Genomic DNA, 1,087,060 nt, shown 5'->3' on the forward strand with positions numbered 1-1,087,060 from the left:
GCAATAGTCCCTGCAAATTAATAATTTTTAATAAAGTAAAACTTTTATAATGAATAAATAGGTGTAAATTACAAAAACCCCTAACACACCAGGAAGAGTTATGAAGTCAGCATCAGTAACATCAAAACCAAACACAAAATCTTCCCTTACACATTTGCACTGCCTCAAAGGAAGATAACAGATCACTCAAAGTGCACTGTACTTTAAAGACACTGAACAGGTATGAATATGCTGTTTATTACAGAGGTGATGGGAAATGAAGACTCACTGACTTTTTTGTACAGAACTAAACCTGATGGGTCAGCTCAGCACAAGGCTACTAGGAGAATTGCTTTTCTGCCTCTTGCTTGTACTTCCACTCAGCTTATTACTCTCACTAGCTAATAGACTGACACAAGGAAAAGCACAATTATTTTCCAGTCACAAGCTCCTAAATATATTCTGCACATATACCTAACTGTGCTCTGAGATCCCACAGGACTCAGAATGATCCTGCTGCTGACATGGCTGAGTAGCCCTGGAACTCAACCCCATTAATGAAACACAACTAAATAGTGGAGAAAGGGAGTGGCCCCTGCGGGGTGGCGTGTCCATGTCCAGCCAGCCCTCTCAGCAGGAGCAGGATGGGTGCACAAAGCCATGGTACCACAGGCAGGGCCCCAGCTCTGACTGCACACCTGCAAGCAGGGCTGAGCTTGGGCAAATCCACCCCAGGCAAGCTTGAAAAAGAAGGCTAGTGTAGAATAGACTCAAAAAATTCCTAGTCTGAACACAGGTACTGATAAGCAACAACTTTGCAGAAGGATAAATAATTTTAAATATTAACTGTGGTGAAAGCAAACACAATGACCAGTGATGACCAGCATACAGTAGTGTGAAATCTGCCTCAGCAGGTTAATCTAGCTGCCTGATGAAGTTTTCTGCTAATAAAGATGGAGTAGAACAGCCTGATGGTTTCTTTAGAGTAGTTACAAAAAACAACGCACGTAATAAAAACATCCTTGAATTTCCTTATAAAGCTCATTCCATTTCTTTCAAATGAATAAATTAAATGACATGCTTTTAAAACAAATTACATTGCTTTGATATCTATAAGATTTGCTGTGATGAGTTGTTTAAAAGCTAATGTTTAACCAAACAAAGCTTTGTACTGAGCTACTTTTCATGGTTTAGTAGGTTATGTTATATAATATTGATAAAAAAATGTATTTATGTACTTTTCAAGTGGGAATATTTTTATACTGATGGAAAAAGACTTCCATATCCCTATTCTGCCTGGCTCTTGAAGGTTTATCCTGTTCTGTAGAAAAGCAAAAATTATTGTAATTCCTTTTTTTTTTTGCCTACAGAAAAAGCACAATCAGACTCACTCATCTTTACAAGGTCAAAGATGTCTCTTTTTGCTCTGTATAGAAAATGAAAAACCATTTCCCTTTGATTTCATCTGTTCCGATAAAATCAAAATGGCCTAGATTAAATGATAACGTATGAGCTGAGCTGTATTTTCCTTTTCTCCATCCACAAGGACATGCTTTCTGAATATTAAGTAAGTGCAGATCTATTATCTTCCCTTTTATGCTCTTTATTTTAGTATCTTAGTTTCAGATCTTATTGAACTCTAGTTAAAAACTGAAAACAGCAAACATGGCAGAGTGAAAACAGCTACAAAGACTGTAAGAATATCTCACACATTTATACAGAACCAGGAAAAGAAAGGAAATTAATCTACTGTGTAGTTAATTACAAATAATCTCAAGTACTAAAATATTCTCAAGTGGAATAGTTTGACACCATGTTATAGACTGCATTGCAAACCCAAATCTATCTATATATATATATATATATCTTGCTCTCTGAGGTCTGAAGGTTTTTCTAAATAATACAAAAATATCTTCATTATTTGACATTTAAAGAGAGGAATAAAAATCCCTGAGTAAGCCAAAGACAACTGATATGTATAGCCTCAGAAAACACACTCAAAACCAAGACCAATTTTAAGGCAGCTTCCAACTTCAGACAGAACACAAATAGAAAACTGGTGTCTCAGAAGAAAGTAAGTCTAATTAACAGGCAGATTTGCATTGACAATAGGCTTTGAATTTTATTTCTAAATGTCATTGCTTCCCTTCTTAATCTGCAAATCTTTGAAAAGTACTATTTCTACTGTTAGGATAACAGGGTCAACATGCCCTTAAATTCAAATGGAAATTATTAAATAGTTATTGACTACTATGGTGTGCTTGTACACACTTTCAAAAAGAAAAATGCAAGAAAACAAAACCAGAAGCTGACAGAAAACAAGCATACTAGCCAGCTATGGTAAGCTGATATTTGTGTTTCCAGGTAAATAGAAGTCATCAGCTTCTTCCACTGAGGCTTCGAAGTCAAAGTGAGTATCTTATAACAGTATTATGTTGGTGGGACAGAATACTATTTGCTTAAAAATTACAACTAGATTCAGATTTAACAACAATTTTCAAAGAAAGTGGTACAAAGTACATCCTCTGAAATGATACATTATTTGCAAGCCTAAATTTTGAAGTCTGTAGACTTTAAGGACGTTTCCCATCATCCTGCTTCCCCCTTTCCCCATACATACACAAACATATATATAAATATGTGTCTTCAAACATACACACACTGAAAAAGAGTACCTTCACAGTACAAATCCAATCTTTTTTAAGATTAGCTTGTATTTTTACAGTATGAAGTAGATATTTTTCTTATTCAGTTCCTTTCTTTATTGTTTCAGTGTTCTGCCTAAACAAATTTATTCTAGTTTTTAGAGTTATATTTGTATGATAAATTTGGATTAAAATTAAAGGTGTAAAAATTCTCAGTAGCTGAATTCCTTTTGCTGAATTACATTGCTGTTGTGGTGATGCACTGAGAAAGAGGTTTGGTAGCAAACAGTGGAACTTAAGAAAAAAAGAGCAAAGATAGCTATTCTCTTCAGAACTGTCATGCGCCAGGAAGAGCAACACTGGAAGCAGAAAGTAAGAATGAAGTGGTCTCCTAAGAATTTATGATTACTCCCCTTACCCTGGATTCACAGATTTTCCTCATGAGACATCAGTGGCTACTCCAAGACTTACATACTAGTAGCCTACTCAAAGGAACAAACAAACAAAATGTGCTATTTAGGTTATAAAATTTCATCAAGTCAATCTTCACACAGGTAGTGTGTAGCATGTGTATCATATTCCAAGTCAGAATAAAAGAGCAGGCTTCCAGCTTCCCTGCAAACACACTTCAGGGATACCTTGGGACAGATTAGGCCACTGACACATCTTATTATCTAAACCCCTCAAATTTTTTCTGTACTGCGAGAATTTAAAAATGAAGTCCTGTTGTAACAAATCTTGTCACACCCCCTGCCATTAATATTAATAGACTGCCATAAATAATTTACTGAAGTGAAACCAATCACCACATTCTTAAATATCACGGCACTTCAGTACTAAGGGTATTTCCCTCTGAGGCACTGCAGTTTGGCGGTGGCAATGTGCACTCCAGTAGCAGGAGGACTCAGAAGATAACCAGCTGTCGTGCTCTGGCATGTGATGGGGTTTTGGTATGCTGAACAGAATGCTGTGTGATGGAAGTTATTTACAGAAGTAGTTTTTAATACCAAAAGTAGTATGCTCAGTATACAGTAAGAGTCCAAACACTTCTAAGCATTTCCCCCTTAAAGGCTGACACTGAAGTTAAACGAGCACATGTTAGCAGTTAAATTCTTTCTTCACAGGCCAAATCAGTAGTAGAGTTGTGGCTACAACACAGACTTGGATTGTCTGGTTCAGAAACTTAGACTCAAAAAAACCCCTCCAAAGTAATAACTAAAAAAACATAACCAAAAACATTTAAAAAGCAGCAGTCAGGGGGCCCATCTTGTTGAGAGTGCACCAGAGCAAAGAGGCTTTCTGGTCTGCAGTAGTGTTTTCAGCTGAGGGAAGATGGCAGGAGAGCCCCCATTCTTCTTCCAGGGCGGTGGCTTTGATGCTGTAACCAGCAAGGTATTGCTCTGTTGCACAAAACACGGATAGCCCTTGCAGGACCAGCTCAGTTCAGGCGAGTAATGTCCATCCTCACCAGGGCATACCTGTCCGTGACCTTTTCCTCTGCTTTTTACAAAGGCAATAGATAGGAAACACAAATAAACCTGCCAAAAGAAGGAAACATGAAAAGAAACATAATTAAATGCAATCCTTTGTGCATCTGTTGTGTTCTTTCCATATACCTATTCAGATGGAGCTTTTCACATCTCAGGAGACTTTAGACCAGGCATTTGGACAAGCAGAAAAAAATACTAGCCTGCAACAAACAGTGTCTTTGATAATGAGTTAAGCTACACTTATTCTTCCCTTTACAACAAATTCCTGCTAACCCTACATTCATCTCTGACAAATTAATTTCTGAACCATGCTGTTTGGTGTAAGGTATAAATATAAAACTTTTAAAAGCACTCTGGAAATTCTTAGATCTAAATTCAAAGCTGATGTAACTAAACTAGTTTTCAATTAGGTTCACATGCAATAGAGACAGCACATTATAATTTTAGGTTTTATTTATTTTTACAAACGCCTTCATCTACTGTGAAGTAATACCAAACGTTTATACTTGAATAATACCAAGTGTTTATCCTTGCCTGGACAGGGAACTATTTATTCTTACAAGTCTTGAGAGAAAGAAAGCTGTAAAAACAACAATAAATAAATAGATCACGTTTATTCAGGTGAAAAATAGTTTGTCAAATAGTTTGTACTCTCTCAAACCCAAATGAGAAGCATCTTCCCCTTTCTCTTGCCACCAGCTGACTGAAATGGCCAAAGATTTTCTTTTCAGACACCACTACAATAACAACATAGAACAAAAGACTACTACAATCACAGGGCTCTTGCTTTGCTCAATAGCCTTGTAAATGGTGCAGTATAGTTTTCAGCTATGTAACTGAAATTACTTTAATAGTGGTTGGCAGCAAATATTCCTGTAATTACCTCAAAACCAAAACTTTTCTATAAATAATCAATGTTTTTGGAACTACTCATACTGCTGCCATTGATTGTATCCTATCCAGCCAAGCCTAGGATGGGACTTCAATGGCATTCTGATTATTATTGTAAATATTGTTACTATATTACTGCAAAACCCTCTTAATATTTTAGCATACAAAAAAAAAGTGTTTTTTCCCCCACCATAGATTATACCAGACTGCAGACCAACATAAGCTTTACTGGCATTAAGAAGTCTTTATTGTTTATAATTTTGGCATAAAAATGCTATTGAATAAATATTTAAGATAGACATCACTCACTCTCTTCAGTGAAGATAGTTGGTCTAAATACAGAAATTAACAGCAATATTCCTTATTTGGCCAGATGTAGTCTAGAAAAGCTGTAACAGTATTTTAGGTATAGGTTGATTGGTTATTTGCAACCTTATTAACATAACTATCCTAGTGTATTTTGGCATTATTATATCAAAATAAAGGAGCCACATCCCAATATACCTCAGGGCTGGGCACACATTGCAAATTTTCAGTGGAGTGAGCAGTTTGATGAAGAGCTGTGAAGCAGCATGATCCCTGAATGACATATTGCTGCCAACATGAAGAGTGGATATGCACTCACATGAGCAAAATTATACCTTATTGTCACAGCTAATCTCCTTTCTGCAGGGAAAACTCAACTAAGCCAGGCAAAGAGCAGCTTTGCTAAAATATCTGTCCCCACGTTAATACAACCACATTAACAGAGCTTTGATACTGTAATCAAATGAGTTCACAGTACCAGTTTTTGGGATGGAATACCATTTGGCAGCCTTTGCACTGGATCATATTTTGAGACTGACTCATCTCAATTTGCTGCTTTGTTGATGTTGCATCTTCAAGCTGGTGAGCTCTTGGGACTAGGCCTTAGTTCCCCAAAAATCTTGTCATACACATGGCCAAGACCTTAAAATTGTGATTCAATGGGGTGATTAAAGGCTGGGTCCAAGTTAGTCAGCCCTCAGGATTACATTTAAGTTACTCTGGAGGTTTTACTAGTTTATTATTACAGTTAAAGATGCTGATTTGGAAAAAAAAAAACCAAACATGGAAACAAAAATAAAGCTAATAAGCATAAAAAGAAAAAAAAAAGATCTCAGAGAATTTTTTTAGAAAAAAAGTCATGTATTAAATACTAAAAATGTATCTGTGAAATCTCTGGCTCTATGTCTATGAAATGAAAATATTGAGATGTCATACAGAGAAAGTCACTGCATAATCAGGATTAGATTCATTCACATATGTAACTCTTACCTATTACAACAGCTACGGCTCCCAGTGCCAGTCCCAGAACCAATATTAGGGGTGTAATGAGTAGTTTTCCAGCTGAAATTCAAAATCCATGAAACAGTTCAAAGAAGGAATTTTTATTTTTTCCTTTCCAACCATAACAGAAAAATATTTTTATCTATTATTTTTAAAATAATTTACCTCTACAAATAGGATTCCTATTTGTAATTTCATCCTACATATTCAGCCAGGAGCTATCACCAGTCAGCTCCCTGCACGCAGTTCTCTCTGCCCTCTTCACCCACCACAACTCTCTGAGCACAGCTTATTTCATACATTAACAGCTTGCATTTATTTCTGTTTCCATTCTGAAATCTCTCAAGCATCAACAGGAATGTGAGAGCTATAAAGCTACTGTAATTTGGCTTCTCTGGAATCCTACTGCACAGCAACCAGCCTGGAAAAATGCCAGCAAACTAGCATCTTAGAAAGTTTAGGTTAGCTCAAGGTAATGAGACCATCACCTCTAAATACGCTTCTGCTTGCTTTAAAAGGCTGCAATGAAGTGCTCATGTATAGCTGTGATTAAGGTCTAAGTCAAACCACAGCCAAGTCTATTTTGGATCTACGTTTATAAGGATATGTTGTGGCTCTTACATGAGTAGGACAGCGATGTTGAGCAGCATACTGGCTAGAGCATAAGACCAAGAACAAATAAAGCATGCTCATATTCTTTATTTCTGATGAGTTCAACTGTAAAAATTTGCAGAGTGAAGGCAGGGGTCTTGCTGAAACAGTGAATTTGAAACTGAACCAGAACCCAACTTATCTTCCTTGCATTGCGCACTTTCAATGGAAGAATCTCCCTGGCTCTGCAGGCTGAGCATTTGGGTCAAAGACATCACTTATCTGAGCTGTTCGAAAAATGCAGGAGGGCAAGCATTTTTACAGATATACCAGCAGTCTTATCAGGGACTTGAAATTTTGCAATTCTGTAAGTTGAAAGTTCTCTATGTGTTTGAAAGATCACCTGAAGAATGGGAGAAAAACTGAGTTTGTTACCTCTCTCTGCCCTGCCCTTCCCTCTCTCAAGTCACTCATACCAGATTGCAGTAAGTGGATTACTTCATTCAATAATGATGTAAACTTTTCCATAACCTGAAACACTAGTTTGAGCACTCTGAAGGAAAAATGAGATATTTTGGAAATATTTACAGCAGTTAAATGAACTGGCCCTTTTCTTGCTCTGTTTTGATAGCTTTTAAATTTCATAGGAGTGTTGTGGGTGGGAAATACTAATTCCTAGAAGAAAAAAACCTGTCTAATATTTGTATTACTCTAGTTGCTAGGCATCCTAATGGCATACCTTCTTGGGACTCCACTGCGCTGTATCTACACACACAGAACTTGTCAAATACATTATTCAAGTGTAGACAGAAGAATGAATGTAAAGTGATGGAAAACCTCAAGAAAGGTCCAAAAATAAGAAATTAAAAACTTTTTAAAACATTACCAGAGCCTTCAACAATTTCAAATAAAGCTTATAAAAGATTTAAGGTTTAAGGTATGAACTCCTTACTTCATTAATAGCCATGTAATTAGAATGCTAGAAAATTATGACGTTTGGTACCAAAATTATTAAAAACTTGAATCACTGAGCTAGTGACTGAATATGCAGAAACAGAGTCAATGGAAAGGGCTAAGCTAGCCTTTGATTGGAATAACTTCTTTTGAGACACAAAGAACAGTCCCTAACCTAATTCGAAAACTCGTTCACTTACATTTGACAAACTCAGAGCTGAAATAAAGCATGAGTAGTGTCTTTCCTTCTGCCTGTGAATATGAGTTGTGAGTATTGTGTAGTTTCAAGATGTTATAGAATAAAATGACTTTTCATCACCATAAGACCATATCTTCTTTTGGTTATCGATGCATTATTTCTAAAGACTAAATTTCAAAACAAAATACTTTTTCTCCTTACATATCTATTACATTTAAATCCTTAATATTTCTTTACCTTTGTAAACTACAATTAACAAACAGCACAAGGTGAACAAGGCTTGCAGATGTTGCCATCAGGAAGAGTACAAACAGCAGCAATCACTAGCAAAGCAGCAGGTATGCTGCTATTTGCTCCAATAATTTTTATCAGCATTGTATGAAACAATTACAAAATGCTCAATTTTACATCTCAGAATTACAAACTACTTTATATCCAATTCCAGTTTGACAAACATCGTTTGTCATAGTGCGAAGGATCATGAGGCTCTTAATCATAGAGGGAATCATGACACACCAAGAAATGTCACTGAGACTACGGATGTTTGCTGCAGGCACTAGCTCTGAGACTGATAGCACAGAGAACAAATGTAACACCTGCCTCAGAGCTGAATAAAATTTTGGGTCATTAGCCCATGTGGTGATCTCAGCAGTAGGTTATGATAGCCAGGTTGCTGTTGTCCAAAGCTAGTTTTTAAGGGTAACTTAACAAGAAGGGATTGAAACGCAACCTTTTTACAATTGCACTCAAATGAATGGTAAACAGTTTCTCTACTGGGTGGCACAGCATGAAGATGTAGACATTTGTGGTAGTATAATAACTCTATTTGCAGGTGTCTCTGAGGGGTTGCCTTATTTGTGATACAGAGAATCACGTTTTTCTGCAAAATAACGAAGTATTTCAGGAAACATGAAGGAGTACTTTTCCCTTGCATAACTTTGGGCTTAGTTACAGGTTTTAGGGTAATATATACAAACCCCGATATACCCTTAGAGAATTCTTTGCCACATAAAAAATTAATAAACTAGTTTTAGAAAACAAATTTAATCACTAGCATATGGGAAATATTAAATTTTGTCTTTTAAGTCTAAATATCATTATTGTTTAAGCAGAGACAATAAAAGCGTCTACTTACAAATCAAACCAGCAGTATCTATGTAGACATTAAGTTCTAATAAAAGTCTGCATTTGTTTTTAAAGAGTCTTATCAAGTGTATAGAGACAACTTCTTACAAGTCAGACCAACTAAAATATAAAGTTGCTAATGAAGGTTGGATCACAAAATTGCATGCTGCCTTCTGCGAGGCTCAAAGCCATGCTTATATGAAGTGAACCTTGTGCTCTGCTTGGGACAGGAGTACATGTCAGTCAGATCTGACAACATCCTGCTTTCAGAATCTTATCTGAAATGGTGGTTACCATGCAAAAAACATTCATTTGCTTTAATAGTTTCATTACATGTAGTGTCTTGTTACAGATCTATGAAATACCTAGCAACTGATTTTGAATACAATTCATCAACTGAATCCAGGTGGTATTCCAGTGGCATCTTAAGTACACTTCAGACAGCTGAACGCCCTTTGCCTTCCTGTATAATTCATCACTGACTCCAGTTATAACGAAACATTCTGCCTTCAACAATTTAGCCCAACGATTATAATGAGAATGAAATCTCTGAAGTCTGCTGGGATGGAAGAATAAAAACAATTTCACTTGACTGTACTGGTCCCAGGACAATTTCTCTAAAAACCATGCTGGCTAAAGAAGGGAGAGAAATGTCAGAGATCTGCTCTCAGATTTTCTTCTTCCCATGATTACTATCACCTTTACATAACAGTTGGTTTACGAAGAAAAGTACATTTAAATTTATGCTGCCATAAATACTTTTCCCTTTTTTTTACTGCAGAGCAGTTTATGACTGTATGCACTTGCTTCTCAACAGAAACCATGCCAACATGCCAGCCTGCCACGTGGTGTTCTTTCTACACACTCCACCTAGCCAGATTTTAGAAACAACCCAAAAAACCCTCAACTGCACATGGTTACAGAATCACATTTACTTAAGTATTCCTTCTCCATAGCAATAAAGTAGAAGAAGTCATACAAAACCCGCACATATCTAGCAACACCTCACCAGTCTCCCAGAGATAGCCAAGATAACATTTCTTTAATTTCCACTACTTAGCTAACTAGCAGAGGCACTTTTCTACAGGAAATCCAACCTTTGCTTCTTACTACATGTTACCAAAATGCAGAGGCTATGCTTTTAATGGCCTCTCTGCTACCACCTCTTCTTCTGCTGACTTTGAGAACAGAATCAAAACCCAGGCTTGTACAGTAACACCTACTGATGATAGCACTCCTCTCTTGCCTGATGAAGTATTTGTATATTTACATTTACAGTTCTAGCTACTGGGACCTCCCTGAGCCTGGCTGTAATCCCTAACTGGAATTCAACATTTCTGGGTTTTAAATTTGATCTTAAATGATTAAGACTAGTAAGCTTTGGCTTAACACATAAAACACAAACAAAACACAAAATAATATCAAATATGACAAAGTAGAATCTGATGGAGGGTCCATAAAAGAAAGATATGAAAAGGTCAGCAAGCTATTATTATTTACTCAATTTCATGATAACAGAAGTAGCCAATGAAATTATCAGGAATCAATAAAAAACCACCAGGATTTTCTCCACATGACATACAGTGAAATCCTAGAGCCTCAACCAGAAATGTTGTGCCAGCCGAAATTTAAAAACTGTTAAAACTAGTGAAGGGTCCATCCACTGATAGTTACAAAGCAAAGGTTCAGATCCAAACCTTAACTAAGGAAGTGTCTAAAGCAATGATTACTGGAAACAAACAGGGAGTCAATTATTTCTAATTGACCATTGCTGGGGACAGACTCTCTAGGCAGATCTTTATACAATCCCAATTAACAGCCACAGATCAATTCTGTTGCATTCTGTTTTACAAAGACAGATGATCCTAGCAAATTTCCAGCACTGAAAATGGCAAAAACCACAAACTCAAACTGTATCAGTTTAGGATTATATCATCTTCAAAAGGTCAGGAAAAAAGTCAAGAGGTACAATCTTACAGCGGTATGATGCCTTTTTAAAAACAGATGTGAAAACCCACAGGTATACTTGTGTGGAAAAAAGTACAAAAACCTAGACTGGCTCACACATGCAAGTCATAGCCAAAATCTACTGTAATGGAAGAAGAGCTGTGAGCTTGATTCCCAAATTCAAATCTGATGCAAATTTTTGAAGATTTTAATTTTTTATTTTCACCCATGAGTGCTGTTAGGTCTCTGGAGTATTTTGGTAGTTATTCATAAAGTGTATTGGGATCAATAACAGAAAACCCTATGAGAACTGCAATCTGAGGCTTTGAGCTTTGCTAATCCTTCTTGGTTTATTAATCAATGCAAACCACAAGTACACTTGCAAATAGGAGATGAAAATAAAAATATCTTATACCTTCTCCATGTGTGATCTTGTAAATATGAGCATAAACATATTTACCATGAAGCTTTAATATCCAAGGCCAGGCTGAACAGAGCTCTGAGCAACCTGATTTAGTTGAAGATGTCCCTGCTCATTGCAGGTGGCTTTTAAAGGTCCCTATTCTATGATTCTAATAAGGTTACCCATGATTCTGCATCTGAGCAGCATTGACTTGGTAATGTCTCAGAGTACAATCTGGTGCTACAGCAGAGACTAATTACACCAAATATAACAAGATCTATTTAAACACAGCTTACATTGTTTGCCATTGTGGCTATTACTTAAAACTCTTCTGAAATCTTACTTAGTGCTTTGAAACAGTTCTTGAAGTTTAAGCCTAAATTTATTAATGAACGCTTATATTCATGTGCCCTAATGCCATCATTGTCTTTAATCTAGACTAGATCTTCTCATGTGTTGGAATTTATCTCTGCAAAATGTATCAGAGTATGTATCATTTTCAATTTTCATCCCCTTTCTAGTTATTTCTGTATCTTTAAATCACCCCTCTCAAAGTTTGTTAACAAAGCCTTGCAAACTCCTGAGGTCAAACTAATGGGTTTGGATGACACATTGTCACTTGCTGAACAAGCAGTCCAGGTTTGCCAATCTCCCACATCTTTGCAGCGCAGCAAGGTTGGTATTTTTATTACCAAGTTTTGAGTTTGTGTGTCAATTCTTATGTTACTCTGGAAACCACCTAGTTTCCTTACTGGAACGTGTCTGGCTCAGGAGTAATGTTTTCACCTCAGGTCTGCTTTTTCCCCACATGTTCCATCTCTTGCCCTTACCTTTATGATCAAGCTCAGAGCATTTCCTCATCCTAGGTGAGCTACAAGTAATTTCCAATTTTTATGCCTGAATTAAAAGTACAAAAAGTTCTGTTTTCCTCATTAGGTTCCCAGTTTTTGGCAGTTAATACATCCATTTCCTGTAACATTATAGGTCACCTTACATGCTGTAAACTCGCTACAATGACTGAGCTTGATATATATGTAAGACACCACACAATGTAATAGTCTACTTTAATTTCTTGTGCTTCTATAGGTTGAGACATCTATGTATCTGGCTCAAAAGCAAATTATGAGTGCCTTTTTGTTTAATAAAAAGACATTTTTGGCATCATACTTTTGTGAGCAAAAGTAATGTATATAAGTTGTATTTTGTTTCAAGCTGGATTTTATCTGAACTAAAGCTAGCAGTTACAACAGTGTCCTCCTATTTATATGGGAAAACCTGAGTTTTTCCACTCAGATCAGGTTCAAATCCAAAGAGCACTTTATTAAGACAGTCTTACACCGAGATTAATTTAAATAAGGTTCCTCCTCTGATCCATTTCTCCAATATACCTTCAGAATAATGAACACAGCCAGCAACATGCATATTGACAGCACTTTTCCACTAAAAAAATTAAGAAACAAGCTATCTGCAGAGGACATAATACTTAGTTGTACACAGTCCATCTAAAAAGGGAGGGCAAATGCCATATATTTAAATACACTTAATAAGCCACCTTTTGAATAACTGAAAAACAAGGTGCCCATCCAATATTTTAAACCACTAGTTTTAACTCTAATTGCCCTATCCCCCTAATCACTTCATTATGCAGCTCTCCACAAGGTACATTAATCCACTCACCACAGACAGAGCCTCGCACTAATCTCCTTAGATGTGGTCTCTCGGGGAGGTAGCGGTATTTGCATCCAAAGATACTGAGGTTTGACGTGTGATCTCCAAAGAAGCGGAGCTGGCGGTATCTCTCCCCACAACGGTAACAGAAATTAGTGTTACACTGTGAACAGGTCATGTGGTCACACCCTTCAGTTCTCTGGATGTGGATCTGTGTGAGCAGAAGAAAAAAATATTATTTTCCCCCCCTTCCTAAGCACAAGAAAAGTGGGCACCACCTGGGGCAGTTCATGTGCCAGCTGAAAAGAAGCTGCAAGCAACCCCCTGCTAAGTCAGTATTTGAATTAATTAATACTGCAGCTGGCTTAAGACAATAATGTTTTTCTGAGGCATGTTTCAGAGCATTAAATGTGAGTTCTATTGCTTCCAGATTCCCATTTCCTACATAATCCTACTTTTTGTTTAAACATTCTTCATATCAGATGAGAATTCTTGCCCTTACTGAAATTTTGTTTTTATTACTGAAGTAGATATATTAGCACCAAACTTTATTAAAAATAAAAGCAACACAGTTATGATATATAATAAATATAGTTATGAACTCTGACCCCTCCACACATGGGTTTCCTTCTTAGGCCACCTGTGGCTCCACTCCCTTTTCCATCACAAATTGATTTGGCATTTTGTAATAAACACCAGAAAGACACTGCTGTCACAGTGCATAATTTGAGAAATATAGATTTTTTTTTCTTATTTAAAAAAAAAGATCCCACAAACTATACGTAGAATAAAAAATTACAAAAAATTACAGTTTCCTGATACCCACACCACAGCATGAAGCAGGGCTGCCCCGGTTCTACAGCCATCTTTCTACTGATTGCCTGCATAAATAGTTCCCCATCCTGCATTCCTAGACTACCCTCTTCAGTGGAATGGTAGATAGCCTAATAACTGAGGTTGAAAGTGATCCTCGGGGGTCATCTATTTTAACCCCTAACTCCAAGCTGAGCTAACTGCAGCCAGATCAAATTGCTCCAGGTCTCATCCCACTTGATTTAAAAAATTTCCAAGCATGGGTATGTCACAGCCTCTTCAAGCAATCTGTACCATGCTTTCCCAGGAATACTTTTTTCCATTTTCCATCCAATTTGCATTTCCTCTGTTGAAACCTGCAACAGATAAATTGATGCCTCCTGAAACGCCTATACTTACCTACATATATTTATTTTGCAGGAAGGCAAAGACATGGCATAACCACTCAGTGGCCCTGCAAGCACCAGAGACACTGAAAGCTCAGTGAGCTCAAGAGAACCCCGTGACTCCTGGGTTATCTGACATTCTTGAGAGGGTCAAATGCATTTGTTCTTTGGTGCTGATCAGGGGTGATCTGGGATCTTACCTTGCTCGCCCAAACATCTACTGAAACTGGCACTTTATACATGTAACAAAGAGACGCCTTCCACCAGCAACACTGGTGGCAAAAGAGTTACAAAGGTAACAGTAGTTCCAGCTACACCTGCCAGCATCCTTGTGCCACAGTAATGATGTCAGAATTTGCAATTTTCAAATGTTGCTTTTATACAAAAGAGGGGAAAAACATTCACAAAAGAGAGAACTGGGCTATTAAAAAAAAAAGCTTTCTAGTAAGTATTCTAGTAGACTTAGAATTTGTCTGACCAAGCAAACATCCCCCTCTACCCCAAGGAATTCTGCTGTATCACAGGTGTCCTGTTTTCCAGAAGCACCTGAAAAAACACCATTGCTGATGAGCTTTGTAAGCCACTTGACCTCAAAACTTTCACAGTTAAGCACTGATAGCAGGCAAAGTGGAAAGAGAGGTCTACCCAATATTATACCAACTTAAGCATAACTTAAGATACGGGTTTTTTTCTAAAAGGGATATTACATTGTCAATTCGACTTCTCATGTCTCGGGTTACATGTGAAAAAAACTGTTGACCCCACTTATGGAGCCATAGTTTATTTAGTGTAATTCCTCAGGTTAACTTGAACTGAAATAAAGGAATTTCAATAGTGACTTAATGTATTTTGACAAACTAACTTTAAAATTTAATTCAAATTAATTTTTCAGGTGAAAAACTCAGCAACTAAACAGACTTTTGTAATTTAAAAGGTAACTTTCCTTATCTGCTGATTCGATCTTAAAAATGTAAATGAGGGAACTAGATCTTGTGACACTAATGAGAATTAACTGGTTGCTTTGTTTTTTTTTTGAATCAAGGCTGTTGAATTCTCGTCTCACTTCTCTAATTTGCCAACCCAATTAAGTTACCATCCATCCCCACTGGAATTCTGTAGAATCCTGGAACCTATAAAAATCCTAGATGCAAACCAAAACTACTTCACATTTCAAAAATAAATGAATTTTTATTGGTAGTAAGAACTTCAAGGAGATGCTACCAATAGCATTTTATGTTCTACCATTCATACGTTTCAGAAATATGCACCTCTTAGAAACTGCCTGCCATCCTTCTACCATGCTTCCCTAGAAGCCTCCCAGCTCCAGTTAGTCATGCACTACTCCTGAACCATTTGTCAATCTACTTCTTTCTGCTCTAGTTCTCCAGACATACTGTCCTCTTGAAATATGAAAGAAGCTGATAAGGATTTATTTTCTTACAGACAAATACTGCAACTACATGCACTTCATGTCTGCTTCTTCAAAAAGCAAACCATAAAAATATTTCAGTCAATACTCATCTGCACATATAACTATCTTCAAATGCCGCGACTCTGGAACAACCGGTTGTACTTGCCTATACCTTTTGATTGCAAAAACTTTCCTTTATTCCAGTGAGGAAACAATTGATTAAAAAAATGAAGTAAAAAAACCCACAAACCTTAGATGCAGAGCTTGGACTCCCTGTCACATGCTTTGCAGACTGACAATGCCAGGTGAACTTTGTATCATTTGGTCAGGCTGCTTTCAAGCCTAAGACATGACATGTCACCAGATCAACTTCAGCTCCAGTTCCCATGGACATGACTCCCTGCCCTCCAGATAATCCACTGACAGAGATGGATTACAAATCTATAGGTTGAGAAGGCAATTGCTGATGGCTCAGATACCATGAGTGTTCCTGCTCCACTGACAGCACCACAGTGCACAAGAAGCAGCTGGGGGAACGTGCAGGACCAGGAATGCCGCTGGCTGTGGGAAGCCGTGGCTGTGTAGGGCCCAGTGCCCTGTGTGACTGCAGGCTCTCCTGCAGCACAGCCAGGGTAGAGGGGCCACTGTGACAGCACGGCAACTGCAAGCCCAGTTTCTGCCTCCATGCATTCAGCCAAAGCTACAGACTTCATCCTGCACCTAGGGCCTGTTCAAAACCAAAGATGTATGCTCACCTTACAGGGGAAGGTTTAGCCATTCAGAAACCCAAGCATGGCTCCCAGAACAACAGGGGTGAAAACTACACACCAAGGGCAAACACCCAGTTCAGAGTCTTAAGTAACAACTGAAGTAGCACAGTGGCTGTTTCAGACCCTCACTCTGCCCCCTCTGCATGTTACATGTGCTCTCATAGAAATCTTCTACAGGAATCATTGCCAAGAGCTCTGAGGATGAGTGGCCATGTCTCCTCCACCACTGAAGAAAATCTGCGCACCTTTATCCCTTTGTATATAAATAAGGACTCTCCTCCCTCCAGAAGATGAGAATTAATTTGCAGACCACCTCCAAAAACTATGTCCTGAGTTATTTGGTAACACTTCTATGAATCCGATAAGTGCACACTCCTTTATTTGCATTGACATGCTTGTTTACTTAAATTTCTGTTGCTGTTCAAAGCTTTCTAAGATAGAGCTGCTATGTGGTGTTTCTTCAGATAGTGTTGCTCTTGAAATCTGTGGTAAGATAACACCAACATGGAGTTATTTCCTTGGTTTGCTGTACTGTAAAAACACTTGTGGAAACAAAAGCATTTTGTTGCAAAAATACCAAGAAATTGTAAAAAATAACCCCCTAAAACAGTAGTGGGGAAAGACAAATAACATTACAGATTTTGGGAAATAACATCCAGTAACAGGTAGCAAATTTGCACTTATTAGCCAGCTTACTCTAGAACAAGACCAGCACTTCTTGGACGCCTTTTTTTTTTTCTTGTTGAGAAAAATGGTCTATACTGACTCTCAAAATAGTGTATAGTAAATTTGGAAAAGGTCTATTAAAAAAAAAAAAGTTGAAATTAATTTAAGATACAGTTTAAAAAAGTAGCATTTTTCCATATTTCCATACTGACACACAGTCACATGAATCTACAATTAAGTATTTGGACAGTGTGTAACATTTTTATTATCTTCTGTAAACACATCTTAGGGAGGCCAGGTAAATATAAGCTATTCCTATTAGATGTGCTAAAGCTGTATCCGACTACATGAAAAAGTAATCAAGTTTAAGCTTATTGAACAGTCCCTGCTATATTCATATTACAAAGGATTATGTTCTTTCAAATCACTTACCCAAACCACTGAAATACTCATGAATATTTACCTGAGGATCTGCCTCTGTATACACATACCCCGTAAGTGTGGTCTGATTTTCTCACCTGCATGCCCAGACAAGATAATGTATTCGACTTCTCCGTGGTACAGCTAAAAAGAGTCTGTGTGTGTATGTATCTGTGTGTATAAATAATTATCTCCAGAAGGTATCTGTAAAATATGGTCACAGTTTATGCTGTAATCAGTATCACACTTTGGAAGTTAACAGTAATTTTACAAATTACTTCAGTAAAGAAATTGTACCTCTACTTAAGTTTCTACCTTTAATTTCCATTCATTTCAATTTTAGTGTAAAGATTAAACCTTTAGACACAATTTAGTCTTGACTTTCCCTCAATCTGTTTGTAAATTTTGGCTGCTGCAAATCTTCAACCAAAATATGAAAGAGGTTAAAAATAAAGTATGTTTTCACCTGAAACATTGCTTCTGTGGACATAGAACATGGATAAATCAAGTAGTACGTTACAAATTATTTTCTCTGTCACACTTTATTTTATTTGGAATATGATTATCATCTGATTCAATGTTATTTTATATACAGGTTTGGAGGGAGGGATGGATGGGAGAGAGAGGCAGAGAACTATTAGATCTAATCCTCCTGACTTCAAATTTTTAAATGTCAGAATGCATATCCCCACATGCCCAAACACCTATTTGATGAAGAATACTGCTTAAGATGTATTTTTTGAACTACTCAAAGATGTATTTTTTAAACTAACTGCTGGCTAAGTGGTCTTTTGATTACCTGCAGGTGATAGATCTGATCTAAAAATAAACAGTGTGTTGAGAGGAACATTTTGGAGATTGTAGGCAGGAAGAACTTTTTTCATCTCTGAAGAAAAAAGTATCAAGAGTTGGGACAGCAACAGTTTATAAAAAGGTAGAATCCCCTCTTCAATATTGACTTACAATGCCGCATTACCAGGAAGGACTTAACAGAGGTTCTTTTTCTGTTCTAGTTTCATAAGTTTCCATACTGCCTTCCACCAAGTAGGAGGTTTTATTTTCCTTTGATTAAGAAAAGAAACCTAAAGTATTTTTTAAATTAGCAGCTGAATTCATGCAACTTCATGCTTCAGAATTAGTAACAAGCTATGTAAGTTTCAAGCATCCAGCCTTTTCTTTTGAAGATGGTGAAAAGAGTTGAATATTTAAATGTGGCATTTTAAATTTTAACTTATTCAGGCTAAATGTTACACTAAGCAGTTTTTGTTCCTTTCTTTTTCCAGCTACCAGCCTTCTTAGCACCCCTGTTTTTCCACATTCATATTTTTTTGCTTGGTCCACTTTCTTAATTTTTTTGAAATTTATTTCAAGTAATATCATTCACATTGTCATAAAATCTGAATCTGGACACAAGTCAAACAATTAAAATCAAAACACATACTTCTTCCCACTCTAGAAGGAACAAAGTATTTTACTTTAAGACTTCCCAGAAAGTGAACATTTTTAGAACTGGCTCAAACCTATCAACTTTTACCAAAAAACAAGCTGTAAAAAACTCTGTTATAAAAGGTCACATGTGTTCAGGAGGATGGGTAAACAACCAGCTGCTGATTTCAGAGCTTTCCAGTTTTGCTCAGTGTTCTGAAATCTTTCAATTTCAAGCTATGGCATCACAGGCATTTCTTTCTCAAAGACCAAAATACGATACTTAGTAAACTGAACATTTTCTTATTTGCTCAAAGTGTAACATACACTTTCTATGTTTATAAGTAAATCTTCCCATTCAATATTCATTTTCTACAAAACATTCCAGCTTTGACTTACTACTCTGTTGGTAGCTGTGAAAAAAACAGTGAACAAATTTAACAGCAGCCTTCATTAAGGACAACCGGGGCAGGTGTGCAGGGCTGTTGCATCTCATTTGAATAGCACGAAATACTTCTCATCTTGGAAGGATCTGATGACATTTTTAGGGTGTGGAACTGCATTTCAGCGTTGAAAATGAATAATGAGAAAGACTTCAGAGAATCATCTAGGCTGGAAAAGACCTCTGAGATCATCAACTCCAACCTTTGATCACCACCTTGTCACCTGACCATGGCACTGTCACATCCACGAATTTCTTTAACACCTCTAGGGCTGGTGACTCCACCACCTCCCTGGCAGTCCATTTCAATGTTTAATAACCCTTTATGCAAGGAAATTCCTCCTGATGTCTAGCCTGAACCTCCTCTGGTGCAGCTTGAGGCTATGCCCTCTTGTCCTGTCACTGGCTTCCTGGGAGAAGAGGCCAACCCCCACCTGGCTACACCCTTTCAGGCAGTTGTAAAGAATGAAAAGGTTCCCCCTGAAGCCTCCTTTTCTCCAGGCTAAAAAGGAGGCTCAAGGGGGACCTCAGCCCCGCCCCCTCAGCCACTCCTCATAGGATTTGTGCTCCAGACCTTCCAGCAGCTCTGTTGCTCTTCTCTGGACTCGCTCCAACACCTCAATGTCATCCTTGAAGTGAAGGGCCCAGAACTGGACACAGCACTCGAGGTGTGGCCTGTGAAGTGCCACCTTGAGGCACAACTTGTGAAGAACTAACATTCAATCCTACAAAATTTACAGTTTTGCCAAGTCTTAATTTCCCTTAGTTAACTTGTTGACAGAGTATTTCCAGCCTTACTCAGACACTGAATACACTCAAACTCTCTGGAAAACCTGACAAAGGGCACTGTATTTCCCTAAAGCTTTCCATTTCTTTAAAGCTTTATTTTAGGATTAATTTATTCTGCAATTAATTAACCCAAATATTTCTATTATTCTATGATTCTAAGCATACATCAAAGCCCCCTCTTATGATTTCCACAATGTTTCTTTTACATGCAGACATTCTGCAGAATCAGTGAAGGAACCAGCAAGAAAAGCATCTGACCTGTTTTTCTCAATGGGTCATTGACAAGAAACTGCACAGCAAGTGTGAATTTCATTTCCAATGCTGAGCAGAAGCTACAAATATTTATTTTAAATGTGTATTTGAATAGTTTGAAGCCACTACCTGCAAGCCAAGGGAGAGCAGCTCACCTTGCATTTTGGACACTTCTGGGCATTCCTCTGCCCGTGTTCGATTTCGTTGGCCCAGTGACGTAACAGCTTGTCTCCCTTCTTGTATTCTTTGCAGTTAACGCCTTCATGCCAGGGAGAGTGGCACTTGAAACACCAGACAAATTGGCAAGATGGACACTGGATCTGTACAAATGAGAAAACACCACACATTTGCAAGCTGGGTGCTGATACAACTAGAAAGCCTGCTTTAAAACCACTGCTCTTCAATTAAGGGGCAGCTGCCCAGCAAAGATCTAACATCTTCTGAAGGATCTGTTTTAAAAACACAAGAAGTTGTGGGAGCTAGTAGCTTGTTCTTTTCCTTTTTAAATGAGAGAAAATACAGAAGTAATTGCTAAAGCCGGGAAAGGCCTCAATCAAATGAAGCACAAGTAGCTTGGTTTAATCACAGGTACTACTTCAAAATTGATTGTGTGGCTCAGCTGACAAAAGGCAGAATCCAGAAAGCTTATTCAGTTGCCTCCAATACATTTGTGAGAACACCTAAAAATTAGCTGACAGTTTTCAATACAGTGGATCTATCTTTTTCTAGGAATAATAACCTTCACTGCCAAAGCTATTACAAAAAGTCCTTGGTTTTCTGAAGGAGCTCTACAGAACTCAGCATGGTTATGAAGCTTATATTAGAAATGGTCCTGGGAAAAAGGGCCATGAGCAAGGCTCTCATCCAAGAGCCACAAGTACCATCAGGAAGTCAGGCACCTCCTTTTGCTCTTGATTGCGTCAAGGCAAGCTGAGGTTGTGCCAAACAGCCCACTTGCTACGGACCACACCTAATGGCAAAACCCACAAGCCATATTCAAATTGAGAAAGGATCTATTCTTTCCACTCCCTAGGTTTTAAATCATTGTGTCAAACAGGTACCATCGTCATCACATCTTCCACAGCCTGCTTATTTTTTTAATGAAAAGCTAAGGCAGCTGCCGTGTTTGTAGGAGTAATAAATAGAAGCACATTGCAGCTGCTTATCTGACGAAAGACAGGCCTCCAACCTGGATCTTGACTAAGGAAAGCAAGAACTAGAAGCCACATTAGACTCAGGCACATCCAGGCTCCTGCAGAATGTTCACTTCTGCTGTGTTTGGCCGCAAAACATCTCAGCCTGAAAGATGACAACATCTCAGCCTCTCAAGTGACTGCTGAGCACTGTTCACCATCTCCAGGTACAGTCCACATCTGGCACTGCCCTGGCTTTGGACCCAGCTGATGGATGGGACTGAGGAATTCAACCAGCCAAACCATGGGTTTTTGGTTATATCTCTGTCCAGACGTGGCTCACCATCAAACCATGGACACATCTGTGCTGACCATGCATGGTGTGGGGGTGCTTCTCAGGAAACTAAATCTAGAGAGCAGTCATGTGTGAAGTCCCCAAAACATATTTCTCAAGTTCTCACTCCCACAAGCTGCTGTACCCTCCTGCTGAGTCATGACAACAGGTGTTATGCTTCCTTGACTACAATTAAGAGTCCAAAGTAGGTGCTCTGATCTCTCTTATATTTTGCTAGGGGTAGCCAAAATTATTTATATATGCAATCACTACATCTTGTTTAAAGGGAAACAACACATTAGGACTGAAACATGTGGATTACAAACTTATTATTTTTTACCTGAAAACTTTTCCAAGGCCATGATAAAGTACAAAACAAAAGTAATACAAACTATAACTGGTACCCTTTCTCAAATTTAATGAGCCAGTGGCCAAGAAGCTGAAACAATGGAAACATACTACCTTGCATCACTGCTTCACAGATGAATTCTCCTAATAAAGCCAGTATAACAGAAAGGAAATTTCCTGCTCTGAGGAACCTAAAGAATGATATATATATATATTGCTACTAACCAAATTAACACAGAGCACTGATCAATGTTTCCACAACACTTTAAAAACCAATATGCACAAGAGTCTACTAACCTAGCCAACCCTGTATCTCCATACCTTTCTTTTTTCCTTTTTCTACCACCCTCTCTCCCAGCATTGAATTTGTCTTTCAACAACATGTCACTGTGTCCTATTGCTGGGATGACAGATTATAGCAAGCATCATATTGTAGTGCTCAGTACTTGTTATGCCTCAGCCAAATATGGAGCTTGTAGCCACAAGTAAGCATTCTACAACCTGAAAACTTTTATTTGTTGCAGTATTCAGGCATTTGAGATAGAAGATGGATGTTAAAAAATACAAACCCAAATCAATAGGTCAGGAAGCTGCAAATTAAAGCTTCTTCTTTTAAAAAAAGGGCAACCTAATTTAAAACACAGTTCTGTGGGTTTGTTTTTTGTTGGGTTTGTCTTTTGGTGAATATCTGAAATTAATTGCAGACTCTATATTTCTATTATAGCATGTACACAAATGAAAGCAATGCAGCAGCTGCCAGGATATATATTTAAACTTAGTGTGTAAGTTTAAGTCTCAAACCAAGACACACACACAAACATCAGAGGTTTCCAAACATTAATCAGAAAGTACTGAAATACAGGATGAGGCTATAACCACAGGAACTCAAAATAACATTTCCTACCACAAATGGCCCTAACTGAACTAGTGAGAACTCTATGTTTCATTACCAGTTTCCTTTTCCACCTGTCACCCTGACAGCACCTTCCACAAAACTGAACTAGTAAATAGTTTTTATATTTTGAATGGGCCACTTCACTTCTCTGTGGTTCAATGCTGCCTGAGCATAACTTACAGAAGCAAAGAAAACTATGTCCTTTAAGTAGTTATTTTTCTTGGAACTAGTGGCTGCAAAACAAACTCCTAAAACCATTCAAACTTGGATGCGGTGTGATGCCTCTGTGCTTAAGAAACAGAAGCAGAACACGGCAATTCTGTTCTTTCACATTCTTATTCCACTTTTTCTCTGCTTTTCTGAAAGAAAAGTCAAATACTATTTGATTCATGGTTCAGTAGTTGTGCATGAAACCACCACAGCAAGGACACAAATGCGATCCACATACAATTTAAACCGGTAAAATATATTATAGTCCAGCAAAGCAGACAAACTATATCTGCAAAACCCCAAAACATTAACCTTGTGTTTTGTCAAATACGTTATTCCTCACACAAACATTTTCCCACTTATTTTATGATTTCTATTTCTGTTGATTGGAATTGAAAGGATGGATATATACACAAACTTCTATGCCATCTGGACATCAGCCTCCCTTGAAATAGAAAAGATTACACAACTTTGTGTTCTAACTCTCTTGCTCTCTTGGTTCTCAGCTTTCTGAAACACTGACCTTTGAGGCTAGTATTTTCCATTTTCTTAGCAAGCCTCTTTACTGCAAGCTACTTTATCTATCAGTTTCCTCACCTCACAGGAAAAGACTTTTCAAAACTGATAGATAATTTCAACACAAAACACCACTCAGTGTGACCTGATGATAGCAAAACTGACTGCACATGAAAAATATTCCTAGAACCTGAAGGTACAAAAAGCTTAGTGGAATTTTCTGCAGCTTGGTGGAACAGTAGCTATATAACAGGATGGCCAAATTAATTATGCAATTAACTGATTACATGAATTACAGGCTCTAGCTGCAGATACTGTCACTTTATTTGAAAATAAATATGGGCTGCAGCCAAAACAGCTTCCTTCTCCTCATCATCAACCCATCCCCTCTCTTGAAACAGCTGAAAATAAGCAACAACAAAACAAACAAATTTTGTATCCCATTAGGGCTGATCTTTGATCCAGCTCCCAGTGTGACACCAAAACATCAACATAAGCAAAAGCAGGCTGGCAGGAATGAATAGCTGAGAGCAAGGAGGGAGAGCATGGTAAAATCACCACATCCGCAGCAGCTGAAGCTCAAGGTAGATTGAAGCGATGTAGAGCCATGAAGATATCTGCCACTAAAGGTTAAAATCTGATCCAAAAGTGGGGAGCTAATTGATATAGTTGAACTACACAGATCAACTCTATCAAGCATCTCTGCTGGTACAAATTCCTGCTAGTTCCAGAACAACAACTTCCAGAAACTCTTTAGTAGTTCAAACGAAAGATAGTTTGTATAACAACTGCATTGAAAAAACACATTTGCAAAGCCAAGCACTCAAGTCCTCCTTTTATGTGACATGCATCTCTTGATAGAATTGAACAAGAAAACTTCATTATCAATCTCACAGAGCAGAGTATTGCTTCTCCATGGCAAGTGGCAGTTCAAAAACTAACAGGCAAAGTCCAGAGCTTCCTCACAGAACAAGTCTTCTTACTTACTCTTGTCGAACCTTCACCTGTTCCATGCACAGGAACTCAACCAGCAATTTTTCAATTTTTGCCTATTTCCACTGCACTTTTGCATAACAGCTCTGACCAAAGGTTTGTTAGGGTCTTGTCTGCAACCACATTACACTCTCAATTCAGGACATACGAGAGGGGGCAAGGAAATTTTCTTAGTTAATGCTGGATCCATTTGTGATAAAAACATTTTATATAGAAAATTAAATAGTTCTCTTGCTGCTCTGTGTGGCCCTAAGTGGCACTAATGGTAGAAGAAAGGTTTGGATAGCAAGTTCTCCTTTTCTTCCCCTCCTTCTTCCTCAACATACATGTTAACTTTCTAGGCTTACTACACCAGGACTTGAATCTCAGCCAATTGAACTGCTGGACCTAGACCAGCTTAGCTGACACAATCCAGCTATAATAAGAAAAATTAATTTATACCTTTGCTGCCTCTTTAAATTTCCATGTTATTTGTAATTTTAAATACTGTACCAAATTTCAGAAATGACATTAACATTTTTAAAGTATCTGTTCAAATGAAGTCTTGGATTTTAGAGTGCTTTCCTGTTGCAGTGTATAAAAGTGTACTGGCTGTGCAGGCTTGTGCATACATTTTCCCACACATGACTCAATTCTCTTGAAGGCAATACTTGCAATTGCTGGTGCACAATTTATGTGCTGCAACTGCTGTTTATATTGCTTGCATGTGAATAGGGCAGCCTCAAAAGCCTCTGACCGGTCAGGTGTCTCCTATGCTATACACAAAAGAAAAAGAGTCTTCACTTCCAAAGAGCCTGCAATTCAAAACACAATCCCTACAAACCTAAGAAAACAGATAATACTGGTCCACAGATGTATGTAAATTACTCACATATACTCTATGTCATATTAGTCGTCTTTTTAAACCTTCTCCCTGCAACAGAACTTCTCCTTGTGCTAAGCTTAAAATAAATCACTAAAACTGTACCTACACCAGAAAACAGTTGAGGTTCAGGGAGTATGCTGAAGCCCTGTGGACCATGATCATCCATACTGCTTGCTAGCAACTTCCCAATTATATTTCTGACTAGCATCAAGTAGATATTCTTGCACACAACACCCGGGCTCAGCTCAAAGGATTCATTTTGCCAGTCTGTTCCCCCGAGATTTAAGCTCTGCAGATCACAGCTACACACACTGAATCACCACATGACCAGTGAACTGCTTCTGGCTTGCACTATGCATCACAGTCTCCCATTCCTTCTGATTTTGGTTTGTAAGGAAGTTGTTGGGAACATTTTAACTGTAGCATTTTAACTCATAAAAGAGCACTGGTTATGCCCTGAGGAATGTTCTCAGATCTGGCAGGCCCATGATACAACAGCTGAACCACCTATGACCCACACTTGTGGCACACTAACAGCCTCTGACACCTTAAGAGAGGTGGCTGCCAAAGCATTACAAGATCTGATCTACTCCGGATTACAACTGATGAGCGGTGATGATGAAGCAGATGCATGAAGGAGAATAGCTGTGGGCAGAAGGAATTTTACTTGCAGTTTCAAATTTTTTCCACCTCAATGTAAAATGACAAAAATCTGAAAACACTGAGACAGTGTAGCATGTAATTCATGCCCTACATAAATATGCACAAATAGCTCATAACTCAGAATTAGCTTTACCAACTTTTCAACTCCAATGAATACACAACCTTCCACCTTTTAATCTTCATACTGGGATGAATCTTATGCTGTGCAATTAGGGCTATCTAAACAGTCATCTAAACTCCTACTGAGGAGAACTGGTTTGTCCAGGAAAGGCCAGCTCGATCATGAAATTAACCACAACAAATCTAATAACTGGATGGAAAACTAACACAAAACATGGTGCTGCAGACAACTGTTGTCTTCTGGAACTTAGATGGACTTTTAGCAGCTCAAAGCTTCTTCTACATTCTTTCTTTTTATCTTTGATTACAATCACAGTATAAGCAACTCTTCTATGAAAAGAAATACTGTAGAAGTGGTTTTTTTCCCTCTATTTCTCCAAGTTTTGCATTGTGAATGATGAGACTACAGTAATGCATAACCTCTGGTAAGGGAGTGAAGAAATAAAAGTCAACAAGCAGGACAGACAGCAGCTCTATCACTAAGGAAGAAGCAAAGACAACAGCCTAACATCATAAAAGCCAAGAACTCACTTACCCAGAGTTTCAGGGGAAACTTAAAAAGTTGTAAGTCTAAAATTACCAGTTATAGTGGTAACTCCCCTTTCCCAGTCTCCTCTGACTGTGACCATATTGTTTGCATGTCGGAAAGAAAACACTGTTTAAATTAAAATGTGTCAGGACAAAATTATGCCACCTATTGAAAAAAATACAGACTGAAGAGTTCAACTGCTTGAACTCTTAGAAGTCAACTAAGTACTTAATCAATGATGTACTACAGGTTCATATTCCTAATCATAGCTTGCATACAGCTCCAGTGAAACAAGAAAGTTCATTTAATGCTCACCAAATGCTGTCCTACTTTTGCAGTGCCATCTAACCCACAGCCCCGGCAAGCATGCTCACTTTGTATTTGTTCTCCAATTTGGCAGGGGTAGGGATGTGGCCTCTCCTCCGGAAGGTTGTAAAGTGCTTGCACTGAGGGCATGGCTTGGTGCTGGAGTCAATGCGGCTGAGTTCCAGGAAGTATTTATACTTGATGATGTCGTCATGGGGCAGGTTATAGAGGACAGTTGTTTCATCCAGGTGTTCGCTGCACTCTGTGATGGGGCATTTTATATCCACTTGTCCCAGCTGCACCTGCATATGAATGAAAAAAGAGCTGTATGACCTTTTGCTTGGAAAATTTAAGCAAGCATTGGTAAATTTTATGAGGAAAATTAATTTCAAATACTCTAACAATCCAGAGACTATCTAGTATACCATCTTTAAATTATTTGAGTTACACCAAGCTCACTGTAATTTTTCCAGAGAGCATTTTCAAATCCAAACAGAAAAGCTAATTACCCTGACAAGTGAAGTTACTAAACATATTCTCTCAGTGTATGTACGATGGCTACATACGCCACAAAACCAAATACAAGCCCTAACTAACAATGTCCACCCAGTACCCCATACTTCAGGTGTAATGGCCAATGCACCACTACCATGGCTCATAAAGGCTGTGAGAATGCAGACAATGGAAACATTTACATACTGTTTCACTGCAAAACGACCTGGGAATAAGAGCACAGAGAAATTAAAAGTCAGTTTAGGATCAGCAGCTCTGACTCAGGAACCCTGAGCTGGTTCCTGCTCAGTACACTCAGTGCCTCTGCAGCCTGCTTCCAAGCAGCTCCTTACATGCCATACTGCACATGCAGAGTTTTAGCTGAGCTTGGGGCTGATCAAGCTAATGAATTTCCCCAGAACTCAAGAGTTAAAAGTTTTAAAAAACCACACATCCCAACAACAACAACAACATTAAAAAACCTTAATAAAAACCAAACTAAAACCAGACAAACAAACAAGCTTGAGGTTAACAGGGCAGAAACTGTTGCTGATCTAATGAGTCCTGGTGGTCCCAAGCTAATCCATATGTTCAGGTATCGGCAGCGTGTTTCCAGAGCTCCTGGATCCAAGAACTGTGCTGGACCCAGATCTGCAACCTTCACACTTGGCAGGCTTTAACTGCTCGGACTCCACGCCAAAACAGCAGATCTTACTTGGTCTGGGAGCACCAGAGTTGCATTTGCTTGGCAGTGAGCCCAAGTTAATAAAACCCTGCTGATCTTCAGAGTTTGCAAGGACCCAGCTAGAGTATGCTTGTATCTGCCCCACATAATCTTGAATGAGTGAGTTTTGACTGCACAAGTGCAGCTGACCACCAGTTCAACTCCTTCCTTATTGAGTATCACCATGAAGAGAGAAAGAGTGCAACCAGCATCTCTTTCCAGGAATTACTGGTTTAAGGTTGGCAAGTTTGATTTCCCTAGACTGCTTATTCTTTAACATGCTCAATTAGAGAAACCTGCCAAACAATACACTAAATAAGAAACACCTTGGATTGGAATGCAGATCTCATTGCTGCATAGTGGTACCAGAAGACAGACTCCACTGATGCAGTATTTAAGCTAAAAAACAGAGGGCAAAACCCTAAAAAGCAACACAACACAACCCTGTCATTGTTGCTTCAGCAAGTGAGCTACATGGACTCTAACTGAATGATAATTCAGTCAGGAGCCAGAGGATTAGAAGAGTTATAACAACATGGTATCAAACCCAAAGTTTATACTGATTTCAAAAAAGCCCTACTGCAGTACCTCTGTTTCCTCAGCCATGTAGCTAAAACTCAGGAGAGTAAAGAGATTAGGTATATGTTAGAGACTGAAATGCAGGGTATGGATGGTGGCAGAGAGTCTCAGACCAGAGCATGGTGAAGAACACCGCAGCAAGCCATCACTGCTGTAGTGCCCTGATGAGCCTTGGCTGAAGGCACAGGTGGGTCAGGATGGAAGCAAATCTGCAGTATGGAGGAGAGGCAGCTCCCCAGCAATACACCCTTTCTGAGGAGGGAAATTCCCCACATTTCATTTCCAGATCTAAAAGGTGGGCAGAGCTCTGCCACATGCAAACAATGCCAGGTTCAGTTTGGCTTTTACATGGACGAGTGTAAGTACAGGAGGAATATGTACTCAAAGGCATTAATAGAAACAACAAAAAAATCCCCCAAACCCCACATACTACATGCTGGGGAATGCCAACATTTTATACCTGTAGGACACTGATTCACGTGTAGCAGCATGTAAAATTGAAACCAAGCATGTGGACCACTGGACTGTTCTCAGAAGAATCACCCAGTGCATCAAGGAGCTGTACTTAAAAAGCAGATGACAATCAGTACAGCACTACAGAACACGAGCACAATGAACTAGAGAACAATTTGCTACAGAAACACAAAATGCTATTGCACTAGGATTAGCATCAGCTTTTGTTTAGAGAAGTATAGGTATACTTTAAAACCAAATACTCAAATCAATCCCACCTATGACTACTTCATTTTTAAAAATTCTTTTTAAGCATTAGGGAGGTATTAAAGAGCCATATCTTTTTGCTAGGAGTAAACTAAGTTACAATGGAGTAGCATTACATAATGAGAAGGTGCATTGTATCTGACAGTACTTAAGCATTGCTTATATTAAATGCTAGTTAGAACAGACCTGCATTTATAAAACCGAGGAATACAAAGCTCAACATTTTCTGTACTTCATGCCCACGTAGAATATGATTAATATATGTGGTAAGAGTCAGGTGTGGTTTCAGTGTTTATTTTGAAAATATGTTTTACACCCACTTGAAATAAATAATTTTTAACCTCTGTAATAGTTTCAGCTTTTCAAGTTTGGCAAAGACTGAGCCTTTTCCTGTGTTTTGAATGGGACTGAAGTGAACAGAGCTGGCTTGCTTATTAGCAGTAACTTCAATGGAGCCTTGTCCTACCAAAACAGTCCATCTTTGTGCACTAGCACCAGCAATTGATGGAAGTATAGCTTTAGAGGTAGCCTGTCAGGCTACCTGCTGCCACAGACCCAGGACATGCTACAGAATGAGAGAGGAAAAACAAAATAAAACAATCTATTATGACATTGGTACAAATAACTAGTTTTATTATCTTCCTTCATTTTCTTTTTGTTTTGAAGAGCCTTATCCCTTCAATATCAGCTTCTCACAATGTCAACCCCCCAGGTTTTAAGAACATCACTGTGTATTAAGAACTTCAGAATCCTCAGTATACAGAACAGCATGGTGTATTTTCACAGCATGAGGAAAGACTAATATGTCTAAGAGCAGCTGAGCACAGTAGTGTTACATGTCAGGCAGCATCCAGCTCTTAACACTCAGTTGTGCTTCACTTCTGTAAAGCATCTCAGGAGGGGCTACTCTGCTTACAATTTGGAAGGAGAAAGCAGGCTCTAGCTCCTTTCATACTACAGAAAGGTAACATTTAAATTACCAGGAGAGCAGTATGTACCTCCCCCTGACATTTTATTTTAAAAGTGCTTTTTTTTTGGTGGAGGGTAGGGAAGAGAAAGGGCAGGGGTGAACAGAGACAGAACACACACACAGACTCTACACTGATTTACTTACTGCCCAAGAAAGCAATGATACCACCAACAGAAAACATAAACAGATGGCATGATACTTTAAATCAGAAAATCATTTCCACACTCTAAGCCTTCTTTTAAAGGAAATCATTGTTAACTACACAGAAAGCAAAGTTCAAACTAGACCAGAAAAGCACTGATTTATACCTGTCATTTGGCCTGCCCCAGGCTGGATGTAATGTAACGTTTGCAGGCTGTACGTGAATTGCTGTATTGCTCCTTACCAAAGGGGCCATTCCACTTTATAACATATATCTACAAACAAGCATTTTCTAACTGAAACTTTACTCTTAGTTCAGAGATGCACATGCTTAATTGCTCTTACTTCTTAATGCTGAAAGTGAAAATGGCCAAGCCAAAATATATACTTCTGTAGAGAAATTTAATTTCTACCAGTGAACCGCATTATCCCCTGTAAATTACCAAGGAAGGTATGTATTAAAAAAAAAAAATATTCTGGAAATGCACAGATGCAAGTGAAGGGACAGTCTAGTGTAGAGGACTTTCACATTCTACAGGTAAAGAAACAGTTGGATTAAAATTCCATTTATAAGTAAAATCATATTCCTTCCTAGTTCACTGGAAACAGTTCTTTCATTTTCATTGGTAAGTTACAAAGCAGTGACAAATTACTTTTCTTGTTCATTTGGAAAGTGTGTCATTTTGAACTTATTTTCTTTGAAAAACCAGTAATAATTTGTGGAAAATACTTGAAGGACTCACCATGGCTCAGAACTCCACAGCGGTAGGTGCTAACCAAATGAAATCCAACTAGACATGATTCAAGAAGTGCCAACCAAAGACAGTTCAAACTTTTACTAAGCATTCTGCACCTGTCTTTAAGGCATTTCTGAGTCAGTCTGGATTCCTGATTTGTGCCAGTGATATCCTGGCATTCACCACCAAAATTCTTTTAAAAAAACCCCAAAAACCTGTGAAATACATTCTCTTTTTCAGTTCATTCATCCTCCCTCCTTGCTGTCAAATGGTACAAATCCCCAGTGCTGCTGCAAGACAAGCAAGAATCAACAGCTAGAACTTAAGAGTAATTAGGAGTTACTTAAGTTGTATCACTACCAAACAGTGAAAACATCCTCTGTTTTGTGTGTGCCATCTCCTCCACAGACCATTTTCATACAACTTCTTGCCTGCTCTTCATTATTTCACAAACCATACTGCATGGGGTGTTTCACTTCTACTCCCTCTTTAATTCATTTCTCAAAAGACTTGCAATAAATTACTTCCTGAATGCCTGTCTCATTCAGTTGCTCCACCATCTTTCTCTGACAACCATCTGTAACATCACTCAAGAGTCATCACTCCTCTCCTCAGGAGGGAAAGGCTTCACTAGTCTTTATCAGGGCACATATCATTGTCTTCAAAAGGATCCAGAAGGTGTTCAAAACAGTCAATTTGAGCTGTCATTAAGATCATCTAAAGGCCATTTATTAATAATAAAAGTTGAACCAGAGTCTCTTCTATTGTGTCACCAGCTCACAGAGACCAGCCCTGAAAGGGCTCATGAGGAGGTTCCCCTTCACATGTCCTCTAAGTAGAGTCTTCGTTCTCCTTTCACAAGTACCACACTTGTGGATGAAGCCATGACAACAACACAGTGGTTCCTGCTCCACATGACATTCAGAGAGAGTCACTAAGGCACGAACACTGAAGGCTTGAGCAGACACCATCTCTTCTAGTTTTGACAACAATTTCTTGTCAATTACTTTTGCATTAATTAGCACACTGTCAACACTAAAAAAGACACAAAAGGAAGCAAAGGAAAAAAGCCTTTGAAGTACTTGCTAGTCCCTCATCCTTCAGGTGAAAGGCACTCAAAAGCAAGAAGCTGGGAGGGAATCTAAGCGTACATAACTGCAATCCAACCACCACCAGCACATCAAAGGTTTGACCTTTCTGCTCCAGAAGCAAGTCTTCTGAATGCTTTACAAAGCATATTTAAACACAGCATCAACTTAAATTCTCAAAGATCATCTCATTTTTACAACTTCAGCCAGAGGCTGAGACTCCAGCTTCATTCATAACTCTGAGGACCACTGTCAGGAGCACACTTACACACATCCATGTCCCCAGGAGCACTGTGGAATGGTGCAGCTACACACCAGAGAGGGTCACAGCCAGCACCACCTGTGTAGGAAGAGCCCAGAGTGGCTTTAGCCCCAGAAACAACCCAAAACCTTAACTGGCAAAAATGGCCTTGGCTGCCTGGAGCAAAACCTCACACCATTTTGTTTGTTTCCCAGACAAACTTTTCACTCCACAGTCACATCTAAGACTCTCCTAAAAAAACTATGAGGATAAACTAGAAAGATCTTCTTCAGAATGCACCTCATGTCAACCAAACCTTTTTCTTAAAGGCCTCTTAACTTGCTTTCTCATTTGATGACATGGTGACATGAAGTTCTACTCCTTTTCTTTTTTCTTCCACAGAACTGCTCACATGGATCTGATATCAATAGAAACATTCAGATGTTACTTGTCCTGACCACATAGGGAGAGGATTTATAGAAAACTTGTAGAAAAAAAAAAAAGAATATTGAAATTCTCCTTTGCAAGAGAACAATTATCAACATGGAGAGCTCTCCCTTTTTGCCTTTTCATCTCCTGTTACTTCAGTGAGTGAATTAAAAAAGGAAACAATTTTATCTCAGTAATGCATTTAGAAAAACTGCACTGCATTAATCATGCCTCTGCCTGCTACTACTCATCAAACCTAGTGCACATCACCAGCAAGCATGGAGGTTATGTGCTTTATGTTCTGGTGTTCTGGAATCCACAGTGAGTTGAAACCCACAGCAGAGGTAAAGCTTAGACCCATGCATGGACAAAACCAGGGCTGGGATACCTGGACAGCTGCCCATTGAGCTGGGTCACTCTCTGGCAAAGAGGCATGCCAGAGTTAGACCACAAGACTGACCAGCAGAATGCTTTATCTTGCACTCTCCAGGGCTCCCAGAGGTTGTGAAAGCTATCTTTCATCTCTCCTCCCCATATGTGTGTGGGGGCAGAGGGAGGGGGAAATTCCAGTGGAGGAAGTTAACCTGGGAAGAACAATGGCAGAAACTGCAAACCTTGGAGGAATCTGACCCAAACCCACAGCCCTCTAAGCATTCATTAAGGGGAAGAAGGAAAAGTACAAAAGGTTTCTGATTTTGTCCAGGTGTGCATATTAACAATGTTTATGCTGATTTTTCTATTCCTTAGAAGACACATTCACTTTTACTAAAAGATCCAAAGATGCTCATGAAAGAAGAGCTTTGAGGACAGCAGAACAAGCCAGATACCTGCCCTTTCTCAGCTGGAAAATAGAGGCAGTTGCTCCTGCCTAGGAGTGAGACCAAAAGACCCCATATCAAAACTGAGCAGGTGCAGGAAGGGATTTCAGAAAAGAAGCAAAGGCCAGGAGACCATCCACATCCCATGATTCATTTAAATAACCTGGGAATCTCAGGAGCGAACCCTGCTTGAAGGGTTTCAGTAGCATTAGGACATACAATTAGCAAAGAAGGAACACCTTCTTTGTAATGGTAATGGTTTGTTAGGCTTTCAGCATGGGTAAAAAACATCACAGCCAAGTAACAGAACCAGAACAAGCCAACTCTCACAGCTGATTCTTGTAAAGTAAGATAAAAAGCTATCAGTTACCTCTTTAATTAACAGTCTTAAATTCAGAGGGGGACAGCCTGTTCTCCTACAGCCAGTGTAAGACTTATAGAAACTGTCATTTGTGTTTGAATTTGCTACCAGCCAAACCTAAGCCAGGTATATCCTGCTCATCTGACTTCTGTGTTAAGGCACAAACTGCAAGAGCCCATGCTTATACAATGGGAAGGTGAGGAGGGAACAGGTTGAACACGATGGGATACAGACACAGCAGCAGCCACTGACCACTGCCTTCCCCCTGCCACTGGGCAGCAACCCTCACTTTCAGCATGCCTGACCTCCCAAAAGCATAGAAGTCATGATGTGTTCACTGTAATTCATTTAAATACTTACCTCAGAAGACAACTAAGAAAGAAAACAAAAAACCCTAACTCCCCAAAAATCAAAATCTAATTCTACCAGTTAAGGAGTTTAAACCAAAGTGTGCTCAGTTACTTCAGCAGGTAATTTTTATGTATATGACGCTCTCCCACAGGAACAATGCTTAAAAAGCTGTTTCCTTGTCTTGCTTACAACAGGAAATCATCTACAGTCAAACTCCAACCTCCACTAGGTTCAGGCTGGATTAACCCAGGTTCAAATCTATTCCAATGGAATAATACTGTTAACTATTAACAATAATTAGTATCACAATCAAAACCTTTCCCATGCCTTTCTTAAAGATGGACAGAAAGTTAACATCCGTATGATGATCAGAAGGCTGGAGCACCTCTCTGATAAAGACAGGCTGAGGAAGTTGGAGCTGTTCAGCCTGGAGAAAAGAAGGCTCCAGGGAGACCTTAGGGCAGCCTTCTGATGCCTAAAAAGGGCCGATGAGAGAGCTGGAGATTACTTACAACTGCATGGGGTTACAGGACAAGAGGTAATGGCCTTAAAATAGAAAGAAGGTAGGTTTAGAATAGATGTTAGGAGGAAATTCTAGAGGATAGGGAAACACTGGCACAGGTTGCCCAGAGAAGTTGTTGATGCTCCATCCCAGGAAGTGTTCAAGGCCAAGTTGGATCAGGTCCTGGGCCAACTGGTCTCGTGGGTGGCATCCCTGCTCACAGCAAGGGGGTTGGAACTGGATGATCTTTAATGTCCCTTTCAATCCAAACCATTCCATGATAAACTGTTATAGAACTGTGAAAAAACATGGTCCCAATCTTCACTTGGAATCACCACTTTGGTCTTCAGGTGGAGCCAAGAAAAATCCATAAACAGTGAAAATTTATCCTACAATTATTTATGCGGAAAAAGACAAGATCAAGAGTTCATTCTTCTACTATTCTACTATGTAGTAGTCAGGTTCCCCACCAGACATGAAACCTGGAATAGGCTCCTGAGCTCCCATTAGCCAAGCAGCATTTTATTTATTTCAAATAAAATAAGGCAAATCACTGTATATTTGCACAACCTATTCACTAATCTGTATTACTGAACCTCTAATACAGATAAGCCCAACTGATACCATCAGCAATAGTTAATCAACCCTTGGTTTCTCCAGCAACAGCTGCTATGTTTTACTGCTGTACCTACAGAAATACTTCATGATGCTTCATATTCTTCCAGCAGAAAGTGGTACTTAGCATAAAATAAAGCTCTCATAATCAAGCAAAGGAGGTAGGAGAAGAGAAGTACACTCTTCCTTATCTCACTATTCGATCCCAGAAGATGGCTACAAAACCTAACAGAGTTGGCATGGATGTGGGTGAATACTTAAAAATAGCGAGAACTTTTAACATGTCTAACTATTCTCTTCACCAACCTGATCATCTACATTCCCCAGCCCACAGAAAAAAGGACAGGCATTTTGTAGCTGTTCCAAAATTGTCCTGTTTTACTTCAGAAGGATACCTACAACTATTTTCCATGCCTTTGCTAGTTTTGAGGTTGTGAGTTCTCATGCATGTATTAATAATCAGTATTTTCATGCTTAACTATCAGACATGAAACCAAATTGTGTCCTCTCTACTTGATGAATTTAATAAAGAAAGAGCAGAGTTGCATAGGTACAAGCAAAACCAGAAGAAAGCCTGAAGAGTATTTTCTAACAGGCAGGTCATTGTCAGGAGAAACAGTAGACATTTCTTAGATTCAAGGTATAATGTATGAGGTTAAAATACTATCACTTGTCTTCCCCTACAAACAAAGTCACTTGAAGAAACTTCTTTATGTGATCAAGTTGTTACAAAATAGCTGTGATTTATAAATGATTATTTTGCTCTGCCTTTTTTCAAAGAAACACATCTCAATGGACCAGTACCAACCCACAACACAGCTTGTTTTGGTGAAAAGATATGCTAATAAAAAATACCATGAAGTGACAGAAATTGGTAACTTTTACACGGCTTCAGTGATGGATGTGCATGCTGACCTGTATTCAGGAATAAACCTTGGAAAGGCTAATGCAGAACAAACTTTCAAGCTTCTCCCCACATGCCATCACTTGGACAAACCCTAGATGCTGTGTTATAGCTCCAATTTCACATTACTTCATCAAGTTATCTCTCACAGTGCATTGAAAGTTGAAACCACATTTCGATTCACATTTAATGCAATGACGGATACAGCCACAACAGGGAGCAAACACACAAGATAAACAAGTGTAAACAGCACAGCATTCTCCAGGGAGCTAAGGCAAAAGCTTAAACAGTGATTCCGATTCATACTTGGAGAAGCAGAACTTAAGTGTCACCCCAGATGGGACCAAATAACCCACCACCAAAGAGTTAAACTGTTATCTAAGATACCTCAGTAGAAACCCACAGCACAGAAGAAAAAAAATCATCTCATGAAAGTTGAAAGTACAATTCTGTCCCATAATTGATCTAATCCTGTAGAGTGCTGCACTCATCTAGTGCACAGTCATTTCTAAAGGGCTTATTAAACAGCCAAGCTATCAGAGTTAATTGTCCTGATGATCAAACTTTGCCTGTAATTCTGGGGTTGTTACTGTGTCAGGTCAGTCTACCCAAGAATCTGCCAAATAGGGTTCCCACTGAAGCTTGACTGTTCCCTTGATTAAGGGACAGTTTGTGTATTGATTGTTGCAGACCTTGTTTGTCAAAAGCAGCTAGAATCTTTATATCATGAAACCATTAGAAACGGCAAAACAACGGGGGAAGCAGACAACACAGGTGGTGTATACCAGGACAATCAAACTGTAACTGTTTAGAACAATATATTCCACTTTCCCCTAAAGCAGAGAAAACGTGAAACAAGTTCATTTAAATTCCTAGAGGCAGTTCTATTAGCTGACTAGGCTATTAATATACTCATTTTCACATCAGGTTTACAACAGGAGAAGAAATTACAACTTCCCATTTTTTACAAATTCTCTTTATAAAAATGAAACAAAGCAAACCCACTACTAGTTATCTCATTTGCTGTTTATATATCTATGTCTATCAGAAAAGTATAACATAACAAGACCTTTACGACGAACCTTTTATTACTTCAAAACATTGATATGGATATGACAAAGCTGTTGCAAGGTAGCATTGTGCTCCAACAGCCTGCTTTTGTGATAAGGCAAAAATGAACAACAAAGGTAGAATAAGTCAAGTGCCCCAGGTTAGACTCCTGGCTAAAATCTCAGTGTTAACACTGAGGAAGAGATCTGATTTGTGCAAAAGTACCGTTGTGATCAGATAAGGCTGTGGAAATACTTGCGTGTAGGAGAAAAAAACCCAACAAAAACAAAACAACTAAAACACCACAAGATAAAATAAGGTTTCCTTTCCCTGCCTTAGGGGTCTTTAATCACTTTGAAAATAACAGCAGTCCCAGACAGTGTATGAATATGGAAAGATGGGAATAACTGTTCATCACTGAATTCAGATCCCTGCCATCATCCTTTTTGGCTGGTTAGAGAGACTGGCCTGGAATAGAAAGGAAAAAGATGACTCCTACCTACACAGACTTCTCTTTCTGGACGGTATGCCAGGCTTACCCTGTATCACCAGTTTAACCCAGTGTCTCCAGTTAAGTGATCAAACATCTACATGGACCTGAAAGGTTTGGGGTGCAGGTCCAGCCAGACCGCTCACATACCAGCTGTTTCCAGTATCCCTCCCCTGGTCTCAGACCCCTTCAGCCACTCCATCAGGTCAGCCAAGACTGACATTATCTCAGACTGCACCCTGACTAATGGCTAAAAATTTATGGAAGTCAATGCAGCTCTCTCTTCTTCCTTTCTCCTTTAGAGAGTAACTGCAAGGCTGCAAGGAGAGAAGTTTCAGTTAGCAAACACAGGAGACTGAAGTGTTTTTAAATTAGTTTTCCAATTGATGAAGCAGCTGAATTAATTCCCCCTGTGACACATGATCACTAGTTCACAACCCAAGAGATAACTGGGAAGTGCACAGACACAGAGAGACTCTTGCAGAGGTAGCAGGCCGCCAATTGTCTTACTTGTCATGTCAATCTACACCTTCAGATCAAGTACCAAGCACACCTCATGTTAACTGTGTTTACTTTTAGGAAGCTACAAGCCCAAAATATGCTCAGCAGCTCCTCTCAGTAAAAAAAAAAACAAAAAAACAAAACCCAAAAACTTAATGGCAACTACAGCACCAGGGTTGGAGGGGTGCACTTGATCACTGCCTCCATGCGAGAGTCTAAGCAGCAGTGTTTTCTGCACAGGTGCTAGAATTTCTGTTCTTCAGAAAGCAGCCTGTATTTTAGCATAGCTGCGTGATTATTAGGTTTATGAGTACTAATGTATATTTCCTCATTTTGCACAAGTACTTAAAATGCTCAGTAACATGCACAAAAATCCCTCACTGAGCTTCGGGTCTCAGCCCAGCATTTGCCCTAACAACCACCCCACAGCCCTTCAGATGGTCTTCACGCTTTCCACTTCTGTTGGCACAATTCCTGCCCTCCTCTCAGCTGTCTCCCTGAAGGATACAAGAGTCTTATCTGTAAAGCTAGAGCAAGAGGAATAGTTATGAAGTAAGTTTTTAAGATGAAGAAATAAATTACTTGTAATGAAACAACTAAGCTAATATGTAACTTTGGACCAAGAAGCACGGAGGAACTCTACCAACAACTGTCACATATGCTACAAAACATTCAGAAGCAGCTGACCAAAAGAATAAAAAAATGATTATTAAAATATATACTGTGAACAGGACACCTCATTAACTTGACATACACTGCAAGAAGTTTTTACTAAGTATGCTTCATGTTTCTATTCTAAGAGTAAAGATATTACCTCTGGAGACACCAAGTTAAAAATGGTTGTAGTAGGAAAAGCTGCTTACAAATCAGAAGAAAAACACTGCTTTTTCATTTCTGTAGGCACTGCCTACCTCTTTACAAAAAATAACTCAAACTTGTCTCAACATCATCCCCTGCAATACACAAAAAAACCCAGAAACAGAAAAATCAAGGATTATTGACAACAAGGATTTGAAAAATGATGGACAGGTTGTTAGATACCTAGATAGTTCACTTCTGCCAGTATTTAACTTTTGTAGGGCTCCAGAAACTGGTTTGTCACACTGAATTTTTATAGAAGCGTTTTTGCAGTACCAGTAGGTATCAGAGTTTTCAAACCACCACCAGAAAGGACTGCAGCCTGGGGACCAGGAGGTGGGCAGGTGAAGTGAGGCAAAGGAGGTATCAAGTCAGCTATATCCATCTCCACTTCTGAAGCCATGGACTCTAGTAGTAATTGAATTCAATACCAGCTGGGGAAATCCTAGTTTCATTAATTATTTCCAAAGAATGTATAAAGTCCTCAGTGGGAGAGATGCTATCAAGTAGGAACTGAAGCAGCACAGGAGTAGAAAGGAATTGTTACAAAGCATGGTAACAGAGAACACAAGAGGGTTTGTACACAAGGACATATGTCTCTTCAACTCCAGATTCTGACAGACCAAAAACCAAACAGATTTTGTGACAAAGAGACAAACAGATAAACAGAATGATTGTTAGCAAGGAGAAGAAAACTTTTCGAAATTATTTCATTTAGCATTTTGTTAATATTTTCATTGAAATGAAAACACCCCACATGATATCAAACACTGACCTGTCTAGTCAAATATGGCCCCTCTTGAAATACTAGTTTTGTTTCAGATTTTTAATGGTATAAGAACTATTGTTCTTCAGAAAAATAACCCAACAGTTCTTTCAGATCTGCACACTGCGATTATTCCCTATGGTTAAGTAATCATTGACCACCATCTTCCACCAAAACAAGCCATAGCTGCAGTCATTCATCTCACAAAGGGGAAAGAAGTCACAGCTGTGTTAGCTTGTTTGGGGAGAGGAAGAAGACAAGAACAGAAAATTCAGGAAAAAGAAAGAAGAGGCACCCATATCAGCCTTTCCTAGGAAGTCCTGCCTTTCCCATAATTTGCATCTTTTCTCTCCTGCAGTTTTGCCCCAGAAAATAACATCCTCTTGCCTGACATATACACGGAAAAAAGTCTAGTCTTCAAGATTTTCTGAATCCACCTAATTTTCCTGACTTACTTGTAAAGCCTTTTTTTAACCTGAACAAGTAGCAGGAGCTGCCACTAAAAGCTGCTGTTGTTGCTATGCAGGAAACTGCTGCCCCAAAGCACACAGACCTTCTGTGCAAAAGAAAGCCAGGAATATTTGTATTTGTGACTTTTGTGGTTTTGAGAGAATGCTCAAAAACCAAGATAAGTTTTATATACTTTTCACAATGCTCCCTGCAACAAGGAAAATGGGTGGCATCCTGCTGCAGAACTAAGTTCTGAGTTGTATTCACATTTCTAAGAATCAAAACATCGCTGCCTGAGAACAAACATGGCTGCGTTCATTTCCTAATAAACTCATGTTAGCTTCCTAATAAACTCGGCAATTTTAGATTTCTGCTCACGTGTGTCTACTTCTGACTCTTCTCCCCCACCCCAATACACTATAGGTTTTTGAACCTATAGAAGAAGAATCATAAAAACTGAGAACTTCTGGCAACACAGTAGGACAGAAAACCAGCTTGATGGTTCCCAAAAATGGACTTTCCTCAACCACTAGGATTTCTAGTACTTGTTAAAACATGTCTCAGAACTTCCCTTCGTGGCAAGAGACTGGGTTCAGTGACCTCCTCACCCCCATATTCACAACTGGATAGGGAGGGATGGCAGAAGCATCCCTCCAGAGCTAGTCCTTGGCACTCCCCCATGCCCTTTATGTTCACACCTGCTGTCCCACTGTGTGCCTGTGCAGCTCCATAACTTCCTACAAATACAGAGGCTTACTACCAAGTAAGTACCAAGTAAGTATATTTTAGTACCGAGTAACTTACAATATTAACATTAGGATGGCACATCTGAAATTCAGTGGGTTAACTGAATGAAAGCCACTCTGACTTTCTTTCCTCACACACTCCATGTATTCCCTACATAAACTGAAGGTGACCTAGTTGAAACAGCTTAAAGAGCATATAAAAGACTAATTTTTTTTTGGTCAAACTTCATTTGAGAACAGGCTAATTCACTTAAACAGCAAGAAAAAAAAAGTAACTAAATAAATCTGTTAGAATTTATATTAAAATATCAATGGTGTGGTGAGGCACTGCAACAAGTTGCTAGAGAAGCTGTGGATGCCCCATCCCTATAAGTGTTCAAGGTCAGACTAGATGGGGCCCTAGGCAACCTGATCCAGAGGGTGGCATCCCTGCCTATGGCAGGAAGGCTGGAACTAGATTATCTTTAATGTCTTTTCCAACCCAAACCATTCTAAGAGTCTGTAAAAATATAACCTTTCAAAACTGCATCACTCAGGTAAAAATGACAAATACGAAAAAGCTAAAGGATGTTTATACTTAAATCCACAAGTAGTTTGCTGTTAAGCAATGGTAAGGCATTATCAAGAGAAAGTTTAAGAATATTTTATTAAATAATTTATATTTAATGAAATATTTTTTTATTAAAGGTGAAAGTAATAATTAGCTGTATTCCTACGCATAGGGTAACCTAATTATAAAGCCATTTTTAACACTGAGGTCTTTGGAGTCTACTTTCAACCTCTACTGAGGTACCTGTCTAGTAAAATGATTTAATGTAATTATGGAAAGAATTATAGAAGACTGAAGAAAAGACTCACATATAGTTCAAGTGGAATAGAAGTGCCTGAGTCTCTCAACTGACCAATGATTCCCCCAAATGATCACTTACATCTCATATTTTCATATGCAGAATAATTATGCACAATGAACAACTTAATATATAAGAGAAAGTCTGACAAACTATATAAATCAAGAAAGCAATAAACATTATTAAAATTAGGAAAAAAATACAAACCCCCATACTAGTGCTAATGTTCATATGCTCGCACATTTTGTGTCTCTGAAGTACAAATGGTTATGCTTAAAGTGAAAATTACAGTTCAATTTCTCATTTGCAAAACTGTATCAGTAAGAAAGAACAGACTAGCAGACTACAGACTACACAGAAAGAATGATAAAACAGATCATGAAAGCATTTTTTAATGTGCCCCTTCAGCCATTTCTGCACACCAAACCTCTAAAGAAAATTATTAATTTCTCATTATAGAATATAAATGTCTTGCAAGTAAGAATGTCTTTTTCCTAATACCAGCTTAATTTACCTCAAAGCACAGCTCTTAGTGATTTTGAGTACCAAAGGTGAGTTAACAAACTGAGTCCGAGTTGCTGCAGTAAGTGGTCATCTGTGAGAAGTCCCCAAGGACTTGGCTGGGATCACCCTGGAGGGGGCCCTAATAGTACCAGGAAGGGGAAAAACTGACAACACAGTCTTCTACTTTCACTATTACATTATTCTCTCTCATCTCATGGCTCCTGGACTCATGAAAGTTGTAATAATCCTCTACTCCTCAAAAACATTTCTGTGGGAGAGTATCAGCTTCTACACACTTTTGTCAGCAAGGTGGAAATCGATCCATCACACAGAGGGGAAAAAAGGTAACTCTAGATCAAAGGGAATAACTACTAGCAGTAGCAGACAGTTACCTTATGCTGATCAGCTGCTAGGGAGATATGTGCCAGGAGAAATCACAGCCCAGGCAGAGCACATGAAGGGAGCAAGCAGAGCCCTGCAGCCTCAGCTGCAGCCTGCAAGCACCCAGCCTCTCCTCTGCCCTGCTGCCTCTGCTGCCTGCAACTCTTCTGGTCTCTCTGCACCAGGATTTCCCACACACCACTCTGGCCTTATTCCTCACCAAGCAGGACAGTCAGCCTTCCATCTCTGCATCAGAAGCCTTACTGGATGTCCCCTGGAAAGCAGGCTGCCTTCAGAGACCATGCTGCAGCACAGCATCCAGAAACAAGGTGCCCTGTCCCACGCAATTTAATCCACCACAGCATATTACAGGGGTCTAAAATTGCCAACATGGACAAAATGTGCACCTAGTTTAAGTCCCACAGGACTGGAACACCTCAATGTTGTAAGAATTAGTGAGTTAAGCCACTTAATGAAAAAATCTGCAGATAATATATGATGAAAAACTGCAGTTAAATACTTCATTTCCTGTGTACAGCATTTGTAAACATGAAGACAGAAATCCTGAATTACTGAGTTCCTCACTGAAACACTAAATATTTTTAGTGAAATAATCTAAATGTGATTTGTTGGGGTGGGGTTTTCTTTTGTTTTTTAAACTGCAGGAACAACCAAGTAAGTGGGTTTCTCCAAAGTTTACTCTCGGAGTTCTTCAAATTAACCATACACTGGAATTTCCCCCATAGATTCAAGGAAGATGGAACACTTGCGTTTGGAAGAAACCAAGAAAATCTAGAAGTCTGGGTTAGGATTCTTCAATCCTAACAGCAGACAATAATTTGCACCTGTGATGCAAAAAAAAATAAAAATTTTAGTATATTAAAAATACACTTGCTGAACTCACAAGGGACTTCACATGATTTTCCTCCTTAGCTATGACAGCAGACAAATATCTTAGGATGGAAGATGTTAGATTCACATCCTTCATGAGACTAGACAAACTGCATACATGCAGTACTGACTACCCCACAACAGAAGTACTTTTAAGAGATTAGAAAGCAAGACCCATTAAACTGTAAATTCGAGTACAATACAGCAAAGAAAACCAGGCCAACCTGCAGAAACTGCTCAAGATCTAAGCAGAAAAATGGAACAAAAAGCAACAAAAAAAAGTCCACGAGTAGACTAGGACTTTTACTTAGTCCCCACTAAAGATGGTAGCATCACAATTCTGCCTGTATTCCAGAAACTTTATTATTACTGAGGTGTGCAAATGAAGAGAGCAGAGAGGACCTAATAGCAGGAGTCCAATCAAATCCAAAAGGGAACATGAAAGGAGAAAGGAAGCTATGCAAAATGTATATTTTTCCACTTTAATTATATGATCTGTAATTTGACTTCAGTATGAGAGCTTAATTATCATCACATTCATATTGTTACCATAATCAGTGCGGTTCAAGGAAATTTTAACAATCAGGTACCAGTTCCCCAAATTTACAGTTTTTGTGAAAAAAAAAAGAAGTTTAGAATTTTACAAGTTTGCAACTAGTTTCACATGAAACAATACCAAAAAGCATCATGTTTTTTCCAAAGAGTTGGGACAAAACTGATTTTTAAAGTAGTGTGACCTGGAGCTACAAGTAGGCATGATTCCAAGGATTTTTCACTGTGGTCACCATAGGACAAGTATGACTGATCAGCTCTCCTAATTCTGTATTTTTCCAGTTTAAAAAAAACCCCAAAAATCTATGAACTATTCTTGTTTGCTTGGGTTTGCATCATGTAGCATCACCACAACTAATTTATCTGTTGAACAACCCAAGACATGATATATCCAGAAAATTCCTCTAAAGCCTAAACCCCCACAAACCAATTTCTAAAATGTGAATAAGTGGTGAAAGCAACAGTATGCTAAAGCAACACTAAATTTCTTAATGCCATGTGATGTGTTCTGTAAGTTGGGTAGTGAGAGCTTCTCTGTTATTAAAAAAAGCCTTTTTTTTTCTGGTCTCATTAGCGCAGCCCTACCTGCCTAGCTGTATCAGTCACTTCCTGCACAAGCATTTGAACACCTACATGGCATAAAAACACCTCTTAATCCATCCAACACAGTACACAGGTTTAACTGAAACATTAAAGCTGCAGTTGGAGTAAACCTGTCCCCTGTGCCATCACACACAGGAACTCTACTGCTTCAGAAAGATTAGATCTTTTTCCCAATGCCCTCCCACTGCAAACCAAATTCTGCTCAAAGAGAAAGAGAGGAGGAGGAAAAAAAGAAAGGAAAAGCAGATAAATTAAGTCTTAATCTCATGGTTATTCCATTTTCTTCTTATAGAGCTTGACAGGTAAGAAAAGGGAGAATAAAATCTATCTCTTCTGCTACTTCAAGGAGATGGGAGGGTGTCTTCCAAAATCTTTTGTAAAAACCAGTGCAACAGTAAGATAACTACTACATGCTTTTGTACTTCCAATTTTCACAACCATTCTACTTTGCAACCAAAACTATCCATATAATAGAAGAACACGACTATCGAGCTCGATCTTCAAAACCAGTGTGCTGGAATCACAGTTGAGTACCAGAGTAACATAGGCTAGCCCAGAACTTCCGCCAGCCACAAGTAACAACGCTTCCCAAGACCATTCACTGCTTTGAACATAGGTCAGTCCCCTCTCTAGCAGTGTACAGATTAGCAAGGAGCAGAGAAACCAGCTGTAAATGATGTGCCATGGAAGTTCGGCCTTGGCTTAAGTGCCTTGGCTGAACAACCAGAGTGACACCAGCAGTGCAAAGCATGGACAGCTCTCAGGGAAATCTACTACTTGCTCTAAAGCACTTCATCAAACAAAAGGAGGTGACATCTAATTACAAAGATCCTCCTGCAAGGAAGTCTCTCTCCTGGCCAATTAAACACTGCCAGGAAGAAAAACAAGACAAACACTTCAAGACAACAGAAATAAGCACGAAGTCCACAACTGAATAATTTTCACTTGAATTCCACTGATGAATAATCTACAATGTGACCAAGTTTGCCTCAATTCTATAAACCTTTTCTGAGTGGCACTACAAACACCATACGCAATAGGATCACCGTGAAAAGGAAACTGCATTTTAAAAAGCTCCTGACAGCAGAAAGGAAACTTAGCCAGGAAAGGGAAGAAGAAAGAGAGCACAGTTTGGAAGCTGGTGAGAACAGAGGTCACTCTCCAGGATCTTTACAGCACTCACTAGATAAGCAATATACCTTCTGAAGAAGCTCAACTTCCTGCCATAAATAAAGGTTTTATAACCCACTCAAAATATGTATCAGCCAGCCATTTACTTCATTTAATCCATCTTATTACTTGGACAGTAGCATTGCATTTTTCAGGTGTTTCAATAGACCATGACACAAGACATACTATTATCTGATATATTCCAGATACAGTTCTCATCAGTTTTTCCACCATGGCTTATATATGAAGAAATCCATTAAAACCATACAACTTTTAGAAATATTTTCAATATTTCAATGACTATTGGTGTCAGCATATATCAGTTCTCATGTTTGTGCAAGGTTTGTTTAAACCCAGAAGTAGGCTTGTTGTGATTCAACTTGTGCCTCATATTGATTTCAGAACCAAAATTTGCATCTATCAGTGCTTCCATTAAATTTGTCTTTCCAGACAGACTTCACTAGTGAACTCAGAGACACAAAGTGATATAACCTTACAGGAGACCACTTTAATCTGGTATAAATCTAATTTAACAAGAACTGAATTAAAAAAAATTCTTTCATGCTGCAGTTTTCAAAGGCGCAAACATATACAGAACATTGAAAACATACAGCATGTGTGCATGGCTACCGAGCCTCTGCCTCTATGCAAGATTTATTGATTTTCCCTGTTGATCTAGCTTCTACAAAAAGCAGCTATGAAGAGCACAACAGCTTCAACAGGTTCATCTAGACAGTTTGCAGATTTGTATTTCGTACAGAAATTGAGTACAGAAAGTCAACGTTTATTGCATCTCATCAGCAAAGCCCTCCCTATGTACACCAAGCCAGGCACAGCGCCAGGATGGATTTCACCATAATCCCCAATAAACCACCTTGCAACCACCCTGAGCTTCCAAAGCACTATCTGGCAGCCAACGTTAAGTACTCTTAAGAATGCTAAAATCCTTCTACAAAACTTGTCAGATATTGCTATTAAAAACTGGAAGGAAACAAAAAACTTAGAATGAGATATCAGGAGATAAATCCAAAATGACAATGCTGCAGCCTGTCAACTGAGACACACAACTAAACTACAGACTAACAGAAAGACAAGGACATACAACAACCAGCTACTTCCTTCCAGAAATTTACAGCCAATTTGCCCAGGTGGTAACAGTTAGTTTCACAAAAAAAAAAAATCTTTTTCAAAACAGACCCCACACCCAAACCACATGATTTCAGAGATTGTTTTTCAATGTTACATAGTTCTTCCACCTTAACCATCTGTTCTGTTCATTGTTTTAACGTAAAAGCAATCAGTGGAAACGAAAACAATCACTGGTCTTCGCTAAATGTTCTCTCTCCTAAGTTTCTTTATACAACAGCCTGCATGAATTCCCTTGGAGAGTTTTTTCACAAAGGCATCCTCTATAGCCTAGGTCAACTCAGGTAACAGCAATGCAGTCTCTCCTCTGCTAGCAGAGGGAAGGAATCGCTTGGAAATTGCTCTGATCCAGCCAGATCAGTCTAACCAGAAACTGTCTCAAAAATTCAGTTTCAAAATTTATTTGAGAGCTATGTCTCCTAAAACCAGAGTGAGACGCCTGACTTTACCTCCCATACGGTCAAAACAATGCCAGCTACAGAGCACTGCTTGAAGTGTGCTGCTTGCAGGTACACATTGGGCATTAAAAAGTATTTTACAGTTTTCAGTGGTCAAGAAAAAAGTAATGCCAGACAATAAAACTCTTCTACCGTTTCCTCATTGAACTGCAGCTTGTCAACAGAGTGCACTGAGACACACAGGCAGCCTTACCATCCAGATGGGCCAAATTCAGCACACACTGGTGCCACATGGAAAGCCTTCTTTTGAGAGTACTGAAGGTGCTGGCTTTGAGAACTGCTCTCATACTGCACTTTTGTTCCCAATTTCAGATACTGGAAAGAATCTCCCAAATCCCTCCCTATGACAGAAGCTCATACTGGTTTCTAGCCTAACTTAATTCCTTTCAATTTTTAGAGTCTGTGTTGTGCCAAAAATTCTTTACAAGTGCCTACCCAAATTACCCCCTCCTGCATTTAGACAGAATAGTCACTTCTTCTTCCAGTTCTCCTTGCGCTCAAGTAAGCAGTTCTGCATCTGCGCTACAGCTCTTTTCTCCTTGCAGTCCTTCTGGTTCATGCCATTTTTCTTAAACCTGATTTAATGGGTTTGCATGGCCTGGTTTTGGGGGACTAGTGGGGGGAGAGGGATTACAGGGGTGGCCTCTCTGAGAAGCTGCCAGAAGCTTCCTCCAAGTCTGGCAGAGCCAATCCCTGGTGGCTTCAAAGACGGATGTGCCAATGGCCAAGGCTGGGCCAATTAGAAATGATGGTAACACTTCTGGGATAACAGATTTAACAAGAGAAAAAAAAGTTACTGCACAGTGGTAGTTGCGGCCAGAGAAGAGCAGGGTGAGGATATGTGAGAGGAACAGCCCTGCAAACCAAGGTCAGTGCAGAAGGAGTGGCAGGAGGTGCTCCAGGCACCAGAGCTGGGATTTCTCTGCAGCCTGTGCTGCTCATGCCCCTGCAGCCCATGGAGTTCCACAGGGATGCAGAGATCCACCTGCAGCCCCTGGAGGAGACCCATGCTGAAGCAGGTGGATCCCTGAGAGCCTCCTAAGAGGCTGTGACCCGGTGGGAGACTTGTGGAGAGAGGGGCCCATGCTGCAGCAGCCTGTCCTTGAGGGACTGCACCCTGGGGAAGTGTGACCCATGCTGCAGCAGTTTGGGGAGGACTGTTGACCGTGAGATGGACTCACATGAGAGATGTTCCTGGAGAACTGTCTCCTGTGGGACGGACCCCACTGTGCAGCAGGGGAAGGACTCTTCTCCCTGAGCAGTGGGAGAAACTCCTGATGTGATGAACTGACCATAACCCCTTCCCTGTCTCCTAGTGCCTTCCCCTGTCTCCATGCCCTGGGGTAGGACGTGGAGCTGGGAAGGAGGGGGAGGGCTGGGGAGATGTGTTTTTAAGGGTTTATTTTACTTCTCATTATCCTGCTCTGATTTTGTTAGCAATAAATTCAATTAGTATCTCTAATCTGATTCTGTTTTGCCCACGATGGTATTTAGTGAGTGATCTCTCTCTGTCCTTATCTCAACCCATAAACCCCTTGTTCTATCTTCTCTCTCCTGTTCAGCTGCAGAGGGGAGTGAGAGAGAGGCTTTGGTGGGTGTCTGGCATCTGGCCAGTATCAGCCAACTACACCCGAGATTCCAAACAAAGCCTCACCAGATGCAAGTGTCTCATTCCTCTCTGTACTAGAGCCTCAAATTGCATTCAGGTTTTTGAGTGGTTTCATCATTATCAGCTGCTTGCATCATCTGCTATCATTCACCCAGATCTGCTGTCTCCTACTAACATTCCAACAGTTGGACGAGTTCATACTTGAAAAATAATCAAAAACCTCTTCCTTGCTCCTTCTTTTCACCCTAAGGATAGATAAAATTCTCCTACATGGAAACTTGATAGAGAAGCAAAATGATAAGCTAGTATCAGAAAACTTATCATCTGGTGACAGTTTATTACTGAGGCAATGAAACGGGACCTTTCTCCTGCTCTCTTCTCCTTTCCCCAAACATCTCACAGCTTCTCACTAGAAAACATGCTTCTAGCCTGTGAAAGCTGTAGTTACAGCCCAATGCACATGCTAGAACTTTTCTTAAAATCTAGGTTAATTTACAAAACAGGCTTAAAATTCTTATGGGTCAAAAGCAGTACACCCATGGAAACATAAAAAAATCAATTAGAGTGGCAAAGAATATGCTGGAATAGTCATTATTTTGGTTGTCTTCTTCAATAAAAATTTTTCGGTTTTTACTTATACCAAGAGAATGTATGACCAAGGTCAAAAGAACCTTCACTATCAAAATCTAATTATGCATACCAGCTCTTCCATGACAGTACTGTACCTTGCTCTGTTGTACGTTTTTGAATGTCATATTCAATACCGATGTGCATTTTGTGTCTTTGCAGAAGAAAAAATCCAAACAAAACACCAAAAATCCTAACATGCCTATCACCCACCCACCAAAAAAAACCCCTAACAAAACACAGCATAACCCACACAATAAAACCCCAAAACTCTTCTATAATTTTAAGTTCTGCACCTTTTCACTTGTTATTCAAACAGATTAGGAACAACAAGAAACTTCCTTTGGGAGCTCTGTGGTGCAGAAAAAAATTTCTCCCAAGAAAATAATGATCATACTTGGCATTGCCTGGCTGCAGCAAACTAAATCTGTTGAAACAAGCAAGATCAAAAGAGAGGTTCCTCACCTGCAACAATACTCACATGAAAAACTTCATTTGTAAGACTATCTTAGGAGTAATCTATGTTACAAAACACATGAGGATGCTTTAGAATTCAGCTAGTTGAAAGCTCCTATTTAATGATGCCACATGCGGCAGAGACAGGACCAGTGGGTACCAGCCTGGGCTTGACAGGGCACCTCAGCGCTGTGAGCAGCTCGGAGTAACTCCCAGGACCCTGCCTGTCCAAGAGCTGTGGGTGCAGATGCACCTTCAGGCGCTGGATAAACTGTGACTTCCATCTGGATTGTGAAAGAGGAAATGATGCAGCAACAGGACCTAATTACAGTTCTGATTTCATCAAGCTCCAATGAAAACCCCCACCTGTCACCTTCATGAATATGCCATTTTCAAACGTTTTGGTCTGATAGGCTGCCACAGCTGCCAAAATAAATGGCTTGGCTTAGCACTTTATCCAGTACCACCTTGTGGTGAAATAAACATTTGCATATTGTGCATAACAATTAGAAACTGGATAAGAATAAAAGAAGTAAAAAATGACTGTGAGAGGTTAGTTTTTAAACCAGATCTTTTTTTCTGATGATGGATCAAATGATGCACAAATAGTAGGGAACAAGTAGCAGACTGGGGTGAGCAGCACTGCTAGCTAAAATCACTGTATACTATCAGCTTTAGACAAGTCACCTTTTCTTGACATGGATAAAAAAATAGAAGGAGATCCAGAACTCATTTTAGAGCCTTAATTTACCAGAAGTGATAGCCTGGCCTTGTCTGACTACCTGTCATGGCCTGGGTGAGGTTCTCATGAAGCATTACACTCTGCGATAATTCAGGTAGGATTTCACGAGTTACTTTCACTGAAAGAACAACAAATCAAGCCTTGACATGAAATACCTACTTTGCTGTGACAAAAGCACTCAGCGATGTCCATCAGTAACAGCTGCAACTCACTGCAAGGAAGATTTGTATCTTACTGCCTGGGAAGATGCTAGTAATTTAAAATCAAGTTAGAACTCCAAATAATGTCTTGAAAGAATGGACATCTTCAGAAGTTTGAAAATTACTCTTTAAGTGTTACTGAGAAATACAACACAAATAAGGCTGTATTTACTTTCCATTACACAAATGAGTGAAAATTTCTGAGTCTGCTTGATTTCCACTGCCCTTAGGTGGGGCAAATGGGCACTACTAAATACATGCATACTTTGAAATATCCAGATTTTAATACTGTATTTCACTTTGGCCACTTTGAGGTCTAGGTGGACCTGTATATGCCAATATGCGTAAGTGTCTAACAGCAACAACACTTAGACTGAACTCCAATGTTTCACAACTCATTTTCTGCCCTAACCTCCATATGAATTCGTTCATGACAATAAAACATCACCATAATTCTGTCTGGAGCCCTAACATGTACGTTTTGCAGTTGGTATGTAACACTAGGCATCTAAATACTATGGGCCATGTTTGTTCTTTTGCAGATCCATCCATTCTGAAAAACTCTGAAGTTGCACATTCTTTCTGACTTTTAAGCTGCATGCTAATGCCACAAAGTTAACTAAACAGAGTTTCCAAGCTATTGCACAACTGAACTGCACATGCATGTGAAAAAGCACTGAGCAATTTCTATGCTTCCTCCTGTGAGGCTTCTAAGCAGACAAATTTTACCTGACACTGCACAGGTGCACTGGAATGGAAAGGCATAAGGTGTCCTCTCCCCAGTTAACACTCTCATAGCGAGCAACATTAAAATAGTTGAAAGGTTAAGAAGCCCTTCCCCATCATTTCTTTGCCCCCATACAGCAGCAATAGTACTGACTATAATGAAGGACTTCCTTTTGCTTCTGCAGGTAATTGGCACCTCTCACAGGCACTCTGTAATCGTGTCACAGATGGGATGCTTCACCTACCTACTCCACCCACCCTGATGCCAGTGGGATATAAAAGTCTTCCAGCAGCTCAGTAAAGCACTAACCCATTATTTTCCTGGAAGTTCTGTACTTTAAAGTGTGTTTAGAATCCTTACTATTTTTTTTCTTTTTAAGGCTAGATTTATTTCCTGTCTGCCTCTATCCAATAGGAAACCAGAAAAAGAGCTAGTCCCATCTCGCTTTCTGGCCACAATTTACAAGAATAACTGGCCAGTAATCAGCTGCAGCTTTAAATAGAGGCCAAAGATCCAGCCTACATGGAGGCCACCAGTCTTCACAATTCCCTTTTGTTTTACAAACGCTTACCCTCAGCAAGTCCAACTTCTGGAGCAAACCAATTCCTACACGACCATTGTGCCCTTCCCATCCCAGCAATCTTCTTCTCCCTTTTCTTCCTTCCTTGTATTGTGTGAGCAACCCCCACAGAGCCACGTCACAGCTGAAACAGTTTGGATAGGACTTCCCTTTCCTACAAGCTAAAGGGACAGAGTCGTTCAGATCCCCGTCCTACACCGCCCAAGCTGATACACAACCATTCCTACGGGATCAGGATGCCAAACAAAGTAAACTAGAAAGGTACTTGCCCTTGCTGCCATTCGTATCATATTAGTGATAGAAAACAATACACAGTGGCATCAGGATGACTAAGCCTGAAAAAATGAAACTTTGCCCCTTCTGTTTTCCAGTACAAAATCTTTATATAGTTTCTGCTGTACTTAATAAAAACATCATTGGGGAAAATGAGTGCTCTACAGTCTACTAGGAAGCTCGTAAGGAAATGGAAATGTGATAGACTCAGAAATTTCTTTACCTTTTCATGGAATTCTAATCCAGAAAGTGCACAGCCTTTCTCACAAGAAAGTAAACGAGAGCAACAGCGCATCCCAATAAGGCTGTCAATGAAAATATACATAAATCTCAAACTGAAGCAGCGAGGTAGCATCTAAGGTAAATGTGGACTTAAATGTAGAATCTAAGCCATTTCAAATTTAATTCCAAATCTGGCCTAAACTACTGTTAAACTTCTGACCTTCAGCACTGAAATCCACACATTTTTTTCTCTCTTAGTAAAGTCTTGATGTTTTTCATCCTAATTTTTAACTTCCAAGTAAAATTCATTTCTTTGCCTTACAAAAAAATTTTCCAGTACTTAAAAATTGACTTAAAAATTAAATAGGCTCTTCACCACTAGGCAGATCTGTCACTTTTTCTAGTATAGAAAAAGTAGTAAGTATTTGGCTAATAATATCCTGTAGACAATGACTTTTTTATTTTTAAAATACAATTCACCAAGAAAGTACTTAAAAAAAAAAAAAGAGCAAGAGAAACATAAGCACAAGCAGATAAAGCATACAGAAAGATAGATAAATCTGGGTGGGTAAGTAATGCCCTTCTTCAGGGGGAAGCCTCCAGTTAGAATTCTTTTAAAGAAATTACATCCCTTACAACCCTTAATCATTTTGACAACGTACTGACATCCTGGCCATTTAAAATACATACTTTCCTCGAGCCTGGCTGGTTTAGACAGCAGGAAGCAAGATATTTGTACAAGAAGAAAAGAGGAATGAAGGGCCAAGAGGCCCCAGAGCAGTTGGAAGAACAGTTGTTCTGGGTGGAGAAGCAGGAATGGGGCAGAGGTGAGCTGAAGTTCTTCCCAACCCTCATTTAACTCCTTCATTTCTTTTGTTTGGGCAATTAAACACCAACAACTCAGTTTTCAACTCATTTAATTTTACATTCCCTGGACTGATTCCATACCTGTGCCTGGTAGCTCCTGTGAACAGCTGGTGGGAGCAGTGGGAGGGAAGGCATGCAGCAGATGATCTCCTGATGGCTCAGCTTGTCTGTGGTCCCCAATGCCAACACCACCCACAGACCAGCGAGGTGCAACACACTGGCTGTGAGAGACAGCTGACAAGGAGGGCTTCTGCTTCACAGAAATTACACACTTTCAAATTAGGTTTCAACCCCAGCTAAAACAAAACCGGTTCTCTATCTCCCACTGCAATTTGCCATTCATAGGAAGACTTTACACTTCAAAATCAACTTTACTATAAACACCAGTGAACTCATGGTATTGCTGTAGCACCCACCATTTACCCCCACCCCTCACTATCAACATCAACAATTTCATAATCTCCTCCCCTCAGGAACTTGGGCCTTTCTCCATTAGCAAAGCCCTTCCTTCAACTGTTCAAAGGTGACACCATCTTTTCTACTCTCAGTATACCGGATTCCCAGAGTTTTACTGAAAGTGTTCTTAGCTGTAAGAACAGCCACCCTCTTACCCTTCACTTCATAACAGCATGGCTAAGAAAGGACAGCCACAATTCCAACTCTACATCTGGCAAAGACTTATCCAAACAAGAGGAAGTCATAGCTAGCCATGCAGAATAAGCTCAAAGCTAGTTCTGCACAGGGAACAAACATACCACATGCAGTGCTCACATGCTGACAGAGCACCTAGGCCTACACACACTAGGATAACTAGGCAGTATTATCATTCAAGAACATTGCTCAAAACTAGTTTTCTTTAAAATTGATTTCAAAGCATTTTCATCAATGCTGGATTTTGTAAACTGTTCCAAACTTAAGTTTTGGCACACACTGGATTCACCAAGAAGCATTCAAGATGGACTAAAAGTCTGCCATGTATCTTGTCAACTTGAAAGACTATTACAATCTTAGAGGTACTTGGGTATCATCCTGAACTGTGACATCTGGCTATGCAACAGCATTTTGGCACTGGCACTGCATACAACACATCAGGAGAACACAACAGACTTTCAGAAGCTGTTTATTGAATATGACAGAGAAGTTTAGGTGCTCCTGCAGCTTACAGGCTGCTCATATCCGACGGACCAAGTCTGTCTGCCATCTCCTCCTCCTCAAGGAACACAGCCAGCTTACAGTGACTGAGGCTGCTGATTTGGTTTAGAAAGCCTGTAAACCAGCAGGTTCTTTTCTCCTCCTGCACCTCTCTTCCTCCTTTGGAAACTTCTGTGTTCTTGCAATGTCAGCTGGAGGGGTGGTTGCTCACCCTGCCATCACCTCCCGGTAGGCAGTTTGCAGCCATCCCAGCAACTCGGTAGCTGGTGTTAGAGCATGGTTTTAGATTAATTGCCCTTGCAAACACAGAGCTGCTTCTGCACTGAATGACAGTGGCCCTTCTGAGCTCTGGTTTGACTCAGGGCAAAAGCAGCTCATTAACCATCAGATGATTCAGCACTTGGTGCCTACATTTCTGCTGGCTGGTTTTCATCAGCAGACTACAGCTTTGAAGATGTATCATTTATATGATACCATCAGGCACCTGACAAGACACAGGTGTCAAGACCCTCCAGCTCTAAGCCAGTACTAGCTTTATGTGATACAGATTGCTCCTAAATTTTCCTCTTTGCTATGCAGCTTTATAATCACATTCCCCACAAAAATCCTGACTGTAACAGTCAACAGCTTTTTTTCTCCAGCTCTTTCAGAAAGAAATCATGCACAGAAAAGAAAGGGGTCAAAAACAAGATCTCTGGTCACAGACAGAGAAAGACTGGTAAGAGGTCCTGAGCAGAGGGAGGATGAACTCCACATTTCATGCCCAGAAGAGAGCAGGATTCTTGTCCCACCAAAGCTAACCATGCAAAAAACGTCAGATGCAGTCCCTCCCCACCCCCAACAATCCTTTCTGATTTACTCATGGCTACTAATCTCATTACAGTTCCTATAATTAAAGTACCATAAAATCTGATGAAGAATACAGTATCCTGTTTAAATTAACTCACCCGAAGTCTTTTAATATAAAAATGACTTCTTCAACAGAGTTACAAGATTTACAAAATAAAGCATCACTAATGAGCACAGGATCAAAACTGGATTATCAAGTTTCCCGATTTGCATGTAGAAAAAGCAAGCACCGAGGTTTCTATAAAACTTTTGCAGCCGTTTTATAGGAAAAGTGAAATGCTCCCTGTGACTTAAATATACAAGCAGCTCAGAGAGGTTAGGAAGTGAATCACTCTTTTAGCAAACCTCTGTATGCACAGTTTCTGAAATAACCTAAGTTTGGTGCCATGTTTAATGGAGAGAAAGATGGGAAAGGAAGGAGGTGAAGGAGATACGGATGTAATATTATACCTGTGAGATTAAGTGTCCTGGCTGTTCCTTCCTTGTCCCAAGTTTGTATGCTGGATGAAAGAGCGCAGAAACCCACAGCTCCCAGCTGAATGGGAAATGGCTCTTCCACACTTTTGACCCCAACCTCACTCCACACATACCTGAGAGTCCATGGAGGGAGAACACTGGCCTTTCAGAAAATTACACTCTTCAACCTCATCCATTAAGCATAACAAACAACAGCTCTGGGCTGCCTCGTCTCCTGGAGGCAGTTTGCTAGGACCTGACTCAGGCTCTGCGGGATCCACACCAGATCCTGAGCTGTGAAAACCACCACACCACATCCTGAGGGGCAAAAGCCACAACCTCTTCCATGATAACCCATCACCCATACCTATCAATTACCACATCATCAATCAATTTCTTTGAGTCCAAACAAATAGCCACAAAATTTTTTTGTGAATGGTAGATCAACTGGTCATAGACCCTGAAGAGCCCCGAGGGCTCTGTGACTATCAGGATGTGAGACAGAACAGCTAAACTGAGGCAGAGGTAAAGTTACGAAATTTTCCAAAGTCAGGCTCCAGATCAGCCTGGGCATTCCAGGCTCGCCTGCTAAGCTTCTGCTCCAGCCACTAAATCTTTGAAGGGGATTATGCAGCAAGGTGCCAGTGACAAGAAAGACTGGACTTGACCTCTAAGGACCTTCAGATGTTACCCTCATTTTCCAGCATGCTGGTAACATGATGAGCAACCTCTGCAGTTGGAGTATTTTCATCTGGCATTCCTTTTAAGAATGCCTAAAACTTCAGTTGATTTTCTGATCTATAAAGGGCTCCAAGGCAGTTGTTCTGATGCTCTTATATATTTGCATAGAAGAAAGCAGAGTGCATTAACAGAGTTTTTCCTTTGCTACTTCATTAAACATCATTTCAGGAATCACAATGAAGCCATCATGAAGAATACAGCTTTCTTCAGTGAGAGAACACACACAGACATCAAAGGCAACACGTATTATTTTAAGTGCTATACTTCTGCCAACATATTCCACATTTTCAGCGTGAAGAGACCACTCCTCCGGAGATACAGAGTCAGCCAGTGCACAGATTACTATTTCTCTGACAAGGAAACCAAATCTAAACTATGCACAATGCTGCTTGGGGTTTTGTTTTTCAGTTGTTTTTTGTTTGTTTTCAATTTCAGGTACATTCTTAAATCAGGCTGATCATATCCAAAAGTACAATCTTTTAAAATTTTCAAACAAAACAGCTTTTCAGCATTTATTTCTTTTGATTTTCTAATAAATTTTCTTTTTAATTTGCTACAAAAAGTGCAAAGTCTCGAAAGGTAACGATTTCTAACCTATACTGGCTTTTCATTCATCCTTCCCAGAAACTCTTCTAATATAACTGACATGGAGAAGCCTTTCTCTCTCCCCAGGATGACTCACAGGGTCCTTTCACAGCACAAAGGAAAAACAGATCACTTCTTGTTCTTCCTGAAGAAATATCACTTTCTCGTCCTTTTCAAAAAGGAAGATAAGGGAAGAACACATTGGACTGTTACTTGTAATATTTTGTTTCATTTTTCCCTAACAAATTTATCAAGCAACTAAAATTCTGCCTGGTCATAAAAGCATCTGTAACAACATGTCCACAGAAGTGCTCTGTGAATCTCAATCCTCAAGATCAGCATCCCTTGCCCCACCTTTAATGCACAGGAGTAAGCACCCATATGGCGATGTGCCATACGGGTACCTTCCAACAGCTCCTGGGATCAGCTTTGCGGGTGCTTAGCAATAGTAGTGGCTTCCCTGAAGGGAGCATCCCTGCATACACATCCAACACCTGGACAATGCTAAACCCACTTCATAGCACATATACCTGGCTCCTAGGCCAGTCAGCTATTCCAGCCACCAAGCTACTGCTTCATTCTCTAAGAGTCCAGCCTAAACCAGGCAGAAGAGTTCTTCAGCATGGCTTTAAATACCAGATCATGTAACTTCCATTACATCACTGTAAACTACAGGCACCTGCAGAAGATAGGGAAGACCATCCTGACATCACAACACTTGGCAATTTCCAGCTTCAATGAAAGTCAATATTCTGACATGTGACCTCAGTGGCAGATATCAAAGTGGCACAAATATGCACTGACAATATAATCGAAAAACTTAATGAGAATTTCCAGTCTACCACTTATCTACAAATCAAATCATTCTGGTCTCTGTGCACAAAGACTCAAAAAGGCTTATTAAGTGTTCCCGAGTTTCAGTGTTAAAGGAAACACACAAAACATAACTCTGACCAGCCAACCCATCAGTTCCCAAGTTAAGCTCTTCACTGTTACCTAAACATATCCAAACTGAATCATAAAAATCCTAGTGAGTTTACTGTTAGCCAGAACAAATGCTACCAGCACCAGCAAATGCTACACAGACTACCAGGGCCCAGAGAGGAGCAAGTACATGACTTCTGCCAGCATGTGCAATTTCCAAGCAGTGAAATGTACTCTGGCCAGAAGAGGCCTGTCAACTACTTATACAGTGCAGGGGTAGGTGTAACCAACCATCCATTCCTTCCCTACATGCACAGCCCAGCAGGAGCACAAACTGCCCCAGCACAGCACCAAGCCCCAACAGGTGTAAAATTCATTCCACCACCAAACTAGAACATCTCCACCAAGCACGGCCTAAAAACTTTCGCTAAATAAAAGCATAAAGGTGGTAAGCAAAGGGTTTAGTTGGTTTTGGTTTTCCCCCCACACACCATACTTCTCCCATTGTTCTTCGTGTCTAGGGTATAACTACATCAACAGCAGAAACACACATGTATTCTGTGGTGCTAAACTAGCTACTGAAAACATTAGTGAAGATACAGCTTAGTTATGAAGCTGCTGATTTTGGTTTAAAACCGCAGTTCTGACTGACAAAACAGTGATGAACATGTAAGCACCCTATCTGCCAGCTACCTGCCCAGGATGAAAAAGTCGTGTTTTCAAATTTTTTCCCCCAAATAAGTTATTGTTCACTGTTGTTAACGCAATTGTTCACCAGCAGTCACACACACACTATTTGAACCTCGCACAATTGGCATAACACCAAACGCGATGTGTCCTGCGAGGACCAGGCCGAGCGGCTGCGCCAAGAGCCCGAACATCAGCAAAGCCCGAGCGGCGGCGAGCAAAACCCCCGGCTCCAGGAGCCGCTTCGGAGGAGGCGGCTGCCAACGCTACTCCACTCCTTATCACTCCTTAGCCTCCTCTTAGAAGAAAGCTGGTGCTTCCAGCCAGGTAACAGCAAGACTTTCAGATTTCAAAGCGAAAATCCTTGTAAGGATGGGAAGAGCCTGAAAACACAGAAGTGACCAGCCCGACCAGCTGGGTACGAACGCGCAGACCAGCACTTCAAGAACGGGAAGTCGCTGAATCCGCAGGTCGCACGCAGGTGGCGGCCGACCGCGTTCAACACGGGACGGGAAAGGCTCCCTCCCGCTCCGCACCCCACGGCCCAGGCCGGCTCGCCGGGCCCGGCGCAGCGCTCAGCCCCGCCGGGCTGCCCGAGCACGCAGCCACAGCCCCCCCAGCACACCCCGGCAGCGACCGCTGGGAAGTACCTGGGAGCTGAGGTACCGCCGGAGGCACTCCTCGCACACCGCCTTCTTGCAGCAGGACAGGGGCTTGATGGGCTTCTCCTCCAGGCACACGCGGCAGCTCAGCACCAGCAGCGGCCCGAACTCGCCCGCGATCAGCCCGGAGAAGGGCTCGGGCAGCAGGTACAAGTCCACCACCTCGATGCTGCCGCCCGACGACAGCGGGTCGTCGCCCGACACCACCTCGCGCCGCGCCGGGGGCTGCCCCACGCCCGGGCCGCCGCGGGGGGAGCCGGCGGCCGCCGGCGGCCGGTCATTCTCCACGCAGTAGACGGTGCAGTACACGTGCCGCCGGGGGGGGCGGCGGCGGCCGCTGCCTCCCTCCAGCCCCTCCTCCGCCGGGGCCGCCGGCTCCCCCGAGCCCGGCGGCTGTTCCGGCCCGGCCGCCGCCTCCGCCTCCTCTTCGGCCCCTCGCCGCTCGGGGCCGGCGGCGGCCGGCAGCAGCTGCTCCCCGCCTCGCCCCGGCCCAGCCGCCCCGCCGCCCGGGACCGCCTCTCGCGGCGAAGGCGTCTCGTCCGGGCCGGGCTCCCGCGGGCCCCCGGCCGGGCTCGGTGGAGCGGCGGCCGCCCGCGGGGCGCTCAGCGAGCTCTGCTGCTCCCCCATCGCCACTCGCCGCCGCTCCTTCCCATCCAGCCGCCTCCCGGCCCCGCTTCTGCTTCCGGGTCCCGAGCCCCGCTGCGCCGAAACCCGCGCCGCCTGCCCGCCCGCCCGCGGGCGCCGGCCGCCGCCGCCCGGCCTCCCCGCCGAGGGGTTGCGGGCGCGGGGGAGGGAGCGGCGGCAGCGGCGGGTGCCGTCCCGGTCAGCGCCGCCCGCGGGGTACCGGCCCGAGCCCGACCCCCATGTCGGGGAGGACGCGGGCAGCCTCCCCTGGTGCCGCGGGGCAGCGCGCCCGGCCGCGCCCCGCAGCCGCCCCGGCCCGCCCCGCGCGTCACCGCCCCCCGCCCGCGGCGGCCGCCCCGCCGGGCGCACCCGCCTTCCCCGCCCCGTCCCGCCCCCGTCCTCACTGACGCAGCTCCTCCGCTGCGCCCCTCATTCAGCCGTAAACACAGCGTGGCTGCCCGCGCCCTAGCACCCGGCACCGGGACCTCGAGGCGTTGTCCCGGGACCCAGGTTTCCTCCGCCGTGTGCCTGTACCTGCGGCCCGGCCGCAGAGTAATGTCCTCTGAGCAAATTGTGAGCGTCCGATTAAAAATCATCCCCGAAGAAAAAATAATTGTAGTGAGCATCATCAGTGCCACTGTGAGAGCCGCACACTAACATCGAGGCAATAGAGTGACATTCACAATAATAATTGAAACTATTAACAGCAGGAGTATCCATATAGGTCCTAAACAGTATTTGCTTGTTCAAGTACTCAAAATTAAGGGGATTCGGGGGATATGTGCACATTCTGCTCCAAGAGTTGGCCACTATGCCAATGCCTCTGCTTGAAGATGGTACCTCCAGGCCTTGACATCATCATTTACATCATTACATAGGGTAGATGTCATGGAACTGATGCTGCAGCAACTGAGAACCTTTACATGGACTTTGCAGTTTCCATCCTGAACTTTGTGTTACTCGGAAGTTAATTAGTTGCTCTGCTTGAGAGGCCATGGTGTTGGGCTTAAATAGAGTGAGGAGGTTTGCAAGTGGGGAGATGACAGTCAGGGACATCATGGCTGTCTGTATGTTGTACCCTCAACCCCAGTGAGCTCATGATCTCAGGATCATGCAGGGAGCAGCTCTATGCGTTTGCCTGGCTCCATGTTTGAGCTCAGCAGCCCGGCTGCTCAGCTGCAGTATCCCAGAGTACAGGGCATTGAGGACACTGTATGCTACCTGTCCAGCTTTGGAGGTTCCTGTGTGGCATTGAAATATATGTGCACTCTGGGAAGGAGCTGCACTTCCCAGAAAGCCGCACGGGGAGCCTGCCCTGTCCTGCTGAAGGCTGGCAGTGGAGGCACCACAGGCTCTGTGTAGCAGCAGGCAGCATCTGCTGGCCTGGGGGGCTCTTTGCCTTGAAAATGCAGTATTTCTTCCAGACCCAATTAGATGTGAAAGTCAGTGTGTATGAATTTGTGCAATGTCAGATTCTAGTTACCCCTCCAGGAAAACAATGTAGGGGAATTATTTCTTTTAAACAATATGTTTTACCTTTTCTTATTTGAGCCTTTAGGGATTATGATCCCGAAGCTTGCTTTGAAAATATGAAGTGTAAAACTTCTAATGATTGAATAAACATCAGAATTTCCTACAGCCCTACCACTTAAGAGCTTGGAGCTTAAAGAAAAAACTAGAAAGATAGCATCATTGCAAGAATAAGAATGTTGCTCCACTGTTAATTCAGAAATTTGTGTGCTAAAGCACAGCAGGGGAATATGGTCCTTCAGGAATTCAGGATGGCGATGATAATCATACTTAGCTGACAGGAAGCATGAAACAAATAGGAACTACAGAACTGCCTGTGCCCCACCAGCCTATGGACTAAGGACAGGTACTTCAGTGGCCTGTGCCCAGCCATGGGCCCTGCTGGTCCTGGATGTGAAGAGTGAGCAGATGTGCCAGCCCAGCTGCCCCCAGTGCCCCTCATTCTCTCTGGGATGGTGGGATTGGCCCTGGCTGGTGAGGTCTTGCCTAGCAGCCCCCAAGGGGACTCTTTCACTCTTTTGACAAACATATCAGCCAAGTCTTTGCAACAAGTCTTTGCCTTATTCTGTATATATTGTCTTAGGCATATTGAAAAAGTATGAAATGGTATAGTAGTAGACAGAAAGGCTTGAGGTAAACATAACATGACCTACTAATAGGTACTGATGGTCTTTCCCACTCTGCCTTTACCCAGACCCATATCTGAATGACCTTAAGGGAGGATTTTCACAAAAAAACCACCCTAGCCCCCCACCAGCCCCCAACAATCTGACAAAATAAGATTCTGTTGCATGGCCCTTGCTTATTCTGCAAGAGAGCTGGTGAGAGAAGGAGCGGTCAGTGAGGGATGCTGGTTCAGTTGTTCCATGCACTGCTTATGAGTGCCTGGGTGCACGAAGCAGGAGTCCATACAGGGATGAACACATGGATCCCAGAGGCTGCACTGCTGCTGACTGACAGGCTGCATGATGTGTCTTAGGCTGGCTGTTGCCTCAGGTTTTAAGAAACCATGAGTCAGCTTTTCATCCAGAATGTGTCTGTTGCTAAAACCTTCTTGGTTTAAAATGTGATTTTAGATCCACACATTTTACACTCTCTCTAGAGCATGTCTAGCCTTATGGAAGATATTAAAAAGATAGCAGCACTGCTGGATTTGCATAAGATAACAGATTAAAATAAATTATCCTACAGAGATAAACCTTTTTATCACCAAACTGTTTGGTTTACAAGAACTTCATTGTGTTTGAGCACAATTGTGTAGAATGGAGCCTAGTTGCTTGAAAAATCGCTTTTCTCCCTGTGATGTACTGCCAAGTCAAACTCCACAGAGATTCACACATTTGAACTCTGCAAATGAAGTATGAAGAAGCAGCTGCCAGGGCATTAATTATCTGTGAGAGATCTCCAGTTTTGGAAAGCTCTATCCAATGTTGTCCACCAGGACCTGGATTTGCTTATCTTTGGGAATGCAGCAAATTCAAGAATTCATTTCTTCTCTGTTAAAATTATTGCAGGGTTTGGTTTGAATAGGTACGTTTATGGCTGGTCCTTTTACTCATGACTGATTTTAAAGTTCCACAGGTTAGAACCAGGGTAGACACTTGTATTTTCAAACAATGGGTGTAATTGACTGTCACAGTTCTGGTAATGCCCAAATTTGGGATTTTTTTTTTTTTAATTGTTGTTATTAATTATTCACACTGAACAAAGAAGTTGTGATGGCTATTGCGTCAATTAAGTACATTTGTCCAAATCTGTAAAATTTTCCAAAGTATTGCCTGAGAACTTCCATCCTTGTTTCCTCTCAGATCCTTCTTTCCTACCTTCCTTTCTTTCCTTTAATCAAAGAGTACTAGCTTACATAAAACTTCAGCAATAGAAAGTACTGGGCTATGCAGCATTTAGGCAAACTGCAGAACTCATTGCTACACACAGTCACTGAAGCAGTTCTATAATGAATTACAAAACTGATTAGATGCTCTCAGAAATTCAGCAGAGCTAAAGCAGTCTGTGCTGTTTGTGTCATATATCTATCTGTGTGTATACTTACATATGAAAGGAGGACTTAATTTCCCAAGGCTGTAATTCCTGAGACTTCTTGAAAATTACTTCTACTAAAAATAATTAATATTTTTAGGATAATTAATTAACATTCATTCTTCTGGGTTTATGCTGATAACCTCTGAGGAAATTTGAAGACTTCTTTTTCTATCTACTAAGTAAGTAACTGGCAGCATGGTACTGGGTGATTGGGTGCAGAACTTACTTTTTGAGGGGGATTCTTGGGCTTCTGTTTATCTTGTGAGGTGAAAGATTCATGTATGTTTTGCAGAAAGTGTAGGTTAGAAAAAGGCATGGACTAGAATAATTTCATATGAACATCCTAATTAGATCAGGAAGAATTACTGTGTGCCTAGTTTAATTGTTACTGTATTTATTTTGAAAACAGTCTATGCCATTATTTTTATCTAGCACTATGGAAACAACCTTCAAAACATAACTGTGTATCTTACACGTTGCCTAAACAGATCAAACCCTTTCTACTACCTATGTGCTTACTGTCCGTGTCTGGGCTAAGGAGAGAAAATGCTTTTCTAGGATTTATGGATCTTTCCAAACAGATCTTATCAATGTCTCAAGTCATATTTTAAAGGGCATTTAGAACCTTGATGCATCCTCCTTAATTGCTTCTCTTGTTTTTGCAATTATTTATTCTACACACTTCTTCAAAGTCCTTCTTTACACCTGCAGCACTGTTTTTATTTTCTTGTTTTTCTGCCTGCATCACTAATTTTTTAGTAAGTTTATCTTTTTTCCTATCACATCTTCTCTTCCTAAAATTGTCACAAAAATCTGTACTTGCCTACAGCTTTGTAGAGAGACTCATGCCTGTCTTTGTGTTCTGGATATTGCTGAATCCAGTTTCCCACTGAGAGATAAACCAACCAGCAGCTTAAGCTGGTGGAAATTGCTTCCTCTCCTCATCACTGAAATCTTTTATTCTTCCTAGACTTTCTTACCACATTATTGTCCCTTATGTCACCTGGATTCATAAATCAGGGATCGCTTTCATCTTCAGCAAATGCAAAGAACCACTTGAGTGAAGGAGGAAACTTACTTTTCGTAGAACACGAGTATATGTTTTTAAGTTCTTGAGGTTAAAACTGAGAAACTGAACTGGGAATCTCATGACCATGGCTTGCTTCCCAGGTGAATTTATTCACTGCTAGTCCCAGAACCACACCTGACACAAGCTACACTCCATGTATCCCACAATCACCGTTTTTCTCCTTAGCAACAGGCAACACCCAAATCATTTATCAGTGTTAATCTGGATGAAATGCCTCGATGCACAGCCTGGGTGCAATGCAGTCATTGTGGGGAAGCTGGAGTTATTTACCACCATCAGCAGCAGTACAGCCATGAGAGCATTCCAAATTACATCAGCATTTTTAGACTCTCCCAAAGAAAGAATCCTTCCTTTTACTCCATTATTTTTATTAATATTTCTTTGAATTTAATTTTGTAGTAATAGTTGGCCACAGGATTACCTGACAACACCACAGGGAGAATAAATTCTGCTGAAGGGCAAGTATGTTTTATAGCTATTGTTGCTTTAATTAACTATGCAGAATGACACACAAATAGACTGTTTTGTAAAATAAAGACTTAGCAGCTACGTTTTTGAAAATATTGTGAGTCATTCTCTGATGTGCAAATTGCTATCTTTTCCTTCTTAGCTTCAGGCCTGAAAAGCAGTTGAACATTTGTTAAAACAATTGTCTACCCTTATTACTGGATTATCAAATTGTGCTTTTCTCATTTTGTACTAGAGGGGTTTTTTGCAATGCTTATATTTTAAAAGGATTTCAGAAAAAAATGAAATTAAGTAATTAACCTGATCCAACATTGGGGATACATAGAACTATTCAAATTAGCTATTTTTTAATTATGCTGCTTTGCTTCTTAAAGCCAAATTTCAGAATGCTTTTGAAGACTTCCTTAAGTTCATCTCTGTAGTTCAACAACCCCCGCTGTTATCAGCAGAGACACCCATTGCACGCTTTGTGACTCCATAGAGACTTGCCACATCTGCACAGGAAGCTGCTGTAACAAGCGGAGCTGCTTTCACCAGCCAAGCAGGGATGGACAGTGTGGTCTTGTGGTGAGGGCACTGGAGTGGGGATCTGGGGGGCCCTTTTTCTAATCTCAGCTCTCTTACTGACCAGTGGTGTGACTTTGGATAGATACTCCTGTATCTCTGTTTCCCCTTTTACCCTTTGCCTGTCTCCATTGTTTAGACTGTAAGCCTTATGTGACAAGGAGTGTTGGCAGCTGCAGCACTGTGACCCAGTGAATCCCCTGGTCTTGGCTGATGCTCGAGGTACTACCATATCACAGACAAAACACAGTCATTTCCTCAACCAGAGTGCCACGTGAAATTAGCTCAGTAATAGCACATTTTATAGTTAAAAGTAAAATGACATATGTTCAGATACTTCTCCCTGTTTTAATTCGTTTGACTGGGGAACACCACATTCACAAGAATTTTTCTGCTGGGCTGTAGTCCTTACTGAATAGCACTGTGTGCTGTGAGGGTTTTACTTGCATAAGCTAACACCAGGAACTTAACCCACCTTCAAACTCATGCTCTCTTTGTGTAAGAACACAAGGATCTAAGCATTTTCCCTTGCTCATATCATGCGTCCAGGTTCCCAGTGGGATTTTACCTAGTATACCAAAGCAAGTATTTAGTAGGGCATGCATGACAATTACACCAAGGAAAGAAATGCCAGAATAAAATATAATTCACTGGCAGGATCAAATACTGTAATTTCTCTCCACAGTTTTATTTTTATTACTGCCTCAAGAAGTAATGCCTGACTACAGTCAGTAAGTCATTCTGCAGAGTGATGATGATGGTTCCATATCATCAGAGGTCAAAATACAAGTTCATTTTATGGCTTTGTCCCTAATTTGCAAGCCCCTGTGCTTTCCAGCTTGTGAAGCTGGCTTTACTGTGGAGGTGCCATGATAAAATCTTCTCAGCTGGATGGAAAAAAGAAGTCTGAATTATGACTCTGCAAAATTAAAGTGGTGATATATTGATTATACACTGAATTGATTATTCTATAGATAGCTTGACTGCAGTGGGGATTGAGAAGCATCAAAAATGGAAACAGGCAAGACAGCAAGTTGCCTTAACCAAACTTAATAGTGAACTTGCTGCTACACAGATCAAGTATATGACACAACACAGTGTCAGGAGCCCCATCTTTTCTGAAGGGCTGCTAAAACACAGAAATTAACAGGGAGTCAGTTAAATTATTTCCTTGAAAGGTAATTTCAATATTTTTGCTGTGGACTGTTTGTTTTCATGGAGCATTCTTTGCTTCTCCATACTTAATCTAAAGGTTGATTCTTAAAGACTTCATTGCATACATTGAAAACGAAGTTGTTGGTAAATGGCATGTATTTTACCTTAGGAATTGCTGTGTACAGCTGAAAACTACATTCTTGTACATACACAAGTAATCAGTCTACATACAACATCACGAGTCTTTTTGCACGTAGTACTCAGCAACCTTGAAAAAACTGTTCTTAAAAGTATTTTCCTATCTTCTCTTATCTTGTTTTATGTCTTGTTTTAAAACAGGCCCAAATGATACTATTAGAAAGTGCAGGCCAGCTAGGACAGTCCACAGACTGCAATGGAAAGCTGTTTTGAAAGAGAAGTTCAGCTAGAACCTGATAAATATAGCTGAAAAGTTATTTGCACTCTCTCTTAGTAGCCATTTTAGACACAACGTTAGTACATCGTGCCCTAACAACAAGGTTGGCTGCATGGTTTGCAGATTAAGTCCTGGATGGAAAAGTCAGAACAATTCCTGGTGTAATAAAAGGGCATCAGTAAACTTCTTATCCTAGAAAAGCATGACTTGGGGGAAAAATTTAACATTTGAAGATACTGTCTGGGCAGAAAAAAAAAAATCTTTAGGCTGTCAGAGTGGAATCTGAGACTGCCAGCAAGCCAAAGCTGCGGCGAGAGCCCTGCACTTTGTTTTGTGATTCTGGTATGCTTATCAGCAACATTAAAAAAAAAAAAAAAAAAAAAAAGCCAGAAATGCCAAGCTATCACAGGAGCTTTCCCAAGGAGCCACTCACGTGGCTTTCTGGTGGGAAATCAGCTGTTGTGATGGGTTCTTGTTACATGAATCTCTGTTCACGAGGGCAAGAACCAAGCCTAACTCATTTGATGCAGCAGCGGAGCACCAAGATAAAAAGCACTGGTTTCACTTTAAATCTCAGACAAACTTGAAATAAATTAGTGGAGGAAATTCTCACCATCATGTTCTTCAGTACCAGTCATAAGTTTCACTTTTACATGAACAGTGGCAGATTTTAGAAAGAAATAGTAAATATAAGTGCAACAGTGTTCTTTCTATTAATTAGATCAGGAGATATCTGGCTACTTATGATTGCTTGACTTAGGGTGATCTCACCTGCTACTTGGAGCGATTTGATCTGCTTATAAGAGAGAGTATAAAAATAAAGAGGAAGGCAACGGTGTAGTGTCTTTTAAGTTTTTGTTGCCTATAAACATTTTGGCATGTGAGGAAGTCTAATGCTAGAAGACTACTGGTTAAGCAATTAATATGGGAAACAGCTGTAGGCTTGCTTTATTCTGAGGATACTGATGAAGTGCATTTATTGAGTACTTCTTATTTTCCAGTGAAATAATTTATCTGTGGTTCCTTCGGGACACAACTATAAAGTAAATGGAATATTTTTTTCAACTAAGAATTGATCTGAACACGGCATTAACAGCATGATTTTGGATCAGTGAAATTAAATTAATGCAATTCAGAGCTAGCGAGGGTAAAGTGGTATAGCTTGCACAAATGCCAATGAAAAAATATCCAAAACAAGATTTTGTTTATTTAAATAAATCAGTTAACATAATGTACTTCTAGATAGCACTTTCTCAGCTTCTTTAGTCACATCAACAGTACAAGAAATTGGTCTAAAATGTCTAAAATTGACTAACTATGCACATATTGAAAAAATGGGTAAAGCATTTATCTTAATGTTGCACGACATTATTGTTTAAAACACATTACATTGCAACAGAAATAGTATACATATAAAATAGACTAAAACCTGGTAAATGAATTCAAGAGGTAACTATCAGTAGGGACGGATCATCAGGTGGGGCTGTTTCCAGTAGAGTTCGATGGCGATTCATGCGAGTCCTGGCATTGCTTAATAATTTCATGGGCAGGGTGAAAATATACACAGTGACTAAAAGCTAGTGAGTAACAGTAAATAAAGAACCAGCAGAGTTTTACAAAGGAGTTTAACTTGACTGTGTTAGTCTTGTTTCAATAGACTATCTCAATATATTGAAAAATAAATTAGTATGTTTCAACATACGAATCTAGTTTGTAACAGATTTTGTAGTGCCTAAAGTCTTCAAAAATAGATGCTTTTCTAGAAATTATCTTTCCATCAAAGATATAGTAAGTGTACTTTGTATATATTGAATAAATAGAAAATGAGACTAAAATCTACTAGAAAAGTCCTTTTTGCTTGGTTTTTGAGTCTGTTTGTTAACAGCAAAACTCCAGCACATTGATCAGAGCTGATAAAAGCAGTTGTTCATTGTCACCTGAGTGTTTAGGCATAGTGCTGCTGCAGGAGTCTGGGCTTTTTCTGTGCGAAGCATGAGTTCGGGTCCCAGCTCTGCTGGAGCACTGGAACACACAGAAGTCTTATTAAGAAGAATCACAGCAATTCCTGCAAACAGACCATTAAGGAAGCTTTTTCCTGGTTAATAACTTTGCTTGCAGTGCAATTTTTTCCCTGGGAGTTGTACTGAAAAATGTTTACTTTCACATTTGTGGATGCTTGCAAAATTTCAGCTTGTGAGTTTCTTCTAGGACATTTTGAAATCTTTATACCTTCATTAAGTACCAGTGAGAAACTGAAAGTGAAGAATAGTAAAGCTTAATTTTTTCCACATATTTTTTATTATTAACATATAAAGTATGTGTGACAGAAAAGGATTACAGATGAATAGCACCACTTCCCCTGTAATCTTTATCCTTTTCCTGACTAAGTGCTATCTGCTAATACAAATTCCCAAGATCCTGACCTTTCTTTTTTGCTTTCCTTCCCTGCAAGCAGGGTAGAGGAAATGATTCCTGTCACGTAGCCAAAGGGGGCATATTTACATGGCTCCGCATGATGTGATGAGGAAATCCTGTTGCAGAGAATTCAGGAGGGGAAACAAGAAGGTTGCCTGAAAAGCCACTTCTGGGACTTTATCAGTACAAATCTCTTTGTTTCTTAGTTTGCTTTCTCCAATTTTGTACATGGAAGTTTCCAGGACATTTTTCTCCTGCCTGATATCTTGCCATATATTAAGGGATTGTGGTGTTATCTGCTATGGATTTTTGCTTTGCAGATTTTGCTTTTAGTACTTGTATTTTTATTGTTCCTCCACTGATTATCTCTTAAACTCTGCACAAAGTAAGGAACCACTGTAAATGCTTTAATTCTGGTCTCTTCTGGTCTACAGGGGAAAAGCCTTCACTACACACAGGAGAGTATTGTAATTTCAAATCCTAAAGCATTCAAATAGCTTTGGCTGTATCCTAGAGGAAACCAAACATTAAGGGTTTTTGTTTTAAAATGCACTTAGTACAAATGGAGTTCTATAGTTAATATTTTCTAGATTGTATTATAAATAGTATATGAAAACTCGGTGTGAGAGCTTTCCTTTACCTAGGCTTAATTCACCAAGGCTAAATTCCCTTTCCTACTGACACTGAGATCCGTAATCAAAATAACCAGTGAAATGCATCAGTTGACTGGAAAAGAAACCTTTCATGAATGTAGAACCTGGTGTAAAATCAACATGGAGCTTATGCAAAAAAGCAATTTTATTAAATGCATGAGTCACTAAAAGCTAAAGAGTGATTGTTAAGAGAGCACCATGGATGTGAATGTCATTCTGCCATTTCAGCCCAGGAACATGCTCCTTCAAGGGCTAACTGTGCCTTCAGCTGGCAGCCAGGTCATATGTGTGTGCTGGATCTGATCAGAGATTAAGAACAAAAACACTTTCTCATGGAAGCATTACTTTTGATCCACAATGCTGTCCATTAAAAGCTTTAAGCTTTGGGAACATTTGGGTCCAGATCCTGCTTCATGCGTCAGAACCACTGCTACTTTTGTACAACAGACCACAGACTATTTAAAAAAATATCTGATTTCAGAGGGGATTTTTTCTGAACAGAAAGATTTTTATGTTTTAGTCCAACCCCATAATTCTGCATACATATTTTGGTCTGTCTCCCATCTGTCAGAAGGACATAGAAGAGATACAGTAGGCCTTCAGTGATCAAATAAAATTTAGAGATCGATGATCAATCAAGATCAAATTATGGTGCTATGTTTTGCCTTTTGCCAGTCTGAGGATATGGAGTATGAGATCCAATTTCCTAGTCTGGCATCTCCAGCATGGCAGTAATTTAGAAACACAAAGAATTAATGGTCAAAGTCTTGTCATACCAGTCAAAGAGACTGTGCAACCATTGCTTATTTTTTTAGTGATTTTCTCTTTCCAGAAATACTGGAATTTATCCAATGCCAAGAACATTTTTTACTTGCTTAGAGATGTTTGGGCTGAAAACCTGACATCTTGTGTTTAAGGGAAGAACTACTAGAACAATACTGTTGGGCAACAACCAAGTCAGACTTCCACAGTATAGAAGTGTACAACTCTTGGAATAAAAAGCTGTAGAATATAATAAATATTTTAGGAAAAAAAAGCAATATTTTCCATAAAAATAATAAAACCAATGACTTTTCAGATTAGGAAGAGCAAAAATATAAAGACCTCTCATTCTGAAGTCCAGCTCTTTCCCCTCTCTTCTTCAGAGTGCAATGTAAAAACAATGTAGAAGTGGAGTACAAGGAAAAAGACAAGAAATAATAAATGTATAAATATTCTTTAGGCATTCCCTACTTTATTGGAAAAAACCCTAACAAAACACTCAATAAATTGAAATTCCTTTTGCAATTTCTTATTAACAGATCTCTATAGCTCAGAAGGTGGAGGTCTCTGGGAGATGAGGAGATAATTTAAAAAGACAAGAGATACAGTTCTAGTGCATAAATTCTTAGAATTTTTAAGGGGGGAAAAATCCTGTATAATTATGGAATATCAAGTTCCGATGTTTATAGGACCAGGTTTTTCCCCCTTGCAATTTATTTTCAAGAAGTGTGTAGGGAATGGTGACCACCCATAAAAGGCCTGAGTTGAATGAGAAGGTGATACTATGGAAAAGTTTACCACTCTCATAAAGACAGGACCTTGGCTATTGGGTCTGTGATTTGGGAAGGTTTTCCACATGCCTCTGGGACATGGGACCAGGGCTCTTCACTGCATTACCTGTGTGGCACCTGCCCCACGTGTGGCCCTCAGCTTGCTCAGCAATGCTGTGGGACAGTAGTGTCTGCACTGGCCCTGCTCTGGGGACAGGACACTGCAGGATACAACACCTACATGTAGTGGGATGAAAGCTGGCAGCGTGTGCTGCTGATGTTTTGAAGTGACATAGGTTTTCTTATACAGATTTGCTCAGTTAAGCTATGAAAAATGCAACTTCAGCATGTTTGACTGCCACTTTATGAGGCCATCAATTTTTAAGAGGGTTTTATGAAGTCTTGATCTGGGCAAACATAGTTTTTAGGTAGCTTCTGTCTAGTTTTAAGAAGAAAATAAAAATGACAAATAAAACAATAAAGATGGGCAATAATAAAAACCCGTAAGGATTTAGTATATGCAAGGTGAAGATTTAGGTTTGAATTTAACTGACAGGAAGAAAGGGAACTGGAGATTTCTAAGATTAATCATTGTCCTTTGTTCACCATAAAGTTCAATTTTCAAGTGGTTTAGCAGTAATAAAAACCCTTAAGGATTTTTTGGGTGTGAGGTGAAGATTTAAGCTTAGTTTTGACTGACAGAAAGAGAGGGAACTTAGGTTTCTAACAGAATCGTTGTTCCTTGCTCATCATAAAATTTAATTTTCAAGTAGTTTAGCCTCAGATTACCAGAAGCAATTTCTGGTTCCACTCTAGATAATGTTGATGAGACAGCTGTAGATTTAAGGGTCGTTAAAGAATTCTTATTCATAAAAGTATGCACTTACCTTTAATCACATATTTAACTCTTATTGAAGCTAATGGGGTTTAAAAATGTTCTTCATTCCTTTCCTTTTGCTTTCGATGGAACTTCAACATTTTCTTAAACTCTAAATTCCCTTTAATATTTTTCTTAATTGGGGACTTTCCCATCTTCCTACTTTGCAGAGTCAGCTTCCAGGTCCTTCCTCTGTGGCAGGCACCAGCCTCCCAGGTACAGGGAGGGGCAGAGAGAGACAGGACACAAATGAGAAGCAGGGTAAGGCTCTCCCAGCTCCCTTTATTCTGTAGTGGGAGATACACTATGGGCACCACAGGCTCTCCTGTGTGCCTGTATAGTGGATAGTCTGAAGCCTCCCTGGTAAATTCACTTCTGAATTCCTGCTCATGTGACACAGGCAACAAGTACTGCACCTTGTTTTTCCTGCTGCAGATACAATTAAAGAGGGTTTTCCCTGAGTTTCTACAGATTTGGAAAGAGGGGTTTCCATTTTTATTTTTCTGGTATAAGTGCATTTATGATGAAGTATCAGTTAGGATAGATGATTTTCAGTCATTTGTCCTCAGGAACCCTTTAGCCCTGATGTATTTTCTGCTCTGTAGGGGATTTTCCACTTCATACATCAAGCAAAACATTCCCAAAAGTACACAAGGGAGTAAAATCTTAATATTTCATTTTAGAAGATTTTATAAAGAGCCATAATGACGATTATCATTTACTATTTTATTCAAAAGAGAAACTCCATTCAGGGACAAAGAAAACAACCAATTTAACAGAGCTAGTCAAATGACTTTCCAGGAACATTAACATCACTGGAGGCCCCTAGTGACTGAAACTTCAAAACGTTTGGCTTCTGTACATTTGTTTGGTGACAATTTGGAAGAGACTTAGCAGTGAATAATCTGAGTTTTCTGTCAGTTTTTCCATTCCCTATGAAATTCAGTAGAGCCTTTAAACTCAAGCATGGTGTATGTCTACCCACAGAATAAGAAAAATAAGTAGGTTAATAGTAAATATGCCTGACTATATTTCAAATGTAAGGCCAAGATGGAGACCCATGGGGTAGTCAAGGAGAAACATGGGTAAATGGATTTTTTCTGCTTCTCTGTAGAACAATGAAGAAATGATTTCTTTCTTGAGACCCATCAAACAGGCATGTTTGCCTAAGTTTTATTTACCAAATAACTGGTGTACCTTTTAAATTAAAAATTAATTTATCACTACATCACTGGAAGGAAAGAACATAGTTTAATTTCATTTTTCCTTTGCTAGACAGTAGATATGTCCGGATTTGTTATCTTAGAACCTGGAAAGGAAGAGATAGAATAGTACAGCTCTCAATTGTTATATTACTTAAGCATTTGAAAGAGCTTAACTTACTAACTGAGTCCAAGAATCAGGTATGCCATACTTCAGTTTGTACCAGCAGTACAGATATCTGAAGGACACTAGTTCCAATGCCCCAAGTAATTTTGCTAAGATGTGCTGTTATTTTGTTTAGAAATTAGTAGCAAATGGCTTTGTAATTTAAAGTTTTGGTAAGACTTTGAATGTAATAGCTCTCAATAAATCCCAAATTGTTTTATGAACTGAGGTAAATGTAGTCATCCATGTCCCGTGTCTACCTGGGCACAAGCATCCATGTCTGTCCTACAATCTTTATGCTGCATTAAAATGTCCGGTTGGTATCACAGGGCTGGCGTGGCTACCAGATGTTCCTCTCAACCTGGTTCAAAGTATTCCTGTTGGCACAGAGAGACACTTGTCTGCACTGTCAACAGCACATACTTGAATGTGCCACTTACAGAACTGGCTCTGCTTGTCGTCTGTCGGTACCAGCCTTTCTTGGCACTGGTAGTGGAAACCTGGGGTCTCAGGAGTTTTTTCAGGACTTATTTGTGCTCCCACATGGTGAGTGCTTGCTTTGCACAGCTAGCTGTCCCCATCAAAGTCCAGGGACCAGAGAACTGTGGTGTCCCTCTCTTGTTTCCCAGGGACCCCACCTTGTACCACACTTAAAAGTATACCCAATCTTGGACCAGCAGAGCTGACCAGAGCCAGGAACATGGCTGTGAACACCTCCCTTGGGTTTATGGGCAGGGTAAGCGTAGGATGGCTGTGACTCTGAGCACGAGTCCTCTCCTCAAGAAGCCAGGGGAAAAATGCTGCGCACTATTTCTGGCAGGAGACTGTCGCGGTTTAACTCCAGCCAGCAACTAAGCACTACACAGCCGCTCACTAGCTCCCTGTTGTTGTTATTCAGTTCCCAAAATAAATTTGTTCTTTTCTCCCACAGAGGCTGAGGTGAAGAAGATGTCCCCGATGCAGCAGAGAGGAGCCTCCCTGCAGGCTCTGTGCCCCAAGGCAGTGCAGAAGTCACAGCACCTGCTTTTGACAAAAGAGTTCCTGAGTAACTAGAATAGCCTGTAGCAGGTCATTTCACAAGAAAATAGAGCAGGCCATAGGCTTAGCACTGCTTCCAGGTTTAGGCCCCCGAAGAAGCCTCATTCAGCTGCAGGGACAGTGTGATCCTCTGCTCCAACTCACCCAGCCAGATCCCAGGAGCTGTTGGTGAGCTCTGCCCTGGCATCCACCCCCCTCAGCTGCCTCCAACAGCACCACAGGGTCTCCTAAGAAAACCAGCACCTGTTACCCCTCCTTAAAGACCTCCTCAACCCACTGTGTCTTTTATTCTGGTGCAGTAGTTTTAAACCTTCAGTTGCACAAAATGTTTAGAGGGATACCAAGGCAAGGGTTCTGCTCTCTGTTTCAGCAGTGTTCATGGAAGCAAAAAAAAGAATTCTAAGTAAGTTTGCTGATGACACAGTTTGAAATTGGAACTGTTGACCCTCTCAAGGGCAGAGAGGCCCTGCAGAGAGATCTCAACATATAAGAGAGACAGACGGTCACCAACCATACGAAGTTTAACAAGGGCGAGTGCTGGATTCTGCACTTGGGATGGGGCAACTCTGGTTGTGTGTACAGACTGTGGAATGAGAAGCTGGAGAACAGCCCCATGGAAAGCAACCTGGGGGTCCTGGTCAATAGAAAGTTGAACATGACTCAGCAGTGCCCTGGCAGCCAGGAGGGCCAAGCGTGTCCCAGGGGGCATCAGGCACAGCATCGCCAGCTGGGCAAGGGAGGGGATTGTCCCGCTCTGCTCTGCACTAGAGTGACCTCACCTCAAATGCTGGGGGCAGGTTTGGGTGCCACAATATAAAAAAGAGATTAAATTATTAGAGAGTGTTCAAAGGAGGGCAACAAAGACGGTGAACAGCCTTGAGGGGAAGCCATATGAGGAGCAGCTGAGGATACTTGGTCTGTTCAGCCTGAAGAAGAGGAGACTGAGGGGAGACCTCATTGCAGTTACAACTTCCTCGTGAGGGGAAGAGGAGGGGTAGGTGCCAATCTCCTCACTCTTGTGACCAGTGACAGGACTTGAGGTAACGGCATGAAGCTGAGTTAGGGAAGGATTAGGCTGGCTATCAGGAAAACATTCTTCACCCTGGGGGTGGTTGGGCACTGGAACAGACTCCCCAGGGAAGTGGTGATATCATCAAGCCTGGCAGAGTTCAAGCAGCATTTGGACAATGCTCTCAGGCACATGGTGTGGTTCTTGGGGCTGTCCTGTGTACGGCCAGGAGTTGGACTTGGTGATCCTGATAGGCCCCCTCCAACTGAGCATATTCCAAATGCTCCCCTGCAGCCCCTGTATTCTCTACATATCTTCTTTATGTCCTTGCACTCCAGAAGATTTCCTGAGAGCACTCCCTTCTCCATTCTAATGGTTGGTCCAGAAGAAGAGGACTTTACCATGACTAGGATCCATGCCAAAGGCCGGTGGAGGAAGAGGAAGGTGGTGAGGATGAGGAGAGAGCATTTGATAGTAGGTGGCACTTACCCCTGGTTGCAGTAGAGTGGGGCAGTGGGGCAGATACAACAGCATTTTCTATCCAGATGAAATACAAGGATGTTAGGCTTGTCCCTGTGTAAGTATTCGTGCATCTGGGCTATAAGCAGAGCTGGTGTCTGTTTACAGTGACCAGCTGGACTAGCATAAGCTTCAATGACTTTTGTTTTCTTTCAGACTGGGGGTGGGAAGGAAAGGAAAACAAGGAGCTGCCTGGGAACAAAATTAGAGTCAGTCACACACTTGTGGGATGCCAGCCAGTGAGGCACAATGTTATTATCTAGAGCTTTTCCAGTTCTGCTGAAACTGGCTGCGTGAGGGATTTTGTCAGCTGATAATCACCAGTAACAGAGAAGAGCTCTGGATGGAGAATGGAGGGGAGATGCTGTACATATGATGCAAGAAACCGTGGGAGAGTCCAGCCATTGCAACTACACTACCCAGGAAGGTCTCTGCCAGGGTGGTGTGGGAGAGGCACCTTTTGATTCTGGCCATTGCCCATCCCTGGTGAGAAGAGCATGTTGGCTCAGCAGGACATCTCTGCACAGCTGTTCTCTTGCAGCTGCCTGTGGCAGGGAACTGGGACTCTGCTGGGTGCACCAAGAGTGTCAGCAGCTCAGCACACGTGTGAACAGTGTGAGTGCTGGCCAGGCTGTGCTGCTTTGTGGATCCTGCAACAGACCTGGGCTTCTATGTCTCCTTAAGCCTAGAAAGTGTGCAGACCACCTCAGTAGGTGGAGATCTAGGTGCCCCATGGGTTTTTTCCCCCCAATAATTAAGGTAGAATGTTCTTTCTCTGACTCTGGTTAGAAGTTGCAGAAGTTACTCTTGAAAGCAGTGGGAGAGACAGCCTAGGAAATCATATTAACCTTGTCATCTCACCTTGCTCCCATGCTTCCAAACCTGGTTGTATACTATTTGCTTTTACTTTGACAACCATATATATTCTGGTTTAGCAGCAGACCAAACATCTAAAGTGCAGTAGTTAGGAAGCTACCATAGAAGTGAAAATGTAAAAACCTTGTTTAGGAATAGGAAACATAATTTGAAGAAACAGTCAGTCTTTGAAGGCAAGAAGATTTTACCAATGTAATTCAGATCCATCCAGATATCTGTTCTGTTTAACATATTCATAAACAACCATAATTAAGACAATGTCAAAGATTGAAGATGACCTTAATTTGTTTAAGGAAGTAAGGCTAATTGTGGGTTGCAGGAAGAAGTCATAAGACTGACTGAGCAGGCAGCAAAAAGGCAGATGAAATTCAATGTATGTATGCCTACATGGCCCCCAGTAAGAAGGTGATTCTTTCCACTGTGAGACATGAATCAAACTTTTCAACCAAAGGCAGTAAATGTTAAAAGAGGAACTGCAACAAGTTGATAGAAGATGTACTACTTGCAAAGAAGCTATATCTATCCCTGAAAGTCCCCAAGGTGGAAATAATTGATGTCTGGAAGAGCTTAAAATGTATGCATTGCATATACTTGTCCTGCTCTTACTCTTCCCTGAGCAATTTTTTATGGCTACTTTTGGCAAGAGCACAATGGGCTAGATGGACTCTTACATGCATTATACAAAATAAACCATGAGCATGTGTAGCATAGTGCTTACTGTTCCTTCCTGTCTTCCTACCTCCCTACTATCCTCCTCTCCCTAATGCAAGAATTATGTAAAAATGCTGATGGTTGAACAGACCTCTAAAATTTTCAGCAGCTGCTGTTGGCAGGAGGGAGGGAAACAAACCCAGGTGTTTCCAAAAGGAACCTTTCTAATTTCTCATGATGGTCCCTTAGCATCCACTGGATGCAGACACAGGCAAGGGACAGAGTTACCTTCACTGAAAGACAAAAGATTACCAAGAGAGAGAACAAATTGCTCCCTGTTAGTGGAATGATTTAAGGTTTTATTGTATACAAATGGAAACACTGATGTAATTGTGAAAGTCTAAGGACGTAGATGCAGCAATATTTGAAGAAGAAATAATAGCTTTTGTTAGGCTGGCTGACACATCAGCAAAAGCCATCAGGCAGTGCTGCTGCACAGGCACTGTGGCCTTGGGCACAGCACCCTTCCCCCGGGCTCGGACGGATGCCTCTGCCTGGGACACACAGGCCTTTCTTTACGCTGAATCAGGAGCTTTCCTCTGAGACGGGAAGAAAGGCTTCTGTGCTGGCTTGTTTTCTGTAACACTACCAGCTGGCCAAATACAGGAGCTCATGCCTCACTTAACTTGCTGGTATCTGTTAGGCATCTCACAAATAAGGTGCCAGAGATTTCTGCACCATTTTTGGATACTGCAAGGCGATTTAGGTTTTTTTGCAAACATCTTCTGTACACAGTTTACATATGGACTTTATGATAGAGACTTCATTAAAATAAAGAGTAGGGAACCCAAGATGAGTAATTGGCAACAATAATACCAACATTTGTATACAGTAGCCAGTCATAGATTATGAAGGCTTCCCTTCAGACAGAGACCTGTCCAGCTCAGGTTCAGGACAGCTAGCACATGCCTTTAGGAGCCCCCTGGGATGAGTAGTATTGCTGGATGTCTTGGGAAGTGGGGACATGGTATGAGACGTGGGCAAGAGCCACAGCTTGTCATGTCTTCAGTTGTCTGAAGTTTGCTCTTTCAAGTGGTGTATATGTATATGTAACCAGGATGGTGCCGTATTTGCAAAACCACTTTGCCCACTGAAGAATGCAGGCAGGGAAGAATTAAGGGATTTACTTACCCTGATGTAGAAAGGCAAGTCACGGCTCACAATGGCACCAAGGTCCTCAGTTATGTCCAAGACCAAATAATTATAAAAGATCTGTATCTTTGTGTGTGTATCCTGTTGTTGTGGTGTGGTCAATTGTCTCAACCATATTCTGTGATCACTGGGCCCCATTCAAACTGCAGCATAAGAGAGCTGTACTCATAGTCATCACGCTGTCAGGGGTAGTGGCTTCAGCTGCCTGCTTTTCTACTGAATTGCTTTGATGTGGATCTCCCACATCTTGAGTGAGCTATCTAATAAGTCACCTGCTGTGTAAAACCTGGATATAGTTCCTCCTCCTACTGTATTTTTTAATGAAATAACCATGGCATCTGCTTTAGTCAAGCTTTCAGGGACATAGCTTGTCTCATCTCATAATAGGGCCTGGGAAGAAAATAAGAGCCAAAATGTACCTAGGTTACTGAAACAATATGTACAGAATTTTTCAATCCAAACAAGGATTGATTTAGCCTTAACCAGGAGTTTAATTTCATCTGGCATTGGTCAGCTAAAAGGGAGGCATCTGCTCTGGTTCTGACCTTCTTTCAAGCAATGGAGAAAGTACCTTACAATAGGAAGGCAAGTCATTCCCTCTCATCTCAGTCCATTTTTAGGGATGGAGTAGGAGGCGGCCACTTTTCTTCACTTCTGTGGGTCTCTACAGTAAGTTCAGGTTTACCTTGCTATGCACAGAATTTCACTGGTGCTAAATATCCATTATTCACATAGTCTCACAATTAAGCATTGTGTGATATAAGTATGCACAGGCTGAAAAATGGAATGATCCTCTAAAAAGCAACCATAAGTCATTACTGTTCTCTAAGAAAAAAGGTAACAGCCATCAAGAATTCCCTCTGAGGCAGAACAAAAATCTAATACACTTCCATGGATTAGTTGTTGGCCAGCTGCTTCAATCTAAAGCACCAGTTTCTCATTACCATATAAGATAAAGGGATAAAACCTGCAAAAAAAAAATTACAATTCTGTGGGATTGGTTTTCTGCAGAAAGAGACATATATGATTCTGTCTTCGAATTCAAAAGACAGAGTGTCTTTGCTTGGAGTGTGCTGGTCCAACTGCATCATAAATATTGACAAAAGAGATCTGTAGTATGTGTTTTAACTCTGATAATGGCATCAGAGACATCTGAAATGCTCTGCCATAGCTGCATTAGTCTCTAAGTTGTGCACTGCAGAAGACATAGGCTCCCAAAGTTTAGTTTAAGAAAACAAACTGTCTGAGCTAGATAAAGTACCCAGCATGTGGGAAACAAAACATCAGCACTTATGTTACAGTTTTGGACAACAGCTCAGATGATTTGTAAAGACATGGTAAGTATTCCTGGTAAATGTTGTTGGGAGCTTTTTTTATACTTGAAGAAGCCTTTATAGTGGATTCCTGTGTTTAAATCTACTGAATTAATATTTGTGGTTTAGTTTTTAGAATACCTTTCAGAAAGTTATCTCATGGTGCAGTGCTTGAGTCACTGTAATCAGACAGGGGATAATATTAAAAAAGTGATAACTTCTAGGGGATGCAACCATTACTGCTACACCATTTGCAAATAAAGTTGTAAAAAGTCTAAGGAGAAGCAACCTGGAACAGACCTTGTGCACACAATAAAGGGACAAGGACGTATTAAGGCAGGAAATTTACTTTTCTTTTCTATCTCTAAACTTCATGCCTCTACTGAACAAATGTAGAATTACCCTGATTGCTCTCCAATTCCCATTTTTCAAGCTGACCTATCTCAGCAGTTCCAGGAGCCTGTTTTCCACCTGGCTTCCTCTTCTGCATGAACTAACACTTATGCCACACTGATCTCATAATCCTAGAAGGTGTTTATGTCACACAAAGGAGTCAAGAATCTTTGTAAGACATATTTCTGCAGTTGGAATATACAGGTAAGATTAAGAGCCTCCATTAATGTTAGAGGTCTGTAGGGCTAGCTATAACACAAAACTATCTAAAAAATTAAAAAAAAATAGCTGACAATAAAGTTCAAGCAATTTTCTCATTATTCCTATAATCCTTTAACCATCATTCTGTGTTCAGCTTTGCAAGGCTCCTTTAGTGAAAATCAGTCTAGTCCTACAGCCCCCTCTCCTGTGCATTTATCATCAGTGCAAGAAATTCAGCAATTTGGTCAGCTCTATAACATTTGTTTCTTGCCTGCTTGTGCAGGGACTTAAAAGTTTCCTCAGTATTTCAGGTTTGAACAGTTCATAGCTAGGAGTGAATTTATAGTCATCCCACTTCAGTGTGTTTGGGAAGTACTTTTAAGAAGAGCATCTAAAATGGAGACAGAAGGGGCTATATTTATTAAAATACTTATGAACATATAGATAATCACCTGCTGGGTTATTCAGAAATGCCTGAGCAAGCTAAATATTTAATCTTCAAAGGGAGTTTATTAGAACCTGTTTATGCTTATTTGTCTGTCTACCAAATGCCAGCCTTCACCCTGGGGCTTCTAAACACCTTTGAAAGTCTGCTGGAGAAGAGCTGAATGTCTAGGCTGTGGTGGCAATATTAAAATAGTTGAGATCAGGATTTAATTTCTCAGGGTCACTCCAAGGTCAATCAGAACTTTCCTAGTAGAACTAGAGATTAGACCAGGGATTTAATCATAAAGCTATATGTAAAAACTAAAGCTAATTTTATGGTTGCATTTACTTTTCTGATGACTCTTCCTCAAAAGCCACCTCTTCCAGGAACTCTGCCCTCTCTGTCACATATGGTCACTGTGGCTTCCTTCAGCCAGGAAGTGCAACAGGCAGCACAACTGTGGCAAACTCCTGTCCAGCCAATAACCAGTGGAGCCTTCTGTTCCCTGGATGAAGCTTTTCTTATGTGCACATTTCATCCCAAAGTACTACATTACTGATTCTCCCATTGTTTTTATGAGATATTTGTGTGACATACAGATACATGCAACAGAGCTGGTGCCATGTGCCTTCTCAGGTCTGGAGCTGTCTCAGCTTGCAGACAACTATTAGAACTAACAATATATGCTACTACTACAACACTACCTTTGGCTTGGTAGCACCAGCATTGCTTAGCACTGTTCAGTACTACTCAGCCCAAAACAAACTGATAGACTTCTAACCTATTGTTACATATGCTCCTTATAGTAAGGATGACACTACCCTTCACAGCACTGTCCCTTACACTGAACTCCGAGGAAACCAAAGATTGGAAGAAGAACAAATGTAGAAGAAAATATATGGAAAACAGAGGTGAAATAACATCTTTTATCTTTTCTTACACATCACAAAATCTTTGCAGAGGGACTGCAAAGAAACTGCAGAGAAAATATAATTCAGTTGACATAGCCCAAAATGAAAAAAAAGGTTTTCCGTTCTGAGGACATGGCATATCAAGTCTGGTAAGTAGGGAAAAGCCACAAGAAGATGTGACATAACTGCTGCAGGTAGAATATCCAAATTATTTGGCTGAAGACAGTCTTTGCTGTGCTTGTGGGTTTGTGATGGTCTTATAGTTTGACCAAGTTTGAAGGAATTTTTCACACAAATTATTAAAGATACTGTGTTAGGACCTGTCTTCACCTGAGCTGTAAGCATCATTATACTGTCTCAATAATTATAAAGACATTTTTAATACCCATAAACAAATTTTCACTACCAACTGCTTGTCTAGCTTAACAAACCAACAAACTATATCAACAGAGCTTCACCCATGTACTCCCCTACTGGTAAGGAGGATGCATTTTGTACCTATTGATCAAGCAGAGTGGAGTGTCTTACTGCTCATTTTCTGCAGAATAACATACTTTATTAGGTTATCTATTCTAGTCTAAAACAAGATTATATCTAAGAAATGTTATACATTTTGCAATTCAAATAATCTTGCCTTTCTAAATTATTCTTGTGTGAAACACTGTCTGTGGGACACAGTTATTGAAAAAGAAGTCACCTTTGAAGAATAGTCACCCTGATGGGAACAAAAGGAAACACAGCATTTATCTGCACCATTAGTGGTAGAAGCACTGTTGAAGATTAGAGTTTCAGCACTTGCCCATAAGGAATTTGGATTCTGACTGTACCACAGATTAAAATAGAAGGGAACATCTGCACTCCTAAATATGGCTTTTCCTTGTAATATACCATTTAAACTGTCATGGCTTAACACCAGCTGGCACCTAAGCACCACACTGACTCTTAGCAACTGAGGCTTTGGTTGGAGTGTGTGAGGAAGACCTACCTTTCTTGACTTGGTCAGACATTTATTGTGTCAGTCTGTCCACAGCTGAGACAGAGGCCCACTTGGAGGAAGCCAGGTTATCTTTGTATTCTTGGAGTTGCCTGGCCTGTTGATCTTTAGTTGGTGCCTCTGTGTCTGCCCAGCTCATGGTCTCCAGGGTGTGAATGTATGACATCAGTGCCTTTAGTACAAGCTTTTGCCACATGGACTGCGTGTGGATTCCATCTGTGTCTTTCAATGTCTGGATGTTATCCAGTTTGCTATAGATCACCTCCAACATAACTAATTCCCTCAGATAGTGGATACCTCCCTCAATGTTGGTCCATTTCCTTTGAGAATCTGCAAGATCTTCCTTGAAGAGATACCTGTCCTTCACAGATTACAAGAGCTGCCACCAAAGACTCTTGCCTTTTTTTAATCCCTTTGTCAATGGCCTTATCCTTAGCAAAGGATCCCAGCTGCTGGGCTCTCTTACCCTCAAATTACTGACTACTGGCTCCAGTATACCAGCATTAGAGTAACCAGATGAGAATTAACTCACCTGGTTGATGGATAAAATTTTCTGTATATCTTGCAGCTCATTTAGGGTAGGGACCAGGTGGCTTTTGTCTCATTTATTATTTCAATCTCTTCCTCCTCCTGTTCTTTTGTCTGCCTTGCTGCAGAATAGGCTGCCTCTTCTGATTCTTTCTCCTGTTCCCTCTTAGAAGAAGTTTCATCATCCCTTAATAAATGAGATTACTTGTTTTCATTGTTCCTTTTTAGTTATAGGAGGGACTTATATAGTGTCTGGTTTAGCTATAGTGTTTGTTTGTTTGTTTGTTTGTTTGTTTTCCCTTTCTTCTTCCTGAGAATGCTGCATAATATCAAGCAGAGTTTGGCAGATCCTGGCCAGGGCCCAGCACAGTGTGGTCAATTGTGCCACTATGGAATAGCTGCAACATTTGTTTTTCAAAATTCTATCACTTCATCATCATCCTGTAGTTGTCTAGGGGTGAAGTTCCAGACCATTGGATGTGAGAAGTTCTCTAGATACCTGCCCATATTCTTCCACATGCTATGCACCCCGTGACCATACTCACATGGAGACTGAGTCATACTCCTAAACTGCCCATTAATCTTGGGCAAAACCAAAGCAATATTTCCAAGAAATACCAATAAAACTATTTTAACTACCCAGTGATGTTCAAGACATTGGCCATTTGTTGTAATGAAGGAGAAAACTTCACAGAAGAAAGTAGGGAAAGTGCCACTCTGTATTTCCTTCACAAAAGCCTCTCAGAGGAGAAATACAGTTGTTAATTGTCTCCAGGAGATGGTACCCAAAGTGTAGTAATGACTTCAGTACAGGGCCCAAATACCAGATTAAGTTCAAGGTCAGTATTTTAATAAAAAAATCTCCCAGTCAAAACATCACTACTCACTACAGAGCACAGCAAACTGAAAAAGCCAACACCAAGCTTTAATATCTGCAGAAAAAGATTGCATGGCACAGATCTGATAAACTAATACTGAAAGCATATGAATCAGTGTTGTGACCTGCAATTGTTAATAGATAAAAATCCTTTCTAATACACTCTGGTAATCTGCTATTATCTCAAACTCTTTGAGCCTCACATTGGGCACCAAAAGAACTGTCATGGTTTAATCTCAGCCACCAACTAAACACCACACAGCTGCTCATTCACTCCCCTGCCCCAGCCTGCAGCAAGATGCAAGATGGGGGGGGAAAGAAAAAGGTGAAAGGGAGAAAATCCATAAATTGAGATAAAAGAACTATAATAATGGCAAAATAATAATAATAATAATAATAATAATAATAATAATAATAATAATAATAATAATAATAATAATAATAATGAAAAGGAAAGTAAAATAAAACCCAAGAAAGTCAAGTGGTGCAAACAGAATTTCTCGCCACCAACCAACCAATGCCCAGCAAGTCCCCAGGGAGAGACCCCCTACCCAACCTTCCCAATAGCTTTTTGCTGAGCAAGATTCCAGATGGTCTGGAATATCCCTTTGGTCATCTGGAGTCAGCTGTCCTGGCTGTGTCTCTTCCCAGCTTGTTCACCTCCTTCTTGCTGGTGGGGTGGGGTGAGAAGCAGAAAAGGCCTTGACTCTGTGAAAGCGCTGCTCAGCAGTAGCTAGAACATCACGTGTTATTAAAACTGCTTCCAGCACAAGTCCAAATCATAGCCCCATAGTAGCTACTATGAAGAAAATTAACTCCAGCCAGAACCAGAAGAAACCCCCTTGTCTGCCCCTGCTGTCATGGTTTCCCTTCTTGTTTTCTGTTGCTGGAGTAGAGCAGTGCCATTCTGCTGAGGCTGCAGCATCACATGCAACTGCAAAGAAGAAAATGTCATGCTTTGAATGAGGGAAGTCTTGACCTACGTCAAGCCTGAGTGTAGGACACCCCAGCAGTGACTCCACCATTAGTACATGTGGATCTATATGAAAAGCTGCAAAAGGACATTTCAGGAAGCACCAATGTAGAGGTCATGAAAAAGCTGTGATTTACTGGCTTTTGTTGTTGGTAAGTGGCTTATCACTGCTGCTGACCCACACACTGTCCCAAACGCCAATGGGGACACTCAAATCACGTGGTTGATTTGACATGAAAGATGATTTGATCCAAACAGCCTGTGCTGGCAGCCAGGAGCAAGCTGCTGTGACTGGAAGCTGTTATTGTGATAGGTGACCTGATATTTCTGCTGCCCACTTGCCACAGTGGAAGGGTCCACGAACAAACTTTTGCTTAATAACTGGCCAGACTGCCAACCTCAAGGCTCCCAGACAGGGGATCCTCCTGCTGCCCCCCCCCCCAGGACCCAGTCCTCTTCTGTACCATGCAACCTGAGAATCCTGTCTGGAGCTCAGACATGTTCTGGTTAGTATTGGAGAAAAAACTGTTTTGGAGAATGTGATCTAAATCAATAGTTTTTAAGCAAAAATTTGGCACGAACTCTTGAGTTTCCTGGAAGGGAGTTTTTAATTTCCCATCTCATCTATCAACATCTGGCCCAGGTTGTGGAGTGGCAGTGTACCAGTGATAACAATCTAAATACCTCCTGCTGAAGTTACTCTGTTTCCCATGAAATAAAAAGTGCTTCACAAGAATCAGAAGACAAAGAAAGCACTGTTGTAGCTGAATAGCTGGGATAACCCTATGTTTTCCCTTCTTGGCTCCAAGGGCTGCTCACTGACTTCATACTCTGTAACATACAGGCATGAATGACATGAATAGAGATGGCTCAGAGGAAGGATAGGAAGTCAGGGATTTCTCTGTCAATATCAATCCCTATCATATTTCTTCTGGTTTTCCTTCCCCTCTCTCCCCAGTGTTTTCTTCTTGTTTTCTATGCTGTAACTGAAGAAAAAGTAGATAGGAGACAAATTTCAGTTTTAGCAAAGGCACAGAATTTTCGGAGGCTGGAATTGTTCAAATACTGCTTTTAAAAATCACTGGTTGGGAGAAAAAACATTGTAAACTCAAAAACTGCGGTATCATTTAAATGTTTCTAACCAGTTTAACTAGTAATTCAGGTATATAAAGAAACCGATATTTCTATACATTACACATTATGTATTTAAAGGAATTCATTAAAAATCATCATATTCAAAAAGTGTATGGCAATGAAATGTAGCATTAGGAACATCTTAAAGACTATTTCATTTGCCAAATAAGTACTGCAGGGTTTTTGTGGAGGGCAAAAATTTTAGTACCTCCTCCTGATATTTATGAGATTGGGGATGGGGGGGGCAGGGTAGAGCAAATATGTATTTTTATCCTTCTTGTTTTTTATTTTCTTATGAGTCATTACTCTCTTTTTCTTAGTGCTCCTTATGAGACTCTACATGACTCTACATATTCTTTTAGCTTATTTATGGATGCATTAAGTATTTTTCAAAGTTCAATGCATTCTCTTCCCTCCAAGCTACTCAAGCCCTTTGTTCTTCTGAATCACTAACAATATTTTACCCTACTCTGATCATTACATGAAAGTAGCTATTATATGGAAAGACGGATACGAGGAATCATTTTCACTTATTTTCCTGGAATGAAAGCCTCATTAACAAGAATAATTCTGCTTTGGTAACTGCTCATTTTGACCCTGGTCTGAAAATATATAATGTTGTGTGCAGCACATCACTATACCTTGGAGACAGGATTTTGTTATGTATGGTCCCAGTGGGGTGTCTAGCTCAACGGGACTCTCATACCTGCTGAGAGTCTCTAATGTGATTCAAAGACAGAAGCAGGGTTAAAAGCTCAGAATAGAAGTATCAGTTGTATTTTATCACTGCACACAATCAGATTGTGTGGGAAGAATAGCCATGAATAGATTACGGTTTTCAATTAGCAGAAAGGGTCTAACTCTGTGAGAGAAAAGGTTCAGAGACAGCATGTTTTGGCAGCAACACAATCTGACTTTTTTTTTTTATCGCTTGGGTTACTGAAGGATGAGGAGAGCTCATCTGCTACACTCTTCCTGCTCTGACGATGCTTGGTGTAGCTATTGCAGAGTTCTAGCTGACTGTGCCCTTGACTTGTTTCCCCTGCCTCCATGCTGATTTTCTACATGGATTTAGATACTGCAGTGGGAAGGTTAAGCTGTTCTTCTGATCTTTCTTGGTCTCTCAGACTGCATTCCCAGTTCAATGTCTGTCACTATCCTTCTCTCACAGGAGACTTGCACTGCTCTCTCAGATCCTGCCCCGGGCTGCTGCCTCCTGTGCCTCTGTGGTTACCTGAGAGGTCTAACTTATTTGACATGCCTCCAACACTCTGGGAGCAGTAGCTTTGCTTCAGAAAGAAAAGTTACTGCACAAAAGCACAGACCTTAAAGCAACAGAATCATGCATATTCACTCCTAGTTTACAACTTCCACTTCCCAAAGCCTTGAGTTCCTGAGTGCTGCCTTCTGTCATGGTAATAATGACTCTTTGCTCTGGAATTTATAATTTAAAATCCAGATCAGTTCCTTGATCTCTTCACTTAGATAAAAGCATGACTGCTTACCTGTCTATAGCCTTCTGATGCCAATGACTACCTCCAGCAACAGTAAACTGGTCCTGGAATGTGATGGAGACAGAATGTAAGAGCTGTGAATTGAATAGCTCCTGACACTGTTTTACAAATGTAAACCAGAAATCCCACATCCTTTATTTTTATTTTTCCAACCTTTTTATTTTCCCTCTTGTTAGTAGGTAAATAAAACATTTCAGATGGGAAGCTTTAACAATTTCATGAAGGTATTCATTGTTTCTGATCAGAGACAGGGCAGCAATCACATCGAGGTGTCAAGGAAAGAATTAAATGGAGGTGTTGAACAAGTGGCATTGCATTGAGTAGCTGGATGGTATTCAGACACAAGCTCAGGCTCAGCTCCCAACAGAGACATCTAAATTCAGTGTCACATAGCTTGGTGACAAGACTTTCACTGCTATCAGAATTATTTTGGATGTCATTGAACAGAACAAACACAGGTGTCTTGTTTGGGGAAAAACGTCAGCCAAAAACTCCATGCATTATATTGTCTAGTGCCTTGATTAAGCTGTTCTGGAAGAACAACTGGAGGCCAGTGGGACATTTCTGGGTGTATTCCTTGACTCTCGTGCATACATTGTTTCAGCAAAAGTACTGAACCCTTAAATTCCACGGAAAGCCAGCTCACATGCCAAGGTTTAAATAGGCTTCCTGTTTTCAGGAACTGATTCATATCTGTAAGTGGCTTTCCTGGCTATGAGAATACTTGGTGAGAAATTAGGCACAGCTAGATGGCTACAGGTCTATCCAGGGTGTGGTGGGAAAAGGCTCCTGCCATCTGACATGGATCCTGGGGCAGTACTGTCCCCTTCATTCCCTATGGGCACTGAGTATAAGAGAGAACTGCTACCCAGAATCGAGTGGATAATGAGCCTAAACAAAGGCATACGGTGAGCACAAGGACAGCTCCTGCCTCTTGCAGCTCCTGAGAAATCTTCAGAGTCTGGGAAGAGGAACAGGCATAAAGCCCAGGCTCAGCAAAAGTACCACAGAAGCTCTGCAGTGGTTCCCCTCTCCTGTGCTGGCTAGCTGAAGGTCGTTGCAAGTGTACATTTTGCAAGAAATGCCTTCAGCTTCTACTCTCTCAGCAGTAGATGGCACTCAGCAGTTAGCAAGAACCACGGCTATTTGTGGCATTTTTGCTCAGTAAGTAGACTGTTTCTGTACTCAGTGCTATGCACTTTTCATGTCTTAAGATCACATTTTCACAGATTCTACCACTCTTTCAAAATTTTCTTAGTTATAAAGAATGAATGATATAACAAGAAGCTGGCAGATCTGACAAAAAGCCTCAGTAATAGCAGGCATTAAGATTCTTTAATTAAACTCATAAGTATGGCCTGCAATGTCAGTTTTCTCTGTGAAAACTCTGATCCAATCTTGATTTACCTTAGTTTTGTTTATAGCCATAGTTTCAGATCAAGCTCTTTAGCACTATTCTGAGCTGAAAAGGACATCTTGACACTATTGACAGGATAAATTTTCTAGTTTAATAGCGTATGTGGGAAAATACCTCATGAAGAATGAGATGGGGAAAGGAAAAGGTAGCAGTGGGAGAATCCCAGGATTTACTGATCCCATGAATAATGTGAATCTATCACATGCAATCAGGAGGGTGAGCAGACATGATATCTCTTTTGAGAAGAGACAGGTATTACAATCTCACTTGTAATGCTACAGCTTTTCCCTCAGGTCAAAGCAGCTAATCCCTCTGCTGCATGTCTCATTCCCTTTGTAACTGTGTGATTGTTAGAGAAAAGCAAGGGGAGAGCTGATAAGGTACTTTTAGCTCTTGCAAAAAAAAAAAAAAGAAATTCATGGACCAGGATTAAGATTTTTTGATGGAATCAAGATAAAGTATATCAAACCCCCAAAAGAAGGTACAAGAAGACCAAAGGGAGCAGATCCTTCTATTTGTGTCCAATACACAGGGTACAAAGGGCTGATTAGACTGTTTTGCAGGGCACTCTTAATGTCTTCTTTTGCTTATACTTCCTGGGTCTGGCTCCTCCCTTCTTCTTGTATAAAAAAGAGAGGAGCAACAAGCAACCTTAGCTTGGAAGGAATACACTCTGTGACAATCATTAACTGCTTTTAAAAATAGAATTGCAACATTCATGAGAGAAGGAAAATCTGTAGATGTCTGTGTTTGGATTGCACTCATATCTTTAATTACGGCGTCGCACAAAATTGTAATCTCAAAATTAATTCAAATTGAGTCGGAAAGGGAAACTTTTCATGCAGATTGAAAGCTGACTGCAATGCCATAATCAAAGGGTGATAGTAAATATGGATGTATCTCATTCAGACCCAAAGGCTCATGGTGATTCTGCGGACTGATACAGTTTAACAACTTAGTAAATAATCTACAGTGAGAAGCAAGGGTTGTCATTGTCTCTTGGCTGAAACTCAGGACTGGAACAGAGTCTCTAAAACATGAGGTTGATACAAGCCTGAAATGTTGATTTGGGCTGGAAAACAACTTATGTGCTCTGCAAATTGAAGTACCAGGGGAGTTTTTTATTTTCCATGCAGCAACAGGTAACATCGATAGCATAAATACTATTGAGAAATGTAGGTACCGGGAATAAATGGAAACACCCAGGAAGATAAAGGGAAAAAGGCAAACATTAGTAACAACCTGACCTCAAATGTCAGAAAAATAAAGGAGATACTCATGGGGAGTGTGTGCATTTGTTTAGGTTTTTTTCTTTTTCTTTTTTTTTTCTTTTTTTTTTTTTTTTTGTTATATCATTTGATTGGATCAGGTTAGGAAAACCACAAAATACAGTTCAGAGTAGGACAAGTGGGTGGGTGCAATTTAAAAAGAACATTCAGTGGAACAATGAAATGTAGAAGCACTACAGCTGAAAGGGAGCAATGGATGATGGCAAACAGCAAACCTGTGTTTATCTGAGGGCTTCTATAAGCATCTTGTCATGCTACTGCTGTAAAGAATCAAATCATCACTGGGAAACGATGTCCTCAATTATATTTTATTGAAATAAATATGCAAACTAGAACTTTGGAAGTAGAAAAGAACTTACATAATGTGTTTTGCAACATATGCTTACCACTCTTATGCTTACCACAATACAGTCTCCAGATACAGAGGTCTGCCACAGATACAGTCTCCAGCTGTATCTTTCAGGCACCACATAATGTCTTGTGTCTCAGAGTCCCAAGGAGTTGCTCTCTGAGCAATGATGAAACCTGGTTTTAGTGTCTGTGTTCACTGCACATGCCACACTGAAGGGTGATATTAGCCACTCCCTCAATTTCTTTTCAAGCCTACTCATCTATCTAGAAATGCCTCCCACCCAAACCTCACCCTTATAGGAATTGAGAAGAACTGTGATCTCTTCCCCTCTGGCCAGTTTATTTCAAACAAATTCAGAAGTTTTAACTTAAACGTAGAACTGTGTAAACCCTTTTTTTCTGAGGTGAGAAGGCAGAACTACAAGTAGATCGCATCTATGTGACTTTGTTCAGTTTGCAGCATGGACAGAGTTTGTTTACAAATGCCTTCAAAATGCACTGAAAATTCAGAACTCATGCAGAGCCAAGCAGTATGACAGAGATCTGTTTGGTCAGAGACATGACTGGTGTTACTTAACCTGAGCTGCAACAAAACATGGCAGCTCTTTCCTACTGATGTATGCCTAAGCCCTTTAAAAATTGAGTTCTCCAAAGGCTCTATAAACTGTAGAATAATCTTGTATAAAATAGTGGAGGAGCCATTGCTTGAAAACGTATTAAAGGGCAGAATATTAGGAGATACTAATTTCAGAATGTCTGAACATGATGCATTTGTAAGCAGGCTCTTAGATTACTCCTAAAAGAACAATTATTTTCGAATAATTATTTTGCAACTTGCAGATACACAGGCCAAAGCAAATGTAGCATTGCATTGTAAACCCAGCAGACTAAGTCTGAACTTGCCTCTAGTCTTGCCCAAAGTATATTCCCTTTAGCCAAGAGCAGAGGGGAGACTGGTGATTAAGGATGGTTGTGAGGTGACACTGGGCACAATGGAGGCTGTAACTGTTCCTCACCGGAGCTGAGCTCCAGGCCATGGGCTGTTGCCATCAGTGCAGAGATTATGGGAGCTGCTCCTCAGAGGCTGGTGGCGTGGTGGCACTGAGCCAGCATGGCCCGCATTCACCTGTGTTTGCTGTATAGATGGATGATTAAGAAAAGCCCAAGAAAGCCCTCTTCTCCCTGCCACAATATCCCAAGTGGTTAAATAAATCTGATATCAAACTGTTGAACAAGTCTTGAAATGGTGGCCTGCCTTCTCCCGCTAAATAGATTTACAGATAAGTACCAACTGTTTCCTTTGCAAATCAAACTCCTTGACACTAAGCAAAGTAATTGTAGTAGGTCTTCTGGGCATTAAATGTATTTACTGCTGATGTTGTTTCTAGAATAGTTGTTTACTGGGCGTCAGATAGTAAGGCTGTGTATGATTCATAGGAAATGGCAGCATGCCAGAATTTTAAACTCTCCTTGCATGGTGACTTGCCTACTAGCTTGGTTGGATGGAAGGAGAATATTTAGCTTTCCGTTGTACGTGTATTTTACGATTAGCACTCCTAAAACAGAAAATGGGAAATGCAGCATAGCAAGCTCTGTTAACATTTATATAAACACCATTAATCAAGAGCCTTCTGTATTGTATTCTCCTTGCACTTATGTTCCAAACTGATCATTCTTTTCATCTTAGAAAACATTTTCTGTTACAACATCTTCCTTTTTTTTTTTTTAAATGGCTATGGTTTGAATTCCATTTTGATGACGTTGATAGGCATCTGGGACATTTTGAAATCTATACAACCATTATTCACAGCACTGTAACTGCCTAGAAATGAACAGAGGATTCTGCTCTACTTTTCCATTATACAGTTGATGTAGAACCTGATTAAACCTGCTAATGTGATGCATATGTGGCTAGACAGCTGCTCTTAGTTTTTTTGTGTCCTTATAGAAACTGCTTATGCACAGGGTGGCAGCTCTTTTGAGTAGTTTAGACAAGAAAGGCAAAAGTAATTTTTCGTTGGCCATTTATTTCACCTATTGGAATAAAAGACATCTTCTGCACATGGAAAATAATGCCACATATTCTTTGTAGAACTACTTAGCTATTTCCAAGAACGCTTTCTATCCTCAAATGAGGTCAGAAATGGTAGAAGTGGTCTAAGAAGGTCCGAGAGAAGGTATCTGTCCCTGCTTCCTGGTCAGTGGCATCATCAAGGGACCAGGAAAGCAGGGGTGGAGAAACTGGGGGAGGTATCCTAAGCTTTCCTATAGACAAAATCTACTTTACTTAGTAACCCCGGAGCTAGAAGAGAGACACTGGATCTATGTCCTGTTCCATGCTCAGGATAAGTTTTTTCATTTTGCCAACCTTTCAAAATATGTGTACACTTGAGTGGCTATTGGACAGCACTGGGATGAGAGATGAATTGTACTCTTGATAGATGGGTCATCTACAATACTTTTATGAATTACCTCTCTTTCTCCTACAACATGCATACACATGCACAAACAGACAAACACATATTCACTCAATTTCTGCTGCTATTTCCAAAATCTTTTTGTCTAGATGCTGTTCTTTGTATCCTGCACAGAACTTCCTTATTCAGCCTTCTGAGATGAAAATACCTCCATGAAACCAGAAATAGATTTAACTAAATTTTGCTTTAAAATTTCTACTGCAAATCAGAGCTGTGGTTTGTGCTTGGATGATGATAATTTCTGACCTCAAGACTGACTTGTACATCTCCAAAGCATACATCTCTCTGACAAAATTAGCCTACTATGGGCTACGGTGGAACTCAGAATAATGACAACCCTTAACCAAAAAGCATTCAGTGAAATGTTTGGTATGTCATTCTGTTCAACAGTTACAATTAGCAGAACTTCATTTGTTTGCTTCTTTTTTTTTTCTAATGAAAAAAATGCAGAAAGACAGCTTTAAAGCTGGTACATAAAACACTAAGGGGAATACTTCATGGGCTAGTTTTTCTGCTATTGTACTTATAAATCTCAGAGTAATGAAAATTACTTTTTCATTAAATTAATTTATTTCCATGTTTTTTTCTCTTTTCATCTCTCATCCCAATTATTATTTTCTTTTTGTAATGCTCTCATTAAGTACTTACAATCCTGCTGTAATCTGTTGCTACAGCATTTGCACAGCTGAAAAGAAAACATTACTGAATTGTCAGCATGTTTTCAACTTCATTAAAGTTGACAACCTGGAAATCATCTGTACAGACTGTATGGCTACAGCTACGGGAAATCTGAGCTGTTTTCCTGCCATTAAATCATCTTAACAGCAAGCAGCATACTCCAGAGTCAAGTTGCTCAGCTCACACTTTCATGTTTCCTAAATAAGTTGCTTTGAGAGAATTTGGAATTTGTCTCATCCATCTCTCTGGAAAAAAAGCTGCTCCTTAATCACTGTTTGAACTAGTGACAGATTGTCAGTGTAGCTGTGATAAGTTTACTGAGGACAACTGGTTCTGAGATTAAGTTTGAGCTGCTCTTACACTGATTTTAAGAACTGAAATTTTTAAGGAAGCAAGAGTCCTGTTCAAAGACAACTGACTTTGCCTAATGCTGCTTAAACTATATCTTCATTTCACTAAATTGTGTTCTTTTGTAAATGTCATGGGCACACAAGCAGGTTGTTCTGATTTTTTCATAATTCGCCAATTCAAACCATACTGCTTCCTTATAGGAATGTTTTGAAAGAGCGCAGACGCTAAATTTGGCACAAATGATAGGCAGTACAGTCAAGGAGAATTCTTTTCCTTAAAAAAGGAAGAAGAAACTAATTAGTAATGCATGACTAGACCTTCAGGATTAGGACAAAAGTATTTCAGGATTTGGTAGAAGAAAATAAATTACTTGATGCTAAGTTTGCAGCTGTCCATGCAAAGCTTGGAGGTTAGTATGGAAGAAAGTAGAAAGGTGCTACTGGGAGAAAAGTCTAATTAGAGTTCATCAAGACGAGCGGAATTGAACCATGGGAAAAGAGACAAATTTTTTCTCAGGCACAGGCAAGGTGATATTTTCTATAGGAAATAGGAAACAATCTGAAAGTGATTCAAAGGGACTTCATGGAACAATTTTAGAGACAGAGACAAAGAGATATTCAAAATTAATGGTTCTTGGGCATCAGATGAAATTAAATCGAGAAATATGTATAGAAGGAACAAAATGACAGCAGCAGCAGTAGTCAGATGAAACCTCTCTAAGAGAAAAATGAGCAATTTCAGACAGGGGAGGACACAATAAGGGTGAACAAAGACAGGAAAGGAGCCAAAAATTGCTTCCTGGGTCAGAAGAATCATTTATGATATATATGTGATGGAAACCATAGAGCCAGAAATAAATGAAAAAAAAAAAAAAAGAAAAAAAAAAAGGAAAGTATGGAGGCAACACCAAGGTACAAAAAGCAGTTGAAGGAAAGCATGTGACAGAGCACAATCACAGGAAGTATGCAGTGTCTGCTAGACCACATTATTCAAAGGAAAATGCCCCAAGCTAATGCCTTCTTGCTAAACAGTTGATGTTCTAAGACCAGATAAATTTGCTCTTGGCTAGAAGCCTCACATTTTTTTCATGCCCAGGTAAAAGGCATGTAAATGCATAGATCAACAGCAAGCATCTGACACATTGTGTACGTGTTGTGCCGTGGCTGTGCCTGCACTGGTTGCCCAGATTCGCAGTGCACGTGCAGGTTGGTCAGACAGCACGTGCCCAGTGGGTTTAATGCACTTCTGTTATGTTGGACTTGCTTGAAGGGAGAGACAGCTACTCAGTGGATGTTGTGGAGGCTGAGCGGTGGTGGAGGCTGAGGGGCCAAAGAGCTCTGGTGCAGGAGAGGCCTGTTGGTGGGCCAGCTCCAAAGTTTAAGATCACCCCCTGACTCAGGGTGAGAAAGAAAGCCTCTTTCAAGCCATCAGGCTTTGGTGGTTCTGTGCAGATTTGGTCTGTCTGGTCGGCCTGTTGGCCATACGCCCCTTTTATCCCTTAAGAGGTTGTAATCCAGTAAATTCTCCCTTCCCCTTTGCCTCATTGGTTCCTTGTCCCCCACTCTGCCCCTGCCTCCTCCCCACTGGTTGTTGTTATATTATCCTGCCTTCTCTCCGCCCTTGTACCCTCAGATCATTGGTCTCTGATGTGCTCTCGCTGCTCCTCTATATAACCCTGGACCCTACATTGTTCTCTGTTCTTTGTCCATGGACCCCTTCATCTGGGATTTACAATAAAGCCTCTGGAAGTCTATATGAAGAACCCCTCCTGACTCTTTGCCTCTGGTAACGCATGATCTATCCATCTTGAGTGTGAGTGTGTGCCTTCGTGCCTCCATCAGCATGGGTGTGAAAGTCAGCCTGCTAGTGTGGTAGGTGGCACTGCTGGAGCGATCCCTTGCCAGGGATGCTTTTAGGAAGAAGCAGCAACCTCTCCACTGACCACTGCACCGCGTTAAGTGGGAGGGCAGTGACCATTCTTCTATGATTTCAAGATATCTGCTAGCCTGAACTCATCTTTTTCTGGAAGGTGGAAAAGTCAATAGAGGAGGAAACCTGTGCCAGTGTTGTTGGATAAGGATATTAATGAAATGTGTAAGAGCAAAGGCTTCTGCACAGAATAGGCAGAGAGAAAAATACGGTTCACGTCCTTGCGGGAAGGATGGAAGATTTAGCAACAGTGCAGCCACTTTCATTTTTGCTGCAATGCAGTATGAGAAAATGTACATAGGCCTCATGATTATGTTACCTGAACTGCCCTGCCAGAACAGGCAGAATGTTGAATTTAAGCCCCAACATCCGTATAGTTTTTGTCAGCGAGGCTGATAATGTCATGAAGGCCTAGTGGGGAAATGCAGGCTTAGATGTAAGCATTTGGACAACTCTTGATGCCTGTGTGACAACAGAGCCATTTCTAAGAGTATTTGTCTTCGCTTCAGGAAGGATGATTAGTGCCTTAGAACTTGCCTTCCAGCAGAAAAGATTGACAAAGCTTTTCTTAATGTGTTTAAGGGCCTGATGTCTCCCAGACTCCAAGGATACAGATTCATCTAAATGCAGTGTGACAGGGGACAGCAGTGGCACATCACTAAGCATAAGTGAAAAAAGGGAAGCCTCAGCAGCTGGGATTACCAACACCAGTGTGAGATAGGTGAGTATGGGCCTTCTGTAGCTACCAAAATCAAGTGTCAGAACTAAGGGTCTCTGCTGAGCCTGAGCTACTGTGCAGCACCCAGTCTTCCTGTTTCTGCTAGATTATGTGATCACACAGGACCTCATCCTTGGGGCAAATGTCTCTCTTCTCTTTTGTTCCTCCCTACAGCCCAGCTACAGTCTAACCAGCCTAAAGGGCATCACTTACAGGCATGCTTCAGCAATTAAAGTCTGCTTTGGGACACCATGTCAGATTGGACAATCTGAAGAGGAAGGAATTGAAGTATGCTTTTTTGTCTGTCTAGAAGACAACTCTCCCAGAATATACCTTCTCTTATATAGCACGAGTCCAGAAAAGGTACAGTGATGTATTAGGTGGAATAGAAGTCCTTGCTGTTGACAATCTAGTGTATAGAGACACTCAACAAAAACCTGATGGCACAACTCATAAGATGGAGTGCCATCTAAAACTGAATCACAGCAAAACAAAAGTAGGTGTTGTGTGAGTTACTTTGGCCAGATCTTAGAAAGAAATACCTCTGAACATGTTCAAACAAAGTGAAGACAATAAAGCATTCTCAAATCTCTGACTTCTTTGTGGAAAAATCAGAATCCATAATAAACATGATGGTTTACCTATTAATAGATTTATACAGATCCTTATTAGGAAGCCCAAAATAAAAAGCACATCTTATTAGGAAAATTTGGTGAGAACTTTGAGAGTACAAGGGCTGTATCATTTTTAAACCATAATAAATGGCAACAACAAGCTCACTAGATGTGTTCCAGGGTATATTCCTAGAAATTCAGGTCACAACACTGAAAAGGTAGATAAGCCGTAAATAGTGGACGAAGCAGTATTTTACAGGAGACACTTTGGGGGCATAAGGATTGAGTGTGTAGAACTATCACAGGAAAATTATACTCAAATAGAGAAGAATTTACCACTGTCACTGGATGTCAGTACATACTGTGCAGTATAGCTGAAATAGATTACAAACCTTAGGGGATATTTTTTGACAAATCTTAAGCTTCTGCACCATCTAGACTTTGCACATGATCATAAACCTACAAAGGCATGACTTTAAAGTGAAATACAAGCCCAGAAGAGAAATTCCTGTAGCAACATGAACTGGTGCCTGCAAAAAAAAGCTGCAGAAATTCTAAAGAAAAATAGAGAGCATTAATATGATGAATCTGTTAAAGGAAAAGGTCAGGATGGCTTGTCCAAAACCAAGTTCTTCTGTCCTATCAGGATCTCAGGAGTGTGAAAAAACAAAGTTAATCATGAAAATGAATGTAAAGAAAGCAGTGACACTGAAGAAAAGTCCTTCCAGGCATCTGCCAAGATTTATGGATCTGACAATGATGTTATGGGAAGTCTGAGGATCAAACATACTTCACCAGTTTCAAATGTGCATGAAAGACAAGACATGGTTAGGATATGCTGATGATTTGTATCTTTTAATTTTTTTTTTCATATAGCAATAATATGTGTATAACAGCATCTGAAGCATTTGAATAAGTTGATCTGCATTAGTGAATTAATGGATACTTCCATTATGAACACTGCTAGAGGCAGAAGCAGAGGCCCTTATCCTAACAGATGATGTACTTTAGAGAGCCCAGGAGCAATGGATAACTGATCTAGAGGATATCCTTAGCCTGATTATTATTACAAAAATATGTTTGAGGCAGCTCCAATAGACAATGCACTGATGATCTCTGGACTGGGTGACACAAAGGCAATGTTAATGAGCTAAAGCAGCAATAAAGACCTCACTTCACACAATAAACCACATATTTGAAAAATTTCCAAGAATTAGTGTTTGGTTTATGTGCAGGCACACACAGACCAACAGGGGTAGAGCCACTGGCTCTGCTCACTGTCCCTGGGGCTGGGTGAAGGGCACACAACTCCACCAGCAGATTCCTATACGGCTCAAGGTGGTCAAGAGTGCTACCTCTTTGTTTTATTAAGCTGCTAAAACACACTTCTGGAGTCAAACATTTCATCTTCACAGGCAAGCAGAAAGTGCAAAGCTGTAACCCCTGTGAAAAGACTGTGTTTTCCTTCCCAAAATCTCAACCAGGGTGAAATAAAACATCTGAGTGAACAGAGGGGAAAAAAAGTAGAAATACTACTTGTGATAAAAGTGCCAGTATACAAAATTCCTTCCAAAAGAGGATTACAAAAAACAGTGCCACTCCAGTGAGATAACTGAACACCCTGGGCTGGGTGTTTCTGAGCCAAAGGAGGGGCTCCTCTCTGTGTGAAATTACAGATGCTCGAGACCCATGTGTATCTGTATGAGTACGGGAGCTGTTGACCACACAGGCTCTGTTATGTGTGGAAAGTGATTCCCATCAAGCCATCTACCTCTGGGAGAAAACAAGCAACACAGCTCACAGCCTTGTTTAACCTAGGACAGTACATAAGAATGTGCAGAGCACACCATGATACAGGTGTGGGAGAAAATCCAAACTTAAAAATTACGGGACTTTTACAGTATCTGCTGAGGTGTCTCCCCTCTGGCTTAACTATATTAATTCCTAGCATGCTTATCCTGATTCAGATCCTGTGGTTTCCTTGAGCTTCATCTTCCCTATGAAAACATGTATACAGAGCTTCTGGTCAGAGACCCCAGAGATGGATTCACTCACAACATAGGACATTTACACAGCAAGCTTCCTAAATGCAATGTCCTGTGCCTGGGCTTGTATTTCCCATGGAAAGAGTGAACTTCATTGTCACACAGACTCAAATGGAAGCTGTGTCCACCTGCATCTGGGTAAGAAGTTGGGGAGCTAACTCGTGGTTTGATCTTGTAAAAACTGACCAGGATCTCTCTCAGTATGAAATATTCTTGCCTGTGTCTCCACCTGATCTAAAACTCCTTCACTCTCTAGGGCTCTTCCTCCACCATGCACACGTCTCCTTTCTAGTACTTGCCTTTCTTTTTTTAGCTGTTGACGAACTTGTGATATCCTTCATAAGAAAGAAGTAGAACAGCGCCAGTCACCTCCTCAGGATGTCTAGGAGAATTCATCCTACACAGGAGCTCAAGATCTAGCAATTCACTGTGATAATGTCTGCCAAATCTCACAGGCAGCATTTGAGGTACTCTCTATTCCAGACACCTTACTGTCTTACATCTTGAATTGTTTCCCATTGCCATTTATGCATTCAAGACAGGTACTGAGCTGCATGTTGATTTAAGTATTCTACAAGCTGTGATTCTGCAACAGTATGTTTTTCAATTTTGAATGCTTAATCTTATGTAACAGAGAAGTATATAGGCACTGAGTTTGTAAGAAGGGCCATGCTTACCTTGTGTGAAAAGTTCTGTTTACTGGCTGACAAGGATGGCTGCTGCAGCTCAGCAAGAAGCCACATTTGCCTGAGTCACAGAATGGCTGAGGTAGGAAGGCACCTCTGGAGATGGGCTACTCCAGCTTGTGGCTGAGAAGGGACACTGAGCAGGTTGCCCAGGGCTGTTTCTCATTTGGTTTCTGAAATCCCTTTACATATCAGAAGTTGACATTGAGACAGCCTCTCATTGACAAGAAACTTCAGGGCTGGCATCACTGTTTTCAATTAAGTACCAAAATTGCAAATGATGGAATGAAAGAACGATGCACTTCCAGTCCAAGGGATTCTTAGCAAATAAAAAGGCATGGTAGCAGATTTTTTTACACCAGCTTACAGTCTTCTTTGGAAAGACAACACCCAAGAGATGTGATCTGCCTTAAGAATTAGGCCCTAATTCTGATGAATGTGAAACTGTCATGTCAGCTTTGCCAGCTGAGCAAATCCAACAACAGAGCCCAGACTGAGCCAGCACATGAAGCAGTTTTAAGCTATGCTGCCATTTCATTTCTTTGTACTGAGTCCCAAAGCCAGTAAATAGTTCCCTGATTTTTTCTATCTTTTTTAGAGAAAATGTCTCCTCTTTAAATTTTATTCCATTTCAGAAGCTATTTCAGGCTGGCCTCATAAATATTAAACATCTTCCTCTTCAGGTTTTCAAAGGTCCCTGTAAGATGCTGGTTCTATCCAGGACACTTCTCTACTGACCAAAAAGAACAGGTAACAGGGGCTACCAAGCTGGTGGCTAGAAATATCCCCTGCTCTCAGCCAAACACAGGGATCAAGCAGTGGGGACAGGCATAGATGGCCTGGAAGCTGAGTGCTGTACTGACTCTGATACTTCACTGCTAGCTGGCAGCATGACTCACTGGTGTGACTCAGACCTGCAAACCCATCACAGATGTGCAAAGACTGCAAAATCCTCAGGGAGAGAATGCCCCACACTCCCAGGTGCTGCATTATGACTCTCTAACTCCCCATCTAGTATGTGGCACTGGGGTTCATCTACAGCAATGTGAGGGCTGGAATCTGCAGATCTCATGTGACAGAATGCAGTTGTATTGCAGCAATGCCAGACATTACATATCTTTGACACCACTTTTTCATGAGAATTGTAAGCAGCCCTTAAGTAATGCTTCTTGGTCGCTATCAGCATGTGCCAAGCCTGAGTTCCTAGCAAAAGAAGGTTTTTAAAGTTTTCACTAATTGGAAATCCTGTTGCACTTCTTTCAAGCTAATCTGATCCTAGATCAGTCACTCCAGAAGCCAGTGCAGTAGGACAGCATTGTCAGCTGTCACAGCCAAGGGAAATTGGAAGAAGACCTTTGTTCTGAGCCTGTCATTGCATGGGTTAGTAATTTGTTCCTATGCAACACTGTTGATTTCCATTCTATTCAGAGCAGTTAAGACCAAAGCCTGACACTAATCTGGATGGAAGTTAAGGTGAAGTTAGGCTGTTCAAGATGAAAAAAAAAGAGAGAAAAGACTCTGGACTTTTCACTCAGACAGCTATTAAATTACTTGGTACCTGATATTTAATGGTACCTGCTACTTGGGAAAAAAAATACTGTATATGCAGTAAAAAAATGTTGAAGGATTCTGAAGTTGCTTATTTAAATTTTGACTCTGCAAAAGCTGTCAGGTTTTCTTTGAGAAAGAAAAAAAATCCTATTGTAGTAAATCAGTTTAGGCTCCCTATCTTCCATTTTACCTCCCTGTACCACACTACAGCTGCTGTCCATACTACCAGATACCTTGCAACCATCTTCTCCAGGCCACCAGAGTACATGTACTATGCACACCCCATGTCCATAGATTTAGGTCCCGTTGCCAAGCCTGTGGGTGATCCAGACCTCCTCACAGATTTTCCCCTCTCTAACAGAAAGTGTCAGCAGCAAACCAACCTTGTGCTGGTAGCATTTCTGCAGATAGCTGTGCACAAAAGCCAAAGCCTGATGGTTACCATGGGATTATGTCATTAAGGTTTTACTGAATATACTGCATTCTTCAATGTCTGTTAATCTCTGCTACTCTTCTCCCTCTCCTCCTCTTCTCTTGCTCTCTGTGAGAGGAATGTGAATTGTATCAAACCCCGGCAACGGTAAGGGAGCTGCTGTGCTCTGTCACCCAGCAGTGTGGTCACACGGTTGCATTTGGCTTGAAAAACCCCATCTTTCAAACCCTCTCCAAAAAGGCATTGCTATGTATTTTGGAAAAAAATAAATCAGCTACTGCACCTGTTGTTATTTATGAATAATAATGAAAAGCTCTGAAGAAGGAAGGTACTTAACGTGCTCTCCTGCTGAGAATTGGATCAGGTTCTTGTTTTTCCTAAGCCGCCTTTGTGTTCTTTAGCAAGTGCAGGAGTCTTCAGACGGGTGTGTTTTACACTGTTGCTCCCATGAAGGCCTATTTATACTTCCAGAGAGGTACAAGCGGGTCCCAGTAGCAAAGATGGTTATTATTTCATGAGAAGCAGTCTTTTCTGGTTTGCACACATGTCCTGTGTGCCCAGGCTTGCAGGAATGGTCCCTAGGGAAGGCTTAGCTCTATGGAAATATTAACTGTGTCTTGTGTCTCAGCAGAAAGATTTCTGTCCTTTTGGATTCAACAAAGAACATGGCATAACCCAGTATACATAAACCTCCAGGGAGGCTGGTGCCATATTTTAATGCACACCCTTTTTTACTTAAGGGGTTTTCTTCCCCCTTATCTCCTCACCTAAAGGAGCCTGAGTGACAGATTTTCCTCACTGTTGTCCAAATCTCCAGTATCCTCCAGATCTGTCAAGAAGATTGCCAGCTATTGCACTGCTCGCCTTCTATGGATGTGGCTGTTTGGAGACAGCTGCTAGCCTGGGTCAGGCTGCCTGCACTGGCCCCAGGTGTTCTGTGGGCTGCAGCACAAAGCTGCTGCTGCTGCTGTAAGCCCGCAGTAGGTTTTAGAGAGCTGGGAAGGGAATTGTGGTGACTTGCTGCTGGCACATTCCTGTTAATGTGTTTACTCACTTTCTTCAGGATCTTATGAGAATTGCCAGTGAATTCACATAACTGACAGGATCTTAGTTATAATTAGTAGCAGCTTCCATTCTGACACATGGGAAGGGCTAACAGCATTTTTCTTAAGGCAGAGTTGTTATGCTCTCCTCCAGAGAGGTACTTAAAAAAGTACATTTTCTAGCAGAAAGCCTCTCCCACTTGTTTAGGACAGATGGGAGAGGAAGGGATTCTGAAGTGATGGAGTTTGAGGGTAAAAAATTATTGTACAAACTGTCACTGAGCGTGGGCTGTCACAAGTCAGCTATTTTTGTTATCACTGACATGCATCTGTTATATCAGGAACTCAAACAGTATCAGGGCAGATGTGGACGAAGTTTCTATTTCTCTGTTCATAAAAGCTGTGCAAAAACACAGGGAAATTGGCAGAGTGCAAAACATGTGGAGACCTGAGACTCAAGGGCTGAATCAAATGACTGAATTAACCTAGCCTGACGAGCAAAGTCCACCTGTCCACAGGGTCTAATCACAAGACACTGATTTTCAAAGGTCCTTTTGTTCGACTTCAGAGGAATTTGAAAAAAAACCCCCAAAACATTAGTGGAACATTCAAAAGTGCCCAAGAAGCTAAATACCCAAGAAGAGTTTTAGATCTGCTGACTTTCAGTGAAACCGGTCTGATTTGAGGGTAACTCTCCTCACAGACACCATTAAATTAAGTGGCTGAAGTGAATGGCTTGGGCTGCTGAGTCCAGTTCTTTGCAACTGCTAGCAGCTCCATAATGTTTGAGAAGGCCCAGCCTGAGGGGCCCTTCACCATCAGTATTTCCTTGGAAAGTCCCTTTGTTATACATGCCTGCAGGTCCTTCTAGGAATCTGCCTGGTCTCTTTCTCTAGGTTCTGTTATGGACTATACAGATGAAAAGCAGATAATTCAGGGACAAAAACTGAATGATGAACTTCCTTTTCACAAACCTGGGGCCCTTAGGAGTGCAAATGACAGCAAAGGGAGATGATCTCAGACAGGGACCATTCAGCCATTTAAGCAGAATTTAACAACCTGAGATCAACAGAGATTCTGGTCATAGCTATATGACTTGCAGGACTGAGGAGCTTTTTTTGTAGTGTAAGTGGTTTATAGGCCTGAGCTTGAGGACAGTTTTTGAGATTGATCCTGATGGTTAACTAAACAGTACATGGGTGTTGTAGAATACTTTCATGACAATTTTTCCTGCTATTTCCTTTGATTTTTCTAAATGTAATATGTACTTTTAGATGTAAAAGGTTCCCCACTGATACAAGGAATTTTAAAATTATAAGTAAAGCAAGTATTTACATCAATAAACATTAATAAAAGTAATGACACTAAATAAGGATACGTGTGACTCAGGATATCTTTACATCCATAAAGGAGGCTTGAATATGTTCAAGTTCAAACAGTGGATTATCTTTTTCACATATAGTTTATTTTTCAGAAGTACACCTGAAACAACAATTTTCCTAACGCAAAAAAATTGGAGTGTTGTCCCTGCTTGCCAAAACTACCTCCTTTAATTGAACTTGCTCTTTAGTAAGTGCAAAGCGAAGCGAGGCGAGGCTTTGCCACCTCAAATGTAAAAAGCTGTAGCCAGTCAAAAGTCTGACTTCTCTTACAAGAAAGACATGATCTGAGTTAAAACAGAGACTCTGGAAGTGGTTCCTTCAGATGCAGACTTGTTTTACTTGCTGGTGCCAGGAGGATGTGACCTCTTGGATGATACCATTGGTCAGCTCTGGGTGCTACTGGTGATGGAGCCAACACGGGGAGTGGGAGTGTTTGGGGCTCTGGCAGAAGCTGGGAGCAGGAACGTAGATGTTGCTGCCCTTCCTGGTTTCCCCTGATTGGAGGATTCTCTACTCCATTTGTGCCTAGATCTGTCCCTGCTTAGGTGACACAGCACCACTGGCACACTGGATGCTTTTCCACTAAGGATGTAGAGACCCTACTTTATTTTAATTGGTGCTCACCAGTGATTCAGTTCAATAAATCAATGTGCCCATGAGAACTGAGACTGTCAGGGGGCAACAGTGTTAAGTGTTCAGGTGTGAGAAGGACAAGCTGAAAGGAACAGGCAGTGCTAGTTTCTCATCTACATCATTTCACAGAGCAGAATATGGGTTGTACCCATCAGTGACTGTCAGGGTCGGAGTCTCACCCAGACAGAGTTTTGTCAGGAACTACATTTCAGGCTGTAAATTAATGAACAAGAAGCATTGTTGCACAGAAGAAACTCCAGATTGAGAAATGCCTTTGGCAAAAGTATTGGAGTTCCAGAAGTACTGGATATTATTAGCCTGTCTTTTGAGGTGGTTCTTTATCTTTCTGTTTATGTGCAAAAATTTCCCTGCTGCTGAATTAGTTTGTTCAGTGGAAATCTTATCAAGTCGGAGGAGCTCTGTGCAATTGAGCGAGAAGCTAGAAGGATGTGAAATGCTTACACCGAGAATTCTGGGTTACAACTAATATTTAGCATGTATTTATAAAGGCAAAAGAGGTTATGTAGCAGACTCCTACTATCACATTGGCCAAATAGCTATGCAAATGTCTTTTGATTTCTCCTTAATACTCATGTTTTGCAGAAAGTCTTCCAGGGTGTTAATCCCCTGGGTGGTATTCATTCACATGAAATGAAATACACAGAGGAGTGGGAATGATAGAAAGATTTTACTGGCACAAATGTGGCAATGAGCAAGTTATATGGGTCAGCACAAAGGAGTACAGATAAAATTTTTATATCACCAAACCATGTATTTCACAAATGCTGAGAATGAAAAAGGAAAAAAATCTCAATTTTTGTAGAGCATTTAAAAATTATTGAGGATAATGGCTGTGGGTTTTTTTTTTTTTTTCAAGCAAAGCAAATATTCAGGCATCTTAATTGCAAAGTATGAGATCTTGAAATCTCCTTGAAACAAACAGCAAGATTCCCACTGACCTTAATGGAGCTGGGATTTCATCCAGGCAGCCAACTATAGGAGATTCAAATAAGGGAAAAATAATAACCAATACATTTTAGAAACTGATGGGCCTTTTTTCTCTCTCATTACGCAGACCTCTTATTTTCACTCCAGAGGTTAGCTCTGAGACTCCTTTGGACCAACAAGAAAGATTTCTGCATCCTCTTGAGATAGGAGTATTCCCAGTAGGGAAAAGAAATGTAGCTTGAATGAGAGGTGAAATCACAGAATCAGAGAATGGTTGGGGCTGGAAGGTGCATCTGGTAATTGAGTCCAGCAACCCTACTCATGCAGGGCCACCTACAGAACGCTGCCCAGGACCATGTCCAGTCAAGGTTTGACTGTCTCCAAGGATGTAGACCTCACAACCTCCCTGGGCAATCTGTGCCAGTGCTCGGTGACTCTGACAGTACAAAAGTGTTTCCGGATATTCAGAGGGAGCCTCCTGTGTTTCAGTGTGTGTCACTGGGTATCACTGAGAGCTGTCTGTCTCCATCTGTCTGTTATAATAGGTTTAAGAGGTAGGGTGGAGTTTTCTAAATCCACTAGGGAAGGCTGTCACATGATGCAGGCTGCCAGAGCTCTTGTCACTGGGTCTGTGATCTTTCACTTTTCCTGAGAAGTCGCTACTAACCACCTAAAAGTGAAGTAAGAATTTGACCACTGCTGAAGATGCCTGAAAATCACACCCATGCTGCATGTATGTATGCAATGAATCTGTTTATTTTAAAAAAAGTTATTTAGAGGTTCAGTGTTCCTGATAGTTTAAAATAAAAATATTTGCCCAAATGAGACCCAGCACTTTCAAAGAATGGTTTCCTTTTGGTTTCAGTACTTCATCTTTCACAGACCTCTGTTGTGCCCAGTATTTGCCATTTTGTAATCTGTGACTTGACCTAATTTGGCCATTTCTATGTATTGACTTTGAAGAACACACTGTGACAGTATTAAAATAGAAAGTCATAGACTCATGGAATGGTTTGAGTTGCAAGAGACCTTAAAGATTATCTAGTTCCAAAACCCCTGTCATGGACAGGGAGACCTTCCACCAGACCAGATTGCTGCTACCTGCTGGGATGAACTAAGCAGGATGGAGCCTGTGTCCCTGTGTGTCTCTGCTGCCCAGTGTTGTTAGCAAGGTAATGAAATAAATGCACTCTTTGCATTTTGGCTGTGGTTTGATGGTTGCCTTTGGTTACCTGTATGTGTCAATTCACTCAACATCCAACCTGGTCTTGAACACTTCCAGGAAAGGGGAATCCATCACTTCTCCAGACAACCTGTTCCAGTGCCTCACCACCCTCAAAGGAAAGCATTTCTTCCTAATATCTTATCTAAACTGCCCTCTTTGAGTTTTAAAGCCATTCTCCCTTGTCCTATCACTACTTGCCCTTGTAAAAACTTGTCTAAACCTACAGAAAACATGATGAAACTGCTGACCTTCTTAAAATATTCTTGCGTTATTTTCTTGGATTTTAACTACAAAATATAAGGAAAAACCAAAGAAGGAAGAACAGTTAATCTATTTAGCATCAACAGTGTTCAAAATGTTTTTCATAGTAAGTTTCTGTCCAAAGTTTAAGCAGGTTATGCTAGACAAGAACTTACATCTTTGTCATGTTGAGCAGACACTAAAAGCGAAGATTAAATGGAAAACACATCTTTGTATTAATTATAGATGGCTAGTGTTTCTCAGGACCTGAGGGAAATAAACAAAAGTTCTCAGCTACTGAAAGTTTGGAGTGTACTGCTTTAAATCAGTAAATGTGGACAATTTACATGCCTAACATGCCATGTATCAGCATGAAAACATTTGTCAGAAATTGAGGAGTGGAACAAGAAGAATGATGAAGAAAAATGACAATATACAAACCCTCCAGAGAGCAAAATAAGCAATGAAAGTATTTGGTAAATAAATCCCTGCAGAACTCTTAGAAATGAGTCACTGATTAATTGAATCAATCCATCAACCTTTTGTGATTACATCAATATGCAGTCCCTTTGATGTTGTTCTTCTTCCATAGCCACTGCTTTAAATGCCTTTAAAATATAAGATAGGATATAATACATCTATATGGAGCTATTGCAAATTAATTTGATACCCTAATAAGATATAATTGGCTGATGCTTTTACTTAATTCTTATATATAATGCTGTAAATAACCATATCACCTTTTAACTGTACTCCAAGTTCTTGTTTCCCTGCTCCTTTCCTTCTTCTGAATTTTTTTTGTCCTCCACTTCTTTGATTAACTAAAATTTAACAGCAGTGTGAGACTGTGAGACCATATTTTTCTTTTTTTTTTCTTTAATTGAAATATTCTCATTAACTTACTTTATTTATCACATAAACTCTTTGCAGAAAGGACTGTCTTACTCTGTTCATAGATTGCACAGTGCTTGTACATCCAGTAATTATCAGAAATAATAATTTTTGTGTATCAAATGCCTTTCTAGAAAATAGGCACTTGGGACTTTGAATGTCTTGAGAGGAGGGATAGGAAAAAGCAGAAAAGGAGAGAGACTGTGTGTGGTTATGTATCTCCACCATAAATATAGTCACATAACAGGTGTGTGTATGTGTGACTGAGTGAACTGAGCCAACATTTAGCACAAATGCACACAGATGCATCAATACTGAGAACCCCATGTAAATTAAAGCAATTGCACATACTTACATGCTCTCCTAGGAACAAAATATTCACCTGTGTGCATAGAAACCAACTATCTGAATGTTTGCAAGGGGAAAAAACATACTCCTGAGACAATTTTGAAGAAAATGAAATGTGAATATGATCCAGTAAATGTGTTCACAAATTTTTTTTATGAATTTTCTTCTAATTCACCTGTGCCTTTTGTAGCTCTGGATATTTATGAATTTCTGTGTACTCAGTGAACTATAGCTTTAGCAAATGTAACTGCACACGTGAAAATGATTCCTACCAGGCCTTGCTATGTCTCATGGCTTCTGTAATGCTGCCAACCTTTACCTTTCTCTTAAATGTCTCCCTGTCTGGGATGCTTAGAGGATGTACGTAACCCTTGTGCTTCCTCTTCTTGTTGTTTTGCACGCATCCTCAGTGACACTGTCCTCCATGACAGCCATCACCACCTTTATGTGAGTTGGAAACAATGGATGTGACAAAGTATGTAATTTTGGGAGGGTATTTGGGGTTGTGTTCAGGAAGAGAGACAGTGACAATGGGACAAGAAGGTGGTGAAAGAGAGAGAAATAAATTAACTAGGTACAAAACACCATTCTGTGTGGCAGAACTGGAGACTGTTGGAGAGCACATGCTGAATATGAAGATGCTTCTTCGCCTTAAGCTCCCCATAACCTATTTCCCAGAAGGACAAAGGCAAAGCTGGGAAAGTGATACTGCCAGATGGCAGTAAAGACCCTTTTCCACTGGTGGATGCAGAAATATAGCTTTTGTACAGATTTAATTTTGAATCAGACATGACCACAAACATTATTTATTTTTTAATTCTCAGGTTTCACAGTGCACCTATCTATCCAAAATAATAATCTCAAGGCATTTGGAAGTCCCAAGAGCTAAGCTGTCTACTCGACAGAGAGCAGAAAAGGTGGTGTTTTTATTGGATTTTTTATTTAAAAATCTCTTTTGTAATCTTGGCAGGATTTGGAAGACACTTGTAAAAGACATAATCTGTCTCAATTGGTTTTTGAGAGATAAAGGAAAAGTGCATTTTAAAAGACCCTTCTTTTGTACAGGTGGAGAGAGATGTGCAACAAATGTATGTATGATGCTTCTTAGAATTTCACATTTGGTGCAATATCTTCCTTAACCACTCACCTATGCCAAGGTCTCAAATCTAACTTGCTGCAATTGCTTCTCTTGGTGAAGGTCTGAACAGAGGGATTTGTCAGGACATGAGATCAAACAGAGTTGATTTCTCCACGCCATGTCAGGAAATGAAGCATATTGGTGACAACAGGAAGAAAATCTCTTTTACTGAATGATTCTGTGCTGTGCCACTTCTGTGTGTGAAATTGCAGGCTAAAGGGCAGTTTCTTTTATGCATGGTAATTGCATTTAATATTGCACATAGCTTGAAGAAGACCAATTAGCATAACAACTATCTTCATCTTTCTCCAAGGAGCAGTGGACACGGTGTTGTCTGCAGTATTGCTGTGCATTGGTTCTTCAATAAAACCTGGCTTACCTTTAGTGTTTGCTGTTAAGCCACATGTACTGGGAAGAAGCCAGATTCAGAAAAGCTAGAAAACAAACTCAAGAAGTTCATCAATTTCATCTCAGCTACCCATTAGTAGACAGTCAGCAAGCAATACATACACATAGACTATTCATGGGGCTTTCCATCTATGTGAGAAAAGTCCTCCTCCTCTTAGTGTTTGCATTTAAAGATAAAACCAAGGACAGGAAATGAAAATATTACAAGCTGGAGTGATTCATGGTGTATGGAGTTTTGCTTTGGCTACTATCAATGTGCTCAAATGGAAGGTAATCATGCAAGTGACCAAAGCCTTCAGACACTGAGTTAATAGCCATTCCTATCCGGAGACATCCAGGGATCAATACATAGCTGTGCCAGACTTTGTCAAAATGCTGTGCAGCAGCGGAGTATTGTAAACAGGACTTAAATTAAGCAAGTGGAGCACAAACCATTTCTCCTACCTGACTGAAAAGTATCACTTGCATGATTATGAAGACCTAAAAAATCCTAATGAAAGAACTCTCTTCCTAAGGAATCATCCTAAGAGAGCATGACCGAGTATCTCAAAATGTGTATCGTTCTGCTCCACCTTTATTTAATGACCTCAGGCAAGCTGTCAATATATGTGATCTCTATAAACATTTTGCCTAGGACAGGATTTCATCATTTCAGTGTAGGGACAATAAACAGCATATAAAAGAATATGAATGCAGAGCAAATATCCATGTTACATAGCTCCTTCTTAACAAGGATTACTTTTGCAATACTTAACACTGTTGGCAACTCTATACTTATCACAGGCTTAAAATTCCTGATGAGTGGGCAAAACCAGCCCTGTTTTCTAAGTAAAGAGTCTGTTGCAGTCATTCTTGTAAAAGAAACCTTTTAGTGTCAGTGATAATGAAAATACCTGGTACATATGACAGCGTTAAAATGGTGTCATGACCCAGCAATTTCTATTCAGTGCTGTCACATCCATGCACTGCACAGATCGGGACTGTCATCATGTAAAGGTAATAGGATTATTTATCCTGCATTGTTGCTCAGCTGGGAATAGTAATTCTGAGTTTCCTGTAAATTCTGAATAGCAGCAGGGGGCCATGAATAGCTTGGAAACCTATATTTTTTCCATTTATTTTTTTAAAATGCAAATTACACTAGTAAGTCAAAAAAATCACTTCAGTTAAAAATACATTCAGAATTAACAAATGTCAAAAAGAAAAGAAAAAAAAAAGACACATTTGGATTGTATCTCTTGCCTTCTGAATATTTTAGTTTATAACAAAAGCCCAGCCTAGAAAAATAACATTCTTTACTGGATTTTGAGGAGGATACAGCTGTACAAATCAAAAATGCCATCCAGATAGTCTCACATTACTGTGCTCTAAACTGCTTCCAGAAGAGATCTGTCTACTAATCATTTAGTTGAGTAGTCAACAGTCCTAATTTTTTAAATGGTGGTTCTCTAACTGCAACTTAAGCAGGGTTATGAAAACCAACTTCATATAGGTATGTATGTGTATATATATATGTATACTGTGTGTATGTGAGTGTGTGTATCTACTCTATATGTAATATATGAATACACATTTATATTGCAATCTGTAGTAGTTAGATGTGCTTCCTATTTCCTAAGCATTTTACAAACATTAACAATTCAGACCTCACAAAAAGCCTGTGAGGCACATATTATTCCCGTATTATAGATGGGAAGACTAAGACACAGAGAAATTAAGGCCAAAATTTTCTAAATTAAAATCAGGCCTATAAACTACTTGTAGACACTTCATTAAATTGTCTGACTTCTAAAATTGCTAACTACCAGTAGCCGCTGTTCCATGGGAAATCACTGAAAGGTATGAAAAATTATCTTCTGAAAATTGGATTGCTGCTTAGGTGCCTAAACTGGTTTCTTTTCATGTTAAAAAATGATTTTTATAGAAATATCATTTCGATTAACTGGTATAGAGGGAAAGATAAAATAACCTGTGATGACATTTTCATCCCATTTAAACGTCTTCATTGTGTTTAATACTATACATCTGCTATATTTAATACTACATAAAAGTAGAAACTTTTAAAATTTTTCCAGTTATGGGAAATTTCAGCCTGGCACTTGGAAGTTGCATGGGGTTTTCAGGGGGGTGAAAAGCAGCTCTACCCAGTAGGAACTCAGATTTTCAGGTACCCAAGTATGAAAATTTAAATTTGAGATCCAAATCAGCAATGAATGCTTTACAGGATCAGGCCTAGAGGATGTGCCTGTTTCATGCCTGAAATTCCCAGCAGTATCTGAGACGGGAGCCCTTGGTCCACTGCATCAGAATCTTCCTGGGTGATGCAGCCCCCAACAATAGTTAGTCCTGTGTATTTTATATATATAGACATACACACACATTCACACACTTACATATATATATCTATCTATATCTATTTAAATCTCACTGAATCGATGTAAGTATAGCTCCTGAACATGTCCTGGATCTTGTTTTCACTGGTGAATGCCTGTTCCTCTGTCATTGTCCAGAGTTACTGCTTGTGACACTGTACATCCATGCAGACACAGCAAAGGGCACTGGCTTGTACAGGGATGGGTGTGTGGTGTGAGTGCACAGGCCTTTGGAACAAGGGCTTGGCCAGCAGGGAAAAGGGAGTTTCTCAGGGGTACCTTGAGCCTTTCCAAGTGCTGACCTTCCCTCTTGCCCTCAAAAGCTACGTGGTCACCTCAGGTGTGGTAGGTGCGTGCGTTTGTCTGTGCAAGGTCTGAGCAAAGAAACAATGACAATCCAAGTTTCTGAAAAACCTGAGCAAAATATTGGGTTTTCCTAGTGAAAGCCATCTACATTCTTGAAAATACAGATCAGATGTAGAATAAAACATACGTTCCTAGGAGTTCAGAGTATTTCATATACACATTGACCTACTAGCAAAATTTCCAAAGGCATCTTGTTGCCAACTACGTAACAGCACAGGGGTTTTTTCAGCCACAATAATACAGGAAGATAAAATACACGTTCTAACACACAACAGATCCCTCAAATATACCACAAAAAGGTCTTCAGTATGTCTTCAACTCAACTAGTCCCTCCCCGCCCTCTCCAACCGAAATCGAAAAATAAAATATGTGGATCCCTTATGGTGCAATTAGAAAAAAAAGCTTACTTACAGAGAATTTTTAGTTGAAATCAGATATAAAAGAGTAAACGTAGCTAGTACATATTCAGTTGGCATTTGTTGATAGAAATCTGCAGATGTCTCTGTAGTTAGTAAAAGATGTTTAGAGATAGCTATAAAAGCACCTACAGTGCGATAAATAAAACCAGCGGGATTAAGAAGCACTGATTCTGCTGCTTATTTCCAGTAGGTTCAATTATTAGTTCCTGTTACCCCTTTCCCCACCCTGACCCCCAAAAGGTCTCATTTATTTATTTATTTATTTTTCTTTCTAATCATTATAAACTGTTTCTTGACCACTGTGGAGCCCCAAAAGTAAAGCACTTATCAGACAGCTGGCAGTTTTCTACTTGGTTGCTCTGGAGCCACGGAGCAACAGAGCCTTATTCCCTGACATGAAAACAAAGCAAAACCAAACAGAAGAAAACCACTGACTTAGAAATTGTTCAGAATTAACAGCAGCATGTTAACTTCAGAAAGCTTGCACGTAGTTTCTCTAATGTGCAACGCAGTTGGGTTAAGGCAAGTATGAACTGTACAGCCTTCAGGGCAAACAATGCGCTGTCTATTGACTTCTGCTGCAAGGTCATCCTGGTATTTCAGTGTTGTGTTGACTAAGGAGACTCAGTGTGGCCCGGAGTGTGGAGGAGGCTCCCAAAGTACTGAGTGGGCTGGGTTCATGTGTTAATCCAGATGAACCATGCTGGCGGTGGCCAGAGAAAGAAAGGGACAAAAGGTGGCACCAATGCCTCTGCTCTGTCCCTCTGGTGCTGGGAAGCAGGAGGTCCAAGAAGGGGGTCTGGGACATCTCCTTTAGTACCTGTTAGAAAGAGAGGCTGAAGGTCTCTGTTGTTTTCTGTCTCACTGTTCAATCAGCTTTTATGTATTATTTTAGCACAAAAATTTGATTTCTTTTCTCTTTGAAGAGCCAGGAGGCCATCCTGAAACAGAATTTTTGACAGGTCTTCCAGCCCACCTTGAGTAGTCCCCATGTTTACTTTGACCTAGAAGAAAGACAGAGAAAGACAATGCTTATAATCCACAATATAATTATATGATCCCTGCCCTGCTGCTCTGGTGCCCTTTTGCAAGCAAGTGTCATCCACAAGCCAGTAACAGTTCAGATGCACACGGGATGAAGAGGACAGAAAGACAAAGTGTTTGCTCAAGTAACTGCTTGGGTCTCTCTGGAACATTTTCAGAGAAGTCAGCACAGGTTTTCTAAACAATCCTAGGCAGGAGTTATATTTAATTATAATCTTAACTGTATATCCAAGGGTCAACTGGAGTATGATCTGTCTTATATAATCCATCAGATATGTAGCTGTCTCTGTAAAACCAAGTAGTGTCCCTGTATGAGGACAGAAGGGCTGAATTACAGGTGCAAGGAAAAGCTGCCCATGGCTCACTCAAAGCAGAGAGCCTGTGCAAGTGCCACAGCCTGGACACCTTAGCAGTGTTGTCCCAAACCCATGTTTTGTAACTAAAGCTTTCAGTCTAAAATGGACAAGATGTTGTTTGTTGATGGTGAGAGCTTAGGTGGTAGTTTATTTAAATGTGTCTGAATCCCAAAACATGAGGAGATAATTAGACAGAAGATTTGTACTGCATGAACTTGCTGAGTGTTGTGGCGGTTATACTCAAGTTGCTGGTTTTACTGTCTTTTTTTGTGTTTCATTTATATTTTAAGTGAATGGTAAAGTAGGTGGCACCTTCAGTAAGTGCAATTATCTAGACAAATGCCTATATGTGCGTGTGAGCACACAGGAGTATAGATACTGCAAATATTCTTGGGCTTCACAATAGGAGGAAAACATGCTTCACTTCAGGGTTGCACTGCTTTTGAGCAATTTCTCCAGTGCATTAGGCATCAGCATCAGACATGCATGCTTTTTTTTTTTTTTGCTTCACTTCTTCTTTTCTCGAGCAAACAAGTTTACTGTGAAGAACATAAAGAAAGATCTCTCTCCCCTCCCTCCTTCCTACTGTTTTTAGAACAGTGATCATGCAGTGCAGTCTCGTTCCACAACTACGACTGTGTTTTTTCATGTGCAGCAGAATCAGTGTCAGGGAGTGTTTAGTCACCTTCCTTGGTCACCTCCCAAGAGGAGAATTTTGTCTTGACAATTGATTTCCGCCATCTTATTGTGTCCTTCTCCCATGGTCTGGAAATGAGCACTGGCATCTCCGGCACAGAATGCCAGGAAGCTGCTTTTGAGTACATCAGCTGTGGCCACACTGCAAGGAGGTACATGAGCATCGGTTCTGTCCCGTTCTGTTCAAAAAGCGTATTCGTTTTGAAGGGATTGTCTAGGCTTCTTGGCTTGTACAGCATAGAGCACACTGTTGGCACTTAAATAATAAAAAAATCCCATTTATAACAGGTAGATAAATGTCACCATAAGAATTCTTCCCCAAAACACCAGTGTTTTATCTAAAACATATTTTTAAATTGAGTATAATTTTCACTTTAAAAAGTAAACTGACTTAAATGAAATATGAAATTGGAAAAGGTGATAAGAAAACTGTGACTGGAATTCAAAGCCTAAAGCATAGAGAAAAAATGCCAAAGTGAGCCTGAATCTAATAATTCTACAGTATTAAAGGTAACAACAACCAGAGATAGTAACTTCAATTAACTACCTGGAGACAATATTTCTTTTTCAGAAACCAAGATTTTTCTTTTCCTTAGGTATCTTTTTCATTTAGAGTACTTTTGCATAACTGATGAAATACCACACAAAGCAACTATGTGTGTTTAAACTGAATTAGAATGTTCTTAAAAGCAGAGCTTGATTGATATCACAAATAAAAAGTAATAAATCTTCAGATAAAATAGTCCTGACACAATAGAAATGTAAATACGAGAAGCCTGAATAAATCAGTATAATTATTTGCACGTGTAAATCAGTGTCGGTTCAATATAACCTCCACTTTAACAAAATGAAGTCCTAACTTTAGCACACAGGAGGAAACTGGTTACAAAACAGTATGTCTTAACAGTTAGCAATTACTAAACCCAGTATTTCTTCAGGATAATAGTTAAATAGTGCATGTATAAAGGAGTTAAAATTGATTTAAATCACTTGGATGCAAAACTGTCTGACCTCCAAAGAAATAAAAGTTTCTGTTGATGAACTTCTGTCATTGCAATCCACTAAATCAACTCACATCAGCAAGTAGTACGTGCATAATGACTGAGGCCTAACACAAAATTCTGTGTGTCTTTAAGATTTGTATATGAATTCTGTATATGAATCGATCTGGTAAATATATAGGGGCTTTTGTGTTCTCTATTACTAAACTACATGTTGGAATTTGTATTTTGAAAGAATCTGAACAACTATTAGAAGCTGATATTGTTTTGGTGAGCTCTTCAAAGAGGAGGCCATATGTTCTCCTTCCCTTTTGCAGCATGCCCAGCACACCACAGCATGGAGAAAGAACTGCTGTTGTGCCTCTGCATACAGTTAGCAATCAAATGATTTAAAGGCAACTGTCTCCAATTTCTCTCATAAGTCCAGAGCTCCATATGAGATGTGCCCAGAGTGAGTCTGAATAGGAGAGGACGCAGTGGCGGCGACAAGTGATCTCTGTATTTTCTTGATCTTTTGCAGGAATTGATGCTTAATATATGGAATGCTTATATATTCATGCTTAATAGATGGAATGATGCTTAATGTATCTTCTGCTGCCTATGGATTCAAAGACATTTTGTAGCAATTTATAAAGTTGTGGAAATAGTTATTTCAATACAGATATATGGACATAAATGGGTATAGTTGTATCCTGGAGGGACATGATTATAGCTTGGAAAGTGGTAAGAGCATGGCAATGGACTCTGTAAAGCAGAAGGTCTCTCCTCTCCTCTCCTCTCCTCTCCTCTCCTCTCCTCTCCTCTCCTCTCCTCTCCTCTCCTCTCCTCTCCTCTCCTCTCCTCTCCTCTCCTCTCCTCTCCTCTCCTCTCCTCTCCTCTCCTCTCCTCTCCTCTCCTCTCCTCTCCTCTCCTCTCCTCTCCTCTCCTCTCCTCTCCTCTCCTCTCCTCTCCTCTCCTCTCCTCTCCTCTCCTCTCCTCTCCTCTCCTCTCCTCTCCTCTCCTCTCCTCTCCTCTCCTCTCCTCTCCTCTCCTCTCCTCTCCTCTCCTCTCCTCTCCTCTCCTCTCCTCTCCTCTCCTCTCCTCTCCTCTCCTCTCCTCTCCTCTCCTCTCCTCTCCTCTCCTCTCCTCTCCTCTCCTCTCCTCTCCTCTCCTCTCCTCTCCTCTCCTCTCCTCTCCTCTCCTCTCCTCTCCTCTCCTCTCCCCTCCCCTCCCCTCCCCTCCCCTCCCCTCCCCTCCCCTCCCCTCCCCTCCCCTCCCCTCCCCTCCCCTCCCCTCCCCTCCCCTCCCCTCCCCTCCCCTCCCCTCCCCTCCCCTCCCCTCCCCTCCCCTCCCCTCCCCTCCCCTCCCCTCCCCTCCCCTCCCCTCCCCTCCCCTCCCCTCCCCTCTCCTCTCCTCTCCTCTCCTCTCCTCTCCTCTCCTCTCCTCTCCTCTCCTCTCCTCTCCTCTCCTCTCCTCTCCTCTCCTCTCCTCTCCTCTCCTCTCCTCTCCTCTCCTCTCCTCTCCTCTCCTCTCCTCTCCTCTCCTCTCCTCTCCTCTCCTCTCCTCTCCTCTCCTCTCCTCTCCTCTCCTCTCCTCTCCTCTCCTCTCCTCTCCTCTCCTCTCCTCTCCTCTCCTCTCCTCTCCTCTCCTCTCCTCTCCTCTCCTCTCCTCTCCTCTCCTCTCCTCTCCTCTCCTCTCCTCTCCTCTCCTCTCCTCTCCTCTCCTCTCCTCTCCTCTCCTCTCCTCTCCTCTCCTCTCCTCTCCTCTCCTCTCCTCTCCTCTCCTCTCCTCTCCTCTCCTCTCCTCTCCTCTCCTCTCCTCTCCTCTCCTCTCCTCTCCTCTCCTCTCCTCTCCTCTCCTCTCTTGAATAATTCTTGTCTATTACACATACTCTGGAGGTGTTGAGCATTGTAAACTGGAGGTGATACTAGCCAGAGAATAACATAAAGCCCTGTTTGTTCTGTTTTTTTCTTTTCTTGAATACTTTGAAGGCTTGCATTGATGATCTTTGGCGAGCAAACTCTGTAGGGAACCAAACCTTTCCTCCCAACCAATAAAGCTTTAAAATATCAAGTATGGCCTGCTGTTACCATATCAGCATGTTTTGATTTCTAATACATAATATTGCTGTAAATAGTGCTACAAGCAGATCAAACCTTGACTTGATTAACTTGACATTCGAATTTGTCACTCCACTACCTAATGGACTGCCTACATTTACAGAGCAACTGCAGTGTGAATACATATGCATGTGTTCCTGGTATGCCACAGCTGTAAATAAAGAAAGGTATTACTAAATGCTGTAAAAGCTTCTTAAGGACAGATTGTAGCAACCCTAGAGAAATCTGTCAAATACTATACAGTCAGAGGGAAACATGAAGTGTCTTTGTTTGACTGTGGCTGGGACATAGCTGGGACATAGCAATACCTTTGTGGGTTGATTGGACAAAATGTCAACTCACATTCTGATTTCTGTCTCTCAGTTAAGACAACAAAATCACCTCTACTCCAGTGAGAATGCAGCATTGAAATAAGACAGAACACTGTTTACATGGATTAATCATCTATCTCTTCATCTCAGCTACAAGCTTAAAAATATTGCCTTCTTTTTTTTTTCCCCACAGGTCTAGCTTTCTTTCCAGTCAGTATGATGATGCACAGTAAATGCAATCTGCTGTTCTAGAGGAAACACCAAGAGCATAAAGAGAATGGGATAATAGCTAGAGGGCTCCATATGTTGATGACAAGGTATACTGAGAAAGAGATAGGATTAGCATTGTTCTAAGTACCTATGTACCTCATATAATACTATGAAGGAAATAACGTTTTCTAAATGCATAGTACTGTGCCAAAAGTGCAGGTGAAAAACCTGTACTTGAGCACAGACAGATGGGAAGCTGAAGTTAAGACGACATTGGAGATATGCACTATTGTAATTTGAGATTATTAAAAAGCTCCTAGCAAAACTCCTGAAGGGCCCAATTCTAAACACTACCACAGAACAGATTTTACCACTGATAAAGGAGTAAGTGTGAGCTCTGTGCAAAAATACACTAATCTATTAGCAGACTTGCTTCCACTAATCAGAAGAAATGAAATTGCATTTGAAGGTGAATGGAATTGTGTGTTGGGATGGCTACTGTGTGCTTGAATTTAGTTCTTCTCCTCAAAAACGATGTTCAGAAGAGAAACAAAGGAAAAAAAGTAAATGTTGCTTCTTTATGAGCTGTTTGGTGCTGTGCTTTTAGCGTGCAGGCCATTGATGGCAAATGAAAAATATTCCAAAATCCTGCAGCAGTGAGGTAAGATTTATCTGGGCAGTCAGGACTGTTCTGAATTTCAGTTGGCATCAGTACAAGAAATATTTGGAGAACGATTATTCCTGGACTGGTCTATGGTTGTGTGTCAGCTCTAGTGTGAATATACTCCAGTTGTGTGTATGAGCTGAGATTTGATTCCCCATTTAATTCCCAAATATATCAGACTGCACTCTAAGATGGAGTTGTCACTCACTGGTTAGGTAAAATACTGTCTTCTATTCAAACTAATTTTAAAAGCCATATGTTGTTTGTTTTGGCTTTTTTAAACGTGGAAACTGGAAATGAGGTACAGAGGTGCCTTGGTGAACAGATGCTCTGGTAAGACAAATGCTAAATGCATCCACTAAATTAGCAAGTTGATGAACTTTTGATGAAAGTTAACAAAAATCCACTTTTTTCGCAACCAAGACTTGTCATATCTGGACAGTGTTTTTTCTGCACTGAATTGTCACTGTCTCTGAGTGAAACCTGCTTGAATGAAAATAGGGAAAAATCAGGTGAGAGCTGGATGCTGTTTGAACAACTGTGACACATGATATCTTGCCCTATGAAATCATTATAATTCAACACACTTAAGTGTAGCTTGAATTCAGTCCATCAAAAAAGGCTTCCGCCTGTTCTGAATTTTTAAGTCATGCCATCTTTCAGCTTAATGATCCTTTAATATCAGGCTGCCACTCTGCCAAATATCCTAGAAGTTAAGTACTTACATATACATGGGCTGTAGCTGTAAATGAGATGTCTTCTGTGGACCTTGATAGCCGTAAGAGTCAAATCCACCTATGAAATCAACTGAAAGCGGACAAATTGCTCACATTAGCAACATCCTTTTAGAACTGATAGGCACTGTCATTAAGAACCACCCAGCACACAGATTATTTTTGACAGGTCCCCTAATAATCTGTTAAAATTAGACCAGCTAATTGGGAAGATACAGAAAAACAGTTAAAAAGTAAGGAAAAGCAAAGTCCCCTCCTTTTTTTTTCTTTACTTTTAAAATCAATTCAATTTTAAAACCACATAAAAACAGTAAAGGATTTATAACAGCCATCTGTCCACCAGGAATAAGCACACATCCCTCTTTTTCAAGTAGACCACCTCACTGATACAAAACAACATGCTACTCAGGCATTACAAATGCTGAAAACCATTTATTTATTGGCATGAATGCATTGCTTCTGACCGCGATTACTGTGTCTGGCTTGCTGTCATGGCTCAGTAGAGGATGTATAGGAGGGAGTACATTGATCCAACTCTGTCTGAGAGGCAGAAGTTTCTCTGATTCCCTGCTTTGACATTTGGGTTGAAATGCATGAACAGAGAGTTGGAACAATTTATCTGAGCTTCAGAGATGAAACTTCACAGATGTAAGGAAACCTGCATTTCTCTCAAGATGCTGAAGGTCTGCAGGAAGGTTGTAGGGTGTTCCTGATGGCCTTCTCATGTTTGTTTTAAACAATTTCCAGGAAAATTCAATCTCATCTGAGACCAAAACCCTATTTCTCTGCTATAACACTATCTTTGCACAGGTAAAAGGGTACCCTTTGCTGCCTTTGTCCCAGGAGACTTAACTATTGGCTTATAGGGGTTATTTGAGGGCAGTTCTTGTCCCTGAAATGTGTCTTACATCACAGAAGTGAACTTGACTTTACTTTGATAGAAAAGGGCCAAAGAGTTCAGGTATAGAAGTGCATTTTTCACACATCTGGGCACTGCTACTGACAGACTGGCTCTGTGTTCATTAAAAGCAAAAAAAAAAAAAAAAAAAAAAAAAAAGTTATAGTCAACAATTTTTTGTGGATCCAAAAGGCAATAACAGTCACAAACAAACAAACAAAAAAAGTAAGTTTACATGGTTTGAGAACTTCCACAGTGGTTGGACTCCTTAACACTTGTATTTATAAGGTTGTTTTAGTACTAAGGTACCCCTCAATATGTGCCACACTTAGTCACACTTATCAATGCAGTTTCACCCATTCCAGACATGTTACAAAAAATAAAATTCTTGTACCCCTCTATCCACCATTTATTCTGCAAGCAAAGAGCCACCAAAACACTAAACTGGCTGGGTACAGTATGTCTCCATTACAACTGCACACATGCTGAATCTGTCATCAAGTCATTCTTTGCTGGCAAGAATGGCCCCTGCAGAAATAATTTAGTCAACTCTGTGCACTGTGGCAGCATTATGTATACTCCTATCCCAGAAAGATGTGTTACTAAATTAATCCCTGACATCTCTAATGAAGGAGGTTCTATAGCCTCTCTGTGTTGCTTTTCCCTGTGCCTAATTTCCCAATGTCTAATTTAAATGTAATTTCCTGCAAATTAACTACTTATCTACATTTTGGCCTTTTCTCTCTATGGATATGAAGAAAAATGAGCCTTTTTTTTCTCTTATAGCTGCTTTTAAGCCTTTTAAAAAATTATTTCATGCTATCCATTGTTTTCAGGTTTAAGCAAACCTAGTTATTTCAAATTTTTCTCACAGCTCATGTTTTCCAAGCCTCTACATTTCAAAGCCTGAAGATCCTTCCTCAGTTTACTTATGCTTTTCTTACAGTGGAGTGCACAAATCAGGACTAACTGGGACAACTGCCATATAGTCTTCTGTTACTTACCTGAAATAACTCAGTAGGATTTGGGGTTTTGTATGTTTGGTTTGTTTTTTCACCTTGTTTTTGTTGTTCTTGTTTTGTGTCATTTGGGTTTGGTTTTCAATTTCTTTTTTCAACAGCATCATAAAAATGCTAATAATCAGATCTTTATTTTTGTGTTTTGACACTAAGTGTAGCCTAGCCAAGTAGTCCATATTTTATTTGAAGATGATTGATTCTTTCCCACAGGAGCTCTTTTGCACTTGCCTGTACTGAATTTCACCTTCTTGATTTCAAGCCACTTCTCAAGATTATTTTGACTTCTAATCGTATCTTCACAAGTGCTTGTACCCTTCCCAGTCTGGTTTAATCTTAGATTTTTACAAACATTCTCTCTTCTACCCTCATTTTGTTTAACCAAAATAATGAAGAGAACTATTTCCCTAGCTGAGGTACCAGTGGGATCTCATCTGAAATGTCCCATCTGCTTTATAACTACATTTCAAATGGAGATTGAAACAATTCTGCACTCAACCTATGCATCTGGACAGTACTTCCCTGCCCTTCTTACAAACCTTTTATAGTGTCAAAATCTTGCTAAAATCAAGATAAATATACTGTGTGTTGCTTTCTACTTAATCACTGTCTGTAAGCATCAGAATACCTTTATCAAAATGGGATCATGTCTTTGGGAGCATACTAAATTTACAGGCACAGAATGAAGGATATTGTTTATTGAAGAGCTAGGCTGGGAGGAAACCTCCCCCTCTATTCAAATACAAAGATTGCAGAAAAAAGAACAGACATATGCTTGCTGTGGGTATGGCTTGTTTGCTTGCCCAGTTTTCTTTTCCTTTTGTTACTCTTGATCCCTGACAACACAAGTCAGAAAATACCTGTGTTGGATTGAGTGTCTCACTGTTGTCAACCCATGTTGCTTTAGGGGTATTGCCTATACTCATTTGTCCAGCTTAGCATTTCTTCTGTACTTTCCTAGAGCCTTCAAGCAATCTTTAAATCATTATTAGTAGGCTGTAGGCATAGACACTCTACTTTGCAGATGTGGGGCAAAAGGTCTTCAGGGTTGTTTTCAGAAAGCTAAACCAATGTGTTAAGAAAAAGATTTCTTTGAGCAAAATGATTTTGTGTGGGCATGAGGGAAAGATGTGTGCTGAATGTCTCTTCGTGCATTGTGGCTTTGCCCTGTTGCACAGAGCAAGGACAGAGTGTTAACAAGCCAGATTGTCAAGTGACAAACAAAGCAAGGTCGTAGAGACATTTCTGTGTTCAGCTCACTGTAGAAGTTCCCATGTGTGTAACCAAATGATGGCTGGGCAGAGATTACTACCATGGCCTCACTATAGACCAACAGTGGCTTCTTACAGGCAACAACAAGCTTTGTAAGGGAGGTGAAGGGAGGTAATAGAAAGTGAACTCCAGTACAAAAGGATTTCATCAATTTCTTTGTAGCAAGGTTTCTTCATGGTGGCTGCTTCTCAGCACTGCAAGCCCTGTGGTGTTTGGACTATACTAAAATCTCCCTGTGGACTCTGAACCAGTTTCTTAAAGCATGCACCAGGCTGCCCTTTCTGCAGGCATTTTGTCCTGGCTGTGCCTTAAAGGTCACTAAAAGTGATACATTCCTGGCAGCCATATCATCAGATGAATAAAACAAGGCTCATTAGCTGAATCAGTACAGAGGCTTCCATCCTTAGCCTCACACATCAAACACTTTTCTGACCATTCTGTTTTACATTCATCTTACATGTCACTGTTATCACAAGTGGCTCATATCATGTTTCACTTTAGTAAACATACATGTGAACATACAAACAAACAGAATCCCATTCCTTTTGTGGTGAGTTGACCCTGGATGAACATCTGTTGCCCACCAAAGCCACTCTGTTGCTCCCCTCCTCAGCTGAACAGGAGAGAGAAAATATAACAAAAGGTTCATAGGTCCAGATAGACACAGGGAGAGATCACTCAGCAATTACCATCACAGGAAAAATAGCTTTGAATTATTACCAAAGAAGAACAGTATAATGAGAAATAGAACCAAATATTAAACCTTCATCCCAGGCTTAACTTAACTCCTGATTCTCTGCTTCCTCCACACCAGTGACATAAGGGAATGAGGAATGGGTGTTGTGGTCAGTTCATCACACCTCTCTGCTGCTCCTTCCTCCTCAGGGGGAGGACTCCTCACACGTTTCCTCTGCTCCAATTTGGGGTCCCTCTTATGGGAGACAGTCCTCTATAAACTTCTCCAATGTGAATCCTTCCCACGGGCTACAATTCTTCATGAGCTGCTCCAGTGGGTCCCTTCTTTGGGGCGCAGTCTTTCAGGAACAGCCTGCTCCAGCGGGTGTCCCCCACAGGGTCACAAGTCCTGCCAGCAAACCTGCTCTGGTGTGGGATCCTCTCTCCATGGGTCCACAGATCCTGCCAGGAGCCTGTTCCAGCACAGGCTGCCAGAGGGGCACAGCCTCCTTTGGGCACCCACCTGCTCTGCCGTGGGCTCCTCCAGGGGCTGCTGGTGGATCTCTGCTCCCCCATGGACCTCTGCTCCTCCATGGGCTGCAGGGGCGCAGCTGCTTCGCCAGGAGCGGCACCAGGGGCTGCAGGGGAATCTCTGCTCTGGTGCATGGAACACCTCCTCCTCCTTCTTTGCTGACCTTGGTGTCTGCAGAGTTGCTCTCAGTCATTCCTCTCTCACAGTTGCAGTTGCACAGTAACCTTTTCCCCTTCTTAAATCTGTTATCCCAGAGGCACTACCATCATAGCTGATGGGCTCAGCCTTTGAGAGCAGTGGGTCCATCTTGGAGCTGTCTGGCATTGGCTTTATCAGATACAGGAGAATCTTCTAGCAGCTCCTCACAGAAGCCACCCCTGTAGCCCCCTCAAAACCTGGCCATGCAAATGCACCTTTGAAATATTTTATCCTGAAATTTTTATTTTCCTAGCTGAACTTGAATAGGATAATAGCAGTACTACTTATCTGTAAAATGTGTTATAAAAAAATCATATTATTTTCTTCTTTTGCCTGGGCTAAGGGTCTTGTCAGACATATGACTGTTGTTACAAGTGTAACACAGACAGGACATATGGCTCAAAATAGGGACATATTTTTTATCAATCAGCACCCACAGGGATGCAAAATTTCAGCCTCTGCTCATGGTCAGAGTACCCACTGTTTCTGGTGTACATCAGGACAGGATAAGAGACATAAATGGATTTCTCATTTTTCATTTCTGGAAGTCTGAGGTACATAGAAGAACCATTAAAACATGATGCACAAAAAAGGACCCCATTATCATGGATTTGATATGGAAGAAATTTCTTTTTAGAAAGTTCACAGTGAGAAAAATTAAAGCTGTTGAAATCAACAGATGGACAAAGAGAAAGGATTGAGTATGGAAAAAAGCAACATCTTCCTGTAGAAAGCAAAAAGAAAGATTCTTAAAAGAAACCAGAAAACTAGACACTATTCTACTTATAGAAATTTTTCTCTGTAAGATATAAATACAGAAGCACAAAGATTCAGGTCCTCTAATAAATATGTTGATAACTCCAGTGACTTCTATGAAGGAATGGTAGTTTACATTAGCTTAGGATCCAACCCAAAGAATTGCTTAGGGCATATGTTTATAGAAATGTGACTGACACTATGAATTTCCTTGCATTTTAGTAGGCATGGAAAAATCAATGCAGACTAGATATGAAAAGATGCAGAGTTTAGGAATGGGGAAGGGGATGAATTGCTTTATCTGCAAACAAAATGAAAGGGAAAGATTGGAAAATACCCAACTTGGCCAACCTGGAACTTGCAGTATGGATGACAACCTGGCTGGTTTCAAACCCTCTTCTTTGTTAATTTGCTACTACTGTTTGTTTTGCTGATTATCTCATCCCCAACCTTGGTGCACGAGGATCTGCCTCTCACTGTGGTGAATCTACTGCCAGCACTCAACCCTGTCTTCATCATCACATCCATTTCCTGCCCGTGGCTCCTTCTTTAAAAGTGAAAATGCCTTTGGTAGTAATTCTGTATTAAGGGTGACTTCTCTACTGATTCCCCTCTTTTCTTTCACTTCATCTCCCATATGAAGTAGTTTGTCTCCTCCAGTTCTATTAGTTCTATCCCAGAGACACCCAACCATCTCCTCATTTGCTTCACTGCCCCCATCTTCAGTCACTGCTCTGCACATAACTGTTCCATTTTTTGTGCAAACAAAATGATAAAGTAGCACTCCTTTCTTCAGCTTGACAGCCTTTTCCACTCCTTTTACTATTTGTTTCCCCTTCTCTTACTACAGTCACAAGAATTTTGTTCCGTAAAACTTCTGCTTGTCCCACACACTCTTGATCTCTCTCTTTTTTTTTTTTTGCATTTCCTTCCCAATAAAAATATATGTAAATTCTTTTTATAAAAATAATTTAAAAATTGACTCCATCCTTATCCCTGCTTGTCCCAGCCTTCCCCCTCCAACCCCTCTTGATGATTTCAGGCAGTTTCTGGAGCTACTTTTCTCCTCCTCTTTAGGAATTTTTCTTCCATCTTGTATTCTGTCCTTTGCATGCAGCTGGAACTGCAGTCCGATCACCTCCTCCCATTCAAATTTAGGCCCATAGAGTCCTCTCTGTGGCCATCCAGCCACCTTTCATGCATTTGCTGCTCTCTTTTTCCTGAAACTTGCCTTGCTGGGCTCCTTTGTCTCTTCTTCTTGTGCTCACGTTCCTCCTGTCATCATTCATCTCCTTTCTTTGGGGTTCTCTCTCCATCATGCTCCTGGAGTCCAGTGAGCAGTAACCTCTGCCTTTTACTTTTCTCCCACTCCTGGTTTGGGTAATTGCACTCACAAACACAAATTCTGCTGTCATCGGCTCTCTGAGGTGTCACAGATTACCTGGCTCAGGCTCACTCTGCTCCTCCTATACAAATTTAAATCCGAGCTTCTCTCTGTGATATTTACTCATGGATAATTAAACATCAGTTCCAGTTCTGCCTGGCTAAAACCAGAACTCTCAGCTGCTCCTCCCTAACCTTCTCTGGTGTCTCTCAGAATGAACTTGTGTCCTCAAGTCTGTCTTATACTTGAGGATATAAGTTTGATGTCAACTTTGGTGTGGGCTGTGCAGGATTTAATTTCTGAAGATTATTTTTGCATAGTGAAGAAGAAGACTCTTCTACCTGTTGACACAGCTGTAACATTTACTCAGGGCTCCCAGCGTTAAACATGACAATTGTTCCTTTTTTATTCTTGAACTCAGCAAATGTGGAGTTAAGCTGCAGGACTCACCTTTTTGTTTAGGTTACTCTTCTCTGCATCCTTCTACTGATTTAACCTTCTATATTACATCTAGTATGAAATAAATTTTCTTACATTTAAAGCCTTTTGTAGAGACTTGACATCAATCTCTCCTTCTTTCAGGGCTAAAAGCTAAATTCTGCCCTCATGCCACCAGCTTGACCTCCATACGTGTCAAATTTCCAAACTCTTGTCTCTCCTTGTGAGAATGTCTTTACAAACAGTTCTCTCGTTCTTTTCCCTAAAATTCTTCTTTGCTCTGTTGACAATAATTAGGTTTCCTGTGCCCTTACACTCCTGTCTACTTCAATGAATAATATTTGCTCATAGTTTTTTTGTGCTCATTTTCTGCCTGTATCCATCAGTTGCTGTTGTCTAACATGCAAATTGCTAGCTCCAAGAAATTGGGCTGGTGTTCACATTTGTACAGTGCTTGGCATTATGGTAGTCCTTAAATATAGTCATGAACCTAAGGCACTAAAATAATATAAAAAAATTAGAATTACCCATGACAAAGATGATACCTTTTAAAAAAAAGAGCTAATGACCAGGGAAGTGTATGTGCATGTGCTCATGGATGCTCCTTGCATGTACATGCCATGACTGGACATATTTCCTGTGTGGTATAGCAGAGAGACAACACATGGTGTTTTTATGCTACACCAGACCTGTGAGGTCTTAAATTTATATGTGCTCTCTCCAGAGGCCAAAGACTTGGTTCCCTGTAGTCAGGCTTTTGAAGTGCTGGAATTAAGCTTCACCGCCACAGCAAGGCACTTCACTGCAGGTGTAGCTGGAAGGAAGGAGAAATGGCAAACAAACTACAGCTAATAGCATCACTGAAAGCACTGCTGGTGCAGAAGTGAGTCTGTGAGGCAAGAGAGAGCTGTGCACAAATAGTGGTAACTAAAAACGGGCCAGATTGAGAAAAAACAAATAAATGGAAGGCAGTAAAATTAAGTTTGGTTTTAAGGATTTTGGAAATGACATACGGGGCAAAAAGATAAAAGAACATATGGGGACACCTTTGCTCTTGCAGCTTTGCCAGTATCCTGCTACCCAGCTCTCTGTTTGGTGAAGACACTTCCAAATAATTCAGTTCCGCTGCCTTTTTATGCTGTGAGCATGGCCTGGTGGCTGTTCCACAATATAGCACACAGGAGGAGGTTTGCTTGAATATGATCTCCATAAAGTTTGTTTACAATGGTAATCAAACATTATTGGTCTTTGTGCTGAGTACACAGTGATTTAGGCTCTCAAACCACAACAGAGCCAAACACCAGGGAAGCATGGGGAAGGAGACATCTGCCAGCACACGAGGCTGTGCCCTTTGTGCTGTCACAGGAGGATGCAGAAATGGCATAAGGACTTGGACATAAGGTCCAGTTCTTGCAGTGCAATGAGCAGCATTTCTGCCAAACAGCCAGTAATGAAGGACCTGTGAGTGCTCTCAGCTCAGCCATTTGCAAGGTGAATATAAAATTTCAGATTTTAAGCTGTAACCTCATGGCATTTCTGAGCTCTACAATGGCCACTGGAGCTGCAAAGGGAAATCCTTACACAAATTTTGATGGAGTTTCTCAGCTCAGATTATGCCCCACTGCCACTATTTTCATGCTGTTTACTTGTATAATAATCAAAATTACTCAGTAATTTTTTGCTTCACAGGGTCTTGTCCTCCACTTTCTTCTTTTATTGTGTTTCTTACTGGTATAAGGCAGCATCTTCTGTCTCTGTTTCTGCTGATCTCCTGGCTGAGTCTTTGATCAGCCCTTCTGAGACAAGAAATAGGACTGGGGAGGTACTCAGGTTTGTGAAGTCTAATAAACATGACCTGGTGTTTCTGCCCTCACAGAAATATGGGCAAGGATTTCTGCCTGTTGCTCTCTATAATTAGGACCAAGCAGGTATGCAGATACTGCATTCCAGGTGAATCCAGCTCATGGTTGTACCCAGCAGAAAATACCAAGGTGAATGGTGCTGTGGGTCCAGAAATTAGACAAGTCACAATTTGTCTCAGATTCTGAGGTGGGGAAGGTATCTGGTCAGTAGTGGACCCTTGGAGCATGACATAAGGAATACCATGCTCTGGAGCAAGGCCTCTGCAAGGCAGGGCTAGCCAACAGTGGGAACCACGTTGAGAGGATGGGAATCAAGGTCCTTGCTGAGCAGAAAGGAGCCAGGATGAAAGCAGCCAGGAATAACCAAGCAAGGGCTGGGAGGCATGAGCAAGTCTTCAGTAGTTGAAGGCAGGAACTGGGACCAGGGATAAAGCAGGCAGGAACAAGGACCAGAGGCCAGGAGGAAACAGCTGGAGCGTAGCTGCAGTGATGAGAAATACTGGACTGAAATGGCCAGCACTCCTTTTTATACCTGATAAATATACAGCAAGCCACCTGTCAGCCTGTGCACCTGGAAACAGGGCTGCTGCCTGACCCCTGCAAGGCTTTGCAAGGTTTGTCTCCACACTTGCAAAGAGGCTTGTCTGATGCTCAGTAATGAAAAGCCTGTAAAAGACCTTCACTCAGCTAAGAGAACAAGAGAACAATAACAAGGTAAGAGAACAATAGTAGTCTGAACAATATACAATTTTTCTAAACTGGACAGACCTGAGCATTGCTGGATAATAGCCATTTGCTTTCAAATTTTCATCCCAAGTGCTGAGCAAAAAAATACAGCCCTGCAATATAGTTTTTGACTGACAAATCATTCTAAGAATTAAATGTGTGGTAGACTGAATTATTGTAGAAGTTATCAAATGAGTCATTAGTAAAAATTGTTCTTAGCCAGAACACTTCTAGGGGCAAGCAATAAAGAGAAGAAAAAGAAAAAAAAAGAGGAAAAAGAAAATGCCTGGGGCAGTGGCCTCCAAGTGTGACTGCCACACTAATAAATTAGAAAAAGAGTCATTAGTAGGTGCAACAAAGTGGAGAATTAAGGCCCAAATCTATGAAAGTTAACAATCCAAAGCTAATGAAGATCTATCTAGATATTTGAAAGGAAAAGTAATAAGGAAAACTTTAACAGGAGTCATGCTGATAAAAATAATTTAGTACAAAGCTATGTTTATGGCATGGAGGAAACTGCAAGGAGCTCACAGTATCTCAGCAGGAAGGACACTAAGGCTGTGGGCAGGTGTCTTTCTCAGGGCCACTGGAAATAATTAGTCTGGTCCACCTGCAGCAGCTCATCACCATTCCTCTCAAAGACTCTGCTATCTGTCAGCCTGGAGTGAGCTTGGATGTCCAGAACCTGCCATGCTCCACCAACCCATTTTGGCTGAAACCCTAAGGAGCAGCTAGCTGCCCTTGAAGGCTGGAACACCAGGGTGGGGAAGGGGGCCGGCAGCCCCATCTGGCCACCTGCAGGCTGTTCCTCTGTGGGATCCAAGCTGCCTCTCCCTTGGGGGATGAAGGAGGAGATGCTCCCCATTGGAGGACCTCCTTTCAAAGCCATCCCTCCATGTTCAGTGCAAAGTAGCAGGAAAGGACTGATGTTGAAATGGAATCTTTCACCAGCACCAGAACAAAACATTCCTGAAAGTATTTTCATGCAATTTTCAGCTTGTGGAGAGTTTCAGATTTTGCTATTTTTTTTCTGATTTTGAATATGAGCTTTGTCTATATTTCAATGTCAAAACATTTCCATGTCCAGGAAGACCACGCCCTATTCAGCTACATCGACAACCTGAGCATCTCTTCAAATGATCTGTAGCTTTTCTTTGTCAGAACCATGACTAGTTACTACCTCATGTCTGCTACTGGCTCGACACAACTGCATGGGACATTGTTTCATGGTCTGAATGCCTTTGTGTTCCTCTCCTGAAACAAATAATTCGTGACGAGTAATATTTTCACGATGGTTCGGTATGAAACGTATCTTTCTTCAAAAAACCAGATGTTAGTGGTTCATTCCTTCTTGACATGTGCAGATCTTTTCCAACACTTATGCAATGTCATTCTTGAAGAGATACAAATTGTGTGGTCTATAGTTAAAAAAAAATTATTTAAGGTAAGTATATTTCCCTGGCTGTTACAATGCATTGATTTTATGAAGCAGTATTGATTTGGGATGAGCTGCTGGAAAGGAAATGTTACTTCCTTCAAGCTTTACATTATGTTATTTAGACATTTTTAAACTTGGGCCTGACAATCCCCACTGGAGGCCGTGATGGATGCCAGGGGAGTGGCAGGGAAGACAAGTGAGGGAGAAAAGAAATTAGCATAGATGAAGCCAGCATTGCCACCATTTTCCCTTGTGTGATTTTATTTATATATTTGTCTCACACCACAACCCTGTCTCCTAGGGATTCCTTGAACATCAGCTTCATTAGTTACGAAGGCAGCAATCCATAACCAATTTTCTTTTCATGTCAAGCTTGTTCATGTATAAACCCAGCCTTTTTGTTGGAAACATTTGCAATTAATCCCACAAACAAAGAAAATGCAAATCATACAGTCTACCCTAAGCAACCCTTCTGACTCAAGGCCCTGACCACCATCTATTATACACTAAAATGAATTGAAATTCCCACTTTGAGTCTAACCTAATTTTCTAGTGATAATAGGCATGGATTCCCAGAAGCATTCTATGCACCTAGATAGTAACATCCTAATTTCCCTTCCTGGTAAATGTTTTAAATAAGATTTTAGCACCAAAGGAAATTAACCTTTAAATTAATTGTAATTATAAAATGCCATCACTGATTTTGTCTTCAGACTAATTACTTGCTATTATTTAAACAAACTGCACCTCCTCAGAGCTTTTAAGTTTGTTTCTCTTTGCAGTGCTGTGCCAAATGATCACAGAGCAGGCTGTGTAATATCTGCCAAGCCTTCTGACACCTTGGACTGCTTAGGTCCATTTGCATCTCAAATGCAGCCAGTTTCACTTGTCATATCTTCCTGCCATAAACTTGTTCCCCTGTGCTTCAGCCTCGCACTCTGCTGCTGAGACGTTTTCAGCCTGTGCCTTGGAGGCAGCGAGCACACCTTAGGGGATGAAGATTGCCTGTGCTCTGTGCCGAGGAGAATAAGATGCTCAACACCAGCCTTCTGCTCTGTGAGGGGCCCCCTCCAGGACAGGACATGACTGGAAATAATAACACAGGAACCAGCTATTGATTTGTGTGAAAGATTGATGCTGTACAGGCATCTCAGGGAATTTCCTAAATGTTCCTGGTGGCACAGTGGCTCTCCAAGGCAGCTCTCCTTAGGATGACAAACATGAAGTAGAACCATGGGATTTCAAAGGCTTCTCTTCCTCCACACTTCTATCAGCATCCTGACAGTCAAAAGCATACCATTTTCCTCCCCCTGGTTTACTTCATGTAGCAGTCAGCACGTTAAATGAAACAAGTAAGTGGAAACAGCTTCTAATTGAGCTGCAGGCTGTAAATTGAAGAGCGCAGCTGAGCAAAAACAAGCTGAAGCTTCAAATCTGTAGCATGTTCATTGCATTCCCATTCACAATGACCTGTTCAACAGTTTGGAGAACAACTGTGTTTTGAATATTGGCTTTTATTTGTTCCTATTATAATTTGTTGCTGTGCTGCCACTGCAGACAGCCTAGGCTGTCCCTAGCCCTAACCAAACAACTTAGACCAGTGATTCACTCTGTTGTGAGAGAGGTGTTTGCCACAGGGCAGATTGCTCTTTGGAGTTACATCCCTGCCTCCACTAACTGTGGTGGAAATCTTGATTGTTAGTTTAAGCTACAGGCCTACTTACATGTGGCTGTAGGAGTGTGAGATGGATGCCTCCTGTGACAGCATGGAAAAGGTGAAGATGGAATCACTGGTGTTTTCCAGAGAAAGACTCAGGACACACTACACAAATGGTAGGTGCAAAGCTAACAAAGTATATAGCTGAGGTATTGATCTCCTTTTCTCAGGAGGCTGTTTTATAAAACCTTTCTTGGTTCACACATAGCTGGACACTTTCAGGAAGAAAAGACCACTGTGGGAAACTAAATACAGCAAGACCTCTTGTGGTTAAGGAAGTCCATGAACAGCAAATTACTGTCAAGAATTTCTGGGAACCACAAACTTGGGATGGGAAACAAAGAAGCAGAATTAATACTCGAATGTTTGCTACCAGTTTCTCTTTCTCTTTGTTTTAGAGATGTTTTAAGCAGCAATGGAAGCTGAGGTATTATTTCTCTGTAATGTCTTGCTAAGCAGATTGTGAAAAGCATTTGGCACAGAAATAAAGCGATACCTGAGCACATTCTGCACTTCAATAGTGCCTTTCATCCCAGAAGCTCAGAGTTATGAAGCAACATGCCTGTGAGTTTGTCCCCTGTCATTATTTCTCATTTTAAATATGGGAAACAGAAGTATGGGGAGGTTAAATAACCTGCCCAAAGGTGAAAGGCTGCCTGTGACAGAGATAAAACAATTTTTTTTTTCTATCTATTCCATATGCATGTCAAAATTTCACATCTCTCACATAAAATGAATTTAATATTGTCTTTTAAAAGAAAATCTTTGTCATCACATTTGTACTTCCCAGCTCAGGCCTAGGATCCCAGAAAAGATTATTGTTTGGCACCAAGTTTATTGGCACATTACTGCACATAATACTGTATTACTCACGAGAAGATATTTCCTGTCTAGGGTATTACTGTCTTCCTGAACCTTTACAGTAATTCAAATGGGATCTTGAATTCAAATTTTTATTGGAGGGGGAGGAGCAAAATAATTTTAAAGGGTTATATAGAGCTTTACTTCTGTGCCAGACATCCCCAATAGCAAGGTTCCAGGGAATATGCAGCAAAAATCTTCTTGATACAATTGCAATTTCTTTTGTTTTGCAGTTTAACTGGAAACAATGCCAGAAGAAAAGAAGACAGCGTATGTGCAAGTCATATCCCTGCTAGCATTAGATGGTGCAAAGGTTGTACCTCACAGTACACAAGGGAACAGTCAGAGAGGCCGTATTTGTTCTCTGATTGCCTTGCCATTGTGTAATAGTAGGTAAAGCTATTTCTGCTCCCTCTCTGGATCAGCAAGAGAGGGTTCTAAGTTAGGATTTTACTGTGGGACACAGACTAGAGATTTTCTCTTAGCTGGACTTCATTCCCAGTCAAAACTGTCTCGCTAATAACAAACCAGTCTCCTTACCCTCAACAGAACCTACAAGGTGAGTGCAGAATTCCTGTTTCAGTAACCCAGGTTTCTTTCTTAATTGCTTAGCGACAAAAAGCCCTGGGAGGATGCTGTTTGACTGCTTACATTCCAGTGTTTTCCACAAAATGTCTATATAGTTAATAAAGTTTTCAAAAATACACTGAATTTTCTTTAAGGCAGTAGCAGCTTATAGCAGGGAGCCAAATTGCTAGTGAGCAAATGCACATTAAATGAACATTTTGATGTTATTAAAAATAATGTGCAGCCTTTGAAAAATGCAGGCCTAATATGATTTTGGAAGACAAATGAGGAGCTCCAATAAGTTCACAGCCATTGAATGCCTCCAAGTAATGGCTGTTGCTGACATTTTCATGTTTTATTTTTAATTGTTGCAGCTAATAATGCTAATGAGGTAAGAATGGCAATGGCTTAGGCATTCCAATGGCAGTGGTGAAGAGGAGGGCGTGGAATTGGCAACAGTGCTGCTGGCCACCCATCCTCCCTCATTTTCCCAGAAAAAGACCTGAGGCACTCCGACCCTCAGAGTTCCTCCTTCCCTTTTCGTAGGGAAAATGATGCAGAATGAGCATTTGGGAGTGGGAAACCTCCACTGAGAGAAGCAGCCATGGAAAAGCCACTCTTGTCTGCCCCTTGGACATGGGTGCTGCAGTTTGACTCTGGTGCACCCAGTGTTAGAGCACTTCTGGGACTGTAGCAGGAGGGAAAGCAACTTCCTCTTTAATCCTCGGTGCAGAATTAACCCAAAGCAGATTGTTCTCATGAAAGGTACCACAGACTTGCACTTTGATTTAGGGGGCCTGCAGCTGGATTTATTTGGTGTGTGAGTAATTAAAACCTCTAGACTTGCTGATTCAGTCCTAGTTATGACCATGATTTGATCACTGTATTGTTCCATTCCTAATCCTTTAGTGAGGTTAGAGCAGGTTAATCTTAGTGAAATGTTTGCTTAATTCTACCCTAGCTCATTTGTTCTCTTAATAAAATCTGCATAAAGAATGGAGAAATAGTAATTCTTTCAGCTTGTTCCAATTACTCTGAGAGCAAAGCTAATTCAGCTGAAGCAGCTTAAGAGCAACTTGACTGTGTTTCTACTGCTGAGGCTCTGTGCCAGCAGAAGATGAGACACCTTCTATACTCCAGAGCAGTGTCAATATCTTCCTCTGTTTAAAATCTGGAACATGCCCATGTTTGGCTCTTGGACATTGCACGGCTTTTTCTCCAGTCTTGCTGCTCAGTACTGCCAGGTTCAGTGTTTCTGCCTCTTTTGCTCCTCTTTTGGACTGCTGTTGTTCCCATGGCCCATTAGCACAGCAGAAGAAATTGAATTGAGTTTATGGGTGTTCATTGTGTCCATCGTGAGAAACAAAAGAGTGTTTCTGTTGGTTCTGTCTCATCGGAAAGGACTTGTGGCTAAATGACACTTTGGTATGATCCAATGTGTTTATCCTTATGGCTCTATTTGTCTGTTAGGCATCCCATTTCTTTATAGGCAAGAGTGGTCCTGAAAGCCAGAGATCGAGATTTCTCCTGTGATGTCTGTGAATATGGATGTGGGTAAGAAGATGACAATGTCCTTCTGTTGTTCTTCATAGACCAATTTGGTGCTGGGAAAGCAGGGCAGTGTGGTTGTTGCTTTCTGGTGACTGTTTTTACCAGAGGATCTTTCACAGCTGACACATTGCTAGCGCACAGAGCGAACACCAGCTGCCAAATTTTATGGAAACACAAGACTGGCCTCACTCCTTATCAGGTGTGGATGCTAAATAGGGGTTGGGGGTAGCACAGTAAAACTTTTTCTCCTATGCTAGATGCCCAGCCACTTTGGAGGAGGGAATACACTGTGAATAGGAGAGGGACCTTCATCCCTGTGTCACAGAGTTTTCTCCATAGCAACAGGCAGGAGCAAGGATCTGGAAAAGTGGAAGAAGAGCCTATGGAAAGAGAAGAGCCTATGGAAAGAGAAGAGCCTATGGAAAGAGAAACACATCTAGGGGATCTGGAGCTATCTCAGATCAAAGACTCTATGCAAGAAGCTCTAGCAATGAATCTGGGACATATTCCACTTTTCCTGAAAGCCTTTCTCCTTAGCATTCACTTGGTCTGCATGAGATGACCCCACCAGTGAATATATGGAGAAAGTCAGGCTTAGGCATCTTCCTCTGGAGTACAAATACTAAATAATGTGACAGCCATAAGCCATACACTTCTCAGAAGAACACAATAGATGGATGAGTTGCCAGAAGGGATGGAAAAGGTGAGAAAATGTATCTAAGAAAATGAAATAATTTTAAATTAAACCTGAGCAGGGAGTATTTGTACAGACTGCAGGCCCTGGCTGTCACAATGAACAGTTGGTACCTGGCAGAGTGGATGTCTGAGCAGAGAGAGAACTAGAATCATTCTTACTTGCTGCTTCATGAGGCCTCTCAGTAGAAACTAAAGCTGTTTTAATTTTATGATACCTTGAGGGGCCAAATCCAATCGGAGCATTGTTACATTGTTGGCACAACTCAGACACAGAATTTCCCTTTTCCTTTTTTGCCAGTCAAGCTTCCAAGCCTCACCAGAGGGGAAGCTGCAGCACCTGAGCTTGTGCTGGCTGTATTGCACTGGGAGGGGATTCACCCTGGTACCTCAGAGAGGTGCTTGCAGATGGGTGAGATGCTCTTTGGATTAGGAGACCTGGCTGGGCTGTATGAACAAAGTAATAACAAAATCTAAATGACAAAAGTAATGACAAAATAGTCAAGGTGATGGCAAGAAAATGTTCAAAGAAACATGACAATCTGTGGCTTCTGAACAACAGGGAGCTCCTGCTGCAGTGAGAGGAAAACAATACCATATTGGCCATGGCACTTTGCTGCCAGGAATGCCATGTTATGGACCATGAAAGAAATCTCTCAAACGTGCTCTGACTTCTGCACTTGATTGGTCAGCCAAGTCTCAAATCCTTCCTCGCTTTTTACTTTTATCATGCTCTAAAGCATTACAGAATAGTGAAAAAAATATTTAAGCCCTTAGAAGAGAGGGCAGAACAGTAGTAAATGGGATTTCATTTTGGGGGACAAAGAATAGCTCTCCTCCAGCCTTGTGGATTGTGAATGCACTGAATGGCAAAGCAGGAGAAAGTACATATGACTGGGTACGTCCCTAAACAGATGGGTCTATTTGTGACACATCCCTGCTCCACACAGCTGTCCCAAACCCTTTGTACTCTATATACCTTCCTCACCTCCACAGAAACACAAAGACAACTGAAATAAGCATAGTTAAAACGACCTCCAAAGTGTGGTGGTTTGATTTCAGCATTAAATCTCCCCTTGATGTTTCACAGTGACACTGTATTGCCAATAGATTATAGGGTTGTAGCTATTTTCCACACAGGAGAACACACAAAGGAACCCCCGCCAGCCCTAGCAGTGCTCTCAATCAAATAAAAACCCTTTAGCTTCCTGTTGCAGAGCTCTCTCTAGGATTCATGTATATTTTATCAAAGTTACATGCAGTTCTGATACTTGTTTCTAAAGTGCTTTAGTATAAATCCCAAGATGTACTGAAATGCTGCAGTGGCCCTTTTTAAAAAAAATCAAGGTTAGAGGAGAGAAAAAAGTGAAATGGCTTGACTCTACAGCATGCAATAAGAGAAAATTCTGCTCAACAGGCTTCTATTAATATAAATAAGCAGAAGAAACACAAACATACATCTATATGAAATCATTTCACTCCATGTAATTCTACCCTGGGATCAGCAGGAACAGAGAGGAGCTCCACTGTTTCACCTCTCGTAAAGGAAGGTCCTGCGATGATCTAAAGCTATTTTTTGCCAGAAGTGCTTTTAGAAGCCAACATACATGCCAACACAAAAGAGCTATAACCTCAGTGGTAACCAATTACTCTGAAGATAGTTAATAACAGTCTGGAGTAAGGAAAAAAAAGCTTGTATTTACTAATTGGGATTTTTTTTTTTTTTTTTTTTAAAGCTAAGCCATGAGATAAAGACTTGCAATGATCTTTCCAGAAGAAAGGCGTATGTAATTTTTAACCAGAATTTCATTACTCCTTTGTCTCTCAGATATTTCCAAATTTTAGACCAAGAAGGATGCATGGAAAACATGATCTATTTATGGTATAATAAGGCATTTAGGTTGAAGTCAGCAAGAACCAGCATAGTGGAGAGGTGGTTTAAAAAAAACAAAGAATTAATTTTGTATGAAATAAAGCTTTAGTACTTACAGCTGTCCTCTTCTTCGGTAATACACTTCACAACATAACAGGCATAGATGAAGCCTGCCAGCTGAAACAAAATATAATAGTGTTAGCTGTAAGATGGATACCATAGAGAAACAAGAGATGGCTTTAGAAGAGCACAACAGAAACAGAAATAACAAAATTCAGCAGACTTTATTCGATAAGGTAAAGATAATTCTCCACAATAGTTTAATAATTTTAATTAGAAATAGTCAGGGCAATTCTGCATCTTTCTTGAAAAACACATCCTTCAATAAAACATCCAAAAAATGATCAAAATCTTTCCAATACCTATTTGACTTATTTTTGATTATTGAAAAAATAGAAAAGTGAATGGGTGTTTGGATGGATGAGATTTTAGCCACTGAAAATGTAAATATTTCTGTCAAAATCAGATTTGCTATCCAACAGAACCTGGCCCTCTAGCAGAACTTTTTTAAAAATCAGAATAGTGACAACTAAACCAAGGACAAATTCAGTGCACTTGTAAACCAGCTTTATAATGATATTTTATCAGTTGAAATTAGGGCTATGAATTAATGGAACTTGTTCCCATATCTGCAATAGTCCCCAAGCCTCATGACATATCAGTTTGGATCGTCCTGGATGTGTTTACATCAGCATCACACACAGCAGCTGGCAAATTTGTATCTTGCTCCCTTCAATCCTCTCTGCAGAGCATGCCGAGAATTGAATTGTAAACAGAAGCAATGGGATGTAAAGAAAATGAAAATCTGGAGTGGTTATTGAAGTACCTCCTGAAAAAAATGATAATAAAAAAAGGAATAAATGGCCAATATCACACATGAAACAGGCCAAGTATCACATCAGTCAGCTGCTGGTCCCTCCAACAAGATCTGTTGTTGCTAAGAAGTTACACCAGAAGTAACAGAACAAATACCAGAGCAGCAACATGTGTCACATGCTGCGTGCTTTACACAACTTCCCTTACATGTAGGTCTGGAGAGTTTTTTCTACTAAAGCACAATAAACCATTTTTCTTCTTTTAGCTCATCACTGAAATTTGCATGGTAGGATGTCAAAAGAATTCCATTTGTTTGATCTCTGTGTAGTGAAAGTGAGCCGTGTTGCTGAAATGTGTTACTCTGCACAGTTCACCTCACAGAGATATTTTCATGAGCTGCGAACCCATCTGCACACTTTGAGAATTTGTTCTTTATACAGTTAGTAAAAATGCCTAGAGGCTTCAGCCAGGACTGAGCTCTTTGTGAATGGTGCAAAACCCACAATCTCCGGCTGAGGGAGATGATGATCTTAACTTCTGTTTGAGTAATCAGTGGGTTGGACAGTAGAAAAAGTGAAACTTGAGAGACCATGTATTATGAATGCTGGTAAGTGAAAATGGATTTTTTTTTCATTAATCCAAGGCACATGTACAATCACTTCAATACTGTGGGTTCTTAGAGCCCTTAATATTACCCATATATAAATTAAATGCAAAAAAATCCATTCTATTTCTTAGCACCTTCATACCTGAGGCAGTGACTATGCCTAGTTTATTCCAGCTCTTACACTAATATTCCTGGAATTTCTTTCAGTTTCCTATGTAGAAATCTACCCAGACCCACAAATGCTATCTTCTAACATCTGTACGGGTAAGAGACGGCAAAAGGGGAAAAAAAAGGTCAGACTCAAGGCTTTCGTGAAGAGAACAAGACCTGATTTGGAGATCACACTGAAGCCAGCATAAGTGTTGCCTGCTATCTGCTGAAATTCCTGTTGGGAGCCCAGAAGCTGCATTACAACGGAACTAAACCATTATTTTGTCATTTATTATAAATCTGCCTTATAGTGCTGCTGGGAAGATTTTACACCTGGGAAGGATGAAATATTCACTGCTGGACACAAAGAACGCACTGTACCAAGAAGTGGCATCAGCTAATATCAGCATTTCATCTCTCCTTTATTGGACCACTCTTCCCTTTCGTTTCTTGGCTTCAAGACAGAGGGCTAATTTGCTCCACTGACTTATGCCCTGCATAACCCCATTGAATTCAATGACATTACTTGAGGTTTAATTCAGCAACAAATTAGGCCCAGAAAGGTTGCTCATAAATGATTCCATTCTTGGATGTGAACCTTGGCTTAATAGTTTCTCTGTTCTCTTTTTACAGACCATCAGATCCAAGATAGCTGAATGGTTACATCTCTAGCAGGCTTCTATGGTAATCCTTTTCTTGCACTACTGTTCAATACTTTACTATCTTCCAGACCACCACAAGTTCATTTGTATTAACTGAACTTATCTTACAAAGCAGAGCAAACAAACTGTATCACAAATGGTGTTTATAACTGATCTTTTAATTGTATTCAGTTACATCGCTGAAATCTCCAGGGAACTCCTTTGATATATAAGCAAATCCTACAGCATTTCATCAGATGAGCTTGTTGATTAAAAGAATGCCTTAAAACTCAAATTGTTCTGATCTAAGTACGAATGTCAGGTTTTTTTCCCATGAGATAATCAGAGTTCATAAAAGAAGCCTCCCCTTCTCCCACATTTATCCAACCCTTTGCTTGGTAAACAAAATTATTTTGTTTTTATTTGAATCTCACATTAGTGTTTTCTTCTTTTTCTTTTTTTTTAGCCAAGCAATTTATCAGTTCTGATACAGTGGCAGCCATTTATCTTCTAATTGCATCAGCAGCAGTGGGCACATGCTGCGAGCTGAGGCTCAGAACTAAAAAGTGCCAGTTTTCACTTTGATGATGCTCAAGGACCTGAGCCCATGGTGGCTACAGAGATCTCTGGGATAGAGATAAGGAAAATGTTTCCTCCCCTGTGGACTAGGACTTCCAAAAGAAGGGTACAGCTTGTCTACGCACATAGCAGAGACTTCTTGGGCACTTAAGACAACTAAAATTGTTAATGAATTCCCACATGGATGGAGGGGTCTCCCAAAATTTGCCACCTTTGTTATAGTGCAAGATGCACTTCTTTGACCTTTCCTCTCTAAGAAAAACACACCACAGTATACCTTTGTATCACAAAAGGTATCCAAAAAACCCCAACAAATCCAAACAAAACATTGAATACACTCCTCACCCTGGAGAAGAATATGAGAGAAGAAACCAAACCAAAGCAAATGATAGGAGTTAGTCACATCGTTTAATAAATTCATGAGAAATCCTCAAACACAGCAGTGTTTGAGTGCTCAGTGCAGTATGAGAATTACACAGAGCAGAGTCTTTCTGATTCAGTATCTCTAAAAGATTTTTGTCTTATATGAGAAGGAAGGAAATGAGTCCTCACGGATAAAGAAGAGAAGGGACCTGACTGTCTCAGAAAATCAGTTTAAAACTAGGAAAGTTAGCTTGAAAAATCTTGTTGCTTTGCATCCCTACCTATTTTTTTTTCTTAATTAACTGAACTATGTTTTTTATAAAGTGATAAAAAGAAATAGGTGCAATAAGCAGAAGATCATATCTGGATCCCAGACCCATGAAGATTAGGTGTCTACATCTGTCCCATTCACATTTTAATGCTGTAGTATGGGCCTCTAGAGGAGAAGGAACCATTAACAACATCCCTGCTCATTTATACATATAGTGATTAGCGAATGCACGTTTTTATGAACCTCATTTTCTGCAGCTTGAAAAAATCTGCTCTTTATATCTTTCCCTGATATGTCCATATGAGAGTGTAAATGAATACTGCTCTTTCTAAAAGTGACACATTATCCATGCCTGCACCAGCTCCCTGGGTGTACTTTGATGGCATCTGATGACCTTAATTTTATAAACAATGATCTCAAGCATTTAATAATTTTATTTGGTTTTGGGTTTTTTTAATCTATAAGCATGTTGATAAAGCCATCTTTCCTTCTGTCAAGAAGAAAAAAAAGACAGGCAAAGCCTAAAATAAATCACCAATAAAACAGCACTATTGAAGCTTTGGTAATAAGATAATTACAAAATGAAGTTAATGTATTTTATTGCCTTATTCTGGACATATAAGGCAAACAAAAAAGTAGATAGACTATTCCCCACCTAAGTCAACAATGTCCTGTTACACTGCTAAAGACTCTTAGCAGATCCTGAGTTTCTGTGAGTGTACTTCCAGACTTGCTCAAAATGTCAAGTGCTGTGATCAAACTTAATCAGAATCAGTATTGATCAAAATCCTGTCTTGCTATTTTTTCTCATTTCTTTTATGGAGATGAATGTTTTTATCACTGCAAATAGCACCAGATTTGGGAAAAAAGCTATCATATAAAAAACCATAAATGCTGTCAAGGCCCCCACACTGCCCTCTTCTAAAGCAATATATATGTAGGTAATTACTACAAGCTAAGTTCATTAAGCTGGGAACTTGAAACAAAAGAGTAACAGCAAGGAGGAAACAAAAACTAAAAGTGGGTAAGATCTAATTGGGATAAGGTGGTGAGGAGAAGGCTTGAGATGAGGATCAATGAGTTAAGGGTTGTGGAAATAATACATAGTCTTGGTTTCATTGAATGAATATATTTTATTCTATAACTGTACTTGGTCTAGAGGAATGAACCTTAAGACTTAAAAACCACAAACCTATTGGGTTTTTCTATGGACAAATGTTTCAGTATCTTCTGAAACAGCTGAGGCTTATGCATTTACTTTTCATTATTAAGTTTTCACAGGTTTCTATAAACACTCTGCTTTTAAGAACTAACCAAAATATGGGCTAGTTCAAGCAATAATGTGGCAGAAATGCATGGGTATAATTCTGGCTCTGGGAATGCTGTATTGCAAAGCTGCGATGTTACATGTCCAGCCATGTGCAAATTAATTGTATTTCTTAAGCTTACAGTGGTCTGCACACAACAAACCTTTGTAATGGTGTGCGTTTAAGGGACAATGTTTCTTTAAAATGGATTTTTGGAGTCTGGAGATATATTGCTACATATATATATATACATACACACATTATGAGCAACTGAAGAACTGGAGAATTACTGTCTAGAAAGCTTCCAGTGTATTGATTCTCCGAAGAATCATACTCATTATTTAGCAGGAAAGGTGAGGCAGAGACCTTTCTCTCGATATCTATAGATTTAATTCAGTGTCATGGGGGTTCTAAAGCTGCCCCCTGCAAAAACCCTTTCAAGAATGATTTCACTGCCTTTAGCAGTGCTGCATCAGTGAGTGAACATCATTGCTGGAGTTTAATATAAAACTCAAGCTACGTTCCATGGAAACTACTCTGTTGAGGCATGCTTTTATTTGTGCTTACATTTAACATTATGAGAACCCTGTCATTCCTCCAAGTTTAACTATTTTTCATCATAAAAGGAGCAAATAGGAAAATGATTGGTGTAAGGACAGATTCCTGATAGGGAAGGTAGACTGTGTGGCCTTGCTGTCATTCTTTTACAGAATTAACTATCTATGTGTTGTCTGGAAAGAATATTTCATTATTATGGTCAAGTAGCTTTATTTTGTGCAATCAAATAATTACTTAAAAGAGTCAATATCAAGTTGACATGTCCATAATAATATCTAGTGGACAATTATGAAATTTAAAAGCGAGCAAAAATGATAATTTCTTAGCCTATATAGTCATCAAGTTATTTTTCTTTCCTTTCTTGAGCTGAAAACTTCCCCAAAGGTTTTGTGTTTTTTTTTTTGGCAGACACAGTAAAACCATGAATCACAAACACAGATAAGTCTAGGCACGTTGGAAAAGAGAAGTGTGATAAAAATTGCATTTATTTCAACTAGTGCATCATAATCTTTTTTATATCAGCTGTCTAGAAGGTGTTTAGCATAAAATCTTTCCTTATTTCTCAGTGGACTCTTCAATTTTCTGGAGATTTCCTTTTTGTATAAGCATTTGAAGATCCCCTTGAAGACCTGCTAGAAAGCTTGTTTGAAATTCTGTCTTGTTCAGGGTTCCCTGAGCATCTTCCCTGGCAAGTATCTGCACCTGAGGAATTGAAGAGACTACAGGGGCATGGAAAATCACAGCACTGTGGCTTGTCAGAAAAGAGCAGTGCAAACCTTTGACAACAGGAGAAAGCAAGAGATACTTACCTGTTTTGTAGTTGTATTACAGACAGTTGGCTCGACCCAAATTTCCAGAAAGTTTAAACTTAAGTGAGAGTTTTCTGCAATTTTGACCTAAAACTTTCTACAAATCTTCACTCTTCCTAGGTATTTCAGAGTGATTTATGCTTTTGATAACCACATGATATTTGGCACTTTTCCATGATTTCATCTCACAGCTAAAGAGTAGCATGTCCTTTTTTCCTGACTCAGACTTGAAAGGCAACCTAAAATACAGTGGCTACCAGCCTCCATGAGGTAGAACTGGGGATCACTTACTGCTGACCTCTGTGTTAACTGAACTGGGGAGCATCTTGTAGATTCAGGCTTGGCACTGAACTTCACATTCCTGTTCCCACAGGTGAAATGCTCCAGCCAGGGCTCTGCTGGATTCGCTCAGGAAGCTGAGGCAGGCATGTCTCACTGGGCAGAGGGGAGGTGACAGTAGGCTGACCTGTGCACATCCCCAGATGACAGCTTAGAGCAAGGATAGGGCTGAGACACCAGGAACAAATTCTCCACCAGCTGTATTCAGCAGGTACTGGATGCAGCTCTAGTGTGCATTGCTCAGTGGAGGCTAAAGGCATTAGCGATGCCAAAAAAATGTTAAACCTGGAGTAATTTTAATTTTCTCTTTTCCGCTTTTGTGGAATTGTCTCCACTTTACATTTTCTGACTTCATTAGGGTCAGAGGAGATATTTGGTTACATAATTTTGTTAATTCCATCCAATCCAAGTGTGTGGAAAGTCCTGAAGATGGAAAAGTCTATTGCTCTGTTTCCTCTCATGGTGTAGCTCTGTAGCCCAACTTGTCATTGTTAGAACAGAGTTTTGACTGTACAGGGGTCAACAGTGTGTGGTGCCTGCTATTCTCAAAAATTATTTAGCCATTAGAGCTGTGTAGATTGTGAAGAACAATCCCATTTATTTTTTAACAAGGTAAACTGCCTCTGTCCACTTGGCAACAGAAAACAACAACAAAGAATGAAGCTTAAACAAACAAAAAACTAAAGTGAAAGGCTTTAAAATACATATCACCCCATTTTTTCTGTAAATACTAGGAATGGGTTATTAAAGCGAAAGTGTATGACATGTCTGTATGTGGGCTTTGCTCTGAAGGCTTTATAGCATGATAACTTCCATGAAAAAAACTTTGGACCTTTGCCTCCTCTTGTCTTCTGGGAAAGCTTTGGAATGGTTTAATCATCTGGCTTTGGTATCTTACTGCCTTTGGCAGCAGTAGCTTTTCTTATCATTATGTGTAACTGTGTGTCACCTTTTCCAGACAGCCATAGGATTAGGATAAGAAAAATTGGTTCTTTATACTGCAGATCTAACAAAGCCACAGACTTCTCACAGCCTACCAAATGAATGCCTAGCATTTTAAATTGAACTCTGTTAGAAGAAACAGTTGATTATCAATGCTACTCACTCTTTTGAGGAGCAGTAGGAAAAAAAAAATATTTGAAATTTGTGCAGATTGTATAGAGGAAAATATTTTGATGGTACAAGAGAGCTCTGAATTTCTGATAAACAAACACATATGAGTGTTTCTGTTCAATGCAAATTCACCCCTCCCTGTTGGGGTATCCATATGGCAAATAAAGCTCAATGCTTTGAATATGAACACTGGGCCCTTGGATCTGGGAAATGGAAATATTCAGGAGAGAGTGAGTAGAACATGAGAAAGAGAATAATGTGTTGTGTCTGCCAGTTTCTCGGGACTGTGGCCAACTACAAACACCGTATGAAAAAAGAGTTCAGAAAGAAAGCATAGGTAATTTGCTCTTCTCATCATCACATTAGATTAAATTAGATCATTGCTGTCACATAAATGACAAAAGCCAGAACGTTTCATCAGAGGTAAGTTACTTTTCAGTAGCAGCTGACTCTTTCTCTGTGACAATATTTATTTTCCCTGTGATGAATTGCTCTTTATTTGAAGGCTCTGATGACCACCACAGGGTCAGAAAACTTCATGGAACGTGACAGCTTTTGCATTGTACTGACTTCCTGGTGGTGGTCATGTTGTAACAGCCTAATAACACTCTGATCAAAGTGTTCCTACACCAGCTGGTGATGGTGGTGCTGACAAGGCAGATGGATGCACAGGATGCAAAGTGCCCAGCCCAGCTGAAGCAGCCCTTCACCAGCCTGAATACTCAAGCTCATTACTTTAACAAACAGAAAGAAAAACAAATAAGGCATTCACAAGAACAGCTCTAGAGAGTGTGATCAAGATGAATAGGGCTTGAACTTATGAAACCTGAATGCTGATGGATTATCAAAATAAAATAATAGTTATTCAGAAGCTCAGTGGGAATTGTGGAGTAACAGCAGAGGAATTGACAGATTTCTTTGACAGTGCCATCAGCAGCAGAGCTGCCAGGAAGGTGACTGTCAGGTGGAGGCTCTGCCTGAGCCCTCTGGCTGCACATGCCTGTGCACAATATGGAAAGGTGAGATACTTGACAGGACAGCCTCTGTCTCTGGCAATGCATGTAAGAAAGACGAGGAAGAATGAACTTATCTTAACCAAATGACTCCCTTAAACCTCATGCTCTGGAGTAAAGAAAGAGAGGTATCTCAGTGAAAGTACAAAGCAGCGTGCATAGGGTGCTCCACATCATTCCATCTCCTTAGGATCCATACACCTAGCAAATGCATTGCTTAGAACAAACATTTTGCTCCAGGAGTACAATGTAACAGCATCAAGTGTCAGGGGGGTTTCAAGGTCAATAAAACCTCTTCCTGTGGTGTCTAATGTTTAAAGTAACTGAACTCAGCTAATGTTTCAATGCTATTTTTCCTCTCAGCATTAGGCTACCGCAGGCTTTTTCCACCTTTTTAAACTGTAATAAAAGATATGTTTCAGGGCTACCTTTTCCATTCAGCAAAATCAGCTAAGCAGGGTTCAAAAAGCAAATGCCAAAGTGCTTTGTGAAAACCTTTCCTGCAAAAGGAAAACCACTGGAGAGTTTAGATGAATATCGCACCACGCAGGCTAGGCTGGTATAAAGAGAGAGTACGCTCTAGAGGCTCCAAGCAGAACGACAGCTTGAATTCCATGGTCAAAGGCACCTTTCCCCTTACAGACCTTCTGCTGAAGGGCAGGGGATTACTCTCTTGTTCATTCAGCATGAAAAATAGTGATCGCCTTGTGCCGAATGGAAATAGTTTGAAGGCAGAGATCCCAGTCACCGCCTGGGGTGGCAGAATACATATGAATGAATTCTGCAATATGTGTGACCAAAAGAAAAATCAGAACTTTTAGCCAGAGATTCCAGTAACATCATATCACATGAGGCATTTCAGGGGAATGACAAATTACAAAGAGAGAACATTCTCGGAAAGGCCATGTCCTCAGAGTCTGTGCCTCATTGCAGAGAGTTAAGTGGATGAGTTATATCTCTGACAGTTTATGAACCTTGTTAATATAATGCAGTACCTGGGAGTGTGCCAGCCATGGTGATCAAGGAAGTCTGAATTAGACCTCTGCCATTGACAGGCATCAGATGCCCATTTAAAAATAAATGTTTCATCTGAACTGGGCACATTTCTCTCTAAAGCAGTGATCACCAGCATGAAGCTCTGAAGCGCTGTGTGGCTCTCAGTAACAGAGCACACATCTCTTCCCTAGGTCTCAGTAACAGGCTATTTAACATGCTGATGCAGAAGCTGCTCTGGTAGGAAGAACACAAGTGACAGCAGTACTTTGACATGTTAGCCTTTATGAAAAATGTGAGGTTTGTGTTTTCTTTAACCCACCTGTGGTGAAGGCTGCAGCTCTGTCACCTGTTCCAGGCACATGTCACTCAGGGCAACCTCTCTAGTGGCAGATTAGGCTGCCTTTGCCCCAGAAGGAAAGGTGAGGGAAAGCTTCTGCACTAGCAGAGAAGGCCAGCCTCCATTCAGCCTGTACACTGGCAATGGACTGCATGAAGTGAGAGCAAAAGCCATAGACCTTTTCCTTCTGCTCTGACAACTGCACACGAGTAGCCACCATGCTGGTATAGCAGCTGTGTTCCTTATTTGTCCCTGAAAATACTCTGCTTTTCTTGCCTCCAGAAAGTCCCAATTCTGTGATGCAGATCCCTAACATGAATATCAAAACAATGCAATCCAGTCACGTTTTATTCTTCTTTTTTTCTCACAAAGTCTGTAATAGTGACATAAAGGTGCCTGTTTTGCCAGGGCACTGCAAAGTTTCAGTAAACATTATGACTTTTGGCTTCAGTTTTTGCATGGAAGGCATGAAAAGTGCTACAGCTACATATACTATTCTACATTGTTATTAATCCATTATAATATTCTGTAAAGAATATCAGCAAAGTGTTAATGCTTTATTTTTAATATTTTTTGTATTTAACTTGTGTATTCCAACTCTTTATAGTGTCACTTGTGCAATTCTCTGTCAAAAATATATATTTAGTAGATAGAAATTTGATGTTGACTTGAACAGATTCACCAAGTCTTTGAAAAATGAAAGACAATATTATTTCCTACTGAGGGTTAGAGAAGAGATTATTTTTATATGTTTGGTTCCTCTACATCACCAGTCCATTGACAGAATTGAGAAATATTTCATCTTGTATTGTTGTATTGACTTGTTAGAATAAAGAGTAGAAGGATAATATAATTGAAGAGACATGAGAGAACACAGCACTGTGCAATGAGATCCAACTTGCACAGCCATCTTTGAAGACTGCTGAGATGCGTAGCTGCATAGCAGCAATAGACATAGGGTAAAGACAAAATGTCATTTTTAGTGACAGCTTTTTTTCCCCCTGGTTTCTTATATGTCCAAAATAAGTGGCAAAAGTTCTATTGAAATCTTTAGAAGTTAATGAAAGAATTTTAGGGAAAGCGTGCATAGAGTTGAGTTAGACTTCTTAAAAGAAGGAAAAAATTCTGTTGTCACAGGTCAGTTCTAGTCACGTTTCCAATTCAAGAGCTTTAATCTCAAATGTTTTCTATGATCTAGCCTATTTTCAAATATCAAGATACACGATGCTAGTCAGCAGCAAAGTTGTATCTACTAGGAAACATCAGGAGAATGTTCCAAAGGAAGAAGAAAAACATTATTTGCAGTACAATGCACTGGAGAACGGCTTGGAGTGTGCTGTCAGAGGGGAAAGAAGAGTGCCAGCACACTCTGGAAAAAGGGACCAGGTACTCAAATGCACACAGGCATGCTGTGCCCTTCATTTTTCACTGGTGCCCTAATGATAGAGTATATTGGCCAACGTGAGCAAGAGAATATTGGGAATTAGGAGATATGTCCACACTGTCTAGTGGCTCGCGGCTTCATCTCATGGAATCATGGACGCCTTAAACCATCTACTGACACGCAAGAGACACTCAGTCTGCCCCTATCTTTAGCTATGTAGTTTGGTAGTGCATGAAAACATCCTACTTCATCAAAACTCGTGGGTTAGGAAGTTACTTGTTTAGAGAGATTATGTGATTATCAGGTCAACAGCTAGGGAATTACAACATTATTTAGCTAGGATATTAATTTGTGAAACCATCCTGCTTTATAGAATAGACAAAACTAAGTGTCTTCCCTGACTATTTACTCTCGGCATTCTTTTGGGCAAAGTGGAGAAATAATTTACATAAAGTAAATCTGATCTAGAAACCTCATATTTCAATTGACCAAGGGACCTAGGAGCTCAGTAATGACCTTTAGGAGAAGTACGTGAATGATTTTTGAAAGTGAATTTGAGAGCTTTTGATAAAATTTTTATAAGCATCATATTAGGCAAGTTTTTTATCCTACTTGGTAGCAGTAAATGAAAAGTGAGAGTTGTATTTTGTCCGCACAAAAATACTTAAGAATATTTCAATTAACAATAACAGTTATCAATAACATTTATTGATAAACCTATCTAATAGGTAAATAAATCCTGGCACATTTCACTGTGGAGGCAAAAAACTGTTTTTCACTAGATCCATTCCCATATTATGCTTTATTAATTTGTTAAATGCTATGCGCATCACTAAGATGAAATTTTATTGAAATTCTGAAGATGTACATTAATATATTGTTTGATTTAAGATTTAAAACCACCATACCTTTTTCAAGCTTCTTATTACAGATGACCTATATTTCATAAACTCAGATTTATTTGGTTTTTCACATTTAGGGCAATAAAACACTAATACTATCTTTTGAATACTCAAGAAGATACTTGAAAATTCTTGGAAAATGAATAACAGCATTAGTGGGCAAGAAATCATGAATCTGTAGGAACATAAGATTGCAGCATGAGTACAGAAATGTACATGTATAACACATCAGGTGTGCAAGCCCAGTGGAAGGCCAGAGACATTGCAGAACAAATTCAGAGTTACTGAAAATGGAGGAAAAAGAGACTCTGAAAAAACTCCAAATATTTTATGCCAAGACTAAAGAGAAAGCAGTCAAAAATTCATTGAACAGGAATTGGAAGGGAAGGAGGCATTATTAAAGATAAAAGATTTGAAGGGTTTGACATATGAATGTGCTACCCAAATAAAACAGATCCTTTGCTTGGTTGTCTATGAACCAGAGCAGATACAGGTCCAATAAGCAGGTCTCTGTTTCCCAAAAAACTGAAGGGTATCAAATACATTAATAACACTAAACAAATAGGTTATAATTAAATTGAAAATGCCAGCAGACTTCACATACAAAATTCATTAGGGCAGAAGCATTCAATTTCCAAAAGTGTTGCAAGTAGTGTCTAAATGACCAGTTTAACTAAAGAGTTCTAATCTAATGGTCTCTCTTGAATTACTGGGGGCCTGGTTGGAACAAGCACAGCTCCTGCTTAGCACTTGTATCCAGATTATTTTTTAATGTGGAAACTTAGGTATCAGGAAGGAGGAGATAAGTGTGTGCTGAGGTCTGAGCTCAGTTTTGGCTAGTGAGAGTGGAGATCTTTCTTTTACAACCTTCACGGTCTTTTGTTCAGATTTTCAGAGGCCTGCTGTTCCTCTGCAATGGAAATGAGATTTGCAGAGGCAGGTGGCTGCTTATGTGCCCAGAAAGTCTGTGTGCTCACAAGTTTCTCATGAAAACTCTGCAAAATTGTCAGCGAAGAAACAATTCCACAACAAGGTGTTAAACTTCAAGCTTAATATGTGCCTAATTAGTAGGTGCTTGCCTCTGAATTTCATGGTGATCTTCAGCATGCAGCAACATAGAGACGAAGGAAGACTTTATAGAACTGGGCAGCAAACAGATGTGCAGCCCTACTGGTATTCAGAGACATGTTAGTTGCATAATTCATGAAGATATCTATTTTATCTGGAGGATGGCATGTAGCACAAAAGCCTGCCTTGGGATCCTTTTACGTCTCACGCTGATCATTCGGCCAAGCCATTTGATTCAACTTCAACACAAAATCTAGATAATGATTCCTCATCCACCTGACTTGAATTTGACAGAGTCATCCTAAAACTCTCTGTGTTCTTTTGGAGAGATCCTTCCAAATTCTTTTTAGGTCATTACATTTCTGTACCAAATATAAAGGTCCTGATGATGGCATATTTTTTTTCATCATTCTTATATCGATTTACTTGATCTTGAGCTCTTACTGAGCCCACTAAGTACTGCAGTTGTCTTCATTGTCCTTGCTGCTGCCTCAGTCAGGCAGACTTTCATTACTGATAACAATATTTTTTCAATCAATTTAGAGTCATCTTTTGCATCTTTCACATGCACCCTTTTGCATGCTTTCATTATTTATGGCTTCTTCACACTGATACTGTGCGTATCGTGGGGAGATCCTATATTCTAATAAAATGTCTTTTGTCTTCCATCTGTCAACTAGTCTGTTTCCTGCTGTCAAGAAACAAAAATTGTGGCCATATAGTTTCTATTAACCATCTACTGACTTCTTGTGCTATTTCCATCAGCTCTGTTTTCCCCCTAGTCAGCCACTCTATCATGAAAAGACGCAAACAAGTATACTTGTATGTGGGTATAGAAATGAGGATGGAAAGGTGTCACAAGTACACTGTAATGTTGAATTAGCAGCAGCATTTACATCTAACCTTAGAGTAACATCGCTTGAATGTAATGACTGTGGTATGCATATCACCTCTGAAATACTTTCCACTCAGTCCATATTATGAATTATTCACTTTTCCAAAATGAACAAGGTAATATCAAGGCAATCCCTGCGCTTAGTGAGAGATTAGTGGAATACCAATATTTCTTCTAAGAGCCACATATTCTTGCTTGGGGCTTCACTCTTTGTGACATAGGGTAGTGGCCATGATAAAAATGTCAGGCCTAGTGTTTTACCTTCATGTTTTACTTGCCCAGAAGCTTCTGAAGTTTTCACCGCAAGAGTCACAGACATACTTGGTGACAATTTAAATTATCTTCCTTTTCCCCCGTAAATGAGAAAACAAATGCTAACTAGCTTTCCTTTGTAGTCACTGGAGAGAGTCAGCTATAGAATGAACAAAACTTCCCACCTATTTCAGGCACCTAAATTATCCAAAGTAGGTTTGGATGAATCTCTCCAGGGGTGCCTGTTTTGTTTCATGTCTGGGAAAGAAACCTCACTGCTGTCTAGCTTCAGCTAGATACCAGCTTTTTGAAGACTGAAGCCTGATGATTTGACTTAAGCCTATTTTAGCAGAACAAAGTAAGAGGTTCAGTTTCCATATGCCTACAACAATCTTAAAAATCGACTGAATTTAGTATATGTAGACTGGAGGACTGACACTCCTTCAGAGCAATCTGGACATCTTGATACTGCAAGTACAAGCAAATAAAGTGTTTGAACGCATAGAGGCAGGAAAGCCTGTCTCACAGATGGGTTGTCTGTGGAGTAGTGACTCCAGACCTGTGGTTCATAGTGTATAATTAGCACTAGAAATAGAATGTGGATTCCCAGTTTAACACAGCTGTTAAGGAATACATTTAGTGCTTTTATCTTGGTGTGGAGCTGCAGTGTAAGCTGCATGTTGAGCTCTGCGGGGCCAGAGTCTGAGACCACAGAGTGGCTCCTGGATAGACAGGGATGTTTCCTTAACAAAGTGGCTAAACAGATTGTGTGCTCTGTGTTTATTTAAAAGGGAACTCTGAGTCTAAACAAGGATGCTATATTTTTTCTGTACTTAACAGTGGTACCATTGATGCTAGTTTTCAAATTATTCTTCTATGCTCACACTCCAGGAAAGATCTGGAAACAATGGAGAAGGTTCAGCAAAAAGCTGTGAGAGTGATTAGAGGGCTAGGGGGAGGAGATAAAGCAGTTTGGCTTAGCAAAGCAAATGAACTGTCGTCATAAAAAAACAGCTAGTGAAATATTGCTGATGACAGGATGATGTACTTTTTCAGATGACTGCATTGTAAGCATCTGGACTAAAAGCTAGATATTTAGACAAGTTAAAGGTAAATTTCGACAAGAATTATGGTGAGCTTTCTATTGTGGGACACTTTAACATCAACATAAAATGTTTTTTAACTAAAGACAGGAATTAATTCGGGAATCTCTATGCCCCATGTTACATAGGCAGTAAAACTAGATAATTGCAGCATTTTCCTCTGTCTTCATGGTTTTCTACTATACTGTGGTATATGCAATATTGGTATGTAAGGATTTTAGTGTATAGGAGTATTTTTAAAAGAAATTAATTCTGAAAATTGGTAAAAATTAGCACTGCTTTAGTGGAAGAATAACAGAGAAACTTGTAGTGATAGTAAAATATTTGTAATTAGTATCTGGTTTGCTATGGTACAGTGGAGTACAATTACCCTCAACTGTATTATGATTTCTTTTACTTTTTTCTTCTTGAGTAAATTAACTTCAATTTGCAGATGCAGTAATATGTAGCACAGTCCATATTACACCATTATTACAACATCTAATTCATTAGATTTACATTGCTATTTATATAAGTGCTGAATTAAATCCACAGAATCTCAGGAGAGGGGTAACCAGCTTGTTCCAGATCTCAGCTTAATATTCAATATGGAAATATGGGGAAAGAAGGCATACCTCAAAAGCTTCAACCCTCATGTCTGGAACTGCATGTGAGTTTTCAGAAAGGAAGAAAGTAGTACATTAAAATATCCATCCAAAACAAAATACAGAGAATTTAAAGAAGGTAAGGAGCACTTGGGAATATGGCAAAGAGAAAACTGAGGAAACATGTCACCTTGACTCACTCTTTCACTTCCCTTTTTTTAATTTTTCATTTTTTATGGAGCACATTATTTCTGACTTGTCTATTCTACAGAGGGCTGTGGATTAATATGAAATGTGCAGAGGGACAAAATTTCAAAATAGACATTGTACTGCTGGCAGGAGGTTGCCTGAGGCAAACAGAGCTCCTCTCTGCTGATCACCACATAACCACAGTGCCAGACATTTCCTCTTATGAAATAATCAGGTGCAGAAACTTCAAGGCTATGAGAACACTGGGGCAGCACATGGCTGGTGGAGCCCGCCCTCGTCAGCAAGTAGCCTTCATGAAACATATTAAAAGAAGTGAACGTAGAGCCAGCAATGACAGGAAGCAGTACAGTTGCATAAATCAAGTGTCTCATGGAATAGGGACACACTCAAGGTGCAGAGACACTGCAGAACTGGAAATATTTTATCTTAATAAAGCAGAGTACATTCCTGGGATCTGGGCAGTTAATGATGCAGGGAAAGATACTCTGGATATGGCTATGCTGCTAAATAGGAAAGGGCCAAGGGCCAATCTCTGGCTTCAAGGTCAAATTTTGTAGACTGGCTTTTGACAACACTGCTTTGGTGCAGCTCCAGCTAAAGAACAGGGGGTACGCACAAACTGCACAGCACTTAACTGAGATTCCTCTGAGTCCAGTGGGGTAGTGACTTACAGATCTGAGGCAATGCCATCTTCTCTGAGGTGGTTTTTTTCCATTCAATATGTCTGAAACAATGAGGACAGTGTCACAGCCCAACAGAGCAAGGTTTTGCACTTAGTTTACTGTTGCTCTACCGTAAAATGGCTATGTCATATCAGTCCATCCAAATTTTTCTCATAGTGAAAGCGGCAATGCAGAGGAGAAAGAGCAGAAAATATTCTTGTTTGATATTGATGTCTGCATTGAGATGGTTCCTCGATTTTGTCTTGTCTTTAACTCTGTAAACTACTCCTGGCTGCAAAACTGAGGATTGTGCCATGCCTCTTGGATGTGACAGGAGGGTATGTGGGGATGCTTGGGATTTCAAAGGACATCTGGGATAACACCAGGAAACTGTGTAAGCTTGACGGAACAAAGGATGGTCCTGTCTTATCCATCCTGCCTTCTGGGAGAATTCTCTGAAAGGAGCAATCGCATGTATTCATGTAGTGTCATAGAAAATGTTCATGGGAGTTCTCGAAACAGAGGCAGGGTGTAAGCTGAAAAATAAGTAATGTCATTTATCACGAGTCCAGTGCTTGAGTTGTCTCTCTCTGGCCCTCTGTCATTACCAACACAGATGTTCCCTTTGAGGACGCTCACGTTTTATGCATTTCAACATCTACGATCCAAAGGATTGCCAAAATACTTGAAACACATATTATTAGTGTGATTACTATTATTCTGTAAATCTCCACAGTTACAGTAGTATTTAGGTCCCTCAGACAGCCTTGCTGAGATTAATGGTCTCCTGAATATTAATGCAAACTAGTGCAAGTAATAGCTTCACAACTGGAACCAGTCAGACTGAATAAGAATCGAGTTTCCCTTCACATTTTTCCATAGACCACATTTAGGATCTTCCTTGTATCTGTGTGATGTACCACCTCTCTCAGGTGGAAGTTAGGTCTCCAGCATTTGCATTCACCTTACTCTGTGAGCAGTCTGCTTATCTGTACAGTGCATAAAATGGTGCATCTTATTAATTGTAATGTTTTCCCTGTTTTTTTTTCCCCGAGATGCTTAGATTTGCTTTGAGACATGACTTCCTCCCCTCTACCATCTTTTAATAAAAGATGTAAAAATGATGAAAGTACTTGCTAGACACTAGCTGGTTTAAAATACTTTTCTGCAATGGGTATGTGCATGTTCCTGTGTGAGCACATGCATATGAGGACATGCACGACAGAGAGGGAGGAGAGATTTTGGTGCAAAGGGACAGGCTGTACTTGTTGCTCTATTCTAGCTACTTACAGTTTATGAGTTTCTACATGCAGGGAATGTATTTTACTCCTCAGACTAACCAAAGTGAAAAAGATGTTATGTGAAACACAGTCTGGCAGCCTCTCAAAATCACTCTTCAAAGGCTTTGATATCATGGCACACCAACACTGAGCATTAATGTCATCTAGGCTTTGAGTCCAGCTTTAGTTTAGTAACTGCTTAAGTAAATATTAAGGCACAGAGTCAAGGAAAGCTCAGAGTTGACACTAACATAAAAAATAATGTTTTCTTCCATGTCTGCTTAACCTTTCTGTCCTTACTATGAGAAAAATGGATGAGACATAGTATTTTATGGCAGCAAAAGAGTGCACTAGCAGAAATCAGAACACTCAAAATAATACTGCAGCTTCTTGTGCCATTTTTGAGATTTAGATTAAATACTGTAAAACCTGCCCAGCACAAGCTTTCTGCATGTAGCACCACTTGTCCATCTTGTCACCAGAATTGATGAATCTGAACAGTCTTTTCCACATACACCTTAAAGCCAACAAAAATAAGTAATTCCAATGAAGTTCTCTTTTCCCTCTTCAGATAAGCCAAGGAATTTACAAGGTTATAGCAAAATAGCAGGCAACTTAATACCTCTGTTTTCAAGTGCAGAATGGGAGATAACAATGAAATGGTTTACCAGGCGGTCACTGTATATTTATACTCTGAGCAGAATTTAAGAACACAGGCTCCAATCCTGACTCAGAGGCTGAATTTCTGTGCAAATTCAGGTGCAGATAAAGCTTCTCTACAAGCAGAATTTGAACTCCTTAGTACTTGGCTCCAGGCCAATATTTAATTCATCACATCTGAAGGAAAAGAATGTTTTCTTAGGGAAAACTTGGAATATTTTAGAAATAATTTGGCAGTTGATCCCACTGGTGGGCCAAGTTTTCCACTGCACATGTGCACATAGAGTTTTTCTCATTCAGGTTTGAGCTTCGTGTGCTCACCCCCACCTGTGATTTTACCCTCTAACACCCAGTTCTGCTGATAGCATCATATGGCAGAGCCCTCTGCCATCACACCTCCTGTGCCTCTGTGCTCACTGTGTTCTGTTAACCACTGCATTTTACACTCCATACCGTTTCCACATTCTGATGTCATTTCCTGATAAATCTTTTATCTCACAGGCATCTCTTCCTCATTTCTACTCTTACTTTTAAAGGTTCTACATTAGATCTATGCACTAAAAGGAAAGCATTTTGAAAACACTTGGCCTATTTTCATAACACCTACACAGCAGCCTGCTGTAACACCTAAATTTTTCTTTCACCTTTTCTCAAAGCGTCACAAGTTTTTTCTTGGCAGTCTTTCATGTTTTGGTTTCTTCCTTATTTTGTGCTAAGCTCTTTTTTGATAAGGTTCAGCTGGAAAAATTCATCTCTCAGGACCCAATCAGGGTTTTACATCAATTAGGCTAATTGACAGAAGGTTTAACATATTTCTTAATTATGACAGCAAATACTTTCTTGGAAAAAACCCCAAAGCACAGGAGTTAAAATAAAAAAATAATAATGAAAAAGACACTAACTTCTTTACCAGTAAAATAATTTTGGAAATATTTTAGTGGTAGAACACTGGGAAGGAAGTTTCCTAAGGGATGGCTGTTTCACCACGGCTAAAACTGCTTTCAGCCAGAAAGTTTATGCCACTCCAAAACAATCACCCTATGTCTGACTGTGAAATGTAAATAATCATGTAAATAATAACAGAGAAAGAGACAGTAAAAATTTACATAAGGGACACATATGAAGACAGAAAATGTATAACTAGCCACCAAACTACCAAAAAGCCTCCAAAACTAAAACAACCCCTTCTAATTCTTCAAAAATCTACTGGATTTTTTTTTCTGAATATGTAACAGGACATCTGAAATAATTTGTGTTTATTCACATTAGCTGTCTTGTTTTTTTTTTTAATGTAGGCTAAACCTCATTAAGCTGAACCTCATAACTGAGGCATCGAGCTTAAGAGACAGTTTACATTATAATTCAATAGTGTATGTTAAACAAATCTTTATCTTCTGTTTCAGATTCTAGTCTTTTATATTAATAGAAATGATATGGTGTTTCTGAAATGTAAAGAACTTCACTTTCTTGATATTTCAGTTTCTGTGTTTGTCATGCTGCCTGTTTCCTCTGTGCTCTATGTGATGCTGTGGGAAGGCAACAGAAAAAGGCAATTCAATACTTTTCAGAATAACTTACAGTCATAAAATATTGTCAGAAGAGCAACCCCTGAGGGAGATATTTAACCTTAGTCTTTGATGGTGTTTTTGAACATCTGGCCACCCTACTTGATAAACATGTTAGCAGTGTTGGGGTTTTTTGAATGTTTGTGTTGCACAACCCCCAAACAAACAGTTTAGTGAATAAGAGCCTTTAGAGAAGAGTATTTAAAGGAGTACAGAGGAGTTATATACATAAATCCCATGGACATATTTTCTGTGTAATACATTACAACCAAATCTGTATTACTTAACATTGCTTCACTGCAGTTGGAATCAGTGTCAACTGCAGCAGTGTTTTAAAATAAATGGGCCATGTTTCAGTTCTTGCATGTATGTGTGAACACGGAGGAAGGAGGTCATGACGTCTTCAAGTGGATATGCTACACACTGAAACCAATTGCCAAAATGCCATTTCCTTTTCTAGCTACACTGCAGCACCATCATATCTTCTCTTCAGCATGGGACGTGTCCCACATCCATACTCTTGAAAGCTTTTTTCTAGAACCTCTTTCAAAGGCATCCCAGCAAGCACATCTTTCCTTTCAAGCCCCTAATTTTGAATAACAGGAAAGATGAAATTTTTCCCTTCAGAAAGTACCCCTAACACAGTAATAACTAACTTATGCCAAAATATAACCATACAATTATTCCCATATGTTTTCTAGCTCTTAGGTAAGGGCTCACTAGCCATGAAGACAGAAAGGACAGAAAGATGTCATGGTGCCTTATTTCCTTTTAGCTGTTTTGGGGCTTGTCAGGACTGGAGTTGGTGGTTGGGGCATGCAGCAAGAGTCTAGGATCCTAGGCTTTTCACCACAGGCACTACTTCATGTAGGATTTGCTCTAGATTACTTCAGTGCAATTTAAATTTTAGGGAGCTTCAGCCCCCCTTTTAATATATGCAAGGACTACTCCCTCCCCGTGGTAATAGGCAGGCTGCTCTGTGAAGATCCTGGTGAATGACAACATATTCCATTGAAAGGTGAGAACTGCCCTTCCCTTCTTTAGTTCCAGCCTAGATACTTGTCTCATTTTCCCTTAACAGCTCTAAACATTTCTTCTCCTTGCTCTACATTGTCCTCAGCAGAAAGGCAGTATTTTTTTTTCTAGAACAGGTTTGTCAACTTGTGAGGTTTGGCAACATGGAAGTATGAAGAAGTGTTAGTAGAAAATCTGTCTCTTTTATGACAGTCAATGATTTTCTTTATGCTTTCTTTAATGCAAGTCAACACTGCAGGTCAAAGGGGAATGCTGCAAAGCGGATTTTGCTCCATTCAGTAGCCCTTCAATTCCACTTCCGTCTCTCCAACTCAAGTAAGATTCTCTTTATAAAATGAGTACAGTCATGGTGCACAATCTGTCTTCAGGCAGCCTCTCTCCAAACCCACCCAGTGAATCCCCTCTGTTGTTTTGGTCTCCCTTGGTCTACTATCCCACACCTCAGCTCCTGATCAATAGTGAATTAATGGGAGAGAGAAACCAGGCAAAAAAAGACTCAGAATGGTTATGCTCCATTGTGTGTCTTCACCTATTCACTGCCCAGATCCCAGTGCTGGCTGTCCTGAAGGTAACATGCTGTGTCCAAAGATGCTGTGGAAGGGAAACCCAACATCATAAGCTTGGGGAAAGTGTCCAGTGAAGCAATAATAGCTCAGGACCAGTCTTAGAAAAAGGAGGGAAACCACTGTATTAAACCCTTCTCTGTCCCCTCTGATGGGGTGTTATAAGATTTTTCCTTGTCTAATCACATAAATTTCCTTCTCTTTCACGTGGGGGTGTGTGTGCGCAGAATTACTTCCTGGATCACACCTCTCAGGTTTATAATCCATTTTTAAAGAACACTTGGGACCATATAAAAGGAAGGAGGAAAGCACATCTACTGACTTTTCCAACTTCAAGGCAGAGTTAGCTCTACCTATACTGTTCCTGACAGATGTTTTGCTGGATGAGTGAAAAATGCCTTAGAAACCCCTTCTGGGAAAAAATCTTTGATTAGCCCAGTTGATTGATGTCAGTAACTCCCTACTTCTATGCTCAGCACAGAACTATGCTGCTTCTGTATTTTCCTCATTGCAATTTAAACCCAAGGTTTGCTGCCCTAGTAAAACTAGACAATGAGATGTTTATTCCCATTTTCCTTCCTAGAGTTCATTTCTGAAACAAGAATTTTCTAAGCAGGTGGGAGAGGGAATAGTCCTGGCTTCTGGTCCTTGATCTGAAAGCAGCTGCTTTCAAGGGCCCTAAAGCAGGGTCTGGTCCTGGGCTCTCATTGGATCTGGGTTCACACCCTCAGGCTCTAGCATGACTGCTGTCAAGCTTGTTGCAGCCTTCTTGCCTCCAGCTTTAGCAAGCACTAAAATTGTGAAGTCAGAAACAAACACATCACCATTTTCTCTTTGCAGGATAAGTCTTCAGCCCTTATATTTGTTTCTCAGCTGTGTGGCTCTTAGGTACCCAGGATGGGCACTGTGGGGTCAGTAGATCATCAGAGCCATGTTTCACATCCAGGCATCACCTGCAGTTAACTGTAAAATCAGAGCAACTGCAAAATCAGAGACCAGGGGCACAGACTAAATACAATTACCTAATGCTCAGTGACAAGGAAGACTGATACTTCTCAGCCAACCCAAAACATTAGATGTTAAAGGAAGTGTACTGGTGAAAGCTCAATCAAATGTAGGCTTCAGGCACTCACAGGGTGAAATGTCTTTGCACCTCAGCTGAACAAAGGCAGCAAATAGTTAATCGTGCTGTCTAGCAATGGACATCTGACTGATGCTCTGAATCACCTCTGAGCCTTCTTTACACTGTAAAAAGGATTTTACATTTCATTTGACATAGTCTGAATCTCACTAATCAAACATGAATAGCCCTACTCTGCCAGAGCCCTCTTTTAGATGATTAGGCTCTTTGTAGATCTAACTGCCAGAGCTGGTCCTATGAAAACAGCAGTAATAGCGAAAGCAGCAATAACAGAAATTCATGTTTCTTTTTGTTGTTCTTTGCTTCTTGTTGACTGCAGAATTCATATTTGTACTTCAAAATGGTTTAGTGGAATAAATTGTGTAATAATTCATTGAGTAGCTGATTGTTGTAATTTATCAGACTTGCTGATGGCAACTACAAATCTACTCTGTTAGGCAAAAATAAAACTGATTGGTTTAGAGGTTTTTATAGACTTATTGAAAAGCTTCATTTCTAATGCATACTGTTCCCCAGCACAGCAAAATAAGTACAACATTACATCAGGATTTGAGCCTGGCACAGACAGAATATCAGCATTTGAATCTGTTTACTGATAAATAGTATTCTCTAATATGTGGCTTGAGAATATGCAATTCTTCCTTTCTTTTTTTTTGGCTTTTTTGTTTCTTGCCACTGGTGCCCATGAACTGGTGTGAATTAAATTGTCGATGAGTGAGCCTGCAATCATCCTGATATGCTTCAGCAGTTGTAATTTGGTTAAGGCTCAAATCAATGTTCTGGTCCTTAACATTTCTTGAATGTGTTGAAAATTTAAATTAATTGAGAGAGGCAGTTGTCCTGTCTCTGGGAAGTAAACAAAAGACTTCATTTAGCCTTGAATGGCACTGAACTCAACTGAAATTTACTGTCTTTGATTTCAACTTTTTAATTTTTTCTTATATACATTTTGCAAATAATAATCTAATTTTTTCATTATATCTGCAGTTAGATTGTGGCTATGCCTTTTTTCTGTTTTCAGCTATACCTGACAAACAGATGAAAATGAAATTGTTAAACAATTGAGGATGAAGATACAAAGTTAAGTTCAGAGGGAAGAAACTGAATGTGAATAGAAAAATGTAGCAGATATTGATATCATCCTACAGTATTGTCTAAGATGCTGGACTACATTTAAAGAGTACTTAAGTACCCTTGTGAACACAAGATTTTACAAAGGCAACATATGTCTTTCTGTCCCTGATATTTGGTACGTCTTCCCTTGTTTTCTGCCACTATAAACCAGCTATCACTGATTTAAGTGCTGATATGATGACTTGTTTCCTTGATCAACAGCTGTTCACAATTTTTTATTGCAGATTATTTCCTCTCTGAATTTCTGTTGAGAGAGGGTCTAGAGTGCCTTAGACCTTTTTGCTTGTAATGACAAAAATAATAATTTATCAACATAATCCATATTCATTTATCTCTAAGACTGTGCCATTCTAAGACACTGAAGAAAGAGGAGTGAAGTCTGACAGTGATTTTTCTGAGTGTTATATTTGCAAGCTGTAAATGGAAAATTGTGGTAGGCGCCACTACTGCAAGCCTATAAGAAAAAGTGACAGAAGGAATATTTTTAGCCATGGTAATCATACTATATTTAAAAACACAAGAACTAGAACAAAATCAGGGATAGCACTCAAACTTTCCTGCAATTATTTTTCAATTTGCAGATAAATTTCCTTATGGGTTAATGAAAATCAAAGAAAAGTGCAAATGACAGAGAAACAATAAAGAGAATCTCACAAAGCTGTTGGATTTCTAAGCTGTTGAATGCTAAGAAATTTATTCATGTCAGAAAAGCCTTTCTTAGAGGAAAACAAATGAAAAATACAAACGACGCTGTCATGAGGCCAGATGATGGACCAGACAAATATTCTTTGTTTTTTCCACTCATCACAGAAAGTGACTATATGCACACTCAAGATAAAACACAAGCAGAAAAATCCTCTTACCTTTAAGCTACTTACTTGGATTCCTTTTTTTTTTTTTTGACTTATGCTAGAGGACAGCTAACCTGGGAATAAGTGCAATTGATGTACACCCTGATTCTACTTTATAGTCTAGAAACAGAAAAATGCAGCTGTTCCAGGAGGATAGCTTGTTCAAAGATCAAAAGAACTACTACTTTAAACTGAGCCCAGCTACAGAAGTAGAGAGAATCACAACCTATGGTGTGTGTGCTATTAAAAATCTCTTCTTACACCAGAAAATAAGATTTCAGTTTTGTACTTCGTAAACTAAGAGTAAATGAAAGGAAAAAAACCTTTTTTTGAAGATGATGAGGAATTACAAGGCCTCCAACAGAAGGCTCTTATAGAGTGCCCAGATGATTTATCAGCTCTTTGAGAAACTCTTTGATATAACACAGAAACTTCAGGTTTGGTTTTTTTTTTACATTGTGGGTGAAATGGGAGCAACTAATAGTGCTTTACTGGCAACTGGAAAAGCAGATGTAACTTTGTTTGTCCTTAATATCACTGAAAGGTAGCATATTTACATAGACATAAGCTGAGAACTCATTAGCCACAATTTGTTTTCTTGAAATAAGAGCAGGCATTTGGGATAGGAAAATTTCCTATATTATTTATCTGTGTTCCAAAAGACAGTCCTCCTAAAAGAGCATAATTTTTCAAGACTCACTTTCCCATGATTAGAAAAGCATTTTAAATCTAGGGAGGCAAAACCCCCAACTTTCAGTTTCTTGAGGCTGCTTTGCCAAGGGCCTTGGTTTATCAGCACATTAGGAAGAGTCTCTAGCTTCCTTGAGGATTTAAATACCCAGACCATATGACTGGGTATGCAGATACTAATGACATTTGCCAGACACCAGGTAATGTGTCTCCATGCATGGGCTGGACTAAATTGTCAAAAAATGAATGACTTTGACTTGAAATAAATGAATAGTAGCTTACCACAAATTGCATAAGCCAATAATAAAATTAGTTTAGGAAATGTTTGCTCCAACCAGATGTGTGCCTTGCATCCTTTGTACCCATATGGATTTCAGTACAATTTTTCAGACTCCTTGTCTTTTCCTTCCTAATTTACAGAAAAGAATCAACTCACATGCATGGCACCGATTTTCTGGTCTTGTCTTGCAAGTGCCTTTCAGAGTAGATGCAACCCAGGAAGAACCTCCTGGATTGCAGGATGTGACAAGTCATAATATTCCAGTCAGCCCTATGGAGAATGAGTGAACAGAGGCAATACAAAAGCAAGTCATGGCAAATCAGACCAGAATTTTTTTCAAAAGCTGAATGAAACATGGAAAAAAATGCCAATACACAGTTTACCACTGTGTGGTATATGTCTCGTTAAAAAGAAAATACAGAAATAAGACACATTAAATTACCTATGGTAAAGTGAAAATTGGCATCAGAGAGAAATCACACCAGTGTGAATTCAGATTTTCAAACAACAAAGCAAATTGGCTCATTTGGAACTATATTTCTATGTATACCTCATCAGTGCATAAAAGAACTGTGAACATCAAGAATGGAAGTAGATGTGATCCTATCAGAGCACTGCATGTAGGGCTGATTGCAGCACTCCCAGCATCCCCTGATGCACTTCCATTCTTGTAATTCCAATTATTTACCTGTCATTTAGGACTCTCCATAATTCATACTGTCATGTGTTGTAGCCTATTATGTCACTGTGATACCATAAGGATTTGATCAGTGGCTGAGCTGCTTTAGCTCAATTAAGTATACTTCACAAACTGTGTGATACTCTAAGTTTCACAGAATTGTTTTTAACCATGACAAGATGACACATCACTGTGTCTTGACTGCTAACCTAGATTGGATGATGCCAGCTGATAGTGGAGGCTAGCTTGGATGACATGTGTACACAGGAGTAATCAAGAATGCATCATGCTATTAAGCTCCAACAATTGCTTTACTTGTGTTATAAATGTCAGTTCCAACCTACAATAACAAAATTTTCACACCAGGGCTCCTACTCCCACTTCCTTGGACATTAAGACTCATTTTTCTAGCAGCCTGAGTATTCTAAAAGATGTACAGAGATGAGAGAATCTAAGTGTCTTCTCAGTAGGTCTTACTCATCCAGGTTTAGACATGGGCAGATCTATTTTGCAGTCCTGAAAAGTGCATATTTACATTGCTTCTATAGAAATTTCATTTTGATGCTGCCTGTACAGCTCAATGAACATAAATACCAGGTTGTTGTGGTTTGGTTTTTTTTTTTTTTTTTTTTTTTTTTTTTTTTTTTTTTTTTTTTTGTGGAGATTAGTATGTAAGGATCTTGTAGCTCAAGTTTCAGTGCTGGCTCTTCCATGGACAAGACCTGTTTTCTGGCTCTACACCTCACACCCACACTTGCAGTGATGCTTACAGCCTTTGAGTCCGCAGGTGTTTACTTATTCAACAAGCAAACCACGTGGCATATTTTCTGACTAGAAGGTGTGTGATGGTTTGAAAATGGTATGTTCAAAGGAGCTCCCAGACCTGCAGTGTGGGGGCAAGACTTGTAAGCAGCAACACTCACTGAGGTGAGTGCAAAAAAGTTTTCCATGATGTGAAGATGTGCACTCATTAGCTCTCAGGTGGTGTCAGTGAGGACAGCCAGAGTAGAGCACTGAGAAGAAGCTTGTAATGCAGAGGTTTTAGTGCAAGCAATCTAAGGGGAGATTAGATATGTGAACAACCTACATCTTTGATAACTCTCTCTGATATTTGAGTTACCGAGTTCTGATACAGTTTACATTTTCAGATGTCTTTCCCAGTACCAGATCTGTATTTGTTGATGGTAGAGATGAATAGGAGAGCAAACATCTTTGTTTAATTTTAAAGAATGTCTAATTTTCTTCATATCTATTATCAAACAAATAACATATTTTAGTCTTGAGCTTTTTTCCTCAGCTTTCTTCATTCTTGCCTTTTCTATCTTTTCATTCTTCAGAGGAAAATAGGGTAAGAGGAAATATTTTTCCCTCTAGTAGGCTGTGAAAAAGACTGTGAGAAATGGGTATCTCTGAAAAAAACCCCAGTATATTGGGAATAAGCATAACTCTTTCTATCATCTTTCAGTATTTCCAAGGTATTTAATTATAAAGCCTGTCTCTTCAACAGCAGGATAGCCTAGGAGAAGGCATGCTGAATTTCATTTACCTGTCTTTCAGACTGTGATACCACACAAGTAAAACTGACATCACAGCCTTAAGCCCAGAAGAAGACTGAAAGGATGAATGTAACACCAGAGAAAGAGGCACATACTGGAAAGTTTTTGCATAGAAATTTTAACTGCATGGTTATTCAGACCTTCCTCTAATAATTGGATAAACTAGACTATTAGTATCACTGTAATTTGACTAATAATAATTGTTGTGTTTTGATAGGATTGTTAAATCTTTAATTGGTCTCAGTAAATTCATAGCTGCACATATCAAGCACGTAACACTTTGAGTTTGACAACTGTGCAATTTAAAGTGCACCGTAACTGGGCTAAAAAAAATGATTGTCTCACAGGCAGATAAATTCAGACAGAGCACAGTGTTTCTAGCCTATAAATTAGGCTGCTTAGGGTATTTTCTGGGTATTTGTGGGTGGGTTCTGTTGTGTGAGGTAGATGTACTTTTTCTCTAAATTTCCTCATTTCCTTCTTGCAGAAAGCTCCCTTAACACTGGACTGATGACCACTGTATTACTATAAGGGAGAATAAAAATAGATGCCGGTACATTAATCTAACTTAAGCATCATTAGTTTTTTTTTTGTTCACCCTGTTAAAAAGTCTTGTGAGGTTCACTAAAAATAAGAAACACTCTGATGATGAAGGAAGAATCATTATCATCTTCCAAATTCTCAGTGGAGGCTGCGATACAACAGGAGTCAGAAACACAGAATAAGCTGAGTTAGAAGGGATCCTCAAGGATCATTGAGTCCAGCTCCTGGCCTTGTGCAGGACCAACCCCAAGAGATACACCATGTGCCTGAGACCATTGTCCAGACACTTTTTCAACTCTGTCAGGCTGATGCTGTGACCACTTCCCTGTGGAGCCTGTTCCAGTGCCCAGCCACCCTCTGGGTAAAGAATGTCTTCCTGATATCCAGCCTAAACCTCCTCTGATACAACTGCAGGCCATTCCCTTGGGTCCTGTCACTGGTTACCCCAGAGCAGAGATCAGTGCCTGCCCCGTCCTTCCCCCCCCAAAGTGTCACGGAGAGGAATGAAAGAATGATTTTAAGGACAATGGGTGCACTATTAATTTTTTCATATCTGGTGCATGTATTCAGACTGCTGGAGCAGGGTAGAATGGCTGTCAAGCCCTATAAGCCCATCCAGGAGGATTCATCCTTCGGTTGTGGGATGGCCAGCTGACGCTGTGCTCAGTTGTTGCTGCAGCTACATTGGTGGCCAGGCTCTCCAGTCTGCTCTTAGTTACAGCTGGGAATAGTCTGGTTCTGGACCACATAAGAGTTACACTGACACTTGTGTACATGGGATAACTTTAATCTCAAATGCATTTGCTCAGTTATTTTTCTTATCTGTGCCCAATGAATGCTTTTCCTCCCTAGCAGAAATTCTGACACTGGAACAAGTTTAAAATGTATCTCTACAAGGTTTACTGATACCAGCTCAAATTTGATGCTGGTATCTGCTCCAGCCACAGTTAAAGATACCAGCTGTTTCCCAGAGGATTTGCAGTGGCAGTGGACACCGGTGGAAGTTTGGTTGGAGATGTTCATTATAAAGTTTGGATTGTTTGGACACGTTAGTCAGTACTAATACTCTACTCTTTTAGTGAGGGTGTGTGGGCAAATGAATGTGGGAGCAACCTGAGATATGAGATGTCATTCTGCATAATAAAAATAAGTGAAGCTCTAACCTCTGGTGTGGTTGTGTGATCTTATCTGTGGGGCTCCCTCCACTTCCCTTATAGCCCATGTAAAGCTACGTGTGTCATTAATCAGATGGCTGATAAACCCATTTCCAACCCAGCTGTAACACTTGTCTGTCTAAATTCCTGCCTTGGCATGGCACGAAGTGAGTGTATCCTCACGAAAACAAAAGGGATGCATTCTGTACAGCTGACTGTGATGGTGTACGCCCACAGCTCAGTAAGCAGCACCAGTGCAATGTGAAAGACTGTCACAAAGAGGCTCATGCTATTTCAAAGCTACAAATGAAGAGAAATTGAGTTCACTGCTGCAGTGAAGCAAATCAAACCCCGTAACATTTGTATTAATTGCCAAAAGCAGATAGTGGCTGGGAAGCAGAATAGAGGGTGGAAATGCAGTAAATCTTCAAGCTTAAATTTGGAAATGAGCCCAGGTTTTGGGGGCTTAGAATCTAGTAGAATTTCCTTTTAAAAGTATAAATCTATCAGAAAAAAAAAAAAATCAATCTGAGAAATATATTTTAGATCTTTGTTATTTTTTTTTTGGCTTTTAGCCAAATAATTGAAACTCTAAGAAAGAAATAGTCTTTTTTAGAACAACCAAATTCTCTCAGACCCTTCATTATATCTAATATACTCATTGTATATTCTATTTCGGATAAAAATATACATAAACAGTTAAATTAACAGTACAATGATTTGGAACTATTCTAGGCTTTTACCAATGGAAAGAAGGGTTGAAATGGGATGTATAGCATCACTGCAATGATGCTGTAATATTGTAATGAAATTATTTCTTTTCTGCAGCAGAAGCAGCATCAGAATTCCTGAGTTCATGACAATGCCGAGTCAGGTGAGGTAGCCCACAAACACAACCACAAGCCCAGAGAAGAGAGCCTTGGCCAGCAATTGTTTATCGATACAATACAGGTGGATGCACTACAGAATCAAATGTATATTGGAGACCTGAGAGAAGCTCATGATCTGGGATGTAATCTTACAGCTCTGAAGCTGATGAAAGGTTGAACATTTTCTCACATAAATGGGGTGAATATTTGACTGCACATGTGTTAGGCAGCTGTTGTTTTCTTTTGTTAAATTGGCAATAGGAGGAAAGTGAAGAGGAAGTGACAGGATTTGGGTGATGCTAACAGCAATGGAATAAAACAAAGAAAGAAAACTAAGAGCAGTGGAAAGAAATCTTGCTCATTTCACTGCCAGCACCTAACCTTTCCTTTTCCAGTTCTTTTTTTCCTTACATCTAGGGCTCACTGCCTATTGTCTCAAGTAACACCCTGCTGTCTACAGGTCATTAGCTGGATGGCTTTATTGGCTGTCCAGAAGAGCTGCTAAGAAAGGACTTCAGAGAGTCAATAGTAATTATATCAATGAAGCCACAACATGTAATTTGGAAGACATTCTATTGCTGCAAAAATTTATTTATTTTATGCTCTAAAAATAATGTTTCTTTTTTTCAGTGGAAAGGCAAAGGATTATGTTGCTTGCACTGAAGCATTTACTCAACATTTTTGCCCACAAGCCAACAAAGTAAGGAAAAAGCAGAGGTATAATATTAAAATGGAAGCATATATCTGCACTGAGAATCAATACAGCCGCACAAGCAAAGGTTTCTAAAAGAGATGTAGAATATATTGACAAAACTAGTTTTCTGCTGCTACAGTTTAAGTCATTTTCACTACTCTATTATTTTAATATAATAACATAAACATCTACATTTTTTGCTGGTAAAGTTATACAGCTGGAGGCAGGAAAATAAAGTAATACTATGGACATTCATGATGATATTCCATGAATTTTCAAATCCTTATTTTCCAAGAAAATCCACATATTCTTTTCTCCTATTTCACATACCCCCTATCCTTGGAAATGTTTCATCTATATAGATGAAAAATTATTTGCTTGTCATATTTTTCGAATAATTTCTAACACAAATCCATGAAAATCTGATGGAAGGTACAATTCAAACATATCAGGGCTTAAAACAAAGCAACTTTCTGATATAGTCACTAGTTCTGATAGCTGTCAGTCCCGTCTAATTTACTTGGGTTCCCTCTGGTAGTTTATGCATAGCTTTTTTAGCCCAAGAGAGAGAGAGAGAGAGAATGAGGGAAAAATATTTTCTGGGTGACAGCACACACATAAACAGGGACTTGTCAAATGCTAGACCAGGTAAGATATCCCTGGTGAATCCACAGCACTCTAGTAAGGAGAAAGAGTTGTGCTGCTCTTTTCACTGAGATACTGTTGGGATTTTCCTTTCCTGCCTCTTTCTGTGAAGGCATTTGACATATGGTTCTAGTGCTGTTCAATTTCACATCTCTTTTCCACCTCAGATAGTATTTTTCATTTGTCATTTCCCATTCTTAACTAGAATTACACTAGATTCATCCTTCCACAGAGTCTTATGTTATTAATTTTTATCAGGGATTGGAAAAATTTAGTCTGGAGATGAAGTTTAATCAGCACAGAGCCTGGCTTAGAAGAAGAGTTTCCCATTTTAAATGGGCTGGTTGGTCACTGACATAGTTCTTCCCATGCACTGAAAATGTGTTTAAAACCATGCCATTTGATTAACTTGTAAAGTCTGAGAGTAGCTAGCAGATTCAATTATGGATTCAAATTATGCAACTAAATTGGTCTAATTTTTAAAAGTGATGAATGAAGTGCATTAAAAGAAAGGGATAATAAAGGTCTAAAGAGGAATTGGCACAGATTCTATTAATTAAAACTCAATGAACAAATGCATACCCTCATGTGAATGGGTACACAGCTATAAATACATTGATTTGCATCAAAAATTCAACTTGACATAATGTTTACATTACACTGGGTTTAATTTCATACATATTTGAAATCCACTTAAATACATGTTAATGATGACAGGAGATATTAGAAATCTGCTCCTAATATTGCAACAAGCAATAACTCTATTAACTATATTAGGGAGAAGTGCCTTTCCTGGAAGACAGAAAGCTGCTAAAAAACATATTGAAATTCTGTACAAGATATAATATAGTCTGACAAGATATAAAGCTGTCTGACCCTACCTATGACTTTTGGTTGTATCAGGAATAGCTTTGAAAGGCACAATGATTAAGTTGCTTTCTAAGAATCCTCAAGAGAGGGTGTGGCACAGGGTTGCAAGTGCTGCGCCCATAGACCAGCTCTCAGAGGCATCCATGGCATCAGCTGTGATTCCATGGGGGTCACATCTGACCCTGTCACAGCCCAGGAGCAGGAAGACAGGAGGACACTTTAAGCTGCAGGATCACTTCATGGGCTCCACTATAACTTTCACCTCTTGGGATCAAGCCATATTTAGATCCACCTGTGTTGGTGAGGTTTTAATCCCATCTCCTTTTTTCAAGGATGGAAAGCACCTGCTCCAAGACAATTGCTTGAAATGACCACCAGTTCCAATGCGGACTTTCACACCCACCTTGTAAACAAGACCTCAAGTTCTGCAGGTCCTGTCCTGCACTGAGAAAGAGCCCAAACACACTGTCTTGCACACAAGCCATGGCCCAAACCTATATCTGCATGTTCAGTACATTTCTGTTTTAAGTAGGAGTATCTAAGAGCTGAGCGGCCGTCTGGAGTATCCATCTTTCCACCTTTCTCCAATAACTACAAGCTTAATGGCATTGCTCAGCAAACTTGATCAGGACCTGCATATCGGCCCTTTTCATCCAGCTTTCTTGTTTTTTATTTTTATCTGATGAGCTTATTCTCATCAGTTGCTAAAAAGCTGGCACACTTTCCTGCAGCTGGTGAAGAGAAGTACCTGCTTGCATGCCTGCAAAGCAGAGAGCTAGCTCCTCAGGGACAGCGTTTTTCTGACAGATGTAATGTGCATCTTCTGCAAACACTCAATTACATTTTCAAGATGAGAGATTTGAATTTCAAAGGTTCTCACAACTAAACCTCCAACTGTTTAAATTTAAAGTATTTTCAGAAAATGATTTCTTTTTAGTTTAAAGGATTTGTAGGAAATAAGAAAAAAGTGGGATGCTTCAAGTCCCTTGTGGGTGAAACTTAAATGTCAGCGCAGGATGAGGAGGTTATGATGTGATTGGTGAGGTGGGGCTGGAGACTGAGGGAGGGACACCCACTGACAAGGCAAAACAAATGGTTCTTGTCAAAATCAAGTAGAGACAGCTTGTGTTGCACAGGCCAAACATTACCCTAACCAAATAATTCTCAATTCATAGCACAACCTTTGACTGGTAAGACTGTCACATAACAAAGGGGACAGTTGGTAGCCTGTGAAAGGATGCTGCCTCCTGTCAAAAGAGTCCTTGATTCACCCAGTTTAAAAGCAGAAGCTTTCCCCACAGTGGTTCAGGCATCCCTGCTTCCTGCTTCAGAGACTCCATCTCTTGGAAATAGCCTGTCAGGTCCCATCTGGGTTTCTTTGTGAAGCTGCCAGCCCCCTGAGAGAGGGTCCACCATTCCCATCTCCTGTCTGATGCTGGAAAACCAAAGGGGAATAACCTCTGCAATCTGCCAGAAATTGGTTTTTTGAAAGCAAAGACTCTGCTTCAGAGAGCTGCAATCTACCATACTTAGAGGAAAATTAGTTTTCTAAGTACAGTGCTTTCTTCTGTTGACTGCTTCAGCCTGTGCTCCTTCTCCTCACAGTGCAACTTGTGGGAGCTTAAACCTAAATAACTCATTAACAAGCAAAATACACTATATTTCTTATTCCAGCAGGTATTGCGAAGGAAGGAAACAATGACAAAGTAACTTTCAGAAAATTCTTGCTATTTTAATGATAATAAAACTGCCTGAGCACTAAGCAGGCTACAGCTGGTATAATTAACAGCTGTTACATTTGTCAGTACCTCAAAAATGATTAGCAGGTGTCCTGGTTGATATGACAAGTTCATTAATCATTGGAGGTTTTCCTTGAAATTGACTTATCAGTCTTAATGTGCCTTCACTATTGCTTTACAGAGGGCAATAATATTACACTGAGTATCATAAACATAAATAAACTGACATCATGTACCCCAATGGACTCAGCATCTAAATAACAAGACAAATATGCACAGTAAAGACAGCATGGAGCAAAAGCTGAGAAGAAATATTTGCCAGAAGAATGAGACAACAGAGAGTTCCAAAGAGGATTTAGGAACAGAGAGTAGTTTCTAAATGGAGTGGAACAGTTAGAAAACAAATGGAAGTTGTATGACAAGGAAAAAGATTAAGGTGGTTGTAGTCAGAATCCTTTATATAAATTTGAATTTTTCAAAAGCTTTAAGACAAAACATAAGGTTTTAGGGTGATTCGGCAAAGATGGTGAAAGGTGAAAGAGAAACAGCACCATTTTGCATAAAGAACAAAGAAGACAAGAGAAAGGCGAAAAAAATAAAGTTTTGGAATTGCAAAACTGAACTCCTGGGAAATGATAGAAAGAGGAAATACAGTTTAATGAGCTAGAGCATCCCCAGTGAGCAAAGGGAAAAGGAGAAGTAGCATAGTGTGCATGGAAAAGTTTCAGAGGTGAGAAGAGGACTTTCAAGTGATTAAAGGGCACAGGATGGGTGGATTTTCTTGTGGCTTTTAATTGTTTTGCTTAGTTTTGTTTTGTTTTCTTTCTCCTGGAAAATTAATCAATTTGATACTTTTTAAAAGGATGGCCCATCCTCTAGCAAAAATTATTTCTCATGTGTCTTCATTCAAACCAGAGTTCAGACTTGACCCAATAAATTCATTAGGGAACTGAGTTAACTTCCAGCTTATTCTGACACATTGTTCATTGGCAGTGTCAGAGATTGGGTTTTGATGCTGCTGGACCCCTGAGTTATTCTGATGTCTATATCATGTCTATACAACAATGTCTTTGCTGATTTTGTACAACTTATTATCCAGACAGCAGAGACCAGATTTTCAAAGAGGACCTGGTCGGAAGCTGAATGCAGACAAACGAGTGACGCAAGGCATAAATCTTGACAATTTCTTTACACATTATATTAATGTTCTACAGCACATTGGCTAAAGATCTCCTCTATACAGACGGCAGTGAGTTCTGCTTCATTCATTTCATACACACACAGATGTGTATGTATGTTGTATAGATGCATATTCTTACTTCCTATATTTGCTCTTCTCTGCACTGTCTCTATGTTGCTACAAGAGAGGATCATTCTTGTAGGGATAGTGCGTACTAGGTTATAGGTAGGAATAGATGTCAGCTTCAAGGATCTCAGCTGACCTCATGCCACTTCCAAGCAGGGCTAAAGGTGCTGTCATGTCCTTTTACTGTCTGAACAGTAGAGATGTGAGTGAAACTTGCTACTAAATTTGAGAGCAAAATACTGCAGTACTGCTCTAAAACTATGCCAGCTTCTGCAAGATATTCCTAAAGCTTAACACCTATTTGTATTTTAAATCTTGAGTACTCTTGAGTACTTTAAATCTTCAGTACTACTGAAACTCTCCTACTTGATAGATCCCAGAGTTGGAGGGAAGATGTTACTGTTGCTGGCAATAGTTTTAGTCAAGTTGCCTGGGCAAAAGAGTATTTCTTTGCCTATCCTGAATGTCAATGCCAAATGAAAGTCTCTGTTACATGAAAATGGCACAAAATTTTGTCAAAAAGTGTATTACCAAGACAGGCACTGGTACTGAAAAAGCAGAACAAACTCTAAAACAGCAGGATAATTTGTGCACAGTAATTCAAAGGTATCAGCAATCAGACACTACTTGTATGGAAAAGCAATTATTAAAAATGTGAGTCTGTAAATGTAGCACATATTGCTTTCCTATGCTTTTTATGTAATTGGTATAATTATGCTACATAATGACACCAATTATTTAAAAATTAAACACACAATAATGCATACTTCATATTTATTATATTCAGATAGAGTTCCTATCTGTAGCACTTCTGGGCCAGACATCCTTTAATAAATTCTACATGTGCCTTCAGTATTTTCTCTGGGGTTGTATTTTTTAATGCTTACTCTTTTAGTGGGGAATCTCATGCATAAAAAATTAAAAAGGTCAATTTTATGATGAAACACATGAGCCTGGATATTCTAAGTGGCACCCTAGACTGCAGAAGCTAATTGCTTTTTGACAGAAGAACTCTCTTAAGTGCTCATGCTGGAAACAGGTTCGTGTGAAAAGCAGGATGTGTCTCTACCCTGCTTCCAAGCCTGCTGGGATTTGTTGAGATGAGTGACGCTATGAAAAATAGAAATCACCTGGAGCCTGTTAATATTATAATCAAGTGAAAGCACAATTACTGCTGTCTTAATCCATCTGTCTGTATGCATCCGCTCCACTTCCAATCACCTGCTTTAGTCACTGGTGTATTATTATTGAAATGGCAATGAAAAAATCCAAGCCATGCATGTTCCAAATTTCTGTATGCTCTTCCATGTCAGTCTGTCTGTCTCTGTAGCTTTAGTGTGGCCATTTGTCAAGAAGAAGAGCAAACAAAGGTCCCAGATTGCATGAAATAAAGCCAAAGTACCTTTGTGTGTGGAGGCTGGCTGAATGATGCCCAAATTTAAGTTAGCAGGTTGCAATCTTGACAAGTGCCATTTATGTTAAATGAAAGGAAAAAAAAAAAAAACCCAAACAAATGTGCTGTATTCTAACAACTCATGTAAAGCTCCGTAATGCTCAATAGATGCCATGTCACGTATCTGGAACTCTAAGGTAGCTTTGGTAAACAAACATCAATTTATAGAATACTATGGCAATTCTGCAAAAACAGTCTGACATGACAATATACTTAGTTTTTGAGTTCACCCTGAATGATGTTTGGTAGCCTAAATGATCAAACTGAGTGACAAGAATTCTACATGATAAAATCAAATTACAACAACAGCATCAACAATGAAGCAATAACAACTGCAACAAACAACACAAGTAGTAACTTTTAATTTAGAATAAGAAAATGCTACCTGAAATAAGGGCATATTTTCAAATTTCAGTAGGCAATCTATAGGGAGGAATGTTGAATAGTTAAACAATTCACACATTCACCATTTCCAGCTACCAGTCCTTTTTCATGTAAAACTTCAGTCTCTGAAACATTATTTCGAAAAAATTTGAATATGACTCACCATGTGAGTCTATGATTTGTTAACTGTTTTCTATAGAAAAATATTAGATTCTAGGATTCATATAAAAAAATTTCTTCATATATAATCAAAGAGACTCTTAGAAGCTGTTCTGAAGATCATCAGAAGAATGGTTTTTGAAGGTAATTGTAGATATCGGAAAAGAATGGCAGGTTCTTCTACACCTCCTTAAGATACTAAAAATAAAATTTAAAAAAGAGCTAGCTTTCCAGAAGTGATGATAAATTCACTTCTGTTTTTATGTGCACATACCAGGAGTTAATCTGTAATCTCTCAGCAGTTTAAAATTGCTTGTACTTTTCCAGACGGCAGTCTGTTTGAGAGAGAAAAAACCTTTTAACAGTCTTTCAGAAGAATGTTACTTTTTAATTTCAGTGTTGTTTAAACACCTGAAATTAGAGGAAGAACTATAAACCTCCCGAATGATGTATACAGCTGCATATGCTGACTCCAAAATGCCACCAAACCCCTCTATGAGGCAGCTAATGGCCTAAATGATTTTCACATTGCCTTCAAAATTCCCCCTTAGACTTGTTCAAAGTTTCATGCACTGAGTTGGGCTCTCTAAGGAGCTGTGGATCAAATGGAATCTATTACTCCTAAGTGTGTTAGAGCTGAGGAAGACAACTTTGCAAAGTTCAGCTGCAAGCTGAGACCTGTTCTGAGATCGAACTCCCCAGATCAAACCTTGCCCAAGTACATGGTGCTTGTTCAGTCCACTGAAGTCAGCTGTCATCTGTAGCTGCCCTTGTCTAGAAGTCCCTTGTCTGGAAATAGGTGGGATTAATTTTGTTTACATGGAAGTTCATGAATTCCTGTTAGTATCTGAGTTGATATGGATCTCATCATCCAAGGAAATTCCGAGTAAGTGCACAAAAGTATAATACCTTCATATGACTTTGGAAACAAACCTGTTGGATTTTTTTTGTTTGTGTTTTGGGTTTGTTTGTTTGTTGCTTATTTGTTTATTAGTTTTGCTGTTGTTGTTTGTTTTCTGTTGTTTTTTTTTGCTTATGTAAAATTAAATGACCAAGGAACAACAAAAAAACCCTCATTCCTTTTTCTTCCTCGTGTTCTTTTTGACTGTTTTAATTAAAATAAATCAGAAAGTTTAAGGAAGCTAAACAGCTACACAAAAAGAGTATTTCAGGATAGAGAATACAATGTACTGTGATGGGATTTGGTTCATCCCCATATTTAAAAATCATAGGATTAAATGACTACTACTTCCGGTAATTTTTAGGATCTTCATCATGAACTTCTCATAGCAGTATTATTTCCAGGATCAAAAGGAGACTGGAAATGCAGCATGTATTGCTAATATATGTAAAACACAGGTTTTATGTATAATCAGTATAATAATTTTTAATGTGACTAACCTCTTCCACTCAGTCAGAGCTTCATAACGCATGAAGGTGTAAATACTCATAAGACATTTGGAAAGATCTGATACTTTAAAAATGACAATTGGTTTAGTCCATGTAATTCACCTTTCTGTAAAATTTGCTGCACCATTATATTATGATGGTTGCAGCAGGAAGCAATAATCATGGCAAAAAAGAGCTAAAAGCCTGGGGAAAAATCCTTTTTTTATGATACACAGTGATTTCAGAATGATCTTTACAAAACACAAAGCCACTGAAACCTAGAATGTAGGTTCAGAGTACAGAACGATCTGGCAGATTAACGCTTTTGAAGATGAGATCAGTTCATGCAGTTTGTAACAGAAAATGTTTGCAAAAGTCCACTGCAATCTTTGAAATGTATCTGGGTTATGTATTTTGTACCACTGCTACCTAGCCACAGCAAATTTTCAGCAGACACCTCTAATGGAGAATCAGGAGGCTGCCATCTGAAAAGGAGGCAAGCACCACCAGCTGATACAGCAAATGACAAGTGGCTATTTAGCAGTGCCAGTTCATGATAGACTCACACAGAAAAACTACCTGCCCCCCCTTCTCCCTTTTGTACCTAAATCTTCAGGAAACTAAATCACTTCCTAAAAGCAGGGATGGCGAAAGCAGTCTATTATTCCCGGGCAGACCACAAAGTATTGCCCATATTGACAATCTGTTTTGTGTAGGCAGGCTGCAGAAGCAATAAATCCTATTAACCTGTTCAAAGTCAAATGAAGATATTTAGAAAACAGAACTGCTGTTACATGCAGTGGTGAAAGAGGAGCATATCAAAGAAAGGTTAAGTGGATGCACCAGTATTGGATTATGCACAGTTACAACTGTAAAATCCCCTCAAACCTTTGTACCACCTGCTCTTGCCCTTCAGGTTATTAATTATATCCCCTTCAGGCTAACTAACTGACCATTCAAATACTATCTTCTGCTCTGTCAATGATAATTTTCAAGATTAAAAAACCCATTGCAAGCTAACAGGACTTCTGTTGCAAAATGCTTTTGTTATACTATGGTTTTGCTAATGCACACTTCCTCTGTCCAAAACATAAGGCATTTTGTGTGTACAGACCATTCTGGAGATTTACTGTAATTATGTCATGATGTGCTTATTGTTATGGATTCAGCAGCTTTTCTGCCTCTCTACCTTTTTTGTTCGAGAGCAGCTGCTAGCTTCAAGCTGTTGCCTGCTTCCAGCGGCAGAAGCTAAATGAAGGAGTGCTTTCCAGGGAAGACATGTTTTGAAACAGACATACTGAAATAAACCAGTTCACTAGGGAGGCATAACATTGACTGGATAAAAGTTGAGTAATCAATTCTATGATAATTTACTGAAACTGGGTGCAATTTGCTTTAAAATAGAAATTCCCTCTGCTGCTGATGTTGGACTTGGAGGACTTTTACTGATAAAAGCATGGCATTTGCTTTTATGAAGTAGCTGATCTTTGGAGATTCATTAAACCTCATTATTTTTTTCTTATGCATAAGTGACTGTTAATACTTATTCACTGAATGGGAGGAATGGGAAGAATGGAGTTGTCTAAAGCAAGGTTTGACAGTGCTTCTCTTCCTCCAGCTCTCTCTGCTTGCCGTGACTGAATACACTGAATTGAATTACTAAGGAAAGCCTTGATAATCTCTTGGCAAAATGGTGAGTGCTTCAGATGAGGCTGCCCAGCATTGCTTTGATTTCTGTGTCTGGTTTTAATTGTGAATCAGATGTGCAGTCAGTCCGCCCGGAGCTGCTCTTCAGTGGGAGTGAGGAGGAGAAGCTGAGGATCCAGCCCCTGGTCAGTAGCCACTTCGCAAGAGAGCACTCACAAAACACAGGGCTATCTGAACACCAGTTTACCTAAATGGAAGGTAGGAAATCGCATCCTAGTCCCAGATTTATTGTTCCTAATCTTTAAGAGTACATGGAAGAGGAAACAGTTAACTAATTAAGTGCAAAACAATAGTGCAAAAATGCCAGAGATTCCTCTGTCGTGTTCTTGTTACAACCTCCTTGCTGGAAACGGCAGCTATTAATATTTTATTGATTTGAACCTCTGGGGTAGATTCCAGATGTCACTATTTGATTGTTGTGAACATATAAGGAAAAATAAATTCTGTCATGGCAATGTTGAATTCCCATCTATGGCAACAACTGTTACCAGAAGAAAAATGCTCCTGTGGCTTTGTAGATGCTTTTTTACCTCCAGTTGTGATTAGGCACGATCTGTTTGCAGAAAACATGGACATACAGACGTAAAATAAAGCAGAGGAAAAGTCACAACATTTAGTTATTAAATTTTATACATTAAGAAATAGCTATTTCCTTTACTGCGCTCAGACCAGAATGGAGGTTGACAGAGCTTAAAGGTAGAGTTAAAAGCATGCTGCCTGTTGGGAAAAAAACCTGCTCTAATGGTTTTGAAAACATGAATCGCTTTATGCCAGTCAGTTTCAAGCAGTTGGGTACTGCAAAACTGATGTCTCAATAGTGATGCAGATTAGGTGAATGGTGCTTCTCAGGGGCACGCCCTGAAAGCCCCCCAAACACATCAGAGGTACATGTATGTGCTCTTTACCTGCCCAACCAGTGCTGAAGATAACATTTATTAAAGATGTGGTGAGAATTGGCTGATGTCTACTGAGAATACAAGCAAAGAACAGATAACCTCTGATTTCAAAGGAAAGCAATTTTCTTCAGTTGGATGGAACAATGACTTTTTCACTAATGAATATTACCTGTCACTTAAAATCTAGGCTTCAGGTGGAAATTTCAGAAAATTTACAACAAAAAGTTTTCTCTGACTCCATTCTCCTTAGAATTGCAGCACTGCAGAAGTCAGAGAGCCAAGAATCCTTAGGGCATGTCTACAGAGGATCTTTATTGCATGCATTGTTTTGCATGCTACATAAGCACTAAAAATTAATATTTTTCCTACATATGATAAACTTTCCTCTCCCAGTACTAGGTTACAATTCTTGCTTCCTACCTGAACTCCCAGCTGAGAGCCCAAACACTAACTGGAGATCCAGCTGTCATTGGTATTCTTAATTGTCCAGGGGACATGGACTCTAAATGTTCATGACACTGGGAATGCACAAAAGTGTATATAGACATAGTATCAACTGAAATAACCTACAGGCTGTCTTCTGACCTAGAGGCCAAATGGAATAGCACAGCTTATGTTCACACAAATAAGATCTTTTTCTGCCTCAGAAGAAGAGTAGATCCAAACTGGCTGTCAAAGATGCTGCCTGGTTTGTGCTACCTCTGTACCCATGACCCAACGGTGTCTGGGACAGTGATACTAGTCTGGGCTGAATGTGTGACAGAGACTGTAGCAAAAGTCAAACATTATGAATGATCATGCTGCAGCTTTTAGGATGAGCCCTGTCCAAGTATAAATGTACTACAAAAGTCCAGAGCCCAAGCAACCAGCCAAAAAATCTACTAGAAAACCAGGTACTACGTTAAAGACAACTTGCCTATGCTTTAAATGAAGTTCATGACACTGTTAAGACAAAACATTTCAGGGCTGATGCATTTTTCAAAAGAATCATGTTCCTTCAGAAAATTCCTGATCAGCTTTGATTCTGAGATTGCAAGAGAAACTTATCAAAAATACTGGGATCAGTTTTCTGACCCCATTACCTTGGCCTGGATCAGACACTTATTCCAAAGCTTCTAGAGTACACAATTGCATGAAAACAAGTTGTTTTTTTTTTTTTTTTTCTGGAAGGCAAAAGCCTTGTTATGCTGTCTCTGCTAGAAAATGGGGAAAAAAAATTGCAGAATTCATAATGTCATATAGTTATTTTTATTGTACATACTCTAAAGATCAGGGACATCTAAATACTTCCTAGATTTTTATTTTCCTTAGACATGGTTATTATTTTTAGTGGGGTAGTTAGCTCTACCAGAAGCACTCAAGTTGTTTTATAGAATTTCAGGAATCTATCATTGATCAGTGTCTTCACTGGTCAACACTTCATACGGGTTCAGTTACAGTTGCTGACATTGTCTATCTTTGGTGAATTTTACAGACCAGAATTTCAGAACCATGGTATTGTGACCAGAATAGTCATGACTAAAGCTGCAAAACAGTGCATTCTATCTTTTCATAACACTATACTTTTATGTGCTCAGTTTGTCTTTTGCTCAGGAAGCTGTGCTAAAAGCACACAAAAATGAAACATGAAGCACTTATTATATTCAGGAAAAAAATTACCTTTGCTCATGAACTGAGTCCTTGTACTTCCAGAACAAGTGGTTTTTTTCTGGGATATGTGGCAAAATGGCAAAATGGCAAATGTCACTTTTGTATAGGGCAGAACAAGGCAGCACTGTAATATCAACAAGAATACTGAATATGGTGACAAAAGCTTATCAACATCCACACAAGTGGATGGGGTTTTTAATATTTCCAAGGACCAGCCCTCATTTTTATTGTACTTTCAGAGTCAGCTCAGGAATGGGGTTGGTGAACCTGGCACTTGACTATGAGTTTTCAGTGTGAAGAGGTATTGCTTTTTGTTTAACTACATGTTGTAAAGGAATACTTATGATTACAGAAGCTTGTGCTACTTACTGTTATTGCTGTTCTTAGTACTATTCTTACATCTAAAACAAATGTAATAAGCTTTCTCCACTTTTTATAAATTCTTTTGTATAGACAGAAAAAGATTTGTATAGACAGAATATCAAATCTGGCTTTTTATCCAGAATCTCTTCAAAGAGAGAGGCTCACCAAGACTGGGTAAATAGGCCCCAGTCCAAGTAATCTGACTTGCATATAGATAGAACATGTTCATATGAAGCTCTCATGCTATGAGTGTCATAAAAACAGGACTATGCCAATACCAGAACTGAGGAATAATTTAAGGAGGAAGCAAGTCAGCAAGCAAGCATCACCAGTCAGCACAGCACCACCAGCATCACATAGCCCCAGGACAGCCATGAGGCACTGAACCGGGGGATCCAAAACCTCATTGCTGTGTCATATCACTGCAGGGTCAGCCAGAATCAGAGTCCCCTGTGTGGAGGGATACATATGAGATGGTCAAAACAAATTCTCAGGAAACTTCCCTCGGGCCTCAAAGTAATGAGTACAATGTTCAGCTCTTTGTTTTCATAATTCCAACTTTGCTCAAGAAAATCACTATTTGCCTTTGCTAGTGCAAGAACATCTGTGAGAAGCAGAACTGCTTCTTCTAGTCTCAGCTCATGCTGGTGCTATTGTCTTTCTCTCCATCAGGGAAATAAACCTTCCAGAGACAATCTTGTGTGCCTTGGTCAGGTAAGACTGTTTAAAGCTGACTTCTCTTTTCGGAGTTGGAGAAAATTTGTTTTCAGACAATTACATAGCTTAGCTTTGTACCAACACAGCTCATTAAGAAGGGAAGTTTTTAGGGAAATGAATGAGTACAATTCTATTGACAAAGCTCCCTACTCATTATGAAAAACGTTTATGCTTTGATGTGTACAATTCAGTTTTCTGCAAGAAGTAGTGAAGAAATGCAGGTAAAATTTGATAGAAGCAATAACAGATAGTACGTATAGACATAAAAAAATCTCTTATGGAAATCCTTCAAAATACTAATGACATATGCTTTAGCATTACTGTCAAACAGAGAAACAGCAATATACTGTGCTCTGAGCCAATGTCAAAGATGCCTGAACCTGATGCCTCTCTGCTAACATGGCAAGAGAGTGCTATTAAATTAACACTTTGCAATGATTCATACCGTCTTCAAATTGTGCTAATTTTCCCCCGTCCCACTGATGCCTTTTCTCGGTCTTAAAATCAAGAGTCAGACACGGTTAGAAGGGGAAAATACCTTGGTATTTATTTTAAGGATCCTTAGGTGCACACGTCCAGGTCATATATATTGAAATGCACCCCACCAAATATATATCCCAAAAGATCAGGTATAACATTATAGGTTTTACTAATTAGCATATCTATCAAAGATTCCCCAATGAGAGGCTCGAGTGAGCCCCCCTCCCCAAAGAACCTTCCCCTGGATGGTTCTATCTTGGTTTACAGAATGTGTTCTGGAGAGGACCTTGGGGTCTGGGGCACACTGATCCCTAGCTACGAAGCTTCTAAAATGTTTAATCTCTTAGCTTGACAAACAAGTCCAAGAATGTAGGGAAAAAGCACTAAGAATACAGAAGTTGCAAAAAAGGTATAACAGGGGTATAAAGGAAAAGGCAAAAAATCTTCATGGCATCACCATAGTGAAAAAACAGTTTTTCTAAAGTACCAATCTGTATCATTAAGAATCAATTTTCTTTCAATCATTGTATTGCCCTAGAAAAGAACTTTGCCTTAATGAAATAATGTTATTTTTCTCCATTAGGTTCAAAGAGTCAAAACTTAATTACATGAGCTCTCGTCTCATTTCTCACATATAATTATTCTCACCACTCTACAAGCACAGGAAGAGAGAGCTGATGTGCAAGGTATATGTATGAGTGTAAGCGAGTATAAGGCGTAGAGGCTGCTGTCAGAAGGGAGGTGTGGGAACAAAATTAGCAAGGAAAAATCTGAGAAAGGGCTTTCATGTGTAAGATGTGCTTCCTGCACAAGTGAAGACCTTTATGTTGGGTAAAAAGGACTGGAAAATGAAGAACACAGCATTAGGCTTACTGCTGAATTTGATGTTTTGCAAGAGCTTTGCTGCATTTTGTTTTTTTCCCAGCACATCCCATTGTACGTATTTTCAGCACAGGAATGGAATGTGCTGGTTTATTAGCAGAACCCAAGGGCTACATCAATAGGTGACTCTTCCTAAAAGATGAGTATTATCCATCTGAGCACAGTGAAGACCTTCACTACAGTACAAGCTCTCAGATTGTACCTTTGCAGCTCTGTCAAAAGGACTTGCCCGTTTAATTTTAGCATTTTAATGTGGATTAGCCAGGGCCAACCTATGTTTTGTTTGATTCCACTAATGAATATTTTGGGACCCACAGAAACACTCTTGCTGTTTGCCTCATCCTAATGACATTATTAGTTAGGCAGTCTTTGTTTTCCATGCCTTCCTGTGACTCTGTCCCTCATCTCCCCTGCCTTTGCTGTTTTGCCTCTTCTCCTATCATGCAGTCCATCCTAGTGATGTACCCACTGTCCAATTCTTTCAGTCTTGCTCTATGATTTACTGGTGTATCTGGAGGAACTTCTGGCCTTTTCCTCTGCTCAGGTCTTATCCATATCTTCCCAAATAAAAATAAAATTAAAACCACAAGGGAAAAAAAAAAGAGATCAAATATACTTCCCTTGCAGAAGACTTGTTTCCCTTTCCTGCTCTAAATGCAGGAGCTTTACAAGCTCTCTGTTTCTTTACCCTTTGCTGTCCTGCTTATACCCTCCTGGTCTCTCACTCCGTGAGTCTCAGCTTCTGAGGAGCATCCTGCCTCTCCTTCTGTGCCATGCCTTCTCCTTGTTCCTGACAAAGCCTACTGCTGAGATGATTTTCCACATCTTGCTTTAAACCCTCCATTTCTTCTCCTTAGTTTCTTCCAGTGAAATTCAACTACTTCTTTCTCTTGCAAAACTCTCTGTGGCCTGTCCCACCTGGCTTGTCCCCTCCTGTCAGCGCGAGAGTGCACTGCTGATGAGACACCAGCTTCTCCTCAGTTACTTCCTAAATTTCAAACTTTCACACACTTCTGTCTTTTGATGCCTTTTAGGACAATTTTCCAGCAGATAAAGTTTATTAGAAGTTTACTCATTCTGAATCATAGGACTTTTTTATCATGCCTACAAGAAAGCTGACAATGGTCAAGGAGGAGATGCAATGGAACTTCAAACTAGTATTCCCTCTCTGTTTTCCTGTCTTTTCCTCCTTTCCTTTCCATATGGACTGGCTGGCTTGTTTTATACTTTGAAGGTTAGTTCTTTTGAATGGGAACCACTGCTTTTCTTCCCAATCATATTTCCTCAGCAATGTTGAGGGCCTTTAAGTGGTAGACTGTGAGTAACATATTTGAGCATGGAGGTCTAAAACACAGGTAGACAGTTCAGTAAATATATTCTTGTAAAAGTAGACTTTTACTGAGTACTCCTATCTCTCCACCAGGGCATGTGAGTATTTAATGCCACCTGTGTTATGCTAACATTAAGGATTTTAAGACCATCCTATTCTAATTATTAATCCTTAAGAGAAGAAAGGAACATTAATGCTATTCTACTGTTTTAAGTTCTTAAATGCATACACAGACCATCTTTCCATAATACTGGATTACCTGCAATGTTTAATGGAATTATCCTGGCAGCATCTTTCTGAAATATTTAAGAACCACTGCTTGTATAGTACAGACAATAATTGGCATGAATTAAGCACCCTGCCAAAGGCCTTATGGTAAGTCTGCAACAGAGCAGAGATTTTGATGCTGGCGCCCTAACTTCATAGCTGTATTATTGCTTCTTAGTAGCACAGTTATGCTTCACGATGTTTTAAATCAATCTGACAGCATCAGGGCTTGAAAGGTATTGTGCATGATGCAGACTTTGCAGAAATCCAAACGGTATACATTTACTGTAAATACTATGGATGGGTAATTACATATTGCAAATTTTAAAGCATGAAATAATAAATTTAATGATTGCATGAAGCATATACTCAAGTACAAATACAGGAAGGAACAAAAAGAAATTAAGACTAATATACAGCACATAAAAGTCAGTGGACAGGATCACTTTGAAAATGGTCAATACTTTTATGCAACTGTTTACTTATGGTTTTATTTATCTGGTATGTAAATTACCATCAATAATGCAGATACAGTACACAAGAAATGCTTTTTCTCCACTTGTTTTACTGGAATAATATTACACAGCTCATCTTTTCGAGGGCTATATAACTAAAACCCAAACTGGCTAAGGTGATGCCTTCCCATTAGTCTTATTCCCATAACTCGGGCACTTATCTCCACTAAAATCAATAGATTTTTGAGTGTGAGAAGTAAAAGACAAGCATACTAAATACTTTTAATCCTGTGTTGGCAAATAGATATGTAATTCTGTTACACTTATCTTCAAGGCTGATCTTTAATTTGCATATTTTCAGAGTTTTGATCTACAAATGGGTTTTAATTTGTTGACTTTTGCAAGAACAGACTTGTGGGAATGAGGGCAGGTCATGCATAATCAAAGACTAAAACAAAGACAGAAGGACGATGCAGAGAATCTGAGCTCCATTTCTGTATGAAATGCAATTACCATTATAATTTCCTTGTACCACACAAAGGCCTTACTGTACTGGGTGTCCTCCACATTTAGGGGCTTTTTGAAACATTCAAGAGATCTCTATCTATGCAAATGGTACAGTCTTATGAACGGAACATGCAAAATTTAGGCATGCTTTTCTCTCTCTTCAGCACTTGGGAAGAGGAACAGAGAGATTAAATGTCTTTCAAAAGAACATTGTGATAGACTTGGAAGCAGCACCTTCTGACCTGAACCACAGCTCAGGGCCTGAACTGAAAAGATTTTCACCTTCTCTTATAAGACAAGAGTTCAATAAAAAGTGGAAATGAAGAAAATTGTATGTAGGCTCTGTAGGTAGAATTAGACATTGATGTGTGTGGGTGCTTGAGAAACTGCCAGCTTATAACCCTTTCAGCTGTATGACCAAAAGGCTGGGATGCACGTGCTATTTATGCACAGAGCCAATGACTACCTTAAGCCCTGACAGGACATGCCAAGATTAGCAGTGGTGTATAAATGCACCTCCCAAGCACTGCCCTCCCCACTGTCAAGTGGCAGCTATACCTCCTATTTTTTAGAGGTGGCAACTTTCATTCAGCCTCCACTCTGTAAATCCTATACAGAATGCAGCTCAAATTTTGATTTGCAACTGCAAATCAAAGCCCCATTAGTACCACTGACCTCATTCTTTACCTGGAACAATTCTCTCCAGAGACCAGTCATTTAAGTATATCTATCCTTGATAACCCAGTAGGCCTGAAAATGAAATAGCTTCTCTAATGCAAGCAACAAGAATCAATAACCTTTAAACACGTAAGGACACTTTATTGTCTGAAGTGTATGGGTATATGAGTCATGCCATCACTAGACCAGTTCATTTTGATAATTTGTAGACACAAGGACAGGCAGAATTGTGGTCCTTGCAGAGCATGTTGGATGGGCCAGATGCTCAAGACATTGGAGTTCTGTAAATGAGACTTCCCTGGGAGAGGAGCATTGAGTGGAGAGTAGCACAGGCTACGTTAAGGGTTATTTTTGTCCAACAAAAATATTCAATTAGCTATGGCCAAAATGATGCATTTTTTCTGCATGTATCAGCAAACCCTTAAATAGCTGTTGCTGTCAAAAGGTGATGAAGCTAAGATCTCACTTTTGCAGATTCAGCTATGATATTGATCAAGAACTGGGGAGGGCAGGAAATGAAGGAGCTGTTCTGTGGATATACAGAAACACAGATTCACAGAATTTTTAGAGTAGAAAGGGACCTCTGAAGATTACCTAGTCCAACTCCACTGCCAGTGCAAGGTCACCTAGAGCAGGCTACACAGGAACACATCCAGGTAGGCTTTTCATGTCCCCAGAGAGGGAGAATCCATGACCTCCCTTGGGCAGCCAGTTCCAATGCTCTGCCACCCTCAATATGAAGAAGTTCTTCCTCAATGTTGAGATGGAATTTCTTGTGTTTTAGTTTATGGCTATTGGTCCTTGTCCTGTCGCTGGGCACCACTGAGAAGAGTCTAGCACCATCCTCTTGGCACACCCCTCTGAGATACTTATATGTATTCCAGACCCCAGATTTCACAGAAAGCAGAGCAAATGCCACCCTTAGGAGTTCTGTTCAACTTCATACAGCTGCATACTGCAGGGCATGTCCACAAAATATGTTTTATTTTGTAGCACTGCAAGCCTGCAAAGCTGAACTTATGAATGAAATTCCCCTCCCTTGAGTTTTCTGTTTTTCACTCTGAACTCCTCTCTCTTTTTAACTTGTAATATGTAGAGATAAATTGCTAGCAATGAGGCACAGTCTCAAAAGAGACAAGTGGGAGGTACAGATATGGAGAATAGAGTAAAAACTGACTTAACATGGTGTGTGGCACTGAGATTTTGGTGGTGTACCACTTCAGAGAGGCAACTACCACAATAAATGAGTAAAAAATCAGTGTAAGATTTTCAAAATAAATTTCCATAAGCATGAAAAAACATCAGACAGCAACTTAGCAAGATGTAATGTGCTGACATGGGAATGGCTAGAGGACAGACATAAATATGCATTATGTGGTCTTTTTTTTACATCTGTGATACAAGGATTGATTTACTGATAGGCTCTACAGAGGCTTTAGTCTTCTACCACCATCACCCAATGCAGTGAGTGCTCTGTGACATGGGACCAAGGAATGGTTGTGGCAGCTATGTGCTCTTTATTATCACTGTTTATTCCAGCTGTGTTTTGCATACAAACAAGCTAAATACACAAACTGGGACAATCCTTTATTTATCAAAGCATTTTCTTCTACACATTTGTTCTCAAATAATTTTTGCCTGTTTTGAAGTTTTTCTAAACTGTGAGCATTTTGCTGGTTGAAGTATAGAGACTACCAAACTGAATTTTATGTTACTTCAGTGTGAGCTAAACTAGAAATTTTGTCCAATTATTAATCCTGAGCAAAATATATGCCTCAGCAGAAAGTGGCAAAATATCTGTGCATCATCACATCTATCTCTCTTTTCTATTCTAAGGCTGGTATTACACAATGAACACCACCACTATGCACATCAGGAACTCCCCTGACTTTCAGGATTATGTAACCTTCTGGTTGTTTTAATTGCTATTTTGTTTAAGCAGTAGGAGAAATTAAAATTGTCCAAAATTTTTCACTCTTAAAAATCTAAAATCTGTATTGACTTACACAAAATTAGCAGCAGTATTTGTATGGTGGACGATCTGGTGCTGTTTGCTTCTAGGACACATTCCTCCATGGAGAAAAGTTCTCTTGGAGATGTAAATATTCTGCACTTCATCAGCAGAACATCTGCCTCCCATCCTTGAAATATTTTACAGCCTACCATAAGACTTGTTTTTAGAAAGTACAAACCGAGGGGGGGAGGGAGGGGTGTGTAGTTTTATCTTAGTTTTATAGTTTTTATCTTGGCTATCATGCTCTTTCCACTTTCCAAGCAAATATCACATCTATGTGAGCCTAACCTTGGGTAGTTCCATTCCTTGTGAGCTTACTGGCAAGCTGTACAAAATACACTCAGTATAATATTTCCAAAGGCTGACAAAAGTGGTCCTCAATGAAGCTGGATGTCTACTACCTTTTATCTGTAGGCAGTAGAAAGCATCCTTAAAAATGTGCTACAGTGCCACCAGTCCGTGAAAAAGCCAAGAAAAGCATTAGCATGATCACTGTCATGAACATACAGAAATACAAAAAGAAAACAAGTAACCAATTTGTAGGTTGCTATTTACAGTTTTGCAGATAAAGTACAAGATCTGTTTAAGTGCCCATAGAGGAAAATTGAAGGGAAAGATTAATTTCTTTCTAATAACTGGAGATAAATCTGATCTAACGCTTGGTTTTGTTAAAGCTAGTTTGCTGAAAACCAAGCACTATCTGCTCTTCTTACTTTGTGTTATATGTCACTGAGCTGTACCAGTTAATTCCTGTTTTCCATTTAATCCTTTTAATATGGGAGTGAATTTACACTAGCATTTCTATTAGAAAAAATGGCCTCAGTGGGAAATGTGAAAGTGATGTAAACAGTAGTCAAGCACTAGGTTTGGAAAACTGACCCATACTTACGCTGTGCAGCTCTTTACCTGTGATAATCACATTTAGAGTAATGTGAAGGGAAATATAACACAGATGTAGTTAGTTACAGCTAGCAGATTACTAATGGTTTGTTATTTTGAACCATTACTCTGACTTGAAAAGAATGAGCTTATCTGAAAACGCAGCTCTATTTCAACACACAGAAAAAACCTTGTTGCATCAGGAACAGAACTGAGCTTGAACTACATATACCTTGTGTTCCTTGTTCATCATTCATTAAAATAAAATTAAAAAAAAAGGCAGAAAAATATCCTGGTTATCTGTTTCTGAAGGCTTGAAGGTATGACAGCTCTGCAGAGGGATCTGAGCAGGCTGGATCGATGGGCCAAGGCCAGTTGTATGAGGTTCCAAAAGGCCAAGTGCCAGGTCCTGCACTTGGGTCACAACAACCCCAGGCAGTGCCACATGCTGGGGGAAGAGGGGCTGGAAAGCTGCCTGTTGGAAAAGAACCTGAGGGTGCTGGTCAACAGTAGCTGAATGCAAGCCAACATGCCCATGTGGCCAAGAAGACCAATGGTATCCTGGCCTGTATGAAGGGAAATCAAGCTTGCACCAGGGAAACTTTATGTTGGATATCAGGAAAAGTTTCTTCACCAAAAGGTTTGTCAAGCACTTGAACAGGCTGCCCAGGGCAACAGTGGAGTCGCCTTCCCTGGAGGTATTTAAAAGATGTGTAGATGTGGCACTTAGGTACAGGCTTTAGTGTTGGACTTGGCAGTGCTGGGTTAAGGGTTGGGCTTGATGATCTTAGAGATCTTTTCCAACCAAAATGATTCTATGAAGCTGTAATTCCGTGAGTCAAGCTTGAATAATAAAAAGCGATGGGGAATAGACAGATGGAAAGCTGACCACTATTTGGATAGTTGTGAGCTCCATTATACATTTTTTTCCCCCAAGCAAACAGTTTTCATTTCTTATAAATTTTCTGCAGTACAACAGTGGATTCTTTTACTCCTAAAAAAGATTTAAGATCTCTGGTTTTGATTTTCATAGAAGTGTAACTTTTTCGGGGGGGGGGGGGGGGAGGGGAGGAGGGAAAACCTCTCCCATTGTAGTCTAGTGTCTATTAATTAATATGGTTGAAGACAAATTGATGACATTTGAGTCCTGTCAACTGATCACTGAATCTATTTTCACTGTTGGTTTGTCTTTTGTGTTCAATTTCATATTTAATTTGCCTTTCACAACAATAGGTGTAACTTGCTGTTATGTCACAGCTTATATATTATAGTATCAGGAAAACAGAGTGTGTCATGTCAGTAGTTCTTAGCACAATAATAAATGTGTATGTTGAAACTTTTTGCATGCAGGTATCTTGAACTGGCTGAATGACGACTGAGTTTCACAGCTAAACTAAGACATAAAGCCAGGGTTTGTGAATGAATGCCACAATCATCCACTATTCCAGTAATGAAAAGAAGAAATCCAGAAAAGGTGGTAGAATTAAGTTATTTGTAAACACTTACTGCAAGGAAGATCTGAAGAGAACTGTGAGCCACTTCTATGTACTGATATTCAAGCAAACACCCCGAGACAGTGATATAACGATGATCCTCTGGTGCCCAGTCTGGTGCTGGGGTTACTGAGGTCACGGTGCAGCCCGGCCCATTCTCCATCCACCAAGAACGGTGCATTGAGATGTTAAAGGTCAGAATGAGATCTGTTTCCTGCAGAAAAACATGAGAAGAATTAATGTGTGGGGATGGTACTCTGGTATCCAGTGCCTCAGCAAGAGATTTCACAGCACGCACAAAGAAGCAAAGAGCTGCAATAAAACTGCACTGTCACATGAAAGTTAGCGGAGCTTGCCCGCTGCAAGGAGAAGTAGCTGTACCTTGTCAGGTGGAAATGTTTTGGAGCAGAAAAATAATCCTGCAAGCCAGGATCTGTTCCTAGACATCATGGCAGCCTAGACTATAACACTCATTTCTGTTGATGGCCCATTTTCAAGTGGACACCATAAGGATTGATGGCCCATGTTTTGTTGGTCTGATGTACCAAACTAGACAAGAATCCCCTGGAATCAAGACTTCATAGACTTTAATACACACACAACTGTATATCTGCAAGTTTTCTCTCATGGACCCAGTGAAGGAGACCTATGGTAGCTCTACTGAAATATTGGAAAAGATTGAAGAAAAAGATCCTGTGCATTTACTTGCAGGCAAATCTCTTTACAACGTCTCTCTCTGATTTCTAATTTCCTAGGAGCCTGTAAGGAAATAGTAAGGGTTGCCTTGTCTAAAGACTGTTTGGCTAGTTAAAAAGGTGGGGCAGAGGCGTGCAACCTTTAACTCCCATACACCTAGTGTGATGGAGTAACAAGTCAGCCATGCTTTCCATTAGGATTGCATTTATAAATAGTTCATAAAGGATTAATAAATTATTAATATACATCATAAACAATACTACGGATATTGCTTTCATAAATTATATGTGATTGCATATTACTTGAGGGTGTTACACATAGCTATAACAAAACTATGGACTCTATGGATTCTGTAATAGCCTACAGTGTTTACCCAACACATTATAAATAATTTATAACTGTAACCTCATTGTAAAATGTAACTATCTAGTCTGTGTGCACATGTGCTCAGTCATGCAAAAAAAATTGCCTTTAAGTAATGTCTTTGCAGAACCAAACTCTCCCCACACCTAACCTACATTTTTTTTCAGCCTGTTGATGTCATTAATAATTAAGATTCTCATAAAGATTTTAAAATGTAACTATTTAATTAGGCTTACTGCGCCAAAAAGAATAGAATGCTATTCTGTAGAAGATAAGTTGTAGCCACATTTTCCTCCCTTCAAAACAGGCGTTTTTTCAGTCCCACTTATTTCCCCTTTTTTCACTAACTCATGAAAAGGTAACTCCATCTGGACAGGTTTTGGATAATATCACATGTCAATCCATCTGTGACTGCACTTGACACTGCAGTGTAGCTTAATGTTTTTTCTCTAAGTTGCAGTTCTTTACCAAAAGCATGGAAATTTGGTACATTAAAAAAAAAAAAAAAAATCAATTGCTACCCTGCATAAGCACACACAGCTATCAGATGGAAGGAAGGACCTTAAATATGCTTGCAATGAAAAATTACCCTTCATTCTCACAACAGTCAAATCCAGCAAATAATGAGCTGTATGAGGAAATTTAAAATGCTTCATATGAATTTAATCATGCAAATAACTTCAAGCATTTGAAGGTGATCAAAGCAACAGCAACTATTTCTATAAACAATATGAATTTTGCCCACATATATATGTTGATGTATGGTTACAAGTCTTCATCCTTAACAAACCTCTCCTTTCATTTCCCTCAATGTGGATCCTTCCCTACTAAAGCCACTCTGGAAAATGTCGGCCATGTGTTTCTTGGAAATGGGAATTTTTACCTTTCACCCAAGCCAGAAGCTTATTTTTCTTTCTGAAGGCAGGGCTGTTACAACCCCTCGAGTAGAACACTGGTCTTCTCACTTGGTGTAAGAAGTTGAAAAATTGACATCTTTGGAGTAACTTTGCTTAAAGTAATAGATTTATTCCTCAATGAATAAAACTGGAATCCATCATGCTATTGTCAAAAGAACTTTCAGCCATTTTAGTTACCACAGAAAATTCTAAACCTCTAATTTCTTATCAGAGATGCAGCACAAATGAATAGGACTCATCATCTATCTCTATTTTAGAATTTGTAATACCTTGAGAAGAATCATGATGGACTAAATATATTTTACAAAGTGCAGACTAGAGATGAAAAAATGTATTCCTTGAAAAAAAAAAGGGATAAACTGGCTTGCAGGAAGTGAATATTTGTTATGCATCTGCTAGACGAAGTGATAATAGATCAGGAGGAGCTAAACATAAAAATCAAAACTGGGCTCCGTGGGTAGAATATAATTTCTCTAAAGGCAGCTATTTTTGCTTACAAAGGGTGCAATAATTAAAAACTTTACTAGTTAAAAACACAAGTAAATTTCCAAGTTACATGGGAAATATAATTACACACAAAAATATTTGTAATTACATATGTAAATAAAACTTTTCAAAATCTAGCTTTCTTCCATGCCTGAATTTATCCCCAGATGATTTTTTGAAATATTTTCAAAATTCCCTTGCCTTCAAATCATCTTTTGCAGTTAAGTTAAATGCTGTGATTAGGTCTTGTTTTGTTCAGGAATAGTCTTTGAGTGCTTACCAGTAAAAAAAATAATAGAGATCTTTATCAGATCTATATTCTATTTCTTTCTCTGAATAATCAGTAAAACGCTATTCTGTTTCCTTTGGTCATAAAATATACCCAATACCTGGCATAGAAATGTTGTATTCCTTAAGTCTTTGTAATTAAAAAAAAAAAAAAAAAGTCCTACTGAAAGCTCAGCTTCAAATCTTACAGAACTTTGAATCATGTGGTTGAGAAGGCTTTCAAGAAGCAGCTGTTATATACTGAGCCAGTTAAGGAAAGAAGGTCAGCTTCAGAAAGCAAAACAATAAGATATGAAATCTGGTTCTGGTGAGGTTTGACACCACTCACGGCTCAGGTCCAACTTGGATGGATTGAGAATGACGATGAAATAAAATCTTGAGAAGTCAACATGTAAGTCACACCTTGTAAATTTCTATCCCCGAAATATGTGGGATCAGAATAAACATAGAAGGGGCCTATTAACTACAAAGCTGCTGCAGAGTTAAATCTCAGGTATAAATTGCCATGCGCTTTGAACTTGCCTATAACCTTCAAGCCATGTCCCCTTACACACAACCATATCAGCAGAGCAGTTCCTGTTGCTCATTAGTGAAGGTCACCCAGCTTATGAAAAAGCTTCCCTTAGTGAGAAAACACTTAAGGACTTGAGTCTCCTTGTAGGACTGTGGAAGCCAAGAAGGGGATGATGTATCTATCATTAACAACTCTTCTACTGACAGCATTTAGAGCTATTTTTGGACAAACTCTGCTTGCTATTTATTTTGTTCACTGTTTGAATACAGTTCTAGTGGACACAGACAAAGTCTACACTGGAAGCTGGGGATTTATTATACTCTCTAGTGTATTTGCCGTCTGTTTTCTTTTCAACATCTGTGGCTCAAACTTTGTTCAGGCAAATGCAGAGAAATGGTCTGATAAGCCTTGAAGCTATGAAAACTAACAAGAATTGTTGATACACATTGGGCAAGCCAATATGTTGTTGTTCAAAGTCTGTATGTCAAGGAAGATTTCATTATCCTAAATTCAACAAACAGCTGCTTCCTTCGTGGACATAGAAATTCATCTGTAAGGGTTTTACTGCTGATCACTGTGCAGCTTTTGTAAATTCTGCTGGTATTTGTAAAGCTTGTTAGGAAAACCGGTGCATTAAAGTAGATTTTCATACTCATAAAGGAGAAAAAAACCAAAGGAAAATACTTTGTAGGATGTCTTTGCTGACATTCTGAAAATGTGCTGGTATTTGTAGTGGTCAGGAAAAGTACTATGAGATTAGACAGAGTTTGGAAGTCTCAGTGGCTCAGATTTCTGAGGTTAGTGTATGAGACATCTTCAAATTATGTCTGTAATTTTATTTCAGCTTAGTTGGTAAAGAATTTTGAGCTCTGATGGTCTTGTGCCTATGTTTAATACCTTAGCAACATTTTCTGGGGTCAGCTGCCCCGTACATAGTATTTTTTGGTGGAGGACAGCTAATGACAGCATATGGCAACAGAAAGCTTTGTAAAAGCTGCCAGAAAAAGAATACAAGCTTTTTTGTAATCAGACACAGCAGGAGGACAGCAGTGCTTAAAAGGAAGGCAGCTCTTTGTGTGTTGTATTAGTACTAGTACATATTAGTAAGTGCACTATCTCTTAGCAGAAATCACAATATATTAGTGTTTGAATGATTTTTGTTGGTTTCACCTTAGAGAAGCTGACTCCAAAGAGTGCCATGAGAAAAAAAGAGACAAGAGTGGTTCAGGGTGATTCTCTTTGAATGTCCAGGAGATCTTGCAGACTCAGGGAAGGTGAATTGTACTGACTTCAATGGTTGTGGCTTGCTGTGTCTCAGGAAATAAGTTTCTTCTATTTCTCTAATTAGGAATTGCTGAAATATGTGCAAACCTGCCAAGCTTCTGTACAACTTTTGTTGAATACAACCATGTAACCACTTGTTTCATTTATCAAACTCCAACTAGCAAGAATAGGCTGCTTGGAGAGTGAATGATCACGCAAGGTTTCAGTGATAAAAGATTGTGGTCTGAAAGCATTTGTAGTACTGGATGCCTAGGTCGCACAGAGGCCTCTACAGGCATTTTTTTTCTTCTGTTATCTCACTTTTCCACTAAAACTAACTCCCACCAGGCAGTACCATTTTCTCATGCAAGCAGACTTTTTCCTGTCTAAAGAAAAAATCTCTCCTCACTGAAGAACCGAAATAGAGCCTACCAGCTATGTTTTTTTTTTTTTTTTTGTTTGGGGTTTTTTCTGTTTGTTTGTTTTTGGTTTTTATTAGCTCAAAGTTGACATGCAGAAAATAATTATTGTACAGTTACGCAGGGAAAATGGATATTTAAAGATTTTTTTTTCTATTTTGTTGCATCTGAATTGTGTTTTTTGCCTCCCCAATTTTTGTATGTGTGTGATGCTTTCTCTTTCATTTGAATTTTTTTCAGTAATCTGGAATTCTCTTCAATTTCCCCTTCTAAAATAATTTTGTACCAGAATAATTTAAAATTGGTTAGAGAATCTGATATGTGTCATTAATCAGATAAGGTTTAACCAGTTTGAATCTACACAACTGATATACTTCTGAAGTTCATCAATGAAAACTGGCAAAAATTGTCCCACTGATAGCTTTTCTCAGTTAGTATTCTGTTAAAATACAGAATATAGAATTATGTTAAAATACACGTGATAGTATTCTGTTAAAAATGCTACTAACATATTTTAAGCTATTTCCAGTGTGCCAGTGTATTTCTGAAGGATTCAATGAATTAGTTATAAAGTTACCAGCATGATAGAGATAACTCAGATGTCCTGATTTTCTTCTCTAAAATGAAACTAGGATGCTATATTAATAAAATACTATCAACAATCCTCAAAAAGCATAGGCCCTGCTATACAAAGACTGACATTGTCAATTAATATTCTACGACACCTGTCAATTATCTTCTGAAGTTATTAAAGCTACAATTAATGTTACATTAATTTATATCTTCATATTTTTCTAGTAATTAAATATGTACATTGACAAACCTAAAAATTTTAATCTGCTCTGTTTCTACTCATTAAAAAAAAAGATACCTGCTAAGCTCCAGCATATTAATTAGTTCAGTGGCATCAACATATTTTATTAACATCTTTCTTCAAAAAGTTTCTATCTATTTAGTCCTTCAATTAAAATATCATAAAAGGGGAGTAGAAACTTTCAGTTTATATTGCAAGGTTACCATAATTATTACTACTGCATGAATATTACTCTTCTGTGAATATTTTTTCGTATTTAAACAGAATATTTTTAGAGTGTTCTGGACTAAGATCCATTGAAATTTCTCTTGTGCAGAACATGAGAATTTAGCCCATCGCAGTAGCCCAATGTCATTTATCACAAGGACTGAGAATTGCAGTCAAATAGAAATTTTAATTTAGCTATTGCACATATTTAGTGAAGACCCTGAGAACTATAATTTTTGTAATTCTTGGAAAATGACTTTCTGGAGGATGTAAGCTTCTGATAAAATATACTGAAATGGAAAGCTGACTAGAGGCACTCACATCCCACAGTAGTAGCTAATTCTGTGGAATCTTATTTATTTCTCACTGTGCAGTAACCAAGGATATCATTCTGCAATTGAGAAAATTTGTTTAAGGAAATTGAGTTAAATATAATACCTTGTTTTGACAAATTGCCATTTTCTGACAAAGACATCTTATCTCCAAGCTCTGATAATGTGAGTGTGCAGTGGACAGTTTTCCAGGTGATCTAGATTGTTCTGTCCCTGGGATTACGAAATCTCCAAATCTCATTAAAACTTATGAAAACTAGCTTTTTTTTTTTTTTTTTCTCCAGCAAAAGACAAGTCTATTTTAATTGTTGGATTAAACCTGAAGGTACAAAACCTTATTTACTTGTGTAACTAGAAAATTATGATCTCCCAGCTACCTTAAAGTTTCTGCTGTGAGGTGGAACTGAATTGCCTGATTTAGGGCATTGATCCAGTATTTTAGGTGATTTCCACAGGGTTGTGGCACATGGTGTCTACTCCCACACCAAATCTGTGTCCCATGAAACAAAACTAGCAAAGAATTTTATGATTGAGCTAAACTCAGTGTGGTTCTGGATCTCTTTCTGAAGTGAAGTGAATGTTCTGATTGCTTTCCAAACCCTGGTTAGTGGTACTGAGCAGAAAATGCATGATTATACTGCTTTCCCAATATATTACTACCAGTTTTTTATGGGTAAGACATCACGCTTTTAAAGATGTTTAGTTCATTATTCTCTTGAGACTGTTTATTTCCCCTTATTTTTAAATCAGTAAAGGAAGTATGTCTCCTGTCTTGGTTTACCCAGGCTAATACACAGATCAATAGTGCTTAGAATTTTCAGACACAAATATACATAACCTCTTAATTCTGAATAAAATCCCTCTAAGCACAAGTTTTGCCCAGAATGAAAGACAAAAACTTTCATAACAATATTAAGAGTGATAGTATAAAAACCAGATCTTTAATGAAAGCTTTCAGGTGCACAAGTATGGCTCTGCGCACGCGTACGATTGATTTACTACAAATTTTAAAAGGTTAATAATTAGTATATCGAGCAGGTACATCCAAAAAGATACCACTTGCCCCAGCAACCCACCCTTGGGTCTGCCCCTTGGAGTTGCTCCTGGGGCTTCTTTGCCCTATTTCTTATTATGTCTTCTAGTGCAAAACAGAGTGTCCTTGTTAGAATTCCTCTTCTTGAGAATAAGACTAAACAGAATTTCAGGAATGTGTTAGAAAGGGTTAGTTTATTGTTCTAAAATGTGAGAGAAAGGGCAGGAAAAGTACTAGAAGCTATATAACTATGTATAAACAGTCTACAAATCTTTGAGTATATGAAAAATATACAAAAAGCAAAAATCTTTAGGCATCACAAGGACATCTTATACTTGGATTATATCCAAAAGACAATGGAGAGCTTCCAGTTAGTTGGCATCACCATTCTGAAGGCTGCAAACAGAAAGGTCTAGGCCTTGATTAAAATTGCAGCATGAAATTAATATACTTAAAATTCATTCCTTTTCTAGAACAAATGGCGTACCAAGTTACCAAACCATCTCAAAAATACTTTGCTTGATCATCTCTGTCCAAGGATAAATTTTAGTATGGTCCAACATTTAGTAAGGAAGGATGCAGAAGTGTTATGACGTAGAACTTAAACGTCAGAAAGTTTACAGAATGTAGGCAGAAGGACATTCCAGCTGATGCAGTTTGTTCAGTGTCCCCTGCTGTTGGTTGCTACTTAGTGTTAGGTACTGTAAAACAAAAAAAGCACGTGTACAGTGATACATTTATGTTTTCTGTTTCTTATCTTTTAGAATCTAAATAATGATCTACTGCCTATAGGGTGTGCAGGAAACAGTCAGAAGACTTTAATGGAGTTCTAAGATCACAAAAATGGCATTGCTGTCCCCAACGCAGTCTTAGGAAAAGTGAGAACATTGTAAAACAAGAGGGCTTCCTAAAATACCAGGCTGAGGAGAAATACGTTTGTGTACATTGTGCTCTATAGACTAAGCATTTCTAGTCAGTGGTGATTTTATAAGCATTAAGATCTCATAATAATTAAAATGAAGCCTAGATAAGTGAGAAAATTACTAAAAAAGAATGTGGAGTCATCTTTCTCAGTTTAATTCATATCTATTCCAAAGTGAATATTTTCAAAAGGATTTACTTCTGTGGGGAGGTTGCAATGAGCTAAAGCATCAATTTAAAAAGCATAGCTAGTTCACACAACCCACTTGCACTCCCAGTGCAAAATAAAATATCCAGATTTAAATGGTTTGAATTCCTCTGAAGTCAGTAGAAAGGACCCAGTTGAAACAGTGATAAATATTCCTGAAGGATTCTGAAAAGCTTGTTTTGAAACCTAGATAAGATGTTAAGCAGCACACCAGCCACAGACTGATTATCAGGAAGCACAGAAGGGGAAGTGTGGGCTCTCTCCACGTAGCCCTTGAGCCCTGTTCAAGAAATGGTATGGAATAACTGTACTGCATCATCTACTTCAGGGTCTTTCCCTGTAACTTACTCCACTACTGACCAGGCTGATAGCTGTCATTATCCACAGTATTAGATTCATATCTGAAGCTGTACAACATTCGTGTACCTTGCAAATTTGGGCCAGTAAAAGAAAAGTCAGATCTCTGAAGAAACATTGATACATGCCCAGCACGATGTGCACAAAGCCTGCATGTAGCAGACTTTATTGCAACCCTGCTGAATATCTAAGGTTTCTGACCATTAGTTTAACACATTTTACTCCTCAATATGACTTTTACCAATTTTATGGGATTGTACAGCTGTAATCCATCAGGTGACGTAGTAAAACCTGTGTCACGGTTCTCAATGCTAATGTGTGATAAGAGCTACTTTTGCTTGAGCTTTACTTACCCTACAGATTTAAAAAAAACACCTTCAGTTCCTGTCTTAAAGATCTTATTCAATTTTTTAAACAAAAAGACAGCTGTCACAAGAACACGTTACATTGAACATGACTCTGATAAACTTTAGTTCATAAAGTGTTTATTCATGTCCTTGAAGGTGATGATGGCTATTATCAGAATACCTAAGGCTATAACAGATTTGATAAATCAAACTCTTTTCAGTTTACATGAACTAATTAATTTAGCAGTAGGTGAAACTGCTCTCTTTGTGGTGTGATATCACGTCACTCAACATGGACCACAGATTAGTTTTATTAAAACTAATATGATTATCCAATACTGTCATCTAAGCCCAGAAATAATAAGGTCTAACTGATCTTGAACAGAGTGAATTATGGATGTGTTGTGCATTGGCTGTTTCCTGTGTTTGAAATTTTAACTGTTTTTAAGAAAAAAGGTATACAGTTTCTCCTGTTCTAGAACTGACAATTTTCTTCCTCCTTGCCTTGCCTTGCCTTGCCTTGCCTTGCCTTGCCTTGCCTTGCCTTGCCTTGCCTTTTTTCTTTTTCTTTTTTCTTTTTTCTTTTTTTCTTTTTTTCTTTTTTTCTTTTTTTCTCTTTTTTCTTTTTCACTTTTTCTTCTTTTTCTTTTTCTTTTTCTTTTTCTTTTTCTTTTTCTTTTTCTTTTTTTTTCTTTTTCTTTTTCTTTTTCTTTTTTTCTTTTTCTTTTTCTTTCTTTTTTTCTCTTTTTTCTTTTTCTTTTTCTTTTTTTCTCTTTTTTCTTTTTCTTTTTCTTTTTCTTTTTTTCTTTTTTCTTTTTTTCCTTTTCTTTTTCCTTTTCCTTTTCCTTTTTCTCTCTTTTCCTTTTTTTTATCTGTACCTCAGAAAAAATTTTGAATATTGAGACTACTATGGAGGAAATAAATTTTTAACCTAGTTTTTGCTTTCAAAATGAAAAGAACAAAAAAATGAGCTACACTCTGGAACATGTGTTTCAACATTTTCCTAGGAAAGTGTTAAAGTTTTCCAGACTTGAGGTGCCTAGGCTGCATTTGCAAACTGAAAAATGTTAGCAGTCCCTCATATTCAGTGGCAGGAATATGGGTTCAAATCCTTGAATCAGAGATGAAAAATAAGCAATTCATAAACTTCTATTCTGACATTTCAAGTCTCATGGAAACAGATAAAAAGAAACTTCATCACCTACATTAATAAACAAACTATAATGTTCAACAAGCTGACATTAGTAAACTTTCCAAGTGGGTGTCCTTTCCTCTTGTAAGGTACTGCTATGACCTGAAAATTCCACCACTGTAGTAAACCACAGCCTCCTAAGGACAATTCAAAGCTATTTAAAAAAACTCAGTGCATAACTTTGGATAAATGAATGGGTTCTATTACATTTTCAAAAGCACCCCCTGAGGAATAATCTTATGATATCATGCTAGGGTTTTTTTTAGCTAGCATGAAGGAAAGCATCTCATGTACTGCAAAAGAAACTGCAGCAATTTAAATCAGTTAAGTCTAATCCACAGGTGAATAGCCTGTCCCTCTTTTGCATGTTGTCTGTGTGGCATATAAAGCTGTAAAGCATAATGGATTTATAAGAATATATGTGCTCTTACATATAATGCAAGAACACCTACATTAAGATGGCAAAATCACCTCAACAAAAAGATCCATTATTTTGCTAATCTTATACTTAGCACCAGTTTGTACAACATACATACCAGCCTGTATGATATACATAAGATGCAGAAAAAATATGCAGATTCAGTGTGTGGCATTATGGTTTTGAACTGAGGGTGCTATTAGGTGGTAAAAAAAGTAATTTACCAGATATCACACTCTTTCTTTCTGAAACTTTTTACAACAGCTTTTTTTCCCCATGATTACTCTTTTCTCTTACACTTGAATATTTTCATCTGGTGTTTTGTAGAAGATAGAGTGATTAACAAATAACTATGTTATTTAATGATGAAACAAATGCTATTTGTCTTGTATTTTCCAAGGATAGTCTTTGCAGAAACTTTATTCTGTTTTTAAGAGATTAATTAAAATTTATTTAAAGAGAAATAATACAGACTGATTAAAATCTAATCAAACTGCTTTACTTCATGTGTTAAATGTGTAAGAGATATTTTATAAAAGACAGCACAGCAAGCCCTGCTAATTGAAGAGTAGGATGTAGTACCTGGCAGGCATCCTTAAAAATTAATTCCTAGATCACCTATGTTTTAATGCCAGTTCACTGACAGTTCACGTCATCTGTCAACTTCACTGTTGCTGAAGTTATGTTTGGATGCTTTGCTTCTGTTTGGATGCTTTGCTCCGTCTCTCAGGGCTGTGGAAAAGGGAAGATTGTCTTTCAGTTAAAATTTACATTGAGTGTTCCCATGAGTGTTTGAATGAATGTGAGGGGTCTCTGGCTCTGCTTTCAGACAGGACCATCAGTAGTTTGCTCCCTTTCCAATGAGAATGGAGCTCTCGCTGTGGCTGAACACTGACTGGCAGGGGAGCAGCTCTGCAGAAATGAACCTGGGAATGCTGGTGGGTAAAAACTGGGCTGTGTTAGGTGGAATGTCACCAGCAGGTTGAGGAACGTGATTCTTTGTCTCTGCTCAGGGTTGGTGAGAAAACACCTGGAGGGCCGGTCCAGTTCTGGGCTTCCCAGTATTAGAGACACACACAGAGTGGAGCCAATCCAGTAAAGGCTTCTAAGGTGGTTATGGACTAGAGCACAGGACATTCGAGGAGAGGTGGAGGGAGTGGGGCTAGTGCAGCGTTAATAGCAGAAGGGTTGTGAGGATGCTACGATGTCCTGGGTTGCAGTGTATTCTATTACCATCCTCATGAGCAGTGGAAATCAGGTGGGGCAGTGTTTCCTTGCCTCCTTCCCCCAGACTATCTTGCTGTTAATGGCCCATCATTGTCCTGCTGCATGACTCAGAGATAACTCCCTCCGGACCATCTTCTGTTAACGAGCCTAATCAACACTTGGCCTCATGACTCATTACCCCATTGTGAGATGCTCCACCCAGAGGGAGGAACCAAGCATCCCATCGTGGATATCATCTGGGACTCTGAACACCAGAGACTGGCTTTCCACTGGATTTCCAGAGGACAGGAGCTACACAGCCACCACTGGACTTTCTGAGGAAGAGCAGACCCCTTCTACTACAGGATCACCACTTCAGAGGATTGCAGCCACCATTCCACCAGACTGCTACCATCACCCTGCCTAACAGGGACTCAGGTTGTATCTTGACTCTGTCAGCGTTTTCTTTTACTTTCTTTTCCTTTTCTTTAATTTCCATTAAATTGTTATTCTGACTTGGTGCCTCCCACTGGCTTGTTTTCAAACTAGCACATACTACTACTGCCCATACCAGTAACCATAACCACTGAAAGTGAGAGTTTAGGGAATGCAGAGGCAGCCTCCTCTCACAGGTCCACAGCAGAATGACAGGAGACAACATGAGTTGGAACACAGAAAATTCCACTTATTTTTTAATATCTTTTTAAACCATGAGAATTTCTAAATACTAGAATGGGTGCCCAGAAATGAGGTAAAAACTCCATACTTGGTAATATCCAAAATTTGACCAAAAAAGGCACCCGAACAATGCTATTTAATTGGCCCTCCTTTGAGAAGAGAGTTACACAAGGTGACCTTCCAACCTAAATAATTTTGTGATTTAATGTGTCTTTCCTTGAAGACTTAGAAGGTTGTTGCAGTCCTTCAAAAAACAAAATCCCAGCCAATCAACGTACCAACCAACCATGCAAATCAACAAAAAATCCCCAACCCCCCCAATTACAGAAGGGATTGTCTTCCTGAGGCAGGAATATCTATGAGCTATCCCTCAAAATCCTACTGTAACATACTGGGGGCCATGGTAGTAGTGAAAGCACCTTACTTGGGAAGAAAAAAATGAAAATGTGCAAAAATTCAGGAAGTTTATTTCAAGATATTTTCTGTCTCTTGCCTTCATTCCTTTTGAATCATATCACAGTATTTCAGTGTTCATATTTTACTTGCAAGAATTTCCTACTGGCTAGCTAAAATTTACTTAAGAAAATCTCTTCAGTATCCAGCTCTGTACTCAAAGACCCTCCAATCTCCAGCCAGGATTAAGATGAAACACTAGGAGCAATGATCTTTAATGAGCATAGCTTGAGAGGAGTACCTAGAACAGAGCTCTGTCTCTGTAGACCAAATCAGTGATTGAAAACTTTATTTAAGAAACTGATGGGGAGTAGATTTACCATTCTAACTGTAGTGTCTGTGTCAGTTCCTTAAACTGAGTTTTGAGGAGCTGATTTAGCCCAGGGAAATGGAGCTATCTGGTTGAAGTGTCTCTTGGGGCTGCTTATACTAAATTTTTTGTTTGTGTTTAGTGGTAATGCAGAATTATACGAACTCCACTGTCAAGATGTTAGAAGATTGATGCTTTTATTACTTGGACTTGGAAAGCTGGTACACACAACAGAACAGTTGCAGGGAGAAGAATGATACAAAGAGCTCTTTGATTTCCTGGTGCTTAGGAATATTGCAAAATGCTGTGAATTCAAAGAAGCAGAGTTCATGTTTTTTTTCTCAAAGAATAAACATAGCATATCTAATTTAATAAATTTAGACTGTATATCTGCCCAATGGAAGAACATATAAATTTCAATAAATAATTTATTTTTTCAGAATCTATAGAATCACTTCACTCTGAAATGCCAGCAATACACCACATGTGCTTTGTCTTTTTCTTTGGAGTAAAACTCTTATAAAATACTTATGAGAGGGATCTTTTGTTTACATAAAGACACATAACTTTTATATGAGTATCGTTGATTTTTTTCTTTCCTGAAGAAAGAATTCTTTCCTGAATTCCCAGGACCAAAGCAGTTTTCTACAATGTGCATTAGTGCAATTCTGACTTCACTGATTCACTGAGAGTTGAATTTGCCCAGAGAAGGCAGCATTAAAGCCTTATATGCTTCCAATCTAAAATAAATGCTTTAGTTTAACGTGAAAGATGAATCTATAAAGTATTATAACGTTAAAGGCATACATCTCTTAAATAAATAAAAGGATCTAATCTCAAAAATGAATGGCAGAGTTAAGACTGAAAATAAAGATTACATGGTTAAGTCCTCAAAGGCTAGGAAATGACAAACTGCTTGGTTCTGCCTTAGTGTACCTCAGCACTACAATAGAGTATTAATTACACACAATTTTTTATTGCCTGGGCTGAGCGCACAGCATCCTGTACAACTTCATCATTAAGCTGCCATGTAATTTTCAGTCTTTTAACCTGTAGAGACTTACAGCTTAATCCAAGATAACTTCAGAATTTCTTTCTTCTTTTTTTTTTTTTTTTTTTTTTTTTTTTTGGTACTGGAAATAATTCCATTAAATTAATGGACCTTTCACAGCATTTGTGAGATTAAATTTATTACATTGAGACCACATATTCAGATAAACATATTCCAAGTCATTACTATATCTTACATATATCTGGACCCATTAATATATCTTTCCTTATTGATGGTAATATGGGTATTTTTATATTCTGGGTATGGTTTTCCTGCTGAGTTTGATAAATATACTGTGATTCCTTACCACACTAAAGTGAATGTCATATGAGACTAAGTTTAAAGTTGTCAAAACAATTTTTGTTCTGACCTATCCATTAAACATTCTGCGAAAAAAGGAAACTGTATCCAGAGGGAAATTTCACTAGTTAACATCCATATTGGAAAGAAATATGAAATGATGCTATGCTGTGATCTGTTCTGGGTCCAATACTGATATATTTTAATTAATTATGTGAATGACTGAAAAGAGGAAAGGCTTGTTAATATATGATACTGGGAGATTGCAAGAACATTTTAGGAAAGGACTGGCATTTAAAATCATCTTGAGAAACCTTAGATTTGTCCTGCAAAGTGCTATTCAGCAAGGATAAGTTGGAAAGTACATTTGTGTTGAAATATACAAACACAATATGGGTAACAAACTCCTGGACGTTGCTCTTTCACAAGGAAAGGGAAAGTTATCACAGTTCACAAACTCTCTCTAATATTGGCAGGGTTTCAACTCAAAAATCTTCAAGAAAAACTGTGGACTAGAATGAGCAGATGTCTGAAAACAACATATGAAGAACGATAGAAGAAATTGGGGTTTCCTGGCTCAGAAGCCTGGGAGCATGACTGGGTGTTTTGAAGTGAACTGAGTAACTTCTTTCCCTGGCTGTAATGGAGGTACACCATCACTGGCCCCGGAATTCGACTGCATTGCAAAGAAATTGCAAAGAAGATAGAAATTAGATCTTGTGGGAAAAAGTTTCTGAAGCCAAAGGAGAGGAAAACACTGGAGAGACCTGACTGGGGAGTCTGCTTGATCTACTGTTACTGGCATTTAAGAACAAAATAGAGTACGTTCTGTCACATTTTCATACATATTTAGGCTGCTGACATGGACTAATTGACCTACTGAGCCATTCATCAATGTGTATCTATGATTCTAATAACCCAAAGCACAATCTGGGAATACATAATATTTATAAATATGTAACACTTATCACCAGTCATCCCACTGAGATTTGATATATTTAATATAATAATTGGAAGTACCCAACATGTAAAGCATAAACACAACTGAATTTAAATATAAGACCTTTCCCTGGAGCTTTCTAAGGGATATGAGCAGTTTTAATGCAAGAAAAAGGAACCTTGTTTATAGAAGTAATTTTAAGGGAATGACTCTCTATAAAAATTTTCTCCTTTCTTATGTTCCCAGCTTCTGCTAGGATAATCCCTATAATATTGCACAGTCCATGCAGTGAACTCTTGAAATAGAGTATGACCTGTAAAAGCTGGAATGCATTTCCCTAGCTTTGGCTGTCTACTTCTGAGCTAGTTGCCTATGGACCAATGGAGCTGAAAAGGTACTTTTCAGGTATGAATGATCTCAAAAGGTGTGGAAATTTTCTTCAGTATGAGGTGAACAATGCCTTGCAGTCCTTTGGCTTTAGAGCAGCTTGAGATACTAATCCAAATGTACATATCTTCAACTCCATATGCTTAACAAATAAACCCAGAAATATAGATGAATAAATAGAAATCAGATTAAAAATAAATAATTATAAGTCTATCTATCTATCTATCTATCTATCTCTATATATAACCTGTGAGCAAACTGCATGTTTTCTGCAGATAGATGTGATAGGAAGGTACTTCAACTAGAAATAGTATTAATATGTGGTATTGGAGCAAATATTTGATAAGCTGGAAATTCCCTCATGAATTTAAAAAAAAATTTTTTTTAGTTAAATATATAATGTGGCATTTCCTTTGGGAGAATACTGAAGTCCTACTTGAAAATTAAGAAGATTATTCACTTTGACACATACATATGATTCCAAAACTTCTGAAGCTTTTTGGAAACTTGGCCTTAACCAGCTATGAACTCATGCAGCATGAAAAATTTGAGGACTCTGATACAAGGTTCCTGGGTGTCTGCAATACTGGAAAACTGATTTCCAAATTAATCAATTAAATAGTTGATTTATGGGTGTCTGTGACCTCCAGGAACTGTGACAGTGCTGTAGGAAGTTCCCACCATACTGCCAGCATTTTGCCATGAATGTACCGCTCTGGATTAAAATTCCAAACTTCAAAACTTCCCCATTGGAACACCATGTTATCTGATAGGTACCTTATATCCCACCCCAAGGCTGGAAAGAAGACAAGAGATACTGTGAGCATAATAATATCAAAAACTTCCACAGAGTTATTTTTTGGCACCACTGAGTTGATAAAGTAACCAAAAAAAAAAAAAAATTACAGGCAGCTAACTTTTACCTAATTCTGTAGAGAGGAATTGATTTGCAACTGAAACTACAGATGCAATAAAAGGAAACAACAATGACATTTAATACACCTAATTTCTGTTGGGTTTTCTTTTTTGACAGCATTATCTTGAACACAAATGTTAAATTGCCACAAAGAAAGTGAGGTCATGAATTATCAGTTATTAAAAAATCTCAGATACAGAAAAAAAGCAACACAAATGAAATGTGCTGAAGTCAGAAATAGCTTGTAGTATCATGGAGGATATTTGTTTCACGTATTATTCAGAATATTAAAATATGATCTCACTTGATTTAGGGTCTTTAAATTTACATCTGCTTACAAATGAAGTGGTCCTTGATACAGGCTAGATTTCGCAAAGGTGAGCTAACCTGTAGTTAATTTAGTCTGTGCTAAGTGAGACAGCTAACCATGTGTGGAAGTTCAGCTTTCTTTGTACAAATCTGAAAGTTATTTTTCTATTTTCAAATTTCAGATGACAATTTCCATAACTGTTAAGTCCTGATTTCCTACTCAGTATTATTCAACTTCTTATCTGCCATCATACCAGTTGTCACCTTTATTCTGAATAATTCCAGTGTCAACTTCCTTTGCTACCAGCTGTAACTACCAGCCTGTTTTCATGTAACATACCTGTGATTGGTTTAGATCCAGTGGTTCTTGATCCCTGCACAGAGTTCATATACTTTTGAAATATCAGCTATTTCTCACTTCAAATTAGACATTAATCATTAGATGAACATACAATACAAGCTGATTAAAGTTTATGATTACTGTTCTGTGTGCAAGGGTCATGTTCTGCAACTCTAAATCAGTCATTAGTGGCAGTATTTGCTCAATAGTCATGAACATTTTCACTGGATCTCTGGATGTAATTCTGTGTAATGGAGTTTCTGATATTACCACTGAATGATGAATTGAACAATCATACTTTGTATTTTCTAGTGAAATTCAGCTATTGCTTTCTTAGAGGTGTATTATTCCTCTGATTAATTGTCTTGGGGTGACTTGACGTTGTACTCCTTATCGCTGCACTATGCCCAGAAATTAGTATATATGCCTTTCTATGCCTTTAAACTGAGCCTGAGAGGGGGGAGAGACACTGAGGGAACTTTCTAAGCAGTTTGTTTTCATGTTTTCAAGGACACAGAGATAGAGATGGCTCTGTGTTCAGCTGCAGCAGCAGAGAGAGAGTGGGGAAAGCACCCTGCTTGCTTTCGGCCAGTTTTTCAGCTCCTTTTTCTTTCTCTGGAAAAAGATGGAGAGTCGAACTTTTGTTTTCCTGAGACTTTGTTTTTTCTCTTTTTTCTCTTCTGGACAGTTTCAACATCACAACCCATCGGGAGGAATTTCCACCGAGGCCTTGGCTCTGGAGGTGGGCCCACCACCCCGTCCCAGCTCCAAGGAGGGGGAGAGAGAGATCTACGGAAGGACTCTGAAATTTTCCCAGGTTTTTCTCTCCACAGCGAGAGGTTCTATTATTTAGCATCATTATCCTTTTCCTGTGTGTTTGTTAAATAAATAGTTTTTATCTCTTTCACTTCCCTTCGAGGAAAATTCATTTTTTCCTGAACCTGGTGGGGGGATGGTTGTGACCTGCCTTCTCTCAGAGGATGTATTTCCAAATCTGCCCAAACCAGCACATTATTACAGAGCAATGTATATTCATTTGCCTTAAATAAAAACTTAATCATATTTTCTTTCATCAAGAGCATATCTAAAACATTTTCATTCATTGTATCAAGGTTTTTTAAAAAATGGATAGAAAAATAAGAACAGTATGGAATCTGTGAAAAGTGTTTCTTACTGTGTTATTGTTGGCAAACCATAGTTAAAGCTATCTTTATTTATCTGATCTCAGATTTAGAAATCTATTTTTAATTAATCTATCAAGATAATGAACCTGTTTCCTTAGTTTAGTATGCAGAAAGAGTATAAAACTTATTGAAAATACTTATTAGCAAACTTCCTGATTGTTAATGTGTTCAAATCATCACAATTGGATCACTAAACAGAAAACTATAATTTAATGGGAAATCTATTTAAAATGGGATTTGTCATTTTGCTCCATTTACTTTAGTAACATTTGAGTATAGGAGTATATGCTGGCCTGTAAACTAAAGGTCTGGTAAAATAACTCTGCAATCTGACACTTGGCAAACCTCGCAATCACAGAGTATTCTGAGGTGGAAGGGATCCACAAGGATCATTGAGCCCAGCTCTTAAAGGAATGGGCCCAAGGATTGAATCCTTGACCTTGACATTATTAGCACCGTGTTTTAAACAACTGAGCTGTCACAACTCAAAGAAGAGGAAGATTACAGGTCATATGGATATGTATGATGCACATGCAATATGTACGCTGAAAACAGAGTAGAAGGACCACTCACCTCTATATAAAAAACCAAACCAACACTGGTATATAAAGTCTCCTGTAGCACATCTAAATTTAGAGCAGAATCTTTACCATTCAACCCTCATTTCAACACGGTTAGCACCATACTGTGTATGCAATATTTCTTCAGAAATCTAGAGCATAGCTTACAGATTCCTCTGTAATCAGGAAATTGTATATTAAAAAAATAAGTAAATTCTAATTCTGCTTTAACTGATCCAGACCCTGAACTTTCCTAGATAACCATACTGAAATTGCTCTAATGAATATTTAGTTTTATAATCTCTACTGAAATTCCATCTATCTTCTATCCATTATGATAATTATGTTACAAACTGACATGTGAGTTATTCCAGCATGTTGGCTCATATTAACTGAACTACCCAAAGAAGAAAAATTGGTCTTGTGACATTGAAATTCAGTGTGAGTTTGCAGCTTAGATGTGTATGTCTTGGTTAGCTTTAATTTAACTAATTTTACTTAGCAATATTAATTAAGAGGATCCACAAAACAATTCAGCCACTTGCTTGGAGACCCTGGCTGGGCTTTGGGCAATAAGATCCACATTGCTGTGACTATATGGCTATCTAGATTGAACCTAAAAAAAATAAATAAAGCTGTCATGGTTCTGACTACATAAAATTACATAAAATGCCATCTCACATGTTACTGCAATTAAAATGATATTTTAAGGTCATATTTCATTTTCTACTTCCTTTGCTCTGGTGTGTAGTATAATACTACCCTTTTCCTGGTAGAAAGAGCATCTGAAACAATTTTATATATTTGATCCAGTGTGCTTGGCAAAGAGGAAACAAAAGGCCTCATGTTTTGTCATTTCTCTTTCATTGTCCTTCTTTTTGATAGCCATCCACTGAGGCAGAAGTAGCAGATTTTGAACAGCATAAAGTAGCCTCATTACCCAGTGAACAAAGAGGGAAGAGAAGAAAGAAAGAAAGAGGTGAACGCTGAGTTAACACGTTGTACTATGTATGCACATAGATGCAAGAAATATCTTTGCAGAAAACAGTAGGATGTGAAGATTACATGAGAACTGTGTCATGACAATGCTGACGTACAAGGTATGAATTGCGGTTGTGTAAGAACTCTGATTTTAGGGTTTTCAAGGATGCGACACTACTTCCCAAGTATTTTTGCAATGGATATAGGTTGTGAATAGCCTTATGTGTTTATCATAGAAACTTCTGCAAACATTTCCTAGACTTTCTTGGTTGTTTGTCAACTATAGTTATAAAAGGGATGCTGAAGATAATGTTGCAGAAAAGTCTTTGCACAGTTTCACACAGGCCAACATTTTTTTTTCCCCATTTCTTTACGGGTACGGATTCAAAAATTGCCTCCTCTGGTATATAAAGATCTTAAAATGCATTGCTATTGTCATTGTTATTTTTAAACATTTTTTGATCCCTCTGGAAGATTGTTTCTAGTGTTCTTTTATGGGATCTAAACTAGATCTTTCTGGCTTTAGATGCTATGTTAATTTAGTTTTACTCACTAGAAAACCCTCCAAGCTCTTGAGCCATATTTTTCATTAGATAATAATAAATTTGACTTGAACATACACATGCTAAAAGGCTTAGTTTGCAGAGTTTTGACCTTGCTTACTTTATCATTTAAACCCCTAAGCTTTATTGGTAAAGGCTGTTAATGCCATATCAATATTCAGTTCAGAATTTCATTTAATAGTTCTTTCCTCGGGCATAATTCTATGAAACATGTGAAATTAATCTGAGATTGTGTAACAGATGAGCAGGTGAGAATATTCCCTTATTATTTAACAGTATCCAGAAAACCAGGAGGTGACTAATAAATGGGACAAAATGAATTCTTTTCTTTCTGCCCATCCTTTTGTATTTCACAGAGTGTGCACATTCCAGACAAAATGATGCAGTGTGAGAGGACTGAGCAGGCATGGGTTACTGTGACTTTATGCTTTCAGCCAGTATGTTTGATCATTCATTTGTGTAGCATTGGTTTTCTTGATGTCATTTGGCTTCTTGAAGCTGTACTGTACTTTGTCCTAATGTTTTTCAGGATTTGCCTTTCAAGAGGGAAGCTTAATAAAGAATTTTAATTCTACTTGCATTAAGACCTTTTCTTTTGAGGTGGGGTTGTTTTTGGGTTTTGGTTTGTTCTTTTTTGTTTTTGTTTTTTACAGATGAAAATTGAAAATGCTTATCTTCATGTATCTAAAATCCTTAAAAAATATCATAGAATTCAATCAATTGAATTCAGTTATATCAAATCTAATAATGAAATAAATAAGAAGAAAGGTAGGCTTCAGAAACACCTTTTCTCCACTGTATTTATGCTAGATGAAGACCTGATTACTTCCACAGTGTATTAGACTGACTGATAGTGGTAGCATTGGTTTTGATTAAATGACACATCCAAGAAATTGGTAACTTCAAACAAAGAACAACTAGTTACATTATTTAAACTTATCTGCCTCTCTTAAACAACAAAGAGATGAAGTGCTTCATGAAGATATAATAAATATTGACAGATGTTTGGATGATGGAACATATTTGGGCAGCTGAGATCCATGTGGTATAATCATGTCTGAAAAGTATGGTTAAGCAAAGCCGGTCAACATCATTAAGCCTGGCAGTCAAATAAAAAAAGGATGCAGTCTTGACCAGTGTCTGTCTTTTGATTTGTACAGGAAATAAGCATGTCTAGAGTGCTGTGACCAGTTACCAGCTTCTATCAACTAGCAGTGTCAGTCACTTTCCTAGAGGCCTGGCTTCACCACTGAGTTTATTCAGCATGTTCATTTGTTGCCTCTTACTGATCATTGAAAGGTTTTTATGGTGGCTGCCAACAGTCTATTCCTACTCCCAGTTCTTGCTTTTGCCCCGTGCTACCCTCTCAGGACTGCATGCCTTCCCCCTAGATATATCTCAAATCCCAGCTCTTCACAGGTCTGCTGTCCTACCCTGTAACCCAGATGCCAGCCTAGCATTCACAGTTTTAGGCCTGCCCTGCACCTATATTTGATGATCTCCCTTGGGCAGTGTGTTGAGATTTGCTCCGTTGTCTGGAGATCTCTGCCTCATCACTTCACTGCTGTGCTCACTGGTCCTCTCTACCCAAGCTGGTACCATCTGATGTCTGCACAGTGTGATTATACACTCTAAAAGAGTGAGGGAACTCACCTGTATGTGTTTTCCCCAGTCTCTAGAGTAACTAGTGAATTGCTCAAAATTGACACTTCATATGACAGTTATTCAGCTTAGATTTCTTATTAAATCAGGTGCTTTTCTGATTAAAAACCACTAACATTCCTTGTTTGTTTTCTGGGATTTATGGGTAATTAGCACATTTGTGCTGACATCTAAATATTCTTTCAATCTTCTCTTAGATTCTGTGGGATGTTTAATTAAATGATCAAGAATACTTTTATTAGAGCATCTCAGAGAAAGTCTTTAGAGTATTTACATAACTTGTGAAAATGAGACTCTTGTCAGCAGATCACACAAGTGTTTTTGTGAAATTACCCCATTTTTCTACAGGCCTTCACCTGGTTATTACTATGATGGCAACTAAAATAAATCAAAATGCTGTGCTTTAAAAATGACATCAAAATTTTTTTTGTACAATATTATAATCTCATGTTGATTATCAATCACATTTGGTGATTATTTACCAAGTATTTTTCTTTTCAATATTTTTAAAGCTGCCCTATATGAAAATATGGCCTGTAGAGTTCCTGGTTTATTGCCTCTATTCTCCACTGTACTCATAGGAAGAAATATTTTTTCTGTTGATTGTTTTCACATGTTTAATGATGACAAAATAATCTGGAAAACCTTCTAAGAAAGAAAACGCATTGAGAATTGAATGCCTCCTCCACTTTCCTAATTTTTCGTGAGAAGGCAGCAGATTGGTGCCTGTATAAAGTGGCTAATTTGAATTTCCTGTGGCCAGATTCTATATGCAAATGGTGTAGTATTTGCATTCTTTATTGGCACTGTAGCTCTGTGATATGTCTATTGTTTGGGGCAGCACAAGAAATAGTGGTGTTTACACATTTACTGCAGAGAAGAGCATGTGTTTCTGCCACTTAACCTACATTAGATAGTGCTGTTTTGTCTGAATAAATCAAGATATTGTACTTATATTCATGGTCTCCTGTTTCAGTAGAATAATATTATTTTCACATTTTTTCTTTGTGGGGAAGTGAGAATTGTGCAGGATTTCCATGGCATATAAAAGCCTATGTCCATTTTGATGGGTATTTAAATCCTTTGAAAAATCTGTATCTAAGAGACTTTGAATGATTAAGTTTGTGACAAAGAATGGATCTGAATCTCCCAGAATCCAGGTTGCTGATTGAAACATTTGATGGGTTTCACTCTCAAACAGGACTTCCTAATAACCTCAGTGTCATAGGTTAGCAAGCATAGTCCCGGAAGGGATATCCTTGCTAAGGGGTGCTTACAGCTTCCTCTGGGACCTGGTAGAACCTATCAGTGGCCAGTTTGAATATGGACAATTCTTTAAGCCACTTAAAGTGGTGACCGCCTCTGTGATACACACTTAAGAACAGACAAACTCCCCCCCAAGCTCTCTCTCGTTTCCGGCGCTGGCACAGGTGGCTGCAGGCCCCGTGCAGGGGCCAGTGGGCCCAGCCCAGGCCCTGCTTGGGCCAGGCCGGGCCGGGCCACGGCCAGCCTGGAGCCATGGGCCTGTTCCAGCCATGGAACCCCCCCCACTGCCTTGCCGTGGGCAGCCGGAGCGGCTCGGAACCCCCCCCTCCACTGCGGCCGAGATTCAGCAAAGCGGCACCTCTGTCCGGCAGAGGTCAGGTGACCAACTGCGATAAGCCACATTCCAGCTGCAAGGCCGAGGTGAGATTAACCCTTTTATTGCTGTGAAGAGCTGAAAACCTGAGGGAAGAGAGAGAGGAGATGCTTAAAGCTGAAAGTCTGTTGTGAAGTTACGATATATCAGAGTATCCCGTTGTAATTTCATGAAGATATGGGGGGTGGAGTGTTCAACTCGTAAGCAATAGGCAGATGCTGCCGCAGCTGTAATTTCATGAGAAGTTTGGACAGAGAGAGATGAACCAGATGAACCAGATGAGGACTTTTGCTCCAAAGAGGAAAGGAGAAAAACCTCAATTCCTAGAGATGCTTCCAGAGATAGTCTTAAAGATGAAGATGACCCTTTGCTCCCAGGGAAGGAGGAGGGCCTCTGTTTTTTTTGTTTCTGAACAGCTCAACCTTAAAATTGTACCCCAGAAAATTTTCAAGAGTGGACCCTCGAAAGCAGTTGCGGGAAAAGCTGCAAGTCGGGGGGAAGGGACTCACATCGCAAGCAGAGAGACTCCTCTTCCTGAATGGACTGAACAATATTTGGAAGTGGGTGGCTGTCTCGGTGTGATACTGTTTTCATAGCATGAGCAAAAAGAGACTTCTCTTTCTAAATGGACTGAACCAGGTTATTATGGAAGTGGTAAACAGACTGAACATCTTAAGGGTTGTCTTTACATTGTCAGTGGGAGAAGGGAGGAAGGTGGGGGGAGGAGGAGAGTTCTAAAGGTGGTATAATTTTTTTTCTTTTCTTCTTTTAGGTCTGTTAATAAACTTCTTTATATTCATTCAAGTTGGTGCCTGCTTTGCATTTCTCCTAACTTTTATCTCACAGAAGATAAACAGTAATGAGTATTTTAGACCAAACCACTACACTCAGATTCTACAAATTTATATGTTATGCTTAACTTCTACCTTTAGATTTAGGTCACCACACCTGTGCAGAAAATCACATTGTTTATTGAGAATTAGTTTTTTCTTTTTAATGGATAATAACCAAGGAAGTTGCTGGGTTTTCTTTCAGAGTGCAGGTCATATAGTTGTTTTTTTTTTTCCTTCTGCCAACATAACCATAGCAATGACATGGTCTTTGACAATCTACCTGCCACTTATAGAGTTTCAAAGCACATATTTCTAAAATAAAATCATGTTATGCCCAGAGATGCCAGATACAATTACCAGTGACTTCCACTGAGATCTGAACACATGTAGCTAAAGGGAATACTTGGGTTTAAGAACAAACAGAATAAGAATATGTTGTGAATTTGGTACTACCTATATTTTTGATACTAGCTATAGTTGACACTGATGAAATTGCTGGAGGCTTGCATTTCACTGATACTTTCAGAAAGGAGTTTCTGCTAGGTTGTGTAGAGCTGAAGTTAAGTAACAAAATTAATTTGTAAATAGAAGGGAAAATTATTTTCAAAGTCTTAGATCTGATCGTTTAATAGACTAAAATATTTGGGAGTCATTTAGGTGCATTTTAATGAATTGAAACTTAAATTTTCACTGTTGCTTATTTCTTCTATATTCAGATAGGTTCTGATTGTCTTAGCTTTGCTCTCATCATCACACTGCACAGATAATAGCATCCTGTTTAATTGCTAATTATTCTTTGCAATGCTGTTTAGACAGTTTAATTATTTTGTTCATTGATTTAATAACAACATTTGACTCCTTATGTTTTAAAGGAACTTAGAATTAATGAATAGCATGGTGTATATAGTGGGAGTAATAAAATCATGACAGGTGGAGAAAACCAGACAGGAAAGTGACTTGATTTTGACAAACTGGGACCGGAGAATTATTCTTTTCCAACTTTGTTTTTGGGCCATTAGACCAAATCCTATCTTCCTTATTTTGCTTAATGAGGATTCAAGATTAGAATTTGCTTTAGTTAACAGTAGTCTAGAAGTTCCTTTCAGAAGATAAAGATGAGAATAACTTATCCATTTCATATATTAACAATCTAAAAAGGAACAGATCCAAAATGTATTTTAGGCAATTAGAAACCTTTTTTTTTGCATGTCTGATTGAGTTGGGAATTAAAGTCTTAATGCAATTTCGATCACTTTTTATGGTGCTGTTAAATGCAATACTTTTAGAAAAGTACATTTTGTACAGGATGTTTTGACCTATTTTTAAATTCTCACCTCTGAGGATTTCAGTGAATGCATAACTATTTAATATTGAACATTTCTAGGTAATTTTCACTAATGAGGAGATAGGCATAAAAGTAAATAAATTGTTGTCTCTGCTAATCATAGAGGAATTAGCTTTGTTGCAAAAGGGAAAATGTAGTTTGAATTTATTACAATATTTTTGGACAAAATATTTTCTAAAGAAAACTCCTTCTTAAGAAAATCCCACAAAACCTCAAAGCCCAGCCTAATGTACTATCTTTTATAGTGAGTTACCCCATTTAGATCCATGTCTGACAACCACATTGCATTTTAAGCAGTCAAATGACTTGAAAAACATATCATTGCAAGTTACATAGCTTTTGTAAACTCTTCTGTACAATATGCAGAAGGATGTTCCTTCAAGAGAACTCAGCTCAGAAGAAGAAAAGTTTGCTAGATCAAGACTATTTTATACTCCATGTTGTTATAATCAATTTAATGTATCATCAATCTGTGGCTATGAATGCCAATTGTCAACCCACAGGCTTCTAGACCCCAAATTCATCTTCCTCCAAGTAAACCACAACATTGAATACTGCAAAGAGATAGATACTCAGAGCTTATAAAAACTTCCTCCTCTGGTGGTAGCACATCACCACCAGAAGCAATTTCCACCCCTCCTTCCTGGTGGGCAGTTCAGCTCCATCTATAGCACTGAATACCAAATGAATTGTGCTTGTTCCTGGTTCTAACTGGATGTATGAAAACTCTTGCTATGGAAGAAATGAGAATAAACAATGTTTTCCCACTCTGGATCAATTACTAGCTATATTTACAAGGCAAATTTAACAACCCACTCAAGATGTAAACTACTACAGTAACCTCCATGTGGCACATAGTTTTCTCAATTGCACACCACCACAGCAACCTAAAAACTATTTAATACCACCAGAGCAAACTTCACACGAAGGGTTCAAAAGGAATTCCAATTGTAATTTCATCTTTTTTTTTTTTTTTTTACTCTCTTCTAATATTAGATAATTCCCTACATAGACATGGAATTTTTCTTTTTTTTTTTGATGGAAACACACCTCACAGTTCTTTTTTGGTATGCATATATATTGCCAGACATCTGCTGCTGAATTTTCATCTGCTAAAAACTCTTCTTCATTTTTCAGAATTATAAGAATTTTAGCGACAAATATAAAGAGATAAAAAATTAGATGAAATGCAGCTTCTGAAAACTTTCATAGTCTTTCCAAGTTACAGAGGTATATTCAGGAAATCTAAGAGAAAAGGTCTAAATTCATAAAGCTGGATGTTTTTGTCTTGATATTTACAGGATGTGTTCTGCGATATGCCAGAAATCTGGTTTTGTTTATCTGTTCTGTAGATTTTTTTGGTTTGCTATAAAATCCCAGATTTAGGAAGGGATTCATGGAATCATGGTTAGATGTTATCTTTTCTAGAATTTACAGAAAGTGAGGAGCACTTGTGTTGCCTGATCCAGGAAGTTCTTTCCCACCCAGGCACAGTTTGCTTCCTTCCATGGTACTATGAGGTGTGCTGACCCCCTTGCCAGTCTCATCGCTCTCCTTGCAGAGTCCAGACTTTTGCTGTATGGCAGTGAGGCACATCATCATTTGTATAACACAAGCAAAATATATGAACTCACTGTTGCAAAATTTAGAAAAATTTAGCTTTTTTTGAATGTTTCTTTCCATTCTAATTGACCTTCTACCTACCAAAGAAGAACATCTGGCAACCCTGCCTAAAGAATAAAAATATGTTTAGATATAGAGTTTTGCACCTCTATATGAAAGGGACTATAAAAAATTTTCTATAGGTCTTAGATTCTCTTGAGGATTGATTAGTGATCTTTAAGAACCAGATTTTAAATAAATGTTTACCAGAGTTGTATGTAGCCCAGGATGTGGATGGGAACAAAGACTTTGCAGCTGATGGGTATATTCACGAAATCTGCTGGAGCTAATGACATTCCCTCCTGTTAAGTAAAAGTACAGCTCTTTAGGCTTCCACAACTGTCAATATATATTACAAAACACAGGGCATAAGTGCATTTGTAAGGACACAGTAAGTCTGACATTTTAAGGATTTATAATTGTGTCTTGTTCAGTTAGGAGGTTTTGGTCTGTCGCAGCCACAACCCTTGTGCAGGAGTCACCCTGCAACTAAGAAATTCTCTCTTTCTCAGACCAAACCTAAGATAATAAAAAGGCAGATCATCTTTGTGAGACAAGGGTTTAGCACTAGCAGCAGGCAGAGGCCAGATGCAGGTGCTCCAACTTCTGTGATCATTGGGAGAATGTTACAGTGCTACTCCTAAGATTAATGCTGCTTCACTCTGCAAGGTGACAGCATTAGCAAATTACTGACACAAAAGCACACTTGCGTGACAAAGCCTGCTGGAATGGTGCTTTCTGCACAAACCTCACAGGCAGAACTAGGATGTGAGGTGCAATAAAATGCTTCATGGCACCTTGGTAGCTGGTCTGATGTAACAATTATGTTTAAGTGACCCAGCGGTCCCTTAGTTCTAATTTTGTAAGTTTTGCTTTTCTCATACTTTTTTTTTTTGTCAACACAGTTGCATGCATTCAGATAATAGAGTCAGCCATCACAGTCTATTTTGCAAGGGGTTCAAGATTCCAAACATTCTGAACTGAGGGTCGTCTGTACCCTTACTATGAGGATGAACAGCATGTTGGCATAAGCACACTAAATACAGACAAAAATTATTATGCTCATTAACATACTTTCTGCATTATTCTTTAGAGAGCTGAAATTAATTGCTCTTCTGTCATACCACTCCTTGAAAAAACCCACAACAATTACAGGGTTATATTATTAAATTTTTAAACTGATTATGTCTCTGCAATTTTTTCCATTGCGTAACTCATTCGATGCCAATACTTTAATAAGGAGCAAAACTCTGCCATTATATCAAGCTTAATTATATGCCTTCTATGGGGATAAAAGCAAAAAAGACTGTAGTAATGAAATAATAAAAACCCCACATATCATCCTTCTGTGAAAAAGGAAGTAGCACTACTATATAGTTTAAGAAGCCTCTCTCCTTACTTAGGAGAGATTTGCAGAGATTTAATAGCAGTGGGGAAATAAGGATGAAGTTAAGACTGTGAGTACTACTGAAAAATTTTAAAAGCCATGAATTGTCACTTAAAGCTAGGGAAAATGCATGCACAAGTGAGTTGAGGGGAAAAAAATGCTCCCTAGGATTTGTAACTTGAAAATTTGTCACACAGTATTGATTACTTCCAAGAAAATGCCTAGAATGTAACCTTATTTTACTCTTTAGTCACTGCATTTGAAAAATGACTTTTTTTCAAATCTACCTCTTAATTTTTTTGAGTTTACAAAAACCTAAAAAGAATCCAAAAGTTCTTTGATTTTTTTAATATATCAAAAATGAATAATATTTTTTCAGATCCCAGAAATCTGGTATCTGCATGAAGTACATCAATGTATTGATAAGATACAATAATACAGAACCTTCACCAAAATGTGTGGCAGTTATGCAGAGAACTGCCTAAAGACACGTTGTACTGCAAGATTATAAACCACTTTTTACAGCTTCAGCTTGTGAGAGTAAATTCAAAATTAATTAGGTCAATCCTTTGGTATACAATCTGCCTCTAAATTAACCTGAATGCAATGTTAACTTTTTCTATTCCAGGATAAAGCATCCTGAAATAATTATTATGTTAAAATTTTCAGCATTAAAATTTTTTTCATATTAGTACAAGATCTTGCATAGTGAGGTGTTTTTCCGTTCACAGGGCTCCTTTTCTCTACCCAAGAACAAATATAAAGTGTACCATTTTATCATTTGATATCAGAGTACTTCATAAGTGATGCTATCAGAATGTCTTTAAAAGTAATGAACTGGACCTTGTCTTCTCGGCAGTTAATTATAACATTTGCTACATATTTCATATGTATCTGTTCTCTGAGTATAATTCTGTGATATTCTTTACTCTAGTTGACTTTGCCCTACACAGAAACGAAAAGAATGAACCACATAAATTTCAATGGCACTGTGTGCTTAGCTTAGTGAATAATATGAATTTTTCAGAAAGGTCTTAATACTATCCTACACAGAAGTGGTCTGAAACCCAGTAGGAATATATTCTAGGCACATGGTTTACTATTGTCTTTTTATCACTTTGGAGATGCTCAGTTCTGTATGAGTCTAGTAATATGCACCAATCTGCAAAGTCTAGATATCTGCAAAGGCAACTGTCTCATGGAAATGGTTTACCAAAGGCCACTGTAATTTCTTAGGAAACTAGAGGATTAGAGAATAATATTAAGCAGCAAAGGGAATTCAAAGAATTAACCATTATATGCAAATTCAGACATTCACTGTGAATGAAAATCTATGAAGCATTGTAAAGCCAGTAAATAATTTCATACTAGCCCAGGAGACTTGGTGAGACTGTCTTGGTGCTTTGACAGCTTCTTTTTTCTCTCCGTAACACTTTCTATAACATTAGGAAATCTGTGTCTTGCATTTCAGTACAGAGTAAAAAGATGTTTTCATTTTCTAAAATCAGGAGCTTTGCTTTTATGTTTGTGTTTCTGCTAAGTCCTCCATTTATAGATTGATGCTTTCATCCAGCTTCATGAAGTTTTTAAGAATCATGATGTGTTTAACTCAAAACAAAGCAAAGCCATTTGCCACTGATATCAGCTATGGAGCTAAAACACGACTGTGGGTGTTTTTATGACCATTTTGTTCTACCTTGCTCTGTGGTCCAGAACTGCTGTCACAAAATCAGCCTCTCTGCTGTCACTAAGCAATTCCATTTCATTCAATATAGCAGCCTTATACTGATCTCATCATTATAATCTCTGGCTGTTTTCCAATACTGACTAAAACAAAATGACGCATGTCTGTGATGTGTTGTTTGTTTCCTTTCCTATTGTTTGGAGGGGGAAAGGGTGGGTGCAAAGTAAGTTTTTGATCTCTATTTGTGTATATAAATCACTTTAATTGCATATTGTATGACATGCTGTGTGTTTACTGGTTTTAGGATGCCTGACTGAAGCTGTAAAACTGCTTTGACCTTGGGTTTTACAACTTGCTATATTGCTTTTTCCAAGAGAAAACAGTCCTGCTTTGACACATTTTGAAATGACCTGCCATTTTTTCCTAGGTTCTGTTCTGTGCAATGGTGACAATCCTGCTCCATTAATTACTCAGAGTAACTCTGCTAAAAAAAGCCCTCAAAAAATCTTATGGACAAACAGGACAAAGCAGAAGGCTTTGCCCAGTTTTATAGTGGATGCAGAAAACTCTCACTGTCAGCAGTTCTGAAATTACAGGCATATACTTTTTAAAGCACACTTGAATTTATACATGTTATTGCTGATATTCTGCTTGTTTCCCTGAGAATGGTGTTTTTACTAAAACGTGGGGAGTTTCTCAATAATTTAGGCTAGTACAGAACACATTCAAAATGCAGTATGCTACTGAGTTCCTAAGAAGAGTTTATTATACTTTAGAAAAATGTTGTTAATATTGCCTCTGCCCCCGCACAGTGCACTCTTCAAAAAGGACAAGAAACATTGTGGAAAATTACAAGGAGATGGTGTGAACTTGTTTCACTAAGCCAGTTCAAGTCTTTACTTTGAGGACTAAAGTCTCCAGGGGCCTTTTGCCTGTTAAAATATGTTTATTGCAATTAAATAGAAAGAGAAACTTCAGACATGGAGGTGTCAATCTGATTTCAAGTATCGGTCACAAGTCACTACCTGTCCTCTTCAATTACTGGTGCAAAGGTGGCCACAAACTCAGTTGAGGTCTCACCACGCTGCCTAGAAAACACAGTGTAGGTTGATTTCACGACTCATTTTTGTAAGATAATGGGAATAGTTAACTTGCCATTATGGTAATGTAGAAAAACTCTGTATAGTGAGAAACTTTTTTTGAGTGTTTGGTTGATATGAGGAATAGAGTGCCTCATTCCATCTTGGATGTGAAGTTGTCCACAAATCAGAAATCACTAAAACCAGGTATGACATTCCATATACTGCTGTGCTTTGTCAAGTCCCCAAAAGCAAGATCTTGGATGTAAAGTGTGAAGGTGAACACAATTTTCAAGAGAGCTCTTTGCCCTTCTTTTCCAGTATCATAAGTCAAGTTGTGAAAAAAATGGTTGCATAATTTTATCTCAGTTTGCACATTCCATGTGATTTCTCATTTTAGTTGTCATGGTGCCCTGAAACAAAGTGTATAACAATGTAGTTTTAGGCTAGAGGGTTTGGGTCTTTTGAAGGTGATTCAGGGGTCAGAAACATTGTTCAGAGAGGCTGAGTCAGGAGGAAAATGATCTTTGGCTTGGGCTTTTTCTTTATGCCTTGGATTTCCTAGAACCTTCTCAGAGGGAACTATAACAAAGCACAGGATTCAGCCATGAAGAAAATTTTGGTCTCTGTTGTCCTAAGACTTTTTAAGTAGTAAAAACATTATACCAATTTCTTTATGTTGCTAAGCTTGTTAGTACAACTGCAAAGTCGGGGGAGGGGGAAGCTCTATACCTACTTTTTGGTGGTGGTTTTTTGTCAGAGGAGAGAAAAAATTGGGTCAGGGGCACTGGAAACGACTGCTGGGCAACAAAGAACCTCCAGAAGTGAATAACTCCCATTATCTATATGTGAAAAGAAGTTTCAACAGTTTAGTACTCTCTACTCCTGAAAGAGAACAGCAGGCAATCCCTCCAACACCCCAGCCTGGAACCAGCCCCAGCTGTGATCACATCTGGATGATACCAACTTCTTGTGACACTCGAATGTATATAAAGACTCTTGGCTAATATTTACTTAGCCCTTTGATCTTCAAAAAGCAGAGTATTCCCAGTTAAGATTTAGCAGCTTTTTTCTTGAAAGGATCTTAAAAGGGTTCCCTTTTTCTTACACTTCACTGGCTAAGCAGAGAGAAAATTTGCCATGGGATGCTGCAGTCACAGCTTCAGATCACTCAGAAGAGAGTTTGTGAAATTTTTTAGGGGTTTTTGGTGAGATATAGAAGCAATGTTTGCTGCCCACCTACAATGTACTAGTTGACAGAAGCTCCTATAAAATTGTGAAGAGTGTTGAAGCTATTGATCTATATTCAATTCCTGGAAAAACTACATTATCATTCAAATGTGTATTCTGTCTCACAACTCTTTCTTTCCCCAGGCCACATGGGAAGGATTTGCTGATCCTAAGCCTCTATGCTTCTGGCATGTGTGCTCTGTTCCTGGGGGAGCTCTAGTGGGCTCAGTGCAGCTGGCACACTGTGAGACCAGAGCAGGAGTAAGGTGCCTGGCTTAAGCACAGGGCATCTGTGGCAAATCCTGGCAGCACTGACTGAACAGGTGTACCAGGAAATTTTAAGACTCTGCTAATTTGGCCAAATCTGACTTTCATATGGGGAAGAGATGTGTATCTCCGACAGTAGTCTTTACTACTATTGCCAAAATGCTGTTCTAAAGTATAAATGGTCTAGAATGCATCAAATACCTGAGAATTCATTTTGATAAAACTACTATCTACTCTCATTCTTTGAAGTACTTGAACCTGTGCTGAAATTTAACACCCATCTCCCTAAAAGAAAAAGAAAAATCTGAAGTATGGAGCAAGTATGGACAATTTCAGCATGAAAAGTTGACCTAAGGCAAAGGCATAAGCTACTGAAAACTGGGATTTCTTAGTGGAATGTATTATTAGGCAGTCTCAAATACAGATTTCTAAGACTATCCAGTGCCAGAGAAAGACACTTTCATTTACTTTCAGTAGCTTATTAATGATACAGATTTTTTTATTAGAATTTCCTGCTGAGGTAGAAGAATGTAAAGACACCACTTTAATTACACAGCCTGTGCTACAACTGAAAAATACAACTTTTAATCTAATGTTGACAGTTTGATAACAAAATACCATAGCACTATTATTCAGGTGGCAACCAATGGGCAAAAATATTAGCTGCTTCACGACATTCCTGACTTAACTATTCTTTATAGAAGTTGCTCTGACCTCAGTGCAGAAACATCAGTTAACTTAGCTTCTGATCAGAAGTGGACATTGGAGCATCTTTCAGAATTTGTCTGTAAGTAAGGTTATAAAAAGGCTTTTATAAAGTAGAGGTTTAGTCTGAAACTTTTGTTTAGGAGGAAGACTAGGAAGCTTGCAGTTAGATGTTTTGCAGCAGAAAAGGAATGACTGCTTGACAGGTTTAAAAAGTCACGCTTGACAGAATAGTTAAAGCTGCTTGATAGTAAGACTTAAATGTTCAGCTTTATTGGATGACAGGCTGAAGAACAGAAAGACTATCAAAATAAACCTTTTTTAATATATACTCTTTTTTTTTTTTTTCCTACTTAATAATCCAAGGTCAGACATGCATTTTAATCACAAACCCTCTGAACTTTTCTGCTTGGTCAGAGAAAATAGAACAAATGTAATGTTTGTTTCTGAATGCATTTTTCAGTCTATGTACTGAAAGTGCATTCCATAGCTGTGCGAGCAAAGGCAAAGCTTTTTCTTGATTATCTAGGGAAATTGCCTTTGGAAAAAAGCTCTTGAATGGGAATTTTAGACTTTGTAAAATAATCAGAGTTGAGAATTTCAATACTATCTCAAAGCTTTCTCTCACATTTACATTTATTACAACATTTGGGGACAATTAAAAATGATATCAAATTCTGTTTTTTTGTTTGATATTTCTACATATTCAGTTAACATAATAAAGCACATTTTCACCCACTTTTGTCAACACGTCTGATTCTTTATGAGTTCTTTTTTTATCATATGTTAATGGAGACCTCCGTTTTGATCAGCTTGACAAATGGATCATGTTGCACAAATTTCTTTCAAAAGGTAGCATTGTTCAGGATGAAGTAATAACATTAAACTCTTTACTGGCAATGACATAATATTGCTCAGGAAGTTTTCATTCTTTAAAGCTTTTGCTGTAGTACTCCCATACCAATCAATAAATATGGCAGGTTTCTTGAACTTCAGCTGAGAGATTCAAAAGAAGTGGTTTTTTTCAGTTTATTTTAGTACCTTTCATGTTGATATTGATATTAATTTTAGTATGAGTATTATAACTATATATCTCAAATCTATTTTTTTGTTTGTCCTTCAGTACCAACCACTAATTCACACTGAGGGGAAAAAAATTGCTATGAGGTTATATTTAGAAGAATAAATTTTCATCTCCTCTTTTTCTCAGCTATATGAGGATGTTTTTGTCAGTGATAATATTTCTGCCTTAGTGTTTATTCCTATATATTGATTACAATGTATAATTTACATATTCAGGACTATTGATTGTACATAAAAAGGTCATTCATCGGATGTTAAAATTTTCTTTAAAATGAAGAGAGAAAAGCGAATATTTTTTGAACTTGTAAAACAATTTAAAAAATACAGTCTTTCACATCCATCTCCCATGTTGCTCCTAAGGTTTGTTATAAAAACCTCTGAGATTTCATTTTTTTTTTCTCCTTTAATTTTCCTAGTCACTTGGCAGTAGGGGAGAAATATTCCCCTTTGCAACTCCCATTATTCTTCATTTATGCTGCAACTAGGGCCTTAGTCCAGGAAATAGCTGAACACATCCTTTTTTCCTATTGGGCTCAAAATAGCCTCACGTCCTCTCTTAAATGTAGGTCAAATTTTTGTATACATTTATATATTGAAATATATACAGCCCTTAGAATACATTGTATTACAAAACTGTATGATTGTTTGATACAACGAAAAAATTAAAACAAAATCTCTACATGAAGAATAACTTGGTCTATATAGAAAAAAATAAATTAGAACAGTGTTAAGGATTTATTTCTATGGTCTATGCACAGTGCCTGAAATCCCAGCAGATTCCACTGAGTTCACCATACTTTCAGAATAAACCAATTCCAGACATAATTATGGATGGAGTCCATAAGTCTTCCCTTCAGCTGGATTTATAATTAGCTTGTTAGTCCTCCTACAGCTTAAGAGAAATGACCTTTCTAGAGTCAAGATATCCTTTCTCATGATAGCATCAGAGTTATGACAGGAAAAAATGACATTACTTTGTTTATTGGACTTGCAGTCAACTACAACTTCGCCTTGTAATATGATAAGATTATTTTTTAAATTCAAATTATTAAAGAGTTAGAGAGTGTTTTTGTGAGAATATTATCACCCATGAGAGAAAGTATAGTGCATATCACATCTGCTATCTGCAGAAATTCACTCTGCTATGTTTTTGTTTGTGACTGTGCAAAAGTTTCACCTAAAGATCAAAAGGAACTGTATCACTGGAGAAAACAGGATTAGCTGCATCAGAAAAACAGTAATAATTTGTTAGCAATTTTGCTGACATATCAAATGTTTTAAGGAAATCCCTAGCAACTTTCTCCAGCATCTTTGCAGATTCTGTGGTGATTCCACAACAATGAAGAAGAGCAGAACCATAAATGAGGACCTGGCTTACCTTAAGCTTGAACTCCATTATAAAAACTATTATGTTACAAAAACATCTTCTGTTCAGAGGCTCAGATAAGCAAGGTATTCAGGACTCCAACCTCCACCTGGCCTGTAGCCTAACGCTTTTACATGGCAAAAGCTAGGCACAAGCCTAAACATCCCACTGAATAAGTCTCAGAAGAATGATATTCTACACTTTTTTTTTTTTTTTTTGAAACACATTGATCTTTTTTTTCCCAGTGTGATATTTTTGTTTCTGAAATTGCAGACAAAAGCAAAAGCAACAGCTAGGAGGATGAGGTGATACAGGATGCAATTTTCCTTGTACTTTGATGTTGTTGAGGTTTTCTCAAAGGTCTTACATATTTCAGAAGTCAATCCATCTGAAATTCTGTCTTTTTTCACTTTTTTTTTCTTTTTTTTTTGGTAAACTTAAGTGGTCAAACCCTGTTCAATAGAATTAAAAAGAATCAGTTTTTATAAATCCTCCTATCAAGTTGTATCCAAAATACAGAATAGAAAGGTACAATTACTATACTTTTGTAAGAAAAAAACCAAAAAGAAGTCAAAAGGCATGCAGAACATTGCTCAACACAATGGCAAAGTAGTTAATAAGAATTCTATGTACTGGTGCGAAATAAATTATTTCTTTTAGCTTCATAAGTGTGGTTGGATGGTGAACAATACTTTTGTCAAGAAACGAAATGCTTTTCCAGTGGTTGCACAAACAGAATAAACCAGAAAAAGAACATTATTTGATATAAATGATCAATCTCTTCGTGGTCCTTGAGGCTCATTTCATAACAGATTTCTGCAAGGCTACACCACTGAGTCTGTGATGCATGTAATAGAATCAGAGAGCTCAAACACAATTCCAGACTGGGAGGATCCCTGTTTATCTCCAAGTTCACATTTCTAACATCAGGTCTAGATTTAATGGCCTTGGTAACTTTCAAAAGACCAATAAGCTGATCTTTGAAAATAGGTTTTACCTGTAGCTCTATCTGGTAGCTAATATAGGTGGCAAATTCCTTAGGAAACTGAGGTAAATGACAAAGCTCTATTACATATATAGCTTCTTCACATATAAGCAGTTTTGACTATTCCTGCTGCAATATTTTCTCACAACTTCAAGTGCAGAAGAGTTCACGCTCCAAAAGAAAACAGGCTGAATTGCATTCAATTGCCTTGAGGTGTAATAAAGAAGCTCTTTCTGGATACCTCAGTGGAAGCTGCAGCTCTACAAATCAAGGTAGAAAGACATAAAAGGTTTCTTTAAGCTGAGAGTTCAGCTCCACTCCACTGCTTCTTCTTACCCTTTCCCACACAGACATCTTCAGCATTCACAGAAATTTCACAGTACATGTAGATACTCACAACCATAAAAGAAAAAAATCCTCTATAAAGGGAAAACTTATTTTCTTCTAGATGCTGCCCAATATACCAAGAGAAATTAATACTTTCTGGAAATTAATAATGCTTCTCTTTGTTCTGAAAATCAAACGTTTTTAACCTTAACCTTGGAGTGGCAGTATTGCAAATACAGAAACATAGTTGAATTGTGCAACCTATATAATCCCATAAAAAATAAAAGAGACTGTTGTTCTGACCTGCCTGCATTCACAGCAGACTTCCAAGTTTGTGGAAAAGAAATCACATGAACAGATTCTTGGTTAAGAACAGACAGAAAAATTTATCAACTACCAATAGCAAGAACATCAACTTGTTTTGCTAATAGAATATGTACTCCTTCATCTGCAATTTTCACCATTGACAATTCTTACCATTTGACTGATACAGAAAAGCTGCAAAACATCAGCATTAATTAAAAACAATCCAAGATAATTTCAAAATTTAAAATATCCATTTTTTTACTAGATACTTAATTAAAAAATGTAATCTTTCTATACCTGCTTGAAAACAAACTTGAGTTTAATAGAAGGAATTACAGAATTGATTTTACAATTTGCTTCATGGTCTCACACCCTTTTTGCCTCTGGACAGCAAGTGAGGAAAAGGAGTGCAATGAAAATAGATTGAAAATCTTAGGGGATTCTATTTCAGATCTGTGTCCAAGGCCAATATTTTTCCTAGGAATCATTTAAGAAAAGTCTATTTGAAATGTAAAACTACCCACGAACCCTGGACATTTACACCAGTTAATTTATTCACCTGCACTTCCAAGGCAAATGATACAAATGGAATTTACTCTTATCAACACACTGTAATTAATGGCAGAGCTCAACTTTTGCTACAAATGCCAGGCAATGTAGTCCATACAGCAGGACAGAGAAGGATAAAAGCTCAACTTAATTTTGCTGATAATTGTTCAACAGGGTGTGTGACACATCTGAGGCAAAATTCCAGAGCAATGAAGTAAGGCAGAACTGGTGTCAAGGGCTGATGATAGATTAAAAAAAACCTATCTGGCATGCATACATTTATTTTTTCATTGCTGGAGGGATATTATGTACAAAATCGAGCAGAGAAATCACTACTATATATATCTCTATTTTAAGATCAATGTTCAAAGGACAAAAATTTATGGATTTAAAAACTTTGTCTGGGTTCTCTAGAACAATCTGCAATCTGCGCAAGGACTTTCCCCCAAACCAGAAGAAGAGGAGCAACTTGTGGGAAAAATTTGACTGTTAAGAGCGTAATTTATAACTCTTTTAAGGATAATCCAATTTAAAGACTGCAAAAATGCTCATCTAACAAGACCCTGAACTTGCTGATCTTCAGCAGTAAAATACCAAAATACCCCACAGAAAGATAATGAAAATAGAATAGAATAGAATAGAATAGAATAGAATAGAATAGAATAGAATAGAATAGAATAGAATAGAATAGGAGTACTTTGGATGGAAGGGACATATTTGAAGGAACATACTATTCCTGCTGCCTGACCAGTTCAGGGCTGAGCAAAAGTTAAAGCATAATGTTAAAGGCATTGTCCAAATGTCTTAAACACCAACAGGCTCGGCGCATCAACTACCTCTCTAGGAAGACTATTCCAGCAGTCAACCACACTCTTAGTAAATAAATGCTTCCTTAATGTCCAAGTCCAACTGTCCCCTGGCACCAATTTGAACCACTCTTGCTTTGAAATACTCTTGCACCTACTTCAGTAAAAGGTACTTGCTGGCATCTGTCATCTTAAGGCACTCTGTGACTAAGGACAACTTCGTAATAGATAGGAAGAATTTTATGTGCAGAGGTTAAGATTCATCTTACCTATCTTTGGCTGACTAATCAAACTTAGTCAAGTTTCTAGACCAAGTTAGCTGTTTGGCCTCCTTTGTCAGGATTAAGGAGTGACTGCCACCTCCAGTGGATGAATCATCCCACCTACCCAGATGAACACCTCAAGGTGATTATCTTCGCTTTAGACAACTCACTGTCAGACAGTTTCAGCTGGCCACTCCAACTCAAAGTAATGCCAGGAATTCATACCTTTAGACTGCAATAGAAGATGAGATTATATGGATTTTAGGCAATAATTACACATTTGGGAAAGCCCAAAGACAGATGTTACAAGGAAACAGGAGATTTCCATCTTTGCCACCTGTAGAAGCAGGCACATTTTGATGTGCCACAAGTGATCTGACTCAGTTTGGGGATCCTACTGCCAATATTGTGGCCAGCTCCCCTGTCCCTGCTGCCTCACCCTCGTCCTTCCAGAATGATCAGAAACCTCAAACAGGGAAAAATTTTAGGAGCCCTCTTTCCAGACTGTGAACAAAAGAAAAAGTTGGTAAATGTTACAATACCAGCCATCAAATGATAGCAAGTTTCCTCAGTAGTCCGCTGCTGCTTCCTCACCAATTTCAGTATCTACGTGCCTTGCCTTACTTTCCAGGCTTCTAATGCCTTATTGTGTTATTTAAACACAATCCAAACATATTAAATTATTAGACCGTACTTGTCCTCAATAAACTTTCATTTTATTGGTAGGAAATTGTTGTTTTCACTTCATAGTTTTAAATATAATTAATTCACTATGGTATAGAGGTCTAGAACTCAAACAGTATTTAGTACTCTTACACATTGCACTGTTACATTAAAATATATGTTTTTCCTATTAAGTATCTGAGTCTGCCCTGCAAATTCAGTCAAAAAGAAAAGTTTTTTCCTTAAATCTGTACAGAACCTGGAATAAAGGGACATACTGGCTTACTTAACTATAGGCACACCAGATAATCAACAGCAACTCGGAAACTTTTTCAGACATTTTCTGAAAGCAGATCTTTTGATTCCTAAAATTTGAAGCTTCCTTCAGACATTTCCTTCCTTCCCACAGCTTTCAGGCTTTTCATTCTCTGAAGGGGAGTGCTGTACAGGTTATTCTCTGTGAACATGTGCTTTGTATGCTCTGGGTCATAGCTTCTGCAGTCAGCAGCTTTGCCCAGAAGCTTTTACTAAAAGAGCGAAAGATAAAATGGAAAAGAAGGCATTATACCAAATGAAAAAGTTGTATCGACTTTTTCCCTTCTTTTTTTACCGTTGCATTCTCTGGATGTTTATTATCTTTCAGATTATAGACTGTGTTGGTGAGGGGTTGTGTACTCCTCCCTGATTTTATTGTATACAGCACTGTCTCTGAGCAAGACTATACTTATAAAATGCACAATGCTTTTGCATTCAGTAAGACCCAAATAAACAACACTTGCTTTGTGGCCAGACAGGTATACAGATGCCTGATGATAAAGAAATCAGGTTTTTTTCCTAAGTTGAGAGCTAAACAAGTCTTTATTTTCCTTTCTTCGCCAACAGCAGACCTTGATGACTAAATACATTTTTCTATAATAACCAAGAAATGAACCATGCTGCAGGTTTCTTCAAGGAGATGAGCCATCATATCTTACAGGAGGATCTGTCTTGGAGGTTGGCATGACCTCAGTTGAAGTTGAATTAATGGTATTGACCTTTCCTTCATTTTCTGAATACTACAGATATCAACACTAATTAACTAATGATAAGATTCAGTGAGGTGTGAGAGATTTACATCCCAAAATGTCTGAAATAAAACCCAGGTTACACAGATTCAGAAGCTGTCATAAGATGAAATTGTGCTCTGGATGAACAATCTTAGACAAGGTTTAGGCTACAGTAAAATCTGAATTGGTAGCAGTGTCTATAATTTGCTTTGTAACTTTGTAACTTTAAGTTAAGCCTGTTCTGCCCTTGAAGTGTTTCCTCCCGGCCCTATCTCAAGTCATGAAGCCTTTGTTAACTTTTTTCTTTCTCTGCCCAGCTCTGGCAGGGGAGGGTGAGTCAGTGACTCTCGTGGGTGCCTGACGCTGGGCCAGTGTCAAACCACGACAGTCATTTAAGTGGAATATCCATTCATCCTCTCACACTGCTAACGTAGTCATTCATTGGCAGCATCATGACTTGCTGTATTAGCACAATAAATCCAGTTCAGTGGGTCATTTCTGGATTTGGGAATCTGAGTCTGAATAGATCTGCCTTGGTATTAGTCAGTGTAATGATTCATCTCCACTGAGATAATAAGAACAGGCTAGTGCCTTTCAAATTGAGCATTTACATTCTGTTCCCAGTTAATTTTCTTCTTCTTCAGGAATGAGTCATTGCAGAGTATCTCTTTAGTGTGGTTTACCTTGCTTTCTATTGATATCTGCCCTAAATGACACAAACCCATGGTCAAGATTAAAAAAAAACCATAAAAATGCCTCTTTATTTCTACCACACTTAGAAACAATTCATAAGCTATTAGTACCATAATACCAGCATACCTGACACTATTCATTTTGGCAGATGAACCTGTGCTTACAGGGATGTATCTGAATTTGAAACACACAAACAAGCAAAATATACAGAGTGGTATAAAAGCACTCTGGAGCAGGCTTTGGGCATGTTAAAATGCATTAGGAGGGATTCTAGTGACAGGTGCACCAAAGCCAGTGAGAATTGCTAATTAGAACTTTTCAGGAGAGATATAAGAATAGGCAAGATACTACATGAAAATCATAAACCAAATGTAAATTTAGAAATAAAATATGTGAAAAAAAAAGACCAAAAGAGTCAAGCTTTTCTTATGCTACATTATGTTAACTACCACTTGCAATTGTTATAAATGTCACTTGCAGGCTTCCAGCTGTTCTGGAATGGGTTTGTTTTTAAAGCACTGACTGAAGAGAATAATTATTTTGTAATGTTGAATTGTATGGTGTGTTGGTTTTGCTTCTGCTTTTTAATGTATTTAACTGAATAATCAAATAAACTTCATGCCTCAGATACCTGCAATATGACAGGAAATACTCACCCTGAGTATCTAAAAATTCATATTCACTTCAATGGTTTGTCTAAGCTGTAAATTTCCATTGTGCAGTAGATAACTCCTCTGCCTCTGATCAAGTTAAAGCACTCATGATTCAAGACTTGTGTAGGTTTTAGCTATTGTTCAGCAGTTATTTTTCTATTAAAAAAAAATCTTTACGTTTTTGTACAATTTTATTATCTACATTAGTGTCGAACTTTGGCAATACACTTTCTTAATTAGTATAGCACTTTCGAGCCGTAAATTTGATTTTATGACCCACTTTGATGATGTCATCCATAAATTCCCCTTCTCCCTTTTATTGTTGTATAAGCTGGGTGGCCTAAGGCCCTGATTCTTTTCTCATGTTGGTTTTATTCTGTGAAATAAATCTAATGTCTTCAGGCAAGTTACTTGTGATTTAAACCCACAGAAGAGGAAAGCCAAAGCTTCAGGTTACAGCAGTACAATCAAACACAATTGAATTGCAGTGACTTAACAAGCTGCCTCCTGTCAGCTGAGCAGCTACAAGTATCCAGGAGCATGTTTTTAGTCCAATTAATTATGAGAGAGTATAACTTAGCTTAAATGAATGAATGAGGGTGAAGACAACAGAAGGCATCAGGAAAAATAACTTTTCTAGGCTATTTAGTGCTTGACCTTAAGGTGTAGCTTTGGTCTGTAAGCAAAAGCTGTGAACTGCCCTCTGGGAGCCAGGCTTTTACAAGCCTGTTGCTCTCATCCTGGCGCCAGGCTTCTCCATCACCACGTTATAGGCTTCCATTTTACAGCCAGGGAAGGCAAGCATCCACTTTAAAACTGTGATTTGTACATCCTGTATTATTAGATGATTATTTTTTTATGAGATGAATTGCATCCTAGAGCATATTAACTCTGTTAAATATAACTCTGGTAACTGTCAAAGGAGAGAAAGCTGACTGATTTAAACACAGAGTTATGCATTGCCACCTGTTGAATCCCACCTGAGTCTCGTACAAGCAGGCTTTATTTACTCAGTGTAGTAACTGGGACTGAAGTAAGGGGCAGGTTTGCTTTGATCTCTTTTCTGGGTATGCAGGGAGGTATTTGTAGTACCTAGTTTTAAACATCTAAAATGTAATAATGGACTAGCAAAGACAAGCTAAGCAAGGTGTGTAGAATCCCTTTACAATCAAAGGGAAGCAGTCTCTTGTAGAAGTAAAAAAATGTTGTTCCTTTATACATGCATACATATATATATATATATATATGTCTCTTTCCTGTATAATATAGGGTATCATACTCCAGTGGTACCTTTTTCTACATTTACTTAAAATCGTAGTCTGGATAATTGGGTCAGAGGGAAGATGAATGTTTCAGCATGTGGTAACTGAGAAGCAACACACTTCACTTTTGCTTTATTTGTCCTGTCTTTGCCTCTTCTCCTCTCATGCAGATTTTTCTGTCTCCACAGGTTGAGTGGAGGACCATAACATTTTCTCATTCCATGTAAAAATGAGAAAGTACGTGCAGTTAGCAAAGTTTTTTCAGGTCAGGAAAATTCTAATTGTAGTGCTCAAACATAGCACTGTGTTGGTGACCAAAGGGTGTCCTCCCCCCACAACCTCTTTCCTTTTCCAGTTTTCTGATGGGTTTGTCCTAAGATAAGAATACCAGGCTGGTATTTCTGAAAGAACTGTCTGGATGTTCATATAAGCAATGCATTCCAGAAATGGGGGAGCTGAGATGTTTGTGATTGACTTTGATGCACATCAACCTGCAAAAGGGTGCAAAACGCTGCTGGAGACTGGGGATCTGGTCTACCAAGGTTTCAGGCAGCTTCCATGCAGATCCCCTCCCTATGTCCAGCTTGAAGATGGGAAACACTTTTGGATGGTGAGTATAAAGCACTAAGGTCCAGTCAAATACAGACATAAAATCAGGTGGCTACCTAGGTGCTTTGTTGCTGTGTAATTGTGAATTCTGCAAAGCCAAAGACTGTAAACCTTCTGCTTTGCAGAATTTGTAGCTGAACTGGCCTATATTATAACCCTTTAGACATAGACTGTTGGCTAAATCTGAAAGTCAGTGGACTGAGCCACACCTAGACTTCTCTGAGAAGTTTAGGAAGCAAGCAAGTCTCATTAAACTCATGACTCAATAGGAGGGACCATGACTGGATTATACTGAGATCCATTGTAGCAGATGATGAATTGTATAGGTACTGCACTGGCAATATTTAGATACTGTATTCGGAATAAAGCTAATCATAATCCTCCACACAATCACTGAGACCTTCTTCTTGTGCCTGGCCAGGAACCTTCTCTTGACTCCTCTGCTACAGGCATACAACTCGACCTGGCACGCCCTGCTAAATCTGGTGAGCTTCTTGCATTGGTCAACAACTCTTTCTCCTACATCCAGCTAGAACTTGCAGGAAAAGTAACAGCAAACTGGTAACAGATAAAGTCAAATGAATAATGATTGTGCAGAGAAAAAAAGACATTGCAGGCAGCAAAAGTCCAAAATCAGTAGAAAAAAATAGTGCACAATCCTTCATCCCTTACACAAGTAGTTTGCAAAGAATTACAAGACCAGGACTTTTAAAATTAATGGCAGCTCTTTAAATTTAAGCTCTATAGACTCATTAAATCAGTAAACAGGAACTGCATGTTGTGAAAAGGGAATTTGAATTGTAACTTCACTTTTTAATTTGCTCCATCACAAATAGCTTTAGGCACAGCAGTAAAAAATCATAATGTCATCTTATCTCCATTTCAGTTGTCTTCATTCAGTAATCCAGAAAACTGCTTTTCTAGAGTATGTAGTATGGCATAAAAACATGAATTTCCATTCCCTGGTTTTACTGTGTCCTCACCTTCAGAAGGAAAAAGACTAGAGAAAAAAACTTAGCTAAGATATACTGTGCAGTTTTGTTTATCTACCAGAGCATAAGCATTATATTCTAGGGTTTTGTCCTTTCTAATTTATTACTTGAAAATATTTGAATAGACTCTAAGGAAAAATGAGGGAAGATCACAGTGACAAAAACTATAATTAAAAATAAAACATTTTTTAAGTGTTTGTTTTATTTTAAGCAGAGAGATAAAGTCATATTTATTTGTGTGTATTTGCATTTTATGTGTGTTTGTAAAGCACATAAGAAAAATGCAGCCTTCATGTTGATAGAGATTGATAGGATATTACTACAACACTTGGGACATGAATAGCAGTAAAGGATTATCACCAAACAGTCTAGCAGAAGTAGTCTTGAATTAAATGACATGCAAATCTCTGAAGTAGACTATGAGTATAGAAGACAATCACTAAAGATGAGAAACTCTTTAATGGAGAGGCTCATAGGAGAAGTTTCTTCATATATCTTCTAACTTTCTGGTTTTAAATGTTCATCTGGGGTAAATAAAGCTTTCTTCTTCATAAAATTTCAGTGTTGTATTGTTCTCTTATCAGTAAGTCTTAAGTATAAAAACACAGTGAAAGATACCATAAACACTTGTGAAGAGCTATGGTTCCCACAGCGTACCTGTGTGTGCATGATTCCTCTTAGAAACATCATTCAGAGGTTTACACTTCTTAAGAAATTATAATTTCATTTGAATTTTATATTTTCAATGACTGTTACATTTCAGGATGCTTCTTTCAGGTAACAGGCACTCTGTGCCTTGACTCAGGGACTTCACAGTTGCAGATATCAACCTGTTGCACCTTGAGGTAGTTCAGCTCAGAGAAGCCTTTCTTTCTGCCTTGCTGCACATCACACTGGGTTCTAGGCTCACTTGCCTAGGGTTAGATTAAGTCCAGGAGGTTTTTTGGTACTGCTATAATTGAATGTGTTTCTTAAACAACTCTTTAGAGATGTGGGAATGCCTATTCCAGTAGATATTATGGTGATCTTTTTCTCCAGGAAAATCCCACAGAAGAGATTATACTAATACTCTCATTTTTTTCTGCAGAACCTGGCAGCTTACTACTGGCCTACATTTGCAGAAGTTTACTGTTTCCACTGTTCCTGTCACCAAGTTAACAGGTGTAGGCAAAGCTCCCAAAATAGGTATTCCTGTTTTCTTTCTTTGTAGTGGCTAGACAGAGAGAAAATTCTTCATAGGAAAGACATAAGAAATTAAAAACCTCAATAAAATATCTTAATTGATAGTCAGTCTACCTTTGCATTTTACTTACTAGACTTATTTAAAAGTAGTAAAGGAGAATCTTGTGAGATTTGACTAATTACTGTTGTTTGGGTTCATTATTACTATTGTTTGGGTTCATTTCTTGTAGGTACAAGTTTTAAAAGTACTTGTTGCCATGATCACTTTCCAGTTCTATTGGCAGAGGTATATCTTGCCCAATAGGTATAATGTTTCAAAGTGTTCAGTGAAATCTGGAAAATTATGGCACATTTTTTGTTGTGCTGTGCTCCCTAACCTTTCTACTGAGTGGTGTGCAATGGTGGATCTACCAATTTATTCTTTTCAGCTCTTCTGCCTACTCACATAAATAATACATGTGAGGAGAGGAAAAAGGCTTAACTCTCAAGAACTACAGAGAAGAAGGTGTGCCAGAAAGGGATTTGGGAGTGCAATATTTTAAAAGTGATTACAGACTCCTCAAAAGAAAAAAATGAATAATAAAAAGGACACTGATATTCCTTTTGAAAAAGGGCTCTGATGCTTAGAAAAACACCTAAACTGATACAGGTAGAGAAAAGAGAAGCTAGCAGTTCTGATTATTTTGCTGCTTTAATCCTGACAGCATCTTTTCCATTTCATCTAATAAATTCCTGGATTTTCTGTAAACTTTGCTACTCTATCCTCAGTAAAATTACAGAAGTAGAATATTCTAACACATTTCTCTTAGGTTAAGCTTTTCTCACAAAGAAGGGAACATCATGGTGAACAGAAACAAATACACTTGAGAAAAAATGAAATTTCAACTCCAATTTAAATTTTCACAAAAATAAATATTAAAAATTTAAGCAGATAGTAACAGCAGTAAATAGAGGCAATCATTACAGGTTGAGATACCTTACTGTAAGATGCACTCCCTTCCTTGTGGGTTTCAGTTACTTATTTTAAACATACATACCCAACCACACAGATACAGTGCTCATACATGAAGCTGCAGTAGGCTGACCCTAAAAACTTCAAGGAACGTATAAGTCACGCCCATGAATCCAATTCATATTTGGAAAATAGGTGACAGTGTTTAGAACTGAAATCACAATTTAAAATCTCCCAGATACAATGGAGGTTCAAAATTCAGATTTTTTCCCCTAGTCATAGAAGGTGTTTGAAAGACTTGAACAGAGATTTAATATTTTACTGAGAAAAACCAATCTGACTTGCAAAGGTCAGAATTATATAAAGTTTATGATTTCATGTATGCTAATTTCTAATTGTAGCTAATCCCAGGTCTTTAATTTTTTTTTTAACTGAGAATTTTCCTTCATTTTTCTTCAGGGTTCCAGAATACTACTACTTTTCTCACTTTCAGATCTCACATGCTTTTTATTTTCTATATTAGAAAAAGACACTCTGCTGGTGAATCTAACTGCTCATCAACTCTATTTTGTGTTTCTTCTCTTAGTTTAAGTTGAAACCTTTCCTCACAAATTTTCCAAAAGGTAGTTTTGATTTTCTTCTTGCCTACATTTATTGACAGGGAACAGTAAGTCACATTATCCTTGACATTCAAAACAATATTACAAAGGCTTTGAACTATAACAATTTGTCTAGTCAGAGCTATGTCAAAGTATGTCTGCCACAGATGAAATGTTTCATTTTTACCAGAATCTAAACCACAACTTCCTCAAAATTTCTATTAGGGAGTGTAATTGCATTGCATAAGGCACTACTCAAAATGGTTTGTCTGTCCCATCAAGACCTTCACATTCAACCAATACCTTCCAGCAACTGCATACTAAATATGCTCAATATTTTTTCATGATGTGAAGGTTTCAAAATTTTGCCTCTTTGCACATGTATAATTTAGACTGTTTAGGTTGGATATTAAAGCCTAGATTTGTTTTCATGGGCATGTGTTGCATAAGTGGGTCAGTGGGAGTTTATGAATTTACTTAATTTGACTATGTACCCAATGAGTTTAGGTGTACTTCATTGGACTATTCTCACTTTAAACTATTCAACTTAAAGAATGGCTGACAAATCCCTCAGATCCCAGGATGTCAAACTGCACATATGAAAATTCTGTTACACGAAAAGTAAACCAGAGTTCAAAACCAAATAGGATGTTATTCCACAAATATTATTTAAACAGGTAAACAATAGCAAGACTGTATTAAGACCACAGTGAAGTAAAACTTTAGCCTACTACCATTAAGTGATAGGAATAGTGAATACAATCAGTAATGTTGATCCTCCCCCAAAGTTCACATCTGACCAAGCAGCACCAGTTGCAAGGTAAACAACTGAGCCTTCACCTTGAACTCCTCTTTTTGTTTTGAAAAACAAGCTTCCTTTTCACAACAAGCATGCTTGCACTCTGCAAAATCCCATAACAGCAACAAGTTGTTGAGTGGAATTGGCCCTAAATTGTGCTGCTTGAATGGCAAGACCAAGCTGGGAACAAAACTATGGACATGAATTGACCATGACAGCTGACTTGGCAGGTGAGAGCCTAGAGTTCTGACCCTGGGTCACCTATGCAGTGTTCTCACAGCTTTAGTAATCTTGAGCAGAGAAAGGTAAGGTTTTTATATTTTGCAATGGGTTTTTATTATTAGATGCTTCAAATCTACATATAACAGAGTTTCTCATTGTTTTCAGAAGCACAGATTTTAGCTGACATACATCTAATAGTCTGAAGAAGTTACCTAAATGCCCCTTGTGAGACTTTTATTTTGTAAAGACATATTTCTCCCAGAGTTTTAGGTACCCATACTTCAGCCTAAAATCCAGCAAAAGGAAGTAAAGAATTTCCAATTCTTTCAAAACTTGATCTCTGTAATGTACTGAATTATTGAGAACAACCCAAGAAATGCTTTGTTTTATCTATGGTCTGATATGCAGTTCTTACAGACAGGCTCAAAAGAGCAAAATAATACAGAAGAAGAAAGGAGAGATAACAAAGGTTACTATGTCAACAGATGTATTTTAATACTATTCTATGTAGGTCTTAATAAGATCAATCATTTTTTGTTAAAGAACAGGATTCAATTTTAGTGTACCGAGAAACATATTTTTCTTTAAGGTGTGGTAGTGCTGAATATCATTACTGAAGAACAAAAATGTAATTTCAGTCCTGACTTTATACAGCTTTATTGACATTGGTTTCCTCTATTGCTTTGGCAGTATCCCTTCATATACTGCTGTCATTTTGAGGTTCTCCCATAAGCAGTAGCATTACTGTCATCTAGCTGAATTCTTTAGCAGGTGTCCAAGTGCATGAGAAAACCCCAAACATACCTTAGATGGAGATGCCATGTGGTGATGACTGTGTAGTTATGTTTTGATGAAATTAATCAAAAGAGAGAATTTATTTTTTATTTAAATACTGAAGACAGTGGGAAAACTATGAAGTCTTTTGAATCAGAGATAAATGTCATGTTAAGATGGAACATTAGCAACATCAAAATGTTTTGACACAAGGTTTTATAGGCAGTCCTGGGCTCGATCTCAGCCCAAATGTGATACAAGCCAGATGCTGATGAAGTACACCACAGACATACACCTTGTTTTATGAGGGATTTATGAGCCATGTCCCTAGGTCCAGATCTGCAGGTGGTCTGGCCCATGGGCCATCTTGGTTTCCAATGATGGGCAAGAGGTGTCCTTGTGCAAGAAGACACATCCTGTCAAGGGACCTCTGGATGTCATCTGCTGCAAAAGCAGACAGCAGGGAACCTGATATAGCATGATCTTCTTTCACTGAAGTGGACACACTCTGTCACCTTTCTTCCTTTCAAATTTGAGTGTTTTCTGGATGAAAGATTTCAATTTTCTAAAAGCTAGGGCAGGTTTTGCTCCACTTCTCTTCTTGCATGATTCCGAGGGAAATTTTTGTATGTTTTTCCTTTTAATTGGAATGAAACCATTTTTTAAACTTATAAATATTTTGTGAAATAAAATCACTAAACTTTGCTCCTAAATGTTTTACCTCAGCTGTAGTGGTTTATTTTATTCTAATGCATGACTAAATAATTTCTTTGAATATTTACATGAGAGGGTAGTTTATAGATATCTATGAAGCTGTTATTCTCTAGGCAACTGAATGGTGGTTTGGGCTTTTTTTTTTCTCTTTCATTTTTTTAGGACTTGTAATATTATTGGACAGTGAGGCATTTTCCTTCTCTATCATCTTTGTGACCCATTCAATTACCCTTAGCTTTAAGTAGACTGAGAGGAAAAAAAAAATCTTGATTTTTCTCTGCTATGGAGGCCATGGAGGTGGTGTGTCCCTGGGTGTAAGAAGTGCACCAGTCACACTCTATCTCTGGAAAGCAGGTGATTTGCTCAGCTGTTGCAAAGATGCAATTTGGCTCCTACCAAAAATTCCTGTTAGCATCCACTGTTTGGACAGGACAGATAATTTTTTTATTTTTATTTTTTAAATATAAAATGCAGATAATTCCACAAAATATTACACAATTTATAAATATTTCAGAAGTTAACTATGTGGAGGTTGTGATAAACATGCAGAGATTTTAATGCTTTATTAATATAGATGTTGGCTTGCTTATTGGCATAGTGTTGAGGTTTAAGTATTTCTCTGTAGGGATCTTTTAAACAAGAGGATGGAGATAGAACAATAAAGTCACCTGACAGTGAACACTTGCAACTTGTTTGTGCACAGGATACACAGGACAGTACACAACTAGTAACTCTGGGTCTTTGGACTTATCCCTGTTAAGACCAGAAATATAATTTGAAGAGAAGGACTAAAGGTCTCTAGAGCTGTTAAGAAACAGCCCTGACAGATTTTCATGGAACTTTTCAGGTGGGGAAGGCAGAAATCAGACACACTTGAGTTTCAGGCAAAATTCTTTTGGACCTCTGGGGGCACCTGTCCTCAGGTGAGAGCACTGCAAGTAATACGTCTTACTAAAAAAATAAAATATATATTTCCTGGTATAAATTTTCTGCCCTGGCTGATTCAGGTGGCTGTGATAACTGTTTCCCTGTCTCTCAGTGCCAGGAGGGGAGAAACTTAGGTAGATGGTAAGACCAAACCAGTTACTACAGCAAGTTTTACAGGTTATATAGCCAAATTGTGGGACAAGAGGCTGGAGAGAGGCCCTGTGGAAAGAGATCTGGGTGCTTGGGTGGATGGCAAGTTGAATGGTGGGCCTTGTAGTATGTCCAGTGTGTCTTCCCAGTGTGGAATCCAGGAGGGCCAACCAAATCCTGGTGTGCATCAGGCACAGCATTGCCAGCCTGGCAAGGGAGGGAACTGTCCTGCTCTCTCTGCACTGGGACGGCCTCACCTCAAGTGCTGGGGGCAGTTTTGGGGGCCAAAATGCAAGGAGGCTATAAAGTTATTACAGTGTATGCAGGGGAGAATGAGAAGATGGTGAAAGGACTCAAGGACAAGATTTACAAGGAAAGGCTGAAGTAATTTGGTTTGCTGAGCTTGGAGAAGGCTGAGGGTTTGTCTTCCTTGCTTTCCCAAGGGATACAGAGGAGGGGGAGGTGCTGGTCTCTCTCAGTGAGCAGTGATAGGACATGAGGAAATGAATGGAATTAAGCTGTGTTTGGGTAAGTTCTGATTGGACATTAGGAAAAAGCTTCTTCACTGAGAGGGTAGCTGGTCACTGGAACAGGCTCTGTAAGGAAGTGGTCATGGCATCAAACCTGACTGAGTTCAAGGAATGTCTGGGCAATATTTGTAGTCATATGGTTTAGTTTTAGGTAGTCCTGTGGGAAGAAGGGAGTTGGACTCAGTGATTCTTATGGATCCCCTAGAATTTAAGATATTCTATAATTCTATGATTCTAGGTAAGTGTCATCAGGCTGCAGCCAGGGAACACAGACAGAGATGAAGAAAGAGAGAAAGGGAGGTACACTGGTACACTCCCCTGTGAAAATGCAGGAAAGGTGAAAAAGACAAATTTCAATCTGGGCACATGGATCTTGCTAAAAGTGTGTCAACCTTGAATTACTAAGTAGTTAAAGCTCAGATGCAATATTAGCTTACTTTGTTGAGAAAATAAAGTTACAATATTTCACTGAGGTAAAGCTAGGGACTTAGTCTTGAACTTTGGTTTAAGCCCCTGGTTTAAAATGAAATACCAACATTTCTTTTAACTTAGCTATACCTGAGCTGACTGAAAACGAAATGTGCCCCCTGCAAAGCCAGCAACATAACTCCTTTGTATGATAATGTGTACAGAAATGGATTTGCCTTAAGAGGGCAGACCAGTTAGACATCTAACCTCAGGACAGACCTTTGAGTGTTTTTTACTGTTATTTAATAATTATCTAAACTTTGGATTTAAAAGGATATTTTAAAAGATACAGCATTTTGGCTGGAATGTTCTAAGAATGTTTTAAATGGCCATATTTACTCAGATCATCAATACAACAACTTTTACTTCCCCTCGTAGAGTGGCTGGCAGTATAATGCCATGCATATAATTCCTCTAAGAATACCACATAAAATTATTTCAAATAAAAATAAAACATAGTTTAAAAAGTAATTTAAATTATTTATTAATATAATTAAGCTGTATTAATGTCCTTTATTATCCATATTAAAAATTCACAAGGATTTTCATCCCTTTCATCTTTATTAGATGTGTCATAACTTGTTACGTATTTTCATGAACTATTGATGAATGTGAAATGCTCAAAAGCAATTTTTCCCTTTTAGTTATAATGACTATGGGGAGTATATTAATATTTGAAGAAGTAGTTATATTTCTAGTTAGTATAATTTCTACTACTTTTCCTTTGCATGCAGTACAAAGGTAACATTCTTAATGCACAAAGCCTGCAACTACTTTTAGCTGAAGAAAAAATTTACGTAGTATATAGCATAATTACCTATGCCTCCTTATCTCATAAAAGTAATACTATTATGACAATATAAACTGAGCAGAAGACATTGTAACTTTATAATGAAATAGGCAGCAGTTTCAGTGTTAGAGGCAAGTTCATGGGGAAGTTGATTTTTTGTATGAAGAATTTAGGGGTCTTCTCCCCTAAATTAAAGTATTTCCTATTCTAAGTTAAACTCATCTTTTGGAGAGTTAATTCCTTACCTGCAATAGAAGGATGGCAGCATAAAAATGAAGTAGATACTTGAGAAAGACTTGTAGTAGGAATTTGGAATATAGGCTGACCTGGATAAAGTTTTCAATTTTAATTTTATTTTATGGGGCTTATTTTGTTTGCTTGTTTTTTTTACTTCCAGTCCTTTATCTCTTCTTATTTTATAACCTGGATATTGAGAAAGTGTTTTTAGACCATAGAAATCTTCTGATACACTTGACAGCTAGTGTATCAAGAGCTCTAAATCATTTATTCTACCTTATGCTGACCAGTGCATAAAAGTAGTACCACATACCTTCCTAAATTGCTTAATTGCTTTGAGAAAACCCATCCTTTAACAGCCCAAATGAAGAGTATGAATGCAGACTGTTCCTAAGTGCTAGTGTTTTGACCTAGAAACTTCGAAAAAAGAAAGAGAATATTTAGTGTTTAGAAAGTGAAAGTAATTATGCTTCATTAACACCAAGGCAATTTGATTTTTTAAGCTACAAGGACATTAGACAACTAAAAGAAAAAAATACAATAAAATTGGAGTTGGAGCCCTCAGACAACAATATTCTTCATGACCTAACTCAAATTTATTTGCAGATCAGTTGCCTGGTTTAGGGGCAGATTCTGAATTGTGTGATTCATTTTCAGAAATGAAACATAGGACTAGTCACTGCTCATGTGCAGAGGAACTAAGGAGTTGCCTAACTACCTGCAGTACAAAACATTGCTTTCAAAGGGACATTTTATTTTTTTGCCCCTAGATGTGCTGCAAAATTCAAAAGCAATATCCTCACATTGATGACATTAAAATCTGCCTTCATAATTTCTTCATTAAACATAGTAATGAAAAGCAGGAATGCACAAAGTTTTGAAGCTATTTTTAAAAAAGTTCATGCTGATTGGAATTTAAATAAATAATTTTAACAATGAATTAAGTCTCTTTGACCTGAAATAGTCCATATTGGTGTAGGGAAAGCCAGGCAAAAATAAGACATGAATAAATTGGAAAATTGTATCAGTGAGAAATTGGGAACAAAGCCATATGAACTAGCTGCTGGATTTAACTATAGAATTACTCAAATAATAAAAAGATAAATTTGATCTCCCACCTTTTAAATTTTTACAATAGTATTCAATTTGTTTTTTTCTTAGAAAGATATCTCAGTGCAAACTTAATTAATGCAAAAAAGAGAACAAGAAAAAACCAATTAGACAAAAGTTATTCTAGAAGTGGACAGTAACGCCAGTCAGAAACTCAGGCAGTAAAGAGAGGAGTAGAACCTATTCCTCCAGAGCAGCAATAGCTGTCTTAGCTTTTCTCTCTCTTCCAGATTCCTGCTTCACAATTCCAACCTCAGCAAAGGAATTCCCTCAGACAGCAGTCTCTTTCATTCCTTAGATGTGATTTATCTACAGATCCAGTCCACTGTGCAATGAACAAAGGCAGAGATCTTGAGGAAAAATACTAAATCATAATATAATTAAAGATGGTATCATAAGCCACAGGCAAGAGAGCCAAATGAAGGCTTCACAGAAAACATTAAGACTTAAATATTTTGGAAGAATGAAGAAATTCTTTTCTATGAGGGTGGTGAGGCACTGGCATAGATTGCCCACAGAAGCTGTGGATGCCCCATCCCTGGAAGTGTTCAAAGCCAGGTTGGATGGGGCTCTGAGCAACCTGGTGTAGTAGGAGGTGTCCCTGCCCATGACAGAGGACCTGGAACTAGATGACCTTTAAGGTAACTTCTAAACCAAGCCATTTTATGATTATGATTTATTTTACCAACTGAAAGGTTTCTCAGGCCACGAAAACCAGTAACTAAATGCACTCTTTAGTCTGCACGCTATTCCACAATACAGTAAGTATTCAAAATAATATTCACTCCTGGGAAAAAATATGACACATTATAATGTGCTCTTTGGATTCACAAAGAAAAGATGCTGCTGCAAGTATTGTATCCAAAACAAAAAATAGAGTGGGTACAGCTCCCAGAAGACAGCATTTAAAAGAAGGAAATACTGAAAACATCAAAATCAAAAGTACATCAAAAGGCAAGCGGCAACCTATTTGTCAGGGCAGCCCATCCATAACCTAATTGCATGACAGATTCATCCAGAGGAAACTTGAAAGATGCTCACAGAAGTGTCTGATGGAAATCTTTTGGGAGATGGATGCCACTTTTGGAAAAACAGACTTTATGGCTGGAAATTGACTTGCTGTGATCATTGTCCAGACATAAGATGGCTGAAAATATGGTTGGGTGTTGTACAAATAGAAACCAATTTCTTCAGGAGTCACAGCAATTTAACAATATTTTGACTGGGAGGATATAATGACAATATAAAGCCTCACAGAGTCTCTTTGAGAAAGAATCATTTGCTGAATCATTTAATTTTGAAGAGTACCACCTATAAATTTTTGTCTATCTTTATGAATACACTGAAAACAGTGCATGCAGTCTGTAAAGGGCTTTAGAACCCTCTAGCCTAAAGATATGAATGCATTATTACTAAGAAATTGCACGTGTTCAATAAAATTATCTTGCCTTAGACATTTGGTTATCTTCAAATTTGTTTTGGTTTTGTTTATGTTGCACATACAGTTATTTGAAATACTTTTTAATTAAATGCAGGCAGTTACTTCATGGTCTCATCTTTATCATAAACATTTTTCTCAACAGATGAATTCTCAGAATTCTCAGCTGGATGATGAATCAATGTTTGGAAAGTTCTTAGAATATCTTTTTTAAGCACAGTGAATACCATAAGAAGTTATGCATGATGATGTCTCCCTGGCTGTTCATTAGAGCACTTTGAAGGAGTGGAAAGGTGGTGTTTGAAAACTTGATTTCAAGTGTAGTTTACTAATTACATCTTATGCAAAAAACCCCGTAAACCGTGAGGTACTGGATAGGCAGGATTTGCCCACCTCTTTTTTATAACACAGTGATTAAGGAAAACCATATGATGGGGTAGATTGACTGGAATGAATTAACGCACAATCTGGCTCCTTATGCAGACTTCAAAGGGCTGAAAAAAAGCATCTTTGAGTGAAATGAGAAAGGAGGATACCCTGGGGTCACTGACTACATTCACATGGAAGAGGGCTAGGGATGGGTGGGCTGGTCTCCAGCTACACACATGTTCCCGGATCAATCCCTAATGTGTACGTGGCAAGACATAGGCAGCTACTGCTAAGTCATAGAGACTGTCTCTCACTGCATAATAATTTTTTTTGTGCCTTCTGTGCAGGATCTCCCACCACAACTCTTTTAACTCCTTTGCATAGAGTGTAAAAGGATTGTCCTAAAGATGTGATCAGAAAAAGAGATGCGGATTCTTCCTAGTCTTGCAAGAAGAACCTAAGCTTGTCACTGAGGATTTATCTGAAATCCAATTCACCCAACTGATACCCAGTAGAATAAATTGTTTAAGTTAGTTTCCACAGAGCCCACTGTATCCTGCTACAGTGTACTTACTGACAGCAGGTTTAATTTGCTTGGAAACCGAAAGTACAATCCATATCCTTCATGCAATGCAAAACATTGTGCATACTTAATGAGCTAACATTTTATACCCTCACTGTGTAAACTGAACCTTTAAGGTTGATTGAAATATGATTTAAATGTAAATCTGTCTGCCTACATTTTTATCTTTTAAAATAGCATTAAATACTCCTTACAACTATTCGGCCTAGTACATTCCCTTGTAGAGGGGAGATAATTATATATAATTTTTGTGTGAAATTTCATACTAACTACCTCATTTTCTGAGCAGGTACAGCAGCATATATTAAAGCACCTCAGAAATTATTCCCTTTGTTGCAACACAAGATAAAACCCTGATGTGAAATTTGATACAAAGACTTCGATGGGGTTGGTTTTCATGTATCCTACCGTAATTTTGGAGTGCAAAACAATTGAAAAACAAACAAACAATCCCAAAGTAATTCTGAGTGCAGAAAGTGAGGCTTTGAAATGTGTTTGCTCAGCAGTGGGTGCAGTTCAGCACAGCTGTTATTCTGCTAGTGCTCCGCATGGGAGGTAGGGTACCATGTTTGTTTTCATCCTCTGAAGGGTATGTCTGATAGTTCACCTTACCAAAAGTCCTCCTCAGAGAATTGTGAAGGCAACCAATTGCATGTAAATGAAACAAAATTTCTCCCTGCATGTTACTTTGAATATCAGTAACAGCCTATATTCAGGAGCTTAAAGTAGATTGGAATAGACTGGAGAGTGACTTTTGTATACAGGCTGCCTGAAGGAGTGAATTCCATCCATTGTGAAAACAACAAATCAGACCTGTCATGATTGAATCCCTGGAAATCCAGCATCTGGACTTCAGAATCCTTTTTTCCTGCTATGTCTCTACAGATTGGTCTTACTGATGAAGGTGCACAATTTCTTCAGAAGAAGTGAACAATGTCCTCAGTGGGAAATAAGACAGATGTCTGATAGGTAGTCTTGAAAATCCTTTACTACTTCACATAAGCATGTTTTTTCTTTCAGCATTTCTATTCTGTTTAGATTCTTCATATTACTTAAAAATTTTCTTAGAAATAAATGACCACTGAAAAATAATCCTAGGGGAAAAAATATGAATCTTAACAGTAGTTTCAGTACTTTTTCTGATTTTGTCATCTCTGAAAATTTTCTTTTTGTAAAGTAAGCAGTCAGAAGATATGTCTGGCTATAAAATAGTTTCTCATTACTTTTGGGTGTGGAGAAGCATAAAATATCAGCCACAGACTTCACTAATGATTGCACAGTGTATGTAAGCCTGAGGAATACAGAAACAGATGCATTGATTACTATGGAACAGGTTGAACTATTTAAGAGAAGGAACATATATCAAAACACACAGCAGTGGCATGGACTTGCAATAAAATAATCAGAACTAGACAACCCTCTTCAAAGAGTACTTTTTAAACATCTTTCCTGTCAGTTGTAAGAGGTAAACAATAAAAGCATCCTCTTTCTTTCCCTTCTGCTTGTTCTCTTTCAGCTCAATCCTTTCAGTCTTTCCAGAAGATGCTCAGTGTGCCTATAGGCCTTTCCAGAATGCTTTGTCCTGAATATTGTACCTATAGACTTCTTTGTCCTACCTCTACCAGCAGACAGCCAGAGTTTCTGGGTGTTAGCATGTTTCCATTCCCTCAAAAAAGAATAATTTGCAGCACTGTTGGATTACTTTCTCCAAGTTAACATACAACAGAGGGCAATAAAATTGTTCTGGTCACACTGAACATAATAAATATTACTTGAAGACATAACACAAGATATTCAATTAATAAATGCAGCAGAAATAAGATTCAAATGTCCCTTGAAATGATGCTGTAAATCTCTGGCTAAATACATGTAGGAGTATTGAAGAGACCTTATCTAGGTGATTGGAAGTTAAAAGGCAGTTTTTCTCTAGTCAAAAAACCCCTGCACAGCAACATATGGGCAAAAGCCCACCCAAGCAGGTACATCCAGGCAGGGAGGAGCTCTGTGGCCTATTGCATTACCTGGGACACTGGGTTCCATGTCACACCAAGAGTGTTAGCCAGTGCTTGGCTCCTCAGTGGATGGACTTGCTGCTCCTGCTTCCTGCTCTGCTGCCCAGCATACACCTGACATTCACCCCCAAGAAATACATCATGCTGAGGAGTGCATCTCTAGACTTCCTGACAGCAGCTGATCATCAAACATAAGCATTTTACTGTTTCAGTGTAAAAGGCAAAATGCCATCCATGCAGGAAACAAGCATGGGACACCAAGACAAAAGTAGTCTGGGTGGGCATGAGTGTCTCTGCAAGGAAATCACCTGAAGATTTGCCATGGGATGCAGTGCTATTGGATGGACTGCTAGGCCCTCCGAGGCTGCATCAGAGAGGCAACTGCAGTGCCTGCAAATATTTAAGCAGGTCTCAGCTAGCTTGGTTAACCACTGAGCTGCAGCATCATAACACTGAGAGGGGGTAATTTAGCCAAATGAGGCTGTGGGAGAGGCGTACAGCATCCCAGTACAGCTGTGCTGCTATGGATACATTCATCCTTTTTTTCTGGAATTAAAAATATTGTTTAAATTACAAGAGTCAGAATAAGGTTGATGAAGACCCACACACTCCTTCTAAATTTGAGTTCAGATCCACAGCTTGCAAATCACAAACCATTTTTTTTTGGTAGGATATTTGGTCAAAATAATGAATATTCCTTCCCCTGCCACCTCCCACCCACCCCACAAATTTTCTGAAAACATGTTCCTTATCCAGGTCTAACTGGGTAGGATTCTGACCTAATCTAAAGGAAAACTTCTAGAGGAACTTAATCAAATATTAGCATTTGATCCTATTCTCTACTGACTATTTGGCCAGAGCTCTAGTACACTCATCAGGAATTATCAAAGTCCACACACTAATTTCAGCTGTTGGGTGCTTTAAGAAATGTATCTGGAAATTTTTTAATACCTCTTCCACACAAATTTGTTCCTGTTTGATAAAAATAAATTAACTCATTGCAAAAAGATTTTTAAATTTCCAAGTGTTACAGATGATTTGAACAGAAAATAAATGAGACCTCATAGGCCATATTTGCTCTGTCTTTCTGAAGGATAACCAAACATCTTATTTTTCACTCTATTAAAAAGTCCCTTGAAAATATCTTGTTGCATTATTCCTTAATGTATATGATAATTACATACAGAACACCATCCTTGTCTTCCTAACTGAGAGCAAGGATTACAGTGCTACATTATTTGATGTCCAGATGCATTTTGAATGTAAAAACATTTTTCTGTTAGAAAGGCTGGGATTTATGCAGATAGCTATCAATACCATTAATAGAATTACCTGCATAAATTATTTTATTTAAACAGGACTCCACAATTTATAAAGATTTAATGTAATTTTTGGCTCCGTATCTTATTTACCATATAAAGAACTTTTTTTAAAAAGTCTTTATGCAGCTAAGAGAATTTAGTACATCTTGTTTGCTATATAAATCTGATATATCTATTTAAATAACTTTTTTGGTCTCCTCTCCTATTAATACCATACCACAGCATGTTCAGAAACCATGTTTGAGTAAAAAGTGGTATTTAAAGAGCTTGCTGTTGAGTGACTGGTGACACAGTAAATCCCACCCCAGTGAGAAAGCTTGTGCTTCATCTTGGGTGCTACTCAGCTCCCCACTGCAGGACCAAAATTCTTGGATTTTTTATTAAAGTTGGAAACCCTAAATAGGATTTTACCACAGCAGTTTAAAAAGCTGCCATATAGATCAGGTCTTTTAGATATAGTGAGAAAGATGCAATGGTGTCTTCTGCCGGAGGCCACTGATTCATGTGCTGGGGAAGCAAAAGGCAGGCAGGTAGGAGGCAGGCAGAGAGGAAGAGGGCATCCTGAATCCTGGGATCTGTTTTTTTTACACCTGCTCCTGCTCCATCTTTTAATCCAAGCAACAACAACAAAATTTATGGCTGCTGTCAATGCAACAGTAAGACACTAGACGCCCATAATCAAAAAAATGGATTTTCATCTCAGAATCATAGAATACCAGGTTGGAAGGGAACCTTAAGGATCATCTTGTCCAACATTTCTTGGTGAAAGCACAGTCTAGTCAAAATGGCTCAGCATCCTATACAGCTGAATTTCAAAATTGCTCAGTGTTTGGGAATCCATCACTTCCCTGGGGTGATGATTCCAATTCCTGCAGTTCCCTTTCCACAGAGAAAAGGTAGATGGATCCATCTGGGTAGATACATCCCAGCCTGTGCTACACTCCTGGACTACATTTTCCCTAGTGCAAGATCTTGTTGAACTTGATAAGGTTCTTCTTATCCCACTCTTTCAGCCTGTCCAGGTTTTCCTGCAGGGTGACTCTCCCTTCAAAAGTCTTCATTTTCCCACTCAGTTTGGTCTCACTGGCAAATGTTGTGAGAGTACACTTGATCCTACCTCCCACTTCATTAATGAATGCAGGAAGCAGTGTTGAGCCCAACAGTGATCCCTGGGGATCCCCACTTGTGACAGTTGCCAGTTTGGAATGGAGTAATTTGCCAGCATGTCTGGTGTTCTGGGTGAGCTGGTCAGCTGCTTCCCCAGGCACTGCACAGATCTCTTGCCTAGACCATAACACAGCAGTTTCTCCAGGAGGAGGCTGTGTCAAAAGTTTTGGAGAAATCCAGGCAGACAATGACCACCACTCACCCTACATGATCCGAGCACGTTACTTTGTCATAGAGGGCGATCAGGTTTGTCAAGCCTGGTTTGCCCTTGGTGAATCATACTCATACTTCAATGACAGCTATTTCAAATTGCTGATGGTATCACTGTGTTTTTCCCTGTAGATAGACAAATACATGTGACAGGGGGATTGATTAAATTACCTGTCCTGTGTGCAGTAAGTGCCAAAACCATACACTTTTTTTTTTCCCCCCCCCGGGAAATATAGAAATACCAAAAATACTACACAGTTTTTAATTAATTCAAAAAATTAAGCCACAAAAATCTAGTAAGTGCCAATATTGGCCACAAATGAAACATTTTTGCCTTTTCATATGAAATGCAGACTTGGTCTAAAAGCAGTGAGTAAATTTCTTTTTTTAGTTTTTAATTTTATCTATTCCTCCTGCTTTGCTCCTCCCTATAGTCATTTCTCTTCACACAAGGCCTGAACAATATAACAGGTTTTTCATGGATCTCTAATCAAGCCCAAAGACGTGTGTGTAGGAGTTTTCATGTGGGCAGTCTGCAAATGCTGTTTTACCTTTACTGTTTTCCCAAGTAAATAATTTTATGATAGTACCTAAAGCCTAGGCTTTGAAGTATATCATGCAATACCATGTTCATTGGACAGGGTTTTAATAGTTGGACAGTACATGACTGAATAAAATTTCAGGGAAATCTACTGAGTTTCCGGAGGGTTCTAATGTAATTGTGCTTCTTGCTTTGGAAGATTTGGGGAGATACAATTTAATAAGGTCATCTATTTCTCTGCACTATTATCAAAATGCAGCTGTTCTCATATCTCATGTGCCAAACATATTTGATCTTTTTTTTGGCACCCCCCAAAAAAAGTATAAAATTAACTCAAGATACCTCTTTCATCATTCAATATTCAACTTTACAGAAAATGGCTTCTTAGCCTCAGTGAATAAAACATATGCCTGATAAGCTCAAATCCTGTCACTAGCATAGGTGCTCACAAAAGAAGCATAGCATCTGCTCCCACTCTGTTGCACAACACTCAACCCTATAAGGAGTTGCAAAATGCAGAACAGGGAGCAAACAGCCTCAGAAAGCAAGGAACACGTAACTAATTAACATCTCTTTTATGTCTCTGACTGTATCTGGCACAACAATGACACGATTTTTATTTGGTTTTAGTACTGTGGTTTGTTTCCATTTTGTATTTTCTTTTACTGTGGCCATGGCTCTGCTGGTTTTAAATTGCACACACCTGCAGAAAGCAAAGAAAAATATATTCCTATACCATCTAATCCAGTTCAGACTCTGGTCCTACTAGAAAGGCAAAAAATTGCTTCCTCATTACTGCTTTTCCCCAGAGAGCAGGGAAAACCTCTCCACATAGCTGCTATTTTGCATTTTTCTGTATACTGTGAACAGAAGGGACATGAAGAGGCTGGGATGAGAAAGACGTTTATTTTTGCCTGATCTTCCTCATGTGTCTTTGCACCATGCTGCTCTGTAGGAGCAGTCATGCTACTTTGAGGAGGGCCAAAACTCAGCTCTTTTTTCTCAGAGACTGTGGCAGTACAGGAAGAGCATCCAGACTGACAGGGCAAGACTACAGGCTGCAATAAGACACTCTGCAGGGCTCCCAGGGTGAAGGCAAGAGAGGGGCAGCTGGGTGAAGGACCTGGATGTCAGCAGAGGACGGGCCCAGGACTTGCCCTGACCAGTGGAGAAGAGAGGGAGCTTTGTCCATCATGACTTCAGGACTGGCACCAACGTGGGTCTTCATCGACCCAAGCCCAGTGTGATTTTGCATAAATACAACATAGAACCAACACAGGTGTTGCTGACAGTAAACAAGGAAACTGTGTAGGAGAGGCAGGAGTTTCAAACAAGACTGCCTTAATCCAGGTCTGAAGATTTGCTGTAGACACAAAGGTTGTGTCTTATATCAGCCAATCCAGTCTGAGTGTGTGATCACATTGCCTCCAGGCTCCTCGACCAGGAGTGCAGCAACACTCTGCTGTCCATCAGAAAGGACAGGATACTCAGCCCAGTCCTCTGCTAGACTTCTTCCCTTTGAAAGAGATGCAAAAGAAGCATTTTCCTTCACTTGCCCAAAGACCAACTAAAATAGTATCAGAATGACAATATCTTATTTAGTGTACATAAAGCCTGAGTACACTAGTCTACATATCATAGTAAAGCATTATCTGTCCTTCTATCATACAGTGTAAAATCTATATTACACAGTTGTGTAAAAAAAAAAAAGGTAATGGAAACTATACAGAAAAGAAAGAAGAGGGAATTTGTCCCAAGGATGTTAAAAGGAGGGAAGTGCAATTTAAATAAAGGACTATATCTCCTTTATTTTTTTTTCATTGAATGAGTGCAATGTAAAAGCCCTGACACAAAATTTATGTCCATGATTTTTTTTTTTTTTAGATTCAGCTGTCAAAACTTGTGGGATCATAAAAACCCAAAACACAAAACATGTACTTCTGTAACTATTCACATATAACTTTTTATCCAGTTTGAAATTTATATTCTTATGTCAAAGACACCTGTACACACAGTCATGCACGCAGAACAGATACAATTTTTACCTGTTTGAATTTTCCTTTGTTTATTTCTATCACAGATACTGTGATGAATTTATTTCTATTCTACGCATTTAAGTTTTCTACACTTTTGAATTATTTCTGAAAAATAATGTGTCTGAGTCATTCTGGAAAGGAATAAAAAAGAGCAGAAAGCACAGAAGCAGCAGCTGTATTGCTTTGTGAGTCAGACGGAGGCATTGGACTGGCATTTGCTTGCTGCTCCTCCCTCACCCTAAGGAGGTCCAGCAGTGGGAGCCAAACAGATGGTGCAGTGCTGTTCATTAGCGAGACTCCCACAGCCACATTTAGCAGTCGGAGAAGGTCAGGAGGGGTGCGTGGCATCCCCAAGAGTGCAGTGAGAGGCATTTTAGCCCAACTTGTCTCAGAGACACTACTCTGAGCTGGGCTTGGAGTAAGGATGTACCCGGTGTCGGCAAACTGGAGTGGCACAGAGAAAATAATGCTTTCCTGACATTTCTCAAAGGTCATATGGTGCTTTTTTGGGCAGAAAACAACATTAAAGAAGGGAGTAATGATCAAAAAGAGAAAAGGGGCTGGGAGAAGCCTGCTTTGCACAGTTTGTTCTCATCCCTCACAGAAAAGTGCCGTATTGACTGTCTATCAGGCTACTTTGTAAATACAAGATGTAGGACTGATCTGGCTGTTTGTTCTAATCACAGTAAAATACAGATAACATAACAAATGACATGGGGTGTAGTGCTTGTTTATAGACTGAGTTCTGCTGCTATAAATAAATATTGCAGAACTGTAGTCCATGTGTTCAGTTGGCAAGATCTGCTTTTTGGGGAAATTTAAAGAAATTTTCACGGGATTCTTGAGGGCAGCCATCTCAACAGACAAAAGGTGACTTGGCTTAAACCTTCTGGCAGGGTATTTCATTTATAAAACCAGCTTTATCCAATACACTTTTGGATGTGTCTTTATTTAGTGTTTTGTACAACACCTGACATGTTTCCTCTTGGCATACTCTCACTGTTGATGGTGTCTGTAATACTCAGTCATTAGGCAAGGGTATTCACATTGTTTTAAATTTTCTCAAGAGTATATTCTCCTTTACTGGACTGTGAGGAAGAAAGAAGAATTAAGCAAGAAAACATGATATTACTTGGATTTTAGTACATGGTTAACAGGAGCACTGGCACCAAGATCCAAAAGATCTGCGCAGATTTCCAAGATTTGGAAAAAGTATATTAATAATTGGGGAAAAAAACCACCAAACCAGTTCTCTTTCTTGCACTTCATAAACAGGAGATATTTCATATATTCATCTATTTCACAGCAACGTAGGAAAGATAAAGTTTGTTTTTAAGGATGCAGTGTTCCAGAGAGAAGGCTGCAGGTAGGTAGGAGGAACAACTTCCTGAACTCTCCTCCTTCAGGGAGTAGTGGGAAATGTATAAATAAGCACAGGAACAGAAGATAAATTAATTTTGTGCTGATGTAAAGTACCTGCAAATCTTATTTCTAAAAGAAGGAAAATTTTCTAGAAGGCAGATACTATCTTCTGGAAGGTCTGGTTGTTGGGATTTTGTTGGGTTTTTTTTAAGATAAGACTATTAGAGTGAGATGGGAAGGTGGTAATTTGAACATCTAGTCATTGGCATGTGCCATTTCTATTGCTACACCCTAAAATTCAGATTTCCAGGAAAACACATTTGCTTGTTTCTCACTTCTTGATCTGTGCACATTTTTTAGACACAGACATTGAGAATCTCAAAGTAGTATTTAAGTACAGGACATCATATACATTTCTGCAGTAGAGAACAGCATTTCTCAAAAATCCTTATGTTTTCCTATTATGGTGCTTCATTCTTTGCTTACATTTGTTACAGAAAGGAAGATGATTTCTTTCTTTAGTCCCTTATGAATGTTTTTTACCACTACCCACAGACTTGTTTTATGGAATCTATCAGAGATAAGAGGAAGGAAGAAATATTTTGTTGCTTTAAACATCTGATGCAAGGTCAGAGACTGGATCAGTACAAGGAATGAATTACTTCCCTGGTCTCCACAATCTGTACCTTCATAAAACACAGAGGATGAAATTTTTAGACTGGAGATACTACCTGCAATATTCTGTACATTAGAAACATGGAACATTTTCTGAGTGCTGCACTCACTTTAATTCAAAAAGAATGATAGACAAACCTAAAAAAAAATTACAATGTGGCATTGATTCCACTGCAAGAGCCAAACATTCAATTATTTTCAAGTAAAATACTGTGCAACAAGGTCTTATCTTTTACATGCAAAAACAAGACCTAATGTAGCATTAAATTTCTGGAGCTAAGGATTCAAAAATCATCAATCAATTGCTAATGTGATTATTACATCAGCCATACTGCATATTTTGCAACATACATTAGTGCCACAGACTAATACATTCGGATTTAAGGTAATAAAGAGAGAAAAATAGCAAATCCATAGCATTTATGCAATGAAAACCATCCAAAGAAAGAGCAAAGCTTTTGTGGTGTTTTGAACATGGTGTCATGAGCACACTGCTGTCAACCACTGCAGCACGCTTGCTCTTGTTCTGTGTGAATGCTGTCCTCAGGCCCCCTGATAATACAGCTCCCCTGGCTCACCCTAGGATGGATCACTGGGACCATGCAACAGTGTGGTTTTCTCAGCGCTTCAAGGCCATCTCTGTTACCTCAAAGCATATCTGCAAATGTCTATGGAAGGCAATAATGAACTTAGTGCTTCACAAACTTTCTCCAGGCACTGGTACGTGACAATTCTCCAAATGGAGGAAAAACAAAAAAGAGTGTGTAAGGTAACTGAACCTTCCTATCAGGGCACTGGGTTCTCAGAAAAAATAAATGCATACTTAGAAAGTGGAAGAAAATTTCTCCTGTGTTACCAAAAAGTAATTAACATAGCAGAAGCAACAACCCATAAAGTGTGAGAGCATATATTAAAGTTGTAATGAGGACCATTTGTTCCTGGATGCAGAATAATTTCTCATTTCTCCACAGTTTTCCTACTAGAGGTGCAGGAACTGGTGGTTTGCAAAAATCTGGCTAGACAGGAGCAAGCTGAAAAGCAGAACTAAAAGCCTAGGGCGCCTCTCAAAGCAAAAAGTTTGTCTTATTCACTTAAGAAGACCAAGAGCAACCTGGCTCATATAAAGCACTTCTCCCAGATGTGGAAGGGGTTGGAGAAGAGGAGGAAGGCAATGTATACAGATGATATAGATAACTATAAGATTTTTGAGATATCACGCTTTTTAGTTGGTGGGACATGTAATATCAAGGGTCAGCTGCACCCACTGTGAGGGAAAGGAAATGAAAGGGTCAACACATTGCAGCACTTGTGCTCCATCTGTTCCACTTACAGGCAGGACTGGTCAATGCTGTACATGCTGCCAGCACTGCACTCCTGTGCTTAACACAGGATGAAGGGCTTGAGCTATGCAGGCTGACAACAGGACAGGCCCCGTGCTTCCCCATACCCCTGTTTTGTCCTCAACCCCTTTCTGTACCACACATGTACCATTTGACTTTTAAGGCTGCACTATTTTAAGTTTTGGGATTGATTAGCCCAATATTTTTAACCCTTTTCCTCTTAAGTTTTATGGTCATTTATCAATTAATTCTCTGCCCTGGCATTTCCCTGTAAATATGTTTAGGCAGCTGATATTTTTCAACTCATCATACAGTGAAAATATGAGACAGACCTGAGCAGCAATAATTTGTATTGATTTGGCATCCACAATTCACCTTATAGAAATTGAATTTTTTAGACAGTTTTGCATTAAAAATGGCCTCACGAAAATATCAGCATAAGGATTATTTTGTCTTTAAAGTCTTTTTCCTATCATCTGTCTCCTTTGTACCACAGTGGCAGCCTCTGTGCTTTCTCCACTTTCCACAAACTCATCCTTTTTTTCTGCCTCTATCCTCTTTCTTTCAATTCTCCCAGCTGTTTTCATGTGATTATCTGTGAGTTGGCATTTACCAAACAAGGCAAAGGCATATACATAGGCAGCCAGATGCTTTTGATTATTGCTATTTACAAAGGAGACCAGAGCTGTGCATATCACAGTTTGGAAACCTCTTTCTGTATAGTGAATTCTGTGTATTTTTCCACCACAGTCCCTTTCTACTTTGCTTAAGGACAAGCAGTTGTATTTGCAGACCTTGTCATTCCTCAGTCAACCCTAAGTGCAAGGTGTGCTTGGGAGGAGAAAATTCCCACACAGGGAATCTATGGCTACCTCGGTGTATTTTTATTGTTGAGGACACAAAGGCTTGAATCTCTGTGGTCTGGTGCTTTGTGACAATTTTGCTCTGCACCAACCTCTGTGAGATGTATACTTCTTTTTTCCTTCTTAACACAAAACTTTTTCACAGCAGATTGTGAGGCCTTCCAGAGGAAAAAAAGCAAAGCAAAACAAAGCAAACCAGCAAACTACAGAGCAATAGCAACATAATGCTTTCAACATGGAGATCAGCCATCACTTCTTTATTAAAAATGGTCATGATGTACAAATGAAAATGTTAGATTCACCTGTAGCATAAGCTGCAATAGGAAGCAGCATGTTTGCTACACCTGAACACAAAGATCAGCTGGAGAAAGATGAAAAATGATTTTTTTTTCTTAATAAGTTTATAACAGTTTTGTTGAAACAGAAGAGAAAGAAGTTACTTGTTTTTACACACACAGGTACATAGCTTTTATGCTGGGTTGTGGTAATGTAAAATAGATTCCTAATTTAAAAGAGAGGACTTAGACAAAGAGCACTCCAAAAGAAACCACTTTATCATGATCTCTGATCAATAAATGAAATTTATAGGATTAAAAAAGGTCTCTCTGTGTTTGCAAATGAACAATATGCCATGACATGTGTACAATTTTTTTCTACCCATCATGTGAAATAATGGTTATTTGCAAGCAGGATGGTTCCTAATTTATTTTTCTAATAATCTAGTCACTGAGTAGCTATAATACTTATTGATTGTGATTCTTCCAGATCAATAACATATTGTTAAAACAACCCTTTAGTTGTTCCATAAAACAAAAGAAAAAATGATAAAGCAGTATTTGCTGTACAGAAATAGCACCAAATGCTTCTTAATTATGCAATCATTATGTAATGTTACCAACAAAGACTGGAGTGTAATCCACCTAATTTTAGTCATCCAAAGGACAGATTTCAGTCTATCATCTAAACCCCCTTCTTATCCAGATGGCAAGATGAAATGAATAACCTTCTGCAGACCACAAAGTCATAGAATCATCAAGGTTGGAAGAGACCTTCAAGGCCATCTAGTCCAAACATCAACCAGCACCACTGCAATCACCCTGAGCCATATCCCCAAGTGCCAGATCCAGGAGCCTCTCGAGCATTTTCAGACAAGTGACTCCATCCCCTCCCTGGGGAACTCATTCCAATGCCTAACCAGTCTTTCAGTGAAAAATTTGTTTTCTAATATCTAATCTAAACCTCCTCTGGTGCAACTTAAGGCCATTTCCTCCCATCCTTTCACTTGAGACGTGGCAGAAAAGACTGACCCCACCTCACTACAACCTCCTTTCAGGTTGGTGATAGATGCCAATATCTCTTCAATAACTATAGAAGTCAGTGTTTTGATGGTTGTCACCAGCTCATAGTACACCAGATAGCTCAAAAGGACCCTGACAGCTATTAAACTGTGTATGAGTAGGTATTTTGTGGAGATAGATGGAAAGACTTGTTAGGGACACCTTCCACTGATGCATTCTAATACAGAATAATTACAAGAGAAGGAGTTCAATCCAAATTTCTCCCCATATATCTGGGTTGGTTTACAACCTCAAACATATAAAAATCTTAAACCTGTCTCTCGGAATCCTGAGATTAAGTTTAAAAATGTGAGCATTTAAAAAATATTGTTTCCCTTTGTTGGTTTTTGAACTTTTCGGGTACTGTTGTGCCAAGACTTCAAATGTTTTTTAATGAATGTGAGGGTTGTAACTAAAACATTTTTACTTAATATTTTTTAGATCCTTCATTAGGATTTTCCTATGATAGAAGGATATTTGCATGATAAATCTTGTCTACAGGAACAGGAATTCAAACAAAACATAAAATATTACAGAGATAACTGCTAAAACAAAGATCTTGCAGTTTTTAGGCATTTGAGCAACTGTACACCAATATTTGAAAGAGGCTGAAGCTATTGCTATGAAGCAGCACAGTTTACTTCTTTCAGTGGGTTCTGGGTGCTGAACTCCCTTACCCTATCTCAGTCAATCTTTCCAGTCACTGCCCTTTGTTTTTGGCCAGGACTGTGACAGAAAAACAGTGAACTCAGGTTAATGTCTTGAATTTCTCCCACCTTCTTATGCACACTACATAGAAAACAAAAGGAATATATCTTCCTCAACAAGGAATTAACAACAGAAACATATTTTGACCAAAACTAATTAGTGTTTAATTCTGAGACAGAAAAGAGTGCCTGTTTGTAATTCAAGAAATTCTTGCGTGCTGTCACAAAAATATTTCAGGTAAGCAGGTTAGCAATGGGGTGTCTTGCAATATCTATAATTTTCAATTTCTTGAGACTCAGGGTAATTGCACACTTCTGTTCCCTGAGGTTTTGTGAGCAATAGTGAACAAAGAAAACTCAAATGTTTTCTATCACCTAGACAGGTGTTACTGTAAGCTAACAAAAGAAATACCAAAAAAACCATCCAGAGAATAAACACAAGCCTTGCTCACTAAATAGTCATTTGACATCCCTTTTCGCAGTTTGCCCCTTGAGCAAAGATCTCTGTGATAAGAATAAGCTCACATTGTAAATGCTACTTTATAGCCAGCTATATTGAACTGTGCTAAAGGCAATATTTGTAGTTAACATTACTGTGCAAATTTCTTGCTGTTTTTGAGCTCACTAGAAAGACAATGCTGCTGATGTTTCTATCAGAATAAGACTTGTGTCCACACTTCTGCCTATATCTTTCAAAGCTACTAGAACTGGAAATTTTTAAATTATTTTTCTTCATTTTTTGCTGATTTTGCTTTTCTTGAAGACAAAGCTTTTGCTTTATCTATTAAATTGTCCTTATCCCAGGACTTTTCTCACTTTTAATCTCAATCATCTTCTCCATGACCCTGGGAAGAGGAGGTGAGCAAGTGTCTGTGTGGACCTGAGCTGCCCACTGTGGTTAATCCACAACATAATTGTTTTATGGTCAGCCAAAGTGAGGTATAATGCCTTAAATTCATTCCAGCTTTGGCTATCACTTAAAATATAAAGTTCATGTGATGTGAAGATCAACACCAGATCCAGCTTGTTCTCTACTTTCTGGTTTTAGAACACAAGAATGTGCATGAAGATAGAATGACATTAATTTCCATTCTGATTTACACAAACCAAGGGTATTCTTACAATTGGTCTCACTGAAATTGCCCAATAAAAAAGTGTAAGTCATATGCATATTCAATATTTATGATAACTGCAGATAGGCAAAAATGAAGTAACCCTCACTTTTGTGGCTGGGATAGTCCAACTTGGAAAGACATACATTTTCTTTTTGCAGAGTACTGATGGCTTTTCTGTGGCACGTTACAATAACTGACCTGTAGAGGATCCTGTTTAAGTGATAGTATGTCAAGATTCAATAAAATACTTAATCACTACCCTCCTTCTGTCTTTTAAGATTTTAAAGTTTCTGTGTAGCTGTTCTTGACACATTCTTCTTCTAGAAATGCTATGGCCAAAATTTCAAAGGGGAAATCTAAAGCCTACTACCAGATCTGTGCAGTCCACATTTTCAGAGATGATCACATATTTTTACTCACTTGTGGGCACAAACAGTTTAGGCATCTCATAATCCAATTTTGACTTATGAATGCACAGCATGCTTTCAGAAATGTGCTTGCATGTGTAATTAATAGATATGGGGTAATGCTTACAGCTCCTGCCAAAGCATTCAGCAGAGAGCACCCTGGAGAATGAGATGAAAGCCACCAGAGCAGGAGCCAGACAAATTGGAATATGGGGCAGCAACAGAAGGAGCCCAGAGCAGATGAAAGGTTAATGCAACATTCCTGGGAACAAGATGGGGACTGTATCCCTGGCAGGGCTTAGAACAGGTCCTGAGATTGGCATGAAACAAACTGGTAAGTGTGAATCACCAAGATACATCTATTTTGGGATTTGTGGCAACTCTGTAAACCATGTTTGCTTTTCTATTATGGTTTATGATGTCATTGAAAACCCTCGATGGAAACCTCATAAGCAACATACCCTCTATTTAATCTCTATCTTGTATATATAATCAACAAATATTTTTTTACAGCAAGCCTGACTTACATCTAGTCACATTTGAACTCAAGGACCTCCAGAGTGGAAAGACAAAGCAATAATCTACAGCTTTCCAAGCCCACCAGAATACCCTGTCACAGTGATGGAGGGTGGGAGGGAGTACATTTCTGCTTGTGTGTCAGTGAAAGAAAAGGAAGGTGGACAAGTGCAGGGTTAGGTTAAGCATATGGGAAGAATGAAAATACATTTTGAAAGACTTGAAGTCACACAACTAAAAGTCTGTGTGAGATATTTGGCTAAATTCCATGCAACACTAAAATTTGAGGGGAAAGTCTTTAGCCATTAGCCGTGATATAATTTCGTTTGAAAGCTTAATGAGAGAGGGAAAATAGCATTTGGGGGGCAAGGCATTTGCATAGCCCACTTCTTCTGCAGGTGTCTAATTGGTAGTGATACAGGTTTCATTAGAATACGCAGCAGGTTGTGGAGCTATCTAAAATGTCACTGAAGATAAATGCATTTTGTTATCAGCAAATGTAACTGCTTGCACTGGGAACCAAATGCAGAATATACAGTATGACAATTAAACTGCATCCACCCTTTCATCTACCTCTGTAGAAAAACTGGAACATACAAAGAGTTATTAACACTTTGTATGTTGCAGAGAAACTAGCTGATAAGACACAAGTATGGAAATCTAAAGTTGGGGTGAGTAAAATCAATCTACAAGCTTTAGTAGTGCTGTGATTGCTGTAGTCCTTGCTGGGGCAAAAAAGGCAACAAAATCACAATCTGAAGTTAATGGGCTTCTGTACTTTCAAGGCACAATGTAAGAAGGTAAAGGGGGTTTATACTAAATCCCGTGTGCAGGAAATTAATTCTTAGATATGTTGTTCTCTTGCAGGTGTGCAGTATTTTTGCCTGGGAGATATTAAGGATTATTGCCTAAGAAGAAAATGGCCTTGGGCTGGGAGTGGGTAAAAAATATAAGTCAGAAACCAGAAGAAAATATTATTTCTGGGCCACTTCTGTCTCTCTACTTGTCTTTAAAATTGAGCATGATAGCAAATACATATCTATAAAGCAAGTGGAATCAAATGCAGTACGGGTCTTAAACCCACAAACATTAGTGAAATAGACAAAAGCAGCCAGCCAAAGTGAAATATGCAATAAACAGCACAGAATTGTAAACTATCCTAAATAAAGTTAATACTACATAACTGTAACATTTATGTTATGTTCCATAGCCTTTGGGGTGTTTTTGTCTTATACTTGAAATTGTGAACACTTTTGCTTGGGACTCTCTTTTTGTCATAAGTTTGTAGAGCACTTGGCAGAGAAAGACTTGGCCAATGGCTGATACTCCTAGGCAATCTGCTTCCCCAAGGAAGAGGTGTCATTAATAAGAAAGCATCTGGCTACCTTATTATTCATAAGAGCTGGAATTCTTGGGTATTTTGGAGGGAACCAAAGAGGAACTTGTTTTGTATTTTTGTTCTTCTAATAGTAGGAAACTTGAAAAGTGTTATCACAGGTGGAAAAAAAATCTCTGAGTTCTCAGCATGCTAAGTGTGAACACTGAGAGGCATTTCCATCAGTCAGAAGGTGATTTCTTTTAAGAATCATAACAGTTTACTTGCAATTCCAGTAATAGAATATAGTGAGGTGGTTTTTTTTGTTTTTTTTTGGCACTGGCATTTTATTTTAACTTCAGGAAATGCACAGAAATTTATAATGGAGAGACAGGCAGGCACCTCACTGACTGGTACAAAGGATGCCTTAGCACAGAGGTGGAGAACCTGATAGATTTATTGTGTCCACATTTGCTTTCAGTAGCGAGGGCTGCTCATGTCTCTCCTGGGCTTCTTGGCTGCCAAGCAATGAAAAACCACCAGAGCTAAATGTGCCATCCCCTTTGAGTTCCCACCAGTCTGAAGATTACATGAGTTTCTTAGGCCACTACTACTAACTTTTCTGCAGGCTTTTCATGCTTTATACTAACCACCTGCCTGCTGTGACCTGCCACAATCCTACACTGCATTATCCGTCTTTGAAAAACTGCTGTTTTAAATTACAGCTAGTGTTTCACAGAAACTGTGAGGGTGTTCTCAACCCTGTATTTTGTGTATTAATTAGAGTAAATAAATATTTAATGCTTTGTACTTAACTATGTATTACAGGAACTTTAGATGAGTTTTATAAGGAAAAAAAAAAGGCTTGCAGCATTCTACTGCCTGACTTGATATATTCTCTTTCTGTATAACTCTTTCTTTCCTTCTCCTATGTAATTTTTGAGCCCACTGGCAGATTTTAATCAAATTTAACAGAGACATCTAGATATTAAAATCATACAAATTTCATGAAGAGAGAAAACAGGGAGGAGGAGAAAACAACCTATTACTACATCCACAGAGGGAAGGTTAAAATGTGTCTAAAGCTTTTTCGGTGGTCTGGCTTGGTGGTCCACCAGGCAGCACATGTACCTGGACCAGACAAGCAGCATAAACGGAGCTTGCAACTCAGCACAACCAGCTTTCCTTGCATAGCCAGGTAGGTAACAAACGTGACAAGGTGCTAAGCATTGTGTAAGTGCTTTTCTTTTGGGGTTTCGTTGTTGTTTTATTAGTTTGGTTGGTTTTTGTGGGCAAATGAGGTATTATTGCCATTGAGAAGTGAGGGTAGGGATGATTTCGGGAAGACACGAGAGTTATTCCTGGAGGCCACTGAAGGAAAAACTGAGAGTATTGTGGAAAAGTAAGTCCTTTGGGCAGAGAGCAGGCACAACAACAACTGTAAAGGAACCAAAATCACAGGAAGCCAAATCTTATTAATACTCTGCCTATGCAATAACTTCTTTTGCATTATATATAATATATATAATATATAATATATCATGTATCATATGATATATGATATGTTATATCTGCATTACATAATGCATATATATAACTCATTTATATTCCATCCTTTTTGGATTCTGCATTTGCACATTGTTTTTCTACATCTAAGATTATATTCTAAACAGTCAAACTAACCTATTTCCCTTTTTAGTATAAAACAAAGCTTTCCCAGCTTCATGGAGGACTGAGTGTATGAACATATTTTGCTTGTCCAAGAAATGCAATAAAATATGAATATTTATTGTGTTTACAAGCTATGGAGAACAACTTTTCTCAGTGAATACAGTCATTCTGAAAACCATCCCTGAGCAGGCTGTTAATTAAATCTCTGTATTTTTAGTAGTTTATATGCACAATTTTTAACCTCCTGTAGAATTTTTTTATAACTGGTCAGTATGATTATTTTCCATTTACACTGTGCACTTTGATTAATCACCAAAATCAGATGGTATTATTTCTGCTCCAAGAATGATTGACCTATGCATTATAAACAGGAAAATTGCCTTGTTTGTTAATGAATTATACATGAATATCCACTGTTTTTGATGGCTCTTGCGATAAAGGCAAGAAAGAGGTTTTAATAAAGGGCTATGATGCTTTTCACTAACAGTGAATACTTTATAAATCTATTCTTTCTAGTAGTCACGATTCATTCCCTTTCTTGGATTATTCACATGAATAAGGTCTTGTACAAATGTTTGTGAATAAAAACCCCGTGAGTGTGATTAAAATAAATCAGCAGATATAGTCACAGAACACAGGCAAATATCTTGTTACTTGGTGCACCTCCAATTCAAATACAGTGGGAGCTTAATCCTGCTGGCTATTTTAGACAAACTCAAGTTCCTAAAATTAGAGAAGCAGAACCATGGCATAGTCCTTGAACACAGACAGAATCTGAATTTTTCAGAGCTGAAGTTACACAGAAAGCCCAGCCCTGCACTGTTCATAAGCACACAGTGTGAATATCTTACAGTACACATTGCATTTGAAAAATATATGGCATGTATGATACTAATTGTTACAGTAGAACAGATTTCTGTTCCTATTGTCTGCATAAAGCAAGAGATAAACAAGAATCTGAGGGGTATTTTTAAAAAAAAATAATTACCTGTATTAAATTCTGAGAAATACCAGTGGGGGCAGCAGAATGCACACAAAGAATCAGTTTGAAAAAATATACTTGTCATGAAATATATGCTCTGTGAGACTCAAGAGGAATACTGCTTGGAAATAGAGCAATAAAATAGAAAAAAAAATGCTTTAAGATGCATAATTATCATGCATTAAGCTGAAAAAAACAGGGCATAGAAATATCCATGCTCTTCAAAATGTCAAGTTGAACACCTTGCTGTGAGCCAGACTGCTTAATGTATGTGTGGCTTTCAGTTCTGAACTTCTTATGCACAGAAGACAGCACGACAGGATGTTATAACTTTATAAAGAGGACATGAAAACTGTAACATTTCATTAACATTAAATCAATTATTAACATGTCTGAAGAGTTACATTTTTGAAGTCTGATACTTTGTTCAAATGAACACAAGTTAAAATGTCACATGTCTGAGACCACTGCTGCGCTCAATGTCTTAGTTAAGGATGTGAAGTCAAGGGCCTCTGTGTTCAAGAATATCAAAGAAAGCCTGTTAAATTTTTTTCATATTCAAATAAATAAACAAATCTTGCTAATCTGTCAAGTTTTTTAAAATTGAGTAAATTTTGTTCTTTTTGCTCCTGAATCATAGTAAAATCTGGCAAAAAACCCTTTTACGATCAAAATTTTTGCCTGAAATTCAGGATTTTTTTGGGTCAATATAGTTGTTTAAAAAGGCAGTTTTATTCACTGTGGGCTATAGGTAATTCTCCTTGCTGACTCTGATGTTGAAAGGCTTAATTGTGACACTATTATTTGTGATGAGTGATGCCTCACTTCATGAAAATAACCCCCAAAGATAGTAAAAGCAATTAGAATCAGACACCACAAGCAAGCATGTAAAACACACTCAAACTTTTTGATCCCTGCTTCTAAATATAGCACTTATTGAAGGGATGTGGAAGCCCAGATAAGTCTGTATATGTCTCCTCTCTCTCTCTCTCTCTCTCTCTTTTCTTTTCCTAAGGATAGTTTGATAAAAGTAATCAGTTTAATACAATGACCTTGCTTCCAAGAAGTAGGTTACTGAAGATGATTTTGTTTGCATATGTAAATGTAATTATTTCCTGTCTGAATGCAGAAAGCTGCAGACCAAACCTCAATATGCAGAATGAACAATGATTCAGGGGTTTAGGTAAGATATCAAAACAGCTGCACATCCTAATTTGTCATACATGTCCATAGAAAAGTCCCCCTATGAATGTACATACAATCAACGTTTCTCCTTTGGAACTTGGTTACTGTTCTATTCACTAGGCACCAGAATATAAGGGAAATAGGAGATGCTAAATGCCACCAGGATTTCAGGAAGTTGCAGAGTGTTTTGCTCCTTGAAGAAAAACCTTAATGTACCAGAAACACCAGAAATGTAGTTTTTAAAGTCAGAGGGGAGTGTTAATGGGATTTTCTGCATAACAGGACAGAGAACTTCAGAACCAAGTTCAAAGATACTGCCCAGTGACATTCTGTACAGAATTCAAGATAGCATACAACCTTGGTTTAAGCACTTCAAGTGACTGCAACTTTAGTTTCTCCTAAATTAAAAAAATTATCTGCTAGGATTTTTCTGTTCATTATACTGGAGTGAACATACTGAATAAATGGAGTTTCCTATACTTGCTGTGTTTTATTAATCCTCTTTTCCCACTGCTCTCTTGTTGTTTCCTACCCTTCTAAAAATGTCAACAGCAAAACTGCATCCAAGAGACCAACAGCCATGTACAGCTGTAGTGTTCTATACCCATAGTTTATCCTCAGAGCTATAGTATCTAACTGAGACTTTCCTTAATCTCTTGTGCCTCCAAATTTTGTCTAACATTAATGTAATCCAAAATATTCTCTCATCTCACAGGAACAACTTATATCTTTTTTTCTTGGATGCATGACCTTGGATTTTGTGTTGTTTGCATTTTTCAGATGAGTCTACTTCACCAAGCAATCCAGATTAATCCATAAAGCTGACTTGACTCTGGGAATTTTATTTGTTTGCTTATAATTTGGTTTCAGTCCTGATCAGATCCCAACTTGTGCCCAAATTATACAAGGAACTGGAAGGTCTTCTCTAGGGCATTGATCCCACAAGTGACCCCTCATGGCTTTTAAATAAAACAGTCATTTTTTCATACCTTTGTTTGAAGGAAAACTGTCAGGACTGTCATTTTCTTGAATGTACACCTATTTGTTATGGTTAAAATTTTAAAATATTGAAATAGTTGCTTTATTAACTTCAGGGACAGTTTAACAAAATTACATTTTTGTGAAATTGTATCTAAATCCCTAAGTCAAAATTTATACAGCCTTTCAGCATCTAAAATAGGAAGCAATGTCCAAAACCACAGAGAAGAAAGCTTGCATAAGTACTTGCCCTTGGCTGTCTGTGGAATAGGTAAACTTCCCTGCAAACAAATTCATGGGCACTAAACACCCCATTGCCAGAACCACACAGTAGAGTTAAAAATTAAAAGCTAATCTTGAGAATCTTGTGCTAATTCTTTTTAGGAAACTAACTTGGGGTATGAGGTATTTCCGGGTGCTTGCAGCAAGGATCAGGCAGAGACTATGATGTTTAGACTCTGCCTTACAGAGAGCAGAGATGGAAGGGGACACGAACACTGGCTACTGCAAAACCAGAGTAGGACAGTGGCTTGCCTGGGGTCTGTCCAGAAAGGCTGTCTCCTCTCAGCTGCTCAAATAGAAAATTAAGTTCCCCAAACCATGAGATTTATGTATATGCACCTGTCTGACAGACAGGCACACATCATGAGGGGGTTTGCTGGCTTCCAGTGATCATGTTTTCCAGTTTCTCTATGTGAGCTGCCACTCTGTGTGTGCTGAAATGTGGCAGCAATATTATGCAGCAACACGGTCACACATAGAGATTTCTTTTCTGTGTTCTAACTTAGTGATTTGAAATCAGTAATTTCAGATGTTATTGTCAGTTCAAAAATAATGATATGACTGACTGGAATAAATACTGTATATTAACCTTTAATTTACTCCTGTGATAACAGCTTTATCTGAGACATATCAAAGCAATCCAGCTCTGACTGCTACTATGAGGAAAATGCTTTCTCCAATCTTACCAGATAGAATATAAAGAGAAACAAATGGGTGATTTTGGTTTCACCCTGACAAGGACCCAATTTTCCTGTTCTCTTGGAAATGTTTTTTCTTCTCAGAGTTAGAATTAAAGTAAAATCTTTCCAAGCACAGAGACTTAAGAATATTATATGTGTATTCTACATGCATTTGTGTGCATATCCTGGTCTGTATTTGGGATGTGGCACTGCACAGTGTTTTAAATGATGTTGTGAATTACATGGTCCCTAAGATTGTGACAAAAATTGTCTGAGGGGGTTTTGTCTCTAAACTTATATTTTATATTTTTTTCTAACTAGCAGCTGACAAGCTTGTTAACTTAAAAGGAGTTGCTGCACCTCACTGAATCCAGCTTTATAAATATTTTAACATCATAAATGTGTTCCCTAGTGCTGCAGCACATGGTGGTTTCAACTTCTAAGCACATAAGTATAATTCTTCTTTCAGCTGGGAGGGGAGGTAAGAGAAAGAGAAAAAACCATTTCTAGTGGTGAAGAGAAGGCAGGTGAGGCTCAGTCAAGTAAGAAATCAAATTATTCTTTAACAAGTGACCAGCTTGGTGCTTCAGCTAATTTTGTATTCCATTTTTAAGTCCCACTGGGATGCTAAGGTGCATTAATGGAACCTATTCTTATTTTTAGTGACTGCAAGTATGCTTCATGTAGAGTAATTTATACAATCGGTGTTAATTCCTGTTGAAAAGAGTTTAATCCAGATAGAGAATCTTCCTTTCAAAGTCAGAAATTGTTGCTAGGTGTTCTTAATTTTCAATGAGATGTTAAATACAGCCTTCATGCACAATTCAGAATGTGAAGAAATAAAAATCTTAAGAAGATGTTACAGGTTCTGTGTAAACCGTGATAAGGAAGTATGCTGCTCCAGTTTGCATCAGAAAAATGGTTATTTTAATACAATATTTTTGTAGCCAAATGTAAAGGGTTTGCTATATAGCTTACAGGGCTGCTATAAAACAAGATAGAAATAAGGTTTTGTGTGATAAATGTGAAGCTGTACAGAGGCAAATCCTTGCATCCATTTTTGCATAACATTCAGTTTCCTATTCTCTTGTTCCAGGAATGACAATTGTACCACTCAATGCCACAATCCTTCCCTCTTCTTGGAATGTCTGAGGTTTCCACTCAACAGAAGCTCCACACACCCCCAGGAGGCCTCTTAGGCTGTATTTTCTGCCTACACAAACGAATGAGTTTATGAAGTGGAAACCTCTCTGATTTTCACTTTCCTAATCTGTACCAACCATACAAAAACTAAAAATCTGTGCTTTCATACAGTTTTCAAATTATTTAGGTTCATATTTTGTATTGAAGTCTCACAGAATTGAAAAGCTATTGTTTTAACATTACAAACTCCAGAATACATTGAGGACCCTTACCCCATATGTCTGATGTTGTTACACTTTATGAATAACAACTCAGTCTAGCCAGTTCCAAAACAGTCCTTAAATATTGATAAAACAACTTTTCGTGTACTTTAACCCAGGGAAAGCAAAGCTTTCTGGTGCACTATTGAAACACTGGCCTTTTAATACCATATGACTTGTGATAAATTATTGACTACATTTTTCTAAATAATGTATCTTCATCAGTTCAAGAAATTCAGTAAAGCATGGTAGAACCATATGCCACTATCTTGAATCTGAAATGTGTGGTCCTGTACATTTAGAAAACTGAGCACTGCTAGTATTTAACTACACATTTCTAGAGTAATGAATACAGTCCTACTGCAAAACACCTTAAGGTGCAAGAAACTGGATCCACACATGGGAGCGGGGCAGACCACATCTAAACCTTTGGCTTGCAGGATTATGAACTGGATATCCTTGCCCTCAACCCTGACTCTGGCCATGTTCTGCTGTTCACCTCGAGGGACCTTGGACATGACCCATTACCTCTTGTCTGCCAACAAGACTTCTCACTGGTGCCATGTGGATCTTTCTTGGAGCTGTGCCCAGATCCTTGAGGGCACTGCTTGTATTGTGGTCAGCCAGATCCCCTCAGCTCATCCTCCCATGCCAGGGCAGCCCTGCTTTTGCTACTCTCTTTTCCAGCCTGTACCAGATGACAGTTTGGACAGCACAGCCTGCCTAAGGGAAAGGCATGGATTGACAGAAGTTCTGAATGTTTTCTATTTTCATGTTTTGAAAGCTTTCAGCTTCATCTTTATGATTCTTGCTTGCATTGTACAAGAATATACAAGACTAAATAACAAGTTTCATAAAATAAAACCTGTCTACAAGGATACTGCAGTTGCCTACCATTACAGCTGTTTACACACGTAGTCTGTTTTCAGTCCTTTTCCCTACCTTCTGCTTCTCTTCCCTCCTGAAATTGAGTTCTGCTCTGAAACTTCTGAACTAACTTGCTGGTACTAGATATACAACTAAAGAAGAAAGTTAGCAAAATGATTTTCATTCTCAACCTTTTTTCCTTTAATAACCAAGACCATTCTTCAGCTCTGATGACCAAAATAATATTCTTTTTCTTATGTTATTGCTACTAAGGAGAGACTGCTCCCAATCTAGGACAGTTTTCCCTATTTTAATGCTTTAATATGTGGTGGTATAACATAATCAGAAGCCTTTGAGGCTCAGCCTGTTGTCTTTCACTCGTTTTAGCTCAAGTGTGACTGAACCAATCAGGATTCTTAAGTCTCAAAACCTCAGCTCCTTTGTTATTAAAAGGTGCCTACTTAGCCTGACATTATCTCAACAGCTTCTTTGCAGTGTTTGTGATTCCTCTAATGGAAATTGCATAATACTCTTTGCCAAGAGAAAATGTTTTGCCCTTTTGGTCATTCCTGACAGCCATTGTCGAACTTTTCCCATATTCCTCTTTATGTGTTTATGGGGCACTCTCCTCCTTCTTGGAGCACTCTACCTACCCAGCTGTTTGTTCACATACAGAAACCACTTTCTCCTGAATGGGCTGACAGGTGTGAACAGGATCACTGGACTCACACTGATATCTTCTGCACATTTTGAGAAACTGTTTATGTGCAGTGCAGAACCTCACTTTATGTGAGTCCTTTACTGTTTCCTAGAAGGTTGTAGAAGTTCCAGCATGGCCAGCATTGCCTTTTCTTCACTGATTTGCCATTTTCTTCCCTCTGAGGTGCATTAAAATCAATAAAGCACTGCATATTGTAGTCTCTTGTGCTGCACTGTGGGATCTATTTCATATTTTTCTTAGTGTCTCAGTGGTTATTTCCTAGCACTATGCTTTTCTATTTGCAAGCTGTACAAGCCCCATATAACTGTCTCAGTTTGACAATATTTTGGTGCTGCATTGAAATTAAATAAATGGATTTCTCTATCCAGCTCCCCAGCACTTGGTGCCACTGATGTTTGCAAACATCTATAAACCTTGACTTTCTCAGGAATTTCTTATCAAATTACTGCATATTGCCACTGGCTTCATATTATTTTTTTATTCCAATGCACTATGACTTGGTCATGCTCCTTCTGCACGATATTCTGCTTTTCAGTGTGGCAGGGGCTACAATGCATCTGCCTCCACAAATCAGCTGGAATGCAATTTTTCACTGATCTAGTAGCATAGGTGCAAAACGCAGCAGTTGAAAGGATGTCATCCTTTGTAACAGATGAGATGTTTTGGAAGAATGCAATAATAAAATGCTAGGGCACATGATGAAATATTCAAAAACTATTGCATCAGTGTACTACAAGAGTTATATGTATTTCTGTGCAGGTATGTGTATTACAGCACATGGGTGTTACCTGTTCCTATAGCCATAACTTCCATAGAGATTAGGATAATACATATTGCTTTGGTAGGATAGGGGACATTAAATCAGAACAAAAAAAAATTGCAGACTAAATAAAATAGGCAGTGCAATAGGCAGTGTTAGGAAAGCAATGTGTGACTGTAAGCTGCTTATTGCTCTGTGATCTATTTCTTCTCTTCTTTCATTCTGAAAGAAAATACACTGTGCTCTAAAAGCCTGGCCATCCCCGGCCGACTTTGACACTGCCTGAGAAGGAGGACTGCTGTGGTACTGGTCTCACACAGGCCTGCTGGGATAATCAGAATACAAGAAGCCTTGAAGGGATGTCTAGGATTAATTCTCACTCTTTTCTCACCACTGGATAGCAAGTGAATGTTTTCCTTCCAGTCACACTGATCTTAATGACATCTGTAGTGGACATTGTAGGACTAAACACTCAGAGTTTCTGTCCTGCTGCTAGAGCTCTTGAAGCTTAGCCAGAAGCTCTTGTTCTCCAACAGGGATCTTCACCTTTTAACTTTCACCCTTGGTAGCATGGTCACTCTTGTTGGGGAGTCACTTTAGTATAGCTAACTGGTTTCTCTGAAATAACGCCTCCTCGAAATTTGTGTTACAAATCTTACATCTGATTTTGACTTTTTGAAATCTTTGTATTCTTCTGAAGTGATTGGTGCAGTGCATCCTCACTAAGAAAATAATATTAAGCAGCAACATTAGAAAGATAGAATGGCTATAATGAGTCAGACAAAAAATGCATCTGGATTTGGGTCCTGTCTCTGTCAATGGCCAGAATCAGGTGCCTTGGGAGGCAGATAAGAAGGGGCAAACATATTGTCTTTAATTCCTAAAATACTCTTACAGCACAGTAGATTATATGTGTTCAATAATCTTTACAGAATTTATTCCTCATCATAACAATTTCTTTGCATTTAAGGTAATGAATATTAGGATAAAATATCTAGAGCTATTCAGGTACTTGAAAAACTAAGAAACAGCTTTGACGAATATGTTAGAAATTTCATAGGTACAGTCTTGTGGCAGCTGTAGGGAAAAACAACTTACTGAGACCCATTTCTGGTTCAAAAGTAAGATTTTTTTTTTTTTTAAATGTTATCACTTCAGCTGATATTGATGAAATCTCTTCCACTCCACCTTTTAGTTTCACTAACATTGAACTAACTGAAGATTTCTATAAGAGATAAATAATCTTTGATTTTTTTTTTTATTATGGGATGAATTTCTTCTGGAAAGAAGTTTTGTTTCTCTCTAGTCACTGCAGAGGGAGTCTGCAGGGGTTTACCTTTAGACTGGGCACCCAATATCAACAGTAGATCAATTTTCCCTAAAAGACAGCTCATATCCAATTTATTCTCTCCTGTGTGGCAACACTCCCGTTTTTGCCAGCAATTTGATAGTTAGAAAGTTATCTCTAGCCACACTGTCTCACTGACTTCCTAATCTGTCCTTTAAAAGGGGTAGTAATGAACTTCATCTTCATATTCTCATTTTTTATCCTCATCCCCCATAATCACTACAAACACAGATTTAATTCTTGCTACCACCACTTTCCTGTTTATGCAAGATGGCTTTATTTTCCTGGAAATAAGGATTACAGGTAGTCGGAGTCTTTCCTGGATGCCTCCTGCTCTGTTCCAATATGTTGCTTTCTTTTCCCATTAATCACCCTCTCTTCCTTGCTGTGAGAGCTTTTACTTTTCTTCATGCATTGTGCACTATGTAATTACATTAGAGGACCTGTTCTTTTTAAGTCTGAATTGTTTCTTTATTTATAAGAGCTATTTACAAAAGTGGTAGAATTAGATAAGAATTCCAGCCCGCTGCACACAGACTGGTGTCCTGCCTCTTTTTCCAAACCTCTTTCTTTTTTGCAGTTAGTGTTTCTCCACACAAATTTCAAGCATACTGCTCATGTACACTTCTGACACTGGCCTAGATGTTGGGAATAACAAGCCGAGGAATCTTACAGCTGAGGAATCCATTTTTGAAATACATTTATTGGAGCTCATAAAACTAGACTGATGTCAAAATGGGATTGATTAAGCCACCATAGCTGGATCACTACTTGCACTAGGATATGAAACCCCGAGGAGGGTGACAGTGCTATTTAGGTACAAACAATTCCATAGGGGCACAGGAACATTTCTGCTTCAATGACTACCTTGTTCGTCATCATTACAAGAACTCCAGTCTGATCCTTGATTTTCAGTGGTACAGACAAGTCAATTTATTATTGCATTTGATAAAACAGAGAGTTAATAATAAAAAAAGCAGCAGCAGATATTCCTTGTTTATATGAATTCTAAATCAGCCAACAGGAGACATTCATAACACTATACTGTACTTGAAAAGCTCAAAACAGTTCAGTGGTTCTATTTTCTCTATTTTGAGACATTTGAGATCAGAATAAGAAAAATAAACACTAGTTTTTACTTGGCAGTAAGTGTTCACTGGTATTCACCACAGAACTTGTTATTTCAAACACTTGGAAAGTTGCAATCACATCAGATTGAGAGCTGTAACTTGAGAATAATTATATTTTGTATATATGGTTAAGAAAAGGGATGACCAGAAACCTGATGAAGTTCAACTAGGTGAAAGGCAAAGTCTGGAAGAACAAACCAAAGCACCACTGCAAGCTGGACAATGACCACGGGGAAGGAATCTTTGCAGAAGAGGATCTGAGGCCCTGCCATGAAAACACTTTCATAGCAAAGAAGGCCAATGGAATCCTGGGCTGCATTAGGCAGGGCACTGCCAGCCATTCAAGGAAGGTGATCCTTTCCCATCTACTCAGCAATGGTGGAGCCACACCTGGAGTTCTGGGCCCAGTTGGGCTCCCTTATACAAGAGAGGCATGGACATACAGTCACTATGATGACGAAGGGATTGGAGCATCTGTCATATAAGCAGAGATTGAGAGAGCTGGGATTGGTCAGGCTGGATAAGAACAGACTTGGGGGAAAAGGGTGCACAAATATCTGCAGGGAATGTGCAATAGGACTGAGACAGGCTTTATTCAGTGGTGCTTAGTTACAAGAGCAGAGGCAATGAGTACAAGCCGAAACGTTGAGGTTCCCTCTGGACATCAAGAAACACTTTTTACTGTGTTGGTTACTAAGTACTGGCACTGACCATCCAGACAGCTTGTAGAACCTCCATCCTTGGAGATATTTAAAACCCATTAGGCATGATTCTGGGAAATGTGCTATAGCTGATTCTACTTTAAGCCAGGGGAATGAACTAGATGACTTCCAAAAGGTCACTTTCAGACAAAGTTATTCTGTGCTTAGGCCATTGAAACCTTCTGTTTATGTAACTTTTGATAAAGCCTAAACAATGCCTATCCAAAAGATAGCTGTCTTTGAAATACAGTATGAGTGGAGATCAAGTGCATTGTCAACATTGACGTCATGCCATCCTGCAAGGCCAATCTAATGAACAATCACATATTCTCCCTTCCTTAAAAAAAACCAAAAAACCCAAAGTAAAACAAAACTGAATATAGCAGGGTTTTTTTTTCAAAGTACCTTATATTTCTTGCAGTGATTTATGCACCATATTTTTTTCTCCATGTGATAATTCTCTAGCAAATAATACATAAAAGAGCCGGGGGACAGGGACTTGAATTGGGTCTTTCCCTCTCAAGGGGAGTAAGCTAACCTTTTGACTAAGGAGTCTGATGCTTTTGTGTTCCTTTTTTGACTCATAAATCTTGTATACTTTGCTGCTCTGTATCCCAGCCTTGGTTTATCCATTTATTTCCCAGCTGTTCAGTACCCAATCTACTAGATAAATTTTCCATTAAAGCAGCAGATGAGGATTTTAAACCCTGAAATCTGATTAGAGACCTTTTACTCAGATTCAACTAGGAAAATATTTTCATTATTACACTATTTGTGAAAGATAAGGACTATCATCATTACCCAAATATCCTTTTCCAGCAGCTGACTTTTTAAAATGAATGAAGGTCTGTTGGGCATTTACCTAAATTTCTGTACACTTTAGCTTGAATAAATTTTTTGGGCCTGAATTAGAAACTTACATTCCAACAGACTTCTTTTTTTACTTCCTACCATGATTTTTGGTATAAGTTGGCCTTAGGAAAAAAACACATTACTTTGCATTAAAAAATTACTTGAAACATTCAGGCTTCCTTGTATTGTTTGTTTAATTTTTCTTTTAGAATTGAAGGGTATAATTTAAAAAAAAATTCAAAAGAAAAAACTTGAGGTTTTCATTTTCAAAACATAAAACATACGCTTTAAAATTTAAGACTTGTTTTTAAACTGATACATTTCTGTAAACAAAGTGATATATGAGAAATAGCAGTGCTGTAATTTTGTCTTCTGCTGAAAAAGAAAATGTCTTGGGATCAAATGTTTCTTCAACATTTCTTTTCCTTTATTCTTTTTTTTTCTTTTTTCTTTATTTAAGTATTAAAATGCATGCCACAATAAGAGTTAAAGAGGAAAAAATGAAATAAACAAAACATTGGTCTTCCCAAGTAGTCTGAAACTGTCATGAAAAGCCAAAAAAACAAAAGAAACCAAAAATACCATGACTTCAGTGGAAAAATAAAGAAATTTAGCAAGGCTACATATTACAATTTTTATCAAAAAACCTGTCAGCTGCTCCCCATAGTTTCTTTCTGACAGGTGAGGATTTGCTACTTATGCAGCAATCTTACTTCAGCAATTTTAGACTGAGGAGAAAGTAGTGAAAAGGAGTCAGTTCCTTTCATCTGAAGCATCATCCTCACCTGAGGCTCTCCTAATTCCTGCCCAAATCTCTAACTGAAATATCTCTATTGATCACACATATATGACAATAATGGATTTCATCTCCTGGAGTATCAAAGCACTCAATTTTATGCACAGGACAGTCTCATGAAAGTGAATGTTTCTGCTTGTGTTTTCTACGTTAGGCACATAACTCCACAGAACAGGTCTGAAGACAGCAGTTCTCTCTCTCCAGTGTTTTTTAGGCCAAATAGAGCATCTTAAAGCAGAAAACAGCTGTTGAATGCAAAACCTGCTTTTTTTCAATATCCAACCCCCCAGTTCTAGTCCATGACTTTGAGGTGCAGTTGCATTCAGTCACTGGGCCTGTGTAGAGGTAATGGTCGTACAAAGGTATTTCACTCCAAATATTTCAGAGTGCTTTTGGTCTCCATGTGATACAGCTTCTATCTTGCAGAAAAACTGAGTTATCATTTTTTTGCTTTAGGCAGGTAAGTAGTTCCCTTCCAGTTGACTTGAAAAATCATACAAAAAATGTTTAAAGAGCAACTGCTATTAGATCAGTTCAACCAATAATTCCAGTGACCTTATATGCTTAGCACAGCCAAGTATTTTTTAAACCCCCCAATCTCTACCTTTTTTGCTCAGTTATTGAATTCCAGAAAGAAGTGCAAGACATTAATATATCAGCTGGAACAACCAAGACTGAATATTATTGAGCTTTCTTATTAAAAGTGGCATTTTCATTACAATTCCTTTCTTCTTCCTGAAAAATCATGATGTTGTATTGTCTGCTCTGATATGAGAGTGTAGCAGCAAGTGCCTAGGAGGTAATACAGTTTAGGAAAAAATTACATATGATGGCTGGCCCAAAGGTAATTTATACATTTGTTTCCTTGTTGGCAGGCTGCATTTATAACAAGAAGTTATGCACCTGAAGCATCAGTGCATTGATTTCTTAGTGACATAATAGACAGAAAGGTTGTTTTGCATAATCTGATCTACAAGGACATGTAAGTCTGTCAAGAATGAAAGGAGTTGGATGTTTCTGTTAAATTCAACGGACTGTCATGTGAGAGTAAAAACCACTTCAGCAAAAAAAAACATAGAATAATCAAAGTGAAGTGAGTGACATACTGTAAATTTGGCTTCTGGTTTGATCTAGAATTACAGATACTATCTCCCTATAAATCCCTTGTCCATCTGAAAATTATGTGCTCTGTGCAGACACAAGCTGGTTTTCTTTTACTATAGATGCTCACTCTTAGCTTTCCTTCTCTGGAAGAAAAAAAAGTCAATAAAATTTTTTAATTTCCCGAATCACCCCTGAACACAGTTTCTCTGTTTCATAAGAAAGCACCTTGCTGTCCCTGGCCCCTCCTGTCAGTGAGTGTTCCGTGAGGGAAACTGGGGAAAGGCTGCCCACTGTGCGAGCTGGGGAGGTGTTTCCAATGTCTTAGCTCCGACAGCTCTATGTGAACTATGCAGTTGTGAACGACATTTTTAACTGCTTTGTTTTCTGCATAGACTGTGACTGAGATACAGCTGCTTAATGCAGAGGCTTGGACACCTCTGTTGCCAGGGCTTCTCTCCATCCTGCATCCCAACCCCGAATCTGTGATGACCATCACAGTTGTGCAATGGTGTACGACGGCCCACAGTAGCAGACACAGTGGCTGCTCAAGGAATAGTCTAACAGTATCCTTCCAGGTTTGACACGACACTGAGGATTTGAGACAGTGTGTATGAGGCCAGTTCACATTGTGGACAAGGCTTGCTTGCAGTTATCTGTGGTTAACTATAAAGACATCCAGCTTCTGGCTCTTCCAATATTCAGACGCGTACTTAAGTTTGAGCTTTTATTTGTACGAGCTGCCCTGCTGGAATCAATGGGATTACTGATGTCCTGTGAGACATCGATGCTGGCAGGGCCACTGCGTAAGATGGGCCCTGTTCAACCAGGCACTCAAGCCTGTGTCTGCCTTTTCTCATTCAACAAGTCCCCTTAATGGAACTCAAGTGTGTGCCTAAGTGCTTTCTTAAGCCTGAGAAGTGATAGCTCATATAATTGGGGTCGATGAACAGCAACTGTGTTAGCAACCACGTAATGAATGACATTTTCTCCAAGTCAAGCACAGATGAAGTGTTTGAAAGCAAGAATGGTATTAGCCATTCCTATTATATATGCAAAGTGCAACAATGATACCTTGAAGTAATTGCACTCTGGAAAAGAAACTTTTATTCTTTTCCAATGAAACTACTCTATTATATTTTATCTATATTTATTCATAAAAATAGAGATGCAGATTTTCTACATGGATACTAGTTTGAAAAATAAATTGAAAAGCACTTCTCAAATCAGTGGCAAAACATTAACATCCAGGAAGTATGTAAAAATAGTTGAAATTGTACAAAAGTAATTTATCTGATTTTCATCTACAAAGATTGACTTAACAATCAACCTTAGTTATTATTATACTTACTAATGTGATTCAAATCAAAAACATTTGTTTCATATTGAAAGGTTGATTAAAACTTCTAAAAAGATACTTCGGAATCTTTTTTTCAAATCAAAAAGTAAAAAAATTACCTAAAAATATTACTTCAAAAATGATGATTTGATGAAAATTGTTTATTTTGATCTAGCTTTTAATATGTTTGGACCATGGAATGCAGTTTTTCACAAATTTATATGAATTAATGAAAAGACACCAAATTAGTCAGCTACAATCTCAGTACTAAATTTAGTTCAGTTATCAAAACAATTTGAACATAAAGTTATCTCAGATGTTTCTAGGTTTAAATTTGCTAGAAATCAAAGTCTAGATCATGAGGAATGGAAAACAGAGAAGGCCCTTTCTCTCTGACTCCTGTGCAGTGACCTGCCATGGGTTATGGTTTGCATAATTCATAAAAACAGCAGAGGAAAAAAAAAGTCCACTTTTCAATTGCAAAGTTACTCTTTGTGTTAAAAATGCAAAGACTCCAATGGCACTGCAATGAATTCTCCTCATTCCAGCAATACAGATTTTCCATACAAATTAGAAATGATTTCTGAGTATCAGATCATAGAATTATATCAGGGCTTGAGGGCAACCAAAACTTTTGAAAGTCATTCAAACTTTCTTCAAGTGTTAAGGTAGTAATTCAAGTAAAATTTATGCTTCAAAATTTGTTCTGTCCTGGTCTGAAAGTGGTTCAGTGAGCACTTCTTCTAGATCCCTCTGTACCCTTGGATGAATCCCATCCAGCCCCATAGACTTGTGTGTGTGTCTACGTGGTGTAGTAGGTCACTGACCATTTTCCCTTGGATTATGGGATTATTCATTCTTCCCCCCATCCCTGCCTTCTGGCTCAGAGGGCTGGGTTCATTCATGTTGACCTTCAATTCTCCTACATTTCACTTCTCTCTTAAAACACAGATGTGCCTGCTTATGATCTTCCAGCCTTCCTGCCTTTTTCCATCTGTAGCTTTATATTTTTTCTTTGCCTCTTACAGAGGGACTCTTGTCTCTGTAAAGCAGGTAGATCTTGTCCTTCAGTTTCCATGATAAGTGATGCAGAAGGAGGAAAAAGGAAGTGGATGAAGTAAAATGAGAACTGTAAAGCTAACAGAAGTGATTTAAGTATAGCAAGATGACCCCAGCCCCTCAGCTGTGAGGCACTGTCTGTGTCTGTGCATGAGAAGAGGAAAAATCTATCCCTCAAGCACAGGGAGAAATGAGTTACTGCTCTTCTCCAAGAGAGGAATTAATAACAACAGCCAAAGAGAGGAAGAATTATTCATTGCCTGCAAGATTTCCCTGAAAATTGATAATTTCTAAAATTTACTATCTTACTGAGATCCTGTAGAACTCAAAATCCTAAATTTACTCCATAAGCATATTTATTCCAAAACCAAAAATAAATTCATGTTGTAAATGGAAAACTTGCCATTCTGCAAGTAACATACAGCATGAGGTAATCTGTTTCCCTGCAAAGGGAAGCCAGCTTTTTGAGTGTATTCTGAGACACGGACATCCACTTGCTGAAGTTACTTGCCCTTTCAAAATATACTCCCTCTTAAAAGATCAGTTTATGAAGGTTTACCTTGATCTGAATAATCCTGATATGAATGATTTGAACAAGAATACTCTTCTGATACTTATAAAGCCCTTTGGGAGATTCATCATGGCCAGGTTCTGATTTCAAGAAACAAATCCAGTGCAATATTAAGACACCTAATTTTGTGTCTCATGTAGGTGTCTGCTTGTGTGATAACTATCTACCTTCCCACTATATGGGCCTATAAGGCTCTGCTAGAGTCAATGGACACACAGTCAATGGAGCCTAAGGAGTGATTTAGATGACCAGATGATAGATAACTGCTTCTGGAGGAAAAGCCTTGCTCTGATCCCCCGGTGGGCTCCACACTGTTAACAATAACAACATAGTTGCATAACATGGCACACAAGACACCTCCCTATAGAAGGTGCCTAAATTCTGGTGCCATAATATTGAATTAAAGGCCTTGTCCAGAGGATAGTAGGGTTTCCATGACCCAGCTGGGGCGGTGCTGCCTGTGTGCAGCTGCTCCTGCAGAGGTGGGTGCTCCTCTCACAGCCGGTGTCAGAGATGCCCGGCCAGCATGGGGTAACCAGATACCACAGGGCATTTCTAAGGCCACATGATTTCATGTAGCTTGCTCAAGATCCAAGAATCCTTTTGGATTTCAGCTTGAAATCCTTCAATTTTCCATGTTTTTCACATCACAAGGGTGAGACTAATTTAGTGATTTGTTTTGGAACAGGACTGTAGGTCACCTCACTTTTGGCCTCTGTTCATACTGCAGAGCAGCCTCAGAAATATTGCAAGGAAGCCCTCTTGGGCAAAAAACCCTAGATGTACTCCAGAAGCATTCCAATGACATCTCACTGCTGCAGGCATTAAAACCACGGGGTCTGACCCTGAACCTTCCATACTGTGTGAGTCAGGTCCTCAGCACCAAAAGCTTCACTCTGAAAATCTCCTACTGGGCTGCACTTGTGGCTAATGGAGTTGTAGTGCCAAATTAGCACTGAGCTCATTTTGCTGCCCCTGTGTTTACAAAATATGTCCTAGGAAACCTGAATACAGAGCTCTGCATGGGGTATTTCAGGAGTGAGAACAACTAACTCTATGGATCATAGTATGGATTTTTAGATCAGATGTCATGCCTGATTAACCATCTGGGTTAACTTTAGTTGTTGAGTTATGTAGTTATAACTCTAATGAACAACCTGGCTGACTACAAGCTGGGTATTGGAAAGTTTCAATTTTAAACATGTTGATCACAAATGAAAGTCGGACTTACCGGGTTAAGTAGTAGAACTGTAACCTAAAAATCTCACACAATGAACAAACACAGTTAGGTCATATGTAGGAAAAAAAAGGCAGTATATGAAAACCACCTTATGTTAATCTTATATTCACTCCTATGTTAAGCACTTCTTTCTCTTTGATATCCACCTCTTTCTGTCAGGTCTTGAATGTAAAAGTGAGAGGGAGTCCAACCTAAAATTTGCATTTCCATAAAAAGCACCAGGTGTTATGCTGTTTGCTATTCATGCTAGAGACAAGTTCCTTCTATCTTTCTGAAGTTGTGTCTCTGCAGGAAAGAGTATGAATCCATAGGGCTTTGGGACATTCAGTAATAAGACAATCATCAGGAGACAAGAGATCAGGGTTTGGATATGTTTTCTACAGGATGTTATTTAATATTTTAGTGAGTGGCTTTGAAACACAAAATGCACAGACAGAACAGAATTAGTATATTTTTCTTATAAAAGGAATGCATCATTTGCAAAGCTGTAGCTCGTGCTCCCTCCTCTACATATTCCCTCTCTTGAGTTCTTCACTGCAGAATCACTCCTTTAAAATGGTGGAGATTTTTTAGCCTGTTGACTAAGGTACCCTCTAGAGACTTTGGTTTTGAATGCTATTACAGGAAGAAAAGAACTGAATCCAGATGACCTACTTTCTATACAAGTAATCTAGACACCAGGCTGCCACCAGTAAAGTATTCAGTTTATATTAAGTTAGAGATTAGGCTCTTTGGAGAATACAGAATAAATCATAGAGCTTAGGTGGGAAGCAGGATCCTCAAATAACAGCAGTTCTGGACATGTGCAGGGTCACTGGGTACTAAAGAGTTTTAAGTCAGTGATGTGTCTGATGATACCTTCGTGCTCAGATGAACATGAAAAATAATTATTTTGTTTAAAGCCATAATTTTTACTTTTGTTGCTCAATACATGTTGTAGATAATCACAACCTCCACAAGACCTAAGCTTCAGTTCTTCCTTTATTGCTGCCTATGTTTTTTCTGTTTGCCAAATCTGTTAGCTAATGTGAAAATGCAAGCCTTCCAGTCACTATTTTTAATGTTGATTTTGTTCAGTTGAAGGCAATTTCATTAATATAAAAGGAAGTTTTAACTTTTTGATCAAGTTGAAGCTTTTGCCTTCTAGTCGTTTTTATGTCATACAGCACAGATTGATCTCTGCAGTGTTTTGGATGCAGGAAATGAATAAAAGCTACTACTGAACACAGCAGATGTTAAAATGTTGCTGAAAGCTCTGAGAAGAAACATTAATTAACATGTGACTATGTTTCAACAGAGACAATGAAATAAAAGTGTCTTGCAGGATCATCAGACTCATCAATTTTCTGCTCATCACTGGACAAAATTTCAGTAAGTGGAACATTAGATCTTGCAGAATTTGAAGAAATCTATTTTCTGGGCTTTTTGAGTTCAACACAAATTCAGTCAGTCTCAAGAGGATCAGTGTTTCTTAGTTCAATTCTCTTTCAAAACAATCCCTTGATTCTTTTTCCTTCTTTCAAACGCAGTAATGCAGAATTGAATAAATTCACAAATTAATTTTTATGATAATCACATTTACAATATTGATTATTGCTTTTACAGTTAGAACTGTTACATACTTAGATATAAAATCTGAATAATAGCATAGCATACATTGTATGCAGACAGGTGGTGTGATATAAACTGCTTATTTTTCAGATGGCCTTTCTGAGTTCACCAGATTTATTTCCCCAAAATTTCACAAGTCACCCCTCTCTCACCTTTTCATTTTCTTCTCTTATAGTCAGGACAGTTACATTCATTTTCTTAATCAAATCCGAGTTCTGCAATTGCTTTCATAACAATAAAAATGCTGTGCTTATTACTTTCATAGTTTTAACTGGTGAATTTTTTTTATATAGATTAAAAACTGATTAAATCTTATATTTACCTTTTCTGGGATGCCCAAGGACTGGAATACTTCTTTCCTACAAGTGTTTTAGATTAATCTTGCTCACAATATAAATATTCTTTTCTAAAAGAAGCTATTCCTGACTCAAACATAGGTTGAATGCCAGCAATTACACACATACACACACAAAACAAACCAGAAACAAGCACGTGATTTGTGTTCTACAGAGGAATTTCTGGAGTCTTTAGGATAATCTTTTTGATAGGTAAAGTGAGACATTTTGACTGACATTTAAAGCAATAATTTTGCCGCTGAGATGATACTTAAAACTAAAAAATTATATTCACCAGTAAACTTGGAACCCATGCTCAGTATTCTGAATATCTATGATTTCAGATATTGACTGTAATCAGGAATCCTGATTAGAGGTTGAAGTCTGTAAGATCTTTTTTCATTTTCTCTTTGACTTATTTTAAATTTATATCATTATTCTTTTGACAGAAAGAAATAGATACAAATTGTTCTGCTGAAGAGCATCAGGCATCAGTTTTGATGCTATTTCTATGATCTCAACAATGTTAAAGTGGCCTGGCTACCATACTCCCAATGACAAAAGCAATTCCACTCTTAGTGGTCATAAAACTGTCAGGGTAAAAATGTCAGCAAAGCCTCCTAATATTATTGCAATGTGGGGGGTTATTTTTATATCTACTTATGATCCGCTAAAAAAATATTGATAATGGGGGAAGAAGGAAATAGCAGGTAAGGTAATTATGCTGCCATGGTTACTCCGAGAAGAGAAAGCTCACAGCAAATTTTAATACAATTAAAAAATGATAAAACCAATAGCATTCAACCAAGACACAGAATGTCTATTTAGAATACTTTTACAAAAATGTTGCAAAGTCAGATTATAACCTTGACTCTGTCTGCCTAAATTTGTGGGCAATAGATATGAATCGGAGTAAAGTTGTGGCCTGGTGGGAAATGTCCCTAAAATAAGCAAAAAAAGCATATCAGTGTCTTCACTGCCTTTGTATAGGTTAATCCCTGCACAGAAACTCTTTCTAAACCCTGTGTAAGGCTGGTGCTGAAATTGGGGCAGCATCTAAGAGAACCCATCATCGAGGTGAGCCACCTACCCCTGGAGCTGTCTGAATGATCCTGGGCATTGCAGTGGTTCAGAGACGAAAGGCATGAGGACATTTTTGAAGCTGCCTATTCTATTTTGAACCTGTAGAGGTGAAGGGACAGCACCAAAAAACTCAAAAAAGCAGTCTAGTCTTCAGGAAAAGGGGTTCAGAACTAAGACTCTTCTTCTTAAAGACAAAACCAAAGAATAACTCTCCTCCTCTAACTTCCTGCTTACATGATGTTAGATTTGCAGAATTACTTTGTTAGACTCAGGCAAGACAGGTAAAGTCCCTTGGCTCTTCCACTGATACTTACAGTTTGAACACTTGTGTGTTTCTGATAATAGACTGATCCCATCAAGTCTTAGGGAAATATCCTCTTTGGAGTTTGATTAAAATACATTTATATACTCTAACAACAGTAAAATACATTAAAATGTTTTCGTGAAGAGACAAGTGCACCTGTCCACTCATTGTAAAACAAAATAAAAGCATTTTATGGAAAGTAGCTCCTTAAGCAACACAGCTTTTGGCTCATGCATCATTTCCACAGAAGAGATGCCTACATTACCCTTTGTTAAACTCAAGTAAGTTTCCTAGCAACCCAGTCATTATCTCTGTGGGGTATAAAAAGACACCAGCATTATAAAGAAGCTGAGTCTTTGACAGCATTGTGGTTTTTGACCACAGTTAATTACCAAACCTGCTGGCATCAGTCTCAAGTCCTCTTCTTCAATAAGTATCAACAAAGTACTTTGTTAATGTTAATGCATTTTATTTTCTGCTACAGAATAAAATCAGATTCTGTGTTTCTAGTATACTGTGCAAAGTACAGAGCATCCCATACAAAATGTCTTCAAATTAACCTCCTGTTTTGCATCTCCAGTGTCAAGGATGGCCAAACACCACATCACAAAGGTGACTTCTTAAGATTTATTTTATGAGCTAATTAATGGCCTAAATATAAAACCTTTCTAGAAAAAGATTCTTCCTCTTTTTTAATTCTTTTTTTTTTTTTTTTTTTTTTTTTAAACTTACTGGTTGTTTGTTTTGCTTAACTTGCTGGTTTGTTTTTAAAGCAATTTGTCCATCTCTGTAGTGTCAATAATAGCCAACAATGTCAACCAACTCAGGACTGGCTGCTGGCTCTGGGACTGGGTCAGTGAAGAATATAGTTTGCAACTGAAATATTAGGATCACTAATTTATGTTGCCCTGTGTGTATGGTTATGGTATTAATAGATGAAAGAGATCTCAGAAAAACAAAAAGCAAGACACAAATGGACAAGTGGAAAAAAGATTCCCCGTTATTACTTCAAAACCTATGTCGAAATATCTTTATTTTTGGGTAGGAGAGACTCTTGCCTGACAGTTCTCAAGTGTATGGGATATATAAAGGAATAATGGCATTAACTTTTAGAGATCCTTAAATTTTATAGTGGATTATTTTTGTTTGAGCAAGTGTGTTCTTGAATAAACCTAGACTTCCTCCCCGTATAAAATTTCACTAGTAGTTCAAAATATCAGGATTTTGCAGTAGTTGCTTTTCCTGCACATTAGAGGTAGGTACAAACCAAACTGAAAGAACATGTCACTGCAGTTTATGGTAAAAAATTGTATTCATTTATTGGCAGTCTACCACTTTAGGAAAAAAGAAAAAGAGCAAAAAAAAAAAGAAGGAAAAATAGGTATTTTTTTCAGATATATATAAGGAACAGCATGAAAAAGAAGCAGCTAATTCAAAACACCCTTTCTTCAGAAGCTATGCCACTCCAGAAAGAAAAGGAAAAAGAAACCCCTGTGATTTGTGAGGAACCTATGACAGCAGTTTCTGTATTATCCCTTCCTTAACAAGCAGAAGAAAGAAGTGATGCAGGTTTGCTGACTCCTGACCTTTCTTAAAATCTCCTACCTGTTTGTATTTGAGTATCTGGACTCGGCCATCTTTGAAGCAGTGTTTTTTTTTTTTTTTTTGTTTTCCAGATTGTCTCTATCACCTACAGTGAGACAATAAGGATTATTCACCTATAAGGCAGGCAGTCTGTTACAGAGATGTTTATTTTCACCACAATGATATTATGCAGGCAACATGACTACAAAACAAAAATTGCAGACACCTCCTATTACCTCACTGAGGTTATGGCCTAATGTTATGGTAATCTATAGCTCCATTGCATGTAGTGGTTTAATAGAACTTAAAAGAAATAAAAAGAACCAAGGACATATAGCACCTGTCTGTAGCTTAACACAAACTAAGAATACACTTTTTAACTAAATGATCTTATTAAATTTTAGGAGTCTGTTATTTCTTGTGTGGTTATTACTCTGAATATAATACTATGGTTTCTGTGACTCATGCATAGTGCCTTAGGACAGATTTCTTTTTGATGTACACTGCATTAGTCACATTTATCTATGAACACAGATTATATATGGTGCAACTTCTACACCTACTGCTGTATTCTAGAAAGAAAATATTAATATATTACTTGGTGCTGTAATTAACACTAGTACATAAACCCATATAAGTCCAAAATAGCTTTCAGGATTCAGGATTGGATGATAAAAAAAAAATAAAAATCTTCTCAAAGTTGTTTCATGGATACTGATAGACATAATTTATTATGGTAATAACAATTCCTCTAGTTCTTGTAATAAGTATAATGTAAAAGAAGAAAAATATGACAGCTAATGGAGTCTTTTCTGCAAGACAAAAAATTAGCAGTCATAAAGAAAGTTAACAGTCTTTGCAGGCTAAGAATTCAAACACCTTTAGTTATCAGCTTTCTCTGAAGAAATTAAAAATCAAATCAAATGAAGTGATTCCTGATTGGCTCACAGATCTTGACTGGGTCTTTTCTAGTCCAAACTGGCAGGATCCATTTGAATTTGATTTGAATGGGTGCATGTTAGGAGGCCAATTGCAAAAAGATAAATTCCTTGTTAAGAGTGCAGGACCTAACTTAAAGTGCAAACTGAAGAGAGGATGTCTGTAAAAAGAAATTATGGGGAAGAAAAAGTATCTGTCCTTTAAAAATTGAGCATAGTTACTCTGACCTCTTCACAGTTAAACAAGGTTTAAGCTCCTGAACCTGGGGAAGAATAACTCTAGGCACCAGTGCATATGCAGGAGGATGACTATCTGGAAGGCTTCTTTCAAGAAAAGAGGGACCATGGTGGACATCAAGCTGAATATGAACCAGCACTACACCCTCATGGCAAAGATGGCAGACAGTATTGGGTAACAGCATTAGGCTACATTAGGAAGAGCACTGTCAGCAGGTGAAGTGAGATGATCCTTCCCCTTTGCTCAGCACTGGTGAGGTCACTCCTGGGGTGTGGAGTCCAGTTTTCAGTTTCCCTGAACAAGGCAAAAGTGGACATACTGGAGAGATTCCAGAGAAGGGCCACAAGTGTGATCAGGAGTGAGCTATCAAATTAGGAGAGGCTGAGAAACTGTGACTCTTCAGCCTAGGGAAGAGAAGGCTCTGGAGGATCTTATCAATGTATATAAATACTTGAAGGGAGGGTGCAAAAAGTCAGGGTCTTTTCAGTGGTGCTCAGTGACAGGACCAGAGGCAATGGGCCCACGCCAAAACACAAGAGGTTCCTTCTGAGCATCAGGAAACACTTTTTCACTAAGAGGGTGACCAAGCACTGGTACAGGTTGTGCAGGGATGTTGTGGAGTCTCCATCCCTGGAGATATACTTAAGCTGGGCAATTGGCTGTGGGTGAACCTGCTTGAGCAGGGTGGGTAGACCAGATGACCTTTAGAGTCCTCTTTCAACCTTAGCTCCTCTGTGTTTCTGCAATTCTGTTTCATATCCTTTTACAGAGGCCCCATCCTGTACCATTCCCTCACCTCCTAAAGAATGCATCTTACGAAGGAGCTGAAACAGAACTACATTGTTTGATCATTACAAATCCAGCACGAAGTTCTAATAGAGAAATAAGGTTTTAAAATGTCAGAGTAGAGAAAATACAGTCACTAATCCTTGTCTTTCTAACTCTACACAGTAATAACAAGAGAATGCTGGATCTTCTAAAAAGAGGAGAGCAACTTCCCTAGAATTCAAAGTCCCCCTCTCCCGCTTGTGTCACAATTATTCTTGTGAGATATCTGGTGATTGGCTTTCTCTCCCTAATCTTGGTGCTGTGAATGTTTCTAAGGCATCCAGCTTTGCAGGTAGGTGGATATTTGGGACTTAAAATTAATGGAAACAGTTTTTCACATGATTGGCAGCTGTCAGTCAGATCTTTCTTTGGGAGATGAACTGACAAAAAATGAAATTGAAAATGAAAGTGAATAAAATTTTATGTGCAAAACAGAAATTAAAATGTCTTTGGGAAGGAATTAAACTTTTTATTTCTCTTGGCTCCTTTTACACAACTTGAGAATATCCATGTAATATGACAAGAATGGCCAGTACCAGATGACTTACCAGGTTTTGGAAGTTTCCCTTCCTGCTCTGCTCAGGAGAACTTGACACAAGTTCAACTATAAGTCCACACATAAGCCAACTTCCAAAGGACTGCCAGGGCTGTCATGCTACAGAATCCTTCTCAGTGCTTTTCTGCAGTTCATGCAGAAGAATTTTCTAAGCATGATAGCTTAATTAGCTGAAAATGAAATCATGCACCTCAAAAACTTCATAGTCATTACCTCTAAATGTGGGTGACAAGGTCTTTCTTCAGGAGATAATGGACATAGTATCAAATATCCCTAAATAAAGGAGAGAAAGGAACCAGGGACTGAGATTTCCTGATCCCTGTAATTAGACTGCGAGGCAAAGCATTTCTTTCTTCTCAATTTTGTGATTCAAACTAAAGCATTTAAGATTAAAGGTGTGATTTATGTCATAATTTGTAAACATCTGTGTCTACATTGATTTTGCTCCTTAACCCTCATCACCTGACCCAAAAGGTGTCCCAAGGTATTAAGTACTAGCTGCAGAACACCTTGAAATACATATAAATAAGCAACTCTTATAACTATGACTGATTCAAAGACTGTTTTTCTAAAGCATCCTGATGGTGCACTTGATCCAGTCAAGTGGCAGTGCTGCTTTAAGAACCCCTGGGAGATTTTTTCTTGTTGCATGCAGTTTTACTGGTAGAAAAATATGGCTATAAAAGAAAATGTGCCTAAATCCTTCCTTTACTTCCATTCACTCACTCCTGGTAACTTCTCTTTGAGTCACCCTACCTGATTCCTCTCTCATTTACCCTCTTAAAACACTTACAGATATTTAGCATTCCATTCATGAATCATTATTTAGACAGGCACTCCATATTTAGCTCTTCTCCTTTCCTCATAAATCAGTCCCTTCCCAACCCTCAATCATTTTTATTGCTCTTTCATAACTGCTGATAGTACTCATAAATGACATGTCTGTAATGGCACTAAGCAAGAAAAAGGGAATAAGAGACCAAGGCTGGAGTTAATAAAATAAAAATAAAGCATAGCCTAACTTGGGCATCCTCTTTATTTTGGCAATCAAATAGACATAAATAATAGCACAACATGACGAATTACCAGAGGCCCAGGCATACCTGCTGACATTTCTATTTTCCTTTGTATTTTTTCCCTTGTAGAGAGAGAAGTAAAAAAATAGATAATGTGAACATCTATTTCTGTTTCTTCAAATCAATATTCTAACAGTCTGTGGACATGAGGGGTTGCTGGACATCAAACTTCAAATATATCAAAGCAGGACTCGTGTTAAATCCAACATGTAAGAGCAGTATCTGTTGCCACAGGAAAACTTTCTGAGCACTTTCATCAAACTCTGCTGGAAGATGGGATACTATACAGTAGTTTAGATACAATAACAGGATGTACAGAAATTATAATTTTAAAGATTACAGTAGTTTAGATACAATAACAGAATATACTGAAATTATAATTTTATAGAAGTTATAATTTTAATCAAGACCAGTTAAAGGCTTAGCATGGACATAATCATGCTTTTGACAGTCTGATATTTACAACACTGCATCCTAATAGTTTTAGTTTAAAAGGGAACCTCAATTTTGCCTGTGAGGCCAAAGAATGCTGGGATCCTGGAATTTTAAATTTAAAAGGTAAGAAGAAAGCTTTAGGCAGTGTTTTAATTTGAATTTCTGAACGATTTGTTATAGAAGAGGCAAAACCTTTTTGGAAGTTCAAATAAACTGCCTTTGGCCAGTGAGCTGCTCTCTCTGTGCTGTGTGTAACAGTATACACATGACAAGTTTCTAAATGCATGGAAAACAGGACGTGTGAGGATGAATCCAGTCCCATCCATTTTTAGAATATTTTACTGTGCATTTGAAAAATAAAGAAAATTAGACAAGCAAAATTCAGAAAAGCAATTACTTTCTACAGGAAACTCAGGAAAAATGTTGAAAATAGTAATTCTCAGTATGTGTTTAGTTATAGCACCTTAGTGCTCAAATAGCTTTACAGCCTTTCTTATGGATCCTTTATCAAGCTTATCTTAAAATCTAATTTTAATTGCCTGTAGCTGGACTGTTTTAGGTTTGTTTTGCTCTTAAACAAAGATCAAGATGTTAGCCCTTAAGATTAATTCTAAATTAAAAAAAAAAAAATTAAAAGTGTTAAAATGTTTTGACACTGCAGGTATGAGAAAGCACAGAACACTTAGAGTTCTAAATATGATAGTGATAATAAAAAAACCAAACAGATATAAATAAACCAACAAGAAACAACTGATAATCCTCTCTATACAGGCTAGAGCCTATATATCAAACCAGATCTTGGCTTGTCAGCAGATGAAGATTTAAACATATATACTTTTTCAAGCAGGAGAACACCAAATGCAGAAAAGACAGATTAAAACACTGTAGAAAAGTTATTTTAATAATAACAAAATATCTACTCACCTATTTTTGAAAGATTTAGGAGAACATTAGGGGTCATTTTTATTAGACTGTGAATTCGTAGAGGGGTTGATTTTTTTACAGAGAACTCAGTTCCTCCTTTATGGACACACTCTCCTCTCTATTTTCCTCAATGATTTAGAGAAAAGGAAAGAAAATGTGTAGAAGTCTCTCAGACTAAAATCCTCTTTTTTTAATTTAGCTGAAAAATGGGCCCAAAATAAGGTATCATGATGCAAAAGGATCATAAACCTGCCCTCAGCACTTCCACCAGAAATTTTTCAAACTTTTATCTGTCATCTGACCTAACAGAATACTTTCCTAATTTGAAGACTCCAAACTTGTGTAATGAAACATTTATGAATTCAGTGCTTTAACTTAAAATAGTAAAAGAAATAATCTAGAGTAAGTATTAAAAGCTGAAGCTTTAATCATTACCTCTGATGGAGTAACTCCATTCATCAATCATTCTCTTTCAAAGTCCATGAATAAAGAAGGAGTATCTATACACTGCAATGAAACATTGGCATCTGATAAGATATTTAAAATAAATTCTAGTCTTGGCACCCAGAAAATATCTTTTAAATGGTTGGGATATTTAAAGGAAGCAAACAAAACACGTTACTTTTGCTGGAGGTCTCAGAACCATGAGACCAATAGAAAAGATTTTCCTTACACAGTTGTAGAAGTAGCAAATACCATATAAAGAAACAAAAAGAGTTTCTGTAGGACATGCAAGGCAATCCTTTTCTCATCCCAGAACTGGGAATGACACAATTGGTGCATTGTAAGCAGTTGTTCTAAGCAACAGTTCCCCAAAAAATCGTGGGCTGGAAGAGATGCCCATGACAGAGCAGAGAGGAAGAGCTGCAATCATGAAAATTTGAGGAGAAAGTTCAAGACTTTCAGCAACATAAAGGCAAACATGAGCGGGGGCATAGCAAAAATTGCTGCTAAGCAATTGGTCTATTGCCTCTATGTAAAAATAGGACAAACCCAGCAAATTAAAGTAGAAGATTTTCCTTTAATATAATAAATACCTTTTAACTGTAAAACTAACCTCTGCAGTCATGAATTGGAAAATAAACTTGCTTACATTATTTCCTACGGTATAGTTGCATTTGAAAAGCCCTGTTTTGGGGGCCAAAATGGTGCTTGTCAATTGTCTAGGCAATGATTTGATGGCACAGGACAAAAATATGTCAGGGACCTGGCTAAACAATGACAGGATATGGACTTGAGCCAGTGATTCAGTCCCTGTCTGAGTTCTTTTAGGTCTAGTAATATAGACATGGGCTGCATACCAGGACCAGAACTAGTTACATCTTTGAATAAGTAATATGTGAAAGAAATTCAGTACTCACTGCTGCAAAGTAAAGCATATAAAGAAAAGAATAAATCTTGACTTATATAAACTCATTGATGACTGAATTAGATGTTACTAGTCAGAAAAGAGACTTTGGAATGATTGCAGACCTAAAAAAGTCAATAACAATGGAAAGACAGACAGCAAATTTGAATTATTTTCTATTATACAAAGTAGGAAACCAAACAAAAGAGGACAAATTAGAAAAGATAATGATGCCACTGTACAAATACATAATGCATGCAGATCTCAATTACTGTGTGCACTCGTCAGGCCACTTATCTCAGACATGAGGTTATGACACTATTCACAGTACACATAAAGTGACAAGGATGGCTGGTAGTATGGAATAGCTTTCTATAGCTCAGGAAGTTTCTAATACCATAAGTCACAGAGGCATGAAGAGATATCAGGAAAATACCACCCTCCTCTCACCCTCTTTCTTACATTTTTTCTGTATTCAACTGAATAATTTGAATTCTTACAGTCATTTCTTGCAAGCTCTCCAAACCTCTGATCATCCCAGAAGAGTCTGTTTACATCTTTTATTTCTGAATATTTAGTCCTTGGATGCAAACACTGGGACTATATCCAGTATTTTGTATGAAAATTCAGGCATGCCTTATAAAACAGCTTCAATACCTCCCTACTTCTTGTCGAAAAACCTTACCTGACATAACCCAGTGCAACGTCTGTCTTTTTTATGATCCCATTACATTCTTCTTAATAGTCATTCCATGGTCAAATAATGAAAGCTACTGAATCAAGGAGTGCAGAAGATGCTTTATGACTTTGAAAATCAATCTATTTTCATTTAGGTACATGTTAAAGAGTCTAACAGTCAGCCATCAGTTAAAAACAAACAAACAAACAAACAAAACCCACTGAAAACAATGCAGAAAAAAATATGAAATCTGAATAATTGGAAAAAGATTAAAAATGGAGAAGAAGCTTTAAGTATGTTTTCTCTTCTGTTTTCTTTATTCTTTGCATGACGAGTGATTTCATCCATTGTATTTGTGTTTTAACATAAAATATCACTAACATACTGATTGCTAGAGTCCACATTCTAATCGTAATTAAAATCCAATATATCTGGTCGTGTACATTTTCCTTCAGAGGAATAATTGCACATTTATGCTGTTTTAAATGAGAAAAGAATTTAGCTCACTACATTTTTACACACTTCACTGGCTTGGTACTGAGAATATCTCACCGGATTGGTTGGACTTTTTCCTCATAAGAAGCAGACATGATTATTTTTATTTTGCAGTTAAACACCTGGTCACTAAATATTTAAAAATGCTGAAATGAAATGCCTCTCGATAAGCTGTGGAGCAATAATATGCAAATACTTACTTATACTCAATTGGCATATAACAAGGTATGAACAATGTGTGTGGATTGTAATGAAGTGATGCAAATGACCTCAGAAGCTGGAAGACACTGCAAAAAGTTTGAATTGTATCCAAAATAAGAATGTCTGTTTTCCCTACAATCTGCTGAATGCAGAACGCATTAGTATCTCAGCATTGCACAGCTGTGTTTTTCTATCAAAGAAGGATAATTCCTGCTTTCAGACTTGGAGGAAAAAAATCCTTACTAATTGAGTTGGGTACCTTTATCTGCATTCAAGCTGCTGCTTATTTATTTTTAAATAACTGAATTCTGGCAACATTTTATCCTGAATAAAACACAGTTAAAAAAGAGTTAGACATCCCATGTCAGCCCTCTGCAATAAAAACACAGTAAATACTTAAGATGGATCTTGACTTTTTTTTTTATGTTTTCTCATCACTAATCAACCAAAATTTCTTGGTGATCTGACTTACGACCTCAGGCCCTTTCATCCCTAATGTCTGATATAGTCTTATAGGGCAGTCACAACATACAGCTACAGTCCTGCCTTTACCTGCCTTGGTATAATCTCCAGATCCATGCTTCTTCAAGGGCAGGCTCCTCTTTTAGGAGGGGAGACTCTTGTCTTGCTGAGAAGCTGTCCATCACTTTCTTCAGACTTTTCGCATGTAAACAACTCCAGAAGATCTGGATTGCTTGGCAAGACAATATCAAGGACCGTGCTTCTCTAGTGAAGGCTTCAAGATAAATCTAAGTCATGAATTGTGCCTGAACGACTCCATGGCCCTAGACACGAAGTGTTTGTGATTATTTGTGAAGCATCTCTTTATTCTTTCCTCACAATGAGGATATCCACTTTGCTGCATTTGGCACATGTGAGAGTGCTGTTGAGCTGCCTAGAATAAATGTGTTTGATGTTTGCTGGGCAAGAGTACAGTGAAGTAAAATATAAAAAATATATATATATAAGAGCCTGATGAAAGTCATCTTCAATGCAATTTCCCTGTAAGTATGATCCATGAATGGTATCTATACCAGTGGAAAACGTTCTTCTTTTGCAGTAGAGCTATACTACTCCAAATGCCTCTTGTCCACAAAGAGGCCTCAGGTTGCTGTAGTAAAAATATTTCCAGGTACTCTGTTATTCTGAAGTCAAAAGCAATTTCATTTTTCAGTCATACTGCATTACAACACAGGAGAACCTGCAGTTACATAGTTAAAGATAGTAGTGGTGCAGACTCCTAGTTGGAAGAAGTCCATAAGTATGTGCTTAAGTCTCTCTTTACTCAGGAGTTTGATAGAAGCGAGGCACATGCTTGAAGAATATTAACAGTTTATTTTTAATGTTTGTCTTAAAAACTTTGTTAGTCTGTATTCAGGTTTGTGTTTGAAAGAAATCACACTTAACTAGGATGTTAGAAGAAGGTAGATCATTAGATAATACAAATAAGTCATTGCAGTTCCACCATCTTCATTATAGTGAAGAATCTATCACCTGAACCAAGATATTTTGTACATTTTATTCTTACCTCTCCCTGATGATAGAATCACTTGCTTTTCAGAGAGCTGATTAGTTTATTTATGTTTTCTCACAAAATATTTTTCTAGTGTTTACACTTACTATTTTATTCTAACAAAACCAAATGTTTATCCCTTTACTTTCTATCTGATATATTTCAGTGAAGTACATATGTGCTCGGATTACCATGTGTCAAATGTTACTTCTTTTGCATTTTTCTATTAAGCTGTGTAAACCATATTTAATAATCTTTTATCAGTCTTCTATAGGAAGAATAAAGTTTTGTTCACACAAGATATTTGTGGGTTATTAAGCTTTTTTATAAAGTGAATTAAAGTCCATCGTGTACGCATAACTCAGTTTAAAAGCAGTTTGTTTCAGTTTAGCTTAAACAGATGTCAATTTATGCTACATTGAAAAATGCCTCATTTAAACTGCAATAAAATTAGCTGCACAACTTCAGTCATTGGTTTAGTTAAATTAGTTGGACTTATCGCATTTGATTGAACCAAGATAACAGTGTCATAGAATCAAGAATGAAATTTTAAGCTAACATGCAGCATGTCATCTGACAAACATTTCAGTTTCAGCAGCAGATATCTACCAGTATTGCTAATTATCTTGCTACCTTGGGCAGTAACTAATAAAGCCCAAGTCTGAAAATGGTTACTGCGCAAAGCAATTGCACTGTGCACATGAGACCTCACAGCATGTTACAAAGATCTACCAAATTCTTCATACCAAGTTGAAATACTGGATTTGAGCAGTCCTCAAATGCTAAGAGGTGTTTTAAATAAAGAACTGAGTCCTATGCAGATCCTTTTTATGACAAGGAATTGATTTGGGAGAAACATCTTTGTTTTCGGAATCATTTTTCATTGGTCTCAGTGAGCTTCCATTGAAAAGGGAGAGCATTACTATGAGTCTTCTAAGGATTTTCTAAAGTCATGGGTATGTATAACCCTAGCCCAGGTGATAAAAACTCACTACTGATGTGACTCATTGTTGCTTAAACTGCATTTTTAACCAGACTGAAAGCTTGCTGAAAGGATGGGTGAGAATTCGGCTGAGCAAAACAGTTAGCAAAGAGAGTCGCTGATTACAAACAGGAGAAATGAGGAGCCCTTGACCTTATCTTCAGCTTTGGGCTCCCTGGAATCTGGGCTCCAGTGGAATCTGCCACCAGCTTTCCCTCAGGTTCTTGATGACGAAAATGAATTCAAGTACATGCTGAGGCAGCACTTTGTTATTACTCTAATGTATTTGCAAAGATACAAACTTTTGCAGAGGTACATCAGATGCTAGAATCAAACTGCATCAAATTTTAGTTTAAACAGGCAGAATAAATAAACATTCACAGAAGTTATAATTATTCAGACTCTATGAGTGGATACATGGTCTATTACCACAGTTCTTTGTACTGTTTTTCCCAAGCAATCTTTTGAAATGATCAAATAAATACCTATCATTAGTAGTTACCATTTTTTCAACTACTGAAGCCTGGTAATTCAGATGTCATTCAAAAAAAAAAAAATTGTGACTGGACTCAATGCATTTTTGTTTTATTTATGTCTGCAGTTTGAAAACACACTGCTTTTCATAAAATGAAACTTTTCATCACAAAGAAATGACAGAAAGCACAAATTCTCTAATATTTCACTAATATATATTTTCATTCAGCTGAATAGGGCTGCTATGAGTATTAAGCCTTTCACAAAGCATTTCTTTGCCTACTTAAGTTATAAACTAAGCACCATAGTACTTTTTTTCCCACTACATACAGTTAAACAACTACAGAAAGTTTGAACATATGCACTCATTTGCATATATCTGCATACATTCATATGCATAAATACACATAACGCAGAAGGTGAAACTCAAAGCATGTAAGAAACTGAAATTCTCTTCAAGGGCTGTGGTAGCTTTGAAGGTAACTCACCGAGCTGTGAGGTAAACCAAGTACCACATAAATGTATATACTTTTTTTCTTAAAAAGAAGAAACACTGCCTTGTAAGCAGATTGCAATTAATACACTACCTTGTGAGCTTGCAAGGTCTAAACTAAGCACAGGGTTCTTTTTTGTTCTCCACCTAGTTTGTGATCCTTTTTTCAGAAGGAGGAACTCTGCTATTTGGAAATTCCATTTACAAGCATTTTCATATCAAAATAGATATCTTCACATGAAAGTCAGAAGAACCTTTTTTTGAAATATGTCCTTTTTAAGTTTTTCAAAGAATTCTTTTCTGAAAAAGTAAGCACCTCATCAGCTCCCACAGACACAAATCTTCAAATGCTGTTTTTGAAGAATTGCATTTAAAAGTAATGTTCAGTCGTATACCAAGTATGAGAAGCTGGGAAAAAGTCTTTGAATTTGAACTACAGCTCATCCTAATCTGGTTAAAATTATCTTCAACACCACCTGTCATTATTAATGCAGGAAGAGAGGAAGAAAAATAACTTCAGCCCAGCTATATTATTGCAAATAAGGTCCATCTGCTTTTCACTGTTCCATCATATAATAATAGCAGTTATATTTATGATGGATTTAGGATTTTTCCTGTAGTAGATGAATGTGTAACTGCTTTTATTAACATTTTTTTTCCTTTGAAGACGTTCCACTATTTTAGCAGACTTTTTACCTAATTTTTAATGTGGAATCCTCAGTCTTTGATCTATTCCATTGCTAGGTAAATTATGTTTTTCAACTAATTAAATTTTTATTTTATATCTATACATCTATACCTATATAGATAGATAGATATACATGCATAGATACACTCTATTTAGCTTTATGTGGTAAATGGTACAGCTGTGAAGAATCTGATTTAAGGCATAATGGCTAGAAGAGCCATCTTATAATAGTCATGGTAAAATATTCATTATCGGCTTCCTTGAAGAAACACATTAAAAACATAAAACCTACAGGGTAAAAATTTCTAAAAGAGAAAGTAAGGATGTTTTATAAAAGCAAATGAAAAGGTAAAACTTAAGACACAAAATGCTTGCTGTTTTCATGGGAAGTGTTCAAATCACAGGAAGGAGATTCAAAGTAAACAATGAGTATGTCTACATTAGCCATTAGGTAGCGGTGTGGTGCATCAATCCAGGGCCTGTGGTGTGATTTATTCTTGGCTTGCTCTCTGCTGTGCATGAATTTGAGTGACTTTGTATGGCCCCCTAAGAGTATTATTGCAAGAACACTCATCATTAAGATTTTAAACAGAACCAAAAAAAAAAAAAGTAGAAGTTGTTATCTGCAGCAAAAGATATCATTAAGAAATTGTAATTCATGTCCAGACTAGAAGAACAGAAAGAATATAATAACTGGTATAATAACTGGGAATTTAAATGCAAAAGGATGACAACACAGGCCAAAGAGAGAGTGTACTTTGTAAATGCATTAAACTCTGAAAAAAAACCCTTTTTTTCAGATTCATTAGAAGAGCTGAAACAGACAAATACCTTCAGTGCCTATAGATGTCAGTGTGTTGTATGAGCACTCAGAGAAGACAAGATCACAGCAGAAAAACAAGACTAATCTTTTCTTTCTAATGATGATTACTACAAGGATTTTTTTTCTTTCATTTTTTTCCTTTTTTTTTTTCTTTTGGGTATGACTATAAAATGTCAGACTGGAAAGCCAATAGAATAGATTTTAGAATAAAGTGATAAAGTAAATCCATACATGATAAACTAGAAACAACTCACCTGAACTTTATTACATTCGCTGAAGAATGAGCACAAATAGTATATGTGAATATTTGACACTTCTAAACTTTTCCTAATTTCTACACTAGAAAAAAAAATCAGGACAGTCAGAACTGGAACAGAGACAGGCGACAGAGTTGCAAGACACTGCAATGCTGAATAACTGAGCAATGAAATGACAGATTAAATTCAGTGTTGATAAAACCTGACAGTAGCTTTTAATCTGTGTATTTCTAGTTCTTCTGGTCAAGAAAGAGGACTTGGGGGATAGTTTTTCAAATCTCAGCACTCAGAGGTGCTTAAAAGACAAAATGAAGTGCTAGAATGTATTAGAATAGAGAACAACCCAAAATGTCACGATTTCACTTTAAAGCCATAGCCTTAAATATGCACAGCTCTACTTAGCTGATCTTCAAGTATATGAAGCTGAAAAAAGACCTTGAAAAAATGCAGAAAATGGGATAAGGCTGATCAAACAAGTGGAATGGCTTCCATAAGAGAAGACCTATAACTGTGGCAGGAAAAGTTGATAGGCTGTGACTCTACAGCCTGGAGAAAATGGGGCTAGAAAGTTGTACACAGTGAGAAATAGGATGAAGAAGGGAATAGCAAATTATTTTTTTCCTTATATCTTCTACTAGGATTCCTAAATAAATTTGAAACAAAAAAAAACAAACAACCAAACCAAAACAAACAAAAAAATTAAGTACTTTCTTTTTACTCCATGCATTTAATCTGTGGAATTCACTGCTACCAGGTTCTTTGAATGCCAGAATTTTCAGTGGACTAGAAAAGCCACCACAGAAACTTACAGAAGAAATGTTTGTTACAGGCTACCAAACAAAATAGAATGGAAGCAAATCCTTGTTCAGACTGTTCTTAAAAGAGCGATTAGCTGAATCCATGAGGATACACAGGGAGAAATGTCTGCTTGTTCTGCTGTAACAGGCACTGCCTAACCACAGACACAGACAAAATGTGCATTTGCAGAGATTTTTTACATTCTTATATCTTACATGAGGTAGATAAAAATAAAGAAGATGAATACCATCTCCAAATATAGGTGATAAGAAACCCAGATTTGGAAGATTTGCTCTCACCACTCAACTCTAATCCACTTGATCTATTGGAAGGTATCACATGCACTGGTAGAAGTGGTTGGGGCAGGCTTAATAATAAGAAGCATTTCTCTCAAAGGTCATTAGCAACTGCTTCAGATCAAATCAAATATTGACGTTTCTTTGAATGAAACTTCCATTTTTCCCATGATCTCTGTTGTGACTGACTCATTGTTCTTTCTTCTTGCTTCGCATGCACTAAGAATTTTCATGCTAAACTTATGCAGCAGCACAGATTCTAAATAATTTTAATTTTAATTATTAAAATCCATATTTATAAAACTCCCATTCCATGATCTGGGATCTTTAAAGGATTTAACCATCAAGAAAATTACAACAGGCTTTTTTTTTCTATGATAGGGAATACTTTATTGTGAGATTCCTTGCAGCAAGCCCTACCTCCTGAAAGGATCAAAGTATTGGAAAAAAAAAAAATAAATCAGGAATCTAAATGCAAGGGATATAAAGTAAATAACTTGACATGGCTCACATCTTATGTCAGGTTCTAAAAGTAGTCACACTTATCCATGGAGGATCAATTCCAGAAACACAAGGTGAGCAGTATGAATAGCACGTGACTTCAACCTCACGAGCCATGGGACAGGTAACTAACCACAGGAAACATGGCAATGCAGAGACTGAAAAGCTGTCTTGCAGGAAATGAGATGATGAACAGTTAGGGCTATGTACAAACATCTTGAACTTCCCCTAAGGGTAACCAGTATTTGTTGGAAAAGAAGCAGCACCACTGAAGTATACGACTAACATTCCAGAGTCTGTGAAGGAGAGCAATACAGTTTTTGTTACCTGTTGCTAACATGGGAATAACTCATTGTGGTAATGAGTTTCTTAAATTACTGAAGCAAGGTCAGTTCATAAGAAAAGAATCAACAGGATTCAAGTTCCTGATCAGGCTTTCTTTTTGGCTATTTCTTATCTTTAAGGTCTTGCAAAAACCTGCTAAATTTTGTGACTAAGGAAACTACTTTGACGGGGTATTCTTTTATCAGTACTTTGGTTTTAACTAACAATTTGCATTTAATTACATTCAGGTGAAGCAGATATAAACTACAAACGTGCAACAGCCAGTTTGTTTTGGCTTTAGGTCTGATATATGAATTTTCATTAGTAGGATTGACATTTCTCTGCTATTCTTGAAAAGCTTTTCATAAGGATGGATAGAGTTAACTGCAATGACGCAAACAATTTTAAGCAGTAAAAGAAACTATGAACAACCTAAAAAATGCTAGAGAGACCTTTCTTAATCATGTTAAGAAATTCTAAATAATCATATTTAATGAAATAAATGTATATCAGAGAATGCTGAGTTACTCACAATCTTATTCCATAAAGATTACGTACTGAAATCACATGGTACTGTTAATTGATGCCATTTGAAATAAAATCTCCTTCCATCCAAAGCCCTGAACAGTTACTGAATTTTTAACTTCATATTGCAAACTCAAAACACAGTTAGTATTCTAATAATTTAATACATATCTCCTGAAATTTTCATGTCTCCTCTGCAGTGATGTCAGAGAGGCTAAAACATATAGAAAAAGCTGAGTTCTCTACTGCTAAAGGGATGTTATCTTGAAAAATCACCGGTGATTTCTCCCCCAGTTTTTGAAAGCTTTTCAGTAGAAACAAGACAGTAACATACCAGAATATAGTGGTTTTGTTGATTTTCTCAGGCTAAGGATACTTTGTCAAATGCTACTACTACAAGTCACATTTCAAATCAGTTTCATATAAATTAGAAGGCGGGTTTTGTTCACTTTCATATTTTTTGAGGAATAAAATTTATATTTTTTTTTATAACTGACTGAGAGACAGAAAGGATTCTGAATTAATTTAACTTCATGAATTTGAAATAGTGTCAACTCAATTTAAGAACTGTTGGAAGAAATCATTATTTTACACTTAAGCTTCAGTGAATCTGCTACTATGCATACATGAGTGGCAGAGCAGGGGTTTTCTCTGTTCCTGAGAGTATATCCAAATAATTCTTTGTGGAATGTTGTAAACTACAGGCCTTATTTCATATTAAGGGAGTAGAAAGATTTATTATAGCCTTTTGTTGAATCTCACTCAAATGTGTGTCAGATTCCTGACAAGCCTCCAATTTTGGATAATTCTTTTAGTCTGTTTGAGCATTTTCCACATGCCTGATATTTACAGGTCCTGGCCTGCCATAAATAATACATTTAATAATGTTATTACAACAAGATTTTTATGGCAATACTATCTTCATTGTAATGAAGGCAGACCAGGAAAAATCTAACTTTTGAAATAACTTCCCTGAATTATCTATTTGAAATGGAGAAGTTCCTACTCAAGTTGCTGGGAAGACCTACTCACAAGCACCAAGTGACTGTGTCTGTAGGAGGTGTGACTGAAATGTGGGAGACTCAGATTAAGTACTCAGCTCTGAGTCAGGAAAAAAGCTCCATGTAAATGACTCCCCCCAGCAGTCATCTGCACCTCAGGAGTATCCCAGGGGTGATGTTTCTGGATTTGATCAGTTAATCTGTCCAAAAGCTGTGAAATGCTATAAAAATGAAGGTTTATTAAAAATTGCTGTCTTCTCACCAAAGAAAAAAAAGCAAAACCAAAAAACAAACCCCAAAGAACTGTAAAAAAACAAATCAAAAAGCCTGAACACCAACAAAAACAAAGAGTTTAAAATCCTGAAAAAAATTTTATTTTATTTTTTTTTTTAACATGAAAAAGAACTGTTTTCTGTCACAATCGGGATGAAATATCAGTATCAATTTGGACCAGGAGAGACCAGAGTGTGTTGAAACCTGTGGTATTTTCGAGGTTCAGCTTCATCTTCAAACGAGGCTAAATGTGATGCACTCTTTTACTCAAACTGGATGAACTCAAGATATATGATATACCAATAAGGCAGAGTTGTATTTGGAAAGTTTAGCCTTGTTGTAGATTTTGCCTAATCTGATTGCTAATGTGTTCTATAAACCAAGGCACTTATTGGCAGAAATGTACATGATATATATTTCTTCCCATAAGCCATCTAATATAAACCAGTTGAAGCAAAAAAAAAAAAAAAGGGATCAGTTCCTTACTTTAGAGTCTTACTGAATTACAAATGACAAACAACTTTTTATTGTGCTCCTCTCCACCATGGCTTCTGTGAAGGTTTCAATTCACCTGAATAGTAACAGTTTTAACCAATACAGTGAAGATAGTGGATTCATATCATCACTCCACTAGCTGTTTTTCCTTTCTGACAGGCTTCAGTCACTTCATTTTCTCACATTTCTGGCTCAACAGCTCAGAATGAAACTGGGCTGATGTTGCAGCAGGAATTGTTCAAGGTTTTCTTTATAAATTTATTTTACTTTGCAGGCTTCATATTTATAAGCATCAATGGTTATTTTTCTCCCTGCTTTTCTGAAGCCATAGGATTAATACACAGGATTTTGCTTTGGAGGCTTCAAGGCAAGCATATTAAAGTGACTGCTACACAGTAAATATAACATCAATTTCCACTGGATTTTCAGATGTTTACAATTTAAACTAGCAGGAAGGTGCCTCTCAGAAAACTGAAAATTTTATAGTGCAATTCAAATTCCTACTGTTACCCTTTAATAGGTCATTTTTCAATATCATATCAAAGGCCTGAAGGCCACTTTTTATTTACCATAGCAAGAACATACATAGATACCTTAATCATTCCTCATCCTTTTAGGACTCCACTGCAGATGTCAATTAAATTGCAAAACCAGAATATTTACTTGTCAGAAATCAGCATTTGGCCTGGCTATGGAAAGAAAGCATAATATATTTAACAAGGACGTGGTGATGATTGCTACTATTAATTGTTTTGTTGTCTTGTAATTTTTTTATTACAGGTTAGGTCATTATTGTACATTTCAACAGAATGAGCTACCCAAAATGAAGCACTGATGTGACAGATCTCTCGATGAGGAGTCAACGTGATCCTGGAAAAGATGCATTTTGTTCTGGCACTGTGCATGTTATCTCCAGTTAAAACTTCCCAGCATATTTTACACAAAACACTTCTAGTTCTGTGTATAGAAATTAATATGCATTTAGCATGTGTGTTTTTAGAAGGAAAATAAGATTAAGTTATACAGATGCATTCTATACATCCTGGTGATATTCAGGTGACAAATGGCAGAGATATGTGATGAATTCCATCTGCCTTCCAGTTTATGTGTTGATCTTTTTTTATAGCACCCACCACACTAAGTGTGAATTACACATACAGCTCTGAACACTCCACCTGCACTCTGCCCACTACTGCATTTCTTCCAAGATTACTTGTAGCATATCACACCTCTACACAGTGTGAAATGTTTGCCATTTTTATTTCTAAAACTCTTCTTCTAAGGAGTTGTTTCTCTCTTCACTGAAAAGTTACAGTTGTTTAAGAGGCAACACAGGCTACACAGAAAGTGAGATCAGGGAGGAGCTTTAGCTTTTACACTTTGCAATGCTGTACACCAAAACAGAAGCTACATAAATTCCTGTAAGGAGCGTGACTTTGCTTCCAGTGGCAACCACCATTTCACTTTGTGCAGCCTAAGGATACTGCCATTTTTTCTCTCCAATAGCTGTCTCTGCAGTGTCATTTGAAGTGCCTAATGGCTACATGGCACTGTCTGGCACATGCTATGTAATAACTCCTAGTAACTAGCATGCTAGCATCAAGGACTTCCATGGAAACTGTACCTACCTTGCAATATAGCTTTTCACCTATTATCATCCACATTACTCTCATTCATGCAAAACCATTTATTATTAATCTGAAAACATACTACAGCATTTAAAGTACAATGGCCTGAAGAACTCAGGTGCTGCTTCACCACCTGTGTGTTGCAGGAGTTCTCAGCTATTTAGATTGACCACCATTGTATATTTCATATACTGACACCTGCAGAGCTTTGTTTGGCCACCTGCTTGGTGTGCCAAGCATTACAGCTACATACACATCTCACACCCAAATTTGGCACTGAGAAAACACAGCTTTCACTTGGTAGATGGTATTTATCAGGTCTACATATCTGTTTTACTTAGGGACAGGAAGACCTATGATAGAAGTTCACCTGTAAAGTGTAAACATTAATTTTAACACCTTATTTAAGCCCATTTACTTTGTTCAGTAATAAACTTGTGTTTAATACTATTTAAGCTCATTCTTATGCAGAGATGACACACTGCGTTTTGCTGTTTTAGGGATCCAGACTAGACTCCCCAGCACTGTCTAAATATCTCCATTCTGGAGAATGGCATTTGGCAGTTAGTCACTTATTCATGTGTGATCTGATGGGAAAGAATTGATGCCATAAGTATGCAGGGGATCGCTGCATCTACCTCCTGTCAACATCTTCCCCAAAAGGCAAGGACAGTTTGCTTTTATAGCTCCTCACTGGAAAGAAGAGGCAGTTGGCAGAAATGCAGCTGTTATAAAAGAGAAGTAGTTCACAGGGTCCATCTTTTACTGGTATAGAGATTTAATTCCCCGTTAATACTCTAGATATTTGCAATGGCAATTTGGGATCTCACAGTGGCACCTGTGGCCAAATGTCAGTACTTAAACCATGTGTACTCTGAAGTTCTTCTAACAGTCTGTCATTAAGTATAACCTGACACAATTTAAGTCACGCCAATATGAGATGAAGACTGTGCTACTGCAAAAGCATTTTACCTTGAAAAAGCCTTAAATAGCATTTGGGCAACTAAATATACATTATGGCTCTGAGGTCTCAGTTTCCAGAGAGTGCAAACAAATTCTTTCCATCCATACCACACTCAACAGTAAGAGCATCCGGTGTCTCTTTTTATGACATAGAGCAGCTTCAGAAGCTTCAGAGGAGAACATGTGCACACAGGTATCCAGTCATTCTCTGGTGCATTCTTCCAGCTTTCAACACTTCGTAGGTTACAGAATGATCTGCTCTTGTGCATCAAGAGCCTCTGACACAGCTGTGAAACATGGAAACTGCATAAGAATGCAGAGCATTTTTACAGTCCAGGTCAAGCAACAGCTCTCCCATGGGATGGTGTAAGGATTTAAAGCATGCAGTTGCCTGTCTCAAAGCACTGTCAAGGTCACAGAAGGAGCTATAAGATAAGCCACCACAGCAGAAACTTGAGATAAGCACAGATGGCAACATCAGGAAGGTTCTAATTCCTGCCCTAATAGAGGTGAAGATTTGGTTAGCACACCGGACAAAAATAACCAGTGTGCAGACTCTGAGAGAGGAAACAAGTGCTTATGCCCATGTGAGCCCATGTTGTAGGAACATCTGCAAGCACCCCGTGGATACCCAGAACTTGAACTGTATAAAGATAGTACCACTAGAAGAACAACTCTGGGACCCCCACCACTGAGAAGACTAGGGTGAAAGAGGACCAGCAGCATGCCACAGGATCCATGGGAGGTAACTATCTTCTGCCTGATCTCTCCATCTCTCTCTCTCTCTCCCTCCCCCACCCCTCTGGCCCCCATTTTTTTTCCTATTTCTTTCTATCTCTCTACCTCCCAATCCATAATATTGACTTCAGCATATGATCTTGCCTGCACCTTAATTCGGGTAGAGGCGTCTTTTAATAATCGGATCATAACAGGTGGGGGCAACTGTCAGTGACTTGACAGTCTGTCATCCTTTGCAATCCTTAACTCACTGGGGTCTCCTTACTTAGACACTGATCCCACATCCTATCCTTCCCCACCCCTTCCCACACAAATGCAGTCCCATATCAAAATACCACGAGAGAGTCCCACTGAAGCTATATGCGTTTACTTTTCATCTTGTCAGGGGTTTATGGCACAGAAGGTTGAGATATGCTTTTATAAAAAATCCGTCAAATACCACAGAATTACACTACTATGGAAATCAGTATGAGGGAAGAAAAAATGTCCATTTTTATATGTATATCTCAAAGCAATCTCCTCTAAAAAGTTACTAACAATTTATAGTTGCAAGATTACTTGGCTTAAATTTTATCTCTTATTCCAACTTTATCTTCCATTTCTCATCTTAAAGTGCACATACTTTTCAATTAAAATGATATATACCAAATAATTTACATTTAATTCCTATGGCTAACTGCAGTGCAGTTAACATTGAGATGAAACAGCTGAAAAAATTTCAAACTAATTTCAGCAGTAAAAAGATTCTTGCAAACACTTCTTAACAGGAAAAAGCTACATGGCCAATTTTGACAGCCAAACAGCTGCTCTAGAAAGATATGTCAAGGTTTTTAATGAGAGAAAAAAGATACCTTTTAATTACAATTATCTAATTATTTTGTATCAGTATTGTCTCAGATGTGTAAATATAGCAACTATTTGCTTCTGAAAATAAGAACTGGCAGTAAAAAGAGGTCTGTTTTCTATTCAGATTACTTGCTAAAATGCCCATCTGTGTTACATTTTAATTCACAAAACAGCATATCTACTTATATATTCACATATAGTGTTTTAAATTAAAGATTACTTGTCAAGTCCATCTAATTTTATAAAGGTATAATTTAAATTTTATGGATTCTTGAATGAATATTTTTAAACTTTAGAGGTTGTGGCTATGACAAATTTTAAAAGCAATTAATGAATTAAGAAGCAAACTCATTATTTTTCCTGATAGACAAGAAGCAATATTACTTGGGAGGCAAATTATAAAATGTTTCCCTTAATCTGGGGGACCTCAATTACTAATTTTCAGAGAAACCAATTTTTTTAATGTTACTTTAGCATTATGTAATAGTCAGAATGGAGCCTCTGAATGAGTTTCCAATGCCAAAATTCAACAACTCACATAGAAAATTAATTTCTTTAGGATAAAATACTATTACAGAATTGTCCACATTGTTTATAATTCGGAGCATTTTCATTCTTTTTTTCCCCCCTCTTTCCTCAAGAAGTAATCCTGGAAAAAGTTAAGCTAAATTTGTCTCCGCTAATTGGATTTTCACCTGATAACTGATGTGGCTGAAAATCGGTTCATTCAGTCATTTAATCCTTGTGGTTTTACTCAAATCAACACCGCAAAACAATATTTACATATGATAACATATATGCTAGAAATCACACGGAGGGTTTTGCATAATTGTGATTTTAAAGATGTCATCAGCAGCATACGGGAAAGCACTGATGATTTAATTACTTATTTTTTAATTTCTGTAAATAATATTTCCCTTTCTGTAGCCAGTTACAAAAGTTTCAGTCTAATCCATTTTACTCTGCTACCTGAGTTGGAAATTGAGGATAGCAGATATTTATTGGCAAAGTAAAACTATTCGTAAGGGTCTAAAAGCGGAATAATATATTTTTTTAGAAAATAATATTTAAAGAGCCACAGATGAATACATTACTAGTTGTTGGTTTATGGTAAGCTTTTGCCCATTTGGAGAATATAATTTACACAAAGCAAAATCACTGTTATAAGAACGACCAATACACTAAAATTAATGGAATTATTTTTTCTATAAGGAAAATGGAGGAGAGATATTTCTGTCGAGATATCTCTTAAAAAAATACTATTTGAACTGAATAGTACTGAAGCCTGGCTGAGTTTTATTTGTCCATCTGAAGCAGCCCAGTAAAGCAATGCCAGATGCTCATGTTATTTCACTCCTAAATTGAATTTTAGATTTGAATCAGCTAAATACCTATTGCACAGTTTGTTTTTGAAGCATAGTCTGTTGTCTAGGAGACCTAAACAACATTCATTTTTCCTTTCAGCACATAAGAAATTAGTCAGATCCAGTATGCTTGACATGTTGAAAGATCACAGATAGGCCCCTTGCGACTCTTTCAGGGAAGATGCTGTATAAATGCATTGCATTGTTACTGCACTGAAGAGACTGTTTAAATTCTCCATTGCTCATAGGTCAAAACCAGCACATTTTGAGACACAGATCTTATGTCACTAGTGAAAGAGTAAAATATTGATTCTTCATTATATAACTTTCTTCAGCTACTGCACTATGTTGCATTCATGTGCTTTGAGGGAGATTATTCCTTTCTCATTCCATAAATTTATAAAACAGTACAATCTGGCATAAACAATGCTTATCAAAATATGTGGCTACATTCAGCACATCTGTGTCTATTTTTACTTTTCTTATGGATTGAATATAAGCTTCTGATGTTTAACAAGTGTTTTTACAGAGGCTGAAAGGGGTGATGCTGCTGTAATGGAAATGGATTGTTGGTGAGAACAGCACCTGCAAGTGAATACTGTGTTTAACCCCAAGAAGAAATTATAACTTCTCAACATATCTAATGTAATACACTTTGAGATATCTTCAAAGTGTCATGTCTCCTAACTGAACTGCATAGAATCCCTGACTTGAAGAATGAAATATGTGACAGATACTGATTCCGAATTTATAATTTTTATTTTTTAACATGAGATCCTCATGCTGTTTATCACTGAGCTGAGGCACATCACCTTTGAGGATGAAGAGAATAAAGTGATTGTCCATCCTGTCTTAGTCCTGATACTCTGCTGAACACAGACTGAGAATTGCCAATTAAGCCTAATTGTGATAAATTATGTTCTCTTTATTAAAGATAATGGGGGACTACTGCCTAACAGGTAATAACCCTAAACCACTCTTCTAATTGTGGTTAAAACCTCAGGTTAGATTTAAATGACCATAGATGTGACATGCCAGTGCTCCATCATCTAGACCCTTATTGCAGTATTCTCATTACATACACAATTAATTTTGGCACAGTGTTAGACATTATTTGCCATAAGTATGGCTGACTAGACTTTCTACTGCATTGTGAGTTCTCATTTGAGTTTTCATTTGAACTCTATTTACATTTGAACTCTATCTGAATCTATGCTAAGAAAGACGGAGAGGTAGGAAATGCTTTTTCGAAATGCATTACGTCCTCCTTTTCTTGCCTTAAGACAGACCCTGTAGCAAACAGCATTCTGAAATATGGAAGAATTTTGAAAACATCCAAGTATAAACTTTCCTCCATATGAGAGAAAAACCTAGCCGAGAAAGACCAATCATTCCTGGACTGATCAAAACACAGACAATGGCAAAAAAAGCCCCAAACACTTTTCTAATTGGAAAAAATAATTCCCTTTAGGCAAACATATACATTAAATGTACCCATAAAATTATTCTTTGGAAATATTTCCCAATTTTCAACAAAACCCAGTGTTTCTAAGAGCCATATTTCCAGTCTTTCACTGTGAAGATGAACATACCTCTGTGAATTTTAGAAAATAGATTGCCTATGTCAAAATTATCCATTGAGATAAAAATGATACTACAATAACCAGGTATTCAGTAGCTCCAAAAACATGTCACCAGCACTCTAATATGTAGGAATGAAACTTCAGAGACCTTTTTTTCAAAATTTTCATCCAAAGTGTTAATTGGTTTTCCCAAAGTCAAGCAGCAGCAAAAGGGTAAAAAGAATAGAGAGCTTTGTTCCCTTAGATTGCATATGTGTTATTGAAAATAATTTGTCTACATAAAGGAAGATACATTATTGTATTGATAATCTGAGGAAAACTCTAAATGAAAGTGTTCTAATTTTGAACATAACTGGATCATATTTCACTGACTATGCATATGTAGAGGGAACTTGAAAAATCCCAATAAAACTACTACACCTACTCCACAGAACAATTCAGGTTGCATTGAGGTTATGATTTTAACTGGCTTTTTCACTGATGGTTTTGCTGACATATTTTAAAGGCCTTCTCTATTGCTTCACAGCTGGGCTACATCTATTTTTCATGCATCACTACAAACTCCTACACTGTGCTCCTAAATGGCAGATTTCCAACCCTTAAGCAATTTGAAACATATACACCTGAAGTTCTCAAACACCATAAGGCCATTTAAGAAGTACAGTGATCTTGCTAAAAATTGCAATAATAAATTTAAAAAAAACCCCCTTTGCTATAAATACCTTTACATTATGCAAAAGGATGGATGCAATTCTGGAAATTAGCAAATCACCAAATAAATAGCATAAATAAATAAAATTTCTCTAACAATCTGTTCTATAAAAACACCTTTTAATGTCTCTGAACAATTATTTCTTCATTCTGCTATGCATTCCCCATTCCCTTCTTATTTGTTAACAAACCTCCAATGTTTCCTCCAAAGCATTTTGCATCACAAAACCCATGTTCTGTCTCTACTAATATATCTCTCATCTTATTTTACCACCCAGATGAATATTTTCTGATAAAATGCTTTACCCTAAATATGCATCAGAATATTCAGCATTTGCAGTATTAGACTCAGTGACATAAAATAAATTTATATTTCTATATTCCCTTAATATTTGTGTGAAAGATTATGTATACATTGAGTGTGGAACATGATTGGGATTGAGAGATGAGTTTATCAAAGATTCATATTTTTGCTGTCAGATTTTTCCTTTTTGTTTACTCCAAATTTAAAAGGTATTTTCAGTTAACTAAAATTCAGCTTCAGGTTTCAGCACTTAAAAGTCTGAAACAGTATATAATAACATTCTGATTTTCCTCTTCTGATATGGATAGCATAATTTAATGATTCAGATCCTTTTTTCTCTGACCTACTTTTAAGAGAAGTTCCAGTCTCTTAAGCTCAGGGCATGTTTTTGAGTTTGTGATTTGAAACTAATTTTAAAGAACAGGAACATAATACTAGTGGTTTAGAATGAGTCAAGTACAAGCACATGCTATCACAGTTTCTTTAAATCTACTTTCTACTAATGTTTATAATTTCTGAGTTACAGAGCAATGGCACAGTAAGAATATTTATAACTGGCTTATATTTCAGATAAAAGGATCCATGTGTTACCTTTTTCTTTCCAGTTTCTTTCCAAAAGGCACTGTCTTTGTTATGAGACTGGTGCTTCTTAATTACCCACAATGTGTTAACCATTGTCTAAAATCTGATTCATGGTACCAGATGAGCTTAGGCGCTTGTGGAGACCCATCCTCTCCACAGCAGTCCTAAGAAATGAGGGAGGAAAAGGCTTCTCATCAACCAAGCAAGGAAAGGAAATTACCTACGGAAAGGAATGAAGATGAGAGAGCCAGAGTCTTCTGTAGGCTCAAGTGAAAGATGAAGAAGCAATGGACCTGAATTATAACGTTCAACAATGGGAAGTCAGAGTTTCTGTACCTGAGATGGGGCAACCCAGGATGTATGGACAGAAAGGGGGGTGAGATGCTGGAAAGCAGTGCCACACAAAGGGACTTGGGGGTCCTGGTTGATGTAAAGTTAAATATGAGTCAGCAGTGTCCTGGCAGCCAGGAGGGCCAACTGTGTCCTGGGGTGCCTCGGGAACACCATCATCCTGGACATCCTGCTACAGCTAACCCTGCCTGAATGGGGGGGGTGAGTGTGGAGTGTGGGATGTGTGGACTAGATGACTTCCAGAGTTCCCTCCCAATTTCACGTCTTCCGAGATACTGTGGTTCTATGAGTTGAAGTCACCCAGTTCTAAAAAACAGGATGATCCAGATTCTGATTTCAAGGGCACTGAAGAAAATCTTGGAATTCTGATGCCTTTCCCTGAAGTCAAATCAAAACAGGGAAATAGGTTTCTCAGAACGAGATTCACAGCCCCACACAAGCTTGGGCATTCATGGAGGTCTTAATTTCCAATTGGGAAATCAAAACAATTTTCTCCCTTAAAGAAAAGAACAAAATTAATTATTCCAGCCCATTGGGAAGAAAGTAACATGAATCAAGAAAATAAAAATGGATGAGCTTTATTTGAGCTTCTTGTGTGGGAAAAAATAACTCTTGGGTCTCCTCTGAGCAGACAAGCCTTTTTATACCACTGTTGAAATAGTCTATAAGTACTGGGATGAAAATTCATAACATTTCAGTCAATCACCTGCTATGTGAGTCAGAGAATAGTAAGCTGAGCAAATAGACCACCTACGCTGAGAGCTTAAATCACTCTAAAAGGAAAAAGCCTAAACGCTCAAAATTTAACACAGTCCAATAACATGCACTTCACTGAGGTTTGTTTTTTTCTTATATAAGGGACAGAGCAAGATACAGATCATAAAAAGATAAGTAAAATCCAACATTTCACTGAAGATTTAATACTCAGTTTTTTCCATTGCCAATGTAATCAGAGAAATAAAATTCCAACTACTACAAGCCAAGCATATTAAACAAGCAGAGTTTATCTTCCCAAAAAGCACTGAATTAATTGTCTTGTCAATATTAGTAGTCAAGTTTTATCCTTTAATGAGGAAAGTGTCATGAATTAGGAAAAGTGAAACATCTAGAATAATAATAATAAAGAAAATGAATGAATGACTAACCATAAAAGATATGTACAATTCTTTCTAAAAGTATGATGATTCAAGATAGAAAAGCAAAGCTAGAGAAACTAGTAAAGGTAGTAAAGCATAGTAAAGCCACTATGAAAATAAAAATACAAAAGCAAAAGACATCTCACAAAGAAACTACGTAAGTTTAGTATAATGACACAAATTATCTGCTGCAAAGTCAGCAAATAAATATCAGTAGAAAGTGCACAGAATTAACTCAGTGTAAGAGTGTAATTCTACCTTACTCATTTCTTCACAGTGTAGCATAATAAAGTCTAAACAGAATAAAAAGAGATCATCAAAAGCTCAGAGAAAGGCGGAGGAACAAAATGCCATAACACAGCCAGAAATAAACAAAGGCAATTAAAAATATACCATGATTTTGGAAACATTTTATGTTACAAATATACTCACTTGCTATGATAAAAATGCTCCATGAGAAGCACTGGCAGACTTAGGCAAGCTTGCTTTAGACAGAAATAAAAATATCTTTACTTTTAGTTGATTTGAAATGCAGCTGATGTTTTCTAGTGTAAATCATGAACACGAAAGGTAAAAGCTGAAGTAGGAAACAAAATTTTCAACTGAAAAAAAAGATTCTTAGTGCTCTTATTTTATTTCCAGACAAACAAACTATTAATAATGTAGCATTTATGAAAGAAGTGAAAATCTGTATCCTTCACAGCTCTGGTAATATACACTATGCACAGCAAGATTTCTAAGAAAGAATAGACATACCTACTAAAGAACACATTACCCCATTGACAAAGACCAAAAGGGTTTTTTTTAAATAGTTAAAAGCTACAAACAAGAGTCTTTCAGGTAAGACCTTCAATAGACTTGATAGTTTATATTAGGATGGCCAAGCATGTGCAGAAGCACTATGGTACTGTTGAAATCAAAGTGATTAAGACAGCCTAAAAATGATTCTCAAAAGAGTAGTTTGGTTAGGGTTAAAGACATTTCTAGATACAAGTGGGAAGGAAATCAGTCATGCTAAGTACCAACCAGTCAGTGAAGAATTAAAAGATGTGGCCAGCACCTGTCATTTTGAGGAACAAGGGGGACCCTCAATCCCTCTTTATTTTTAAATGCCTATTTTGGCCAAACCAAAATAATGGTATATAATGTGCATCAGTGATTTCTGGATATATCTGTATGTTTAGGCAGACAAAGAATTCTTGCATGTCATTGAATTTTCCAGCTTGTTGGAACTGGATTGTTACAAATTCTATGTGACAATCAAACCATTAGTTCTTGTTGCCAACAGAAGTGACAAATTTCCATTTACAAAAGAAGTTTGACATGAATTTGGTCTCTTGTCAGATTTTTCTCAACATCTTGCAAAAGGGAGCTGGACGCAAATTCACCAAATGAAATGTTTGCCATTGGCAAACATCAAATTGAAGAAATTAAGATATTTCATACAAAACTGCCAATTTCTACTAGGACTTTTGAAGATAGGGAAGGAGACAGTGCTCCTCAGATCCCTGTGGGCATCCACTCTTGGTTCCCACACTCTGAATTATAGGGCCATACCTTCAATCTCCTAAGTCTAAATGATCAAGAATTCTATGGCTTATAACAGGTTATGCTGAAGGATAGAGTATTACTATTTCAAAAGAGAATATTGCTGCCAAATCACTTTTTAGTAGGGCTGGAGGTTTAGGGTTGACTTTCCCAAGACAGAAGGAAAACCTGACATATCCCCCATGGCAGATGACTGCCATATCACCCTGTAACCCCAGTGCTACTGTGCTGAATGAAGAGCCAATGTTCCCGTGGACTGGCTCTCTGCCTGAACTGGTGAGAACTGCCCAGGGTGGCACATGCTTCATATCAGCAGATGACATCAAGGCTGTAGTGACATGTTGCCTTCCCTACTGTACATCATCAATATTACAGCAGTTATCCTCTTTGCTTCTCCCCTTGGTGGTGTCTGGATCATGCTCTGAGAAGCCTACTGCCAGGAATTGCGTTGGACTGCCAGGCATTTCAAATCTTTACCCCAAGCAGACTATTGATGTACATTGAGTCAACCTGAATGCTTGAATGAGCAGAAGTTCTTGTGGACAAGAAAGAAGACATGGGGAAGCCATGCAATGGGGACAGTGGGGATAAAGCCCACAGGGTACTGTGGGCTATGGATTTGGAGACAGGAGGGGATGGAGGCAATGCTGTTACATCTGCACCTATTATACCTGCATCTCTGAAACTAGCTAAAACAAACTGGAATAGCCAGAATTGTCCCTTGCCTCCTGCTGATGATCAGCATCCTTTATTTTATCTCCAGAAATATGTTAACCTAAGCAGCAAGTGTAGCTGAGAGATATGGACTCCACTTTGGGCCCTGACTCTTATTTATTAGGCTTTGTAGTGTGTATGGCATTGCAATATTCAAGTGAATTACACCTCACAGATAGGTATTTCATAGCGGTTTGCACCATCCAGTTATTGCCAGAACTGTGTCAGAGGAGTGGTGTATATGTATAACTAGATCTCGTATAATATAAATTCAATAAATCTAGCTCTGTGTAATTTCCTTACTGTTTGTTTATCAGGTGATATGGAAAAGACAGGACAAAAGTTATCCTTTCTCCAGAATTTTCTCTGCCATAAGCATGATGGCACCCTTACAGAAATCAACCATGTCAAGACATGCCTTTGCATTAAATGTTTACCTGTTGTTGTGGCCTCAGTTTTTTAATTTATTTTCTTATGTATTAAAAGAAAGTAACTTTCATAGGCTTCTTTTAATTTAAGAGAATAAACACAGTATCATTAGATAGTTAACATTCAAGGCTTCTGCTGGAACCAGGATGGTACTCTCTAAGGACTTCCCCAACTTTATTATAAACACTTCAGTCTTTCCTCACTGTTGATTCTGTTCTAATTCTTGAACACTATTGAAAAATCTAGACTATTAAGGCTCAAATAAATAAAGCATCAGCATACCTACTGTGGTTCTTTATCTAGCTGGACCATGTATTGGGTCCAATTTTCTTCTTTATGTATTATCCATTATGATTTTACTTCAAGAAATGGAGAAGTTGACATGTTACACCTTGAATTGCTGTAGAGAAAGAACACTCTATCACTAGAAAACAGAGAATACAATAAAGAAATCTGAGCTGTGATTCAACTACTAGAAAGTAAATTATTTGATCCCTGAGCCAGACACTTGTTCTTTCTCACCCTGTAAAGGACTTTCATGTTAGTCTATGTGAGAAAAGTGGAGTGATGCAATCTGATGACAGATTCACCTATCACTAGCTGTACAACTGCATAGAGATTGAAAATGGCTCAGCAGCTGCATTCTTACAAGCCAAGTTTTACAGCAGAACTTATATAATTAATCCATGAATAACTGTGACAGCAATTAATACCTTCTAGTAAGTTCTTTTTTTTCACAGGCTCTCTACCTGTAACAGCTCTTAAAGTTTTACTAGAAAATAAAATGGAGATAATGCCATGTAATCATGCACATATTCACCTGAAATACTGTAACTGAGCAAATCACAAGATATTTTATTCTTCCTGATGATAACTTTAATATGTAATATTTGTACAGGAGGAATGATTCAAGTACAGAAGGAAGGGTATTGCACTGCCTTCAAATCCTTTGGTTCTCCACAGACTTTGGTTAAAACCCCACATATTTGGGTTTTTTTGTCCTTGAGAGTACGAAATCAGAGGCAAAGAATAAGACTCTCATACAACAGGATGTTAAAAAAAAATACTGGAACCAGTGCCAGAAATCGTGGGCAGGCACTCAGGCAGGCAATTTGGAAATGCCCATGTGATACTCTTCAGCTATACATTCATCCTGCCGGATTATTTCAGTTCTGGTTTTCTTCTGCTGTTAGTCTTGGCAGCTTTCATAGCGGTTCTGTGACACAAATATCTTTCAAATGTGAACTGTGGTCTAAAACTGAAAATTCATTTCATCTTGCACTGCAGATCCCAAATCTCATTTAAGATCCAGAGTCTCAAAAAGGATACAGTTTATTTGAGAAATATGACAAAAATTAAAAGTGTGCCAGCTACCATCAGAGCTTTTTAAAGAATATTTCAGAACATTCTTCAAATTCAAATGCTGATTCAGAACATTTTAGAATAATGTATCAGATTTGTCTGATAGTTATAGTTAGGCAAGATGGGAAAATACTTCACTAGCACTCTCAGTGAAGATGGACACTTCTTCACGGAAGTGGAGAACAGGATAAATTTAGACAAAATCTTGGCTCAAATGAGAAATTTATGCCACCTCAAATTTTGGAAATCTTCATAAATCTACGATTTGTAGTTCATGCTTCATAGCTGAGGCTATGAGAAACACAAATCAATTTGAAATTTGAATGAAATTCAAAGGGAAATCACTCCTGAACAATAACCTCAACTCAAGTTATAATTAAAGATTCTTCCTGGACTGTCTGCTAGCTGAGAAACCTGACATGTATGGTTTTCTCTTTCCATCTCCTCTTCTCTTTCCACCTTTCCCCTTCCTGTTCTTTCCTCCTGCTTTTTCCATTTTTGCCTTCTTTCCTTATGCCCTTCTCCATTTCCTTGCCTTGCCTTTCAGTCATAATATTTACACACAGAGAAACAGGATGCTCCAGAATGTGGAAAATTATCTGATATTCTGAAAAAATGCAGTTCTTCCAGTTCATGCTCTCTGCTTCAGTCGCTGAAGAGAGCAGGGAACAGTTGCAGTGAGATAATACTCACGAAGCCTTGGTATCCTAGTTTGCTATCCCTTTTTATGGTCAGTTATGTGAACATGAAGAAGACAAAACCTGAAGTGATGCAGGGATCTCTATGAGTTCCTGCTCCTTGCACAGAGCGTTTTAAGGCTCTGCCATAGGATCACTATCTCCTGCATTCAGCTAAATGAAGAAACAAAAGGAGTGGAAAAACATGTGGCAATATGTTTGTTAGGATTCCTCAAGACTAGATTAATGTGTATTTCGCTATATTCTCTAGAGTTTGAGGACAGATTACTGATATGAAACATGAGGACCCTATCACTGTAATCGTCCTGTACTTTCCTTACTCTGTCTACAGAGAGTTTGATCTGTTTATGACACACTTTGCCTTTCAGCCCTCTCCAGCTCCAGGAGAGAGGAATACAAATCAGAAAATGTCTCTTTGTATTTATTATTCCTAGATGAAAAATGGTCTATGAAATGACAAACCAGTTAATCTGATCTGACTTTGAATTTTTTTTCTATTTTCAAAAGTGTATTTACTGAGATTCTCAAAGCTTAAGAGAAAAAGATTAAAGATAGAACTGGTACACAGCTTTCAGTCATTTAAGCAAATGAAAGCCTAGCAGTATTTGAAAAAAGAAATGGTACCTATTAGTAATGACAGGAATGACTCAAGCACATGGGAAAATAACCTAGGCAAAACAAAACAGCTAGCAGTGGTTGAAAAATTCAGGTAAGAAACCATGATTTTAATATTAGCAATATTTGTCTTAGCTGTACTTTTCCATGAATGTAGAAAGGTTTAGTGCTATTCTAGATCTTCATAGCAAGATAAAAAGAAATCAAATATAGTCTGCCATCATTAACTCTTTTGGCACTAGGTTAGTCATACCTGCAATGCCTGGATAGCCTTGGCCTTCTTAGATTGTAAAATGAAACACCATCTCAGCTAGACCCAATACATAATGAAAGATGTATTTGATAATAATTTGAATTGGTCTTTTGTGTGTCTGTGAACTCTTCAACTTTTATTTTCAGTGGGCATATTATGGAAGGAGTTTCTTTAACTGAACAGATATTTAAACAATATTTTGTCTAAACTATGGACATAAACAAAGACTTGGAGTCTCTCTCATTTCTGTAGATAACTAAAGCATAGAGATATAGTTCTGTTGACTGATACAGGTGTAGTAGTGATTGATTCAAAACATAGACTTGCACATAGCATCAGATAAACAAGACATCAGTGGGAGAGAGAACATAACAACCTTGTTTCTAACTATCATATTAAATTCTCCTTTGGGAGTATATCTCTATCTTAAAAAGCAGCCTGGCAATAACATCTGCAAGTTTTGGGCACCACAATACAAGAGAAGAAATTAGAGAGCATCCAAAAGAGGGCCACTAGGATGGGTAAGGGTCTGGAGTGGAAGCTGAATGAGGAGTGGCTGAGGTCACTTGGTCTCTTCAGCCTGCAGAAGAGGAGACTGAGGGGAGACCTCATTGCAGTTACAACTTCCTTGTGAGGGGAAGAGGAGGGGCAGGCACTGATCTCTTCTGTCTGGTGTCCAGTGACAGGACCTGAGGGAATGGCCTGAAGTTGTGTCAGAGAAGGTTTAGATTGGATATCAGGAAAAGCTTCTTCATTCTGGGGGTGGTTGGGCACTGGAACAGGCTCCCCAGGGGAATTGCCACAGCACCAAACCTGACAGAGTTCAAGAAACATTTGGACAATGCTCTCAAGCAGATGGTGTGACTCTTGGGGATGGTGGTGTGCAGAGCTAAGACTTGGATTCAATGATCCTGACTGGTCCCTTCCAACTCAGGCTATTCTATGATTCTGTAATTCTATTATCTCACCCTCGTAGCACAACAGTCCAGCATAAGAGAATGTTTAATGCTGACATCTAGGGACCAAATCCATTACTGATAATAATGATTAAAGAAAATCTAATATTCTAGCTTGTATCAGTAAAGCAAATCTGGATTTCTGTTAAGAAATCTGGCTGTGCAAACATCCTCATAAAAAATGCAGGTAGCATCTATAGTAGCTTTTTGTACAAACACCCAACAATTGCCAGGAAATTTCAGTGCAAGAGATACCCAGGATAATACAGAAGTCATTTATGCTGTTCTATTTTAACATGAGCACATACAGAGCAAGTACTTTAGCTCTGACCTGAATCTTTTTCTGCCTGGAACTGGAACATAGATATTTCTAACAATTTGTAATTGTGGCAGATGAAAGTCCTCTTTCCTCTGGGCATGCACAGGTGGCTCTGAGGCTGTGTTTATATTGCAGTCTTGTGAGATGGATAGTGACAAATGCATTGTATACGAAATCCCAGAAGACTGAGGATTTTTTTGTTTTATTAGGCAAGGGCTATAAATAAGGCATGTAGCACAAAACAGACTGCTGAATGAAACAAATGCACACTCACAAAATAAATCACAAAAACCTTAGCGGCTTACAAATGGACATTTTCAACTGGATCCAAACAGAGAGATGGAGAGCTTTTTTTATACAAATGAAAGAACAGCTTTACTACTTTCTACAGGCACTTATGGGAAGAAGCTACTATCAAATATTCATGGTAGCCTCTTGTCTACACAAGTCTGGTTGATGGAGTAATAGCGTCGACTAGCCTGGCACAAAAACTCAGCCATTTTCTCTTTCCCCATCCAGTAAATCTGTGGCTGTCAGTGATAGGAGTTGATGGGAAATGATAGCCTTATTGAGCTGCCTCATGAACTGTAACTCATTTGTTCTGAAGACCCAGACTGACAGCCTCTGAATTTCTCCCTTCCAGCAAAATTAAGTATAAATCACTTTATCATTTTTCCCCATGACAGTTTATCAGAATTCTGGAGCTTTATATGAAGTCATAGAGGCTGGTGGTAGAAATAAGACTTACAATCGATCTTGTTGTTGGAGGGCACTGCATCTTGCAAGGTTTAACATTCCCATGAAAAATTGCAATTTGACTTCCACTAACCAGACTCATGCGTACACGTGACATGTGACAGAGAAGGAAAGCTAATCAGGCTCACTTCTGCTGGGCAAATAATCTAAGCTTATGACTGATGTGAACTTACAATTTACAATCACTTTCAGTTCTTGGTAAGTTAATTCCTCATTTTGACTTCTAAGTCTTCTAATATATTCCCTAACCAACAAAATAATAAAATCCTTCTCTACACAATACTACTTCACTGGAAAAGAAACCTTCTCTTCTTGTTTGCTTTCATTCTTAGTAAGGTACAGAATAGAATAGGATGGGTATACTAAAGGTAAATGTAGATTGCTGCTCTAATCTGGAAACTTTTTTTAGGAATTTGCAATTTAGAAAAAATGAAAGACAATCACCATGGATAAGAATTACATAAAGTCAAAGATATTAGCACAATAAAATCATTTAAGTTAATTTCTCTTCTTTCAAAAATCCTCTGTGAGTTTATATTATGAATAAAAATATTATTCATTAATTCTAGCACTAAAGAACTTGCTGTATTTAAGCAAATAGCCATCTCTCTTGAAAAGGTAACAGACACCAAGCTAGGCCCGCAGACCCTCTAAATGAAGCAACAAAGGACAAAGACACTTAGAAACAAATATAAGCATATAAAATACAATAACTTATGACTTTGGTCATTGTAACTTCAAGGAGACTTGGGGATTTGATGACCAAAGGAACACAAATCATAATCATAAATCATCTCTAGGAACAAGAGTTATTATTTGGAGTCAGATTTTTTTGTTTGATTACATTAAACTAAAACTTGTTTCCTTGCAACCCTGGAAGTAGAGCAGATGATGACCCAAGCTGAAATAGCTGAATTTTGGTTTCTTTTGGGCTCTAGGAAGAATTAATTCCTCCAACTGATTATCTTTAGCTTTGGAAGTAATAAATAAAATTTATTTTCTTGATCCCTGTGGGTAGGTAGTCAAGAAAGTAAGCTGTTCTATGTAAGTGACAGGACAGAAGGTAATAATTTCTACAAGTGGGTGATATAATGAAAATGTGTGATCTAACATGTTCCCTGTTCACTGTATTTTTTTTGTCAAAATACAGCTCTTCCTGCTTGCCAGCTACACTTACTGTGGAAAAATTCACAGTAGAATGCATGTTAAATAACAAACTGAAGTCACCACAGTAAAGGACACAGCTCAAAACTGATAATTTAGTTGTTAATGTTTAGGCCACAGTGTAATGCATTCCTAAAATGAGGTTAAAATTGGTTCAACAAGAGAAAAAACTTTATGCAACACCAATCCACTCCCCTTGGAAGGCATGTTAATATCAGTAAGTTGCAAGGGAAAAGGTACTTGAATTTGATGGACTTGTCAGTGTCAGGTTAATGGTTGGACTCAATGATTTTACGGGTCTTTTCTGACCTAAATGATTCTATGGTTCTATGAAAATTGTAACACAGCAAGTAATGAGCATGTGTCTTAATTATTATAAATGGTTAAATATTGACATCAGCTGCCTGTTTTCTACTCCCTTAGCACTGACTACTGTCATTCTTAACACGCATTTGTGCAGCAGAAGCCTCCCCCACCTTTCGTTACTAAACTCTATTAAATGTTATTTCATATGCTTTTGTATCAGCTTGCATCTATCATTAGACAATGGACACTTGCTTGCCCCATTAACTCTACTAATGACATGGAATTTTGCACAGCTGATGGATCAGTAAGGTAGAAAAAATGTGCACACAGTATTCAGCAAAACATCTGAGATTAATCTGAATTAAATGTAAACTGAAAAAAAAAATGGAGATCCCTGGGAGATCAAAATTAGGGCCATAAATAGAACATCATGATACGTTTCAAAAGTTTCTTATTTAATCCAATGCCAAAGGCATTGAGAAGGCAATTTATATCCATGACATGAATCTAAACCAAGAGTGGGTGACATTTGAATAGAACTGGATCCTCAATGGTTGTATTTGTAGGAGAAGAAGAAGAGCATCTATAAAAGTGTTGAGTGTTTGGGGAGGAGGGGTTGGCGGGGGGAGTTTTGTTTGCTTGTTTTACATTGAGAAAATTAAAACACAGGGAAGCCTACTGGTCAAATGCTTTAATTTTCTGATTTTATTATTGAAGTGCAAATTGTCAAAATAATCCTGATAGAATTAATAATAATCCTTCTTCTCTTAGATAAATTAATCTATAAAGTTCACAGCCTCATGCAGACTTCACAGAAACAATTTCAGAAAGCCAACAGAACAAATATTTATAAGAAACAAAATTGTGGGTCATAAAAAAGGACTTACAAACTGAAATGGATTTTCTTCTCTGGTCATAAAAATCCAGGCTATCCACAGAAATTTAGTGCATTTACGCAGGTGTACCTTTTTAAAAAATATTGTAAGGCTCTTATTAAAAGTTACTACAGTTTTGAATTTTGTTTCTTCCTTTAACTTCTGCAAATATGCTGACATCGTACATTACCCTTAGGTTAAAAAACGTCAAGTAACTGAATGTTCAGAAAACACACTGCCCTGCAAATGTCATAAGGCTATTGCTGTTTTCATGTGGAGAGTTTTAAAGGCTGTTGAGATGAAAAGGAATTATAGCCAAGTCACTTAAGTGTCATGAATTTTCCACTGTGCTTCAGGCATGCTTTTGGGAGCTTGTGTGTGCCTTGCTAATAGCTTGACCTTCATGGATTATTAAGACAAAATTTTATGCAATGAAAATTCTGATAAATTTGAACTAAACAGCACACTTTGAAATTACTATGTTTAAATATGCTAATTGGAGCAGTTTTGTAAAGCAAAATGTTATCATAATTGCAGAGAGGATTGAGATGCTGGCTATCACACAATGGTATACAAGCAAGTATGTCTTAGCATTTTATGGGAGTGTTTTCTTCCTTTGGGTAGCTTATACTCCTTTCTGTATTTATTTATGGATTGGTGAATACACAAGAGAAACAAAAAGCATCTTTCTTCAGACACTTGTCTGCTCCCACCCTAAAGTGAGTCACAAAGATAACATTTCTTAGCATGTTAATCAGACTGATTTTCCTTTCATCTACATTCCAGATAGAAATATGTCTATTCTAAGCAAAGCTTCACTACTGCTGAAATGATAGCCCTGAAACACAACAAAGCTACTGAAAAAAGGAGGCAGGTAAATGGTATTAAGGCAGACTCATTTTTGTTGCTGTAGATGAATTGCAGGTGTTCCATGAGGGCTGTGGGTTGTGATCAATGAAAATGATTGTAACATTTCTGAGCCAAAGCACTGCAATTCAACTATATGAGAAAGGCATTCTGATACGGAGGGAGAAAAGAATCACAAAATGACTTCTGTGAAAGAAAAAATACATCTTTCAAAAAAAAAGAAAAAAATCAAGAGAGATTTTGGATAGATTAAAAGACTGCAAAGCAACAACTGTCAGAAAAGATGGGAATTTCTGGAGCTCAAAAAACCAGAGGAGGCAGATGGTACAAATCCTTGTCTTTATGTATATGCAGTTTGGACAGTAACATTTCACGTGTAGCATATCTTATTTCTTCAGTTTTGTTAATTCTTTTTTTTTGGTTGTATTTTATCTTTGCTGCAGAATCCAAGAATCCATATTCGTAGGACACCAAATGAGAAGCATGTTTAAACAACTGACTCCAGCATTGCCTAACAAAGTGCTCTCTTATATCACATGCAAAATTGAAAAGCTTTTTTTGCCTCTTTTTCTGTATTTGACAGTATAATGATTAGAAGATTTAAAATTAATGTGAAATCCCCTTGACCTGTTTTAGACTGTCCCATCACTCAGATAAATAGAATCTCTCATCAGCTATAATGTGTGTTGAAACACAAGTGTCTCAGCCTTGATGGCTGAAATTTCAGGTCGATCTAATAGCAATACCTCCTTGTAAGTTCATAGTTGGAAACTTTTCCTTTTGGGAGCTATCTGAGTTTGTAAAATGATAAGGTATTCACAGAGTCACAAAGTGGGAATAACTGCTATGACCCTGCTATTAGGCTTCCCATGTTACTCTAAGGTGTATCTATTCTTATCTCTCTGCCTTCTGAGTAGAATCACTCCTATGGGGTTCACTGTTCAGTTGTTTCAGAGGGGAGACTTAAGGGGTTTTTTTCTGATATTGAGACCTGTATCTCTCCCATGACTCTTTCAGGTCTTCAGCCTTTGATTTAATATATTTAACATGCAGACATTTGCATATATATATATGTGCTCTTCTTTCCATATTCTCCGAAAGGTATGGAAATTCTTCCACAAACAACATTGTTTTGGTTTTTTATTTTCATTTGATAGGACTGTGGGGTTTTTTTTTCCTTTAGCTGGCTTGATCTTTTTTTTCCCTATAATCAATGGCCAACCAAATAATGAGTTACAGTGTTCTTATACATCCCTCTGCCGTGTACACAAATTTTACATAGTAGAACTGTCATGTGTCCATAACTGAGATATATTGTCTATGCACTGCAAATATAGCTCCATATCTAGTCCTGGATTTGGGCTCACTTAACCTAATTATATACATCAAATATTAAGTTTTCTTGGAAACAGATCTAAACAAAAATGTAGTTTATTTGCTTGTGGGTGCTGGTAATGATGGGAATGCCTCACCATCTGTGTCTCTTCAGGTTGTGATCTCATCAGATCTCATAAGGTAAGCAGATTTTGGCCTGCATAATAATTGGTTGGAAACCAACCAAAGAAAATCCCAGGTGCCAAGGAAAGTAGCACTGATGATTCAACATTTGGCACACCTTCCTCTGTTCAGTAGCAGACCACTGTCTCAGCATAATATTGAGAAGACATTTGGTAACTCAGTGTGCCAGCTTCCAGGGGAGACACAATCAGTGCAGACAAGACTTGCAATTAGAAAATATCTAGGGTATTTCTTGCAATATGAGCAGAAAAAATAGCATTTTTGGATATAAACCAAAGATTTGCTTGTGCAGTAAACCACTAAACTGGCTAGGAGGATTTGGTACGTGTCATCGCAAAGTCTGTTTTAGAGCACTGAATGAACATTAACACATAAACTTCCATGAAATATCTGGGGAGAGTTAATGAAAACTACTCTGGACTATTGTTGGCATTAGTTCCTAGTTACTACTGTTGGCATTCTTCCTAGAAAGATAGGCCAGAGTTTTTAGATGTAGTGTAATTGGATTATTAGGCACCCTTAAAATAAGTAATTTAGATAAAAGGAACAGCTCCCATCAGATCAAGGAGTAGCCAGGGAGCTGAAATGCCTGATTTGTCTTCCTGTTCTGTTAATACTGTGCCTGTGGCAAACCATTTGCAAAGAAAACTGGACTGCCTTATCAGGATGCAATTTGCATAACTATTTTTAATCTACGCATGTGATGTTTCAGCGGGTACCTTTGCATACATTAGTTTCTGAGATGTAATGAGCTTTAATTAATAGTTACTATATTGCTTGCAAATAAAAGTTTATCAGGGAAAAAAAAGGTGTCCTTATTATGTCTAAGCACTATACATACTCTTCTTTTCTTATCAAACGGCTGACTATTCTGCCCTTTGATAAGAAAAGAAATATTCATATTTCTATATGACAAAAAAATTTTGTGTTTATAAATGCAGCCTTCAAGAGGACATTGTTATGACTTTATGCATAGACTGGAAAACCACAGAATCAGTTAGGTTGGAAAAATCTCCAAGATCATTGAGTCTAACGTTTGACTGGCAGCACCCCCATGCCAACCAAGCCACAATACCATGCCCAGTCATTTCTTGGGAAACTTCTGGGAATGGTGACTCCAGCACCTCCCTTGGTCAGCCCATTCCAATGTCCTGTGTGTAATATGCAAATGCATATCAAATGCATATCCAGTGCAAAATGTGTAACAAATAAGTTATGTCACAAACAGAAATAACATGGTTCTGTTTTAGAACGCAAACTGCACTTAATGTAACAATGGTCCTGATGTAAAAGTCGTGTATAACCATTTAATCATATTCTGTGTAGCACTACCTTCACAAAAGGACAATAAATAATGGCTGCCCTTTCCAAATGCCTGAATAGTAGTCTTCATAATTCAATAACATGAATTGTAATACCGTAGGGTTGGCCATCTTTTTTTTTTTTTTTTTTTCTGGAGATCTACACAAACCTATGTGGAATTGAAAATTTTGAATGCAATTGTGGATTATAATTTATCCTGGATTTGACATTTAGTAGACTATTTACTTGATAGCAGCACAGTGAGCACAACTCTTAAGGACAAACTGAAAATGAAGAGTACATGTTTTCTGTATGAAAAGGCGACCCATAGAAAAGACAGGTATTTAAGATATGAATTATCATTAGCCTCATAAGTCCACCACTTCTCTGGATTTCATTTTCTTGAGAGAAAATCACATGCATGTATTATAGAAGTATTTATTCAGGGGGAAGCAAATTAAACATAATTTTAGCCTTTTCATACTTTTTGATTCTTATGTTGAGTATACTCTAAGCTAAACTAACAGCTACCCCATGTGTTTCTTTAATCACTTTGACCTAAGGCAGAGAAAAATGAGAGATAAATTTGCAGCGGTGTATCATTTTTTGGCAGTATTATTGCTGTTACACTTGAAAATTATTGTTAAATGTGCATTTCCTCAAAATAGGTGTTGCTCTGTATTTATATTAAGAAAGAACAAAGTGAGAAATATCATTGTAGAAAGAGTTGCTGGGGTTTGTGACTGTTTCTCAAGAAGCTCATTCTAATCCTTCCATTTTTTCTTGTTTGTTAAAAATAGCAGTATTCTTGTTGCTCAGAAAAAGAAATAAAAATTGATGTTTGTCATCTTATTAAAATCAAAGAAAAAAAGGCAGAGAAAAAAATTACACTTTCATCAGTACCACAGCTATTTGGAACGATAACATTTTCAAGTCATTAAGTTGCATATGCATCATGTAATTTCATATTTAAGCAATTATATCTCAAAAGCTGAAAAATGGGAAGACACCCTGTAAAAGAGGAGTCCTGCCCTGACATGACTGTCCTTTCTCCTTGCCCCTGCTTTCCAGTGAACATAAAAAACTAAAGGCAGCTGAAGTCCTCTCAATTCTACACAAGACTGAGTAAAAGTAACAAGTCTCCATCCATCCCTGTAAATTTTCTTCAGAAACTGAATCCCAGATGGGCTCAGGAAGAAGGACCTCTCACTGAAAATGAACACTGAGGGGTGTTTCTCCTGCTTTCCCTGCACATCCCCTTTTTACCTCCCAAAAGTGAAAATAATTGAATCTATGACAAAAAATGTAAGGAAATATGATAAACCACATTCCAACAGTTAGAAACTGATCCCAAATAATAAAACGTGGGAAGGAATAAAAGGAAAAAATTCCTTAAATTTGTATCAGTGAAAAAACTGCCTGTTCATCTACCATTTTCCTCAACAATTTGCAATCTGCCCTTTTTTTATTTCATAATGTTTTTACTCTCCTCTTCCCTCAAAATTGTCTAATATATTTTCCTATCCTTAGATATGAAGCCAAGGGGCATGATTAGTCTTCGCCTTTCCTCTGAAATTGTTAAGCAGATATTACTGAAATCTGAATAAGGAAAAAAACATGTTATATTAACTAATTAGGTTTCAATTCCTCCACACCTATTATGTCATTGTGCTGTCAAATCTCTAAAATACCTTCTAAACATTGGACTTCTACAGAAAGGAAATTAGGGAGGAAAAGCACTCCTAATTTTTATCAATAAAAAAGCAAACATACAAATCTTTTTGCTCTTCAAAAACTATAACTATAAAAACTGGACTAATTATTTTAAAATATATTAGCATGGTAGTTTATGGAAATTAGTCCACTTATAGGCCTTCTTTTTAATCTTTTGTGGGCAATTTTTATACCATTAGTTTTGTTAATGAAGCTTTTTATCAGTTTTTCCAACTACCACTAATGAAAATAAATGAGACTTAAGAAAAACTAGTCTACTTAAGAGAAACTAGTCTTACAGAAAAGAATGGAAAATATACAAGAGCCTTCTGTCTCTTCTCTGCATTGACATACAGTACTTAACCCATGTTGAATTTTCTGTTGCGCTGGGGGAAGTTGGTTGGGAGGGACTGATTGCTTGGGGCTGGGCTGGGCATCGGTCAGTGGGTGGTGAGAAATTGCTTTGTGCATCACTTGTGTTTTGGGGGGTTTATTGTTCTCTCCCTCTCTCATTTTCATCATCATCATCATTATTATTATCATTATCATTAGTAGTAGTAGTAATGGTAGTAGCACAGCTTTGTTTCAATTATTAAACTGTCTTTACCTCAACCAATTAATTTTTACCTTTTTTCTGATTCTCCTCCTCATTCTGCTGGGGAGAGTAAGTGCCTGCATGGTACTTAGCTGCCTGCTGGGGTTAAGCCATGACAGTCCTACCTGCCCTACCCTCATTTTATATCCTGGAAATGACATTCCATGATGTAGAATAACTCTTTGGACAGTCTGGGTCAGCTGCCCTGGTTATTCACTAGGAAACTGAAAAGTCCTCAATTTAGAGTAAGGGCTACACAGCAACAACCACAACACCAGTGTGTTATTAACATTATTCTCATGTTAAATCCAAACTACAGACTGTGCCAGCTGTTAAGAAGAAGATTAGCTCTATCCTAGCCAACATGAGGAAAATAACCCCCAAAGCTTGCAGCACAATCATATGAAAAAATAGAAAAAGAAAGCTGAGTAAAACTAAGGTTAAAAAAAAAAAAAAGCCTCCCAAAATTCATAGATCACCTCATCACCATATGAACACATAGTTCTTTGATGCTATTTGCAGACAAATCTCTATCATCTTCATAATATTATAATTAAAATATAATATGTTAATAGTACTGATATAAAAGCAGATTTTTATGGCATGCGGTTTCCATGGAGAAAGGAGAGGTACAGTTTCAGGTGATGAATCCAGGATGAGACTGTGTTTGCCTTTCCAGGTTAAATAGTTGTCTTCAAAACATGAAACTGTCCATTGAAATGCAAAGCACACTTACAGGAAGTCAGACACCACATTGAGGTCTACTACTAAGGATTCACAACAGCCTCTGGCCACAAATAAGCACTACTAAGTACAGACTAATTCTAGGTGGAAGTAGGAAAACATAACCTATAAACAGAGTAACTGCAAGTTGGTCTCAGCTAAAGGTGGGAGTTAATTAGAACTTCTCTAAAGACTGACCAGTATAATACACTTACTTTTAAAAAACATTGAAATTCAAGGACTTTTAGGCATTTTGTAATTTAGAAACTGAATTTCTCCACCACGTGTGTTATGATGTTTTATAATGAATAGGCTAAAGAAAATTTGTGTCTCAGATTCAGGAAACTGAGCAGGATACTTTAATCACAAATTTTAATACCTTGGAAAGAGAGTCATTGCAGTCTTAATTAATCTTCAAGTTACTTTGGCTCAGATCATAGATAACAGATATGCTTTTCACAGATACTAATATAATACACAGATAATACCCATGTTCTTTACAGATCACAGATAATCACACATGAATCAATGCTGTTCAACACCAGACAAATATATTCATATAAAAAAATATGACTGGTAAGTAGAAAAAATACTAAATTAATATTTAGTCAAATCACTTAAAAAAAAAGACCTCAACCCTATTTTGAGGAATTTGCAAACCAATTGCAGTACCATTTTTGAAAGCACAATATCTGAGCCTTTCCCAGGTCATGGAATCAAACCCAGATATATTGCCTCCAGAAAAAATGGGAGGTTTTTTAATTTCTTTTTTTTTTTTTTTGCTTCTTGGAAGCAATCCTACATAAACATCAAAAGAAAGTAATCAGCTCGATTCCTAATAGCAATAGGCATTAGAAATTTCCTAAGATAAAACCTCCTTCAGAGAATTCTGGATCAGAAATGTTTCATAGACTCCTTGCAGTGCAATGGAACTACACAAGAAAATACAAGCTATTCCATGTTATTTCATATAACTGCAAAGAAAAGTTTTAATTGGCAGTGGTTTTGTCTGCAAAAATATCTTGATTAGGCTTTGTACGTGTACATGTGCATGAACATTTGTTAGCAGCTGCTCAAGGTGACATCTGCTATGAATCCTCAACTGTGGCACAGTATGCAGATCATATTTTACTTTCTCCAAAATTTATTTATGCTTCTTATACATTTTAATACACTTTTTATAAATACGTATAATCAAATAGATTTTGTTTACATTTTTTTTCTTCCACACAGCAACCAGGGTTATTGTACTATATTTTCAATCCCTCTAGAATTTTGCTGATGCTTGATGGATTGCAGTGCCACCTCAAAATAAAAGGACTTCCAACATACTAGTTTTTGCTGGCACATTTCAAAAACACGCAGTCCTCCAATTATTTTCCAAGATCGAAATGGCAACAAAATGTGTGTCTGATTAGCTAGTAAAATAACACTACAAATCATAGCTACTTCCTTTGTATATGCCAACCTCATTTATTGCACAAGAGAAGACTGGGTTTTTAAAGTGGAAAATTAAGCTTTTTTTCCTAAAAGTGCACCTCTGAAAGGGCAAGAGCAGGCTTGAAAATATTAGATTTTTTTTTTTTTTCCAAAGTGTTCTTTTTCTGATTGTGCTACTTTTCTGGGTTTTATTCTTTAGTATGACTTCAGACACTTTTGATGTATTAATCTGAAAAAAACTGGAAACAGTCCAAATTCATACTAAATACTTAAAGACATCAGAAAGGTTTTTGGTAATGCCATGCCACTCTTGTAACTATTCTACAGAAGTAAAAGCAACATACTGTGTTAATGCCATTGCAGAATAAAGATGTCTACAGCTCAGCTGCTGTAGAAATCACAGTGACATCACAGCATTTAAAAGAGCATTGCCTCTTGACACTGCTTTAGCCTGGTTGAGCATCTGGCCCTGAGATTATAACTACATAAAGATCATGAAATTGAGAACTATAGATCCATAATTGATAAATATGCTATTTTCTAAATACAAATAAATCTGTCTGAACCATCATCACTGAAAGCAACACATGCTGTGTAGTCATTTTGATCCATCTTCATGGTGTCTCTGGGACATGCATTCTGTGATACCCTGGCATAGCAGACAAGGCAGTGATACTGAACTATGACAAAGGCTTTGCAAACATACCACTGAAAGAGACTATCTGAGATATGGAACAACTTAATGGAGCAGAGAAGAGTTTAAGGGGTCTATAACCTTTCCAGTGGCATCATCAGTATGCACTCTGCCATGAGGAAAGTAAGTGACATTCAGCCTTTGCATATATATTGCAGGTGTTCTGCCCTGTGTTGGACAGGCTGTTCCATGGCCTGCAATCCCAGTCCTTTTTAAGGACATACTACACAAAACTGTATTTTCCATTCTGTATGGAGATCTTAGGCTATATTTGTAAAACATAATGGAAAGGAAAAAGAGCTATAATTGTCTATTGTAGTATATTTTGTAAAGGGTAGAAGAGATGACCCAAATAATTACAGTCTGCTTAGATGAACTTCTGTTCTCAAGAAAAGCTGATGCAACATAAAAGTACTAAAGAAATAAAGGATGGGGGAATAATTAGTGCCAATCAGCACAGCTTTATGGAAAACAGATCTCATCAGAACTTTTGATGAGGCGACAAGTTCAGTTCATAGAGGAAAGTGTGTTGACATAATATGACTTCTATAAGGGCAGTTGTCTACACAACACTCAGATTAAAAATTAGCACTACACAAAATTCCCTGTAGCACATAATAAAAAATGTGAAAAACTTGTTCCCTGGCTAACCTCAGAAAACAGCTGTTAATTGGGAACCATGATGCAAAAAGAAATTTTTAGTGGGGCTTGCACAAAGATCTTGATCTATATAATAATGTTCATTATTCCAGAATTTGCACATTCATGTTAGCAAAAATTTGCAGTGATAAAAAAACCGGTGGAATGATGAATACTCATAAGGAGTAGACATTGTTACACATATACCTGCATTACAGAGTAAAGCTGATTTTCAAAATAATACATTTTAATATCTTAGAATGAGGAAGAAGGAACACACATCACAGATTTTCTGATGGATGCCTGAATTTTGGAATCATAGACTTATAAGTCATTGAATGGTTGGAGTTGGAAGGGACCTTAAAGATCACCCAGTTCCAGTAACTCTCCCATGGGCAGTGACACCTTCTAGACTGCTTCCACAGATTGCTCAGATCTCCATCCACCCTGACCTTGAACACTTCCAGGGACGAGGCATCCACAACGTCTCTACGCAACATGTTTCAGTGTCTCATCACCCTCACAGAAAAGAATTTCTTCCTCAAACTGAATTTAACCTGTGCTCTTTCAATTTGAAACCATTCCCTGTTTTCCTGTCACTACATGCTCTTGGAAATAGTCTATCCCATCTTTCTTGTAGGCTCCCCTCAGGAACTGGATGGCTGCTATATAGCCATACCAAAGCCATCTCTTTTCCAGGCTGAACAAACACAATTCACTCAGCTTTTCCTCGTAGGAGAGGTGCTCCATCCCTCTAATCAACCTGGTGTCCCTACTGTGAACTCCCTCCAACAGGTCCATGTTCTTCCTGTGCCAGGGTCCCCAGAGCTGGATGCAGATCTCCAGGTGGGGTCTCACCAGAGCAGAAGGGCAGAAACCCCTCCCTCATCCTGCTGGCCATGCTGCTTTGGATGCAGCCCAGGACAGCACTGGTTTTCTGGGCCGAGAGTGCACATTGCTGGGTCATGTCTAGCTTCTCATCCATCAGTATCCCCAAGTACTTCTCAGCAGGGCTGCTCTCCATCTGTTCATCCCCCAGCCTGTGTTGATACCCAGGGTTGCCTCAACCCAGGTGCAGCACCTTGCACTTGGTCTTGTTAGACAATGAGATTCCCATGGACCCACTTCTTGAGAGTGTCCAGGTCCCTCTGGATGGCATCCTGTCCTTGAGATGTGTCAACAACACTGCTCTGCTGGTGTCATCTGGAAATTTGTTGAGGTTGCAGTCAATCCCTTCTTCTATGTCCTTGATAAAGATATTAATTAGCACTGGTCTCAATATAGGGCCCTGAGGAACACCACTTGTCAGTGGTGTCCATTTGGAATCTGAGTCATTGGTCATCCCTCCAGATGCAACATCCAACCATTTTCTTATCCGTCTAACAGTCCATCCATGGAATCCATTTTTCTCCAATACCGAGAGAAGGAAAATCATTCTCAGGAAAGACCTTGAGGTCAATGAACTAGAATTCCCAGAATCAGATAATGAAGAAGAAAATAGAAATCCCTGAGCATATATGTAGCATGTGTATGTTTGAACTGGAATTTTTATTTACCCTGTTCTTTACATTGCTGAGACCATTATGGGGAAACAGCTCTCAAGTCTCACTTTCAAATGGAAATGGAAAAAACCAAAAAGAGTTCTGTGAAGAGCTTAAAAAGTTATTTTGGATCGGGAAAGTCTTAATTACCATGAGAAATTTAAATATTTTTATCTATATAACTTAGCTTGGTGGTTTAATAGCAGTAATTTTATAGCTGAAACTTGGTAAAGATGATACAAGACAAGTGGTACAAGGAGGAAGACAATATTAATATGAACAGAAAATTTCTGACAAGACACTGAGTTTAGCAGACAAAGGTATAACAAGATGCACAGGATGAAAGCAGAAGCTAAATAAATTCAGATGAGATAGGAGCACTGTTTTAACCCCAGAGATACCTACTCAGTAAAACAGAGAACAATGGATTTTCCATCACTTTAAATCTTTTTAGACTACAATGAGTTTCGTTCTATAAGATAAGGGAAGCTCCACCAGAATGTGAAAAATTACTCAGTGAAATTCAAAGCACTGTGTTATTCAAAAGATCAAACTAGAGGATCATAACAGGCTCTCACAGTCTTAAAATGGATTACTTACATCTCTGCTTACAAGTATGTAATTTTAAACAGAAGAGTACATAGCAAGTGTAAAAGCAAAATTTCCCCAACATTTCAAGAAATACGTTTGACCCTTTTACTATTTCTCCACAAAATATAGGTCTATTTTCTTCCTCAGTAGGAGTTACCATTCCAATGACTTTTTCTGACAGACAATATATCTGATGATGCAAAGCAGGGACAAATGAAAAGATTTTCCCATTAAAAAAGCACCACAAATCCATAAATATAATATTTTTGCTAAGACAAGTCACATTATTTTTAAACTGGGTTACTTAAATATATTATATTCACAGCAACAATAAAAATCTATTTCCCTCCCATTTAAAATAATTTTATAGCTCTTATTGTGCAGCATCCAAGATATCTTGTAATACTTTTCAACTCTCCTTTTTCCTTAACTTCCTTTCTTTTCACATATTAAAATTTTCAAAAGCAGGTGACTGCTTGCAGTATTGTTACACTTATTACATTATAATTACTGAGAATATTCTCAATTCAAATTTAAGCCTGCAACCTTTGAAAATTATAAGAAAAAAAGAGTGGTTTTTAATGAACTTTCTTAATAATCAAAATTTTTTCCTCATCAGTAAAACCTTTACCTCATATTCTTACACAAACTTCACTGTTTTCTATGGTCCTCAAGGTAAAAAGAGAACACTAAAGTATTTCAGCAAAAAGATGTGCTACAACAGATCTGTACGTATCTATGACAACTCTCAAGATGCAATCCTAGAACTACAAAAGACTAAATACATGGCTCCAATTTTAATTTTTCTAATTTTTTTTTATATAAAAGAATAAAGGAGCACAAAATTCACTACAGAATCTGAAGAGAAACAGTGCTTTCTTTTATCATGCCACTACCCAGGCAAAGATTTGTTGAGGTAATTTATGTTCTTTACATGTCCCAATTTTCAGTAGATGTTTCTCCAGACTGGTGTCTAATAATGTTCCCAGAATTTTAAAGGATAATTCACTAAATAATGCCAATGATTAGACAAGGAAAATACTTAAACCCCCCTCTACCTGTTCCTCTATTTGTACCAACAGTGTAATGAGGCAACAACAAAAGAACATACCCCAGTTTTGTCAATAAAACAGGAATACCCCAAAGTATCAGACCTGTTAAAGAAAAATATTATTTTTATTTTTGTTTTTCTGCATAGAATATTTTATACACCAGTTTTTATTATCTTGAGCCTGCCCCCTACATTCTTCTTGTGCTAGTATGTGAACTGCACAAGTCACCCCAAGCACAACCCTCATCATTCTCACACAAACAACCCATATCCAGAATCCTATATCCATGATTTGAACTACTTAGAAATGTGTCTTAAGCAAAGACATAAAGTGTGTAAACTTCTTTATTAAATGACTTGTTTAAGAAGACTTTGACTAATTCCACCAGACATTTCCCCCACTCTTGAGGCTGATGATTAAGTTCTACTTTTGGCTGTGAGATATCATCCTACATTTAAAAAATTTATTGCAATTTTAGAAGCAGAAATCTGAAAGTAAAAATTCACATAATATTTCATCTACATGAAAATATATTCAATGGACTTTCCAATACTGAGCATTTTTATTGCCACAAGTGTTATTTATGTCTAAAGTGCTAAAAACTTACATTCCATGAAAAAGAAAAATTTTGGTGTTAACCACCAAATCAGTTCTCTGACAATATTTAGATATTTTTAGTGTTGCACCATTAGTGTACAAAAATTTTATTCTTCTATTTTGCATATGTCAAAAAGATTTTTAGCAGTCCAACAAATTACTAACAATTACCACTAAGAAGCAGACAGTTTTTGCAGTTACTGCAGCATTTAAATGTTATAGCCTAAATCAACAGAGGAGGCATGGTTTTATCTTCTGCCATCATAAATGCATTGCATATTGGAAAGTCTAAACAAAGCCATGAAATGACCTATTATAAACCAAGCACTGTAAATGCAGTTTTCGACGGCTTTTTGTACATGATGGCTTAAAAAAAATTACAATATTTTACCATAAAATTCAAGAACTAATTAGTCAACACTGGTATTTTTTTTCAAATAGTAAAAATGACATGTTCTTCAAAAAATACAGTACTGTGACTTATTAATATTTTCTACTCTTAGTACTTATTTTTAAACACATTGCCTATCATTTAACCTGTGCAATTAATGTCAAGGTACTGAAGACAGAAAAGACTCAAGTAAATGTTTTCAGAATTCTACCTTCACTAGTTTTGGGGTTTTTTTTTAACATTTCCATGAAATCATAAAAATAAATTGAGATTCCTCCTAAACCAGCCTACAGTGTATATATAGTCTCAGTGCTTTGTACACTGTAAGTCATTAGAGACAAAACCTGCAAAAGGAACTGGTGAAGGGAAGGCATCTCAATATTGAAGGAAAAATATATCAAGACTCCCAGCAATCATTTCACATCCAAACTGATGTTCTCTATCACTCTGGCCTATCATTCCTTCATCTTCTCTCCTGCATCACATATCAGCAAGGTGGCTCCATTTTCTTAGCCTGCAATCCTATGTCATTGAAGGCAGAGCTGCATAAACCACATTTTAAAAGGAAGGGAAATAAAATACAATTGTGCAAATCCCCCCTCCCCCCAACACTTGCAATACTGAGATCGTGAATGGCAATAACCTTTATAACGACTACCAAGACAAACAATCTTCAAGTGAGACAAGCATGGCTCAATCTGTTGACATCAACTCACTGGACACTATCTTACAATGGTTCTCTAAAGTAAACATAATTGTGCTCAAAGCACAAAGCTCTTTTAAAAGTAATGCATTCAGTCTCTAGTAGGGAAATGAACTGAAAGCAGTATTTCCAGCTTGGGGAGCTAATCTGTCACAGATGGAGCACTCAGCTCTAGCATAAAGCTCACAATTTAAAATTGTCCACGTGGTGTACCACTACCATCTGGTAGTAGAAATATCTAGCATTAGATGGGTTAATGTGTTCTTTTTTTTCCCAGGTGTCCCTCTGCAGCCCTCTGATTGTGCATTGGGACATAACTACGGATAGTACATGACAGAACAGGAAAAACAAAGTAAAATATAGAAGTCCATAAATTAACATTGTTCATAAGAATTTTGATTACATTCTGTGCTTAAAAATCAAGAAATCAGAAAACAATTTCACTTTACTCTTTTAATGCCATACTTTAAATCTCATATTGTTTGGATTCAATGTTAGGATAGGTTATTTGCCTTTTTATTCTATGTAGACTGAAGAAATTCCAAGCAACAGAATTTTTTAAGCATGAATTTGACATATCTGGAAGAAGGGAGTTTAAACACCTTATAATCATCAAATCAGTTTCTCATTTTATGCATGCAGTACTTATTACGTTATTTTAATTAAGGTAAGAAAAAACCTGAATGCTCTCAACAGTATTTTTGAATGTGCATAGATTTGAGTAAAAAATGCAGAATGCTTTTATAGTTGCCTTTCTTGAAAATAAAGGATGTTCTTTCAATGACAGGGTTTAATGAAACTGTAATGTTTAAAGAAATGATAGGAATGCACAAAAAATAGGTATGTTTCACTTGGAATATTATACCCTTTGCATGTATTAGGATATGCATTTATTAACATTTTAAGGTGGCTGTAATGCTGATCATTACAAATGCTTCATCTGCCTTAAAAAATTAAGTTCCCTAAAATTGCCTTCCTTTCCTGAGAAAATGCAATGCTTGTTACTAAATCTGCTAAGATTTAACTGAAAAGATTAGTGTGAACTAGTGAAAGAAAAATCCTCACAACAATTAAACAAGTTCACAACAGAGTAGCTGCACCATAATAATAAAATTTTAAAAAAAGAAAAAAATAACTTCATGTGGTTGTTGCTCCTGTATTAGCTGTTCCTACAGAAAAGTATTATTACTGTTCATTCAACAATAGTTTAGTGTGCATGCTAACTCCTTTAGTGAAATGCTCATTCCTTTAGTGAAGCTCCACTGTGCTAATCCCCTTGGAATGAAGCATTTATCACCTACCGAACAAGTGTAAAATATTTCAGTCCAGAAGAATTATCACCACTGTCTTTCTCTCTGCTTTACTGGAGCAGAAGAGGAAAAGGAGGGTAGGCAGTCAGGGTGATTCATCAGCTACAAACAAAAATCCAATTACTAGAAAATTCCTAAATAATTTGGTCCAGTTGTCTTTATCCCTCAATTTTTTTATGATGGATTTTTTTATTGCTATTTTAAGAGGACAATATTTACAAGCAACAAATCAAAACACATCCTATTTCCTGAAAATCGAAACAAATGGGAACCATAGCCAAAGCTGAAACTATAGCCCTGACATTGTAAGTGTAAAAAAAGATACTCCAGGAAAATATTCCTTAGTCCAAGAAGTTGTGACGGTTATTCATCCATCATGAAACCAATCTAGCATCCCCATTCCTTCTTAATTTCATACATTATTTCTGTTACAAATGAACAGAACTCACAGCATTAGGTAATACTGCAGTTTGCTGTGGTTTAAGTCAGCAGTACGACATTACTTGCCTGGTGGTCTGTTCCTTTCCTAGCAAGTTTTAACATTGTTTTTTCAGTGTTGAATTGATGATTTCAAAGAACTAGTCACACGATAGATCTACTTTGTAAGTGGTAACAGGTAATTTAGAGGTATTTATCATCAGGGCCAACTTGTCCTATCAGCAACTTTGCAAAATACAAGGACTGTGAGATTGTTCTGCAATTCTACCTAGACTCTTAACTTTGGCAGGCCTGAAGTTCTTTATATACTCAAGTATTTCTGTCACCTTATTTTAGTCATCACTTTGCTTAACCAGTGCTGAATATTCTGCTGGAGAAAAGGTTAGCACAAATCTTGCTAAGATACATTGGCCAGTTCTTCCCTTGTGGAAATTCTCTCTGTTTCCTATTTTTTGTATCCTATCTGCTTATTGATTATCAAATAACACTTTAATTTAAGAAATAAGTAAAAAAGGAAATAAGCAGAATTTTCCTTGGAGAACATTACAGCAAAATCTCTGGCTTTCTGTCTATATCACTTGCACCACTGAAATGACATTACTCTCTCTGTGTTTTTTCCCATGAAAAACCCTCAAGTCTCCTGGAGGAGTAGCTGTGGGTGGAGGCCCCCACACTGGGCTGAAAAATAATCAATTTTTGGATAGATTTCCCTCTACTGATCGTTCTGATGAATTGTCTAACGCTTAAGTGTTTGTGATTGCTAAAGGTCCCATCATATTTTTGTAGAGAGGCATTGGCCTCTGTATTAAGGTAGATGCCCAGAAGGATTTAAACATTTCTGCATATCTAAATTCTTTTTCTGATGATACTTCACTTCTTTAATCTAATAATGATTGTTCATACCTCTGCCTTCAGTTACTACTATGGTTCAGCTACAGATGATGTGATTTCTATATCGGTTTTTTACAAATTAATTTCCAATACTTCAAAATACAAAGATATGCCTAAATATAATTCAGAATTTTTTCCCCCTGAGATTCTTATAAAAAAAAATCAGCTGTACTTCACTTCACGCCATAGAAATGACTGCTAAACTTTCTTTACTCGAAATGATTTTCCATTGTATTTATCAGGGAAAATCACCTCTTCCATAGGAAAATATGACACCTTAAAAAAATAACAAACAGAAACTTTCAGTGAATCAGTATTAATTTAAATTGATTGCTGTTGATCTTCATGACTTAAGACAAAATATTTGTTTTAGAATATTGTAAAAATGTTTAGCTTACATAATCCCTAAAGTAAATATAATTTAATACCTTTATGCAATTGTCACTGAAATTCTAAAAGAATCTTGTTCAGTTTATCATCCTCTTTTTTTCCCATTTCCTCTGTGCCACAGAAAAATAAATGAAACATAGATATAAAGATTCATTTAACACAGCAGACTGCATTGTGAACCAGTTTTTATCTTTACTTAAGTGGATAAGCATACTGTTTCCAGAAAAATATTGTTCATATCACTTTTATAACATCAAACACAAGCGTAACAAGAAAAATAGTGCTGTTACACCTGCATGTACTTAATATAGAACACACCAAAATGTTGGTCTGTTCTCTGAGTCTGTTTTCCAGATCTGATCACCCAAAACTTTTGCCCAGGCAAAAGTTTCCCAGGCAAAAGATTAAAAACCATTACAAGGACCCTGCCACACATTTACTGCCAATATTGTTTTGTGACTGTCATGCTCGTAAACCCAATATGCCAAATAGACTCACCTAATCCAGTTCTAATAATCAAATCAGTAAAAAAAAAAAAAAAAAAAGGGACCATACTGTCACTTGGTGAACAGTTTCTAAAAAAAGGATTTTTTCCCATAAAGTTCAATAAATAATTTCAATAAACAAGTATGATAATCAAAGGCATCTTTTAATTAGGACAAGAAATACTGACTATATTGTTGGTTAGTTGTTTCATGAGCAGTAGGCTGAAGAGGTACTGAGGAAGGGAAAAATTCATACATGAGAAAACTTAATGGGACATGTTGTTTCTATGATCCAGGCTTCAAGTAATTCCACAATGCGAACAGGAGTAGACATGGTGAACCAGCAGAGTGGGATGTCTCCACTAATACTGTGAGGTGCTTGAGGAATACTAATTTAACCTCTCTGTGGTGATGTCCTTCTCATGCAGGTAGCTGTAAGCATCTTTGTTTTACAGTAGCAAGAACTGACAGCAAAAGCTGAGGTAAAAGCTGTGATTTGCAAGAAATCTGAGTCAGAGCTGAAAAGTGGACTTAAATCTCCCAAGGTTCAGTAAAGTGATTTGAACTACAAGTCATGTTCCTGTTCCACAGTTAAATAACTGGCTTATTTGGTGAGCAGATGATATTTAATAGATTAATAAATGTTTACTTCTTCATGTACATATTCAGATCCCCTAAGATTTGCACATCTTTTATATTCCAATTGCATTGAAATATGAAAGCAAAAAACCAAAACAGAACTCACACTATTACTCGTATGTCTATCTGTGTTTTGTGATGATAAGTACATCTTCTTCACTAAATCTAAATTAACAACATTTTGGTGAGGATGGAAATTATCTGTGCATGCCTTACATGGTGTCAGTTTAGACACTGAATGCTTTCACGATGCATGCTCCATAACATGATTTCCATATCAATGAAAATAAACTCTTCTATTATGAAATTGTTTTTGATGTGCAGAATTCTCAAGACATCTGCATGCTTTTTAGGGATGAAACTGGACACTTTGAGAAGCCCTTGAAGAGTCTATGTCAGTTCCTGGCCTCATTGTAGTACATAGAATAAAAAAAATCCCCATGTATTGACTTCAATAGGGACATGATCTCACCTGAAGTTTCTGACTAAATAAAAAAATAAAAAAAAAAAAAAAAAGGAAAAAAAGCAGAACTAATTAAAAAAAAGAAAAAGCTGATTGAGCAACTGCAGAGTATCAGAAAGACAGCCATTGTTTTTAACGTTTTAGAATAGTGAATTGGTAATTGATCCTGAGGTTCTGTAACAAAATTGTTAATCCATCAATCCCTGAGCACCTAAATATTTTCATATTTATTTTACTATTAAAAAAATAAAAATAAATATGCGTTTTGAGCGCCATTCATACTAAAATCATGTCCTTCTGTGACGAGTTGGCTGTGGTGGCTTTGGATAGGCAGAACAGTAGACAGGACATAATTTATTCCAGTTTATGACATTGATGTGTGATGTCCCTTATATACCAAGAAAGTGCATAGTGCATGTAAATCACCAGAACAACTTCCACAGCTGGTTTAAAAACTGTTCACAAAAAAGTATTCACCGGTGTTTGGGTGTCAAACTGAGAAAAGGTTTGGAGGGGAAGGTGGGTGTCTACTCCATATTCAACTCAATTACTATTTTCATTAATGATTTGGGTGATAGAATTTAACACTATATTGTGCAGAAAAAGGATAGCAAGTGCTACAGAGGGCAGATTTGCAATCCAAATAATCTCGGCAAACTGAAGAACAACAAGGTGAATTAAATAAAGGAAAGAGCAAAGTGCTTCCTGAAGGCAGGAGGAATCAGACAGAATGAGAGTAAGTAACATTTCGAAAGGTAGTAAAATATGGCAAAGAGAACTGCAGGAGATTGTAATAGTGACTCAGAAATGAAAACCAGCACTGTAGCATTGGGCAAAACCCAGGAAAATCTCATTCAGTAACACTTAATGGCAGTTTTATAATAAAATACTAAAGGTCCTATAGGTCAGCTTTACTTGGTGCTGGTGAAGTAGTAACTGAAATAGTCTTTTTTTTTTTTTTTTTTTTTAATACTTCATACTAAGAAGAATGCAGAGTATATGGGAAGAATCCAGAGGACTACAGTAAGAATAAAAGACGTAGAAAATATGAGCAATAAGAAAATGTGAAAGAAAAATATCGACCTTGTCAACAGAAGAGAAGAAAAATGAAGAATCAGCATGATAAATATCTTTTAACATATAGATGGTGCAATAAAGGGAATGTTTGTCCTGTTTATTCCGGAAAAGTTCAAGATAGTCAGTAAAATAATTTTGGTTGGATACTAGGAAGGACTACATGCATGCAAAACCAGGTTACTTAGTAATGATGCACAGTTAATTTTATTAGTTTGTAAGAAAACAGTTAACAAAGTGTTATAGAAAGGTTAAATATCATTATACATTTCCACATCCAAGAAAAATTACAGGTATTATAAGCAGATGTCTTCCATCTTCAAGTTTCTATAATTCTATTTTGGGCAATTTAATAACACCTTAATGGAGGAGAAAAAGAGACAGGACACTCTGGGCTCATAGGTGTTTTTTCTAAACATATCAACAACACATGAGTATGCCATTTGGTCATCTGTTTGTTGGTTTTTGGTTTTTTTTTTTTCATTCTAATTATAAAGTAAATAATCCCAAAGGAGTTTATACGTAACATAGTTCCATGTGCCTTTCCCTGTATAAAAATACAGGAGTTCCACATTCCTGCAGTTTGATATTTAATTCTAAAAAAGTAAAATATTTATCTGCTCAAGGACTTACATATTCAGAAGTTTGCCTCTTTCTCCATGTTACCTGATGTAACATGTACCATGTAGCCCACTACAAAGGAAATACTATAGAAAAGAAATAGCCATTAATAAAAATTTAGCCTTAAATTTTTCAGTAGGCTGAATATATATCCCTTCCTCAGTATTGGAAATCTTCATATCAGATCTTTTCCTTTGAATTTTTCATGCAGTCTTTCCATTTTTCTTGTTATAAGTGTCTTCTATAGTACCAATCAATACAGAGCTGCAAATTCTTGACATTGCTCTTTGCTTTGAAGCATGCAGTTTGCTTCATTTGCCTTTTTAAGGATTTCAGTTTTTGAAATTCAACTATTCCATGTTCTGAACTGAAAGCTTATTATTCATTTGCATGTCAGTATGATGTTTTCTATTAGGTTTTCAAAACCGATTCCCATTGTTTCATAGAAAGGGTAGGCAGGTTTTTAATTTATTTCACGTGCAGCATCACTGCCTTACTCCGAAACAAAATTATAATCAATGAAGGAGGAGAATAAAATAAACTATGTAACTTAAATTGAAAACAAGAAGCAGTTTTTCAGTAGATCTATAAATGAAAACTCACCGTTGCCATTCTTTCTCCTTTTCTTGAAGACAAATCAATTAATGCAGGATTTTCAAGAAAGGATGAGGATGTTTTGTTAGAACTCAAACCTCATTTTCAGAAATTACTTACAGACTAAACACTCAAATTCCTATTTAAATGCAATTTAGGCTCCATGCCACAAGATTTTTAAATATATTAAGAGCTCAAAGAGAAACGAAGGTGTCCCGTTAGTGCCTAAGTACCATGAATTCAGTGGGTGATAAGCACTTAGGGTTGGATTCAGCTCATTTAACTTCAGATGACTGGAAGACAGGTATCTCCTCTGAGCTATGCTGGCAGTCTAGGCAGGGATCTCCAAAGAATGTTTCAGCCCAGCACCACCTGCATCAGGCAGGTGTCCAGGAAAACAGGGGAAGTGCATAAACGAGTAAGAGAGATTGAAGAATTACACATGGGAAAGCGGCATGTCATATGGGCATGGGAGGATAGCAGCATACCAAGACATGTCCTGTTGAGAAGGAAGATTATTTGACTATTTGAAAATAATTCTTAGTCTTAGGATTACCAAAGACCTAAGTTATATGTGACAAAACACTCTACTTATTACCAGTTTGCCACCTACTCTTCTAGTATTTTGCACTGCCTCTATGAGATGTGACTTGACACTTACCAACTTTGAAACTGTGATTCTTTATGAAAGGAAACAAAGGACAAGTGTCTTATGCAGCACACAGTGATATCAGTGTAAAAAAAAGATATTATTTTTTATAAATTCTTTTTAACAAAGACATTACTGTGCTTGTGAAAAAATGAAAATATTGCCTAAAGCTAAACAGAATGTGTACAGGAATCAAAGAAATTTTCCATGTAAGCTATTTCAATAAACTTTAGTCTTCAGTGACTTTTCATATAGCAGCAACTCTTCTCTGCAGAATCTATCATTAATGCTACATGCTGTGACACAGACAAACATCCTTTAATGGCAAGTTACAGAATGAGTGCTACATTCATCTTTAATTTGAGACCAGAATGAGAATAAATGCTATTGTCTACTAGAGAAGTTTTGCCAGAAATTTAACATCAAAATTAAATCTCCACAGTCTGCTAAAATCTCCTGCTTTCACTATGCAGACAGAGACATTTCTTGAAGGAATCCCTATTACCTTAGATTTGTACTTTACACTATTTCCAAGTGTGAAAACCCAAGAGTCTGGCAATTATCATTATATTCTCATTCCTGTAGCAGGTTGTATATGCTAATGAAGAGAAAAAACCATAATTATATAGTATCATAGTCTGTTGTTACTGAGCTCTCCTGTAGCCTCTTCTTCCAAACAGCTGCCTGAGCTTCTGACTTTTTCTTTTATTAAAAATTAAAACCACAGAATTCAGGAAGGCAAACAAAACAGCCAGCAGTTGTAGTTTTAGGATACATCTCATGCTTTTTACCCCATCATTGTTTGTCAACCATGAGAAATGCACAATTAGAAGCGCCAAAGATTTCTGATTCTATGCCCATTACGCTATGTTGTATATCCTTGTGCTGAGTTGGAACTAGTTTTGTGATTGAAACACTTTAAAGGCAGTGGAAATATGTATGTATGTATGTATGTATACATGCACAAGTCTGTTTTTCAATAAAGAGAGTGGTTAGTTCCCTAGGCTTAAGGAGAAGCTTTTCCAGTGGAGGAATCTCTTTCAGTATTGCCCTTGGTAGTGCTTCTTACATGGCCCTTTGAACACCTAGGATTAAGTGCAACGGGGTAGATGATGATACTCACAGATAATATTTACACAACCCTCAGTATCAATTTTTACATAATTCTTTTGTGAATACTTGTACAAGTAGTTTTTATGCTGTATTTTACTTATCTCATACAGCAATATATTTAACAATGTTTTGCTACAATTTATACTATGATATCATACACAGTGTATGAAAGAACAAATATGCCTATATAAACTTCATATTGGCATTCCAATGAGGAAAAAAGATGTCTTTAAGTCAAACTTTAAGATAAGTATGTTCCAACTGCTTAACTTCTCCACCTAATGCAAATCAATCTCCATCATTGCAGCTGCAAGACAAATGTCTTGTACTTGTGATTTAAGAGCATTAGTGGGACACAGTGAATCAAGTGCATTTGGTTACAATGGGCAGTCAAGAACAACAAGAATTAGTGTATTTTGTAAATGACGATTAAAGAGAAATACCTAAAGGAACATGCATGCAAGCACAGTGTTTCCCTGTGCTCCCAAATAAAAACACCCCTGGCCAGTTTAGCCAAATCAAGCTAGAATACCTTTGGATGTGCTAAGCACCAAAGCAATGTGCCAGAGGTGTGCAAAGCCAAGATTAAAAAAAGTGTTCAGCTTTAATAAGCTGAGGGAGGAAAAGAGAGGAGTGACAAGTATAAAATTGCCAAGAAAAGAGAGAAAGAGAGGAATAGCTTTGTGCATCTGATTGGAAGTCACAGAAGGGCCCCTTCTATGAGGCTCCCCTATGAAAGGAGAGCCCTTCACTTTTAAGATATGGTCAAAAGGTTGACAAATCTAACCCCTTTTATTTTCCCATTTGAGTAGCAAGGTATATCTCAAATTATCCGTAGAGGAGATTCGAGCACTCTGATCTTATTCTCCCTCTGCATTGCAAACAACAGTTTTTCTATAAAAGGATTCATTGGCAGTTTAAAGATACCAGTGAGATACTTAGACACAGCACATTACTGATCACCTCATTATTGCTGAATTACCCAACTGTTGTAGGGTGGAAGAAAAATAGCCTGAGTTACACTGTGGCCTGCTGAAGAACAGGCTTTTAGCGTGAAACCCACAATAAAACACACTTTAGTTCAATTCATAAGGTTACTCAATCAATCAAATCCTACCCCCAAAGCACGGAATCCAATTTCTAACAAACAGGTATTTGTGGTAGTCTGGTAAGTGGGATGTGGAACCATACTACATACTGAATAGATAGGGTGCCCTTTAAAATTACTATCATTGAAGTAGCAGCAGCAAGTTTTGAAAACAACACTAGAGTAAACTTATCCTCTGGGGATAAATTCACTGAGGTAATCATTGAGTTTAATGGGTTATTAGAAAAGGACATCAAGTATTTTTCATAGCTAGTGCTTCATTCTGAGCATACAGAATCAACAAAATAAAACCAGCTGTGAGTGTGCTGTCAAATGCAATGTGACAACACTGAAGTCAATGAGAAAGAACATTTTTTTCTGTTTATTATGCACAATTAATGAAAAATCATCATCTAGTCCTACACTGTTATTGAAGCTGACATTAGTTAATTCGTTTATCCATATACCACAGATCCTGCCTTTCAGTACCAGTTTTGGAAACATTCTTTCCATTGGAATGACAAAGGAAGAAAATTACATGAAAAAAATTACTAATAGTTAAAATAATTATACAGTTTTGAGTTAGCAGTTTTACAGGAGGAAAAATTAATTTCTGTTTTGTCTTGAGTAGTTACATTGCAACATGCTTCTTGAAATACCTGTTTAAATGTTTAAGGAAATTTATCTAGTGAGTGCAAATTCTCCTGCAGTGCAGAAAGTATAGCATGACTCTCTGACTAGGGCAGACATTCACTTTGAAATATTTGTGACAGTTTAAACACATTACTGTCTCCTTAGCTTTCTATTAGTGCCTTTTGTAGGAGCTACTCACCTGCTTCACTGCAAAGTTGTGTCTAAGAACATATTTTATGTGGCTGCCTTAAGACACACCTGTGTATTTTTAGCCCAGAGACAGATCATGAGTGTTCATGTGGCAGACCATGGGAGTGGGAGCTTCCAGCAGAAGGGCAACTGCAAATATGGAGTGCTATAAGATGATGAACCACTGTAAGAGGTGATCAGTCATCACAGCCATTTTCAGTGCACGACCTGTGAGCCCATTGCTACCATTGCAGTGGTGAGACAGGCGTATGGGGTTTCAATATTAAACAGGATCAAAAAAGGAGAGTATTTCACAGCTCACATTGCTTTCCCAGGTTCAATAAATGCTTATTCATACATAAAAAGATGCTGAAGGCAATATAGAATTTCTATTACCTACTGGATTACCACTGGCATAATTTTAAGTGACATAAGGATCAGAATGGTTTCCTTCAGAAATTCCAAGTAATACAAAGCTCCTCAGAAAATGTACGAGTTTAGTGCTGCCTTGACATTTCTCTTAGACCCCTGTTTCACAAGATGGAGTTTATTTGATAGATTCTAATTAGAAGATCAATTATATGCTTATATTTAGAGGAAAAGTAGACATGGGGAAAGTATATTCTAGCCACTGCATCCATATTTAGAACAAAAAATTTCTAGGGACTATGTTAAAGTATTGCATCTGTACCCTAAAAGAATAAATAGTAAAACACAAGGCTGACACCACGAAACAGTGCAAATTAAAAAGCAGAGCATATTTTTGTATGCTTTTATACTTCCACAAAAGACAGGTGGTTGCTCTGGCAGACTACCCTACTTTCAACTATGGTAAATCCCCTTTAGCCCTTGTCCATAGCTGTTTCATACAGCCATAGCAAAGGTACTGTAAATGAGAGGCATAGACAACCCCCAGATGAGCTGTTATAGCAAATGTGCATTCTGTAGCTCTGATCTTCTGAGCATCTGCCTGACTAGAAATAAATTTAGCTTCTGATCTTTCATCTTAAGCAAAATCTACAGTTTTTCCCCCAGTGCCTTAAACAACTGGTGAAATGCTATCAATGGTGAACTACAGCATACAGAAGTGTTCTCCTTACCAAAATGGACCATGAAATGCTGCAAAAGTAGGGCTTTGTGTCACTCGACTATCAATCCTCACAGAAATGAGAAACATGGGAAAAAAAGGACAAGAAAGTTGTGAGAATCCAGACTTCATGAAGAATTCCAAAGACATAACGCTGTTTTGGATTCTCACAGCAGTTTACTATTTTTTGGTTTCCACCTCTCATTCTCACAGAATCACATGCTGAGCACCATTTAGGTGCTATGCTATGCACCATTTAGGATAAGGTTTATTTACATTATGTGTGTGTCTAGGGCTCATAGTGTAATGGCACCCTGATATCAAAATGGGGCCACTAGATGGTACTGCAATATAATTAATAAATTTTAAAGAGTAATCTCATAAATATATATTTGGATATTTTTCTGCAATGTCTTGGCTGTAACTTTTGAAACACTTGCAGAAATATCCATGACACTGACTCTAGATATACAGAAAAGCCTCCATGAAACTATAATAAAAGCAGCTTTAAGGTACATGCTAAAATGTGTACTTACCAATCTTAACAGTATAATTGAGGTACTCAATATATATGTAAAAACATATATGATATTTATACAATACACACACACATATGTGAATCGTCATATGGAATTTTCATCTAAACTGTCACTACACATTTATTTTCATGTGTTCCTGTATTCTGTGCAAAGCTATTAAATTATGGGAAAAGTGAGCATATATAAATCAACATGAAAATGTATGTTTATTCATAAACTCAACATAAAATATGTCCCAGGATTTAAAAAGATAAAATTGTTACAATTGGCAAAATATATACAGTCATATTTCATATTTTTCTATACTTTGAATGATTTCCTATCACAATTTATTTCACCATTAAAAAGATGAAAAATTCCACTTTTATCTAAATGTATTCCACCATATGCTATGTCTACAGTATTAAACAGATTAAATTTTATAATCAGTTATCTTCCAGCTGGTAAAGATCTTGAGGTTTAAAAATTGCTGCAGAACTAAATTTTCTAAAACCATAAGCATGCTTAATAGTATCTACCCATGAAACTACCCCCTGAATAACCTAACACTGCTGGTTGCCAGCACTATTTTCAATTTTCATCTGTTAGATATATGATCAAGCATGTCAAATGTGCCCTAAGTAATAGAAGTGAAAAAATAAAGTCATTTACTTAAAATATTCTGATAGCTATTTATCTGAAAACCCTGGTCAGATTTACTGCTCAAAGGCATTTACCTACAAAGTTAACCAGACGCTTTGAGTTGAAAACTAATTTAATTTCTCTGTTATCTTAACAGGACATCTGTTAAAACAACATCCAAGGAAGGTAATATGTTCAAAATTAACCATCCTACAGGTTGTTTTATTAGAGTATGTATGACATTGACATTTAACTGCTAATGACCATTGCCTTACAAAAATAATTAGTAAGTGTGGAATCAAAGCAGTATAACAATTATACTAATGGACAAAAAGTAATGTAGAATGAATACATAACTGGTGTAAGTTCAATCTTGTGGCCAAGTTCATTGCTTTGTTACAACTGAGTTATGCTGAAGATGAATTACTCATTTCTTTTGTTTCCTTCTTTCCTCAGCTTCACCTATGTATCAAGCCCTCCCTTTAAAATCAGAACATGTTAGCTGCATAAAGTGTTCAGCACCCAGAGCCATCATGTTTTTTAAGCAGCATGAGTGACAAGCTATGCAAATCATATCCTGAAGTAATTTGCATTATTGCAGTTAAACTGCATACAGATATAAACTGGATTTCGGAACAACTAGATATCAATCCAAGCGGTGGTATATGAAAGTCAGACACATAGGTGGATGTGTGCTTGCCAAGGTTGGGATCTTCAAGTGGAAAAATACTGCTTATGACAACGTGCCTGTTTCTGGTTGGTCCTTATAATTTTGTGGAATAAAATAGTAGGGACAAGTGGGAACAGTAGGAGGAAAAATAGGCTCTGCATTTCCTCCCACCCCTTCCATTTTCTTCCACCAGCAATGCAGGACTGGTGCTAATTTGTTGCCAGGAGGTGCTATGACCATTGCTGCCTCTTCCTCTTCTCATTAGAGTCACCCAATGAAAAAGGAAAAGAGAAAGAGAGGGCTGCCCTACAGCCAACAAATGTCAGCCATATCTGGCTAATCCTGGACTAACATCTCGGATCAACAAGGGAAAGGAGAATTTCTCAGTGATGAAAAGTTGCTAATACATGAGCATCATTTGTAGGTGGATTTCTAAACTGCTCATTTCCTCCTTGAGATCATTTGCATGAGATGCTCTCCCATAGTACAGGTTGGTGGCTGGGCCTGGCTGGAGGCAGGAGAATTGAAGGCTGTATCCTGAAGTCCCTTCTGGCTTTACTTTACTATGAACCATGACCATGAGTATGTAAACACTGACTTTAAACAGAATGCACATTAGCAGTTGGAAATGATTTCTTACATTTGTATTTATTCCTCTGATTTAATGATGTGGAAAACAGACTAACTTGCAGCTCATCTACAGAGTGGGCAATACTTGCAGATAACAAAACAGCAGCAAACTCTCTCCTGAAATCTTCATTTTTTCAGCTTTGCAGAGCTGACTCTCTCCCCAGGGGTATTCCCCAACAATGTCATTATATTGTCTTCCTACTGCTCCCTAGCAGTTACTTGGGAGCCTTCACCAAGCTTTGATTAACCGTCCTGATTCACTTACCTCATCAGGAAGAGGGAAGAGTTACACATTTGCAGCATTTGACTGGACTGCAAGGTTTATATGCAAGATTTTCAGTAGTTGGTTAAATACAATATCAGGAAACTTAATATTAGCATAAATAGAATTGTCTTTGAACCAAAGGATTCTAATTCTTTCTGAATGTGTTACTACTTCCAAACATGGACAGCTGATAGCTTTCCACATTTTACATAAGATACTATATAGCTTTACATATATGTGAAGACCCTTCATTTTTCTCCCATAGCAAAGAAAAGGTCTGAAAAGTGAACTAATTATTTATTACAAGATATTTAGCTTTATTCTTGTGAGGTGCAACAAACTATCTGTGATTGGAAATAGGAATTCAACTACCGAAAAAACAAATAGAAACCTGAAGAACTCAATTTCACTTAAATGTCTAAAGAGAATGTTAGAAAAGCTGGAGCATGACTTCTCAGAGGCACGCAGTGAAAGAACAAGAGGCAATGTCACAGGTTGTAGCACAGGAAATTTCAGCAGCATATCAGGAGAAAATTTTTCACTATGAGAATGGTTAAGAAATAGAGAAGTTGTGAAACTTCCATCCTTGAATACTTCTAAAACTTGACTGGCTAAAACTCTGGGCAACATGATAGAACTTCTAAGTTGGCGCTGCTCTGAGAAGGAGACTGGATTAAGTGACCTTGAGAGGGCTCTTCCAGCATGAATAAGTCTGTGATTTTGTAAGTCTAAGTTATCTTCCATTTCCAGTTATTTGCAGTGGGTAGGAAAGAAAGTGTTCAGAAACATTTGATTTCCCTTAAAACTTCTGGCAGAAAACAACCTGATGACATATTTTCCTTTAGTTGACATTTTAATAACTACAGCACATTCAGTTTTTTGTATCATATTTAACAATTTCAATTTCAAATAGGTGCATTTTTAAATTTTTCTTATTCTTTCATGTTCCCCCTGTTGCAGTACAGGGCAATATAGGAAAGGAAGGAACATGATTTGAATGCAAATAGAAACTCCTTTTTATTTTTATTAAGAACAGTTGCTCAGACCTGTAGAATGAATAATGAGGAACCACAGTTTGACTACACCTAGTAATCTATTTACACAATATCACCTCTGTGCTTAGACATCTTAGGTGCCAGAGTTCTGTACCTTACCTTTCATATTCTTATTCTATACATTTTCAGATCAGAACTGAAGTACAGGATTTACATTTATATTTGTTATTAAGCTTTTTCTGACTCCTGAAGTATATGGAGTAAGATCCAGTATGGCATCCTCACTCAACTACCAAAACTTCATCTATGAAGTAGCCTATGTGGTATTAGCCTACGGTACAGAGCTTAAAGAAAAATATACAGTTGTGATTTCATAATTAAAAGCTAGGTTAAAATGAATGTCCAAGAGAGCTAAATAATGCTTAGTCAAGCAATTTTAATTCTGGCATTTCTTGACACTGGAGTGTTCCACACAAATTAGATGTCTGAAAGTAAAAAAAAAAAACAAAACAAAAAACAAACAAAAAAAACAAATAACCCCATGATTTAAATTAAAAGTTTAATGTAACTTTTGCATCTTATTAGGTTTAAATAAGGAAGATGTCAAGAACGTCACACAAATAGAAACTAAATAAATTTTGACAGTTAAAATGAGCTTTTCAGAAGTGTACTCTTGGTCATATTCACATAGTACTCTGGGGACTACAGTGAAGCGATTATCGAGCTCAGCCAGGTGACAGCAAGAGGAGAGCTCTAGGATCTGGTCACACAAATAGGATTGCACACAAAGAGAACCAGAAGGACTGACTAAAGGATGGGACCCTGTGCAGCAAGGGCCTCTTTGGACCCTGAGCCCAGCTGGTCTCCCTTGTTCAGCACCCCAAACCCAGCCTCTGCCTTGAGTTCCAGTAACTGACAGCAACAGCGTCTCCACTCCCATGCTTGTGATAGGACCAGTGCAACCTCAGGAAAGGGTTTCTTACAGTGAAAAAATATTTACTCATTTCAAAACTAAAAATGGGAGTATGATAGTTCTTATTCTGCTTATTTTCTGCTTGTGGAATCATTAGACATCATTAGGGGAAGCTCTCACATGCCTTGAATCAAGAGTGCTGTTCTTAATCACATGAATATTTTTTGCTCTTCTAAGATAGCTGAATCTATCTCCTTGTGTCCTTTCCTGGGTTTAAAAAATCACAGAAATATTACACTTTCTCAGAAATGCTTTCTATTATGTTTTCTTTTTTTTTGTTTCATTAGTGTACTTCAGATGTGCCTCATTCAAGATCAGAGGTTATGCTTTTCATATGCTACATTTGCTTAGCCACAGGCCAAAACAAATATTACCAGTCCTGAAACCTTGAAGTCCTACTTATAGTGAGTATGGCACCCACTAGCAAGCAAAACAACACCCAGACTAAGGAAATATTTTTGAAGAATAGTACTGAAAAGTAAGCCTGAGAAGTGGATTTTCTAGGCATTCATTCAGGGATCCACATAAAAATCAAGGTTAAGAACAAGTGATTGTACATCCTCTTTGTTACAAACCTTCTGTACAAAGCCATAAATATTCCAGGTTTCTGTGAAAGAGCTTCAGCAAAGATAACTGTGCCTCAAGGACAGAAAATACTTAGTGTGATGACATTTTCCACAAGATAGCTATGATTGTAAAGGTGTATAATGCAAACAGATTTCCATGGATGTTCACCAATAGTCCTTAAATCTCTCCATTCTCTTTAGAGATGATTATCTCATTTTTCTAAAAATTTTTGAGTCTTTACAGGCCTATTTCAGTATAATAAGGAGAAGCTGTAAAAATGTCATGACCTCCACCCCCACAACTAAAATAAGTATATTAACAATTGAAATATGTTCTCTCCATTGTCTCAGCAGATGTTGACGAAAAAATTGTACGTACACATAGAATAAAAGCTTTCTCAAAACTTTGAAAAAAAAGTGCTTATTTTAATTTTATTTGATAGCAAGCTATAAATGATAAATATAAAAATAAACTATATCCATCTGAACTATTATTAGGCTGTAATTTTAACCTATCAATTCTTAAAGCCATGCTGCACAGAATCCTCTCTTCATGGTTTATAACCTCAGAGGCATCCCTCTGGTACTTGCCTAAAGGTTGTTTTTTATCCTTTATTTAGAACCATTTCAGACCCAGAGCTTTTCTCAAGGTTCTACATGCCATTCCAAACAAAGAAAATACCCAGGTTTATCACCACAGATTTAAAACTTAAGTTATTCCCAGATGTAAATATAAATAATAAAGAAGATTCAGGGCAAGATTTATGAATATGCCTGAGAAACACAACACTTAAAATGCTCTGTTTTGTAAGATACCTACATCTGCAAAACACCCAGAGCCTCTGAAGGATCTAGAACAGGAGGATAAGTTATATTCACCCAAACAGTTCCATTAGATCTAAAGCCCTAGATCTTGCAGAATATTTCCCATGTTGGGAAGTTTTGACGCACTATTTGAATGGAAAAGGAGAGGAGAGCAATGCCCCTCACGTGAAGTAGATCTTTTGTAGATAATGAGTTGCTCACCACCAGTTTTTTAAATCCATTTTCTGGGATCTTTTCCTTTTCTCCTTGTCTTTGCCAATTCTGGTGCTCTGAAAGCCAATTGAAGTGGAAGGAATATACTCTACTGGGTATTTCAAGGCAGATCATATCATTGGAACAAATAATACCTCTAAAGACCAAATAAAAAGTTAAACTGTTCTCAAATATAGACTTAAACCCTACGGTTGATTGGGAAACACTCTAGATGATGATTTCTGGACTTCAGAAAAAAATAATTTCAAGGTTTATATAGTGTTTGTGGCCCATTTTTATTCCAACTAGCACTTACTGGCATTCTTACGCTGCTTTTATATCCAGTGCTCAAACAGCTACTTCTCCTTTGTCCATTTTTTCCCACCTCCATTCGCTTCCCCAGGCACGATAAGCATCCCAACATTTACAAGTTTAGGAATGCAGGTGGCTGAAACAAGTAGGTGGAAAGAGGGTGGATTGGGTTGAGTATAATTGTACAACAGGTGTTTGGTTTGTTATATATACTAGTTCTCCTGGCAACAAAGAAAGGCTTTTGACCAAATAAAAGATAACATATGCAATTCTTTTATTTGCTATGTTTTCGCCAAGCTTTTAATGAGATTGGGCCTGTCTGAAAGTATAAAACTAAGAAAGTGTAATGTTTTACCTGCAGAAAATTAGTTTACACCCTCAGGAAATGAAATACTGATCTTTTTGAAGTCAGCATCTTTTGAAGAAACAGAATACATGGGGATGATATACCTTGTCTCTAGTAGATTTTGTACTTTGGGAGTGATTTGAAAAAAACAACAGGTAAGGAAGTATCTCTGCCTCATTTATTCTTCCTGTAGTTGTGTTTAACTTTCTGCATAATAAGATATCAGTAACTCACAAAGGATCAGAGGATTATATCTGTAATTTACAGTTGGGCTAAACTCCTGATAATCAAGAACAAAAATTAAAATCTGAGTCAAAAAGAGAATGTGATGTGTTTGACACGAGGGATTCTCCTTGATGTTCAGTTCACAGCACTGTGAGCATAATTCAGCAATATCTAGACTTAATTGAAGCATATTACCCTAACAAAAAAATTTTGGCCACTGCTAATCTTTTATCCCACAAACTGCCACCTTTCTGGGAGCACCTTAGAAAGTAGTTTTGGTTTGAAATGTTGGTTTGAGGCCATTACCAACTGCCACTTTATGCGTTGTCACACTGTCAATAAAACTCTATAAATATGTCATTTTTAGGAAAATATATTTTTCCTATGGATTTTTACTGTGTCTAAGTGTTCAAGCATAACAATCCTACCAGAAGCACAAACTTAAGAAACGCTGATGAAGCCAAATGGCAATCTCTTCTGACACCTCAGTTTACATCCTAATTTACTGAAAGACCCATTCTTTTACAATTATCATACTATATATAAGACCCCTGAAAGGAATCCAGCTAAGTAACACCAAGCTAAATGGTACAAAAAATATCTGTTTGCCCCTGAGATGGCAATGTTTTTATTCATTAAATCATTAATTAATGCCTCTCACACTGGTGAAATTTGCATTGCAGGACTACTGAGGGGGAAAAAAAGAGGTAGTTTTCTTTTAAAGCATATATACAATTATTGTTGTGGGCATCAGAATGTATATGCTCATTACTGTCTGGTTTAAAAGTTTCTAACATACCCAGAATACTCCAAATTTCCATCATACTTCAATGTTCATTCTGGTAACACTAAAAGAATGAGCAAAACAGAGCACAGCCTGTGGCATGTTAACAAAGAGTTGATGGCTTAAATCTATCCAGTGGCAAATTACCTTTGAAAGGTCTCCAGCCTCCAAATAGAAGCAGATAACAAATACATTCCATGTAACCCAAAGGACCAGCCAGACAGCATACTGTAGGGATGAAGAGAGAAACACAGAATTAACAATTCCACTCTCAACTGAGTTAAACTTAGTTCATTAGTTCAATCCAAGACAAAAGCAGATTACAACTATGGTGCCTATGAATAAAAACGTTACACACAAGAGACGATCACAAATAAAATCCTTCCTTTCCCTGACACAGTGTCGAGTGACCTAGTGAGTACTCAGTCACACCAGAATATCTGCATTTCAGGAAACAGTTGATAAATCTGACATTTAAATTTGAGACTAATCTGTATCTCTCTCTTTTTGTTCAAATGGGTAATACTACAATAGAGAGGCATGTAATATCAATTATATATTAGAAGTGCAGAGCTGATAATTCAAATATAACTTAGTAAATGACAGCCTAATTGAACTAGCACAAGATTTTTTAATACTTGTCTCAAGAAACCAAACAAATATATAACCTGAAGAAAATTTGTCTATCTATCTATCTGTCTATCTATCTATCTATCTATCTATCTATCTATCTATCTATCATTTTGCAGTATTTCTACAAAATATGGGGGGATTTGTTCATGACAGCTGCCTCTATCAATTTATTTTGTGACCTTCCAAGGTACAGCACAATTATTCAACACCTTCAAGAGGCAGACTTCATTTTAAACTGCCAGTTTCTTTGGGGTTTTTAAATTTTATTTTCCTTTTTTTTTGTTTTGTCTTAGAGTGTACAGGAGAAGCATTAATGTTTAAGCAATATTACTTCATTGGTAGTTGCCAAACGTCTTATTCACGTATTTGATGTGAGTAATGGAATACAAGTTTTCTCTCCTTCTGTCCACTATTCTGCTTTTGTTTTGTATTCATAAGACTTCATGTGCTAGGACTAGAAACTATATTCCCCTGCTCTAAAGCTGGAGGATCTTGTATAATAAAGTTTGACCTGCTGTTGCTACTCTTATCTAATGTTTTTATTTAAGAACTTCCCTTGACAAATTATTCCATCATCTAATAAACTTCAGGATCTTCAAATGCTTTTCTAACGGCTGTTGTAGCCATCCTCTAGACAATTCAATTCTGCATGTTTGCTAATTTCATTCCACAAGGCCTTGCATACATGTGAAATATGACAGCAGTAGGACACCATTCCCTACCTATTATAGCTGAGAGCTGCTTTCTCCTTTTATACCCACTTCTCACAAGTATTTACAGACTTACTCTTCATGTTGTGTAGCCTTTTCTCCAAACCATACTGATTACATTTTGATAGCTCGTTTTCCAAATCAGGAACCACTATTTTCTGCACACCTCCACGTGTTTGCATTCTGAATAAGCAGACAATATTTTTGACTGTATACTATCCATTCCATACAAAAGACATATGACAAACTATTATTCACCATGAGTGACAATCTCTTTCTCTTCATTCAGTAACAACCTGTGCAGGATTCTTCTTGCATTTCTCTTGCAAGTGCTGTTCTGCATCATATTGTCCATTATTCAACATGCCATTTTCCACCTAACCTTCTAGATACTGTGAAAATAAAACAATTATGCCATTTCCCAAGATCTAAAGTGAGACTATATCTAATATGACCAAAATTTATACTTGTTCTAATTTTTTATTTTTATAGATAACAAAATAATTTCCAGCCAGCCTAGCTATTAATTGGACCTCGTTCAGATTTTAAAAAGTTAAGATGAAAATAGTTTTGATTTAATGGAAGCTAACACAGCTATAAATGCTTGAATTGCTTTACACAGAAGTAATTTCAGGTAATTTAAAGCATACAGATTACATACACTTTATAGGTCAGCTCTTTCTGGTCACAGATGACAGATTTATTTCGGTCAAGAGAACTCTCTGGAGGTCACCTGGTCCAATCTCTGCTCAAAGCACAAACAGCATGGACCAAGTTTTGCAGGGATTTATCCTGTTGAGGTCAAAATATCTCCAGAGATGGCCCAGCTAATCCACATGTACACTTTGAATGCAGGCTACTAATAAAACCTTGGAACATAGGAACATAGTTCAGCTGGATAGTCTTAACAAACTCAATTTTTTTTAAACAAAAGTTTGAGGCATTAAACACATTGAGCATTTCATTTTCCTGTAGCTTTCTCACAGTACACCCCTCTTCACATGTAGCATGGAGCTTTATAACTACAAATCAAGAGAAGGAAACATTGACTTAGATTCAATAACCTTAATTTGGCTTTGTCAACCAACTTTGCAGCAATTTAATTTGTTGGGTTTTGCCAACTATTGTAATACTATTATGTTATATATTCTGATGTATTTAATAAAAGCATTCCTTCTGATACATGAAGATAACTGGGTTTCCTATAGTGAAAATTCTCAATACTGCATTTAGACTCGTTTCTCAAAGAAAAAATACCAAAGCAGTAATATCCATGTGCAATGTCTGTTCCCTTGAAGGATCTTTTGTGTTCCAGAACAATTTAAGCAAACTGGAAAAAAGAATACAAGAAGATCTGAAGATATTTTATGTACAAAGGTCTCAGGAAAATAGGCCTACAAATGGGAATAGACACTATTAAATCCTTACACAGAGAAAGACTTACAAGATCATCATTTATCAGTCAACATGAAGGCAAAAAAATGTGGGAGAGAGACACTGGAAACTAGGTTTCATTAGGTTGGCCGTTCATAGCACAGCTTGTCCCATTGCATGTAAGCAACAGCTGATTAAAAAGCTCAACATGCACAGCACATTCAACAGAACATTCCAAGGAACCTTGGATCTGCTTGTGCCAGCAGAGAGCCTTGTTACATGAAGAAGCAAAACTTTTCTTTTTCACTGTCAAGTTTATCACCAAAAAACTGACAAATCTATCTGCCATTTAGATACACTCTTTTAACAAGCATCTCTTGTTATTGGATTACAGATAAGACTAAAAATTTCTTTTAAAAGTATGTTTTAAACTTCTTCCTTTTGAAATGTTATTTTAAGTGCTGGTTGCCTGAATTCTGTAGATAAACACTGAGTTTAGTTGTCTTGAAATACAAGGATGTTTCTGCTTCCCACTGCTTCTTATTTCAGATGCTTCAGATGTAGCACATCTCTCATCTCTGCATCATGTGCAGTCATAAATGCCTCTTGTTTTCTATGTGCTTCAGCAAATTGTTGAAGAAATTCAGCACTGAAGGTCTGTGACAGTGAACAAATCCCTCTGACACTCTCTACTATATGTATCTAATTTGAAGCACATTTTATAAGAGTTCTTCAAAGGGCTATAGCTGTATTTTTTTGTCATATGTGGGAGTTCAAGACAGCTGCATTATCTGACAGAAGCCACCACAATGTTACAGAGTCACATAATAGCAAGACAAGAACTTTGATGAATACACACTTGACCAAGCAGGAGATACTGACAAGGGGCACAGCAATGACAATGCAGCTTATTACTTTTATGGAGATCCACACTGGAAAGATGTATAAGTAGAAGGTTAAGACTAAAGACTTGAATACTTATTATATGAAAACTTTTTAGCCAATCAATAAAAGTTAATTTTATTTTAAAAATAAATTCTATAAATGCAGCTCTCACATGCTTACCATTCTTGAAGTAAACATGAATTTATAACCCTCTGCAAAGAATTTTGAGAAGAATTAGGTATTTTATGATTAATTGATACTGTGTAGTTACATTCACTATGAATCACCACTAATGAATATAGGATGTCTTTTTTCTTGGGGAATGGAAAACTGAGATATTAAAATACTTGTACCAGTACTGAGAACTTATACATTTCTCTTCACACTTCTGTCAAATTTGGCTGAGTCACATTATCTCCAATTTACTAACAGGGAAACTGGAGGTCAAAGAAATTAAATCATTTCACTTAATTCCTAAGCCAAATGGAAATATGATCACAAGGGCACAAGAACCAAAGGTTCAGATAGGCCACTACTGCCTTTGATACAAATATGGTCACCAGAGCTCACATCTAATACTCTTGTCATGCTTTGCCTGAAGGAGAAATATGTCACTTACCTTTCAAGCATAAATAGTGAGGAACTCTGATAGCTATGAGTGTTTTAAAATAAAGCATTATTTTTTTTCCCACAGAACTGTACATGGCATTTCTCTTGCTCCCAAATTCTTTTCTGATATATGAGTCAGTTACAAACACATTTGTCTGAGGGATACAAGGCCCCAGACCTGCATTGTGCAATTCAAAGCAATTGAATTGTTCTTGTGATGAATGATTTGTTATTTCTTATTTTAGAAATGAACACTATTTTAGTTTCAGATTCTTCCAAATCTGAAAATATTATTCCCCAAGACCCTTCTGGGCTACATTCAGGACAAAGTAACTAAAGGAATTTCTAAAACTATAGTTACTATATTTACCATAGTAATTAAATATGTGATTAATTATGCTATCTGGGCAACAGTACTTGTTCAAAGATTACCTTCAGTCCAGCATGTCTGGGAAGAGCATCTCTTTCCAGTAATGCAGTAAGAACTGTCCACAACATAATTTTTATATTATTATAACAAAATAATAATCTTTGTTTCTAAAGTTATTTTCTCCTGATTTCCTCAGCCTATGAAGATATATCACTCAGAAATACAATTTTCAAACCTATCTTTTCCCCATCAAATAGAATAAAAGTGAAATTCTGAATACTTGGCATCAATATACTGTCTCTGCCTCTTGTTTCCATCTTCCTGGAACTGGTAGAATCACCTGGATTCCCCTGTGAGAAGCTCATCGGAAGCAGAAAGGACATCAGTCCACAGTGTGACTTCATGTGGCTGCTTAGTAGGCACCATCTCTAATTACCTCTCCTCTGCACATTTTGCTGTTTTCTTCCTACTCCCATTGCCTGAGGCTTTTCCTGGAGAGCTGATGAGGATGAGGGCAGCACAGCATGGTGGAGAGTCCAGTTCTAGAATCCAGCAGGAGCCACACACCAGTGGGAAGCTTCCAGTGCAGGGCAGGATCAGAAAACACAGCCTCACTCCGAAGAGGAATCTGAAGTCAAATTCTCACCCAGCAGAGACTCAGTGATTGAATGCATGAGGACCAGATGTTTTAAGCAGAACTGCTGCCCTCAGCAACCTAACACAAAGAGCAACTGTGTTCTGCTTTTAATAATTCAGATGAAAGTCTTCCCTGCCCATCAGTTATCTACAGGCCTCATTGGAAGAGAGCTCAGGGCCAAAACCAGTAGTCTTGACAGCAAATAATATTCCTGGCAGCGGAGGACTTTGTGCAACCAGTTCAACTTCAATAAATGCTCATTGAGTTTCCTGAATGTACTGGGAAGCTCTTGCAGAATGACATAATCCTCTAGACTTTTTTCATTGCTCGTTGATTGTCACAGCATGCAGCTTGCACTAGTTTTCTTGGCTGAATTCTTCCTATCATTAAGACTTAGATATTTCTTGCTAGGTTTTATCTTTTTCATTTATTTTTAATCATGGCTATAGCATCAGAGCACTGTCCATCTTCGTGAGCATCTGTTTCTAAGCAGATCTTAATCAATTTTGTAGCATCCATTTTGAGTTGCTGTGGTTTTACGTCTCAAATTGCAATGACAGTCTGGTTTACTGCTTTTGTTTATCAGGGAATTTTTTTAACACATTGGCATTGTGGTTCCTTGACTCTTCAGTCTTTCATCAGTCACATATTTATGTATTTTTTTTCTCCTTCCCTTTTTTGCCTCAGTTAATAAAATCTGTCTGATATTTTATTTCCTTGTAATTACACTTTAATAATTAGTGTCATCTGCCAAGACTGACTGAAAGATGCTGAACTGTCATGTGCATCAGAACTGGTCACTACCAAACAGAAAATTGTTTTGGAGCGGTTTTTTTTGTCTTGAGCAACAGTGCTTGCAGATATAGAGCAAATGCTGCTTAAAATTTCTTTCCAGAGGCTTCCATGCATCCCATGGCTATGTATAAACTTTCAAGCTCCTTGAACTCAGTTATAAGCCCTGATTTTATATAGGAGTTTATTAACTGTATTTTCCCCTTGATTTGTGTGAGAAGGATTCATAAGAATAAAAAGCAGGAGAAAAGTTGAGGCACGTCTGGTCACGTCATAAATGGATAAAAGCACAGCCCAGAGCCCAGTACATTGAGAAGATGTGCAGTCAGCCCTCAATCTACTCACAGCCAGGGAGTTCTAGCTTGAGTGGGGCTCACTGGGCTTCTTCTTTCTTTTGGCTGCTCCTGTTTTATTCCCTCTTCTTTGTGCCAGAATTATGATGGGAGCAGAAAGCACAGCAGAGATTTGCTTTTTCTTCTGAAGACATGGCTCCAACTCCTTTTCCACAAAATAAGTTGAATTTCTACAGAGCACATTACTGTCGGAGTAGTATCCATCTGCCCACATTTAGATGTCTGCAATGCAGATGTCCTGCTCTGAGCAGCATCTAGACTCCCACTACACTCAATTCAGAGGAAAGGCACTTTCAGGGATCGGTACATTTCCTAGTGTCTGACACAGATCACTCTACCCTTGCTGTTTGGAACGCTAAACTTCTCAAAGGCAAAATTCCCAGTGTCACAGAGCCCATTAAAAATCTTGTACTGGTGACATAAAAAATAAGATAATAATGCTTCACTGTGCAGATATACACTCCTTTTTTTTCCCCACATAAACAAAAAATAACAAACTAATTTAAACATCACCAGGGTAAAATATCAGTGATGTACTGCTGAAGAGACATGTTCTAAGAACTACTGTCTCTTATATCCTACACTTACTGATGGTCCATTAATGCTTAAGCTTAAATCTTTCATTTGTTCATTTCCTGTTTCTTGGATTTGCAGCTCTTTATATTTCAGTGTAAAAGACTAAGAAAAGTGTTTTTGGTACTGCATCAATTTCATTTGTTCTTCAGCTTCTAAATTGGTGTCCAACTATACCACTGAAGATATTACCCACAACACTAAATGACAAAATTTCATTCCAAGAAACCATAAACAACTCTGGAGATATATCAGCCCATTCATACAGCTTCCCTAAGGAAGATACATAACATTTTCTCAGTGTTCTTACTCTATTCTTACTACAACTACTACTAATTTCTTTCTGTATGATGCTAAAAGGGTGAATGGTCAAAAGGTAGAAGTAAGAACACACAAATACTTAATTTACATTGTAGCACTGTAGCACAGTTCAGTCAACCTACTATGTTACAATAGGGAGCTGCAAATAGTCTAGATCCTCAAATGAAAGTATTCTGGAACTGAGGAGTTACTTTTTAAAAGAGTTTTCTTTAAAAACTCAGTATTTCTGCCATTCTTCTTCCAAATGGGGAGCAAACAAATTTCCTTCCTTTCATCTCAATTTTTTTCTTCTTGTCTTGTTTTGGTAAGGGCTCTTTTTGTTTGTTTTGGTTTTTTGTGTTTGTTTCTTTCTTTGTGTGGTTATGTTTGTTTGTTTATTTGTTTGGTTTTGGTTTTGTCTTTTTTGGCATCAATATGTTATGGTTTTTAACCTTTTTAACAAAAGTGTACTTTATGTACTAAAGAAAGTAAGGTAAGGTAGAAATTTTAACAGGACATATTTATTTTAACTTTTGACATGGCAGTAGAAATTTAATTGGTTTGGCTTCACTCGTCATTCAATTCCTGTGTATCTTTTGATCATATCTTTGCTGTGAAACATTCATCAGCAGGAAGTAACTTCAAATATCTGAATACTCAGTATACTGCAACACAGTACATACCCAACCAGCAGCAGACACGTGAATATACACGCATACATTCACAGATGGACTGATATTTTTCCTCTTATGTTACTTCCATACTTTTTCATCCTTTCTTTTGTTTGTAGAACAGATTATAAAGTCTCTCAAAATAGAAATTACTAATTAAATGTAAGTAACAGGAAAATGATAGTTCTCATTTAAATAGAACTCAAAAGGCTTTCTTTAGAACAGAATCCTTGTTATATCTCTATATTTCATGACATAAGTTGAGCTTAGCTACACAATAGTCAACCTTAAAATAGTGTTGTTTTGAACCTTTTTTAACCTTTCTGCTTCAATTCCAACATTAATCTACCAGGATCTACCTCAAGAGCTACTAGAAGTAGAAATCTATGCTGTTCAAGATATAAAAACTTGAAATAATGGCTTTGAAATGACAGCTTTGAAATGACATTTTTTTTAGACCACTTCTAATCAGCTGTTTAATTCATATTAAAGTTGGCATAGTAAAAAAAATTATAGAAATCAAAATTATGTGATTTTAGGGGTCATTTGGTCCTTCAGTTACAGGGCTAGAAATAGCCTGAAACAATTTTTTCAAACCCTGCCTTCTAGAACACTCCAAAAATACTAAGTATTTCAAGCCCTGGATTTCCTCAGAGTTAATACTTAGTTATCAGTGCAGAAATTGCATTCACAGGAATCCAAACTGCTTCCTATGAATATTTTTTTTAATAACAAATCTTAGGGGAAAATTGCAGAATTGTTGTGGTAAAATTCCACCGTAACTTGTGGCTCCCCAGAACATTTCATCAATTAATTACCAATGAAAAAGAAACACGAACAAGATCATTGGATACTATAAACTGCTTTCTCCAAGGCTTCCCCTAAGCGTGAATATCATGTGGAATTTTGACATTGCAAAAAAAAAAAAAAATTCCACAACTTTAGCATGAAAGTGATAGGTGGCAGTCCTAGGCAGAATCTGACTATTCCACTGAGTGGCCAGCCCTCGGTAGGAATACTTTCACTTCCTCCAGATTGAACTGGACAATGTGCAGTGAGGAAGGAACGGTGCTCTTTTCAGCTAAAATAAACATAAGGCACATATCCTCACTGTAATGTAATGAGAAGGGCTTCTCACTGGAAAAGTGGAAAGCTGTAATTTGCTTCAGACATTAGGAATTGATGGAGCTAGACATGTATTGACTGTTTCCTTGGTGTCTCTGGGTTTTTCAGAAACATCCAAAAAGAAAAATCTTGATTATAATTCAGTCATTGAACAGCTTATTTTAATGGAATGTTTAGCAGCTGTTCCATTTGAATTCTCTATTAAAAATACAAATCAGGACAATCAGAATTCTTTCAATGTTCATTTTTTACAGAGTGCAAAAATTAAAATCAATAGCTAGGAACAGAAGTCTACTGACATTTATTTAGATTTTTTTATTGATGTCTCAGTATCTGAGTGCCAACTAAAACTATTTATAAAGGGAATCCATCTCCCTCAGAGAATATACCAAAATTCCTACTAAAACTAAGCCATTTATAATAAGACCTTTTTGATAAATTGAGATGTTTGTATTCAGCTTCTCAGGTACCGTTTTCTTCCTTCAGTTTTCCTTGGCTTAATGTCTTATCAGCCAAAGTCATGAGGAGCCTAGTGGTTGAGTTCACAGACTCGACTTGAGTCCTTAATGACTGTGGTCTTTAATGTTCATATTCCAAAGGAGATATACTTTTAACTAAAGATGTATTTGCCATAGGAAGAAATAAATGAGGACCATAAAATTCTTTCTTGCCTCTCTCCAAGCTTTTTTTTGTAGCACAATTTCTAAAAAATTCCTAAGACCACTCCAAAATTTTGGAAAATAAATAGGGATGTGACTAAGATACTAGCAGAGTTTGTGTTTCAGAGTTGCAGAATGGAGCACACAGACCTTCAGAGTCACTGGCTGGCAGTTCTGTTTCAGGAGGTTAGTAGCTGCTTTGAAAATATCAGTCAATGGCAAAAGTCATTTCCCATTCTTTGGAGATAACACACAGAAATCGGACATAAACACATGCAGAGTTTTTAGAGCCAGCCATACTATGGAGCCAGACTGAATTTTGTTCAGGAGGCTAAGGTAGCTGGAGGGGATGGAGCCAAATTCTAGAGGCACAAAACCAAGTGTGTTTTGTGCACACACCAAAGGAAGCGTGTGGGGAGTACAGGGTTAGATGCATTTTCCTTGTGTAGGGGGTGCATACCTGCGAGAGTGTCACTGCGCCCACTTCTGTGGGACTGACCCTGAGTGAGTCTAATGAGCCACAGCAAAGGGAGAGAAGAAGACAAAGAACACCCTTCCAATTCCCTTATTCCCTTCTAGTAAATCCGATGGGCAAGACTGCCTGATTTGGCAAGATCAGTATGTTTTAATACAACATGGGTTTTTTTCAGTCTTTTTCAATACTGAAAGTATTGAATTAAAAAAAAAAAAGAGAAACCTGAAACTGTAACAATAAATGTAGAAACACAAACAACACTTTCAGAAAGAGGATAAAATGCAAAATGGACTTAATTTTCTAATTTCTTCAGGAGATTAAGATTTAAGCCTTGTTTACCTAAAAAAAAATTCATTTTGTGCTGAAACCAGACTGCATATACTCAAAGGAAATACTGTTTTAAAAGTGTTTTCTTTATCAATCAATCAATTAATTAATCTCTGATTTTTCTCAAATCACCAAAACATATTACACTTTCTTTGGCCATTGGATGAATTAGGGCCTTCCCCAAGGAGGTTTATTCCTGACTCTGTGTGCAAGTTTGCTCTGTATTACCCAGGAAACAAAGAAAGTCATTCTCTTAGACAATATTAGGGAAAGTGCCTTTCCCTTCTCTTTCAACTTGCATCAAGAAACATTAGCTAAAAATATTCCATCCCCTAGGTTTTTGCAGTTCTGAGAAGAAACTAGAGATTAAATCAGATAATGTTGTGGTCCAGCCTTCTTAATATACATAGAGTGGTCAAATTCTATTTCCCTAAATGTGATATGATCAAAGAATAGCATAATGTTCTTTATTCATTCCTTTGAGGGTCTTTCTTTCACGGCGTCACCTCGAAATCCTTCTTTTTTTGGTAATATTATGGTAAATGTATATTTCTGATTGTATTTGATTTTCTTTCTCTTTAAGTACCTGTTGCTTCTCTCTTCTGCATGTCTGAAATACCCTAAAAAATGCTTTTACTCTCTGGAACTTTTGTTTGCTTAGTTTTGGGTGAGAACATGTACCTCTTTAGGACTGGGAAAAGTTATTGCTACTATTACCTTTACTGCCAACCTTCTTGTTCCAAGTCTCTTCTAGGTCAAGCATTCACTGAAAATTCCCTGTAATTTATAAACAAACCCGGAGAAAATTTCAAACACCATTCAGCAGTAAGGCTGGCACCTCTGTAACTACAGGTGCAAAAAACTCAAGACATTTAATCGTTAAGACATCACTGACTGGGAAGCCTGCCACCAACATCCACACTTGATGCACATACATTGTCTTTTGGCTCTCTACAGCTATGCCCATCTGCTTCGGTGGCATGGTGCCTGCTTATCAGCTAGTTGGATGGTTTCAGTACACAGAGGTGCCAAAAAAAGGTTTTACATGGGTAGCCTGTATAGCCACAAAAGTGCCATTTCTTTTGTAGGAAGAAATGCTACAGCTGAGACACTAATAGACTCTGTCTTTGTGCCTTTTCTTTTTTTTTCACTAGCTGAAGATGGGTCTTGCCATCACCATTTTTGCATCTCTTTTACAAAGAAAAATATGGTACTGGGAGTGAAACAGAAAGAACACAGATAAAACACTGATGAACAAAGCCTCTGTGAGATAAAATGAGAGTAGGGCAGGTTAGGAGTATAGCTTAAGTATCGTGCACCATATGCCACTAATTCAAAGGAAAAAAAAAGGCAAAAATTCATACTCAACTCCTTTTACAAAATTTGAAACTAGGAAAGCTTTGCAAATGAAGGAATTGGATTATATTGAGAGGAAAGTAAACAAACTATTATATGAAAACAGAGCTGAGATAGTCTAAATAACTCTAGTTTGTCCTAAAGAGATGGCACACAATTCTGACAGAAATTTAAATATCATTTGTTGGTTTTGTTTTCAGGACCATTGTTCAGAGTAGGTATTATTTCAAGCTAAGGCTAGATCTAATATTCTTTTTATAACAATCCTAACTCAGCAAACTGGAATCTAAGGAGATTATTTAAGCTTTAAATTAAATGAATCTTTAAAAAAAATTATTGAGAAATACACAATGAGGGAATTAAACTGACTTTCAGTATACAAGATGCATATGAACTTGTCATGTATCATAAACAGAATCAATTGGAGCATAATTTCCGATGTAAGAACATTAGGAGATACAGCAAATATAGTCAAGAAAACCAACAATGTGACTATGGGTCCAAAAGCTGCCTTGAAACATCAGATTACAAAACTTTGCTTCACTTTTAGAGGCATGTTTGGTAAAATGATTTTCAGAGTTTTTCCCAACCCAGCTTTTCTTCCAATTCTTTGATGCTTACGGATCTTTCTTGGCATTATGACCTATGCACAACTCAGATGGAAAAGCATACACATTATTTTGATAATGCCTCAGTGCTACACAGATCCTTTCCCAGCACTTTTCAGAAAAAATAAAAATAGCAGGTCATTGAAAGGATGAGAGCTCGACAAACCATAAGAAGGTAAGAAAGGTCAACAGTGAGGGAATAAACAGCTGAAACTTCAAATGGGGTGGGAATATATCCAGATGTCAAGATGGCATTCGATGACATTAGCAATGAAAGGCACGGTAGCTTCCACATTGTGGCAGAAGAGCCATGTGATTTTCACTGGAGCAGCCCAACTTGCCATGCAAAATCTGAGCACGGCTGAGCCAAGAAGCTTCGCCAGTGCCCCCAGCACTGCCATATCAGAGAGACTGTGATGACAGTTTTATGACAGGAGACAACAGAATGACAAACTGATAAATGTGCTTGGAAAAGCATTGGGTTTTTTAAGAGACCAGACTGAATTATTCCAAATTCTGGAAGGTAAAATGAAAATTGAACGGGTTTCTCCTGCTCTCCAATTTCATTTCAAAGTGCCAGAAAGAGTGCACATTCCTCTGGGTACGTGGAAATAAGTACTGGAACACCCAGTAGGAAAATAATGTAATTTTTAAATAGCTGCTGCCTCAAAATCAACAAGATAATTTTGTGACCATTGAAAAATCTTGTATCTATGCAAGCTAAAGTTCAGGCTTATATTTCATGCTTGAATTAAATTAGAATATGCTGCTGGCCTGATTGCTTGAATATTTAACGATGCATTTCTATCCAAGCACAAAAATATATTCCATGCAAAGATAAAAAAAGGAAAAGGAAAAAAAAATACAAAAAATCCAGAAAAAATAAAAAGAAAGATGTTTCCAGATGTTTCCAAGCATCCAAAGGCAAGTTTAAGTAAAGTACTGGAAAACTTATAAAAAAATGAAAAGTTACCCATGATAATCCATATCAACATCCAATTTTTTTCATGTATCACAGCAGAAGTTCACTGGATGTTGCTGTTCAACATTTCTTTTTACCTTCATAACCCAGTCCACATGGGCTTTATTTACTGAATATCACACAAATTCACCTGTTTGTTGGATTTTCTTAGGGTAGCTACTTATTGTAGCTCCTGAGTGCATCTTAAGCATGGATTACCTTCCTAAAGCACTGTTTGGGCAGGATAATAGTTACTAGTCCCATGCCAGAGACGAGAAATTTCTGCCACAAATGAGTCTGGGGTGCTGAAGGCAACCACATTATTCATTGCCAGTGCCAGAAAACCATGTTGTGCACTAACAAGGAGATGCTCACTTTGATCACACAATTAAAGACTGTAGCATAATTCAAAAACACAGGTGGCTAAATAAAGGTCAGAGAGGCAGCCTCAATTCTGGAAGTTTCTTGCTCTCGGATGGCCCATTTTCAGCTTTGATAGACTCTTGTTCCAGTGCATGTAAAAGCGTGTGTGCAAGCATTTTCACAACTGCACTTGTACTGTGGATAGTGGGTGTTATGCAGTCAAATAGCCACAGTTAATAATGTGTGATGAGCAGTGTCTTCCACGTGAGCTGATAACAGCTCCCAGATGAGTCTTCTGTTAACACATAGGTATAAATACTTCTATATTGTTTAAGGGACACATTGAAAACAAAAAGAAAGCCAAAATTGCTATTTATTACACAGAGATGTTGATCAACATGTGAGCCATTAGAGACTCTCAGCCTCTCAAAACAAAACTGTGCCAATCAAGGCAATGAAAGAAAAGGCAACACCCCACCACCCACAATTATATGGACTAGAGGCTTCTGTGCTCTGCCTTCCCCTCTTTCCCCACACTGAATGATGGCTTCCTTCCTCTCCCCTTCTCTACTGGTGTGGAGGAAAATGGTCTTTGTTCTCCTCTCCACAAAGGTGTCAGTTGCCAGAGACAGGAGAGACATGGGCTAAGTAAGGGCCTGAGCAGCCCCCAGGGTTCATCCCTTTGTTCAGCAGGAGCAGAGCCTGCTCCCTCAGCACTGTGGCTCAGTTGCAGGGTGGCTGGCTGCGTTCTGGCTCTCTTGCCTATACTTTGTTGCCATGCCCTGATTTGAAATCACTGCCCCTTCTAACAAAGCTGGATGATTTTGCAATGGGAACAAATGACAGCCTGAAATGATGTCCTGTGGCATCTCTTCCCTCTTTCTTTCTTTGTCAAACGTCACATTTACTTTGCAAAAAAGAATTATTAGAACATATTTGTGTAATGGCTGTCAAAACTCAAAAAACCCTTGGTTTTTTTTGCTTGTTTTTAGTTCCATTGGTCTAGATGACCAGAAAGGCTGAGTCCCTTTAACTGTAAAATAATAAATAGATTTGGGCAAAATTTTAATTTGAAGGGTTTAAATGTAGCCTTTTCATAAAAGTTGTTAAATATCAAGGTTCTGTAATGGAAAATGCTGCACAACTTTATGTATAAACACTTATTGACAAACCTGACTATCACTCTGGAAATCATTAAATAGATCCAGTAATTTCTTTTTCACCATCCTGGTTTAGAACTTCACATGTTGAGCAAATGCACTGTTGGGAATTCAATAATTTTCAGCACATATGTCCCCATTCTTTGATAACACTTAAAGAGAAACAGTCCTACAGAAAAGATTGGCTGTCCTTTTTCTACAAGAAATTTCAATAAGTTGCCCAAATCTTGCTGCCCTTTTCTGTTCACCTCTCCTCATTGTTAAATATTCCTTTGCCCTCATTTCGACTTTAAATATATCTCACAGTATTAGTAATACAGAGAACAAACAGGAGAATTTTCAAAGCAAAGAGGGTAAGGAAGATAGAAGTATTAATACCAAGAGATATAAAGTTTCAAAACAGAAAGAAGCAAGTGAAAGGTTAAGTAAATAAGATAATGTTCGAATATATAAGCCACAAGAGGTTATTGGAGAGCATGGTCACGTCTTTAAAAAACAAAAGCATAGAAAGTGTAATTTTATTGTCAGAAGAAAGAGATAATTCTAAAATGTAGAAAGGATCTGTGTCTCACATAAGCACATGGGAACAAAAGCCAAAAAGGTAAGTATAAAACTCCAAAACTCCAAGGGGTAAAAAGCAAGGGGAAAAAAAAAAGTCAGAGTACCATTATCAGTTCAGTAGTGATCAGCAAGAAATCAGACCTGAAGGATTAAGAAAACTTCCATGGCAGTTTGATTCTGTCTCAGAACACTAATGAAATGGCAAGAAAGATAAAAGAACAATTAGCTTATGTTTGCAATCACAGCTGCAGGACCACAACTCCGATAGAAAAGCAGTGGAATCAACTGCAAAGCAGTTTGGCATTAAAATGAAAAGATGGAAATCTAGAACACCCATAGACTTGTCACATACATCTAGTTAAAAAAAATAGAAAACTCTCCCCTACCAGACAAAATTGGTCCAAAGGAATCAGAAAATCTTGGCTGAGCAGTATAAATATGAATTCATCTGGGGACTTCTGTAAATGCTCATTGTGTTAACTGGGTTTTTAGCAGATGCAGACATAGAAAGAGGAAAATACTTAGAAATCTCTCTTTCCCATTAGTCAACACTTTCTTGTCTCAGCCTCAGACCGCATTTGCCTGGAGGTGCATGAATGGGGAGAAAAGGATAGTTAGTGCACCCTGGTACTCTGCCCAGCCCTCACACTTGCAGTGTCTTTGGCTGAATTGGCTGAATTGATTTTGTGGCCACCTTGTCTGCTCCAGTTTAAGCAAGAACCTACTGCCGTGGGGACATTCCCATGGCCCTCATTTTTTAACAAAATGCTGCAGAAAGCAGATGAAGCAGCATAAGAGGCTGCTGTGCAGCCTCAAATTCTAGCTCACATTCCCCATTTTCCTCAGCACTGCCCTAAGTGTGTTGAAGCTTTTGCCTGCTGAACATGTATTAGGAAGCAATGAAGTGGATCTTTTTCTAGTTATCCCATGGGATATACTTGCAGAACATTCAAACTAATAGAAGGCAAGTCTAAGAAAAGGTGTCAAGTGCAGATTGCAGATGTGATCCCCTAACTTTCAGTGAAGAGAGGTCTGGTCTGTACAATTGTTTTGATTCAGCAAGGATTTCTGTCTTAATACCTAATCCTGCTGTGGAAAATAAAAGACTGCTGTATATATAAACCTGCAGAAATTAGGCCTTAAAAAGCCTCCAGTGCAACATTTTTATTGATGAAAGAAAGATATGGGAACATCTGCCTGAATAGAGGAAAGCTCTGAATCTTTGTCTTAAAGAAACTTGTTAGTCCCCTAAATTCTTGGTTCTGGCATGCATTTCAGTGTTAAGAATTCTTCCTCAAAGTGATATGTAGCCAGCATGTATAAATCACTGATACGACAGATCAAGTGAGAATATCTTGCTTGGTGTGGCAAACTCTTTTCCATATGTTTTTGACACCCAGCCTTGTGGATTAAATGTAGCAATAAAGAAATTGCAGGAATTCCATGGAAAGAGACAATCCAGCTAATTTAAAAATTTTTATATGATTAGTTTGCTACCTTTGTTTTCTACATGTTAGAGATCAATTAAGAAATGGTTGCTAAACTGGGTAGGTAAAGTATACAATTATGGCTAACTTTCTCATTTTATATTAATTCTAAGCAGAAGACAAGGCTTGGGTTCATTCAATTTAACAACTGGAAGGCATCAAGGCTATTAGTCACATAGCTATAGTTTGAACCATTTAACACAAGTGTTGTGACATTTCCATAGACAAACATTTATCAAAGAACAGTTTTAAGAAAACCAGTCTTGATTTGGAAATAGCGATGATATCCATTCCATATATTTCAGAAAATATCTCTAACTACATTTGGATACTGATGTTAAAGCCTAAATATAAATACTGCTTCATTATGATGCTATCCTCCTTTCCAGTTAATGTGATTTAAAAAAAAGAAAAAAGATTATTAAAAAGATTATACATACATATACATATATATCCTAGTCCATTGCTATTTATAAGGATATTTTTGGCTTAGTTTGGCTTAGTTCAGTTTCATTTTGAATAATATGATGAAAACTGTGCAAATATAAACAGCAAGTACTCCAAACATCACCTGTGTAGACAGTAAAATTCAACTATCAGCCTAACACCATTTTTTTTCCAACACTAACTTTACAACTGGTCTTTAATTTTTTTATTTTGTTGTCAGGAATTCTGTTGAGATATTTTTTAGCCTGTTTGTAGCTTTGCTGTATTCCAAGAATAGTTTTACACTTGTCAGTTGCTTCTGGCATATTTAGAGATTTCCCAGCAGTGTGAGATTTCCTGCTTTGTGTTGCTATCCTAAGAAAGATCAGGTAAGTAGTCTTCATTGTTTTCCCTGGCTTAGTTACTACTTATTTTCCTTTTTAATTTTTTTTTTTTATTCCCATAATGATGTCTTCTTATTTTCTTCTTGTAATTTCCTTACCAAAAAAACCCAACAACTGCCTCCCCCAAAAGCCTCCAGTTTTATCTTTAGACTTCTGTTTCTTTGTGAGAAAGTATGAGAGAAGCTTTGATGGCTTTATTGACTCATTTTCAAGCACGAGAATCAGAAAAAAATATTACAGTATTTTCGAAGAAACTCCATAAATTAAAAAAGAAAAGAAGCAAGCAACCAAACAACAACCTCAGCATCATCTTATCATGATTCCTGGCAGAAATTTTTCAAGCCTTTTCTAAAGACAGCAATGGTTATTGATCTGAAAGAATTTTTGAACAGCAGTGAAATGTTTGCAGTTATTTCAACTGCAACACTTGTTCAGGTCCTGAGCCATATGTTCTGTTCCTAGAGTATACAGCTGTAAGCAAAATCATGACTTCACAAATCCATGGAAATCAGACGATGAAATAACTCTTATATTTACCCTTGAAAGCAAAACTGGATAGCTGTAGCCTGTGAAGTCCGCCATGTTGGGGATTTTTTCCCAGGACTTTTATCTGTTTTCCTTTCAATTTAAGCAATATTGTCACATATTAGCTAACTTTCCATGGACATTGTAACTAGCTCCACAACCTGCTCTCTCTGTATCTATGACGACGGTTTCTACCTTCATACCAGAACCCTCGCTGTTTCTCACCACCCACACAAGCATTCACTTGTTTTGTTTAATTTCTTGTCGCCCAGTATTTTCCGTTTTGCCACCCAAATGTGTTAATGATTAAACCTGACTCCCAGTTCACTGGTTTCAAGAGCCAAAAATCAGAGACACAATGCGGCAATTTATCATGACTTCTCTGCAAAGGTCTCATTTCTTAATGACCCATGCTGGAGTTGCTGTGGAACCTGTTTACTAATGTTTACACTCTCAATGTGTGCATGCCATACGTCACTCCTGCATGTCCATTTGTGTCTCCCCTCTAGCAAGCTCCACACAGTGCAAAATTTAAGAATGCATTTTTCTATCTGATAAGTAATGTGGAAAAGTATTAAGCTGGCACTGAAACCATTTACTCAGCACACTCAGGAATTTCACTCTGGATCCTAAATGTAGGTCCAAACCTATGAAGATTTCAAGTGGACAAATCAAAGATTTCTTAACCATTTCTCTTCTGTGACAGGATCAATCAGCTTCAGTTAACAGCAATACATGAAGGAATTCTGGGGTCATCATCAGGTAACATTTGCATGAGCAAATCTTTGCATGAGCAAAGATCTTCTACACTTGTTATCTAATGCTTTAAACTAGCATGATTAATCCTCATTTGAAAGAACGTGTAAACAAAAATTATTAACTTCAAGCAAAGTCCATGGGAACCATTGCAACTTAAGTACTTGCTAAGCATGAGACAGCTGGCTGAACAAAATGCAATGTTAAATGTTATACTATCAAAGAATGAACTTTGGGTTTTGGTTTTATTAAATTCAGTGTCTGTCTAACAGACAGTACATATCAAAACTTAATTCCCTTACCAGTGTTTGCAATGATGTTATGAAACCTCCACTATAAAAGCAATAGAGTAAGAAGAAGCAAACAGAAAAGAAAAAAAAACAAAGAAAAAATATAAAAAATATATATTAAAAACCTTCCTAAAGCAGCAGATTATGCTGCAAGAAAGATGTTATGCTTATATCAATATATTTCTTTTTTAGAAATATGACCTAATTTTCTCAGTTTTAAAATGCTGATAATGTCAAATATTTGTGAAGTACTTTGAAACTACAGTACTGAGTGCTATAAAAATACTTATTTTGATTAGATTATATGTGGCAGACAGGCCAGAGTTTGAAATATTCTGCCACGGAAAATTTACATACATTACTATCAGAACTAATCCACTCCCTCACCTATTGGCCTAGGATGAGCTACCTGTCAGGTTATAATGCAGATGCTAACACAGATGTCAATTACAGTATGCTCATGGCTGTTCAGAGGATAAAAAAAACATGACTTAATTCTTAATGCTATCAAGTTGCCTCTTTCAGTGATAATTAAATTCATGTGAGGAAAATAAAAAGCAAGCCCTGAACCTAATTCTGCACCTGCAATATATTTTTTGAAAGGGAGGAAGGTGTAGACAAAATAGATACTGGTTATTTTCAGGCTCTAATACAAGTACTCCCACAGTTATGCTGCTAATTTGGTGGTGTTGCTGTTATTTCTTTACATTTACCATGGGGAAAGAAAAACATTTATTGGTGCTACTTTTAGCCCTTAAAAAATTCTTAGCTAGTACATTCAGTTAAGTTCCACTAAAAGCAATAGCTTCACTTCCCATGCATTTACACCAGGGCTATAATCCAGACAAGGATTTTAAATCCTTATGTCTGCTGGCATGTGATAACTGTGTCATCTCTTTGTGACATCCTGTATCTGATACAGGCTAGACATTTAATAACGTGTATGGCATCTAATGTGTCATCTTGTTAGAAAAGGAGACAAAGCTGTAAAGACGCTTATCTGCAAGCTCTTATTTTTAAGATAATCAATAAACTCTTCCATAATAATTGTACCCCAGCAGGCTTCAAACAGCAGACACCGGACAGAGTCACAGTGATCGCTCTCTGTTCCCCAGGCAAATGAGGTAAAACTTCAGAGGGACTCTCCTGCCTTTACAATCACAGACAGAAGCCAGACAGTGAACATCTGACTCTGAGACCTTTCTGCAGTTATGACTAGAATCCCCTGTGCTGAGCCTCTGCATGTCAATGCTTTTCCATTCCGGCAGTGTCTTTCAGCATGCTGAGAGTGTGCACAGGGGGATGCTCCCCTTTCCAGAGTCTTTAGGGAGTTTAACAGTCACAGGAAACCACAACAAAAGTCCACTCTCACCTAGTGCATGGTCATTAGGTGTTTGACCTAAATGGGGGATCCCTTGCAAAATGGCAGCCTGGTATATGCCTTCCATAAAACACAAGTCTCTCCTCATTCAGGTTTGCTCCGGCCTTTGTGATTGCTATGTTCTCTCACTTTTAATTTCTCTCTCCAAGTTACTATCTTATCCCACCATTGCTGTATTTGTACACTGTTTAGAAATCACAGAGCACCTTCTTGGTTAGCTCTTAAAATTTACTGCGACAAAAGTGATTAATAATGACATTAACAGGAGCAACTTTACAGACCATGCATTTTACTGTGTGATAATTCAAATCCCAGCATTCTGACAAGAAAGCTTAGTTAAACTAAAAGGTGTGAAATTAGTCTGCAATTTTCCATAGAACATATAATTTATTACTTGCATAACTAGGTGATAATGCTCAGAAGTGCCTTTTCAAAAATGCAAATGCATAGAAACAAAATTTTGTAAACTGGACCTTTTTACTTCACAATTAATCAAAAGGTATTTTTGTCAATTTATTGTACATACTCAAAGTTTGACTCCAACATCATACAAGACAATTTCTTGATGTGTTGCCTACTTGATACCAAACTTAACAGTAACACTTTGATCCTCTAGTTTTGGTGAAGATAGTACCTATTTCTGTTATTCAGGCTGTTTCAGAACTCACATGAAAGCACAACTGCTTTACTTATGTGAACAATCAATACAGCCAAGTAAGAATACTCCACATGAATGAAGGATTTGCTTTCAACTTCAACTAATATTCAAATGTACAGGATTATAATAATGGGATTGTTTTGTCTCTCAGCCTTGAAGTTTCATGCTTCTGAAGGCCATTTATGAGAATACTCCCAGGAATGGAAGACATAGAGCAATGCAAATTCTTTGATGTGTTGCATAAATATTATCAAAAGTGTTTTTGAAAGGTTGACCAGGTATATTGGTTTGGTAATATATCTTCAAAATTCTTTCTGCATGTGCACATCCTCCATAGATCTGAAATGCAAAGTCATCATTCTTTTTATGAGGGTTAGAAAGCTCAGTAGGCAAAAAATCCTTTCACATTGTAGATTTTCATTTAAATTTGATTTAATTTTAAAAGAGAAGTTGTTTTATCTATTCTGTGTTAGTTCTATATTAAATTCCAGCAGAAATTCTCTTTTCAGTCAATCATATTGTGGATCAGAATTTATAACCACAATTCCCCAAATGTGGTCATGCTTACCTTTATACCTAAGTAGTCCTGCTAAATTCAGTGTTTTGCTGATAAATAAAAAGTTAAAATGTAAAATTGATTACTTAGTTGTCTGAATATCTTTGTTCACTTCAGCAAGCATCTCATGACTCCACAGAGCTCTCTATTCATAGAAAATCAAAGAACAGGTGGTTCAACTACATTAATAAATAAGTGAAATGAAAAACTTCTAATCAGATCTTGTGTTAGCATCAACATTAACCTTTTTTTACCTTTAACATTCTTAGAAGCTTGTCACAATACTTGTGATACTTGCTAAAGACTGTGGAAACCAGTAAAATAGTGATATTCTGTACCCATTTTATTCTTCCAAAAGGGCCCTTAAACTTTTGAAGAAAAAGGTAGAAATTAATATTTGAGTTATGCCTGGCATTTTGTGGGCTGCAATGTTTACTAGAATCAAATTGAAGTCACATATTATTTAGTTACAGCAAAACTCTCCTCATTTGGCAAAAGCAGAGGCAAATTTTTTGGGTATGTATTTATTCTGGAAGGACATATAGAATTATATAGCGAGAAAATTTACAATTGGAGGAGCATTTTAAAATAAGTAGCTAGCCAAACTGCAGCTATTTATTGTTTAAGATGCTGTTTACTCCCTGGATTAGTGAAAGGAAAGAAATAGAATTTCAATTACAACTGTTATCTGCTATGTATATTAAAAGCTTTCCATTTTCACACACAGAACTATTGACTAAAAGCCTTTCATGAGGAATGGATTAATAGCATTTTTCCTTCTGGTAGATATAAATATTTTATCTATAGCTCAGGAAGACTTCAAATAGTTAAACTGTAATGATGTCATTCTCCATTCTCTTACCATGCTTCTTCTCACAGAAGCTTTAGAGAAGGTAAGCCTTAGACGGTGAGAATCAGTTTTCACTGCAGCACAGCACCCTCATTATATGCCTTGGTTTTCTAAATGTGGTTTTCTTGGTTTTGGTAATTAGAAGTTTAACTGAAAACAGGGCAGTCTAGCTTCAAAGGGAGACATCTTAAGACAGAACTCAGCATGGCTCTCTTACCACAGACATACAGAATCATTTAGGTTGGAAAAATCTCCGAGATCATTGAGTACAACCTTTGACTGATCACCATCTTGTCAACTAGACCATGGTACTAAGTACCACTTCCAGTTGTTTCTTGAATGCCTCCAGGGATAGTGACTCCACGACCTCCCTGGGCAGTCTATTCCAATGTTTAACAACCCTTTCAGTGAAGAAATTCCTCCTGACATCCATCCAACCTGAACCTCCCCTGGCACAGCTTGAGGCCATGTCCTCTTGTCCTGTCACTAATTGCCTGGAAGAAAAGATTGACCCCCCCCCTGTTGCTACAACCTCCTTTCAATGAGCTATAGGGAGCAATAAGGTCACCTCTGAGCTTCCTCTTCTCCAGGCTGAACAATCTCAGCTCCCCCAGCTACTCCTCATAAGACTTGTGTTCCAGACCTTTCACCAGCTTCACTGCCCTTTTCTGGACATGCTCCAGCACCTCAATGTCCTTCCTGTAGGGAGGAGCCCAGAATGGACACAGAACTTGAAGTGTGGCCTCACCAGTACTGAGTACAGAGAATCAATCACTTCCCTGGTCCTGCTGGCCATGCTGTTCTTGATACAAGCCAGGATGTCATTGGCCTTCTTTGCAAATCTCTTTTCCAGATGTCATCAAGATCTTTACCCATCCTGCCATAATCCTGTCCTTAAAGCTATGGGAGTAACCTTCTTTTCACATGAACTACTTTGAATAATTTGAAAAGGGTTTTTACTTTTGGTATCAAAGATCAAAAACAAGTAACATGATTCCCTGTCTATGTTACACTGATCAGCTAACTAGTCCTAATGGACAGCAGATCTTTGAAGAATATAAAAAAATATAGTCTACTAAGTGGTTAATTTCCATACATAAGTTCTCAAAAAAAAAATTGGTAAGTGTAAATGTTTCCTAATAAGTGAGTAGAAATAGTTACAAGTATCAGTGAAATGAAATCGCAAACTATGCACAAGCATATTAATGAATATTCCTGGCTGTCTTAACACAGTTGCATTGACATTCAGCACTCAGCACTCACCATGGAGCTTCAAATAGATCACATGAAAACGATGGAGAGACAGATGATAGATTATTCATTGAGAGTCAAGCGCTACCAGGGAGAGGGCTAACATTTCTCTGATTTCTGTACTCCCTCAGGATAAAGGTTACACTGTAAAGAAATGGAAACTGTCCTCCCATTCAACTAATGGCAGAATCTGACTGTGACCACTTTGAGAGATTTATATGAATTAGGAAGCAACAAATGTTACAGTTACCTAGGCTAAAACCTCACTCAAAAATCCAAACTCAAACCAGAAAACAATCCCCCACAGGATACTTAACAACAAAGCTGCCCCCCAAAAAAACCCTTTCCTACTAGGCAAAATGAGATTTCACACTTGAGGTTTATTTTCAAGGTGTATTGAAGAAAAAACCCCACCCAACAAACTAAACCCAAAGCATGTAAAAAGATAACTAAACAGAAGTTGTCAGGAAACTGGCCTTATAATACAGCACCAGCCCAGGATATGTAGGAGCAATTCAGAGCCTATAGAGCCTTAGATCTTTTTCCTTCATATCTCAGCTGAAGAGTCATTATTGTACTGAGTAATTCTCCTTTCACCTACTAGCCTCCCCACATATCTAGATTTGAATTATCTTGGTAGAAAGTAATTCACTGTCAAAACAAATATGTTACCATGTTGAATTTAAATTGTAACAAAATTAGGCTTCTAGCAATAACAAAACCAAATGAAAAATACTAGTGAATGTGATCTACTTTGCTTCTGTCATGAGGTAAACTCATGGTTCAATTAGCAAACAAATACAGCTTGAAGCATTCCTATTGCCACTCAGATTTCATAGAGAGACTGATGAAAGCAAATCCTAATCATTAACATCAATAAATGACAGTTTCTTTGAAAATGTACACTACTGGTAGTAAAAGCAAATTGCAAAATTTGTCAGGCTAAATCTGTATAGTTTCTAGATGTCAAAGCTGATATGGGAGATCTGAGTTGGTGTTTTGAAAGCACATAAACATACTGAAATATTTTGCCATCCAAATAATGGCAAAATACTTATGTCCAATTAGGCAATTAATTAAAAATACTGTCTGTCCAACATACTGCTCTCTAATGGATCCCAACTCCCTGGAAGTATGTGACTGGAGCACTCCAGATTTCTGATCATAAGACAGTATTTTGCAGCTCATCTCATCAGCATAGTTTTAATGACCTGAGGAATAAAGAAATGTGAAACTTAAGCAGTCTTAAGTTTGTCTGGAATATAAATGTATAAGTCAAAATTCAGATGTGGAACTGAAGTCAGTTAAGTTCAACATGTACACCACCCTATTTTAACAGGACTTGGAGGAAATTAGCAGGGAATAACCCAGCCCTAGGAAGCAGTAATTATGCCAAGGAGGCAGTCAAACAAACAAACAAATTTGCTATCCCATTTTGTTTGTAGAGATAGGAATGAAAACTTCAATTACCAAAATACAACAGATGCTGAAAGATGATGAAAAACTAATGTACTTTATCACAGAAACTTGTTTTGTTTGATATATCCAGTAGGAAAGTCCAACAGAGACATGAAGACTGATAAGAGGATTAAAAAAAAGCGGAAAAACTGAAGACAAAAATACTTCACAGAACTGAACCTTGAAGGGATAATTTTTATGGATAGGTTAACTACAGCATGGGTCCATAGGTAGCACAACTGTGTAGACTCCATTTTGAGAATGGGAACTGAGCGGAGAATTTGCACCACAGCAAAGTCCAGGAGACCAGAGATGGCAGAGTATCTCACTATTACCTAAGTTAAGGAGCACAAGAACAGGGACTTAAGTTATTAAAATGTGAGGAGAGAACATTCATCAAGTTTTGTAACTACTAAATGATGGTTTTCTATAGAGAAACAAGGCCAAGAGTAATACAGTGTGATTAAGTCCATATTCTATTTGTTTGATTTCAAGACAAGAAAATTTTACTCTCAGGATCACTCTGGTGACACATTCTTCTTTAAGGCTATAAAAAATAAAAAAAAATCCTCACGTATTTCAATGTGTTTCAGCCCTCATGATTTTCAATGCTAGCACTTACTTGGAAGTTCTGTTTCCCAGATGACAGAAAGGGATAAATCTGAGAGTCGCATCATCTCTCCTACCAGTGGAATGAAGTCTTATGAGAAAGGCATGATTGTATTTAAAATTTCTAGTCATTGTCATGCATGAACATACACAACACTTCCCTGACTTAACCAGACATTTTTAGTTTCTACAGACTCTTGGTGACGTGGTTTGTGCAGGAATCCTCTTACTATGCACATCTTTTAAAGTGCAATTGGCTGCAAAGCACAGCACATAAGGATCAAGACTTTTTTACCTCATTTCATGGTCAGTGCCCGTTTTCAGACCTTTTGTGACCATAAATAAAACTGGCCATTTTTAGAATCTGTTATCCTAGAATTCAAATATCAAATGGTAAAAAGTCTGTATCAATAAAGTATTCAAAGACACTTCTCACACAGAAACAGCAACCTATTTTAGAAACAGACACAATCACAAAAGGCTGCTTATTCACACCGTGTCTATACCTGTGTGAATTTAACAATGACATCTTTATGAGGGAAAAGCACTGTCAATCACCCTAAGACATGCAGACAAACCCATTGATACTGGTAGTAATTAAATTTATTACAAGGGTAAGTCTCTCCAGACAGAAATAGGATCTAATTTTGTTACAGAATTCAGACCATCAATATAAAATAAAAATTTTGCTTAACTAGCCAGCTAAGAGGTGTAGGACCCAAAACCTTTGTACCATCTATGTCACTAAAAACATTTCAAATCTATGAATAGATATTTCAACAAGACTAAAGACAGGAGAGTGTTTTTTGTTTCACAGAAAGTAGTAAGTAGGTAAAACAAAACTCATAAACAAAATCAGTGACAGGCTTGTTTCAATACTGAATTTCAAACAGGAATTTGCTCTTCAGGCAAATGCAAAATTAAATATGTAGAGTGCTCAGTGCCATAGGTTATGAATAACGTTTTGGTTTTTACTCACAACAGAAATGTTTTGAAGATTACTTTAGACCTAGACTAGAAAAGCCAAACTGATTAACAGTGAGCTGATAAAATAAATTATGCCAATTTAAAATTCATTATTTTATTTTCAAATTATCACCTATTCAAACTATTTAACAAATGACACATGGATACAATGATTTTGCTTGTTTATGCATTACTTACATAATGCTATCCTTTAACAAAATTTTTATCCAAGGAACAACATATATGCTCTTCCAAAAAATGGTGATTTAATAAACTTGAAAACGTCTGTAGATATTTCTTATGAGTTCTGCATTTTTCCAGTTGGACAGTGAACCCACCAGCTAAACGTTAAATTTTTCTGTGAGTCATAAATGAAAGCAAAAACACTCATTGGTTTCAGAGCACAATCAGCACACAATCTTTAAGTGGCCTACTAGCTGATAAAAACAGCATGAAACCCAAAATTATTTATGTCTCATTCACCCAAAATTAATACTGGAATCAATGAAAACAGCTGCAGAGCTTAATATAATAAATAAATAAATAGAAATCTAACAACAGGACGATATGAAATAGTTAAGAAATTACAGCTGGGAACCAAATTGAGCAGCATCACTACTGGTGGCTCAAACTGGTATAGGGAGAATCATACCATTTAATTGTAGAACTAAAATGTTACTTTACTAGACTTGTTTAGAAGTAAAATTTATATTGATATGCAAAATTCTGTCCTAAGAGGCATTTATAATTCAAATCTTACCTGCTGAGTTCATAGCACATAAAATGCTGCTTCACTATGATCTAACCAACATGAATGTATTAACATGAACATTAACATCTATGCCTAATATACATAATAACCCTTAAAACAAACTGCAAATAAATAGTGCCCTTGACAGCTAAATTATAGAAGCAGGGAGCATTAGAAATTTTGGAACATGTTTAACAGTGCATTTTACAACACTACTCATTGTTTATCTTGCCTTTCAGTGTCATTCAGAAAATGTATCCCTATTGGTAATGCTCTCACAACAACAGGCAAAGCTTGAAAGAAGTACCATGCCCTGTTTCTTGTGGAGCTTTGGGGGTTGAAAACCATAATGAAAACATTCAAATTTTTAAAAGGTAAGTACAGGTGGGAAGAGAAAAACATCTCTCCAAAGTTCTGAAATGGAGATTTGTGACAAGATTTACAAATGATTTTTATGTAGGTTCTTGTTCAGGTTGGAAAAAAAAAGAAGGCCACATTTGGAATATAACTGAAGAAAAGCATCTCCATCATCTCTCAGAATTGGAAACGAGGATTTGTAAATGAATAGGGTAGTATAGCTTTGTGTGATTCTCAATGCACTTTTCTTGTAGCATAACCTCAGGGTGACAATGAAGCTCACAAAAAAGAATCAGCCACATTTCCTAGAAAAAGACCTCTTGAAAAAAATATGAGGATGGACTCCAGGTACTGTCAGGTCATCCTGTGCAGAGATGTAAGACAACTATGACTAAAGTCAGCTTCCCTCAAATTACTAAGATTACATAAATCTTAATCAGTTAGCAAGAAGAAGAATTTGGTTTCAGTACAGTACTGGTAAGTATTGCTGCTCAGACTTCATTTAATTTAAAGCTACAACTTCATTTTAGTTACACGCAGTACAACGCCATTTCAAACATACATGCAGAGATTAGCAACTGAATCAAGGTGAAGAGAATAGAGGGAGACATAGACAGAAGTACAAAAGGAACAGGAATAGAAAGAGGAGCAGCAGCAGAGCTGTTGTTCTGTGATGGTACTCCACAACAAGCCCTGAACCAGTAGACATTTGCAAAGGAGAGGCAGCACAACAGAGGAGTGTGAGATTTGAACAGGTAGTTTGGACTCAAGTCAATGTTTTCTGCTCTTTTCTAATGTAGATTTCATTGTGCTATAAGCTGTTAATTAAAATACATTAATCTCTTCTTGGAAGGAGCGCAACAATGGATGCCATTGCAACAGTCTGACAAAAGAGTTATCACAAAGCCACATTCAGGCATCAGCAAATTTTTCCCTTATTGAAAGAATGCACCAACCTTGTCAGGGATAGAATTTTCTTCAGAGCAGCTGTTATGGAGTTATGTTTTGGGTTGGTGCTGAAAACAGTGTTCATAATATAAAGATGTTTTTGGTGTCGCTGAGCAGTGTTTGCAGCCCGTCAAGGCCTTTTCTGCTTCTGACCCCATCCCACCAGCAGGAAGTCTGGGGCTGCACAAGAAGTTGGGAGGGGACACAGTCAGGACACCTGATCCCAACTGACCTCTGGAATATTCCATACCATCTGACATCATGCTCACTATATAAAGTGGGGGAAGAGAGAGGAAGAGGGGGATGTTTGGAGTGATGGCATTTGTCTTCCCAAATAATTGTTAAACACGATGGAGCCTTGCTTTCCTGGGAATGGCTGAGCTCCTGCCTGTCCATGGGAAGCAGCAAATGAATTCATTGCTTTACTTTGCTTGCATGTGCAGATTTTGTTTTATCTATTAAACTGTCTTTATTGCAACCTGTGAGTTTTCTCACTTCTACCCCTTCAATTCTCTGCCCCATCCCAGCAGAGGGGAGTGAGTGAGTGACTGTGTGGGGCACAGCTGACAGCTGAGACAGAGAGATACTGTCCGAAGACTGTTTCATTATTTTTTTTCTTACAGAAGTATTCCACACTGTTAGGCAGCTGTGATTCCAGTCTTTATTCCTAGGCTTTATAGACAGTTTGCAGCATCCCTATGTTTGCTGGATGCATTGGATAAAACAATGCCTTGTAACTTGAGAAAAAAGGATTCACATGATGATCTGTCACAGCCTTTCCTCTGATAATGAGAACATGTCCCAGACTTTCAGTGTTTCAGTTCCCACATTTTAAAGCAGTGTGGAGGAATACTTCCCTACTCCAGTAGCACGACACAAGGACAGAAACATTAAAAGCTCTGAGGTGGACAGAGAACTCCATAAATGCATGCTATAAACACATACAAGATAAAAAGATAGAACTATAACCTCTTAGACAAGCAAATGTCAACACAATTAATATACACCTGCTAGAAAAAAATACTAAATAAACAATGTGAAAACCCACAGCAACAAGTATAGGAGTAATTCTGGGAAATACAAAGAAACCTGATTATGCTAGATAAAGAGAAATACTTAGCACTGAACTACAGATGTCATCCCAGAGCAGTGGAAACTTTACCTTATCCTTGCTTGATTTTTAATTATCTTTAGCTGGCCAGGGCTATTGGGTGCTTAAAAGAATTTTAATGCTTTCCACTGCAGTTTAGGTAGCGGTAGAAAACCCCACAGATTTTATCTCTAATCTCTTCCTCTATATATCTGTTTAAAGACTTCATCAGCTAAGTCATTCATTCTCCATGCTCTTTATAGTGTTTCAACTACAAAGTGCCAATTAGACATTATTTAAACAGAAAGGGTTGCTAGATCCTATAAAGAGGAAAAAAAAAACAAACAAAAAACCAAAGCACAAACCTCACTGTAGAATAAAACCCACTCATTATTATAGTGACAAAACAGAGGATCTATTCTAAATAAACAAATGAAATGTAGAGGAATTTCATGTTTTCAACTTTCCAGGGTGAGCTCTCTGGTTCGAATACAAATAAAATACAATATTCATTATATGTTATTTTCAGTTCTACATGGAACTGTAATCCTCAGTGGTGACTCCCTGAAAGACCATGTATGTTCCTTTTCTGTGGAATGGGAGAAGGAGAGCCATTTTGAATGGCTACTTTTAAAATGTGAATACAATTCATTGAAAGTGTATAAAAGCACCAGCAAAGGATGAATGTAGCTGAATTCTACACCAGTCAAACCTGTCATGAGACTAATAAGTGTGGCTTTAAATTGAAAGTATCAGTCATTTTCCTGCACTGAACAGGTTCTGCATAAAATTTCCTGGGAACCAAAGCTGCACTTAATTATAGGATGCAAATTATAACCTTTCATCTTCTAATAATCAACATTTTAATCACTTTAAAAAACAGTATTAGCTAAGTGTTTTTAAAAGGACTTTTTTTTTATAATGGAAACCTTAAAAAACACTCTGAAACTTAATAAAAATCCACCTCAGTCTGAAAGAAAACAGAACTCCATGCAGAACTGTTGAAGTAAATCCTGTCCTGCAGTCTTTTCCAGAGCGTCTTTTACCATATTTTCTGAAAACATATCAAATTAATTTTCAGAAATCAGTGGCTCTACAAACCTAATAGATTTCATGCTCAAATAAGTGAGAAGAGTCTATTGTGTTTTTAAAATATCTGCTTTTTAAAAAGCCTCTTGGAGTCTGGCAGTTTCTGTTTTGCTCTTTAGAACTGACAGCAGGGAACTTTTGAGAAAGTAATGTCCTACACAAAACTTAGAGGAATCAGAGAATAAGGATCTCTTATCTGGGATCACTTTCTTTTTATGTCTTGATAGTTCTCTGGTCAGCAAGGGGTTTGTGGGGTTTTTTCCATTGTTCATTCCTAGGGCTGGCAAGTTAACTGTCTGGGTACTCTTTAATCTTGAAAGAATATTTTGCACATTTTAAAGAACCATCCTTTTCATAGTTTCCTTTAGATTAACTATTTGTATCTCAATGCCTCACACTTAAATAAGTCCCAGTGAAGAGAGCAGACAAAAGTAGCCAAATTTCAATCAGGCAATTTATAGGAAAAAAAAAATACTCTATCCTAAATAATTTGAAAATTTTAAAATCAAGAGCCAAAAAAGAGCAGAAAATGCAGAGAAATTTAGTGTAGACTATATTCTTTCATCTATTTCCATACAGGCAAGACAGATGCACTCTGTATAACATTATGCTGGAAGTGATTCTTGAACATATTTACATAAGGCTTAGCTGAATACCCAGGGCTTAAGAATTTGAAATCCATTGCGATCTCTTGCAAGTTATGAAAATATATCTAAAAGGAGAGGTCAAAAGCCCAGGGTCATCATATCCTAGACTAACATTCTGGATCGATTATCAGGTAAAAAACAAGACCATTTGTTTTAATGTTGTATTTAATACTCCACCAAAAAAACTAATGGATAAGCATAAAGAAAGAATTACTTTTTGAACACTGGAATACTTAAGCTTTTGTTTGATCAAGTTCTGTACGTATGTTAGGCATCAGACTCAAAATGTGGATTAGTGCTATGACACTGACCAGCTGTCTGTTCACAAACTTTCCCATCCCTGCCCTAAAGCAGGCTAGATTCACTTACAAAAGTAAACTGCTGAGCCTGTCCTTTTAAATATAAATTAAAGTACATTCGAATCCACAACACACTAAAATCTAATCTTTTAACACAACAGCAGCAAATGCACTCTATTAAACAGCATACCTCCCTGTGAATCAAAATCCCTTTCAGCACATGTTGTTCAAAGTCCAAAGGGCAATCTTCTACTTATATCCCTACTGATTTTTCACAGCATCTCCCAGAAGTGAGCAAAATCCTCCAATAAAATAGCAGTTAGCCAAGTTTACAAAGGTCATTCGTAAGAGGTAGCATCAGTAGCAAAAGGACAGACTATAAAAAGAATCCCAAACTCTACTCTTCCTTGGCATCCAAATTGTGTCAGTAATCTTTTACGAGAATTTTTAAGGGAAAAAGTTGCAATAGCATCCTCTTGTTCCAGGTATTTCTGAATAGGGAAATGTTTCAGAAAACACTGACAAGATCTGAGAAAGGACTACTGAAACGGTGGCCAGAATAAAGAATATTTTTTAAGAAGATGAGCTTTGACAAACAGCAAGCATTCCTCAACCAAAATATTAAGTATAGATTCTGTAATGAAAAGAATTTCAACAATATTGAATACTTATCATGGAAAATGCTAAGGAGAACTCATGTTGCTATTGATGGCATGGAAAACATTTCAAGAAAATGCCCCTATGCACTAACTAGTACACCATAAAATATCAGCACTTTGTTAGCATCAGTTTATCTGGCATGACAAAAATTAAACCATGAACAAAACTTGAAGTTAATTCAGAGCTGAGGTGGGTTGTCCAGCACTGTAAGAGTCTTAATTCATGTTATAGAGTTTTACCAGTGTCCCAAACGTTTCTGCAAGGTTTACTAGAGGTCTTTTAAGTTTTCTATTTTTAGTCTGTATTTTTTGTTTGTCCTCATCCCCTTGGTCACAGATTTTGCACTTCAAATCTTTTTCTTACTTCTATACAATTCTATGCTGCATTATAGTTTCAGCAATTTTATTTCTTAGTTTACTTCATCAGACACAACCTCTCAGAGAGATGTTTATTATAGTTAACTATCTCTACTAACTAGATATACGAGTGTGCTGCTTCTCTCTTGCTTTGTCTCCTTTCTAATTTGGGAGATTATAGGGATCCTAAAGTATGAGCAATTCTCTATTCTCTCATCCCTTAAAGTGCTCAAATAAAACATGTAAATATGGTGGTTAGGGAGATGGTCCAGTGGTGGGTCTGGCTGTGTTAGATTAATGGTTGGATTCAATGATAACAGAGGTCTTTTCCAATCTTAATGATTTTATTATTCTATGGCTTTTCATCAAGATGAGGATTAGCAAAAAATGTTTGTTTCTTGATATTTCCTGAGACACAGTGACCACTAATACTGTAGTCACTGTTAGTTGGTGACTAGATATAATTCTGTTTTAAAGAAAATCATCTGATTTTCTTTCAGCTGAAGGCATACTTTCTACAAGAGTAATTTTTTATCCACAGCCCCAAGAGTAAAATGAGTAAGCATTGAGGAACTATTTTTTTAAAGTTTCACCTGAGCATTTGTTCTTTTTAGATGTAGGCAGAGATTTCCATAATGGACACTTTGGGGCTTGCTATCACCTCCTTGATCTTGTATTGTTTGTATTTTCTGAATCTTTTTTATTTTTCTGCTTGAAAAGGTAATGGTAGTGTGATTACGATAAGGTAACTAGTGGATGACGACCTCCACTTTTCCTTCCCAAGTGTAAGTACATCTTAAAATACATGCAATTTTCAAATAAAATAGCTGTTCTCTCCTCCCTGTTCAAGGCACACATGGAGTTAATTCCTGCAATTCCAGTAAATCTGGGGAAATTACTATTCTGTCAACAATATCTTTCATTGCTTGTCATTGAGATACCTCTCTTGTTTTAACTTTTCCAGTGGGTAGGTGTGTATTTGGATTACTTCTGACATTTTAGTAGTTACTTAAGTTTTCACTGACACAGATTTTCCTACTAACATGGAAATATAACTGTGGTCACACACTTCCTGGTTGATCTGGCTTGTAAATACTAAAATAGAAATAAAAATAGAATATTTTCAACCAGAGTGAAATAAATAAATCCTGCAAATTTTTACACTGAGAAAGCATAGATAACACAAAATGTTTTATACATGTACCCTTTCCAGTTTTAAGTGGATTTACTTCAGTCTTGTTCATCTTGCTTTCTAGTTCATATTCAGCAAAGATTTTAGTAAATAGAGTGACAGAATATCCTAAAACTTAATCATTCTGTCGCTGGTTTTAGTGATATTTGCAGAAAATAAATGCTGGTTTTTTCAAGCCCATTTGTGCCAGAAATACAAGTCTAAGGGGCTGGTTTTCTCTGAAATATAGTGGATATAATAGCCATATTTTTAAAAAGCTAATTGTTTTCTAGCTCAAATTACAAAGAAAATTACCAGAAATCTATGTAAGTATTAGAAAGAATCCATTCATTAGCTAAATATATTGAAATACAGAAATGAATATCTAGATATGAACCCATAAACGAGGGACAAAGCAGGTGTGTTTAATGCATTCATTGCCTCTGTCTTCAACATGGAGGATGGACCAAGAGGGTCTCAGTGCCCTGATCTGGAGGACCATGACTGTGAGAATGATCAACTCCCAGTGGATCCTGAACTTGTGTGAGGTCTGTTGCTTCGGCTGGATCCCTACAATCTATGGGCCTGATGGGATTCATCCAGAATCCTCAAAGAGCTAGCTGATGACACTGCAAAGCCTCTCTGGATCATTTTTGACTGGTCTTGGGAATCTGGAGAGGTTGACTTTCAGTTGATTGGAAGCTGGCTAACTTTGTCCCAGTTTTCAAAAGGGTAAGAAGGAGGACCCTGGAAACTACAGGTCTGTCAATCTCACTTCAGTGTCTGGTAAAATCATGGAAAATATTATTCTGAAAGATATTGAAAAATGCCTGGAGGACAACACAGACATCAGTCACAGCCAGCATGGCTTCATGAGGGAAAAATCCTGCTTGTTGAACCTGATTTCCTTCTACAACAGGGTAACCCACCCAGTTGATGTAGTAAAGCAAGGAAATATAACCCTTTTGGACTTCAGCAAAGCTTTTGATACTGTCTCCCGTGGTATCCTTCTGGACAAAATGTCCAGCTCACAGATGGATAACTGTGTTATGTGATGGGTGAGCAGCTCCTTAATGGGTTGGGCATAAAGGGTTATAGTGAATGGGATGACATCAGACTGGTGTCCTGTCACTAGTGGGGTTCCACAGGGCTCCATCCTTATCCTTGTGCTCTTCAACGTCTTCATAAATGACTCGGATGCAGGACTCAAAGGAATACTAAGTAAGTTTGCCAAGGACACCAAATTGGGAGGGGCTGTTGACTCCCTCAAGGGCAGAGAGGCCCTGCAGAGAGACCTCGACAAATAAGAGAGATGGGCAACCACCAACCAAATGAAGTTTAACAAGGGCAAGTGCCAGATTCTGCACCTATGATGGCACAGCCCTGGATATGTGTATAGACTGGGAAATGAGATGCTGGAGACCAGCACTGTAGAAAGTGACCTGGGGGTCCGGGTTGTTGGCAAGATGATCCTGAGTCAGCAGTGCCCTGGCAGCCAGGAGGGCCACCTCTGTCCTGGGGTGCATCAGGCACAGCATGGCCAGCCGGGCAAGGGAGGGGACTGTCCCACTCTGCTCTGCACTGGGGCGGGCCTCACTCAGGTGCTGGGGACAGTTTTGGGCACCACAGTATAAAAGAGACATTGAGCTATTAAGAACATCCAAATGAATGACATGGGGATGGGAAAGGGTCTGGAAGTTTAGGCTGGATATCAGGAAAAGGTTTTTCACCCACAGGTTGGTTGGGCATTGGAACAGAGTCCCCAGTGAATTGGTCACAGCACCAAGCCTCTCTCTGAGTTCAGGAAGTGTTTGTACAATGCTCTCAGCCACAGAATATGACTTTTGGGGTGTCTTGTGCAGGGCCAGGAGTTGAACTCAATGAGCTGCTGATGAGTTCCTTCCAACTCAGCACATTCTCTGATTCTATGATTCTATGAACTACAGAAAAAACATTCTCATTCATTATTATCAGTGACAAACTACTGAATCAAGGAAGAAACTGAAGAATATTAAGTGTTCTTGAACAAACTTGAACCAACAAAACATCTTTCCAATGGCACAGTTTGAAACAGAACCAGTATCTTGATTCACAGCCTGCTGTGACAGCCACCAGACAGAGCCACTACTAAAATGTTCAAGGTCATTTACTTAATTGTAAGTATTATTGGGCATTAGCTCAAAATTATTATGCAGAAAAATATTGCTTATGTTCCCAAATTATCATTTTCTCTGGAAAGTTTTGCAGAGCAGAGAAGTAATTTGTGTGACTGTGTGCCTCTGTCTATAAGTAAATGTCTACATCAGTTACAACACAGTAAATCATCACACAAGTACAATTAAGCTGAAGCACTGAATGGTTTGTCTCAGAATGGAAAAGTACTTCCTAAGAAAACCTTTTACAGAGAGCAGATTTAGGTAGGATTATTACTTCACAGAGTTCAAAAATTTGTATCCTGCAGGCTGACAAGACTGCACAATGACCATTCTATTTAATTTCATCATCCTTTTTATTAAATGGATTTACATAAATATATTTTTATTTCCCAACAGATATAAAGAAAGCAGAAGTAAAATATGAGAAAGAACTTCTTTATTGGTCAGGTGAATGAGCACTTGTTCAAGTTGCCCAGAGAGGTTGCAGAGTCTCCACCACTGGAGATATTCAAGAACCATCTGGATGCAATCCTGTGCCATGTGCTCTAGGATGACCCTGCTTGAGCAAGGAGGTTGGACAAGATGGTCCAATGTGGTCCCTTCTAACCTGCCCCATTCTGTGATTCTGTGAAAATTTATTTTTTTAAAAATTTCTGTACTGAGCTTGAGTACACACACTTTCTTATTTTAAATAAAATCATTATCTGGAAGATAAACTGAATTATGTCAATAAGGTGAATTAATGCCAGAACTCACTTATTAAAACATAATAAGCATAAGAATCCTTTTATTATAAATAACTGTTTTATCTGAAAATTGGTTCTCTTAACAAGATTTAGCAAAACAGTCTTCTGAAATGTTTTCTCACCAAAAATTCTGGCCAAATCATTCACTATACGGAGACTGTCTTACTGTCTTTAAAATTCAGAAAGGTAGCTCAGAGGCTTTACAATTTCCCATGGCACGATTCCATGTTTGATAGTAGCCTGGTATGTACATATGACAGATGAACTGCTGCATATTTTCATACACTACTTTAAACATTTGGAAAAAAAAAAAAGGAAGATAATAAATTTCAGTTTACAATAGAAATACTCTAAACCCAAATTGGTAGAGTCAGGGCTACTTGTCATATAAGGCATTAAGTAGATTCCATTAGGTGTGTTGAGCGATTGACCATGTCTAGTCTTTAAAAAGACAGATTAACTCAGCTGTACTCTCTGGGGCCTAATGGTTTGGCAGACTGATGATGCTGCAAGAAGCTCAGACATAAGGTAATTGCTTTTTTCTCTTTGTTTTTCTTACATGCATATCAGCAATTACATGTTAAGTAATGTACTAGTAATAATCTATCTTTTTCTCCCAGATTTATTGTGACCAGGTATAAGGTTGGAAGGGACCTTTAAACATCATTTAGTCCCCTGCCATGGGCAGGGATATTTTTCTCTAGATTAGGTTTCTCAAAGTCTTATCCAGCATGGCCTTGAACACTTCCAAGAATGGGGCATACACAAATTCTCTGGCTGATCTGTTTCAGTGTCATGCTAATGCCATTGTAAATATTTTCTTCCTTAAGTTCAATCTAACCCTACCTTCTTTCAGTTTAAACCTATTGTTCCTTTTTCTGTCACTACAGGCCCTGGTAAAAAGACCTTCTCTATCTTTCTTAGGAGTCCCCTTTATAAATTGAAAGGCTACAATAAGGTTTGCCCAGAGCTTTCTCTTCTCCAGGCTAAAAATTCCAGCTCTCTCAGCCTGTCTCCAGACAGATGTTCCCCACTGACTGTTTTCAAGGTCCTCCTCTGGACCTGCTCTAACAGGTCCATGTCTTTCTTGTACTTTGGGCCACAGAGCTCCTCTGTTGAGCCAACTAAATAAAGGATGACATTTTTATCACTGTTTTCTTATTCAAGTAGTCTGTGATAACTGGCACATCCAGGTGTCTTTTATAAACTCTGAGCAAGACAGTTGGATCGTAGATTGGCTCTATTCAAATCAATGAGAGGATGCAGAGAGGCAAACTCGCAAAGCCAGATGGACTACACAGTTGGGGTGAGCTTTAAGAAAGATGTGTGTGAAAATTAGTTAGAATTAGTTAGAACAGCGTTGCACAAACCATATAATTCAGAAACTGATCTGAGTGGTCTCAATTTATACGGCCGGTGTTCCTTCCCATTCACAATGCACTTATCATTTAAATCTAACTTTTTGTTTAGTTTAGCTATGCATTTTATGCTCATGCTTGGTTTATGCCACAGAATAGTCTTGGGATGGAACATTTAACCCTTTTTCTTTAACTGATGTTTGAATTTTGAGGTTTTATTTTCAAGTCTTTTGTACTGGTCAAAGTACCAGAAATGGAAGGAAACTCCATTCACATGACTCCCAGTGTTGTAACTTGAAGGAAAACGAAATATTTAAGGCTTGCAACATATTTTTCAATGTTCATAGTAAATGGTTTGGAATATATTAAATTGTGTGCATGCATAAAGGCATTGCGCATGTGGATACAAATTTTCTGCGTTTAGGAGATCACAGATATGGAAACACAGACAGAAATGTTAATGTATTTCTCCTGGCATTACAGTAATGCAATATGGATGGTAGCATGGGGGTAAAAGCAAAATCTGTCTGTATTCTGAATGAGTGCTGGCATATGAAGGAACAGTTAAGAGAGAGACTATGCAGAAGAGGGCACAGATTCAGTGGGGTTATGGGAGACAAGGGGTAATGGCTTTAAACTGAAAGAGTAAACTGAGGGTAGGTTTAGATTAGATATTAGGAAAACTTCTTCACTGTGAGGCTCATGAGACACTAGGACATATAGTCCAAAGAAGCTGTGGATATCCTGTCTCTGGAAGGGTTCAAGACCAGTTTGGGATGGGGCTTAAAGCAATCTGGTCTACTGGAAGGTGCCCCTACCAGGCTGAAATCAGGTGATCTTTAAGCTTACTTCCAGTGCAAACCATCCTATCATTTTAAGATTCCCTTGTTTTCATCTTACATAAATAGGGCAAATTTTTCAATTTCTGTCTCTGAATGTATACAAGCTTTAAGTGAGTTAATAGCCAATTTTGATAGTAATATTGTTATGAAAATCCAAAAAGAGGTGTTCTGAATGATGGCTGTCAGAGTTGCTGTTATTCTTTCTTTGTAGAAGTACAAATGGCAAAAAATTCCACAAACCCAGAGTATGAAATGAGGATTTAATTAATACTGCATTGTGCCAGAGAGCACAGACACTAATTCTGTAAATGAGGGGTAGATGAGTAAGAGAAGAAATGGGTTAAAAATATTAATTAAGGTCCAAATACTTATTTTCATATTGGAGCCCTCAGTCCATTATTTCTTACCATATCATCATACCTCACTTTCAGGTTGGACTATAACTTCTAGGAGGCATATACATAACAGATAGGCACTCTATGTACTAACAGTAGTTAATATCAATAATGAGTAACTATAATGAATCATACCTCTGTTGGGGAGGTCCAATTTATCTAGGAAAGTTATGGGTAACATTTAGTCTAGCTCTAAATTCCCCATATACCGAGGACGTTGTAATTCCTTAAACTGACTCCACTTGAAAGTTCATATTGTCATGCAGTTAATGATCATATTGACTTAACTTTTGTAGACTGTTACCAGTTGATTATTGCAGGTGTCCCAAAAGCACAGTAAGTAAATGTAAAATGTTACAGAAGAAAATTAAACCAAGATAAGATTACTATTGGCTTTATAAGCAATGCAGTTTGGAGCTCTTTTCAGTTTGTTTATTTCTTACATGCACATTAAAATAAGCAAAAAATTAAATACTCACTCCTGTTATGTAACGAGGTCTATACTGGATGGTTCCAAATAAGCCAAGTATGACTATAATAATGTGTATAAAATTTGCGAGGATGGGTGCCCACTGATAACCAAGGAAGTCAAATATCTGCCTCTCGAGCACAGAAACCTATGATTAAAAAGCAAAAGCATAAATAGATTAGAACAAAACAAAAAATATATATGAGGGTATTTCCCCTTCCCATACTCAAGGCAATTGCTCTGAGTTAAAAACACACTTGTCAGCAGTAAAATGAGATGAGTTTGAAATGTTTCACCTTCTTGTTTTAATGAAAGCTGCACTTCTCATTGGTTACTGAGTTATATTCTACCAAGATACAAAACTGTTCACTAGAATGGTATGTTTGCAGGAGAAGAAACACAAATCACTTTGTTATATACAGCAGCAAATGCTATAATGTCTTAGGGCATCAGTGCTGAAAATATGTGATAGGCTTATGACATTTTCTCAGCTACATTGTTTCCATTCACAATACCATCCTTTAGCCTAGTCCTGTCTCTTTACTTCCACTATTTCCCTGCATTTTGATTTTTATCTCTTATCTCTATCCCAGCTATTCTGTCAGTGGGCATTTACCTGTAACCAAATGCAGGCAACTCTTTGACTTGGTTCTACTGATAATGACTATAGTTTACCTTCTTTCATTGTCACAAACATCAGCTGAAATATAAGCTCCCCCAAGACTCTAGATAAATAATTTTAAAAATCAGTTGAGGAACAATCCCAGGCTGATTATTACTGTTTATAAGCAATACCATTCCAAACAGATAAATCAGATATTAGAAAAACCACCTTTCTAACAGTATCAGGAGAAATAATTTCATAACTCCAGTAGCAGGTGTCCCTTAACTGGTGTTTGGAGATTATATAAAAGTACAGTACTGTAGCCTGACCCATAGGTATAATGGCATGTTTTGACAAAAAGAATATTTACGTTAATATTAGAAGGCAACATCATGGTGAAGTGAATTTACTCAGATCAAGGAGCTTCTCTGAAAGTATTTCAACAATTTCACTAACCGGAATGGTGAATTGATGAACTTCATGAAAATGTGAATAATAAAAATAAAATAATAATAAAAAAAATATAATTGTTATTAATAATACTTAAAATAACAGCAACATGAACATCGGACACAGAAAGAAAAGAAAAGAAAAGAAAAGAAAAGAAAAGAAAAGAAAAGAAAAGAAAAGAAAAGAAAAGAAAAGAAAAGAAAAGAAAAGAAAAGAAAAGAAAAAAGAAAAGAAAAGAAAAGAAAAGAAAAGAAAAGAAAAGAAAAGAAAAGAAAAGAAAAGAAAAGAAAAGAAAAGAAAAGAAAAGAAAAGAAAAGAAAAGAAAAGAATGAGAAAGAAAGAAAAAGAAAGAAAAGAAAGAGAAAGAAAGAGAAAGAAAGAAAGAAAGAAAGAAAGAAAGAAAGAAAGAAAGAAAGAAAGAAAGAAAGAAAGAGAGAGAAAGAGAGAAAGAGAGAAAGAGAGAAAGAGAGAAAGAGAGAAAGAAAGAAAAAGAAAGAAAGAAAGAAAGAGAAAAAGAGCAGGTTGTTTCTTGATTAATTAAATAACAGGTGATTATTTATTGAGTTTATGTTATGCTGTGGATGAACTAAATTAGGTTTGTGTGCCACCACTCTGTTCATTTAAAAAAGAACACTTTTTGAGATCAAGTACTAAATGAGTAATTAACTACTTGCATGATATAGCTATGGGAGAATTTTTCAATTTTCCTGCCACAGTCCACTATCACACCAAAACTTTCTTTTTGAAATTAAGTAAGAAAACTTTTCATTAAAAGACAGCCTACATTTACATCAGCATTGCAAATGTAAAAAGGCTGTTAATTATATGCTACGTACTGATACTTGTTGGACTGTGAGATGGAGACTGTCAAAATAATCCTGGGAAATTTTGTCAGCCATGTAATTTCAAATTTGAGTGTTCAGGTTTCATGTCAAACATTGAATTTCTCTCTTCAACAAAGACCTCTTTCACACAATGCATCCCGCTTATAACCGGCATTAGTATTTTGACTACCATTTTATTTTACATATTTATTGAAAGAGATTCTGTTCCTACATTATCCAAAATCTTTCTGAACTGATCTGTGCTATCCTGCAACTCTCCCTAGCATAGGAACACCACAGAAGAGTTCCCAGAATCCCAAGACATGCCTAATGGTGACAGTGGGATGAAGAAATAAAAGGAAGCTGTATTAGGAACTTCATGAAAATTCAGATTGCCTGTGCTTCTAAGTTTAGCATTAAGAAATATTTCCTTGACCACAGACACAGTCATCTATATTAAAAAAAAAGGCCAACATGTGGCATGAAGCAGTATTATGTAGGTCAGTGTGAAGTCTATTAGGTGTATCAGCAAAAAAACCTGTTACACTTTAAATGCTGTTAAATAGGTAACAAATGGAAAATGCTCACTCTGAGCACAGAGCTCTTATTTTCATCAGATAAACAAAGAGTAAATGAGGATAGCAAAGCAGTTGCAAAAAGAGTCTAGACTGTACATGCTTCTAGTTTAGTAACAGCAGAGATTCAGCAAGCAAAAAACAATACTCGGGAAGATGCAAATCATTCAAACAGCAGGAGGTCATCCAGTTAAGTATGCCAATTACAGAGGAAAATTGCAGCATGCTAGTCAATTGTATAAAAAGTAGAAAACCCCATATCCCTGCCACAACTTTAGTCTAAAAGGAAACTGTCAGGCATCAACATGTTTTGTTTTGCTTGTCTTGGTGAAAGATACAGTTCCACCAAAACTTGTTTATAGTGCATTGGATAAATGGTTATTCTGTGAGAACCTTTCCTTTTCACATACCAATGTACTTTTTTGTTTTTTCCCATTACTAGAAATTTCTCCAGTACCAAGCAACCCCTCCCTCAGATTTTGTGGTCACGTTGAACTTCTGGTGAGTAAATCTACCAGAAAGCAGGGAACGTAAGGCAGTGGGTAAACACTGACAAGGGTGCACCACTTCTGTCCCTGTATATCTGTCTCTCATTTGCCACAGAAGACTTGCTATTAGATTTTCTCACATCACTTCAAGGAGTCAGCTGCGTGTGGGGACTGCTGGATATGTGAAATGGCAGCATTCTGGTAGGGTATGCACAGATGAAATGCTGTGGAAATGTAGCTCTTCCTTAGAAGATCAGAGTAACATGGCAAGGTGCATGGTGGATTTATCAAATGGAAATTACAGGACAGAACTAGATCTTTATTACCACTTCCCAAAGAGATGAAGGTGGAGAGAAAATAAAACTAATCCACAAACATAAATATAATATAGACTTCCTACGTGAGTTACTTTAAAAAAAAATCATTTAGTCTGTGTTTCTAAAAGGAGAAAAGTGGAAAGTAGGACAAAGTAGTGACAAAGACTATTAAAAATAGTATTATGTAGCTTCCTCCTCTGCCACAGATGTCAGAATCATAAGGAATTTTCTTACATAGGAAGAGAAAATATAGATCTGATTTTAAAAGCATTTTATTCCTTTACTTCAAAATTTTTTGTTAAACAACTGCACTTCTTCAAATCATACCTACTACCTTCAAATGTTTAATGATGTTGCAAGGACATTACACAAAGAAAGGCAAGAACTAACAAAGAATTATTAAACTTTAAATTCAAGGAATTCTCTTTTTTCTCTGTCAGGAGTCGGTATTGGTATTGGCACTTTTTAACATCTTTGTTATTGACACGGACAGTGGGATTTCGTGCACCTTCAGCAAGTTTGCTGACAACACCAAACTGTGTGGTGCAGTTGACATGCTGGAGGGAAGGAACATCATCCTGATGGACCTTGACAGGCTTGAGAGGTCCATTTGTGTGAACCTCATAAAGTTCAACAAGGCCAAGTGCAAGGTCCTCCACCTGGATTCAGGCAATCCCAAACCCAAACACAGGCTGAGCAGAGAACAAATTGAGAGCAGCCCAGGGTAGACATACTTGGAGTTGTTTGTGGACAAGAAGCAAAACATGAGCTGGCAGTGTGCACTTGCAGCCCAGAAAGCCAACCACATCCTGGGCTGCATCAAAAACAGCATGGCCTATGGGGTGAGGGGGGGATTCTGTCCTTCTATTCTGCTTTGCTGAGACCCCACCTGGAGTGCTGCATCCAGCTCTGGGGTCCTCTGTACAAGAAGGACATCAACTGGCTGGAACAAGTTTGCTAAGGCCACTAAGGTGGTCACAAGGCTGGAACATCTCTCCTATGAAGACAGGCTGAGAGATCTGGGACTCTTCAGCCTGGAGAAGAGAAGGCTTCAGGGAGGCCTTATAGCAGCCTCCCAGTACCAAGGGGGGCTTACAAGAAGCCTGGAGAGGGATTTTTTAACAAGGGCATGTAATGACATGACAAGGAGGAAAGGCTTTAAGATGAAAGACAGTAGGTTTAGATTAGATAGTAGGAAGAAATTCTTTCTTGTGAGGGTGGTGAGGTACCAGAATAGGTTGCCCAGAGCAGCTGTAGACTACTCATCCCTGGAGGTGTTCAAGGCCAGGCTGGATGGGGCTTTGAGAAACATGGTATAGTGCAAAGTGTCCCTGCCCATGATAGGGGTGTTGGAACTAGATAACTTAAAAGTCCCTTCCAACCTAAACCCTTCTATGATTCTGGAAAAGAGTTTAAAATGAGAAAAGCAAAACGGAAGAATTGATGCTTTGGATGAAAAAGTATAGTATGGTTAGAAAAGTATGTTTTAATTCAACTCCACTCTAATAATGCAGCAAACTCAGAATGTAGAACTATGGACAGTCAGGTCCTAATGTTAGAAAATAAACACCCACCACATTGTCTTCTTAGGCAGATTATTTGATGTATTCACTGATAAAATTACAGAAGACTTTATTTGAAGGGAACCATTTTACTAAGGCTTTTTTTTTTTTTTCAGACTTCTTTTAAATGCTGTAAAAATAAATACAAAATAAAATGAACCCATATACTGTCAAATTGGCATAGCTCAAAAACTATTTTCAGATTCTTGTCAGAGGCTTGTTAATAGATTAACAGTGTTACTGACCTTGAGGGATCTAAGAATTGAATTTCCAGAGGAAAATGAAAAACATTTGGAGATGATTCTTAAAGTATATGATTGGAGTAGAATTTCAGACAGGAGTCACAAAGGAGAAACCAGTCAAAAGATGATTTATAACATAAACTCCAAAATGGAAAATGACTAAGTGCCTTTGCTCAGAAAGCTCCTTGAGAAAAAACTCAACCACGACTACTTTACAATGATACAGAATCTAAACCTTGCACTGATATAAATTAAGGGCACACAGGCACACACACAGAAGAGGATGTGTACAGCCCCTGCCAGCCAAGGTCCTTGGACAGCAAACACAGCACACAGGCACTCAGCACACCAGGGATGGGGCAGGGTCACACAAGCAGCTGAGTGGTGGTAACAGGCTCTCAGTTAACTCCAAAGGAAGAAGAGTGTTAGCTTAAATTACAGTATAGAAGAATTAAGAGAGCATGGTTTATATCACTGACTGGTGCAAGCTAAGAATGCACTAAAGAAATTAAGCTCTAATCACTAACTCATTAAGTCCTCCCAGAAAAACTGTGTTTATCAGATGCCCACAGCATCTAATGATTCACTCCTGCTTTTAAGTTAGCTTTTAAGTTTTTAAATGACCTTCAGTTCTTGGTCTATGGCATAGAAAATTAAAAAGAGCCAAATAAATACAAGTGGGTTTGGGCCTTTGGCTTATGAATGTTTTCTAATGCTAAAGCCTGCCTGCATGACTACAATATCCCCAGCCAACACTCCTCCAGCACTTCCATCATTTTGAGGCAGAATGCATTTATTTGTGCCATTCCTTAGAGAGGTTCATTTAATTTTTCATCAAAATTTTAGATTGTATCCTGAGATAGAGGGCCCAGTTACTCAAAAAATTCTCCACAGTCACCCAGCAGAGAAACAGATTAATATTTTGAAAGTCAAATCTATACAAAATACACATACACATCTGAAAGCGTGCATGCGCATGTGAGTCAAGTCCTTTACTGCAAGACAGCAGGGCAAATAAAAACAAATTGATTTTTTTTCGTAAGAAGAAAGGTAACACTAAAATGAAGTTCTGTGAAGAGCTGTGGACACAATGGTGCTCTTGGCATATCTAATAAAAACCATCAAAACCATAGCAAGCACAGGTAATTCAAGTTAAAATCAGAAAGGAATTTGTTTTCACTTGTCCGTTTGTTCCTCAAAGGAATCACATATATAATACTAAGCCCCCATCCTTAATCTGTTTGATGCTGCTGAGAGAAGGAATAGGCCTTCACCACACTTGATAAGAAGGTAATCATAGTTTTTAAAAATCCTGTGTAGGACCACATTCCTGCATCATATTGTGTGTAAGTGGATTTCTGCTGTGACCTACAAAGGACAACAAGGCTCTCCACAGGTACAGAGTGCATTCTTATTCTCAGCTGCTGCCTTCCCTAACTGAACATGGCAATAATAAAAAAATGGCAAATACAAGTTTTCTACAGCAGATTTTCTGTTATTTAGTAGTGAGAAGCATATCTACACAGCATTGTTGAGATAACTATGCCTCAGATGGCTATAGTATTTACTGTACAAGACCAAATTCACTTTTGCTAATATTTAAAACAACAACAAAAATCCAGAATTTGTGAAGGTATATTAGATTTCAACACTCTTGAAACCAGCAGAGCATTTCAGCTCATTTATTTGTTTTCAGAGTAAAGTCTTATATACAATTGCACACTCCATCCCAATGACTTGCTTAGATGGGTTAGAGCCTTAAATTCATGCCACAATTTAGATTACAAATCTTATCATCAGGGTACAGCAAATTTTGTGTGTGTGTGCATATGTGTACACTTTAAGACAACAGAGTTTCTTGTTTCTAGCTGGCCACCAGTAGCAAGACTTAGAGATGTGTCAGAACACATCCTTTTGTGTGTCCGAAAGAAAACGTAAAAAATCAATCTCATGTAAACTGTTCTACCCATGAGACTATCAAGAAGTTAGTAATTCAGCTACAGGATGAACTTTAGCAATAGGTGCTAAAAGTTTTAATCCCTGTATTTTATTTCCTGTTCAAGAACACTTGTAATAACAATTTGTGCATTATTTTAATAAGACATATTTGCACTCCACCAAATCCAGGGAGAGGTGCATAAAAGAGGTTTTTCTCTCAAACTGATAAACTGGGTCAAGTTATGAGGTTCCTTTTTACCTTAAAAGCAAATGTTATAGCACAAAATATTCAGCTGCCAGGTGCCAGCAAGGGAGTGCAACAAGACTAGCTGTGACTGTGGCCAAAGGAGGGATCATGACAGATGGGTTAGTGACCACCAGTGGGAATCAGTTTAAACACTGATTGCCAACATAGGAGTTCCCTTCCATCTCTTTGGCTGACCCTTATTTCTCCCTTCATCTCTCTCTCTTAATCTCTCTCTCTTCCCCATTCACATCCTTCTTGCAAGAACATCGAAGCACTGGCACCCACACCTTGTTTTAAGGTGGCAAAGTTCAATTTTACTGACACTGCTGAGAGAGCTTGAACCAATTCTAAATGTAAAAATGTTTTTCAATTACGATTTAATAATTTATAATTGAATAATCTGAATTTGCCTGCAGTAAAGCCAGAAAGCAAAACCAAGCATTCTGAGATCATTCAGAAAGATTAGCCTTATCAAATAGTTTCAAATTGTTTCTGTCTTTATGGAGATATTTAACAATAAAACAGGTCTTGGTTTCATTCGAAAAGATACAACTAGTTTCTATGCTCTGGTTCAAACTATACTATATTACATTTGTAAACTCAAGAAAGATGTGATAATGTATCTCAGGTATCTTCAGGTAGTGAAACTATCTTCTGTGTATCATTCTCAGTCCAGAACAAACTCTGGCTTAATACCTGAAAGAAAAATTACCACATAACAACAGCAAAAAATTAGTCTCTAGTTCTCAGCATGAAAGGCACACCTGTAAGAAACCTCATTAGCCAAATTATTTTGAGTGGAATTGGCAGGGATCACACATTATCTCATCAGGACTGAGTCTCATAATAATAAGAACCAGGCCTTTAGTATCAGAGGCCTTTAGTATCAGAGGACTACATCAAGTGAAAATAGCCAATCTAGAGTCACTAGTTGTTGTGTCCTGGTGGTTTTAATTGTACTCAGGCATACAAGAGTGTCCACAAAGCAAGAGAGAGAATGACATGGAGAGAGAATGACAAGTAGTCCATGTCAGAACTGTAAGGCACAGAGGGCTCCTCTGCAGTCTCTCATTCCACAACTAAACCTGGATAAACAGAAAGCTGACTTTGTATGACCTTAATCTCCCTCTTAAGATGCTTCTGCCAAAATAATCATTATTACTACACAGAGTATTTGAAGCACCTGCTACATTTTCATGCCTTGGCATAACCTGAAAACTGATATTCAAACTATTGCAGATCACTTTATGGGAGAAAGATAATTGTCATCAGTTACAGACAGAAAAGTTTCTACCTGCTGAACTTTGCCTATTACCTGTGTATAAAGCCACCCATCCTTAGGAAAATCCAAGTACTGTGGAAGGAATCAATGCATCTTCTCTGCAACATGGCTACCTTAGAGTCAGACTTGTCATCTGGTCTCTACACCAGAGCCCAAGAGACAAGCACAAGGTCTCAGATCTCATCTTCCTGACGTCCAGTGCTCCCAGTTCTCAGGTCCAGCGTCTTTAAATGCAATGGCAGCTGGGGAACACTGATTGTTGTCTACAACACAGCTCTACAGACATACATTTCTATCCAAAGTGACAAGCCTTTTTTTTTTTTTTTTTTTTTTTTTTTTTTTTTTTTTTTTTTTTTTTTTTTTTTTTTTTTAAGAAAATGTGGTATTCTTATAGGCTAGTTCAAGACTTGGTTCAACTCAAGAATTGCTGATTAGAACCAGTTAATTTGCATTGATGTTCAGTATTTCACCATTCAATCTGCTTTGGAACGTGATTATAAGGAAAAAAAAAAAAAAAGGCAGAATATGAAGCACTCTGAGCTGTCATAGTCATTACAGGAAAACTCTAGGTCATTCCAATCCCCAGGGATGGCTAGAGTGAGTAAGCCAGATACTTCCCCCATTAAACATCCAAAGAAAACACAAAGAGTTTTTGGTTTTTTTTTTTCCTTGATTTTATGAAACAACATGTTTAAATGAGTGGGAGCCTAATCCTTCTGTTTTGAAAAAATACAAAACCTATCACCTGCCCTTGAAAAGCACAGCCTCTGTAAATAAGTAAGCAGCACATATTACAGTCTAATTCTTGAGCCTTTTCCAACATTAAAACTTCAATAAAATTAAGAAGCAGTCTGATAATTCCTTTTCCCCTAGCCTATGAAAAATGTAATGAATATAAAGCTACTCTGTAATGAGTAATGTACTAATAAGGAGTGCTAAACTCTTTATAGTAGCCAATTCATGCATGGATACAAATAGCTCCTTCTCTTAATACATTTTTTCTGAAATATTATCTATTTGTATCCAAGCATATCAACTTACAAACTAACAAATACAGAAAAATGGACAACTATAATAAAGTTCCAAGTTGGTGGATCACGAAGCTCTCCTCCCAGTCTGTTATACTGAAAAGTTAAAATGTGAAGGAAAAGAAAAAGAATAGATGCAGGGCTCTGACAAAAGACTAAACACATGAGATGAATGCTTGCTATATTTTATAAAGCTAATAGGTGCTAGCAGTGATGAGAATGGTGTAAAAATGTACACTTCCATGCAAGTACATTGTCCAGAAAAAAATATAGATTAAAATTAAAGGAAAGGGAGGTACTGGAAAAGAAGCAGAGATACTGAAAATGGATATACTTGGCCTGCTTATTTGCATAAATTTTTATTGCAGTCAAAAATATTTATCTGAGAATAATTTACATCAACTAATTTGAGACTTAAGTCAGATTTTTATTGGGTGATTATTTGGTGTATTCAAGGCTAGTGTTGTGTCCTGGATTAAACCCATTTGTTTATCCAAACTGTGTACTCAAGCACAGCAGCACATTCTTAGAAGGTATTTTCATTTATTGTTAAATACCTAAAATAAAACTTTTTAAACTTTCCTTCTTCATATGGTAAAACACTGATAAAAAGTGTTATACCTCTCTGTATTGGAATAAGAATAACATCCATTAGCTGGCACCAGTTGGTACATTAACTTTGTAAGGAAGGCTGGAGAGGGCTGCATGGGTGACATGATGGTGTTTGCAGAAGGTTTTTTCTTTATAAGGAGAGCCAATCACATACAGTAAACCAAAAATTCCTTCCTTGTCAGAATTTATCCTCCACCCTTCCACATTTGCCTTTGAATCTTTCTTTTCCCCACCTTCCAATTTGCTTTCTTTAATTCAGTGCCCACAGCAAGTCCTCTTGGAAGCAGCAAAAGCTATAATCTAGGACTGCTGCAAGCTCTCCTCCAGCAGAGGCCTATCCCTGCCAATAGCTGTCATCATTCAAGTGGCACTTGCTGGCAAGATAGCACAGAGTTGCAGCAATTTCTTTCCACTTTTTCATACCTCATATCCCCAGCTGTTCCAAGGGGGTGATCACCTTGCTGGTTTCATGAGGTCTAGAAAACGCAGCAATAATTATTGTGCTGGCAGTGCTGAAGGCAGCCAGCATCACTAAGGCAGGAACTGGAATGCAGCCCAACCAACAGAGCAGAATCTACTAATTTGTTGCGCTGAATATTTTGTTGTAAGAAATAATCATGAGCCTTGTGATAGACTATGAAAGGCAAATTACATTGCTGGAGCCAGAGCCTTCTACAGTGCCTAGCAAAAAAAAAAAAAAAAAAAAAAAAAAAAAAAAAAAAAAAAAAAAAAAAAAAAAAAAGGCAAAATCAAAACTACAAAAACAAATCCCAGAACCAAAACTGAACAAAAAAACCACCTGACAATGTTAATTTAGCTGGTTAAATCTAGCATTTTAAATGCTTTGTCTTGTCAGTAAATTGCCTCCTTGAATTTACAAAAAACTAATCTTCTATACAATCACGACCTGTCAAAAAAAGAGATGTTTATAATTGGTTTTGACCAATTCTGTGTATTACACAAAGAGGGGAAGGCTAACAGTGTTCACTTTAATTTCATATTGCATGATCCCTTACACAGAATTGTAAAAAATCTAAGTTAGCCTTTCTTCCCATAAACGTATCAGTTAATGTTTTAAATGATGCATGTCTATGACTTTCTAATCCTTGCTAGACAGCAGCTTTCAATACAATTGTTTGAGGATAATGACAACATCTTTTCTAAAGCAAACTCCTATTATTAATGAAAAAATAGGAAAAAATAACATTTACATAACACCAAATTCCTGAGCGTTTCTTAGTGGTATAGGTGACCTCTCTAGAGGGAGTATTTTTAACTCAAGCAAAAGATAATCTGATAATATTGTGCTTGCTGCTTCTCTGCTAAGGCAACAGCCTCCTTTATGCAATGAATGCAGCACCTGCTGGTTCCTGCTTTGTGCTGCAAGGCACTGCTTTGACTGAGGTAATGGTTTACCCTGTGGTTTGCTTCTATCCTGATGACATACTGATAGGGACTCCTTTTACAATGGAGATATGGGAAACTGCTGTTCCTGGCAAACAATGCAGTTAGGTGAAAAAGGAATTTAGGTTACTGGGAACTGCCCTCTTTCTAAGTAGGGAAAAGTAAACAAAGCAGAGTCAATCTCTTTCACCCCTGTGGCTCTGTTACCTCAGCCAAGGAAAGAAATGACCAATGCCCATTCAAGATGCCCTGCTATTGACAGGTAATTCTACACTGGAGAGAAGAAGGAATAAAGCTTGTTCACATCTGAGAATATAGGAGGAAAAAACAGGAGTCATCAAACTTTCCTGTAATGTATATCACTACACAAAGTAAATCATGGCAAAAAAATAAAACTTTATCCTAAAGACAGCTTTATACTCTGAAACTAATCAAAGCGCCCCCAGATTTCTTAGATTTCTGCTGAGACCTGACAATGGTTGTCAGCATTATTAATATTTTTAAAGGGATGCTCATGTCCACGCTTTGTGAGAAGCTCAGGTAGGAACCATTCCTTCTGCCTAGCTGCCCTCCTCTAGATGGAACTGTCTTCTCTGCTGTGGCAAATGTAGCTAAACTGCCAGTCTCTTCCTTCATCCTCTGCCTAGCAGGTTTCACCCCCACACATGGCTGTAAAACCCTTTGAACTAAGCAAATGCACCTTCTACTTGTAAGCATAGTATACTAGAAAAGAAGACACTGGCCCATCCCAGTCATAACTTCTATTTAGAATGCAGAGGTGAGGTCCAATCTACCTAATGTAGGACTCTAACTTCTATCTATGTTTTAGACATTGAACCTCCACCAAGTTTCTGGTATACTGAATCAAAGTGTGTGTCACTGTAGGCCACCAGAGGCAGATCCATTCTGACTAAGTGTAGGTACCTAAGTGAGACAAACTGAATCTGATCCATCCATTTAATCTAAAAGAGCCACAATTATTGCTAAATGAATCGATACATGTGATAGTCCAGAAAGGGACTACTGGGCTCTATGCTGTTCCAGGGACTGCCACAGATTCCCTATGGGATTCAGACAAAACCTTTTAGTTTCAAGGTAACTCAGCTAGGCAGTATTTAAATCCTGATCTCAAAACGAAGTCATGTGGAACTGTAGATTTCATTGACTTTCTCTAATTATTAAGTTCCTAGCTTAGTTAAGTAATTGTGACTATTTTATTTTGTTTAATCTGTAAGGTGAAAACTATTTAAAGGCAAGCAATAACTTTCAGCATTATATACACTGGACTTTCTCTTCCACTCTTGTAAAAGTATATCAGTAGACAGAGGTGTCTTGACAACAGTCAGTGTGATGGAGTATAAATTTGCTCAAATGCTATTCAATCAGTTTCTTCTCTTCCTGTAGGGAAGATTACAATGAGGTTAGATTGGGAAAAAAAAAAAAGATGAATGCAATTTGTTATGGGAGAATTAACACTATTTTTGCTAAAAGATGTTACAAATCAGTGACTGAACCTTCCCAGTATAACTTCTTTCATAAAGCTTCAGCAATACTGAACACTTGAAGGATGCATGTTATAAGAGGAAGTTATGTGGGAAAGTGCTGAAATTTTATGTCTATCCAAATTTGCAAGGTAGACAATATTAAAATTGCCAGAATATTGTTGCAAAGGATATTACAACAGTGAATGATTAGGCATCAAAACGACAGATGAAATAAAATCCTGATAAATGCAAAAATATGTACCTCCATGGGAAAGAATATTTACCATACATAGTGGATGATTCTAAATTAACAATCACTACTCAGGAAATTATAAAATGATTCAAGAAAATTAGCATAAAATGTCAGCTTGATGATAAACCAACCCCAAATTTTAGAAATCATTAGGAAAGAGTGGGCAATGAAACAGAAAACTGCACTATCAAAGAGAGCACCACACTTGAAACAGTAGACACAGTAAAGCTGGAAAATGACAAAGAAATGTTACAGGGATTATCCAAACAGTGGAAGATTTCTACTGAAGACAGACTAAACCAATTAGAACTCTCAAAGTCACTAAAGAGAGAGCTGTAGGGGAATATGAAAAACTCTTTATAATCAAGGATTACATAAAGTAAATAGGTAAGGAACAAGTTTTATTACTTTTTCTAGCCATAGAACTAGCCATGGAGGCAGTTGGCTGCAATGAAATGAGAAAAATTGAAAAGAAGAAAATGAAATACATTTTCACAGGATTAATAATGAAACTGGGAAATATATTTCCACAGGCTTTTGTGTTTTAGACAGAAAAAATTCAGATAATTTCATGGAAAATTAGTCCATTGATAGCAGATAAAAATGATGGTCTTGCCACAGCCTTGGTTTAAGAAGTCTCATAATTACCAATTGCTGAAATCTGAGAGGGTAAATTGAAGGAATGACCACGGTCTACAGGGTCCTGCACTGTTCACTAGGCAACTGCAACTGGCTGCTGCTTGAGGCAAATTTCTATGCTTAGGTGAGCTTTTGTTCTCATCTAAAATGGCTTTTTTTATCTTCCATTTGAAACAGCTTACAGGTTCGGGTTTGGTTGGATTTTTTGTGTTTGGTTTTTTGTTTGTTTTTTTTTTTTTTCAGTTTGAATTGCAATGATATGACTGCAAAATCACAAACCTTATTAAAAATATGCCCATTGATGGCACATGAGAATATGTGTCCTTACACTTAAGTCACAGAACATTATGCCTTCAGACACATGAAATCTGAAGTGTTAAGATTTAAATTGGGTCAGGAACAAAACCAATATGATCTAAAATCATATTGCCTGAACTTATTAATAAAATGACTTTTAAACATGATCATTTAGGAGACATCCCCTGTTTACATTTCAGGAACTCTGCAGGACAGTAATCTCTCTCAGGTCCTGTAGAAAGCTGCTCTCTAGTGGCTAATGGGAAAGACCAAGAATGAGGAGAGTATAAAATGAATTCACTTCCTTTATTTAGAAGTCCTTATCCATTTGTTTTCATTTTCAGCTTATTGCACATACATAACCATGACGTTCAACAGCACTAATTCAAAACTTTTGAATAATACTGTAAAAGGTTCCATTTACTTACACGTCAATATACAGGGGGCAAAGAGGGAGGGCAAAGCTGAGGCACAACTCATTTTATTTGTAGATAAAATGAGACTACAAGAAATCTACCTCAAGTTTGGATTTATTAATCCAAATGGGTAAATTTTGTCTATCCTGGGATAGGTATTGCAATGCAGATCCTACTCAGCTATTCCTCTTCAATTGTTCAGATCCTCTGTGGTCATTAGCAAGCCTACATAAATAACCAAATAAATTTGGAATTCTGTTATTTTGCCTTCTATGCAAAGACTCTTGTGAAAGGATATGAAACACCACTATCTTAATTTTAAAAGTAAGGGCTTGAAGAACAAGTAGGATAAGAGATCTACCAAAATTCACCCAGCTGAATACACGAGCATGGAGCTGACAGTGAAGTACACAGCTTCTGCTTGCACTGAAGACAACTGTTAGGTGGCACTTTCCTTTTGTGATCAAGAACCTGAAGAGAGCCATCTATCCATTTCTTATATTATTAACTGGTTCTAACAATGTATGCCATGAAAAAATATGACTGTCAGGTACATTGACAATAAATTGATGGTGTTCCTGAAGCTTTTAAAAGCATGCAAAATATGAACAATCCCTTATTTTACTTAGCCCCTTCATATGAGCATAGCTAATATGCACCAAGAGATGACACATCTGGTAGCTGCTACAGGATACACCCCCACTCAATACTGTCACTGTAATAAGAACAAACCAATAAGTGTATTTTCAAATGAAAAAATATCACTCAGATATGACAGATTAGTGCCACATCATGCAAGCTGGAGCACAAGAAAGAAAAAGTATTTTCCAAGCTTAAAGTGTCATGTTTGAAGAGAAAATATATACTCTATGAAATCTGGATAGGAAGAAAAGAACAGCAGATGGAAGACTCCACTGCATGCTTCATGAGCCCCCCGCCAACCACTGAATGTTGGACAGTAAAAAAGCTACACCTTATGAAGTTATAAAAGGCAAGGTGAATTTATCACTAGTGGAAAAGTGCAGCAATTTTGGTTACTGATGAATAGTTGTCTCTAAACACAAGAAATTCAAGTTCTGCTTTGAAAAGGGCAGACAACTGAAATAACGAGTGGGTGGCAAGGCACACAAGAGTTGCAGATAACCATCCTTTTAAGTCATTCTATATAACTAATCTTGAACTTGAAGCTTTTCATACCTAAACTAGCAATCCATTTGCTGTGGGCCAGAGAACATGAATGAACATGAACTTAGGTTGAATAAGGGAGTTTCCTAGGACTTTGCACAGTTTCCTTGAGATGCAGGTACCTGTGAGTTCTAATCTCCTTGACCTTGTAAAATTACATTATGCTACACAATACATATCTTCTTAGAAGAACAAAAACATTAAAATAAAAAAGGTTCTTTTTAAGAGACCACCAAATCACAGTTACAGCACTTTCTTCCTGTTGTGAACCCACAAAGGAAAGTGACTAGAGATAACAGAAGACACAGCTGGTATCAGAAGTCTATAGGAAAACTGCATTATTGTAGCCATGATACGACAATTTAATTGCCTTGGAAAGCAGCAGTGATATCAATGGCAAACAGGTAATGATTAAAAACAACACAGATCTCGACACAGAAAGTACTAAGGTAGGGAATCAACCTTCTCTTCCTGCTATTTAAAGGCAGCAAACATGGATTTAGGCTGAACCAGGATGACACTCAGCATTTGCAAAAAAGGTTACTTATGTACACATGTAACACGGGCTTACAAATCCATGCTTATCACTGTGTTTTTTTTACCCATTTGTTTCATTAATCTAGGCAATGTGAAATATAATTCTACTTGTATCTAGATATTATGAATACCATAACAGGCAAGTTATTAATATTGTCTGAGGGATAACATCATCGGACATCTCAACATAATCAAAATAATATGAAACAACACACTACACCCTGGAAAAAAAATTAATACTTTTTTTTTACACGAATACTTGAGATAGTGTTAAGTCATAGAGAGATTTATGATCTTATGGTATATGTTAATGTGATATTTTTCATTTTCTGAAACTGTTGTGCAGTTCCTTCACATCACTGTGCTCCTTGTTCTGTCTTTCACTGGTAGAACTATGTAGAGTTGAGGAACCCCATGCTGTCTGTCCTTCTAGAATGTGCTTTATGGGATATTGCCTGACACAAATTTGTGTGACTCTGCAATACTGCTAGGGCAGCATTTCATCACTAAATCTGATTAAACTATTGTAATCCCATTCATGTGTATAGCAGATATTGCTGCATAAAGTAGAAATCATATTAAACTGGTACTATTCACTTTCTATATACTTTCTGCAGGAGAATTTTTATGAGAAATCCCCTCAGATTTTGGTGATTACCTTTTTATTTATTTACCTTAACACTATAAATTAAGACATATCATTTGCGAACAAAATTAAAAGCCTCGTAGTTATGAGAAGTATGAAGCCCAGCCATGAAAAAAGCTCAGATGAACAAAATTGTCTATCAATCATACTGTTTTCATTCTAGTACATTTAATTAACTCACATTTTACTTGTAAACCTGTGCTAGGTGCTCAGGTAGTGGGGGACCTGCCCTCTGTCAGACATGGCCGGTTCTGGTGAGCTCCAACTCACCCATTGCAGGGTATGGCTGAGCCCCCCGACACGATGGCAGTGCCTCGGGGAAAGCGTGTGCAAGGATGGGCAGGACAGTGCCCATGAGAAACGAGTGACGGGAAAAAAGTGTGAGAAACAGCCCTGCAAGCCCCAGGATGGAGGTGGGGAGGAGAAGGTATTCCATGTGCCTGGACAGAGTTCCCTGCAGTCCCTGGAGAGGACAGGCTGGAGCAGGGAAACAGCATGAGTTGGGAGATGATCTGTCATGGGCTGACCCTAACGCCCCTATTTCCCCATCCTCTTACACCAGTCAGGGCAGGGAGATAGAGAAGCTGGGAATGAAAGAGTGAAGTTGAGGCTGGGAATAAAACCCAGGGGGAGGGTAACGTGTTTCGTTTTTGTTTTCCACCATCCAAATACACTTTAATTGGAAATAAATTTAGGTAATTTTTTTTCCCAAATTGCATCTGTTTTCTCTTTGACAATAACTGGTGAGTGATCTCCCTGTCTTTATCTTGGCCCACGAGCTTTTTTTGTCTATTTTTTTGCCCGTTCTGTTGAGAAAAGGTAGTGGGAAGAACAGGGTGAGTGTATGGCAGCTGGCCAAGGTCAGCCCACCACATGGCTATGAAAAACTCAAAAGTAGGACAAAAAATATGGCTCTTAATGATTATGATTCTGATTAAAGATAACTTTCTTAGGATTTTTATAATGATTGACCATTTCTGCAGAAGTCCATAAAACCTGCAGCTGGTGGTTCAGCACCTCTGGGGCTGTCAATTTTTAAAAAAAATCTTAGTTCAGGAATGGTTTATACCAGTTACATGTATACAAAGCACAACAGCTTGTATTAGTAAAAATAATTTAATTGATCAAAATTTCTTTGAATGATAAGTTCTGTGGCTTTTCAAAATTTGAGCTGTTTTACTAACCTACATGAAAAACACTTTTGTTTAATCAGACACTATAGTGCTACTGGAGCTGTAGTGAATCTATTCTACCCTGACTTACCTGACTTATTCTGTGAAGCCTTCAATTATTTTGGTTGAGCTTGCCCTCTCTTGCTGGCATTTATAGAAAACAGAAGGCACAAAAGATAACTGATGTTTCCCCATCTGTTTCTTTAATAAATGCCCTTTGCTGCAAAGGACTGGTGTGCAGGCAAGAAAGTAGGAGTCACTTATCAAACGATACACTCAGTGCCGCCAAAGATCCAAGCTGTGTTTTGATAAGGATTTCCTGGTTGAGGCGACAAATTTCTGCCTGAATCTCAGAGGTATCTTAGGCATCTGGCAAAAACACTTCATCCAGATCATGAAAACAAATCACTTTTAATTAGTTAAGTCCTAAGCCCATCTCTCCCCAGCCCCAGAAAAAACAAAACAAAACAAAAATCTCCAACTAAAATAAAGTACCTCTGGCTTTGACATTTGGGAACATGATGCCATGTTATTTCCTAAATGTCCCAAACGACAAGACTAAATTATGAAAAAAAAGCCCAAATCAAAACCTGATATGTATGTAAACATAAAACCTTCAATTTGCAATCAGAAAAATCCGTAAGTGATTACTCTTTTTGATGCTCACAAATAATTAGCCTGGTTCTGGATATATTTTTAAATGCAGCTGTATGAAATCATGAAATGTTTTCAAATACAGATAGCTAATAGCATTTTTGTTCTGGTCAGATATTTTATTATAGATAAAGCTCTGTATCTTTAAACATAAAGAAAGAAGAATCTGGATGCACCCTTTAAACTTCCCTACTGTTACTAATGTCAACATACTAGATCTTTCCAATATAATTGGCCAAAAGTGCTTTTCATGCCAATGCTGTGTTTGCAAAGTGCTCTATCGAGGATGCTGCACTCCCTGCACCTTGCATGGAGGACTGGTTCTGTTTGAATCTATCCCTTATCTGGTATCTGGCATTCTCCCCTATACCCTATGTTACCACGTAACACCAGCTCCTTATCTTTTTTACCTCAGACAAAGGAAATCCAGACAACAGGCTCTCAGACACATTGCAGTCACAGGTGCAGCAGTTACAAAATAATTTTAAAAAATATTCACAATCAAGATGAAAGAATCAGTTTATCCTACCTCGCTCAGAATAACCCAATTGTTCAGGTGCCATATGTATGATGTCTTTCTTGGCACTGTGTGTTATAAGCCACTGCCAGAGGCAGAACTTTGAGATAAATCAATGATCATTCCCACATGTCGAACCAAGAAACTGTCAATAGGGTGAATCACGTTCCCATTTAAATGCCTGCAGCACCTTCCCTATGTCCTAGTAAGGAGTAGGGGTCCCTGACTGGATTAGTCCTGATAGCCTGGAAAGGAAGCAATACATTTCCCAGAGAGCTATGTCTCTGGAGAAAGTAGCAAGGACAGAAAAGGGTTTATGGACTACAAAGCTCTTTGGCAAAAGGTCAAACTGTAGATGAGTATAATTCTTCAAGGAGAAAAGACAAGAAGAGATTGAAAATGTTACTTTACAAAACAAAAAAAAGCAAACTCACAAACTGATGAAAGAACTTAGATAAAAAGGAATCTGTGGCGTAACAACTAGAAAATTTTGCGGTGCTTTTCTTGACAGACTAAAGTTTCTGGGTTTGAAGTAGTTCTTTTAGAAAAAGATTTTCTGAATGGGTTTTATAGATTACTTCTCTGGATACAGATCACTCTAACAACTTACAGAACCGTGAGACTGAGGATAATTGTAATTCTCATACAGTGGATATTATTGTCTCTTCCTGAAAATGGATCAAAAAAATTGACCTAACATCTGAAACAGGAACAAAAAAAACCCTGTTGTCTTGCTTTTCTGTGAAGACATGAGCTTTTGTAACTTTTTTTCCCTTCACTGCAGAAGAAAACACCTCACAGTGAAAAAAGTATTAATAGCTTGCAGTGACACATCATGAAAACAGTCTTCAATTCTGAATTCTTCCTAAGATCAGCATATACAGGATTGTGTTTTTCTCTTATATACACTTTGTATTATGTAAAAATGACAACTTTTAAACAATCTTTGTCGAAATAAGTTCATTGTGTAATTGTACTTTGCTGTGAATGAACCTTTGGTAAGCCCTCAGCCAAGCGTATCAGAAATTGTCTCTCAATACATAAAATATCTCTCTCTCCTTTTTTTTTTTTTTTTACTTCATAGGGTTGAAAAAGGGCAACTAAAACATGCCTGTCTCAGAGTTTTCTATAGCAGGCCTAACCCACTTCTTTAGCAAGCACAGAAGATGAATTGAAACATCCTTGAAACCATTGCTGCATTGACATTTACAGCACGGATCTCTTTGTGACACATTACTATCTCGGTTTCAATATGACTTCTCTGACCTGAAGCAAAAAGATTGATATGTAGACATTAAATCTGATCAACTGGAGTGATGGGCAGGCCATTTAAATCATTGTTCTTAAACCACCACTGTCACAATAGCCTTGATCCTCGTTCTGTCCTTTATGACCTTCTGACTGTCCAGCAATAAGTCCAGGTACAAATGTCAACCCACAGTCTTCAAAAACACTGTGCATCTCCCTTCCCAGGGCTCCCAGCAACGACCTGAGGAAAAGACAAGGTTACACTGTGGTGGTTCTGAGTTATATCTGCCCTGAAAGGTGCATAGGAAGGTACACTGTGACCACCAAGCAGGTCAGAGAATAATCGAGAGCTATTAAATTCCCTTGCAGTCTTGCAGACTTGCCTTCAATGATGCCACTAATTCAGTGTCTTTCCTCTTTACCTAGCCATCACTTACTTTGCATGCTTAGAGTATTATTTTAGGGAAAATAACGTAATAGGGAAAATAATGTAATAGGAAAAATAATGTAATCAATTAAGAAATATGGGAAATGCATATATGAAGTAAATGTTAGTTTTAGGAAGCATTGACCAAATCTGATACATTGCACTTTATTTTATACGTGTAATCTACTTACAGAAATCCCATTAGAAAACTGAAATTGCCATATGCACAAGTTTTCTTCTCTTTTTGAGTCGGTAATTTCAGTCTCTTTGAGAATGTAACTGTTGTGCAAGGAAGGATGATAACGTTTTAAAAAAATATTAAAGTATGTCCAGCAGGCTTTTTAAACCTCTCTTCTAGGGGCAAATACCTCTTGTTCAGAGTCCAGGAGGGACAAGCATTTGCAAAGCTATATCGCTCCAATTTCATTCCTCCTCATGTTCCCATTCTATATTAACTATCCCTGTGCCCATCTCTTTTCCTTCCATCAGCCTTAGTTTCCATTGTGAAGTTGTCTTCTTCTTTTTTTAATTTTCTTTCTCCCGTATGTTTTCTTGTTAAGATGGTAAATTTCTCTACGTGACTTTTCAAGAACACTTTATGTAGACAGCAGTGTTTTTGAAGACTGTGGGTTGACATTTGTACCTGATACTTAGCAGATCAAGACAAAATATGCACCTCAAACAGAATTCAAAATTTCATGTACAGTGTAAATTTATATCCTTGAAAAGATGCTCTGTCATTTGAATGAGCTTGTCCTAAACCATTGGGATTATTAAATTGCTTTTGGATTTCTTGTTTTGCACTTTCCCTCCTCTTACCTCCTCGGTAACAAATTCAGAACACATTCCTGATTCTGTAAAAGTTCAATCTTAAACTTCATTTTACACCTACTCCAACATGAAACCTGAATCAAGCCAAGCTTTCCTAAGAAGAATGGCATCTTGTGTTGTTTGACCAATACTTGGTGATGTACACTTTTCAATAAAATATTCATTCGAACATAGCCAAAACAGCAAAAAGCATACTGATTTTAAAAACTCATACTGGATGGAATTTATTCTAGAACAGATGGCTGGAATAATGCCAGTGCCTTTAGTGAAGAGCACTTATGCTTATAGACCATTCTGACATCCAGAGATCCCTGCTGCTCAAAAAACTGTACAAGAATGCAACACATAAAACAATATCTCCATTTGCCAAACAACATGTGATGCAAATGATTTTCTGAAAGAAAATAGAGCAGAGCACCCTTAACATCAGGCTGAGAATATTGACCAAAGTTTCTAGATTTTTGAAACATTTGTCGCAGTACACTTTCACACAATTATAGTTTTTTTCTAAATTAAGAAGACTTTGCTTAATATTCCAAGGATTTCAGAACAATAAAATTGATATTTTTTTACTGTGTTTACGCAGTTGTTTGAAGACTGCAGGAACCAATGCAGGTTTCTCAAAACTGTGGGGTGATCCTCGCATTGCTCTTTTACTTTCTCAGTGTGTAGTAGGAGAAAGCAAAACCTGTGCATTCAGAGATGTTAGAGGAGTTTTCAGGAAAAATGTTTAGGATGACACTTTGCTGTCTTAGCAGCAAAGGCTAGATTATTTTGCCTAAACCCAAATGTGGTCCCCAAACCAAATTCCAGCAACTCCTTTTTCCAGCAGACTAATTCTGAAGGTGGTTAAAGTAACCAGGTTGGCTTACCAGGTTGGCTTACCCTGTTTATTCATCTGTGCATGCTCAAAATTGCCTCCAAAGGCATGGAAGATGACATTTCATACCAAAGGCTCCATTACAGTCTAGAATCAAGCCACCAGACAGTATTTAAATTCCATTAAAATGGAGCTTATCGCCTGTTTAACAGCCTAGGGGTTAAGCACTGATCCAGGAAGCAGCCAGCATTCATTCTAAGCTGCCCACAACCTCTGGTGTTCCCCAAAAGTGAGTTACGTGGAGCAGGGCCATGTACGAATTCCTTGTCAGGTGCATAACCAAAACACTCACATGCGGCTAGCTAAAGCATCCATATCAACACTGAAGGTCTTCAGAGGCCTGTTGCCATCTGCTTTTTAAGGAATTTAGGTAGTCAGTCTGGCAGCTAGAGATGCTAGTCAGCTTTAGACTCTACTGACACTCGAGACAGAAAAAATTTTGATGTATGATGGAAGTTAATGTTGGGCTTCTAAAAGACTAGATTAGGTTTTGCTCCAAGTCAAAATACAGAAGAGAAGAGAAGAGAAGAGAAGAGAAGAGAAGAGAAGAGAAGAGAAGAGAAGAGAAGAGAAGAGAAGAGAAGAGAAGAGAAGAGAAGAGAAGAGAAGAGAAGAGAAGAGGAGAAAAAAGAAAAGAAAAAAAGGAAAAGGAAAAGGAAAAGGAAAAGGAAAAGGAAAAGGAAAAGGAAAAGGAAAAGGAAAAGGAAAAGGAAAAGGAAAAGGAAAAGGAAAAGGAAAAGGAAAAGGAAAAGGAAAAGGAAAAGGAAAAGGAAAAGGAAAAGGAAAAGGAAAGGAAAGGAAAAGAAAGGAAAGGGAAAGGGAAAGGGAAAGGGAAAGGGAAAGGGAAAGGAAAGGAAAGGAAAGGGAAAGGAAAGGAAAGGAAAGGAAAGGAAAGGAAAGGAAAGGAAAGGAAAGGAAAGGAAAGGAAAGGAAAGGAAAGGAAAGGAAAGGAAAGGAAAGGAAAGGAAAGGAAAGGAAAGGAAAGGAAAGGAAAGGAAAGGAAAGGAAAGGAAAGGAAAGGAAAGGAAAGGAAAGGAAAGGAAAGGAAAGGAAAGGAAAGGAAAGGAAAGGAAAGGAAAGGAAAGGAAAGGAAAGGAAAGGAAAGGAAAGGAAAGGAAAGGAAAGGAAAGGAAAGGAAAGGAAAGGAAAGGAAAGGAGAAAAGATTAAAAAAAAAAAAAAAAACCAAACAAGGCTTAAAGTGTCTTTCTTGAATAAAATTGCCCAGACAGCTGAATTTCCACTGTGATGTATAATGAGTCCCATAATAACCTTTACAGAGGTGAGCAATTCCATGTGTCTCCCTTTACCTAGTCCTTTTCAGACTTACAAGCCAGGTGCCCAAATTCCACGAGGTGTGTGTGTTCTGTGTGAGAGTTCAGGGTGTACAAACTACAGCATTTCAGCCACTTACAGTAAAAAAAAATGGCAGGAATGATAAAATAACTGAATTTGGAGGCAGACTTCACCTCAAGATATAACAGCCCAATGACTGTTAATCACGAATCCAGGAGATGGGACAGCCAGTGATGAGATGGAAAAGGTGGAGAGAACATGCCTCTATCCCATCCATGCAGAGGATTTGATTTCTAATACAGAGCAGGTAGATAATCACATGGCTTCCATAAAAAGATTAAAGTTTTAGGTCCTCACTGACAGAGGGTGTGTCTTCATAACTATAATTTTGTGTGTATTTTTCCTTTTCACTCTCCCTTCATTAATCTTATATTCTTGGCTCTTTGGTGTAAAGAAGGCATAGAAAAACATGAGAAAATATGAAGAGAATCAGGAAAAAAAAATATGGAGTGAAGAGAACAAGAAAAATTAGCTAAGGGTGAAAAGCTTAAATTTGCAATCCACAAAAAGAAAAATCATGATTGCAGTCTATAAATACATTCAAGCTAACAATACAAGAATACAGGTATGTGAACACAGGAAGGAGGAGTAATAGCCCACTGTTATGAAAGAAAAATTTAAGCAGAACATAAAATAATGTCTTCCCAATAAGAAGAATACTGTGGAAAACAAATGGGTTCCTCAAGGAAAACAGGCATGACAAAAAAATTTGTAAATGTTCAACAACTATTCAAACCCTTCCCCAGTGAATTACTAGCATTGTTACCAAATGGAATACAAATGGCTTTTGAAGAATGGCCATAATTAACTAACTATTTCTGTGATAAAATAACTAAGACTCATATGGTGCTAGAGTTGAGAATTTATGCAGTTATCTTTGTAAAAAAATAAAAAAAATTAAGACTTACAGCACCTTAAGCTTAGCAACACTGTATCTGATAAAAATGCATATGGAAAAATAGAAAGGATTATTAGGATATTTTAATAGGGAACAGAGGAATTTTAAATATAAACCAAGACATGAAATATAAAAAATAAAAATGTATCTCATAATAATTAAATCCATTAAAAAATTCTAAATACTAACATTGAAAAATAAGGATCTACTGAAATCAGTAAGTTAACACACAATTATTATTTTTTATTTTTTCCTAAAATGATGCCATCACATATTGATGGCAGAAAATGAATCTTAGGTTATTTCTAAAATAGGACATTTATGCATACATAGACAGACAGATAGTTAAATATAGAAAAAAGCTTATTGTAGTGTTACAAATGCACATAAATTATTTTTAATTTATCATTAGACTATACATTAATAAAACAGAAAAACGGAAGCCATGATAACATATATGATTATCCTGAACCTCAGTTAAGGATATGTTTTCTGATTGTCTTAATTGTGCAAGTCTAAACTTGGAACCAAACCACTGAGCAGCACAATTGTATTTTGATTTACAAATTGCTCTTATTCTATTCCATTTGAGACAAATGAATTTCAAAGGTACAACAGTGAGACGGTATTTCAGACGTACTCTATGAGAACAAGTTCCATGTTCTGTACGATTTATCTTTTAAGCCCTAAAATGATAATTACATTTAAATTACTCTCCAATTCCATTGCATTAACATAATTGTGTGTCAACTAACAAGATGTACTTATTAAATGGAGAATTTCTGGCCAATTTACACATGTAATAACACGTTATTGTTAAATTTATAGTACACCTAACAATACTTTGCCTAGCAACTCGGTGTTAACTGAAAATGGTGCTACTAAATAACAGCAGCTCTATTTCCTGTTGACCTCAATGAACCCCTCAGTGCTCGGTAAAGAACATAAAACTTAGCATTGTGCTACTGCACTTCTCTAAAGAAAAGCATAGACTTTAAACACAAGGCTAGAGTAGGCATTGTCTTAAAACTGCAACACTCTTCTCAAGCTAGGAAGGAATATTGCCTTTGCAACAGGTGCAGTAAGAGCAAGAGTTAGTTTTTGCTTTAATTTTGTGCCAGATTAATAATTCACAAAGGCATCTGGAGAATTAAACTAGGCAATTTCAGTGGTTTGGTGCTGAACCCAGGAAGCAAAATTTTCTTCTTCCCCCTACTAGTTTAGCAAAAGTTCACAATTAATTTATTTCTTCTTTCAAAATTGGGCCTTCAAAGTGAGAATTTAATCATCCAAGCGCAAACTGTTAACTTGGTTCATCTATACAAATACATTTATATATAAATAGCAATTGAAAAACCTTGAGCCAAAGGTTTTGTGCGAATGCAGAAAAAGTGTCTGCTGATAAGAAATAATATTAGGTTACCATTTACTTGCTTTTCCATCCCAATGCAGAATTTCTCCCAACAGTATAAATGTTTCTGAAAGCTAACATATACATATGGAGTGCTTTGCTCCTGTGAAACACTGTTAAGTCTAAAAGGTTCTGTGAATGTTGAATGGTCTGCTTGTAAGTTGTCTCTTGCAAAAATCTACCTAAAAGACAATAAATCCAAAAGTCTACAGTCCTGGTATATTTTATTGTTTAAATACTGATTTCTCTGTGAGAGCAAAAACACATATTTCTGATGTGACAGTTAGGAGATCTTTCTGCTCTACTCCCAAAGCAACGCTGACTCTGTACATTCAGAGAAGTCTTAGAAGATGCTTTGCTTTTATTTGCATGTAAAGTTTCTCACAGAAAATTGACTATACTTATTTTTCACAGACAAGTTTGTTTCTACTTCTTTTTTAAAAGAAAGAAAATACTTCTCTAGTTCTATATTTTTCTCAATAGTTCTTGGATATATGCTACTAGTTTCCAGAAACTGCTAGTTTCTTTGAGTCAAATATTCAATCAGAATGAATATTCAACAGAATATTCAACCAGAAAATTAAATCTCCCATTAACAATCAAAGGGTATGCACAATTTACGGGTGAACAGTTGCTGTAATTAAAAGAAAAAAAGGAAAATAGAAAGTTACTTAAATCTGAAAATAGCTACTGAACATTTGCACTAGCTACTTTACTAATCTATGCATTCAGAAGGGCAGCCACACTGTGTGCAGACCTAGAGATGGTATACCAGAGTGAAGAACAGCAGAAGGGCTGGCACTCCAGGAAGCAGGGAGGGGAAAAACTGCTTATTAAGTCTCATCCTTTCACTGTCAGTTTGTTCCCTAGAGTATTTTTATTCATGTTGAATCTGGTTTTAAAGGTCCCAGGAGATGAGGCTACCACCTTTTTTCTAAAGAGCTATCTCTAAGTCAAAAGGAAGTGATAAATTTTATCCTTTTTGATATTGTATACCAGTGCTCTTACAGTAATGTTATCACTATGCACCACATTAAAAACAATAATGGAAAAGAAAAATGAAATCTTTCAGATACTTATACCACGTTTCCCTTTGGTTATGAAAGGAAAATTGGAAGAATTTATGGCTCACTGAGTTCAATATAGTGCTAGTTCAGGTAATTTATTTTGTGAAGTAAATATATAATATCTTCAAAGTGATTAGTTTCTTACTTTTCTATTTCTGATAGGAAGCTTTAAAAACAAACCTGTCACAGTTAGAAATCTATTAATTTCCAGGTTGAAATAATTAACTGACAGTTTGTATTCAACTAATTCTCTTGGCAAAACTAATTTCTAACTTCATAATTTTCTCATTTCCTGTATTTATCTTTTTTGTGGATTTATAGGAAACAATCATGTTTGCTTTGATCTTTAGGTTTTTATCAGCGTCTTAGTATCTTTTACTTTGGTACTTTTTTCCCCTGATGGATTCTTTCAGGATTCTTTCATTCATCTTTCATTCTTTCATTCCACTGTGAATTCATTTTTTCTTAGATTTAGTAACCTCAGTTTTACAAAGCTTTTCAGAAGAGGCCTTAATACTTCCTTATACAATGACATTAGCATTTTTTCATTTTCAGAACCAACCCCTCAACTGAATTGGCTTTGTCCTCATCTGAATGATTTTGATTATTCAGTCATCGAACACACCCAATTGTTTTCCCCCTTCACCTACTGAGTATCTCCTAGTTTACTGTAAAAATTTATAACAGTCTCTAAATATATTACTATTCATTGCACTAATGAATTTAATTCCATGTTCCCATTTTTATTATTTAAGTCTTCAATTTTTAAAAATTATTTCTTTTTCCTATGGCAGGTTTGTTTTTTTTTAAGTTTACCATATGTACCATAGACAAAACCAGTGACATACTTCTACCTTTTAGACCAAGGTCATTAAGGAAAATATTAAATGAGACCATAACAAAAATGCTAAAAATCACCCACAATAAGCCCCTGCCCCTTCCGTGTATCTTATCTGTTTTAATATCACACATGATTTTCTCCCCTTTAGTCATTTCCTTGCAAGGCATTAAAATTCTTGTAACAATCCTATTTTTAATTTACTCTTTGGCACTGAATCAAATATTTAACTGAAGTCCAAATAGATGAGTTTTATTGCATGTCATTTGCCTAGAAAATTATTTATCAAAGAGAAATTGCAGTTAAAAACATGTCGTGTTTTGTCCTATTTCTAATTGCCTTCATACATTTCGTTATAATTACCATTGAAATTAGTTCTAAAACTTTGTATGTTATAAGGGCCAGATGAATCCTCTATCCCAAATCCCTCAATTCAGTGTAAAACTCCCGCTAAATTTAAAGTGTAGGCTTTAGCATTGTTCTCTGAGTATATGGTATCTGCTGGGAAAGGTTGACTAAGGATAGGTTAATTGCATATATCGTTTATTTCAAACATTTTTTTCAAAATTCTGGAATGAAGACTTTCTAATCTCCCCCATCTGGATCACATGGAATTTTTTAAGCTTTTTTTCCTATGTGAAACAGTAACTCACATTTCCATGTCCTCATTTTCATAATTTTCTCCATATTAAACACCTTTGCCTTTATGGAAAGCTTTGACAAGATTTTAATTCAGAAATTGGGGCAAAAAGAGCCATCTTAAACATCTGTATAATCCCAGAATAAAAACCCTTTTTCTTCCTTTCTTATTCTTAATTTTGCAGGGCTAAAGATCTTTTGTTTTTATTATTTTCTGTATGCTGTAGCTTGGCTTGATATTTGGCAATTATCACACTCCTAGTATGTGCCAAGTTCTAATATGTAGCTTTCATATTGCAAAGTTAAAAAAACCAAAAAAACCTGTCTGCTTACGATCATTTAAAAAAAAAAGGAAGAGCTCTTTATTTATGTGTTGTGAACTTAAACTATTCCTAATGAAATATTTTCTCTTAAGTATCTTTTGCATTCATGCTTAAGGAAATTCTAACTCTTTTTAATTTTTAAATTCTGGAACTGTTTAGTCCACTTAATTTTACTAGACAGTCTACATAATTATTTACATTTCCTCTTCTAAAATTAAATACACTGCATATATTCTTAACGTAATCCAGCAAATTGATCCATTTTAGGAACACTCACATGCAGGGCTGATGTTGTTTTAAAGCAATAGATTTTATACAATGATTGGTCAATGTGAGATATAAAATACTCTTTTGTTGGTAAATTGATTATGTGGTGTAAAAATAAATAAAACCTACTATAATTTACAGCAGCTGTTCTTTAATCAGGCAACTTTAAATATCCCAAAGGAAATTTATTCCTGTAATACTAACAATATTGCACCAAACCCTTCACAATCTAACACTGGCAAAATCTGTAACAACTCTCAAATTAGACCTCTGAGTCTTTTCTACACTTCTGTCACATATCTTGACCTACAGATACTCAAGTTTTAATGATCACCGGCCTTTTTTCTATTACCCCAGCACTCTGTAAACAGTCCTGCTACAGTACATTTGCATTTATATATTTTCTCACTGACCAGTTCTTCCAGTTTTTGGATGCCTTCTCTCTGCTAAATATGTTTTCATTTCCTGTCAATTCCAGTTATCTATGAATTCTATTTACATGTCATTTAGTTCTTTGAAATCATTAAGATGTTAAAGCAGAGAGCACCCTGCAAAAACCTAAGCACTTATTTAGCTTTAGCCTTGCAGATTCTCACTGCATAATATCTTACATATTTTGTGCCTTTTCCCCTGCACATTCATATATAAAAATTAAAAGTCTCTGTCATCTGAAGTTTCAATTACAGTATCCAGTGAGAAGATGAGTGGCATCCATTTTACTTCATCCTACTTTTTTCCTTCACTGTTGACTCAAGTACCAGTCTCAATTATCAAGACCATTTCTCTCTGATCAGCCACAAAGACTGAATTCTGACACTGACTAGCTCATGATCCAAGCCTTCATCCAGTTACTATGTTTAAAGAAATCTGTTTCTCTTCTCCCTGTTTTGCTTTTCAGGTTTTGGAAGTTTTCCTTGCAAACACAAGCAGAACTACCTCATTATTCTACTTCATGCCCTTTTATAATTTTTTTTCTTTGTCTTGAAGCCATCACAAAGTTAGATTGTTAACACGCTACCTATCATACTCATCATCTTTGCCTCCACTTTCATCTCTGATGGGGCAGTTTCCTGACATATAGAGACCTAAGACATGACTGAGTTTTCTACAAAATACTGAAAACAATAAACAAATAAACCCATCAAAATAGACACACACAAACATACAAAAGAAACCCTAAGAGTTTCTTCCATCCTGATTTTTATTGCCATTATATTTTTAAGTGTTATAGCTAGTTGTTAACCAGCCTAAGTGTATCCCTATTCCAGCCAATAAGAATCATTGCTATATTTTTTTTTTCCAGTGAATAGATACTGTGTACAATCCTTTGCTTTCATAAAAATCCAAATTACAGAAAATTTTTGTATGACTTAGCATGGTAATCATGGACTGCAAATAGCAAATACTAGAGGTACTGTGAACAGGAGAAGATCTTGTAAGTGATGTGAAGGATGATATTCTGCAGCATATAATGAGTGTCAGAATGCCTGGAAGCCAAATAAAACTATAGAACAGATGAGTTGAGTTTGGAGTTCCTCACAAACTGATAAATAGCAATGCTTCTGTAGATAATTTGCCAGAAATTTTGCCCTCACCGTGTGAACCTTCTCATTGCGAATATTTTTCATGGCATTTCTGTGAGTAGCCCTTTTTACCTTTAGGGAGTGCAAGTGAAACAACAGGAAAACCCTGTAGCCTATTGCAACCTGAAAAATTTTAAGTTTCATGGCATTGACTGCTATGATGCAAAATCTACAGTCCAACTTTCACTAGGAAATTGTTGAAGGAACTGATTATACAGCTATCACAATAAACACATGGTACTTAAAACACTAAGTTTTGCATGGTGCATTTAACTAAGCCAGTGATAGATAAGCAAGATAAATTCCAATGCAGACAGTAATTCATATCTGGGCATCTTGAAAAGATATATACCTGTGCAACTCCTGGATGAATAACTGGCAACACTGGGTCCAAGAGATCGCTATTTACCCCCAAATAACCCATTCAAATTACATTTGGTTCAAATTCATACAAAATGATGGTCTCAAACTAACACCGACCTTTTTCAGCTACAGAGACATGTTCTAGGACTAATGAAGCCAACAGAAGATTTTCTGAGTCCTTCTGTCAGCTTTTCTGCCTTTGGGTCTTTTCTGCCCCCTTCCATTATGGGCGCACTGAAGCTTAGTCAATAAGCCATGATAAGAAGACCAACTCCTTACTGGTTATTCGGTGCAGTGGTCTGAAGAGCATAATGCAAACATCCCTATCCACGGGGTGTACAAGGGAATCTAGCAATCCAACAATCACCATTGTTGACATTTCTTAGTCTCTTGTTATCTTTATCTCCCTATTTGACCACTACTGAGTTTCAATGTAAAGTCAATTGCAGTTTCTGGGAAAGAGGGCCCCTAGGTTTTTTAACCTGTCAAAAAGAAGGACCTAAGAACCTCCTCTGATGAACAGTCTTCTAACAATTTCTAATCTTTTTCATAGCTAATATAAGTAGACGCATTTCATCCAATTTCTTATCATTTTAAATTTAGACGAAATACAGAACTAAATTCATCATGAGAGAGCAAAAAATAATCTAACAATAATATGTGCAGCCTTCTTGATTTGAAAACTTTTTTCTTCATGTGTCCTCATTTCTTTATTTTTCTTTGGAGCATAAAAAGAAGAAATTGAAATAATTGAAAGATCAGTTACTACATTTCTGACTAAATCACCTGGTTCTTGAATTACAGAACTACAGCCATACTGTCATCTAAAATACAGAAAATTTTCTGCTTTATATTATTTAACCTTTCTTTTTTCTCATTCAAACTGCCTCTTCACATCATTTTAGCAAAGATTTTGATATTTAAACAGGCCTATTTTTTCTTTCTCTGGACACACAGGGATTCTCACTGATTCGTGTCAGATTGTATTTTGTATTCTTGCAGTCAATAGAATTTTACAGATGTCAAAATTGTTCTAGAAAGGTAGAAAAGTTGGTACTCCTGCTTCAAACATGAAAAGGCCTTGTAAGCCAAGAAAACTCCATAATTCACAGAAGGACATATGCTGCAGAGGCCGAGTGATGGGTGAGTATATGGTAGAGAGTTCTGGTGTAAACATCAGGATGTAGGAGGATTTTGACAGTTGGGAGAAAGGGAGAGGATGCCAGGTCCTCTCTCCACTGCTGCTGGAGCCACACACAGTGAGGAGCACCCAAGAAGCTGCTTTACAATAAATGCTGTTTCTCTCAACTACACAGTATTCAGGGAGCTTTTCTGAAAAACCCAAAGGCTTTTCCCTCTGTGTGTCCTTCCACTCCCTGGAAGTGAGGACACCAGACTGCACAACTCTAGGTGTTAAATATAAGCAAAATTATTACCTTCTTTGAAATCAAGAGACACACTTGCAAGTCTCAGCCTCGTAAATTCCCACACCCCACAGAAGCAGAATACCTGATGGTAATCAAGGATGTAAGCTTTTAGCTCATAGCTTGGACATTCTGAATCTTCAAAAAAAAGCATATAAAAATAATGGTGAATCTTCCACAACATTAGAATAAAGGCGCCTGTAAGTGTATTTCTGTTAAAACTGAATAAACAAAGAGTATCCTTTTAGTCTGAAGAAATGTATTTAAAATTACTCCCTCTCAGTCCCCAGACAACTGATGCTGCCAATTATAGGACTACTTTTTTAACATCAAGTGATGAAAGTACATCCCTACTAGCAAAGTAGAATGAATCAGAGCTTACAGTAGCTACTAGAGAGCTGTCAGAAGTACTAGGCTCCCAAACCTTTATCCTGGCCAGCAGCCCCACTATCATAAAAGCCAGAATCAAAACATAATTTCACCCAAAGTTTTCTTTAATTAAGAGATGCCTAATCTTTTTTTTTGCCGAGTTCTCAAAGATATTATTTCAAACAATAGGCTTTGGATTGTTCAGGAACTTATTCACATTGGGTTTCTTCTGTTTTCAAACAGGGGAAGATTGCTTTAAATACTTCAAAATATTCTGAGTGACAGAGAGACATGCAAAGTTGAATAATCTTGCTTGCTTGACATATCTGAGGCAAGATTCTCTAAAGCTCATTCCTGCATGCTTTTCTCTTATATTCCTGTTCTATTCTTTGTTAGCTACTACTATCTTCCAAATATTTTTGGTTTAGATCTACTGTACATATTTCCCTAGCATTGTCATCCTTTCCTTGCAAAGTGCACTTATGTTTGACCACAGAAGCAAGCATGCCAAATACAGTTTAAATCCCATCCTGACTAAATCTTATACATAGTGTTTTTTAAGTAACACTTGCTTGCTTTTATTAATTACTAAGATCTTTGTGTCAGAGTGAGCTTAATCCCCATCTCAGAGGCTCCTCAGAAAAGGATTGTCAAAATGGAATTCAGTATATTCAAGACAGAGATTTGACTACAGCTTAGGACTGTAAGTCATACCAAGAAAACATATTTGAATAGAATATAAAACAAACAGTGTTCTTTATTTTTAAAAGAATATATACCATTCTTGATTTGGGGTTACTATAGACAAAGGGTATACATCAGCAGGCAAAAATGCCTCATGGTCTCACTGAAATCAAGGCATTTGTCCTCATCTTCTTTTTAGTTATTTATTTTTCATGATACCTTTCATCTTTTTGAAGTGAAGAGCTGAACTGCATGGATAATCTCTTTATTAGTGTATCTATTAAAGTACAAACTGAACAAGCACAAGCAATAAAATGGTCCGTAAGAGAACATGTGTCGTCAGAAGATAATAGGTCCATCTGCTGGAGTTCTCCACAGAGCATTTGCTGAGTTCAGCAGAGGCAAAGGAGCACATGAGTTGATCAGTTCCTGCCACATGAGGAACTCTTAACATCAAAGCATGGGAAACATGCTGGATGAATGCAAGGTGCTAATTCTGCTGGGTGGCATGCAAAAGAACAGTTTAAAACAAAGCAACCATGTTCAAGGCAATACATTTCAAGGAATTACTTTATCATCTGGGAAGTCTTTTCTACCAAATAATTTAAATAAAATGTCCATTTAGCTATAAGCAATATGGAAAGGTCCCAAGTCAGGAAGAAAGTATTGCCACTTTCTGACTAATAAGGATGCGGTTTAAATGGTATCTGCTTGAGGTTATTTGTGCTGCTATTCGTCCGATGTTTATTAGAGTAAGCAGTCACTCACTCAGGTACTTAGCACTAAAAAGGAAAGATTTATTGCAAAGACTAACCAAGTGTTTGTTTTTTTGATATTACATATCAGAAAATCGTTCTTTTATGAATATTTTTTTTTCTTTTAAAGATGGATATTAGATCATTCCTCAAAGTATTTGTGGTAACTACTTTCTCATTCTCAACTTACATCACTATTTGTTTCTGGCAGCTTGGCCATTAGCAAAAAAAACCCCAAAAAATGAGAGTTGTCCTGTTGACTTGGCAACTGCACACATGCTTTGAAGCATAAAGGGCCATAAGCTGCCCTGACTAATCTGCAACAGCTCAGCTTCTTTCCCTGCTTCATCAATACCATGGCACTAAAATGACATGTCCTATTAGAGACCTATTCAAGCTTGAATTAAACAGGATCTTCCATTACTTAATGTCTTTTAGATGATGTCCTAGAGCTCCTGTTCTCAAATACAGAGAAGTTTGGGTATTTTGGTAAAGAACCATCAGATCTATCAAGTGACTGAAGAACTGATGCCAAAGCAATACAATTAAGAATTGCTTGACCTGCTGTAATACATACCATAAGTACAAGGTCACCTTTTAAGCACACACAGTTTAACTCCAGCCAGGAACCAAAATCCACACAGTCACTCACTCACTCCCCCACCAGTGGAATTGGGAATAGAATCAGAAGGGTAAAAGAAAAAAAAAAGTGCACTGAGGTAAAGGTAGTTTAATAGGGAAAACAAAAGCTGCACACACAACTGAAGCAAAACAAGGATTTAATTCTCTGCTTCCCATGGGTAGGTAGTGCTTCATCCCTCTCCAGGAGAACAGGGCCCCATCAGGGCCCCATCACCTGTAATGGTTACATGGAAGACAAATGCCATCACTACAAATGCGCCCCCCCACACCCCCCCTTTCTCCTTTTCCCCCCACTTTATATACTGAGCATGATGCCATATGGTCTGGAATATCCCTTTGGTCAGTTGGGGTCACCTGTCCTGGCTGTGTCTCCTCCCAGCCTCCAGTGCACCTCCAACTTCCCTTGCCAGTCATGGCAGTATGAAAAGCAGAAAAGGCCTTGGCTCTGTGCAAGCCCTGCTCAGCAACAACAAAAACATCTCTACATTATCAACTCTGTGTTCAGCACAAAGCCAAACACAGCCCCATACCAGCCACTGTGAAGGAAATCAATTCTACCCCAGCCAAAACCAGCACACATGCAAAGAAACGCTATGATCATCAAGCTGTGCGAGGATGTTACATGCTGCCTAGAGCTGAACTGGGTTAAAGGGACACAAGACCAAATGCCCCTTGTCACAAACACAGCACAGCATGGATTTGTGGATCTAAGTTTGTAAGTCATTGTTCTTAAATTGGCCAGAATGGCCCAGTTCAGTGTGGCCTTGGTGTTAATGCTGTCTCTTCTTGATAGAAATGGGTTAGAGAGCAACAACCTATGTTGTTATGCTGTCAGATATAAAAGCATGCAAGCTGCTGGAAAGCAGAGAGATGCAGGGTCAAGAATTATCCCGCATCCAGATACAGCTGCTAAAATCAGGACAGACTTTGACTTAACACTTTTCAGTGAGGTTGATGCTATCACTTGTGATAGGGTGATAAAGAATTCCAGGGCACTTTTGACCTTCCACAGATTTAGTAATATAATGTATCCTTTCTGTTGTGACTTTAATAACAGTTGTACTGATATATCTCAAACTCAAAAAGACAAGTTAAAATCAAATAGACAAAAAATTCACCCTGTAAAATCGGCTATACTTGTATCCTTTGAGATGTTTTAGGGAAAGAACAATAGAGGAACAATACTTTGAATAAAATAAAATAAAAGTAAAAAAATTGACCCTTATTTTCTATCCAAAATGGAAATGTTTAACAGAATGCTACCTCAAACACAGATGAAGACAAAAATCTTGAGAACTTAATTATGGACCTGTATATAGTTTTCTTTGGATTATACACAAAGTATTTCATATTCATAGAGCTTTTAAAAATTAATTTTTGCAGCCTAGGTTATTTTTCAAGCTAAGGAAATATTCTAAATAAAATATAGTATGTTAGAAACTGTAAAAAAAAAGTTAGTTTAGCTCTACACAAGCAATGATGGTAACTGGTCATTTTAATAAGCAATATTTCACTTTAGGGAGCAAACAGGAAAGACTCACCTGGGAAAAACAGCTAGTAATAGCTGAATGAGAGTTTTGGGATTGTTGAATTTCCTCAAAACTTTGCTCGAGGTAATTTGAAATAACTACTTATGCATGATGAGGAGAAAAGCTGTAGAATTTCCTGCTCTCTTTCATGTTGTGGCTTAAGGTACAGACTGACAGCAGAAACATGACCTGTTTGAGTGCCCAAACAGGGATTTAGCCTCAAGATGTTTGACAAGGGAAACTACTTCTAGAAGAACGAGGTGAGAAGGGGAATATGGCACATTGGTGAGGCAGAAATGATGCCAACTCCCACAGCAATTCCATAATGCGTTAGCTGCCATAAAAATATGTGGCTTAAAACTCATAAAAGACCCATCCCTTTTTTTAAAATTAGTCTCACAAAATAAGCAATACCCAGAAGAGTTCTGCAAACTTTATTACCACTGGTATTACACACATGATATTTGCTTAGAATCATCTATTCATCACCTATTTATAATTCTTACATTTTGATATTGATGTGGCACATCTGTGAGCCTTTATTAGAGAAAATTATTGACATTTATTATGCTTTCTTAAAAAGGGCACCATCAATGTTATATTTCCTTCTGCAAGGAAGAACTAGCAGGTATCTATTTTTTTCAAAAAACTGCCTACACTTCATCAATACAGATTACAATTGAAAATTTATAATTGTATAAGATATAAGAGTCATGAGAGGCACTTCATATAGAAGGTCCAAATTCATGTCACACAAGGGTTCTATTATGGGTTCACATTTGTGTGTGTTTTGTCTTTATGAAAACTATGTCTTGCTTAACCGGTCTGGGGTAAATCACAAACTAGTATGGGATTTTTGTGCATTCAATAAGTCAATGGCAAAATCTCTTTATTAAGACATGCAATATGAAAAGGATACACATTATGTCATCCAGTTACCTTCAGCAAAAATTAGTATAATGTGGGAGTATTTTAAGGTGTATTATACAGAGCGCATGCTACAATTTAGACAGAATGAATAACATGGCTTGCAATATTTGTGAAAGTTTTTCAACTCTAAACTTTTTGAATACATCCTTTAATAAACCTCTATGTTCAGTTTAAAAAGAACTGGCACAGTACATACTTAGGAAGTGCAATTTGGGATCTCTAAAAGTTCAGCAGTTCCTTCATGGCAATGAAGGTTTTTATAATGATTCTTGCTGCTGAGGCTTACTGGACAGGGTTGGGCTTTCGGGTTTTTTTCTGTCCTGCAGTACAAAGGACTGATTAACTTGAAATAAAAAGCATGGATATTTAATCCACTGAAAGTAACAGCATGAATGTTCTTAATCCATTCATTTTATCTGGTAATTTTATGAGTAGTTGTACAGCAGTGCATCTTGCAGGAGCTGTAAGCCATTTTTACACTTCATTTATGTAACACAGGAGATGTGATATGAGGATATAACAATTCAGAGAATCTCTCTATATTCAAGAAGAATTCTAATTGATGGTATGAAGTTGCTGCATCATTAAATGGCTTAGAGTAGATGATATCAAGGCAATGGCATGGGTCTCCTAGACCAGAAAAAATAAAACCTTAATAGCTCCTATTTGAATGGCATCATTGTAGGACAACAGACTACCAAAGACTAGGGAATATCTTAGATATTAGGAAGAAATTTTTTACTGTCAGGGTGGTGAGACACTGGAATAGGTTGCCTGGAGAAATTGTGGATGTCCCATCCCTGCAGACGTTCAAGGTCAGGCTGGATGGAGCTATAAGCAAACCTGGCCTAGTGTCCTTGCACATGCAGGGTTGAAACTAGATGATCTTTCAGGCCCCTTCTAACCACAAAAATTCCATGATTCTAGGATTCTATGCATGACCTCCTGCTCCAATGAGGTAATGGCATGGTTCAGTAAAGAGAACAAATACGGTACATACTGCGAATGTGAGTAAATCAGAAGTACTTGCACAGTACCAAATGAGCAGCAATTTAGCATGTATTAAAAAAATTAATCAAAATTCTGAAACAGTTTGCTTTAATTAAAGTCATAATTGTACTGTAGATAGTCCACAATATGAACAAACTCACTGATATCAGCTTGCCTGGCTGTCAGAGTGAGCGATATGTGTATCTTACTGCAACCTGAGAATCAGATGCACATTCATTATTTACTTGGTGAAAGTTCATTTCTATAAATATTTTTGTGTGGTATGTTATAAAGTAGAGCCACAAGTTAATACTTTTTAAAGAAAATTTCTTGTAGGTCAAAAGATTGAGATGTCCATGATATAACTCTCTGAAACACAGTGCCACCTGGGCAGTGTTGGAATACCTGATCGCCAATTGCAGCCAAGTAGCAGGACAGTAAAACATTTATTATGCATAGCCATTGTGTGCTTGGTAAACTATAATTTCAATAGTTAAATACTTCAAGCAAGTACTAAAACACACTATCACAGAAACATAGAGTAGTTTCAGCTTTTCTAAAGCAGCTTTCTAAAATAAAGCAGGTTTTCCAATTACTGCTTTTTAGAGTGTGCAAAGGCACACAGACTAAAGTCTTAACACCTGACTTGACAGCTATGGAATTCTTATAAGTATGGAGTTACAGCTTGGAATCATGATTGATAAAACGAACTTTCTCTCTCTTTTTTTTTTTTTTTAGACAGAAAGGCAGAAACATAGGAATTTGCAATCACTGAATGTCCTCTAGTCTAAATTCCTACTCATGACTGGGTAACTTCAAAGTTACATGAGTTGCACAGAGTAGGCTCTTCGGATGAATTTTGGAAATCTCTAATGGTGAAGATTCTGCAGCTTCTCTGAACATTTTCTCCACTGTCAAACCACTCTCAGTAAGACCATTTTTCTCATAACTCAGCATAGTTTCCATTAATGCAACCTGCAACTGTTCTTTTTCTGCAGTGATTAAGAGCCTGTTTCTGTCTGCAGTCTGCATTGGGGAATAAAGAGTGGAGTTATATTCCCCATCCCCATCTCTTCTCCTCTTCAGGCTAAACTGAACTGCCACAGCTCCTTCAGCTCTTTCTGTGTGTCCTGTGCTGCACTTACCTGACAGCCTTAGTGATCCTCCTTCAGACTCTCTCAACTTTATCAATGTTTCTACTGTACTGAGAGTCCCAAAACATGAACCAGTACTCAAGATGTAATTCTATCATCTATCTGTTATTCTTTGTTGAAAGAACAATCACATTCCTTAACCAGCATGCTCCACTCTTGCTAATATAGACTGTTACTGGATGGGACTACTAACATGGTGTTAGTTTTCATTACCACAAAGTCACACTGCTAAACCATGCTCACTTTGGTTCACCAGAACCCCCAGCTCCTTTTCTTCAGAGCTGCTCCTATCCAATCAGTCCCCAGACAATGCTGTTTCATGGGTTATTCTATCTCAGAAGCAAGTATTTACATTTATTTTTGTTGAGCTTCAGTGAGATTCAGAGAAGAATCCATGCCTCAAATTTGTTGAGGTTCTCCTGTACGGCAGACCTTTCCTCCATCATTTCAACTATTCTTCCCAAGGTAGAGGCATCTGTAGATTTGGTGAACATCCAATCACGCCTGCTGTTGCTGATTGTTTTTTGGGTTTTGTTTGTTTGTTTGTTTTACCTTTGGCTTCATGCCTTCTTCCTGTGTCCTCTGGAATCTACATTTCTCCTGACACCACTCTTCTTGTCAAATTCACATGCTCCATGCTATCTGGCCTCTCTTTTCCCATATACCTTGTCCACAACTACAAAAAACAGCATTGCCATAAAACCTTCCTTTCATACTATCCATATTTATTTCACCTGAATTATTTCTGATATTTACCCTACGATAACATATCTTAGATTTTTGTGTGGGTATTGGCACCTGAAAACTGGGAGGAAGGGAGGGATGAAGAGAGGAAAAAAAGATGGGAGGGAATTGGGAAGGGAGAGAGTATGGTGGTTTCGTTCAAATACACAAGAGCAAAGACAGCACCCTGTGGAGACACAATTAGCTTTTCAAACTGAATATACTTGTGCAGACTTTGAGAAAAAGTGGTAATTGGTTGACAGAACATTAAATTGATAATCATTCATGAAACTAATTATGGTAAAAACTCTTATTCTTCAATTGTATTTTGTTTTAGATGCAATACTGTCAGGACCAAGTCATGTTCTAGGTAAGACCAGCAGACAAAATAAATACTTTGAGCACTATTTACAGAAAAGATGTTTCCCCTCTTTAGCAGTAGAAAAATCACTACTTTCAGCAGTGTATGAAGCTTCTGGTTGTTGCTGTTTCAAATTATGTATTTGTATGAAGCCAGACCCACCATTCACACTCAGTAATGTAAGAGCTTTCTTCCAGGGAAAGCCTATATGAGACAAAGAGACTGTATCATAATAGAGAAAAACAGGGTGATTTGACTTTAAATTTAGCAATTTAACTATGCAGTCAGAGAGGAAATAAGAATAGCATAAAAGTAGAATAAGTTGGTTAAAATAAACAAACAAACAAATAACAAAAAAAAAACCACAAAACCACCCAAAAAGCCCCCAAAACACCCCAAACCTGGAACTTCAGCTATTTTTGTAAGAAAGACAATGGAGATTATTTTCCTTCCTTTTTAAAGTTTAAGTAAGAGACTACACTCATGCAAAATTAATTTTCCTTCATCAAAAATCAGAGATTCAAAAGTTAAATTTGAACTTCTGAAGTCTTATCTCTTGAGTGTATGAATATTTTATGTACCTTTTAATTACATAATGATATACTACCCTTTGACTCAGGTCTCTCTTTATTAAGGGATTGTTATTTTTAAACCAATTCAATATTTTGAGCTGTCTCAATATTATAATTCCCACAGAAGAAAGCCGTTTCCCTAGAAAAAATTAAACAGATACTCCAAGTGGAACTCCAAGAAGACCTAATACTTAGTAGAATGGTAGATATACACCTACAGGAGAAAGCCTGCTGGCATTTTCTCTCACAAACATACTGATTTTCAAAGATACTTATTGACAAAATGTCATATATGAGATTGAGCTACACTTCAAAGATCATTTGTAAGGAGATCCCAAATGAAACTGTGTTGGAGAAAGTGCTAAATTTTGAAGAGTAGAAATATGGGTAGAAGATATTCTTAGCTCTTCTTGCTTCAGGCTGATTGATTTGCACTAATTGCATCACTTTGTTTTCTTCCATTATGACTCTTCCATAAAATCTAGATGAATTTTATAGAAACTGATCTTCATGAGTTTATATCATATATTCACTCTTGATAGAAAGAAAGATGCTTCAAAGCACATAAATTCTATAAAAAGACAGCTTGCCTTTTGGGTGATTCTTCAAATGGATAGGCTTCAACATAGAAAATATTTAATCTATTTCTATATTCAAATTTTGATTGATATTGCAAACTCCATTTCATTTGTGATATTCTAAGTTAATGGTGGCTTCTGAAGCTGCCATCAATTACTGGTGCAGACATGATAAATAGTGATATGAAGTTCACCCTTTTTTTAACTCAGCATATTTAAAAGCTTTTTCTGCTAAATTTCAAAATATTCAGATTTCGGGATGTGTACATGCTGTCTAAACCCACCTGAACTTTAGATACCAAAACAGGCTATTGTTTCACAACTGTAGTAGATGAGAGATCTTACAAAGAATGTCAAAGAAATGGATAGTATAAGAAGAGACTGTAATTCGTTTTTCCCTCGAATTAACAGTAAATGTCATCCTTGCCTTGGAATTATAAGCAAAATATAAAAATATCTCTACTTAAGCAACACAATTATTGTAACTGAAAGGTATATGGAAAATATATGTTTTGTTCAGAAAGCACTGAGAGCCAAAGCATTTGACAGAAGTAATTTTCTTTTGGTATCTGGACCTTAATTCTTAGAAATATGCACTTGGACAATCTCTTTACAAAGACGCCACAGGTCCTAATCAGCTCATGCAGGAATCCCCTTGAGTTACAGTTTCCCACAAAACAGTCCTTTGCTTCCAAAACAAAACCTTGATAATCCTCAGAGGTCACAGAAACATAAAACAAAGCCAAAAGCTCAACTTTGTGGGACTTCTTTTCTCTCTTAGGGGGTAATTAGCTATTTTATTTTAATCTCAAAGCAGGAAGGTTGCTAATCCTTGACTTCAAAGACTCCCAAATCTAAAATGTAATTATATGGAGCAACTAATTCTTCCAGCCTGGGAAGAGTTGACTTAACATTTCTGTTTCCTTTCTTTCCTTGCTTCCTAAAGAGACTTGATTTGCAGGGATCCCTCCCTCCCATTTAGCTCCTCGAACAGTGCTTAGGGAGGAAGGGCTACATGAGTGTTAGATTTAGTTTTTACCCTTTCTAGCTGTCTTGGATGGAGGTTTCATGTACTGGTGCAAAACAACTACCCAAAGTGGAAATACACCGACAACATGGAACTGACAATGGTGGAAGGAGAACATACAAGCCCATACACCCAGAACTGTCATTAGAGCGTTATTAAAAGTGCCCTACACAAATATTTCATAGGTACTCATATGGAAGGACAAATATCTATATACTGTAACTTAACTTCGTAGGTACTATCAACACGATACAATCTTTTGACTTGCAAATGAAAACAAAAACTTATGTAAATTGAAGATTATTTTCCCAAAATAGGTTTTAGTGAATTTCAACAGTACATAGAAGCAGAACACATTTTTTATATGGAGTCTTTATTGGAGATTCCATTATGTTTTGTGAAGTAAAAAGTAAATCAGTGTTAGATCTTTTAAATTACAACAAATTATAGCAAGTCGGCTTTCTAGTTACCATGGTTACAGGTCCCTACAGACTATTCCTTAAGAATTTTTTCCTCCACCCAAGATAGCAACAGTCTTAAAAATGTTATCTAGACTACAGCAAGATGATTTATAGTATATTTATGCTGATATGCAAATTAACAGAGCATTTGTTAATGAGACTGCCACTTGGGCAAAAGCATGGGCATCCTTATACTAAGAAAGACAGCTGCTGGAAATTATGGGTCTTAATTCTAAATAAACCATGAACACTCTAAAAATAAACTTCACATAATTTTAGCTTGAAAAATATGAAAAATATTTGCTGCAACTATCAGGCTAACCTATGAAAAAGAATCCAATACAATGACTTTTCTCAGTCAGTAGTGTTCATTTCTGTCAGGTGTCTCTGTTCTATTTTGCACCAATCTGTAATTCTTCTAGGATAACTTTCACCATAATTAGTAAGCACCTTTACTCACAGCTTTGTACTAAGCAATTTAACCTGTGTGTTACAAGGGATTTTGCTGTATATTTTTCTTATCTTCCGGAGCTCTCATACAGGCTCAAAGGAAAGGAATTTAGTATAATTTTCAAACAAAAAATCCCAATTAATTTAAAGAGAAGGTTGTTCATGTGTTTATCTTTTCAAGATAATCACAGGGAATAGTATAACAAATGGATTTGTAAACAATCTCTTTCAATAGGTGTGATGCTTCACTACAGTACCCAAGCACACTCACTGAGTTGTCAGTTCATCCAGATTTTCCTTTCAGTTGTAACCATCAGACACACACTGAGGAGACACAATTTTCAGATTTCTAGAAACAATGATGAAAGTCTAATGCTAATATTATTTGCTGCAAATTTAAGAATGTCAAAGAAACTGGACAGGTTTTAGCTACCAATAGCTTTGTCTGGCACACATGAAGCCACATGTTTGATTCCCTATTCTGTTATGCTGGGAACTGTTTAAGGAAATAAAAACAAAAAACTTGTGCAATATTTATCTAGAATGCATTAAATTGGAGGAACATACATAAAAGTATATTTGAAATTTACACGCTTTACTATGTGTCTTCCATGACACAAACATTGTTTCATATATATAAATAATTTAAAAAAAATGAGATGCAAAATCTATCCATGCATTAAATTTCCCCTAACTATTGTTTTCTGGTTTCCTTCATATAAATATTTTTTTCAGAGTCCTATCACTAGAAGTGTTCATTGTATCTTACAGCTACTATAAATTCCTGATAAATTTCTATAAACAATCCTTTTTTAACTAATCTAATATTAAAGTGCCAATATGTTTATTTTGTTTTTCTAATATAGGACATAATATAAAACATTGGTGAAGTTTAAAAAGCAGGTAAATATTCAGGTAAAAATAATTCAGCAATTCATCGAAGTATTAGACCATCCGCTCAGGACTAAAGAATTCCTTATCACTGACAACGATGGGAGAGAGTGTGGGCAGCACCTACTTGCTGTAATCCCATTCAGGGAGATGCTTTTCCAGGTGTAGGAGTGAAGTCATCATCACATGCTCATTTAACAAACCTGATCTGCCTATCTAAATTGCTGTTTAAGTACCTCAGATTCATCTAGGTCAACACCAATATACTCCACTTTCTAACTCAGGGTGAATGTGTTTTCCACTTCCTCTCTGAGCCAGACTGTGGGTAGGCAGAAGTCAAGAGCCAGAAGATCAGAAGTATCAAGAAAAAACAATTCTAGCAAAGTGTTTGGCACTGAACTGGCTCCTGGATGCTGCTGCAGTACTATTTCTTTGTCTAAAGCATTCCTAAGTGGAGAATGTTCCTGCTCATGGGACTGACCTGGAACCCAGTAGTGTCTGTGGTTATAAGGAGAGACTCTCCCCTCTCCAGTGAGCTATCAGTCATGGCTTCTGCACTTCTAACTCCCTGTGGCATAATGTGGAGACAGAAGCAAATCTTCATTAAGAATAGGGATTAGGACATAAGATCATGAGTTCAATCTTTCTTGAAACGAATAGTGCCAAGAGCCCAGGTTGCTATTCCAGACATGTGGGGCTTCTCTTGCCAGACAGTGAAGGAGGTCAGAAGTAGCACCAGTAAGGTAGTACCACACCCCACTGGGTGCACATTCACAGTAGAAGGTTCTGAAAAACAAAGCTAAAGGAGACATGAACCAAACACTGAATACTGTCTCTCTATACCTGAGATAAGCATCTGACTTAAAAAAGATTGGACTGCCTCTTCTTGTTGCCTGAACTGTATGGACTACATGTCTTCAGAAGTAGAAATATTTTTACCATTCAACTCATAGGGTTCTTATGTGGGTAATTTTCTCCCTTCTTCTCTTGGCTGTTTCTCAGGAGTTAAACTATTTATATGACACATAACCTGCACCTGCAACACTTCTGTGCTTACCATTTCATAGCTTAGCTAGCTAGAAATCCCATAACAATTATAAACTTTACTGAAAGATAATAATGGAGTCATCGAGCTTCCACTGTTAATTGCTGGAGAATTTTAATCACTGATTAACGTTAGTGTCTATGGCCATTCAATCATGTTTGTTTTGAGCAGAGAAGTATTTTAAAAGGTAATGAATATAACAACAGCAACAGGCCAAAATTCTTCAAGGCTCTATCTAAAGATTCAGATGTATGCTGCGAAACTCATTCCCTCTTCCGGTCCCTTAATTGTTGGAGCTGTAAACTACATCATGGCTCCTCTGTGGCTGATGAACCCAAATTTTCTGTCTTTGAAATCTGTGGCTGATACTCATGTTGATCCCACCTTGCTGGAAGTCAAGTTACAGGAAGGACACCTTACACAGACCTTTTGGCTGTGGACAAACAGCTTTACTAAGTCTTATACCAGCTGTACAAACCCACAGCATGGTAAAACAGGAATAACTCAGGAGTTAATACTAACACACCAAGCACTGAAACCCATTGTAAAGGATAAAAGATTGTGATATTTAATTGTGACAGCAAAGAGAGAGCTCATAGGAAGAGCATATGCTACTTTACACTGTAGGCAAAGTTACTAAGTAATTTTCCTACTGCCAAAAATTTTCCCCATACTGCTACACAAATAAAAATAACTATCATCCTAGACCTGAGCACATTTATCCTTTCTCTATTAAGATCAAAATATTACACGTTTATCAAAGACTCTTTTTAAGTGTCCATTGAAAACTGTGCACAAATTCACCTGAATCAAACCCACTAAGGAGCTGCCTGACTGTACATCCCAGTGTTAGTTAAGATCGCCCTAACACGAGCAGAGCTTCATGTGGTATATTCATTCTGTAAGGAACTATGAGTTTCTGACTGGGTGGCCCAGGCATTACACTGTCAATAGCTGAATTATAATTCTGGTCTAAAAAGACTTGTTTTTTCTGTCATGAAAAAACTCAGAAACAATAAATATTATTTATTTTATTGCTTGAGGCATCCATATCTTTACAAGAAGAACAACAGTTATTCTAGAAATTATCATTACAATCTGCATCCTCATGAGGTTAAATTATTTTAATTTCTAATACCTTGTAATGTTCAAAACAGAATAATTATTTATATCTTCTGCAAGTAGAAATGTATTGTATTATTTCATTTTCAATTATTAAGCCTTATCAGCTGGTTGAGATAGAAACAGTGAGAAATAGAGTTGTATGTACTGAGACTCCTAATAGAGAGAATGGCAGCACTCCCAAATTAATGCCACCAACAATAGATAGCTAATTTCCTTTAACTTCTATGATTCTTATTAAGTTATTATAATAGCTGGCTTTTTAAAACCTAAGGGTTGCTTTGCAGTACACTTCCAATATCAATTACCTTAGTGTGACACTTCTGAAAAGCGTAAGTTCAGCAGCTTCAATTATTTATTAAAAACAGGTGTTCACACACAAATGTGTTGTTAGTGCCAGAAAAGAAAATGAGACTGTCTGAGAGAATTGTATTAAATTTGTCTGATTTTCAGCTAAGGATGTTCTCATAAAATAAAACAAGAGAGAACTATCACAACCAATCACAAACCCCCAATTTTCTAGCAATTCCCTAACTTATTTTCACTGTTGCATATAAATACATGCCTTTTAAGAGAAAGCAGAAACAAAAGTTATTGCAAGTGTTGGAAGCATTAAATAAGGTGCTGGAAGAACAGCAGAAAATTGATTATACAGAATAAAGCTAATGAACCTTGGCAGCACTGTCTGGGTAATCTTTTTTTTCCTGTTTCACTTTTTCATTGTCCATTCAGTTTAGGGCTACTAGTAAAAAACTGTAAGTCTAGTGATTTTACAGTGCCCAAGTTCTCAGTATGGAATGAAAAAGCATCTTCAGTACCTAACAGTCTTCTGTGAATTGCTTTCCTTTTGTTCTAGTGGCATCTAGTCTGCTTCCGTATTCATCTTCTGGTCTAAGCAGCAAAATCATTCGCTTCCTAGTTGTACAGGAGATGACTGCTCTCTCATGACAAGGCTATTTTCAGTGGTAGTTAATTAGCAAGCACATGGTCACAGAGCTGTCCATCTTGCCCTTTACCACATAAACCCGGCATTTGTGTGCAGCACATGCAGCAGACTTAATATTAGGACAAGTCTTGCAGTGGTAATCAAGTTCGTATACTTGATTTTTTTTAAATGGTAATAGTTCATTTCTGAAGTTCCACCTATCTATCCATTAAGTGATGAAGTATCAGGGCACAGAGGGGAATAATCTTTAATGTTGTCTATGCATAATTTAACTCAATTCGGAAGGGAGAAAAGTGTAAATACAGCCAATTTTTCTCATGTGCATTAGTGTTTTTACCCCCTCTATTTTCTGTGCTGTTAGGTATGTGTAATAGAAACCTAGCAGCTTTTCAATTTATACTCTAGACAGCAAAATCAGTGACTGAGAAGTCTACAACACCAGCCTTTGCACAGAGGTGTCCTAGAGTATGCAAACTGTGAAAACATTGCAAGAAGCTATAAAAAATGCAGAGGTCTGAGTGTCTATTCTAAAACTATTCTAGGACACTATTCATAACACTTGCTCTCACTTTTATATAATATCTGTGCAAATCCTGTCATAGTGTATATTAATCAAAATCCTGGGTTTTGGTCAATAAATGGTAGTAAAAATATCCAAAACACTGCTTAAGAAAAAATTCAAATATTGTGCTACTTCTTTTGAGACAGTGAGCTTCATAAATTTACTTATGTGACTAATATGATGAAGATTGCAGACTAAATAATATACAACGAATTCTATATATATTTGTGAATGTACTGAATACCAATAAGTTTCCTTTTATCCTTTAGAGAAATATTACCACATTTTATCAAATAAGTTTAAGATATTTCAGTTATGTATGTGAAGTTAGACTTTTAAGAAATAGTTTTCATTTTAAAATGTCTCAAGACAGAAGGTTTATGCTTACTACTTTTCCTTCTCAGTCATCCCTCAAATAAATCTTGAGTGGGCCAGTTGTAGGTAGATTTAGCAAATGGGTAAAGGCTCAAAGAGAATTTGACTTTCTAAAAGATGTTATAAATTTGGAAACTATAAAACGGGGAGGTAGACAGATAACTGTGGACACAGATACCTCCTGAGATACAATTTCCTGAGAGGAAGGTAGGCGGAATGTAACAGCTACACACCCCATTTGAAGGCAGCTGGGCCAGGCAATCTGGACATATCTGGTTGCAGACTAATGACAAACTGCTTTATCTGCAGGGGTGTCACAGACAGATTCAGGAAGGAACAGATGTTATTTCCATGGAAGACAGATCTGAGAGATTAAAGGACAAAAGCCAGTAGGAAACCAGGCACTCTCATTAGCTCTACAGATGATAGAACAACTAGTAAGAACACTCACACATATTCAGTAGCATGCTTAAGTTGTGCCACCTTCCTAGGTGTCTGAGTAGAAACCTTTTAATGGCCTGTCATAAGTGATGTGTGTACACTGACAGATAATCCTCATCAAGAAGACAGCATTTTTTGTTGTGTGGCTGCCGTAGAAGAAGGATGCATGGGCTTCCCCCAAACTGAGGGGTATTCCTACAGTTCTCATCTGAAGACCACATCAGGCAACAGAAAAGACTCAAAGAAGCACAAGGGGGCTTTGTTGTCCCTTGCAAGATTTACTAAACAACAATACCCACACTCCTGTTACCTCCAACTCTACTGACCCCATGGTGCAGATCTTACTAAAAGAATGATGTCTGGTCACTAAATTTAATTTCTCTTCAAGGCACAAACATGAACATCTGCAGCTCTTAAAATCACACAACATACTGAAACCTAGACTGGAGACTGTCTGCCATGGATAACTCCTGCTTCACATTTAGATACACTGAGAGTCACAACACAGAGTACTGCTGTGCTCCCAAATCACTGCGACAAACAATAAACAGTAATTTCCTTCAGGCATGTCATAAGGACATGCTTGCCATGAGATAGGTGGGCAACCCTTTTCAATAAATTCTCCTTGTTCCTAAAAGAGACAGAATACTTGCATAATGATAGATAAATTCAACATTTTATCTTGGAATATTTAGAATTGGTTTCTTGGTGACTGCAAGACTAATTATGTTCACTTATTTTTATATTTGCAAGGCTTTCGTGGGCACTAAGGTTTCCTTTTACAAAGGACAGCAAAGTCAATAGCATTAGTAGGTAGACAGCAATAGAACCAGTAAAACTATAAGTACTATGGACATGCTATCCCTTTCCAGTATAAATTTGATACAAACTGTTGAAAAATACTAGCCTCTGTGTGTGTGTATATATATATAAATATAATTTCTTTCCAATGGAACTGCTTTAGCAACACTGAAATGATTGGTATACCATATTATTGTATTTAACAATGCCCCGACTTCCTAACAGCTGGTGTACTTTCCTGTTCTTGGTGGGGACTTTCAATTACTCAGAGAGTAACCGTACTACATTAATATCATGAAGGATGATTTTCAGCTTGTTGAAGAAGTTCTAGATCTTCTGACCAATATTCTGAACAAGAACAAAAATGTTTTTCTCTCAAACCTTTCCCTGACACTTCTTTAGTCTCCTACAGACTCTGAACTGAATTTACCGCTGGTCTTCAAGAATAGGTTTTATTGTGTGTGTTGAGAAAAGTGACTGATTTTACATGAGGCCATAACTTGCATTTTCATCATTTGCTAAAAGTTTCCAAAAGGTTTTCTGGCTCTGGGGAAGATCGGCCAGCTTTTGTAATTAGAATTGTATGAAAAAAAGACTGAAGCAAGGGTTGGTTGGAATTTCTCAATCTTACATCACTTATTGTCCACTTAAGAGACAAGCAGCAGTTGCCAGTTTAATCGTTTTACGAGACTCCATTTACCATTCATGTTAAAATGGCCCTGGATAGGTTCTTTTTATCCATTATAAATCAAAATAAATAATGAATAATGATAAGTAATTGCAACTAATGAATCAGACATGGCATTCCTTATTCCCACTACATCAACTCTACACATGTGCACTGCCTAGAAGAAGCAGAACTATCTTCACAGACAGCAAAAAATAGCAAAGATGGCAATGCTGCTACTTCAAAGAGCTTTTGCAGCAATACAGTATTTGGCACAAGAGAACAACTTGGAATTAATGCGGATGCTTTAAAAACAAAGAAAGAGAAGAGTTCTTATTTTCTTGTTGCAGAGCTCTGAGGTGGACTTTTATCATGAGTGAATAAATTTTTACATAGTTATTAGTAGTGTGTGGGCTACAACATGAGAAATAGTACTCAGGTCTACACTGCTTAAAATTTTTCATAGCATTTATAAAATCCCTTAGTTCTATAAAAATAGATTTGTGGATCCTTGCCAGATATTCTTAAATACATTTAATGCTTACAAAAGCAGTCCTGTAATAAATTAACACTTTTTCCATGGACAGTTTCAGCTAATATATATCCCCTATGGTGGTGAATGAAGTTTAAAAATTATGAAGCACTCTCACTGTTGGGAGTAGCAAAAGAATTCTCATGAGAGAAAGACAAGAAGATAAAAATAAGTAGCTGACATAAAAGTGTTTTTCATTGCTTTATACAACTTCTAGGTCACCCAAAATACAGTACATACATAAAACTTAAATTAAAAGAGCATATGAACATTAGAGAAGCATTATACTCATCTTGCTTAATCTGTAGTATCCAAAGTTATTTGATACAGTGGGAATCTAGACAATGGACATAGCAATTCTGCATGCAATGTAAATATAGAATTAAAAGAAAAGGTCAAGAAAACATTTCGATTTAATCTGAAACTCACTTCTTGTTGTCAAAAACTTGAGAAATAATGACTTACTTAAAAAAAATGTATTTTGAGATGAAAAATGGGAATAGCTTGTTCAAGAGATTTAGAGCAGCTTTTATGTTTTCATTTTTTCAAATCCTGTTAAACCGATTTGCTAAATTAAATACAAATTGTTTACCTCAATGAAAGAGAGCACCATGCCTCAACTGAAAGTGGTATGCCAGAAATGTACTTCTCCTATAAAGTATGTCAAAAGGAGCTTTATGAAGGTATTCATGCTGATCTTGGAGGAACAGCTGAATGACAAGAATGTCTCTGTTATAGCCTTAGTCATAATGGAGTACTATTGTGAGAAGAAAATATAAATACATTTATTTGATGTTTTTAAGTAACACAGGAAAATAACTCATGTTTGATTTGAAAGAAAACAGAAGTAAGAACAATTATTTGAATGGTACTTTTAATAAAAAATGGTGGGCAGATTTTTTCCTACATTACACACATGATTTATCAGAGATCCTTTTCACAACAATGAAGAGCTATCCAGCAAGGAACTAAAGGCTTGCTTGAACAAAGCGAATTGCATCCTTCAAGTATCTACTGGTTTTGCAATGATCATTTTCCCAGGGCACTGCATTGATCATTGCTGGGTTGATCACTACACAGCCCATTCAAGCAAAAACTCTATTTGACTTGTCTTCATTCAATTTTCAAAGCACTATATATACAATTCCTTTCCTATATATTGTTTTCATTTGTCACACTTTCCACCCCTGACCAAATTACAGCACTGGTATTGCTACTAGCTGTATTTTCAAACATACAAAGTCTTCAAAATTGTCTCTAATGTCTAATAGGAGTTCACTGTAAGCATCCACAAAGACTCCTCTTTAACCTTATTTAAGCTTCTCCTTGAAACTTGCTGGGGCCAGACAGTGATTAAGTTGCTGGCGGGCTGGTAATGCCACCCTCCATCTAAGCAGGTCCACCTCGTTGTTTCAGCACCCTTGCCCACTGTCTGCACCAACCTGCCATCTCTTGTCTTATAAACCTATCTGAGCAAGAACAACATTTCCATGCCATGTTTATATACTACCTGCTGCAATGGGATTCTGATGCATGAGTGAGAATGCAAGTTTGATAAAATACAGAACATTTATTAAAAATATGCATAAATAAAAAGTGATGTTGTTTTGAGTTAAGCTCCTGTTTTCTAATTAAAGCAAAATGTTCAGCACCGCAGAGGGAATGAAAGCAAGTCTGGCTGTAAAATGTCGCTGTTCTCTGGGGGCTGTGGGCTTTGCATTAAGCTGTGGTTATATTCTGTATAAAATTGGGAAGAAGAGAGGAATTTTTCTCAGGTAGGACTTACAGAACTCACTATGAGCAGGCCCACAGAAAATGCAGAGGACTTAACCACTGGTGCATTAATACCCTTTCCTTGCCTCAAGAGTTGCTAACCAGGACCCACAGCCCTCTGGCACCAAACTGAATGTGTTCACCCCACTGCCACTGTGGCAAGGAATTTCCTTAGTACGGGAGGGAAAAACTACCATGGTCATTCTGACATAGAGTAATGCTAAGTTTGCATGAGGATCTGTCCTTCAAAATCGAAAGAGAAACAAAATATTTGTCTGTCCTGCTTTATCAAAAGAAGTGACTTGGAAGGCAATGTGCAAAAATCCCTTTGTAACAGGTGGTATCCCTGAAAGACAGGGATGTTGCAAATACCTTATTTGCAGGCTCTGCTCTCATAAGTCAGTATTAATAAGCACAAGTGATAGAATTGAAAGAATATGCCCAAAATAATTGATTTATACTGGCTAGAAAATTAGACAGGAGCACTGAGTCTTTCATTGTCCCAGGATAAAGAAATATTTTGCAACAGGAATGCAACCATTGAAGCATAACAAACAAAAGGCATGCATCTGAAATGACATCTGTATTTATAGGACAGAAGCCAGAGTTTCCAACTCATAGATTATATATATGAATTACTTAATTATTAAATTTACAAAAAATTATCTGAATACATTTTCTTTTTTGGTCTGTAATAGGAAACACCAGAGGTGCCTTTGTAAATGAGACCTGAACTATTAAACCAGGGAACTTGACACGCAATGCAAGACACAGGAGCTGTGATTATAATTCTTCTTCACCATGATAACTTGAAAGTGCTTTTTGAAACCAAGAAAAGTCTGCTAGCAAAAAAAAATTTTTTAAAAAAAGGAGAAAAAAAAAAAGAAAAAACCAAGCCATGTTATCGTCTTCTCTCGACTATTATGCACCCAAAATACATGATTCAAACAATTTTTTGGTCAGCTATAAAAAGATTTTAAAAGCAGCAATTTTACATACTCACCAGATAAGACCAGTTATTTATCACAATCTAATGAATGCCTTAAATGACAGTGGCTTGTTATATGGAAGTACTTAAAGAGGCACATTCACTGTTTCGGCTGGCAAAAGTTCACGATAAATACCTCAGGTCAGTTTTGCATTTACTCTCCACTTATCAATTCAAAAGAAGAAAATATCATTAATTACTAACATTTATTTTTCCTTTTTAGTACATGTGTCCATCAAGAAAATACTTGTGACTACTGACCATGCAAGTATTGGCATTGCTTTAGAGAAACTATTTAAGTAAAAATCAAAGTTTTGAGCAGTTATTGATTGTTCATGAGTCTACATCATTACTGGTGCTGAAAATTAGATACATTTCTTAGGTATTCTTACTTAATTTACAAAGCTATTCAATAATCCTGCACTAAACTACCAAAATATATGCACATACAAAAAAATATAACTTCTTTGCCCTCTTTTTTTTAATGATAGTTCTGGAAAGAAGAACCCAACAATGCAATAGTGTTAAATTATTTAAAATAATAATAATTCTTTAGGAGGTCATTATCAATCTTAATAAAACCCTTACTACACAGATGAATCTTTTTTATGAAGTATCTATGTACATAACTGTCAATGCTTAATGATAAAGCCTCACCTAGGAAAAAAAAAAAAACAAAACAACTATGCAAGATAGAACAGATCAGTCCTTCTTCTGTTTAAATACTTGAATTGTCCCTTGCAGCAAAATTGCTGAAGAGGAAACAACATATTAAATGTCAAATTGACCTGGGACAGATAATATTACTGGATTTTAGCCATCAAATATTTCCTTTTATCTTAATTGGCTATTAGTCTCTATGAACACAAAATACTCAGGAGAAAATAAAGCTTTTATCTTTGTTTTCCTCTTGCATATTTGTCCATAAAGAGTGCACAAAGCCCAGCAAACCTTCACAAAACGCACACCAAGTTCTTTGTGGGGTATGAGACTTTGAGGATTTATTCCTCTCCTGAACATAAAGGACCAGAATAAAAAGAACAGCAAGCCTAGCTGAAACAATTGCTTGTGCTACCCATGTGAGCTGCATATTTTCACTTCCAAGTCATTATCTTTTATAACTAGCAGTTAGTGCAAGTAAAGAAGCTCAAACCAAATGATGGTTATAGCATCTAATCAGATGCCCAGATGGTTAGTAAACAATATAAAACTGTAATTAAACAGGACCTAGCAATGAATGTGTCCATTTCAGGCTTTTTGTAAAATCACTCTAGAAACTGATACCAGCAGCAGTTAATAACTACCTATGGAAAGTTAAAGTCAATGGAAATTTTTACTTTAAACTGAATAAACAATGTCTGAACTCCTGTTTACTCAGCATCTATATCTTGCAAATTTAATAATGAGGAGGGCTTGAACCACTGCTGTGTTCTTCAAGTTTTACATATCTGTCACTGCATAAAATTATACCCTTGTAAAACTAGAAACTATTAAGCTTCTAGCATTTGAATTTCTCTAACAGTTTGAGGTTATGCATTTTAGAGGAGCTTTGGAGCTTCTCTAATACAGAATCAAGTAAAAGCTCAACCAGAACATTTTAACTAGTACACTGGCATGCCCTGACAGACAGAAAAAAAAAGATGGAATAGAAATTGTACAATTCTGTTAGCTGAAGGCTTCATAGATATGGCAAAATGTCTAAAAGCACTGACCAGTAAGAGTTGAACACAGTAAGAGATAGACATCTTGTCCCAACATTTTAAATCAACTAGCAGAAGTAATTTCAATTTAAAAAACTTATTAAAAAAAAAAAAAAAGACAGAATAACAGAATCACCATAACTGTCTTGAATTAAGCTGCTGCTAGTTGGTTGATACTTTTGGATCAACTTATGACAAGCAAAATCAAAGAAAAACCTTTAATTTTCTGACAATTATAAATTGCTCTATCATATTATCTGGTATCTTTAATTTAAAGCCATAAAGAGCTCATTTCTTCCCTTTAATTTTTAAATAATAGTTTTGCTTGTGAAAGAATACATTATAACTGCAAATGTGCCTATTTGAATAATTACAGACACTGTATTCCATTGTTTAGTCACAACAGAGATGAATGCAGGCAGCACAAAAACAGGCACTGAACAACACCCAACACCTCCCCCCACTTAGTTTTTACAAAGCTTATCTCCTCTTACATTTCTTACCAGGTCAAAATCAACCTGACATAAAATCCAGCATATACATTTTTGGGGAAGTAAAGACTGGGTTCTATATCATTTGTATTTTGGTTTTGAAACATGCTTCATCTTGAACTTCTTAGAAAATATTTAATTCTGTCAAAATAATATTAACTTTTTCATGATACATTTGAATACTAGAAAACAGTTCTAAGGAAGATTGGCTGAATGGAAATGGTGATATTAAATGCAGCATGTTAGTAAAAAATGTAATGAAACTAATGTCTCCTACTTTCATATTGCTGTTTTGATTAGATTTTATGGTCTTTGCATGCTAGTTAGTTCTGACAGTGCATCTTTCAATATATTCTCAATTCTCTAAGGTACTTACACGTGTACAAGGTCCCTCTGAAATCAACTACTCGTGCCTGTAAACTAGGCTTGTTCTTAACTACTTGCTGAGGAGCAGTCTCATTTACTTCTCATTAGAGTTGATGGTAGGACTCCCACTCAATTTTGACAGACAACATCAAAGTCCTAAACCCTACATCATATTGTGAATTATGCATGGCTATCCCATTCTTACCGGTCAGCCATAATATTATGGCATTGCACCTTTAGCTATTTCTCACACACTGAAGAGCTTGCAGGGCAGTTTCATTTTGTCCCTGACCTGTCCCTCCTCCACTGTCCCACCACCCTCTGCCATGATTCCACAGCTGGTGATCTGATTACACCAGTGGAAGGTATCAACTGACTACAATCACCTTGACATTAAAGGTGCTGATCTAAAGCGCTTCAATACTTAAATTTATTCCCTTGCCCACCCAAATGAAATGTTAAAGACAGCATTAGCTGCCTCTTTGGCATTTGTGAAACTTAAGGAAAACTGGAGGCTTCCAGGTAAGTAATCAGGAAGAACCAGTAGGACAGAGGAGCTACCCACAGTAAACCAGTAACAAGTGCTAAGGGTGCAGCAGAACTCCTTCTCAGGCTCAATGCAATTCAATAAATGTACTTTCCATTTTATCAGTCCTCCCTAAAGAAAAGCTCTGCATTATAATTTTGAATTCTTTGGAGACTTTAAGAGCTATTATTTTAAATAAAAGGATGTTACAAGGTCCTATCCCATCACCAATACTATGACAAAATTCTCTGTTGCAGTGATAATTTCAGATTAAAATTAGTGAAATAACTTGCATCTTTCCTTTGAGAACTACCCCTTCTGTCAGAAAAAAGTAAGAATGAGGTGTTTAATTCGCTTTATGTCTCACCATCGCAGGAAGCATTATGTCATTCACTCCCTTTTCAAATGCAGGAACTAGGGTGTATCAAATGAAACCTAGGAGGTAGCAAGCCAAGGGAAATTCTGATGAAATGTGTCATTAGGCCATGGAAATACTTCTTCAGAAGTATATAGATGATAAATAGATGAATATAAAGGGAGACTGCACAAGTTAAGGGAGAAAGAACTTTCAGATCTAATGAATAGAAAGGTAGCCCCTTAAACATAATGGCTGATATTATTCTGAAGAACTGTTTTGACCAGCGTATTCTGACTCTATATCCATTTACATTTCATAACCACTAAAGGCTAGAGTCTAATAAATTAAAGTACCTCTTTTTTGATCTTGATTCCACAAGTGATCAAAAAAACTGACACTCAACTGAAATCAGGAAAGCAGAATAACCCTCCAAATTTTATATGTTATATCTAGTATTGGAGCATGAACAAAGTTGAGACCTTATTTTCCTGAGTACAGAAGTAACACGAAAAATTATTGCTATAAGGGGCCACAGACCACCACAGTTTCTGCTCTCGTGTAGCAGCCCACATGAACAGTGGCAGAATTCAATGAGTGAAATGCAACAAGTTTGTAAATTTTTGATTTCAAATTCTGAAATGGTGAACAACACTGAAGAAACTAGGGATCATAAAAAACTACTTAATTAAGCACACTTCAAATATTTCTGACTGCGCTTCAGTCTCTCATCAATAGATTGGCTAATTAATCATAAGTATCTTAAATGCTGCACTATGTTTTTGGATGTTTTTGTTGTCTTGATGTTTCAGGTGAATAATATTTTTATTTTCCCAGCTGAATTTTAAAGAAAAAAAAGTGCTTAAACAACCACATTTTAAAAATGACCTTTCATTTATGAAACATTGAGAGCCTCTTTTTGAATTCAAAATTAATTACAATCGAAGAAGATTCAAAAATGAGAAGGACTATATAGTCAAGCCAGTAATTTTACTGTATATTGAGTTGTATTTCCTTTAGGTGTTAAATGTTCTTGCTTTCTGTATTGCTTCTTGTCTCTATTCTCAGTTATCTGTATCACTGATATAGAGCAAGTGAACTAGAGCAGAACTCCATCTTTGATAGGAGGCATGGCAAGAATTTACAGGCATGCCTGTATGTGTCTCAAAGCTTAAGTTACAGTGTCTGAAAAAAAGTGCTTTAACACAGGCCTAATATCATTAAAAAATGCTTCATTCAAAATACTGCACAGTGTACTTTTATTAAAAATTGTAACGCTGGTTAATTCCAGTAGCCTGTCTCAAATAGAGAGCATAACAATATGCCTTAGGGAAAGTAATGAACAGCTATAGAATAATCTGCCTATTGGGAATGCTTCTTCTTAACTCTTAAGCCTGAAAATCATATTGCTTGCAAAATCTTCATTTGATATAATATAAAGTCAAAAAAAGCATGCAAATGTCTAATTCATTTAAAAAATGTATTAAGATCTTGGCCTCAATTCTACTCTGCCTGTGAAAATGAGATTTACACATAGTTTGTGCTTACAAAATTTGTATTTTAGAAAAGTACATTTTTATTCTTTATTTTCTTTTACTTATCCATTCTTTTCATATCATAACAAATTTAGTACTTTATCTTCCCTGCATGTATCTACATTATATCATTTCTTCTTTTTAATCCTTTCTAAATTAAAATAATATGTCGAGTCTTTGTATGGAGGTCTTTATACTCAGCCTCCATCCAAAAACCAACCTAGTGGCCTTTCTCATATAAACCAGTTACTTCTATAATGAAGTAACTACACCAGCAGACAAGGGAAGGGCAACAACATCTTTCTCTCTAAATTGGAGAGAAATGGGCTCAACTGATGGACTGGATAAGAAAGCAGTTGGATGGTTGCATCCAGAGTAGTGGTCAATGGCTCAGAGTCACCATGGACATCAGTGACAAGTGATTCCCTCAGGGGTCTGTATTGGGACCAGTGTTATTTACTATCTTCATCAATAACATCAGTGAAGGGATCAAGTGCACTCAGCAAATCTGCAGATGACAACATGTGGAGTAGTGCTTTTGACACACCTGAAGGTCAGAATGCCATCCAGAGGGACCTGGGCAAGCTCAAGAAGTGGGCCCATGGGAATCTTATGTGGTTTCACAAGACCAGGGGCAAAGTGCTGCACCTGGGTCAGGGCAACCCTGGTATCAACACAGGCTAGGGTTTAAACACATGGAGAACAGCCCTGCTGAGAAGAACTTGGGGGTGCTGGTGGAGGAGATGCTAAGCATGAGCTGGCAATGTGTGTTTGCAGCTCAGAAAACCAACAGTATCCCAGAATGCATCAAAAGAATGGACAGCAGGTTGAAGGAGGTGATTCTTCCCCTTTACTCTGCTCTGGTGACATCCCATCTAGAGTACTGCATTCAGTTTTGGGGTCACCAGCACAGGAAGGACGTTGATTGGTTGAAGGGAGTCCAGAGGACGGACACCAAGATGATTAAAAGGATGGAGCAACTCCGCTATGAGGAAAGGCTGAGAGAACTGAAAATGTTCAACCTGGAAAAGAGAACACTTCAGTACGACCTCATTGTGGCCGTACCGTACCTGAAGGGAGCCTACAAGAAAGATGGAGATAAGTTATTTACAAGAGCATGTGACAGATACGAGGGAATGGATTCAAACTGAGAGTAGGTTTAGACTAGGTATTTAGAAAAAAAGTCTTTACTGTGAGGATGGTAAGACACCGAAACAGGTTGCCTAGAGGAGTGTGGATGCCCCATTCCTGGAAGTGTTCAAGGCCAGGTTGGATGGGGTTCTGAGCAAGATGATCTAGTGGAAGGCGTCCATGCCCACGGCAGAGGGGTTGGAACTAGATGGTCTTTAATGTCCCTTCCAACCCAAGCCATTCTATGATTCTATTATATACCTACTCTCTTTTCTGAATCTTTTTTGACCAGAACTGTCTTATTCCGGCTGAGTGGTTAGAATTGATTTATGTGTAACATAGCACTATTTTCCATCTCACTGTTTAAACATTCCAATGCTCTGTTTGCTTTTCCACTTCTTCCTGCAGTCATTGAACAATCTTTGACAACATCAAGTCTTCACTGCTCAGTTAGAACCCAGCAATGTGTATGGTTAGCTCAAATTATGCCTCTGAATGAGCCGTAGCTTTCACTTGTCAACTATGAGGATGTCACTGAGCTAATCACTCAACTGGCACTGACGTGCCTCTCCGTAGTCTTTTACAGCCACCACTGGTTTGCAATCTTACAAGTTATAAAATTGGTTCTATTTTTCCTTAGTCAGCCACATCTGAGAGAGCCAAGGAGATACAGCTAGAGCACTGAGACATTTGGCTATTCATAGCTCACCTGCTGTAAAAGGGCTTCAGGAGACAGCTTTGTCAAAATATCTGTGCCATAGAAGAGGTTCTACGGTTTGTGTTCTCCTGTAGAAGAATACTGGTTCACTGAAATAGTTTCATGGAGATTATTCAGTTTCTGCCCATTTACAGGAACACCCATGTTTTCCAAGTCCACTTGCCAGCTTCTGATATTCATCTGAATATCTTGAGCTTCCAGGCCTTACACTGTACTAGGCAGAAATGAAGACAAGAGCTGAGATACTAACAGCTGTCTCAAAAGCTCTAACTTATCCTATAGTCTAGGTAAAATTCAAGGATGAGTTTTGGTGAATGCAGAAGCTCTTGGGTACATGCTTTCAAACAAGCTCAAGACTTCAAGCCTGTGTGGAAGTCACCACTTCTGCATTCTCCCGGTCTCCCAGTCTCCCTGTGAATCTGAAATACATAATCTTGCTCTTAGGCATCCAGATTTTTTTTTTTTAAATACTTCACTCCATGTCAGAATGAACTCTATCTTTTAAACCCAAAATCTTTACTGTACATTTCTACTTCATTTCAGTCCATTCATTTTACAAGAAAATTGAATGTTTTTTTATGAAAACAGGACTTCCTATATATTTTTATCTTATAATCTTGTCATACAATTTGACAGGACTTAGAAAACTGTGCCCAAATACATCACCATGCACAACTGCTAAACCTGCATAACTTTTGATGAAAGCTTATACGCTCAGAAAGAGACTTCCTATTCCTTGTTAGAAATTAACTTCTATATCAAAGAAATACTTTTATTCTATGACCTTGATAAAAGGCTGGTACAACTTGAACAGATTAGAAAAAATTTGACAGAAAAATTTCCCACCGGAAAATAAATTGGACTGTGAAAAAGCTACACAGAAAGGCAAAGTATCAATAATGAAACTTATTACACCATTGTACACTTTCATATCAAATTTCATTTTGGGAATGGAACACCTATTTTTAAGTTCACTGTAAGCTTCCTGTTTCAGAAGCATATTCCCATGTTACAGCAAAGTGTCTTTTTTGAGGTTAATTATGTTTTGAATTTTTTATCGCAATTTTAATTTCAATTTTCTGCCTTTGAAGCTTGCCAATTTGAACTTTGCAGAATACTGTGCAAAACAGAAATTTTAGTTTGTTACAATTCTAGTGAGAGTAGATTTTCAGGTTCTTCAGTATCTGTTTCAAGAGGAGATTGCAGTCACTGCAAGCAATCTTGACAGTTTCTAAACATCAAGACATTGTACTGCTATTATGCATTTTTTACAAGATGTACGGGTTGGGAGTCCTCTTACACTGGGAATAAAAATGGATGGAAATACCGATTGCTAACCTTTCTCTGACTTAGATGAAGAGCCTTCATACATTTCTGGCAGGCTCTGCAATAACTGGCAGTTATGACTACTTGGCAAGAGACGGGATTGCAATGTTTTCAAAGGAAGGGCAGGATGTGCCCTTCCCTTGGCGAAGCCCTCCTCCAGTAGCAGCCATTTAAAAATTTCTTTTTTTCCAGCTCTGAATTACTTTTTCTAACAGTGGTGCCCAAACCTTCTTCTGCATCACCTGCACAAATTATGCTCTACTGCAGTTAGAAAAGACAAACGCCCCAGAGAATTTCAGTTTCCTTTGTTTGACACTATTTCAAACCACAGAGAGCTGCAAGACAATCTATATTCAAATCCTGTGTGAGCTTTTAGTGTGGCTTTTAAAATCATTCAGCACTTCATGTGAATTGCTTTTTTTGGCAGAATCCACAGATAAACATGGCAATAGTATTGAATCTACATCTACCTTGACAATTCACAGCTCATTTTTTTAACTTGTATATGTTGAAGGGGGGAATAATAATAGTAACCTGAAAACTAGAGACTTCAGAACGTCCAGAAAAGGTCATCTGGCATACATGATGTTATCTCCAGCTGCAGGACAAAACTTTAACAGTCAAAACACTAAAAGAAAGACAACTTAGTTCATTAAGAAACTTAGTACAAAATATATTGAAAGTTAGTCCCAAATAATTCATAACAGTATTAACACTTGTGGTGAAAAGACTGTCATAATCATGCTTGACTAGTAAAATTCAAGCCTGGATTAAGCCCCAAGGGTCTACTAAAACTAAAGCTTGAATAGGAAAAAATCGAGTTTTCTACTGAAACAGAATGTAATCACCCAATTAGAATCTGTGTAATAAACATTTGTGCAGAAATAAACACAGATTTATGTGCACATGAGTTTTTACGAAACAAAATTCTAATCAAAGGACATTAAAATAGTTGCAAGGTTGAGTACTCAAATGCAAGGCAATTCCAGAGGCTGAATTTTCCATAGATCCTTCTGCATATACAATATGATTATGTCTTTGACTCCATGCTGTTTTTCTGCATAATCTCCACTTTATTTGGGACTCCTGATGGACAGTACACACCTGAATAAGTAATAATTCAATGTTTTGTGTTCTTTTTGGTGTTCAACGTGTTCTCCATTCATTACCTACAACATACTATTCACATCCTGCTCTAAAGACATAGCTATTAATTTCTCTAAGAGTTATTAATTTTCTCATAGCTATTTTTTCTGGTGCTTTGTTCCACATATGATTTTTCTAAAAGTGCACTAATTTATTTTCACAATAGCCTTTACTCTACTGGCTACTGCAATTGTAGCACAGAGAGATCAATGTCAAGGCTTCAATTATTTTCTGAGGGTCAGGATGAGATACTTAAGACTTGATTTCCAAGGTCTCAGGACACACAGCATTTCATACACTGAAGTCCATTTTCCACATCTGTAAATCTGTATCTTAGGTTAGGAATCTTAAAATGAGGAACATACAATCACATCCAAGAACAGTCTGATTTAATCTCTTGTCAGGCTTAAGATAGGAACTTGGTGTTAGTGGCATGCTTAGAATACAATTTCTCAGAGTGAATGCCCTCTCCTTCTATCCTGAAATGAACCCCATTCTCCAGCATTCCTCTGTCCACTTAGCATATGCTTTCCAACTTTTGCAACAAGTGATGCAGAAGTCAGTTTAAAAAAATACACTTTGGTTTCATTACTCAGTATTAACGAATTCCCAGATTAGGCCCATCCTTCTCTTTGCCTGAAGTGTGAACAAGCAAAAACCCTGCAAGTGTGTTAGAAGGGGAGGGCACTGAAGTTGCAGAAGCATGCAGAGCATTGTAATTTCTAAATGTTAAGCTCTGCTTTCATCATGTCATTGCTGCAACTGATTTCTCAGTTGTCTAGTTTGATCTTAAAAGCAGCGTGCAAACCAAAACCCCACTTCCTGATGTTTTATTCAAATTTGTGTTTCAGTATCAGCTATTTGGGGAACTTTTAGATCTCCCACATACTTTTTCTACTTAAGGTAGCAGAGCAAGTGGGAACAGTAGTGGACAGGTGACTGTTGGTCACCACCACTGAAACATCAGTCCAGAATCTGCTGCAGATTTTTAGAAACATTTACAGCTACCAGTATGACTGTGTTCAGTAACTCTGTAGGCCATCCCACGGCACTGACCATCGGGGGAACAGACTCTTTTGCCTGATCTTCACAGACCTGATCTTTCCTCCCTTCTTTTTACACTCAGTTCTTCTCCAGCTCCTGAAAAAGTCAGCCCACGGCTTGGACAGGTGCACTGTTCACAGGGTTAAGGCTAGACAGCTGGGCCCAGACAAAGGTGGTGAATGGTGCTGCATCCACTTGGTGTCTGTCAGTAGTGGTGTCCCTCAGGCATCAGTGTTGGGCCAGTGCTGTTCAATACCTTTACTGATAATCTGGATGAGGGGATTGAGTGTAGTCTTGAAGACTCTCACCAAGCTGGGTGAGAGTGTTGGTCTGCTGGAGGGTAGGAGACCTCTGCAGAGTCATCTGGACAGGCTGGATCGATGGGCTGAGACCAACGACATGAGGTTCAACAAGAACAAGTGATGGGTTCTGCACTTTGGCCACAATAACCCCCTTCAGTGCTACAGCCTGGGTCCAGAGTGGTTGGAAAGCAGCCCAGAGGAAAAAGACCTGGGGATGTTGGTTGACAGCAGCTGAATTCTCTACAACTACCTGAAAGGAGACTGTAGAAAGGTAGGGGTCAAATTCAATTAATTTCTAATGAACTTTTCTTTGAGGCAAAGTCTAATATGTAAAATTTAAACCTGAATAGGACATGTATGCAGAATAACTAGTCATCAGATCTTCTAAGGCAAAGTGCCAGGCATCTAATGGTAAATACTTTCTGGTCATGGTACAGTAAGAACTGATTGTGTTAAGACAATTCAGAGATGTACGTTTGGATTTGGGCACACCTGGCAAGTGTTACAATCTGGAAGTTCAAGCTAAATTTTGCAACTACATTTAAAATTCAGTGATATCATGTATCACATTGGCTTTGTGCTGTTCAAGAACTTGTTACAATATTAAGGATTTTCTAGGGTGAGCTGAATATTTCTTATCAATAACAAAGATGCACAGGTAACCCTGCTGTTAAAAGATTCCATGAGTGGAGAGAAGCCATACAAATATTTAGGGAATAAAGCACATTACAGTAAATAACTTTCTACAGTACATTTATTAATTTATACTGCTGAGATCAAAATCCTATGCTTCAGTGCCATTGTATCACACCTTACATTAAAAAAATAATAAATCTCTACTTGAGCCACAAGACACTATACTGAAAATATATTTCTACTGCTTGCAAGGAACATATCCCTTAGCCATTAGAAAAGAAATAAGACATGAATTTCTCATGACCTCTAACACAACATGCCAATAATTGCCATTCCTCTAAAAAAAGTTACAACTGAGTTTATTGTAAGTCTAACATAATCCTTCCTAAAAGGACATTATTCTTTCAGTGGTAAATTATATTTAGGAGCTAAGTAAATTTTTGTACAAAATTTGAAGGGACTTGAAGAGGTTTCTGAAACATTATTTTACTTTACTGCAAAGTAGGTAGAGAATAAGAGTAAATAGAATAAATTTAAAAGGCAGGTTAACTGCATTTGTCTGTACAAAATTTAATTCAGAAACAAAATGATGTTAAAATGCATTTATTATTGAATTAAGTATATTAAATAGGGTTACCACTTCTAGAATGTATTAAACACTAGAGATCTGAACTTGTATTTGGCAATAATTAAAATCATGTCTTCCTTTCATCTGCTCAGGGAATTGGTTGTGTCACCATCCCTGCAGGTATTTAAGATGTTTAGATGTGGCACTTGGGGACATGGTTTAGTGGTAGAGTTGTCAGAGATGGGTTACCAGTTTGACTTGATGATCTTCCAGGTCTTTTCTAACCTAAATGATGCTATGATCTCCAAAGATGAAATATTAAGTTCACAAACTCAAATAATCCATATAAGGTCATCAAAGTGGTTAGCTAGTACACATCCAAAAGAAAATGCTCTGCTGGAACAAAGTAAACCAAGAGGCTGCCATCTTCTTCCCTTTTCTCTGAGAAATGTGCACACTGTCAATATTTCACGGTTATTTGCAAACATAAAGCGTTTGAGATAGCATGTGCTTAACTCTTCCTGATCTCTTTCTCACTTTTTATTCCAGCACCCTTCTCTGGGACCCTAACTTTGAAGTCTCAGTCAGACTCCCACTGCCATTCCTGGTGTCACAGGCTCAGATGTAAACTTAGTCTCCCTAATCTGAATTCATTACTTCAAAACAAGTTTATAGCCACAATTTGGTATATCCTGCAATATTCCGCTAAAGTTGTTTCCTGATGTATGCATTCTGAAAGCTTGAAGAGAACACTAAGGGATGTGAATCCCAGTGTTTCAGTTCCTGAGTCCCTTGCACTCCTGCACGTGGAGAGAGCTGCAGTTGTAGGGAGTGCACAGCTGTTGCAGATTTTGTGAAGGTGCTCTCAACACCTATCAAATGCCAAGAATATGACATTGCAAATCCACGTTTCTGAAGACTTCAATGCCTGTTCCTCTAGTCTTGCTTCCTCTAGTTTCTTTCCATAAACTGAATACCTGCTTCTCAATCTTCCTTCCTCCTCTCACAGCCTATATCTTCACACAGACAGTGGGCATCAATCTCTTTCTCCCTACCCCTTTTTCTCCCTTGTCTTCAAGTCTGCTCCATTGGAGGATCGAGGAGCTAGCCAGAGTAGATCATGGTATGGGAAGTAATAAAAACATAAAGGAGACAGGGTTCCCGATCTTTCCATTCAAGTCAGGCCAGCTTTTTCCGTTCAGGTTGTCCAGCTTTGCATAGTAATAAAATTAATTATGTAGAAGTCTTAACAGTTCTTAAGTACTAACTTTCTAAATCTTTCTTTGAAGTTTGTGTCTGCAGTGTTAGGGCGCTATGACAAAGGTAGTTTGGGAAGAAATACATTTAAAATCTGTTTCTGAAGATACATTACATATACAAGGGTAGATATGCTTTATACTCCTACCCATACATTCAGATGTGCAGAATTTTCCCTTCTTTTACTCAGGCTTTGAACTCAGCTGTTCTTTTGTACTAACTCACCTTTTAGGGGGAGGGAATCAGAATCACAAGGCTAAAAATTAATCCTAAACAAACCAGATTATTCATCATAAATTGCATACCTTTATGTGGTCTGATCACTTGTTTATCTTAGATCAAAAGTCTCCAAGAGACTTTAAACACTGATCCTCCACATAACACCAAGATGAGCAAACCCAGAAGCTTCAGATGTTTTATTATAATGTGAGATGTGTATCTCATTAATAAAATCTGGTGAAGCTTCTCAAGGCATTTCTGCCTTGGCACTTCCAATGGCAAGGAAAGCAATAATTCCCAATCTATGCTTCTTAAAAGCAGTTAAAGGTCATGAATAAATTACTGAGAAGTTCAGCATGGAAAGAAAATGGACCAGTGTTAGAATGAAAACATAAAGATTTATTATAATTAACATCCTCCTCACACATAAACATTTCTTTACAATATTTAACATTTTGATACCAAGGAGTCAAGGTTATAAAGCCGTAGCAAAAGACGACCTTTACTTGTCTCTGTAAACAATAAATAAGCAGGCAAAATGCAAAACACTGCTTTTTATATTTATCTGTATTAGGCATTTCATTAGTGTAGCTTTCTCTTATGCCTTCAAATTCTTTGTATCCCCATACATCTGCATAGAAAGCACTTACTAAAATGTCTAAAGTCAAGTTATCTTCATTAGGTGGGAAGTAAAAAGGCAAAATGATAATGCTAAGTAAATTTAAAAAAAATCTCCCAAATGACTTCACACTCATTATGAAAGATATTTAAAAGATGACTTCAGGTAGCCATTTTTACTACATTTTTACATTTTTACAGGTAGCCATTGAATTACTGTCATATATTTCGTTCCAGAAAGAGAGTGTAGCTTTCATCATGGAACCTCCCTGAAACCCCCCAGTTACCATTCAGCTTCTTCAGTTCTACTGTTTGCTTCTGCAGACATCAATCCTAGGGAACTTCAGCAATTAAAAAGATTGAACATGAAGGCTCTAGAATTTGTGAGGCTTTTTCTCACAGCTTTGTGACAAGCTTCATCTTCCTTACAAAGCAAAAATTCTATCTGGTGTAGTAGCACTACACTCTGTTTTGTGTTTCTACAACAATATTTTTACAATTTCTTTCTCTTACAACTTAACGTAGGCCTACAAAAATCTCAAACCATCTGGAGACTGACATCTCCTAATTTCAGTCAGACATTATAATTCTAAAGGAAGACAAAAGATATTTTGCTGCTATAATTATACAGAAGGAAGAAAATAAAAAGGTGTAATAGTAGAGAATGAAGTGAGTAGAGAAAAGATGAGATTCTCACTACAACAGGAAAACGCAGCCTGGCTCTTTGCGTTTCAATGCTGAACAGGCTGCCCTTACCTTCCATCTGCTGTCCACATTCCTAAATGTTTCTCAAGGCAGGTAATGAAAGCCATGATTAGATTAAACAAACCAACCAGATTAAAATCAGATATTAAGTATCACATTAGTTCAGACTTTTTCCTCTCTCTGAAGTCCTCTTGGGTGTCTCTAAGGAAGCCAAGAATCTGTCTAATTGTGCTGTGGAGAAGCAACTAATATGATGCAAAGAGACAGTATTTTGTTCATTGTATCATTCACAGTGAGTGCTATGCAAAGTATACAGCTGTGGTCAGAAACTGGCCTAGGATCCCACTCATGCCAGATTCTTTGCAGACTGCTGAAGCCAGGCTCCCCAGCACTCCTCCCTTTCTTGCCCTTTGCCCCTTACAGTCCCAGCTGCATGGTTACCAATTCCAGAGAGGGGTGGACCCCATTCCTGTCCTGCCTACAGCTTCATGGCTACCTTGAGAGCTGGGGCAAGAATTCAAGCCCATGAGGGCTAAAGAAAGCTGAGGTCTTCCAACTGAGACAGAAACTTCCCTTATCTCACCCAATGTGACTGTGGCTCTCAATCTTTTCTGCCAAACTGCACTTAATCTGGGGTAGAAATATTAGGGCTATAGACAAGCAAGGATGCATTTTTGACTATGACTTGGGGCAGTTCTGAATTCATACTAAGTTCTTTCTGGAACTTCCACCTCACAATTTTAAGTCTCATGCATATTGGCTTGAATGGGAAATGGACCCTGTCCTAAAATATGAAGTATTATTTACAGGTCTAAAATGAGGAACATGCAGTAATACCCTACCTCACTGTCAATAAAAGTAAAAATCCATTAAAGAAAGAATGTATTTTTATACTTGATATTTCTCTGTTCCCTTTTTTTCAGCATTATATTGTTAATAGAAATTTATATATGAAAAAAACAGTCTTTGAGAAGCATTTGAAAAATGCTTAACACAATTCTGTCTTAGGTCTTCTTTCAGAACCCGAAGCAAACATTAACAAAGCCAAGCTCCAAACATGTCCAGGTAACATACAGACACGAATTAAAGGAACACCACATGATATCTTCTGCTTAACCAAAATCCGAATATATAGGTCAGCAGTGTTGGCACTGCCAGCACCTACGCGGCAGTAAACCAGTGTGTTGTGCCAGTGCTAAAAGCACTTCTTATCGATTGTTTCTTCTAAGAAAAGGATGTGAAACTAGTAAGACAAATTTAGGCAACAGAAAGCTGAAGGAGATAGTCTGACCCAAAAGAAAAAAGTAATTCACAGTGGAACACCAACAAAGTGAAAACACAAAGTGCGTAATACATCACCAGTCTGGAAATAAACAAGGAGGCTTTCCACTATTTTTTCAAGTTTTCAGGTGACCACAACTAATTGCCAAAAAAAGAAGTTATAAATCTTTTATGAAGCAAATATAGTAATACACACAAACAATGTGTGCCCCATTCTTCCCTTGCTTGCATGCTTACTGCTCCTGCTGATTTCTGTGAGTGGTGAGTATATGCATGTGAGAATATTTTGTCCGTGCTGCTCATAAGAGAAGACAGGATGACAGAATTGCTGAACTGAGACCTAGTATGGCCTGTTAATCTGATTCTAAATCCAGTGTGAATAAAGCACTTGAATTGCTGAAGCTTCACCTATACACATCAACCTTCGCTTTTCCCTCCTCCCCCCTAGCAAGAATGTGGATGTTGTTATATGTGTTAGTGTTAGAGGGTCCTACAGCATTAAAAAGCTAATTTTGTGTTAGCAAATGGTGCTGGATTTACAGCTCTGGAGGATAAAATGCTTTAAAATGGGTAAATAATTTGACGTTTATACAGTGACTTTCATCCTGAAGATTTGCTTCAACGTGCTTATCAAGCTGTACACATTTGGTGGCACTGAAATAGAGCCAATTTGGTGTGCAGCCCAGAGCACAACAAAGCAAGACGAGAAGGAAGGTATTTAACTAGGTGCACCAGGGAAAACCTACTCCTGAAACCTTTTTTTTTTGGAAATGTAGTGTCCATATTGACCAAAGGGAACTGTGGATTTCAATTTCAAAATTTCAACCCCAAGGCTGTCACAAAGACAACTACAAAACAGGTTTGCATTTTCCCTCTCTCATTCAGACAGATACAACCAGCTAAATACGACACTGTTTCCTAACTTCAGGTGTGGACCATTAAGACCTCAATTTATGCTAAGATGGTGTGCAAACTGCACAACAGCCTTTACATGCCTTGTTGCTACCAATCAGCTCACATTTGTTCACCAGTATAAAATATCTTGAATTTTAAATTGATATTTCTAGTAGGCACAGGTCATTTCTGTTCTGTATCCCACTTGATACGTAATTTCTCAGCCAAGACTACAAGCAATAAAAGGTGCAAAATGAGAGTGAGTTTTGTGACTCTGGACCTGAACTAGCAAAATTCGAAAGATCAAATACCCTAATGTCATACTAATCAGCTTAATTTGACCTACTCTGAACCTGCCGAGATCCCTCCAAAGTTCCCAGTAGTCCATACTTGCACAGAAATGTGAATGTACACACATGCACATATAAATACACACACATATTTAACATGCTTATTTAGACTTTCAAGAAAGCATGAACATATAGATAACACAAAGTAGGAGTAAGTCATGGACTGCCACAAATGTGATAAGAACAATGCATAATCTAACAGGACCAGGCTGCAGTCTGTCAGAATGATCCAAGATAAAAAAATATAGAAACTAGGAGTGAAATTATTTAGATGGTTGTTTAGAATCTGTAGGACCTAGGATTGAATGATTCCTGCTCCTAGACAGCTTTCATGCTGGTTTTTTTTGGTTTGGTTTTTTTTTTTCATTATTTTGGACAACTGAAGTAACTTCTTGGTATTAAACTCATGCTTTCAAAATGGAAACTATAACTGCAGTGGTTTGCATTAGCATTTATCTAGGTTTTTTTTCTGAAAAACTGAACTATAGTACTGATAAATTTTAAAGAAGAAGAAAAGAGTTTGGGGTTGAAGTAGAGGGGCTTATAATCATTACTGGCAACATTCACGTGAAAGTCTCCTAGTCCACATACCTCTGATTTGCTTTTGAAATATCACACCTTTTGTTTCACTCCATTTGAATCTCTGTGATAATTGTATTAAAATTTCTCTATTTTTGCTCATGGAGAAATCACAAAGCAGGCCTCTGAGTAAGGTCACACACTTTTTTCCCTCAGTCTTCCTTCCATGACCAATAGATACTTAAGTGGGACCATGAATGCCAATCTAAATAAGGTGACTTGTCACTGCCAAATGCACACAGAGCAAAGATTTGACATACTACACACTAGTTACAACCTCTACTGAGAGGAATTTGTTGGGGGCTAAGGGGGAGGATTTACATTCATGACCTTTCCCAGCATCTGAAAGCAAACCTATGCAGGTGTCAGTTCTTTAACATCTTGGATAATGATGAGAGAAATCATCTAGGAATAGAGCCTTAGACTATCAAAGGTTATTTATAGCAATTTGATTAACCAGTGAGACTTCAGAGACACTACTTTACCTCCCTCCAATAAACCTCCCAGTCATTCATTAAAATTAATACACATTAAAAAATCCATTTAAATTACAAGGTTGTATTTGAGATATTAATAATGAATCCAATCACATTTTTTACAAGTAAAATATATTAATGTGACTTTCAGGAGCTCAAGCAAGATAGTAGCTATCTAATATTACCAAGAATATTCTGTTTTTATTTGCAAACTTATTTATGTTTTACAAGCTAACGTGTCATTACTTGGCAGCTGACTATTTGACGTTCACGCAAAACATGATCGGCTTGAAAATTTTCTTAGCTCCTTGAAAACACTGAGATCCAGCCATACTCATCTCCAGAAACATGTTGTCCTAAAGCTAAAGCACACACAAACAGGTTATCAAGTCTACTCATCACTAATGTAGCTGTTGATGAAACCATCTGTGATCACAACACACTCTAGAAATCTTCTGACAGAGCCTAGTTATAAGTAAAAAACATTCAAACAGAATTCTGCTTGGAAGCTTCAGCACATACATCCTGTGGAATGCACCATCACCAGCATTTTCAGACTGCCACAGTCAAGAGAGGATTTTCAAGGGAAAATCAGCATGTCAGCTGCTGACCCCTGAAAAAAACTTGGTCATCAGTTTCGCCATGGACCATACTTTTGATAAATTGAAAACATGAATTTAATTTTTTCAGTCTCTGTGGCCCACAAATGGGCATTGAGAACCTATAAATGTGGTGCTGAACTCTTTTGAATGCATCATTTCAAATGTCAATGAAAAGAATATTCTTTCGGCCAGAGCAGAGTCAAGAACAGAAAGTATTTTCACAAATACCTGTTTGAATCTTGAAGTACACTAAACTCCACTGTATCCTTTTGCTTCTCCCAAATATTTAAGACTACCAGCATGACCAGGAAGGATCCTCATAATCTGGGATTTTTTTGTTTCAATCACACACTGTGTGATTGGAGATTGCACCAAGCACTCCAGAAATTGTCAGTCAACCAGATATATAAAAAAGAGAGCACATTATTTCAGCTCTTAGAGATATCTGGTCAATGTATAGATCACTTGATTAGAGCCTTTGATCTCCAGATTTGAGGATTGGATGGAATTGGTCATGTGAGAGGCTGTCTCCAAAGTCCAGCTTTCAATAGCATGATGAGGACAGCACAACTGCAGGCACACATGGAGGCAATTACGGCACTGGCAGTGCCTTTGTTCTCTTTACCTCTGTGGCACACTAGTTGGGGTTTTTTGTTTGTTTGTTTGGGTAGGGTTTTTTGTTTGATTTGGTTTTGGTTTTGGTTTATTTAGATCTTCAATCCCTTAAGTGTTGAAATTGATGTAAGATGCTGGAAAATGCTTTGTGACCAGTTTTGTACAGGGCAGATGTTTTGTAGGCCACCATGATCCCTGTAGCTGCTTGATGCTTGTCTGCTTTTCTACAGTACTGAACGTAAAGACCTACTTAGCGATCACCTATGGCCTTCTGTTCCTACCAATTTTCATATTAATTTTATAACTATTGCTCAAATGCATTCTTAAATGTTAACCTTTCCTCCATGAACACCATAGCCTATGAAATATAATTCTATTCTATTGATATTTTTTTGATTAGTAGGTTTAAAGGGAGGAGGAAATTTTTTACATCAATTTGAAATAATTTTGCTTGTTCAAGAAACCAGTTTGTATCAAACAAAACTTGCCTACTTGGGAATTGAACATTGTATTCAGTTTAGAAATAGATTTTTGAGAATTATGTTGATCATTTTAAAAGTGCATTGTGAAAATGTTTCCTTTATTACATGTAAGCTATCCACTATCTCAATGAATTCATTTGGATTAAAAATTTGTAAATAGTTTCAGTCAGGTTGTGTTTATTCTTCAAAAGAAACGAAATTTTCAGTAGAAACAAAGTGCTCCAATAGAGCATTCTCTTCATGTTTTCATATATGGTAACGACAACACCACTGAATAAGTTTCATGAAACCTATTTCATGCAATTAGCTCTCTAGCTATTCTTTCCATCAGTCTGTCAGTGCCAGAGTTTACAACACCAGCATAGATGGCAATACAAAGCAAAATTAACAAAGATGTACTTTGATCTTCTTCATTTTTATTCAAAAATGTAAATGTCCAATTTGCACAAATAATATAAGCAGCAATAGATTATAATTAGTTTTGCCTCAAACTGTTCACCTTTTATTCAAATGTAATGACAACTAATTTGACATTAATGCAACATAAACACTTTTCTTTTTGGACGGCACCATATGGATTTTGTATTCTCAGAAGACAGGGCAATGGCTAGAAGTGTATCTCCAAGGTCACATGTAGTTCCATAAACATTACATTGTACTGTTTCAGGGGAATGAATACAAGAGCCCAGCTAATTAAATAAAACAAATTAATCCATAAATGAAACATTAGGTGCATACAAGTGGATCGACTTTGCCAGATGCTGAGTAATTTTCATTATCAACAACATGATCGGTTTCAAAAATCATATCAATTTGCAACTAGAATTTTAAAATTAGAATTCAGAAGACTACAGTAAGAATTTTCTCTTCACTCTTGATTTGCTTTTGCCTTATAGCAAGAAAACTATTTAGCACTTTAAGAAACTACCATATATTAGATTGTGCACCATCAAAAGAGCTCTCTAGATGGCAGAGACCATCTCTCAAACCCTTTTCACCAAAATATAGATACCAACTTGGAGAAGAAAGGACAGAGAATATCTGGAGTCACTTAGTCACTTGTTTTCTTTTTTTGTGTTCCTCCACCCAGAACTCCAATTTTGGTAAAAATTACAACAGGAACAACATTCAGAGGAGAATTTGAGTATCATAAGAGACAAATTATTTGAACCAAAAAGCAGAAGTAATAGAAACGACAATGAACATAAGATCAACTAATGACTAATACAATTTCTACAACAAATCCAAAATCTAAAATAGAAGATGAAAAAATTAGGTGGATTAGTGAATTATAAGTGATCAATGTTATGTGGGCACAAAGACTGGAAATTTAGCTCTGGTAAAGGAAATATTAAAGGCAGTCTACAAGGCACTGGCTGGACTAAACTATGAATATTGCATTCAGTCCTGATCAATCATTCTCACAAAAGCCAAACTGAAAGTTACTCCGACTTTTGGTATATATAATAAATTGAGAGAGAGAGAGAGAGAGAGAAAGAATGATACAGTCAAGTACTATGTTTACAGGTAACTGTCAAATGTTTGTACAGAATTGTGCATAGCTAACACTTTTTTTTTAATTATACTGATTTTTTTTTCTCCCTGGTCTACTTCCTGCTGTGAATTACCTCAACTCATTGTGGTTCTGTAATTTTTCGGAGATATATGAACCTCTGTCTACCAGGACAAAACAGAATGCCCTATTAAAGAAAACCTCTTCTAAAGGAAATTTGTGGACAGAATCTGATACCAGACAAATTAGTTACATCTGAATTACAGGTGTGGAGCAGAGTAAAAAAAGCTTCCTGTATTAGAACACCACTCAGCATTGACATACAGTTCAAGTACTTTGTCACAAGTAGAATCAGACAGACAATGAAGCAATGAAGCATCTACTTGCACATCTATTTATGAATCCTTTCCAATGCTGGCTCAGAAAATATACCTCCCACAACTTAAACATTTAAGTTAGAAGAGGGATTTCTAGTCTTTACAGCTCAGAAGAACTTACACCATGATACAGAAAAGAACATCACGAGTACTTCCACCAAGATATCCAGTCTCTTAAGTCAAAGGAGCACAACTTGCCATGTAAACTTATCTGGTATTTAAAGGTCAAGAAAAGCAAACTCTGTTTCTCCACAAATCCTTTCTGAATCAATTAAGAAAAAAAAAGGACCAAAAACCCAAGGTTTCCCACCAGGGCAGATGTGAAGCTCAAAAAATCATCCCCTGGACAGGTTCAGCCCCTCAAATAAAAATAAATATTATCCCCATGGTTATAGATTTATTAATAGAGACATTATTCCTGCTTCTTGCAACTACAGCTGTTTTCAACCTCTTATTCTACTTATTTGAAGAAAGACCACTATTTTGAACCTAGTAGAATTGGAAAATAAAGGCTCTGGAAAGATGATCAACTATATCAACTGGCACAGACATCAGTACAAGTATCTCTTCCTGTCAGAGACATCTCCTTGGTGTGGATACTCTTAAATGTCCTCAAAGACATTGACTGGAATCCTTCAATGAAACAAATCATCTCATGATGCTATGTGCTGCCAAACACAGGAATATCATGGGCAGTGTTATGTTGTACTGTTGAAGAAAAATGTTGCAAAGGCCAATGTATAAAAAAAAAAAAATAAAAATCTTTACATTAAAAACCATAAAATATCAGATCAAGAATAAATTCTAAAAAACCCACAGAGCAAAAAAACCCAAAAACTCTGACAGATAGGACACATGAATAAAGCATAATCCATCGAGGGGCAATTGCAACCAGCATTTACTATCTTTTGTCTTAAGGATGGTTACTCAGTTGAGGAGAAAGCCATTAACTTCTAATGTGTACATAGGACAAGTAGAACTCCCTTTAAAATTAATATTCAGGAAAAATATACATGACTGAAAAGAACACTTGGTACAACTATCTTACTCAGAATTACACTGAGATTTCCAGTGGTAGCTAATGACATTAAAATATTTAAGAACTCTAATCCTGTGAGATTTGAAAGAACAGCTAAAATGCATTCATTAAACAACTCACTGATGGTGGATAGACACCGTGGGGAAAAAATAAACCTGATACAAATGAACTTGCTCCCCAGGTTAAATATGTATATGCCTACAAGATTTTGCCTCTGCCCAATGCTACTTTCAAAATGTGAATTATGCCCTGGAAAAGGTGGAACAGTCACCATAAATACACATACTTTAAAAGATTTCATCCAAGAAATGAATGAGGATAGTTACATACTTAGATCTTTGGTAATACGTACTGCTTTTTTTGAAAACTGTGTCATGCCATAGATGGAAATGGTCATAGATAAGATGTTTATATGCTCAAGTTGCCATTCTTAGCTATCCTGCTCTAAATATTGTATGTGCCAAAGAGAATCCACTCCTTATCCACATATCTCTGTAGATACAATCTGGTTTAGTGTACCAAGAATAAATCTGTCCTTCATCTTGTGTTGACTGGATGGACTTTTAGGTAAAATGTAGAAAAAGTAGAATATAGCATATTACAGATAAACTATGCAAAACTGGGAATTGGCCTATCAGAAAAATAAGAAAACTTGCATTCTGTGAGCAATCATATTATTTTCTAAACCAAAATTTAAGCAGAGCTTAATCCGTCTGGCAGGACTGGCAAAAAGACAAAGTGGCGGTGCAGGAGGGATGCACAGGGTGCATCTACATATCCCACTTAATGCAATGGAACCATCCTGTTCACTTGCTCAGTGACAGAAATGCATTGCATTATATCTGGATTTCAGTCCTGTGCTATGGACTTAACTGCATCTTGAAATGCACGCAAAATGTTTTTTCCTGAGGTGGAACCTAGGCTGAGGTAATATGCCAGGGCAGAGAGCCTCCCACATGCTAGGACACAAGATGATGCCTTCCTCAGGAGAAAAACAAATCCTCTCAGAGCTTTTCCAGCAGTGTACTCAATCCATATGCATGAATTTCATTTAATAACAGTAAGTGCAATGGGGACAATCTGGAGGGCTGTATAAAATCTACTTTGTGTCATCTGCTGGATACAGATTCATCTTCTGTGTCTAAGACTAGCAACTAGCATCACGTTCATTGCCAGCAAACAGAAAATACATATATATGCTTCTAGAACAGCATCAGAACATGATAAATCAACACTTTCCTTTTTGCTTCAAGCTTCAGGCTGTGCCAGCCACTATTAGAGACACAACGTAAAGACGCTGGCATGCAGGGCTGCATCAAGCAGCAAGAGGAACATTACATAATTTATGGCAATAATTTCCTAAAGGTAAACATTACTTTTGTTAACTATTATTTTGATCACTAAACCTAACTGCTCTGAGATTTGGTGCTGTGATAAATCAGATCTCATGAAAATGGTTTAATTATCACTACTCTTTCCAAGTGACAGGTGATCGATTTCATTAACTTCTCTTCATTTGCACTTGTACTCTTCTTCATCCAGGTATCCTTGACTGATTGTCTTTCTCATCTCATCACAAATCCCAGTTTACTGACTTGATTTCTAGTTGATACAATTTTCTGTCACACAATTACTTTATGAAACTGACCCAGCCAGTAGACTTTCTCAGAGGCCATACAACTCTAAACAATTCTCTGTAAGACCTAGTTTCAAGTGCCTATTAAAAAAATAAATTGAAATTTTTAAAAATCTGGTGGTGCTGCACTGTGCCTCCAAAAGGTAGATTTTACTTTAAAGTTGAACACTCCTTGATAAACCTGCCAGGGCTTTCTTTACTCTCTTGGATAATAACCTAGCCTATATGCCAAACTTTCAACCTAAATAGAACACTCTCCCTCTCCATCAGATTCCTGCCCCTTTTTTATCCACCTGCTTTGTTTTGACGATTAAGTACAAATCTATACTATTTTCCTATGATATGCAACCTTTTCTTCAACTACAGTCTTTCATTCATAATCTTATGAAGAATATGAATTTTTTATAATTCATGTAGCTCAAACTACTGGAAAATCTACTGTTCATCTTGAAAGATCTCTAAATCTTTCCAGCACCTTTTTCATTTCTCTCTCTGTGTTGAATAAATTAAGTAGTATTGTGCATCCTCACTTTACCTTTTAACTGACAGCAACCCCTTTATTAATATTGCTTCCGCTTCTTAGATAACGTAAACTAAGTTTCTCTGGTTCTTGAAGGACTCATTTTAAGCCCTAAGTACTTTTATTAATCTGTATATAAAGAAATCTTCTGGATAAAACATGGTATTTTTTAATTTATTTTTTTAAATGCTGTTTTCTTCCTCATAACTATGCATCTCTTTTAAAATTTTAAACACATTCTTATTTTGTTGTAAAAAAATCATGCAGTCAAAGAAGGTCTGAGTGGAAGGAGAACGAGTATTTAGATTAGCAGCAAGAAAAGGATTTAATTATTATGGATGAAGGACTCCATGACACAAGGACATACAGGTGATGTAGCAAAAAATGTTGACTGTGCAACTGGTTTTAACTCTAAAGGATGCTGAGAGTTACAAACAATCAGAAAACCTTGTACAGGCACTTTGAAGGCCTTAATCATACAGTCATATATATGGGTGACCATCACTGAATTTATAAAATCAGCTAAAGATGCATTTCAAATGCAATCTTTATTCAGAGCAGGTGGAACTATCAATATCAGAAAAGGTTTTAGAACATATTTAGAACTTGTCACCACAGGTAGATTCAGGTACCTTACAGTTTGAACTTTCAGTGATGTAGGAAAAAACCCAACCTGTTTAGTTAAGTACATGGACAAGATGAGATTTTTTTTGAAGTCACTAAAGATGTTAATGAAAACAGACAGAAACAGCAATTCACATGAATAAACCAATACTGAACCCTGAGACAGAGGTTTTTCTCTACTCTGGAACCTTTGGTATCTGATTACATTTGCTTTTCATTTCCTATTCAGCTGTAAACTTTGGAACTTCCTGTGCTAATTCATCCAACTCTGGACACTACCACACCTCTGAAAAAAAAGCCTTTCAAAACAGAACCAACATCAGGATCAGCATAAACTGAGTTTTAAATAACTCTTCGGCTTCTGTGCTTGAGAAGCATATTTCTCTAAGGAGATTTTTCTTTACTAAGTGTTAAAGGTAGAAAATCCATCAGGGACTGAATATACCAGCCATCCCAATGAGAAACACAACCGGTAGACACTGGACTGTAACATTTGATCCAGGATGTGACACCACATGAAGATAATTAGTTTGATTTGCTTGATAGGTTAGTGGTTTCCTCCTTGAAGTGAAAGCATGTGCTGGTTTTTAGCTGGGTTATAGGTTGTCCTTCATGGAAGAGATATACCAGAATTTATTATTAGCTTTAGTGTCCATGACTATTTAACATAATGTGGGTATATTAGATGACACTATTGCCTTGCATCCTAATGGGCTAGCTCTGGTCAAACACTGATGTTTTTGTGTAAATAAAATATTAAAGTTTTATAACATTAAAGAAAAGGATCATGTGAAGCTAATGTTATCACTTATCTACCAGAAAGCTGACCTGAAAGATCACACACTTCAGCATCCTTCTGACAGTTACACTGACATAACCAGACAGCTAGTGTTAGAAAAGGGAAAAGATCACCATCAACACATTAAATTTTTCATAACTTTGCTTAAATCTCCCACAGGAATCAATAAGTTGAGGAGGGTGGAGAAGGAGGCTTGTTTGTTTGGTTTTTTTTTTTAATTGCTTTGTTCAGTATTTTTCCCACTGTTTTTAATTTAGGCAGTTTTTGAATAGAATGAAAATAAAGCAACATTCAAGTTTAAACCATAGTAGTGCTTTTCAATACAGAGTAGATGAGATGGTTTTAGACAAAAATCAGCAAGAATAGAAAGTGCTAAATGTGTTTCTGCCAAGTGACTTTCCATGGCACAATTATTTTGGTCTTTTTTTAAAAATCTGAAATATGGGGTTTTTTTTCTAGTTGCCTAATGTGCTATACATCTTTAGAAAGTTTAATTCCTTCCAAAATACATATACCATTTCCCAGCTTCAAGTGTCTCTGAATTGCTACAGGAAGACATAGTTTCAAAAGGTGACAGAAAGTCTTTGCTAACAGAACTATAGCTCTCTTTCCTTTGTGGTATTATTCAGCTCTCTCAATGGCTTGCAGTTGGAGAGAGCTAAAGAGAACCTATGACCCCGTGTATGTCTGTAGGTTTGGACCAGGACATGCTGCTGCTATTAGAGCTCATTGTGTGGGAGGCGAAATTTTCCGTATGCAAGTAAAATGTACAGTTCTTTCCAGCTTTCCTTTCTGAAGCTTGCATTGAAGCTACATTTTCCCAGTTTTAACCCAATTGCCATTCAGCAAGTGCAACCTTACTAGTTTTGCAGCATGTGGGAGTCAGCATGTGTATCTTATCTTGTCTTTCCATCGCATACAAGGAGAATATTTTTAGCCTTCAGCACCTAATTAAAAAAGGTGAAGCTGACATCTTCTTCCACGCCTGTGCTAGTTGACACAGAGCATTGCAAATGACTCTCTGCTGGGCAGAGGGAAGGTGAGCTTTGTCTAGCTTTGTGCTTCAATTACAGTCCCATGCTGGCAGGCAATTTATTCCCGTTGCCAAAGCCCTTGTTTTTCCTGTATCCAGTCCCTGGTTACAGAGACCATAAGCTCTGCTGATCTTTGGCTATGAGCAACATGAAGGAGAATCTTGCCTTTGCTAGAATGAAAGAGGAATTAATGGTTAGACCTCGGAGGGATGGAAGGGGGCTTTAATTACTACCCTGATCCCCACAGAATTTAAGAAAGGGTTTGAACTCTCACACTGCTGAAAAGCCACCTCAAAATTTTAGGATTAACCAACATTGTTTTTGTTCCATAAATAAGAAGAATAGGTTTACATTAATTTCCACTCCCAATTGCACGTTCAGAGCTTTTGCTTGATAATTTCTATAAACTGTACTATGCAGCTCTCTTTGTCCCTATACTTAATTGTCTTTTTTAATTATTATTATTACTTTATCTCACACTTTCTTAATATACCCAAAGATTTTAAATAATGGAAACAATAGATTAATAATAATTAATTTTATTACAGTGTTTTGGAAATTATTTGAAATGTTTTAGATCTAACTTTAAGAATAGAAAATTGTACTACATTGACTTTAAGAATGGGACTAGATTTGCTTTGTTAACAGCAACGTAAGAATAACATGCTAAAAAAATGTAGATTTTATTAGTCCAGTATATTTTAATTTCAGAATGCTTTCCGCAGAACTGCTTTAAAGGAGCTGCTCATCAGCACCATGTTGCTACACAACCTGAAGTATATAATTTGCTTGCTTTAGAAAAAGTGCCCTTGTTCTTCTGGGTCAAGGAGGTATAATACCAATTAAAGTACTAAGAGAAGCCAACATAGTCTATTAGACAGCTGCATTTATCTTTAAAAAGCAAGAAGAAAATAATACATTAAAAGAACCACAGAATCAAGTGGTAAAAAAGAAAAAAAAATACTAAGAAAAAGAAGAAAGATATTCTAACTGGTTTCTTTTCTTTTTTTTTTTTTTTTTTTTTTTAACATTGATGTTTAAGACCCTTTAAGACTACTGGGAATTATATGCAAGTGCATTAAAAAAGAAAAAAAAAAAAAGACAAAATACTGTGGCTATGTTTTGAAACAGATGGAAGCAAACAGGGAACAGAAAAGGCAAGTTGTGGTGAGAAAAGAGAGCCACGCAATAAGAGAGGTAAGTAACCAACAACTAAATGTTAAAAAGTAACTGGAGTGATATTACAGCAGTAGTGGCACTTGGGGACCATAGCTAAAAGAACAATTAGATTTCTGCTGTTAACAATAAAAATACAGGTAAGTGTGAAAGACACAGTCTCCAGGTAAGGATGGGGCTCTTCAAACAGTTGCCTTACTGAGAGCTGAAATATAGAATAGAAGCCTGATTCCTAAGAGCACCTCCATTATTAAAATAAACTGCCCTTAACCCTACATGTCAGTATTTTACACTACAAGTGAGATTCATCAGGAAAGAGAGAATACTGAATAAAAATAAGAGATTGATCTTAAATTCAGCTCTCCTAGAGAGGCATCTCTTCAAATCCTGACCTCTGTACTCCCTCTGTAGCCAAACGGGAGAAACAGGAATCCCTATGGGGAAATCAATTCAATCCAAATAACTGATGTCTGAAACATGAAGTTGAATTGCCCTGTGTAAGCTCTGGTTTTCTTGACTATAAGTTGCTGCCTAGAGGACTAGGTTGGGGTTCTTTTTAAAGGTCAGATAAGTGAATCCTATCTGGAACATTTTCAGAGAAGACACAAGGCAGTGTGTTGTTTCATATGATTCTGAAATATATTTGCTGAATTTCCTTGAAGAAATCAAGGACCTAGACTTGAACATTAACAAAAAAAGTCAGAGAGCAGCAATAGAGCAGGAGAGATGAATAAAGAAACTAATCCTTTTATTGCCATCACAAGTTCAGTGATGACTTCTTCCATTGCAGAATACTTTTCTCATAAAACCTGCCTGAAACTTGTATTGAAAATTATTGCCTCTCAAATTAACAAACAAGTCCTTTAGCTACTCTGAATATATAAAAAAATATTATTTTCCTGAAATAGGATCCCACTGTACAGTTTTTTGATTATTTTATTTTTTTATTATACTTGGCAGAAGTATCTAAGTTGATGCTAGGTAAGTTGTGTCAAGCTAACAGGAAAAGAAGATTCAAGTAGATGTCACATCAGCCAATAGCCCAATCTGGCCAGCAGTAGCAAGGATTTTTCCAAAAACTAACTCGTTCAATTTATTTTTGTACATATCCACGGCTTTTGCTCAGGATGTGCACTAAGCACTCTGAACTGGTAGTTGCAGAGATGGTGTCTGCTTGAGGCTCACAAAGTGCTGGGTCAAATAAGACAGAGACAGGAGGACTCTTAGCAATTGTCCTACAAGTACCCTAACTCCCCAAGTCGAGAAAGGAGCACTTTGCTTCCCAGAGGGAAAGGGATATTGGAAGAGTGCAGTGACCACAGGAGCTGTCAAGGCAGAGGTTGGGTGGGTATCTATCCCCAGACTGTCTAGTTTCCTCTTATCACCTTCAGCAGAAATGTGAAACAGATTGTTATTTCAGGAGTATTACAGCACAAACTCAATACAGATAACTATAAAATTGCTCCTCCTCAGTAAACTATTTGTGAGAATTCAGACATGGGCATCTCTGGTGCTAATCTCATTCACCAGATGTAATGGGTAAGAAACATAGCTAAAAAAATGGTCTCCTTCCCTAAAAGAAACCAAAACCAAACCAAACAAAAAAACCCACAACCTAAACACTTAGAGTTGCTGTAGCTGCTTCATTCTGCAGTCATTGCAGTTATTAGAGCAAAAAGGAATGTAACTCTGCTTAGTTAACTGGAAGAAAAAAATCAAACCATGACTTTTTCCAAACACTCCTTTCGTAAGTACCGAGAAGGAGGAAAATTTTTGTATTTTAAGTGTGGTGTGCACAGTTATTACCGAAAGGATTTTGAAAATAACTTGCAGTTTCCATTAGTTCAGGTTTGTATGATCTGAAAGAATTTATAGGAACTATATTTAAGCTGAATTTGCAGTGCACTACTAGAACCCTAAGAAGTCAGAACACCCACCAGAACGTAATTGCTTTATTCAGCTTTTCGAGATCCATTTTTCTTTTCAATTTCTAATTTTTTTTTTTTTTTTTTTTTTTTTTACATATTGACAGCTTTAATTGTTCCTAAATGGCTTTTTATACTACTTTGGAATGGGAGAACCATATACGTAGTTCCTTTTATTTTTATTTGTGACTTCGAAACATTCATCTACTTTCAATTTATGGTCCCAGAGATCATCTCTCACTCAGTCTTTAATATTTGCATTTAGGGCCTATTAAGGTACACAAAATTTATGTAACTCCTCTTTATGATATAAACTATAACACAGCTTGAAGCAGAATAGAGATTATGATTTTTAAAAAAACAAGTTTAGGGCTTTTCAGGAAATACCTGTGTTCTTTCTATTTATGTGATTCTAGACTACTTTTCTATGTTCATCTTTCAATTAGACAGGTCACAGTCATCTCTATATGATGTATTCCTTTCTTTTTCAGAAAATAAAAGATGTGTAAAAACAAAAGTTGTTTTGTTCAGAGGTTTATACTTCACTAGAAGTGCCTGCTTCACTGCTATTTAGAGAAGACTGATATGCATTTTATTTCTATTGCTGTTCATCTGCTTATTTAAATATTTATTTATGGGAACTTTACTTCTTTCACAATAATCAGATATAAGACATATTAAATGTTATGAATATTCATAGATTTTCAACCCCACTATAAATAGCAATACAGCAACCTGCCTTCATGAAGGAGACCTTAAATATAGATTATAAATCAGAATATATGCATGCCTCATTAGTTATTTGGATTTGCATTTACACCCATTTAGCACAACCCATATAAATACTAACTTAAAAACCTGGTATCATCAAAAAAAAAAAAAAAAAAGAACCTGTCAACCTGAGTTCTTAACCAGTGGGACAGGCCACATTTTAAAAGGAAAAATATCTGCAGAACTGGGATCTTGTATAACATCCTAATCAAGGCCTAGTACAACACATTCAGCATAAAAATTATTTTATATATCCTTGTTAAATACAGTACTATGATCACTAATGGGAAAAATTTCTTGCACTGTTGAAAACTTTAATCCTTTACTTAAATGAGTTAATTATTTTTAAGATTTCATCACTCCTACTACTAAAACTACAAAACAGTATTAAAAATTCTTCTCAGAGACTACTGCAAATAAAACACAGTGAGATTGAGGAGGTGCAGGTTTCATTCCAATGACTTTCACCCTTAGCATCCATGTGGAGTCTTGCCACTATGGCTGCCCTAAGACTGATTTCTCTCCTAGTTCGACTGTGACTTCTTTGTCCTCAGACTGTCATAAACAGGCAAAAAAAATTAGGCATTACCAGTTCTCTGAAATATTCCAGTTATGAGAAAATTATTGCCTATTTCCCCACTGTATTTGTTTTCATGAAACAATGGCCTAGAAGTTGAAACAGCTTTGCTACTGAGATACCATAAATTTGGTGATTTTTCCTTCATTCTATTTATTATGTATTTGAGCAGCATATGAGGCTAGGGTCAGGGGAAAATTCAAATCTCATATAGGAGAGTTATCTCAAATAATAGCAGTCCTGGCAACACATTTTTCATTCTTTTCTGTAATAAGCAACCATGCTCTGCAAAATATCTGTTTTGCTTGTCATCTGCTAAAACACAACATCAGTCTTAAAAATCAGGCTGAAAACATACTGGAAGTTATTAAAACCAGAAATACCTTTGGTTTATTATACCTCAGAAACATTTTCTTTTCATGTTCTTTTTAACCATCTTTAGTAAAGCAAGCAGAACACACTCTGATATTAGTTCAAAGCTTCATCTCCTTCCAAAACTACTTCTGTTGATTAGATAAAACCTCAGAAAGTTCTTTATCACATTCAGTTTATGTAGTGCACCATACAGATGTACATACTTCATTAACTCTAAGCCTGCAGGTCGTGCATTATGTTTAGAGGCTTATCTCCAAGTAATGTAGGTGTTTGCTCTTTATAATGGCCATTAATATTGGTGAAAATAATCACATCTTTTATGCAAATCTTAAAGCAACAGGTACATGACTTCTGTGTTTCTATGAAAATGGTGATAGGAATTTTCTAGAACAGTATCTGTGAATTCAGTGATTTTCCTAAGAGTATGCTGCAAATAACTAATATTACCTTTTATTTCTAGAAAACAGGAACAATGTTTTTGAAAATGTGTACCCAATTCAACACTATACACTGTTCTTAACTGTATAAAGTGCCTTTTATAAATGTGCTCTAGTAACTTCTGCAAAATGAATTAATGTCAGCCCCTGAAATGCCATAGTAACAATGGTGTAGAGACCATTTTAGGACATGGCAGTCTTGAGAAGCGTGCTTCAGAACTTATTCAAAATTTCAGTTAGTTGAAGGATAAATTCAGGATTCCACCAGAAGAAAAACTGAGAACGTGAAATTTAATTGTTTGATGATGTCTTTTAAAAGATGCAAATTGTAGGAAAATTGATGCTACATGTCTTTTTAATTGATTTGTTGTGGTAGATTCAGCTAAAGTATTTCAGATTTTTCCCTCCCACAATCTACAGTGAATTTGTTTTGAGGTTGTTACTAAACTGAATTCCAAAAGTGTAACTACAACAAAACACTACAAAGTCAGTTTCAATGAAAAGTGAATCTGGAACAGGTTTTTTGTAGGTAGCATGCTTACTGTAGAATGCCATAATAATCTTCAGCTCAACTAAAGAAAACCAGCTTTTTGATTATGACAGGAAGCAAAAAGAGATGCCTTATTTTAATTTCATTTTCTTGTTAGTGTCTTTCTTTAATACATAGTAATTATATGGCAAATCTTAACCAACTTTTAAGTAAAATGTCTGTTACTGAACAGGGAGAAAAACTTCACAACCGATAATTTCAGCAGGTATATCTAATTCAGCTATTTCAGATAGGGCCAAACCTCAAATGCTCTTCCATGCAAGTGACCATAAGCAATGGGCAGAGCTGCAAGGCTGCAAGGAGATTTGTCCCCACTTTACTCACACTGTCACTAATGAGACTGTGGAAGGTGATAATTAAATGGGACTAACATTTCAGTGACCATACACAGTCTTGAATGGGATTAGGGCACTAGACGCAGATGGAGGGAAAAGATAAAATTTGGAAGAATTGAGGGCAGCCAGAACAACTTGTGGAAAAAAACCCTACCCTTGTTGCTTTGGTTTGGGCATCTGTACATGCCCCTTAATTATCAGAGGATCTGTATTGATGGAAGGAGTCTTATTCAAGGAAGGAAAGGATTTGAGGGAGGTAGAATAAAAGAAAATGTTCTTTCTAATAAGCTATGAAAATGTAGTGGAGAACAGGAAAATAAAAAGAGAAAAAAGCAAGGAGGGAAGATGGTGGCACAAAGGTCTACACTCAGCGACGTTACAATTTAGTGTTTGGTCAGTGGTTGATATAAATCTGTATAAAGTAAACAGAGATGGCCCAATCAGTGATAAAATAATGCAGACTATCTTCAAGATATCATATTTATTTTGAGGTCAGATTGGCATTTATAATAAAAAAGAAGTAAAGTTTAGGTATCAAGAAGGATATGCAAAAAGACAAGAGCAAGTGAGGCCTCACATGAATTTAAAACCATGGTGTAAGCATTTCCTAAACAGCAAAAATGCCTTCTCTACTACAAGAATCCCAGTAATATACTGAGATGCCAAATGTCCACCAGAACAGGTGGACATCAAAATCCAGCCTGTGATTTAGATTCAACTTTCCTGTGTGAAAGCATCAACAAAATTTCTGACATGTCAAATGCCTAAATCTTCCATTCATTGATTGGTTTGTCCAGAATGAATGAGAACTAACCCAAAGTGAACATATGTGTGCACAATAAATTCTCTCTGTAAATGTTCTAGTGAAGAGAAACGATAAAAAACTTCAATCCCACGCTTGATTACTATCAATAATACTCTTTATAGCACTGAATAATCACTAACTAATTAATCCAGACAATACCTTTGATGCAGCAGTTTAGCATTTCCCCACCGCAAGGGAAAAAAAGAGAAAAAATATAGAGGTCTAATTGTCCAGTGCCTTTGTTTATTTGTAATAAAGAAAGTGTGGACAACTAGGTACACTTAACATCACCTGTAAGTTAGTGGTTCACATTCTTTCATTATTTATTCTGATTTTGTACCTATCAAACCAGGTCTTGAGTCTCTTGGGTAATGATTTCATTGGTCCTAATATGCCATCCAGGGACATCAGAATTGTATCTGAGTTAGGCAAAAAAGATGAGCTCTTTCTCTTAGTCCTGTTCCAGTGCAGTATCAGCAAGAGTATCTGGAGAAACATATTCAAGAAATACTACTACATGAACAGGAGCTTCAAAATAATTGCACAAGTGCAGTACTTTTTTTTCTAATAGTGACTGGTCATTTTGATAAGTCAAAATATGAAATAAAGTCTTTTAAGACTGAAAAGGTCTTTCATACTTTGAATGTCTTCAGAAGTTGAAATATTTTTAAAATCTAGAAAAATAAAATTTAAAGAAAAACTATAGACACTTTGGCAAAGATGTGTGGCATATTTTTTAGTCTCGGAATCACTCTTCTGAATGACAAAATAAACATATGCAGGAAAAAGGGTTTGTATGCCAGGAATCTTGTCTGATTCCCTCCTCCAGCTATATCAGCTGCTCTAATAAAATACAGATTCCATACAGGCATTTCCCTACTTACATCATTAAAGAATCACAGCTATACAGTCATTACTCACTCCATAAAAAACATTAATGCATCCACAATCCACGTTTCCTTAAAATGTTAGTCAGATGTTTAATTATAGCTTTCATGATGAACAATAACATTTCTTAGAAAGAAAATACTTTCTTTTGGACTTCTTAAGATATAATATAAAAATAAAATATCCCCCAAACACAATTTTTTTATGAAGTATAATAGCTTGGTGTGAATTCTCTCATTTTAACCAGCTTCCTCCATTTGAATACTGTTTCTTCATTCCTTTTTGAGTTTGGCTTTGACAAAATGACTGCTTTATATTTGTTAGAAGTTTCAGTATTTATGACTTATCATACTGGTAGATGCACATCCATAATTTACTAATAGTGCAACTTAAGGATTATGAAACTTCAGGAAGCATCTAGGTTGGCCACAAAAATATGCAATAAAAACACAGCACACAGTTACACATGGTTGCCTCAAAGCAAAATACAGATGAATTCTTTCATCAGGCCATGTCCTGCTGTGTTATCCTTGGTACAGAGATAGGAGTGGGAGCTTTGACTGTGCAAGGAAAGGGGTACTGTGCACACAATAAGGAAATACCCTTCTGTTGCACCAGCAAATGGGAAATTAAATGATTGCATCTGTATCAATCAAGCAGTGTCATAGAAATGAAATCATGGTAATGGGACTGTTATCACAGGATCAATGCTGCCTGTTTTGAAATTTCTTCTGATTCACCTCATGTCCTCAGCATTTATGTGGCAGCAAAAAGCCATTATCTGTTCTATTTCAGTGACATTTACTCTTTCTCCTCATGTTCAGATGTCCATTCTTTGATGGCTCTAGTCTATCATGCTTTTCATACTCTAGCAGTTATTTACGCCAACATTTTCAACCACTTGAATGCTTAGGGTGAAAGAGGCTTTTTTTCCCTTTTCTCAAAACTTCATCACAGCTGAAATTCTGTTGGTGTAATTACATGATTGCATTTTCTTTATCCAATTGGAGGCTCCATGAAATCATATTAGTGCAGTACCATCTCCGGAGCAGGTAGAAAAGCTTTCTCGTCACTAAAACATTCCCCAAATAAACTATGGACCATAATTTAAATAAGTGACAAAAGCACTAGTCTAGTGGTAAAAGTAGTTTCTGAAAAGTACAAATGAACTCACTCAGAATTTCCAGTTGCTCACAGATTTCACTACATCTCTGTTACTTTGCTAGGATCACAGGTTTGTGTTATCAAAAAAACAAAACCAAGGTACAACTGTCACAGGCAGGGAGCAACTCTACACAGAAATCAGGGAGTGTTTTTGTATTACTTATGAAGGATGTAGGATATCTGAGAAAAATTGTATAGGCCAGATGAAAAATAGCCTTTTACTGTAATCTTCAAGGACAATGTAAAGATTAAGTATAGGATTGGAAGCCCTTAGATTATTTTTGTTCCTTGTTGAAACAGGAGGAGCATGGGTTTTTCACTGAAACTTACAATGTCAATTGTCAAAGTACAATGATGCCTTCTTCTAAACTCTGAAACTGCAGAGAATCTGGCTATGAATCTATAGTAATTATTATAGGTACTACTCTTTAAATATAGATCAATATTAAAGCATTAATATCCTCCAGAGTTAACTTGAAAGACAACACAACTCTCAAATATTCAAAATAGTGATTTAACGATAGCAAAATGACTGTTTTACTAGTATAACTACCAGTAGTAATGCTCATTTTAATTTATACAATTACAGGTGACTTATAGGGAATACAGATATTCTGTAGAGTGTACAATTTCTTTCTGACACTGACAAATTGGTTCTATGATTTTAATTATTCAAATTCAAAAGGCTAAGCCTTTGGAGGAAAAAAAAAATGACATAGCAAAAAAAGGTTGCAATTTACTCAGTGGAAGTCTGAAACACCAGGTGCAGAAGACAGACAAACAGCTTTCAGATTTTTAGTGCATTTTCTTTGCAAAAACAGGTCTTCAATCAGCACAAAAAACCTGCCCCCTCATTGAGAATGACAGCAGCAGCACAGCTGTTGCTCCAGGGAAAGAACTGAGCAAGGCAAGCTGTCAGGGGTTGTTACAGCCACTTCAGCCACCAGAGACACCTCAAAGGTAACCCCGTTACCTGAAAATGAAAACTCCCTTCAATGATACAGTGTTTATAATTTCAAATTCAACTCACTAATTATACTAATCAGACAGTTGCCATACCAAGAAAACATGAGCGAGACTAAGATGTGCAGCACAGAATATATATATGCTGGAACTGGAGTTATCAGCACAGAGACTTGGTTTGCCTGCTGCTTGCAGACTCTACAGCCACTGCTGGTGCAATCCCAATATGGTGTGAGAGAATGACAAATCAGCACAATTGAGAGGATGGATTATGGAGTGATACCATATCTCATCTGCATCTTGTGCAGATTAAGAGAAGAAGCACCACGTTCATCTCCTTTTTTAAGAAATACATAAACTTTCTTTTCCAGTTGTGGATGTCCCATCCCTGGAAATATTCAAGGCCGATGGGCTTGGAGCAAATTGGTCTAGTGGAAGGTTGGAATTAGATGATCTTTAAGGTCTCTTTCAACCCAAACCATTCTGTGATTCTCTGATTATATCTAGAAGAAACTAGCATGAAAACCTCAGATACTTTGAAGAACAGATCAGTTACAGGTTAACTATTCAAACAATTATTACAATAAGATAATGACATGTTTGCAAAGTGTATGAAGGTAAAAAAATTCAACTGCAGATGGGAAAACAAAAATGACAAATTAGGCGGCATATAAAATGGGCATGAAATAGGAAGTAAGGCTAAAACCACTGACTCTTTCCAGAAACCCTGCATGACATAGTACACTGTAAGGATTGTGATGGCCTCTATTTGATGTAGAGATGCATGACATAGAAAAAGGAACAAGATCATGCTACCACTGTAAGACATGCTATTCTCAGAACACAGTAGGCCAAAGGAGGTGTCAATGGATTTTGAACAGCACCACCAAGAACAGCAGACGTGTGATAAAGATGGCCACGTAAGAAACAATAACATGTTTACTGCACCTAGCTCAAATTTGGTACAAGATAAATTTGTTTCATTTCCAGTTCAAAATTTACAAGTGCTTGATTAGCTATATATTGTTTAAAACAATGCAACAAGGCAGTGCAGCCATCTTTTTACCTTGTTCCCATCTCTCCTTGCTAGACCAACATTCCCAGTGGGAGAGAGAAAACACCTCTTTTCTGAAGGAAACTGAGCATGTCTGACTGGGAGAAACTTCTGGACAGATGATGGGGCTGTTGATAAGAAGGGAAAAGGAGGCAGGCAACCTGTTGTGTTGTCACAGCTGGAACACTGCTCTGAGGAGTAAAAGGTTTCCTGCAGCAGTGAGCTGGCGCTGAGAATGGACAGAAAGCAAGGGAGCCTGGATCAACTGGAAAAGGAGCTGGAAGCAGAAAGGATGGGCAAGGCTTTGTTTTCAATAGGTCTCAATTAGCACACAGCAAGCCAGTACATTGAATGACTTATGATCTAGCTACAAGTTTATTTCTCTTTTACAGAACAATTTTGAAGACTTGGGAGTGTTTTGGTGTCTTTCAGCTTGCTCTCCGTGAAACCAATCCAGGTGCTTCCATTCCCAGCCTGTAGCCAACTCAAGAATATTTTGCAAAATCCAAAAGAATTCTTTATACCAAGGCAAAGTTGTCTTGAAATAAGACATGATAAAGTTGTCTAGAAACACCTTTGTCTTTCTGAAAACTCAGAATACTTAGACAATCATCTGTCAGATTTAAATGGATTGATGCCCTTTCATTTTATACTTAACAAGAATGAAAGTTTATGTTTGATTGTCATAAAAGCCTTTGATAAACATCATACACTGCTGGTCAGTATCCACTTATTAAAAGCTCACGTTTTTCTTTCACTGAAAGGATTTACAGAACCGCAAAAAATATACATGCAGTAGAAATTGGGTAGGAAAACTGTCCTTTGTCTAGGCCAAGGGAACTGTGCTTTGCACCTATACTTTCTTCTCGATTTTCTCCCATCTTCAAGGATGCATCTGAAGATGAACATTTAAACTCTGTCCATGTCAGAAAGTATCCCCATGATGCTTAGGAAAAGTGTTCTTATGGATCTTAAGTACCTGTTAATTTTGCTACAGTCTAGAAACTAAAAAAAAAATAATAAAAAAGCTGAGCAAATGTATCACTGGTGGGACATTCTTCGTGATTCAATGGTGCAATCATGAATGACAAAGATAACATACACATAAGCTCATAGAAAAAGGAACAACAGTATGTTCTACAGTAAAACAAACAACTGGCTTGGCCTCTCTTATACCAGGACAATTAGCATAAAAAAATAGCTGTGAATGTAGGCTAGCATGAGCTGTTTGCCGAGCCATCAGGATTTTTTTTTTTTAATTGAATAAACAGGAAGGTGTGGCTACAAAGTTGCTTATCACTTTCTGTATCCTAATTTGTTTAAGTCCAGCCTGGGAAACTTTGCAAAGAGCTACAGAGTTTGCAAAGACAATATTACAAGCCATCATGATCTAATGCAAGGCTGTAAGACACCAGAGTACTGCAAGACACCAGAGGTAAGAGGAATACTGCAACTCTAGTGCATCACTTTAATTTCCTCTGTCAATCAGTTTAACAAATAGACAGAGCAATGACTTATTCATGCAAACATCTTTGTTTACTTCATTAGCTAAACGTTTACCTGCTTCATGATGTTTTTGTTTTGGTTTGTGGTTGGTTTTGATTTTTTTTGGGTGGGACCCCAACAGGGCAGGTCAGAGTGGCACAGGTGATGGTGTTCCTCTTTCTTTTGTGTTTTCTAAACTAAGCCTTTCCAGCTCCTACAAATGATCTTGCGTGGTTCACAAACGACCCGTGAAAGTGATCTGATCAAAGGACGATCAGAGATTTGACAAATGCTCATACATGGGTATGAATGTGCAGCAGCTCACACAAACAGGAACATTCACACTGCGGCGTACACACTGCAGCTTCACCAACTGCTATTTCTAATAGTACAGCAGCCATTATCATAGCACATCTAACAGCACCCCTGGGAACTCCTGAATTTGATGTTTAATGCAAAGCAGCTTGCTGAAAAATCTGATCACTTCCTACTCTTTTTCCAAAAGGAAGAGAATAAAATTTAAGTTCTTAACAGCTGTTTCCCGTATACTGACAGACTGAATGCTTCTCAAACTGCTCTTACCGAAGAAGGGATGTTCAGTAAAATATGTAGATGTTCTTACACAATAGAGTGCAAATTCACAAGAAGAGGCAATAATAAGATAGTAGATGCTTGAGAATATGGGTGCATTTAGAATAATTAACCACATCTGTACAATTTTTGTCTCCAACCTGCCTGATAAAATCAACTCCTCATTCATTCACTCATTCCCACGAGAGAGATTTTAACATTCCAAATCACTAAATAGATAGCTTTATAACACCTTTTGCATGCAGAAAAGTTTCCACATGTTAAACATTTTCTTTAAAAGCCCATGTATTTTTCTCCTGGGAACAAAGATTTTTTTTTTAATATAACCAACAACAAAAAAAACCCCAAAACAACAACAACAATCAGGAAACAAAATTTAAAAAAATTTAAAAACCCTCAAAACAACCCCAAAACACTGAAACACAATTTTAATACTACAGAAAAGAAACCCAAACAAAACCAAGACCCAAACGCAATTCAAGTGGTGTGCCCTTATACTCTTGTAGCAGTATATTACATTTAATGAAGTATAAAACCCCAAAGGAACCAGAATTTTCTAGTATGTAATCAAGGCAGAAATTATTTTTTAAGCTATACAGAAGCTCAAGAACCTGGACACTAAAGCATGTTTTGCATTTCTTTGCTACACAGTGATCAATCTTATTACATATTGGATAATGATATGTATATTTTCTTATTACTGAAATTCTTATGATATTCATATTACATATTCATATGATTCATATTACTCAGACCAAGGACAACTAAGGCACGTGTCTTTTCAGGCATTAAGATGTGAAATACAGCTCAAACTGGAATTAAAGCAGTAACCCTTACAATAAACAAAATTAAATCCTAAAACCTTTGAAGCTGTGAAAAGCTTTTGATATATTAAAAAAAACCCCAGCAAAGACAAACAAGAAACCAAACTCAACACAAGCTGAGAATTAAGCATATTTTCAAGTTCAACTACGACCAACTGATTATATTGGTCTTTTCACTACTTTATTTTTATTGGGACCTTTTACCCTGGAAACCATAAGAAAACCAGTACTACATCAAATATGATCTCAGTCATCCTTTAGTATTGCTGATCTTCAATCTTAAAACCTCTGAAGCTATAACCCTTTCAAGAGCCTTTACTTATGTTCGTACTAGTGCATCTTTCCATGCTTACAGATAGTTCATTAGAAATATCTAGCAAACATGCAGCTTTTTTCAGAGAAGGAGGGGCTACTACTGATTTCATTGGTTTTATAACCAAATAAAAGAATTCAAGGAAGTCTTAGTGATGCAACTCATTTCCTAAAAAAATACCTTGATTTCTTGGAGCACATCTCAAGTCTCCTTCCATGTCCCTCTGCAGACACCTACTGTGTAAAGACTAAATACAGTTGCAGCATTCTGCTATGCCCCTGCCTCCCCTTCGTGTCTGTGCAATATTGTTCTAGCATTTCTGCTTACTTTAACATTCATTGACAGATTTCCACCTGTTCCACGATCCTTTAGGAGATGACAATTCAGGCGTGTATCCTTCTCTTTTGGGTAATGAGGGTTGTGGCCAGTTCATCATGCATTATCTTTGCTGCTCCTTCCTCCACAGAGGGAGGACACTCCACATGCTTTCCCTCCTGCATGGGTTCCCTCCCACAGAAGACAATCCCCCACCAACTTCTTCAGTGTGAGTCCTTCCCACGGGCTGCAGCCATTCACAAACTGCTCCAGATTGGGTCCTTTCCATGGGCCGCAGTCTTTCAGGAACAGCCTGCTCCAGCGGGTGTCCCCCACAGGGTCACAGTTCCTGCCACCAAACCTGCTCGGGTGTGGGCTCCTCTCTCCATGGGTCCACAGATCCTGCCAGGAGCCTGTTCCAGCACAGGCTGCCAGAGGGGCACAGCCTCCTTTGGGCACCCACCTGCTCTGCCGTGGGCTCCTCCAGGGGCTGCTGGTGGATCTCTGCTCCCCCATGGACCTCCATGGGCTGCAGGGGCGCAGCTGCTTCACCAGGAGCGGCACCAGGGGCTGCAGGGGAATCTCAGCTCCTGCACCCGGTGCGCTTACTTCTCGTCCTTTTTCACTGACCGAAGGATCTGAGGGGTTGTTCCCCTCACGTATTGTCAATCCTCTCTCCAACTGCCCATGCTGCCATACAGTAACTCTTCCCCCCTCTGTAATGGTTTTCCCCGAGGCACAACCTCCTCAGATGGATGTTGAGGTTGGCATTGGCAGGTGCACCTTGAAGCCAGCTGGCATTGGCTGTGTCAGACAGAGAAGCTTCGAGGAGATTCTAACAGAAGCCACCCTTGTAGCCCCCTGGCTACCAAAGCCTGGCTATGCAAACCAAATATACTGTCAAAGTTGCAGATAAAGTAACTCTTCTACCCACTAGGATGCTATAACATTCAACCTTGCATAAGTGAAAACATAGGTTAGCAGGTTATTGTGGCCGTAAATGGTGAAGAACTGTGGAGTTAGGAGTGACAGTTAGGTGCAGAAATTCAGCCTTCCTAAATCAAACTGTTAGTACTTTTTAGCTGCAGTTCATTCTCTGACAAATAGTCAGATATTCTTTGTGTATTTTTCCAAAATGCAGCAAAAAGGAAGCACAGAAGAAAAACCACAGCTGGGAAACACTGTAAAAATTACTAGTATTACCAGTACCAAGTAAGCAGCTGTTTTTCACCTTGTTCACACTGCAGCAGGCTCTTAAGATGGAATATAAAACGATGCAATGGAGATGTGAATTTGGGGAACATAAAGCAGATTAGGAAGACCAGTCTTCCCAGAGGGCCACTCCTAACTTCCGTGTCCTTAAGGCAGCTTTGGATACCTAACCATCTAACCTCCTTTAATGTGTACCACAGAAATGGTCACACTGTCATTGTTTATAAACGAAAGATGACTTCAGTCCATCCTTTATGAAGAATATGTGTTCTAATAAGAATTCTCAAAAAATCAACAGGAAACTACCATTTTATCAATCATTTGAGATCTTGCCTATCTATAATTTACTTCTTATTCAACAGCTAAGTACATACTATTCCTTATAACTTAAATGTCAGATATGTCCCTCTACCTAGCAATTCTCTTTGCAAGGCACTCAGCATGACTCAGATTCTGAGGGATTGGCATTCCCCTTCAGAACAGTTCTTTCAAGGTCCTCTTTCCACAGTAACAGCAGGCCTGGTCTTTTTTTCTCCAACTCCGAATGTGTTTCATCAGCATCGCCTTAAAAAGTCCAGTTTCTTGTTTCCAGATTTCTCCTCACATGTTTGGATAACTAACTTGAATATGTTTATTTCTGCATTCATGGTCTAATTTCTTCAACTGTGGCCATTATTTCATTCACCTCATTCATAAAAGACACTTTGAGACACTTCTCCCCTTGAGAAAAACTCCTGCTGCTTCAGTTTCTGATGTGACTTTAGCACACACTGATTTTAAAGGACACCACTTTCCTGCCTCCACTTTGTTCTCCATCTTATGTTATTATTCTGCTTTGTATCTTTCAAATGTGTTAACACCAAGTTTCTAAAATCATGTTTCATCTGTGAATTAACACTATATTTTTGTAATTCCAATAGCACTAAAGAAAACAGTTGACAGAAAAAGAGGAAGCACACACAAGGTGTGAATGTACTTCTGAAACAAACTGCACTTACTGCTCCCATTCAGGACTTTTAATTAATAAATCCCGAGGTGGTTCTTTGGCCTCGTGTTCTTGATAGCTGTATATTTCATTATCAGGAAAAAAGACAAATAAGACCTCAAGTTATGCATGACTTTCCACAGATGGAGCTCAGATTTCCCTTCCAAGTTACTCCCAAGACTCAATTATGGACAAAATGCTGTGACTGAAGTTTCCATGATCTTTTTCTCAGTGTCCCTTTTTCAAATTGCACATTTGATTTAACGAGTTGAACTGCTAATGTTTGCTCTGTCCTCCTGATGGGTAATGGCAATCTGTGCAGCAGTTTGGTTATTTATTTTTATAAATAAATCCCAGTTTCCACAGAGATAATAAAATGCTTTTAGAGGGGCTGGGCTACCTCCTTTTTTTTCAGAATCTGCTTTAAAAGCAAGTTTAAATGTTTTTAGTTTACAATTTCTAAGGAGCTGCAACCTATTATGATTATTCCTCCTGTCTACTACTATTTGCACTGGTGAAAACATAAAACTTGGTCTTTTAACCCCAGAAAGGAAAACAATTCATAATTTTCCAACTGTATTTTAAATGTCTTGCTTGCATATTTTATCAAATCCAACGTCGCTAGCTGCAATCTTTTCTTAAAACACCCAAACTCACTGACCTGTTTTGAGCACTTATCACTTAGCCTGAATGAAAGTCCTCCAGCTTACACATGAAATACCTCTGGTGTGGTAACTGCTTGTGTAATAGTCTTCCCTGGCTTGAACAGGATACTGTAATTGGTAGAGAGGGGTCAGATCTCCAAAATCCATTCTTTCCTCTGAGTAATTTCCAACGATTTTAAAACCAGAGTCAAAATTAAATCAAAACACTGCACAGAGCTTGCCTTGTCTCAGCCCACTTTCTTTCTTACAAAGGCACTGCAAGCTGTCATGCTTTAACCTCTAGCAAAGGTCCTTAAAAAGATTTAAAACCAAAAAAGTCAAAAGGACCCTTGTACACAATGAATCAAGAGCATGGGATGGGTGGAAGGAAAGTGGCACTAAACCTCATAAGTTAGGATGCCTGCCTCACATGGAAGTGGGAAGACATTTTATGAGCTCCTGGAGTCACCTAAATTCTACCATGAAGGATCTCCTTCCTCCTGCATGCATAGGAGCAATTGCCTGTCATATTCCCTCCCATACTCTTGCCTCCATGTGAAACAATGGCTCTGGGCTTCCACTGATAAATGACTTCCTTCAAGACAGCCAGAGGTTCCCAAAATGCCAGTGAACTTGCATACAGTGCGAGAGACCAGCCACAGTGAGAAGGCTCTGTGTGAAGCCACAAGTCCCATCCTTTCATGGAACAGGAATTGCTGCCGTTACAGAGACAAGACAACAGTTATCAAATAATGTCACAACAAACAGTGGCTCCTATCTCCTGTGGTGCACTGGTTCCTTTTAAGTCAAAGTTATTAGGAGACAGGAGGCATTGATCCCACAGGAGCTTCAACTTCAAGAGCTGCCTGGAACACTCTTGTCATAATGTGTCACCGCTTATAGAATAGCAAAAACAGTGGCATAGCATCTTCCCCAGTCTGGAAACTGGGTAGATACCACCCAGCACTAAACTACCAGTATTACACACAGTGCACTCTCAGCAGTTTCTTGATCGAACACTGAACTCTGCTAAAGCCCAGGAAATATTTGTGTTCCAGAAGAATGGCAGAATTTAGATGAATACATTTGAAGGTGCCAGACCAGCCTTACAAACGCAAAACAACACTTAAGAACAACATTTTGCCCCATATTAGACAAAGCCACTATCTGCTTTTAGCCTTCACACCCTTTGGATAGCCAATCAAGGGTACAGCAATGCAATCTGAAGAAGGCCGCAATACGGAAGAGGAGAAGCATAAAGAGGTTAACTTCAGAAGTTAATATATAAAGAATACAAATCTCCCTCCTTGGGAAAACTAATAATTATCTTAAGAACATATCCAGCCTTGAAATTCAGCAACACAAAGTCTCTGGTATTTCAGCCAGAGAAACAGAAAATATATTTTAAAATTATTTTTAGAAAATGATTAAGACTTCTGTTTATACAGTCAAAATTTTATCTCGTTCCTTGCATCTTGTACTTCATACTGGTTGATTTAAGTCTTCATAAAAATAACAGAAAACTTGAGGTAGTGTCAACATGGCAAAAGTATCTAGTCTTTTTCCTCAAGGACAAAATGTGAAAATATGAAGTAATTAACTGATTACTGATGCTAAATGAAAGTGCAGCAGAGTTAAATCTGAAGGAAGTGGGCACTGCATTGCCACCCCAGTGAAGCATGGAAATGCAGTGCTTTGCTTATTACAAGCACAAGATGTGTCCCAAAACCTCCAGCCTCTCCTTAAGATGGCAGACATGCCAGTGTACAGACTGATCACAGCAGTGAATGTGGATAAATGGGGATAACAGCTCTTTTTTCCTAAACCAAGTAGCGACAGGGCACACAAACAATTCCAACTCCACTAAAATATTAATGCCAACCTCATTTAAAAACACCATTGTACCCATTAAAATTGAAGGAAGTTTTCAGCAGAAAAAAGAACTGACAGGATCTAGCATTTTATTATAGGTATAAAGACATAACAGGAATAGGAACAAAGAAGTTTCTGCTTTATTTCAAGGTTTTCATTTAAAAATAAATAAAAATTCTTAGAAAGCCCATAAGATAATGTCCCACTGGTAAAGCTAATATAGTCTCGAGGAATTCAGGGGCAATTCCTTCTAGGCCTCACAGAGATTAAGGTATACAAGATGCAATAGACAATGGAACCTTGTAAGACCTCTAAGGTCAAACACATAAGAGAGAAGCTTCTCCTGAAGTGCTTAAGGTACACTCTATACCATTATAGGAAGATGACTTTAGCTGATAGCGTTAAAAATTGCGTTTTTAAAGCAACAGACATTCCCAGCTAGATCTCTATCGAAATAATTCCCTATGGCTGTCTTTAAGTTAGGATAGCAGCACTTGGTCCATAACACACAGAAATCATTAAAAAGCACCGTACAGACCATATTTGCTATTGTATGCATGTGTCAACATCAGCAGGATGTTGACTACCCCTTTCAGCACATACATTTTTCATTGATACCCTCTCCATATCAGCTGGGATTGATTTCTCCCACAGCACTGACAACCATTCACTTACATGTCCACAGAAAATCCTAACTGCAAACCAACACATTTGTGTGGGTTTTTTTCTAAATCTCTATATGCTTTGTGTGATGTAAAAATAATTACATTTATACCCATTTAAAGTGCAGACAGAACACTGTGTCTAATTGAGCACCTGCATGCACACACATTTCTTGTTGGCAATCTGAATGTTTGTTAAAAGGTAGCATCGTTACTTTTAGCACTATTGTTACTCTATCATCATACACAGGTCTTACTGATTCAGCACACCGCTTTGCTTATTTAATCTTTGTACTTCAAGCTTCTTAATTCATACGTTTATAAAATTACTACAAGGTTGCTGAGATATTCCTATTCAGAAGCCATTTGTTTTCCAAGAGATGCATTTCTTCCTATAAGACCCCTGAAAAACTAATTCCACAGCAATGCACAGTCTTACAAATTTTAATCCAAGTCATCTACTGCAGTAGATATACTGTACAATTTGTCTTTTGACATATTTTAAACATAACAATTCTAGGTTTACTTCCTTTTGGCATTTCACAAATTATAACTCTGAAACATGGGGGGAAAAAAAATGAAAAATCCAAAGAAAAAAAAAGAAACAAGAAAGCAAGCTTCCTAAAAAGTGACTCATGGACAGAAAATGTATAGATTTTTCAATTCAGAGCCAGCATAAAAAAAAATTCCCCACGGTAATGCGATTGCAAATGCTAATTGCATTCCAGTAAATTGCTTTACATTCATCAAACAACAATCAATGGGAGACATTGCTATCTTCTTTTATTGTAGTGATGCTGTTCTCAGCTATACAGATAAGGTATTGTCAGATAGTTATAATCTTTCCCCTTGCTATTTTTGGGGGCTTAAAATTTCAGAATAAAAATTTACACTGAAATTTAGCAATTCAGCCCAAGAGTCTTTAATTGAAAAATGTGCTAGCATATATCTTGAAGAGATAAAGGAACACTAAGACAAATATTCAAATTCAAATACATAAACTAATTCAAATCTATAATTAGAAAAGCATAAGTTATTCCAGTCTCTAAATTGCAGAGGTACTGCTCATCCAAAGCTCCTTTGAAAATAGTAGCCTTCTATTCTAAACATGCTTTTCTTTGTTTTACTTGAAGAGCAAGGTCAGAAAGTAAGCACATGTGATTTGGAGGTTACATTTGGAGCTACTGACCATGTCAGGTCATTAAGGTTTGTCCCAAATTAGCAGTCCTGTGTCTACATGTATGGTGCTCGTGTCTATAACTTTTAAAAATTTGTGTATACATTTAAACACACATGTACATGCACACAGAAATGTATGTATATGCATATAAAATAGAATTGCCAACTCTGTTTTTATTTCTGAATTTTGCCTCGATTTCAAGGGTCTCTGTTGCCATTATTTCATTCCCCAAATATCAAAATATCTTGTGCTCCATTGTCTCCCAAGACAGAAAAGTGGACATGATTCACCAGAATCATCATTCTTACATTTTCAAGTAAGAAAAATATTAACAGTGGGACAGCACAATCCATATAAATCTTGGCTATGTGAATGAGCTTAAAGCAGTAGATGATCATCATATTTTTTTTTTTAAAGAGGAAATAGAGAGAGTTAAGAGGAATATAAAATGAGCGCACAAATACTCCCAGCTATTTCTTCATACTTTTACTAAAATAAGTCCCCATAGCTAGTGAGATATTCAGAAAAGATAATAACCAAAAGGAATATCTTTTTAGTACTTGAAGTACAAGTTCTACACAGAGAGCATTGTACAGACAGGGCACATGATGCATGAATAGGAAGACTGGAGAGTGAGTATCTGCAAACACTGAAAAAAATATTACTATGAATGCGTCAGAGTGGTGAACATAGAGGAAAGATTTAATTTGCAGGATTTTCTTTTTTTGCTGTTTCTTGGATCTCTTTGCCTCCTGCTATAGAGAGCACTCTACCTTGCAAAATGCTGCTTTGGAGATGCAAGAGCACAGAGATTCTCTTCAGCTGTAGTGTCTTCTGAAGTTGAGCTAATGGCTCTACATCATGGAAACCTTCCGTGACTGGTTTTCACCTGCCTTTTTGTCCCCACTCTACTCCTTATACCCTTATACCTCAACAGATTTTGTTGTTTACTGAGACTTGCTTTGATCTATTATTTTTTAATAAAGTGCTTGAATTCTATGTATCCATCTACCCTCAAAATTTGCCACATTTCCTCGGGCGAATTTCTGCTGCTTTTCCTTTGGGAACTGCGCAGCCCGCTGGGTAGGACAGCTCAGACAAGACTGGGAAGAGAAATTTCTTTCCTATGTTGGCAGCCAGTCATTCAATCAGCTGAGCAATGTGTGAACTAGTGTCAGATCAGTGTCTCAGAAACCCTTCAATGAAAAGGGGTATTACACGAAGCTTATGTTCCTCAGGAATGAGTCTCAAAACTCAGAGACGCTCTTCCAAATGCTATTTATGCTCATCAGATTAAAACACAGCAGCTCAAGGGACACAACAGCAACAGTAGGTCAAGGAAGCCTACAGAAGGAATATAGGCTGGTGCCTCAAATTCCGAGATGCTTCAGAAGACCAAGGAGTTGTACTGAAGACAGCAGCACTTACAGTTAGGGACATGTACAGTAGTAGCAAAGAAAGGGTAAAAGAATAAAGAAAGGTAGAGGGAACAAGTAAAGGCAAGCCCCCAAAACACAGCTTCTTAAAATTCAGAATTTCGTAGGATCACAGAATGGTTTGCATTGAAACAAAACTTTAAAGATCATCTAGTAATTATATAGAACAGAAAAACTGAAAAAAGTTAGTGAGCTGAATTGCACTCAGTATAGCCAAAGATAAGTTCCAGAGCAAACAAGGGGAAGTCCACAAGGTGTAAGACTGAGGCAGTGGGAGACAGAAGCTTCACCTGCCCCTTAAGTAGTTTTGAATTGTTATATTGAATCAGTTTTAGTGGCTAACATCCACTCTGGGAGAGATTTGTTGGTTTTGCCTGCATAAGCAAAATGGTAAGTTAAAAGTCCTGATTTAACAAAACCTTTAGAGAACATCATTAAAATACCACCTTTAAAAACGTAGCTTCTTTCTAATGATTTCTTTTAAAACTTGGGTAGTTTTGGATGGTGAAAATTTACTATTTGCACTTATCTATAGTCAGTTTGTGGAAATTGAATGTAGAACTGATAAAAAACTCGCAGTAATGGGCAAATCTTGTAAGACACACTGTCTGTATTAGTTCCTGCAGTAAACAATTTTGTTTCCATAAAAATTAATTTTCTTCAGAGTTTATAGTTCAATGTTTTAAAACGGAAGTTTCTGCTGTTGGCTGTCAATTAGATTTCTGCTTTGAATTTCATGACATTTAAAACATTTATAATTTGGTTTCTATCAGCACAGACAGTGATTTTTGTCAGTATGCTTCCATACAACTGGTGTTTCCAGTAAAATTAGTTATAAAATACAATATATTCACATTTTTCATCTTACCAGATTTTCAAATTTTATATAAAACCATAGGAAGTCCTTTCCTCACAATGGAAAAGAACATTCCAGCTTTTGGTCCTGAGGCACTACATACTTATAAGATCAATTATGTGTGTTGGCATAAATAAGTTCCAGGTCTAAATGAACGAGCTAAAATGAGAACTAATATAGTAACTTTTAAAGCCCATTCAGTACATGAAATTAGTTAGCTCCCCCACTTTTACTGCCTCTAATGGGGACTATGGCTGATAATTTGTTGTATTTAGATTACCTAACATCTAAAAGAAAGAAAATAGTAATAACAATACTTCGACACCAATTCTCCAACACCATTTATAAGATGACCAGCATTAAAAATTTAGTTTTAAAATAAGGTGCTGCAAAGCTACAGTCTAATATACCCTCTAATGCACATTTTTCTATAGAAATTTTCATCTTATCAGCTGAGAATTAGCTGTTTATTAACTACATGTTTGCACCATAAAACTTCACTTTAATTAAGAAAATACCCTGACTTCCCCCAAAAGTTTACTCACTTATTTCTAAACGAGTGCTTTTGCACCTCAGCATTCATGTTATTAAAACAAATGCACAATTCCCAAAATACAGGCTGAAAACTACTTTCTCTTCATAACCTCAAAGAAATAGTCTGGAACTCAAAATACTCAAAACAAACAAAAGGATTTGTGTAATATTAGTACTGATCCAAGATTTGAAATTACTGCATGCGGAGCATACTACCCTTTTTCTCTTGCAAAATATTTAAGAGTATTCTGTACTTCAAGCGTACAAATGTTCTCACCAAGGTCAACAGCATTCTAAAAATACCAATAGTTACAGGTTGCAGTACTTAAACCTCATGGAAAACCCCTGCTGTCCACTGCAGGTCATTCTTTTCCTATTATGACACCACAGGGACCCATCTAGAAAAGCGTGGTGCACTGTTTGAGTTGCAAAGCTCTCTTCCTGCACTAGATATCTAGGCTTAAAACTCCCACAGAATCCACTACTGCATTTTCCAGATCATTATTTACATATTTTGTTCTTGTTGATGGGGAGAGAGCAGAACAGTTATTAAAGTATAGATGCAAAGTAGGCTCTTGTAATGAATATACCACAGAAATTCATTTTCATAGAACTGATTCAGTATGTCTCAGCATTGAGATGATCTCCATTTTACACTGCTTTTCCCAAAGGCTTCTACACACCTTCTAGGCAGTACAAAAAGGACCAGTTTCAGAACCACATGGCACAAATGTGTAGCATCCCTCTGTTATTCAACAAGAACTCCCTGCTTACCAAGAGCCATGTCTGAGTGGGAGACCATAAGTGCATGTGGACTTAAGAGGGAGAAGGTGTTCTTTCATGTTTATCTTCTCTCTAGAGGTCCTTTATGCAGCTTGCAACTCTGCAGGGAGAAATCTCATGAGCACTCCTCATTTACTTTATCAGCAGACACAAATGAACCAGCACAACTATTTTAAACTGAAGAGCTCCAAGGGTGGTAAAAGTTAGGCACTCAGCATCAACCAGCAGTTCAGGGGTATTGTCTCCAGTGAACACAGCTGAATTTGGAAGACTGCACCTGTCCCTGTATTAATTTCTAAGCTTCTTTAGAGATGAAATGTTGCAAATCCAAGTAATTTAAAAATTAGCTTTAACTGCTACAGAGCGTGGCCCTGGCCATCCCTCACCATCACCCACATGAAAGGCTGGGACAGAGAAGAATCATTTAAGAAAAGGCCTGGAAAACTGGATAGGCATTGGTAGCCTAGGTTCTGGCATATTGCCATTGAAGAGACTACCCCAAAGCAAATACAATAATTAAAAATCCTTGTAGCATAGACCTAAAGGTGGGAAGAAGGAACCAGAGTGTCACAGTGATCACCAGCATGAGCAATACCAGAGCTGTTGTCATACATTTTCATGTTTCAAGGTTGCAATTTGACTACACAGCATGTGCTCACACAGGGGTGCGGGGCTGGCAGACATCTCCCTGCCACTGCCACCAGCTGCTGCCAGAACAAGGACCCATTCTAAGAAAGCTGCCAAAAGGGCACAGGTTCCTGGAATTTTCTCTCAAAGTGGCATGCACGTCTTCAATCTTTTGCACAAGCCCACAAAACTATCTAGATATAAACATACTGCATATGCCAAGGCTGATTATTACTTCTGCTATGTCTTTCTTAATGTTTTCTGGGATTTATGCGAAATCCAGGTGGAAAATAGCTGTTCACTTAATCCACCTATGCTCCTTACACATGCAAACTATATACTCCTAATTTTATTCCATATGTTACAGGACTGTGGTAGGTTTACCCCAGCTGGATGCCAGGTGAACACCAAAGCTGCTTATCACTGCCCTCCTCAGCTGGACAAGGGAGAGGAAAGTAAAAAGAAAGGTTCATGGGGCAAGATAAGAACAGGGAAAGATCACTCAGCAGTTACCATCATGGGCAAAACAGACTCAGCTAGGGGAAATTAATTTATTACCAAGCAAACCTGAGCAGGAAAATGAAAAATAAAAACGAAATCATAAAACACCTTGCCTCCACCCCTTCTTTCTTCCTAGGCTCAACCTCACTGCTGATTCAATACCTCCTCCCCACCAGCCAAGCAGGGGGATGGGAATGGGGGCTGCAGTCAGTTTATCACGTGTTGTCTCTGCTGCTCCTTCCTCCTCAGTGGGAGGACTCCTCACATGCTTCTCTCACTCCAGCACGGGGTCCCTAATAGATGAGCTAGTCCTCCACCAGCTTTCTTCAGTGTGAGTCATTTCCACAGGCTGCAGTTTGTCACAAACTGCTCCAGTGTAGGTTCTTCTTGGGGTCACAAGTCCTGCCAGCAAACCTGCTCCAGTGTGGAGTCCTCTCTCCATGGGCCCACAGATCCTGGCCCGTGGACTTCTACTGGGTCACAGCCTTCTTTGAGCATCCACTTGATCTGGGGTGGGGTCCTCCATGGGCTGCAGGTGGATCTCTACTCCCCCATGGACCTCCATGGGCTGCAGGGGAACAGGTGACTCACCATGGTCTGCACCACAGGCAGCAGGGCAATCCCTGCTCTGGTGTCTGGAGCACCTCCTCTCCCTCCTTCTTCCCTGACCCTGAAGAACTCTAGCTGTTGCTGAGTCTTGACCAGCAGTGGGTCCACCTTGGAGCTTGGTATTGTCTCTGTCAATCACAGGAGAAGCTTCTGGCAGCTTCTCACAGAATCCAACCCTGTAGCCCTCCCACTACTAAAACCTTGCCACACAAACCCAACACAAGGAAATTTGCTGGCTTTTAATTTTGAAGTAATTCTTCCATCTGCTATTAACAAATATTTTCAGTAACCAGTACTACCACTGTGCTCCTTGGTTCATATCTTAACCAGAGCCTTGGTAGTACTCACATGTTCTCCCTTCAACACATGTTCATTACACATTGCTTATCTCAGGAAATTGCTCATCTGGTCTTCTATAATTTGATGGCAAATAGTTTAAGAACATGTGCTAATTTCTTCCCCCCACCTCCCAGTTCCACTGAACAACTGCACTGGCTGTCTCAATACCCGATAAAAAAATATTCCAAAATCTGCCTCCTGGCCACCACTCCCCAGACTATCATTCCCAAAAGCAACACTGAGAGGATTCTCCGATCTAGGCAAAACACACTGACAGTCACAACCCAGTCCCCTAGATAGAAAAAAGCCTCAGCGTAAGAACTAGAAGGGATATTGACTTTTCCAGCAGCAAAGCCACAAACTGTGCAGGGTCAGGGAAAGGCAGACTTCATCTTTCAGGTGGTCCCTGCAGAACAAGGCTGATGTAAGAGATTGGAATAGTTGGCACTGCTGACTAAACAGGTCTGTTGTTTTCTGGCCATGCTGAGTGGATGGAGGCCAGAGCTCTTCATACTCCACTTTTAATGAATAGTAAATTTAAAATGATTTATAAATTAATGTGCTTCCTCCCTCCTCCTCTCACACCGTAAATAATTGCAGCTTTCGATTTATCTGTGTGAGAGAAGAATTAAAGCTGGAGAGAATTGATGCTAGAGGAAAATAAGCTAAGTGGATGATGATAAAAGCAAAAAGGGGAGAATATAACATCAGCTCTGTTGATTAGCATAAGAAAGGCAAGCCTCTAAAGAATAATTCTTCATACAGTGAGAGGATGTCACCTGGGGGAAGGTGGGTGCTGAGGTGTACAAACACAGCAGTGATGTGCCTGTGCTATGTTCCTCCATCTCCCAGACGTGGTTCCCCAGCACCACTGACAGCCCCTCACTTTGACTGGTGCTGTTGGCTTTCAGACACAGGGCAGCCGGGAAGTTCAGTAGAAGCAGGGGCCTGATAAGGAAATCAGGTGCTGTAAATGAGCTCAGAAACCCCATGCCCATAAAGTGCCTGGTGCCTCATCTGCTGCACTTGCTCAAGACACCCCTGGAACAAGGAGCCAGCATTTAATAATATAATCTACTTTTGGAGAAAGGAGAGCATATAGATTATACTTCTCTTCAGACTCACTAATTGTCTAACTCAATATGAAAATGAAGCAATATACACCATATTGTATGTATGTGTGCATGCATAAATAAATGCCAAGAAACACATCATTATTCTCTGTGCTAAAATTCTAAGTTTTGCAATTATAATTACAATAACCAAGTCAAGCAGAATCTCTTAAAGAAACCCCAAGATTGTTGGTCAATGAGATTAACCTGTATACTGTTACTTCTGAAGTCAAATTTTACAAATAGCTTGTCAATACTTTAATAATAACCAAATTATTATAACATTACACTGCTTTTAGAGAATGAATACTAAAATAGTCACAGAATGGGTCATGTTGGAAGGAACCACAGTGGGTCATTTGGCCCAATCTCCCTGCCCAGGCAGGGTCATTCTAGAGCTCATTGAACAGGATTGTGTTCAGGCAGTTCCTGAATATCTCCAGTTGTGGAGACAGAGACTCCACAACCTCTTAGGGCAAGCTCTTCCAGGGCTGAGTAGGGGGGCAGGATCACTTCCCTCAACCTGCTGGGAATGCTCTTCCAGTGCACCTCAGGATACCGTTGACCTTCTTGGCCACAAGGGCACACTGCTGGCTCATGGACAGCTTGTTGTCACAGGACCCCCAAGTCCTTCTCTCCAGAGTTGCTTTCCAGGAGGTCAGCTCCAGCCTGTACTGGTGCCTGGGATTATTCATCCTAAGGTGTAGGACCCCACATTTGCCTTTACTGAACTTCAAACAGTTCCTCTCTGCTCATCTGTCCAACCTGTCAAGATCCTTCTGAAGGCCTGCACAGCCCTCTGGGGGATTGGTGACTCCTCCCAGCTTTGTGACAATAGTAATTAAAACAAAAACAAACCTCACAGTTTGAAACCTAATATGCCCTGGTGTTTCCATCTTTGTGATAAAATTATATGAAGGAGAGGGGCTGGCCGGTACATAAGATGTCAATTGAAGGTATAACAGATTTAAATATGTAAAAAGGCTGCATCAATCAGGAGAATTAACTGCTCTCTCAATCCACTGCAGACAAGTAGCAAGGAGGCCTTCAAATGCTGTGAAGAAGTTTTAAGTTGCCTGGATGTATGGTCATACTCATATGTGTATAGATATATGTGTGTATGTCCTACTGACAAACACACAGAAGTACCATAACAGATTGCCTGGAAATGTTATATGGGCTCTGACATCAGAGGCTTTCAAGATCCTACAAGTGAGACGGATGAAGATATGATGATTTCCAGGGACAGAATGATTGACTAGATGAGCATCAATCACCCTTTTTCTATGATTTACACATCTAAAGAAGATTTTTTCCATTTGTATGCTACATCTTTTCTATTTGCAGTGATGCAACAGATGACAAAGGAAACAACAAAGAATAAAGACCTAGTACAAAGCACAAAGGGATCACACAAAGGGGAACATTTGCAACTCTCTACTCATTGCATCTATCAATGAGCAGAAACAGTTAATGGCATAAAACTTTCGCTTCCATGACAAGGGAAGCCCTAGCTTTCTAGAAGGAGCACAAGTGTGTTAGGAGGCAGGCTCTCAGCTAACCTCTGTGCATAAAGAAAAGAAGGGTTGGGAGAAGGGAAAGAAGGAGTAGGGAAGAATCAACACAACAGTAATTCATAATATTATCGTAAGCAAATGGGAAACTTAATATGGAAATTACTTAATGTCACTTGGATAATACATGATCAAGTGAGAGGCTGCTGCTTCCAAGCAAGCACATGAATGATTAAAGCCCTAGAAGCACATTCACACAAAAACTCTTTTATACAGTTAACATGAAGAAAAAGTACATGGAGAAAAATTCTGTGTAAAACCTTTAATTCCCATCTCCAAACTGACAGCATTACTTTAAATGGGAATATAGTTTTTGGTAGTTTAAGGATCACATAATCAACAGGAAGGAAAACAGCACAAAAAACTACCATGACTTTATCACTTGGCTATGACTAGTGATTAATTGAAAAGGGTTCCCAGTAGATTAGCACTAAAACCTGAAATATCTCAGGCAATGCCAAGACCTTGTCCACGATTCTCCTTTTTTTTTTTTTTTTGTAAGACTGCTACATTCCTCACTTTCCTAATAAAAAGAGTTTCTTCAGTGTACTGTCAGCAGAGACTCTCCACCATGAAAAAAAACATGCCAGAAGATTTTCTTTTTTCTTTTAGTGGGGTTTGAAACTGATATAAAAGAAAACAAAACAAAAAACCCCAAACAATAAACAAACCACTTTTAAATGAGTGAAAACACACTACGCTAGAGAATCGGAAGGCAATAAACTTTAGCTCCTGTTGCAATTACCACTGCAAACAATACACATAAAACCTGTCTATTCCATGAAACAAAGTACCAAAATGCACCTTGAAACATTATTGCTAAATAGAGCCTTAATAAGAATTTTGTCCAAAGAATTTTTTTTGGTTCAAACAGAATCACTAGAGCTGTTACCATACATTACAGATTTAGACTTCTCTGTTTTAATAAAGAGACCCATGGTTATAACTGTGTGATTCTCTAGCAGAGAAAAGCCTATTAATCAAAATGCTGTTTTGATGGGCTGTGCAAACAAATAGCAGTGAAGTTATGCTTAGTATGGCTATGGTGCATGAAAACCTGCTCCCAGAACAGCTGGAATAAAGAATTATTCATTTACCGTTTCTAATCACATTCAGCATCTAGAATGAAAATCTGATGTTTGTTAATTGCTTTGAGTATGTTATTTCATTTTTCAAAACCCTATAACACCACATTGACATTATTGGCACCGTTTCACATCTATAGCATTCATTCTTTCAAAATAAAATTTTTATTACCCCTTGCTTTGTACAGGAAAAACCTACCTTAGAAAAAGGATACAAGAATGACTTCAAAATATGCTCAGTAACAAGTTTTCATCTTTTCTGAAATGTAAAAAGGCAAACCCTATGGGTAAAAATCACCCTATTTCTCATGCATAAAACCTAACAGGCAAGAAAAGCAGTGTGAGTCCGCTATGCAGGAAGAGAGGATTAGTCTCTCAGGGCTCCTGCAGATCAACAACATTTAAAATGATTTGGGTGTAAACTCAGGTCTGGATCACCAGATCTCAACAGGGATGTTGCAAGGAGAAATTCATCTCAGATGAGGTCTCAGTTGAAAATGTGAGAAATTACTCTAATTACTTTAAGAGGCGACTAGCAGGAGCCCGAGCCCAGGTGGAAATAGCAGGGGAATTCACTTTTGTTAACCAAGCAGCCAAGTTCAACACCTCCAAAGGAAAAAATTGATTTATATATTCTTTCAAGAATACAAATATTATGCATGTACACCAAGCTCTGTTTATTTTAACATCTATGGACAACAGCTGCAGAAACGAGACCTGATCTCCCTCACAGGAAGTTATGCACTTGTGTTTTCAACTTTAAGTACAGAATTGTTTTGGTTCTGCTCTCCTTGACAGAAATTATTGCAGCAACTATTGGTCATACGCACATCATGATTTCTTCTTAAGTGTACTTTGGATAAATACTCTTGCCTTAAATTAATCTGAACAGGGTAATTTTTATACATTGTAGTTCCATTACTCAAGAACTAAGCTCTCCTCTTATTAAAATCATGTTTTGGCCTTATTTTTCCCTAACACTTTCAGAAATGCAGAAGTAAACTTCATAACAACCTAATTCCTAGGTAACTGTTAAGGTCTAAGAAAAATTTTAAAGGATGTACAACATGTAGCACCTTCTGACCATTTAAGTAAGGCAGGAAACTGTCATTAGGGACTGATTTTTACAGCACTTTACTTTCTTAATTCCTTGTGACCAACTTCTTTAGACATACTGGTGAATGATCACCAGTAACGTGCAGACTTGGCTACTCCAAAATGTAACAATGAAGTACAAAAAGTAAGGACACTGCAGAGCTTTTAACCAGCACTCCTCCTTGCCCTCCTGCTTCTAAAGTCCTTAACAAAATACATGTTCCTTTGTCTGTGCATTTATGACCTCTTACTTCCCACTTGTCCGCTAAGCATCGTCATTTCTCCTGTGACTTTTTCTTAGAATGAGCTAACCATTCTGTATCAGCTTGGACTGATTTGGAAATAATCACTATTGCTTAAATCATGATGAAATTACAGCTACAAATCTTGTCCCACCATGTCATTTTAACATCTACTACAAAGTTAGCCAGGGCTTGTCTACCTGACAAAATGTTGTATCAGCAAAGTGTGAATTTCAGGTTCTATACTTACATATGTTCACATATCCTTTTGTGGGCACTTGCACTTTATGATTTTTTATGTGGTTTGAAAAGAGATTTAGTATGTAAACCCGGAAGTAGAGGTATGTAGGTGTGTAATAATGCTTAATTCCATTACTGAGCTGGTTTCTTAAGTCATATACATAGTACCAGGGTTAGTAAAAGGTTTAAAGTTTTTTTTTTTTTCTTTACAAGTACTCTCTACTTTGGATTTTGTTTCCCAGACATATCAACCTACACGGAAACACAAAGCACTACAAAACACTACAAAAACATGGCACATTTTCTTCCATCATGCAATGCCTATCTTGTTACTATCTTATCTGATGCCTGAACTTTTTCCCATCTCCTAAAACTCGTACTTTCTACATACCTACATGTTTTTTACAAAATGTTAAAAGCTTTTCTTCACTAAGCAAAATGTTTTATCTAATTATTGTGTTTTTCACTAGATTTCCTCAGTTTCCTGCCAATATGCTGTGGACCATGGCTCTCCAGTGTCTCTTCACAGTCCACACTTGGGTAAAGCATTTTACAATTACCATCACTAAAAGGGAGATAAGAATCAGATTCTGTGTTCATAGAAGAATCTGTTTTGTCAATGAAAGCATTTCTCCAATAGATTACTATCTTCCATTTCTAAGAAACAAACTTGAAAAGAAAGAAAGCCACTGAAGATGGTTGTACTTCCATTTTTTTCTTAATATACCATGTGTTGTGGGGTATGATATTATCTGAAACAGATCTGAATATTATTCATATCAAAATTATGCTCTTTTTTGCATTTTTAATATTAAAAGGCTCTCTCGACAATTCACAGTTCATCACACATTGAATACCACATCTAATCTTCTGGCTTAGAAATGTATTCATCATGCAACAGTGGACAGATATTGCTTAAGGATTGTTCATAACACATTTTTAAGGTATCCTTTGGAGCAACTAATTAAAAATATAAAAGGACCAAACTAAAATAAAAACAGCAGGCACATCCATATATCCGGTTTTTAACATTTGATCTGTTTTTCCTACAGAAATTCTTGCTGTAGCATCTACAGAAAAATTCTACTTCATTTTAAAGACAAATGATCAATATGTGGTCACAACCCCCTCTGGAAGTGGAGAACACTCTCCCTAAACAAAGCACTTTTTTGGGCTTGGTTCCTTAAACTTATCCCAATCTAGCAAACAACCTAAGCTTGTTAATAAAGTTAAGTACCCAAGTAGTCCTGATGCAAGTGATTTCGTACCTAAAACACGAGGTGAGGGAACTGCTAGGTGTATAAAGCAGCATCCGTAAGTGCCTTAGTGGACTGTGTCCAGGCAGCTTATCTCCTGCACAGCTTGAAGAGTCTGCATCCTGTTTGAAAACCTTCCTTTTACACATTTACTTGCTGAAGATTATCAGCTGTATTATTCAATTATGAAATATTTGAAACACTTGGGGGGGAAAAAAGCAAACAAAAAACCATAGCATAATATTACCCGGAGACACCAAGCTATTCCTGTTTATCAGAGCTTGCCTCCTTTTGGAAAGCATGTGACACATATTAAAATTCTCTGCAAAGCCTTTGCCATAATAATCTTGCAGAAACAACCATCAATTCCTCAAACTAATGCATTTCTCCCCTCAGAGATCCCTTACACAAATACTGTGCTTTTACATATCGTCTCTAGGCAGCAGTGAAGCACTTCTGCCCTATTAATCACTATTTGTTTAAATTATTTTGAATTAAAAAAAAACAAACAAACAACCAAATCATGCTAAATATTCTTTTCTTTGTGGCAGCGTATATCTAGTACTCACAATTTTACATCTCAACAGTAGATGCACGCAAGTTTAGTCAGACTCTGGAGCAGTGGATATAAAACACCATTTTAAAATCATGAGTAAAATCATGTCACCAAGTCCCATAAACCCTTTAATACCTTGGCAACCATAGTCAGTTCAGAGTAACTCAAGAAAAAATTCCTGTCCTGGTGGCCCATGGTCTGAAGGGAACTATAAATACTAAGATAATCAAATTGTTAAACAATTGAATTTGTCTTTAAAGAGGCTGACCATATGAAACATATTGATCTTCTAGAAATATATTTTAGCCAAATTCTTATTTCACCAGGTTATATTCTGAGCCTTTATAAAAGGTACTCCAGGAAAGTATAAATTAATGTATCTTCTGCAGCCTTCAGTAAAGCTCTTCAGAGTTATTCCAGATAACAACTGGGTCTTAAAATCCTTTTCCTTTGAACAAGATTTTTAACAAGATTTATCTAATTCAGCTGTAGTCTTTTATATGAGCAAAAGAGTCCCATCAACATTTACTTTCTAGGTTTCATTTTATGAGAAACTCACACGTTATATAAAATTTATACAAGCAAGTTCAGTAAATTACATCCCCGCATTTGACACTGAAACGCTCGGACTCGAGTACTTGAAACCTCCAAATCTATTCCTTGAAAATACATCTTTCCACAGCAGTCTTAGTGAGCTTAATAGCCTTTTGTCAGTCTAGAGTATTCATATACTTTGTGTTACTAGCAACCTTTACCCAGGCAGATATTACAAAAACAACAGCAATAGTTAAAATCCTCTGTGGTACATTACCTCCATTGCAATGTATGGGAGACAGCACAGTGAAGTGGTACGTACACATCAACATCATCAAACAATTCCAGCCCTACTGAAGTAAGTGTGATCCTAATGGAAAGGATTTTATATGGATTTTTCCTTTTAAAGGAACTGTGCTGAAATTCAGACTGAATGAACTACACTGGGGTCCAGGACTGTTGTAGCAGCTTTATGTTGCTCAGAGAAAAAGGCATAGTGACAGTAGTTACAAATCCATTAGTAAATTATAGAAGTTAAAACCACAGCCATACAACCAGACAAGAGGAAAAAAAGCCAAAAATGCAAGGAAGTGCAGGAGAACTTTTCATAAATCAGATGTTCAATAACATATTCATGACTAATACATGTTCTGTGCTGTAGAGTGTTGGTTTTTTTCATTTGGTTGGTTTCTTTTATTTTCTTTTTTTTGGTTGTGGTTTTTTTTTTTTTTTTTTTTAATGTATATCATTAAAAAAGCATTAAATTGAATGGAGCTGTGCCAGTTTATACTAGCTGCATATATTTGGCTGCCGAATATCAAGACAGAAATAACAGAAGAGCACCAGATCAGACATTCCTTCCTCCAAGATGCACCAATTCCAACACGTGAGGCCACGACCAGTTAGACACATGATCTCTGAACCTGAGCTCATTTCTGAATTATTATCAGGCTGATGATGGCTTGTGGTGCAAAGAACAATCCTGATCAGCATAGCCAATGCTGAATGCATCCATTTTTAAGAAAGATGAATCTACATGTTTTTCCAGGTTATACATCTGCCTCTCTACTTTCTATCTTCCCATTTACCCAGAAAATACAAACTTCTCTCTATGACATATTTGTGGGTGAGCTCAGAGCAGCTCAACAAAAAGTACTAGTTAAGATGCTGACTGCGTGTTAGATATTGTATATACAACTATAATTGGGAACACATTGATTCATCTGCATAAAATGTCATCTACCAATTATTTAACTTAGGGCAGCTAGAAATTGATTTGATTATAGAGAAATACGTAGAAAGACATTTTCTTCTTGGCTTTATTTCTTTCTCATCTTGTTTTCCTCTTGCCACAAAAAAATTTGAAGCCTGTTAACCCTTTCCTTCACAACAGATTCCTCTCCCTTTTAAAAAGCAAGCAGGTTCTTCCCCAGTGGAATTTTACTGTATTTCAGAATGGGTAATGGCAATAATACAGTGCTTAAGCCATTCACAGAACATTATTTGTAGTCAGCCAGCCAGGTTCCCAAGATCTAAAGATGACTCCTTTTCTAGCTTTTCTAGCACTAAGAATTTCCTCAGACACAGTCTCAGAAGGATGACTGTTGTGTTCTGAGTAACCTTCATTGTTCGAGGCTTTTAGGCGCGAACAAATTGGCACCTTGGAGCTGATTTCCTCAGTTGTTTTGTGTGTGTGTGCGTACGCTTGTGTGGTGGTAGACAAACCAGTGTTTCTGTCTGGTTGGCTTCTTAGGTCTTTTTGATGTGCCATCTGTGTCCTGATAAACTGAACTCACATGTTTTAGACACAGAAACAGCACACAAACCTGTTCAAGGAGATGAATAACACCCAGATTCAAGTGCTTCTTAATGATACAAATGGAAACGCTGTAGACAAGAGCAAAGCCTCATAACAGAGCAATGTTCTGAAACCAAGCTCAAAACCAAACAACACACCAACAAAAACAACACAATTACCACATCAGTGGCCAAAAGGAGTATACAGCTTGGTCATCATGTGGTACAGCCAATCCCACAGTCTTTGAAAATCCCTGTGCAAAAACAGTGGAAAACCATCTAAGAGAAGGAAATATAGCTAGGACAAAATAAAGTACTATAATGTCATGAGAAGCCACTCCAGCTTCAAGTACCAGTTCCATGCATTTTTGAGGAAGCTCTACATTTAACGTAAACATACTATATCCTGAAATGACTCACTACTGCATATTTTGACTGAAATACACTGTTTTTTTGCCAAGAAAAGGTTTTTTTATAGACTATAGGTTATGAACATAACAGATGATACAGACTTTAGATTGGATGGTATGATTTTATAGCACACTATGTTGTTATGTTCTGGCACTTCAAAAGGATTGATTTTTTTTTTCCCAAGTCTCCTGTTTAGCTGGAGGGCACGCAGATATATTTTGCAAGCAAAAGGGTTAATAGATTCAACCTTTTGAGAAATGTACTCTTCACATGCATATAATACGATGGATAGTTAACTGCATGCACATTGGTAAACAGAGGTGAAAAACAAATTAATTGGAAGGTATAGAGTTTATTGTTTGTTCTCTGTTTGATAGATGGATCTCATTATTTTCATTGGACAGAAAAAGCTGTAACAGTTTCTAGAGAAAAGAGAAGTGGCAGCTCCAGGAAACTGCTTACAGATGGACACCCAGCAGGCTAAAAATATTACTTCTGTCCACCTCATCAATAAACTGCCTCCATGCAGAATGGCAATTATTCTTTTCCTGCTCATGTTGCCCTTTGTGAAGCGTGAGGACTATTATTGATAGCAGGGTATGGAGTACAAAATATATACAGTAACTCAAACTCATTTACTATGGTAAATCCATACTGGGTAGCAATGATGCCTTTTATGCCATTATTTAAAGTGGCAGTGTGCACTTATCAATGTCCAAAAGGATTAAGTTGATTCTGTATTTTGCTACTGGCCTATTAATGATTAATGATACACAGTTATTATTTGCCTGTGTTAGACATAGCGCATTCTGAGCTGAAAGAAAAAGAGAACTCTGTATTATGTCTTTAATGGATTAAAATTTTGCAAGCAGCAGGATTTTCTGATCTTTCTTTCACCCCAACACACACAGAGGGACAGATCCTAACTCTACATAACCTGGAGAAGACAGGTACCCTCAGATAAAGGCAACAGGACTAAAGTGTGCTTTTCTGGGGTGTCGGCAGTGCTGTCACCCAGCCCTGACTGTGGGGTGGAACAAGTCTCATGCAATGCGAAAAGCGACAAGATCCTGGGAGCAAAAGCTGTTTGAGAGAGTGACCACATATATTTTCTGTATGGATTGCTGACATGCACAAATGGCTTATTATACATTTACAGTCTACCTTTTCACCCAAATACATTTTCTGAATGAACAACAAATTGAGCTTATTCTATATGAAGTGTGATCAGTGTTCCTTATAGGAATCCATATGGATCTGCTGACTACCCAGATGAACTTCATGTGAGAGAGGCTAGCAAAGTTTTCAATATTTAAATGTCAATTTCTATCTAGCACATGAACTGTAAACTGAGAAATACTAAAGGCATGTTGCTTAAATATACCATACCCATGCAAAGGAGAATAATTAAGGTCCAGAAATACTGTAAGAGCTTCAGTGTGCCTGAGGATAGGACATTTCTGACCATAAATTTGGTTAGATGGACACTTGATCTTATTCATCCTAGAAGATCTTTTCCTTTTTCAGCAAGTGAGCTATGTGACAGGAAATGTTAATTTGATCCATAACAAAACCATTGCTTCATGAAGTCCAAGGTGAACTGCCCTTCAGAAATGAAGAAAGTTAAGATAATTAGAAAAATTGGAAATTAATTCAATGCAGAGCTTAAAGCAGATATAGAGGGCTGCATCCAGAAACCACTAAAGTCTGTGGAAATACTGAATGAAGTACAGTCATGCATCAGCTTGCTGTTTCAGAGAGAATTTCCCTACAGACACAGAGTTACACCTATGTTGCTGGTGTTGCTATTACTATTGACATCTATCCCTTACAAAGATTCTTTCACCTGTGGCGTTTATAGAAATTTGTAAGTGGAATGAAATATTCTGTATTTCAGGTTATTAAAAAATGCATGAAATTACCTCTTTCTATTTCTGATCTCAGCAGCCCTGTTGCTTTGTCAGGGGTCACACTCAGTCAGGGGACCTACACCTCCACTAGATGAGTCATATTTAACTTTGTTTATCTGTGTTAGTACCTAAGAAGCCCACCTCAGCAGCTGTTTTGTATATGCACACAAACCTCCTTTACCACACTCATTGTGTAGAATAAAAAAATCTTTGGTTGTTCATTGTCACCTGACTACCACAAATGTACAGAGCCCAAAGACTGATGGCAGCTATGCTTGTGGAACAGTCAAGGTGATACCACTAAAGAGTGATCTGCTTGGAAAATAAGGACACAATAGCATACACTTGTTAATACATTCAATGTTGTCTACTTAATGACCTGGAAGTCACTGCTGTATTTCCATTTCATCCAGTAGTTTCAATGTATTAGTAGAAAGTAAAACATGAAGTTTCACTACATATATGTGCCAAAATAAAGTCTCTATGCTTTAGAACTTTCATAAAACTAACCAGCATCATGTCTTCTGAACACAATTCAAATATGACTAAAAAAAAACAAAACCTTTTAACACCTTTGACAGAAAACACTTCTGTGTTGTCCTCTTGATGACTAACATTTAAGATTCCTTCTTAAAAATAATCTCACATACTCAGAAGAGGTATGTCTCAAAAAGAGACACTGTATGCTCTCTTTTCCTAGACCCAAACAGAAATTACAATTGCACAAACATATTAATCGCTGCCATTTCCCAAATTTCTAAGAACTGGTAAATTCACAAATGCATGGCCAGTACTACAGAATTAAAAATATATTTAAAAGCTCAAAAACCAAAACCACCAAAAACCACCAAAACCCTACCAAAACCATTAAAGTGTGCACATTTCCCAGCTATTTTCCAGAACCTGTTTTGGACTCAGAGCTCTGCAGGATCTGGAAAGTAAGGCTACTGGTTTACTTATTAAAATTTTACAGTAGGTCTTCATTCAAAAGTATTTTTACTGCCCAGAATGACATTCAGTCTACAGTGAAGTGATATGTCTAATTTGTATTGAAGATACTAATTTCTAGTAAAAAACCCCTCAAAACTATAATTTTAGAGGGTTTTGTTTGTTTGTGGTTTTGGTGTGGTGTTTTTTGTTTGTCTTTGTTTCATTTTTAAGGACACAAATGCTGCCTAATAGGCATCATCTATTTTCCTTTACTGTCGTCTGGGCTATCATCAAACCAATAAGCAAAATGTGGATAATATCAGTAAAATCTACAGTTACTGGAAAATTCACTAGCTTTGTGTATTATCTAGAAGAAAAAAATTTAAGTCTCTCTCTTTTAGAGCTACTGTTACATCACTACGTCAGTCTTGTAGTAATGCACATTACCATGGTTCAGTGTTGGATTATTTTACCAAAGTACTTTTTCATCAAGATTTCACAGTCTTGCTCTAGTAGGAGAAAAACGTGAGTAGATTTTTAAGGGTTTGTTCCCTCCTTAAATGAAGCACCTCACACTGCTTTAAACTGAATATTTCTCGTGTCCATGCACTAAATGCTCTGCTAGTTTTTATGACACTACTTGTCTCACAAGTAAAATCAGGCTACTGGTCTTAGCATTCTTACTGTTCTCCACATATGGTTATCTCCTTTATGACCTAGATGAATTATTTTTGCTCCCTATCTTCCATGTGTTAATGAACATCTTTGTTTAATTTTATTCACAGTCACGGCAGCTTCTATTATTCATCCAAGCCTAGAAAGGCAAGTTATTTACCTATAAGCAGAGACTTTTCCCAGCAAGTTTACAAGCACACATATAAATTAGAGTTATTATTTTGACCATGCAATAAAGTTTCCTTAGACTTCTCTAATCACTTTTAGAATTATACTGTAATGAAAATCTATTAATCTTAGGATGCTTTACACACTACAAAAGTAGAATTTCTAAAGTAACTAACAGATCAGGGCAGGAAGGTGTGGAGAATTAGCCTTTCACTATATCTAAATAAGATAGATAATGAATGAGCAGCCAAAATATGCTTTAAAAAAAGTTATTTCCTTGTATTTATGTGATGATTCTTTGGTTTATCTGTGTCCTGGTTCTGGCCAGGACAGGGTTCATTTCTGCAGCAGCCAGGAGGGTGCATGGCTTGGACATTATTCTATCCCACCTCACATCATTGTCAGGTGCGGAGAGAAGCGGTTCCCTCTGGCTGAGTGGGCCTGGCAGAGGGAGCCATCGGGTACTGCCAGTTGTTGGAGGAATTAGCAATAATATTATTCCATATTCCTTGTGTGTATCTAGATATCTATAGAAAGGAGAGCCCTCGCTGGCTAAATGTTGCCTTCTGTTGCATTTGCAATGAGATAAACGGAACATAGGCACACACTGGATTCTCATGACAATGCCAACATGTTTTACATACTATTTACATATTGGGTGGGGAGAAACAGACAAAAAAGGAAAGTAATTTGTGTAGCAACCCTGATCTCTGTTTAGTTATTTTGAAAGTTATATTGTATCAATTCTGAGTTCTTAAAAGTGAGTTAAATGCAATATAAGAAGAGTAAGCTGAAACACTATAATCACTACCACCATAAAAGAACCACTTAGCCTCATTTTTAAGCCTCTGAATGAGACAAAAGTTACTAGATTACCATGCCTATTTTCTGTCAGTAAAGAATTACACTCTTGTGCTTGAGGTTTGCAGTAGTTATTCAGACAAGAACAAACATGTATGATAACAAAAAGTAGAAACTGATTCATTTCATCCAAACAGACACAACCCAAAGTATGAATGTCACTGCCAGTATTATTTAATCTTTCTGAAAGATTGCAATAAGCCATTAGCACTGTAGTATATTTCCATGAGCCCATATCTCTCTGCTACCAACCACCACCACGAACCAGGCCTGGCTTTCTGTTGAACAGAGAAAGCCCATGGGCCAGTGCCTTGCCATTTCATGTGTGTCCATGGAATATAGCCCTAGGCCCTAAAAGAGTATTTTCATTTTGTATGGCATGGCAAATCAAGTATGCTAATTTTTTACTCCCCTTTGTCATTTTTTAGTTAATTACAGATATAAGAAGCTTCCTGAAAGGGCATCTATAGAGAAAAAGGGAGATTAGGAGGAAAACTATATCCTACAGAGGTATTCTCAGATATCCTGAGACTGTCCATCTCAGATGCTAAAGAGCTTGGCTGTATGCACTAGAGCCATATTGAAGGCCAACTGAAGCTTTTCTAAAGACAGCAGAATGTAACTATGAGTGTTACCCCCTAGGGGAAAAAGCAAACAAATAAACAAACTAAAACCCCTTCAGCTATGTGAATTCAAAAGCAAGTACAATTGCCCAGTAGGATACATCCTCAGTTTATCGTAGTTGCTGAGCTCTCTCAGAACTTCAAAGAGAAAACTAAAAAAAAAAAAAAAATATTCACACAGCACCAGGAAATGCCACTTTAGTCAAATGTTAAAATCCTTATTCTCACTGGAAGTCAAAAATTTTTCACAAAGTCTTTAACAAATACACAATAGTATTTTCTATATAAGAAAGTGAGAAAAAACTCAAAGTGGAAAAGAATCAGCAGATTTTGTTACAGGCCACAGTCCAAAAACTTCCTACTATTGGCCAAGATGTATATTGCAGCTAAGGAACTCTAAAAGTTTGACAGGAGCAAGGAACATGTCACATTCATAGGTGTCTGAATTGAAAACTACCAGAACACAATTTTATTCACTTATGTATCCCTTAACATAGTGAAACAAATGATGGAAAAGATCCTGATCCCTTTAACCCTCCAAATTAGTCCCAGGAAGAGAAGCAGTCATTCAGTGGGTGCCAAGGATCAAACAGTATATGGCCTGCAAACTGGGATGTCTTCTGACTGCCCAAAAGTAGCTGTAAGAATAGCAGTGTCACATGTTATTAATATGATGCAATATGTAATTTGAAAGGATTATAAAATGAAGAAACAGCTTCCTCAACTACCCATATTAATGATAAATGACCATTTTGCCATAATGCCACTTCCCTGCATAAAACTGAAATAAGTGAACACTGTCACTTTGATAATTAGTCATAAGTAAAAGATATTAAACATGCCAAGCTTGAATATTTTACTATGCTAGGCAGACAAAAATTAATTACTGATGATGATATCAATACATAATTATTGAATTTAATTTATAAATATGGAAATTATAACTCATAAAACTGGTAAAACTCCTATATCTCTGTTTTGCCTAAGTAGTAGGAAACAGAAATAAAAGTACTTTCAGCAGTTTTATAAGTACAAAAAAAGCTCTTGGGAGCCTTTTTTGAAGTAAGCACACATGGATCAAGGCACCAATGGTCCCTCTAATCCAAATATTTGCCAGATACCACTGCTTTCCCTTGAAATCTTCCAGCTGCTGATGAGTCAGCTTTTGAGCTATGAACTAATAGCACCATTCCCTTTTTCAGTATTAGAAAAGCGATACTGCCTGTTCTTAAAATGTTTGTTGGATTGTAAGCACTAGTAACTATTAAATGCTTGTACAGAAAACATTCCTTTCTCATGTTATCCCTCTTCATCTGTGAAACTTCTTGGTCTTTGCCACACAAAATTCAGACATAGCATTTGATCTTTGTGCTTTATGAAGAGCATTCTTGTGCTAATTACATGTCATGCTTTTCATGCAGACCTTGCAAGACCTACAATCATCAATTTGTACTTCACAGTATTTTCTTTCTTTTGCAGCAAATGTCTAAACAGAAACAAATGTGAAAATTCTTCCCTAAGCTTCATCCATGAAGGTCTAATAATGCATATAAAATGACTTTTTAATTTACTATTTGAAGATTTCTTTTATTTAATGATTCTTTTCTATTGGCAAGTTTTTCTATCACTCAAGTTACTCTTGAGTAGTTGTTATCAGTTGACACCACAAAAAATACTTTGCAAAGGGATATAAACCACCACTGATGGACAATAAGCCACTTTAACCGTTTTTGACAGAAAATACCATTCATTTTGGGCACACATCCCAACCAACCAAAACCACCAAGAGGTTCAGAGACACGCGCTCAGAGACATTAGCAATTGACACAAGAGCAGTTATACTTGACTGAGTATATGTGGGTATATTAATGGTATTAAGTTACCTGAAGACCTCTGTAGTTCCTGTGTTTTTCTGCTTTGAAAATCACTAATCCTAATTAGTTACTGAGTTCTGCTCTTTCCAACGAGGTGCTGTTCCTCAGCAACAGAAACTGAGTACTAGAAACAAAATATGAAGGGCACTGAAGTCATGCAAGTCATTATTTTACATAGAGCAAAAGCATTTCCCCATGTAGACACTACTGGAGGCAAGCTGAAGTTTCAAATGATGCTGTGTGTGTATTAAAATAACTCATTGTTATTGTTACTCAGTTACACTAGGTTACCCCCTGAGTCACACTAGGTGCTGAGGAATACCTCTGCAGAGTGTGGAAAATTTGAGGGAGTAGACAATCACAAAGATTTCAGAAAAACATCAGAAGTTGATGACCCCATTGTTCTCACACACAAATATAGTCTAGCTCCACTTTAATCCACAATTTTATTGTGAAGGTTATCAGAGTTATGGGGTGGTATGAATGGCATGTGTTATATTTCAGTGATAGTAACTTTGAAAAAAGAAAAAAAAAATCAAAGTTCATTTGATAATCTGATCTTCATTTACCAAATGAGGTCCCACTTATATTCACTAATAAACATATTTGCATTCTTCTTTGAGACCCCATTGTAGGCAAGGCTTTTGTAGCTTCCTCTAACTGTTTATGATATTAAAGCAGTTCTTCAGTTGTGAAAGCTCCAGTGCCCTCAGTTTAAGTGATCACTATAGAGAGTAACAAATTGAAGCTTTTGACTAGATAGCAAGAGGGAAAACAATCAACCTACAGGGAAATAATGCTTTAATACATGGTAGGAAGGGAAAAAAAGATAATCACCTACAAGAAGAAATGGAGTAATTTCATCTGCAGTTTTGTAGCTCAGTATTTTCAAGCTATCCATGAAAGGCAAGCAGATCAGTATTCTCACTTCAATACCATATTTTAGGGCAAGAATGAAACTTTGATAATTTGAATACACTGTGATAGTGCATCAAATTAATTTAGTCCTGAAGAGCAAAATGGTTGTGTTTCTGAACCATAAACTGATGGCAGAGAGAATATGAGAGCAAAAAAATGAAAGCTTTATTCCCCCCTTCAGAAGCCAATCTTTATAATGCTTTCATTAGCAGTTAAAAACCACTACTTTGAAATAGAGAAAAAAATGGATTTGATGATCCTGAATACTATGGGGTATAGTTTTGCTTCCCCATTTTACTACCAGGCAATGTAGAGAGTTTATTTTATTTGCATTACATTTGAAAAAGATTTGCTTGTAAAAGAAGCAAACAAAAATAAAAGCAAAAAGAGCTGTAGATTTTTTTTTAATCTTCTAATAAATATAAGAGGGAAGTTGTTCCTACATTTAAGAAAGAAAAGTGAGGAAGTACACTTTTTTCTAGAAAAAGACAATTCTAGAAGTCTAGGCAAGAAAGTGAAATTTTCTCTAGTGACTGTGGGCAGAGTAAGTTTGTTTAGAATTGTTTAGAACATAAACCAGCAAACGAATAAAACCCCAAAAACTAAACAAAAAAGAAGTCCAGCTGAAGGTGGATCCAGTAATGTACATATCACAATACATACCGAAGGAAATTTCTGTTACACAAAAGAGTAGATTGCTACCTGGAATATTAATTTTATTCAAGCTTTCTAACCCACAAGAAAATCCTTTAGGATCTGAGAGAGTCTGATTGAGAAATGTTTTATTTTCCTATCCAAAGAAAAGTCTTAATTTTACCTATACTTTGTCATTTTGGTGCATTTAATCTGCCCAGACATAGACTTAAACACTTCAGTTATCTGAGCTGATAGAAAGAAATGTGCATTTCCATGAAGTCTGCAGACTTGCACCAAAAGCAAGTATTTACATTGTGGGATGGAACAAACTGCTTCCTTGTGCTTGTTTCCCTCCAGTAAATATAAAGTGGCTCTAGACAACCAGGTGAGTGAAACAAGTCAAGTTGTTCTCCAATGTTGGGGCAACGCTAAGACCTAGGAATACAGCAGAATTATGCTGATGGTAAGCTCAACCATTCAAGCACTGTAAAGGAAGTATGTAAAGGGGTGAGAAAAGAGAAGCAGTGACTTGGAATAGTCACAACAGAAATGTACTCTTTTCTCTATTGTACATTTGAATGGTAAAGATCAGCACTAAGGACACGCTTTTGCCTTGTATTTTAATCTATTCGCTCTGAAATATCAGACTGGTACAAAGTTTTGTAATAGAATAAGGAAGAGAAAAACTACTTTGATAATTATTCTATCTACAGTGATGGCAATTCACAAAAACCTGGCTTCAGATGCCGTAAGGACCTACTGTGTAAATGTAACATGGTTAAATCTGAAATTCTGAAGGCAGCTAAAACTCTACAGCCTCATCTTTGATATTTCTCTGGTCAAAGGTTATTGCATACCCTTTGATTCCAGGCTTCCCATCAGTTGTCTTTCTTGCAAACTGTCCCAGAAAATCTAGATTACTCTGGGATTTGAGAACTATACCTGTATCAATAAATGTTCAATGGCATGACTGCTCTTATTTAGTACAAAAGCTTCAGTTGATTGGTTGCTAAATATTAGATCCTTTAATATTTGATGAATACTGATTTATAGTCACTGATAGTCATATAGTCTTACTCTCTACATGTCCAGTCATAGTCACTACAGTAAACCAGGCATCCTTACTATGATCCAGTGAGTGAAAAACCTTTCCCTACTTTTGCTGACCAGTGCTAGCATACACACTAAGAAGGAGGAAACAAACAGATAAAGAGTGACCAGTTATTCTAGCAGATAAAATTCTGAAATACAAATATTCTTATGTAACAATTGTTTAATCCCTCTTCCAGCAGGATGGTTTCCAGATAAGCAAATACTCAGGAGAACAGGAAAGCCTTAGGGACCAGCAATCATTCTAATGAACATGTCACTGAGAGTTTTAAGAGTTTGAGAGCCACAGAATCCATTTCACAACTTTCTACAGCCTAAGTGCTAATGCAGGCAGGAAAGTCCTCCTGCCAACCACAACCCCATCTCTCCAAATCATAGACTGAATCTTACTTTAACTCCCAGTCAAACACAGCTTTTTCTTCCTGCCTATGATTCTCCACTTGCCTTTCCAGGTGGTTGTTTTATGATCCAGAACAAAAGGAAACTGCCTCAGCCATTGGAAGTACCTATTACTGATCCTGAAAGGCATATGGCTAGCACAGGAGGCAGACTAAATAAAAGTCTAAGCAGAAATTGTGACACCTGAACCACTTTGAATTTTGGTTCACCTTACTTGGGAAGTAAAATTGCCAAGATATCAAAGGAATATTTATATATGGCTTTAATAAATGGTTAGAACAGGAAAAAAGATGATGGAGGGGGAGAATTATGAAAATCCAAGGATTTCTCATGAATCACACCAGAAACCCACAGATCAAGATTCTACATTAAAACCTAAATTGTCTAAGGCTGCAAAGGGTGGTTGGGGAATCTCTTTCTCAGGAGCTATTCAAAACTCGCCTGGATGTGATCCTGTGCAACCTGCTCTAGGTGAACCTGCTTGAGCAGGGGTTTGGACTAGGTGATCTCCAGAGGTTACTTCCAGCCTCAATTATTCTGTGATTCTTCAAGTTGCTTGTATTGAATGAAAATCATGACTATGTTTTCTATGTGCAAATGCAGCTCAGCTATTAGATGCCAAAACTATGTAAAAAGATTTCATCTTTCAACCTAGGCAGCTGGTTAAGTTATTCCCGTTTCCCTAACAACCTGTCAGCATTCATGACCAAGTGAAATTCCCAACTGAGTTGCTGATCAGGCAGTTAATAATTTAGAAGTTTCTTCCTTCTGTGGGCTTGTGTTTGTCATTACTGATAGAGCCACTAGCAAACAGCTCTTCATCCAGTCCATAAATGGAACAAGTGTGAGGTAACACCGGCCGCTAAATTAGCCAAATCTCTTCAGATGTCTTTGGAACTGTCTAGCAATACAAAGAACAAGAGCCCTGCTCTCATCAAGAATATGCAATGAACATACCTTGAGTTATCATTAGTAGTTTCATCCTTTTTAAATACTGTTTTCATTCAAACTAGGATGTGAAAATACTCAGAATAGAGGTATCAGTTAGTTGCCATTGTTACTGGGCTATTTCCAACACAGAAATGTCACTTCACTGACAAAAACCTTATTCCAGGGAGCATAAGGCTTCACCTTTTTTTGTGTAATCTCTCAATTGAGAAGAGCAGATGAAACAACATATAAGGGCAGACAGCACTCTTAAGCAAAACCTTGAGCACAGAAGGCACTGTGCATCCAACTTTTCCAACTTATTTTCCTTGTACTCCTGAGATACACCAGGTTCTTCTCCTTTTTTTAACCATGCCTGGCAAAGATGAGATATTTGCCGCAGTGATGCTTATTCCTGCACATCCAACCCCAAATACCAGTGCAGCTGTGTGTGGGAGTCAAGGCTATGAAATAGTTGAAATAATGATGTCTTTGGCTCATGAAAAAAAAAAAAAAAAAAATTACCCAATAGGACCAAATGTGTTTCACTGCAATATGAATAAGTGGCAATTTCCTGGGTGCTTTGAGTTCTGCAGTTTCTTCATAATTGAGTCCTTCATTAACATTTTTTAAGCATCTCTTCTCGTTTTCATTGCTTTCACTGAAAGAAAATTATGCTTCAGCCTTACTTTGTTTCCAACATTAATACAAGTCAATATTCATTCCCCCAGCCCTCTCCCTTCAAGATTAGGATCTTCTTTTATGAAAAAAAAGGACATCCTCTGAAAGCCTAGATCTACAAAAAATACTTTCACAATTTCAAGAAAATGAAACTTGAAATTTCAAAGTGTCTATATTTTGGTACTATCAGGAAATTAAAATAGTCTAGCAATACAAAGCCCTGAAAATTAAATTCTCTAAGAATGGTACAGTGCTATTTAATTCCTCAGACTGAACGGAGTTTAAAGAGAAGTAAGGCTGAAGTGTATGAGCGTGTATATTTAAATAATAATACTTTACCTTCCTCCAGTGCAGGGCCACAGCATATAGAAAGAATGACTGGGTTAAAAGTTTTTCTTCCATGTTAACTAGAACCAGTGGGCTCTTTTCTGGCATTCTGTGCCTTAAATTCTTTTACCCTATCTCAAATATTTCTTGTGATTTTTCAGAAGACCTAACCGCACACAGAAACATTTTGTCAATTGCAATTAGAAAAGGCATTGCAACTATGACCAACAAAAATGACTGAATTTCAAAAAAAATAATCAAATGTGTATTTTGAACTGAGTGGTTTTGGTTTTGTTTAACTGCAATAACACTTTCTTTCAGAGCAGGAATTCTGGGAAGTGATTTGAGAGCCTAAAAACATGTATCTAGTGCTTTAAAGTATCCTGAGTGTTCTCCAACTGCTAATCCTGAAAAGTCTCCCATTAATCACACAGCCTATCTGCCCAGATGTTTTAGATTATATGCTGTGTATTCCTCTGATACCCCTGCTTAGGCACCTGGGTTGCTCCTTTGCAGTTCAGTTTGCCTGTATAAAATCAGACAGGCAGGAAGGTCTGCTGCTCCATAAAGCCAAAACGAGGTTTCAAGAGTCAGTAATCAGCCTAAGAAATGTGAAGAGGCGGCCAAAATTGGTTTCAGTAATTTGGTACATTAGGAAAGTAGGGGATTTGTTCAGGAAGGCATTATACCGTGCTAGTGATGAATGGGAATCAACCTGCATCACTGAACCAGAATACACAGCCCAAGTAGAAATGAAGTGTTGAAGCACCTCAGGTGGTGTGGTACCATTAGGAGAGGAGTTAATGAGAAAAATCATGATATGGAGAAACATCAGGAAAAATTAAGTTGAAAAAATTCTAAGAAATGAGGTCTGGCTGCAGTTTATCAGAGGCTGACTTTGAGCCTAAGGAAATGCACTTTATCTCCTAGGCAGGTGGCTCCAGCTGAGCTCTAGAAGAAAAACTCTTAAGTGCAGAGAAACTATTCTAAGAGCATATGAAAAGACAGAATAACCCCAGGAACAGCTTTAAGTTTTATATATTGACAGTGAACTATGAAATGCAGTTTAATGAATCAGGATGGTACCATAAAAACCCACTTTTCTTTTACCATTCAATGTAGTAATAAAATTAGATGAATTAAAGTGGAAGTAGAAAACTATAGAATAAAAATAGGACAGGGCAGCAATTTGTGGAGGGATTATTTTTTAAGTTCTTTATTCAAAGGAATATATGCTAATGCCTGTTTAATACTGAAGTTAAAAAACAAAAACAAAAACAACCAAAGCTTAAACAAAAAAAATCTGACTTTTTAAAAGTGTTTTTTTTTTTTAATTAAAAATAAAAAGTATGCATTTGCTTGCTTTTATAGGTCTTTTTCCAAGTTTAATTACTGTGAGCCTGATCGAGCATACGCTGAAGCTAAAAGTAATTTCATAAGACAACTGCAGTCTATGAAAAGGTACTATGACAAGATGTTTCATCCTCTATCACAAAATCCACATATCTCAATACAGCATTTTAAAGATGAACACGAACACAAAATCTCTAATTCTACCTAGACTTTTGAATCAGTGGCAGTGCTATTTCTGGATATTTAAAAAATGTATTTTCATATCTAATATGAAAAAATCAAGTTCATTATAAGAAACAGTAGGAAGAAACAAAAAGCAGTCCAAGAATGTCTAAGAACAGTGCACTGCCCATTTTTTTTAACTATTTAACCATTGTAACCATGCATGTCTGCCAATTACTTACAGAATTGCTATGCTATCTTTTCTAAGCAATAAAAGTTATGGCAGTTCGCAGTTTTATTTTTCTGCTGTGATGTTCTGGTTGGATGCTGGCTTCCTTCTGGCTTACCTTTCAGATCTCACAAGAGCACCATGATCTTGCCACTACCCCAAGCACCCAGCTGCAATCCCTGCCAGGTTGGGTCTCATACATTTTAAAGAGTTGTTTAATCTTAAAAACATTACAGGATCTAAATGGAACTTCTGTATCCAGCCTCAACACACTCAGTAAAGCTTTGCTTCACAGAATCTGTCCATAACACTGTAAACATTGGGAAAAAAAATAGCTTCAAGTTACACTGCTGCTAATACAACTCATTCTCTTATAGAACTATACATGTTTCAGTCTCACACCTGCTTTTACATTAATTTAGGAAATGTGCTTCAACTCCTACCTTAAGTCAATTCTTAATTCCTGCAGAAATTGTTTCATTGGTTGCCACTGTGTTTTTCCCAGAAAAATCTGATACACAACTCAGAGATTAACCTGTTGTAAAGCATATTGCCCAATATTCCCCTAATCTTTCTAATGGGCTGGATTTCAAAATCTACTATCCATAGATAGCAGGGTGGTTGTATTAATCTCACATGAAAGTTTGGGGAGTATAAATTATTAAGCAAACCAATGCTAAGGAAGCAAAAGGAAAGAAATCAAGTGGGGTTTTTTGGCTCCTAAGTATTATTGCTGTCCATGCATGTACAGATATGACTCAAAGACAAATGAAGCACTACTGTACTTGGTCCTAAAACTCACCCAGCCCCTACTGCATCAAATTTCCCCGGCACCTGGCAGCTTAGCAGGCTACCTTATTTCTATGGTAGCCACATACACAGTGGAAGGGCTGGTGCCTCTGACAATGAACGACCCACTAAAATGTACCTAGTGTCATGATAGCTTGTGTTTCTAGTCAAGATGTTTCTATACTCTCTCAAAAACAAAACTACAGCCAAAATAAAATTTAAAAAAGAAAAAAGGGAAAATATTGGGAAACAAGACTTCAGGGGTCTCCGCTTCTGTCTTCTGTTCCTTTTAAACCTCAAAATGAATATCCTAATTTTTATCTGTTAAGTGGATTTTTGTTTGATTAGCAGGTTGGAGGTTTTTTGGTGTGGGGTTTTTTTTTTTTCTGTTATTTTTTTACTTTTGTTTTGTTTTGTATTTAGGTTGTTGTTTTTTCTTTTTGGGGTTGATGGGAGGGTAAGTGTGGGGGTAGGAAGGCAGAGGAATTACCACTGCATCTTCTGCCATTATGTCCTTACCTGCCAGCAATGTTTTACTCAGTTCACATATACCTGCTTCCACCAAACTTTGTTTAGTGTAAAAGGAAGAAATTCAGAAAGGAGAGTAGCCCTAGGATATAACAAACTATTTTCGTAGTAGTTTGTGTAAAAAACCCAAACCTTGCTGGACTCAGAGTCACACTATAGCTTGCATGCCTTGCACAACCTCCAGGGATGGTCAATGGCTTGCTCTTGAAAACAGGCACATAGATACTTCATATTTGCACAAGAAATTTTCAAAGCCTTGAAGTGAAAGAGCATTTACTACAGGCATGGTCCCTGGCAAACACTGTAACCACAGGCCTGGTTAATCTTTCATAAGTGCTAGATGGAAAAGTAGAATTGTTACAAACAAGAAAAAAATATCGCTGCTATTTAATTCTATAATTTTACACCAGCCACACTTGTTTTTATGATCTCTGGAAGCAATTTTAGGTTTTTCCCCAAGGAAGATAACAAAAAATAAAACCAAATCCCCCTTATTCTTAGGGTAAAACAAAGCTAAAAGGCCTGCTTTAGACTCTTACTTGTGCTTTCAGGTTTTTGAAAAAGCATTGACTGCTTTTATTTAACATCATGAAGCCAACATTTTGCCTATACCATTTAACCCTAAACATTTCCAGGAAAAAGGAGGAAATTATATTTACCTCATAAGCCTTGGATAAAAATTCATTTTGAAGGGGTTAGCCAAGGAAGTGATGGTAAAAAAGGGAATGATTAAACATAGCTTTAACACTAAATCACTTCACTGGTTATTTATTATCAAAACCTGTATGAAATGACATCTTATTGCATCTCCAAAACTTTAACAGCATTTGCAGCCTGAACGGTGTTGAATACAGTTGGGAATTACAAGGTATCTCTATTTTGAGCTGCAAATACTAGCATCACTTTTTGAAATGTGTGGTAAATTGCTATGTTAATCAAGGTAAATCAAGCCTTGCATAAGAATCCCTTTTGGAAATAAGTAAACAATTCGGTTTTATCTTCCATCCAGATTTTGAGGACATAATTGTTTGAAGACAGAGCATCAGAACTTTTCACAAGGAGATGAATTAAATCCATTCCTTTTTCTTTTTTAGGGAATAATTTAAAATAGTGTTCAATAATAGGCATAAGAAAAAGCAGCTCAATTCAAGGCACGTGGATACAAGATGAATGAGATGTTACTAATGATGGTGCTGTCACAGGTAACAATTTTACTGCTTACTAGAGGCATGGCCAGTTAGGCTAGAATTACTTAGCAGCACAGTCTCTGCAACCCAGTGGTATTTTTATTTGCCACTCAGCTGTTGCAGGAAAATGCAAGTCTTTTAATGAACTATGAAATCAACCAGGAAAACGCTTCAGCTTATGAGACAGGCTGACTAGCATCAAGCTGATATATCATACATGCAGGGTGCTGTTCAGTCTACTATGGTACAGTGAACTCAGCCTGCAAAACTACAGTATCCGCCAGCAGGCACTTCCAATAAAAGCTTTCCAAGGCAAATGAGGGTGTCTGAGGACACCTTTAAAATATCTTATTGCTCTTAACCTCGCAGTAAGCACAGCAGGGGTTGGAGACAGGGAAGGAGTTTTCATTACTCTTCTTTAGTGACTCCACACAAAATATGGTTCCCAACATAAATCAAATCTTCCTTCTAACTACCAGCCACTTCTGTGTAAGGAAGTTCTGGCTGGGCTCTTTCTAGCAGGAGCATCCATATTACTTAAAAATACAAAGAATGTTCCTATTACTTGAAAATACAAAGAGCATTCCTGAACACGTCCTTAATGCTTTGATCAGGCATTTCTGTCATAGTCTCAGGTAACTCAATGATTACAATACATAAGCATTATAGGTTAAAAATAGCACAATTGTTTTTTGAATAAGTACAGTCAGGTTAATTGTACATTAATACAGCCAGCATAAAACTATCCTCTGATACCAGAGCACAAGGAGGAGCCAGTGAACAGATTGGATCACCTAGCTTTTTCCTCATACATGAATTCTATCAGATAAAATACAAAGCAAGCAAAGGAAGTTAAAACTCTCAATCTCTACAAACTCATATACCATGTAAAAATATTCAGGGAAGACATACCTTCCCAGGCTAGTCATAGCAATGATAGGAATCACAACAGGTTATGAGGCAAAGGCAGAGAACAGATGATACAATAAACAGTATAAAATTGACAAATTACAGAAATAGCCTTCTTGAAAGGAAACATCACTTTAAGCAACTTACACGTTTTAAGATAAGCATGCTCAGGAGTAGATAAGCATATGAAAACTTAAAAGTTGCTATCAACAGGTACTTCAAGAGGGCTTCAGCTTCCTGCTGAAGCTGTTATACTTTTCCTAAGCCAAAGAAACATTCAGGAGGGCATGTTTGGGTCAATGTACGGAGAGAATGGAAAAAAACCCAACAGATTTAAACCTTTTTATCAAATGCTGTTGATGATGCCTTGACTACCCAAGAGGTAACAACACTGTCAAATCATGCAACATTACCATGCAAAATGCAGTGAAGCATTGCTCTGTATTTTTCCCTGCTGACCAGCTTAACCTTTCTCCATATCTCAGTTTTCCATCTTTAAAAAACGGGAAACAGGACACAAAAGAATCCATGATCTAAGAGAAAGTTTCACGAGCCTTGTGCATGTTAGATTTGCTTGGTTGGGGGCTGGACTGGGTGGAAAAGTGTGAGCAGAGGTGTAAAACAAAGAACAGAAACTTCTTCAAAGAGATGTCTTTCAGTTTTAAATAGAGGTATTTTGAGAATTAACACCACTAAAATAAAACTAAGTATAGGAGCTACCTAAGAAATATGCATCTATACACACATAATAAACAAATAGCACATGTCAGAGGCTAAGTAGAGCCAATGCATCTGTAAGCCAGCTTTTAATTTAAATTCTATTTATGATGCAGCATATTAAAACAAGCTGCTCCACACTTAAGTTTTGGTTTGCCTTTTCTCTGTTTTACAGACTCCTTCCCAAAGTTTCTCTACAGATGTGATGAGAGATTGTTTACTTGAAAAGGCCAAAAAAAGTGCTTGAGTGGAGTCAAGTTAACTGTTGCTTCACTTGTACAAGTAAAAAGGAAATGCATGCAGGGAAGAGAAATTACAGGAAATACAAAATATTCTTCAAAAGTCACACATTGAGAAGAGAAATACTCCAAGTAGTCACAGCAGTTGGATTTTGCACCATGCGGTGTTTGGATAACACAGAAAGTGTCTAAGGTTCATTAGTATGAGCCCCACGATCCCAAGTAAAATATCCCACTACTAGAATTGTTAACTCTCAATCCCACCCTGGACATCCACTTCCTTTCAAATATCTTGCTGTGCATGCTATCAAAGAAAGACCACCAAAATAGAGGATTTTTTCCTAGAAGGAGAGAAGGTTTTCTAAAGCTAAGCAAACATTTTTACAGAGAAAATATGTATCATCATGACATGTTAGCTATTGCAATGTAAATACATGGATTCAGTACTTGTTTTGAGTGACAACTGAGTTCTTTGCAAACTCCACAATATAAATTCTTTGATGCCCCACTGCAATTAATTATTGCAACAGTGGGAAAAAAAATCTTAAAGCTCCAGTCCTCCTTGTCAAATTGTTACTGGTTTTGTTCAATGGAACAAGATTCTTAGGTCCTTGATTAAAAAAACCAAAAAACTTTATATGTGTCATTACAGAATGTTATTCAGAGGCTAACACTTATTTTGAGCATTAGAACAAAGGGATCAAAGAGATGAAGTGTATTTGTGCTTTGAAATGTGGCCATAAGAGTGGCATCATTGTGGTCTATGCTTATTGTATCTCAATGACCAAATGTGCTTAATTTACATGTAATTTTTTTTGTTTTGTCTAACTTCCAAAGTAAACTCAGCAAGGGAGGCTGCTGTGTAAATGTTCACTACACTCAGCAGTGGCACAATGGGATTAGAACAGTCACACTGGAAGATGGGTATGTAAAAGAAAAGGTTAATTTGGGGAAATAATCACAAGAAACATGCTCTCAAGCTAATATGACCTTTTGCACAGACTAGTAGAATATTTTGCAATAACAGTATGTTTTTGTTTTCAGTGTTGTAAGATAAGAAAACTGAAGAGCATATTCTTGCTTTAGTATGGGAGAGCTGATATTGCCCCAAAATATTTCATCAATTACAATGGCTGCAGTTGCCTTGAAAAATTCACAGCACTGACATCTGTTATGAACAAGACAGGCAGAGAGACAGGCACCAGAACAGAGTGATAAACACCCAGAAAGAATGCAGATCTCATTTCTTGGAAAAAAACAGTACCTAGTAGCTTGATGAAGAGTAAGAGAATTGCTCAGAATGCAGTGTGAGGTAAAAGAACACAGATGATTATTGCTAGGTTTTGTTTGGTATTAGTTTTGTAATGTTTCATGTTAGTTTGTTTCTAACAATGCTAATAATCGGATTCATATACTGATGTGAGGTTTTATGACCCAGAGAACTGCAAATTTTGCAGTTTGCTTTGGACAAAAATAAAGGAACATATGAACGCAAAAGAATGTACAGCAAATTAAATAGCTTATTTAGCTACTTTATGATGTAAGCCCATAGCAGCATAGAAGCTATAAAAAGGATCATGTCAAGGGGTGAATAGCCCTCATGGCATCAGTTAAACAGTGTGTACATTCTTGGAAGGAACAGCACTAGTCTCTCCCTTTTACAGATTAAACACATGCCTGTTTTTACTTTATGCCTAAGGGATTATATCAGCACTGCAGAAGGCCCACAAGATTCAGGGTATATCAGGCATACCTACTTGGAATACACCAGCTCACCTGCTACCTGAAAGTCCTCCACATCAGCTGGAGGACCTTGGCTGGCCACCAGATTTGTGCAAGCTGATCTTTTCTCTGTTCCATTGCAAACTATCTGCAATACCAAACTGTATATTGTGTTCATTTTCTCTCTTAACTGTGCAAAGATAAATTCCAGAGTGTGCAAGCACTCACGTACAGATGTTGAGGAAACCCATCATACTGTGTAGAAAATAAATTGTGCAAGTGCTGAAGACCTCTGCAGTCCATGCAAAGGCAATAATTGCATTGCCTTTCATCCTTATGCTCCCTCTAAAAATATTTAGAGTCCAAAACTGGAGACCATCATGCTGCTGACACAAGCTGAAGACTCTCAGCTCTCCACTGCCACATTGCCATCTCTCTCCTGATGCATCAAATTACTTGGGGAATCAAGAGGGCTGTGCTGATTTTGTTTAGCAGCAAAACACACACAATACCATTTCTCGTGTTTGGTGATGACTGTTTCAGCCATGTTGTAAAAAGCTAAAAAAAGACCATCTGAACTCAAAACTTCCCACATTTGAGATATGTATTAGAAGAAAAGATTCTTTATCCAGTCACTAAAACATGTATTTGAAAGGAGGCTGAAGAAATGTTCTTCTGCCTCAGGTGGTAGTCAAGGGAGATTACACAGAATTATTATTTAATACACAAAGAGCAGCATGCCTTAATTTGATACACTTCTGCTCCACCTAGGACAGGGCTGTTCAATAGTCTTTTGATATCAATTCCACACACACTCTAGAGACTCGGCTAACCCTCGGATCCGAGTCATCCCCTACAAGACAGAGATCACTAATTCGGGCTGGGCAGCACATAGCGCTGACTTTACTGCTGGCATCACAAAAATGCTGCATCGACCAGTGTGTTCAGGTGAGTACCACCTTGAGGTACTTGAGTGCTCTGCTGACAAAAGGAAAAGTGTAGGTCTTGCCATCCCACCTCCCTCATACCTCAAAAAAGAACAGCACCTGGCTTCTTCTGGATTACACTGGGATTGCTGCATCTGAGCACAAGAAAGGAAGAGTGAAGAAAAGGGCTCAAGAACTACACACATTTCCAGTCACACCGAGTGCATTTCTCTGGGAACAAGGATCTGTTTCCTGAGAATGGAAAGTTTTTTAATCTACTCCTTCACTGTTTGTAGGGGAAAAAAAAAGGCACCACAACAACATTTGGATTTCTTTTTCTTCTACAGCTGTCAGAAGACTCCAAATAAAACTCCTGTCATTTTCTCTTTATTACCAACATTAGAGCTCTCACTGTAGCTGCATATCTGTAGGACTTTTCTGGAAGCTCAGAATAAAATGGATGCATTTCAAAGCTAACTACAGTCTATTTATAAACCAACTGAATGCACCTTCTCATCTGCAGTGGGTTTGTGAATTCATATTCAGTATAAAACTGCAGGGGCTGTCAACCCTTTCCAACAGATATCCTTAGTGTTATTCCTCTGTTCTCTCACAACAATCGTGCTTCTTGCAAAAACAAAATCCTAAGTAATAACAAAACTTTCAACACTACATGTCCAACTCATCACACCCATGTGCCTTTTATACTGTAGAAGTTTCCACAGTTACTCACATATTTGGAACAGGAACTTAAAGCAAAGATTCTTTATTGGTTTAAGTATGATGCTGCTTTGTGATGACGGTATATAATTTCATGTATGTTCATAGTTACTTTGACAGCACCAAAGGCTAGAGAGAAATTGACTTTCTACCAAAAATCCTGCTAGCAGAACCTGAATAAAATATATATAAAAGATATTTTTAGACCTCTCATGATGTTGAAACTCATGACTCATTAATATTTTAACCTTCCAGCCTGGAATATTTTATGTTCCCCTTTTCATTTAGTACCTGAGTAACCACTCGAGTCATTTGAGTGAATATACAGGTATCCATACATGTTTAGGTTTCATTAATTCAACATTCAAGAGCATGCAATTTCCTGGAAAAGAAAAAGAAAGCTGTTATTGGAATAGATCAAAAGCAATTTTATATTTTGTCTTTCAGACAAGTTTGATTTCTCCTTATCTTACATGTTCCAGGAAATAAATACTTTAAAAAAAACCAAAACAAAATAAAAAAAAACAAAAGCAAGCACTCTCCTCTCTCTGTTTTTGAACAAAGCCCAAGCTGAAGACAGAAAGCAGAACTTCCCAGTAGCCTACAACACCTTAAAGAGATTCCCTTTCACTTTATCAGGATGGGATTTCATGTCTCTTGCCTGTATGAAAATAAGAATACTATTAAACTAAATGCTAGATATAGAAAATACTTTCATTTGTGAAGAATTTTTCTATGTTCTTAAGATTAACTTCAGTTGGAAAAAGATTACTTTTAAGTAAAACCTTTTAATTGGGCAGTAGAGATATTTTTGCTTCTTTCTGAATATTTCATTTCATTAGTTTCCAAAGATCATTCCTCTCACTTGGTAGTTTTCTCACCTGTACAACTCACAAGATAGTTTACAACTCAAACCTGGGCCAAGATTCTCAGATACGTTCAGCTCCATTTCAACACCAAATATTAACATGATTATCACACTGGGTTTTGATCCCTTTTAAAAATCAGACCTGGCAGCATAAGTGAAATCCTTGGCAACACTGGTCAGCTTCTATAAAAGAGCTCATCACATATCAGCTGCTCTAGGGAACTCCTCTCTCCTAGATATAATTGAACAAAGACTTTTGAGGCAGCAAGCAATTACTAATCTATACAGGGAAAGTATTGTGTGAACAAACTGTAAGTACTGATAATTAAAAGTCAAATCTTGATACTACTGTAATCTTTATAAATTTCTATTTACTTCATCAGGACTGAGATTCTGTCATACTACTATAAATATATTCGGCCACTGCTGTTATCTCATTTCTAAAGACGTACAGAGATGGTAAAAAATGGGTTGCACTTATGTCCCCACCCCCACCCCACTGCAAAGTCTTCCAAACACATTATGTCAATGACAAAGGCATTCAGCAAAAAAAGCCAGAATGTTTGTATCTGCATACACATACACATCTGCAAACTGCATCGTGAAAGACATTATTATCAAGGTAAGGTTCATGCAGAGGTATCTGCATACTTTTTGAAGACGCCAGTTTGGACCCCTTCCATTATCTGCAACATGTTAAAAAGGTCTGAACAACATTCTCATTCTATACAGTGGCTTCTCTCCAAACAGAAATAATGCTCTTAAACAAAATACCATAATAGCTTTACAAAGTATTTTCAAGGAGTCACAAACACTGGTCAGGATGTGAAGGATCCAAATGAGGCACATTAAAAATGCATGCAGTTGTCCTTTCAGCTAATGGCTTGCTAGAGCTCAGACATACTAGCTGGCTCTCTAAAGTCATTGCAGATACTGTGTTCAGAGGACGTTTATGTTCCCACCTCAGTTAGGCCTTTTTTGTGGGTCTGTCCTTAATGCCTTGTAGAAACTGTCTGTTCTGCTATTTCTCTTCAGTTTATACTTCTTGATTTCTCAGGGTGTGTGTTATTGAATATCTTGACATTTGGGGAGGACAACAAATGCCAGCATCAATTCTATTGTTATTTTCCAGGAAGCATTTGTTGTTGATTTTTTTTTTTAAGCACACTGAATTACACTTCAAATCTTACCCAAACATGGATAAAAGGACAAAAACAAAACTAGCAAGCTGCTACCTTCTAAATAAGTGTGAAGGAAATGTAGATGTATTTCCCTCATGAATTCCGCTGCCATCAGGAAGAGGTTGTTGTTATGGTTTGCAGCCTTTCAAATTTTGTGCCTACCAGCTTTTTCATGCACTTCTAATGGGATTTCTACATGATGCAGATTTTCAATCTGGTTAACTGCTAGTGGCTCAGACTACCAGCTAGCAGTTTCTGTGAACAGCCCAGCCTCAAGTTACTTCAGCATTGGTTTTCCACTTTGAAGCCTTGCTTCATTTGTTATTTTAAAAAGAAAGATCAAAATAAGACCACTCATATTCACCTCTCTCCTTCTGTTTATGTTAATAACTCCTGTGAGTTCCCAAGTCCTGCACTAACTCTGATGACTGGAGCATTTAGCTTAACACATCAAAATAAATGCTCAAACCCCACATCTTCTTTCTTCAGGGAACAAAACAAGACTTCCCTGGTACTACAGAATCAGATGATAGACAAAAAAAAATTTTTATCGGAGAATTGAAAAGAACTCGTCTTATGTGAAGCCTCATTATTACGTATCTAGAGTTTGAATGGTGTGGCTGTTAAACCTATTTAAATGTAGCCGGTGTGAAAACACTAACATTATTTACATCTCACAAACTGAAATGCTTTCAAGTCTTAAAAGTAAATAAACTCTCAATCCTAGCAGTAAAACAAAACCAAGAAACCTGTCTCACTATGCAGATTTTAAGATGTGATGTAAATATATAACCATAAATTAAATCTATTTTTCCTGTAAAGAAAAAAATATTAAAAGCCATTCTGTTAAGCTTTTTTTCAATAACAGTTTGTGGAGACCACTTACGAAAACAGAATTCTCTCTACTTCTCTATTTCATTGTGCTCAGAACACACACTGTGACCAAAGCTATAAAAATCAAAAGAAACCTGTTCAGAGAAATAGTTAAAATTATTTCAAACTTGTAAAGCAGTCAGGTGCCATGCCATATAAATTGACACAGAAATAACAGACACTTTAGGTTTTACCTAAAGGGTCAAGAGAATTTCCCACAGGGCTGACAATATGCTGTACTTAATTTCATGGTCCACTTGAAATATTTTAAATAAGTAGTTTACTTCTCAGAAAATTCTCCATCTATCAATATATCTGTACACTGAGTACTGGAAAAAACACAAGTAGGAGCTTCCTCCCACCAAATCACATTACTCAGTAGGTATTACAGTGACAGTCCTCCTTGGGGTTTTTTTGTTTGTTTGTTTGTTTGTTTTTTTTTGGGGGGGGGGTTGGTTTTTGTTGGTTTTTTTGTTGGTAACTTAACTAGGCTTCTTGCCCATTTACCTTCAAAGCCGCTGCTTTGCAGTGGCAAGGTATGATGGCAATGCCAGCAAGGTACAAAAGGAAGCTCCAGGACATAATGAAGAAATAACTTGTTTCTAGAGAAAAGGTGTTTGTTACCCATTGTCTGTCAGAAGCCCTGGCTGAAAATCCTCTAAGAGTTTTGATGCCCAAGCAGCAGCACTGGAAGCTGTCCATGTTAATGCAGTTTACCAGTCATCTCCTCTCTTGGTTTCTGTGTGTTATCTGTTAAAGACTTCCCAGACAAGACAGAAGATAATCACAGAAGGCTGCCTTTTGCCTACTAATATAAATTGCAACAAATGGGCAATGTAGAGAGATTCAGCTCAGTAGGCTGAACTTACTCCTTCTGACCATCCCCCTGAGCATCTCCAGCACAACTTTTCCTGGTATTTGAGTAATAACAGGTTACCATCCTCTAGGTCGTATTTTATTTATAACCAGGATGACAGTCATATGCATCCCGTAAGGCTTACTTTCACTGGATGTGAGGCTTTCCTATGTTTCTTCAAAGGAAAGAGCAGAATTGCTATCCCCCCACACATGCAAACTCTAGTAGCCCTTCCACTGCCGGATAAAATTATGAGCTTTGACAGCTAAGTGCAGTTTGACATTCTCCATAAACCATTACTTGATTCCAAGCAGTCTCTCCATAAACCATTACTTGGTTCTAAGCAGTCTCTCCACACTCATCCATGCCCTCCTTCCAAGGCACTCCTTTAACAGAGCACTATTAGTTTCCAGAATCGTGTGCATATTTGTATGGCTGAGGTATCTCTTCTAAGCAGACTGTCTATCTCCACCTTTCTCTTGTCATTGTGATTGGAGGTTCTGTAGCCAGTTGGAATTGATTTGCTATGAAAAGATGTACATACCCTAGGATCACCATGATTCTATTCAGATGTCTACTACTGACATTAAAGAGGTCAACTCCTAAGCAGAAGAATAAATCTAAGAGAATGATATTTGTACCATGTAAAAAACCACGTAAATTATACATGCATACCAGAGAATCACATGCCAACTTCAAAGTTTCCAGTAAAGTGAATTTATATAGAATCATTAAGGCTGGAAAAGAACTCCAAGACCATTGAGTCCAAACTTTGACTGAACACCACCACATCAAAAAAGTGCTAAGTGCCACATCCAGTTGTTTCTTGAACACGTTCAGGGATTGTAACTTCACCACTTCCCATTCCAATGCCTGACAACCCTTTCAGTGAAGAAATTCTTCACAGCATTGAACCTGAACCTTGCCTGGCACACCTTGAGAACATTTCTTGTTTTTCTGTCAAGTTGTCTAGTTGTCTGGGAGAAGAGACTGGTCCCCACCTGGTTACAACCTCCTTATAGGCAGCTGTAGAGAGCAGTAAGGTCACCCCTGAGCCTCCTTTTCTCCAGGCTAAACAACTCCAGTTCCCTCAGCCGCTACTCATAAAACTTACTCTCTAGACTCTTCAGAACCAGCTCTGTTGTCCTTCTCTGGACTCACTCCAGCACCTCAAAATCTTTCTTATAGTGAGAGGCCCAGAACGGGGCACAATACTCAAGATCCAGCCTCACCAGTGCCAAGTCCTGGAGGACAATCACTCCTCTAGTCCTGATGGCTACACAATTTTTGATACAGGCCAGGATGCCATATGCAACATTTTATGAAAACTACTTGCTTGAAGGTAGTAAACTGGGTTAGGACTCTGCTATAAGTTTTTTACTATTAGGAAATGCATGCTTTTCCATACACTTGCCTAGTACAGAGAAGTCCTGTACCAGGAGTTTCAAAAACAAGAAATAATTTTCCAATGATCTGACTGTTTGAGAATACTTCAACACAGTCATGAATATGCAGTTACAGCTCATGCAGAAATGCCAGCTCTATGCAGCCACGCAGATGCTGGCAATGGTGCAAATACAGCAATGAAAAGGACGGCTTGGGCTGGCAATAAAACTTTCCAAGAGGCATCTCCCTTTAATTAAGCTGAAAAAAAGACACTTTTTTTCTGAGGAAAAATATTCCTCAGATGATGATAGGAGTGGTAAAAAAGCCATTATAAAGAATTCTACTTGGCTTTTCAGTTTCTACATACCAATCTCTTCACTCTTCTCAGTATTGTCTTACTCAGCATTATGTCTTATGCAACAAAAGGCAAACTAGATGAAAATCAGGGACAAAAGGGAGTACTATACTGCTGAAACAAAACAGCTTCAAGATATGCAATACCATAAAGCATTTTTCCACACTTTTATTTGTAAATTAATTTTTATTCATGAATCAAGCATACAACAGCCTTGGAAAACAAAACAAAACATACAAATCCATTGAACTTCCATATTAATTCCCCAGATTACAGGAGAAGCTGGGTTTGTGGTAACACTTGATTTCACAGGTAAACATCACCTCCTACTCAGAAAGAGAGGTGATCTGATGAAAACAACTAAAGTGTTAAGTACTGCTTTTATCTGTATTCACTAGCAACAATCCAGCCTTTACTAAGGATAAAAATTAATTCCCCTTGATAAAACAAGTTATCCAAAGGAGCTACTCCTGTACAGCCTCATGGTAACACAGAAGCTGACAAGTGACTGAAGATTTCAAGCTTCAGGTGAACCACGTGAGCTGTTGCTGGTGACTAAAAAAGGTGCAACAATTCTTTGCTAGATAAATGTAGACAGTCCGCTGTCACTTCCTACTCTGGGTACAAATATTCAAGGAATTATTGGCACAGAGGAACCTACCCAGAAAACTCCTGGCTTACTTGAACAGGTGACTGTATGCAAACTGCTCATTGGGAATGTTAATCCAAGCCACTCATCTCATGATCTCTGCATACACATAAAAACAAATATTTGAGAATGCTAGCTGTTACAGGCAAAAGCAGCACCTGAAAATGTGTAAGCATTTTAATGAAATACATGTTCTCATTCCAAAGACCGAGAAATTATTTTGAATATAGACACAATCATAGCACCCATCCGAAAAGAAACAACCTGAGTGGCTACAAGAGTAACAGCTTAGAGCTTTTGTACTTGCAGAGAGAGAATGGGCTGAAAATATCTTTAAATTGAGACATACTTGTTTGAAAAAAGGTCCTTAAGAGTATGTCTTACACATGCACAGACCAGAATCTGTGCTGGTCTAAGGAAGGACAATCTCCACATAGTTAATTTTCTAAGGACTGAACTTAAAAAAAAAAAAAAAGTAAAGTATAACAATAGTTAGCAGTATATGTTAGCAGTGTATGTAACAGTGATAAATTGCATCTAGTGCCAAAGAGCAATGAATGGAAGGCATTATTCTGCAGATGACTCTCCTGTATAATCACAATCTGAATTGGCATTTTGATCATTTTTCTAGAAATTGGAGTGTAACCATTCCACTGCAGACAGAAAGTTTTAATTGTGTGTGGCAGAAGATACTTATAGCTATCAAATGTATCAAAAATACGATTTAGAGAAAAAGGATACTATGTCAAGGCAAATCAACAAATTTTTATTTCTTCTGTGGCTCAGCTAAGGAAATTTGCTGAGATGAAACTGCAATTTCATCATATCTTTAAATTAAAAGACAGCTGATGAATTGTAATTTACATTATTCTACAGAAATCACAGAAGTAAAAATGTCAAAAAAATTTTGTCAGTTATAAAATTAAAGAAGTCTTCTAGCAACACAAGAATGAGACAATGCTCATATCTCTTCCAATTGCAATTTTCTGTCTCTAATGTGTTGAGCATCCCTGTAAACAGTAACTTCATTTGAAAGAACAGCTTTCCCCCTTGAAGCCAAAGAATTTTCTTGGATGCATGCAAGAGAAGAAAGCTTTTTACATTCAAACTATATCCTGTACCTGACAGATTAAAATTTCAAACCAAGGCAGAAAGAAGATGCTGTGCTAACAAAACCTCTTGGGTTTGCCTCTTCATTGGTTGAACAACGCCAGGATTAGGGATGCCAGCAGTGTAACCCCCAGCCCTTCCAATGCCACTAGAGGGCAAGCAAAACACCAAGAGCTCCCAATGCTCAGGTCTCCAGCAACAACGTTGGTTACACGTCTGCACTAAGGCTGCTCTGGACACGTCAGAGGGATAAGAGCAACAAGATGGATGCAAATGTAGCTTAAGGCTGACTGGGTATGAAATATTATTAAAGATTTTGTTTACAGAATTATTATTGTTATTATTATTATTGTCACTTTTTTACTGTAATAAAATACAACTTGCACAATACAGACAATTACAGACATCAGAGGAAATCTAAAAAGGTAACTATTTAAGCTTTGAATCTAGCAGATCACAGCTGAATAGAATAAGCACCTATGTATTATTAATAATAGCTGCACTGAAGACAGAGGACATGAGAGCACAATTATATTTTAAATTATCACATTCCTTCTTCAGTTCTACAGGTACAAGATTGATACTTGTGCTAACACCCATTCAAGTTCAGAGTTTTGATTTCTGGGACAAGTCTAATTTGACTTGTAGCACCTCAGGTCCCCTGAGGGATGTTCTTAGGCAACTTGTAAAATGCTACTTTTGCTCCTATCTGTCTTGCCACAATAGAAGGCTACAGAAATTTAACAGTGACATTTTGGCACCTCTCTTGCAACGGTTTGAAATACTACTGGATAGTATGCCCTCATTTAATCACCATACCTCTATAAAAAACAGTGTGAGTAAAGGAAAAAAGAAACGTTTCACTATTTTTTATCTTCAGTCTTCTCCTTCATTAAGCATTTAAACTAGGCCACTCTTGCATAAGGTATCACGAGGAAGAGGCTTATGATTAATTCTTTTCTCTTCATGAAATAAAAGAAGAAAAGTTGTACTATTTCTAAGCTTCAGTCTTCTCCTTCATTAAGCATTTAAGCCAGGCCACTCTTGCATAAGATATAATGAGGAAGAAGTTTATGATTATTTCTTTTTCCTTCATGATCTAAAGCATTTATGCTGGCAAACTTCAAGTTTTCACTCTGCCACTATAATATAAAGCTTCACCTTCCAAAAGTTAACCTATAGGCATCCTTGCTGGTATGGTTCCTTTTCTTCAGCATCAAAAATCAATTAGGGAGAGAAACTTGGGTACTGTTAATGTAGGTATTTCTAGCTTTCTTTTGGTGAAGATATATGTCACGTCACAAACATGAGCTGGCAGATACTAAAACCCTGTTGGCTTTTCAACATAATCAGAGTTGTCACATCCTATATCTGCCCTTGTGTTGAGACAGTGGCACATTCAATTTTGGTGTTACCTCTTGGCCATCCAGAAAGGAGTATTTGTTGCTAGCTTCTTTAACAGTTTTGTCTTGAAAAAGTAGGAACTGAGGTTCCTTCCTTATCATGAAGTCTATTTTAATTTCTCAGTAATTAGTGGCTGCACAGATACTTCCCCATCCTTCTTGGGGAAGATGAAAAGAGATGAAAATTTGTATAGAGAATATAGACCTTCATTAGAGCTTCAAACTGCTCAGGTAAGAAGAGAATTTTAAAAGGAGGAGAATCATCTTCACTGTGTGTCCAAATGTATTTGAGAATACCTTAAAATGGATGTGGATGAGAGTTCACACAAGGAAAAAGCTACAGTAAAAAAAGAGCCAATTGAAGTGGGTTTTTTATTTTAAAAGGGATGTTGAATGGAAGTTCAGTGACTTCTAGATGCTCACTTTGGCACAATAGTTCCCACAGGTAAAGACTATATAATTTTTATGTATCCTAATAAGCTCTCAGTGTGCATCCATACACTCTTCCTATGCAGCTGCACTGACCCCGATCTAAACTTGGGTATCTGGACATTCATCTCACTTTCTAAACCACCAAACTGGATTCTATAACCTCAGTTTCAAGAGTTGAGTTAAAAATAACCAACTTTCACTGGACTTAAAGAAAGGGCTTAGGTGGGGGAGGAGACTAAACCTTAGGATTAAAAAAATATATAAGAAAGCAAAGAAACCTCCAGTTTTCACTGAAATGAACCAAAGTGTACAAAACATTGCCAATGTAAATATTAAGGGAAAAAAAACCAAAAAAAAACCCACAAAGTGCAGCCTTTCCCAGACAATGAAAAGAAACAATAGGGCAAGATTGAAATGTAATTTCTGAAAGCAATCATTTCCCATGTTAGCCTTTATCGACCTTTCTTGTAGCAGAATCCTGACCTCAGTCCAATAAAAAGGCTTATAGTAGTAACCATGAGCTAAATATATTTCCACTTCATTTTTCTGTTCCTTTTCCTTCCCAGTACCTATATAGAAATAGCAGACACAAGATGACTATCCTTCCTTTCCACTCAAGCTGTGATAAAGGACTTTTTACACAGTCTAGACTCACTGCACATCAAGAGAACTCAGACAGCAACACTACAGTTTCTGCAAGGACAGGGATTCCTGTGGAACCTGATAGATGTCTTCCTGCTCTGCTTAGAGGAGTTTGCAAGAAGATAGTCGGCCTGTACTGGTGAAATGCTCATCAGGATACAATTCACCAAACACTTTCAGGATCAATGAACAGTGGTGGGGTTTTTTCCCCTCACTTCACAGTTTTTTTTCCATTTTGGGGGAAAGAGCAGTTTTGTGAGCTCCTAATGGATGAACATATCCTTTTTCTCTGCATGCACATATATAATAAAATTATAGTCATAAAAAAGCCTCCCAAATATGACAAAAAATAAATATAAGATCCTGAATTACTGCACATGCAGCTTTCTGTTATTTGGGAGATCCTGTTATGAATTACCATTCAAAACATTTTTTTCTTTTTTTTTTAATTTTCATAATTTCCCTAATATTTCCAATAACTTTTTTATGCAGTGACTAATACTGGCTAGCCCTAACAGAGCGTATAGATCTGCAAAAATGATGAATGTAACAGGGGGGAAAAAAAAGGAGCAAAGTCTGTATTTACAGAGTCTTTGGAGCACCCCCTCCAAACAAGTGCCTATCTAACCCCCTGGATCACCAAACAAGTACACACTCTAGGAGAGCCTGACCACCTGCAGGGAATCGCTATCTACAGATAATTCCCAAATTAATTGAGTCTCAACCTAATTGAATCACAACTCTTCCATTCTCTTTCCAATATATCTAAGAAATATGACTATATCACTTAAACCTTGGGGATGATGCAAGTGCTCCTAGTGTTCAACTCCAAGGTGGAACTAGATGTGCTTCAACAATCCCTAAGGTATTTTCTGTGCTATAAATTTAACACTTGCATTACTCTAGGGGCTTCAGTGACACATGTAAGCTGGCTGTATTTAAGCAGAACTTAACAGCAATGCCAATAAATCAAAAGTGAAATTTTGGCAGAGCTGAATGCAGAAGCATCCACATCTCCAGACGTGTCTTAACTATTAATAATGTTCATTGAAATCTTAATTCTCCCAGACCGAAGTAGAGTCAAGTGAACACAGGAAACAATAATGCTATCTGACATGCATGACCTTTCTGATTAAAGCAACTTGTCTTTCTTAGAGAAGGCAGCCAGTACAGCTCATTAACAGCTTTGCACTCTATTCTTCAAAATACTACATCAACCAATTCATATTCTTTATTTCTGGTGGCATTTGGAAATATTTCAATTTCCCCTTGAAGCTAATGAGAGACAAGAGGTATTCAGTTCTAGGTCAATAAAGATGGATGCTGCTGCATGACACACCCATCTCTTTCTACAGAACATTTTTGGGCCTTTTCCACTTCCACTGCCCTGCCTCCTCCCATTCTTGAAAAACAAACAAACTTATTATTAAAAGATCTAAGTAATAGATAAAAAGGTATTTCACCACTTCATTAGTTGTTCTTTTTGTTTGTTTTTTTTAATTGAACTGAACACAATTATCAATGTGATTTATAGAAATTTATTGCATTTTAAAAAGAACCAATCATGTTACTATCATAGGTGTTATCATAAACTCCAGGACAGAATCAGAAGCCCAGGAGAGAGATGATAAGCAATGCTTCTTTCACTAATTCAGATTTCATATCTAAGTTTCAAAAACACACCATTGATCACAGACCAGGAATCTTAAACACAGAATATTAACCATTAACCATGGTTACACAGGACTCATTTTGAAATTCTAACTTTTCATAACATAGATTTTTAAGTATATAACTAATAAATCTTTTATCACTGTACTGCAGGAAAGAAAACACACCAGCTCCCAAAACATCAGTGTGTATCTTCTAATGTCACTATATTTGTTTCCACAACTGACTAACCTTTCCATTACAATTCCTGAGACACCAAAGAGCTAAAATTTTAAGAACACTGGTACAGGGATTGAATTCACATCAATCACATTAATTTCTACAACCTTGCTGCCATCATCATCCTGGGCTGCATCAAAAGCAGCATGACCAGCAGGTCGAGGGAGTGATTCTGCCCCTCCACTCTGCTCTCATGAGATTCAACCCAGAGTGCTATGTCCAGCTCTGGGATCTTCAGCACAGGAAGGACATGGACCTGTTGGAGAGTCCAGAAGAGGGCCACCAAGTCAATCAGAGGGATGGAGCACCTCTCCCCTGAGGAAAGAGTTGGGGCTCTTCGGTCTGGAAAAGAAAAGGCTATGGGGTGACCTAACTCCTTCCAGTACCTGAAGGGAGGCTACAATAAAGATAGAGTATTTACAAGAGCATTTAGTGACAGGACAAGGGTGAATGGGTTCAAACTGAGTGTAGGTTTAGATCAGGTATTAAGAAGAAATTCTTTACTGTGAGGGTAGAGATTCCTCATCCCTGAAATTGTTTAAGGCCAGGTTGGATGGGGCTCCAAGCAACCTGATCTAGTGAAATGTGTTCCTGTGATGGCAGGGGGATGGAACTGGATGATCTCCAAGGCCCCTTCCAACCCAAGCCACTCTATGACTTAGAGATGCTGTGAAACCTGCAATATTTTTCTGGGGGAAAATCTAACAAAAAAGCTGCATTTGAAGCCTACAAAAATTAAATAAAGTTTGTTTTCTAGTACAAAAAGAACTACGTACGTGTAAACTCATAAAAATTAGATATGTTGTCATGGATATTAGCTTTCCCTCTATTGTACAAAGTTTAGTTGCCTGATTACATTCAGGGTTAATGTGGAACAGCTACATATTGAAAATGTAGTGATCTATTTGACACTGATAAAATAAGAGCTATGGAAATGCTGTAAGCAAAAAGCTATTGCTCAGTATTTGTGTGTGCTATTTGGGATATAAAACTGACAGCTTTTCCATTGCAAAGTCCTTGGTTAATATCCACAGTTATATGAGCATATTCTGCGATAAAAATCACATTAGAATGGTTATTTAAAATACATAAAAACTGCATGTATGTATTTTTGCAGTTTCCTCCTCATTTGCTCAAACTAAATCCAGTTTTCACCAGAAGAAAAAAAATCCACTTTTCCACAGTAGGGGCTATTTCCGCTATCTCCCACCTCACTGACTAGAGGAACATTTAAGCACAAATCCAGAGTCACTGAAGAGGAAAGGCTTTTTCCCTTACCTTTCATACACTAAAAAATGGTAGAACTGTTATTGTTGCTAAGAGCCCACAATAAAACGCCACCAGAACCCCATTTAGGCAAGAAAGATGACTGGGAAAGTCAGAACAAGGAGGAAAATATTGCAGAAGTTTATGAGCAACAAACCAGAAGTTTGGAATGGAGCCCTAGTTCATACAAATTTAATTTCAACTAGTAAACCTACAGGCTATTTTAATTGTTGTAGCACTTTACTAACCTTTCACAAATACTTTTAGGAAGAATTATAAATCATGCAGTCGCTTTTTTTCCTATAACTTCTAGGATGTAGAATGTATTGTACAGATCATAATCAGGCATTGGCCCTGACCCAAAGGTTGCAAGCGCCAAGTAATGCAGTATTACTGCTGCTGAGGATTTAACACTACATGTTGAAACAGTACTTCAGGTTCTTCAACCCAAATGTTGACTAATTTCCTGCTACAGTAACACACTTGTACCCAATATTCTGTGAAGGAGAAGTGATTTGATAATCAATTTAAATTAGTATTTCCAGCATACAAACACCTGCTTGAGAAACATGTGGCCATGATATCAAGAGGCCAGCAAAAGCATTACTGAATATTTCTCAGAATGAAACAGGCTCAGAAAATGTAACAGTACATTTATGGAGATTCTGCTCAAGCAACTTGGGAAGTAAGCTCTTAAAAGTTTTGCTGACCAAGGAAGTAAAACATCCATTAAATCCCAACAACACAAAACACCAAGCTGGGTGTGCATTGGTAGGACAGCTGTCTAACACTGCAAGTACTTCAGGGCACATATTTTGAATTCCACCCATGCTGAACCTTGAATGCCTGTCCTTGTGATGCCCAAAATGAAAGTTTATGTTCCTCAAAACAAACTTGGGAGCAGCTATCTTTTACTCTGCATCAGTAAGGAACATAACTGACTTCAATCTCAGAAACACATCAATTTAGCAAGCCTGTTTTGTAGGTTATTGTAGTTGACTACAATTAAGACGCTCACCCTCGGTTTTGGGTTGGTTCGCTGTTTTGGGGTTTCGGTTCTTTTTGAGATCAGGGAGAGAAACAGGTACTATCTGGCAAGAATTCATTTAATCAAATTACAATCAATTACAATTAAAAGTAAAATACAGATATAAAATACAAATTAAAAAATACAATAATCAATTACATCAGATTGCATTCCAATTAATTATTTTTATTGTCTAAAGTTTTAATAATAAGCTGTTGCATTAAAATCTCCACACTGTAGATATCTAGAATTAGTTGATATTAATCCCATTTTGAGTCCTCTGGGCAGAGACTTAGGTACCCTCTATATGTGATCTAGAAATTTTACTGGCAGATCTAAATCAATTGATGATGCAGTAACGGTAAGTCATTTCACTGTTAAAGTCTCCTTTGCATACCATGTTAAAACAAAGCTCATTAATTTCTACATAGGCAATTTCATTTTAGTTTTGGTCATGCTTTCCTTTTGCTAAGTAAAAATGACATTTCATGTTGACTTAAAGCAGGACAATTTCTCCTCCTGGGGAGCCTCTCCATAAAACAGAAAGGGGGAAAAAAGATGACTGAATTTCCCAGTCTCTGTCCCCTTGGGGCTAATATCTGCCTGGTGTTTCAGTAATTATGCATTACATGATAGGGCTGAAAGAAAGAAAATATCATGTTTTAGATATCTTTTATTGTTACATGAAGCTTTTTGTTTTCCTTTTGACATATATATTTCCCCACGGACCTTGACTTTCTAGAGCTACAGAAACCAGATCACTGAGGGTCAGGGTTAATACTTCACTGCCAAGGCCACTGCTAATGTCTTATCTCCAGAAGAATATCAAGTGGGGAGTTACTGCTAGGGAGAGACAGAATATACTGTCAATTGAATCCTTACTTTTAAAATTTATTTTTAATATTTTACACCAGAAGAGCAATGCTTTAGTAAAATCATTGGATTTGGTTGGGTGGGGTTTTTTTCATTGCCACATCATTGACATTTCAGAGTTTTCCTTCAAGGACCTCTGAATTTATCTACATGTCATGTCCTAAGGTGAAAGAATCAGACTCTTTTTTACTATTAGCTTTTCTCCTTTTTCAGCTTATTTCCTACCCTGCCCCCCACTTTTCCAGCAGCAGCTCTGGAATTTTTATGACTATTTGACTACAGTATCAAAGAAATCCTTTGGGAACAATCTGTCATGAGTTCCTCCTTTAAAGTCCTGTGGGTCAAGTGCCAATAGCTGAGCCTCCAACAAAGGAAGAAGGCTTTGAGGAGGGAGATGACCAAATGAGTCCTTAAGCCTCAGTGTGCTTCTTAATTTTTTTCTTTTCTTTTCCTTCCCTTTTCCATGAATTAACTTCTTTTCTATTCCTAATTCTGAAGAGGAAAGGCTACCCTCTTGCATTAATAATATTTTCAGGGTCATCATGTGAAGTCTGAGCCAGATTCCACATGCTAGTGCTTTCTGCTCTAAAATTCTTAAGTGAAGCTGTACTAGAAAGGAACTCTATGTCTTGCAAAGTCACAGTGACGTGCCTCGACATTTTTTGGGGGAAACAATTCAAAAGCTATCTGTGTGTTTACTAACTGCAAGGCATGTACTGAGTAAGAAAGCACAGCAAAGCTTCTTGTGTACAAGTCTTCCCATTCTCACATTCCCTATCCAGCTTGAAGAACTAGGGAGCATGTTTAAAAGTCTTGACCCACATTTTATGCTCTTATACATCACAGCACTTTCAGTTTCAGTCCTGTACTCTTTTTTTTGTATCAGCCTTGTTTGCAGAGGGCACAAAGCTGATAATATAGAGACAGATACAGACTGTGCTCTACAGACCAAGGGCTCCCTTTGTGCCATTTTGGCCTCCTGTGTGCTGTCCATCTGCTCAACTGCAAATTTTGCAAAAGCTCAAAATTCTCCTGTAGAGTCAAAGGGCTGGCAAACAGTCTTGCTGTTGATGAGAGACAATACCCTCTTTTTCTCAGCCAGCAAGAGGCTTACAGGCAACAAACAAGAGAAATTAAAATTGATGTCCGGGTTTTTGAGGAAACTTCAAAGTTTTTTTCCACAGTTCTTTCAAATGGTTTTATCTGATGTTGTTGGTACCCACGATGGGCCATAAATTCCTCCAAACTGCAACTGAAAATTCCCATATAGCCAGGCAACAGACTGAGTATAGTGCGATAGCAGCAAAAGACAAAGGGATATTTGTGTTTTTAACTACCAAGTAGGAAACAGGGCAAAAATTTATGAGGGATCTCATTCAGGCATTCTTTTGCAAGCATCCCTCCAAGCAGAAACAGCAAGAGAATCACAGATTTAATTGTTTGGTAAATAGAAACAGTCCAAGCAAACACAAACACTATGGCTGAAGTTCCCCAAAACCTTAATCACACAAACACTGATGTTCCCATTTTTCATCTTGACTGCCTGTTCTTCTCACAACTGTCTCTGAAAAGGCAGCTAAAGTAGGAACTCTAGAAACAGTATGAAGATTTAGATAGTATGGGAAATACAGCAGCACTAAAACAGTCAGAATTTTCTGGTTTGTTTCACATTTGCAATTATTTGAATGAAACAATCTACACTGTTTAAATTTTTTGTCCTGAGAGCTAATTTGCTTTTGGGTGTCTCTTGCCCTCAAGCAATTAACTAGAGGAGGGAATTGGAACAAGACAATGCATAGAATTCCAGCTGATGCTGGAATTCAAGCGTCAAGCATCAAGTATCAGAGCCTGCAGTTTTGCTTTCTTGCCCTCTCTCCTGCTGGCTTTAACCTCTCTAATTCTACCTCCATCTGTTGAAGGATGGCCTCTTCAATTCACCGTGTTGTTACCAGAGAGGCTCCCATTCTGCCAATTTCCCCATTCATATCAAGGAGGATGCTTCCTCCTTCCATCGCACATACATAGGTATTTGGGAGAGAAGAACATGTCTCAAATCACAATGCTGAGATTTTTAAAAAAGGGCTTAATTATATTTACTAATTATGGTTTTATATTTATTATTAATTTATATATTTACTAGGATTTAGCTTCCTAAATACATTTGAGTATCAGTTCTCTGGTATTTCTGGCACTTCCAATCAGCCTTAAAAAGCACAAGGGTTTTCTCTTTTCAGACATCAGAAAGCACATCTGCCCAGCCTGCACCAAAGTGATGACAAGTTATTCAACAGGCCCTACACAGGAAGCAAAAAATATAAAAAAATCTCATAGTAATATGTTACCTGTTTTCCTCTTTATGTGTGCAATCACTTTATGACTACAGTAAAGTACAAAAATTGGAGCAAAGAGCAGTATGCAGCAATCGGATGGAAAACAGTACCCACAGTGTTAGGGAAACTGCCCACACTGCTACCTAGCACGGACCTAGTAGAGAAAGGTAGATGCTTTTCCCTCCATTTGAATGGAGTCACAACTAAAATGAATGGTTCTCAGTTACAGCTAATTTTCCATTATTGTCAGATTATAAATACTAAAGTATATGATTATGGGCTGAATAACACTGTAAAGTGCATGTATCCTAAGGCCGATTAAAGACTATGCACACTCAAAGAAGGGTAGCTCTGTTAATCATCCTCATTTTCCAAGAACTTTTTCTTCCTGTCTCTTATAGTTCTTTAGCTACAGTATTAATTCGGAGAGTTAGGCAGCTCCCACTCTGAGGATTTAGCTATAAAAATACCGTTTTATCTTGGAACGTGTATTGCTATAAAGCCTCCTGAAGCTTTGGTCTCCAGAAGCACAAAAAACTCCAAAGATTTTTCTTTTCTATTGTAAACACTGATACAGATTGAAATGGCACTATAGTAATTTACTTGGCCAAAATAAAACTCTTTAATCTTAAATGTTTCTTGTGCGTAATACATCTTTTAAATTGAACACTGACTCCAGAGTCCTGCAAAATGTTCTCCAGCTGTAACCAGTACATTCTCAAAAGTCGTGCAATATACATAAAACAGATCCAAAAAACCAGTCATCTCCCAATCTGAAAAATTAACAGGAGACTGATTTTCACTAGTTGATTTCAGCGGATCTACATCAGAATGACTGATCAGCAGATGAGCCACCTTATACTGAAGGCTTTTAGCATTTTAATTTTGTGCTCCAGCATACAAAAATAAGTTCTCAAACGGCAGTACTCTACATTTTACCATAGATCATGCTGTAAATTTCAAATTTTTAGACCTGCTTCTATTTCACAAATCTAATCAAGATACAAAGAATAAAGTTCTTAACCAAGACCATCTTTCCAATCACACTTGATCTCATTTTCTTTGTTTCACAGCTATTCTTCAGTGGCTGACTGTTATTTTTTTCTAACATTACCTTGCACTTTAGAGAGATCATCATGTTCCCTTCATCAATGAGCTAATTTAGGAGAAAAGAAAAATATCCACTTTTCTTGATTGAGAGCGTTAAGTCAGGGACTAAGCGTACAGGATGAAAATTTTCAACTGACCTCTTCTGCTGTCAAAGAAAGAAATTCCATTGTTTCTAAAACTCTGATCAGAAGCATTTTTTTAACCTCCTGAACATGTAGAGATTTGTCATAAAGCTGGAAATTTTTATTTTATTTAGCTTTCTATATGAATATTTCTTTAGATCACCTTCTAGATCACCAGCAACAAAGGTATTAGGTCAATAGAATTCAGTAATGCAAAGTCCAGTGCTTCTATTTCTCTGCTTTATGCAAAAACTAACATAGCTTCAATAAATCTGTACGCAACTGTTCCTTGCTAAATCCTCAGCAAGGATATTTTTACTAGTTTGGACCCAAGGAAGAAAGATAGTCTTTGGTTCTGTGGGCCCTAAATGTGATTGAGTTACCTGCTCCAGAACACTGGCCATGGAATTTTACCCAGTGATTGCTTACTAAAAGAAGAGCTTTTATTACACTAGCCTTTGAGCAATTTCTTAAGAACGAAGAATCTTACCATCTTACATCAAATAACTAACATCATGGTCACATCCTCACAGATTAGAATTCCCTAGCTGGAATTCTATATTGATCTCTTCTTGCTCCCACTGTGAAATCTTAGTTCCAACTAACATGTTTCCCCTCTTCCCTGCCACTTAAACCTAGCCTGTGGTTCACTTAGATTGAAGATATAACCAACCAGTAACAGAGAACAAGATTTCTTCTGATTCAACTAAGATCCTGTGCCCTTCTTCAGTTCATTTGCAGAAAACAAAGATCATGTAAAGCATATTCACAAATTCACACTGAAAGCAAGAAATTTTTTTACAGCAGAATCATCAACAAAACATACCTTATTGTTAAAGTGCACTCAAATTAGCAGATGTTAAAACAAGTGTCAGATTTGGCACCTGGGACAGGGCAATCCTGGATGTAGGTACAGACTGGGGAACGAAAGACCAAAGAGCAGCCCCATGGGAAGGGATCTGGGCTCCTGGTCCATGGCAAGTTGAACATAAGTCAGCAGTGCCTTGGCAGCCAGGAGGGCCAAGTGTGTCCTGGGGGCATCAGGCACAGCCAGGCAAGGGAGGGGATTGTCCCGCTCTGCTCTGCACTGGGGTGGCCTCACCTCAAAGTCCTGTGGGCAGTTTTGGGTGCCACAGTATAAAAAAAATATGTAAAGCTATTAGAGATCATCCAGAGGAGGGCTACAAAAATTAAGAGTGTAGAAGGGAAACCATACAAGGAGCAGCTGAGGTCACTTGGTTTGCTCAAGTGGAGAAGAGGAGACTGAGGGGAGATCTCACAGTTGTCCACAATTTTCTTGTGAGGGGAAGCGTAGGGACAGAAACTGATCTCTTCTCTGTGGTGGAATGAGGGAATGGCCTGAAGTCGTGTCACGGAATGTTTAGGTTGGATATTAAAAGAAAGTTCTTCACCCAGAGGATGGTTGACCACTGGGACAGGCTCCCCAGGGAAGTGGTCACAACACCAGCCTGACAGAGTTCAAGAAGCATTTGGACACTACTCTCAGGCACCTCCTGTGACTCTTGGGGTTGTCTTTGAAGAGTCAGGAGTTGGACTATGATGATCCTAGTTGGTCCCTTCCAACTCAGGGTATTCTATAATTTCTTACGTATTTTTCTATATGCAGAAATTGTTTGGGTTGCCAAAAAAATCTGGTCTACAGTTATCCAAAGCCTTGTCTGGCTTCTCACAAGGTAAACTCTAACCATAAATAGTCAAGCTGCTTGCAAAAACAAGTTGACAACTTAATTCATTGATGTAGTATAATTTTAAATATGCAACAGACTATTTGAAAGCAAACCTCAAAATATGTCACTTCTATACTAAAAATTACACAGAAATCTTCATGCAAAAGTGCTTAAATATTTGAGTGTGCACAGACCATGCAATATGACAAAAGGTTTAATTCTATTACTCAGAGAAACTTCTTCCCTTGGCTTCAGGGGGGACAGCCCCATATAAGCAAACAAGTCACCCTTATGATATGTATACATACACAGAAAGAGACATGAAAAGACTGTTTCAAGAGGAAAAGATCACTAATCTTGCACATTTTTATAGATTTATAGTTTTCTTTAGGGCATAATACTTCTTGCCCTATATTCATCTGTTTCCTACCACTCAACTGAGAATCAAAGTTCTTGCAGTTGAGACTCTGAGAACCATTATTTGGGATTTCCCACTATAGTGTGGGCTATGAGCTGCTATATCTCCATGCCTCAAGAGATCAGAGTACTAGTCCAACTCAGGGAATCAGAGCACTAGTCCAGTCTTTATCACTAAGGGGTAATACAAACAAAACAACTTCCATAGCAATATAAACTCTCAGTAACCATTACTATTCAGGATTTTCTCTCACATCCTGGTTTTGTCACCCCAAGTTATTTAACACACTCTCCCTGTGGCAAATCAGCCCTACAAGACTGTAGGGGAGAAGGCACTGAACAATAACACCTACTGAAGTCCTTAAACCTCTAATTACCTTAAGATTCAACAGGCTTCTCTTTGTTCTCATGCATCAACTTTCGACCACAAAAAAAAGTCACATAAAATAACCACATCCAGTGGTAAACCTCCTACATCCAGATAAAAAAAAAGCTATTTTACTCCAGCCATCATCCCACACACTCTGAGTAACAGACCTGAGATGATAAGAGAGATCTTCAGAAGAGGGATAAAAGAATAACTCACAATGGAATTTAATTTAATCCAGCCACCCACACAAACCACTCACCCTTACCAGAGGTGAATAACTACCTGCACTTTTTTAGACCTTTGGCCACTGAGACATCTTTATAAAGTCATAAAATTATAACCATTGCAGTGTTAGCCTTCCATACATGCTGAATCTCACCCTTCTCATTCTCCCATTGAAATTCACTAACCTGAGTGTGCTGAAGCTTTTAGTCATGTCCATCTGGAAGCACCACGCAGCCTTTCGATTCTGTTTTCACTGAGATTGGTAACCAGTCTAGTTTCTGTGATGATGATGAAGCTAAATCACTGAAGGATTGAAACTGTTTGAATACCTCTCCACAACACTTTTTTTCCCCCTCCAGATTCAGAAGAATGAACTAGCTCTTCTTTAAGCCGTCAAGTGATTTTCCTCAAAACACTGGAGCTAACAGCTGTACAAAATAACAAGCAACAACTCTCCACACAAGGAGTGCACCTACCTACAATAACTCCCTTATAACCTCTGCTGGCACTGAACAAAGGTCAGTTAAAGCCTTCACATTTGGCTACAAAGTACTTAGGCTAGAATGGAGTGAAGAAACACCAAAACTAACCCAGGAAAATTAATCCTAAATCAAAGTAGGAGAAAAGCTCCTAATCACTTACTTACTTTATCTATTGTAATCAGATGTTCTTCTCGCTGAAGAGCTACAAGGTTGCAGTTTATATTTATGGGCTTACTGACTCAAAGAATAATGTATCTCTCCAGATACTACAGCACCATTGCACAAATCCACAAGTTTGATTTTAGCAAGAAAGTGCTTAATGAATCAGGAACTATAGCAATATACAGCAGGAGAGCTTTACATAAAGTTTTGATACTTATTTCCTTTTGTTGCTGAAAATAAGACTGAAGGCAAGTCAGTGGTTTTATGGCACTAAGTTTTTCCAGCTTTGTCTTTCTTCACTAGAATATCACATATGGATTTACAATTACCAACAGGCATTTTCAGTTGAGGAAAGTGATATCTGAAATCGAAGACAACAGAACTGTGAAAGTGGAGATGTGCATACATCTGGCTCTACATTTCTTAAGAGATCAGATGCATGCTTTTAACACAACTTCATTGCTCCAAATATTTTCAACAAGGTTACCTCAACACACCCTTTTTTCCCCCCCTTGTTTTTGAAATATTTACCTCTCTTGAAAGTTAATACATCCTTGTTTCAAATGATCGCGTCTTCACATCCCTGTGGAAGTAGGTATTTTATCCCACTTGTCTTGGACAGTCAGTTCCAAAATAGCAGCTGTTGAATGTGATACAGAGCTGCACCATCCTTAACTCCTAAGGAAAATCCTGGAATGAGCCAGAGTTCCTGATTAGCTATGTCCACACTTAGAAGAGTTTCTGTCTCCAGTTACCTCTCTGGCTTACCTTACCTGGTATGACTGTAAGTTCTGAAATGGATCAGAATAAGATAGGAAAATGATGAAATTAAACAGGAACATGACGATTTAGGGAGGCATAATTTCTCATTAATTTTTTTTTACGTGTCTGAATGTTTTTCCAGTGTGGTACTTAATCTGGATAAAGCAAATCACCTTATAGGTGAAAATGAGTAATAGGTTTTACTTTATTACATGATATTTTATGCTAAAATTCAATACAACAGTTGAATTTCTTAAAAATTCCAGCTAGTGTACTGCCATGTTAGAGTTCCTTATACCTTGACAGTGGCTGTTATAATCACCAGGCTCATCTTCTAAAATATTCTGTGTTAAAGAACACTCACACATTGACCATGTCTTTAGAAAAATGTTTTATTAAATGTTTTTTAAGAAGTTCAGATATTGGATGTATTGGATTTGATCAATGGGATCAAATACTCTCTTGCAACCTTACTTTTTATCATTTTGGTGGGGTGAAGATAGTGCAGATTATCTAAATCTGACCAGTTGATTATCTCTCTCATATAAATGAACTGCCAGCAGAAAGCTATCTTGTAGCTTTTGCCTTGCCCATCATTGTCTATTATTGGTTTTTTTTCCCCCATGCAAATCATTTCTTTTCTTGTACCCCCTGTCATGAGTATTCCTGCTGTTACTGTTTGTTTTCCTATCTCATTGCTATTTCCAGTAAATTATGTGAGGGCACTGAATTGGGGAGTAGCATTCCTAAACCAGGACACTCCTCCTAGTGAAGGGACAACACCCTCAGTTGTAGACACAATTCACTTGACTGCCCTAACTTCAGCTGATGCTGATGCTTGTAAGGACAAGCACCGTGACCTTCTCTGCCACACTGTGCAGACACTTGGTGCAGCTGGTCCACACATTGTCAGTTTGGTAGTTCCACTCTTATAAATGATAGTGACAAAGCTGTTAAGACAGACCTGTTTGGGTCCAGAGAAACCAAATCTTGCTTTGCTCGGAGACTGAAGGCAGCACCAGTGAACCCAACCCCAAAGCACCAATGTCTTGACATGAATGGCACTGGCTGCAGAAGCTAGTTTGGAAAGTTACCTCCCCAAATCCATAGGCTTTAAGGAGATATTTAAATTTCGCTATTAATAATGGGAAAGCTAGTCCTACATACCTACAGGACCTAGCTAGATACAGCCACATATTTGCACAAGAGTACTTTAGAGCCATTCTTCATACAGATGTTCTATATAGCCTATTTAGAAAGAAAAGCTGCAAATGCTTTCTACAAAAAATGTAGATGGTGCAGTGTCAGATTTGTCTTAATGTGTTAGCTGGTATTTTTCTCACCTGTTCAGTACAATATATTATGTTCAGAGGGTTACAATTCTCGAGAAATACAGACATTAACCAATGAAAATTCATTTTTCTTTGCAAGGTCTTTGGCAGCCACTGATTGATAAGCCATAAAATGTTCATTCCTTGCCCAGAGGTTCTGATGAGTACTGAAGATTATACCATTTAATTCTCCCAACCACTGCCACAGAGCATTAAGCAAAATTAGAATATTTGGAATTATATTTCATCCAAATATGGTTTCTTTGGGGTAAAACAAGCAGTTAATTTACATATTGTTGGTTTTGCTTACTCCTCTGTATGTGAAGCTATAAATGATTCCCGGGGCTGAGGAAACAATTACACTTTTCTCAAAGTCAAGCGAAGTGTAAACACATTCAAAAGAATCACAAAAGTAGCTGAGCTGGTAAGCACTACAGAAATGCCCAGAACTAAAAGCAAAATAGACTTTAGTGATTAATAGAAAAGCTGAATACAGCTTCCTGACATGTCTGCTCTTCATCCCAAGGATGTTGTGCCTCCATGAAGTACTCCCAGGTTTCCAAGTGTCAGTAAGGGAATATGCTGCAATACCTGGCAAATGTTGCACCGTGATTTCTGTGCCTGGAAGAGGAAAGGTAAAGCTACATTCAGGTCTTTCTCCATTGCAGAACACAATCTTCATCATGGTTTGTAATACAGGGAAAGAAAAGCTAGCCACAATATGGTATGCATTATTATAAAGTCAGAGGCAGCAAATGCACAAGAACTTCTGGTGCTGTTTAAGCAAGTAGATTCTCTTTCTCATTCAGAGTTTTAAATTTTTGCTTAATGACTTAAATGCAGAGACTTGAGCTAAACACTGTGGGGATTTGGAGCTACCCTAAAAATAGACTGCAAAATACTACTCTTACAGAATGAGTACGTATCGTGGAAGACTCCTCTAATTAATAGTCCATACAACTTTAATTAAATCTGCCAGTGAGTGAGATGTCTCTCAAAGAGGTAGGGAAAAGCTCTTGTTCCAACTTGACGGAACTGTATCACCCTGAGGCTCTGGCCCAGTTACCTTAACACACAGCTTTATAATCTCTGAAAACGTTTTAGGTGATCTTTAGATAAACTTCATAACAAACAAATTAGGAGTCTGACAGAAAATTTAGAAGGTTTTATTTTTTTTATTTTTACATATAAAGACTGAAACATCTGAACACTGAGATTAGGGTCTCCCTAATCACATGATTAGTGAAATTATGCTAACAAATGAGATCTACAGAGATGCATTTCTTAGCAAGAACTCAAGGCCTGGATAAGAAAACAGGATGAATGACAAAAGTTCCAGGAATTTCAGGAAAGCCTTCACCAGTTCAAGAAATCCCTGTAGACATATTAACTATAAAGAAGCTGTCTCTGACTTATAACTAAGATCCCAGAATATTCTCAGCTGGAAAAGACTCACAAGGATCATCAAGTCCAACTCTTAAGTGAATGGTCCATACAGGGATCGAGCCCATAACCTTGGCGTTATCACCACCATGCTCTAAAGCACTGAAGTAGTCTCAGGGATAGCTCCTTGAGGCTGAGAATATTCTGGGGAAGTATCACTACATGGCTGGTCTTTAACTGCTGTTAAGGTGTTGGAAAGAGCATTACAGGCTACTTAAGAGTTTAGGTCTGTCCTTCTATTGACATTATATTTTTATATCAATTATATAAAGAGACAATATAATGAAGGTTACATCTCCTAAACCACACAGGTCATCATGGTCTTTTTAAAAATAGTATCTTCTTTGTCTTTGTCAGGACCTTTGTATTGGAAGTAAATAAGAAGAGAACTGCCAACTCTTTGTCTAAATTGTCTCTGTAAGATGTTTTCAGGTAATGTTCCTTATCTAGCATAGACACAGCTAGGAGAACTGCCATACAAAAAAATGCAAATTGATCTCTAGGTGTTGTCAAGTGTTTACTATCATCTGAGAATATAACAAAGTGTTGGAGGTCTTTCTGAATTAGAACAGGGTAATGAAGGTAGAGAGGGCTCTCAAGCCCTCCTTTGTGTGGGAAAATCATGAAACAGTGTGAACAGAAACTCTTCCTTATTCATGAGTAACTTCCTCCCCTCTTGCAGATCACAGAGAAGAATCACATCCTCTAGAAACAGATTCTGGAAAAGTGGAGTCTCAGGGGATGATAAAACAGCTGGGGACAGGTATGAGGCAGCCTACAATGTTCTCTGACCTTGAAGTCTATGTTGTTGAGTACCTCGATACCAAGAATGAGAAAAGGTATCTCGAAATGCAAGGAAAAGTGACTCAAATCTATAAAAATGGCAAAATGGTAACTCAAAACAGACTTGTCAGGATTGTTACTAGATTAAATGAATAAGAAACTGAGTATTTCAGAATACCTTGAGCAGGTAATGGGGTCTTCAGCCATCCCAAAGAAATGTCTCTATGTTTTTCCTATCCATGGACCAGCTCTCACAAAACTTTGTTCTCTTTTTCTGAAAATTCTGTTTCTCTTTTTCAATGTGTTTGCAGTCACATACACATTGAAAGGAAAAAATTAGCTAATAAATCCTCCAAAGTGTGAAGGGCATTGCCCTTTTTCATGCAGAACTAATTTGCATAATCCAAACAGAAGATCTTCCTCTGATGACTACACTGCTGCTGGGATCTCAGAACTCCAGAGCCAAGAAGACAGCGGCTCATTACCACACAGATTTCCATTGACAGTAACAGGGTAACTGCAGCATCTAGAGCTGCTTGTAAAGGTGCTCTTGCTGCTAACTGTCCCTCAGCAATTAGGGATTTAAATTATTTTCTATGCTCCTGTGGTGACCTCATCAACAAAATCTGTAAACTTATTATAATTAAGAAAATCATACCATGCCAGAAGGACCTAATAATTTGACATTCTAAACTGCAAGCCTGCCAATGAATAAATTTTATGACCAAGCAGATTTGATCATCTTGGCTCCCTCTCAGCAGGAGTTTGCATCAGTCTGTTCTGTCCCCACAAAAGGCACACAGTATATGCATATTTTGTTGTTTCCTGCCTTTGAATTTGCAATGACAATTCAAGGTCCTTGCCAAATATTTTTACAGGTTCCAATGAGTCCTCATTAATGAAAGCTCTTTTCTCCACAGCAAAGAAGTATGCAGTATGTTCAACAATCTACAGCTTTGATGCATATTCTTATGCAAAATTTTGAAAAATTTGATTCTCACAAGTTTCTGGAAACTTTAAGAATTATCTTGTATTCAAACATACCAGAGAGATCAGCTTGTATTCTAAAAGAAGGTTTGAATGGTTTTTTCCCCCTAAGTCTTAAGGACAGACCTAACAAAATTCTTTCTGCAGCTAGGTGTTTATAGACACTTTGGTGATATCCTTGAGATCAATTTTAAATGGATATGAGGCAGAAATCAAGAAGAAGATTACTTAAAGTATGTTGTGTCTGTTTTAGCTTTTGCCATCCATTTTCTAGAACTACTTGGTCAGGAATACAATAAATCCTTAAAATGTAAGCAAATGTAGCAGTATGAAGAATGCTTGACTCGGGGAAAACAGTCGAAGTTTAAAACTGGAAGACATTAATCTTACATTCCCTGTACTTGGGACACCTAGTGGAGAGTGTTTTTACAGAAGAAGAAGAAAATACAACAGAAAAAGCAGCCAAAGTCCTATGTGTAACCTGATGCAGGAAAGTTTCCCATGAAGCATATCTACTGTGGTGCACTAGTCACTACTTTAAAAGGACTTAGTTCTACTGCTACTACTGAAGCTATGTGGAAAAGAGTAAACAACAGGAAAAAATATAATACTTACCTGTGTTATTACAGTTCATTATTTGTATTACCATGTGGCCTAGAAGCCCAAGTTATAGACCTCAAATCATTGTGATAAAAATGTCAAATTTGGGAGAAATTTCAGGTTTGTTTTCCTGAAAGGGTCATAAACTGCTCATCTGAAATGCTCCACCCATCCCATATTCTACATTATTTACTATCATTGAACTTTCATTAGCTTAAGGAGAACTCTGGATCATGTTTCTTTTAAAAAGATACAAAGCATTATTTAATTTTTCGCCAATAAAAAACAGGCTGATCAGTTTGCATGTTAAAGTTGTGCATTCTAAAATCAACACAATGTTTGTCAGTTTTCACAGAATTTTTCTCAGTCTAGTGCATATGTGTTAGAAGTGCTCTTACTGGTAAGATACCAGCAGAAATGATAATTTCCTCACAGTAACAGCCATTGTCATAGTGATTCAGACCAAATCATCTAGTCCAATATCCTCTTTCTGACAGTGACCAGCATCAGAGACAAGGGCAAGAAACCATGAAATTGGCAATTATGGAATTATCTTTCAATAGGTAAAGTTGCTTTTTATATCTGAATTTAGAAGTGAAGTTCCTTGAAGCCTGAGTGTTCACAAAAATTGTGCTAAACTTCTGACTCATATGGTATCTTATGGCAGCAAGTTCTAGGCTGCTCAAATGTATTACTGTACTATTATTGTATAAGCTTAGCTTCAAAAGTATTTCCTTCTGTTTTTAATTTTCTTGCACTTTTGCTCTGGAAATGCAAAAGGTAATAAGAGGTTCTTGTGGCTGCAATTTAAGCAGCCCCCGTATTCACCATAAAAGCAAACACAAACCATGTTTCTGTGCTCCTAGGAGGAGAAGTGAAGAGAAGCACATAACATAAAAACTTAAGAACAAATACTTTACATCTAGCTACATCACTTTTCTACTCTCTCACAATTATGGTATACACGCATTCATGTACATGTGAATATTTATTTCTAATAACCAGCCAATACCACAAGTGCATAAACTCACATGGACATAAACATTAAACCCTCTCCACTGTTGAATACAGCTTTGAACACAGAAAAGCAGTTTTATCTGCCCTTGAAGAGAATAGTGAAGGAGAAAATGGAAAAATAAAAAAAATTTAATGTACATTGCCCAAACAGCCTAGTGAATTTAGCCATGTATTTAGTCATTAAATGCAATTGAAGAAATGTGGACCCTACTACTCCAAGAACACTAGCTCCATTGTTTGAAAGCTCACTAACAGAGGATCCAATGACTGCGGAGCAAAGCAAACAGAAAACCTCCAAGACAATCGAAAAATCATATATACGGTGCAAGTGCCCAGAAAACAACTTTGAAAATGAAAACCTACCCAAGTAAGAAAGGAAAACAACTAGAAACTCTGCAAAGGAATGATGCCTCTATATGGTACAGTAATGAATGGATCTTCTGCAAAGGTTGATGCATTGGGTAAAGTTCTCTTAATGAATTTGCATATCAATCTGCCCTTGTTGAATACCCACTAAAACTACTGGTCAGTGCACGTGATTTACAGGAAAATTAATATAAATTGTATAGATACACATATCAGGCTCATAAAACAGAGCAATGTGCAGTATCTTACAAGGAAAGAAAAAACAGCTGTAACAGCTACTGATACCTAATAACAATTTAGTAAAAGAACCCTACTCAATTACTACATAAATCTGTAACTTTATCCCCAAGAGTTCAGTTGTTCTTACCACTTTAAAACAAAAAGAAATGTTCCTGAGAGCCAGATCAAATACTGGCTGAAATTCCAGGAAAGACTCCCATTGACTTGAGTGGCTTTTGAATGGAGCCCAGAAATTATTAGATCTGTTCTCTTTGAAGAGATTGCAAAACTTCATATTTGTGGTTAGTCCTATGAAGCACCAATATTTAAGATAGCAGTCCTCCTTAATGACAAATCACACCTCCAAATTGCTTTCACAGTGGTGATACCCTGGAGCTATGCAAGACCCTGAGCTGTCCTTCAGTGTTTTGCCACCAAAAATATTGCCAGTAAGTACTGTTCTGTTTCCACCTGCAGAATACTCTAAATGAAGGTAAATAAGGCATTCATGCAGGAAATTAACACATGGCACAAAATAATACTGAGCTTCAGGGTGAAAGCTAGCATCATGTCAGAGGGAAAATCAGAGTGTAACAGTATGTGTGCAGACCCATGCAGGGGCTTGCAGCTCAAACCCCTAATAGCTGTATTGACAGATCAGGCACACAAACCCAAACTAACATGTTGTCACTTGTCGTATAGCCTGAAAAAACACAGACAATTTTTCTTAACTTTCCCTGATTTTTGTAGTATTCCCTTGTTCTTATCGTGTATTTTCTTAAATTGTTTGCAAAACTCACATTCACACTATTTAACAAATCTTAATATATCCTTCACAATCCGTGTAGGTTTATAAGCAATACAATGCAATTCCTACTTCTAGTACCATTCTGTGTGGGTTTTTCCTGGGGTGATGCTATGAAGCCGCTTTATTCCTTAACCGTCCGCTCAATGCCCAAGGACGCTGTGCCTTTGGGATGGACCCGGGGGGCAGGGCCGGGGCCACGGGCCCGAGTGTGGGGCCGTTTAACAGCTCAGCCCAAGGGCTCGGGGGCTCTGGGGCTCGGGAGGGAGCGTGCCAGCAGCGCTGTGTTGATCTTGGGGTTTCTTTTGTGCTCCAGCTAGCGGGAGAAAGGTTCTGTTGGTTTTTTTCTTGTTCTTCTTCCCTTCCCCTGTCTCACTGCCTCCCTTCCCTCCTCCCCAGTCCGGGGAGCCCGCAGGGTGGCCCTGGCTGGTCCGAGCCTGAGTCTCCGTTCCCTCTCTGGGAATTTGTTGTATTTTGAGGGGTTTTTTTAATTCTACCCTGTTTTGTTTGTGCATTAATAAACGGTCTGGTTTTTTCCACTTTCACTTGCTGTGACCCATTTGTCTCACTGACAGAGGAAAAGGGGAGGCCCTTTTCCCTTCAGAGGAGACACTCACTCCGAAGCATTTCCTCCTGAGGTTTTGTCTCCAAAACCGATACAGGGTTCTATTTGGGGTAGGGAGGGAGATGTAAATCAAAAAGTCTATGGGAGTCTCTCTCAAAAGTGAGCCACAGAAACTAGCTAAAGAGTTGAAGTCATGTAAAATACTGTGCCCAGCATCCTGAAGGGGTAGCAAAAAGGTGACAAGTGAACCTTCTCTATTTCAGACTCCATCAGATGCCAAAATATCCTCTCACCTCTATATTTTGGTTACCCCTGAAAATTTCCATGGTCCATTTGAGACAGATTAACTGGGATTCCATCACCAGAGTGCTTGAAGTCTTTCCTACTTCACAAGATTTCCTACTTTCATATTAAATACTGGTATATCATCAGTCCTGGTTCTTCCTTGGATGGCAACTTCTTACATGGCAAATAAAGTGATTTTAAACAGTGCCTGTGCCAGTGGCACTAGAGCCTGGTCACCCATGGGTACCAATAATACCCATACAAGTATGGTAATATTCAGTGCACAAATAATTCATTAGGATTTTTTAAACTTCCAGCAACGTACATTCAAAAACTAGTCTGCAGTCAGACTACAGCAGAGGAGTCACATGGAAGACAGATGAGTTTTCGTAGCAACATTCACACAAAAACCTGGGAAACAATTTCAGAACTAATTCAGAGTTTAATTAAAAAAAAAAAATCTATGAACAGATTTTTAGAGAAGTTACAAAGCAGTTGCCAGCTCACAAAGGTGAAAATTTCAGGAGAAATGCTTAGGAATGGAGGAAAAAGAGCTGCTGTGAACAGGACTAAATTTTCTATTCCTGCCTCAAGAGGAGGAAGCAAAGGTCAGGGTGAACAGGGGGTCACTCAACCCAGCCAAAAATGCAGAGTGTATGTTTTGGATGATGCAACACTGTGAACCAACCATGAGGCAAGGAAGAGAACACAAAGAACCTCGTGTTTGCTGATACTGATACACAGGGGCCAAAAGCAATAGAAAGAATATTTCTTCCCCACAGAAAAGATGCCTGGGGCTGGGGTGGGGGGGGCGGGAAGTGGGACACTGCATCCCTCGGCCAACTGAGGTCTCCAGTAGGCTGCATAAGGGAGCACTGGAGAAAGAAGGTTTGGGGCCAGGCCAGAGCATCTTTGTACAAAATGGTTTCACTGAGCCAAAACTCTCCATGGAACAGCTGGTCATATTTGCTGCATCCCCATACTGTGAAGCAGAAAATGCAAGTCTGCTGCCTGCTGTCTTCTAAGGAAAGCTCTCTGTAAGCTGTTGGCACTGTATTTGTGCTTTGCTCTATCAATTTGCTTAGGTTTTCAGAGGATAAAAAAGGGCAAAGCAAAATAAAACAAAGGTCCTGAAAAGTAAATGGAAGATGTCTGAGAGTTCACAATGAAAAGAAACCTGGGGGAAGACTGGGAGGAGGTGAAAAAGAAACCTTTTGTGGACCTGAATCATCACGCTATTTTCCTGTTAAGATTCTAACAATCTCCTTTATTTTAATATATTCAGGAAATTACTTTATTTCAATCAGAATTGTCTCAGGCTGAAATGACAACTGCTAATGGCAGTCTTTAAAACCCAGACAGTCTCTCTGACTCGTTATATATATTTATAGGGGAAAGTAGAAAATCATCTATCCATTGGAAGTCATTACTGTCTCTTGGCCAGGCAAACACTCACAGAAAGCAGCATGGAAACATCCTCCAGGAGCACCAGCTTCTCTAGTCTGAGCAAGGAATTACTGTGGGAACTCATGCCTTCTGATCAACAAATCAATACGATTACACAGAAGCTTCTTATTAAAATACACTCCATTCACACATCTTACAACTTTGACATAATACCACACTTATACACTTTGCTTACTTATACATTCTACCTACTTATACAGTTCACTTACTTATGCATTTTACTTACATTCTTTACTTACACATGTTACTCTTCCTACACATTTTACAACTTATCCATAATACAGTACATATACATTTTGCAACTGCTGTGCGTGAGATCACACATTGCTTGATTGGTCTCTCTATTTTGCCCAACGAGCTCCAACTTTTCTGATTGACTTTAATCCAGTGCAGCAGAGTCCTTTTTAATCTATTCCTTGCTATCTTGGTATTTAGTTTTTCAGCTTCTTCTTTCCCAATTTAGCACAGTTTACCTTTCAGTCCTTGATGAATTCCTGAGGGCTCTAGATCCAAGCAAGCCAAGTCAAGATGATGACAGCAACAAAACCCACCCAGTGATCAGCAGCCAAGTTAGTCCAGGAAATCCAAACCAACCAGCAAAAAAAAAAAAAACAAGAAGCAGATACAAACCTACCCCACCTCCCCCCTCAAACCTTCAGCCTGGAGCTTAGAAACCCTCTTGGGGCTGCTGTGCTGCAGCTGAAGGTGGAAAGGCCAGGTGAAGCCAGTGAGGGTAATTCCAGTCTGGTCCCACTCTGAGGGGTCTGGTAAAAATAACTAAAAGTGGTTTGGCTGGGGTACACTATCAAGGTTTAAATACTTTACAACAAATTACTCTGTGGACCCAATATGTCAATTCTCTGGTTTTCAATTTACAAGCCTTTGCACTCTGCTACCACATTCCTTCAGCATTTGCCTTCAGGAAATACTCTAATAAATTAGTTTTTTAGGAAAATTTTGACAAGAAGAGTATTTTTCAAGGAAGATAAAACCTTCTGTTTCAGGGGATATCTGACAATAAAGAGTAGGAAGATAATTTTCCATCCAAGAAAGCTGATACTCTTTCTAGGAATAACTGTCCAGTCTGGGACACAGATGTGGACTTGATACAGTGTTACTATTCTTCCAATAAAGCAATTCTGAAGAAGAGTGAATATAAATTTTCCTAGAGGATATGAACAAAATGCTCACTGAACAACATTATCCTTCCTTTTTGTATCTTACCTTTTTCTTCATCTTGACCCTTTTTGTTAAAGCAACTCTATAAATATTTCAAGGCTTCTAATTACAGAAAAAATGTAAGGTTGTTGTGTCTAAACAAAGACAAACATAGAACAGTGTTTGACTGCAGTAAATCCAAACAAGAATTGGAGAATCATCTAGGTTGGAAAAGACCTTTGAGATCATCAAGTCCAACCTATGACCCAACACCTCTAGACCATGGCACTAAGTGCCACATCCAGTCTTTTCTTAAACACCACCAGGAACAGTGACTCCACTGTCAATAATTACATATGAATTATTTTGCTGTCAACCTGTACTGAAGTACAGCTTTGTAGTGTAAAACTCTAGGTAGATACTGAACAATCTATTTAAATATTTTTTATGATAGTTATTTGAGTTATTAGTCCTTGGAATTATCTTTAAGAGACACTACATAATTTTAAAGCCTTGTTGTTACAATTTTTTGAGGCTTTAACAGGATCTTCTGGCTGAAAATGCTTCAACACACTGGACAGATTATGCAATTTTTGTTCTTACTAATGCCTCTCAGTATTGTCTCTCAAAGCAACAGAGAGACTGTCCCTCAGAAAACACAATTTCTGTAGATGTCTAAGAGACCAGAAAAAAGAAAATAAATAGCGTAAGTTAAAAATGAAGTTGACATAACAACATGTTGACTAAGTGTTTGTGCCTCACACCATTAGGTCACAGCAATTCCTTTAGACAGTTTCAATGTACCTTTATTTGTTTTACATTATTTTATTAACTAACCATATTAGTGCTGTAGTTTGGGTCATTTATAAAATGTTAGCTTCCTCCAGTGCACCTATTGTCACACATATGAGATATTCTACATTTCAAATGCAACAACTATTCAGCTTTTTTTCTTCTTTTTTTTCCTCCTTCTCTTGCTTTGGCTTACTACCCAAGATGTGTAGGTTGTTGGGTTTTTTCCCCCTTTCATCTCAATATATAAATGCAATAATAGAAGTAATTAATGTTTAGCTGTTTAACTTCGATTTATGCAGAGTAGACATCTGATGATCAAATCCACCCAACGTCTGCAATTAGAGCAACTTGTGCAGCTGCGCTTCCTCTTGCTAGCTGGAATGCTCTTCCCTTTTGCTCTGAACCAATTTGTGATGCACTTGATGTACAATGTTCTATGTACAGCTTTGAAATATATGTAGGATATTATTCTATCTTCAAGGCCAAAATAGAGAAAGGCTGCATTGAGCATTTAGGTGGGAGAAGGAGAGAGGGAGGGAGGGAGAGGAAAATAAAATGAAAAGGCAATGACTGCAGATGCCCAGGCTGTATGTGGCACTGGAAAATCATTGTCAGCTTTGCTGTCACTGTCACACTAAACTTCCCAGATGTTCATATCTGGAAATGTCACAAAATGTCATGGCATAAGTTGCTGTATTTTGTTTTCTGTGGAAATGGTGAACAATAATAAAACAGCCTGGGGAGTGTATGGCTAGCCAGCAGCAGCTTGTAAAGGTCTCAGTAAAACAGCATGTGTGCATATTCTGGAAAAGAAGCAAACATCAGCTTCTTTTCTTTCTTCTTTCTTTTTTTTCTTTTTTTTTTTTTTTTTAATTAATAACAGTGCTTGAACTGATAGAAATTTAACATTTAAATTAAAAACAAAGAAAAGGCCCTTTTGTAATCTTCTCCAGATCTCAAAGCTGCCTTTGTCCAAGAGCTGAAATGCTGATGTCAGATTAGTTATTGACAGAGCCAGTACAAATTTGTTCCATGTTCATTTATCTTCTGGAATTTGATGCAGTGCTCTACAATTAAAAGCAGAACCCTCTGTGAAATAAGCTCTTCATTGCTGACATCAGTGTGGGAGAAAGCTTTGCATTTTAAAGCAAGATCTTTCAAAGCACAGATTTTATCTTCTCCACAAGGTTTGTGGTTTTGAGTGAAGTCCAGGTCAGGCTCTCTCTGTGACATCTTTTCTCTCAAACTACTTCCATTTGCTTTTCAGAAAGCAAGACCAACTATACATGCATAAACTCAGTGATACACCCTCCACTTAACCATTAAGATTAAGCATTATAAAATGGTATCTGCAGTCTATACATCCAAATAAAACAGCTTTGGATAAAATGATTTTGGCTCCTTTACAAAATAAAATAAGAAAGGGAATCAATCATCTGTTTTTTCTCTGCTCAGAGAACTCAGTGCAGATCCAGAAGCTACAGTTAAAATCCTTTCCTTACAATCTTGCTCTTGCATGTAATTAAGTTCATTGTAATACGATAATATTCCAGTGCTGTGACCTACTTACAAAGTCAAAACTGTCAAATAACTAAAAGTGACCCATTCAGTTTCATATTGATTTTTACTAAGTCACTAAGTCCCTTTGCTGTTTAGAGAATCCTGCGCCTCTGCTTTATCTACACAGCATGTGTGGGGCACACACTCATGCCTTTTTATAACATAGAGCATGGCAGCTACTGCAACTACAGAACAGAGGTGGGCACAAGGAACTAACCAAGAATAAATGTGGAGCCAGAACCACTTGTTTTCAAAGATAATGTGCTTCAAGGCAGTGACTTATTTCAATGTCTATTTTATATATGTCAAATGACTTAGATGTCATCATTTAGTCTTGTAGTCCTTGGTACATTAGTCTAATGTAACATCATGGAGCAGCTGCATTCTCCTTTATTTGAAGGACAAGTGGCAGCTATGCTTTGGTCAACTGTAAATTTGTTCACTCCAAATCTCTTTTTCATCACACTTTGCTTTATTCTATAATGGTTGACTCTACTCTTCTTCAGTGTTTTATTCTTTCTTTTCATCCCAAGTTTTTATCAATGTTAATGAGCAAAGCTTAGAAACATTTAGATGCTTTTCAGTTATTTTATCACATTATGTTTCAAAAGAGAGGTGAACTATTTAATAAAAGCATATCACCAAGTGACAGTCTCTGCACATCATTCTGGTCCTTTCTGTTGTCATCAGAGGGCTGAAGATTTTACCTGGAAGCAGTCATTCATCATCCACCATTTCCAGAGGCTTGTCCTCTCATACTCAATAAATCCATAGGGATGACTGCCAAACCCCTTTAAAACAAACAATTGATATTATATTCATATATTACAAAGGGAAACAGACCTTCATAAGGTGAGATCTGTCTCCTTAATTTTTTGTTATTATTGTCTCTGTCTTTTCACCTCTTCTTAAATGCTGGGCTGAGCAGGAGGCTATAATTCCACTTAAGAGTTCTCCTCACAACCACTCTGACTCCTGGTACCACCTGGCTTCTCAAATTCACAGTGCAGCTGCCTGCAGCGTTGTCATGTTAACCCATTGCTGAAGTGGCCAATGGGAGGCTGATCAAAGGCACCCATCCTGATTTATACATTTTCCAGTTGCAGCACGTACACTGCATATCCTCTGCTGAGAATCCTCTGCCTCTCAGATGACAGTGGATGCTTGTCCCGAAGTAGATGTGTTTGACTGCAGGATAGAGCAGGCAGAATACACAGTAAGCTAGGGGCCTCCAGCAAAAACAGTGATTAAGAGGCTCCTAAAACAAGCAGGGAACAGGCTCAAAGCCAAACCTCAGAGCTGATGATAAAGAAGATACTTTCACAGAGGTTCAGAAGAGGCAACACAGAATTCTTTGCACCTCAGAGCTGATGAAAGTTGCTGGAATCACAGCAGAACAGAATTCACTCAACAATCACAGTAGGCTGAGAGGTATAAGAGATCTTTGTGGCCAAACGCTTTATTTGAATCCATTTTGACCAGTAAGTCTTGAATTTTGTCTGTTTCAAGATCTTTTCACCTTTAGTGGTTTTAGGTTGTTCATTTGAAAGAACAGATGTGGCCAGATATCCATGAAAGAATCAACTGAGACTTAAGTTGTCAGAAAATACAGGGAATTCCTGTATCACTTCAGACTGTTCATTATAAACCTCTTCCTCTGCTTGGGCTCAGTTACTTTGCCATTTTGCAACTTTCACAAATACACTCCTTGTGAAAAACTGGGTAGTAGCCACTGTCAATTCTATGTAATGGGATGGCACAATTCTACTCTTCTTTTTTTCACCTAGGTACCTCTCTGGATGATTTGCAGCTGTCTGTTACACAGACTATTTTAAGGACCTAAAGAGCTACATTTTCAGGGAGGGATTAGCATACATCTTCTACATCAAAACACTATACAATGAGACTCCTTGAAAACATGCATAATTCCCACTCATAAGAACTTACAACAGCAGATAATGTCAGCAGGAAAGTGATGCAGCCTTACAAGAATACTTACACCATTGGCAGAAAAAAACACAAAACCAAACAGATGAAGAAAAAGGGCAAAAATAATGCAAGCAGAAACACTGCTAAGAAATACTTTTGTGTTAATATACCCCATGTGGCAATAAGCGTTGACATGAGCGTGAAACTTCTAAGTCAACCTCTCATTCTGTTCCAGCTTCTACTATGCTATTTAGTCCCTACCCTGCATAACAATTAAGATGTTATTTATATTTTATGTTCTAATAGGCAATAGCTTATTTCATTAAATGAACAATGGTAGTGCAGTGCCTGGAGTCTCCTCAATATTCCAAGGTATTTCAAAAACTACAGGCTTTTCTCCTTTCTTGTCAATATCTTCTTTAAGGAGGGGAATGACTTTCAGGTTTTTGGTGCTTGAATACAGTTGTCTCCATTTATTAATATCAATACTATTGAAGCTATATCTGTCTGTATTTATTGAACTGAAAAAGCCTGGAGACATAAAATTTCTAGTACAAGAATTCTTATCTCTTTAATTCATTTTCAGAATTTGTTTCTTGGTATACAGTATTTATTTCTCTGCATCTCAGATTCTTTGCTTGAGTTGTTACCTGTTCCCTTAAGCTTTCTGACAAATGAAAGTATTGTACGAATACCTGAGGCAGAGTTTTCTGATAAAGCCACTCTAATGTGTCCTCTAAAATGAAGGTAGAAAAGCTTCATTCCAAAACACTAAAGTTTGCAAATCTAGCTACGGTGCTATATAACATCTTTATAACATGTCTTCAAAAAAAAGATACAAAAATGAAAAGTGTTCCTCCCTGTCAAGGAGGACTACAGCTCTACTGTAGGATCCTGTGACCTAAAAATTTCTCAACAAATTGAGAGCATAGATAGTCTCTCCATAGTCTCTTTTTCTTTTTCCTTCTTTAATTGTAAAGCTATTTATTTTTCTATAGAGACTGGTTAGAGACATCAGACCAAATGTCAGCCTCCCACATGGATGCATATTTAACTGTAGTCTTGGGGTCACTGTGACACATCCTGTGCTCAGCTCAGTTATTCAGCAGAAGCCATCTGCTCCAGCCCTGACCTCCCCTAGACTAAAAGTGGTCAGAGCTGGGATCCAACACCTGTTTGGACAGTATAATGGAGCTGGAAGGCTCCATTACCTTATGAGTGTGAGATTAATCTGTGGATTCCTCACTTTTCAGATGACAAGCTTTATTTAGTGATTGTTACTGACAATTCAGACATGCTTTTCATAATCTAAAGCTTGAAGTGAATATAGAGCAGCTAGTTTTATGCACTTCAGGTCACTGTTTTAAGCTGCAACTTAAAACAGTGCTACCTATGGTTTTTGCCTTAAAAATTATATTCAAGGTTATCCTATACTTCACTTTAATCCCTCACACAGCTGCAACATGACACTTGTAACAGTACATTTAATCTTTTGTTTCTTATTTAGAAAGCGGCCTAAATTCCCATGTTTATATATATAATAAAAGCATAAAGTAGTGGAAAAAAAATATGTAGGTCACTAAGAAAATGCAAGATCTACAGAGACTAACACTGGGAATTTTTTTCTTCCTCTTTTTTTTATTGGGCCATTCATCTCAGTAAGACTACTGGAACAAAGGCTGTTGAAGAAGTAAACAGGTCTCAAGAACCCATCAATTTAACTGGAGTGCACAGTCTCTTCCTAATGAATCAAACAGGGAAAAAAAAAAATCTTTAAGTAGTACACATTTTCTTACGTTTGAATACTCTAACACTGCATTTGTTTGAGCAATGCTTGAGGTAAGGATAAGGATGGTCTTTGCCACTCCCTGTTCAGGATCAGCTCCTTAGCTCTCACAGATCACATTAGGTCTTCATCTTTCTGTTCCCTCATTTTCACCAGATACCACAGTGTCCCAGGATGTGCTGCAGGCTGATGTGTGTCTGGCATTTGTCTCTTTGCATTTCTCAGGGGAAGTTCTGAGAGAGAGTTCAGTAAAATCTGGCTCTGCTGGCCCCACATCCACATAGCAAAATGTATCCAAGGCAGATTGATTCAAACAGAGAAGAGACTATGACCTTTCCATTTCATTCTTCCTCACTGCCATGATGTAGCCGAGCTGTCCTATTCATCAGAGCATTTCAGTGTGTGTTTTTAGTTATATAGATGCATTGCTGAGTCCTAGACTCTATAATTATGGCAAAAAATCAACAATTGCTTAGAATACAGTTGCATTTTTGATAAATGTCAAAAAAAAAGCATTTCCAGCCCTGGATGAGTGCTCTTTAAAGTGTCAAATAAATCTAAAATAAATATACACCACTAAAATCCACAAAAAAAAAAAAAATCAAGTACATTAGTCTTCAACTAGAGAAGTTACTCCAGTAAAATCACCATTCTAGTCTTTTCACTTGTCCTGAGAAAGTGATTTTTTTTTCATCTGCACAAACTTGCGAAATTAGCAGAAAAGGAATCACTCTTACGTAAATCTTACATTGTATCTTCTTTGTCCACATAGGTAACACAAAATAGGTCACTGAATGGACACTAAGGGCCATTCAGGACAGGGAAGCAGCTCTGCTTTACAAAATAAATAAGACTCTTTTACATCTATTACCTAGTCCTGCAGTGGAAAAAACCCAACTCACCCAACATACTCAAGAAACTCAAAACAAAACTAAACAAAAACCAACACCCAAATGAATTAGTGAATGACTTTTATTTACATCTCAAAGGAAAAAAAAAATAAAAGCAGTAAGGCTTCCCACTTTTGAGCCCTTAAATGCACTCTATATGAAGTCACTATGGTCAATTTTGTGTTGAAGTTTCACCCACCTAGTGAAAGCTCGTGCTTTTAGATTTAAAATATTCTATTTCCAAAATTTCTTTTTTTCACCCAAGGACACTGTATTACACAAAACATGGAGAGCATCTCATTGCTTTCAACAGCTGAAAACTCAGATAAATGAAGCTGTTGGGTACACTCATGTTGGGGTGGGTCAGCACGTTACACTCATCCATTGGTGTTAAAAAGTCATATTGTGGCTATCCATTACTTGCCTTTTAGAAGCACTTAGCAACATAATCCTCATTAGATTCATAATCAGATTTTTTTCTAGCATAAGCGCTGTATTCATGCTACAGTTCAAAAGATAATTGCAGTAAACAAACACTTTCAAATATTTTTAATTATCTCTGACTTCCATAGGATTTCAAATGAATCAATACATTTAAGAAGTATGTAAAAGTGCTGAAAGTCCTACAGGCAAAAATAGTTATTAAAGAGAGATGCTAGCTAATATAAATTACACATAATTTTCATATACCTAACAGAAATAGCCTTCAGGCAAAAATACTCTCATGTTATTCCATAGAGTACTTAAACTAAAGGTAGGGATCATTAGGTGACAACTAAAAATAATTTTTTCTTAAAGTGATATTTCATTATGCCTAGTTACAGTAATATATTACACCTGTAACTTTACTTTCAAAGAAACTTCTTGAAAAGGAAAAATGTGCAATAGTACCACATTAATAAAGGTCATTCACTTCCCCATAAAGATAAATTAAGCAAATCAAGGGAAGTCTCATCTTCTCTTACAACCACAAGGAGTTAATGACAACTAAGGAGAAATACATAGACTAAACTGTGTTTAGTTGATTCAACAGAACAACATTACATGATTTTAAAGATACCAGAAACCAGCAGCTCAAGAAATCTTAGAGGGTGCTGGGAACATGAAATATATTCACCCTGCTGCAAAAGCTTATTGATGAAAAAAGAGCTTCTGAGTAAAAATTTAAAATCTTGTGGTAGCAGAGAGTCAAATAACACCATGTATATTAACTGAGATTAAGCAATAATCAAATGGTATTCCCCCCTTATGAGAGCAGAGAAGATACGGTCTTCAGCCAAGGTAGAATCAGTAAATAAGCAGACTTTCAAGTACACCAAACACTGAGGCAACAAAATATCAACAGTGGGGTTACTTCAAGGGCCAGAATGCCCCTGAAGCATACTAGACAAGGCAGGTACCTCAGACATGCACAAAAGAGATGAGATAACCAGAAGCCAAGCTCCTCTACCAGTTTAAAATGAATCAAGCTCTTACCCACGTGCAGCCTGGTGTTGGTCTGTTAGAAACTGATGGGAGATAGGGAACCAGCTGTAAAATCAGGCATAATCTTTACATTCACTGAGAAGAAGTGGGTGTCTGAGTCATTTTGTGGAATGATCTCATGTGCCACTAGTACATAAATCACAGTAAAATAAAAATTCCAAAGGGAACAATTTCCTTTGACCCTTCAGTAAGAGTTTGGGAGGGGCCCATCTTCTTCCACCACAGGTGAATGACAATTTTGTCTTCATGTTTCACTATGATTCCCACCAGTCAAAGTGACTCAGGTATAAAAAAAAAAAAAAGAAGCAAGGATAATGATAGTCATCCAACAATCTAAGTCCAGATGCACCAGCTTGGAAATTATAAAATGTTGCTTATCATGTCAACAGCAATGACAAAGCTGTTTGCACCACAGAAAGGTCGGAGGTGGGTTGGAGGGGAAACACAAGGAAGCTAACCAGAGGTTAGCCACACTCCACTTACCTCAGTGCTCTTCTCAGTTGTAGCTTTTAATCTTAGTTTTTCTCCTGTATTCTAGTAAGTGTTGTTTTTTTTTTTTTTTTCCTCCTGAATAGCAAAACATGCAGCAAATAATCTGTGGTCATCTAGATCAAACAACTTCTGTAGGGTTGCACAGTGGCTGAGGATACTTAAATACTGCCTGTAAGGGATCAAGTGCCAGAAGAATAACCTGTGTAGTCAATCTGACATCTTTAGCCAGAAGAAGAGAAGACTTTACCAAGGAATGCTCCAGAATCACTTAGGTATGTCATGTGGTGCACTAATGGCCTAATTACCACTTGTGGCTTAAAATTTAGTGAATAATTGTAATAAAATGTTCCTTTTTATCACAAAATCAAAAAAAAAAAAAATAGAAATAGAAATAGAAATAGAAATAGAAATAGAAATAGAAATAGAAATAGAAACAGAAGGCTACCTCTAAATCATGGCAACATTATCTTTAAGATAATGTGAAACAAGTTACTTATTTCTACAGACCACTCCTCAGGACAATCCATTTGTCAGACTGGCAAAAGATAAAAACAAAGGGTATAAACATTCCCCTCAGTAATGCTTTCAGAAGAGTTTCTATATGCTAGGATATTTATCTATATCCATTGTTATTAATTTCCCTTTGAAAACAACATCCCCTGCCTCACCTACCAAGGCCTCCGCATTAACTTTGGAAAGAGTATAAAAATTGTCAGAATACAGATCTGAAGAGACTCTAAAACCTAGTTTCATATGTCTCAAAAAAAAAATCATTTTGGCAGAAGCGAGTTATTTCCAGGAAGGTTTGGAGACTGTTTTCTGAAAGGCACATTGAATTGCTAACTAATTGCAGTCACATTATTTGCCATATCATCAATGGTGAGTATTTTGTGGCTGGATGCAACTAGATTAATATCAATTATAAAGATGAGGGCTTTCTTATCATGTATTTTTATGTAGTCTGACAGCTGCTTTCTGAATGGCACAGAAGAGGGCCTATGAAATAATAAACCAAGTGAATAAATAATAATAATAATAATCAGTACCCTCTCATATATTCTTTAGCTCTTTTATAGGTGATGCTCTTCATAAAGCAGGCAGTTCAGAGATAGAGTTTAAATTCTGCCAGTTGTCATGTTTGAAGTTCCATCCCAAAACTAAGCAATCTGTACTGTCTGTACTGAAACAGCATATTGAAAGCAAAAGAATGAGGAAATATTGCTAGAAATTACCAGGTATGAGTATAGAGCTATAACTGAAAAGCTGAAAAGAGGTTAAAAAAAGAAAGAAACAGAGAACTGTAAGGAAGGAAATACTGGAGGAAGGCTGGCACTGCCTCTGCCTTTTCCATCTAGCATTTTCCTGGTTTTTGCTTTCCTGTGATTGCTGTACCTTTTGAGACCTTTGGGATAAATAATAGCCACTTACACAGCCTCTTTGTGTGTCCTGTAAAGTAAATAAACATTTAATCAACTCCAGATTTGTCACAAAACATTAACATTGCTTTGATGATTAGAGCTGCACTTCAAAGCTCTTTCAGTAACTGAGAGGATAAAGCACTACTGCCACTCACCAAGCAAGACATGCCTTGCATGAAGCTTCATCCCAACTCATGTCATGCCGAGTTTGCCAATATGCTTATGCTGGATTACTTTGCTAGGCAGGAATTCTCAAGCTTTTGTTCCCATATTTTTCTGTTAAACTTTCAGTTCTGGTTGACCTTGCTACTGACACCAACATTACAACACTGGCAAGAGAAGGAAGATGAACTACAAAGTATTTGCACAGTAGATAACAAACAAGGGAAGTTGTAGAACTCCCTAAGCTTGCACAGAGATCTTCTATACGAACTCCTCTTAAACACAAATGAAGTTGACAAGATTGATTCTTTGGCTGTCAATTAAATTTTTGGTTGTGGCTGCCTACTGAAATCCCCAGTAGAACATGCCAGTCTCTTGACAAGCAATCCAGAAATTACAATATGAAAATCTTTTAAAAATCAATGGCTTTCTATGTTTTTGCTCAATTGATGTTTTAGGTTTGTTCTTTGTGTGTAGTTTGTTTTGGGGTTCGGGGGTTTTTTAATTTTCTTTCTTGAGTAAAGAAACTTTTTTTTTTTTAAATTGAAGGTGAGGACATTTTTGCAGTTGGGTTTCTGGCAGTATTAAAAGTATATTTTGCATAAAAAAAAGCTAAAGAACTAACTCTAATATGACAGAAGTAGGAACCTTTCTTTGGGTTAATGCTAGAAAGGCAACCTTCCAGTACAGGTACCAAATACAATGATGTCTTCTCAAGACATAAAAGAAACAAAGATTTCACTCTTCATATAACTAAGCAACATGATATACAATAATTGCAAGAAAAGAGCTATGGAATGAGAAAAAATAAGTCACTGTAAAACTTTGGTGCTGCTTTTGCCAAATTTTAATGCTACTTTGCTTGTTTATTTATAGAAAGCAACCGTGAAAAGGCACTACCCATTTATCAATGTGCAGATTGTTTTATGAATCCCGAGTAAAAGAACATCCTAAGCTTAGCTAGTGAACAAATAAGCAAGCCTGCATTTCTTAGGGTCCATCATTTTTAACTGTCAGAATAATTTAGGAAAGGTACTGAGACTTTCACACTTATCATACCTCTACCTTTTCAAAAATATGTACAAGTCTACAACAAGCTGCTTAATTTCTTTTTCAATATAGGCTTAATCTGTAGAAAGCAGCTTTAGTGCCTCCACCTTTAGCTGATAAATTGCATACTTCACTTTATTAATTAAAAATATTTTGGAGGCCATCACATGAGCAAAACTACTGCTGAGTGCCAAATCTTTTGACAAAGCTCCCTATCTTCACACGCTTTGACAGTTAACTCCCTGAAAGAATAAAAAAACTACAAAATCTCTTCCAGAGTCTTTTATTAAAGGGTCATTTATAAGCAAGATATGTCACGCATGATGGTTCTTGTCCTTCTTCCTTATTGGGTGTGTTTCCAGTCTGTGCAGGATACCTACATTTCTGAATCTAAGGTGTCCCAACAGCTAACTCACACTAAGTTTTTAGGTTTTTCCTTTAACCCTTCCTTTCAGTCCTCTCACTTTAGTAACCTGATCTTACAGTAATATGGTGAAGTTCTTGCAATTTCAAGAAGACTGTTGGTCAAATATTCCTTCCAGAAGTTAATCATGCATTTTTAAGGAAGAGTTCAAACCGTGGGCCTGCCTAACCCCCAGCTAAAGAAATGTTTCTCAATTCCTGGTCAAATGGTATTTATTATTTTTTTTAACAAGCATTCCTGCAATTTGGTTCAACTCTTCTGAAAAGCTTCAGTGACAAATTATGAACTTGAAAGTAGGGATCAAGAATACAATGATTCTGCCTAAACTAAAGTGATAGGTTAGCTAAGACTAGCTGAGGTCTAGTCTAGTTAATCTTCTATAATCAATGAAAGAAATAGCCACATAAGAAATGTGTTTCATTTCATCATAAGGATGATGAGATGTTTGCCATTACTTGATGTAGCTGCTTCTTTCCATTGGGTAAAAGAAGTGAGTGAAACACTTGGGATGAGATGATTAGCTTTTAGCACTTGGTGGGTGAAAAGAGTCTCCACTTACATGTCTGAAAAGGAAGAAAATGTGATCCCAGCTGATAGAAATATGTTCTAGGAAAACCTGAATATAAAATATGAGCTTCTCTTCAGCGCTATCAGGGGTGAGAGCTTGAAACAAAAATTACATTGATTAAAAAATTAATTTGTAACTTCTAACTGTACAGATCAAGTTGTCCTTTTTTAATCATCAAACAACTACTGAACAAAACCCCCTAATGTCATTTGTTCTACTGGAACATCTAAGTCTGCTGTGTATGAACTCCACATTGAACAGTCTGCCCTAAGCTGTAACTCAGACTGATACCTTCGGTGGTTTCTCCTGCCAGGTAGATCTCTTGCCAGTTAACTCTCTCCCACGAATTTGCCATTAATTTAGCTCCACTCCAGAAGTGCTATGACATGATACAAATGTATTACTAAGCCTTCTAAGAGACAGTAAAAAATAACAGCAATTAATTCAAATCTGGGATCTTAACACTAAAAAAGGCAATGATTATGTTTGGCATGATCCCATAGTGTGCTGAAAATCTAACATTTGGAAAAGACACCAACATACTAAAAACAGGCAAGAGCTACAACATTTATTTAGCAATTTTGAACATCAAAGAAAATAAAACCAATGTGAAACAAATAGGGACACAGAATATCACATGTGAAAAGACAAGTCAAAATCAAAAATTCTGGTTTTAAATAGTATTAATTCTCTCCTCTTTGTGTTTGCAGGAAACTGCATAATCTAAAAGGCAAGGGTATTCAGATGAAAAGATTTATAAAATATGTAACCTCATGGATATCATTATAGTCACAAAAACCTACACCAGTAAAGAACAAACCTATTACCTTAAGGTCTGCAATTTAGATTTTGCATTTCCTGTAATCGTTTTGAACTGTCTTTCAGTCAGTGTTCAGTAACTGTACTGAAATATCAGTAATTTAACAATGCTGAAAGGCTCTCAGACTTGCACCTGGTCAGACATCACCTCTCCTTCTCTTTAGAAACCCACAAAATTATTCAAAATCACCATGAAAATATAAAGCAATAAACATTCAGCTGAAGGTTTGGTGCAATATGGGGGTAGAGCTCAGCTACATTTTTAGTATAAGAAATCCTTCCAAAATCACAAAAGGTAGAATTTTGACAGGAACTGACAGAAATTGGTACTTAAGGCTGTAGGATGATTTGAACTGCCTGCACCATGTTCCCTATACATAAGTTTATTTGACAGAAGATAGCAAAACTGAGCCCAAAACCCAATTAAGAAAATACCACCAAAAAATCACACCTCTACAACTTTGTACCATCACAACAGGAACAGCAAAATTGCCCAAGATGAAACAAATTTTTGAGACAGAACTATTCATCCTGATTAAATAGAGCTCCTTGAGATGGAAGGTAAGTATGCTGACAAAGTAATGCCAGGGAAGGAAAGCAGCTGTTCATGTTGCATCTTTTCTGCAACAGGGACAAGCAGCCTGAAAGGCTGTTCTTCTATTAGGGTTAAACTCAGTAACAGCAAGAATACATGAATACACAGCAAGCCTGCTCTAAATCAAGATAAAATATGAAATTGCAACATATCCCTTTTCTTTAGTTGGAAAGTTGGGGAAAATAATGGTGAAATAATATTATCAAAGCCAGGTCTAATGTGAAACAGAATCGGGCAGATCTGAAATGATACATCAAGGCAAAGCAGAAACTAAACGCACTTTCTTTGAAAACTGATAAAATGCACAGTAGTTTGTAGTGGTGGTGGTTGATCCTCAAAGGTATCACCACCAGCTACTGAGCAATTCTGGTCTTATTCCATTTCTTGGTCCCAGCTCTCAGATGTGTGATTTTTTTGACAGAGGAAGAGTTGACAAGACAAGATGAGCATTGAGTCACCAATACTTTGTACTCCAGCACTCTCACACAGGCTGAGATTGTGTCCTCAGCAGCAAAAATCAGTGGGGGTTCAGGCTGCTCTGCCTGAAGCGCTGCTTCCTGTGGTCCTCAACAACTGACCTCTCCTTGCCAAAGGCTGCCAAAGTGGTGCTCAGTACAGCCCTCGATTCATTCTCTCTTTAATTGTCTCTGCCTCCCTAAGCTCAGTCTTTGATATATCTCACACTGTTGGGGCTATAAGCAGACTCACACAGTACTACACTCTGCTCTGGCTGAAGGCTACTTCTTGCACACAGAGATTGTTTCTGTGACCATCAGGTTTCTTTATACTAGTATGGCAACCTAAAGAAACCTTAATGCAACTGAATCATGATAGTTTCTTGCTACAGGCCTTTTGCAGAAATAGATTTATTTAGTTATTTGTTCCTCAGCTCCCCAAAGCAGGACATTAACTACTGTACATGTTCCCAAAACCTTTTCTGACTCATCATGAAAAAAGGCATGGGCTGTACTGCCATGGGCTTCTGTTCAAAAAGGAGGCATCACAGTACCTAAAGGGGAGGAAACCTCAATTTTTCATGACTCAGACCAATCAGATTAACTTTGAAAAGTTCATTATCACATTTGGTACTTTCAAATGCCACAGAGGATGATTTGAGAGAATATTTCCAGCAGCCTCATCTACAATCCTAACATGCTTTCTGTTATGGCTTTTCCTATTCTTGCTCATATCCTTCAAGGCTGTGGGATTCAGTATCTGCCAAAGGTAAAGCTGATAATGTTAGGACATTTTCAAAAAGCAACAAGGAATGTTCTTACAGCCTTGGTAATCGCAGGGAACTGTAACATGGAAGATCTGAATTTAGATCTTGGGAAAGGGCATTTTGCCTCTACCTGAAATAATATCTCTTAATCTTTGAAAAGAACAACATGAATAATATTCTGCTTTACAACAAAAATAAAGGCACAGTACCTCACTGTTCTTTTTAAGAAAACTATCCAGCAACAGTAGTGCAAATAGTAGGAATAGACTTGGTTAATAATTTATCGAGCTTTCAGAAAGAAGTCTGAAAACCTCCTGCAAACATCCTTATGATCTCAAGTTTTGGTAAGAGAGACGTTGTACCAACTACCCTGCTGCTTGCCACTGTAATTCAAAGAGTTTTAGTACTTGTGCTCAACTGAGGGAAACTCTAGTTTTAATGTGAAACTTGCAGCAAATCAATATAATCTGCATTACAATACATGGTCTGATTCAAGTGACAGGATACTTTTTAATGATCTCCCACTGTGTATCACTTTTATGTTTCGTTGTTGAAATGTTATTTTAGTACCAGTAATTTCACCTGGGGAAAAAAAAAAATAAAAGATTGCTTTTGTTTCTGCCAGTGTCAGCTGCTTTATTTCAGCATTGTCTATGTAATATTTCCAGTGAGTTCCACCTTCCCCATAGAGTGAAAGGCAAGGATGTATGTTAAATTATGCTATTAATTTCACAAAGTATGCATTAAAAAACTCCAAGGAAGGAAAGATATCCAAACCCACAACACAAAAAACACCCAGAGCAACCCACAGATAGATGACAAATTTTCTATCATTGCTACCTACATAGTTCTCTCTCCCTTGGAACTAAAGCCTAATGACCAAGAGGCATCTACTTCTACTTCTACTTCTTTTAGCAAAGTAGCAATCCCTTTCCAGACATTTTTATCGTATTATGCAAATGTTTGGCATTATTCTTTGAAGCCATACCAGAACTGCTCTCTGACCACATAATTTCCTTAATCTATCCTCACTGAAGAGGAAAAATTAAAAATTAGAGAAGTGAGATAAATAAAACCATGTAGTAAATTGCCTAGATTTCCTGACTTTTTTAATATTATGTATTTACTTAGGATTCTGTGAAATATCATCTTCTTACATTACACATTCCTTCTTACACAGAGAATAAGATATTCAACCAAGTGTCTGAAAATCACTAGTTAAGACATAAAGGTTTTTTCTGCACTTTAATTTACACATCTCAAAATTAACTAAATTTGGGTAAAATTTATTTCTTTCTCTCAGAGATTCATAAACAGCCATACAGGGCAATTTTCTTAACTCTTAGTTCTAGCCTACAGTAGAGATGTTACAAATATTAAAGAAAGCCAAATGAGAGAAAAATTTACAATGACTTAAAGGAGGGGAAAGCACTAGTGCTAGTAGATCCTTGACAATATCATGTTACAGCCCAGCAATCTTTCTCCTTACAAATAGTCTGCAATATCATGGAGAGTTATAACCTGCACAGAAAAAGATAACAGTAGGAAGAGTGCAGAGAAGAAACTTAAAATACTTATGAAATAAAAAGAAAAAAGCACTCTCTGAGAATGAAAAGGCAAAAATATCCAAGCCCTTTGAAAGACTGGTAAATTCTTGTCTTACAGGAAATATTTGATTCACCTTCAACCATCATAACTTACTTGGTGATTGACTATGAAAGAATATAAAGAATTAAACTAGTGGTGATGTGTTACCAATGATGTCCTCATGTCATGAGTATCTATGAAAAATCATTCTGGAATCAAAGAATGAAACATCTACAGAGTCCTGTGGGAAAATAGCATGGGTAGTCTGTGATCCTAACTATTTCAATGACCATGCTTTTCCAGATGGCTGATAGGAAAGACGGACAGATCATGAAAGACCTCATCTCTCTGAATCCTTCCTTTTCCATCTTTCATGAGCAAATAATTTTTCCATTTTAGTTTCCATGAGGGTGTAATTGAAATCCATATTGGGCTCAACAAATGATTAAGGCTAATGGATTGCTAATGTACACTACTAGCAGAATTTTATGAAAGTCAAACTCTCAAATTCATATATGCACAAACAGTTGAATGTAGATGTGGAGAGAACACTAGCAGTAGAGATTGTGCATGAATCTAAGGCAAGTTACTGGGGGGAAGAAAAGGAAGACACAGTGAGAGCTATGAAAACATTCAAAATGGGCATGGCAAAATGCAGCTTTGTTACCTATATTACACAGTGTACTGCAGTGGAGTGACTTCTGTTTCTACATCTGCGTTTATCTACTTCCAGTGTAATGCTGACCTAAAAATTAGTTCTATCCTGCTGTAAGTATTAGAAAACCATGAGATGATCTCAGGTGTCTGTAGGGAGCTGCAGAGATACTCTGCTGATTTGTCTTGAAAACCAGAATATATCACTCCTGTTTGCTTCAGTAGGATAAAAGTTAAAGAATCTATAGGGATTTCAAGCACAGTATTTTGAAGAGAAAATACAGACTCACAGACAGCTCTGGGAGCTTTCAATTGAACCAGTTCTGCTTGGTAGTTAAAGTTGTGTTTAAATCAGTGCTGAAAAAGATTTCCAAAATTTGAAAGAAGGGGAATTTCTGGAAATGCCATAGAAAGTATTTATCACAGTAGATTTTGAAAGATACCTATCGTTCTGTCACTGGAAAAAAAATTACATTTATTGCTAAATCACTTCTCTGGATCCAGCATATATTTTATACTAACCACTTGCCCACTCTGAAGCAGTAATTAACAAAGAAACATAACTGAGACCATGTGTTAGTGTAATGGACAGAATAATTGAACAAAAAAAATTACTTCAAAACTGGAAAAAATAATAAGCATTTCTGCGCCATTTTTTCCTGACAAGAAGATAGGAGGAAGAGTGATTGACTACATGGGTGCCCTTTAACCCTTTGGTTTTATGCTCCATGCTTTATGCCTGTTTCATCAGCTCCTGCTGAAATACCAACTGGACATTCTTTTTTTTTTTTTTAATATAACAAAATTCCCAGTTAAAAATCCACACAGTAAAGTTTCCCATATGAAAAAATCATTTTGGAACTTTTACAAATGTTTCAACAGCATGTACTAAAACATATACATCACAAACAGTGAAGAATATACATTCTTTAGCATATGCATGCAATATCCATTGAACCATTCGATGCTTAACACATCCTAAAACTTTATCTCTCACTTTGCTGCTGCATTTAGACAGTATGATGAGAGACATTAACAAGAGGAATTTCTATCATGTTATGTTTGTGTCATATTTTTATGTCATTAAGGTGTAGGTGGGTTATATTTAATTTGTTGTGCTCTTAAAAAAAATCCAAATAATTATTTGAAATATGTAAAGAGAAAAGGAAATACAGTCTCAATGAATAACATTGTCATTTTAGTGTTCTCTGTATGGTTCATGGATTTGACCCTTTTTTAATTCCTTGGTGGTATAAAATCACTCTGCAAATGCAGGGTACAACCTCTTAAGAGAAGGACCACTATTTTTGGGAATCAGAAGCAGCTCACTCTATATGTCAAATTCACCTTTGTCGTCTTCACAAGGTGAGCATTTTCACCATCTTATTTTCCTAATGCAAAGCCTTTGTGGTCTGTTTTTAAATTAATATCTCATTCTGGTTTTAGTATTCCCCAGAAATGACCCTTAGTCATAGAATCATAGAAACAGAAAGATTTTGTTTAGAAGGGACTTTAAAGACAGTTTAATTTCAACCCCCCTGCCATGGGAGACCTTCTACTCATCCTGGACGGTCAGAGTCCCATCCAGCTTGGCCTTGAACACTTCCAGGATGGGCATCCACAGTTTCTCTGAGCAACTTTTTCCAGTGCCTCACCGCCCTGACAGTCAAGAATTTCTTCCTAATATCCAATCTAAATACACTCTCTTTCAGTTTAAAGACATTAGTTCCTCTTACGCTTAGAGCAATGCACAAATACTAGTCAAGTTTTACCCAGAATAGATGAAAATCTCTGAAATGTGGGCTAGAAAGCCATTCCTTTGTTTTCTTAGGTGTAACTGTTCTAAGTATATGACATTTAACCACTTCCTTGTAATGTTCTATTAAGATACGCTGCACAGTTCCTGAACATATCCTGTGTTTATTTCCTTTTTTTTAAAATAATGATTAGAGAATAATGTTTCCTTCCATTTTGGAAAAATTCTCTTGCCAATTTACACAAATTGTTATGAGATTTTTATTAAACTCCTTGCATAATATATATGATATCTCATTAGATCATTTTAGCTCTGAGTAATACAGCAGTTTAACATGTTTGCTCCTAATTATCTCTTAACAGAGGAGCATTTTCTTATAGGAATATTCAGTATCAGTAATAAAGTACAGGCTTTGTGCCAGCTGTGTCTTCTGTAATAGTCATCATCTGTTTAGACACATAATCCTGTGTTTTTTCAGAAGTCTGTATTGGTTCCAGAGAGATCCTTCTTTAACAGATCCTTCACCTCTGACCCAGAGGCTGCTGTAGTAGTGCCCATCTGATCTTCTTGCTGAGGTTTGTGCCTTAATTCCCACAGCAGGGTTAAGAACAGCTGTCATCAGATGTGATTTTATGTGGCTCAAGCATTTCACCTGCTTGCCCATTTGAGCAGTCTAACTAGCACTTAGACGGCTGTCTACTGTTTTTGATACGATGTTTCCTGGCAGGATAAAGTTATTTGCCCTTATAGCTCTTGTTATTTGACACAAATGCTAAACCTAATCATTTAGTTTAAAACCCAGTCCTAATTACACAGATGGATAGTTGAGGAAGAGGGTGAAATCCTACTATGACTACTGGCAGCATGTTCAGACTGTGAGATTTTAAAACATGTTTTTCTTTCAATAGAAAATGCTTAACGATTGGTACAACAACCTTCCCAAAGGCAGAAGATGGTGTTTCTAGACAGTGGGAACACTAATGTATTTTGGATAGAGTGGATTAACTGCAGCCTATTAAAGGAGAGCTTGGGTCATGTTAATTGAACCTTCTGTAAAGTTTTATTGAAGTTTTAGGAACTTGGGTTTATTCCTTTCCTTGCAGGTAAATGGTTTTATGGTCAAATTCTGAAAGATTTGAAAGGAACAGAGATCCACAAAGCAAAAAGAATGTAAACTTTAAAACTGAAAATGAGAATAGAAATTTTCATCTTTCACTGCAATAATATGATAATTTGTCTTTATTTTTAAAAAGATTCATGATTGAATGTGCCAGACATACAAAGCGGGGGGGGGAAGTAAAAAGTTATTAACTTCTTCATAAATTCTATTGTAGATATAACAAAGACAGAGAAAACAGATGAGATGAAACTGAATAAAAAGTCTTAAAGAAATACATTTTGGCATGATCAGTCAGAAGTCAAACAGTTCCTTCCCCAGATGTCTTGCACATATGATAATCTCATCTTTGCCAACCTGGAGACTAAGAACCCAGCACAAAACTTACGAAATGGCATTTCCACATGTTCCAGTTTAGGTCATCTATCTATCTATCTATCTATCTATCTATCTATCTACATCTAACTTGTGCTCTGTTCTCTGCTGGAGACAAAAGCAAATCTTGCAGAGAATCACTACACAGCTTATGAGTAACTCAAGTACTACTTGCAACAGTGTAAGGACAAAACTCATTCCAGTTTAATGACAGGAATTTTGGTAAGAAAATGCAGACCAGAATGCACATTAGTGGTAAGTTTATGTGGTTTGTTAATTGTAGTAGTTCCATTTCTACATATTGCTAGTGGAAGATTAAGGCCACAACATTTAACTTTTCTATCCTGTTTTCACAGATCCCTTTTAGAAAGGAATTAAAAAACAAACCTCAACAAAAACACTGTGGCTGTACCAAAATATTTACAAATTTCTCAGGTGGAAAATCTGAAGATAGGGTTTTGTGTGCTGCTCAGCAACACTGTGCAAGTTTTTATATCAAAAGTTCACTATTTGGCAACTCCTTTGCACTCCAAGCTTGGAGTTTCCTGACAAGCTAGTTAAAGCGTACCAATAAATTAAGGAACCTTTTCAAATGTTCCCATGACCCAATACACCATGTATAGAACTGAACTGTCACCTTCCTGAGCCAAGATGTTACAACCATTCTAGGTACATTGCTCAAAAGCAAATTGCTGTTCCCCTGTAAAATTTAATGATGTCATCACCCCTTGCTCTTCTTTTTATTAACCATTTTCTGAACTTTAGTACTATTTACAACTTCTTTCAGTCTCATACAGTCCCAAAACACAATTAACAAATGGTACGTCTCTTCAAGAGCATTAACAACAGTGTTGGCAGATACTGTGCTGTCCCTAGACTTCAGGTGCCACAGAACAAGGGAAGGACTGCTGAAATCTGTCTTTTCAACTGGCAAATTGCATGTACAGCTTTGGGATCATTCTGCTGTACACCAGCTGGCAAATATAGAATGAGAGAGAAGCAGAGCTTTACTCCACAAAAATATCAAGGTTTCAAAGTCTTCTTACATTCAGCACAGGAACTAACCCAAAATCTTAAAATAAACTAAGGCAAAAATACTGAACAGAAAATACTCTTGAGACCTGCACACCTTCTCGACACCTGTGAGACCAAGCTTTAAATTAAGCATAGCAGAGACACTAACCTGAGTTTCATCTCCTATGGAACTGTTTCAGCACAAGGTATCCCAGGAAGACATATCTTGGTAAGACACTGTAGGTGCTCGTATATGGCTCACTCTACAAATTTCATCAAAAATGTAATTCTGAAAAAGCCCTGGGTTTTTTTCTGAAAAAACATTTTGACAGGAAAGGTCTCTACAGATTTATTGCTGATACTCCCAAGCCACAGCTTATTACCTAGTCAGTGCCGCTGGACACATTGCAGGAAATTCACAACCATTCACTCAAGCAGTCTGGTTTATAAAGTAACGTTTTGCAAACCTTTTCCTTTTTCATTCCTAGCCTAGTACTCAGAAAAGGGATTTACTCTTTCTACAATGTCTTCATCAGTATTTTTTCTCCAGTGTAAAAACATCACATTGTTAGTTTTGCAGGTGATCCTGAGACACATTAATGGGAATTCCAAAATGCCTTCCAAATGTGACTGAAAGCCCAGTTCTTTCTCTTTTTTAACCAATCCACACTCTATATCTTTTCCCTGAGGACTGTCAAAGTACCTGAAGATGTTGGATATTTTTTTTTTTTTTTAATTTACTGGGGACTGGGTTTAATCTCACTATTTTGTGAATAGGTTCAGATTTCTTTGTCTTGCATTTTAAGTAAGTTCATAAAACTGCCAATATGTGCTGATGAGAATTATACTCCAGAAGCTAATGGTGACTTCATTCAATTATCTTCTTGGCAACTCTGGGTGAGTCATAGGATTGTAATTCATGAACAGGGAGAAACAAATCCGATGTATGGCTGGAACTCAATAGCGTGCTGCCATTTTCAAAATCAATAGGTCTGGAAAGGAAAGGATAAATCAGAGAAAGAATAAAGTAATGATAAATAATTCTTAAAGTAAATAAGAATGAACATAAACTACTCTGTATAAGGAAGTCCACAAGTTTGGGCATGTGGCAGAAACGGAAACAAAATCACCTCAGCAAATCTTTGTGCACAGCTGAAAGAAGAAAAATTCTTCAGACTTCACTTGTATAAAATGTAGTAACTCATTGTGATGCCAGATGTCAACTCACTGTGAACTGACTGACTCTCCCCAAGTACTTCTTCCAATCCATTCTCCACTCGACTATAGCAGGAGAGGAACGGATGAAAGGAAACAGGGTGGAGGCAGGGAAAAGTATGAACAGGAAAGAGGAATGTCAATAATGTCTCCAGCTCACATAGCTCTGACCATTTGGCATGCTTAATGACAGTCCTTTTCCCCACAATGTCAGTCTGTCTGACCGAATCACTCTCACTCCCAACATGTGCACCTCTACCTACGTATCTCAAGCATTTTCCTGTGGTCCCCTGTGGCCTAGGACAACCACCTGTTCCAAGGAAAGCTCCAGCCCCACCTCTCCTTCAGGTGCTGTCCAATGACCTGGTACTTTCCAGCCCACCTGCACTCCCTGACCACTGAACCTTCTCTGTGACATTATTTTAAGAACTGCACTGCAAAGGGTGTTTCACCTGTCTGCTTCTAAAGCTGTACATAGCAAAGATTATGTCTAAGAGAAGTTTTTCCCTCTGCAAAAAAATACTCTTTTAGTAAAATGACACAAAACTTCATAGGTGAAGAATTTAGAGATAGTTTTGGTGTTTTCACATGCTACAGGAGTACACAAACAAAAGTATTTTGAAACTAGGTGCAGCCTGAGGACTTTGAATGTGAGTTTCCTGTACATGTTATTTTTTTGTTGTATTTTTTAATACAGAATCCTCAAACAGCCATTCTAAACAGGCATTGATTTAAGTGATACGGGAAATACAACTCTATCTTTCATTGGAGGTATTTACAAAACAATAGGGGTTTAACAGAGTTGGGAGATGGGGTACAGAGTATGATTTGAGCCATGCAGTTGTAGGAAGAATCAGTGTTGGCATAAACAACAGATTAGGAAAATGTACGTTGCTAGGATGAAAGGTTTTCCATGCATTTTCTACTGATGTGTATTCTACTGAGAGGCATTTTGAAATGTTGCTTACATGGACACAGTAGGCTTCATACCGAACACACAATGACTTTCTCTGTTTGCCTTACAAACAGCTATAGAATTAACTTCTACAAGTTGCTGTGCACAAGATTACAGAGATTTCTGAGCAATACATTCAATATACAATGAATGAAAGTGACACACAAGGGTTTTCACAGTTAACAAAGTCATGGTGAAATCTGTGTCATCTGACTTCAAAACTCTATAAATAATTTGGTTACATCTGAACTAGAAATTCCATGCTGCCTACAGTGAGTGGAAACAAATAGGTTTATCCTGTGGACAATTCACCTCAATGTAAGACAGAAGTCTGAACTGGACAGACACTTCCAAAGAACAACTGGCTTTTTCATCCTCCATTGCCCCTGTAAGTAGCTTTATTTTGATGGGTCATCTTTAAATATGTAGCCCTATTTCACATGCCACTTCCTAGGGAAAGGGATATTTTGTTTTCTCCATCCTCTCCACAAAATCTTTGTAACAATGCTCTTCAGAATGGAGGTATCACCTTGAAAGATATGAATTTGTCTACCTACCTGTCCCTATGAGATACAGACTTAGAATTCTGATGACTAAAATGTCATTATTTTTACCTCTTTTACTTTCAGTGACTTTCAGTTCATTTTGGGGGGAAAACCCCCCAAGCTGAATATAGGAGGAACTGCCTTCTTTTATTTATTTTCGTTTTTTTTGTTTGTTTGTTTGTTTGTTTGTTTTTTTGCATAGATGATTGTATTAGATATTTTTAAAGGGGGTAATTCTGTAAAGCTCTAGACTGCAAGGGCCTGATGTAGTGCAACAGTTTCACTAAAAGGTAGAATCAGTGCAGCCTGTGGCTGATTTGATGATTCTGGAAAAGCCTGTTCAAGGGCTGGGAAGAGACAGAACATTACTCATCTCTACCAAGTCAATGCCCATTAGTGCCACTAGTAACAAACTACAAACTGGATTAGGAACCAATCAGATATTTACAATGTTGCCTTTTAATAAACTCTTCTGTGAATGACTGATAGAAAAGGTTTTTATGTTGGTGCATCTAATGGCCCTTTTGTATACAGTGGAACATCAACAAATTAGTCAGCTAACGAAACATCATTACACTACATCATAAAAACAAAATGAAAGACATACATAAAGTCTGACAGTGTTATTATTCCCAATTGATGGTGCTGTATCTAACTTTGACATCCAAACCGAAATTACAGCAAACTCTTCATTTGCAACACACTCATCTCAAATATCTTAACAGATTGTTGCAGTTTAAGAACTCTTAATTAAATTCTCCAACTTGAATGCTAGCTTTCTTATTTAGGCACAGTTACTCTCCAAACTCATCTACTCTTCATTTGTGAGAAACACTTTTCTTTAAACTTGCACATGAAATTCAGGTATTTACAATACACTTACCGAAATGACCCATCTCTCTTCCCTTGCAAAAAGATTTGTTTTGTGATGGAGTTTGATTTTGCTTTCAGGCACTTGGTAGACATAAGCTGTTATTAAAGTACAGAACAATACCCTCTTCTCAGTAACCAGAATATATTCTGGTTTTTAGCTCATTAGTCTTGTCAGACTCAGAATTTTTATCACTTGTGCTCTTCAGACATAATTTCTTGTGCATCTGGATGTAGCTAATTAAATATAAGAGAAGTTAAATGAAACTATGAAAATGGAAGCTTTGATCTTCTGCTCCCACACTGCTCAGGAGCACTACTGAGGTCTTCACAATGTTGTGCATTTTCTTCCCTTTTTACTGCAGAAATAACTTCTTTAAACACAGAAACAACCATACTATGACTTCTGAAGAACTACCAAGGCATTTCATTTCTCCCATTCTTGTCTCCACATCACCTGCCAGATGCTTTTCTTCCCCACCGCGGACTGCCAGCTAGATTCACCCTCCATTTTGGCAAGTGCTTCAAACATGGTCCTTCTTCTCGATGCCCTGCTTTTTTTGCATATCTATACAGCATTTCTCTCCCCCATTAATGCAGAAAGTTGGTTCTGCCTTCTCCCTGTTCCCCTCTGGCCTAGAAAGAGGTGAAAGAGGCTTATTAAGAACATGGCCTCAGTGATTTGTATGTCAGGCATCTCAGTAATCAGGTCCAGGGAACGTAACAGAAGGTAAACGCTATTGACTATTACCAGCAACCACAGGCAAAACAGACTCCCTCCCAATACCATTCCCGTCCTTTCTGATCCCCAGCTTAGCATCTTTCCCCTACCAGCACTTGAAAGCCTAATAGCATCAGATTCCTAAAGTTTATCATAAAATCATAGAATATACTGAGTTTGAAGGGACCCACAAGGATCAAGTCCAGCTCCTGGTCCTACACAGGACACCCCAGGAGTCACACCATGGGCCTGAGAGCATTGTCCAAACACTTCTTGAACTCTGTCAGGCTTGGTGCTGTGACCACTTCCCTGGGGAGCCTGTTCCAGTGCTCAACCACCCTCTGGGTGAAGAACCTTTTCCTGATATCCAACCTAAACCTCCCCTAACTCAGTTTCATGCCATTTCCTCAAGTCCTGTCACTGGTCACAAGACAAGAAATCGGTACCTGCCCCTCTGCTTCCCCTCACGAGAATGTTCAAGACCGTAATGAGGTCGCCCCTCAGCCTCCTCCAAGCTAAACAGTGTCCTTAGCCACTCCTCATAAGGCTTCTCCTCCAGACCCTTCACCAGCTTCATGGCCTTCCTCTGGATGCTCTCTAATAGCTTAATCACTTTTTTATATTGTGGCACCCAAACCTGCACACAGAACTTGAGATGAAGCTGCTCCAGCGCAGAGCAGAGTGGGACAATCCCCTCCTTTGCCCAGCTGGCGATGCTGTGCCTGATGGACCCCAGGACACAGGTGGCCCTCCTGGCTGCCAGGGCACTGCTGACTCATGTTCAACTCATCATTGACCAGGACTCCTAGCTCCCTTTCTACTGAGCTGCTCTCCAGCCCCTCATTCCCCAGTCTATACACACAACCAGGGTTGCCCCATCCCAAGTGCAGAATCCAGCACTCACCCTTGTTAAACTTCATATGGTTAGTGATTGCCCATCTCTCTTCTTTGTCGAGGACTCTCTGCAGGGCTTTATTCATGTTCAAAAGGTTAAATCATGTAAATATTTTCTTTCATGAAGCTCTATATTCAATTAGTCATATTTAGCTGCAAAAATGTCCATCCAGGTCATACAGCCTAAAAAAAAAGTCATAAAATACCAAAAAAAACCTAAACCTTATCTGCCTAAATCAGTAAGGGTTTCGGTACTCCAAAACAACATTTGAAGTCTCCCATAGCGTGAAGCAACTGCTTTTTATATTAAGAGGAGATCATTTTACTATTCTTTCTTTAAAATGGGATTGTGGGCATGTGGACTCCACAGAGCAGCCACATTAAAACATCGCATGTTGGCTTCAAAGGAGCTATTATGCAGTCTATAAGTTCAATGATCTGCAAAGCAATAAAGAGCTCCTTCTGTAGCCCTCACGGCCTATTGAGTAAATAGTAAGCATTTAAGAAAACTCCATAATTACATGTTTACACACTGGAGCCATTATGGGCAATCTAAAAAAAAGTACATGCAGTTTTCAAGAAAAAATCCTTAATCAATTTTTTTACGTGATTACGACTCCTTTACAGCCACTAAGGACTACTAGCTACAGAAGAGACAGGCTGAAAAGATCACCATTACATTCTGTTTTTATAGACCGTCATGACATAATAAGATGTCAGCTGAATATTTTAGATATTAAAGTCTAATATTTTAAATTAAATACATTCCATATTTCAGATGTGTCAGATGGTAAATAATTGGTAAAGAATTAAATAGCTTGATGCTTTTAGCTAAGTCAACAAAGGTTGTGTTCTTGGAGACCGGTGTCTTGGACTCATTTCCCCGTCTGTGAAGCACATTTCCATGTCCAGAGCTACAGCTGCTCTACCTTGGTCAAACAGAAACTTTGGCTGCAAAACCAGCCTGCTTAATCCCTGCCTTATGTAGAAATTTAAATTTGAGGATTTAGGAGACTGTATCATATAGATGGAACATGCCCTGAAATTGAATTTGTATTAGATTGACACAGTGGTCCATGGGTAAAAGACAGAGTAAAAAAAGAACAGCATCCATTAAGAATGGGACTGACCATGTATTTTTCACATGTTGAAGACATATTGGGCAGAGAAGCAATTTAGAGTTGATACTCATCACTCACATGCCTTCAAAGAACCATTTGCAAACAATTTGCATCTGACAAAATGCTTCCTATACATGCTTGTACACTGCATGCTGTAAAAGTGACAGACTATTCAGTTAAGAATAATTTAAAGTAGTATTTCTGTTCCTTTCTCTGTATTTTTTATTCTAATTAAACTTTCATTTTTCATATTCTTAAAACAACAACGAGAGCCTGTTTACCAGCTGAAGAGAACATTTTATTTTTCATAGGAACACACAAAAATCCTTAAGAAAACATAAGTGAAATGCTCCTAGAACAACTGTGGTTTGGGATCAAAGACATCCTTTTAACTTGCAAATACTACCACATATACTGGGGAGAATTCAGCTTAATCTTCATATGAGTAAAAAAAAGATTTCCCCACTTTTTTCTTCCCAACAATTAATGGTAAAATTATGGATCATTTGGCATTACAATAATTCAGGCACTTTGGTGATCAAAGTATACTTCTACCTAAACTTCCAACACAATATATCTCTGGAAATTGCTTGGGAACACATTTACAGTCACAGGTTAAAAGCAGTGCATTCAACCTACTGCTCCTCTGCAACATTACAATAGCCTTAATAATTTTGACAGAAGTCTATGCAGACCAATTAAAGTAATGACATTCAAATGAACACCTACTAAGGATAGCTTCACATTAATTTAAGACATTGAATAGCAACATTTGCATTCCAGATGCTGAGAGACCTAAAATGTCAGGCAGTAGTGATGTTTAATGCACAACACAAATGCACGTGTCTACCATCACATTAGATATTGTGTCACATCTACCACACATCATTAAATAACAGAACCCTGTAACAACCATGGATAATCTATAAAAACCTGAAAACAAAGATTGATGGAAAACTTAGAATTCTAGCCAGGATGCTGACACTTAACATCAAAATTCTCTGTCATTGAGTAGTACTGTCACTTGTACATCACTGCTTGATAAGTAAGTAGAAGTAGGAATGAAATTCACATTGGTATTAAAATGCAATTTAACCAGAATTTCTGCTTAAATTGGTACCTAGTAGTATTGATGTAGTAGGTCGTATTACCTTGACAGCAAAATTTTTTAATAGATCGTGTATTTTCCAAAGGTCATTTTTATAATAGATGAGGATATTCTCTTTCAGTGTATCTTTATTTGCACAGCTCTTCCTACCATTTAGATGCCTATGCAGATAATAGTAGCACACAAGACAGCAAAGATATCAATCAATGTGTGTTAAATAATAGAGGTGTGTTATTTAAGCATTTAACTCTTGAAATAAGTATTAGGTCAGCATTGAAATACTTTGAAAAACTGATTGTCTGTGAGAAAGCTGTCCTTACTCAACAGGTGCATTCTGCTTAAGTAGTCAGCATCATGACTGCTCTCTAGCAACAAACTGCAGTCTGCACCACAGTTCAGCCCCATGAATTCTGAAAAGACATCTGTCTTCACTCTGTCTTTCTCATCATCCTACCATTTTCTGCAGTCTCTTTACTAAACTCCTCCAGCACAGTCATTCTACCAATAGCTTCATACTGCTTGATGCCTTTTTCAGGTAGGAATCAGCTGCAACCATCCCATCCAATTTTCTGGCAGCAAACTGGCCATAAGGCAGGCCACAGCTTTCCATTGGGAATTGTTAAAGAAATAGCACTGCAGAACCAGGGTGCAGCATAGTACTACATTACATACACACTAGTGCAGGATGTAGTCAACCAAACTGAAAATGAAAACTGCACTTTAGTCCCATGAAATGTCCCGAGCTAACAGAGACAGCACAAACTGGAGCTTTTCATTCCTGAGTCAACAGAACAGCTTGCTAACTCTGATCTGATGCAAATATGAAGGTCCTGAACACATGATTCACGTGGAAAACCTTTTAGTAATATAAACAACCCATGGTCAGAATCTCAGTTCTCAGTCCCAGATATGCTGGTAGATAGTTAAAGATGCATTAAAAAAAATAATACTGCTTCACTTGAAAAGTATGCATTTATGAGAGGGAAAAAGATGATACAAAATGGAACCTTGTTATGTAATTTTCAGAGAATTGCTTTTCAAGTAAGAACCACATAAAATTCAACAGTCACAGCACAGGAAGGCTAGAAGTAACACAGAGAAGAGGTTTTATACTTTGATTTATTATAGTTATTTCAGAAAGTGGTTTGTCTGTCAATAAGGTGGTGCTCCTGATCATAGGATAATAGAACCAAAGAATCATAGAATCATAGAATATTTTGAGTTGGAAGGGACCCACAAGGATCATCAAGTCCAACTCTTAGCCCTGCACAGCACCATCCCCAATAATCACACTATATGCCTCAGAGCGCTGTCCAAACTTTTCTTGAACTCTCTCAGGCGTGGTGCTGTGTCCAATTCCCTGGAGAGCCTCTTCCAGTGCTCAACCACCTTCTGGGTGAAAAACATTTTTCTAATATCCAATCTAAACCTTCCCTGACACAACTCCAGGCCATTCCCTTGGGTCCTGTCACTGGTCACCACAGGGAAGAGAACAGTGCCCGCCCTTCCTCTGGCCCTCACAAGGAAGTTGCAGACTGCAATGAGGTCCCCCCTCAGTCTCCATTTCTCCAGGCTGAAGAGACCAAGTGACCTCAGCCACTCCTTGTACAGCTTCCCCTTTGTTGCCCTCCTTTGGATGTCCTCTAACAGCTTTATATCCTTTTTATACTGGGGTACCAAAAATATGATATTCAAGGTGAGGCCACACCAGCGCAGAGCAGAGGCACAATCCCCTCCCTTGGCCGGCTGGCAACGCTGTGCCTGAGGCACCCCAGGGGACATGGTTGGCCCTCCTGACTGCCAAGGCACTGCTGACTCATGTACAACTTGCCATCGCCCAGGACCCCCAGGTCCCTTTCCCTTTCCAGCATCTCACTCCCCACTCTATACACACAACCAAGGTTGCCCCATCCCAGGTGCAAATCATGCTATTAAACAATGAGTTCTGTGGACACTCTTCTACCATCAGTAACATCATACATTTAGATTTGCACACATATTAGATGAAGAATCACGCTTTTAGATGGCAAACACAGCCCAGTTCCACCACTTTGTGCTGGATCCCAAGCTCAGTGAAGAATCGAACATAGCGTTTGACAAATGCGCACACACCCAAAACCAGACCATTGCTCTAGTTTGGTTTCAAGCATTTATACTCTTCATATTAAATGGAAGTAGAATATCTGTGGGCCACTTGCAAGACACTATGGTCTTTTCAGAAAATCGACTTTTTAGTGTTACCTACTTTAGCTGAGTTACTTTCCTCTGGAAAACAAAATTATTTCTCTCATACAAAGACTTTATGTTCCCATTTTCTCTCTGGAACACCAAGTCAAAGGATACACAGACACAGGTTATTTACATAAACTGTAAATATATGAATAGAGAAAGTGACAAAGTAAAATTAAGAGTAAGGAATTTCAGGCTATCAAGTCAACCTACCTTGTATACCTTACCCTTGCTTTCTTATTCTACATAATATGTGATGATAATCACATGTTCACAATTAGTCCCAAATAGCAAGCTGACATTAAAATAGCCTGGAGCAAAATAATTTTCACAGATGTTAGGAGCAGCTAGTAACTACATCAGATAAATTAGGTTTAGCTGTATTTTAGATAAAACTCATTTGCATTTCACACATATTCTATAAGCGACCTCACTGAGAAGCAAGAAAGAACCATCCATCCATCCATCCAATCCACATTTAATTAAGAAGAATATTCTTCTTAGTGGATTATCTTCATGTATCATCACAGAGGAGATAAATTATAAATGGCCACAATCAAAAGTTGAAAGCAAAACATAAAAAAAGTTTCATTAAACTTAAAACACAAGAGTTCAACACAGAATCCTCCATTATAGCCATTTACTCTGGAATGTACAAATAATTTAAGTATGGAAACTAGCATAATAAATTTGATGTTATAATTACATGTTATAGTTGCTTTCTAAAACATAATCCCTCAAGAAGAAAATCTAACATGGAGAAAGTGCCAAATTTCACATTTTCATATTCCAACTTTATTATGGATCAGAATTTATAAATGTATGTCTAAATTATCAACCACATTATACTGAGATGCTACCATTTTGTAACTTGTCACTTACCTTTTTCCTAGATCTCAATCTTAAAATGTCAGTGACAAAATCCACACTTCTGTCTTTTCCTCACTCATGCTATCTGCTACTAAATTTCATCTTAGCCTCTTTATTACCCCTATTAGGGAGAAAAAAAAAAACCAAAACCCAAAACTAATACATACATACACACACAATCTGTCTCCCATCTTACTCTAAGCATGCCCTTCTTGGTAATTAACTTTTCTGACTCCTTTGTTCTTGATGTTTCAAATCACTCAAGGTCTGAGGATTTTATTTTAATTAAGAACAGATAACTAAGGTGTTGATCTGGTTTATTTCAGGCAATTGGTTGGTCTGGTCAAAAAGCCATGCCTTTTGAAAAGTTGCAGCTAGGGGAAAATGACAGAATCAAATGGTGCTAGTTATGATACACATTTAAGAAGGGGCCCCAAGCCACCTGTCTTCAAGACTCATACCAAAATAGTTATTGAGAAAGGAGATAAGCATCAGACCTTACACCTCAGGAAGCCAAAGGAAATAGTTTATAAGATGCAGATAATCCTTATTGCCACTGCCACATCTCTGCTTCTTTGTGAGGCACAAATGGCACCTTGGGGTAAGCAGCTTCTTTGTGCAGCTCTGCTTTCAGGTGACCAGGTCACACATAAGGGCCCGGACCATGGGACAGCATCACAGAGCAGCATCCTGAGCCCCTGAAAATCACAAGTCATGAGAGTCACATGAACCTGTGCCCTGGCACTGACAGGGTGTACAACCAAGACAAAAGTGAAATACTCCATCAGTGAAACACCAAGTGGCAGAGCAATTTTCTATACAATAAGGTTCATATTATAAGGAAAATCATTTGTCTTTGGTCTTCTTCATGGGGGAGCTCTCCAAAAATTGAACAACTTCCTAACAATATCGGTCACCAGAGTTTGCTGTTCTGCTCAACTGCTGCTCTCCATGTTCTGTGCTTTTCCAGTAATGGTGGGTATGAGATATATATGATTCACTATTTGGAGTAGGTAATTGGCCTCCCCCCACCCCTTCCCTCAATCTTGTTACAAAACAACCAGGAAATTGATATTACCCTGAATGTAATCCTTCATTCCAGTATCTCTTTGCAAAGAGAAAAAAGAGCAAATCATAGTATCTCTTCTTGTCTGTAGTACATGAAGACAGACAACAACAAAAATGCTTCCATTGTAAGCCTGCTTAAAGATTTTATTTTAGTCCAGTGATAGGAGTATCATCACAAACACATGAGCCAACAATCAGACCTGCCCCAAAAACCAATCAAACAGACAAGAAAAACCCCCAACAACCCCAAAATATACTATCTGGCTTCAGGTAAGACAATGTGAAATTCTAGTTGAATAAGTGTTTAAATAAATATCCAGAAAAGACAATGTGAATGGACAGTTTTAAAATAATTTAAAAGGACAAGAACCTGAAAAAGACATTAAAATCAAATATTTGCACATAGGATTCAGGAATCAAAGAAAGCACATATGAAGAATAAGACAGACTGAAAATCAGAGATATTTGCAGTTAATTTACCAGAAGCTAATAAACCAGGTGACATTCTACAGAGCTAAAAGCTTCCATGAAAAACAAATAAACAAACAAACCAAACTGAACAAAACCCAAACATATTAGCAATATCAGCTTCCTGGTTTAGAAATTTTACAAAATGTCTCTGAAATTGTGAACACATGAGTAGAACAGATAACTGTGTAGGCCAGCCCAAAGGCTGTAAGTGTATTAATGAAGAGATGACCAACTTTCTAAGGATTTCACTTGATCCTTGTTTAAGTTTCCACTCTATGACAGTAAACAAATCTGTAAAAGGTTGATGCCCGGGAGGATGATACAATGGCTTCCCAGGACTGTGCACTGAACAGATTTCTAAAATCATCAGAACCCACTAGGCTAAGATTTTAATATAAGTACTATTTGCTTCAGTCATTCGCAGACAACAGAGAATTAATTTAAAAGGGCAATGAAGGACAGGATTATTTTTTTTTTCCCCAGCAAGCCAGTCTGTTCCACAAACGAGATTGGGAAGGCAGGGTGAGGGAGGGAAGGAAGCAAAAGGCTGTGGAAGTAAATCGGCTATGGAAGGAAACCTTTTATAAAACAGAAAGCTAGAGCTTGGTGTAATGATAATCCAGTTTTTACAGAGTAGTTCTGTATAATTTTGATTGCCTCTTTCTTGGCAGATAAGGAATCAATCTGCTTGAAACAAGCTGGCTAGGCTAGTCAGGGGCGGTAATTAAAAACACCAAAAAGCCAAAAAGGGGGCAAAAACATGCATTCTTGCAGCATAAAAGCAAACTGTCAATGTGAAAATGCTCAAATGTCAAATTTAAAGAAAAATATTACAGACTCGTTGATATCCAGAAGCATAAGGGTAGGTGGGGAGGAGGAAAATATCATCATAAGCTGATCAAAGAGCCTGGGTTGAAGGTCTGACATATGCAATCTGGCAAGGAGTTATCACTAACCAGTCAAAGCAGAAATAATAAGCCAGGTTCTGCAGCGCCAAAGAAAGAAGTGTAGAATGGTTTCATGTCAAAATTTATTCTGTCCCTTTTGGTTTGCTTTGATATTGGAACTTCCCAGATCCATGTGCCCACAGATACATGTGTCTATGCACCTACACATCTCTATGTGTGCATTAAACTATTGATTACACTCTTTCTTTACAGAGCAAGAATGTTTCACCAGTTAGTGCTCTTACTATTCAAGCGCTACTATGCATGCCCCTCAAAACCATTAAAGTGAATTCTGAGTCCCTCTGAACCATTGATGCTGTATCTCCAAAACCCTGCTGACCACTAGCAGCTGATCTCCACTTAGAGTAACACCTTTCTCCCGCTATAAATTATGCACTTTCAGTAGTATTGATGAACATGCAGGCCTCATTATGTTTCTCAATTATAAGCTTTCTGAAGGCAGGTGAAGAAATAGGGAAAATTAAATACCCAGAAAAAAACCCACATTAAATGAATACACAGATTGCACACGTTATGAAGCTCGGGGATGCACATGCAAAGAATATTCATCATCATGTTCTTTACTCATCATGATATTCCTTTTAGTTAATTATTTGCATTATAGTCCTTCCAGCAGGCCTCTGAATGTTCAAGATAAACCATGCCTACTACTCAGAGCAGTCAGTAGAAAATAGTGCGGCAGAGCACTTGTGTGTTTTTGAACACAATCATATATTTTGGAAAAAAAATGCATGTGTTCAGAAGACTGCAGGTCCCACTGAGATCCTGAGAGCATCAGGCAATAGGCTGGGGACAAAGCAGGCTCCAATTCTTACATCATCAAAGCATTTTGACTGGTAATATATTACTTCTGTGAAATGTGTGCTCCTCTGCTGGAATCAGCTCCATGTCTGAATTTCTGAAGGATCTAAGAATTGGTATTGTGCTTGGAAATCAACAGAAGTGATGAGCTAGGAGAATCCATACCCTGCTAAAGATACCTGAAATATTTTCCTTCCCATTTTTAGTTCTAGCAATGCTTCAGGATTAGTGATTGTATGACACAGGAGCTTTGAAAGCAGTCTAATTTCAAAGCATAAAATATTACAGTGTTGCTTTGAAAATTTAGTTTTAAACAGAGAGATGATTACATCAACTCCTATGTAAGGAAGAGCACAGTAATAGCGGTGTTTTTGTAGTGTGTAAAACCCATGTCAGATCTCAGGACTCAGCATGATGAAAACACAATATATGATAGTAAATGAAGCAAAGAGCATATGGCATGTAAGAAAGGTAGCAGAAGGGTACAGACAGTCATGATACCTCAGTGAATCAGACAGCTATAACCCTGGTCAGCACAGCAGACTATCAGCCTATCGGCTGGCACACCAGCAACAGCCTTGATGGTTTTATGGAAAGATATGGAAAAGGCCAACTTAAATAAAAATTGTTCCAGTGAAATAACTTCTTTCCTGTGCATGTGAGCTGTAAGACCTTGTGTGCTTTTTTAGCAGAGGCAGGGCAAGAGCAGAATCTGTTTGCAGCAGGGCAGGCAAGCACACAGGTCAGCACACAGCCACCGACCGTTCACTTGCGATACTTTATCGCCTGAGCAGCAGGCTGACTCCTTGATAAAGCATACGTCTTTCTAGGTCACTTGGCTGAAGTCTGCTTTGCCATACTCTGCTGAGAACAGCTGACAGCTAAATAGCAGTGTTTCTCCAGCTATTGATTTCCTGATTATTTTTTTCCCTGCAGACTCACTGTATATCTATTTTATTCCACACATCTAATGAATACATACAGCATCGTAAATAAATGATACAGCATTTCACTGATGTTCCATCAGAGCAGCAAAAAGAAGGTAACAAAGTGAGAAAAGCAAGATGCAGTAAAGGGTCCTTCTGCCTCCTGCTCTGAGGCATGAAGACATGTATGCCAGAGCTGGGGCACTGCTGGGCTCGGGGCACCACACACCTTTAGCTGCGGCTCCCTGAGGAGATCATCATGCTCGGCAAGTTTTCAGGTCAAAAGCAGCAACGTTCTGCTCTGTGGCCTTCCCACCCTCAGCAGTGGCAGCAGTCAGCCACAATTTAGCTCTGAGCACTTAGCTCATAGCAAAAATCAGGTACTTTAAACAGACATATGAAGGATGACAACAGCAAAGCTGCAGAAAATGCATATTACCATAAAATTATCACCAGATCCTTGTCAGGATTGCTACATGTTGCCAGTAATATTCACTGTAATTGATCAGAGGTAGCATTGGAGAATAGGAGAAAAACAGACCCCCAAAGGAATGGCAAGCCCTGTGTGCTAGAATCTACTCAACTAGTATAAATCCGTGAGCTCCAAGATTTGATCCCTCATTTATCTGTCTACAAATACGTACCTTTTAGATATAAACTCATCAATAGACTTGCTCTTTTAATGCTTTTTGATTGTTACCCTCAGGTCCATTCTACACTCACTTCTGTATTTTTAACTTCTTAATTCAATACATCCTGTGCCACCCATTGCCTTCCCTTTTTATCCCTGCCAAGAGGGAAAAAAGCCTGAATTACTCATAGACATTCAGTGAAGTGTAAATTTCTACTCTCTTCATCATCAATGACTCTCAATGAAAACTGCAAAGCTGTAATTCTTAACTTACTTCATAAATAAGCTAAAAAATGCTTTTTAATTTCTATAAACTACAATACCATAATCAGAACTTGTAAACTCCACTAGAACAAACTTTCAGTGATGCAAATTAGCATCATATGCTCTTCTTGCAGTATTTCTTTTACTTTCTTTCAGAATTTAACAAAATGCACATATTACACTCAGTTTCTACAAGTTATTTTCCTAATGCCATTGTATGGGGACTGGAAGTTCATTTTAGGCCAGTATTTTTGCAAGGGAACAACAACTGCATGGATCCCACCAAGTAAATCTGTGGTTTAAAATCAACTGTTGTATCCAAAATTCAGCGTACAGTAAACAGAAACTGTGGCTATAAACCCCAGTGAAATTATATCCTGGTATTTCAAGTTAAACATTTAAAACTGAGCTATCTGAAAGCAATGGACACTTCTGAAAACATGGTCATGCACCCTTCTAAAACATTTTTCTAAGCTTACATCTACCAAAAAAGGGTACCAGAATGATGAAGAGATGTGTTTTTAAATATGCACAGTATACTGTAATGCATCAGCTGATACCATAACTCGCTGTGCTTTTCAATCACTTGAAATCCTCAGTTGCTCTCAGCTACTTCTGAAAGACCTGTGTTAACCACCTGCCCCAAAAACTGTCCCTATCCTGTTCCCACTTTCCCCTTCCTCCCATGCTAAAGGACTATCACTCCACTCTGTTTCTCCTGCATCCTCCCTGCTCCCACTGTTCTCTTTTCTTTCCTTCCTACCTGGGAAGTCCTTCAAAGGATGAATGATATTTAATTATGCTGGGAACACTGAGAGGAAGAGCACTGCCCTGAAGGGCTGCCAGAAAACCAGCATCAAACTTAATGTCAGGGTTTATATTATTCAGCTGTTTAACTTACCAATTAATTATACAGTAAATAAAAACTATTTCCATGGGGAGTCAAAGTGTAGTCCTGACAATCTTGCTAGCAACGACACATCCCCAGATCAGGGACAATCACATTACAACAAACTTAGTGATTAATGAATTCATGGTATTCAGAGAGAGTGACAGCTGTGGTATTGCCTGTGGCCATTGCTCTGTAATTCCATGAGTGACTCATGGAGCGGCTGTGACTACAGACCTTGGGCCTGTTGATGAAATTTTGGACTCAGGATCTTCTTTGCCCAGAATTCAGATCAATCACTTAAACAGAGACTGAACTACCCTTGTGTATCTGCTATGCTATTGGGCGGGTACCCCAGGCAATGTCAGGACTGTTTCAGCAACAGCACCCTCAGGAACTCAGTAAGTGCTTCATGAATCAACCTCAATTCTACCTGTATCAGTGAAGCACCAGTCAGATGGGACCCCCACAGTATATGCCTCACCCCCACTATGGACACACCTCTTGTGGCTTCCCTTGGCCTCAGCAGCGTTTAAGCGCTTCCCCCCTCTGACTTGGAAACCCCAGGGACCATGTCAAATACTTGCTATGTCTATCACTCCCATCCTTTAAGAGGCTCTGTTGGCCTGACTGCCTGTATTTTAGAAAATCCAGTGTTGTTCCCATTTCTTTAGTGCAACAAGGGTTTTTTTGCAGTCATGAATGAATAGAACAAACAGTATGAGGTTCTCTGATAAGGTGGACAGTAAGGCTCAGAGAGGTATTTTCAATTCGAGTAAGAATGAAGCACTCTTTCAAAAGATGTTTTCCAAGTCTGTATGATGTAAAATCACATAGTGATTTTACTAATCACTCTGTCAGCATAACTAACACAGGAACTACCAGAATTCATTACACACTTTTTCAAAATTTACATTCATCTTATTTAGAAAGTGGCAAAATAATCTTAATTTCAAAATGTGGGACTGGAAGGTTGCCTAATAGTTTATAAAGCCAGATGAAAATACATTCCAACAATCACATTTTTCTCCAAAAGTTAATTATGCAATTAGAACTTCAACAGCTTAAGTTCATGTTTGTTTCATATTTTAAAGAACCACATCTCATATATATGTTCATATATTGAACAAAATCATAAGCCAGAGACTACAAGTACACATGAGAAATTACTCCTCTTGCTTCCAAATCACCATTGCTCACACCAGTCAAACCTTCTTCATTTACGACAGCATTATCAGGTTAGATATTATGCATTCTTCTCTCCAAGGGTGTTGATTTATGAGGAAAAGTTGGACTCCTGACATGGCTTCTGCTCCACTGGCTACATCTTTCTTCCACACATGAGCTGGCAACCTAGGGAGGATGTCAGAATTCACTTCAAACAGTACCAGGATCTTTATAACATATACCCCACCTGATGTGCCTACGTACAATGAAGTTCAGGAACTGCTTCAAAAGTGTCTCTGAGGTAGAACAGCAATATCCAGAAGAGGCTGACAGACAACAGTACCACCTGAATTCAATCCACGTGGGGTTTTTTCTGTGTCAATGCAATAAAATGTTGTTTTAACTAGCTTTCAGTCATGCCAAATGATACCAAATGAAGGAAGAGGCAGCCTGACACCCACAAAGCAGAAGAAGGAACAGGGAACAAAAAAAGTTGTAGGAAGAAAAATGAGGCAGGACTGAAATAAAGAAGAAAGCCTGGAAGAACGGGAAGGACCCATGGTGGGAGGGAATGGGAAAAGTAGAAAAAGAAGAACAGATACAGAGAGGTATGAAAAAGGGCTCAGATGATGTGGTCCAGATGGACTAAATTGATACTAGGAGAGAGTGACATCATAGTTTATCACTTCTAATACTGAACCACATACTGGAGCAGAGCTCTTTGCCTTTTTATTTTAAGGGGGCCAAATTAGGAAAGCAAGTGAGTTAAGAGTAGGTGGGTTGCAAGGATACAACAGATGGGACGTGGACAAACCTAGTACAGAAGTGGGAAGGGAAAAATGACACCCTGCGCAGCACAGAGAGATGAAGGAGGGAGACATTTGGTGCAGTATGAGGCAGGATTCATGGTCTGGATACTGTAAGTCTCATGACGTCACAGGAGATGCTGGTGTTGAAGTCCTGCTGTCCTCCAGCATGTTTGCAATACACTGAGCACCGTTCTAGACCCTGAAGATGCTGAAGACTCAGGAAATTGAAATCATAATTAATAAGAAAGTCTCTCCAGGAAATGGAACCTTTCTTTCCCACCCCAAGTTTTCACTCAACCCCTCAGTTCGTAAGAGAGGTTATAAGGTTACTAATAGCAGATAATATGACAGCCAGAAGAATGAACACAACATGTCATCAGTGGCAAGAACTTGCTTTTTTCAGCAACTGTTTCTGGAGGTAGGAAATTTTGACAAAAGGATTCTTAACTGTGTGTTGAGAGGAGACAATGCTGAAGACTTACTGCTCCAGAGTCAAGTTCCATGTTTCGCAGGAAGCATCCTTTGGCTTGGGATGGACATCTCTGCATGACCCAGCATCAATGGAACTGTATATCCTGCATGTTTCAGTGCTCCTCAGCTGTCAGCACACAGCTGTGAAACCCATCCACAGAGCACTCTGCAGGCACTGGACACTACTAATGACTGACGTGAGGGAGGACAAACAGCATACAGCAGCTATCAAAGACTGCAGACTCCACAAACAGCTAACAGGGGTTGAAATGAAGGAATTTCATGTCAGTGGTCAGTGCATAATGTGCAGTGTGCACTTCTTAATAATAATTAAAAAAATATAAAAATTTGATAAGAAGGTTTGAAGAAAATGCACATGCAAATTTTAGGAAACTGTCAAATCTGCCTCTGTAGATTTATTCTGAGTTTATGATACATCATTAAGATATGCAGTAGGATATTGTCTTTAATCATATAATCACACAGTTCTCAGCACGTATTTAAAACATACTAAAAGAAAAAAATTTCATATAAAAAAAATGAGAGCCAAAACAATCAGAGAGAATTCTCAATTTCCTAAGTCTATTCTTGCATCCTTGTGTATCAAAAGCTCTGGCTACCTTTTCAAGCCAGAATCTTGTTAGAGAAAAAATAAAGTAATAAAAAACCTAATTTTTTTTGCAATTGAGCACTTGTTAATAATACATTTGAAAGACACCTTCAATAGAAGAGCAAACTTGAGGAATCACTTTCTTCTTATTTTCGTCCTGTGTGTTCTGCCATTTTTTTAAGTCAGAGATGTAATTTATATGTAAATTTTTCCTGAATATCACTTCAACCATTGAGAAAAAGTAAATATTTTAAGAACAGCATATAATAATTTGGTAAGAATATTTAAGTAGCATTTAAAGGATAGTTGTAATTGAAAAGAATACAATATTAATCAATTATAACTTTTACAGTATGTGCTACAATTTCTAGGTCAAAGAATAAATGAAATACTGAAAATATTTGAAGCTAAACACACATTTAGGTGAAGCAAACATACATATTAGATGAAGCAAAATAAAGTACATACTAAAATTTATTCTACCAATTGCAATTTTTATGCTCAATAAAAATCTGAGCACTATCCTCTGAGGGATTCCTTGAAATAGATAGACTGAATAGCCCAAAATAAAGGTGTTAACCCAGACTGTGTTTCACTACCAGAATAGCTACTGGTTTGATGGCTGTTGCTCTAGATTAAACATCCCTGTATATTTTTTGAAAATTAATACACCACACCAAATTCACATATAGCTCAGTAATGAGTATTTCCAAATATTTGTTTAAATTGGAAAACATGGGTGACTCACTTTGATCATTCAAACAATTTATTCCTTCATCTTGAAAATAACGTTGAAGAAAAAGCTTCTCAAACAAATGTTTTGCATTTAGAAATCAGCTGATGCCATACTTCAGTACAATTATTTATTACAGCTTAATCGATGACAACGTTGCAACTTCAGATTTTCAGTTCATATGAAATGCAAAGAGACTGCTGTCCTTTAAATATTGTAATGAGTTAGATTAGCATGGTAAAAGAGTCTGAAGATGCAATGCACTGTAAGAGTATACATATATAACAAGAGCAAGAGTGTTTGTGAGCAACAGAAACTTACACTTTTCTAGATTGGCCCTGAGTGGTTAAACTCTACCAGTCAGTTACAGCATCACATAGATGGTAGTAAAACAAGGCTATTTTACACTATCATGGAGCTTAGAGATAACAAGCTGGCCCTCACCAACAGATTTCTAAAATGAACAGGCATGGTGACTTGTTCCCTTGACCTCTAGTTAAAGGATCACCACTTCAAAGCCAAGTCACCTTCTCAACTCTGTTTTCAAGACTGCTGTCATCTGAACTTCCATCTCAGCAGGCATTATCACTGGCAGCAAACTACAGTATTTAAGAAAATTTTCAAATCTATAAAAGCAGTTCCTTAATACTTAATTGCTTGCCATAAACCTTTCATGCACTAGGCTGCAAAAGATAAGGCAACATGAATGGCAAAGGATCCTTTTGCTCTCCAACCAGTTCCTGGAAGAGCTTTCAGAATTACAACCACCTAAGGAAACAGCTCCAGTGTTAACCACTTCCAGCCTATAGATTCCTCTGTGTGACTAGGACTTCTGGAAAGTTTGTGACCATTAATAATTTACCCCAGCTTGCATACTGTCATAACCATTCTGGCAGCTTTGTCAGATGGGGATCCACGTCCTCTGATATTTTTATATGATGACTAGGAAAATACATCTGTAGTCTAATTTCAGTACTGCCATAAGAATTAACAGGACAAATGTATCCAAATACTGAAAATATTCCATGTTTTCTTTTACCGTAAGTATTTTTGTTTCCTTTAGACCCAGTGATAATCACTGTCTGCATTTCTTGTCATAAAATGAAACTCAGCTTAACTGCTCTTGTGCCTGTGTGACAAAAACAGAAGGAAAATATGCTTTGAATATAACAAAAATTGAATTTCAATATTTTCTTAAATTAATCTTTCCTCACACACAAATTCTTGCTACTTGCAATTATCTTGTATATATTGGCTTTGTGTGGCAAGGGTTTGGTAGCAGAGAGCTGGAGGGGTGCCTTTGTGAAGAGCTACCAGATGCTTCACCCAGGTCCAAGAGAGCCAATGCCAGCTGGCTCCAAGACAGACCTGCCTCTGGCCAAGGCTGAGCCCCATCAGCAGCATTGGTGGTGTCTCTGAGATACTGTACTTAAGAAGGGGGAAAATAAAAAAAAACCACCTGAGCAATTTTGACTAGGGGGAGACAGAGAGAGAACATGTGAGACCAACAACACTGCAGACCCCAAGATCCATGAAGAAGAGGAGGGAGGTGCTCCAGGCACCAGAGCAGAGATCCCCTTGCAGCCTGTGGTGAAAACCATGGTGAAGCAGGTGTGCCCCTGCAGCCCACGGAGGTCCATGGGGGAGCAGAGCAGTGCAGCCCCTGGAGGACCCCAGCAGCGACCAAAGGAGGCTGTGACCCTTTGGAAACCCTCACTGAATCAGGCTCCTGGCAGGACTTGTGGACCCATGGAGAGAGGAGCCCATGCCAGAGCAGGTTTGCTGGAAGGACTTGTGACCACACGGGAGACCCCCACTGGAGCAGGGGGGCCTGAAGGACTGTGCCCCACAGAAGGGACCCACTGGCACAGCTTGTGAAGAACTGCAACCCGTAGGAAAGATTCATGTTGGAGAAGTTGGTGGAGGACTGTCTCCCATGGGAGGGACCCCACAATGGAGCAGGGGAGGAGTGTGAGGAGTCCTCCCCCCATAGAGGAAGGAAGGAGCAGCAGAGACCATAAGTGATGAACTGAATGCAGCCACTTTTCCCTGTCCTGCTGTGCCACAAAAGGGAGGGAGGAAGTAGAGAATTTCTGAGTCTTAGAAGAAGGAAGGGGTGGGGAAAAATGTTTTTATTATTTGCTTTTTACTTCTCATTATCCTACTCTGATTAAATAATTAATAAATTAATAAATTAAACTAATTTCCTCAAGTCACTCTGTTTTGCTCATGACAGTAACTGGCAAGTGAGCTCATCCTGTCCTGATCTCAACTGACAAGCCTTTTGTTATATCTCTCTCCCCTGTCCAGGAAAGGAAGGAGAGTGATAGAGATACTTTGGTGGGCAACTGGCATCCAGCCAAGGTCAACCCACCACATATTATTACTTACTTAAGTGTTCCCTAAAGAGAGAATAACTTGTACATGAATAAGAACAATATACATGTATAATAATAATAATGTAGATGTATAAAAATAATATTTTTATTCATAATAAGGATATTAAGATAGCATCTATCTAGCATATAATTACCAACCAGTTTCTACAAATTACATTACATTTAACATAATATTTAATCCCTTCATATAGAAAAGGAAGTCAGGCATATATACTTTAAAATTTTATTGGGAGAAGGTATGGAAGACAAAAAGGAAGAAATTAAAAAGTAGTGAGGAAACTGTTTTCTACTATATTTCTTCTTTTTTTGAAAATATTTTTTGACAAATGCTAATATAGGCAAGCAATGGGAGGTAAAAGCAAAAAAAATTAAAACTGGAAAAGATCCCTGATTGAGGTGTTTGCCAAATTTAAGGTGCAGTCTAAGCTTTACAAATGCCAAACATCATCTTCTGATTAATCTTTATCTGTATAATAAGAGAAATAAAACTTAGACAAGAAAAAGAAAATAAAACAGATATGATTACAGGAATTATAGCAAGCAGCATATTTCCAATGAAGTAATCATACTTTTTATTACTGGCAATCTGGATGAAAAACTGAGGCAAGACAGCAAAGCTACTACACTAATGTTTTTGTCAATGAAAACAAAACCATAATGGTGGCTACCAATAATTTCCTTGAATCACTTGCCAGGCTTCATGGACTGTTACTCTGGCAATTGCAACAGAGACCCCATAAGCTAAGACTTTCAAAGCTGTCAGAAAGGCATTTGGATGTCCCTTTTATATTTAAATTTTAGCAGCCTTGTGTGACTGAAAACACAGGCAGCTTTCAAAAACCTGAGTCTTGCTTTCACAAACTCAGAACTGGTCTGTTGAAAGCACACTTGCTCGGTTTAAGACACAGGAAACATGAAGATCACTGACCATTGATAAACCCAGAAAGCACAACACCCATCCGACAGTAGCAGAACTGTGCTTAGGAAGACTGTAGCTCATAAGAGATACATTTTAACTGTAAGGGTTTGGAGTTTTTCTTGTGGTGTTGGTGATGTTTTGGGATTTTCCCTTGTCTGACACTCAGCAGTAAGTTTATAACAAAGTAATCAGACGGACAGGCAAGAAATAAACCACGTCCTTTTTTTTTCGTCCAAGATTTAAAGAAAAGTGCAGCTAAAGAGAAGGATGGGTTAGGAAATTAACTGCTCAGTTCTGCCTGTGGGATGCCAGGGATAGAATCATAGAATAGTTCAGGTTGGAAGGAGCCCCCAAGAATCATGTAAAACATGGGACAATGGTCAGCATCATTCTGTGCAAAACACTGTCTAGCCACATTTAAAAGAACACCCAGGAAAGATGACACTAAAAAAAAAATCTTAATTCAAACATCAGAGTATTTTCATCAGTTCTGGGCATTGCAGTAAGGAGCTATTCAGAGAAATAAAACAGCCATAGAGGGATACTCAAAGGCAAAAAGACCACAATGCAGCAAGGAGTGAAGGTGCTCTGGGTACTGCCAATGGCCCCTCCCATGTGGCATCCCACATCTGAAGGACTCTCACACAGTCTGTGGTAGACCACACACTCACAGCACTGCCCTGCACAGGGGCTGCAAAGCTGTGAACAGAAAGAGCGTGAACAGAAAGGAGCAATGTTATGACAATTATCACCCTGTCCATGTGCAAACTTAGTTGATATTTCTTCTAGGCACACAGAACTCCAAGTATACTCATTTATTGTCATTGTTGTGAAACTGACTTAATGTCTCACTGAATAAAAATCAGACCATGAACAGTAAGGGAGCAGAAGAAAGAAAGCTTAAGATATTTCCCCCCAGTTTTTTTTAGATGACTGCTGATGATGATAGAAACAACCATAATTTACAGTGTAAGGAAAGAAAAAAAGAAAGAAAAGTTAGGCTTGATCTTTCTACCTTAATCTTGCTTTCCCTGACAAAGCAACTTGCTATTGTAGTAACAGTATACTTTATAAAGGATCTTCTAGGGACTTTAGTTAATATTTTAATCAGACCTTTTTCTTCATAAAGAGGCTTTTGTCCTGGAGCCCAAATCTACTTTTTTGGTAACAGAGATGATCAGTGTAGCTAATCTTTGAATGACTTTACTGGAGAAGAAATTAAATAAGATCAGTCCTGAAAGGGAAAACATCAAGGGTTAAGGACTCAGATCCAGTTCCCACTTCTTGATGTCATGACTCTGGGTGAATGACTAAGATTATTTGTACCTGACTCTATACCACACTAAACAAAGTCCCAGTAGAGATCTGCTTTTAATACTGTTTATGCATAACTCTATCACAGAAAATGAATAAAGTGGTCCAAAGAGCTGAGTGCAGGTACATTTCTTTAAGGAACTCTTCTATTTTACACAGAGAGAGAGCTCAGGCACCTTCTTTCTTTCTCTGTCTTGTTCTTGGTCCAGACTGAGTAAGAGCTGGATAGAAGTTCCCATTGGTCCTGTGCTGCTGGCAAGGATACTCACTCTGAAAAGGGCTGAGAAATGAAGGCTTCAGCTCCCGTCTTCTCAAGAGGGCAAACAAATGGATGCTTTTTTCTTGTGTGCACAAGCTAGCAAGTCACTTCCTATGTGAAAACTGGGCAGCGCTACAGCTACCACTACTCCTTCTCCAGACACAGCGACAGAAAGGACCAACCCTCATCTTGGGGATGAAAGAGCAACCTCAGTTCCTCAAGCACAGGTTGCAAGTGTGGATCTTAACCCCATGTAGGCATCCAATGTGTGCAGTGGGTGGTCACTTAAACCCAGCCGGGAAGGGGAATGAGACACCTTCCACACACTCAAAATGACCAAGGAGTACTTCTGCCTGCTCTGCATGCCCTGTTCACAGCAGACAAACCAAGCAAGCAGCCTGCATTAGGACCTAAGGCAAATCCATGGAAATGATCTAACAGCTTTCACTATACTGACTATTTCTTAGCTTACCAAGTAGCTAAAGCAGGGTAGTATCCAATCTTTAGGCCTGAATAGCAGCTAAAACAAATAAGGACAAGTACAGGAAAAAGAATTATGGGAAAATGATCTAGCCCAGACACATCAGTAATGGTATCAGTATGATACCAGTAAAACTTCAAGGGAGTTTAGTACCTACTTAAATTCTGATCAGATCTTTTTCGCAGTGATTGATAAACTCTGGGAAACAAACACAGATATATTTAAAGGAGTACAAAGATCAGGTTAGGAAAAGGCAACGTTAAAAGCTTGTATCAGCCAGAATTAACCCCCCACAAAATCAAAATAACATTAATTACTATACATACAGCAACTACAAAGCATGTACTGCTTGACAAAAAGTGAAATGAAAAATAGAAAAGGAAAATTATTTTATGTTTTTTGTAAGCTAAGTGAGTGAAAAAGCAGAAAAGACCAGGTTTCCCAAGTAGAAAAAACCTGCAAACTATTACCTGTCTTAGCCAAATGCTCCCCTCACTGTGGGTAGTCTAAAAAATACCATAGTTGTCCAACTGTAATGCATTCTTTCCTCTATCATGTGTCTTGTTAGTGCAGGCTTTAAAAATCAACATTTATACAATTTTTGAATAAAAGTGTCTAACTGACATTACACAGGGTACCCAATTTATGTTGATTCCTTTTTTGTAAAATCTGAGCTGAAGTTTAAATTTTAGTAGACTTTCTAAATATATTCAATATAACCCATAGACTTTATCACAACTTTTGTACTACTGGGTTAAAAATACTTTCCAGTTTTTTGGGTTTTTTTTTTACAAAATGAAGTTTAAATGTGTGTGCTTGCTGATAAACTAAAAGTATGGGGGTTTCTTTAACCCCACTGCTCGAATGCTTGAACTGATTTCTCTGTTAGGTGAGTAAGCTGTGGGTGATTGGAACAAACAGAAATGCAGGGTATTTCTCCACCAAAAGGAACATCATTTCTGATTGTCAGTAATACTGGTTACTGGCATGATAAAGCCAACTCTGTGGGCATGCAACAGCTTGTCAATCCCTCTATGAACAAACCTCTCCTTTCCGTGGACTGCAGTCCTAATGCCTCTAAAGAATGTCCAGAGACGCCTGGTCAGCAAGATCCAGCAGCAAACGCCCTCCATCTGCATTTGCTCCTGTAGATTATACCACTTGTGAAGAGCAGTTCTATATTTCTGTGTTCCCAGAATGGCCCAGAGTCTTGACACCTTCACTCATTACCTGGGTTATTTTTTTTCTTCTGCTCTTCTTCCTTTTTCTCCCAAATTAGCAGTCCAGCACTGATAATAACAATAGGAAGTGGCTGAATGAAGGACCTTTCCCATTTAATTCAATGACATAAATACGAAACATTTATCATTTACTCAACTCGTAGGTCTGCTAAAGACAAATTCACCTGTGACACATGCAAGATAAATTCATATCTCTTTCTAACAGACTTCCATTAGTATCAGACTTACCATCCATTCCCCTAAAGTCTTGAGTACCACCCATGCAGCGTAGGAGATTGTGATTCTATTCAATTCAACAGGATTCTATTTTAAAAACTCACAGCACACACATTCAGAGCTGTGACTTCATTCAGGCATATTTTCTTAAGCTGCTGTCTTCTTTGTTGCAACACTGAGCTGAAAATGGATATGTAATCCATTGCTTATATGCAGCCTCTAGATGAAGCTTAGGCACAGGCAGAGTCTTAATATGTTGAATACTTTTCCCCAGAAGCCAAATTTTCCAGCTCAAGTTGTAAAGTTATGTGAGTTTTTCTTTGAAAGTCCCCAATTCTAGGATACATTCAGTATCATCATGTATGCATTGCAGTACACCTGCAATACCGGACACATCACTGCTTAAAACATGAATTCAATGTCAAGTATGATATCCTCACACATCACTGAGACATACACGTTTTCCTGTTAGATAAACGCATAAACATATATTTCCTGTATATGTATACATACATCGAATAAATGTTTCAAACTGACTTGCTTCCTTCAACTTCTTTATCCCATCTGAACCATGAATCCCTGAAAAACTGTTGTCCTTTTTGATTTCAGACAAGTATAAAAAGAGGTTGGTCTAGGGGAAAGAAACCTCTCTGAGAATAAATTCCCAAAATTAAAAACTAGTTCCATCAAAGATGTATTTTCTTTCTTTTCTCTTCCCTCTATCTCTTCTCCCCATTCCTTCATCCCCACATCTCATGGTAGCTGTTACTACAGCAGAAACCAGTTCTTATTTTCCTACCTGCACTTCTTGAACTCAGTAAGCCTTACAGTCATTTCATTCACTTATTATCAATGGATTTTCTTTCACTAAAGATGTATTTCCTCAACATGTACAGTATTTGGGGGAAACAGCTCTATGTCTTTTTCTCCTATCGTGCTGCAACAGAACTGATATTCCCTCACATTTTTAACCACTGTTACCTATAGGAATAAAGAAGATAGCCCAGAGAAATACAGGCAGGTGTATTTGGCTACACATTGTCTCGTCACCAAATAGATCACTGACTGACTGCAACCAAGAAAATTCATGCAGACTCAGTAACCCACAAAAGAACCAGAGTGATTCCATCCAGAAATATTTCATGTTTATTAGTAGCTGCTTAGTAGGCAATCCTTGCTGTTTATATAGTTTAGCTTATAGCTCATGGCAGCAGCAGAAGGCAAGCTAATATAAAAAACACCAACTAAGAAGTGGCTCCATGTAACTTTTCTTCCTACCAAGACACTTCAAGGAAATAAAACAAGTAGGACTTGAGCAGTGAAAAGATATGAACAGTGACAAAAAGAAGGTGTGGAAGAAAACCGCAGTCACATACTCCATTAGCACATGTCAGCTCTTGGAAAGCAGGGACTCAGTCACCATTATGAGGGGATGAACTTTAACTCTATTTTACAGTTTTCCTGTTTACAATTACATCCATCTCATTGCATTAAGTAAGCCTGAAGAAATAGCCTCTTTTTTGTTCGTTTTTTCCTTGATGTATTCTGCAGATCCATAAGGAGATGATATAACTTAAATCTGGTTATGGCAGAGCATGTGCATGTCAAGAAGATGGGGCCTGACTCTTTTCAGTGGTGCCCAGTGACAGGACAAAGGGCAACAGGCACAAACTGAAATACAGGAAGTTCCACCTGAACATGAAGAAACCCTCTTTACTTTGAGGGTGCCAGAGCACTGCAACAGGCAGCCCAGAGAGGTTGTGAAATCCCACCAGAATATGACCCTGTGCAAGCTGCTTCTAGGTGAGGCTGCTTTAGCAGGGGGATTAGACTACACAGATGGAGAGATAGTCTCCAGAGACCCCTTCAACCCCAAATATTGTGTGATTATGTAAAATATAGAAGGGGGTAAAGAGAAATGAAAAAAAAAAAAAAAAAAAAATCCACATTTTAACTGAATTTATATTCAGCACAAAGTATACATAAGAACTGCATGGGAGCAGAAAAAGCACATGTATTCTGTGAATTCCAGACACCTAATTTATGACTCAATATTCTATACCAAGTTCACGGAGATACATATTCTTTCAGAGCATGATTTAAAGCACCTAAGTTAAGTTTCTAAATGCTACCAAAGAGTAGTGAATTCTCCCCCTAGAGGCCCCTGCCTGCCTCCATCGTCCTGATAGGCAGCCTAGGCACTGAGGTAGGTACGTGGAGGGAATTCCTCTCAGGTGTTTGCATGCATGGGAGAGTATGGCAGCAAATAAAGAAAGTGGCACAGAAAACGACACAGATCTCCAATACGGTGCACTAGAAATACTTTAAGATTATACTAGCTGGACAGTGAAAGACTGTGACGACCCACCCTCAAGAGGAAGGAAGCACCTTGCATTACTTCTGCAATCATAGGGAGACTGTAAAGTAGACACAAGAAGAAAGGTGATAGAAAATATCTGTATGACATTTTTCAAGTATGAGTACTCTCATTAGAAGGCCTCCATGGATATAACTTCCTACTTATCATTTTGAAAATGCTTCCCTTTCCAAGGCCAATTTCCATATGGCTCACTCACTCCGTGGGGTATCCAGTAAAACCACTGCAACGTAAAATACTCTTCTACAAGAAATTAGTAAGCTAATAATGTCCAAGCAAGCATTTATTTTCTTACACTGTAAGACTGTTAACCAAAAGACAAAATTTTCTTATATATTTTAAATCAAAAATAAGGATGGTCTAATATTCCTAGAATATTAATGTGGAGACAAAGTGTGGAACAAAAATCTAGGGTAAAGCCATGTACAACTATGTACAAGACAAGCCAATCTGAAATATTTATGTAAAACTGTAAACAAATTTTCAGCTCACCATCAGCTCCTGCTGAGACAATTATTGATCAATATTCCGTCAAGTATAACATCATTCTAGAGATATATTTTCTTTATCCTCACTTTAACCTAAGCCCTGCTGAATTTCAATTGAAGTAAATACATGATCTTTACTTTTTGACCTTTAAAAAAAATATTCACTAAGCAAATTTTATCTCTATTAAATTTGATGTTCTAAAGAGATATTGGTGGCTGTGTTTGTAGAGTGACCTTAAGTCCTAGGACAGCTATGATGTAGAGATTCCTCATAAATGTAATTTGACGCTTTATATGGAAACACTCCTGGAAGATTAATCATTCCTTTGCTCAGCAAGCATGTCTCAGCACACTCCTTAACAAAGTTCACATCTTCAAGATAAATAGGATAAAAGCTCTAAGTTACAACACTCTGCTAAAGAAGACCAGAGACATAGCAGTGTGAGAGTCTCAGGTCTTTGCATGAGCACAAACCTTCTCCTTCACCTTCCTGCTGGATTATGTGGGTACAAAATGGATGTAATTCACTTTGAAATATCTTTACACTGTAAGAATGCAATTCAGTGGCCATTGTTGCGTTGAGGTATGAGGGGTGCCAGCATGGCTCGGTCCCTGGATGCCACCATTCACAGCTTACATGGAGGACATTGAGTACATCCTCACCAGAGGGCACTACACCAACACAGGGAGACATCTGTGAGAGCAGAAAAAATCTTGTCCTAAATTGTGCAGGTAGGCCAAGGGTGCAGAGACAAGAATCATGTTCTCATGAAATCCATAGAGGCAAAAATGGTATCTCGTTATGAGAGACATACTTCCAAACTGCCTCAGAGAAGGCTGTTCTGAAGTACTCTTCTGGCACCTGTTGGTATCACCAGTTTGCACTTTTTATAGAGATTTAAAATATGTTATATAAAAAAAATAAGTTAATCAAGTTTTTAAAGTTTACTGCTGACACACAGCTTCATGCTATTCCCTTGGGTCCCGTCACTGGTCACCACAGAGAAGAGATCCGTGCTTTACCCTTCTCTGCCCCTCATGAGGAAGCTGCAGACTGCAATGAGGTCACCCCTTAGTCTCCTCTTCTCCAGGCTGAACACACCAAGTGACCTCAGCCACTCCTCATACCTCAAGGCCCTTCACCATCTTTGTTGCCCTCCTTTGGATTCTTTCTAATAGCTTTAAATCCTTCTTATACTGCGGTGCCAAAAATATGCTCAAGGGGAGGCCACACCAGCGCAGAGCGGGACAATCCCCTCCCTTGCCCAGCTGGCGATGCTGTGCCTGATGCACCCCAGGACACAGGTGGCCCTCCTGGCTGCCGGGGCACTGCTGACTCATGTACAACTTGCCGTCAACCAGGACCCCCAGCTCTCTTCCTGCAGGGCTGCTCTTCAGTGTCCCATTACCCACCCCGTACACACATTCAGGGTTGCCCCATCCCAGGCACAGAATCTAGCACTTGCACTTGTTAAACTTCATATGGTTGGTGATTGACCAGCCCTCTAGTTTGTCGAGGTCTCTCTGCAGGACCTCTCTACTTTTGAGGGAGTCAACAGCTCCTCCCAATTTGGTATTGTTGTGCTTGTGCTGAACATCAAAGCAGCTGGGACCTCTAGCACAGCCATTCTCCAGAGACCTCAAACTGAAAGGTAGCAGTGAACTTACTGTAAGTCTAGATTTTCTAATTCATAAAAAAAATACTAGCAGTTTGTCAAAAGTCAGCTATTTTTAAATGGTGTAAGCATAAAAGGAAATGTCAAATTTTAACTGTTCAATCCATTCATCACTGTAGCTTTGTATCTTGTCTTAAATTAGCAAGGAAACTGTCTGGAATAGATGCTGTAGTTTCAAGATGAATAATTTTCATCTTCCAAAAAAAGTCAGGGCTTGTGCTCACCAAGAAATCTAATTAGTCACCCCAAGTACTGTAGAATTTCCAATTTACTCAAATTTTGAAAAGCAAACAAAAAACAAAAGAGAAACTTACACGAATTTAGAGGCATGTGTTTACAATCCCTAGGCCAGTCTGGGCTGCCCACCAGGCAGCTTGGAGCTGAGAGAAGCAAGTGCTTACAGATTTACATATGCAGCTCATTACAACAGCTAAAATGCCAAGAGGTGGTTCTTGAGAATATGTTCTTGGGCTTGCCATGGTCAATAAACCTTGTTGTTCACTGCAAATGGTTTTCTCCAGCTGAGCTTACATTAGTTCTTAACAGCATTATGATGGCACTGTGCCACTTCTATGTTCTCCTTTGTTCCAATTCAGTCCACTTCTCAGCAGAAGTGACAGCAGCCAAAGCACCATTACAGCATCTGAGTAGCTTTGGAAAAATCTGCTGGTTACTCCTTTTTTTTTTTAATCCTGATGGAATTAAAGAGAAACCAAGGAGATACACAAAATGCTCACAAGTTGAAAATATCTCCACACCAAGCTTCCTTGGACTGCTCTTGGGCTGATGGGGCTCTGAATACCTGGCCTTCTAGTGAAGACACTTAGCATGCACTGAAAGACTCAGACGCTGGGCATTTGGACAGTGCCTTTCTTACTCACCTTGTTAAACAGGCCAACTAATAATTCCTGGAAGTTCAAAACCTCCTTACAGGCACTGAACTGTGAACAAGCAACTGAATAGTCCCAGATCCGTCACTATTTCGTTCCTGGCTTTATACCTAAGTTATTTAACTGAACCCATGAGAGCTCCAGCATCCCCCATGGGTGAAAAGCAGAGGAGGGTTACACTCACAACTTCTTTTATCATCAGTGGTAGTTACATATATGTGCTGGGCAGAGAAGAGCAGCTGTCCTCTAATAAGGTGCAAGTCATGATAAATATAATACTGACATGGGACCCATGTAATTGTCTTTATAAGCACACTGAAAAGCAAGAATGATTGCAAATGCCAGGAAGCAGGAAAAAAACCCCAACATCCTCCTCTCTTTTTTTATTTCAATTCGCAAAGGACAGCACATTTCTGCAGCAAATAGAGCTTACTAAACCAGCTGCCTTTTGTTATCATCCTTATGCCTATCTGTGATATTATACAACAGATACCACTTTATCAGTGTCCATAAATAACTTTTATTATGCATCTGAAAAAGCACAGTTTAGCACAATGCAGAACAGACATTTCTTCCAGTCACTGAGGCCAATAGCTTTTCTTCTGTCCCTGCCATTATGACCCCACCACTGGGTTATGGCTTTCATTTACAAAAAAAAAGAAAGAAAAAACAAAAAAAAAAATTGTACCAGACAGAAGGCCCTCTAAATAGTCTGAGAGGTTGCCAGGATTAGAAATAGGCATTATTAGGAATATTGCTGAATACTGCATCCAACTCCAGTTTGTTGTGGATTTCCTTCAAGAAGTACCAAATTTACGGCCAGCTCCACACTCAGGAAAGCCAGTCTGATAAAATCCAAGACAATGAACTCTGTTTTCAGGATACATTGAAGCCCATATCGTAACACAACCAGTGCCATCATCTGGCTTGTTACCAAGCTGCTGTCACTGCCTACGACTGCTGCAAGTGTCAAAGAAAAGAAAAGCTAACTGGCCTCAAGGGTATGAAATGGGCATGGACAAGAACTTAAAAGTAAATAAAATAAAAAGACAGGAAAAAGGTAAAATCAGCTTTATAACTTATGACCAAAATAACATCTAAATTCTATTTTTTTTAAGGCAAGCCTCTTACTGTTTTGCATTCCTTTAGCTGCTAATGTTTTCATTTGTTTTAGTGCTATTTGCTCTGCCAATTTGAACAGTGATGTAATGACATATGACTCCCTCATATTCAGTGGTACTCACAGCACCTTTGTCACTGGTGGCTCAAGAGCACAATGAACAGTATCTTGAGTTTAATGTATTTGTGGCTTTGTGAAGGCACCGATGACACACAAGGGGTTTTTTTCTCCTTTTGTTTCTGTGCTCTGTAATAGAAGACCCTGCCACAAAGACTGCAACCAGAGTATAATGAAAAATGCGAAGCCATTGTCAGTCATGGCAAAAATTTGCAAACTTTACTTTTTTTTTAATTATTGAAGAATGGCTTTTCAAAGAGACATGCATTGTTCTAAAGAGACATTGCAGCATCTATCTTCCTCTACTCACAAAAGCTTTTTATCTTCAAACAAGAACTATATACTTGTTGAGGGCCAGTTAATAGTCTGTCTATGAAGAAGTTTAAAGGAATTTTTAATTAGTAAATTGACCCATACTATGAGTCACCTGGAGAGGAATGACATCATTTCCTAAGACAGTTAAGCTTTCTTACACATATATTAATCAGTGCCTTAGATTCAAGACCCTCTAGCTCTCATTACTATCTTGTTCTTGTACACCAATTTGATTCACTCCTGCAGCATCACTCAGAGTGACAGCAAATGCTCCTCAAGGTGCACAGGGGCAGTCCTCTGACCCTTGTTCTAGGCCCCTAGCATGACTTCCATTCATCCAGAAGAAATGTTATGTATCATTGAATTATGCTTGCTTGAATTCTAAAAAAAGAGTTTGACAGTCTATCTAATTGTCTTTAGTACAAAGATATCATCAAAAATAAGCAGGGTTAACTATATAATGAAGTAAATAAAGGTGCATGCAGAAGAGTGGCCTATACAGTTGATAAAAAGAGGCAGCCATTTCCAGAGGGTGGTTCAGAGCCTATTCATTACATGTTTGAATGAGAAGCATGAGTCTCTCTCCCACCATCTCCAAATGGTCCTGCATTTCTTGTCTTCGGAAAGGTGATGTAATGTATAAAAATGACAGGCATCATCATTTCAACATACCTCTTAGAAATAACCTCACATGCTACTTTCTGTACAAAGCTCCGCTAATGAGAATTCCTTCATAAGAAAAGAAGGGTGAAGAGGAAACCAGAACTCAATCTGTTATGGTATGAATATAGAATACGACAGACTTTTCTTGTTCCTATTCACATAACTGGTAACTTGCCAGTTACATGTAACTAGTGACTTGCCACTAGAGATAATGCCTAACATCCCAAATACAAAAAAAAAAAAAAAAAGGAAGAACACCACACACACACACACTGCTGCCCCAAACTGCAATATCAGAAAGCTATTACTTCAAACAGCATAGGAAAATATGAGATTCATTTATGTCAAATAAATGGGTTTTTTTACTGTTTTCAGCAATCAGTATAATAATCAGCACTTCCTATATACTTTACATCATTACATAGGCAGCAGAGAAGCAACTTGTCTATAAAGATTCACCTTAATCCAAGCATCAAATGAAAGATATTTTAAAGGTATCCAGAGATATGTAAACATTTAAGTAGGAATCAGCAGATCTCTAAACTGATAAACATTTCTCATAAGTTATGTATGAATTAAAATCAAGTTTTTATTAAAAATGCATAAGTATGATCAGTGGTGAATAGAACCATTAGCTATGCATGTTTACTTTTTAGTGAACACAGAAATCAGTAATTTTTCTTCTAAATGTCATTTCCATCAGAGGGTTATAGAATGATAAAATGCTTAAATGATTCTCAGATGCCATCCAGCTGGTACATGTACAACTGGGGAGAGGACATAAAATAATGAACTGTGAAATGTTTATTTGCCACAGGGGCAAGAAAATGTCATTTCAACTATTGTGCCCATTCTACTTTACAAGTCAGGTAGCACTCAAAAGCCCCTCACTTTCACTCACTGTGATAAAAAAAAATAAATGAAGACTAATCTAGATAATAATAAACTATCTGATTCTTTTAAGTTATTGAATTTTCAGCACATTCTTTTTGATTGCACATTATTTACAATGCTCCCTGTCTTCTTCACTCCTGTTGGAAGCTACAGAAAATCATCCAAACCCCAAAATGAGAATAAATTGGTTTTATCCATGTGATTGTAGCATCATATTTTAGGGGATCATAAGGGAGTATGCACAAAGGCTGACATTGTTCTAGTGAAAGCAGGCTCCTTAGTTTCTCCTGACAGCCAACGAAGACTCAAATACCTTTCCAAAACAGTATTTCTCAATCTATAGATCACAGTTGCCCTTAAAATCAAAAATTCCTCACTAAAATAACATGAGAAAATGCAAGCAGAAGGAAAATATAAATAATAAGTACTGTGAATTACTAACATCATACAATGGGTCTGTGATTTTTCTTCTCTCTCCCACTCCCAAAAAGCCCACTCTAGTTGAAAAACCACTTTACTTAAGGCACAATCCTAATGGTCAGTTTAGGCCAAGAAACAACATTAAGCACTCTGACCTATTCCCTGATGGATCCCCTCTTCTGACCGCAGGGAAGCCTAGAGAAATTATTCTGATTTAGTTAGATCATTAACACTCTTGTCCTCATCCAAATCTGAAAATACTCACTACTGTTATTCTCCATAGAAATATCACTGAAATTCAGGACCTTAAGTAAAATACTGTGAAAATTCAAAATTTCTGACATACCTTTTACAAAACACTATTGGAAACAGCTGTCTCTTTGGGCATTTTACACCTGGGATAATCTTTTGAGCTCAGTGGGACAACGGGACCAAAACCAAAGTTTGGAGTGTACTGGGATACACATATAGTTCACTGACACTAGCCTCCAGAGCAAATACTGTCTGAATCTCACCAGTCCCTAAGTCCAGGGGAGCTTCTAAAACTTCATGCTGAATGAAACTGGATGTTGACATCTGTTTTATCAAATGCACCAAAACATTGAGAAGATCCCATATGGATTTAGATTCTTTTCTGTAACAACTCACCAAGTACTAGTTTTCACACCTTATCTGCTGCACTTTGCACTATGTACATTCTCATGGCCTAGCCTAGGACAGTAAAGTCACTACCAACTCAAAATATTATGTTTCTGTTTTGAACCATAGAACCTGTTCCTTTCTGTTAACTACAAAATGAGATACTTCCCTCCATTGACTGCAGACTGACTAGAGAAAACCTCTAGTGTATTTTTGAAAATGCTTACTTAGTGCTTTTTTGTAAAGCAACAGAAAAAAAAATTTAAAAAAACCCACAACACCCTACACTCATTGTTCAAGGTGCTAGCTCAAATCTCTTTCAATATGAAATTAATTCCTACTGTCACAAATTTTCTCCATGGCTATACAAGAAGAATAACTTTGCTAGATATTCTAGGTGCCTATAATCAGGTAGTTTGTTCAACTTTTCTCAATCTGTTTAAACCTTTCCTTTCTACCAAATACCAGAGTATTGGAATGTTGAGTCTGCTAACCAAACTCTAAAGGAGTTCAGCTTCAAAAAGCAGTGAATTAAAACTGTTATTCAGCTGGTCTTAAATCTTTTACCCCTGTAACTTAAAACAACATACTTTGCTTTTCTTGAAATGCATCGCAGGTTACTCACAATTATTATATATCCACATGTCTATGAAAAATAATACTGTACCATTCATAGCAAATGTCAAGCCACTAAAATTAAATTATGTAACAGTGGACTGTTACTGCTGACATCCATTGTTTGCATTCATCACCCTTTTCGAGCTCAAGTTATAAGGAAAAAAAAAGTTTGGTTATGAATTATCGCTATTTTATCTCAAAAACAGAATAAACAAAAAAGTGTTAATTTTTCTATCAAAATCGCACAAATTTAAAAACATTGCTACATATTTTCTCATGACAAGAGATGTTAGCTCTCTGAATTCATGATCAAGTTTCTGGTTTATCTATTTCCAGCAACACCTCAAAATCTACTCTTTAGTGTTATACAATGGCTCTCAAACACACATCTGCTGAAAGTCTGCTATTCACAGACTGTTTCCTTTTCATTGCTAGTAGGATCACATGTTTTTGGATACAATGAAACTTTCACTTTCCTATCAAATTTGAAACAAAGCAAGAAGCAGGACTTTAAAGAATGGACAGACACAAGTTGTTGACATAGTCACAATTTCCAAGGCAGCACTTATATATAAGTACTATCCAAAACACAGAAATCAATTTTTTCTATTCTTTGCAGATTAATAAAACTACAGATCCACAGGCTAAGCAAAGCAACAACATCACTTTCCATTCCACGTGAAAAGCCCACGTTTTTCATTTCCCTTTTGCTAGCAGAAAATGTAGGAACATGTACATGTCATCAGAATTTTCCATCACAGACGCTTCTCTCCTAAAGCTGCTATAGAAAACCATTGGCAGCAGTGACAATGAAACACAATCAAAACACACACACAAAAAGAAAAACAACTCTTCCCCAAAACCCAGCAATTAAAAGCAAAGTCCAAAATTTTCACTACCGCTTCCCTTTAACATAAATGAAAATAAAAGGACATGCTATATACACTAGTTACGTAGTCTGGTGTGCTATGGCAAAGTACCTGACACTGTGCATGGTGTAAGACCCTATATTAACAAAAATAAGTTCTTTATTGCATAATACTTCAGGATAGCTACTTCTAAGGAGTACCCTCTGTGACTGCCTTTGCTTTGCTCTCAGTGGGACCTGAGTGCTAATCCAGCAAACTTCACTCTCTGAAAGTCCTGAGACAATTCAACCTCTAAACTGTTAAAACATGAGGTTTTCCCCAAGTAAGGATATTCAAGGTATTAAACTGCATTAAGCCGTGTAGCTAGATTTGTGATATAGACTAGAGCCTGTCATGATCACCACTTCTGAAGTGTTTGAACGAGCATAAGAATGTTTGCTATTCATATTTTAATAAGGCAAACTTGAACTTTACAGGACTGATCACTAAGGCAGACTTTTTCTCCAAGTCCCATGCTCTGTTCTCTGTAGTTACAGCTGCCGATTTTCAATAATGCAAAGGAGAATTGCAAGAGTACAAGAAACTCTTCAGTCTTATATCAAGTGTGCAATATAGATTATGGGCATCTCTCATGGGCATTGTCATAGAATGAAAATGATAGATACTTCTTCCCATACTAGTTTGTATGTAATTCACTTCCTGGGTTCCACCACTTTACCTGCTGCAGTTCAAATATGTATCTTTATGTCCGACGGGCCACTAAATATGTGTTTATGGATACCAGTATCACAGTTACATATAGAAATTACCTCAGCTGAAACAGTTTTTGAAACAAAGGATTTCTCTTAATTAGCATTATTCATTTGTGGAAGAGTCCAGAGCGAGGACATTCTATACAAACCATCAGCATTTTGATCATTTTTTTCAGTAGCCAAAAGATTTGGCCTCTTAGCAAAAGCAACCAAATCTGCATCTTTTTTGTTCTGCTTGGCCAGCATGACAGACTTGGACAGTGGCACCAGCCAGAACTGTAACAGGATGAGTTCACAAAGAGTCACCACAAGGTTGTGTATGCGTGTGCTCACGACCCCAGCTGTGAGGTATCAGCAAGGGAAAGGAGAGATTACAAACATCATACACTGAAGTTTGTGGAAGACACCAGTTTTTAGAGATTCAGGGATATGTACATTATAGTACATGCTTCTTTAGAGCATCAGGTTGAGTACCCCAGAATCACTAACTGACCCTTTGGATATATATATGTGGCTTGTTTACAAATTTTGTATAGTTTTTAATACTTAGTTGGAATATCTGAACTGCAGTACAATTTACTTAGGAAAAAAAAAAGAAAAGAAAACAGGGAGAACTGGCAAATTCACATAAATAATTATATAAATGAATTCAGATGAATTTCAGAGAGAAGGGAGTGTAAATGCTGAATTATCTGTTATCTAATTAGCCTTGGGAGTATGGCAATCTTTGTCTGATGGATAGAAACAATTAGGAAATGATTACTGGGGACTGAAAATTTTGTTATGAAATACTGTCCTTTCTCATCACTGCACTTGGAGGGGAGACCTTCTAAGTTCAAAACATGCTGTACTTTTGACTGTTTTGTCATGCTCCAAGTTTTCCCAAGCAACAGTGGGAAGGAAGAAAGTTTCAAACTGGTTTCTGTGGGGCTCTTGAAGACTTCCAGAAAGCACAATAATCTTGGCAGTTTCAACTTTGCTGCTTTTGCTATTAAAAAGGCCAGGCAACAAGATATTAGTGCTACTGATGCAAGCTATTAATAGAAAAGGAGACACCCAAAACCAAAGAGGTTTAAAGGACAAAATGAAATAGCAGAGAATTCTTTTATTGCAAAAAGGATAGTTACCATACAACAAAAAACCACCAGAGTCCCTATGCTCATGGTTCTCTTTAGAAGGGAAAAGAACAAAAGAGACCAAAAGTAGTATCTTAAAAAAATATATACATATATATTTTTTTGAGATAACAAATTTTGTATACAGAAGGCAAGGCCTTGTTCCTAACATGAGCAAAATTAGCTCTTACTTGCTGCTAATTTTTCTCATTGGCTACAAATGCAGAGGAAAATGAGCTGTCAAAGGTTGTTTTCCATAGCACAAATGAGAGCGCAAACAGCGTGGTATATGTATGTTAATAAGCAGAGAGGAATGATCAGTATGCCCTTGAGAGCAGAAGCATTCCTTGAGGTTTCTGATAATCTGATGGTATACAGTATGTTGCCTTAACTATGAGCACTTAAAATGCATTTATGAAAATATTTCTGTGCAGGGTCTCTCAAGCTAATGTAGCTCCACTCCTGCACTGGTATTTGAAACAACCACCTTTTTTAACCATTTCCCACATCTACGTCATTTATATACGTACAATATGCAACAGCTTCTCTAATGGACTGCAGTATTCCACAATACTGTTGTGCAGTGCCCACAAAGACCGATTAGATCACCACACCCTAGCTTTGTAGAGATGGAAGAACATATTTACATTAAAAAAATGAAAGAAACCTTTCTTCTTACCAACTTTTCCCCCCCCCAAAACAAAAGTATACTTTCTACTCAAATATGACCATTTTAAAACAGAATCCCAGGTACCAGTAACACATAATCTTCACATTGTAAATTTTAGGCTTTTTTTTTAAGGTATGGTTATCAGCATGGAAACACTTCCCACACCCATCTCCTCAGGCCAGACAACTACTAGATCCTTTGGTTTTGGTTTGCATCTTCAGTAACGTGGCTGTTAATTCTAGAATGAATCTTGACAGCATTTGCTCCTTTACACAGTCTTTACCTAAAAAAGTACTGACAATCGATTAATCACCCATGGGCCCACTGAGGAGACTTAAATCTCCTTGACTTAAAACTCATAACCTATTCCCATCTGATGGTATATGGCACATGAAGGAATATGACACGTGATTTTAATAAAATGTGTATTTTTTTCCCATTCCATCTCATTTTTCTCATTTAAATGATTATTCCTGCTTTTAACCTATTTAAATGTCATTACATAGGCCAAGTGTGATTCAGAGGTTTGCGTTGCTGTTAGCACATCCTTTTCTTGCCCAATAAAAATTTTCAAGTTAGCTTTCAGTTTATGATTCTGTTAAACGTTTCCTTAAGCTACTCCGGAAAATAGCATTTATTTTTAAAATATATATTCATTTGAGCCTTTAGTTTACAACCACTTGTAGAAAGCTTAATGTAGAAAGTAATGCTACAGTTCTGCATAGCTTACCTGCTCATCCACCTGCTGATACGTTCCTACAGGGCATTTCTGTTGATGTTTTTATGAGTTCTGCATGCATTTTTTTGTTACCATGAGTTAGCAAATATGTTTTCCTTCACAGACTTTCAAAACAATAACAATTTAGCATCTTTTCACATTCTGTAGTCATCATAATCTCCTGGTTGTTAAATGCATTTAAAAAAAAAAAAGCTCTGTAAGAGGCACAATTTAAACCATTTTTTGTTCCCTTTGGAGGGAAAAAAAAAATAAGCCTCTGAAACTTAAATGGATCTGAAGAACTTCAGTCATTAATTTTATGTTTCCAATATGCTGGAAAAGGCTACATTCCTACCATTCCACACAGGATTCACTACTACTATTACTACTATTCAAGATTTTTTTTTTTAGACAATATTCATGAATAAATCATGTCTGAGAAGATACATCCAGTTACAAAGAATTAGATAACTTAGGTGGAGAACAGCATACACAAATAAAATGTTTTCCAGAGTACAAAACAATTAAGGGTTGATGACAACCGATAAAAAGATCACAGGCATTTCAAATTTCTGATCTGCTAGCACATCTTTCTTTCCTATGTACTGTTTTACTGATTTGGTTCCTGAAATCTATTATTTTTCTTCTTCTGTAGTTCTCTTAGTACCTGCCTGCAGGAAAGAAATTGGCAACAATGCTGGTTGCTATTGACTGACTTACACTTCCTCAGTAAAACTATTCAGTAAGAGCTAGAGGGATGGAGTAACATGAAATATTCCCTTTCTGCCATAAGGTTAACTGCTTAACAAAGGTGCTTCCAGCACCTGTTCTGCCAGCACATGAACATTCGATATAATGAGAATAAGAAATAGAGCATATTCCATTGATAGGTCTTTATCTCTGTGTCATTGCACCCAAATCCACAGGAATTCTTACAGCATGTATCTGATTTCACAACAGTGAAATAATCTACATATACATTACAAGAAGGGACGTAAGTTTCTTAACTTTAACCCCAGTCTCTTTCACAGTGCCACAATACAATTGCACAGCCTAACCATCTTGATAAGCATATTTATTTTTAGGCAGCTTCTTTTGTATTGTATCTCAGTGCCTACTTTTTAAACTCAGTCTAGTTTCGCTGGTAGCTGAGCTTACAAGTGCTGCCACACGTCTCCTCCAAAGGTAAATATAAATATATGGTTGAGTTCTGTAGCAACATAATGATACAGTGTTAACATACACTGGACAACAAGTCTGAAAGAAAAAAAAAAAAAGGAAGAAATACATCTGCAGAAGAGCTCAGGCCTGACAACTTCACACAGACACACACCTGTATGGCAAACTGTTTGCAAGCTGCGCATCACCCCTGACACGCGTCTCTTCCTTACATAGGGCCAGTCAAAGGAAACCAGGTACCAACTTGACTCAACGCTTGGGAGAACTCCCCGAGTTTATTAACTCCGCCGTGCGCCCACCGCAGCCTCCCTGGCAGAGCCCCCGCCAAACTACCTGTAACACAGCCCCTCTTTCCCACCCTGCCGCCTCGCGCGGATCCCCATCCCGGCCCCCGCGTCCTCCCCCTCGCCCAAAGCACAGGCGCTGCCTTCCCACCCTGCCCCTCCCCGGGCCCCCACTCCGGGCAGCGGGGGAGCCGCCCCGCCGCCCCCTCCTTCCCTCCCTCCCGCCTTCCTTCCCCCCCCCTCCTCCGCGGGCCGCCCCCGCCGCCACTCACCAGCTGCGCGCCGCACACGGCCACCAGCGTGCACCGGCCGCTGCAATAGCCCATGGCTCCCGGCACCCCGCGCCGCCGTCCCGCGCCGCGCCCACTCAGGCGGCGGGAGAGCACCGCCCGGCTGCCGCCCGGCTCCCGCCTGCCACCGGCGCGCCCCAGCCCGGGACCCGCATGGGGGCGCGCCCGCCGCCCGCCCGCCCTCAGCCGCGGCCGCAGCGCCCGCCGCTTCGCCGGTCGCGGGCAGCGGGGCCGGCCGCCCCCGCGGAGGGCGGCAGCGCCGGGGGGAGGGCGGCGGCAGGTGCCTGCAGGAGCAGCCGCGCTCTGCCGCGCAGCCCCAGAGGCATCTGGGCTTCAAAGTTTGCCCCCTCAACTCCGCTCGCAAACCATCCGGGCTCGCAGCCGTCTGCGGCGGGGGGAGGCGGGGGGAGGAGGGGAGAAGGGAGGGAGGGACGGACGGACGAGGAGGCGAGGCAGGCGGCGGCGCTGAGCTCGGTTCACGCTCGCAGAGCGGCTTCACTCCTGCCTACGGCGCGGCACAGCTGCTCCCCCGCCCGCCTTCGTCCTCCTCCTGCCGGTAGGGCTCAGGCAGCCCCAGCTGTGGGAACCCCTCTCCCAGGGGCTCCGCCGCGGGAGAGCGCGGAGGGGCGGCGCAGCGGCGGGGGGCGCCTCCGCTTTGTCTGCGCGGGCGCGGCGAGCGCGGCTGCACCTTCCCGGGCGCCTTTGTCTCGGCGGGACACCTCTCCGCGCTCACCCTGCCCGGGGCTCCCCCGCACCGCACGGCGCCCGTCGCAGCCCCGCCGCCGCACCCTGACAGAGGGACTGTGCCTGTGTGGCGGCGGGACACGGCCCGGCCTGCGGTCACGGCAGGGGAAGGGAGGGGAGCGGGGCCCGGCCGCGGGCGCGGAGCGGAGCCGGCGCGACCGCAGCCCCGCGCTGGTGCGCGCTGCTGCCGCCTGGCGGGCCGCGGGCGGCGGTGCAGGGGAAGCCGCCCCAGCCGCGCTGCCTCCGCTGCTGCCGGCACCGGGGAGAGTTCCCCGGGACCGCCGGGGACACGCCGGCCCCCACCTGACCACCGCCCCGCTGTCCCTCCCATCCTGAGCAGAGGTCACAGGCGGAGGCAGATCAGAAGGGTCTGACCCGGAAGACTGGGAGAGATCCGAGGCAGAGGCTGGGAGCTGGAGGGTGAGGGCAGGAAAAGAAGGGCAAGACTGGTCCAATTTAGAAAAAAATATTAATTGGTTTCAGGGAACTGGTTCTGCCCAGCATTATGATGAGGAACGTCTGCACTTAGTGACTTGATCCGGCCTTCCTCTGCTGTTAAAAGCATTCAGAATACACCAAGTTGATGGGAAATTATGTGTCAAGATCTGGTGTGTCAGTCAGCCTCCAAAGGTTGTTAATTGCTGTGTCATCAGCAACCACCTTGACATTGTATTTAGACCAGGTCACTCTTACTGAGCTGCCCATTAACAGAGGTAGTTTTATCAGTGATATCAACAGTTACGAACTGGAGGAATGTCGCTGGGTTTCCTGAGCACATGGGGATATTTGTTTTCAGCACAAATATCCTGTAAAGCTGAAAGCTCTCTGGAAGCTTAGAACCCCATGTAGTTTGCTCTCACTTTATAAGCAAGTTTGTCAAAATAGTTGGCAAACTGTCAAAGGATCAGTTATGACTCCTAAAATTCCTATAATGTAATGAGCACTCCACAGGGAAGCAAAACACACACAAAGATGACAGTGTTTGTCCTCTGCTCCATAAGTACATTCTTCTAATTTTCAGCCTCTGTCCTGTCAGAAACAGCATGGACCAGTCAAATCACTGGTCACGAGGAACACCAAACACAGTGAACATGCTCACTTCAGGATTTAAGGAGGCAACTACTAGGGATAGCCATACCTGAGAATAAACAAAGCTGTGGGACAGCTGAGACTCAGAAAGCAGAGATGTCCAGCAAGTGGCACAGAATAGTTCTGAACTCAAACAGTCTTTCTTGACCTCTTCAGCATATCATGCTTACATTTATAGGATCACAGAAGGGGTAGAGTTGCAAGGGACTACAGTGGGTCATCTGGTCCAACCTCCCTGCTCAAGCAGGGTCATCCTATAGCACATGGCAGTGGCAAGAACAGTGTATCTCTTTATCTGAGACTGGGAGCTGGGAAGCTAACAGAAAGGGAAACTTGTACTCATGTAGACTCTTGAGAAGAAGCAAACAGTAGTTCTCTCTCTGTGCCCTTAACTGATCTGGTTGTTCATTACAGTGGGAGGTTTCTTAAGGAAAATGTGGGCAGTAGTGACAGAGTCCAAAATGACAATCTTCATGGACTCCAACAGCTTCCCAAAATTCCCTGATCCCTTTTCTTTTGAACACCTTCTCCTATAGCTTCTCATTGTAGTAAGAATTTCAACTTCTTTGCCTTCTAAGTACCTTTAAAGTAAATATGTCTATTTCTGTCACTGTTACCCAGTTCCACCTGTTCTGTGACTTATCTGTCCATGCAAACTTCCTTTCTCCATGCCACTTTTATCTGTTTAATCTCTTTTATCAAGAGGACTCAAAGTGAGCCACAGGATTGAGCTCTCATTGTGTCAAATGCTCAGGGTCTTCTTGAGTCCAGTCTAAGCCTGTCCTTGGGGCCCTGCAGCTTTAGTATGCAGCAAAATCAGCTGTGTGCACACAGAAATACCGGGTTTTAGGTTCCCAGTTAGACTTAACAAAAGGCCTGTTATGTGTGCTCAGTGAGTAATTTCCAAATGTTCATAACTTTGTCAAAACAAAACCAATTTTCTTCAAAGGCAGGCTGTGCAGTGCTCTTCACTGAAGGTTATTCCATGCAAAACATTAACTTGTGGGTTACAGTGGTTTCACCAGTTGGTTTGTAATCAAAAAGGCAAAAAAAAAAACCACCCCAAAACAACAACAACAAGAAAACCAACTCTGATAAAAATAGGTTTCCCTGTTTCCCTTCACTCTTCTCATAATCAAGTGTAATTTTATTCCTATAACTCATTTCTGGGAGGAGATCAGTTCCAAAATCTGTGACTGTCACTAATGACTGGAAACAGGAGGCTACAGGTTCGTTATACAGTTCCAGTTATAGGAGCTCATTGCTGGTGCCTATACACCCAGGATGTCTGCTCTTTGGAGACGAGAGGGGAACACGCCTTTCAGCAGCATAATGGTGAAAGTCTGTGTCCCCTAGAGTGCCTTCCCTGTGATTTGACAGAACTTATTAATTGGTTTTTAGCCTGACTCTAGCCTGCTCCTTCCCGGAGCCTGGGGGAGCACCTGGGGAAAAGGGAAGCCCAAGGAGGGCTGCAGCTGCCAGCCTGCTGCATCAAACCCACAGCCACAGGGGAGAACAAGGACTTGCAAGAACAAGCCGCAGGCCAAACAGAGCAGCAGGAAGGGCCACAAGCGGCTTATGGTCTGTAGCTTCTGTATCCCTTTCCCTTAATAAAACTTTTATGTGAAATCCGTTAAGCCAGCACAGTGTGGGCTCAGAGGCGCATCATCCCAAGCATTCCAGCCATGTAGGAGCTCGCTGCCACCAGCACCATCTCCCCAGGCTGTCCCAGGTGCCAGTAAATCAGCATGGGCTCCTACGTACTGCATTCCATTCTCGTATCAAACTAGTCTGAAAATGCTTTGTAATTAATAATGTTGTCATCAATAGTAAAGGGAAAATATTGTTTCAATTTAACCAACACCTCATTAACAGAGCAGACCTTACTGTGTGATGTGCATGTACATTATCTGCAGAAAAAATCAATTGGGGGGGGGAAAGAAGTGATTAAAATATAATACAAAATTATTACAGGCTTAAGCACACTGCAATAAAAATTCTATCCAAACCTCTAAGACTGTGGCAGTATTAAATGATTTTTTGAACATCATCTCTACCATGAAGATTGAGTGTCAGGTACTTTTTTTTTACCTCCTGCAGGATTTCAAGACTTGATTGCCCAAATGACAGTTTACTTATTTTACTGTCACATACTTTTGTGAAATGCCATAACAAGTTGATTACAGGTTTCACATTTTGCATAGTGACAAAATCATCTGTCGTATAATAGTCTGATGCCTGAAAACCATTTAACTAAGAAGAAGTTTCTACTGAAAATAATGATATTTGAAACATTAAGTGGATTTAAATGTGTACATTTTCTAAGTAAATCTTTGTTTTAACTGAATGAGAGGAGCAGTGTTATCCCTTTCAGGCATGAATTTAAGACTTGTAAAAGTCACCAGACAACAACTAGCCAGAGGGTGAGATAAGTTAGGAGGGGCATCATTTCATGAATGAAATGAAAAACAGAAATGGGAAGCCTAGTGATACATCATGGCTGCTACAAAGATGAAAAAGTCCTTCGCTCCTATTTGCAAAACCCATTATTTTTACCAACCTGCACTGGGGATCTGAGGCCATGTCATGCACTCTGGCTACTGGAAACCAAGTCTCCCTTTCCCCTAAGCACAGAAGTACTGGGTCACTGGAACTTCTGTGAAGAAAATAATAAGATCTTACTTTCTTATTCAACAATATCCATACCTTAGATGAGATGTAAGTAATAACAGTAATAAGGATAATCCATTCATTTAATGTATTCAGTTTCTTGACTGATTCTAAGTGACTAGGTTTTGGAAATAATGTGATGTGTCATTTCTACTTAGCAACATGAACCAGCAAGGGAACATTCTGGGCATTTTATTACTGGTAATGAGTGGATGAAGTAATGGTAGTAGCAATCTCACTTCTTGTGTGCAAGCAAAGGACAAGCCAGTTTTCAAAATGTGAAGGGGATAGGATGGAGAAGCTTAGCAAGCTGTTCGATTGAAGAAGAGAATGATGTGTCCCTGGCACTCTGTCATATACTGACTTTGTAGACAGTGCAGCCATCACATAACCTGCCATTACGAATGCTAGTGAAAAATCATAGTGAATTATACATGAGGATGAATGCTGAACGTATCTTGAGAGGTGCTGCACCCAGGTGCTCAGCTGACCTCCTGCAGTGGGCTGCAGCACAGGGTATGACCACAGATCAGCAAAGTAGTGTCCAAGGGTCTCTGGCCTTCCTGGGCCACCAGCTGCAGCACACCACGAGCAGCAAAAAGCCTGCTCTGGGCAGATCAATGGCAGCCAAGTCCTGTCACTGTATCCTTGCTGCTGAGTTTGTTTTCCACCCCGGCTGGGGAGACATTAAGGATGCAAGAGCTTTGGCATTTTTTGGACTGCTCCAGCTTCTGTGGGAGAATGGGAAAAATAGGAATTTGAGGGAAGGAGGAATTCCTTGACATGTTGTCTTGCTTCACAAAGGAACATGGATAACAAAATTGTCAACCTGAAGGCTTATCATTGCTCTCTGTGGACACAGTTTGTACAATTTTTTTTTTTAACTAACACTGTAATTTTTTGTGCTCTTATTAGTCTTTCTGGGGGGAAAAAAAGAGTCTAATAATGCTATCACTACTTTTTTTTTAGTCAATGTTTTCTCACTTGTGGACATTAAAGCATTGTATAGGTAATTTTATATTATTGATCCTACATTTCAGTAGATCTGAGTACAGAGATTTGAAACACTTCATGTGTTAGGTACTTTTGACATCCTCACAGTAGATTTTTCTTATCTGTCTCCTATAAACTTGTGTAACCTTTAGCAAGTCGATTAAACATTCTGCTTCTTATATACCTCATCTGGAAAATAAATGTGTTCTCATTTTGCCTAGGGCAAGGTAACACAAGGGAGAAATCATTTTCGTAGCATTGGAATTTCTTCTCACATTTAAATTGGCCAATGAGGAGGTCAAATTATTCTTTGTGACCATTGTTTTTTTCTATTTGCTTCCTTGTCATGAAATCATGGATGCATATCCATTAACATTATATTTTTAAGCATTCTGCTATTCATATTCTCAAAAGTTGCCTTGTCCTTAAGCCAGTGTCAAATTTAATCTTCATTTATCAAGTTGGTATTGAATGTAATCTATTTAACAAATTATTTTAACATATTTTAATTCTGAAATAAACAGGCTCTGTTTTCAGCAAATATTTTGATTGCCAGTGAATCTAAAATCCTGACATTTGACAAACAGAAGGATGCTTTCTTCTGTGGTGAGGCTGAGACAGAAGTGTGGCTATGGTCTTTGAAATGGAGAAAAATGGGGGAGAGCGATTAAAAAATGGCTTATATTCAAGGCGGAGATTTGATAGGCAAACAGAAGAAGGAGAAGGAACCGTCGTACTGCCAGTGTCCAAAGATCTGAGCAGCTGGAAGAGCTCTGGTAGCGCTCAGCCGCAGCTGAACCTTGATGCTCTTTGTAAACTAAAACCCGTCAAAAGAGGGCACTGCGTTCATGCACAGACACGGCACCCGACGCCGCCCGCTCTTGAGGATGCTTAGGGATGCGCAGATTCCCAGCCCGCAGCGCTCCAGCCTGCCCTGCCCTGCCCTGCCCTGCCCTGCCCTGCCCTGCCCTGCCCTGCCCGCCACGCCGGCACCGCCCCTCTCCGGTCGCCGCGGGACGGAAGAAGCCGGCGTGGATACCAAGCTGCAGGAGGCAGCTGTGCCTAACGCGGTCTCGCTTTGCCACGCAGGGAATTAATGGGCTTCATGAAGAGCGAACCGTAAGAAGGAAAAGGCGTGCAGCAGGTCTAATGATCTCTTCTGGACTCTGATCTTGGAAAACCCTACTGTGGCCTTGTAAATCATTCAACAGATCAGAGAGAAGAATAACCCAAGTTATGTTTTTAGAAACAAGTTATGTTTCCTTATAACATTTTAATGGCTTTCTAAGCGAAATGGAGTCCCTTTGTTTACCCAGACTAGCTTTCTGCAACAGGTGATGGGTCTTCCCTGGGCTGATTTCTGACTGAACTAAACTTGGGAAATACTGTTCCAGACATTATTTAGAATTTTCAAAAACAAGGAATCCACAAATCATTCTGTAATTAATCCTAGAGATCCAGTAGAAGAAATAATATTAACAATTTACATTTTATTTCTAGTCTAAACCTTATTTTTAAAGAGATGTTTCTTGCTCAGCCTCTAACAGCAACACTGAAAAGTTCCCTTTAGAACTCAAAAAGGTTGTTTTCTTCCCTCTATAAGCTTGTCTTGACTGTTGCCATTTCAATATATAATCCTCCTTCTGATAAGGTAAAGACTTTGGTCTCCCTGTGCGTTACACTACCAGGTAGATTTTTCAATCCTTCAATCACTTTCACAGATTTTTTTTTTTTTTTTTTTTTTAATCCTCCCTAGCAGTTCAATGTTTTCTAGAAATTTGGGCTGTGAAAGTGAGCACAATATATTATTAAGGAATGTGGCATTTTCAAATGCAAAAAGCCTCATATCAGATTTGCTTTCATCATCCTCATGAAATGTCCTGTCCATCTTGTTCATTTCCCATGACCTCTAGAGCTCCTTCTCTAGTTCTGTTTCCTGAGATAGGCTCCTCCATGGAATCCCTCTGAATTGCCTTATCTTTTCCTGGCTATGGGACTTTGCATTCTGCCCTGCTCAGATAAATCTTTCTTTATGTTCAGCTGGCCAAATTACCCAAGTTACACAGAACAGCCAGTCCTCTTGACAACATGCCACTGAAACTAATTTTTCATCTTCAGACTATATTATAGGAATTTCTTTTGTTTTTCCTTTTATGTAGAAATATTTTAAATGGTAGATAGTACAAGGTGCTATTGATATACTCAGAGGTTGTTTTCCATTTAAAGTTCTAATTTGAGATGTTTCATTAGCTACCTTTTTTACTGACTTAATATGCTCTATGTTGACTTTTCATCCTTCTAGTTTTCCTAATTAAATGGTCATCAAAATGAGCTCAAAAAGCCTGAACTTTTTGAAAAAACATGGTTACTATCATCATTCAGACTTGTAATCTTGTCAATAAAAGCCGTCAAGTTAGCTTGATAAGATCCATTTTCCATAAACTCATGTTGATCAGCATTAATTATCCTCCTTTAATTCTTTACTAAGTGAGTTTTATATCAACTGTGTCATCATTTTTCTTCAGATAAATGTTAGACTGACAGGTATATACTTGTCCAGGTCATCTCATTTAAAATATTGCCTTTTAAAATATTGGCACAATATTAGCTTTCCTCCTTTTCACTAGGGCTTTTCTGGTGCTCCAATCCTTATTGAGAATTAACATTAATGGTCCAGACAATTTCTTTACCAAATTTTTCTAAAAATTCTCCAAGAAAATTACCTGGATCTTTTTATTTGGAAATGTGTACTGTTATTAACTGCCTTTTAATTCTCTGGAGTGACCACTGAAATGGAAAGTACTTCAGCCTTACCTTATGATAAAATTTCTACTTTCTCCTCTCCTAAACAGAGAATGGGGCTATGCACTGAGCACACATGGTTTGTCTGCATTATTATTCTTTATTCTGCATTTTGCATCTGCTAGTGCAAAACCGATATTGTTCTTCACTTTTATTTGCTTTTAATATCCTTTTAAAAAGCCCAAATAATATCTCTTTATATTGACCTTAGCAGCCATGGCAGGTCTTATTGCCTTTTCAATTTTGTAATTGATTAATCTTGATTTACTTGAATCTGGTGAGGTCTATTATTAAATGATTGTGTATTTTACTTTTGTTTCCTTTATCTATTTTCTCTGCTTCCTACTTCAATATATGCTCATTATGTTGTGATACTATTTCCCCCCCTTCCATTTAATTTGGTTCTTAATTACTATCAACTCACTGAAATCAACCCATTGAAAACAATACAGGATCAGTGCTGACTGAGCTTTGTTTTCTGTGCAAACAGCAAATCTAAGAATTTGTATTAATATAACCATTATTTTTCCCTAGTAATATGTTAGAAATTTTTGCCTATACGTTTGAGATTCTAGAAGAATGTTAACATTGGCAGTAGAATTTCTTCAGCATATGTCACTCAGGCTGAAGTCCCTCTGATTACACAGCCATTTAGTCCTCCTACAGTATAGATAGATACTCACCTGAGCCCAGGGCTTCCTTCTGTGATATGGTAACTTGCAGCCAATCCCAGCTGCTACTTTGTACTTTGCCAGTTAAATACCCACCCCAAATCTTCCAATATTTGTCACTTCTACACTGTCAGCACTTGGAAAGAGCCATTTTTGACACAAAGTGTCTTTTTGCACTCTTTATCCCAACTTCCTCTTTCCTAAATAGATTACAGCCAGTGACTTCAGTATTCCAGTCATGCAGATCACCCAATCAAGTGTCAGTAATGTGAGGACAAATTCATGCTCATAAATGAGCCATCCCAGCTCTTGTTTACTAAAAAGGCTCCTAGCCTTGCCATATAGGCAATTAAAGATTTTTTTTTCCTTCCTCATATCCTTTGGATTTTTTGATTAATTTTGCTCTGTCTTCATTTTTTGCTAAATTTGACAGTTCTCTTCCCCTCATCTCTCCATCATCCCCTCTTGTTATTAGTTTGTCATCTTCAGACATTTGTAAAAGGACTCTGGTGCCTTGCTGCCTGGTAGAATGTGCAGTGGAAGCCCCCAGTGCAATGCACGTCAAGAGGCAGAAAGTGAATTTACAACAGCAAGTGCAGAGTGCTGCCAAAGATAGGCAGCATGAATTTCTCCAGAATCAGGCATCTTCTTATGCCATGATTCACATTCAATTACAAGGCTTAGGGTATAATTTCCCATTTTGTTTCTACTAGTAGTAAGGTCAGTGAAAGAAGTTCCCGGTTTTCCCTCTCACTAAGGCATCTGCCATGATGGACCACCTTCTGAGAGACACTGTACAACTCTGCATGGAATTAGGCTGTAAATCAGAGCTGTGAGGAGATTCAGGTTTCCAAAAGCCCTCCTCTGTGCAGGCTGGGGTGTTGGGGAAATCTGCTGGACAGCAAACTTGCAGGTGGGAGTGGGGTCCCTGGTAGTCCTTGCCCCAGCCCTGCTGTGGCACGGTAGGCTGCTGAAAGTTCCCTGGTCAGAGACACAGATGCAGGAGAAATACCTTTACTTCTGCACACAGGACCCTTCTGTGCTGGGGGAAAGCAGGGGTGACCATCTGAATTTTCAGGTCCTTCTGGCTCTTAGGCAGAAATCCTCAGCACTGTTGATGGGGAATACATAGGCAAAGAGGTCTCTCTCATGCTTCTCCTCTCTTGTGCCTGGAAAGCTGTGACAATCAGCACAGGAACAGCTTCCAGCTCTGTGATTAACACAACTCACAAAGAGTAGGGAAAGGACTTTAATGGATAAAGTTTTGCTGACTGGCTTAAAACATTTATCAAATAGCAGTGTCACATTTTGTGTCTCATCATTCAGATAACAGCAAACTAGTTTATATTTACTTGAAGATGATCCTTTCCATTTATTTTTCATGAATGGTGATTTTCTTCAACTATGTAGCTGATACAGAGATTTGAGATAGATGTAATATGTGGAGATGATAGTGCAAGATGTTATTGTGCTAAAAGGAGATATATGTTGGAAAATTATTAACCTTTCAGACCACTGAATGAATGTTAGTTAAGTTGTAATAATAACTCCCAAACAGCTTTAGATTAGTTTGGGGGTTTTTAGTTTTTTTGTTTTTTTTTTTTTGTTTTTTTTTTTTTGGTAGGGTTGGGGTTTTTTTTTCAGATTTATTTTCTTTTTCTGCCAAAGTGAAATAAAGGAAATTTAGGTCAAACACCTCCTCAGGACAAGAATTACATCTTTTGGTGCAAGAAGATGTAACAAACTTATCATCACATCATAAAAACTGTGAAATAAACTTCTTCCCTGCTATCACCCAACTATCAGAGACCTAGTTAAGGTTTGTGAAGCTAGTTTAAGCTTTGGTTGTAATTTTTTTTTTTTTTTTTCTTTTTAGTAACAGGCTCCTGAAGTGTCCACCAATCTGATTATTTAGAAGTAATATTATCTGATTATTGCTAGAAATTTAGGATTTATTTTGTTCTCTCACACACATTTCATTAGCTTCTCCTTCTTTAAACCTTTCTTTAAAATTAATCTCTGATATATTTTTTCCAGCATGAAATACAGGTTTCACATACCACTGAGACATATGTAAGCTTAACAAGCAACTACCTGAACAGTGTAGCCTGCAACTACCAATTCCAATTCTTTTTATGAAATACTTTTTCTTCCCTAAGCTGTGCTTTAAATATAAATTGAATTCTTCAGGAGAGAGATTGGGCCTTTAACTGTATCACAAAATGTTTAATACATTTGGGCATTTAATAAATGACATTAAATAGGCTAGGCCATTAAAGAACTGTGTTCTTTAAGCTCCTATTTTGTGTATCATGTTAAGATTCATTGCAGAATTTTTCAGTTTCTCTTAAATTCATTGAGTATTTCAAAGGGATTTAATTTTGTTTTTTTCTTTAGCCGTGGCAGATGTCAGCTCTCTCAGTTTTCTTGCAATTAATGCTTTTACAAATTTTTCACATTCTGCCTTGAGGTTAGATTTGAATAAGAAGGGTATATCAATTCCTGCAGCCACCAGATCTAGGGTTTTATTGTTGTTGTTCCTATGCTTTTCCCTATGTTTTTTATCTTTTTATTTAAGATTTGGTTTTGCTTCCTTCTCCATGTGTCTTTTCCTGATGGTCCAGAGTGTTTATTTACCTTCGTCTCTGAGCAAAACCTCCCTATTTTATTTGCACTGTGGATGCAAAACACTCATCTCTATTTCTGTGTTTAGGAAAATATGTGTATTGTTTCTTGTTTGGTATTGAAGTTCATGGGGTACATTTCAATTCATGCCCTCACCTAACAATACATATGTACCTCCCACGTCTTTCCTATCCATCCCTCCAGCTGGCTACTGAGTATTACTAACCCATGCACCTGTTCTAGAAGCACACAAAGGTAGACTAACTTTGGCTTGAAGACTTCTGAGAAAATACTAATTTTGCTAGCATTTTCCTACAGTTCTTTGGAAACAATGCAAAAGCTTTTTCCATTTTCACTGACCCTGAAGAAATAGAGCAGCAGATGATAGTGAATAAGATGGTAAATAATGTAAAAGACTGTTTATTTCTGAGGGTAAGAGTTCAGTACCGTTTCTGCCATTATATTCAGTAAAAGGCCAAAATAAATCTCCCCTTCAGTCTATTTCTCAGGATTATTTTGCCTAAGAAGGTTTAACCAGCCTGGAGTAATCTTTTAGTACATGTTAGGAAGATTTCACATAAATAAATCATCCATAGTAAAACTGTAGTCTCCAATCACATTTTATTGCTGTTCCTCTTTGTTCTTTCTTCATCACATTTTCTTTGGTTGTTTTACTGCCTGACACTGTTCCTTGCTCACATATTGACTCACTTTCTCTTTGGCCTCACTGCCTGTAGGTCTTGCTTCTGTGACCAAGCTTTCTTTGCTTCACTGAAGTTCTTTCTTCACTTGTGAAAATCTCTTCCATATCCCAAGCTTTCTTAAGAACTCTGAGGTTCATTTGCAGATAATTCCAGTAGGAAACTCTCAAACTGATTTTTTTTGGCTAGTCTTGGGGCTTTCTTTTCTACTTATTTGTTTTTCTTTACTCTCAAAACATTAGTCACAGTAGTCTGATTGTGTCTTGAGCAGCACTGGGGGGAAAATCACATAAGCTGTACATTCAACATCTGTCTACAGGGTAAAAGAGAGGAAGACTCAGAGATACTGGATATTCTTCCCACTTCTGCTGTTTGTTGATTATATCAATTTGATCAAAAAACATTTTAAAAAATTAAGAAATGAAGATACTTCAGTCATGAAGGTTTTGACATTGCCAAAGTTCCCTATTACAAGTGAATATTCAACTTGATTCTATTTGTAGCTTTCTTTTTAATTATCTAAAAATGAGATAGGAAATGAAATGTAAGTGAAAAAAAACCCCAAATATTGAAGTCAATACCCAAGCTATAAAGCTTCATTTTTCTTCTTACAGTAAGCAACTTCTCCTGCAAATATGCAGAGTAATAAAGTTATAACATAAGAATAAACAATCTTGTTCTCCATGCCCTCTGCAAACTATATTACTAAAGCGATTTTCATTTCATCAAACAAGATTCTAGGAGCGGATAGAGCTGACTGGGATAATGCAAATCATCACAAAAAAAGGAATATGATCAGAGTTTTTGTTGGTTTTTTTTTTAACACCAGCCTGTATGAGTTGAATTTATTTTTCTCCACATTTGTCTGCTTTATCTATCCTTGATGCATTTCTTTTGGATGATTCACTCAAGATGATCTTTTTACAGCATACATATGGCAGTCACCATCTCGGTCAACATAAGCGCTGTTCCTCACCAGAAGCACAGTCAGCCCGTAAGACCATAGGCTCTCCTTCCCTCCCTCATATCTCTGTACATCCACCTCACACAGCATGCAATTGGCTTTTGGATACATCAGTTGCACAGCAATAATCTGCTCCCCTTTGGGCTGTGTCTTTTGCAAAGGGGTAAAGCCTTTTTTACATTTTACAGATGTGTGGAGCTCAGCCTTTTTGGTTTTGATTATTCCTTTCATGTAGGCCCACAAAATTTCTAACAACACTGCAGCCAACTGAAACTTCTGATTAAGAGTTTTTCCTTAGTGTGCCAGGAAGCAGAAAGTAACTCTGCACTGGTGGTGGGCACGAGTTCGGTTTCTGGGCTAACCCGTCCTCAGCTGCACGGAGATGGCATCTAGCATCTGGTTTTCCTTGGTTCACAGGCTTTTTTATTAGATCAGATGAGCAACCAGCAGAGGGGAGAAGTGCCTTCTTGGTTTTATAGGCTAACATTTGCTGTTAGCCTGTTCCACATATGGATTCTAGGGCTGCAGAGAGAAATGAGTATAAAATTGCATCTCAGAGAAGCACACTGTCTTTGGGAACTATTCATGGGATGTTTGGGCTTCAAACGGTGTACCTCACCTCTTTGTTGTCTGTATTGAAAATCCTAATCCTGCCTGTAATAACAGCCTTTGTATGATTCTTTTTTTTCCTTCTTGTTCATACAAATGGAGTAAATAAATACAGGTGAAAGAACAGAAACACAGAACAGTCAAGGTGAAAGTATTAGAAAGCTACCTGGATTTCTTCAGTTGGCAGAGCTGAGATGCATAGAAATTTGAGATTGACTGCATCCATTTTCCTGTATCCAGCTCATATATCTTAAATCTGTGTGGTCAACAAAGCATAAATATATTGTGTATGTGCATTCTGACAGCACATGTATCTTAAGAAAATCTCAAAGCACATAAAACAATTGTTGCAAAAACATTTTTTTATATCACAGCTAGTCATGTGCCAGGAAGATGCCAGAAAGAGTGTTAAAAATACTGTAAATATTCAGCTCGAAGTGTGTTTACATTTGCGATGTGTTCTTTTATGTGAAAGAACAGAGACAGAATGAAAGGAGAATCCTCGCCTTGGTAATGACTATTTTAATGTCTGCTCAAAGCTTTGTAAATAATGCAGCACTATAAAATTTAGTCATAAGAAGTAATCATTATCTCTCAATAAAAGAGAATAATTTTTCCATTTGACCTGACATATAAATGTCTATAAACATTATATTTATCTTTAAAAGTGTTCCTTCTATTCATATGCTAACACAAGCAATGTGAATATTTCTAACATCTCAGAAAATTAGCCCATAGTATGCTCAGTTGCTTGTATTTTCCAAAAACTGCAGTCTTGAACAGGAATTCTTATGCTTCCAACAGATTGGGTCAAAGTCAGAACAAACAGGCACTGGAATCTTCTTTTGATTGCTTCTGTAAACTTCCTTCATCAGTGGATGCTGAGAGCTATTAGTGAAACATACTCCTGTTCAAATAGACCAAAACCTCTTTTCACAAAATTCTCAGATGTTTCCTTGAGTCATGATGAGAAAATTGCGGAGAATTACATTATATCTTAATAGAGAACTTTTAAGTATGGCTTATTAATTGGAAGGTGATTATTAAGCAATTTTACATTACTCTGTCTTGAGAGAGAGGTGGTACATGATGACTGATACATTGCCAAGGAATTTTATCTTCCTGTTTACATGTAGTGTGCTGCTGTTATATGGTCACAAGATGTGACACATGCTCTGTGTGCCAAGCTGGGAAATATTTGCATTCTATTTGTTGGCAGAGTAAATAAAAGTGCATTTTGTGTGATACATTACTTACAGTTAGATAAGATTAAAAGATTTAATGTAGGAAAGGAAAACAATAACAAGCAGCATGATACAATACACAACACCAATGTAACAAAGGATGCATATGGGCCTTCCAAGATTTTAATTCTCAGGTCAATCTTGAAGTATCTATTTAAAAGCTTAAGGGCTTCCATTTGCAGAAAGCAATGAAAGATGAGGTATGAGTCATGAATGCTGCATTATGACTCAGGCTTGTAGTCCTGATTTATAGAAAGCAAAGCCCAAGCATAGATGCATCAGATTACCCTGATGGGACAAGAGAAGGCCATGCACTGCCTCTTGGCCAAACTTTTCTTCTCCTCCCCACACTTCCAAACATGCTCCAGTTTCTCTGCAAAAGAAATGAGCGCACTTCCCAGATGGGATCTCTGATGCATTCCAAGCAATACCAACCAGCATGCTGCAGGCCTCAGGGCTCGACACGCTGTGCAGCAGAAGACAGCAGAGATGCCTCCCAGAGAAGTCATTAAGTCATGCCTGTGTATTTATGATGGCTTTAGGGAGTTGCAAGTTTAGGTGAGACAGCACACTGATAAGTCTTGCTTCAATCTTATTATCTGAAGATTTTGCAGGTCTGTTTTGTGTTAATGTTGGTAACCAGAGGGAACAACCTGGTTACCAATCAAGGTTACCAAACAATCAAGGTCTTTCATTTTCAGTACCCAACCTCCAAGAGTAGAGCACTGATAGCTTCAAAAAGAGCCTCAGTAAAATGTCTGAAAGAGGCAGTTTCTGTACAAATCACATGGTGTAGTCATAAGTGGCAGTTCCTTAGATCTTTCATACAAATAAAAAATCAACAGGAAATACTACAAATAGTGGATTATCTGAAATCTTGCAAATAGCCATTTCCTCACAGTCTTCAGTTGGTATATGAAAATGGAAGCAAACAATCAAAAAATGTCCTTCTGCAATTAGTCTTTTATGAATTTCATTTAGGAAGGCATAATTTGCCATCATTGTCTAAAGCGTGAGCCAATAAGGAAAATGTGATTACATGTCTCTTGTATTCCTGGCTAAATAAACTTTTTCACCTCTGTTAATCACATAATTTCATACTTTTGCTGGTAGCTACTAGGTCTTGTGAGACTAATCTGGAGAAGCAGATACACACTGCTCTGTTGTCAAGGAAACTCTTGTAATCACCAGTTAAACCACAGTAGTAAGATGTTCCTCATGTTCATAGTGAAAATGGGACATTCGGTAAAGATATGGGAGAAAGGGGAAAACCAGCTATAACACACCACCGAAAAGAAAAGAGTCCTTATCTGGGATACTTCAAGCTTCTGGTTCCTGCTCCAAATGCTTTTGGTTTATTTTATCCTAGTATTATTAAATATACAGTCCTGGGAGCAGAGAGGTCTAAATCTCCAACTCTATCCTGAGAACTGTGCTGGATTTTAACTACAATTTTACATTAGGGACCACAAACCCTACCTAAAAAATATGAAAATAACTTGAATATAATCACAGTTGTGTTTTATTTTGTCTTAATAGGTATGATATAATTACTTTTAAAACAAAGAGATATAAAATGATATGATGATTTTATAAGAGAAAAGTCATATAAACATGAATGGAAAAGGTTACCTATATACAGCTGAGGTTACTGAGATGACCCTTAGTGAATCAGAGATAAATCTTTTTGTTTTTCTTTCTAAAATAAAATCTTAGAATAAGGGGAATAAATGGCATATTCATGATTAGGAGAGAGTGCACTGCAATTTGAAGGGAAAAAAATATTTGCTTGACAAATGTAAAAGGGCATGTGTTAACAGGGACATATTACTCCTCTTCTGGCACTACTTCAAATGACTAATCCCAGACATCTCTATATGACGACTGTATTGCAAAAAAAAAAAAAAAAAAAAAAAAAAAAAAAAAAAAAAAAAAAAAAAAATTAAGGCAGGTCTGAGAAGAATCTTTTAAAGTTTTTCGCAGCTTTGAAAAAAAGTTGCCAAGGAAAGTGGCAGCACATAAAAAACACAGACACCCAAATCATTCAGCAGCACTGAAAAATTTGGCTGGTATAAATGCCTAATTTAACTCAGAATTCATTTGTTTATCCCCAAAATTGTAAAAGAATCTAAATATCTGGAACCTAGTCCAGTAGGTGTGCACACAGATGCCAATCTTTCAACAGATAGCAGTAGACTCAGTGTAAAACTCAAAAATGAAATTGAGTTTAGTATTCCAGCTGTGGTTACCTCTGAGTTTCATGGAGAACTTTACCTCCTCAGTTGTGTATACTCTGATTTTGTAAATGAAGATCAAAATGAATTCTGAGAGTCACTTGGATATGTAGGAGTAAAAGGTCTTAAAAGAAACAACCCTTCAGAGAAAAGTCAAAGGAACAAGATCATGTTTTCAACATTTTTTTCCAGATGTAACTCTACTGAGCAATGGTATCATTATTAAACAAATTGAAGTAATTCTAGAAATCATCTGAAAAATCATCGCGCAGTATCTCTGTAGTCAGCAGAGATCTGGTAATAACAATGAAGAGAAACAATAGAGGCATTTCCTTCTCAAGTAAACTCTGTGTTGACTACACAGATTTGTTTCCTTTGACAATAAAGCCTGTTTTTTTCTTAAAAAAAAATGGTTCTCTATATATAGACATTTACATCGTGGGAAATTAAAGTTGAGAAAGATGCCTGAATCTGAGAAAACAACATTTCTGAGTTAGGGTTATGAACATGGGATAAAGAAGGCAACCTTTTTCATGTTCTCTGCTTTAAACTAGGAAAATAAAATGTCTGGAGAAAAAGCACAGGGAAATTATCACAAATGTAAATTCCTTTCAGTCAGTAGAGCATCAATGGAACTAATACAGGAGTTTGGATGTTTTCCTTTCAGGTCAATTGGCTGCAATCTGGCCTCACTCAGCTTCTCCCTGTGTGCTGAGATCAGATATTTTCTCTCTGAATAGGCTCAGATCAGTCTTGTTGCTTTCCTGCATGCAAGGATATACTATGACAAGGGAGTCTTTGCATTACACTGTTGTTGTACTGGGGGTGATAAGTACAGGAGAAAAACACCTATACGGGTCACATTTCCTCAGATGTATTGCCAGGTCCTGTGGCATACATGCTCCTGTAATATAGCCCAGAAGGAAATGTCTACTTCTTGAGAAAGGCGTAGCCAAATTGTAAAAACACTGTGGGGATCCTGAGCCAAAAATCTGGAGAAATTGATTTTAAGCTGGAGCAGATAACTAAATAAGTTATGACATAATGCCCCATTAGAGTATAACAATATGTTGCCTTTTAGATAACTTTCAGTTTGCTAATTTGAAAATTGCAACCATATGAAAGCTTTCAGAGTGACAGCACATTTGTTTGTAGTTTGGTATTTGAATATGCCAAATATTGGTTCTATTAAGCTATTGTAAATCTAAACATCTACATTACACACATTTTCTTTCTGCATGAACACAGAGACATAATGTACCATGTTTTGCTGATATCTGCATGATTAACTACATTTGTTTTCTATTTACCACAGAAAGCTGTGCTCTGGAAAATCTACTTGAAAGGTTCAAGCTTTCACTCAGGGGCATTTCTCCCCATATAATGACCAAAGAGCAATAGAGGTCAGTAATCAGAAATCTCTAAGGACACCAATTTTTACAGCCTCATTAGTAGTGTCTTAATTAGTTGTCACCCAGGTTAGCCTTGACTTGTTAAACTCATACAGAATGCACTGAGGGGCAACTGATGTGTTCTCAAAATGTCACATCTTGTATCCAGGCTCCATTATATGATACTTCTGTTTGAAAAGGTTGGTCTAAGTAAAAGACAAGTGGTTTTCTGACCCTTTTTATCTTTCTTAGTAGGCTCTGTGGATTTGCCCTAATTTCATGAGGAAAAGAGTATTATTTTAGAATGCTTCATATATATATTTTTTTTACAAATGAAGTTTCTTATATATATATATATGCATATTTATACATTCTTTATCTTTCCAACTTCTATGATTCTATCTTTATATGTGGGGGGTGTGTGGGTATATATATCTGTGTAAAGAGAAATGTATATATAAAGGTAACTGAGAAATGGTGTTCTTTAATGTATAAAATGGCAAGGTACTAGATTATTTTCTCATTAAAGTGTTTCTTTTTCATAGCTGTCCTGATGCTAATATAAATAAATAATTTGCTATTTCCAGCCTAATTAGTGAATGTATATCTGCCCTAAGCAAGGAAGGCTGGACAAGCTGACCTCCAAATATCCCTCACAATCTAAATTATTCTGTGACCCTGTTTATACATACAAAAAATAAAAAGTGTGCACACACACATTTCCCAAGTAAAAATGGATTACAAAAATGCCTTGATGATGAGTAATCGCATATTGTGTATCTTCAGGATCTTGGTAAGATGGAGATTAAAAAATTTGCTCCAAGAAAAGACATATACAAGTTTTGGATATGGTGATGATTGGTGGTCAGAGAGGTGGTACCTTTTGTGGCTATCAATCTTGGATTCCATGGTTTGGAAGAAGAAACTTCTGCACAGAGAGTAAGCTCTTCAAAAATCTGCACAACAGTTGAAACAAACTGTTTACTTCTTATTAATATTGTACACAAGCTTAATTTTGATTATAATTATGAAGATATTATTATTGTTATTATTACTATTACATCCTGACAGACTTCTGAGTGACTTCACGTTCTGATTTGTGTATGTCAGCAGTGATCTTTACATCTCTGTGGATGGATGACAAATTTGGAAGGAAGGAAAATACATAATACATATGTTTAAATTATTGGATTCATATAAAGGACTTATGGGTTACACCAACTATGCTAATTTTTTTCTTATAAATGTAATCTTGAACAAATAAAAGGGTGAAATCTGAAAAGATTTTCTGAAGAATGCTACCAAATTGATCTTAGAAGTCACAAGCTATAGAGATACATTAAAAAAAAAAGCTGCATTTGAGGTCACAGGGTTGTGGTGAAAGGATTTTTTTGCTTGCTGCTTCTAGATGATATCAGAACCTCACTGATCTAAAATTTCCCCAATGCATTTTCTGACTGTGTGTCAGTTGCCCCTGAAACAGACTGGCCATACGTTCCTTTAGACCTTTAGCCAGTAGTAAAACTACCTGTGAGATGAAAGAGTAATGCTACTTTAGACAGTAAAATAGCTCAGACTCTTGCTAGCATATGACTCACACAAAACTATGTTATCCTCTCTCTTCTTCACTGACTTGCCAGAAACCCTGATGGAGTGGGTTATAAAGGCAAGGGAGAGAAGTTCTCAGTGAAAGAATAGCTGGAGAATAAATTAAAACTCGCTTGAAATAAATGAATATAAGAGCCCTCCACCTGCCCCATCATCATCTGCCGGAGTGACACATTGGGCACTTACACTCAATGATGAAAAGTAGTCCCCTGGGTAGCTAAGTTTTTAGGTGGAATAGTAGTTGGTGCAATAATATATATTTCTAGTAAAGAAGATTTTTCTCTTTCCTGGGGAACCCAGTGATGTGTTGCCAATATCTTGAAGGGATTCCACTCAAAAAAAAATGCTCCTAACACTGTGATAAATTATTTCAGTAAGGATTTTGATAACTGAGTAAAGGCAAGGTAACAGGAGGTCTTTTCATTTGCTTGCTTAGGAAGAAATACTTTATTAGAAGAAAATAGCAAAAGAAAGAAAGAACTCACTAGTCAATAAACAACTAAGAAACATTAAGTTGAATTTTTTGTCATATGACTTGTTCCTGAAAATATCTCTCATATATTTATCTTGTACAACAATAGACAGCTGGTATGGTTTAAAAGGTCAGATATGTTATGACAATTTTTAGTACAATGTATCAAGATCTATTTGGTCATAAGAGCCAAAGTAAACGCATTCGTTTGTTCTATGATAGTGATCTGAGTCTAGGGAGTGAAAGGGGTTTCTCTCTCCCTGCCTGATGGCACTATCAAGTAATTTTATATATTGTGTTCTGCAAGTGAAAACACCCAGTCATTGCTTCCCTATCAATCAAACATTTCTGTGGGTAATTATCTCACTCCTTTTTAAGAGCAGTGCTGGCTGAACTGTTGTTTTGTGGATCCTGCTAACAAATCCTGAGATAAAACTCTTCTTGTCCTTTCAGATCGCAGAAGGGCCACCAGCTATGGAAATGGTGTTTGCAGCCATGCACACTCACACCCATTTCCACCGCTGAACAACCATCTGCTGCACATGCTGCTGCTACGGATTAGTCACCAGTTATTCTGACAGATTTTCAAAATTTAGTTGACTTCTGAGGCTGGATGAACTCTTTCCCTCCCGCATCTAGTTCTTTTAGCCTTCCTTTACAGTCATAAATTAATTTGGTTAAGCAGCAAATTGTAGTCATATGCTTACTGAGAGTTATTGTTATTTTATAGCTTAATTAGTGTAGTTAATTATATTTTGTAATTATACTATGTTTTGTTTCTATAAAATGGAGGTCATATTATGTGTAGTCAGATCAGCTGTACAGTTTAAGCTAATGGTTATTTAATTATGAGAACAATTTTTTTTTTTTTTTTAAGGCTACATAGTGACAACAGAAACTGGGGGTAATGTCCTGCACTGACCCACTTTTCCACCCATTTTTTTATACAGGCTCTGTCCTTTAAGACTCATTATTTTGTTGCTCTTTTGCTGAAAATGAATACATTTAATGTCTAAGTTTTCTCTGTGGTCTCTAAAATCCCATATAGGGATCCAAAGGTATGAAATAATTGCATATGAGGAATTTTATTTACTCACCTGCTTACGGATGAAGAAATAAATGCAAGAATTGTTGAGCACATATCTGGGGGTTTGTTACTGTGTTAATGTTCTATTAAAGCAGTCTTTTATTACATTATGTAGTGAGGGGTTTTAACACTCAAATGTGGAAGTTAATATGCATAGTAGTTTGATAAAAGATGTTGCAAAAACTAATCAACTTTTAAAGTTATCTTTTATTTTATTAGTAGAACAAATCATGCTTTTGCATCTAAATGCATGATGATAAATACACCAGTATAAAAAACCCACCTCCCTGAAAGAATCTCAGCATACAAATGTGACTTTGATTCAGTTTGGGGAGTAAGATTTTAATTATGCAGTTCTTCAAATTCAGCTGACATTTTTGATTGCTATTTCTGTTCTATTCTCTTGATGATTTTGATCGTGATAAGGTTTTTAATTTCATGACTATATAGCACTGGTGAATATGACACTTTATTCTTTTATGACAAGAATTCAACAAAAAAGAAATGTACTCTCTCTGAAATCTCATAACACTGAATACATCATATATGCTATGTAATCTTTTAAGAGAAGCTATTATGATAATGTATGCTGATATAATCACATGAATGGATGAATCATTCAGAGAAAGTCTATCAGCATAATAGGTATAATATATTTTAAGAATTGACAAAAAACTTGTAAGCAATTTCAGAGCTAGGATGGCTTTGCACTGCAGTTCAGTCCACAGGTTTGCTGTAACAGTTTGTCTAATAGCTTGCTTGTTTAATGCCAGAACATCTCACATTGCTTGTGATATTGAAACTTTTTGCAGTCTCATGCTTCTGAAGATGATAAACTTTGCATGTAAAAGCAGAAAAAAGCCTGAATTTCTCACGAAAGATAACTAATTAAATAATTATGAAGTTCTAAGTCTCTTGAAACTCTTTTGATGCTATTAGACCAGCACAGCTGAATAACTACTACAGAGGAAGTTCCAGAAAACATAGTAGAATAATGCCTATGCTCTTTTCAGCCATTATGGGATAATATTTAACTGTTTTCAAATGCAAAGAAACTATCAATGTATATCCTGTATTTTATGTATTTAATTTTTGTATTTAATATTTCCCATGTTAATAAATTCTCTTTGCAGACTTTAAAACACAGATTTTTGTTAACATATAATGCAACCAACTTTATTTTTCGGTCACACATTTTGGTTTCAGTCAACTAAAAATTTTGGGATTCGAGTTTGACTCATGTATGAGCAACAGCGACCTCATGTGGCTGTTGCTTCAGGGATACATGTGTCGGGCAGTACAAAAGGAGCACATCTGTCTTCATGGCAGGAATATAAAAACATTAAACGCTGCCCACTCTGGTTCATTGTATTTGTTTTTCTTTTCATCTTAAAACAATGTTAACTACAGTATGTTCATTAAAATACTTCTTGAGAAAGGATCTTGATGAATGCAGCCATGAATATGGCCAACAAACTGTTACACATAGTTAAGGTTTACCAAATACATACTCAAGACTTTCTGACTTCTTCATTGATAACCTTGGTGATTATAAATTAGTGAGCAAAAATCCTCTCCTCTCCTCTCCTCTCCTCTCCTCTCCTCTCCTCTCCTCTCCTCTCCTCTCCTCTCCTCTCCTCTCCTCTCCTCTCCTCTCCTCTCCTCTCCTCTCCTCTCCTCTCCTCTCCTCTCCTCTCCTCTCCTCTCCTCTCCTCTCCTCTCCTCTCCTCTCCTCTCCTCTCCTCTCCTCTCCTCTCCTCTCCTCTCCTCTCCTCTCCTCTCCTCTCCTCTCCTCTCCTCTCCCCTCCCCTCCCCTCCCCTCCCCTCCCCTCCCCTCCTTTTTATGCCTTTATTCATGATGTAGGAGTATGTGTGTTTAACTATCTTTTTTTCTGAGACAATATCACATTAAAGCATATTGATCCTTTTCCACAATTCATGTCAAAAATAGTGATTAATTAGGGAAGCTTTTAGACAATACTGCCTGTTTTAGAATAAAATATCATTGTCATTCCACACATCATGTTTAAACAGAAAAAATATTTAGCAGGAAAAACACAACAAAGTAGATGCCAAGGTCTTCCTTGCATTAGATGGTACAGAAGTCATGTTTAATTCACATCTAACGTCCTTCTTATCACCATTAATGGCTGCAAAGAAGTATTTCTGTGGTTTAGACCAGGAGTTCTTTTGGCATTGGTGGATTTTTTACATCTAGATTAACTGTATGTGAATCCATGTATCTACAGAAAATGACTATTGGACAGTGCAGAAATCAGAGATTCACCATCTGTGGTATAAATGCACCTGAACTGACCTAATGGAGAATGAGTGATGTTTGGCATGACTGATCAGCTCATACAACTTCTGTAACCATTTCTCCAGAAGCCTGGGAATTAATAGAGTAAAAAAAAAAAAAAAAAAGCTACTCCATAAGAAACCAGCCCTAATTAGGAAGCTCTAACCACCTTCACTGTTTTGCAGACACTCTGAGACTAATAAGGTTCTGGTTGGACCTATCTGTGTCAACATCCTTAGTTGTTTTGGTGCCAGGAAAAATTATCAGCTTGGGAACTGCACTATGCAGAGGCCAGACTACTTCTAGACCTGAAATATTTCTATTTAAAAATACATCCCATAAGCTGGAACACACAGAAGGATGGCTGGCATACAGCGTGGGGAAGAGTAAGAAGCAGTAGACTTGTGACATCCACCCACAGGGGCTTTCTTTCACCAGGGGTTTTCCAACACTGCCACTGCTGCAAAGCGACATTGACTAATTGGAGTGAATTCAGCTGAGAACCACTGTGATGATTAAAGACTGGAGCACGTGGCACATGAGGGGTTGAGAGATCTGTGTTCTGAATGGGATTCTTACTGCAGTCTTTCAACATCTAATGAGGGTGTGCTGAAAACAAAGGAGCCAGACTGTTCTTGGAAGTCAGCAGTGAAAGGACAACAGCCTCAAGTTACAGCAGGGGAAATTGTCAATAGGCAACAGGAAGAACAACACCAGACTGAGTGCAATCAAACACTGGAATGGGTTTCCCAGAAAGGCTGTGAAACCTTTCCCTGAACCGCCTTCTCTAAAGCTGCTCGTGCTTTGAGAAAAGATGGCCTCCAGAGACGGAGAACAAAATCAGAAACGTTTTAATTGTGTGCAACAGATTACAAGTCCATAAAATTTTCCTGATTTGAAGGAGATCTTTATCAGCTCCGTAAAACTACTGGATTTGGATAGAACATTACTGAAAGTGATGAGTTTAATGTTTTTGTTTTACCAGAAATACTAGTGTAAGTGCTTTCACAGGAGACAGCTGAGTAAGTAACAGTCTCCAAATCCTCAATGCAAAACACTCATTTCCACCCAGTTCAAAAATTTCTCAGTATTTTCTTGAATAGGTAGATATATATGCATGCATGTGTATGTATGGAGAGAGAGAAAGAGAGAGAACAAATAGAAAATCAAAAAGGGAAGTGGAAAGTATCATGTCTACACTGTAAATCTAATTGAAAAGAAAGCTATAAAGTCAATACTCTACCTGAAAAAGACTTAGGACTGGGAACAAGAAGACTTTATGGTGATTTAATTTTTCTCATATTCAAGATAACATGATGATTGCATTCATATTAATAGAATACTATAAAAAATGCTTGATTTCATCAATACAGCATCCTCAGCATTAGAACTACCAGACTGATTTTTATTTTATGGGTAGTTAGACAGGAAATAATAATGTATATTTATTAGAAATGAGAAAAACTATCTCCATACCTAAATTCTGCAACCAGCTGTTTCCTCAGCTCCAAATTGGACAAGAGAATTCTGTCATTTTTATTCAAACTCTCTAATTTTAAGATTCTCACAGTATTTATCTAGAAAGTGCTTCTTTTAAAAACACTCACAAAAGCTGTTGTGAGGCAGTGGCCTAGATTATGCATCTGCTTTGGCAGACAGCTATGAGCTGCTGAATTCCAGCTGCAGAGGGAAAAATGCAAGTTGCCAAAAATATTAACCTGTCTTTTTGGCCAAAAACCCCATCATATTTGTTTTAGATGAATGCTTGCTTTCCTTTTCTTTCTCTGCTTCTTGAGCTAATGCTCTTAAGCTGGGAGGGAAAGATAGTGTGAGAGTGACAGTGGAAAAAAAGGAATAATGTTTCTTTTTTTGTTCTTTCTGACTCACAGTACAAATCAGCCAAATCTGGCAACTATTGTTCTCCTAAATCATGAGATTTTGGTCTAACAAGGATTCCTGTAAATTAGTAGAATTTGGCCTTAATTAAGCATCTATTTCTAATATGTGAGAAGTTTCACAAGAAAAAAGCCTTTTCTAGACCACAGTTTTCTGCAGAATTTTTTGGGTTTTCATGCTTAGCTCAAAACCATTTCTATATTTAGTACAACCTTTGCAGAAAGAGAGCCATCTGAATTCTAAGATAACTGATATCAGTATACCTTGTTCTTTTAAGTGGTGAAATCTTCTGCCCTCCAAGTTTTCCATTTCAAAGCAGAATTAGTAGTCAGGTCCTTTACTTTGGAAGGGTGATACCTGATGATTAAGAGAAACAGGATTTCACCCTGTGTCTTACAAAAGAGCTCCTACATACATTTACTGGCTGCTGGATTGCACTTCAAATGTAAGAAGTCTGAGAAGAACATGTGCATAAAAGATATTTCTCTGAGAGAACATCACTCTTATGTCCATAACCATACATCCTCTGCAAGACTGCAGATCTTTTCTGGATGTTGTGACACTTTAGTTTTAAAATAAAATAAAATAAAATAAAATATGTAAAATATAGACAGTGAGTCATATCTGAGTTTCCTCTCCCTTTTCCATGGAAGGCTGGACCTGATGGTCTTTGAGGTCCCCTCCAGCCTGGGCTATTCTGTGATTCTACGATCCTGTGACTTTGACTCATCCCTGAAAAACTATAAGGATGTTTTTTCACAATGAATTCAATTGCAAAAACTTTTTGACTTCAAAAGAAACACAGCAAAGCCTGAAATTTATTAAAATACTTTTCCAGACAGAATAGAACGTAAATGTAGATAATGAGTTGGAACTTCTCCAGCTGCAGCTTTAGCCTTGAAAACAACTGATTCTGTCTTTGTAGCTGAACATGAAAATTCTGGTAACAGTAGAGCAAGTTGACACCACAAAAGCATAAATAATGACTTGTGCACCAAAGAAACAAAGCGTCTTCTGTTTTTTTAGTTCTGGAACAGGGGGAAAAAAGGGGACAATCATCTTTGTCTAAGTGCATTTTGAATTAAAGTTTATTTTTATATACTTATTTCATTTTTTGTTTGCAAATGCTTCTTTGATCTATAAAATCCATGTAGAAAACTTGTCTTAGGACAGTATGCAAAAGTTACTTAAGAGAGAGGTTGATGCTAGTAGTGAATAATTTGTTTCAATATTAAGAATACAGTAGCCCTGAATCCAGATAATCCCTAATTTTTCTTTTTTCCTTCCAGTTTCACAGTAAAAAAAGAAAGTAACTGCTGAGAGGAATAGATATGAATGAATCATGCTACTTCTGCTTACACGTTAAAGTAAATGTCATGGCATCAACCTGAATTTATCAGAAGTAGGAGCATAGAATTTAAAATACTGGGTCAATTTGTCTATCAAGTCCTATAAAGTATGTCTGGCTGAGCCCAGTAGCTGAAAAATTACAAAAAGAGGAATATAGAGACAGGGAATATTCAAACAAAATATAATGCTTTCCTTAATGCTGCCTATTAATTCTTTATTTTAATTTTAATTTTTTTTTTTAATTTTTTTTAAATTTTTAATTCTAGTGATTGGATATTGCCACTTAATACGTTACAGTAATCAGGTGCTGAAGAAGTCAGCTGCTTTCACAGGCAGCAGCTATATCAACCAATCTCTTCCTGGATTGGGAGACAATTCCACAATATATGAGTAATTCCATGGATTTTTTTTTTTTTTCCGGTACTATAAAGCCAGTTAAGCCATTCAGTAAAATCTTAAACTTCAGAAATATACATTTGGCTGTGTTAAGACAGTTGATATGAAAACAAAATTCTGTATCTTCAACATGACTGAAGTCACCAATACCCGTCTACGAGGAAACTGTGTTTTTATTCTCATTACAAGGATATCACCTGATAGTATAATTTAGCAGTAATAGTCTTCTGATGTGTTTCTAGATCCAGTCTTGCAAGGGTCTGAATATGGGGTCTGGTTAAGATTATTATCCAGGCTGTGTAGAAGACATCAGAAAAGCTTATAAATGACAAGTATGCCTCAGGAATCCATATGATTAATGTCCACTTCAGTGAAAATGAAAAGTGTTCAAATACTGACTTTGATTCCTAAGCATTGCTTAGAGTAAAAGTCTGAGTTGATGCTGAAGACAATAGTATAATTTTAAATACCAGTCAAAGAACATGTCATGACAATTCTTCATTTAATATTGCATTACCACTTGTTGAGGGAAAGCTCTACCTATGGAGAAAAACACTTGTTTTCCCTCAGATTCTCAGTGTAATTGAACAGTTTTGTCACTGATTTTCAGACAACTCAAATATGCCTTGGGAAGAGAGGAATAAAAATTTTCAAAGAAGTGACTCTCCATGTCATTGTTCTGGAAGGTCTGCTGTTAAAGAGCAATGCACGTTATTATTAGTTTTCATCAAGTACATCTATCTCAGAGACAGTGGTGCTGAATATTTCAAACGTATCAATGAATTTAAGTCAAATGCCCACTATGAAAATTCAGGTTCGTGACTCCAAAGACGAAACTGTCCCCAACCATGTGTGGTATCACGTTCTGAGGCAGTTCTTATTCATTCAGTTATTTTTGCTTTATATAAATGGAAACTTTGCCCATATATTTGAGTCTGGAAACAGGACCACCAAAACTTTACACTTGCAGGGTATTCCTTTTAATCTTCCTTTCATAGTTTTAGCAAAGATCTCTGAATTACATCAAGATGACTGGAATGTTTATATCCATGATATATGGTAAAGCCCTGCTTTACCAATCAATTCCTTTTCAAGTGTCTGTGGTACAGCATATATTAATTTAATTAAGAGATAATACGAATCAAACAGGACATAGTCACAGGATAGTAATCTCTCCCTTCTAAATGAATCAAAGGCATTGGATTCATAAAATAAATAGTAAAGGCACACAACAGTGTTAATTTTCAAAGAGATATTTCGTTTATGTGGTTCTTGTTATTTGGCTCTAATAAATTCTGCTGCACCAATGTTTTTATGTAAATCTGATCTTGAGCAACATCGAGGATAATTTGATGCTTGCAAAGAAAGAAGTTGAACTGCACTACTTTGCTTAGGGGAAAAAAAAAAAGGAAAAAGGTTTTCCCCATTTCAGAAATTGCACACTTGGGTCATTTCTACCTAATAAGTGTGGTCCTAATTGAGCCTTATCTCACTGATTCTGAACTCACCAGGCTCTGACATATTTACTGAAATTTTCTATGGCAGACACTATCATCATCTAATTTTTTCCCTAAATAGCTCTCTTTAAACCTCAATGTTGTTCTGTTATTATTTCTACCATGCGAGCTGTATTTGATTCAGATTCTCCTTTGCCATGTCCAAATGTATAGTGAGAAGATAATTGCTGCCTAAAGTTTGAGTATATAATGATATGTAGCAGGTCAACCGAACAGTTGACAGGAGGGGTTTGGGTTTGGTTTGTTTTTTGTTTTTTTTTTCCCACTTTCAAATCACTTCCCAGGATATGAAGCTGCCATGCAACTGCCATTATAAATTTCTCATATCCCAGCATAAAATGGATTTTTTTTCTGGGTCACATGCTGAGCCTTTTGGAACCCAGCTCTCAAGATGGCTAGATAGCTTCTAATTTCCAGCCTGAATTAATTCCTCACCAATGTACACTCATTTGTTTTATGTCAGTTCTGTCCTTCATTGTAAATCACTTATACTCCTTTTTTGTATTTACCCTGTGAGAGAACAATTAACTCTCTTCTCAGACTCTTGATTTTAGTGGCAGTTATTCTCAATTTATATCTGGAAAAGAAAGATCTCCTGTAAAGTCTTTCAGGAAGTTTGCCCTTATTTCAATAACAGTACAGAGTTTCTAGAGTGATGGTAGATCACACCTGTAAAACATTTTAAAGCACCTTCCCAAGAGAGTTTGACTGATATTGATTCTTTTGTCTCTTTTTGTTCTACTTATTGCTCTGTAGTGTCCCATGGCTTTATAAATCTCTGTGATTCCTCTCTTATCTGCCTTTATTTCTACCTTTTCTGGTCAGTCTATGTGCTGTAGCACCTGTGTTCCACCATGTTTGTATAATATTCAGCTTTATGTCAAGAACCATTAGCAGGATGTTACAATGAAAAAAGTAATGTCAGTTCATGAAGAGTTAGTAAATACCTTAATTCTGGTTAAATGGAATTTCTTTAAAAGGAAAACCAATGCAATCATTTGAATCCAAGTTTTCTCTCTGTAGATGGAGAATACACAGGGGAAGGTAAAGTATGGGATGAGGACAATCAGATTAACAAGTGAAGAAAGGTGACATTACGGGACTAATTCCTATGCAGAATGAGAGTTGCTACACAGATGGTGTTATTCTGCATTTGCTCAGCTTGCAGGTACACCGTAGCTCCTAATTACTCCTTGCACAAAATTCCTTCCAGGCTGTTTTCCTTGGGGGAACTTTCAAAGGCCCTTCCAGAGGGACTTTAATGTGTAAATCCGTTGACTGTTTTTAAATATTTGAAACACAATATGCGGTGAGAAGCTTTGGAATAGAAGTCTTCTAAAAAAGAATATTTCTAAAAATTCCTTCTTTTACTTGTGATTATTCTTCCATACTCTAGAAGATTTGTATAACTACTTGATATAGTTATGTGAAATGTGTAATTTCCTTCTATTTTTCTTTATTCTTGTTCCTTGAAAAATCATCTTATTCTTTTGGTATTATATCACTTTAAAATGAATAAACATCTAAGAGTTAATTAATGGAACTATCATATTCTCTGAGTACAAGAGGCCAAACAAATGACAAATCAATGTCTAAAATACTTAAAATCTGATATGCAAAAATCAGCATGTAGCATGAAAATAACTCTAGCATAGTCTTCATAGGATTACTGATAGAGAAATTATACATGAAAGAGATACATTTTAGAAATTGAGATAAATTAAGATACTTCACTACTTAGAATCTAGAGAAATAAAGAATGATTAAAATAGTTTCTCCTAATCTAACTAGAGCAAAGCAGCTCCTGACACAGAATCAATTTTTCTGTTCTTGCAGTTTATCAGCCAGCTGCTGAGTTGTTGTTTATGCTTTGGGAGATGCCTAGACAGGGAATAGAGAAATGCTGCAATACAGTTGTGAGAATGTCATTGCATCTTCTCTTTGGCTCCATTGTCCACTGTCAAATACCCTGAAGAGGAAATTGACCTTGCATTTTGGGGTACACCAACACACCTGAAAAGAGTATACTTTCAGCTAGATTTACTCCAACAGTAACCCCAAGGAACTGTTTGAAAAGTGTGGATCAGCTTCTTATTTCAGCTTCTCTGGTAAAATGTGGGAGCAAATTAATTATCATCATGAGATTTAAACTAATCTACAGGAGTGAGATAGATATTTCTGCTCTGGATTTTTTCTGTCCTGGAATTTTTTTCAATCACCAAATATAGACCCAAAGTATCATCAGAAAGGCTTTGGTTATAACTTAAGTCTCTGTGTGTGTGTGAAGAAATGTGAACTAAATGACTAAGGCAAAATGAAGTTAAGAATAAAGTAAGAAATGTTATTTTCCTCCTACCTTCATACCTACAGTAGATTTAAACAACTTAAATATTGCTGATTTAATGTTAGCTCCTTGTCACTCCTTCCAGCATTTGTGTTATTTAATTAAAATGCATTGAGTAATAATACATGCATGGCATACACATAGCATATACAATAAAAGTAGATAAATAGGCTAATTGGGAACTTAGCTGTTACAGTTACAAATGACTCCATCTCCAGCTTTTAATTCATGTGTCATTATATATCAGTAGGAACTAATTTGTAAAATGCCTCACAGACTTTGATTGACACTGCCTGTCTGGCTGTAGCTGCCTTAATGATAGACATTTGCAATAGTCTCAGGGGTAAAAAGATCAGTATTATGCAACTTCTGAAATAGCTCACTTGCACATGTTTGAGTCTGTGAAGAATAATGTTACAGCCATGGAACATAATGTGGATTGACATTTTCTTCCCAAGTCATGTCATATGACAAAAGGATTCATCTTCTCAGAAGTATTTAACCTCATTACATTTAAAGGCATTATCTTCAACACAGGTTCTTCAATAATGGGTTTGACTTGTCAGTGCAATTATTACAATTGGTTTACTCAAACTCTGTGGCTTTCTGAATTCATCTCATACAGAGATTAAGCCAGTATTATACTGTGTCAAGCTGTTCTTTTCCTCAAAACAAACAAAACAAAACCCAACCAAAACCCAGAAACAAACAAACAAAAATACAAACAAAACTGTCCTCAAAGAACAGTGCTAAATTTATGGTCTGATGAATGTGGGTCTGATGAATGTGGGACAAAAAATTACAGCAGTTAGTAGATTAAAAAAACCTGAGAGGACAGGATATTCCCACCAACATACCAAGTTTCTTTACTGAAAGAAGTGAGATCTGCTCCCCAGGGCCCCACACTCAAGTTATTTGGGGCTCCATTGGAACACCCAAAACTTACAGAATAAGTTGTGAAAAATGCCCTGAGTATACCAGGCCAGATGGAGACAGCTAAGTGAAAATGCTACTTCATAGTATGAGCTAAAGCACTAATACTACCAACTCTTTCCTCACATGCTTTTTTATCTCCATTTTCTTCTGCTGCTTTTTTTTTTTCTTCCATTTTCTTCTGCTGCTTTTTTTTTTTTTTTCTTCCATTTTCTTTTGGTCTTCTACATTAAAAAGAGCCTGGTTTTGCCAGCCACAGCTTCATCCCATAGAGGCTGCTGAAGAAATATCCTGCTGCTGATGGAGGTTTTATCAACCCCACACAGAGGCTGTCCAGTGAGTAAATACTTCATCCTTGTCTGGCTGACAGAAGGAACTTCTTCAGGCAGCACAGCTGTGAACAGAAAAGGACATCTCTGGTGGGGGGATGAGCACTGTGGATTAGCTAAGGCGACCTCTCAGCTCTCTGTGTATCCAAGTGTGCTAATGATTTTGAAGAGCCTTCCTATTACAGAAGGTTCACATCAGCTTTCTGAAGGGTGGATTAGAACTGCATGACCTCTGTCCAGGGCACTGGACGACCTCTTCTCATTATGGGCAAATAAACTTACATATCCTCAGACACCTTGCCAAAAACAACTAGGGAAAGGAAGCCCTAGTGCAGGCCTTGAGTCTTGCCCTGGATTATAAAAGTCCAAAGTAGGAATAGTCAAAAGGAGATTAGCCAAAAGGAGAACATGCCCCTCATCATAGGTTAAAAGCAGTTATAATCTAAATCTAGTCTATAATTCAAAAGTAAAGCTCAGAAACAAAATCTGCATTTTCCTCTTTTTTTTTACTGCTCTTTTTATCTTCCCTTTTTTTCTGTTTATCCTCTTTTGTTCTGAAGGACACAGACCACAACAACAACCTCATTTTAAGCTGCTCTTCTCTTTTTTTTCTCTATCCCAAATGCACAGCTATTACCATCCAGAAGCTATGATATAAGAAGTCTATTTCTAAAAGCTTTAGAGCAAAATAAGAGAGTAATAGGAACAATGTTGCTTAAAATGAGCCTTGTTTAGTCCCTTATATGTCATAAAGTTTAACTGTTTTCTCTGTTTATTTCTGTATATTTAATAAAAGTTGAAAAGATTTTGGATAGTGTTTATTATCATGACACTCAAATTCTAAACTTTACTTAGATGTTCATGTCATAAAGCAAGTGTAATAAGAACAACTTTGTAAAGACCAGCCAACCTATTCCATCTGCATTAATGCAGCACCAGTATATTTTTCTAGGTTTTCTATTAACACTTTTCATTGTACTGTCCCAGCTCCTAAACACATTTTTAGGAAAAAAAATAAAAAGCCATTAAATGACTTTAATAACAGGATGGATATAAATTAACCGTATAAAATGGGTATTTTAAGATTTTCAAATTGCAATCCCCTCTCTGCTTTCAGAATTCTATTAATATGTCTCTTCCCTTATCTCTTCCTTGTAAGATTTAAAATTAATTCCTCTTTTAAAAAAATACAGTGATTTCAATCCCTCTGTCTGCATTTCTTTGTCCACCATAGAAGAAAGTGTTTACCTTAGCTAGATTCACACATGTTTTGTTCACACATCAACTTCTTATCTCCAGAACCTATTTCTGGAGATAAAATGGTGATTTTAGGGAAGTTTCATTATTTGAAGACATGTTTCTAATATAAATCAAGCTCAGTTATTCTCAGTGTCCTGGTTCTGGACAAGACAGGGTTAATTTTTGCAGTAGCCAGGACACAGAGGTTATTCTTTGTCACCTCATGTTATTACTCTCTTTTGGGGGTAGTGTGGCGGTGGTTCAGGTATTGCAGATTCTCACGTGGTGAGCTTTCTTTCACACGTGAATCATCCACTTTTCCTTTCTTGTACACACTGTCATTAATATTGCTGTTACTATTCCTTTCTCATTTCATTGCTGTTTCCAGTAAATTGTTCTTATCTCAGCCCGTGACCTTTACCTTTTGTGCCTTCAATTGTCCTCTCCCTCCCGACACAGGGAGAAAAGGAGGGAGAGGGGTGAGTGAGCAAACTGCGCATGGTTTGGAGTGTTTAGTGAGAACACTGAATTGGGAACACCAGTCCTAAACCTCATTTGGCATCCAGTGTGAGGCATGAAGGGTTTAGATAACAACAGATGTGCCCAGAGTGGGTTGGAAAAATATTTCATCTAACCATTTGTTGTGTTACGAACAGAGACATTGGTCACATGGCTGTGGTACATAACCCTGTATATATTTCCATATATGCAACATATGTCCAAAGCTGTACTCTTCTTCAGAGCAAGGAGAGGGATCAGGATTGCTTTGTTGCTGTACTGTGTCATATCTGCTTATGACATGAGAACACCAAAGCCAATGAGGATCATTTGGGATGTGTATTCAGTGCTGCTCTCCTACTCTTACCTCGGTCACTACCTTTGGGAGATCATTAATAACCATACCCAGTCTATGGAGAGAACAGGGGAAGATGGTTTTCCCCAGCTTTTCCCACCCTTTTTCTTCTTCAGACCTGTTACAGCACCTTTTGAGAATTCTGAATTTCCTTTGGATGTTAAGGAAAGCATGCTGTTGTTGCTATGTCTGCTACATATTCTCAACCATGGTCTGGACCAGGTTTAGAGTCAGTACAGTCAACACCATGTTTAGATTCAGGACAGAGACATCCAGGAAGGTAATTCAGAGATCTGCCCTGAGGGTGGATAGTCATGAGTGTCATGAAAGTTGGGAGAAAGGGGGCCAGTTTTCAAAGGATTATTCTGCTCCAGTGTTTTGGAAGTACACCCCCGAGCAATTGATTAAGTGGCAGAATATTTGCAAGGAGAATTCTGTACTTTTCTTGTACACTCTTGCATTAATGTTGTTGCTGTTGCTGCTTGGTTATTGTTTCACTACTGTTTCCAGTAAAATGTTCTTATCTCAACCCATAACCTCCACCTTTTGTGCCTTCAGTTGTTCTCTCCAGCAGCCTCAGGGGGAGAGTGAGAGAGTAATGAGAGAATGGCACACGGTTTGGAAAACTTCAGTGGGAACACTAAATTGGGAACAACATTCCTAAACCAAAACACTCAGAAAGATTAAACACCAGAAGAATGTATAAAGAAGGATATACTGTGGAACACATGGAGCTGTTTCCTTTCATAAGTATTATTTGTGACTCGATTAACCTTTCACTGTTTTTTTAATGGTGCATTTAGTCTCAAAAAGTTACATTTCAATGCGAAGCCTTCCCATCTGCAGATAAGCTCTAGAAGCTGCTCCTAGCAGAACAACAGGGTCTCCAAAACAAGTTCTTGCTCAGCATATTCCAAGGGGAAAGAAATTCCAAGATGGTACATGATGTAACCTGAGTATTTCTGATGTTTTTTAAAATAAGAAAGGCGATCTGGTCATTTTGTCCACAGTTAGATGAATATTAAAGTACTTGGTGCAAATTGTTGTATTACATAGGACATGAAAATTGAAAATTTCCTGTATTATCCGTGTTTATCCCAGTCTGCTCTTTACTGTTTAAATCACTGAAAATCTTTCTCTCATACATCATGGGAGAGGCTCTCAATCATTGCTTTTCTGGGAAAGAGTTGACAACCACAAATACTTTTTACAAACCAGCCCTTTATTTACTTTTCTTCTATACAAATTAACAAAACAAAGTCTATTACCCTGCTGTTAACAATGAACATAACTGATAATAAATATTTATTATTATTTTTATGTGAAGTGAATTTTTTTTTTGCTTTTTGATTTAATGAATTCTAATTTTAATTTCTTGCATTCATTTTCTGCACAGCTGAAGTGCAAAAAACCCCTTATTTCCCAGCTATCACTTTGCCATCCCTTTGCCATCTTAACAGAGCAACACGGTAAGCATAGAAAGAGGAAGATACTGACAGTCATGTAAACATTAAGAGAGCAATCAGAATTAAAATATATGTGCTCTAATTTACTTTCTGAAGTTCCATTTATGAGAATAGATTATAGAGAACAAGAATTCAAACCATGAACTCAAAAAATGCTCATTTTATAATGTAACTGCATTAAATGTGCATTTCTTCATCACATAAGTATTTGCAGAAGTAAAATGGCTCATTTGAGGGCAATAAGAAGACTTGGGGAGAAAGCTATCGACACTCTGAATGCTCTTAAGTGTTAGGATAACAGAAAACTTCAAAGTTTGCCAAACATTTTCAGGAGAAAAGGAACTCTATTCAGAGAGAGATACATTAATGAAGTGAATGAATACATTTTGTGTTCTGAAGACTGGTTATTTATGAGAGAAGACTTATGCTCCCAAACTTCAATCATCAGGTGTATCAAAACTCAAAGGATTGTTAAAACAAAATTTAAAGGTTTTCTCAATGCCAGAAAAATTAATGTGCTGGGCCATGATGTCTCATAAGAACCGTTTAAAAGGCCTGTAAGGTTTTAAAGTCAATGTAAAAGATGCATAAAACACTTAAATCTCTTAAACTCATCTTAAATGTAAGATTTTTAACATCCAACAGGAAACTGCTTCTCCAAAAGAACAAGTAAGAGGTATTTGGTCTTCTGGCTACTGAGGCAGCCAAACCCTGATGAAAACTCAAATTTAGCAGAGAAGCTAGAGAGTGCAGTGCAATGAGTATTGCAATGACCATTTCTTGGAAAAAGAACATTAACCTCTCATATGACAATGCTGAACCCCGGTCCTAATAGGAAAATGTGTTCCCCATTTTGTCATCTCATGCTCACAGAGTCACTGCAGAAAATTCAAATGGGATTATTTGCTGATTATTCCTTGAGAAAGGGGATAGGGGAAAAAAGCAGGCCAAGACTGACAGCAGGAGGCTGCAGTCATTAGTGGAAGGAAGAAGGGATGGCAGCAGCTTTGGGCAGCACCTTTTAGCACCGAAGAGGCTGCACTGCATGTCAGGGACTTGGATACCCAGGACTTGGCCATAACTAACCTGAGGCAGCAGCAACACCAGTAGGCAAAACCACCAAAGGCTGAACATGAACTTGAGGCAATTTTCACTGTACGTAAAAGAGAGAATTAAATACGTACTGCAAATAACCTGATGATACTGAGACTCTTTGTGGCAAGCAGTGTGCACAGCAAAGATAGGAGTACATACTCAGCAGCTCATGAGCATGAAATACAGAAGGCAATGAGTAGGATGTATGTGATGAGAGCCAGAGGCTAAGTCCAAACCAGGAGCTGAAGAATAGGAAGCATAAAGGTAAGCTTTTTACACTTCCACACCTTTGTTGTAGCTGGTCCAAAAAAGCCTTCACTAAATGCTGAAACATTTCATTACTTCTCCTTGCTCCCCACTGACAGGGGAGGTTAAATCCAGAAAGCTGATTGCACACAGAGAAAATCCAAACCAATGTCTTTGCCACACACTACCTGTCAATAGCAAGACCAAATCTTAGCCCCATGAAAATGAAAAAGAATTGTGTATTTCTTAGTTTATTTACTTGAACACTTTTGAAAAACAGATATTTTTGTGCTCCATCTGAAGATCATGGCTTTCATGCACAATCACAGTTCATTTCAGTTTTGTAATTTTGAGGAATATATTTTTCTGACTCATCATTTAATTAATTTTCTAGCAGAAAACAGAGTTTAGAAAGAAGTAGCACCCCACTGAGAAAAATTAGACTGTAGGAGTTAATGCCATGCCAACAAACTAGTGCTATCAGTTTGTACAGATTAATACCAATTACTGTTATAACAGACTGCATGGAACTTACATGTAAATGTTCTCTTTAGCAAAAATGGTATAAATACATATAAGGGTGGATCTGGATATTCCCCTGCTCTCTGTGTATTTTGTGTGAGTTTCAGGGACAAAGGACAACAGGAACTACTTCCAATAATTTGAAATACTTTGTGGCCTTTTTTAACTGCTTAACAAAGATTTTTACATCTTGAAGATAGTAATGGATGAAAGAAATACATTTATAAAATGCTTTTGTCAGCATTTTGGGAAGCATTTGCGTAGTAATCTAACAGTGTGCATGAAGATGAATCAGAACTGATTCACAAACATCTAGTTCTGACACCAGTACCTCTGTAATGTAGCAGAAGTCTTGAGTTCAGTCTAGTGGCATGACTCTAAGCTAAAAGTTCCTTTACACAGGGTGTTTTTTCCAGCCTGTAATTACTCCTTCCTCTCTAGTAGTGTACTGTTTATGGCAAGCTAAATAATCCCTGAAGAACATTTTTTTGCATGAGTTTTCCTAACGCTTTCGCCACACCACAGGTTTTTTTCAGACAGAAGGACACAACCTTCACCATTGTTTTTGTAACTTTTCAGTTTGGAGTTACTAGGATGGCAGCCTTCTATAACACCTATGACTGGGTATTCAGGTATTAATGTCAGAAAGAGTAGAAGTGTCTTGATGAAGCAGCCTTCTAGGGCAGAAGTCCCACTAGAGTGTGAAAAATACTTGCAGAAGCAGGCTTCTCAGAAAAATATTTTTCTCTGGGGTTATTGCCAAAATTGTTAGGGTGTACTGTCACAAACACAGAAGAATGGTACAATTACTTAAATAAGAAATTATGCAGTCTTAAACCTACAGTATTTTCCAGGTCGGGAACATTTCCAATTAGGCGCCAATGAATATAGGTTTCCATGGTGATTAGCTAAAATGTGGAATGAACTTAATTTCATGATAATTGCTACATATTTGCTACTGAAGTGCATCTTTCAGTTTCAGCCTAGGATTTTCAGGTCTTAATCACAGCTCTGGATCTGAATCTACTGATGAAACCTATAATAAAATGCAGGGCTATCCTCCAGTTTTTTGGAGGCACGAGGGTTAACAAGAGACTGAATATGATTTTTGTTAATGCTTTTTGTTCTTCTGGCTTCTCATTGGTTATTTGTGTAATCTTTAAAGAAGAAGTACATATTATACTTAAAAAAACCCCAAATCTTTATAAAAAATCCTTTTTTACAACAATTGTGAAAGGTAGCCAGTACTTTGATTACCTGTGAGTAACAAGAGTTGCATGTTTCTGTTTTCCTCAAAGCTTACATGTAATGCTACAGTTGTTGAATTTCACTATAACTCTTTCATCCCCTGTGCTTCTGCACATTTTACATCACAACACACTTGCCAGTAAAAAGTAACAGCATACCTGTTTTAACAGCACACTTTTATGGCATTGTGAATGTGCAGCAATTAGGCTGTAATAATAGATGTCAAATGCTTCTTTTATAGCAATCCCGAAAGCTATCTTTTCTTGGTGTAATGAACAACTATTTACAAATCCATTTATCTTACAAATTTGAGTTGGGGAAAGATTATGGGGAAAGATTGGTCTGTTCATTTAGGCCCCCATGCTGATTCAAAATTAAAAGGTCTGCTTCTCTCTTGAAGGAAGTTGACATACTCCTTAGATTAGATCATATCCAATTTTGGACAGAAAACTCAGTCTTTTTTTTCACCAGTCTGAGCTGTGTAGCTGATTGTACGAGAATCAAGAAAAGATTTTATTTTCAGCTACTAAAATCTCTTCCTTGAACACATCTTGTAAGGATTAATATTGGCCACCTTTTCATTGTCATGAATCTGATTTCTGTAGATGACAGCAGTGGAATAATCGCAGATCCACCCTGGGAAACTGAGGGTCGCTGTCTGTGAAGTGGTACTTGAGGAGGACACAAAGGTCACCTGTGGGGCTGATGAGACCCAAACTCTTGGTCAGTATGACCCAAAATGGCAAAATCATGACTGTATGTGGATACCTAAATGGCTTCTATCATTATATACTGAACTATGTTGGTATAGTATAAAGCTGAAGGTGTCCAAGAAGATGAGATGGATTTTACAGACTTCTGAATTTTAAAAATTGGAGGTATATGTCATTCGCTAAAGGATTAGGTTTTGTATAATTAATTTTTGTTTTATTGGAAACAGATGGTATTTTTCACTCATAGCTCAAAAATAAGGTGTTTGGTAATAAAAATACTGTAATTCTGACTATTAATAGCACCTAATGCACTATGAAGTCCATTTCTTACTGGAATCCATTGCAAAAAAGTATTCAGTTCCTCATATCCATTACCCTCAGTGATTTGCATAAAGTAGTCAGCAAATGCAGGAAAGGAAAACTGTAGAATAGGGCTTTTTTTAAGTAGTTAGATCAATTTTACCATAAGTGGTGGAGGAGGTATCTGGCTGATTATTAATAACAAGTATTTCCCTCATGTCAAGAGGCCTTTAAAAATTAAAAAAAAAAATAAAATAAAATACCCCTTTGCATTTTTTTGTCTGTCTTTCTTTCTTTCTTTCTTTCTTTCTTTCTTTCTTTCTTTCTTTCTTTCTCTCTTTCTCTCTTTCTCTCTTTCTCTCTTTCTCTCTTTCTCTCTTTCTTTCTCTCTTTCTTTCTTTCTTTCTCTCTTTCTTTCTCTCTTTCTCTCTTTCTCTCTTTCTCTCTTTCTTTCTCTCTTTCTTTCTCTCTTTCTTTCTCTCTTTCTCTCTTTCTCTCTCTCTTTCTTTCTTCCTTCCTTCCTTCTTTCTTTCTTTCTCTCTCTCTTCCTTCCTTCCTTCCTTCCTTCCTTCCTTCCTTCCTTCCTTCCTTCCTTCCTTCCTTCCTTCCTTCCTTCCTTCCGTCCTTCCTTTCGTCTTGACAAAACAAAACTTCATTGCTCTGGAGTTAAGCACCTTTTAGACAGAGATGGAAGTATTGCTAGTTCAGATTGTTTAGTACAATTACATTTTTGCAGATTGAAAGGCAAAAAAATTGTTGTGGCAGTGGAAATGACAATATGCAGTTTTTGAAACAAGCCTCTGGTACTCATTTTGTCTATAACTAGTGTGTCACAATGATCAGTAAAAGGATGTACTAATGAAATAACAGCTCTCTTAATCACTTGATTAAAGTTGCAATAGGGCTGCATGCAAGGGCGTGTGAGCCAAATTAACATCTGGCATAAGAATAGAAAAAGAATATCTGAAGATAAGTGGATGTCTTTGCAACAGGAAATTATGTTTTCCCCATGATTATTTTAAATTATTTTCTGAATATTTTTGAATTGCTTTTCTGTAAAACCTACCACAGAAAATAGGAATGTATTTTGATAAAAACAGAAACAGAAATGATTTTTAGCAGATTTGATCCTATGACAAGCTTTACACTACAGCAAAATTGCAAATGTATGTAGTTTTTATTGGATAATTTGAGCCATAGATGACAGAGTAGTTGTATTATGTGTTTCTTGAAGGGTATAGAGATGATCAAAAAAATAATTAGAAACCGTGTGGAGATTTGAGACCAAAGAAACCTGGTTTGTATTGCAAATTATGTTGTTGAGTAATTGATGATCTTGGTAAATATATTTTTCTCTCTGTAGTTTTGTTGCTTATGCCTGGAAATAGCAGCAATAATGTTATTTCATGACACAGAGCTCTGAGAACCACAAAGAAAGAACAACCTATAAAAGATATATAAATCATGGCCAAAGTTTGCATACTTTCTATGCTGTATTTTTTGTGAATCATAAACATTGAGTGTTATATGTTGACAGGGATTATGAAAATCATAAGTCACGGAATGTCCTGAGTTGGAAGGGACCCACAAGTATCATCAGAGGCCAGCTCCTAAAAGGTGTCTTCATCAGTTGCAACAGCTATGAAGGAGCATTTTTTCTGGGTGGACTTTTGTTCTGAGTGGACTTTTATTCTGGACCTAAATTATAATTTTAGAACAGGAAGAAGTCTTCTGGCATCTTTGCTGAAAGAAGGAACTTCAAGCAGCTAAGTGGGGCTACCTTTCACATCTCCATGCTTGAGGTGCAAGTTGAAAAATTATAACAGGACCCCTGGACCCTGTCAAACATTACCTCTGAAATCTACTGAGACTCTACATTAATAAGAATATGTCAAGTTTGATCACACATGGTACGCTGAGCCTCTAAGGAGTTTCAGTTTGTAATGATGCCTTCCCAGAATGTATTTATGTCTGCCTTACCTTGTTATTTAAATTAATTTGAATTGAGGGTGAAAATATACACTGGTGGAAACTATTAAAATGGAGTTTGTATACAGAACCCTCTCTGAAATCTGCTTATTTGATGGCAAATATTTCCTATTTCCTTCAGCTATTAATAACCTTTACCTATTCCTATCAGTTTTTGTAATTTGATTAAAAGCTTGTGATTTTGTCTCAATTCAAGAATTCCCAAAGCTTGTAGACAGTGTAGTGGTTTACTGTTAACACATTTTTAATCTGTATTCTTTCCATCTGCCACACAATGATCTGTAATTCGGGTACAAAATGTAAACACTAATGGAAATTTGATGACTATTATTAGAGTTCTGGTATTCTCATAGACATTATTCAGAGGTGAAAATACATTTTTATACTCTGTATAAAACTGAATATACTCTATATATAACTGTATATAACTGAATATACTCTGTATATAACTGTATAAAACTGTATATACTCTGAAAGAATGTGTGAGATTTTCCATAATAACTCTTTCTATTTCAAGGTTTGTAAAAAAAAATTAGGAATGCTTTTCCTTTCTAAATCTATTGCTTTGATTCCTATCTGGAATTCTGCTCATTTTTGCAAGATAGGCACGATGGACATTGTCCAGAATGCATCCCTTAAGATCTCCACAATGATAACATGGAAAATGAATGTGTAACTCAGCCATTAGCATTTACTGTGATGCTATTTATAACTTGGATTGAATACTGCTGGGAAGGCCTGAGGGAATTATCCTCATATGATAATCAAACTCCTTGTTTCATGTGATTGATTAATATTTTTTCCTTTTTTTTGTCTTTTTAAACTAAACAAATTTTTCTAAAAGTTGTTTTTCATTTTCTTTTATGTATTATTATTTAGATATTTTTGTATCTTTTCAAGATTTATATTTTCTCTGTTATTTATTTGCTTTTATATAATGCTAATTGATCATCGAATATATAGAAAATAACTCTATAGTAATCAAATATAAGAAGTGTTGACAAAAATAACATATTCCACTCTGTGAATGTTATTTCATTTATGTATTAAATGAAAAAATATGTATAGAAAATAAAAACTAGAGAGAAGAAATTAAATCTTGGCTATTTGGTATGAGCTTACCTCCACTTTGATTCCACAATTTTGAGATAAAGACTGAGATTAGTGTTGTATAAGGGCTATGAAAGCTCCAGGTCCAGGCTAAGGATAATTCCTGTGACTCAGAAACTGAGGAAAACAGAAACAGGAAGGCTTTTTACAAACTTTGCAGCAGTCTTGAGGTATTTTGGGAACAGGGACAAATGCAGAATGGCAGGCATGTGATTGATCTGGTCTATCCCAGTGCCCATGGTGGGGTCCACTGGAAGTGGGCAAAGCACCATTTTGGGGTATCTTATAGGACTGTCAAAGGTATTCAGGGTGTTATTATTAGCTATTACAAATCTCCAAATTAGAATGCAACTGGAAATAGACTTGCTAAGCATCTCAATATGGATTTTTAGTCATCTTCAGAACTGGGTATTCAATCATTAATTCCATATTTGGAAAGAATTATATAAACTAGTCCTTTTACAATGCATAGTAAGGGCTGAGGAGAGAAATCTTCCCTTCTGAAGCTCCTGTAGCTCTCCCTGGATTCTGATCCTGATTCCAAATGGAAAGTCAGGGAACACCAATCTTTTAAAAATTGAGCAGTTTCCTTCTGTTATGGGGTTGACAAGGACCCCTCCGTATCAAGCTACCTCCCGTTGTTCCATAGTACTGACCTTTCGACTTGAGAATAACCACTCTAAGTTACAATTTTTCCTACCATGGCTCAAAAATGAGAAATAGAGTGACTAATTCTTGTTTTTTTCCCCAGATTTCCCATTCACTGAGAATCTTTAACATGTCTAATATAGGCTGATTTTTAAAAAAGGGCTTAGTCACTGGCTGTACTGCATAGCTGTGAGAGGGGGTAGGAAATCCATTCCTCTCTGTCTCTCAGAACTTTGTGTAGGATAGTGAGCAGATGATGATGGCCATTAATGACCACTTTGGCAAAACTCCATCTCCACAAACTCTTTGTACCAGCACACTGTGGAATGGGTTGGCAGGGAGAAGAAATAGTGAGCAATACAATCTGTTATCTAGTGAGAGTGAATACAGACACTTAAGATACCAACGTATCTACATCACTCTAGTCTTGAGCAGCAAATGAAAAATGTGTAAAACTTTGATCATGGCAGAAATGTTCAGTACTGAAATATTCCCAGTTTGGAGCACTGAAAAGACCTAGTAGATATATTTGGCTTATTCATGACAAAATACTCATTCTTGTTTTCCAGGTTTTACCTTTTATTTAGACTGTTTCTTTGAGTTATAAGGTCAAAGTTCTTATATAATTGAAGTTATAGTTATTAAAAAAAAATTATAGAACAACCATTATCTGTGCAAAAAGATGCCATTTTGATAATATTTGTAAGAAACAGATAACAAAAATTCTGCATTTTATACCTCTTGTGCTTGCCTACTCAAAAAGCAATCACTCTTTCAAAGTCGTCACGCTCAAATGCATTTCTAATACATTTTAGTGAATGTGACATAAGGTATTTCCTATTCTTTTTGCCTGATACATTATAAAAGTGTCTACATGGAATGGGTATACTTTTGCAGAACAAGAGGAATCAGAGTGCTTGAAGTTCTAAGGAGATCTCTTTTTTCATATCTGCCATTGCTTTTCTTTCTTCTACCTGTCTAGGACTGAACATCTGGTTGTCACTGACACATGAGAAATTAATTTCTTCTTACTCAAGCTGTTATCATATGCTACTAGAAAAAAAAAAAAAACAGAAGAAATCACCAGTGGAATAAAAATTACAGTCTAATTCAGCATGCAAAAGGATTGATTTTACAAGTGACATTCAGACATTCTTACTATATTCAGGCACTGTAAACCTTTCACCTTTTACTGACCCTGTCAAGTGCTCTTTCCTAGACAGTGTTCACTGAACCTCTGGGACTGGGCTGTCTGTAGTAGAAAACTTTAAAATGGTTTTGTCTAATGGCAGTACAGATAGAGGATATAGCAACTTACCTCCAAAATTAATTCCTTTTGCTCCCTGTTATTAAATTTCCTGTTGATATCTCCAACTGCATTCTAAAACTGCATTTTATGACAATCTGACTTCAATAATTTTTAAGAAATTGTATTTATTTGCTTTCTTTCTGGGGGCTTCTACTGTCTGTTCCCACTGCTACTTCTCTCGTATTCTCTGAGAGGTCATATATAGAAATAAGGATTTTGTTGCAGGGTATTGAAACCCACCTTTTCACTGAAACACTAAGCACTGTCTTTCTGAATTTAGGTTAGGAGCAATACAAAGGTCTCTAAACTCTAAATCCATTTAGAGTGTTTAGGTCTGAGCTGTTCAATAGAGACCTGACAAGAAACTGCTAAAAACCAATCTTTTGCTTTCAAACTTTCCTTGTCATTTCATGTAACTTTTAATTTCTGTTTTAGTTGCAGCAATAGTTACAATAAAAAGAATACATATAACTATATACATCATATAAATGCGGATAGTAAGTAGGAGAAGAATCCTATGATTTAGTTTTCAGTCAGTGAAAATTAATATAATAATTTTTATTCAGTTCTCAGATACCCCAAGACAGTTTTCAGCCAAGTGGTCCATCCATATTTAAAGCAAAGAGAGAGAGAGAGAGAAAGAGAGAGATATTATATATTATTTTAGGAAGAAATACAACAGAAGTAAATTGATTCATAAACTCATTATATTTTGGTGCAAAGAAATGCATGTCAAGTTGAAATCTTCAGTGATGTCAGTAATAGACAAACTACCAAAATAATTAATACAACTTAAAAAAGGAACCTTGTCAATATTAGAGGCACCTTAAATATGCTCTGAGCCACAAAGATAATTTGAGTCAGTGGTAAACTGCATGTAAGAGTCTGTAGTCCTGAGAGAAGGTTTAAATGAAGGAAAAAAATCACAGGACTGTTTCTGAAGAGAATATTTCTATTTATCAAAATTCTCATGAAAACTTTTTCTCTCTTTCCAAATCAGTGTTAGACTGCAACGAAGTGTGACATGGGTAAATTAATAGCACTGCTCATTCTCAATAAAGTTAAAACCTGGTACATTTCAGCTCCTTAGAGTGAGAGCAGAAGTAGATTCACAGGTCCCTTTGGTCCTGATATGCACTGTTATATTTTTTTTGTAACTAGACTGTATTTAAGTTTTTGCCATGGAAAACCAGCATAGCTTTGTACATCCAATTAGTGGTGTTGTAATATAGCTTTTCCATGGAATTTTTCGCTACTACCCACCACTGACAGTCACTGCTCCAATGCTTCTTTTAGAATAATAAATCTTTCCTTCTTCAGTAAATTTTGATTTAATTGTTGACTTTGTCCTTTATTTTGATTTTAGTCTCCACTTTAGTCTCAAATTTGAAATACAGAGATGTCCATATCTTGCACCTGAATTTTGATCCTTAAGGAGATTTGGCAGGGAGAACTGAAATGAGTGAGTGGAATCCCTAAAATGGAAAGAGTGGAAACACTGATGCAACTGTCTCATAAATTAGGCAAGCTTTCAGGTCAGCTGGAAGCAGGTAGGTGTGCAGAGACAGTGAAGGTCTCAAAGGATGGATGTGATTATCAGCTCCATAATTTTATTTTGCAAAAAAGAGAAGAACCTTGAAATCAAGTCAACAGGTATGTAGAGGGTTTTGGTTTTGGCTGGTGCTTATATTCAGCCTTACATCTCCGACTGTTACTGGAGATTCTGCAGTCACCAAAGAAGCTATTGGCACTGTGTGATGATACTATAACTATAAAGATGTTTTGGCAGAGCTGCCAGCTCCTTATGTGGTGCTGGGGTCATCCAGAGGGAAGCTGTTTGCCAGTAGTTGCTTCTAAGTTCCCTGTTACAGTGTATTAAAGTAACAAAAACCCCCTGCCTCGAGTGACAGGTTAGAAACAGTACCTGGAGACTCACAAGGGAAGAAAAAGCCTGTTTCAAGTGCTGCCTTTTTCTGGCCAGTGGCCACAGCAGGACTTTTGCTGGTAGAGACTGAATGAACTGCGTTAAACTAATTAATTTTGTCTGCTCCAAGAAAAAGTTAGCTTAGTCTAACTACTGATAGACTTGGAGATATTTTGTGTTGTGGTGATCATCTCCAGTCTGAGCAACTACAACATGGCAATTGTACAGCCTATTTCTGGTGGTCCTTGCAAGACAAAGCAATTCATTGCTATTCATCAGCCCATGTATCCACCTCAGTTCCATGGAGCTAAGGAATAGAATGGTTGTGGTGGTAGAGAGCTTTCACTGGAGCAATGGGGCTCAAAATGACAGCAGTCTGATAGTCTTCACTGGGGTGGATTGTCACTGGTGGGACTGGTGCTCCAAGGTGAGTAAGGGCAAAATCTGATGGGAACACACAGAGTGGGTGTGTAGGGCAGAATGGCTGTGTGTCCTGGCAGTGTACTGTCAAATGGCAGTAGATGTGTGAGAAATACCAGGGGAATATTTTTGTTCCAGTGCTTCTTTTGTGGCAGATGATTTCTAAAACTAAAGGAATAAATGATAAATTTAAGGGATTTTTAATAACGACTTTCAGATGGAATAGTGAAATGAGGCTATCAAGAAGGGACTAACTTCATCTCAAACTCAACGACAGAATCAATCTGACATTGTAAAGATTCAGGAGATGTTTGAAAATCTGGAAGACAGAAGATCAAATTTGTGAATGCAAGGTTTTCCAGAGGGAAATGAGAGAGAAAAAGGCTGTCATTTTATAAATAACTTTTAAAGGAATTCTTTACAATCAAGTATGTGTGTGCCTGGTTTTGCAATAAAAAGACAAATCCTTCAGCTGACAAGTCATCAAGTGCAGTGATAGTAGAGTTTCTGACTCTCCAAAACGTGGTGATGGTTTTAAAATTTGCCAAGAAGGGAATGTAAAGTAGATATTGATCTGTAAAATAGCTGCAATATATTGATACAATCTGACCAGTGAGCTGACATTTTGGCTGAAGAATCCTTCTTCTAACAGCAGAAGAAAACCACAAGTCTGCTCACATCAAATATCAATTTTTTATTTCTGTTTTTTTGGTATTTCCTTGGCAGCTATGGTCAGACAGTATGTTTTTACACTGTGCTGAATTCATGTGTTAGATTTGCTCCCTTTTTTTGTTAGGAAATTCTTCTCTCTTTGCAAAATTAGTGTATTAATTGCACAGCAAGCAAAGATGCAATAAGCAAAAAAAGTGAGGGGATTTTCTTGTTACAGGCTTGCTTTGGCCCCCGGGGATCACAACGGATATCTAGGGACAACCCTAGTCTCTCTTAAAGGGGATGTGTGGATAACACAGAAAACTTCAAATTCTGAATTTTCTTTGTCTCTTGCACATACTTGTATACCATGTCCTTTTGATTATGAATTTTGGCATTCACACTGTCTAAGCATACCTTTTCATGCAGTTTGGTTCTTTTTTTTTCTGAATTTTACAGGTACAAAATACTGGGAATTGTCTCTGAAGTCATAAAGTGTGAGAAGCCATTATCTGCTGTAACAAGGAGTAAAACTGCAATTGCCACTGGAATCCCTCCACCTCAATGACACTGCATTGTGTGGCTGTCAGAAGGCTGAGGCACAGTACTTCTATCACCAGTGGCTCTTTCTGAACAGCCTCAAAACACACCCTTATTCTCTGTGTAACATAAGTATGAACAGTATAAAGAGTAAGGTGTATGTATTTAATTTTGCCCTGCTGGTTGTGACTGTAAAAATAGCAGCTTGATCTGAAAGGAGAACCTTTAAAAACACTTTCAAGACTAAAGTGTTCATACAAATCACTGTGTTAATTATATATCTTAAAAATTATGCAAATAATCTTTTTACTGGTGAATTAATCAATGTTAATAATTTGAAAAATAGCATTTAAGTGTGGGGATTTTTTTACAAAAATGTGTCAAAGTATTTAAAATTCTCATGCTGAGTGTACATTTTAATAGTTCTGTTTTATTTCTTTTTAATAGTGACAGATGAATACTCCCTATATTATTTTGATGTTGAGCAACAGACACAGTAAGCAATCACAGGGTTTACTTGTTACACTGGATTCCAGATTCTTACTCAAGTTTGTTAAATAATCATTTGGATTCACATCTTAATGTTTCATTTTAGTTGCCTGTGGCACGACTGAAATAATGCTAATGGAAATGCAAAAATTGTAGCAACTGAGAGAGACACATTCAAATGAGGCACTTGACCTTTTCTTTAGAGTTGTAGACATAAATTGCTGTCCAATTTGAAAATTCGGCAGAAAACAGTTCTCATGAGCAGGGCATGGGTATGCATTTGGATCAGAACTTTTAGTTTGTGAATTATTCGAAGTACCCATATCTTTTTAGTGTCCCAATGGCATATTTATGTCTAATGCCTGCTCTCATGAAGGTTAGCACAAGTCTAAAAAGCAGGACTACCAGTTCTCTGTGCCTCTCCCAGCCCTTCCTGTAGCAGGAGACCCTTGCCTTCAAGCATGTTTAGACACAGGTACCACAACACTGCTACTGTTCAAGCTAGGGCTCTCTATAGCTTTACATCTGGACCCCTGTTGGAACCCTTTGAGTCCCAAAAGTTTCCAGTATTTTGTCTTGGGGTTTACCTGTGACTACAATGAGGTAAGCTGCTACTACTGTGTGAGACTACGAGATAACACTCAATTCATGCCATACGGGATTTTGTACAGTATATCTGTAGTACTCCAAAGAAGTACAAAACAAACTAAAAAAGTTTACAAAATTAAACTAAAATCTGAGAGACAATATCTTGATACTCTCAGTTATGGAAATAAAGTTTCATTTCTGTGAAGTGTATCACAAGATTATTTTAAAAATAAATAAAAGTGGACCAAAAGGTTTCTAAAGAAATGTAACAGATACTGTATGTCCTCTTCATTGAGAATAGCAAATAATAAAGGACTAGACCCTTAAAATGTGTGGTTACTTTTCATTCATTCATTTTTCATTCATTTTTTCATTTACACATTCCTTCCATAACGTGACTGAAATTTTCAGGTATGCTGTACTTTTGATGAAAGACAACTGATCAAGTGACTGTAATAAAACTTCCAATAACTTAGTAAATTTGTCTTTCAGTATAATCATAGCAGATGCATGCTTTCAATTAAATACTTATGTTTACAATTATTGATTGTGTATGAGATGCAAATGTACAAGCAATAAAGTACATAATCCACATTTCGTTTTTGAATTTCCCACAGTTCTTACTTGCTTTAACTGAGATCTTTGAAAACTCTGAATGCTGGCCTTTAATTGATTGAGTTGGGTGAGAAAGAGGTTCTTTGGTGCCAGAACCGCTACTAAAATGCCTGATCAACATGTAACAAAAAGCTTCTTCTGTCCACAATGTAGCAGCAAAGGAATTTTCCTAGAAATGTTTCTGTACTTCACACATGATTTCTGTGTGATGGATCACTGAGACAGCTACACTTTCAAAGGTGTTCACAGTTTGATGGGCTGGTGCTGTTCAATTTAGAAACAGCAGAATGCAGAAACTCCTTTGTGAACTCCTTCAGTCAGATAATTATCAGAAATAACTTGCACAGCCAAATGTTCTTCATCTGATATCAGACACATACCATGGGAGAAAGGTACTTTGTGCCATAAATTAAAGTACTAAAATTTCCTTTTCATGCTTTTTAATGCTTGCTCTTTTTTCTTCTCAGTGATGGTTCATTTCTGGTGTGCAGCTGAAGACTGTTTTATACATATGAGGACAAAATACCACTGCCACAGGTCTGTGAGAACTCTCTTTTAGTTAGTAGATTGTATTTGGTTCAGTTCCCTGAGCTATTCCATTAGATAATATTGCTCTTTCTCAGGACTCAGGAAAAAAAATTGTAGGATCAAGTTCTACTTTCTTGAAGGAACACTTATATCACACCAGACTGTCTAACATATCTACTCCACAGTCCTTAGTTTATCAGAGTTTAAGAGATTTTTCTCAGGAAGGAGACTCCAAATTTTACTCTTGTTCATCCCTGATTAAAACAGACAATATGAAGGAGTCTGCAGGTTGGGTTTTACACCTGAAGGTGCAGGAGAGTTGGCAGGAAACATGGCAGAATCCTTCACACTAAGGACTCAGAAACACTGACAAATGCTGGTGATGAAATCCTAACCACTCAGCAATGACTGACACAGATGTTATTTTTGAAGATAACAGTCTTATGGTACATGAAGCATTAGTCATATCTTTTAAATAATTCAGCAGAATATTAATATACTCCAACTGCTTTGTGCTTAAGAGTGACAGGTGTGTTTAAATTAACCTCTCAAAAAACACCCGGACAATACAAGACATGAATTTATTTCAGGACCACCAGCTTTAAGTATTTGATCCTTCACACTTTTTGGTTCCAGTAAAAGGGTTGATAGACATTGTATACTCAGACAGTGTAAAAGAGCTTTTTTCCTCTTTCTGATGTGTCAGTCTTTTGGGAGGAAAAGAGCAAGAGTAAATTTCTATTCCAGTCCACTGGTGTTAGTATGGAGTGAGAAACTAGAAACATTACTCTGAGTGGTTTAAAAAGACCATTAAGATTTAGTCTGCCTGCAGTGTTTGCCTGTTGCTGTCAGGGCACTAGTGTAACAAATGAAAAGTTGTGTGGCTTTTAACTAAAAAAAGAAATGTACTGGTGGGGAGAATGGGAGTAAGAAGGACTCATTTGACAAATGCTGTAAGGAAGTGGGATGGTGTCATTTATAGACCAGGTTTGTCAAGTCAGGTAGCAGAGGGGAGCTGGAACCATAACTGTGCTTGTGGCATGAACCACTCACTACTTGTAGTCTTCTGCCTCTGTGTAACCTCCCCCAGGGCTGTGCAGCACCCACATTTCTGTCAGGCACCTCTTTGCTGTATATGGGTCACAAACTTATTTTGAACATTAGGTCAAATTTGGTGATGTGTGAAAACTGTGTGTTCTGGTTGATTGTACTTTCAGTCCTGGGTTTGTGTATCTGATGTCATGTGGCCTTTGTTATTTCTGCAGCTGAACCAAATGTTTGCTCCACTCAGCTGTCATGCTCTGGTTCTTATTTGTAGAACAGATAACACTTTTTTGTAATTACTCTGAAATGTGGCAAATAGAAGTATTGTTATACCTGCCTTCCTCAGAGATTGAGTAAAAGCCTAGCTACCTTTCCTCTCTTAGGGAAAAAAATGCACAGCACCACAAAACAAGAAAACCAAGACCCCTTTCTCAATTATCTGTTACCTAAGTAACACGAAACATTTTTTCCTTGTTCGTCATAAGGCAGCATTGTTAGGTGAAGCAGAATCCAAATATCCAGGCTACATTATCTTCACAAAACCTTTCTCCTGCCATGAACTTGAGCAAAACTTGAACTTTCCAGGTAGCTCAGGAAAGGGGAAGAAGTAGGGGTGACCAGAGAGGCAAATCTTTAAGTACAAGACATATAAAGTTGGATTTTATAGTTAAATGTCCACTTCACAGACTGCCTATGAATTTAAAAACTACAAGTATGGTTATAATTACCTCCAAGACCCACAAAATGATGACAAGAACAAACCTTTAAACTAGAGGCCACATCCTCCAGAAAATATTTGTGTCCCAGTCTGGACTGTTTTGCGGTTGCACAACAGCTCGACGTGCTGCCCTGCTGGATCTGGCTGCAGGGCCCCTTCGCCCCACAGGGAACACCTGCCAACAGCTCCTTGGCAGCTGCAGCTTGTGCCACTTGTACCAGCACTGCACGCTTTCCTCAGGCCCTGGGAATGCATCCGGGAGCTTCCAAAAGTCCCCAATGTCCTTGCCTTGCCTTCTGAGCTCTGGGGACGCAGCTGAGGATCTTCTACTTTGTGCCTCTGGGGTAATACTTTTATTTTCATTTAAAATGGGAATTTGGAAAAAGCAAAGGTATAACTGTCCCTTAAGGATCATTGTAGTCCTCTACACTTGGTCTATTTGTGTTCTGCTCTTTCAGGGTGACTGGAGAGGAGAAAGAAAGGCATAGCAATTCTTTTCAGTAAATGCTTTGCAGAGAAATATTCTTTATGGTTTGCATTAAGAAGTTGACTATGGACATATGTTGGAGCTTGGACGGGAATCTAAATTGATTGACAGTGACAAATGGTGATGTACTATTGAAGGAAAATTAATATATATGTGCTATGATGAGTTGTAAAGACATTAATGCTCAAATTTTTTTTTTCCTTTTAAAAGGTCCTTTAATTTTTAGACATCCTTTTTTCAGTGCAGTTGCAGCTGTCAGCACTGACAAGGTTGAATTTACTAATTCATGTCTTCCACTTCTACTCTGTAAAGAAGCTAAATTGCCAATGAAAAAGCTCCCAGATTAGATTTTCTTTTTAAATAGTGATAATAATAATAATAATAAAGTGGGTTCTTCATCTGCAATTCTAGCTTTGATCTGCCCAAGACTGTGACTAGAATGTAGGAGAAAGATAGAGGCAACACAAAGAAAAATTATAGCTGTTGTAGAAACAAACTTTTTTTCCAGAAATCTGGTTTCTTTCATGTAATTTCTTTCTTATGGCTGATAATTGCTGAAATACTTTTCTGCTTTATATTTTTCTCCTTTGTTCTGTATCTCTCTGAATATTTGTGACGAATGGCAGATTCGATTTTTCTTGAGCAGCTTGAGTCATACGTTTGTGTATTGCTGGATGGGTGACTGTGGTACATAAAGAGTTAATTAATCTAGAGGCTTTTGTATTTGAGGAGTTATGAAATGATTTATCCACTGCCAGGAGCTGATATCTGTCATATCTGTGGAAATGCACAACTCAAGCAGGTCCTAATGTCCCAGGGCAACAGTGACCTGGGAATAGCAGAAAAACCTGATGTTCAAAAAACCCCAAACAAACACAAAACACAGGAGACACAAACTGTCAGGAAAACTGCTCTTAGAGCTGCAGCTGTATCACACACACAGACATGTCCAGGACAAAAAGTGCTTCACTTGAAAATGGCCTTTAATTCACTATGCCTAGATACTGAGTGTCTGCTCTCAGAAAAGCTGCAAAGGTGCCAAAATCCAGATGGGCCTCCTGACACTTTGACTGGGTTTACTTACAAGGCAAATCCTTTGGTAATGTGACTAGGGGAAGTCCAGTCTAGCCTGAGTGTCTAAGAACATGTGGTACATAATGTGACATATCAAGAAGAAGAATAAGCTATTAAAATGAAGAGATTTCCTCTTGGTTGTGAAGGTCATGCTGAGCAGATAGTTTAAAGCATCCCAAAATGGGTTCACATTACTGAAGTAATGTGATACTTAGTTCTACCCCATATTTTTTCCCCAGGTACTTGGCATGAAAACATACATTTGCCTTTGTCTTTTCACATCAGACTTTCATTCAAAATAGTCTTTCTCTCCATCTGTTTTTGTCAATGTGCTTGACTATGGTCATATCTGGAAAAAAAATAAACCATTATATGCTGATTTCTATTGGAGCTTTTCATAAGACTAAGATCTGAAAACAAATTTAATATGTATTAGTAGAAATTTGGAGCTGAGTTTGAAATTTGAAGTTTAGGAAAAATTTTGCTCTTTGTCTACCTATTTTTCTGTGATATATTTCTGAGTCTTGTTCTTTCAGCATAGAAACTTGGTTTCAATTTTTTTTTTTTAAATCAGTGAATTCTTTTAGAAAATTTTTGTTCTCAAGTAAAGTCATGGAAACAGAAGTCACCTTGCTTTAAAAGGACATTTTTGACCCAACACCAAGTACTTTGGTATATTTGAACAGTTCTCAATCAGTATTTGACAGGGGTAATTAATGTTGTGTCAGGCCCAATCCCCATCTCCAATAATTGTTTGGCAACTTGCCATGTTCCATACACGGTCAGGCTTGGATACAGGTTGTCCTGAAGAAATAGACAATTACAGTGTACTTTTTGTCCTTGCTTCTTAAAAAGGGCCAGCTCCAGATATTCCTTTTTCACATAGAACTCGTCTGTGAAACAGCTTCTGAGTAATTTTCTAGATGTGAAAGTAAAGCCACATAGGTGCTATTAAAACAATACTCATTAAGAATAACAAGAATAATCAAAGGAAAAGGAGAAGCATGCAGCATGGAGCTGCTAAAGGTCATTCAAATGCAGTCTGCCTTGGCATGCTGCAATAAATGCCCTCCCTGAACCTAGCTTATAGTTATACTCAGTAGAGTTAAGCAGAGAACACTGAAACCCCCTGACTCTTTTAAGAAAGGGGCTGCTTTAGGCTAATTTCCCTCCACAGACTGTCTATTTGGCCAGCTTGCAAGAAGAATAAGTAGGATGTTCTTGCTTCCTGGAAGTAGTTTTATAATCAGTTTAATTTCTTGGATGTTAGAAAATGTTTATTATTCACACACCCATACTGAGGCTACTTCAACAGTTTTGAGGTACAGTGACTAATAGGGATATTGTCCATAGTAAAGCAGAATAGTCAGTATCATAGATATTTTCTTTCATACCTGCTGTGTTTCTATCATATAGCTTTGGAAACGTCCTTTAACAAACTCAGAGTGCCAAGGTGATGTGACCCCAGTGTGCTTGTCAGCCGTCCCCAGGCGGAGGCTGATTTGCATCCAGAGCAGTCTGCCTACAGGGACAGAACTCCTTATCTGTCTGTCAGTAGTTCACATTAAATGTAGGACAGATCTGCTATGGACTTCAACCTACTGTGTCCTGTATATGAAATAAAAACTTGTTTAAAAGCAATATGACAGCAATTCTGTAATTGAAAAATGATGTGGATTGATTTATGAGAATGGTTAGACATACATATGCCAAGATTTAACCTAGATCAGATGTGATACCGAGGTCTTGCTTTGTTTTATATTTTGGGTGTGCTTTAGAATATCCAGAATAAGGCTATATTTTGGTCATGTCAATTCCAAAAATCTTGCAACTGTTAATCATGGAATATCAATCACAAATGGAAAAAAATTACTTGAGAGATGTCTAATGGTCCATAGAAAGTCACAACTACATCTTTGACTGATCAGGACTTCAGAGGCACCAGAATGTTGCTCCTATTCACACTGGAAAACACAGTATTACTACTGGGTTTGAATGAAAATCTCATCTATAAGTAACAGTATTCCTAAACAAAAATAAAGCCTAAAAAGTCTGTTTCAGAGGAAACTGGCTTCATATGCACATCAAAGCTCAGTTGACAGACTTCACTCATCATATATTTGCTTCTGCAAATGTCTTTATTATTTACTAGATTCAGTACCATTCACCCTCTCCTTGGCATTATGCTTTCATCATATATTTAGTTCTTATCAGTTGATTACTGGGTGCTTCTGATAACATATTCCCATCTGCTCCAGGGACATCATCAGGTGTATCAGAGTTAAAGTTTCCTTTTCTTGAGGCTGCTGTGCTGCTGAGCATGCAATGGGATACAAAACCCTTTTCTCATGCATAGTTTGATCCTCAGTAGGACTGAACTCTGAAAATACATCAGTAATATGTTAGCAGACAAATCAAATGTTGCTCTTCATTTTCTTGTTGAATGACAGTTATACTCAATTCCTCCAATACTTCCTTATATCAGCATCAAAGTCTCTCCTCTCATTACCTCATAATTCGATAAGAACTGTTGTCTCTCCCAATTCCCTTTTTAATAATACCATCAAGACAAGCCAGAAATGAGCTCATAAAGTATTTCTATATTCCTACTTTGATTATATGAACAACCAAACTTTTCACCAGTAAGCAGGAATTTACATTAGAATCTAACAAATAGTAAACATTTGACATTTTCCTTAAAATGTTGCTCAAATAATCGCTTTGCTTTGTTTCATCAGTTAGGATTCTCAGTGAAATATACATTAACTGAGATCAAGGCTATATGCAGACATTAGTAGCAGCATATAGTACGTCCTTCTCCTCTCTTCCTAAGATTGGTACTTTTTTCCCTATCTAGGCAGTTATAGAGCAAAGAGAACTGTCATTTTATTTTGCCTAAAACAGACTTGTGTATCTGAGGAATATGGTGTGAGCGTGTAGCTGCTTCTACATTTCCCTCCATCAGCACCGAATATGGGAACTGATCCCAGGGCAGTTCATTTACCATGTAACCCCTGTGAGCAGAAAGGGAATATCTATTGTTAACTCAAAGCAAGAGCATTTTCTCTTCGTGCCCCACGCATAATCAGAAGAAAATATGGAAAACTTGTGTGCATCCAAGTTTAGATATCACTTGCAAGAACCAAAGTAGTTCTAGAATTTTCAGTATCCTAGTTGTTTGAGGGGGAAAAAAGAGAGAGAAAGGACATCTTACAAAAGAATATTCCTGGTCAGGTTAGACAGGAAAAGCTCCCAATAAAATGCATTTTCCAACATATGAACTAGGCCAGGAAAAAATGTTAACTTTGTTGCATGAAGAGTTGTATAGATTTTTCACTGACTTGCTGCACACTGAATTTCACAGATTAATTTAAATGAAACTCCTAAACTGAGTCAGGAGCTGAATTTCAGATTTTGACAAAACTTCTAACTTGCCCTAAAAAAATTTTTCAGATTTTCCCTTGCTTAGACTACTAAGGAATAAATATGACATTCTTTACAATTTCCAGATGGCAATGTTTGTTTGTCAGATTAAATGTTTATGCACATACACATAACTTGTTTTATTTTATTTCTGTGTATTTTCACCAAGGCTGTGATTGTCTCTGGTAAATATGACACCCAGATCCCTTGAGTTTTTCCTCCTTAAAGGGAGGAATTTCCAATACAGTTGCCTAAAGCCACACTTACAGATGTAAGATATTGGTGTGTATGACATCTTTAGCCTGCTTCCCAGAATGAATATTTTGTGCATACAAGAGATGCAGAGGGTACCAACCAATTCTCTTTCTGGCCACTGGGCTGATGTTGTGGAAAATTGGTTTCCAGTTGGATTCTCTCACCTCTTCTGCTCTTATATTTTGGTTTCAGAATAACAGCCCATGATTGAGGGTAAGCATATATAGCAGCAAGGAAGTAAGGCATGGAGGAAAGAGGGCAGGTGGTAGGAGCTGAAATGTAAAGTGGTAAGGGACAGACAATCATACACATGCAGCTAGTTATACTAAAACCTGTGTCTGGGTATAGTCTACAATCTCAGGATCTTGCTCCATAAAACAAGAAAACATTCAGACATGAATTTTTCCCCATTTCTCTCTCCCCACGTTCCCAAACTACGAGTTTACTCTTTTATTCAATTTGAATAGGAATAAAAGTGAAAGCAATCTTGACTTTGCAGTATTGATTAGCTCTGTGCTTTGGGTATTCAGATGATCTCTCTCACATCTCAAGCAAGTAGTAAAGCTGTCAAAACATAGGTGACCCCAAATATTTAACTGTTCTTGTAAAATGGAACTGCTTCAGCAGAAGAGAAATAATTAAGAAGAACAAGGGATTTGCCTTAATATCACACCTTCTATCATCCTTTACTAACCACTGACCTTTTCTGGGCAGCTGTTTTGTTGATATGTGAATGTGGCTCCTCATTTTGGTATTCATGAAAGAGTATTTTTGAAGAAGCAAGGTTTTATCTAAAATCTCTTTATCTGCCTTGGTGAGGAAGATCTACTGAAGAATAGGCTAAAGAAGCAAACAGAGGGCTGGAGGGATGATCAGAAAAGGATTGAATACTTAGCATCAAGTAATCAAAACTTGTCAGTGCAAAAGATTTGGTCAGTAGAACTAAAGAAGAACGGGGATCAAGCACTGATTGCAAGCTTTGGCTGGAAAAAGCTAACATTTTCATACATGTGGCAGGTTTGAAGGTGTGTTAAGAGTAGAGGGAAGAGAAAAATCCTGGTGGTGATTTTGTTGCTCAATGAACCTTTGCTTCTGCATCTTGTGCATTGGATAAATAGATTCCTTTCCCCACACTTTGCCACAGAGCCAGGTGCTTATATCTCCTGGGGGGAAGATGAGAAGTGTAAATGCCAACTCATGTAGCAGAGACAAGGTGACTATAGGTTCACTAGCAAGAGCTGTTTAAGATGGTTTCTGATTTCATGTGACGATGACATTTACGTAGAGGTATGCTGGCTTGAGGGCACTTTTTTGCTAATTTCATTTTCAAGCTATAGACCACATACATAATTCCACAGCTGTAAAATTGCAAGTAGTGTAATGAAAAGATTACTCAGGTTTTTAAATAATTATTCTTGTTTAAATTGTTAGTGTTTTACTTCCTTTTCATTCCTTTTAAAAACCTGCTTCTTTTCAGTCTTATAAAATCTTTTTAAAAATCATAGTGTTTTTTGAGCTACTTAAATATTTCCATGAATCAGACCTAGAAAAACAAATCTGATCTACTTAATATTTTTTTTTTGCATATTACCTTCAGATATCTAGATAATATAAAGTATTATTATTTAAATTTTTATCAGTGTTCTGTAATACTTAAATGAACTTCACAGGTATGAGTGATAATTGCAGCAAATCAGAAGAGGACCAAAAAAGTCCAAACCAATTTCATAGGTTTAAATTAGTATCTTAATAGGTTCTGAACTGCGACTAAGAGGCTAAGTGGAGAAAATCACCTAAATTTACCCTCCCCCTTAGTCAGCGGTGAGCTTCATAGGACCCTCCCCAAGCCATATAAGGCCAGGAAGAATGTGCTAAGCACTGAGTGTGCTAAGAATAAAGTTGTACTGGGATGGATAAGGTTACTTTGAACTCTATATTTCATGTTTCCTGACATACCCCCCAAAGAACTGCAATTATGCTAGCAAGGCTGTAGGAGCGTTGAACAGTTCTTTCCCAGTTCTTTTGATTTTTGTTGCCTTTCCATGCATTCCTGTCCTATTTAGAGCTGTGTCTTTTTACTTTTTATTTGTAGTGTGCATGGTTCTGAGGATACTAGGAAATGTTCTGAAGGCTCGCTCTGAGGCATGGCTATTTTTGTTAGAAGCTGATACTTTAGACTGAGCTTTAAGTGTTGCCTCTGGAAGGCCTTGGGTTGCTCTGGGAGGCCAGGATTCTGCAGAGGAAACAGACATTTCAGGGAGTGCAAAAGAAGAAGGAACACAATTAGACAAAGCAGAGGACCTCCCTCCTTCTCATTCTGCAGCTCCTGCAAGTGTCAGCAACCCAGAAGCACTATCTAAGCTGCCACAGTAAATCTTGACCTTTTAAACAGAGTATCTCTTACCATCATCATGGCTGAGATAACAGCAGAAGGTACAGTAACTCTTTTCAAATATAATTAACCAAAAATGATATGTGCTTTAACAGTATGATTGAACTGGCATGTCAAAATGATTTGTTATTCTTAGCAAATGTTTTCACTCCAGGGTCATTTAATTTTGTTTTCTGGAATCCTTTTTAATTTTCTTTCCTGGTTTTTCTTTTTGTTTTTTTTTTTTTTTTTTCCCACTCCTGTAGCCTGAGTTTTTACCATTTACTGAAGCAAGTTCTCTGTACACCTCTAAAAATAACCTTCGTTTCAGTAGCAGAACACCATTTTTTAGGCAGCCCCATTAGAGTGATACAAGACAGGAATGTCTGAAATTCAGGGTGTTCTACTCTCAAGCCTTTGCTTAGAAAAAGCTTTGGTAGCTCCTTATAATCAGAGATTTGCCAGAGTCAGAATAGCTTAATTTGTTGGCCCTGATTTTTCCATAGGGTGCACAGAGTATTTGTGAACTGTACATGAAGAGTAAAAGGTAAAAAAAACCCTCTGCAATCCTTATTCAGGTAGACTTCTAAGGTAGTGAGTGAAAATTGTGCTGAAATAAATATGCCAGATCTTGGCCTGCAAGACTGAAAGGCAATTGTATTAACCAATAAATGCATATTCTAAATATGAATGTTTCATGTACTTTAATATTTCCTGACCATTCATATTTAAATAATATTTTATATGCATAACAATATTTTATCAGCTGAAGTCAGAGGGGGGGTATATTTAAAATTCAACCCTCTTTAATACTGAATATTTTAGTTGAAATTCACTCCAACTTTTTCTTTCCAGTGTTTACCCGAATTGAATAACCACAAAAATTTAATAATTACAAAAATACAAAAAAATGCTTTTAAACAGTCTACTGAGTGTTATATTTATTCTGCTTCTGAGGATTATGTGGTGTTTTAGTGCATGAAAGACGTAGTTTTAATCTTCTATTTTTTATTGTCCATACTTTTAATAGGATCTGCATTAAGTGTTATTAGAAAGTGATCCCCTTCCTTTTTAAGGGTTGATGTTAGGACTAAGTCAAGCAGTATGATCCTTGCTTGATGTCTGGTTAGCCACAGCAGGGAGGCAATGTGATTTTTTAATCAGCAGTTGAACAGATCTATAATTTACTTCTGACTGCAAATACTGCCAAAACAGGTGGCTAAGGCCTGACAGCCCTAACCCAAGCACTAACACTGGCTTATTCAGATATTCTTAACTAGGTTTGTTGGAAACATTGGTTATTTTCTAGCTGTTATCAGGGAAATCTTTGAAACAACCAAATAAGTGAGATTTTAAATCAAAAATTAATAGAAAAATAGCAATTTTCAATCAGTCTGGAAATGACTTTTCAGTCATTTAGTTTATTAAAGAAAGAAAATTAAAGACCCTAGAATGACAGAAAACAATGAGTCTGAAAATGTTTCCATTGTGCTTTTATAGAGTTTTTATGGGAGTTCCTTAGCTGTAACAGTGTGTGTCTTCTGTGGGGTTTTTCGTGCGAAGCACAGACTTAGATGACAAGGGGCATCAGGTCCTCAGTAAGCTGACCTTACACGACAGGAAAATAAACTATAAAATTAGTTTTGTTTAGTTATGTTTGGCTTAGTTTTATTTTGTTTTCATGTACTTGGAATGCACTTATGTTGATTGCATGATTTTTAAATTCTGTATCCACAAGATGGAAATTTTATTTATGGCAAAAAAGTAAGAATTCAGCCTGGAGCTAATGTTTCAGTGCAGTTTATTTTCCTCTGGGGCTAGTACTTGTGCTCACAATCTGAAAATTTAGATATGAACTTCAGCAACATATAGTTTGGATAAACAAAAAACTATTCGAACACGTGTTACTTCAAACAATTTTTTTAAATTTTTTTTTCCATATAACTCCCCCCAGCCCATGATTTGCTGTGCTCTTCAGGACTTTGTTAGAACTAAACCACTTACTCCTCGCAATAGGTACTCATAACCCTTTTTTTCCCTCTGTCAGTCACACAGCCACACTCTCAGGCTCCTTGCTTTTTGGGGTACCATGCTGACACATCAGAGAGCCGGGCACAACCGCAATGCAGGCTTCAGCACTGCCATGGCCAGTGTGGGTGCTCATTTAGAGAGATGGCACAGCCCTGGCAGGGTGTGCTGGTGCACATCTCAGGGTATCTCTTTCTGACAGCCTGTGTCAGGACAATGATCTATTCAGATGAACAGGGGAAATGGGGGGCTCTTTCACATCACCATCATGATAATGACAATTAGACTAAGTTACTTAAAAATGTAGCCAATAAACAATGACCCTGTCTTCTTACACCAAAACCCACATGTGCTACTTATTCTTTTACACAGCTACAAATTGTTAGTTGTGGAAATACTGGTGAAATGTACACTGTGAAAGATAAAATGAGATCTTTGAAGACAGCAATTTATAAATGTCCTTAGAAAGCTGGCAGGACCTATGTCTCTAGCTGTCAAGTATTTAGGAGAAGATTCCAGAGGATTATCTTCAGCATTCTCAGATTGCATGTCATTGCGATCACAGAAATGTACTATTAAAAAGTGGAAGTCCTTAAAACTCTATAAAAAAAAAGTACAGAGATGCAGTACAGAGACTAAGTACTCTGTCTTTGCAATACTCTGAGGATCTAATATTAATATTAGTATTAGTAGTATTATTACAGTGATTACTAATTATTGTTCTTGTATTGTTATTATTACATTCCAGCAGTTACTGAATATTCTTGTAGTGGCCAGGATCTTTACTCTGGTTCGCTGAAGGCATTGTCTAGAAAGCCGTGGATCTCTAACTATGCTACTTCCCTGTGTTTATGAACACAGGGATTGGACTGGACTCATTGGCAGAGGTAGTTGGAGCTGCCACCACTGAAATACATACAGAAAAAGTCTGACACCTCTGAGAAATGGCTTCTACCAATGTACACCTTAATCTGTATGTGCACAGTAGCTCCAGCCCTATAGCTGGTCCTTTCTAGTCCATTCTCCTGCAGGGCACAGTGCAAGGTTGATGGCCATCCCCTGACACTTTGTCCTCCCATCCAGGGAAGAATGAACAGAGACTCATCTCTGCTTGCTGCAGTGCTCTGGAGACTGCACTGATTTAATCCAGGGAGGCGAGGAGAGGAGAAAGACAAGGTTTCTGTGCCAGCTGTTTGTCTGCCACAACTTATTTCCCCAGTGGAGCAAGAGAGAAGCAAGAGTCAAATAGAAATGTGACAGTGAGTCACAGTTTGGTCCTTATTTTGCTGCTGAGAGCTATGCAACTACATATTTCCTCTGTCTGGGAGCAGGCTGCAAGGAGACAGGCTAGCCCCAAGGCTACACACAGCTTGTCAGTGACAAAATCAAAATTAGCTTCTGCATTTCAGCCCTTTTCTCAGGCTATTGGATAACTATGAAAAGTTTTAAGGTATAAACCATTTCAAAAGGCAAGAAAATGTTGCCTGTATGCTTGAAGATTAACAGACAAGAAACTACTAATATATGAGAAATAACACACAAGATCCAGAGGGTTAAATCCCAATTATTTCACAAGTGTGATGGTCGGAAGCTAACAGTATTATCCAATTGGTGAAAAGTTTAATGAAGGCGCACTAGAGGCAAGAGGAAAATAACTGCTTCTTATGGTAATTCATGAGTTGCTGCTAGAGGTGCCAGTTGTGCTGACTCCAACAGGGGCCTAGATGAATAAATTAGATTAGATGATTCATTTTCATGGCTAAAGGCATAGGAGGTGTTTCCTACCCTTCAGCTAGACTGCTGTTTATGCTTGGAATTAGAAGGTTTCTACAGAATCTATTTGCATCTAGCAAATTTTCAAAATGAAAAGATGTCTCCTTTTTCTGGCTTTCAGTGGTGACGAAGAAGAAGATAGTACACCTATTACAGCAGGGTAAGGAGAATGCAACAATTTTAGCATTATTTTTTTAAGGACAGAACAACCAGGTAAAATAAGCAGCCTAATTACACAAAGACAAGAAAGTCAGAAAACCCAGGTCTGCCTGCAAAAAAGTCTTTGTGGGGAACAGAAGCTACAAATTCTTACAGAAATTCCTTAAAAATTGTATTCCCCTGTTACTGTGGGCCTGGAGAACTGTGCTGGTTAGTTGCTTTTAGCCTTGGTGCTTTCTCATAGCCTGTTGAGGCAAGCATGAGCCCAAATTGATTAGCTTGGCTTTCAGGTTTAAGAATTTGTGGACAATGCTACTCAAAGCTGATGCAGTATTTATGCACACTCAGTTGGTAAGGGGAAACTCTTACATATCATTCATTACCTTAAGTAGCCCCTTAGAAAGTCAAGGTCCTAGCTCTGGACAACAGAAAGACTTAAAGCCTATAAACCAGAGGGCCAAGCTAATGTGTGGTGTTGTTAGTCCATGACAGGTTAAAGTGTGTGTATAAACTCCTGTTTACTTGTGGGCAAACAGCTGGCCTGTAGGTCTGAACATTTATTCACTTTTTTTTTTAAAGAACCTTCAGGTCTTAAGTATATGGAACATATTTTAAGGTTACTTATATAAAAAGAAATGTGTTTAAAATCTTCTAGTGTTTTCAAGTCATTGGGGAGATCAGTTATCACTAATTTAAAAGTGAAATCTGTACTACTACTTACATTCTCAGAAGTCCCAAGCTACTTCTTCAGGGACTTAAACCTTGAAAAAAAATCTAGTCTAGAAATATTTTGAGTAGTTTTACCTATTGCCTACAATAGAAATACTGAGTAAGAGGTAGATTCACTCTGTTCTTACTTCTTGGTTCTGGAAAGCAGAAGCTGTTTTACTTTAAAAAGTTTCATGATACAGGTCTAGTTTCAGTTCAGGACATACTGAGGAGAGAGAAACAAACCAGAGTTACCGTATTTGAAGAAGGTCATCTATTTACAGAAATGAAAAACTTTTTTCTTTCTTTCTGATGCTGATATTCACTGCTTTCTTCTCTGTTTAAAAAGATTGAACTAGTGGAAACTACTCATTTTACCAACTTAAATCTTATTACAGTAGTAGAGAGTAAATTGCTTTAAATCAAAATGATTGAAAAGACTTTTAGGTCATTGATTTTAATCATTATTTAAATCAACAAACAAGAAACCTGGATTTCAAAACATCAATTTTCAAGTTTTTTACATATGTCATCTATCATTCTTTTTTCCAAAAGAGCCTAACATGGTAACAGAATGCAGCCCTTCTCACTGAATTTGTGCCTTTTAGAGAGAAAGATAACCTAAATATCTGTCTAATAACATATTCTATATTTTAGGAGCCATTTATGCAGATCCTTAGTCTTTTCATGTTGGGGTATTTTTTTGTGTTTTTAATAATAGAAAATGGTAAATGGTGCATTTCTCTTTTGCTAGATAATGGTTTCTTTTTTTACTTGTGGTTTCTGTCAAGCTTCATTAAGATGGAAATTGGAATTCAATTAAAATGGTACAAACGCAGCATTTAAAAATTGTTTATATATATACATTTACTTACTGATTAAATAGAAAAAGTCAATTTTAAATATAAGTTGTTTTGATAAGTTAAATGATTTATTAAACAAATATAGTGCTATTTCTAATTTAGGTCCTGGCCACTGCAACCTACAAGAATATATAATTGATAGAACTGATTTTCTTTCATATAATGTTTATTCAAAAGTTAGGGAAAAAAAGCATGTTTTTTACTTTTTTTTAAAATCCTTATTGCTCCTTAATATAAAATAAGATCATAATTGAGTTCAAATAGTAAAACAAATTGACATTAAGAACACATTCTTTGCATTTGCAGACTGGTTATACTCTCAGAAAAAGACTACCTTAATTTGATTGCATCTGCTTAGCCAGTGGTTTTAAACAATTCAGTGATTTCTTTAACTTTTTTCACAACTGTAATGTCTTGATCATAGATATTTTTGTTTAAAGAAATGTGATTTCTATAAATAATAATGTAAAATTGTAGTATTGTGAAAGTGTGGTCCTTAGCACAGGGTTTTCTTAAATTAATTTTTAATTTTAAAGAGTGTTTTCTTAAATGACATTTACAGAAAACTTTAGTTTAAGATTCAAAAAGCATAAAAAATTATATTCCCAGCCTATACTCCCACACTGCAGCCTCATTTTAGTGGGTCTTAAAAAGGAGACATGTTGAGATTTAATAATGAAATGTCTTCAGAGAGGTGTAAAAGATGAACACAGTTTTTTATTGCTTTAAAACCAAACCAAAGGTATGGTCAAAGAGAACTTGCAGAGACAGGCAGGCTTCATATCCTTGCTGCTTTGCATTGACAGATCAGACTGGGAATACAGTACATGGAGTAGATAAGAAAGATAAGTAAAATGTAAAGTCACTGCATCTAAAGACTTAACTTAAAGCTATGGACAACTAGCTGTGCTTCTTATCCTTATTATCCCACTGCCATGTTCTTTTGTCAACTTTAAACATTTTTATCAGAAAATATGATTATTTAATATTTTAGCCTTATCCCTGTACCTTTATATGGTATATCTAGCTTCAGTGCATTGGATCAGACCATTCAGACTTTAGATTCCTGAGTGAAAGTGTGTTTAAGCTGTATGTGGTCAAAAGGGACCAGCAAGATTTAGCTTCTGCTTTTTTTCCTAATATGTGCCTACAGCACAGTTGATTTAAGTAAGTCTGTTTTGGGAATTGCAAAGCATGGCTACCAAATCCTTGACCAACAGTAGAGATAGTGACACCAACAGGTAGCAGAAATACCACCAGATGACACTGCTGACAGATCTTGTTCTGTCCATCGTAGCCTCTGATACTTTTTTATCCACCTCCTCTAAGCACAAAAGCTAATGAGAAGACTACGATAAAGCACGACATAAGCAGCTACATTATTCTTTAGACTCATTATATTTTGAGTAAAGGAGATGAGCTAACAAAACATGATCATGCAACGTAGAGGAGGCTGAATAGAAAAAAAAAAAAAAAAACTGTAGGAGGTACTGATTTTTTCTTTTTTCCTTTTTTTTTTTTTCCCAAACGGTCCATATGCTAAAACTCACCTATGTTATACTTTCACTCAAATCAGTTCAGTTGCTCAAAATCATAGTCAGTGCTGAGCTTTGTCCTTAGAAATCAGAACGAAAAAGCTGGGGCTTTAAGTCTTGAATAAGCCTCACTTGAGTCCCGGGGCAGATTTGACCTTCTTTTAGAATAAGTCCAAAAGCACAGTATGAACCTGTATCTGGTCTAAAAGTTCAGCTTGGTGCCATGCAAAGGCATTTACCATAAGAAAGGAAAGTATTAAATGCCAGGCACAGAAAAACTTCCTCACTGGAGAAGTCTCCTCTTTCTCTCTTCAAAGATAGTTTTAAAAAATCCTTTACAAATATGTAATGAGTAAAGACCTGCTACTCCCTGTATGTGCTTATGTTCTCACAACTTCAAAAGTATCTCTGTACCTTTGCCTGGAGTCAATTTGTCAAAGGCACAATGAATCTAAGCCTTTGTAGCCTCTTTTGGTATGTAAATGAACTCAATTTTTTCCTATATTCCATTATGTAGATTTAAGTTGTGGTTCTCTGTGCATGTCAGGAAGGCTAAATCTTGTTTCAGTCTTTGCTGAGAGGCTATTCACAGTTGACACAATTACCATAAATATAGTTTTTGGTAACTGTTTTTAGAGGCATAATTTAATACATCTATTCAAATATTAAGGCCCTTATTTTGCATTGACCTTTTCCTCTGTAGCAGCTAAGACCTCAATTTTGACTTCAGACCTATTCATGCAACTCTTACTGAAGTCAGCTGTAGTACATGAGCACAACTGGTGTAGGATACAACTTAACACCCCAAAGACGTGATAACCCATGTATATGATACAGTTTAGGTTATATACATTTAATAATTTTATAATCCCAATATTTAAACTGTAATTGAAAGATAAACTTAGTATAATTCAATTGCTTTTTCTAAGAAAAACATTAGAACTCTCTTCTTCCTAGAATTTTTTTTTGTCTCAGCATTCATGATAGCAAAAATGTGATCATTTTACAGGGAGGCATCCAAAGTTAGACTCACCCTTTTATATATTTACTGTTGATTTGTTGTTTTTCGTTTGATTGTATGTTTTTTTACCAGGAGTGTTAGTATAACACTATTATTCAAAAGATCTGTGGTAGAGGTTGAATGGAACAGCTACATGACTAGATGGCTGACTGTACCCTATGAGTTGGAGCAGGACCACTGCTATTCTACTCTAAATTTATCTCGCAACCTGTAAAGTTGATGAAGATGTTATTTTGTAGAAGAAAGTGAGTTCTGAGAACAAAAGGTTTCCTGCTGATTCAAAAATGGAAGGGCAAAAAACCCTTCTCTTTTTTTCTCTCTTTTTTTTTTAAATCTGTAAATATATTTGATAAAATTTCTACTTTACTTTAGTAAGAGGAATGTCAACTTAGAACTAAATAGAAGCATCTTTTTTCCCAGCAAGAGTAGCCTCATTATCAGATGCTCAAGCAGAATTAGTCTGTGTGGGATACATTTATCCTAAAATGCATCTCTTGTTCTAACATTGTAATTTTGTATTGATTACATAGAAACCACCTGAAATGGTCTGGAAAATGTAATGCTCTACTCTGCTGTTAGCAAACCAGATGAAGTGACGAGTTTCCAGATCAGTAGCAGTGAAAACTCTCCCAACTTATTCTCTCTCTTCCTTCCCCTTTCAGAAATAAGTGCCGTCTGTCCCTCTGCCCAAAGGCACAGCTCCATGCCTATTCCTTTCATTTATCACGAGGGAGATATCCACAGATTTTGTAGTACAACTTGACTGTATTTTGCCTGCAAGTTCCTATTGAACCAGAAGTGTCCAGTGATTTGTTGTTGTTTTCTTTATACAGAGCTCATATAGGAATGATGACAAGGAAACTTTTCTAGGTCACTGTTACTCTGGAAAGAAGGGAACTTTGGAAATTTTGTGGAAAACAACTACAAATATATGAGAATGAAATTTTGGGGAAGATTGGAAAGGTTAGCTAAAAGTATTGATGAGGTTTCAGCACACACTTTAAAATTAAAATTAAATGTGAATTAATATGTATATATGCAGATATTAGTGCATTGGGAAGGGGAATGAGCAATTTTGCCAGAGTTAATGAATTAAAATAATTTTAACTATACAGAAAAAAACAATGATGAGGGCTAGGTGTTTGTCTTAAAAACTAATTAGTGGAGAATTCCTTTTATGAATATATTTGCCATCATTTCATTCATCAGTCAGGATAGGTGAATACATTTCCCACTGTGAATGCTAAGGGCAGTTTCCCAAAAGGGAAAGTAAGTCAGTCGTAAAACTAAGTTTTACAACAAAGTAGCTATGCACTCTTCAGTGTGTCTTTCTAAGTATAGATCAGAAATAAAGCCACATCTGTGATGGCTGAGAACTATAAAGTGGAACTGGATCTATTTTTTTTCCCTGTGGTAGTGCCTAGGTCAGTGCTACATCGGTCTAATGACTTTGCTTCATGCAGCTGGAAACAGTCTCTACACTAGAACCCTAAAATAATTTAAACTTTTAAAGATTCTTTGATTTCCTTAATATTTTAGAGAACAAAGTATTTTTGGTAATAATTTTAAGCTTCAGTATTCTAGTAAAGTGAATATTAAACTATACAACTGTCCAAAAGCACCCTCACTTGCCTGGAGAAAAGGGGGCTCTGGGGAGAACTTATCGCTCTCTGCCTGAAAGAAGGTTGTAATGAGATGGGGGTCAGCCTCTTCTCCCAGTGACAGGACAAGAGGACATAGCCTGCAGCTGCACCAGGGGAGGTACAGGTTGGATATCAGGAGAATTTCTTCATGGAAATGGTTGTAATACATTGGAATGGACTGTCCAGGGAGGTGGTGGAGTCTATCCCTGGAGGTGTTCAAGAAACAACTGGACACGGCACCCAGTGCTGTGGTCTAGCTGGCAAGGTGGCGATCACTCAAAGTTTGAACTTGATGATCTCAGAGATCTTAACCCTAAATGATTCTGTGATTTTGTAAATAAATTCTGGAGAATATTTTTAGTGCTTATTTGTGCTGTTCCGATTTATAAACCATGCTTTACATTTCCGCCTGATGACTGGGTTTTTCACATGAGTAACACAAAGAAGAAGAAAAGTGATTGCTGCACTCTTCATTCTCCCAGAAATGGCCACATCTGGTGGCCTTCAGGGCCTATGAGATTCCTCACTACTCCCTGCCAGAGCCATTTGCAGTGGGATGTCTCTCCTGCCAGTGCTAGATGGCTGCAGTGATCCCATGTCCCCAGGTGCAAAAAGAGGGCGCCTGAGCCTGTACTCCCCATAGACACACACCCCTCCAACCCACCTTCATGCCTCACTTTCCCCACCTTTTGTACTCCCATTAATCATCCTGTCTATTAAATTCTTAGTTCTGCTGCCTCAAATCAGTGCTATTTCAAGCAGAACAGGCAGCAACAGTACTTCTTAGTTCTTGTACTTACAGTGCTTTTGAGTTTATTCTCAAGTATCAGAACTCTTCATGTTCTGAAATAATTTTTCAACACAGCAGAAATTTGTCTGAGATACTGCAAACTTTATGTAAAATTTCAGCTAACCCTGTCCATTGTTCTCTCAATGGTACTGGGACACTCTGAGCTGTGAATGCAGCATATTTATTTGCAAATACCATGAAGTTGTAATCATTGATTCCTTGTATCTGCAGACTCTGCCACTTTCCTCTCTATTCTTTCATCAAGCTGTTTACATATTCTTGGCATTTCTCAAATGTGAATACAATTTTAACTTCCAGATGCTCCATCTTCCCCTGAAAATGCCCAGGTAGGCAGATATGAATTATATCTTCTTTTGAAAATAGATGTGCATCCGTTGCATTGGAGAAATTCCAGTGTCAGTCTTGTCCCACTGGAGGAAGCAGCTGTTCTTCAGGTGAAACTATTAAACTAAGAACAAAAAAGCATTTTATAATGCTATTATGTGTCTGTTTTCTAGCCCAGAAATCTAATTTTTAGCCAATTCCACATCTCCCCGTTTTCCTATGTTTATGAAAATAAGCAGGAAGGGAGATCTTTCCTCTTGTCCTGCAATGTCTGAAAAAAAATTCTGCAGAAGCCTGAATTCCTGGTCTTGTGGGCACACAGGACATAAAAAATATTTATGAATAATATTATGTCCTTGTGTTAAAGATTAGAAGGAAATGGTGAAATAAAAGCTTGTAAGTCCTTAAAAAATTCTCTGGATTTTCTTCCCACCCTAACTACTCATTTTCTCAGTTACCTGGTGGACTGCTTGTAGTTTGCAATGTAACTGAAATCAATCTCCAATCTGCAAAAAAACCCAACCAACCAACCAACCAACCAAACAACCAACCAACCAACCAGAAAAAAAAATAGGTTTCTTTTTTTGCACAAGAGTAGGCATCAAAATAAAGAAAATTTATAAAGTGTGCTAAAAAAATGGAGTCTTTACAAAAGCCTGTGAAGTCCTGGTTGTACACAGTCTTCCTCTTTCTCCTCTGTTCTCATCTTTGAATGCAAGCAGTGCCAAAGCACCTTCTCTTTTAGGGTGTGCTTTACTTATGTAAGTATAAATCAAACATCAGCTGCAACATTAATGCACTTTAAACCAGAATATGCTGTGTATTCTGCAGATAGAGAAATGAAGGTGTTAAAATCTTCAGGCTAAATGGACTTCACAGAGGAATGTCACCCTGTCTTAAAGTTTAGGTTGTAGAAGCATACTGTAAACTTCAGAAACTTCTGTGTATTTTTTAAAGTCTATTTTAATATAACAGTTGTCTCAGTAGTTTCATCATGAAAAAAACCTTTTTTTTCAGTGTGTCTAAGGAATATACAAGTGAGACCCACCTTCCCGTAGATAGAACTGGTTCAAGTCAGTGGGAATGAAAATTCAGCTAATATTTTCAGCTTTTAGAGTGCATTCTCTGCACTCCTATTCTTGAAGACAACATTCAGAGATTTTCCCTGTCTCAGTCCTATTTTTATTCCCCTTTTTGTGCTTACTGTAAACTCTTACATTTGTGGACTCATTGAATATTTCCAGTCAATGACTTTGAAATCGCCATTGTTGCTATTACTAACAACAAAATCCTTGTTGTCTTTTAGGCTTTTGTAGAGAATAATTTCACTTTGTCTAATTATACAATTCTAAGTCTTCAAAAAGTAGATGCACTTACTTAGGCCTTTAATGAATGCTGTCTGCATGAAATTTGCTAAATCTCTGAATTTGGTTTTGGAAAAGATTCAGCTGTTTTCAAGCACAGTCAAGACTATCTATGTCTGCTTTCAATCTTTGTACTTCTTTCATGCTTTTCATTATTTTATTGGAAGAATCAAGGTTTCCTGCTGCATTAAATATAGAAACATTACCTTTTATTCTCACAGTGATTGGAGTGTATTTTCAATCGTTTTGAAAAGAACTAGAACTGTAGTGGTGTCTCATCAACTGAAAAAGAAGAGTACATATTCTATGTGAAAAAGCACATTTTTTAGTCCTTTATTAACTTTCAGTACTTCTCTGATTTACTTTGTTTAAAGAAACATAACTTTTGTTTTGGCTTTCCAACTTGCTTGAATGCCAGGGCATTAAAAAGGGAAGATGAGGAAATAATAAATTATTTTATTCTTCATTGATTTTATAACCAGAATTTAATGAACAATTTTTCTGGACATAGATATGAATAATATGAACATCCAAACATACAGACTATTAATTTTCTGTGGATGTCTTGTAGAAATACTATTTTCATGGCTTGTATGCTTCTGAAGGTATCATCAGAATTTATTCTGTATAAAATCTGCCTGCCAAAATTTCCGCTATATGAATCTGCAAATGCTTCAGCACTCTAACTCTTTATAATCTATACTTCCTTCTGCAAAAGAAGTAGCTCCTAACTAAAGGTGACGTGAATTGAAGTATAAGTTTGGAAAGAAATACACTGTGCATTATACAAATCTTGACAATATTTTTCCATGACAAATAGATCTTACACTTTCTCGTACATGCAGACTTGTTATCAACATTTTCAACACTTGATCATGGGACTTTAACAAGCCCTTGATGGTTGGTGGTCTTCTGTGTTCATTTGTGTAGTGGATTACTAGGGAATAGCACCCTCTGAGGAATAAATACCAAAGTGACTCTCCCAGGCTGTAGTGCTCCAGGTCTGAACATTTCTGGAAATGGAATGAAGAAAATCTAACTAGCCTGCCTATTTGGTGTCAAGGAAAATGTTACAACTCTCTCTTATAAAACATATCTCATGGATGTCCCTTAAAAACTGTACTCCTCCTGCCCTGATCAGCAAGTTGAATCGAAATGAACTGTTGATCTGGACTGTTGGTAAAGCTCAGCTGTATATCAGACTGATGTCTTATTTAAGTCTTGTCTCAGACAAACCTTTTGTCACAGTTTCCAATGATGTAAGAATCATAAAGACACTTCAGCTTTTCTCCACTTACCTGTCAGAATTACCCTTCCTGTTCAGGTCCTGAGGAGTGCAGGGAATGCTGTGCAGTATGTAGGTAGAGTTCTTTAAGAGTATCATCCTATACAGCTGATTTCGCAATTCCTATATGACACTTGTCCTAAAGTCTAAATAAAGCACTACCTTAAACAAACAAATGAAAAAACCCCCAAAAACTAACCAACCAACCAAAACAAACAAACAAAAAACTGAACAAAAAACCCAACAAAACAAAAATAGCAAGTGTAGTACAATGTCTTATGGCCTTCCTCTATTTAATGTTAAGAATGTTATTCATTATTAATCATTCAATTATATTAGATGTATTTTGTGTCTGTTCTTGTCTTCCACTGTAATAGTTTAATAGCATTGTGAATGTATTATAGTTTTGGGGACATGAATTGTATTAGTGAGTGAAAGATTATCAGTTAGATGACCATAAGAATATAGTAAATGTAAGCTGTAAGGATGAAATATTGACTGTAAAGTTAGTGTTCATTTTCAATAGATGTGAAAGTATGCATTTTTTATTTATTAGCACTTACATAATTACAGTTGAGGCTGCACTCTATTGATATAATAGAAAAGGAAATTAATAAAGAAAGGGTAGATGATGAATAGGCCTTTGACTAGAATATAACAGCCAGCAAAATCTTGCAAACATGTAGGCAGGATAACTAAGTAACTCTCGAAAGCTTTATTAAAAATTTAGAAAGGACTATCAACTTCTACATCTGCAGAGGACATCTCTATGTCTTTTCATTATACTGGCAAAGTTATGAGTTGAAACTGCTCTATTAATACTAAAGAAATATCAGACAATTGCTTGAAAGTTTCCTGGAATGAAAAAGCAGCAGTAGCTTCTGTATTCTTAGAATCCAAGAAGGAAATAGTCAAGAAATGTTATACATATGCTGAATGTGTATTAAAACCCTAAGAAAATGGCTGAAGACAAACAACTACACTCGTGGGAAGCCTGCATTATGCTCAGGAGCAGTGAGCCAGAAGTTAGGAGATTCCCATTGCTTCTTTTCTTCAGAGTGAAAATAACATGGCCCTTCATCAGTGTGAACTGGAGGTGATGCCTTAGGATTTTAGTTTTTATATTTTTCATATATTTGTAATTCTTCAAAGCTTTAGTGTGTAACTCTAAAACTCCATATAGACTGCTAGCTACTGTTCTCCCATTTTGGTCAGACAAAACAATTCTTCTCTAGGCCTCAACTTCAAGGACACCTTACTGTCTCAGGCCCCAAAATATGTAAACAAAAGTGGATCGGGGGGAACAAACTTAGAATAAACAACTTCATTACCTAAAGTTGTAATTGGAGGATTAACCCCTGCTATGCAAATGGACCAAGCTTATAAAAGTATGAAAAACTCATGACTGGTTGTCCGTTTTTGGGTGTAGCCCCTGGCGCTCTGACTGTCCAAAGTGTACCTGAAGGTCCTTCAATAAATATACCCACCCTTATCCTCTTAATTTTGTCTAGCCCCTGTTTTTAGGTAGCCCCATCAAGGCATCAGATGGAGGATATATATTAGAATACGTAGGGCAAAAAAATCCAGATTTGAAGAACTACAAAAGTACACAAAACACAATTGCACACTTTGAATGTGACCAGAGACTATGCCAATATTTAGTAAATAAGAGAACATTGTGTTTATATGGACCTGTTTGAGCATCATTAGAAAACTTCTGAACACAGGACAGGTTGTCTGGAAAACAATGCCAGCTATCATCTCCATTTCATCGATATGAAATAAAAGGGTTTTTCTGTTGGATGGAAAACATTGGGACAAAATTAGGACAAACATGCATAAGCATCCTTTTCATGGCTGAACTTCAGGCATAGGTATGCAACTTTGTTCTTGTCTTTTCCTATCCCACCAACAGTCAGAGATCAAAGTGCAAAATAACAAAGGTCGAGGCAAGATGCCAGGAACATTACAGAGGTCCTGCAAGTGTCTGATGCTCATGCAAGGCGCTCAAGCTGGGTGGAAACTTTGCAGCACCTGCTGTTACTGTGGGCTAGGAATATTGGAGCTGCATGGATCTGCTCTACTGAGAATGTGGGGAGGTGTTACAGCTTGTGAAGGATAGCTGAATGGTTTTGTGATGACTTTATACATGTTTACAGCAGATGCCAAAGATTAGTTGATTTAGAATCCATGGGAGGTAATAAGGAAACTATCATTCCAACCAGGTCAAAATTTTTCCTTGATGTAGCTCACTTTCTGTTCCAGTTAGCAATAATAACATCGAGGGCCCACCTCAAGATAGTGTTTTTTTTTAAACTTGAAATAAAATCTTTTGAACAGTACTGAGGCAAAGCTTTAATATTATGAAAGCTTTTGAAACTGATCATCTCCTTAAAATAAGTGGAAAGGTTTTCATCTGTTCTAAGATGCATCACTGAGTTTTGAGGTCTGCTCTGCTGAAGTCTGCTTACATGTTAATTAATGTTCCACTGCCAAATTAGGCTGAACCTTATGTCTAATGTTATAAAGCAGACACAGGAAATGAGAGAGGTGAAGTCCAGGAATATTCACATTCCAAAAATGTAAAGAAATGGATTCCCCATCCATACATAGGGCAGAGAGTTCCCCAGAAAGAGTAACTCGGACATTTCAACAATTTTTTTTCATTTTTATGCTAATGCTTACTAGAAAAATGCAATGAGAGTAAATTAAAATTAATGATAAATTTGCAATGTTCTGTGTTGCTAAAGAGTTTAGAGTCTTATGAGGAGCTGAGGGAACTGGGGTTATTCAGCCTGGAGAAAAGGAGGCTCAGGGGAGACCTTATTGCTCTCTACAACTGCCTGAAAGGAGGCTGTATCCAGGTGGGGTTCAGTCTCTTCTCCCAAGTAATAAGCAATGGGACAAGAGGAAACTGCCTCAAGCTCTGCCAGATGAGGTTTAGGTTGGGTATTAGGAAAACATGTTGTCATGAAAAGGGTGGTTAAGCACTGGAACAGGTTGCCCAGAGAAATGGCGGAGTCACCATCACTGGAAGTCTTTAAAACGTGAGGGACATGGTCTAGTGATGGCCCTGGCAGCACTTGGAGTTAACAGTTGGGCTCTGGATGATCTTAAAGGTCTTTTCCAACCTAAAGGATTCTCTGATTCTATGCTCTGCCCAAAAGTGTGTAGTTTTAATTTCTTTTCTAGAGTTTGGAAACTTATATTAAGATAATTTTACAAATATGTCTCTCAGTAGAGAATAATTTTTAATTCACATATATTACAAAGACATAAGCTTATACTTAATGTATTCTTCCTGGTTTGGGTTATGTGTTTAGAAGCTTAATGTAAGTAGGGTAAAAAATTATCTTAGACAAAATCTATACAGATAGATTTTTACAATAAATCATATTCTGCTTTAGAAATCATTTAATTTAGGGAATATTTTTACTTTATCTGTCACTGAATATGTTTAAAGGACTGTTAGCCTACAAGTAAAACTTTCATGTGAATAATTTTCAGAATTAAGATGTCACTTCTCTGAGTCACTTAACAACTGAACCATGGATCTAAGCTCTTTTTTCCTTTCCTGAGGCCTAAATCCTATATTATAAACATCTTCCTTGGTATTATATCTTTTATATGGATAAATTTTTTCATTTTTAAAGACATAGAGAAAAAGCTATTTTTTTAAATTTTATAGTTCAGCAGATTTTCCATATACATCAGAGCAAATACTCAAAAGGTAAATTTGCATTCCATAGTTTCTTTTGCTAAGTAGTAGTGGAGAAGTATGGAACTGTACTTCCTTGTGCATAGATTTTAATCCAGACTTGCCCATAATTTCAAGTTTTATTTTATATGCCACATGAATATCTCCCTTCCTAATGAGGAATATTTCTAGAAATTGTTACAAAGATTGGCTCAATTTCTCAAGCTAGATAATGTAGCAAGATAATCTCTTCTTGCATTTACCACTGGGATAAATTAGAGACCCGAATCTCATATTTGTCTGGTCTGTTGAGATCTTTATTATTACACCTCGTCTACTCTGCAGAAATCTGAAGAGGTGTATTAGGAAGATTTAAATTGTTGGTTATCTCTAGCCCCTCATAATAAATGAGGAGGGCTTTGGACCTGATATCCAGGTCACAGAAGCATGAGTCCCTAAACCAATCTTTAGGCTATTCATTATGTTTCTAAGTAACTCTTTCTGTTTTTTTTTTTTGTTCAGAATGTAACAGTGTGAAAATTAGCAGTATTAGATATTCTCTGGACTTAGGTGTGGGTACAAGACAGACTCATTAATAGGCTCATTTATTGTTAATTTGTTTGTGGGTAAAATTCAGGTGTTGCTCACAATTTCTGAAAAGTAGTCATGACCTTGTCCTGCAGACAGGTGTTGATTGATTTGGGCTGGCAGGAGGAAGGATGAAGAGCATGGCTACAGTTATTGAAGGAATTTTGTTTTTTCCTCAGGTAACCCTCAAAGAATCCTAAATCTTCTTTTTTTTTCAGTGTGTACATGAGGTTCCACAAAAATATCTGCATAACAAGTAAAAGAGAAAAGATATCTAGGGCTCCGTACCTGTACATGAATACTATGTAGTGATCTTTTCTCATCAAATTTAAAATCCTGAGTAAAATGGATTAAGATATGGCTAAATTATGGTAGCTGGTTCAGGAATAAGTCTCAATAGTCTCAAAAACCTCCCATTTTTCCAGATTACCTAATACTGATTTGAAATAAAGTTTTCTTCTAAGATGTGATCATCTGGCACAATATTCTATTAAAGAAATCTTTGAAAAATAGTGTAAAGATTTCTCAGCTCTTGATAATTTCAGAGTACATGTTAGATGACAGGTGTGTTGTGAATATGAACCCTCAACAAAGATCAACTGTTCTCACTGTGACAGCATAGCCTACATGTCTCAGCTGCCCTTAGAGATCATGCCTTTTTCCAAATGAAGATTAGAGATGAATGAAATTGTTAATTTAGTCGATCAAGGTTAAACTTCCACTTCAAGTTATGATTTTAGGGATTGTTATTGCAAAGAGAAAATGATGAAACACACCATTGATTTTTATCTAAACACTGAATTCTATTCATCCGTGTCAGTTCAAGATCCCTCTTGTGCCCTAAAACTGAAAAGATATTTTCTAAAAGATTCTTTCACACCAAAAACAGAAGAAAAGAAAAAAAATAACCCAACCCAAACCCAAAGCCTTCAGATGAACCATTTCTATAATGATTGCCACCGCTTCCCAGAATTCTTTTCTTATTGGAACACACACTGAATGCAAGGAGCATATCAGAAAGAATTTTGAGTTTACATTTCGATAGGAACATAACTTTAGAAGCAGGTTTCAGAAAACCTCATTTCCCTATTATCTTAGGTGCCTATATAGTGGTCTTGCCTTTAGCTATTCTGTAAGCATACAGATGGAGTACTCTCATATTTATTAGAAAATAACTCTCTTGACAGAAGATAGACCTTGGTTCATCTGTTCACTACAGCTAACTACTGTCTCTTGGGAAATTGGTTATAGTATTTTGTAAGCCACATAACAGTTTTCTTTAGCAGCTTGCTTTCAGTTTTCTCTCTCACACACAGCATGACCCATAATGTAGTTGCAAATTGCCATTTACAGGTGAGATATAACAGTGACATAGATGACTAACTTGCCACAGGCACTTATTTTAGTTTTCCCCTTCTGTCAGACGAGAATTTTTTGTTCTAATTTTTAACAAAATTTTTCAAATAATTATATTTGTACTGCATAACTCAGTATTGCAATTTCTGTTTGCTAAAAACACCTTCATGTTCTGTGTCTGGTAAATCACCTGTGACCAAATTTCTTCAATGTGACTTAGGAGTATATACGTTCAAACTGCGCATGTGGTGAACTCCATATTTGAGTGCTGTAGTGCCTGGGTGGCTCCATATGGAAGAGTTGTCAGACTTGCAACAGGAAACACTGCTTGCACCATAACCTGCAGAGAGTATAGCAAATTATTGTTAGAACTACTTTGGTTTTCAGAGTCTGTGCATGTGAGTCCATTAAGACATATAAAGTTGGTCCAACCTTCACGGTCAGGTTAGCTTGGAATAAAAGAAATCAAGCAAATAATCTTATTAACCATTCCTCAATACACTTATTTGAGAGAAAATAGTAGCTCCATCAGAGGAAGCACAGATCTGGAATTGTCTTTACAGAGTTTCTTTGTACTGGTAGACTTGTTCAGAGTGAAGATAGGTGTGTGTGTAACCTACAATTTATTCTAGTAACTTTCAATATTTATTAGGACTATCATCATTTTACAGATGAGAACAGATTATTTTTTTTTCAACACTAAAAAATAAGTCAATGGTCTTTTTCTAATCCCTTCTGAATATTTCAAGGATGTGTAGAGTTGAGTTTTCAAAAAACTATTAAAAAGGGGACTGCATACAGTGCTCTTGCTTCAGAAGGTCCACTGCTACTTAGAGATAAATGGCACTCATTTTTCTCCAACCTTCATTTTGACATTTTAAAAGATAAGATGTACCTCTCAGCTTAGATCAACTCAGAAGTGTGTCTAAATATCCCTTTGGCATCTCTTTCTGAAATGTCAGATTGCTAAGATGAACGGGAAGGTAAAACCATTTACTGTTTCAGAGCACCAATTTATTTCCAAAGAAAGGAAGATATTGCTAACGATCAATAAAAAAATTCATAGGTGGAACCAAACAAATAATGGATTTTTCAGGCTGCTGGTAGTTTAGGATTGAGTGTTCAGAATTCAGTTGTGTTCTTATCTCATCTGCATACTGAGAAGATGGAAATTAAACGTTTGATTTTTTAAAAAAACACATTTCTAAGACAATGTAAAAAACATATCAAACTGAAGAGATACTTCAAAGAGAAAAATGTAAATTTCTAACTTTCAGAACATGAAAAGGTGAAGTCTGCTGCCTTTTGGAAAGAAAGCAACTCAGTGTCCCTTTGCCATATCTTAGTATCTAGTTTAAACTGCAGTAAATGACATTTCCCATGTTCTTATCAACTACACATCCTCCAGTTTTGATTTTATAAAATAATTTATCCTATTTTTATTATTCTTCACTCCTGTGGTCTGCTAAATTCTCAAGAAATTACTGCAAAAAGTGATATAGTTGTAAGCAAAATGATCTGTAAAATTTCCCAATAAAACCTGTCATCTTTGAAACCTTGTCCTTAGGTCATCCCTTACTATTATTTTAAAAATAATTTCAGGTGTGAATTATTGCAGATAGGTTCAGAGTAAAATCAGTCATATAAGACTAACAGCACAGAAGATCTTTTAACTACTACTAATGCCTTCTGTGTCTCAGGTACTTAAATAATCAGAATAATGTAAAAGCTTGCTGAATTGCTTATGCACACAGGAAAAAAATCCCACAGAGCAGAAGGTTAAAGTTCATATCAGCCTAGAATTCTTTATAGGCAGTTTTGGAGTGAAGACATTTTTACACTTCCTTGCTAAGTTATGAGATAAGATTCTTCTGCTTAATTTGAAGTGTCAACCAATGCTCTACTAGAATATGAAATTCAAACATGAAAGGAAACATGAAAATTAAGCTCCAAATCTCTGAAGTTCAACTTTTCAAGTGATTTGGGGTTCATCTCGCATGAACTTTCAGTGGGATGTGTGCACCTAAATCCTTCAGATATCTGCTGACCAAACCAGGCACTCTGAAGCCAAAGGTTAGAAGTGTATCAGCTGAGAGGGAGTTAACTTATTTTGCTGCTGGCTGTATTTTAAAGCACAGTGTAATTTAGGTGTGGCTGACGCTGGTTTTCACTTCTCCTCGTTGAAGTTCTCAGATTGCTTCAAGACATCTGTACAAATAGGTAGATTCTTCATATGTAATTTATCTAATTCTACATTTCATACCTTGGCCTATTCCAGAACAAGCAATAGCTATTATTAATATTTCTTCAACAGGACTCAGTGATGCATTCCTGAAAAAGCAATTTTCTTTTCTGCAGGGGAAATCTGATTGGAGCAAAGAGACCTTTTTGCAGTTACATACACTTGTTCCTTTTCAAAATCTTCTGATGATCTTTTTATCAGTTACACTGGTTGCTAGAGCAAATTGATTTTCCCAGCTGTGCTTCCCAGACTTTCTTCCCTACTACCCCATTCCATTCTCTGAGATTCTCTAGACAAACCATCCCCAATTGCTACTGCTTGAATTTCTCTCCTTGATCAGGAGGGAAGCAAAGTCCAGGTTGCCCTCAGGGGATTCTGACTCCTTTTGTAGAGCAAAGGTCCAAATCCATCATTTGACTCTGCATGGCAAGGAGTTAACCATGTATGCCAACTTCTTACGGGGTACAACACAAAAGTGTTTCTAAGGCAATCTTTGTAGCTGTCCACAGGAAAGAAAAAAATCAGATACATGTGTTCAAGTTATTTTAGCAGGTGAAAAATGAAGATTTGAAAGTATCTTGTCTTTTTCAGCAGCTACTGGTTGAAGAAAAAGTTTTAAGTTCAAGCATTAAATGCTTAGACTCTACCCTGCCAATATACTTGCTCAGCATTCAGGGATATGAAATAAAGAAAATTCCTGAGTCAGAGATTGTATCTTCATATTGAAAAGTCTTTTTCCTTACTTGTAGTTGCCCAGTCACTCCTGCAACCTGGCTGTACATCACCGGAAAGTAATTTTCTTATCATACATCTATGGAAGCTTCTAATTAGTATTACTTAAACTATTTTCTTCAGAGATTCTTTACCTTTTTTCCACAGAGCACATGGTAGTACCATATTGTATCTGTACTAGGTTTCCATGGAAATATTTTGGTAGTGGGGGAGGCTACAGGGGTGGTTCCTGAGCAAAGCTGCCAGAAGCTTCCCCCATGTTTGACAGAGGCCAATATCTGATAGCCCCAAGATTGGCCCACCACTGGCAAAGGCTGATTCCATCATGATGAGAGTAGCATGTCTGAGATAAAATATTTAGGGGAGAAATAAAAAAACCTTCAACCAGAGAGAGGAGAGAGAGAAAGTGAGGGGAACAGCTCTGCAGAGCCCAAGATCAGTGAAGGAGAAGGTGCTTCAGACACCTGCAGCCTATGGTGCAGCCCATGCTGACACAGGCTGGCTCCCTGCAGTCCTACAGAGGAGCAGATATTCACCTGCAGCCCCTGGAGGACTCCACAGCAGAGGAGTGCACACAGGAGGCTGTGACCCCATGTGAAGCCCACGCTGGAGCAGGCTCCTGGCAGTAATTTGACTCTCTGGGGAATCAATGGTAGAGCAGCCTTTTCCTGAAGGACTGCACCCCACAGAAAGGACCCACATTGGAGCAGTTTGTGAAGAGCTATAGCCACGAGAAGGCCTCAAGTTAGATAAATTCATGGAGGACTGTGTCCTATGGGAGAGACTCTGTGCTGGAGCAGGGGAAGAGTATGAGGAGTCCTCCCCCTGAGGAAAAAATGTAGCAGATACAACACGTAATGAACTGACTACAGCCCCCATTCCCTGTACCCCTGCACTGCTCCAGGGAGGAGATAGAAAAAATTTGAAGTGAATTTAAGAGAGGAGTTGAAAGATTTAGATTCTATTTCTAATTACCTGTTCTGATTGATCCAGCTAATTTCCCTAAGACCAGTCTGTTTTGCCTATGATGGTAAATGGTGCCTGATTTCTCCCTGTTCTTATCTCAACCACAAGCATTTTATTATGTGTTCTCTCCCCTGTCCAGGCAAGGAGAGGAGTAATACAGCTTTGGTGAACACCTGGCATCCAGCCAGGGTCAACCCACCACAGTATCCTAAGAAACTGCAATTATTGCAATCCCAAAATGAATATCACATGTGTCATGGGTTAGCAAAGCTACAACATGTTAACATACAGCATTAATGGTTTCTAGATTTCACCCTGTAGTATTTAGAAGTAGTAGTGCTATTTGTATTAGTTACTGATCCTGTACGAAGTACACAGTTTCTTTGGACTAATAATGAAATGGCTTGATAGAAACTATCTTTTCTTCTAAAAACTGCTTATTGAAATTGATGAAACTAAAAGATTGGTGTACATAATTTCTTGGACAATGAATAAAAAGATTAATACTATCTACTTCTTTAAATTATCAGATGTACTGTATTGATCAAAAATAAACCCAATACAGATATAATAACAGAAAAGGAAATTAAAAAAGTACACAGTACCAACCACCATAATAATTATAAGTGCCTTTTCTGAATCCAATCATTCAGCTAATTTTCATACACCATCCGCTCCATATTCCATAGTCTCTATTCTATGTCTTTTGTCATGTAGAATTAGTTTCTGCATAATGTCTAGCCCTGTTTTCCACATTTCATAAAGAATATTACATTTTTATAACTATCAGCCACCAATAAAACTGCATATGTTCTCTCATATGCAGTCCCAAGCACAGCTTTCTAAGCCTCTAGTCTGCAGAAAGACTATTTTAAATCTGAGAAGTTTGTGAATATACACGATATGTGTTGAGAGGTTTTTCTCTTTGCACTTTAATTATATAAACAGTAAAGCAACACTTCAGTACATTGTGTGATGAATTTAAAAGTGTGTAAATTTTGGTATCAGTTGTGAAACTCCATTTATTTATTTTTTCCATTTAGTTATTCCAGTGGCATTCATTCATTCATATGTACGGGGATATAATTCAATACAAAAGAGAAGAAATTGCTGAATGTCAGTTATCTCAAGAGAAGATTTATGCTGCATCTCTAAATAAAGTGGCTTTTCTTAAAATTGTCACATTTCTGCTCAAAAGCTTGCAGAAGCTTCTTGTAGAAGACCTACACTAGGTGCCCACCACACATTTTTGGGCTGCACTGTAAATCCTTGTCCTACTCACAGTCTGTTGCAGATAATAGTGAGAGAGACGAGCTTTCAAAGATAAGCTGGATTTGCCTGTGTAAGTTGTCTTTCCCTGTTCTATCTCCTTCTCTGTGTTAGAGACAGTCTTGCCTGTATGTTTCCATGTATGTCCAATAGAAATCCTGATCCATGGTAGTGGATCTAGCTAAGTTTCTGACTTACTGAAGTTTACCAGGTCTACAGTTCTTCCACAGAAAATGGTTTTAAATCCACTGTAATTGCACATTTTAGCAGTATTTGGAGAAGACTAAAAGGTTTTGACCAGCTGCAGTGATCTTGCTTTTTCTCCTCTGAAATATTCTGCACTCTGTTGCTTGTTGTCCTGTATCTGCATTTTTGGTGCCTGGTGCTAGCCAGATAAGATGATAAAGGCTCTCTGTTCAGTGTATACAGTGGGTCCTGAGGATCCTTCTCTCTTTTCAGCATTTTTTTTCACATAAATGTATAAACAAGACAAATACATGAAAAAAGTCATTAGGTCACTTCAGGAAAAAATATTATTACTAATATTTTATTCTAAGATACTAATTATTAGCCACGTAATTAATTCTGTCTTTTCCTTTCTGTTCGTATAAGCCAAGGGAGACCCTTGTAGACATTAAAACAGGAGGATGTCATAAGTAAGGCATAAGTATCACCTGAACAACAGGTGGAGGTGTAATCCTTTCTTTTGGTAGAAATCATTTTCCCCACATGGGGAAAGAATGACTATTGTGATGCCTGTGGGTCTGTGGACTCACTAAGGGTGATGCGCTGAGCTTGAAAAACATGCAGCAGATTATCTTATATCCATTGCCCAATTCTTCACTGAAGGGTTCTAATCCCTTGTCCTCTTCTCCCTGAGGTACCCTCCCTACTGTAGGCTGAGACTCCTGCCTGCCTCGTCGCAACAGTGGTGGATTGATAAGGTCACCAGGTTAAAGCCCAAGGCTTGAGCTGGTGCTTAACATACACTGTCGATTTACACAGCCATTTTTTTCTCTTTTCTGCTTCCTTAATTAGTATTTAAATATTCCAAGTGAAGTGGAATAGGTCAAACAGGAGCCATTAACGACCTGAATCCAGAATACTCTATAGCCTACTTATTGGAGTGTTCATCTGGGGAGTAGAACAGACAAGTCAAAATCTGCCAGCTCTCTCATTTAGAGCAGACTGTGCTGAGGTTTCTCACATCCCAAATGCATTGCCCTAGCAACAATATTATTACTTAAAAGTGAACAACCTCTTTTTTTAGTATCATGACTAGCCCTCTGCTTTTAATATGCCTAGCCATAAAAAGGCATTGCACATTAAATATTTTACCTAATTTTTTTGTCCTATTGGCAGAATAAGGTTGTTATACATAAAATAGTTATGAAGTAACATAAATACAGAAAATTACTCTTTTAAACCTGAATGAGTCTGAATGGAATAGGTTTATTTATTGGCTTTGGAGGCTTTGTTTTGTTTTGTTTCATTTTTCTACCAGAGTAGTAGAAGGTATAGCAGTTGAAATGTAAAATCAAGTATCCATCCTTAACCATGGACTCCTATGCTTATTAAGCCTTAAGGAGATTATGCCTCAGCCCACAAATATGAAGAGTATTTTACTGAAGCTGCCAGGACTACAAGCTCACTTTGGACTCTGAAAGTCACATGGTGTCCTCAAAGTTGTCACCAATTGTCAAGGTTTATTTATGCTTACAAGACCTTATGGGTCTTCAGACTGTATTCTAAGTGACAACTCTGAAACCAGAGAAACAGTAAGAATCTCAGAGTTTTAGCTGTTTAGAATTTAGCAAATCAATCTGTTGATGTAAAGGTGACATTTGTGACCTGACGGGGTAGTCCCGTGTGCATGAGAAATTGTGATGTGCAGTCAGAGATATATATCCCTGGAGTAATCTTTTTATAGAAATGTATATATAACTTTTTAAAGTTCCTATCCTCATTGAAAATCAATAGCAATCACAACCCAAAGTGCCAAGAGGCTCTAGCAGACATGTGGCGGTGGATTAAAACTGGATGGCTGAAATTGTAGCAGCCTTCAGCTGCACCTTCCACTCCTGTGATGGATGTTGTCTCTCCCAAAGCAGGGACAACTGATCCACTCATGAATCTCCTGATCTACTGCAGTGCTCATCAAAAGGAAACTTACTTGGATTCAGACTGGCTGTAATACAGACGCTGAAATTTGTCTTAAAAGAGAAAATGTTTATTATATGGACGAAAGGAATACCTAGAAAAATTTAGCAATCAGATTTTAACCTGCTACTGAATGACCTCTGCTAATTGTAAATGTAGAACTCAATAGGCTCCATTGGGTGATTTCAAAACAACAAAAATTCCTGTCTTTCTCATTCCCCTACTGGGCACCTGAAGCCCCACTGACCTCTTGGGCAGGAGCTCTGCCTAACTTTGTCACTTTTCTGAGAAAAAGAAGAATCATTCCTGGTTGAAGTGATGGAAACATGGTATCTACATCCTTTTTTTATCTGTTGTCTACCTCTGTAAATATCATCACTGAAGGTTTGGGAAGAAAGTGATCACTGGTAGGAGATGCACAGGAATGAACAGAGCACCTAGACATCCTGAAGCAAGAAACAGGCAGAGAAAAGCATGAGGATAACACCTTGGGTACTACAATAATAGAATGCTTGTAGAGAGAGGGCAATCGTTTATTTCCTCTTCTTTTTGGAGTCATGAAATGGTGGTGGTATCAATATACAATCCACCTTATATGAGATTATGTAGCAGCAAACAATGTTTTTCTCAAGAGTCTTCAGATAAAATCCTCCAGCCAATTTTGTTAATATAGGTATCTAGGGACAGAAAAATCTAATTTCTATTTGCTTTAAGACATTCCACCTAGGTTTGTTTTTTTTTTAGGCAGTTCCAACATTACTGTCCTGCAGATTTTTCCTGACAGTCCCGTGAGGATGTCTTTGATAATGTAAAGCATTTAAAACAACACTGGAGATCTTTTTTAGGCCCCTGAATCACACTGCAAGCACCTGTATCAGGAACCTCCAGCAGTATAACAGTATATTCTTAGCTTGACTTCCAGTCAAATTTTTTTTTACTCACACTTTAATGAATGCAATGACAGTGATTTTATCGTATAACATCCTGAGTTTTTAAGGGGAAATCTGACTTGACTACATCAACAGCCAAAATCTTGCCATAGATCACCTAGCCTACTTGAGCTTTGTCTCTGCAACATTGCTCTGATTGATAAGTCATTGGTTACTATTTCCTTCACCAAAGACACATGGTGGCCTGAGTATGAAAAGTTAGATGTACTAAATAGGAAGGAACTATTTTTGCATTGCAACAGACCTAGAGGAATGATCCTTTGACTGGTAATTATAAGTCTGTATCTGTATACACACATAGAGCTTTAATTGCTTGTATTATAACTGCAAATATCTGCCAATAGGATGTCCTTGAAGACATGCTGTGGTACTAATCAGATTTGTCAAGATGAGACAGTACCTTTCTATTCTGTCTTACACATCATAAACTCTGACTGATACCCCCAAGAGGAAAAAATGCATAATGTGTCATTTATGACCTGTTACATGCACAAATTACTTGTATCCTGTATGCAGTAGGATAACAAAATGCTATTGATTTTGAATTTGACTTAGGAAGATGATCTTTATTGTTAGCTGTCATTTGGCAGATTTTTCTTCCTTCTGTGAAATGTTTGATCTAAATTTTTTTTGTTTAGATAAATGGAAACAGTGATGGCTTTATAATATTTTTTGAAAATTGTATATGTTCTATCCTAGGGGATAGACATTATTTATAAGGAGAATAAATATTCTATAAATAATACTAAATTTCAAATAAGTAACAAAACCCATATAATATGCCAATCTTGTTTTGCTCTTACAATACTGCTGTGTAACAGAGCAGTTTTCCAGGACTTGAATCAAGGCTCTGATCAGCACCAGGATCCTTGGGCAGAAGCAAACTTAAAAGGCAAAGCTAAGGGAATTACATATTAATACAATGCACTTCATAATAAAATAAAAGAATTCTAGAACAGATTGGGGTATGAATTTGAAAACTCAACAGATATGACAGATTAAGAGTTAGGGAACCTATTCCACCAAAATTGTCCTTCTCAGTTCTATATGATTTTGTCAGATACATAAAGGGCCATTTCAGTATCACTCTAGGATATTGTGTCAACATTCTACAGAAAAGGAACAAAACTAGTATTCATTAGCATAAGGATTGGAAGATTTGTTTGGGTAAAATAGGAACAGAAAAATATATGTATGTGTTGGTAATATTAAGGATCTTATAATTTCTTCTTTTATTTCTTTAAGAATATAAATGTTGTGATTCTCAAAGAGAGTCTAAATACATGATGTGATGGCAAGGTTGAAAAGTCCTCAACAGCCTGTACCTTAGCTCCAGCCATAGTTTCTGAGTGCCTATTTGTCATTTTCCATGTCAAAAGTGAAATGAAATCTGATCACTTTAGAGCAACACTGTCACAGAAAATATCAGTTTTATAGGTTGTATCAATTGTGATAGAAGATAAGTGAAAAGCAAAGATCTGTGCAAATCAGGTGTCACCTGATTCCTTGAAATTTTAGACATCTGTGTGGGAAAGGGTCCCTTAAATCACTGAAATTAATTTGGAAAGTTGGTTTCAACAACCAGACCAAAACCACATGTAATATATCTTTGAATATTTTAACTGTAGCATACAAGTAGATGTTGTAAACTAAGTGGAGATACTGTGGTCTTCTAATAGTTTGAACTGTGCTGTTAGGAATACTTTTACCATTGTTATTGTATATAATGGAAAAAAAATACCTTCCTAGGTTGTTTAGGTTATAAAATGTCTTTTATGAAGAAGGTTAATTTGAGAATTTTCAAATATGGTTAGGTTTCAGGTACCCTTGTTTTGGTTTGTGTCCAAAATTAGCATTTTTAATACCTCAGGAAGAAGTAGGTTAAGTCACTATTGTTACTGTCCATTGCACAGTTAATGTGTGTCGGCTGCTCACTCAGCTAAGTAGCACTTACCTTCCTACCAGCTTTTTAGTACCAAACCTATGCTTTCTGGAACCAAATCTGCTTTGTCATTTTAACTCTTGTTTCTTAGGCAATTTTTTCATTAAGTGAAAAGTTCCACAAACAAAGGTATTTAAAAATCAGCTACAATCTTATTTACAACTTTTAAGGTTCCTGAACATGGAAATCATTTGTTAGATGAAATGAAGTATCCATATTTCTATTGCTACTGATACATGTCCTTGACAGCAGAATTCCAGCCAAACCCCAAGTGGCGTAGGTGCATTAGCTCCATTAAAGTCAATGGAAGTTCACTTAATCACATCACCTGAGAATCTGGCCTACGGCCCGTAACAAGACAATCCTTTGGAGGGTAATAATGTTTTATGCTTTCATCAATCACTCTCCTAGGCCTGTAGCTATTTGTGGCAAACTAAAATACGTCATATTATAATCAAAAAGGCTGGTTGTGACTATTTCTTCCAGAAAGTGCAAGAACCTTTTTTTAGTAATACAACATTTATATTTATTTTAAACATACTGACTAAAAAACAATTTCAAAACAGCATTCATGTTCTTGGTTCTAAGCTCCAAATTGTTACACTGTTTTCCTCTGTTTTGTCTGTTTGTATAGGACACATGTCTACAACCACGACAATAATAGACGGCAAGAACGGATCTGTTCCTTCGTCATCCATGAAAGTGGGCAAGAAATCAGTGACAGAAGACCTCGTGACTACGTTCAGCTCACCAGCAGCATGGCTTCTTGTTGTTGCTCTGATTGTTACCTGGTCAGCAGTAGCTATTGTAATGTTTGACTTGGTGGATTACAAAGCCTTAGCAGGTAAAATTCAGCATATTCTGTTTGACACCTTGTATACTCAAATTTAAAAAATTATTAAGCTGTGTCTATTATGTAATTATGCCTGTGTCTCACCTCCCTGGGGACAGCATAGGGTCTCTGCTAAGTTTACCAGGAGAAAAGATACTGTGAGAAATGTCAGAACATATTAGTTTACACTTCATATACCTTTATCATTTAAGTCTCTCCATTTTGCAGCCCATCCTCATCCTGCAGAATGAGTGTGTTGACAGTAACGTAAAATGTATATGAGCATGTAAGGTCAGATTTCTGTTTCGCAGTTTCTATATAATTTTTTTTTCTAGAAAAATAAAATTAGTATTAATTCATATTTTCAGAAATATAGTCATTAATAGTTGCCTTGAATATTCTGATATCTGTTTACACATTTCAATGACCAAAAAATGCAGAAGAACATGCTAACCCTAAAACTGATCTTCAAAAACCATTAAGTGCAGAGGACCAGATTCTTAATATTAGCTAAGACACACCCTTTTCTTCAATAAGGCAATAACTCTAGCTTAGTTTAAGACTTGGCTAGATAAATGAACAAAATCAAGCTTTGGGGAACATATTGATTACTGAGGGCGCAGATGAAGTGGGTGGTACAAAGACGGTGATTCAGAAAAAAAAGGAGCAGGGAATAGGAAGGACTAGAATATTTATACCTTTTATCTGGCAGTGATATACAATGAAAAATAACTGCTGTGTGAAGGGTATGTAGTGTTCAGCAAGCCTTCAGTAGTAAAGCTTGTGAGGCAAACAGCCATTAACTATTGTAAAACATGTATGTGAAGCAGAAAACAAATTATTGTTTGTGGCTCCTTGTTTTTCTTGAATGAGAACTCCATCTCTAAAGTTATTGCATTTGTCACAATAATTAAGTAGGAATTGAAATTCAGACACCTTTTAATTCAAAAGAAATTGAGCTGATGTTTTGGAGTAAATTTCCTGGACTTTATTAGTTTACTGATAAATTTGTAGATTTTTTTTGTCCTGCTATATATCAATACTGACTTCAAGATTTACTCAGAAAGCTTTTGAAACATATATAGATCTTGAAAGAAACCAAGCAATCCTGGATCAATAGATGTCACAGAGCCTGAAATGTGGAGCAAATGTACCACAAAACTTTCTTAAATATTTTTCTCATCTGTCTTTGTTTTCAGAAGGACATCACTGGAGTTCCAGGAAACCATAAAGTTATTTTTGAGAGATCCTTTCAAAATATGGATCAGATTTAATTTGGACACCAAACATTTGATGCTACAACAAAAATACAAACTAAGAAAGAGAAACTATCATATTCAACTTTAGTTTCCTGTACTAAATATTAATCAATCAATCAATCAATCAGTCAACCAGTTAATCAAGTTCTTAACAAGTTTTCAATGAACAGTCAAGAACCAGGGCATAATTCAGACTAAACTCTTAAACTAAGAAATTTCTGATCTAGTTGTCAGGTCACACATGCTCAATAAACAAGTCAGGGTAATGCTAAGCAATGAGAATCTGTGTTTGCACTGGACTCTGAAGGAAACTTTCTAAGCAGATGGAATTCTGTTCATATTGTATTGGTTAAACGAGCTGAAATCTCGCAAATGTTGATGGAAACTGGCATTTTCAGACCAGGATGTAGAAATAAAACAATGTAAAATTTAATCTGCAGGGTGAGTTTTATTTTGTGGAGGTCTCTGAGAGATGATACTTTAGTATTTTGAGTCCATGAGTTTGTTTCTTTTCCTTCCCAGCAATATTCCTGTTCCTAAGTGATTAACTGAGCTGGCATTCAAATCAGGTCTCAATGGTCAAACATTAAGAGAAGGAACTGCTGTACTTCTTTAGACCAGGGTATATTAGACTTTTTTCTGTATTTACATAAATATAACAATAGTTACACAGGTGTTATCATAACCCTTGGGTTTCAACTCCTGATTTCCTACTGATTTTTTCAAGTTAAACCCATTGATCTATAAAAATTCCATGGAAATAGCTGAAGATTTCACATAAAATCACCTAGCTGGAGTTAATAATACAAGAATGATTTTCACTTTTGGACAGTTTAGCCCTTTTTCTCCACTGAAAGTAATGCCTTCTTTTCATAGAGAAAGTAGAATTTTGAGCATATTTCTAAGTGATTCCTTAAATCTAAAACCTAGTAATTTTTTGTCTTGGGTTTGACATTGTTCTTTGAAAAACCAGACCTGCATAAAAAGAGTGAATAGTTATTTTCTGGGCTGTAAATTTAGTTTTGCAAGCATGATTAAAATTAATTTCCTAGTTTTCAAATGCAAATGAAAGATGCCAGTAAAATTATATTCAGCTGCATACTTCTTAAATCCATAAAATACAGAAAATTCGGTGTATCTTTCCTCAAATAACACTTGCCTTTCATAAGCCAGTGCATTCAATTTCTTTCCCATTTCTCTACCTGAAGTTCCATGAAGTTCAAGTTCAGAAAGTATGCACAGCATATGAATGAGGTGGGCTGAGAGAGCAGAACTCAGCCTAGAGGAGAGGGGAGGGCGACCGAGGAGCAGCCTGCAGATTTTTGAAGGGCAGTTACAAAGCTGACAGAGGATTCTGATCTATGGGCTCCCACCAGGGACTGTCACTACGTTTCTGTGCCAGAAATGACTGCCTCCATAGCAGAGCTGCGGCAGTGACTGCACTGCACAGGAGTGACTGCAGCAGAAAGCAGGAGCAGGCTGGCCTAGTAAAACAGCCTGGGAACTGTGTGGCTGAGGAATAGACATGGATTTGTTCCCCCTGATTACACTAGAGAGCTGCTAACCTCTGGAAAATACAGGAAGTGCAATGCCCTAGATTATGAGTTGCCCAGAGTACACAGAGATTCATGCAGCTCAGTAAAAACACTACACATGAGCTGGGTAAGAAGTATTTTAAACTTGAACCTGAGAACTGTTTTCCTTCAATAACTAACGGTTTTATTCTTATCATCTGAAAGGCAAATAATTCCAAAAGACATAAAGTATCAGTATACATATTTTAGCTGTTATGTATTCTTTTAACTTATCAGTATGAACTCCACACCCCCTTCTGTGATTAGAGTGCCAACCCATGGATTTTGCTTCTTGATTACTATGGTTTCACATTCTTTTAGAAGTAAACTTCAAGTTAGTGAAATGTTGACAATTTATATAAGATGACATTTGTCCAATAACTATATGAAAAAGCGGTGTTTAGTTTCATCCTAAAGCAGATGTGGTAAATTTCTTTTTTGCTGGCCCTCTTTATTCAGCATTGTAGCTTACAGAACTGAGGGAGGCTGAGGGAGCAAAACACTTAGGGTTTAGGTAAGTGAAGTTAGATTACATGAACTCAAGCTCCACTCATAGAACAATTTAAGATACAATTTTGTGTAATTTTACACATCCAGGACATGATGGCTGTAAATTCTGAAGTACTCTGTATTACTCAGGAGGTGCTGGTTATGATATAAAATATATCATAACAGGAGGACCCCATGTCACAGGTTGCATGTGCAAAGCTTTGCCTCTTGGGTGTCTGTTTGTTCAGAAGTTAGAACAGGGATCGAATCTGCAAATCAGCTTTTGCTTTAGCAGTGGATTTCAAGGAAAGCACGAGACAAGAATTAGATCAGTGCTAAAACTTTCACCCCTGTTCTATCTACCCAGAAGGAGGAAATTAAATTTTGCAGTGTAGTGCTGTAGTGTATTATGCTCATTCCTTTGAGGAACGAAATGAAAGCTTGCATTCCTATCATAACATATTGTACAACTATGAACATGACTGAAATATTTCTAACGTGGTATGAAAGTGACATGCATTACAAAAGCTTGAGAGAAGAAACTATAAATCTCATGCAGTACATAGTGTGTATGAATATGGAATAAGTAGCATGCCACATTGAAGGATCTCACATATTTTCAATATTTTCAGAAATGAAGAAAAAATTAATTTCAATTTTATGTCTGCTTTGCAACAGTTTATTACTACCATCCTTTGTGTTAGAAAACACACCTTTTTAATTGGCTTCATAATTCATGCATGTATTTCATGCATTTCTTGTACACATAACTGGATTATATATTTTAATTGGTAAATGCAACTCAATAATTTAAGATTATTTTAGTCCTAAAGATTGATTGCCCAGGAATCCATATTTGCTAATGGGCTAATAGAGCGTTCAAAATTCCCTGCCATCTCTGTGACCAATTACAGCTAATTAACACCACCCTAATTTCAGATCCAGAGTGTTCAATATTCAGAGTAAATTGACAGTGATTTAGCCAGTCACTTAAAGGCCAGACTAAATCAAACTTAATGAAACCTCACAAAATCTATGAAACCCAAAATTATCTACAAAATAATATAAGTGAAAATATAGAAAACACACAGGGACATGCTTATCAGAATGAGCTTGCTATTTTGTTTTCATAAGTGAAAAAAAATAGAGAAAAATAGTGGGCTCTTTGAGTGGGATCTTTGTGGAGGTAATGCCTTTAGGAATGGGGAGTTAAGAGGACATGAAGGCATGGAGCTCTCATCCAGTCAGATGCTTTCTTTAATTATTATTTTAATCTTTTTATGTTAATCCAAAACATCTGGCCAAATATTGTGGGGTCTCCCATACTAACTTCTGAATAACACAGTTTGAAGTCACCATTTCCTTGCCTGAACTTGTGGTCATTTCTGTTACTGTCATGAAGTCATGGATAGATTTTTCCTGGCCTTTGGTAGTATATAATAATTATAAGAAATACACATTTTTCCCCTGCAATGTCATCTCACTGTAGTCACCCTGTTAGGCTAATGTTCACTGGAAAGTTTTAAGAACTTCAAAAAGAAGAGTGTACTTATTTTTGCTCCTTTGTTTTATGACAATATATCCTCCAGTGTTAAAACTGATAGTACATTTGCATTTAGTCAGGAAAAAGAATTAACTTCTGGATTAGTTTAAACCATCAGCAAACTTAATGGAACAAATAATTTTTTCTCTTTTTCAAACATACAAAGCCCTAAAAAAACCTCCCACCCTGGAATTTATCAAAACAGTGCTATAGGTTTCTGAAATACATTTTTTACTGTATTTATAAATGGCAATTCAAAGCATGATTAAACAGCTTATCTATTTCAAAGTTCTTAATAAAATTCTTAATTGAATTATATGAAACTTCAAGTAATGTACCTAAAACCTGCAAAACATTTTTTCTCTCTTCTGTGATAAAATCCATTAAAGGGATTTGAACCCAATTCCAGTTTAAAGAAGGGCTGCTCAGATGACATCTGGTTTCCCATGTTTCAATCTGCAGCAGATCTCATATCTGATTTATAAACTCCTAGAAAATGAGTTTATACTGAAAAGAATGACAATCTATGAACTATTGCAGTATTGCAAGTGTTGCTTTCATCCCCAAAGGTCCAGCATATAAAAGATGATAAATTTTGATAGATCAAACTTTGGGAGGTCATGAAGTTGAGAATATGAAATTTCAGAAACTGTCTCAATGAACAGGAAAGGATCTAAGAGGAGAATTCATGCTTAAATGTGTTTCATGGGACACAAAGCGAATTTCCAGTGCATAATGATACCTGTGAAATTTCTAATTTTAAACAAACAAATCAAACCAATAATTCATTTCAGTAACAATTGCAGTAATGCAATTCTTTGGTTATTTGCTGTTGAAGAAATTGAAGTAACTCAACTAGAATCACCTATATATCCTTTTCAGCAATAGAATTTTTTTGTGACTTGTGAAAATACTGTGCTTTATTCGACCACATTTTTACATTGCTGTGATTCATACTATGTTATCTCACACCTATAGCATATTGTTTCTCTTTTTAATGAACTCCAATTTCTGCTTCATAACAGCAGCCCCACAGAGATTAAACAACTCCTCACTTCACTCCTTAAGTGCTTCCTTTAGCCAAGAGACAGATGAGAATGTTCATTATTGCTAATGGTGTTTCTTCCTTTTTTTTACTGGCCCTTCTGGGGTTCATTCCGTTGCCATCAGGTATAGCCACCTATTCACAACATTGTGATGATCCCTGTTTACCACCTGGTAAAGACCTTCTGCCTGCAGTGTTCTGAATATGTGTGTGGATGGTAACAAAGCATGGGCATGAGCAGAGGCCAGGACACGGCTGCACTGCTTCTCAGCTAACCCCAACTCCGCCTAGCTGGGGCTTGCTACAGCCTACTTCTCATTTTCACATCATGCTTGAGATAGATCTGACAGCTAAGAGATGCCCCCAGCCAGGAGATTCCCAGGAATTGATGTCAAGCTGAGGTACTAATTTTACGCCTTAAACGCCCTTTAAAAATGCTGTTGTACATTTATTTATTGGCTTTTCAAGCTGAAGATCTGTGTTCTTAGTCAGAAAGTGAACCCATAGAATGAGAAAAAAATTAAGTTCCAAATTGTTTTAGATAAAATGCCTATGTGTTTCAAAAAACACCACCTAATGAGGGTCTGAACTACCAAATCAAAACCTTCCAGCTGATATCAAATCAAGTAATATAAACTACTAAAGCCCATTCTAAACATACACTCCTATCCACATGCAGGGCTATATCAAATTGACCCTAAATTATTTGATTACTTTGTGAGAGTTTGTGAATTTCTTTCTAAATTTTGGCAAGTGGATTCTAGTTATAACTGCTTCTTTATCCACTTTCAGGTGGGGTTTTCTCTATGAACTTGACCTCAATATAATTATCTAAGGCTGATATTAGAAAGAGACAGATGAACGCTGTAGTCTTCATATTTACAATATACGTACTTATAAAATGGAAATTACTGAGAAAGCTGACTCTACACTTTTTTGGACTGTTTTTATATGTAATATAATTAAAAATTAAATTTATATTTTTATACTAATAATTCAGTGATACCAGCTAGAGTTTTACCTGTTTATGGCTTAGAGCTATAAGCTTGATAAAAATGTTAGTCTGTGAAACAGAAAGGTAGGACCTAAGGACAGCTATGTTGATAAACTGGAATATTAATAATAGGACACTTTAAGTGTATATTGAGTTTAATACCTTAGATGCTACTCTTCAAAGAATCATGGAGAAGAAAGAAAGAAACTTACAAATATATAAACTGTCAAATTGAAATATAGGTCTCTATATTCATAATAGAATATTTTACTAAATTAGGATATGTTTTATTACCACGAGCTAGTGTTAGGCTTTTGTATTTTATCAAACACAACAAAAATTCTCCATCTTCGTCAGCTGTACCTTGTCAGTGTCAATGAAGTAGTTTATATCTCATAGATCAATCTTTGCACCAGATAATTACCATCATTTGTAACTAATTGCATTCAATTCACTGGAGTCAAAATATGTAATTGATGAAAATCCAACAATTATTAACTAATTTGCTGTGATCCATTAAAAAAAAAAGCCACCTTAACATAGGTTGGATTCTGAATATACATTTAACCATTTGACAAGCAAAAAAGATTGATTGGAAACTACATTTCTGGCAGAGTTATTAAGACTCGAATAATGACTGAAGTTATTTGCACAGATAAATCAATCAGTCACTTTTTGTTGTGCACTTCACAGGAATAATTGACATAGACTATTAAGCATAACCAAATTTGCTTGAGAGGCTACAGCAAATCATACGATGTGATTACTCAATTCTTTTTTGCAGAAACTACTGTTAAAGTACCCATTATGAGTCCTGATGAAAAAAAGGGCTTTTTTGTTCAAAAAATACTTTGTTGCTTTATGAAAATTACCTTTGATCCCAAGAACATAGCTAATGCCAATTGCAGAATTTGAGAAGACTGTCATTGGTTGGTTTCAAGGAGCTGTGTTAATTGTGAGTTATTAATTACCATTAAGGTGATAAATTTGATTTTAAAATCATTTGGAATTAAAATTGTGAGCCAGGGAGACTTCAGAGATTAAGAAATTAGTTGTTCAAAAATTTTGTTCTCACCTTTTTAATCAAATTACTCTTTCTGTAACAATAATGTTAGAGAGCTGCAAAGAATTGTAGCACTTGATGTCCTGCTTCAAATTACATAGGGAGTTTTTAGAAGTATTTAATATCTACAACACATCTGAAACTGTTTCTTAAATAATTATTTAAAAGATATTTGCATATGTTTCATACAGAAAATCCAAACAAGCTTCCAGATATCTCTAACAGCTAACAAACATTCTCCAATCAAATTCAATTGAGTTCTCCTCAAGTTTCCTTTGAAAGCTGGTATACAAATTCCTTCAATTTGATTGGAATTCTTCCTCTGTCAGCTTTAACTCTGCCAAATTTCAGCATTTTCCAGAAGGTTCTGGAGTTCTGATGTTTCCACTGAAAACAAAACAACAAAACTGTTACTATTCTCATAGCAGTGAACATGCCAGCACAAGTAAAGATGAATTTTTACTGGTCCGAAAAACATCTCTTATGCTGTACCAAGTAATAAAAGACTATGATAAACACAATGTTTTAGCAAAGCATTTTTGTGGAATCAGTGCTGTTCTGGAATGTAAGTAATTTATCAAGGTGAATAGTTGTATTGACCTGGCATTAATTATGAATGTAGAGTTACAAATTTAAGTGGTTAGCCAAAGTGTACAATAACAAGAAGGATTTAAATCTGAAATAACATCACAAGCAGGATCCATGTCACATATCTCAGTAATATAAAAATAAGGTGACATGTCCGTGCTAACTTTTCAGACTTCATTTCTAGTCAATGGAAAGGAGTGGGCACCTTTGGAAATTAATTCATGTAACCCTAAAAGAGATTTCAGAGGAAAGCGAGACACTTGCCTTCTGAAGGTCACAATATGTCTTTCTGGATTGGCTTTTGAGGGAGTTTATAAACCATCAGGGATTCAGTACCTTTTCAGGTACATTTCACTAAATAGAATAAGCTGAACTTCAGCTGTGATTAAATGTAGTTGCATAGTGTCAACAAAGTTCTTCAATATTAGTTGTATGTTCGTGTCTGAATTTAACCTTCTCAGTAACCATTTAATTCCTTTCCCCTCCTTCAACAGACATTTAATAATTGCTTACTATTTTATCTAAGACTAATTGTCTCAACCTCTATTTAAAAATTCAGCAAAAGTTAGAAGTTCACTAGTCTGTGTCTGAGAAATACTCGGTATTGATAAAGGCTCTTTGCAGTTTAAATTCAAGATCCTGCTGCCACTATTTCCAGAGGAATTGATTTTATGTGATATATCACATATTAATTATAGTTTAGATCAATTATATTACTCTATAATAATATTAATTATAGCTGTAGATTAGTTACAAATTCTATATTACACACCACATGTTAGCAAAAGAAATGTATTGTGAGCTTACTTTTAAAATAATTGGTGTTCTAAGGCTGTCTAAGAATTGACAAGATGAATATATTGACTAGAAGATGATTGTAAAAAATCTTATCACACTGTTCCATTCCTGGACATCTCTAAATAAAAAAATATCAAGCTCAAACTTTTTATGAAAATCTACATTCTTTCAGCTTCACTCTCGAAGCAAGAGTATGCAAATCTTCTGGAAATTGTTGTCTTTCTTTGCATGTGTGTGAGGTAAATTGAAAGTTTCTCTGTACTTGTTACCACAAGAATTGTGTAATTTCCTTTGTTTCTAGTGTATTTCATTCTACTAGGGACCTCGTAGAACCTGGTGTTGTCAAAGTTGTTGGGAGAACTAAAAGCATGGATTTAATCAGTCATAATTGTCACTTCAGCATTACATGGTGTGGTGTTCTTAAGAATTCTAGGACACATCATTACTATTAGCACTAGTTTTAAAAAATGTTGGAAATGCAACAGAAATTAAACAGAAGATCTGTGCTCAAGACATCATTTTCCAGGTCTGTGCCACTTGCATTAAACCTTAAGTGAGCTCACAGTGCCTATTTGAATACAAAACTTCATTTGGCAAATACCAGTAAAGTGTCCTCTACACAGCTCCAAACTGATTTTTCTAAACTTTCTATGTTAAACAGGATTTGCAACTTGGGCCTGTTAGCATAAGGCATGACTGGAGAATTTTGCCTCTGGACACTTTTAATTTCTAATCGCTTTTCATAGTGTGGTATGAAGATATTTTGAATTAAAGACCAGGATATGATGTTGAAGACTGATTCATCAGCAAAGATGGCTTGCCTTGGGGTGGTTGGAATAATTTCCTCTGCTCTTGATCTTGCACTTCTCTGAGCATTTCCTTTGCCTGCCCAGGGGGGACAGCTCTGCTGCCTGTGAAGCAGAAGCAGTTCTTGAACTGCTAGTTGATAGACCAGTGTATTAAAATAAATTGATACCAGTTCTTGTTTAGCTTACAGCTGTAGCCCCTGCAGCTGTAAAAACCTGTGGCTGTAAAAACAACTGAGCCCTCCCTAAGCAACCAGTGGGTAAAATGGGGGTGGATAGCCACAGTGAAAGTCAAGGCAGCTGTCCAAAGTTAAACCATCCCTGCTTGTGAATCAAAACCTTGATTATGCTAAGACACCTCTGGCCATTTTCATTCTATTAGTCCACTTCGACTCCTTAGCACCTCTAGATTAGAATAAAGGGCAAATGGCATCAGGGGTCAGGTCACAGACTTACTTTTTAAGAGCCTAAATATAGGCATTCATTCTCCTGGTTAATGTTTGAGAAGAGTATTTGTGGCAAATCACTTGAAAAAATTAAATCTCTACATCTCAATGCATGAAGACAGTGCAAACAAATAACTGTCATGCTAAACAAAGTAAATATTTGCTGGTTTGCTACTCAATCTTTCTGAATAAAACAGTGTGCACAGTAATACACTAAATTAATTTCTTTGCAATTATGTCATTGCATCATGTCACACCTTTAATTTATTTGATGTGTCTGATTGTTCAGTAGCATATACCCATATAATACAATACTCATAAAATATTAACTACAATATTTCTTTGGTCTGCATTATCAACAAGTAAGTGCAAACTATGAGAAAGTCAGCCTGGTCTTTTGTATTTAAGAATAATTAATTAGAAATAAAACGAACCATACATTTATACTTCAAATAAAGTTATCTCTAAATTTCATTATAACACTTTTAGAAAATAATGTTCATACTGCTGTCACTGAAAAAAGTTCCTTTAAGCCTGCACCTTGCCTGTCTTTGTAGCCTGCAAGTCCGTGTGAGACTGTTTCTGATTAATGCTAAGATTTGGCTTGTGAGTCAGAACACTGCAGTCAGAAGTAGTTCTGAAGAGACTTGTCTTTAGCTTCCTACTAAAATATTTACCTACAGAAAAATAATGTGAAACAGAGATATGGTTCCCACCTTGACACTGTTAAATTCAGTGTACGTATTTCTGTTGAAACTCCTAGGAGCAAGACTAGGCCGAAAGTCCAAATCATATTTGTGGTCTACTTTCAGTTGTTCATATTCGTAGAAAAGTTTCACACAGACCAGGCAATGAGTCAGTCTGCCATCTCAAGTACAGTGGGCAGTAACATAGACTGAATGAGGGTTGTCCTTCTTCCTAAGCACTATCTGGTGCAGTGTTCAAGAAAATAGAAAATTGCTGTGCAGAATCGTCAGAAGAAAAAGTCTGTCAGAGGCTGGAAAGTCACTCTGAAGTGGTGTGTCAGGTACAGAGAAATCTGGTGAAATCCCAACTGGAAAAGCCTTTAAGGGAATAATAGTATTACCCACTGGTGGCTGCACTGCCTGGGTGTGGATGCAGTGGGGAGCGAAAGCCTTGCTTCCATCAGAGTTTCCAGGAAGGTGGAGGACTTCACAGCTTCCTTGTTTTCCAGTTTGCTTGCCTACAGGGGCAGTAAGACCAGAACAAGTTAAGTATGCAGATGTGCACAAGTGTTTGTCAAAGAAACTCTAGAAAAGTCGTAAGAGAAGAACCAGAATCACGGGTGTGTGTTTGAAAGTAGCTGCCTGTGTTCCACTATCTGGATTTGCATCCCTGTTTATTCTGAACCCAGGTTAATTTTGGCCTGAGTATGCACAGCTTTCTTTTTCCCATCCTGTGTGTGTGGTCCATAGCCATGACATGACCTGCCTGTGTAGTTAATCCAGGGCTCAGCAATTTCCTCAGCCAGGACTTGCGTAAAGGAGGGAGCTCAGGGGGGAGATATGACATGAATGAGACACTGATGGCACTGAAACCTAGAGAGGCATCAGGAGTTAGGGGACCTGAGTCAGATTTAAAAACTGGGCTGAAAGGAAGAGATTATCTAAAATGATGAATATTAGAATGAAATCTATACTTATATTTTACTCAACCAAGCCTCAGAAGGAGATCCAGAACTTGGAGTACAACATCAGACCAAATTATACACTGGGTCCTTGATCACTATGAACAGCAAATGCAGTAACATACAGTTTATACCAGTCTTGCACAGGAAGGAGAGCTGTCCTCAAATCATTGAATAATAAAAATTAACACTCACAATCCTTGTTTCTGCTAAAAGAGGTAGTAAAATTTGTCCTGTATAAAATGAAGATTAACTTCTATTACTGCAGGAATTGTTTGTTTTGGGTTTTTTTTTCAAACCGCTTTTGTTTTAAACTCTGCACTCAGGAAGATCTGTTCACAAGCTCAGCACAGAACCACTGAGAATCATTCATGAGACACTGGAAGAGTCCTCTGATTGGATTTATGGCTTTTTTTCTTTACTGTCTGACATCGTATGGAGTGATGATGATGACAGTGATGAAGGTATTTGTAACATAAAGACTTCTGTAACTGCTCTAACTGCTGTTTTACACGCATTAGGTTGGCTTACTCAGCTTTTAACCTCACAGACAAGAAGGTCAAACAAAATGAAAAGTGAACGTTGTTGCTAATAAAGCATCCACTGGCTATTCCAATCAGTAAATTGGCCTCCTTGTTAGCTTTCATCTCATGTTTAAGGTACTATTACAGAAAAGCTGTCAGAATCAAATATTACCATTAGGACATCTTGAAGAAAAGAGCACTAATTTATATACGACTTCAAAGCCACAATCAAAGTATGCATCAGAATATTGCTTCAGAGAATGGAAATAACTATTTTCTTTTAATCAGCAAGAATCTAAAGAACCCTGAAAAATATAAAAGATACATCAAGAAACTTAAAACTTTTTTTATTTGACATATTGATGACAGGGCAGTATATTGAAACAAACAAAAAATAGCATTTCTACTGAACTAATGGGATTTTGGATGGCATACTGCAAATAATTCAGTTTACTAGAAATTATGGTTCTGCCATTATGATACCATTCTTCATCTGACGTCATCTGATAAATGAAAGTAAATTACTAATATTTTGATTTTGGAAATAACTCTCCTTCTGTTAAACAAAAAACCAAAACAAAGCAAAAAATAAAACCTAGTTCCCCAGTATGAGCAGAGACTGCTCACAGTCAGTAGTGCATCATCGTGTCACATCATATTGGTCATTCTGACAAGCGATGAGTGTAGGAGTGACATCTTCATTTCACGGTAGTTTATTTTATATTCTATTTGGCTACACCAGAACATAATTAAAAAGAGACATGTACTGAAACTGACTTCTACTCATTTGTTCAGAAACTTGAGATATTATCAAATGTTTACCTTTTAATATGTGCATGAGCTTTTTATATTAACACCATACATGAATGCTAATAGATAGGTTGCTACATGTGAGTCTGTGAATTGGGCATCCTATTCTGAGATATGATTTACAACTAGCAGAATGCCAGTCTCTCATAAGGTTGACAAACAGAAAAGATAAAACATAGAGAGATTGGTAAAATTTTTTCAGTGTGCATTTTTAGCATTTCACAGCTCCCAAGGCACGTGCAAACTTTCAAACACTCGAGTGTGTAAGTGTTAATGGCAGTAGGGAAAGTCATAAAATACCTGACAGACAAAAATTTGAGATCCGATGTTCACTACATTTGGAATACTCAGTCCTAGCAGCCTTTGGCCCAAGTGGAATTTCATTAATAAATTAATTGATAATTAATTGTTTATTAATTAATTAATAATAATAATATTCACAGGCGTGTGAATAGGCAGTAAGGCATCTTACTGCAGTATATCATAAAAACTAAGTGCATGTGACCACCCTGCCCATTCTGTGCTGTAGTCAGTGCAGCTGAGGCTTCACACTAGCCAGTCATTCAGGCTCACTCCTTCAAATTCTCTGTCCTACATGGAGGTGGAATAACATATTGTAGCAATCAAGCACTTTTAGTTACACTGAAATGGATTATTTTTTGCCTTGGGTTTCACTAGAATCATTGCTAGATTTACAATCTTGCTAAACTGCATATCTATTTTATCATTTGGAATTAAAACAAAACCAGTGAGCCTTTTCTTAAAACATGGAAACATGCATAAAGTAAAGCAAATTGTAAATTGTAGCCACAAATTATTCAGAAGCACAAATAGAGATTTAGATGTTTTCTTAGTTACTACTGCACCTTGAATTTATCTACCTGAAACTCTATGGCAAGAGAGATTCTTTATGAAAAATCAAAAATCTCAGAACAGATGCTTGGCATTTAGCATATAAAGAAGAAAAATTATTTTTTGAAATTAAAATGAAACAACATGAAAAAAATGTGGGTTGGTTTTTTTTTTTTTTAACTATATCTTTTCTCTGATATCTGTTTTTTTCTCTTGGTTTAGGTGAAATGGAAACTTCCCTAAAAAAAGGTTGGTCAGTTTCTTAACTATAGAGGGAAAATATTTTTTAGTCATTTTAAGAATTAGCTGGTGTATATCACAGGTGTACCTGTGGTATAAATTCTGTCAATAGTTACATGGCAGTCTACTAACCTTGTCAGTTGTGCTCTAACAAACTTATTAAATGCAAAAGTCAAGTAATAATACTTACCGAGCTGTTTGCTGCTCTGTGAGAATTCTTTACTCTTTCACCATTACTGAGAAAATCTGAAATTTTTTCATTAAAAAATAGAATTAACAGAAATATTATTTATATCCTTGTTATGCTTGTAGGACTCCTGTTAATGCCAAGGAGTTAGTTATATGTATGTCTGGATAGAAATAAAGTTCAGGAATAATAGCATGGAAAGTATATTTAGTGAGAAATAATGATGAGGTACTGTCAAGCATTTTACTGTGAGCCAACACAGGACCCTAAAATAAGGACTGCTTCATAATCTTCTGAAAAAATTACTTAGTTATCATTGAATTTTTAAAGCAGACAAGGGAAGGAAATAGGATTTATATTATAACCTTTATAGATATTGAAATTGTTATGCTGAAACATAATACTTATATTCAACTTCTATTAAATCAAAGTGAAAATGTATTAGAAGGTTGGAGTTACTGGTGATAGAATGCAAAGCTTTTCAAAAATAGGGTGTTTTTTTCCTCCATATTGAGCAAAGCTCGAGAATAGTAGGATGTGTAACCAGCCTTCTGTGAACTAAATTTGGTATCCATCAAATTCTCAAGAGGTAAATGCCCATATTGAAGAATCTATCACCCCAGTTGCTTCTGAGATTACAATCCAGTTTTCTCTGAAGTTAACTGGAACTGGATCAGGCTTCTAAGTAATGAAACATTTTGTCATTCTCAATCTGGCATCCAAGGAATTAATAGGCTTGAAGATCAGGACCAATCATTTTTCTATGGATGATTCCTTGTGTTAGGAGAATTTACAGACAGTGTACGAAAAAATTCCATCTCTTTACTTCATCTGTAAGAACTGTAAAACCTTCAGAATCACCCTCTCTCTTTTCCCTTAGAGACAGGTGCATTTTTAACTTTACAGAGGGTGCACAGAATCTGAAGCTGTATCATGTTGTTGGCAAGGATGAATGTGGGTGGAATGTGTCTTCTCACCATGGGCCAGTGTAGGGGCCAGGCTGAAAGTGTTGCTACTTCATGGCTAGGAAGGCACAATCCATGAAAACACTATGGACAGCAGCATGCTCAGCATTGCAATCCTTGCTTCTCTGGAAATCAGTGACACAGGCCTTACCCATTGCATTGGGATACAAAGTTGTAGAAATAGAATTCACAGAAGTCATATAGCTGAAGCAGCTGAAAGCTGCTTAAATTATAAGCAGTTGGAAGTGATGATATTATTGTTTGGATTTAAAAGTCCTCCATCCGAGGAGCTGATGTGTCTAACTGCCGGCTTGGAACGTTTTCCTCACTATTCAAAGCTCACAGCCTGGCTCTGGAGATGAATCTTGATAGGGTCTTCTATCTTTGGTATGAAGGAAATGGACAAAGAGCTGGAGATTTCTCCAGATCTGGTGTCTTACAAGGTAACACAGCCACACAGAGGTGAAAATTTTCAGTAGGCTTTTTCACTTTCAGGATTCAGGATTCAGGTCAAGATTCTCCCTCTGTCTTTTAGAGGATAAACATTCTCTTCCTTGTCTCCCTGCAAAACACTGTCCCTTGACTGGGACTGCTGAAGATAGTACCCCTTTCTGAGTACTGCCATCAGCTTTCACATAGCAACATCCTCAAATAACTTACCATCTCCAGGTGACTGGAGGTCTCCATTTCATCCTGGCAGCCAGGATCTGGCCTTTTCTATACTTGATTTTGTCACTTTTTTACTGGGCTACAGAAATACAACATATGTGGCCTGAAGCCACCAGTACCTTGGCATTGCCAGTGTAGAGTACTGCATGTGTCAGTGACAGGCATCTCTCAGCCCCTCAGAGCTTTTCCTGTCTCTCTGCAGACTTCTTGTAAAACCGTAAAAACATCAAAGAGCTTAATTGCCGGGGTCTAAGGCTAAAGAGAAGTTTTCTGAGGGCTCTGTGGTGCAGTCTAGTGAGCAGCTTTTCTTCTTAGGCACAGTGAAATTCCCTCCTGGTGCTAAAGCTCAGGAGCACAGAAGGCTGGGATGTGAGCCAAGGGCTCAGGTGAGCTCCCGCAGGTAGCACTCTCACAAACATCACACTCTGTTCCCCTGAGCACGAGGTGCAGATCTCTCTGAGTAGCTTTTCTTAACTTTTTTTGTGCTGTCATTTACACTGTCCATAAATAAGACTTCCAGAAGAAAACTTTTTGAACCAAACAAGACACTACATTGGTGATTTTTACCATATCGCTGCTGTTAGGACTGGACCCAGAAGAGGACCATCTATACAACTAGATATGGAGATTTTGGGGCATCAAAATTTTAGTTTGATCCATGAAATTAGAACCAAATTTTTTGGTTATGGAGTGTTCTCTGCCTACATGTAGAGGATCATTTCTTCTTCAAAATCCCTTCCACTCTGAGCAGCAATTTTATCTATAGGTTTATGAAGGATCTTTCTTTAGGAGACACTGGCATTTAAACATTTTAAACAAGAAAAAAAACCACCCAGTGAGATTGTACAGTATACTACTTCTGTCTCCAGAAGATGAACAGATTGATATTTTTCACATTTATATGGAAAACCTCTCTCAAATTTCACTCTTGAAATGTGCGCTATGGTTGCTGTGCCTGATATTTAAGTATTTGTATTGGATCTAGCCCACAGTTATTGTGGCATTCATGAAGACAATGAGAATTTTTGAAAAATCTCCATGTCTATTTTTAGTGTATGGACAAGGCTTCACTCTTAAGCTTTGCTGACTAGCAGCTTTCATGAATGCTAAAATGTTTGCACAAAACTTGCTTTATGATGGGATATAGTAACTGAAAAAAACAGGATTGCTGGTACCACAATACAATTGCATGTTGGAAAAAACTGAAGGGGAATGACAAGGACATTGTCTAGGCATGAAAAAAGAAAAGTCTAATCATAATTATGATCCCAAAGATAGCAAAGATCTCTTTCCTAGAGATGTAAATTAAAAGCAAAGGTAATAGAAGTACAGGTAATGACAATGGGCTTCCACAGGCAACGGGATTAATATCAGTTTCAGAATTCTTTAGAATATATGAAAATATCTCTCAAGCACCTTTTTCTATTGCAATTATTTTTGCCAGTCCAAGTCTTATAATGAATATTTATCTTCAATAATTGGAAAAGAACGAGCATTTAATATTATCTGGAAAAGCAGTATTCTTCAGTGGACATAGTGAAAGGTTGTTCTGGAGGGGACTTTGCAGTCTTTAACAATGCATATTCTCAACATACAAAAACTATAAGGCATTGTCACAAAAGACATAGAGAAGTTTAATTCTTTCTTTCAGGCTTAATTTGCTTTTGGTTTCATTTCTTTCTACAATTATGAAGGATAATCTTGTTCATTTTTTCAGGGTTAGTTTCACCTTTAGACACACACAATTATTTGACAAATGTATGCTTGTATGTTTTTACTAAAAATGTTTGCTATAAAAAAGAAAGTGGGGGTTCTTTGTTTGTTTGTTGTTTTTTTGGGGTTTTTTTGTGGACACTACTGGCCTCAGTTGTAAGTTTGGAAAAGAGCTGAGAAATCAGAAAATTAGAAATAAAGATCTGTATGTAAATAATAAGGAAGTGCAGACACTTCAGCATTGACAACCATGCCTAAAAAGGTAATTATTAAACTGAAAGTCATTTTAATTTCAATAAATACTATTCACTTAAAAATCAGAGTAAGAAATAAAACACCGTCATGACAGTTATCCATCTCTCTATTACCAAGAAGTTTTATTATTGGCATAAAATTATTCTTACCAACAATCAAAAGAAACATTTCCTTTTTGTAGAGATGGGTCTCAAATTTTCTGTGAGTTAGCCTATCTTTGAGACAGAAAAATGAGGCTTTGAGTTTTTTCTTAGGAAAATGCAATTTAAAAAATCGTGGATTACAACAAAAAGCCAACACAGAATACGAATTTCTGTTAAAGTACGCAAGAAATTTTGTGAAATACAAATAAACTTTTTGGCAAAGCACCTTATCCATCTGTCTTCAGTTCAAATGAGAGTATCATTGCCAGAGTATTAGGCTGGTTATTAATATGCTGAAGACACATCATGGTCTTAAAAGACGTGTCAGTTTCTGAGGGTATGGTCAGTTACACTGACTCACCCTCGGCAGCTCTGGCCAAGGCGCAGTTGCCCCAGACCTGATTCCAGACACCCACTCGTATTAACCCCTTCTCCAACCCAAGGTTAGGCTTGTCAGAATTTTTTCAGCAGAATCTATCGGCTTGTTCAGACCTGAGTATTGATCTGTGCTAACAAACAAGGTGCTCTGAAAAGGAAAGGTTCTCAGACCAGACAATTTCCTACATTACTTTTTGATGTGGTGATCAAAGGAACATATACTACATCTTTGCCTGGGAAAGGGGACAAGAAGGAACAACCTGCTTAGAGAGGGTAGGGGGTTTGCTAATTTGGATTTGAAAGTAGTTTCTATATGATAACCTGTACAAGTCTAAAAAGAACTGTTTTCAGTATCCAGGCAGAGTAGGGAAAAGCATACTGACAAATATTTGTTAGTCCTACAATTTATAATGTGTGTCAGATTGTTTTTATCTGTTTAAGCACCTAAGAATGTATGATCAGACAAAAAGTCCAGCTCACTCAGTGGATGGGAAAGAAGTCCTTATTGCTGCCCTAGAATGACCAGTACGAATACCTCCGGAAGTATGTCAGAACTGTTAAAAATACAGCAATAATTTCCCAAAAGAATTCTCCATACTCCAAGCATTTTTCCCTGTGAAGAGATACAGTGTTTGCATGGCTGTAATCCATCTACAATTTCTTGTGAACCCAAGGCTACAGACAGTTTGGAAATGAACTAGAGAAAGTAAATTCAGAATACCATAAATGAAACCTGAAAACTGTGTTACCAGTGTAGTTGTCATGTACATGTCCTAAAAATAATTATGCCGTTTCATTCATCCCTAAAGTATATACCTATTTGTACTGATACTGTCTTCTGAATTCAGTTGCTTTTATGTTGCTGTATGGTAATGCTCCCTTCTCTGTATCCGAGTTGCTATTAAAGATCTCACTAAAAGGCTTTCGCTGTCTCCCTAGGCTGCACTTTACCGTAAAGCATTTTGCATATCTTTGTGTAAAGTACACCCTGTGTTTAAAGATAGAAGTCATTGATTGGTTCAATTCTCAGATGTTAAACTGCTTTTCCAGATATGATTTTTTTTTCATTATTCATTTTTGTGGCATCCATTTCTGTTATTAATGTTCTTTTAACAATTTCATCTGGTTTTACTTACATTGATCAATACAGTAATAGCATATCCACCATAAAATAGCATTTTATAACAGAAAGAAAATATTTTCCATATTACCCAGATGAAAAAAAATAATATACCACCAGGGAACAGAGATGTTCAATTGTAGTTCTTTTGCCTTTTTCAGAATAGTGATTTGGTTTCAACTTGAGCTGAAACTTTTCAATCCAAACTTACCAACTATATTTTAAAAGAGAGAGAGTGAACTTTGGGCAGCAAGGCTAGTAGGGACCCTGGACAGAACTGAAGTAGAGGAGAGGTTTGCAGCTGTTTAAGTTATCCTCTTACATCAGGGAAAACCTTAAGTGAAGCTATCCATGTAATCTTTGTGGAAATCTTAATTTGTGCCCCAGTGATGGAAGGAATGTCTATTTACAGACTAATACAGTAAGGTAGAATCTGCAGAGTTAGTGTTTTTGAAATCTTGGTAAGGTAACTGAGTCTGTGATTCCTTTTTACTGTATTTTTAACTCCTTTCACAAACAAACAAAGAAACAAAAACTCCAAGCAAACAACAATTAAATAGATTTTTATGGGAAAATATTTCTTTGATGCTAGTCAAGATTAGAGATTTTAGATATAGTTGTATATATAATTTTGCTCTAAGATGTCTACAAGCCTTTCCTACACTTTTTTTAATAGGAAATTACACTTAATTAAAGGCAGACTGATAAAATTGGCTATGAAAAATATCATTTAATACTGGGCCGGTAACATCTTTGCAGATTGGCATCCATAAGGAGAAGCATGTCAAGACAATTTCATGTCCCACTGAAGGAAAAAAAAATCTGGTTTTCATCATGTGGCTCTATCTCTGATATTTTTGACTAAAGAGGTTGTCTGTCTTTTGGTTTTTGATTTTAATCAAAGTGCAAGTAGCATTCATTTTAGATTTTAGAACCAAGGTACAGGACTATTGCCTGGAAATGAAAAACACAGATTTAACATATTTTTATATATTAGGAATAAAATTTTATGTAAATAATGTTTAGCATTGAAAACTTTTAATACCTTTCACTTTTAATTCTTTCAAAAGACCAGTCATTAAAATTCCGCCATAAAAGAGTCTGTGTATGGCCTTCCTGAAGGATGCCAGTGCTGCTCACAGGACAATTAGTCAGATAATTGCAAGTACCTCCCTCTCCCTGAAAACCTTTCTGATAAGATATTGCTTTTCTGTTTCAAATGGAAACATTAGCAGGGGAAAACAAGACTCAACATAATCATAATAGAAGAAAGGGAAGGGAAAGGGAAGGGAAGGGAAAGGGAAGGGAAAGGGAAGGGAAAGGGAAGGGAAGGAAATTCTCAGTTTAACAAAGCAAATAGAACTTGACATGGTACATAACCTTTCCTTTCCTTTCCTCTTCTTTGAAATATGAAAGCACAAAAAAGAATAGAAAGAAGAAACTTTTATTCTCACTCTAACTTGTAATTTCCAAAGAGATGGGTAAACAATTCTGAAATAATATTTAACAGCCACTGTAGCCTGTTTCCTCATGTAGTGGATGAGCACAAAAACTGTTCAGCATTTTCATTGATAAGAGCAATTTGTCCCCTGTTGCATTTTCAGGAAAGATCTCACAACATAAGACTTCAGGAAGTTATGTACCCCAGCCTGAAGTTGCTATGAATCCCCAGAACAGAGTGAGATTTAAGAAAACACTGGGGATAAGACTGTGCTACTGGCAAGCTGGTAGGGAAGTCACCTGAATAAGTCATACGTGTCACTCAGACTTCCCAACACTGAATTCACTTTCCAACACTGAATTTGCCAACACTGGTGTTTAAGGCCTTCTGTTACACTGTCTTTGGTTCCCAGATATGGGCACAATACACCAATTTAATTCCCCAGTTAAATATTTCCTGCTTTCTATTTTTTTGTTCCTGTTCTTTTTTTCCCTGTTACAAGGTGTTTTTGGTGTTGCTGTGGGTTTTTTTGCCTGTAGAGTATACAGCTACGTGATGTATTAGTAGTTAGATAGAAGTTGCTCTAATGCACAGCTTCCTTTCTTCTCCTCCTAGCCCCGCAAGGATAACTGTCACCCTCACCAGCTGGTACTATCTAGATTAAAAATAGACATCAGCTGCACAATTGAAAATTTCTCCTGAGGATACCAACAGCAAGAGAGTTGACTACAATTCTTCACACAGACAGCATCTAAAAGCACATTAGAAACGACATCTCTCTCATCTTCTAAGGCTCTTTACACCACTCATTCTTGCCTTGCCATCAATATCTATTTCTACCAACTCTTCAGGATAATCAGCTTCCTTCTACCAAGTAGTCTTGATAAACTAGCAAGGATATAGCCCCATTAAATTGCTGGCAATAGCTGTAAGGGTTTTAACTGCTCAAAAGCAAATTATTAATCACTGGCTCTGAATTGGACTAATTTTCCTTTTCATGCTTAGATATTTGTAAGAGAAAGAATGTTAAAGCACTGAAGGTGTATATTGCTGTGTCACCTGTAACAGATTATAAAAAAAGATGACTAACTGGTAAAATTTGTTAGGAAAAAAATCGATTCCCATTTCATAGAAAATTCCATCTGCTTAATTATACTTTTAAAACACTAGATATATTAAAACTACTTTCTATCTTCACTTCAGTATTTAAGTGGAAACAGGATGGCTTTAAGCATGGAGGGTAATGTCAAATGTCAGGTCCAGAGATAAATTCCCAGTTCTCTTGCTCATTTTCTGGGTTACCTTAGGTGAAGCGTATTTGTGTTCCAAATAAGAACCCTTTTTTTTTTTTCCACTTTGTATCTTATATCATTGACATTTTTAATATAGTTTTTGGGATTTTATTTAAACGTATATTTCATCTGTATGATGGAAACTCAGCGGAGGGTAAGGTGTAGCAGCTGCTTTAACAGTGCCAGAATGCTACTCACCATTTTATCCTCTAATGAAACAAGATGCAAGGCTGTGCTTTCCCAGTAAGAGAAGAAATGCATCCCTCAAAGTTTGAACTCCTGTGTTACAGAGATGGGGTATTTATATCATGTTATAGAACCATGTGGTACCTAAAGTAATTCATGTAGGCTGAGGCTGATCGAAGCTATTATAGCACAATAAAATTAAAATAGCTGAGAATAATGCTATCCATTTTACTATATTATAAAAAAGGACATAGCAAAAAATCAAAATCAGAAACACAAAGGCAGACAAAGAAGGGAACCAGGAGAATCTCCTCATGCCCTAGCATGAAGGGCTGTGCTCTTCATTCAAACTGATGTAAACCTGTGCCGTGCTGACCCACGAGTTCACACAGATTCAAGAGACTGCAATTATTTTCTCCCATCTTGATCTTCCTGGAGCTGGAGTGCTGTGCTGTTGTTAGACACTGTCAAGTGCTGTTAATGAAAATTAGCTGGGTGAGAGGTGGGGAAGCTGCCGCCCAGACTGTGCTGTTCAGCAGGGATTTCAGTAAAGCTGCCTGCAATACTGATCTTCAGCTGACTGTGACGGTCTGCCTTGGGTCAACAGGACACAGATATATCAGCCTGACAGCAATAGAGTTGAGTGTGACTCCTTTCAGCATCTTGAAATGGTCAGTGAGAAGACTCTTAGCTTTCCTTCTTGGAGTTATTTAAAATAATCACCCTGCATGTTCTGTATATCTGCACAAGACCTGAGGTCTAGAGAAATTAGCATCAAGCAGTATCCATATTTAAGGAAATACTTACCTATTCAAAACCCAAGTAACACAAGGTGAATGATAATTTTTCTTGTCTGCCTAATATTTTAAGAAAATAAACAATGAAGTACAGCTTTTAAAATAAATACTCCCTTACAATAATTTTATAAACCGTGCTGTCATCTCATAAAGAATCGGAATGGTTGCTGTGGTGACAAAGATCATCCTTGCTGCTGCTTGATTCTGTCATTTTTCTAAACATGAATTCGTAATATTTAGGATTTATTAACAATGTGCCACATTGATAGAGATAAATTACGTGCCTTAAACTGGCCATGTAAGTCTTCTATATTACAACCACTTTGTCAACTCAGCAATAAGATACGATGTGATTACTAGAAAATTAAAGCTATTTGTCATAAAAGATGAAGCAGAGAGTATCAGAACTCTCAGAAAACAACAACAAATCTCCAATAAACTAATGTATTTCCTGATTTTAAATACTTTGAAGTTTGCAAATAGCTACTATTTTCTGATTTGTAAATTTTTCCAGATTAGTTTATACTGAGACTAGATTTATTTATACTGGGAAAATTTGGGTTGTAATTGAACAGAATTGACGTGTTCTAGGCTGCAATTTTTATGATGGTTCAGACTGTAATGGGGAGTTTGTGAAGAGACCCTAATGATGGGACACTTTTGCAGTATGTAAAAGCATATATGCACACACTTGTGTGTTATGAAGATGTATTTAACTTCTAGGAATTTGTGTTTATTTCTTTGTGATGTGTGGTATCCTAACTGTAACAGAAACTTAGATGAGATTCTCAGCGTAGCTCTCTAAAAAGTATATTTCTGTGCACCTTACTGTAATATTTGTGTGAAGCAAACTACACTTCTGGTACAGTGTGAGCCTGGTTTAGATAACCAGCTCTAGAGTCATTACTCTGTACATATTTTGTGGTCAAACTAGCACTAAATTCCCTAAATAAATAGTAATTTTAAAGCCTTTTTTTTTTTTTTTTTTTTTTTTTTTTTGAAAGAACAAAGGTTTATTCTTATTTTATACTTATTTTTTCAAGAAAAATAGGCCTATTTTCTGTTGTGAGACACAAAATAGATGATAGAAACGCAGCAGAGCTGAAGCATATTAAAATAAGCAAGGAATATGTATCTGTGTAAATGACTCTGCCTGAAGAATATGAGTTATTCATATTCATCTCTGTATGTAGGGTGACCTCTTGAATTCAGTGAGAAATGTCTCCACTGTATGTTGCAATGCAGAGGAAGTGACTCAGCTTTCTATAAGTTCCCTGAGTCAGTGTTTGAAGGCAGTCTGGAACAGTGGCATGGAGAACTACTCAGATGTGCCCAGAATTAGGGAGCAATCCTCCATCTGTTCCTGTCTTGCAGCATTCCTACCACTACCTAAACTTTGCTACCTAAACTAGACCATGCATCCGTTTAAGCAAAACAAGTGGGTAAAGTTTGAAAATCCAGCAACAGAATTCTCTCAGTTGATAGAAATAAAATATCCCCACATGTTTGAAAGAAAAGTAATCCAGGCTCAGCTGAAATACAGTAAATCAGTACAGTACATTTCTTCTATTCTCAGCCTTTGAGGTTTATAGAACAATAAATGAACTGCACACCCAGGCTGAACAGAACAAGATGAAAACTGAATAAAAACTCCTTTTAGCTTAATGACATAATATAATTAGCTTAGTTATGTCTCCATACATTAGTGGCTAACAGTGATACATAATTTAGCCTTTGTTGCACTTTATCTCAGAACAAATATTCTCTCTATCTGAACACAACATAGGGTGATGTCATGGAATAGTTATGTTTTTTGCAAACCACACATAATAATTATTTCAAATATGAAATACTGTCCAATAAAAATGTTCTGCATTATTTTCAAGGACTTATGCAAATATTTGGGGAGAGAAAATTCCTTTTCCTACTGGGTTTCTTTGGCAATGTGTATCCTGTTACAACCTGAGAAAATAACTAATGTTGTAAGTGAAATATTTCAGTTGTCTTCAAAGGCATTAGAGTGGCTTCTTATGGTTGAGATGCAATATGCATAACTTTTTCTCAGCTGGATTAATTTTGGGGTCAATGTTCTTGTTATTTAGACCCTGCAGACTACAGGTAACACTGAAATACAAGGAGACATCTCCTGCAGAGTCTAGTGAGATTTTCATCTGCTTTTGTCAAAAACAAATTTGATCCAGTATTTTAGACCAGTTTCCTACTGCAGGAAATATGTGCACAATGCAATAAACCAGGCACTCTGTAAAGTCTTAATGACTTTATTGCACAGTCATTATTGCATTTGTAATAAATGCCCTTTAAATTTCTACAGCTGTGTGCAAAGAGAGCTATGCAAGCTTTAATTCTGGTTTGCTTTTTCAAAAATTTCAACATTTTGCATTTTCAATATTATCCTGGCTTTGACACAATAAGGAAAGTAGAAAAAAGAGTTATATGGAGGTATATAGCAGTAATTTAATATCAATATTACAGCTGAAAAATTTTGTTTAAAAGGAATGGCATAACAAGGGCAGATAAATACTGTACCACTTCCTCCTCTAAGAAGGCAGTTCTCAGTTTTTGGTATACAGTGTGGTCAAAATGAGTCATTCTCCAAGACAGTGATTTCTAACCTGGGAACTTCTATCTCTGTAGTTTGTATAGAGCATTGAGCATACCTTTTATTGTGTGTTGGAGATACCAATTCAGTATGTGAGCCTCAAAAATTTTAGAAAATGTAGTAAAAAAAAACATTTTTTCCTTCCAAAGGTAATTTGGAAAACATAAAATACTAATCTTGGAAAACAACTCAAGATACATGCAAAAAAAAATGTTTAGTAAAGGCATGTTTTTCTGATTCATGACCAACACGCGCTGCTGTATAGCTATTACAGATTAACAAAACCTATTCTTGCCTTTAAAAGTTGCTGTATGGCTCAATTAAAAACAGAATAATAATTAAAGACGCTTAATGTTGTGATTTTTATCCATATATATCATCTGTGTATATATATAAAATTGAACTATATTGTGGATAACACTGATATGCAGGTGATAAAGCCATGGCACTGCCATGACATTTTAAGCACTTTTTTTTTTTATTTTATTATGAGAATGCATCTGATAGTTTTATATGTGAAAATTATTTTAATATTGATAAATTTGCATTGCAATTTTTTTCAGAAATTCAGAAACAGAAAACGGAGAGACCTGAAAAACGAACACCAGCGAAGGGTAACTCTTTTTTTGTCTGTTTGCCTACATATATTTGTGTAATATACAGTGTCTGTGTTAACTACATATGTCACTGCTATTGTATCATAGAAGCATTCAAAGATCAGTTGGCACAGACTGCAAAGGATCAAAAATTAATGTATACCTCAGCATTAACACAACAAATGTAATTTTATGCTTGTGTGGCTAGATTGAAAATGCACATTCATAATAAGATTCTCCTGCCCAAACTTTTCAGGAAATCTTTTTCCTAGCAAAGTTGCAAGAAAGTTGAGTGTTGATGAACTTCCTCTGGTGCAAGAGGCATGAAGTGTGTTGGGCAAGGAAGAAAGCAAATTTATAGGCCAGTGGGTGTCATCCAAGTTAGGAAGTCATAGCTAAGAGTGAGCCAGGTGTGTATCAGAGATAAGAAAAACTTCCATTTTAAGTGCCTACTCTTTTTCAGGCTGTTTAATCTCCTATAACTGGCATTTTTGAAAAATCCACAGAGGAGTTGGTTTGGACTGGTTTTCAGAGGTCATAAAAACGAAGGTGTTTCCTGTGATATTGGCAGGTTTTTTGCCTAACAGAGCTCCTCCATAACGGCTAGGCCACGTAAAACTTGATGAGCATCCCTCTGATGCACCGGTGCTTGGCTTGATAATGGCAGGAGGAAGCAAGAAGGAAGCTTATTTAAATAGTATGTATAGACATACACTCTCCCTCATGCAATTATATTAATTTATATATATATTCTTAGTGTCTTTTTATAGCATTTTATATCTTTATAAAATATTTTTATATTATTTTACACCTCCATTTCTGTGCTAATCAGGGTCATCTGGACTGCCTAGAACTGTTTCCCAACTACTTAATAAATCATGTTGCATCAAAATGAATTTTTTAGGGTACCAATGGGCAAGCCAGGCAATAATGAACTCAGATCCATTAGCAAGGATCCCACTTAAGGTCTTTTCAAGTAAAGTAATCTAAAAACACAAATGATGTTGCAATCTTGACCAAAACAGCCTCTTTTGTACCATTTCATCTATACAAAATGCATTTCTTTATACAGAAGAATATTAACATGGCAAAAATTATTTCAAAGAAATTATAAGATACCAGAAAAAAAAAAAAAAGAATGTGTTCAGGTGTCATTTGTTAAGTCACATTATTTAGGTGCTTGCTAAAGCAGACTCTAGTTATACAATCAATTACTGAAGCATAAAACAAATGGTTTTTTCTATATTTTGCTTTCATGTTTAGTCCCAACAATGCGACTTGTACATAGGAGGAACAATTACAAGAAAACATTCCTCTGGCCTCAGTCTACAGTGTGATAAAGGCATGAATCTTTAGGGAATTTTACTGTTACCTTCTAAAGTACCTTCAGTAAATATGTACAAATACAGTCTTTTATTGTTTAAATAGGAAAAATCCAGAAGTAAAATGAATGTCTCTAATAGCAGCAAACAATGGAAAAAACATTTCTGTCCTCTGCCCAAACATGTGGGAACATTAGAGATTTAAAATTAATTTAATTATATTTTTTTGAATAGTCAAATCCTCTGAGTACAAGTCCCACAATTTACAAGGGAGTTCAATCCATAAGCCTCATTTTTGAAAGATTGAACTGAAATATGTGGAATAGTTATAATGAATAAAAATCCCAGATGGAAGAGGCTGAAATTAAAAGATTCAAACAGTATTGAGAGCCAGGGAAACTGCTGCCCTAAAATTTGCTTTTAATTAAATATTTTGATAAACTACTAGCAATAATGTCTATTTCAATTACTGTAGTCAATTTAATCCCAGAAAGAAGAAATACTCTGAGAAATAATTTCACAAAGCCATTGGTCATGCTTAAGAGCCCTGAAATCAAATTATTTCATGATAACGTGTACACATAAGCACAAATTCACTACAGAGTAGGGTCTTTCCAATTTGGTATTGGAGGTATTAGTAATTTCATAAGTGCAGTGGCACCTGGACTATATGACCAGGAGCTTGATCAGCCAGCAGAGGCACGATGGATTGATTATCCCCTTGTACCCTGCTTGTACCCCCCTTGTACCCCTTGTACACTGCTCCTGAGACCACATCTTGATACTGTGTTGAGTTCTGGGCCTCTCAGTTCAGGAAAGCCATCCATAAACTGGGGCAAGTTCAGTGTGGGGCCGCTGCAATGGCCAGGGCTGGAGCAGTTGTCCGGCTGGGACAGGATGAGGCATGGGGCTGTCTTGGCCTGGGGCAGCTGTGCTGAGATTCTGTCCTTTTGTGATACTGTGTGGAATGTGCAGGATTCTGATGTGCTGCTGGAGCCTGTTTAAGGAATAGGTGATATAATTGTTATTACTATTACTACCAATAAAAGTTAACTACACATTATTTTAGGCAAAAAGTAAGAACAATAATAAAAAGTATCAAGATAAAAGTACATGTAAGTACAGAAGCTCTGTCTAATGGAAGTTGTAATAGCAGTTTCTGATTTTTCTGGAAAATTGATCTTACCAGTGCAACGAATTGTCCTGCACTTCTGGGAAATAGCTCTAATTAAAACAGGCATTGAAAAGGAATGGGAAAAGTTGTTTTACTGTGTGGCTTTCGCTAAAATTTCTTCACTAATACATTGCTGTTGGAGTGACGTATGGAAGAAAACAATAAAATGCTGCTTACCCCAGCAGACATATATTAAATCACAGTGATTGTTGGACAGATAGTTGTGTGCTTCTGAACTGACACTTGCTGTTCCAGGTATTTTTTCAGAAACTATCTTTGAATTCAGCCTGATTTGACAAATAGAGGCTAGGTCCTGCAAAACTATTTCATTTACTATGCATAGCATATCAATGTGTTAACAGGGCTGTACTGATAATGCAGGTATTAAACACCACAGAATAAAGCTATCTGTATTTTACCACATGGATAAATTATGAGATTATAAGGACAAATTTAATGTGTTCCCATAATTTAATTTGTTGTAGCGGGAAGACAAAGTATTTGAGACAGCTAAATAGATAAATAGAGCTAGACCATACAAATCCATAATATGCTAGAAACCCACATAATTTCACCCAGTTAGTGAATTACAAGGCAAATTTCTGGCACAGGGGCTGTCTAGCCTGATTTCTCAAGGTACAGCTACAAATATGCCTGCCTTAACTTTAAACTGGAGAACATGGTACAGATGGCAACACAGCAATCATTTCCTTAAATTATGTATCTGGACCTTGGAGTCTATGCCCCTCTCCAGACAAACCCCTTTTTTTTCCAGTGTTCCTTCAAGAAATATTAAGTTTTAGCCATCTAAAGTTACTTTACTTCTGAATGAAAGCATCGACACAGAGATGTAATGCTCTCTGACTAATGCACTCTAACTTCATTGTATTAGTTCATTTATCTTAACTTTCCTGAGAGTGCTGCTCTGTAGACAAGCACTTAGTCTGTTAGCTGGAGCGAGCAATCTTTGCTTCATGCTTACTGCACTCATCACCTGGCTTTATAATAAGCAGCAGACTTAAGACTTAGTCAGCTTGAAACTATTTTTACTTCTCTTAGGTATGGAAGCAGTGTCTTACTACATCTCTTCTTTTTGCACTTTCTGGTTTTGGGTGTGGAATGTCCTTGGAGATCTTTATCGGAGAAAACCTAAATCACATCCCCCTTCCCTATGTCTTCAATTTGATGCAAATAAAATCTACTATGATGTTTGAAATTTGGAAAATCCTCTCACATATATGCTACACTTCTTGTTTTTATTTTTCTGTGAAGTAGATAGCAATATTAAGTTTGGAATACGTTGTTAAATTACCTTCAAATTTTCCATTATAAGTTTCTATTTTAGATTATTTATAAATTTATCACACTCCAGTCACTTAGGATGAGATTTCCCATGTTCATCTTTTTGCCTCAGGCTGAATTTTCATTCAAAGACATGCAAAAATGTTTCAGCAATTTCCAAAATCTAGGTTAGAGAAAATTAGGTTGGGGTGCTATATTTTTTTTTCCAATGCTAATAACAGTTCATTTTGAGCTTATGGCTTTTTGGTATTTGCAAGGAAGTCCAAGAAAATTTATTTTAATTTGTGGAAAAATTTTAGCTTCCACAATTGCTGTAAATCTACTTGGTTTTCTAAATTCTAGTTATTATTTTTTCTTATGGATGACACCAGCATCCTAGTAGCAAAAGTAACAAAAGAGGAAATATTTTAATTACAAAATGTGTCATAAAGCTAATAAAATGGTTGAATTCAAGTTGAATGAACAGTTTTAGTTTCAGCATTTTTCGGCTGAAGAGTATGTAAGTAAGCAGACTTAAAAAATTTTTTTTATATACTTGTGATTTTTTGTTGTTGTTTTGGTCGTGGTTTTTTTTTTTTTAATATGGAAAAGAGAATCCCATCAGCTCTAATTTGTTTCACAGAAACATGGCAGTATGTCCAGCCTAGCTAATTCTAAAACCTAATGCTTGTACCTAACATTGTGGGCTTGAAAAAGAGCATGTATTAAGCCCTTTACAAAGAAAATGATAACCAAGTGACAAAATGTGGAAAAGATCTGTAGACAGTAATGTATTTTCTATGACAGAGCTTTCATGACTACATATGAAATCGAACACAAAAAAAAAATCAGGGGAGAGTTAATATGTTAAGAAATATCAGATTTAAATTTAACAGATCAAAAGCTTCAGTGAATTTTGTTGGTCTTGTGATTGAGGAGTCAAAAATGGCCAGTGATCATAGCCCTGAAACATGAACACTTTAATTTTTAGCAGCACCTGCCCTTCACAAGTAAGGGAAGCCGTAGCTCTGACAGTGCCCATAAGAGGTAATGATAAACATTACAATCTGAGATTAGCAACCTCTGAGGCTATGGAGATATCAACACACAGGATAAGGCTCTCAAACTAGCCAGAGATCACCTTCAGCCTATAACTGGGAAGAGAAAAATAGCTTATGCTTATGCCAGCCTGGTCTCTGCTTATCCACATTCCAGGCTCTCTGCCCAGACACATCAAGTTACTTTTCTTTCTCAAGAAGGGGACAACTGATCCCTTCTTCATTTTTAAAGTTTTAGTCCACACAAATATTAATATTTCTTTGCATTTTTGCTATTTGCACCATTTTGAGGATGTGAAACCAACCTAAATTAGATTTTTCTGTCCACTTTCAGGTCTGTTGATGTTCAGTCTAGTTAGTCTTGTTCAAGGCTCATTTTATGGGTTTGTTGTTTGTGTGGAGGGGTTGTTTGTTTTGTTTTATTTTGGGTTTTTTTTGTTGTTGCTTTTTGTTTATTTGTTTGTTGGGGTTTTGTTGTGTGTGGGTTTTTCTCCCAAATCATGAAACAAGGGAATGCTATGGAAAAACTTCAATAAATTTTTAAAACCCTACAACAGTCTCTCTTACACAAGTAATATGTCCTCTGGATAAGAACAAGCTTTCTGATTACCAGTCTGTTCTGCATAGTTCAGCTGTATTCTTTGGCAGAGAGGCTACAAGAGCTTTTGTCTGAATGCGCAGAAGCTCATGTGTCACTCACATTGACCATCACAGAGCTGTTGTTTGCAAAACTGTGCTGTTAGCCCAGCCAAAACTGACAAAAGTGTTTTTCAAAGAGCCAGCATCTGCTAATACAAATGTAAGATGTAAAAGCATGCTACAATTTCTGCAAAAAATACTCAGTTTGGAGAATGGTTTTTTCTTGGTATGCTCCTAGATGCCCTAAAGCATTTGAATGAGTTGCAGTCTGTAATTCATTGAATAATACATTGCTGGTGCTGGTGCATTCTTCACAGCCCAGGTTTTTTTAGTGAAAATTTGCTATACACAGTCTTCAAAGGCTTTGAAATATCTCTCTTCAGTCTTTTTTGACTGTACTGCTGTTCGTTATCAGCAATAATTTTCTTGTTATGACTGAAAATGAATTTTTGATAATGCAAACACATATAAGGCATAATGAATATACTGAATGTTCTGAATGTTTTTTCTTAATGACTGCAACATGCTTTTTAATGTGGAAACACTCAGCCAACAAAAAATGCTTGTACTTTTGTGAAATGACATTAGCTACAAAGCTGGTGAAATGAATGGATACAAAAGCATAATGTGCTGGTGTATAAAGCTCACCGTCTTCTAATCAGAATTTTGTTCACTTGTTCCCAGAAACCTGGGTACTGAAAAGAAAATAATTTTTCCCTGAATTTAAAAAATGCTAATCTTATTGTAGTACAGGTTTACTAAGGTTAAAATCATTATTTTGTGGGATTGAACCACTTCATAACATGGTCTGAGAGCTGGGTGGGCAATAGAGCCCATAAGGAATCATGTTTGTCTGCCTCTCGCAGGACATAGAGTTGGTTGTGTTTTGAACAGCTGCTCTTCCTGAGGTTACACTCTGATTAAAAGAGATATTTTCTTGTTAATCCATCCTGTGACGGAAGTAACAGCTAAAAATAAAGAAAAAGTAGCATAGAAAGCAATATGCTGGCCGATTTTTGTTAAGAATAGAATGCAATGCTGTCAAGGGCTGAAAATAATTTCCTCTGTCAGAAATCTTAGAGTCAGGGTGCTTGTGTAATGGGACCAAAAGAGATAGGGCAGATTAGATTAAGGTTGCTGAATAATCACTTCTTTCAGAAAAAAAATAGTCTAATATCTAAAGGCTTATTCTTGGAAAATATTTTTCTTGGACCTGGAATTAAATATTGACATTAAGAAGGTCTATACATCATCACATACCTGTGACTCAGAGATAAAATCCATTATTTGGGTTTACAAATGCTTTTCCTTGATCACTTTCATGAGATAATAAGTGTGCTTAATACATCTAGATTTCATATTTATTTTGAGCTGGGGTTTATTTATTTGTTTATTTGTAGCGATTCACAGAGACAAACCTGAAAAACAAGAAAAAATTGAGAAGAAGGAAGCCCTAAAGGGTATGTATTCAGCTTTTGATATTCTTTGTCTTTTTATCAGTGATTCAAAATAGTCCAATCTATTGACACTTAGACTGTTCTTGTAGATCCCAATTATGTTTAAGGATGCAGGAAGTGTCATGAAAGCCAGCTGGAAGGAGAATGAGGATCTAAAAAAATTTTGAATTCATCACTGTACAGAAAAGCTGAAATTATATTCAAAGATTAATTAATAAGTCTTTACTGTACTATTAACTTATGTAAAAGACACCCAGAGCACAAATGGGAGTCTTTTTTATTATTTTTGAATAAATCCAAGCATATTGTTTGTCCTTGAGAATACTTCTGACCAAAATGTAATGAGTAAATTACAACATACTGGAAATGGTCCCTGTAGACATTCTGTGTTGGAAACCTGCTTTAAAAAAAAAAAAAAAAAAAAAAAAAAAGAAATATCTCCAGATTCATTGCAGAGACACTGGGGAGACGTTTAGAGAGAATTTAATAATATCCTGGTGGTGTATGCCAGCAACAAATTACAGATCTGTTGTGGGAGTCAGAATCAGGATACTGCTTAGTCTCCACCCACGACTCATGAGTTAACTCTGGGTTACAAGAGCCACCATCTAGTTTGCCTTTTGTGAGGTTATTTTAGCAAAATGGAATTTTGGTGCAGAACACCTACTAGTCAAAACACTTTAATTCCTCTGAGAACATGTCCCTTGCACTAAATTATGGTTAATAAAGTCTTGGGCTGCAGGAAGAAAAGCATTCTGGAAGAGCAAACAGGCCAATGATCATAATTAATCACGAAAAAAAGAAAAGGAAAGACCAAATATTCAGCCAGAGCAAACTTATTCAGGCCAAGAATGCAAGTGAATGTGCATCTCTCAAAAGCTGTGCTCAACTAGGCCTTTCTAATGGTCTCTGGAGCTTTTCCATGTCCAAGTAATTCAAAATGAGTAAACAAGATTGATTTTAAAAGTTAACGGCAGGCATATAAATTGAGGGTCTGTTAGAATTAATATTTTTTAGTAGAAAAGAGAATTGTGATATGGGAAATTTTTTCTGAGATTTGGAAAAATGACAGAGCAAAGACCATAATGTCCAACCTTAAAACAAGAATTGTCTTTAAATCTTTAAGACTTCTGTTAAAGACTTCTGTTCCTGGAAAACTTGGGGAACTCTTCAACTTGATTTCATAGGAGAACAATATTTAATGTTTTATTAAGTTTCTTAGAACTGGAAAAAAATTATCCCAGCCAAACTCAGATATCCAGTGAAAAAAAATTACTATTATACTGCCTTAGCTTGCCATAAATCCCTTTAATATTCTGTCTACCTAATGGTATTTTTTCTTGAAGTGCGCTATTAGTTTTGTTTAGTAAACTATTGCCAAAACTGCTACGGAAGCACTGCTGTGTATCGAGATTCTCTGTATTCACAGTACTAGTAAACATTACTTTCACACTGTACATTAAATTTCAAAAATATAACTATGGATGTGTGTCTTTCTAAAGCCTGTTTCATTGTAGTGTGACTGGGAGACTCCAGAGACCGCATCCCTGTATTTTAACTGTTTATATTCTATGTTAAATACATTCCCTTTTCAAGATCGGGACAATGGAGGGTATAAACAACATTCTGTTCTAATTTATAATCAACTTCTGGGATGAAGTTTAGGAAAGTTATTTAATGACACAGAGAATAATTGCAAGTGTCTCAGTCACTTAGCAGTGTCTCGGTCAGGGATGTCAGGCATATTTTCATGTATTTCATCACTATACTGCTTAAAAACATGGAAGTCTGAATATTCTCTACCACTCTTCTTTTGCATCCAGTTAGGTATGGAATTCATGGCACTGTAAAACGAGTTCCTTATCTCCTCATGTTAGACAAAAGGAGTTTTGCTAAACTTGGATGAAATCTCCTCAGTATTTAGACTTAAGCTAGGCTTGCATTTTCACAGCTGTATTTTCTGAAGTGCTCTAAAACCCACATGCTCATTTTTCATTTTCTGGAAAATTGTAGTGTAAAATCTTAAGAAAAGGGAGTGAAAAATGTGAATGAGTGGATAGCATTATGCAGTTTCCACTGTCATAATGTTAGTTTTACCTTGTGCATACTGGGAACCCAATTATGGTTTTGAGATTGTCATTGCCAGGGACTGATCTCAGCCAGTGTCCATTACTAGCTATCTGTATCCATTACTAGCTATCCATATCCATTACTGGTTATCCATTTCAAGCCAGCTGGCAAGTGACAGATGTATCATTTGCACATGTGATTCTCTTATGCTTCGAGACTCATTCCAGGGTTTTTACAACCTGTGTGTGACAGAGTATGGGGTGGCCAAGGCAAAGTCCTCTTTGTATCACAGGCAGCAGCATTTACTGTGAGCTGTGTCTTAGTGCTCAACAGTTTTCTGAAAATCTCTCTTGTGGAATTGACAGACAGTTGCAAGAGATGATGTTATGCAGCAAACAGCTGAGGCATGTTACCATGGCAGTAACTTGTTAGCCAGAGTTGGCTGCTCACACCCATGTAGTATGATGTACACTGTAAAAATATGCATGGGGCAGCTCAGGAGCAACACACTCTGCCACTTAATATACTAAGGCTTATCTCAGTGAAATTGTTTTGGATTCTTAATTTTTTCCACCTATTTTTTTTTGCCTTTTTTGGATATGTATAACGCTTTCCTTCTTTCCTAGTGACAAATAAAGACAAACTGGAAAGACAAGAAAAACCTGAAAAAAAGGAAAGGCATGCAGGTAATTATTTAATGTCAGAATTTATTTTACATTGGGCCATACCCCAAAGATAATTCTCTACTCAATTTCCATTTACATATATCTTGACTGGAAAAAAAAGAGTTATAAAATGTTATGAATAAAAATAATAAGATCATATAAAGATTTGCAGACTTACACACTAAGTAGCATTTTGTATTCCTTCTGTATGTTTGCTGTTGGTTTTTTTTCTGAAGAAGGGAGATAATATATTTTATACTCTGGATTAGTATAATCTCATAATCATCATTGACTATTTCCAACACTTGCAATAAGTATGGTTGCTAAGAGACTATAGTCATTCAAGAAAAAAGCATCTGACAACCTATAAACATAGGTAATCAGACAGGCCATGTAGAAAAAAAAAACCAACATTTTAAATAGGGTACTGCATAGGGCCATTGTAGAGCCACTGAGTAGGCCAGGACTAGTTTTTCAATAGTTACTTGCAATAAATAGGTATGTTTTATCCTCCCCAATTCTTATTTCTTTTTAAACACCAACTCACTCATGCATATATTTTTGTGTTCGTAGAATAATCTCAAATGCCGTAGTCAAATAGAGAACTGAGTATTTGCACACACATGGTCCCTGCAGGCCACCTCAGGGCACATGAGTGCATGGAAATATCAGTTCTGCACATCCGTGGACAAGTTACTGTGCAAACATTAATCACAAATATTATCAAATCAGAGCCCACACACGAGAATATTCTGGACTACCCCCACTCAGCGACTCTCATACAACTCGGGTGTATTCTGAAACCTGAGCCAGAAATCTAGTAACTACAGAGTAGTTAATTTCAATTTGTAAGGTGGAAATTAAAAGCAAACAAAAAGCCCTAAAATGCATTAGTTATAATGTCATTGCAATTAGATTTGTAATTAATTATAGTGCTTAATCATTCATAGCTGGAAAAACTGTTAGTTGTTCTGTGGAGTTCAGAAAATCCTTCAGAAATTAACCAAAGTAATAAAAAAGAAAGCTAAAAAACAATAAACCAAAATAAAACAATAAATTAGAGTATATAAAAATATTTTTTAAAAATAACCAGTAAACAATACAAATAAGTTTGACTGTTCTCGATTACCCTCTTTCATGGGATTACAGCAGAGCTAGACAGGCTGCTGCTCCTCCAGCCAATGACAAAGACCTCAGTGGTGGCAGATGAGTTTTTGAAAGTTCCAACCCCATGTTTTGGCAACAATGACAAACAGCAGCAGCTGAATCGACCTTCCTTGTTCTTTGCATGGATAACCATGGTGCATACTTGTGCTTCTTGATCCTTTTTCTCCTTTTTCTCAATTAAATGCAACATTTCTCTTTTTTGTAATGAACATTAAGATTATTGGTTTTATTTCCAGCTATTCCCAAAGAGAAACCTGAAAAGCCAGAAAAACAAGAAAAGAAATCTCCATCTAAAGGTATTGCAGATCATCATTAAAAGCTGTACAATTTAAGGGCTTGTATAGTTTGTGAGAGTGTGGAGATAAGTATTTAAAGTACAATGCTCTTCTAGTTCATGCTGTACAATTTTTGGGTATTGTCACTTTTGCTTGAGCAGGTCTTGACCAGCCCCTGAGTGAAGTCTTGCCCAGCATATTTTTTTTTGCTTTACTCTCTTGTTTTGATGCAGGGAGTTTATTATAAATCATTCTTACACAGCTAAAGAACTAAGCCTATGCCTATTTTATTTGCATTCCTTGATGCCTTTTCCTCCACAAAGGGATTCAGTAATTTGCCTGCGAAAAGGGTTTTCTCTTGTGTATTAGTTTTCAACCTGATGCAGACTAATTCCAGAGTGTTTACTGTCTCTCAGTCTGGGTCTTCCATCATATCCAAAAATAGATTTCATTCTGTTGCTTTTATTATTTTCAATAACATTTTAATTTCTGTATATGATTTGCACTGTCCTCCATGGCAGAAGTGGCTTTGGTTAAGATTTACATATCTAATAATTATCATACGTATTCTGAAGCCATATCATGGGTGTGTAAGGAGTGATTTTCACCATTCTTTTGACTGATAATTCCATCTTTGGTTATGGTTTGGACAGGGAGATTTAAAAATCCAATCACCTTGCCTTATTATGCCATTTTTTAAAGACTAACATTTATTATTGCTTGGCATTTGCATGTTTTTATCTGAGGTTAGATATTTCTCCATGGCAGATATTTCTGTAATGAAGTTCAGTTTCAGTCTTTGTCTCTTCATTTTATTCGGTTAAATCTTGAAGAAATACTATTCAATGCATCTTAGTACCAATTCATTGTGGTATTGAGATTAAACTCATGATGTTGAGATGCATGAATTAACTAGATTTAATTTGAATATGTTCAGACAATATAGATGCAAATGTACAAATCACCCTTTTTTTTGACTTGACCATACTCTAAGGAGAAATGTAAAACAGAAAGTAGAAGTGAAGAAAGAAAGCAGAATGAAGACTTATAGCCTTAAAGACTTTGAAGGGTAGCCATTGTCCAGTCTCTCTTTTAAAGGGATAATGTTCATACTTTTCTGCTTTCACTGTATAGATTGAAACTGTGGGATTTTTTTCATAAAATGAAATCATGCTGAAGTAATCTAGAGAAAATAAATGCCCACAGTGTCTGTGTTGATTTGAAAAGCAAATAACTTCCAAGAATCACTGAGATAGTCCTAACAAGCAGCCAGCCTCTTTACCCATTTATCTTCTGCTAGCTAACCAAATAATCACTTAGAGCGTTAATGTGTTTAATAGCAGCCATGGCTCCAGTCACTGGCTGGAAAATTTTATGAAGAATTTGGACACTGCAGCTGCAGAGATTTGTGGCTGCAGTGTGACATAGCCATGCTGCTCTCTCTTGGGCTGTTTCCCTACCATGAGTCCCTATGGATGGACTCAGGGCATCAGTGCACTTGTCCTCAGCATGTCCAAAGGTGCATTTCTGCCAGCAGTGTGCTGCTGAGCTTTCTGTTGCCAGGATCACCTCCCTTTTCTCAGGGGTCTGCTCTAAACTGGATTAGCTACCAGCAGTGCTGAGGGGTAATTTCAACCACTTGCAGTTCCTAGGAAATGAGAATGTTCAGGTCCTGGTCAGCTTCGGGGAATGGGCATACTGAAAATTGTCTAGCTACTTCCCACACAGCCAACACATTTTCTCTGTGCTCATTGCAAAGACTCAAGGTAATTCTGCAGACTCTGTTAAAGGCTCCAGAAAGCCTCAGTGATATGAGTGTTTTTTAAACACATTATCTAAAAACAACTATATTAAAAAAAAAATAAAACCAAGTCTAAATATCAGTCATGGTTCATACAGGCAAGAATTCCAGGATGGAGTTCAGCTAGAGAGGATGTTGCTATTCTGTAGTTATCAGTTGAAAGAAGTGTAATTAACTCTCAAGGCTGGTTTGTTCTGGCAATCTGTCTGGATGGTGACCAGGAGGTGCAAAGATAGAGGTCTGCATAAAATTTTAACAGCCTTTCTGGAACACAGTCATGTGTGTGCTTAAACAGTGTATCTTGTGCAGACATAAACTCACTTGAGATGGGCTCTGAAGTGAGCTCCAGACTTATGGCTGTTTTTGTAGACAGTGAGCCCAAGCTAAGAAAAACACCTTTCTGTAAGACAAACACAGCCACAGGGCTTCCTGTTGGCTGGAGCACAAGGCCAAGTCCGTGTCTGCTCAGAACTTGACGTGAGCAAGTTTGTGACATCTGGAATATGCAGTAAAAATGTTCCCTAGAAAGCTTCAGATCTGTGTGACTCACTTGTCTTCTGGTAAGGGAGTCTCAACAGATATTTAGGAGTTTTGCATTCCACTATGTGAATCTGAGAACAAGAATTTTGAAAACTGAAAAACCTGAATTGTAAGGAAATGTGAAATTTTCAGTGATGATGTTGTTTTTTGGCAAGATTTTCTTGATCTTTGTGAGTTTTTCCCTAATATACAGTTGTTCTCATTTCTAGTAACTCAAAAAGATGTACCTGAAAGACATGAAAAAGCTGAAAAGAAACCTCTTCCTAAAGGTATTTATCTGTATTACATTTTTTAAACTGAATCAATATTGAAATGCATAAACTTTATTTTATCCAAGAAGATAAATGTGCATGAAAAACCAGCTACATGAAACTAAAATGAAAGTAATATTTAATCAGAATTAAAATGTCTCTAGAACATCCAGGGATTAATTCTGTGCTTAATCCCTTTCAAAATCTGTTGAAATTTCAAATTGAAAATAAAAGTACAAACCACCATTTCAATGAAAAACAAGTAAACCTACCTGCAAATGATCTGACATACATTTTCACTATAACTAGTTAAGGAAATTAATTCTCCACTAGCCAGCAATATCTGGCCATACCATGGCTGTGTTTGGGAGTAGTTAAGCTCATACATAAATACCTGAATTCTGGTTTGCAGTAGTTAGATATTCCAGTTTACATATTGATAAAATCAGTTTAGTCAGCTCAGTGATTTAATAGAAATTGAAGCCTAGAGCCTTACAGAAACCACAAATTTGATAGCATACAAGTTCTGCCTCAAGGAAGGAGATGTTTAGATCTATGAAGAAAACAGAAGTATAAACATCACACTAAACAGATTAGTTTAAAATGTATCCAGTGGTACTTTATACTACTATTGGATTTTCCACTGGAGACAACTAGAAACACACTTACTGCCAGCATCCATGGCTCAGGTGAGAAAAAGTTGCTGACACACAAAACCAGAAAAAATACTCCAGGTCTCACCAAGCTCTGTGTGGCTTCAGCTACTGATATTTATAATTTGGTAATTCTCCTTGGAAGCCTCCTCACTCTGCTGAGGGACATCTCATGAATTGGTCTCATACACTTTCAGCTGGGAGAACTGGTATAGAGTCAGACTCAAGAACTCAAAACTTCTTGGACTGAGACCTAGAATCAGTGCATCATGCCACACACTATTTTTCCAACTTACAACAGAGTTTAACTCTGGTCTCTGGAGTCTAAACTTGCTCAGATTTTACCTGGAAGTACCTCCCATATTTGTTTGCTTAATGACCAACATCCTTCTCCCTAGTTTATACCATAAAAACTATCATATTGTCATTACACTTAATATTATTTGGCATATTCTATTATATTTAGTATCAGCCAAGTACGTGGTATAGCACTGAAGATAAAACCCGTTTGGATCTCATACTTCTGTTTAATTCTGCCTGGTTTGAGGGGATTGTAGTTTTCATCATTACCAAGCTGTTAATAATGAAGAAATGCTCATTATTAATAGCACATTATAAAATAAATGGCACTGAGTATTATGAGGGGGGGAAGGAATGACACTGACAGCTTTTTCTTTGTTACCTGCAGAGGAGAAGAAAGTAAAGAGCACTAAAGTGGAAGCAAAAATTAAAAAGGAAGTGAAGGATGGAAAAGGAGAAGCAAAGATGGCAGAGAAGGTCAAGCAGGCAGAGACAAGACCAACAGAAACTGGGCTAATAAAGGCCAAAACGAAAGTTAAGGAGGAGAAAGCTCTTCAGACTGTAACTAAATCGGACAAGAAAGGTAAACAAAATGAGGAGGAAACAGATGAAGATCCTAGAAAGGTAGTAGGGAAGAAAGAGAGAGAATGGAGTTAAATCTGTCAAGGACCAAAGTCCACCCATGAAAAAAAAAGTGGATTGCAAATAAACTCCACATGAACCTCACACTGCTAGGATGAGATTACAGAAAATTAAATAACTTTAATGTATATAATTTTAAGGTTCTAGAAGTTTTTCATGGCTAAAGATTCATTGTAATTTAAATCCTTCTGTACCAAGGACCAATTTTTCTTCAGATAGGTCTGAGAATTCATGGATTTGTTCAGTAGCATCGAATGTAGTAGATTGTGAGCGGAGTTATTTTTGAAAATTCAGACTGTCCAATGACCTATTTTGAATTTTGGTTTGTTTCTACATCTGCATATTTCCTCTGTAACCATAAAGAAAATAGTGACAGAGTAAAGGGAATGTAGCAATTTATCTAACATCATATTGTATGAGGCACTGTCAGGTTGTCAGGTATTGTACAATGTAGTGACATACCTGCTGATGTAATTTAATGCGAACAGCTGCCAAATTTCTCCTAAAAAGGAAAGAAATGTTATTACTCTCATGAAAGGAAGAAATTAAGTGATAAAACAAAGAATCAATGTGCATCAACACCATACAGTTAACAAGGTGTTAACTATGTGCTCCCCTTTGTCAGAGTAAGCCTGGGCTCTTCTACTCCTGGGTTGCACAGACTGGTTCCCTGATTTCCCTGTGGCATTTCCATGGCACTAAGTACAATTTTGTATGAATGAAGGCAGCAGGGACTGACTTTCTGTATGAACTGCCACACTGCAGCCACGGAATTATTCTGACATTGACAGAGGCAGTTCAGTATTGCATAGTGCACCTATCTGATCCTTTCAGCTGTTAACCACAGATAAATCGTTGTGCCTGAACATCAAAGAAGCCGTCCCTGCCTCAATATCTGAGTCTGCCTGAGCAGATTCTCTCACTTTCATAACCATCGCTCTGGACCCCTTAGGAGTTGCCTAAATTACACTTTTCTAGAAAACTGAGTGTGAGACATAGTCCACTTTCTGATATGCATAGTGTGCTGAACTAGTATGTTTTAAAATTTATTTGTATTCTAGTTAATTTTGTCTTTTACTTGAAGTATTGGGACCTTTGAGGCATGGAATCAAAGCAGCATCTATCACACTGATTGCTGTGACCAAGGAGAAAGTTCAGCAATTTGTTCCGTTTGCTTGGGAAGTGAAATTCTCTTTCAATTTTTTGTTCTGGCAGATTTTCAGTGCACAGTGGATCCACTCTATACTGTTGAGGATAAAGCTCTCAAAAAGAAATGGTGTGCAGATGAAGCACCTTGATCCCTGACAACAAAATATTTTAAGTAGGGATCAAAGATTATTGAGACCAAAGAGAGTAGTGGTGGTTTTTGTTTGTTGGTTTGGTTTTTATGGGGTTCCCACCACCAACCTTAGCTAATAAATATTATCAAAATGATCCATCTTGACATCAAATATTAACAGATCACTTTCTAAGTCTGCTTTAGAGTGTGACCCCAAGGACTGTGCACAGAATCCCAGCAGGTGAAAATGAGAATAAGCAGCTGGAGTGGAGAAAGGAAGGAGCCTCTTCAGCTGCCCTTATCACTGGAGACAGGGCTACACACATCCAGTGACAGCTGCATTTCCTGCTGTTGTGCTTCCTTTTTCTACCATAAGCCACTGTTACCCAGCTAGATAGCCTAAAAAATTCACTTATATATTTCAGTCCCATTGTGACCCAAGGTGAACATAATTTCAATGCAGTTTTGCAGAGATTTCCTGATCCTTCAATCTTTACTTTTACTTGCTCAAGGGAGTAGTTCTGCCAGTTTATCTGAAACAATGTAAAAAATATAGCAGTGATGACAGAGGAGTTGTGATTTCCCTGCTGTTTCATCATTTAGTACTGAAATTAAAATTTAAAAAGATAGGTCATGTCCCTGGGTAAATCACATGAAGCCCAACAACAGAAACATCTGTGAGTATTTTTACCATTAAGAATCTGTCCCAAACTTTGACATGATTTATTGTACTTATATGAATATTTGTGCCTCTATTACAGAGTTATAAGCGAAAACTAAAATGTGAAATTCTCCTTTCAATAAGAGAGTTTAAATTAAAATGGATTTTTAGCCATGAAGAGGTACTTGAAAAATCATATTAATTTAAAATTCCTTAGATTTCAATCTTTACTGATTGGTAGCATTCCTATGAACTTAAATTGGATGATATAGTGCACCTTGCTATGTTATATAGAAATGATATTTTTGTTATTCAGAGATTCACATTCTGCCTTCAATTTGTTTTATAAATCCCAGTTTTTTGGGTTGAATTTCTAAAGAAACACTATGAGGAGAAAATTAATACAAAATCTTCTTTCTCAGAGACAATCAAGATCAAGGCTTTTTTCAAAAGTTTATTCAAATTGCATTTCCACAAAACAGAATAAAATAAACCCACAAAAAAGCCCCACAACAACAGAAAAAGAAAAAAAATCAACAACACAGTCTGTTTTATTTCTGGTCTATACTACTATGTTTAAAGAATAGATTATTTTAATATCAGTGAAATGGTGTGATCCTAGGGCCTCAGGCTATGTCTATATCATAACTCAAAGAGAACCAGCACAGGCGTGTGCTCTGTCTCGGCATTGTCCATACAGTGTATCTTCCCCTGCCATAGTTTTATCCCATATCCTCCTGCAGTCTTCTGTACAACGCCCCAAATGGTCCAGGGAATTTTCCCAACAGGTAGCAAGGATGGAGGCAGCTTGTTTTGGCAAAAGAGAACTCAGAAAAACAGCTTTTTGGGCAAGACCTGTGCCCTGAAACTTGCTTTCTGGGCTAAACAATTGGTGTTGCTCAATTTTATTTATTAATACTCACTAAGGCCCTATTGCAACTATTTCGATGTCACTGCAAACACTCTGCTGGCTTCAGTAGCTTTAGGTGGGCTTAAGAGTACAGATCTCTACATGTTTTCTCACACACACACTGTTACTTTTTTTTTTTTAGAATCATCATATAGACTTAGGGCAGATATTGTAGCCTTAAGGATGGAATGCAAAGCTGGAGTCAGCCAGAGTGATAAATTTGAATTCCTAGATATGAAAGCAAAAACTATTATGAATATTCATTAGAGGTTTTAACAGCAATGTTTACAAGCACAGCCCTGTGTACATGCTGAAAGTTTTGCCCCAAGCTCTACAGTACTGACTAGTATTACCCTTGCCATCACATTAACAAAAAATAGCTGCCTAGGCTTCTATCAACTAGAAAATGTACTTAGATATTTGTTGAGCTGGTAAACCTTTTCCTAATTTCTACATCTGAATAGGAAATAATACTTGAAAGCTGCAGTTGTCCATCCAAGGACTGCTGTAGCAGTCAACATAACAGAGCAGCAGTCACAGAAATGCCTCAGCATCGACTGATACTGATGCAGCAGTGAACTATGTATAGAAGAAAATGATATAATGAGTGTTACACACTTGCGAATAACGTGTTGCATTTAAATGTAACAGCAATGCCATTTTAAAAACTTCAATTATTCCAAAGCCACCATCATTTTATTTTGGAGTTGGCAATGGGGAAAGCAAGTAGCTCTGTAAGTGAGTAGGACAGAGATGCCAGAAGAGGTGGAGAGAGGAAGAGATGTAACTTCTGCCGTGTAGGAGCTGTGCTAGAAGAATCTCAGACAGATGGATGAATATGCTTCACTCAAGGACAATTGAGAACTGACTTAGATAACCAGTGCTGGCATTTAGACATCAACATTAGCTTTTAAAGCTAATGCCCCTTAGAGTCCACTGGGGCTATTTTTTCCTGACCAACTAAAGAATCCAGCAATACTGAAATTCTTTTGTGCTCAGTTATAACTGATAATTTTTCCTCACCATTCCTAATGTTAGAAATTTTTATTAAGCTCCCCAGCTCTGCTTATGTATTGGAAAAATCAATAGATAATCAACACTTCTGGAGTCAGTTTCATTTAGATTCAGAAGCCTTAATTTCTGAATAGTGTAGTTTTAAAAAATATATATAGGCACACAGATTTAATATATACATATATATTTGTTAAGATTAATGTTTGAAAAATAATTCTGTAGTGAATCAATAAAATTCTGTGGAAAATCTCACTGCCATAGGAGTGTAAGTACAGAGTTCTCTTTATATTCCCATTAACTAAATGTATGTGTTTATTATACAGTTAAAACCATATTAACAAAATACTGTGATAAAAAACCTTTTTTAAAAATTTTCTATCAGCTGTCTGTGAAATTGACCTTCAAGGATAAGGAAAAGTGTATGAGACTGGTGGCCAGGCAGCAGTTTGCACAGTACTTATGCATGTGGTTAGGATATATGCAAACAAAGCTGGCCCAGAAAAAGAGCTGGTAGCTCTGGGACACTGGAAGATCTGCAGTCCGTGGCTAGAGGTTTTGAATTAGATCTGGACAAAAAATTTTCACTTTCTGAACATGTGAATCACTTGAGGGTCAGGGAAAAAACACAAATATATAATAAGTAACACTACTTATGAAAAGGCTACTGAGATGTCTTTGCACTGCCAAACTTTTTCTTCACTGTTAAATACAAATGACATTCTAAGTTTACTTTCTTCATTGCTCTTCTTTTCCTTTTTGCTCTGTTAGATCAATATGCATTCTGTCGCTATGTGATTGACATGTTTGCGCAAGGGGATTTTTATCCAGGTACTTTCCTATATCATTGAACTCTGTTCTAATATTCTTCTGTTTCCCTGAGAGTTTTTGCTCCTTTATGTATTAAAAGTGTGGGTTTTATTATTGAAAGGTCTCACAAGAGCAACAAAGAGTGTGCAAATAGTTTTAATAAAGCATAAGAGCTAATGGCTGTTTTAATAAAGCTTCTAATTTTCTGTCTACAATGCATGAATTAAAATCAAGGTTATGTTAAAAGAAGAGTCAATGGAAGGCTGTAGAAATTGCTAAAAGTTTCTGTGCTTCTTTTGGCTGAGATGCAAGAGGAAGAAGCTTATTGTCAATAGCTTATTATTTGTTTTATTGTGGTTTTTTTCCCCACAAATAGCAAGGCTTAGCTCCAAAATGCTTCAAAAATAGAACTTCCATTGTTGGTAGTATATAAAATACTTTAGCTGATCCATCACTTCTGTGCTTTATCCTCTATCTTCCCACATCTCCATGCTAATCTGTTCTAACACAGACACTTAATTCCTCACGAAAAAAAGGAAGATAGAGCTACTGATGATGACTGAGCATCATCTCATAATATTAAGTCAGTCTACCCTGACCTTATTTATTAAATATTCTTCCTGCTGAAGTCTAGACATACTGTAGAGAGGACATAATCCTAGGAATGAAAAGCAATAATATTAATGAAATGAGTCAAGGAGAGAATATTTAAGGACACACTAAGCCTTAAAAGCTTTGTTTATTCAGTTATTTGCTCAACAAGCTCTCCACTGGTACACCTCTGAATTGGTTGTGGTTTTTATTATCTCTGCCTTGTGGCTTACATCCTCTCTTGACATGACCAGGTTCAGACAGAGCTGGGAAGTCCTAAGGATCTATCTGAGAAAGAAAGGGGAGATGGAGGGCACAGATTTTTGTGGAGAGAAAATTATCAAACTTGGGATTCTTAAGGGAGAGAGTTTGTGTGGCTTGTTCTCAAAGAGCGACATGGAGAGGTAGCGGGTTCCATTAAAAGGGAACAAAATACTGCATCACCTCTAGGGCTTCTAAAGACAGCCAGTTAGAAACAGAGGGACTGGTTTAGGCTCAAAGGGGGAAATGATTAGCCAAAACTTCCAGAGACCTTCAGTCTCAAAATCAGCTTTGATTTTGAAAATAACACCCTGTACCAATGTGAATGGCCTAGTTTCTGGATTTACACGGCTGTACCATCAACAAATCACATGAGAAATACTTTCATGGAGATCTTCAAGATCTTTTTTACAGTTCTCCCAACATTTACAAGCAGCAGTGAAAAAGGCTCCCTGGCCTGTTTGACACTCTCCTGAGCCAGAGCAGACATGCTGTAGGAAGGGAAGGTCTGTTTTTTATCGATTTTGACCTTTCCAGCTACAAGGAAACTGGAAAACCATGAAGGGGAGCAGTAAGATAGAGAGGGAAGCCTGTAGCAACTTGAATTTCAGAAGATAAAAGACATGACTTTTCCCTTCCAGTGTTTGTCTTGTGTCATATTAGTATGCTATGACAGACTTGCGGTAAGAAATCAGAGGTTAAAGAGCTGAAGGACATTAAATGTACATTGGGTGATCAGATGGCTTTACAGGTGAATGAAAAACTAGGGTGACAGGTTTAGGCCCCAAAAAGAGGATATAAATCATAAAGCATCTTAAATAATCTAAACTGTCAGTGAAATGGAAAAGGACTGCCCCTTAACTTCTCCCAAAGTCCACCTGGGGCTCCACCTGTAAAACAACTGCTTTTTGACCTGGCAAGTCACTTGTTGACACCTGAAGTTAAATGCTGCAGAAGGTTGTTGTGCTGAAGCCAGACACATTTTTGTGGGAGAGAAAAAGAACCCCAAGCTTTAGTCAACCCACTGTCTTTTTTAGTCAACCCATTGCCTTTCACTGTCTGTGAAAGGCAATGCTGAAGCATCCAGACTGTGTTTCTGAGAAGCAAGGTAGAGGTCAGGTATGATCAGCCTTGATTTATGGAAATCATTGAGGAGAGTGCAACCAAACAGTGCTCAGTTAGTTTGTTACTGTCTTTTTCAGGCACAGTGCTCATTTTTACACTGTCCTTTTGTGAACAGAAGTATTACTGTAATTCATTTTACTGAATAGATAAAAGTGAGGAAAACACCCTTTAGTAACCCTAGTATCCAATTAGCTTTAAAATCTGGTATATCCTTTTATCTGTCTATATATTTTATGGTAAAGAACTTTGTCCAAACAATGGGTTCTGAGTGCAAATCAGCTGAGGAATTTAATTATAGTCACCTTGACACTGCAATTCTTTCAAAAAATGAATCATTTCTATCAATCTCAATATTACCATTTGTGAAGGAGAAAAGAAACATTTTTTGTCATAGAAAATTCCTTCACATAGACATATTGGAATTTTCTATGACTAATGGTATCAAACATGAATTTCTGATTCCTTAAAATATATGGATTTATAATGTTAATAATAGTAATATCATTCAGCATTTTTTCTTTCAAAGTATTTTTGCAATATTTCTATTATAAAAAAATTGTACATTACTCCTAAGATTAGATTGTTTTATTTTTTTGTAAATTTTAAGCAAGAATTTACAAAAAAATAGCTTACTTAATATAGCATTTTATAGTGCTCAAAAATTAACATTAAAAGTAAAGCTCAGTTCCTTAGCTTTCATTAAAAAATATAATTTTTAAACTATATCAATTAATGCACTTTTTCAGTCACACCCATCCATTAGAGGTCTGTTAACGCTCTTGTGTTGATTTAAACAAATGAAGTTGAAATGTTTTTCATTTGCTCAAAGTTTCATCATGACACTGCAGTCTTAGCTATAAAAAATGAATGAAATGTACACAGGGAATTCAGGGAAGTCATATAAGGAAGAATTTTTGCTAAGCTGTTTCATGCAGCATTAGCTGTTTTTTTTTGTTTCGCTGGTTAGTATTTGTCCTTGATACTGACAAATTTCATGCACGTTCTCACACACAAAGTCACAATAATTGTATCAATATCAAATAACTTCTAAGATTTCTATTTTACTTTTTATGAAAGATAAGTACTTGAGGTTCTCAGCCCTTTACAATAGATAATAGTGGAATTTTAGTCACAAACTCATATTTTCTAATCCAGTAGTCCTTCCCATGAATATCATGACTGTAACAGTGACCATTTGGGTTCTACTGAGATATTTATATGTAGACCACTTGAGGCCTACTGCATACAGTATAAAAAATTGCTTTATGATTTTATCTCTTGAGAAATGGACCTTAAAAATATTTTTTACCTTCTGTGTATCATGCTTGTGATAAGTGACAATTTCTCAGGGGAGCTGCTGAACCTCCTTTCATAGATTTTTCTGGTCTTATTTGTCCCTGGACTACAGTTGCTCAGCCAAGGCAGTACTGTCTCAGCATTAACAAATCACTCTGTCCAAATTGCCTTGTACTCCTTTTGTCTGCCTGTAAATGAAGAATTAATATGCATTTCTTTCAGGATTAATTTTCCAAGTTTTCCTTATAAAGATTAAAACTTAAGGTGGAAAGCTTGTTTATTAAGAACATTAGTTCTGACTGCTACCCTTATTTTTCTATTGGCATTTCTGAAGTCCAAGATAGCATTTTGACGCAGAAGGCCACTGACTTATGTAGTTTCATGGATATAATTTATTCCATGTATTTGATAATTTGTTTGCTATTCCTGTATTTTGTTGTGAGTAGTATTTCTAATGTTCTTATTCATTGTTTTATTTTTTTATGGGTAGGAGAAAGGGTTCTATTTTAGTAGAAAGTTTAAATTTGTTTTCATAACTATTTTTTTTATGTTAGAGAGTTTGAAATCCTCACCCGTGTGGATGGATTTCAGGGGCACTAATTGGTCACTCTTTTAGCATGGAGCACATGATTCTCTAAGTTAACTGGATCTACTCTATTTTATTCCCCCTGTGCCATAAGCCTGTTTTCCCACTGTTCCCCTACTTTCCCTGCTATGCTTGCCAGCCACTACTCTGGCAGATCAAGGAGCTGTTCTGATGAAATGTCTTTATTGTTTCGCAACTACTGAAATTGGATTCTTGCCTGTCTGTCTTTCTTTATGGCACCTCAGCATGGGGTTGTGCATGCTGAATTAAGAGTGATAAGCATGTCTTGGGTATTTAGTCAAAAAATGCACCTTTCTTTTTCTCACCGGCATGTTGTCTACTCATGATCTGATTTTGTTTTCTTTTTAATCACTGAGAAGTTTATTTTGCATGCATAGTTTTACTCTGTTCTGATTTTGGTTAAACCACTTGCATTTCACAGTACACCCGACTTACTACTGGATGATCTTTACAGTTGCCTAATTGGCAACAAAGACAGTGGGAGCACAGATGTGGTATTATTCATAATTTAGACTTCCTAAAACCTTAGCACTGAAGCACACAATTGCCCTATGGAGCTTATTCCACTTCCAATACAGCTAGATTGCAAAGGAATGTGGCCATATCAGTTCCTTTTATCAATGTACCCTTATATGTTTATTGTGTATTTCCATGCCTGGGTCCCAAATCCAATGTGATGTAGACAATTTTGCTTATCTTATACTGTTGAAAAAATATTTGCCTTGGAGAAGTTCACCAGGATTTCTGGTATGTGCACATCGCAAGAGAGTATCTTACAGGGTAAAACAGTCATCCTACCTTCTCATTAAAAAGTCATTGAAGTCTCACCTTTTGCACATATGCTCATAAAAAAAAAAAAACAAAACAAACAAACAAAACAAACAAACAAACAAAAAACAAAAAAACAAAAAAAACCCCAAAAACAAACAAACAAAAAAAAAACCAAAAGAACACCACACCTTGACAAACATGAAGAGTCAAGAAATTAAGGCAAATTGTGATGAGTGTCCATGGGGAATCTTACAGACTGCCTGATCCTGGAAATTGTAGACTGAAAATCCTTCATGTCTACATTTTCTTCCAAGGCTTATCTCTTCTCCATTGTCAAGAAATATTCTGTCAAAGAGGAGGGATTACTGTTATTACACAATACGGCAAGAGCATTTCAAGTCTGTCAGTATGATACTTGCCATTTAATATCAAACAAATAAGGAGATACTGGTATAAAGGTACATCAATATTGAAAGATCAGGGACTATATTGCTGCAAAAAAAACCCTAGAGTAATAGAAGCTAATTTTGAAAGTAAAAATGCCTGTGTTTGCCATGGGTGGGCTGTAGTGCTGGAACTAAATACTTGCCCTTGGCTGTTCAGATAGCAAAACGCTTTAGGCTCTTGAACTATTTTTAAGTGTCACTCCTACTTGATTAAAGACTAGGATGTGTTGCGGATATCTCAATGGCAGGGAGTAACTTTTCAGCTTGTTACATTACATTTACATGGAGACAATTTTGATGTAGTTTCACTGGGGATATATTTGATGAAGTGCAATTAGGAAAAGGAAAAAAAGCAGTCATAATAAATAAGAAAGTAGCATATTATTAGCTTGCTCTTTGGAGAAATTCAGCATGAAAAACTGTCAGCTGAGTTATAGGCTTTCACATTTGAGGGAAAATGCTAAACAATATGATTTTTTTCCTATGGAGAGATGCTTTCTGGTGCTAGCTACTCAATAGCCCTGTCCCCAGTGGTAGAAAACAAGCAAGCCAGATATTTGTTTAAGTGAAATACTACAGAAAAATATTGGGAGGCATTGAGATTTTTCCAGTTTTACTTTTTAAACTTTTTACTTTTTTACTGCTTGCTGAGGGAAATATTGTAGCCCAAGATCTGAAAAGATTTATCTGGATTCTTCTTCAGAGTTGACAGTTAATTGTCTGTCAAAGAGCTGTTCACATGAGGAAACACTTGCCAACCCATTTGTTTCTGTGGATGGCATAAATGGAGATGATTGAACGACAGAAATATTTCTCTAGTATTTCTCTAGTAATGTCCTGGAACCATTTTGAATACTTTTCAGAGTCTGAAAGGAAAGAATTAATGAAGAGTAATTTTAAATACATGTATGAGGAACTGAAAATTAATTATTACTGTGCAATTCTTACAATAAACATTATCTACATTTGGAGTTAAATATTGCTTCTTTAAACTTCTATTCAGCTATGAGAAACTATGAGAAGATATCTGATCTAATTTTAACAAGATTCTTGTCTATGACCCCCCTCTCTCACCCCAAAAACTGTGTCTATTTCGTCAAATGCTGACATTGATCTCTCAATGGGGATGTTATCAGTATACAATCCTGACACCATCCCACAGAGGCAAAACAACTATCCATTATTCCCAGTTTATATCATCCCACTGTGAATCAGAGCCAGATGCTGGCACATGAAGCTGCATCTGTCAACACTCTTATGGCACTTTATTGTAACTTTGCTGAAAAAAATTCAAATTGCTCCCTCTCTTGGAAACAGCTACAAAGGGAATGTGTTCTATTCTGCTTCTGCAGAAGGGAATGTATGTCTTTCTTTGACAGTTCACTGCAAGGCACTCTGAGGGTCAAAATTATGTGATACAAGAGAAAGCCATAACTTTTGCTGATGTAAATTAGTCTAAATATTTGATTTTAATGGAAACAAACCAATTTAAGCTGTGAAGACAGAGAGATTAATGAAATTACTCCCATACTTGCATTATGTTTTATTACTATTATTTAGTATTATAAACATTTCACATAGTTCAGTAAATAAGTTTCAAAAAGAAGGCTGATTTCAATGGAGGATCATCAAAAGACTCAAATACTTTAGTTTTGAAAAGTAAGCTATTTAGAAAATAAAGGCAAAAGTTAAATGCCAAAAATCCTCTTAAACAGCTAATACTAAACAAATTGTTTCCTGTTTAAAAGGTAAAAACAAGTTTAACATGTGACTTTGTAAAATAGTTATTACATTTAATGACTCATAATTGATTTCCAGAATAATTACAGTAGATAGAATTATTACAATAGATACTGATGTTACATCAAGTAGGTTTAAAAATGAAAGCATTCTACAGGCAGCTTGAAGCAGCCTCAAAGTCACAGGCACAGGTTCTTGTGGGGGAATGTAACTACCCTGAAAGCTGGAGAAGTAAAACAGCAAGGCACAAACAGGTAGTGGAGGATCCCACAGGGAATGTTGTGCTGGTTGACCTCATAGTGACAAATAGGGAAGGCCTTGTTAGAGATGTGAAGGTTGGGGGCCATCTTGTCTGCAGTGACCGTGAGATTGTGGAGTGCAGCATTGGGCAAGGAGAAACAGGGCAGGGAGTAAGATTGCAAACATGGACTTCAGGACAGCTAACTTTAGCCTCTTTAGGGATCTTCTTGGAAGAATCCCATAGCAACAGGTCCTGTGGGAAGAGGTGTCTAAGAGAACTGGTTGATCACTTCTAGGCTCAGGAATGATGCACCCCAATGAACAAGAAATCAGAGAGGCAAGAGACTTTCATGGATGAACAAGGAACTCCTGCCATTACTCAAGCATAAGCAGGAAATACACAGGAGGTGGAAGCAGGCCACTTGGAATGAATATAGGGAGGCTGTCAGAGTAAGTTGGAGTCAAGGCTCCATCACAGAGTTGCTTAAGCTAAACAAGATGGCCAGCATCTTAAATGCCAACCATTTTAGTATAGCAGGAGTCCTACATGGGTTGCAAGTAAACATTTGTCTTTCATGAGACATGATAACCCACAACCTTCTCCTTCAGTCAGTTTAGTAGTCCCAGGTTATATAACACTAAAATTTTAAGTTAGCTAATGAATCTTTTACCTTTAGAATATAATTCTGAAAATTCTCAGGGAAGGTAATCACCGTATATTGAATCTCTCTCAACTTTAATGAAAAGGAAAATAGCTGACATCTACACGAGGTGCCTTTAAACACCTCCTGATGCTGAATACACTGAAACAACATGAAGAAGGAAAAAACGTGCTCTGAAGGGCTTCCAGTTTTCTCCTGAATTTTTCATTAAAAAGAAAAAACCTATATCTCTATTGTGGAACTAGGAGAAGTTACCCTGCTCATCCCATAGAATTCTATGCTGTCCCTGCTGGAAAATGATGAGATTCTCTTTTAACAACAGTAATGGTACCAGTTCACCATATCACATAGATAAAAAGAGTATAGAAAGGATCTACAAGTACTTTGACAAGATACATTCCATCATGAAACATTTCAGCTTAGCAATAATTCCTCACCTCTTCTGCTCTGAGAACATGAAATGCAGCAGACAGAAGAGTGTTCAGCTTTGGCCTAAGCAACACAATGCTCTCTTGTTTTATGCCCACTTACTTAGCATCCTATTTGCAGCCACTGGGACTGTAAGCTGCGGCAGATCCACTCCTTTCACCTTTCTCTCTTCAGGTGCATCTTTCTTTTGATGTCAGCTTGCTTTCTGCATGTATCTGCTCTGACAAAAAGATATGTACCTTATGACATATATCTATAACGAGTCAAGATTACTTTATTTTTTCTCCATCGGGGACCTCTATTCCTCCCTCTGACAATTCACCTGCCTTCCTATTGTTTCACTTTGTCCTTCAATACACCCAGTATTATCTGACAAATTAAATAACATAGATTTCAAAAGGTGTTCAATGCCCACACACATAATACCTAAACAGTGGGGTTTTTTTTTGGTTTTCGGATTTGGTTTTGGGTTTTTTTTGGTTTTTTGGAGTTTTTCGGGGTTTTGTTGTTGTTGTTGTTTTGTTGGTTTTTTTTTTTAGTTAGGCTTTAAAACAAAATCCTTTCTCTATGTGAGATTTAATAATATAATTGTTGGGGGTTTGGGGAGCACTCTGTTACCAGACAGTATTTACAGGGTGAAAAATCATGCATTGCTTTTTTAGTCCTGGAATATTTTGATGGCATGAAGCATCATCTTCATGGAGAACTGCAAAACAAAATGTTTGCAATTCATTGCACCTCACTTAGATACCCAAAAGTTAATTGCCCAACTTTAACCTTTAGCTGTCTTTATAGCCAATGCTATGAAATGGAGGTCTCCAGAGGACAATTTCATCCTAAGAAAGATGCCTAAATTAGGAAAGATGAATCACCCTTTGAAGGTACCAATTTCTCTCCATTGACTATAAATGGATCCCTCGGGTGACTTATCTAGACATAACTGTCTGAAAGTTAACTTTTAAATGTCTGGTAGTGAGAGAGCCTACATACATTCAAGAAGTATACTGCAAATGTGCAAGCAAGAATTTTGTCCAAATGAAGACTTGAAATGACAAGTTTTCTGTAAGACCTCAAATGATATTATCAGGAGCAGCTGTAGACTCAATCAAGGAAACTGTGGTGCCACCTGGAAAAAAATGAATGCTAATTGCTATAGTATTTTGGGAGTGAGTGAAAGGGGAAAAGAAGAAATGGAGAGGGAAATAATTTTCTTGAATAAATGCAGAAGATATTCCCTATCCAAATGATTCAAACAAAAGAAACCTAAACAATTTTAGCATCACAACAAAAGCTCAGCCTTTAGAGCTTCCTCTTTCATAGAATTTAGGATTTGGAATTTTTAGTTGCTGTATGCTCACAACTTTCAATTTTTATTTATTTTAAATTTCTGTTAGATCTATTTACAGATTCAATGGAAAGACATGGTAAGTTAAGTCATTTCCCCAAAAATCATGGAGGATGCCTTGAGCACAAGCGTTAGAACTCATGACAGTGAATCCCAGGACCCTTTGTCCTAAAAATAGCCTCTTTAAAGGATAGAGGATCTTCCCTGGCAAAACTAAAGGGAAAGAAGAATCAGAAGTTCCCAAAGCATTATTGGTTTAAAATAACCATTGTCTCCAGTGTTTCTGGAGTGTTTCTTCCAGTGTTTCTCATAATTGCAGCCATGGCACTTAGCTCACAGTGATTTCAGCGGGAGTGAGTAAACAGGAGTTAGGAGCCAACACCTCTGCACCTTTGGGCCCTACTCTGATATTTGATCTAATAAAACCTCTCAGTTCTTTTCCCTCTAGCTTCAGACTGCATTATTGAAATTCTAACTTCTGAAGTATGGCTATGGATTCACTGTCTTAGGTGATTGTCAGGTTGTCCTGGGGTGATGCTATGAAGCCGCTTTATTCCTTAACCGTCCCCTCAATGCCCAAGGACGCTGTGCCTTTGGGATGGACCCGGGGGGCAGGGCCGGGGCTGAACGGCTCAGCCCAAGGGGGCTCTGGGGGGGCTCAGCAGGGCTCGGGAGGGAGTGAGCCGGGAGCGCTGTGCTGCTTTTTGGGTTTCCTTTGTGTTCCAGCTAGTGGGAAAAAGGTTCTGTTGGTTTTTTCTTGTTCTTCTTTTCCCTTTCCTTCCCCTTGCTTCACTGCCTCCCTTCCTTCCTCGCCAGTCCAGAGAGCCCTTGGGGTGGTCCCGGCTGGTCCGAGCCCGAGTGTCTGTTCCCTGTCTGGGAATTTGTTGTATTTTGAGGGTTTTTTTAATCCTGTTCTACCCTGTTTTGTTTGTGTTAATAAACAGTATGGTTTCTTTTTCCCACTCTCACTTCTTGTGACCCATTTGTCTCATTGATGGAGGAAAAGGGGAGGCCCTTTTCCCTTCAGAGGAGACACTCACTCCGGAGCGTTTCCTCCTGAGGTTTTGTCTCCAAAACCGAGACACAAATATAGACAAGACAGGTAACATAATCATTAATTTATTGTTTTTCTCATTCTAGCAAAAAGACAGAGATATGAAAAACTTTGAGGCTTGAGAACAGACTTGGATTTAGTTTGAATTCTATACTAAACATATTCATTATCCACAAATATCTGTATTTGTGAGGCATGATAGTATCTGTAATTTGTTTTTATCCATTTAGGCTGTTTTTAATTGCAAAAACTGGCATATGCCCTCTTTCTTGAGGGCAATATAAAATATTAGCATCCTTGCAGCAATCACTTTCAACTTTTCTGACCTGAGCACTGAATGTTTCTTAGATGCAGTTGGACTAAGGATGGTTGAAACAGTGATATGTACAGAAGAACCTAACACAAAGAACATAAATTACTGAGCAGTGCTCACATGGCATAGTCAGTGTCTATTACTTATAAGTAATATATAAGTAACTTATAATAAGTGACTTACTTATAAGTTACTTATAAGTAACTTATAAGTACTTATAAGACTTATAAGTCCCCTCCATTCTGTTTAATTGTTGGCTGAAAGTATTTAGTTGCAGTGTTTTCTTGTCTGTTTTAATTGGATACTTCATACTGTGAAATCAAAAGCATCTATACCAACTCCTGATATTCATGTTAATTGTGCTAGGGGTCACTGTATATGATTCCAATTTATTAAAAATTATTTGGAGAGAAAGAGAGAAAGACTGAATATATATTTCCATTTTATAATCTGCCTTTACAGTCCTTTTGTACTCCACTATGCAGCAATAACTATAATAACCCCTCATTACCACACAATAACCCATAATTTTCACTGTCCTTGTACTCAATTCTTTGAGATCCATCTTTCGATATTTCTAAACATAACATGTAGGCTTATTTTTACCTGCTAACTGCCCAGGATAAATAATGGGAGGAAGTGGAGGCAGCAAATTCAATTTTCAATTTTTTCAATTCAATTTTATTTTAATGTCAGGAAAGGCTGTGTGACTTCTTACTTAATGTATAATGAAAAAACTGTTAATACTTAACTCTTAACTCCTTAATGACTTCAGCCTCCTGAACATAAAAATATATCTGTTTTCACAGATATAGATTGAACTGAAGAAGGATTTTGTGGTAAAAATATTTGTAAAGGAGTTCTCAACAGATATATTTTTGTAAATAGATTAAACTGCAAGCTCTGTCATGCCATGCAGCTAAAATACTTTTCATGCATTCTGGACCCATAGCATCCACTTTAAGTTAAAAAAAAAAAAAAACAAACAAAAAAAAAAAAAAACCAAAAAAAAAACCACCCAAAACACCTATAGCTCTACCCACGCCTCTTTTGCCTGCATCATTTGTACACTTGTTATGCACACTTGCATTGTATGAGATACAAACCACAGGAAAAGAAAAAATATATCAAACAAATACCCAGCTGTGACTTTAATTGGATTTGGTGTCTGAGTGAAAAAACAGCAACTGATTTTCACACAACCTCCAGGAGTCTGTACCAATGGTTCTCACACCTGTTTAATTACCAAATCAAGAATTTTCTGTTCAGAAACATCACTAAACCGTGGTAGCAAGTAGAATGATCTTCAAGGTCCCTTCCAACCCTAACCTTTCTATGATTCATTCTAAATAAATATCAATACATATTTATATGTTCATGCATGCACATATATATAGCATGTATTATATTATTACAACATAAAAACATATGCAAGAATCTATGATCAAATACAAAGGGTGAACTCAAATCTCTATGTATTAAAAATAGAAGGCTATCAAGTTGCTGCTACTTTTTGTTTGGTGCCTTGAGATGAGAAATTTAATCCTTCCCCTTACTCCCTTTCAAAATAGCATTTAGAATACCAATCTGCATCCTTCCTTCCTACACCCTCACTTTTAACCTACTGGTCCTTGTTTTCAGCTTAGTCGATGTACAGCCTCCCAAGGGTGTTAAGTTATTTGTACAGGCCTGGTTTCATTGCCTGTGTGTTGAGGGAATATCTCACAATAATGTGTTTTACTCATAAATTAGACTCTATATAGAGTTCCAGAATTATTTGTGATATTGTTAATGGATTTTAAATACATGCATATAGTGGAACATAGATAGATTTGGCATTATTCATGTAATCTCTCCTTTTCTTCTTTTCTTATGCATCGTGAAAGAAACTGGCTGATAGTCAGTGTGACATAATGCTAAAATTTAAAAGATTGCATTGCTACTGGTAATCACTGCATATATTGTAGCATAGGTTTTTCTTAAGTAATATAATAAACCTTATGTAAAATCAGAGTTTCACTCTATGTTGGGCAATTAACCATTTAATAAAGAGCCACATCCTGAGAGCAAATAAAAAGCTTAAATATATGTTGGCTACTAAAATATACTTTCATAAAAACCTCATTTTACTATCCATTAATTCCATCTTCCCCTCTCAAAAATTCGGTTTCAAATAGGTCATGAAAACCCTGTTTAGACTATTTTTTCCTATCTGACATAATTTTGTTATCACTGTTAAGACTTGTGGCCAGATCTAGATTACTAAGTCAAACTCAACTCATCTGTTCTCTCTCTGAAGGTGATTTTTTTTCTCATAGAGAGATCCACATCCAGTACACTTCCTCGAGGTCAAAATGGGCTGGCTGTATCTCAGCTATCTATTCCCTGGCCCTTGCCAATTCGTGAACGGAGCTAATGAATTTTTTTGAGACACTGCTGCCTGGCACAAGTCAGAGTTGTCAGAGGCTATCCAAAAACATGTTGCAGAATATGTATGTCTGAATTCCAGAGCCCAGTAATGTTCCCAGGCACCATTTAATTGCCAGTGTGCATGAAATCCTTGTTGTCACAGTGCGTTCCTCGGGAAGGAATGACTATATGGGGCATCAGTATTTTATTTCAAGTAATGCATCCCAGAAAAAGAGCATTTGCATTGTACACTACAGTTACACAATCTCACCTCTTGATCCTCAGCTGTTCTTTCTTAACGAAAAACAGTTTGCTCAAGGTTTTTCATGGACACGTAGCAAGCAGAGAAACCCTTCCCCAGAACAGTCACAGCCTAATGTCTGGAGAGTAATGACTGAAAGCTGGGAAGAGACTCACCTTTAACATGTAGAAACTTACCATCAAAACTGGAAGCCTGGGCAAAATGGCTGGACTCCATTATGTTTTCAGTCCTCTAAAAGCATATTTGGCAGTCTTGCCTCATTCTGCTGATCCATGTCTTGTTCCAACATTCATTAAGCATTTGATTGGAATTTACTTTTCATAACAAATTACTCTGAAAAGACACTTACTGTATTTGAGTTATTTTTACTATCACTAGAGAATGATGTCACATCTGAGCAGAATGAGATTTATCTGAAGACATTTTGCTGCACCGAGAGACTGTAACAAAGTGTTGGTGCTGTTGGACTGTAGGATTCCTCCTGTTCAAGTAACTGGTATATGGATATGAGGAAATGAACAGTCACAGGAATGATATTTCCACATGTTGCACTCTGTGATGACATTATTTCTCTCTATACCCAATTGGAATATTCACCAGTCTGAAATGCCTGAATAATAATAATAATAATAATAATAATAATGATTTTACAAGTATTTTTATCTTTTTATCTACAAAGATATATTTAGACACTTATTAAGGTCACTGCAGACAAATTGAATTCAGAAGATCAGGGAATAAAGAAAACTCACATAATTTGATATTCTTATAAGAAATCAATTTATACACAATATGCAAACATGAATATTTTTGACATATATAGAAAGACATTTCCTAGACTGAGGAAAGTAAGGTAATTAAACTTTGTCTTGTATTCCTTATCATGCAATAAAAGAATCTAAAATATCAATAAACCATGCCAGAGTTAATTTCTTCAAGACATCTCAAGCAATTTAATAAACACTGATGACAGAAGTTTCCCAGAGCTTGAGGACTGTAGCTGATTTTCAAAGAATTCATGGTACCTAGTTAGGGTCCTAAACCTTCTACTCATCCTTGCAGCCTATTTCTTTCCTCTCAGGCAGTGGAGGAAGGTACTCATGTCTTAATGTGACACTTTTTCTTCTGGTGAGAGCATTCCCATGATCTTAAATCCAAAATATTTCGCTCTTTCAGTTTTCATCATATGTAATTTGTTGTCAGCTGTTTACAATATCATATATGAAGGAGATACCTATAGCACAACTGCATGGACAGGTTACACATGAAAATGTTGTGGATCAGCTCTAGGGACAGATTGGCATAGAAATGCATGCACATTCTTGTGCTTGCAATTACATCTTTTGGAGAAATCCAAACTATTTTTTTTTTAAAAAAAAGCACCTTAAATGAACCTTAGTGGCTTATCTTGTAATAGAAAAATGAAGGCTATATTTGAAATGAGAAGCAAATAACTATACAGTGTTTTTTATGAAGCACTTTCAAAGCTGTGAGATAAGTGTATGTCCAGTAATAATAGTGGTAATCAGGATAATAACTTCTCGTGATTCATGGTCTAATCTGATTGTCCACTGGGAGCATTAAAAACATCCTGCCTTCATCTCATTTGCATCATGTATATGTGTCCAACTGGCCACTGCTAGAGTCAAGATAGTAGATATCATTAATCCTAATGGTCTGATCTGTTGAAGCCAATTCCTCATTTCTATTTATCAGTTGTCTGTACTACAGAAAACCACTTGTGCTTTATAATTTAAAGAGAGAAAAAGGAAAAGAAATTTAACTTAGGTTATCCCCTTTAACATATTTCATCAAAAGAATGGATAAAATATTTATTCATCTACTGTCCTTTGCATTCCCATCAAAGTGAATAGAGAGACATTTAATAAGACATGGAAACATTAAAGAAGCCTTTTATCAGAGTGCATGGGAACCTGCTCAGAACAAGCATTTTGGCCTAAGGGAAAGTTTTTGATCTGTGAAGCTTAAGCTTTTCGGGCTTAAAACACTCTCATATCGGATCATGTGGTCAATTTGCATGAAATAAATGATTTGCTTAAAACTTGTAAAGCTATAAAATAGAACTTGACAAGTCATTAGCAATAAGTGGTATCATACTGGCATTATGAGCACACTGGTGCAATCATTAGAAAACTGCTGCCACAGCAAAGAACAGGAAGATAATGGGGGCAGCCTACAATTTGACCTAGAGGAGTTAGATCATTGCCCCATGCTGTAGATGCCACACTGTAGCCCAAATTATTGACTATCCTTCTTCATTATTCATCTACTCAACATTCTGAACCACTGCCCTTTATTCTCTTTCACACAAAACAATTAATCCAAGTTATGAAAATTATCACCTTTTTTTTTTTCCTTTTGGAAAGAATAAAAAAGGAAAAAAAAAAGAAAGAAACGGAAAAATAAATAACTAATCTTTAGTCTAGGACTTTGATGAAATGTAGAAAAATACCTGTTCTTCATCAATTGTTATGTTGATTTTTGTTTTCATTCTGAACTAGAAAGTCAATCTAAGTTTCCGTATGTTGACAGAGGTTATGAATATAACTTTTCTATTCTGGCTGGCAGCAAAGGTAATCAGCAGCTCATTAGTTCAGTTTGCAACTTCAAGATTTTTGTTTTTTAGACATAAAGTGTTTGGAAAATTATGGCTAAACATCTGGATTCTTGAAGTTTGCCTAACATTCATTTTAAGGCTATAGTTATTCTGTGATGAGATTGGTAAATATGCACTTGGGTTTATTGCCAAGACAGGAAATATGTGGAAAATGTAAAATTATTACCATTTGTTGCAAAGCACTTTAAATACATTGGTTTTATCAACATGTTAATATTTTATCAGTGGATCAGGCACACATGAAGTTTGAGCAGCTGTGTGTGTGATATTTTATACAAATTATTGGATGAACTGAACCACATGCTTCCAAATTACGTGCCTGCAATTGTACATATGCTGATGAGATGCAATAACATTAAGACCACGATACTCAAATCCCACTGCTATCTTCAAGATGATGTTTTTCTCATGCATCTCCCATGAGTATACACACCTTTGCAAAATGAGAGGGGTAAGTAAGACACTGCAGTTTCCAAGGCCCAATAAAATCTTAATTTCTCTTCTGAGCCTATCACCAAGCATGAAGCATGCCTTTGAGTTTCTGATGTGAAGCTGGAGCTGAGATTTAACAGTCTGTTTGCATGTGGACTCTGGTGCAGTGAATGTATGCTGGTGCATAGGGCTGAATCAATAGTGTACATAACTACTTAATTTTATTTCTCAGGTCACAAAAAATTGCACTTTCCAAATGACAATGACAGGATAATTACTGAGACTAAATGCCAGTGAAATAACTTAAAAGGAAATAAAGAGACTGTAAATATGTCATAAACTAGAAAATAAGCATAAGTAACATAAGAGTACATTAAATATGTTTGTGAATCTTTGGAGAAATGAAATGAAAAATGTTTTTTACAAAGCATGGTATCTGCACATAGGCTAAGACAGTACAGAAAGTCCCAGTTGAACACACTGAGAGAGTAGAGGTGTTTCAGTCAGCAGCTGAAATCAGAACCTCATCAGTGTTTATAATGCATGACCTGGTTGGTATTGGCTAATTAAGAATAATCCTTAAGGATGAGAAACATCATAATTTTTGCTGGTGTTTCCAGGAGTTCATAATAAGTGGACTTGAGGGAGCAACTAAAGATCATTTGTTTGACAGAAGAAAATAAGGCTTTGTTGTAGAAGAGGCATCATGAATATGTAACCTTATTATCATAGTATTATTCGTCTCTTTTGAGTCTAAGGAAGAAAAAGAGAACTGTAGCATTTCAGCATATGTTTGAGTTACATGGACTTCATTGATTTCAAATGTGACTCTTAAAAATAAATTACTCTATTTGTTGAGAAATATATTTCCTTCTTGTTGTATCTGAAAGATATTTTATGCATGGTGTAATATTTTTAACATGAGAAATTTTGAAGGGAGCTCAGGCTCCCAGTGAAACTGCTCAGCCTGTTGGTGAATCCATTTTCTATGCTTCTTAACCTGTATACCTAGGCGCAGGACATAAGGAATTCGTACCACCTCGTCTTCTTCTGGAACACAGTCCAAGAAAGAAACCAGCAGCTATTGAAGGCAAGTTTGAGTTTTTCCACTTTTATTGGCTTCTACTCATTAACTTGACTGTCTGTTCTAATGGATTTTTTTGTTTGTTTTTTTGGTAAGTATAATATATATTACAAAAGTGATCACATTACTAGGCCTGGGACAGGAATGACACACTGACATACGCATGACAGGACCTAAATATTTCTTACAGTAGTCTCACAGATGGCTTGGGGGATTTCCTGAGTGAAACAGATTACAGGATTGAGGCCTAATCTGTGAAATGCTTTGAATGGCATTCAGCCACAACTTGCTATCGAACTATAAACATAATCAACATTATCCTCTTAATATACTTTGGATTAGTCTTTTACCTATTGTTATTCAGTAATGTTTCTGTGCATTATTTGCAATAATTTCTGGCTCCGCATTTATCAACCCTGTTGCTATTGTTAAAACCGCTGAAAGAGAAATACAAAGTCAGACCTTACCTTCAGAAGATTAAAACATAATCCCTGAAATTGAATTATATTGTTTATATTCTAATCATTACAGTAAAGTGGTTGAAGTAAGCATTTTAATTTTAAAATTAACTATGTCCAATGACTTAGAACTACTACTGCAATATACATTCTTGGTCTTTGCATCATACAATTTAATAGTACAAAACACCTGAGTCTTTTTGTAAAATTATGTAGTAGTGCTCATATGATACTTGAGACCTTCAGTCGCACCATGGCACTTGTTAATCTCTCTCATAGAGGTCTTAGTTTTATGTTATCCAGAAAGCAATTGCAGTCTAAGAGAAAAACAGATTGGGTGGCAGCAGAATAAGTAACAAGATTTCCTGCATTTGAAAACAGAAAATGAGACCTAGGTTTTGGCCAGACCCATGACTAAAACAAAGTGTTACATTAATTAAATATTTCTGTAATGTGATTATTGTGAATCAGAACATGTGGATAAAAATAGTTATGTGACTTATTATCTCTTTCCCCAAAATCTCGTTACCTCAAATGAATTTTTCTTTTTAAATGCATTGTTTAAAGGAGTATAAAATTGTGGTTATTGTGACTCAGTATAGTACATAAATAGATTTGCAGTCCTGCTTATTTTAGGAAAATGTTTGAACCTTGCTTATCAGCAGGAAGAAGTCCCTTCAATGTTAAACTCTGTTATCCGTCAATTAACCATAATGGAAAAAAGACATAATAGAACAAGGCTGCCACATTTGCTGAGTGATAAACTTAATCTTTAAATATAACTGTTATACAAGATGAACTAGCATCAAATTAACATTAGTTCTTGATTTTCAAAATCATGAGGAGCATACAATTACTGCAATTGCACATAGAAATGACTATTTATGACCAGTTACACATTTGTGTGTTTCATTAGCTCATTTATGCATGCAATTCAGGTAATTGGGAATGTAAATTAGACACCCATTTGGCAAACAAATTGGGGGGAAATTATCTGCTCAGAACCATATAACTAAATTCCCTTTAAGGCTCACGGCCAGTCACTAGGATACAATGCCTTTCATGCAAGAGATTTGGAGGAAATTAAGACGGCAGAATTACTTGTAAAACGTTACTGTGAAAAGCTGTTTTGTTGTGCTATTCTGTGTTTTCCATATATGAGAAAATATGCCACAGTGCCTTGAGGAACCCTAAACCCTGAAGCTTTATTTCAGCCACAGGGGAAAGAAAAAAGTAATTTATGAGAATATTTGGCACAATGTCAGAAGGGAAAAAGAGGAGTAGGCAGACAAATTTAAATCTTTGAAATAGCTGAAGAGACATCTGCATGTAACTTCTTAGTGCTTAGGTACCTTTATGACTGGTACATCACTAAATATCACTGATCAGGAGAAGGAACAGATTGAAACAAAAGATTCTTCTAATAAATATAGTTGAAGATAGTATCATAAGTTGTCAGCATAGAGAACAAATAGAAGCATTTTTTAATTGAAAATTATACTTTATATAACATCAAAGACTGGCTTCGCCTTTGACAGAAGAAACCAGCTCTTTTTTAAAATGGTAAAAGTGTAGGAAGTAACAGAACATTTATCACACAGAAAATGTATGAAACCAATTTACTTACACCCTAGGCTTTGCAACTCAGTGATATTCCGACATTATATACATAATCATGCAGCTGGTAAAGGCTGAAAGGATCTTACTCTTTTTCTAGATTGACATGTTTTCAGTATCACTCTATTTTGCCACTGCTACCTTAGGTAATCTTGGACCATTCTTGTTTTCTGATAAGGTGGAAAGAGTGGTGTGTATGTGCCACATATCTCTAAAATTTTTAGATTATTTGATACCTTCAAATAGAATGCTTTTCCTGGATGTTATCCAGTGCCCTGTAGAAATTATGCTCTGCTGAATTCTTGAGGCCTTAGAAAACAAGCATATTGTTCTTATGTATTAAATCTCAAACTTTCTTTCATTGTCATTGCCATTTTTCCTTTGTTCAGCTCCAGTGTAAATCTTTTGGAAAAGGGGTGATTATTTAAGACAGCCCCAATTTGTACACCATATTCTAGTAGTACTCAATAAATTGCATTTAAATGTGTTTGAGTTGAAATTTTCAGGTATCTCCTTGTCAAAAAGCAAAATGCTTTGTACTCATCTGGTCAGAAAGAAAAAGAACAGATGAATCCTCTCTTATTTCATGGTTGGTTGGCTCTTTTCAAAGATCTTACCTTCAAACTTCAATGAAGAGTTTGAATTTTCAGATCACCAACAGAAGAGAATAATAAAACAAAATATAGGATCCTGTAGCAGTGAACAAGAAGAAAAGGACAGTGAACAAGCATAAAGGAATTTTTGAAGAGAAAGACATTGATATAAAACATCTACTTGTATTTCAAACTTGGAAGCCTTGTTTGGCAAACTAGTAAGTAAAAGAACTAATTTTAAATTCTTTATCTTATCTTTTTCTGGAGCTTTCACAAGTACTTGGAAACAGTGCTCTCAGACTGGCTGACACTGAAGCTGCCATGTCAGGATACTGGTGTCGCCAGTAATTTGAACAGATAGTTCTCCATGGCTATCTGAACTTTGACTTTAATATCCTTTTTCTTTCTTGGTTGTAGTCTTCACACCTCTTTTAACCCTGAATTTCTTGTATTTTGTTATTCACTGACATCCCAAAACTTCTCTGCAGTGTACACTGATTCTCTGTGATTCTCTCTCTTAGGTCTTGATTTTTTTGCTCAGCTCACACAGCTTTTACCTTCCTCCATTTCCAGATTCACAGGAAAAGGTCTTTCCTTTCTAATAGTCCTCTCATGTTGCCTGACATGTCAGGGTAACTCTCAGGAAGATGCTGCAGTTAAACAAGTGTCAAAACTAAGATCAGAGGCTTAGCTAGTTATCAGTTAAGCTTCATGTTAATTGTTCCAGAATAGTATGTCTTTGCCTTCTTGCAAGAACACAGCACCTTTGTGAGAAGCCTGTATCAAAATCCTTCTCCTGGTGGAAGGAATCTTAATGCATGTCGTATATGATCTCAAAGAGACATAGGCTTTTTACCACTTTGAAGAGTACTGTTATCACAAGAACATTTGAACAGCTTTGTATCTGAATATGATTTTCCAAGTTATATTGTCCTAGAAATCTGTTCCTGTATCTTTGAGTGGGAGAGCATTTACCATGGAAGAGTCATCACCATAACAATTCTGATCTGTTGATGAATTGCGACAAGCTCTGACATATCCCCCTTCCTTGACTGAAGTATACTGGCTGGTCCTTGCCATCTTGATGGTATCTTTGACATTAAATGAGGCAAAAAAAAAAAGAGGAAAAAAAAATCTCTGCAACATCTTCAGAGGATCTATGAGGAAAAAACATATTTTATCTAGGTCACTGAATCCTCTAATTACAAATTTTGCAGAATACAATAAAGTGAGTTGCTGTGAAATGTGTTTAACTTCCCCCAAAACTCCTGTGGAGGCTAAATTGGCAACTGCATCTATGTTGCTATATAAAATGTACACTATCTGACTGTCTCAAGAAGAATTTCTAGTCTATACCTCTCTTCATGAATATAACATTAGGGGAATATAACCAAGAATATCTAAATTACTAAAGTCAATACAAATTTTGACAAAGCTCCCTTGATGTACAGCAGTGTATAAATCTTGTACAAATCAATCTGCTTCTGTACAGTCTGTCAATGTCTTCCTTCCCTTCTGTACACAGATTGTTCTATAAAAAACCTCAGTTTTTCTTCTATACTGTAGAATCAATTACCCTTAAAAAAATCCTTCCAGTGAGAGACTATGATTCAAGATACAACAGAAACCGTTAAAAAAAGGCACAATATTGAAAATTTACTCCCAATTTAGAAACTCCTTAATAATACTGACGTGAATTGTGGATGAAAATCCATTTTTCTGATAAATTTTAATCCAAGGGAGAATAAAAGCAGAAAAAAAGAAAAATATTCCTGTTAGAAATATCATAATACAATGGGTTGGGTTTAATCTAGGTTAATAGACGAACAGTTTAGTTAGCTTTAAAGCATTGCTGTATACAACATAACAAGGTTTTTTGAGAAATATGGGACTTACATCTCCACGAGTCTGTACTGAAGACAGTAAAACCTTTGGAATAATATGAACAGGGTTTCAAAGTGAGCTATTTAATGATTTAAATTAGACATTTAAGCAGTAAATTCTAATGATTTAGCAATGATGAAAAAACCCTAAATCTTCACTGTTTCAGAAAGACCTTGACATTTTCCTTAATGACATGAGGCTCTTCTGTGCTACTTTTATTCTATCATAAAATACAAAAATGTTAAACAGACATTAATGAAAAGCTTACTAGAGTGTAAGAAAAAATATGCATAAAGATATGTATATTTTAATTAGACATATTATTATATTTTCTCATAATTTATAAAAATAATACAATTTAGAATATTAGAGTATGCATTTGAATAAATATTCACCAAAGTATACCCAATAAAATGCAAACAAATAGCTCTGAAGATTATTTTAACTTTTCATAGTGCTTTTTAAAAATTACAGAAAAGCAATAACGTTTTGCCTATGTTGCAAATGCAAAATACTGTTGCTGCAAATGGAAAATACTTACTTGGATTAAGATTCTCTGGTCTTTCAAAGGCAGAGCTTCCATGTTTCTTTGGAAAGAAAGAGGAAACCCTTACAAAGGATATCCTGCATAACCTCATCATCCCATTATTTAAGTTCAGACATTCTTGCTCAAAAGCATGCCCCATAAAAAGCACCAGCCAAATCCTTCCCAGCACTGGTAACACAATTGGTGATGAAGTTGATTCCTGTTGTCTAGTAAGAATGTCAGTAACAAGGAGGGAGAAGGCTAGTCAAGCTGCCTTACCTGTGTTGGTTTGGCTCTCACTAGTAAAGGTTGTACCATAAGAACTCAGTGCTCCCCTGGGAATTTAAGTATTCATCATAATCATATTTGCGTCATATTTGCCATTGGCCATTGTCCAGTGGCGTTTCTGTTGCTGGTCTTGTAATGGAAGTTGGTCTGTTTTTTTCTCCTTGGTGTGTGTGTACTCTGGCTTCATTGCACTTGTATTTTTATTCCTTTGCTCTGCACTGTGCTGTTTAGTGAAAGCAACATATGGCCCATGCTATTAACAAGGAGTTCTGGTGCTTGATGCAATAGAGCCATGAAAAAGGAGCCTACAATCACTACAGGAAGAAATAAGAAACACTTATGTAGGTCACATGAAAGCATTCTGAATTTCAAGCATGATATTTCTATTGCACAGATTCTGCAGACCTCAAAAATATCTCCATAAGCAATCTTCACATCTTCCAAATAGTGTTTCAGATTGGGATTTGAAAACAGTAAACCAATTTCAAAAAGCAAAGTCAAGCTGGAGAGATTGCCTAGGACTTCAGGGTGTGCCATATCTCCAATGATCTAGGTGCCCCAATAGTCTTTCACTTGCCCAATATGAAAACAAATCGTATTTCATTATTCTGCAAGGAAAAAAGTGGTGTCACTTAAACAGAGCTTTGCAAAAAAATGCACTTCATTTTGGCCTAAACACTCACCTGTAAGTTGGAGAGAGCATGTGTGTGCATGTGTGCATGCATGTATATGTGTTTGTGTGTGAAAATAAGCAATTCTAAGAACTTTTGGAACTTTAGATTCATACTGTTTGGGTTTCTTTGATCTTTCTTGGCCTTTCAGTATCTTGGCTGAATCAAGATAGATTTCTCATAGAGAAAATAACCAGACCAACAAGGACTATCTTACCCCAGAAACAGATTTCTTTCAAAGAGACAGCTATGGTCAATCTTCACTTGAAATTTAGATTTAATCTTAAAAGTATGAGTTTCCATGGCATCCTAAACTAAGCAGAAATATCTCCTTGCATTGTTTTTTCATTTCTTCAAAAGCTTGGTAACCCTAAGGGGACCATATTTTGTGAATGGGTGTTAAATTGTTTAGAATCAAAAGTGCAACTGACCAGTCTTTGTCAGGCTTCACTCTAAGCAACGGGCAAAGAAAAAAAATATCATCAAAAACTGAAATGCAAAATGTTATTTTAATATTTAAAAGAATATCCAACTCCCACTGAAATCAACAGCAAAATTTTTACTGAGATCAGCAGGGAAAGGCTTTCAGAGGAAGAGGAAATGTAATCCCTTCAAAATTAATAAGTAAATAAAATTTTAAAAATACAGTTTGGGTATTTTTTTTAATGGCCTTTTAAAATTATGCCAGTGACAGCATAAGTTGTACAGAGCTGCTTGGAGAAAAATGAAGATCTATCTGGAATGAAGTCTGCGTTCAGTCTGAATTATGGTTTCTCAGGAAAAGCTAGATTACTGTTTGTTTTGTTTTGTTTTGTGTGTCAGTGGGTGTACACATATCTCTGCCGCTCCTTAGTTCTGCCAGGACAAGAATCTGTAGGCAAGAAAAGCTGCTGCAGTATTTCACTAAGTCAGGCAACATCTGAAGTTTCTCACAGAAGCTTTCGTCCTGAGATTTCCTGACCACAGGGTTTTAGATAAATGCAGATAAGCCTTGTATAAGTATTTGAACTTTAGAAAGCTTATGTGAACCAAAACACCTCCAAACTTCTGGCATTCAGTCCCACTAGTTAGTGTTTGTTACATGCATGACTCTCCACCAGAAAGAGTCTGTGGCTCTCTTTTGCTTCCCTGCTTACCTCAGTTTCTCAGAGGGGATGGGTTGAGCTGACAATTCCTTCCAGAATCAGACTTCCCATAATCACATGAACCATCTGGAGCAATATGGTAAAGAAACTCCTAGAGCACCTTCTTCTTCCAGTTCCTGTGCAGCATTCCTGTGACAGTATGCCCCGTAACTCATGTGCATCCCTAAATTTAGATTCCACTCAGCACTGGCAGAGTAGCACACTGGTCTTACCAGGCCTGATTTCAAGTGCTGCATTGTAAGCATGCTTCTGTTATCTCTCCTCCCACCATTGTCCAAGAATTAGCTGCTCTCCAATGAGAATAACATGAAGACATTGTCAAGATGGGTAAAGGAAATTCAGATTGAAACACCTTTTTCTTGGTCTTTGTTGAATCTTATTTGGGTTTCCACCATTCTCAGTCCTTCACCCCTTATTAAAAAACAAATAATTCCATCTCCGAGGTTTCTTTGCTTCAAGGGCTGTTCTCTTCAATCCAGCCACCTCCCAAGAAAATTATTCTATGCTGCTGCTTTTTATTTTTCACCCAGGAATAATTTTTTACCTGAATGTCCCATTCAGTAGTACATCACTGCTTTAATTCACAATTCTCATGCTCACTGGACTCCTTCTCATACTACATAAAGCTCAACTTCTGCATAGAGTCTACAGAAAAAAAACTTGACTAAATGAAAAGTCCATTGTTTGCCTTGCTGACTGATTCTGTCATGTACTGTTCCAGCTGCATATATCCATATTTCATTCTTGTAAATGTATTTAAGGATTTAAAAGGTGAGGGGTTTTTGTACTCGTATGTCTTACACTGTTCATGAAATGTGGCTCAGGACTAGTGTTACTGGTGAAAAAATACTGTTAATTACATTATCAAGAAAGAGTAGCAAATAACAATAGCTTGTTCAATAGTTAATTGCGCTTGATTTTCATATTGTGGTCAACACTGAATCATCAAAAACACCTTGTGTTTCCTTGTGTAACCCACAATTTGTGCATATTATAATCCCTCTTTATGCAGTTGATCCACGGCCCATTGTAGTTCTGTAACTGTTCCTAGCTAAAAAAATAAGTGCTTTCAATTAACAGATGGGGTTCATATTTTACAGTGCCTGAGCTCCTATTTAATTATTTGCTCTGCCTCTTAGTTTAGCTGTGTATATATCTGCAGAAAGCCCACTACATTTACTGCTTCAGAAATTACAAGTTTTCCTGGTGTTAAACGTACACTTAATATGCAACATTCTAAATGTGAGCTGCTCAAATTGAGAAGAAATAAATTTATTCAAGAAATGGGATTACTTCCTTAAGTTAGAAATAACTCTTTCCATAATACCCCTTTACCAAGCCCATCGTTCTCATTTACACAAATTTCTCTCAGTTGTAGCTGTGAGGGGCATCAGTGGGGCCAGATGCAGCTGCGATATGAATGGAAGCTCAGTGATTGTTCTTCTCAGACTTGACCAAGAGGGTTTATCTTGCATTAGGCAGGGTAATTGGGAAATAGGGGCCACAGTCCTTTAATACGTCTATGTAATCATCCCCCAGAAATTTCATAACCAAATGTAGACATCTCAGAGCTGCCTGGAAACTCTGAGTAACGCAACTTGAGAGCTTGATGGAAGAAAATTATGTCAGTGGGATTAATTGGTGGAATGACTTGGCAATGAAGAGTCTGCAGCCAGGGATGTCATCATCTTTGTTTGGGTTATTGGCAGTAAAAGTTCCTGCCACTTCCTGTACATCTTCCATACAAAACTTCACTTCTCAAAGCTCCATGCCTCGGCTTGTGGCTTTCAAGACACATATGGCTCCAAACCTTGCTATGCAACTTAAGGCAGATTTCATGTGTTTTTTCTGAGCCCCAGAGGCATGCAAAATGCTACAAGTTCAAAGGCAGAAATGCTCTTGGATTAAAGAGAATCTTGTTGTAAGGACCTTGGGCTTAAAAATTATTCTTCTGCATCACCTAGAATCAGAAATGTAAGAAAGCAAAAAAATCAATTTAACTCACCAGAACTGAGGTACTCAGCAAAAAAATGGATATTACAGAAGTACCAGCAGCACTTCAGCTTCTAGTTACTGCAAGTAAAGGCTCATGGAAGGAAGACAGAAGGAAGCTCTTTTCTGTCAGTAACTGACCACTTGGTATGTTTAACAGTCTTGGTTAATTCAGGCAGAGTAAGAAAATAATTAAACTACATTTTAGTAATTAGAGGAAATCTACATTACATGTGGAAATAATCCACTGAAAAGTCATAAGTGGCACTGGAAAGTAGAACTGTGGAACACTTGTGTGAAATCTGAAGCTGAAGAGACTTCCATTTTGAGGAGACATCCACAGTCCCTAGAAAAGTGTCTGGAGCAGTGTGTCAGAGAGAGAGAGAGAGGATAACAAGAATTTTAAAGTATACAAGAATATGAAGCTCCAAACAAGTTAGTGGAGGATGAACACTACTCTGATGCTCTACACATACCTAAGAAACCTGAGTATCACAAAGCACACTCACAACACAAAGAAATTTGTAGCTTGGAGTGTAGTGTGCTCAGGGTTTCAGCAAGAAGAATTAAGCACACAAAACTCTGAGAGAAACATTCTGTAGAACGCAAGTGAAGACAATAACAAGGGAAATATATTGAACAAATCTGTTTAAAACAAAAAAAAATGGAGTACATCTATATTATGCTTAATGCTTAAACCAATTATCGGAAAATCAGCAGGAGTATCATTTGAGGAGATGCTGAATATTGATAAATACATTGCCTCCATGATAGGCAAAATAACTTTATTTGTGAAATCAACATGGACAGACGATGGAATTCAGGTACTCTAAAACCCAGCAATTTTTCAATTTTTCAAAAATTAAACATGCATATTTCTTTTGGTTTAGGTAAAATGTTTAACAAATTTTAATTTTTTTTTCCCCTGTTTGTATTTATTTTTCCATGCAGAAGAAAAGCCTATTGTGGTACCTAGAGATGTGAAAAGTAAGTTTGGGTTTTTTTTTTTTCCTTCATCTTCATGTTAGTTTTATGCAAGGGACAGGAGTATATTTGCTTCTTGGATTTGAAAATATTCCTATACCTTAAATATGTTTCAGTTAAAGAAAAGACTCTTGCTTAAGTGCTTATGGTTCTATCTTCTGTAAGATAATAAAACTTGGTTTCTTATCCACATTTCTACCAGTAAAAGATCACAAAAAGAAAACTGTAGTTCCACTAACTATATCAATACCCAAAGCCATGCAGCACAAACTGAAGGCAACAAATTTGGCTTTTCCTGGATGAGCGATTAAAAAAGCGCTTAGATTAGCTATTCTTGTACTCTGGTATTCTTCCCCATCAAAAAAGGAAAAGTAAAAATTATAACTTTCTCATATCCTCTACTGAACTCTCAATTTTCTCATTCAAAACACTCATTAAATAAGTAATTTAATTATTGTAGCTTGCTTTAAAAAAGAAAAAAATATTCTCCTTATTTCTGCTGTTGCCCAAATAATTGCCAAAATAGAGGCAGATGCTTTTGAAATAATTTCATGTTGTTTTGTAGCTGATGCTTTAACAACAACTCTCCATGAATAACAGAAGTCCTGTAATGATAGCTTCAAAGATTCAATTCATAAAAAGTGTTATAAAGGTATATTGTATCTGCAGGCTTTTCATGGCATTCTACTCTTGTTCCAAGGTACCACAAGCAAGTATTGCTGTCATTCAATCAGGTTTTACAAAAGAAGCAGAACAGTGCATGGCTATTGAGTCACCACAATAAACTCTTAGTTACACCAGGTTGATGGGCATAATTTCTTGAATTAGTACTTAAGTAATAATCTGGTGTGCAGGCTTGTTCCAGTTTTGTCCTTAGCACCACATTCACTCTCTGAGTACTATGCTGTATTTCTGAGCTGCTGGTAATAAGTGACCATCTTATCAAATCTTGAACATATTGCAGATAGTGGATTCCCCACCCCAAATATATACATACATGCATACTTACATACATGTTTGTTTGTGTGTTTCTATGTAAAAGTAGCCAGCTGAACTTCAATTTCTATTTTTAGAGAGAAAAGAGGAGAAGAAAAAGAGTGATGAAAAGAAGACTACGACTGAAACTAAGAGGAAAGGTATGGTTTGGAAACGTTTCTTACTGGCCTCATTCAGCTTTTACTCACACTCTGGCTCATTTCCCATTGTTTTCTGTTAGGTTAATCCTGTACTTATGGCTGTATTGTCCTTCTCTTAGTTGCTTAGTCACTATTTGCATGTTTCCACTTCTTCAGTATCTAATGTCTAATGTATTCGGTATCCAATATTTTCTAAACTCATTTTCTGACAAATTAAATGTCCTTTTTGGTGGCTTTCTATGGGCTTTTTAAGTAATTTAATGGAGTCCGTATATAACAGGACATAGTTATACTGCAGTACACAAAACTCATGGAAGATATCACTCAATTCATGGTATATCAGTTTCTGAAGGTGGGGTATATCTATTTATTTTATAGAATCATAATTGAAACTTACAGTGACCAAACTGCAAAGTCATCATATCCATCTAAATAATATTTTGATCATTCATTCCCAGAAAGCATCTAAAATCCACTGAAGTGTTGCTTCATGCGAAATATTTAAGTCATCCATTATTTTTTAATGATCTCATTGCTACTGGAACTTAAGTTAAAAGGTGCCACATTCATGCACTGATGATTTTTGCCCAACTTTTGATGAATTATTAAGGGTCCAAATCATCCATAGTTGATGCATACTGATTAATTTTCATTTTCATCTGATTCCTCTGTGGCTAGTTGGGTGCAAGTGCTATAAGGAATAATCTGAACTCCCAAATAAGTCACATTTTTTTCAGTACGTGCCCACCAGGACTTGGTTGACTGCATATTTGAGTGTATGATTCAGAGTTCCAGCATATCAAATTACTCTCTTTAATTAAATCTTAGAAAAAACAGGAAAAAAGGAGAAAGCTCATGAGAAGACAGCTCACCCTGAAATTAAAAAAGCAGGTAAGAAATTGCACTCTGACTTTCTTTGCAGTGATATCTGACTATTTAGTGTAAGCAATTTCAAGTTTTAAGTATTCGAGATAAGGGTGCATGTAGTTGATTATTATTTAAGAATCCAAGTGGAGATATCGATAGATAGATAGATACAGATGTATCACAGTATATTTATATCGAGATATATATCTCTGAATTTTTATATTATGATATGATATGATATGATATGATATTAATATCTGTGTATTCATATCTGTGTATATAATATATGTAATTTTCTGTTCTATGAACTTGGGAGTTTTACATTAGAAACACTGCTTTCACTCATACACTAAATCTATCAAGAGCATAACTAATTTCAAAGGCTACATGGCAAAGACTGAGTGGAGAGCATATATTTTTCCATTATTTATTTTACAAATACAGATCATTTTAAGTAATAAATAGAAACATCACATTATCAAATCACTAAATGTGGGAGAAAATAGATGGTTTTCTTCCTGAATTTTTATTCGTGCCCAGAAAAGAATTTTTTTTAAAGTTAGGGAATATCCTAAACCTAATTGATAGTTTCATGCATAAAATTATAAACATTTCAATAAGATTAGAAATTAACAATTGGGTTTTATCTACACTAAAAATGTTGTAATTTTTCTTCCCCATTATTTCAGTAAATTTGCAAGTATATTTAATGCAGAAATGCAAAAGTGTCTCCAGTAAGTAACACAGCCTGTCTCAATAAAATCAAGGAGAAACAAAATGCTCAGTCTAGTGGTTGGTCACCATCTGAATACCTAGAAACACTGATTCCAATTGATGCTTTATCTTTCACTTTCTATATAACCTTCTACAAGCCCTCAGGTACTCAGATTAACCTTTCTGTAGATTAGTGTAATGCCTAAAGCCACGGAGAAAGGTTTAAAACAGGATGTAAATATTCAGGGCTATATTTACTATGTCCTCAAGGCAAACCTTGTGCTCTGTTTTCTAATTATTTAAATCTGTTGAATGTTATCAAAAGCTGAAAGGATCTATATCCCATTGTTTACTAATATTGTGGGTTACAGATGCAAATTTCAGTAAGCAACGGGTTTCTTTGCCACTGAATCATATGTGGTCTGCATAAGCTTTGCTATTCAAGCATTTAAGGATGGGAAGAAAACTGGCAATTTATGTTTGCCAAAATATGCAAATACACAGTTTACCTCAGACAACTATCCTGGTAGCCCCATATTTAAATATGTCTTTTGTAGTAGGGAGTTGTACACACTGGGGAAGGCATGGGGATGAAAGGAAACATTCCTTTCTAGTTAAGTTGCTTATTTTAATGTATAAACACAGATTTAAAAAGAACATAAGCTTACATTTCAAATATCTTTTGTAATTTTATTCTGGTTCTAAGCTTGTATTTCACTTGAGAATACAGAATTGTAAAAGATTACATTTTATGGCAGAGCTGCAGTATAAAGTTATTAATATGTTCATCTTCACAAGCAGTTGCTAAATCCAGTGAGTCATCCCACCAATGCTAGAAAGACACAAATTAGACACACCGAAATATCTGCACATTTCTGTCCCTTTTATTAGCTCTGTAAGTTACTGCATTTTTGGAGTTTACTAGCCTTTGTGTAAGAGGATGGTAATCCACAGTATATTCTAGCTACACATATTGCTGTTATTCCTCTTTCAGCTTGCTCTTTGAATGCATGTGCACTTTCTACCTTTGATTGGCAGCAGTTATTGTTATCCCTGAAATAATTGCCATATTTGATCAACAGAATAGTAGTGCATAGCCCAGTTTTGAAATGAGGCACCTTGATGTCTGATAGTGTTTACATAATTTGAACAGACACAGAAAATCAACCTCTGAGCATTTGAATCAGCAGACTAGATAAGCATCCAAAAGAAAAGAACAGCTTCCAATTTTCTTACCTTTTCCCTTTAAAAGGCTAGGCAGAGGCCACTGCATTGAAAATAAACTCCTCGCCTGATTTTCAAACTCTTGCATTACCTCTGAATGTCTCTGATTTTGTCTCATTTGCTTCCCCTGACCTTTGCAATTCTGCAAAGCTGGGGTGTTTTCAGGGCAAGCTGGCTTCTCACTGCCACCCACAACCATCCCCATACCACTGAGCAGCTCCTTCTGCTCCAAGGTCCTCCTGGCACCCAAGTCCCAGCTCTGGTCCACACCCTTGCATGCTTTCTCCCAGTTAGACTCACCTCCAGCTGGAGGCCCATTAACCAGGCATTGCCCATATAGGAATGGTGGCATGTACAGGCTGTCAGGCTTGAGAGAGGAGGAGATGCTCTGTAAGCACTAAGCAGTACAAGCATCTCTACAATAATTTTCTGAGAGAAGCACATCTCTATATTACTCTCCATCTTTTTTGCTCTAACAAGGAATGCCTGTAATTGCAAATACTGAATATATTTGCAGAATAATATTTCAGATTGGTCCTTTGGTCTAAGAGACAATTTTATCTCTACTGTTACCAGAATGGAGGATTTTTTATTGTTCTTCATTAACTGCATCCCTGTGATATATCTGTTTATTTGCATGCCAGCTCACTCTTTCTCCAATTCTCTCTCCCTCCATTTCTCTGTCTCTCTCTCCCCTCCTCTCTTTCTGCTGCTGTAGAGGATCAAGAGTCATCTAATATGAAATGTTCTCAGTCTTCAGTACAGAGCAAACTGAATGATTTTTAATTAGCTTTTAAAAGTGCATTGTAGATAAAACCACATTAATCCTGTGACCTTCAGCTTGTACAAAAGCATTGTGTTAATTGTCCTGAAAAATAGATAATTCCATTGTTACAAATTCAGAGGTCTAACTTAAACAAACATAATCATCAGACACAAGGGTCTGGTATAGGCAGACTTCAAAACCTTTTACAACAATCTAGGCAGTGCTACTCTGGATAAAGAAGGAGCTGCATCTCCAAATCCCCATTAAGGGGCTTGCTACACCTCAGCAGATATAAGCCTTTGGCAGGCTCTCCCAAAGGTTGTCCTGGTGCTTGGGATGCATCAGCCTAGGTGGCTCCAGTCTGCAATCTGACTGAGAAAAGGGACCTTCTCAGTTAAAGCTTTGGTGTCCAACCCTCCATGAAAATTAATACACAGAGATTGGTGCTTTCAGGCACTCATCATTTGCATGCAAATTTTTTTTTCCTGATCATCCCTTTCCCAGAGTCTGGAGCTTCTCTGCTCCTTCTTGTATCAGCTTTCCTAGAAATGATATTCACACCAGACTTTGTCCTTGATTGTTGCAAACTCCTTTCTCACTTTGTTTTGGTTCTCAAAACAAATCACATAGGTAAAATGAGTTTATAAAGCAATAAAAATATCAGCCTGGATCATGACACTATTTCCTACCTAAAATTCTGTTTCAACTGTCATTATTGATCTTCCTGTTATTCCTGGATTTTTTTGATAACAAATCTTATAACTGCTTTAGAAAGGTGGTCAGTGTCTTTTTCTCCACTTTCCATACAGGGAAACTCAGGTAGAGACATGTAATCCAGGTCAGTTGTCCACATATTTACCTTCTGCTTATATATATCTTCTGAAAGCTAAACCAATGCTAGCTGGATTAAAGATCCCAAATTTTTGTACACTTTCACTATTTCCCTAGTGATAAAGCAGAGACATCAGACAATTCAGCTGATGTCTAGGAAGAAAATAGTTTTGTTAAAATCACAAAGTCTTATCAGCTGGACCTGTGTTCACGAATCCCTCAGTTCTGAACTCAGTGACAAATGTTTTAATACCACCACACTTAAGTACCTCCCTGAGCAGTTCTGGTGTGCAGATCTACTTGTCCCAGATCAGGAAGCATGATCCCTTCCATTTTGCCGTGTTGGTATATGCATGTTCCCAACAGAGCGTACAGGCCCCTACAAAGGAGCATTGGGGCTGCTCCATAAATAAAGGAATTAGCGTGCAGTGCTTGCACATACCACTGAATGATATCCCTACACATTTCAATATCTTTTAAATACCTTCAGAGCTGGTGACTCAACCATTTCCCTGGACAGCCAGCTCCAGGGTTTGACCCTCTTTTCAGTGAAGAAATTTTTCACAATATCCAATCGAAACCTCCCCTGGCACAGCTTGAGGCCATTCTCTCCTGTCCTATTACCTGATATCTGGGAGAAGAGACCAACACTTGCCTCACTGCAATTTCCTTATTGGTACTTGCAGAGTGCAATAAGGTCTTCCCTGAGCCTCCTCTTTCCAAGCTAAAACAACCCCAGCTCCCTCAGCCACTCCTCGTTAGGTTTGTGCTCTAGACCCTTCACCAGCTCTGTCTCTCTTCTCTGGACACACTCCAGTACCTCAACGACTTCCTTGAAGTGAGGGGCCCAAAGCTGAACAGAGGCTTCAAGGTATGGCCTCAGCAATGCCAAGTACAGAGGGACAATCACTTCCCTAGTCCCCTGGCCACATTGCTGGCTCATGTTCAGCTGGCTGTCAACCAATGTCCCCACATGCTTTTCTGCCAGTCAGTTTTCCAGCCATTCTTCCAACAGCCTGTAGCACTGCATGGGGTTGTTTTGACCCAGGTGCAGGACCTGGCACTCTGTGTTGTTAAACCTCATACAGTTGGCCTTTGCCCATCAATCCAGCCCACCTAAATCCCTCTGCAGAACTTTCCTGCCCTCCAGCAGGTCAACACTCCTGCCCAACTTGGTATTGTCCACAAATTGACTGAGGGGTACTTGATCCTTTCACCCAGATTGTTGATAAACATATTAATATGGCAACGATAGATCTCTGATGCATGATACATGTCATATGTTTCAGGTAGTGTTAGCAGGAGAGGGGAGTGGTGATGTCTCTCTTTAGATACCACAGTAAATCTTTGTCTCCTGAATAGGAAAAATCTCTGGGGGCTTAAAGTTACAGACGCTGAGGTGCATTTTAATTATGTCACTGTAACAACCAAGTGAAGTCGCTCTGCAGTCATGAAAAAAGCAAACTAAAAGTTAATCTTGGATAGAAAAGTTTAAAACAGTACCTTAAGACCGCCATAGAACTGGGATAACCAGGTTTTTCTTGCTACTCCATTACCCAGTGAGATCAAGACAGCAAGAAAATCTGTCTTTAATCATACTTTGGAGGAAGAATGTTAGTAGAAGGTTAGTAGTAGGTAGAGCAGAGTGGAGGTGATCAGACAAGAGCAAACATGACTGACCAGCTCCCAGCAACTTTTTTGCATGGTTTGACCACAGATATATTTTCTTTAAAGGACAGTCCTTGTAATTTGAAAACAAACCCACAATGATTTTACAGGAAATGAAAAGACCAATTTATACACCAATAGTATATTTTTTGTTATTGTCCTCTATACAGGCAGGAAGAGAAATTCCTTCGATCATTTTTAAATTCCTGGTCTGAACGACAATTAAAAAATGCATTTAATTTTGTGACTTGGCTCAGCATCTACCTTTTCAGTCTTGATATTAAGCCTTCTATTACAATAAAAGAACCACTACTGACACCTGGTGGCAATTTATCTTTTTCTTTCAATCCATATGCCTGGGGTTTTTTTTGTTCTTTTCTTTCAAATGTGCCTATTTAAAAAGAGTTTGCTGAAGTGATGATGAACCTACTACTTACCTCCCCATGCCACTTATCCTATTGCTTTCATGTCTAGAAATATGTTAGAATGTCATCTAAATGTGACGCTATTCTCAGAATAATTTTGCAATGTAAATACTTTCAGTACTCCCAGAGAAGTAAAAATTAAAATACACCTTATGACATAAGTTATAATCAGGGAAAAAACCATGCTTGGCTAACCCACTGATCTAGAAAAGAAGATGCATACCACACTGCCTGAAAAGCTTTGGGCTGATCTAACTGCAGTGGATTCAATGTTTCATCGAGGATACAAACGTCGATCCTCATTTTTTTCTGATGAGCAAATGGGCTGTACTTGCACACGTTTGTAGGAAGACAGCTCTGTTGCCTCTCAAGAGCAGGGTTTGAAACTCCTCATTCTGCCCTGCCCACTACCAGGAGTGTATTTCCAGCTGAGTGTCTGACAGCTTTAAGCAGCCCAGCTTGGACACTGTGGTGTGTCTCATGGTCCCTTATGTGAGAGATGCCACACGACAGATGTCAGCAGATGGGAGGATGATGTGTGATGTGTGTTTTCAGAGGAGGCCACAGTGTAAGATCTGCAACAGCCAGTGAGATGTAGAGGCTGTCACAATTTAGGCTGCTTACAAGAAAAAAATGGAATTGTGAATCCAGAACAAGAGAGCCTAAGGTATTTTGAAAGTGGTAAGCCACATACAGAAAATGAAACACGTTTATTCACAAATTTTCTTGTGGCTTATTAGACAAAGTGTGGGGAAAAGGTAAAAACTGAATCACTTAGGAACTGGAGTGCACATATAAGTGTTATGATGCATTTTGGATTGACCAGACCTGTTTTCAGAATGGCTGCTACAGTAAGTAGAATGTAGGAGTTTTGAGTGGTAGAACCCCATCTGACTGGTCTTCTACCTTTTTTTTTTTTTTTTAAATGATGAAAAGCCATTATATTGAGTTGGCCCTGGACAGCTTCTAAACACCCACATAGCCACTCATTCATTCCTCCCTATCAACACAGCAGGGAGGAGAACAGCAAGAGCAAAAGAGAGAAAACTCATGGGTTGAGACAAAGCTTAAATAAAATAAAGAGGAGAAAAACAAATTATATAATAGCTCACCACCCTGCCAAGCAGACAAATGCTCAGCCAGTTGAAGCAGAGGACACCCTTCCCCTGGTCTTCCTCTACTCTCAATTTTTATTGCTAAGCATGGCATTATATGGTAGGGAGTACATATCTGGCTAATTTGGTTCAGCTGTCCCAGATGTGTCCTCTCCCAACCTTTTCCCAGCATCCAGTAGGGGTAGACAGAGTGGGAAAAAGAGAAAGCTCTAAAGCTGTGCAAGCACTGTTCAGCAATAGCCAAAACTCTGGTTTGTCAACAATGTCTGAGTAACAAATCCAAACCAGAGCATCATACAGGCTGCTATGAAGAAAACTACCTTCTCTGTCCCAGCCGAACCCAGAACAAGAACCTATAGGTCGTGTTTATTTGCAGATAGATCTAGATAGATTAGGAGAAGAGACAAATATATAAATTAAGCATTGGAAATAATAAGCAATGAGTTGCTTTGTGATTCCTCATGCAGATGAATGTATAAGAGCAATAATTAAGGAAACACAGTGTGTTATGAGTTGAGAGCAGATTTAGGATCAAACCATGTTAAAGCACACACATAAAACAAAGGAGGAGCTTAAGGACCTTAGAACTGTGTGATCCTTCTCTAGGGTGTTTCTTACCAATATTCCTTTGGCAGCTTTCTCTGCTAGACTGTTCATCCACTTATACATTTCTGCAGAGGTTTGGCTTGTTGTGGGTTTGTACAACTCTTAGCAAAGCCCCTGGCTCTGATTTCATTTTAATTATGATTCCAATTGGTAATATCATTATATGAATCAATGCCCATACACCAAAGCCTATAAAAACCACCTAGTTTTCCCAGATGGATGACTGCCGCTTCAGGTTTCATCTCCTCTACTACAGGCTAATCCATTCCTAACTAATAACTTGCTCATGACCCTATTATGCATGTCGAGCCCATTTTGATTTTTGATTTTTCCTTTCCTACTGCTCTTCTCCTGGATCCTATTCATAATCCGTTTACAGTTTCCTGGCATTTTTCATTAGTAGATGCTTCTGCTTTCACAAACTATGCATGCAGCAATCAGCACTGGTAGTGTTTACTAACCCACAGAAATGTTGGATTAGGATTTCTGCAGTTACCAGCAAGTGATGTAATTTAGTCCTTTTTCTCTTACAAAAAAAGGGTCTAGGGGCATCTCTTGACTTTGATAACAATTTCTTGTTTGTGGGGTTTTGTACAACAGAATCACAAAAAGTGGAGATGGAAATGACCTACTAGGTCATCTAATCCTTCCTTCTGGCAATGCAGGATAATTCTTTACAGAATATCTTCAAGTGCTTTAACCATTTTAGTTCTAAATGTCTGAAGTAACTAGGCTTCCATCAATTCCCACAGAAGACTATTCTACAACCTCATAGATCTCACAGTTAAGAAGTATTTCATTCCAGTCTGCCTAAATTTTCCCTTGCTTAATTTTATCCCATTACTCAGAGTTATGTTCTCTTGTGACACCCAAATATAGTCTTTCTAACCTCAGGGTCCAATTCCCTACTGCCTCATGTAATATTGCCGCTTACATTTACATTTGGAAGGTAGCTTTAAAACTGACAAGGTGAATGGAAAATGGAGGTTGATACTTTTTCATACAGACATGAAATTATAAACCTTGTAACAGGGGACACTGACCAGGGCCACACATCACCTGTCTGTAAGGCACTGAAGAGACAGGAAGTTGCATGTCCAAACTGGAAAAAGAACCAAAAAAAGTCACTTGGGTTATTTGCAAAGAAAGGATCTTATTTTTTTATTTTTTTTTTTACATAGAAGAATAAAGTATTCTATTCATCTCTTCAGTAAGAGGTGGTTTTGTTATTGTGGATACTAAGTACCTTTGCAGAAAAAAAAAAAATATCTACAATAGCTCCCTTTAACATAGTAGGGACAGATAAACAAGAATGAATGACTGGGATCTGAAGCTAACCGAATCCAGACTGAAAATGAGGTACATGTTCTTAACACTAAGAGTGATAAACTACTACAGCACAGGGTGGATATTGCTTTCCCTGGTGTCTGCAGAAGATGATTGTTTACTTAATGAAAAATACACATCAGCTGAAAAGGTGCCCTGCTGAAATATAGGAGCCTCTGACAACAAAATGTCAGACTAGATAGCCTGATGGTGCATTCTAGCCTTGAGCATCATGTGATATAGCCTCAGAGAGATACATAATAAGCTAAAAGAGAATGTAGTGAAGAGTCAATGCAGGAATACAGCTGGAGACAACTGCCTTGCAGGTTCATTGCAAAAAGAGAAATTCCTTTCTGCATTCCTTTTATAAGCCTTTTTAAGCTGAACACATGACTGGCAGTAATCCTCTAAGTATTTAGTCTTCCATGGGAAATAGAAAAGCCTGCTTTCCTAATTGACATTTCCAGAAATCCTCAAGACAGATATGGCTATTTAGTAAAAATCAAATTGTATCTCCCCAAACAGATAAAAACAGAAGAATAAAAACAGGATCACAGTGAGGGAGAAGGCAAAAAAATCTGGCAGAGCAGAGACGCAAACACAGCAGAAAGGCAATTCCCATGGTCTCCATATGACTTGCTTTTAAGGGAGTCTGCTCCTGAAAGACAACAAAAGGCAATTCAGATATCTCCTACACTGAAACTTCAATGTGCTCAGTGGACTTTGAATTCTACACTCCATCATCATCAGTGATTGACAACATGGTTTCAAAGCGTGCCTAAAGATGCAGCATGTCACCTGGTGGATATACAAACACGTCACAGAAGGCCAGACACACAACTCCCACTGATTTTCTGTGAGAACTGAGCTCCGAAACACCTCCTCTGCTTTTGTTAAAAAGTACTGAGGCTGCAAAGTACCATGGTGTTTCTGTGCCATATTACCTATTGAAAAGAATTTCAGCTTTTCACAAGCAAACACTTGTGCCATTCCAGGACATGGTTAGGTTTCAGTGTTCAAGGGCTAGAAATTAGATGAAATGCAAAGAGAGAAAGAGTTAAAAATAAGTTTTTCCTGCTGTCCCCTTTTCTGTTCTTCACCTTAGAATAAGAACTGACTCAGCCTAAGAATGACTCTCCATTGCAATTGATGTGGTGGCTCTGAAGTGGAAGACTCATCTCCTCTTTCCTTTATTATGAATCAGCTTTAGAAAAAACTGCATCTCCTTTCCCATCCTTGCCCACTGTCATGTGAAAAGGGAGATTTTCTTAAACCCTTAATGTTTGATTAGTCTGTTGGTGCCCCAGGAAAACTGAGATCCTTGTGCCCAATCAGTCTGTCAGTGTCCCGTTATGGGGACCCTTTACTGAACATTTTGCCAGATCAGAGGGTGCTTTGACTGACTTTTTCAGGGTCTCACACCAAACAGAGAGATCCCCACCTGGATCTGCACATCATTACCTCTGCGAGTGACAGCTAGCACCCATTAAGGACTCACATTAACAGTTCACAGAATAACACTCTATTAATAAAATTGTGACAGGTTCAAGGTTCAAGGATTTCCAGTGATAGTGTCTGACTGCAAAAATGTATTCAAAGCAATATACTAAAGAGATAATCATTCAGCATACTTTGAATACAGCTCTTACCCAATAGGCATCCCTATGGGGGAGAAGAGAGGTTCAGCCCATCGACTGATCCCAGAAGTTATGATGGTCTTCCCTAACTTCTTCCAATTCTTAATTTACTTTTGTCCTATTTATTTATTTTCAGGTGGAGCTCAAGTGAGTTTAGTCATACATCTTACTCAGTGAGGGGTGGTGGTACCTTGGTGGTGGGTATCCCAGTATAGTATCTGAGATAATCTTGGGATTGGGACATGCATCAGTCCAAGGAAAGCGATTTTACCACAGTTGCTGACACAACAGAAGGTCTTCTTCATTTATCACTCTTGGTTTTCAGCTCTTGTGTGGCTTATCAACCAAGTTCCCTCCTCTGCAAGGGTTTGATAGAATCTGGCTGCAGTGTCTACATTCCACTCCACCATCTGTTTAGTCCCCCTCAGATTGTATTGTGGGGGGGGGGGTCGGGTATGTTGACCACGTTCCATCCAGGGAATAGCAATAATATTTTCCCCTGTAATCTCCATACTGGGAATCTTTTTATTTACTTCCCATGCCTCCCTCCATGTGTTGTGCAAAGAAATCTCTAGAACAGAAGAAGGTGATATTCACTGTCTGCAGCACCTGCCCTGTCCATGAAATGTTAGTAGCAGACTAAAGACCATCTTTCAGTGGCCCTTTTGCTGACTATTGGGGCTTGAATGCTTTCAAGTCAATGCTGATTATTGTTCAGTCCAGATCTGGTGGTTTGTGTCTGTTCTGTTCCATCTTGGACTGCACAAAGTAGGGAGAGATATGAGAGAGGTAAATGGTGAATGATGTTGGTAAGATCTGGTTGGTAAAGAATTAGTAATGTCAACCCTTTAACAAATACAGATAAAAGGGAGTAGGCTTGGGTTTGCACTACCACTTACTTTTTGATGAGTTGGCAAGAGAACCTTCCTCAAGTGAAACATAGGAGTAATTTTGTGTCTGACAGACAACACCTTCTGACACTGTATTGTCAATCTAATAAAGAACTTTTTGGGGAGACGTGATACTAGAAATAATCAAGCTTCAAGGTGATAAATAATCTGAAGTCCACACAGGCAACCAAACAGTTTGCCTTTAGACTTTCAGATATGTAGAAAGAACTACCTGTGCTGTGCAAGCAGCTGGGTGGCATAGTTTTAACTAAAGAATCTAATTTATTTCTTCAACCTTCTTTATGCTGGCCTGGGGATTAATGTAATGTTTATTTTTCCAGTCATACCCAGAAATAACAGGATTAGAATATGCCTATGCCTCAAACAATGCAAAATTAATCTCTTTAATGAAGGAAAACTGTTCTATGCCCTCAAAATAAGATGTGTATCTGAGTCAGCAGGTCTGATATTTGGGATAATTATTCTATATTAAATGCCCATGCACAGCTACATCCAGCAGGTTGAAATGACATAACTATGCAGTGCTAATTTCTGCTGTTGCTAAATAGACAAGTTCATGGCTTGACTCACAGTTAAAGTCAGGAGGAATCTTCAGAGTCTGAGATCAGGATGATTTTCTTTCTTTACTTTTGCTTTACACTTAAAAAGAAAAAATATTTTTTTCTCTTGACCTTCAAATGAAGCTTTAAAATCTTTTACTAAGTTTTGATGAGCACATATTAGATAAAGGCATTCATGTCACCAAATTGGAAGTATACTTCAGTCTCTTGTGTGTTTTTCCCCTAGAAAGGTTTATAGATCAGAGGTATTTCTGACTTAAAATATAATCCTTTACACTTCACTTTTAGTTATGATTGTTTAACCTTTCAGTAAATGTTTCCAATGGCCTTGTGTGTTCTCCTGATCTGTTTTTCAAGAACCAGAGATAATTTTGGGGTTTGCTACATGTAACTATGAGAGACTAAGTTAGATAAAATATTATTGAATTATTAGGAAAATAGAATAGGCGAATGTTCTTTGATGGAAGAGCCATACACAACTGCAGTTGTAAAAGCACTGATTTTTATCTTGATTGCAGTATGTTCTGCATGAAGTTGCTTTGTCATAGATTCTGCCTCACTTACAGGGGTGTAATTAGAGTAGTGTGTCACTTATAAAGATGAATAGATGGACACTCCATTACTTAAGACCTCCCTTCTCACAGAGTGAGAATGTTGACTGCATCTGTGTTCAGAAATATGAAAATATCTTCTTCCTAGTGATAATGTCTATAGATGCCATCTGTACATCTATCTATCTATTTATCTATCTATCTATCTATCTATCTATCTATCAAACAGATAGAAAGAAATGCAAATGTGTTGAAAAGTACAAAAAATGATACCACAAGGATGCATAGCATACATGCACTTAACAAAGCCTATTCTAACCCAAAATTCTCTTCTGAATAATTCAAGAAGTATTGGTGCTGAGATTTATTAAGAAAAGTTTAGAGTATATCCCCAAGGTGTTTCAAAGAAAGATAAAAAATGCTGAAGAAAATTTTCATCTCTTATAATATTTACACTAATTCAAATGACAGGCAACTCCAGGAAAATACTCAATTTCTAAGTTTTAGGGACTAATGTTTTTTACTCACATTTACTACATAAAATACCATTACCTTTTCCCAAAATGACAGCAGTTTCTGTAATTAGCTGCACTTACAGCTTCCTGTGTGTGGATGACTGTAGTCTCATATCAGGCTCCTGAGTTTTGCTTTTTTAAACCATACCTGATGAACACAGAAGGTAATATAGGAACATAGAACCTTTTAGGCTGTAAAAGACCTTCAAGCTTATTGAGTCCAAGCTTAAATCCATCACTGCCAAGTCCACCACTAAACTGTGTCTCCAAGTGACACACACTTTAAATACCTGCAGGGATGATGACTCAACCATTTCCCTGGGCAGCCTCTTCCAATGCTTGAGCACCCTTTCTGCAAAGAAATTTTTCCTAATATCCAATATAAACATCCTTTGGCACAACTTGAAGCCATTTCCTCTTGTCCTACTGCTTGTTACCTGGGAGAAGAGGCCAATCCCCATCTCACTACTACCTCCTTTCAGGTAGTTGTAGAGAGAGTCATAAGTTCTCCCCAGAGCCTCCTTTTCTCAAGGTTAAACAACCCCAACTCCCTCAGCCGCTCCTCATAGGGCTTGTGGTTCAGTCCCGTCACCTGCTCCATTGCCCTTCTTTGGACTCACTCCAGTCCCTCAATGATTTCTTAGAAGCAAAACTGGACAGAGGATTTGAGGTGCAGCCTCACCAGTGGTGAGTACAGGAAGATGGTCACTGCCCTAGTCTCTCTGGCCACAGGACTTCTTATACAAACCAGGGTATTGTTCATGCACGAGCATGTATTTAACATTAACAAGTTTCTACCTGCTCTGCAGTAGGAGAGACTGAATCCATTCCAGCAATTACAAAGTAGAAAGGAGAAATCACCAATTAGTGGAACCATGAACCACTATTACACTTAAAATAGGCCATTCTGCAAGAATAGGCTTTTTCTGACTGTAATTGAGTCACTTGTCTGCTCACATCCCTCCTCTACTTGCTTTAGTTTTTGCCCTATTGAGTGAACCTTTTTAATGATCTTGGGAAATCTGTTTGAGGTAACATTTAGTATTTCATCCATGTCCATTGCCAAAACATTTTCTGGAAAGCTCTGGGAGCTTTAGGTTGCTATCTGCTTCTGATAGGTGCTCAGGTTTTGCAGGGTTTTGCAGGGTTTGCAGGCACTCACTGGCTGTACAGAATATGGTGCTGCTTTGCAAATGGTGATAGACCTGATGGTTCGAGGAGACACTTACTGCAGAGGGGAAGCAACACCTGCAAGGGCTGGTGATCAGAAGGGACTTGGAGACATCAAAGAAATTTATAAACTATCAAAAAGACTGCTACTGGGAGTGGACAGGAAATAGAGACAGTGGTGAGGTGAGAAGGCACCCTTCACAGAGAATGGATGGAAAGGTTTGCATGTTTTACCTGCTTCACTGGAAAATGATCTGCCTAAATTTAAGAGTACTATCACCAACTTTCTATTGTAATCAACAAGAGAGAAATGTTAGTTACCTAACTCCTTTTTCATTGCCCTACCTTATACAAACCCCTTTACATGCCACATCAGTTATCAGCACATTTTAAAAGTTCTATATTATAGTTCAGTCTCATGTTGCTTGAGGAAATTTGGTTTTAAGCTCCAGAAGCTCTGCATCTACCCATTTTACCCAGCTATAATAACATGATCTGCAGTTTCTGTTCATTTTGCATGGGGAAATCTCTACAGGCAAAACATATAAATGCAAAACCTGTAGTCTTGGATTCAAGGCTTACTGGCCTCTGCCAATAAATTTCCCTGTTACTCCCATTCTTCTCAAAGCAAGATGGTTAAACTCTGGTCAGGGTGTTTATTGTTGACATGAAATGGGTCAGGAACAGCTCTGAAGCAGTAGTGGAACTGTACCTTACTTTCCCTTGTGCACAACTTCAGCCTCATTGGTGCAGTGAGATGCCTTTCTCATGCTCACCAAGAAATGTTGTTTTGGAAAGGCAAGAAGAGTTTTTGTCAGTAGTTGTCACAAAGCATATGGCGATACCATGCTCAGTGATTAAGACAGGGAACAAAATCAGGTGTTGGTCCAAACACAGAACTTTGTATGTGGGAGAAATATTTCTAAACAGCTCTTTTATGCTGTCAAATTTTAGTGGCTCGGGCATGTTAAAATTAATTAATTAGTATGAGCAGTGTTGATAGAGGCTTCCTGGATTTTAAGTGCACTAAGAAGAAGAAATATTATTTCTTTATTTCTATATTGTATGGAATTTTTTAAATCTTTATTGTAAAATGGAAACATTACAACAGAATGGGTAGATATTCTGATAAAACACCCCTATATGTAGGTACCTGCTGTTTCAGAAGTGACCGAAATCAAAATAAAAACATACTCCCAAAAGCTTTTAGATGTAGGAAGGTAAAAATTACTTCAATAATGCCATGTAATTAGTGAAAAATTATCAAAAAATAATATAAATTAAAAAGCAACTGAGTAAGACATTCTTAAAAGCATGTCAGGATTGAACACTTCTCAGAATTGTTGGAATATTGGTTGAAATTAATACTGTGTTGCGGAAAATAGTTTTAAGATATCCAAGTAAATTAAAAAAAAGAAATGTTAAATCACAGTATATTTTAATAGGAAGTTTGAAAATCCTTGTTTAATTACTATATGCTCAACAGCAGTTCATTTTGAAAAATCCTCAGCTATCTGGAGTGTGTTCCTCTTTTACCACTGTAAATCACATTAGCTGCAAATCGTGCCACTTAATAAATTGTTTCTAAGTTCTGGTATGTCTGCTAACTTAGGAGCAGACTGTAGTGAGACTGGTCTCTAGGCGACTTTAATTATGTTTTCCATTCACATGATGGAAGTTCTCAGCCACCAGATGCCACCTGCTACCATTTTTATTTCCAGTCAACCCTTGTTCAGGGCAGCAAAGGGAAGCTTACCTGTCATACTTGTAAGGTGCAGTGTCATGAAAGCTCTCCTATTGCATTGTACTTGCAAAGCCAGAACCAAGCTCCCAAAGCATGCACTCGATGGATTGGGCTTTGGTCGGTAATAACAGACAGGAGTTTTTGGTTTTATTTCTGATAAACCAACACAGTTCTGACTTCAAAGCACTGGAAAATGTTATTTGTATTTTCAACACAGTTCTTTTTGATTCTTGAAGCTTCTGTTAATTTTTCTGCCCTCTTCTCTTTCTATTCTCCCACTTTTAATCACAAGATGAATTGAATAGCTATGCCAAAATAAACAGTGAGAACCAAGAAATGAGGCAAGCTTTCTGTGAGTCTCATTAGGAACATTCTGCTTGGAGAATGGTCACGTTGTGTGAGGCATTTTCATCACACAACCTTTTTTTCTGTGGGTATATGTAAACCATTAGCCAATCAGAGGGGTTTGATTACATCCATTCTAGTATGTGATCATCAGGTAAAAACAGAGAAAGTAGAAACTGTTAGCTGAGGTTTCGGGTGAGAATTCCTCCTTTAGTAACTGCTTAACATTTTAGTTTTTTCTTTAGTTTTTGATTCAGTGAATCAGATCTTCCAGAAGCCTCTAGTAATCCCCCAGGATCCTGGTACTTAGTCCAGATCAGTCGTAGAGGAATCTACTGGGTTACACCATGTTTGATTAGGATATTAGCTACCATTCAAGTTGGACACTGTGGTTGCCCACTGATGTTGAAATTAGTTTCTGTTTTCAAATCTGATATTGCCATCATGTTCTTTGGTAAGCTTCCAGATAGAAAGGTTGTTTTAGATATGACATATACAATAAGGTTTCTAATAATAAGAGGGGGTTTAGCTAGGAATTTTAACATGCTGCATAATTATCCAAGCTATTAATAAACTATTTCTGAAATATTCATTGATCTGAATTATACTTTAAAAATTTTTAATACCTTCATGTATGTTTGAGAGAGAGATTTCTGGGAAAAAAGGCACAGAGAAGCCTTTCAAGAGAGTACAATTTGAAATCCATTTTTTCACTTCCTTTTAGTTATCAAAATTGTAGGTTGGATGGAGCTGCTGAAGATCTCCTGTTCTGAAATGTACAATGTGCACTGTATTATAAATCCATTGTTACAAAGGTGTAAAAGTTTTGTGAACACCAGATCTGGAATTCACTTCAAAACATTGTTTGAAATATTCCATTTTGGAAGTTTGTTTAAACTCAAACAACCAAACTCTCTACCAGAGCACTGGGGCATCCTTGTCTAATAGCTTATTACCAGCCTCCTAGGGACTCACTGCCATGAAAGGCACTATATAAGCTTAGAGGGATTTTTTTTCTTGCCCCATGTGTAGTTCAGATGTCATTTGTAGTTACTGTGTACTGGTAGTTTACTTCAAAAGAATGCTGATGGAGGCCTGAGGAAAAGATCAAGCTATGTGCTAAAAAGAGGCAAAAAAATAAAATACTATTCTACTATATTTTTTTGCTATTCTACTGAGATACATCTGTGCTGGCTGCCAAATGCTCATTCCTAGTTTGAATTCAAAATTGATCATTCTAGCCTGTAGAGATAAGAACAAAGTCAGATCATATTTGTTTAAATATTTGGTGGTTTTTACTAAAATAATTTTTTAAGTATTACTGTACTTTAGTCTTTCACAAGAGTCAATAAAAGAAAAACCTGTTCATTCACCTGAGGAGAGCTTGTACAAACATGCTTACTTTTTGAGAATATAGACCAGAATACAATTGTCTTCAAATACCTCTGGAGAATAACTGTTAAAAAGAAAAAGGTGCTTCACAGGGCTCCACAAATGATGAATTATTTCATCAGCTTAGCCTTTTAAAGTGTGTTACAGGTTTTTTCAAGAAAAGGTGATGGATAGGGTTGTCAGAAATACACAAATCTTTGAATTGCCCAGTATTTGGGTGGTTTACAGGAGCCCTTTAAGAAGACCTAAATATCAAACATGTCTTAAAAACCTTCTGAAGAAATTTTTTTTTTAAATTCCTCTTCTTAACTAACATACCCACCAAGAAACAACAGTGCATATTGCTGTTGTATTTAAGAAAAAGACATAATGAATATTTAAACCTGACTTCATATAGGCTATGTTCACAAACACACTCCCATAGTTTAAAAGTTAAACCCTAGACCTGTGCAAAGCAAAAAAGAATGAGACAAATTTCCCATTGTCTCAAATTGCACTAACATAATTAATTGGTCAATTCATTTTTGGTGCTGTTTTCCTTTGAGTTGATAAGTTATGTGTTAATTGTGCCTTACAGCAGGTAACCATATTTGGGGACTTCAGAAATCCTGATCAGTTTTCCCTCCTTCTGTAAGATCTACTAGTTGTTCATTTCTTTGCAACTAAGTAATTTATTTCATTGAAGTGTGTAGATGCATATTTTCAAAGGTACTTCTATGTTTCAAGGTCATACACAACCTCCTCTGGACAGTTTTCTGTAAATCACTCCAGCCCAGCTAGATAAATATGGCTTTAGAAATCAAATGCGATACACCTTGGCTTTAAAGAATATCCTAAAGCTATTTATTTTCATATTAATATGTGCTATTGGAATAAATTATTAGTATATTTTCTGCACTTTAAAAACAACAAAAAAAAATACAAAAAATCCCCCAAATTATAAGATTTTCTTACTGGAAATATTGTCCCGCTATTTGCTATATGTTATATATTTCAGATGATGGGAAAACACATTGATTCTTTCAAAATAAATTATGGGTTTAAAATACATGAAAGTATGTTGCCCTAATAAATGGCAACTTATATAAAAAAAGGAAATAAAGAACTTGGGGGCTTTATTTAGATCCAGTCTGTTATTGTAAATGATGCTGTCAATTTATTTTTTTTTATAACCTCCAGCAATAGGAGATTATTGTGATAAATGATTCATATCGCTGCAATATATACCTTTCAAAATTTCCATATCTGGCAACTAATAGGCACTTCTTGAAGGCTTCAATAGACTCCTTAGCCAGATAACGTGGCTGCAAGCTGCTTCATGATTAATTTCATCTAAATGTGGTAATTATCATACTTTGAAGTAATGCCTGCAGAACATGCTTTCACAGAGAGTTAGTGGAAGCAGAGGATTAACCCAGAAATATTTCAGTTCAGAGCAGCATATCACCCAAGTAGAAATATATTTTCTTCCAAATTTTTCAAAATTTTTTTATTAGACTACTTGGCAGTCATTTGCATTACCTTATCTCATATCAGCTTCTCCACAGCAATTTAGAAAGCAACAGAAACAGAAGCACCTTTGTATTATAAGCAGTAATGGCATAGTCTTGGGTTTGCAAGTAACTTAATTTGACAGCTTTTGCCCTGAAGTATTTCTTGTATTAGCGTTTAAGAGCACAATTCATTTATCATTCATATATGTTGTGGACATAAGCCTTATCCTGCCTGTATTACAGGCACATTATAGCTTATTAGAGAGGGTGTTAATTTCCTCATAACCGTTCGGGGGAGTACCTTCTACCACTACTCTATGCATCCCTTTGCTCCTGTCTCACAGGATCCCCATGAATATTTTCTTGGTTGTACAGGTGAGACTAATGAAAAAGGCACATGAGGCACCAAGTATGTTTCTAAAAATGTGTGATTTTTGTACCCAGTTAAAAGCCCTGAGGTAGAACAGCACCAAGAATTATAACGGAGAGAGGAGCCATCCCTGAGTATTTCTGCACACTTATATCACCTTAGTAAAGATTCCAGATCTCTCAGCCATCAGAAAAAAAAAAGTCCTACAAAAAAGTTGCAAAAAATCTCACCTTAAGTGAAGGTGAGACTGAACAGCCTAGTTAAGCCTTCCTGCTAGATTGCTTGGCCATGCTGCATGTTGATACAGCTAAGTCATTTCAATTTTATTCAAGTCGACCAGGGACAGATTTTGCCTATATGGACCATATGTAGGACTGAGTTTTTCCAGGTTCAAAAGGTGTTAGGTGGAAAATTGACCAAACTAGCCCTGTGTGATTGTCAACAATTGCAGGAAGAGGGTGGCTTTCATTACGTCCGTGTACTTAGGCTGCTGGCACATCCTCCCTTGCGTTTCTGCAGCCTGACAACGTGCACACGGTGAGCAACCATAGCTCAGCTATTACATAGAAGCCATGGTAACTCAATCACACGTCAAACCTCATCTTATTACCAGACCAAAATTAAACAAGAGTGTTCAGGGTCACACAGGCTTTCCTGCATTTACACTTAGGGTTAAATTAGTTCCACTGTACCATGAAACAAGCAGAAGTGAAATGAATCTGTATCATTCCAATGCACTTTACAGCAAATAAGCTGTTTCATCTCTAAAGCACATGCTGAAATTTTCTGTCTACCTTTATCCTTCCTATTTTTTTATATGTGTGTTTGTTTTTTTTTTCTCTTACAGATAAAAAAGAAGCTGCCGTGTCCAAAGAACTCAAAAGTAAGAAACTACTATCTCTTTAATATGCCATACAGTTTCAAAAAGTGCATTTCATTAATCCAAAAATAATAGTTATTGAGTTGTTGAAAATACAAAGAAGAGAGTAGCTACACCGTTTATAATTGAAAAATGACATGTTTAGACTTCAGCTGCCTCCTACTTTCTAAATCCATTCTTATCCTACTTCTAATTGCACACTCCTTTTTGTGACTGACAGTTTTTCCTTCTCTTTCCTATCACTGTCTTCAAAAACAAAGGTTTCATAGGGGAGGAAATGTCAAATTGAGGTCTCAGCTGAATGTGATCTCAGTGGCAGTAATTTTCATAAAAAGGTTGGGAAGACTCAGAGTTCAACATGCTGAGAAACCCCAAATTTATCTTCACAAATGCAAAACAAGGGCTCTGCCTGTCTAGGTACCTCTGGTTCCAACAGAGACACTTCTGGGGCTGAAGAGAGTTGGGAGTTTTGCTCTTCCAAAAAATAGCCAAAAAATGCTCTGAGAACATAGCATGGTTAAAAAGGGACACCTACATCTTCCTTTTCTACAAATTTACAAGTGTCAATGCCTCAACACAGTAAGGACACTAAGACTGTTTCTTTGGTAAGACTTCATCTGCTCAACATTCTGTTCTGAAAGTACAGTATACAGGAAAAATTAGGAAAAGTATGGGGTTTTGAAATCTGATTCGGATTCACAATTAAAGAGTGCACTGCCTCCCATCTCCATGTACAAACTTTCATGACTTATATGACAGAACAATCTTCTGCCATTCTCAGTTTTGCACCAATTTATTAAAAGATTTATTTTGGCAATGAAAAAAACCTTATACATTGGGTTCTTATGCAAATTTTGCAGAAATAGCTAACAAAATTTTTCATACTCTACAAATAATGTCCTGCTACTGATATAAGTGTCCGTTTTCAAGTATGTCTTAAAGGACTTATTAATTTGGACACCTAATTCCTCAGAGCAGCCTTCCAGTGCCTAAAGTGGTCCTACAGGAGAGCTGAAGAGGTATTTCTCACAAGGGTATGCAATGACAGGACAAGGGGTAATGGCTTTAAATTGAAAGTAGGTTTAGATTGGATATTAGGAAGAAATTCTTTACTGTGAGGGTGGTGAGGCACTGGAACAGGTTGCCCAGACAACTGTGGATGTCCCATCCCTGGAAGTGTTCAAGACCAGGCTGGATGAAGCTTTAAGCAACCTGGTCTCATGGAAAGTGTCCCTGCCTGGCAGGGAGGTTGGAAAGAGATGACCTTTAAGGCCCCCTTCGACAAAAACCGTTCTGTGATTCCTTTCATGGGAGAATTCCCCAGCAGCTGTCGCAGTAAAACTTCCCATCTCCACCACATGAGAGCAATCTGCAGAGTGAAATCTGCAGAGTGAAAGTAGTTCATGTAAAGGTGCAGAATCATTAGCACTTAAATAATTTGTGTATTACAAACTGAAAACAGTATTCTTGCAAAAGGCAGCTTAAACTTTGGGCACTTTTGTTTCAGTGCTACTGAAAAGTTATACAAAATTACAGAAATTACAGAAATTTTTAGTCAAACATATCCTTAATTTTATTTTTTCTCAAAATTATTTTAGTTGCTCAGAAATTAAATTATTTTAGTTACTCAGAAATTAAATATTTAAAATCAAAATCTTTGTAGAACAAAAAGAATTCTAACAGTTCATTTTCACAGATGTTATGAAAAAAAATAAAAGAAAAGTTTCACTGTCAAGCATGCTCTAGCTGAGAGCTCAGAAGGAGATAAATGAAAGAGTCCTGAAATTTTGTATTAAGTCGATTTGACACTTCTGGAACACGCATGTTGGATCTCTTACTTCTGCAAAAACAGGCAGAAAAGTAATACTAAGTAAATACTTCTTCAAGGTCTTCTACAAATTTCCCTGAAGGAGGGGTGAGCACCCCAAATAATTACAATTCTATGATAATAAGTCAGGATATAATTATCTGCTGTGGGCTTTTAAATGGATGGAAATAAAGCAATCCCACACATGCAAACTATATTTTGTTTCCATTCTGTTTCACAAGACAAACTGATGCATCTTTTTTGAACTTCTCAAAAGACTGGAGGGGAAGGATTCAAAATTACATTCCTGATTTAGCCATGTTCATTTTCATTGTAATAATACAGTGACAGATGTGAGGGATTAACTAACATTTTTTGGCATTCTGTAATTCAGCTTGTGCTTAAAATGATTAGTTATTTCCTCTCAAGATATGGAACGTGAATTTTAATTTAAAGGGCCTTCTAGTTGATAGAAAAAATTCTTTATGACCACTGGTGGAGTTTAGCTTATGGATATTTGTTAAATTATTGTGATTTAAGTACAGTCTGTTTTGGTAGTTCCTGCGGATAAAAGTGATTAAGTAAATACTAGTAAAGAGTAAATAAATCTAGTAGGCTACTTAGGTTCTTCTATTTGGGTCTGAGATTCCCCAAATTCACTTGGGGATGCACATACCATTCATCATTTGGACCCTCATTCTGCAAGGACAGCTTTTACCAACAAACAGAGTATAATGCAGGTGCTTCATGAAAAGACCAAGAACAGACCTACAGTTAATGGCCTAAGAGGGCGTTTCTCGCTAGGAGAATACAGCAATTGCTCTTGCAGTTGCAAACATGAAGATGTTCTCCTCATGGTCCTCCGTTCTTCAGGATGGAGAGAGATTCCACATCCACAACTGTGGATGCACTTTGCAAAAGCAGCCCAATTTCACCTTTTCTAACCAGGGCCAGTTTTAGATTAGGGGAAAGGATGCCATTCTGAATGGCTGAGGGATCCCCTGAAGTACCATTAGCAAATTTGCTGGACTGAATCCTCAACAGCTAACAGAAGCTGGTTCAGGACTTGCTGTTCCTATAGCTGCAAGATCAAATGCAAAGGCTCCCAGCACACAACTGCTGTCTGAGGGGCAAGGCCATGCTGAAAGCCCTGCATGCCTCCTTTCCTCTGCTTTGCCAATAGATACTGAATTACTAAGCAGAAAAAGCTGAAAGAAGTGATTCAGTGCCGAACAACCAGAGTTTACTAGCCCTTCAGCTGGTTATTCTCTTGTTGCCTTTGAGTTTATTGAAGACAACTCAGCTCTTCTCCCTTTGGGCAGTCTCTTTAACTCTTCAGTTAAAAAAATTGTTACAGGCTTCTTCACTGGAAGCCTTTTCTCAGATTTCTGTGGGGTTTTTAAGATATAATGCTTTGTAATGAATGGTTTAATTTTTTTTTTTTTTTTTTAAGAGCCAGCGAAAGCTCCTGCAGCCAATCCAGCCATCAAAAAAGCAGCAGCACCAGGTAAAGGAGAAAGATGTTTGCATGCAGTGTATTTCTTGCTCTTTTGAACCAGTTTATTGCATCATAGCACCATCTGCTGGATTGCACAAAAGCCAATGGTTTATGTTAGTTGTCGGGGTGTTTTTTTGTCTGTTTTGCTCTAAATCATTGTGATAACTCGTATGTGAAATATTTACTGAGAAAAAAAGTATTTAGCACTGAATTCTAACATTATGTTTCCTTCTTGTCCTCTCATGGCATCTATGAGGTGCCATATTGGGCCATTCTGCAGGGCTTGAGGTCAAAAAAATTAATCTGAATGCAAAGACTGATTTTGAAAGCAATATATACAGAAATTAGTTTCCATGTGAAGCTGTATTCGAGCCCTTTGAGAAGGGGATCTGATATTTCAAAGTGCTGCTCTCAGTATGTTGTCAAGATGGAGCTCTTAGATAATCATAAATATGCACTGAAAAGACAAGCAAACTTTTTTTAAAACAAATAATGGCATAAATTCCTATCTGAATTTAGATTGAGTTGTAAAAATCTAAAAAATTTTATTTATTTATGGTCTCAGCTGCTTCACAGCCATCTTCAAAAGTGCCACATCTCATTTCTGCTTAATTGAATAAAACCCAATATAATGAATAACAACCTGAATAGTCATTATATTTCTAGTTTGACTGCATTTTATATTAACTATAAAAAAACCCTCAGGAATTCCCATATGAAAATGTGGCAAGTATAAAACCATGATATTATTCTAGTCTAAAGCAGGATAGCCACTGCTGCACCAGACTATGTGCTATTGACCTGTGCCTGGTGCTGGTATCCCAGGACTGGCCAGCCCACACTTCCTCTGCTGCTTCTTGCCTTCAGCTGATCCCCCTCTATGGATCTGGGATCTTTTTATTTCCTTTTTTTTTTTTTTTTGTCTTTAAGATTGTTTTCTGGATATCTTTCTCTAATTCAGACTGTTTCAACAGTCTATCTCGGAGTACTCCTTCATTGAAAAAGGGAATGATAACTTGCATCAGTAGAGGTGACTGGGAATTAGTCAAGGATCAGGGCAAGCCAGGAACACCTTCAGTTGTCTCTGCCACAGAAGGACTTGTAGCCTGGAATCACAGTGGATGTGGGCTATTACAGCACACACTGTGTGGCTGTACAATGCACTGTGTGGAACTGGCCTAGGAAGCACCATTTCCCCACCAGTGCTCCCCATCCCTGCCTGCTGTCTTTGTCTGACACCTGCTCACACAACTGGGGAAACAGTGTAAACCACACCATTGCCATGGCTTACAGCCGAAAGCTGTCCTAGGAACGTGTGTGTGTGGCAGGGTGTTCAGTCTCCATCATGTCAGTAAGTCTGGCTCCACACACATTTATATTCATGTCACTGATAATTTCTCAAAGCAGCTTTGTTGCCAAAGCGTGTTGTATGGCGAGACCCTTAGAAGTCTCAACAGTACACTGTAGAAATCGTTGTGTTAGAACCATATGCTTATAATTAATTCATTCCACCTGCTTGCATCCAATATTTGTGTTCATGTTGGAAAAATATTCCAATGAGTCTCCTTGTTGGCAAGAATGACGATGACAGTAATATGCTTAAGATAAAGAAAGGGGGAAAGCTGGCATGGCTTCTTATGGAAAAATAAAATAAGTTTGTCTGTTCTGACACATTTCTAAATATCTAGTTTGCCTTAAAAACTATAAAGAGCAGTAGACTTTGAGTTCTGCATTTTCGCTTCCCCTCCAGTTTTCTGAAAATTAATTTACCACCAAAATAACTCACCATAGCAAAATATTAAATATGCTTGTTTGGCAACATCATAAGTAGACTGTTGCCTATTAGCACAGTAAATTAAATACATTACCCAATTTCATATTTCACTTTCTTCCACATATCTTGTTACATCACAACCTGTACCAAGAATGCCTAAAGCTGAAGGTTTACTCCTCTTAACAGACTGAGCAGACTGAGAGCACAGCTGGTCATCTTACAGTGCATCTACATCACATATGTTCCTGAGCTTAATGTCACTGGTTAAGAAATCCCTGCCTAATTCAACACGCACTATTTTTATCTCCATATATGGATGTGTATACAGAGAAAGCAAAGAAAGTGAATATGGAGTTTGGAAGTCTATGAGAACTTCTGGATCTGCAAGCTGACAGATGCTCTAGGAAACCAGTCTCAAAAAAATTTGCATTACTTAATTTTGAAAGTGGATATTTTCAAACATTTCCAGTTTTCTCCAACTGGAAAAAATCACCTCTCTGACAGTCATCAGAAACTGGGCTTGAGACCACAAGTATTTGTAAAGCAGAATAGTTTCATAGCTGTATGCAAGTGATACTCTTCTATAGGGAAAAATCAGAGTTGAAGATATTTTGTTACATGTCTTCCTCAGTTACCCTGCTTTATGTTGTCCCCATCCCAAATCCTGCTGCCATGTCCTCTTTTTTCTGCACAGTACATTGTCTCCCCAGCTGTGCCAGCAGGACGGGTCTGAGAGTGACCTACCCTTACAAAATATCAGTCTGTCCTTTTTCTCTGAGGAGTGGCACAGGTTTCTTTCACAGGAATTCCTCAGGCACCCCATGTGTGCTGGGCCCAGCAGGCTCTGTCTGAAGGTTTCTAAGAGCCAGGATGTAGGTAGTCAGCTGCCTCATCCTGACATCCTTTATCAGAACAGAGAGTTGAGAGGGAAAACTCCATCTCATCCCCATCCCTTTGGAGCCTCACACCTCAATCTTTATCATGTCCTGCAGCTGTAGCTAATTCTGCTGGGTGAGTATTCCAGCTCTCAGTGGTGAGGCAGAGTCATCACACCTTGATTTAGTAAGTTTGCTGGGTCTGTTTTGTCACTATGGGAAAAGCAAGCGTGTGGTGGTGCAGGACAGGGAAGGGAGCACAGGCTCAAACCATGCAGAGAGTGTTTCCAGCTAAATTAGCAGGAGGGTGATTGTGTTCCCTGGCAGGCAGGAAGGAGCCTCAGTGCCACTGACCTCATGCACTCCCTTAGCTAGGGAGAGGGATGAGAACAGCTCATCCGTGAGTCCCTCTCAGGAGATGGCCTCCCTTCATAGGCAAGACTCCTGCACCTTCTCTAAGTACCAGACAGTGCTTTCCTCTGATATTTTGTCTGAATTAAAAATCAATCCTAACTCTTTCCAACACTGCAAAAATTAAATCCTAATTGCTGCTTAGAATTTCCCCGGAATGGTCTTGAAATTTTTAATTTAATTTTGCAGTATGTTTAATGGATTTTGTACTGTCACTTAACTGCCGAATTACTGGGTTTTATTGCCTAATTTTCCCCATCATCGTCTCCATGCACATGCAAAATAAAAAAAAAAAATCATATTCATTGCTCGCTTTGGGTTCACAACAGAAACTCTTTTTGAGAACAATTTCCCCCTTGAAAATCAAGAAAATTTAGTCTGGATCCAGAAAGAATAAAATAAGTATGACAGACAATAGCTATTTATAAGTGCTCAGATGTCAGCTGCAAACTGACTGCCAGTGGTGCTAGATTATTATTACTGGCAAACTGACTGCCAGTGGTGCTAGATTATTATTACTTTATTATGCCACCAATCTTTCCACTGTTTGTAGGAAGCAGAAAGAAGACATTATGTAGGAAATTATATAAGAAATGGGTTATGGGGTAAGTACAGAATATTAGAATGCAGGCTATACTGAAGAACTTGGTTAGAGGATGGATTGTATAGGTTCAGATCATTCTGCCTAATGCAGGGAGAACTGCAGGTGTTACTGGTAATGGGCAGTACTTATGTAGCAGGGAAGTTATTTTAATTCTTAGTTCAAGATAAATGATTGTAACTAAAATGGCATCAGGAAAGCTATTACCATAAGGTATAACCAGTTTTACTCTATATAAAAAGGAAATAAACCTAAAAGTCTATGGGACAGTACGTATACTTTGAAAGGTGGAAAAAGTTCATCAAGGAGCTGGCTTGTTGATTGTCTTTTAATTATCCCCTGTAGGACACAAGTACATAGAAAGAAAGCTATAACCATATACCTGCAACAGAAGATTAATAAAATTCAGCATGTCTATTGAATGATTTAGCAACATGTGGAACAGGCAAACTTATCATGGATTGTTTGTCAGGTTTCTCAGACTCAGGTCCCAAGTCACACATCAGGGATGTATTTTACTCACAGTGATACCTTAGGTTTTAGCTTTTATATTTTTCAGATCCTGTATTGCCTAGCATGAAACTTCATATAGCCTGTTAGCTACTGCTCTCCCATTCTGGTTAGACACAACAAACCCTCTCTGGGCCTGAACTCAAGGACAACCTTGTTGTCCCAGGCCTTGAAATATGTACATTTAACCTCTGGACAGGGGGATTAAACCTGGAGTAATTACATCACTACTTGAAATTATAATTGGAGAATTAACCCCGATATGCAAATGGACCAAACTTACAAAAGTGTAAAAAAAACCTGTGACCCAGTGTCCATCTTGGGTGGAGCCCCTTGGAGGCTTTTGACTGCCCAAGATGTACCTTTGAAGGCTCTTCAAATAAACAGCTGCTTTTATTCTCTTAATCTTGTCTAGCCTCTGTTTTCAGGTAGCCACTTCAAGGCTTCAACAGCCCCACACCCTCTGCATCATCTATCAAACTATGTATTCTCATCTTGTGTAGGTATATGTAGTCATATATCTTCTTGTGTAGTCAGCCCAAGAGGAAAGACTTCAAAAATCAAGGTGAAGTTTATGTTACACACCCCCTGTAAGTACCTTTGGAAACAGGAAAAGGAGCCTCCCTTGCTCACTGTGTATGGACATAGTAAAGTTTGCCATCCTGCAATCTCTTCAGGATCTTATGTCTGAGTGCCTCTATGTGCCCTGAAATTTCTCTTTATAAGCAGCCACTGAACCTGGTGAGAGCATCTCAGTGTGTATTTCTGCCATACATATGTTACCAAGAAAATTGTTCTGGTAGCTGGAGTAGACAGTTCAATTTTCCATTCTCTGAAGTTAACTCCCTCTGACTTTTTCAGAACATAAGCATAGCCATTCTCAGGGTTTATATTCCAAGTTTACAGTCTAACTCTTTGGGGACAAATATTAGAAGTAACTTACTGAATGCATAAGGACAAGCTATGCAGTTTATTTTTGTGCAAAATAAATCTTCACTCAGGTGAAGCAGGTGTTTATGCAGCAGTAAATAAAATAATGAAGCCCTACCTGTGTTAATACTGCTGCTCAGGGTCCTTGTATTTAGATCCAGGATCATTCCGTAGTCCTTCTGAATCACCAAGGTTTTCTTTGCAGTCCATCTTAGCATAATTCTTCCTCTGTCCCTCCTTAGCTCTTTGGGAAGTTAAATATCATATCTTCTCTGAGTTAGTAATTTTCTTTCTGGTTTCAATGGGATGGTTCCAGGCTTGACTGTTTTTGCACAATATCTGGAAATTATCTGATCTCAGTCCACAGCAAAAATCCAAAGGACGTGAGAAACTGGTTCTTGGTCCTCACCTGTTTGTCCTAGGGTGCTTCCACTAGGCTTTGTTGAAGCCTCAGACCTGACTCTGCTCCTGGTGTGCCAGGAATGCACTGTATCTTTAACAGATAAAACCTTGTTGCTGTTACAGTAGTCCATCACTCAGCCACTTAATATCTGCAGGAATCTGTTATGTGGATGGAGATGTATTCCACAACTCATTTCAACCCGCTGACATTTTCATCCCTGTTGAAGTCTGAGAAAATATTACAGAACAGGATGTCTTAAATTGTCCACAGGATTATGTAAGATGAGTCATTATCTAACTCTGAACGGGAAAGGAAAAATGAATTCTTGACTTATTTCACAATTGATGATGTCCTGAAAGGGGAAGAACTTTCTGATGTTAGAAGATTTTACTTTAAAGACATGAATTCTTTACATATAGGATTTATTTAAATAGAGCATGAAATAGCTTATTTTACACTAAGCTTTCTAATCTGAAATCCATTTTTTTATTCACCAATTTTTTAAAATGTTTTTGAGTAAATGGCCTAAAATCCATGATATTTTTACTACTTTTGCTAGGATGTTGAAATGTCCAGTCTCATAGCTTGGCACATTATTTTGCCTTTATACTTTCCTTAGAGTATTCTCTGTTTCAGGATAATATCGAGTTAAAATAATTTTCAATACTTCCTTTTAGATCACAGTGTCTGTGAAGACACTTGTACTGTAAATGCAGTCTTGTTTCTTTTTTTATTACCAGATATTTGGTACACATAAAAGTACTTTTGTATTGCTAACACAAAGACAGCACTACTGTAATAGCAAGGCAGGGGGAGCAAGTTAACTACAAAAGTGGTTTTTTTCACACATGAAAGTAACAATAATGAAAATAAAAGAGGGTCAAATTAAGGGCTATTAAAAATCAGAGCTCAAAGGATTATAGAAGTGTCCACTCTTTACAGAAAAGGCATTTTAAGGTGCTTTGTTCTGAGGCTGACAAATTTTCATAGCCCCTGACTTATTTCGTGATTTAAGTGCATTTTGGCTAGAATTGGGCCCAATTTCAACAAGGATTTAACATATCTTTAACTCCATCTTGAGTTAGCAAAGCATTCAAGGGCATGCTTAAGCTTTTTTGAATCCAGACTATCACATACACTATGGATATCATTACATTTCCAGGAATTAATGTTTTGGAAGTGGTACCAACTTCACTTTGCTATAATGGGAATAAATGGGCCCCATCCTGTTCATTGAGATCATTATGAAAATGTCACTTGATTTTCATGGGAGGAGTGCTGTGGATTAGAGTTTTTTATAACATATATGATTATATTACAGCTAAAATTTACAATGTACAGTTTTGATCCCACTGCCACTTTTGATGCTTTCTGCCTGTGAAGAAAAGCCATAGACTAAATAAATGGAACTGAAAGCATTTGCATGTCATCGAGGCTATTCTTTCTTTTCATTGCACAAAATTTTTCTCAGGTATTTCCCAACAGGGTAGCAGATTTCAAACAAAGATACTGATACACAGAACTGTAACCTGCTTTCCTTTTCTTCACAAAAATCCATTAAGAAAACTGTTTGTTGCCCTCCTCAAAAGATGATCATATATAGAGGAGTGTGTATGTGAGGCATGATTTCACGATGTAAGAAGTTTCCTTGGTGCGTTCTTGTTCCAGAAATAAATGTATTTTTACACTTCATTATCTTTATAAATCAAAGTGTAAAATGACAGTGAGGTTTTCTACAATGATCCAGAAAGTAGGAATAGTGGTGAAATATAGCCAAACACATACTCCTTGGGAGCAGGAGAACAGGAAAAATCTAGTTTGATGCAAGACTTTCTCATGTGGATTATCTCAGGTGTAGCAGCGTGACTGAACCCATATTGCAACATTTCCCCTCAGCAGAAGGGACTAAAGGGATCTTCTCTTTATCTAAATGCTTATGTTTGTAATATTCTTAATGAAAGAATATCTTGGAGAGCTTTACCACTCTGTCTCATTTGGTTTTAATTAAGCAACACGATATGAAGTTCTGAGAAGGGAAATGACAGGCATAGAGCTTATAAAACCAAGATTACAAAACTGTAAGATAATTTTCTGCTAAGGATTTAAGTATTTAAGACACTGCATAGAATATGACAACAGTAGGCTTCACTGAAATATTTGTGGTAAAAGATAAACAGCAATACAGAAAACACCATTTTTATGCAGCTACTGAGTGCAAACAAAATGGTGTTGGTTAATTAACATGTGGTGCAGCCCACACAACAGCATATCCACTTGAAATGCCATTTATTTAAACTTTTCCAATCTGTGTCATTCCCAATAAAATTTTTATTCTCCTGAACAATGCTTGGACATGAATGCTCTATCTGAATTAGGAGATAACAGGTGCACACACTCACTCATACACGTGTGCACACATACCTATAAAAATCATAACAGGAAATCAATTCCTCTCTCTTGTCCGATGGCAGAGGGTCACACTTTGTGACTGTCTATTCTGGTGGTAAAGATTAAAATACACCACAGCAAATTTGCCAGCCTAGATGCTTTACAGAACCCTTTGTGCCTTAGGGAAGGACATGGTTTAGGGAAGACCTACAGAGGCAGATTCAGGTTCTCTTCTGTCTCCCACCTAATCTGGATTGCCTAGGAGTATGTCACTAGTAATGAAGCAAAAAACACATTTGTGTGGTTTTATGGGCATATTATACATAATTTTGCCAGTTTTCATAAAAAAAAAGAAAAGCCATTTGTTTAAAGCATCAGAGCAAATAAACATGGTAAAATGTCAAACTAAATCAAATCTCAATTCCATGCATGGTAGAAAAATAAGATATTACCGGCAAAACTTCCCTGAATAAAAGCATGCTGTGCAGTCTCATACACATGCAAAACTGGTTAAATATAAAAATAATGACAAATGCTGTTGCAAATGTCTAATGTGTTTACAGCTGGCAATATCCTTTCATGTGTCATGCTAACTACTTTACAGAAAAAAGTACTGAATAAGACATTGAGATCAAGCAGTGATAACTTGTGGCTAACAGGAAAGAGCTAGGTCTGAAGTTTGTGCAATGAAAGTTTTCAGTTCATTCCGTTCAAATATCAGGACTTGAATCACCTGAACTCTCATATCATGTCAGATTTCCCAGAAATGCTTGATGTCAAATTCTATGTTATTCATTTCTATACATTTTCTCATGGAAAAGGATCATGTTTCTTATGCTTCTGTAAATAAAACTATAATGAAAGAAGCTCTATAGGCCTTCCCTAATGTTTGGAGTTTTCAAAAAAAAAATGTGAATTAAAGCTAAATAAATGTATTATTTTATACTTTGCCAAAACACTTGCTGAGTGTTGCTAGAATCATACTGTTTCCTGATCTCCTGAGAGCTGAGAGATCTTAGCATGAGAGAGAAAAATAATTGCCTCAGAACCACTAAAGACAGAATTACATTTCCTTTAGTTTCCAGGAAGATGTCCTGAGCAATAGTAAAACACAAACCTCCACAGTACCAATCGAAATCATAATTTCCAGAATGAGTCCTAAAATATCTGCATGAAAGTGGACAGTCTAAAGAGCACTCGGGCTACACAAAACCAAAGCTGCAGGTGTTGTTATGATTAAGAACATTGAGGCAGCCAATGTTCCCCCCAAACCACTGAGTCCCAAACCACTGAGTCCCAAACTTTATCCTCTCAGTTTTTGCTATATTTTTCCTCCTTGACCTGTACTAGAATTGCAGCCCAAGGTAGGATGCCATCAAGAAAATGCTTTTATTCAGGCAATAAATGCCAACTTGCTCTCTATTTCTATCACTTTTTTCATATTACTGGGAAGATCACAACCATGACTCATTTTTTTTGATGACACAAACCTGCTCCATGAACATTTCCACTAAAATTTCATTTCTCATATACAATGTGTCTTTAAAGAGTCTACAATGCATGTTTTAAATATATGTTATATAATCAATACATTAAAATGTGGTTTATATAACTATATTAAAACTAGGTCCATTATTTCAGCCAATTAATCATGAAGCTTTGAAGTGTACATTTGGCTGAAAGATATTGTTTTTGAAGTTATGATAAAATTCCAAAAAGATTTTTGGGAAAAAAGAAAGAAAACTAACTATTTTTTGAGAACTTGGTGTAAAGCTGTATTTTGGAAACTACATTTTTCTTTGAAATATATATAAGATGGCTCTTCAGAGAGATGTGAAAACTCAGACAAAAAGGAGTATTTTATTTCAGATAGAATGGAAACAAGTTGTTTGATATAAGCTTGTTCGAGGTGGGAGTATGGAATAATAACATATTTTGTTTCAAACTTAACAATTGTGGGGTTTTCATATTTAAGATCAGTCGGCCCTTTTGAAAATGAATTATTTTCATAGCTCTGCATGAAGTATATATCTTTTATTTGCCCAATGTGCAGTCAGTATTAGCATTGATTATGAATTAATATTTAATGGACATATTATTCATATTAATGTTGTTGATAAACATATTTAATTTTATGTTGGCAGTTCTTGTTTCCTTTTTCTTATTCAGTTGAATGATAGGCCACATTTGTGAATTAGGTTGCTTTTTGTGAGGGTACAACATTCAGAATCACTTTGAACATGGAACTTTATATCTTGATTTTAGAGTGTAAACTGTTTAAACATTAATGTTGCTCAACTCTATACCACAGCTTTAATACAAATATAGCCTATAATAAGCCTGGAGAAAATACAGTCATCAGATATTGGTAAGCAATAAGCATGTATTTAAAAATATTCACCTTGAGTCCTCTGCGCAGTTTCGAGCACCACAGCACAAGGATATGAAGTTATTAGGGAGCATCCAGAGGAGGACTGTGAAGGTAGTGAAATGTGTAGTGGAGAAGCCATATGAGGAGTGGATGGAATTACTTGGTTTGTTCTGCCTGGAGAAGAGGAGACTGTGGGTAGACCTCATTGCAAGCTTCAACATCCTCATGAAGGGAAGCAGAGTAGTGGACACTGATGTCTTCTCTCTGGTGACCAGTGACAGGACCTGAGGGAATGGCCTGAAGCTGTGTCAGGGGAGGTTTAAGTTAGAAATAAGGAAAAGGTCCTTCACCCGGGGGGGGTTGGGCACTGGAACAGGCTCCTCTGGGAAGTGGTCACAGCACCAAGCCTGACAGAGTTCAAGAAGCTTGTGGACAATGCTCTCAGGCACATGGTGTGACTCTTGAGGTTATTCTGTGAAGAGCCAGGAGCTGGACTCTATGATCCTTGTGAATCATAGAATCATAGAATATTCTAAGTTAGAACTCAATAATATCCCTTCCAACTCTGGATGTTCTATGATTTGATGATTTTATGATATATCTTGTGATCAGTCAGCTCAGATACTCTTGAATTTAGGAAATGTTCCTGTATGGATCCAAACTTTCACAGCACGGCCTTTTCACATGCTGTTTAAAAGCATCTGCAGACAGAAAAAGCTTAACTTTTTTTTTTGCTACATTGAATGTCAGCACTGGCTGGTAGATGTTCAGTCTCTATCTGTGGCAGGCTGCCCTGCTCCTTCTGTGTGGGGGTGTTAAAGCACATTCTTGCAGCACAGAAAGTGTTACAGAAACTACCATTAAAAAGTTGTAAATCCCAGCCGTAGATTGCTAGAGGGTACAGAGTTTAGGTGGATGAAGCTTTTCAGCTTCAGTTTCCAGATCCTGTTCTGGTGGTGAGCTCCAGTGAGCAGTTTCCTCCACACTCCTGTAAAAGAGGCCAGGATCCTCTTCCTTTCCCCTTGGCTGTAGAGCAGCAGTGGCTGGACTAGATGCTGTGCTTATTCTCCCATCTCTCCAACGAAGAAAGACAAGGACCACAGGTGTCTTGTGGCACATACAGTTGGGTTGCAGACCTCCACTGAAATCACCCTGAAGCAAAACTGCAGCTATTTTAACCTACACTGTTTCTATGGTTTTCTCTTAGCACCTCATTATAAAAGACAAATCCTTTGCTTTCCCTTATTAACAGCTACTCTGACCCTGTTTATCTAGTGTGAAAACCACTGAAGAGACTGATTGCAACTACAAAGGCTTTATTTTGACATGCTGGAAAGCAGAGAACTGAGAGTCCATAGGAATGTGTCACATCCAGTGGCTAAGAGTAACGTGAAAAATGATTGTCCAAGGAAATCAAACAAAGCATTACAAGAAAAGAAATGTATATGTTACTTTTTTTTTTAATTTTTCAGAACCACAGAAAAAATAAAAAATAATGGAATCTGGCAAATATTCTGCCCTTTTTATCTTACTTTTAAGCTATCCTAATATTTTAAATTAATTCATGTCTGAAGTCAATATTTGATTTTTTGTTTATTTTTTGTTTTGTGTTTACAGCCAAAACAACGAAGAAAGAATCAAAAGTACATGGTAAGTCCTGCAAAAAATTAAGTTTTAGAGTCTCATTTATCTGATTTGATTCTCAGCTGAGACAGGTTAGGTAGAGAGATAAAAAAAATAAAGCCATGAATATAATTTTGCTGGTTTAATTAAAGTTAGTTAAGCACTTGAATGGATGTGGAGCAACCATTCGGTCTTCTGGAACTGAGATCTAATTAAATGTTGAGAAGAACAAGAGGGTGAGAATTCTGTATTTCAGCTTTTAAAAGGTTTGTCTTTTCAAAGAAAGTTAATGGTAAATGGATGGAGAAACAAACACAAAATGCAAGGTTCAGAGTGTGGAAGGTAGGGAAAAAAAGTAGGCTTTTTTTGCATTTTATTGTTGCAGTGAGGTGCTCTTATTCCCGAGTGGTATCCACTTCTCCAGTTTATCCAAATTTGGGAAAGTATAAAGATTTTCTCCTTTTACAGCCAAGCTTGATGACTCATTCATCAGATGACTCTATTTTCTCAGATAGGAATTCAGAGCAAGAAATACCTACAGTAGATAGTCATTTTATAGAAAAATGAATCTGTCCTTTTCTATAGCATAAAAGCCTGTCACAGTGCTTCAGAGTGAAGGTATGAATAATGAAAAAAAGAGAAATGTGTTAGTTCAATTAATTTGCATTTAGTTAATGCAATTATGAAGAGTAGTGAAGAAATTAAGAAAGATTAATTAAGAGAAAACTTATATTAAGGAAGACTTTTGATACTGGATCCTCCTCTGTATCAATACTAGAAGTTTCAATAAACTCAAAAAAAAAAAAAAAAAAGAGAAAAAAATTCCTAGTTTCTGAAAATCACTGAAATTTTTAAAAGAATATTTCTATATTACCTTCCACCTATGTTTAATATATGCCCATTCTGGAACCTATTTTACTCCTTTTCTCCTCCTCATGCTAGAAAATAGCAGAGCTACTGAAGGTCCTTATATAACATATCTATTGACCTTGCTCTCCACTGCTTTTAATCTGCAAGTTAATTACTCGTCTGCCATGAGCCTATCTAAACAAGCAACATATGTGTGTGTCAGTTTTTCTCTACATAAAAAATGAACTGCTCTGCAGAGATAGGTAGCATATTTACCAAAGGAGGAGGTGTTAGGATCAATTTTAATTTCTTTAGTCATTCATGCAATTTATTTCTGTGAATGTTTTCTTTTCTTTTACAGCATCTGTGGAAACTCCAAAGCCAAAAGGTGAGTAATTTGATTTGTTTTTAAAACTGAAATGGAAGAATGCTGCTGTTAACTTTACTGTAATGAAAAAAAGCTTCTTGTGAAAAAAGCTTTTAACAGGTATGACTTATTTAAAACAAACAGCCTTTTCTATTATAATGGCTTCTTCCTTGCAGCATCTCAAAGCAGGTGTCTTTCCCTCAAATTTTTCATAGACTAACTGTAATTCCCCAACCATATGAAATTCAGTTTCTACCCCTAGCTCAAGCCATAAGGCTTTTGTGACAGTCAGAAAGGAGAAGTAGCTACTCTTCTATAGAGACATGACACAAAGTAATATTTCTCTTTTTGCCAGGCTAACTGCTGCACAAACCCATTGACTGAACAGGTTTTCTTTAAGGAGTTGAGGGAATTTTGCAGGGAGGTTCAGTGAAACAGATTTTGCCTACCTTTCATACATGAACTGTCGATGGCAAAAGGCAGGAGGTGAGAGAGCATCAATGCTTGCTCCAAAGTTTTCTCCTTTCCACAAGGCACAGGGAATTTGGACTGGTGAGAAACATCAAGGACATAAATTCAAGCTGAGCAAATAAAGCAAATATTTAATTGTTTCCCATCAGTGTCTGGTTTTTACATAGGTGCAATGTAAGATACTAGCTCCAAATTACCTTCAAGAACATTACAGATTTCAGTTGTAGCCTAAACAAAAATGGAAAATGGAATGTCAAGTTACACACTGCCCTTAACTCTCAGTCCATGACTATTCATGTCAATGGCCCCCATACTTTTGTAAGCATTCCCTTTCAGGCAAATGGGAAAAAAAATCTAGGAAGTTCGGTTAATTAAGGATAAGTAGAAGCTGTGGGTTTCCATTATATGGTACAGGAATATTTCTGTTATTTCTGTTGTCAAAAGAGCAGTTTCACAACTGAAAATTTTGGCCTCAGCCATTTTAGTTTTACCATAGGATCAACCTAATATTGAACCTGAAATTGCCCCCCAGTATGTAAGTAAATGACAACTTTGTTTTATTCTTCATTAAATAAAAATGAGCTGATTTTAGCCCTGGGGTAATTGTTGATATCTTAAAAATTTCTTGTTAACAAGACATCTAAATTTAACTTTATGTTGCTCATTTTGAAACTCAAACATCGCCTGTATTCCAGGGGAAAAATCATATTTATATTAAAATGTTACAGCTGTTCCTTTTGCCACTTAGTAAGAATCACAAAGGAATGCTGTTATTGTCTTCTATATTTTTTTGTGACCTAGACAAATTCTAGTAGTGTTTAATAGTAGTAGTTTAGCAGTGTTTAACCTTTCACTAAGTCTGAAGAAAATAATTGCTTTTAAACCCATATTTGTTTGTTCTACATTGTTGCTATATATTGGTTTGTTTTCTCATTTTTAAATTTTTTTAAGCATATTCATGGAAGGCAAACAATTTTGTTCTGAAAAAAAACCAAGGCTTTTGAGGAAAGTCTCTTCTTTGGTAATTAAAAAAATATTAATCTGCTGGCATAGAAGGAGGTCTGGGCCATTCCCACTAGTTTGTATTTCTTATGTGCTATCAAACTCATATGGAGCTTTCTTGCATTTTCTCACAAGCCACTACAGCATGAAAATTTTTCTTTTCTCCATACAACAGAACAGTTCCTAAACCATGACACACACTTCTTAGGTTAATGATTTCTTAATGTTTTTGATGTCACAATGAGGAGCCTCTGACCTCAGGGTTCAATGAATGAAATGTTTTTTGTTTCCAGTGAGAATGATTTCTTTTATTCTTCCATCACACTGAGCAAATATCTCAAAATAGCTTTAAAATCAGTGACATTTTAGAATGCATATTTCTGATGTGGATGCTAGTTATGCAACCTGACTCTTTTGGGATAAAAATATTCTGACAAATTTGATTGTAGCCTACAAATATTGAGACTGAAGAAATATTTGACTGATGAATTGCTCTCCTGGCCACTTTCAACATAAAACAATATCTGCTGAATTGTCTCTCATTTGATTCCTAAGAGCTTATGATGGAATCAGAGAAACAATTATAAAATAAAGTGCACATTTGGTCTACATTATGCCAAGCTGTCAAGAATTTTCCTGAGAAATGACAAAATATATGTGGGAGTATGACTTCATTTATTTAATCTATTTTTTGAAAGTATATTTAACTGAAAATATGAATCAGGGATCCACAGGTTTTTATACATGATTTTACTTCATGTGTATTTATTTTATTTTGTATTGTTTCATGCAGGTGTTTTTGTGGGTTTGGTTTGGGAAAGGAGGCTTATATTTCTTCTCTTTTTTTTTTTTAATGCCTGCCATTCTGCAGAGGAGAAAATTATAATACATTACAACACTCATGTTACTTAAGTCACTTGGATAACAGATGAGCTTTTCAAATAGGGAATACCTGGAACAGGACCATTTTTCACAAAGAGATCATCTTTCAGGCTGCCATTCAGAAGCAGCAACACCTTTGAAAATGCCCAGTGGAAGGGATGACATCTTGACCTGCTCAGAAAATTTCTCTCTGTTCTGATAGAAGCAAAGACAACCAAACCTTCTGAGCCTTATTCCAAACACTGACTCTAGGTGGACAGGCTTCCTATTCCTACAGACTTTCAAAGTGACAACTATTACCTTGATGATAAAAGACCTTCAGCATCACCAAAGTAGCTCATGCCTCACTTCTGAAAAAGCAAAAGGAATAATGGAATGTCCCATTTGTCCTTCCAGATACTGGTCTGCCATGTCTAGCTGATGTTACTTGACAGTTCCCAAAAGTTACTGAAGCTCTGTTCTGTCTCAGCAACTTCTTTACAAGCACTCGCTCATGGAAATGTTGTATCATTACTGAATGCACTGATAGCCAGAACACTGTAAATAGTAATGGCTGCTATAGCAGCCTTGATGTTTCTCGAGGATGGATGATTCCTTCATGATAACCACACTCGTGGTCTACCACCACCACAAAAATTTGATGAATAAACACCTGATTTTCTCAGAAAGCAGTATTGTTCTTCTAGCCTGCAGTTCAGTATCCAGAAAAAATACTTTTATTCCATTAGTATTCTGGTTTTCAGAAGTTTTACAAACCGAAACTGCTTTCATTTTAGCTAAAAAAGGATAAGTATTCTTTGGAGAAAACAATAGTTCTCAATAACTCATTTAACTCTTGTCATAGCTGTTTTTGCAGCTTTAGATGCTAAAAATGTATTTTGGAATGCATATGGGACAGGTTTCTGGTTCCTCTTTTCATATATTTATTTCCATATTAGAATCAGCTTATTCTTCAAGATATTGCCCACTTCAGTAAGCATTTTAGAAGCACCATGATACTGATTTGTTCAGTGGCAGGGCTCTGTGCTCAGATTAATCTTGGCTTTCTGTGTCTAGCTCATGGTTAGTATAAGTAGTACAGCTGATATGGGCCCAGGTAACATGGAACTTAATAGCAGAGGCCTACAATAAATATTAAGGATCTTTGGCCCTCTTTGACTTTCTCTGTGTCCATGAACACCAATAAAAAATTAGGTACTTGGATAGAAATGAAATATTCACTTTTTTCTTTGAGGATCAAATCAGACATCCTTTCAGCCTAGACTTGATTTTCAGAAAAATTGAAGATTATCTTCAATAAAATAAGTTCCCTGAGGTAACTGAGGTGCAGAAGTGCCATATTTCACTGTTTACATGGAGCTTGCTCAAAAACACCTGCTCACATCACAAGGGAGTGATTGATGCCTGTGAGTGGGTTCATCCCACTCAATGTGAAGCAGTTCATCTACCCATGCCTGACATTTCATTGAATCTCAGATTCAGGGAATCTGGGAACAGATCATTCCTTTGGCCCCCAGCCCACCAGCAGACATTGAAGACGGTCCATAGCTTATTAACTGAGCTTATCTGCCTGAGCCATCGTGCCCAGCAGCTTCAGAATGCTCTTGAAGGGACGTCCTGGTGCTGCCCCTGGGGCCAGACTTGCAGTCCAGGCAGCAGGGAAGCAGTGAGCACACATGGAGGAAACTTCACAGGTCCTTTGAATTCCCTGACCTTCTCGGCATAAATAATGATAACAGAACATGGCCCTCAGAATTTACTTTGTCTCTAAAAGCCAAACTCTTAATTTTCATTTGTGATTTGTTGTAATAAAATGGCATGTTGAAATAACAAGCTGAGAGGTTGTTGTATGTGCTAATGACCCTGAAGAGCTGCAAAGACATTTTCTATACACATCAGATGTAAATTAATTTTCACTGTCCACTTTACATCCTGCCACTTCTGCTGATTGTTCTTTACTTTCAAACAAGACAATGACAGGGAAGCTGATTTTCTTAATGACACATTTTTCATCTCAAACACTGTAACAGGATAGCCTTTTAAATTAAAGCAAAGCTTCTTATTTAGCCTAATTGTTATAAAATGTGGCTACAAAAGCTTGGTTTCACAGAAGTGAAGTGTTGGAAGTGTTGTTTACAGCTAAACGTATGTTTATAGATTTACAAGATTTAACCTCAAATAATTCAATTAGATAAGAAATATACAGGTTGTCCTAAAGATATAATCTTGTACATCACCAAACCTGCAGAGTAAATTGTCATTAACTAGAAAAGAGACCCATATTTATGTGAGCAAAATCTAATAGTATCCCTTCCTGCACCACCTCTTCCTGGATAATTTAATCCTTAATGTGGAGCCTTGAACAAATGATCTCCATCCCTTGTCTCCCAAGATGTGTAAATGAATTTAGGAGCTGTGGTTGTAAATTTTGTGGATAAGTAACTGGATATGTCCATGCATCCTGACCTGGGCTGTTTCAGCTGCTTCCCCTGGTGTCAGTAAAGTTTAATGGCCCTGCTGCACAAGTGGTCCAATTCACACTTCTGCTTGACAGCAGAAATCTCACTATTCAGAAGGATTGAGTTAGATGTTGTAACATACAGTCCATCTGTGGCCTGCTACCCTCACTGAGAATAACCACATGCTTAAAACTGAGAATATGGGGCAATATTTTGCTGTGTAAGGGGTGCAGAGTGGGGGTTTCTGCTGGTGCAAACAGAAAACCATGCTTGCTTGGGGAACCCTCAGATGGCTGGGCAAGGTAAAGACCTGCTTGCTTTGCTCTCTTCCCCATTACAAAATATGGGCAGCAGTTTAGCCCCTCTTTCACCTGACACCTCAGAATCATTGAATGGTTTGGGTTAGAAGGGACCTAAAGATCATTAAGTTCCAAGCCCCCTGCACTGGGCAGCCCCACCTTCTGCTAGACCAGATCTACAATTTATTTTCTGAAAGAAAAAAACCCACTTTTTTCAGACAAATAAAAAATATCTATTATGTATTCTTATCTTGGTGGGGGGGGAAATCTCATGGTTGCAAATTTGAAATCTTTTGACTCAAAATAATATGTAAGCACTTAAGAAGAGCTTTTTCTGATGTAAAAACACTTCTGACTAGAAGTCTTACTTAAACCTTATCTTTTACTTGCAGCAGGACTTGAAAAAAAAGAAGGAAAAGCAAAGAAGGCAGCAGTGCAAGGTAAAAAGAAAACAAAACATGTTGGTGTTATCTCTTAAAAGACAATGGCACAGAAAAAAATAACCTCACATTCAGAGAGCCAGATGACTGCAATCTTTAAATCCATTCATTCACCAGTACTTTTTCAGAGCTTTGCTGTGTTTGTCAGAGCAACAGGGAATTTCCATTATAAAACTGGCTTTGTCCCACTTCCACAAAACTGCCACCCCGACAAAAAGCTTCAGGTAGACAGCTGCCCACTTCAGCTGAAATGTTTTATGCTGGAACTTAGTGTCCCACCAATGAGGCTTCCTGCCCCCCTAGCCTGGACAAGAGTCAGCCTTTGCTACTCAGTCTGAGAGTAACTTGCAATCAGGTAAAGAGGCAGAGGCTCCCTGAAGTCAGCTGAGATGCCCTTCTTGTCCCAGATGAAACCTCAGCCCCATGAAGAGTCACAAATGTCCACTGCAGAGAAACTCAAAACCCTTTGATACCAGGCCTTGTTGAAATTTTTCGCAAAAAGTTTAGGACTGGTATGGATAAGGCATGAGTGGGAATGTCTGAGTGGGAATGTCTGAGTGGGAATGTCTGAGTGGGAAGACCAGAAGAAAGACTGCAAGAGCCACATGTTGATGGCACATAGTTCAGAGGGACACTAAGTCTACATCCAGTATCCCAAGACAACCAGAGCAGAAATATCAAGGGGCAGTCTACACCAAGGTCAAAACAAAGCTTAAGCCACTGAGCAAACATAAAAAGAGAAGGATTGATGCCTTAAACCATCTAAAGATATGTCTTTTCCTATTAAATACATAAATACATTTAGATTTCTCCTTCCTCTTCTTCTTCTTGTTCTTCTTCTTCTTGTTCTTCTTCATATTATTATTATAATTATTATTATTATTATTATTAACAACTTTAGCATTATATCCTGCATACTTGCTTCTTGTACACTTGTTAAAAGCAATCCATTCTTTTTTAGGTTAGGAAGGAAGCAAAGTAAAAAAAGGTGTTATAAATACCCAAAGTTTATCAGCTCAGGCTTTCTTTATGTGATACACATCCTAGCAGCCTACCAAGGTGATTTTTGTATTTAGTCATGCTCAAATTGTCAGTTAGAGCCCTGATGATGAACTTGCCAGTAACCTTTAGAATAAGGTGTAAGGAATGTGTACTGAGGTAGCTTTGGTCAGTTGAGTTATTATCCCTTATTTTCTCGAGTTTCTCAGCTTCAGCTTTACTCAGCATTACTCAAGCCAGCACAAACACCCTGCAGCAGCTGTCAGCTGCTTGGTAGTTGTCATGGAAAACGTTATAATTAGGTGGGCCTTGGCCTAGATTTCAGTTATTGTTAGGCTGGGTATCTCCGCATAATTTTCCATTGCCACATAAGTGCTTCTCCAGACATCTGCACTGCTTCCCCTCTGCTTGGCTGTCTCATACAGCAATGAGGTGTGTGGTTGCTGTAAGATTTGTCCTTTCTACAATGTACCACCATTAGATGGGATTTTATCTGCCAAACATTTTAACTGTGCCATAAAGAGCACAGACTGAGCAGTACAAACTATGGTTTCACATGGTTGGCATGGAGCAGGGTTTTCTAAACCACAAGTTGTGATACCCAAGGAGCTCAAAAGGGGGGCAAACTGTTTCCCATGACAGCAGTCAGCAGCAGCAGCACTGTCTCCCCATGCCAACACTATCTAGTCTTTCCAAGTCAAAGGAATAAGAGCAACATGTAATGTCTGTCACAACTATTTCTGCAGCTACTTCCCAGCGCTGGCAGCTCAGTTCCTCTGATGCACAGAAGTGAGCACAAACACTTTCACATAGCAATTGCCTCAGCTTCTCGTTTCTGCACCCTATATGTATGGAGCTGCTGCGAACACATTGATCACTCAAAGACAAACAAGCCAAAAAAACTTTCTAGATGCTTATTGAGTATTACATGTACTTATATTACTCACAAAAGACCACTTTGCATCAGGATGCATTTCAAAAAGTAGAGGGATTCAGTCCTGGTCAAAACTGGGATTTACAACCTAAGAAAAACAGTATGAGACTTGCAGGAAAATCTGGGGTGTTGGAGGCTGGATTTGCTTAGCAATCAGGACATAACTTCATTGTTTCAAACAAATTTCTTAGTAATTATTGCAGCTTTGACCTCGTATCCCTACATCTGGGCTGAAAGGTTGTAGAAACATCTCAATTCATTGGTCTTTTATTAGTTGTAAAGCCAAATTACAGGTAACATTTTTAACTGTTAAAAGGTGAAGAAGAAAGCACATAGCTTTAACTCTTTGCCCTCTGTTTGAAAAATGTCATGAGCAGATGCCGGATGGTTGCCAGGAAGTCAATGCCTGCTACTGAGAATTAATATTTAAAAGAGATTATAAAAAGGTAAAATTTTTTTCTAGTGGTATCCAATAGTACTAAGAAAGGAGGCTTGCCATCAGTTAAAGAAGATCATATCAGACTAGGGGATTTCGTGCTTTTTTTGCACATATGCAAGGGGATAGGTGGGAACCATGAACTTTATTCACATATCCTGTCCAGAAGCAGTGGAGGTTCAAGATATATTTAGCACTTAGAGCCAACATGCATTTAAATAAATTTTCATTTGTTGATTGTATTAAAAATAATTTCCTATGTGAACACATATTCTAACATTTTCTTTTTCTTTTCTCTTTTTACTTTTGTTTCCCTCCCCTTCTCTTTCTTCAGATAAACCAAAGATGAAACAAGGAAGTAAGCTAGAGTTTTACTCATTAAACTAATATCTTCCACAACAGTTTGGGTAACTATATTCTTAATAATGGAGGTGAACAACAGCTATAATTTCTTACAGGCAGGCTTCTGAAAATAAAGGCTGTATGTCACGCATTAAATGACTTATTTTGGCTGGAGCTCTGTCTTCAAATGTCTTCGGTTTTTTGTAGACACTATTGCACTGAACATGAAATTTCTTGGGAATTTTTCATTATTCATAAGCACAGAAGAAAAAGGTTTTCAGTCTTTCCACTGAGTTTTATTTCTGTTCTCACAGTCTTCTGTGATTAACTTAATATTCAAAAATTGACATTGATTTCTTATTAGGACTATGAATAAGTCTGAATATGTCCACTGAATATGCCTCACAGATATCTGCAGTAAATTGTGTATTTTCTCACTTTGAAAATAAGTGACTGAAAAATAAATTGGTGAGTACAAAACTTGAAGGTCAAAGCAGGAGAGCAGGAGTAGCTTCTGAACCAGATGTCTGAGGTGTGAGTAATAGAAGAGACAGCTTTATTTGAATAAAATTGCATTTTTGACCTTGTTCAACAGATTTTTTTCCCAAGTCTTCTCTTTTAAAAGTTATATTGTATGGATGTATCTAGTATCACGTTTTTAGAAACATAATGTAGAAGGAGAAAAATAATGAAAGATTTATCTCTTGACATCAGTCCCAACAGAAGACGACTTTCAATGTCAACCACAAATTAAGTTTTTCCACTTGATGGCTATTTCTACCATAAGTAAAAATTATTATTTCTGGGTTGTTTCAATTCAGATTTCCTAGGATCTCAATTTGTCTTAGAGACAAATACTAAACCATGAACAAGAAGCTTTATTGATATCATGATAAACTGCTACTGGACACAGTCCATGCTTTTATAATGAAAGAGAATTTGTGAACTGTGGGTCACTAAGGCAGTAAACAATTATCACAAAAACTACCCATTGTAGCTTATATAAGTTTCATATCTATCTCCTAAACACAACTTCCATCTCCTAAACACAAACTCTTCATCAGGAGTGTTGACTTCTTATTCTATGTGTAGAAACCAAAAGGGTCTTCTAACAGTTTTGTTTAATATCTTCCGGCACTGAATTGCTGCCAAGTTTTTCAAGAGAAGGAATTTTTTTCTACATGTGTGACGGAGAACCTAGTATTTTTTAGCATTTCTCAGATGACATGCATAAAACAGTTTAACCAGCAGTCAAATGGCTAAAATGTAAGAAGTCAAAATCCAAGTCTTTGATCTTTTGAATAGACTGTGTTGGGACAGTCTTATCTGCCTTTTTATTTTTTTGGTGGAAAGATTTGGAGACCTTTCATCAGTCCAGAATAATGACTTTGTCTGAAATAGAATTCTGGTTTTCTGTCTGGTGCAGCTCACTTCTTATGCCTTCCTCGGGGGACTGCTCTTCCTTGAGAGTATTCACCAAGGCTGGTGTGGCCCAGCCATCTTATCTACATGTCTGCAGGCAGAATAAAAGCAACTCTTTGCCCCCCTATTTGTCACTGCTATGTTGCTCACTCACTTTGATCAGCATCTGGCCTTTAGAAAAGAATAGATCCAAAAAGAAGACCCTTGGCCTTGCTCAGCAAGAATGGGCAATCCCAGATGAAGGAAGTAGGCCACAGTCAGGTCCAATGAGTAAAATTTGGCAAAGCATCAGTTTTGACCTTTCTGGTTAAGAACACTGAAAAACTGTCCTTGTCTCGTATTAAGTTGAAGTTTGCAAATTTTATAGGTCTCACAGTTAAATCTATAAAACACATTTTGTGGACTGAATTTTCTGAATGAAAACCAGTGAATTCTGTACAAATCTCCCAATAACTCAATTTTTAGCCATTTTTTCCAATATATAGTTTTATTCTCTTGATCTATATGCTTCATTCTCCCCTATGGTTAAATCTCATCCTTTCACTCAGTTGTGGTTTCTGACTGTCATTTTATTGGTGGGAGTAATTCTTTTACAGATCCTGGAAGAGAGAAAGAACTGAAACCTCCAGCTGCCATGAAAGGTAAAGGTAACATGGAAAGACAAATCTGTATATAACTCTAAGATCTATGTGCATAAAAAAAATCTTGGAATGCATTGCCGTTTTGTTTTTTAAAGTATGATTTAGTTAGGAATTCATAACCATAATACTGTTTCAGTAAATTTACTATGAAGCTTAATTGTCATTACCTGAATTAGTGCAAAGAGAGCCCTGGTAACCCTTGTTATGAAAACTTAGACGAATAAACTCAGAATTTAGGAACACTTGTTAACATTTATTATAAGCTGCAAAGCGAAATAAATTTTGAGTGATCTTTGTCCTTTCATCAAATTTAAGAAAATTTATGGTTTCACTTTGTGAGCATGCTAAAACTGAAAATTAGTTTTGTGCTACACATTTAATTGCTATCTTGTGTCAGAAACCACCAATTATTCATTCAGTCATTATCCTAGAGGTGTTAGATGTTAACCATTTAACATTCTGGCCTGAAGATTAATAAATTATTTTTTACAGAACACATTAAAGAAAAGGAAGGAAAGAATCCTACATTTTTAAAAGAAAAAGGTAAGAACATAAAATATAGAACTTGCTAAAACCACACAAAGTATAATGAAGATGCTAATTTTTCAACACTCATTACGAGTCTTTCCCATTATAAATCTTAACCAATCAAACTTTAATTAGTTAAAATATTCTACAGAATTTATAGTATTAAAAAGGCAGGGAGGTGGGAACATAAATAGATTATATTGATCCAATTAAAATTCAGAGTTCTCAAAATTAATTAAATCAGTATCATAAACCACTCTGTGTAATAGAGTAAAAGAACCTTGCAAAGAAGGCCTGAAGAATGCCAAGTCTTTAATAGGGGCCAATTAAGCAATTCTGAACTGAATCATTTCATAAATATGTGAACGTAATGGGATAAAGTAAGGTTTATGAGCACATGAGTGGGAAACATGCTTTCTGTGCTCTGTAAAAGTGCTAGCTAAAACCCCACAGCTTCATCCAGTCAACCATCTGCAACATGAGAGATGGTCTGAATCTTTCTTGTATCCCTCATCTTTTTTTTTTTTTTTGTTAATTTGTTCAGGGTAGATGGTTAACTCAGTTAATTTCCTTTCATCAGTTGTTTTGCCAGGTGCTTTTTACACACCTTATTTCTTCCCTCCTTTCTAGAAATAACTTTATTTGGAAGAAGTTACTTATGGATAAGTCTTATTTGACATCTTCAGAATAAAAAGATCTACCATATATAGTCAAATTAATATTTATTCTGTAACTGTTATAAGCCTTTAGATAGATATGGTCTGCAACGTATAGATTTTAGTCTATAACTATTTCAAGTTACAGTTATTTTATGCTATTTCAAAGAAAGAACAGAATAAAGAGCTCAATTCAAGGAGTATTGAAAGATGACAAAAACATCTAAAACAAAGGAGGAGTAATCTTATTGTTAGACATATTTTCAAAATCCTAGAAGCTATGTTCACTCACTCACTTCTTTATTCCAAAGATTAAATTATCACAAACTGCAAATTCTATGGTGCATGTATTGTTCTTCTGTGTATGTTCTACTCCTAATGTACACATGCCCCATTTACACAAGCTTAGTTATCTGGACCAGAACTGTATAGCCAACCTCTCTGGAGTCCTGTGGCCCTCTCCACAGACTGCCTGTAATCTGTGTCTGCCTGATGGTGTCGTGCTGGAAAATTAGAAGAGGCACTTGAGTGACAGCTCTGCCCCCTCTTTCCTTGCATGGAGCACATATGTTCAGCCTGCTGCTCCTTTCAAAAGATTACAAGGAGGTAGGGAGAGGAGAAAAAAAAGAGAGAAGACCCAAAACTTTTTTCTCTTTGATAAGAGCTTCTTTAGAGCAAATGAAAGGTGGTTTGCCAGCCCTGAACAAGTTTCCATAATGTGTCCTTTGTTGAGTGTGGCCCCAGCACGAGTGTCCTGGGCTCATGTTTAATATATCAACTTCAATTACTCAGTTATTAACAGGTCCTTTTAACATGACAAAGGACGTTAGACATCCTCCACCCAACCTTCAGAAAGGAGCAGGCAGGAATTTCTTTTAAATGTCAATACAGCTGAAAACTTGCTGCTGAATATATCTGTAAAGATATCACAGGCTCCTGAGCCCCTGCAGTCCAGACCTCCTGAGTCTGTCCCTCAGATCCTGAGAGATCTTGCTGATGCAGCCATCACTGTTTCCCATAATAGGAATCAAACATGCATAGTTCTGTGCCTGTGCCTAAAAATGAGAGTGCTGATCACTGAGCTGTATAGCTCAGTTCAAAATATATCAGCAAAAATACTATAAGGAGAACTTATAAAGCTGTGGGGAGAAACTTGTAGAAATCTTGGTGCTTTTCTGAGATGTGTATTTTCTTATTGCATTATGGATTACTCTGCTGCATAAACATATATTTAGCACTACTTGTCCCCTATTTCAATCATATTTGCCCAAACTGTGGTTCATAAATGAATCAAAGCCTATTTGCATGCCATTCCTCCCCCTCTCCATCACCTCTTCAAGCCTCATCTGTAGGCATCTGAAAAGGTTATTGACAAGGTCACTGGGGACTTCTTTTTACTTTTTGCAATTTGGTGTTTTGCAATTTGTTTCTTAAAGTGGATCTTTCTGGAAAATACAAATATATCAAAGGACATAGGAAAGTAAGGATTTTTAAGACTGCATATACTTCCTAATTATGTATCTTGGGAGTTTGTTGCCAGTCATGTAAACTAAATAAAGGAACACTTCTAGGTGAAGTGTTAAATACTTGTGGCGCTTAATGTGTGCCTGGCACCTTATGCAAAAAAAGTGGTATCATCACACCTCATTCCCTTTGAAGGATGGGCTAAGTTTGAATGAACAAGGATGATGTCCAGACCAAAAACCTTATCCTAAAGCAGGCTATTTTTCATAAACTGAAGCATAGCGGTTTTATTTAAAGCAGAAACAGGAAAAACAAATCCCTGAATTTGGAATTGTTGCTGGGATACTCTATAGATCATAACCCTACAAAGTTACTTTATTTATTTTATGAGGTGAATAAAATGTCTTCAGTCTTGGAGCCTAATTTTATTGCCAGTAATTAAAAAGAACACTGGAATAATATGTTTTCCACTTCCTAGTGATAAAGGACATCTCAAGACTCTGTCTGAATTTATAACTGTCTTTTCAGCTCTTCCCTGCAGTAAAGAAGCCCATTTATACTAATGAATATAAATGCTGATTTTCTGTTGACATAAGCATATTCAAATAACTTGAGGCCAATGAAACTCTAAGGTACAATTTGCCACGTGGTTATTGGGTAGGTATCTTACCCAGCTAACCAGAGTAGAAGCTCATTTGTCCAGAGGGTGCAACAGTGGCACTACAAGTTCATAATATTTCATATATAACTCTTCATTGAATTTTTTCTAAGAAATTTGGATTATGCTGAGTTATTAAATTGACAGCATTTGTCCTGTATAGATAATGCAAATTCATTCTCACCCTATGTTCCATGATTTTCCAAACAAATGCTCCTTTTCCTTCCTCTTTGCTTTTGCCATGTTTTGGGATGTCTTTGAATATTTTCTTATTGAGCTATGTGTGGATAATAAAGCTATTTGTTTTTATGCATGGATTGATAGGAGAAATAAGTCAGTAGTGTGTATTTCTTTCTTGCCATATATGTTATAGCATGCTGTCATTAAAGAAACAAATGAGCTGATTTGCACTTGTTATGCAATACTTGTGTTTCCTTTAAAACAAAAGTAACATGAAATAGTATCTTGCCTGTAGCATTTTTTTATTTTAACTTATAAAATACTTCTTTTTTTTCTTTAAAAATTGAAAGTTATACTGTGAGCAGTAGCAGTTTACATTTCCATCTATTTCCATTTATTTGTCATTGTCATTTGCATGAGAGCTATATCTTTTACCCTGAGAATATTACACACTGCTGCTGCTTCATCATTCTGTACCATCTTCCGAACCCAGCCCAGCTTCACCCCTGGAGTAGAATGCAGGAGGAAAGCAGTATGGTGAAAGCTGGCTTTAAGCCAGCTTTATGTTTTTCCCCTTCTGGGACCAGCAAGAAAGTGGTCAGTTGAGAGCAGAAGTTTGAAAAGTCCTCAGTGAGTGCCTGTTTAAACCTCTGAAAATTAAAACCTGATCCCTGGGAGAAAAGCAGAACTGGTGATCTCAATATCCTTGGCTCAGAGGGTAGGGAAGTGTGTGCACTGTCTAAAGTGTCCTGTGCTGAGAGCTGCATCCAAAAGTTCTGAGTCAAAAGTGCTGAAGCTGCTTTAGGAGCTGCACATTGTAGGAAATCTGAGGGAGATCTGCTACATGGATGGCAAGAAAACCCTCATAGGCATATGGCACCAAACCTGCAAGGCCTCAGGTTTGCGTCTGTGGCTGCAAGAGTGGCTGCTGATCACTGAGATCACCAGTGTGCCCAGAGTAAAGTGGTCAAGTTGGGCAGCTGTTGTCTCAAGGATTTTTATAAAGTCAACATAGAGGCTACTTCAAAGGATTTCAGGCTTCACCCTGGAAGTTTCCTCTCAGTCCCCTGAGGAAGAGTCCACCTGCTGCTGTGAAGATCAGGCTCCTAATTTCGTAACATACCCCTGCGCAGTGTGGTTTCTCCACCAACTTCAGCCATCCTGGAAGTGAACTTTTTCTGTTACAACTCACACTTAAATCCAGATGGATAAGTGGGATTGCTTCCTGGTACCATGGCAGCCAGGAGGATGTTCAGAGTTAAAATTATTTTGTAAAGGATCTTCTTTTAGCTTTTTCTGTTTTTCTGAAGATTTGGTTTGCTTTCATTTGGAATAAATGGCATGGTTTTTTCTAGATGCTTAGGTGTTATATCCTGTCAGATGGAATGCAACTGGGTTTATTTAGCATTCTGCAGGCTGTGATATTCTCTCACTCAAACCACATACATTCATAAGCCTATAAAATTATTTCCTCACTTTGGAAAAAACTATTTTCTCCTAATTTCCCTGATAAATGCACAAGATGTCAAGAGACTGTTGCTTGAAAAAAAATATTTAAGCATTAGTTGTTTACACAACACGCTGTATGCTTTTCTTCTGCTTGCTGACCCTGAATGCATATTCCCTGGAGGGCTGAGGCAAAAGATATATTCTTCAGACAAACAGAGAAAGCAGAAACAGTCTTCATGAAGTGTTGGATAAGACCCTAAGAATTTCTAATCCTGTGTAATTGCTTGCATTTTCCCCATCTCCTTTCAACTCTTCTATGAGGTCTCTAGAGACAGTCATCAACAGCAATTTCTATTTTTGCTTTTGCTACTATTATTATTGCACCTTAAAAATATGATATAGTCACTAGAGAGGATGTAAAGAGAGGTCAAGGTTGAACCCATTTACGTTCACATTTTTAGTCTTAGTTTTTAAATATTTCTTGAGTATTCTTTTAAGTGTAGAAGGGCACTCCTGTCTTCGAAGTCTCAGAAACATAATTATCTCCCTCCCTTTTTTTGGGAAAAAATCCAAAGAATCCAGAAAGCTTAAAAGGTAGGTGAAGAAGCTAAGAAACACAGATCTGAACATCGGAACTGTTTTTCAGTCTAGAAACAGCTCTTGAGTAGGAATATAGTAGTGCAGAAAACCAAACCCATCCTTGTTCCTGTTTAGATTATTTTAGTCATGATATTGTTTTTAATAATATTTGTGCTGTACAGATCCCGCTAGGATCCCTAGAAATCATTTGGGCTTATTTTAAACGTGGATATTTGAATTTGCGTCTTGGTAGAAACAGTAGAATTTATTTTTATACAACTTTCGGATGTTAGTCTATCAAAAATGAGTTGTCTAAATCCCATAGTGAGAACATTACTGAAGGGAAGTAGACTAAATCTGGTCTATGTGGCCATATCTCAGAAATGTGGGTGTCTGAGAATGAAACTGGCTGAGGCTACTGACGGATCAAGGTGTTTGATGGTGACTGATATGTCAAGATTTTTTCTTAATTTGTTGGCAACATGGGCACATACATCTCTGCCCCTAATCTTTTCAGATGAAGGACCACTGCTAGCTGTTCACACAGGGGTCATGGATTGCTTGATAGCATCTATTTGGAGAAAACCTTATTTGTTGCAATGCGATGTGCATTGAACACTCTCTCTCTGGAGAGTACTGAAACAGCTGAAAAATTTAAAGGAACCAGCAAAGGCTATCAGAACTGTGCCTGGTTCCTGAGCTGGAACAGCACACCTGAAGTCCAAATTGTTACCAAGTCCCATTTTTTTGGGAGCTGGAGATATTCAATGCAGTCCAGTTTATGGCTGCTGAATAGATATAGAGCAAAGTGATACACTTCTGTGAGGAATGTATTATTTGTGAAAATTCTAGGAAATGAAGTCAGGACACCATTTGTGGCTGAGAGTTCTCCTCTATGCCACTGCTGTCAGTTCCTGTGTCTCACCCGGGCACCACAAGATGATAGTTTTCCTTTATTTGGGTTTAGCTAACTCCTGGAGGACTGGGGGGCTCTTGGGGGGCTTAGTTGGTTGGTTGGCTTGGTTTTTATGTCCTTGGGTAACTGCCTTGTCAGTTACTAGAAAGGGAGAACTAAAATAGCAGGGGTTTTTTTCTCATCTCTTTTAATACTTTGTCATAGACTGCAGAAAAAAAATTAAAGATACAATTAAGTCCTTGGACTATTCATTTTGACATAAAATATATGAATGTACATTTGAAGGATGAGCACTGCTCTTCTTTTATAGCCAGTGTGCCTGTGATTTTAAAAGGTTATATATATGCAGGAAGTGAAATTCTGTTCACAGGCAATACCCATATGGTTTCTTTGATATTAAAAGAATGATGGAGTCCTGAATGAGTAGCTGGTCCTTTTGTCACTCCTGACAAAAAAAACCCCTCCCACTTACCTTTATCAGCAGCCTCTGGCTTTCAAGACCAGTATTCCTAATATTTCAATTGTATCAATATAGATTAATTTTTTATTGGGGTTCAGCAAAAGAAAAAGTCATTGATGCCAACTGCTCTATAGAATTTCTTTTGTGTTTGTAAGTAATTCTTCATTGCCTGATTGAGAGAGGGCTCCACAGTTTCCTCAAAATGTGAAGAAATTAATGACATATTGAAGGCTTATTATTTTGCATATCCAAGACTAGAAAGATGAATGGATGACCTTGTTTTTTTGTCCTGTTCTTTATTTCCGTGCTGTTAAATCCATTTAATTATCACATCTCTTTTGCTCTTCACATATCAAATTGTTTGACTTGCTTTCTTTTCAAGTGTCATCTTATTTCCCTAACCTGACTTGTGATAAATGTTTCTTTCTAGAGACTGGTAAAAGAAAAGATGTGAAGCCTCCAGCAGCCTTAAAGGAAAAAGGTAATGTCTTATCATTATGTGGCTGGAAAATAACAAGTCTTCTGCTGGTATCTCAGTGCAGTTTCAATATATTTTGAATTACAGGCAGTTGGTGAAAAGGGACTAAACTTAGATTCTTCTCATTTAATAGATCTGATATATTGAAAGGAGCAGTGTCTGACATGATTTAGAAATAATAAAGTTGTAACCCTTTTTATTGTAGTGTTCTTTAAGTGCTGTCTGACCCGCACAGCCAATATTTCAGTGGGAGTGCTAGCCTGTTCTGAGCGAATTAGTAACAGAGCTGCTACCTGCACATGACAGGCTGAAATGATAGGCTGCACAGGAATGAGTGCATAGTTTGACCTGCAGAAACTCTGACAACTAATTTAGTGGGAATTATTTTTGGTTTATTTTCAACCTTTGTGCCATTTATTGACTTAAATAGAAATTCTAATTCTTAACACATCTCTTTTACATATTTTGTTGATCTGCTGTTATGCACTTTTGTTACAGTACTAATGAGCACAGTGTATGTTTGTGTTGCTAACTTTCTCCTTTCATTTTTGTGTTTAATTTCTTTTTCAGACTCTTCAAAACGAAAAGAAATTAAAGCTTCAACTAATCCTAAGGAAAAAGGTAACAATCCCAAGTTGAACTGAGCCTTAGCATAAGATTCAGTTGAAAAAATAAATCCATTATGTAAGGATTCACAAATTAAATCCTAGTTTCTTTGGTTAACTTTACTAAATATCCTTGAATGGCATCCTTCGCTGTGCGATATTCTTTTTATCTGGCTGAACAAATGACAGGTGCATATGGGGATATACAAGCAAGTTGTAGCAGTGGTATTTTATAGACTCTAAGGTCAAAAGGACTCATTTCCTTTTTTTATTGATTTTGTCTCATTTTTTCTATGTAAATTAGTCATTTCAGATTGCATTTTATTTCTTCTACATAGTATTTGATTGCATTTTCTCTCTCTTCTTATATTGATATATCAGCACTAGCTATCAAATAAAAATCAATTACAATTTATAGCATCTCTCAAATACTAGGCATTTTTAGGCATTCTTAAGTAATTATAATTAACCAACTATGTTCAGGTTTATTTATTCATATCAACTACATTCAAACAAAAGTTAGTTTCACTTTTACCCTATTTGCGTATGGGTTAAATGCTACTTTTTCATTACAAAACAATCTCTCAGGTTAAATGTGTAAATAATTTAACGTGGATAAAAATACGTAATATCTTGTTAGCTAATAACAGTCATTTGAGTCATGGGAATGTAGTAGTCAATCTTAAAACCTTCCAGTTAGTTTTGAAAACTGTTTCAGATAATTGAATAATACTGCTTCCTGTTTTTAGATTTTCCCTAAGGAATACTAGAAATAATGAGGCAATATTTTCTCTGACAAAGTTATAAAAGACAGCATTTTCAAGTTTTTAAGTGCAGCTGTTTCACACACTGTATAGCAGAATAGCAGAAATCAGCTATTACTTTGCACAGTTGTATCATTCTGAACCAAAGTAAAAGCTTAAGTGCTGCCAGAAAAAAGTGCTATTGAGAGCAGCCCTATCAAGATGGACTTGGGGCTGCTGGTGAATGAGAGGCTGGAAATGAGCCATCAATATACTCTTGCAGACAAGAAAGCCAATTGTATCCTGGGCTGCATCCAAAACAGCACAGCCAGCAGGTCACAGGGAAGGGATTCTTTCCCTCTACTCTGCTCTGGTGAGATCACACCTGGAGTGCCGCATCCAGCTCTGGGGTCCCCAGCAGAGAAAGAACGTGGACCTGTTGGAGCAAGTCCAGAGGGAGCCACCAAGATAATCAGATGGATGGAGCACCTCTCTTATGAGGAAAGGCTGAGAGAACTGGGAATGTTCAGCCTGGAGAAGAGATGGCTTTGGCCTGACCTAATTGCAGGCCTTATAGTACCTGAAGGGAGCCTACAAGGAAGATGGAGTGAGACTATTTACAAGAGCATGCAGTGACAGGACAAGGGGGAATGGCTTCAAACTGAAAGAGAGTTAAGTTTAGATTAGAAATTGAAAGAATTTTTTTACTGTGAGGGTGGTGAATAGATTGCCCAGAAGTTGTGGATCCATCCCTGGAAATGTTCGAGGCCAGATTGGTTGGGGGTCTGAGCAATGTGGCCTAGTTGAAGGTGTCCCTGCTGCCATGGGAGGGGTGTTGGAACTAGCTTATCTTTAAGGTTTCTTCCAACAAAAACCATTCTATGATTCTGTGAAAATGAACTAGGGCTTAAATAGTCTGAAACTCCTCGTCATAGTCACAGTAGTCAAACGGAATTGTCAGTTCAAGGTCAAGGGCAGTAGAAAAATAGGGACACATTATTATACCATTCCATTTAGTTTGCTTTAGTCAACAGGGAGCAACAACCCTTCACAGAAAGACTTGGCAAGCATTGAAAGAGGCCATCCAGAGAAGTGGTAGAGTCATAATTCCTAGAAGTATTAAAAGAAAAATTATGGATATGGTATTTGAGGGTATGGTTTAGCAGTAAAAATGGTGGTGGTGCTAGGCTGACACTTGGACTTGATCTTCAAGGTGTTTTACAACTTTAATTCTATGATTCCAAGTGTGGGCGGCCTTTTGCATATTGATTATTGGTTTAATAGAACTTGTTTTTTATTTTAAGCTTGAGGCAAGCAAGGCCTATGGTCTTCCTGCTAGGTTCTTGCAAACATGTCTATGAAACATAGTTAGGCTAATGAGGAATTGAACATTAATTAGACCCTTAAGTATTTAACTATTGAGCTTACCATTGAGCTTCTTCTCTAATTCTTCTCATAAGTACTTCTGGATGGAAGATTGATTTAGTTAAATTTAAGTAATAATGAAAATAAAATGCTATTTACTTCAAAAGATCAAGTATTGTAGAGAAGAAATACATGTCTGTGAAAGTGTTTTAATTGCAATGCTAATGAATTAGCTTCAGTGAAGTGTCAAACACCCACCCAACTATACAAAGAATAAGTATTTAAAAAGGACTTCATTAACTCAGTTTGATCAGACAGTGAAACAACTGGTGAATAACAGCTCCTGTCAAGTTCCAAAACTGAATTATTTCAAGAAAGGACATGTTTAATTAAACACTGTAGAATTTCACTGGCTGCACATGAAGTGGTTCATGCTTGGTATATTTGAAAAGGAAAGTTAGTACCCAGAACTTTTAACTCTAGTATCTCACTTTTCTTTACAGTAAATTAAGTCTTCTTCCTGTAGTAGCTGATAGAACATATGTAAGATTTTTCTTATGTTTTAGCAGTAAAAAATACATGCTATGTTCGGAAAGGAACTTTCACGTCATGCAGATTTTTTCTATATGGCCTAACTTTTCTAACCTACAGATTAAAACACTGTAAGAAATGTAAAAGTCTGTATTGTTGTGTTGTCTTACAGTCTTATAGTTTCCTGCTTGTCAAAACGCAAGAGTGAAGATTTGAATGTTTAGTGTGAACTATGCTGAGTTTAACTCCACTGATGTACAAGGTCACGTTAGAGACACCTATGATTGTTCTGTTAAAGAAGCTTGGGTGAAGTCTGAACTTGAATTGATTGGTTTTATAGTAACAGCAGGATATCTGGATGAGCAATGCCATCATCTAGTGGAGTTTAATAGCGCTGAGTTTGCACAGCCTTTACCAGCTTTCCAAGTGAGATAAGTACCACCCACTTCAGTTATTCCTAATGGATTGTGTACAACCTTTGATGTCATCAGTGAATGTACTTGATGCCTTGCACAGCTCACTGAGGACAAATGATATCTCACACCTGAGACAGCATTTCTCTTTGACTCTAGATAACTCTATAAGAACTTAAAATATTTGGATTAGATGCTGTCAGACACACAATTAGGACAACTGTGTATCTTAGTTCTGCCCTGTGAGCAGGACTACAGATCCTGCAAGATCCCTGAAGCAGGACTGCGACAGAAAAGTTGAGTAGCAAAGTTGAGCTTGAGTGGGACGATCTCAGGTTGCATACTCTTGCATAGTGACACCACTTTTGTGTCAACAATAGGTTTCAGTAATTTGCTAGTCATCAAAGTTCGTGACACAGCAAATCTTACACAATCTTCCTTTGAAGGGAGTTCAACTCAGTGGTTGCAGGTTTTTAAAAGTTGTTTCTGTCTTTTTTGTTTCCTGTGACAGATATGCTATTTCTTAGCTTCTGGGATTCATACAAGTGCAACATTTCCAAAAGCAAATACAACTAACTCAGTGACACTGAATATCCACGACAAGACATTGACATTTTGTCAGAAGAGTGTAACTCCAATGTGTAAAGTGGCTTTAAGCATTCATGTGGGATGCTGCGCATCACTAACCCTCTCTTTCTTAACAATGATAAGTGACATGTCGCATACACCAAGCAGACAGTTTGAGAAAAGCCTCTCTGAGGAAAAGTATTCCAGAAATTTTGTGGCCATTGCCCTGTAACCAAGTGTGAGCAGGAGGTCACCTTTATGAGCACTTTTTTTTAGCCAACTGAGAGTACATGGGGTGCTTCCTCAGAAGACATCTCAGGTTAAACTAGCCAACCAAAAATGCCTTGAGAAATAGCAGTGTTTTGATTAGCACTTGCTACTTTACAGAAATCTGTCAAGTCCAGTGTAAATTGCAGTCACAGAAGTGGCCTCAGTGTAACCCCTTTGTTATGATAAATACATTTCTGAAATGTGAAAATCAAATTCACACAAGCTCAATGTAGAACTATAATAGAAAATCCTGAATAATAGAGAACTAAAATTAAGGTAGATATATTTGGTATACAAAAATTCCAATATCAGTCTGTTCAGATGGCCCACCCATTACAGAACATCCTTGTTTCACATTGTCAGTAAGAAACACTTCAAGAAAATACCAGAGGTTTAAAATTCAGGCCAAGATAATGACACATATATAACCAAGACTGAGTCATAACAGCAGGTATTAAATTTCCATTTTAAGTCCACACTTCTCTGTAAAAATTCTTCAGTAGACATTAGAAAATAAGAGAAAAATAACAGAATGTTATGTATGTAACATACATAATGTGAATGAATATAATTTTAGAAAAGAAAGGAGTTAAATTTTTAATTCCAAAAAGTAGGTTACATAAAGATGAGGTATGTTTTATGGCAAACTACAACCTATGAAGTTGTCCTCATGGCTTGATACTTTATCTTTTTATTACTTTTTCTTAAGGAAGATATTCAAGCTGAATAAGTAACATCTGCATATGCATGTAGAAATATACTCTTGGTAGTGAAAACAGGTTTGTAAATGAAAGTATGTCTACAGACATTTCAGGTATTCCCTGGAGTTAGGGACTGCTACATGCTGGTGCACCCAGAACTCCGTAATAGCATCCTGAAAGTCCTCTGAATCACAAAATCACAGACTGGTTTATGCTGGAAAAGACCTCCAAGATTATTGAGTCCAACCTTAGACATAACACCACATTGTCAACTAGACCATGGCACTAAGAACCATGTCCAGTTGTTTCTTGAACACCTCCAGGGATGGTGACTCCAGTGCCCTGGGAAGTCCATTCTAATGCTTAGTAACCTGTCCTGTGAGGAATTCCTCCTGATGTCCAATCTGAACGTCCCCCAGTGACAGCTTGAGGCTATGTCCTCTTCTCCTGTCACTGGTTGCCTGGGAGAAGAGACCAACCCCCCACCTCATTACAACCTCCTTTCAGGCAGTTGTAGGGAGCAGTAAGGTCTCTCCTTAGTCTCCTTTTCTCCAGGCTAAACAACCCCAGCTCCCTTAGCCACTCCTCATAGGACTTGTCCTCCAGACCCTTCACCAGCTTCGTTGCCCTTCTCTGGACACACTCCAGCACTCTGGTATCCTCCTTGAAGTGAGGGACCCAGAAATGACTCTAACTTTTTATTTTTGCATGTTTATGCAACAAATTAAAATTCTTGATGCACAATATTATAGTTTCATATATTATTTTAGATCAGAAACAAGGATTCTCTCTGACTGGGACAATGTGCTTCTCATAAGCTGACAGAACCAGGTTTATTCTGTTTTATTGCCAATTTCTCATAGATTCATAGAATAGTTTAGATTAGGAGGGGTCATCTAGTTCTACCCTCCCTGGAATGGGCAGGGACACATCAAACATGACCAAGTTTCTTAAAGCCCCATCCAACCTGACTTTGAACACTTCCAGGGATGGGTCATCCACAATTTCTCTGGGCAACTTATTCCAGAGCCTCACCACCCTCACAGTAAAAAAAAACCTTCCTAATACCTTATCTAAACCTACTCCCTTTCAGATTGAAGTCCTTCCCCCTTGTTTATTCACTACATGTTCTTGTAAAGAGTGTTTCTCCATCTTTCTTGTGGGCTCCCTTCAGCTATTGGGAGGCCACCATAGGGTCTCCCCAAAACATTCTCTTTTCCAGGCCAAACAAACCCAACTCTCTCAGCTTGTCTACATAGCACGTGTACTCCAGCCTTCTAATCATATTCATGGACTCCTTTAGATTCACTGGAACTCTTCATGTCCTTCTCAAGTTGTGGGCCCCAGAACTGCACACAGTACTCTAGGAGGGGTCTGACCACCAGAGCAGAGTAGCACAGAATCTCCTCCCTTGCCCTGCTGGCCCAAGTGCTTTTGATGCAGCCCAGAACATGGCTGGCTTCCTGGGCTGCGAGTGCACATTGCTGGGTCCTGTTGAGCTTCTTGTCCACCAACATCCCCAAATCTTTCTCCTTTGGACTGTTCTCAATCCATTCTCTCCCCAGCCTTTATTTGTGCTTGGGATTGCCCCAGTCCATGTGCAGGATATTGCACTTGGCTTTGTTGAACTTCATGAGGTTCACACAAGCTCACCTCTCAAGTGTGTCCCAGTCCCTCTGGATCTATGTCCCCAGTTGCACCAGACCAGGCTCCACACACAGTTAAAGGGAACTTGCTCAGGAACATTACCGCACTCTTGCCACCTCTACCAAGTGACTTTACAGAGAGAGGACTGTTGTGGTTTAGGAAAGGTATTCCCCAGTTTAGTGTTCCCACTGGAATGCACTGCTCACTCACTTTCGCCTCACTCCCCCACTGTAGCATGCTGGAGAGGAGAATTAGAGACCCAAAAGTTACAGATGATGGGTTGAAATAAGAACAATTTGCTGGAAACAACAATGAAATAACACAATGAACAATAACATCAATGGTATTAATGGCAGACTGTACAAGAAGAAAAGCAAGCAATTCATGTATGAGTGCTCCCTGCGGAAACCCCAGGAAATAATCAACCTCTCCCTCTGCCGCCTACCCAAGCTGGGATCCATCTCTACCTCCATCCCCAGAAAATGACATGAGGTGGTATAGAACTACTTCTGAGTCCTGGCTATGCTCCCTTCTGGCAACTGTAAAAATCAGCCCTGTCACAGCCGGATCCAGGGCATAGGGTTAATAATCCATACAGTGTGAACACTGATAATTCAATGTAGAATTTGCACACTTCTCTTCTAGGCAATGTCTTTGTGTTCTCATTAAGGCATTGCTGGCAATAAAGAGAAAAACACTGTAAACTTCTTGGGGGTTATCTAGTGAATAATTTTTCTTGTAGTAGGTCAGCAGCTATGTCTTACAAATTAAGGCAAAGGGGATAGGCAGGTTATAAGGGAGTTCAACTGTAACATCATTCTTGCCCACTAATGATAACATGCATGAATATAATTGAATAAGAGGTTATTTCTCCAAATCTGTTCATTAAAATCTGGACCAGAGGAGGAAAAGGGCAGGAAAGGTTTTTCATGCTACTGAATGAGAATCATTCTAAATAACAAATGCTTCAGCCAATTTAAAGGCTAAATTCTCCTCTCTGATGCTCACTATACTGGTTCTTTTAACTGTGGTTTCTTAACATGATTAAGATTTCACTTGACATGGATAAAAGAAATTCTGAATTCAAAAAAACTGAAAGAGAAAGCAAAAATATCTGCTAAAAAGGTCTGAGAGAGAAATATCACTTTATATGGTTCTTAAATATTTTAAAACACTACCTTCTTCTCAAGCTATGAACAGATGGACAATTTATGGTGAGATGGGCAAAGACAGTATCAACTCAGTGAATGCCAGATGCTTTGCTGTAGCTGTCTACATGAGGTGGTTTTCACTTCAGCATAACAGCATGCATATGAACAGTTATCATAGAGTACCTGACACATGGGATGAGTTTCCATTTGATCTTGTTTCACCATAGCTTACATGTTTATAAAGAAAATAAATATAAGAACTTAGTCAAAACTTCGGTCACTTTCAGACAAAACAGTTACTGTGTCAGGGTAAATACACTTAAATTACTCCAGGGTTATTCGTAAATTTAAAAATCTGTCAGAAATTTGGTGAATTCATAGTTAAATTCAGAACAAAACCAAATATCTGGAAAAACAGAGTTCCAGCCTACATCATATCTAGAAATGGAAACTCTATCTTAGTAATAAGGGTTTTCAATATATTAATAATGTAATAAGCACAGCATCTATTTAATGGTTTAAATAGACCTTCAGAAAGTTTCAGTGTAAGAATTACTGCAGAGGCCAAGTAGCTGTTGCCTAAGACCTACAGTATTAAAGAAAATAAATTTGGTTAGGAAGAAGAGAGCAATTGATTAATTTTCATCTTGCAGCTTGTTTACAGAATAATTGCTTATGATTCCATGTCTGGACTCATGCTATGTCCCTTAATTAAGAGAATAGGAGAGGAATAGCAATGTAATGAAAGTTTTGGATGACAAAATCAGTTAAATAATTCAGGTAGAAGGGGCTGTGATACATTGAATTTACAAGGTGAGCAGACAGAACGATGGCAAAGAAAATTTAGTGTCAATAAATAGAAGGCAATATGTAGTGGAGGGAAAGTATTAAAGAAGGATTTATCTCTAAATTAACCATGTAAATTCAGGAAAGTACTTAAGTATTGCTGCAGACAAGTCAGCGAAGAACTTTCTTCCGTATGCAAATGCATTAGGAAAAATGCATGTAATGTTCTAAAGCTATTGCATAAATCAAAGCTGCATCTTGTCTAGAGCGTTGTATACAAAACCCTTATGTGATAATGTGGCACTGGAGTGGGCCAGGAAAAAGCAACAAAAGTCTCATATAAAGTGAAATAGGAAAGATTCAAGATTCTCTTTGGGATTAATTAGTATGATCATGATAAGACTGAAAATCACAAATCTAAGTCAAGGGCTCTTTAGAAATGACACAGAGGAACTGGATATCTTTAAGGAAATGTAGTTTTCATAATTAATTATTGCAAATTTAGAAATAAAGTTAAACTTCATATTTCAGGATGGAAACAAATTGCTTCTTATAAGAAAAAGGGAGAACTTGTAGAAGAAGTCACTTCTATGACAGTATTCAGACTAAATATTTGTTTCTGGCTACTGCTAGGTCATGAATCTACATAGAAAGGACTACAGTTGAGTGGGAACCAGTGTTTTCAAGATTTTTGCTGTTTTCAAGACATCTTTACGATTTTGGAAAGATTTGTGTTTGCTCAACAGCTCAGAAAAATGTCCTTTGAAAGCACCATCATGTATGAGATTAAAGGACTGCTGGTGATCCAGGTTCAAGTTTCTGATAAAAGTCCAAAACAATAGAGCAATCCTAAACCTGAATTTACTTTTCTTTTCCTCCTTGAAAATTCTTACTACATTGCCACAGTTTTTTGACCTTTCCTCGACTGGAAATTTACCTTTATTTCCCCACCCTACATAAAAAAGATTTGAACAAGGTCTTCCATGGCTTGTAATTATTTTTTTAACCTATTCACAAAACCTAAAATATGACAATGCTCATTTCTCGTTTCTGGAATAGTGTCAATCTGTATTTTTAATGCCAGAATATGGTATGTATATTATTGAAAAATATATTTTGCTTTGGATATTATCTATATTAACTGAAAAAGTATGATTGGATTTGCATAGGCCTAGAAAAGACAGACTGTGATTTAAGGCTGCTAATATAGTCCTTTTGAATAGCTTTTTGTATACAAATTTCTAATTCAAGAACCACAAGACAAGTCTCATCAGTACAGAGTAAAACAAACTGACTTAAGAATTTCTTCTTTCTGCAAATAACCAAGGTAAAAAAGCACATGGCTAAGATCATCTCCTATATGGGAGCATCACATTTTCTAGTTCATCATTCTACTGTATTTCATGTCCTTGCCTCCCTAGCTACCATGTATTATTCAGCAGGTAATCTGGCTTTTTATCACCAGCAAATCAAATACAGCTTTGATGCACACATTAACTAGAAAACTGAAGTGATTGCAAAGAGTACTAGATCCTGGAAAACTTGTGTCAGTTTTTCACCGATTCTGGTCATGAAACCTTTTTTTCTTTTTTTGCTGCTGGGCACATTCTTGGGATGCTTGAAATTTATCTAATTCTCCAAGGAGACTTGGTGGTAGAAAACATGAAAAATCTTTGAAATCAGAATATTTTTGCTACAGGCCATTGATAAATAGCATTTTAGTAATTCAGGGTTTAACTGTTTCCTTCTTGGTCTGCTCTATCCAAATGTACAAACAGTTTGAAGTAAAATGATTTCTCATTTCCAGAACACTGAAGAGACAGAGATCAGCACCCAAACTCAAAATGCAAACATCTGAAACTACTAGGGGGTGTCTCTGACCTCATGACCCTTGATTTCTGTCCTGTACCAGGACACATTACCCAGTGAAGGGCAGAGTTATATTTCTGCTTGTTTCATTTCCAGTTCCAGTGCCACATCAGATCCATTCATACTGGCAGCCTGATGCTGAACACACTTTTCTGGGTAGTAAGATCTCTGAATCTTAATTCCTCTCTCTTCTTTTGCCTGCAACTGCTAGCCTAAGGCAGAGACTTACTGAGACCACTTCTAACAGTCATGTTTCAAAATAAAGTGACGTCTCTAACTACATTTTTAGAAGTTTCAGTTCTATAAATGTAGTCTGGGGAATGGGTAGTGCATGGATTTTGAATGGATTTAAGTATGAGCTTGGCTCATCTCCATCAGAGTTGCAGCAGTTATCTGTAAATACAGGTAACTCTCATTTTAGCCACTCATCGCTTTTAGTAATATTTTGTTATGATTTCACAATACCCATTGTAGATGTATGCAATGTTTTATTGGAATAGTGGGCTGAGTTTTAAGGGACTTTTATTCTGTCTTCAGAGTCTGAATATTGGGCACACAGTACAGCTTCCATTGAGAAACTAATTCCAAGGTTTTTAAATTTGGTTTAATTTTTAAAGTATCAGTTTTCTTCCAGTCTCTTTCCCATTTTCCTTCACACAAAACCCATGCTATGGGATTTAGAGGTGGGCTGGATAATCAGGTCTTGTAAATACTAATGCTAGGCAGAGGCTTAGAAGCATCAGTCAGTTTTTTACTTCTTATTTTATACATATCTTTAAGAATACAATTTCTAATAGCAAAAAAAGACATATTTCTCTTAAACTGACTATGTTTCATAACCTTTCACTGTGCTCCTCTTACCCCTTAATGCCTTGCCATTTCAGTCTATCCTTCTCCTTCATTGTTAATTTTGAAATATTCACTCTATGACTCTTTCCCATTATCAGTGTCTGGGAGGAAGGATGACCATAACTAAAGTTATGTGTGAGAATGTAGAGAGCTGGAATTTGCTCTCATCAATAGCAGAGCTGGGTGTCTGTGAGGAAATACTTCAGTTTCTTCATCTGGCAAAGAAATTTATTCCTTTATGGCATAACATATGTGTGGTTTGAGATATGTTCACAAAAGGCTCATATAGGTGTTTGAATTATTTTTGCTGATACTGCTATTAACTTCAATTTTGAAAACACAGTATTTTTGTTTCTATTTCAGCTGCAGTGAAAAAGGAGGGGGAGAAGAAAGGTAAATCAATCTCATCCCTTGACTTAAAGGTCTTTCAGGCTGTGACTGCTGTGAGAAATGTTTCTTTCATTCAGTGATACAATTGCAGTGATATACAGCATTGTGATGACACACAGCACCTCATGTGCTACCATCAGCCAACTTTATCTGCTCCTACTGTGATAATACTGTTGTAATTTCCACTGTTGGTAGCTCCTTTTTAAAACAGGCCAATACGGACCAGTATCAGACACTTCATCATTCTGGCTGGGAGGAAAATGAAAGGCCTTTGTTACCATGTTAGAATTTGTCAAAGAGAACAAAACTTGCAGTGCACCATGCATGCTGACCTGGCTGCTTGTTCTTTGCAGAAGTTGCTTTTCTAGGCACATTTAATTTTCTCTTTTCAGATATATATGGAGCTTGCATGTAACCTTTGCTGAAGTCATTCTCTGATATTTTAACAGATTAGTGGAAAAATTTGCCCTAAATCAGAACCTAAACCATTACTTTTATTTAAATATAGTGTATTTATCAGACACCAAATATCTATTTATAGTGTAGTTGTTCAGAACAAGATTTGCTGAGTTAAAACTTTTTTCATAATTTTCTGATTTTATTCAAACAGCAAAAATAATGAAATATTTGCACTGAGGAAGTATTTTTTTAACCTATTCAATTTTATTGATTACTGGGTTTATAAATCTTGTCTTTCTCACTAAATTGAGCAATGGGAATATTTTCAGAACATTTCCACATATTTCTTAGCATTATTTGAGATTTATTTTTTATTCAGTGAGAAAAGAAATAGCTCTTTATTATTGATGGGAAATTTGGGGGTGGGGGTGTAGGGCGTGTCTTTTGCTGTTTGGAAATTCTGTGATTCACATAATTGAATTATGGAACCAACTTTTACTGCCTATACATGAAGACTTTTTCAGTCCTACTAAGTTATTATTTTTTTCTGTTATCCCTGTACGGAGCTCTTAACTGAACCAGAAAAAAAAAAATTATAGTCTCAACTGTTTTATCAGCTCATGAGTGAAATCTTGGCTGTGTTGATGTTAGTGGCAAAATTCCCATTCACTCCACAGAAGCCAAAATTTCCCTTCATATCTTTAACAGAATAATAAAATTCATTTCAATTATCAAAAAACAACCATGCTTAATAGGTATCAAGCAGGATATTTTGTCCAAAGACTAATTAGAAACAACTGAGGCGTGAAAGGTAGCACATGAAGCAGGGAGAATCAGAAAACTGGCAAGCTATACTTAGAGCCATTGGTTTTCAGATATCAAAATGCCTGCTGTGTTCAAAAACATGAACTGCTACATCCTTAATGGAAAGAAAAGAGTGAGGTAATTGTTAAGAGTGCTACTTCTTTCACCCTTGCCACAGATCATGGGCTCATTCATTTACAGAAGAACTTCAAGGGAATTTGTTTTAAATACCTAGTGCTCATTTTTCACGTTAGGATTTTCTTCCCCCTTTACTATAATCTTCCCCAACAAAACTGATTGAAAAATGCATTTTTCATGACTATTCTTTGAAGTTGGATCAATTTTTCCATTTCATTTTCTCTTCTATATTTTTTCTGCTTAAAAAAATTTCCTTTGATTTCTTAGTTGAAAGGATTTTGCAACAAGTATATGTAGGATACTTTCAAGCACCTGGCTCAGGCAGTATCTCATCCTGCTGGTTACCACCAACCTATTTCACAGAAACATGGAAGTATGAACTGAAGTTCAGCATTAGTCATTCTTATGATATCATCCCTTTATTTTTTTTTTTTTATTAAACCTCTCTCTGATTTTCTGAGATCATTGTCAACCAACATTGTCAGCAAGGAAGGTAGTGATTCTAATGAAAAAAATGCCAGAAAAATAAAATCTTCCAGTAACTAAGGAAAACTGTTTCAGTGATGTTCCTGCCTTCAGTAGATATACATGAAACTGAACAACTGGAGAGAAGTAATAAGGCCTCTTCCAAAAATTGAACATGCCATGCTTTAGTTGCCGTGCATTCTCATCTAGCTTCCCCCCTCTCTGCAGGCCCCACATGGAGAATATTGCATGGTACTAGCTAACTCCTAATATGATAAAGTTTTATTTATTTCTGCTTATTCTGTTGTCACAAGAAATTGCTCTGGGCTGCATGTGTATTCCTCTGACTGGCAATAAAAAACGGTAATGTTCACTGGTTTTGCTTAAGGACACAGTATTTTTTGCAAAGCTGCAAAAATAATGGAAGTAAGCAGGCAGCGTTCTAAATTGACTGGCTCATTATCCAAAATATATTGTGGTAGTAGCATGCACAGTTCAAACAGCACTTTGCCATTTCTCATGTGAATCATACAGTACACAGGCACTGTACTCTACACGAAGCCTTCTCCAATTATTTTGTCATATTCAAATACACATCCCTCATCTAGAAAAACAAGAATAATGAGCCATACAGAGTGACAAGCCATCATAAAGGAGAAGAAGATGGAATGACTTGTGCAGTCGATGGTACATTCTGTGCATAGCATAAATCAGACTTGAAGGAGCTGGCAAAAGACAGTAAAGAACAAAATCAAGATGGAGAAAGATTACATATTTGTCATGGGTTAGTAAATAGTAATGAGTATTTTGGGCAAAACCACTACAGTATTGTGCTGATTTCTCCAAATATGAGTGATACTAATGGGAACCTTCAGGCACAATTATTGCATGAAATTTAGGCATTCACTATTTCTCTTTCAAAGGTTAGCTTGCTAGGACTTTGTGACCAAAGTCCTAGAAAATGGCCAGCTTTACCTTCCAGCATCATGTTATGCCTTCTTTCAATGTGTGTGGGATAGAGAAGCTGTCATAGAAATGTGTAAATGTTGTCAATTCCAAAAGGGCAAGAGGCAGCAAACCTTTGCATGAGGAAGGCACTTCCTAAATTTCCCAAGAGCAAATCTGGCTGCCAGTACACAAAAATTTTTAACTCTTGCTAATAATTCAAAGCACTGTGGTCAAGGATTCAAGTGAATTAAAATAGACCCATGTATTGGTGAAGTGATATAAATCCCATCATTTACAGGGCATCTCCAGAAAACAGTAAACAGAACTCTAACATGCTGTAATATTTCAGCATTTTTCACATTTAATTGTCATTTTAAAATGAAAGAAACAGTAATAATTATTTTGATTTATATAAACCAAAACAGTATTTTCATATTTCAAAAATGTTTTATAAAGACAGAGGGTTACAAAAATCCTTTGTTTGGAATAGAGCCATATCGAAGAAAATTTCAAATTTTCCTAGTTCTGCATAAAGTGGAATTTCTCATTTCAATTTATACCTCCCATACCCTTTTTCTGACTATAGAGGACATGGACTGAGCTGGCAATGTCAAGCAAGAAAGCTTAGTGAGTTCTGTCTCCAGATCAGTGTAAAGAAATCTCACCTTGTAAAGATTCTTTACATCTGTGTTTCTAGTGAACCCAAACAGGATTTAACCATGACATGACCCCTGTGGTTGCACATTCTCATGAGTATGTGTAAGAACACTTTCTTCGTTGAAAGCAAAACGTGAACTTGAGCTGCCAGGGAGTTGGTTTCTCCAGGCTCCTTGGAGCTAATGAACAAGAGACAGAGAACAAATTCTGTCTTGCTTCTGAGAGCACATCTAATTCAAGGCTTCTGTGAGTCTCATCTGCTCTGTAGACTGCCTTCCACAGTTAGGTATTATGAGGATTTGTAAATTAGTGAGATACAGGCACTGGTTGGCTGTCAATAGCAATGCTCCTGATTTTCAACATTATCACCTTGCTCTTAAATTCATTTAATAATTTTTAGAAAGAAAAATGAAAATCACATTCATATGACAAGCTTCATCAAAATACTTTGACAGGAGAGTCTGCAGGATCACATTTAGACTTTTTCTCAATAAGCACATTGTGGTGTAAAAATATATATATAATCTGAGGGCAGCTAAAATCAAACAAAAGGAGAAAATGGGCAAGACATGTACATTCAAGCTCCAAACTACATCTTTTTGTCAATTCAGTAAAGAACAATTTCCTTCTAATACTCCTGGTAATGGTAGTGTATCCATGGCTTGGAAACTGCTGCTCTGCATACAGAGTGTGGAATAAACTGGCTAAGGCACAGCAGGATCCCTTTTCAATATATGTAAAAATCAAGATGCTTTCCAAGCTGAAAAAAAAAAAAAAAAAAAGAAAAACAAAAAAAAAACCCAAAAAAACAACAACAAAAACCAAAAAAACAAAAGGGGAGGGGATTTGAGAACTGCTTAGTTTTGGAATTGACCAGAAAAATTGGAAGTCAGCCATCTTATTCATATAGCAAATGTTCATGGCAGCCTGGGATTCTGCTCAGCTGCAGATGCCACTGCTTCAAGATGAACCACAGCTTCATTATGTCATTTTCTAACGAGCGTCAAAGGATAAGAAAGTAGATTATCTGATTCTATAACTGCAAAGTGTATTACACAACCACTTACTAGAACCTTTAGTCCTAACAGAGGGGGGAAAAAAAACACAAAATCAGTATAAATACTTTAAAAGCAATTTTCTTAAAATAGGGTCCAAAATTCTGTATTATATAAGAGAAAATAGTAAAACCAGCCATTTGCTAATATGCTGTTGAAACTAGTAGCGCTATTCTGACCAGCTGAAGGCAGGCAGCTCTCTCAAAGGTAACAATCACTGAAATAGCCACAAGATGGAGCCCAAAGGATCTTCCAAACTGTAGTTAACATTGTCATCCTGCATTGCATTAAGAATTAAATAAAGTGGTTTTACTGAAGAACACTTTACAGAAATCTTAAGATTCAGACAAGATGTTTTTCAATGTAAATCCACTCCAGACTAAAGATGTTTTTAATTTAATAGATGACTATCCATGCAGTGAGCTTTGATTTTCCATGCTGAAACAAGTCCCCAGCATTTTCAAGGAATATTGGTGAACAGATAAGTCATATTAAATAAGGAAAATTATCTGAAAATACTACATCAGTTAACTGAAATTTGTTTGACCTCTGTTTACCTTGTCTCAACGATCTTAAGAGTGTAAATATTTACGTCAGTTTTACAGGGTTATGTGAGACAATGATCTGTACAACCTCTGCTTAGTTAGTGATGGACAAAACTTGAGGAACTAGGCTCGTGTACTTTTCAGATATTTCAGTTGGGATAAGACATGACTAAAAAACACTCTCTAAAGTACCCATTCAATATAAGCAGGTATAGGAATGAATGTCTCGAGCTCATGACTTTTCGCTGAATTCATAAATTTTGAGAATTTTTTAGATACTCAAATTAATGTAATCATTAAGAAGATTTAACTCATGCAAACTTAGATGTATAAAGTTAGGCATCTACATTGAAACTGTTCACCCTAGTTTAGGGATAATGGAGAGAAATAAACATATGCAAAGAGTGTTTCATCTGTCTTGTATCTGTGTCAGAATGCGATTTCTTCCCCTCCTGGAGATACTTATATTTCTCACTTAAGTATGACAGGGAACATAGTTTAAGTTTAGTAACAAGATCAGAAAACAAATGTCAGTGAACATCAGGATAGTTTGTTGCTGATTAACAACCTTCCCTCCCTCTTAAGAATCTGACATTGAAAGAGAAGAAGGAGCAAGTAATTTGTAGATCTTAATAACTGATTAAATATCCACAGTCATTATACTTAGATGGAGGGTCTAATGCAAATATTTAATCTAGACATTTTAACAATAAGGTAAGATCTCCGTGTTTACCTACCTAACACCTCAGTGTACTCAAAGCACGAAAAACTAATGATGCTACCTTGCATCCATGTTTTTTCAAAAAATGCCCACACTTTTATTCTCAGTAGGATTTAACCAAAACCTTGACACTGGTTACAACTTTGTAATCTATTCAATGTAAAACTGAGATTACACTCTTTTATGTCTTATGTAACAACAAAGTTGCAAAATAATTCATATTGATAGACCTGGCATAGCTGTGGATGCTAGCAAGGGCTAGCAGAGGAATTTTCCTGTGAAGCTTTCCTTTCTCATAACAAAGCAGTTAGAGAAATCCAGCTTCTCACAGCTTCTCTGCAAAAGCCTTTGTTCTCATGAGAACTGGATGGACAACAGTTTGTAACTATTTCTACAGCTGCAAGTTGTTGTGGAAACTATAAAATTGCTTTCAGTCTTGTGAGAATAATATTTGGAAATGGGTGTCTTACTGCTCAGCCTATCACCTTGGAAGGTGGTGGGCCAATAGGCCAATCAAGTAATTTCTCTTTTGAGAACCATGCTATAAAGGTTATGGGTGATTAAACGAGGTTGCTTCGGCCATACCTTGCAACCTGGATGAGTGCCGTGTTTTCACCATTCTTTGGGAATAACAGCAACAGCATATCATTTCAATTACAGTTATGATTACAACCTGTGTTAATAATTCTTACTTGCCTTAAAGTACAACAGTAATTTATTCAGCCCCTGCTACCAAAAACTGGAGCCAGTTAAACTACTGTTTTAATGATTGAAGCAGCTGTGATTTCTGAAGAAAGAGTGTTCTGTGTAATTGGTGGCCTGTGTTGCTACTGTAAGTGAGGTATAACACATATATATTGGCATCACGTCAGCAACACTCACACCTGTCAATCAGCATAATATGCTTGAACACCTGCATATCCACATAACACATGGTTAATTGACTAAAAATTTCCCCACGGGATAAACTATTACTTTATTATGCTGCACAAAGATGTGTGCAAATGAATGCTCAGGGGAATTCTATTCAGATGCAATTCCAGAATGAATAGTTCTTCTAGAGGCAATCTACCTTTCTTTTCTTATCTATGCAGAGATCATTTGCAGAAATGTGCTTTTACAAAGTCATAATTAAAGCAAAAGCAGTGATCAGCAGCATTTCATGAGGAACAAAGATGGTTCAGTCTGTTATGCCTCCAGAAGTTAGTCATTAGCCCTCTGTTTTAATCACCGTGTTGAGTAGCACACTGGGAGAAGTCCATTTTTTTCAAAAGTTAATTAAATTTTATTGTTCTCCACCCCTTGTATCAACTAATCTCTCCTCCAAAATTCTTCTTTTCTAGATTTCCATAGTTATATTATTATTTTCTAATTTATTATTATTTCACATTTATTTAATAACATGCATAAAAATATTTTCAGCCATTATTATACTTTGACAAAGCCATAGATAAGAAGGACCTCAACTAAGAAGTTTGTATTCCAAGTATTTGCATGGAGTCTGGACCCAGGGCATTAGTTTGGCAGATTTCACTAATAACAGGCATTATGACTGAAGATCCACTAATAGTGAATATTGACATCAGCAAGAGTTGCTCCTTTTGGCTCCAATTGTTTAAATAGAGTGGTGAACATTTGTTGCATAAACTAACATCTATATTCTGAAAAATCATTCTAACATCCTATAAACTTCAGTCTGTCTGATTTCACGCAGTTGCCCTTTGTGAGTCAGTAATTGTTGTTGCAATAGAGATGGCCCTAGCTCTGCTGTGTTTTGCCTTAGCTATATGCAAACGTAAAACTGGTATTTATAAAAGTGAAAGCTTGTTAGCATACTCTCCCTCATCTTTATGTTCCCATCCCACAATTTCAGGGAACAGCACATGAAAACGCCAGAAGCTGAGGATGATATTGAGAGGAAGGTCTTCAGGTCTTTCACTACACGTGCCTAAAGATGAAATGCATTAATGCAGCAGATGTACCTCATCTACATTTGACTGAAATTTTATTCTTTCCAGCTCTGTTGATGGAAGATCTGTCCTCCTGGGATTTTAAGACTTATAGTACTTTAAAGATATTAGTTTTCAGTGCTATCATGCAAGATTGCTGTTTCAACAACTTACATTTCCCAGAGCATTTCTAATGTTTAAGTGACAAATTGGGATACAGATAAAGAATGGGATCATTACTGATGATTCCTAAAGGCATGCATCTCAGATTGAAGTTGAAGCAATTCCTCTCATTAAAAGTCATTTTAAAATGTTGGAAATGTCTGTACTTCTTTGCTACTTTATTATATTTACACCATGATAAAGTTTCTCCCTTCCCTCCCCTCTCTCTATTATTTTTTGTTTTCCCTGTTATATAAAGTACTCTTGAACTGCCAGTTAAAAATAAGTCTTAAAGAACAAGTTGTTCTAGACAACATCAACAAAATCCTCCAAAACCAAGAGTCAGCTCATTTTTCAATATGCAGCCCTGAGGTATAAAGCAAATCAAACAGCAAGGACACAAACATGATAACTCTAGGAAAGCAGATAGATATCTTGGGTCAGGCTGCTCTGGTAAGGAAAACAAGGCAGAAAGAACTGTGAGAGCAGCCTGACAGCTCTTTTTGGTGGAAAGTAGTTATAGGAAGATCAGTCTGTTGCAAGTGAATACCCTATAGGCTCTAATATCAGTGGTTAATTACTAATGATAGTGGCAAACTATGACATTTTAGGAGGGTTTGTCTTAAGCATTTATCTTATTATCATCCTTCAGCCGCTGCTGATACAGTGATCCAAGGAAGTCTGTGGAGATGCACAGACTCAGATGAGCATTCCTAGACCAAGCATAGAAGAACATTAGCTGGAAGCTCTCTGCTTCCCTACAAATGCTCCAGACAGCCTTAATCACTTAGCATTTAATACTTGTCATGTTAATGTGGGATAATACTTCCTTAATGTTTAGAAACCTGGACAAATGTCCTGGAAAATGCTAGGTTTAAAGCAAACCAGAAATGTAAAGTGAATGTTGTAGGGAATTAAGAGATCCTGTAATGACAAGGCTCATACAGTAGTCACTGTAATTTAATCTTATACCAACTTCCCCACTTTATGCCACCACCACACAATTCTTGCTTGCTTACTTTGTCTCAGCCACGGGGTAACTCTTGGTCATACACTGTCAAGGCAATTTTTTAACATAGAGCAGAGGTCAGGATGAGCACAAGCCATTCTCTTTTGAGGAATCCTGCTGCAGCTAACCTAGTTTTTGAGTCACTTTTTTAGACATATGCTTAGTAGACTGGCTTTACCACACAGTCTGCCAGCTACTCATCTAGCCAGGAGAACTTGAGTAAGACACAGGCAGATATGAGAGACCAGGTCTGCTGATCTAGAAAACTTATGCTAACATTTAACTTCTCCTTTGAATGACAAAGAATACAGACAATAACTGCACAAATCTAGGGAACTGCTCCTTAACAGAGTGGTAAGTCCTAATAATCCTTTTTTTTTTTCTGAACTTATTATCTGAGACATGTAAGGAATATATTTTATTCTGTTTGACTTCTTCATAATACAATTGCTTCACAGTTTGAAAAACCTTGCAATGACTAGAAGAAAACTGTCTTATTTACTTTAAATTATGCACAATGATGTGGTCTCTTAAGTTCTTGAAACTTTAATTTGGAAGGAGTAATGTCCATTAATTTGTCTAAAGGACAAACTGTTAGTTTGTCTGTAGTTCATTTTCGGGGAGAATGGACTCATATTAAATACGGAAATCAAATTTTATCTTTGTCATGATGAATAAACTGGAAGGTATACATTTCAAATTTTGAGAATTCAGTTAGAAGATTCCTGTTGATCTTGATCTCTATCTTGGCCTGTAATATTGTTACAGATTAACATTATGTGTATGTTGTGTATTCATGCAATGTCCAGTCCAAAACATGGTAAAGAATCCTTGTGCTCTCTTTAATGGGAAATAAACCAGGCTCTTACCTTGTCTAATGGAACATAAATTTCTTATTTTTAATACACCTGTAACTATCTAATTGGAAATAATTTTTCCCAGATACAGCATGTATTATTATTCTGTTTTTCTTTACTAAAACAAGTACTTCTAGCATTGCTTTTATTTCCTGTACAACATATTCTTTTCTTACAGAATGTGCACATTCACAAATGCATTTGCTGTCTGAATGGCAAATAACTGTTATCCAGATGGAAAATAGACATGTTATAATCAAAAAAGCATATTCTGCTTTTAGTCTTACCAATTTATGGTTCAGTAAAATGCAGGATTTCATTTCTGAACTCATATCAGAATCTAATTTGCAAAAATATGCCATATATAATTAATACCCTTGCGGCCTTCAGAATAGCAGACAAGTAAAAAAAATTTGAAGTGAAGTGAAAAACAGCAAGATATATATGAAGCCTGGTTCCCAAGTTTAATTTAGACTGGCAGAAAAGAAATTTCAAATTTTTGCTGAGAGTAGAACCAGATAATTTCATTGATCCAGTTCAGTTCTTATGCAGCTTCAAATATTTCAGCAATCCAACAGCTTTCATTAGATTCAACTCTGACCTTGTTCTTCCTTTAGTGTAGTTTAAGCGTTAAACAAATGAAGATAAGATACTTACTTAGGACTGAATTTTCTAACATTGTGAACAATGAGTACTTATTTACCCAACAGGTATTCCTGTTAGCTAATGGCTTCAGAACAACTATTTGAAATAAAACCAAAAGTTTATTTAGCCCAACACCCTCTCTCCATCAGTGGCCAAAAAAAAGCTTATTTTCACTTTCAGTGCAAGATTCTACATGAAATGTGTGAGATTCCTAGAGCTGCAGAACACAGCCTTTAATTTTTCACCCTTTAGGTTAAATAACATATATCCTAAAACATTTTGCAAAGCCTGACTTGGTTATTGACATTTAGTTTTTATCGTCTTGCCATTTTCACTAAGTAGAATAAAAGTCAGGGTACCAACATTATAGATAATTGTAATACTGTAGAAATGAATCTAATGGTCTTAGGATTTCATTTTTTAACTTTCTGCTTACTCTGTAAGTAATTTGAGTTACATTTTTTTATGAGATACTGGCACACAAGAAGGATAACAATATTATTGAATGGACAGAAATCACAGTTAGCAAAACATAAAGGTTTATTTTTATGGCCCAAATACCATTTCAAAATTTCACCTTGGTGTTTTGTTTAGGCTTTTTTTTTAATAGAAAAAAATATAGATATGTTTTAAAATACCAACACATCCTCTAGAGACTTAAAACTTTAGAATATCTTCACTATTTCATCAAAATATCTGGTATAAATATCTCTGAGTGTTGTGCCAGAAATAAGAAAGCTGGACTTTTAGGCAAAGCACAGATAGCAGTAACCTCAGTGTTCAATCTGTCTTGATGCTGACATTATACCAGTTTGTCTAATTAATGCCTCCACAGAAAAGATGGAAAAGGACAGCAGAGATACCTTCACAAACTTCAGGGACCAGACTTTAGCTGAGTTCCTATTGTTTTAAACATTCTATGTGACTCATATTTACCAGCACAAAAAGGGAAATAACTATACTGGCCTCACTGGAAAGTTAAGGATTAATGGTTTTGTTTTGATTTTAGGCAGATCTTAGATAAGGATATTATTACAAAAGCTTGCTTTTAAAATTCATTAAGCAGTGTCAGTAAATAGTCTTTAAACTAATACTGTTCATATGTGGCCTAGCTCTGATCATTTTTGATGATTACTGAAAGTGTTATGTGACACAATATTCTGTAATAGTTATGTAAGTCATTATACCAGCCCCTGGTATAATGTTCAGATTTTATTTAAATATTTGCTGTGGAATTCCTTTTTGCAAGTTGAAATTCATAATTACCTGCGTATATCTCAATATGTTTTTTGACACAATTAAAAATTAATATCCTCTACAAACTTGGACATATTTCATGGAAACTCAATTGCAATAGAATTTGCCTCAGCTTATGATGCTTAGGGAACTACTTTTTTGGTTGTTTTGGGGGTTTTAAATGAGCCAAAATTACAAAAAAGTTTTCTTATATACGTAAAAATAACAAACATGGCTTTGTCACAGGACCTTTGTTTATCTGTTGTTTCTTATTTCTGATTCCTTGGTTAGAAGCAAGCATATACACCTCTTTGTATCTTCAGTCTCTGTTATCCACAAAAATGTTCTAGGTTTTTTTCACTTTGTTCTGTACACCATCTCCTGTTGCTGTCTCCTTAAATGTGCAACAACAACTTGGATTAGAGACTGGATATAAAATGGGAGTGGATTTTATACTGCAGGGAAAACAAGTGAAACACAAACCCACATGCACAGCAGTTTTTGTCCCAAGTGGGAGCTGGGGAGCTCAGGGGCTCAGTGAATCACAGCTTGGAAGCTCACAGCAGCACTTTTATTGCTTGTGCTGCTGGGTCTGCAAAGGTAGCTCATCCCCTGCCCTACTGCATCTCTGTGTGGGATTACTCTCTCTCACACACAGAAGACATGCAGGTGGTAAAGCCTTTTTTCTCTTGAAAACAACAGCTGTGTAGCAAAAGTCAAGAAGAAAAATCCAGCTGGAGGACTAGGTCTTGACATTTCGCTTGCTTCTGTAGAACCGATAATGACATTGGATACAGCTGCCAAGCTCTCTCTTTACCTGAGGAATGTTGTCTTAACATCCATGGAAAGTATTGGTTCTCAGTTTTATCTCATCTGGGAATTTTTTGTGGAAAAATGCAGAAAATTAATTGGCACAAAGTTTAGAAGTTGCAGCACTGAAATTCTTTTGTTTAGAACTGGCCTAATTAATTTAATGAATATTTTCAATTGTCTTTCTGCTTCTTGGAATATCACTAAATCCATCTGAAATTCATTGGCCTCATAGAGCAGGTGCAATTGTCAGACATTCTCATGTTTAGACTGTCCTAGGCTTTGATTCCTCACTGGAGCTAAAATTATTTTTTTGTCTTTGTCTAGTAGAGACCTTATGGTCTGAACTTGCCCTGTCTCTTCGTGGGCACTGAACTGAGCACCTTACTTATCCAGGCAGTTTCCCTGGGTTTGTTCTATGGTCAGCATTTAGTGAAGGTGACTCAGCCCAGTGAAGAGGTACAGAGCCTTCCAAGGGTATTTGTACCAAATTTTGGCTAAATGAGGAATTCAGGGTGCCTGTGTTCCTCAGCTAAGTGTCCCATTTATGTGTCTGGGGTGGACAGTGTAAGTAAGACAATGTAACTGTTGCACACTTCAATATAGATTTCACCGAAATTTTTTGTGTCTAAAATGTCACTAAGAAATGCATTAAATTTTGCACCACAGTTACAAAAATATTAAAATTCGCCTTTTTTGTTTACTTCTAGCTACCTCAGGGAACCCTCATGAACACAGTAAGTACCAAGGCGATACAGAATGTTGTTAGTTTAACTTTCAGAAGGAAGGTATTTCTGTATTTTTACAAAGTTGTAGCAGCTTAAGATGGGATTCATCAACACAAACTCACACATTTTGACTTATGAAACTGGTTTTCAATGACTCGCTCTGTAATGCAGGACCAGGAGTGTCTCACAGGTCCCAGTTTGCATGGAAACCATTTTCCCATTCAGCTGAGACCCACCTATGCCTTTTGTCTCCATGGCAGCTTTGCACTGGGAAACAATTGAGGGCGCCGCAGATGAGGAAGGGTCTGTGCAATTCTCTGGCCTGGCCTCTATTCTGAGTTTTAGAGATTTATTTCTTGGCATGCTGCAATGCTCACCTGCTGCACAGCTTAGACATTGGAGCTACAAATCAGAATTAAACATATTTTTAACATTTCTCTGAAATTTTTTCTGTCTCATAATGTTGGGATTTGGGTAGCACACTGTTTTTAAATAGCACAATATTGCATACAGGTTATATTATAATAGAGAATAATATCCATTATTGTTAGTGCTTCGCAATATACTCATGGGATCCCCATACTAGCTAACATAAAGAAAACTAGCCCTAGTCCAGCCAAGTCCAGGACACAGAAAAACATGGAAAACATTTTTGTTTTTTCTTTATGCAGGATACTGAACATTTAGTTGACATTCTTTACAAGAAAACCCTGCTTCTGTTGTAATAAAAACTGCCATAACATCTATATTAAACATCAAGGAGAAATTTTGTATACAGAAGATCAGTGATAGCAATCACAATTAATAGTAGAAGGAATTAATAATTTTAGAAATTCTATGATATTTCTAAAAAAACCACAGAAAATAATTAAACCACATTAAAAAGCCAAAAAAGTATTTTCATGATTTTAATTTTATAAGGAAAAAATAGTTAAACATCTTTTCTTGAGAAGCATATTTATCAAAAAATTCTTCTCCTGTCTAGTGGGAATATGTAATGCAAAGTCGTCTTCGAAAATTATGAGAATCTTTTATTTTTAAAATCTTCTAAAAATTAAAAATCCTTCTAATACAGGGATTCTTATTTGCAGAGCATGAACGTGATAAACGTGAAAAAGCTGTCTCTCAGACTAAGCCAGGTAGGTTTGGTAAAGTAACCTCCAGTTACACCCAGCTCTACTTAATAAGGATATGTGTGGTCTGCAAAACTTGGAGACTTCCTTGAGCTAGGCACAGGTGTTTTGCTTTGTGCCATTGGTTTTTTTCAGTGTTTTGGAGAGGAACAAAAATGAGGGTGAAATTTAACAAAAAGGATTCGGCTGTCAGAGTTTTTGACTGTTCTTGTGACTTTTCTCACTGGTGTAGTAAATAGCATTAGCAAAATCCATTTTCCAGAGTTTAAGGAAGGAGTTCTCTACTGTCGTCCACTGCTTCAAAGAGGTGTACTGAGAATTAAGCCTTCTCAATCTTTTCAATAAATTGGTTATTACATGAAGTGAGCGTGGTCCCCCAAAAAAGGAGAAGTTACAATCTCATCAAGTAAATGATAGCCTGCACAGAGGCAGCCTCCAGTTCCTGAATCTCAGAAGAACAGGAGCTGAACTGAGATTAGCAATACTAATCCTGAACTGACTGTGCAATCAGGTAAACTGTAAGTAGTAACAACTGACTGCAGTGAGCAGGACAAGGGGTCCCCCTTTCAAACCAAGGCTCTGTGCCTCATCGGGTTTTTTGAGGAGGAAGGCACTCAAGGATCCACAGTTGTGTCTGGTGTGAATTAACAAGACTAAGAGGTAACCTCACAGAAAACTCAGCTATTGATGCTCACCTTACATCATCCTGAGTGGTTTTACCAGAAGCAGTGGGGACTGGAAAGCAAGTATCCACATCCCAATTGACCTTTGCTGGCAGTGATGCTGTTTGAACTTCACACTGAAATGAAGTGCTCATGAATAAGTGATTGAATAAAGCATTTAAACCTGACGTGTTCAATGATAAGCAAAAGGCTTTAATTCATTACCTTTCTTTCCCTTAATTTTTCTTTTTAAAGAAATCAGTCTCTCCATGCATTTAGTATTTTTTTAATTCGTTTTTATAATGAACAATATTCTACCTTGTAAGTTAAGTGTTTTCATAGACATTTTGAGGTTTCCTGGAAGCCTTGAGGAACTGGTTTACTGAAGATGTATTGGTTTTGGGTCAATAGGGAAAAAGATATTTCTCTCTTCTTCCTACAAAGACACATAGGCCAAGATTTTATTTAACTCATTGATGACTTTTTCTGTATTAACTGCTAGCAGAATTCTTCAACCATTAGGTGAGTTCAGCCAAGGCAGGAAGGTCCTAGCGAGAGAGCCAAGCTTGGTGGCCACAGTGGTGGCCAGAAAGCAGGATGCCTGGATGGGTGGCATGACCACTCACCTTTCCTGCTAAATGAAATCAGTCCTGCTGCACAGTTAGTCCAGTCTCATCCATATAGCAGCAGGAAAATATATATCCTTGGTAAGGCATTCTCAAACATCAGAACATCATGTCACAAACCAGTATATTGGACTGATTAGGATTTTACTCTAGTATAGGACAGTATATTCCAGACCACAAGCCCTTGGAATTTAAGTGCTTGAAGTGGAAAAAAAAAAGGATAGAAAAATACTTGCTAAATTTCCTTTAACATAAAAGCTCTATTCTCAGGTGATCAATGGTTGCTTTGGAGAACAGTGGCTGTTTTGAGTTTCACTTGATGACTGGAAGTATTAATCTGCAGGCACTGGTGGTAATAGTGCTTCTGCCTGCTGTGTGCCAATGAGTACTCTTGAGTTAGCAGCTTGAATTATAAAAGCTTCATTCTGTACAAAACAGTGGTCTCCTTTTTCACCTTGATTCAGTGCAAATTCAAACCATTTTTCCTATGCCTCCTGCCATCAGATTTAGAAGTATCACATGACTGAAATACTAGAGAATTTCAGAAAATATATCGATCCTGTAGGGAAATATTTACATTAAAGAGTGTTTTGTATATGTCAGTGAAAGCAAGTAAAGCAAGGGAATTCATTCCTGATGTAATTCTGCTGAAACTGCCTGCAATACACAGAGAAATGTTTACAGCCTTATTTCTTTCCATTTAAATTAGGTACATCAGGGAAAAAAATTAATATTAATGTTTGTAGTGCTGCAAAACTGGAGCTCTGCAGAGCAAATAAATTCTCTCCGATGAAAGATTTCAGAACTTTAAACTTTGGGCTGACACAAAATTAGAGCATAATCAGGAACTTTTTTTTAATATTCATAAAATTTATTTTTGACTCTTTATAGTTTTATGAAGTCCTCAAGATTTTGTTTTGTTTTGTTTTTTGGTTTTTTTTTTTGCAAGACTCCTCATGATATGGTAAACAAAAATGCATGAAAAATTAGCAATATTACTTCTGTTCTTGGCAAAATAATATATATTATCCTCATCATATATTTTTCTCTGTTTTTATTCATACTGAATGTGGTGAGCAGAACAATTTTGTGAAGCTTCCCGATGTCTTGAAGTGTATTCCCTTATAGAGACTGTTCTCCTTAAGTCTGGATATTCTAGTCCTTCAGTTTTCCTTCTGGCTACAGCCAAAGGATAGAAACTCAGAGAAAAAGCCAAGCAGCCACCACCTGTAGTTCTGTCAGGGAATGCATCAGGGTGCTCTCCAGTGGAATCAGCAGATCAATATTTGCTGTGTGGTTAGGTTGCAGAATAGGTAGGTGAATGAATACCAAAGAATTACTGTGTTCATTCCCAGATGAATGCAAATCCACAGGCCTGTCCAAGACACTCTGTTTTCAAGAATAAATTCTTTTTGAGAAGAAACACTACCCCTACTTTCAAATTAATCAGATATGCCATCCACTCACAAACTTATTTTCTTACTTATTTTCTCACAGACTTATTACCCCAGAGTTACAAAGCAAACATTGCTGTACATCCTCAACAGAATTAGGAAAAGGAAAAATATCTTATTTAGTGTTCAAAAGTGTTAGGATAATATCCAAAGAAAGATAAACTTTTTGATTTTTACTTGCTGTTAATCCAGTGCATGTTACAGAGCCTTTGTTTAAAGTCAGCATACTGGGCTTTTTCTCTATCTAGAAAGTTTAATGTCCCAATCTAAATTAGTGAAATGCACTGTTATTTGTTAGAATTCTTCTAACAGCAGAAAAAAAGACATTTTCTCCCAATAAGTTTCATCTTCACATTGCTGGTTGTGCTATAAAACATTTGTAGCTTCACAGGCATTCACAATATGAAGATGAGATTTTTAATTCACTGCATTCATAAGAAGCTGGCAGTAACAATAGCTGAGTAAGGGTGATAAAAAAGCCCTAAACTTAATACACATTAAGAGAAATTAAATTGCCACCTACCAGACAACAACTGAAAAGCATAGCAATGCAGAGCTATATTTAATTTCCAAATAATAGAAAATATCAGTAACCATAGAGCTGAATCCCTCCCTATATTTGACCCCATCAGTACTGACTTTCTTCCTGAAACAGACAAAATTAGCAAGGTGAGGGGACAAAAACATACCTACCCAACCTGATCTCCACTCAGCCATTATCATCTTCAATCTGATGCCTTCCAGAGGTCTTAGGGGAAAGGAAGGGGCCAGAGGCAGGTGGCTGCAAACTGCTTTGAACAAGAGGAAGAGCAAATACAGTCTGAATGTGTCTTAAGCATATTTAAGAAAAAATTACTAATGTATGTGAATGTTGAAAGGTAGAGATTAGGAGAGAGGCTTGAATTCAGTTATGGAAAGGGACATAAAATGGAGGAGAGCTATAAAAGGATGAGGTAGGGTTAATTAAAAATCAACCAAATTGGGCAGAGCAGAAATCTGAACGTAAACATCCCAGTTTCCACCTGACTGGGACATTGGGAAGGTAAAATAAACCCCACTTGATTAGAAAGTGTAGTCCCACCAGATTACCTGGAGAAGAGGCTGTTCAGGTCTGGTGGCTGATGTTGATATGAGTCCACATCATCTGAGAACTGTGCCGAGCAAGAGCGTGTGGACTTAGGCAGCTTTACCTATGAGATTAGCAGAAGTTCAAGGCTGCTCCAAGGTCTTGTGAGAGATGTCCAGCTAGGTCTAGGTAGGCTTGTCCAGTAGCAGGTGGTATGGACTGGCATTCAGACTGTCCCATGTGTCCCTCTGTGAGCTATTACATGCTTGGGTGTCTCCATACCTGTTTCATTTTCAGAGTGCAGACATGCATGGATACCACCACCCATGTTTGTGGTTAGGCATTATCTAAACAGAAGTTCTTAGTGTTGTTTAATACCGAACTGTTGGACTTAATCACTCAGGGCAGTGATGTTGGCAAAGGTGTAATGGATGCAGGAATAGGATGGTTTCCACCTGAGTGCCTGCCTGAAAGACACTGAAGGGCATTCAGCTCTTTTCCGGCAGCTGAGACATTAGGCCCAGTAATTTACTTTTTCCATGAGTATGATCTCACCATGCAGTCAGAACTCATAATGCATGCACGCTGTTTTACAGTGCCACAAGGGGATAGTGATGCTAAAGACATGAATTTATTTTGTCATTGTGAACCATATGCATAATATCACCTATAGAAATATTTTTCCAATTATATGAATCTATGCTAACACATTGTGATTTTAATGCTGCTTTTATGATACAGAGGAGAAAATTAAACAACAAAAGACAACTTCCACTGAGAAGTCAGGTAAGAATAACTGATTCTCTCCTGATTTATGGAGGGGGGCGGGGGGGTGTTAAACACTATTCAGCACTCATCTAGTGTAGTATATTAGCATTGCAATAATTTTTTACACTATTTTGAAAGATGTAACTGATAACACTTAGAGGAAAACCAGCAGATACTGTTCTACTAAGAATTGTCTTTCCAGTGATGAAGACAGGTTAAGGCCTTTCAGCTACTTAGCTGCTTGTTCCAGCCTCTCATTAGCCAGAGCTGGGCTACTGAAATGGGGTGTAGCTGTAAATCAGACCTCTGAAAGAATCCCAAATATGAGGATAAATCACCAGATGGATTAGGACTTTGGATCAGTCTTATCTCATGGAGAAAATGTTTCTGGGGATAAACTCTAAATCTTTGGGTCTTGTCTGTTATTTAGACATTAGAGTTTTTGTAATGTAATGTTGACAGGAAAAAAACAGTCAAGTAATAATGAGTGTTCTAGAAGCTGTGAAGAGTCATCCAAGCAATTAGAACATTCTCATCATCACTGGAAGTCAACACAAAACTGTCTAAACTTCAGGGGTTTGAATGTTGTGCATCCTTGCACAAGTAGGGGAAGATAAGAACAAGTGAGAAGTGAGTCCAATAAAATGTTTGAATGTTAAGAAGAAAGGGGGAAGAAATAGTAAATTTTCTCTTCTTTCTGTATCTAACTATTACAATTTAACCTCTTTTGTCTTCTGTAGCCCAGGCAAAGCCAAAAAGTATGTGACTCCTACCTTAATCAGAAAAATTGCTGTAAAATTGCTGGATATGTGTGCCTTTTTTTACTTTTATATAAGGAAACACGCCCTTGGCAATTTCTAGTTTTGCTTAAAATTATAGTGTCTTTATCACCACGTCTTTCATTTCTTTCATTTAACATACTGTCTTGTCATTGCTATTTAAAAGTCCATTTGACATAACTGTTTGCTTCAGTGCAAGAGTGAATTCATTCTATACTTCCCATATCAAAAGTCCCAACAACAAAAATTCATACAGGAGTGAAAAGTCTTTTAAAAATCACGATTAAAAATTACTTGGGTTGAATAAATTCTCCTGCTAAGTTAAAAAGAGAAAAATAGAAATTATTTTAATATAACTGCATCCTGGACTCTTCTCAGTCAAAAAGAACTCAGGAAAGAGTTCACACGTTAACTCATCACACAGCCTGCTTGTTGATTTTCTACATCTTGCACACCTGCAGAATGCAAAAGTAACTACAAAAATAATAATTAAAATTTCAATTAATTCCCCAGATAATGTACTGATAAAAAAAAACTCCAGATATGGGAAATGTATCACTCTTCACTGAACCAAGTTTTCATTCATGCTTCATAAGAATGTTTCCCATTTGAAATTCCCTATGATGTCTTCATCTTGGCATTTCTCAACCTGTCTCTCCACCTGAAACCACAGTTACTAGGAGTTCTATTATTCATCTGAGTAGCAGAAAGGCTGAGGCATATTGCCCTTTTTTCAGAGACCATTCACATTTTCATCACTTTCCACTTTACAGCGTGCTTTTGGGTCCTCAGTTCTCTCAAGGAAAGTGATGCACAGTCCTTAAGCTATGGAAAACCTCACCTGGAAACAGGGCCAGGAGAGCTGTCCATTGATTCCTCAGCCATGAAATGTATTTTGGCCCCAGTTTCCATTGCATAGCTGCTACTGTATTATGAGATATGTGGGGTGTTTTTTTCTAAGTCTGACTTTTGTTCGCTAGACCTATTTGAAAAAAAAAGCTTCTTCATATTTTCTATTTCCAGCAACATAACATAAATTATCGTTTTTTCAGTAATAATTATCAAGTAGAAGGATGGGAGGACGGGTAGGGGAAAGGGGCATGTGGAGATGAGATGCATTTTCCACACCTAAATATAATTTATTCATATGTAATAGTACGTGTTCAAGACTTTGGGAACTCAGCTCAAGTGTATCTGAATCAAGAATGAAGGCTGAGTGAATGGTTGCTGAGTTTACTCTATACTCTCCTTTCAAATAATAAAAATGGAAAATAGATAAAAATTACATTTAAGAAATTAGAGGAGACCCTATTAACTTCTTCCCTAAGACACATGCATGACTCTTAGTAGCATTAATAGTAGCTATATTTGTGGAGCTATGTGCAGTACTAATAAAGTTTGCAATTTTGTGGTAGATCCCTCAGTGGATAATCTGTTAATAACCATTCACCCATGGGTTTTTTTTCAAAATAACAGCACGAAACAAGAGAAGCTGACTGCTTAATCCTGAAAAATATACATGCAATCCTTGTTACTTAAAAAAAACCAAACTAACCAAACAAACAACAAAACCCCATAGAGCAAAACAAAACAAAACAAAAAAATCAAAACACCCATACAAAAAAGTAACTTAGAAACATTATGGCAATTTTGTTATGCTGTTGTTTTCTGTCTAGAGCATGAAGCAGTCAAACATGAAAAAGGTGTTCCCCTTACAAAACCAGGTAAACACTCCTACATTTACTTTTGAAATTGTTATTTAAAGAAATAGTGAAACACAATGCACAATGCACACAACAAATGTCAAAACCGTGGCCCTGTGACCTATTTTGATGTATGGAATGGCCCTGACAAGCCATGCCACAAACTAAATAGTACAGTACATACTTGTAATGCTGATTGTCATTTTAAGATAAAGATATAGGTATATATCAAAGGTCAAATTTCTGCTTCTATAACTCCATTGATGTCAAAGGCATATGCCAGCAAAGAATTTGAACTGATTTCTGAAACTGCTTCTTTTAAATGGCTTCATTTTGCTAATTATTTGTGGGGATCTGCCTTTTATTTGGACTTCAAAAAAGAGTTAGCCTCTCAGGATGAGGAATACTTTAATTTTCATCCATTGCAAATATCATATGATACATCATTCAGATCTTGATCTGGCACCATCCATCATCTGTGGTAAATGTCTCTGGTATCATAGCTCATGCACATTCTCGTTTGTACAAGACAGAGCAAAATTGATGGTGGTATAAGAAGGAGCATTACTCAGTTTCACTGTAGACTATCATCATGTGTTTAAAAAATGTATGTTCCATGCTTTTTCATAAAAGGAAATAAGTGGAGAATTAAAATTTTTATTGTTAGTATTAGTCATCCTTAACTCTAGCAAAACAATTATCATCTGTAAATGAGAACATCCCTACTACTATCATTCATTATTAGATTGTTATTAATTATTGTGAGATTACTAAACATATGTTTTGATATGTGGAAACATATAGAACAAATAAAGCCATTCTCTACCGTAACAATATCGTGCTAAACCTGACTGTTGGACCACTTTTCTTCCCTCTTTTTACTCCCCAGTCAAACCGAAGAACACTGCAAGTACGTGTCATGACCTGTTTTGTATGGACTATAAACCTTCTTTTCAGATGCATGTTCTCTCAATTTGCACTTTTGTAATTTTGTCATGTTAGATAATGCTATTTTTTTGCTTATACTACAGATACTCTTGTATTCCATCTGCTTACTAACAGCCAAACACAACAAAACCAAGAACATTTATAATGTAATATTGTGAAGCTGCAATGTTCAAATTCTGTTTGCAATTTTTACTTCCTAGAAAATCAAGTAAATTACACTGGTAGCAAAACTGATATTCTGGTCATTTTTGATGAGTGTAGATGTATAATTTATATTTAGGCAAATATACTGTTTTTTGAAAATAAGAAAACAGCATATAGCATAAATGAATTAGACAACCTTTTTCTTGCTTCTTATACCAGCTGGAAATTACTTACATCATTAATTCACTAAGCATGTTGTTGGCCTTGTTCCAATAAAAGCTTTTTTTATAAAAAACCCTAAATTTAATTAAAGAAGAGAAATTAATACTTCCAATTTAGATTAGTTTTAAGGAGGATTCAAGGGGAATTTGTCACACTGCAAAACTTCCACTGAAGTCATTGGATAATGTACTTTTTAAGGTCATTTTTAAGGAAGACTTCTGAACAGAAAAAGACTGGGATCTAAGCTTATTGTGGCAAGTTGTTACACATTACATACTCCAAAGCACGGTCCCACAAAAATCAGAAGGACAGTGTTTGCACTACATGCTTTGAATTGTGAAAATGCTGAGGTATGGACCTGCACAGATTAATTAGTTGCTGCCTCTTTAGCACAGGATCTGTGTTTTCTTTTTGGTGCTGTGCCTGGCACATCAAGACCAAACCATGCGTTATTCTGACAAAAAGTAAGCTGACAACAGGGCAAAGCAAATTGATACCCTTAAACTTCCTAAATCAGTCACCTGTGCTAGCCACTTAAAGTTAGAGAAGATGTATACCTGCTCTTAATCACCTGTAGGCAAACAGTGTTACCCTGAACTCCAGGTGCAAAGGGAAAGTGTGAACACAAGGCATCTGAAATGTGCCTACACTGAAGTATCTCCTGCAGCCCTGAACTGCAGTGTTCAGTTTTTGAGTTTTCATTGTAAAATTATTACTTCCTGCGAAGCTATCCATGGGTTTATTTCCATTTTTGCTAGTATTTTAAGAAAATTTTGCTCTATTTGATTCTATTATTCAGGTTTTTTCAGTCTTGTTTTCACTGGATCTGTTCGCTGACATTTAATGTTTTCTGCACTGATTTATCTGAGAGACCCAGTGATGGCACTCGAGTTGTGAGGAATCACTACTCTTAGAGGACAATCACATATTTAAGTGACTAAAACCTTATGCTTTAATCACTTCAACCCAAAGTCACTGTCTACAATGCTTTTTTATCAAGAGCTATATTACCCTGGTATATTGTGAATATAAGGAATAGCCAGGATATTTTCCTTTGACCTTTGCAGAGGGATATCTGTGCCACATTCTTGAGCTTATATTCTGCTGCTTGAAATGATTATAAATGTTAACAATGCCTTTAGAAAAAGGAAAAAAAATAAAAGGAAAAGAAGGAAAAACAGTAACAAGCAGGCTATAGTCATTTTAAACAGTAATTCTGTATACACTGCCCATTTTGAGCTAACCATCCTTGAATAGATCTAGCTTAAGATTTTAAACACCAGAGCTATCTATTTTAAATTTATTTTCTCCACTTAAAGGAGAACACTTAGCTGGATCACCACCTTCTTCATTTATAGAGGTCTATATAGCTTTGCTTCATATATTTCTTAGCCAGGTGTACAGTGTACATAACATAACATTGCCATAACATGAACATAGCTATTGTGTAATTCAGTATGAGATGTAGTAATGGGCACAAAATACCCACTGATTTTGGAATTCAGGTCCAGTAGGAATGTAAAATAAATTAATGTATTTATCCTGGGCTGAATTCATTCACACATTGTATCTTGCTCTGTCTTACTGTAAAAGCTAATGGGGTTTAAGTCAGTAAAGAGATTGGATCATTAAGTAATGCAGGTATAAAAAGAAAGACAAGGCTGAGTTTGAAAACTACCCAAATTAACAGCACATACAATTTTATAGTAGTAACTCGCTGCCATGATCTAACCTGGCAGGCCACCACACAACCACTCACTCAATTTTAAAAGCAATTAGCAAATCATCTTATTATTCACTATTTCTGTTTTAGTGTACAAGAAGATCTTTGACAGCCTGTACACCAAAATCAAATGTGCAATGATACAGAATTTACTCCTTGCATACTAACTAAAGACTCACAAATTGTGAGACATTACCTTGAACAGAAAACAAAGCTGGTGGCATATCTTACACATGCAGGAATACCAAACTGCAGTTTGCAGCCAAGAAAAAGAACACGTAGGCTGATATTTTAAAAATACCCTAAGAATTGGCAAATTATATTCCCATTTAGTTCTGTAATGAAAGCCCCATGTTAGGGGTCATATGCTTCCCAGTGTTCTCAGAGTAAGTGGAAGTTTGTTGATGCACTGAGAGGAGGAAATAGCCCTTATATTTCATACAACAGAGGGTCAAACTGACTGCCCTCCAGGTCAAGAATCTTCCCATACCTGACTGTCTAAGGAAATCAGTTAGGGTACACGTCCATCTGGGCCTGTCCAGATCCCCCAGAGAGACACTCCCTCAATTAAGAAGTGAGAGCATAGCCCCTGTCCTAGATTCAGCAACTTAGAAACAATCTTGTTTTTTTTCTTCTGAAAATGAAAAAAATATTAATTATTCCATGAGTCAGAGGGCAGTAATGTATCAGCTTCCAGAAGCTATGAGGAAGATTATATGCAAAAAGGTAAATATTAAAGGACTTTAGCATGTTAGCATTTAATAGCAGCAAAACTGGCCTTTGCTGAATGGCCAGGGTGCCTAAGCATTGAGCACTGACATTTACAGGTCTCCTTATGGGCCAAGACTTGAGGGAAAGTTTCCTGGGATGTGTTAGGGAAAATAATGCTTAATTGCTCAGTCTTCCTGTTGAAAAAGCATTGACTGAAACATTTTCACCTTTGTGTGAGCTCATGTTCAGCTGAAGCCAAAACTCAGCAGGAAGAAAGTACGGAGATAACTCAATCGAAGGAATACCCTGAAATGTTTTGTGATCTTATTCTTTTTTTGTCCTGCTCTAAGTTCTAGGAAAAGAGGTTTTTCTTGGGTAGTGAGGTCATTCTTTTTCTTTCAAATTGTGTTCTTACATAAAACTGGGACTAATGAAGTAGTGATGGGTAAAAAATTCTTGGATTCAAAATGACGATTTAATGAATTTCTTCCATTTAAAAAGAGTGATGACAGCTTACACCAGAGAATTTCTATCCAATAGATTGACCAATTTTCATCAATTATTTTGGGTATTATAACAGCCCAGGAATGTACACTTCTTTTGTGCTAGATGGTGTGCAAAGACTTAATCAAAATTTCTCAAGAGATTTTACTCTTAAAAGGCAAGGTGAGCTACTAATGTGGGAGAAACTCTTAGACGGGTCAGTGCGAGTTATTCAAGGTCAGCGTCAGTCTTTGGTTGGGATGTGTGGATGATAAGAAAAGAGAGGCAAAAATTAAAATGAATACATTTTTTGGAAAATAGCATAGTCAGCTATAACTGTGAAGGCACGCTTAAAAATAAGTCTGTTTAAATATTTGCTTGCTGGAAAGCTTTGATTGGCATGGTGTTTGCATTTGCAGGAATCATTGCATGCTGGATTAAAGTACTTCAATGAGTGAGACTCAGCTTTCAGTGTGAAATTCTACGTACATGCCCATTGTTAAGGCATACTTTTTTGTAAATTAATATCCTGAAGAAAAGTTGCAGATGAAAGAGAAGATTTATTTAAATGGTTGCTTGCCCTGAAAAACATGGTACTGAAACTCTTGTTCTTTTCCTTCCCTTCCCCACCCCCTTCCTCTTCATTACTGGTTATTTTCCTGGAGAGCCAACAGCTGAAACCCCAACAGCAGGTAAATATTGCATTTTTCCAGTATGCCTTATGGAAAGAACTAATGAGCAGCGTTGATTAATGCATATTTGCTCATCAGCAAGGAACAGTGATAATGTAAAGCAGCATGGGTGAACTGACAGCATTGCAGCTATGCAGGTCTCTGCCACAGGCCTTTCTGATCAGCTGATTACGTGATTTTTACTGTTCACCTTCTGCATCATGTTTTGGTGAGCTAGATACAGGTGATCCTCACTGAGACAGCTGGTGTAAATCAGGTAGCACACTTACCAGAAGACACTGAAGAAAGCGTTATTACAACTGGTTGGACGATGCAAAGTGCAAATGAGCCATTTGAAGGCAGCCAGCTATTTGTCTGCTGTAGTCACCAGGGAATACTGAAATGGGCTTGGATGCCTGAAGCTATACACTTTGCTTAATTTCAATCTGCCTTGCTGAATGGAGTCACAGACCAAATGCATTTACAGCTGGGGAAAAAAGGATGCTGAAAAGAAAACAGCACATGCTCTAAATGAGTGTAGATTAGGAAAAAAAAACCCTAAATAAATCACAGTCTAACGCTGCAGGACTTCTGAATGGTCACATTTGGCAGTTCTAAAGGTCCATCTTGCTCCATATCCTGGGAGTTTTTGTATGTTTATTTCTTTCAGATGCTTGAGATCACTCGGGGAAAAAGAGTTAGAAGCAAGCAATAGGCAATGGCCTTCCCTAGTGTACTTTGGCCCCAAATAAATAGGTAAATCTGGAAGTAGTTAGGAAATTACAGAATTTAAGTGCCTAAAGTCTTTATCAGGATTTTCTAAACTATTCTGCAACCGGCAATATTCAAACAATTTCCAACAACCCTACACAAAGCCCACAACTGCTATTGCCACTAAGGGTAGCAGGCACTGTTGCAGTGTTACAGACATTGTAAACATGCCATGAGACACATTTACCACAGTAATTCTTCCAGAGAAATTACAAGGGAGACAATCTTTGTGCCATGTACTTATTGTAAAAGCACTGTATTTCTGATGCCTGCCACTTAATGGTATTTCTTTGCAAATCTTTTTAGCCACAAAAAAACCAAAGACAACTAAGGAAAAAGAAGGTAGGAATTTACTCCATGTGTTCATATATATGTAGAAGATCACAATAAGAATAGCATGAGATTGCAAATTTTTCATGTATTGTTGTTTGAAGCAACCCCCAAAATATATGTGTTAATTCCCAAATAATTTTACTTGAAAATTCTAGGTAAAATCTATTCAGCAGACAGCTTACCAAACTTTAACTGTGCTACTTTTTCTTTGCAGAAAAAACAACTGAGAAGAAACAGCTGAAAGATGAAAAAGCTAAAGGTAATAAAGGGATGAACATCTCTACAAACAGCAATAAAAATGCAAACATTCATATTTGGGGGCTTTTATGGGATTGGAAAGAGGAGCTTTGTTAGTCTTTCTACATCCATGCGAGTAAGCCAAAACGATGAAATTGTACATAAATCCCCAGTAATTGAATGTCTGGTGCCTCCTTTGCATATGAGTATCAAGCACCACATCAGCACATCCAATCTGGCTGCAGCGGTGCCCTGCCGGTGACCCTGCCTGGCTGGCACAGCAGCAGTGACCTGTCCAGCCCCCAGCACTGGAGCCGAGGATTAGCAGTCCCCACTCCCTCTGCTCTTGTGCTCCCTACCACAGTAGTGCAAAGTTCATCTCCATAGCTTGTCTGGTGCATTAGGTCACCAGCTTCATGCTGTAAAATATCTACAGTGATAACAAGAAACATTTTTTTTTCTACACAAGACGGACTTTATGATCACCCATATTCTGGCTAACCTCTTGGACACAGCACTGCCTTGATAGTTTCCTCACAGTAACATGCAAAAGGACAAATGATTTCTGCTATACCTCTAAAGATAATTAATAGCAATAAATTACAGTATTTTATTAAGTGTTCGAAGACATAAATATCCTCTCTACATTGGTTAAATACAGTGACTTGCATATAAAATTTGTATATTGAAATCCTGAACCTCAAAGTATAAAAGTGGCACTCATGCAAGCTCACTAAAATGTTATCCAGAAGCAGTTTGCTTATATGGTTTTACTGGACAGAAAATTTATCTGTTTAAATGTTAATTAGGAGAGTCAGGCTTAAAAATACCTGGTTGACAGAAATTCCTATCTGAGAGAGGATTCCAAGAAACAAACATACTTCTTATTGACATTTATTTCAGTATTTTCATCTGAAACTGTAGATTGATTTATTATCTATGTTTTTTTAATCTGTCCCACCAGTAAAAGAAGACCCACGACAACAGAACTTGACATCAGGTACGTACATGATTTTCCCTTATTGTAGAGGATTTAGGAAAGTTGTGGTTTGTTGTTTGGTTTGGTTTGGTTTTGGGGGTTTTTCTTGTAAGGGAGATCACACAATATTTTCACATTTCTAATTCAAGTCTATAGGACAAGATGTGAGACAAGCCAGGTAAATCAAATCCATAAATCTTGTTCCTATGAAGAATCAATTGCTGAAATGGTATTGCTTTAGCACCTTCCTAAATTTTTAAACATATATTCATCTGATTACTTTATAAAACAAGAGGTCTCTAATTAATTTGGCAGTGCAGTATTTAAAACAAACATATTCTCCTCACAGAAAATCTTTTCTGTAACAAAGTCACATAGGGAGGAACATGTTCAGTTTCTGTTCTCTCACATTAATAAATATTGTCTCCCATCATGGTCTGCCCCAACTCCACTCCAGCAAAAATGGCAAATAAAGATAGGGCATCTCAAAAGAAAAATCTCCCTCTATTGTGTAATCATGTTTTTACTAGTTTACAGAGAAAGGAAATATATGTTCCAGATTCTTGACTAGTATAAATTAATAGCTATGATTTCAGTGGAACTTCATTATTTCACGACAGACAAGGATCAAAGTCTTTATTCTCACCTGAGGTCTAACCGGTTTACACAGAAAATATGTGAATATGGTTGCTTCTAATGAAACTTTGTAGTCTTAACCTACTGAGGAAAGTATATCACTTCTAATCATCCAGACTATTTTGTTGTACATGTTTTTTTCACCTCTTCACTGTAAGCAGAATGATCTAGAGTCCTATATACATGATATAAAATGTGTAATATATGTGCAGTTATTTGTATCTATTTATTTAGAAATATCTATTTATCCATAGATAGAAACATTAAATCATAGAATAATAAAAAAGATACTTAAGTATAAAACGAGTGCAGAACAATCTGTTATCAAGGAAGAGAAAATACAAATGAAGTGTTAAGATCAAACATGAATATTGCCACGTGTATTACACGAAAGTCTTTGCACATATGGATCACTTTGTTTTGTAACTGCAACTACATTTACATAAAAGAATAGCTTGGATTTTTTCATCTTATTTTTCTTAAATCAGGAACACAGAGATATTGAGTCAGATATAGACTTTAATTCCTCTTGATTATGATGTTGTTAACTGACAGATACAGAAGGCAGAGTCTATGCTGTCAAAAATTTATTGCTATTTTATTAATACGGAATTTTTATAGTTCGGGAAGTGCTAGTCAAACTATATAACCAATACTTTAAACTAAGATTTTTCCGTGAGAGAAAAGAATTTTCTTATGCATCAAAATCCCAAATTTAGTGTAAAATAAGAATGTACTAAAAATTTTCTGTCACTGGATTTTCTCCTGCCCACCACCCTCCTACAAAGTTTACATCATTCAAACACTGTGTTTAAAGGCTTTCCTTTAAAGTAATTATTATGATTGTTTAATTTAAATGTATGTTATCACTGAGCAATTATTCCTGACTGGATATTTCTCAGATCATAAGCAGCTCTGTGCAAAACCAGTTCTTCATAACTTTGCAAACTAACTTACTATGTAAGTGTTTTCAAAATATTCTTTGTCCACTGTAAGGAATAGTTAGTTTTCAGACAATGGATGAAAGGTTGCCAGAAGAACATCAAAGTTCATCAAAGTTACTCTTTTATGGATGTTGTTTTTAGGTATTTTTTCAAATTGAGAGTTTAAATGTTTAGACAAAGTCCTAGGTCGTGTATACTTGAATTGAAACTTGATAACTTTTTCCTGTTCTATTTGCAGATGAAGACAGTGCTTTTTCCCCAGTGCACTGAATACTAGTTTTTTTTCTGATGAATGGAAGTAGAAAATGATTTTAACCTTCTTAGCTAATCTAAAACTTTAAATAGTAAATCTTCTTTCAGCCTTCAAAAGCTGAATAGAGTAGATTCCCATGTTCCTAGATTTTGCTCAGACCCCCTCAACATTTCCCTGATATTGAGAAGCAATCAGATAAAGAAGAAAGGCAATTTTAAAAGCTGTATATAGCTGCAATTTTAGAATGCTCCACATTTGAACAGAATTTTAAGCAGTACTGTAACTTTCATAAATAATGGTGCTATGTGCAGCAGACACTAAATTTCACTCTCCTGTAGATTTGCAAGCAATTAATTAGAATGCTTTCCTCTTCTTTTTCTGCTCCTAAAAGTCAAAGCTGACACCTGTACTGAGACTGAAATTTACAAACAGCAAAAAAAAAAAAAAAAAAAGGGAATACTTGGGAACATCATTTTTATTTCTATCTTATAACAAATGTTTTTGGAAGCACACAGAAGCAGTTTTTTGACTCTTGGAATGAAATTTAAAGAGTGTACAAATTGAACTCTCTAGTGAGGATAATCTACCATACTCTTTATATGAACAGCTGTACAGTTATACAAGTTCTAGCTTGTTTCATGGCTAATACCAGAGAAAGAAAATCTAAATGGACCAAAAGTTGATTATATTTATTCTAATTACCTTCCAACTGCCCTCTTGGATGAAAACTCTGGAACCAATGTGTATTGCATTTATATTACAGTTAGTTGAAGGGCTTGAGGTTTTTACTGCCCACAAAAGTGCAAATGTGGCAGAAATAAAGAAAGGCTGTGTTTCAACAGCATGAAAAGTGAGAATTAATGAAACTGATACTATTCCCATTTGTATTTTTTTTTAAATTAGAGAAAAGTGTGGATTATTCTCAAGGTCAGGTGAAGCCAAGCCAGTCATGACAACTTCCTTTTAAATAGATGTCTCATAAATAGACTTACATAATTCATGCATCTACCCTCATACATTATTAGAGGTCTGAAACTTTCTTTGACATGGGAACTGTTACACTTACTGTTTAGTTAAAGAACTTTTACTTCTGTGAAAACTGAAATTAACATTAAGCAGAGTTGGAACACTGCTTATATGAACATACTATGAAAACTTTTATGGAAGGAAAAGCACATTTCAACTAGATTTTCATCTACTTCTGGTAGATGGTAAAGATCTTTAGTAAATGGTAAAAATCTTTACAATGGTAAAGATTCTCAAATACAATACAGTTCCTCAAACATTTTGTAGCATAAAGAGCAATCATTTCATCATACTATCAATATATATTCAATAGCACATAGTAATCACCAAATGAAAACCTCAACCACTGTATGGGGTGAATTCATTACATATCTTATAAGCATATGGGGACGGGTTTATTAATGAGGTTGTTTTAGTGTTTTGCACTTTCTGTCTAGTAATACATCTTCCAAAGCAAAGATGATTTCCACGTCTGCAAAAGCAGAAAGTTTTATTTGATGTGAGGTTTGATATGACAGCCATTTGAGAGACTGTGAAAGAGGTTTCATCAATGTTAAGGGAACATAAATTTGTCAGCAGTACAATGTGTGAGATTTTTCCCACGTAAAATAATTTTGAAAGAGAGAGAGACCACTTAATTTTTTACTTGGTTCTGGAGCATTTGAAGACTTTAGAGTAAAATATGATCTTTTTCATTGTTCTGAAGTATCAAGTTTTTTCAATTTCATTAAGCACAAACATTGGTAGTGTTCTATAATATAAAAGCATTGAATGACTTTAAAAATATTGCACAATAGTCAAAAGAGAAAGCAAGGACTTCATCACTGCAGTGCAGGTGGGTCTCACCTAAAGACAGGTGATGAACTGCAGATACTATATTCTCTACTCTCCTTGCCACCCAGTCTGTGTGTCTCAGATGTATGATGGTTCTGGTATTCTCTGAGTAATTTCTTCCAAGAATTCAGCTGCATAAATTTATACTGACTAGAATTTTCTCACCAGAATTCACCAATTAATCACTAAAATTAATGTTGTTTTCTGGGCATAAGAAAGTCTGCCACTGGCTAGAAAATAATTAGAAGGAACTGACACTCTGAGAAGTTTCAGAATTTCTTTTAAAAGATCTGTTCTCATTCAATTACAAAACTGGTGTCTATGCTGGGTATTCTCATTAAGATTTTCTGGGGTGTTCATCACACTCCCGTACAAGAACTCATCATGACAGCAGGAAGAACTGTGCACTAAAGCTGCTTGCAGGAGAGTCCATGTGGAACAGCCTCCATTCTGTGGATGTACAGGAATGTCTCAACATTTCATGTTGGTCAGACTTGTGAGGACCAAGCCTATATATGCAGGCCTTCCAGCAACTTGCTGTTAGTCATTCCATTATTCTGAAATTGACTTTTAAACGAATACTTGGAGTCTAAATCACATCAGGCTTGTCTAAATGAAGACATGGAGGAATACTGCCCTTTTAGAAGATGTATATGTTTAAAGAGCACAGTTAGACCATGCTAAATGCTGGAGTGGTCATTTATTAAGAACTTAGGTGACCTTGATTTAATTTAGTTTAACCTACTGTGAAATTTTCACTGAAGCTGCTTTAATTCTGAATGAGCATCTACACAACATTTTTATATGGACTAATTAATCTCTTTTTAATTTAATTTGAATTAATCTTGCTGATTGTTTCTATATAGAAAAGATATCAAAGGCAGAAATTACCATATTTTGGTAACGAGGTAAAATGAAAACTTTATGATCTGTCCTGAAACTGGTTAAATGTCACTGGAAAACTCCTAATAGATTGTAATAAATTTTGAAACTCAAAATCTGTAAAGACACACCAAAAAGGAGAACAAAATATAAGGTTTTATGCTAATGATGAGTTTATAACTAACCTCTCAGAATAGTGACATTGTAATTTAAATTATGAATTCCAGAGATTCTATTTAAATGCCCAAAGGGTTAAGTTTTATCTTCTGAAACAAAAAAAAAACTTCACAGTGAGAATCTAGAAGTACTTTGGGTTCATGTTGGCTCTTCTACAGGAGAGTCTTCCACATCTATTCCTGGCTTTAAATAAATCTTTTTCAACTTTGGCTATATTTGGGAATTTCATTACCTTATCTTGAGTTTATTTATTGTCTAGATGTGTTTACAATTGGGAATTACTGAGACTGAATCTCAATCATCTCTACATTATGACAAGGGTTATTTGCACTCAGTTTAAAGCCCACCTCCCCAGAAAACAGTCATAAGTTTTTACAGCTATCAACACAGTGAAAAAAGAAGGGATGATTCAGTTTCGTTTCCATGTAGCAATCAAATATTAGCTATATGTTAATAACACTTGAACGTTATTAGCTATTGAGAACCTTTGATTATTATGCAAACCTGAGATGTGCCACAACCATGAATATGCTTTCCAGATCCCATTGATAGATCCTTATTAAAATCTGTAAGAGATAAATCCTGAAGATCAATAAGCAGAATGAGTTCTTTCCAAACAACCATGAAAATTCCTGTTTAAAATACAAGGTCAGAGCCAAAACATTATTTTAGAAGACTCCAATGTCCAAAACAATCTGTCAAAGAGGTTGCATAAAGCTTAAGGTTTATACATATATAAGGTGCATTACTGTGCAAGCACAGAATTTTTTATATCCTACATCCCTTGTTTTGAAACCGGCAAAATTGCTGTAGTAGCGCTCTGTTCCTACAAAAACATCCTTAGGATCCAGAAACTTGATTAACAATTCTTGTCTGCCAGACATGTTTTGAGTACAACTAAGCCATCTTCATCAGGCCCTTGACAAAATACAGCTGTAGGTACTTTGCTTTTAAAATGTGAGAGACAATGATAGTTCCTTTATATCGTTGAAGTCATTGTGTAGTCTCCAAGGGGTTAAGATGACACTTTTTCAAAGCCCTCTTCAACTGGAAAGACTCAGCTTTATAACTTCTACTTTCCAGGAGGACACTCAGGGCTACTGAGTTACAAAATAATGTATATGGAGTGCCAGCTGCTTGTTCCTCTTGATTTTGCACAATTCCAGATCCATCAATACAAGAGTCATTGGTACTGCAGGTTAATAGACAAGACTTACCTATTTGATACAAAGGTCTGTTTCTGTTTCAGAAACCTCTTTATGTAAAATACTTCAAAATGATTACCAGGCAAAATAACTGCAGACTAATTTTTGTGCTCCCAGGCACATCTAGTAATGTATGGAGCTGGTTCATGTAGATCATGCATATACACAGCACTAAGTTTAATATCTGAAGAGCTCTGCTGTTCATAGTGGAGGGATATTTCCTGTTGCCATCAAAGAGCTGCTTTGTGAACATGACTTCAAATGTAGGTGCTGGGACTCAACCTAAATTTTGCTCAAGGTGTCTGAAGTCCATCCTAAGTCTTGGTCCACAAACATTATTAGACCTCTCCCATTACACTTCATAATGTGCGCTACGAGCTTGGAGTGGTTTTCTACATCAAAAGAGGATGAAAAAAATTTTACCAGGGAATACACTAAGGGAAAACTCACAGAGAGAAATTCCAGAAATAAAGAGGACATTTGGGAAAAAAAAAGAACTGGAGGATAAGCAAAAGTTAAAAATACACAAAGTAATCAAAAGCTGGGTTTTTTCACAATGAACTCATTCATTGATTCCTTCTTATGTTAATCCCAAAAATGATTTGTCAGCAAATTATTTGTCAGCCTATGGGAAAAAAAAAAGATAATGAAAAAAATTATTACTTGGCATGCTGGTTTAGGTCCAGTAAAAAGGATCTCTTTTGCCTAACTTTGCAAAATGAATCCAATTAGTAATGTTATTTATGCCTGTTGAACAATGAATTCATTCTCTTCCCCTTAACTGGGTCAAAACATTTTTCTAGAACTAAATTAAGTGGCTCCAAACACTTGTAAATATACGTGAAATTTATTTCAAGACAAATGAAGCAAAAATATATCTGAACAATTTTGCCACAAACAAAATATAAATGTCTAGTATCCTAATGAACATCATTATGTTCATTTTGCCCTTTAGTTTGACTGGCATGTCTTAAATCACACTGCAAGAAAAGACAAAAAAAGTACATATTGTGTATTCCCATGACATACCTTGTGGAAGTAAAGTTATATACAAAATGTAGTTCTTCAGCAGTTTTCTGAGTCAGAGATTATTTATCTTTGTTTCAGATAAGTGGCCATTTCTTCAAATCCCTCTTCAACTTTAGGAAAGTAATTGCTGTCATTTTTTTTCATCAACATAGGTTTTATTTTTTAAAAATTATCAGCTAAGAGCAGGCATCCTGATATTGGAATTAGTTCATGTTTCCAGGCTATCATCAGTATGGTGAAATCCAGTGGAAAAATCATAATTATGTGACACAGTTTTTTAATCAGTGGCAGCAGATATTGTGAAATATTTTAAGAAGACAGCCTATTGAGTTCCTGCAGTTTTTTTCTGTCTTTACTTATTCCCAGAACTGTACAAATTCAGGGTGAAGAAGACATTCTAATTTAGCTCCATTTTTCATTGTAAGTAGCACACAGGCACAGATCTGATTTTTTCTGATCTCAAGCACTTAGAAAAGAGGGTTGTCATAGGTTAGTATATGCTCCATGGTAAATCAGAGAGGAACTTCCCCAACGGGTTACTCATCCCTTCAGAATCTGAATTACTTTTAGCTTTATGTTACGTGGCTAGAGCTAAATCCAGAAGGTAGCGCCTCCAGAGCAGGGTGAATTTGGGTCTATCAGGGTGTGCTAGCAGTTCATCAGACAGTTCAACACTGTCTCTTTACTGAGCTTTTATTGTCATAAAAGAAGTGCTGCTGTTCCCAGCAGAAAAGTTCTCATTGAGAAACACAAGTGTGTGTACATAATGCTACACAAAATCCAAAAATCCCCCAAGCTTTTATTTAATAAAGATTTTGGTTAGAATGACAACTGAAATGAAGAAATCACTTGTATCATTCAAACATCATCTCCACTTTCATTAGCTGCTTAACTGCTTATCATTCACTGTTTCCCTCCTCTCCCCTCCTCTCCTCCCCTCCTTTCTCTATCCCATGACTTTACAGCTGAATAAATATATCGTATTAACTTTCAGTTACTTGGTATCCATTCTTATTAACATAATAAGATCCCTGATTGTTTATTCCTTCTTCTTTGGTTTTATCCTTTTTTGGGTACATAAATGTGTTTGTATGTAAATTTTAAACTAACCTTAAAATGAATGAAAGTTATTTAGAAACTATTTTCTTGCGATATGTTGAAACTACGTTAGTTGAACATACTGGACACAGGAAAAAGTTGACAGAGACTATGTCATGTCAACATGCCTAAATTTCATGACCAGCACACAGTGTATCCTACCATGATAACATCAGTGTTTATTGAGCAACAGCAAGAAAATCCAGTTTGATTTTGCTGCCACCAAATACCACTGAAGTCTCCCGTAACTATTACTGCACTGTGAAAAAATCCAATAACTTCTGATCCCTCTTATGTATAATTTCTTGAATGATTCATCCATTTGCTCCTATGTTTCAGTAATAAAAAAAATCATGCCAGTACCGGACTCCTTTGAAAACTCAATGCTAGCAAAATTGTAAATCCTGTGTGCTCTGATTATTGCTGTGCTTTGTTGGAAGCGCCTGCATTACCACATATGTGTTGCACTGTTACATCTTGCATGCTTTTACTGTCTAACAAAAAGAATTCTTTTAATGACTTTTGGGGGAATGTCACTTTGGGGGTATTCACACATTTATGGGAGAATTACGTGGTTTGTGTGCAGTGACCACAACATGGAATGTAACAATATTCCATAAATATACAGCTTATTTATCCATTTAACCTTCTTACTAGACAATGCAAGAGACAGCTAACAAAATAAAAATTTTTTTGATACCTTAAATTGTTGTTAGATGTAATCTATCACACTCAAGCTAAAAGACAGAAATAATAAATTTCACATTCTATTGCAGAACTGGCTTTCTTAGAATAAAGATCTCATTCATTGAGTTTTGTTATGTTTCAAAAAGAGCATTGACTTTGACAGGTGACAGCTCATAACTGTTTTTAACCAGTTCTGTTCCTTTAAGCTTTTACATGTATTTTTACTGTGGTGATATTTTCCCTTCTAATGACATTAAATATAATGAGAGTGCCCTTCTAGTGCTATTGATTTGATACATTTTCATCATGTTTTATACTAAGAAGGTGTTATACAAATTAGAGACATACTACTGACTTTGTACTGATACCATTTTTTTTCCACATTGAAGCACTGATGTGTATTTAGCAAATTTTGGGAGCAAATTGGGACCACAGGCACTCACAAGAAATGAAGCAACCTTCTAGATATTTGGGGTTTTTTTCTCACACCTGAGCATTATTTGTGAGAAAAGGCATATTTACTCTTATAAAATAAATTTATTTTACTTTTCCCAGACCTTGATGGAGAAGTCTCACAATGCCTGAAAAAGAGCTGTTAAGGAGAATCTGAATTCTCATGGCTGTAATAACAATGTTATTGCTGGTATTTAATTCTGCTACTCAAACATCTTTAGTCCTTTTTCATTAAATAACTTAATATCTGACATACTCTTTGATAAAACGGATATGAAAGCTTGGATGGTCTTTGCAAAGATATGCAATTAATTGCATTGCATCACAGACACTTAAAGTAGCTTTAAGAGCTGCTACTTGCCAAACATTCTTAATTTTCTTTTGTTATTCAAGACACAAAATAAGATGCAAAAGAAGTTTCCTCATGGGATAATTGCTTTTTTTTTCCTGTCTATGCATTGTATATACAGTGCTAGAAAAATGGCATTTTTAGGGTGTTTTTAAATATATAGAATTGACTTAAAGTGGTAGTGGCATTTCTTGTTTATTTGTAACAGACATACACATGTTTTCTCCTCTTGTTTTTCACATCCTTCTTCCCATTAAGCATTGTAATTTCTGAGAATGGCAGTAGTATGGCTGTACAGCATGATCAATAAGAAAGGAGTTGAAAAGAATTTGTCAAAAAATGAATAAATTAATTTAATTTTTGACCCAATCATGTTGTTTTGAATAGCAGGTATCTATGGGCCATGTTGTGAACTTAAGAAAACCATATTTGGTCTCCTGCAGAGGCCCTCAGCATTCAACTTTTCTATTGAAGAAATAAGATGTAATTAAATGTCAGTTGCACAGTGCCACTAAGCACAAAGACTTATATTCTTCTTTTTAGAAAGTGTGAAGACAAAAATTTGTGATGTTTATAAAGGATTCCACACAATTTCCCTTCCCCATCTGCCCAGTGCTTTGTCTGGTCACTTTGTCATACTGTAATTTTACTGAATATTACATGATGGGGCCAAAATTGACTGACAGGAAAAGGAGAGCAAGGGGGAGAAGTATTTGCTTCTATTCCTGACTCTTATGTAAGCAAAAAAATCTTTGGCTGCCAACTCATTGGAGTGAATTTTTTGCGGTTGTATGGTTCAGTTTTGATCACTGAAATTTGTTTGCACTTCACGTGCTTTCCTGAGAAGCAGTCACAAGTAAATGAGTGCAGTTGTTAAAGTTTTTCTTTTATTTGTAATTGCTTACCAAATAGTAGTTTCTAATGCTATAATTACTATGATTGATGAATTTTTGTGGGTTTTGAATTGTTTAATTCTATTAGGACATCCTCTAAGTGAAGAAATTTGATTCAAACTAGAAAACAATTGTCACACATTCTCTGTAATTTTCCATTAATAACCAAAGTGTTATTGCTAAAAGAGTTTTCTTTTTAATGAATATTTTATTTGGTGATTTGCATTAAAAACAGCTATCTGAGCCTTATAGAAAGGAGACTTTAATCATTGTAACACATAAACAGGAACTTTTGGAGTAATAAATTTTATTTTAAGCTGCTTTTCTCTTTTCTGCTAAAGAATTGAAAACACCAGGAGAGTGTTCTTACAATATTCCTCACAGATCTTGAAACTAGCCCTCTATGTGACACCCATGTCACTTAGACATCAAGAGCACAAATAAGCTCCATGGAATATTTATATACTTTATTGAGTAACTGCAGAATGTACTTAGCATTTCCACTACATAACTCCTAAACAAATCCAGGGGGTTTCTTTTCTTTCTGGAGCTCATCTTAGCTGTTCTCTCTCTGACTGATTTCCATCCTGGCAAAAAAACTACTTAAAGGAATTCTCTCTCTCTGTTTTTTTTTTGTTTTTGGTTGTTTTTTTTGGTTTTTTTTGTTTTTTTTTTTTTTGTTTGTTTGTTTTTTTTTTTGGGTTTTTTTTTTGGTTTTTTTTTGAGGTGAAAGTTTCCTGTTCCTTTCCCAAAGTGAAAAAGAAAGAAACAAATATCCCTTCCTCCAGCCTTTTAGACATTAATTCATCTTAGGTACCAGATGCCCTTATATAAGAGCACCAGTTCTAATATGTCAAAAAAACTCTGTGATACTTTTCCAGCACTGACTTTTTTGCTCCCATAACACCCATAAGGGAAATTTAAGTAATTATATGAATTCTAATAAACTACATCCTAAACAAGTGTACAGACCAGATAAAAGGCTTTTTTTCCTGCTTAAGCTGATAGTATCTATTTAATATGTCTACTGTTAAACCACGTTTTTCTCCTACTGTTCCTCCTTTTTTCTTTTTCGTAACATTTGTTGTGAAGATATGAGACAATACTTTCAAAGTGAGAACCCTCTTCAGTTTGAAAGACATTCTGCATTCATATTGAATGTGGGAATTGCAAAGGCAGTGTGGGATGTATTTTTATTCTTATTTGCATGCCAAAATTCAAATTGTTCTCTTGACTATGGTTTGTATCATAACGTTGTTGCAGACACAATTCCAAAGATGGTGGTATTTTCCAAATGAATTTCTTATCTGCATGTTTTTCAGCTGAAGTTTGCTATATAAAGCAGCCTAAGAAGGGTAACATGGAACAGGAATTGTAAAGAAGCCAAAAGTGTAATACTGAAGCGATTTCATCCTGCATAGACTTACTATATGGGCAGCTGACTTTGTTTTACTTAACAAGTTAGAATATGCTATAGGCAGAAAATTCAGTTTATAAAAAGTATTAAGTTCATCAGCCATAAAAAAAAAGAAATATGAGATACTTACCAGAAAATATGGAAACTTGCAATATGTCTGCTTCTAATTGCTTAATTAGCTAAAATATAAAAGATCCATTCCATCACGGAATGATGATGCTGAAATTTTCTTTTATAAGTGAGTAGTTTTGCACTGGGAGAATTAATAAGACGCAATCTACAAAGATAGTATGGGAAAAATACTTCTTTTTAATAGTTTCACTATTTCCAAAACCTGAAAATTACCTCTTTCTCTACCTACATTTGGAAGCATAATACCTTGCTTATCAAATCTTGTACTCTAATAACTGTAGCCACTAGATCACACATACTCTACAACATATCAAAATGGTTCAATCTTTTACCAAGTGAAGCTGCTTAAGTTTTAAATCAGGTATAAACATTGCCTTAGTATTAGGATAAATTCTTTAAGCATTGTACCTTAGTTTGCCTAACCCTCAAAAAAAAACATTTGAAGAAAATGAGGACTTTTCAGAGTGAAACATTTCAGATTAATTCCAAGAAAAATTCAGTTAAAAATTATTAATACAATTTTTTTCCATATTTGTAGATCTTCAAAATATTCACAGAGGTTTTTTTCGAAGCTTGTGGGTTGAGATAAAGACAGTTTAATAGATAAAACAAAAAGCCACACGCTCAAGCAAAACAAAGCAAGGAATTCATTCCCTCCTTTCCACGGACAGGCAGGCATTCAACCATCTGCAAGAAAACAGGCCTCCGCCCTGCGTAACCATTGCTTGGGAAAACAAATGTCATCACTCCAAATGTCCTCCCCTTTCTTCTTCCCCCAGGTGTACATGCTGAGCATGATGCCATATGTTACGGAATATCCCTGTGGTCAGCTGAGGTCAGCTGTCCCAGCTGTTTCCCTCCCCTGCTCCTTGTGCATACCCAGCCCCCTCGCAGGTGGGGTGGGGTGAAAGGCAGAAAGGCCTTCATTGTGTAAATCCTGCTCAGCAGGAATTAAACCATTCCTGAACTAGCAACATTGTTTCCAGAACAAATCCAAAACATAGTTCCATATTACCCACTATAGAGAAAACAAAATCTACCCAAGCCAAAACCAGCACATCCTGGAAGAAGCATGATTGTTTTTTCCTCCTTACCTTAAAACCTGTTTTACACATCCTGCCTTTTCTAGTCCCATGTTCTTATTCCTGTCCCATTTGCACTGCTTATCCTGTCTTACTTCTACTCTTTAGGCAGAGAAAAACCAATCCTGGTTTTGGGTGAGGTTTTGGGGGAGATTTTTAATATATATATATACCTTTTGGGGGTATTTGAGGGATCTATGCCAAAAAAAAAAAAAAAAAGAAATATGGCCTGCACCTAATTTCAACACTGAAAGTTTCAAAAATTGGAAACAAATTGTGCTAGTCTTATGAAAACAATTAGCTTGAAAATTTTCCAAAGTCATTACTACCATCCCTATTTCTCCTGAGGTTCTTCTTTAGCCAACATTTTTCTGATGTTTTCTAAAGACAGATGATAAATAATAGGCTATACAAACATTTGGATATCACTTCAACATATTGCAATCAACACGAGTACATATTAGCCAGAAAACAGGGCTCACTTCACAAACACTGCAGATAGAAATAACACAACAAAGCATTAATATTCCAAATAAACAATTAGAAAGTGATATTCAGCATTACACATTCCAAATAAACATAATTCTTATATAATATTTTCAAAATAATTGTTTTCTATGCCTTTTTTTTTCCAATTTAGAATTATGGCCCACATAATTATTTTGTAGCTGCTGGCTGAGTTGCAAAAATCTGAAAGTTTGCCATTTCCCTTCCCCTTCATGAATTTAGTGGCTTTTAACAATAGACTATACATCAGGTTTTCAAATTAAATTTGATTAGCAGCTAGTTCTACTAGTGGTTTTAGAATGATGATCAGGTAACACCTCTGGAAAACATTGTAGTGTCAGGGATGCTCTAATTGCAATACATAAATAACATAACCATGTTTAAAATACTTGCAAGTATGCAGCTGTGTAAGTTTTTTAAAGAACTTTGAAAATGCATCTGAAGAAAAAGAGCTACATTTTTGCATTCTGATAGCATGTAAAATACAGGGGATAATAATTTTTTTACCCATAAGTAAAATATTTATTGCTATTTAGTGGAGCTAGAAAGTGTGTGGGGCCCTACTTACCTTCTTCATGAAGAAGACTGTAATTAACTTTTTTATTTTCATTTTTGTGTCCATAAAAGAAATATACAGAAATAGTTTCCTTTTAACAGTAAAAATTATTTGTAATTGGCATTTTTCTTCCTTTAAGGAATTTCTCTTTGTTAATCTTGCATCCATTGTGATTAAATTTTAGGGGATTTTGTGTTTGTGGGGTGTTTTTAAGAGATCTGATTGAAAAATCTCTGACTAATTAGTTTGGTTAGAGAATACTGGTTTTAATCATAGTAGCTCCTGTGGCAATATATTGCTTTTAGTAATTTTACTCATGAAAGTTATCTTAGTTCAAGAATGGAATAAGTCTATTTGTTGAAAATATATTTCAGAAGCTTTCTGGTTCTGCCCAAGTGTGTGCATAGAAAGGTTAGTGGTGGAGGACATAGCACATTCACCCAGTCCATGGCTTGTCAAGCCTCACAGGAGAACCTTGGTCTGACACATTTGGGCTGTGAACTCTAATCAGGGGAGTTGCTTTATCTCTGTTTTCTAAAGAGATCTGAGATTCACCTCATAGAGAAACATAGAAACACTGAGAATTTGGGGAAAAACACATTCCCATTCTTAGTAAGTCATTAGATCCAGAAGGATCTCATTTCCAATTTTTTTTCAAGTGTGCTTTCAGATAAAAAAGACTTAACCTTTGCATGAGTCAGGCAAGAAAACCACAGAGGATAATATAACTGGGCTGAATATACCAGCATTTCTGACACGCTGCTCTGTTTTCCACTATGGGACGTGGTTTTTAATGGGACCTGCAAGTCAATAAATAAAGCCTGTGCCCCAGTTTATAATGCAGGGAGCCCTGGAGTTCATCTCAGTTTAGAATTTTCACAGGGAACAGCTAATTTTTATTTTTTTTTTTTAATATGGGATGAACATCAGGGAAAATAAAAAGTCATCAGAATATCAGATGTGTGAAAACTAATGTTTCAGATGCCAACATTCCTCCAACCTTTTTCCCAAACACATAACTGGCTAATAGTTGTCCTTTAAAATCTTGTCAATGTTAATCTCGCAGTGCAAAATAGCTTCTGAAGCAAATTAGATCAATTCCATCTGTGCTGAAGCATGTGTTCTTGAAGCTTTTAAAATATAATGGAAAGTACGACTACATACATAGTACTCAAAAATTAAAAGGGAGAAAACATCCATGATTGTGAAAGGTTAGAAAATAGGTACATTTACGATCTCTTTATTCACAATAAAAGATAATTAATTTGAAGTTTAATAAAATAGGTATGAGTTAGATATGAACTATGAGTCCTTCTGGAACTCTTCAATGCATCTGAAAGTCACTGCAAAGTATAAAAACCAGAAAATATATGTGTGAATTCTGAGGGGCTTACATTCAGCTATCCCAAAATACAAGTATTCTGGGAGAAGTAGAGCTATAGCACTGAGAAGAATGATGTATTTAAATGTGAAATTGCCAATATTTTCTCATCTTATGCTACAAGATCTCTCATTGAGCTTTTTAGCTAAAATCCTGTTGATATGTGAAACCTGGCTTGTGATCACACTAGAGATTTGTGCTGTTATAACTCACTTAATGGGAATGAAATCATACAGATGTTTTCTGAAGGAACATGGAATAGATTCATGGCCCCAGTTTGGAAACCATAAACATTAATCGTCTCTTCCTTGTTTTCCTAGCTCCTGTCCGCTACTTTCAATGTGTCTTCCTAAATGGACCTAATGGATTTGGGCTGCAATTTCCTATTAATGCCCCTCCAAACAAGGAAGAAAAGACTCACTCAAAGACTTCCAAGAGAAAGACAAGGAAACCGGGGCAGTAGAGAGACTGAGTCCTGTGATCACTGACATTTTGCACTTTATCTTTTCTGCTGAGGTCCACAGTAGCTGCAGTGGTGCTTGTCATTGCAAGAACGTGATCCACTTGCACACATGTACCTGGAAAAAGTTTCCATGGGGCAGCGGCAGAACAATCACAGTAATGAACTGTGTTTAACAAAGACAGAAATGTAAAAGTTTCTCATGCCCAGTTTCTCATGGAAAGGCTGCAATGTTAACAAAGCATTGATGTGACTGTGTGTGTGAGCATGTGCGTGTGTTTTCATGCCTCTTTTGCTCTTGTTTTTCTTTACCTACATGCTCAGCATTGAAGTGAGTCTGTTTTCCATTTAATCTTATCTAAGGAGTGAAAGGTTGAATGTAGCCCTTATATCAGCAAGATTGCAAGACTAGCTGCAATCCTAAACCATTTCTTCTTAACATTCAATCAAATTGCTGACAGGAAAAAGCCTCACTAAGTCATGAAAATGTGCTCTGTGACTGGTGCTATTTTTATGTCTCATTGACCAGTGTAGCCTGAAGCTCACACTTAATCGGAGCAGCTCCATACACTCAGTAAGTTGACTCCACAAGTCATGTTAATGATGAATATTTCTATTTAATCTGAAGCTGTAAAAGGATGGACACTTTGCCCTGCCTGTTGGTGAAATACAAGCTCTTCTCTTCCTAAGGCTCAAAGTGAGAAGAGAAAGTGAAACCACATGGCAAAGGTTAGGAAAACATGAAAGTCCGAAGAAACTAATGAAAAAATTATAGTGCTTCCACTTTTATTCTGTGGCTAAATCAGATTGTCTTGCAGCAAAAACCTTGTAAATGGACAATATACCAGCCAACAATTTGCTATTAGCATAAACCAGACGAAAAGCTAGGATGTGAGATGCCATTCACAAAACTAAAGCAACCCAAATTTCCAGTAAGTAATTATGTGAATTTGATGCTATCTCAGATCAGTGAATAACAACAAAAAACCAAAACCAAGCCCAAACAAAAAAAAAAAAAAAAAGAAACAAACACATGAAATAATCCAGGTAACTTGTTTTACTAGATGAAATGAAAAGACTTCCTCACAGCACACTACTGTAAATAACTTACAGTAGAACTGAAAGTAGATGTGCTTGTCCTCAACCTTCTTTTGTGCATTTATGTAGAAATAAGGGATTTGTTGCCCCAGGAAAGAGACAGGATGGCACTTGATCCTTGTAAAGGCACATGACTGAAAATTGGCATCTCACCAGTCTATGTCTGACAATGTAAATAATCATGCATTTTTGCAAGCTGCTATTTGTTTGCATTTCCTTACTATATTTTTGCATTTAATCTGGGAAATATACAGCAGTGACCTTAGTTATGTAGTTTCCTGCTGAAGCAACATGATGCTCTTTGTAGAATGTGACTACTTGTAGAGTCTGAACACACCAAAAACTATATATCACTTTTTTATTTTTAGTTTAGATCAAGATATCATTGGCCTCCTCCCTCATACACTGTCCTTCCCCATCCATTCTTACTTCTAATCAAATAATTGACTCATATAAGTTTTGGACAACTGATTCTTTGACAGATTAGTGCAATTCAGAAAGCTTTGCTGTTACACTTCTGGGTCCAGTTGGTACTCTCTGATTACTGGTCATGGCCTTATGTGAACTGGATCTTTGGCCTTAATGTGCTCTGATATTGCACAGGTCTTGTGCTGCAAAAACTGTCATTACAAGCAGTTTAGGCAGTGGTGACCAGAAAGAGGTAGGAACAGGTCCTGCTCTAGAAGTAGCTCTTCCCATGTAGAATTACACTATAGATATGAGTGTTCATGGCGAATGCTCCCACAGACCCCTGTGAAATCTGCTCCAGAGATAGCACTGCCAACAGAGAATTTTTAATGGTAAAATGATAATCTTCAATTTTTTTTTCTGTGTCTCTTATTATATTTCCAGTGACTTTTTCCTTCCCAATTTGTGATTTTGTCTAATTATTATGGATGTTATTGCCCTAGGTTTTTACTGTGAAAGCTGTCTTAAAAATGAGATTTTTAACTTTCTGCAAAATCAGTTAATTCAAGATTTTATCTAACACCAATAATCAGGACAAAAAATTTATATACTATAAGCCTTTATTTTTTTTCAGCTTCTTTGGGAAAAATAATTTTTTTTCATTATAGTTAGCTTTATTCCTTTCTTCCTATCTGAGATGGGAGATGACAAGAATTTGTTCCAGATCTCATTTTCACAATGTTCCAATTAGATGTCTGAAAGCTTTGGAAATATAAACAATTAATAAAATTGCATAAGTGATATAAAATCAATCTTTTAATTTCATTTCCTAATCTATGTCACTTCCTGGAAAAACAGGAGAAACAGGTCCACTCTCAGAGATGCAAGTGTTTTTCTCTTTAAATTCACCTGGAAACTTTTAAAAAAATTCCTGGTTTGCATGGTTTTACTCAAGTTAGCCTGAAATATTGCAAAAACATATGCTGATTGTTATACATTTTGGAAAATAAAAAATATAAACCCTGTTTCAGTGGCTCTAATATGTTGTTCTGTGAATTCAAAAGTGCAGGACAAGGGTTTATGTATTCAAGCTTCAGAAATCTTCTGATTACAAAGATACAATTAGGCTGGGAAATTGCCCATTCCGCATTGTATTTACTCCTAATGGGCTTTTAGCAATAGTTAGCTAGCTTTTTTACACACTTCATTGATTACACTCTGATGGAAAGCTAAATGGTGCTGCAGTCATTCGAGGTGGGACTCCATCTACACCAAACCATGTATGTACATCAAAGGGCTTGTTTATAATACAGCTGCACAACCAGTACAGACAAAGCTGTGATCTCCAATGACAAGTATATTGTTCAGACTGTTAGGAAAATGGCCATCAAGAAAGTGAGAGCGCAAAAAAAGATTCCCAGCTCCCGCACTCCACAGGAACTATGGCTTGCCTATATCAGCAATGGTTAAGGCAGATGAGCTGGTGTGGGAAACAGACTAGAGCCTGAAGGTGATACAACTGCAGGTGCTCAGCTCTGCACTGGGGTTCAAGAGTCCTTTGCCCTGCAGAGTTTGGTGAGCCATCCCACGTGTGAGGTGGATCGCTCGGCAGTTCGGCTGCGCACCTTTCTCTGAGGTGCTAAAATCCTCGTGCTGACGTCAACAGGAGCAGTCAGTTTGCAGTAAGCCCAGTGAGATAAGTTTTACACTGCCACCTGCCCTAGAGCTGTCTGCTCCTGCTGGTGCAGCCCTCAGATTCCATCCCCATCCTTCAGTCCCTGTTCAGTTTTACACTTCTACCCATGTCACAGCTAGAGTCCAATTCTGTCCGTCTTAAAACCTTCTGGTAAATCGGAGCTTTTCTCAATGGCTCATTCCTATTGCACCAGTTAGTGAGGGGGTGCTGAGAAAGTCTGTGTAAGAAGCTCCTTTAGTGATTAACAGTGTGCCCAGGCACTGGTGGGGGCTGCAGGGTGACCTCTGTGAAGAGCAGCCCTGGGCTGGACATGGCTGGTTCCAGATGGCTACAAGGCACCCACCTCAAGGCAGAGCTGAGCCCCGCAGCCCTGATGGCGGTGCCTCAAGGAAAGCATCTGTAAGGAAGGTTTGAAAATGCCACAGAGAGAGAGGAAGACAGAATGAAAAGAGTGAAAAGCAGCAGATGGAGAACCAAGGTCAAAAGATGAGGACGAAGAGGAGCTGCTCTACACCAGGGCAGAGATTTCCCTACAGCCTGTGGAGCACCCATGCCACAGCAGGCTAAAAGTCTGAGAAGGACAGAGCAGTGAAGAGGAACCACCGTGGGCCAATCATTACTGATGGAGACTGGTGTGAAGGAGTGACCTTAAGCTTGAGAAAGGGGGAGGAAAGATGTTGATTTAATGTTTGCCTTTCTGTTTCCCACTATCCAAATCATGAAATCATACATTTTTATGAGCTTATTTTCCCTGAGTCTTCTCTGTTCACAATGGTAATTAGTAACCAATGTGCCAGTCTTTAGCTCAGCCTGTGAGCTTTCTCATTCTTGTTCTTCCTATTTTCCCTCCCTGAGGGGAGGAGTAAGCAGCTGTTAACCAAGGCTGACCCACCACAGCTGGCTGTTACACAGATCTTATACATCTCCTACTAAAATCCAGCAAAATGCTATTTGTCCCACACTTGGGGTCACCACTTAGAACACAAGACAGAACATATGTAAATTGTACATTGCCACAAAGATTTATCCCACTAATCCCCAGCTCTAGAACTACACTGCTATGTTTTTTTATACACACCCACTTACCGCTTAATGTACTCTTGTTTAGATGCCAAATTCTGTATGACAAAAACTCTAAGACAACATAAGAGAAGTTCAGTAAACACAGTTGAAGAGAGATGTCTTTATCTGCTAGGACATAGGCACTCAGGAGAGCAGCTGAAACACTTTTCCCTTTCCTATCTTACTTAATACTTTTCTTCCACCACTCAGTATAGTAAGAAATCAGACTTATCCCCTTAGGGAGAACTCTGGCCCTCTAAGCTGCTTTGAACTTAAGACAGTCAGCATCTGACTGCCCTCAGTTACACACCATTGGCAGCACTTCTTTCCAGGGATGGAAGATTTTGGAAGCCAAGAAAAAAATTAAAAGTATCACATGATTAGCAATGATGAAAGTGAAGGTGTGAAAGGCTTGTAATCGACAAAATAAGAGTAAATATAAAATGCCTTATGAGGGTTCCTAGGCAGGAACCATACATAAAAGAAGAATTTGCTAAAGATTCATCTTAGAGAGGTGATATTTCTGCCACCTTTTAATTCTTCAGAAGGAAGAAATACAAAGGCAATTGAAAATATGAAGCATGTATTATTTATACACCTGAAAATGTCACTAGATCTATAGCTGGCATACCAGAAGTTCTCCATAAATTGTCGATTAGCCAAAAATCTAAGAAGTCATATTATTCACCTGTGGGCAAACCAGAAGGTACCTCTCAATGCTGAATTCTTAGCCATGCAATTAAACAATGAAATAACATGACACTTTTTGGGTTTTCTCTTGGTTTATAGATTTCTGTGCATGCACATTTTTTGTGATACATACACCACACAACCATGTGTTCTGAAGTCCTCAAATCTCAAGGACTGGGTTAGTTATTGTAGTAAATACTTCTCAGGACTTTCCCTCAGTTTCCGTTGTTGTCTTTTATTATGATGGAAATGAGTAAAATTTTTAGAATACATTTTATTTTGCCTGGTCCAAAAGCTTAGCAATTCAACTTATTCAGAAATGCTTCCTTTGGAAAAGTTTTGCAGAAAATGCACTTTCCAAATATCACTTTTATTATATAACTCTTTTACCAATACTCATTAGATAAAATTTGTTTACAATTTTGAGCCTTTTTCTCTGGATGAGTTGATTAGAATAATCAAAGGGGAAAAATATGTTCTTGCTCAAATTGTGACCCCTGTGTTCTCTTTGACTTGATTCTTATTCTGTGTTAAGAAAAACCTAAGTCGTCCCATTTTTCTTCTCCACCCAATGCAGGAAAAGACCGAGTTCAAAACCATTTAAGGAACCTGAAGGTGCACAAGTCTATGGGACCTGACAAGATACAACCATGGGTCCTGAAAGAACTGGCTGAGAAAGTGGCTATGCCACTATCCAACGTATTTGAGAAGTCATGGCAATCTGGTGGAGTTCCCACTGACTGGAAAAAGGGAAACATAATACCCATTTTTAAAAAGGGAGATAAGGAAGAACCAGGGAAGGACAGGTCAGTCAGTGTCACCTCAGTGTCTGGCAAGATCATGGAGCAGCTTCTCCTGGAAAATATGCTGAGGCACGTGGAACATAATGAGGTGATTGGTAACAGCCAACATGGCATCACTAAAGTCAAATCATGCCTGACAAATTTCTTGGCCTCCTACCATAGGGTTACAGCAGTGGTGGATGAGGGAAGGGCAACAGGCATCATCTCCCTGGACTTGTACAAAGGCACTGTCCCGTATGACATCTATATCTCTAAAATGGAGAGACGTGAATCTGACAAATGGGCCACTGGGTGGATAAAGAATTGGCTGGATGATCATGCTCAAAGTGCTGAAGTCAGTGGTGCAATGTCCAAATGGAAAGCAGTGCCAAGTGGTGTTCCTCAGGGGTCAGTATTGGGACTGGTGCTTTTTAACATCTTTGTTGGTGACATGGACAGTGAGTTTCAGTGCACCCTCAGTGAGTTTACTGATGACACCCAAGTATGTGATGCAGTCAACATGCTGGAGGGAAGGAATAACACCCAGAAGGACCTTGTCAGGCTTGAGAGGTGGGCCCAGGTCATCCTCATGAAGTTCAACAATGCCAAGTGCGAGGTCCTGCACCTGGTTTGGGGCAGCCCCAAAACCAAGTTAAGGCTGGGCAGAGAATGGAAAGAGACTAGCCCTGGGGAGAAGGACTTGGGGTTGCTGTTAGATGAAAAGCTCGACATGACTCAGCAGTGTGTGCTAGCAGTGAAGAAAGCCATCTGTATCCTGGGCTGCATCAAAACCAGTGTAGCCAGCACGTCAAGGGAGGTGATTCTGTCCCTCTACTCTGCTCTGGTGAGACCCCACCTGGACTATTGTGTTCAGGACTGGCAACCCCAGCTCAAGAAAGATGTTGACATGTTAGAGCAAGTCCAGAGGGGAGACATTAAGTTGACCACAGGGCTGGAGCATATCTCCTACGAAAATAGGTTGAGAGAGATGGGGCAGTTCAGCCTGGAGAAGAGAAGGCTTCGGGGATACTTAATAACAGTCTTCCAGTACCTAAAGGGGGCCTGCAAGAGAGCTAAAGAGGGACTTTTCACAATGGCATGTAGTGACAGGACAAGGGGGAATGGCTTTAAGCTGAAGGAGGTTGGGTTTAGTTTAGATATTAGAGAGAAAGTTTTTACTGTGAGGGTGGTGAGGCTCTGGAACAGGTTGCCCAGAGAAGTTGTGGACTCCCCATCCCCAGAAGTGTTCAAGGCCAGGTTGGACAGGGTTTTGAGATACCTGCTCTAGTGGAAGGTGTCCCTGCCCAAGGCAGGAGGGTGGGAACGAGATTATTCTTAAGGTCCCTTCCAAATATGATTCTAATGGATACTCTGCCAACAGGCAAACTCCTTCCCAGATCTGATTTTACCTGAAATGTTCTATTAATTTTCTCTGAGAATATCTAATGGTAATAAGCATGACCATGTCCTAAGCCTCTGGGTTTTGTCTCAGTCACCAATAAAATTCTATTAGAGAGTATGGCTGGTGGCTGAAACAGCAGACTGCTGAATTTGGGTAGCAGCAGAGGTAATAAGAAGTTTTTTCCTGTTAAGTATGAGATTTGCTTTCATAATTCTAAAGTTTTTGCATTCTTTGTGCTAAATTTTGCTCAGAAATTAATTTGTTCTCCCATATATCCCATATTAAGCTCCTCCTGATAGAAAAAGCAAACATTTTTGAAACTCAATCACCAAACTGAAAAATTTTGATTCTGGTAAAGAGTAACAGAAACATCTAATTCACCTACTTTTTTATTCTAAAGAGGGGTATTTACAAAGTGAAGGTCTTCTTGCTTTCGAACCTGCCAACGAAATGGGAAAATAAAGCTGCTAACATTAATACTCTAGACATACTTTCCAGCTGAATGACAAAGATATAAATGCACATTTATTGTGCAACCCACCTCCTGCGGGTTTTTTTCCTTGGGAAAAGAAACAATGAAAAGGAGAACTCTTAAGTACCATGCTGTTAAATTAGGGCTTAGAAGTAGTGTTTCAGTGGAGAAACGGCAACATGAAGATAACTTGATGAGAACCTTCCCTGCACCTCTCTAAATACTGCATCTTCCTGCCAAAGTGATATGGCCAGCCTTTCCCAAAACAGCTGAGCCTATCTTGTCTCCTTTGCCTTGATGTGAGTGTCTAAGTCTGCCTTAAGAAAATCTGAATAAATCACTGCTTCACTGCTGCTCGATGACTTGAATTTTTGAGTGTGAAAGTCAATACAGTGTTCTGCTCTCTTACACATATGTGTGTACATAGGTATACTGGTATATCTACATTTCAACTGGAATGACAACATTTTCTTTGATAGATCAAATTAGTTCTTTTAAATGCACAAAAAATGATAATGAAAAAAAATGGAAAAAAATTAGAAGATAAAAATGAACTAAAAACCTGTTTTTCTAAGATTTTATGACCCTTATTTTTCAAATCATACAAATCATCCTCCCTTTTAGTTTCTTGTCAGGTGAGTTTTTCCCATTAATGCCTTGCCAACTGATTTATCATCTCTGGGCAGATGTACTAGAAGTTAATGGAATCCTATAGACTATAGGGACATTTGGATCCAACCCCGAATTCACTTCTTTTTAACTGCTTGATCATTTAGCTGATCATTTTGGTATCTTCCCCAAACAGTAGAAGAGAAAATTGAAGTACTAAAGCCTTTTGTCATGTATCTATTTTCAAAACAAAAGCAGAAAAGGCATTTAGAAAATTAGTACCAGTAACACTGAGGTTATTAAATGCTAAATGTCATGAAAATGAAACATCTGGGTGCTTCAGCTTCCAGAAAATAAAGCCAGCAGCATGCCTCTAATTTGCTCAAAAGTTAATGATTTAAGGAAAAAATCGTTTAGCATTTTCAGCTGATAGCAATGTTATTGATGTCCCACTGTTTCAGTGGATTACAATTAGTGAAAATGACAAGTCCATGTAATCAAGGGCAAGAATACTTCAAAATAAATCCAGGTATGGGACACCAATTTACATATTCATAGGGATGTTTTACAGATTTATCTGTTTGTGGGCAGCTGTGTCATGGATGGGAGTGATTGGCAGTCTACAAAGAAAAGGATTTCTGCAATTTAGTTGACAAATTCTCTAAAAAAAATTGCAGAAATAGAGCAGTTAACGAGTTTGGGTATGATCCCATTTGACAGCTATCACCCTTTATATTGAGACCTCTGCTATGAAGGGGTCTTTTATCACATGCAATCATTGTCATTCTTTTGCTTCCAAAAATGTATAATTCTGTGCTTTTATTTAGATAAATCCATATGTTAGAATGTTAAAATCATTCTCTAACACTTTTTCTCTAATACTGATATTCTGTATAAATAATACCATCAGCTAAGATGCAAAGAACTTAGTTGTACGATGGAGCTGAAGACTTTAGGCTTGTAATGGAACTATCAGTCCATGAAAATTCTGGTTCCCATTTTTAGATCAGAACTTTCTTTTATTTTGGTCATATAAATGTCTTAACCAAAACTTTTAAGTGAAAGAAAATGATTCAAATTAAATTGTTTGATACTTTTAATAAGATCAAAGGAGACCTTTTCCAATAATTTTGCACACTTTAAAGGTTGTTTTTAAAAAATAGCAAACAATAATTAAACCCAGAAGTACGCAACAGAGGTGCTATTTTCTGAGATGCCAGCAACGAATTCTTTTCACACTGTGTGCGACTTCTTCCCTGTTGATGGCTCAAACAAGAATTACTTGAAAAATACGTCTAGTGGAGCCACACCCCAGCTAGATTTCATCACTTTCACAATCATTGCAAAGAAAGTACACAGAGACTGATGAGAAGAAATGTCTGTGTGTGTGTGTGGATGCAGCAAGGCACCTGTACTCCTATGGACGTGCAGTGACCTAAGCACACTCCCTCAGCATACATTTGTAAATTCATGGAATTTAAAGGTGAAATAGGCCCTTATATTTTAACCTGTGGCCTTTTATATGGAGTCAAATAACTCAAGCAGGAATATAGTGCAGCCCTTTAAAATCTTGTTTCAGACAAACTAAAAAAAGTTTTGTAGATTAAGCACTCTCTTTTTCCCATGCTGTCTGTAATTATATGAGGTTTCAGTCTCCAATGCCACCCTGTCTCTTTTTTCCACAAACACAACTACAGCCATTTTAGTAAGGTTTATGTTACTGTTCTCCTATTAACATTGATGAAGCTATGTTAACCATAAGGCCATAAATCACTTCACTGTAGTCCACTGATGAATCGATGCCAATTATTATTGTATTTGATTTTGAAAATCAGATTTTTCCTATCATGAAAACCTTCAGGAGACACAGATTCAGACAAATCCCATCAATGTTATTCTCCAGGAGATGAAAAATTGGAAAAGCTGTAAATCTTTTAATTTTGGAGCACTGAAATGTTTAGCTAGGACAACAATTTAGATTATATTAAATGTGCATGGATTTATACATTAAAATTAAGATTTCTATATTAAAATTAACCAACTTAAATTATTTAAAAGTTTGAAAACAGACTTTGGTTTAATAGAAAGATTTCCAAAATATCCAAACTAGTCACTGTTTTACGATATCAATTTTAAACCTATGTAAAAAATGCACAGAGAAAAACTATTGAGAGGAAAATCACGCACGTAATAGTGAGAGATAAAGGACACAAACATGAGTGCAAATGTGCTAGTGGAATCTCTCCTTCCTGAGAAAGACCTTCTTCCACTCCTTCCCTCTCCCTCTTTCTGAGAGGAGAGACCAGATCTGCAAGCAGACGCTCACCCCAGGAAGAAATGAGAAGCAGGAGAATGGTGAAAGCAGATGAGAGCAAAGTCAAGGCACAATGAGGCTCTGGGTGATTTGAAGGTAATGGAAACCAAGAAACCATAAGGTCACTGCTACACAGATTTTACTGCTCTCAAGAAATTTCTGTTCTTCCCTGGGACAGTAACATTCACTTTGGCAAGTATTTCTGAGGAGCTATATTTGGATGTACAGTGTTAATATTCAGAACAGGCAATTCAATCAATTTCCCTTGTAAACCACAAGCGAGATTTGTCTGCTTTTGTTTAACTATTTTTTTGGTAATAGCTTTGATGGATATCAATCCCTGATCAAATCAATTGGCCTAGCCATCATAAATCTGCAAGCTCTGCAGCTGAAGCTGCTGACCCTCTAAAAAATTAGCATTCTCTTCCTTCTCTGTTTTCTGGCAAGCACCCAAATACACAGAGCAGTCTGTACCACCCTCTACTGATGGACAAACATCACCCTGAATTTTGACTGCATGTTACTCTGGGAAATAAAAATTGCCTCTGTGCAGTGTGATCCCAGTGCTCTTTAGAAAACTGATGATCACACACTGGATACTAGACAATGGAGGCTTGCATCTATGACGTGTCAGAAAGCTTGGCTCTTCCTGGGGACGGAACTGCCGTCACCTCACAGGCAAGTAATTACCTCACCCACCAGATATGGTCTCAAAAATATTTATGGAGATGATCTTCATCATGTGTGTGAAGACTGGGTGTTATTTGCTTCATGAATCTGTCAGATCCCAGCTCATGCCAAACAAGGCACCCAAGCAGGGTGCTCCTGAACTCCTCTAGTCTGGTTCCTCTGTTAATTGTTGTTGTTGGTAACCATCATTTGCTACATATTAGCATGGGGCTTGGCATATATCTCAATAAAATATAATAATAATAATAATAATGATATATATATATTTGTAATTATATACTATGACAATGACAGTTTAGCTAAAAAGTCATCTAGTCTTTAACTATCAGGAGTCTGATGTATATCATAGTGTTAACACTTGTCTTAATCTGAAAACCAACAAAACCAAAACAGTAACTGCTAAACTCATCCAATTTAAAAGCTGAGAAATATGTGGGATTACACAAAAAATGTAACGAGTTCCATCCCTTTATGCAATTTCAATTGGAAATAATTTCTATTACACTCTCACAGGTGTAAGAAAGGAAAGCAGAAGGGCCCAGATCTCATCATTGTGCCTGACAGAAAACCAACTCCTTACCAAAATTAATTAATTTTGTTCTTTTCTGCTCTTTTAATGTGTCCAAAGGTCTCTTCATATGTTTAATTTCTTTTCTATTGGAACAAATATTAGATAATGATTCTGTTCTTTATTTGTCAAAGAAAAAAAAAATAATCACTGCTATCCCATGAGACAAGTATCTCCTATCTAAACTCAGGAAGAGAAGTACAGAGCCTGATATCACACCACCAAAACTTTTTCCCTTCCCACAGTTCCTGTCTCAGCCTTCCACAAGATTCTCTGAAACATTTATTCCATTGCATGCATCTCCCAGTCACTCACGACAGAATAGAAACCAACTCAGTCTTTTTAACCACTATGTTTTCCTTGCAAACCACAGCCCTGAGTTTAATAATTCTGCCTTTGTGTTGCAAAAAAACTATAACCTCATATAACAATATTAGGAATTCTCTATGTGGAACAAATATTCATAGCTAATAATACTTTTTTCCTGCAGAGTAGCCTCCATCTCTTTTGATCTGCATGGTGTATTACTTCCAGAAATGTGATTCTGGTTGCTGACTAAAATTCAGATGTGTGAGGACAAAAGAAGAAAATGCGCACACTCCTCTCACGGCAGAAATGAAAATGGGCTTAGATTCACTGCCTATGCTCCAACTATCAAAGAAAAAAAATATATAAATACATCAGGGTTTTGGTTAAATGTTAGATACCACTGTCTGGTTGCAAAAATAGTTAATAAGTGGGAAATTTGTAGACCCCACAGAATTTTGGAACTTTAAAGGAAAGCTTTGCAAAGGTGTCAAAAGATACACTGTAACAGCTGATCCTGGCTAGAGGCATATAATTATATGCGCGTTTAAATTTAATCGGCTTCTAAAACAGCATTTGAGGTGTTTCACTGTAACTATTGCATTCTGACAGTCAACTCTATGGCATATTTTCAGATATTTTTGAAAACAGTGGGCTGCATTAAACTTCCTTCTGGTAATTCAGACCTCACTTCAGTAGTAAAATCTTTGTGAATCCCACTGGCACAACTGCTCTTTCAGGAATGTCGAATAGCACCAACATAAAGAAATTAAATCCTGTCATTTAAGATTCCTGCAACTGGACTAACTTCTGCATCTGGAGCTGCCTTAATTTGTACAGGAATGAAAACAAAATCCATCTGCACCATATATTTCTGTTACTTTAGACTTTATGAGAATAAATTTATAAAACAAACTGTGAGCAAACTCTGAGGCTATATTTCTAATTTCCCAATAGGTCACAGTGAAGATGTGACTATATAGAAGAAAAGCTAAAGCTCAGAGTGAACATGGAACTGTATCACTCAAAAGACACTGAATGTGATTTTTCTCACTTTATCTCTGGCTTGTCAGGTGTCCAGTCTAAGGCAGTCAATGATAAGTCTGTAATAAATGAAAGAAACTGGAAACTGCTGATGAGTTCACCTAATCTAAAATAAAAATCTGAGGGGTGAGATGAATCACCCATGAGAGGAACAAGTCTTTCTTCACTTGCTGCTAAGAGCAGATCTTAGTAGCTTTCATAAGACTAAAGTTATGTGGGACTCACCTATGATACTGTGATGCTATGTGACTAGAAGTAAAGGTAGAAATGGACTTGGTTTTAGTATATGGCAATAATCTTGATGTACAAAAAAAGTACAATGCAGAATGTTCTGTATTTAGGTCAGGTTTTAGATACCAAAAGCAAATGTATTAATATCAGATTTGATACATTAATGTAATTTCTCTTCTCACTCCCTCTCCCCTTTTAATCCCATGTTACCTACATGACACAAGACTGAGATTCCACAAGACTTTCTAACTGTATTTTTGTTCTTAGCAAGTGAAGAGTCTTTGATGTTTTATGACACCTTCTAAGACATTACAGCTGCCTCTTACATCAGCATGGTTGAGTCAACTATGGCCCATCAAAAAGGACAAATACCTTCAGGTTGTCCTGAAATTGACGCAGGATGTCCTACTTCCCCAGAAGGGAGTTTTCACAGCTTTACATACTTGTGTAAGGACTTTGGGCACAAGAAAAAGGACTACCCCACCTTGCAGGATTTTCTGGTTATCAGCTTCATTCTTAATCTTGTTCAACACCCAGTTTGTACACTCTGGTGATGGGTGTGCACCCTGCTGCTTTTGCAAATGTTTGAGCCATTAACTTAGCATTCCAGTCTTTCACACATCCCCAATACCAGAGCTGGCTCCTAAGTCCCTGATCCTATGAAAAGTAGGTTGCTTTTCAAATTTTCCTTCTGTTCCTCTTTGAGAACAAAAGGAAGAAATATAAGAAACAATTTAAAATGAAAAATATACACAGGTGGGATTCAAAAAACAAGAACATAAATCAGTTCAAACTCTAAACAATATTTCTACAATATTCCCTGACATTCCCCATTCCCACAAAACTATGTAGAACATAAGGATTGTTGGAATTTTGTTGGATATTATAAAAACATAGAAAAATTTCTTTCTTTACTGTATTTGTGTAGGAGTTTTGTTTATTTTTCCTTTAATTTATTACTATTGCCTCAAATTTACAGAGGTGTAAACCATTCATTTCATAATCAGTAATTCACTCTTCTGCAGGGACACCAATGAAACCATAGTAGCCAATAACGTTTCAGTTCAGGCATAAAACTTTGGCAGAGTCTTTCCTTTCAACTTGAAAGCCTGAATTTGCACTGCTAGAGTTAACTGAAACATTTCCACTCCTCAAACCAATGGCAGGTCACATCCTTAAAGTACATCTGCCTGTCAGGTGCAATACTAGAGTCAGGTGTGCCTCCCACAACATGAGTACAGAATATTTGTCTCTGAACCTCTCCTGCCTTGGAGGTGAGCTCCTCAACAGTGGTGCTTGGCACAACAAGCCCATTCTGGACTATATTTGCTCATCAGTTGTCCAGAGTGCAAGATATTTCTTCTGACTCAACTCTGTAGTGCATGACGAATTTAGAGCTCCGAGTACATGGTTGTCTTGTGCGTCCTACATCTTTAATGAAAGCGAACATACTTTATCCCACCTATCATAACACGTAGAGTGCCAACATTGTATTTTTAATTTTTTTCTAAATCTGTTTTTAAACCTGCACCATGCCCACTGTAGAACAGATCTCCACTTCTCTTTAACTTCTCTTTAAAAAAAAAAAACAAACCCTACTTTTTCAAATATATCATATTGAAGTATGAAAAGAGTGATCAAGAGCATGGACAAGTTACAAGGAAAGGAAGCCTGGAATCTGGACCTCAGAAGACTCATCACCTTATTTTGTTATAGAGACTATTTTTGACTGTCTTTCAATATCCTGATGAAACAGAAGTATTTCAATTGATACTGAATGTGTAGAGAACAAAGAAATAATATATTTCTCTATATTCAACATGCTATGAAGATAATTTTTCTAGTTGTTGAACCATAAAGAAGGACCTAGATATATGAAAAATGGTTTAAGAAAAATTTAGGGCTATAAATGGAATACTCATTAGATACCTTTATTTTGATCTGATACCTTCACATACCTACAAGTTCATTTCTGACAAAACAAAAAATAGTCAAAACCTGTTGAGATGCTTCTTGCTCACCATGGAAAAGCCAAGCTCCAGGAGACTGAAAGCATTGAAGATCCTCCCAGGACCCAAGCTCTCATACATACTGCCACAGTTTTACCACACCAGCAACCAAGTCCCACACAGCCACTCACTCACTCTCCCTGCCAGTAGGATCAGGGAGAGAACCAGAAGGGTAAAAGCTGGAAAACTCTTGGGTTGAGATGAAGACAGTTTAATAGGGAAAGCAGAAGCTGCCAATACAAGAAAAGCAAAATGAGGACTTAATTCACTGCTTTGCCCCACTTTATATACTGAGCATGATGTCATACAGTCTCAAATATTCCTTTGATCAGTTGGAGCCATCTGTCCTGGCTGTGTCTCCTCCTAACCCCCTGTGCACCCCTCACTTCCCTCTCCACTGCATCAGTACAAAAAGCAGTAAAGGCCTTGGTCCTGTGTAAGCCCTGGTCAGCTAAACCAGAAACATTTCTAGGTTATCAACCCTGTGTCCAGCACAAATCCAAAACACAGCCCCATACCAGCCACCGTGAAAAAAATTAATTCTACCCCAGCCAAAACCAGCACACATACTCAAAGCATGCTTAACTTGTAATAAATAACACAAACTGCTCCCCCACTCTGGATTTTCTATTGTTGTGCTGACTAAGCCATTATATGTCTCAATTTCTCTATATTGTTGACATTGTTGTCAAAGTTTCTTAAGCATGTTTGAAGGATGTCTGAAGGAATCAGCTTCCTCAAAGAAACAGATTTAGATGTCAGGTCACATAAAATTTATAAATGAACTCTAAATGGGTCTGTGGAGTTGAATAACCATCCCACCTCAAGATATTGCAACGTGTCAGCATGAATTCATGGACACCATATCCATAGTTTTGCCTGTAACTAAAAATGTTCTTGAATTATTTTTTAACAAGTTGTTTAAATATACTATTTTATCACATGAAATGACCTTTTCATTATAAAAGATTTTGCTATCAGAAATATTGTGTATGAATAAGAGTTTTTTAAGCATTTCAGAAGAAAAAGCTGAAAAAAAAGGTTATAAACCCATTGATGAAGAGAAAATAGGAAAATATAATTGGAAAGTTTTATCTTTGTCTTAATTTACGGGTTTTTCCTCATCCTTTTCAACATTTTTTTCTTCATGCTTTTTAGATAAACTTGGATCTAAGATCCCATGTGTTGGCAATTTTTGTCTTACAAAAAAATCATAATGAAAATTCAGAGTCAAAGTAAGTTATTCAGTTATTATTAAAAGTCAAAACAGTTATTCATCATAAATGCATTTGTGGTTTTAATGCTTTTTTGCAGGTACCTCTTTTGAGTGATTAAGGTATAATGAAGATATACTGTATATTATTAAAGGATTTCTATTAATAATTATTTTTACCACCTGAATTTGTTAATAAGAGCAATGAAAAGTTCACTTAAATGAAAAACTATAGCTAAAATCAAATTAGTAAGACTTCTTTAATAAATCAAAATAAACTTCTATTTGTCATTTTTGTTCGGTAGATAAGGAGCAGTTCCAATGAAAGAGTGATTATTAACAAAAAGCAGGCAAGTGACATAATTTCTGAATGCTCTGTGTGCTTCATTTAGCATATGATAAAAGATTTGTCCAAATTCATAATTGCTCTGAGTACAATAGAGAAAGAAGAGGCAATTTAAATAATTAAATTGAAAGTCATTTTTTCCTTTTTCTGTGATGGGAAAATGAAAAACCTACCTAGCCAACAGAGTCATTTTAACCACCACATATTTTCCTTCCAGCATCGCATCTATGACGTGTTGTTTTATTTCTATATTATTAAGTATGTGGGTTCTCCATCCAACACCAATGGGACTACATTCTAACATTCTAACAGCTACATTCAACAACGCCTACATTCTAACTTCTTCAGTCTCTTAGCTATTCAACGGATTGAGGCAAATTTCATTCACTCTCCATGCCACCATGATCACACTGAATTCCTCTTCAGATGTCTCTAGTGAATTCTCTGCACAAATATGTCATATTTTGACGCCACGCCTTTTTTCAAACTCTGAATAATTTATTTCCTGTAAGTAATCCTGTTATGTCTTTCTTTTTTTGTACTAACATGCATAAGGAGTATTAGTTTAAAAAGTTGTTCTCAGGAGTTAATTAACATCTATTGTGCAATTTCTGTTCAGCCTTCTGATAGTACTGAAAGCCACATACATGCAAATAGTATAAACAGTAAATTACTCTCAGATTAGAGCACTTATCCATTACAATTATCAGTGTTTGCATACAATTAGAATCAAATATTGTAATGATGTAAGAGTGGCCCAATCAGTCAAGAGAGATAAGAGGTGAAACCTGTTAGTTTCCCTGGCATTTGCAAGTGTTCTCCAGATATGAAGCTAGGATGAACCTACAGGAAAGATGAAACATGAAAAAGGGAAAAGGAGCATCACCTAATGTCATGAAAATACTGAAAGAAAAAGAGGTGCTTGGCAGAGTTCATTTTGCATTCTTGTTAGGTTATAACTGTATCGAAGTCTATGACCAAGCTAGGTGAGTGAGTGGATTAGGATCCTGGAAGTATATTTAGAAATAACTTGGGTAAGTCTGTAGTGCACTGCATTGCATTAGCTACACCAGAAGTGTCCTGCTTATCTAGATGGAGAGGTACAATCTGGAATGGGAAGTCAGAAGGATTTAAATTCTTCTGTCTACTCCATAAACAGCTACCAACCAACAACCTAAATTAAATAAGCCACCCAGTATACACCAAAGATAGGGTAAAGAAAGCATGGTCTCTTCTATGGCAATAAAATGGCACACCACTTAACCAGACTAGAAAATTTTTCCACCAGAACAGAAAAATAGACATATTTTTCCTCTGTTTAGACCAATGTCTGGTGCTGGCAGAAGATGCCTAGGAAACAGTAAGAATAGAGCAAATGTATAATGGTATTTTCCTTGGAAAATCAAAAACATCAGAAATAAGTTTCCTGAACTGAGGCTGACTTTCTAATTAGTAATCTTAAACAAATTATTCTTTTCCTGAGTTTTTAAATTCTGTAAAATACTAGCATCCAAAATATTTAGGAGTGAATGGGTTTCACTGCTTTATAGCATGTTTTGTGAGGAATCATAGCCTTTATTTTATTTTCACCTACCATTTTCTAGGTTCATTTGCTTGACCTCCATTTGTGTACTAGAAGAGAATGTACAGCCACTTCCTATTTTTGTCCTTTATGATACTACTGATTTCATGGTATTCTCTTTTATCCCAAATCATACCATTTTTTTTCAACCTGAAGAGCCCAAGTCTACACTGTCATTCATCAGAGAAGAAATATTGAAACAGGGATGTCTTTATTTGTGCTGTTTTATAGGGGAATGAAATAAAGCAAAAGTGCTACTAAACATTTACATCTTTTCCTGGTATAACTTCTTTTATCTTCAAAAATTTGTCAAGAAATGCATGTGTTAATTTCCACTAGTACTTGCACAATCTAGCTAAAATACAGATTTCCCATGAGGCTGCTCTTGTTTAGGTGTTTATTTGAGAACAGCTGTCTGAGCTCTGTAGATAAGCAGTTCTGAAGAAAAAGGAAGATCTCTTTGGTAGTGGCTTTTCAATAAACCTCTGGGGCACTTTACTTTAGGGGTTTAGAATGCTAGGTTAATGTGCTGCAGACTGTTGACTCCAGCATAGTGAACATGTGCAGTGCTGCTTGACTCTTAAAAGGCATGTACTTTGTTATGTTGTTTATTCATAAACACTAAGAATAAGCTCTGTGCTGAAATAATTCAGAATTAAACATCTGGTTCCCTTTTAGAAGTTCTTTCCATAGAGACAGCTTCTTTGCAAAAATCTGGCTGTGCCCAAGTGGGTTAATTTTAATATGGCCATTAAGCAGAAATACAGCAGCCTTGTTGCATGTGTCAGATCTGGAAACCTCAGCGAGTGCCTGAGTACTTCCAACACACACATTGCCAACATACAGATTGCCAACAGCCAACTACTCTGCCGTGGAGAGGCACAACCTTCTGCCAAAATGGAGAACCATGGGCAACCTGGATAGATACTTGTATCTATCTAGCAGATAAGGTAAAATCAGTCACAAAAATTATTCATGTGTAAAATGACAGACTGCAGTTAACACCTGTATTTAAACTAACCAAATTTATGGCTGTGAAAATAAACAGTATAGGATGAAGTGATGATATATGAGGCCTAAGAGCACAGCAGAACAGCAGAACCCAATAAAACAATTCAACTCCTGACAAAAATAATCCATCAACAGACATCTGTTGAAAACCTAACTATTCGTTTTCCACACTAGGGTGTTCAGAGGACATGCTATTGGCACATTACTAAATCTTATAATCAAACAGCTGTAGAGGTTAAGGGAATAGCAATGGGGTATCAGGACTCAGTACTAAAATTTGATTTCAAGCCAGACCTGTCTGCTACTGGTTGAGCATTATTTCCACAGTGCAGCCAGTTGAGACAGCAATTGTTTTCTCAATTCACTTCCTGAAGAAAAGAAGCCCAAATTACTTAAGCCAATATCACTGCTGGCCATTCCTGATTTGATCATTAGCATTTTTAGTTTTAAATCTTTTGTGCATAAAGTCCATCTCTATTCTTTTAGTGAATGGAGTAAGGATTGTCTTGTCATACTTGCCTTGCTGAGTATGACAATGACAGATATTCAGGTTTCCACGTGTCCTACACAGACATACACACACAATCTCCCTTTGCATCATCTCTGATGGGCAATGTGGTCTGTTGTAAGAACACCAGCTGAGGATTGCAGGAAGACAGTCTGAATGCTCACATACTTAATGCATTCCAGAGACAGGATAGCTGAGTAAGACCTTCACATGTACTTCTGTGATTAACAGATTTTTTATGCATAGCCAAATTCCCAGCTGCTAATGGAAAGCCTACAAGTACTTATACCTGCTCCACTGTTGAACACATGGGGTTTACAGTTCAGTACCTACCATGGTTTATGGGGCAGGAACTATGTCAGACCTCTCAGTTTGGCACTGGAACGTATACTGTCGTATTAGAGGCTGATTTAAATCAGAAGCCATGTATTTGGACTAGGAGTCATCTGCTAATATTAGGTGATTAATTTATGGTGTACTATTAAGAAAAGGTTCTTCTGTGCATGCTGACTCTGTATACAGGTTCACCTCTCCCTAGTGTTTAAAGTCAGTTGGGTCTTTGAGCTTGGCAAGGGCAATTTCTGACTCATCAGTGTGTATCCTCATTTCTCCTAGGGTTATTTTTCAGCAAAATACTTCCAGCTAGGGGGGACATTTGGATGAATATAGTTGTATTTCCCATTGGCCATTCTGTGCAGTGACCTTTGCTGAAGTTTTGTTGTCTGTCCTCCATTGCATTGCAAGCAATCATGAATAAAGCAAATGTGGTGATCCTTGGCACTGTTTATTTGTCTTAATTAGGTGCTTGCAAGTTACACATCCAATGACTACATAAATACCAAAGCAATGCTAACACTAACATTTTAATTCCTGGTACTGCAACATGTCAGAAAGAAACAAAACCAAAATCCAGTATCATCTGTAAGACAGATAACATTGACTTGCTACTAGGAAAAGAATGTTCATTTGTATGAGAAAAGTGCCTCTTTATCAGGCTCCAAGGTGAAGTGACTTTGGATTCTGATTCATTTTGATGCTCCCAGATAGAGTGAAGTGTCTTCAGATTTAGCCCATGAAGGTAGAGCTAAGTCCATCTGTATTTGACCCTTCTGTTGGGAAATCCTGGTACAAAGATCCTAAATGTTGAACAGCCTGTCAATGCTCAGCTGCACTCATTCATGTCACGTGGTTTTGTTGACTCTCCCTTAGAGTCTGGTGCATAATTAATGTTAGACTCAGGGGAAGCTGCCTAATGAAAAATGTATCATAGAAAACAGATTTCATGAAGAAGAAACAGACTGATCAACTGAATATATACTGTATAGATAATGTGTTGAACTAACAGCTTTCAACAAGATCTATATATCTCAACAAACTTTGTTCATGAGATGGTAGTAGGAAAGCCCTGACAGAATCTGAAGAACAAGTGAGATCCTGAGTGATTGTTTCTTCTCATAAGGCTCTGGCACAGGAACACTCTGGTTCCTTTTTAGCAACGCAACAGCTTCACCTCTCTCCGTGAGAAAACAGATATATTAAGAAGTGGTCTGACAGCTGTAGCACTTTTCCTCTCATTATATTCTAGTGCATCAACAAATAAGTTACCACACTACAGTGACTGCTTCCCACCAGATATATCCTGTCTGGGGTATATCTATTCCATTCATGTATAAACATTTAATGTAGCCAGTGAAGATAGAAGCTGATTCTGATTGCTCTGAATCACCTTCTGAAAGTGCTTATCACTCCCCATGGACTAGAGAAGTAGTCTAGGCTAATTTATCTACCTATATTAAGTTCCTGTCTTATTCCCAAAGAATAATCAACACAAAGTCTGCAAATAATTGTCTGAAACACATGACTCCTGTGATTTGCAAAACAGAAGTAGATGAATGAAGAATCACTGTCAAAACATCCAAAAGTTTAAGCCGGTCCTTTCAAAAAGTAATACCAATGATTCATCAGTGTGACTATTTACATGTTTTTTGGAACATTCTAGGTTTCACATCTGATACACACCATGCAATTAATTCACTCATTCCAGTACCAATCATACTCTTCTCCAGTTTTAAACACTTCATACTGTACATGTTTTCTCTCTTAAAAAGGCTTACCATTCTCCACCATTACCAAGATCCTTTCCAAAACCCTTTTGTCATCAGACTTTCTTTTTCACTAGTTCAGCAACACATTAAAGGAATTAATTCTCTCTGTATAAAATTTTCATGACACATCCTTGCCAAAATTAGCTTTGCATACTGCCCTATTATGTTAATTAGGCTCACCTGGAGTCATGATCTTTGGAAGATTAATAACAAAATTATTTTTTTAAAAACTGTGTGCTTCTCCAAAATATGGAAAGTTAGTATCATTTTGTTTGAGATCATAATGGAGACAAGCATTAGTAATGCAGAATGAACAAATAAATAAAGGAGACAAAAATTTGTGTTGCTCGGCAGAAGCTGAATTAATGTATCTCCTATTTCCTTCCATGACAGTAGTTCCCTTTCATACTCTTGTAATTTTCCTTATCTCAGATGTCTGCCAAATCCTTATGACCTATTCCCACAATGTCATAAGCTCTTGCCTTTGACCTAACTCCATGGCACCCTCTTTCTTTTTCCAGCAAATTAATAAGAGCTCAAGACACTGCACGTTGAAGATGTTCTGAAGTGCACCACCATTTGGATGGCTTACTGCTGTTCCCATCTCCACATGTTTTTCCACCAAGAGAAGCACCAATAAGGCCTCTTCGCTTCCACCTGGGGACAACTTCATACTACATTTGCAGAAAGAAAGTCAATTTAAGAATAAAGTCCTCCAAAAAACTTTGTTGAAATTGGCCTAACTGTACACAACTGCATAAAGAAAACAGACATGAGCAGTCATAAAGTCTGATCAGCTCCCTTCCTTAAGAAACTGACCTCAAAAAAGTCAGAAGGCTTTCTGGTAGCTAATCTCTGTCTATAGAAATTGCAGATTTTTGGTTTAGGAATATTTCTGTACAAAACTGGAAATTTTTGACAACATAATATATTGTTATTACCTCATTGTTTTCACATTGCTATCTACTGTGTATAGCTCTCTTTGGATGATAACATTTTGTCAAAAAAGGTAATGCAGTACCAGGTAAAACTCAGAAATCACTTGGCTTGAGCTATGACATGACAAGTTTCCCATCAAAAGGGTTTAAATTTTTAAAATTCTTTAAGGAGGGTGACCTCTGCTTTCCTGTACATTATTGAAGTGGAAATGTCTTAACCTTTGATATGCTGCCATTTATTTTAGTAATTTGGTAATTTTCCAATTTCCAAATGCATAAATTCATTCCACCTTCCCTTTCTTTTTATTTGGTCAACTAATGACAAAAAAATTACAGCCCTCTAATTTATGAAAACCAAGCAAAGTCTGCTATTTGTCAAAGAAGCCTTTCACCTCAGATATTTTCTTGTGACAATTCCTGTTGATAAGTGCTTTTTAACAATATTTCATTTACCTTATTTCCTCTCCTGATTCTCCTGCATCTTATTTAGCAAAGAGTGGCAAACTAACAGCTTCTATGGAGGCGACTATTTATTTCACTTTCTCTTCAAGAAACTTTGATTTTGAAAATGCTCCAAGGTTGAATTTAAATCCAACTGAAGAAAAATATTTATGGAGTCTGCAACAAAATAAATGGTTAAACTGAAAAAAATAAAGGGAACTTTCAAGTTAAATTTAAGAAAATTATTCTGGAATAACAAAAAATACTTGTTGTAATAATACAAATTTTAGGTATGACAGCTACAGGCTAGTTAAATGGACTTTTGCTGGCATGGAAGTGGAATAACCTCACTGAAATAACTGGAGAAACAAGGTTTCTATATCTCAGAATTTACAGACCAATGCTTTCCAAATATAAATATTTACAGTCATTTTAGAAAAACTCCACTGACTTTAGTCCAATTACTAATTACTATCACAACCCCATATAAAGGTGAAATCAGATAAAACATCTACAGATGTTGAATTGTGTTGGTACTATGCAATCAGTATCGGAGGCATGGTATTTGCCTGAACAAGCAATTCTTTTCTACCTGTGGAATGGTCAGAAATAATGCCAATGGGAGTGGTATTATTGCCTATCGAAGTAAAATTTTCTATCACTAGAGCAGAAGTTTCTAAAGTATGAAGAAACTGATTTCAGAAGAAGTAATTTGTCATCATGCTTTGTGGGAGCTAGTTAGTAAAAAACAGAAAAGCTGTTGATTAGACATCATTTGGTGTTTAAATCATTATTACTTGGTGGGGAACGAGAATATTTGAACATGTTAATGAAACAGATTTATGGCACAATAATTTTTCTTAGGTTGAAAATAGCAGCTTTTGGGACTGTAATAGTTCTCTTTGATTCCTCTTCCCTTTTTCTTAAACCTCTAGAAACAGTAAGATAGCCACCTTGGATTTAAAAAAACAAACTCAAATCCAATACCTGCCATGAAATATAGGAACAAAATGACTAATTTAAAGGACAACTATTGTAACTAACAATAAAATAATAAAGAATTTCTCTGGATAGATTCTTGTAACATATTAGGAAAGTACAATTCCCCTTTCTCCTGTCTTTATTGGTTTGTCCCTACCAGTCAAATTCAGGTAAATATTCACAAATTCTTCTTTGATTAATTTTCCAGCTATTTCACTTGGGATGGAAAGAAGTCCCCTCTATCTATAATTTCTGGAACCAAACAATTTTTTCTTTGCAATCCAAAAGCACTGTGCAGCTGTCCCCAGGATAAATCTCAAAATGTAGGGCTACAGCACAAAATCTGTGCACTCAAAAGGCTACTTTTCTTAAATTTTTAGCCAGTGGAATGACTCCCAGCTGTGAGATATAATTGCTACCTTTTATAAAAATCCTGTATAGTATATAATATTTTATATATAATAGAAAGTGTTTATTCAGCATGATGCCTTCTAAAATTTCTCAAATATTATGCTGCTTGTAACCGTACCAGATTGGTTTCTCATTTCCTCTCTGATATCCCTGCTTATTATATGTTAGAATAAATCACTCCGTGAATTTAAATTTTAAGTCCTAGCTATGAGTGACTGAATGTTAATGTTTTTCCCAGGATCATGCAATTGTTTCAACATGTGGTGTATTAAAATCTGTAGACAATTTATCCAAACAGGAAAGATATTTACTTGATTTTATGTCCAATCTCTTCACTGATAGGGGGGCTTGAATTTCTTCCTTACAAATTTTCTAGTAGAAAGAACTTTGATGAAACATAAAATGAAACTATAATTTCTTCTCATGTGCGAAAAAGATCCCTTTGTAGTGCATTGGAAATCAATATGTCAAGCTGTGGAACACATTCAGAGAAATGATAGTTCAGGAAAAAGTTCTTCAGCAAAATTGATTTAATTGCCAAAGAACATTGTTGAGGACAAAATAACTAGGACTGTAATAACGTGACTTTTATAAGGCCTAATAAAGCATAACATTATCAATTCAGGGATGATAGGAAAGAACTAGCTTATCCTCAAAACTGGAGTAACAGACAGGAGTGATACGACTACAGAGTAGAAGGTTGCTCACAGAGGGACTGTGAGCTGATAGCTAATAATTCCAAAATGAAAAAGCATGAGAATGAGGACTGATGTTTGAGGGACTGGTTATCCATATGATGCAGCTATGCAAACATACACAAAAGAATGTATCTAGGCAAAAAATACTGATGCAGTTCCCCACAGATGAAAAAGCAAATTATAAAGCAAGTATAACACTTCTGGTTTCTTATTTTGACAACAGTGTTTCTCCTAACAACAACATCTGCTCTTCATCTGAAATATTACCTGATCTAACAGAAATATAACTTCTTCAGATTTAAAATTATGACAGTAAATAACAATTGTCCCAGAATCCATTGCCTGCTCTATTAAAACCTATATATTGTTTGCTGAAAAGTCACCCAAAATTTTTCATGTGATTTAGAATTCAGTTCCTGGGGGCAGAGCAATTTGATCATTGAAATAAATCACAAGAAAACCAGTTTTATTCACCCTGGCCACATATTTCATGTCAATTTCCCCTTTGTGGGTTTTCACAACATCTTTCCTAACATGTATTATTCAGTTATTAGCTATAATTAAATCCAAGCCCAATCTAAGTTCTCTAAGATATGAACCTGTCCTTTTTGACCTCCTGAAACTAGAAAAAACCATTTTCAAAATGAGGGAAAACAGCACTTTATTCAGAGCGAAACGAGACTCTACATTTGTAAGTCTCCCTTAAAAGTGCACATTAAAATTGCTAAGACTGATGAGAAAAGAGGATGAAAGTTAACTTAAATAATTAAACATACCTAGGGCATCTCACCTATGTGTTGCACTGACTTTCAAAGTAGTTACTTGTGAAGAGCCTATCACAAAAGAAAACTGGGGTCACTGTGACTTCATGTCCTCTGTTGAAAAATAAATAATTCAACAGGTAATTTCCTGTCTACATTGTGAAAAATATCCATCGAAACAGTGGAGAAATGGGGAGACATCCAGTGGTGAACAGAGATTTTTTGCTTTTCTCATGAGGGAGATTAAAAAAAAAACAAATTTACTCCAGTGAGACAGTCTCAGGGTTTTAGTAAGGACCTTGCTCTGTTTTATTCTCTCCCAAAATGTGCTATACATATGACATTACCAGAAAAAATACTCTTTCCACTTTCCTCATGAAAACTCATACATTCCCTATAAATCATTCAACAGGCGAACAATTCAGTGCTGCTTCCTGGCATCAAACTATCAACTCTTAACCTCCAGTTCCTTTGTTGCTTGTGGAGACTTGTTTTGCAATGCTATTCATAGCAAAGGCAGAAACAAGTGAAATGACCCATTGCCTCTAGTGTCGAGGCCGAGGACAGCAGATTATTCTGTACCTTCTAGATATTTCATATTCAGATGGGAATGAGATATCTTTAGCTCGAGGGAAGCATAGGTGTATGTCAGTAGCAGCATTCTGGAAGGAAAATGAAGGCACAGGGCAGGCAAGAGTGAAAAAGAGAATGATGTTTCATTCCTGCCAAGTGACGAGTTCACTCTCTTCATGCATCAGTAATTCCTATTCCAGATTAAAACATGAAAGCGGATGGATAGCAAAATGGTAAAATTGGCATCCAGGCAGCAGGTGATGCACAAGGCACTAAATAAGAACAACCAGTTCTTGATTCTGCTGGGTAAAAATTGTATGGTGAGCGTATTTCTAAGGTCCTTTGGGGCAAATGGTCTGTTAAAATCCCCAAACTTATAAAATCCTGTTTGTTGATATTTATCTAAAACTCCATGTTTTCACTCCCTAACGCATCAGGCCCACGGCAAGAAAGCACTGGAGAGACAGAGATCTCTCTGTTGTTGGTCCTATATCAAAGCACTGCCATGCAGAGCACATGAACAGTAGAAGCAAGGTTGTTTAACAGAGCCTTTATGTGTTTTTCCTACTGGTAGTTACATAAACACGTAGATAGGAATGTTTCCTACAATTTAAGCTCAGATCTTGCTCCACATTTCTAACAAAACGAAGAGCTCACATAGGTCCATACAATTTTCTTCAGGCTTATCAGTGATTTTGTGATAGGAAATCCTTTTGTCTGAAACTGCACTATTTGTAAGATTTATGGCATTTTAATTACATTTTTACTGTCTTGTTTCTTCTGAGCTGAAATTCTGCACAATAATTGAGGGAAAAGGGTTGTAAATCTTGAACTTAGCTTCTAACAATGCTTTTTTTGTCTGGTTTTCTTTCTGTGTTCCTTGAAGACCCTGTAATTAGTCCAGCATTGGATCTTCAGTGTAAAATAAGAGTGTGACAGTTTCTGGTGATGAAATATTACCAAAAAAGCTGCAGAATGGAAAAATATCATATTTCAGTGACTTTGCTCACTGTTATGCCTAAACCTGTGAGAGCACAAAGGAAGCATGAGCCTCTAGATATTTAATAACCTTTTAGATCCAGAAATACACCTTCTCATGGAAATTCTATCCCAGGCAACTCAAGCAGAAAGCTTTTAGCTGAGAAAAATACACCAGCTCCATTCAAAGAATTTTGTGTGATGAAATGAACATTTTCTCAATGAAGAGGATGGGACTGTAAAAGATATAAATAAAGAGTCATGTACAAAGTTTCTTACACTATTAAACACTCATGCTTCTGAAGAAAACCTTCAAGAAATCTTGAGGACAACTACTTAGAAAACTGTCAACACATAATGGAAACCAAAAGAAGGCTATCACTAACCTTAGACAGCATTAGAAGAAGAATTCTGAACCAGCCCTTCCAAAAGTTATATTGTGAGAGGAAAAAATAAAAAACCCCAACAAAACAACTAGCTGCCTTTAAGATGAAATTTAATAGGTTTATGGAAAGGATTTTATGCTGAAGTCATGACCATATCAAGACAGTAATTACCATGATACTATCTGTCACAGTTTCATGTAAATTTTGACTCTCAATGCTTGGACAAAATATTTGGGCAAACTCCTGACACTATTTCAGAGATCCTGAGACTACAACTATCCTCCAGGAGTTTGTAGAAACCTGTAAAAGTGCATCAGGTGGCTATCCAACACGGAAGAGAGGTTGTGCTTCATTTAACATGTCCATCACCACACGGACCTCTGTAAGTCAGGACCCTGTCAGGCAGCTCCTGACTGCAGTGCCCTCTGTGGGCAAGGGGACTGTTCAGAGGCAAGGGGTGGAACACGTGTCCTTCTGACAACAGCAATAACAGATTGGCCTGAGGAAACAGAAGATGCTTTAGAAAAGCTGGTCTGATGCCAACAAATTAAACAAAATCCTCTGTAGGTCCTACTGTGTGGAGAGTACAAATACAGAAACATTAGTATGTGCACTCCAGGAAGATATGCTCTGAATGAGCACAGACTTGAGTTCTGTTATATTTTCAGTGTCCAGACAGTTGCAAAGTAAAAATCATTGCAAAGTCTGAGCTAAAACTAATAGATATTAAATGCATGACTAAAGAAATAAGCCCAACTACACAACTAAATGAGAGTGAAGGACAAGAAGAAACTAGATCCCATCCTCTATAGTGGCTCTCTGATTTTCTAATATTAACAGTGAACTAGCTTCATTCCTATTTGTCTCTTTGAGTCAAAAGTCCCAATATTCTCTTTGCTGTCTGTTCCTTCTTCTTTCCCATAGGCAGCACTTTGATCCCTTTCAAATCAAACATCAGCCAGCTACCCCTTGGCCTCAAACCCATCCTTATCTCACTAATAGATGCAGTTGTTGTGGCTGGGTTGGGTGTTCTGCATGGATACAACTGAAGGTCACAGGCTGGACCACTATCACCCCAGACCTATGTTCATATAAGACAAAGCAAATGCTGATAACACCTCATCCACAGAAATGGAAAATGCACTGTGTCCTTGCTGAAATTCTCCTCAAGCAAAATATGCAGAAACTAGATAAATTAGGATGAAGACTCTGAGAAAAGCAAGCAGTTCCTACTACAGCTGCTATAAAACGTATTTATTTGTTAGAGAATTTTTCAATTACATATCTGTAGAGAAAACTAAGATATTAGAAGAAAATATTTGGGTTTTAACTTCCAAAATTTTCCAAATTAACTGTTATGATATTTTCTAACAAAACTCTCATGTTTTTCTGCTTTGAAATAACTTTGTTTTTAAATTAGACTTAATATAGTTGATCTAGGCACAATCAATTCTTTTAGCTCTTGGTGAAAATTTTATAGATTAATGTAAAATACAATTTATTTGAATCAAAGACACTTTGGACTTCCAGTTTGCAAAGTCTTAGATTTTGATGCTTTATTCTAACTTAAAATAGAAAACTTTTTTTTTATTCTTAAATCAATTTTCAAGTAAAATGAGAGAAGCTCTCATTTCCTCCTTAGGTTGTCCTTGTAGCTGCAATTTAGAAAGAAATTGCATGTAAAAAAAAAATCTCCATCTGTGTATTATTCAAGTTATGGCTACTGGAACAATTGTGTTCCAGATTTCAAGTTACTGAAAGATGTATTATTTTATTACCCAGACAGGGACTTTTACTGAGATGCATGCTTCAGTTTCTTTTTCAGTCTTTGAGAATGGCTGCTACATTGTATATAAACCTGGAAGAAAACAAACAGCATGTTTTCCAAATAAATCTCACTCAGCTGAAAAGGGCCAAATAGAAGTTAATCCAATTACTTAATGGTTGTCTCCTTTGGCCTATTCCTTCAGGCATCTGTGCTTTTATATATTCTGCTTCTCTCTGATAACATGATTCTTTGAAGTTCTTCCCTTCATAAGGGAAAAAGTACTTCATTGTTCTCTCCAAACAAAATCTTTTTATGGAGGAATAGAAATATGGTCAAAAATTGTGCATGTAGCGTTGAAATTATTCGTTTAAATCAAGTACTTAATTTTCATTTAGAGTGAGCAGACCACTGCTCTTAAATTTGTTTGACTTATTCTTGAGGCCAGAACTCTTACTGAATTAAATATATAGTGGGAATAGCACTGAAAATTTGATCAATAACATTAATTGATTTGATTGATAACATTAACGTTTGACTCCAGTAAATACTTTACTCCAGAGAAAGCAGGATAAATAGCAATAGGAGTCAAATAAATATGTTTAATAGAATTTTAATTTAATGAGAACAAAATTTAATGAACTGGATGTAAAAGTTTTCAGCATTCCTGCTTCAGGGAAATTAAATGTGCTGACTCCTGCTAGGATTATCCCTCTGGAAGTTTAATGTCCAGTCAGTAACCCGCACAAAATGATAACTGTCCTAGAGGGAGGGAGGGCAGCAAATGAACAGTGAATGAGATGGCTGGGACATATAATCTTTGGAATCCACTTGTAACTTGTGAAATAATCATTCTTCTGCCTTTATGACATGCCAGGATGTTCATAGCTGGAGTACTCAGAACCAGACCTCCTGTGCAGATGCACAGCACTCCTCTCTCATCTTCTCAAACATCCTTGCTAGTGATTTCTGGCACTAGCTGAGGTGGGCACTATTATTACCCAGTCAGCCTGACTCAGTATTTCTCTCTCCCTGCAATAACATTACAATATTTTTGCTATAGACATTGTCTAGAACAGCTTCTGCTTGACAGTATATTCAAACACAAAAATAAATCCTCTTCATTTTTAAATGAAAATGGAAAACTTCCTTCCCCTGTGTGTTTTTGCTGTCATTCATTCAGACAGCAAAATTTTAAGTTATAGCAATGGAACTAGGAATACAGAAAACAAATTAAAAATAATCACTGTAAAATCTGGGGATATGGACTGGATGACTAGACTACAAGATGGATGAATCACTTGATGGACTAAAAACTTGCTCAAAGTTGAGACCAAAGATTCAAACTTCAACAAAGATAATTTTTAATGCCTTGGGACAGAAAAAGGAAGTGCAATAGTACAGGCTAACGACTGGCTGGCTTCAGAAAATACATGTTAGAAAACAAGTTAAATATGAGGCAGCAGTGCATCCTTGCAGTGAGGAAGGCTAACAGCATGCTGTGCTGCATTAACAAGTGTATGGTAAGGGAACTGGGGAAAATGGTTATTCCCCTCTTCTTGATGCTTTTGTGGAGGTATGTGCTGTCCTGTCCCCAGTATTGCCACCCCAGGACAAGAGGTGTGACTGGCAGACAGGCCAGAGGAGGGTCAGTCGCATGGTTGAGGGCTTGCATGTGGAAAGGCTGAGGGAAGAGGTTTTTTTCAGCCTGGAGACAACTAAGAGTAAAGACCGACTGTAATCTTCCACAACCTAAAGTGCAGCTATTTTGCCTTTTCTAAGGCAAAACAAGGGTCTCCTCAGAGGTCCAATGGTCACAATTTCCAGTGAGGGAAAAAAACAAAACCACCATCAGAGTGGTAACCATCAGAACAGGTGCCCAGAGACACTGTGTAAGATCCATCCTCAGAGATTTTCAGAATTTCACTGGATAGTTCCTGAGTAAAATGACATAATTTTGACAACAGTTCATATCTGCGCAGGAGGTGGTACCAGACCACCTGCAGAGCTTCCTCCTAATCGTAACTGCCCCGTGAGGCCCCCAGACTAAATTCCAGCTGTGGTCCTGCTCTGTATTGAATTAAATTCCTACCAGAGTAAATCACCAGCAAGGTCATAGCTGATCTATATGGCTTCTTACTCATTGCACAGGAGTTGTGAAACACATAAACCAGAGGATGTTCCTTCAAGGGCTTAGCAAGGGTGATTTACCTAAGGTCATGCAAGTCTATGGGAGATCTGGAAACAGAACTAAACACAGCTTTCCAGCCAGCTCCCTGATTAATCAGCTATCCATTCGCAGTATGGTAGCTGCAGCTTCTACAGAAACAGGCCTGTTGAAGGGGTGCCTTCCATCTGCACACCAACACTTTTTACTCAGTCCAATAGTAATTAAAAATTTTAATCTTCAGTTAACTGGAAACTTTACAAAAGAAACCCTGATGCTACGCCCAGTTCTTCTTTGCCTTTGACTATGCATTTTTGTTCTTGGCAAAAGGTCAGAAGCATAACAGTAATGCATTCATATCCCCTTTGGCAGAGGTGTTATTTTGATTCAGCAAACTGTTATGATCTTAGATGTAAACAAAAGACTCCAACCAAGTATCAGAGAAAGAGATAAAAATTATGGGATGGTAAAATTTTTCAATTCTGCTTTTTTTAAAAGACTATGCAATTACTAAGAATACATAATTTTAAATACAACCATAAAATGACAGAATTATATAAAGAACAGTTGGAAGCAACCCTGAGAATATCAGTTAGCCCAACTCTAGTAGGATCAATTATCCTTGTGTCATTCATGAAAGACATATGGCTAAATTGTTTTTAATATCTCCAGCAATTAGGATTTTACAACCACTGCAGATGCCTGCTCATACAGTGCAAAGCTATGACTAGCAATGTCACTTTCTCTCATAAGGAGGAAGTGTTTCCTAATGTCCAACTTGATCATTTCTTAATGAAAACAAAGCCTATCACTGTTCCTTTATCTGCCAAAAGCTTGGAAAAAAGTCTATCCTCTCCTTTTTGTAGCAGACTTCCATATGCCAAAATTCTATGACATTGTCCCAAATATCTTCTATTCTGTCTTATCCAGATCCAGTCTTTTCAATATTACCTAAAGGCCGCCTTTTCCAGAGATTCTCTGGACTTTCTCATGCCTTTCTTGAAGTGTAACAATCACAGCAATGTAGCTCATCAAGACAGGTCGGAGAGGAACAGAAATCCTGTGGGCTGCATTGCTGATAATACGTCCCAGACACAATGTTCACAGCTGCACAACCCTATTAATTTATGTTCAGTTTGTGGCCCACCATGTACCAAATTCTGTCTCAGACCTAGTATTTCTTCCTGTTTCTGTTTTGACTATTTTTCATACCTGCCATTAAGCTTCATCTTTGTTTTTCAGACCAAATTGTGAAGATCTGTCTACATACCTGCTGTGTTTCTTCCCTATTAGTTTCTTCTCTATTAGTGTTTATTCCCTGTTTAGCTATTAACCAGAAACTTTTGGGATATACTTTGTACTTTCAGTTACCAAGCATCTCATACATGCAAGAAAATACTTTTTCGTTTCTCCCTTATTTGTCCTCCCTGCATACTAAAGCAATTTTTGTTCATATTATAGTCATGAGTTATCCCATCTCTGTTATGCTGGTTATTTCACAGCAGTGATGAGATTAAGTTTTTTGCATTAATATATAGATGCCTATATTGTATCTATGATATGTAGTCTAGAAAGCTTTGACAGGTTGACCAACTATACCCATTTTTATTCTTTCTAAAAAAAACCTTTAGGGACTTACTGGCTACTAAGAATAATCCTTTTGTATCTAGAACCCTGTTGTTTGTATTTAGCTTGGATCTTGTCAGGTGTCACTGCTGATGCAGTCTGACACCCCTCCTTCCTAAATCAGAAAGAGAACAATTTAGGATAATCTAGGTTGGTGAGGTAATTCCCCATTTTTCTGAGGTGGATTTAATTTGTCAGTGGATCACTGAACTTCATTTCCTGCTGGAAGGACCAGAGCTCACGCTCTTGATGAATAATAAGATAGTCAAAATTTGAGTTTCAGTTACAAAGAAAGTAATTACACATGCAAATATGTCAATTACTTATGGAAATTACAGGTTATATGAGTACCTGTTCATTTGCATGCACAATTACCCAAACTGAAAAGGAAACTGTGACAAATTTAATGTGTCAATTGGGTGTGCAGTCAGGCATTAAGCTAACTCATGCCTAATTGGGCACGCTACATTTTGAAAATTATTTTCCCAGTTTTCTGTTTGCCTTTAACATTTTGGGTGAAGGCTCTATAGTAATTCTTTCACAGTTATAAAACTGAACAAAGGGTAATCACAGCTGTCCACAAAGAACACACAGAAGCACTGCCTGTAAGCTTTTTTCTTTTTTTTTTTTCCAATTCAGTCTTTTCTGAAAATTATACAAGGTCCAGGCCATGATGTTGGTGTTGTCATTAATCAGTTTACAGACTCCATTCCACAGAAATCTATTAAATTCCTGAAAACAAGTCAACACCAACAGCACCAACATGCAGAGATTATAACTGATTTTCTCTCAGTTTTGGAACCTATGGATTGAACTACATACACCTACATAAACCTACATACAACTACATAAACCTATGGATTGCTCAGCAGGAAGCTACGTTTCTAACTAGGAGGACATGTAATTTACTGGGGACCAGAATTTCAGTGACAGGCAAATATAGATATTTGTGGATGCCTGATTTATGTGCATGTGTCAGCTGGGTAATCACAAATCAGGTATCTGCCCACATACCTGCTTATATTGTGAGTGGCTCTGCACATAGAAAAACAACTGATATAGGTATACAGATCCACCTCTAAATCAGACATGGGCTAATACTTGGGGTGCAGTACAAGCACTCACATTCATGTTAGTCACAGATAAACTGGCTGAAAATTGCTGAAGAAGATTCTCATAATAAAGCTTGAAAAGATTTCAGGAGGAAACAATAAATGTAAAATAAGTCTCATGAAGATAAGTAATTGTAATTCTATATGTATAGCAGCAGCTTGCAATAAGATTTTATTAGTCAGAAATGAGACTGTGGAGATCCTGTGAAAATTCTTTTTAAATGTAAGCCCAGTACTCAATAACAGTTATAAAAACAATTAGTACATGTGGAACTATAAAGAAAGGAAAAGGGGAGAAAACTGTCATTGAAAAAAAACCTTGTGCATTTATGTCTCACATGGTGTGTGTAGTTCTGGACACCACATAGAAATCACACAGCAGATATCAGAAAATGATAAAGTAGAATTAGAAGACACGCTGAGAAATGTGACAAGAATTGACAAGAATTTTCAGAAGTACATTATGGTCTCTGAAGACCAATTGCATAGAGTAGGACGCCTCTTAAAATTTATAAAGACATAATCAACATTTATACAATTATTTTTTAAATTAATAAAAACATCATGGAAAACATGAATAGGAACTATGCTATACTATTTTTCATAAAATGTAAGAAAAAGGGCACACAATGAAATTATAGACAGGAGGTTTAACAAAAGGAAGGAAGTTTTATGAGGTATTCAATTAAACTGTGAAACCTTTTGCCATAGGATGATTTGGATAGCATAAATAGGTCCAGAGATTTTTGAATAAAACTTGGAAGTTACACTTGGGTATTCTAAAATATGATGTTGAAGATGTCACTCTACTTCACTAAGCTTCTAACCCCAAGTGCCAGAAGTGGAAAGAGAATCAGGAGAGGTGGCATTCTGCCCTTCCTGTTTCTTGTAGTCTTTTCCTAAGCATGAAATATTGCTTACCATCAGAAACAGATACTATTGGACTGTTGACCTTGGTCCATGTGGTTGTATTCATAATACATGCCTTGATCCTTTCCTTGGGAACTTCTATCTATTTGCATTTTTCCTGTTATGTGTTGTTCTTTTTTTCACCTTGTTCTCAGGTTTGTTGAACTGCAACCTACTTTTTTCTGACCATTTCTCCAATTTGTCAAGATCATGATATTTAAATCTATTTCCTCTTATCTTCTCTAGTAATAATGATTACCTGAAGGAATGGCTGATGACAGTAACACAAAACCTTTGAACACCTGCACAATTAAATTACTTTATAGATCATAAAACTGACTTATGCCATATACAAGGGAATTATAGCGTTTTAAAATTGTGATATATGTGTCAGGATAGATCTGGAAAGACAGAATTTTAGGGTTCCCAAAAGTCTATATGATTTTCCTTGTAAGTGGTTATTTTGCATAATATCACTATTAGTATGGAATATCCTAAGAGTTGTTTCTGGCTTATTAAAATTTATAAGATTGGTGCAGCTACTGCTCTCAGTTTGTAGGCACACATTAAATTAAGACAAGTTTAAAAAAAAAAATGTTTAATGTGATAGTATTTTGAATTATTTCATATTACACTTTCAAGGCAGATTTTCCTTCTACTACCAAAAGGTGATACTTAGAGGCACGAAAACCTTAGTACACTGAAAGCCTGTCCTTAGGCTGAATACCCCAGAGTTCATTATTTTCACTCCCGGCAGTAGGGTTGGGAAGGCAAAGAGCTGATAAGTGCAATATAATGTTGCTCCCTCTGAAGACTTAAAAGTATATTGATGCTAGCAGTCCCCTGCTAAATGACAGCTCGACCAGCGGAAATCTACATTTGCCAGGCTTAGATTGGGGTCTGCACATGCACAGTCCTAGACTAGAGCCTGTGCAGATATCCTTTCAGGTATCCAAAGATGGATTGCACAAAGGAAGACTTGTGAGACATCTAAATCATTCAGAAACAGAGATGGAAGGAAGGAGAGGAAGGACAAAATTAGCACTTTATCCTGGTTTGCACCGCTTTCCTGTCCTGCTCTGCCATCTTTCTTTCAGAAGATAAGGAAGAGCCAGTGGGTTTTTTTTAAAGTATGTCTGGAACAGAGGGTCTGCACAGCCACTCAAGCTCCCACTCCCTGTTTTCAATAGTGCAGTGTACTAAGACCTCTCTCTAACCTATGATAAATAATTTGAGGAGCAATGTATTCAGGGAAGAAACTGCCAGAAGGAAAGGAGCAAGAAGAATCTTCATTCCCTTCCCCTGGAAAGGCTACACCTTGTACTAACTCACTTTTCATGAACTTACCTGAAAGAAGACTCTGCCTGGGTTAGAGGTCACACTCATGGTTCTAAATTCCCTCAGTGAAATTAGCCCTGAAGAAATATTTAACTACTTTCCTATTTAAAAGATATCTTGACTCAGATTCTGTAACTCAGTCCCCAAGACTGATGTAGCTATGGTTTTCTTTTCTTAGATTTTTAAGTTGTTTGACAAAAGTAATTGGTAAAGTCTGCCTGTCATGAGGTGTTTGATTTAGTGCCACATATAAGTCTTATTACAAAATTAGTCTCTTATATACCAGTAGAGAACACATTAAATGGATTAAGAATGCACTAATTGGCAGATGCCCAAATGTAGCTGTCAATGGAGAGTTATATTGAAGTGAGGAATATTCTAACAGGACGATCCCTGTACAGGGATTAATTCAATAATGTTTTATTAATGCTCTCTAATAATACACAATATCACTGTTGGTAAAATCTGTGCATGACACATAGATTGTCAGAATAGCAGATAATAATGATGAAGACATCTAACTTATCAGTCTGGGCCCTCTCAAATAAATGATCTTTCTAAATGCCAAATATCTCTAGACAAAAGTGTCTGGACTGTGCCTGTGAAATTAAATACTGCATATGAAACAGGGACTTGGTGAGAACCACACAGAATTAGCAACTGAGCGTGAGCTTCTAGTGTGATGATGAGATGAAAGGGGGCTAATGAAGTCACTGTCAGTATGCAAACAGTGGAGCAGAGGTTGGGGACAAGAGGGTACTTTGTTATGTGACACTAGTGAGGTCAGCACGAATACTGGCCGAGAAATTTCCAGCAATTGCTACTATCTTCACACACAAGCAGCAACCTCGCTCACAGTCTGTTGCTCATCACATCCAGTTTTCCTGTGTCACATCTTTTGGATAAAGCCTATGAGTTGTTTCAGGAGTGGGAGAGAGCTGTGAGTGCTGGGCAGCAAAGAATTGCTGAGCTTGCAGCCCCTTTCCCTCTGCCTCTGCTCCTTCATACTCGGCATCAGCTCTGCCCAGTGCCCCATCCCAGCAGAATGAAGCAGCAGACTCAACCCCATATCTATGCTTCCCCACAGCCTTATAACTTTCTTCATTCCAATCAAAAAACATGCAAGTATTTATCTCACCAATGAGGCCTGAGGTATGGCTGCATGTTTTTGGACATTTGGACAGGCATAAATCAGTTTACCAGTCTGAAAACAAACCAGTGGGAGGCACCAAGTCAGAATAACAATTTAATAGGGAAATTAAAACAAAAAAAATAAAAGGGAAGAAAACACTGGGTTAAACTGACAGAGTCAGGATACAACCTGACTCCCTGTTAGTCAGGGTGGTGGTAGCAGTGCGATAAGATGGTGGCTGCAGTCCTCCTGAAGTGGTGGATGTGGTTGTGTCAAAGCAGCGATCCTGCAGGAGGGTCTGCTCTTCATCAGAAGGTCCAGCAGTGGCTATGTAGCTCCTGTCCTCTGGGAATCCAGTGGAAATGTTGTCTCTGGTGTTCAGAATCTCAGATTATATCCAGGATGGAATGCTTGGTTCCTCACTCTGGGTGGAGCATCTCACAATGGGGTAATGAGTCATGAGGCCAAGTGTTGATTAGGCTCGTTAACAGAAGATAGTCTGGAGGGAGTTATCTCTGAGTCATGTGGCAGGACAATGATGGGCCATTAACAGCAAGATAGTCTGGGGGGAGGAGGCAAGGAAACACTGCCCCACCTGATTTCAACAGCTCATGAGGATGGTAATAGAATACACTGCAACCCAGGACAATCAGATATGCATTTTTTTCAGCAAGACCAATCTTTGCACACCCATCACATTCTTGATATTTAAAAAAATATTTATTTTTATATAGTAAAACGATAAGGTAAAATCTTTATAAATCTTCAAATAAGGTTTCTAACAATGACAAATCTAGACCCACAAGATTTCTCGGCTTACTACAAGCCATATAAAAAATACATTACAGATTTATGCTATAAAGACAACTTTCCCCTTCCTCAACATGTTCTATTCATCAGATTACACAGCTGAAATAAGCATATATAAACTACTATTGTTGACTAAGAATATAACAAGTTATTAAATATACATCTGCCATCCTTGGAGTCACAGTGCTACTGAAGATAAAGATTCAAGCTGCTTGGACAATACAGAAATGTCTAATAAGGTTTTTGATGTTAAAACTTCCCAATTAACTAGTTTAGACTACTCATACTAACATTTCAGACTCATACATAAATAATACATCATTAGATAAATTAGTCTTGTTACTCTACTAACTGGAACCTTTTTTTCCATTAAATGAACTTATGCCCAATGTCAAAATACTGTTTTGAAAATTTTTAGGTACCCATCCAAAAGTATACCTGCTTTCTGCTTGAATATGTAATGTTTAAAACACTCAGTAAATACCTTCTTAAATATTAAAATATCAAATTTTGAAAAATACAGTAACATGGTCCTTATACTCTCTCTCATGCACTCGAATTTGACAGGAAGGTTCCTTCAGATTGTCCCTATATCAGAAAAGGAAAATGACCCCTGACCAGCCCATATGTGAGAGCAGGCAGACACATGCCTTCAGACTAAGCACACACTCTTGTGTGCTTCCTAAAGCAGACAGAAGAGAAGGACCTTCTCTACCCAGCTGAAAGGGGGCCTTGCCTTCACATCCAAAGACTGAGAGGAGTGTTTGCAAGTTATGATCACAGTGAAAACTAAAGATATGTCTGGAAATAAAATGTCTATCACTCCTTAAAACAGATGTTTTGAGTTGTCCTTTATAGCCTCCAGTTCTTCAAGGAGCTCCATACCATCCAAGCTGGAGACTGAAGCTCTAGCCTTCTCTTCTCACTAATGCCTTTTGGAGACACAATACAAGAGACCATGCCCTGAAGCAGAAGGTTGCAATGTCATAAGGGATGGGGAACATAATGCAGACCTTCTCAAAGGAGGCCCTGAAGCTGCAGTCCGAAGTGCCAATATCACCTAAATCTGATCTGTCTCATAAATTCTTCCTCCCCTTACTTTTACAATTGCTTTTTTTTTTAAATGAATAATGCACCAATCCTTTAGCATGAAACCAAGCTAGCTCCAAATCACACCAAGCTGATTCCCCAGAATCCCAGAGGAAAACCATGATCAATATACGATGTCTTTTTGCAAGAATTTAAACACAGTAGGACTACAACCAATTAATGTATTTTAGAGGCACCAGCCATCCTAAATCATTGGTAAACACAAGTCCAGAAGATTAGACTGCGGCAAAACCTAACAGCGAGGTGCAATAGATTGCTATTATTAAAGTTTCCAGTGGGTTCCCATGGAAGGAGTGATTGATTTGCAGTAAAAAGCATTGGATTCACAATAGGAAAGCTACCACCTGCTTCTGTGTAAGAAAAAGTATAAAGTAGTTTGTGTGCAGCTTTCCATTCTCCTGCTGTTAATTCTTTAAATTACCTTTTAACTGCTACTGATACCACTTCTTTTTCATTCATTAGTCTTAGGTGGCCTTATCACAGAATCCTCATAACAAGAAAATATCCTTCAAAGCTTTATAGTAAACATTGTCACCATTCAACACTTCATAGAAATGTAACTGGATAATGATACAACATGTACAGCAGATGTATAGACAATTTCATGGCTGGAGCCAGAAGAATGCAGTATCATGATGTACAAGAGGGTAAGAGCTATTCCATGAGTTACAAGCTCAGACAGTTCATGGAATGACAGAGAGAAGGGTTTTTTAAAATTACTAAGAGGAGCAAGTTGCCATTCTGAAATAAACTCAGGCCACGGAGAGTTCTGATTTCTATTGAGATGGATACTGCCAGGCCATACTTGGTTTTCAGGCTCCCAAATTTTCTGATGCTGCACTCAGTCATTCAGAAAAAAAATCGCTGAAGTCAGACACACCAGCAATACACAGACTTTGGCTCTAGTAATGTAGCCTGTGTTTTTTGAAGGAGAGCCATACATGTTGGTTCATCTCCAGCTTCCTGTGTCTGCACAGCCTGCAGTGCCTCTGGCTGCTTTCAATACCCTATGGCAAAGGGTGGGTGGCTGCTTAGAGACCTACTAAATTTGAGAGCAGGTTCCAACACTGGAGAGAGTAAACCTCCAACAGACACATCGAGATAGACATCCTAATACATTAAATACTTTGCTGTCATCCCTTCTCTCACTTCCCTTTTACTCTTTTGCCTCCTTTAAATCCTGCACATACGAGGTTAGTTGTCTTTTTAAATTACAGAACAAGCGAGTGCCAAAATAATTTTCTTCTGACTGCTGCAAGCAGCAAATAACAATCCTTCCTTTGCTGACTGGTAGGTCAAGAGAACCAGAGCTGCATCTCCACTCCCTGTTCCCACATGAGTCAATGTTCAGCCAGTGCCCAAACTCACAAATTCATTGGTCAGAGTAAAGGTCTGAGTTATCGACATCTCCCAACCAAATTACAGTAAATGCAATCCCAAGTGAATTGCACTGCTAATTCTGAAGATTTCCTTCACTCTGTGAAAAAGAGTAATTTGTAATTCAAACATGTGGTAAGTTCCAACTGCTCCACTTAAAACAGCTGTGGATCTCTGGGTTGTGATACCCCCTCAGCAAAAGGACAGTGAGACCTCAGAGCGAAGCCTCCGAGAGAAGCTTTCGGGTCTCCATTGCTGTTTGAATAGAGGCTGATTTTTTCAAGTAAGAGATTTAGCTGACCACAAAAGAAGTATTCTCCAGATTCATAGGCAATGAATCCTTGGATCCAGCACAGGACCCTATGATTTTGAGATTTTTTTTTTTTAAGGAAAGCAGAAGAACGTCAAACTGTAGTACACACCCATCGGATAAGCTAATTTAATGTTCAGTATGAGTTGAATGTAAAGAGGCACAATTTGTTAAGAGACACTGCAGTGTCTTTTATTGATCCATCACCATGCAGATTAGTTGTTCATGAAGCCTGAACTTATATGACTCACACTTCTGAGGATTTGAATATTCACCATAATAAAGATCAACGTGGGAAGGTTTCATGCCATATCAGAGTCCATTGCTTTTGCCTTGTCTCTCAGAAGTGTAGCTGGAGCACATTTCAGTACTTTTAACATGAGCTGGCACATCTGCTGAAGGAGGTGAAGGAGAGGTCAGATGTGTGTGCAGCAGTGCCTCTTTGATGATGCTGGCCTTGATTAACTGCATTTTATTAAGCAAGTATTGTCCTTTAGAGACCTACTTCTTAATTACAAATAAAAGGTGTAAAAAGGGCTTCTTCCATTGTTTCATAACTTGTAATGAAATAATTCTCTCCTTCTATGGACTGCCTCGGTACAGTGCATGTGCTGTTTCAGGTTTCCATTATGCCTCCCCTGCCAGTCATACCAAGTTTCCCCTAGCTAAGGTCTCTGCTTTAGGATGAGTAGTGCCTTAGAAATGATTCTTCCTCTTTATTGACGAGGATGTATAGAGCTAGGTCGCACGTAAATGAAGGCTGGTCAAATGAATGCCACACATTTTGACTCAAGCAGTATTTATCAGCTGCTCTTAGTGCATGTTCTCCTTCATGTAAGTATCCAGCAGCTGTATTTTTACATCAAAACACCATAAGAGCAAGGAGTTCCCTACAGACTGACAATGCAAAACATAGCATTTAGAGCATGGATTATATGAAGAAACCTGGCATGGATTGTATGAAGAACCACAATCTTCAAAGCATTGTGGTACATTTAATTTGTCTGAAGAAGGAGTGGTGAGCAATTTAAGTGTCATCATGAAGAATCAATGACCTATTACAGATGCAGATCAAAAGGAATTGAAGAGAACAATTTTTGGCTTTGAAAATAATATATGGATAGTTGAAGGTGTAGGTGTAATTGCAAGTATAGACACAGATAGAATTTGGGAAACAGTTTTTCACTGGTGATAGGAAAAACATTGAGGTAACAAACTTGTTTCCATATGGCAGAAAGCCAGATGATTTTATCCTGAACGCAGAAACAATACTCAAAATAATATGTCATACACCTGATACAATTCTATTGTGAAGGAATTCAACCACCAGGAGCTAGACAGTCCAGTTCCTCTGAACCTAAGCAATAGCAGCCCACTGCTCTTCGTGCTGCCCTTCAGATGCTCTGCTCTATGTACACCACCTGTCTAATATCATTCTCAGGCAGTGTCACTCCCACTATAAAGCTTTTAAGAACCAGGAGTGATTTAAATGCATTTTTCTTATTCCTAGCTAGCCCTCTGAATTGTAGAACTGGGATTTTGGAAAAACTACATAATAATAATACAATTAACGTATTTTTTCTAGTCAAATTTATCTTTTGCAGTCATGCTACACTCACAAAGAAAGAACAGGATCTTTCTGGATAACAAAAGGTGTCCTTAACATCTTTGTGGACCCCAAACCTGGTTGAAGGCTGTATACCAGAGAGATTTTCCAGCTGATGTTCCCTTGCACTCTTGTCTTAGAAAATACACCACTCTCTCATTGAAAAAAGTTTTGAAAGCCACATTTCCTGCTTTTTTTTTGCAATGTATTCCATGAGGGAGGAAGCAGAACCAGTATACAGCTCTCTACTTACTTCCCTTTCTTACCAGTTCTCCCCTCACATTTTCTCCATTGTGGACACCAGTCAAGGGCAGTGAGAATTAATCACTTGGCTCCCCTTACAGAGAGTTCTGTGTTTCACAGTGTACAGCTTATCTCCTAGGGGAGATGACAACAACCACAAATTCTCTTCTCCACTGATCAGAGCAGAGATTCAGGTGATTACCTCATATATAGATGTCTAAAGTCAGGCGAGGTGAATTTCCCACATCTATCTTAATGATAGCAAGCCCTTGTAGCATAACTGTCTTTGAAGAATCCCAAAAGAGGACAGCTTTTACAGCAACCAAATCTCAAATCCATCACAGTGTTGGACACTAAATAAACCTGTAGCATACAAGCCATTTTTAATGAATATAGGAAAAGCCATACTGGGGAAGACTAAAAGTCTGCCCAGTCCAGTTTCTCACAGTGGGCAGCAGCTGATGCCCAGGAAGGTTACGAGAATGCTGCAAGCAGGAATGGATGCTCCCCTGGTGAACTGTCAGAGTACTTCCAGCCCTGTGTCTCAAGATCTCCCTGAGACAGTGGACATATTCCTTTTGTATTTAATGACCCTAAATAAATAAACCTTTTATGAATATATATTTTGGAAGTCATCTTCAGCATCTACAGTGCTCTGTGGTAATGGTGAAAATATTTTAATTAGAGGGTGAATGAAGACTCATTTCCTCTTATGCATCCTGAATGTGCAGCCTGATAATTTTGTGTGGTGACTCTTTGCTCACATAAGAAAAAAAAACCCAGAAGGCTATTCAGTTTCTCCAAACCACTCATGAGTTTTTAGGCTTTTATCATACCTTAAACCCCACTGGTTTCCAGGGCTGAACTGTCTTAGCACATTTACTCTCCATGTTCATATATCATTACATCGTATTTGTTATAAATCTATTAAAAATTTTTAGTTTTATTGTATTCTCTCTGTGCAAGCAAGCTCAGAACTGTACATTCTAGATTGATTGTTGATGGCAGTCAACAATGCTGCAAAGAGAATACAATTTTTTTAACAAATAACACAATAACGTGGTGTGCTCTCTGTTAAAGTAAATTGATTTTCAGTTGAGAGCTGATCAGAAAGGAAAGGGAACCATTACCTCCCCCTCCCCAGTGTGGTTATTTTTGCTTCCTTGATACACATGAGTTCCTTTACTATCTATAGTATTGAGAAATGGGTTGGTTTTCACATGTGAAAAGGAAAAATTAGAAAGTGCTTCTGACATCCATGTCAGAATTGTAAGATTTTTTAAAGAAAAAGCAAACCCACAAACTTACTTATTTAATACGCACCTCAGAAGATCTCTTTGGTTGTCAGCAGGTGACAGAGGATGAGGCAGAAGCTTTGGGATGGATGAAGAGAAAAGAAAAAAAAAATAAACCTTTGAATGGAGGAATATGGTTCTGAAGGGCCGGAGGCACATACTAATCAAATCATGACCTTTCTGAAAGGCACCTACAGCAAACAAAAGACGCTGATCCAAACAAAAAATAAAAAAGGAAATTTAGTTTGTAAGAACAGTATATGGATTTTGAAAATATACTTGCCTCATATTATAACGAATTGTAAAAATCCCAAGGGTTTTAACAAACTAAAATATCCAAATTGAAGCAGAAGTATTTTATGTCATTGTTTTAACTAACATATCATCAAAGGAATAGTTTTATCAAAATAAGTGTATTTAAACTGTTTTAAAAATTTACTTCAAAAATGTAGATGACATTGAAATGTTTTATAGTTTCAACTTTGCTGTATCCAAAATCTTCAGTAGAAATGAGCTTCTTGGACAAATTCTTGCCAGCCTCACACCAGAAGAATAGGGAAATAGGGGAAAGTTCAAAGGCTTAAAACTGTCCCTTCCCACACAGCCTGACTCATCACACAGATGCAGGAATCCAAACAGGGTGACATTAATCATCTGTGCCCTGGAATTATGGACCTCACTAGCTGAAGATGGAGGCAATAAAGCTGAGGAGTGCATTGCTTATTTATAGAGCAGGTGGAAGAATTAACTAAACTTTTCAGAAGACTAGGCTTGCATTTTAAGATGGACTTGAGTTAATGACATGATTATTTTTCTAGTTCAGTAAATCAGGAAGTAAGTGAGTTTTAGTGTCCTCTTAGACTCTTTAATATTATTTGAGTTAATCTCTTAAAGGAACCAATATATATTTGCGATTTATGACTTTATATGACAGAAGCCAAGCAACAGAGCACATTCCATTTAAGAGTTTCTCTTCCGTGAGAAATTGTGGCAGTTTGGCAAATGTGACACAGAACCAAACAGGACCTGAGAATAAAACTTCCTTTAAAAAATGCAATGCTAATCATTCAGACTCATGATATCACTTTACTAATTGGAATAGCAGGCTTGATTAAAAAAAACAAAACAAAACAAAAATCCACAACTGTTTTAGTTATATGTTATAAACAGACAGAAAATCAATTTTAAAATCAAAGCCATTTTGAGAAGGAAAATCAAAGACAGGTCATTTAATCAAAATGCTCTTGCAAATAATGACTGCAAACTTGAACATTAAAATCAATACCAGTACTGCAACTAGCCTCTGGTAGTTTTCCTCACAAAATAAAAAGGCCCTTGGGAAACTCTCTCAGCTTGGAAAAGATGACAGTTTTATTCTCTGCCTTCCCAAAATTAGTTCTCTGATGGCACTGATACTTTTCTCCCTAGGGTACAGCAGTTTTGTTCAGTGAAGCTACATGACAAAAATCCCATGGAAACTAAAACCCATGTAAAGTACCATTTATAAAGAAGAGGTTTCCATATCTGAAATGCAAACCAAGGAGCTGTGCAGTAACTGGCCTCTATTACCCCTCATTATTTAATGACTTCAGCCAAACACAAACTTACTTCTGCCATCTAAAACCCACAAATATCACTCTGCAAACAAGCAGGGGTGAAAGGCAGCAGGCAAGCACCTCTTCCTTATGTGGCACCCAACCAATACACAACTTTCCCTGACAGCCTTTTGTAGTAGGTAAATTCTTATCTGAGCTTTAAAATGTAAATAAATAAATAAACAGTGGTCATCTTATTAGAGCTTTCTTTTTTCCACGTGTGAAAATAAAGACAGCGTAAAACGAATTCTTTCCTGTGGAAAATACTCAAGATAAACCACATTATTTGCATTTTATTGTCTCTGCAGAGGTGTAAATTGCTGTCATCTTGGGCTTTATATTGCACTGTTAAGGTGCTTCTAGGAAAGGGAAACCAAGCAGAAAATTGGCATCATTATGCATTTCTAAGATGACTATATTTAATCATTAAAAACAGCAAATCTTTGAATAATAAACTGGGAGGAATAGACAGTCAAAAAAAAAATTTTGCAGCTGCAGGGTTATGAAAGCATCATTTGATGAATTACCTTGAAACAGAAAAAAGGACTCATCTCCTCACCTTCCAAAAAAAAAAACCCACACCAAAAACCATCCCACAAAAATCACCTCATCATCAATAAAATTAGAAGACAGGAAAATGGCAATAAATGAAGATTAAAGAAATTCTTCTCTAATAGATCCACCTGCTTTCTTTCTTAATGCAGGATATTAGCAAAGAAATTTAAAGGCAAAGAACTTGAGAGAACTTAAAGAAGAGAAGAAGAAATGATTACAGGTCACATTCCCAGCTTCCCTGGAAACTTCTGCAAGAACCTCAGCAAAACATCAAGTGACAGGGGATGTTACTCACAGGAATTGTGACTTCAGGTCAATCTCAGTTAATGACTGAATTTTAATTAATCCACACTACACTGCAGTTTCCTCTGTATTTTACTAAATTCTTATAATGAGGCAGTTTTATCTCAGTGAGATATTGACAGTAGGCTACATCCTAGAATCACAAAATGGTTTGGGTTGGAAGGAACCTTAAAAATCATTTAGTTCCAGTCCCCCTGCAATGGGCAGGGACACCTTCCACTAGACCAGGTTGCTCAGAGCCCCATTCAACCTGGTCTTGAACACTTCCAGGGATGGGGCACCCTCACCACCCTCTGAGTAAAGAATATCTTCCCTACATCTAACCTATATCTCACCTCTTTTAAACTGTTCCCTCTTGTCCTATCACTATCTGCCCATGTAAAAAGTCGTGTTATTAGAAGATATATTCCTTTTCCCCTGTCTTTTGTTCTGGAGCTTGAAGACCATCACTCCTCAAAGTGACTGCAAAGCACTCCTCTTTAAGAGACCATGTACCTGACAGGTAGGTCTGCAAGCATTTTTCAAACACTCTCAAGTGCAGCATCTTTATTCACAGTTAACTTTAGTCTACATTTTTTTTCAAAATACACTATATGTCAAAGGGTTTTAATGACTCTAAAATAACTTAAGAGGCTACTGTGGTTTAGTTGGCTTGTACAGGGGTGCATCAGCTTGATGCACCACATGAGCTGAGATCCATGGCTACAGTTTTTTTAAAGAAGAAAAGGAAGTCATGTACAAGAAATTAAATCAAGAAAGATAAGTTGTGATATTCCAGGCCCATGTTTCCTTTCTTTTTTTTCTGCAAACAAGACACTTTATTTCTCCTTCAGGTCTTTACATATGAGCATTAAAAGGATCTAATAATGATAATGTAAAGCCTTAATAGAAAATATCCAGCTGATAGTATAATGCCCATTTGTACCTCACACTTTATTCTGACCACTTTCATATTTCAGGGTATATTCTTGGTTTGTGGTAGTTTGATTTGAACTGTAAAAAGGTATACATATTAAAGGAAAAGAAAAAATTGTAAAATTCTTGAATATGTTGGCATTTTCCATTACTGTGTTTATTTAGAATCAAATTTTATAAATTTGTGGTTTATACACCAAAATCTAAAAAAAAAAAGAAAAATCCTACTAAGATCAGCACCCCAACATGGTGGTTAGATTTTATTTGGTGATTCTGGGAACCCATTCCCAGATGGTTAAGACCAATCTGATTTTTACTTCATTGCTCCATGAGGAAGAAATTACTTGTCTGCTAAAAAAATGTTTTTATTTACAGAAATTGAAATGAAAATTAATTCTATCAAACCATACGATTATCTGTTTTCTGTAGCATTACCACTCCTGGAGATAAAATTTAAACAGCTATGTTTAAATAATATTTTTCATTAATATTTTTTCTGTAAATTTCATTAGTCTTTTCACAGAAGATGGAAGTTGCAAAGTTGTATATCTGAACAGAAGAGAATGACAGTGTAAAAAAAAAATATTATCTCCATTTGACCAGTGTGACACATTTTTGCTACATAGGCACTTTCTCAGCTGCTAATCTCCAGGGATTTCAGCAGTTAAGCTGATGGATGATGGGAAGAGGATTTCTTGACAGCCTGGTAATCTATCCAGAGGGGAGAGGATGCTGTTGGTCAGAGTTCAGGTACTGGAAGGGCTTTTCACTAGCCCACCATCTGTACATGTCTGGAAGGCCAAGGGCTGTTTTTTCCCCACTACTCAGCTCACAGGAATGAAAACATCACTGCAGAGAATCATGCAGGCAATGAGACAAAATGCTTTATTTGCTACTCATACAGAGAATTTTTGGCTTTGTGAACGCTTACTACGTTTATATTGTGCTCAACAGACACTTAAGAGATTTGTGTAAACACTGCCAGTACTATTCAAATTATCAGCACAGCTCCCAGTTATCCACTCCAGTACCCTCCACCATTACAGCCCTACTGTGGGCTGCTCCAGAGCTGTGGTAGCATGATAGGTAATTAATTCCACAGACAAGACTCTCCTTCTCCTGCACACGCTCCTGACCGTGCCACCACACCGATGGTGTGACACCGACATTCTCCTTTTGACTGGAGGTTGTTTATGAGCTCCTGCCCGTACAGAAACACTGGTGTCTGGCAGCACAGGGAGCAAAAAGGATTCCTCTGCCCACCTACCTACTTTTACGGTACTATATGTCTAAAAGATCTGTGCAGCCCTAGTGTAGGTCCTCATTGCTTCCCAGTTCCTCCAGAACAAAAGCAGGTCTGGTACTCTTTCCCCCATCCTCCAGCCCACAGGCTGGTCCCTTCTGGTAGGAAACGAAGGCACTGGAGTTGCATGTGAGCTGTGGGATGCTCCAGCCAGCTCCACGGCAGGGCCAGGTGAGCTGAGCATGTCACAACATGCTGTCACATGTCAATACAAGATGCCAGCTTTGAGGCCTCTTTTTTTCCGCAGATAAATTACATTAGGGAAGGGGGTCCAGCATGGGAGGTGGGGTGAGACAAGCAGATACGTGCACACACACACACACATGGGTGCACACACTGGGATCACATTGTTTGCAGGGAAAAGCTGCCTGGCAACATACAAATGGGTAGTGGTTACAACTCAAAACACTCCAGCAAGGCATTGAAAACCACATCATTACAGGGGATTCAACTCTGGTCAGCCAGAGGGATGCAAGTGAGGGATTTCCAAGGGAGCAGGGAGCTGTATTGACATGCAGCTCGCACAGCCATGCAATGATGAAATGCACCCTTGTGCAGCCATGGCTTAGGTACTGGGTACAGCCAGGCAGCACCTGGGAGCTGACGGACTATTTTCCCATGTAGATGAGAAACCATCAGTATTTTTTTCAGCATGTTGCAGTGTTGGCATAAGAAATGCATCTGCATACGCTACTGAGATTATGTGTGAAACAGAAAGCTACTGCAGCCTATTTTTTTTTTATCTGTGTAAACCAAAGATAAGATATGGAAAGTGTACAGAAGAGATGAATAAGTGTCCTTGTGTCTAAAGCAACTACAAAAATGACATTAAAAAGCACATAAACACATTACTGTAATTCACTGGGTCTCTCCCTCTCATGGAAAAAAAATCAACATATAGAATGAAATACGGTCATTCATCAGGCAGTGCTCCAATGTCACACAGCCTGCTCTATCTTACCCTGGTTAATCTCTCCTGAGAACAAAAACATTTTCCCAAAGAAAGGGACATCTCTGTGCAGAGCTAATACCATTTCTCCCTGATGTGGCATCAAAAGAAAAGTCAATGAACATGAGACAATGCTAGGGAACACACTACAGACAAGTGTTAGAGGCAGGAGAGCAGGAGTTATCTTTGAGGGGGAAGTGAGCTTTTCTTGCATTGCATCGCTACATGATCTTCACCTGTGAGACAAGAGAGACTTCCAAGTGACAGTTCAAAATAATACTGTAAATGTGAAATATGTTAACTCTAAAACTTACTGCTGGGTGGAAAGAGACATTCAGTGTCACCAGACTTCCATGCTGACATACCACTCAGTTTTCTTTCAATACCTTGGTAAAAAAAAGTGCAGTTCATCCAATTAAAATATGTCTTTCATACATGTTTTAGCACAAGGAAGCCAGACAAACACTCCCATGTACAAACACAAAAATATATATGTATTTTAATTTTCATTTGGTCATATTTTATTTAACAGAATGTCATTCTTCCTCAATAACCAATGATGATTTAAAGTAGTAGCACTCTCCAAAACAGCCCATTGATCGCACAGAATTGATGATATTTAAATATACAATATAAAGAGTGATGTTTCACAAAGTTGTTTTACCTTCAGACTTTAAGTTAGAATACAACAGACCAAAATTAACCATTTCACTAGGTCCAAGAATAAAATTCAAACTAACAAGAAGTTGTGAAAAGAGAACAGTTATTGAAACTTTACAGAGAAAGAACATGATTAATAAACTTGTCCTGGCTTTACAAATCTCAGACCCCCTGAGTCCTAACAGTACTAAGCTGAGAAAGAAACAAATTTTATCCTGAGGATACAAGCACTGTTTGTAAATTATTCCTGTAATTTAATTTTGAATTTTGATATGGTGCTATAATATTTTCCATAAGGCTCCAAAGTAGATTGCTGCATGCAAAAAACCCATTATTCAGAAGTTACTGCTACGCAAGTACTACAGATTACAAGAGCCTTAAGGCACAGATTGCCAATCTGCAATTTTAGATGTTACCATGACTAGCTGTTAATCATTATTCTCATAACAGAGTTGTGTTAATAGATTATGTGAGTGCTTTCATATTTGCATGAGTGCAGAATCAACAGAGTTAACAGGATTTGTGAACAGCCTTCACTGGGACATGAGTACTTCTGTAATCTGTTGTTGATTAAATGTCGGGGCAGTAGTTCCTATGTGAAGAATGACAACTAACAGTCAGGGGAAGGTAACATCTTAAATCACAAGAGCTGTCTCATCTATACTCCCAGACAGATTCTTTTGTTTTATATTCCTCTATCATGTGGTTGGCCTTGGTCTCATTTTCCATTTCTCCCTGTTAATCAGAGATTTATACAAGGGAAATATTTAAAATACTCATCCTCAAGATCTAGTCTGCAGATTATTAGTGTGGTTTTTTTACAGTTTTCTTCCGTTATTCATAGAATAAAGTACACACAGAAGACAGGATGCTGTTGAATGCAAGAGGGTAGGAGAAGGGCTGAAGAGCTGGGAATTTTTTGCAGAACACATTTCACAATAGGGTGAAAGAGCTAGAGAAGCAAATTATTTATGAGGCATTATTCTCAAGTTGAACACTAGCAAACTGCAAAGCCATTTTTTTAATAGTGTCAGGTAATCTATTCATAATTTTAGAATGACATTTTTTACTGTTTAATTCTTTCTACCATTGCTGCATCAAAGATGCACGTGAACCTCAGGGACAACCATACTTTAAGGAAAGTGATTATACACTAAGTCCCATCAAAGATACAATGCAACCAAGCCCTGGAAGTCCTTAAGTTATCATAATCTTAGGCATTACTTGTAACAATCACCAATTTGATATTCTTAGGCACTGAGTGCAATGCTTAAAGCCATCAGTTTCCTTTAAATCGTCTGTGCTCTGAGTGACTAATGGCTACAATTAACATCACCAGCAGCACTGTTCAAAGACACGGGACACAGATCACCAGCTACAGCTCAAAGGCTGCACAATTAGCACAAGACACCCAGGTTCATAGGGGAGATTCCCACAACACTTCCACTCACAGCTTTCCACAGAGTAGGCCCTGATGTCAGGGCAAGGCAGGCTGTAACTCAAGCAAGCGCTGAATTCTCCCACACAATTTTCTCTGCAGCAGGGTCTTGCAGAATACATCCCTCCCTTCTCTTCCTATGCACATGTTGGGGGGTTCTACCCTTCCAGCTCCTGCATGCTATATGATACCCACATCCTGGGAGCTACTGTGGAAACAGCAGCAGCAGAGGCACTTCAGGTTCAGCATATGCATCAGGTTTAAATATATTGAAACTGGGTTTGTGTGGTAAAGTGAGAAATATGTTATTTCTCCTCCCTGATGACAGATGTGTCATGGGGTTTGTAAGCCCTCTCATATCACTGAGCAGGTGAAAGCCTCCCTCACTACTAAAATGGCCAACAAATTCATTCCAACTCCCTAATGTTGTTTTCTCCACAGGCCTTCCACCTTTCCTTACAGCCACAGGGCTCCTTTCATTCTCTCCCTCCATGACTTCTTCAGCCAGGCAGGACACAGCACTTCACATATTCCTGGGACCCATTTCCAGGTGAGGCTCTGCTGTCATGTTCTGATCCCTTAAACCATGTTCACAAGCTCAGCTACAATACCTACAATTTCATATGGTAACTCAAACGTTTTCTAAAGATTCAGGAAACTCCATCGTGGCCATACATGGTAGATGGTGTGAAAAATGGAAAATCTGCTCACAGTCTATGGGTGGGGGACTCATAATAGGCTACTGATTAATTTCTTGGAAGTGTCAATGCAAATTCTATCACATCATTTTTGTCATTCATACAGCTTTCCACTGCAAGCTTGCTTCTGTTTTGATTTTTTTTTTTAATTACTATGTTTTATCATCTTCTATTATCTCTTCCCTTGATTTTTTTCTACCCTTAAATTTTTATTAATCAAGGGACCTGATTTGAGATGCCAGCCTTCAGGCACTGCTGTGTGTTGCTGATGATGCGACAGCCTCTTTAAGGAATCACAGCACCATTTCCATATCAAATAAAAATCCTAACTAACTCCCACCATTTGTCTACTGCAAATTGACAGATATGTCAATTCTCTGGAAGTGAATTCTCTACAAAAGGGAGCTTTGTCATACCTTTATTAGAGAGGACTTGTTGTAAGCCACTAGTTCAGAAAGATCTGGCTGACCACTGTCCCCACAGAGAAAATACTTTGGCCACATTTTAACAAAACGTGTACCATAAGGAATTATCAGAATCCTCCCTTTGAAGTCTCTCTATTTCACCTGTGTGCAGTGCCCCACCTCCCCTTTGGATTCCACAGCAATGGCATCAATTCTGATTTTGAACTCACTGCAAAAACCTCTTTTTTCTCTATTTTTAAATTGATATCATGCAAGTGTTAACACATCTTTTATCAATCAAAGCAGTTTACACACACAAAACATCGGAGGAGAAATGACAAAATAGCGGGAACTTGTGCCCCACATTTCAACTATACCCCTGCCCAGCCCTGCACAAGTTGTTATTTTTTAACAACAAAACCACTTTGCGACTTGGGCAATCCAACAGGGGTCAATGTCATTCTAAGATCCCAAAAGCTGATAGGAAAAAAATTCCCATACAACTGAAAGCTGAAATGCAGACTGAAGGGAACGTCCAAGTCAATCTGCTAAATATAGACTTTTGACCCAGGATCATTCAAAGCTACAAGGCAATACGGAATGTAAGGTTCTATCTACCTGGCTTGCACTTTCATTTGGGGTCACTTGAGCATGCCTCTAAACAAAACATTGATGTTCCTTGTAGAGTTAATGGGAAATAAGTATCTTGTTTCATCCCTGACCAAGTTTAGAATTCTTTACGGGGCAAATTTCCTTTTGGAGGGTCTTTGAATTAAACTACCTTTTTTCCCAACAATCAGACAGGGAAGAAAGGCATTTCATTTAGGGGACATACTCCCCTTTTGCTATTTCCTCAGCAGAAGTGGTTAAATTTGGATTTAACTCCACAGGAAAGCATATCACCCCTGGTTTGCAAAGGTCTCATGGTAAAGTGTTCTAAAGAAACTAAGCATGAGTGAATCAGCAATAGGACCTTCTTACACAAAATAGGGACACATTATTTTCTCTCTGGCAGTTGAAATCAGACTGGGTGATCAAAGTGTCATCTTTGCCATATAGAAAAATGTATTTCATTGAGATATGTCTCTAACTTGCTGTGTTTCTGTTTTGCTACCTGAGAAACAGGATAACTATTATTTTCTCAATTTCACAGAGTGTTTTGAAGTTTGTGGACAAAAGAACTATTCTCAGCACCAGAAGTACACACTCACGAGCTACTTGCAAAACACCTTTCTTTAGGGGGACCTGATCCAGCTAGCCATGTGATTGTTTTATTCAGTACAGTCCTTTGAGACATTTGCTTTTGTCTTTCATATTGATATTTATCTTCCAAATTCGTCTTGGAACCCAACACTGACAATAGCTCAGAAGGACATTCCCCAGAGACAATTAAAGATTATAAAATCCAAACTCAGCATCCCCCTAAAATCTCATTTTAATATTCTAAACAAAATCCTGCAGCCTGATTGATTTTGGATTTTTCTCTCTTGCATGCTCTTTCAAACATGACTTTATCAAAAGACTTGACAAATACATACATTGACAATAATAACAGAAACAATATAATAACAGGGATATGACCAAAGCTTATTGCAAAGTGTTTTCCAAGTAATGCTAAATGGTAGTTCTTAGGATGCTTGACAAACTTTAATTTCTCAAACAGAACAGGAAAATAATAAAAGGCATGAACAAAACACTCTCAGGTTACAATTTTGTCAGGTAATATGCTTAGGCTCGGCTGTGACTATGGCTAAATAATACAAAGAGCATTCCATGCAAGGTACTGAGCTAAAACATTTGAGAGAGACATTAAAGTGAATCTGCTCCTCCACATATCAGTGACCTGTTGAGGCCCCTTTTACTCCTCTTTTCTTTAATTCTGTGTTCAGTTTGTGGCTAGGCATAGCATGTTTGTAGAGTGCAAAACATCTTTTTAAATATGCTATACAGTAAATTTACATTTCTGTAAAGACATCTCAAACTATTTTACAACTAATAACTATTGGGAGTCTGTGTATTTGTTGGAGCTTAGTGGGTCTGATTACCTGTCTCTATAAATCACAGTCTACTGATATCTCTGATTACAAGGAGGTTTTGGTCATGAAAGTTTCCGTAACTTTTACATATATTTTTAAACATCTGTGTCTTGGAAAAGTCATCATGTAAGAGGATATTTTTACATCTTAGCAAAGGCTCAAAACTATCAATTTTTACATTTTTTTCCTAAAACCTCCTTTTTTTTTAATGTAGTTGGACAGGTATATCCAGTTTCTCCACTAAGTTCCTCATATTGCAGGATATTTTTAATATGCATATCGGCATGCATAATTACAACAGGGTTTTATTCTACCCAATACACAAGAAAGGTAAGAAATTAAGAGGAGTTCCTCCCAAACATCTGCATTCTGGTTTTAGCACTTCAATTCTGCTATAAAAATTAGACAGCAATTCCTATGGTAATAAAGATTGGAAAAAGTTCTCAGTCCAAATTCATCTAATAAAAATTGAACTACATATAAAGATTTTCTACAAGAAAGGTGGAACCCTTTATGTACCCTGATATGTAAAAGAGAAATGCCTTGAAAGAATACTGAGAGCAGGTAAAGTATATTTATTTCTCTTACCCATTTCCATATTCTTTTTCAATGTCACAACTGCAATTACCACTGTCAGAATTTGCTTCAGTGAAATAAAAGCTGCAGCCAAGAAGACCTGTAGCCCGACTCTTTAACAGAGAGAATCTTATTGAAAAAGCAGTTTTGTTCTTGCTGAAAGATGAGGTCCCAGTTACACAAAATTATAATATATCCGACTTTCACTTTCTGGAAAGAATGTATTAATACTTATTACCTTAAAATTGAAGTCAGGCATCAGAAAATATTACATAAATTACAGTTAAGTGCACAAATAAAGGATTTTCAAACAAATATTTATAAGCTTCAAAACAAATTTTAAGCTTCATACAGTGGAACAGATTTGCATTTTTTGATTGGACAGGTGGGGTACTCTGAAATCAGCATTCTGCTGTCTTACAGCAAAGTCAGGCCCATGTATCTAAATGGATCCATGAAGATGTTGATCACCACTGTGTCACAGTTTGTATACATGTGGAGTACTGACTAAATCCTGAAGCCCTTACAAGGAGAAAATTTCTACTGATGTTTAAGTTTTATCTGATAAGGATTTAAAAATCATATCAATGACAATATACTATTTTACTAACCAGAAGTGTGGAAATATATAACATACATTCAAATATGGCACTTATGCGAATACTGGAGACACATCTCACTTATACAACATGATGTTACAAGGAATGTGAAAAATAGAACTGAATAAAATAGTATATAAGAACAGATCATTTTTTCAAGTCTCTCAAACCACAGAAGTAGTATTAGAACAGTTTCTACTACTGAAAAACTTGTAGGACAGACTGATAAGAAGTTCAGGCTCTGTATCTCTCCTCTCTGCATTTCCTAACACGTATCATGAAAACAGAATTAGGAAAGCAGAAAGGTGATGAGTTGTTCAGAGAAGTTCCTGCAAGATGGTGGCATATTAGGGAATACACTATTTATCAGTGCTGCTACCGACCTGTGAAGTAGGAGAGCTTTATCTGTGTGTTGCCTGGGCTAATCAAGGGTTATGCTGGAAGAGTCAGCGTCCTCTCAGCCCTGAGAAACGCTGAAGCTGCCACCACAGGAGTTACAGCTAAACTCTAGACGACAGACTTTCAAGATTTCACTCTCTGCTCTTAACTCATCTCAGCCTACCAAATCTTACAGCTGTAATCATCCTGGATGAGGAGAGGTGGCCTACAACCAGTAACTTTAAAACTTCACTGATCACTGAAGTGATGGAAGAAATGTTTCAAACTCTAGCACTTGGGAGGCAGGGTTGTTGTGAGCCAGCACGTCCACTGTGGTCAGTGTTTTCCTAACTAATCCCTGCATTGCCTGGACATGCTCTTACAATACCTCTAATTATTCAGATGTCTCGCTGGGCACCCTGTGTGTCTTCCCACTCTGACTGTCAATGTAAGTCCTAATAAGAAATTACATTCTCGCCTCAGCATACCACAGGCTGCACACACATCAGCCAGCACACAGAGATGACACAGTCCCTATGTTTCAGCTAATTTACCCAATCCCTAGTGAAACCTGTTGCCCTTTTGAGGTAAAATGTATTTCTCTATTATGGCACATGTTCAATACATACAGTTACACCACAACCAAAACAAAGGTTTCCTAAACATATAGGCTGAGATGTTTGACTACAACTTATTAATATTAATCCTTGCTTGGAGTGGAATGCTGTTATCTATGGAAAGTTTTACTACATTAATAATGACAGTGTCTCAATATACAATCTATAATATATCTAAGTACATTGAATAGGTATGATTTCTTGTATAAATCTCCAATGAAATATACTTATCCAACAATGCCATCTTGTATGCTTGTCAGAGATTGGTAAAAATATATATATATATGTATCCAGTCTCCCAGTGCACAGGATTCAGTGATTAACTTTTAACCTCTGCTGCCAGGCTTTACTATCAGATACTGGTTATTACATTGTATTTAGAGGACTAATGTCTTGCTCCAAGGGAGAACAAGAGTTCTGGAAAAATTCTTGATGTGCACCCAAAATGCAAGAGAAGTAACTCCAACGTGTCCCACATTACAACACCCAGATTACAGTACCAAGCCAGGTTACTTGTGTAAATGAAAAGTTAGGGAAGAAACCTCAGAGATCCATACAGCTAAACAACAAGGCTATCCAAGAGTTGGTTTCAGTTCTCCTGTGATTTTTCTCACAATGCACATGGTTTATGCTAAATCACAATCCTAAACCCCAGGGTTATTTGTTAAACCAATTCCTACAGTTAGGAAACATTCCATTGATTACAGCATCTCCCAAGTTCTTGTATTCCCTCTTTATCTTAGCAAACACTATGTGAGCATTGCAGAAGAAACCCAGTAGTCAATGTACTAGCTGACTTCCCATGGGAAGGACAATATTTAATTGGCTTTGATGTTTCTCTTTGTTCAGTATGTGTTTCTCTCTGTGTATGTGTATGTGTGTGTGTGCATGTGAGAACACACACGTTTTCTTCTCTTTTTTATGGTGCACTTCACTTCACTGACATGTTTAATAGTCACTCGTTTCCATAGCACTTGTTTACCATAACTTACAAAGTAAAATTGGAGGATTATATTGTATTTACAAACAAGTTGGCACTTACAGAATAAATTATTGATTCCTTTTCTTTTTTTTTATTTCATTTTCTTTTTTTCTCCATTTCTTTTTCACCAAAGGGCATCCAGAATTCAGGCAGAATAGTAAAACCTGCTGCCATTATGCTACATTAACACGAGTAAATAGGATTCCAGCTGTTACACTCTTTCCCAACGATTTGCTTGTTGCTGAGAGGCAGTGCCTTCCACCTCAGTTCATGTCCAATGCTCAAAAACTGTTAGTCAAGTGAAAGCAAAGGCTGCATGTTTTCTTCCTCATTCTTATCCATGCGTTTCAGCACCCCAGGATCCACAACTGACTGAGACCTGCAGAGGGACAACATGTTTATCTGACATTTCTAGATCAAGACAAATGAGGGTAAACCTCAGCTTTCTTTTGTTTATTTTAATTTCTGTCAGGGCTTAAAAATAATGGTACAGCATTACCCAAGCATCTGATCATTGCAAATCATCAGGAAATACCCTCATGGAGGGATAACAGGGCTTTAAAGGGCTCAGTGCTGATTTGTAAATATAGGAGCAAAAGGTGGAATAATGTGGATCCTCTCTTCAGTGAAATCATGAAGCAGGGAGTATCCTCTGGACACAAGAGCAAACTAAGCTGTCCTCTGTAGTGACTTAAGCACTGTCCATCTCTCCAGAAGGTTATACAGCACTGGACTGGCAAAGAAGGTGCAATTCAGCCACCCAGCTGGCTAATCACACACTGCAATTAGCGGGATGTGTCAGCTGGAAGCACAAGTTGCTCCTTTTCTGAATAGCATCTTAATTCAACAGTGTGAGATCCTAAGCCAAACCAAGGGAACAGTGCCATGGTTAGCAGGATTTCTGGAGCAGCGAACAAATGTGTCAGACTCACTTTTCAGCTCAACTGAACAGGGCAGGGAAGGATGAGGAGGGCAAATTCAGTGGTGATTGTAAAATTCCTCTGGATTCTCTGATTCAGCCCAGAAGCATAACATGGTACCAGTACCCTGCAACAGCCATATGTGACGGACAAAGAGGAGAACCCAGTCCCCACCAAAATCAAAATGCTCCATTGAAAATAAAGCCTGAAGTGTTAAGATGGGGTCCCATATCAGCTATGGCTCAGCTCATCAAAAAGCAGCCAGTTCTGGGGTACTGTAAATGCAACCCCTGTTAGATGTTTCCTTTAGTGAGATGAACCTCATGCAGGAAATGACTATTTCTTTCTGTAAAGAAGATTTAAGATGACTAAAGAGCATGTATACATCTCTACAATGCAGGCATCTATTTTTGATCAGTGGAAGCACACTGTGCCTGCAGCATTGCTACAGATTTGTCCATTTAGAGGGCTACAGTGCTGAGAAAAACCTTTACAAATTCTAACCTTTCCTAAAATAAGCATATGGAATCAATCCCTGACACTGAACCGTGCCGTAAATCAAGTCCCTCCGGATGGGAGAGAATTTACTGAAAGTCCTTGCAAGGAGTTTCAAAGATAAACTGAGACTTTTCTTTTAGTTTCAATGCTTCCAGATAGTTGTTTATTAAGTCTTATCAGAGGAACAGAGCCACTAGTGTGACCCAGGTACAGCATAGAAGACAGAAAAGTAGGAGTGAGTCTAATTATCAAGATTTACACAGCCTTTTAAAGATATTTTAACCAATAGTTACTAAAAATGTACATTATTTTCACTTTCCTACCAATTATTCAGTAACATGACTAGGAACTGCGGAATTTTCTATCCAATGAATCCAAACTACTTTTACTGCAGAATATAGAATGGTAGAAGAAGGTTTAGAGAACAACAACAATCCTCCATTTTGATATTTTTTTACTCTTATCTATTTACTATAAAGAGAAGCCTAAAACCTCTAAATTTTTCACCCTGTGACCATCTTACATAGTAGTCTATCATCTAATTCACACCACTGTATTTCCTAGTTGTTGTCTGACTGTTGGTAATTTTTTCCAAGGTTTGAAGCTAAAACAGTGTTGTTCAGGGGGGTAAGAACCCTTAAAAACAGGAAGAGAAATATTCTCGGCACTCTGGGTTCCTACAAATCCCCCACTCTCATAAACTGGCATCATCCAGTGAAAACAATGAATGAGGCTGATGAGACCTTTCTCAAAAAAATCTAAAGAAAACTTACAAAAACACAAGAAAAAACATCTGACTTAAAGCATAGATGAAAACTTTAGGTACAAGGATATTTTCTAATAATATTTATCACATTCTCATACTAATACTAAAATCAAGAAAATTAGCTTTAAAAATATGACCATCTCTCTTGTGATAAGCATAATTTAAACTTTTTTTAATTAAGAGTGTACAATAATACTCATCCTGAACACTAGTCAGTTCCTCAGGCAGAAAACTACACCACTGAATTAAAAATGCTTTTTTAAAATCTTCACAAGGTACCATGCCAGTGCAAAGCTGTTTGAAAATTTGCTGGTGGGAAGCTGCACTCATGGAAAATCCAGCTCATCATGATAAAAATTGCTGTGGAAGCAAATTAACTTCAAAGGTTTGCCAACTGGATGTAGTGCTAAAACTGAGCCTTTTCCCTTGGCTGCCAATGACTGAGCAGACAAGGTTTCCAGTTCTCATCTGGGAAAAACTAAGGGGAGCTGGAATGGCTGAAAACCTGGTCTCAAATTCCCAGTGAGGAAGCTTTGGCCATAAATTCCCAGGGCTTCCAAAATCCCCAATGCCCAGGCAGGTGTAAAAATTGAACTGCACAAATCCCGATCTATGGTTTGTAAGCTCAGGCGCCCAAATGCCTTAAAGAAGAAGGAGAAATAGTTTGCACTCAGTTTTAAACAGAAATTTACTGTCATGCTTCATCCCCTTCAGCAGCAATTCACAAATGAAGGTATGTGAAAGGAAAAGCATTTGCTTAAGTCTAAGCTCCTTCTCTTCTACCTACACCTCCCAAATAACTTTACAAACGTTACTGAATACATTCTCAGAAAACACAGTGGGACAGACTTACACCACAAAGACCCATTGCAGAGGTGAGGACCCAAACCACAGCTCCTCTGCAAAGCTTATCAACACAGACATCTGCCCTGCTGGGTTAGGTGGGAAGAGGATGCAGGTCTCCAGCTGGATGCCTCAGGATGACAGCCACGGGTGAGCACAGCCACAGGCTAAACCTGACTGCTGAGACAGCTGCAATGTTGCCAGATGACATAAACAAGTTCTCCCCAGAGGTCTGTGCTACAGGTAGCATTAATTCCTCCTTATCTCCACCATGCTCTCTGCAATCAACCTTCCTTTCAAGGTGAGGTCATCCAATTAACCAAATTCAAGGAGATCTGGAAGAATGTCAGTGGTTCACGTTGGGGGCAAAAAATGAGTAAGAAACAAATGAAGTCTCAGTAGGATTGTGGTATTAAAAGGACATTCTTTCAGGACAGTAAACTAATTTTAAAATGGTAAGCCAAATAAAACAAGATAATTGCTATCTGCTAGATGCTTGTGAAATTTGTTCTAAGCTAAGCACTTTTCATTGACTTAATCATGGTTTTTTATATGTTAAAAATCTTCTGCACTAAGGTATGATACTGACTGTGGGTTTAAACTGAGAGAAGCAACCCATCAATTTCTGAATCTAAGTTAAATTTAATTTTTAATGAAATAGAGCTTATCTGTTTTATCATAGCTTTTCTATTTGTGTTTTAACAGAGTCTGTGCACTTAACATGCTGAAGTCTTGGGACTTTCTGCCAATCTTAGTACCAGCATATTAAGTCTACTTAGTACTCTTCATCTCCAGCAGCAGGGAACAAGGATTCCAGCAGATGCTGGGGGCATGCTAACTGAGAAAGAATGCATAGAAGGTGAAGAAATTTTAGCTTAACATTATATAGGTATAAATTTCAACACGTTTATTTTCTTCACCAGGTCTCCTACTGTGTCAGTTCACCCAGACTGAAAGAATGTCAATTTGAAGCTTACACTGAAGTGTTATATTGTATGAAAGTTTTTAAGAAAAGTTAAATGAGAATAAAAATTATTTGACATAGAATAAAGAACATGGTCAACTCATTGCTTTTCCACTTAGTAATATGCTTTCCCAGGACAATCTGGAAAAGTCTGCTCCAAAAGGACTTATCACAGGCCTTCTCTTATTTTTTTTTGTTGCACCCTTGGATGAAGTTATTTACTCTCACGACATCATTTTGCAGCAGAAAGATTTCTGCATTTCAGTTCTTTAATCCCATCCTTCTGTCTAAGCTTCTCTATTGTCTCATAATTCTTGTATTACATGCAAATCATATATAAGTGTATTGCTCACCTTCCCCCTCCCCGGCTCTTTTTCTCTGTCCCATTTTCTCCATTAATTGTATTAATTACATAATTCTAACTTCATATATCTGGGCATTGGGGATTTTGGAGACTCTGAGAATTTATGGCCAAAGCTCCCTCACTGGGAATTTGAGACCAGGTTTGCAGCCATTCCAGTACCATTCTATCATATAGTTTCAGAACCTTTTTTTAACTTTTCATCCTAGCTCATTCCTATACAGTTTCTTGCTATTTCCCACTTCCAATGCAGTGTAGATTTTTTTCAACACAAAATCCTTAAACTTTATTGCTTTTTCCTTTTTCTATTTCCTATAGCAATCTTATGTTGTCTCCTCTGTTTCCACAAAAATATCTCCCTTTTAAAGCCCACTGTCCTTTCCAGTCTAGGCAATATTTTCCAGCCAAAATCATCTTCCTGGCTGAGAAATCTGAAATTATTTTATCCTGTTTGATCTGTTTCCAGAGTCTCTTTCCCTTTTGCATCACATGCTATCTCCTGAATCTGGGTTCCCAGCCTAGCACATCCTAACTTAATTTTAATGATTTTATATATTGGTTTCTGCCTTGTTTGTTCTTTTCTGATCCATTGCTAGGCCTCCCCCTTATGAGCTGCACTCTGACTTTTGCTGCCCTTTCTGCTGCCCTTTCTGCTACCTTTTATGTAACAGTTGTAATCCTTACCATTTTCTCAGTTTAGACTACTGCCCTGGCAAGGTTGGATCAGATTCACCCCTCCCAAGTTAATGACTTCACTGCTTCCATAGTTACTGGAGAGGTAACTAAGCTCTTCCTATACTTTACTCTGAAAGGTAAAATGCAGCAAGCAATTACATTGTACCTTCTCAAAGAGAAGAGTATCAAATGCCGGGATGTTTACCAGGCTCGAGTATAGCAATTGGCACTGATTTTGGTCCTGGTTCTCCTCCTATTTTCTCAGGCATGCAGTCACTGTGACTGATGGTTCAAACACTGTAAATGCCCTGGCCCTTACAGGCTGGTGGATACCAGGCAGTGGGCTATGAAATGGAGGAATATAAGGCAATCATCACCACCCAGAAAGAAAATTGGCCCCAATTTACCCTCTGCACGGAGGCTTATTCCAGCTAGCACTGTTTCTCTAATAAGTACTGTAGGCTGAGGTGGGATAGCAGCTTATTCCAAACACATTACTGTGTACACAACCTATATGGCACCACAGAAATAATCAGCTGGACTGCGTTCACAACTCACATGAGTAATGATCAAGGCCATGATCTCTCATCAACACTGATCTTTTTAAGAAAGGAAAAAAAAAAAAAAATGGTCCTCATATATAATAGACTGATAGAATTTATCTGACTACCTACAGCTTCATAAAAGAGAAGGAAGGCAAATGTTAACCTTATGGCAATAGTAGAAGACAACAGTAACTTTAACTCACCTTTTCATGGATTTGGGAGAGAGGTCCTTTTCTATATCCTTTGCAGGAGTATTGTAGGAGTCCGCATTGCATTCACTGTCATCATCGTATTCGTGGTCAAGCAGTGTTCTTGCCCATGTCCCCATGTCATAGGGGGGCAGCATTCCTCCAAACTCTGAAGGCAGGATCTCAGGGTGGATGAGCTGATGCAGGCTGTTGAGGTTGTTACCATGCAGGAATATCTATATGTATGCATGCAGGTAAAAACACAGGTGTATCACCAAAAAATCATCAAAGCCCAAATGACACCATCATCAGGAGAATTTTGCAAAATTTAAATATTCTGGTTGTTTTGGGCTAACAGAGGTGCAGAGGAAGGCACATGTCACCTCTGCCTTAAGCATGGTCGTACTATGTTCATAAATCTCCAAAGTGATTAAAGCATAAAGAACTTAAAATGTTTGCAGGGAAAGGGACTTAAGGAGGGTAAGAACTGATGTCTGGTAGCTAGATGGACAGAATATTAGATAGACAGACAGCCTTGTTAATCTCTTGTTAATTGACCTCCCTAATTCTATGAATTAAAGTAAGTGAATTAAATTAAGATTATAATTAATAAATAAAAATAATATTCACCATATGCAACAAGGAATATATATTGACTGTCAGCATCCAGCCATGAGTTCTATAAATAAGATAAATTGTGCAGTGTAATGATAACAGTGCTGGAAATATTTTCTTCCTTAATCTAGTGATAGCAGTAACTGCCATTTATACTTGACAATACCTGAAGTAAGTAATAACAGTAAAATAATCCCTGTGACAGCACTGAATAGTTGATGGGAATAGTTGATGGACTATTTGATATTTACCATCAATGTTTTGGTAGACTGATATTCATACACATTTATATATCTGTATATTAGTATGACGTATATATGAACACTTGTATTTATGTTTGTGTTTAACTTTATTGTTTCCCCTCAGGGATCCTTCACATTCCACTTCACCTTGCAGGGACCCCCCTGGGCAGCTATACCCCTAGCATGATTTATCAAGAGTTAAATTCAAAAGGCAGAAAGACAAAGACCAAATATATGCTTGTCTTTTAGTGCTTATATCAGACCATCTTCCCAGTCAGCTGTGGAGACAGAAAAGTTAATGTGACCATGAAAAATCAGTGATTTTCTTTCATCTCAGAAAGGAACTTGTCCTTTTGTGAAAGAACATTTATTAATGGTGAAAGTAATTTGCTTTATGGTGCCTTTACAGCTGAGTGTTTTACTTCTTAGCAGTTGTTTTTATATATGCCTAGTACTACATTTATCTGAATATAACTATCAGTTGCAAATCTACCTGACAAATTTAAAAAATACATAATAATTCAGGATAAAAAAACCCCAGACAAATAATAAGCCTAATGAAAAAAATCTAAAGAGAATTCTGTGGGGTTTAGGTTTTTTTTTTTCCCCAATTGTTCTGCATCCAATACTTTAAAGCTGATTTTAAATTTTATGTGCTGGTCATAACTTTCACATTTTGACACTAAGTTTAGAATTGTAAATCAATATTTAACTACCTGACTACTTTTTATAGGTATTTGGTATTGACAAAAAACAGTTGTAAAAAGTCAGCATTTCTGAAAATATACGCCATTGATTCAGGTGTCGAAATAAAAATTTAGATGGTTACTGATAAGCCTCCATGTTCAACTGCCTTGTCACTCATTTTTAATGCTGTAACGCTCCTATGAGCTGCACTTTACTCCCTCGTTATGCATACGCAGCACTTGAGTTGAAAAGGCCTCAGACATATCTGGCACTACAATGTTCTTTGCAGAAGCTGCAGTCAACAGAGTGCAACTGAATCCTGCAAAATGGGGCTTCATTTGCATATTTATAACAGATATTACATAGAAGGCTTTGTGATCTATAGTTCAAAATCTGTAAATACCAGAGGCCTCTCAAGCATAATCTGTCAGTGAAAAACAGCTACACACCAAGGATCATTGTGGCCTTGCAGACTGTGGTAGAGGAGAGAAAATACAGAGATGCTTAGAGAGCTGGTTCCACAAAAAAATGTAATCATGTTCTTTGTAGTGCCTTTGTACATGATGTTGATTGTGTTTTCCTGGATGACAAAGTTCCTGTTACAGAAATAATCATTCTATAAGCTATCACCACCAAGCTCTAATTTAATTGCACTGATGCAAGTGGTACAAATTCAGCAACATCTTGGAGGCTGCTCGTGCTTATGCACAGATGCATGCACACAAATTCCCTTTTATTGGCTTTCATTCAAATTAGTATTTGCAAACTAATACTACTAGATGCCAGCTGGGTATTTTAGTTTCTGCTAATCTCAAGGAAATCACCCTAGGAAAGGACTTTGTACTCACTAACTCTGTTTTTAAAATAAAGACATAAATTATTTTAACAGAAATTAAATAGAATGGAATTGAATACAACCTTAATAGAAACTGTAATGTGGCAATATTTTTTATATAACCCCCAGGAGCAAACATATGCTTACATTTTAAAATATATTTAAGCACACTGCTTGACTGTGTCCTTAAAGGATAATGTTGTATAAGTTTCTAAAGCAGCTGAAGGTACCTTTTACAACACAGATATATTTAAACATTTTCTACCAATAGCAAGCTGATATCTCATGTTGATCTACTTTATTAGACTATGATGCATCTGCTGACGGCAACTGGCAGGAAATGGACAATTAAAAAGAAGAATACCCTTTTTCGTGTCTTCTCCTTTAGAAAGGGCCGGATGACTGTGTAGAGGGCATGGATATACCACGGCTGATTGACAAAATGTATTCCTCCAAACCGAGCTGGAAAGCTGTCCTGTGTATCACAAAACAAATACATACAATTTGAGCTGACTCCTAACATATGTAGGACATGCATCAAATACCTTATTTTTTTTCTCTGAACACCTTTATCTTAATAATAAACCTTTAACAAGAAGAAAGATTATTCAAAAGTGTGTTCTCTCAATTGGGTTCCAACCTTCCACACCAAGGAGTAACACAGCTTGGACAGAGTAAGTGTGGAGGAAGTGTGCTGAGATAGCTACGTTATTCAAATAAAGGCATGGCATTTCTAACCTCCAGAAATGCTTTAGACATTTATGATTTGCCCATAATCCATTTATGCAATGTATTTTTCTCTTTTCCACTTCTATGGATTTTATTCATTTTTAATAGTAACAATCTCAACTCTTCCAGTGACACTGAAGAGCACTAAAAATGTCCCTCATCTCCACCTTAAAAAGTGTAAATCTAAACTACTATTCAAAATGTCTCCAATATTATCCATATTTCATAAAACTGAGACTGCATTAAACATTATGCATAAACTGTTATGCAATATCCATGACAGTAATTCTTGTCACATAGTCAGAGACCTTCTGGGAACTTAAATGTAAGGACAGCATATCTGTATTGAAGCAATGGCTTTTCTTTTTTACTTGCTGAAAATCACAAGGGGCAGATAACTCACTAGGAAAAGATTCTGATATGCATTTTCAATTTCTAAGTCGAGAGAATATGCCAGAGGGTTTGGCAGTTTGAGGAGGGCAGCCACTCTGTCCTGGAATACAATTGCCAAACTCCTTGTGTGTCCTCATTTTATCTTTGCCTGGTTGATCATATGCACAAAAAATGCAATAAGCCGTCTCCTACATTACCCAGAGTTACACCATTGAGGAAGAAGGAAAGAAGTGTAAACTTCTTTCCTTCTGCAGTATAAGCATGTTCCCTTTTTTTAATGGCTTATGTCAGAACCTTGTCAGTGCATTTTCTCTTAATTATACACACATTCAATTCTTTCATTTGAAGCTGAATTCAACAGGTGACACAGCATAGGCAGCCACTCAGATCAAAACCAGGTTCCTCACAGCAGCAGCAGCTCCCATCTGACCATACAGGTAACAAACAAGGACATCCTTTCCATCTATACCTCCTTCTCTTCCTCCTCTCTTCCTCCTCCTATGTGGATGCAATAAAGGCAGCTTCAGGTCTGTGCCAGTGGGATCAAAGGCTCAAAAGGAGGTAATCAAATGGTCTGACAGGGTGCATTGTGCAAATAGACCTATTTTGCCTCCTCTGGAGACAAGAGAGGAGGCCATAAAGAAACACACAGCAGCCTAGATGTAATCTGCAAAGAACTACTTGAAGCATAGGGTCATACAGCACACACCAACAAAATGCCCAAGAAAAAAATTATAAACTATTCAAGCCAAACAAAAGGAAGGCAGAAACTGCAGGAAGGAAATCTTTCATTAAATGTTTCCACATAGAGATATACTTTGCAAAAGTGAAACTGCATGCATATTCACAGAACCTCTTTAGTTCTGCAAATGTGTTCAGACCTGTGGGAATAATGAAGTACAAATCGCTTACTCCTCTCCAAGGATCCATTCACATCCTGTCAAGCATGCCGAACCCACAGGTTCTTTACAGCAAGGTACCTCTGACCTTCAAATTATAACAACTTGCTGGATTTTCCATCAAGGAGGCAGTACCTTGACAATAGTTTACAGGAAGGATGACTACAACACACACTGCTCACATCTGGCTGGCCAGAGCACAACAGTCAATGCAATCAATGGTCTGTTTTGCAGCTTTTCTCCAGAAACTTTTGATGAACAGCAGCTTTGCAATAAAACAATCCTACTGAAAGATTGCTGCAGAAGCCTCATTTTGCTAAAGGCCCAACTCCTGTAAGCATTAACTAAATATTGAACAGGATGGTTGATAATTTGATGCATAATATACCCTGTTCAGTATTGTAAATCCCCAAACACCATTTTGAGGACACAACTATGAGTAAATTATGTTTGCATCACAGTGAATCAAAAAATCCATTAGGAAGGATAAATCACTGGATGAAACCTTAACCTTTAGTTACAGGAGATACAATTTGCCTACAGAAGGTTGTGTTTATTTGGATTATTGTGGCTAGCTCTCCAGCAAAGGAATCTAGGGCTCCATGCTGCGTACCATGCACAAAAGAGCACGCACTTAGAGCTCCAGAAATCTCAGCTGAGCTGAGAGTCACACAGAAACTGAGGACAATTTGTGAATATCTCAACAGGCATGAATAGAATATCTCAAACTGACATGTACAAACACAGATTCAGAGCAGAGTGCCATAGGCATTTGTATTCTAATGTGGCCTCAGAATGCTCTGTGTCTTTTTAAAGATATAAAATTTCCAGCAGACAAAAGGATTATCCTTAAAAAGTACCATTCTGACAAGTATACTCTCTTCTCCTGCATCTTGGAAACCATTTACATGGAGGATCATGAATATATGGGGAACAATCCTCAAATAGAAGATGTCACTTGATCTTAAAAGCCAGTTTGCCTCAGTGTTTTTCAGAAGTTCTGAAAACATTTTCTGTAACTAAAGAAGTTGGGTATTTCTCAGTTTCTGTGACTAAACTGTGGTGCCCAGATTCAGAAGCACTTCCTAAGGTGTACTTAGGATCCCTCAAAATCTGTGCCAAAAAAAAAGGTGATTTGGTCAGAATGATCTTGCATTCTACACAGTACTTAGACTAGTATTCAAAATCTGCTGAAAGTAGATCCAAAAGCAAATCTCTAAAGCGCCTGCTGAAAAAATAAAAAAGCAGAATAAGCAACTACATCTGCTGGAGAAACAGGTGTCAGAAGGTTGTCTTGCTCTTCTCAGATGTATCTGACTTCCACATGGGGATTTGCCAGACAGATGGTCATCCTACACAAACAGTAGGTAGGAATTTCTTTCAAATCACTGATTCTTCTGGGGTTTTATGCAGATTAGGTTACAAGCACAGTGGCAGTCACAACTGCCTCTGCAGACGTACTGTACTTCAACAGACGAGCCTGTAACCCATGAATCACATGAATTCTAAGTAAATGGAGTCTCTTGCCAGAAAACAGTAAGAGATGGAGATCAGCTGTAAAGTGAGCTGTGCTTCTGACTGGAAAAGTAATAAATCTGATGGAGTATTACCAAACACAAAAAAGAACTAATTATGTATACAGTGGGTGGATTTTTCATCCCATTCACTGTAACCTCTGTTTCAGCAGCGGAACACAACTTTTGCATGTCTCTGATGAGCACAGTTTGGGACATGGCCATGCCATAGACAAAGGCAAGCAGGTAGTTACTATCAGAGCCCACAGTTCCCGTGACACGAGGCTTGCAAGTGACAACAGTAGGCTGCCAAGGAAGAGGCATGCCCCCACACTGCTCTCTGGAGGACTGGGGGACTAACCAGTGCATGGCCAGCACTGCAGAATGATCCCAAGCAAATTCCCTCACTCAGTTTCCCTCTCCTGATATATATGGCTCTGTGGACTCACAGCACAGCAACTTTACCTCTCTGCCAAACATAATTTATACAAACTATCTTTACAAGCTTTCTCTCCAAGGACCCAGCTGCTGTTGCCTGCTACCACCCTTGGCACATACTAAGAAGCCAGGTTTCTACTTGCCAGACATAAAATTCCACCCAGTGCTGGGCTCAGCCATCACCTAAGCCAGCTCTCAGGGTTTCACAGAGGGTCCCCTGCTCCACTTTGGCCAGCAGGAGCTCTTACAGCACAGGTAGTAACAGCAAAAACAGTATATGACATTTTCAACAGTACCTAAGAAAGAAAAGTGCCAAATTCCTACTGAAAACCACTGTGAGTCTTCTTAGTGGTGTCAGGACTGTCATCATAGAAATAATAAAAATGACCCGCCCTTTTCATCTTTACCAAATGCAAAAAATCAAAGAACTTCTTAAAGCCCATAGCATTTTCTCCTTCTTGAGTATCGTGTCTACATTTAAACCTCTGAAGATTACTTTTAATGAAGTAGCCCGCCTAGCTGAGCTCAGTAGTGTCATCAAATTTGTTTGCACAGCTTTTAGAAGTGTAGTCTTAGAAACTGCTGAGACCACTGTGTGCCCAAAGGTGCCTTGGCAGCCCATTCTCATCAGAGCCTTACAAGTATGCTGCTCATCTCCTGCAAACAGACTGTCTGGACACACCTTGCCACACACTAACACCAAGAGAGTTCTTGGGCACACGTTGCTCTGGGGTTATTTTTGAGGGTTTGCTGTCCTTATGTGCAGTGAAACTGTTTTTGCAGACAGTCTAGAGACATCCTTCAAAGGACAGTCTGGACAAACATAATGAATACACTCACACACTTCACTTAAGGCTGCACTTGAATGCTCTGATGAATTCAGGCTGTAGCATCTGCAGACAACAAGAGGTTACAAAGTCAAAACTGCAACAGCTGTATCTTCCTAACAAAAACTGCAAGTTCAAAGAAAGCATACAAAACTATTAATTTCTTAAATGTGACTTAAGACTTCTTCCTGAAGATAATACATTATTTCTCCTTTAGCTTTTCCAAAAAGTCAAGCACTTTAGGTAGAAAAAAAAACTATTATGATGAACAAAAATAGTATCTTTATAATGGAAAGCTCCACTAGAAAGAAACTGAAACATTCTGTCTGCTACAAAATGCAGCATGACTAAACAACTAAGTTTAATTTTTATCATTTTTAAGACAGTCTTCTTTAAAGAGAAGACTATGGAAAATCATGGAAAGAGAAGGCTCTGACTAGAAGGAATAGTTCACTTCCTTAGTACTCCAAGAGCTGAACTACGAGAGGAACCAAGAATCACTGCCATCCACATCAGGAAAGGACACCCATCTCTCTACCAAACTGTTAACTTTCACTGAAGGTAGGAAAGAACAAGGCATTCCTAACACCAAACTTCCTGCCAGCATCCATCTGTGACACGAGTAATTGCAATGCCTCAAAACAAACAAACTTGTGTGTCAAAACTGATCACCCATGTTCAAGACATGACTGGAACCAGTGGTGAGGATTGGATGATTAAAAGACTGGAAAGTGAATCTGTAGCATCTAAAAGAATTTGGGCTGGTTTTTTTAGGAAAACAGATGCTAAACACACTAGGGAGAATAAATAACAGGTGAGGAAAGAACCTTTCAAAACAAAGGACAATGTCGACACCCAAACAAAGAAGAGAAACCAGATCAGGAGCACAACTAGACTGGAAGCTGGTAGACAGCTTTGAATCACCAAACATGCAGCAAGACTGGCAGGGAATAAGCACCCTAACTCATTATGAGAAAATTAGGAAATTCTGAAGAAACTAAGCTTCAGGTTGTCCAACAACAGGAGACTTTAAGGTTCAGATCCAAAAAAGAAATCTCAGGTGGTGAAATTTTGCTCAATCCCTGGAACAGCTGCACAAGTGATTTCCCTCTGTAAGACTAAAGAAGAAGAGAACTGTTGTCTCCTAGTCTCAGCTTTTCATTTTTATTAGACAATGTTGAACCATTTCTAAGACAAACAAAAAGTGCCCAAATAAATTTTTGTTACTGTGTTCAACCAAAAGCACAGTACCTAAAGGCAAATTAACATCATTCAGTGACATTCCCACAAAATAAGATTTAATTATCTAGAACTGGATGTTGTCATTTTGCTAAGAAGCTTCCAATGAAGCAATTTGACTTTTGGCAGTCCTTTTCATTTCTATTGGTCATTTTATCTTACAGCTCATATAGAAATATGTTAAGTTGAATGAAATGAGAAGAGAGATGGTATCCATCCAGTGACAATATTGCTTTTTTTTATTGAAGTATCTGTTTTAATTTCAAATAGTCTTCCATCTTTCATTTCAATAGGCTACTCATAAAAATTCTATATTGTTTAAAGTAATTAGGTGGGATTTAAAAGCCATTTGACCATATGTGCCTGCATGTTTATATATAAATATAATAAAATTTAAAACCTACATAGATTTTGTGCTTTCACTATTTGGATAAAGGGATTATATCACTCTCAATTTTTAATTAGGTGGGCTTGATAAAGAAAGTATTTTGTCTAAAACCTCAATTTTAATTTGAAATTACTTTATTTCTTTGAAAATTAATTTCAATAGGTTTTGACCTGATTTTTTTTTTTTTTAAGTACCTGATATTTTTTTTTTTTTTAAGTTTTAATTAGAAATTGTGGAATTCTTTTAGCAATTCTTCATTTTGACAGGGACTTGGGGTTTTGGACATTGGTTCTTGGCCCATTGGTTTAGTTTAAACCTTGAAAATAAAGGCTTTAATTTTAAAGAAGAAATAAAAAATGCTGTTTTCCAAGGACAATAACTGTTTTCAACTATCAACACTGACTCTTTTCTAACACTTAATTTGGAATGTGAGATATTAAAAAGGGGGAAAAGAACCCAAAACTTTTTGCAGCCTGATGCTATTTTCCAAATCAGCAAAGCCAGAAAAACAGTAAGAACAATGGTAGAAGTAGGTTCTTCTATTCTGTTTTCTACCCTGTGATGAAAATCATTCTTTACAATATGCAATTATCAGATGGTGATTTCTTCTATGGAAATTCCCACAGGGAAAAAAAAAAGTCTGTTTTCCAGGCAGCTTGTGAATGTCTTATTAGATTAAGATTACAGACAAAAAGAAAAAAACACTATACTGCTAACTGCTGTGCATAAATACAGTAACAATGCTTTCATAATACTGGTGGAACAAAAATAATGTGGAAAATTACTGTTCAAAAATGATTCCATACTCCAATTCCTGAAGGCAGAAGTCTTTGGCCAGGGACCGCCTAGCAAGAGCTGAAATGCCACACCAGCACCTCAGCTTGTACCACCCTCGTCCTGAAGTCATCCTCTTTTAGTCAGTGAGACTGTCCAAACAGCCCTTGGTCTCTGCCAAACTGTTGACCACAGGATTACTGTCAGGATGCTTTTCATCACGCAGAGAGCTTCCCATGGGCCTGAGGTAGTTTCAAGGAGGAGCATCAGTAGCTATCAGATACCACCCCCTTCCTTGTACCTGACGACTTCCAAATGTGAGTAGGCTAAACAGCACGTGGGAAGGAAGGGGAATTTTCAGATAATGTTAAGACAAGGATTGAAAGTAACAAGGCAAGGCAGAAACCATAGAAATAAGATAAAAGTGAGGAGCAGAAGAGATTAAATTAAAAAGTAATTCAGGGAGAGGCATCAAGAAATTACTATGATGCACAAGAGAAAAACATACTCATCTTGTTCCCTCTCTAGCCCCTTTTCAAAATTTTCACAGGAAGGTAGAGAAAGAGAAATATAAAGTATTCCTGCATGGGGGACCCATGTTTTACAGTCACATGCCAAGACTGATTTTGCAGACCTAAACTCAAATAGAGTAAATAAATACCAAATCTTATGCCTTCCATATAATTTCGTATATCATCCCAGCTGACAATCTTCTAGAATCAGACCCAGCCTAAGGATTTTCAGTTCAGGATTGGCTTCTGCCAAAATCTGCAAGAAACTACTCTGAGCCTGTCCAGGCAATAGGGTGCACAGGTCTGCAGATGGATAAGGTGAACAAAGACCCTGCACAGAGGCAAAAATGCATGTTTTCAAATAGCATTGCATAGCTATGCAGCGCCAGTAAGTTACTGAGTTGAAAGATACCATTTATCCTACCATAATATTCACTTTTTCTCCCCTGAAATTGGAGAACTTCTAAACTGGTGCCTACAATTTTATTATCCAAAGCTCCTCCAAAAATGCAACTCTCAGTTTCAGACAAGATGAATTAAAATTGGATTAGCCCTTTGTAAGTTTCAATTTACAACAATACAATAAACTGAAAGCCATAGTGTTTCAAGAGTTATTTCATGAGCCATATGTTTCCTCATACTATGAGGAATCAATCTCCATCACTGCAGTAAGCACTAAGAGTCGTAATCATTTGAGCTGTCCAATTTTAATCTGTCACTCCATGCAAATGACAGTCCTGAGAATTGAACTGAACCGTAAAATTGGAGGGATAGTGATTTAAGAAAAATCAGCTGAGGGCAGACACTGAGATCTAGAGTGCAGCATAATTAAGCTTTAAATTACTGTGGAAATTGAATAACTGACTTGAGATCCATTAATAAGTATTATATTTTATTAAGAGTAGAGGTATCATGAACTATGCAGTATACATAGTTTCAAGAAGTCAGTTCCCCACAGGACAAATCTACTTCCAGTTCCAAAGAGTGTTCAAATGTCTTTCTCATAGTACAGAATGAAGATTTATTTCAGACTTTCAGCTTTAAAGAAAGCCTCAGTCTGAACTGCTCAGCTACACTTTATCTTTACAAAGGTGCTTGAAAAGATACGATTGCCTACATGCTAACTCCACTTCAGCTTCCCTCTTCTTCTGCACTCCTGAACGACTGCTGGTGGTACACACATGCAAAATGTGCCTGGGAGTCCAGGGGTTTGAGGGAGAACTGTCATTCAAGTTATTACTCTAGAGGACCACAAATCACTGTTGTTGAATTCTAACTTCAGACATCAACCCCGTGTCTTTGCAAAGCCATATGAGCATGGGTGTCTCTGTGCTGGCTTCTATGGAGGAAAACTTCCAGTAAAAACAGAGATTAGCAACAACTGGGAAAATAAATAGTTGCATGTTTTATCATATATATCTAGGACAAGGCTAATGTGTTTGCTGTGCTATCAGGATATGCCAGTAATGAAAAAATGTGATGGTAGGATCTCTCCTAAAATCACACCTTGGAAACTCTTGAAAATTCATATGCAAGGAGTTGGAAGATCAAAATCAGAGATGCAGATGTCTTCTTGCTAAGATAAAAGTGGAACCCATGTGAATGTATTCTCAGCAAAAGAAAACAACAGTAGCCTCAGTTCACGTCACATGGATACCCACAGAGAAAAGAACTCAACTCTGAAACTGTCTGGAATGTGGGCTTCCCAGTACGAAGCAGACAAAGACACACTGGACACAGTCCAGCAAAGGGCCAGGAAGATGAATCAGGGATTGGAGCACCTCTCATAAGGACAGAGACTGAGAGAGCTGGGAATATCCAGCATGGAGGAGAGAAAACTCAGGGGAATCCCAGCAATGTACATGAAAACCTGAAGGGAGGGTGTAAGACGCTGGAGCCAGGCTCTTTTCAGTGGTGCCCAGTGATAGGACCAGAGGCCATGGGATCAAACTGAAACACAGAAGGGTCCTTCTGAACATAAGGAAACAATATAAGAGCACACAGTTCTAAACAAGTCAGACCCTGATGAAAAATATAAAATCACTGAGGTTAAATAGTCTTTTTACCTAGTATTTTTCAAATCTCTTACCAAAGTTGTGCTATATTTGAAATTCATCACCAGCAAAAGTAACCAGTGTGATGATAGACTTCTCAAAGTCAATTAAAAACTGATTTGCAGATAAATGCTAATATTTACCCTATGTAAAGTACTCAAGCTTCTTGGCTTGCCTGAGGTCACTCATCTTCACAAGTGACGGACGAAAATGTGCTTGGCTTACTCCACCTAATTACCTGCAAACCCTGACATTTCATGTATCACTCTCTCTGAACCAGGACTGCAAAACACAGCCACTACCAAGCTGTCTGCACAACATTGAACAAGTTCAGTTTCCAAAGGCTGGGAATGAGCTGTCTCCCCAATTCTGGCAGCCACCAGTGAGTCCAGCTTTTCAGAAATGTTGCAGGGCAGCACAGAGAGCTCACACACCAGGGAAAGCAACAGTCAAATTAACTCCATTCACTAATGAAACCTCTAGGAAAGAAGTTCAATTTCCATTTTGAAACTGACAATTTGCTGTTCTGCTCTTAGCTCTACCAACATAAAAAAGGATGGTTGCATCTGAAAGTATGTCTTTTTCTAAATATAGCACTATTTACAAAGATATTGTTTTTGCATATGTAACATCTTCAGATGTGTGTAAATAGAGATTGCAAAATGTTTATTGCTCTGCTGTTAAAACCTTATTCAAATTGTAGCATCTTAACTCCAATGCAATATACTACAACAGCGTGGCCTATTTTTTACGGGAAGCATAAGAATATGTGCAAAAAGATCCTCCTTCCCTCTCCTTCCATTCTACTTTTCTGATTTGGCCACATTCCGATTTGCAACCCTCTTCTACGGCACGGCTTAAATTTTCTGCTTTCCTCTACTACTGTCACTCTGGTGCTAGTGCTTCATGCTAATCAGAGAATTAAATCCCCAGAACAGGGATGATGGCATATGGTATGCATGAGTGGACTTAATGGAAAGCAGAGACACCCTGCTGGCTGACTCTTACTTCCCATCCATTAGTACCACACAAGCCATGCTATCCAGCACATCAATGCTACTAGTCCCACAGCCACGGAGCCCTCACCCACTTGTCATTCATGCCACAGCTGTAAAGGCCCCCGCTGTGACCACCGTGTGTACCTCAGAAGGAGGCTGAAAATACAAAACTCCTCATTTCAGTGAGAATATCAATGAACATTAAACCTTAAACAAGCTTCTACCTCCTCTTAACTGAACAGTCAAAGAGTCATTCCTCAACAACACAGGACAAGCTGAAATAAAATCACAGCCAATGCTAATATGAGCAGACACGGCCTCTTCCAACCTATCCATTCACAAATGGGTGCTGTTGTTGAGACCATGTCACAAAGCTCTTGCACCTGTACAAAAAAATAGTTCATGCAAGCAAAATCTTCTTTTAGGTATTAACAGGTGTGGGGTCACAGCAAGAGGCAGACACAGACTCAGAATGTACCACATTTTCTAGACCTAAGATATTTTCAATTGGCAACAAACAGAACTGCATTGAAATCTAAAAGGTACATGGCAAACAGAGTGCATGTGTGTCTGTGTCTGTATATAAAAATCATTATGCCTCAAACATCAAAATAATCTCTTAAAAATTATTAAAATGGATAATTTGTCCATTTCCAGTAGTCTATTCACTTTAAATTAACATAGATTTAAGAGCTCAGGCTAACAGCATAGGACAAAAAAGGCATTTCCTATCTAGGAACCAGAATCAGTTCTTTGTGCCCTACTGGTAGATCAATTATGTATTAGAGCTGCAGCTGCTTGACTTTTAATCCACATTAGTGCACAGACCTTGAGCAAATTTGATGTTACCATATTATAAAGGAAAAGCACTAGAATAAGTTATACATAAACAAAAAGGAAAACAGATCAAGCAAGAGACCAATTAATCAGTCAGATGCTGGCAATAAGGGGATGGGCTGCCTACTGCCAGCACATAGGGAAATAGGAAACACACAGATAAATCATCTAAATTTCCTTAAATGTAATTAAATCCAACCTGGAATAACCATAAGATCATTTTTAATATGTTTCTTTGTTAACCTAATTTTTGGCAATTCAGACAAAGAAATATGCTGATGTGTATATATGTGTACAGTACAGTACTATAGACCTATAATACCTGTTCTCATCCTGAATAAACACTTCCAGCCACATTCTAGATATCAGACACCAGCTGTATGCTTAGCCATTTAAAGATCCTGGCTGTGTATTTACTGAAATAGATCATTTAAAGCAGTACTCCAGTCAGCTCTGCTCATTTTGGAGCCTGGCTGATAAATCTTCACACGTAGCCGAAGCATTAAAAGTCTTCCATTTTCTGAGCCCAAATTCCTGCATCATCGTATACACTACAGTCTTTCAGCACTAAAATTAAAAGCAGAATGAATATTTAAGTGTTCTGTGACAAGAATGCAGCAGCTAAATCTGGCAGTATACAAAAAAGCAAAGGCTACCTTAGAATTTGAGTTCAATGGATGGAGGGAGGGAAGGAAGGCAGATGTAAAAAAAAAAAGCAGGGGGGAAATTATCACAGAATGCTTGCTAGCTATTGCTACTGCCCTAGGAGCTGTACTTTGAGGGCTCTAAGCTTCCATTTCCTTACAAAGACAATGTTATTTGGTTGAAATATTTTTTTCCTACACTGCACAACAGTCTCTCCTGGAGACAGGAACAGATATAGCCTGGAGGTAAATGGGGATGTGAGGTGTCTGAATGCTCCACTCAACACTGGCAGCTTTCCCAAAATTAAATACTGGTTTGACCCATTTGATACTTTTCAAATAAAAAAATCTCTAGAAGGGAGACATTTCACATAAACATTTTCTTTTTGTCTTTATAGAAAATTTGTGATTCTTCTTAGCAGGGATGTAGAGTCATAGGTTATAATGTTCCTGTTTAATTTTGTAAAAGAACTATACAGCGCCTTTGTTTTTGTGGATAAGAATGCAGCATCTTGGAGCTATTCTAACAGATTTCATTCTGTTACTTGCTATGATCATACACAACACAAGCTTATAAGAAACTGAATTTCATGCCTATCTGATATGGAGAGTTATGTGCTGATATAAATCACAGACAAGCACAATCCTGTGTGTCCCAAGACACCCTCAGTATTGAAACAGATTGCTTTGTTATTTTAAGCTGTTACACTGCTGCAAATTTCATCACCCAGTCCTGTGACTGTGAAAGATCTCACCTGCAAAGTGAGACCACGCAGAGTAACCTCCAGGTGGAACCCAAAGTGATGTCCAATGGTTGTTGGCACTTCAGTAATTGGTTCCTCTCCTCTGGATCAACTCTGCCCCAAAGTTTCAGCACAACTGAACAGTTGGTGTGCTCATGGAAACTGCCAAGTTTCAGCAGGAAAAAAGCAACAAAGGGTCTTGACCACTTCTGGTTATATAAAGTCCCATGGTGCCATTATGGATGGAGAAGCATTAACCTCAATGACTTGGTGAAATAACAACTTGAGGATCTCATTCTGCCTATCTAAACCCTCTCTATACTTTCAGCTGACTCCAGCATTTTTACAGCAGCATTCAACTGCCTCAAAGTGTTGTCAGGAACTGGAAAACACCAGACGCGACAACTTATCCGATGCAAGATGTGACCGTGTCATCACTACAAATGTTATAAGAGTTAATAGCAAGTGGGTCTGATGAGCTCAACTAACTCTGTGACATTCCAGTCCTGCTACACCAGCCTGCAGGGGTGAGTGCAAAGCTCTCCAAAGCAATGCTCTTCACATACAGCTCACCCACTTGAACTCACTGTGGGCTTGCACTAATCTGATTCTATCGGGTGTACTCCATTTCTGACTGCAGAGACAGGTCTCTCCCTAACAAAATGTACCATAAGAAATACCAAGATACACAAAATAACATTCTGCAAAATCCCAAGCAGCATCTATACTGCACAATTAACAGCATCCAGAAACATTCATGGAAGAGAAACTCAATTATCTATACTGTGAAAGTGTGAGAGTAAGTCATAGCCACCGTCCCTCTCCCAAACAATTTGGAAGGTAAACAGAAATCAAGCACCATTTCCAAAATGACCTTTGAATGTAGCAATCTGCTTAGGCTAACAAAAATAATAATAGTCAGGACATAGCCACTGCAGCAGAAGGGAGCAGCCCTGGGCATGCCTGTTTTATTAGTACACAGTTACACTCTCTTAGAGATGTTCTCCACTGACAGCTGCCCAGTATAAACCAGCAAGAAACTCAGGAAGACATGACGCAATTTTAAATTATTGCATCTCATACAAAACAAATATATTCACTTTCAAATGTTAGCCATGAATTTTTAAAATTCTATTCATTACACAGATTAAATCTTTTAAATACCATTAATTAAACAGAGTGGCTACTCAAGCACTATGAGGGCTATTGTGTAAATACATGTTCAGGAGTCCTGAGAAATGTTTGTGTCCACTACAGTGACCTCTACTGAAAAGTTTTTTTTACAAAAATTAGTATCACACAAATGGTTCTGTTCATACCACCTCCGTTGAAATTTTTATTGTCCTTATTCTGTATAGTCTGAAATGGTGACTAGAAATGGCTGCTAGATGTAAGTAATTCTTCATGCAAAATATGTATCATTATTTCTTTCTTAGCCGTCAGGTCATCAGCATCCCAGTTCCTTTTCAACAGCACTGAGCAATGTACTGCCATTTCTATTTAAGGGAAGTTATAATTAATTAATTAATTAAGTTCAGTCAGTATTCGTATTAACTCAGCAGGCAACTCAAAGGTTTCAACCAAGAACCATGGGATCAGTAACAACATCTGGTACATGGGGTAAGTGAGGGAGGAGAGCCCAGATCTGAGTATCAGTCACAAGTGAAGGACACACCAGAGCTCACTGATCAGCAGATCTGGTGAGAGCATGCATGGGTTTTGGAGAACCAAAGCTACAGTAACATAACTGCCTCTGAGGAGCTGCACTCTGCATCAGGTGAGAATCAAGTCCAGTCTGAGTACACAACTAATAAAGCCAAAGTAAATAAAATCCACATGCAGGGTTGTAAATGTTGATGATAATAACTATTTCTGATCGTCTTAAAGAGTAACTCATCTGGGCTATGTGATTGTCCTTTTTCAAAACAATGCACCTGTCTGAAAACAGTTCTCCACTAATGAGTATCTACTGAATGTCTTTTCTGTGTAAGAAGCTTCATAAGCATATAATAAAAAAAATCTTATTCCCTATCATCAGCAGGGTGAACAGCACGACCCCAGTGGGAACAGGAGCTGGACTAACAGACAAGCTGAATTCATAGTAAATAAAAAAATGTCATCAAGACTTTTGCATGGTTTTGCATTTCACAGAGAAAAAAAATTGATTTACAAGCATTTTATGCTTTTGAAATAAAACTCTCCTTCATTGTGTTGGTTTTCTCTGACACTAACATAAATATAGATGTAGATGTGTTTGCAAAAAAATTAATTATCTTTTCTACAACACTATTGTTAAACAAGTGCTGACAGATTAATATAACTCAACATCAGTGCAAAGACCTTACTATGTGTATTCCAATAGAGCACAAAGTTTCTAAAATAGAAGCATTGTTGCATGATCAGCAGGTTGTATATAGTTTTGTATAGTCCACACAAGCTATGATTCTTCCCTGATCCATACCGATCAAACTGGCATGTGCTGTTCAGCACTACACAAAGCAATAACAAGTACAGATGCTATTTTCTATCAAAGCATGTGCACAAGTATGTGCATCACCTACAATTGCTGCAGATGAAAAGCATTCCCAGCAACAATCATACTGCATTGCCCTGGACATGGCTCCCAGCCAGGTAGGGAAGATATTTTCCCTTCAAATGAGAGATCTGAAATAATGCCTGAAGCAAGAATCAAACCAGAAGTCTAAATTTTGAAATTCAAGCAAGTAACTCTCTGTCCAACCTGGCAGGCCTAGTTTTGTTTAAATCCACATCAAATTGACACCAACTCTGATGATCTCCATGGACAAGCGACCGCTGCCAACTCTCCAAAGCTGCAGGGCTTCGGAAGCGTAGGAGGCTGCACCAGAGCTTGCAGGAGCATGAAGATGGGCACAGAGAAAAAAGAGAAAACATAAAGACACAGAAAGACACCAGCATCATGGATGGGAAAGTTTGGACCTCCTGCACTGAACATCTTGTCTAGCTCAAGAGGAAATAGGGTTTGGTGAAAGTCACCTGGACACTCACTGCAGGTAACCACTGAGCCTTTTCTGCAAGGATGGAGAGCAGCATTCATTACTTTAAATGTGTTAACTGGAAATCTGATTGTTAAAACTAATTAAAGATATTTAAAAGCTGGGTTTGACTCACTGTTATGTAACACTAAGGGAAATTAGATCTATTTTAGGACTCCAAAAATGAGAGCAAAGGGAATGGCACACGCAAACATGAGCCTCCATCCCCAAGCCCCACTTCCCAGCCTGGACATCTCCCAGCCTCACCTGTTACCTGAGAAACAACATGGAAATTTGACTTTCCAGCCCCAACTCCTCTAATTCTATGCCTGATGACATTTTCTTGCAGTGACAGCTCCTATTTTCACCCCTCCTGCTCCTTCTCGTTAAGATATAAATGCATTACAGTATATTTCATTCTAAAATAACTTGCTGTTCATCCCATTTCTATTTTACAGCCAATGCTCAAGAAACAGGATGCCCCCAGTTGCAGCATTATCCATCTCCTCTGCCTTCTCCCCAGTCTCCCTAATCCATGCCAACTGTCCTCCCCAGGTTTCAATGCTGTGGGTCACCTTTCACCATCCCACAATGCTTATTCCTTGCTCACTTCACACTGAACATCATCCCTAGAGAACTCTGTTTTCATAGGAGCATTTCAGTGTCATTCCTGTGCCAATATGCACATAACCTCAACTTGTGTCTTCCACTGCCAAGCCTCACCTGTCATTACTACCTGTCTGAAAGCTGACTTACAGCACTAAGCTCAAATTCATTCAGTTTTTATTTTCTCTAGTGTTGCAGTGATCCTCACAAAGCACTCAGCCAGCAAACTCACAGCCCTGGGTTTATCTGTAAAAGCCTGTTCTCCTCCAACACCACAGCTTCTTCTTCAAGACCAACACTTACCACATCTTTCCACATACAATGCTGTGGGAAACCTGACTCAGTTATCTTTAATACCCTACTGCCACGTTTTGTGCTTCCTGAAAGTTATTCTAAGGGCTGGGGTTTTTTTTAATCAATATGGGTTTGATGAGCCCAGGGCTGTGAATTTCAGTCCATGTTGAAAGAGAGAAAAGACAAGAACACATCACCCACCTAATAAAAGCAAAAGGGAAACCAGGCTGACACTATTTCGCTGACCAGAATTGTGATCTATGTGAATTCTGACTGAATTCCCTTCTACATTTTTATTGTGTGTTGAAAAGAAAATCAAGGTTCTGAACACAGCAGGGTGAGAGAAGCTAGGAACACCTGGCCCAATATGATGCACTGTTGGGGTCTCCTCCCTAATAGCAAAAACATTCATTTTGAAACCATCTGCTTTGAAGCAAAACATGTCTCCTGCAATACAGCATGTGAGTCAAAGCAGATTATGCCCGGGGTTCACTGCAGAACATGGAACAAAGCAAGTTATCCCAAACCAACCCTGCCGTCAGACCACAACTGATGCAAGGTCGGGAATGGCAAATAAAAAGCTGAACAGCATGCCAGGGCTCCACTCGCTCCATCCGGCCTTACCTCAGGAGAGGGACAGATGGTGCCAGTGACTCAGAAGAACGCCAAAAGGCTCTCATCTCACAGCAATAACCTACATCCCCGCCCTGTGACAGTCTGTCATCCAAGCAAATGGTATTTTTCAAGGACATAAGTGTGAACTTGGTGCTGGTAGGAAAACATGACAGAGTGCTCTCGCAGACAACCTCTCTTTTTGCGACCTGGGCAAAGATAATTCTATTCTGCAGTTTCATCTGTGTGGTCCTCTGTGTGAGAAGGCAGGGCCTTGGTTAATAATGCCTGGCAACATAAATTACAGCTTAGTGTACTTTTTCTGACTAGTTTTAAATTGTCAAAAACCTTTCCAGGAATAAAAAGCATCAGGGAAAGCATAAAAGATTTGTGAGCAGGACTTCGTAACCTTAAAGGAAATCAAACCCAACTTTCAAATCTGTAAAAAACCCCACAAAAAAACAGATCCTCCAGATTCTGCTTTTCTATTTTCTGGTTTATTTTCAATTACTGTATTTGCAAAATAGAACAAAGCAGTTGTAGGTCTGTTCCCTGCCTCTTTAATTTTTTTTTCCCATTTTCAAAGTGCAAAATTATGGCTTCCCATTTCTACTTTAGGAAAAAAATTGCTATTAGACTCCTTTACCCCAAAAGGAGGCAACTGAGGGAACAAACACAGGGAAGCACTGGCACAACATCTGGGCCCATACAGGAGGCAGGACTGATTTAGGACAAACAGAGAGGGGATAGATAGACCAAGACCTTGGCAGACCAAGACCGGGGCAGAAATGAACTCCTGTGCCGGTAACAGTTCCTGTGATGGCATTCTTAGAGACACAATGCTGTAATGACATAAGCACATTAAGCTTCATGGGGAAGAATAATTTTCTCCTATTAGACAAAATAGCACAGAATGAGACAGTTACATATTGGCCCAAACTGCCATTCTGGGGAGCTGTTCCACAGCAAAAGCTTTATACTGCACCTTTATGTCCCTTACAACACAGGTACTTCTACTTTTCCAGTCTCAGCTCAGTACATGTAATACTTGGGGGCTTGTCAGTAACAACTCAGTTTCTATTTGCCCTCCCAACTCAGAGCTGTTTCTCAAAAGACCCACTCTGATTTACATGGGCCTCAAAGTACTCTGCCCTCTGTCCCATTCCTTTTTCCCCATGAGTCAGTCTGAGTGTGAGTTCACACATCACCTCTGTGCTGCTAGCTCACACGGAGATCTCTCCAGTGCCCCTCCGCACAATAACTTAAACTTGCAGATTGTTGCTCTAAGAAATGTCCAGCTAAAGCCCAGTGTAGCAAAAAAGAGATCCTAAACTTGCCAGCTTTACCTCCATTCTCAAACCTTGCACATGACAGAGCTGAGTCATTCATCATATTCAGGCCCTGTCATATTCCATTTCAGCTGCTCGCAAGCCCCACACATCTCACCTCTGTTTACATTCTGCAAATTCTCCTTGCATGGTGCTGCTTAGACAATAGAGGTGGCTGACAGTGTGCTCACCAATGCAGCAAATTCTCTTTTTTTTCCAAAAACACATAAGCGTGCCTTTCCTGTTTTTCAGGGAAGACATCAGTGCTGCAGATGCATGTTTTTTCATCCCAGTCCTCATGTCTGCTTTCCTAGCCTGTGATTTAATGAAAGATTAAAGACTAGCTTATGAACGTTCACCACGGCAACTGCTGATGTCATTGGGAACTGGATTCCCAGTCGGGGCTTAAAGAAAGATGAAGACCATATTGATAATTGACAATATTTCTGACATTATTCATCTAGCTAATTAAGCCACAACTCCACGCCACTACATAAGCTCAAAACTGAATGAACAGAAGATGTAGTACCATTAAGATACTTAGCTATTTGTGTTAAAAAAATTTAGCCCACAGATATTAACTGTTCATGGAATGTGTAGATTATTTACTCCTTTCTTATGAAGCAGCAGAAAAACAGAACTATTCATGCATCTACTTCATGATGCCATGCCTTTAATTATCCTACTGAAAAAAAAAGTATGTGCATTTTTCCTCAGAAAGTGAATCTAAGTTTTGCATCCCACATGCCTCAAAATGAAACAAGATTTTTATTCATTTAATTGCAAGCACATTCAAGCATTGAAGCAAAGGAGACACATTGACAGCCTGGACAGCTTTGCCTGTAATCATTGCCATGTTTGCCATCCTTCAGAGAAGAAGTAAAACTTTTGTCTATGTAAAAACACAAGAACAAAAAGCACATTCAAAGTAACCAAAGAGTACATCTGTTTCCCCTCTGACTCCTTCTGAAACAAGTCACTGCTGAAATGCCTTCATGGTAGTTTGTTGCTTGCTTCATCCTCCTACAGCAGCCCAAAAGCAATGTACTGATGGTCAGTCAGCCCATAGCATGGAGATACACCCAGTAAAGGAGAGTATCTGCCACAAAACCATAATTTTCAGAGATGGCAAATAGGGGGCTGCTCAGGACTTAGCAGATTTCATGAGGAAAACATGAAATTAGAGGAGGAAGCTAAGGTACATTACACAGATTTAAGAAACACTAGCAATGAGTACAAACAGTTATGCTTTACATATCTACTGTGGCCACAAGTATTTTGATGACAGGAAGGAGAATGGAGGTAGACAGATCATCTTCTCCCTGCATTTAAGTGAAAGCCATGAGACCTGGAACTGTGCCCGAGTGCTGGACACACAGCCAAGAGGCTCTGCAGTTCTGCTACACCAGTGTGGCTGCCATCCTCATTACAAAAGAAAGGGTAAGGTTGTCAAAGGGGAGATCTTAAAATAAGACATTTAAAGTCCACATATGAAACTAAATCCACCAAGAAGATTTAATGGGACAAGAGGATGAAGAAAAAAAATACATAGTAAGGCTCACCTTGCATGAAAGATGCTGCTTTGACTTAATTCCTACAATTTAAAGCAAGAACACACATGGTCCAAGATGTTCCCCTGGATCCTCAAATAAATTCATTCTTAACTGGCTTTCACGCAGCTGCCTTTAAAGGCTTGTGTGCTACTTTCATTTGATACTGCATTGATTTTCTCTGAAGTTTCCTCCTACCATGGCTACCCTGATCAATTAGTGTGCTATAAATAGAGCAGTCAGATTCCTTTCACTGGTCTCATTAAATTGCACTCCTGCTGAATTTCTGTGGAGAGCAGAATTGGATCATACTGATAGCAATAGCATGAAGATGTCCTAGGGTTTTTCAGAGAAAATCAATTGCTCAATATTCCTAACAAAATGCCTTGAAAAGCGTGACCCAATGGATCCTAGCTAATGCCCAAAACATATGTCAAACCTTGCTTGCAATTCTGCATCTCTAAACCCCTGAAAGATAAAGGATGAGAAAATAAGTGGTTAAGAGGCTCAGATAGCTTCTCACTGATACATAATCCCTCATCAATCACAACTATTTAACTGCATCCCCTCATAATGGAAACATGTTGCTGGAGGTATGCAGTTAACTCCTGTAATTCTTCTGGAAAGTGAATTAAGAATTTGAGGAAGAACACAGTCTCAAGGCACACTTGGTGCCTGTCAAAGTCACCATGTAATGTGACTCACTGACTAAAACTGGAGGGGAATGATAATATCTGGTGCTATTATATAGGTTAGTTATTGCAGATGTAACAGCTATGATTTCAAAAATGTTAATCTCTATTTTCTAATGGTACATCAGTATAGCTTTAAAAAATTTTGTTTTAGAGATGACATTTCACTCAATGAAATTGATAACAGCCATAAAATAGGAAATGGAATTGTTTACTTTGAAACATTTCAAAATCTACACTGAAGGGCAGCTTTTATGTCTGTCTTCACCCTGCCCTTTCATAACTTACGCTTTCATAACTATCCCATCTTCTCCTAAAATCCTTAGTGTTCTCTTTTCTCCTCTGTTAAGCACTATCCTTCAAAATCTTTTCCATCTTCCTCTCAAAATGAATCCACATTTTCACCATATACTCTTCCAGGCTACTGCAAAGCCTGGGTTTATAACTGCACTTGAACTACTGAATGTAGTTTCTACATGGACTCACTATGTCTGGAGCATAATCCATGGGGTTTCTGCATAAAGACCAGAAAGATCCATTTCAGATTACAGAGGACTGACTGTACCTTGCAAAGACTTTCTGAGGAAAATGCTGGAGGACTACCAGTACTTGATGATTTGCACTGGCTTCTTTATACTTTGCAAGGTGGCCTTCAGCCAGAAGATGCAGCACTCTAAATTATACTTGCAGTCAAATAGTTTAGCATGAGATGAAGGCACATCCCAACAAACTCAGAAGCTTTTGTAGGTAATAAGGCACGTTCAGTGCAGTGTCAGGTAAGAATTAATGAAAACATCAGTTGAAACACACCTTTAGGGAGGCCCTCCCCTGAATCACAGCAGAATCACTTTCTCCTTCCAGAAAATGTTTTCAATGGTGGAAGTGGCCAAGGGTTGAAAACCAGTTCTTATCAGAAAGGAAGCCCTACCCCAAAAGATTCTAACAGCTATAAAGATTCTTGAGAACCAACTAAAAAGAGCAGGAAAATACATTTGAAAACACAACCTGTAATCACCGACTAAATATTGCATTTTCCAATGACACTGTGTGATTTTAGAGTCAGTCCTATAAAATAAGGGAAAGGAATACATATTTCATAGTCAAAACCTAAACTGTGAAGGGCAACATAAAATGCAACCCAAAAGAACAAGAAAGCACCTCGGCATAGCCAGAACTGTGCTGGGGGAGATGCAGACATGAGGCTTTCTCAGTATCAGGTGCTGGAGTGAAATTCTTTTTTTTTGATTGAATGTAAATTTACTTTCCTCAGAAAGGATGGTATGTTCAGCCACCTCGGATTTCAGTTCATATCCATGTTTGGATAGTCATTATGTGTAAACAAAATGTTACTACTCAATCCTTTTCATTACAGAAAATTCTGGAAAAGATTGCAAGCACCCTTTTCATATTCCACATAGTAAGAAGAGATGTTTTTAAGAACTTATTGTGATCTTTGCAAAATATGCAGCAAAAGACTGCAGAAATGCTTTTTGGGGGAGGGAGCTTTTTTATTAAAGTATATTATCCACACTGGAGTATGAGATTTTAGAAACAATTAATACTTAAGTTTTTTCTTCAGAAATATAATTTTCTTCATTTGTTATATATCTAAACTTTCAGCTCCTGACCTACTTTAAATCACCAGCCAAGTATCACTTATTTAAACAGTTATGCCTATTAAAATGTACAAAAATTGAATTGTCTTAATTGTTTCATGATTAGGAAACCTGAGATGAGAGAAACCATCACCAGCCATATAATTTCACATTTTTATGGTGCTTCCCCCAGAGAAGTTTCCCACAGTTGTTTTTAAACATTAGCAAATTATGACAGCAGTGTTCTTCCTGCACAGCAATCACTTACAACCAAAGTTAAAATTTTGCTTATAACCAAAGGCAAATTGGATTCACAAAAATAATTGTGATAGGAGGTGAACACTTGCTAAGGAATATAAACCAAAATCACAAAAAAACCTACACTGTATTGTTTTGTGAATGGAGCCCTGTAAGACTTTGCTGGCAGAGGCACTACATGCAGGGGCAGTACGTGCAGAAGACAGTAGCATAAAGACAACTGTGCACAGCCTAATACTATAACAGAGGATTTATTAGCATCATGGAAAATAAAGGTTAGACTGGTTTCAGAAAATAATTACAAAAACAATCCAGTGTATACTTTTGAGGTAAACCTGAAAGATGCCTATATAAAATAACACAAGTAAATTGAACACTATAAAACCCCCCCCTAGATTTAGGCTCTCCAAATAAAGAGGATCACACTGATTTTCACATCTCACCATCTCCAGTGCTAAACAAGGCAGGAGGAACATCTCCAGGTCCTGATTCCAAATCACTGCTGCTGCAGATGGATACTGCATCTAAGCAATTCCTTCCTATGAGTTACTGAGTGTCACATACTAATTCCTGCTTTTGGACCCAACAGCACACAGTGAAACAGCAAAGGGTTTTATAAGAGTTGACATTTTGAAATAGAAAAATTAGGACTAATGCCGAGAGGAAATCTGAAAAGTAAGAAGCCGTAAAGAGGTTTCCAAAGAATGTGCCAGACCTGCCTTCCAGCTTTTAAATTAAACTGTGAGAAGCACTGGAAAATATAATGCAAGGGATAACCTTGCCTTAGCAGGAAGGTGAACTATGATCTTAAAACATGTCTTCTGTCTCTAACATTACAATTTACAACAAATTAGTTTTATTTCTGAGTGACCTTACAAGGAAGGCTACTATTTATTCCCCTTATGGCCTTAAGATACTGAAGAAAAGAGAAATATTTAGACCTTGACTGAGAAAAATCACTTCCAAAAATAACTAGATATTTTGAAGCTGAGGAATGGTTATAACTATATAGTTGTTGAACTGTGGTCTGCCAGAGACAATAGAAAGTCATTCACAGTGGCAAGAATTAATTGCCTATAATAATAATAAATTGCCTATACCAAGTTTGTGCTACAAACCCTTCATGTTCATGTCACCTTAGCACTGTATTAGTTTTTCAGCCTCATCAGAACAATTTAGTCACTACCTTTAGTTAATGCAGATAGATTCAGTTTTCTGATAAAGAAAAGCAGAAAAATGGCTAGCATTTAGCAAAAGCTCAAGAAAGAAGCAGGCCGCCTGTACAAAGAGTCTCTTCTATTTTCTTTCTCTCAAGATGCAATAATTTTATTTGGATGTTTTTCTCTGTTGACAGAATTGATGGAAAAATGTCAACTATGAGCATTTTCACTGGTTTCTACACTAACCACATCTACTTTGTTGAGTAGAAGAAAACACCAGATTCAAAAAAGAAAATTCTTCTTTTTTTAGATCATGCCATGTCATTCCACTAACATCCTCAGAAGCTCCCAATGTCTCCTGCCTGGCCCTGTGAGCACCTAGTCATGTGTACCAAGGAGACCAGCTCCAGTGTGAGGAACTGGAGAGTTTCCTTAACAGCCTGGTGTCTAGAGGACTCACCTGGGATGTGAGCAGATCAGGACTCACTCTCCAGTGCTGTTTTCATGACTGGTGTGAAGAGCAATGGGAACACTGGTTAAAAGGAGATTTGGAGATGGGAAGCTAAGATGATTAGAAGCCAGATGTGGAGAGCATCTGGCCAGAGAGACCATAAAAGGCTGAGATCTCCTAAGGAGTCTAAGATGAACTTAATGTGCCATGCAGTCATCTATGGTGACTGAGATTTTGGAGAATGCCATCAGAATACAGTGACAAAAAAACCCACATCAGTGAAGACTAGTACAAAGTAAGACAATGTCAGCAGGAGTGGGCTGAGGAGCTGGGGAAGCAGTAGGACTGTGGCAAAGCCTGGTCAGAGCAAAAAGGGCAGAAGGAACAAGTAAAAGAGTCTGTGCCAGTTAGATCAAAGTGTCTGAACTAAAGCCAAGCTCCCCACAACTAATCACGCCTTGCTTACAGCAAATATCTGCAAACCACTGGCAAAGTGCCCTCTGTCTTTCTTGGTCAGGTTCACATGGGAGGATGACAACCTACTGCAGGCAGATACTCCACTAGTTCCAGTAGCAGTTGTTTGCAGGGTGGATATTTAACTCCATTAAACTTCCTTGCAGTTTTCAGTAAGATGCCACAGAGCAGAGCTTCTGGGGGGGAAAGGGGAGTTTAGTTAGCTGCTTCTTCTCATTTGTTTCAGAGGTGGCAGCCCATGTGGCATTATGTGCATTCAAAGAGAATCTAATGAGAAGCTCTTAATTTAGCCATGCTAGAATTCAGACTCCTGGCTTGGGGGCTCAAGACTGAAGTCCTGAATCCTCCTGATGAAAAATAAATGGCAGCTGGACTCCAAATATATAAAAAGTGACTGAAAATCAAGACCATAGCCTGTCACAGTAGGCACCCCAAATTAGAAAACACTTAACAGTAATCTTTCAGTGAAATTATTCTCAGCTGGGGATAGAAAAATAAAAAGAAAGAAGATCATGGTATCCCCTTGTCTTAAAAGTGTTTGCAAGAATACATAAATCAACATTCCAAAGGCATTCAGTACTTTTTTTTTATGAGCATCACAGAAGAATCTAGCAAGAAAATTAATTATTCTGTCTTCAGATAACAGGGTAACAGCTGGGACCACACTGAATAATGGCTGTGTCTATACAGACACGCCTGTTCGTAGCTGAACTCAAGCTGCGGTCATAAAGTCTCTTCTCACCCAGCAGGTTAAGCCCATCCAGACAGCAGGTGAGGAGCTAGAAATAACAATCACTTCCAGTCCACCCTGTTTACACAGTAAATTGCTAGTAAGCCTTTTTATGGCCTTTTTTTACAAGTGAGGAAGACCAAGTGTATGCAAACTCTTGAAAATAACAAGCTCTTAGAAAAAATATCCCATTTAACTGCTGTTGCTACAGAACATGAGTTGAACTGGTATGAAATTAAGCTGTTTACAAGCACATCCCTCTGTTCTCTGAGATGTTGTGGGCTCAGGGGACTCTAGCATTTACAAACAACTTAATTCTTTGATTAAAAAAAACAAAACCTGAATGAAATTATTTACTAAACTTCCTGAAAACAGAAGATATTCCCATTAAAATCTTGAGTCTGCTACTTTTTAATATTCTCTCAAGCAATATGCAAAGTGTTAGGACCCTGTTCTCAAAAACTGGTGGAAAATTTAAGCGCTGAATGAGAGGCGTTTATGGTTTTAAGTCCGGATGCAAAAACATTTAAAACTCTATTTTGTGTTTTGCAGCTCACTGATGCTCACTGCTAGTGCTAACTGTTCCTTCAGATCATTATTAACAATCTTATGCACTGCACAGAGCCTGTGACCACGTAATTATATGAAGTCAAAATACTGTTTTTTGAGGCATCCTTAGTTCTGGAAGTTGCTGTCTCAGGAATTCTTGGCACTGCAACATGCTGTTTGCATAGATGTAGTCCAGAACCAGGTGGCAAAATTTAAGCACTCTCTGTGCTTGTTGAACCAACTGTGATGTTCAGCAAGACGGCCTGCAAGATACTGATAGAGTTCACACTTAGAGAAAATGCGAGTAGGAAGTCCTGTCACTTCCATCACCAGACTGTACATGGTCTGTGTCTGGTACTTCCACCTTGCACTGCTGCAGCACATCTGGTTGGAGATATTGTTCTTACAACTCACAAGAACAGCTGTGTGAAAGACGTTTTTGAAAGTAATAGTAGCTGCAAGGATGCTGCCTTCATTTACTTTCTGGTTTGCTTTCATTTTTACAGGAGCGAGTTTGTTTTAGTGTATGAAGCCTTCCTCTGTTACAAAAAAAAAAAAAAAGGAATGACACAGTTGGTTAAAAGCCCTGCCTTGTCCCCCACAACACTATCACTATTTCTTCCAGTAAACACCCTCATCCCGGAAGCAAGAGTCTTCTGTCTTCTGCAACAATGCTGACTGTCCACATATGTTCAGCTCCCCATTTAAATGTGTATCATCTCTTTTTCACCAGATTTTTAACTAGAGGAGAAGCATTCACATTCAGCCACCAATAACGACGCATTTTTGCAAAGCATTTGGATGTACAGCCTGCCTGAGTGAAAACACAAAAAAAAAAAATCTGTCACACATGCAACTACTATTATGCACTAAATAGAAATCAGTATTTAAGAAGGGATTAGTGGTCCACGTTTTAGAATACTAAATATCTGCTGATCAGTTAAAGTGTCTCATGCATACCTACAGTGTTCCATTTTGAAAAACTCAGTTATAATTACCCCCAAAAATTATTAACTGTCAGAGTTAATAACAACCCCAAATTTCAATATAATTTTCAAATTGGATTTTCAGTCTTTGAAACTGTTTTCACCTGCATTATGAAAACAGTGCTGTCTTGATAATTAAAAAAAAAGTCCGTATAGGGGCTAATGTAAAAAAGGACTATCATAAAGAAAATAATCATAACCAGAACCTCCTCCCTCTTTCTGTGTTCTCAGCTAGGTGTTTTGGTAGAAGGGGTCAGGAGAGTGCCAGGAGCAGTAAAATGAAAGGAAGGTTTTTAAAAGTGGGAAGAAGGGGTGGAATATACACTTGACTTAATTGTGCCATACCAAAAGTCCATACTCATATCCTGTCCTTAACAGAGGCCAAAACTGAGAGCCTAGAGCAGCTACAATTTAGACAGCATATGTGATTATTCCACTCAGCATCCACCTCATCTCCAACTTTGTACAGCCTAAGGAAGGTTTTTATGTACTTACTAATACTCAGTTCATCTCTCCATTTTCTCTAAACACAACTAAACTTTAAGCATCCAGAATTTCCCATAGCACAGAGTTCCACAAGTTACCCAGACGTTGTACAACGGTTATAAAGAGCCAGGTCTCCTCCTAGTATCACCTGATGATGCCCATTTCTTAAAATGGAAATAAAAAATAACATCTGCAGCTTGTCCACTCTCTCCAGCCACCCATGATCTTGTTTGTATCCCGGTCTAACCTCACCAGGGACCCTGCTTTAAGAAGGGGGTTGGATTTGCCAAGCCCCTGAGGTCCTTTCCAAACTGAATTATCCAATGATTCTATGGTTTTATAGATTCCTGTACCTTCCCTCTACAGTTTTTCTTCCTCCGTCCAGATGAATTCCAGCCAAGTTAATTGTTCCTTATATTGAAACCATCTGATAAATTTTGGGTTTTTTGCTCAGAGTTTATCACTGTCTATGGAAAGTTAGGACTGGTTTTCTTCAGAGCTCTCAAAAGTTCTCTCTTCTATGAGACAAACAGCTGGAGCACACAGATTGCAACCCATTACTGGTGAAAGAAACAAAATTCTGTAAAGTTTTTGAAAGAGACTTAATCAGGGCACTCAGGTATTGAAGCACACAACACTGTAACACTCCCTGCTTTCAGGAACACATTAGCTTCTTCACGAGCCAAAAAGCAGTGTCTGGCTACAGAAATCAATGGGAAAAGTGGGCACCTAAAGACTGGAACTCACAAACATCCACACATTGAATACACTAGGGAGAGTCAACGCAAAGTGCTAAAGTCAAGGCATGTGTTTCAGCTCTCAGAAAGTTTTCCTTCTGACCTTGTTCTACATTAGGGAAGGTGTAGGAGCTCAAAGTGCAAATCCTCCTCACTGATGTGGAGCAACATTGAGTGCTGTAGCCACAAGCATCTGCAAGGAAGATTGTTGCTCCTTTTTTCTAAAAGCACACAGCCAGTGTATGAGCTAGGACTGGAGCATCAAGGGTCCCAGCCAAGTGCCCCCACCTCCACATGAAGTTTTTGCCTCTTGCCTAGCAAAACCATTTGATCTAAAATTCAGCACTGACCTACACTTCATCAGTTGTTTGGTACAGCATTGCTGTGATGGGTATGCTAGAATTTCACATCAGATTACAGATAATCAGTCCTCTAACATTAAAAATTCCATGACCAAAAGTCTCTTTTCCTGGAAACAGATACCTAGGAACTTTTTCTAATTTATCCAAGTTAGTTTGGAGTATGATTCTTTTCACACTCCCATTTAACACATATTGCAGACAAAGTATATACCAGAACTCATCTTCTTCTATACAGTAGAAAACTACGTATTTACTTACCTTGCTTCCAAAAGCAATTTCCTAAACAGCAAGCCATTGTGAAAAGTCAAAAATGCAATAGCTTGTAAAGTCTTTGGTATGTACCATATTGAGTATTCTGCTTACCATGGAAACTAAGCAAATATAATGCAAAATCAGTAGATTTCATTCAGGAGGCAAAGGGATTTGGCTAACATCGAATTCAGTGGTCACTAATCCCACTGACACTGTCCCCTTCCACCTAAGCAACACAAATATTTAAATTCTCCAAATGGTAAAGTTCAGAATCTTGAGCCCTGTTAAATCTTATAAGCCAAAGTAAATTTCATTTCTCTGATTAAATAGAAAGTATTTACAAAGATCATAAATAAATAGTGTGAGTTGTTCTTGTTCTTTTTCATACTACCTGATAAAGCACTTTTTACTTTGACATCATTCAGAATGATGTTTTCGCTATACATTTTCCTCCAAAATAAAAGGCAGAAATGCCTCTTCCTTCTCTCTTTTGGAGCATTTCATGCCCACTTTTGCATCTCTGCAGTAAACAGCACTGCAGGCAGAAGGCAAAAAATGATGCCATAGGTGTTGGCCACCATCAGACTTGGAATAGGAATATTTGAAACTACAAAGCTGGCAGCATGGATAAGTTAAGTAAGCCAAAGGACTTCTCCTCAATTCAGTCATGAACTAATCAATGGCAGGAGAATGCAGAGTCTGAGAGCCCACCTGAAGTTTGGTAGGCCACTCTTCATATTTTCAGATGCAACTATCCACTGCAGCTCTCCTCAAAATAACCATCTCTGAACAACGCCCAAGAAGAAACACCAGCATTTGAAAACAAAGACTACTAAAGCATTTATTCATGTTCTAAACCAGAAAACAATGGCTAACTTTGAAAAAAGCACAAAAAAAAACCCCCAACTTTGAAAGCAATAAAAGGAAATGCAGCACTACTAAGGCACAGGTTTCACTGCTGCCTTCAAATGCAGCTCGAAAGAAAGTAGAATCATACTGTTGCATAAGGAAACACAACAAAATGAGATCTGAGATCTTTGTCTCACATGACCACCCTTCTGTGTGCAACAGCAGGCTGAATATTAGTTGAGCCATTTCATCAATGCAATCAAGTCCATACTGCTGCTATATAAGTTTTTTCAAAAATCACACTATCACAGTGAAGAAAGTTCAAAGGTAAGGCTGTTATTTTGCTTTATGAGTAATAAAAATGTATAAATGATAGAAACCTCACAGAATAGGAATACATGTCCTTTTAAATGCAAGGCACACTGCCACAGTAGTGAATTACAGATATTCTTAACATGACAACTCAGACTTGTGCAGAAAACAACTAACAATTTGAGTTTTTCATTTTAACAAGAATAAAATACCATAGGAAACAGATGCAAATTATGCAGTATCCTTTCCACGAATGTGCCTATGCCATATAAAGTGAATTTACAATGAGCTGAAAGAAATTTAAATCACTGTATACTCAGTCCCAGAAGCTGCTGCTCAGATTAATCTTGACCCAGAAAAAGAGCCAAGCATATGCTGAACTTTGAGTAAATAAATAGTCCCAGCTAACTGTCTAATCACAGGGCCCCACACTTTATTACAAATGATGTAGAGACCGTCTCCAAAGGAATCAACGAAAAAAACCAAGCTGGCATGGCAGCAGCAACCCCTATTTCATTAGCCCTGTGCATAATTACAACATAAACTGATTACTTCTAACTTTCTGTTGCAGAAGCCACCATCTGAATTTACAGAAAGCCAGTCACTTTGGAATAAAGACAAAAAAGTTACCTCATATTTATAGCAAGGAAGGAGCCTACACATCAGGAGTTACTGCAGTTAGCTGACTGAGTTCACACTTTTGAGTTCACAGTAGCTTGCCTGTACACCCACACCTTAAAGTGTTAATAGCCTTGCTATTCAGAAGTTGTTGGAATTTTGTTTTGTTTAGGTCTTTTTTATCGACCTAGATTTGTAATGAACTGCAAAATGAAAAAGAATTAGGAAAAGAAAGAAAACAATAATGTTACCTGAAGGCCCTCTATGGCTAATCTAAGCATGCTTGGTGTGAGCTTGGAGGCCTGCTTGAAGGTGAAGTTGCTCCAGTCTATAATCAAAACAAATCCATTCACTTGCAGCTCGGGGTCTTCTATCATGGCTTCTAAAGAAAGAAGTATGGCACGCAAAATATCCACCAGTGTGTACCTGAGAATGGGAAGAGGAGATTTGGTTAGGGAAGGAGCAACAGCCACAGAGGTGGAGAAGTTCTGAGCATTCTCTCTCTGTCAGAAGTTTAAATCAAAGAGTGCGAATGCATCCTCAGAAGTCATGGGTACATAAAGCTGGGAAATCCTCAAAAGCTCGATTAGTTGAGCTCATCTTCTGGAGCAGGATTATGTACCTATAGACCATCAGCCAGGCAGAAAAAACTACAAGAATGTAACACATCAAAAGCAAATTTGAACTTTTGTATAGTATCCTAAGCTGCTTTAGTATCTTTACATGTAATTACATGTCTATATAAGAGCTTCTACACAAATTATATTTTTCTAAAATCATAATGATACCAAAAACCAAGACTAATACCAGAAGCGTAGATCCAAAGTTCCCTTCTATATTTTCCTAAGGGAATGAAATAATAGGACCTACAAAATTATCAACTAAAAAGGAGACTTTCCACATGCTCTCCTTATCCCTCCCCTGTGTAATTTTTTTCTCTTAAATCCACAATTATAGAAGGCTGATTAGTCAAGGGTCTTAAAAGCAGAAAATGACACACACTAGAGGTTTGAGGTGTTTCTGTCTAGTGAAGGTGCCCCTGCTCATGGCAGGGGGTTAGATCTAGATGCTCTTTGAGGTCCCTTCCAACCCAAACCATTCTATGATTCTAGGATTTTATTAACAGTTACCAAAACAGACATAAATTGGCCAGTCCACACCATGGTATCAAATGAGGCACTAGAAAGTTAAACCTGAAAAATATCAGATATACAAATATTCCAGAAATGAAAGAGTTAAATATTCAGTGTACAGATATTTTTAAGCAAGGCCCTTTAAATATCTCCCATGATGGCATCAAACAGAAGTTTTCAAAATTGTGAGTCCCTAGAGAATTCTTCACCATTCTGCACATGTAGCACAGAGCATGTGTGCCTACTTAGAAATTACATTAAATTATACTGAATTTGACTTGCTTTAATACAATGAGCAGACTGTTCTGTTGTGGACATAACTGTATTTTGAAAATATCTGCAAAAGGAAATCACATAAATGAAATTAATCTGTTGTGGCTGACTCCTTGAATCTTTCCATCTTTGTTTTTTTAGCCAACTAAAATTCAGTGAACTTCCCAGTTATGCATTCACAGAAAAGGGATTAAAAAAGGACTCTCCTAATGTCAGAACAAGAGAAAGTGTGTTTCCCCTAGAAAACACTAGGGGAAGCATTATTTTACAAAATTCTTCTCTTCATTTTGGAGATCCTTTTTTTTTTTAATTTCTTTTTTAATTGACTGGGATAAATTTTTTCATATTCACTCCTCTCCTTTGAACTTTTCTGAGATTTAACTCTTTTCTAATGCTTTACTTTTCTGAGATCTAAGGTTTACAGGAAGTTTGGAATGCCTTGGTCCAAGGACAATTTTAACCACAGTTCATACAAGGAACAGACATTCAAAATGTTCAGATTCTAAAATTAGCCTCAACCCTACTTGACATTTAGCTTGCCCCATTCAAAAGATCTCATTCTCCAGAAGGGCTCCACAAAGCAGAACCCTACATTCAGTCCTGGAAGAAGGGTCCCAGGTCCCTGATGTACATCTCTAATATCCTCCCTAAGGAGTTTAAGGAGACGTCACATGCCTTGGATTAACAGCTTCCTAGTGGCACAAGGCTGCTGGAAATCTGGTGCATCAGACATCAAGATTCTTTGTTTATGAGGCCAGTCTCTATGACTGACCATAAAATGCTTTTTTAATGCATACCTAAGTGTTAAATACAAGATGTATACATGTAAACACAAATACGCCTAATTATGTGTTGAATTCATTTAAGTCAACGGGAAAACTGTCAGGCATCAATGGGAACAGGGTTTCAGCCACCACAGAGAGTAAATAACAGTCACAGGACTGGGTCTCCATAAATCCACAGCATATTCACCATCCCCAGAACTCCTATTGCAGGTTTGCTTAGTGTAAGAAATACAGTCCACAACAACAATGGCAATATTTATGTTTACTCACTAAAAAAAAAGAGAGAAGTCCTGCACAAAACAGGTCTGGCTAAAAGCAAGCAAGAACTCTTTCTGCCAGAGGGAGGTATCTGAAGTACTCTTAAAGTCTAAAAAGCCACATCAGAAGTATAAAAGGACATGTCACTAACAATCAAGCCTCCCACCCCATATACCCTTCAGGGCAATTAGTTGAAGATAGGAGCTATTCTTCATTCTGTACTGGATCTCTTCTCTTGGTTTCGATACCTTACTTAAGTACAGTACTGAGCATCAGAAAGACAGACAAATCCATTAGTGAGTATTTAAAGCAGCTTTTGCTCTGAACACGGGCTGAGACAAGCCAGAAATGTAAACCTGTGGTGTGGTAAATGAAATCTTAGGTGGTGCAAAAAGCCGAGTATTGAAAGTATCAGCTGAACAGCCCAAGCAAACAAAACATGATTGAAGAAACTGCATGGAAGCTTTCACACAGCACAGAGTTATTTGCGTAAAGACTCATCTTTAATCCACTCCAGCCCTGTGTTGTCCGACATTTCACCTCACTGCTACTACTGTTTGTGTCACAGGATGCACAGGCTCTGCCATAAAATATACTCCACGCTTGGCTGGACTTTAGGGAAATCAAAATCCTATGTAAAATGAGGTTGTGAAAAATTACTCAGGATTTTGTTGCTGAAACTTTTATTCCACACTGAATTACTTTCCACATAGATACAGAAATATGACGAGTCAAACGTGAGAAAAACAGGATAAGCTAGTGAATGTGAAATAAATTGGGTCCACAACAGATCTGACCGCCTTTCTACTTTGAAGGAAAAGAAAAAAAGAAAACATTAGCCTTTAATTTGAAGAGACTATGGTGTAAAGTCTGAGGGGAAGATGGTATTGTTTTATTCTTACCAATCTGTGCTAAGCAAAAACGTGTACATAGGGAACAGCAAGCCACTCATTTTGCCCTGGCACCAGTTTTTTAATGATTGCCCTAGTGCTGTCAGATTTGTAGGGTGTGCTGGGCCCAACTGGCTGCAGTACATGTTCTGTAGCAGCCTGAAGTTAGGCTGTGAATAAATAAATCCTAATTTATTTATGGCTAAATCCAGTTGCGTTCACTTGTTTAAACAGACTCTTATGGGACATATTGTAGCTATCAATGTATTACTAATTGCTAGGATAATCAAGAACTCACAGTTAATTTAAATGTATTTAATGCCTTCTATTTATGGAACCATGCTTAATTCAATGGAAAACTTGGACAAGTTTTTTAGTCCAGTTATTAATGTGAGCAACAAATGCTGGGAATACATTATCACATATATAATGCACTCTTAATGTTCCTTTTTTATGTGAGTCCTAGCTCGAGACTGACTGAAACAGGGACTGGTACACAAGACACACTCTGTTACCTCTTGAAATTTTTCATTCAGGTTGACTTTAAAGCAATAGAGCCTGGGAAGGTGAGACAAGTTAGTAGCCACACTGACAGTGATTCTTTCAAATGCTTTTTCAATCCCATTTTTCAAATGGGATGGCTACCATTTCTAACCCAACAGTGACAGAACTTTCCAGGGAAATGCCTCACTGGGACATTTATTTGTCAAGAACAGAAGACCACAAACAATTTACTGAGCATCCCACTCTCTTTTAATTTAACAGTGGCAGCAACTTCCCCTTTACAGAAAAGTTATTTGAGAGTTTTTCTGTGGCACATGAACAGATTCAACGTATTTCCAAGGATTTCTGGGGAAAACAGTCTGGCAAACATTGCTATCAACTCCTGGTTATACTTCACTAGGATCTTTCACCTTTACCTCTCAGTTAAGTGGTCTATGCATCCTCTTGTATGCATCCTCTTGTATGCATCCACCAGGCCAACATAAAGAGACAAGGAGAATGCAGGGTACAGATGTCTCATGTCAAATTCAGCTGTGTCAGCTGTTTTCAATACTTTATGTTCTTGATGATGAGTGGCATCAACCATATCATCTGTTTAACCAGATTCTGGTTCCAGTCAATTCACTTTTGCACTGAATAACAGATAATCTGATTTAGCAGAGTTGCCCTACTATCTCTATGGCTATTTTTCATCTCCTCCCTACAAGAAAGAAATTTTGAGTTATTTTAAGAATTAAAACTGAATGGCATGAATCTCCCTCCCAGGATGTGAACTAGAAGAGAAAAATGCTAAGTCTCCTTTGCTTGGATTTGAGCCATATGTCTCTTGAAGGTCCTAAACACATAAAGAATACACAGTCTGTATTTTAAATTCACCACCATTTGGACAAGAAGAGGCTTCTGTCAAATGAGCTCTTGTGCCACTGTGGTTTAAAAGAGAAAGCTGGTCAAGTCTCTGAGCCATCATCCCATTTCTAAACTACTGTTCTGGCTCACTATTTTTAGAATTTCAGTGAAACAAGAGCCCTCAAGATAAACAAAGGAGTACTTAGAAATGATGCCTCATATCTCCTTGGTTTGTCAGTCTGGGTACAGATTTGAATGCTGAAAAGATAGGGGATTGAAAGTTCTCTTATGGCTATTCTGCTTAAGCAGCAGCAGCATGCCCTGGGGATACCTTATTCTAAAACAAAAAGTACTACCAGTGTTACAAAAAATGCATAGAAAAAGTAGAAATAGTTTCAAATATTTTACCAGATTAACTTTTCGATTCAGATTTAATACCATTCATTATGCCATATATTAGCCCAGAGTCTAACAGTCACAGATGAAGATTCAGCTGATCTAAATTTCACATTAGCATTGATGAAAAGCTCCCTGGCCAAAACACCTACAGTCTAAATACAGGTGATGATACTCAGATAGGGATAGCTGGGGGAAAACTAGGAAACAGTAAGACAGCATCAGTCAGCAGGTGCAATTGTAGAAATAATGACAGTTCTTACACAGTTAACAGTGTTAACTGTTAATAGTTAACATTTGGAAGATATAACTTCTAAACAAAAATTGACTCTGCTAAACAGGGATTTTTAATGTTAATATGTTACTCTTGTTAGCATTGCTATTTATTTTGTCATACTTACTCCATCAGAGCTTCAAAAATACCTTGCTGTCTTGCCTGTTGTTTATTGTGAGTTGAGGAGCAGACCAGCCTCCTCATAGTTACAGAAGTTAAATTTTCATTTAACAGGAGGAAAAGAAAAGTTTCTAGCACTTGTGCACATGAAAGCATAGTTTTGAAAGCAAACCCGTGCACTCTGTCTTTGCCCCGCTGTATGCACTCTGTCTTTGCCCCATCTGATGCAACAGCAGAGCCAGCAGTAAATGAGTGCAGAGGATTTCCATATTCACTGAGGATGGTGTGAGCTGACTGGGTCACTGTGACACCGCCAGGAACTAGGTATCATTGCACTCTTGTAATGCACTTTCTAAGGAAAAACCTGAGATAACTAATACTGGAAAGGTTTCAAACACATAGCAACAAAAAGGACTGATATTCCTGGGGAATGTGTGTCCAGGTGACAGGAAGCATATAGAAGACCATGCCTTACAACAGATCCCTTGCAGCTGAGAGCTGAAGTTAATTACACTAGTCATTGAATAAAACTTCACCAGCTGGACACATTAGGAAAAAGGGAGTCTTCAAACACACATAGACACCTACAAGCCAATAGGGAAGGCTGATCACTCCCTGAGTGCTATCCAGCTTCCTGGCAGGAATGCCACTGATCTTCATTTTCCCAATAGTATAGACAGGGTGGAGAGTCAGGCTGGGTCACACTGAAAAGTTGCTGGGCGACTTAGTACATTATCTTTCACCTTTCCTTTTTTTGTTTGCTTGTTGTCTGATACATGCCTAATTGGGTTGTTCAAATGGCAGGACATCTGGTACAGTTTTTAGGCCCGGCTTTAATTTAATGATTTTACACCTAGTACACAGGCTTGTTTTATCATAGGGATTTTTTGTCTCCCACACCTTTCTTTCTAATTGGAACTATGTAAATCATAGGCTGGCAGTGCTATATATATCATCTATAGTATGTCTGCTATTCATTTAAATAACAAATTGGAACTTTTTATTTCTAATTGTTACATCCTGGCCGTAGTAAGTTGCACATACATGATAAATGTGGAGGCTTGCTGTGCTCTATTAACTTAGTTTATGAAGCATAAAAAGAGGGCATAACAAGACAGGCTTCAATAAGTAATCCTCCCACTGCTGCTGCAAGAGGAACACTGGGTTACGTACTGCAAGATCTCAAGTCATTTAAGGCATAAGCTTGAGACATATTGCACAGCAGCCCTGGCATAAGTTCCACAATGCTCCCCAGGATAAGCCACCGAGCATCAGATAATGGAAGGCACTAAATTAATTAGAAAAGAAAGTGACCTAGCTCCATTCCCAGATGTGCCTCTTGTCATGTGCCTTGGAGCAAGCCACTCCCCACAGCTGGGCTTCAGCTCTCTCCGCTTTGTCTGAGTGGTCTATCTGAAAACAAATCCCTTGCTCTGGAGGAGAGGCGTGCCGTGGGCATGCAGTGCTCAAAAGCAGTAGGCACCCAATTGCAAACATGTCCAGTAAGTACTACAGTGTACCCCAGCCACTTTGCTGTCATAGCATAAGTAATATTAATCATACCAACTGGAGTTCATGAAAAAAATCACAATAAATTTATTGCTGTGTCAGCTGAGCTCATGTACTTTAAATATCAGCACATCCAACATCAAGAAGAAAATAAACCTATTCTTTCCACATGACAATTATTGTTTTAAATGCTACTTTCTCTCTGTACTTGAATTCTTGGTATTCTTTTGTCTAGTATCAAGTCGAGTGATGATATAACAAGTGTGACATGAAGCTTTAGGATTTTTTCATTAATAAGAAACAGCAGTATACAGTAGGTCACATTACCTTTAACAAGGGAACTTCATCATAGACATACAAGTTAATAAAAGTCCTAAATATCTGTTTCTTTGCTAATTCTTCCTTCAGGGATTTTAAGAGTTTGTGGAGTTGTTTTTAAAATTAAAAGTTGACTTGATCCTTAATGTGGGAAACAAGGAAGGTCCTTATGTGGAAAAGGAAACCCACTCAGCGAGTCCTTAGCCTCATCACCACTGCTCCTTGCTCAGCTTTTTTGCTCCATCTGCTAGAAAACCAAAGCAGAAAAAGGACGCTGGCCCCAGCTCTGCATATATTCATCCACCCTTCCTAGTTGTTATCCTGGCTGTGGGCAGTTTTGATTTGTGCCAGACAGCTTTCCCCTAGTCCCTAGACTTGATTCATGGGTTAGCAAAGGACAGGAAACTTCTCCCACAGACAGTGCGGGTGTGGCTGCCATGTCGGGAGGAGAGGAAAGCCACGGTGGGCCAGCATCCCTCTGGGCAGAGACCTGTACGCAGCTGTAACACCAACCGGTGCAGGGAGCTTTGGGAATGCTCCCTGTGATGGCAATCCACACAGCCTGCAAGAGGACAGCTAAACAAACACCTAAAGGGCAAACTTAAACATGCCTTTCCCCCAAATTTTGTCCTTTCTGTCCACACTGTTTGAGTCCTCCCCAAAGTTTCAAAGTAGCTGAGCTGAGGATATCTGCACTGAGCACTCAGCACTGTGTTAAATGCAAAAAAGATGGCAACTAGCAAGATTCTAAGTGTTCTCATTAAAAAGTGCTTCAGAACCTAAACCTGTACTCAGGTTAGGAGCCAAAGAAAATAATACAGTGTTCACAGAAGCAGTTTTTAGAGAGTTTAAATGTACTGAAATCATGTCATTTTTGTGGATATAATTTTAGACTGCAGGAGAAAATGAGCGTGACACCCCACAAGGTATTTAGAATAAACAAATAGTGTCACATAATATCAAGACAATTGCTAAAAACGGCCTTGATGGGAGACAGATCTTGGGTCACCCTTCTGAGTCATCTTCAGGCTATAGTAGTCCCAAAAAAAGATCAGAAACTCTTCTAGGGACTAGGCTTCAATTTGCTATCAAAGGTTTATGTGCTCGGATCTTATTATGCAGAGAGTTGACATTTCGAGCAGCATGAGTGAGAAAAGAAGTGGTTACAGCAAGTGCCATCCTAGCATTTCCAGGTGGCTCAGGAAGAGCTTTCTTTAGCTGAGGACAAGGATTCAGAGTCTCAGCTTCCTGCACAGGCAAACTTTTCATCTCAAAAGCCATCATGGGTACTCCTGTTCTACACACAGCATCTCCCACTTTCTCCCATGGCACCTGAGCAGCTCTGTGTGTGCTGAAGCAGAAGGACCAGCCGAGAGTGCAACCAGCCTTTGTCTGGAGGATAAGCACATCATCTACGTGCCAGCCCACTTCGGCTGAGGGGAGGCAGAAGGGTGTCAACCTCCTAGCAGACAGCTGAGAAGAGCACCTCAGCAGTGTCTACTTGCCTCCCAAAATTCACACCCCAAAGGATGAGCTGGTTGAAAGGGCTCTAAGCTACAAAATACATTTCTTCTTTCTTCTCTCCCTCTGCCTTCCAGGCTGCTGCCCAGCCCCCTGTGGGCAGCGCCGGGTGTGTCCCTGCTGCCCACCCTCTCTCCCTCTGCTCTGGCACGGCTTTCCCACGCATTGCCCGGGGGGAGAGCGGGTTGAGGTGGGCTGCTTTTACCTGCTCTGGTCCCAGTTGGCAGCAAAAAGGACGAGGATTTTCCTGCCGTAGTGGTCCAGGTTGGCCAGCCCGCCGGGGAAACCATCCTTCAGCGCTTGCTTGATGCCCGGGTCTGTGGCCTTGAAGCTCTTAAACATGTCCAGGTTCTGCTGGCGATATTCAAAGTATTGGGCCAGGAGGCGAAACGCCTCGAAGTGCTGAAACTTCCTGGCCCGCAGAAACCGCAGGATGAAGGCATCGTCGGTGCGGAGGAAGCCGATGTCCGGCCGGGTGATGACCATATCCCGCACCTCCTGGATGTCCTGGTGCAAGGTGTCGGGGTTCTCGTTCAGCTCCAGCCGGGCTTTCTCCAGAGTCTCCGGGGAGAGACCTGCCTGCAAATGAGTCATGGCGCTGCCCTCCTCCTCCTCCCCGGCTCTGCTGCCTGCGCTCCTCAGCCTCCCGGCCGCTTGCCCCCCGGAGGCGGGGTGCCCCGGCACGGCCGGCCGCCGCTCCCCCGCCCCGCCGGGCCTCGCCCCGCCGCTCCCCGGCCCCGCCGCCGCGGCCAGTCCGTCCGCCGAGATGCGAGCGGCTCCCAGGCAGCCGGGTCCCGGGGGGGGCTGGCAGCGAGACTGCCCCCGGGCTGCTGGCGGAGGCGCGTTATCTCTCTGACATAGCGCCCTCCCCGCCGCGGGGTCCGACGCGCCGCATCATCCCCGCAGCCGGTCCGCGGAGGCGCCGAAACCCGCCGGGGACGGGGCTGCGGGCTGCCGGCTGCTGCTCACCGCCCGCCCCCGCCGGTGCCGCTGCCGGTGCGGATCTCGGGCAGGGCGGCGGCGGCAGCGAGGAGCCCGGTCGCTAGGCAGGGCGAGCGGCGCCCGGGGATGCTCCCCTGGCCCGGGGCTGGCAGGGGAGATGCCCTCCCCGGAGCAGCACCATTTACGTAAGATCAGCGCTCGCCCCGCTTCAGAAGCGTCTCCCTGGATTTGAGGGAGGGTTAAGGGGGAAAAAAAAAAAAAAAAAAAAAAGCACCACCACCACCACCAAACTAAAAAAAGCCAGTGAGGAGGAGGAAAGCCGATCCGCAGGTACTTCGCCGGTACTGCTGCCGAAGCGCCTCCCGCTCGCCGGCGCGGAGCCCGGAAAACCGAACGGAGCCTCGGCCTGGAGGATGCTCGTCCCCCCCCCTCCCGCGCCCTCCTCCGCTCCACGCCCCGGCTCGCAGACGGCACCAGCCGGCGCGGGGCTGCCTGCTGCGCGGCCCCGCCTTGCGCGCGCACTCACACACGCGCGCACCCGCTCACGCACGGGCGCGCACCCGGGCGCGCTCTGCCGTGCCCCGCGCAGAGCGGCGCAGCGCAGCCCGCGGGTGCGGGGCTCCCGGCGGCGGAGGAGGGGGCGTTTGCAGAGCCGCGCCGCTGCGGCCACCAAGAAGATGGTGGTGGCCCGGTGTGCGGGGCGGTGGCCGGGGGGCTACGGGGTCGATGGGGCCACGCGTAAACCCCCAGGGAGCATCCCCCGGGAGTCGGACCAAGCGTCCGGTGTCGGGGTCGTGCCAGTAGCGAGATGTTGTTCATCAATTGCTTTCCGAGCAATCCTCTCTTGTGACTGAATTTCCTAACATGAAGCATTGTGAGCTTAAAAATCTGGGAGTAAAATAAAGCAACCCTCTTTTGTGGCCTCATGTTGGAGGCAGCATGTCTCTAGTTACATTATATTGCAAAGGGCAAAAATATCTTACTTCTGTGTACTGAATATTTCAGTGAGGAAAGATGCCCTTTTTTCACGCAGGAAAGTTTGATGCTGCAGTCTCTTTCAGGGAAAAGTTTCCACTGGAAAGCATTTGACCTTTGTCTGTAGGGCTGGACCTTCCCAGTGCAAATATATCTGTGAAAACCAAGCTCACACAAAAGACAGAGCAAACATGGGAAAGCCTGTAACGTGTGCCTCCTCCTCCTCCTTCCTATGGGAAGGGCAGCTCTTTGGTACTGCATTGGGCTCCTTTCCCAAGGAGCCAGAGCACACAGGCTGAATTACTGAAAAGGCACAAGGTCACTGATCCATACACAGTATATATGGGATATGCACCAGCACAAAGCATAGGATGGATTCTCAGACAAATAGTGGGGCTCATAGAAACATTTCAGTGATACCCTGCATGTTCTTCAGGCCATCAGCAGGTGCTTGGCAGCAGGAAGGAGCCCTTTGCAATGAGCAAGGTCTAAGCAGCCAGCAGTGCTTGGGTAGCAAATTCGTCATCCTTTTGGAGGCTGAAAGGAGTTTTTTGGAGTTTACTGGATTTTATATGGGTTTGCAGCTCTTCATCAGATCCCTTCTTTGTGCCAGGTAAGGGTCAGGTTTTACCTATTTCTTCTTAGCTGCCGGATCTCAAAATGTCTGCAAACGTGGGTAGCTAGAAAGGCAGAGAGAAACCCCAGTCCTTCCTGCGCTGGGACCAGACTTCCAATGTCCTAGCTTAAGGAGAATCTTTTGGAAGGACCAGTCTAATAATGCCCAGTCGTTGTGCCCCAGCTCTGTTCCATCTGAATTTCATGGTGTGATTTGAGATGTCTCACAAGAAAGAAAGATACGCTATCTATCTAAGGGCTGAATCACTCTCTTATTTCTCATTGTCTGATAAAATGACTTTAAATTATGTAGATTTGATTCATCTGGGTTGATACCTTTTTCTTAGAGTAGTTATTGCTCCAGAAATAGTTTGTGCACTTTTTTATTATTTTCTATCTTTCTGAAATCTTCATTTCCCTTTGCTCTTACTATCTCCCTCTACATTACCTCCGCAGGGAGCCTTTCAGAATAGCAGTTTCCATCACCCCTGTGGAACAAACTGCCAGACTTTTCCTGCCATCATTTTCCATTTCTGATGCTTCTGCTCTGCCTTTTCCATTGTAACTAAGCTAATAAAAGAGTAGGTCATGTGACAAGTGCCTTAAATTCACTTGGTGCAAGGTGAGCTGCAGGCATCCAGTGTCTGGCAAAATCAAGTCCATACCATATCCTATCTGTGACCTTGTAGTGCATTCACACTGGCTGAATGCCAGACACCAAAACCACTTCTCCCTCCGCTCCAGAGCTGGACAGGGAAAGAAAATATAACAAAAGGTTCATGAGTTGAGATAAGGACCAGGAGAGATCACTCATCAAGTACTGTCATAAAACAGGCTCAAATTAGAGATATTAATTGAATTTATTGCTAACAAAATCAGAGCAGGATAATAAGAAGTAAAATAGGACCTTAAAAACACCTTCCCTGTACCCTTCCCTCCTTCCCAGCTCTACCTCCTCCCCCAGTGGCGCAAGGAAACAGGGAATGGGGATTGTGGTCAGTTCATCACATGTTTCTCAGGGAGAGGAGCCCTTCCCTTGCTCCAGCATGGGGTCTCCTCCCACAGGAGACAGTTCTCCACAAATTTCTCCAATGTGAGTCCATCCCACAGGCACAGTCCTCCACAAACTGCTCTAATGTGGGTCACACTTCCATGGGGTGCAGTCCTTCAAGGGCAGCCTGCTCCAGCATGGGTTCACAAATTCTACCAGGAAACCTGCTCCAGTGTGGGCCCCTCTCTCCACAGGTCTGCAGGTCCCTGCCAGGACCCTGCTCCAGTACAGGCCTCCCTTGGGGTCACAGCCTCCCCTCAGGCATCCACCTGCTCCAGCATGGGTCTCCTCCAGGGGCTGCAGGTGGATCTCTGCATCCCTGTGGAACTCCATGGGCTGCAGGGGCATGAGCAGCACAGGCTGCAGAGAAATCCCAGCTCTGGTGCCTGGAGCACCTCCTGCCACTCCTTCTGCACTGACCTTGGTTTGCAGGGCTGTTCCTCTCACATATCCTCACCCTGCTCTTCTCTGGCCGCAACTACCACTGTGCAGTAACTTTTTTTTCTCTTGTTAAATCTGTTATCCCAGAAGTGTTACCATCATTTCTGATTGGCCCAGCCTTGGCCAGTGGCACATCCGTCTTTGAAGCCACCAGGGATTGGCTCTGCCAGACATGGAGGAAGTTTCTGGCAGCTTCTTGCAGAAGCCACCCCTGTAGCTCCCCAGCCACCAAAACCTGGCCATACAAACCTGATACAGACCTCTGGTAACACAATCCTTAATCTGCTTTAGTTTCCTTTTGCAAATGGAAACATAATACATATATTAGATTTTCTCCTTTATTTCAGTGCACAAATGCACTGAACAGAGAAAATAAGTGAGCTGGCCAAAATGACAATGTTAACAATTTTGACAGAAAAGGCTATTTCTAAAGATTATTAATTAAAAAAAAATACATGGAATTTATCTGGAAACTTGCATTATTGTTCCATTTTTTGGTTTTCCCCATTTTGACCATATTTAATCCATTCTTCTTACCCTTTTTGAAATAAAAAAAAAAGTCCAGAAAAGCACAGGGAAAAGTATGGAAAAAGAGGGTAAAAAAATCTGGAAGTCAAATAAATTAAATTCATCAAAAACTTTCCATTTTCTGTATTTTTTATTTTTAAAGAAAGGTTCAGTCTTCATAAAAATTGTTTTAATAATTTAACAATTTCTAAATTTTACTTTGCCATATTAAAATGAGATTCATTGAATTTGAGAAGCATTTCAAGAAAAGAATTTTGGCAATGAATTGTTGATAAATAGATCAAAACACCCTTGTGGAGGGCAGTGTGGAGGTGGAAGGATGTGCTTTAGCCACCTCTTTCCTGAACTGAGTAGATTTAGGAGGTGGACACTATGAAAAGCACACATAGCAAGGCAGCCTGAAGGCAGAGTAGGTGAAAGAACAAGATATTGGTCATATTCTATCTGAGCCACAGACAATAATAATTTTTTTTTCAATATTTTGAGATCTTGCATGTAAACATACAAAAGATCTGGTTTAAATATAAGTAACTTAGTCAGTAGAAGCAATAAAAAACTCTGTCATCTGTAAGCAGATTTATCAAACCAATTACATAGTATTATGAAAAAATATGTGCTTTCCAATACGTTACCCCACCTAAGTCATGAGGGGAAAATGGAGCCACTAATGCATTTAGATGCAACCTACTGATGGCAGAGTGTAATTTATTTATTGTGCACATGCACTTTTCCCTCTATAAAACAGTAGGGGTGTCTGACTAAATCCATTATGTAAATCTCAGCATCTTTTCACTTGCACTTAGAAACTATTATTTTTCTTTGAGACTTTTATAGTCACTTATGCCTCAACTTGATACAATTAAAATCCAAGTGTTTTGCAATTCTACAAGCACTGCAGTTAGGCAGCTGATTAGAAATAAAACTTAAACACAAATAAGGCACAAAGGTGTTCGTGTAGGTGTTTGATAACAGAGATCTTAAGTCATGTTCAGAATTAAATTGTTTAAAATCATCAACAGACCAGTGTATTCAGGAACAAAAATAGAATGCAGAAATAAAACTTTGAAAAAAATACTGTTGGTGGATGAGAAAATAACTGTATTAAGACCAGTGTTGGTACCACACTTCCTCTGAACTGGTTGAAGACCCTAGACAGCTCTTGCTGCTGTCTTGGACTTAGAGTTACATTGTCCTCAGAATCCTGCTCTGGGCATTCCTTCAGGACAGTTGTTCACTTAGGATCAAATTTCCAGGACAGTTTGTCTTATGTGTAGCTGTGATATATCTAAAGAGCTGAGAAATATGTTTGAAAGTACATATAACCAGGAATATATATGCTCACATCCATTCCTCTTCAGCAGCTTTTTTGTGAATACATATTGTGTCCTTGACGTTTTTGAAAAGTGCTAAATACAACTTTGTCAAAAGTATGTAAACAACACCTAAATCAAAGCCAGCTAAATTCAAAGTCAGATCCCATTTCAGAATCAATTTAGAAACATCATTCAAACATTTTAAGAGCATAAGAACAACTATTGGTGGTCAGAACAAGCATCTTTGTCAGTTCATAATGTGCCTCCAGAGTGGCTTAATGTGGAAGCCTCAGGAACAGTATCAACTACTGTTAGGCTCCTTGACTCCTGAAGTATTTTCTGAGTTAATCTTTGAAGTCTGCTGTGAATTAACAAGTTCCTATACTACAACTGGGACTTAGCAACTGATTATAAAATCATAGAATGACTTGGGTCAGCAGGGATCTTAAAGATCCCCTAGTTCCAGCTCTCCTGCCATGGGCAGGGATGCCACCCACCAGACCGGGTTGGTCAAACCCCTATCCAAACTTCCAGGGATGAACATTTTCAGGGACAGGGCATCCACAGCTTCTCTGAGCAACCTGTTCCAGTGTCTCATCACTCTCACAGGAGAGAATTTCTTCCATTTAATCTAAACCTCCCCTCTTTCAGTGTAATGCCATTACCCCTTGTTCTATCACTTGTGAAAAGTGATCCTTAACCCTTGTCCAAAGTCCCTCTCCAGCTCTTGCAGGCCCCCTTTAGGTACTGGAAGGCCTATAAGGTCTCCCAGAAACTTAATGATCTTGTTCATGATCTTTTCTCACTACAAATAACTAATAAAACCTCCCAGTTTAAATCTCAGTGGAAGCTGCATGAGGTTGAGGATTAGCTCAGACCTCATTCTGTACCTAGGTGAGTTACAGGAATGCAGCTATGTGTTTGAGCACATGGGAATCTTTATTTATGCATATTTGTAGAAAACATCAGGATGCTTGACCTAGAAAGACCCATTATTCCTGAAACAAAGGAACTTCTAGAACTGAGCTCTGTTGGAAATCTGTCTGCAAATCCAGATGCCTACTGGCTGAAAAACTGGCTTCTGAGAACAAACTGGGCATCTGTCTTTTATTCATCATCATAGGTCTCTAACAACATAAGGATAAATAGCTTTACAGGAGACAAGGCATAGCATCAGACCCTAATCAGAGGAATATTTCAGTACAACAAGCCTACTCACAGAATCACAAACAAAAATAAAACTGGAAGGTATTTTAAGAGATTGCCTAGTTTACCTGTCCCCCATCCTGATGAATGTTTGTCTGAATGGTAATTAAAACCTCCAGCAGCAGATTCTCCACAGCTTTTCTAGACAGTCTGTCCCACAGCTTCACTATCCATTCAGTACATTTTTCCCAACATCAGGCCTATCTATCACTTGCTTCAATTTAGCCCCCCCCCCCTTTTTTTTTTAAATCTTATCGACTATAGACTGACAGAATAATTTATTTCTGTATTTGGAGACTGGTGTAAAGTCTAAGGTAAAATCTCTCTTCTCCTTTTCTTAGCTACATAGCCTCTGTTCTGGCATTTAAAACACTTCAGAATGTACAGTGTGAGGGGATGGGTGTCAGCAGGGCATTTGCATCCTGGGAACAGCATTTGGATGGGCTTTCCTGTCCTATCTACATGAGGTCTTTATGTTCAATCCTTACTGTTGGGACAGACAGTCTTCCAGAGGTGAAACTGTTAGTAGCAATAATTAATCTGGATTTAGAAAATCCAGCATCTCACAAACAGATGATACACAAAAGTAAAAGTTTCACCCAGCAACACCTCCAACACAAATACCTTAACTGCTGGATTAATTTGGAGAAACAAAAACGAACCAAAAAAACCAAACCAAACTTAGGCCAACTGCAGGATTTTATCAAGCAAGTTCAAACATTAATTTTGTGTTAGTAAAAAAGGTATCTGGAAATGTAATGAACTTCATTGTTATATTAATACCACATTAACTGTGAGCAAAGTACTCAGACATATTTCACTGCTATAGAAATTTGCATCACGGAGATATGAAGGGAATAAAAGATAATAAATTGACAATACTTCCAGTAAGCTTAGTCAAATGATGAGTTAGGACACTAAACATTCCATAGTTTTGGTACATAATTAATACAGAATGCTGAAGAATGCTAAGGTTGGAATAAATGTTCGTTGTATTAAAAATGTATGAATACAGTCCTGGAACAAAATTATTCAATAAATCATTTTTAATGCAGATATGAGAACGACATACAAGTCTGAAAAGCTTTCAGTGATGAGCTGTGCCTTGGGTTTCTTGAAGTCAATATTCAGACTTGCATAACAAAGTAAAAGGTGATCAGGTTTGTCCTTGAACACATCCCAGCACATGCATCAGATGGATGAAAACCACAATTTTGGATGTGATGTAGAACGACAAGTCTCAGTTCTTTCATGGTACTGCCATTACCTATGCCAGAATAACTGCAAATTCACGGCATTGGAAAACAGGTAATGTTTGGTTTGGCTGCACAAGGTACGTGTGTTTGTGATTTCCATATGCCCCATGCAGTTTACAGCTCAGGAAGCTGAGTATCTTCCAAGCTAGTATCAGCTATTTTCTTCAAATCCTGATGGGAGAGATGCTGTAGGATGCATTCAGCGCTGTGAAGGTACTCAGGAAACTCCTTTGCCAAATCTGGTGACATGTTTTCATCTTTTTAAGTGTGGTTATGAGAAACTTCAGTATCTCCAGCTTTAAAATCTCTCATTGGAATTGCTTTTAGAGTAAGTTGCTCCTTTAATCTGACTGGAAATACTGCCTTGCTTTGTCTCATGAAGAATTGTGGGATATGCCCAGCCCTTGCCCTCGAGGGATCTCTGCTGAGACAAGAGATTTTGCAATCGCCCAGCAGGACTCCCTGAAAGGGGCAGCCGCTTCTTGGGTCATGGCGAGGAAAAGTGGACCCACAATCCTTTGAGAGACACTATGCAGATCTTTCTGTAACCCATTGGTCTGTCCCAGACCCTCTGTAACCCATTGGTCCCCTGCTGATCCCCTGTATCCCTATAAAAGGGAGCCCCCTGGCTCTGTGGGGGAGAGAGCTCGTCCCTGGCTTTCCCCTTCGCCGGAGGGAACCAACAATAAAGCTACCTCTGTGCGGAACCAGCCACACGGGCCTTCTCGTCTCTCTCTGGTCTGGTTTGGCCTGGAGGATGCCCTGCAGAGCTGAGCTGGAATCACGAGCTGACAATCACTAAAGAGCTGATAGCCTCTGCAAGGGCCCCTCTGCCAGCAGCTGAGGGAAGACACCGGGCCTCGGGAAGGCGATTCCTTTTGGGACCATCTCTCCGGACTGGTCACCTCTTCCTGGGTCAGAGCTACGGACCCCACCACCAGCTGTAATAAAGAATGGTCTTCTGTTGCTGAAAATCCAGCCTTTGAAAAGTTGTCAGTGGCTTATTAGTCTCCTGGCTTATTTTTCTGTCTGTGTGTGTGCCTTCCTAACTATTTATCTTGTTTAGAGCTTGTTTTCTACCAAACAAGTAAGCACTTCCTATTAAATCCCAGCTTGAAGCTCTCATTTCCTGATATTTCTTTATGATATCTTTTATTGCCTACTTTGTCCACATGGTCAGGTACCTCTGTAGCTCCTCACTGGAAGTCTATTTTACTTGCTGTGTGACATGGATCCCTGCTGGCACACACAGCATCACAGTTTATCTCTAGAGGTGGCACTTTGTACCAAGTCATATTTCTTGATAAGACACACAGGAATCTTTTCTCTGTAGCATAGCATCTCCTGAAGCATACTTTTCCCATGATACATAGTTTCATAAACAGTTTCAAAGGTACTTTTTATACAGTATTATTCTTAGTGTTCTCTCAGCAAGCTCAATTCAAGTCATACCCGCTGCAATAATGCTACACGTGACTCTGCCAGCTGCGAGCTGGATGCAATGTCTGACATTAATCCTACAATATCACCACACCATTTCTAGCACTGTGTGATCCCCAACATCTAGATGCAATAACAAATCTGTCATCGTTGACTTGGTTACAGCCACTGATCAGATTACTTGGTACAACCTGCAGGTGAGCTCTTAGTGAACATTCATGTCACCTTTCACACACAGCAGCCTTAAACCACCTCCTCTCTGTACAAGTTGATTATTTTCATCTACTACAACAATGTAGTATGGATAGAAACATCCATTCTGATCTTAAAGGTCATAATTTATATCCTTTTGAATGACTGAGTTTGTGAATTTGGCTTGATTCTGTCAGTTACTTTGAAATATCAGCAACTGCTTGAAAGCAAAGCAATTGAATAAAGCTGAAGTCAGCCTGTTCTCCTGTGGCAGCATTTTCAGCTTGTTCGGCAAAAAGTACTTGCACTCCATCACAACACAAATACTTCAGTCACAAGGTAGGGTAACTACCATAGGCTCTCTTTAGTGATATAATTTCTTTAGGATTTTCCAGTTTTCTCCCTTCTTTGACAACTTGGCACATCATTCATATATTATGACTTTCTATTTTGTTTTTGGAAAATATCATGAAGGATGAAGAAGCTTGCTGCCTTTTAAATTTGTCTCGAGCCTTTTTTTTTCAGTTAAAGAATTCAGGCTGTTTGAGAGCTTCATCTATTTACTAAGTCAAAAACCAGATTGCACCCAAAAGCTATCAAGTAGCAAAATTGCCTTATGCTGTAACTTGTTTCAAAATAAATGGAGCCATTGAAAGTCGTTAAACCAGAATGGGAAGAAAGGTGGCCTTATTTTCTAAACTTATACACACAGAGAGCTTGTTGTCACAGCATTTTACAGACAGCAATGATAGCAGGCAACAAAAGTTCAGTTTTCTTCGAAAACAATGATGGAAACAGCTCAATGCTAAAAAATGTAGACACATCAGGTTTTGGAAATGAAGTTCATTCTGCTACTGCTGCAGGTGATTTGATTTTAGTACCTTAAAAATGTCACTTAGGATTCAATTCTGTTGCCAAAGCACAAGCATTTAAAGTCTTTTGAGATGCCTTCAGTAATGGCACTTGGTCTTCAGCCCAGCCCTATGCAGGTGCCATCTGTATCTTGGGGAATCTCACTTGGTGCTGGACATCTGCCTTTTGAAAAGCAAATTAAGCCCTATTAAACAGCAACAATGTAGGCTTGCATGTTTGCCTTCAGTCCAGCTCGAACATTTAGCTATCTTTTGGCTGTCAGACTGTTTGTGGAATGGTAGGAGGTGAAAAGGACACCAACACCTGATCTGTTAATTAGGGAGACAAGCAACTACTTTTAGTTTTGCCTAAGTCTTAGGTCCCTTTATCACTGAGAAATTCAAAGAAGGAAACGTACAAAGTAAGATGGCTGTCAAGAACTTTTCATAAATTCCTGAGATCTTTCCAGGCACTGTTTGATTCACACTAGAGGCTAAACAACAGAAGATTCATTGGTTGCATGGCTCACCTTTCTTCTCTGCATTGACTTTGCACAGAAGACAGGAGCAAAGTAGAGCTGGGGCTGCATTGAGGCACACAGACATATTTGAAGCAACAAAGGAAACCCTTTTTGTTGAACTCAGACGACCCAGGGAGAAATCCCAACATCTTCTAGAGTTGTTTTCCATGACTGAAGGACCACTGGGTAAAAGAGATGCGCTTTCAAACAGCTGAGATTATCAGAGGACTGAGCATGTTCTGGGCTAAGAGAAGAAATTGTGAACTCATTTCTCTGTCACCAGTTGGAAGTGTAGGAAAATGAATGGAATCAAGAAGTAACACCATGGTGTGGCCAGGGCTTAGCAGTTTTTGCCCTCACCAAGCCTTTTTTGCACTAGCAATAGTGGAGGTGAGGTACCTTGCTATTTTCTCTTTCAGTCTCACCAAGTTTACCAAAGAGCCTAGAGAGGACCTGACCCCTAACCCAGTAGGTCTTGTAAATAAAAATAAAATATGATTTGCATTTTTCCAGTCTCTTGTATAGCCATAAACTGCCCCCAAGCCCTTTTCCACCTCTGTAAGTTCTTTTGAACTCAGGTGTTCTTTTCTGACCTTTAGCTCTCAGTTTGTTTCAGTGGATTATCTTAGTGAGTTGGTAGCAGCAAATTTGCAACAAATTTATTTGTTTTCACGCATCAGTGCTATGAAAATATCCTGCAGACATGAAGTCTTGATCCACAAAGTCAGAGGGACTTTAATACTGCCTTTAGGAAGTAAGGGAATTCACTCCGTTCTTAAACTTCTTTAGGAATACTTCTTGCAGCACAGCTTAGATTAACACAGCAGTCCCCCCCGGCCTTAAAAATATATGGTTCTCTAAGCATAATGTTCATGAAAAGGTTAGCTGCCTTACTCTTGATAGTGAAATAAAAAGGATTAATTACATACCACAGTGCTGACTAAGAAACCTACTGCTAAGGAATTGGCAAAATTCAGAGAAATGTAGAACCTGAATCATCAGATGAAATAAGTGTCTTCTCAGAGTCTGAATATTTTGTCAGAAGTTCATAGAAAATGCATCTGAATGTATAGAAAATGCTACTGATGAAGCAGCAGGTGTACTTCCACAGGTTCTTTGCCTTCAAGAGAATGGGCATTGTATCTTATAAAAAGGCACTTTGCTTACTGGACAAAAGGTATTTGATATTCTAGCACCATAGAAGTGTTAAGTAAATCTCTGAATATCTCAAATCAGAATGCCATTAGGTTTTAAACTATCAGGACCACACGAAATGAGTTCAGGATATGCCCATGTCTGTTGTAAGAGAACTTGGCAAAATTAATTCTGAAAGAACATTTCAGGACATATGCTGCTGGCATAAGCAGCATCTCTGCCTTTCCTCATACAGTTTCATAGTCTATGGCATAGAGGTAAATTTCAGTTTAGCACAAAAGCATTCAGCTTCTTAGCTGCCACAAATGTTAATGAGAATCTTTTGGCTAAACCTCTTCCCACAAATTGGAAAGTTTACATTTAAAGGTCAGAAGGTTTCCATGGCATCTGAAGACAATGAAACATATTCCCAGGACACTCTTTATTCTGCCACAGATATCAAGTTGTTGAGACTCAAAAATCCTCCCGGTTACATTTATTATGGTTTATAAAGAACAGAAAACTACACTGGTTGTTAAAATATCAAGAATCCAGCCAGATTCTTCTGCACTTTACTCCAGAAATAGCCACAAAAGCAAACTGAGACTATATCAAAATGAGTTATTCAGAATTTCTAAGCTTGCAAGTTTGGGTGAGGTACATGGGTGCTTTTGAACAAGTTTCTACCTGCCAAGTTTGTTTCTACCAGGAAGCAATGGCAAAAAAAAGAAAAAAAAAAAAACAGAGAAAATGTCAAGAAACTCATGTATATTCTAATGCTGTTACATACATAGAAGCCAAAAAAATTAAGATAATATGGACAGCCCCTTAGTAGGCTTGAGATTTTTGGGTGGGATTTTATGAAAAGCATTGTTTTAACCTCCAAAACAGTCTGAGGTCGGCCGTTGTGGAGAAAAGAGTGACACACAAGTCTCTCTGCTCTCAGGGGCTGAATGTGCCCTATAATTTGAATGTGGCCATTTATCTGGTTCTGAAGGACTTTTGACAATGGGCTTCAGAAGAGTTGTGAAAGGTATGCAGTAGTTTCCTCTTCAGAGAAACAATTATTTTACAACAGGTAGCTCCCATTTGGTGCCATTCAATTCACAGCCCTCCTAAGATGCACTGACTGGTCCAAAAGGATTGGAACAAGAAATGCAATAGCATCTTTCCTATGACTTTTTCACAACATTATCCCATGGAATCTGTCCAGGCACAGATTTAAAGCTGTTTTCTTCAGATAGCTGCAGCAGCAAATTTGTTCTGTCTCTCACAACTTTATGAAAAAGAGTTACAAAAATGTAATTCTCCTAAAGGTGCCCTACCATCATTTGTATTGTATGGCCACACGCTGTATTAAAAATGCTAACGTTTCCTGAAGAAACAAGAAAGAAAAGTAGATAATTGGATTTTCTTCTGCCTGTCAGGAACATACCACTCAACAGCAGGCACTGAATGGAAGAGATACCACTGTTTAGTAAGTCATGGTAATTGAACAGCTGACCTAAAAGGTCATTTGACTGTGAATAGGTATCTGTTAAGGGTTTATCACTGCTCCTGATTATATTATCAAAGCCTTGCTTAGAAAAAGTCACAAATGCTTAAGGGGAGCAAGCACTTTCTTCTGTTATCTGGATTTTCATCCGTGTACCTACACTCACCTTAGAAGAATTATCTGTGATTTATAGTAACCAGAGATAAGAATCAAGACAAAGATTGCTTCTTTAAGTTAATATGTGTCCCATCTATTTCATGGGGCTATTTCAAACTAAATGTAATAAAACTGGATATGTTCTGTTTGGGCATAAATACAGAACATAGACAAACCAGAACACGTTCTTGATTAAAATTGATACAAGAGAAGATGGGCTGCATTAACTGAATGTCTAAGGTAATAAATGGTGGACAGTGCTGAAAATACTCCTTCATTAGGCAGACAAATCACAAGTGTAAGAAATCTTGTTCTATCCACTAGCATGCTTATACGGATCCTTTCATTAAAGGTTGGATACCAAAAAAAATTTCCTCAATAAAAGGCAGAGTCCATTCTCCAACAACCTTGTACTCACGATGAGGAACTTGAAAAAGAAACATTTTTTTTCTGTTCTTTGCAGTCTGTTGATGTAAAATTAGGAAAATTTTATGTTTCTTTGCAATAGTTGCAATAGTTTCTACTGTGTCTTTTATCAAAGTGTTGATTTTGAAATGTGCTGCTTTCACGTTTCATATTCTCTTTTATTATTTCCTATATTTTTATTCCATACTCCTTTCTCGTGTCCCTAACTCTCACCCCCTTCATCCCTCTTCTTTATTGCCAGTTAGACTGCTGGCTTGCACAGGAAAAGATGGAATGAAGGTGATGGAAAATTAAAAGAATGAGAAAAGGAAAATTGAGAAGAAAGAAAAAGATAATGCATGAGTCAATATTATAGTGTAATTAAAGTTAGGGGAAAAAAGGTCTTTTTAAATAAAATGCCTGATATTCAGGAATATTTGTCAGCTACATTTTCTGAGGTAATTTAGACCCAGTTTCTTAGCTCTATGTGTCACTACAATAAGCATCATAACTATCAACTCTGAAAGGCAGTAAGTTCTGGGTGAGGAAAACAGGGCAGACCTGTCACTGGCCCTACGGGCCCCATTCCTTCTTGGCATCACATCCCATGCTGAACCCACTACACCATGTAAGAGGACTTCCAATTTATGACAATTGTCATAATGATGATGGCTGTACTGAAGTCAGCAGCCACAAGGAAGTGTTCCAGAGCCCCTGAGCATCATCCTGAGTGGACGGCACCATTTGCATTCAGACTTCTCAAAAGCCAAACGCTTTTCAAAGTGATCCTCTCCTTTTCAAAGTGATCAGTTACTTAGTGTCAAAATTTTTTGCATGGAATCTTAGCCATTGCACTATTTCCCCCCTTGTGCAGTTCCTTCCACAGATGCTGTATAATAATAAATATTAAACTGCCAAATAACATTAGGCACATTAGCATTATTCCCACTGAAAATATGTGCCTGCTCTTGGTTACTTAGGAAAGCTCCCATTTAAGAATGCTGTGGCCACTCAAGCCAGCTGCTTCTGACTTCCAGGGTGTGCTAGCTCTTTTTACCCAGCAGGGACTATGATTTCCCCAATTTTACTCTGAATTTTTATCTTCAGTACTGCAAGTTATTTATATGACAAGTTTGGTCAAGTGAATTTGATTTTCCATTGAAGTGTTGAAAATAAACTTACAGATGTTTGGAAAATTAAACTTGACCTTTCAAACCTGTGGAACATCATGCTTCTTCCTGCAACTCATTGTCATGTAAGCTCCAGCTACTGATGATGCATAAGCAGAGATAACATCAACTAATTTAACACAATGCTCACAAAAACACCGTTGCTTATTTATTGACATCTACTTTTATTTCAGTTGTTTTTTTCTCTATGACATATCTGCATAGACAGCTGACATATCCACATCAGCATTTGTGACAAATGGCAGTGAAGGTAAGTTGCCCTGATAGGAATGTCAAACGGTGTGGACACAGATGCAGAATGTCAGCTTTCCAGCTCTGAAGGGGAGAGTCTCCGTTTTAAAATAAAACCCACTCAGAATGACAAAAATTCAAAGGCATATGTTAGATAAATGCTGCAGTTTGATTTAGTTTCTATCAAAGTCAGTGGTTTATCTTTGGATCGTTACCCTTTTTCAGAGTGTGCTGATCTGTAGTTCCTTTGAGCATTACTGCTTGGACTTAATAGGCAATATAACTGAATGGTCAGGGTTCGTGATGCCAGTGAACATTTTATTCAGAAGAACAACATAAAGCACTTGGATCAGTAAAAGTAGAAATTACATCATCAGTAAGTGCAAAACAAAATCTTATTGTTATATAAGAGCACATATATGAGCTTTTATGCTCTACTGATCTTGTGTTTCTAATACAAAACTTCAGAATGTCCCTTGTTGCCTCTTTTTTACATCCTAGTGGAATGATAAGTTTTGTATCAATCCTTTGAAAATGCATATTACTGAACTCTCATGATGGAAACCAAAGCCAACCCTCAGCCCACTGAAGTCAGTATAAAGAGTCTAATTGATTTCAGTGAACACTTGATTGTGTCCTAAACACACATATCTCTCCAGTGTAGCTATGAAAACACTTGAAAATCAATTAAACTTATCAAGACGATGAGCTAACTGGCCACTTTCCCATGATTTCTCTTTTCAGTTTATGTAGTAGTAGGAGGCCATGGGATGGACTTGACACTTGGCATTTTCTTTTCCTTCTCCATGTCTTTGCAGAATTATGCCTGACACCCTCAGGCTGTCACTGAGGTGTCTGCAGAGGGCAAAGAAGAAGAAATGCACACAGGAAAAATGAAAGGTGATTCTGGCAGACAACAGACTCCTGTTAGTCTGTCAAAAGAATTTGTGCTTTAGGTATTTTTGCCACCATTCTTGTCAGCTTCTGGTTGGCATCTTGGGAGTTTACAGAAGTCCTTGTCAGAATAATACAAGCAGAATTATAGAAAGAGAAATTAAGGAGACAACGCAAAAGGAGAGACTTAAGTTTAATTGCAAAACTGCACTTTTCCATTTCAATGTTTTTTCTCCTAGCTGGTCTCAAGTTGACACTTGATTCTTGTAGGTGTCCTTTACCACAGCTAGATTACAGAAGTAGAGGAAAAACGGAGGGAGGAGAATTTCTCGGGCATGATGAGGAGTTAGACTCTTTCTCTGTGCAGAGAAATTAACTCTCCTTGGAAAATCCTGCCCAAAAGGATATAGACTAGTTAAGTGTTTTGGCTTTTTTTTTTTTTGGGGGGGGGTGGTTTTTGGTCTTTTTTTTTTAGTACTTCTAGACTTTTAGATTATCTATCTGGTTCATGTCCTATAATGTGCTTGAAATCTTTCTCTTTTAGTATTGGGGCAGTACCCAGGAGGCAAACTGTAGGTTGTCCCAAGCTCCAGAACATTTGGAAGGGAGCAACTGTAACATTCTTCATTTGTATAGGATTCTTGGGATTTTTCTCAGCACACACTATTTTAAAGGCAGCACATCCTGCAAGGGCAAGGGACTGACACAGTCCATAATCAAGATTCTTAACTCTCAAGGTAAATGAGAGACAGCTTCTGGTGGTAGAGGCTCCGCTCTTGCTTGCTTCTTGTCAATACTGATCAGTTTGCAAACATCAGGATAGTGACATATATGAAATACCACAAGGAGGAAATATATTTAAATTGTACTTACTAGAAATGAACCAGTAAACAATGTCTCTGTCTACATTCCCATTTTGAATGCCTGTGACTCGTTAGGAAGAGAGGTGTACACAGGCCATTAGTGGCCTCTTCCTTCGGAAAGGGCACGAAAGATTTCATCATATTACACTGTAAGTAACTTTACATTAAAACACATGCCATTTCTAGGAAGGAACTTCCAGTTGGGAGACTTTTACTGTATTTGCTAGAACAGGGGTCTGGCAGACATGAGAGGGCTGCTACCAAGATATCTTATGATCTGTAAACAGAAATGGAGCAGTATATTTCACCTATGCATTATGGAAATACATGGTAATAGGGTCAGGAAGGATAAAGTGGAATGGGTAAGTGTATAAAACAGATCTGACAAAGACAATGTTAAACGTTTTTTTCAAGAGGGGTTGAGCTTTCTTTTTGCGGTGGATAGCACGGAACAGTGGTGGAGCCAACAGAGGCACTCAATGAGACAAAGCATAATTCACCAAAATGTCTTCAGTAAGATGAATAAACACACTTATATGACTAGTGGCAACTAATCAAGAAATTTTTATAGATCGGTCCAGGAAGTCATCACATGGCATTGAACAATTAGTTCAAGTTTATTAATTCTGCTCAGATCTCCATGAAATTAGATGCCTCATCATCCTGTCATTTAAGTATTTGCCTCTGGCTGAGACCACAACCCTGAATTTTTTTCTCAAACTAGGCCAATTTGACACAGCTTTTTTGACCATTTCCTTTATCAGAAATGTACACATGCACCTAACTAGTGTCTTATTAGCCCACTTCTAAAATTTGTGGGGAAAATACTAAGTTATTTTTTCTCTTTTCGGTATTTTTCTTTCTTTTTTTTTCATCAGTCTAGTCTACAAGTGTGAATATGAAGATGGATGTGATCTGTAAGCCATGCCAGCCAACAGGCTGAAAATCTGAGTCAGAATGGGCTAAACATGCACACTATTGCAATAAGAGTTATTAAGGTGCAAGCAAAGCGTGTCTCTGATACAGCTGAAAGTGCCAGAATCAAAGTTATCTCGCTCCTGAGGTTAAAGAAGGCAGAAATGCTCTTGATGGAAGAGGACTGGGTTAGGGAACGTTTGAACAAACCGAACATGCACAAGTCCATTCTCCCACAAACACTGAGGAAGGTGGCAGATGTCACCAAGAGGCCAGTATGAAAGCCATAGCAATTGGGAGAGGCTTCCTGAGAACTGGAATAAAGAAAATGTCACTTCTGTCTTCAAGTGGAGCAAGAAGGAGGATTATGGGAACTAAAGGTTTTTCAGCATCACCTCTCACCCGGGGAAAGTGCTGGAGCAACTGATCCTGAAACCATTTCCAAATATATTGAGGACAAGGAGGTGACTGGGCATAGTCAGCAGGTATTTATAAAGGGGTCCTGAGCACTGTGGTCTGTCCAGCCCTGTTCTGAACCAAGGGACTGGGGCAGATGATATCCAAAGGTCCCTTCCAATCTCAGTTATTCTGTGATCCTGGGATCATTGCCATAGGATAATATTAATTCCCAAAAGTTCTATTTCCTAAGGAGAATCCTAAAATTTACTGTTCTAGTCTTGGCTTGAAAATTGAAGGGATAATCCTCAGGGGTTATTTCACCTGAGTAAACTTGAGTTAAATTTTTCAAAGAAAATATATCTCATAGCTCTGTCAAAAGAGATGTAGTCAAATATATTCCTTTAACAACTTCAATAATGAACCTCCACAAAACCAAATATGAACAGGGAAGAAAATCAGATGGTAATCAGCAGTTCCACAAAATTCAAGGAAATAAAGACATCCTCTAACCCAGTCTAAAATCTCATTATATTAGGAAATCTCAGAAGATACTCAAATGTCATTAAGAGTGAGACAGCTTGCTGAAGTCTACAGATCACGTTTTCTCAGGCACGATTTTTATTCTTCTTCATGTGATTTTAGGTAGGAAGTGTAATTTCTACCTATGATTATTCTCACATTGCCCAGAGACACTATTTTAGTGAGCACAATATTGGAGACATTCTTTACATACTACTGAGAGAGCAGACTTTCATTAGTTCAATCTTATTTCCCTCTAGGTTACCCTTGGACTGCATCCATCACTCCACCCAGTGAGATATAATATTCCAGCTTTTGCAACAATATCTAGAATTACACAATGATGACCCCACAGTCTTACAGTACCCTGGTTCATTCCATTCTATCTTCTCCTGCTCCTCTGAATTGATATTTGTCTCTGGAGGAAATGAAAGTTGAACATTACTTTCCTGAAGGCAAGCGGTTTTTTATACATTTTTAAACTGATCACAATGGTTATTTTGTTACTTAAACATTCAAAGAATGTAATAACTATCCTCCTCTGAGAGTCATAGCTACTGCTGCCCATACTTCTCTCCCCGTTCTTGCTGCTATCAAGGAAATGATACAGGCAGGTACTCCAGGCACTTCAAAGTCAGTGGAATGTGGATTCATGCATAAATTGGATGGTTATAAAAAGTCACATCTGAGACAGCTCACAACACTGGAGATAATAGCCATGGCCCTCAACCTGGAAGTTGAGGAGTCCAGGAATACATCATTTTCTATGGAGCATTGATGCTCCCAGTTCAGATGTAACTTCTATACCATTCCCCTTTTCAAATCTGTAGTATGACTATGGCACTACTGAAGTCATCAGAGATGCCCTTTGAAGTAGCAAAGGATTGATACTCTATCACTGGATTGAGCTATTGATCTATAAAATATTTCACCAATTGTATGATGTGAGGTGATAGGGTTGGGATCAACTCTAGGTTCTTTACAATACTGCTGTGAAGAGATCCAGATACACAGGTGGCCCAGGACCAACGAGAGCACCTGGCTGTGGGTTCTCAGGACAGACCCTACCCCTGTGGCCTTTGAGAACTGGAAAACCCCAGCCAAAATGCCAGTAGCTTGTTGGAGTCCAGCCACAGCTTGTTCACTCCCCACATCCATTCCATAGGAGACTGCCTGCTTATACCTTTACCCTTTAGAAAGCATAAAACCCACTAAAGTTTAATCAGGCTTTGCACAGACTCCCCTGGTCTTTAGTTTTTATTGTTTCTATGTTCATTTGCCTTACCAGTTGCTGGTGATCATTCCCAGCCATGATCCCATCCATCAAGCAGCAGTATAGCACACTTTCTGCTCTCCCACTGCCTGATCCAGGTATGCATCACTTGCCTCTTTACCAGACTCTATCTGCCAGCACATGACAATGGAAAGTAAGTGCAGTTTCCCAAGGTTGCCCACATTGGGCTGCCTGCAACAAGAGACTGATTATCTGGAACTGTGTCCTGTCATAGTGAATGGCAAAACCCACCTTGAGTACAACACAGTCAGCCTAAGGGAGGATCACACCTATTTAAAAATGAAACAGATGAGCTTTTTTGAGAGAAAAAAAAATGAAAATACTATTGCTGTAATGCTTTGTATCCTTTGTATTGCTTGTAAAATGTCTGAAGGCTTCCAGAGATCTTGCAATTATTAGAGTAGAAGACTCTAGTAGAAGGATATATTTATGTGTTGCTTAGAAAGAGGAATGTTTTCTTTATTTTTATGAACAAATCTTCTGTATTTTTTGACACCTGGAAGCATAATTTGCCTGGCTCCACACATCACAATATTTTTTACTTCCTGCTAAGCCTTTATCTGCATGAAAACACACTACATAATCCAACTAAGAAGCTAAATAAAGTTAAGAATCAATACTATTATTTTATTCTCTATAATTTTAATTTTAAAAATTGACAAAGTGCAAGGATAGTTTTTAAATATTTTATAAGCAATAATATAACCAAAATCCCAGAATCTTAGAAATATTTAGGTCAAAAAAGACCTTTAAGATCTTCAAGTCCAACCATTAACCTAGTCCTACAAAGGCCACCGCTACACCATGTCCCCAAGCATCACATCTATGCATGTTTTAAATACTCCTAGGGCTGGGACTCAACCACTACACTTAGCAGCCTGTTCCAATGCTTGACTATCCTTTCTGTGAAGAAATTTTTCCTAATACCCAATCTAAACTTTCCCTAGCACAACTTGAAGCTATTTCCACTCATCCCAACTTTTGTTACTGGGGAGAAGAGGCCAACCCCCACCTCGCTACAATCCCTTTTCAGGTAGTTGTAGAAGAGTGAATGGTACAAATGCATGGTACGAAAAGTTACTATGAAAGAAAACACAGCAAAATGTGTTCTGCTGTATAGACAGTTTTCCCTGGGGTTCAGCTTACTTAATTTTAGCCAATCAGAAATTTAAATCTTGCCTAGAATAGCAGTCTAATCACAAGGGGGGAAAGGGGCGCCTCCAGGCAACTCACCCACTCTGTCCTGAGATGGATGTCTAAGGTATGTAGGACAGATCAGCTTTTGGAGAAGGTTCTCTCTTGCTGCCTTTCCTGCTGATAAGAAGGAGACCAGACAATGAGCTTAGGTGAGATATTGACCTTTTAGATTACTAGCATTAGGTGAAATTAACCCCCACTAGATAAAGTCGTATCTTTCCCAGAGTTTTCGTGTTGCTCATGTGACGGTCATTGTGCATGTAAGTACAATATGAGGGCCAAATGCTAACATCTTTTTACATGGGATTCCTCCCAGAGATTGACTGGGATTTCCACCAAAACCAGTGGAAAAGAGGCCACTGACTCTGAAAGCACACTCACTGTAGTTCTATTCATTACTCAGCACCCCTAAGAGCAGCAGCCTCAGGTTCGGAATCTTCCCGCTGTGCATCCATCCCAGCTCACTTCATGTCCTTGGTCTTCCACAATAACCAAAATAGCTGTCAGGATCTTTCAATTCAGGTTATAAACATTGCATGCAGCTTCAATAGCAGCCAGACAAATCTATTCAAAATCCAAATCCTTATTGATCCTTTTAGATATTGCCAACAGTAATGAGTTTTGTTTGTAGGAAGTGCTTCTTTGAAAAGAAACTTCAGGGAAAAATATGGTGCATTTACATACAGACAAGTAAGTTCCCTTTGCTTGAGAAAAACTGCTTCTCTATATCTCAGGGAAAGGGAGCTGAATGTGCTGCTTTTATGGTAGAAAAACTAATTACTGTTCCCTGAGCCAAAGTGGATCTGTCTGGCCTTGCTTGCGGTAAAGCTGGACACTGAAAACAGTGCTCAGTCTTTTTAAATGCTTGTCTCTAAGCATGAGAAGGTCCTGGAAAGAACAAACAAATATCTTTCTTCTTAGAGACATGAGCCTTTTGTCCCAGTGAGTGCTTTTTAGTCCTGTAAGTTATTAAACGAGACCCTGAGAGCTCAAGGGTGGTTTGGCTTGGCCAGCCTGTGGGTCAATATGCCAGCAGCATGTTCTCCTTTGAATTCCCCAGATTCCACTGAAAACTTTACACATCCAACAACTTGGCTTTAAAAGCAATGCATTTAGGTACTTCCCCTTGGCTCTTTCAGTCTCATCCAATACATTCACCAGCACTTGCTCTTACTGCAATTTTGTGGTTTGTTCATAAAGAAAGCCGCTTTGCTCTGACTGATTTTTGTTTGCAATTGTCAGTCAGGCTGATGTTTTGAACCTTGCAAAGACATTCAGCATTTCAATGCAAAGGTCAATGGAAAAAGCTGGCAGTGGCTTAAATATTCTTGTAGGCTTTGGTAGTCACCACTTACAGAAGAGAGACTGAAAAAGAACAATAAAGATGCTTTGAATATAGATCTGGAAAAAATATTTTTTGAAAATCCTAATGTAATCTAAGAATTGTATTATTCCAAGAAAGAGGGCAGCACAAGATACTTGTCAGTAAATTTAAGTTAATGGAGGCTGTAACTGTGGGTTTAGCAAAAACAGTTGTTGATATTGTCGGTGCAAATGAGAGATGACAAATAGGCTACACTTTTAGAGGACTGGCTGCAAAAATGAGTAATGTAAGCCTGATGCACAAGAAAAGTAGTAGAACAGCACATGACTTTGTCTAGAGCAAAAATTAAATACACAAATACTGTGGTGATACAGTGGATAACTGATTTCTTTGACCTCATTTATTGGCTGATATTCTGTCAAACAGAAAAGAATTAGCAAGAACATTAAAAAAACCCATAAGAGTTAAAAAGTTAAGCCAATCCTGGATATGGCATAAACAAATGTATCCCAATATCACTTGTATTTCAGCATTTCTTGTAGTTCCAGGAACATGAAAGACATTAATTAGAAGGCAGCTTTGCTGTTCTTCCTTCTGAAGCATTGTATAAAAGTACAAGTGGTTTTAAAATGGAAGTTACAAAGTAATATTTAGCTTTTTTATTTCTTTATCATGAAGTTCATGAATCCTGAAAAAAAGGGGCACCACAAAAAATACTGCAAAAGGAAAGCGATTGCATTCAGTATTCAAACTGTATTATTCACTGTGCTGTATATGGACCAGGAGAGCTTGGAATTGTTCCCAGAGAGCAAAACAGAAAAATAGCTCATACATCTTTTCCTTCCTGTAAAAAAAAGGTTTCATTTTCATCATTGTCTTAATTCACCATTCCAAATCAAAATCATAATACTAAAGACATCCAGGTCTGTAGAGATAGATTTCCTTCTAAAATAAAGAAAAAATCTGGAAATGGTGTTACATTTGTCTTTTTCCTCACTAGGCTAGATAGTGAAAGAAAGCACAAAAATTTAGAGCATATAAAATTACAGTGGCTCTCTCTGAATCCAATGACATACTATGAAAAAAACCATGACCTCCATTTGTAATTTGATTATAGGAAAACAGAGACATAGAGAAAGCAGTTTGTCATAAGTGGCAGTTGATACCCTGCAACTAAATGCTTGGTAGGTTGATTTTTTTTTAGGTTATAAATGTCTCTTTTGCACTGGGGGGGGGGGGGAGTTCATTAAAAATGCATGTCAAAATGTTTGGATAAAATCCATATTTATAATGTATTTCATGAATGGGAAGGTGTAATTCTATTAGTTTTTACAAAATTACCCAGAGTTACTTGTCAGCAGTTTTGAAAATATTACACACAATGTCCGCCATAGTACTATCAATGTAAGTGCATTATTTTGACTGTGTGTTTATATTCGTCATGATTTTGCTAAAAATCATAATTTATAATTAGGATTTCATATGAAAAGTGCTTTTAATGAATAATTTTACATATTAGTACACTAGGCAGTGTTTTGTTTTTACTTAGGGAAATCTTTTTTCATCCAGCTATGGCTCTCCAGCTCACAATCATAACAATAGGAGATATTCTTTTACATACATAAGGATCAAAATACAGATATTTGAGAGTTTTTTCTGCAAAGCCTCTGAAGATTATAAAGTGAAATGAGCACCATGACATATTCAAGTTACATTCTCTTTTTTACATTTCCTAAAGAACAGTGAGTGCCTGACAATTTATCTTTATTGTGTCTCAGCCATAAAGCTTCAGTTAAATTATAGTTTGAGATGTTAGCATTAATATGTTAATTGCTTGAACATCACTTTTTGCATATAGTATGACAGCTGCTGAATAGCACAAACTATGTGTGTATACTAATGCACTTTTTCTCAGATTCCTGTATTCTTCTAATCTTGTGAATATCTTTGAATAGAAACTGTTTATTTTTAGCAATAACATGTTCTTCTACAGGTCCTGCTTGTTTAGGAAGGTATTGATGTAAATGGAACTTGGAGTCCTTTCAGCTTCAAAAAGGTTTTATCAGAGACATTTTAGAAATCATGTATGCTACTCTCTAGGTTAAAGTTATATTCATTACAAAATAAAGGTTTGTGCACTTATTGATAAAGCTCCTTGCAAACTCTGGCTACTTGGACATGGGTTTAATTGAACTTTGCTTTTATAGCTGTGCTGAATAGCTTCTAACCCTATCAATGTTCTGTGCATCCCACATGGTCTAAAATAACCTGTGGATATTTTACCAAAAGCATTGCTGCAGTGAACAGACTTGCCTTTTCTCTGTCGTTGTCTTCCCTTCTGCAAATCTGCTCCTTCTCTCCATCTTTTCTACCCATACAAATCCTCCACTCTTTATCTTTCTCACATTATAACTGCTCCTGAATGCAGCAAGCTGCTGTATACAGAGAAAGAACATTGAAAATAAGAATTCTTGCCTCTCCAGTAATGCCATGGCTCGCTCTTGGACCAAGGCAAGAGTTACCCTTTTAAAATCCACCATCTCCATGAAAGCTTAACTTTGGATGAGGAAAGAAAAATATTTTTTCTTATACTTGGTGACAGACAAGTAAACGAGTTATCTCCCCCTGCTGCACATCTCCAAATATTAGACTGGGAGAGAAAATAACCCATTTTCAGAATACAGTGCTTCAAGGTAAAACACCTGGGACAAAACAACCACACTGACACAAACACAATATGATTTATTACCACTATGTAGGAAAGAGATGCTGTGTCATAGTATAGCATTGTGAATGTCATCCCTGCTCAGCAGCTGTCAAAAAATCCACAAATCACAGTTTATGACTCACATCTTGAACATTGGGTGCAGCCCAAATATATAATATAATGAAAATACATAGTTGATTTTTAAAAGGGGACAAAAAAAGGCAACAAACGTAATGGGAAGTGTGGAATAGCTGTTTAGGGGAGGAATTTAAGAAAAGTGAGCACACAGACTATGACCACACAGCCTAGAAAAAAGGCAAGTGAAATAAAGCCTTTTTTCTGTAAGACTGAAAAAACAACCATTGAATCTTTCAACATAACAGCCAAGAACACACAATCTACTGATTAGACAACAGTTGCATGCCATGCATAACTAAACTGGGGAAATCATTTCCAATGTCAAAAATAATAATGGGCTTAAAAGTAGAGGAATAATGGAGGGCTGGGTTAATTTGTAGTTGTTAAATGTAATGGTCTTAATAAAACCTTAAGAAAAACCTATGCCACAAACTGCTGGGAACAGGGAGAAGACCAAGGGGAGGAACCCTGCATATTTGCTCAGCTCCAGAACATCAGATTCATGGTGGTGCAGGAGGCAAGATTTGCAGCTGGATAGAGCTTTGATCTAAAGGAGCAGGGCAAATATTGCACTCTTGTGGTAACCCATAACTGACTAAGGGCTTCTGCTGAGGCTTGTTTAAATTCAAAACAGTATGTAAAGCAGCCACCTGCTTCCCTTTTCACCATAATGGTTCTGGTGACAATTGGAAGACTCAAAATGAGCCAGATTATGTTTTATGCCTTTCCCCAGAGGCCCTTCCTTCTCAGTGCAATCGTACTCTGCAGCCTATTATGATGTTCCCATCTGTCTTAGTCATCGTGCAGCCAAGCTATTTGTATTTAGCTGCTTAACCTTTCCTCATGAATCAATTTCTCTAACTCGGTAATCAACACTGTCTGACAGAGAATGAAAGTAAATCTTGGATTTAGAAATAGGGCTTCAGACAGCAACTCCTGCAGCAAGAGATGCAGAAATTCTCTAGGTCCCTTGCACTGCATTTGTTTGGATAAACTTGAATACTTGCAGGGGGAAACAATGAAGCAAAAAGGATTGACCATGTCTGGAAAAAAAATTGGGCACTAGATAGGAAAAAACACATTAAAGTCTAAGGGCAAAAACCAGGATTATGATTTATGATGTGTTTTATTCTTTCCTGGTGGATTATGAAAAAATATCCATGCATCCATCCATCCATCCATCCATCCATCCATCCATCCATCCATCCATCCATCCACCCTTCTGTTCTCGTTCCTAACATCCTGTTACTAACTTTGATTTTGACTTTGACCTAACCAAAAGTATAGTTGTAATATTCAATTGATGTTCATTCAGTGAACATGTAGAGTCTAATCAGTTATAAGGGTTATCCTCTACAGTCTCTTGTTTAGCACTGTGCTGACAAAAAACATGAATGGCAGCTTTCAAGAAAGTTTTGGAATCACGCTGAAAGCCAAAGACAAGCAAACGAACTAACAAGCATCTGTCACCACCCAGTAGTGAGAGCAGCCATTTTTGAAGCACTAATGAAGTTCAGTAGCTGCTACAGTTGCTTCTGACTTTCCCAAGCCTTCCTTTTCCACATTCATGGTCTTAGTAGTTCCCTGTTGAGGACTGCTTTAAAAAAACTTAAGTAAAAAACTCGCCCTGTTCAGTTCCAAAATGAATTAAGGAAATAGCATAAAATTGCTCTGAAGCAGTTCCTTGTGTTTGAAGCAAGACCTCCTCATCTTTGCCTTTCCATGGACTGTTTGCCTAAGTTATGTTCATGGTTGTCTCAGCAGTTAATGTAACAAGACTCAGGGTGAGACCTTCTGGGAGGAGAAGTGATATCTGTCACAGGTGGCACTTGCTCATCTTCTCAAGCCAAAACACTCACAAGAATCATGAGGAACGTGTCAAGAGGTTGCTGTATGCCCAGGATTTCTTGTGTGCAGCCCAGGGGGAGAGGAACAACAGCTACTGTGAGTCCTCACTGTGTTCTTTGGCTTCCTCTTGAGAAGCAATGACAGGTTGGTGTTTGTCCACCCCTTTTAAGGCTCCCTTTAGAAGCCAAACAATTATTACTGTGGGGTCATTCATCTCATAGCATTACTGTTCTCATCCTCCATAAATCTTAGACAAGGTTGCCAGGCTCTGCCTTTGGTTGCTTCTTTTGGGTATCTTTTTGGCTACCATCTGTCTTTTGGTTTGGAAGGGGAGAGCACAAGCAATGGGACCTACAGCCTGTGTTCACTGAACAAGTTCAGCTGAAAATCATTACACAAACATCTTGGCAGAATGAGGACTAAACAGCACAAGCCCATGTGGGGGGGTCTTCTCAGTCTCAGCTTCTATAAATTGATCATCACATTACTGGGACTGAGAGACTCTAAGGAAAAACTTACAAGGTATCATGCTATGTTCATTACCCCCAAATGGAACAGGAATGTAGGAGACTTCGTGCTGTGTTTTACTGTCTCACAGACTCCCTCACCCAGAAACTGATGACATTAAAGATATATAGATATAGATAGATATAAAATAATAAAAAACTTTAACCCAAGAGGAATCCATCCTTATTTATGGACCTGTTGACTCAGAATAAAAATGAGAATTTGATCCCACCTCACACAGATTTCTCCTCCTTTTTGAACAGGCAAAATTTCTGGCATTCTGGAGTGAAAGAATATTTTATTCTTAAACTTTTTACTCTCCAAGGAAATCAAAAGGGTGTCTTGAATGACCAAGACATAAAATCCATTCCAATGATAGAATTGACTGGATCTGGGGATGTGAAAACTGGCTTTTCTTCACAACATACTATGCTGAAGAGAAAGTTGGTATCTGCACATAAATTAATGCTGCTGCTGCTGATCTGTACTGCCTTCCTCTCTTATAATAGCAGGATCACTGCCATAATCCTGGCATTTTTACCTGGATATTACTGGCATAATTAGTTCTTCTTTAATGCACAGAATGAATTTGAAAATGAGTACCTATTACTAGGAAGCATCTGTGGTCAGACGTAATTTAGTTTAGTGCAGCCTTCCTGAACTGTATTTTCTGGTCATTTCATGTGACATAAACTACTCAATAGATGAAAATCCATTTATTTCAATATTAGGAAATTTTTTCCATTAATAATGGTAAGACTGATAATAAGAAAAGATTATTATATGAGGGCCAGAAGGGAAATAAAGCAATAATTTCTTGATGATAAAACCAAAATTTAAATTGTAATAAACTTTGGTGACATTTTATGCATAACAAAGGAGGAGAAAAATGTGTATCATAGCCCAATACACAAGGGGTGGGGGAATTTTAATAAATACAGCTTTATAAAATAACAGTTTAGTAATTCAACTTGTGAAAAATTACAGCTTTTAAAATCTCTCAACATTCTGCCTCACTTGCATTATTTGAACTTTCATTTGCCACTGAGCAAACAATAATGTACTAATGGACATATAAATCTTTTGTTCAGAATTATTTCAAGACACAAGGCTTAGAAAAATCATTAAATATTTGATGGCAGTTGCAATATCTGCCTGATTTAGAAGCAGATCTATTCCCAGGAAAACACAGAGAGGAGGATAAAAAGATGATCAATAAAACTCTGCTTATAAGTATCATATGAAAGAAATAAAATGAAGGTAAACTAGATTCAATGGATTCATAAATTAAACTGTAGATGGAATATAATTTATTTGTTTCTTTCACATTTTTGTTCCACTGAAAGAACAAAACCAAATTAGTTAAAAAACATTTTAAAATAAAAATTTCACCCACTGAAATCCAAGGGCATTTTATCATTGCCTTCACCTGGGATGGATCATCATTTATTCTCAGCTCTTGCTACAACTGGATTTTTATCTTTGTAAAAAAAATTGTTGACACAACACAATTCACTTACAGATCTCTCAACAAGTTTTCAATCATTTGGCCCGTGTTCAGAATAGAAAGTACTGTAGAATACTTCACCTGCTTTGCAGTGGCAGAGTGGCAGACAACAAAAATGGCATTATGGGTGGGATGAAGACATCTGTTGTTGTTTCATCTCGTTCTACCCATGCAACTAGGTGAGATTAAAATTATTTTAGTCAGAGATGCATGTGCTTCAAATCTGTTAACACTAAGCCTTACACTTTATTTATTCCAGTTGTACCTATAGTAAAACCTGAGGTAGGAAAGTGTTGTGACACAGAGCAAATCAGAGCTGGGAAGAAAAGAGAAGCTGGTTTCCTCATCTATGGTGAACCCAAGCTACAGAGCTGTTTCATGCATCAAGGCCCCAAGATGTGATTTTCAGAGTGCTGCTGGTTTGTTGCTTGGGTTTTTATAATTTGCATAAGGAAACATGCTTGTAGTACATGGCTTGAAATGTTACACAATACTTGGCCTACGAAAATTTTAAGTTGTGTATTTTCTTCCTCTCTGCTTCCATTTCTCTTTATTTAACTGACCGTTCTTCAACAGAATATCTGAGCATCTTCTTACAAACAACCCGAGCCACAAAATGAATTTGTTTCCCACCTCTTAAAAATAGCAAGATTCTCTTCTTTCCTGAGCATACAAGCAATTTAATTTCTTTTTCAAGTTCAGGGCGATTTCATTTGGCTGCTTTGGTTCTCAGATAATTCATAATTGACTTGGAAAAAAGTCAAATTCAGCTTGGATCTAATCCATATCACAAGAAGCAAAATCACAGCTGACACTCTTGTTAGCACAGTCAGCAGAGAAACCCAGAGCCTGCTTCTATAAACATTACTCAAGCAGAACTTATATTCTGAGTAATTTATTGTTAAGAATTTTGCTAGCATGAGGACACTCATGAAATTGAGACATTGCACCCTTGAATGAGACCCTATCTGTTCCCAAAATTACACCAGTTTAACAAAAAAAAAAAAAAAAAGAAAAGAAAAAAAAGTGCTTTTTTTAGGCAGTTTTTGTTCATTGCTTATGTAGGAGTTGAGAGGTTTTTTTTGGTTGAAGTAGGATTTCTTCTACTTAGAAATAAATATAAATTAAACATTTGAAATAATCTGCTTTCCACCTGAGTAACAATGTTCACAGTGGTTCTTGTAGTGACTTTAGTTGTAAATAAAAGCAACACACTCAGGTAAGCGAAGGCAGGACCACTTCTTCACTATAAAGGTCAATTCTGCTAGGAAAAGGATAATGCTTGGCCTTGTGTCTAATCAAGGCACTGATAAACTCTCATTACTCTTACTTAACCTGAAGGAGAAACTGGAAAGCCATCGTTTGTGGTGTGCCCAGCTGATAAAGTGATTGCTTTCCCTGTCTGGTGCCTGGGTCTCCTGTGCAGTTACACAAACTCAGCCTCATCAGATGCCACCGGAGTGAATGCACAGCACCAGTTGGTGCTAATACAGCGGGCTTAAGCTCCTTATCTCCCTTCAATCCCTAACCTTAAATCCATGCTGCTGCTTTTATCATTCATGTTTACTCCTTTTGAAATGTAGACTAAAAAGCCCTTTTTTCAGTAACATTTCTTCTTCCCTTCCCTCTGCCAGTTTTAGTACTATGTCCCTTAATTGCTGTCTTTCACTAAAGGTTTCCAGGTTTCATCATGCCAGTAAATAAATTATTTCCATGTATAACTCCAAATAGTCTGTTCATAGCTGTCAATAGCTAATATATTCATTCATATCCTGAAAGGGCCCCACAGCAAAACCTAATTCATATTTACTGAGCAGCAGAAAATTGTATGGAAGAAGCATTTCTCTCTAGCCTGTATAATACACACTTGCTCATTTTTCCTTTTCTGGTTTTGTGTCCTTTACCCTCTTACCTTTTGGATGTATTTGTCATAACTCCCTTTGCATTAGGCATGGCACATACTGAGGGGAAAGTTTAGTAGACCAAACTTAGTCGTTACAATTAAGGTCTCATTTAATAGAAGAAATTCTCTGGTGGTTCAGACATTTGAAGCTGTCTTAATTCCATTTTGGGGGGCATCCGTCTCTCTGTACTGCAACAGGTATTCTTTGTCTCCCTTGGCAGCAGACAGCAAACAACCTAACATCTTATTCTAAACATCCCAGAGATACAGAGGTGCATTCCATGGTGGAAATGCATCAACTATCAACATATGTCCCCTACCATTCAGCTGAGACCTTCCCCACGTGCACAGTTTCTCTGCTTGGGCCCTGGCAGCTGGAAACTCAGCCTGTCCCCACTCCCACCTCCCTAAATCCAATCCCAATAGGGCAAATTCTCTTAGCATTCAATATGGGAACAATGCAGATGAGTCTTCAATAATTTGACACTAATCTCATACTAACTCTCTTTGCTGGAGGGGTCTGGACTTTCTGTTGTGAGAAAAACTTTCCCAGACTGAACTTTGTTCTCCTGCCAGATTTTTTGTTTGTATTTCATTTTTGAGAGTGGCTTACCCAGAAGAATTGATATGTACACTCACCCACTTTGCTTTTTCACAGGCAGAATTTGTCCACATGAGTGTGAGAAAACTCAGTGATCTCTATTCAGTTTTCAGCACCAGAACTACTTTGGCTGAACATTTTAGAGGCAGAGCCTACAGAAGAACCTGCTCACTGTCCAGGGAGAACTTAGAGCAGCCTTCCAATAACGAAGGAGTCTACAGGAGAGGTGGAGAGGGACTTTTCCCAAGGACATGAAGTGATGGCACAAGGGGTAATGGCCTCAAACTGAAAGAGATTAGATTTGGATTAGATATTAGAAAGAAGTTCTTTGTTGTGAGGGTGGTGAGGCACTGGAACAGGTTGTCCAGAGAAGCTGTGGATGCTCCATCCCTGGGAGTGTTCAGAGTCATGTTGGATGGGGCTCTGAGCCATCTGCTCTAGTAGGTGTCCCTGCCCATGGCAATGGGGGTTAGAACCAGGTGATGTCCAATGTCCATTCCAACCCAAACCATTCTGTGATTCTATGAAATTAAGCCCTGTGAGTTTCAAAGCTCATACTGGTATGCACAAGAGAGACCAAACATTTTTAATGAAGCAAGTTAATGCCCTTTGGCATAAGATAATTATTACATACATTTTAATTCTAGTAAAAGAAGCTATATTAAAATAATAATTTCTTTATTATTTTGTCATTTAAAGATATCATCATCTTGTCTTGCTTAAGCTGGAAGGGCACAACCCGTATGACTGCAAACCACAGATGAAAAGTTCTTTCTTGCTTTTCAGTGAAACTGATCATTGAGTTGTCATAAATCTGTGAAGTGCAGGTCTACTTTCTTTATGAACCTTGGACCTACTGTTTTTGTGGCACAATTACTTAGTTATTAACTTACATACAAACCAGAAAAATTTAATAAAAGTGCTTGCAGCTGAATTTTGTCAATCAAAGGTCTAATCCCAGAGTGATTCTCTTTGTAATTGTTTAGAAATTAACTGCTTGGCTATTTTTAAGATGCAAGAGTAAAGAATTTTTTTTAACTTAAAATATTTCGTCAGATTTTTTTTCTGAAATAATATAAACCAAATGTTACAGGCAGGTTTTTTTAATTATTGTTTTTACTACTGGAATGGGGTGAAGGGGTTCTGTCCAAACAGCTAACTTATACAAATAAATATTTCCCATGCTGTATTTAAATAACTCATAGCCACCTCAGGCCTGAATCATCAGTCTTCAGGTGACAGTGCTGGCCACCAGGGGTACCCCGTCTCTGGGGGACTGTTGTAAAAGGTGTTAATCAGGCTTCTGTTGCAAATTGCTGATTTAATTTGTAATCTTGAACACCCTTCTGCTAATAAGACCTTCATCCAACAAGAGCAGGAAGGCACTCTCTCAGAGAAACACAGCAATACCCCAGTGCCCTACAAACAAAAGTTCAGTATGAAGCATTGTGAATTCAACAAAAAATTATTTTAAAATTAAACCTTTTCCTTTTCTTAAGGGGATGTTTACAATAACACTTTACATATTTCCTTGAAGGCTTACATTTTAATAGCACACTTAAGTGGAGAAAATGGTATCAAATGGATTCCAGGGAGGAGGTTAAGGTACTGAGGCAGAAGGGAATAAGGCACTTGGGAAAACTCTGGGCAAACTAATTAAAACTGGGATTTGTTTTCCCTACTTTGTAACGTACGAACCAAACTGGTTGTTTAGACTTCCCATGTACGGAAAGAATACCCAGAGGGCAATTCATCACAATTAACTTAGGTGTTTATCTTAGACTGAGATAAAACAAAGTAAATGTGCTCTGAAGGTATCCCTTCTCTCTACTAACTATAGGGGAACTAAAAGATGTAGTTTAAATTAGACACACAGGTCTCAGACAGCAAAGTTAGGTGAGATATATGGCTTGCAAAGTAAAAACAGGAGCAACGTCAACAGCTGAGAAATAAAAGGAAACTGCAAAGGGCCTTTGGGGTAATAGGAAAGAATGTGGAAGATGGGAAATAACATAAATAGGTATTCAAGTGGGGTCACACAAAAGGATTTGAAGAGCAAGACAAAATGGTTTCACAGCAAGCAGGTGAATCTGACTGGGCTGTCATACCGTATAAAAGAAAACAGAGAAAGTGATTAGGGAAGAGGTTTGCAATAATCAGTGCAAAAGTTGCTCAATGCACAGATACAAGAGTCTCCTGTATGGATGCAAAAGAATTGCCAATCTTTGGGATATTGTGAAAATACAAATGGTATTCAACTTCAGTATCTTCAAAAGATGAGGAAGGCACTGAAAGTGAAAATGGATTGCATTTTTACTGTAGTGGGGATAAAAAATATGGTATGCAAAATGTAGTGAGAAAAGACTTTTTTTGTCTTTGAACCAGATCTAAACCTCACGAAGATAAAAAGTCTATTGCATGTTAATATGGATTTTTTTCTGGTTGCCTATTGGGGCAGAATGTCTTGCTGAGGTAGAGAGATAAAAGAAATGTTTATATGGAAAATCTTAAATTATATACTATAAAATCTATTTTATTGAAAGAATAAATAAAATTTACATGAATTAAATACAGAAATCTACTCCTTAGTTATGCATTATACCACCTAGTCTTAACAGTCTGAGTACACATTTAATAGCCTTAGTATGTAATATAACAATAAATATTACATAATCCAGACTAAGAAAGATTAGATTATTTGATTCAACCAAATCAGAATAATGAACTGATATATATCAAGTAACTGCAAAATGGCTTCCAAGGCTGGCTTATTTGGGAGTTTTGGGAAATCGTACTATAAAAGCCTGTGGTGATCACCAATAACTTGTGTTATCTGAAATCAATCACAGAGTAACTGAAGGCACTTTTAGAGCAAATCACTGCTTTGTGACAGGTATTTAACGAAAATATTTTTATATTTTTCTTGCCCATCTTCCCAGCTCAAAATCTGAGCTGTACTTCTTTATGTTTTTCTAGGAATTCATCTAGGACTCCTATTTTTCTCTGTGATGTTTTGACTGTATTTTAAGCATAAATATTATGAATCCTTCCCTGTCAACTTTTGATTTACCAAACATTTGGCCAAGTCAATGAACACATTAAGCTCACTACATAATACCAGATGGCTTTATGGGCTTGTGTCCTCTCCTGGGCAAATCCTGCTGTCATCTCTGAGCATCTGCACAGAGCCACAAGGGATGCGAGCACTTTTCATTCATTCAGCTGGGTCACTCATCATTAATATTCGAAGGAGGAAAAGAAGTGTCAGACAAGAGAATTGGCTCTGGCTTCTGTTAGCACATTGACATGTCAATCATTCACCCTAGAGGCTGCCAGGCCCAATTTAGAACAAAAGTAACTGCTGGGCTGAGCACAACACAAAAGGAGACGAGATTTCTTTGTGTTAACCAGTCCCCACACAGAGTGGAAACGTAATTGGAGTATTCCTCACAACCAATAACACATGAAACCCAGTCACTAGTGGGACATACTTTGAGATAAAATCTCTGACCCCAATCACATTATGAATGATTCTGCTGCAATCGTAGGGTGTTCTCAAAATGAAATTGTATTTAAAGTTCCTCTCTCAGGAAAGTGGTCTGACCCAGCATGGTGATAACTTGAATGTGTTAAATTCCCTGCAATTTCATACATGACAGCTTTGATCACTCATGAAAGGTACTGTTGTTTTCTAGATTTATACAGCCACCTTTAAAAGACAAAACAGCAGAAACAAATTAGTCCTCAAGCCGTTTGATCTCAGTGCAATTCCCCAGCAGCTGCATGTGCAATAGCCTCCTAGTGCTCCCTACTGGAGTCCATCCAGAATGCCTCCTGCTTCCACAGGCAGCTTTAAGTGGAAAAGGTGAGTATGATGGCAAAACCCACATGGGCTGAGCTGCTTGGACTAGGAAACAGGAATTCCTGCTCCATGAACACTTCATCCTTGTCTTCCAAAAATTTGATCTTTTTTTGGAACCTTGAGATAGTCAAAACAAATGTAAGCATCAGCAATAAGAGCGTTTTCTCTCTCAGTTCATACCTGTTTACCATCAAGGGGCAGAAGTTTCATTCTGCTCTGGTAGGTGGCTTCTCTCTCAGCAGATAGGCTAACATAGGAGAGCCTTCAAGTCACTGCCTTTATAACAACAGATTCAAACCCCTCAGACACCAGGATCTGAATGTCAAAGTTAGCTTCTTCTCTGGCATAAGTTGAACCAACATCCAGGCTGCAAATATTCTGAGGAAGGTTAAATATTTATTGCATTGATCAGCTCCATCTCTGTGTGTAAAGTCTCTACCACCCACTGATATTCAAAGAAACCACATGTATACCAGTAAATCTCTGTCAGAATCAATAGACAGACACCTTTTTATGCCAGTTGAAGAACTGGTTTATTTAGTTTTAATACAAGGTTGTCAAATACATGTTATTTTGCCTTACGCTTGCAGCCATCTGCTGTTTACTACATGTGACACAAGCAATCCACCCTGAACCTTTCAGCTCCAGTATTTCTAACAGATAGCCATTGTTTCATATACTTAATTTATTTCCTTAGGAAAAGAAATGGGAAAAAAAAGTACTTCAGCATCTTTAATTCTTTTATCTCCTTCAGCCCACTGACTGTATCTGAGTGCATCATGAAAGATGTATCCTAGCTGTGGCCTGGTTTCGCAGTGAAGTTTTATGGCCGGCTATATTTAACCCGAAGCATGAACCCCACATCTCTATTTCAGATCCTGTAGAACAAACACATCAGCAGCCAAAGGTTGTAGCTAAACTGCAGGAGTAGCAAACAATGACAGCGGGGAACAATAAACCACTTCTCCTTTAGCTCTCATAGCTGTATATTACTAATGTCGTGTAGTGATAAATGTATTTAAACAGCTGCAAATCACAAGCAGGTGATAAGGAAGCCTGACCTCCCTGCTTATGTAGCCATCCTGGGTACAAGCAATGAAATATCACAAAATATTTGTCTTTGACTCTTACATAGAGTGGTACTTTATCCGTACAGATATTTTGATGTTCAAGTACCTACAGACATTATTGTATGACTGACTACACCAATTATTCTGCATCTCAATAATATGGTGCCATGCTCACAGAAAAGAAGAGTAAAAAGACAGTGATTTGATGAACTTTTAGGAGTGCATTTTGGTCATCAGCATAAGACTATTTCCTTTTTATAGTCTAAGAGACTAAACAGGCAGCACAGTGACACTTTTATGTGCCTTAACAAATGATAATATTATGTAAATTATATTATTCCTACTATTAATATCACCTTCAAATAACGTTTTTGCCTATTTTATGTAGTGTTGTAGTTTACTGAAAGGATATGGCACATAAACTCTGACCAAAATATCTGGCAGCATCAGAGAGAAGCATATGTCATGGCTAAAGAAAGAGATGCAGAGGAGCATTTGTGCTCCCTCCCAAGTCACTGTGTCAGTCCAGCATCCCTTCTGAAGGTGTCTCCTCTAAATGATGTGAGGGACCAAGAAGCTAATGTTCACACTTTTTTTTTAAAGGTGTATCTTCAGGAAAATGCTGATCCTTCAATACTTCAGACAAAAATATAGTGCAAAGAAAATATGTATATCTTAGGTCAACCTTAAGCCAAATTTCCCCACCACCTGTCACAACATGAAGAAAGGTGGCTAATTCAGTAAAGTTCTGAATAAGTGCCATCACTGATAATGTAAACATTTGTATGGCAAGTAACTCAGGGTTCAGTTATGCCAATATATGTCAAAACTGTGTTACAAATACACACTTGTTTAGATAGTGTGTCAGAGAGGAAAAGCACATCAGTGGTAACCTGTCAGAAAAGACAGGAGCTCTGTTTGCTCAGCAGAGATTTGCTGTGTTCATTTGTCCTCTTCTGTACCTCATCTCTAAAACTGAGATTAGTGTATTTTTTTACACATTGGAGAGATATGTAAGGTCCTTAGAAACAATATGAATAGCACTGGTATAAATATCTTCAATAGATTGATTCTGGGGGTTGTTTTCATTGAAATTGTTTTTCCACAAGGAATGCTGCTGTTTCAGGATAAAGATGCTCCAATTTTCAACATGCTGACAGCATTTTGATCAGTAACATTGTATTTTCTTCCCCTTGTTTCCTTCAACATGATTTTTACATAAGACACAACTGGTCCCTCTGTAATTCATCTCCATACACAGCATTTCCACACAAAACTTTATGAATTCAGAGATAAATAGTTTGAGAAGGCCGTCGGCTTTCATTGGCATCATTCTCTGTGTGCTCTCTGATCTGAGGTTAAGTTTAGCAGCTGTCTAAATACACAGTCCCAAGACCTAATTATCTCTGTTACTTGTAAGGAGGACAAGAACTCTTCATTATGAAACATTCTATCTGTTGCAGGAGAGGGGCAGATATACATGAAATGGAGGGATGAGCTAGCCTTATTGTTCACTCAGTTTTAGGGAGGTTTTTTTCACATTTAAAAAAACTGCAGGTGCAAAGAAACTGTACCAGAGTACTGAAATAATCAAGATTTCTGAGTCAAATTTTAAACAACAGAGTACTACCTAAGAAAATTCACACCAAAGCTTCTAAGAGAGTATGGAATATTTATTTAATGCTGAAGATAAGTTTAAGAACATGTCCAACAGAGACTCCTCAGCCACCAAACAGAGCTTAGGTTGAGAAAGTGAGGAAATAAAGTTAATAAATTGATGGAAATTTACACAACACATTGATTTTCAGAGGACTAAAAACTGACTAAAATCCCTATGATACAACAATATTGAAAATAAAACGTTTCTTGTTGTTAAAATCAGCTAAAAGTCATTTATAGGATTAACAAAAACACAGCTTCTTTCAGTGGAGGTTTAAGAGAAAACTCTCTTAGCAGACTATGCCTGTTGGTTTTTGGTTAAAGACATAGTCACAGCAACTTACATCTTCATAACTTCCAGCATGGATTAATACTGCTCATTATACTGCTTAATGCACATGCTGAGATTAAAAGGAGCTTCTGCTGGTGTAAATCCCAGCAATCTCTTGTAATGGTACCAGCCTTGACAAACATGATCCCCAACACTTTGTTCCCTAGCACGACTCCAAAGCAGAGAAGCCAAGCAGCCCTCTGTGGTACAGTGCTGAGCTCCATGGTGAGTTTTGTCAGCAGATGGGCCAAGAGTTCCTTGTTGGAAGAGCTGTTCACCACATTGACAGAATTAGAGGCTATATTCACAAAGGGATTTAAGGTTTGAAATTCCTCTTCAGGTCCTTACCTTAAGTTGTTGGACTTAAGTACCACCAGCACTCACAGCTGTGGCGAAGGAAGGAAGGAAGGAAGGAAGGAAGGAAGGAAGGAAGGAAGGAAGGAAGGAAGGAAGGAAGGAAGGAAGGAAGGAAGGAAGGAAGGAAGGAAGGAAGGAAGGAAAAGAGGAAAAGGGAAAGGGAAAGGGAAAGGGAAAGGGAAAGGGAGAAAGAGATGGCAGCTGGTGGGCAAAGCCCAGAGGAGTGGCAATAATCTGAACAGGGAGTGACTTTCTGGAGGCCAGGCTGAAAGAAACGGCCGTACAAGAGATGAGATGACAAAGACTGGCACAGGAGAAAGAAACAAAGCACAAGGCAAAGCTTAAAAGATCAAAGCTCTAAGATGAGTACAGGAAATGTTTCCATGAAAAACATCTGAGAAAGAAGCAGATCATGGAGAAGGATACTACAGACCTGAACCATAACCTACTCAGATGCAAGGCTTCATGGGCTTTTGAGAAAAGGTCTTTGAAAGAAACTGAAAGGAAGAAGAAGAGACAAGAGTTGATCCAGCACAAAGAGTCAAGACATAGGCACCTGAAGTGAGTTAATCACCAGGTCAAAGCTGATGAGCTTTAGCAAAAGATTTGCTACAGAACAAAAGCTTCACAGATCTTAAGAAATCCTGGATCAGCTGATGGAGGAATGGATTAGGGAATCAAAATGAAAAAGCTTTGAAGGAAGAAGAATGAAATTCTGCAGCAGAATTTAGCACAAAAGAGAATAAGGATGAGAAGACATAAGTATGCTGCTAAATATAGGTGAGAGGAAAATTCAGCAAGCACCAGAAATTCTGGCCAAAGCTACCCAACAGAAAGTAAAATACATCAAGGAAATTGTTTGAAAGTAAGAAACCACTGCTCTCAAGGACAAAACTTGATGGTGATGAAAAATGTCATCTACAGGAAATAGAAAAAACAATCAGAAGAAGAGATCAGAGATGTGATTTGTTGTTAAGAGATTTGAAATCTATTGGAGAAAAAGTTAGAAAAATACCCAGAGCATCGTGTGGCCTGAGTCAAGAGAAAGAAAATAGTGAATAGTTAAGCAAACAACTAGATGTCTTCAAATGCCTCTTATAGTGCAGATAATCTTAAAACTTAAAGAAAAATTACAGCTATTTTTGTGTCCAAAAGACACCTTGCAATTTATTCTTTTTGAGATTTGGCAAGAGCTCTGGATTGTATTGAACTAAAACGATTTTATTTTAGCCTCGCTGCATCCAATGAATATGCCAATCACCATCTCTCCTTGCAGCCTGGCCTACCTCCTTGCTGTTCTGAGGTCCTTTGGTGGCACAACACTTGAAATATACGCTAAACATACTTAATTAATATAAATTTCAAATATATTTAATTAAATTTTACTAGATATCCTGATTTATGCATGTAAAAAATAGAGATCTCTTCACAAGAAATGTTTACCCTTCATTAACTTTCACAGCTTTGAGGAGAAAGAATTGCTTATATCTGTTGTGCAGGTGTTTTTGCCTCAGGAATGCAAGATAAAATACAGAAATTTTTCAGAGTTCAGAAACTAGGAGAGTTAGTAGCCCTAAAACAAGAACACAGTTATACTTAATCTAACATGTAATTAGCTAATTTGCATTTCTGTTGTTGAATATACCATTAGTCAATAACTTAGGACTAGCAACAGTGTCACCTGACAAAGTGAAGGGCTGTCTTTCCTAAGAAAGGAAGGCTGAAACAAAGTTCATGGCATTAAGCTCTACACCTTTGTGAGGAAGAGCAGCTCAGCATTCCAAAAAGCTGACAGTTTCAGCTGATGGCAGCTACACAAATGGTAAACGATGAACAGGAAATACACATTTGAGAGCAAGCCTTGATCTGGATGTTATCAAAGACCTTTAGGGGCTTCTGTCTTGTGAAACTAAGTTTGGGTTGTCCCAAGCATGTGGTTCAAAAATAATGTCTCTCTTCTAGAAGAGCAAAATTCTGAGCAAAGCAGAAAAATTTAGCAACTGAGAGAGCCTAACCCTTTCACAACCAGTGCTGAACATCAGTATATTAGTTTTGTTCAAGCTCCTGTGTGAAATTTCCTAGCTTCAGGCTGCAGCCCATCAAGTCAAAAACACTTCTTGACAGAAAAGAAAGCTGCATTTTGCCAATATAAATCAACTACGATTTGAAAACTTGTTTCTGCTAAAAATTCAAAGAGATTGTAGAAGCAAGATAGCCTGTCTAAGAACCCTACAGTTGGAAATATGCCTGTTCCCAGTAGAGTTGAGGAATCTAATTTGTAAATCATAACAGCAAGATATCTGCACATTTATAAATCTACAATATTTTCTACACTGCCTTCAAATATATCATAGTAATCTGCTGAGAGATTCTGGTTAATCTTTCCCACTTTCCAGACAGAGATGGAAAGTGTAATAGGTGTGACTCTGATTTCTGTGTGCTGATACTCTGGTGAGGTGCAGGCAATGGACTGGGTTGCTGCTTGCCATGCACTTACCTGGCAGTACAGAAACTTACTCCAGCTCGGTAAGGAACACTAATACTACACAATTCATGTTATTTCAGGATAAATATAGAATTGTAACCAACCTCTCTTTCAAAGAAAAGATGATGTTACCTCTTTCTGGCCTGAGCAGAGAGCCAAGAGCCTGGGGCCTTGTGTCTTATTTCAAATGCAGGACAAACTGCCAGAAGCCAGCATATCTTGGATATAAATTAGTTTATTACAAAAAGCATTCAAAGTCACCTTTCAAGAGAAAAGATAACAAGGGCAGGTTTCTCACCACACAAGTCCTTTTTGAACAACACTTAGAATTCTCTCTCTGTTTTCACCCTTGCCTGTTTATAATTGTCTTTTGTAGACTTTTCTCTTGGTTATTTCTGTCATTCTGCATCCCACAGATTTGAAAATCATCATATGGCAAAACCCATTTGTGCTGTTGTCTATTTTAGATAGAAACTGTTTTTTCAGCTTTTTGAAAACCTACAGAAGCATAATGTTTTCTTACCTTTATCCCTCACAAAAACCTTTTGTTAAACCTAGAAGCATTTAATGACATTTAGTCAACTATAACAACATCCTGCTTCTGAACCCTTTGCAACAGCTACAAAATTTCTCATTGCTGTGAACAGCAGCCACATACATACAGCCCTGTGCCCCAACATCTATTTCAGCAAAAGGCAGATAAAGATAAATTATCCTGGTGTTTGGAGATAAAGAAACAGTAGCATAATAGTTCTCATATGTTTTAGTACTTCAGCTTCACAGAGGTGCAGTGACAGAAAAGGAATTGGCTCAGGAATCACTACAGGCTGCACAGCAGGATAAGCTGGGTGCTGGAAGAGGGAGAGATCACAGCAGTGCTGCCTTTAGAAATCCTGTCAGTAGGTGAATGCTGTGAAATATACAACAAACAATAGTATGGATTCATGCTTAGCAAGACCTTGAAACATGGTCTTACTTGTCTTTCATACTGCATTTCTGGAATACTGTTTTTGTTTTGTAATAACACACACACACACACTCCTTCCTAATTAGCCATATCTGAGAAGAGAATCCACTCTTCCTTTTAGTTTTGAACTACTGTGAGCAGACATCTATCTAGATGTCTGTGAGTATGTCTGCAGTGCATGTGAAGGTCTTGAAGCCTTAATCCTTAAGTGAACTCTATACAGAAAACAAACAAGCTTTTTGTTGGGTTTCAACTGAGACACACAATATTTACAAAAGTATTTACAAAACTATTTTGAAATTTAAAATAAAACTCATGAGGGGTTTCAAAGCAATGTTTATAATTGATTTGGATAAGCTCAGCTTTTAGGATTACTTCCTGCTACTTTTTAAAATAACTGGATTATCTGAAGGATGAAGAAATCTTTGACCTATATATTCTAGTTACTGTCTCTTTCTTCCATTTACTTGGTTTTAAATCATATTAAGACAAGCTAACCCATATAAAAGTCTTACAGGACATTAGATCCAATTTTAGTCATGCAAAAAGTACCTGTGTACCACAGGAAGACAGATGGACAGACTCTTATTTTAGCACACATTGCATGGCAAAAGGAAACCAGTGGAAAGCAGGATCTAAATTTCTCTCTACCCCAGAAAATTACAATCACAGAATTAAAGCAGAAAATTGTGATGAAATAAGATTTTAAAAAACTCACAAAACAAACAACAACAAAACACCCACAAAAGAAATAAACAAACAAATGAAACTCCCCAAAAAATCACCTTCATGCTGCTTGTATTGATACTTCTCATATTAGTGTTGGTTACATGCTCATCAAAGCTACAAAAGCTACATATTATCAAGGAGAAAGGACAGACAGGAATGTAGCAACTTAATTTATCAGTGAATTCCAATTCCGGCATGGAGGATGTGACAGGCAGATGAGAGAGTAGCATTTAAGGAAATTGCTCTTTACTAAGAAGGAAATGAGATAGATATTGTGTAAGGAAATACTGTAGAAGCACTGGTCCAAGGGTGTGAAGCAACAACCCCTTTCCAAGCAAGGACCACAGCTATTTCACATAACACCTCCCAAAGTCCAAGGAAATCTTAGTGTCTTGGCTGCGCATCAAAACCTCTTGCTCCTGCGTGGGACTGGCACACAGCAGCACGCAGTGAGGCTGCAGTGAGGCCCAGGGCAGAGAGGCTGTGCGAGTGCTGCTCTGGCTCTCCACAGGGCCTGCTAAGCCATCTAAAAGTATGGATGAAGTGAATCTCCTGCATCTGCACACACAGTAGATATTTGCCTTCATTCTCCTGTACATTGGCTCCACCACCTTTACGTTCAGTCTTTCTTTGAGTAATGTGTTGATTTAGACAGCACGCACAGCACACCTGTACTCCCTTTCCTCCAGGAGAAATGCGCACAATGTTCAATGCTAAATGACCCAGATGGAAGAATATCCGACTGACCTAAAGACTGGCAAGTTTTATTATTAACTTTTTTTTTTCCACTTTCCTCTCTGACATACTTCACTGAGAAGTCAATATCATTATGACTCCCGGAAACAATATGTAAAACAAAAACATGGCACAGTCCTTTGGTGGTTTTGATTTCTTGTTCTCTAAATAAATTAAATTCCCCCTTTCCCACTTTTAAGACAAACAGATTTATTTGAGAGATAAAACAGACAACAGTAATATTTCAATTTAGTAATAAAGTCACAATATTACTTTCTTAACCATATTTAAACGGTTTCCCTACCAAACGTAGGCATTTCCAAACTGAGACAGGGGAGGGCACTAAAGAGTTATACATGGATCTGAAAGCTGAAGCAGTGCTTTGTCTAACATATAAATTGGCTCCCAATGATTTCAGGCTCAGCAGGTACATTTCTTGAATGAAAAATAAGCTTTGATACAGCCTATTTTAGCTGCTTCAACCGCTTCCTTAGTCGTTGAGAAAAGCTGCTGAAGCCGAGCTTTGCTTTTGTACTTTATCATCTTTCAGCCACGTAAGGAAAAATATATCCCACTCAATAGTTTTCTAAGAATATGTTGGACTCTGAGAGAAGTAGACATGGTTTGAACAAGACTAGTGTGTTTAGATGTGAGTTTTATTTGTCTCTAGTCAATCAAATTAAGTTATAGGTTAAAAAAATATGGTTATAAGCTCTTTGTTCTACCTGGGCTAACACCACTAAAGAACTGACACAGTTCTTGGATAGTGTCAGTTTGGACAATGGACTGCAACCATTACTGCACTGTCAAGAAATCTCCTGCAAGATTATTTACAAACTTACTGCACTTGTTAGCTCCTTATGGGAAGCAATGAGTCATCTTCATGTGCATGTGTGTTTTGTCGACAGAAATGAACAACACACAACTATTTACATAATTAATTACCATCAAGCTCACAGTAACGTATGAAGCTGAGACAATTCTTCCCATTTTCTGCCTGTCAGAGTCCACTATCACAACTAAGAACATGAACTGAGGTCTTCTTTTATACAAGCACATCTGAATGAAGACTCTTTTAATTATAGCAACTTCTTTTTAATTAGTGGATAATTCTGTAACCAGTGGTAACATTTGTAATGGTGCAAGGCTATAATCAGATCTCACGCACTGGTGGACGAATTTATCACTGCAGAGATCAGGAAGGCTTTATGAACAGCATTCAGCAGTTCAACAAAGTACATGGTCTGTATTTTTCTAGGGATCTTCTTTTCTATCTTTCATACTATATGCAACATAAGCAGGAATAAACCTGGGTGTGTTGGCCAGTCACAGGAGAGTTATGAGGCAACGGTATGCAGTGCACACAAGGAAAAGAGATTCTAACAGAGATGGAGAGGTATGAATGCCACTCTACAGGTCACTGATACAGTTCTGGCCAACAGTTCTGGTCAACCCTGATCAAAAAGGTAAGATTAAAAGAATGGAACAGAGACATCAGAGGGAGACTGTTAAGCAGCCCTGAAACTCTTGAGTTGATGGATGTCTCGTATGCAATGAATACGTATGTAACACATCCTAGGGTTTCATTCTGATAAACATCCAACTCGGCATCATAGTTTTTATTTAACAACTCCAACAGATGCTCTAGGGTAAAAGGGGTTCCTCTAGCCATCTGGATGACATCCTCCTTATTGACATTTTAGAAGGAGTATCACATGCAGCAGAAACAGAACCAGGGAACAAAGTGAGGCAAGGAGGAGAATGCCTGGGGAGTCCTAGAAGACCTCAGCCCCTGCAGAGGTGCAGTGAACAGCAGAAGTCCTCCAAGAGCTCACCACCCCATGGCCAAGCTCTGCTCTGGTTTCCAGAGAAGGACAAGCTTGCTGCCTGCCTTCATGGTACACAGAGACAAGTCCCGTAATGGCTCACAAAACTTGTTTTTCTCTCCATGATCACAGTTTCCCATGACAACCGTGTTTCTCCATAGGGACACTATGCCTGCCTGCCAAGAGATGGATTTTTGTGAGAAACAGAATTTTCACAGAAGCTGAACCTGTCCCCAACAGACAGAAATTGTTCAGGTACTTATGGTGTCCAAAGTATATACAATGTGAATCCATTTTGCCACCTTTGAAAGAAGCAACAATGAAAACCACATTGCAAACAGAAAAATTAAGATTCTTTTGAATTTCAAAACAGAGCAAAGAAGGAATCACTTTCTCTTGAGAAAATACCAGGAGCTTGCAAAAACAAGGACGAGCTGTGCAAATGTACCCATCTTGACTTTGTGGGTGTAATAGAAAACTGGAATCACAAATGCACACCATGTGTTACAATATTTTTTTTGAAAGAGATCTGGCTGCTGTGCTACCATATTGACACAGACTCTCCAAATCAATTGTAAGGACATTGCCATGAAAAACAGGATAAAGGGAAGCCCTTGGTCTTCCCAGGAGCCGCAGCGGGCTCTGCGCTGGGGGTTACTGGAGGTTATTTCCTCCGCACACTATGCTGCCCTCGCCCAGTCCTTCCGATTACACACCCTGCTTTTGTGCGTCCCGGCTTGCCGGGGGAGAGAGCGCTGTGTGTTTGCGGTTTTGTTCCCTTCATTACCATGCAGACAATATTAGGCTGTTCTCAAGGAAGGTCTGGGATCCCTGCTTTTTTCCCAGGCTTTCTTCTTGTCCATGAAAAGAGGAAAAACAACGAAGAGCCTGTTTGGCTCCGTCTCGCCAAGCCATGGGCTGATGGTGATGTAACAAGAAGCCCGGTGGTGAGTGGCTGCAGCCAAACTGGTCATGCTCTGTCCAGGCATGGCGTGGCCATCGCCTGGCAGCCGCCTCACACCTCAGCCCCCGCCGCCGCACAAAGGCTCCGAGGGGGGAGCATTCAGCGGCGACCAAAGTGCCAGCCAAGCATGAAGTGGAAGGGGATCTCCCCCTCGGCACAGGGATGGCTCCCAGCCCTCACCCGAACGCCTGCCCGGAGCTCGCACGCTTCCTGGCTCACTCAGGGGAGCCTGCCTGGGGCTGCGGATATGATGATGGCGATCATTATTAGCTGGTAGAACGGGATTTTGTGAAGCTGGGGCTGGCTGGGGGAGTAAGCGCAGAAGGAAGAAAACCGAGTTTGTTTTCGTTTCGCAGATCTCAACTGATGTCAATCAGCATAGCCTCATTGCCTCCAGCGGCAGATACATTCACATACAGGTCAGCACAAAAGCCGGTCCATGATGTCAGATAACCGAAGGCAGTTTATCTCTGCAACTGTTGCACAGTTCCTTGTTGGGCAATTAGTAAGCTAAATGTCTACTAGCATACGTTTAAACAGAAGCATTAAGGCAGTAGGTTTGAAACCAGTTTCCTTGGGGTTTTTTTGGTCACTTTTGAAATTTCGTTTTGCATAAATTTATTATTCTCAGTGGGGGAAAAAAAAATCCTTAGTCAATCCTTTGGTAGATTGCTTGTCAGCTTCCCGGTTTTAATTTTCAAAATGAGTTACATGATTATAACTAGAGATAGGTTGCCACAGAAAGACAATGAATAATTCTCAGGCTTATTGTGTGATCTTGCCAGACACAGAATGCAAACCCCCAAATATTTGGAGTTTCTTCGCAGTAGAAAGCAGTAAATACAGGATTTGTCCTTGCTAACAAACTTGTTAAGTAGCTCTACTTTTACAGTCTTCATTCTGCCTTCACTCTGCCTTTTAAAGACTGACTCCTGGGGTGACACATTCAAACATTTTGTCTCTCACAATACTTCTAGCCTCTCTACAGATCCATGGGGAATGAAAAGCACTGGAAGTTTGCAGCTTGTTTTCAGAGGGGCAAGACACTGAAAGCACGTAGCCAAATTCTTCTGAGAAAGTATTAGACCTAAGTTAAAGAGGAGGAGGATGAGTGGGAGGAATTAAGCATTCCATGTTATCTGAAACATCTCTCACCTTAAAATTGGATCAAATTCCAAAGTACCAGTCGATTTACTTTTCAGATGCAACTTCCCAACACATTGTGGTATTATTTAGACTTGCATAATAGGTGTCAGACAGCAAGCAGTTTTACATGCCTTCCAGAGCCTTGAGTTTGAAGTGTGCTGTGTTTAAATTCAGCCTACTTATAGGTTGTAAATAAATTAATTTTTCATTATAAAGAAAATAAGTGCCCAGGTAGCTAACCTGCACACCTTTATACTCATTAAAACATTAAGTACAAATAAACAGTAAAGCCCTGATTATCACCCAGCAACACAAATGTTCCTCAAAAAAATCTCTCCTCTCAGTTTGTCATCAGACTTTTTAAGTGCTTCACAATACATTTGCAATTTTCTTTCTGCTACAGTCCACTTCTCAAGAGTATGCAGGTGCTGCCTGTTTCTGCACCTCAATGACATACAGTGCATGCACAAAAAGTGTAATGAACATTTTCATTTGGGAGAAGTCTTATGGGCAGTTCAGTCTCTCACTGGCATTTGGAGATTGACACATAAAAATGATGGTGCCAAAACTGAGATTTACAGCAAACCCATCCACCCACCAGGACATTCTGAGTCTGTCTCTTTACCTTGCTGTATCTCATACATGCACACACAAAAATATTTATGACAGCAGGAAATGTATGCAGTAGAGGGGCTACAATTACACTAGTAAAATCAGAAATTAAAAGTGCTTGGAAAGTGGAAAGGATTTCTGTATTAAAACGTAAAATTAACAATAGCTGGTGAATTCCCTGACCCTGCCACTGGGTGTTTTTACAGCAAATGGAGTTGGGGAGAGGAGCATTTGGGGTTGATTTGTTATTGAAAGAAAAAAACCTAAATAAGTCACAACCTAGAAAATTTCGAAGTCTTCCCCCAAGCAGCTTTCTTTGCTAATTAATTTGTCTTTATCATTAGGCTGTTTTCTTTTCCTATAATAACAAACTATGTTATATGACTTCTCCCTTTTTCTTCACGGTACTTTTCATCTCAGTGCTCTACTCTCTAGCAAAGACTACAATTCGCACAAGGTGTTACTTGCAGTCCTGTGCTGTTAGGATTCTTGTTTTGACTTGGCAATTCAGAGTTCAACCTGATTTTACCTTACTGCCAGTAATTCCATGCCAAAGTCACCTTTGAACCATGAAATCTTAAAAAAACCTAACAACAGTGATTTCTTAAAGGCTAGTCCTGTTCCACGGGTTATCCAAAGCAATGGCTTCTGGATGTAGATGCCCCATCCCTGGAAGTGTTCAAGGCCTGGTTGGATGGGGCTTTGAGCAACCTTATCTAGTGGAACATGTCCCTGCCCACTGTAAAGGGGTGGAACTAATGATCTTCAAGGTTCCTTCCAATACAAACCATTCTGTGATTCTATGAACTCTTGTGTTTCTCCAACCGCTTCCTGTTTTTTACTGGTCCTCTAAGCAAAGTCAAGAATTGCTTGAGCTATAATTTTTAACATATAAACTTTTAAGCAAAATACAGAAAATGTGTCTAGAAAGAGGAAGGCAAGGCCTGTGAACAAAGCACGTGGCTTTGGTTTTATCTACTTTGTTATCAGGCTTGCAGTTGTATTGCAATAGTATTTCCTGGGCAAAAACTACCCAGTGTTGATACTGATAGTGACTGAAGAGCAGCAGAGCAAACAGAAGGTAGTGAACATATTCAAACAAACCACAAAAGATAACTAGGGCACTATGCCATTTCAGAATCATGGGTTGCTTTGGTAAAATTCGTAAATTATGTTAAAAAAATAGAGAAAAAACAAGCAACAGTGACATAAGCCTCCAGAGGAAAAAAGAAGCCATCTATCTGTACTTGTATGAATATGTGTTTGTTTGGTTTTGACAAAAGTGAGCTCTGTTATAGGGAATAAACTTTCCAATTCCAGAGGGAAAGCCTTCACACTTCAGAAAGGCAAAAAGCAGAAGAGGCTTTTCATTCTGCTGTGAGATGCTAGGTTTTGTACTTGTTATGTGTGTGGGGACCCAAGCTTTCATGCTCATGGGGAAGTAAAATAGTTCTTTATGGAGTATTTTATAAAGGACTATCAATCATTCCAGTATGAGTCTGAAGCAGAAGGGAAGCAAAGGAGAGGTCATGCACAAAAATGGTTGTGTTTCATGCCATGCAACGAAAGACCTGACTGTGGGAAAGCAGATTCACATTCATGCAGACCCTGAACTTGGCCTTACAGAGCAGATAAGTGCTGCTTGTGCCTGCAGTATCGTCTCACTGAGGTCTACCACCTATAAAATAAATCCTGTAATGAAAGCAGATCACCTCATAATGCAGTCCTGGAAGGGGCTGATTCATCCAATATCTCTTGCTTACAAATGTACCACAGGGTTACCATAGTTCAGGCAGCCTCATTAAAAGTGGTGCAAAACATGCAGAGCCTGAATGGAGATTAAATAAAAGCCCTATAGATGGCTGTTGCACATAATCCATTTGTTACTATGCTTTGGGCAAACAAAGGAGCACACTGTTTATAGAGCTGCTTTCTGCCAGCAGCAGAACAAATTCTTATATGATTCTAGTGAATATTTTACAACATTCAACAAAACGAAGAGTGTGCCTCCTTCATAATGCTAGTAATTCATAACTGGGAGAGGGATGAAGGCAGAATAGAGAGTGTGAGAGTAAAATAGTGAGATCAGGTAATTTGTAACAGCTGTACAAAGAAACCAAATTTATTACTGATTCTGAGCACCCGAAGACCTGCGCTGGAAAAGAGATGGAATTTTTCATTCTTTTATATGCATTGAATATAGTATATATAAAGTTTAGAATCTATTCCTTAAACACTAAATTCAATGATTTATCATTTTGCATGCCAATAGGTGAAAAAGTCTCACTAAGCTCAGAAAGGCAAAAATAAAAGGATATTCTTAAAATAAAAAACAGAATTGAAGGCACTGAATGAGGCAATGAATTTAACAAATATAGGACCTGTCTAGTTACACAATAAGAGTTTAAAATATAATTGCTATTTCTGGTTCTATATTTGGCATGTATGTTGAAGGCTTTTTTTCACCTAACAAGTTATTGAAAAACGTATTTTGCAGTCTAGATATTATTTGCTTTCTCATATCCTGGGTTAAATTATGTAGATGATGTAGACGCAGACTTCATCCTGACCTCACTGGAGTTGCACCAGACTCTAAACATGCCAACATAGGTGTCAGCCTAACCAGTCAGCACTGGTTAACTCATATTTTTTACCACACCTGGCTTCCTTTTTCAAACTATGTCTTCAAGAGTACACTCTCATTGTTCATATATGTGAATAAACAAATTTCCAAAGTTGGATTTCTAAAAGGAGGCTAAACACTCCTTAGGCTGGCATAAGCTGAGAGGTGGGACTTACACCTAAACAAAGGAAATGTGTGATTATTCTTCAAGCTGAACATGCAATACACTGCACAGAGCTAAACCCCTTGCAATTTAAGCGCAGGACACTGGTCTGTCACTCCACCTACACACAAAGTGTTAGAAAATGTATCACTCGAAAAAAATTCTAAGAAAAGGGGTATCAGAGACAGAACCCCAAAACCCCCAAACCTATTGTGAGGTTTTATTTAGCAGCAGTGTGATAACAGTTGTGCAACTGCAGCTGAAGCAAGAGATTTTTACCTCCCCTGGTCATGATATGACTTACCCCAGCTTAGAGGAGAAGGGGCAGGTCTCTCTCAAATGGCCTTGGCTCTCCTTCAGGAGGGAAAGCAAAGCAGAGAGACCCTGAATGCAGCTAGGGGCCTCAAAAGGGAATCGATGTACATGCAAGGAAATGGCACACCATGAGGCCCCGACTGTTAATACTATCTTTGTCCCGTGAAGAGAAGTGGCAGCAAAACATGGCCTGGTGAAAAGACGTGAAGACAACACTAGGGCAGATATGCAAATTTCTGTGGGAAAACATCCCATCGGAGGCATTGAGAAGAACTGACATGTTTTCACATAAATCACATTAGGCAAGACAGGATCCTATTTTTCATCCAAAAGGCACTCCAGAAGCTGAGGGCCACCCCTCTCCCATGCACAAACAGCCGCTTCTGCCTCTATCCAGCGGCTCACACAGCAATTACCTTTCTGTATAAGTATATGAAAGTAGCAAATAGGATAAGGGTTGTAAGGAGTTTATTGTTTGTGTATGCACAGTAAATACTGACAACTGGGATACAGGAAGAAACATGTTCAGATTTCCCAATTGCTGATTTTCTGGATTCTAAGTTTCCAAAGTCATTCAAGGCACTATGACACTGTTTGTGTCAGTGCAGCAAATATATTCAATACAAACTCCAGCAGGATGGATTTCCGCTGCAGCTGTAAGGTCTTATGGACTAAGTTAGCAAGTAAATGCAGTGGGTGAGTGAGTGGTAATTTTTTGACTGTTTCAATGGATCAAACCTTAATTGTGGGTATATTCTGAATGCTGGACTCTACTGAAAGCTTGAACTGGTATTATGCAAGAAAACTAACAGGCAATAGCTGACATTTAGCAAATAAATAAAAGAGGAAATATGACTGGGTGACAGAGAAGGTTGCCAAGCTGTGGATGTCCCATCTCTGCAAGTGTTCAAGGCCAGGCTGGATGGGGTTTTGAGCCACCTGGTCTAGTAGAAGGTGTCCATGACCATGGCAGGGGGATTGGAAATAGATGATCTTTAAGCTTCCAGCTAAACCATTCCATGATTCTATGACAGGGAAAAACCTGGGGCCTTAGAGAGGTGACTTTAAAATCCTGAGCAGAGGGACAGGCTTAGGTGAGGGGTGGAGGCCGCCCAGGGAGCTACTGAGGGCATGGAGCTCATGTTCCTGCCATGAGCAGTGGCACCTGCTGAGCAGCACTGCAGCTCCAACATGTGATGGAGAACTGCTGTACAAATGCCTTCATGAGCCCAGTGAGAGTGTTCTGCTCTGCCCTGCTGCCCCACCAGCCTGCCTCTGACCCACTCCCCCAGCAAACTCCCTGCTCCTAATCCTCCTTCCCATGACCAGACTGAAGGGAAAACTCCTGTTTCCTGCTGACGGGAACCCCTCCATCCATCCCTAGAGCCTCACACACTACAAGTAACACACTCCACTTCCTCCCATGGGTCACTTTGAGGGGAGTTGTTCATCCATACAACTATTTAGCAACCGTTTTCAGTAGAAAATTCCCAGCATCGCATTGGATGAGACTGTGGGCTGAGGGCAATGCAGTGATTAATGGGTCCTCTGCAGAACAAAACCTCCTCAGCTCTGTCACAAGATAGTTGCTATGGTTTTTTGACATTGCTTAGCAGAAATTTACTTTGGCCAGGGGATTGGAGGAGGGGAAATATAAAAAAATACTATAGAAAAGCCCTCCATTGTACACTGGCAATTATTCTGAGTAAATCCTGTGCCTGTCTAGAATTTCAAGCTCTGTATAAATACTTTCAATTAGATTTAAAAAACAAAACCAGAAACAACAAATGAGACTTTGTAAAGAGCAGACAGCTTGAAACATGTCTTGTTAGCTATCAACAAAGTCTGTTAGAAATGCTGGAAGGTTTCAGCTAGGTTGATGTAAAAACAACATCAAATATCCCCTCCTGTGAGAAGACGAAGTTAAATGTTCTTTGCAGTGACTCAGTTAAGGGTAGGTAAGAATGTACACTTCATTGCAATCAGCTGCAACAACCTCAGAATCTTTTAGCATGATATTTTACCAAGGTCTCAAGTTTCAGCTGTCTCTGTGGCAGATGGCAGCTTTCATAGGTGTAAAATGTTCTAATGTATCAGAGAAGTTCTGCCTAAAATGTTCAACAAAATAGGAATATGAAGTTGGCCAGGGAATGTTTTTGAATGTGTTAAAAATGGATGCTTCCCTTTTTTTTTAAGCATAAAAAGGCCAGAGCAACATGCAAGTGTTTTAAGGCACTCTACCCATCTGGAAGAAGAGTCTTTCTGCATATATTTTGAGTGACACAACCACAGGCTTGTATCACCACCCCCACTTGAAAGAAGATCCTGCTAGACTGAATACTGGAGATTTGGGTTTCAAAGCTTATATAAGATCTTAGAGAAACTGCTATTCTTTATCAGTCTTAGGCATGCCTAAATTGTCTGGTAAACTCCAATCCACAAGATGCAGAGTGCCCCACCTCCTTAGAAACACTGTATTAGGGTGTTCCATCTATAGTCAACAAACATCAAACTAGAACATCTGGGAGTAAAATTCACCTGGGTTTGTACACTTAAGTCTATTGGTATGTATCTGCATATCATAAATCAACCTTATACAGGCAAACATCCAGGGTAACTTGGAAAGGAAAGCAGGAAGCTATGTTATCATGTCACTCTGGGCTACAAGGGGAATTACTCCAGGAAAAGCAGTATACTGATACAGATACTCTGCTACTGCTACCTGCGTCTGCTTGTTCAGTTCCAGGAAGGACTGCATTATGTCACACAGAAATGCTTTTTAGGTGTATTCAAAAACCCAATCCTGAATCTCAAGTGGAATTATTAATTTCTTTTATTAATTCATCACTTCATTAATTTCAGTGCTCCAAAGTTAGTATTTACCATCTGATTATCTGATCTGCACAAATGATCAAAAAAGACTATTCAGGACTAATAAAGCGGCTGCAGCTTTATCAACATCCATTGGCATGTACTCTGTTGGACAGGCAAGGTGTCAAACATTATAGCATGGGGAAGAAGTTTTGAGAATTGCTTAACAGTTTCAGTGGAAAATGCTGCATCACTACCAGAATTTTTTGTATAAACATAACAGTCCCAATGAAAATTTTAATTTAGAAAGTTGTTTAGTTCCAGGGTAGAAGGAGAAAGCACAGTCAACACCATGACAATGCACAGCAAATGCTTGAGGGGGAAGGTGACAGGCTCAGGTGCAAATCCCCACTTTGCATTTCTCCCTGCCTAAAACCTTGACACAGTGTTGGTTTTATTCCAGTGGGGAATACTGAAATCTCAGGATGCTTTCTAGGATGGGAGAAACTTTTTCTGCCCAGGTCCCCATTTGCAACTTCTCCAGCTCAATTATTCCTGATGTCTGAGTGGTTGCTTTCAAATCCACCAAAGAGTTTTTAGGGTATGAGAATGGTGTCCGTTTTTCTTACCCAGTGCAAGCTGGAAGGCATGATGGGGGAATATTTCAGTAATTAACTGTAGCATATTTGACAGGTAGATTCAGATAAAACTTGAAGATATTTGATACATGCAGATAATAGAAGCAATTTTCTAAACAGTCTATAAATACAGCCCTACC

The 1,087,060-nt window shown here is 37.8% G+C and overlaps 4 protein-coding genes across 13 annotated transcripts; 1 reads left to right on the forward strand and 3 right to left on the reverse strand.

Moving 5' to 3' along the window:
* Positions 1-2,075: 2,075 nt before the first annotated feature.
* RNF217 (ring finger protein 217) lies at positions 2,076-61,842 on the reverse strand. Its single transcript, XM_069010852.1, has 6 exons — positions 60,920-61,842; positions 27,555-27,788; positions 20,730-20,894; positions 13,210-13,411; positions 6,302-6,373; positions 2,076-4,162 (listed from the first exon to the last, which is right to left on the reverse strand). The coding sequence occupies exons 1-6, from the start codon at positions 61,556-61,558 to the stop codon at positions 4,089-4,091; spliced, it is 1,386 nt and encodes a 461-aa protein (XP_068866953.1). The 5' UTR covers positions 61,559-61,842; the 3' UTR covers positions 2,076-4,088.
* Positions 61,843-113,603: 51,761 nt separating this feature from the next.
* Positions 113,604-645,448, reverse strand: NKAIN2 (sodium/potassium transporting ATPase interacting 2). 3 transcript variants are annotated; one of them, XM_069010855.1, is made up of 8 exons: positions 645,333-645,448; positions 406,931-407,068; positions 366,615-366,695; positions 195,746-195,946; positions 141,873-141,933; positions 123,291-123,372; positions 117,161-117,188; positions 113,604-117,004 (listed from the first exon to the last, which is right to left on the reverse strand). In XM_069010855.1, exons 1-7 carry the CDS (start codon positions 645,384-645,386, stop codon positions 117,179-117,181), a joined length of 627 nt encoding a protein of 208 aa, XP_068866956.1. In that variant the 5' UTR covers positions 645,387-645,448; the 3' UTR covers positions 113,604-117,004; positions 117,161-117,178. The 3 variants fall into 3 exon arrangements, with proteins under 3 accessions (XP_068866956.1, XP_068866955.1, XP_068866954.1); XM_069010854.1 differs by having other exon boundaries at positions 113,604-117,188; XM_069010853.1 differs by lacking the exons at positions 113,604-117,004; positions 117,161-117,188 and adding an exon at positions 118,356-118,536.
* A 53,288-nt stretch (positions 645,449-698,736) lies between these two features.
* Positions 698,737-926,599, forward strand: TRDN (triadin). Of its 8 annotated transcripts, none has more exons than XM_069010861.1 (37): positions 698,737-698,917; positions 736,234-736,443; positions 742,467-742,514; positions 749,011-749,148; positions 751,093-751,119; positions 763,440-763,490; positions 770,347-770,406; positions 773,100-773,159; positions 774,542-774,601; positions 777,131-777,190; positions 778,514-778,708; positions 801,072-801,149; positions 811,269-811,304; positions 812,375-812,437; positions 813,266-813,328; positions 833,515-833,550; positions 836,808-836,861; positions 848,733-848,765; positions 849,949-849,975; positions 855,460-855,507; positions 858,211-858,234; positions 860,237-860,281; positions 860,774-860,824; positions 867,602-867,652; positions 868,220-868,270; positions 879,510-879,539; positions 892,647-892,673; positions 893,756-893,803; positions 898,347-898,391; positions 899,114-899,131; positions 900,829-900,876; positions 901,745-901,765; positions 905,752-905,778; positions 906,835-906,870; positions 907,076-907,120; positions 908,063-908,098; positions 923,939-926,599. In XM_069010861.1, the coding sequence occupies exons 2-37, from the start codon at positions 736,239-736,241 to the stop codon at positions 924,079-924,081; spliced, it is 2,088 nt and encodes a 695-aa protein (XP_068866962.1). In that variant the 5' UTR covers positions 698,737-698,917; positions 736,234-736,238; the 3' UTR covers positions 924,082-926,599. The 8 variants fall into 8 exon arrangements, with proteins under 8 accessions (XP_068866962.1, XP_068866958.1, XP_068866959.1 ...); XM_069010857.1 differs by lacking the exon at positions 698,737-698,917 and adding an exon at positions 705,773-706,245; XM_069010858.1 differs by lacking the exon at positions 698,737-698,917 and adding an exon at positions 705,773-706,245 and having other exon boundaries at positions 855,463-855,507.
* A 55,863-nt stretch (positions 926,600-982,462) lies between these two features.
* CLVS2 (clavesin 2) lies at positions 982,463-1,031,693 on the reverse strand. The gene is made up of 5 exons (XM_069008576.1): positions 1,031,275-1,031,693; positions 1,022,494-1,022,668; positions 991,703-991,813; positions 988,975-989,195; positions 982,463-983,578 (listed from the first exon to the last, which is right to left on the reverse strand). Exons 1-5 carry the CDS (start codon positions 1,031,661-1,031,663, stop codon positions 983,491-983,493), a joined length of 984 nt encoding a protein of 327 aa, XP_068864677.1. The 5' UTR covers positions 1,031,664-1,031,693; the 3' UTR covers positions 982,463-983,490.
* Between the last annotated feature and the right edge of the window lie 55,367 nt (positions 1,031,694-1,087,060).

The sequence above is a fragment of the Aphelocoma coerulescens genome, chromosome 3, assembly GCF_041296385.1.
Source record: "Aphelocoma coerulescens isolate FSJ_1873_10779 chromosome 3, UR_Acoe_1.0, whole genome shotgun sequence".
Classification (NCBI taxonomy): domain Eukaryota; kingdom Metazoa; phylum Chordata; class Aves; order Passeriformes; family Corvidae; genus Aphelocoma; species Aphelocoma coerulescens.

Coding starts and splice junctions, on each gene's coding strand:
- RNF217 (XM_069010852.1), bottom strand. CDS start 61,558: ATGGGGGAGCAGCAGAGCTCGCTGAGCGCCCCGCGGGCGGCCGCCGCT. Junction 20,895..27,554: donor AATTGGAGAACAAATACAAA/GTGAGCATGCTT, acceptor TCATTTGTACAG/ATCCAGTGTCCATCTTGCCA. Junction 6,374..13,209: donor AGTGCGAGGCTCTGTCTGTG/GTGAGTGGATTA, acceptor TTTGAATTTCAG/CTGGAAAACTACTCATTACA.
- NKAIN2 (XM_069010853.1), bottom strand. CDS start 645,386: ATGGGCTATTGCAGCGGCCGGTGCACGCTGGTGGCCGTGTGCGGCGCG. Junction 195,947..366,614: donor AGGCTGGAGACCTTTCAAAG/GTAATTTGCCAC, acceptor GTTTTTCTGCAG/GAAACAGATCTCATTCTGAC. Junction 118,537..123,290: donor CAGCTACAGCCCATGTATAT/GTAAGTACTTAA, acceptor TTATTATTTAAG/TGCCAACAGTGTGCTCTATG.
- TRDN (XM_069010857.1), top strand. CDS start 706,224: ATGGCTGAGATAACAGCAGAAG. Junction 833,551..836,807: donor CGTGTCCAAAGAACTCAAAA/GTAAGAAACTAC, acceptor TTTTTTTTTAAG/AGCCAGCGAAAGCTCCTGCA. Junction 855,508..858,210: donor AAAGAAGGCAGCAGTGCAAG/GTAAAAAGAAAA, acceptor CTCTTTCTTCAG/ATAAACCAAAGATGAAACAA.
- CLVS2 (XM_069008576.1), bottom strand. CDS start 1,031,663: ATGACTCATTTGCAGGCAGGTCTCTCCCCGGAGACTCTGGAGAAAGCC. Junction 1,022,669..1,031,274: donor GCCAACTGGGACCAGAGCAG/GTAAAAGCAGCC, acceptor TCCCATTCTCAG/GTACACACTGGTGGATATTT. Junction 983,579..988,974: donor TCTCCCAAATCCATGAAAAG/GTGAGTTAAAGT, acceptor GTCCCTCTGCAG/GTCTCAGTCAGTTGTGGATC.